Here is a 1,122,229-nt window from a genome sequence, read left to right as displayed (position 1 = left end):
GGCTTTCCCCCATTGCATCACCATCTCCAGATGACCTACAATGGCAAATAGTATAAACCATTAGCAGTACCGGGTAGCCCACATGCTAAACCTTTTGTTTCTACAGTGCAACCTCGGTTTACGAACACCTCGGTTTATGAATTTTCAGTTTAGGAACGCCGCGGACCCATCTGGAACGGATTACAGTAATTCACTTTCCATTACTTTCAATGGGAAAGTTCGCTTCAGTTTATGAACGCTTCAGTTTATGAAAAGACTTCCGGAACCAATTACACCCATGCTTCCGGTTAAGTACGCTTCAGTTTAAGTACTCCTCGGACCGTCTGGAACGGATTAATCCACTTTCCATTACTTTCAATGGGAAAGTTCGCTTCAGTTTATGAATGCTTCAGTTTAAGTACTCCGCGGACCATCTGGAACAGATTAATCCACTTTCCATTACTTTCAATGAGAAAGTTCGCTTCAGTTTATGAACGCTTCAGTTTATGAACAGACTTCCGGAACCAATTGTGTTCATAAACCGAGGTACCACTGTATGTCAAAAAGAATGCCTCACTTTTGTCCTCTTAAAATGTTCATGACACCATTACCTGCAAAATGTCACCTCAAGAGACAAAGCTTCAAGCAGGGACCCACGATGAGCATCTCAGGTAACTCCTGTTTCCCTGTGTTTTTATTGCTCCTTTTCCAATTAAATGTGAGGCTAGCTGGGTGTTTTAAATCCCAAAGTCAAGGCTATATTTCAAGCAGGATCACTGTTCTTTTATTTTGTTTATTCCTCTCAGAAGCACAAAAGTTTGAGCTGTAAAGAATTAACCAGACTTTGCAGGAAACTCATTGTAAAGGGTGAGATTTTACTGCACTTAGCACACTGCATTTTGTTGCCCTATGACAGTTCGGCATAGATCAGTGGTGGCAAAGAGGTAATTATGCCAGCCGAGAGGAGCGCAAAAACAGGATCTTTGTGTTCTCAGACAGAAACAAGCAGGCTTCCTGGACCCCCGTTTTGTGTGTGTGTGTTCACCCCCCCCTTTTCTTAGTAATTTGTCATGCAAGGTCTTTATCTTGTTGTTTACAGTTTTCAAGACACTGGATGGAACCAAAGAAGGAGCCAAAAAGGTAACCTCAGCTTCATAAAAGAGTGAATCAGCTGGAATGCTAATTGTGTCGGTAATGGTCTTCTTTCTTGCAACAGACTGCACAAGAGTCCTATTTTCTTTTACATAAATTAGCCAGGCATAAGCGAGAGAACAATATCCTTCTTCAACCTTTGTGTTTGCTTCCTGTCATGGTCCACACAGATGTCAACCTTCCCCTTTCGCTTCTGAGAGCCTCTTTAAAATAATCAGCCAAGTAAAATGTTAAAGCTTCTCCTAGATTGTACCACTTTGGGCTGGCCCTAATATGAGGTACAGAGAGGCAGTCGGTGCAGCCAGCAGCTGCTAGGAGATGGTGAGGTGTTGAAAGACAGGCCTGGATGTGCCACATGGTTGCCTGCCCTCCGGTATACCCCTCAGCTAGCCTGCTGCCCTCAGATGTGGTGGACACCACTCATTCAAAGCACCACTCCAAAGCATTCCCGGAGAACTGTAGTTTGTTAAGGGGGCTGGGAACTGCAGCTCTGTGAGGGCATTCTATGGTTCCTGGGATTATCTGGGGGAAGCCATGTGCTTCAAATATGCTTTAACAGTCTGGTGTGTACACAGCCTAAGTCTGATCAGGATGGGGCAGTATTTTGTCTTTTGCCTCAGGCACCAGCATTTTTTGGGACAGGCCATCCACACCCAGAATGAGTTTGGTCTTTGGTGTCCCAAGCCCAAGGGAGAGGTGGCACCTCAAACACAACATGGATAACTGGCTCCCATCTAGAGAAGTCCACAGCTACAGATCTCCTCAGGACTAAATGTGTCCTCAGGAGTAAGATCCTCCTCTCAAGGAGACCTTTGGAGTTGATAGGGGTCAGCTGGGGTGTGGTTCTAGCAGATCCATTGTTGAATAATTTCACTTCAGGTGCTGGGCTGGAAGAGGTGTGTGTCTATGTTCCAGCACTAGACTGTCAGCTATCTGATCTCCTGCCTATGTCAAATGAGACCTTAGACTGCTCTGAATGCCTCTTGCTTGACCCTTTGTTGTGGCCTCTGCTTCCTTGGACCTTGACCTTGAACTGGCCCTGGATACTGCTTTTTGTTGCTGCCCATGTTCAGGGCCAGGTCAAGCAGTTGCCACAACTCAGCAAGCTCAGGCCCATTGGGACAAATGGCAGTTCCAGGCCCATGAGGAGCTGGTCACCTGCCCCCCTCATCCTCCTCCTATGCACACTTTACTGCCACCAACTCCTCCCCCCCAGCCTCATCTTCCCTCCCTTTTGCACAACGGTGTTGGCAATGGTGGTGGGGGGCAGCGGAGGAGTCGTGGTCATTGTGAGAGTCAGGGGAGCAGAATGTTCTGGGCCAGCCCCACCCATGTTGGTGCGGCTGGCAAGTCTCCCCTTTACCCAGAAGCTCAGTGAGAAGAGGGCATGTGCTGCTGCTGCTGCCCATCAGATGAACAGGCAGGTTCACAGCGGAACTTGGAGACCAACTTCAAAACTCCAGATTTCAGATAATATTGTGTATTTCTGTACCTCTAGAACCTGCGTGTTGCCTTCAACCCATATGCCAGACTTCACCACCTCCTTTGTTGTATTTTTCTGTACCCTCCAGTGCTTTTTCAGAGCTTCTCAATTCCATTTCATCTTCAGATTTAATTAACACCATGTTTACACTTGCTTCAAAATTGTTAACTCACATCTTTATTAAACCCTTGTCTAAGAGTGAGAAGTGGTGATGGTGCAATGCATGCTTGTCCTTCCTTGAAGCACTGCTCTCATGTATTCTTTATCATTCAGGGCCTCTTAGTTAATGTGGAGTTCCTCCTTATTTCACAATTGAAGCTTTAGCTAATTGTTCATGAAACAGTCATATTTTAACATCATGATTTTCTGAAACACTGCATTTCAAGGATTGTTAAGGACAGTAAACTCTTAACATTAATTATTTCTAAAGAAAGTAATAATACTTTTATAAGTGCGGATGAAGCTTGGCTCTTGGATCCTAATCCTTTCCACCAACCACCATTGTCCTTCATTTATTGTAACACTGCCAAGTTGCCACTATACGTATTCAGCCATTCGCACCAACCTGTGATACGGCCATAACATTTTTCAGGCATTGTACTAGTTCAGTACAATGTACAAGCACAGCTAAGCACTTGTATAATCAATTATGCCAAGTTTATGATCAGGTGTAAGTTTAGGCTTGATAATGCCTTGAAAAGAAAAGAAAAAGTTGGTATTGGGAGGTTTGGAAATGGGCTCCAGAGAGCAAAACTATATCTCAAAACCTAGGAATGCATTTGGTTCAAACACCATACACAAAAGAAATGAATGGACTGACTATCAGACTGAGGGTGGGCAGTGTAAAAGCGTTTTTTATCCATAGCTTTTGAACATCTTCAGTAATGAGTTGAATGGAAGAATGTAAAACATGCCTAGCTGTTTCATTGAGGACACAAATGTGGGCAAGATTTACAGACACTATAGGAGAGAGGCTGGGGCTCATCTCAACAAACTGAGGACTTTGGCAGATAACAACCCCAGGAAATTCATGTTATGTTATGCACAGGAAAGAACAGTGCTAAGTCATAAGAGTGAGTGTTTCTCACAGGAAAGAACTGAAAGCACAAGCATAAGGGCTGGTTCATAAATGCATATTTATGATAACTCTTGATCACTGTGCTGATGGGCTGCTGAACATGTGAACTGCCTACGCACCATAAGTTTAAAGCACATGGTTTTCTCCAGGGAATCATGGGAGTTGTAGTTTGCCCATCACAGAGCTACAATTCCCAGCAGCCATGATAAACTACAGTTCCCAGGATCCTATGGGTGGGGAGCCATGTGCTTTAATGTACGGTGTGTACACAGACATTTGTGGTGTTAAATCTGTGGGATGGAACACTGGGGCAGACAAGTCACAACAGTTCCTAGAGTGTCCACTAACAGGAACTCACCTGGGGGAACCTGACTAAGTTCCTGTTCCCCCAGACATGCAAATGAGATGGTTTAGCTGGGACAAAAGCCCCTAGCCAGCAGCCATTCTCTCTCTTAGCCTTTTCTTCTCCAATGGGAACACATCTCCAGAGAATCTACAATTAGGATGGTTCTCCCTCTTGGCCTGCTGCCAAGAGTGAGACCAGATGGAGTCTTACCTTACTAAGTACTCTCCACATGTATATACTTGTAACTTTTCTACATAAGCCTGCCTTTCTGAGATTATGCTGTTAACTCAGGATGAAACTGTAAGTAAACTCTATCTTATTTTATAAACACTGTGTTGTGTATTTCTTTTAAGAGGGACAAAGGGGGCTTTGCCAGGAAGTATAATATTGAAGTATAAAGTATAATATTATTGTACAGGTTTTTGCAAACCTGAACACACACGCTTTGCTGCACACAAAAGGGGAATGTCACTCTGCTGATATTGGAAGCTTGCTAACACAAGCTTGGATAGGATCTATCTAATAATATATCCTAATCCACATCCCTAACATTCCCACAAAATCTATGGCAAACTATATATTGAACCATAGAAGCTATCACTTCACTGTGCAGCTGTCAGGCGATGAACCTGCATCTTAGACAAAGCCTATAATATGGGATAAGGTAGAAGCAGACTTTTGAAAAAGATATTACAATGGGTAACACATTGAACCTGTGTGAGAGAGACAGAGAGCAATCACATGTAATTATATACTCATTATACAGTTTAATCATTAGTTGGCACAGGACTTAATTGCATCTGAGTGGACTCAAGACTTTCCAATTGCTATTCTGTTCTTGGTGGAGAACCACAATGAAGTTTTGTGTAGCGTCCTCTCTGGTATGTCCTCTAGGCCTTCCATGACACAGTGTCAGAAGCCGAGTCAAAGAAGACAAAGAAGATGGCACAGTTCCTTCCATACCAGAAGCCTCAAGCTTTCATAATTCCCCATGGCCTGACTGGCAGTAAAACTGGCATGTTTTCGCCAGGTCATGAGCTACACAAGGATGAAGGAAGGGGACAAGTAAGGCCATTTATTTATGCTGTGGGGAAGGAAGGCAGCAATGTCTACAAATCACCTTTGCTGAAGAGGCCTATACGCTCAGGCCAAGTTCAATGCCCATTTCAATCCCTAGAGGATTGTGGTTTATGAGGTGGCCTGCTTTCTTCAAAGAGCTCAGAAGAAATGGTTGAGTCATTTGTTAGGGCCTTGTATGATCAGGCTGAATGCTGTGAGCTAATTTGGGGGATCGTGAAGCTGAGGCTCCAATACTTTGGACACTTCATGAGAAGAGAAGAATCCTTGGAAAAGACCCCGATGTTGGGAAAGATTGAGAGCACTAGGAGAAGGGGACGACAGAGGACGAGATGGTTGGACAGTGTTCTCGGAGCTACGAACATGAGTCTGACCAAACTGCGGGAGGCAGTGCAAGACAGGAGTGCCTGGCGTGCTATGATCCATGGGGTCACGAAGAGTCGGACATGACTAAACAACTAAACAACAACAACAACAATTTGGGGGAAAGAAAGGAAAGCCAAAGTGAGCTATGCAAGGTGATGAAATCTCAAGCATAGTGTGAGGTGCTTCAAAATATTTTTCCAAAACTGGGAGATGGAGCAGCAGAACAGCAAATGAAAAACAGCCACAATGCAATTAATTTAGATCCCATTGAGAGCAATGTGGATTGAGTGCAACTGCACACTGGGCCTGTGTGACCCATGTGCAAGTAAGTGCAAAATGTGGTTGGTGAGGCACATGGGGACAAACCACCCACACAAACACGTCACCTACAGGCTTATGAACTGGACTGTGAGTGTTCATGAAAGAGTCCCCACATCAGGTCCCCAAAGAAAATCCCATATGGATGCACCCTTTGACACCAGATATATCAGCAATAATAGCATAATATTATCTTGACATGATACAGGACATCTTGGCTTGTGAGTCTTGGAAGATCTGCTCCCTGCCTTGCAGGCCTTTTCTACCTGGCCTGGGAGGGTGGGACCCTGACTGACTCCAGCCACAAAAGCTAGGCTGCTGAACAAACTCTTGAGCTTGGGTATTTGGGGGTGGGGTTGTTTTTATATTATTTTGGGGGTATATTTTAGATCATATTCTATTGTCTTTTAGGAGGGACAAGGCACACATTTTTTAAAAACAAATTCAACCAGGTAATTTAAACTGCTTGATAATTTTATTTTATTTTTTATTTTAACTAAGCCTTTGATTTGCTGACCTGTGTGCCTATATTGTTGTTGGGCTTTTCTTAAAAACAAAAGCACCTTCTGCACACTACCTGGAGACCCTTGGGTATGTGGTTTTGTATACGGTTAGCATGAAGTTGCTTTAACTAAATAAATGAGGATTCATCAGCCATGGAAGCTGTTGCATAAGAGAAGCCTTTGTCCTGCCTGAAGTCCATCGCTGCTGCCTGCTCTGTTCCACGAAAGCCTTTGCCTAAGCAGCCACAAGATTCTGTGCTGCTCTTCCCACTCCCCCTTATACAGTTTGGTTTTTATTTGTAAATAATAGGGTGATGGAGGAAGATGAGAAGTGTGGGAGACACCCATTTCCCCCAAAACACAGGAAAAATGCCCTGCTTGTTGGCTCACAATCTCCATTTCTTCTCGCTGCAACACACAATAAAAGCTGTGTTGGCATCAGCTGGAGTTGCTGAGCCTTGAGATGATATCATAACACAAGTGGCCGAACAAAGTGGGACTACAAGTGGATCGTGAAGTCATCTATTCACTAATTAATTAATTTGTGCCAATTTTCCTGATATCAACACTGGCTCCATTGTAATTTGTTGTTTGCCTCCTTGTTCAATCATTATTTGTTGTGGAACAAAAAGGACCACCAGAGCTTTAGGAACCCATTAAAAGGATTCTTATCCTGAAATGAACTGGCAATTCAAGGAATGGCATCTTATGATCTGGACATTTGCTGGACACTTCCCTACAACAATTAAGACTAGTAAAAAAGAAAACCAGGGGAACCAACGAGACCTGGGGATTCAGTCTTAATCTTCATCGATGACATTTTTCTTGCAAGTAGATAATCTACATACATACATACATACATACATAAGCAAGCAAGCAAGCCCGTGAAACATGAAACATCACGGAAGAGTTTATTTTCCACAGGTACATTTGCCAAACAACCACTGCACACATCAGCTGCCATGATTCATGTAGTGAATGCACACCTTCTGTTACACTTAGATTATGCTCATGTAGGGGGAAAAGAATGGTCCTTAAACTACGGTATATTTCCTGCCTTCCAGATCCAGCTCAGTCAGACTTACTGACTGGCTTTAATTGATAAAAACAGATGCCATCAGGGGCTGGCATGGTTGGGGACGTGCCGCAAAATACCAGGTCCCTCCCCCCCCCCACTCCCCATTGCTGCCACCTTCTTTCTTTTCCTCCCCCTTTTCCTCTAGCTTGCGGAGGGAGTCAGTGATGGTGGTGAGGAAGGAGGGAAGAACAGGTCACCACCAGGGCCGATGCTAGGGTTTTTTTGCGCCCTAGGCGATATCACCTTCTGGCGCCCCCCCAGGGGGTGAGAGGGAAAGAGAGAGTGTGTGTGTAAGGGCGGGAGGGAGGAGGGGGTGAGAGGGAAATAGCGAGAGGGAGGGAGGGAGGGAAGAGAGAGAGAGAAGGAAGGGAGGGAGGGGTGGGTAAGAGAGAGAGGGGGGAGAAAAAGAGGGGGGAAGGAAGCCTGCTCTTGCGAGAGGCGGCGGCAGGATGAGTGCTGATGCTGTTGCCACCTCTCGCAGGGGCGGGCGGCTGCGTCTCCCTTCTCCCTGGCTCACTGTGGGGCGGGGGAAGGGAAAGTGGCCCAAAACTGCCTAGTTCTGGACCCGAACTGCCTAGTTCTCCTTAATGGACGCGCCAGCCCTGGTCACCACCTGCAGCTTGTCTGCCAGCTCCACAAACAGTTAATAGTGGTGAGAAGAAGGCATATATGTTTATGCAAATATGCACATGCTAATGTATACTTGTAGGCACTAATTTAGAAATTACTTTAACTGGAAAAGAAATATATATTCGCCCTGTGTGGAAGACTGTGGCTGGGTGACCTGCACATCTGTTCAGTCTCCTGCCCAGGTACCAACTGTTGACACACAACTTCTAGGCCAACTGAAGAGCTCTTTGAATAAAGGACTCTATCAGACACAGAGGGCTGTCAGACAAACAGAGGAATGTCCTCTGCAGGGCACACAGTCACCCTAAGCTGGTGGCTTGCTGAGGGAGGGAAGCTCCCTAAGGGTGTCTTGCTTGAGGGACCTCTGAGGAGCCGGTTATGGATTGGAGCTACTGTACAACCAAAGCTGATCATATTCACCTACAGCAAACATTAGTGGAAGATTTCTCCTGCTTGGGAGAAAAATGGGAGGAATTTCAAGAGAAGCAAAAATAAGACTATTGGAATTTCTTAGGGGAGTTCCACACCTCCCTAATTAAAATGGATTTAATCTAATTGACTTCAATATAAATCATCCAATGAAATAAATAAACCTAAGAACTCGAGCTTAACTGATTCCAGCTTCAGGCTGCTACACGTATTACAAGCTAAGTAATTATTATTACAGGATGACTGCACTTTGGTTTGTGGGAATTAATTATACTAAATTAAAGTGTGTAGCTTTGCCCTTTACTCCGTGGAAGCTGTTGGATATTTTGATGGTAACTCACAAATGCATAATCCTGCATGCAAGAAATCCAATATTTTGCATCTGAATTCTACACAATCCCCCCTCAGTTGTGTGAACTGACATGATTCCCCAGTTTAACAGAATGCTTTAATAAGAATACTAAACAAAAATGCACCTACCATGTTTCTCCGAAAATAAGACACCGTCTTATATTTATTTTTCCTTTAAAAAACACACACTATGGCTTATTTTCAGGGGATGTCTTATTTTTCCCCTCCTCCTCCTGCCGCAGCCGGCATTGCTGCTGTGCCTATCACTATGTCTTATTTTCGGGGTATGGCTTATATTCTTTAAATGCTTAAAAATTCTGCTATGACTTATTTTATGGCTACGTCTTAAAATAGGGGAAACAGGGTAGTGTAGAAATTAAAATAACTTTCTCAAACTTTCATTTTCAATCATTAGAATATTCAATTCTGGACACTGTATACATTTTTTTCATTCCCTTCTAGGTGATATGTTGTTATTGTATATACAGCCAAACAGCGGGATGTTTGAATGGTTCCTAATTGCAGCAGCTAATTGCAGTCCAAACAGGTTTTAGTACCACTTTAGCAAATGGTTACTTTATTCTCCATTCTACAATACTAACCCACTCAGTCAGTTCAGAGTTTATTTATTACTTAAAGCTAAAGGCCACGGGACGCAGTTTACAATCAAGCTAAGCCAGAACATGTTATATATTGATTACAGTTCAACCTGTACTCATGTACTGCATACATTGTTGGGTAGGGTAGGATGTGGCTGAGAACTGTGCCTGGCCCAAGGCCAAATTTATTCCCTAAAAGCCATTGGTCATCACAAAACTATAAACCACCAGATGGAGGAATGCATTTTAGCACAGGTGATTCCCAGCACACTGGGCGGCATTTGATGTGATAAATTTTTGTCTAATCTATTGGGCTGCTGGAGCAAATTATGAACCTAGCTATGTGACATATTTATTCCTATCAACCCATTAGTAACAGATTTTCAGTTGTTGAGCTGCTGTCAGAGTAGCCCAGAACTGACCACATATACGTTGATTTCCTATGGTCTTATCAGGGCCTGCTCACCCATGAGGGAAAGTGAAGAAGTGGCCTCAGGGAAGCAGGCTCCAGACATCTGGAGAGGCTGCAGATTCAGCCTTCAAAGAGTGCACTGCTCACCTCCTCCGCTGCACACCTGGCACCCATCTGCACACAGGGGAGGATTCCTGGTTCCTATAATGCATGTGAGGCCCATTATACAACACTGGCTGCTCTCAGTGTGCATTTATCTGACCCAAGAAGTGTTAGAGCAGGGGTCCCTCAACTAACCTTGCCGAGAGCCGGTGCCGCCAGCGCCGATCACACTGCGGGCCAGAGTGTGCGGGAGTGCACGCCCATACGCGTGCGCACACGCGATTTCTGGCACACTTCCGGTTCGCCGGAACACCGGAAATAGCTTGTGCGCATGCGCATGGGCCTCCTCCAGCCTGGAAGTGTGCCGAAAATGATGCTTGCACATGCGCACAAGCTATTTACGACACTCCGGCGACCTAGAAGTGGGCAGCCGTGCCGCGCTGCACTGGTGAGAGCGGGCGGCGGCAGCAGGTGGTGGGGGTTGCTCGGAGGGCACATAAATGATCCTCATGGGCCGCATCCAGCCCACGGGCCTTAGTTTGGGGAAGCCTGTGTTAGAGGTCTGGCCAGTGTTGAAATATTGGGCTGGATTCAATTAAGCGAGTCCCGCTAGTGCGATATGGCTTCCCGATGTGCCCCCTCAAAGTAGCGCTTGGGGAGGGGGAGAACCCCCGTTGCACAGCGGGAGGAGAGGGGAGGTCCGTACACCAGGCAACAAGAAATGCTGGTGCTGGTGGAGCTACTTGGAATTCCACCCACTTTTTTTAAAAAAAAAACAGCAATATCAAAGGGTGGTGTTCAACCAAGTTCTACTCAGTGTGGACCCACTGGAATGAATAATAGGTTCATTTACCGGTAGTTTTCTGTACTGTACTCTGAGCAAAATTTAGTTGAAGACCACTCAAAGTGTTCATATATAACGAAGCATGTCGTCTTAGGGTTTTTTTTTGAAGATGCATGCATGGGTCACAACAGGAAGTGCCACCCTAAATTAGGCATTTCCTTTTGAGTGAGAAAGAAGAAGGGGGAGGGCATGCCTCTTCTGTGATGGTAGCTCATTGGCAGACTACAGTTTCATATTTCTTTACATGAAAAAACAACCACCCAGCTTTCTAAGAATATTTGTCCTGTCCAGTTAACCAGAAATAAGTGTTTTGGGTGGAATCCTAGCATCATTGCCCTCCCCAACATTTGCCTGTTGCTGCTGCCAGCCTCCTCTGGAGTAAGGATATAGGAGCCAGCTGTATGTCATCTAGCCTGGTGAAAGGATCCGTCCCCTGCTATGAACTTTATTTAAGCCAGGCTCCTTGGAGTGCAGGGAGACCAGTACCAGAAAGTTTATTGTCAGTTAACTTTTGTTTTGCTTTTTATTTATGTACTTATAACTAGATTGGTGAGTCTTTTTGTTTTTTGTTTAGGTAATATTGAATTTATTCTCTGCTTGTTAGATTGTTAATTTTTGTTATTTTGAAATTACTGACATGCTCCGTATTTCGTATGCTGTACATTCAAACCTCGGTTCCCAAATGGAACGTTTTGGCTCCGGAACACCGAAAACCCAGAAATAAAAGCTTTGGTTTTCGAATGTTTTTGGGAAGCTGAATGTCAGGCGCGGCTTCCGCTTGAGTGCAGGAAGCTCTTGCAACCAGTCAGAAGCCACGCCTCAGCTGTTGGACATTTCAGAAGCCAAACAGGATTCCGGAATGGATTACATTCGACAACTGAGGTTTGACTGTATCTGCATTTTGATGTTCTGAATGTTTGCTGCAAGCTGCTTTGGACACAACTCATTGTGGAAAAGCAGCATATAAGTAAACCTAATCAATCAATTGATGTGATGTGGCAGCAAAAAATGCTAATGCATTTCTACATTAGCAGCAGGGCAGCTGGAGCACTGTGTCCAGTTCTGTGCTCTGCAGCTTAAACAATATATCAATAAACTGAAATATGTCCAGAGAAAGAATGACAAAGATGGCATGGAGCCTGGAGACCAAGTCTTATGAGGGAAGGTTGAAGGAACTGGATAGACTAGAGAGCAGATCATTAAGAGGCAATAACTTCAGATATATGAAGGGCTGTCACAGAGGTAATGAAGCAAATTTGTTCTCTGCGGAACCTGATCCAATGGGTTAAAATTACAAGAAAAAGGGATATATAGATTAAACAATAGGAGAACAAGGATTGTACTAGCAAAGACCTGGAAATCTGAAGAATTACCGACCGTGGATGACTGGCAGATGAAGTTGATAGAATATTTGGAACTGTCTGAACTGACTGGGAGAATCCGAGAACAGGGTAGTGAGACGGTGGAAGAAGATTGGAAGAAATTTAAAATTTATTTGGAAAAGAATTATAAGATTAAGAATAGATAATAAGGGAAATGGATGTACAAAGAGGCTGATGAAGCACTTAGATATTGTAAGAAGGGAATAAGTTTAAATGGAATATAGTTATTAAGATTTCTAGATCCAAATGATACTTTGAAATATTGGGAATGTGTGGTTAAAAAGGATCAAGAAAAATATTTATAGACAAGTACATTAGAAGAAGAAATGGGTTAAGAACTAGAGAGTGCTATTATAGATATAATTAGAAACGTGGAAGGGGGGAAGGAGGAAGTCGACAGAGTAAGAAATTTATATGTTTGATAATTGTCAAAGAAATATTTTTCTTTTTCTTTTTTCTTTTGTATTTTCTGTTTTTTTACTTTTTTCTTGTATTATGTATCTTTTGTGTTTTTTTGTAAAATCAATAAAAAATATCTTAAAAAAAAGATTAAACAATATGAGGGAGTTACCGATTATATGAATTGCTTAACAGGACAACAGACTGTTGGAAGCACCGGGGGGCACCGCACAGCCCCTGAATTGAGACAAAACTCTCCGGGCATCTTCCTTGAGTAAGTCAATCAAACAGCAGAGTAAAGCTGGAATCTGAGGCCATGAGGTGCGGCATCTAAGTAATTTATTAAGCAATATATACTGGACAAAGCAATCATTGTGTCCTCTCACATCTTATCCAAGAGAGAGAGGGAGAAAGTACAAAAGTACAATACAATGGAAGAGATTGGACTGGCTTCTGTTTCCCACACTTTCCAAGCATGGAATGTAAGCACAGACATGTGATGTAGCAATCACACATCCAGCAACGGGAGAGAATGAAAATTCTGACACAGACTGCCCCAGAACTTGGTGGACATCACCAAAAGACCTTAAGAAGAAGATGGATGGCCACCTATCAGCAAGGATAGTGGAGCCATGATTTCTCTACACTGGCAGAGAGACCTTCAAGGTCCCTTTCAATTCTGTGTTTCCAAGTTCAGTACTGTGAATCACAGGATAGCCCGTGATGTTGCATTTTTGTAGCAGGATTAGCAGCAATTTGAAGTGAAGCAATCTGAATTTCCCATGAGGCTATATAAGTGGTAGAGCATCAAAAAAGGAAGACCACCACTACCTCTCAGCCCTCCAAAAGGGCAAATGTCAAAACTACAAATGCAACCACAAACCCAAGTCTCACCTGTACCAGACTGTGTGTATGTATGGGTACCCTTGGGGTCCCTTCCAACTCTACAATTCTATGATTCTTCTTCTTCTTCTTCTTCTTCTTCTTCTTCTTCTTCTTCTTCTTCTTCTTCTAATTTTATTATTTATATGCCACCCATCTGACTGGGTTGCCCCAGCCACTCTGGGTGGCTCCCAACAAAATATTAAAAACACAATAAAGCATCAACCATTTAAAAACGTCCTTGAATAGGGCTGTCATCAGATGTCTTCTAAAAGTCAAATAGTTGTTTATCTGTTTGACATCCGATGGGAGGGTGTTCCACATGGTGGGCACCACTACCCAGAAGGCCCTCTGTCTGGTTCCCTGTAGCTGCGCATCTCACAGGGAACTTCAAGAAGGACCTCAGAGCTGGACCTCAGGGTCTGAGCAACAGAAGTCCACCTGGACCACCCCATCTGTCACTACTGCATGTGTCGGAAGATCCCTGCCTTGAACCTGTAAACATGATCTTTTCCAGAAAACCCACATCAGGTAGGAAATATGTAAAGCTTACTATCAGGTTGAAAAATGGAAGCTTTACAGTTTCATTTTTAACAAGCACTGCCACAGATAACAAGCACAAACCACCTTACAGCTTGTTTGCCATCACTGACATCTTTTCTTGACTGCAAGTTTTCTATTACAGCTTCACCAAACAATGTGACATACCTTCAGGCTAATAAAATAAAACCACTTACTAAGCCATGTGGGAAGTGGGAGGAAATGCTCTGCATGAAGAGTCACCAGCATTTATACCCTGCCATTGGGGAAATAGCATCCATCCCATAAATAAATTCCACTGCTTTACCCAAAGTGTGAAACATAATCAATACATCTTAACTTGGGACCATATATTATTAGTTTTACCTTTTGTTCAGGACTCCCACTTGAAATAAATAGAACTTCTGTGTGAAGACCAAATACGGCACTTGGAAATTTATTCTCTCACACCACTAAAGCAAAAAGAGTGAAAATATGATCTAGGAGGAATATAGGTTCATTTTGCTTATTGTTTGTTTATCGAAAGGTCTCTGAAATCCTCACTCACATGGGTATTTTCATTGACTTTGACTAGCAATGCAGGCCATGACCCATCTGAGCATCATGTGCATTCAGAGCAACTTTTGCTGGCTACTACAGCAGACAGAAGTCAGCAAATGCATATGGGGATTGTTCCTTTTTAATAGCACTACTTATATGGGTTCCTATGGATATACTCACATTTTCTTCTAGTTAACATGATCTACCTTCCCTACGCATGAAGTGTCAGGAACATCCCTTCCTAAAGCAACAGCGAAGACTCCGGAGAAGAAGGGGGGCAGGCTGAGGGGAGTAGAGGTTTGAGTCCTTCCCACACTGAGAGTGGTGCCAGCCCCTCCTGTTCGGGAATGCAGGCTATAAATCCTCAAGAAAGCACAGAGCAGACAGGGCCTGCTTCAGAGGAACAGCCGCTGTTAGATTCAGCTCAAGAGGAGGAGGAGGGGCAGCCTGCCCCTGAATCTCCTCGTAGTAGTAGGAAGAGTAGAGTAGAGGTGCAACGGAGGATATCCTGCTGGCGTAGACGCCGTCAACCAGTTCACCCAACTGCATCATCAGGGAAAGATTGAGCCGGGAGGGCTTGGACTGAAACTGCTGTGTAATTACTAAATAAATCTAAGAGTAATAAACCTACCAGCTTGACGTGTCTTGGAGTGAGAGAGACATCGTAAATCCTGATATGAAGCTACCTTGAGAATAGTCAGACCATTGGTCTCTCCAGCCCAGTCTTGTGTGTCCTGGCTGGTGTGGGATGGAACACTGGGGCAGACAAGTCACAACAGTTCCTAGAGTGTCCACTAAGAGGAACTCACCTGGAGGGACACCTGACTAAGTTCAGCTTCCTGTTCCTCCAGATATGCAGATGAGATGGATTAGATGGCAGACAAAAGACCCTAGCCAGCAGCCATTCTCTCTCTTAGCCATTTCTCCTTCCATGGGAACACATCTCCAGAGAATCTCCAGTTAGGATGGTTCTCCCTCTTGGCCTTTTCTACGTAAGCCTGCCTTTCTGAGATTATGCCGTTAACTCAGGATGTCATGTGAGTAAACTCTATCTTATTTTAATACTATTGTGTCATGTATTTCTTTTAAGAGGGAAAAGGGGGGTTTGCCAGGAAGTATAATATTGAAGTATAATATTGTTGCAGAGGTTCTAACAAACCTAACACTCATGTTTTGCTGCGCACAAAAGGGGAATGTCACTCTGCTGATATTGGAAGCTTGCTAACACAAGCTTGGATAGGATCTATCTAATAATATATCCTAATCCACATCCCTAACATTCCCACAGCTGGCAGCAGTTCTCTTGAGGTGGGACGGGCAGCCTCTGGCCCTCTAAACACTTAAATACATACTCCCATCATCCACAACACTCGCCATGCTGGCTGGGGCTGGTGTGTGTTGAACAACATCTGGAGGACCACCAGCTCTCTGACCCTGTCTTAAGTTCTTAGGTGGACCTTAAGATTCCCAGCTTTGCTATCTTAGAGATGCCAAGGACTGAACTTGAGACAGGTCAGGACACATAACATATTGTGCTGGACCTGGGCCTAGTTATCACACTATACAACCACCATTTTACAGCTATTTAAAGAAACTCCTTTCTCTACATTGCTAGATCGCAAAGTGATTAAAGCATCTCTAGCACACTCCAGATTAGTCCCATTGGCTCTGAAGGAGTATGCGAGAGAGGATTTGGACATGAAAGAAATATGCTTTTGCCTGCATTCCAGCCTCTTCACAATATTCTACCCATGTGTGGCACGGAATAGCTAATATTTTATAAGACAATTTCATTCAATATGCAGTCTATGAACCAGTTAAGCAAAAACAGAACCAATTAGCTTCCAGTTGGCCTAAACAACCAAAGAATTATCTATTACAAAAAAGAAACATACCAGGGTTGTTCTTCTAGAAAAAGAGGTGCCTCCTTTGTTCTCTTATATTGGCAATTATAAGAAGTACCAGAACTGAGTTCCAGTGATTTCTGACTGAAACAAAAGCCCCAAAACAGACTCTTCGTGGATTGGCTTGGTTATGATGTCAGCAAAAATCACTTCCTGGGGGAAAAGACAGTCATGGACATGAACACAAACACTTTCCACCAGATGGAAAGCCTTCAGTTTTCACATTTACACTTCAATCATGGTACATAAATATTTCTGCCTCTAGCCGGGGCCGGCCCAAGACATATTGGTACCTGAGATGAACCACAAAAAGGCACCCTCTCGGCGCTGGGTAAAAAGGGATAAGTGAAGATTTACATCAGGAACAAGCCGGGGGTGGGGTGGGGAATAAGATCTACATTGGGATCTGCTACCCCTATGGATCCTGCTGCCCAATGCGGTTGCCTCACCTTGCCTCATGGGTGAGCCAATCCTGCCTTTAGTAGCAACCCATTTTGCAGTGTTAGGAGATGGAGACAGGAAAGCCTTTGCTCTCCCTCTGAATTTATATCCCCTGCAAAGGCAGAATTGAAGTCCAATTCATTTAGAATTATCCGTTGATGAATCCTGGACTTGATGCTGTGTCATACAGCATGTGGTTGGACTTTGCACCTGCCTTCTTCTTGAGAAATTTCCACAGTCTTACAAAATGCTTTGTGTTCAGTGGCGTAGTGGTGTGTGGGTGTGTGACCCGGGGTGCAAAACCAGACGCCCCCACAACAGCCTCCCTGCTGAGCTCCTGCCACCTTCTGGAGCCTTGGGAAGGTAAGCTGCACCCAGGCTGGGCCTCCACTCTTTGGCGCTGGAGTGGTGCCTCCTTCTCCTTGGACACCTGTGTGCCCACTCCCTGGCCCTGGGATAGCCAAGAGATGGGGTTTGCTCAGCCTGTGAAGCAGTGAGGGTGGATGGGTAGGGCCTAGGGCACTAGGCGCCGGTGGGAGTGGTGGCCTAGGCCCAGGCAGGGGAGGAGGAGTCTGCTCCCATGGAGGGGGAGGGGGAGGCTGCAGTGGAGACTAAGCCAGGACTGCTGCAGTCACTGCGGGCAGAGCAGCGGCACCTCCACTTGGCACTCCTGGCACTGGCCTCACCAGTGGCGGGGAGCATGGCTTGTGTGCAATGGTGGGGTACACAAGCTTTCTCAGTGCGGGTGCTTGCCACCATGCCCACTGCGCCTCACCACTGCTACTTGTGTGCCGCCCAGCCTTGCCAAGAGGGAGGGAGGTAGAGGGCATTGCCAGCACCCACTGAGGAGGGAGGGAGGGAGGGAGGGAGGGAGGGAGGGAGGGAGGGAGGGAAGCACCCAAAGGGGGAAGGACCCCCCCAGCATGCCTCTACCCCAGTTGTCCAGTCCATCAGGGGGGTGCAATACCGGTACTTGCCCCGTGCACCAAAAACCCACGCTACACCACTGTTTCTGTTGCCTTTGAAATGCCACTGGTGTAGCTCCTAAGTAGGAACCTCTGAGTCTACCTTGTCAAAATGTCACAATATGTGAAATTCAGTGAGAACACTGGGACACATTTTAAATGAAATGTGTGAAATGACCCTCAGAGATGAGTAACTATGCATTTGTAACATCAGTGTCTTCTTTTCCACAGCTTTTCACAGAGCGACATGCCCAGAGCATTTCTGGTATTGCAGAATATGGGCCAGTTTATTTACTCCTTGCTTTCAAACGGGCAAATATTGAAAACATGAAGTAGCCATACAAAGAACTTCTGTATCATTTTGTTGGGATGGGGCTTAAGCTCTGTTTCAAAACTTCCTTCATGCTTTAAGCAATTGGCTGGATCATTTTTCCCCCTCGCATATATACGTGCAACATTTCCTCCTTTCTCTTGCATTGCAACATCTTGTAAACAGCCTGCTTATTTATGACTGCAAGCAAGAGGCAAAATCCAGTGAATCTCTTAGCAGTATTAAAAAGAAATAGCAGCAGTTACTGCCTTATACAATACACTTGATAAATTTGAATCATCTAAATTTTTATTGCCGCAATCTTTAAAATAAAGGGCTACAATTTCCTTTCTTTTTTAATAATGCACAAAAATTCTAATAAACAATTTAATCTGAACTACAGGATAGAATGAAAGGCCATTTAGATGTACTGACTCAATGGATTGGGGAAAACGGCTGTGTGCCTGAGTAGTTTTGGCTTGCCGATAAATCTTCCCTCCCCTCTTTTTAATAACAGGATCGTTGTAGAGCTTTTATGGAAAGTGAAATGCCCTCTGTCTTAAGCAAGACAGAAATATTTATGAACTTCAAAGAAATGTAACTAACGAGGCTATAACTTTCATTAAAAAAAATATATGAACAAGCAAGTATCCTAAGATACATGCACTGTGGGAATCTGTCTTTCTGCCTCTCCTGCCTTTGCTTTCTGCTGCAGATCAGTTGCTTAATCTTTTCCAAAGGAAAATAGATATATTCAAAGAGGAATGTTAACCAGAATCCAAAGACTTATGCAGCTAGTTCTGTGTGCCCAAGAGGAGTTTGGAACTGCTTTTCTCAAACAGCAATTCCCTACTCTCACATTAATGCCACATGGCAAAAAGCTTTTGAAATGTTGAAGTCTTTCAAATGCAGTTTGTTATGTGGTATGGGAATCTGATGTTCAAAGGGGGGGGAGCGAAGAATAAAGAATCCTACTGCATAAGAGAGTAGCTCTTTTATTACCAGCCACCAGCATATATTATTCTGGGGAAAACATAAATATCAAAACTGTGTTTTTATAACATTAACTGGACTAGTTGTCTTCCTCAAAGAAGGAGGACCAAGACAAGCACAATATTTGATTCTCTCCCACCCCTTCCTAGTATGCGTGGGGGGATGGACAACAACAACTTATCCTTCAAATTTAAGAATGTGATAGCTCCATCAAATCAAAACCACATCTTTATTATTATAGTCAGTGACCAGCATTGAGAAACCAAGATAAGAAGCACATAGAACGCATTATCCAGATGCATGTAATAAAGTAAATAAAAAAAAACACGAAATGAAATGAAATGAAGGAAAATAAAGTACATAAAAATAGCACAGAGTGAAATAAAAAAAGGGACATCAACATTTTTAAAAGCTGTAATCATAATGTGAACTCCAAAGAAGAATGTCTGAGGGCAGTTTCTGGAGGGTTTTGCTTGTTGCAGCACAATACTTTGCCACACTGAGAGCAATAGATGCATTTTGAAGGACGTAAAAATGCATCTGATAGTCCCATGAGGTTTAATAAGAAGGGTTCTGTGAAGATTTTGCACAGATATTAATAACAGAAGGAGTCAGCAACTCAAACTCTCCAGAGCTGCAGGGGCATTTAGAGACCCTCCAAGTGTCCCTATTTTCCACTGACAGTCCTGGATTTACAGAAGCCAGTGGTGGAGCTTCATGCTCCGGCACTGGGGGCAGGGCGGGGTTGGCGCCCGTTCTGGGGGCAGGGCGCGCCTCCTGGAGGGCCGTGGCACGCGTTTTGAGGGTGGGGTGGGTGCCCACGATGGCGCCCCTTGGAGCCCGCCGCTTGGGGCGACCCACCCCTACTGCCCTTATCTTCCAACGCCCCTGACAGAAGCCGTCCTGGTTTCTGATTTAATCCTGGAATGTCCCACTTTTCCTTAGGATGTCCCTATTTCTATCGGAGAAATGTTGGAGGGTATGCATTTAGGAGAGGCAGTGAGGTTCTGTGATGCTTGTGGACTGAGTGCAGCGAGGTTCTTAGCTGGCTTACCGGACTGGACTTTTCTACCAATTAGAGTGTGGTTGGAGACTGAACCTAGATCGTGTTGGCGTTCAACTTTTGCAATACATTTCTCGAGAACCACTCAAGCCTCTTCGTAGTGCAGAGGAATGAAAGGGGCCAAGAAAAATCTGTATAGCTGGAGCTTATGGGGTGGGGTTTGCTTCCATCCTGAGGCGACAGCTAGGCTAAGCCAGTTAGATGGAAGGTTAGCTTCAGGTGGAAGTTAAAAATGGCAAGCCAAGCCCTGGCTTCAGCCTCTTGTAGGCCTACCTCTGAAGGTTGGGTGGTGTTTGCCTCCATTAAATTACAACTAAGTCACAACTAAGTCCTGTTTAAACAATGGAACACTAATGGTGTTACTGACAGCAGTCAGTAACCAAAAACATTTCCAGTGGAAGTTCAAACTATAATTCAAAGCAGCGCATTTGTGTGATATGGTTTTGCATGTGTGCGTTTTTTAATCTCATTGGTTTCCCTGTTTTTCTTTTTTACTACTCTTTTTCAATCCATTAATTGAGAAAATAGTGTTACACACTACCCCAGTCTCCAAACCCGTGAAAGACTCCAGGTGTTTCTGCATTTACACAGGCTCGGTTTAGATCAGTGAATAATGTGCTGTATTTAAGATATATGGTTCTATTTACACACACACACACTGAATATAGTATAGGCTGGAGGGGCTCACAACATCAGCACTCAACAAATCTTGCTTCTCCATTGTTTCCTGAGCAGCGTCGAAGTTCAGCACAGAGCAGTACATGCCTCTATGTCTCCAGCTTCCAGCCGGCTCACTCACACTCTGCTCTGGCCACTGTTCTCCTACATCCCCTTTTATTTTCTACCGTCCCAGAAACAAGATCACAGGTTTGGAAGCAGAACCACAGTTTCATCCATACTGACCCCTCCCCCCAACCCCCTCCCTCATAGCACCAGTGTGGTAATGTTCCTCTAAAATTAGATTCAGTTCCCAGCACGCAAACTGAAGGGTATCTGTTTCAAAGAGCTAGTGTTCTTCCTTGGTAAATAAGAGACACATACCAGGTGCATGTGAACGAGGCCCAGGAATTTGTGCTAATTAAGCCATGATTCGTTAAAATTTTAATTAAAATGGAGCTTCCGTGTGTCATCCTAATAAGCTCACAGACCTCGACTCTGAGATAAGCTTCGGCATGGACCTGATTGTGAAGTGATCATTTATGCTACATTATTAATTGGCGCTAATTAGTATTAATTTAATGTTTCCACATTTCAAGATATAGACAGTCACATGGCTGAGGCAGGCGTTAACACAACACAGTGACCTCATGCCCAGCACTATTTATATTTATTACAGCACATTATTAAAAGCGTAATCTTGCTAATGGCTGAAAACACGCTCGCGTCTGACAGTTGGAGCTTCACCATGGGCTTCCGAAACTCCTCACCTGTTCGCTGCGATTCAGTAAAAAAAACAACCCGGAAAACTAAAGGATCTTTGTTTCTTGAGGGAACGGTTCCTCTGGGCTATTCTCCTTCCACCATGCACAAGTGTAGCTCTCAATTCTCACTGCTTTCCCCCCTTCTCTTCCACAAGAAGTGGGGTCAGTGTCAACAAGGTCCCATGCAAGGCTTCCACTTTGCTCACTCACACATGCAGGGCTAGCCTGCTATTGAGGCAGACTGAAGCAGCCACCCTCAGGCAGAGGAATCCCAAGGGGGAAGCACCTCTGCAGGTGACCCCCCTGCCGCTGCCGCCAGACAGAGGAGGAGGAGCTTCCAGCGAGATCTCGTGAGATCTCACTGGTACTGCTGCTTCTCCTCGCTTCTCCACCACCAGGGAAACGAGGAGAAATAGCTCCGGTTTCCGGGTTCTGGTGAGATCTTGCGGACCTCTTGTGAGAATTTGCTGGAATCTAGAATCAGCAGCTGCACAACCCCAGGAAGTGAGGCTTTGGCAGGTGTGTCCTGTTTCACTTCAGGCAGAAAAACAGGACAAGTTGTCCCTGCCAACATGCAATTACAAAACTAGCATGTGGGATGGGGGGGGAAGGCTATACTACCACCCCCAATCTAAAGTGGTATAGTCCAGAATTTTGTTGCTTCACTCTGGGTAATGTATACAACCCAGCTGAACCAGAGGCTTAGTTTTCCCTGAAGGGGTATACAGTCAGCAGTGCGATGCAGCAGCTAAAAAAGCCAATGCAATTCTGGGCTGCATCAATAGGAGTATAGCATCTAGATCTAGGGAAGTAATAGTACCACTGTATTCTGCTCTGGTCAGACCTCACCTGGAATACTGTGTCCAGTTCTGGGCACCACAGTTCAAGAAGGATACTGACAAACTGGAACGTGTCCAGAGGAGGGCAACCAAAATGGCCAAAGGCCTGGAAACAATGCCTTATGAGGAACGGCTTAGGGAGCTGGGTATGTTTAGCCTGGAGAAGAGAAGGTTAAGGGGTGATATGATAGCCATGTTCAAATGTATGAAAGGATGTCATATGGAGGAGGGAGAAAGATTGTTTTCTGCTGCTCCAGAGAAGCGGACACGGAGCAATGGATTCAAACTACAAGAAAGAAAATTCCACCTAAACATTAGGAAGAACTTCCTGACCGTAAGAGCTGTTCGGCAGTGGAATTTGCTACCAAGGAGTGTGGTGGAGTCTCCTTCTTTGGAGGTCTTTAAGCAGAGGCTTGACAGGCATATGTCAAGAATGCTTTGATGGTGTTTCCTGCTTGGCAGGGGGTTGGACTGGATCGACCTTGTGGTCTCTTCCAACTCTATGATTCTAACTGCATCTACCTCATTCTGCAAATGGAGCCTTGCAGGACTGAATGCTTAATGATGAAGAAGATTATTGTTATCATCATCTCTGCACATAGAAAAGGAGATGTGAGGGGGAAAAGCATGCTGGTTGGGCCTTCTCCCTGGTATACTAGTTTCCTTTTTTCTTTCTAATCGTTTTTATTAAACATTTTCTGGGGTCTCTATTTGCAGATCACAAAGTCGTTTCTGCAGATCAGTTATATTCGATGTGAGACTTTAATGTTGTATACAGTATAAGGTTGGGAAGGAAGAGAGGTGGGGGAGAGAGAGATCTCCTAGTTTTCTAACTGCAGGGATCCCACCCCCAGCCGAATCTCTGCATCCCTCTCTCCAGTTTGGCCCACCTGTAGTTGAGTAGCTCAGACAGCCCAGATATAAGCCAGAGATGGCGATAGGATGCAGACAAGTTGGGGCTGGTTCATTCACTACTTCAAGCGACGTTGGAGGTGCCATGTTGCATTTAAACTGCTGCAGGTAATATATAAACTGGCTGAGTCCAGGGAGGCATCAAAAGCTGCAGGCGGAAATGGTCAAGGCAGGAAGCTGTCAGGTAGCTCAGCTTTCATGGTGTGCCAGCAAATGCTGATTCTCTCTCAAATCCCTTTTGGAAAGAGTGTGACTGATTCAAACCGTATCCATAGGATAGGCTTGCTATGATTCTGCAGGGACAAATTCCCTTCAGAAAATTAATCTCGGAGTTTGTTTGTATTCACAGCTCTCAGGAAATTGCAACTCCAGTCCCTGATCTGTTTGCAGAAAAAAAGTGTGAGCCTGAATTTGCAGCAAGTTAAAATCATTGATAAGGGCCTCTTTATATAAAAGGGGCTCTTTCCACCACCGCCAGACTAGAGCAAGTATGCAATGAAAACTTACAGAAGGCCCCCTCAATTTCAAAAGTCTGTATGTGGGATGAGGGTGGGGTGGGGGGTTTAATGTCTGAGAAACACTCATCCAAAGTCCCTTTGACTATGCAGAACTCATTGGGCAGTTCTTTAGATCCTGGCCACTGATTTTAGATATATGATCTTTAATATTAGAAAGAAAATTTAATGGCCACATTGTGTCCAGAGGAGGGCAACCAAAATGGCCAAAGGCCTGGAAACAATGCCTTATGAGGAACGGCTTAGGGAGCAAACTGGTTTAGGTGAAGCATCCAAACCAAGCTTGCAGACAAGCATCAAAACATAGTTTGCAATTCTAGTTTGGAGGGTTCTTTCCAATCACCTTTTCCTAGTTCAGACACCCAATGAGGTGCATGCAAATGGGAAGGAGGGAATACTTGAGATGCTCTCTCATTCACAAACATTTAAACCATGGTTTGGAGAATGGGGAATTGATGATTGAGTGGCTGTTGGGCCTGGACACTGTGAGAATGGAGTATTGGACTAGAGGTGCCTTTTCTTACTTTCTTAATTGCTTCAGCAATAAGCAAAGTTTGTATGATTATTATATAATGTTTATTCGCATTTTATGTGATGTGATCACAAATAGCTGACTATTTTCCTTCCTTATTGAACGACAGAGAGGGGAGCTTAATTCAAGGTTTCAGGCATAAGATTCTTCCTGCACTCTTTAGCATGGCGGAGTAAGTGGTCCTAGTTAATAAAAAGTTAATTAGCTGTATCTGGCAGACACAATCACCAGCCAGCTAGAAATAAACAAGGTCGCTCTCAGAAGCAACTCCACAAAGGAGGCAGGAGGCAGAGTTCAACCAACTCCAGGGGAAGCAACGGCTGGCACCACCTGAACAGTGAATTTTGAAAACTTTTTCAGTTAGTTGAAAAGCAGATCTTGGGATAAGAAAAATCAATATGTCATCCTTTCAGTATATGTCATCATATGTTTCCTGTGAAAACAATGAAAGAGCAAGTGACCTAAAAGACAGAATAAACAGTGGTGCAGATGAGTAATCAGTGTTTACTATGAGCATCCTTAGGTTATCTCTGAATTTTGCTTAAAACAGAAGGCAAAGCACATATAGAAGACTCCTGCTGAGAGAGAGAGAGAGAGAGTTAAGTATTGACAGGAGCCCAAGACTTTTGATAAAATGAATTATATTCATCAGGTGAGTTTCCAACATCACTAATCTGGACATTAACAAGGTCAGATCCAATGAGGGGAATGTTTAGAACATTAGTGGGGGTTGTGGAATCTTGCCGTTCTTCGTGCATTTGAAATCTCTCTCGGCATATATTTGCAAACACGAGTGCCTTTCCAGATGCTGCTGCTATTTCAGGGGGGGCTGTGCAGCTGTCATGGGTGGTTCAGATGACAGCGCCCCAGACAGAAATGCTGGTGTTGGAGAACTGCAGCTTTTCCAGCTGTTGGATGCAGCTGTTAGGAAACTGCAATCCTTGCCCTGTCAAATTCGACTATCACAACTGTAATGCTGTGGACATTGGCCAGACTAGCATCCCCGAATGGAGATAAAGTGCCCAAGACTTCGCTTGCAAGGTGCCTTGGTGGAAGAACTTCTCCTGCCTCGCCACCCTGCATTCTGAACGCTGTGCTATTTCCTGCTTGCCATCCTCTCCCTTTCTGTCTTGTTTACACTGGAGACTATCAATTCCCTCAGTGCTCTTGCCTTTGCCTTGACTAGGGACAGCTGTCCCTCCAGCAAGCATGAGTTCTGACAACAGCCCTGGCTGCCCATTTATCGTTGTTGTTGTTGTTTAGTCATTTAGTCGTGTCCAACTCTTCGTGACCCCATGGACCATAGCATGCCAGGCACTCCTGTCTTGCACTGCCTCCCGCAGTTTGGTCAAACTCATGTTGGTAGCTTCGAGAACACTGTCCAACCATCTTGTCTTCTGTCGTCCCCTTCTCCTTGTGCCCTCTATCTTTCCCAACATCAGGGCCTTTTCCAAGGATTCTTCTCTTCTCATGAGGTGGCCAAAGTATTGGAGCCTCAGCTTCACGATCTGTCCTTCCAGTGAGCACTCAGGGCTGATTTCCTTCAGAATGGATAAGTTTGATCTTCTTGCAGTCCATGGGACTCTCAAGAGTCTCCTCCAGTACCATTTATCTTTAGATATAAATAAAAATTTATTATATTATTATTATTCAGATCACGACTGAAGGTGTTGATGCAAATCATGAAAGCCAGAAGTAACCCAGTCAGTTCAACAAGACTGCCCTGCTACTTGTGGCATAAAGGAGTCTTGGCCTGGCAAATGGACATCTCAGTCGATGTGAGATAGAGGGGAGCACATGACTCTCCCATTTAGTTCTGTGACTCACCATCATCTAGCTGGTGGGAACATAAAAGAACAAGTGATCTTAAGAGCCTTGCTGACCTGAACAGGCCCCTGCACCTGCTTATCTTACAGGTTTGGTTTGACCTTCCTGCTGCATAGAGTCTCAAGCAACTGGAGCCTTTTCCAAGTACACCTCCACTTTGCTAAACTTTATGACATGCATGCAAATGCTTTTCATACCCATAAGATCGCTCCACTGAAGAGCTCGCCTGTGCCACTGCTTTAGCCCTCGCTTTCAGATTTCCACTCCTCTGCAATGAATGAGGCAGGGTTTCCAAGCAGGAGAGAACTAGCTAGGTGCCCCCTCCCACACCTATAATATAGTGCCTTCATACTGCTGACTGACAGATTAAAGACTACATTAAAGTGCCTAATAAATACACTCCACCTCACAGTTGCTGTGTAAAACACTCAATACAGCTTCTAGACACTAATTTCCTGAAAATTGCTTTTAACTTTCATTCTGGAGCTCTTAGCATGGCTGTTGCTGAAGGCTTTCTGCTGAGGAGGGCGTTCTTTCTATCTACTTACTGTAACAAAATAAGAAGAGAATTTGTGTGAAATCATTGTTGAATGTTGTCGACCTTAAGAAACAACATCAGCAATTTTGCTCTATTTTTTTTAACAAAGGGCTCTGCTTGTAGCATTTCATTGCTGTAGATGAATTGGTTCCTATCTCACTGGGTAGCACAGCTGATATAGCTGGTGGAGAGGCTAAATTTCTAACACAATACACCAGTGGCCTCTAGCGGGGCATATGCTCAAAAACAACGACCAAAATTTAGAAGACTAGATAGGTAAGGAGACAAGAGCACTTATCCCTTCTTAGAGATAGTTTACATCTAAACCATGTGCGAAATCCTTGGAGGGGGGAAAGTCCAAAGATCAGCAAAAGCATGGAGGGCAATCCAAAGTCAGTGGTAATTGGAATCCAAACAGGCCCCAGCCAAAGAAAATTGGACAGAGAATATGTTAGACCTGTATGTGAAAGAAAAGGCTGTGTGTAACAGTTGCAGTCAAATGGATTTGAAAACATTTGTCAGCAGTTTAGTGAAAATGAAGGGGGGGGGTATTTAATACTAGTTCTACCCAGAGTAGACCTACTGAAGTTAATAAACATAGCTGCCTTCTGCCTTCAGGGGATCCACTCTGATTAGGACTTAGTTGAATACAACCCAAGGTCTTGATTTGAGAGTGGCAGCTGTACTCCACAACCAGCTGCAACCCCCTTTTTCCTAACCATCCATCATCTTCGCCCGCCCCCCGGTCCTATTTTCTGCCCCTCCTCTTGTTTTCAGTTGGTGGGTTTCTTTATTCAGAGCCTAGAGGTACTAAATGCGAATTTACAGGAAGGCTGTTGGTTTGTACTAAATCATGCATATTATTAATATTTAACATGTACAATTAAACAAATAATAATAATGAGCTGAATCTCAGCCACTATAGATAAACAGGCGTCACAATCTACTGAAGATAAAATATAAAATAATTTACAAGCTCCTTCCCTCAGTCATTTTCATAACCTTAAGTGGCAGGTCACCATCATACCCATTTCACAAACGGGAAGAGAGGTTATAACAAGCATCCCCAAACTTCGGCCCTCCAGATGTTTTGGACTACAATTCCCATCATCCCTGACCACTGGTCCTGTTAGCTAGGGATCATGGGAATTGTAGGCCAAAACATCTGGAGGGCCGCAGTTTGGGGATGCCTGGGTTATAAGATAGTGGCGAGACTACCCCCACTGGTCGGTCCCTGAGCCTTCTTCTCCCTTCCTTCCTCCACTGCAGCCTTTGCAAATGATTATACCACATTTATGCCTCACCCCCTCCTCAAAGGAGGTCAAAGTGACCATCATGGTTCTCCTACTCTCCCCTTTTATCTTCAGAATAACCCTGCCAGGTGGGTTAGACTGGCTGCCCCAGATCAAGAGCACTTACAGTGGTTTTTCTGTGATTATAAACAAGGATAGTTCCTTTTCACTTTACTAATATTCCTCTATAAGTCTCTCTATGTTAAGAGCATTTTAGAACCAGCATTATGCAAGTTTGTTGCATTTTACTATTGTGTGTACTTTGACACGCCCTAAGACAATTAATTGTTGCTAGCCCTTTAAGAAATGGAGCTCCACTCAGTATATAAGCCAAGAATTAGAAACACCCTCTAGCAGTCTGAACAATGGTGTCACAACATCACAACTAGGATAGCTCTTACAGCCCTTTACTTAATCTTTTCCTAAGAGCAATGATATTCATTAGTTGAATTGTCCCATAGGTTAGCTAACCTTTAGTTTAAACAACTATAGTCTGAAGCTACGAACATGAGTTTGACCAAACTGCGGGAGGCAGTGCAAGACAGGAGTGCCTGGTGTGCTATGGTCCATGGGGTCACAAAAGAGTCTGACACGAATAAACGACTAAACAACAACAACAACAGTCTTACCTTGGGGAAGTTTTTTTTTAAATAATAATATTTATTGAGTTTTCCAACAATACAAATCAATATCTTCAACAAAGAAAAAGCAAAAAAAAAAACCCACAACAATAAGAAAAAAAAAGAAAAAAAAGGAAAATACAAAAAAGAGAAAAAAAGCACACTGAAAAAAAATAAAAAATAAAAAACAGTTAAACATCTAATATGTAAACCACTGTAATAAACTTAGACTTCCCCGTTCCGTCCTTCCCGAGTCTTGTTTATATCCCATTTTGGCAATTTTCCTGATACTTTACACTTATCCACATATCTCAATTCAATCCTTATAATATCCAATTACATACAATCCCTTCAATTATATTCCCCACACTTTAATTCTATAGTAATTCCCTTCAGCCTCATACTTTCCCTAAAAATCTCCTCAAATCTCTATTTTTAACAATTTCTAACAAAAAAGAACATTTATTATTTTACAAAGGATCACCCTTCTTCATCCGGGTGCCCTTCTCTGGATGACCCGACCAGCATCTTTTAACAGTCCGATTTTCAACCGTATTATCCGTCTCTTATTTATAATGTCCTCTGGCAATCAACCTATTCCGTCTCTCACCCACTCCAACCCCCTCTCTTCTTCCCAGCAACCCTTCTGTCGCCCCCATTGTTCATGTCCTTCTCCCGGACCTACCCTCCCCTCTCTCACTGAGGAGGTTCGAGTCCGGGCCATCGCTTGCTTCTTTTTTCCTGGAGCCAACTCTCCTCCTCTCACTAGGAGAGACAGCTCCTGGATTTTTTTAGGCATTGGAGCTCCTTGCTAACAGTCTAGGTCCTGTGCAAACTCTTTCACAGCTTGCACTTCGATCTCAAACTCTTCCTCTTCTTGTTCTGTCAACTTTGTATCCGTATTCTTATCATCCTCTAATTCGTCCTCTTGTTCATCTTCCTTGTCAATGGAGAGAAGTCGTTGCTGCGTCTCAAGGCATGACTTTGTAATCCTTTTGTATTCTTTTACTCCTTCAAAGATTTCGTAGATTTTTCCCCAGACTCTTTGTATCCCATTCTCTCCCATCTTGTGATGTTGTTTTGTCTAGGGATTCTTTGTCCTCTCCAATTTCAATATGGCGATCAGGCAGAAGTGTCGGAGACGTATCTTAAACTTCGCCAGCCGGGGCTTTACCTTGGGGAAGTTTATCCCTGACTGCTATGTAATTTTCAATTCTTTTCAGAGATTGCAGCTCCTGTTTAGTTTTTGATTATAAGGAAACCTCAGCCCCTAAACATTTTCCTTCTGAGGAAACAGATAGAGATTTCCCAGTGAAACGAGTCACTTAGCCGGCTCCTCGTCAAGGTTTATTTTATTTAGAGGTTACTTTGAGAAATTCATGTCTTTTCTATATCAAAGTTTCTTTTGGGAAGTTTAAACATATTATGTTTCTTTGAGCAATCATTAGTTGAGTTTTAGTATTATTCACCTTTCATACACTTCCGGCAACAGTGGAAAGCCCGCACTCCTGGCCATTTGTCAGGATCTGTGCACATGGTCATCTTGCTGTATTGCATTGACCATGTAACCAGCCAGTTGTCTCCAGTTGCCTTTGGTGATGCTGTACTACACATTCCTTGACCGTCTGGGGTTACACAACGAAGGCGGCAGAAGCTGTAAGGAACGGGAAAATAATGTGTCAAAGCAGAAGCAGATTGGATAAACAATGGTTGAAGTCAGATATGAAAGAAGGTAAACATGCTCAGCTCTAGGAATTTGGGGAGGGAAAATATTTTGCTTTCCTCCCCCCCCCCCCCAGCACTTACAACTGATGCATATGCAGTACAGTGGGATTACTTCCAGTAGAATCTGAGCAAATGTTATGGCTCAGTTATGATATTCAAATAAGTTTTTGCTACACAAATATATCTTTGCCACTAATTGCTTCAATTTTACATTGATCCTCCACCATGCAGGACTAATCAAATGCTGCTGTAACTAAATGATCACCGTGGTAATTTTAAAAGGTCCCTTCCAACTTTACAATTCTAGAGTTCTAGGATTACAAACATGGCTTGCAAAAAACAAAAACAAAAATCAAAAGCTCTCTGTGATCTTAATACAATCCTACAGGCCCTGGCTCAATATTATCTGTTTTCCCTGTGTTCTAAAATTAATGAAAAACATATAGAGTGTGAACTAAAGGGTAAGCAATAAATATCATATAAATATGTGTTTCATATTTCTCAGATCTTCCGCTGACATAAATGAATAGCCTAATCTACAACCTTTCTTTTTACACATAAAGTGCACAAAGGAAATCAATTCAACACTCAGAAAAATGAAACCCTCTTGATCAGTCCCCCCTCCCAATAAGTAGTCAATACTTCACTGCATCTATCACAGCATCTATCAGCAGACCTCAGCCCATATTTCTAGATATGATTCCATTTATCACATACGAATTACCGGTTTTCTTTTTCTTAAAATAGCCCACACATTTTTCTCAAAGGACATATTCCTGCCACAATTCTGACTTTTGAGCCAGCGTGGTGTAGTGGTTAAGAGCGGTAGACTCGTAATCTGGGGAACCGGGTTCACTTCCCTGCTCCTCCACAGGCAGCTGCTGAGTGACCTTGGGCTAGTCACACTTCTTTGAAGTCTCTCAGCCTCACTCACCTCACAGTGTGTTTGTTGTGGGGGAGGAAGGAAAAGGAGAATGTTAGCCACTTTGAGACTCCTTAGGGTAGTGATAAAGCGGGATATCAAATCCAAACTCTTCTTCTTCTTCTTTGGAGTTTATCTTAAAAGTTAGAAAAAAAAATAAATGATCAATTATGCTTGCAGTGTCGTGCATTCAGGGTGCCGCTGCTGGTTCTCACACCCTCCTCCTAATGTTGGAACGTGCATTTGCCTGTTTTGTAGGACTGGGCTGAAATCTCTCAGAAAAGATTTTTTAAAATAAACTATCTGAGAATTTTGTCTTTAAAGTGCCCCCCTCCCAAATAGAGAATTTCAGGCACTTCCTGAAACAGTGCAGGTATTCAGTGAAATCACCCCAACTCCCTCTCCCTCTCTGTCTCACACCCACTTCACTGTTTGCAAATAGGATGGAGAATCTTGGAAGGCCATTTTTGCTCCACCCTATTTGAAATACTGAAGAATCTGTGTCATATCAGCAGATAGGACAGGCTGAGCAGTGAAAGGAAAGTGAGAGTGCACTGGGTGGTGGAAGAGGACATGATGTTGTGACTTAGCTGACAACATCTTCCAGCAGTGGCATTGTGTGGGTTGCCAGTGCCCGGGGCTGTGCAGAGGAATAGGAGGGAGGGAAACAGACAGAGTATGCATGTGTATTCAACTGCCTAACAGCATCTGTGTCACATAGGAGATTGCAGCCACAGAGATAAGAAAAGAATAGTCGTTCTGTTGTCTGGTGAGAGCACTTCCTGGTATGCATGGAGAAGCTGTTTTCAATGGATCCGGCCCCTGGGCCTTAATTTGCCTACCCATGCAGTACAGCATAATACAGATTATTTGCACATTCCAAAGGGAGCCATGATATAGTGCCATAGCAATGCAGAACGTGCATGTAATACAACCATGTGGGTTTGACCAATTGTATATGTTCCCCCCACCCACTCACTCAGCTCCCTTCCTGGAAGAATGGTGTTGTTCAAGCTGGAATGGCTATGGGTCCCAGGACACCCATGCAACTGCGAAATCACACAACCTCTCCAGTGGTGGTTGGCTGAAGGGAACGTCAGGCCATCACTTTGGCAGGGTTGTTAAATTTGTATTTCTTTGGTTTGGGCTTAATTTGCCCTGAAAAAAGTTTCGTTTTCCCCTGAATCTTGTTTAGTTCAACTACTACAACTTTTCAAGAAATTTTGTATCTGCTTCGGTAAAAGAGAAACCTGCCGTCTTTCTTAAATTCATCGAATATTGATGTACCATAGAACCCATGTTCATTTCTGAAACAATTTATTTTAAACACACCTTTCCTGTTTTTGGTATGTACATTTTAATTCCAATAACTGTGTTTTGCAGCTGCTACAATGATTCAGTGGGTGGGTTTCTTTCGACTCCTTGAAGTATGAAGGCAGGGTAATTGACTGTATTAATCTTGGCATTTGGTTTGCTGCTCCCTGAGCTTGTAACTGTTATAAATGGGAAACACAGTATTGTTTTGCATACAAAATATCCTGTAAATTGGCATATATTGAATTAAATAAACATATATATTAAATATTTTTGGCACAATCTGTTTGGATTTTTTCTAACACAATCCATCCAACCTTCTTCTACTCAAGCTCCATTGAGATCAATGGCTTAGTTCCTATGTCCCCCCCCCCTCTGAATGGACTCTGATCTGGCAGGGGCTTCTGCTGGCAGAACAGGGATTGTTTTATCCTCACCAACCATAGTTATCTCCAATACTGTTTGGAGGTTCCCCAACCTGCTGCAGCAACCCTGTTTAGGGAGGTTTTTCATTTTTGATGTTTTGCCATGTTTTTAATATTCTGTTGGGAGCCGCCCATAGTGGCTGGGGAAACCCAGCCAGATGAGCGGGGTATAAATATGTTGTTGTTGTTGTTGTTGTTGTTGTTGTTGTTGTTATTTGGGGTGGTGCAGAGCTGTAAGGGGGAGAGAGAGAATTAGCAGAAATGGTCTTCTCCCCTTTTGTCAGCAGATGCCTCAACCCGATTAGAGTCCCTTTGTTGATGGGCAATTCTGAAGCAGGTAACTTGCTGGGGTACAGTAAGGCTATCAGGATTTACTGGCTGGAACAATGCATCACATTATATTAAATTGAATTGAAAAAGCAGATAGGTCCTAAATGAAGGCAACATCCCATTAGTGTATTCCCTCAGTGAAGTGCTTGTAAACCACCATTGTAAAAGCTCAGAAAATAATTAGAATTGCAAAACTCTTCCTCCTCTTCCTCCTCTCATGGCCAGTTATCAGGAGCCGTATGTTTTGTGAGCCTCTTTCTAACGCCCCTGAAAAGTCTAAAGTTTTGGCAATGCTGCAGATCTATCAATTGGCCCGGGTGGCTGTTTGCATCGGATATGGCCTCTATTCTTCTTCCACAAATACAAGCAGCCCCAAAATTATTGGTTATCATTTCTGCAATCTCTTGACACTCATCTGCTTTAATTACATGGTGATCACAGGCGTGGGCTCAATGGGTAATTTGGGACAGGAGGCTGGCACAGAGTTCTGCAAGGAGACCGGGAACAGCTGCTGCTATGGATTCATGAGAGATCCGTGCCGATCAGTCACAGCCATTGTCATCAAAAGTTTGCACCTGCACATCACGCCCTTGGCAGTTCACGGTTATGAATACCGCAGAGACCCGGGGACAATTAAGGCACTTAAGCATTTTTGTATCGGCACTGGAAGCTTAGGATCTCCAAAACAACTGCTTAGCTGTGTCCCTCTTATGCTGTAGTCGCTGTTGTGCAGTTCGTTCAGATATTGCTTATTAAAAGTTGCCTACTGTATTGACAAACTCCTCTCTCTCTCTCTCTCTCTCTCTCTCTCTCTCTCTCTCTCTCTCTCTCTCTCTCTCTCATTTAACATCTGTCTCTAATAAATAGGTCAGTAAAGATGGTGGACTGGGAAGGCTGAGCTGTCCACCTCTGACGACCGGTGAAGTCAATGAGGGTTGTGGCTCGTAGCCCTTTACTTAATAGCTCACTCACACCAGACGTGCCCCTGAACACATGCCATCCACTGGGCACTGCTAAGGCGCACCAGTGTCAACATCGCAATGGCAGCCTCATTTGTTCTTATCGCTTATTGTGAGACATGATACTGCTTAAGGGTCAGTTGCTTCCACAAGTCATCTCTGACAAGCCCTCAGTCTGGATAATTGGATGTGGAGCAGAAGCAGAAGGAAGAAGGAGAAAAGGGAAGGTAAACGGCATTTCCGTGCACTGCTCTGGTTCGCCAGAAGCGGCTTAGTCATGCTGGCCACATGACCCGGAAGTTGTCTGTGGACAAACACCGGCTCCCTCGGCCAGCAAAGCGAGATGAGTGTGCAACCCCAGAGTCATCCGCAACTGGACCTAATGATCAGGGGTCCCTTTACCTTTTACCACAGTGGCTACCATTGGTTTTAACAAATGCTGTTGTTTTTCTTGTCTTTTTCAGCTTTATGGATCAAAAGGTTGACCATCCCACTGCTGATACTGAATGAGCCACTGTCTCAGAACTGGAACTAGTGGGGAAGGCAGACTCTCATCATTCCTTCCATTTGCTCTTCTTGGTTGCAGCACAAGGATGGAAAAATTCCCTCCACCAAGACTGTCTTAGATCCTTCGAAAAGTTGTTTATTTTAAAGTTATGTTTTCATTATGATTTCTTTGTATTGGATCAGATTGTTATTGAGTGTTTGATCTTTGCTGTCTATTTTGTTGTTTCTTCAGCTGGTAAACCGCCTTGCATATAGTAATATAGAAAGGAGGTATACAAATTAAAAGTGAAATGAAATGAAATCATTCTATGATCACAGTTTCTAACTGGCCTTGGAAAATTCAAGAACTGATTCTGCAGCCCTTCCTGCATTGTCTTCTTTCTTTGGCGATCACTCGTAGCTGAGTAAGATTGTCTTCCATAAACACGGTTTTAACAATGAGTTCATAAGTGACTGTGGAGGCCAATTCTGGATCCACACGTCCTTCCACAGTGGGGACATTGGTTCCTGGGCGGGAGTTGATCATGGTGTGGATTTGCCAAGCGTGCCTTCCTCTTAGCACGTTTCTCCCTTGCGTCCCGAGATCGAGTTTCTTCAAAGCCCATGACACCTTTGGTAAAGGCTGTTCTCCAACTGGAGCACTCGCAGGCCAGTGTTTCCCAGTTGTCCGTGTTTATACTACATTTTTAAAGATTTGCCTTGAGACAGTCTTTAAACCTCTTTTGTTGACCACCAGCATTATGCTTCCCATTTTTAAGTTCGGAATAGAGTAGTTGCTCTGGAAGACGATCACCAGGCATCCACACAACATGACCAGTCCAACGAAGTTGATGTTGAAGAATCATTGCATCAACACTGGGGATCTTTGCTTCTTCCAGTACACTGGTATTAGTTCGCCTGTCTTCCCAAGTGATGTGTAAAATTTTTCGGAGACACCGTTGATGGAATCTTTCGAGGAGTTGGAGATGGCGTTTATAAGTGGTCCATGTTTCACAAGCATATAGTAAGGTTGGTAGTACAATAGCTTTGTAAACAAGCATTTTGGTTTCCCTGTGAATGTCCTGGTCCCCAAACACTCTGCATTTCAATCGGGAGAAAGCCGCACTCGCAGAGCTCAGGCAATGCTGGATTTCGGCATCAATGTTGGCCCTTGTGGAAAGGTAACTGCCTAGGTAGGAGAAGTGATCAACATTTTCCAACGTTACACCACTGAGTTGGATTTGTGGCACTGCAGAGGGGTTATTTTGTACTTGTGTGCAGCACTTTGGTTTTTTGGATGTTGAGTGATAGGCCAAGCTTTTCATAAGCTTCTGCAAAGATGTTTAGGATGGTTTGGAGGTCATCCTCTGTTCCGATGGCATGAGGTAGTCATGACAAACCGGTAGATTCCTATCTGCTGCAGCCTTCATCCGCCTTCACAGCCGTTGTAACAATACTGTTTGTTATCATCCGCCTGTTCTGCCGTTGAGGACTTCTTGGATCATTCTTTGTCTAGCTCCTTCCCTTTGACCTTACCACCTTGGGTGACCCTGACGGGAGTACAAGATTCCCAATGGCTTCACTCACAAGGGTCATAGGAACATGCAAGCCCACTCACCACGACAAGGTGATGATCCAGCGAGTAGGTTCCTGCATTGTACCATATTGATTATGGATTTTGAGATTACGGGAGGGATTTCTCTTTTCTTTTTAAATTATGTTTTTGTACACTAAAACCTACCCTGAGATCTTTTGCTGAAGGGTGGGCAAGAAATACAATTAATGTTAATAATCTGGATTCAAATCTCCACTCAGCAATGAAACTCATTGAGTAACCTTAGACCAGCCACTATCTCTCAGGCTAACCTTTCTCACATAGCTACTGTGAAGATAAAAGGGGGTGAAGGACCTTGTACACCATCCTGATCTATCTCATTTGGGGGGGGGGAATAACACAGACTAATCATTGTTCATAAGGTATGTAATGCCAGACATGTTGCTGCTTCTGCAGGGCACTGGTAGCTGAAACTTAGCCTGTGCCGTGTTGCAATTACTCTGCATGTGGCTGTGAGAACTGGTTCCACGTGAAAAAAAGCTGGAGATGAATAAACTACATGGGTAGGGTTACAGGTAGGTAGCCGTGTTGGTCTGAGTCGAAGCAAAATAAAAAAAATTCCTTCAGTAGCACCTTAAAGACCAACTAAGTTTTTATTTTGGTATGAGCTTTCGTGTGCATGCACACTTCTTCAGATACCACTTCTTCAGATATCTGAAGAAGTGTGCATGCACACGAAAGCTCATACCAAAATAAAAACTTAGTTGGTCTTTAAGGTGCTACTGAAGGAATTTTTTTACATGGGTAGAGTCAGTGACTGTACAATATCTGAATAGAAGCATCCAAAAGTGGCACCAAGCATAGATTATGTCTCCTTGGCAAGGGAGGCACACTCATTGAACTCTGATGCAAAGTAGAAAGGAAGCTGGTGGCACAATGGTCCCCATCTCAAGGAACTTGGCACTGAAAACTAAAAAAATGGAAACAAGCATAGTGAGGGAGAAGAAAATCTCCCTGCTTCAGAGCAAAAAATTCTCCCTGCCAAGGTCAGAGCTGGCAAGTGTGATAGCTCATTTGCTTTGGGTGCTCTCCCATCTACCTCCATAGATGCTCATGATCACAGCACAGCTAGCTAGTTGCTTTCCAAGCATCTGTGGGGGTTTTTTTCCTTTACAAAGGATCATATCATGCAACTCATGTTCATTTAATTTCTCTCTTATTAAAACCAAGTTAGGCAAGTGGGCATTCATCACATTTTACAAGGAAGCTGGCATCTGAGCAGAATGCCCATGTGCCAAGTTTCAGATGTGGAAACACATTTCTCTGCATTCTAATGCCGTCAGTATCTTCATTTCAATGGGGAAAATCCAAGTGATCCTTACCCAGGCCATTAGGAAGTGGAATATATTACGTACTTAATGACACCGAAGAAAGGCGCAATAGCACGTGGCCTGTAATTATCACAGGCAGCTGCACTGGCAGCTTCCTTGATTTAAATGCTGGGTCAACTACTTGGGGGAAAACACTCCGTCAAAAGCTATGAGGGAGAGTGTCAGAACTTGCTGGGGCTCCTCCTGTGTTTGGCTGCCGCAGGTGGTGAATTATCAGGACTGCAATTTAGAGAATATATTCCTGTCAGTGAAATATTCTCAGGCTACTCCAGCTGCTCCCGGGATGGAATCTACACAAATGTTTTTTAAAAAACGTGAAAATGCTTTTTTAAAAATCGTCTTGACAAATGCATTGAATTTGCTATAGCCCACAGTCACCATCTAGTGTCACAATTGTGTATTGTACTTCGCAACACATTCAAAACATTTTATTTGCAGCTATATCGCTGAATCCTGGGTCCTCCTGTATATCGCTTCCTGTTATTGGAGAATAATATATATATGATAAGAATAATATTGGAGAAAACTGGATATTGAAACCTGCTTAACCTAAATCATATATCCCAGTTTTACGGCGGCCCTTTAAAGTGCGCTTCACGCAGAGTATACGCAGTCAGAAGTTGACCTGGCTAAGAAAACACCACCAAGAGCATAGGGAATTATCTCCCTTATATGAAACCCCTTACTAGCTGCACACTTGTAAAAGTATGCAGATGAAAATACAAACGGTTGGGTTTCTTTAACTGAAAAACAAACTGAATCTAAAGAGACTTTAAACTAAAGATAAATGCTTTCTCTCTTAGGAATGTTATCTACCCACTTTCCAAACCTCCCACAAAACTCCCATTAAACTACCCAAGAATTAACAGCAAACTAGCTTTATAACTAAGCAACTCTCATACTAAGATTCAACTGGTAACCTCTTAAACTGAGAACAACTGAGAGAGTGATCTACTTAGAGATGAATCAAACTGAAAGATCTAACTAAGAGATACAGAAGGCTTTCTAGCAGAGCCTTATATACAAGGAGCAGAGCCCACGCCTGTGAGCAATTAACAGAAACTCCGGCACCTGTTTCTCTTAAACAGACTGTATTTACATTAGACCGGCTCTAAAGTAACTTGACTATTCAAAAAATCCAACACCTGTTTGGGCAGGAGTTTTGCCTGAGGGCAACAATGGTCTCCCCACTCAGATGTGTTTCTAATCTCTGATAGCCTGGCTCAGCTCCTGGGTCCTGGGTTCACCTCTGGCAGCTTAGCCTTGGCATACACCCTAGGATGACCTTCTAGTCCTATTACCCAGTCTGTTGCAAAGGTGGATTCTAATGACAGACATACTGGCAGAGGCTACAGGTGATACTAATACATCTGGTCCATTTGTTTAGAGAACAGAGTATAAAGGAAGAAATGAAAAATTGAGCATTTCATCTTACTATATCAAAAAATGCCAGCAGCCTTTTAAATTATGAACTTACCCAGGTCGTACAGCAGCTTCCAGTGGCATCTCACCAGAAGCAGCTGTTCCTGCATAACCCTTATCAGCCCTGCCTGCAGAGGGATTGTGCTGCTGCCTCATGGCCCTCCCTGGTGCACTGGGGTTCCTGCTTGTGGGGAGGTTTCTAAGCAAGTGAGGCCACTTAAGAAAACCTCATCAGAGTTTTATGCACCAATCTGAAGAGCCACGCAGGACACTGGGAGCAAAGTTTGCTTGTGCCCCTCTCCCACATCCCACATTTAATAAGCCTTTGCATGGCCTGGTAAATGCCTGACCACTATCATCGTTAATGACAAGAACCTCATCGCGATGGTGATCACAGCACAGATAGTTAGTTGCTCTCCAAGCATCTGTGCTAGATTTCAAGGTTCTGAAATTCTATATCACTATCATACTGCTTTTGAATTGATGCTTTTGAATTATGGTGCTGGAGGAGACTCTTGAGAGTCCCATGGACTGCGAGAAGATCAAACCTATCCATTCTGAAGGAAATCAGCCCCGAGTGCTCACTGGAAGGACAGATCCTGAAGCTGAGGCTCCAATATTTTGGCCACCTCATGAGAAGAGAAGACTCCCTGGAAAAGACCCTGATGCTGGGAAAGATGGAGGGCACAAGGAGAAGGGAACGACAGAGGACGAGATGGTTGGACAGTGCTCTCGAAGCTACGAACATGAGTTTGACCAAACTGCGGGAGGCAGTGGAAGACAGGAGTGCCTGGCGTGCTATGGTTCATGGGGTCACGAAGAGTCGGACATGACTAAATGACTAAACAACAACAATCATACTGTTGGCCCCCACACTCCATGTGAAATCAGCTGTAAGTTCTGTTGGTGTGTAGTCACATCAGCAACAGAACAGGGTTTTTTATTTTAAAAGGGAAGGCAGATTAGACAGAGATGTACAACCTCCTCATCCACCTGTGGTCTGTGTGTATGTTTTGAAGGCTAGCAATTATGTCAGAATGCTCACATTTAGGTTTAGCCCTATATTAAACCCAGCTAACCATTCAAGTCCAGGGAACAAACCCACTTTAAATAAATGTCTAGGCTAGGCTGTTAATTTCCACCTGTGTGGGGAAATTTTCTGCATGGTCCTAGGAATTCAAATGTTTCTCTATCTGTCATATTTAAGACAAGTAGAGCAGTATTTATGACACAGTTAAAGTGCTATGATAAAAAAGACACATAAAAACATTCATAAAATAGTGTAGCCACGGGATACATTCATGTGTGAAGTTCCGATTATGTTCTGCACTAAATTGTTTGAGTTACTCCTAGTGCTTTTATTAAAACCAAATGCTTTATTTAATATTTAATCACTGACTAATTTGCTGCAGGAAAGGCAGAGTGTTTGGACTTAATAAACTAAGCTCACAAGGAACTGCTGGGCAAACTTTAGTATATTCCCAGTCAGTGAGATAAGAGTGCTCTTTATGAAGTGTACTTCTCTGTTGTTAATTTTATATGAGAGGCTCTGCTACATATGAATGTGGCCCAAAGGTCCACTGACCACAGAGCTGTTCCTCTGAACATTTCAGCTGTGGCATAACTTCAGTCCCAGTAGAATCATAAAATTGCGACATTGGAAGGTACCCTAGGGGTCATCTAGTCCAACCCGCTGCAATGCAGGAATCATGGCTAACAAATCTCTGACAGATGGCCATCCAACCTGTGTTTAACAACCTCCAAGGAACGAGAGTCTATTATCTTTGAGGGAGTCTGTTCCACTGTCAAACAGCTCTTCCTGTCAGAAAGTTCTACCTAATCCCCTTTCCTGTAATTTGAATCCTACCTGGTTTGGGTCCTACCCTCCTGAGCAGGAGAAAACAAGCTTTCTCCATCTTCTGTCTTACCTTCGGGTATTGATGGTAACTATCAGATGTTATGCCCTCTCAGTCTTCTCTTCTTCAGGCTAAGCATACCCCAAGCATAGTAAGGGATATACATCCTAATCTAGGCGGGTCAATTTTTCTAGGGTTGCCATCTCACAGCCCAATAAACATGGCTGGAATCGTTTGCATGTGATCAGAGTAGACCATGGCACATCTGCATGGCTTCCATCAAGTGCCAGTATCTTCACAAGCAGTGAGTGAAGGTGCAATTGAGTGAATTCCCATTTGACTATTTCCCAACATCAGGAAAGAAAGATTGTAGTCCTATAGTACTTATTGGAGAGTAAGCCCACTGAACTCAGGGGGGTGATGTTGTGATTAATTTATTACGACCCCCCTTTATGTTAATGTCCTAGGGTAGATTTCAACCATGTAAAACGCAGCATTCAAAATGGTTTGAAACAACTTAAAATCACAAAAATAAGATGGACTTGGAAAAAATACTATGAGTTTGCGGGTGCCAGACCTTTGAACCCCTGGATTCAGCAAGTGTTAAAATATAAGCCAGGCTAGCTTCCTGAATCACCTGGCTGGATGGGCCATTATGAGAACCAAAGAAAGGGAGCTTTGTGCTGCATCGCAAAAAGGATGGAGCTCCTCCTCTAGATGAAGCAGGAGTTTGAGGGCAGACCTTTGCTGTTATGTGAACTAGAAGCAAGCAGAGGACCAGAGAGCAATGTCTGATTTCTTTTGGAATCTAAGACTATGGCTATTAGAGAAACAAGACCCCTGTGGGGTGTTAATGCTGTGAACCCCTCCATCATAGGCTCAAGTTGTATATATGTGTAAATAAAGAGACCACAGTCTCTGTCATAGGTGCCACCTTTGGAAGAAGAATGTGGGGGCCCGCAGCATGAGGTGCGTGGCATTGTGTGCATGGCATCCCAAAGTGTGCATGATGTCAGGACGTCAGAGGAGCAGGCGAGGAGCTGAGTGTGGCAGCAGGGCAACAGCAGCACAGCTTCAATCGGCCTCATCCTGCCGCCACTGGCCTGTTGGTGTTTCCCACCACCTTTGGACTTGGGGGGAGCCTGGCCCCCTCTCAAAAAACATTGCAGCCCCCCCAAAGGGCTTGGCCCCCAGGAGATGGTGCCCCGGTCTCCACTGCGCCTCATTCCCCAAAGGAAAGGTGAACCCTGGGTAACCAGTCAGAGATTGGGGTGGAATGCAACACTCAGGTGACAAAAGGCCGGCATAAATTTACTCCCAAATACACCAGGCTTTGTAGAGCTCCTTGTTTCCAGAGACAGACCTGTTGTTGTTGTTGTTGTTGTTGTTGTTGTTGTTGTTGTTGTTGTTGTTTATTTTATTTATATACCGCCCTATACCTGGGGGCTCAGGGTCGTTCACAGAATAAAATCAAGATATAAAACCACAAAATACCTAATAAAAATAAAAACAACAACCCAATAGCCCCCCCCCAAAAAAACCACATTTTAAAAGGGCATAGGATGTACGTAAATCGGGTCAACCAAAGGCCTGGTTAATAAGGAACGTTTAAGCTATCAATTTTGTTCTTCTATCACCACTTCTGCAGCTATTTCACAAGGACAGCTCTCTTTGATCCAACTTCCCATCACCCTCAGTTAATATGAGAGCATTCTGACGAGATTTGAAATGAATGTGGCTTTGGTTCTAGAAGAAAACCAGGCTGGCTGAAGACTAGAGCTCAGGGGTCCCTCCCTGGACTGGGTTGCAGCTGTGCAAACTGGGAGTGCTGCTGGATCCACTGGCGGCTCAGCTTCTCTTGGTGGCTAGGAGCACCTTTACCCACGTTTGGAAAGGCTTACCTATCAATTTTAGGAAGGAACCCTTGCTGTACTGTTTCAAATGCCTGCAAAAACCTTTATTTTATTTTAGTAAGCTTACACAGACATTTTGCTGTTTTTATCTGTGTACTACTGATTGCTTATATTGTTTTATGTATGCTTCTTTAAAAAATGGGTTGGGTATTGCTAACTTAATTAATTTAGTTACAGGTAGGTAGCCGTGTTGGTTTGACGCAGTCAAAACAAAATAAAAAAATCCTTCCAGTAGCACCTTAGAGACCAACTAAGTTTGTCATAGGTATGAGCTTTCGTGTGCATGCACACCTCTTCAGATACCTTAATTAATTTAGTTTTGATTACACAACTTGTGTGTTTTGACATGATGTCTCAGACACTAGGTGTCACTGTTCCACCTACATTTATTGACATTTTACTGTTTGTGACCATTTACTCTATCCTATCCCCCGTCGAAATGTTGCAGGCATAGAGATACTTTACTGAAATGCAAAGAACAACCCCCCCTCTCCCTCTTCTCTCACCCCACTCCCAGCCAAAGATGCCTGTTTCCGAACTTAAGCAAGCTCAGAAACAGTGCCAGAAGAAATAAATGTCTGGAATTTAGAGTTGCCAGACATGCCATGTATTAAATTTGTACCACACCCTCTTGAAAGCTCGAAAGCTTGCAATCAGTCGCCATGCAAATAGTAAATGAATGAAAAGCACAGCATTGCTGTTGTTTAGTCGTTTAGTCGTGTCCGACTCTTCGTGACCCCATGGACCATAGCATGCCAGGCACTCCTGTCTTCCACTGCCTCCCGCAGTTTGGTCAGACTCATGTTGGTAGCTTTGAGAACACTGTCCAACCATCTCGTCTTCTGTCGTCCCCTTCTCCTTGTGCCCTCCATCTTTCCCAATATCAGGGTCTTTTCCAGGGAGTCTTCTCTTCTCATGAGGTGGCCAAAGTATTGGAGCCTCAGCTTCACGATCTGTCCTTCCAGTGAGCAGCCAGGGCTGATTTCCTTAAGAATGGATAGGTTTGATCTTCTTGCAGTCCATGGGACTCTCAAGAGTCTCCTCCAGCACCATAATTCAAAAGCATCAATTATTCGGCCATCAGCCTTCTTTATGGTCCAGCTCTCACTTCCATACATCACTACTGGGAAAACTATAGCTTTAACTATACGGACCTTTGTAGGCAAGGTGATGTCTCTGCTTTTTAAGATGCTGTCTAGGTTTGTCATTGCTTTTCTCCCAAGAAGCAGGCGTCTTTTAATTTCGTGACTGCTGTCACCATCTGCAGTGATCATGGAACCCAAAAAAGTAAAATATCTCACTGCCTCCATTTCTTCCACTTCTATTTGCCAGGAGGTGATGGGACCAGTGGCCATGATCTTGGTTTTTTTGATGTTGAGCTTCAGACCATATTTTGCGCCCTCCTCTTTCACCCTCATTAAAAGGTTCTTTAATTCCTCCTCACTTTCTGCCATCAAGGTTGTGTCATCAGCATATCTGAGGTTGTTGATATTTCTTCCGGCAATCTTAATTCTGTTTTGGGATTCACCCAGTCCAGACTTTCGCATCATACATTCTGTATATAAGTTAAATAAGCAGGGAGACAATATACAGCCTTGTCGTACTCCTTTCCCAATTTTGAACCAATCAGTTGTTCCATATCCAGTTCTAACTGTAGCTTCTTGTCCCACATAGAGATTTCTCAGGAGACAGATGAGGTGATCAGGCACTCCCATATCTTTAAGAACTTGCCATAGTTTGCTGTGGTCGACACAGTTGACAGCATAGAAATGCCTTAAAACACCTTGGTAAGCAAAGAACTCTGGTTTGAAAGAGAAATAACTGAAGAACAACCCTGTGCATGTTTACTCAGAAGCAAGCCTTTACTTCAGTCAGTCAGATCAGGTAAGGCAGGCATCCCCAAACTGCGGCCCTCCAGATGTTTTGGCCTACAACTCCCATGATCCCTAGCTAACAGGACCAATGGGAGGGGAAGATGGGAATTGTAGTCCAAAACATCTGGAGGGCTGAAGTTTGGGGATGCCTGAGGTAAGGCTTGCAGGCACAGGCAGCTGATACAAACAAAAACAAAATGGTTCAAGGAGTCTTTCTTCTGGGTGTGGCTGTTGCTGCATGAGCCTGCTTCCTAAAAACCCACAACCAGAGACCCTATAATAATAATATGTTGAACCGCAGGGGCCTGGAGTAGAGGGTGTGTCCCTAAAATATGACCAGACCAGTCTGTATGGGATTCTAAAAACCAAAAGCAGAATTATCAGGGAAGGGGGAACACTCCAAGCTGTTTCTCTGCACTAGCTAATTTCGTTAATCATTGAGACCTGGAGCCTTTTCCATTATATAAAGCTTTTTTAATTGCATAATGTTCATTCTTAATGAATATGAGATTGTGGTGAGATGTTCAAAGAGCAATATTACTGGTTTTCATTCCAATGAGGGAACACTGGAAGTGTCAGGCTGCCTTTGTTAATTCAAGGAGAGCTGAGTGGAAGCCTGACACACACTCCACACTCCACAACCCAGATCAAAGCTGTCAAGTTCTCCCTTTTTTTAAAAGGGAAATTCCCTTATGTTGAATAGTCTTCCTTGCGAGAAAAGGGAAAACTTGACAGCTATGACCCAGGCATCCCTTTAATGCTTAAAGAATAAGGACGTAGACTTGCTAATTCTTTGGTAGAGAGAAAGAAATATGTTTTAAAAACACAAACAAATTTTACAGATTTTGATGTAGAAATCTAATCCAGAAATTAAGCATCTAGGTTGTAGAACTGAAATTTGATGGTGAAAAAGGAATTCCAACTGTCTGGGGTTTTATGTTTTTTGTTTTGAAATTCACGCCTTCCATTTCCTATTGCAGTGTTCTGAGGTGATATTTGGAGCTTATATTTGGTGCTTTGGTTTTTGCTATTTATTTAGCATTTTTTGTTCTGAGGCTTTTTCGGTTAATTTGTTTTTGTGACTGTATGGATCCTAGTTCAACTACTTACTTACTGATTGATTGATTGATTGATTGATTGTGTGACTGTGGAAATGGATAAAAAGCCCCCCCATCCAAACAATGACTATCATCAGGGCAGGTAAGAAAAAAAATTATTTTATTTTTTATCATCTACAATACTATTTTATTTATTTTATAGTGCAGTACATTGTTTATTGCTTTCATTTTATGGATCAGTGGTCTCGTAAGATAGTAAAATTCATGTCAGATTGCTGTTTTAGGGGTTGTTTTTAAAAGTCTGGAACAGATTAATCCGTTTTGCATTATTTTCTATGGGAAAGCGTGCCTTGGTTTTGGAATGCTTTGGTTTTGGAACGGACTTCTGGAACAGATTAAGTTTGAGAACCAAAGTACCCCTGTATTTAGGGTGTTGGATAACTGACCTTTCCTCACACCATCCCCTATTTGTCCCCCTGATTTGCAGGGAAGTATGTGACAAACTCTGGGGAAGGGAGAATTTCATAAGGGAGTAGATCCAGCAAACAAACTAACAGTGCAATCCTAACCATATCGACTTAGAAATAAGTCCAGTTGACTTAAATGGGGCTTACCGCTAGGGAAGTGGGGTTTGGACTGTAGCCCAAGACTGCAAGCCTACATGCAGCTATTGGGAGTAGTCTTGTGGAACTAACAGAGATTTGATTCTGAGTAATCATACATAAGATCCGACTGCATACAAAACAGAAACCACAGGTGCTACTCCCTCCCCGCAACCAACAACACTTGTATATAAAAATAGGCGTAAAGGCCTCACTTCCTCAAACTCAACTATTCTTTTTAATAAGGTGTATTTTTGCACTGTGTTGGTTCATTTTCCATACCCTTTTATGTATTAATCTTATTTTTCATCTTCAGAATAACTTTATTCTCTATAGATACCTGAGACTTTTCATATATTCTCAGGCATCTCTAAGGGAAAGAAGTGTCGCCGCATCTCTAGGCAAAGCCCACGCTGTAGAGCATATTGATGTGCTAAAACATTAAGTCATTATTAAGCGTTCTAATAAAATGCTTTCCTAAAAAAAGAATATCCCTTGTTACAGACTCTGAGCCGAGAAAATGGATTTCAGTCCAGGTTCAATATTTCTAAATCAATCCGTGATCTATTTTCTCCCACTAATGTTTGTGTCAAGAGGAATTATTGCTTAATTATATGAAATGATCTGAAAAGAAACAATTACCTTATGTTGTTTAAGAAATATCAGTTAGAGTTGCCTCTGATTAGACAGCAACAGCTGAGGAAAACATTTTGGATAAGGGCCTGATCCACCAAAAAGAAGCGACTTCCCCACCCTTATCTAAGTCAGCCTTGGACCAGAATCCTAAGTGGGACATTCTCAGGAGAAAATGCTATTATTTTACCAGTGAGCAACACTAAACTTTTTCATTAAGAGCCGTAAGAGAATAGCATCAATTGCAAGCCTCATGAGGGGTTTGTGTGTATATGTTTGTGTGCTGAGCTGTTTAAAATGCATTAAAAATTTTAGCTGAAGAATGGTGGAAAGCTTCTTTTTAAAAGAGGTTAGAAAGCAGAGGGTCAAAGGATGAGATTTGGCTTGTTGCAAGTACCTTTTTTTTTTAAAAAAAAAAGCCAACAATATAACAAGGCCAACCCGGTGTTACATTCTATAACTCTCTGTTTGTGTCTTAGAAGTTTGTCCTGAGCAGGAGCCAGAGGTTGAAGGAGGAGATGGGAGGAGCAGAGAAAAAATAGCAGACTGAATTGGGCTGAGAATGTGACTGAGTGCAATTAACAACGGTCTCTGTATGAATCCCTGAAATCTCAAGGCTAAGGGGGCAGATATTGAACAGAGATTGGTGACAAGCTTTTCTAAAGAACCCACAGTAAGCCTGAAAGAACAGGACACAGGATTGCATCCCTGTCCCAAGCTTCAGACCTTTGCATCCCTACGTATAGCTGATCACTGCCAGGGTAGTAACAAAGTATTCATAAAACTCTGTGTACAAAGCAAAGAGAAACCCGGCTTCTCAAACTACCTAGAACAGTGATGGGCAACCTTTTGAGCTTGGTGTGTCAAAATTCGCCCCAAAACCGAGCATAACTCGGATGGTGTGTCACTTCGAGAAAAAAACCCCATAATTTCATGATATTTATAGTTTAAATAACAAAAATGTATAATTGTAATATATAAGTGTATTTAATAAACCAAAAACTAATTATTTAACCAAACCAAAAAACCCTTATTTATCACAAAGTGCCCAGAGTTGTTGAGCTTTTTGGAGGGAGCTGCTGACCAAAGTTTTGGAGGTTTTTTGGGGAGGGCGTGCAAAAGTTGCTTTGCTTTTTTTGGGGGAAAGAGAACAGAAATAAATGATGAATAATACCTTCGCTGGAACTAACACGCAGCACCGACAAAACCCCAGCACAGAACGGGTTAAAAAATGAACGCTGTTACACCCAATCATCGTCTGCCAAAGTGCCAGAAAAAACAGCACAGAAAGGGTTAAAAACCAATCTCTGGCTACCAGCAACAACAACAACAACAAAAGGATCCAGGTTTTAACAGCGGAGACAACAGCGCAAATGGGCCGATGGGGCGTGTGCCAGCAGTGAGGGCTCTGCGTGTCACGTCTGACACGCGTGTCATAGGTTCGCCATCACTGACCTAGAAGGAGCTGTACTCAAAGGCCCAGGAAGAACCGTGGGAAAGAAGCTCTAGTCCATTCGCAGTAGAAAGATCAATGTTAACACGGTTATATCACTCCTCCGAAGACTAGTGTTGCAAAGGTCATATAGATTTACAGCCGGAGCAGAAAATTGCAAAACTTTACCGAAAGGACAAAGGCTATGCTCATATTTGAAATTAAATCTAAAAATAAAGCTGCCCACCAGAGGAACATGTCAAGGGCCTTTGCACTTCAGATGTAGTTGGTAATGATACAACCAAATAATCTGCTACAACTAAGTAATCAGGGGGCATTCCTTTAAGCAAAGCTTGGCAAAGAATCCAAGGAAATCCAATTTTCTGGTCGGCTTCTCCCAAAAGTTACAGAATGGCCATCTAATGATCCATTTATTGCTAATGTTGGGAATGCATTACTATCCTTTCCAGGCACACTGCTGTAGACCTTGAGTCAGTGCAGCCTGGATAAGTCAGAGGGGGGAGCCGGCCGCCCTTCACTTCTGTTATGCCTCAAAATGTACCGAGAAAGTTATTGACGTCCGTTGCGCACCTGGTGGTTGGCTGTTTTCCTTTCCGGTGGAGCAGAGCATATGTTTGCTTGAAGATGAAAAGACGCAGGAGAATAAATGAAGGTAGCTGAAGAATCAACATGGCCACGCTTTCCTTTTAAAAATGGTTTGAAATGCATTTTAAAAACCCTGAAAGTAGGTTAGCATTTTCCAAGGCTCTACTTGGACATATTGGAATTTTATTTTTAATATCACGATGCCCTGGAACACACCTTAGATGCTGCCATGGGTATGTGAACACCTAGCAAAATGATTGGCAAGGATCTGAAGAGTAAAAATATTTTCAAAATGGGCTGGGTAGAAATCCAGCACCCATGTCATTCACGGACAGCTAATTAGGATAGGACACAGGTTATAAAAACAGAGCCTTAATTCCTTTGGCAGGGATCTGAGGTAAAGTCAAACAAATAACTTCCCATAAATAAATTTTATTCTCTGTTTGTTTATGTTTTAATCACCACATTATCCCAAAGTCTCTGCTCATAATATTAACAACAAAAGAAAAAGAAACAAAGAAGCTGCCAAAAAAAACCTTTCACCTGCAAGGAGGCGGTTCTCACACCACCTCAGCAAGGCTCACGTACCTGAAATGTGGTGGCACTTTGGAATAAAGAATTTCCAAAACTGCTTCACAGCAGTTGCTAACTCGATTTTAAATGTGCTTTCGGTGGTGGTAGGCGTTATTGGTTTGTGTTGTTTTTGTTTGTTTCCTCTTGTTTTTATTATGTATTTTGCATTTATACCTAGTGTTTTTATGTTGTGAACTGCCCTGAGATCTACGGATGAATGGCGGTATACAAATTTAATAAATAATAATGATATTTCTCTTCATTTCTGTTCATGGGCCCAGGGTCACATGCAAAGATTTAAGTGATTAGTACAGTGATGCGGGTGGCGCTGTGGTCTAAACCACTGAGCCTTGGGCTTGCCGATCAGAAGGTCGGCGGTTCGAATCCCCGCGATGGGATGAGCTCCCGTTGCTCGGTCCCAGCTCCTGCCCACCTAGCAGTTCGAAAGCACGTCAAAGTGCAAGTAGATAAATAGGGACCGCTCCGGCGGGAAGGTAAACAGAGATCCCTTCCTCCAGGTAATGCTTTCGGACACCTTCCTCCCCCCCGGGCTGCAACACTTCAACAGGAAGGTACAGCAACTGGGGCTTTCAGTAGAACTCCTCCGCTGAATGTCCTTACAATCTGCCAAAGCCACAGTCATAACTAGGTTGTGGGACATTGAGAGACAGGATCTTATAGCGGCAGCAGGCACAACATGTTCCCCCCTTCTTTTCCACCTCCCGTGGGCTCATGAAACAAAACCTAATTATCTTGACTTCCTACTGAACCCACAAGAAAGAAGGGCATTTTCGTTGGCCAGGTTCAACGCAAATCCATCGAACCTCCTGTGGGGAAGATTCTCAGGCAGGGCGAAGGATGAGAGGATCTGTCTGTGTCATGACCCTCAGGTGGAAAGCCTTCTACATATGGTTTTTCATTGTAATCTTTACGTCAATCTTCGTCAACAATTCCTGGACCGGCTCTGCATCCCCAGAAGGAGACCAGAGCGGGAAATCTTACAATACCTTTTGCTGGGGAAGGACCAGGTCCTCACCAAGATGGTGGCTCAATATCTTAATTTACTATTTTCTCGTCGTTATACTCTGCAGTCGTCTGAATTATTAGAAGCCCCAATGTCGTGAAAGCGGATAGCGGATTATTCCCTTCTCTCTCTTAACACAGCATTTGCCACAGTGACAGTTTTAATCTGTTATTATTTTGTCTGCGAGTTTGTTTGATGCCAATAAAGGTTTTACTTACTTACTTACTTACTTACTTACTTACTTACTTACTTACTCAAAGTGCAAGTAGATAAATAGGAACCGCTACAGCGGGAAGGTAAACGGCATTTCCGTGCGCTGCTCTGGTTTTGCCAGAAGCGGCTTAGTCATGCTGGCCACATGACCTGGAAGCTGTACGTTGGCTCCCTTGGCCAATAAAGCGAGATGAGCACTGCATCCCCAGAGTCGTCTGCGACTGGACCAGCGGTCAGCGGTACCTTTACCTTTACAGTGATAATGCACCCATGAACAATCTTGCACAGCAGGCTCCTGTAAGCTGGGACACTTGCTGTTTTCGGTGGCAGTGATGGTTATGGCACAATGTGGTTGTGGGGTTACCGGGGGGGGGGCAGGGGCTTCCTCTCTGCATGACTAGCTGACTCTGCCATTGGCCTCAGCTGACCGCAGGGATTGATGGGATTTGCTGCCAAATTAAATTTTTGAGTTGGCTAATCACAGTCATTGGGTTTGGGGCTCTGACAATGGTCCTGACAGAGCCAACCTTCGCTCTGGTCCACTACCACAGCATTTAAACCAGCTGCGCTGGGAGCAAACAGTGCAGGCGGAATCAGACATCCCACCCGGCCATCTGGGTTTTTGGCTGTGCCCAGAGCTAAGCAGGCATTGCACAAGGTGTGGAATTTATCAGTCACCATATTAGGGGGGGAAGAAGGAATTTGCATGCAGACAGATTGGGCCCGTCTAGGAATTTTGCCTTCCTCATAGCAACTGTCACAACTTTTGGCAGAAATTGTTGAGTCCTTAGTCTAAACTGGGAGGTAAGAGGGATAAAATTTCATGATACTCTGGTAAAGGAGAAGATTCTGTCTAAAAGTCCAAAGGGCCATAGAACACCCCAATTGTGACCTGGCAGGTTCACCCAGTTTGATTGGTGTCATACGAGGGGGGGGGGCGAACCTTAATCCCAGAATTGACCTGGATGGAGGAATCAGCCAGCAGTTGGGCTGGGTGATTCAGGATACATACCCAGTGCCTATGCCAAAGCCTACTGACATCTGTGATCCATAAAGCTGTGGCCATTTCATTCTATAGTCATGAGATTCTTGCTATTTACACACGGCCGGTGGCCCCCAGCTCACTGCGCCTGGTCTTGCAAAGGGTCTGGAAACCAAGCCTTATGAGGAACGGTTTTGAGGGTATGCTTAGCCTGGAAAAGAGGAGACTGAAAGGAGATTGACAGCCGCCTTCGAATATCTTGAAGGCTGTCACATGGAAGATGGAGCAAGCTTGTTTTTTCCTGCCCTGGAGGGTAGGACACAAACCAATGGCTTCAAGTTACAAGAAAGGAGATTCTGACTATACACCAGTAAGAACTTTCTGACAGTAAAAGCGGCTCGACAGCAGAATGGACTCCCTTGGGGAGTGGTGGACTCTCCTTCCTTGGAGGTTTTTAAGCAGAGGCTGGATGACCATCTGTCATGGACACTTAAGCTGAGATTCCTGCATCGCAGGGGGTTGGCCTAGATGACCCTTGGGGTCCCTTCCAACTCTACAGTTCTATAAGTGTTGAACAAGATGAAAACCTGTGAGATTCAGTACTAACTGTCTCTGAAGCACATGATAAAGAGGCAATGCAATTCAGTATATAGGGATGCTAATTTTTTTAGATGATATTGCTGACCATCTTAATTTGGATTCAGGTGAATCAGTCCTTGTTTCCTGGTGCTTGAGAGGTCCTTGTGTTGCTTTCGGAATGAATATAGCCATGTCTCCCCCCCCCATGGTTTGCTTCTCAGACATGGTGGTCATGTTTGTTTGGCCACTGCGTGGGATCTGGCTGCTTCCAGCAGAGATGCCAGTAGGGAAGTATGCTGTAAGAGGCCTCTCTCACCTTCCAGCGATGTTTCCTCCAACCTTCCCTAATATCAACACGCAAAATTGCAGCAATCTGAGGAGGTAGGAAGAGGCTGTGAGTGGCTTTATGAAAACAGGGAATGCCGTGTGCAGACTACCGTAAGTGGCCATCTCAGCCAGTGATGGCACTCCCCTCTCCCCCTTTGTTGTTGTTGTTGTTTAGTCGTTTAGTCGTGTCCGACTCTTCGTGACCCCATGGACCAGAGCACGCCAGGCACTCCTGTCTTCCACTGCCTCCCACAGTTTGGTCAGACTCATGTTCGTAGCTTCGAGAGCACTGTCCAACCATCTCGTCCTCTGTCGTCCCCTTCTCCTTGTGCCCTCCATCTTTCCCAACATCAGGGTCTTTTCCAGGGAGTCTTCTCTTCTCATGAGGTGGCCAAAGTATTGGAGCCTCAGCTTCAGGATCTTGCCCAAAGACATTCCCGCCCCCCACCTCCCTCCACAACTTGGACCAGCCCTGATGTTCAGTGTGCTGGTAAACACCAGGAAAAGGTTTCCCTGCAGTTTGATGACAGGCGCACCCATGAGAAAAGCCCGTTCTTTCCTGTTACCTGCTTGGGCTCTCCTGTGAAAGCTCTGTCAACCGTGTCAGAGTCTAATGTGGGCTGCTGTTAACTTCCCATGCAACTGAATGGATCATTTCACGGCTCATTAGGCTGATAATTTCATTCTGCATTGCTGCTCTTGTGTGGTGTTGTTCCCTTTCTGCTCAGTTATTCACACACCTTCTCCCCATTACTGCACAACTTGACTAATTAAAAAGGAGAACTCCTGTCAGCAGATGGCTGACAAAGAACCGACAACCGCCTTTCTTCAAGTGACATGAACACCTCCCGTAAGCCTCTCCAGACACTTTCCTGAGGAAGCCAGGAAGTATTGTCACACAAGGCAACAATCTCATTTAGCAAATTAGAGACATTACTTTCCACACTCAGCTTCTTACTGAGCTATTAAAGGAAAGATTAAAGAATATTTTCCCAATGGGAAAACATCATACCAAAGAATGTATTACATTCTCTGAAGCCCAGTAGACTTTACCATTCAGCTTCATCAAGTGTTAGGAAGCTTTAAAAAGGCACAGTCCAGTATTTCCCCATAATAAATAACGACATGCTTCTACTTTAGGTAAAGCCCAAATTCTGAGCCAAATCAGGCCACCCTGGAGGTAGTTGGGGCTATCTCCAAACCACAGTAGCTCTGGGCTGAAGTGGTCCCAAATGAAGCAAACGGCTGGATTCAATCTGCTCTTCCCTAGGTAGTGCGGCTGCATTTTTATAATGTTTTGCTAGTACTAGCTGAGACCTCTTCCTCTCCTTTTTTCCAGCCTGACATGGATCCATCTCATCATAATTCCAAGCAGAAGATGCCACCAAAGGATGGAGAATCACACATGATAAAGGGGGCAAAGACGGCACAAACATGCTCCCAACTCCTATAGCTGAACTGAGTTTGGCAAGAAATTCTTTACACATTTTCTCTGGGTTTGCTTCTTGGAAAAGTTTGTGATTCGGTGAAATTCCCTCCCCCTTTGCCCCCCCATCAATCATTTCTGAAACAATTTCTAGATCCAACCAAATATATTGGCAGCAATGGTCTTGGCTCCAGCTCCTTGCAGTCATCTTAGACCATAGCTTCCTTCATCAGCTAGTGTTTCATTCATTCATAGTTTCATTCAGTATTGATTGAGAGAATTAACTGAAAGAAGGTATTTTTCTGAGGTTTTTCTCTCTTAATCTGCAATTCATCCTCACCTTGGAGAATATTTGGCAAACTGCTTCCCCCACCCTGAAACCAGACCCGTTTTGCTTTCCACAAATTGGGTGGAAAATTTCAGTATACCATTTAAGAACAGAAAAGCCAGACTAATGCAGACAAAAGGCCCAGAGTCCTGTTCTCACAGTGGCCAGCCAGTTGCCTGCGGGAAGCCTGGCCTGAGGGCAACAGCACTCTCCCCACTTGCGACTCCCAGCACCTGGCATTCAGAGGGAAACTGGTAGTAAGATGCTACAACCCACTGAAACTGGCGTGGGAAATGGGCTGCTAGCAGCTTTTAAACCCACCATGATCGCTCCTACACACAGGTATATGAACTTTAAAAAAATCTCACAATCTCTAAACAAATCTTGTTCTTGTTTGGGTGACACAAAAATTCATGACAATAGCCTGCTGCTGGCTATTTCTTTTTTTCTTGCTGCATCATTCATTTTTTTGCCACAAGAGGGAGCAGATGTGCCACGTTCATCCCTGATTTCATCTAGATTTCTCTTTGAAGCACCTTAAAAGGCCTTTTAAAGCATCAAATGTTCTACATCTCAATAAATAAAATCACAGCAGAACTCTGTACGTCTAACTAAAAAATTAGACCCATTGGGCTCAATGGGGCTTACTCCCATGTAAGTAGATATAGGATTGCAGCCTCAAAAACCCACTTGTCTGCAGCATCCGCTGTATTAATAGATCAGACAGAAGATTGTTTGTCCATGAAAGACATTAATATTTTTAAACATGACAACTGCAGGAACTGTTAAATAGCTGTGCAAAACCACCTGGCCTTAAACCTCAGAGATCTGGATCTGTTGAAATTAAGTACAAATACACTGATTTCTCAATAAAGCCCAGATTCTGAATATGTTTTAAGCCCATAAATAGATACTGTATAGCCAGATGGGCCTCTCAGTGTTTGCAAACTCCCCATTCATTTAAAACAAATCTCACATGCCCAGCACACAAGCACACATCCAGGCACCCAACGGCAAACTCATGGGTGCATTATGATTCCTGCTGATAAACTCTATACAGCATAAGTAAAACACATGTATGGGAAGCCAGCATGCATATGCATTTCACCACAAACATATAAACATGGGAGCCTGTGTGTGATGTTTGGCACTGACACATTCAGTAGTAATATACTGCTCTATTCCTACAAACACAACACTGCAAATGGGGGGAAGGGGGAATTACGACCCCAGCTTGGGTTGGATGTGTCTGCAGCAAATTTCTGGCCGCACATCCCTTCTTGACCACCATATGTTTGGGGAGGGGGCGCAAAGGGTCTGATGTTGTGCAAACTGCGCAACTGCAGCTTCCTACTCTGTAAAAAGATCAAAGTGGAGGAGAAAACGTTTCACTAAAAGTTTGTTTCTTGCAAGCATGCAAAAATAGAATATGCATTTTGCAATTGCATGCATGCAATTGCATTGTGAAGGCTGAAGCTTTAAATAGCTATCAGGCAAGGCTGTTCAGCTATGCTTAGACCTTATTTGCATTCTTCTGCCACAGTTGCTGAGTTCTTTCTGCCTTTTGCAGTCAGGACAGATAAAGGTACTGGAGAGCTGTTTTTACAAAGTTTATTCAAGAAACAATTCTATAGAGAAAATGGAGTTACTGTACTAAGAATTAAATATAATATATGCCTGTTCCCATGGGGCTTAGCGCTGTGTGTGTGTGTGTGTGTGTGTGTGTGTGTGAGAGAGAGAGAGAGAGAGAGAGAGAGAGAGAGAGAGAGAGAGAGAGAGAGAGAGAGAGAGATTGTGCGTGTTAATGCTGTGTAATTGTATATGAGTCTAGTCCCACCCACCATTGGAATGCTGTTGCTGACAGCTTACAGCTTTCCACTGGGAAATGCAGCCTTCAGTCCAAAAAAGGTCCCCCACCCCTCCTGTAGATACTAGTTCTTTTAGCACAATTAACAGGAACAGAATACAGGCACATTGTTATTTTAAAAAAAACCATGTACCTGCAAAAGACCTCTGGGTACTTATATACGGAATGCATTAAGCCATGCTAAATTTTAAAAACTGTACCTATTTTTTCTCTCCCCCTCCCCTCTGTGTATGTGCATGGCTCAGAAGGAATATGTATGTTGTTGTTATATATGGAATGAGGGCACTGCTCAGGGCCATTGTCTCTGTGCCACGGAGGGAGAAAGAGAGAATGCCTCTGAACCAGAACCTTGACCATAAGCAAAACTTCCACTTTGTTTCAGATCTGTTAGCCACTTGTTCTTTCGGGGATGTGAAACCTGCCATGACTATAGCAATACAATCCAGTTAAGTACATTGTGTCTTTACCTCTCCCGTCCGTATTAATTCTGCCACATGCAATATCAGAATGTGGGCATGTCCAGCGGTGGAGGCTGGTCCATTGGGGCGAATGGCGCACTGCTCAACCAACCTGAGCCCTTTTCATCCAAAGCCTTGGAGCCATCGTCCTTCTAGATAATGACATTTCTCCTCAGGCTCCCCACCAGAAATCCAGTATCCTGGGATGTTCTGAATTCTAACCGCTCCAGCTGTGATTCAGTCTCCCAGATAAAAAAAACAACACTTTCATTCATCAGCTAGAAGAGGCTTCCTTTAAAAGCCACATGTCGCCACATGTAAACATTATCACTTTGGGCCTTCTCTTAGATTTTTATGTTACATTTAATCCACACATTCCCCTTCCACATTGAGCCTAATACCCACACCTTGAAATTTACTGATGAAAGGGGAAGGGTGCATTTCAACACTTATCAGCAGATTGTGTTTCTTTCTGTTCTACCTGAATAATACCCAGCAACCTAAATGCAACTCACTTCTTCCTCCTGTCGTGAACCAAAATATTAAGATACCTATCTGACTTCCCGTGCAAATGCCCACTTTGGCTTTCATCAAGTAAGTGGGATACGTCTTTAACGATTTAAATGTCACAAAGAATCAGAAACTGGGATAAACTTTCTGACCAATACCATAAGCCTGTGCAGAGGCAACCCAACTAGTCCTGCTCTCACAGGGAGGGTTTAGCATCTTCACTGGGGAGGCACCAGTGGGATGTCTAAGGCTTGTCCTGAACGCCATCCTGGACCACAGTCGCAAGCTGGGCAGCTGGTCTCACTTCATATCCAGCTTGTTGTGAAATCCCAGTGGCTTTTCTCCTCTTCTATCTGTAGCTCACACGCAGTTACTAAGAGTGATTCAATTAGCATGTGATCCTATTCATCTGCAACCTGAAAAAAAGGGTGCACCCCAAAGATGGGCCAAAATAACCAAGACATTTCCATCACTTTCAAGGACTGGAGTCTTTTTGGAGGGGCAAAATCTAAGAACTTGGTGGTCACCTTGGTGGTTACCTTGAAGGAGAATGTGGCTGAGGGTTTCTTTTTTATTCTCTTCTTGCATCGCAGGGGGTTGGACTAGATGACCATTGGGTCCATTCCAGCTCTACAATGCTGAGTCTATCCTCCTCCCCCTCCCCCTCCCCCTCCCCCTTTCTTTGGAGGTCTTTAAGCAGAGGCTTGAGGCCATATGTCAGGAATGCTTTGATGGTGTTTCCTGCTTGGCCGGGGGGGGGGGTGGACTGGATGGCCCTTGTGGTCTCTTCCAACTCTATGATTCCTCCTCCTCCTCCTCCTCCTCCTCCTCCTCCTCCTCCTCCTCCTCCCTCTCTCTCTCTCTCTCTCCCTCTCCCCCCCCCCACATAAATATACAGATGTAGGGACGACATTGGTTAGGATTGGATTGGCAAGCCATGCCAAAAGCAAGGGATTGTGGTCCTGGCAAGCCAGGCTGCTTTAGCGCAGGTTAGAGCAGCCTTGGCAAACCAGGCTGGAGGTTAGGGGTCTTACATAGGTCACCAAGACAGCACCAAAGGGGATAAAACAGGATGGAACCGGTAAGAACATGATAGAGCACGAGGTGGGAGAGCAGGCATGTGATTAGAGCACGTGCAGAGTGCATGTGGGAAACACCTCCTGCAATGATGGACACTTGGGGGAGGTTCAGGGCGTGGCTAGCTCAGGAACACTACCATATAAGGAATCATTTTACCATGATTGGTCTAAAGTTACTCTACCTGTTGAATATTAACCTGTTAAGCTGGTTTTCAATAAAAACAGAGCTCTCTGGCTTGCCCAGGGTTGTCTTCTGCTTTGATTCAACTTGTCTACACGTGTATTGTGTCTCTGTCACTACAACATACAGAAAAGGCAGCTTGGCTTGCCTTGGCTGCTTGAGTGGCATTTCCACTATAATTTTTGAATGAGTGTTACATGGAAAGGATGCTGCGTCATGATTCATTGTTGTTCTCACGAGGGATGATGCGCTTGAAGTGGCTGTGAAGCATTTTTTCCCTATAAAAAGAGAAAAAGAGACAACCAACTGCAAGTGCATCTTTAAAGGTAAACTCACCCTCACCAAAGAGTTCAAAGAATTTGCCCATCTATTCTAAAACACACACCTTTGTTGAGGAATGAATGGTTCTTTGAGGGAACCCCCCCAAACACACACCTTTGTTGAGGAATGAATGGTTCTTTGAGGGAGTCCTGCTGATGACATCACCTGCTGATGTCTCTAGAATCTAGATTATGGTGTTGGTTAAAGTTACAAGAGCAGGCCAGGTCATTTTTCTGTCAATTCACAACTCTCCTCATTTCTAAAACTTAAAAGTGGAGAGGCTAGGGTACAGCTGTAGAGCTAGCATATGGGTTGAAGGCAGGCAGCCATATGGTCGGCTCCAGGACTCATCGTCACATCATTTGGATTTGGGAGAGGAATCCTCATATTCCAGCTGCTATACTTGTTAATTACAAATATTTCTATTACATTATAAAAAGTCGCCCATTTTCAGAAAGTGTGATCAATAAACAATTAGATACTGGAAAGATCCCTTGAGCCTGTTTTAGGCAGAATATCGAGTTAAGTGGATATAACCTGATCCCCATTGGTCTAAAAAATGTGTTAATATGTGGAAATAATTAGGTCAAGATAGGATTCCTTTCTAAAAGATAAATTTGCGTCGAATACCAAGTAAATGGCCTGCGCAGAGCAATCAGATGGTGACATTCTATAGCCTGCCACAATCCGTCAGATGGGGAATCATCACAATGATCCATCTTAAAACTAAATGCATCATTAATCTCATGAATGCTTGAGTCAGTTTTGAGCCAAACAAAGCTCAGGAGAAATATTATCCAAAGCAGGGCCTGCCCAATACATTTTGCCACCTGAGGCAAACCACAAAATGGTGCTGCCCCCGCCCCCTGCCAGGGAAGAAGGTGCGAGTGAAGAGCTATATCAGGAACAAGGGTGGAAGAAAGATCTACATTTGGAACAAGGGTGAGAGGAGATCAGCAGCCCCTCCTATTCACCAAGAGCCCACTGTAGAGGCAGTTTTTTTTGGGGGGGGGGCTCCAAGGAAGTGGCAGATCTGGCCTCCATGGAGCATGCTGCCCCAGTCATTACTGCCACTGCAGCAGCAACAGCGGTTGATGCATTTCTTGGAAGCCAGAGCTGCTGCCCCTGTGGATTCTGCCACCCGAGGCAGTTGCCTCGCCTTGCCTCATGGGTGGGCAGGCCCTGATCCAAAGTATTTTCTCTTTGCTTAAGATTGAGGGCACTAGGAGAAGGGGACGACAGAGGTCGAGATGGTTGGACAGTGTTCTCGAAGCTACCAACATGAGTTTGACCAAACTGTGGGAGGCAGTGGAAGACAGGAGTGCCTGGCGTGCTCTGGTCCATGGGGTCACGAAGAGTCGGACACAACTAAACGACTAAACAACAACAACAACAATAACAACAACAACAAAGTTACTGTTAGCTTTTGTGACATACCTCATTAAAAAAGTTTTAGAGCAGTCACCATTTTAGGTAAAGGTAAAGGGACCCCTGACCATTAGGTCCAGTTGTGACAGACTCTGGGGTTGCGCGCTCATCTCGCATTATTGGCTGTGGGAGCCGGCGTATAGCTTCCAGGTCATGTGGCCAGCATGACAAAGCCACTTCTGGCAAACCAGAGCAGCACATGGAAACGCTGTTTACCTTCCCGCCGTAGTGGTTCCTATTTATCTACTTGCATTTTTGATGTGCTTTCGAACTGCTAGGTTGGCAGGAGCTGGGACCTTCTGATCAGCAAGCCCTAGACTCTGTGGTTTAACCCACAACACCACCTGGGTCCCTAGTTACCATTTTACTCTTCCTCAATTCAACTTATGCTGCTCTTTTAAATGAAAGTGAAGAACAGTGTAATTAAATGTGGGCATTTAGGATGACTTTACACACAAGGTCCTCACTTGATAACTGCAGCATCAAGTAATAGCTTTCATATGTACAAACAGCCATCTCAGATCCAGTGCCAAAGACAAAGATTACATTTTACCTGACATCATACAACACGTTTAAATGGAGATAGAAAACACTGGGCTCAATAAGTCAATAGTCAGTGGGAGCTAACTCTGATGAAAGTAATAGTGCTCTACATGTGCTATTGCTCCAGCCCCCTGAGCACCTTAGTTGCTCTTTTCTTCATTTTCTGCTACTCCAGGGCATTCAGAACTACATACAATGTTCCCAATGTGAGTGACCATCCATGGCATGATAGAATGGCATTATTTATTGCATTAGCATCCCTTTATGGGGTCTTTCTGTCATCAGGCACATCTGACATTGGATCAGATCAAGGACTGGGTTTCTGTTGTCCAGTCCATTCATCCATTAATCTTCAGAGCTCCAATCCAACATGAAACATTTCACTGTTCCCTTAGCTTTGTGTGTAGGTACTGCCATGACTACAAAGAATACTAGTGGACTTTTATTTGTGACCCAGTGAAATGTTTTCTGATATTCCCCACTCTAAGGCACTATTTAAATGCTTAGTATTAGTACTATCAATAGCCAAATGGGTTGCATTTTCCTTGCCAAGCAGAAACACTATTTACTGCATTACTGCAGTGCCATTAATATCTCTGAACACACGAGGCAAATCATCCTAGGCCATTTTGAAGGCAACCAAAAAGTGATTAAGCATTTCCCTCTAGTTACCAAGGTGATGACCCCTTCTGAATTGCATTTCAACGAGACATTCCCAGAATAACTTGTAGCGAGGCTGGCATGTCAACATCATTGCATGTAAACTATTCTGGATTTATGAGGAAAGCATTTCTGTACCTCTATTTCCAGCGCTTTCCCCCCCTGGGGGGACACAGGCGTACGCATACCCCTAAACAATTTGTGAATAAGATGGCGGCTTCATTTCTTTTCCCAGTGATTTTCTTGAGTCAAAATGAGAGCACCTCTAAACATTTTTATAGGAAAAAAGCACTGTGTATTTCTGTATCTGTACTGTGAGACACTGAGTGATGCTAGGATGCTTCTGGGCTGACAGGTAGCAGGGAGTTGCAAAGATGCTGCCCCAGTTTCAGGTGGGCAGGCGGAGGTACAGTTGGAATGCAGGAGCTGACCACCATCTGGGTGGAGATCCTTTACCAGAAAACCCTTTGCATCTTGGGAAGGGCTTAGAGAGAGAAATTGGGGGTGCTGTAGAAAAGATCATGTGTATTGATGCCATTATTCAGAATTGGAATAAATAAAGTAAACGATTTCTAGTGTCTATAAATTAATAACTCAACACATCAATGGACTACATTATCCAATACCATTACAACTGGAATTATATATATGTGTGCATGTTTAAACTGTATGATCTGGAATGCCTTCCCAGTTCGTATCAGGGCCCCACACTGGTTTCCTGTTATTTGTCCCTGAAGTGATATTTATTTAAAATACATATATGCACTCTGAAAGTGCATATACAAATTAGATCCATTCTGAAGGGAAAAAGAAATCTGGATTTCACTTTCCAAGTAAGCGCTTTCCCCAAACTTCACCAGATAATGGCCTGACCATGAAAAGGGGCTGCATTGCACTCCTCCTCCCTGATCTCTTGGGCATCCCACATATCACTCACAAGAAAGGAGTGCTGTGTCCAATGTGTTGGAGTGATGACCATTTGAGGCAGATTCCTCCGGGCTGGAAGGCCCACCACTTGCTCCCTGGACCCGTGCCCGTCTTGGCTGATTAGAGCGTGTCCAGATGAGGTACGGGCCCCCCTGGGTGAGATCATCAACTTGTCTCTGGGCACAGGGACTTTCCCAGAGGAGTTGAAGGAGGCAGTGGTGCGTCCACTCTTAAAGAAAACATCTCTAGATCCTTTAGATCTATCCAATTATCGCCCGGTTTCGAATCTTCCGTACCTGGGTAAGATAATTGAGAGAGTGGTTGCCGAACAGCTTGGTAGGTTTCTGGATGAAACATCAGCTCTAGATCCATTTCAGTCCGGCTTTCGCCCTGGTCATGGGACCGAGACAGCTCTGGTAGCCTTAACAGATGATCTCCGTAGACAGCTGGATCGAGGTGGGTCGGGACTGCTGATTCTTTTAGACCTGTCAGCAGCCTTCGATATGGTCGATCATGACCTTTTAGACCACCGCCTTGCCGACGTGGGGATTCAGGGCACAGTCCAACAATGGCTGCGTTCCTTCATCTCAGGTCGGGGACAGAGAGTGGCGCTAGGGAGGGAGTTGTCGCCGCGGCACCCCTTGGTGTGTGGAGTCCCGCAAGGCGCAATCCTTTCCCCAATGCTTTTTAATATCTTTATGCGCCCCCTTGCCCAGATTGTCCGGAGTTTTGGGCTGGGTTGTCATCAATATGCTGATGACACCCAGATCTATCTGTTGATGGACGGCTGCCCTGCCTCGGCCCCGGACACACTCACCAGGTGCTTGGAAGCTGTGGCTGGATGGCTACGTGGGAGCCGACTGAAGTTAAATCCTTCGAAGACAGAGGTCCTCTGGCTAGGTCGGGGCGACATGGGGTTGGGGGGCCAACTCCCATCTTTTGCAGGGGCTCAATTGGTACCAGCGCCTTCTGTCAAGAGTTTGGGTGTAACCTTTGACGCCTCCCTTTCCATGGAGGCGCAGGTTGCATCCACAGCAAAGGTGGCATTTTTCCATCTCCGCCGCATCAAGCAGTTGGTCCCTTACCTCTCTCGCCCCGATCTGGCCACAGTGATCCATGCGACGATCACCTCCAGGCTTGACTATTGTAACTCGCTCTACGCAGGGTTGCCCTTAAAGCTGACCCAGAAACTCCAGCGGGTGCAGAATGCCGCGGCGAGGCTCCTTACAGGGTCCCAGCCGTGGGATCACATTCATCCAGTGCTTTACCAGCTGCACTGGCTCCCGGTGGAGTACAGGATCAGGTTTAAGGTGCTGGTTTTGACCTTTAAAGCCCTATGCGACTTGGGACCCTCGTACCTACGGGACCGCCTCTCCTGGTATGCCCCGCGGAGGACCTTAAGGTCCACAAACAATAATATTCTGGAGATCCCGAGTCATAAGATGGCTAGATTGGCCTCTACTAGAGCCAGGGCCTTTTCAGTACTGGCCCCAACCTGGTGGAACGCTCTTTCCCAGGAGACCAGGGCCCTGCGGGATTTGTCATCTTTCCGCAGGGCCTGCAAGACAGAGCTGTTCCGCCTGGCCTTTGGGTTAGACTCAGCCTGACCCCTGTGTTTTTCTCCCTCATGGCTTGGATTTATGGCCTACTAAAATGAGGCTGCACGTTAAATTTTAATACTGTATTTTAATCTGTATTTTAACTAATTGTTTTTATGTTTTATTGTGGTTCTGTTGGTGTCAGCCACTTATGGCCTACTTGAAATGAGGCTGCATTTTAAATTTTAATACTGTATTTTAATCTGTATTTTAATTAATTGTTTTTATGTTTTATTGTGGTTCTGTTGGTGTCAGCCGCCCTGAGCCCGGTTTTTGACTGGGGAGGGCGGGGTATAAATAAAAATTTATTATTATTATTATTATTATTATTATTTTTCATCTTCTCTGAGAGACATATTATGGCATCTTTTAAACCCTTCAGCATGGAGCAACTCTAAATTTCCCATGAAATCCTGGCTCTCTCCAGTCATGTTCTATTAAAATTCTGCCTGAAAATAATAAAGTATTTCAATCTATTTTGAGCCAACATTTTGAGGGGAGAAGAAACTATGAGGACACATTATTTTGAGCCAACATTTTTTTGGGGGGGGAGGGGAGAATCTATGGGGACACGTGATAATTTAAAATTCTGCTGTTTCTTATTTAGTATTTACTATAGGCGTGCTATGGCCTGGCGTGCTATGGTCCATGGGGTCACGAAGAGTTGGACAAGACTAAACACACACACACACACACACACACACACACACACACACTAAGATCCAAGATTGCTGGATTTTATTGTGTGTCTACTCTAGATGTGTTAAATATAGTTTTTCTTTTTCTTTTCCCCTTTTCTTTTTTACAATTAAACACCCCAGAACAGAGGGAGGACCCTGGATGGATTTTATTTAACTTCTGTGATATTGGACACCATTGTGTTATCATTTTAAAACATTTTTAATCAGACATGCACAATGTCTGTTTTCTCCATCGCACCTTAACTGTAAATCTGAAGTGAAACCCAGATTCTCTGCCCTGAAACCTGTGGGTTTCAGGTTAGCTAATTTCACATAGGTCTCACCTTCCTAGTAACCTTGCTTGACTTTTTCGTGTTCCTAATTATTGGTGCAGTGAATCTGACACATTATAATCAAAGTAACTATCATAATGAGACCTTGGATCATTTTGAATTTCAGGTAGGAAATTCCCTGTTATACAATATGTTTCATGAAAAGGTTGCATGTTAACTAGGTTTTTTTAACTGCCAGGCTGAGTGTGAATTCATCCTTGCATGCTCACCAGTTGCAAATGGAGGTGTGTGCAGGTGTGAAATGGCCACCCCAGGACAGAGCTTTTATAACATCTGACTTCATCTCAGCAGGATGCTTTTGTTGCCACAGTTAGCTCCAAGTTTTTATGTGATGAGGCACTGAGTGGTGAATGTGCTTGTGTGAAGCAGTGCTAATGGGGTGAGTCAGGGTCTAGCAGGTTGACAACTGAGTTCAGAGAGAGAAAGCTGTGACCTGGTTTACTTAACCCAAATACCAAATATATCAACTGCCTGAAGAAGACTTCCCTGCAGCTAGTTCAGCATCTTGTTTTCCACAGCGATACCCCTGGGAAGCCACAACAAGATATGGGGGTAACAACCTACTCCTGCTGCTGTTCCCCTCCAACTGTGTCTGATTCTGGGTTGTAGCATACAACCATCATAACGCAAAGCTACTGAGGAGTAAACACCCCTCCCATGCCTTACAAATATTCCCAAATAACATCAATATTCATGTTCTAAAGAAATTAACATAACTATATCAGTAATAGAAAGTTTTAAAATCTGCAGTTTGGTTCTTCTCATGGCAGTTACACTTTATTAAAGTAAGGGATCTACGAGGTATCACTGAATGAGGGAAATTGCTAGCATTCCTCACTGGCGATTAGCTAGGGGAATTACCTTCTTGATACCAAGTTTGAACATGTTGCGGAGTGGGCTCTCATTCTTGTTGTTTGAGAGAAAAGAGCTACGATGACTTTGTCAACTTGGTAGAGAACTACTTGGAATGATGTCACATAGGTAAAGGAGACTTTAAAGTTGTATATGTCTGAGATATTTGTTTATTGGCATCATTTATACCCTGCCTTTCTGGATATGAATCTTTCCGAGGCCGATTACAAGTAATATTAAATTATATTTAAGAAAAACTCACACATAAGAAACAATACCAACATATAAAATTTCACCATGATCTTTCTTCAGGGCAGTTGGTGGCAGACTACCACAGAGTGGATGGATGTCTAAATACGACAGCTGGAGGAGGATCTGAGGTTGGTTTTCAGTTCATTCTCTCTCTCTCTCTCTCTCTCTCTCTCTCTCATGCACACACACACACACACAGGGAGAGAGAGAGACAGACAGACAGACAGACAGACTCAAATCATTGGGAAAGTTACAGGCACCCCCTTTTCTATCCACTTGATGCGGGTGAAAAACTCATAACTGCACAGGGTGGCTTGAGAGATGGAGCACCTAAATCAGGGATGAGAAACACGTGGTCCTCCCAGTGTTGATGGACTCAAAGCATCCCTGACTGGCTGTTGCTGATGGGAGTTGAATGTTCAACACCATATGGAGGGTCATGGATTCCCCATCCTTGAGTTTCCATGTCTTTATATGGAGGAGTGCCATGCATTTTCATGACAACTTCTAAGCATGACATAGTTTCTATGAGGTTCTTAGGAATGTGCATAGACTCGGGCTATCTCTTCCAAGGTGGTCAACCAGTGACTGGGCTGCTTGACTTTAGGCTGAAAGTGGGGAGTCTTGCATAGGGCCAATGCTCCCTCATGAATAAAGGTTCCTTCTTGTAGAAAACAAATATGGCGGGGGAAAGTTATGCTCTCTCTTTAACATACGGGTTTCTATAAGCAGAGATTCATTTGTTGATTGATTGAAAGAGGAGCATCCACCCAGAAAGTAAAACTCTGAAATGTGATTAGCATTATAGGAACATGTACTTTTTGATGGGATTGTTGCAGGTACTGAGAATTTGGTTTCAATACAGCTACACAAGATAGTGGCACACAGCCAGTGTCACTGAGATAGAATCAGAGTCATATTATCTTGTCACCTCTACAAATTGGAGAGCAACTGTCAGAAGCAGGGAACTTCTGAACTTGTGGGGGTTCCCCACGTTTTAGAAACCTGGAGGGCAACAGGCATGATGGGGTGGGTGGAGAGGGGTGGAAGAAAATTATACTGTATCCAGCTCAGAAGAACTGTGACAGTATCAAGCTCTCAAGATGTCCTCTAATAACCAAACTGAAAATGCAGTTGTTGTTTTTTAAACCATTCATGACATGAAAGGAATACCTATCTTGGGAATGGCTGGGGAGGGTTTCTGGATCAGAAAATGAAAGATTGCAACACTCCCATGCTCTTCCAGCTGCTCACTGAAGGGCTGCTCCTGCCAATGGGGCTGAAAGCTATTTAGGGGGCTTGGGTGGGGTTGTAACTATGGAATACAGTGTTCAAATATTTGCTGTTTCCCACTTTCAGTGCTCCTTCCTTTGACTGAAGATCAAAGCCTGCAAAAAATTCCAGAAAGCCAGCAGACTAGTTCAGCCGGCTCTGTTAAATATACCTCACGGAGTTATGAGTGCCAGAACTTTGAGGCAAGAAGACAGCAAACCCCAAGCTGCCATTCCAGAAAGGCCCATTGAATTGACTTCCAAATAACTATGCTAGGGACTGAAAAGTAAATAAGAAAGGTAGGTAGGTAGGTAGGTATAAATAAAGGCAAGGAGTGAGTTCCCAGGAATTGCAAGCCCCCTGGTGATGAATCAACCATAAATTAAATAAATGCAAGGACTGAAACACCATTTTCAGAACCAAGGTGTCCATGATTTAAAATCGCTTTTGAGTCTAGAGGTCTCCAAAACACCCCCCAATAAATCACACTTCACACAGAAATGTAAGTTTGAGGTTTTGGCATAATTTTGGCCACAACTTTATTTAAAATACAAAATGTGAGTGGTTGCTTAGGAAATGAAAGAGCTGATAAAAAATGTAAATCTATGAGTAGACACAGGAAAGATATCCAGAAGAGGAGGAAGCTAATGGGAACAAGGACACAAATGCTAGAAAACAAATAAAAGAGGCCTCCATGTGACTCCCTGCAACAGGGAATAGTAAACTATCAGATCCAGGTCCACGCAGATCTCTACACCCACCCACCCACCCACACCCCATTGGAGTGTGTGTGTGGGGGGAGCAATCTGCGTGGATCTGGATCTGATGCTATTCCATGTTGCAGGGAGTCACATGTATAATAGTATGTTTTGGAACTTGAGGTGGGCTTGGAGATGCACAGCTTTCCTCTATATCCACGACGCAGGATACGTTTCGAATGTCAAGATCTTGTAGATGGCTTTCCTGGATATCCACGATGCAGGATTTGTTTTGAATGTCAAGATCTTCTGACTGGCTTTCCGGTATATCCATGATGCAGGATTGGTTTCGAGTGTCAAGATCTTCTGCCTGGCTTTCCTGGATATCCACGATGCAGGATTGGTTCCGAGTGTCAAGATCTTCTGCCTGGCTTTCCGGTACCTCTACGATGCAGGATTGGTTCCGAGTGTCAAGATCTTCTGCCTGGCTTTCCTGTATCTCTACGATGCAGGATTTGTTTTGAATGTCAAGATCTTCTGACTGGCTTTCCGGTATATCCACGATGCAGGATTGGTTTCGAGTGTCAAGATCTTCTGCCTGGCTTTCCTGGATATCCACGATGCAGGATTCGTTTTGAGTGTTAAGATCTTCTGCCTGGCTTTCCTGTATCTCAACTGTGGAGGATTTCTCTTGAATGACCAGATCCAGCAGAGAACCACACTTTGAACAAGTGGTTAGACTCTCGCTTTTTACCGAATTTCTTGGGGTAATCACCACTGCAATGTCTATTCGATATGGATCTGTTGTGGTGGTCCTGGTACAAAATCTCTCCATCCCAACCAAAGCTGCACTCAGCAGCTGGAAACCCGCAGCGATATAGCCAAGATAAATAGAAGGTCCAATATGCTGCTCGCTGGGAATTGGAGGCAAATCAAAAGTTTCTGGGAAGTCAATTTTCCCATTCTGCAAGACAGAAGACATGTTCCATATCACAGAAATCAGGACAAGGATCCCTGCAGGTATGTTCAGGAACGCTCCAAGCCTAAAAAAGGTTAAGAGGAAATCCTCGTGTTTTCCAGGCTCGAACACATTGCACAAGGCAAATGATATTAATACTAGGGCGGCTGAACTCATAGTGGAAGCTAAGGTCATTAAGTCCTGAGCAATAAAAATTTCCCTTGGGAGGGTTGGATATCGCTCAGTGAGACCTTCACAATGCCAAAAAGAGTTGCCGTCGTCAGAAGGGTTTCTCCAAAAACAGACATTCCAGATTCCAATCCAGACGTTTCCAGAGCCGTTCTCTCCACGCCACACTCTCCAGTTGACACTTGCTGTGGTTGCAATGCACAGAATGCAGGCCAAAATACTCATCAAGAACCCACAGAACTGGAGGCAAGAAACTACGCTCAGCAATCTCCCCACCAGGGAGCCTTCTCTCACCCGTAGGGGGGGTTTGGAGAATAGAGGACCCAGGGAGACTTTGGCAGACATCCTGGAAACAAAAGAGAAGACAACATACAGTGAGGGAGGGAATAACAAGCATGTCTAGTCATTGAAGGACATCCTCCCTCCTGGCCAGAAAGAAGCAGCAAAAGAAAGAGTTCCCCTGCTCTCTCCCACCCCCTGGTTAGGTATAGACATCTGATCCAGAGAAGCCGACACACATACTTTCTTCCAGCACACTGCTCCTGATTGAATATACTGTTGCATTGTTCCTGTGAAAATGGCCCTAACCACAGCAACCTGTTGTGGGTGGGAATCTGCTCATGATTTCGCTGTTTTGCTATCTGCTACTGCAGCTATCCTTTCCCACAGAGCAGAAACACACCTGATGGCATAGTGAGGAATGTTTAATCCCTACACTTACGTGAAATACGTTCCTCTGCTAGAGTCTAGTGGGCCAGGAATAGAGCAGGTATTTGCTAGGTGCTCCTGAGCCTCAAAAAGACTCAGCTGCTGGCCACTGGGCTGACGTTCACCTGAGCAGCCGGCCACAGCAGCAACTGCTCTGCAGAATTCTTAGGTCAGTTACAGTCCAGTTAGAATCCTGACAGCAAGACAAATCATAACTCCAGGGTACTGGTCATTTGGAACAGCAGGAAAGTGGGAAATGGGAGGGAACTTAGTTCCCTTCTTTCCGAATGCAGAGTGTCTATTCCAGGACACTGTGCAGTTCAAACACGTTCTTCCTGAAGTCAGATTCAGAGCAGTTCCAGGAGTAAAAATGGTGATTGGTGTATCTCAGTACAGATTTGCTTGATGGTCCTGCATGCATTTCATAAAGGATCTCCATTTACAAGAGAGGCTAATAGCATTAGGCCCTGAACAATCAGAATTTCCTTGGCAAAATTATTGAAGACTCCTTACAAACCTATCATTCTTCTTGGCTGTCACAACTTGTTTGGACATTATAGTAAGGGACAAGATCTTAGCTCTTTTCCTTTGCACTGGGACCACATGAAATTTGTGCCATGGGACCCCATCACTCACACCAATACAGGCAACAGCATTTTCAGAACCAAGGTGTCTGTGATTTAAAATCGATTTTGCGTGTAGAGGTCTCCAAAACACCCCCCCAATAAATCACACTTCACACAGAAATTTAAGTTTGAGGGTTTTGGCATAATTTTGTCCACAACTTTATTTCAAATACAAAATGTGAGTGGTTGCTTAGGCATTGGTTACGACTATCTGACATCCGCCCGCCTGTGGAAGTCAGGGCGAGGAATAGAAATTGAGGAGAGAATGGAGACGGGGGTCAGAGACTCTCCTCTCCTCAACTGCTCCCAGGGGCTCTTCCGTGGCCCTAGCCCCTTGTAGGGGGTACGGACGAAAGCATGGCCAGCCCCTGAATTCCTTTAACGGAATTCCCCGCGCAGCAGCAGCATTGTAGGGTCAGGCACGGCCAACCATTTCCCCTACAGCAACCAAGACACCTTTAGGATAATTTCCAGAGCTGAGAGTGACCACTTCCCACTTGAGTTATCTCTGATATCATTCGTTTCTCCTGCTTTTCCTAAATTATTGGATGAAGCAGAATATCTGATACTTGGAAATAAGAGGTGAAAATGGAATTGATGAGCATTCAGGAATCGCATTAAGAGTTCTATTGGCGATTTAATGAGGGTGCAGAGGATTCAATTTGACTAAGGTGGCTCTGCAAGGCTAAAAGGAAGTGAATAAGAAAGGGGGGCTGTAGCTTTGACAGACACAGTGATGTTTATAAAAAGCAGTGGTGTTCCAGTCTGCCCCCCTCCTGCATCTGTATACTGTAAATCAGGGGTGGCCACCTCCCAAGAGACTCTGATCTACTCACAGAGTTTAAAACTGGGAGTGATCTACCCCCTTGTGGGGGGTTCAGGTCAAAGCTGTTGAGTTTTTTTAAGGTTTTGGGGGGGTTAGGTTAAACTTGTTGAGCTTCTTTTAGGAGGGAGGGAGGCCCATTTTTGTTTAGGGCTTCAGGTCATAGTTCAACTTTTTTTAGGGAGGAGGAAAATTTTGGGTGAGCTTTTTTGTGCCTGTAAGCAGCAGCAGCAGCAGCAGCAGCAGCAGCATACAGTCGCTCAGTGGAAGAGCTTTTTTTAGGGGTGCCAGTGACCTACCAGTGATCTACCACAGACATCCAGTGATCTACTGGTAGATCACAATCTACCTGTTGGACGTGCCTGCTGTAAATCAAGCAGAGAGAAAGCTGCTTACAAGGCTCCTGTACAGGTGTACCGGTATCTTGCTGCAGAGTTCCAGCATCACAGCGTCACCCAGAGGCACCCACAAATATGAGTTATCCCTCTCTCTATTTCTTCCTTCCTTCCCTCCCTCTTCCATCCTTAGTAAAATATGGGGGGGGCAGATCAGCCCCACATAGAAAGGCCATCAACATGGGGGGATGACTATTTCAAATACGGTATTTACCAGTAATTTGGGGGGGGGGCACCTAGGCCTCTAGGAGTTGGCTGCTATGCCTAGGAGTAGGACAATTCAAGAAAGCAGAATGATGAATATGCTATGGAAATATATCAATAAAATCATAGAATTGTAGTCGGAAGGCACCACAAGGGTCATCTAGTCCAACCCCCTGCAATGCAGGAATTTTTTCCTAAGGTGGGGCTTGAACCCACGACATGGTTGAAATATTATGCTGATATGCAGCAACGCCTCAGAGCCGTCATGGCTGCGGCCGTGCCTCGCCCTCGCCCTCACCCGCCCTGCCACCCCCTCTCGCCTGCCCGACCCTCCCGCCCTCTTGCTGCAGAGTTCCAGCATCACAGCATCACCCAGAGACACCCACAAATATGAGTTATCCCTCTCTCTATTTCTTCCTTCCTTCCCTCCCTCTTCCATCCTTAATAAAATATGGGGGGGCAGATAAGCCCCACATAGAAAGCCCATCAACATGGGGGGATGACTCTTTCAAATACGGTATTTACCAGTAATTGGGGGGGGGAGGCACCTAGGCCTCTAGGAGTTGGCTGCTATGCCTAGGAGTAGGACAATTCAAGAAAGCAGAATGATGAATATGCTATGGAAATATATCAATAGAATCATAGAATTGTAGTCGGAAGGGACCACAAGGGTCATCTAGTCCAACCCCCTGCAATGCAGGAATTTTTTCCTAAGGTGGGGCTTGAACCCACGACATGGTTGAAATATTATGCTGATATGCAGCAACGCCTCAGAGCCGTCGTGGCTGCGGCCGTGCCTCGCCCTTGCCCTCGCCCGCCCTGCCACCCCCTCTCGCCTGCCCGACCCTCCCGTCCTCTCCAGCCAAGCAGGGTAGCCGCCAACGCTGCCAGCCCCAGAAGCACAAGGTGGCCGCTGCCGCCGCCGCCACGATGTCCTCGGGCCCGCTGGCCCTGTAGCCCCGCCCACATTCCCACTTTGTGGCCCCTCCCCTCCCATGCCTTGGCCCCGCCCCTGAACGACCATGGCTCCCCCCCCAGTTTTGATCCTGGCTACGCCCCTGGGGGCTTGTGTTGTTCTGGTCCTGGGCCATTTAAGGCTTTATAGGTCAAAACAAGCACTTTGAATTGGGCCCTGAATCTAATTGGCAGCTGGTGCAGTTGGGCCAGGATAGCCATCAATTCGCCAGCAAGTCCCTAGCTCTCACCTATGATGAAAACATGACAGCATATTCGCTGTTCATTAGCTTCACAGCCTCCACAAAAGCCAGGAACATGGTGAACACCAGGGTAACAAAACAGTTCTGTGTCTCCACAGTGAGACTGCACTGAAGAGTTTAAATATGTCTAATTGCTACAGCAAAGTCAAGCTGAACGGAATAATAATTCACTTAAAAATAAGACTCATTCTATGTTCTGCTATAATTATTATTGTTTCCTGAAAAATCTAATACAAGGGCTTTTAATAAGAACAAATTGGAGCATTACTGGTGGAAAATTACACTTTGCTACCTACTGCTAAAATCATTTAGAAACTGTAATGTATGAAGTGCATAATCTCTTCATATCAATATTTTATGTTGAGCTTTAGGGATTCAATTTTGCATTAAATGCTTCAGTTGCAGAGGAAGAATAAGCTTATGAGGCAAGAATGTGACGCTGTATGATAGCACTGCCCAGCCTGTCTCCTGGCATCTGCCCATATGTCCTCATTTGCTGTTATCTCTGTGTGCCCGAGAATGAGAGCAGACCCACATATCACAACTGGTGCTGGAAACACAGGGGCAACAACAGGGTTTCAAAGTACAAATACATAATGCATTGCAGGTTGCATGGGAAGGGGGAAAAGCTGGTTCTCACTCACCATATGTGAACCCGAAACACAGCTACCCTTTGAAAACCACACTTCTCTGAATTTTATCATGCAGTTCTACAACAAAAATGAAGAGGTGTAAAAAAAGTATGCAAACTAATCTAGAAATGTGACAAACTGAACATAAGATTGGGGGGGGGGCAACCCAAATTGACAGCTTCATCCATCCTTAGGCCACGTGTATGCATCTACACAAATCTTTACATGCATTTGATTGGGCCAGGGTTCGTGTACACATGCATATAAAGTTTTGCTCGTGCATGTACATGAACCCTGGGCCCATCAAATTTCCCAGGTACTGTATATGTACATTGGTGGTTGAAGATGCATATATGCACTCATGTGCCTGATGTTGCTATATTACAGGTTTGTTGCGGGAAGCATTGGCAGAATATCATGCAGCAATCATAATGTATGGCATTCTCTATCTTGGAGCTGTGCATGACAGTACCCACATCATCTTACCTGCCATTACCTGCTCAGTAGGTCTAGAATCCCGATGCAAAAAAAAAACCTAAATAAGATACTTTCACACCTCGCTATCTTTCCAGGTTCCTAGTTATGTTTACACAATAATAGTGGACAACTTACTTGCGAGAGACCAGTGTGGTCCCTAGATAGCTTTGTACAGTACTCTGGCACAGTAAGTTTACTTTTTCTCCCTAATGAAGTAGAATGATCTTCTTGAAATCTTGCCAGCTTTGGGTTGACTGGTCCAGAGACTCATAATTGTCCCGTCTCTTTAAGGCCAAGATGTGACCTCCGAGATACTGATGGACAACAACTCCCCCTTTGGCTATAAGTCATGTTGAAGGGGGCTGATGGGCGCTGGAATCCAACAACATGGATCGGGACACATTCTTGCCTAAATAAGAATTAGAATAAGCAGGTAGGACTTGTGTTGTTTCCCCCCCAGAAATGTAAATGGCTTATTCAGTAGAGGGCAGACTGCCTTCAGTAACGTGTGATGGGGTTGTGGGGCTGGGAAGAGGTTCTTGGCATTGATCCTTGGTATGCTAATAAGGAGGATACAAGTGTGACCCTCTTTTATCTGTGAAATGTTGGGAGGTGCACTGTCAGGGAAAGCTGCACCTCACAAAATATCTCCCCTTATGTGCCTCCAAAACATCAGGAGCTGTGAAAGGTCCTGAAGCTGCTTCTGCTACTTATCCCTGTTCTCCAAATTAAAAACCTGAGGTTTTCCCCCCCTCACTCCTTGGCATCTGACAGGGTTCTGTCTTGGGCCCAGTCTTATTCAACATCTTTATCAATGACTTGGATGATGGGCTTGAGGACATCCTGAGCAAGTTTGCAGACGACACCAAATTGGGAGGGGTGGCTAATACCCAAGAGGACAGGATCACACTTCCAAATGACCTTAACAGATTAGACAACTGGGCCAAAGCAAACAAGATGAATTTTAACAAGGAGAAATGTAAGGTACTACACTTGGGCAAAAAAAAAAAAATGAAAGGCACAAATACAGGATGGGTGACACCTGGCTTGAGAGCAGTACATGTGAAAAGGATCTAGGAGTCTTGGTAGACCACAAACTTGACATGAGTCAGCAGTGTGACGCAGCAGCTAAAAAAGCCAATGCAATTCTGGGCTGCATCAATAGGAGTATAGCATCTAGATCAAGGGAAGTAATAGTACCACTGTATTCTGCTCTGGTCAGACCTCACCTGGAATACTGTGTCCAGTTCTGGGCACCACAGTTCAAGAAGGATACTGACAAGCTGGAACGTGTCCAGAAGAGGGCAACTAAAATGGTCAAAGGCCTGGAAACAATGCCTTATGAGGAACGGCTTAGAGAGCTGGGTATGTTTAGCCTGGAGAAGAGAAGGTTAAGGGGTGATATGATAGCCATGTTCAAATATATAAAAGGATGTCATATAGAGGAGGGTGAAAGGTTGTTTTCTGCTGCTCCAGAGAAGCAGACCCGGAGCAATGGATTCAAGCTGCAAGAAAGAAGATTCCACCTAAACATTAGGAAGAACTTCCTGACAGAAAGAGCTGTTCGACAGTGGAATTTGCTGCCAAGGAGTGTGGTGGAGTCTCCTTCTTTGGAGGTCTTTAAGCAGAGGCTTGACAGCCATCTTTCAGGAATGCTTTGATGGTGTTTCCTGCTTGGCAGGGGGTTGGACTGGATGGCCCTTGTGGTCTCTTCCAACTCTATGGTGGATGACGCTGTCCTGTTGTCAGTACTGGAGTAAGAGTTAACTTTCAATCCAGCCACTTTCTGCATGTCAAGCAGCATGTGGACCATTTTATCCTTTGCCTCATACAGCAAAATGTCTTGGGCTTGCCTTGCTGGGATCTTTATTCTGACCCTTAAAATTATATTATTGGTTTAGGAAATCATTAGATTGGGAGAATATAATATAATATTGTAAGTGATACCATTCCTCTGTACCTCTTTCTTTCACACACTGCCCTCATGTTATGAAACCTATTAATATAATGTGGGCTAGAAACATGTTTGGTCCCCCCCCCAAAAAAACGCACTGGTGTTAGACTTTCAAGAAGGAATTGAAATTCTGGAGAAAATCACTTTCCCGCTTCTACAACAACACATAGTCTAAGGCTACAGCCTTTGTGCACAATTACACATAAGTAAGTCACAGGGGGGACCCAGGTGGCGCTGTGGGTTAAACTACAGAGTCTAGGGCTTGCTGATCAGAAGGTCGGCGGTTCGAATCCCTGCAACGGGGTGAGCTCCAGTTGTTCGGTCCCAGCTCCTGCCAACCTAGCAGTTCGAAAGCATGTCAAAGTGCAAGTAGATAAATAGGGACCGCTCCAGCGGGAAGGTAAACGGCGTTTCCATGCACTGCTCTGGTTCGGCAGAAGCAGCTTTGTCATGCTGCCCACATGACCCGGAAGCTGTCTGTGGACAAACGCTGGCTCCCTTGGCCTATAGAGCGAGATGAGCACCGCAACCCCAGAGTCGGACATGACTGGACCTGATGGTCAGGGGCCCCTTTACCTTTAGTTGTTTTTTTTTGAATAATTTTTATTAATTTTTAGAAAGAAAAAAAACACATACAAAGTATACAACATAAACCCTGTCCCTTCATTTTCCCTCCACCCACCAGCCCACCTCTGCCACCAGTGAGCCCCATGGGTATTGGGGAACAAAGGGGTCCATTTTAAGCTGGGTTTGACCTCCCCCCTCCTTCCTCCCCCCTCATCCCCCCCCTGCCACTGAGAGGACAAAGGCGGAGGATCTCTGGGGATTGGCTTATCCCCCAGCTATTTCTTCACCGTACTGGAAAAAAGAAAAACAAAGAAAAAAAGAGAGAGAGAAAAAAAAGCAAAAATATGAGAAGGGGAAAAAAAGGGAAGGAAAAAAAAAAGGAAAAAAGAAAAATATTAATGGCTTCCACGACTCTCCTCCTCCTGGATTTCCCAACCTCTTTACATAGTTATGGCGGGTTTTCTAATCCAATTCAGAATCTTATTCTTATAATATTAACACAATCCTCCTCCTTCTTCATGCTGTCCCCCTCTGAGCCCCCCCCCCTGCCACTGGGGTAGCCCGAGGGGTCCAGCAGTCGAAAGGTTCCATTTTTGTGTCTGGGTTTCCCTCCACCCTTCCCTCTCCCCTCAAGGCACCCCCTGCCACTGGGTACCAAGAGTAAGAAGGGGGAGACAGGCAGTTTTCCACCCAAACACCTGATCACCAAAATTATTCAAAAACAGACTCTAAGCATATTTCCTCAGCCATTCTTTTTACTCCCTCCAAAAAGCTCTTAACCTTAAACTATAAAAATCTCTCCTCCCCCCCCAATGTCCCTCCTCCCAATTGGATCAGCATATCCTTTTAACAGGCCAAGATTCCGACACCGTTATTCATAGACCAAAAACAGTACCTTAAACTAAAATTTTTACCCCACACCAATTCTTTCCCACATCCACTTCCAGACCTCTGCTCCTCCCTCTTTCTGCCTTTCCCTCCCTTCACTAACACCATTCAACATTTCAGTCTCTCCAGGATTTTCACTTCCATCAATCTTCTCTTCACTTTGCTTCTCTTTGTCGGCCTCATCTCTTTGTTCTGATCTTTGTTTTTCATCATCCAACACATATTTTTTATAGTCTGAATCAGTCTCCAAATTGTCCTCAAATTGTTGCTCCTCACACACAATCTCATAATCAAAATTGTCCTCTAAATCTTGCTCTTGCACCTCATTCTCCTTTTCTGTTGGATTGAAACATTGCCTTTCCTTGTAGATATCTTCCCATGTTTGTAGATAACCCAGCACAGCTTCCTGGAAAGCTCGAGAGAATTTTGTTTTCATAGCTCACTTGACCACAGGCAGACCAGAGATAAGGGCAGAAGGGTACTGGAAAATTCCTCTCTACAACGTTTTCGGCTCCATCTTGGCTGTTCTTATCCTTTGTCTTTAACCTCATCAGATTTCAAATTTACAGTCCGCTTAAATCCTTTTAAAACCTTTTGAATCAATTTTTCCAATTCACAGGAATAAAATCGTCTTTCTTAGCCCTTTAACAATTTGACAGCTTTCCTCCCCCTTGTTGCTGCTGAACCTCAAGGGGCAACGACACCGGGGGGGCTGGGGAGGTGTGGAAAAGTCTTTCTTTCTCTCGGGTCCGCAATCTTGAAAGAAGTTTTCCCTTTTCGGCTTGGGAATATTTAATGCGCCTCCCGATTGTCCATTTGGAAGAGATCGGCTTCCGTTACTTTAGAATCTCTTCCTATCTTCAAATTTAAAATTTTTAAGATCCGAATAAAGATTTAACTTACTTTGAAGAAGTCTTTTATTGCCTTCTTTTATTGCCTTTTATTGCCTTTTATTGCCTTGGAAGAATCCGCCGCTTGCAGGCTGAGGACTCGGAGCTTCACTTCAAGGAGGTAAGATGAAACCCAAAAATGGCTCCCGCGACTCCACTCCGCTGGCTCTCGATTGCTCTACTGAGCTCTCGGGCAGCAGAGGATTCGCGTTCGAACAAACAGCTGGGCACTATGTCACCGAGACTCTCTACTTGGTGTTTTTTCGGGGAGTCCGCTCGCTCTGCGGACTTCCCCCCCCCTCCACGAAGCCAGGGACTTCAGAGCACGAAGTCCCTGCGTCCAACTTCACCAGCGCGACGAATCGGAAGCCAGGGGCCCCTTTACCTTTAGGTCACAGGGAGACACGGGTAACGCTGTGGGTTAAACCACAGAGCCTAGGGCTTGCCAATCAGAAGGTGGGCGGTTCAAATCCCCGTGTCGGAGCTCCCGTTGTTTGGCCCCTGCTCCTGCCAACCTAGCAGTTCAAAAGCACGTCAAACGCGGGGCGTTTCTGTGCGCTGCTCTGCTTCGCCAGAAACATGACCTGGAAGATGAGTGCTGCAACCCCAGAGTCGTCTGCTACTGGACCAAGTGGTCAGGTGTCCCTTTACCTTTACTTTTACGTCACAGGGAACAAACTGGGACTTACTTATGATTAAACATGGACAGCTAGGACTGTAGGTTTGGGGCATTAAAAAACACCATTGGTTCTAGAGATGAAATGCAAAAAAGGAAAGGTAGCTGTTTATCTCTCTTCTTCTTCTTCATTTGTACGGAGTCCACATCTTTATTAAATTTAGGATAAAATAACATTAATAGCACTATGTCAATGGCATTATTCTCTTGCCCAGAAGCTCTGTTCTCTCATTATCCTGTCATTTTTGTTTAGCTGGTTGTGTGGGGTGGAGGTGTGGGCTCAAAATGAATGCATGGTATGAGGAAATATGTTGGGAGGTGGGGGTCTGGGGGGGGCGTGGGGTGTATCTCATGTGGATTTGGACTGAGCAGACGGCAGGATGAAGGAGGAAGAAGGAAAGATGGGCAAGAAGATAACTTTGTCAAGAGGGAGTGAAGTGCAAAGGAAGGAAGGAGCTCTTAGTTGAGAGGCAAAGAGGCCTGTGAAAGACAGCAAGGATTTCTAATCCTGCTTTTAAATATATCATATATGCAGAATTTCACCACGGGTGCAGTGCCATCTGCTGACTCTTCAGTTAAATGACACCTTGAGCAATTCGTTGGAATTTCACTTCAAAGTTCATGGTTTCTGCCAAGGCAAAAAAAACTTTGAGGAATATGGAAGGAAGCAAAAAGTGTATTGTCTACTGAAGAGAAGAAGAAATAGAAGCTTGTGTCCAATGTTGTGTAAGCAGAAGGCATCTCAGGCAGAAACAGGAGGAGGAGCGTATCTCTTGCAAAGTCTTTCCAGGAGGTTTGTGGGAGGATCTACTGGATAATGTGGGCATCACAGTTGGAGGCATAGTTGCCTGAAGTTAGGCAAACCTTCCACCAAATGAGTTCAAGGGTCCTCCACCTGATTTCAAGCAACGCTTCCCTTTCACTGGTGCCTCATACAACACAGCTCACACTCTGCAGGACAGGAGTCTCTCCTAACGGGAAGACAATCTTGAAATATTAAATAGCTACATAAATGCAACAAAACAATCGGCATAATCCAGCTAAAATTAAGCACTGAAGCGTCATTCCTTTCGAACGAAGAATTAAACACGTGGCTCAGTTGGCAGAGCATGAGATTCTTAATCTCAGGGTTGTGGGTTTGAGTCCCACTCTGGGCAAAATATTCCTGCATTGCAGGGGGTTGGAATGGAATTAGATGGTGGTCTCTTCCAACTCTACAATTCTATGTGCTTAGCTCTCCAATTGAAGAATTTTTTTAAAAAAATCAGTGGGTGTCACCCATTTGTAATAAAGTCAGTTTCCCCATTTCTTCTTGTTCTAAAAGAAAAAAAGTAATAGCAATTCAGAATTGGAAAAAGAGTTCCAGAGTGCTAATAAAGGATTGGAGTTGCCACGGGTGGAAATAGCTACTGTCCTGAGAATTAAGGGTCAACACAGATTTCTGTTTCCGATTGTCACAGGTCTCCTGGGCATGAACATACCTGTTGTGGTTCCTCCCCACCTTTTCTTATCTCAGCTATTTGCACATTCGAGGAAGCAATCATCTTTCTTTTTGAAAACATTTTTTTAAAAAAAAAATCCTGATAGAATGGACATTTTTGTAGGTTTTCTGTTGTTATCAACAGGGTGCTTCTCAACATACTGAACATACATTGACAATGGTGTTGGCTGTAAATGTGGTGGAGAGCAAAGGTGTTCCTCTGCTATGTTCAGAGGCTCAATGTTGTTCTTTATGCTGAAAAAATGCTCATCAGATTATAATAAGGAAGAATAATCAAATCATTGTCCCATAGAGAAAGTCACAGGTGAGTTGATCTATTGGTCTTTTCCCATCCCCATCCTCTGGGTGGAACAACATGATGCTTTTAACTGTATCTAGTGAAAATCTACCAAAAAAACCTTAGTTAAATTATAAAATTGCCTCACTCCTGGTTGGTAAAAGGCAGCCTATCCTACGGGATCAAATCGATGAACCTCTAAAAGAATCACTTCCTATAGAACTGATCTGTAAAAATGTTACGACAGACATTGCACATATTTCTGTAAACCAAGAAAATCCTTAATAATAAAAAATAAAATCACCCCACGGTGCCCCTTTGCATTCCCTTGTCCTTTGAACTTGGCATACCATAGTATCAGGGAGCAGATTTAGGTTTACATTGAAGGCTGTGATGGGAAGAGGGTATCTCTAAGCTGGGTAGGAAGCAAGCCTTTCAGGGCATCCCTATGGGTTCAGGGTATAGTCAACTGTAAAATGGTCCTTTCCTACCTCTCTTGTTCTTCAGTAGATAGTTCAGGAACTATAGGGAGAAGCAGTCACAAGGAATCATCAAGAAGAAAGTTCATTTTGGGAAACCCAGCCAGATGGGCGGGGTACAAATAATAAATTATAATCCCAATAATATAAGATCATGCATACTTACTCCCATTCTAGACTCCCTTATGCAGAAAACTCCAAGAGCACTAAAAAGAGAGTCCCTGTTAATCCCTTCATGATCTAATGGCCAAATGCATTACGCCCAAAAGTTTGTGTGTCATCTACCTTTGGTTGGATAGATTAAAGGTAGCTGGCTGTGTGTGTGATACTGACAACTTTCACAGGTGCCATAAGCTGCTGAAACCATGTATCATTAGACCATTTCACTGTTTTGATCCCAGTTTTGATTAATCTGATCATACAGATTCCACAAAAAGATCTTTATAGACCACTAGAGTTTATTTAAGGGCAATATGTCTGCTTAGATGCTGGAGAACAGGATTGCATCCAGGCCCCACTGCTGCCCTACAACAGATGGATGAGAAGCTGATAGTGTTGAGCGTATGTTTGGTGCATCTACAGAGATCATGGCCAAACATGTCTCGGATCAATGCGTGTCAGTGAATAAGTCTACTGAAGTTCTAAGAGGAAAATACATGTCAATGGTGCCATTTGCAACAGCAAATTTGGAAGCAGAAACGATTGCCAAAATGCTGTTTGCAAAACTAGAGGCAAACCCTTGAAGCCAAATTCTGATCTTGTTTTGTAAAAGGGTTTCTTCTTAAAAAAAATCCTGTATTGTTTTAGTGAGAACCCCATTAACTCACAGCCCACATATAAGCATTTCAGAGGTTTGAATTAATTGCAGAATTAACTTTAATGTTGGAAGATAGACAGCTTAAGGACACAAATCAAAGATCTGTCAAAACTGTCAGGTAATTAAGGGAAAACAATTCACACCCTGGTAATTGCTATTAGATTCACTTTTCATATGAATTCAGGGGATATGACTCATCTTTCATTTCTTTCAAGAAGACCTGCTTTTCACTGCTATTTAATGTACCTGTGTTGTATGTCTGAGGTATTGGCCATGATCCAGCAAGTCTGCCCTGCACAGACAAGCAGAACGTCTTGGCTGCAAAGCTAAGCAGCTCTGTCCTTCTGCTGTAGCAGCAACAGGACGTCCATCCGCCCATCGGCTTCCAAACGAATCACAACTACAGACAGAGACATTTATTTGTACTTATTTATTATCATGTTAACCTTTTTGTGTTTTAAAAAAAACACTTGATTGTAAGAAGAATTGAAGCAGTTCAAAAAGATGTAAAATAAAGCCCTACAAATATTGATAAAAAATTTAAAAGTAATTATTTAGAAATATTCCAAATATGATTTAAAATGGATATTAGTTCAAAAGGGATAAAACACATGGAACGTCTACATATCCAAATAGGCTTGCTTAAGCCAATAATGTTTTAAGCAGATGCAGAAAGTGTACAGCAAAGGTGTACCCTAAAGGGTTTTATTACAAGTGCGCGGCAAGCATTATGTGGCTCCTGTTCTGCAGATTGACGTGGCCAGGGCCGGTGCTAGGGTTTTTTTGCGCCCTAGGCGAGATCACCTTCTGCCCCCCCCCCCCCGAGGTGGTGGACTCTCCTCCCGGGAAGGCTTTGAAACAAAGGTTGGAGGACCATTTGCCAATGGATACGTTAGTTGAGATTCCTGCATTGCAGGGGGTGGACTAGATGATCCCTGGGTGCCTTCCAATTCCACCCCATTCCATGATTCTATGATGCCTCTCTTAGAGGGTGGGGTAAAGCCTGACCAGCCTCCCTCTTCGGCCTCCCCTCCTTACACCCCTATTGGCCGATCACTCCATGCCTATCAAGCAATTCCCCACATGGCATTGGCCCACTTTGTACAGACTAGGGATGGGAGGGAGGGGAAGAAACAGAGAAGGGGGCAAGGCTCCCCCTTCTCCCTCACAGTCTCTCTCTCTCTCTCTCTCTCTCTCTCTCTCTCTCTCTCTCTCTCTCTCTCTCTCTCTCTCTCTCTCTCTCTCTCTCTCTCTCTCTCTCTCTCTCTCACACACACACACACACACACGGAAGCCACAGCACACAGGCGTGAAGTGGGAGGGCGGCGCCGGGAGATGGCATGGCGTGGGGGTTTGGGGGGGCAGGCTGGTCAGCGCCCCCTCCATTTTGGCACCCTAGGCAACTGCCTAGCTCACCTAAATGGATGCACCGGCCCTGGACGTGGCCGAGTAAGGAGTAATAATATGGGGTCAGGCGATCCCACAAGGAAACTGGTCCCAAGTTTTTAAGGGCTTTATATACTAGTAGAAACACCTTGAACTTGGCCTGGTAGCAAATAGGCAAGCACTGCAGATCTCTGAGAAGACATGTTATGTGCTGACGAGGCTGACAATTCAGCATCAACTGCAACTTTTGAATCAGGTGCAAGTGAAGCCTCTCCTAGAGTGCATTGCACTAATCCAATCTTGAAGTCACCCATGTCTGAACTACTGTGGTCCAGCTTTCCCAGACCAGTGGCAACTGGCCGTAGGTGCTGCTACCCACTGGGGCTCCCTGGGGCTCCAGTGACAGAGCTGGGTTCAGAAGCAGCCCCAGACTGGCCTTCAGGAGAACGCAACCCCATTCAGGGCAGACATTTGACCAATTTCTCAGTCATGGAAACCAGTCGCCTACAGCTGAATATTGAGCAAAAATTAAAAAGTTATATAGCTTACGAGAATATTATTTCCCTAGTTAATTTATTGAGATCTCCTCTGTTATATAGCTAGACATGTTAATTTAGTTTTCATTTCACATTTTTCCCTTGGTGCTGCTGATTAAGAAAAATAAAAAGATTTCTTATGGAAAAACACGTACTTATCATTGTTTAAAAAGAAATTATTCAGAAATGCCCAGGCAACAGCATTACACGGAGGGAACATGGGGCACATGGATAGCGGTAAAATAGTGTGAGTATTAACGTTGGTAGAAAAGGAGAGGAGTGGGTGACGTTTTGTCCTAGCAAATACGGCAGTGTCTGACAGTTGCATAAAGGTAAAGGGACCCTTGACCATTAGGACCAGTCGTGACCGACTCTGGGGTTGCAGCACTCATCTCACTTTATTGGCCGAGGGAGCCGGCATACAGCTTCCAGGTCATGTGGCCAGCATGTTGTTTAGTCGTTTAGTCGTGTCCGACTCTTCGTGACCCCATGGACCATAGCACGCCAGGCACTCCTGTCCTGCACTGCCTCCCGCAGTTTGGTCAAACTCATGTCCGTAGCTTCAAGAACACTGTCCAACCATCTTGTCCTCTGACGTCCCCTTCTCCTAGTGCCCTCAATCTTTCCCAACATCAGGGTCTTTTCCAAGGATTCTTCTCTTCTCATGAGGTGGCCAAAGTATTGGAGCCTCAGCTTCACGATCTGTCCTTCCAGGGAGCACTCAGGGCTGATTTCCTTAAGAATGGATAGGTTTGATCTTCTTGCAGTCCATGGGACTCTCAAGAGTCTCCTCCAGCACCATAATTCAAAAGCATCAATTCTTCGGCGATCAGCCTTCTTTATGGTCCAGCTCTCACTTCCATACATCACTACTGGGAAAACCATAGCTTTAACTATACGGACCTTTGTCGGCAAGGTGATGTCTCTGCTTTTAAAGATGCTGTCTAGGTTTGTCATTGCTTTTCTCCCAAGAAGCAGGCGTCTTTTAATTTCGTGACTGCTGTCACCATCTGCAGTGATCAAGGAGCCCAAGAAGGTAAAATCTCTCACTGCCTCCATTTCTTCCCCTTCTATTTGCCAGGAGGTGATGGGACCAGTGGCCATGATCTTGGTTTTTTTGATGTTGAGCTTCAGACCATATTTTGCGCTCTCCTCTTTCACCCTCATTAAAAGGTTCTTTAATTCCTCCTCGCTTTCTGCCATCAAGGTTGTGTCATCTGCATATCTGAGGTTGTTGATATTTCTTCCGGCAATCTTAATTCCGGCTTGGGATTCATCTAGTCCAGCCTTTCGCATGATGAATTCTGCATATAAGTTAAATAAGCAGGGAGACAATATACAACCTTGTCGTACTCCTTTCCCAATTTTGAACCACTCAGTTGTTCCATATCCAGTTCTAACTGTAGCTTCTTGTCCCACATAGAGATTTCTCAGGAGACAGATGAGGTGATCAGGCACTCCCATTTCTTTAAGAACTTGCCATAGTTTGCTGTGGTCGACACAGTCAAAGGCTTTTGCATAGTCAATGAAGCAGAAGTAGACGTTTTTCTGGAACTCTCTAGCTTTCTCCATAATCCAGCGCATGTTTGCTATTTGGTCTCTGGTTCCTCTGCCCTTTCGAAATCCAGCTTGCACTTCTGGGAGTTCTCGGTCCACATACTGCCTAAGCCTGCCTTGTAGAATTTTAAGCATAACCTTGCTAGCGTGTGAAATGAGCGCAATTGTGCGGTAGTTGGAGCATTCTTTGGCACTGCCCTTCTTTGGAATTGGGATGTAGACTGATCTTCTCCAATCCTCTGGCCATTGCTGAGTTTTCCAAACTTGCTGGCATATTGGGTGTAGCACCTTAACAGCATCATCTTTTACAATTTTAAATAGTTCAGCTGGAATATCATCACTTCCACTGGCCTTGTTATTAGCAGTGCTTTCTAAGGCCCATTTGACTTCACTCTCCAAGATGTCTGGCTCAAGGTCAGCAACCACACTACCTGGGGTGTACGAAACCTCCATGTCTTTCTGGTATAATTCCTCTGTGTATTCTTGCCACCTCTTCTTGATGTCTTCTGCTTCTGTTAGGTCCTTACCACTTTTGTCCTTGATTATGGTAATCTTTGTACGAAATGTTCCTTTCATATCTCCAATTTTCTTGAACAGATCTCTGGTTTTCCCCATTCTATTGTTTTCCTCTATTTCTTTGCATTGCTCATTTAAGAAGACCCTCTTGTCTCTCCTTGCTGTTTTTTGGAAATCTGCATTCAGTTTCCTGTATCTTTCCCTATCTCCCTTGCATTTTGCTTGCCTCCTCTCCTCCGCTATTTGTAAGGCCTCGTTGGACAGCCATTTTGCTTTCTTGCATTTCCTTTTCCTTGGGATGGTTTTCGTTGCTGCCTCCTGTATAATGTTACGAGCCTCCATCCATAGTTCTTCAGGCACTCTGTCCACCAAATCTAAATCCTTAAACCTGTTCCTCACTTCCACTGTGTATTCATAAGGGATTTGATTCAGATTGTATCTTACTGGCCCAGTGGTTTTTCCTACTTTCTTCAGTTTAAGCTGGAATTTTGCTATAAGAAGCTGATGATCTGAATTACAGTCAGCTCCAGGTCTTGTTTTTGCTGATTGTATAGAGCTTCTCCATCTTTGGCTGCAGAGAATATAATCAATCTGATTTCGATGCTGCCCATTTGGTGATATCCATGTGTAGAGTCGTCTCTTGTGTTGTTGGAAGAGAGTGTTTGTGATGACCAGCTTGTTCTCTTGACAGAACTCTATTAGCCTTTGCCCTGCTTCATTTTGAACTCCAAGGCCAAACTTGCCAGTTGTTCCTTTTATCTCTTGATTCCCTACTTTAGCATTCCAATCCCCTGTAATGAGAAGAACATCCTTCTTTGGTGTCATTTCTAGAAGGTGTTGTAGGTCTTCATAGAATTGGTCAATTTCACTTTCTTCAGCTCCGGTAGTTGGTGCATAGACTTGGATTACTGTGATGTTAAAAGGTCTGCCTTGGATTCGTATCGAGATCATTCTGTCATTTTTGAAATTGCATCCCATTACAGCTTTTGCCACTCTTTTGTTGACTATGAGGGCCACTCCATTTCTACTATAGGATTCTTGCCCACAGTAGTAGATATGATAGTCACCCGAACTGAATTCGCCCATTCCCTTCCATTTTAGTTCACTGATTCCCAGGATGTCGATATTTATTCTTGTCATCTCATTTTTGACCACATCCAGCTTACCTCCATTCATGGTTCTTACATTCCAGGTTCCTATGCAATATTTTTCTTTACAGCATCGGACTTTCCTTTCGCTTCCAGGCATATCCGCAACTGAGCGTCCTTTCGGCTTTGGCCCAGCCGCTTCATCAGCTCTGAATCTACTTGTACTTGTCCTCCGCTCTTCCTCAGTAGCATGTTGGACGCCTTCCGACCTGAGGGGCTCATCTTCCAGCGTCATAACTTTTATATGCCTGTTGTCTTTGTCCATGGAGTTTTCTTGGCAGGGATACTGGAGTGGCTTGCCAGTTCCTTCTCCAGGTGGATCACGTTTAGTCAAAACTCTCCACTATGACCTGTCCATCTTGGGTGGCCCTGCATGGCATAGCTCATAGCTTCTCTGAGTTATTCAAGCCCCTTCGCCACGACAAGGCATTGATCCATGAAGGGGGTGGCCAGCATGACTAAGCTGCTTCTGGCGAACCAGAGCAGTGCACGGAAATGCCATTTACCTTCCTGTCGGAGTGGTACCTATTTAACTACTTGCACTTTGACGTGCTTTCGAACTGCTAGGTTGGCAGGAGCAGGGACCGAGCGACGGGAGCTCACCCCATTGTGGGGATTTGAATCGCCGACCTTCTGATCGGCAAGCCCTAGGCTCAGTGGTTTAACCCACAGTGCCACCCGCGTCCCTCTGACAGTTGCATAGTTTCTGATAAATGGAGAAATTGACCAAGCCTTGGGACTCTAGGCTTTTTCTCCCCCTTATGTGAACTCCGGAATACCTGATTCATTCCATATACATTATGCACATTTTTAAAAACATCATATTGGGTTTTAATTATATTCTATGATATTTTATTGTTGTTCTTGTATAGAAACCATTTTGTATTCTTTATGATAAAAAGTCACAAGTCTCTAGTAAAAAAAAATTGCATAGTATGTTTTAATTGTATTGTATGATTATTTATTGATGTTCCTATAGGGAAACCTGTTTTGGGTTTATGATCAAATACAGCACATTAAACTAATACAGAAATAAAATTTGCACAACATATTCTGCACCTTTCCCATAGAGCTCTGCAAATTATCTCAATACATTGTGGGCTTCTTTCAGACATTTTGAATCTTCTGGAGCCATAATTGGGCATGATAGTTATAGCCCCAGACCCTTATGCCAACTGGGTTTCAGGGATGTATACAGTACCTTTAAATGCGCTCTAGATGGGGAAAAACTGCAGTAAGTTTTGTGGGAAATGTCTGGCTAATTATTACCTTCCAAAACAAACAAACAAACAAATGGAGATGCTACATAGCCTCCAGGGGGGTACCACAAAGTTTTTATTTATTTATTAGTACCTTTTTGTGAAAGTTGCATGCTAAGGAAAAGAGGAAGTCCAGCGACCAAAAATTAAAAACTGGTTTCCTTCCTGCCTCTCCAAGAGTTTGCTGCCAAAACAATTCCTTGCCTGTTATTCACACCCCAGTCTTCCGCTGCCCCACTTCACCCTTCTTTTTGGCAGCCTCTGTGTCCTGCCACTCTTGCTTGCAGCTGACCTTTCGTGCTCACCCAGCCCTCTTCTCCCTGCCAGATGTGAGAGGCTCTTTCGGAGTCTGCGTGTCGCCTCCCATGTGACCCACTGGGCTTGAGCATACCCTTTCAAAAACTATTTGTCAAGTTCACACTCTCTTGCCTCACACAGATCAACACTGAATCAACATTCACGGACCTTCCTTTGCATCATCTGTGCTCTTGATTATCATGGGTAAAAGCAAAATACATTTTGCCCTTAGGTAAGCCATGTAGCCATAAACCTGTAATCGCTGTTCGTAAATTCTGCTCCCGCTCCATATGCAGTATTTCTGGGCTGCTGCTTTTAAGAAAAACTATTCTGGATCAGAAGATTCCTTCAACACCTAGACTCATTCCCCTTTGTGGGTACACCAGTCTTTGTCTGATCCATGTCACCGTTGCTTTTCTTCACTGACAGGTGTGTTCCATCCCCTTTCTCCAGCAACCTGTGAGTTAAAAACATCACACACAATTCACATGAAAATCTGTGCTAAAGGGTACATCTAAATAAGTATACTAAACAGTATACTAAACAGTAGTATACTAAACAGTATAACTATAAATACAGGAGACATGGGGACCCAGGTGGCGCTGTGGGTTAAACCACAGAGTCTAGAGCTTGCTGATCAGAAGGTCGGCGGTTCGAATCCCTGCAATGGGGTGAGCTCCTGTTGCTCGGTCCCAGCTCCTGCCCACCTAGTAGTTCGAAAGCACGTCAAGTGCAAGTAGATAAATAGGGACCACTCCGGTGGGAAGGTAAACGGCGTTTCCGTGCACTGCTCTGGTTTGCCAGAAGCGGCTTTGTCATGCTGGCCACATGACCTGGAAGCTATACGCCGGCTCCCTTGGCCAATTAATGCGAGATGAGCGCGCAGCCCCAGAGTCGGTCATGACTGGACCTAATGGTGAGGGGTCCCTTTACCTTTACCTTACTTCTGGATTAGCAGAGCTCGTTACCAAAAGCATTTGTAAGGAGGATGGTACGTAACCCAACGTTCCACTGTATATAGTTCCATTTTATTTTCCTTAGTTATATAAGTTATATACACTGTAGTGTTAATTCTACAATAAATACTTTATGAAGAACTGAAATAGGTGAGGTGTTTATTCTCACATGGGAGTTCACCAACAGATGAGCAGCTGGACTGAAAAAAGAGATTCTGGAAGACTTTCTCTGCTAACTGAAAAAAGGAACCTCAAATGATTGACAAACTGCACTAACATTTTGCCACTCAGTGCAGTCAAAAGACTGAGGAAGCAGCAGGTCAGGGCTCATCCACACTTCCACTTGTCCCATGCCTAGAAAGCATAGGTCTGAATGGTTTTCCTTAAAGGTAAAGGTACCCCTGACCTGAAACACCAAACTTTTCTTTGCATCACTAAATATCAGACTTTGCAATCTTTAAAGGCATCTAGTGATCTGTAGATCACGGACCCAGGTGGCGCTGTGGGTTAAACCACAGAGTCTAGGGCTTGCTGATCAGAAGGTCGGCGGTTCAAATCCCTGCAATGGGGTGAGCTCCCGTTGCTCGGTCCCAGCTCCTGCCCACCTAGCAGTTCGAAAGCACATCAAAGTGCAAGTAGATAAATAGGGACCGCTCCGGCGGGAAGGTAAACGGCGTTTCCGTGCGCTGCTCTGGTTCGCCAGAAGCAGCTTTGTTATGCTGGCCACATGACCCGGAAGCTGTCTGCGGACAAACGCTGGCTCCCTCGGCCTATAGAGCGAGATGAGTACCACAACCCCAGAGTCGGACACGACTGGACCTGATGGTCAGGGGGCCGTTTACCTTTACCTTACAGGAGACATATACATTTTGGATAGCATGGTGTGAATACAGAACAAAAATCCAGCATGGCAGGAGCAGTGAATGCACATTAATATGCCCACAATACCAAGGGAAATTGTGTACCGAGAAAGGAGCCAGTGCTGAAGCCTACATGCCCACCCTGGTACCCAAGGTAAGTTTCATTCCTTTGAATGATGCCTTTCAATGTTCAGTTGGGCTGCTCAGGAAGCCTGGTTCCTGTCCCAGTGCACTCTCTGGGGCATGTTGTTGGAGGCCAATTGGAGTCTGGCAGCCTGATTAATCTCCAGAATTGGCCTTGGGGAACGTTGAACACCTGTTTTGTATGAGCTCTACTGATTTCTGATCAGTTTTCTCAGCTGAATTCAAAGTGCTGGTACTTACCAATTAGGGGTGCCACCTTTGGTCGGGCAAAATACGGGACAGTCTGGGGAGGATTGGGGGCTAAAAATTACTTTACCTGCCCCCCACTCTCCACCGGATGGCAGACCAGGTCTGTGTAAACCCCCTCTCTTTGGTCTCAGAAACCAAGTCTCTGTCTCCAGCCCACCCACTTCTGCCCGCACAAAAACTCTTTCTCCCCACTCTCCACCAGGCCCGTGCAAAACCCCTCTCTCGCTCTCCCCCCTGCTACCCCCCCCCGAGACTACACCATAGCCAACCCATGCATTGCAAACTCCCTCGCTTGCTCTCTGCGACTCACCCTCTGACTTTGCAAAAACTCTGTCTCAATTCCTCCCCTTAGCCCCACCCTCTGCCCACAAAGTTTTGAGGATGAGGATGAGCTTGAATACATGGAAATATTTGAAGTTCAAACAGGACAGGGGACACTCTTCTCCAAAAAAGGACAATCATCTTTTCTGGGGACAGGTGGCAATGGGTGGTCTGGGCCATGGGGGGGGGGGCAGGCTCAATGTTGGGGGACAGAACTGAGCTATCTGCTATGTGATTGGTCAGTTAGGTAAAGGTAAAGGGACCACTGACCATTAGGTCCAGTCGTGACCGACTCTGGGGTTGTGCGCTCATCTCGCATTATTGGCCGAGGGAGCCGGCGTATAGCTTCCAGGTCATGTGGCCAGCATGACAAAGCCGCTTCTGGCAAACCAGAGCAGCACATGGAAACGCCGTTTACCTTCCCGCTGTAGCGGTTCCTATTTATCTACTTGCATTTTGACGTGCTTTCGAACTGCTAGGTTGGCAGGAGCTGGGACCAAGCAACGGGAGCTCACCCCGTCACAGGGATTCGAACCACCGACCTTCTGATCAGCAAGCCCTAGGCTCAGTGGTTTAACCACAGCGCCACCTGGGTCCCTTGATTGGTCAGTTAGTTAATTATTATTTTTTTACTTGATGTGGGGGAGCTGCACAAGGGTTAGCGAACTTTTTCAGCAGGGGGTCGGTCCACTGTCCCTCAGACCTTGTGAGGGGCCAGACTATATTTTTTTGGGGGGGGGGATGAACAAATTCCTATACCCCACAAACAAACCAGAGATGCATTTTAAATAAAAGCACACATTCTACTCGTGTAAAAACACCAGGCAGGCCTCACAAATAACCCAGAGATGCATTTTAAATAAAAGGACACATTCTACTCATGTAAAAACATGATGATTCCTGGACCATCCGTGGGCCAGATTTAGAAGGTGATTGGGCCTTAGTTTGGGGACCCCTGATCTAAATAAACTTAATTGTTTTGTTCACTGTTCACCTGACTGGATTCCAATCAATTGTGTACCAGTACACAGACTTACTGGTTGGTGGCAGCAAGGGAAGAAATAGGCGAGGGAGGTATTGGGTCAATAGACCGTTAAACGTCCGGGGGCCCTTTACCAGTGTATCTCGCCACAGGACCCAGAGTAATTGAAGCAGTGTGGTCTGCCTTCTTTTTAGGATCTGGCAACAAGAACCTTTTGGTGGCCTTGCAATTTGTGCAGTTAGGCAATGAGTGGGCATCTTTTCTTTTTTGCTGAGGGAATTATTCCTTTGCGGGGTGGCAATCTGTCAAGGTCCTGCATGCTGGCAGTGGGCAGAGCCAGAACCGATCATGGGCAGAAGAACCAGAGGCAAAATTGTTCTGTAAGAAAGGCCCCCGTGCTTCCAGTTCCACTGCATCAACCTCAAATCAGAATTCTCAATCCTATGGGCAGGAACTGTGATGGGCCACAGGTTTCCCTGCTGGTTGGTAGATTTATTGCCATGAATGTTCGACTAGCTAGACCTTGGGCCAGTGGTGGTTGGTGCCCATTGGACAGGCAATGGGCCAATGACAGGCAAAACCAATGAATTCTAGTTTCGTCTTCCTCCTACTCTCTGCTGAGTTCTTCACTGAGGCTAAGGAGGAAGTTGACAACCAGGGCCACCCTCTGGACTTGTTGTAAGAAACAAGGCAGGCAGGCAGGAGGGGCAGATGGAGGGCAATATCCCAGTTGGCCTCCACTGCCACAGTCTGGCCCCTGAAAGCAACCGTGGTCAACACACCAGAAAATTGCGGTGGCAAAGCCTGACCGCCATTATGGTGATGATACAGCCTCCCTCCCTTTGATCTGCTTTCAACCAGGAAGTCAGGAGACATGTCAACTGGATACAGGAAACCTCGTGTACAGAATGAATAATCTCTCCAAGGGCTTGGAATAGAACAAACCTTTCCCTCGCTCCCGCCCCAAGAAAGACCTAAGCCGGTTCTAGTAAATATTTACCCAAGGAAGATCGCATCTGATAACAGAGCTAGAAGCTTTTTTTCAGGGTGACCACAAAGGTAGGATTAAGGTTGTCTGGGTGGGATTGGCTAAACATGCGACTGTTACCATGGAAAGCTGGAATGCTGCTCTGCTGGTGTGTTGGGCTGCCACACTGGAATCTTTTAATTGCAACAAAGACCCATATCTTTGTAAACATAATGAAACTTTTTTTAAAGAGAGAGAGAGAGAGAGAGAGAGAGAGAGAGAGAGAGAGAGAGAAAGAAAGGTAGGGGAGAGAGAGGCAGAAAGAACTGGGTCCTCTCCCGCCCACTTTAATTGCAATCATAAAGTTACAAGTCCTATTAGAAAGGCACCCTTTCAAGCTTTGTGGGAATGCAACAGCAGGTGCTACTCAAGATCAGACTGCAAAAAATATAAATAAATAAATCCTTCAGGGTTAAATGGCTTTCTCAGCAATCGCGTCTAAAATAAAAGTGTCTGCCTGTCTGTATGTATTTGAACCATTTGTAAAAAGGTAAAGGTAAAGGGACCCCTGACCATTAGGTCCAGTCGTGACCGACTCTGGGGTTGCGTGCTCATCTCGCATTATTGGCCGAGGGAGCCGGCGTACAGCTTCCAGGTCATGACAAAGCCACTTCTGGCGAACCAGAGCAGCGCATGGAAACGCCGTTTGCTTGCATTTTGGCGTGCTTTCGAACTGCTAGGTTAGCAGGACCATTTGTAGCCTGCTTAAAAATGAAGGACTCCAACCCTCTCACAGCACAGCCAAAAACATACCGTTGTTGATCACAACCAAATATTTCCCTTAGGCTCTATTTTGCTAGCAGCTTGTGAAACAGTTGTTGTTGTTGATGATGATGATGATGATTAAAATTTGTATACTGCCCTTCTTCTGATGGATCCCAGGGCAGTTCACAACATAAAAATACTAAATGAGAATACAGAATAAAACGAAAACAAACCAATAACCACCCTCCCACAAACACAAAACTCAAGAGAAAAAGATACCGATCTGAGCAATATAATTAGGATTTTGATATGTGTGTGTGTGTATGAGGACAGAACTTGAGGAAATTAGAGAGTTGTGGAGTATGAAAGTGCTACATAATAATGCTCAACAAATTAGTCCCTATTCAAAAGCTACAGGTTGCTAATGGCAAGTAGGTCAACCTGGTGTGAGCCCAGAGGTCACACCTGCTGCTTTGAAAGCTCTGAAATAGAGAAGAAGCTGTCCCTATGTTGAACTTCTTCTCCTGCCTACTGTGAGACTAAGCTAATACCAGGCTTGCTACAGCAGTTGAGGGGTAATCATAGAATCATATAAACTTAGAGTTGGAAGGGACGCCAGGGTCATCTAGTCCAACCCCCTGCAATGCAGGAATCTTAGCTAAAGCATCCATGACAGATGGCCAGCCAACCTCTGCTTAAAAACCTCCAAGGAAGGAGAGTCTGCCACCTCTTGTGGGAGTCTGTTCCACTGTCAAACAGCTCTTCCTGTCAGAAAGTTTTCTGAATGCTTAGTCAGAATCTCCTTTCTTGTAGCTTGAAGTCATTGGTTTGAGTCCTACGTTCCAGAGCAGGAAAAAACAAGCTTGCTCCATCTTCCATGTGACAGCCCTCGAGATATTCGAAGGCGGCTGTCAATCTCCTTTCAGTCTCCTCTTTTCCAGGCTAAGCATACCTTCAAAACCATTTTTCTGAATGTTTAGTCGGAATCTCCTTTCTTGTAGCTTGAAGTCATTGGTTTGAGGCCTACCTTCCAGAGCAAGAAATAACAAGCATGTTCTCTCTTCCATGTGACAGCCCTTAAGATATAGGAGATGGCTATCATATCTCCTCTCAGCTCCTCTTTCCCAGGCTAAATGTACCCAGCTCCTTCAACCTCTCCTCATAAGGCTTGGTTTCCAGATGCTTGATCATCTTGGTTGCCCTCCTCTGCATACGTTCCAGCTTGTCAACATCCTTCTTAAATTGTGGAGCCCAGAAATGGACTCAGTATTCCAGTTGGGGTCTGATCAAGGCAGAATAGTGTGGCACTATTACTTCCCTTGATCTGGACACTATACTTCTGTTGATGTATAAGGGTGGAGAAAAGGTCCAGTGGAGGTTTGGAGCAGGATATGGAGTGGCTGTGGTCTGCCATTACTTGCAAGCTTTCAAAGGGACAGAAGTGATCTCCAGTTTGATGTCTGGTAACTCCAGTGGTCAATGTTCAGACTCAGTTTATACAGGAACAGGTCTAGTTTACAATCAAAGTTGACATCTCCAACCTCTTCAAGTCCGGCAGAATGCTCTCCACTCCTGACAGTGGGGAAATGGCTTTTTGGGGAGTGGCTACATAATCAACCAGGAAAATAACTGTCATTAGATCAATTTCCTTATCTTTGATGGCATTTGGCTGCTGTGCATTGGAGGACAATGAGTGACATATTTATATGCAGAAATGAACGCTCCACAGTTTCTCAGCTCCACCTTGGCTGGAGATGACAGCTTTGACTCAGAGCGGTGTCAATGCCTACATGTAACAATGTGGCTTTCATGTTCCCAGTTTCTTGAATGTGACAATCAGTCAGAGGTGCCATGCTCCAGTTCCTTTGCAGTCTACCTGTAATTACAGTATAAACACAATGAGCAGAACAGCAGGGTGACTTTCATGGATTCAGGTATCATCTTGTTTCAGCTTGTGCTTTGTTATTTCATCTCTGGAAGAAACAGATAATTTAAACACACACACACACACACACACACACACACACACACACACACCAGCTGGTTCTAGACCAGTTATAACAACTTCATGTGTTTCAGGGATCAGGCACAGAGCCACAGTTTTGAACTGCAGGTACACAGATTTAGGATAAACGTTAGGAAGGATTCCTTAATTGTAAGAGGTCAGGATAGCTGCAGAATCTCCTTCATGGACGGTTTCCAAAATGAGTTAGATTGATGGGCAAATATCCATATGAAGGATATGCAGATTAAGGTGAGAGGTTTGGACTAGATCAACTTTCAAACTGATGACTAGATCAATAAAGGTGAACAGCATTTACAGGAAAAAAATCTTTTTCTTGTTTCAGTCACTTTTTATATTAAAAGTTTAACCTGTTTCATTACTGTTGCTGCTGTTATTCAAAAGAGTTCTTTTTTTGCCTTTCTTTGGTGGTCACCTGCAGCAATGATGCTACAGGTGATTCTCAGAACCTTTCCAGGTCTACACAGTGTCGATCCATCCATGCAAGTGGGCCAGCCAAGGCAACATAAGGTCCAGAGAGTCTTAGAGACCACAACACACAATTAGCAGGTTCTGATCAGAATTCAAACTGTAGGTTTGAACTGAATGTTTGAAAGCTCCCTTGTGTTGGTCATGATGATGGTGATGATAGGCTTCATAGTGTTCAGAAGCACTTCACAGGTATAATGTCCTGGGAAAGAGTGAAAGAGCACACCTTGTGAGTTCATGGCAGAGACATGATCATAAAAGTACACCCTAATTCTTTTGTCCCACATTAATTTTGAATTTTAAAATTCAGTGCATTTGTGTCCATACCACTCCAGGTAGACAATTTCACCATAGGCCCAAAAGACAACCCCTTGCACCAACCTAAGACTCACTCAAGAGAGCAATGGCAACTCACACAACAATCACTGCAGAAAAATGTGGTTGCTTCTATTTGACCCTCCAGGAGAATAATGCATAATGGTGTTTACATGTGAGGTGCATAATGGTGTTTACATGTGAGGATGTGGCAATCCCTTGTATTGGTCCAGCTTCACGTGGTGTGGGTGGGGAAGAATTCCAGTTTCAAAATGCATCTTAGTTGTGAAACGTGGATCAAAAATGGGATAAAGTACAGATAAAACGGAAAGATAAATTAACTCTGCAAACAACTGTCATTTTTGTTGTGGTCGAAACAGATATTGCCGGAGCAGCTCTGCCTCTCTTCCTTCTTCCAGCTGCTTATCCAGTTTAGACTGTGTGCCACCAGAGTGGAGTTTTCCAGCTGGGTTTTGCAGGACAAAGACAGGGAGGAACTGGAAAACAACGTGACACCAAGATACCCGTACCAGTAGAGGACAAAGTTATTTCCCTGTATTTAGTGCTTGGTTTCTACTTCTTTAAGGTGTTTTGGCATTCATGAGGTAGCAGATTAGCATCTATACACATCAGAATGCTTCTTCTAAGCCCACAGTACATATTAGCCTGCCCTTTTCTACTCTGAGCATGCATGCACATGACCGCATGACCGCACACCCAATCTCTTTCTAAGCACAGGACCTGGAAAGGAGAACACTCTTTTGAAATGTCCTAGACATATGCAGGCAGTACAGGTAAATAACAGACCATGAAAAAGAACCCAAACTATTTAATGTTGTAGTAATTTTGATGGGCAGAAATGCTGTATCAATTTAGTGAATCTTTGGAGGGCAGATGTAGATGAAGTGGGAAAATGATTTATTGCATCATTGTAGAAGAAATTCGAACTTAATTGGAATGACTTCGTTTTAACACATGAAATTTGTATTTTTCACACATCTGGCTTTGGGACTATGATAGGGAAGAGTTGTAGCTCAGTGAGAGAAACATCACCTTGCATTAAGAAGACCCCAGGTTCAAACCCCAGAATCTCCAAGTAGGGCTAGGAATGGCCCTGTCTGAAATCTTGGAGAGCTACTGTCTGTCACTGTAGTCAGTACTGAGCAGATGAGCTAATGTTTCTAAGTCCAGTGAAGCATGTATTTCAGAGCAGAAGTCTGTAAATGGTTAAAGAAGCACTCAAAACTATCAAAAAGTTAAGGTTTCCATGTTACTGCAACTTAAAAATCCCTCAGCTATGTTGCATGGCCAAAAATGGCCTATCTTCTGAGTTAGGCCAATAAAAGAGGAGCAAAGCAATAAGGTACAGTCAGATCATTTCGCAAAACTGCAACCCCGCCCAACGTGGGGCAGAGGAATTTATAACATTTCAGACAAAGGATTTTGATTTAACCAATCACATAAATCATTTCATCATTGTATATTTAATATTCATCATTACCTCATTTCATATTTAATATGCATCTGTATCATCATCATCATCATCATTTTATTTGTATGCCGCCTTTCCACAGTTAAAACAATGCTCAAGGCGGCTTACAATATGAAAAGATTTACATAATTACAAACATAGCAAAGTAGTCAGAAAAATAAATAGAACTCATTAAAAATTACATAACCAAACTGAACAATTTCCACATAAAAATAAAGATACAAATAGTTAATACCAGTAGTATCAGTTAATATCAGTAACAGCAAAAACTTCCAATGAAACTTCTCCCATAATACCCCACTCCTTGCTGGGCAGCAGCCGCAGTCCTTATGAGGCCCATCCGTGTTAAACTGGCAATTAAAGTGCTTTGTTTTTAACACAGTTAGTAAGTGATCAGTATTTCGTTTTGATCAGGTTAATGTGATTTGTCAAATCCATCTGGCTTTGTGGTTGTGGTATCCAGTGAAGCACATTTTTCAGAGAAAAGTTTGGAAGTGGTTAAAGAAACAGTCAAAGAAGGAGTCTAAATGTTGAGGTTTCCTGAAACACACACAATAATAAACTATGTGGTATTCCATGTTAATCTGGCAGTTAGCACCTTCTCTAATCCATATAGACAGCAAATGATCAATGTTACAAAACTACTGGACCCTTAGTTTGTAAACCAACCTTTCCTGTTGGTGTTAAGGACTTTTCCAGAAGAGATTAGCATCTGGGAGCAGATAAATCATTTCACAGACCTAACTGCATTGTGACAACATAAAGATATTCCATAACCTCTTTTGCAAAATCCCTGTGACATTCTGTTTTGTAGTTGTTTAGTCATTTAGTCATGTCCGACTCTTCGTGACCCCATGGGCCAGAGCACGCCAGGCACTCCTGTCTTCCACTGCCTCCCGCAGTTTGGTCAGACTCATGTTGGTAGCTTCGAAAACACTGTCCAACCATCTCGTCCTCTGTCGTCCCCTCTCCTAGTGCCCTCAATCTTCCTCAGCTTCAGGATCTGTCCTTCCAGTGAGCACTCAGGGCTGATTTCCTTCAGAATGGATAGGTTTGGTCTTCCTGCAGTCCATGAGACTCTCAAGAGTCTCCTCCAGCACCAGAATTCAGAAGCATCAATTCTTCAGTGATCAGCCTTCTTTATGGTCCAGCTCTCACTTCCAATCTGATTCAATCTGATTTTGATGCTGCCCATCTGGTGATGTCCATGTGTAGAGTCATCTCTTGTGTTGTTGGAAAAGAGTGTTTGTGATGGCCAGCTTGTTCTCTTGACAGAACTCTATTAGCCTTTGCCCTGCTTCGTTTTGAACTCTAAGGCCAAACCTGCCAGTTGTTCCTTTTATCTGACTCCCTACTTTAGCATTCCAATCCCCTATAATGAGAAGAACATCATTCTTTGGTGTCATTTCTAGAAGGTGTGACATTCTGTTTGTCCATTTGCTAAAAAAAAACATGATAAACTGGCAATCTTAACAGACAAAACCCCCAAGTGAGGCAGGGTGTCGTGGGTTAGGAGCTTGTGGCCAAGTCTCACTGCTAACTTTTCAGGCTTGCTAAATGGACCTTCTTATGGGTGGGCCTTTGTTGATCCAACACTTGGGTAGATCAGTCCCTTAACTGGAACATAGAGATAAGATTTGCCTGGTAAAGCTTGTGTAGCTGTTTCTATCTACATAAAATGCTCACAGAAAAGGGTTGCATTTTTTAAAAAATCACTGAGATAAAAATATCACAGTTTCCTCTTCCCTCGAGATTTTTAACTAGAGCTGCTGTCCTATGTGTTCTTACCTGGGAGGAAGAATATAGTAGGGGTTACTCCCCAATTATACAGGATTCCACAGCGTAAATTATACAAGATTAACAATCCTAAACTGAGGCAAAAGTTGCAGTATTTTGATGAACATTTTTGGCAAATTGGGGTGTGGCTCACATTAGAGTTAGGGCCTGCCCACATCAAGCTGATATCCTATGTAGGACATTTGTGATGCAGTTGTTTGACTACCAGCCCATGAAGCACATATTTTGTCTGGATTTGGGGCACTGGCCTCAGTGGCATCTTCACATAGGGAATCTGATTACCTGTGCAGTACTGTAATGTTGTCACATTTACTATGTAATCTCTGGTTGCCGGGCATCACTTAGGGAAGGTGGATGAATGGAGAGAAATGGCATCAATGCAGCAGCAGAGAAGGGAAATGATGGCTGTGAACAGCCATGCGATACAGTAGGCTTAATAAAGTGTTTTGGGGATATTTTACAGATTAACTAACAATCCGTCCTTACTGCACCCCTGAAAACACTATGTGCATCCCAAAACCCAAAGTGGGAGATCATACACCAGAGTCCCACCCAAGTGTAAAAGCATCACAGAGTCTGGATGGATTTCAGGGGTCATCTAGCCTAATGCTGGACAGCTGGCATGCTAATTCTTCTTACAAAGGTCGTGGGATTCATATACACAAAAGTGCTTCTCAGTAATGTAAAAAGGTAAAGGGACCCCTGACCATTAGGTCCAGTCATGGCCGACTCTGGGGTTGCGGCGCTCATCTCGCTCTATAGGCCGAGGGAGCCGGTGTACAGCTTCCAGGTCATGTGGCCGGCATGACTAAGCCGCTTCTGGCGAACCAGAGCAGCGCACGGAAATGCCATTTACCTTCCTGCCGGAGTGGTACCTTGCACTTTGACGTGCTTTTGAACTGCTAGGTTGGCAGGAACTGGGACCAAGCAATGGGAGCTCACCCCGTTGCGGGGATTCGAACCGCCGACCTTCTGTTCAGCAAGCCCTAGGCTCAGTGGTTTAATCCACAGCACCACCCGCGTCCCTATTTCTCAGTAATGTATGAACTGGCTATAAATATACCCTTTCTTTGCCTCAGTTGAAAACTGCTCCAATGCATTCCACTGACTTGCACATGCCAGTGGAGGGTAAAAAATATTCAAGGGTGGAAAACAAAAAAAAGCTTGTTTCAAGGCAGTAACTCCATAAGCAGGAGAGGCGTAGCAGTCATCGTTGGAGAATGGGACAGATGACTGCCTTAATAAAATAGAAGGGAGGGAGGAAAAGAGACAGTCATAGAAGTGGATAAGGAAGAGAATAGGAGACGTTAATTCACTCTGAGACTACCAGAGACACACCCATGAAGTATCAGGTTGGTGTTGTTCTGAGAGGATTAGCTGGACCTCGCCCTTTTGGGAATTCTCAGCTCTGTTTTTGTTATCGTCACCCAACTAAGGTGCGGCAATGGAAGGGTCACATGAAAGGTGAAAGAGATGTTAACTGCTTTTGCTTGCCCCTAGCAAGGAGAAATGCGGAACAGTCAAACCAGGTGAGGTGAAAACAAGACTGGGAGGCTCAACAGCAGAAATGACAAAATCCATACCAGGCCTTTCCTTGACATTCCTCCTCTTTCCACACCATCTGATTTCTTAGTTACAAGATATACATCTTTCTGATAGTTCTTTGACTTACATGCTCTCTTAAATCCCACCCCCAAACCTCTAGTTACCATATTTTGCTCCCACTCCAGTGTTAAGCCCTTGAGTCCATGAGAAGCCACAGCTCAATAGTAATAGAATCATAGGATTGTAGAGTTGGAAGGGATTCCGAGGGTCATCTACTCCAGCCCCCTGAGATGCAGGAATCCTGCCCTGGGTGGGCTCGAACCACCAACCTTCTGGTTAACATCCGGGTGCACCACTGGAGGAGCACACAGAAGCTTCCATATTCAGTCCTTGCCGCCAGTGCTAAGAGAGCTGGGAAGCAGCCCTGCCCCAATCCTCGGAGAGTTGAAGCAGGTAGTACTGGAATAGGTAGACTGACAGTCCAGCTAAACACAAGGCAACTTAATACTCTTGGAGATAAATAACCCATCAGCTCAACTCAGCTTCTGACAGGGTGGCTGAAGTGAGCTGAAAGGGCTCCTGGCACCTCTCGCTTTCACCACAAGGGAGGGGATGTAGCTGAATGGCAGAGCATCTGTCTCACATGCAGAAGGTCCCAGGTTCAATCCCTGGCATCTCCAGGTAGAGCTGGGAGAGGCCCCTGTCTGAAAACTTGGAGAGTTGCTGCCAGTCAGTGTAGACAATACAGAGGCAGATGGACCAGTGATCTGACTCAGGGCTCATCCACACTTCCACTTGTCCTGTGCTTAGAAAGCAGGTGTCCCAGCGGTTTCTTGTTTGCCCTGCTGCTTTGTCCCAGGAAAGCCTTTAGCTCTTTAGTGCCAAATCAGCACAGACACCAATCCATGGAAAACCCAATTGATGTTTGCTCCAATTCAGCGACAAAGATCAGGTTTCCCTGGGGAAAGCGGCAGGATAAATGGAAGTCCAGATGAGCCCTCAGTATAACATACCCTCCAACATTTCTCCGTTGGAAATAGGGACATCCGATTCAATTATTATTATTATTATTATTATTATTATTATTATTATTATTATTATTATTACCCCACCAATCTGAGTGGGTTGCCCCAGTCATTCTGGGCGGCTTCCAACATATATAAGAACATAATAAACCTTCCCTATACAGGGCTGCCTTCAGATTGTATAGTTACTTTTCTCCTTGGCTCAAGAGTCGCATAACTCCATACCCTCCCAGATTTCTCTGATGAAAATAGGGACACCCTAAGGAAAAGCGGGACATTCCAGGATCAAATCAGATACCAGGACGGTATTCTGTAAATCCAGGACTGTCCCTGAAAAATAGGGAAACTTGGAGGGTCTGATATAAACCAGCTTCCTATGTTCCTATGATTATGTGAACAACAGCCAACATGTTGGTACTGGTGAGCAGGAACCAAAGGCCACATCACTGCAAAAACATCAGGAAGAAATAGAAGAGGGTCATCTTTTCAGTAGGAGATTATGTGTGATGGACAAACCAGGCATCCTGGTTATATTCCTTTAGGCTGAGACACCGGGAAATCAGAACTTGGTGTTCCTGCCCTTGTTTCCCGCTGACTGAGCCAGCAGAGACTGCGAACACAGATTAAGAAGCATTCTCAGCCCCTGGAGGAGAAGGGAGTGGCTCAAATCAATCAACTCCGGATCTCTTTACTCAGTTTAAAGAGCATTGCTGACAGGCAGAAAAAGCACTCCAGGCCCATTCTCCCCAGCCAGGAGAGAAAAACACACACACACACACACAACGAAAACTGGAACATGGAGCCCAAAGAAAGGAGAGGAGTGACAATAAGGAAGCAGAGAGGTGGTTTTGTTCCACCCTCTGTCATTATTTCAAGTTTTAGATTGTCTTTTACCTTCTATAAAAATGTATTTACTGATCTGCAGACTGAGCATATGCTCCTCTGGAGTCTGGAGTGGGTCGTGAGAACCAGGCTGGTGTAAGGAATCCCTTGAAGGGCACAAATGCAGCAGCGGACCTTGGGGGTCTCAAATTTCAGCAGCGCCCTGTGTGGCGCCAAAATTTGGTGCCCCTGCCTCTTGCCTTCCATTCGATATCATAGTTGTGGCACCCCCTGTGGCACCCCTGAGGCTCTGCACCCAGGGCAACAGAACGAAGTGATTCCTGTCTTCTCAGCAGTGGTGCTTTATGGCAAAACGCAACACTGGTGAGCTTGAGATGTTTTGCTGCAGTTTTGCAACACTAGAATTCAGTAAAGTATATAAGACCTAGAGCTGTAGAGTTGGACGGGACCTTGAGGATCATCTAGTCCAACCGCTTGTGATACAGCTGTCTCATACAGGGATTGAACCTGCAACCTTGGCATTATCAGCACCACGCTGTAACCAATTGAGCTATCCAGCTGAGTCATGTTCAGAGCAGACCATATATTTCAAGGAGTTAGACCCACTGATTGAGTATAGTTTAGATGGATATTACCCATGCATTGACTTCATGCAGTAATTTTAGCTATGTCATCGTCTCAAGGACTCTAGAATGAGCTAGGTCAGGCATCCCCAAACTTCGGCCCTCCAGATGTTTTGGAGTACAATTCCCATCATCCCTGACCACTGGTCCTGTTAGCCTAGGGATCATGGGAGTTGTAGGCCAAAACATCTGGAGGGCCGCAGTTTGGGGATGCCTGAGCTAGGTCCAAGGACAAGCAGAGATCTGTTATCTGTCTGTTGTTTGCTAGTTCCCTCAGAGTTTGTTCTAGATTTTTTCAGACAGTTCTCAGCTAAACATTTGAGTGTTACAGATCCTCTCTCCGCCCCAGGGGGAGGGGCTAAACAACTAGCAGACCTGGAGCCAAATCTGGCCTTGATTCCCTGTTTGGTTAGCCAAATGTGAAAGAGGAATGTTGAGCAAGAAGCATTTGTGGGGAATTGACACAAGCTCCTCCACACACTCATCAAAGTGTCCAAGGCTTATTCTCATGGAGATAGATATGTTTAGGCGGCATGCCTGAGTGTTCCTTCAATCAATATCTGCTGGGCATTTATATAGCAGTAAGTCCTCTTCCTTCAGGCACTGATATGATTCTCAACACTGCATCTGTGCCTATAAGGTTTGTGCTGTCACCAATTGTTTTCCAGGCTACTTTCTTGTAAATCCAATTCTTCAACTCCCCTAATCATAGGCTTGCTCTTTTCATAAAACTTCTTGGTAAATGTGCAAGAAAGATGAAATGTGTTTTGGGAAGCACATAAAGAATGCCCAGTGTTAGAAAAATCTGGAATCAAATGGAAATGGTTCTCAGTCTGCTACTGCAAATTAAATTAGCTTGAGATACAAAGGGTAAAGTATCTTCATAATCCCTATTCCAACCATTTTAAATGTACTTTCCTAATTGCAAGCTCTGAAGAGGCTTTGGCACAGCAAGCACATATCAGTCCTACCTTTCATATAATTCACCGCAAGAGGTCAAAGGGACAAACAGAAGCAAGAAGGTAAGGACAACCATCCTTACTGAGCTGCTGGGCAATTTGATATGCTTTAAAACGGGGATACTGAGAACTCCAAAACACATGTTTCAATGGCTCCTGTACAGTGATTCACTGTGACTGTACCTAATGCTAATACTTTTGTAGCATTTGGCATTTCAGTGTGTACTATTATATGGTGTACATTAATACCTTATCACCTTTGAGCAGTATTAGTAGCATGCACACCAAAGGAAAGCAGGATTCCAGCAAAGGTCTACCCTATCTCAATCCAGTTTCAGCCATTTTCCAGCATTCCCTTGCCTTGTAATTGAGGTAGTCGACAGCTCAAAAGTCAGATTTCGAGAAAAGCCTGTAAAAGACAGCCTTCAACAGCCTGGTGGCTTCCAAGTACTTTGGACTAAAAGATTTGCTCCCCACCCCCGGGCTCAGGGAAGTGTCTGGAGAGCAGCTTTATGTTGTGTGGGGTAACTAGAGAATCCAAATATATCATGTTTGGTCCTGGTGTGTGCAGAGGGCTGGCCTCTCACCTTGATCTGGGCTATGGCTTTTCAGAGGCGACTTCTCCTTGCTGTTTCCAAGTGCCCTCCAAGTGCTGATCCAAAAAAATGTCCTCTGGTTCACTCACTTTGCTTCAAGCCTCGCAAATGCTGAAGGGCAGTGGGAGGTTGGTTTAAAGCACCATCAGACCACAGCATGAAAGGAAAGGTTGATTCCTCTTTGTGACTCTTCACAAGTTAGAAGACTTAGAAGAAGGAAGCGGGTGGATCTCTTGCGCCCGGCATAAAGCTAGAGGCTGTTGCCTCTTCCTCTGAGATGCCTACCATGTGAAGAGAAGTTGCTGGAGGAAAAGCATCTTTCAAAATGTGCTGGGATGGGGCAGGTGGTCACCAGGAACTAATTCAGAGTTGCTAATAGAGGTCCGTCTCTCTTAAGGACACTTCCAGGTAGTCACTATTTTTAGGTCACATTCAAATTCAAGTTGCTCCAAATAAAGCTGATTTGGAGTTCTTACCCAATAAATCCGCTTCCCCAAACACTGGACCTTTTGTGATAAAAAAAAAAAGTGACGGGGAAATGAAATAGAGATTGCAGGAGAACACCTGCTTTGAGGCCATCACAATTAGCCTCCCCACAAACATTAAATGTAAAACAGTGTTTTGTTTTGTTTTTAATTTTAAAAACTTTATTTCAAAAAAGATTTTTTAAAAAGTACATCGAATCTTCATATACATAAACAAAATATATAGTACAAAACAAAACAAAACCCAAATCATACATACCAAAGCAATCTCTCAAAGTATGTTCCAATTCCGTTAATAAACAATGCTTCCAACCCTTTCCATTATATCTGGTTCTTTTTGTTGTTGTTTCTCACAGGTTTATTTACATCAACTCAAATTTTTGTGTTTAATCTGCCTGCAAACAGATCAGAATGAATGCTAAATAAACAGTTGTCTGAAAGCATCTTTAGTGAGTACATTGATTCTGAATTTCAGAGTTGAAACAACCACCAAGTATTTAGCATTAACTTACAGTAAGTTAAAAATCGACATAATTTCTCTGAAAATTTCACGTGTTTCTCTCTTTCCATGGAAGACTTGAACTCTGTAACCTTGCGCTATTAAGTAAAAAGTGCCACACCTGTCTGGACTGTATTTCGTTCACAGATTTACGGTGCTGAATGCCGAAACAATAAATTGGCACTTGTTTCATTCTTTCCTCTGGGGTTAAAAAAAGTGAACGGGCAGGTTTTCCTCATCTTTTTAAAAAGTGGCCTAGGCTTGGAAGACAGGAACAAACTACAAATGGTACAGATTCTAACTTAGATACAAAAGGTGTGTGGTGCAAGCGGCCTTGCTCAATCCTGAAAAGTTACGCTCACATTTTGGGTATCTGGCAATTGCGGCCACCCACGTACGTTTTATAGAACAGTGTTCTCAAACAGTACAGTATTTATTTGTTCAACTTATATATCACTCTTCATAAAAAAAATAACCTCCTAGAGTGGCTTAAAAATATCACTCAGCAGATACAATTAAAACTCAATTGCATTTTCAATATGGAGAATAACTTTCAAACAATTACTCCAGCAGCAGCTCCAATACAATATTATTTCACTTAAGCTCCCCAAAGGCCTAAGTGAAGAGAGGCTTCTTTAGCTGACATCCTGGAATGCCTAGTATCTCTCTGTATTATATTTACACTTGTCAGTCGCCACGCTGGAGGCCAACTGCATATGCTTGAGCAAGTGGGCAGGAGGGATGGGGCGACCAGACCTTCCTAGTCTCCCCTGTCATAGCTTTTGAAGGGATGCTGGGAATTATCACTGTGAGGGGTAAACTACAGTGCCCATCATAATTTGATGGAAATAATGTGCTTTGAATTTGATATAAAGGTACAGGGTGTATCCAGCCAAATCCTCCAAAATCATTTCATAGCAGAAGTTAACATGAATGAGGATCTGAGCTTTAAAAAATTACCTTCTCCCCTCCCTCAAGGTTTGTACAATCTAGCATTAAGTAATTGATTTTCAGTTTATTTTACACAGCTGTTTAGTTGAGAAATAGTGTTTTGACTCATGCTTGGGGAAATATGAATCGGAGGTTTCCTAGGAACACGGGAATCTGCCTTATGCTGCATCAGATCAGTGGCCTGTCCAGCTCAGTACTGTCTGCCCAAGGGGTGGAGAACTGGATCTGACAACTGGACCAGATTGCGCTCCCCCACCCCTGGCAGGCCACTTTGACAGGTGGATGGGACGCACCCACCTGCTGATCACCTGGTGTCCGTCACGAAGACGGTAGGTGACTCATTTTCCAAAGAAGCTGCTCTACAAAGGAAAATGCAAACCCAAACAAGGCTTGAAGTTTCCGCCCATCAGCTGATAGGCGGTGACGTCAAGCCTTGCTTTCCGCAGGGATTGGCTGTGCTGCTGAGTTCCCCGTGGCACATGCTTTGCATACCCACAAGGATACTCAGACCCACAAGCCCATGGAGAACTCAGGAGCACAGCTGATTCAGTGGGCTTGAAGTCAGTTTCTATCAGCTGATAGGCGCTGATGTCAAGGCCCATTTTGGGCAGGGATTGGCTTTGCTACCGAGTGCCCCATGGGAAACTCCATAGTGAAGCCAATTCCAGCCGGCTTGTTCTCAGTACTGGCCAGCTGATTGGCAATGACAGTGAGCTTCTCTTGCCTATGAACAACGACATCCAGTGCAGGGTAGGTGGGCATGGTTTGGGGGGGCAAAATTAGGAGCCATGCCAGGCCTTCTTAGGCCAAGGGACGAGAAGCCCTTGTTCCTCCCTCCAAATACATTGACTGGCTGTGGCTCTCCAGGATTTCAACAGGGGACGGAACCAGCCCTACCAGGAGATGCTGTAGGTTTGATCTTGAACCTTCTGCATTCAAAAGCAAAAGCTCTACCACTGAGCTATTTTTACTCATTTTATTCATGAAATTTTTACACTGCTCTTTATCCAAAGATTTCAGGGCAGTTCACAGCATAAACATACAAAATAAAAACATAAAATACATAATAAAAACCAAAACAAAACAAACCTATACTCCCCATTCATCGTACACAAAGTTGAGGAACCACTGGAAGAAACCCTTAAGGGTGAGAATAACTGACACATCCCGTGCCCATTCATAGCATCCTAAATGTATAGATCATTATCCAAATATAGCTGCACATGATCCATGTTCAGTCAGCCTGTGCCAGCTGTTGGAGATATACCGTACCATTTGCACTGCAAAGTGCCTGGAAATGTGGAGCCCCATCCACGCAATGTAGTGTGAAAAATATTGGTTCCCTCTTATCACATGCATTTGTGCACCCATGTGCGCACCTGTGCACCCATGTGTGCACCTGTGCATGTAATTCTTAATCCCGGAAGTGAACCGCTGGGCAAAAGCTGCCACTTTGAGTCACCCAGTCAAGATGACAGGAGGACAATACCACATTCTTTTTCACTCAGGCTTTTGTGCAATTGCACTTGCCAGGAAAGCAAGAAAAAAAACAGGATGAGGTGTTTGGGTTCTCTCCCATTGTGGCAAATTATTAATATGGGATGTGCTATCTTCCTTGAATAGTTAGAACAGGGTAGGGTGGGCGAAAGAGCACCACTTACCGGTAATTCCTCTATCTGGAGTAATCTTTCTTTTAGTATCTCCCATTATCTATTGAGTGTGCGGGATGTACAGTTAGTGAGAGCACTCTGTATAGGTATAGCATGAAAATTGCCCCCCTTTCACAAGTGGCCCTCTGAACTGTGGCCCACTGAACTTTATTGTAATTATTTGTCTCCATTGTTATATGAGACATTATATGAAAAAACTTTAAAAGATCATTAGAAAAAAGTAAGGTTACATTGGCTGAACTGTTCCCTATACTAGTGAAGAAAACATAATATTTATCCAACGACTGCCATAAAATGACTATGGGGGAACAGGCATGATTTGACACAACTGATGGTTTTGACATAGAATGGGTTGAACAGAAGGACCATTGAGATGCCACATGCCAGAACCTGGATCGCTTTGACTAAGCTGTTTGTGTTAACATGCCCTGTACTTGGCTTACTACTGTTTTGCTGCAGGCAATGCTATTAGTCTCTCTCTTTTGATGAGCACGGTCCTTGTGCCAGGAATTAAACAAGCATTTGTACATACAAAATATGAATCACAAACAAATTGAGAGCAATAAACAGATGAGAGATAGATCACACTTTACATAACCAGACTACGTTCTTGTGTACCGGGGCCATGGCCTCTCGCTACAAGGCGTATTCCGTGAGACATTGCAGGTGTCTTTCTCAGGGCTGCAAGGAGCAGCAATAACAGCAATTATCAGGAATTCCTGAAACAGACCAGTCCTATGTCTAGAGGGCAAGGAAAACCCTGCTTGACTGGCTACCACCTGAACCCCAATGTCAAGTTCTCGACCTTGTAGATCGTGGGAGATGAAGGTGACAGAATATCAAAAGCCCAGGATTTTCTTTTCAATTTTTCAACTATTATTATTATTATTATTATTATTATTATTATTATTATTATTATTTTAAAAAAGCACACCAAAAACTATGGTACAAAAAGCTGTGCAATAGAGAACTTTGATTACACTTGTTCCACCAAGGCTGTTAAGACAATTCAGGGCCAAACTACATGCAATGCAGGAGATCGGTAATTTGTATCTCCTTGGTTGCTTGGCATTGTTATATCAGTTGTTTCTTTGAAAATTGAGGAAGTGGTTCTCTGGGGGACTTTTAACCCTTCCCTCGTTTGCCTTTACAGTACTGTACTTAAAAAGGCCTCTTAAAGCTGCTATTAGCTGTGGAGGAGCAGGAAAAGGAACAGAACCTGTACCTAGCGATAAAAAGCAGGACACCAGTCAAAATATAATTAAAACAAATCCACTGCAACACTGAATAGCTTTTACAACAACAGTAAAAGAAACCAAACACATTCCAACAAAAAACAAAAACACCTCAGGATCCTACCCATTTATAATTGAGGGAGGGAGAAAGGTTGTTTTCTGCTGCTCCAGAGCAGTGTTTCTCAACCTTTTTTGGAACACTTGTTCCGTGAAAAAAATCACGAGGCACACCACCATTAAAAAAGTTAAAAAATTTATCTCTGTGCCGCCCTATATTATAATTATGACTGTAAGAAACACTTGCCAAATATTGCTTTCCGGCGGGTTAGTGTTGTGTATTGGCGGCCGCCAGGCTCGTTTGCACTGAGCTTTGGGAAAGAGGAGGAGAAATATTGCTTTCCGGCTGGTCAGTGTTGTTTATTGGCGGCCGCCAGGCACGTGACAATGCAAATCGCCCTTCTCGTCGCCGCACGTCGCGGCACACCAGCCAGTGTCTCGCAGCACAGTAGTGTGCCGCGGAACAGCGGTTGAGAAACGCTGCTCCAGAGAAGCGGACACGGAGCAATGGATTCAAACTACAAGAAAGAAGATTCCGCCTAAACCTAAGGAAGAACTTCCTGACAGTAAGAGCTGTTCGGCAGTGGAATTTGCTGCCAAGAAGTGTGCTTGGCAGGCATATGTCAAGAATGCTTTGATGGTGTTTCCTGCTCGGCAGGGGGTTGGACTGGATGGCCCTTGTGGTCTCTTCCAACTCTATGATTCTATGATTCTATAATTAAATTCCACACTTTAATGACAGAATCGACAGCCCCCCTACTAACTAACCTTTGCCCACCTTCAGTGGAGCTGACGGCAACCAAAGGTTGCTTCATTCTGCCAAGCCAAGGTCATTGGTCCACCTGGCTCACTATGGTCTCTAAACTGACTGGCAGCGCCTCTCCAGGGTTTCCGCCAACAGCCTTTCCCAACATACCTAGAGAAACCCAAAATAAACTGGAGACCTTTGGTATGCAAAACATCTGCACTACCACTGCACTGCAGCCCTCCGCCAAAGGAAAGGTGGCTTAAAAACCTTATCCTGGTCCCTGAGCGCCACTTCCATAGTTTTAAAAGCAGCCATGCAGGGTTAGCTGTTTGTTTTAATGACAAATGGCAGGAGATCCTCATTTGAGTTCTCCTGCATCGTATCTGGTTTGGCCCTCAGACATCACATCAAACAGATGATTGCTGGTACCAACCATAGTTTAGAAGAACCCCAAACCTAGCTTGAGTTTTCAAATCTACAGGCACATCATGGTTTAGAGGTGATTGACTGTTTTTGTTTGGTCTCCAGTTCCCTGGAGCAACGATGAGGCAAGTCATTTCAGATGCCACATGAAACAAGCAACAGATGCCACATGAAACAAGCACACACCAGGGTTAGGAAGTCCACTTTAAAGCATGCGGTCAAGCTTCCTCAACCATGGCTTGATGTGAAACCTGGATGGAGAAAACATGTGTTTGTTTTTTAAAATAAAGGGGTAAACAATTACGACACCGGGATTGAAAACGACATCAAGATTGATTCTAATCCTACATGTTTGAAGTCATGTTTTAATGTAAGTTGTCAGAATGTTTTCATCTATTGTTGCAAGCCACCCCAATCTCTGAGCAGTGCAGGATTACAGGGGTTCCAGGCACTTCCCCATGGTTTGTGTTTCCTTCAGATACTGTGGTGTCTGTAGAATATATGGTTTATTTGCACATATGTACAACCTTAGCCTATGATGGAGGGCTTCGCAGCATTAACATCCCCAAAGGGTTTTGTTTTCCACATAGCCTTAGCCCTGGATTCCAGCAGAAATCAGGCATGGTTCTGTCTCCCAGCTGCCCAGCCTGCAGCCTTGATTCTAGCTGACACACACACACACACACACACACACACACACACACACAAACACACACCCCTCAGCTTTGGCCTTTGTCTTTCTAACTACCAGCGAGTTGAGAAGGGATGCCCACCCACCTGCCATACGGTACAGAGCCACTTCGTTTGTTACCTTAACTACCCATATTTAGGCCATTAACTCACTGGGAAGCTAGCCTGGCTATTCCATGAATTTGAATCCGTGCTTAGATTGTAACGCTGGATCCAGGAATTAGAAGGGTCTTGGCATACAGTCTCCCCTGCCTCCCCAAAACTCATAACGAGAGAACGAGAGAGAGGGAGATGGAGAGGGAGAGGGAGAGGGAGAGAGAGAGAGGAGAGAGAGAGAGAGAGAGAGAGAGAGAGAGAGAGAGAGAGAGAGAGAGAGAGAGAGAGAGAGAGAGAGAGAGAGAGAGAGCTAGCTCTGGGAAGGCAAAGGGGAAAGAATCTGTGCGTTAAACATGTATTACAAAACTCCTGGGATCTTTTTTTCTCAGTTCATACTTTTCATACTCTGCCCTGACCTTTTGTATATATGAGTGCACTTGTCTTCAGGGTATTTGTCCTCACAGGACCTCTGTGCAAAGTATAGCACAATCATACCCAACCTGGTGCCCTCCATAAGCCATTGGACCACAGACCCCAGCAGTCTCAGGCAGCATGTCCAGTTCTCAGGGGGGAAGTTGTCATCCAAAACCAGGTTGGCGGGGAGGGTCTTTCCCATGAATCTGTGGACTGAGCAAGTATTTGAACCTCAACCTCTGTCTTTCTCAGGGCCAGCTCTAGGTAGAGTCCCAGTGGTGCCCGGCGCTGCCCGGCGTAGCTGCGCGGAAGCCATGCTGCGCCCTGCGAGGGCGGGGGCGCCGGAGCAATCCCCGCCCCTCAGCGCCAGGGTGGCCAACCTGCTCGAGACTGCCCTGGTCTTTTTTCTGCCAAGGCCTCTATGTTAATAATAGCTTTGGAACAGGAAGAAGTTCTAGAGGTAAATCATGTCCACACCACTGGCAGTCTTAGGCCTGAACTGAACTGAGAGACCAAACTACTTTTTAAAAAGAGGTTTGTATGTCACACATTGAATGGAAGACATTTTGCATGCCTATCAACCTATCCTCTCCCAACGCACTTCTAGAAACAAAAAACTGTTTTTCAGCTGCTTCCTTTCTGCCTTGTGACCTGAAAATTAAATATAGCACATTACCACTCCAGCAAGCCCACCTCAAAATTGTGGGTTGGTGGGATAAAAGCAGAGCCCCCCTTAACAACACACACACACACACACACACACACACACACACACACACACACACACACACACTGCAAAAGCAACTAAAATGATTATGAGGCTGGAGCAACTCCATGTAGAAATATTAAAATGACTGGGAATTTTTCATCTTTTTAAAAAAGGCAAGTCGAGGGGCCGGACAGATTGGCAGACCTGAATAAATGGTGTGAAGAAAGTGGATGGGGAGATTCAATACAGACAAGAGAGAGAACTTCTTCACGTGGCACATTACTAGACAATTTATTTGGTTATCATAAGGTGGGCTGATGGTGATCAACTTGAAAGGCTTCAAGAGGGGATTAGACAATTTTATGGAGGGTAAGGCATCAATGGCTGGCAGTCGTGAAGGCTATGTCCTTCCTCTAGGAGCAAAGGCTTCTGAATACCATTTGCTAGAAAATACCAGTTTATTGGTTTCTATTATTTAATACCATGAATGTCCAAGGCCATTTTTAAATGGGAGGTATTGGCTTAAACTACAGATATAAATTAGGCAGAAATGCTCTCAGTACTTTCCTATTCCACTTTTCTTCATATCTGGAGCACATGAAGACATTTCTAAATCTTCCTAACTGTGGTTTTGAATATTCTTGTCTTGGTCCTATAGATAAGAACTTTCTCAGGCTTTCAGCTTACAGAGTTTTTTTAAAGCAGTATTTCTTTTCTTGTACTGATAGTCAGTGTCAACTGAAACAAGGAACTTTCCTAATCTTATCCAAACACTGAATTATATGTACAGTTACTCCATGTTTTTGAATCCTATTTCCCCAGTATTGCAACCATCTTTGTGTTAATAACCATTTCATCTTACCTTTATTATCACTTTATCTTTTCCTCACATGCAAGAGAGATTCATGTAGTTTGAAGACATGACATGACTGTGACAGTATCGCTGTGGCTTTAAGGAATCATAATTCCAAGTATGGACGGGATCAGAAGGTCATCTGTTTCACTCTCCATCCTGTTAAAACTGTTCCAAACACAAGAATTCCTAACAGATTATCTTGTGTAATAGCTTTACAGCATGTCTTCACCTTTCAAATTATGATGCATCCCAAGCAAAAAGTAGGATTTTGTTGGTTAATTTGGTTAAATGGGAAAAATGCAGATCTGGTATAATAAAATGAGGATTCCTTGTTTGCACCAGGCGTCCTATTGGTAAGACTGAGTTTTCTGAGTGCATGTTCTGGAAGTTGGGCAATAGGGGCAGTACAGGATTCCTTTTGGTGTACCGACCTCCCCGCTGCACCAAGGATTCCCTGCCCGAGCTGCTTCAGGTCGTGTCGGATGTGCTCCTGGAGACACCTAGCTTGGTTGTCTTAGGGGATTTTAACATCCATGCCGACACGACCTTACAAGGAGCCGCTCGGGACTTTGTGGAAAGCATGGCCACCATGGGGCTGTCCCTGAATAAGTCTGGCCCAACTCATAGCCACGGACATGCCTTGGACTTGGTGTTTACCTCTATGGATGTTGGTGATCTGACATTAAGTAAAAGCGAAACAAAAGAAGTGCCATGGTCAGATCACTTTCTGGTGCAACTGGACTTCTCCGCAACCCTTCCCCTCTGCAGGGAGGTGGGACCGATTCGGATGGTCCGCCCCCGCTACTTAATGGATCCAATTGGCTTCCAGAGAGTGGTAGGGGATGTTTTATCCCATGTCGATGGCCTTTCAGCTGATTCCCTGGTGGCCCGCTGGAATGCGGAGTTAACCAGCGCTATTGACTGTCTGGCTCCGAAGCGCCCTCTCAGATTGCATGGAGCCCGGACAGCCCCGTGGTTCTCCCCGGCGCTGAGGGCGATGAAACAGTCGTTGAGACGGCTAGAGCGCCGGTGGCGGAAAACTCATTTTGAATCAGACCGGACACGGGCTAGAGCTCAACTTCGAGCCTACCAAGTGGCAATGGCAACGGCGAAGAGGACCTTCTTCACCTTCTCCATCGCATCTGCAGAAAACAGCAGTAGGAGACTCTTCCAGGTGGTTCGCAATTTAGCGGAACCACCTGCTCCATCCGGGCCCAGTACGGGCCACATGATCTCCTGCAATGATTTTGCAAAGTTTTTTGCAGATAAAGTCGCTCAGATTCGGGAAGAGGTAGACTCCACCGTGGGAGCAGGGCCGCGGCGGGGGAGTGCTAGAGTCCTGTCTAGTCAAGTTTTGTGGGATCAATTTCAATCTGTTACCTCCGAGGATGTGGACAGGCTGCTTGGACGAGTGAAACCAACCACCTGTCTCCTTGATCCTTGCCCATCCTGGCTTATAAAAGCTAGCCGGGAAGGGCTGGGCGATGGGCTTCGCGGGTTGGTAAATGCTTCTCTCCATGAGGGAGCCTTCCCAGACCCGCTGAAAGAGGCGGTTATTAAACCGCTTCTTAAAAAACCATCTTTAGATCCGGCCAATATGGCCAACTATCGCCCAGTCTCAAATCTTCCATTCTTGGGCAAGGTGATTGAGCGAGTGGTTGCTGAACAACTTCAGGCACGCCTGGAAGAAGCGGACCATTTGGATCCCTTCCAGTCAGGATTCAGGCCTCATCATGGGACTGAAACTGCCTTGGTCGCACTGGTCGATGATCTCCGGCGGGCTAGGGACAAAGGTAAGAGCTGTTTCCTTGTTCTGCTGGATCTCTCAGCGGCTTTTGACACCATCGACCATAACATCCTTCTGGACCATCTAGAGGGCTTGGGAGCTGGGGGCACTGTCATGCAGTGGTTCCGCTCCTTCCTCCTGGGCCGTTTTCAGAAAGTGGTGGTGGGGGATGAGTGTTCAGACCCCTGGGCTCTCACTTGTGGGGTGCCTCAGGGTTCTGTCCTCTCCCCCATGCTTTTTAACATCTATATGCAGCCGCTGGGAGAGATCATCAGGGGGTTTGGGCTGGGTGTCCATCAGTATGCTGATGATACCCAGCTCTACCTCTCTTTTAAATCAGAACCAGTGAAGGCGGTGAAGGTCTTGTGTGAGTGCTTGGAGGCGGTTGGAGGATGGATGGTGGCTAACAGATTGAGATTGAATCCTGACAAGACAGAAGTACTGTTTGTGGGGGACAGGAGGCGGGCGGGTGTGGAGGACTCCCTGGTCCTGAATGGGGTAACTGTGCCCCTGAAAGACCAGGTGCGCAGCCTGGGAGTCATTTTAGACTCACAGCTGTCCATGGAGGCACAGGTCAACTCTGTGTCCAAGGCAGCTGTTTATCAGCTCCATCTGGTACGCAGGCTGAGTCCCTACCTGCCCACTGACTGTCTCTCCAGAGTGGTGCATGCTCTAGTTATCTCTCGCTTGGACTACTGCAATGTGCTCTACGTGGGGCTACCTTTGAAGGTGACCCGGAAACTACAACTAATCCAGAATGCGGCAGCTAGACTGGTGACTGGGAGCGGCCGCCAAGACCACATAACACCGGTCCTGAAAGACCTACATTGGCTCCCAGTACGTTTCCGAGCACAATTCAAAGTGTTGGTGCTGACCTTTAAAGCCCTAAACGGCCTCGGTCCGGTATACCTGAAGGAGCGTCTCCACCCCCATCGTTCTGCCCGGACACTGAGGTCCAGCTCCGAGGGCCTTCTGGCGGTTCCCTCACTACGAGAAGCTAAGTTACAGGGAACCAGGCAGAGGGCCTTCTCGGTAGTGGCACCCACCCTGTGGAATGCCCTCCCACTAGAGGTCAAAGAGAACAACAACTACCAGACCTTTAGAAGGCATCTCAAGGCAGCCCTGTTTAGGGAAGCTTTTAATGTTTGATGGATTTCTGTATTTTAATGTTTGATGGATTTCTGTATTTTAGAATTTCTGTTTTGTTGGAAGCCGCCCAGAGTGGCTGGGGGAACCCGGCCAGATGGGCGGGGTATAAATAATAAATTATTATTATAAAATTATTATTATTATTCCTTGGATGCCTAGAGTACTTGGGGCAAGTACTATTTGGTGAGAGAGACTCAGCTGAGATTTAAAATCACAAAATATGCAGCAAAGGTGTGGAAACAAAGGCTGTTAGATCTTTAAAATATCCCCTTCTAGTTTGCATCCAAAGTCCCCCACTTCCCTTAGCATAGAAAGAGACCACACTTTTGGTAAGTTAAAAATGGTTTACTTACAAATTTTTCAGATTCATGTGCTTCCCCATACAGCAGCAAGAAAAGACAGGCAGTATAACTTAGATCCCAAAATGGTAAGAGTTTCTACATTATTTGTATAGAAACGCAAACATGGCTTGCTTAAGTGGGGTTCACATGATGGAAGTGAGAGAACAAAGAGTTTGGCAACACGTCCTCCCAAGGTGAAGGGGTGTGGCCTAGCTATGCCTGGCAGAACAGCTTACTCTATAGTCTTAACCCCTTCATGCATTAATCAGAGTTAGGCATGTTGGTTGCATATCTCACAGATTTAGCATGCCTTTTGCGCCTACAGGCAAAGAATAGATGTGCTGCCTGATCCTATGAATGTTAATTCGGAGATAAGTCCTCCACGGTCAATGAAGTTTACACATTAACAGCCTATATCATTAACAACCATTAACAATCTATATCCCTGTTGCTGCTGTTCGTCATAGGAAGAAAGAAATGTCTGGAGATGTTTGTCTTTCCCCAATAAGAAAACCTTCCCTAAAGAGAAAATCTGAGTTTGCCCACCAAATGCAACATGTGCCTGAAAATGTATTCCTTTTTCAGTTTATGAAATAATTTCTACTGTTCATGTTCTAGATATATCAAACAGAATCAAGCTTGTGATATGTGTACACATACATGGAACAGTGACATACATAAGTGATTTATACCGTGTTTCCCCAAAGGATATATCTGGTTCTTTAATAATATTTTGATGACTCATTATTATAGAATATTCGGGGCATCAGCTGGGAGCAATGAGTAATTAAGAATAAAAATACAGTAAAGAATATAAAATAAAAAGAAGCAGATGGAAGAAGATGAGCATGGCATTTGATTTAAGTTCAGCATGCAATTTATTTATTTATTGCATTACATCCCACCATTTTCACTAAGGAGCTCAAGGTAGCGTACATGATTCTCTGCCTCCTCACTGAATCCCCACCACAACTCTGTTAAGGTGGGTTAGACTGACAGGCAATGACTGTTCCAAGGTCACCCAGAACCCTGGTCTGCGACTCTAATCGCTATGCGCACTGACTCCCTATTTAGATAGTCTGAATTGTCTAGGCAGCAATCCAGCCATGGCAAATGAAAGCGTTAAGAGTCCATATTCGGAGGAATACCCCCAAGCTGTCGTGGGAAAAACACCTTTGAAAATGAGTAGGTGGAACAGTGATAACACCATATGATTAATTCCATAATGAGAGGTAACATCAAATGTCATGTGCTGCCTCAGGTCAATGATTACTTAAGGCAACTGGAATATGCACTCACCTTTCCTGTTTCCCAGTGATTAAGCAGTGGCTATCTTTGCTGGCTGAAAATGCTGTACAGAAAGCACAGCTTTGCTCAGGATGATCACCTCCTTATTTTTGGTCAGACTTTAAGCAAGGGAGTAAAATCGCAGCAAATCATCGAAGGAAAGATTGGGTGAACATCGTTCCTTCACAATTTCTCTCCTGGTCAATTGGGGAAGGTGAGAAAAGAGCCATATTTTCTCACCTTAATATTTGGGGAAGCTTGGGCTGCCTCTCTGCACCAATAGTTTCACCCAACAATTTCATGTGAATGCATACCAACCCAGGTAATTTGTCCCTGTGCTGGGTCTGTGCCAGAAAGTAAGTAGAGAATAACAGATAATACCAAGCGAGAGACAGAGTTCTGGAGGTTTGAGACAAATAGGGTTTGCCTTAAGTCACATTCTCCCTTCTTGTTTCCTTTTTTTTTAAAAAAAGACACCTTGAGTAATTTCATGCAATCAATATTCTCACCATGAATTGTCGGTGATTTATATCACTCTGTGGTGTGTGCCCCCAATGTGGTGAAGTATTGTTATTTATTTCATTTTTATGCCCCCTGTTAGCCATAAAGCTCAGAGGACATGTCCCTCAACCAGGGACACCAGCCTTCAGAAAGGTGTAGCTTATTTCTTTCTCATTGTTTCCAATAGGAAATCAGATATATCTATATATCTATATATAACAACCCCCTGGAAAACAACAGCGTGAAAGAGCTCAGTGGTGCTACCTGGCCAGAGAGAGAGAGAGTGGCAGCGGCAGCAGCAGGGAGTGGATAAGCAGAGGAGGTGCCTTCACTTCCCCCGCCAAGCCTGTAGGATTTAATCACAGATTAAATGGTTTTTTTTTTATGGTACCACTGATTATAATGTTTTTTTTAATAAAGAAATAGAAATAGAAATGAAATCCTGGTGTACTGAAGGTTTATGTCTATGATCTGTACACAATCTCCACCCCAATCTCCACCCCAAGCGCCAGTATTCATTTTTTCTCCTTGATTGATGTCTTCTAGGCTATTGTGAGTACAGGTGCACCTTTCCTAGTTTCAAAGATTTCCAGAAATAATGACAGTCACATTTCCTGCCCTGTACTCATGACTCCTTGAAGTTCTACAGAAAAACAGAAGTATCAAAGATCAGGAAAAAGGTTTAGGTTAAGACCGTTAGGATGAAAGATAAGTTGTTAGGCAGCTGGAAGCCAAAACGTTTTATCTAAAAGAACAGGCCTAGCCACGTTTCCATCTTGATAAGTGTTAGATTGGGCATTTTTTTACTTCTTCTTTTTTACCACGAGAGAAAGAACCACCAGAGGAAAGTTTGTGTCAGGGTCTTTCTCCTCCATGATTATCAGGTAGAGTTGATAAAGTCAGGAAACAGTCATATACAGTAAGTATCTGGCTAGTGGAGCATATAATACCAGGTTCTAAAACACACATGAAATCCCCAAAGCACGTATCTCTGAATTAAAGCACTCAGTTCTGTGTTTACAAAAGTTCTCATTAACAAAGTGAAAGCAAATTAGCAACGTTCACTAGATAAAACATTTTGGATAGCTGCAGGAATCAGCTTCCAGCTATGTTTCTGATGAAGAACAAGATCTTGAAATGCAAGGGCTTCATGATTCTTTACCCTGCTCCTTCAAAATGGCTGCAGTGGTAGACTACCTTTGGTTTTTTTGGTTTTGTGGGGGTTAGTAAAAGGTAAAGGGGCCCCTGACCATCAGGTCCAGTCGTGTCCGACTCTGGGGTTGTGGCGCTCATCTCACGTTATTGGCCGAGGGAGCCGGCATACAGCTTCCAGGTCATGTGGCCAGCATGACAAAGCCACTTTTGGCGAACCAGAGCAGCGCACGGAAACGCCGTTTACCATCCTGCCGGAGCGGTCCCTATTTATCTACTTGCACTTTGATGTGCTTTCGAACTGCTAGGTGGGCAGGAGCTGGGACCGAGCAACAGGAGCTCACCCCATTGCAGGGATTTGAACCGCCGACCTTCTGATCAGCAAGCTCTAAACTCTGTGGTTTAACCCACAGTGCCACCTGGGTCCCTTTTGTGGGGGTTACCCACCCGCCAATTTTCATTGTTTTCTAAGTAACATGATCAGCATATAGGATTTAGAAACTTTTACTCCAGTGGCTTATATGACTTCTCTGAAATGAGTTTTAAACCCCCACAGAAACCCTTGGGAGTTGCCTTTCCTTGGAACTCTCCAAGGAAAAGGTTTCCGTAATCTCCCATGGTTCGTTTGTATTCCAGTTGCGTCATCCTTACATCAGATTTGGTTAAACAGAGATCTACTAATACTAGCAGATTGGAAAGAGGTAGAAAGCAGCGAACACACATCTCAAGAAGAGCTCCCACTCTTCTTTTCCTCATCTTTTAAAAAGCCAACACTGAGCTGTCATGCTCATTCTTAACAAACCCAGTGCATTAATACATCACTTATAAATGCACCACTGGGACATGGGGCAGGTGGGGAGGGAAATAAACATTTTCTTCTCTTGAGATTTGATTTTCATATTTTAGGGGATGAGGGGGGGGGAAGTGTCCAATATATCCCCTCCTTATGCTTTTCATGCATTTCGCCGTAGCTATTCACAGCTTTGTTGCTCACATCTGTTGCTGCTTCTGGGGGAAGGTGAATGCATTGTCCCCATGTGCCAGAGAAACTGTTCCAGCTCCCCCACGCACTATGCTGTTCCAGCTCCCCCACGCACTATGTTGTATTTCTCTTAACCTACTGTCCCCACCTCCTCTCTCCGCTAAAAAGAATCTGGTCCTGCTCTGCTGGATGATTTTCAGCTGTTGAGGCCCGAGGACATGGACAAGATCAAGTGTGTGAGCCACTTTGCATGTACTCAGTCCCAACCCCTCTTTGCTCATGACCCTAAACAGGGAGGGATTGACTAGCTGGGTCCAAGAGTTGGAAAGTGCCTCAATGGAGATGATGCTCTCAAGTGCTCCAACAGAGGCAGTGGTCCAACTGCTGTTTTTTAAGACATCTTCTCTAGATTCAGAAGAATGTAATAATTATTGCCGCCCCGCCCCCCCGCTTCCCCTGTCTTGGGCATGCATTGCAGCATGTGGTCCCTGCACAACTCCAGGATGAGACCATGTTTCCAGAGCCATTTCAATAAGGTTCATGTCTGGATTTGGCATTGGCTGCTTCAAGAGCCTTAAAGGATTACCTATACAGTACCAGGGGAAAAGATGAAAGAGTGCCACCCTCCTGATTTCCTTGGCCCTCTCAGGAGCTTTTGATGCCATTAACCATGTTACAGTTATTTAGTTAAATCCTTTGCAATGAATCCTTCCAGTTCAAAGAAATGCCTTTTGGACTGGGAACCTGGAGTGAGAATTGGAGGCACTGTGTGGTAATGGTTCTGATCCTGCCTGGATGGCATATTCCAGGTGATGGTTCCGGGAGCTCAACTCCTGTGCATTTATGCTGTAGGGCTCTGCAAGTTCTATTCTGTTGCCCCTGTTATTTAACATCTACACAAAACCACAAAGTGATGTCATCCAAAGAGTTAGGCATGTGAAGTTATCAACATGCAGATGACACTGTAATAATAGATCATTAGCAGCTTCAAGATATGAGGCTGAAGTTAGACACTAGTCTCCTTACACCTAGTTCTTTACACCTAGTTCTCAGCTGCTTATTTGAAAGTCTGAAACAAGGTAAGCAGGCTCAGTACAGAATTGAAGTTTATATGCCCATGTTCTCTCAAGGCATTCTTTGGGCTACCCAGTGTCATATATTTCCATAACCAGAGGACCATCCCCTTTGACCTCCACAAGAATTCTCGCCACTCTCTCTTCCCGTAGAGCTTCAAGGAAGGTCATAGGTACTATGAGAGATTTTTGAGCTCGCAAGTGCAGCCTTAATGGAGCTTGTCCAGCTTAGGGCAGCACACTACTAAAGTTACCTTGTCTGACCCTCTAAACCAGAGCTTTCCAAACTGTGTGTCGCAAGATGTTAGTGCAGTGTGTAGGTGTGTCACGGAATAGGTGTCCGTATCTCTTATAAGGGGTTAATTTAACCTCCACTTTGCTAGGAAAACTGAATTACCATGTCGCGAAATGATGCATGTCTAAAGAGTGTGTCACCAACATGAAAAGTTTGGAAAGCTCTGCTCTAAACCATGAAGTTGGCCTTGCACACAGTCCGTCATCAGTGTCTTTCATATATTTTAACTGGCTGTCATGTAATATATAAGCACCAATTGTACTAAGACACTCGTTCCAACTTCCGAAATGTCCATGACAAGAGAGACTAAAGTATTTTATGTGAGAAGTTTATTTTTATTGGTAAAATATTAAATAGTATACAGAATTAAAAACTGCACATACACATTTGAGAAATAAGTCTTGGACAAATTTTATGCTTGTTCCTGAGATTCCCTACATTTAATTCCAGTAGCTGTGCACAGTACAAACGTCCATAATATAATCATTTTCACAAAGTATTACAAAGTTTCTGCAGCTTTGTCTTGTTTATATACATAGTCAGACACTCACTCTCATGCACTTTCTGCACTCATAGCTGTATACAGTGCACCCATACATGTACCGAACCATTTGTACGCATGTAAGCAAAGGGGGGAGGAATATGCCCAGTTTCAAGAACTATGCCATATAGCAGTTGTAGATGCCTTTTTTTAAAGGAACCCTTGCTTCCTTTACTCTAGAGTAGTACCATTTATTTTTTAGCTTTGCCACCTTCTCTCGTAGAATGCTTCCAGAACTAGTGCTAGATCATTAGGTTCCCAGGCTGTGTGTGAAGACATAATGGGTCTACGTCTCTCATACCTAGTAAGGGATGGATCAGTCAATTGAGAATTTCCCCAGTTTTAAGAGAACATTGAAACCTCTTTCGTGGCCAAGCTAAAAATCGGGACACACCTCTCCCAGCAAGATGAAGTGGAAGGGTAGGTAGTGACCGCAAATCATTCACCCAAGCATTTCCCAATACCTGAATTTGTTCAATAAGGCCAGTTCCAAATGACCCACTGTTCAGCACTATTGCAAAGATATCTGATATAAAGCCCTTTCAATTTTTGTACAACTCCAAACTCTTTTATTCACCTTGAGCTCTAATGTTTGAGCCACGAATCACTTGCTCATAACTGAAACTCTGCATGAAGACACACAAGCTAGGGAAGAAAGCATTAGGTCGCGTTCAATGTTGACACATGTCAAATTCAACCATAGGCAGACTAGGAATCCACGGAATCCCAATATCTTCCAACTCCCCAAACTGACTTGTTTATATTCTGCCTCCCCCTATCAAACATCTCTAGATATTCTGCTAAGGAATTACAAATACATTACAAAAATAATTAAAATGGATGTAAATGTTCAAGATTTTTCGAGGGGGTAGGGAATCACATAAGATAATAAAATTTATATCGAAGCCACTGCAAGTTTTGGAACTACTTGACAAAGGATTGAGTGGTGACAAGAGCAAAGTTACAGGTTAATTCAGGAGAAGAACATTAGAAACCATGGTGGATGAAGTGCACATAATGCAAAATGCAGCACACCTCCTTCCTGAAACCTTTCTGCCACTGTGATAGATAAAAACCGTTCAAATATGCAAATATGCAAACTGGGTGGACTCTTTCCCCTCTTGAAGTGACGACAGGAATCGCTGCCAGTTCTTAAGTTCACATGCACCCACTAAGATTCCCAGGAATCTGAATTCTGCACTAAGTTCTAGAATATGCATATTTCAAATGTCAGCAGGAATTGGGTTTGCACTCTTGCATTTAATCATGCAGAATAGCAGCACCAGAATTCTCCAGAATAGGAATCCACTTATCCACGCACCAGCTAGCCAAGAGCTCTCTGGCAAAAAGCACACACAGAACCCAGGTCCTCTCATCACCCAGGAGAGCACAGATCCCTTTGCCGAAGCAGAGCAGCAGTAGCAGAAGTCTCTTCCAAGAGGTAGGATTGGTTCCTGCTGTTTCTTATCTTCTTTATTAAGCTAAGAGATTAACTACTCAGTTGCAAGACCCACTATCTTCAAGACCTTCAGAGAACTTCAGACATTGGCCTGACTAAGTAGGAAACCCAACAACCGATGGATGTCCCTCCAATAAACCGTCAAACTCAAATGGAAATCTTTATGGAGTAACAGAAATAAAAGTTGAGCAGAGATTTTCAGCTTGCTCTAAAAAACACATACTTTAAAATCAGGTGAGAGGCTCCCTCTTCTGAATGCTCTTCACATCTTTAAATAAAAAATGTTTCTTAAACTTTCTTTTATTTTGGCAAGTGCTTAAAATACAAGATTAATTTTGCTAATCTTGCACATGCTCTCTCTCTCTCTCTCTCTCTCTCTCTCTCTCTCACACACACACACACACACACACACACCTCACATAACTCCCCCCCCCCAAAAAAAACCCCAGCAACCACTATGTGGTTTTCATGCTCAGTAACAGTTTCCCAAAGAAATTCAAGGATTTTCATTCTGTACCTAAATACATATTTACAGCCCAGCGGATCCCACCTATTGAGAAATAGGCATTAAAATACACTAGATATATAAATAAAGCATGATATATAAAATAAGTCCTATCACAACAGATAAGGCAAGGAGAAGTCAAAATCAGCTGTCCTGGTCCGAGCATGTCTGCCTGCACTCCTCTCCAGAATCAAATTTCCCACCAACAAAGCCTACACTAAGAGCTCTGAGTCTAACCCAGAATTTTCCAATCCAAAAGACGTTTTCAGTGGGCACCTGCAAACTCTGGACGAGGCCCATTCAGGGAGGGAGGACATTAGCAATGTTAAGTGCCTTACCCAAGGAAAAGAGTGCAGTCCTACCTAGGAGGAAACAAAACTGCATGCATGGCCTTAACAAGCAACCTGCCGAGGCTGCATTGCTCAAAGGCACACTTATGAAGAAAAGCGCAAAGAAGAATTGGGGCCCCCTCAGCTGCATCCGCACCACTGAATTAATGGTAGTTCTCACTAGCCTTTGCTCAGCATCGACTGTTGCACTGCAAAGCAAGAAGAATTGGGAAGGTGCAGTTTTGGAATACTTCTACCCTATTTTAACCATTGTACCACATCGAGTTCTGAACAAAAGTCTCTGCTAAAACAGACTTGCTTCAACTGTGATCCAGGGAATCCTTCAAGGAATGGCAGAAAAAAACCCTTGAAGGACAGCATACCAATCACACAGATCTGCTTTGTGCATCTGTAGGTCAGAGTTGGGAATTTTCTTAGTCTTAGGCTGGAGTCCTATGCACGTTTACTTTGGAGCAAGTCGAATTGAACTTAGCAGGACTTACTTCTGAATAGACACGCATTGGATTGCACTGTTCAAGAGAGAGGCAATGGTAAGGTCCAAGAGGACTAGCCAATACTCCATAAGAACTAAGTGTGCTCCACAAACCTGCACAATGCGCCTGGATTTCAACAGCAGATCTACCTGGGGCTCCTCAGTAGAAAAACTGAAGTGGAAACAGGTCTCTGAAGGTTGTTTTAAAACCACTTTAGTTAAAAAAAAAAGACTTCAAATTTACTTCTCTGTTCGCAAGTTTGTTTCAGACTTTGATGTAATAATTCAAATATTTAATGCAACATAAGACTTTTAAGGGGGGAAGTATTGCACATGAATGGGACAATCAGCCAGACAGGTTCCCCCACACCCCATCTTAAACTAAATTGTATGAATAATGGGTCCAAGGCTGCACGCAGCAGGCTAGAATCTAAAAAACAAGTTCGAGAATGAAGCATCAAGAGCAGATTTGGCAGGTAGAAACCATACCCAGCAATAGGACAGACACAAAACCTTTCTTTTAAAGCATCCGGAAAGTGACACACTTTAAATCTTTCTAATCAGCTGTGCATTAAAAGTTTCCAGTCGGTCATAAAAAGATACACATTTTAAGAGAAAGAATGCACAACCAAAAATTTAAAGGAAGGCAAATATACAGTATTATGATTCCACAGCGTTGCCATCACTAAGTAACCTATGTTTGATAGTTACAAAGATTATTTACCTTTATATATCTCTCTCTATATATCTGTATATATATATCTATATCTATATATATCTCAGATCAACTGCTTTTTTCTTTTTTAATACAAAACTACACTTGAGTACAAAAATATGTAAACAGACTGTACAACCAACAACAAATGAAAAATGAAAAACAACACAACTCAAAGCTACAGGAAACAAACTACATGAGACCAAAACAAAACAGAGAGAAAATTCCTACATGTGACATGAAACATGAATATAGTCAAGATTTGAGTGTGCTTGGTAATAGGTCAAATCTGTAATCACAGCTTCAAAATTTGAATTACTACAAAAATAACCAAAATCCTTCTCTTTTGTTACAGTCTCTCACAGACATGAACATTAAGTTCTACTATCTACTGTACAGCAGAAATAAATCTGAAAAACAAAGGCTTGATTCCACCCTTGGCTCTCATGGGAGCTAGGTCCCTAAATATTTCCCACTGAAATCAACTGGGCTTCAATGAGCTTTGTGTTGGCTGGATCACGCCCCAATTTTTTAAAATGAAATCCAGATATTGTTTAGCACAAATATTTGCAATTGGTTTCCAAAAACCCAACCTTTCAACTTTGGTTTTGTGGGTTAGTTCTCAAGCCTTGGGAGCCAATAATCTCCTATGCAAGCTCATGAGCAGGCCAACTCCAGCTGCAGCTTCACTTAATGTACTGGTGGCTGTTCTGGAGGCACTGGGCTAGGAAGGAAGCCCCCTGGAGGGACTGGGACCATAGAATTTAATTTTGAGAAATAAAATGTTTGGCACCAAAACTGGCTTTCTAACCCTATTGCCTATTTCTAAACCCATTTTTCTATTTTTAGGAATTACAATTTGAATTTATAAATCATTCTTGAATCATAGGATTGTAGAGTTGGAAGGGATTCTGAGGGTCATCTAGTCCCCCCCAATGCTGGAATGACAGCTAAAGCATCCATGACAAATGGCCATTCAACCTCTGCTTTAAAACTTTCAAGGACGGAGAGTCCACCACCTCCCAAAGGAGACCATTCCACTATCGAACAGCTCTTAATGAAAGAAAGTTATGTCTGCTGTTTAGTCATAATCTCCTTTCTTGTAACTTGAAGCTATTGGTTTTGGGTTGGTGTTTAACTTAATTTCTTATATAAGTATTTATGGTGGTGTTCAGCTACCATGCTTATGCTTGCACAGAAATCCCTAGATCAGATTTTCGGGGGCAAGCAGGGGTAGGAGAGGGAGAAAGCATTTGCACAAGGTGAAATCCTTGCACTGGAACAAGAGACTTAGAGCTACATTGGAGTCTATCCATATTGTGTCCCAGGTAGCAAACAGTAAATCTCTAACCTTCAGGGTTCCCCTCCCCTCTATGTAACTCTAAAAGCCCCACCACCACTCCAAGGCAAACTTTCTTGCAATCTAGTTCCTCTGAAGCTAGCACAGACACCACATTCCATCTCTATTGCTAGAGGCTTCCCCACATGGCATGCAACTTTCAATCAAAAAAACACCCTCACTTTGTAACACTCTACCAGAAATAATAATGATGATGATGTTATTATTATTATTTGTACCCCACCTGTCTGACTGGGTTGCCCCAGCCACTCTGGGTAGCTTCCAACAAATAAAAAAAGCTTATGAGAAGGAGTTTCAAACAGTGCTCCATGGAACCCTACTGAGCATCTGATTGCAGGGTTTCCTGAATGGAAGGCCATTGAAAGACAAGTTTGACCACCATTGCTCCTCTTCCTCTACAGCAGGCACACCCAACTCCCAAGAGACTGTGATCTACTCACAGTATAAGACAGCTGCCAGTGATCTACCCATTGTCAGAGTTGTTTTTTTTAGGAAACCAAAGTTGTTGAGCTTTTTATAGGGAGCAAGTGTTGTTGAGCTTTTTTGGGGGGGGGGGGTTGTAAAGATTGACCAGTAGGGTTCACAATTGACCTGTTGGACATGCCCGCAGCTGTTGTACGTGTGTTCTAGACCACAATTTCAGTCCAAGAAGGCCAACTGTGAGGGTCAACAGGCTTGGTCAATGCATAACATAAATTGCGTGCACCACTGGAACATGCCCCAGAATCCATGGGTAGGCATACAAGGTTTTAAGAAGGTTCTTGGAAAATTCAACACACTAAGGGTTTGCTGCCAATCAAAAGCCAAAACTCTGGGGAAATTGCTAATTTGTACTGTCAAGACCCAATACAAAACAAGTGAATGAAAAATGAGTGAAGTAACAAAACATATTTTTGTATCTCTAAGCAGCCATTTAACTGTCCACTCTTACATAGCCTTCTCAGAAGTAAGTCCCATTGAGTTCAATGGGTCTTAATGTCAGTTAAATGTGTATACTTCATAGCCTGTCATTCTAAGCAGCCTAAGGTTAGGTTTCTGTCAGTTTGAAGTTTTCGTTTAGGTGAAATGTAATTAATTTTTCAAGGGTTTTACTGAGTTTAAAGGCCAAATTAAAATTGAACCATCCAATCAGAATCAATAGAAGCATTTCCATTTTGTTTTACTTTCACAATAGAAGCATGCCCTGTTTGGAAAACAGAAAGATCTCCCAGTTTCAAAGCATTGTTATTAATAAAAACAAAAATCTCCTAAGCGATTTCCCCTTCCTCCATTATGTTAATGCCAAGTAATCAATTGAACTTAAATTGTGGGCAATTTTGACTCTTGAAAACTGCCAGAGATCTTCGAATTTCAAGCTTGACATAGAACCTATAGCAACCTAAATTTTAAAATAATTATGCTGATTTCATACTGATGGAGATTCAAATTCAATTTCTTCTTTTTACAAGCTCATTTCACCCTTATTTTGACCATACTGAAGATTTCACTTTATATGCTGCCAAGCTGCAAGCCACAATTAGTGCCTCTGAGCTCAGCCGACCCGTCAACCAAAGTATTCCAATATGTTTTTAAGGACTGCAGCCTTATTAAAACATTGCAGAATACAGGTTTACCACATTGAATTCTTTAATCATTGTTCTCGCACCAATACTTCACACTGTTCTAATCAATACACTTTATTATTTTAAGAATATTGAATATAATTTAATCTAAACCCTCACTGTTTAAAACATGCCAATAAATACTTGTTGGGAGATGCATTGTGTGAATGAGTGTGTGATAAATGCAAAATGATTGAGAAAATCTTGAAAAGGTAACAGAGGCAGTAATATATATTACTCCTTAAAGACTTGCAGAAAATGCCTGCTCAATTTCAGAATTGAACATTATCAGATATGAATCATCTAGGCATTGTATGAGTTTCAGCAAATGTTCAGTTTACATGATACTTAAAAAGTATCCCCATATAATTTGTAGATTTGGTCATTAATTCCAGGAGAATTAAGATATCTGAATAGATCCCCTTCCCCCCCTAAAACCCCTGGACTTGTGGTTACCTCCCACTGTTCAAACTGCCAATATAATGACTTCTTTATGTGCAGAAGGTGTCAGGATGCCTGCATTTTACAAGGCTGGGATATATAAGGTCAATGGACTCACAGTTCTGTGGCTAAATCAGCACTGACACAGAGCCAAATAGAACAAATATAAAACAAAGGTTTTCTGATATTGCTAAGCCAGGAAGACAAATATCCAGTACAGAAAGCGATGCCCCTTTACTTTCACCTCTAACATTAATAAGCAGGAATGACACTTCCCCAACTGCCTCATATAGCCCAATTTGATAGAGGAGTTCCTGGCAACATATGCCCCAATCCAGGATCTCACACCCTGTCCTTCTGAAAGCCTTCAAGGATGCTGATGGACACATTTCTATGGGAAGCCCAAAACATGCTAGAGCTGCCTACCCCCCAAAGACCTAATTCTTGCTCTCCGAGTTCTTCCAATAACTGTGGAAGTGTACATGATACCATGCAATGGAATGGTGGGCTGATTCGGTGCGGACACAACATTACTTTCAATAGTCATCTTTGTGAACAGCTTTTTGACAGCTCCCTTCAGGCATGGAAGCTTTTCAGCTTGGGGGAGCGGGGGAAATAGTCATTCAGGATGTGACCTGCACGGCTGAGAGCAAGAAGGAAGAGAGTTAGTGGCAGATAGTCTTTCCTGAGCTTTGCCTGTACCATGATTGCAAATTACAAGGACAAAGTGAGATTATAAAACCATTCGGTTGAAAAAGACAGGAACTGGAATCCAAAGAGTATGTTTCAAGTGTGCACCCATTGTTGTTGTTTTTCTGAGCAACTTTTTTTTAGGGAAGAGTGGAAACAGAAGGAACTGGTTGCTTTTTCATTATGAAAAGCCTTTTGCCCGATTGCCAAGCTGCTTGTTGGGTTAAGAATAGTTCAAAGAGCAATTTGGGTGTGAGTGTGTGGGTCTATTGTAAAAGTAGATCAGTAAAAAAATGAAAATTTGTTTACACTATCACAATATGAAAATAGTAACCTCTTAATTAATTTAAACTCTCATTTAAAACATGCTTAGGGGAGGAATCATGAGTCAAAGTGAGCTGTCAGTCAATAAAAGAGCCCCTGGATAATTCAGGGCTTTGACATAGTAATTTTTCATCCTGGAATAAAAGATTAGGTAAAAATTAAGAGGCCAACTATACAAATGTGATCAGAACTCACCATTTTGCTCTAAGATTTCCTGCCAGGAAATCCTTACATCACATCAATATTTCTTCCTGCATTATAGACGAGTTTATTAATGAAACTTTTAGTAGCTTCTGCATAACAACTGCAGAATACTCTACCCTTGAAACATAGATTGAACCAGCCAAACATGTTTCCTGGAGGAAATCTTAAATCACGCAGTTCCTTTCTGCTATTGCTGCAGACCTGGAAAGGTAAGCAAAGCAACACAACCAAGTGCTCCTACCAGAGAGGCATAGAAGAGCCTACCAGATGAGCACGTAGGTGACAAGAGTCACCCTTTTGATTTTAGTCAGATGGCTCATAAACATGTCTAAAAACACATTTCTAAGATTCATAACTACTTCCACTTGTAACCACCATAAGGGGCATTTTGAGTTTGAAGCTATGCTGCTGTGGACCCACATAAAGCAAACTAAGAAGACAGTTGCCCATCCTTCTCACCTTGTAATACGAGAGGATTCACTCTTCAGATACTTTTTAAAACTGAATGAGTTGACTACCTTGTGTTTATTCTAATAGGCTGAAGAAAAATATATAAAAACAAAGAACCATAAATAGTCTGCTCAAGATTTAAGAAACAACCTTAAAACCTTATCTAATTCAATTGCATGCACCACTTTTAACTACTCTCTTCGTTTACCAACAAGACGTGCAAACATCTCAACCCAAAGGTTGGGAAAACAACTAAGGATGTAAAAAAAAAAGTGAGGTAGCCGCTGTTGTTTTTTTAAAAGCAAAACAGTATCTCTAAGCAAAAAAACCCACAAACCTATTAAAAATAAAAGTCCAGAATCTAGCTCACCTAAGTACAGTCAAGGGAGGGCTCATTTACACAACCTCACGATTTGTAATCTCTTAATTTACTTTAATCTCTCATTTGCTAATGATCAGGGAATTAACTAGACACTGAAGTCAGTTGCCAGTCAAGAAATCATCCTCCAGATAAATTGGGGTTCTTGACTTAGTTATATTTTAGCTTGAAATGAATGGTCATTTTAACAATATGAGGGCAGTATCTCTCATTTGTAAATGTGAGCAGAATTTACAACTGGCTGCGAACTCCCAAGTACACACCAACAAGATGGGAAACGTTTGTGTGTGAGAGAGAAAGACACTAGAGAGGGAGAGAGAAGAGGGAATTTAGACTGCTTCACACACGATTGTTTTCCTGTATGTTGTAGGAATTCCATTTATCCTTACATATACTGTCATTCATGAAACAAGTATCTATTTTATTATGGCTAGATCGATGGAAACCACATACCATGGGTTTCATATGTTTACTTGTGGCAAAATAGACATTTGTTAATTTTTTACAAAACATGGAAATGCCCCACCCCACCCCAAAATTTGTGTGGAAGAAATGCCATGTGTGAAGTAGTTCTAATATTCTCTGGAAATCTTTGCGTACGTAAACTAGAAATGTTAACTGAAACATGAATCAACCACAACTGCAGTAAGATCAGGTTGGAGGGGTGGGGCTGCTTCCCAGACTTTCTGTCCAGTAGCGTGAGGGTGTGCCGCCCCGGGCAGCGCGATCCCAGGGGTGCCGTCGCGGCTGTCTCCCGCCCGCGCTGTGCGCCCTGCCCCTGCAGGCGGTACGCCCCACCCCCAAACACACGCCCCGCCCCTGCACGCGGCGCGCCCTGCCCCCAAATGTGTGCAATGCCCCTGAGCGCAGCGTGCCCCGCCCCCAAAGCGCGTGCCCTGCCCTGCCCCTAAAACGTGTGCCACATCCCTGGGAGCAGCGCGCTTGCCCTCCTCTCCGCCACTGTTTCTGTCACTGCAGTTGCTAGGACATACCAGGAGTGGGAGGGGGGATGAAATGGTGGAGCCAATCTGGTTCTCCTGCTGGTGTGTTTGCACCACACTGATCTTGCCACCACCTCACCCCTCCAGTACACGACAGCAACAGCAGTGGCAGGAGGTCAGATAAGCAGCGCCGCCAACTGCTACACAGTATTTGGAATGACATAAAGCAGGCATCCCCAAACTGCGGCCCTCCAGATGTTTTGGCCTACAACTCCCATGATCCCTAGCTAACAGGACAAGTGATCAGGGAAGATGGGAATTGTAGTCCAAAACACCTGGAGGGCCGAAATTTGGGGATGCCTGACATAAAGCATCCCCAATCTCTGGTGTTCTGCTAACTATAAGTCTAATTTTAGAGGCCGGTTGAGGCAATTAACACTGCAGAGAATAAAATGAAAAATAGAAGCATTCCATCGTTAAAATGCATTTCTGATTAGTATGCCCAAGACTGTTAAGCAGCAGAATCTGTTACATAAAACTGGACATTTGCACCCCTAAAACTGCATTCCTAAGCACACTTACTAGGAAGGAAACTCCAGCTTAACTCAGCGGGGCTTACTTCTGAGTAAACATGCATAGAACTCCACTAGATTTGAAAATATCTTTCATTGTACACAGGGCCCAACTAATTAAGTGCCTGGATGAAGCTGGGAAATTAATATTTATGACACAAGAACATATCAGTGATTCTCTTGCCCTTTGTTTTAAAAGTGCATGTCAGGATGAGTAAAATAATATTGTAGGACTTCCAAGTGTCCTGCAGGATGTCTTGTCATAAATATAAAATCAAGCTTCTATTTTATTGTTTCAGTATTAAACCTAAGCATTTCATTTATATTCAAGAAAAGCAATACAGAACCCCAAGGAAAGTAGTTCACTCTAGGGAGTAATGTCTGAGTGAATAATGATATTTTGCTTGTGCTCCTAAATCTAAAGAATGTGGGTTAGCTTGATACTAAACCTCCCCACACCCACGATGGACAATTTTGCAAAATAATATTCCACTCCCAATTCTCAACCCCCAAAATGTATCTACATATTTGAAAGGGCTTTCCTCTGAAATGTGTTTACCTGAAATTGTTTACCAAAAGCTGACAATTTGCTAAGATGTTAGAGCACCTAGTAGAGGTTCAGCAGTACCCAAGGTATTACAAAACGTACAGAGGGGGGAAAACTGACAGAAATGGACTGCCTTTCGATTTCCACTGAAACAGTTAACACCAGTTTTCAGAGCAAAAGCAACAATAACAACAGAACTACTCTGGTCCCTTGCCTTCCTTATTTCCTTCCTTTCTTCCTTACCATCTTACCACTGGTACCAAGTGAGACTGGGTCCAGTAAGGTTAACAACAAAAATAAAGTTTTTTTAAAAAAAAGAAGCAACAAAAATAACAACAACAACAAAAGGTGTGTCAATGTCTGAGGAAAAGTGGAATTGTAAGTGCAGTATTTCTTCATGTGCAGTGTCTGTGGGTCCCCGCCCCCCCACCTCAGAGTCCCCTTTGGAAGAGAAGGCCTAGTGGAACGTGTGCTCCCCTCGAACAATGTGTGAGGAGAACTCATAGCGGTCCTGGCTCCGGTAGCCACAAATGTTGCATTCTAAGGGGTCCCGATAGCCATGACACCCCATGTGGATGGTGTACATGACATGGTCTAGGAAAAGAACTCGGCAGTGCTCACACTTAAAGGCCCTTATCTGCTCTCCTTCTCCATTGAAGACTTTGTAGATATCCTTTAAAGAGCCCTTAGATGCTTTCGTGGCATCCAAAGCCTTGGAGTCCTCCTTCATGTAAGCTGGGCTTTGCTTCCTTTTGGGATTTAAGGCAGGGTTTCCCTGGTAGGACTGGTGGTCTTCGTGGCTGCTCTCCGAGTCAGAGGAATCCAGGCAACTATTGCTGGGAGAAGCCTCTCTTTCCTGGGGCTGACTCTTTGGTCTGATGAGGGAGATGGGGCCATCCATGTTGTTTTCGTTGCTGTCAGTAGTTTCTCTGCTCACTGGTCTTTCTATCCTGTTTGGGTTGTAGACCTGAGCATAAGCTGAACTTATGACGGGTGCGACATCAGCAATTGTGCTTGGCGTGTGCTGAATCAGTGGGTGAAGTGCCTCTGCCCCAAGGTAAGAAATTGCATTGTTGATCGCTTGGTCCATCATGTGAGTCTGCATCAGTTCAGTATCTCTCTCATAGGGCAAGTTCGTGTCAAAATGTATATCAGGGTAACCATATCTTATGAGCTTCTCACCTGCAGGAGAAGAACAACAATAGAGAAACAACAAGGAAACAATCAATTATTAAACATGAAAATACAAAGATGTTTTGTGCATCCATTTTGTAAAATGTGGCCTACATAAGAGCATTTTTGGTCACTTACAGCACAATCCTGTGCTCAGAAGGAAGTCCTACTGTGTTCAATGGGGCTTATTGTCGGGTTAAGTATGCCCACGATTGGCAGCTGAGGCAGGACTCTGAACTGAATTAAACACTAAATTAGCAAGAGTGGAATCAAAGTGAAAAAGGAATAAGGGAAAATCATCTTATGGATTTTCAGTTTGACTTAACATTCTAGCCTGAAGGTTTTCAATCTTTTTGAGTCCACGGCTCCTTTGACCAACTACATTCTTTCTGCGGCACTGCAATACAGTAGTCTGATGGGACTGTGTGTTTAGGCCCATTCCCAAGGTCACTCTTGGCCTCTCTCATGATGAGAGTGAACTTCTGTAGCAGGGAGGCTTTTGCATGCATAAAGGCTTCGCACATGACTAAGAACCCTGATATTTTAGGGGTTCTCAACTTCATAGGAAGTATAAATGGACACAAAAGGATTCCTGCTGCATAAGTCCACTCTCATCAGAGGAGGAGCTGGGAGATTTGCATGGCCTTGGGAATGGTGCTGAATCCATGACCTTGCTAACCCCATGTTGCTTCTTCTAGTCTGAATATGGTTTCTGTGGTTTAGAGCATGTAACTTCAGTCCATAACCAATACAAAGGTTCCACAAAGTGGTTAATGCAAGTCAGTTAATGCACTTCAGTATACTTTGCTCAAAATGTGGATAGGATCAATGTGAGCTAATTCTCACTTCACATTTATACATCCATGCCTCTTGCCAAACCTGAAGGAAACATACACACGTAAAATATACCATGTGTATCTTTACAATACTCCTAAATAGTGAATGGGAATGCTGGTCCTCTAGCAATGGCGGTTTTGCCCCCCCCCCCCCATTTAGCTGGGATGGGGACACATGGATGGCAATGCTACTACCCCAACTACATCCAGCAGGAAACATCTGACCAGCCTGGGGCAAGGATTGAAGGTCTGGAAGGGCTAGCACTAGAAAGGCACTTCACACTAGAAAGCCAGTGTGAAGCTGCAAAGGTTTTCTTTTTAATGTTCAAGCAAGAATACACACCAAGAATGGCTACCTCTTGATTATAATAAAGGAAGACCAAGCGACAAACCCTTGCCCTCACTTTCAAAATATGAAACTAATATGGATTATAGAAGAAAACGATCACTTGTCTTTATCCCAAAAATGTCCCTGAACCTATTCGTCTGCAATTTGGCAGGCTTAACATACTCTGGAGGGGTTCCTGTGCCTGAAACTTTTATTGACTTTGGCCAAAAGAGGGAACAGTTATTATAGTCATTTTCCAATTCACCATTACAGTGAAGGGGGAAACAAAGAGTTTCTCTTTCTGCACATCAGCTTGGAACCTGAAACAGACTGAAGCGGAGAGAGCAAAATGCAACTCAGAAATATATTGGATTAAAAAAAAAAGACCTCACAAATACAGATGCAAGCTGAATCCTGGGTGCCGTACACACCCCTACCAAATAATGTTTTGTGTCTTCATTCCACTAGAGATTGCGGAAGGATTGTAACAATACTCTCAAGTGCCACAGGGGACACGGCAATTTTTTACATATGGATGCTCTTCACACTTGACAAGGGACACAAGAATGTTTCAAGTTTGGAATCCGTACTGAAGTACAAGATGTATGGTGAAAATCAGCCTTCAGTCTCTGAAGCAGCTTAAACTCAAGATAAGCAGGGCCCTGGCAAGTTATAGGATCCAGCACTATCTCCCCTACATTTCAGAATAAACTATCATATGAAAACAGCATGCCCATTATGCACACAAAGGTGTTAAGAAAATTTATTGAAATAATTTTGTTTTCTCAGAAACATAAGAGATAATGAGCAAGAAATGTGTGCGTAACACATCATCTTGTCGCCCTCCCCCTTTAAATTATGATTCTTGATTCATGATAATGACCTGGGATTATCAACTTTTCAAACAAGCCCTGACACCTCTGATTGTAACATGGGTAAGATTCTGTGTGCCAAAGTAGCCTGGGTACCAACATGATTTAGAAGCAGTCATTAATAAATTGATCAAATAATCAATTAACTCCTGTGTTGCAAACTCCGCAACTGTGACCAAAGAGACAACACGTAGACCAGGCATAGGCAACCTTGGCTCTCCAGATGTTTTGGAACCACAACTCCCATGATCCCTAGCTAACAGGCCCAGTGGTCAGGGATCATGGGAGTTGTAGTTCCAAAACATCTGGAGAGCCAAGGTTGCCTATGTCTGACGTAGACCAATGAATGATAAAGGCATAAATTCATAAATTCAACCACTGCTACAGACAAAACAAATGCTTACCTCAGAAGTGAACTTCTGAGGAGCAGTGGTCATAAGCCTATGTAACCACTGCGACAGTACAGTAGCAGTTTTGTTTAATTTAATTTAATGAAATTTATTCTATCTTATTTTATCATGTACAGGTGAAACTCGGAAAATTAGAATATCGTCGAAAAGTGCATTTATTTCAGTAATGCAACTTATTATTTTTTATTTTTCTTTTAATTTTTACAAATGCTTTCTTTTGGAAATTCCACAGTAATAAAACAAAGAGTTACAATAATACAAAAATAAACATCGCTATTACATTTCATTAATTACATTCCATTTATAATTGACCCGCCTAACAACAAATAATTACAATTACAACAAATAAAGGCTTGACATATCTTGCTTTGCATGTCATGCATCTATCTCATATATTGGTTTCACCTTTTAATTTGCATTACTGAAATAAATGCACTTTTCGACGATATTCTAATTTTCCGAGTTACACCTGTATGTTTTGTAAATGATTTTGGTCTCATATTCATGCAGGTTCTCGTCCCTGACATTATTATTTTTTGTAGTTAACGCTGCAAGGAAGATTAATTCGAAACAGTGTTATTATCCAGATCACTGTCCTTACGATCACCTTGGCACCAGTTCACGTGTATCGACGTGCACCGACAGGCATTTCAAAGACTGCATTGCCAGATGAACATTATTTCAGTTACTATTAAGAGACTAGAGTACTCACTTTGTTTATAGAGATTATGATGTCAGGAACCTTATTCTAAATAATACATTGTGGTTTAGCATCATGCTTTGTTGTTATGATTTATGAATTTATGTATTTATGCCTTTATCATTCATTGGTCTACGTGTTGCCTCTTTTGTCACATTAATAAATTGATGACTGCTAATCGCACGCCTCATAAAAACCACAAAATTATTCAAGAAAATAAGTTTTAAAACAAAACTATGTTACATGCATAAAAGGTAAACTATTTTTTAATTCAAAAATCCAAGCAAGCTCATCAATCTCAAGAGCATTATTTGTTGCATGTTTTCAAAACCTGATATGTTACGTAGTTGAGGAATTTTCACTATGATTAAAATGATATACTTTTCTATCCTTTACTGCCACAATAACTGGTCCATTAGCTAAAGTAACTAGCTACTGAGATCCAATTAACCACATCATATTATGCCATCTGGAAAACACGGTCCTTCTTCCCATCCCCTTGCTTCCAAGGTGAAGTTGCCCATAAATTCACAGTGGTGCCCTTCAACAAATGTAATGTTCACAAGTGTTTTTGGTCAGAAACATGCTGACTAAAATGCTATCACAGAAGGGTTAAAAAAAGAGAGCTATCACTGTAGAGTTGTAATTCTCTAACTGAATGACCTCCCCTGTACAATGGGAAAAGGTAAAAAATTGTATTAGTATGTTGCTAAAACTGACTATTTTTAATACAGCATCAGGAGAAATTTACATGCACAGTGTTCATTGTCTTGTGAAGGTTTTAGGGTTAAACTTGCATTATGAAAGTGGGGGAACAGACATTAGTTTCACTCCGATTTCTGTGAAATTAATACTGATTACCAAGTCTTATTTAGTCTGTTTCAACTTTTTCCTACATTGGAAGCATGACACTTTCCTTCCTTTCTTCTGAAATTTCAACCATAACACTGAGATTGCTCAGCTCAGAATACCACCTGCAGGTTTCATCAGAGAGTGAAAGGTCAATCTACTGACTAGAAGGACCCTTGCTTCTAGCTGTCTCTGTCCCAGAGTGTGACACCCTTCTCTGAAATTCCAGATCTATTGTATCATTTGCTAGCTGGTGCTCGTTGGACTAGGGTTGGGGGTGGCTGGCTAACCAATCTGAAATCAAATTTCACCTAAGCTGTATGCATCTAGTAGATAAAAGCAAGAAAGGGAACTGTCTCTCAGCTTCATTGCCCCACTTGTTAAAAAAGAAATAATGCATCTTTTTTAATGGGTTCTGAACATTAATGTGTTATTAAGGACATGTTGTGCGGATGCCTGATGATCATCTTCCAAAGCAACTACTCTATTCCAAACTTAAAAATGGAAAGCGTAATGCTGGTGGTCAACAAAAGAGGTTTAAAGACTGTCTCAAGGCAAATCTTTAAAAATGTAGTATAAACACGGAAAACTGGGAAACACAGGCCTGTGAGCGCTCCAGTTGGAGAACAGCCTTTACCAAAGGTGTCATGGGCTTTGAAGATACTCAAACTCAGGAGACAAGGGAGAAACGTGCTAAGAGGAAGGCACACTTGGCAAATCCACACCGTGATCAACTCCCGCCCAGAAACCAATGTCCCCACTGTAGAAGGACGTGTGGATCCAGAACTTGTGAACTCATTGTTAAAACCGTGTTTATGGAAGACAATCTTACTTGGCTATGAGTGATCGAAGAAGAAGAAGAAGAAGAAGAAGAAGAAGAAGAAGAAGAAGAAGAAGAAGAAGAAGAGAATACAAATGATTTCTGAAAGACACCTGGCCCTTCTCATAATTACCATGATGCCATTTTGGAATTTGTAATCATTTTTTTTAAAAAAGAATTGGACAGGTTGTTTTACACATGGTAGATTACCTATTATGAATAAAATTGTCTACTCCACTGAATGTGAAATAAACTTTGACTTGGATCATTTCCCCTCCATGTACACCAAGTGTTACTGACTGACGTACAACTGTTGGCGCCTCAATTCGTCATCCACAAAACAGCCATAATTATGATTTAAATTTCACAAGGATAAGGTAAAAATTGCTACTCATACTGAACCTCACACGGAGTTCTTATGCTACCTAGATGGCATGGGAACTTCAGCAGTGCTGATCTGTTGTTTGCCATCAAAACAACATGCAAAGTACAGGGTCACTTTAATCCGTTGGAAAATGGGCTAGTGCTGATGTGAGGAGCAGGAGGAGGAGGAATCCCAGTTTGGATTCTGTCCTCGTGGTTCTGGGTTTCTCACATTATGGAACAAATGGTACTGGGAGGAATGGCGTTGCTATGGCTCACATGCCAGGACAGCATAAGCACCCAAAGCACATGGTAGGCAAAATCGCTACATAAATGCAAGACTAGAGTTTGAACCACCACGTGACTCAGTCAACAGAACAAATTTTTAAAGACAAGTAAGAGAGAGGGATACAAGTGAAGTTCACCTCACAGCCTTTTCTAGCTGAAAATTCTCCTCCCACTGCTCACAAGGCCATCTATGACCAATTGTTCTGTGGGAAGGACTCCCGTCTGCTCTGAACCCACACAGCTAGGGAACTGGGGCTGTGAACATCCTGTGGGGAAAATTCTTTTATTCAGAGCGTGCAATTAGGCTTCATCCAAAAATGGTTAAGTGTGTGGTTTCCCCAACATTTACGTGAAGTGCAACTAATATATTTCCCCCAGGAGCTTAAGAGACTCAGGGCACAGGCACAACAACAAAATTCATAAAAATCAGATATGCTAACTTGTACATGCTCTCTGAACAAAGTAAGATGGTGGGTGACTAGGCCTGTAAGCAAAGTAGCTTCTTAAAAAATAAAATAAAACAAAATGGGGAGGGGGACACCAGTGGGCTTACCCCCTAACAATGCCCCTAGTGTTTCCCCACTATCTATCCACACTCAGTCCATCCAGCTGGGTTTCTTACCTATTCCCTAACATCTTATGTTCTTTCATGTGACCATACACAAAGGCCAGCCATGTCAGCCATCCCGAGGAGTAGCTGGTGTGGTGTTGTCTCCCACAGGGTGGAACAGTGGGGAGCTCAGCTGCCCTGCCTCCAAACCATTGTGGTAAGCAGCAATGACATGGCTGTCAGGAGGCCAGTGGCAGCTCTGGCCCACTGCACAGGCCACTCCTGGCCATCTATTACGCTATGTCCAGGAGATGCTCAAAGATTCTCCTGCACCCACCTTTCTAGGTCTTTTTAATTACAGAAACGAAATGTGTGTGTGCGCACAATTGATTGAGCAGCCTATCCGATATCGCTGATAGCTCTGGAAATATATGAGAAAATGTCATTCTACACTAAGAAGAGGCCAGTTGTAAAGAAACAGCACTCTTTTAACAGTGTGTATCAGAACAGTGTTGTACCACATAACACTATTAGGGAAACACTACTAGAAATGGAATATGGGTTTTTTAAAATTTTGCCTTTAAGAAAGTGCTTTCACAGAGGAAGCAAATGTCCTCTGTGGAGCTCTTAAGCAATCTGGTATATCCCCCCCCCATTTTTAAACGTGTGTGTGTGTGTGTGTAGCGAATGCAGGTCATATTGCATGGCTCTTGCACCATGGCCTATGCACTTATCTAGTCCTCAGCTCCCCCCCTCCCCAGTATGTCTCATTCTGATTGTGCCATCCCTACATTAGAACATTTAATAGCTTAGGATATAACAATGAGCTACCCCCCCCTTTTTTGCTACAAACAACAACATGCTCATCTGACGCTTACCCACAAACTTCTGTGGGGTGGAGCTTTTACGCTTTCCCATGTTGATTGTCAGCTTCTCTATAACAGCAGGTCTTTCAAAAGGCACCAGAGTAACATTGTTGTCCATCCCAGGATCTTGCTCCTTACCATCTTCCATAGTAGATACTACATAAAACCAAAAAGCCAAATCAGATAGAGCTACCTACACTTCCAGGAGAAATTAAGTAAATCAAAGTGGTCAACATTTTTTGAGGTTTGCAAACTATAATTAGTCAATGAGTGCCCATTGAAGCACTAGAAAGTTTGGGAAGTCGTTTAATGATGCTCTTGGCCTTTGGTTCTAATAACCTTCTGGGCAAGGGCTCTTTGCAACTGAAGGCGGCTGTGGAGCATGAAGAAGAAGCAACTCCACTATTGGGGAAAGGAAATTTGGGATTGGTGAGCTAGGTTAAAAGCTGTGGATATGTGAATTGCCTCTACAAGCCACTACATTAGGAGTAGTCGACATGGTGTACACTCCAAGCGTTCCTGAACTCCAGCTGCCATCAGCCGTGACAGCATGTGGTGGTCAAAGATTATGAGTGTTGAAGCCCAGCAACATCAGACTGACACCATGCTAATGTACTACATAAATAACACGCCACATGTTTTCCAGAATCCCCCCAACTTGATTCTGCTTATGAATCAAAGAAATGATGCTTAAGGTTAAGCAGTGCACATACTGATCACACACAATGAGAAACTGCCATTTTAAAATACTTTTGTATTTATTATCTGAAACGAAGCCAATAAAAATATTTCTGCTTGTTTGCTACTGCTTGTTTATAACATGGTTCCACTTCCACCCCCATGCAGCACAGCTCCAAAATCCTATGGTTCCTCTACCCAGTACTGAGTGGAGCCGACATCCCTAGACTGCCTGAGTATTGAAGGGCCTGGAAAGGTGGAAAGTATGAAGCCTAGATGGACTAATCTAAACAAAGGCATAGTGGGAGAGGGACTAGATACAGTAGGTGGGAGCAGGCCAAGGAGGAAAGAGTGAGTGAGTGAAGGTATGTAAACTTTTCTTCAGACAGAAAAGGAGGAAGAAGAAAAACATCCCAGCCTTACAGCCCTGCTCTCTCAACATATCCAGGGTGAGTGAATGGATGCAGGAGTGAAAGGGTCACAATCACATTGGCTGGATCCATCTCTCCCAATCTATGGGCATTCTGTAAATTGCATGCATGGAGTAGATATACGTTGAACTGTACTGACTCCCTCTTCATGATGGAAACCTAGACAAGCAAGTCCCCAGTTGCCAGGAGAGATCCCTTGTGTGCAGCTGTATATACGAAGCCACCACACAGATATTCGTCGATCCTCCTGCACATGCTCTCTCTCAGGCTGGATATGCTGACCATAAGGCCATCAGAAATACATACTCATATTTCCTGAAAAAATGATTATGTCAAGAACTTTTAGAAGTATATTTCTTTGCAAAGCAAAACAGCCTATCCTGCATTACAGAGATGAAAATAGGGGAATTTGTGAATTTCTATCAGCCTTTCTGACACCAAGGGTCACTCCCTTGAAGAAGACTCCTCTTTGCCTGCTGCAAACCTGACATAGCAAACCCCGTCTTCTGAAACAAGGGGCTGTTAGCAAACTGGCTACCAAGACAACATGGCAGCAGCCCTTCAAGAATCCCACAAAATGGTGGTGGTGGGGGCACACCATGGAACTACTGAGATAAGTACACCATTTACATTTAGGTTAACTAAAGGGGCACCCTTTTTAGACAGTTAAGATGTTAGGTGTAATGTACAAGAGCGAAGAACAATATCACTGTGGCCAACCTCACCTCTGAGTCATGTGCAGACACTAGAATGCTGACAGTCAGAACAAAACCTGTACGTCTCACGATTTGTCCTGGCATAGGGTCTGTTTTGACAGTTTCCTGAATTGTGTGTAGGTTGGAAGTGGGGCTTACCACCACCATAATTCTGCTCTCCTGGCTTAGAGAATTCAGACTGAACACCAGAAAAGGACATAGGGCTGCACTAAATGTGGATTATTGCAACACTTTTGTACTGACTATTCTGTAAGATCCAGACAAGATAGTTCAAAGTATGAAACTAGCAAAAATGACTAGAGGAACAAAGCTAAAGACTACAATTGAAAATGCAGAATTCATTAATTTGTCTTTCCCCGTGTATTTGGCTAATAATTCTTCCAAATGAAGTCACCACCAACAGAACAACAAAACAGCCCCTTTACAATGACAATACAGTGGTACCTTGGTTTATGAACACTATTGGTTCCGGAAGTCTGTTCATAAACTGAAGCATTCATAAACTGAAGCGAACTTTCCCATTGAAAGTAATGGAAAGTGAATCAATCCATTCCAGATGGGTCTGCGGTGTTCATAAACCGAAAATTCGTAAACCGAGGTGTTCATAAACTGAGGTTCCACTGTACTACCTTAGAGAAAAAGTTTTATCCGGAAGTTTTATCCATTTACTGGCTCCCTAAAATCATCTGAATTATTTTCAATTTCATATTGCCCTGTTACTTCAACAGAATACAATATATCCCTGCACAATACATAACCTATGAAGCTGAGCATGTCACCAGACACATTTTGTGGCTTGCCAGATGTTTGCAAGCTTCTGCAGCTCTAGGCCTGCAACCAGCACAGGTGGTTTATGAAGCCCCCGAAGAGCTGCCAAACAGGGCTGGGTGCATTCAGCTTAGTGGGACACACATTTTGAAAATCCAGTGGAAGGAGTTTAGCCATGCAACTTGCAGCTCCCCCAAATCAGTCCTCTTTAGATGCCCTGCCTCTGATCAGAAACTCATAGTAAGGCAAATACTTTATAAATAAATAGTTATGATATTTATCTATACAGCTGAAGGGTGGAGCAATGATACTGATTTTTTTTTTCTCCCTTAGGCAGAAAAGCAGCTCAACTGTTCAAGCCATTTCAGTCCTCCTAAATTCCAGAGGCTATGTAAGTAAAATAGGAACACTTAGTTTAGGCTAGAATGACTTGGGAACTTTTTTTTTGTAAGTGTTTACGAAGTTGGTATAAAGCTATGCTGCTATATACGCCCCCCCCCCCAATTGCTTTTGTTCTGTTTGCACTTCTCACAACAACGTGGCACAGAAGAAAAACAGTTTTCAAGGAAAACCCTCTGATAAATCACTCTAATTTATATATCATCCAGGAGCCTTCTTATTTAGTGAAAATTGCATCTGAGAGAAGCCCCCAACCCTTTCTCTGTGTTTCTTCGTTTTCTGTTCACCTCTTGATAAGCTAGGGAGAGCTAGTCTTCTTGAGGTGAAAGCAGGCCTTTAGCCTACCAGAAACCTCCCACTCCTTCGGAAGACTCTATACTTCCTCCTTTGTTGCTCTTCTCAGGACTGGAGCTCTCTCCTCCAAGAACATCTATGTGACATGTTGCCTCTCCCTCTCATCCTTCAAATGTCTCATCAAAATCCATATTTCCTATTGAGACTGCTAAAACTAAGTATGCATATTATTTCCTCAGCTTATCCAACCATTAAGAATGTCCGTTTTGCCTCCCTCCCCAACACCCTATTCCTGTTTTCAGTACCACCAGAGGAACACTTGGAGAACAGCCTTTACCAAAGGTGTTATGGGCTCTGAAGATGCTCGAACACAGGACGCAAGGGAGAAACTGCTAAGAGGAAGACATGCTTGGCAAATCCACACCATGATTAACTCCTGCCTGGAAACCAATGTCCCCACTGTGGAAGGACGTGTGGATCCAGAATTGGCCTCCACAGTCACTTACGGACCCAGTGTTAAAACCGTGTTTATGGAAGACAATCTTACTCGGACACAAGTGATCGCCAAGAAGAAGAAGAAGACGACTACCTGGGGAAAGGTAACACTTTGCCACATCTGGGGTTTTCAAAAATGAAATACTAGGCTGCGTGTACAGGTGCAGTTTTCATTGGGATCAGAGCTGGGGAGGGAAGAATTAACTTCCCCTCCCTGCATGCTGCAGTTTTGCTAGAACCCATCCTTTCCACCCGACCACCCATGGTATTTAATTTTTAATGCCCCATATGTAGTTGCTAATCAGGTTATCCAAGTAACATCTTGTTTGGACTATTTTCTCTTCTGAGGACCTTTGTAAATTTTTGCATGTGGAACCAGAGAAAGGAGCAGCAAGAGGGAGGGAGAGCTCTGCCATGAAGGCACAGTTGTAGCACAACAAGCTCTCTGCATCGGTGACACTTCTTCCTGAACTGGGTTCTGACCTTGGCTTGGGACTGGCTGTGGAGAAGGATTTGCAGGGAATACTACTTTTGATTAGTTCCTATTATTCATTGCATACTAATGGCTTTTCATGAACCCCCCAACTCCCACAATTAAAAGGGGAAACTGACAAAAGAGCAGGAATTAAGAAGAGAGCTATAAACATGACATAATTTGAGCCAGGCATAGCTATGAAACCCAGAAATTATTAATACCACTGAACACCTGTAACTGGTCCAACCCATGTCTGATATTAGAGGGGGGAGAGATTTGATCTTCCACATTAAACTTTAGAAGTACCTTTTGCTTATGAATACAGGTAGATCACATCTTATGCTGATTTCACTGACGTGATCACAGATTTATGCTGAAAATTTAAAGTAAAATAAAAATAAAAGGGGCAGGAGAACAGGAATACCCCTCCCCCTGGAAGGGCTGTCCAAGATCTCATGAAGGCCCTTGCATGACCTTCCCAGAACTCGATGAGCAAGGTGGGGGGTTTAAAAATCTCTCTGCCTTGAGGGGGACAGGCCCATTCAATGCCCAATTTGGACAGGATGGCCATGTGGAACTATTCCAGCTTTACATGATTTTGCTTTTACATGCAATAGTCAGGAAGAAAATCTCCATGTAAAATGAGATCTGCTTGTATGTTCTTTGTACAGTACATACCTGTTGACTAACATGCCTGTTACACTGGAGGGATATCCTGGTAATGTTATACCAGGACACATCTGATTGGATTGATTAGGTGTTTTATAAATGACCCACACTGCGCATGTTCTTGAAAAATGCTGGTTTAGGATAAACCCACAAAAGAGTGTGTTTTTGCTCTTCCTCCTCCTGGTAAAAGATTCCTGGGGGTGGGAGGGAAATCTCTGGCTCATGGAAACTGTCCAACTGACAATCCATTCTGTTTATCTATTTGTGGCTTGGCTGCCAAGGAACGCCAAATGTTAGTACCTCATTTATTTTGTAAACTTCCATTTTTAATTATTGCACAGTATGATCTTGCTGAGACACACAATGATCGCTCATTTGCCACAGGAATCCAACTGCCAGTAGAGAAATAAATGGCAGGTTGGAAAGCTCAAATAACAACAATAAAAACCAGAACTCATATTTACTTTCAATATGACTGAGATATGCAGGTGATTAATAGTTAAAGTCTGCATCCTTGTTTCCCTCTGATGGTATGGGGTTTATGTCAAAACCAACTCAAAGTTTCTAGGCAATTGTTACGAATTCGTGCAGCCTGTGTCTATGCATTCTTAAAAATAAGTCCCACTATGTTCAACAGGTCTTATTCCCAATGAAGTAAGAGTGCAGAGGTTTTCAGCATTATGTTTTTAATTTAAGTCAACACTTTTTACAATGCTAATTTTTAAAATGGACATGAGATCGAGCAATGTGTGATGCACATATGTTTGAGGATGCTAGTACATAGCACAACAAGATAATAAAATACAGCCAAAGAAAAACACAATGATAGTGCCTGAGTCTGTAGTGCTCTGAGCAGTCCTGTTCATAAAGTGGGACACAGAGGTTCATTGCTAATCTATTTCTTCCCCTGCCCAGTCATAGAATATTGAAACAAGACTTTAAATTCAGGATTGAAGTTAGGCATGCCAGCCAATAATTTCTGGGGCCAGAGTGCATTGACTGATGTACCAACACAATGGCCCAAAGCACAAGTACGTCTCTTGAGCACATTCCCCCAGGCAAATGCATTAAAAGGGTGTGTGGGTGTGACATTAGGGCTTCTTCAAATAAGAACTAATCCCTTTGAATGCTAGAAAAACCTAAAATTAACCAAATTCCTTCCAGTAGCACCTTAGAGACCAACTAAGTTTGTCATTGGTATGAGCTTTCGTGTGCATGCACACTTCTTCAGATAACTACCTGTAACTAAAATTAACCCTTTAAAATAATCAATAAACTGCCCTGAGGCTGGAGAGGTGGAGAGGTTTCATGGGCGCTATCTAATAGCAGCGCACAAAGCTGGACCAGAAACATACATAGATATACTTCCAGATTTTCCTACTTTGGGGGCTTTCCAGGGGAATCATAGACTGAATCATTACAAGCCTCCATAAATACTGTAAAGCAGTTTGACGAGAAACCATAGCAGGAGAGGAAACATGACGTGTACTGCAGGAAATTACCGTTATTATATGACCTCTGAGTCTCTGAAAAGCTATCATCCAGGTACAACCAGCTCTCACACATCAAAGACTAGAGCGAAGGTCTTTCAGGGCTGATGTGTGATTTCCAGGAGTGCTAAGAGTCTCAGCAACTCTTTTTAGAAAAAAAATTAAAACAAACGAAGATCAAAATCAGACATTCCACAAACATTCAGAGGGTGATGGCGGGTTGTGAATTCTGGCTCCAGAAATCTCTACGGGCAGCACAACAAGCTGATTGATCAAAACTGAAATAGCACTAAAGCCTAGTTGATTTCATTCAGCTGTGATTGCCACAGTCCCTGACTGACTTATGGTTCCTGTTCTCTCCATAGTTCTAGAGAAAAAGTTGTTGTGAAGGGGTGACTTTTTCCCATTCTTGTGTTGCCTGATTCGAAGTTGCCCACTGCACAGCACAGCTTAAATCCCATTCATTGAAGTGGAATTGATGGACTAGCTACTGTTACCCCAAAGCATTGGCTACTGTGGCTCAATTCACACTTAACATTAAACCATGGTTTGGCAATTGGGAGCATTTGTAATGGGCACCTGCGCTTCCCACTCTCTTCCCTCTTGCATGTCTTCTTCACGGGTTTGTTGGGGTCTTTCTTTTGGCTGACTAGTTTGCCATGATGCCCATATTGGAAGAATATTAGAACCTTGCCTCCAAGCCGCAACTTGAAACCCTAATTTGAAAATGTGTTTTCAACCATGGTTTCGAAGAAAGGTGCTAATCACAGTTTGCGGTTTTGGACATCACAGCAAACCATACTTAGCAGAAGACAGTCAGCAGGTCGAGGAGGAAAGGAACTTGCACAGAAGCAGGGAAGAGAGAGCATGTGATCCCTTGTGGGCATTCCCTATTGCAAAGCCACAGTTTTGTATTATGTCTGAATGGGGTTAGTGAATACAGTAGACTTTTTCTGTTTGTGGCTGACTGATTTGAGTCTTCTGAAATGCCCCGCAGAGCCAGAGGGCTCAAAGGAGTTCAGATACACAGGAATTCCAAAAGAGAAGATGCCTAAACCATCAGAGTGATCAGGTCTAACGGATTATTAGCAAAGAGTACAAACTTACAGCAAAGGTCCAACACCTCCCTCCTCACCCCTGCTCATAGGGACGGACTTCCATCAGCAGCCTAGGCCAGTTCATCACTATCCAGATGACTCGTGTGCAGTATTTCACAGGTGCTTTTACAGTAGCTGCCAATATTGTCAGCCTCCTATTATGCTTTATGTTCTGCATTGGCACTGCGGGCAGTGCCCACAGTATTAAAAGCTTTGGTGGGGCAACATTTACTAAGATGACACTGATGTGATGGGTGGAAATTTGTTCTCAGTAATCCAAAAAGCAAGGTTGTGTAGTTTAACATCTGAAGACACCTGAATGAGATGCTACATGCCTCAAAATGTCCCATTCTTGGAAGGAATAAAATTTACTGCATGTAATGCTTTCAAGGAAAATGTAATGAAAATGATGTATAGATGGTATATTACACCAGTGAAACTAGCTAAAATGTATAAAACAAGTATTAAATGTTGGAAACAAAGAAAAAGAAGGAACGTTTTATCACATATGGTGGGAATGTAAGAAAGTAAAAAGCTTCTGGGAAATGATATATAATGAGATGAAAAAGATGTTGAAATACACATTTATTAAATAAACCAGAAGGCTTTTTACTTGGTATTATAGGCAAAGATATTAGTAGACAAGATAAAAAACCGTTTTGATATGTGACGACGGCAGCAAGAGTACTATTGGTGCAGAAATGGAAACAAGAAGAGTTACCAACGAAGGGAGAATAGCAGATGAAAATAATGGACTATGCAGAATTGGGTAAGATGACAGGGAGGATTCGAAGCCGGCAGGACCAGAGGTTCTTGGAAGAATGGAATAAATTTGAGAACTATTTGGAGAATAACTGCAAACAACAGATTACGCTAGTAGGTTTGCAAGAAGTTTTGTGAGGAGGACTATACGAAAAATTACAAAGAAAATTCAGGAAAAGGATAATTTGTTACAGATTATTTAAAGTAATAGTGAAGTTGTAGGAATACAAGATAAAGTTAAGAGGACTGGAAATCTCTAGTCGTGGTTGATGGAAGTCCAAAATATTGTATAAGATATGAAAAAATGTGAAGTGATGTTTGAAAAATATATGTAAAATCTAAGTATATTACACACATAAACAAAATGTTCCATTCTTTTTATCAATTTGCAGTTGCCCTGATCTGGCCTCATGTGCACTGTAATGTACAGAGTTTCTGTCTGTATTGGCTGCCCAGAGATTTCACTTAAATTACAAGGAGCAGCTCCATGTGCTTCCTCAGAGATTATGTGTGCCTATGGCTAGTAGCTTGACCAGGATAAATTCATTTATATCCTCCCCTTTGACCTTGTTGGGGTATCCCCCCCCCCCTTGCAGCTAGCTAGTTTTCCTTTTCATAGCTACTTACTGCACTAAATTAACAATAAACATAATTCATAACAAGCCTTTGTGACACTAAGTACATGTTCCCAATTCTTTCACTCTTGTGGATTGCTAGGAATAGCACAAAAAGGGGGGGAAGGGAGATCAGCGCTGTCAAAAGGACTCAGGATTGAGGCTTCCACTCACCGTGGTGACTCATGACTTGCCCAGCAGCCTCTATACTGACATTCTGAAGGTAGTTGTGACAGCGTTCCTTGTGCTCCTCCAAAGAGCTGCGTTGCTTGTAACTCCGTCCACAGTAGTTACACTTGTGAGGTTTACCCACTGTGGAAAGAAGAGAGACTTCATGTTAAATCAGTGTTGCCAAGGCACCTACCTTGCAGTTACAAAAATAGAATAGGAAAACGCCTACAAAAGTTATTCCACCCTCTAACCTTTGCTTATTTCCCTTTTCTCTACCTCACTTCATCACCACCCTACCAGTCATTCACCCACACCATGAATATATAGCAACGAAATGTTACAGAAATGTGTAGTACCCACAAAGGCCAACACAGAATGGTTGAAATACATTTACCTGTAGCCACGAAATAGTTTTTCCGTTGCATCAAAATATCAATGAGGGAAAGATTACAAAACAAGTCACAGGGGCTTGGGGAGACTCTTATGACTATACTCTTTTTTTTTAAAGCTATGGCTATGGGATAATATCAGAACATCTTTATGTTCCTAATGGTTTTGGAAAACAAAGTGGAGACAGGACGAGATGCAAGATCTGTTGATGAAGTGCAACATCACAAGTTGTTGCATTGCATCTGTACAACTATCAATAATTACACTGGTATGGCAGCTTTGGCGCTGTGGGTTAAACCACAGAGCCTAGGGCTTGGCGATCAGAAGGTCGGTGGTTCGAATCCCCGTGACGGGGTGAGCTCCCGTTGCTCGGTCCCTGCTCCTGCCAACCTAGCAGTTCGAAAGCACGTCAAAGTGCAAGTAGATAAATAGGTACTGCTCCGGCGGGAAGGTAAACGGCGTTTCTGTGCCCTGCTCTGGTTCCCCAGAAGTGGCTTTGTCATGGTGGCCACATGACCTGGAAGCTGTACGCTGGCTCCCTCGGCCAATAGAGCGAGATGAGCGCCGCAACCCCAGAGTCGGTTACGACTGGACCTAATGGTCAAGGGTCCCTTTACCTATTTATGTCCTTACAAAAGAGAATCTTTATGCCAGTGGTGGAGAGCCTCTAGGCTATGAGACTAATTAGGCCTGCCAGGCCTCTGAATTTGGTCCAGGAGACCATTTTGGGCAAGCCACACTCACCTGCCAGTAACCTGAAGTCATATGAAATCAGATATGGAGATCTGTTATCTCCCATTTAAGCACTAACGCATAGGTGAATGGCTGTTGGCTGGATGTGACCCTGTCTCAGAGTTCTCCCCTGGTCACACCTCCCATTTAACCCTGCTCCATATCCTGAGTGTTTCCGCCTGGCTGGAATGTGTCCCTCAACTCTGATAATGCCTCTTGCCTGCCTGGATTGAGGACATAGAGGGGTACACACCATTGACACCTGCCTCTCAGAAGGTCAGCTTCTGCACCCTTGCTATTTGTGTTACAAGCTTTTGTAGTTCTTGCTAATGTTTCTTGGTAAGGAAGAACCCATTCTTTCTCATTCATTCTTAATTTTGGAGGGAGCAAGGCATTGGATGTATGCAGCAGAAATAATATTTCCATTTATGCTAGATAATCTCCCTGAAACAGGAAAGCACAAAACGGAATTCACCGGGAACAAATTGGCTTATACCGGTAAAACTGAACTAAGGAAAACAATGCTTTGTACTGCTTAAACTCTGAAAGATAAAGAATCTTAGAAAGTACATCCAAGTCCAAGGTCATCACTCAAGAGAGAAATGGCAAGAGAGAAAGCCTAGATGGAACTACCTTCCTCCATCTTTTGACATTATATTTCAAAGGCAAAGTACAAATAAGCTTCCTCTCTCCCTTTTTTCCAAGTCCCATGGGAGGGGGAGATGCATCCCTCCCCCTTCGCATGAAACTCCAGGTTGGGAGGGGGAGGGTGCACAAATCGCTCCCACTCCTAGGGAATGTGCAACAAGGGCCTAAAATGCCTTTTAGTCTGGAATGTATTACAGTACTTCTGACAAAGCAATATTTACCAATATATAGAGAAAGGAGTGTTTTTGTAATATGACATACGGTACATTCTAATCAGTGTAACTTTTAAATTTGATTTATGGATATCGAGGGGGAACCCAGAAGTTCATGCAAATACCTTCAGTTAACAATTGAATTTGTTTCTACTGGTCTGGAAAAAGCTCACTGCCAGATGTAAATTTTATTCAGAACTAACAGAAAGGCCCTCTAGATTACTAGACCATTGGAACTGGACAAATGTTTAACATCTCAATTGTGTACATATACCATCCCCTTTCTCAAACTGAGGGCAATTGCTTGAGCATAACTACTACTGTACCTCTAATAATAATAATAATAATAATAATAATAATAATAATAATAATAATAATTTTATTATTTATAAAATTGGGTTGCCCCAGCCACTCTGGGTGACTTTCAGCAAAATATAAACACATAATAGAGCATCAGACATTAAAAACTTCATTGCTGTCATTTATGCTGCAATAGCTTGTCCTGTATGGCTTCAGAAACACGTTACTAACTGAAACATTATTGTTCCCTTAAAAACTTACGCAAGTTTACTAAAATGTTTAATGTTGCACTGGATGCAGTTGTACTTCAACTGCCTGCAAATCAAAACATAATCTGCAACGTTTTGTTCTGCCACCAGCTGATGATTTATCTTTGTCAGCAAGCTTTTAATTCTGTGGCTGTTTTACAATGACATCAATTTATATCTACTCAAAAGTAAGCCCCACTGAGTTCAATGGTTCTTTCTCCCAGGTAAGTGTTTATAGTGCTGTTATTTATTACACATTTAACTCTGCCCTTTTGGTTCCTTTTTCTGCTTTTAGTTTGATTGTGTGGTTATCTTTTACCTTTGATTTTTAAACATATTTGGATTGCTTTTAATGTTTTATGGACTGAGGTCTTGAGAAGGGATCAAAATAGGGAAGCTTGTGCATGCAGGCATGTGTGTGTGTGTGTGTGTGTGTGTGTGTGTGTCTGTGTGTGTACGCACGAACACATTTTTTTAAAAAAAGTGCATCTTCAAATTTTCTCCCAAAGGCAGAATAGGAATAAAGATACAGATTTACTAGGGACAGGCACCAGAAATTAGGTACCCTCCCCAGTAAATAGAGTGTCTGGGTGTCCGATTTTGATGTCTGTCTTCATCAGACTTTTATAGAAGTGTCCTTTGCCATTTGAATTACTTTTACTGTTGCATCACAAAACAAGAGACACTTAACAGCACCTATAAGAACAGAGGGAAGAGAAGATCAGAACTCAGACTGCCAACTGTTTGCTTTTATGCTTGAAAAGGCTATAAATCCTAAAAGATATCCTGCCACTGTGAAGGAACTGTTAGAAGAATGTATAGTGAATTTCAGCTTTCAGCTGTGCTTTTGAAAAGTACCTTCCCTCCTTCCCCACCTTTGGAGCCAACTCCTGGGGGCAAAGGTTCTTTCACCCCCCATAAAATTTTCGAGGGCCCCCCTCCAATGTTGATGAACATTGCCATTCAAATGGTGTGTGTGCACCATGTTAATTATGCAGAGCTGCAGCTGGGGGTGAGGTCTAGCAAGGGCTGACAGCTATGAACAACTGATAACTATATAGGTAAAATACTGATATGAAATTAGTATCAAAACTTACAAATCAATATTCCAATATTGTGAGCCTTAAATATTATACTTAAAATGTTTTAATTAAAACAGCCTTTTGTTTAGATGTATCTAAGTTAACAAACCCTAATTGATGCTGGATGGACGTGTAAGAAAATGGTTGCATATGAAATTAATAGATTCAAGCAGATGTTTGTTATGCCTCTTTTCAACTCAAAAGCAGCTCCAATACCACATCCTGAACTGCTCAGAGTGAACTTTAGTTTAGGTGTGAAACTCTGGCCATCTGTAAGGTTTGCAGGTGCTATGTTATCACCACCATCTATCTAGGTGACAAGTGCAAATTTGCAAACATATATGTTAGCAGAAAAGCTTAGCAAGCAAGATGGCTATATCTGCTTGTCAAAAAGAAAAAGAGAAACTGATTTTATTCACCATACTTCCCTCTCCACACTAGTTGCCATGCTCAAGGGAAAGAGGAAAACCACCACTATGTTATCATAGATTTCCATCCAGAATCCAGGACAGCATAGGGATCCTGTAATCCCCATTTTATTGTATTGTATCTTTGAAGTGGAAGTTTCCAGCTTTTATTGTTGTTGGGGAGGTAAATCTGAAAAACTCACACTTAACATACTCAAAGTTTAGCAGGCAGTTTGATACCAACAAGGCAAACTTAGGGAGGCACCGTATATATATATATATAATTAACATTTAGGGTAGGATGCACTCAACAGGGAACTAAAGCCAGTTGTAGCTCCATGGCAAGTATTTGTGTGTGATAAACATAATAGCAAACACATCCTTGTCATATTCACAATTTATGTTATCATGTATAAGCTTGAAGCACCTTAAACACATGCTTAATTAAATGCAATATATGTTGGGTTCTAGAACTTCTGATCTTTTTTTCCTTTTGAAGTTAAAAATAGTTTACTTATAAACTCTTCAAAGGTCAGATTCATTTGCTTTTCCATACATCAGTCAGACAAATTCCACAGGCTGTAAAACCCACCTTAGTTATGAAGTGGTGAAAGTTCCAAATAGGAACTCAAGAGTGGCTGATGAGAGCCATGCGGTTGAGCTGGAGCAACCAACTGAAACCTCTTCACACGCTTAGCTTCTCAGGCAGACTGGGGTTATGATAATAAGCTTGATTACCCAAAGTAAGGGAAAGTGACATAGCTAAGCCTGGCAGAACAGCTTTCTCTGTGGTATTAACCCTCTCATCTGCTAATTAGACTTAAGCATGTTGGGTATATGAGGGTGCTTATCCCACTGTCTGTGTGATGGACCTGTTGCCAGGTGGCAGCTTTTGAACAGTAACAAGAAGGGAGGGCAATACATCACTCTAGAACCCATATTTTCTCTGTGATCAGAACACAGGAACCTGTCCATCCATTTTTGCTCATCCTTTGCCAGTAACAGTTCCAGAACTTCCTGATCCTCATAATAAAGGTAAAGGTAAAGGGACCCCTGACCATTAGGTCCAGTCATGACCGACTCTGGGGTTGCGCGCTCATCTCACATTATTGGCCGAGGGAGCCAGCGTATAGCTTCCAGGTCATGGCAAACCAGAGCAGCACATGGAAACGCCGTTTACCTTCCCGCTGTAGCGGTTCCTATTTATCTACTTGCATTTTGACGTGCTTTCGAACTGCTAGGTGGGCAGGAGCTGGGACCAAGCAATGGGAGCTCACCCCATCACAGGGATTCGAACCGCCGACCTTCTGATCAGCAAGTCCTAGGCTCAGTGGTTTAACCCACAGCGCCACCTAGGTCCCTTATAATAAAACCTGATAAAAGAACAAACCAATTACCGGTAACTAAGAAGTTGAAAACAATGATTCAGAATAGGTGGGAATGGCTGCTTACCCAGTAATGGGGCGGGTTGATAATTATCTGTGACATTCACTAAGCAGGATATCCCAAACTTGGGTCTCCATCGGTTTTTGGACTACAACTCCCACCATCCCTAGCAGCTAGCAGGATCAGTGGTCAGGGATGATGGGAATTGTACTCCAAACACAACTGGAGACCCAAGTTTGGGAAACCCTGCTCTAGAACTTCGCTTCATGCACCCATTCACAGCATACTTTGGTTCTTACTTACACCTAGTATAGTGAACCTAGCTAGGCCTACCAAAACACCCCAGAATGGGATATCTCATTTTTCATAGATATCAAGAAAGAAGCTAGCAAAAATATAGACAAATAACTTCTTTCTTTATATGGACCCTCCCTTTATATATAGCTTTAAGCTCTATTTGTAAATTAAAACTATTTTTTAGTAGAGATGACTTCCAATTGACATAAGAAATCTGGAGTGGATCAAGTAAACTCAGACGAATACTTAGGTCTGCATCAGACATCCCACTGCCAAGGTCAAAAACATTTCTCATACATCTGAAATCAAAGAGTTATGCAAACATGGCACAAACAAAACACTTCTAATCGCAGGATCTTTAAAATGTCTTGCAGGGAGTGGGGGAAAACATATACAGTATTGGTATAGTGAAGAACCTTTGGTTGTTTGACAACCAGTTTACGACATAAAATGCAGCAATTCCTGTTCAACATAGTTCTGTTCCCAATCCTTCTGGAGAATTTCCTGCCATTCCTTAAAAGATCATAGGTTTGTCTTTGTTGTTTCCAAAATTATATGCAGTTGTGAAACCCAAAGGCAGAAGGAATTCAGACAGTAAAACCATACAAAGCAAATGGAGGGGGGGGAAACATGCAGGTGTGATGAAAACCAGACCAAAGGCCACAAAATATCATGAACGAAAGGATCAGACAGAGGAATTTAAAGACAACAGGAATAGAAGAATGAAGCATTCACGGCTGTTATAGTTACAGTTGCACTATATCCCTAGTTTAACTCAACACATATCTTTCAAACCAATGGTCAGTGGTCTCTGCATGGAAAAAAACCCTACATTCTCTGAATGTAAGTTGTAAGTTGGCTATAAATAATGTAATAAATAATGTAATGAATGCAATGAAAATAATGTAATGAATGTAAGTTGGCTGTAAATAATCAGCTGGATCTAACCAACGTTAGTGAATATTTTAATGTATTTTTGTATTTGTTGGAAGCCGCCCAGAGTGGCGGGGGAAACCCAGCCATATGGGTGGGGTATGTATGTATAAATAAATAAAATAGTGTATGTATAAATAAATAAATAAAAAAGTCGAATCCCATAGGAATGCTTGAGAGAAAAAATTCGTAAGTAGAAGCAACCCTATCTAAAAATTCGTAAGTAGAAAAAATCCTATCTAAACCGCATCCAAGATGGCGGACGGAGCTCCATTCGTAAGTAGAGTTATTCGTAAGTAGAGGTACCACTGTAATTGAATCTAAATTCCCATATCTTCACACATGTACAAATCTCACTCCTCTTTTTGACCATTTTGTTTTTAGGTGCTTCTGCACAACTAAATAGGCTTGGAAAATGATTAATAAATTGAATAAATAATAATGAGGAAAAATAAGTGGACTCTGAGCAGAGCTGGTAACTGGCTGGCCATCCTTGGGCAATGGCCAAGATTCCAGCACCCTAGTATGGCTCACCAAAAGCACCTGGAGCCCCTTCTTCACTGCCTCACCGCTCACCTCACGGCAGGTGAATGAAGGAATAACGGGTGAGGAGGAGAAGTAGACACCACGCCTCACCTGTCTTCTCCTTCAGACCCCCGTCTTCTTTACCACTGTCTGGAACTCAAAAGTGCTGCATAATGGGGGGCAACAGAGAAGGGGGGTCAAAAATGTGGACCTGGCACTGAATTTGAGGTTCTCAAAGCCCGTTGTATGCGCAATTTCATATCATCTCCCAGGATGGAATTGCAGAAGATGAAGAAGCCTGCCTATACACACACACGCACAGGTGCTCTTGATTACATCAGCTCTTTAACTTATGTCAGTGTAAGGTTTTTCTCTTAACATCAAAGAACATGTGGGCAATTTGCCAAGGGCTTGAGGGCCACAACCTGAAGATAAATCTTCATTTATCTGCAGCAGCCTGCCAAAATGTTTGCTTGAACTTGTATTTTCCTTGAGAGTATAAAACCGTCTTCTTGGTTCTAGACATATCCAACAAGAATGTACTAAATGTGGAAAGTAAGGATGTTACTGTACAAGTCTGAGAAAGTTGTTATAATGAAAGAACTCAAGAGCAAAGGACCATTAGGTTTTATAGCTGTGTAAAAGCAATGTGAGCAGGAGGTCAAGAGTGTTGCTTCATCCTTGAACATAACATGCAGAAAGAGTCTCTGCTGGATCGGGCCAGAGGTCTACCTAATCCCTTTCCAATAATGGCCAGCCAGATGCTTCCACATGAGGAGCATAAAGGCAACATCCTTCTTTTGTTGTCTGGCCTCCAAAAGTGGCATTCTGATGGGTCTCCAGACTTAGAGGGTTTACATCTTATGGCAGGCTTTCTCAACCTCGGCCCTCCAGATGTTTTTGGCCTACAACTCCCATGATCCCCAGCTAGCAGGACCAGTGGTCAGGGACGATGGGAATTGTAGTCTCAAAACATCTGGAGAACTGAGGTTGAGGAAGCCTGTCTTATAGCAAAGTCTCTACCATTCCACCCAATATCAGTTCAAGTTTTCCTGTGCTCCCACGCACATAGCCAAACCATAAATAATCAACTGATTTGGGCTAACCCTGAGGTTTCCAGGGGCAAGAAAAATCTTAAGGAAAAAATTCTGGAGAGAGAGGACATCTTTCCAAGATGGCTCAATAATAACTCAAAGACACGGAATGGTGACCGACTGATGCAATGTGTTCAGGCATTCATCTCAAGATGTGAAGGGATGAGTGTGCATGCAAAGCCGGCCGCCAACACCCACAGGAAGGGTGGCTGCTCGTCAGATCTTTGTGTGATTAGTGCAAAGGTCTGCAGTGGGCTTTAAAGCATATTCAACAGAACACATTTAGGAACTCCCTTTATGATCAGAAACCGATAAGTCATGTTTCCATGTACAAGGAGGTTTCTTAAACTTAACCAGGCATTTGCACTAATCATTCAAAGATCTGAAGAGCAGGTAGTTCACACAGGGACTGGTGGTTCGGGGCCTGTGGGTTAAACCACAGAGTCTAGAGCTTGCTGATCAGAAGGTCGGCGGTTCGAATCCCTGCAATAGGGTGAGCTCCCGTTGCTCGGTCCCAGCTCCTGCCAACCTAGCAGTTTGAAAGCACGTCAAAAATGCAAGTAGATAAATAGGGACCGCTCCGGCGGGAAGGTAAATGGTGTTTCCATGCTGGCCACATGACCCGGAAGCTGTCTGCGGACAAACGCCAGGCTCCCTCGGCCTATAGAGCGAGATGAGCGCCGCAACCCCAGAGTCAGACACGACTGGACCTGATGGTCAGGGGCCCCTTTACCTTTACCAGTCAGCCAAGTTCCAACACACACACACACACACACAGAGAGAGAGAGAGAGAGAGAGAGAAGCAAAAGCAGCTAATAAATATTATTAATAATTCAATCATTTTAATGGACACAAATGAGCCCCCCCCCCAAAAAAAACAATGGGACAGAAAAACAAAAGCCACTGGAGGGGAGGGAAAATGCAATGAAGTGGCTAGAACCCTGAACGCAGGCACTCCACACACTGTGACATTTTGTTGCAGACCCATTTATGTAGGTAGGACAGGAAACAAGAGTTTTAAGAGCTTCCTCAAGGGCCTTTTTCCGTGTGTCCCCCACCCATCTGAAATGAGGCACATCGTAGCTGGAGAAAGAACCTTCTCTGTTGTGGCACCCCCATTATGGAATGCTCTCCCCAAGGAGACTCACCTCATGCCTTTCTGGCACCAGGTGAACAAGCTGAATTAATTATGTCTGACATTATCTCTATTTTTAATCGATAAATGTCCCTGGGATCCTTATGACTGAAGAGGAGGGTAACAAACATTTTAAATAAATAAAATAAGGAAAGAAGTAAGTAAAACACCAACTATGAAGGAGTGTGCAAGTGGGAGCCTGCTTATAAAGATCCATAGGACCTTTATTTTATATTTAATGAAATGCACATGGGGGGGGGGTGTTTTGCACATGCACACAAGCTCTACTTGACATCTTATTTTGATAATCTATTCCTAGAATCTACAAGAACCAGGTCCAATGTTTGGCAAGAAGGAACAGGTTTGTGGACAAGCAGGTTTTTCTGACTCACCTGCACGGATCAATTGGAAAAAATAAAAAAGGGTAGAGGGTGGAGATTAGAGACAAGGGAGAAATTGCAGGATAAAGCGTGAGTAATAGAGCTGGCACTGAGCCTTGCTACACTGCCACTGACTTCTGAGCACACCAGTCCCACAGGCGTAGCTTTCTGGCAGGATGAAGGGAATAGGAGGAAGTATGTACAAGAAATGCTAAGAGGTGTATGGTGCTTACTTGGTTAGCTCTCTTTTGGGAACAATGAAGTGGGCTAGAGGTTTCATCAAGTCACATGCCAATCTTTATGACTGGGGAAGCCAGTCTTTCTCATAGTGCCCACAATGCTACAGAGAATTTAAATGTTAGATTGTTCAAGTGAAATCTTTCACTCTGAGACTTTAAAATTTAGTATTAGAGCTGAGCTGAAATGTCTCAGAATACTTTTCCCCCTGAAAAATGTCCAGAGTTTTTCAAAAAAGAGACAAAAAGTTAAGAAAAAATAAATTAACTGTGCAACGGTCACTGATCCCCACCCTCTATTAACTGCTAGATAAATTCTCCTCCCACCCCGGAGAAATGAAGTGAAATGGTCTCTCCAATTGTTCTGCCTACAAAGAGGGTGGATAATTTCAAGAAGTCATTTGTGCACAGCCCTATTTAGGAATAATTCCTTCCCTCCTCCTAGTATCTATAAATGATATTTTTATCAGTGTGTGTGTGTGTGTGTTTGATGTTTGATGTTGAACTCATTTGCACTGTTTGCCATTGTTGTACCTGTTGGAAGAGTATGCCAGTTTTATGCTGTGCTGAAAATCCATTTTCAGTGTTTTGAATCTCCTACATATTCAGTTTATTTGCATGGAGCAAATCCCATACCTTGCAGCTAAAACTAGTATTTCAGGTATCTTAATAGCTGAGGAGCACCCTGTTTTAGAAGGGCAAGCAGATGAACAACCAGGAGACACATTCAAATGTACAAAACAGCAGTCGGGTTATCCGATTTCTGGTGCACATTCGCTCCAAAAGTATTTCATGCTATTTATTTAGTGACAGCTTTAGAAATCAATTCTATCAACTATGACTCACTGAGCGACTGTTATGTAATTAGCATGAACATAAAAAGATACCTTTTGTTCCAACATATAAGGAAGTGTAAGAAAGCTTATACTGAGCCATATGGATATTCATCTTCAGTCTTTATTCCTGCCAGTAAATTTCACAACAGGGATCAACGCAGCCAAAGTTCCTGTAATCCTGTACCCCTCAGTTCCATACATTTTTCTGAGAAACTATACCAACCAGAACACTGCCATATTAGATGTGGCCATAAAAGTGAAACATGTGTAGTGGTGGCACTACTGAGAAGGTACATGAACCAATGCGGACCCTGCAGCCGTCATCGGAGGCCCTTTTTCTGCACAAGAGTCTTGAATGGTGGCGACATGAGGAAAGGCCTTTTCTGCAGTGGCTCCCCTTTTGTGGAATGCTCTCCCCAGGTCCCCAGGGACATTTGCTTGGAATCTGTTTTTATCTTTGGATGCCAGGCAAAAACATTCCTCTTCTCCCAGGCCTTTGGGTAATTTAGCAATCTATGACATTTTAATCTCTCTCTCTCTCTCTCTCTCTCTCTCTCTCTCTCTCTCTCTCTCTCTCTCTGTGTGTGTGTGTGTGTGTGTGTGATTGTTTTTGTTTGTTCTTAAGTTATGCATTCTTTGTGATTTTCTATGGTAAACAGCCCTGTGATCTTTGGATGAAGGTGAGTATAGAAATTTAATAAATAAAGAATCAATAAATTTGCTTGGAGACTGTTTTGGGGTGAATGGGGACAGTTTGAGGCGGCAGAGGATTAGTTGTTAGGCTAATACCCCAAAGGGTTTTGGCATTGACACCTTGATCCCTGTGAGATTAGCCCTGTGAGAAAAATCAATTTCCTTGATTTTTAAAACAGGGATGGGGGTTTATGGCCCCCTTGAAGGTGTTGTACTACAATTCCCATCATCCCCCATCATACAGATAGTTTTAAAATACATATACTGTAACAGATTTTTGTATTTTGCCAGACATTTGGTTGATGGGTCTTTATTCCTCTAGTTCAGTGTTCCTCAACCTTGGGCCTCCAGGTGTTTTGGAACTACAACTCCCATCATCCCCGGCCACTGGTCCTGCTAGCTAAGGATGATGGGAGTTGTAGTCCCAAAACAGCTGGAGGCCCAAGGTTGAGGAACACTGCTCTAGTTAACAAATCTGCTGATTGTTCTGCAGTTTATGGAATTTAGTAAGTGATTTTATAGAGCATTTGCCAGTATTTGATATCTATCTCTATCTATGCAAACGCATGCCTCTACACACATGTATTCATGCTGATTTTAGCCGCATGTAATCCACCTTAGGCTACATCTTGTAGGAAATGTGGATATAACTAATAAATAACTAATGAATTTCTACCAAGACAGTTGGAGAGTGAAGACTTTTAGCAGCAGACCACAATACTTTTTATTTCTTTTTATGAAACTAAATTAACAGCTGTTCCATTCTAGGCTTGATCCACTCTGCAGGGGCTCCTGTGCAGTAGCACTCAGCGTGGTGGGGCCGCATCGCTTACCTAACCTCCTTTTGGCCGATTCACTGCTACGTACTGGGATGGAAAGGGGAAGGGGAAGGAAGTGGCAAGTTTGGCATGGTGTGAATGTACCAGAGGAGCCAATCCAGTGCTCCTGCTGGTGGGGTTTCAACAGTGCTGATCTTGCCCCACCCTGCCCTGCTCTGCAGTAGCAGCTTAGCAAGAAGGTGATCAAGTAAATAATGCAGCCCCACCACACTGTCCACTACTTCCCATACCTACAAATTTCATCTGCTTCTGCCAAAAGCGGAAAAATTACACCTGTTTTTGGATTCTCCATAAGAGGGAATGGGGAGCACAGAGCTTCATTTTACATACAATGAATTGGAAGACAAGCCACATATCTAATCAATCAGTGTGGCTCAGAAACAGATCAGAATTTTTAAAAAGACAGATACAAATACAAGGTGCATCTTTGGGGTCTGTGCACACTTCTGCCTGTAGCTACATCAGGCTACATTCCTGACTACAGTTATTGACTTTTTTGTGCTTTACTTTCCATTCAGTTCTCATTGAGCGCTGCTGCTGCGATTTGCACCACAATTAGCATATGATGAAGTAGTGTTTTGAGCAGCTGTAAAAAAACAGCAACAGCCAGTTGCTGTTAATCTTGGAAGGGGTCCAATTATTTTAATAGCTGCTTTATATTTGTGTGTGCATGTGCTTGTAATTCAGTTTTATAACTTGCTGTTGTTAGCTACCTGGAAGAAAAAAGAGGGATGCAAATATTTTGATTTAAAAAAAACTTTTGTCAAAATTAAGGCAATGCTTCAGAAGTGGACTTGAGGCCCTTAAAATGTCAACCACTAGTAATTCCCAAGATATAATAAAGGGGAGGGGGAAGAGAGAGAGACCTCCTGTGACCTTTGGTGCTGATGGGAGTATGACCATCTTGATCACTGTGGAGTGAGCGTTGGGGACTAAGGCCATATGATAACCACATAAATATTGTCAAGTGACAGCCTATGTTTATGAGTCTCCAGGAAGGTTTCTTTCTCTGTCCTTTTCAGTTTTTCCTCCATCTGTACTTTATTTTAATTCCTCTCTGCTTTGATGTATGTCACCCTCAAACAACTGCCTTTGCCTAGGCCTCCTATGCTCATTTAGCACTGTAAGGACCACAGCCCTACATTTAATTATGAAAATATAAATCTTTTATTTTATTACACAGAGAGCAGGGAGACTTATGTGCTTGCGCCTGCAGCCAGAGCAGCATAATTAAGCAAAACCTATGTATGCAAATGACACATCCTGTGTAACCCATTGCATAGTCCATCTCCATTAGCCACCACAGGGCAAGAAAAGGCCACACTTATCAAACAGAGAAATGGGGAAACGGCCAGAGAGCAGCAATCAAGTTAAAAGCTCTTCCCTAAGACAGGAAGCCTGCAGGATAAAACTTCATTGCCTTGTGTGTGCAATAAAATGTAGGTGTGTGGGGAATGTCAAGCAAAGTTCACAACAGGTCCAGGTTCAAGACCTGGTTTTCATTTGGCTCCCGTTAAGGAGCTCAGCTTCTCAGTATCAGTAGCACAGCATAAAGCCATGTTGTCCCATATAAAGATATCTGTAGCGTGCTTCAACATCAGTTAGGTGATATGGGCTTCAAGAAAGATTCTAATGGGTTGATCATTTCTCCTAAAAACACTACTGACATGCATGTTTCATTGAAATCAATGGGGTTCACTTCCAAGATATCTTAGAATCAGTGGGAATGAATATTAAGAGAAAGAAGCATAAATTTAAATATTTTCTTGGGTTGTGGACTGGGATGGAAATTCTCAGCGGTCTGACTTCCATCTTGCATGGTTCAACTTTTTTAAAAAAATAAGTAAAATCCCTATGGTCCACAAATATGTTTTAATTTAGAAAATAAGGATGCATACTCAGAATCTGTTGACAATAAAAAGTAACTAATCTGTATTCCCTAATACTAGAATATATGTTCTAGCTGAAGAACATAAAAAGTGATTTGCTGGATCAGAGCAAACGTTACTTAATCCTGTATTTGTAGCAAGAATAATAGAAGCCACCAGCCACTGTGAGATCCACAAAAAAATTGGTCAGTGGTTCATTGATAGACCGTTTCCCCAGCTCATCCCCAAACACTGGATTTGTGTACAAGTCTGTTTGATATTCAGGATAGCCTTCACGTGGGGTAAAGACCACCCGGGAGTATCTTAAAGGTAAAGATTGTCAGGTTTACATTTCTTGGTACAGAAAGTATTGGCTTAAAGTGTAGAGATTTTTCCTATTCTATTTAATTCAAGAGGGTTCTGGAAGCTTCTACGTGTGATACAAGCTGGTTTAAACTGGAAGTTTCTAGAAGCTTCTATTCTGCCTGGAAATAAGCAGAAGGTTCCTGATTTTGGGGTTATTCCTTCAGGGAAGCTGAAAAGCTGGTTCAAACTGGTTGTGTTATCTCTTTTACTCAAGGTCATGCTGACTATAATGTTAGATGTGGAATCTACCCAAGATAAACAATTTCTAGAAGGGGTCCTGTGCTGGTCTCTTGAAGCAAACACAGCAGTCTTGTGGCACCTTAAAGGTACCCCTGACCGTTAGGTCCAGTCGCGGACGACTGTGGGGTTGCAAGCTCACCTCGCTCTATAAACCGAGGGAGCCGTCGTTTGTCCGCAGACAGCTTCCCAGCATGACTAAGCCGCTTCTGGCGAACCAGAGCAGCGCATAGAAACACCGTTTACCTTCTCGCCGGAGTGTTACCTATTTATCTACTTGTACTTTGACGTGCTTTTGAACTGCTAGGTTGGCAGGAGCTGGGACCGAACAACAGGAGCTCACCCTGTCACGGGGATTCGAACTGCCAACCTTCTGATCGGCAAGCGCTAGGCTCTGTGGTTTAGACCACAGCGCCACCCGCGTCCCTTTTGGCACCTTAAAGACTAACTTATTTATTATAGCATAAGCTTCCATGGACTACAGTCCACTTCATCAAATGAATGGAGTGTTATTCTGAGTAGCAGGCACATTTAAACATGATTGTGGTGAGTGAATTGTAAAGAGCAAAATCAGAAGAGAAAGGAATTAGGTGATTATCACTGGGTGTGTACCTTTTTGCAGGCAGAAACGGGACCATGGTAATTTGACGTTCAACTTCTGATACAAGAAAATACATTCTCTGTGCCAGTTTAGGATGAAAGTTCAAAATCAAAAGGCAACAGAGACCAACTGTTTTGTTATAATGATGTTATCCCCTGTGTACTGGAATATACACCTGCACCTGAGTAGTCTGTTGCTTAGATGATTTACATCTTCTTGCATAGCTTCATAACTTTTTCCTATGATGTAAATACCATGATTTCCTGATGTTAAAACTTAAAACATTATTTCTATTTTAAAACAAATGTTTATCAGTGACAAGTGATCTAGAAGACAGAGGGTCTAACCTAAACTTGGTAGAGGCATTCCTTCAATGTATTGTCTATCTTAGCTGTACGAAACAGATCTTTAGCGTTAAACAGCTGGGGTTTGGTTTTATGACTTTCCACATCTAGTGGGGAATTTTTCTGAAGACTTTCCATTTCTTAAAACATAAAGAACACTCACGATATTCTATTTCTAGTTCTTCAACAGTAATTTGAAATACCTAGTCAAGTTTCCAACCCCTAACAGTTGTGTCTTACATCTAGCATACACATCCATAACCTCAAAGTTGTAGGACAGAACAGAAAAAACTAGCTTGGGAAAGTTTTGGACCTCTGCGTTTTTCTGATACTTGGGGATTACTGAATCACAGATAATGGTGGGCGTAATACCCGAAGTGCTGAAGTCACACACAAAAAAATCTGGTTGACATTATACAGGCCTGGAACCATGGGGTCAGCGGTAGGGAACAGAAAGTATGTCAAGAGTATCCATAGATCATTTGGTGCATCCATTATTGTACCTGTCCAATTTATGTGCAAAGGGCACAGAAGTACAGTTTTTGCAGCATTCAAAACTGTGGAAATTTCAGCCACACTCATACAAGCATATACAGTGGTACCTCTACTTACGAATGACTCGACTTACAAATGTTTCTACTTACGAATGGAGCTCCGTCCGCCATCTTGGATGCTGTTTAGATCAGATTTTTTCTACTTACGGATTTTTAGATAGGGTTGCTTCGACTTACAATTTTTTTCTCCCAATGCATTCCTATGGGATTTGACTTACATTTTTTTTTTACTTACGGATGTGCGTTCGGAACGCATTAAATTTGTAAGTAGAGGTACCACTGTATTGGCTTAATAAGCTGAGGTCTGGATAAGTCATTTGCCTGCACACAGAGTCCCTTCTTGCTCCCTTTGAGCTCTCACCAAGAAGCAGTGCTTGTTTTTTGTTGTTATTTTTGTAACAAACACATAAATGTCTGCCTCCAGATCAGTAAGCAAATTAGTAGGACAAAAGAGCCACAAGTAAAAGGAGAAAGCCACGCTTTGGCCAGATTCAATCCCTGGCATTGCTGGCCTAAAAGGATTGCAGGCAGTGGATGTGGGCAAGATCCACCCCAATACATGGGGAACTGCCATTTTAGTAACTCAGCAATCCAGGCCACTGTGAAAGAGAATCCTGTCTGAAATCCTGAACAGACACTGTCAGTCAGTATAGATCAGGCATCCCCAAACTGCGGCTCTCCATATGTTTTGGCCTACAACTCCCATGATCCCTAGCTAACAGGACCAGTGGTCAGGGATGATGGGAATTGTAGTCCAAAACATCTGGAGGGCCGAAGTTTGGGGATTCCTGGTATAGATAATAACTATATGTGATGCATGTTCGGTGCTTTTAAAAGCACTGCAATTAAAGAGCAGAGATTGTAGACTCACCCGAGTGCGTCCTGAGGTGTCCTGTGAGGGCATCCCTTCTCCGGCAAGCATAGCTACAGAAGGGACATTTGAACGGTTTCTCCCCAGAGTGTAATTTGATGTGCCTCAGTAGATTCCCCTTCTGTGTGAAGGAAGCTCCACATTGGTTACAGTGAAAGGGACGTTCACCTACAGTGGAGAAGACAATGGAGAAAAGGTCTTAGAAACCATGGCCCACAAATATACACGTCCAATCTCCCAATATTCAAACAAGGGTGCTCTCATAAATTTAATATCTGAGATAATTAAATCCAGGAAAGCTTTGAATCCACCCCTCCCCAAATGCTACATAATAGTAGAGAAAACCCTTCAGCAACAGCAGCAGCAGGGTAATATGGTAATATGGCACCTTGGGTGAGGACAAAATCACATACCCATTTCTCATTTTCACAATAATTCATTTTGGTACTGTTGCTTTTTAATGGATCTTCTCCAACTATAGTGTCAGGAGCAGGTCAGCAATAAAACACCCAGTGTCAGTGAAGCTAACTCTTCATTCAAAGAAACCAAAACAATTCAGGCCTAGTGACCACAGCACCTCTTCCCAGTAGGTCTTTCCCCAATGAGGCAGTTGCAAGGACTGAAGGGCCCCCCTCTCTAAGGCTCCCCCCCTCGATCCCTCCTCAGCAACCTAATGCTCCTTTGTCTTGTCTCTCTTTGCTCCACCATGTTTTGGGAGACCAGGGAGGTCAACAAAACAGGAATACACCGATGTGGGACACTTCCGTGGCCACCATTTATGTTTTATCACCATAACTGGGGCTACCAAATGATTATGCAGTCCCACGCACCCATACTAATTTAGACCACATGTGATCAGCAGAATCAGCAGCCAGTGGTTATTTATAAAAATTTGTATCCTGCCCTTCCTCCCGGCACTACATCTGTCTAATATTTAACAGGTGGGAATTTCAAAGGGTTGGTACCACAACACTAAAGGCCAGATTCCTAGACTGTGCAGAGCAGACACCCTGATAACATGGATTGCGCATGAGACTGAGGGCCGCCAGCTGAAGGACAATAGCGCCTCCTGTGTGAACATATTATTAAGATCTCATCTGTTTTATTTTAATTGTGTTATGCTGAATCCTGAGACAGCACATTTTATTGTTATATATAGCATTTTTCCTTTTTCTTTCCTTTTTACCAGGTTATGTAATATGAATCCTTTGTTGCAATGCCCTGTAGGCCACGCAAATAAATAAAGTTTTACTTTGGATTGTGCAGGAAGCCCCCACCTGCAGAGCACATGGATCATTTGGGTGTACTGTTCAAGGGGAGAGAACGTCTTTCAAGCATCCTGACTGCAAACTGTATAGAGCTTTATGTATGTATATAGACAAATGCAGGTATACCACAATGGGCAGAGCTATGAGTGCTCATTTAAAGCCTATCAGTTCCCCTGATGGTAGTGTCCCTCTCACAGCTACAAACTACAGTTCCATGATTCTTTGTGCTAAGTCGTGTGCTTTAAATGTACGGTGTGGATCTTCCCACTGTCTGAAGCACACATGAGGGATTTCCTGTATTGACTTCATAAATATGGCAGTTAAGTTGTTCCATATAACAGCCGTGGTTGCATTATATAGCAGCTCATGGACATTTTTCTCTATAAAGACTACATTTTTTTCTTATACACAGATAACATGTGCAGCCCGCACATTGCCAAAGAAGTCTCTCTCACACACAACAATGCCACAAGGTGTTTGACAAGCCAATAGATCAGGCACCCCCAAATTGTGGCCCTACAGATGTTTTAGCCTACAACTCCCATGATCCCTAGCTAACAGGACCAGTGGTCAGGGATGATGGGAATTGTAGTCCAAAACATCTGGAGGGCCGAAGTTTAGGAATGCTTGCAATAGATGCTGAACTCAGGAACAGAAGGTGGCAACATTGCTGCTTATTGTTGGGTTGTTGTTGTTGTTGTTGTTTAGTCGTTTAGTCGTGTCCGACTCTTCGTGACCCCATGGACCATAGCACGCCAGGCACTCCTGTCTTGCACTGCCTCCCGCAGTTTGGTCAAACTCATGTTCGTAGCTTCGAGAACACTGTCCAACCACCTTGTCCTCTGACGTCCCCTTCTCCTAGTGCCCTCAATCTTTCCCAACATCAGGGTCTTTTCCAAGGATTCTTCTCTTCTCATGAGGTGGCCAAAGTATTGGAGCCTCAGCTTCACGATCTGTCCTTCCAGGGAGCACTCAGGGCTGATTTCCTTAAGAATGGATAGGTTTGATCTTCTTGCAGTCCATGGGACTCTCAAGAGTCTCCTCCAGCACCATAATTCAAAAGCATCAATTCTTCGGCGATCAGCCTTCTTTATGGTCCAGCTCTCACTTCCATACATCACTACTGGGAAAACCATAGCTTTAACTATACGGACCTTTGTCGGCAAGGTGATGTCTCTGCTTTTTAAGATGCTGTCTAGGTTTGTCATTGCTTTTCTCCCAAGAAGCAGGCGTCTTTTAATTTCGTGACTGCTGTCACCATCTGCAGTGATCAAGGAGCCCAAGAAGGTAAAATCTCTCACTGCCTCCATTTCTTCCCCTTCTATTTGCCAGGAGGTGATGGGACCAGTGGCCATGATCTTGGTTTTTTTGATGTTGAGCTTCAGACCATATTTTGCGCTCTCCTCTTTCACCCTCATTAAAAGGTTCTTTAATTCCTCCTCGCTTTCTGCCATCAAGGTTGTGTCATCTGCATATCTGAGTTTGTTGATATTTCTTCCGGCAATCTTAATTCCGGCTTGGGATTCATCTAGTCCAGCCTTTCGCATGATGAATTCTGCATATAAGTTAAATAAGCAGGGAGACAATATACAACCTTGTCGTACTCCTTTCCCAATTTTGAACCACTCAGTTGTTCCATATCCAGTTCTAACTGTAGCTTCTTGTCCCACATAGAGATTTCTCAGGAGACAGATGAGGTGATCAGGCACTCCCATTTCTTTAAGAACTTGCCATAGTTTGCTGTGGTCGACACAGTCAAAGGCTTTTGCATAGTCAATGAAGCAGAAGTAGACGTTTTTCTGGAACTCTCTTGCTTTCTCCATAATCCAGCGCATGTTTGCTATTTGGTCTCTGGTTCCTCTGCCCTTTCGAAATCCAGCTTGCACTTCTGGGAGTTCTCGGTCCACATACTGCCTAAGCCTGCCTTGTAGAATTTTAAGCATAACCTTGCTAGCGTGTGAAATGAGCGCAATTGTGCGGTAGTTGGAGCATTCTTTGGCACTGCCCTTCTTTGGAATTGGGATGTAGACTGATCTTCTCCAATCCTCTGGCCATTGCTGAGTTTTCCAAACTTGCTGGCATATTGGGTGTAGCACCTTAACAGCATCATCTTTTAAAATTTTAAATAGTTCAGCTGGAATATCATCACTTCCACTGGCCTTGTTATTAGCAGTGCTTTCTAAGGCCCATTTGACTTCACTCTCCAAGATGTCTGGCTCAAGGTCAGCAACCACACTACCTGGGGTGTACGAGACCTCCATATCTTTCTGGTATAATTCCTCTGTGTATTCTTGCCACCTCTTCTTGATGTCTTCTGCTTCTGTTAGGTCCTTACCACTTTTGTCCTTGATTATGGTAATCTTTGTACGAAATGTTCCTTTCATATCTCCAATTTTCTTGAACAGATCTCTGGTTTTCCCCATTCTATTGTTTTCCTCTATTTCTTTGCATTGCTCATTTAAGAAGACCCTCTTGTCTTTCCTTGCTGTTTTTTGGAAATCTGCATTCAGTTTCCTGTATCTTTCCCTATCTCCCTTGCATTTTGCTTGCCTCCTCTCCTCCGCTATTTGTAAGGCCTCGTTGGACAGCCATTTTGCTTTCTTGCATTTCCTTTTCCTTGGGATGGTTTTCGTTGCTGCCTCCTGTATAATGTTACGAGCCTCCATCCATAGTTCTTCAGGCACTCTGTCCACCAAATCTAAATCCTTAAACCTGTTCCTCACTTCCACTGTGTATTCATAAGGAATTTGATTTAGATTGTATCTTACTGGCCCAGTGGTTTTTCCTACTTTCTTCAGTTTAAGCTGGAATTTTGCTATAAGAAGCTGATGATCTGAGTTACAGTCAGCTCCAGGTCTTGTTTTTGCTGATTGTATAGAGCTTCTCCATCTTTGGCTGCAGAGAATATAATCAATCTGATTTCGATGCTGCCCATTTGGTGATATCCATGTGTAGAGTCGTCTCTTGTGTTGTTGGAAGAGAGTGTTTGTGATGACCAGCTTGTTCTCTTGACAGAACTCTATTAGCCTTTGCCCTGCTTCATTTTGAACTCCAAGGCCAAACTTGCCAGTTGTTCCTTTTATCTCTTGATTCCCTACTTTAGCATTCCAATCCCCTGTAATGAGAAGAACATCCTTCTTTGGTGTCATTTCTAGAAGGTGTTGTAGGTCTTCATAGAATTGGTCAATTTCACTTTCTTCAGCTCCGGTAGTTGGTGCATAAACTTGGATTACTGTGATGTTAAAAGGTCTGCCTTGGATTCGTATCGAGATCATTCTGTCATTTTTGAGATTGCATCCCATTACAGCTTTTGCCACTCTTTTGTTGACTATGAGGGCCACTCCATTTCTACTACAGGATTCTTGCCCACAGTAGTAGATACGATAGTCACCCGAACTGAATTTGCCCATTCCCTTCCATTTTAGTTCACTGATGCCCAGGATGTCGATATTTATTCTTGTCATCTCATTTTTGACCACATCCAGCTTACCTCCATTCATGGTTCTTACATTCCAGGTTCCTATGCAATATTTTTCTTTACAGCATCGGACTTTCCTTTCGCTTCCAGGCATATCCGCAACTGAGCGTCCTTTCGGCTTTGGCCCAGCCGCTTCATCAGCTCTGAATCTACTTGTACTTGTCCTCAGCTCTTCCTCAGTAGCATGTTGGACGCCTTCCGACCTGAGGGGCTCATCTTCCAGCGTCATAACTTTTATATGCCTGTTGTCTTTGTCCATGGAGTTTTCTTGGCAGGGATACTGGAGTGGCTTGCCAGTTCCTTCTCCAGGTGGATCACGTTTAGTCAAAACTCTCCACTATGACCTGTCCATCTTGGGTGGCCCTGCATGGCATAGCTCATAGCTTCTCTGAGTTATTCAAGCCCCTTCGCCACGACAAGGCATTGATCCATGAAGGGGATTGTTGGGTTATTTAAATATAAACAACCCAACAACAAGCAGCTCAGTAGCAGGGCTAACAATGAAGCACCTTCAAGTTTCTGAGCAGTAAAGCCCTGATTATAAACAAATGGCAGAATTCACCCACCTATACACACATGGGACTTACTTCTGAGTAGACATGTCTAGGACTGAGATTAGTTCTTAAAAGTTAAAGCTAAATTGTAAATGTAAATGTAGATGTTAAAAAAAATAATTCAACAAATTCCAGAGTCAGTATTCATTATTCTACTTCAGTTGGAACTTTCAGGGTAGCCAGCTCTCCCTCTCATCTGACAGAATGCTTTAATTACTCATGTCAGAGTTATTCCCGTCATTTCCCCCTTCTCACATATGTCATCTGCAGAACAGCCATTTAAAACTACCTTAATAGGGAGATTAATGAGCTTAACTGAGCAAGTGGATTAATGCTTTAATATTCTCAATCAGGTTCCCAACAGATATACCCTGATAGTGTACATTTGCCTTTATACCTGCCTAGAAGATCTGAACTGGGAAGTATCATGTTGTGCTAAGCAGACCAGGGAAATCGGAAGTGAAATTCATCTTGACCCCGAGGCCCATATCAATGTGAGGGTGGGTGGGTGGGTGGTCGCTATCATTAGTCGGTGGTGAAGTAAAGACTGCATAGGCTCAGATACATTTCCTTTTATAGCTGCCTCATATATTCCAAGCCTTGGTACTGGAATACATCCTTTGTCTAAGAGCCCTGGTTCACGTCAGGCCTTTCAGATTTCCTGTGCTGATTTATTTCATGCCGATCAGGCAATTTGTACAGCACTAGAGATGTGAAGGCCAGGGGGGAAACCGGGGAAATTTTTTGGGGGGGAACCCGGTTTTTCTCAGTTTTTTTGCTGAAGCCTTTTTTGTTTTTGTCAGGGTTCTTCAAACTACTCCTGAGTAACGACCTTCCACATACTTGTCTTTCAAAAGTCTTTATTGGTGCACATTATTTACAGTGTAGTGAGCTGTCGGTTTCATGTCTTCTCATTCTGTATCAGAATCCGGCACTGCCCCTTTTCGCGACTTGGACCAACATAAAAGCCTCGGGACAGTGAATCTCCTCCCCTTTCTCCGCCTCCTCAATACCGGTGTCGGGGGGGGGGAGGGTCTACAGTCTGCCTTCTCCCTGTCCACCCTTCCCGCCAATCTCTCTTCCTGCCTGTGGAGCAGGGGCTCTCCAATGCTGCCAGAGCCCTGGCACTCCTTCTCCGTCTCCTGACTCACCCCTTCAGACCCCACGCTTTCATGGCTGCTTGGAGACGGGCTGCTTCTGATGGGGGGGTTCTCTATAATCCCTCCCCCTTACAGTTTTTTTCCGAAAAATTGGAGAAATTGAAAAAATAAAAAAAGATTATAAAATGTTTTATTTTAACATGATGAATACATTATTTTAAGATAAGGGGTTCAAATATTTTATAAATCATTTCTAAAAAATATGTATGGTATCAGATTATTCTAATTTCTGTGAGGACAAGCAAGTCCTAGGTTACAAACTGAATTCTCCAATGCAAGAACAAGATACATTTCTTCCTTTAGGGGGTCCTGTTGTCACCAGAAAAGAAAAAGGTTTCAGTTTTGTTTTTGCATGCGTGTGGCATGCATTGGTTCTGTTCCTCTTCACTAGGCCTCAAAGCACTGGAAGAAAATACAGAGCAACAAAAAGGGCCTTAAAGTATATACTGTACTTAATTTTAAAAGGTATGGGTTTTTTTAAATTGTTTTTGGGAGTTTTCTTTGCTCCACATAAACTAGTAAACAGTTCAGGGGATTGTTGCTCCATTTGTTACAAATACAAATAAATATTATTTTAAAAGTAAATTCTGTTTGTATTAATTGTTTGGATACACTATATTTTTAATATGCTAGTTGTGATAATTTTATGTCCATTAAAATTGTCCATAGTTATATTTTATGTTTCTAAAGTAACAGAATGACTTTCAATCTGGAAAAGAAAAAAGAAGTGCTAATGCAGCATATATATTTTTAATTTTTCCGAAAATTTCCATTTCCCCCCGAAAAAAACCGGGAAAAACCCAAGCTTCAAAATTTCCAGAAATTTTACATCTCTATGCAGCACCCATCCTGAGTACTACCTTCCGTATAAATAAAGGCCTTCTGAATCTAGTGAAACTATTTGCCCTTGCTAAAATACTGATCCACCTGAAGTAGTGATGCACATAGCTTTGCATAAACTTTCATAGAATCAGTGTTAGAAACTCTGAGATAAAAGCTAGGTGCCAAATGACACCTTAAACCTAGGTTTCAGTCACCACAATGTAATGTCATTGTGGGAGGTTGGACTACATCAGAGTTTCCCAACCAGTGTGCCTCCAGATGTTTTGGGACTACAACTCCCATCATTCCTGACCACTGGTCTTGCTAGCTAGGGATGATGGGAGTTGTAGTCCCCAAACATCTGGAGGCACACTGGTTGGGAAACACTGGACTAGATGACCCTTGGTGTATTTTCCAGTGCTACAATTCTATGATCCTATGATCTCAACTACATTGTTTGACTGCAGCTTGCTCTCACAACAATTCATTTGCCCCAGTATGCAAGAAGGAGAGACACACACAGGGAAAATGGAAATGGCACTAACTGTGTTCTACGGCAGAAGTTTTTAAACTGTGGTCACCAAACTGGCACCCCAAAATCTCTTCAATAAGCCCCAAAACAAAAGCCTGATTCTCACCAATGAGCAAAATCTGTGTCCGGGCTGTGGTACCAGGTATTTCAAGCTACAGGTGTGGCTCACACACAGTTGAATGCTCTTTAACACACACACCCAACACCAACACCCACAATGTAGAAAACTAGCATGTGAGGGAGAAGGGTCCAGACCAGACTTCTTCAAACCCTAGTTTTCTGTGTGCAGAGACATGTTTTACAGGGAAGAGCATTCAGTCACATGAGTCCTCATCTGCAGCCTGATATGACACAGTCCATATGCACAGACCACCTCTGTGAGAACTAGGCCAAAGATTTCCTGAAGTATTCAGTGACAATATCACCTGATTACCTGGTTATTGCACTCATGAAGAACTCTATAAAGTGGGCTGTGCAATGCAAGTATTCAAGTAATCAAGAAGCTCAGTTGAAAAGTGGCAAATCTGATTTGGTACTCCTGTGAAACAAACTGTAAAACAGCAGTTTTACATGTTGTCTACAGTTTCACATCCTTCTGTAAGTAAAACTTATTTGATGAATGATGGTCCACAGAAAGCTTGCATTTCATGATCAATGATTGTAAAAGCTAAGTCAAAGCATTTTGGAAAATGATAAATGGATTAAAAGCCCTTTGCTGGGAGAAGTACGTTGGAGAAAAAGCAAGAAAAGGGGGAAGGAGGAAGGAGGAAAGGTCTTGCCAATTTTAGATAGGTTTTTGATATCACCATATGTTATATAAGTTTTTGATTTTTCTTATAAGCCTTCTTGCGAATTACCATCCTGTGCATCAGTTTCTTAATAGAACTCTCTCTGTGTGTGGTGCTGATTTGTCTCACATATGGAGCACAAATCCACTGAACAGAGAATCTTAGGCCTCAGTCCAAATGGCCCCTGATTTTTACAATCCCATTTGGGGAAATGGGGAGGAATCCCAGACCTTAGATGGGGGGAATGTTTCCAAAGCTCACAATCAGGAAATCAGCTAAGAATTTGTGAAACATTCATGAGTTACGGTCAAAACCTAGAACTAATATTTATAGCATCCTAAAGATTAAAATCAGGATTAAAATTGGGATATAAAAGCGTTTCCATGTGCTGCTCTGGTTTGCCAGAAGCGGCTTTGTCATGCTGGCCACATGACCTGGAAGCTATACATCGGCTCCCTCGGCCAATAATGTGAGATGAGCGCGCAACCCCAGAGTCGGTCACGACTGGACCCAATGGTCAGGGGTCCCTTTACCTTTAAAGATTAAAATGTGTTGTGTTATAACCTTCCCTTGGCCACAACTTCATTATGCACAATTCAGGTGTTGCTCCTAGACCTAGACAATAAGGCCAAATTAAGACCAATTTACAGATTCAAATGAATCAAAAAAGTAATCTTTTCAGAAATTACCATTATGGGTTGTGCTGGAGGCTCAGGGCCACTGTGAGTTTGCATGTTCGGATCTCAAAACAACAAACAAACAAACAAACAAACAAACAAACAACCCCACACCACCTACAGAAAACAACAAGCAGAATCTTTCTTCCTAACATTTCAGTTCACTATTCAGAAAGAGGGATTTACTCCTATGGGGCAGAGTTCAAACATGCAATCTCCTCCTGGCCCCAACCTGTGGGCTGAACTAGTACAGTCCAGAAGAAACATTATCACTTGATTTGACTTATGGTATAAGGTGATCGAGATATAAGATGTTTTCGTGCCTAAAGCCCTATAAAATGAAGAGCAAGCTGGAAGGTTCAAAAAGCTAACTAGGAGTGTCCTCGAGTCTTTTCAGGAGCATCCTTTCTCATAACTATTCCTCATCTTCTTGAGTAGCTTTCATGAGAATGTAGTTTCAGGATCCAGTAGTACAGCATCATAGTCATAAGGCTTGTCCCTGGCTCAGGGGATATTTCAGAATCCTGCTCAACCTTAAGCTTTATTTTTTAAAAAATAATATATATATATATCTCAAGGATTAAATAACTTCCTGTATGTTAGGCTTTCTGCTTTTATGACCTGCCTGTTCTGTAATTACTCTCTGCCCCTAGTGGCTCCCACCTCACAAAACCCCAGGCTAAGAGCCAGGAACAGCCATCCCTGATGTATTTCCCCCCCTACAACAGGAGTAGGGAAGTTCTGGTCCTCAAGATATTGTTGCACTTCAGCTCCCACCAGTCTCAGCTAGCGTGGCCAGTGGCCAGAGATGGTGTGAATGGTAGTCCTCTGGTATCTGGAGGGCCACTGGTTTAGTTCCTGCTTTAGTTCCCTCATCTACACAACCACCAAAGGTGCAGGAGACCTGTCCTCTTTGCATTTGCCCCTTCCCCCTGTTCCCAAGGGCTCTAGATGGAGGAGTGGAATCTTAGGCTGAAGGAGCTGAATGGGGGTGAAGGGGTATAGGCTGCATAGCTTGAGAGTTTCTGCTATTCATTACACACACATGGCCCTCACTCCTCCAGACCGAGGAGCCCAAACACATTCAGGGTTTTTTCCGCCACCAGGAACAATAATCTGCATCAATCCATCTGGCCCCTCAGCAGTTTCCATTCCCCCAGATCCTTCAGGCACCACTCCTTCCCCTCCCATGCTCCATCCTCTGCCCCCCTGGATCTGAGCATCAGAAGACTGGGAGCTTCAAGCATCTACACAGCTCTGGGTCTGCTGGGCAATGCTTTTAGTAGGCTTCCTTTTTTAAAAAGAATGAAATACTACGCTTGGATGCGCACCAACACGTATCTATTTAGACAAACTATTTTGTAGGGTTTGGCAGCCAAGCTTTGTGGTATGGAACAGTTTCACAAAAGGCCAAGAAGTAATTCATGGTGCACATTAATATCATTCCCAAAAAGGCTAGCCAGCTAATTATACTTCCCAGTTACAATTACTGCTTACTTATCTGCTTACTCTGCGCCTGTTACATGGAATCATAGAGTTGGAAGAGACCACAAGGGCCATCCAGTCCAACCCCCTGCCAAGCAGGAAACACCATCAAAGCATTCCTGACATATGCCCGTCAAGCCTCTGCTTAAAGACCTCCAAAGAAGGAGACTCCACCACACTCCTTGGCAGCAAATTCCACTGTCGAACAGCTCTTACTGTCAGGAAGTTCTTCCTAATGTTTAGGTGGAATCTTCTTTCTTGTAGCTTGAATCCATTGCTCTGTGTCTGCTTCTCTGGAGCAGCAGAGAAGAACTGCATCACAAGAACTGTCTCCAGCAGATGAGGTATGGTATTTTTATTTATTTTCAAAATAAAGCTAAGCTGTTCATCCCCTCCCCATCTTTAATTTATTCTTCTCATGCTGTTTGATGCACCACAGACTTACAGGGTTGTTTTTTGGTGCTTATTTGCAAGGAGATTTTAATGCACCAAAATAACCTATCTAGTGTTTTAGAAGATTCAAAGCATTTGAATTAATTTCAGGCCAAGTCAAAAGAGGTGGTAAAATGGGCTGTGCCACTTCAAACTGTGGGATGGGGTGAATACCATTTCTGAACGTTCCACTAGGTAGAATTACTCCCTACAAGTAAGAAAGCTAGCACATTAGGAAGAAATGGAGTAGACTGGGTAGAAACAATTGTACTGGTTTTTAAAAGTGCAGTAGTTTTTTCTTATGGGGTCGTGTTTTTTTTAAGGGATCACAATTGCTTTTTGAAGTCGTACAAGTCTATTCTACCTCCTGGCAACTCCACCACCACATTCTATGTCATGTGTAGACTCTGCCTCAGTGATCCTTACAACTGTTCTATTAGAGGTAACAACATGATTATCCCATGTTGGAGATTCAGCTTTACCTTTTATAGGTACCATTTCTGAACATGTACTGGAAAACCTCCTCCCCCCCCCCCCCGACTCCCCCACAAAAAAAGGAAACCTCCATATAATAAATTAGCTAAGCAACATCTGGGGTCAGCCAAAGTAGAGAAGAAAGCTACACACAGAAAGAGAAATCATTTCTATATGCTTGAGAACATCTGAATAGCCAATGCATCACTGCCTTTTTTCAGAGAGGGAACAAGCACTATTCCTCAATGTAGGAACTCTAATGGCTCTAACAAAAAGACAGTGTCTTATGTAATCTCTATTTCTCTTTCTTTTTTTGGTCACAATGCTATGGGGCGGTGGGTGGAGGTGGAGAGTCAACAACACTGCAATGCCTAAAGTGTAAAATGTCCAAATTGGCTCTATATTTACTGCCACTGTAATAAATCAAATAATAATAATAATACCTGTGATTTACCTCCATGTTCAGTTCAGGATCAGGTACTTTACACTCCTACTGTATGTGCGCGCGCACACACACACACACACACACACACACACGCACACACACACACACAAGCCCCTTAAACATAGGAAATTGCCTTACACTGAGTCGGACCATTGGTAATTCTAGCCCAGAGTTACCTATTCTGAAAGGCAACAGCTCTCCAAGCTCTCAGGCAGAGAGTTTTCCACTAGCTCTGCTTCCTGAGATGCCAAGATGCCAGGAACTGAGATGCCACAAACTGAATCTTTCTACATGCAAAGTAGGAGCCCTAATACTGAGAGGTGGAGTTTTTAACAGGATTTTCCCAACTTGTTTTTTCTCATGTCCCTCCTATTATCACCCCCAAGCTTTTTCGTTTTTGCAATTGTTCTTCTTCCTTGCCTCCTGCTCCCCTTTACTAATTATTTTTGAATCCTGTATGTAGTCATGCCTCAGGCTATATGATGTAGATTTATGAACAGGGTTGTTTTTTTCCAGATGCTGAGTCCTGCCAGCTCATATCACAAGTTAGGTGCCAAGGCGTGCACGGCAGTGCATATGCCACCCCACCAACACTCAAGAGCCTGGGAGCGGTTTTGTCTTCTAGCTACTCAGTTAGGGAGAGCCAGGCAGGAGCCCACTTTCCAAGACCCTCCTGCTTCTGTTTGGGTGCAGGACTTATCTGAACCACTTCTGCCCTACCTTAGAAATCAGTTTTACCAAGTTAGATAAATGCTATTGTGGAATTCATACTGGGAAGATGTCGACCTTGGGGGACAGATTGAACACTCACCCTAACCAACCTATTTTTATACTGCAGAGCTCTAAAGGAAGGTTGCAGTTCTAAGCGCATCTACCAACATGTAAATTCCACCAACACCAATAGAAAACGCTTCCATGGAAGTATGTTTTGGATTAAACCCAGTTAAAGAACTCTCGTTCAGCAGACACACCTAAACACAACTGAAACCCAGGAACCTAGACAATAGCAGCATGCATTTAGAAGGGGGCTCTCTTAGGGGTTCAACAGCCCTTGGTGATTCAGGAGTGGCATTTGCTGTGGCAGCCCCATAGCTGTGGAATTCTTTCCCCCAAAGAAGCACACCTGGCACCTTCATCATACAGCTTTCATCATATGCTGAAGACACACCTCTTTAACCTGGCCTTTGACACCAGTGAGGGGTATTTCATGACCAACCTTATTCCTTAGGGCTCCACACTTAACATTCTCATTATGCATTGCATTTTCTCCTCACTTACTGCAGCAAATGTCTCAAGGTGACTTACAATTACAAAAGCATACATAATACAAAATTTTAAATGCATCATAATACTATTGACTTAAAATATTCATCCTTCAATAAAACCCTACCCTACTGAAAGATGAACAGCAATCCTGGCTAGGATACCCTAAATAAGAGCCAAGTGCCTGGGTGAACAGGAATGTCTTTGCTGGCCCTAGAAGCTGATATTGATGGTGCCCGGCATGTTTATGTGATCTAGGAAGCAGGCATGGTCCTGCTACTTCCCTGGATGTTTGGGGAGGGGGTGAGCTTACAAAAGGGTTTAGTCCAGGCATCCCCAAACTTCGGCCCTCCAGATGTTTTGGGCTACAATTCCCATCATCCCTGACCACTGGTCCTGTTAGCTAGGGATACTGGGAGTTGTAGGCCAAAACATCTGGAGGGCCGCAGTTTGGGGATGCCTGGTTTAGTCAAACAAAATGGGAAAAACAGTAGGGGCAAGCAGGTGCTCTCTGGCCAATGCACGATTTTCATTTTTACTAGGCTTTTTACAAATATGAATGATTGAGTCCAACATAATTTCAAGCCATCCACTGGGTTCTCCAGGGTATTCAGAGACCTCCAAACATGGAAGCTAATAGTTGGTATCATGGCTGATAGCTACCGAAAGACCTAGCCTCCATGAAGGCCTGTCACTTTGCCATGTCAGAGATGTCCTGAATTCAGCAAAGACTCTTACTTACATTTTGGTGTGAGCTAAATGACTTGAGAAACAGGAGGTGAGGGCTTTGTAAAGCTACTGCAAAAAGGGAGGTCAACTTTATGATGTCCCTTCATAGTGAAGGACACTTGGCAGGGGAAATAGTGATATATATTTTTTCTCAAATGCATTCATTACCATGAAGTAGGTAAGTCTAGAAATCTGTGCTATTAACATTCTCCCTAATTAGTCAACAGACTGACATATTTTGAAAGGATTTTTGAATATATTCCCTTGATTATCATTGGTGAATCAAGAAATGCAAGAGAACAGATGTCAGGTAATGTCAACATCAGATGCCAAAGGCAGCCCTCACGTTTTCTTTCAGCTGCTTACCAGTGTGACTCCTTTTATGTACCATAAGCACATTGGGACCAATGCAAACCATGCCACAGACGTCACATTTCAGTTTACCATTCGGAAGCCGGATTCCTCCCTCGCCTGACAGCTCCTGCATTTTTCTGTTCTCCACCATCTCGTGGTTCTCAGTAAGGGGCTCTTCCAAGCTGCTCCCTTCATTATGACCCCTGATCCCATCTTCCCGCCTCAGGGGCTTCCTGTCAGAATCCTCATCATCACTTTGCATTTCTAGCTTTATGGAATTTGCTGCGAATAAATAAACAGCACATTAAGAAAATCAACTTTTGTTTCATTAGCGACTGTAATAAAGAGCAACAATACCGCTGTGTTAGTTTTAAATACTAATTCCCAAAAAGGTTCGCAGGACGTCTTTCATTTCCTGAAACCTTTGTTTAACTTGAAAGGTTTGCTGATCAGCTATAATGGCCCAACCAATCAGGAAACAGAAATATACAAATCAGGAAATGTGGAACATATTGTGTGCCTGGCCATGTAAGCAAGTCAAGAACTGACACGGCAGGCCCCCAAGAAGCAGTTGTTGCTATATAATACTAATACTCATTGTTAGCTATTATTATTCTGAGACAAAGGGCAGAATGGAAATGTAATAAATACACAAATAAATAAAAAAAGAATTTCAGTACCATCTGTGTACATATTGCTTTACAAAGAACAATGCTGATAACTCTCTATCCCATAGCAGTCAAAGTTATGGTCGTCAAGGCTCTGAGCAATTCAGAATTACAAGATCCCTCTGCTCTAGTGTTTGAATTGGCCAGCTAGACACAGGATCTTGACAGGACCAGCAAGCGCTCTCCCACCCAGATGCGTTCTACCACACCATTGGTATCTCCTGCCCCGGTGCTGTGCTGCTTAGGACAGTAATTGTGCGCATGCTCCCCTTTACCACCTAGGAAGCTGCCTTATATGGGGCCAGATCATTGGTCCAGCTAACCGCAAAGTATCTGGCTAGCAGTGGCCAATGGGTCTGCAAGGTTTCAGACAGAAAAGCCTTTCTGAACCTCGGCTAGCAGAGGTCCTTTTAAGTGAAGGGAGCTGAAGCTGGAAACTGCTGCACCCAAAGCGCATGACGGCCCCTCGCATAGGAAATATGTAGCATCACTCGAAGCTGAACTCTCTTCCAGTACTGGACTCAAACTATTAGAGAAGCTTCCCCAGCCCAACCCCAGCTGCCCCAATAAATAAAAACAAGATGCACGTGTAGGACTGTTGGACCCTTAAAGCCTTCTGCACTGGAAGCGTTTTTGCCCAAAAGTTCATTATTTATTTAACTAACTAAGAGAAGATTACCTAACTAAGCAAAGAATTGTGTACCTAGTGAGAAGGCAAGCAAAGGCATATTTTTCTTGGGAACATACATTTGTATTTTGCTCCCAACGTTGTTCCCAAACTTTTTGTTATTTAAGAAATGAGGTTGGCGTAGGGGGCATCTGATTCCTTAAATAACAAAAAGGTTTGATTTTCAGAAGAGGGAACCCTGCTGACAACAGAGCTGACATGAAAAGTGTATTTAACAGCAGCATCTTGACTTCACCTGCGCTCCCTTCTGAACCCTGGCTAGGATCCAGTTGGATCTGCTTGTAAAAACCAGCAAAACAAAAGAGTGCCCGTTGGCTTTGAAGTACAGCCTTTCACACACGCAGATTGTTTGAACGCAGTTCATTGTGAGACTCCCACACGCTTGAGGAATAAAAAACTGCCAGGTCTCATGCTCCACTGCAAATCACCTTGGTCACTAAGCAAAGTTGTGCACACAGTTTTAAAAATGTCCATCCCTCCCGTTTCTCAGTCCTTACCATTGTCAGGAACCTGCCATTAGAGCTTGTTGCTCTGCGAAGATTTCCTCTCCATCTGGGACTAAGAGAAGAATTGCAGGTCTCCAAGGAGGGAAATGCTGCTAGAGCAGGGATCTCCTCAGCTCTTGACATGCAGCCCTGCTACTTGGGGAATTCCCTCTGCCTTAGCATTACTTCATACACACATACACACATAGGCACACAGAGAGAGAGAGAGAGAGAGAGAGAGAGAGAGAGAGAGAGAGAGAGAGAGAGAGAGAGAGAGAGGAGAGAGAGAGAGAGAGGAGAGAGAGTCTTATTTATTTGAGGTACTGCTATTAAGCACTTTGGGGATCATCTGATGGTGACAGGGGATATTTTAGCATCTTCTGAATCACTGGGAAGTCACTGTACTCAACTGTGGCTGGATCACGGCCAGAGTTATATTCTTTGCATTCAGGATAAAATTCTATCAATGCTTACCTGGAAGTAAGCCCCACTGAACTCAATGGGATTTACTTCCTAAACATGTGGATTTTTTTGCACTCGTTATTATCTGGTTGACCCTGTTTGGTGGAAGAAGAAGAAGAAGAAGAAGAAGAAGAAGAAGAAGAAGAAGAAGAAGAAGAAGAAGAAGAAGAAGAAGAAGAAGAAGAAGAAGAAGAAGAGGTGTGAGACCGTGACTAACCCAAGGCCACACAATGGCCTGGTTCACACCTACTGGGTCTGGGTGAACATGCAGGTTCAAGGAGAGGAGCTGCCAGTGGTCCTTTCTGCTGCTGCTTTGCTTGAGCAAAGCCACAGTTTGTCTTAGAGCAGGCATCCCCAAACTTCGGCCCTCCAGATGTTTTGGACTACAATTCCCATCTGCCCCGCCCACTGGTCCTGCTAGCTAGGGAACATGGGAGTTGTAGGCCAAAACATCTGGAGAGCTGCAGTTTGGGGATGCCTGTCTTAGAGTGTTGTCCAAACCCAGGCTGCATACACACCCTGCATTTAGAGCATATGACTTCCCCCAAAGCATCCTGGGAACTGTAGTTAAGGGTGCTGAGAACGGTAGCTTTGTGAGGAGTAAACCACAATTCCCAGGATTGTTTGGGGAAACAGAGTGCTTTAAATGTATAGTGTGCATGCAGTCCCAGCCCCACACTTGCTTTTAAGCCCTCTTAAGATTAATAATGAGCTGTAACGAAGAACAAACCTTGGCTACAGCTCAAGCCATAGTTCAGAATTTGGCTTGGCGTGGCTTAGCTTGGGGCAGCAGCAAAAATGAGCAGGGGATGAGTAAAGTGGCTGAAAGTTTCTTGCCAGGGGCCCATACCTTTCTTAGCTGTAAGTTCTGGAAGGGCCCTGACTGACTCCAACTACAAAAGCTGAGGCTGGGACTCTTGGGCTGGGCTGGGAATAGCAGGTTGCTGTTATTGATACTCTTTTGAATGTTTATATCTTATGATTCATGTGGAAATGTTTCCATTTTGTTGTGCACTTTTTACTATGTTTTATTTATTGTTTGTGACTTTTTTGTTATTATGTGAATCTTGTCATGAGCAAGCCTTTAACTATAGAAAGGCTGCATACAAATAAAATTATGGTGCTACATTTGTGCTGCCTCACTCAGCTAAATTTTGGGTTAGAGTGTTGTGTGAACTAGGCTCATGAGTCTCCATCAGAAAAATTTGAACCCCCATTTTCCAAATATTTATTTGTTTAAAATATTTTTAAACTATCATGAATCAATTAAATACCAGGGCAGTGTACAAATACATCCAGGTTTGTATATTTCAGAAGATTAACGGTTTTTTTCCTAGGCCTAATTTCATTTTTATTTTTAATTTAAGGCCTGGATCAGACAGCAGAGCATGAGACTCTTAATCTCAGGGTCATGGGTTCAAGCCCCACTTGGGGCAAAGGATTCCTGCATTGCAGGGGGTTGGACTAGATGACCGCTGTGATACCTTCCAACCCTACAATTCTATACGTAATAAACATGTCCACCTTCAGACACATTTCATTCACATTATAAATATATATCTAATAATGATATTTGGCACTGCAAGGCATGTTATCCAATTATTCTGCTGTGCTCAATTCTCAAAATGAGAACATTTGTACTGTAGAATGGTTTAATTTTTCATCTTAAAGGTAAAGGTGAAGGGACCCCTGACCATTAGGTCCAGTCGTGACTGACTCTGGGGTTGCGCGCTCATCTTACATTATTGGCCGAGGGAGCAGGCATACAGCTTCCAGATAATGTGGCCAGCATGACAAAGCTGCTTCTGGTGAACCAGAGCAGCACATGGAAACGCCGTTTACCTTCCCGCTATAGCGGTTCCTATTTATCTACTTGCATTTTGATGTGCTTTCGAACTGCTAGGTTGGCAGGAGCTGGGACCAAGCAACGGGAGCTCACCCCGTCACAGGGATTCAAACCGCCGACCTTCTGATCAGCAAGCCCTAGGCTCAGTGGTTTAGCCCACAGCGCCACCTGGGTCATCTTACCACCCTCCAAAGTTGTTCCAGCTTTAATGACAGCTTTCTATTTGCATACAGTGGTACCTCGGGTTACGAACTTAATTTGTTCCGGAGGTCCGTTCTTAACCTGAAACTGTTATTAACATGAGGCGCACTTTCGCTAATGGGGGCCTCCCGCTGCCGCCGCGCTGCTAGCGCGCGACTTCCGCTTGCCTCCCGGGGCAAAGTTTGCACCCAGGAGCATCTACTTCTGGGTTAGCGGAGCTCGTTACCTGAAGCATTTGCAAGGAGGATGGTACATAACCCAATGTTCCACTGTATAGTGGTACCTCGGGTTACAAACGCTTCAGGTTACAAACTTCACGAACCCGGAAGTAGTTACCTCGGGTTGAGAACTTTGCCCCAGGATAAGAACGGAAATCACGCCCCAGTGGCACGGCGGCGGCAGGAGGCCCCATTAGCGAAAGCGCACCTCAGGTTAAGAACTAAATATTATTAAAAACAACTAAAGTGCCATATCGTTTCTACTGGCAATGATGGAAAGATATATCAATGCATTTGGGTTTTAGAGCATATTATTGAAAAGGAGGAAAATTGAGCACCATTCTCAGGTGACAAAAAATAAAAAATAAAAATCCATATACTATATAGCCAATGTGGAACTGGGTTGTCGTCAACAACAACAACAACAACAATGCTTTACACTCAGTGATGTACAATTTTCTAAATGACCATCCTAGTAAAACAATAAAAGCACAGCTAAAAACACAACAGATGAACCACTCTAGCCCAATCATCATAAACAGGCAAAAGTTATTTTTTGCCAGAAGAAGCTGCATGATTCGGAGCCGGGTTTACCTCCCAGGAGAGGGAACTTCACAGAGTGGGTGCAGTAAATAGCACTTTCTGATGTAAATAGCAGCTTCAGAGCGGTGGGGTGTTTTGTTTTTTTAGGGAAACCGTGTAAAGCCCCAGGTAGCTATTTCTAAAAAATAAAACAACCAGGTGAAACATTCATGATGCTATAAACAGGGTGTCAAGGTCACATTTTTTTAAATTTTCATTTAGCCCATAACAGAATTCAGGCACTTATTCAGGGAAGTGCTCCTGAGTCTAATGTAAATGAAAAACGGAATTTACTAATAACATAAAAGTTCAGTCTAAATTCAGGACAACTTGCTCTCATGGCTGTGCATGGACGTTAAAAGCCACTACAAACATGACTGAACCTCTTAACCATAGAGCAGGCATAGGCAAACTCGGCCCTCCAGATGTTTTGGGACTACAACTCCCATCATCCCTAGCTAACAGGACCAGTGGTCAGGGATGATGGGACTTGTAGTCCCAAAACATCTGGAGGGCCGAGTTTGCCTATGCCTGCCATAGAGATAGAGGTGGTCTTGCAGGACATCCAGTCTGATCCCTTGCTACAGGTAGAAAATCCAGGCTAGAGCATCCCTAACAGATAACAGTTGCCCAGCCTCTGCTTGTGGTACTTTGCAGAAACCCACAGTACAAATCTCATGAGGGAGGAGCTCTCAAACTCTCTACCCCTAGGACATCTGAACATTACTGAGGCCCACCAGTCACAAAATGGTGGCAGGTGGCAGCAGAGTGTGACGTAACTGGTCCTTCTATGCATTTCTCTTCCCTATAACAGCTTTTCCCTCTTATCACCTTCCTTTCTATTCCATGCCTAGCTATCTATTTGTTTTATTAACCTTTTATCTTACTTTCTAATTTCCTCCAACACCACCCTTGCTTCCACTTCCTCCCAAACTTATCTGTCTCCTGGCCACCTCTACTCAGCATGCAAGGGATTTCTGGTGCTGGCTTTGTTCCAACCAAAATGCTATGGCACGGCTAGCGGGTGGTGTGGGCAAGTGGAGGCTGCACTGGGCAGGCTATGGCACTAAGGCCCACCTGACAGTGGCCCCTGGTTTGCAGCCATAGCATTTGGGTTGAGAAGCACTGCCATCAAGTAAAACAGCAAGTATCCAATACTATCAATTGTGCTTGGTCCAACAGTTAGGAGTAGAACTGCCAATAGACTGAGCATACTACCCAGAGCCACTCTTGCCAGTCTATAAGTATCTAATTATTAGCTGTATAAAAAAACAAAAACACTAAAAAGTGGTCTAAAATTACTAATAGGGAAATGATAGGGTTAAATTTTAAATCTTTCCAATATTTGGTTGGTGATAAAGACCCCACTCTCAGACTCTTCTTGTGGTTTCCTCCATTTTCCTATTCAGGTATGTGCTTGCTGGCTCTTTAACAAATAACCTGTGATCTGGGCCTGCAAAAGTGAGTAAATTCTGCCTTCTTTTGAATAAAATTAACGATAGCAGTGAGAAAATCTGACAGTGTCATCCTATGAAAAAAAATAAGGAATTTAACCCAGAGACTGGGGAATGGCAGCAATGGGGAGATGGGGCCATCATTTTCTGGCTAATGAAATCATTGATGGAGACAAGCAAAGAGCTATACTTCTCAGAGTATGTGGCAGGAAAACATATTCCCCTTTGAGAAGTTTATTGCAGCCACAATAGCCAGGGGATAAAAGTTTGGCAGAGGTGCAAAAGTTCTTGTCTGAAAACTGTTGTCCAAAGCCAAGTACAATTGTGGAATGCTTCGAATTCCATAGCAGAAGGAGAATAGGCCTGATTTCAATAAACTCACTGAACAGTGTTCTTTTGGGGGATGTTCTGGAGGACATATTAAGAGGCAGATTTGTTTGTGGAGCTGGTAGTATTAAAACCCAGAAGCAATTACTGACAGATAGGGATCTGATTTGAGACAAAGCAGTAAAGGTGGTAACTACCAAGGAGATAGCCATGGGGGGAAATGACAGGATTTACATCTAGACAATATAGAAATCCAAATGGAACCCATAGATAAATGCAAAGGCCACAACAGACATTTAGATACCCAAGAGGTATTTCATTGTTGCAGTACTCCCATCGTCCCTGACCATTGGCCATTCTAGTTGGGCTAATGGGAACTGTAGTAACATTAGAGCAGCGTTTCTCAACCGCTGTTCCACGGCACACTAGTGTGCCGCGAGACGCTGGCTGGTGTGCCGCGACGTGCGGCGACGAGAAGGGCGATTTGCATTGTCACGTGCCTGGCGGCCGCCAATATAGAGCAATGGCCTGCCGGAAAGGAAGCCGGCCGGGTCACGACGCGGGGTGAGCGCAGCTCTCAACAGCCACCACCACGGGAGGGTGGTTTTAGACAAACTTAAAGAAGCTGGCTGGATGAGCTCAACCTAAAACTTGCTGAGCAAAGGATTGTGCTGGCAGAGAAATCAGCGGCTTGTGAAGCCTTATTACAGGAGATTGCAACCAACACAGCAATTGGCAAGTGTTTCTTACAGTCATAATTATATAGTCAATATAGGGCGGCACAGAGTTAAATTTTTTAACTTTTTTAATGGTGGTGTGCCTCGTGATTTTTTTCATGGAACAAGTGTGCCTTGGCCCAAAAAAGGTTGAGAAACACTGCATTAGAGATCCACACAGGTTGCCCTTCCCAAAGCACAGCAGAATGACTGAGCACTCTGAACCTAGTTAATTGGAACCATCCGAAAACACTTGCAGTCAGGAAGTGAGAGGTCCTCAAAATAAACAAGGAGTGGCGTTATCTAGTGAGAGAATGAAATTAAGTCATATGAATAGTCTAAAGTTGGACTCTTTTCTTCTAACCCAATTTAGTGAGGACTTAAAATGTAATCCTGTGTTTTCTCATTGCTACATTCTTCCCTATTAATTCACAACCTAAACTGTATTTCCAGCAAGCAGCAGCTCATCTTTTTCCCTTCTCAGTTCCACGTTTGTTCTTCAGTGAACGGACTATGATATGGAGCTTACAAAAAGTGCGTAAACTCTGCCTCTTTCGAAGCAAGGAATTGAACAGTTAGACTTCTCCTGCCAAGCCCCAAATGATGCTCATCCCTGCCCCCGGAGCCAATAAACTATGGTAGCCTCTATTCCAAATCCCAGGCTGAATGCAGATTGGAACAGGTCTAGAATTTAAATTTCATCCACAAACCCTCTAAAGCTACTTCAGCACAACCAATGCAATCACACTTCCTAAACATGGGATATTTGAAATCAGGCTGAAGTTATTGAAATCAAACAGATTAGATGAAGTCTTTTAAAAAAAAATCAAGCATACATAGCCAACTCTTCAAGACCACTGACCTTTCTTCCTGTTGTGAAATGTTACATACAATCAGTAGGAAAAGTGTGGTTGCTTCCTGAAGACATGGACAGATTTCAATGCATCTATACTTCCACTAAACAAATATTGAAGAAATATTGAGCAATCAATTAAGAGTTCTTCCCTTGTAATACCATTACAAGTTGGCCAGGATGGATGTAGTAGTGGGAAACAGGGACAACACTCCAAATCAGGCACCCCCAACCTTCGGCCCTCCAGATGTTTTGGACTACAATTCCCATCATCCCTTACCACTGGTCCTGTTAGCTAGGGATCATGGGAGTTGTAGGCCAAAACATCTGGAGGGCCGCAGGTTGGGGGTGCCTGCTCCAAATCAATATAGTGGCAGCTCATTTTCTTTTTAATTCAGAATAAAATTGCACCACAACCTCTGGATTAGTCAATTAAAAGGTAAAACGTTTGTTCAATGAAACTTTTTTTAAATATGTTGACAACCTTAACATAAACACAGTGGTACCTCATGTTACGTACTTAATACGGAGGTCCGTTCATAATCAGAAACAGCCCATAACAGGAGGTGCGCTTTCGGTAATGGCACCACCCACTGCTGCCAGGCCGCCGGAGCATGACTTCCGCTTGCATCTCGGGGCAAAGTAACCTGCTCGTAACCTGAAGTATTCATAAGGGGGACGGTACATAACATGAGGTACCACTGTATAAAGTTAACACAATAATAAGCAAAACTAGCTAGAAAGTGCCTGGGTTTTTCTTCACAACAGTTGTTGCAGCTGCGGTCACAGAAAGTGCTCTGCTGTTGAAACAAAATAAAAAAAATCCTTCCAGTAGCACCTTAGAGACCAACTAAGTTTGTCATAGGTATGAGCTTTCGTGTGCATGCACACTTCTTCAGATACACTGAAACAGAAGTCCCCAGACCCTTATATATAGTGAGAGGGTGGGGAAGTGTGGAAAAGACCCTGGAAAAGACCCTGATGTTGGGAAAGATTGAGGGCACTAGGAGAAGGGGACGGCAGAGGACGAGATGGTTGGACAGTGTTCTCGAAGCTACGAACATGAGTTTGACCAAACTGCGGGAGGCAGTGGAAGACAGGAGTCCCTGGCGTGCTCTGGTCCATGGGGTCACGAAGAGTCGGACACGACTAAACGACTAAACAACAAGGGGAGGGGTGAGATGGCTTTTTCCTGTAAGCCAAATTGCAGTCGTTAACTGCAACGAGTTTCCACACCTATCAGTCAAACACCCATTCCCACCACCCTCCTGAGAATACCCCTCCCCACCCTCACACTATATATAAGGGTCTGGGGACTTCTGTTTCAGTGTATCTGAAGAAGTGTGCGTGCACACGAAAGCACATACCAACAACAAACTTAGTTGGTCTCTAAGGTGCTACTGGAAGAAAAAAAATATTTATTTTGTTTCGTCTACACGGGACCAACACGGCTACCTACCTGTAACTAGTGCTCTGCTGTTGTTCTTTGTTGTGTTCCGCCAACATATCCATCATGGTGATGATATATCTGGCTTCCTGCATACAGTAGCACTGAATCTGGTGCCCTCCAGAAGTTCTTGGACTCCAACATGGCCAGTGGTCATAGTCAAGCACCATCTGAACAACACCATGTTGGATAGTCCTGCTATAGGTCGTCCGCCCATGTAGGACTACACTTAAGCTTCCCAAACCGTGTAGGAAACTTGTCAATTTTTGACACCGATCTATTGGAGGTAGATAAATGTCCCCACCCCAAGATTTCACTGTACAGTAGAATTTCATTGTGTGCGGCCAGCACAAACTAATCCTGCCAAAGTGTGGTGAATTTGTACCTGTGGTAACACAGCCGGGGTAAATCAAAAAGGGTACTCATAAGCCTCAGTTTTCAATTCTGAGTCAGGTCATTAAGATCATGCAGTTGAGAGGGGGGACACAAACCCCTAATTCAGTACACACATATTTGTTTCCAGAGAAGGAGATCCACATGCATAAACACCCTTCCACACCCAGTCACATGTATCACCTGACTAAACAGATGTGGGCAGATCTGATGCCCACCCAACCCTTCTCCAGAGAGCACATCCAAATTACAGCTATGCATACTGCCCTGTTTTCACCTGGATTGATAGATGCATATTTAAATGCACATCTCCATTCTGGTGCAGCTAGTTGTCTTGCCAAACATGTAAATAGAGTTGGATTGGGGCAATCAATTATGTGACCCAGCCGATTTTCCATGCCCTTTTTGCCTTTCTGTCTCTGTCTTTTGGGAACTTAAGTGTGACATTTACCATTTCTTTGTCAGCCTGTCCCCAGACTGCGGTTTAGCAGTAGGCCAAAAGTCAACCTACTTGCTCTTTATATTGGCACAATAACCCCCAGACAAGGATCAAGCAATTTTGAACTTTGATTACTTTAACAGTAAAGGTAAAGAGACCCCTGACCATTAGGTCCAGTCGTGACCGACTCTGGGGTTGCGGCGCTCATCTCTCGTTATCGGCCGAGGGAGCCGGCGTATAGCTTCCAGGTCATGTGGCAAGTATGACAAAGCCGCTTCTGGCGAACCAGAGCAGCACACGGAAACGCCGTTTACCTTCCCGCTGTAGTGGTGCCTATTTATCTACTTGCACTTTGACATGCTTTCGAACTGCTAGGTGGGCAGGAGCTGGGACCGAGCAACGGGAGCTCACCCCGTCGCGGGGATTCGAACCGCCGACCTTCTGATCGGCAAGCTCTAGGCTCTGTGGTTTAACCCACAGCGCCACCTGCGTCCCACTGTAACAGTAAGAGGCACAAAAAGTGTTCCAAGAGGGAGAGTGTGAAGGGAAGCAAGTACAGGGATCAGCAGCAGAATACGGAAACGTAGAGCAGCAACATTTGTTGCAGTTGTTGCAGTAAGAGTTGCACAACATTAAGTGGGTTGTTACACATTTCACACTCATCTGGCATCATCTTACAAAATCTGCAGCTGAAAACCTTAGAGTTTTCTGTTTTCTCCTGCTCTTGAGCCAAGACCACTTCAGATGGCTGGACTAGGCCTTACATGCACCAGCTATCACACATTGAAAATATGGAAATAAATTGTCATTTTATTTCATTTATTTATGCCTGTAACTTTCAGTCTTCCTTCCTATGGCAGTTTTCTGTCTGTAGTAACAGATGGCAATGCAAAAAATATAAAATAGTTCAGAATGCAAACTTTTCTTCAGTTCCATGTGTGTCATGGTCCTTAGCATAAATAAATGGCATTGTGGTATCTCATTAAATCTATACATCTGTGTAGCAACTTGCAATCTCTCGATATTTTCTGACATAATGTTCAAACCAACAGCTTTTGCTCACAGGCTTCTTTTCTCACAATGGCATCTTTAAGCCACAAGAAAGGCAAACAAAAGCAAAGCCATACCGTAAATATTTCTGAATTGCTCATACAGAGTATTTGTCATTCATCTTCTCGGCTTTTCTTTAAAGATAATGTGCCTGGCTGCAATTATGTCTTCACTAATTCGAATGTTTAGCTGAAGAAATCTTTACTTAAAAACAACAACACCAAACCAACCAACACACGCACAAGCACACTTATGTACATAACACCCAGAACAAAATTCTAAAGCTGTTCTGACTTATTGGCAGCGCTTAAAATAATTCAAGAGTTTCCACATTTCAGACAAATCAACCGCTTTTGGAATATTTTTGTGTGGAAATGTAGCATACAAATAAAGTGATGGTGAGGACTTTCCAACATTATCTCCACAATTAAAAAAAAGAAAAAAGAAAGCAACTCAAGAGTACGATCCAACCCAAACTTTTAAATTCAGTGGAAGAGATAAATTCAGTCAGGGTTGTGGCATGGGCACATAAAGGACTTGGACACAGGCCTACAACACAAATTACAAACTTGCAGCAAGAGAATAAAAGAGCCCTCGTCTCCCTCGAGCACATGGAATGAGTTGTACAGTATATTTCTTCGGATCGTGGCCACGGCAAGCCATGTTGTTCATGACTCTTGCACAACATGAAAATCAACCCAAAGTGACTCAGCGATATGACCTGCTAACCCCCCAAGATATATTGTTATCACCAGAAAGTACAGGATAAATGCTCCAGGGCCAATAATTAGTACAAGAAATTCCAAATATGGGATCATATGAGAGATAAGACTCGTCTTACTTCCTGCTGAATGAAAGTCTATTCTACACCATTTGCTTTACTGAACTGGAACCTTTCCATAAATGTGTGTCATATGGGGTATAATCTGCTCTCATTGAGAACAGGGCCATTAGAGTAGGAAAACCCCAAATGGAAATAAGACAGCCTTGAGAAGGCAAAGTTCCACAAAGAGCAGTCTATAAAAGATGTGATGCTTTTGCATTCCATCTCCCTTTTTGCTTAATTTTCAGATTAGCAAACTGCCTTCCTTCTATCACTTTCTTCAATCTTCAGGGACGTTGGTTGGTTTGCATTTCGTACTTCATGCCCAAGACTCAACGCCGACAACAATTTAGAAACTAAGTAGTATAAATACACCACCAAAACGCCAGAATAAAAAAGCTCCATGAAACGAGAGCGTGCAAGAGAAGCATGGTTCGTTAGCAGAGCAAGAAATGAGCAAGAGATGAGGCAGTCTAGATAACCATTGCAGGTTGCAGCCAGTCCTGGGCAAAATGTCCATGACTCACAGAAACTTGATCATCCCCAAAGAGTTAATATAGGCCTTACAGACTACTCATATTAAAGCTCTGGTGATCAACTATCCTATAAGAGCCTGGGGTGGCATGCAACTGTTTTACTCAGAGTAGACCCACAGAAATTAATGAACCTGAGTACATTAGAGCCATTCATTTTAGTAGGTCTACTCTGAGCAAAACTTAGTTGAATGCCACTTCTCAACTGTGGGGTGCTGTTACCTTTACAATGCACGAGATTTAAAATAAGGTCTTGAATGCTATGTGAACACAAGCATAATTGGTCAACATATTTTTCGTCTGTTTTTTATATTCTATTTTACAGGCCACGCCTTACTCAAAAGTAAGCCCTACCCGAGTTCAAAAGGGCTTACTGTCAGGTAAGTGTGCACATAGCATTGCATCCTAAATTGATTCATATATATTTATACCGGGGGGGGGGAATAAAAAAAATAGTGGAGCCTTGAAGAGATGTCTCAGGCAAGAGAATTTGTGGGAGAGTAAGTAATATATGGCATTACTTACTGTTTTACCAGAAATATGTATAAATTATTCTGCCAGACCAGGGAATGATACTATAAAAGCATTGCAGAAGCTGCATGTACTGTGAGAGAGACAAGAGCAAAGTCCTTTTTCTTGGCATTAATTGATTGAGCTAAAATCAGAAGAGGACAGTATTCCACCCAGGGGTGGGCTGGGGCTGGGCATGAAGACTTGTCTGGGATGCAAGCATTACATTTCATTTCTTTGCATGAGACTGGAAAGAAATTGAAAGTGCTTGGGTATCATAGCATTTTATCAAGATTATTCTTGTATGCAGCATTTTCTAGGTACACATTTCAAAATTAAAATTTCTGAAAAAAATATTTCAGATATGGTGTGAAAACATGGAACAATTATTCTGTCTTATGAATTCAGTTTATGCAATCTATAGGTCAATGGTTCAATATATGAAAGGATGTCATATAGAGGAGGGTGAAAGGTTGTTTTCTGCTGCTCCAGAGAAGCGGACACGGAGCAATGGATTAAAACTACAAGAAAGAAGCTTCCACCTAAACATTAGGAAGAACTTCCTGACAGTAAGAGCTGTTTGACAGTGGAATTTGCTGCCAAGTCTCCTTTTTTGGAGGACTTTAAGCAGAGGCTTGACAGCCATATGTCAAGAATGCTTTGATGGTGTTTCCTGCTTGGCAGGGGGTTGGACTGGATGGCCCTTGTGGTCTCTTCCAACTCTATGATTCTATGTTTGTAAGTACACCTCTCAGGAAATTCACATGAGGAAATTGACTGATTTTTGAATGTTAAAGTGTGTTGAGAAAGGCAGTTCTCAAGGTAAAATAAGTCTTGATTGAACGTTCCCTGCTACACTTGTAACATTTGGGCAGAGTGGCGGGGGAGAATAATGAAGACGATTACCCTAAGGGATAAGGTTCCTTTCTTCCATTCTCTTTCTGAGTGACTAATTCCCTGAGCAGAGGACTGTTGAAAGATATGATATCCCGAACAAATCGTTCATATTAACATTTCTACATTCCCAACATTTGCATTTTTGCAAAATAAATAAAGAGCTGCCATGAGGGCAGAAGACATTGCTAATTAAAGTGTTAGCAAAACTGTGCAGAAGGATGTGGCGAAAGGGCGTAAGGGCGTAACATGTTACTTGCACTTGAATGCTGGCGCTTTTAGCCAACAGTTGTCACCTTAACACACACACACACACACACACACACACATATTATGCAATTCCGTTACCATTAGCAATGAAAACTTGTTTCATTATAAACAAAACCAAGAGATTCTATGCCAAAAAAATACTGGATTGTTGGCAAATGGGTATATTTGCATGCAAAGTATCACAAGCATTGAATGAACCATGATATCATCCAGTAGGGTCCCTGGCACCTAATTGGCAACCCACAAAAACTCCTTCAGGGATGAGTTTGCAGTTCAACTCTCCTTTGACTTTGCTGCTCTTCTCTGGTACCACTATTCTTTCTTTCTTTCTTTCTTTCTTTGATTTCACACATTCAGCACTTTCATGGAAGGAAATGGGTAGTCACATTATCTCACCATAATCAAATGAACCAAGATCAAGAAATTCCCCTAACTTAATGTCTTCAAGAGGAAACTACTATTCCATTAGTCTGTAATATGAAGTTGAGTTAGAGACCACTGGTTCAGTTTTTCTGGAAGCAATTATTTAATCTGAGGCTTTCCCGCAGCCCTGCTAGGAAGCCCTACCAAAAATCTGTCTTTGAACTGGAGATGCCAGGGACCAAACCAGGGTCCTTCTGTAGGTGCTGTGCCACTGAGCTACTAACCCCTTCAAATATGGTGCATCTGTTTCAGCCTACTTAAAATAACATAGAAATGGAATAATGCCCAAATTCTATTACATTCTTTTCTAATCTCTTTGCCCTTGGCAGATCAGAATTTGGTCTAGCAGATGAAAGGGTTATTTTTCAGGAATGTAGTCATTTAGGAGCTGATACCAGGAAAAATGTCACTAGGAAACAGAATACTCAATTGCCTGAGGTGGTGTGCAAATAATTTCTTTGAATTTCTTTGACATTTTCCTGGTTGAAACCAGTTTGCCTGGGGATGGGCTGGTTGAACTGCTGCTCACTCCTGCTTTCCCAGCTTTCCAGATGCTGGTATGATTTTCTTTTAACTCCCTGCTGCAACTGGGATTAACCAGCAAAATCCAGGCAACACACAGAATCTCCCCCCCCCCCCGCCTTGTTCCCTATAATCAGCATGGCAATAGGAACAAAGGACCTCTTGTTTTCAAATGATACCAGAATTCCATGACTCCTAGTATGTTTCTAAAAAAAACCAAACCCCATGGTAGCAGTCCAAAAGAGCAGCAGATACTCTTTTCAAGATTCTATCCTAACTGATTTCTGCGCTAAAAAAGTGCAAATTCCTTGATTAGAAAATCTAGATCTTATAAAATGAAATTATCCGAGACAGATAAAATTTTATGAATCTTCTGATAAAAATGTGTGCTTTAAAAAAAGTTTCTTTTAAAAGTTCCTTTCTTAAACGTTCCTTTAAAACAAAACAAAAAAAACCCTCAAACACGAACAAAATAGAGACTTTTGGAATAAGACTAAATCACTTGAGAAGTTCATTCAATAGTCTATTTAATATTTGGTTTTAAGCAAATCAGTAAAATACTCCAGTGGTAGGTTTTTTGTCTTTGTTGTTTCTGTTTCCCCCCTGAAAAGGGCTAAGAAATAAAGAAGCAAAACCAAACCCTGGAGGCTTGGTGGGGTGTGCATGTGTTGGAATTGCACAGGAACTTCCAAAGTTTGAATTCTATACAGCAGGCACGTCCAACAGGTAGATCGTGATCTACTGGTAGATCACTGGACCTCTGTGGTAGATCACTGCCTCCCCCCAAAGAAGTTAAACAAGTTTTGCTCCCCTCAAAAAAGCTCAACATTTTTTCCCTGTACCCCTAAAAACCGGGCCTTCCTCATCCTAAAAAGCTCAACAACTTCAACCTGAACCCCTAAAAAATGGGCCTTCCTTAAAAAAACTCAACAACTTTGACCTGAACCCCCCCCAAAAGGGGGTAGATCACTGCCAGTCTTTAACTCTGTAAGATCACAGTCCCTTGGGAGTTGGCCACCCCGGCTATACAGTATTGTGTTATAGGCACACTAGTGGCCATACTCCTTCCTAGTCCCAGCCTTCTATTTCTTCTTAAACTGGGACTCAAGTAGTCTAAACCAATAAATGTAAAGCTTTCTTGATTTATTTTATTCTATGCTGAGGCCATCAGAGGGAGAGGAAGTAGCCGTCAGGCCAACTCCACTGTGTATGGATACAGCTCCAGCGAAGAGCACCCTACTCCTCTCTAGCTACCACCTGCCATCGCCGAGGAAGACGAGGCAGCAGCTCTTCCGCCACTGCACTTCGATCCAGCTCCACGAGCTCCCAATTCCTTTGCTCCACCAAGATGATGTAGAGTCTGATGTGTGGCTGGTTGGGGGGGCTGCAAATTTCACAAGTTGTGCAGGCCTGTTCAATACAACATGGAAAACACTCAACCCCCTTCTGCTATGGTTAATGGCCTCAGACATTATTTAAGTTTTAATTATGACTGTAGTTCTTGAGAGGCATTTGCCAACATTGAGGTGTCCCCCCCCCCCGCAACAAGACATGCATTCCTATTCTAAATTACTGGCATTGAAATGACACCAAGAGTTCAGGATTATGATCAGTGTGATAGGCAACAATAAGAAAATACACATAATGATCACGATCGCCAAAACCATATGCACCAGATGGGATCAAGCCCATGAGATTTTACTAGTTGCAGCATCTCTCAGATCAAAGCCCTTCTTATACTCAGGAGAATATAGCCTACTTGCAAAAGCAGAAGGAAAAACCTGTGTGTGTGTGTGTGTGTGTGTGTGTGTGAGACAGAGAGAGAGAGAGAGAGAGAGAGAGAGAGAGAGAGAGAGAGAGAGAGAGAGAGAGAGAGAGGTGTATTACTGGCTCCTTTGGATCAGAAACAGTGATCTCAACTGCTCAATATTGCAATTTAATAAAATAATAGATAATAGGAAGGAATGAGTCCTATGATCAGAAACAGTGGATGGTTTTATCACTATGTATCAGAAAACAACATTTTCCACTTAGGGAAAAATTGACCACAGAGCTTTGTTTTACATTGTTGTCAAGACTGAATCACAAAAGCACGATAATGTTTCCAGATCCTGCATGTTTAAAGATGCACCAAGGCAGAAAACCACAATCACGAGTCACTGCTAATTATCTTGTTGTGTTTCTTATGAACACTTTACAGCTATTATTATTGTTGTTACTATTATTATTATTATTTTGTTGTTGTTGTTTAGTCGTTTAGTCGTGTCCGACTCTTCGTGACCCCATGGACCATAGCACGCCAGGCACTCCTGTCTTCCACTGCCTCCCGCAGTTTGGTCAAACTCATGTTCGTAGCTTCGAGAACACTGTCCAACCATCTTGTCCTCTGTCGTCCCCTTCTCCTTGTGCCCTCAATCTTTCCCAACATCAGGGTCTTTTCCAGTGATTCTTCTCTTCTCATGAGGTGCCCAAAGTATTGGAGCCTCAGCTTCACGATCTGTCCTTCCAGGGAGCACTCAGGGCTGATTTCCTTCAGAATGGATAGGTTTGATCTTCTTGCAGTCCATGGGACTCTCAAGAGTCTCCTCCAGCACCATAATTCATAAGCATCAATTCTTCGGCGATCAGCCTTCTTTATGGTCCAGCTCTCACTTCCATACATCACTACTGGGAAAACCATAGCTTTAACTAGACGGACCTTTGTAGGCAAGGTGATGTCTCTGCTTTTTAAGATGCTGTCTAGGTTTGTCATTGCTTTTCTCCCAAGAAGCAGGCGTCTTTTAATTTCGTGACTGCTGTCACCATCTGCTGTGATCAAGGAGCCCAAGAAAGTAAAATCTCTCACTGCCTCCATTTCTTCCCCTTCTATTTGCCAGGAGGTGATGGGACCAGTGGCCATGATCTTGGTTTTTTTGATGTTGAGCTTCAGACCATATTTTGCGCTCTCCTCTTTCACCCTCATTAAAAGGTTCTTTAATTCCTCCTCGCTTTCTGCCATCAAGGTTGTGTCATCTGCATATCTGAGGTTGTTGATATTTCTTCCGGCAATCTTAATTCCAGCTTGGGATTCATCTAGTCCAGCCTTTCGCATGATGAATTCTGCATATAAGTTAAATAAGCAGGGAGACAATATACAACCTTGTCGTACTCCTTTCCCAATTTTGAACCAGTCAGTTGTTCCATATCCAGTTCTAACTGTAGCTTCTTGTCCCACATAGAGATTTCTCAGGAGACAGATGAGGTGATCAGGCACTCCCATTTCTTTAAGAACTTGCCAAAGTTTGCTGTGGTCGACACAGTCAAAGGCGTTTGCATAGTCAATGAAGCAGAAGTAGACGTTTTTCTGGAACTCTCTAGCTTTCTCCATAATCCAGCGCATGTTTGCTATTTGGTCTCTGGTTCCTCTGCCCTTTCGAAATCCAGCTTGCACTTCTGGGAGTTCTCGGTCCACATACTGCTTAAGCCTGCCTTGTAGAATTTTAAGCATTCTACAATGCTTAATTTTAAGCATTCTACAAGCATTCTTTTAAATATTATTATTTACATTAATATAAATTAAAATAATTAATACTGTCTACAATGGGAGGGGAGGTTTGATGATATGATAAGATAAGATATCTTTATTGTCATTGGCCCCTTGCGGGAACAATGATATTACTCGGTTGCTACATCCACTCAGATAAAGCATTCCGCATAATCCAAAATTACTACAAAACCTAATTAAAAACAGTAAATACGATACAAAACAACAAGTAAAATAAGATGACTTTAAAGTCCAGATTTTCCATTTAAGGCCAAAATCACTGTAGAGAAGAAACTGTTCCTGAGACGGCTCGTTCTTGCCTGCATTGTTCTATATCTCCGTCCCGATGGCAGGAGCTCAAAGAAATTGTGACCAGGGTGCATTGGATTCCATTTGTAGAAATGGCAAGATCTTCACTGGTCTTTTAAAAGAAGCACAGAATTATAGAACTGTGGATTTGGAATGGACCCCAAGGGTCTTTTACTCTTTGCAATGACTCTGGTGAGCTTCTTTCATAAATATGAAATAGGGGTCACCATCAAAAAGACATTCATTTCTAGTAGATGATGATAGCCTTGCAGGATAGTTTCTGAACTAGAAGAGTCTTTATGGGAGAATGAATCCCCACAAATGGTACTCATGGAGCTACCACCAATAATGTTCCCATCATTTTAGAAAAAGCCATTAAAAAGTGATAGCTCAGCATGAAATCCCACTGATTGGTTGGTTGGTTGTTGTTGTTTTTAAAGAACAATATTACTGTATTGTACCCTTGCATGGTTCATCCAGTTGTGCTGAGAACCGCATCTGTTAGTTTCAGCAATACTGAAGCATAATATTTTCATACACCAAATAACTCCCAGTTATTACCGGTAGGCCAAGCAACTGGGGGAAATAGTGGTGCTTGTGGGCTTTCTGGGTGGGTATCTGGTTGATCACTAAGAACACGATGGTGGACTAGATGGGCCTTTGGTCTCATCCAGCAGGGTTCTTCTTATATTCTTATAGCCCTGTCAGCCCAATCTAATGCAAACAGACCTGCAGTCTTGACTCACCAAGCTGCACGCAGCCCACAACCACCAGTACTTATCTACTGTGGCCTGCCATAGAGTTGCCAGCCTTTCCCAAGGAGGCAACAAAAACAAGTCTAGGACAAAGTGTCGTGCTTGGCTTGGCTATCTGTGTTCAGCTTGGATGCCACATTTTTTCTACATCTGAACATAGCTGCCAAGTTTTCCCTTTTCTCGGGAGGAAGCCTATTCAGCATAATGGAATTTCCCTTAAAAAAAGGGATAACTTGGCAGCCATGCATCTGAATTGGAGTTAAGGTGACAGTGATAATCATTCCAGTATTCAGAATACTTCCTCCCTCGACGGTTCGAATCCCTGTGATGGGGTGAGCTCCCATTGCTCGGTCCCAGCTCCTGCCAACCTAGCAGTTCGAAAGCACATCAAAGTGCAAGTGGATAAATAGCAGGAAGGTAAACGGCGTTTCCATGTGCTGCTCTGGTTTGCCAGAAGCGGCTTAGTCATGCCAGCCACATGACCCGGAAGCTGTATGCCGGCTCCCTCGGCCAATAATGCGAGATGAGCGCCGCAAACCCAGAGTCGGTCATGACTGGACCTGATGGTCAGGGGTCCCTTTGCCTTTACGTTCTGTTTAACAGGCATTCAACCTGATTTGTTAGAGCTTAGTTGACATTGGCTATTTAATGAACATTTGTCCTGATTTCTAGATTGGAGATTAGACAACTGCTTCAAGCAAATGTGTAATCTCACACTTTCCAGTGCATTTCCCCATTACTTTTCTTATTGCAAAAAATAAAACCAATCTTTTTTGGGGGAAAGGATTGTTTGACAAGAGCTGGCACCTGAAAACAGTGACAATCTGGAAATGACCTGAGATTGGTTAAACATAACTGTGTTTTTGGGTGGTGGGAATCAAGTGCTCAATAAATCTTCTTTTTTATATAATTTATAATTATAATTTTATCACTGTTTTCAGGTGGGATTCAGTCATATCCTGACAAATTCGGACACTGAAACTGATTTGGAGCTCTTGTCAAACAGTCCTTTATTTATAATTTATTGCATACTCAATAAATCTTCTTTTGCTGCCTGGCTGGCACTGCAAAAGTAGGGAAAGTTTGCCAAGCCCCTGGCAGGCACAGTAAGGTGTTTAGTTTGGGTGCTCATTCGGTTTGGTGGTCACAAATCATGAAACTCAGCCATAGTACTCTCACTAGGACCACTTGGGAGTGGGGGGGGCGGCGGCACAGAAGGGCTTTAAGTGCTGCTGGTCCACAGATCTCAAACTACAAATGCAGTTTTGAAAATTGAAAAGTCAGCCCTAAGAATGCCAGATGCTTCTCTGCTGTGGTGAAAACAAGGCCTTTTGTTTTCTCTCATTCCATTGGGAAGACTGTCTAGAGGGAAACAACAGAGAAGAGAGAGAGAGAGATGCACACACATTTTTAAAGCCTTTCTAGGAAAGCCCTAGTACAGTTTCATCTCTTTCCAAACAAACGCAGCAGCAATGATGTCTGTTTATAACATTGTAATTATAAAGGGGGGTGAACCATGAGATGCGCTGTGGGGAGGCTTTGTGGGTAACGAAGCCCCAGCCTATTAAGGTTAGATATACCGTATTTTTCCATGTATAACACGTCACCATGTATAAGACACCCCCTGTTTTGGGGGTCTCCAAATTGAGAAAATGGGGGAAGATTGTATCCGTGTATAAGATGACCCACAATTCTGAACACAATTTTTAAATATAATAACCTAGTCTTATACACAGAAAAGTACAGTACTCAATATCAACAACCTCTACAAAACTGGTAAAAACAATTACTTATATTAAGACTTATATTAAAATTGCAAGGTTCGGTGGTATTCTGCTTCAGAATGAATGCTAAGAAGGTGGTAATGTTGGGGGTGGGATATGTCAACAGGGCGCAATGGATTGCCTTGTTGGTAGAATGGGAAAAACATTTCAGTACAGTGGAACCTCGGTTTAAGAACACCTCGGTTTACGAATTTTCAGGTTACGAATGCCACGGACCCATCTGGAACGGATTAATTCACTTTCCATTACTTTCAATGGGAAAGTTTGCTTCAGTTTATGAACGCTTCAGTTTATGAACAGACTTCCAGAACCAATTGTGTTCATAAACCGAGGTACCACTGTAGTTAATAGTGTTATCCCATCCTACGCTATTCAGACGTCAATCTCAATGCATTCAGTGGGGCTTACTCCCAGGTAAATGCACAGGATTGTAGCCCTAATTAGGTTGAACTGTGTCTGCTGCAAAAAAACAAAATCTCAGAAGCAAGCTGGAACTAAGCAGCAGTATCTTCTTTGAAAATATAAACACTACTTGCTCAAAACAATCACTGGCACCAAGTGGAACTCCTGGGGCCCTGCATAAGAAATAAAGAAATGCAGGCCGCCCCGTTTACACATGTTCACATTACCACTTGTCTATTTATTTATATTTTATAAAATTACTGATATGGCGTCTTTTGGAGCATAGGTTGGAAGTACTTGTTCACTTAACAATACCCATTGAAAAACGTCTATGCATAGCTCTCTGCTTTCCGCGTAAATGTGCAAAACATGTTCCTTTCCAAGTGCATTGGTAGTTAATTAGCGTGAACTTCTATCAATGAATTACTATAGGTCACAGGCAGCAGTGATTGGCTTTGAGAAACGGGCAGTGCAGGGCTAAGAACTGCCCCCAGGCTATGCAATCTAGAACTTCTCCTAGTCCTAAGGGGAGGAGTTGTTACTAACCAGTATGGCGTCATTGCTCTTGCCATGCTCAGAAGTACTCTCTAGTTCAGTATTTATGCACATTTAACGGGGCAGCAGCTAAGTTCCAAATTCCACATCTCAGGTATTCTCACATGTAACAAGGATGGGATTTAGAGGGAAATTTGGCCTCTCTGCTAACGCTGTGCAGCATAACATCAAAATTAGTTTACAGTTAAAAAGGGGGAAATTCATTGTTCCATGCATGCCACAAATGGAAACAGGTGCATTGAGCATAGATTGATCTGACAGTTTGCATAACACAAGGACTGTCTGCTTTCATCCAGCAACTCCAATCAATTCCCACTGTCAGCAAGATATAACATTTTAATCTGTCTCACTAATGTTCTTTAAGTGCAGCTCCTTGGCTGAAGGTAACTGTCAGTCACTTTTATTTCACAGCGGATGATAAATTCATGTATCACCCAGATCTCCCTACGGACCTTCCTGGCTTTCTTATGGCAGTGATTAGTGATCAATCAAGTTCCACTAAGATTTATATCCAACACGTTGCTTGAAACAGTTTACAATGCTGCACTTGGTTTTTCCACCATTCCAAGTCTTTATTGTCATTTTGTGTGTGGGGGGGGGGATTTGGCCACGGCCCAGTAAAACATGTTAGTTTCCAAGTGTAGTAACATTGTTAGAGAAAATAATATAAGAGTTTGTTCACACAATGTGTTGTACTGAGAAACCAAATCCTTTAAATGAATTGACACAAGTAATTTTCATCACTTGATGGCCGTAACAGTAAGTGATGACAGAGTTTTCACATGATCTCACTAACAGATGGCATTTTTTAAAAAAACAAAACACGTCACTTTTCAACAAGAATAATTTTCAACAAAGCCAGTTAGAACAATAGCATTATAGAGTTTGATGGGATCCCAAAGAGCACCTAGTCCAACCCCCTGCAATGCAGGAAATCTCTTCACGCGGTATCCCATCCAATTTGAAACCATCCTGGACCCTACTTAGCTTTGCAAATGTGCCAGCAGTTTTATTGCCAGACCACTTTACATGCAGTTTGCAAATTTAATGCTAATGGCCCATGGGAATGTGGGAAAACCCTACTGCCAATAATTCTCCCTGTACAAGAATTATCAAGAACTATCAGGCTGGATCACAGCTTGGGCTGATATAATAATATTGCCAAGAGGGAAGTCACTCTCATGGCCCTACAGAAATTTTCCTGTCTACACTGCCCTATAATTCAAGGAGCTTGGAGCAAAATATAAATTTTAACTGAATGGTTGGGAAAAGTAGCTCAGTATCAGTTTCTAGACTGTTTAAAATAATGTATATTAATAACACGTTATCCTAGCATGATAAGAAACTGAAGGAACACAGAACTGGTATAGGCTTTACATCATTTACAATACAGGCCCCCCTGTATAGAGAGCAAAAGATATTCAGATTTTATATGTTCACATTTCAAATGCTCCAGTATATGGTGCTGGAGGAGACTCTTGAGAGTCCCATGAACTGCAAGAAGATCAAATCTATCCATTCTTGAGAGTCCCATGGACTGCAAGAAGATCAAATCTATCCATTCTTAAGGAAATCAGGCCTGAGTGCTCACTGGAAGGACAGATCGTGAAGCTGAGGCTCCAATACTTTGGCCACCTCATGAGAAGAGAAGAATCCTTGGAAAAGACCCTGATGTTGGGAAAGATGGAGGGCACAAGGAGAAGGGGACGACAGAGGATGAGATGGTTGGACAGTGTTCTCGAAGCTACGAACATGAGTTTGACCAAACTGCGGGAGGCAGTGCAAGACAGGAGTGCCTGGCGTGCTATGGTCCATGGGGTCACGAAGAGTCGGACACGACTAAACGAGCAAACAACAACAACAATCCAGTACATAAATGACCTTTGTGTTGAAATTGCCTCCAGAAAGCTGTCACTCTTTGGCTCGCTCCCACAGCACATAATGACACTGTGGGGACAATTTCTATGTCCGTACTCCCCTTCCATCAATCTATGGGGCAGGGAGCACATGAAGTGTTAAGAAGATTGTCTCGCGCTCAGTCCTGGTGGATGAAACATTACAGTACAAAACGCCATGGGTTGGATCCAGACTCTTCCCCACCCACCCCAGCCAGCAAGAGCATCCCATCCGTGGAGCTCCGTCGCCTTCCGTTCACAGGAGGCAAAAACTGGCACCCAGCCAGCACCTTTGACCATTTTCAAAGCAGAAATAAGGGGCTGGGTGCCAGAAGTGGGCGAATGAAGCCTGTGGGTGAATAGAGACTGATCTGACAAATCCACGGAGAAGCTTATGATAAAATTATTGATATAACATTTCTGAGCTGAAAACCCACAGCATTTTTATCCATTTAGACAACTATTCAACTTTGTGATTTACAAGCACATTGTCTTTTTTGTGTGAAAAGCAGCAGCAAAGATATATGGTAGTTAAGCCTGAGCATCCAAAGCAAGCTGTTGAGCAGAGGCAAAGCTGCACAAGTCCAGCCCAGCCCTGATTCCCTTCTACACTATCCCAGATCTCTTAAGTCTCACAGGCCTGAGGCCAAAAGTGTCCTCTTACTCTCATTGTGAAAGGGGGGGAAGTGTTTTTCCCACCCCCCTCGCTGGTTTACATCCATCTCTGAGCACCATCTTCCTGTTTTTCCACATTTTCTAGCAGCCTGAAATCATCCCAAGGGCATATCCGCAAGGATCTCGTAAGAATGGTGCCTTCTCGGTTTACAGTTCATCCTTATAATGATGTACTTATCTCATTAAAAGCTCAGTTAAATGATACACATAGCACTTCATTCAAAATGGTGCCTTTAAACATCACTTTCCCCCACTTGAATAAATTGCACCATGAAATAGGTCAAAAATGATGCTGAGCGTGGGATAATGGCCTTCAAGGGTTCCTAGTTATAGACAGTTCTTTTTACAGGTATACTGAAAGAAGACGATTCAATTGTGAAAACAATGGAATAAATGTGGCATATCTAAATAGGATTCCTACAAGTCAAAGGGACACCTATAGTGAAGGGGAACGTGGGACTTGCAACAAAATATTTTGCAGTGCGAAAGGCCTGCCGCTCAGGATTTCAGGCCTCACCATTCCATGCTCTCAACCACCCATTCCAGTTCTCCATCCTTGTGATTCTTTTTACTAATTATTGTATTGCGTGTCGAGGTCCCCAAGACACCCTCAAATAAATTCACACTTCACACAGAATTTTTGTTTAAGGTTTTTGGCATAATTTTGGCCACAACTTTATTAAAATACAAAATGTGAGTGGTTGCTTAGGCACTGATTACCACTATCTGTCCCCGCCCAGGGACAGAACTGACCTCCGCACGCCTGCAAAAGTCAGTAAGGGAAAACACTTTGGGGAGAGAATGGAGCTGGGCGTCAGACCCTCGCCTCTCCCCTAATGCTCCCAGGGGCTCTTGCGTGGCCCTAGCCCCTTGCTGGGGGTACGGACAAAAGCATGGTGAGCCCCTGGATTCCTTTAATGGAATACCCTTGCAGCAGCAGCAGCATTGGAGGGGCAGGCACAGCCAATCCATACCCCTCCACCAACCAATTTTTAAACTAATGCCTAACTGCAACCTTACAAGTTGTGACGATTTGCTACGCAGTAGGCAAAAACCAAATGGCACCAGCCAATCAACCAAATGGACAAAATTCCTACCAGGCCCCTGCCCCCAAAGCAGGCAGCCCCATGACAGGCATAGCAAGGTCAAACGCAAACAGCCCTAAAATAGGGAGGGTGGGCGGGTGATCCGATGCGCGCAGCAAAAAGAGGAACTCAGGGAATATATAATTTCTAAACTGTCAATCAACCATTGGCAGCATCAACATCTCCCCAACAACCAGAAGAACCCAATCACACCTGTAGCCATCCAAACTAGCCCGCCCAGCAACAGAGGGGTGTCTTGCTAGCCCCCACCGCAACACGTGCTCTCCATGAAGGAGAAGACCCTTTATCTGACTTCCACAAACTTCAGGGTTCCCCCAAGCCTACTTTCCTCTGGTGTTTGGTTTCCTCTGATGTCCCCATTTCAAGGCACCCACAGCCCTGGATGTCAGAAATAGAGGGAAATGTGTCTTTTACTTGTCTAAATTCTATTAGTGGAAGATTGTGCACACTTCTGAGCTGCCCAGGAGCCTCCACTAGACAGAGAGTAAAATAAGCTGTTTAATAACCTACACATGGTTATTAATTGCTCGCATTCATAACCAACTGCTTATTAATGCAAGTAATAAGGACAGGCTGGGGAGGCTTTTAGCACTTGAAACACGCATGAAAGAAGAAACTCAACAATGGAACATTGCAGACTGTGGTGAAAGCCCAGGAATACCTTTTAAATGTATTATATAGACTTTAGCTACATTTCCTTTCTCCTTGATTAAGTATTCCATATCACTTGAAAGTTTATAGATTCCTACCCACATCACAAAGTAGGGTACTAACTATTTTATATCTCTGGTCCTCTGAGGAAAACATAGCAAAGGCATTTACCTCAAAAAGTCAAGTCACTCGGGGCTAGTTGAAATATTATTTTCCCTCCATGAGCCTTTAACTTATGAATAAGAAGGAGGACTAAGTTGAAATAATTCCAGTTATTTACAATAACAGAAAAACAGGTGCTAGAAGTCCATCAGCTGAATGGGCTATTACATACATTCTCTATTCTTGTGTTTTTAAATTGTACAATTTCACAACATTGATCAACTTAGATATGCACACACACACCCAATTCACTAAACAAACAAACAAACAAACAAATTCCACTATTTACCTCTCTGGTAACAGAGAACGTGATATTTTGAAAAAGGCATGTGAAACTTTTCTTGCCATTCCCTTTTATGAACTAGAGACAACAGAACTAGCTGAAGAGGAGCAGGAGATAAGCCGGTTCTTGCGCCCGAGTCCCTCCTCAGTGCAAGTAAGATTCAGAACATGCAGAGTGTCTTCTGAAAATGAATGTTTACATCAATTCTGCTTCTGACCTATAAAAAAATATATATCCTGTTCTCATAGCCAAATGTGTGCAGTGCAAGCTCACTAATAAACAGAACTTAATCCAAAACTTAATCCATACTAAAACCTACTAGTGACAAACTTAATTGGTCTCTAAGATGCTACTGGAAGAAAGAAAGAAATTATTTTGTTTCAACTACTAGACCCTTGCCAGTGCCTTCAGTTCTTTACACAAATATATCAATTTTTTTTTGAAAACTACATTATTTAAAACTCAGAACTCAGTTAAATTTTTTTGAACACTGATTGTCACCATCTCCTTAAATAATCTAAATGTTCATGTTTTCTGGCATGACACCTCATAATATTTTTAAAGCAGAAAAGTAGAAAATAAAAATCACTACAAAACTAATTAGCTCTTCTATCCCTAATTTAGATTATTCCTTTTATAACAACTTTAAGAACATAAGGAGAGTCCTGTTGGATCAGACAAATGGCTTATCACTGTGTTCTGATATTTGACAACCAGAAGCCTATGAGAAGTCACTAGTTTCTTAGTGTGGTCATTCCTGCTGTCAGTGTTGTTCTTTAGTATTAATATATATATATATATTTCCCTCTCACAGACACTGGGTCATAGGTCCGTTGTTGAATACTGACAGCCCTCTAATCTAAAACAGCTACCCAGGACCAACAGGCCAAATAATGGACACACACGCACACAGACCTACAGCAAAACAGATATACCCACTCAGGTCCTACTCGAACAACACTATTATAGGACTTAAAACCCTCGATCATAACATCCATTTGCTCATATACCAATATGATATATACCAGCCTTCCCAAAACTGGTCAGGGAAGTTGATAGATCTCTCACTGTCCAGCAATGTCATCCTGCTTTTAGGAGGCCTAAAAGGTGGGACAGAAAGAAATAATGTTGTAGTGACAGCCCCCATGCAAGATCTGGTTATTCTACTCTTGCTCATGTAAAAAGTTGATCCAGAATGCTTTAGAGAATGTTCTCAGGTGGTTCAGTGTCCCAGAGTTGGCCCTGGATCCACAAAAATGAGCACTGGAGATTATTTGGTTGAAAGGGAGGCCAGTGTGCCAAGGTTACAAAATGGAGACAGGCGTCTCTAACAAGAGACAGCCATAGCTTCGCTTTGTCTTATGTCTAATACTCCCGAATTTCCAAAATGACAGACTATACAAAATCATAGAATTGTAGAGTTGGAAGGGACCCTGAGGGTCATCTAGTTCAACCCCCTGCAATGCAGGAATTTCAACTAGATCATACATGACAGTTGGCTGCTTTGCTATGCACAAGGAGGACTACTGTTAGCAACTATAATTGGTTAAAAACTAGCATATGTTAACTTTAGCTATTCTTCGAAAATAAGGTTGCATTTTCTTCATTATCCCATACTATTTTGCTTTCAGGTCCCCACTCCCCTGTACCAATGCCTCAGGCATGGGAACAGCTCACAAACAAACACGGCAGTTTTATTTATTTATTTTCCAACACATGCAATTCATGCTGACTTAAATCACCTCAAGGAGCAGCAAAAAGGGAAGATTATTTCTGGGCTTCCTATTATTCTTTCCCCCATACTAAAAACTCACAGTTCTTTTACTTTGAAAGAAAGCTTATTATGGAAAAGAGGAGCAATGTAAGCTTCTGTATTGTGGCCACTTCAATTTTGCCAAGTTATTTTATTCAGCAGGCCTATTGTGAGGACAAATGGAAGATTCCTTGGATAGAGAGCACAAACCTTTTGGCTTTCACTAGCTTTATTTCTGGCCTTAAGGCTTACAACATCTCAAACTCACTAATATTATTAATGCAATACAGGGTGCATGTGGGGGTAAATACATAATGGAATAACCCTCATGAACCCCCGCAGCTCTCTCTCTCTCCTCTTATTCTAGTAATGTAAGGCAGGAGAGTTTCTGCTAAATATCATCTCCTGGAGCAGCCTTTTTCGTTTTGAGCAATTTCACAGGTCTCCTGATTTGTGTACTTGTGAGGTGGGGATGACAACCCACAATTAATTTCACAATCCGCACACTATGGTACACTTGTATTTTCCTATGAAGCAGTGATCTCCACGGAGGAAAAAGTAATGTCTGAACCAGCCCACAGTGTTCCTCACTGTTTCCTGCTCTGACTAAGTATTATGAGATTTTCCCTTGACTTTTGGCTAAGTGCCACAGGATGGTTTCACCAAGGCATAGAAAAACATTTTTAAAAACGGGGGGGGACCCCTCTCGGTAGGTGCCTCCTCCTTCACTTCTGACATCAGATGCATAGACAGGCATACAAATATACATATACTGTATATTTCTTGCAAACACCGTTCTAACTTTCTTGGATAGGAAACAATGGAACTCCAACCCATGCGACAGGCAGGGTGCTGCCGGCAGTTTCTTGCCGATTCCCAGGCAAACAGTGAGAAAGAGAAACAGCAAGCTTTTTCAGTTCTGTTTATTGATACAATTTACAGAGATGAATCCAAGATGCACCGTAATGCTTAACGTTGCCCCGAGTGAAGCTCCACCCCCCTTCTCCACTACTTCCCTATTCATTAGACTCCTCCTGCTGCTCTGATGGTGGCTGTTATGTGACAGTTGCCTCTGAGCTCTCTGTTCTGCTATTCTCAGTGAACAGCAGGGTTTGCGGGGAGGGTATGGGTTCTGGGGCTCACTGGAAGGACAGATCGTGAAGCTGTGGCTCCAATACTTTGGCCACCTCATGAGAAGAGAAGACTCCCTGGAAAAGACCCTGATGTTGGGAAAGATGGAGGGCACAAGGAGAAGGGGACTCCCTGGAAAAGACCCTGATGTTGGGAAAGATGGAGGGCACTAGGAGAAGGGGACGACAGAGGACGAGATGGTTGGACAGTGTTCTCGAAGCTACGAACATGAGTTTGACCAAACTGCAGGAGGCAGTGGAAGACAGGAGTGCCTGGCGTGCTCTGGCCCATGGGGTCACGAAGAGTCGGACACGACTAAACGACTAAACAACAACAATGGGTTCTGGGATGCTCTCCAGCAACAGCATCTCAGGCTCTGCCTACTGAATGCCATTCAAACCCCCACCCATTATTTCCCCCCTCCCTCTGCCTGTGCCAAACCACTCCTGGAGGTCTATGCTATCTGCCCCTTCCTCCTCCCTGGGAAAGGCCTGGGGCGGTGGTCCCCACCATTCGTCCTCATCTACCCAGTCCCTGACACCATGTCTTGATTACTGAACAAATGACCTTGTTTGAGACCAGTCTGGGACTTTGGAACTGGCAGTTTTAGACAAGACCCTTTCTAGCAGTGATGGGTGGTGGCCACCGGGACTGGTAAGGAGGGAAGGTAGGGAGACCAACAGGCAGTGGAGCCAGAGCTGATTATAAGAAAGTGGGCAGGTGGGGGCTGACTAATGACAGGCTGAGGTTGATGGGGCAGTGTCCACTACTTTCTTGCCTAAGCTGCTCAACAGCAGTATTGGAATAAGTAGATAAGGATTTGTTGTGAGGACTTAACAGTTTGGCATGTTGAAAGAACTCTATGAATGATGGGTGGGAAGATGAAGGAATCTGTTGGTGAATCAACTTATAGTGGTTCACCTAGAGCTTAACCACATAAGGTATCAAGTCAAAGGCCCATCTAGTCCAGCTCATAGTGGGAAGCATGCAATCAGGACCCGGGTGCAAGAGCCCTTTCCCCTCCAGCAGCTCCCAGCAGCTGTTGTTGTTCAGAAGCCTGCTGCCTCTGACAGTGGAGGTAGGACATAGCTACTAACTAAAGTATGAAGTTTACCCAGGATCAATTAACACAGATTAGTTAAGACACAGATTAGTTAAGAGATTCTGAGGATGCTCTCTCGGTTTCTACCAGACACAGGGTGGACCACAGAAGTTCTTTTAAATAAAATAAAAGTGGAGCAAGGGAGATTGAAGTTAGCCAGTATCTCTCCCTTAAATTGCTGAACTAGATAGACCTTTAGTCTGCTATGTGTGGGGAAGCAGTTCTTAGTAATCAACAAGGACGTTAGCTGGAAGACCAATTTGGGGCACAGGAAAAGGCTGATGTGCCCAGTTCCTTCCCTTGTCCTCATCTTCTCTTGCTGCTTTGTGCCTGGCTGAATCTGAAAGCTCGACTTTCTCATTAGAAACAGAGGGAACTGCAAGAAACCTGGATGATGGAGATGCATATATATGTGCAGTGACAAAAGAGAACATCATTAAGAGCAGGGTGACAATGGCGCTCTGAAAGTCTCCATCCTATTTGTGCATAGTGAAGTTTGGAGGCATTTTGCCTAATATTCTCCATAGGGGAAATGAAATTCTCCAACAGTTCTTGGGGACCTAGCTCACCATTAGCAGTGGCAGCAGCAAATGTGCTGGAAGGCTGGCTACCTCCTCATTGCACTAGGGCACAGGAAGATGAAACATCCTGTTCTTTTGCCAAAGGGTTCTGTGCAAGATTGATACAACTGGGGATATTTTTGCTATGACCTTTCCTTTCCAAGAATCCTCATAGAGGCTAACTTCAGTGATAACTGCTTTAATTATGTAGAATCTAGACCCAGTTCCCTTGTTGCTCTGCCAGGCTACAAATGCCATGGTTCAACCATTCTTCTCTGCCATATTTTCACCTGCTGCACTGTACTTTTCAAATGTCCTATGCTCCTAGGACCTAAATGAGAATCTATTCATGATGTTACATTACTGGCATAGGAAAGTCTACATTTTTATTGCACTGAATTTATACATTCCTGGCATCTAAAACGATTCTGTATCCTCTAGCCTTTCCTAGCAACCTCTAACGTATACTTTCTTTAAAATGTGCTCTCTCTCTCTCTCTCTCCCTCTCCCTCTCCCTCTCTCCCTCTCCCTCTCCCTCTCCCTCTCCCTACCCTTCTCTCAAAAAAGTACCCCCCTACCCATTTCGGGTTGCTTGGCAACAATGTCATAAAACAATGAAGCTATAACTACTAAGCCTGGATATATGTGAAATAAAAATCTATTTATTCAAGGCTGAAAAATACTTTTTGACTTTCTAGCTGGCACCAGCACATGTTAGGACACTCGAGCTTCTCACTTGCTTTGCATTTATTTTACTGTATATTTATTTTGAAAACCTGTGCCTGACAAGTTTAGGCTACCAGAATGTGTCTAAATAAAGCAATATACTATCAAAAAGTTACACAGTGTATTGTAGCAGAAATCTTTTTTTTAGCTTCCTTACCATTGGATCATATTTTTCTTGGTTTGCATTACAGCTTATAAAACCCACCAATCTTTCAGGCTTACGTTGATTCCAATAGCCAGTGCAAATTAAAGCACTGGGAAAACAAACAAGCCAGCGATATAATAGAATCATGTGCAAAGTTAAACATCAGCCTTGAAACTTTTTGACACTTAACGATACATTTTCAAAAACAATCCTGCATGGGAGTTACATTCACAAATCCCATTACTTGTAACAGGATTAGTGAATGGAGCTTTGAAAACATCCCAAGAGTTTTAGAATTAATGCACACATTTACCAGTCTTCTAAACCCCACTGCTCAGTCATTTGAGCCAAAACACAGAGACTTAACTTGTAACACAGAACACACACACACACAGGCTAACATCCCACTAGGTAGTTTTCTTTCTTCTTTTTTTAACTGTTTGCCTCATTTGACAATGATGCTGCAGAGGTTGCCTGGATGACAAGTGAATTGCCACAGAAGCTTCAAATTCATTCTCTCTCTCTCTCTCTCTCTATATATATATATATATATTATTAAGGCTTTTCATATACAATACAATAAACAAAACAAACTGATCTAAACAAAAAGAGAAAGAAGAATGCAGATTCCTCTCTCTCAGGTAACCCTTGTCTCACACAGAGAGTTGAACCCTCCCAGCTCTCACCTGGGAGATCTTCCCTCCCCTTCCTCTCACACAGGGTCCTTCACCAGCCAGCCATCCCTTTAATCTACCTACAATCCCCTCACTGACCCAGAGCAGAGCTCCACTACATTTCATCATCCACTGCATCCAACTCCACTATTCCACTCTCCTGCTCTGGCAGTCCTCCATCTATATCATTTTCCAAGGGCTCTGCGTCCACTTCAGTCTCAGTTTTGTCTAGTTCATTTTTGTTTGACATTTTATGCATCTCAGCCCTGAGTTCTTTTAACTGCTCACCCAGAAACTTCAAACGCGATGCTCAAAGTAAGAGGAGGAAATAAGTAAATGTGTAAGTAAACAACCATAATTGATAAACCCACACTTGGGAGGATATGTCTATTCATTTAGCCTGCCAGGAGCTGCTGGTAAGCATGTAGAATAATGTTATGAGCATTATGAGCATAGAAAGAAGAGGGGAAATGCAGGGAAAGAAATAATTCTACAAATGTCAAAATTTGTAATGTCAAATTTTGTCATTACAAAAATCTACCACCTCAACCTCTTGGTGCTTTTTGGGGAGACTGGGGAAGGTGAGATCAAATGCTGAAAGATGGTTTGCAAGGTCAAGTCTCAGGCTCACCCTGGCCAATCTCTCGCTCCCTCCTGCTGACAGGTAACTACTGGTCCAAGGCCACCCAGTGAGCTGCATCCCAGAGAGGGCACTTGAATCCAGGTCTCCGCAGTCTAATACTCTTACCACTACACCACACTAAATTATGGGTTGCACTTGCCTAGAGTACTGCAATTGATCCTGGTTTGTAGGAAAGCACAGACCATACATTGGACATTGGGACAAACTGCAAAGTCTGGTTTGCTGAGAATTTGATGCTGTTAATGGCAGCATATAAGGGTCAGGAGTGGGGTAAGGAGAGTGAAAGCAAGACACATTAAGACTGACATTAAGGGTGAACGTTTTCAAATATTCTTATAGCCATCAGGGCTACAAAAAAAAATCAGTTAAAAAATAGAACCTACCTCCTGCATAACCATCCATTTACACACAAAAAATAAATAGAAAAGTAAAGAAAATGTTAGTTAGGTTGCCACAGAAGAGGCTTTTAAATCAAGTTTTGTGGGACAGGTTGTGTGTTGTCTAAGTTATTTTATTGTATTTATTTCATAAAAAAATATACACTGCTTTATTGTAAAAAAACAACAACAACCCACCAGGCACCTCAAAAGATGAGAGAGTAAAACCAATAAAAAAATCACAACCCTGCTTTAAAACATACAAAGTTAAAATACTAAAATTACCTCAACTGTCTTAAGCATCTGGGTAGGTCTACCTGAACAGGAATGCTTTTAGCAGGTGCTGAAAAGAGTACAGTGAAGGCACCTGCCTGATCTCAATAGGCAGGGAGTTCCAAAGTGCGAGCGCTGCCACACTAAATGATCAAATTCTTACAAAGAAGAGCAGGTATTATGTGGCACCTGCAGGAGTGCCAATTCTGCAGATCAAGGTGGTCAGATAGGGCACATGTGGGATGAAGTGATCTCATAGGTAAACTGGTTCTGAGTTGTTAAGGGCTTTATATGCTAATAGTAACACTTCAAACTTGGCCCGGTAGAAAATCAGCAACCAGTGCAGATCTCTGAGGACAGGTGTTACATGCTGACAAGGCCTGCACTAACTGCACAAGGGGAGCTCTGGATCATGTCACCCTGCTTCATAATCAGACTGGCACTAACAAAACATCCATGACTGTTTAAGGACCATTGCTAATCACTTCATGCTTATTTTGTAGGTTTGCAAGTAATTGTTGAAGGGCATTTTGAGATGTGGGAGGGAAATGAAGAATTAAACACAGAGGCCCAAATGCTGATACAACAGTCTTTAAAACTAGTGGCCTAGAAGAAGAAGCCCCTTAAGATCTTTAGCTTTCAGCTGACATGACCCCCTATTATGTGGTGGTTTAATTAGTTGTTTCCATTCTTAGAGCCGCTTCTTGGTTTGGTTAAAGGAACACACTAATCAGCAGCTGAAAACTAAACTGATTATTTCAGAAATCTTAGCCGCTGCATAAACCAGAGCAAAGCAGGCATACGAATGTGCGCATGTGATGAGCAATCAGAATATTTAAAGAGGGGGGGGGAATAAGTCCATCATATGGCTGGTTTTATTTCTCCCCCCCCCCCCATTTTTTAATCCAGATCATAGGGACATAGGAAGCTGCCTTTAGGCAGAAGTCTCTCCCAGCCCTACTGAGAAAGGCCAAAAGGATTGAACTTGGGACCTTCTGCATGGAAAGCAGACACTTTACCACTGAGCAAAAGGCCTGGACCAACTTCCAAAGCCCCATGTAGCCTGGCCAATGATCTGAAGTCATGTGAGTTGCAGTCCAGGGCACCAGGTTGAGGTTCTGGCCACTGGGCACCTGTGCTGTTTACTATTTCTATGTTACACATGGGGTGCTGTTCCAAGGGGTTTCCTTGTTAATCAGAGACCATGTGAGTTCTGTCCATCCATTTCATGTGGAAATTAACATGTTGGGGGAGAAGATCGGGATTGTTCTTGCTGGCCCTGTGCTCAAACCTGCCTGTGTTCAAAAGGGGGCTCCCTGCATAAAGACCCATACCCTCAATTGTGACAGCTGTGAATCACAGTCCAAATGTGCCAATGGAAACTTGAACACAGTGGCATCATTCTGACCCCTCTTCCCACCCCCCAGAGTCCTACCTACCCCAAATGAATGCATGCACAGAACTTTAGTTTGAGATCAAGCATCTCTCGATTCATTTTAGAGTGCCGAGTTAGCTGCCCAATACAAACATTCCATTGCACAGTGGCAAGAGATAAAGAAACAGCTACCTATTGTTTCAATTGGAAATTATCTAGAAAACTGAATAATCTTCTGATATACGCAGCCACAGAAACTACAAAAAATGGCTCTGGGAGACAGGTATAAAAACCTTCACAAGTGGCAGTACAGGAATCCTGGAAAAATTACAGATGGCTTAGAAATTGGCCTATTTTACCAGTGTCTGCTGTTTCACCTAATTCCTTACTTTGCTCTTATCCATAGGGCAACATGCCATGCTCCCTGCTGAGTCAGCACTGCAATGTGCAAATGGAATTACAGAAAGCAATCCTGAGAATCACAGAGATCTTTTTCTATGGGGCATATTATTATTATTATTATTATTATTATTATTATTATTATTATTATTATTCCCACCTTTTTCCCAGGCTCAAAGCAGCTTACAGACAATATTTTAAAAGCTCCAAACAGTGCAACTGAGATATAAATCACTTTGAACACCTGAAATGTGTTACATAAATGTCAAATATTATTATTCCTTCTATTATGGGTCTGAGCTCTAACCTGATGGTGGAAGCATCTTACAGAGAGTTCCCTGTGTAATTGCTAAAATGAAAGCAAACTTGACACTGGCAATTAAGAATGCCTGGTGCGCTCTGGGGGTTTTATTATTGTTTTTTTAATATTGACTGAATGTGATGCGCTTTAATAAAAGCTCATCTGAAAATATTTTTCAAACTTCTCTAAAAAAAACAACACCATTTTGCCTCTAGTTCATCGCACTGCATTGATCAATAGTTCTCTGATGAATTACAGTATCACCAGTAATTATTCTTGGGTACTGTGAACCCTAGTGGGATTTGCTGTGCTAGAGCAAGGTGGCAGATCAGGGGGTAGGAAGCGGGTGGGTGCAATTCCGGAGAAGCCCAAGCGGAGGGAGAACTTGCAATTCCAGACTCTCAGAACTGGGGAATCCATGGCCCCTCCAAAGTTGGGTGAGTCCAACTCCCCTTAGCCCCAGCCACAATGGTCAATGATCTGGGATGGTGAGAGGCACTTAGATTTTTTTATTATTCATTCTTTGCAGGAATGAACTACAAGTTCTTCTTCCCTCTTCTAGCACAATCGCTGCAGAAATACAAGGCTGAAAACTAGAAACTAAATAGGTTTCAGAATTATTTAAGTTCAGCTGACCATTCTTGTATTCATCACTTCTCTGACAAAATCTAAGACACTGACTTAGAAGAAAGGGGGGGGGGCAAACCCTTGGTGTTCATACACAAGCAGGAAAACAAACTGCATTTCAGGGTAGGGTGATTATTGATTTCTTAATGGATTACTACTGGACAAAATTTACACTCCCGCCAAAAGCATCAATCTTGGGATAATAATTACAAACCTCTCTCAGCGCACTGGGCATCCTGAGGGAAGGGGGGGAGAATCTTATTACTATCTGCCGGGAAATGGCCGCATTTCTATTTCTCCTGTCCCAACCACATTACAGCAACACATTTAAAATATATGCTATTATTATAGGTCAAAAGCTGAAACACGTATCTTTGCAAGAAGGTTGCATAAGGAAGGTATCCGGTTGAAAATTTTAGAAAGGTGATTATGTGAACTCATAATTACCCATTAAATAGGGCAAGCATGTCTTTGCCATCTAGTGACACCCACCACAAGAGCTGCTTCTAGGGGTTTTTTTTTTGCTTAAAAAAGAACAAAAGTTACAGCCAGGCACTAACTCTAGTTTCCAGGAACCTAACTCACCTCATCTGTTCTCATATAAGACAGCAAGCACAGAAAAATGTAACACATGTATGATAACAGTTAACACATTTTAATTACGGTCTATACAATCAAGGCATTTAAAGGGCATTTAACCATTCAAATTAGGGGTGTCAACCAATTATGTCAGGTGAGAAAAAAGGCACTTTTCTTCTTTTCTCTTAATACAGAACTGAGTAGTGCTTAGCCGATGAAATTAACCAGGAGGAGATTCAAGACAGAAAAAGAAATTACTATGTCACATTATGCAGAATTAACTTTTGGAATTTGCTGTCACACACAATGGTGATGGCCATTTGCTTAGATTGTTCTGTACTGAGAATATACAAATTCATGGTGAATACATGGCAACTACCAGTAAATGAAACTTCCAGATTCAGAGGTAGTCTATCTCTGAATTCCAATTTCTGGTGGGCAAAACGCTTTTGAGTTCTAGCCTTGCTCTCCTTTCCTCGTGGGCTTTCAAGAAATATATGGCAGGCAAGTGTGGGAAACAACATTTAGAAAATTAATATTCCATTTTTTAATGGAAGATTCCATTTTTTTAAAATTCCATTATTCAAATGATCCCCAAGGTACCTTTACAATAGACTGTAACCGTAACCACACACACACACACACACACACACACACACACACACACACACACACACACATATACAGATAACAAAAGCCCCTAGCTTTGGATAGGACCAAAGTGTGTTTCCCTTTAGGTCCAGAGAAGATGATGTTGAGATTAGATGTCTTCACCTGAATCAATATGACTATACATTTAAACTCTATTCACTACCTAGTTTTTAACTGAATAAATTGTTACACTTTTGTTCTGCAAAACCTGCAAGATGGGGACTGTTTATCTTCATCATCAGGACATTTACAATTAATGGTCCTTATTACAGTACTAAGGCCCAAGGATTACAGTTTCAAATTAACAGCAACAAAAACCCTGAAGGTTCAATTGTATAGTTCAAGATTCACATGTAAAAAATGTATCTTTCCTGACTAGCGCAAAACCAAATTCAGAACAGGAGCAGTTTTGCAAAATGCTACAATCAATGGGAGCTCATTTTGTTAAATTTTCAAGGATGGTTAAGAAGGGCTTACAAATGGTTATATTTTCTGAGATTATCTGATCCCAATACAGGAACCTGTAACCTCATTCTTGTGAGCTTCATTCCCTTTAATGACATCAGTACATAACTATATGTGATTGGCCATTATAACTATATGTGATTGGCCATTATGACATTGAGACATTGGCGCTTCACCTTTAGCAATGGTAAATTTGCTCTGCCACCCCAATCTCCCTCACCTGAAGGACACTCCCTTCGATTCCCTATGGCAGACATAGGCAACCTTGGCTCTTCAGATGTTTTGGAACTACAACTCCCATGATCCCTAGCTAACAGGGCCAGTGGTCAGGGATCATGGAAGTTGTAGTTCCAAAACATCTGGAGAGCCAAGGTTGCCTATGCCTGCCCTATGGGGAGTGGAGACTGAGGTCACTGGGATATAGTTGAACAATCATGAGGGAGCAGACCTTGGCAATTTAAGACTGCTCTGATCCCTACTCATCCTCCTTCTGCTGGAAAGGGGCTGAACACCCCTTTTGGGTGGGGCTTGTAAAGAGATGAAATATTTATGATGTATTTTATCAGCAGTTCGATGTCATGATTTAAGTTGTAACCTGCCCTGGAATCAGAAAACAATGAAGAGCAGGTTCAAAATATCTTCGGTAACTAAACTATGCACTGTAACAATTTGTATTTTTTATTTCTTTGCTCTCTCACGAACTTGACTTGTACAAGTGGTCTTTATGCTCCAAAGTAGAATTATGTGGAGACTGCAAGTTTGCCTCTGAAATCATGGGAGTTTGGTTGCAGAATATCTTCTTCACCTTCCACACAGACTGTTTTGTCTGTGTGACAAAAGGTATTTTTTCTAATAGCACCCAAACACACATTCTTGACAATCCCTAACTCTAAATGTAACTTCACGGCCAAAACATACTTCTGTAAATCCCATGGGAATAATGCAAAATTTCACAAGTCTTGCACCACAGCAGAAGGCTAGACGTGGGGTACTTTTAAAAGGAATAAATTTTACACAATAAAAGGGGAAATAGAAAGAGCCAGAAATTCTGGCAAGTTAAATTCTATACAAGGCAGATGGAGAAGGAACTGGAAGAGAAGAGTGAATAATAATAAAAAATCTAATTACAGGTAGGTAGCCGTGTTGGTCTGAGTCAAAGCAAAATAAAAAAATTCCTTCAGTAGCACCTTAAAGACCAACTAAGTTTATATACCTCAGAAACAAGAAGTCCACAGGAAAAACATAATTAGATGCTGAAGAAGTTTAAAGCACAATGGAGGAAGGATAATAATTATCCTGACTGTTTTACTTCTTTTATCACTGCAGAATATGTACAAGCAATCACTCAACAAAATGTTAAAGATTATCACTCGATGGATCCAAACAAGGAGGTTAGTAGTGACTTCCAAGAGAGAATATAGACCAGGTGGTGCTTAATTTCCAGAAAAAAAGCAATGCTAAGGCTCAAGTCACTCTGGAAACTTTTCCCGCTAATTCCCAGTTTGCAAGTCTTCGCTGTTGTTACTCAACCATGAGAGAAATTGCCTACACTCTGACAGTCATTATCTCAGCTCACTGTACTCAGTGGGACTTAATTCTGAGTGGACATGTTCTAGATTGTGCTGTTAGTTGACTGCACTGCTCATTTTTCTCAGATTCTCGGCATTATTCAGTAACTTTTCATTTGACTTGGCTTTCTATATCTCGTGACTCCTTACAAAATGGCAGGAAATAAAGTCTCAAGAGCCCCTGGGACCCTACAAAAAGCAGAAAGGCATTATTTGAACCATCAACCAATAGGCACCTCGCTATAACAGCTCATTTACAACTGGAAATATATCACATTATCCCAGCTCTACCTACTCTGTAACACCGAGCAAGCGTTACAAAATAGTTATTGTAAGAGATCCCCTTAAGCAGTAAAATTAATTTGACCTATTTTATTACTGAATTATTACTCCCACACAAATTCTGTTCAGTAGGTATTTATCAGTGTTGACATTAGTATTCCAGTTAGGCAATCTCCACAGCAGGCAGTCTTCCTTATCAAAGGTGTACTGAGGAAAATCTGATGTAAACACCTTGACGCCAGACTAACCACAATTGGGATGAACATACATGCCCTGCAACCCAGATACCACATACACCATAAATTATACAACCGATACACAAAATATAAAAATGTATATTTTAAAATTGCTCCGTGCAAGACTGCTTATAAATTTATGTCAGCATTAAAACTTTTTCAGAAACTGACAGAGTCTTGATGCAGTAATAGCAGAAGAAATGTGGGAAATGAGATGAATATTAGAAGAAAACACTATGATTACAGAGGGCCTCATGAAGAAGTTCTGCTTTGTTCTACATCCATACAAAGTTTTATTTTGTGACCATCAAGCCATTCTGCAGCAACTACTTGCATATTCCTAAATATACTGTATCTTCACAGTTACAAAGCATAGTTAAATCCAGATGAAAACAGGCACAGGACACAGAGAAAACATAAACATCATGTGATGCTTGAAAAAAATATATTTACTAGTAAGTTTGTGCCCTCCACTGGAAAGATCATATTGCTTGGGTTTTTCAGGTTAAAAATTTCAACAGAAGCAAGTGACCCCATGGGCCACTTTGACATGTGTGGGGGGGTGGCATACCCTGCTGCCAATCTCCTGATGTCATGATGATATCAGGTGACACAACTTCAAATGAAAGTTTAGGGCATGGGTAGGCAAACTATGGCCCGGGGGCCGGATCCAGCCCAATCGCCTTCTAAATCTGGCCTGCGGATGGTCCAGGAATCATCATGTTTTTACATGAGTAGAATGTGTCCTTTTATTTAAAATGCATCTCTGGGTTATTTGTGGAGCATATCTGCCCTATGTACAGTTTGGCTCGTGCTAGTATACTAAACTCCATAATCCAGCCTATGGCTGACAAACCAGTTGACCTACAGCTTGCCTGGGTTCTTCAAGATGTGGATCCTTATATTACTCTACAGGTTGCTAAATTCCTAACAGCCGTCCTCTCGTACAAGAGACGGAATGGAATGTTAGCTGATTATTAATAGTTATAAGAATTTTCTATAATGACATCAGATATTGATTTTAGCGTAGTGCCTAAATTTTTAATCATAATCTTAAACTTTTCTTTTTGAATTGTTAATATTTGTCCTTGTGAGCTGTGAATTGTGTTATATTATTTGTGGCTTGTACGAGTCCGCTGTTTTATTTGATTTATTTTGTTGTGTTGTGTTTTATGATGGGCATAAAGCCGAATAAACATATTTTGTACTTTTTGTGGGGCATAGGAATTCGTTCATTCTTTTTTTCAAAATATAGTCCAGCCCCCCACAAGGTCTGAGGGACAGTGGACTGGCCCCCTGCTGAAAACGTTTGCTGACCCCTGGGTTTAGGGCTTCAGCTAGTGTCCAGGAGATCAAGGGCCACCATACGACTGCACTCCTTGCCTCCCAGAAAGACCATCATGGTGCAGAGAGACCTCCCTCTCCAGGCTCTTTCCATCGGCCAGTAATGGAGCAGCTATTCCAATCTTGCTTTTCTCTTTCTTCCCCACTGATTCTTCCTTTACACCCTGTCTCTTAGATTCTGCACCTGCATCTTTTAACAACTATAGAGAAATTTCCGTAAACATATTTCTATACATGTTCTGAACACATGTTTTCAATTGTTCTTAAATGTTTTAAAAATATTTGCTAATTTTATTTTAGTTGTGTTGTTTTACTGTTTGGGGTTTTTTTTGCTGCGCTGGGTTCATTTGGACAGAAAGGCAGTACAGATGTTTAATTAATAACAATAACAATAAATAACCTACACTGAAATATCAGGTTTAAGAATGCTAGGAACTTTATAAAATTTTAATAATAACAATTAGACTATAAAAGACTATACACGTCTGACCACATTAAGGATTAGTTTATTCTCACTCTGTATTAGTTTCACGCGTTTTCATTCATACATCTGTTCCATAGTATTCCACATCAGCCTGTGGTTTTTTTAATGCACAAAAATTTGTCATTTATTTTATTTTTACAAAGTACATATTTTGTATGCATTGTTACCTAAAATACGCATTCTAGTGCTTTTTGAGCAGAGAAATGAATCACAAAATTCAGAGAAGTGCAAAAACTAAAGGATAACTGTGTGTGATGGTCCATGTTTCAGCCTGAAAAGTATGTTGTTGTTTAGTCGTTTAGTCGTGTCCGACTCTTCGTGACCCCATGGACCATAGCACGCCAGGCACTCCTGTCTTGCACTGCCTCCCGCAGTTTGGTCAAACTCATGTTCGTAGCTTCGAGAACACTGTCCAACCATCTTGTCCTCAGACGTCCCCTTCTCCTAGTGCCCTCAATCTTTCCCAACATCAGGGTCTTTTCCAAGGATTCTTCTCTTCTCATGAGGTGGCCAAAGTATTGGAGCCTCAGCTTCACGATCTGTCCTTCCAGTGAGCAGCCAGGGCTGATTTCCTTAAGAATGGATAGGTTTGATCTTCTTGCAGTCCATGGGACTCTCAAGAGTCTCCTCCAGCACCACAATTCAAAAGCATCAATTCTTCGGTGATCAGCATTCTTTATGGTCCAGCTCTCACTTCCATACATCACTACTGGGAAAACCATAGCTTTAACTATACGGACCTTTGTCGGCAAGGTGATGTCTCTGCTTTTTAAGATGCTGTCTAGGTTTGTCATTGCTTTTCTCCCAAGAAGCAGGCGTCTTTTAATTTCGTGACTGCTATAAACCAGGTCAATTCAACAACAATACCTCCAAGGTTAAGACAGATCCAACCTTCCAGTGTCAATCTGCTGGCACCAGAGCTCAAATTCCATCCCCTGAACCCTAGAGAGACTCCTCTGCTACCAGACTCCAACAACTGGATCACCGATTCATTGGGAGATCTGGAACAATGTAAGGAGCCTTCCCAAAGGCAGCCCCAACAGGTCGAAACCCTTTTTACTAGCCAGATGCAGCACTCAGGAAGTGAAGTTTCTATTTGTATTATCTTAGCCCATGCTTTAAAGCTCTGGCAGTTTCCCCAAGGTATTATTGAGACAACTTGTATTTTTCTACGTCAGCTGCAGGACCACTAACTTGGTCCTGAGCCAGTACCATAGTCCTTATCCAAGATCCTAACCTGACCTGCAGAGAAATATACATGAAATTATGTCTCTAAGCTTATGCTTTAAAGCCAGGATGTTGCAGGGAAAACCAGAAGCTTTGTAAAATCAAACCTGTGTCTCTAGCTTAAGGAAAACAGCAGGATCTGGAGAGGGGAGGGGCACCTGGGCGTGGGAAGAATTTTGCAACAGCAAAACACGTGTCTGCTCCAAGCTTAAGGAAGATGCCAAAATGGAGAGAGGTCAGTGAAAGGGCTCCATTGTAACTGACAGCTATGATTAAAAAATTTAGAGACTGATTCATTTTGGAAACGATGACTTTTTATAGGTGCCCAGCACAAAAGCTCCTGTACATATTTGTCTATAATTTGGCAAGAGTTATCTACTTTGCAGGGACACAGGTGGCGCTGTGGTCTAAACCACAGAGCCTAGGGCTTGCCAATCAGAAGGTCAGCGGTTCGAATCCCAGCAACAGGGTGAGCTCCTGTTGTTCGGTCCCAGCTCCTGCCAACCTAGCAGTTTGAAAGCATGTCAAAGTGCAAGTAGATAAATTGATACCGCTCTGGCGGGAAGGTAAACGGCATTTCTGTGCGCTGCTCTGGTTCGCCAGAAGCGGCTTAGTCATGCTGGCCACATGACCTGGAAGCTGTACCTGGCTCCCTCAGCCAGTAAAGCGAGATGAGCGCCGCAAACCCAGAGTCGTCTGCAACTGGACTTAACAGTCAGGGGTCCCTTTACCTTTACCTATCTACTTTGCAGGGGCTAGTATGTATGCAATTTTATCCACTCCAAGAAAAGGTGTGGGAGGGGGAGTTATAGTCATTTTTTGACTTTCTAATACAGAAAGAGGGGAAAGTGAACAGATTCCAGCAAATATAATAGCTGCCCTTGTTGGAAAACCATTGTGGATGCCTATTTTAAATTTGTCAGGATTCATGCTATCAGAATGTCTGCAAATGTTATCCAGTTCTGCCCCAAAACAAGAAATTTAGATACCTTTTTTAAAATAAAAAAAATCAGAATTTAAAAAGATCCAGTACAAAAGCCCAGACCATATTTGCCTGTAATTTGGCAGGTTTTATCCACTCTGGGGCCACCATGCTTGCAAATTCACCAATTTCTGTTGAAAGGAAAACAATTATAGACGTTTTTTGATTTCCCAGTAGTGAAGGCGAGGAGAGGAAACGGAGCAGATTTGGGCAGATGAGTCAAACAGAGCAACCTATGAAGCACCTTGCACTGAGGCGAGTTGTTTTACAAAGCGCTGAATCTGGATCTCAACGGAATCTTGTGGTTGGTGAACACCCCTCCTAATTACATCTTTCACAACTGCACTATAATTTTTATTTTTGCAACTACGTCTTATCATCTCTCCACCCCCACCCCAATAAATGGAAATTGTTGCAGAGGTCTGAGTAACTTTTCTTAGGTAGCTCCTTCTGTTAGTAGACAGACATTCTCAACGTAGCACTTCTACTGGAGGAACCAGACCATAAGGCTTTTCCCACTGGGAACATTCAATTTTTTCCATGTCAAACATTGCATCTGTATTGCAGCAGTACATGCACTGTGAAAGCTAGCTGCATGAAAGGCATGGGCACCCAATTGGAGCACATTAGGGCTTGCCGATCAGAAGTTTGAATCCCCGAGACGGGGTGAGTTCCCGTTGCTCGGTCCCAGCTCCTGCCCACCTAGCAGTTCGAAAGCACGCCAAAGTGCAAGTAGATAAACAGGTACCGCTCTGACGGGAAGGTCAACAGCGTTTCTGTGCGCTGCTCTGGTTTCGCCAGAAGCAGCTCAGTCATGCTGGCCGCATGACCTGGAAAAACTGTCTGCAGACAAACACTGGCTCCCTCGGCCAGTAAAGCGAGATGAGTGCCGCAACTCCAGAGTCATCTGCGACTGGACCTAAAGGTCCCTTTACCTTTAACTACCTATCACTTTGATACTTGTTCACCCCATTTTGCTGGCACTTTATCCTTTTTATTTTATTTTTTAATAATCTGAAGCTGAGAGCATCTCACGATATCATTCAAGCACAGTAGTACATACCCATGTTGTTGTTTTAAAGTGGCAAACCCCAATTGCATAGCCTTTTACTATTTTAATTGTTTGATGGACAACTGCTCTGGATTTATAGTAGAAGTAGATTTATAGCCCAATTCTATTTAGTCGCTATCTACTCAGAAGTCCAATATTTTACATATTTTAAATGAGACTTAGGCTGCAATCTCAAGCATAGCATACTTACTAGGATGCAAGCCCTTACTAAATGCAGTTAACTACAGTTGTGCAGTGCAATCATATGCATGTCTACTCAGAAGTAACCCTGCGGATTTCAATGAGACCTCACTTCCTGGCAGTGCTGTCTCCAGAGGATGGCAAGGTTGGGCATTCAAGACAGATAGAGGCATCACTATTTCTGCCTTGCACAGAGTATCCAATAAGAACAGATGCAGTCCATGGGAATTCTGTTTTCATGTTGTTCCAGGTTAGGAGATCTCACTTAAGAGTACTGTGCCTGAACTCCCCTGCCCCCCATTGAAATCCTAGGGCCAACCCTACTCCCATGTGCTTAGGATTACAGCCTAAATTTAGGAGCAAGTTACAGGTAGTCGAAACAAAATAAAAAAAAATTCCTTCCAGTAGCACCTTAGAGACCAACTATGTTTGTCATTGGTATGAGCTTTCGTGTGCAAGGACCCAGGTGGCGCTGTGGTTCGAATCCCTGTGATGGGGTGAGCTCCCGTTGCTTTGTCCCAGCTCATGCCAACCTAGCAGTTCGATAGCACGTCAAAATGCAAGTAGACAAATAGGAACCGCTACAGCGGGAAGGTAAACGGCGTTTCCATGTGCTGCTCTGGTTTGCCAGAAGCGGCTTTGTTATGCTGGCCACATGACCTGGAAGCTATACGCTGGCTCCCTCGGCCAATAATGCGAGATGAGTGCGCAACCCCAGAGTCGGTCACGACTGGACCTAATGGTCAGGGGTCCCTTTACCTTTACCTTTATGTTTGTCATTGGTATGAGCTTTCGTGTGCAAGCTCATACTAATGAGAAACTTAGTTGGTCTCTAAGGTGCTGCTGGAAGGAATTTTTTTTAAATTAAATTTAGGAGTTTTAAGTTCATGTTTAAAGAACAGAAGTGCAGTTATCCACAGCGCAGGTCATGTTTGCAGCATGGTTTAAGCCTTTCCTCCTTTTTTTACATGAAGACAGGATCTAGCAGGGCAGGTGGTGAGACTAAGAAAGATAAAGTGCTAAGAAGAAAAACTGTGTTAATGTCTCACACCAAGTGTAACTGACCTGTAGAAAACTCTATGAACTGAAAACAGAGATACCATATGCAGTTTTGTCATCCATGAAAATAGTTCAATAAAAACTTTTTTTAAAAAAGAAAGAAAAGAAAAGAAAACTGTTTTAATATTGTTATTAGATTTCCCACTATAATCAGCACTGCATGCTCAATGGGAGAACCTACAGGCATGCCCTAGTGAGAAAGAGGCAAGCATTTATTCATATTCATGTGTGTGTATGCACATACTATATAATTTCACATCTATTACTAGTAAGCTGTACTTAACAAGCATTACACCCAGTAATGAAATTTGACAAACTTATGGTGTGAGGGAAGAAATAGTCTCAAACAAGTTTTACAACAATGCTGTACAATTACAGTATGCAAATTAAGTGGAATCATGTCATATGCCAATTGGATGAGTCATGTCTGGTGAAATGCTCCTCCAAGGAAGGCAGTTGCAGATAACTGTATGTTAACTCAATGAGACGCCTCGCCCTTTAGAGACCAATGGGGGTGGGTAGGAAATGAATTTAGTAAAGCCATTTTGTCAAAATCAACAGCATGCAGGTATCTTGCAAGCACCAAAGTCATACAGGCTGGAAAAAAAGAGGAGGAAATGTTAGAGGTCTCTCTCATGCACACACATGTCACAGAACATCTGAGTGCCAAAAATAAACAAGGTGCTGAAATGGCACCAACCACAAGGGTTGTAGTGAATATGTGCCGCATCGCCACTGGTATGGACAGAACGTAGCAGTATTTGTACATTTTTAAAGGGCAAGACTCCAAATATTGGAGAAAATTCACTTATCACTTAGAGAACTGACTATGTCGCACTAGGAGCCCCCCCATTGGGAAGCAGTCCAAGCTTGAGGTGGTTGGTGTCTATTTATTCACACACTGAGAGAATGAAGAAGCTGAATTTCAAAATAACATTGTGCCTGCAGGTGAGGAGGGCCAAATAATGCCCCCACCCTTGCTATATTTCTTTGCTTCAGGCGCGCGCGCACACACACACACCATAGCATGGCTCAGTTCTGGTCTCAGGGCAGATGTGTGAGAAACAAACATGGCCGCCTAAGGTGCCAAAAGGAAGCTGTTTAAAAAGCTGAATGAACAGCAAGCTATTCCTCTAAGTGATTGAAGAGGGTGTGGGAGAAACTGACAGGATGACTGTTACGCACACATGCGGGAGGAGAGGGTGTGACAGGTTGTGCTTTATTACAAAGCAATCTTCCCCAAAAAGCCATTAATGTGAATATAATAGTTCTGCCGCAGATTAACCAATGATCCAACTCCACCCTCATTGTAACCTTCAGCAGGAGAGCAGAGTGGTCTAACAACTATGGAACTGGCACATATAAAAGTCTTCTGAGGGCTCTGTACACTTTGCATATTTGCAGGATCACCACTCAAGAATGGAACCTGTTCCCTTCCCCAGAGCTCAGAGGTAGAGCCCTGAAGGTGGTTTTGCATGCAAAAAGCCCACACGCCAGTTGCAGGATCTCAGCTGCCACAGCTGGGATGGAAGGACTGAGACTTTGGAGAACTGCTACCAGTTGCTACTGTGCTATTTGGACCATGGCCTGGCTCAGTTTAAAGAAATGTTAAATTTCAGCATTTTTCTTTTAAAAAAAAAAGTGGAGGGAGCCCCAAACCTTTATTCTTTGTTTCTGCAGGAGAATTGCTGGAAAGCATGCAAGCTATCATGAAAGTTGATAGCTATCTGCCAAATTACAGCAATCACATAGAAGCTTCTCCAAAAGTTCCATGTGCCAGCTGACTCCAAAAGGCAAGCAGTTCCAGCACAGGGACTCACACTGCAAAATAAGGTCATTTTCGCCACACTCCTGCAAAACACACACAAACAAGCAGCATAAAGAAAACCAACAGTGGAGAGCCACTGCATGTGTTCTGCCATATGGAGAAAGCCATCCGACACAGCAATGTGGCATCTGTGGCTCTCAGAAGTTAGAAAGTAGATAGATGGTGGTCCAGAACGGCACTTTAATTCACAGTTCTTCATCCCCCCCCCCCCGCCCCACCAAGTATTTCCACTTCTCTGCTTTCAAAATCCTGCACTGGAAACTTCAAACTGCTGTTAAATCACAATGAATTTTCCCCTGGAACAGCATTTTTCTGAGTTTCAACCATTCGGAGTGGAGGCACCGCTACAGTTCTGCCAGAGGTGTTGCCTGATGGGAGGTAAGACCTGAATGGTTCTCAGTTATTGCAAGTGCCTTTCCCCTTTGGATTTTGAAGTCAGGGCCCTGTGTACTCTGCGGGTGTGGGTGAGCGAAACTATGGTTTAGCATGAATGAGCAAGCACACTGGGACCAGGAGCAAAAAACACAGCCGCTTCATTCTGCCGGAGCTCCAGCTACCAGGAGCAAAGCTATGATTTGGCTCAGGCTTACATGTGAATGAAGGGACCCAGGTGGTGCTGTGGTTAAACCACTGAGCCTAGGGCTTACTGATCAGAAGGTCGGCGGTTCGAATCCCTGTGACGGGGTGAGCTCCCGTTGCTCGGTACCAGCTCCTGCCCACCTAGCAGTTTGAAAGCACATCAAAGTGCAAGTAGATAAATAGGGACCGCTCCGGCGGGAAGGTAAACGGCATTTCCATGTGCTGCTCTGGTTTGCCAGAAGCAGCTTTGTCATGCTGGCCACATGACCTGGAAGTTGTACACCGGCTCCCTCGGCCAATAATGCGAGATGAGCGCGCAACCCCAGAGTCGGTCACGACTGGACCTAATGGTCAGGGGTCCCTTTACCTTTAACATGTGAATGAAGGGTGACAGTTGGCAGTTGCACCGTGCTATCATTTCTGTTTCCCTGTTAAAGAATGTCACTGGAAAGACGCTACAGCCTGATGTTGTGTCACTGATAGAAGCACAAGGAAAATGGCAAGTCTGCTGCGCTGCAGGTTGCAGTTTTGCTGCTTCAAGGGGTGACAGAGCTTCTAGATTTGAAGAACAAAATTTAAAAACCACTGCCACCACATAGACTTAAGCTACATCTTCCCCCACCCACCCTCCAACGGTTTTGGGGTTTTTTCACTCTTCTGTCCTCCAACCCCCACTCCTTTGCTTTCCTCACCATTTTTTTTTCTTTTCAGAAATCAGAACTGAACACTTTAGCTCAGTTCCAGAAAAGCATTTTGATATATATATTGATTTTGTCCAAATTGATCAGAACAACCTTGCAAAATACTTATTCCATTATAGATACTTTATAGTTCATACAAAATCTAATAGTACCCTGGCATTTTAAACTTTCAATCAACATTATCCAATATGTTTTGCAATAAAATAGAGGATTCATAGTACACATGCAAACATAGCTTATACTAATTAAAGTTTGCAAACAGACATTTACAACCAATTTAAGTTGTCAAGATTAAACAAAGTGACAAAATAGGAAAGATGGGAAATAGATTGGGGAAAAATGGATCATGGCTGTTAAGACACACCAAATAAAAATAGCTTTGTTATATTATTGTGCAATGAACTAACGGCCAGGTAAGGATTTAGCTATTTAATTATTTTTCCAAAATTGGAATGGATGAAGTCTGTTTAAAGCCAACATGTTTCAAAAAGGCAGGACCCCAGATGAAAACAGATGAAATGGCATAGTTGAGGCCACTGAAGTGGTGAGCTTGTGTCTGGTCTGTACCACTTTAGATGGCAGGTTGGAAGCTCACATGACTCCACTCTCTTCCATTCCGAAACATTCCCTGCACATGGGGAAATAGTATGTTAAGGGGCACTAAGTTTTCTATGCACTGGGGATTTTGATGTGGAGGACCATTCAATCATGTGAATCTCCACCTGCAGTTTGAAGTGGTACAGCCCAGATCCAGGCTCAGCACCTCAAGGAGAACTAGGCCAATGCACCAAGAAGGGAACTGGGGCATCCGATAACTGTTACAGCAAAGCAAAGAGCATCAACTGACCCAAAAATCACCAAGACAAGTCACAAGCTACAAAACTTTAGTCACAAACTAATCTGACCTGGGAAAACATTATTTCCCATAATAAAATACAGCCATCATTTACAACATGAGGGAGGGTGAACAATCTTCTCTAAGCTTAAGAAACATTGCTCCAAACCTCCTACTGCAGTGATGGCAAACCTATGACACGTGTGTCAGACGTGACACGCAGAGCCCTCACTGCTGGCACACGCCCCATCGGCCCATTCGCGCAGTTATTGTTTTTCCCCCGTTTGTTCTCCCACTCCTCAGGCTACAGCTTATCTCCGCTGTGTTAAAACCCAGATCCTTTTTTGTTGTTGTTGTTGCTGGTAGCCAGAGATTGGTTTTTTAACCCTTTCTGTGCTGTTTTTCTGGCACTTTGGCAGACGATTGGGTGTAACAGCGTTCATTTTTAACCCATTCTGTGCTGCTTCTTTTGGCGCTTTGGCAGACTATGTCGGTGCTGCGTGTTAGTTCCAGCGAAGGTATTATTCATCATTTATTTCTGTTCTCTCCCCCCCCCCAAAAAAGCGCAGCAGCTTTGGGGCATACCCCCCAAAAAAGCAAAGCAACTTTTGCACACACACCCCAAAAAACCTCCAAAACTTTGGTCAGCAGCTCCCCCAAAAAAGCTCAACAACTCTGGGCACTTTGTGATAAATAAGGGGTTTTTGGTTTGGTTTGGTTAAATAATTCGTTTTTGGTTTATTAAATACAGTTCTATATTACAATTATACATTTTTGTTATTTAAACTATAAATATCATGAAATTATGGGTTTTTTTCTCAAAGTGACACACCACCCGAGTTATGCTCAGTTTTTAAGCGAATTTTGACACACCAAGCTCAAAAGGTTGCCCATCACTGTCCTATTGTCCACTCTCAACAGCAGTGTTAGAAACTCAGATATATGAGCTAGGCACCAAATAGCTCCTTAAAGCAAGGTTGCAGTTGCCAAAACGGAATGAAACCACTGTAATACAGTGCCTCTGACATTCACCCCACAGAGTCCGTCCAAAAGGAGACCAGGGTACTGAAAGCTACAGAGCGACTGAGCAGAAGTAACAGGGTCACACTCCCCCCGTCTCTCACACAATAAAGGTCACCCATCGAGGTGCCCATGGCTAATTCAGTTCCAAAACCTGATTGGAACACAGATTGTAGTGGATCAGTCTCATTCAGGAATACCTGGCATTGTGTCACAACCATCCTCTCCACCACCCTGCCAGTTTAGTTGCTACCAAGGGTGCAGTTCCAGAAATGTACATCTATCTGTGGATTTACGTGTAAAGTACCACATTGGGTACCACAGAGATAACATCACAGTTACCTGGTTGGTGAGAGTGAACTAAAATAGAGTCAGTCAAAAATAAACTTTCTGTGTTTAAAAATAATTATCAGTAAAAAAAAATATGTTTTAAATCTTTTGACAACATCTGTGATTTCTTTCTGGAGGAAATAGGACAAGTGACTTGTCTTTCTAAAACCTTGTCACCTGGGAACAATGCTACCGGTATTTTCCAAAACCAGAACAGCAAGAAGCAGGTGGTCAAATACAACATTGCACCTGCATTTTTAAACGTTTTAATGGGGTTTTGTGGATTTACTGGTCATCTAGTGTCAACCCATGCCAAGTTCACAGCAGGATCAGACTTGCTGTGCAAATAGATTTCTCTCTTTGGAAGCTGAAAAAGCATGAGCTGGTTGCATACACTAAGCACACAGAATATAAACAAAAGCATCCAAAATCGCCCCAAATAAAAAATAGCTTATTGGTGCAACTGGGGGTGGGGAGTGGGGGTGGGAACAGGACATAAGCTGTTAGACCAGCACTGATATGGTGAATCTGACTTCTAGAGTTCACCACTGGCAATCTTAATGGATGCATGAATGGCAGAAAGTGAGGGACTACTACCATTCAGAGTTTTAATAACGCCTTCTCCCTTCACTTGGAGTGTGTTACAGCCTTTACACATCTACTTCCTGAAGTTACTTTAAAAGGCACTCTCCTTATGGCTACTTTCTGGGCACAAATTCTTAAGGAAATTGGAATCAGCATTCACTGGTCCTAGACCCCAAATTGTTTCTTCTCACAATTTCCTCAGGAATTAGCACCAGCCTCCCCTCTGCAAAATTACCTTTGGGATAATTTTCCCTTTAGTTGCAACGAGACTGACAGTAACACAGGGAGGGAAGCATGTTCTTGTTACCATGAACCGCTGGGAAGCTTTCTTCCTAGTTGCTTCTGAAAAATTGACCCATCATCTTAGGGTTCCAAAGGGGACTGCTAGACTAATGGAATTTGCTGCCACTTGAAGGCTATGAACAAGCAACATATGAAGCCAATTATCCCTGTGAAGTATGACTTCATTTGGCAACCTATGACAAATGACTTTGTTTGTCTGATCGGCCCAAACCATGCCCTGCTACACCCCACCCTGATTAACAAGACAACGTTCCTCCTTTTCGTTCATTGCCTTATGTCTCCCTCACTGCTTTGTTCTCACCATTCGTGGATGGTTGTTTTCCCCCCCTTAAGTACATTCAGAGTTATTGTATTGCAACTTACTAATGCCATTGTCCTTTCTACATCTTAATAATGAAAGTTTTAAAAGGCAGCCTAGAATTCTCTTAAATAGATAAATCACATGGGTGAGCAACGGTCTCACCAGCCCGTCACCTTGGGTACGGGGCAAAGGACAGTAGCTTTTCTCCTTTTGGGAAAGCAGTATGGGTCTAGGGCAGGCATTGGCAAACTCGGCCCTCCAGATGTTTTAAGACTACAATTCCCACCATCCCTGACCACTGGTCCTGTTAGCCAGGGATGATGGGAGTTGTAGTCCCAAAACATCTGGAGGGCTGAGTTTGCCTATGCCTGGTCTAGGGCAAGGAGAGCTCAATTACACAGGCAGGCTAAGCAGCTGCCTCTGACACCTGCCATGCAAACAGGAGTGCCAAATCATCCTTTAATATATTTGAACATGGGTGATATGATAGCCATGTTCAAATATATAAAAGGATGCCATATAGACGAGGTAGAAAAGTTGTTTTCTGCTGCTCCAGAGAAGCGGACACAGAGCAATGGATTCAAACTACAAGAAAGAAGATTCCACCTAAACATTAGGAAGAACTTCCTGACAATAAGAGCTGTTCGACAGTGGAATTTGCTGCCAAGGAGTGTGGTGGAGTCTCCTTCTTTGGAGGTCTTTAAACAGAGGCTTGATGGCCATATGTCAGGAATGCTTTGATGGTGTTTCTTGCTTGGCAGGGGGTTGGACTGGATGGCCCTTGTGGTCTCTTCCAACTCTATGATTCTATGATTCATGTTTGAGCATGGCTGGTTCCCCCCAGAAGCAGAGAATGTGCCCCAAAACCCTTTTGCAACATCACAGTGGCTCACACTGCCAAGAGGGCTTGAAGCTGGATAAAAGTGCCTATCCACTACTTAAATTTGTTTCTCAGCACTCACTTATAAAATTTTCAAGATGGTATTCAAATTGATCCTCCACCAATGAATACACAGTATTTTTCTTCTTCTCTCTCGGAGACACATATTGCACAGTATATATAATCATGTCAGTTAGCAGACACAATCTCGTGTTGCAAATATCACTGCTCTCTTTATAAAAGAGGAGCTCTTGGCTTCATCTATAATCTATGTATGCTATATGTAATTATAGATGTGGTAATGAAAAGATGGAACTGACATCTATGCAACATGTGCCAAAAATATTTGACCTGCAACCTTTTGGAAGCAAACCTGAAATCATTAGTAGTTTAGCCAAGTCTTACTCACCTGGAATTGCCACAGGCTAATAAATATGAAGGGAAAAAACCCTCTCTCCCAAGCATGTAATTTTACTAGAGTTGGGTGAGAGTGGCTTGTTTCGAAAGCAGTTGTTTCTCTCTCCTGTCTGGTACACACACTGTTTACGGTACACAAAAAAGCCAAGAAAATTGCCTGTTATGGGCTTCTTCCTTGTTTCAACTGGATACAAATACAGTTCAGGAAAACCACAGTGGAAAAGCTTCTACAGTATCATTCTTTGGAGGAATTAGTCCCAGAGGAGTAACAGAATCAATACTGTTGATTTCGGGGTGGGGGTGGGCGTTTTCTATTAAAGTTAAAAAATTAAGCTATCAGTCCCACACACATTTGTGCAGGACCTCAAGTAGGGCTCCCAGACTCTGAACTTTCATTTCATTTCCCCCCCCCAAAGGAAGTCTCCAGCCCTCCTGGAAAGAAAGTCAAGAAGCAAAATGTGCAGGTACCTTCCTAAGTGATTTCTGTGAAATGAGCAAGCCAGGCTGCTCCCTGGGTGATTGATGAGTGATTTGTTTGGATACCAGCCAATAGGAATCTCTGGATTCCTAAAGAGTTGCTGTATTCCCCTCTCCTTGATGCACTTATTCTCTAGGCAGAAATTCAAAAGGTTAGAAAATAGAAATGGAAATATAATCATGGGCAAAGCTTCATCATGGCCCCTGTGCTAACACCCCTACCATGGCAGCCATTTTGTGACTGGTGCCCCCAGCACTCTCTCAAAATTCAACTCCGCCCCCACCGTTCAATCCAAAATGTTTGGCAACTCTTGTATTAATGCAACATACCGTACTAAGCATGATACAGCCTTTCAGCACAGGACTAAGTTGCCAACACAGCTCATAAATGCAACAGGCACAAAGAAGTTTCTGTTGCCTTCAAGTGTATGAACTGCTACATAGTAAACAGCCAAAATCCATAAGCCCATCCATACCAGGTGAGCCTAATGATCCAAATACAGTATGAATGTCTGAGAAAGTTTTAAACCCACCACTACAGCACTCCATTGCCTAGATCCAGATTCCAGAAACTAGGGCTGGGGGCAAATATACAGATATATAATCCAAAACCAGTTTGAAGTCCATATCATGATCTCAGTTTCATAATTTTTGGCCTGATGATGATGATGATGATGATGATGATGATGGTGTGTGTGTGTGTGTGTGTGTGTGTGTGTGTGTGTTATGCAAAAATCATGACACAAGAAAAACCGTGAAGCCAGCCAGTGCCTCCACATAGCTCCATCCTTATTTCAGACATCATGATAAATCGATATATTGTGAAGTTTAGCTGGAGATATATCACAATGTTGAAACCCACATATCGTCCAGTCCTGCCAGTATGTAGTACAACAAGCATCAGAATGCTCTCAGCAAGCATCCTGCCTTCTAGTGTCTTGATATTTTTACATGCCATTATATTTTGTTTTAAACATATTTTGGGAGAAAGTAGGATAGAATTTCAAACAATTCATTTCTAAATATGAAGTTGAGAAAACAAAAACAGCAGCAGCAAAGAAGCCGGCTGAAGGACTCTCTGGAGATTTCTGTGGAGACCTTGCTTCAGATGGAACAGATTTTTAGGGATCTGACAGGCAAACGCAAGCCCTGCCATCTAGCTAGTTTTAACATAGATTCACAGAAGTGTAGAGTTGGAAGGGGCCCTGAGGATCATCTAGCCCAACCCCCTGCAATGCAGGAATATGCAGCTGTCCCATATGGGGATTGAACTGCAACCTTGGTGTTATCAGCACCACACTCTAACCAGCTGAGCTATCCAGGGCATCTTCTCCAAAGAAAATGCAGACGAACTATTGAAATAACAGTGGGCAAAAGAAAGTACCCACAGTAAACCCTGTAGAGAACCCCAGTCGCAACTTGGTTGCAATTACATTTCTACTGAACAGGAACAGAGCACATATCCTGCAGGTGTGAGGTCCCAGTTCAATTCCCGACACCCTCCAGGTAACAGGGGTAGGAAAGCCCCCTGGCCAACAGGATGCTGAGAGTTGTTGCCAGAAGACAATACTGATCTAGATGGATCAACAATATCACAATAAGGAAGCTCTTCTGTTCATAGGTCCTACCAGAAATAAGTAACAAAGTCCATAGGTTCAACCCAATTTTTTTTGCAAAATATACAGGAACTGTTCTGTCACTGCTGCTTAAAAACTTGACTCAAAATGTATTTCAATGTACCAAGCACCTCATCTAAAGATTTTTCATCAAATAAATGACAGGAGATTTAATTCAAACCACATAGGAAGCCCTGCCCACACATTTTGGGGCTATCCACTCCCACAGAGAAGGACTGGTGTACCTGTGCATATAGGCACACACCAATACACACTCTCTCTCACACACACAAATATGCTTCTTTCATCAGAACACCAGTCCATGGACACAAATTGCTGTTGATAAACCTGAAGAAGTTACAAATGCTCAGAGCTTTAGAAACTGGTGGCCCTTTCTATCTCCTGATCACAGGAGGCAACATCTCAGGTATGCTCCACTTCAATGGCCCCTCCTGAACTCCATCCCCTTGGCCTTTCCCCCGCCTCATAAACTGAGACCCTTGCATAGCTGCCAAGTTTTCCCTTTTCTCATGAGGAAGCCTATTCAGCATAAGGGAATTTCCCTTAAAAAAAGGGATAACTTGGCAGCTATGGACCCTTGTGCCAATGGTAGTGAAAATGCAGAAGTGGGAATTCAAAAGATCTGTGCTGCTGCTGCTGTGCATACAGCACCCTCTGCATGTTCCACACTGTCAACGGGGTCTCTGGTGCAGGTGGATCAGTGGAAGATTTTCGTGAAGGTCTAAGAATAAACTGCTTTGAGGTTCAAACCCCAAGTCCTCTGTATTCAGGCAAAAGCCCTGCCGCTTGGCAACAGAACTGGGTCTGTATTCACAGGGCAAGTCAGAGGCACAAAGATAGATTCCCATCCACCATCCTGGAAGAAGCCATCTATTTTAAATCTAGACAAAATTATGCATTGTACTTGCTGGCTTGGGTTAACAAGCTAGCACAGGGTAACAGTTGAATTTAGATGATAACATTCTAAGAAAGAGCAACTGCTTGGTTTCAATGCGTTCATTTTCACCCAACAATTAAAAGTGTTCTCTTCTGCATGCCTACTCAGAAGCTAGTCTCACCGAGTTCAATGAAGCTTACTCCCAAGTAAGTGTTCACTGAACTGCAGCCTAATTTGGGCAAGCATTCCTGTCGACATAATAAAACAGGAGTTTTCTTTCTCATCATTGATGAAAGAAAGAAAGAGAAAATGAAGGAAGTGAGCAGTAAAGTTTCATAGCTCAATAAAATGCATATCTGAACCCCAATTCCACAGGTTTGGAATTGTCTAAACGTCTGAATTATGAGAGGCTACCATATAAAGTTTAGTTCAGAGTACTAGCAATTGTATTCTTTTGCAACATATATATATAATAATTGGATATTTCATAGTAACTCTCAATTTAAAAGGCTCATAAAACCTGTGTTTTACTCATAACCTCCCAGAGGGGAGGGGAAAAGCTTGAGTATAACCACCTTCCTCTCAGCCAGGGGTGATATGAAGATCATACTTTATTATTACAACAAGTTCATTCTTAAAGCTCCACCTTTCTAGCAGAGCATTATTTGCAAAATAAATTAAAATCCACTTTGCAGGAATCCCCAAGCAAATGCACAATAAGAGTGGACAGATGGAAAACACAGTTGTAAATTCAAGTTTCTCAGTTTTAGAGGTCCATTAAGACATTCCAATCAACATCAAAAGCAACCCACAATCCTTAAAAAAAATAAAATCTTCTCATGCTATTACATCCAGTGGATATTTAATACTCTAAAGGTATAGAGTGTTCACAAAATTAAAGCGGTCTTGAAACACATTATTTCCCTCAAAGAATTATGGGCACTGTAGTTTACCCCTCAAAGAATTACAATTCCCCACAGCTCTTAATAAACTACAGCGCCCAGAATTCTTTGAGGGCAGAGGGAAACGTGCTTCCAATGTGCTTTAAAGGCATAGTGTGTATGAAGCCTGAGTCTAAGTTAGAAAGTTTAAAGTGGTTCAACAATTAGAAAGCTATTACAAATAATACCAATTCAGAGGCAGTGAGAGGAAGACAGGACAGCCACAGAGAATAGGGGTGGGGGTTTGTCAAGCCTTCAGTCATTCAGCTCACTGAATATAGCTTTAGAATATTCTTGGCTCTTTGTCTTCATTTTGCCTTTGCTTTGGAATCATGCCTAAAAAACTGTTTCGATCACAAAAGAAACCACAACAATTTCTAGCAAAGCCTAGGCTTTTCCTACCTGGTTCAGATAAGTACTAGCACCCCCCCAAGCCATCCTGGGATAACTCAGATTGGCAATCAAGATCAGATTTAGACAAGACATTAGCATGAACTACAACAAATCTGTCCTTCCCTCTCTTCTTGCATTTGCAAACTTCGTAGATAGAACAAGATTGATAAACCTGCTAGGCAAAAGCCATAGGAAAGGTGACTTACTGCTTGTCATGTGACTTGGTGAGGTATGCTGCCCATTGGGGGTGCTTGAGGTGAGGTCAATTGCCATATTGGAGTGTTCCCTTTCGGGCGAAAGTTCATTGTCACCTATTCCATAGAAGAAAACCTTCTATCAGTTTCACAGAGGAAAATTGACATTTGTGTTCAAGTAAGAACATGTGCTTGCGAAAGGGAGGGGAGACTATACCATATTTGAAAGCTCAGTTCCCAGCATGATTAGATTCTTCCACAGCTTAGGAAGGGTCATTTGTCTGCGGCAAAATATTATTAGACTTCCTATTTGCTGCTCTGGGACACCCCTTTTCATGTCATATTCAGTTACTTGACTTTGCACGGTATGTATAATTTTAAAAGCAGGATATGTTGTCCCACAGGGGAGCATTAAAAACACAGGGAGTACAAACATGAAAAAGTTACAGTCCACCCTGCTTTCCTTCAATGCACAGATCCAAAACATATATGCAGTTACACTGAAGTGCCCAATACTGTATTTAGTATTAAGAGTCACCCAACCCATGCTTTCTTAAAATAATGACTTCAATAAGAAGACATAGAAAATTTGGCCCCTAAGCAGCAAAAGGCATGAGAGAAAATAAAAGCAATACTTACATGGCATGTATCCATCAGTAGCCTCTGCTTCCATAGTCAAAGTGCAGTGCTGCAAGGCAAAAAGGACACTGTCAAAGTTGTCCTCGCTCTGTCAGTTATTAAACATCTCGGCTCCTAAGCAATTTGCCCATTTTCTGCTGCTGCTGCTATCAATTTAATCAGTGTTTGAGCAGCACAGGTGTCTCTGTCTAGGATCTTCCTGCAGGCATCCAAGTGTTGAGGCAGGTAGAAAACTTTAAATGCCAGAAACAAACCTGTGCAGAAGGAAGTGGGAGGGAAACAGACACACACCTGAATCACAGTTTCCCTGTTTCTAAAGAAGTCCTGTTTGTGCCGGGTGTCTTTCAACAAAGAGGCCAATGCTTTACTTGCTAGTAAGTCTGTACTTGCTACTAAGTCTGACTGAACTCAGGGGGCTTAACTTGCAAGTGAGAACTTTGGGATACTGAGCTTAACGTCTTGTGGGATGCCGGCACCGCACGGTTTCCTGCCACCGCAGTTGTTCCGTGGTGTCCTCGGCTTCAGAACAAGTGGGTGAGTCCATACTTTTTAAAAGCAGAATTGCAGCAACTGTTTTACACAGGACCCAGTTCATTCTGACTTATCTATTCTAGTCAACCCCGAAGCCCCTTCCAAAATACTTTCAGACCACATGCTCCAGACTGTAGTAATCTCAAAAAGTTTCTTGAACCACTAGCAGAGAGCAAGCTATTACTTTCCAGAAACCTAAGTCACTGTATTAGATGACGCCCACTAGCTCAAGACTTGATTAAAAATGAAATGAAATGAAAAGGTTGGTCGTCAGCACCATATCATTTTAAGAGGAAACTTTAAAAATGAAGGGTGGGTGTGGAAGTAATGGCAAAAGAAGAGTTTCAATTTTTCCTCTCAGTCCCCGGCTCCCTTTTGCCTTTAGTTTCAAAACTCTCGCTACACCAAGCAGTTAAATTATTCACAATGAGCCATTTCTGTATTGATCGCCAAGTATATTTAGACCCAGCTCCTGGAATTTCTCCATTACTTACTGGAAAACAGGCAGCTTCATTTCTTGTCTCCTAAACCACTTCCCTTCACCTCATCCCCCTTTTTTTAAATAAATAAATAAGATATACACTTTTCTCTGTCTTCTTCCCCCACTCTGCAAACTGCAGATCAAATTCCTAAGACACTCAGTATACATAACACTTACATTTCAACAGGCGAAGCTGCCATCCAACTGATGTTTGCATACATGGCTTTAATAATATAATAATAATAAATATAATACATGAGCTCTAAATGCTTGGGCAGAAGAGCCATACCCTCCCGCCTCTTCAAAATTACCTTATCTTCCCTTTTCTGCAGGTAACACACTCGGTAACAAGGATTTCGGGGGGGGGGAGGTTTGTCTGAAAACAACAAGCTTTTGGTGGGGCAGTGAGATACTATCCCAGGCAAAGAGATGGGAAGAAAGGAAAGGAAATATACAGGGTGGGGTGGGGGAGGAGAGAGAGAAAAAGTTCTATGATTAAAATAAAAGTTTGTTCACCATTTCTGGTTTCTGGTGGCAGCTTCTAACCCCTCCTCCCTGCCAAGAGCGAAGAGACAGAGGGGATTATAGTGCACCGGAGGTATAGGCAAGATGGGGAAGCGTTTTGAAATAAGCCAGCCCCCTCTCCTCCTTCTCCTCCTCCTCCTCTTCTTCTTCCTCCCTCTCGCCTCCCCGCCTCCAGAGTTCAAGGGAAGAGGAAGAAAACTTACAGGTAGGTCACATTCAGAGCAAATGGATCTGTGGGGAAACAAAGCACAAGGAAGGAGAAAGGAGCGTCTCTCTCTCTCCCTCTCTGTCCTACCCACCCACCTTTTTTCCTCCCCCTTCCCCAGGATGGTCTTGTTGGAATGGCACGTACTTTCAGGAAAGATGAAGAACAAAAAGGAGAGGGAGAGGGAGAGAGAGAGAGGTCAGCCAAAGCGACAAGCAATGCGATTAACTAGACGAGAGAAAACTTGATCCACCGGTTCCTTAAGAATCGAGGGGGGGGGGGTCTTGGAGGAAAAGAAAGGGGTTGCCTGGAAGGGGTGGATCAGGGAGTTTTAAAAGGGAAAGGGAAGCAAGCAGCAAGAAACCAAGGCCAGCTTCACAAGAAGTGTTTTTTTGGCCCTGGGCGAAATAAAGAGATCTTAATTTCATCTCTCTCTCTCTCTGTGCTCCTTCCCGAGTCCATAGCAGAACCTGTCAAAGTAATTTAAGCCCTGCGTTTTCAAATGCAATGTGTGCCATGCCAGAAAAACCTTGCGTTCGCATTCAGAGAGATCTTTAATCGTGGGTTTCCTTGCATACATCTTGCATGGGAGACTGTTGGAAACTGCAACTATGACAAGCCCCTGTCAGTTTCAAAGAATGAGGGCGGGGGGGGGGGGAGGACTGACTAATCAATTGAACACCCAAGAAAGCAGATTCCTTGCTTTAAAAAAAAACACCTGACTTATGCTTTCATATATATTGCCTTGAATCGCTCGATCTACACTGAAGAAGAATGTTTTGAAAAATCATCATCATACAGTCCTCTTCGCCTTCGTGCACAATTATAAATATTTGCGGGGGGGGGGGGGGATCGGGAAAAAACAGCAACAAGTCATTTGACTCCCGGGGCTCAGAAGATGCTCCATAATTACGCGTTGCTCTGACAGACAGACCTTCCTCTCCTTTCCGGCCCGCTCCCCCTCGCCTTTGCAAGACACAGACACACACAGACACACACAAGATGCACAGAAGACAGAGGTCGCATTTTGCACACAGATTTTGCAGAGCTGCTCTTGCCCCCCCCTCCATCCAAAATAAGCACCCCCAGCAAAGATTTACCTCAGCAGCAGAGCATGTTGCAAATCAGTTCCATCACCCTTGTTTGTTTGTTTTGTTAATGAGCTTCTTTAAGCCCCCCTTTCCCCCTCCCTCCCTCCCTTTCTTTTCTTTTCTTTTTTCCTCTCCTCCTGTGCGTAACGCTCGTATGTTTGCGCGCCGCAGTTGGCTATGGAAACTAAGGCAGTGGATCTGTAGCTAAGGGTAATCCTGCATGGTTTTTTTTTTTTACTTCCTCCATCTTCAGAGAGCAGGGTTAGCCTGGGACAGCTGGTCAAACCCCGAGAAACCGATCCAGGGAACTCAGGCGCGCACAGGCGCACACATCCTCCTGGCGCACATCTCTCTCGCCCAGGCGCCCGGAGCCGGCGAGGGAGGAGACGGAGAGAGAGCGAGAGAGAGCGAGGTCTGGCGAGGCGCGTCGCCGGCTGCTCCGCTGGAGCCGCTCAGCAGACTCGGCAATCGATTGCAGGACAAGTGCTCAGCTGCTCCCGCCGCGCGCGCGCCGCCTGCGCCTCCCTTGCTCGGCCAAGGCTGCTTCTCCAGCACCCAGAGGTGCCATGCAGATTACTGATCCTCCTTAGCGAGACGCGCCGGGAAGAGATCGGCCTCCATCTCACTCTCTCGCTCTCTTCTTTTTTCCCACCCCTCCCTCCAGGAGGAAAGCAAGAGCAGCACAGGGAAGGGGATAAAAGTTTGTGGGTGTTTTGCTTCCTTCTTCCTTAGCAGGGCTTTTGGACACCGGTGCCTCTTATTTTTAGCGAGGTTTTTTTCCCCTCCTCCAGCTGATTCTAGGCAGTAAACAAAGAAAGAAACGGAAGCAAATTGCGTGCGGATTTGTTGGTTTGTGTGTGTTGCATGAAAAACCCAGCCAAGTCCTTGGCCTGTTTGAAGCTTGAAACCATCTGATGATGCGGGGGAGGGGGGGTCATCGACAGGGCGGGGGGGGGTATTTTTTAAATGCATTTATATCCCACCTTTTCCTCCAAGGAGTTCAAGGTGGTATATACTGTACATAGTTCTTCACCTCCCCATTGAATCCCCACAACAATCCTGTGAGGTAGGTTGAAATGAAAGGCATAGCTGCCAAGTTTTCCCTTTTCTCGCGAGGAAGCCTATTCAGCATAAGGGAATTTCCCTTAAAAAAAAGGGGAGAACTTGGCAGCTATGGAAAGGTTGTGACTGGCCCAAGGTAACCTAGTGAGTTTCATGGCATAGCAAGGATTCAAACTCTGGTCTCCCGGCTTCCTAATCCAGCACTCCAACCACTACACTACACTGCTCAATCTCAGAAGCACCCTCCTTTTAGTACTGATGCTGTTCAAGTGGTAACTGGCAATAAAAATGGGGGAAAGACTCTAGGGTGCATTTGTAGTTGCTGTGCATCAGGCATCAGAGCAGGTCTCCTCAGAAATCAGCCCCTTTGTGTTAAATTGGGCTTACTCCTGGGGAAATGTGCATGGGATTTCAGCAGCTGCCTTGGCTGGGAAACAGGAGTTCTCATTAGGCCTAAAACATTTAATTGAGTATATTGGTTAGGTTAATCAATTTTAATTTGTTAAATTAATTTGGCCTCCAGTTCTTTATTGAAAAATACTATTAATCCAAGTATTTATATATAAAAAAATACAGAAGGCAAGCACCAGTTTTAAAAAGCTTTCTTCCATTTATCTTTCTTAGGAGATAATGCCTCTTATTTATTATTATTCATTACAATTATTTATATCCTGTTTTCAAGTCCTTCCAAGGCAGCTGACAAGAAACATTAAAGTGAATTTTTAAAAACACACAACAGTATACTAGAGAGTGTTGGACTATGACCTGGGAGACCAGGATTCAAATGCCCACTCTGTCATTGTGTGCTCTTGGGTCAGTCAGTGCCTCTCAGCCTAACTTGGCAGAGTAAGGAGAAGAGCCATGTTTGCCATCCTGAGCTCCTTGGGAAAAAAAGGTGGGATATAAATATAGTAAATAGATCAACATATTGAAAGTCATCAAAATCCTTCCCACAGTGCAGTTGGTGATAGGAGCAACATTTTCTAAGTTTGTATGTCCTATGACACTGATCTGCAAGCGCTCCAGTTGGAGAACAGGCTTTAGCAAAGGTGTCATGGACTTTGAAGACACTCAGTCTCAGGACACAAGGGAGAAACGTGCTAAGAGGAAGACACACTTGGCAAATCCACACCGTGATCAACTCCTGCCCAGGAACCAATGTCCCCACTGTGGAAGGACGTGTGGATCCAGAATTGGCCTCCACAGTCACTTATGGACTCATTGTTAAAACCGTGTTTATGGAAGACAATCTTAGTCAGCTACGACTGATCGCCAAAGAAGAAGAAGAAGAAATCATTTTAAAACAAATTATGCTACTTCAGAACTATTGATTTCCCCAGCTCAGGATCTGGATCAGGTAAGAACTGCAATTGGGTGATGGGCCATCACAAAACTTGCCTTGGACACAGGTCTAGAAAAAGAAAAGTCTAGAGGCCTTTCTCGCAGGACTGATGCCAAAGCTACAATCCTAAATGTTCTTATTTGGAAGGATCTCCTTCTGACGTCAAGGGGACTTACTTTAAATTAGGTATAATTAGGCTCAGGATACAAATGAGATAAGTAAATTAATGTAGCTACTTAGAATATTTGAAATGAGATAGAATATGAATATAAATACCATAAAAGACACATATACACCGTGCTTTTTAAACTGAAATACTCTCAGAAATTGTTCTGGAAATTCTCATTTGTGAATGTCGATGTCAAATATTATCCAGGTATTTTCTGAGTGCTCATATTTATTAAACTTTTGACATGCATTTCAATATTTGATATCTGAGTGTTGATACTTGGCAGTATTTGATTGCTGACATACAACAACATTAAATATTTGACATTAATGGTGGATCATACATCATCATGGCTTTCAGGCTTTCTATCATCACAGGGCACTTTCCCCACCGACATGTCTGTCAAGGAACACCTATGCATTTTTTTAAATGCTCCTCTATGTTCTTTTGTTTTTGTTTTTCTAAAAAAACCTGCAAGTAGGAAACCAGTGAGGAAGGAACTAATTGTGCTAGAACCTTTCAACTCTCACCAGAAACTGGCACCATCTACCTTACTACTTCAGGGCTTTATAACATATTCTGCCACATATGTAGATCTGGCCTTAACTGGGTCAAGAGGTTGCCTGAAGCTCATAGGAAGCTGCCTTCTACTGAGTCAAACCATCTTGCTCATTATTGTCTACACCAGGCATCCCCAAACTTCGGCCCTCCAGATGTTTTGGACTACAATTCCCACCTTCCCCAACCACTGGTCCTGTTAGCTAGGGATAATGGGAGTTGTAGGCCATAACATCTGGAGGGCCGCAGTTTGGGGATGCCTGGTCTACACCGACTCCAGGATTTCATGCAGGGTCTTTCTAATTCTCCCTGGAGATGCTCGGGATTGAACCTGGGACCTTTGGCTTACAAGGCAGATGCTCAGCCTCTGAGCCAGGGCCACATGCAGTCCCCACATTCTCTAGAGCAGCGTTTCTCAACCGCTGTTCCGCGGCACAGTACTGTGCCGCGGGACGCTGGTTGGTGTGCCGGGAGACGCTGGCGACGAAAAGGGCGATTTGCTGCCCTGTCACGTGACTGGCGGCTGCCATTAGGGGCGCTGACCCGCTGGAAAGGAAGCCGGCTGGGTCACGACGGGGGCGGGGCGAGCGCAGCTCTCAACAGCCACCACCGCGGCTGTTTGTCTCGCTCTCGCTCCTCTTGCTGGCGGCGCCCGGGAGTTTTTTGGTCGGCGCAGGAGTGAACGGCCTCTTCGGCAAGGAGTCCTGCAGAAGGTGAGGTGCTCTTCTTGCTAGCCCAGGGGTCGGCAACCCGCGGCTCCGGAGCCGCATGTGGGAGCCTCAAAAGGGAGCCTCACCAAGAAGCCCCAGCCCACACAGACAGGGACCGATTGGAGGTCGGTCCGTCGTTTGTTCCCTTCCACTGCAGAAACTCCGCCGCCGGGGCTGCGCGCATGGGGAGAAGGCGGCGAGTGGCTCCGCCAAGGACATAATGCAGAACAGACCCGCAAAGGAACCCCTCAACAGTCTTTTGCCATTAAACTCCAACTTTTACACCATGCACTTTTTGCACCCGTGTGTGTAATGATTACGTCTCCCCTCCAAACTAAACTAAATATAGGGCGGCACAGAGTTGGTGTGCCGCGGGATTTTTTTCCATAGAACAAGTGTGCCGTGGCCCAAAAAAGGTTGAGAAACACTGCTCTAGAGAATCTAGGTAATGAAACACAAGAGGAGGCAGCTTGAATAAAGTCGGAAAGAACTTCAGAATAAATATGACCAAATGCATGCTAACGTAAGAACTTGCTCTGTGGCAGTAATGGTGGTAGAAAGAACATATTTTAGGGTCACAACTGCACAGAGCTCTCCTGAACACGACAATGAATGGTGAGGTCTGCTTAAAATCTTGGCTGATAGCATCTTAACAGAAAGGCATGAATGGATGGATCCAAGGGACTGTAAGACCTAGATTGAAAAATGGTTGAAATTTCCAACCTCCTTGAAGTTTTCAGGCTGTTCCTAAAGCCTGATGACTGTAGCAACTAAACTAGTTACTGTACAAATATCGCCTGTTAGAGTAAGAATGCTTGAGTAGCTGGCAACTCAATTCCAGAAATGTTTGAAGGGTGCGTTTCATCTAGATCAGTGTTGGGACTGCCACTCATATCAGCACAGGATTTAGGGTGGTGTGGGTGGTTCCCCCACACAAGGTGCACAGCTGAATATCCATAAAAAAGCAACTGTAGCAAAAGGAATGAGGACCCAGGTGGCCCTGTGGCTTAAACAACTGAGCCTGGGACTCTCCGATTGGAGGGTCGGCGGTTCGAATCCCCGCGACGGGGTGAGCTCCCGTTGCTCGGTCCCAGCTCCTGCCAACCTAGCAGTTCGAAAGCACGTCAAAATGCAAGTAGATAAATAGGAACCGCTACAGCAGGAAGGTAAACGGCGTTTCCATGTGCTGCTCTGGTTTGCCAGCTTTGTCATGCTGGCCACATGACCTGGAAGCTGCACGCTGGCTCCCTCGGCCAATAATGCAAGATGAGCGCACAACCCCAGAGTCGGTCACAACTGGACCTAATGGTCAGGGGTCCCTTTATCTTTTTACCAAAAGGAATTATTATAAAAATAAGAAATACTGTTGGCCATGTGGGCTGAAGCTGATAGAAGTTGAAGTTCAATAGCATTTGGATTACATTGCAGGCTCCCCCCCCCCCCGCTCTAAACTTTCTTCAATCCACCTTCTGCAGCAGTTTGGGTGCTGAAACAGATACTGTGGGGTGGATGCATTCTCACAGTGGCTGCACTTTATTCTCCGTAATAGACAATGTATAACTATATAGGTCTTAATAATCTGTACATTAATCTCTGCCACCCCCACATTATATATTCCATATAAAGTATTCAATTTTTATGTTTATATGCAGCAGTATCAATAAAAATACCTATAAAGACAATAATGAGCCTCCTTAATATTTGCTGAACCTGCCTTATTAATTTTTAAGTTGATGCTATACAATGCAATAATTGTTTTCTATTACTATAAATCATTATTTTTCATTGAAACTGTTGGCAGCTTGGAAATGTGTGTATTTCATTTAGATAGACAGATATACCGAGTATTGAAAGGTTATTTTTATCTTTCCAATTACCACATTTTTGTCTTAAGGGAGAAGAAAGTTCCCTATAATTGTATGGGAATTTCCCACAGCATACAAGAGAATGAGGAAGTCCTGGTACGTACGGAGTTCTGTGCACATGATCAGTCAATATGAGCAGACTGTTTGAAAAGTTAATCATCAAAAATCCACTTATTGTAGGGTATTCTGCTTAACGGCAAAAAAGTGCTGCATTTTAATAAAACGTGTTGTTAATTTTTATACTTCACAATGACCAGGAGCCAAGTTTTCCTGGGGAAATAATAAAGGTTGTGTTGGTGTTATGTTGTGTTTGATTTTTGCAATAATGGATATTCTTATTTTTAATCAGCCATGAGGGACAAGTGTCTCAGGAGCACGCACGGTCAGCCGCATGAATCCAAGTGCCTTGTCCATGTCCATGCCAACCAAAATTCATCCAAAAACCAGTGCTAGACTCTATACCTCTTGAGATTAAGCTGTAAGAGCGGGATCAAGGTACCTGTGGATGCAAGTGATTTTATCCTCAAAATGTCACAGAAGGACACCGTTGGTTCAACCTCCTCCTTCAGGCCAGACTTTAAAAGGCCCCATATACCCGAAAAAGCTCCACCGGATGACACAGCGAGGATACCACGGAAACAGCAACTGTCCTTGAGAAGGCTCGATAATGAGCACTCCCTGGTTTTCCTCCACTTGTGTTCAAGCCATTTCTCAGCTCCTTTCATTGCCCTCAGTCAGCTCTGGTTTAAAAAAATTAAAAAATATTAAATAGCTATTAAAAATACTGAACCACAACCTTTTAAATCTGCCTTTTAATTTTCATAGTGAAGCATTGGATTCATTTAGTGTGACACTAGATGGAGGAGTGGGTCATATCTTTTGTTATGAGCTTGCATATTAAATGTGATCTTAATACTTCATAGATTATAAGGCTGGAGAAGTTCTGTCATCACCAGGCCTTAAAGAACTTCTAGAGAAAACCACCTCTAGTACAATGGAAGACCACTGTTGGAAGTATTTAAGCCTGAACTGCCTATATGATAATCTGAGTTTAATCTGTTTGGGTTTGTCAAAGTTTGTTCTATATAATAGGAAGAAAGTTTGCAACACTTGGAAATCAGTCAATGAACCTTCTTGTCACTTGGCATAACTATTGGAGCTGTTGAAGCGGATCCCACTGCTACCACCAAAATGTGGCCAACCCCCTCCATAGACCCTATATACTCTATAACCACCATGGATTAGTTTATGGTTTTTGCATGATGTAAAAGTTTGGAGCTTGGAGACTATTGCAAAAGGTGAACAAATAAGGATTTATTTTGCAGGACTAAGTTGGTATAAGGGACGCAGGTGGCGCTGTGGTGTAAACCACAGAACCTAGGGCTTGCCGATCATAAGGTCAGCGGTTTGAATCCTCACGATGGGGTGAGCTCCCGTTGTTCGGTCCCAGCTCCTGCCCACCTAGCAGTTCAAAAGCACGTCAACGTGCAAGTAGATAAATAGGTACTGCTACAGCGGGAAGGTAAACGTCGTTTCCGTGCGGCTGCTCTGGTTCACAGAAGCGGCTTAGTCATGCTGGCCACATGACCCAGAAGCTATCTGCGAACAAACGCCGGCACCCTTGGTCAGTAAAGTGAGATGAGTGCGCAACCCCAGAGTCATCCGCAACTGGACCTAATGGTCAGGGGTCCCTTTACCTTTACCTTTTACTACGGTATCACCTAAGTTGGTATAACAAAATGATTTGTCAGGAGATAAAGTTCTTTTAGGAAACAGTTAACTAATAATTACTAAAACTAAGGGATGTTGCAGGCTTCTAAGAAGGTAGTAAACATGCAGCTTCTTTTTAAACTTCAGTTGCTTATTTAGTTATTACTCTTCGGTTAGATCAGAAGTTCCCAAACCTATTGCCCCTTTTTTAAAAAATTACTCATAGCCCCCCTGGGCTAGGTGGACTGGACCCCAGGATTAAAAACCCATGGGGAGGACTGGAGTAAAGCCTGCCGGCTCAGTCTGATCTGCCAAATAGGCAGGCAAGCTGCAATCCACTTCCTGGGTGAAGCCAAAAAGGGTTCCCCCAAGCCCAGGAAAACCCCTCGCCTCCAGCACGACTGCTGGATCCAGGGGAGGCATTGTCACCGTCCCACAACAGCGCCCGACCTGGCAGTAAGCATCAGATGAAACATGCACAGATGTGTTGTTGTTTTTCCAAAAATTTTGTCTCTCTTTATGCTTCCACTGCCCTATTTTTATTCAACATTCCCCCAATTGCACCTGAGGCTACCACCATCCCCCATTATTGCCCACTTTGGGATACACTGAGTTAAATGTCACACAGTTCTAGACTAGATGGTAACTCCCCATCTCTCCCTCAAACAATCCCTCAAACTAATGGCTCCTTTTATTTTAGCTCCCAAAGTGCTGGCTACACACACACACACACACACACACACACACACACACACACACAACTAGCTGTCTTGGTAGCCAATCAGAGAGAGGCTCTACCACCCAGGTGGAATTCTGAGGCACTGGAACCACCTTGGGATCTTCGGATAAAGGGTGATGTACAGTACAGTGGTACCTCGGTTTATGAACACAATTGGTTCCGGAAGTCTGTTCATAAACTGAAGCGTTCATAAACTGAAGCGAACTTTCCCACTGAAAGTAATGGAAGGTGGATTAATCTGTTCCAGACGGTCCGCAGAGTACTCAACCTGAAGCATACTTAACCCGAAGCATGGGTGTAATTGGTTCCGGAAGTCTGTTCATAAACTGAAGCGTTCATAAACTGAAGCGAACTTTCCCATTGAAAGTAATGGAAAGTGAATTAATCCGTTCCAGATGGGTCTGCGGCGTTCGTAAACCGAAAATTCATAAACCGAGGTGTTCGTAAACCAAGGTTCCACTGTACTACTACCACTTCCTAGAAACTTGCTTCATTATGAGAACAATTGGGCCTAGAGATTCAGGAACACAGAGTGCAAATTATTTCCATTTCCCCTCTTTTCCTGATGAACTTGGCTGGTTCAAAAACCTTGTTGTTAAGCAAATGTAAGGCATCACAATTGTTAGCTGTATCTAAAGAAGACTAGACTTTACATGACATTATTCAGATTGTTAGTGTGGTTCTGTTTCTTAAAATAAATAACAGCATCTAGGATGGAGAGCTGAATTTGGAAAGCAGCAACAGTAGGGGAGGAGGTTGAATGATCAGAATCAGGCTGCAAGTTGCAATTTCATAATAAAATGATTTCCCACAAAACCACAGGAAAGAAAGTAAATCAGTTTTTGTTTTCCCCAAATCAACATTAAAGGTACCTAGGACAAAAAAAGAACTGCTGGACCCATTTGTCTGAAATTTGGCAGTTCTACCTCTTTCATGTACTGTATACTATTTTAATAGGTTTTTTTTTTAAAAAAAAGATTAAGTGAATACTTTAGCCAACCCCAAACTGTGAAAACCACTACAAGTCTCCTTCTGAAATGTGGCAAGAAAAGAGCTATCATGGCTTAAAATCTCATTCTTTTCTTCAAAAAGAAAGGAAGAAAGAGAAGAGAAGAGAAGAGAAGAGAAGAGAAGAGAAGAGAAGAGAAAAAGTAATGGTTGTCTTGGGGGGGGGGGAATCGAGATGAAAGGTGGCCAGCACAAAGAACTCTGGGATCTATTTGTCTGTAATTTGGCAGGCTCTATTAACTCACGCAAGGGACGCAGGTGGCGCTATGGGTTAAACCACAGAGCCTAGGGCTTGCTGATCAGAAGATCGGTGGTTCGAATCCCCGCGACGGGGTGAGCTCCCATCGCTCGGTCCCTGCTCCTGCCAACCTAGCAGTTCGAAAGCACATCAAAGTGCAAGTAGATGAATAGGAAGGTAAATGGCATTTCCGTGCGCTGCTCTGGTTTGCCAGAAGCGGCTTTGTCATGCTGGCCACATGACCTGGAAGCTGTACGCTGGCTCCCTCGGCCAATAATGCGAGATGAGTGCCGCAACCCCAGAATCGGTCACAACTGGACCTAATGGTCAGGGGTCCTTTTACCTTTACCTTATTCACTCACAAGGGGCTACGTCTGCAAACATCAGCCAATTCTGTCTAAAAATTAATTTTAAAAAACCATAAGCATTTCTATATGTTTTTCCTATATTGAATGGGTGAAGGAAGCATGAAGTGTAGTAGCAGCAAATCCTTAGGACCTTTGTTCACAATGCATGCAGTTGTGTTTAAAGAAGCCACGCTGGAGGTTGGTTCCCCTGCACAAGGTGCCGAGCTGAAGGGAGGCATAATAATAATAATAATAATAATAATAATAATAATAATAATAATAATAATAATAAGCATATTTATATGGGTAGCTACTGCGAAGATCCATTAAATTCCAACTGTACCAAAATGAATTATTATGAAAATAAGAAATATTATTGGGGAGGTGGGAGCTAAAAGTTGTCCTCACTCAGTATAGTCCTCACAGCAGACTATTACCAAAGTCTGCCCCTGAAAGAACTCTTGACAACAACTCTTTGTAAAGAAAATCACTTTTCTGTAGGGAACAGAATGAAATGTGGATGATTAACACCTTTCCCTGTTTTGGCCCTCCAAACAGCACCCAGTTCAAATAAGTCAGAAGGCGGCAAGTGCTGCTGGTAATTAACTGGCATAAGAATATTCACAATGTGGTCATCTTTATTCTGATTGTTAGTCTTTTTCAGATTTACCATTTCAAGGTGAAAGAAATTTACGGTACATGATTTGTGTTTTCTCTACTTTCTCATATCCATAACTGATACTTGGTTTACAACAATGCTTTTGCCCATGGAATTGCGCATATTTGCCACTAAGGAAGTAAACTAATGCTAAGATTAAAAAGTAATCTGGATTTTTTTTACTTCTTAGCGGGACAGTGTTATTCTATGATAAATTTGTTTAAATAAATTTCAGATATTGCAGCTATATATCAGAATTATCATTAGAATTTCATTGTGTAGCTTAAAAATCTCAGTTTGCAAAAGGTTTTCAACTAGAGACATATTCTTTACAGCTGTTTGCACTTTCTGAATGTAAGTGGCTATCATATCTGATCCAGACACACCGTCTTCTCCTGTTGCATGGTAACAATATTACTGAAATCACATTAGGCAACATGGTATGCGCTGCCGATGGCTATCCACCATGTATTGATTTTGGTATTTTAAAGCTTAGCTATGATTCTCAACACACACACACACACACACACACACACACAAACTGTTATCATAGAGTGTTTCTGCTATAAATTGTTTTTATGTTAAAAAATAAGATTCACTCTGTAACAATGTCTTGGGATTTCCAAGACCTCTCTTACACAATCATGAAATTATTATTAGAACACAAAGGTTCCAAGCATGATATCCAATCACCCATTGTTTTATTTTTATTTTTTTGTTTTCTTTCCAAAACAGCTTTCTGATCTTAGTTGTTCCATTGATATATTTTGTTCATATCCTTGTAACCCAGATTTCTTCATGGTGTTTTTAGAGATACGAGGCAGTCACATTTTTTTTGGCCCCTTCCTCCCTCAGCCTGTTTATGCCCTCTGCTGATTTCTGATGTTGCATATAAATTATACCGGTTGTCACAACTGACAACCTTTACAGCACCCTTGACTTCACCAGCATGACGGTTCAAGGGGGAATATTTTTGATAAACTATGACCACCACCACCCCTGCGAAGCTTTAGAACCTGAAGAAATTTTATTTAATAAAAAGTTAAGAAATAAAATACATAAATAAATAAATAAATAAAATGTTAAATTAAGAAATTGGAAATCAAGCACATATTTTTAAATGTTGCTGTACAATTGTAGAACCTAATCAATATACATGGGCAACACTGAATTGCTTGGATAACTCCCCAGCCCACTCCCTCCATCATATTTGGCTCTATGGGGAATGTGTCTCTAGCAATATTTATCCTGTTGTAAGTTTTCTCAATCTTTTCATACACCAGAAATGTCCAATATATTTCTTAACCTGACCTGAAAAGAAATATTTCCAATTGCCAGAATTCACCAACCAAAATCATGTTGGCAGAAAGGGGCCATAGGTAGATAGGAAACAGCCCTATAAGAAGACAGACTATTTGCTTTGTGTTGTGTTTCTCCACGTTGAATACCATGATCTCTCCCAAGATTCAGACAGGAGTCCCTCCCAGCTTTACCTGAGGATGCCAGGGGGGAAACCTTTTGCAAACCTGCCTACTAGTTTTATGCATCAGCCTGTGTAGAGATGGAGGGGGAGTAGGGGAGGATGGGGCCATTAAAGTCTGGTCCGTGACAGCTTTCACAGGGGATGGGACAAATCTGTCTGGTCCCATTCCCAGGTGGATTTTTAAGGGAATTATGAAGGAAAAAACCCACCCTGCCTAAAAATATCTATTCAAAAAGATATATGTAAAAGCAACTTAAGGGGTTGTCTGAGGGTAGGACACTGTTTCCAGCGGCAGCCACCAACTCAAATTTCCCTTTAAACCAATTGCATATTCAGTGTTTACAAGGGGGCGGGCAGACATCTTTCCACCCCAAACAATCCCCCCTGGGAATAACAGAATGTCACCAAGAATCATTTAGTTTGCTTACTATCACCTTGTAAAATCAGTAATGTTACATGCCACCCCAATCCCTGCCAAGCGGTTCCATGAGATTCCAGGAGTTCCCGGCGCTCACCTAAGGTCATGTTTCCATTGTGAATTCAGGGCACAGAGGAGGCTGTGGCTTTTTATGTTACACCTTGCCATGCTCCCTGGTCTCTCCATTGTAGCTTCTCCTGTCAGCAGCCAAGGTAGTCAGGAATCCCCTGCTCCAAGCAATTCCTCCGCCCATCATTTGCTATCCCATGCCTTGTGTGTGCGTGTTTCGTCATGTTAATGCTTCTATTCCTTTCCTGGCTTGGAAAGGAAGCTTAGCCTGCATTTTTCCACTGGCCCTTCAATACTCCAAATAATACCTAGATCCCAACATTTATTAATTTCTTGGGGGGGGGTTGTCTTTCCGCCCCCCCCCAACCTATAACAGGATTTTCCTATGTTAAATGTTGGGAAGTTATGCTAGTGTGCACATCAACAACACAAGTATGGTTAAGACACACCAATATTCGGGGGGGGGGATTTTAAAGTAATCATGAAGACTGCTTAAAATGATCTGGAACAGGGAAGATTTGGTTCTCTGGGATGTGATGCTGCATAGATCTCTTTAAAAATTCTATGATTTTCTATAGTGAAAGTGATTGGGCAAATTCCAGTTGACATTAAACACTTTTATGTTCCATTTATTTCACTGGGAGTGATTTAAAATGTACTCAAATTTCCTATTGATGGGAAATGTGCTGAACTTTGAGTGAATTGTGTGAGGTGCGTTACTTTGCCTTGATAACTGAAGTTAGAGAACCCTTGTTTTCCTTTGTGTCCAGACATAGATCAAGTTCAACAAAAACTCTTGGCCATTTACTTATTTAATTTTTTTTAAAAAAGATTTATATATTTCTTTTCACATAGAATCGTAGAATTGCAGAGTTGGAAGGGATTCCAAGGGTCATCTAGTCCAGCCCCCTGCAATGCGGGAATCTTTTTGTCCAATGGCATAGCAGAGTGGTGTACAACAAAGTTAAACAATATTAAAGCAATATCGTAAATCCAATTAAAGCAGTTTGAAATATACAAAAAAGAAATCACACAGTGCAGAAGTGATCTCTTTACTCCTATTTCAGTGTATCTGAAGAAGTGTGCATGCACACGAAAGCTCATACCAAAATAAAAACTTAGTTGGTCTTTAAGGTGCTACTGAAGGAATTTTTTTTATTTTACTTCGACCCAGACCAACACGGCTACCTACCTGTAACCAGAAGTGATCTGTTTATTAATTATCCATAATCCACAAATGCTTGGGTGAACAGAAATATTATAAGATTTTCAGCAGAAATACGATACTGAAAGTGTCCGCTGGCTCCTCAAGTGGAGACTGTTCCACAGTCCAGGGGCAGCTTCTGAGAAGGCTCTTTTTCCTGGGTGATTCCTGATGGCCCAGCAGGTTCATATGGGATGGTTATCCTGACCAATGCCCATTTCATGAGATTTAGATTCTGTATATAAAAAAAGCAAATAAATAGAGGATGTTGGTTCCAAAAAAAAGAAAAGAAAAAAGAAAAGAAAAGAAAGGTGGGTTTGGGTGACAGCAACACAGAAATATTGTAGTCCTACTCCCTGCATCAGAATCAAGGCACTTGAGGATGTGTTATTCCAAAGCTCTATTTTGCAACAAAACAAAACAAAAAAACATTTACAAGCTCGGCCTTCTTATCACTGTGTAAATGTTGAAGATTGCTTAAAATATTCATTCTGCTTGCTGAGTACAGGAAAAAATATCTAACTACTATGGCAGCTTGTTCTGTGACAATTTGTCAGGACGGCTAACAGCTCTCCACCTCCATTCAGCTAATGGAACAATGATGTTCAGACTGTTTAGTCAAGTTTCCTCACATTCTTTTTGCAGTTAACTTCAAAGGGCCAGGATGTTTCTTTCTGTGACATTAAATGCAGTTAGAGGAAGGCTTCCCCCCCTGAAGCACTATTGCAACAAATATTATGGACAAACTTTGTAGATATTAGATTTTATTCTCCCTCTGACACTATAGATAATGAAGTTTTATCAACTCCCTTTTATTACAGCTATCTAAAAATGTATCATGTAATAGAATCGTAAACATTTAATGAAACTCAGTGCTGCACTGAATTTTAAAAAATGAAATTTTTAGGATAGGCAAGTAGATTACCAGGGTGTGTTTTTATATCTCTAAAAAGTGCTGTTGAAGTAACTCTTTCAATACTAAACCAAGCCCACTCCACACACAAACCTATTAGAGGTGATGTGCTGTGATTTATTTCCAAGTGTCTCTTTTTTGTTAATTGCTGCTTTAAACCGCGTAAAGGGCCAGGTCTAGAGGAGTGAAAATGCAGAAGCTGAGCTCTGCCATCTTTCCAGAATAGAAGTGTTTCCAAATCCATTTCCAGTGCCTTTTCCTGTACCTAATATTCAGGCAGAGTCAGATCTTACTCTTACAAGGCAGCTGTCGGAGGAGGGGGTCCTCTGCCTAACAGCTTTGGCTGAACAAGATCACATATCTTCTTCTGGTCAACGTTGTCAAATCATTGCAGCCTGTTATTTACTCTGTTGCTCTATGTTTTTCAGTCCTGATTTATTGATATTTGGTGTTATGAGTTTAGTAGCGGGGCAGGCTGCATGCCTGAGCCCCTTTCTAATTCCTGGATCCAGCACGGATTCAATTCCTGGAATAGCTAGGCTAGCTTCCTGGTGAGGTAACGGCTCTCCAAGTATGGACCATTAAGGTAACAAAGGAAGTGGCTCTGTGCCAGACAGGAAAAGGGTGGGTCCCCCTCCCTCAACTCACCGGTAGGTAGAAAGGCAAAAGCCAGAGTTGTGTAAATAAATCATATTTCCTAAAGACACTACAGTCTCCGCTGTCCCTCAGTCCAAGGAAACCGGGGAACCCGGCCAGATGGGCGGGGTATAAATAATAATATATTATTATTATTATTATTATTATTATTATTATTATTGCTATTATTAAACTGGGTAAGTGCCTGGAACCCCTGGAATATTGCACTGCTTCGAGACTAGGGTGGTGTGCAACAATATAATAAGGACTTGTCTGTCCAATGTGGACAAACAAAGCATTATGGGGGCTTTTCAGGGTGTCTATGCCTTTAATTTCTGGCTACTGCTGTTTCCTCTTCCTCTTCTTATCATTAATGTCACAGTGGCCGGAGTGGACTACTTCAGAGTAACGACGCTACGCAGCTCTGCATTTTATTCTTTTATTGGTGCTGCGTATTTACAGTGCTCAAGTCATTGCTATTTACACGGAGCGATGTTGTCAGTCGGTTTCAGAACCTCCTAATGGCTTTTGGCGCGTCTTTCTCCAACACAAAAGCTTTGGCAGACCCATCCTCTTGCCCCTCCTCTTCCTGCGTAATTCTGGAGTTGGGGGGATGGGTCTTCCCCCCTTACTTGCCCCTTCCTGTCCCACCTGGGACCCTGGCTCCTCTACCTTGCCTGAGCCTCGGACACGACTTCCTGCTTCCCCACTGGAATCGGAACTCTCCCTGCTTTCCCCTTTGCTCGGGGACGGGCTTGAACTCAGGAGGGGAGGGACTTCGCGATATCCCCTGTCCCTCACATCCACCCCCCTCCCAAGCTCTCCTTCACCCCTCCCCAGGCCCCCCCCCATGTGTCGGTGACGACTGGAAGCCTAAAAACTCGGTGCTCTCCGAGCCCGTTGGTGTGAACACCTCCCCCCAGTCCTGCGAGCCCCCCCCTTCCGCCTGGGAGGACGGGAATCCCAAAAAGTCCGTGGCGTCAGAGCTGGTGGGGGTAAAAATGTTTTGCCAATCTGCTCCTTCCTCTGACTGGGTGGATCTTGGCGACACCCATACCTCATCCTCTGGTTCCTCAAACTCCGCTTCCCAGCGCCATGGTGAGCTGTTCTCCCGTGCCTCCTCCTCCTCCCCCTCCCTTTCCATGTGCCAGGGCTTGGGTCTGTGGGGAAAGAGGGCGTGAAATTCTTCCACCAAGAATTCCTCCTGTATCTGAGTGGCGGGAACCCATTCATTCTGGGACGGTGGAGCATCCTCCCATGCCATGAGGTACTCCAGGCCCCCCACCCCCCACCTTGAATCCAGGATGGCCGTGGCCTCATTGAGTTGCTCCCTGCTTTCCCTCTCCCCCCCTCCCTCGGGGGTTTGTTCGCTGTCTCTGAGCCTGCTGCTTTCCCTGTACGGCGACAGCAGCGATCTATGAAACACTGGATGCACCCTCATGTCCTCTGGCAGTGCCAGCCTGTATGCCACCGGGTTGACCTGTTGCGTGACCGTGAAGGGGCCCAGCCATTTGGGTGCCAGCTTTTTGCACCTCCCTCTGGTGGGAAGGCCCTCCGAGGACAACCACACCTTGTCCCCCACCCTGATGACCTCCCCTTGTCGCCTGTGGCGATCTGCCCCCTTTTTGTACGCTTCCTTGGCCCTCTCCAAGTGTTCTCTGAGCTGCTGGTGCACCGTCTCCAGTTCCTCTGCCCAATCCTCAGCCTGTGGGCCCTCCTCCTCCTCCTCCCTCTCCCTCTCTGGGAAAGATCTGAGGTTGCGCCCGTAATTGGCCTTAAAGGGCGACACCCCTGTGGAGACGTGCACTGCATTGTTGTAGGCAAATTCTGCTAGTGGCAAGCGATCCACCCAGTCCGTTTGCCGCTGGCTGACGTAGCATCTCAGGTACTGCTGCAGAATGGCGTTGACCCTCTCCGCTTGTCCGTTGGTCTGCGGGTGTCTAGCCGTCGACAAGCTGACCTCCACCTGCAGGAGGTTCATGAGCCGCCGCCAGAACCTGGAAACAAATTGGCGGCCACGATCCGAAATAACCCTTAAAGGTAATCCATGCAGTCTGAAAATGTGATCAACAAACAGTTTGGCTGTCTCTTCTGCCGAGACTGCCCTGGCACACGGTATAAAGTGACACATTTTGGACATGAGGTCCACCACCACCAACACTGCAGTCTTACCCCTGGACGAAGGCAGATCTGTGATGAAGTCCATGGACACCACTTCCCACGGCCTGTGTGGTGTGGCTAAGGGCTCCAGCAACCCTGGTGGCGCTGCTCTGACCACCTTCGCCCGCTGGCAGGTGGTACAGCCCCTTACATAGTCTCGAACATCTTCCCTCACCCCTGGCCACCAGAAGTGTCTCATGACTAGGTGAGTGGTCTTGTCCCTTCCAAAATGCCCCGCTGTAGGGTTGTCGTGCATCTGCTTGAGGACCGTACGTCGAAGCTGGGTGGTGGGTAGGTACAGCGCACCCTTGTAGAAAAGCAGCCCTCTGCGTTCTGCAAAGTCTTTTGCCTGCTCCCTCCCCCCTCTCAGTTCTCTGAAGATGCGGTTGGCAAATTCATCCGCTGCCGTCAGTGCTGTGAGTTCTGCCTCGCTCACCACTGCTGCTCCGCAGGACCATGCCGACGGGGGGAAAATGTGCCTTGGGGCTGGTGGCGCCTCCTCCTCCATGTACTCTGGCTTGCGGGAGAGGGCATCCGCCCTGACATTCTGCTCTCCTGGGATGTAGTGTATGGAGAAGTTGAAGTTCGAGAAGAACTCCGCCCACCGTATCTGCCGCTGGTTGAGCACCCTGGCAGTTCTCCAGAACTCCAGGTTCTTGTGGTCTGTGCACACCTGGATGGGGTGCTTGGCGCCCACCAGGAAGTGTCTCCAGTGCTGGAACGCCGCGTGGATCGCAAGAAGTTCCCGATCAAAAACTGTGTAGTTTCGCTCGGGCTGGGTCAACTTCCTGGAGAAGAAGGCACAGGGTCTCCACTCTCTGTTGGCGTCCAGTTGCAACAAAATGGCGCCCACAGCCTTATCAGAAGCATCTGTTTCAATGCGTAGGGGCGCGTCCTGAACCACGTGGAACAGGTTCTGGTCTGAGGCGAACACCCTCTTGAGGCTTTCGAACGCTGCTTGCGCCTCTGGTGTCCACCTGAACTTCTGCTTGCCTCTCAGGCAGTCAGTGATGGGAGCCGTAACTCGAGAGAAGTTCTTGATGAACTTCCTGTAGAAGTTGGCAAAGCCTAGTAGGCGTTGGGCATCTTTGCGCGTCCTGGGGCTGTGCCAGTCCAGGATGGTCTGCACCTTGTCCTTGTCCATTGCCAGCCCCTTGTCTGACAGCTTGTAGCCCAGGAAGTCCACCTCCTTGGTGTGAAACTTGCACTTCTCCAGCTTCACATACAGGTGGTTCTCCTTCAGGCGCTGTAACACCTCCCTGACGTCCTTCACGTGCTGCACTGGGTCGTTGGAGTAAATAAGGATGTCATCCAGAAAGACCAAGCATTTCCTGAAGAGTAGGGACCCCAGGACGTGGTGCATGAAGGCCTGGAAGCATGCTGAGCCCCCTTGCAACCCGAAGGGCATCACCAGATATTCAAAAGAGCCCAGAGGCGTGAACATCGTGGTTTTCCACTCATCGCCTTCCCGGATCCTGATCAAGTTGTACGCCCCCCTCAGGTCTAGCTTGGTGAAAATCTTGCCTCTGCGTGCCGCTGTCAGGAGATCATCCACTCTGGGCATGGGGAAAGCCACTGGCTCTGTCACCGAATTCAGCCGTCTAAAATCCACCACAAGACGGCGCTGTTGCGTGTCTTTCTTGTCCACCCAGAAGACCGGGCTGCCCCCTGCTGCCTTGCTTTCTCTGATGAACCCCCGCTTGAGGTTCTTGTCGATAAAAGCGCGCAGATCCTCCAGTTCCTGGTCTGACATGGCGTACAGCTTGGCTGGGGGTATAGTTGCCCCAGGCACCAGGTTGATCTGGCAGTCAAAAGGCCTGTGTGGGGGCAGGTGGTCGGACTCCGCTTCACTGAAGACCTCCTGCAGGTCCCAGTATGGTTTGGGTATCGCCTCACCCCCTTTGACGTGCATGGTGGCCACCGTGGCTATCGGAGGCCCCTCCCCTGGTTGGTGCTGCATGCAATGTTCCAGGCAAAAGTCCGATCCAAAAGTGATGCATCGCTGATGCCAACTTATGGAGGGGTCGTGGCGCGCCAGCCAGCTCATGCCCAAAACGATTGGGGGGTCTGAGATGGTGGTGACGTTGAATGCCAGTGTCTCTGAGTGCCTTCCAACCGTCATTCTCATGGGGGGGGTTTGATGAGTGATGGCCCCTCCCAGCAGCTCTCTGCCGTCAATGGTTGCCACGTGCAGAGGAAAATCCAGCTGCAGAAGCTGGATCTGGTGCTCTTCTGCAAAGTTTCTCGAGAAGAAGTTGGCTGAGGCACCACTGTCAATTAGGGCGAGGACCGTCAATGGATAGCCATTTGGGAGCGTGAGCGTCACTTCTAGAACCACTCCTGCTCTGGGAGGGGTGGGCTGGCTCTGCTCCTCTCTGTGCGGGTGGGTGGGCTGGGGCTGTTGTCTGCTGACTGTGCCTGGCTGCCGCCCCTTGTCTCCTGCAGCCAGGCTTTCCCGTTTCCCTGCTGTGGTGCTGCGTCAGTGGGGGAGGGCACAACCGTTCCCGCCTTTCCTTGCCACTCCCTGCGATGTGGGCAGTCTCTGACGAGATGCTGGGGGGAGTTGCAGAGAAAGCAATTCCCACCCCTTCCCTCCTTGCGTCTTGGCGCCGCTGGGGTTTGAAAAGCCCGCGCGCGCGCGCTATCAATCTGCATGGGTTCCTGGTCCTGACTGGCCCCAGGCGTGGCTTGAAAGGGTTGTTGAGGGAGTGGCTTCTCCTGCGACCGTGGGAACCAAGCCCGCTTTGCGCGCGTTGCTTGCTTGTCGCTCCATCTGGATTCCTGCCTCACCCCCACCGCCAGAGCCGCTTTGCTCAGTTGATCCATATTACTGGGCTTTGGACCTCTCGAGAGCTCATCCTTCACCTCCTCATGCAACCCCAAGTAAAACGCCGCTTGCAGTGGGGCAGACTCCAGATCCCACCCCAATCTGTGCACCAGCATGGTGAATTTCGCCCAATACGCGCGAACTGTCATATTTCCTTGGCGTAAATTATGAAGTTCCTCCTTAGTCTGGTCCATATGACTATCGGACGAATACATCGTTTTCAAACCTTCTAGAAATAGTTTGACATTCTTCATGCAAGGATTCCTTGTTGCAATTAACGGTCTTAGCCACTCCCTGGCCGCCCCTGTAAGGTGCTCCACAATAAACGCTACTCTGTGCTCATCATCAGGGAACTCATCGTGGTGCAGCTCAAGAGCATACACAATCTCAGTCTCAAAGCCCTGAAACTCCTTCGGGTCTCCATTGAACTTGCTTACTAGGGTCCCGGCTCTCCTTCCTGGCAGCACTTGGACTTGGGGTGCCCCTCCCGCCTTGTTTTTCTCTGCATCCAGCTTGTTTTGGAGGTCTACCGCCACCGCCCTTAAATGCTGCTCTTTTTCCTGGAGCTCTCTCACCTGTTCCGCAAGTTGTAGCCGGTCGTCCTGGACCTTCTTAGTCTCCTCTTTAGCTGCCTTCAATTCTCCCTGCGCCTGCAGCGACAGCTGTTGCAGTTCTAGCTGGGCTTGCTCAGCGATCTGCCGCCACTTCTCCGCCTCTGACACGCTCATCCCGGCAACTCCAAAGTAGCCCAAAAATGATTAGGAGGTTGCTGTCACAGTGGCCGGAGTGGACTACTTCAGAGTAACGACGCTACGCAGCTCTGCATTTTATTCTTTTATTGGTGCTGCGTATTTACAGTGCTCAAGTCATTGCTATTTACACGGAGCGATGTTGTCAGTCGGTTTCAGAACCTCCTAATGGCTTTTGGCGCGTCTTTCTCCAACACAAAAGCTTTGGCAGACCCATCCTCTTGCCCCTCCTCTTCCTGCGTAATTCTGGAGTTGGGGGGATGGGTCTTCCCCCCTTACTTGCCCCTTCCTGTCCCACCTGGGACCCTGGCTCCTCTACCTTGCCTGAGCCTCGGACACGACTTCCTGCTTCCCCACTGGAATCGGAACTCTCCCTGCTTTCCCCTTTGCTCGGGGACGGGCTTGAACTCAGGAGGGGAGGGACTTCGCGATATCCCCTGTCCCTCACAATTAACATGATGGGAGGAGGATTAATAAGGAATACCTTCTTCGTTGCCCCTTGAATAGTCTCTCCTAATTGCCCCAATGACAGTTTCTGTTCTTAGATTGAAGTAAGGTGTACTCAGGGCCGTCTTGAGCAGATCGCGCGCCCTGGTGCTGAGGGGCGGAGATCGCTCCGCCACCCGCCCCACCCTCGCAGGGCGCAATTGGTTTCCGCGCGGCTTTGCCGCGCAGCGCCCTCCTTGCCAGGCCGGCGCCCAGCTTACCAGCCCCCCGCCGTGGTGCACTGCGCCACCAGGGGGCTACGTAGAGCCGGCCCTGCGTGTACTGGGTCTTTAATTAAACCAGTGGAACAGTCTTCCTCTGGAGATGGTGGACTCTCCTTCCTTGGAGGTTTTTAAACAGAGGTTGGATGGCCTTCTGCCATGGATGCTTTTGCTGAGATTCCTGCATTGCAGGAGGTTGGACTAGATGACCTTTGATGTCCCTTTCAACTATACAATTCTATGATTCTATGAATTGCTGTGATAGCCCTTGAGATATTAATAATAATAATAATAATAATAATAATAATAATAATAATAATTTTATTCATACCCCGCCCTTCCCAGTCAAGACCGGGCTCAGGGCGGCTAACAACAAATAATATCAACACAAATATAAAAGAAACAATTCAGTTAAAATGCAGATTAATACAATGTTAAAATTCAATTTTAAAATTAAATTAAAAATCTACAAATAAGATAAAACCATTATGAGATAAAACCTTAGGGGAGGGTAACCGTGGGGTCAGACTGCGTCAGTCCAAAGGCCAAACGAAACAGCTCTGTCTTGCAGGCCCTACAAAAAGATGACAAATCCCGCAGGGCCCTAGTCTACTGGGACAGAGCTTTCCACCAGGTCGGGGCCAGTACTGAGAAGGCCCTGGTCCTGGTCAAGGCCAGCCTAACCACTTTGTGACTCAGGATCTCCAGTATGTTATTATTTGTGAACCTTAATGTCCTCTGTGGGTCATACCGGGAGAGGCGGTCCCGTAGGTACGAGGGTCCTAAGCCGCATAAGGCTTTAAAGGTCAAAACCAACACCTTAAACCTGATCCTGTACTCCACCGGGAGCCAGTGCAGTTGGTAAAGCACTGGATGAATGTGATCCCGCGGCTGGGACCCCGTAAGGAGTCTCACCACGGCATTCTGCACCCGCTGGAGTTTCTGGGTCAGTTTCAAGGGCAGCCCCGCGTAGAGCGAGTTACAATAATCAAGCCTAGAGGTGACCACCGCATGGATCACTGTGGCCAGATCAGGTTGAGAAAGGTAGGGGACCAACTGCTTAATTTGAAGATGGCTATCATATCTCCTCTCAGTCTCCTCTTTTCAAAGCTAAACATACCTAGCTCCTTCAACCACTCCTCAGAGGGTTTGGTTTCCAGACCCTTGATCATCTTGGTTGCCCTCCTCTGCACACACGTTCCAGCTTGTCAGCATCCTTCTTAAAATGGTTCAGATGCAGAAGGTGTCAGGTTCAATCCCTGGCATCTCCAGATCAGGCGGGCAGCGTTCCCTGTCTGATACCCTGGAAAGCTACTGACAGTATCAGCAATACACATACTGTAGTATAGTGCAGCTTCCTACGCTGCAATGTTCACCAACTCAGTGATAACTAAACCCTTCTATTAACTCTGTCTAGGTACCTCTTGAAGTGTTACAAGAACACAAGACAGAGGCCATGATGAGACACAAACAAAGGAACAGATTACTTTTAGGCAAGAAAGGCATAATTCATCCTACATCCTTTTAAATATGTTTGTGCGACGGGTTTTTGTTTGTTTGTGTTACTCTTCTTGTTTTTATTTTGTCTTTTTATCTGGTATCATAGAATGGTGGAGCTGGAAGGGACCCCAAGGATCATCTAGTCCAACCTGCTGCAATGCAGGAGTATGTAGCTGTCCCATATGGGGCTCAAACATGCAATGTTGGCATGTTCAGCATCACACTCTAACCAACTGAGCTATCCAGGCAACTCTGGTATTATCTGTATCTTTATGCTGTGAACGAACCTGAGATCTTGGGATGAAGGTATACAAATTTAATAAAAGAAAATGTTAATCATTCATTCATTCATTTTAAAAATCTGCATACCGCCCTTCATCCAAAGATCACAGGGCAGTTCACAACTACTGTACAAGTCATTGAAATATGATCTGACTGTACATATCCCAGTTCTAGGACAGCTTAATTAATAATTCTCTAATTCATAAATATGTTTTGCAGTGCAATCCTAATCAGAAGGGAGTGTCTTTGAGTTTCATGGGCCTTTCCCCCAGTTAAGTGCACCCAGAATTAAATGTTTGCAAATACTTTTAGAACTGCAACCAAAAATGCTTCCAGTCCATGAATGGTGCAATGGATGGCTTTAGTTTGTTGTCGTTTAGTCGTGTCCGACTCTGCGTGACCCCATGGACCATAGCACGCCAGGCACTCCTGTCTTCCACTGCCTCCCGCAGTTTGGTCAAACTCATGTTCGTAGCTTCGAGGACACTGTCCAACCATGCCATTAGAATTCTGGTTCAAATTTCACTTTGTGTCTCTCTCATACACTAACCCATTCTCACAAGGACTTGCCATGACTGATAGATAAAACGTTCTAAGACCATCACTTAATTTATTATTACACCACTTAATGTCAAAATAGGTTTCTAAGCGGAGTTTTCTAACTCTGCCCAACTGCGTCTTCAGACAATAGTGTGTAAGTATTTCTGTTGCCAATCTGTATTTGAGCCATTGTCCTAATTGCCAGTATGAACCAGATTACATAGGGATCCTCTCCCACCTAGTAAGCAAAAATGTGGTTCCAGTGAATTAAACTTTGGCTTTATACAAGCTGCACATTTATTTAATGATTACACTTTGCTGTAATATTATCAGAAATTTTAAAGAGTGCATGATTTTAACAGACGTCTCTGCCATCTGTGCTTCTCCAATTAGAAATGAAAACAAATAAGTATTTTACAGTAACATCCGTGAAATGTAACACATGTGATGTATCTTTTCTCCCTTTAAGAAACAAATCAGTCAAAAAGTCTTTTTTTCCCCGTCTTCTTTTTTGAAAAGATGAATGTGAAAAAAAGTTGTTTCTATGGCCCAAAAGCATCTGCTGCAAAGATCATTTATACAAATAAAGGGAACATGTATTCACTCAGTTATGATGATATTTTACATATTCTGTTTTCTTTTTTCCTATTGTCATTTTTGAAATGCCCAAATAAAGAATCAGCAAATTCAGTTGTTAACCATTCACCCCAGAAATGGTCAACTTTTGAGCATGAGGTCTCCTCTATAGTTGTGGAAAAGGAAGGGCAGGATCCAAAGATCCATGCAAGTAAGTTCTGTACTCCTCCTCCAAGGGGTCTTTGGGCTGCTGTTTCTTCAAGAGTAGCCCCCTATGCCACATGGTAACTGTCACATTTTAAATGGAAGGATTTTTTGATATGGCAATGGGGACTGCTGGTCAATTGAGTAAAAGTATGAAGCACAGCCAAGCCCTTAGTGTGCACATAGTAGCTCTGCAGATCTTGGCCAGGGAAATTCGGTGGGTACAACTTACCAATGCTTTTTTTCTGGGGGTACGCAGGGGTACGCATACCCCTAAACATTTTGTGAATCTTTGTAGTTTTGTCTATTTACTGAATTTACTGAGGCTCCAATACTTTGGCCACCTCATGAGAAGAGAAGGGGACAACAGAGGATGAGACAGTGTTCTCGGAGCTATGAACATGAGTTTGACCAAACTGTGGGAGGCAGTGGAAGACAGGAGTGCCTGGCGTGCTCTGGTCCATGGGGTCACGAAGAGTCGGACATGACTAAATGACTAAACAACAACAACAACAACAACAACCCCTCCCTCCTCAGCCATCAACTTTGGGGGATTAAGATTGTATCCTTAGTTGACTTAAGACTCATTAAAATGAATTGAGCTTAAGTTAAGTTATGAGCAACTAAGGCTGCAATCCTATGTGCATTGCCTGGGTTTAAGACTCACTGAACACAGTGGCGCTTACTTCTGAACAAACATGTACAGGAGTGCCCAATTGTTCTCTTGGTTTTGGTAAGACTCAAGCATGGCTAGTTTCTCTGGACTGAGGCAAGTTATTGTTTATCCACCAAAGAACTACAGCCACCCAATTAGGGATGTGAAGAATCTGAGCCACACACTTTAACAGCAGTATAATATATATAAATGTATGGAGAGAAACATGAGCTTTTTTTCAATATGAATACGTGATGAAAGAATAGCTTGTGGGTTTGCAGACCTATTCCCCCCCCCCCCTGAACATGCTTCTCAGTAAAACCTATAATTTAGATGGTAGCACAGCAAGATAACACTATGAAGGCCTTGCTAGCCGGAATACTATATATATATATATTACTTAAATCACTTCTATTTAGTTGTCTATACTTTCCCCCATATTAATAATGCCCTCCCTTGTGGAGTAATTGGACTTGCGTTATGGAAGCATTCACACACAATTAAAATTCATTACTCAACAGCAGTGATTGTCCCTGAGCTTTGCTAATGAAGAAATAATTCAGTTTGATAGTCATCTTCATTTCTGCCTTACCTTCGGAGGCTAAATTGGTAAAGTACGTGCCTCTCTTTAGTTAATTACACTGTGTGCATATATGAGTTCTACTTCGATTAATTGCTTTTATATGTAGACATGGTGGAAGGATGCGAGCTTCACTGCGAGCTTACGGTGACATTAAACTGCATACCTGTGCTTTGCATCTTGGAGCCTTCATAAGAACACAACAAAAACTCTGCTGGATCAGACCAAAGCCCCTTCTGGTCCAGCACTCTCTTCTCACAGTGATCAATCAGATGCTTAGGACGAGTCCATTAGAATGACATTTGAACTATGGCACTGTCCCAAGGAAAGACATACTGTACTGTCTCTGATAGGGGAGGAAGAACACAGTCATCAGGGTTGGTAACCGTGAAGAACAGGGATAATTGGCATGGCATCAATGCGGCACAGAATCACCGTGTTCCAAAGTTTATTCAGAATAATAATAATTATTATTATACTCTGCCCATCTGGCTGGGCTTCCCCAGCCACTCTGGGAGGTTTCCAACAAAATATTAAAAATACATTAAAACATCAGTCATTAAAAACTTCCCTAAACAGGGCTTCCTTCAGATGTCTTCTAAAAGTCAGATAGTTGTTTATTTCCTTGACATCTGATGGGAGGGAGTTCCACAGGGAGGGCGCCACTACCGAGAAGGCCCTCTGCCTGGTTCCTTGTAACTTGGCTTCTCGCAGCGAGGGAACCGCCAGAAGGCCCTCGGCGCTGGACCTCAGTGTCTTGGCTGAACGATGAGGGTGGAGACGCTCCTTCAGGTATACTGGGCTGAGGCCGTTTAGGGCTTTAAAGGTCATCACCAACACTTTGAATTGTGCTCGGAAACATGCTGGGAGCCAATGTAGGTCTTTCAAGACTGGTGTTATATGGTCTCAGTGGCCACTCCCAGTCACCAGTCTAGCTGCCGCATTCTGGATTAATTGCAGTTTCCGGGTCACCTTCAAAGGTAGCCCCATGTAGATCACATTGCAGTAGTCCAAGCGGGAGATAACCAGAGCATGCACCACTCTGGCCAATGTGCAGGCAGGGAGGGTCTCATCCTGTGTACCAGATGGAGCTGGTAGACAGCTGCCCTGGATACAGAATTGACCTGCAGCACAGTTATCCCATTCAGGACCAGGGAGTCATCCACACCCGCCCCCCGTCCCCCCAAAACAGTACTTCTGTCTAGTCAGGATTCATCCTCAATCTGTTAGCCACCACCCGTCCATCCATTCAGCATTCCTCTGTGGAGGCCTATCCAAAACAGTACCACTAGAAATAAAAAGAACTACTGTATTTAGGCTTTTTATGGCAGGCTTCTTTGAGGTCCACACTGATAATTTAGTAAAGATGACCCTGGCACTAAGCCCTTAGAGATGTACCGTACATGAATAAGGCCTTCATGGATTGTGGAAATCTTCCCTTCATTCAGCGAATACTGCTAGGCCAGCCGGAAGCCCAGAAAGAACAACTCTGTTCCAGCTGTCAGTGGTGCTGGGACGGTGGAGCTGGAGGGCGGCAAACTCTGGCCTCTGCCTGTGGCCTTCAGGGGGTACAGGGCAAGAGAGTGGAGAGACCAAACTGGCCTATTCCAAGCAAGCTGCAAAGAGTTGCTGGCCATCCCCACTTCCCCCTCCCCACATTGCTAGGAATAACTTTGTAACAAAGAACTAACTAGCACCTGCATTCAATTCCCCACTTCTTCCCTCCTGATCACTTTTCCTTTCGTATCATGCAAGTCTGAGCACAGGCCCACTGTCAGGAGTAAGGGCAGGAGTCAGGCTCTGGGGCCTGTAGTGCTCTGCAGGACTGGGTACTGCCTCAGCTTGTGCTGGAGAAGCTAGGAGTGGCCACTCAGGTGAGGCCACTTGATAACTCACTGCACCTGGTGGCAAGAGCTGGGAGGGATAAAAGCTCAGCATTTACCTTCAGCTCTTGGCCACAGCAACGTGATCCCTGCCTAGTTGCATCTGGCCTCCTGTTCCTCGATCCTTCGCCTTGCTCCTTTGACCTTTTCCTTGCTGACGCCTTGTTCCTCGACCCTTGGACCTTCGCCTTGCCGACGCCTTGCTCCTTGACCCTGCAACTGCCTGCTGTTGGACCCTCAGCCCTGGACCTGTTCCTGCTTCTACACCACCATCTTGCCTCTGGTCCTGACGTCCTCAGCCAGGGCATCAACCGCCCACCGACCGGACCGTGACACCCAGATTATAAGCCTGAGTGCAGGGACTGTCCAGTTACTGATTGTTGTAAGCTGTTCTGGAAACCTGACTTTCCATGGGAGCTATCAGATAGAGTTCAGTGCTGCACCGCCAGATGCCCCACATTCAACTGCTCCTCCAGATGTAAGTTCACACCCAGCACACAAATTATCCCATAAGCTATAAGCAACTTTTGCCTTTTTCACTATAGGGCCATTTATCAAAACTGATACTATGGCCCCCAAATTCCAGCCTCTTGTTTCACTCAACCTGTTCCACTTGTCAGGATACTTTCGCTCTCACGCATTCCATTCCATGCCCAGCCCAGTTTTTTTAAATAATAATAATAAAAAACTACACCGCCTTTCAACTTTGAGGTTTATGGACATCTTTATCTTTATCATTAGCACATGAAATAATGTTTCTGTGCTTCAAATCAAGCTGTACACAAAACAAATCCACACTGGAAATCATGTTGTTATGGGAACTGTTGGCAACTGTTTACTGTCCTGCTGGCACTCCTCATCTCGATACTTGTTAAAACTTTAGCAGGTTCCTGTTTTGGATACATTTTTGTCTTCAGTGTTTTTTTTTCAAGTTGCTAGTCTAGCGCATCATGACCTTTTAGTGCCTTTGGAGTCCCTGTCTGGGGAAAAGTGGGATGATGATGGTGATTTGGGGTCATGCATGGACAACTGTTTTTCTGCTTGCTGTGATGCGTTTCTGACACCCTTTTCTGCTTCTTGTCCCCTTCAAAGGGCACTTAGGCAAAGGATGGAGATGCCACAAAGGTGTGAGAGGCAGACCTGTGTTTCAAAGCTGTGAATCCCCCCTGCTGCTTTTTTACACACTTTATTTTAACAGAGTTTGCTCTTGTAACTTAACAAACGGAAGAAATGTTTTTACCCCATTAGAATCTCCTTGCCAATGGGTGGAATGCTTATTTATGATATGATAAGGTAACTGTAAGGGGAAGAGAATACAGGGATCCTCCTCCCATCATCAAGAGCAGCTCCTCCAATAGCAGCAATGCCAGCGGGGAGGGGTCCAGTGAGGAAGGAGGAAGAGGGATGCAGGGCTCCGGCAACACAGAGGAGCCCCTGCTACACATGAGGGAGGAAGAGGGGGGGAAGGGGGGAAAAGGAAAACATGGAGTGTAGACCCTCCCCCCCCCCGGTTCCGGAATTACGCAGGAGAAGGAGGGGAAGAAGGTTTGCCGTCCCGAGACTCTTATGCTGGAAGAAGTCGAGGGGCGGTCCATTGCCGCATTCTGCATCAGACTAAGCAGACATGTTCTACACACCAGTTCCACTGTAAATAGACTGAACTAAATAAAACTGTATAAAGACAAGAATGTGGAACGTCGTTACTCTAGAGTAGTCGTAACAACATCCTCTGACAGTAACAATACACAAAGAATTTTTAAACCATTGCATAAGTAGAAGAATATATGGAGTATGGAGCAGATACCAAGATTTATTGGAAAGGACAACACCTTTATGGTTATCACCTATAGAAGCCAGCACCCCAAAGAAAATAAATATGATGGAGAAGTGGGGTAAACATAAAGATATAGAGATGGTCTGGAAGATGGTCAACTGGGGCAAAATGCTGGGATGTTGGTGGAAGCCAGGCAGTTGGAGCATACTTTCCAACATGAAGTGGTCCAAAACGGGGACACCATCTTCCAGGGCGGCACTCTTGTACAAGTCATATCACCTGTGTGAGACTGCGGCCCCTCAAAAAGTGATTTTTCTGGGCACAGTACCCCAAAATGTGCATTTTTGGTGCAGTGCCCAAAAATGTGTGTTTTCGGGCACCATGACCAAAGAAAGCACAGCCTGAAATTTTGGCCACTGAACTCCCACAAGGTGTCCCATTTTTTCCAGGGCAGTTGATGTTGGAGCATGCAATACCTATATTGTACTAGTTTCATTGGTTGCTAGTGCATTTTTGAGCCTAAGTTAAAGTGCTTCAGAGTACTGCACAGTTTGTTTTATTTTGTTGTTGTGTGGTTTGGTTTGTACTTGCTATTGCAAAACAGTAAGTAATATACATATTTTTAAAACTGGGGGAGGAAAGAAAGATAAACACCAGGAGGACAAAGGCATACACCAACCAATGGCCTGGCTGTATAGTGCATTTCCATTGCAATCCCATACATACTGGGCTGGGAGTGAATAAGTCCCATTGAACTGAATGACACATATCAAATTGTGCTCTGTTAGGAAGGTTAGTATTATTATTATTTTATTTAATCATTGTGGGCTATTGGAAATACATGGCACTTGCTCCCCCAGTGACTTCATGGTGGTGTTTTAAATTAGTGTTAGTTCACTGCAGTGCAAAAGGCCTTCCATAATTTCCTAGTTACAGGAATTACCTGAAAATTGTGGGCCACCAGTAGTTCATAAAGGCATTTAAGAATTTCTACCAAGTAAAACTCCTTATTCAGGGAGTTCAGGGACTTTCCCAGAGGAGTTGAAGGAAGCAGTGGTGCATCCGCTCTTAAAGAAAGCATCGTCAGATCCGCTAGATCTATCCAATTATCGCCCTGTTTCAAATCTTCCATACTTGGGTAAGATAATTGAAAGAGCGGTTGCCGAACAGCTCGGTAGGTTTCTGGATGAAACATCGGCTTTAGATCCATTCCAGTCCGGCTTTCGTCCCGGCCACGGGACCGAGACAGCACTGGTCGCCCTAACAGATGACCTCCGTAAACAGCTGGATCAAGGCGGGTCGGGGCTGCTGATTCTTCTAGATCTGTCAGCCGCCTTCGACATGGTCGATTATGAGCTTTTAGACCACCGCCTTGCCGACGTGGGGATTCAGGGTACAGTCCAACAATGGCTGTGTTCCTTTATCTCAGGTTGGGGACAGAGGGTGGCGCTAGGGAGGGGGTTGTCACCACGGCATTCCTTGGTGTGTGGAGTCCCGCAAGGTGCAATCCTTTCCCCAATGCTTTTTAATATCTTCATGCGCCCCCTTGCCCAGATTGTCCGGAGTTTTGGGCTGGGTTGTCATCAATATGCTGATGACACCCAGATTTATCTGTTGATGGATGGCCGTCCTGCCTCGGCCCCGGACACATTGACCAAGTGCCTGGAAGCTGTTGCTGGATGGCTACGTGGGAGTCGGCTGAAGCTAAATCCTTCGAAGACAGAGGTCCTCTGGCTGGGTCGGGATGACATGGGGCGGGGGGGCCAACTTCCATCTTTCGCTGGGGCCCAATTAGTGTCAGCCCCTTCTGTTAAGAGCTTGGGGGTAACCTTGGATGCCTCCCTTTCCATGGAGGCACAGGTTGCAACCACAGCCAAGGTGGCATTTTTCCATCTCCGCCGCATTAAGCAGTTGGTCCCCTATCTCTCTCAACCTGATCTAGCCACAGTGATCCATGCGATGGTCACCTCTAGGCTTGATTATTGTAACTTGCTCTACGCGGGGCTGCCCTTGAAACTGACCCAGAAACTCCAGCGGGTGCAGAATGCCGCGGCGAGGCTCCTTACGGGGTCCCGGCTGCGGGATCATATTCATCCAGTGCTTTACCAACTGCACTGGCTCCCGGTGGAGTACAGGATCAGGTTCAAGGTGCTGGTTTTGACCTTTAAAGCCTTATGCGGCTTAGGACCCTCGTACCTACGGGACCGCCTCTCCCGGTATGACCCACAGAGGACATTAAGGTTCACAAATAATAACATACTGGAGATCCTGAGTCACAAAGTGGTTAGGCTGGCCTTGACCAGGACCAGGGCCTTCTCAGTACTGGCCCCGACCTGGTGGAAAGCTCTGCCTCAGGAGACTAGGGCCCTGCGGGATTTGTCATCTTTTTGTAGGGCCTGCAAGACAGAGCTGTTTCGTTTGGCCTTCGGACTGACGCAGTCTGACCCCACGGTTACCCTCCCCTAAGGTTTTATTTATAATGGTTTTATCTTATTCGTAGATTTTTAATTTTAAAATTGAATTTTAACATTGTATTATTCTGTTGTTTTAACTGAATTGTTTCTTTTATATTTGTGTTGATATTATTTGTTGTTAGCCGCCCTGAGCCCGGTCTTGACTGGGAAGGGCGGGGTATAAATAAAAATTATTATTATTATTATTATTGCATTGTGTGTGTGTTTTTTATGCTGTTGTTAAATACTGGGACTTCCTAAATACAAGAATATGCCTAGTGACATTGAACAAGGATTATTATCATTATTTTTAATTAATTGTTGGCACCTGCCAACATTTTCAAGGACTGAGATAAAATAATATAGAATCTATACCTTCCTTCTTTCTGATGTCTCCTTGTTCTGTAGTAGTTCAAGCAATCTAAAATACGAGTAGAAAAAAAATTATAGCACAATGTCATCAGATATGACAGAAAGTTCCAGGTCATGTTAAATATTGAAGATAAAGCTACTATCGTCTGTTAGTTATTGGCTTTGAGAGCCAAGTATTTTTATTATGCACTAGGTGAGGAATACTTTATAAATCACAATAACTTTTGACATGCAATAACATCCAGCCTTATTAATATAAACTGCAAGGATTTTTTTTAAAAAATGTTGGCAGTAAAACCAGCCTTTTCAGAAATCCTTGGCATTCATTCATACCCTGCGGGTTTGCACATCACCTTTAAGTGCTAAAGATGTTCATTACATCATACACTGAAGACATTTTTTTGCAATGAAGGTTCACGTTGCAATGAAATTTCCATTTCTTCTGCGTGTGTCACAACCTAAGAGAGGCTAGCAAGTCCACAGTGACAAAGCCCAACTGAATATGTCAACTGACACTCGGGAAAGACACAGCCACTGAATTCGCAAGAGAGCCTTGGTACCTCATGTGACCACTCTCTTAAGAAAAGACTTATGCAATGATTAAACCAGGTGTGTACAGTTTTGACATGTGGCTGGAGGAGGCTGCACCAAGAGTCTAGGAGCCATGACTGACTGCTGCTTTGGACCCAAGCCTGCAGAAGCTATGAGAGGGGCAATTAGAGACACTCTTGGAGTATCATGTTCCGTACCCCCTCCACTGAAGACTCCAGGTGTAAATACATGTGCCTTGGTTTTCCCAATGACAACAAAACCCTGGGTGGCCCCTGGAACCCCCTGGGGTCTTGCTACTGCATGGCAGAGGTTTGGAGTGATGTGCAACATTGTTCTGCTTTCTTGTGGATCACATCAGAGAAGTTCTAACATTACTTTCTTGACATGGAATTCTCTATCTATCTATCATCTGATAGATGTGGTGTGGTGTAGTGGTTAAGAGCGGTAGACTCGTAATCTGGGGAACCGGGTTCATGTCTCCGCTCCTCCACATGCAGCTGCTGGGTGACACACTTCTTTGAAGTCTCTCAGCCCCACTCAGCTCACACAGAGTGTTTGTTGTGGGGGAGGAAGGGAAAGGAGAATGTTAGCCGCTTTGAGACTCCTTCGGGTAGTGATAAAGCGGGATATCAAATCCAAACTCCTCCTCTTCTTCTTCTATCTATCTATCTGCCTGTCTTCTTTTTCTAGCTCAGAGAATGCACAGTCCTGCCCACAGTCCACTGAAAATAAATGAATCTGGAAAACATCTCAAGGAATGATGACGGGAGTATTCAGCAGCATATCTCAGAAGGGGTGCAAGGGGAAACTCTGAAAGGGAGGCTAGTAAAATGAGAAATCTGGGAGGCTGTACTTTAGAATATTAGAATTTTATGGCAATTTTTAAAAGCTTGAAAGGGATTTTCTGTCTTCCCCCCTCCTTAGGTATATCGTATTTATGCTGCTAATGATTTATTGTTCAAATATATTCAGGTGTTATGCTTCCCTTTAGGTTTAAATGAGAAGTGTAATGAATACCCCCCCAAAAAAAAATCGCATGCCAAATTGTTTCTATTTCACAAACACTCAAAATCTCAACTGTGAAAGTTCCATTTGCATGTGATAATTTCTATAACACTAAATCTGAGCAATTTATTTCCACTATGGCTTCAGTTGAAATTCAGGCTGATGTTTGATGGACATAAAAAGCTTTGCTAGATTGATCATACTAAAGGTTCATTTAGTCCAGTGTCCTGTTTCCAACCGTTGCCAGCCTGATGTTTCTAGGAAGCCTATGGACAGGGTGTGAAATCAACAACCACTGTCTGTCGTCCCCCAGCTGGCATTCCAAGCTATATTGCTTCTGAAGATGGAGGTTCCATTTATTTATCATGGCTAACAGCTGTTGATATATTAGGCTCCATTTATGCCTCGGTTGCCCAATTCAAGTGGTCCTCTTCTAGACAATGAGATGTAGGCAAAAAGTGTATTTTGCCAATCCATGCTATGGACCATAAATTAACCATCAGATTGCACCCCCTCTCCCCTCTCCTTCTTTCTCTCTCACTGGCACAATGGTTCAGTGTGTCTGGCTGTTCACCAGAAGGTTGAAGGTTTGAGCCCACCCAGGGACAGCTGTGGGCAGGATTCCTGCATTGCAGGGGGTTGAACTAAATGACCCTTGGGGTCCCTCCCAACTCCACCATTCTAAGATTATATGGTTTTCTAACTCAGCTTCCCACTCCATTTTCTGTTTAGATGTTATCAGATTCAATAGCAGCAGCCCTTGCCCTCCAAACCAGAATGAGAAAGCCACTTCATTCAGACCTTGTGTTCTAGTCATAGTTTGGAGGGCAAGCACTTAGCAGAAGGTAGAGATGAGTGAATCTGTCAGTTTTGGCTTACTAAGTTTCTTGTTTCTGATTTTAATTCAGTTTGGCATCAGTTTATTTTCCGCCAATATATGCATTTTTAATGCAAACCTTACCCTAGCACACAAATTTTGGTACACCTTACAGTACTTGGCTTGGAAGCGGCATTGCAAAATTCAGAAAAATGTAGATTCTAATGCCCTATAGCTATGTTTCAGCTCATGTATTTTTTTGGGAAAACTCCAAAACTGCTAGATTTGCCTTTAAATGCAAACAGAATTGAATTTCTCCCTACAAAACCTCCTAAATATTACAAGCAGTAGAAGGGTCCTCTTGGGTGGCCTGAGAGAGGGCATTTTCTGTGGCAGCCCCCAAGTTATAGGATTCCTTCCCTACAAAGGATCGCCTGGCTTCTTCACTATACAGCTTTCCCCAAATGCTGAAGCCACACCTCTCTGTGGTGCAATGAGTCAGTGCACCTGGCTGCTAAAAAGAGGATTGGTTGTTCAAGCTCACCCAGCGAAGGCAGTGGGCAGGATTCCTGCATTGCAGAGGTTGGACTAGATGAGCCTCGGGATCCCTTCCAACTCTACGATTTTATGATTCTATACCCAGGTAGTGTGGTTGCTGACCTTGAGCCAGACATCCTGGAGAGTGAAGTCAAATGGGCCTTAGAAAGCACTGCTAATAACAAGGCCAGTGGAAGTGATGGTATTCCAGCTGAACTATTTAAAATCTTAAAAGATGATGTTGTTAAGGTGCTACACTCAATATGCCAGCAAGTTTGGAAAACTCAGCAGTGGCCAGAGGATTGGAGAAGATCAGTCTACATCCCAATCCCAAAGAAGGGCAATGCCAAAGAATGCTCCAACTACCACACAATTGCGCTCATTTCACACGCTAGCAAGGTTATGCTTAAAATTCTACAAGGCAAGCTTAGGCAGTATGTGGACCGAGAACTCCCAGAAGTGCAAGCTGGATTTCTAAGGGGCAGAGGAACCAGGGACCAAATAGCAAACATGCGCTGGATTATGGAGAAAGCTAGAGAGTTCCAGAAAAACATCTGCTTCTTTGACTATGATTGCATCGACCACAGCAAATTATGGCAAGTTGTTAAAGAAATGGGAGTGCCTGATCACCTCATCTGTCTCCTGAGAAATCTCTATGTGGGACAAGAAGCTACAGTTAGAACTGGATATGGAATAACTGATTGGTTCAAAATTGGGAAAGGACAAAGGCTGTGTATATTGTCTCCCTGCTTATTTAACTTATATGCAGAATTCATCATGCGAAAGGCTGGACTGGACGAATCCCAAGCCGGAATTAAGATTGCCGGAAGAAATATCAACAACCTCAGATATGCAGATGACACAACCTTGATGGCAGAAAGTGAGGAGGAATTAAAGAACTTTTTAATGAGGGTGACAGAGGAGAGTGCAAAATATGGTCTGAAGCTCAACAAAAAAACCTAAGATCATAGGCACTGGTCCCATCACCTCCTGGAAAACAGAAGGGGAAGAAATGGAGGCAGTGAGAAATTTTACTTTCTTGGGTTCCATGATCACTGCAGATGGTGACAGCAGTCATGAAATTAAAAGATGCCTGCTTCTTGGGAGAAAAGCACCGACAAACCTAGAGAGCATCTTAAAAAGCAGAGACATCACCTTGCCGACAAAGGTCCTTATAGTTAAAGCTATGGTTTTTCCAGTAGTGATGTATGTAAGTGAGAGCTGGACCATAAAGAAGGCTGATTGCCGAAGAATTGATGCTTTTGAATTATGATGCTGGAGGAGACCCTTGAGAGTCCCATGGACTGCAAGAAGATCAAACCTATCCATTCTAAAGGAATTCAGCCCTGAGTGCTCACTGGAAGGACAAATCCTGAAGCTGAGGCTCCAGTATTTTGGCCACCTCATGAGAAGAGAAGACTCCCTGGAAAAGACCCTGATGTTGGGAAAGATTGAGGGCACAAGGAGAAGGGGACGACAGAGGATGAGATGGTTGGACAGTGTTCTCGAAGCCACCAACATGAGTCTGACCAAACTACAGGAGGCAGCAGAAGACAGGAGTGCCTGGCGTGCTCTGGTCCATGCGGTCACGAAGAGTTGGTCACAACTAAACAACAACAACACCCTGGCTTTTGATACCTGAGATGTGTGTTTTCAGGGCCTGTGGCTAGAATCTATTTTTAATCTGTTTTTGTTTGGTTTTTTACTCTCAATTTTAAATCATGGGACCTGCTCATGATGGGTGGATAAAACAACAGCAAAGTAAGCAGCAAGAAAATTTGAATATTGATACTCATTTTAAGAACTTTGGGAGAGGTGCGGGTTTTTGTTTTTTTAAAAAACTGATCTTTTGCTTTGTAGTGGAAAGGGATGTCTGAAGACAAATTATTATTTAGATGGTATTTCCCATCCTCATCTGTTTAGCCAGAGATAACAGGAATTGAACCTGTAACTTTGTACATGCATAACATTGTATGGCTGGTTGATTTGTTTTTGCCACCTAGTGGCTAAAGAGTTTAATGAACTAAGGGCTTTCCACACTTACTGTACCTTTTAGCGTGGTATAGTTGCTGTTTGCTCTGATTTTGAAAGAGTGAATTTGGAGCTGACCATCCACACTTGGGGTCACATGCTGCTGTTATTAGAAAATGAATGTGGTTTTCCCCTTCCACACTAATGGTGGCTTGTGCCTGAATTGAGAAAAGTTCCATGGCTGTCATATCGGCCCTTATATATCTCCATACTCCTCCAGGCAGTAAAAGAAAGAGCTATGAGCATGTGCATGAGGATAGCTCTTTCATGTTGTTGCTTTTGTGCTTTTGCTTATGGTACATAATGCCTCGTATTCTGAAATTCTAACCTCGTAGGATTAGAAGAGGTGGCATTGTCGTGGTCTGCCTTCTTTGCTTCAGAACACCCCAAACTAAAAGCTTGCACTGGTCAGATGTCTCCTGAATCATGCCCCCCCCCCAGCCCCACTGCCTTCAAAGAGAAATCAGGAGAATGCTCTAACACATGAACAAATACTGAAGATTAAAAGAAAATGTCAGAATTTTTGCCGTAGAGGAAAAAGAGGGAATATTCTGGAATAACAGCAGGTTAATAACAACTGTGGAAGCATGCCAATAATCCAAAACCACCAGTGATTATACCACTATAGAGGCCAGTGTGGAAAGCCCCTGGGACTCAGCATGATCCTCGAGAGTGACTATTGCCTCCCTAAGAAAAAAATGTCAGAATGTCACTAAATATTGACTACATGGGCATTGTTAGGGAGTGGTCTAGGCAGGGCACCAGAGACCCAGTACTCTGTGCTAGACAGCAGATTTCCTGACTCTTCCCTTAAAAAACAAACAAACTTCTCCCGGTATGACCCACAGAGGACATTACGGTCCACAAATAATAACATATTGGAGATCCCGAGTCACAAGGTGGCTAGGCTGGCCTCGACCAGGACCAGGGCCTTCTCAGTACTGGCCCCGACCTGGTGGAACGCTCTGTCCCAGGAGACTAGGGCCCTGCGGGATTTGTCATCTTTTCGTAGGGCCTGCAAGACAGAGCTGTTTCATTTGGCCTTCGGACTGACGCAGTCTGACCCCACGGTTACCCTCCCCTAAGGTTTTATTTATAATGGTTTTATCTTATTCGTAGATTTTTAATTTTAAAATTGAATTTTAACATTGTATTATTCTGTTGTTTTAACTGAAATGTTTCTTTTATATTTGTGTTGATATTATTTGTTGTTAGCCGCCCTGAGCCCGGTCTTGACTGGGAAGGGCGGGGTATAAATAAAAATTATTATTATTATTATTATTATTATTACTTTGCTTACAGGACAGCTGAACCAGAGACCACACAGCCTGTGTTGCCACTTGAGGCAAAACAAAAGGTGCCCTGTCACTGCTATCATCTGCCCTGCAACACCTGCCACACTCAGACAAGTGGCACCAGCCCCGGCTAGTCTCAAATGAGATTGTGCCAATTTTCACCCAGATTTTGTTGAAATCACGCAAGATATCACATTATTGGTGAAATCTTGCTGGAAATAGGCACGATCTCACCCAAAAAGAGAGCAAATGCCAGGACCACTTCTCTGGAGATGGCAGAGGCAGCAGATGGCATTAGGCACTACCTAACGGCTGTGCCGGTCCTGAGCTGAGTGCATATGCCCAGTACACAGCTGGTGAGACCCCTAGCCACCCACCATTTTCATTTGCCCAGAGGCACTCTGTATATGTCTGCCAATGTCTGATGTGGGTCTTGTCTCAAGTACTAAACAATAACCCAGCTTGGCCAGAATGAATGGTTAGATTAGAAGTTGCCCTATTGCTGGTGTGATCATCCCTATTTAAAAGTATGTTCTCCGTTCCTGAGTTTTAGGACTTTACCTCCAATACATTAAGCCTTCAGTTATAAGGGCCTAAGCATGGGTGTCTGGAAAAAAGGACAGTGAGCCCAGATCTGGGTTTTCATCAGAACATATATTGGGGTATGTGGCCAATGTGCTGGAAGACAGCATACCACTGGGAAAGATTTGAATCTTTGTGGATTTGCACCTAGTTGAACAGTTCCTTACCTTAAACAGTAGGGGTCACCATTGTCATTCCAATGGGAGAAAGAAAAGTTAAAAGCCGCTTGTATATATGATATCCTGTGAATCTGTTTTGATGTAGAAAGTCACCATAATATTGAATAACATGGACATTTTTTAAACAGTCCAAAGTTCACAGTGTACTGTTAACAACAGTTTAGCCAGTATTCCTCACTGTCAATGGATTTGTAGCCAAGATGAACTGCATTTAAAAAATCATCACATTGACAAGGTATATAAATATTGCTTACTGTTTCAGTATTAAAGGCTAGTATTCAACGAACTTTTACTCAGCGTAGACACATTTAAATTAATGGACATAACTTAATCATGTTCATTAAATTGAGCAGGTCGAACACTGAATAATAAGGGACGCGGGTGGTGCTGTGGGTTAAACCACAGAGCCTAGGGCTTGCCAATCAGAAGGTCGGCGCTTCGAATCCCCGCGACGGGGTGAGCTCCCGTCGCTTGATCCCTGCTCCTGCCAACCTAGCAGTTCGAAAGCACATCAAGTGCAAGTAGATAAATGGGTACCGCTCCAAGCGGGAGGGTAAACGGCATTTCCGTGCGCTGCTCTGGTTCACCAGAAGCGGCTTTGGCATGCTGGCCACATGACCTGGAAACTGTACGCCGGCTCCCTCGGCCAATAACGCGAGATGAGCACCGCAACCCCAATCAGTCACACCTGGACCTAATGGTCAGGGGTCCCTTTACCTTTACTAACACTGAGTAAAACCTAGCAAAATACCTCCCAAAGTCCCCCACCCAGCCTTTTACAGTCTTCTCAAACCCAGTGCTTTTTTCTTAAAAAAAAAAAGTTTAGGGGTACTCTCATTTTCCTACTCATATTGAAATATTGCCCCTCATTGAGGCCAAACTTACATTCACAAAATGTTTAGGGGTATGTGCCCCCCCCCGAAAAAAGCACTGCTCAAACCATTTGTGGAAATAATTTATTTTAGTGCAAGGAACATGGGGCAGATGCAAAAAGGGTAATATAGACAAACTGTCATCCACTAAACAAGGCTTTATGTGAATGTGGTCCTGAAAATTGACTTCATGAGCCAAGCACTAAATAAATAGGAAAGCCTGGAATGCTTGACTAATTTATAGCTGAGCTGTGAAAGCTGATTAATAACTGACCCACAGCCTTTTATCAGAATGCTTAAGATATTCACTTTGTCCACAGCACATCCAGCACATCAGGGCCGGCCCAAGACATTGTGGCACCTGAACCACAAAATGGCATTGCCCTCCAGCCAGGAAAGAAGGCATGAGTGAAGAAGTACATCTGGAACAAGGTGGGGCATGAAATCAATCTTACCTGATGGTTGAAATGGGAATCAAAGGCTGCCCCAGAGTTGGTGAGGGTATACTCATTAATCAAGCTATTAACATAACCTAAGACAACAAGAGCTTCCGATCAGTGCAAATAAGGAAAGGTGATGACTACAGTACATAACTACAATAAAAGTGATCTTTTTCCAGAAAAAGAGATGCCGTAACTCACCATGAATGCCTCCCTTGTTCTCTTATAATGACAATGGTGCCCACCTGAGAGGTGCCAGAACTGAGTTCCAGAAATTTCTGGCTGAAAAAAAGCCCTGTCAATAACCTGCTTCTTGCGGCACTTTGCAGTAATTTTAAGTAGGGATGAATGAATCTGACAGTTTTGGGTTCTGTGTTTCTCATTTTCCCTCTCTTAAATTCAGTTCCCCCCTTGTCATGGGTCTCATGGTGCCACCAGGCTCACGTATGGAGTGGCAGGCAGAGACGAGCAGGGGGGGGCAGGAGGATGAAATGGTGGGGGGCTGAGACCATGGAAGAGTGTCTGGAGGAGGCAGGTTCTTCTCTTTCTCAGGATATGGCTGCTCCGGAAGGGGAGCAGGACTTCCACCTCCCTCCCTCCCCAGGGAAGCTTCAATGGGGTGTCCACCAACTGCAGGAAGAAGAACTGGATTAAGAAGGGGAGGGTCAACGCCATCCCTCCCTAACACAGTGCACATCTGGAACTTGACATTTTCACAAGGCACAGGAGTCTTGCCAATGAGCTCACATGGTGGGTGGGCGGGCTAGCCTATTGGGACAACTCCATTGCTTCTGTGCAGTTCTGACCTCCTTGCCTAGATCTTGGATGCCTTAAACTTGGATTGTTGCTTCTAGCTGAGATAGTTCCAACTTTTTGTCACCTAAACTGAGCATTGAGGCTGCTGTGACTCACTACCTGTTGCAGAACCTGCACTTCTAATCAATAAAGATATTTTCCTTCCTCTCAAGGAAGCGGTTATGTCACCATAGTCTGAGTGGGAGCAGGGACACATGTCCTCAATTGTGGGGTGGTTGTTGTTGTTGTTTTAAAAAAGAAGTCCTTGTGAAAATTCATCAACATTTTAGTGTGCATATGTACACACAATTTTGCAAGCAATCTTCCTGTAACATTATGCATTTTGTTTATTTTCACTAAATATTCACACTTTTGTGCACACTTTTTGGTAGGAGAACTGTATCTCAAAATCTGGAGGAGTGTGAATTTTGAAAGGTAGCTCTTTTTCAGTTCACATAATTTTAATGGTCCACTTATGAGGACTTTGCTCTCAGTCCCAGGGATCACGTGTCGTAAATATCACGGTGTGTCCCCTGCCCTATTGTGACTGTATCTTACTTTCAGTTCAATGAAAAACAGAACCTGTTTCACTCATTAATCTTTCCACATACATGCATAAAGCATAGCTGTCTTTCCTTGTCATGAATATGTATGCAATGATATCACACACTGGCATCACACCTGTGTGTGTACAGCAAAATAAATAAGCTATATGCTACAGAAAGGAGTGATTTGTATGCCAGATTTTCACAAGATTCAGTTTTCACTATGAAAGATGCTGTTTCAGGAGTGCCAAATTGTTCATTTAAAAAGCCCTCCACTTCCTGCCTTTCACATCTTTTTTCAAGATTGCTCACTGCCATTATTCTTTGTCTGCTGTTGTGTTGTATTCTGCTAACCATAAGTGTGTTTATGATGTTTGTCCTGGGCAAGCCCTAGTAGTTGAGGAGGGAGAGGAAAGAGACCGGGGGGGGGGGGAGATATATATATGCCAAGTATGTGACTGTTATGAATCATTTGAATCTATTTCTCATGGATAAAGGCATAAATATAAAATGCTGCTTGGCCACAATTGCTTTTACTGAAAAGACTTCTTCACTTCATTATTTCAACTAATTAGGGCTCACTCAGTGATATGATCATGTAGCCAAATGTGATGCACGACAAGATGCCTTGATAGCATTGCCTCCACCATATAATCCCTGACTACCTTGAGAAATGTTGTGAAGAAGCCCTTTAAAGTTACAGACATGGAGCAAGTACATTCCTTGCATCATTTCCATCTTCAACACTGGCTAGAAAGAAACACATCCTGTTGCCTGCAGTTGGGGCACTGTCTTGCTGCGCTGGTTTCCTTGGCAGCAGAATTGCATCCCCTCTTCTGCCAACACTTGCTGCCTTACAGATTGGCATGTATCTTTTCACAAAGCGTTGCCTAAGTGGCTGGAAAGGGGATTGTTTCACAGGTGGAAAAATTTACTAAATGCACAAACACCAATTTCATTTCATCATTAATGGACCTGTATTCCCTGCACAGATTATTTCTGATAATAAAGGCAGACAGCTACATGGATTGCAGAAACCTTTACTCATGACATTTGCAGGGAAATATAAATGACCCCTTGTCCCTTGAACAAATGGACATCAATGTGTGAATTGATTGTTTATTGCCCTTAATAGTTCTGTTATTCGCTAGTTTACCCCGCCCCTTTGCTGGTGTAGATGACAAAAGTTGAAACTGCCTGAAGATTATTGGTCCCTTGCTGATGCTATGCTGTGAAACTGGAGGGTTAAAGAACTGCCTAAGGATGATTCAATGTTACATCTAATGTTTTAGCTACACTTCTTATTAAACAGTCCCCAAGCCAGAAATAAACAATTGCTCTTCCTTCAACTAGTTTAGATTGTTGCTTTCTGCTCTCTCAGATCTATGTGTATTGGAAAGAAGTGTGTAATAAGGCTTGCATTTTGTTGACAATGTCCAATAAAATGTTGCCGTTTCATGGTAACTTTGTAAATTTTCACCAAGAAGCAAGAGGAAAGAAGCAGTGGGGTGGGGATGGGGGTGCCTGGATTGCAAGACATCTAGAAATTTACCTGACTCCTTTCTAACTAGTTATGCTTTAAAAAGGAATTTGACACTCAATCCCAGATATATCACATCAGCATCAGAGTGGCACTGCACCAGGTGTTAGAATCAGGCTAGGAATCAGTTTAAATCTTAGTATTCCAGCTGGAATAATTTGTGCATTGGATTGAATATATAAGGCATATTAAAAGAAGGTAGCTGAACAAATACAAGAGGCACCTGGTACCAATCTATTGCTATTACTTCAGTATAGAAATTGAATATAGATAAAGAATCTGTAGCTGCTAGGAGTCCAGTTGAAATCTAAGAAGCAATTTGCTTGTAACATCCAATTGATTATAATTCATGTGGGTGGGTGGAACCATGCGGGGGCTGGCATTGCTAACGAAAGCTGCAGCATGGCATATTGATAACTGTGGGCTTAAATGTCAAGTGCAGCTTTGAGATTTTTTTTTTAACCATACTGCTATTTTAAATAGTGGGATGAGAAATGGAAGATATTAAATTTGAACTTAGCGTTGCCTTCTAAACTTGGTCATAGTTCCTCTGAAACACAGCAATGTCAGGACTTTTGGGCTGGGCTATTGTTTAGGGCATGTTGCTAAGTTTTGTTGTTGTTGCTGCCATTGATATTCATTTCTTTTGTACCTTTATTTTTAGATCTTATATAGACCCGATCGGGACCGGATTTAGGTTTGATGTGGCCCTCAGCTACTGAAGGTAATGGGGCCCTTTATATGTCCAGCTGTCCTTTGTCAACAACAAATGGTCACTGTTTTTTGGGTTGAATATATGCTATATGGCAATTTAGGGACCTAATAGGTATCTAAAGCCATTTGCACATAACAAAATATATTTTGGAAATGTACATGCAGTTTTTCCCCTTTAATTTTTTTTGGGGCCCCCCCAAGAGAGTGGGGCCCTAAGCTAAAGCTTGTTTAGCTTATATGTAAATCCGGCACTGGATCACCCGATTCATGCGGAAGTCCTGCGAATTGGATCATGCTCTTTGATGCGCTTCATTAATTGCTTATTGACTACTTTTGCTACGTTTGTAATCGTGTCAAACCTTTCCGTTTCATTTGCCCCATTGAGCACGGCTTTAGAAAGCCGAGGGGAATTGCGACCCATTGTCGTATTCTGACTTTTGCACGTTTTCAAGACAGGGTTTTATTACCTTTGTTTCGTTAAGTGCTTTGAGGGTGGGTTTATTATTATTATTATTATTATTATTATTATTCTGTTTTTTACAGTCGAGCGGTGTATAAATCTTCTGAGCTAGCTAGATAAAGGATATAGAGAAGTATGGCTTTCTTGGAATACACGCAGCAGCGTAAGGACACGTGTGTGACGCGTGAATTCCCACGTTAGCTGGCCAACACACGGGCGCGGTGTGTACTGTACAGTACGTTCCGCGTGGTTTTTTTTTTAAGCAGCCGAGGATCGAGCCGCGCTTTGGAAGGGACACCCCTCTGCAGATTTATTTCCCAGCGTCGCTCTATGGGCGCGGCCGGAGGAGGCGGGGCTCCGGGGTCGCCTTGGCAACCGAGCGACGCGCGCGCGGCCTTGTAGCCAGGACGGGCTGAGGCGGCGGCCATGGAGGAGGCCGCGACGGTGACGACCACGGAGGGCACCTTCTGCCTGCAGCGTATCCTTGGGCCGCCTCCCACCCACCCCCCCGGTCCCTGGCGGCGCCCCAGAGGGAAAAGGGGCCGCCGCGGCTCCTCCTCGTGGGCGGGGAAGAGGGAGGCCGCCAGCCGGGAGAGCGAGCGAGGGAGGATTCCGCTTAGGCGAGCTGCGCTTGCTGCGTGTAATTCTTTAAAAATGTCCTGCCTCCTGCCGGTCTTTCGTTATCTTTCGCGTTCCATCTATCTAGCATCTATCTACCCCAGGCACCCCCAAACTCGGCCCTCCAGATGTTTTGGGACTACAACTCCCATCACCCCTAGCTAACAGGACCATTGGTCAGGGATGATGGGAATTGTAGTCCAAAACATCTGGAGGGCCGAAGTTTGGGGGTGCCTGATCTACCCCCTACAAGTTGTCACCTGTCCACCCTGTAATGTAGGTACCGGATCTGTACCTCTTTATCTACTTGCACTTTGACATTCTTTCGAACTGCTAGGTTGCCAGGAGCTGGGGCAGAGCAATGGGAGCTCACCCTGTTGTGGGGATTCAAACCGCCGACCTTCTGATTGGCAAGCCCTAGGCTCTGTGGTTTAGACCACAGCGCCACCCGCATCCCTATCTATCTATCGATCGATCTATCTATCTAGAAATAGGGACATAGGAATTGATATGGATGTAGGCGTCTATGTTCAGTGGCAAAAGTTCTTAATGCTTTTATTTAAGTAGGTGTGAGCAAACAAATATAGATTAACTCAAACCAAGTCCTTGTAGTTGGAAAGTTTGTGCTTTAAGTCCCTTTGGTACTTTTATTCTGTTTGGGAACCTCCCCGCCCCCGCCCTCCTATTTCATATTTCTATTTCCCCATAAATGTAATGATCCCCGTCATTGATCTGCGTAGTTGTAACAGCAACAAGTCATGTAAGAAAATATATTTCTCTGAAATCCTGCTCTCTGAAGGCCCTGGGAGCAAACCCGTTTTGTTTTGTTTTTTGTTTTGTTTTGTTTTGTTTGTTCGTAAATTGCCTTGGGTTGCCTTTGGCAAGATAAAGCAACTAACAAATTTAATAAATAATAATGTGATGTTGTAATTTTTTAAAGCACCTTTTATCTTATTGCACCCTCCTTCAGTCTTCTTAGGATTGCTTTTCCGCAGAGGAGCTGAGTTGCGGCAAAGGTCTTGAAATTTTGCAGCTGGGCCTTTTGCATGATAGAAAGGTTTTTGTGGGTTTAGTGGGTGGGGGCTGATCCCAGAAAAATAGGCACTTGGTTGCAAATCAGTCCTCAGAAGTAACTACTAAGTAGGTGTGCATAGCTTTGTAAGGTAAAGGTAAAGGACCCCCTGGACACTTAAGTCCAATCAAATTTGACTATGGGGTGCAGTGCTCATCTCTGCTTTCAGGCCGAGGGAGCTAGTGTTTGTCCACAGACAGCTTTTCTGTGTCATGTGGCCAGCATGTCTAAACCGCTTCTGGCACAACGGGACACAATGGCAGAAGCCAGAGCGCATGGAAACGCTGCTTACTTTCCCGCCACAGCAGCACCTATTTATCTACTCTAGTTGGTATGCTTTCAAACTGCTAGGTTGACAGGAGCTGAGACAAAGCAATGGGAGCTCATCCCATTGCTCAGATTCAAATTGCTGACCTTATGAATGGCAAGCCCAAGGTTTGTACTCTGGACTGGAATGTTGCAGGCTTTGCCTTGTGAGCAGAACTCATTTCCATGTGACGAATGACAGTAAGTTTATCTTTCCCATTATTTTGATACTAAAGCAAAAACATCACCACAATCTTTGCCAGCTTCCCCAGGGAGCTTCACCCATAGTTTCAGGGTTTGTAGCTGCCCCATTACAGTTCTTGTTGTTGTTGTTTAGTCGTTTAGTCATGTCCGACTCTTCGTGACCCCATGGACCATAGCACGCCAGGCACTCCTTTCTTGCACCGCCTCCCGCAGTTTGGTCAGACTCATGTTGGTAGCTTCGAGAACACTGTCCAACCATCTCGTCCTCTGTCATCCCCTTCTCCTTGTGCCCTCAATGCCCCTTCATGGATCACTGCCTTGTCATGGCGAAGGGGATTAAATAACTTGGAGAAGTTATGTTTTGACCAAACGTGATCCACCTGGAGAAGGAATTGGCAAGCCACTCCAGTATCCCTGCCAAGAAAACTCCATGGACAAAGACAACAGGCATATTACAGTTCTTAAGGGAAGTTAAATGTAAAGATAAAGGGATAGGAAGCAGGCAGTGACAGCATACCCTTTTATTCTTTTCTGACTAATGCACATATCGGCTATTTTAGAAGAATGTGTCTCTGTAGAGCTAAAACATAATACCATCTAATTTCAATAAATATGCCTTGAATTGTGAAATATATTAAACTGCTATTTGAACAACAGGCACCTTATCAGGATAAATTAAAGGCATGCACAATACTCAGGCTGCAACCTCATGGCTTTGGAGTAGTTCATACAGAATTCCCAATGCAAATCTGCATGGTATTGTGAAAAGCTTTTGCTTACCTAGTCAGAGCTTATCACAACTATCTAGGCAGGTCTAACAAGAAACTAGGTTTCTCATACTTCCTTCTTCCAGGTTAGTTATTCAGGATCTTCAGGGAAAGGAGTTACATTTGAAGTCTAGGATGCAAAAGCACGGTGGGCTTTTATTTTTATAGGACCCAGCTTACCCAATAATAAAGTTTAAATCATCATCACCTTTTCCATCTTGTTCCTCCAGTACAATCTCTCTCTCTCTCTCTCTCTCTCTCTCTCTCTCTCTCTCTCTCTCTCTCTCTCTCTCTCCTCTCTCTCCTCTCTCTCTCAGAAAGAGCTTGTGATTCAAGTAGACACCAAGGCAGGTACATAAATATATGTAAAAACACATTGAAAAGAGATCAATAATGTGACACTGGATATCCGTTAGAAGGAGAGGTTTGAAATTTTGAAGTGCAACCTTGCTCTGCCACTGCTTCATTGAGTCCCAGGCTTGCGCCTCCATCCTGTGGCTCTTGGGATCTGAGACTTAAGAGATCTGGCAACTCTAAGGACACATTCCAGCCAGGCAAAAACACTCAATAAGAGTGCAAAGCAGGGCTAGTGAGGGGTCTAGCTCAGGAGGGTGTGTGACTTGAGGAGAGTCTGGAGGGCCAGATATTCCTGGAGGGTCACATTTTGCCCCAGACCCTGAGGTTCCCACTCCGTGCTATATAGCATCCCTACAAAGTGTCTTTTTCTCGCCTTAAATGTGTAGTCTCCACAGTGAGTCTACAATGCCCTTATAAAAATGAACAGAATGCTTTCTGGTTTGAAGTGCCCTAAATCATCAAGCTTATTCTTCAGCTGCTCTTATTTGAAATATTGGGTGAATTTGGTGTTGATACGCATTTGTCAGCATTGCAGCATCTTCTAATAACATTTAATGGACATTTCAAAAGAGGAAGTGAAGTGAATGGTACTATAACTTATTTTAGATAACAGTATTTGTACCATATTGCATATCCTTCCTGGTCCCAGTAAAAGTTGTGCCTCTCCTTTAGCTTTTGTGGACTACAGTCCACTTCATCAGTTGCATAATGTTATCCGGAGCTGTATGCATATCTATCCAAGCATGTGCAGTGGGGCAGGTGGTGGTATAATCAGTGAGGTCAGAAGGAAATTAAATGCAGTAAAGTACAGAGAGTAACAGTTAATAGTGGCTGTCTACAAAACAACAACAACAACCAGTTATTGTTTATACAGATGTCCAGGCATTGGTAAGCCAATTAGCACATGAACGAAATCTTTTGTCTCAATTAATTTCACAAACGAGAGGATGGAACCAGTTGATGAATTGCATTGCAGGGGGTTGGACTAGATGACCCTTGGGTCCCTTACAACTCTATGATTCTATGAATTGTGGTTCCTTTGCAAATCTCCCCTTGAAGTTCCTTTGTTTAAGGAACAAAGGAACATTTTTCCATATTGCCACCTGTGATGTCAGATTTATGCCTGTTTATTATTTTGTGTAGGGACAGGCCTGTTCTGTGTTGTGTGCAGAAGGGCATTGTTGGCAGATGATGGCATATATCACATTGGAAGATGAGCACGTGAATGAACTATTGATATTTTGGAATACATTATTTGGTTGCCATCATGGATGTAACCAGGGGTGGGGGTTCAGCTGCTCCCCCATAAAGTAAATAAAAATACTTAACTAAATGTAGAAATAATCAGAATATTTGAAATTGAAATGCTCACTGAGGTCACTTGGATGATGTTGTGATGCATTCTACCAACACAACTGGCAACCTGACTGAGTGATAGGTGTGGCTTCTGAAAACTGACCAATCATGTTGCAGGTAGCTCGGTTCTGGAAGTTTCTCATAGTTTCCAGGATTTTCTCCTGAGCGTGCGCACCTGCAGGGCCTGTCGACTGGAAGTTTCCCACAGGCTATTTGTAACGCATTACCTGGACTCTTTAGTGTCTTTGTTGGAGCATCATTTCTCACTTGCTTTTTCACTTTTGGCCCTACACCCCCGTATCATGTTGGAGATGACCCTTCAAGATACTGTAAAAGCTAAGCAGTTTTTATCAGTTGCAAGACTTTGACTGAAGCTGAACTATGGAACACCATGTGGAAGGAGAAGAAACTCAGCAAAGAGCAGTCCTAGTAAAAGAGGAAGAAATCTTTTACCCTACCACAAAAGGGCTCTGATCTCTCTTGCTCAGCCATGCACCACTTGTACTGTAGAGTGATCATTCAGTACCTTACAGAGAGCAAAGACCTGGCTAAGGTTGAAACAACAACAACAACAAAATTCCATCCAGTAGCACTTTAGAGACCAACTAGCGCACAACCCCAGAGTCGGTCACGATTAACTCTTTGCCGCACTATATTATAATTATGACTGTAAGAAACACTTGCCAAATATTGCTTTCCGGCGGGTCAAGCTCATTGCGGCCACGGGCAGGGCGGGAGAAAGCGAGGCAAAGATGGGGGTGTGGGATAAAAGGAAGGAGGGGAGAGGGGAGCACTTAGTGTTGGGAGAATGGCAGCTGGGCTGGAAGAGCGGCGCCGGCGCCTGCGTGCGCTCCCTCCTCATACGCTCTAGCTCTCCGCTGCCGGGTTGGCGCCTCGCAGTTCGCGAGCCGCTACCTGCGCACGCGCCCCCGCGCGCCTGCCTCACCTTGCCGCGACTTGGCCAACTTTTCTGCCCACCAGTTCTCACCTGCGCTCCTCCTTCCCCCCACCCCCTCTCCCCCCTCCCACTCTCGGCGGCGGATCCCTTTACCTTGGGAGAGGAGGGAGCCTGGGCGCTGTACGGTGGCGCTGCTCTCTCTCGGGGGGTTTTCAGCAGCCGTAAAGCGGCGTGAGAGAGAAGCGGGTGGCTTTCCCTCAGTCTCCCTCCCAAAATTTATTTGCAAAAAAAAAAAAAAAAAAGGGAGGCTCTGGCCGGCTTCCTGCAGCTAGAGCGAAAGGGGACCACGATGCTGCAAAATCGCCCTTCTCACGTCACGGCACACCAGCCAGCGTCTCGCGGCACAGTAGTGTGCTGGGGAACAGCGGTTGAGAAACGCTGTGGTAGACAGAGCCAGACACAGGATGATGACAGGTGGATGTACCCCCCCCGCCCCCCCCGCCACATTTCTGGTTATGCCCATGGTTGCCAGGGTAGATATAGGGACCCTACATTTTTGGCCAGAGATATTAGCCCCCCTTTGCATCTTGTGGGTTGCAGTAAACCTGAGAGAGGAGCTTGTAAGTGGGAGTCTGCTGATAGAAAGGAATAGCGTGATACAAAGTGCTGCTTACCCGCCTTCTGCCAAGCATTGTGAACACTTTTTAAAGGCCTTCTTTCACCACCCATTAAAAAGGGGCACAAGTATGCTTTTAAAACACCAAATGAGGACGACTTGTTTGGTGCTGGGGCAACAGATAGCAGACTTCTGTGGCAATTGTCCCCTGTGCAGATCATTAAGAAGCTTTCACACCAGAAACACCAAGGTGGAAAATAGTGCCTTTGTGAAGTCTTTTCACCTTCACCCTCTTGACACAGTGCTTCACATCACTGCATCATTGAATCAGCATTTCCTGTAGAAGTATTAAAAAAAAATACATTCCTAATCCTAGTGAACAGTGTTTATATTTCATAACAGAAGCATTTTTGGGGCATGCTCAAAAATGGCAAACACCCCCCCCCCCCAGCAATGAAGTTAGAAATGATAATTGAATGGACAGGTGCTTTATGAATAAATACAGATATTTATTGGAAGATGTGATAACTCTTGGGAGTTTGTAACACAGTCAAGCTGAGATTAGAATCTGTTCCAGCATCCCTGGAGAAAATAGCAACCTGAATTCCTGAAGCAAAGCAAAGCAAATATTCACTAAATGGTGTTCATAAATGTTTGAGAGCTAAATTTTGTTGCCAGATGTATAGTGCCTTTCACTGTTGTGTGAGTAGGCAGTCAAGCAGCAAACTGACAGCTCTGAATAGAATTTGCTTCTCCCAAGAATTGCAGAGTATGTGTTGCTCAGTAAATACTGTTTACTGTTTTATACTTAACTTAACATTTAGAGATTTCAGTAGCAGAAAGCTCTGAAGATGACTACCAATATGAAGAGGTAAGAGACATTAAGACAAAAGTTGCAACCTATTTTATTTTTAAGTACAAATTGTAATATTGATAAGTGAAAGGGAAATACAATTTATTTTATTGTTAGCCACAAAAAAATAGTCTTACATACATGGTGAATGCTTCTGTCTGTGAGGGAGCCTTCCCAGACCCACTGAAAGAGGCAGTTATTAAACCGCTTCTTAAAAAACCATCTTTAGATGTGGCCAATATGGCCAACTATTGCCCAGTCTTAAATCTTCCATTCTTGGGCAAGGTGATTGAGTGAGTGGTTGCTGAACAACTCCAGGCATGCCTGGAAGAAGCAGACCATTTGGATCCCTTCCAGTCGGGATTCAGGCCTCATCATGGGAGTGAAACTGCCTTGCTTGCACTGGTTGATGATCTCCGACGGACTAGGGACAAAGGTGAGAGCTGTTTCCTAGTTCTGCTGGATCTCTCAGTGGCTTTTGACACCATCAACCATAACATCCTTCTGGACCATCTAGAGGGGTTGGGAGCTGGGGGCACTGTCATACAGTGGTTCCCCTCCTTCCTCCTGGGCCATCTTCAGAAAGTGGTGGGGGTGGAATGAGTGTTCAGACCCCTGGGTTCTCACTTGTGGGGTGCCTCAGGGTTCTGTCCTCTCTCCCATGCTTTTTAACATCTACATGCAGCTGCTGGGAGAGATCATCAGGGGGTTTGGGCTGGGTGTTCATCAGTATGCGGATGATACCCAGCTCTACCTCTCTTTCGAATCAGAACCAGTGAAGATCCTGTTTGAGTGCCAGGATTATGAAACTGATATCACAATATGAACTTCAAACCTACTTACAAGAGGGGTATTGACATGGGATTCTACGGATCCGTATTTCCACACACACCTTTTGTGCCCCCAAAGATTAGAAGGTCTCTGCACTGTGTATCTTCATTATCCTCCATCCTGCCCTCCCTCTTGCCCAGATGTAATTTACGGTACTTAAACCCTAAACTCAGTAGATATGACTAGGACAAAATGTGATTAAAGGATACTCTGATCTTATGATCCTATAAAGGTTTTGTTTTTTGTTCACTGCATACTGATGCGGAGAGAGGAGAAAACAGTGCCTGTTGTAATTTTTTGCAAGTGCTGTGCCTGGTTTTATTTTATTTTTTGCAATTATTTCTTCTCCTTAACTTTATATTTTGGTTTCTAAAAAGATATATAACAAACAATCCCCATTCCATGCATATACAATGTAAATAATACAGTCAAACATTAAGTAAGTTTGTAAATAGTCTGCAAATAGAATTGGCCTGATTTAGGATTGAAAATTTCTGAATGCTTTTAATCTTATTCTTGCACAGTTGGTGCCTGAAAAAAAAAGTTCTGTCAATGAAACGTTGGTGACTTTAAGCATAAATTTGTTAATTAGTACTATCTTGATTTAAAATCAGTTAAATGCATCCAGTTAATTCATTCTGGGATAGTATTGGCCACTTGGTGCCTGAATGTTCAACTTATATTTTCATAGTTGCAAGCCTACATTTATGTATGCAAGTGAGTTTGTAATGTACCATTGTTTCTATTTATCCCAAGTAATTTATAGGCATTCTCACATTGAAAAGAGTGCATGCACTTTTATACTTAGTTGTCTATGAAAATGAAAGATGATAAGAAATATCCTGCTTATAGTTTTTCTATTTATTCCTGCTGGATAGTAAAAACATCCATGTAAAATTGCTCAGGGACAGGACTCTGATATCAACCAAATCCTACTGATGCCACAGATAAATATGCTTAGCGACTTCTGAACTTCGGGTAAAACTATGGTCTAGACTATCCCATGATTTGGCACACATTTCTGGAACTGTAATTTCATGTAGATTCAAAGCAACATATGTGGAGAAGTTGTATTCTCATTTTTGTGGAATTACCAAGTTTGCCTGTACAAAATAGGCAACAGTCTTTAATTGACAGAAAGAAACATAGTACCCCATTAAACTGGCAACCAAGTGTACTGATCTAGAATATTGTGTATATATTGCTTTTGCATATGGAGTTCTCAGCTCATTTAAATAGATGGACCTTATAATTTCCCCATCCCATAAATACTTATGTAAATTGGGTCCCCTGATGAAAAAGAAAAAGAAGGTATATTCGTTAGGGGGATTAAGATATAAGGAGATATACTGAATCTGATCTCTGGCCTATACAGTGGTACCAGAGGAATACGTAATCTTCGGGTTGCAAACGTGGCAACCCCAGAAGTGTATACTTCTGGGTGTTGCTGTGTGTGCCTGTGCATAAGTGCTCAATCGCGCTGCATGTGTGCGCCGAAGGGCGCCTCCGGTTGTGGACTTTTCAGGATACGGCTGGGCCTCTGGAACTGATCCCGTCTGTAACCGAAGGTACCACTGTACTGTCTAGCAATAGCTCTACGGGGTCTCAGATTTTCCTAGTTCTATCACCTAAGACCCTTATTTAGGTAGAGGTATGAAAAATGCCCAAGTCATTCTCAGAGTAGATTCATTGAAATTATGATCTTTAGTTAGTCATGCACATTTCATTTCAGTGAGACTATTATGAATATGATTTAGTTGGATACAACCCTGAAGCAGGGATCTAACATATACAAAAAGCCATTCCATTGTTGAATCATGGCAAATAGACTATATGATCCTTGGGATTGAAACAGTTTCCCTCTACTCAGTGGATGTGCTCATTGTATATGTATTTATAATTCTGTCTTAGGTACCAGCTGACGATGAATTTAGCCTGCAAGATGGTGATGAAGATCTGGCAAAGGCTTTATACACTATACAGGAACAGGCTGTTGATGCCCAAATTATGGTAAATATGTTGTTTTTCAAAATATGTGGCTACATTGATTCATATGACTTTACAGTTATTAATGTAATATGCATATGAGTGTGGTGGTTAACAGAATGTTACAGCAAATGCATTATTATTCAAGACTAATATGAGAGAGAGCAGAGAACTTCTAGATTGAAAAGGGTGACATTATATTACATCTAAGTGGCAAAACTGAATCAAACTACCGGTAAGTAGTTTAATCACACCCCCATTTTCAAATTTTACAATAGTGTCCATAATGAAAACTGAGATGAACTTGGCATTTTCTGTATTTCATATTCAGATATGGTGTCTTATCTCCTCGTTGCAATGAAAATAATGGGCATCTGTAGGACTAAATCCACTGCAGCTGTCATGCAATTTACATGTTATTGGACAGTTTCAAAACACTTTCTTAAGACAGGCTAAAGCCATTTAACACCCCCAGTAGAAATATAGACTTCATTCCTTTGCATTTCATACCTCTATGCTTTACTGCAACGGTTTCTGAAACGGCCCTAAGTTTCAACAGAGATGCTATTAAAGGAAGGGAGGCTGTTTGAAAATCAAAACCCCAAACTTTCTTTGAGCACATGCAACCTGAAAGTGTTTCTTTGGATCTAGGACATAAATTATATAGAATCTGTGAGTTCTGTGTATGTGTAATTATATATATTTAAAAGGAACAGATAAAAATGAGCCAACAGGGATAATTCTCAAGTCTCATCTCAATGAAGGTATTAAGTGATCCTTAAGCTCCCTTTTCCTTTCAACTGATTCTATTTTTACTTTTGCAGCATAGACCCCAATTCCTTTCAGAGAGCACACATACTTCTTTTGAAACTTCATGGAATTCAAAAGTAGTAACTTGAAGAGTGGTGCAGAAGAACAGGAAGAAAAATGCTAAAAGCCATGCTGCGTGCGCACAATCTGTGTGTGTACTACTCTGTTGTAGTCATAAACCCTGAAATTTCTGAGCTATTGGAGTAATTGTTTACTGCACAGTTAATTATTACAATTAATTATGAGGAGTTTATTGCAGTTCATTATGGGGAGTAACTATGTGTAGTTGCGTGCTGTATTTAGATTTGGTAACTCTGTAAACCTTCCTTTTCCCCAAGGGCAACTTTGTATTTCCCTTTATTTTGTTTTAGCCACTGTGTTTTCAAGCCTTGAAACTTTCTGGAGTTTATTGGAATCCAGGTTTCCTCATATGTAAAAACAGATCAAATCAACATTTTAAAAGTGAAACTGGCCCCCCTTACAACTCCATGGAAGGAGAAGGGAGGAGTGCATGAGTGCAATGCTTTGCTTGGGCTCACTGCAACTTGTGCATGTAAAGCTAACCATATATTAACATTACATGCAAACATAGCCAGTGGGTAAAGATCAAGACTGCAGGACCAGGAATGACTGAAAATGAAAGCAAAGGCTAGATAAATTAATATGACATAGCACAGTGTAAATTTTTGGTGATCCAAATGTTATTACTTTGCTTAAAATATCTTTGGGAAGGTTTTACCCAGAAAGGTAGTATATTATTATTTACAATAAACAAATAAGTAAATAATGTTGTTGTTTAGTTGTTTAGTCGTGTCCAACTCTTTGTGACCCCATGGACCAGAGCACACCAGGCACTCCTGTCTTCCACTGCCGCTCGCAGTTTGGTCAAACTCATGTTGGTAGCTTCAAGAACACTGTCCAGCCATCTCGTCCTCTGTCGTCCCCTTCTCCTTGTGCCCTCAATCTTTCCCAACATCAGGGTCTTTTCCAGGGAGTCTTCTCTTCTCATGAGGTGGCCAAAGTATTGGAGCCTTAGCTTCAGGACCTGTCCTTTCAGTGAGCACTCAAGGCTGATTTCCTTCAGAATGGATAGGTTTGATCTTCTTGCAGTCCATGGGACTCTCAAGAGTCTCCTCCAGCACCATAATAATACTTAAGTAAATAATACTTAATGGCAACTGAACCAGTGTCTTGGCTAACTCTATTATTTTCAGGTTCAGTTTGGAATTGTTTCTTCATAGCTTTACAACTCAAAGATGTGTTTGTCTTATGGAAACAGGGTCAGTCAAGTGTAGCTAGCTAACATGTTGATCATGTTGACGAAGTGTTTGGATGTGTGTTTTGATGTGGCTATAACAATAGAGCCCCTAGTTGTTGAATGAAACTAGTTTTATGTTGTTGGAATCATATTCGGGTTAGTTATTACTTTAAAGATATAGTCCTGTGCCTAAATGCTTGGAACTCAGTGGTGTTAGACTTGTGAAGTCAGTTGGCCCATAATCTGTTATACTGGGCCCACCATCTGTTGTTGATTCTACATCACATGTCAGTTAGCGTGATCAGCAGAGTATGCAAAGCTCCAGTGGACTCATCCAGCAGAAGGTCAGAATCTTCCTGCTTCCTGGTTGTCAGTCCTTTCCAGAATTGCTCTGTTAAGAAAACGACTTACCCACACAGTTCAGTTCAAAGTATGAACTATTTATTGTCTCATGACACAAAGCAAGCATAAACACACTGTCTACGTAAACTTTAAGAGATGCTGGTACATCATGAACTAATCTATTATAATATAGTTCTCTGGTCTGAAACATAAAGATTCAAGTATACAGACAGATCCACTAGCACTTTACCGTTTTAGCTCACCTTGCTGTACTATCCCCAAATAGCAGCGTCACCACTCATACCTCACACTTAAGTAATGCAGGTGAATGCAGCCTTTGCTTTATACCCACCATTGCACTTACACACATTCCTTAGAGAACAGAAGAGTTTATGAGTAATACTTTAGCCTTTTTGGCCTTAAAGGTAAAGGTAAAGGTCCAGTCGTGACCGACTCTGGGGTTGCGCGCTCATCTCGCATTATTGGCCAAGGGAGCCGGCGTATAGCTTCCAGGTCATGTGGCCAGCATGACTAAGCCACACGGAAACGCCGTTTACCTTCCCGCTGTAGCTGTTCCTATTTATCTATTTTGCATTTTGACGTGCTTTCGAACTGCTAGGTTGGCAGGAGCTGGGACCGAGCAACGGGAGCTCACCCCGTCACAGGGATTCGAACCGCTGACCTTCTGATCAGCAAGCCCTAGGCTCAGTGGTTTAACCCACAGCGCCACCTGGGTCCTTAGGCTGCTTCTAAAGCCCAGTACAACTGCATCCCTATCTAAACAGAATCCAGATGTGGAGGTTGGGCAACTCAAGACATACCAAGAAGTTAGTGCAATTTCACTCATTATTCTAAATTACACCAACAAGTGGGATTTCCTTCTCTGTAAAGAAGCTGCATAGCAACTGAGCAGAGGTATATCATCCCACTATGCTTGTTGAGCACATTATGTAGGAGGCATGAACCAAAACCAAGAGAAATTCCTGACAGTTCCCATAAAGTTTCTCTAATATGCCAGACCATGATAATTAAATTGCTATAGCTGTCTTGTGCTGTAATTTATGTGATAAAGAATCCAACTGGCCTGTGACTGAAATGTGCTTTCTTGAAAGCAATAATGAGGCAAACAGGTAGGCTATATTTCTAACAGTAGCTTTTGAATTTTATTTCTAGGCTCAGCGATCAGGTCAGATTGCTAAACATTCCTTGTCTGAAACGCCAGAAGTTGTAGATGACTTTCTTTGCAATTTCCTGATTAGAATGGGGATGAACAGGACACTAGACTGCTTTCAAACTGAATGGTATGCCTTTTTTTATATAAAAAAAGTATTCCAACTACAAACCTGCAGAAATAAATATGTATGACATATTTTGCATCCTGATAGGCAAATAAAGAGGTAGACATGGTAAATGAGGTTGAATTGGGCCACTTTTATTTAAATCTTAAATTATAATCAGCAGAGGGGAATGACTATGGGGCAGGAACTAACACTGTATGACTATAGACATTGGGCAACCCACCCTTGCCTAAGGAATTAGGGCATGGCTTCCTAACCTGCCCAGATTCATGGCCACACCCTGAAGGTGGGAAGGGAGGCCTTACCTTGTCACCACCCTCCAGGACTGCAGAACCCTAGGTGGATGAGGGGGTTTGGTCTCAAAGAAGGCCCCGCCCTATCTCACCCTCTGAACCGAACCAAACTATTCCTTTCCCCGCACCTAAACTGCCCAAAGTGACGAAATTCAGAAGATTAAACAACACCGCTGGCCATCTAGCACTCTGTCAGTGCGAAGTAGGCAAAAAACAGTGTGAAGTAGGCAAAAAACAAACTTGCGCTCACCTTAGGAATGCAAAAGTTGGTGCCAAGGATTTTCCTGCTCAGCCTTTCTTGTCCAACAGCCCGCAAATGAGCTCAGCCTTCTAGGAACCATCTAGGCTTTGGGGCTGAAAGTTTTTATGGCAAATTATAAATTTTGGAAACCTTAAGTATTAATTTTTGTCTTTATTTTTTCATCATAGGACCTTTCCCCAATGTGAGTGCACGTTTTAAGCCTGCACACACTTCATTTACTGCTAAGTAAAACGCAAACATTTTTAAAGTGCAAAGACCATAACATTTTTAAAATGTCAAGCCAATTTTCAGTGTTTCTGCCCTATTTGTTCTGCATCCTGAACCAAGTGGTTAAGACCCAGAACTGTATACTCTGTTCTCAAATACGTGTTTGGATAATCTAAATTCTAAAATCAATGTAATTATGTTAATTAAGCAGATATATGCTTCTTTGCTTATTTTTCATAAGTTACTCAGTTTTGGCTTGCCATTGGGTGGATGGGACATAAAGATAGAGCTTGACACCTAACCACTGAAAATGTTACTCAGCTGTACCTGCTCCTAGATTTTATTTAAAGTCATATTTCCCCACACTTTGAAACCTATTTTTGTGGCCTATATCTTTGAGAATGACAGGTATATGTTAATCTGTTACTTACAATGCATGAGTTATTTGACAATGTCAATAAATGTTAATTGAAAACTCTGGCTATAGTTCCACACGAGGTATTTTGACAATGAACTGACTACCAGGTACTTAGGAACTGCAGTGCATGGTGGCGCAGCCAGCCCTATGCTCATGGGTGTAGCCAGAATTTATTTTAGGGGGACAGGCTTTATGTTTGGGGGCTGAAGGGAGTTATCTGTGACACAATTGATCAGTTAGTTAAGTATTTTTATTTATTTACTTGATTAAGAGGGGCAGATGCCTCCCTGTATCCCCTGGCTATTCCCATGCCTATGCACTTTTGAAAGCCCCTAAGCATAGGGCTGGCAAAACACATTTTTCTCCTCTGTTCCCAGTGCAGAAAAATGTTTTAATTCAAACCTTTTCCTCTACAGAGGGGGAAATACTCTGTTTTTCAAAAGTTCTATTGTTTCTCTGCATTTCTATGAGACTGTTATTTTTTAATAATGTTTAGAATGTTGAACTAGAAACTGGGAGTAAAAGGTAAAGGGGCCCCTGACCATACCTCACACTTAAGTAATGCAGGTGAATGCAGCCTTTGCTTTATACCCACTGTCACAGTGGCCGGAGTGGACTACTTCAGAGTAACGACGCTACGCAGCTCTGCATTTTATTCTTTTATTGGTGCTGCGTATTTACAGTGCTCAAGTCATTGCTATTTACACGGAGCGATGTTGTCAGTCGGTTTCAGAACCTCCTAATGGCTTTTGGCGCGTCTTTCTCCAACACAAAAGCTTTGGCAGACCCATCCTCTTGCCCCTCCTCTTCCTGCGTAATTCTGGAGTTGGGGGGATGGGTCTTCCCCCCTTACTTGCCCCTTCCTGTCCCACCTGGGACCCTGGCTCCTCTACCTTGCCTGAGCCTCGGACACGACTTCCTGCTTCCCCACTGGAATCGGAACTCTCCCTGCTTTCCCCTTTGCTCGGGGACGGGCTTGAACTCAGGAGGGGAGGGACTTCGCGATATCCCCTGTCCCTCACATCCACCCCCCTCCCAAGCTCTCCTTCACCCCTCCCCAGGCCCCCCCCATGTGTCGGTGACGACTGGAAGCCTAAAAACTCGGTGCTCTCCGAGCCCGTTGGTGTGAACACCTCCCCCCAGTCCTGCGAGCCCCCCCCTTCCGCCTGGGAGGACGGGAATCCCAAAAAGTCCGTGGCGTCAGAGCTGGTGGGGGTAAAAATGTTTTGCCAATCTGCTCCTTCCTCTGACTGGGTGGATCTTGGCGACACCCATACCTCATCCTCTGGTTCCTCAAACTCCGCTTCCCAGCGCCATGGTGAGCTGTTCTCCCGTGCCTCCTCCTCCTCCCCCTCCCTTTCCATGTGCCAGGGCTTGGGTCTGTGGGGAAAGAGGGCGTGAAATTCTTCCACCAAGAATTCCTCCTGTATCCGAGTGGCGGGAACCCATTCATTCTGGGACGGTGGAGCATCCTCCCATGCCATGAGGTACTCCAGGCCCCCCACCCCCCACCTTGAATCCAGGATGGCCGTGGCCTCATTGAGTTGCTCCCTGCTTTCCCTCTCCCCCCCTCCCTCGGGGGTTTGTTCGCTGTCTCTGAGCCTGCTGCTTTCCCTGTACGGCGACAGCAGCGATCTATGAAACACTGGATGCACCCTCATGTCCTCTGGCAGTGCCAGCCTGTATGCCACCGGGTTGACCTGTTGCGTGACCGTGAAGGGGCCCAGCCATTTGGGTGCCAGCTTTTTGCACCTCCCTCTGGTGGGAAGGCCCTCCGAGGACAACCACACCTTGTCCCCCACCCTGATGACCTCCCCTTGTCGCCTGTGGCGATCTGCCCCCTTTTTGTACGCTTCCTTGGCCCTCTCCAAGTGTTCTCTGAGCTGCTGGTGCACCGTCTCCAGTTCCTCTGCCCAATCCTCAGCCTGTGGGCCCTCCTCCTCCTCCTCCCTCTCCCTCTCTGGGAAAGATCTGAGGTCGCGCCCGTAATTGGCCTTAAAGGGCGACACCCCTGTGGAGACGTGCACTGCATTGTTGTAGGCAAATTCTGCTAGTGGCAAGCGATCCACCCAGTCCGTTTGCCGCTGGCTGACGTAGCATCTCAGGTACTGCTGCAGAATGGCGTTGACCCTCTCCGCTTGTCCGTTGGTCTGCGGGTGTCTAGCCGTCGACAAGCTGACCTCCACCTGCAGGAGGTTCATGAGCCGCCGCCAGAACCTGGAAACAAATTGGCGGCCACGATCCGAAATAACCCTTAAAGGTAATCCATGCAGTCTGAAAATGTGATCAACAAACAGTTTGGCTGTCTCTTCTGCCGAGACTGCCCTGGCACACGGTATAAAGTGACACATTTTGGACATGAGGTCCACCACCACCAACACTGCAGTCTTACCCCTGGACGAAGGCAGATCTGTGATGAAGTCCATGGACACCACTTCCCACGGCCTGTGTGGTGTGGCTAAGGGCTCCAGCAACCCTGGTGGCGCTGCTCTGACCACCTTCGCCCGCTGGCAGGTGGTACAGCCCCTTACATAGTCTCGAACATCTTCCCTCACCCCTGGCCACCAGAAGTGTCTCATGACTAGGTGAGTGGTCTTGTCCCTTCCAAAATGCCCCGCTGTAGGGTTGTCGTGCATCTGCTTGAGGACCGTACGTCGAAGCTGGGTGGTGGGTAGGTACAGCGCACCCTTGTAGAAAAGCAGCCCTCTGCGTTCTGCAAAGTCTTTTGCCTGCTCCCTCCCCCCTCTCAGTTCTCTGAAGATGCGGTTGGCAAATTCATCCGCTGCCGTCAGTGCTGTGAGTTCTGCCTCGCTCACCACTGCTGCTCCGCAGGACCATGCCGACGGGGGGAAAATGTGCCTTGGGGCTGGTGGCGCCTCCTCCTCCATGTACTCTGGCTTGCGGGAGAGGGCATCCGCCCTGACATTCTGCTCTCCTGGGATGTAGTGTATGGAGAAGTTGAAGTTCGAGAAGAACTCCGCCCACCGTATCTGCCGCTGGTTGAGCACCCTGGCAGTTCTCCAGAACTCCAGGTTCTTGTGGTCTGTGCACACCTGGATGGGGTGCTTGGCGCCCACCAGGAAGTGTCTCCAGTGCTGGAACGCCGCGTGGATCGCAAGAAGTTCCCGATCAAAAACTGTGTAGTTTCGCTCGGGCTGGGTCAACTTCCTGGAGAAGAAGGCACAGGGTCTCCACTCTCTGTTGGCGTCCAGTTGCAACAAAATGGCGCCCACAGCCTTATCAGAAGCATCTGTTTCAATGCGTAGGGGCGCGTCCTGAACCACGTGGAACAGGTTCTGGTCTGAGGCGAACACCCTCTTGAGGCTTTCGAACGCTGCTTGCGCCTCTGGTGTCCACCTGAACTTCTGCTTGCCTCTCAGGCAGTCAGTGATGGGAGCCGTAACTCGAGAGAAGTTCTTGATGAACTTCCTGTAGAAGTTGGCAAAGCCTAGTAGGCGTTGGGCATCTTTGCGCGTCCTGGGGCTGTGCCAGTCCAGGATGGTCTGCACCTTGTCCTTGTCCATTGCCAGCCCCTTGTCTGACAGCTCGTAGCCCAGGAAGTCCACCTCCTTGGTGTGAAACTTGCACTTCTCCAGCTTCACATACAGGTGGTTCTCCTTCAGGCGCTGTAACACCTCCCTGACGTCCTTCACGTGCTGCACTGGGTCGTTGGAGTAAATAAGGATGTCATCCAGAAAGACCAAGCATTTCCTGAAGAGTAGGGACCCCAGGACGTGGTGCATGAAGGCCTGGAAGCATGCTGAGCCCCCTTGCAACCCGAAGGGCATCACCAGATATTCAAAAGAGCCCAGAGGCGTGAACATCGTGGTTTTCCACTCATCGCCTTCCCGGATCCTGATCAAGTTGTACGCCCCCCTCAGGTCTAGCTTGGTGAAAATCTTGCCTCTGCGTGCCGCTGTCAGGAGATCATCCACTCTGGGCATGGGGAAAGCCACTGGCTCTGTCACCGAATTCAGCCGTCTAAAATCCACCACAAGACGGCGCTGTTGCGTGTCTTTCTTGTCCACCCAGAAGACCGGGCTGCCCCCTGCTGCCTTGCTTTCTCTGATGAACCCCCGCTTGAGGTTCTTGTCGATAAAAGCGCGCAGATCCTCCAGTTCCTGGTCTGACATGGCGTACAGCTTGGCTGGGGGTATAGTTGCCCCAGGCACCAGGTTGATCTGGCAGTCAAAAGGCCTGTGTGGGGGCAGGTGGTCGGACTCCGCTTCACTGAAGACCTCCTGCAGGTCCCAGTATGGTTTGGGTATCGCCTCACCCCCTTTGACGTGCATGGTGGCCACCGTGGCTATCGGAGGCCCCTCCCCTGGTTGGTGCTGCATGCAATGTTCCAGGCAAAAGTCCGATCCAAAAGTGATGCATCTCTGATGCCAACTTATGGAGGGGTCGTGGCGCGCCAGCCAGCTCATGCCCAAAACGATTGGGGGGTCTGAGATGGTGGTGACGTTGAATGCCAGTGTCTCTGAGTGCCTTCCAACCGTCATTCTCATGGGGGGGGTTTGATGAGTGATGGCCCCTCCCAGCAGCTCTCTGCCGTCAATGGTTGCCACGTGCAGAGGAAAATCCAGCTGCAGAAGCTGGATCTGGTGCTCTTCTGCAAAGTTTCTCGAGAAGAAGTTGGCTGAGGCACCACTGTCAATTAGGGCGAGGACCGTCAATGGATAGCCATTTGGGAGCGTGAGCGTCACTTCTAGAACCACTCCTGCTCTGGGAGGGGTGGGCTGGCTCTGCTCCTCTCTGTGCGGGTGGGTGGGCTGGGGCTGTTGTCTGCTGACTGTGCCTGGCTGCCGCCCCTTGTCTCCTGCAGCCAGGCTTTCCCGTTTCCCTGCTGTGGTGCTGCGTCAGTGGGGGAGGGCACAACCGTTCCCGCCTTTCCTTGCCACTCCCTGCGATGTGGGCAGTCTCTGACGAGATGCTGGGGGGAGTTGCAGAGAAAGCAATTCCCACCCCTTCCCTCCTTGCGTCTTGGCGCCGCTGGGGTTTGAAAAGCCCCCGCGCGCGCGCTATCAATCTGCATGGGTTCCTGGTCCTGACTGGCCCCAGGCGTGGCTTGAAAGGGTTGTTGAGGGAGTGGCTTCTCCTGCGACCGTGGGAACCAAGCCCGCTTTGCGCGCGTTGCTTGCTTGTCGCTCCATCTGGATTCCTGCCTCACCCCCACCGCCAGAGCCGCTTTGCTCAGTTGATCCATATTACTGGGCTTTGGACCTCTCGAGAGCTCATCCTTCACCTCCTCATGCAACCCCAAGTAAAACGCCGCTTGCATTGGGGCAGACTCCAGATCCCACCCCAATCTGTGCACCAGCATGGTGAATTTCGCCCAATACGCGCGAACTGTCATATTTCCTTGGCGTAAATTATGAAGTTCCTCCTTAGTCTGGTCCATATGACTATCGGACGAATACATCGTTTTCAAACCTTCTAGAAATAGTTTGACATTCTTCATGCAAGGATTCCTTGTTGCAATTAACGGTCTTAGCCACTCCCTGGCCGCCCCTGTAAGGTGCTCCACAATAAACGCTACTCTGTGCTCATCATCAGGGAACTCATCGTGGTGCAGCTCAAGAGCATACACAATCTCAGTCTCAAAGCCCTGAAACTCCTTCGGGTCTCCATTGAACTTGCTTACTAGGGTCCCGGCTCTCCTTCCTGGCAGCACTTGGACTTGGGGTGCCCCTCCCGCCTTGTTTTTCTCTGCATCCAGCTTGTTTTGGAGGTCTACCGCCACCGCCCTTAAATGCTGCTCTTTTTCCTGGAGCTCTCTCACCTGTTCCGCAAGTTGTAGCCGGTCGTCCTGGACCTTCTTAGTCTCCTCTTTAGCTGCCTTCAATTCTCCCTGCGCCTGCAGCGACAGCTGTTGCAGTTCTAGCTGGGCTTGCTCAGCGATCTGCCGCCACTTCTCCGCCTCTGACACGCTCATCCCGGCAACTCCAAAGTAGCCCAAAAATGATTAGGAGGTTGCTGTCACAGTGGCCGGAGTGGACTACTTCAGAGTAACGACGCTACGCAGCTCTGCATTTTATTCTTTTATTGGTGCTGCGTATTTACAGTGCTCAAGTCATTGCTATTTACACGGAGCGATGTTGTCAGTCGGTTTCAGAACCTCCTAATGGCTTTTGGCGCGTCTTTCTCCAACACAAAAGCTTTGGCAGACCCATCCTCTTGCCCCTCCTCTTCCTGCGTAATTCTGGAGTTGGGGGGATGGGTCTTCCCCCCTTACTTGCCCCTTCCTGTCCCACCTGGGACCCTGGCTCCTCTACCTTGCCTGAGCCTCGGACACGACTTCCTGCTTCCCCACTGGAATCGGAACTCTCCCTGCTTTCCCCTTTGCTCGGGGACGGGCTTGAACTCAGGAGGGGAGGGACTTCGCGATATCCCCTGTCCCTCACACCCACCATTGCACTTACACACATTCCTTAGAGAGTAATACTTTAGCCTTTTTGGCCTTAAAGGTAAAGGGGCCCCTGACCATCAGGTCCAGTTGTGTCCGACTCTGGGGTTGCAGTGCTCATCTCGCTCTATAGGCCGAGGGAGCCAGTGTTTGTCCGCAGACAGCTTCCGAGTCATGTGGCCAGCATGACAAAGCTGCTTCTGACGAACCAGAGCAGCGCACGGAAATGCTGTTTACCTTCCTGCTTGGAGCGGTCCCTATTTATCTACTTGCACTTTGATGTGCTTTCAAACTGCTAGGTGGGCAGGAGCTGGGACCAAGCAACGGGAGCAGGGATTCGAACCGCCGACCTTCTGATCAGCAAGCCCTCGACTCTGTGGTTTAACCCACAGCGCCACCTGGGTCCCCCAGAAACTGGGAGACCAGGGTTCAAATCCTCATTCAGCCAGGAAACTAATTGGCTCACTTTGGACTAGTAGTCATAGTCATTCAGCCCAAGGTCTCCCAGTTTCTAGTACACCACATTGAGTACTTCAAAGGAAAGGTGGGATATAAATGTAGTAAGTAAATTAATATACTACTTTGATTACAGTCTGAGGGTACACACATAGACAAGTGATTTCTTCATTAGCGCTTATGGTATTAAAGCATCATGTTTAATGGTTTGTGAACTGATGCCCTAAACATGTATTTTATGAATGTTTTAAAATTGCATTTACATTGTTAATTAACATCATTAATAACTGAAAGTAAATTACATTTATCACATTTTTCTTTGTACAAGTATCTTTCTCTTGCTAATATACAGCGGATCCATGCTGTGATCAAACTCTAATGGGATTCAAAATGAGAAAATAATTAATGCTGAAAAAGTTGATTCATTTGCACCTATAAGAGCTCAGCCCATTTATTAAATGACCTCTTAGATATGAAAGCCTGTTTAAGAATTAATCTTTAATTAAATTAGGCAAGGTAATTAATGTGTTTATCTCACAGCTTGAGAATTCTGAGTATTTTGAGTATCTAATTTTATATAAAAGTTTCATCTTTTAACTTTCAGTTTGTTTTAATAGAAGAATAAAACCAAAGTATGAACCAATTAGAATATTTTCTTTATAAAATGAGTGGTATATTGCATAAATCCAGTTTTTTGTCATTTGTACAAATCTATATTTCACAGTTTAAGACTATACATGAAATTTTACCTATGTGTTGTAATGTTGAGCTTTACATTTCTGTGGATGGGGGTGGACCAAAGCAAAGCCTGCTCTACTCAGGTCTTCTCCCAAGCCCTGCCTACCCATGGCTGCCAGGAAAGCCCACTAGCCAACTGTCGGCCATCCTGCCCAGCGTTGCTTATCCAGGATATGGGCCTACTCCAACGGGCCATAACCGTGCCCACCCTCCGTGAGTGGGTGGGCAGCCATTTCTGTGGATTGTCAAAATTCCTGTCACATCAGATATGAAGAATGATGCCTTAGGGTTGATAAACTCTGCAAGAATAGCCCTGCTAAATCAGACCAAGCGCCTACCTAGTCTAGCAACCTCCTTCTCACAATGATGAATCATGTGCCCATCAGACACCACAAGCAGGAAATGAGGACAATAGCCCCCTTCTGCTGTTCTTACCTGACTCTTACTCAGTATAAGTATCATATTTTTCTGGATATAATAATTTTCCCCAGATTTTCCTGTACTTTGCCCCGTGTATAAGACGACCCCTATTTTTTGAACCAAAAATTAAGACAACAAAACCCTAAAATAGATTGGCATTGTTGAGCTTTTTTTGGGCAAGCGCCCTCTAAGTTTCCATCATGAGGTTCAGTGGCTGGGGCACCACAAACTCCCCCTTGGTGGCAGAGGCTGCTGCTGCAGGGGAGCCAAGGGGCAGGAAGAGCCCAGGGAAGGCGGCACCCATGCTGCCACCAGATTACGCTATGTGCTATGTGTAGAAATGTTGTATTTGTGAGAAGGGCTGGAATAGAAGGGTTAGAAGTGGGAAAGTGTTTGAAGAGGGAGGAGTGCATTCGAGAGTCATAGAATCATGGAGTTGGAAGAGACCACAAGGGCCATCCAGTCCAACCCCCTGCCAAGCAGGAAACACCATCAAAGCATTCCTGAATAGAAGTCTATAGGTACACGCTGAGGAATGTGCTAAATAAAGGAATCTTCCTTTTTTTATTCTTACATTTATATTCTGCTTTCCCCCCAAGATACATGGTGTTCCTCTTCCCTGTTTTATTCTCCACACTTCCTTAATTTTTTCCCCAGCTGCCACTTTGTGCTCCTCTCTCCCATCCCATAATAGTCCTGGTTCTTCTGTTCCTTTACCTGATCCTCAGTCCTTGCATTCAGTCTTCAGGAAAGGTTGGACTCATCAAATCATCACAAGTGTTCTGCAGCTTCATCTTGAAACCCAGTGCAAAGGGCAGCCTACAACTACACCCCGTCCCTTGCACATTACTGTATCTTTGGTGGAATATTTGTATGGGCCTTCTGGGAAAGTCAGAGGTTTTACGAGACTCAAGCCCTCTTCAGTTATTCTACTAATGTGTAAAACCAGCCCAAGAATGGTGGCTAAGCATGAGTTGGAGAGAAACTTCTAAACTTTGCCACACAGTTTTGAACCCGTCTAAATTGCACAAGAGCCTCAAATGTTCATCCTCCAACTCATGATGGGTGGTAGGGATGGAGACAGGACCTAGTTAAGCATGCTCTTCCTCGCTTTCCCTGCTTGCATATTGATTTTTAAGTGAGTGGAAAGCCTGGAAAGGGCTTCTGTTTGCCATGCAGTATTATTGCTTCTCCAGAAATTGTGCACCAAGTGAGAATACTCAAGTCACCAGCTTCTCTGCACATACTCTGCTGGAGATGTGTTGCTTTGAGTGTCAGCTTTTTCATAATCATCATAACTATTTCACATATTGCTTTCCAGATCCCATAGCGCTTCACGTGTATTTCTAGTTGTTGTCTTGGTGACAACCTTGTATGGTAAAATCAGTATTATCCCCCATGTTGCAGATGGGGAGGACTGAGGCTGAGCGTGGCTTACAGAAGACCACCTCATGAGATCTTGGTAGAAGTTAGTTTCAAACTGGAAACTTCCTGATTCATAGCTCTTAGTCACTTTGTACACCAGCACAGCTTCCTTTCACTTAGATGAAATCCTATGGCCAGAGCTACACTACCTTCCCTAAAGAAACTTAACAGGCCTTAAAATCCTGCTTCAACCAGGAAGTGAGCACGCTTATTTTCAAATGGTTGCAGCTTTTAGACTTGCTGCTGTGTTTGTTTTAACATATTGCTCTAATATTTTCTTCCCATTTAATGCAGCTTTTATGCCTTTCTTATACATTGATTTGGATACAATCAGTAGAGATGTGCCTGCCTTCATGATGAGGTTCCAAGAAGGTCAAAAGCAGTGTAAATTGTCTGCTACCTACTTTAAGGCAAAATTAGAGTGGTTCTGGCTTCATTTAAAAGATGAATGAATTCTGGCTCAGTCCCTGTGCTCTTTTAATACAATGCCTGACTCTGTTATTACTTCCAGAATTGCAGTCTACTTGTAACTGCTTACACAAGCCTAGAACAAGAGCAAATGAAATTTTGCACACCCCCCCCCCAATAATATGCTTATAAGTTTTTCAGTACATTTTAACTACATATTTGTTCTGTTCTGACTTTTTGAAGGGTGCTGGGGGTGCTGCGGTTTCAGAATCTAATTAATTTTTACCTCCTGACATTGAAGCTTTTGATACTTTGATCTGGAGGTCAGGCACAGCATGTATAAGAGCAAGTTACTGTTTCATTCTGAAAGCTGAATAACAGAATCACAGAGTTGGAAGCAATCCCAAGGGTCTAGTCCAGTCCCCCACAATGCAGGAATGCCAACCAAAGCATCTATGACTGATGGCCACTGCTGAAAAACCTCCAATGGAGAGTCTACATACAACCTCCTGAGGGAGTCCATTCCACTGTTGAACAGCTCTTACTGTCAGAATGTTCTTCCTGAGGTTTAGTTGGAATCTCCTTTCTTATAACTTGAAGCCAGTCAGTAGTTACCTGGGTCTTCTCCCCCCCCCTTTGTGTAGATGGGGACAACTTTTTCCCACCTCCAGTCCGCAGGGACCTCCCCTGTTCTCCAACAATTTTCGAAGATTTTGTACATTTGGGTGCAGCTCATCAGGCCCTGAATATTCAAATTCATTTAAAGCATCTAGGTGTTCCCTTACCAACCCTTCTCCTATTGTGGGCTACAGCTCCTTCCTTGTATCATTTATTATGGTTGGGTACTGTTTTCCTTTTGGGTGAAGACAGAGGCAAAATAGGTGTTGATCAGTTATGCCTTCTCTCTATCACCCAATATCATTTCTGTCTTCTCCATGCAGAGGACCTATCACTTGCCTGTTCTTCCTCTTGCTTCAACATAATCAAAGAAACCTTTTATATTATTTTTAACCACTCTTTCAAGCCAGAGCTCATTCTAAAATTTAGCCCACCTGGTATTCAACCTGCAACTGATGGCTACTCATTGTATACTTCTCCATCTTGGACTCCCTTCTCATTGAGTATTTCTGACCATGGGATCTTACCCAGTTGCTCCTTAAGCTTTTTGATATTGGCTTTGTTAAACTCCAGAGTGGAAGTCTGACTACACTCTGCTTTCCCTTGCTTTTGTATCATGAAACCGAGGAGGATGTGATCACCTCCTTCCAAGTTTCTGAATACTTCCACTTCATCAATCAGTTCCTCCCTGTTAGTGAGGACCAGGTCCAAGATAGGTGATCCCCTTGCTTCTTCCACCTTCTTGAATCTTGGAGCACAGTTTAAAAAGTTTTATAGCTTGACCGTTTAATTACATTTTCAAACTAACTTAACATACTAGGTAAATGAGAATTGATAATCGACTTTTGAAGTCTAGCTAGTTAATTGGAACCTCTTTCTGACCTCTAAAACCAGCCTTTAGAGATTGTCTGTGAATTGTATCATAAGTGTAAAAAATGACATTTTAAGAGCTCTCTGTTCCTAGGATTCAAAGACTTGAAGTGTGAACTGTTTCAGGATCCAGTTTAGTAGTCTTTACATAGCAGTGGTATAAGGGGAAAATGTGTCTCCTGCCTGTATTTTGTATGGTTGGGCTGGGTTCAGTCTTGCATGGTGTGCCTTTTTAAAAAAACAACATTAAAAAGTGGTCTGATCATGACAACATGGTTACAGAACCCCTCCCTCATTCCAAACCAACAACCTCCCACTTGGTTGAAAATATTGGCTCAAGAGTGTGTGCTGCAAAATATGTTGGGCAATGATTTTTGTGACAACCCCATCATTCTCAGAATGGCCACCTGCCCCACCCCCAGACACTCCTAACATAGCTATTTAAAACCCACAGGACAGCATGTTTGAGGGCCTATCAGCCAATTCAGGAAGAGAGACTATTGGGCAGTGGGATGGTTGGAACACCAGCAGAATTTGTGATCTGTTTCTCTGGTCCAACACCAGGTACAAACTCAAACCTAGTACCCTAGTGAACTGATCTCCTGGTGAGGGAAAATAACATCTTTGCTTCCCTTACCAACCCACCTATTTTTGATTCTGAACTATATAACATAGACAGAGAAAGCTGGTTCAGATCACAGAATCGTAGAATTATAGAGTTGGAAGGGACCCTGAGGGTCCTCTAGTCCACGTACCTGCAATGCAGGAATATGTAGCTGTCCCATATGGGGATCAAACCTGCAACCTTACTCTAACCAACTAAGCTATCCGGACACACAAAGATCAATTCCACCCAGCTCATTTCCTCAGGTCTTGGTGACACATGCCAGGTCAGCTTACTCATCCTAGCTTAAATCATGGATGATAGTTTTCAGGGATGACCTGGAATTAAACAGCAGCTCTACTTTGCTACAGGGCAGGTTAACAAGGCAGCTCCAAACCTGTTGGTTGTTAGAAGGGATAGTTCTTCATCTTGAGTAGAAACCCTATTCTGGACCAGCTGCAGTTTCTGTATCATTTTTAAAGGCAACTTCATGTACAATACATTGCAATAAAACTAAAAGGGAGATTACTAGACTATGGTGAACTGTGACCAAGCTATTTCCATTTAGGTACGGTCAGCAGAAGCTGATAAAAAAGCAGCAACTTTGAGCCACTGAGACATTGAGACTCTAAAGACAGTGTTGGTTCAACGAACACCCCCAAACTGTGACATGTTTTAATTTTAATGCATTTCTTGCTAAGTGTTCCCTTTCCCCTTGAATTCTCTAAAGCAATGACAACAATATTGCAATAGCTTTCTAGAAAGAGGAAGTATATTGTATTTTAACCTATGGGTCTCCTGCTGTCCTTAACATTCCCATCAAGTAGTAAACTCTATTTTGATCAGTCCACAACTGGGCACTCCACTCATGGATCTTCCTAATCCTTGGGGCCAGCAAGAGAGGGAGTAAAAGAAACACTCTTCATTTTAATTTCAGGTATGAGCTAATGCAGAGAGGTGTACTTGAACCTAAAGACATTGGATATGTTCCAGATGCATACACCTGCAATCAACATTTGGAAAGGGAAAACAAGTATCTCAAGAAGGAAATGGAGAGCTATAAAATAGCAGCCAAGTATGTTATTGTTATTGTTAATGGGTCTTCTGCTGTTCACCTGGGGAAAGATCCTGCCAAATTAGCCACAATTTCTATTAATTTCAAAAAGGAAAGTTAAGCATGTGTTCAACAAGAGTTGAATGTATTTATTTACAGAACTTACAGCTTTAATTGCAAAGAGCATTGAAGTAAAAGTGATTTAAGAGTGCTTATGTCTGACTAGACTGTGCCCAACATGAACATGTTATAATAAGCTGCCAAGTAAACAGATTTATGGAATTCTAAGAACCTTGTTATGGGCTAGCTGACAGTAGAGAGCTGGGAAAGGCACCACAGTGTACCAAGACATTACACAAAACTGCAGACCCATCACAATTCATGGCTCTAAACTTGAAGGGATCAAGTGGGTTCATGGGGAGAAAGGTTAGTATTCAGGGTGGGGCAACCCAGTCAGATGGGCACAGTGTGTGTGTGTATTTGTGGCTGGTAATCAGAAACACAATCCATAAAGCAAAGCTTTTGTTTAGCCTTCTGAAGGTGTCCAGGCTTTCCAATTCAAATGGTTCTCTGCTAATTGTATAATTAAGTAAAATAAAAAATGGATGGAAAATGGCTTGGTACCATGCCTTTTAAAAAGTTTTATTTGCTTCACTTCCTTGCTCTATACAAAGACATATAGTATATCAACTTTTAAAAAAAATCCAGAACAGGAAACATGGAAAGATAAGCAGTAGTTTAATTGCACTGGGATTGTTATATATGAATAGTTCTAAATAATAACATTGTAGTCCTGAAGTTAATATATGTGTAAACCACTGTGTTTAGAAAAGATGGCAATGCAGACTGACCAGAGATATATGCCATGTTACTTAAGCAGTTTATGTTTATATGTAACTATAATGTTGAATTTTCTGAGCATAAAAGATATGTTGGGGAGTACAAATAAAAAGCATAACTATTTATGCTTTTAATGAATAGATGTATTTTTGCTAAATTTTGCATTTCACAATTTTTGAAAGGCCATATTGGATCTATGAGTTGGCTATACAGGAACAGGAACCTTTATAGTATTATTGATTTGCTTTTGAGATGCATGCAATACAGAAAAAAATAGCAAAACACTAAATATTTACATGTTTTATGTGAGAGAGGGAGCTCTACCGTGTTGGCCAGAGGCAGCAGTAAGCATTTGTCCTTAAAATGTTTGCTGCATCTGTCTTGTATGTACCTGTAACTTCCTAACAGAAAATGAAATGCATAGGCATTTAAAGGGGGAAAGTCCTAGGCAGTAGTAGTTTTGTGAGCTTGATATTCAAGGTGCTAATATTTCTTTGGAAACACACTTCCTTGTAGACATTACTATCAGATGTGTTGACCAGTTGTCCCTGTTTGTGGTACCCAGGACCAGAAACACACTCAGCAAGGTTAACAAGTATACTGTCAATCAAAATATGATCTAGCAGCTTCAAGTCTAGAATACTTGAAGTACATAGCTTCAGTATGAGGGACAGTAACAGGAAATGACTGCACTACAGTATATCAGATAAGCGTGTTCATTGTCAGCATGTATTCCAGAAACTGAACCCAGTGCAAAGGGAAATAGGAAAGAGAAGGCACAAATGAGGAAGCTGATTTCACCATGATTTCAGAGCATGCTTAAGCATGCTTAAGCAAGTTTACTCAGCAGTATTCCCTGCTGAATTGAATGCATGCTGTTAAAGGCAGTAAGTTAGCAGTGTTGTGTGTGGGGAGGGTGTAATAAGACAACCATCTAAATGAGCTGAAGTGCAAAATGTCAGAAAGTGAATGTCCAAAAGTAGTGTACACTTGTAGACTCAGAGAATTGTAGAGAGGGAAGGGACCCCAAGGGTTGTCTAGTACAACGCCCTGCAATTGCAGGAATCTCAAACGCTATCCATCCAATTTGATACCATACTAGACCCTGTTTAGCATTGCAAATGTGCTAGCAGTTTTATTCCTTTTCATGACAGCTTCAGATCCGAGAAAGTTCCAGATTGGTCATGCAATTTTTTAAAAAATACTCAAACCTAAATAATATTATTCTAAATAGTTACTGCTCAGATTAATTAAGATACAATTTAGTTACTAACTGCCAATAAAAAACTACCAATAAAAACATATCTAGGTGTTAGTGGGATAACTAATAAAAGCAGATCTAGGTGGTAACTGCCATTTTGGACCTACCACTTATTCTTGCCTGAAGTTGAACAGTTCTTGACTTGAGAGGCTTGACCTGGGGGCTGTAAGGCACAAAATAAAGTGGGATTTAAATTTTCTTCACCATTCTGGTGCTTGTCCCAGCATTATGGCACCCTCCTATCCTCTCTGTCGGAATCTCATTACTACCGTAGTCAATTGCCGCCCCCCTGGCATTTTTGTCTTATATTCCTTCATCCAGAAAGCAGTCATTTTCTTCTTCTTTTTTCGTGCAGCAAAGCTAAGGAAGCACTGCTAAAACTGCAGAAAGAGCGTGACTTCCATCGAATGCATCATAAACGAGTGGTGCAGGAAAAAAACAGGCTCATTAATGACATCAAAAGGTAAATGATTACAAACAGGGTTCTAAACCCACTTGGTTTTCAAGAGAAGAGCCAGCATTACCTAAGAATGATATTTATGGGCATCCCCCTATTTACATGTGTTCAGTTCATGCGCAACCACCGATATGCACAGCCCTGAAAACCCGGAAGTAGGGGAAGAAACCCGAAGAGCCTCAGCAAAGCCCTGCTGTGCCTCCTCCGGCTCATACATGAATGGGGATTTGCCTGTATAACAAAGAACTAAGAGGCTGAATCGATACAAGGGGAGTGAGTTTTTATTAAATGTCCCTCTGTTTCTGGGGACTTTGGTTTCAGTGGACTTTGGTTTCAGTGGCTCCAGGTGGTCAGTTTCAGGCTTGCTATTGAGGCTTGAGCCAGTGTCTCCATTGCTGGTGCTAGCTTCCTCAACCTACCAAAAAAAGAGGCAACACGTCGACCAATTCCAACCGGCGAAATATATCTGTTTTTATCTTTATAAACTATAACGACATGCGAGACAGTGATCCAAGGTAATCATACTGTTTCGGTTTGGTCTTCTTCAGTTTTTTAACTACAAAAAATAAATCAAATAAATATATATCATTAATTATGTCATACATTATATTAAGGCCAATGGCCAGCATGAACACGAGTCTATACAGTCCACAATATCTTAACATTGAAAAAATACAGAAAAATACAAAAACAAAACATACCTTAGTGTTTGTATACAATCTGCGGAACAGGGGCCATACACATATGTAACCCCTGCTGCCTGAAGCAGGAAATGGAAAGCTTAATATATATTAAGATATTAATATATATTAATGGTATATATTTATTTGATTTATTTTTTTTGTAGTTAAAAAATGGAAGAAGACCAAACCGAAACAGTATGATTACCTTGGATCACTGTTTCACATGATGTCATTATAGTTTATAAAGATAAAAACAGATATATTTCGCCCATTGGAATTGGTCGACGTGTTGCCTCTTTTTTTGGTATTTTGACTCAAGTCTGCAGCGCAGGGGTTGTTTCATTAGCTTCCTCAACCTGGCATCTGTGCCAGAATCCTTGCTGCTACTTGATGTCTGGGACATGACAATGGCACCCACAACAGCTATCATCCCGCTTGTGAGCTTAAGGATGCACCCGTTATAATGAGTTGTCAGCCTTTTTGTACTAGTGGAGACATGGCATAATGCAACATTAGAGAACAGTCAAAGATGTTTTTCCTCACTGCCAGTCCCAAATGATAGTAGCCTAGGCTACCATCCTGTACCAGTTAACTGAGAGTTGCTGTTGGCATCCATCTGTCTTGAGAGACATCTGTCTTGAGAGACAATAGAGTGTACCTCTTGGAGTAAAGTCAAACTGCTGCATCAGCAGTACCAAAGTGACCTCCCTGGGGCGCAAGCCTGGGCAACGTGTATGGAGGTCCTGGGCTGTCCAGATGCCACTCCAGCTCTGTCACTGGAGGCTCAGGTAGCCTCAGTGGCAAGAAGTATCTTTTACCAACTGCATTTGCCATTCTTGGACTGGGAGAGCCTGGCCACATACGGTACTCAATGCACTGGTAACTTCAAGATTTGATTACTGCAGTGTGCTCTATGTGGGGCTTCCCTCGTGATTGATCCGGAGGCTGCTGTTAATGCAGAATGCTGCAGCATAATTGCGGACAGGACACACAGGCGTGAGACCTGTGCTCAGATGTCTGCACTGGTTATAGATCTGCTACTGGGCTGAGTTCAAGGTGTTATAATTAGTACAGTGGTACCTCTACTTACGAATGACTCGACTTACGAATGTTTCTACTTACGGATGGAGCTCCGTCCGCCATCTTGGATGCTGTTTAGATAGGATTTTTTCTACTTACGAATTTTTAGATAGGGTTGCTTCGACTTACGAATTTTTTCTCCCAATGCATTCCTATGGGATTCGACTTACAATTTTTTTATACTTACGCATGTGCGTTCGGAACACATTAAATTCGTAAGTAGAGGTACCACTGTATATAGAGCCCTTAACAACTTGGGACTAGTTTACCTATGAGATTGCCTTACCCTATATGTGCCTACTCAACCGCTTTGATTAGCAGAATTGACACTTTTAAAAGTGCCACATGATACCAGTTCCACACCTGTAAAAACTTGATCGTTTAGTGTGGCAGCACGGACACTTTGGAATTCCCTGCCTATTGATATCAGGCAGGTGCCTTCACTGTACTTTTTTCAGCACCTGCTGAAGACATTCATATTTAGACCCCCCAAAAAAATCTCTTAGGTACTGAGTGGAACAACAGGGGCTATGTTCATTTGAACAAACAGCCTAAGGGTCAGGCCTCCCTTTAAAAAAAGCTCGTCATTGACAAGCTCTAGAAGGTTTCAAACACTTTGCAGGCAAATCTGTTGATTGCACAGATTACATGCAGAGGATTAGCTAGATCTAAGCAACCTCCCTATATCAGAAATTGCCTCTCTATGTAGAAGTCAGAAAAAGAATATTGTGACTTTCTGAACTTGTTAAATGATGTGTGCTAAACAGTTTCTTGTGAATTACATAGCAAATAGACTCACCATCCATAGTGAAAACTTGACTTTCTACTTAATTTGGTGGAACATTCTAAATTTAGCTTCTGTTGTAATTAATACTCAAGAAATACATTTTAGTTGATCTTTCTTAATTGTAATTTGCTTGGTTGTCAGTTCATATGTTCATTTTGTTTGTACCAGGGATAGACATAATGTTCATTTGCAAGAAAGAAGCAAAGTTTAATATGGACCAGCATATTTAATTCATTTAATGTACTTTGATGATTTGGAAAATGGAAACTCCCACCTTCCATCAACATTTGGACTAGTTTGTTTGTTTTTCATAAGATTTTATTAAAGCCTTTTCATAATACAATAAGATAAAAGAAACTACCGTAATCTAAATAAAAACAGAAAGGAAAGAGAAAAGAAAGTGCAGAGTCCTCTCTCAAAGGTAGCTCTTAACCCTTGTCACCCACAGAAAGTGGTGGACCCTCCCAGCTCTCACCTGGGAGCTTTCCTTTTTTCTCCCAGTCTCTCACCCCGGGAGATCTTCACTTCTTCTTTTTTTTTTAAAAAAGATAATTTTTATTGGATTTTACATATAGGAAAAAAAGACAATAAAAAAATACAAAAATTAAAAACAATGTCATCAAATCTTATTCTCCAATATTCTTCACATATAAAATAACAAAAAGATTTAAAAAACAAAAAGAAAAAAGAAACCTAAATTAAAATCACATTCTTTCTTCCAAATTATAACTTCTTTTTAACTGTTAACTCTTCACACTTCACCTTGCTATTTTTACCTAATATTCTCTACCCTTTACCCAAAAATATTCAAACTTAACCATCAAACTGTTTTACCCCTTTTTATTCCCACCCACAAAACTAAATCTACCCCCCTTTCCCTGGAATTGGTGTCTCCAGAAATTTCAGCCAGCTCCTTAATACATTCCGAGTTCAGACCATTTTTTAATCAATCCATAAAAATTGATACAGTTCTCCCCAACCCCACTCCTGCTCTGTCCCAATCTAAATTTTGCTGAACCCTTTCCCCCCTGTGCTGTATTTCCCACCCTTTGTTTCCAATCTCATTCTCTTTCTGCCCCCCCTCCTACTTCCTTCTCCCCCTCTCTCACTGGGGTAACAACCTTTTTGTTTTTCCCCCTTTTGGGGGGGCTTTTGAATCCCAACCCTTCCCTGTTTCACCTCCGGGAGATCTTCACTTCTTTGCCTCTCACTCAGGGTCCTTCCACCAACCATCCTTGAACCCCAGTAATGGCCCACAGCAGAGGATAACAAAGAAGAAAAAACAAAAGAATAGAGAAAAGGGAAAGAAAAAGAAATAAATAAAAATAAAAATGACTTCTAGTTTTCTGTCTGTCAGTTACGTAAAATAAATTATTCAAAACATTCACTCTAGGATGACATCCAACTATTCTACTTTGTGTTAAGCAATATTTTTCCAATCTTCAGACCTGAAAATTTGGGTTAGTTTGAAAGAACTTGAATTGTATAATTCTTACGGGTAACCAAGAAACGTCTTTCTTCTGTCATTGAGAATTAAATGCTACAGAATATTTATTATCTTGTGACCTTTGTATAATTTTTTTCATTATATTTTTGTAGACTCAAGACACATTATGCATCATATGAGCCACTGTTAAAGCAGTTGAGTGAAAAATATGAGCTTCTACTGCGAGAGAAGATGCTTACAAGCTTAGAAAGAGACAGAGTGGTTGGGCAGGTAAAAACCTGTAGTATGTTTAACCTAGAGATTCAGAAACCACTGATCTCTTTATGGTCTTTGAGAACTAATGTAGAGTTATGGTTAGAGTGTTGGACTAGGATGTGGGAGACGAGTCATCTCCACTCAACCATGAAACTCACTGGGTGACCTTGGGCCAGTCACTTTCTCTCAGCTTAACCCACCTGACAGGGTTGTCTTGAGGATGAAATAAGGAAGGGAAATGAAGAAAGATCATAATCACAATCATACATACTGGTTTAAGTTTCTATTTCTATCCTCAAAACATAAGGTGGACCACATATAGGTAAAAAAAAGGTAAAGGACCCTTGGACGGTTAAGTCCAGTCAAAGGCGACTTTGGGGTGCAGCACTCATCTCGCTTCAGGCTAAGGGAGCCGGGGTTTGTCCACAGACAGCTTTCTGGGTCATGCGGCCAGCATGACTAAGCCACTTCTGGCACAATGGAACACCATGATGGAAGCCACAGCGCACAGAAATGCTGTTTACCTTCCTGTCACAGCAGTACTTTCATTGGTAAGCTTTCGAATTGCTAGGTTGGCAGAAGCTGGGACAGAGCAATGGGAGCTCACCCCGTTGCAGGGATTCAAACCACCAACCTTCCAGTCAGCAAGCCCAAGAGGCTCACTGGGTTAGACCATAGCGCCACCTGCATCCCTGCCACATATAAAACCCAAGCATATGCAATGCACAAAGAACGTGGGGCATTAGCGATTTTGAGTTTTTCTTGGCTGTCAAGTGCACAGAGCTCTTCTTAGTTTAAAAAAAGTGGGCTATATCACTGAATATAAAATGGAGAGATTACCTGAGTTGTGAGAGGGATGATTCTGTATTCTGAAGAAAGCTGGGGCTTGCTGCTTGCAAGTGCTGTCTGCTGGATTTGGTGATTGGCAAGCAGCCGCTTCTTAAAGTGAAGGGAGCCTCCCTGCCCAGCAAAATTCACTTCAGAGGTGAAATTGGTATCGTGTCATTTCTTTGCCGGGTTAATAAACCAATCTTTTTACACACACACACACACCCCGCCAGGCCCCAGCAGCATACAAATTTACAAGGATTCCCCCCCCTTATATATCCATTCCTATGAATAAAATGAATTAAAATATGTCCTGCTGGCTGCTGCTGTTGAATCAACAGTTGCTGGCTAGAATTGCATGTCTCTGAGTTCTTTCTGCCTTCTAACCGAATTGGATCCATGCGCTGGACTGTGTTAGGCTGTATGCCAATGAAAGAGCTCTAAGAGTGCTGCTGTGCTTGGCCTGTTTCCTTTCCAAAGCCTCTCAGCAAGCTGATATCTGGCTTTTCAGTTAAGACCCTGAAACATGTTTAAGTGAAGTTATTTTTTATTTTCAGTTTTGGATAATGCAAAGTTATGTGTAGGGCAAGTCACTTCAACCTACTTATACAGTGGGTAAAAGGATAATATAACCCACTGCATAATGGTTTCGCTCTTTCACACTGGTGAATCCTGATATTATTGTCAGCCATGCAGAATCTCCCAAGTGTCACTGCTATGCCGCCTCCATTCATTTCAGTGAGGTTTATGCCTCAAACGAGCCTTGAGAAAATGAATAATGTGTTCTGCTGCTAAATTCATAACAATGTTCTGCATCTAATGTCAAGGTTCTCCCAATTTTGACATAATTAAATAGATGGATAACATTATTTCAAGAAAAGGAGCAGAATTCATCATTCCCTTTATTAGCCTCAGTAAAACGATTGGGGCACTTGGTAGATTTTGCAAGAGTTAAAGCCTCAGGTGTCTTCAGTATAAATATGCAAAACAACTGTCGTTATATATTTCATAGAAGTGTGCGTTGCCTCACTTCTAGGCACAGTGTGAACAAAGTATGTTTGATGCATATTATCCCAATGTGGGACAGATCTGATACATTCATTTCCCTCCTTGTCAGGCACAGCTCCTGTGCAGTTGTGGACAGAGCATGGCAAAAGCAGAGGGCCAAAAAGGCAAAGGCAACCTGTCACAGTGGCCGGAGTGGACTACTTCAGAGTAACGACGCTACGCAGCTCTGCATTTTATTCTTTTATTGGTGCTGCGTATTTACAGTGCTCAAGTCATTGCTATTTACACGGAGCGATGTTGTCAGTCGGTTTCAGAACCTCCTAATGGCTTTTGGCGCGTCTTTCTCCAACACAAAAGCTTTGGCAGACCCATCCTCTTGCCCCTCCTCTTCCTGCGTAATTCTGGAGTTGGGGGGATGGGTCTTCCCCCCTTACTTGCCCCTTCCTGTCCCACCTGGGACCCTGGCTCCTCTACCTTGCCTGAGCCTCGGACACGACTTCCTGCTTCCCCACTGGAATCGGAACTCTCCCTGCTTTCCCCTTTGCTCGGGGACGGGCTTGAACTCAGGAGGGGAGGGACTTCGCGATATCCCCTGTCCCTCACATCCACCCCCCTCCCAAGCTCTCCTTCACCCCTCCCCAGGCCCCCCCCCATGTGTCGGTGACGACTGGAAGCCTAAAAACTCGGTGCTCTCCGAGCCCGTTGGTGTGAACACCTCCCCCCAGTCCTGCGAGCCCCCCCCTTCCGCCTGGGAGGACGGGAATCCCAAAAAGTCCGTGGCGTCAGAGCTGGTGGGGGTAAAAATGTTTTGCCAATCTGCTCCTTCCTCTGACTGGGTGGATCTTGGCGACACCCATACCTCATCCTCTGGTTCCTCAAACTCCGCTTCCCAGCGCCATGGTGAGCTGTTCTCCCGTGCCTCCTCCTCCTCCCCCTCCCTTTCCATGTGCCAGGGCTTGGGTCTGTGGGGAAAGAGGGCGTGAAATTCTTCCACCAAGAATTCCTCCTGTATCTGAGTGGCGGGAACCCATTCATTCTGGGACGGTGGAGCATCCTCCCATGCCATGAGGTACTCCAGGCCCCCCACCCCCCACCTTGAATCCAGGATGGCCGTGGCCTCATTGAGTTGCTCCCTGCTTTCCCTCTCCCCCCCTCCCTCGGGGGTTTGTTCGCTGTCTCTGAGCCTGCTGCTTTCCCTGTACGGCGACAGCAGCGATCTATGAAACACTGGATGCACCCTCATGTCCTCTGGCAGTGCCAGCCTGTATGCCACCGGGTTGACCTGTTGCGTGACCGTGAAGGGGCCCAGCCATTTGGGTGCCAGCTTTTTGCACCTCCCTCTGGTGGGAAGGCCCTCCGAGGACAACCACACCTTGTCCCCCACCCTGATGACCTCCCCTTGTCGCCTGTGGCGATCTGCCCCCTTTTTGTACGCTTCCTTGGCCCTCTCCAAGTGTTCTCTGAGCTGCTGGTGCACCGTCTCCAGTTCCTCTGCCCAATCCTCAGCCTGTGGGCCCTCCTCCTCCTCCTCCCTCTCCCTCTCTGGGAAAGATCTGAGGTCGCGCCCGTAATTGGCCTTAAAGGGCGACACCCCTGTGGAGACGTGCACTGCATTGTTGTAGGCAAATTCTGCTAGTGGCAAGCGATCCACCCAGTCCGTTTGCCGCTGGCTGACGTAGCATCTCAGGTACTGCTGCAGAATGGCGTTGACCCTCTCCGCTTGTCCGTTGGTCTGCGGGTGTCTAGCCGTCGACAAGCTGACCTCCACCTGCAGGAGGTTCATGAGCCGCCGCCAGAACCTGGAAACAAATTGGCGGCCACGATCCGAAATAACCCTTAAAGGTAATCCATGCAGTCTGAAAATGTGATCAACAAACAGTTTGGCTGTCTCTTCTGCCGAGACTGCCCTGGCACACGGTATAAAGTGACACATTTTGGACATGAGGTCCACCACCACCAACACTGCAGTCTTACCCCTGGACGAAGGCAGATCTGTGATGAAGTCCATGGACACCACTTCCCACGGCCTGTGTGGTGTGGCTAAGGGCTCCAGCAACCCTGGTGGCGCTGCTCTGACCACCTTCGCCCGCTGGCAGGTGGTACAGCCCCTTACATAGTCTCGAACATCTTCCCTCACCCCTGGCCACCAGAAGTGTCTCATGACTAGGTGAGTGGTCTTGTCCCTTCCAAAATGCCCCGCTGTAGGGTTGTCGTGCATCTGCTTGAGGACCGTACGTCGAAGCTGGGTGGTGGGTAGGTACAGCGCACCCTTGTAGAAAAGCAGCCCTCTGCGTTCTGCAAAGTCTTTTGCCTGCTCCCTCCCCCCTCTCAGTTCTCTGAAGATGCGGTTGGCAAATTCATCCGCTGCCGTCAGTGCTGTGAGTTCTGCCTCGCTCACCACTGCTGCTCCGCAGGACCATGCCGACGGGGGGAAAATGTGCCTTGGGGCTGGTGGCGCCTCCTCCTCCATGTACTCTGGCTTGCGGGAGAGGGCATCCGCCCTGACATTCTGCTCTCCTGGGATGTAGTGTATGGAGAAGTTGAAGTTCGAGAAGAACTCCGCCCACCGTATCTGCCGCTGGTTGAGCACCCTGGCAGTTCTCCAGAACTCCAGGTTCTTGTGGTCTGTGCACACCTGGATGGGGTGCTTGGCGCCCACCAGGAAGTGTCTCCAGTGCTGGAACGCCGCGTGGATCGCAAGAAGTTCCCGATCAAAAACTGTGTAGTTTCGCTCGGGCTGGGTCAACTTCCTGGAGAAGAAGGCACAGGGTCTCCACTCTCTGTTGGCGTCCAGTTGCAACAAAATGGCGCCCACAGCCTTATCAGAAGCATCTGTTTCAATGCGTAGGGGCGCGTCCTGAACCACGTGGAACAGGTTCTGGTCTGAGGCGAACACCCTCTTGAGGCTTTCGAACGCTGCTTGCGCCTCTGGTGTCCACCTGAACTTCTGCTTGCCTCTCAGGCAGTCAGTGATGGGAGCCGTAACTCGAGAGAAGTTCTTGATGAACTTCCTGTAGAAGTTGGCAAAGCCTAGTAGGCGTTGGGCATCTTTGCGCGTCCTGGGGCTGTGCCAGTCCAGGATGGTCTGCACCTTGTCCTTGTCCATTGCCAGCCCCTTGTCTGACAGCTTGTAGCCCAGGAAGTCCACCTCCTTGGTGTGAAACTTGCACTTCTCCAGCTTCACATACAGGTGGTTCTCCTTCAGGCGCTGTAACACCTCCCTGACGTCCTTCACGTGCTGCACTGGGTCGTTGGAGTAAATAAGGATGTCATCCAGAAAGACCAAGCATTTCCTGAAGAGTAGGGACCCCAGGACGTGGTGCATGAAGGCCTGGAAGCATGCTGAGCCCCCTTGCAACCCGAAGGGCATCACCAGATATTCAAAAGAGCCCAGAGGCGTGAACATCGTGGTTTTCCACTCATCGCCTTCCCGGATCCTGATCAAGTTGTACGCCCCCCTCAGGTCTAGCTTGGTGAAAATCTTGCCGCTGCGTGCCGCTGTCAGGAGATCATCCACTCTGGGCATGGGGAAAGCCACTGGCTCTGTCACCGAATTCAGCCGTCTAAAATCCACCACAAGACGGCGCTGTTGCGTGTCTTTCTTGTCCACCCAGAAGACCGGGCTGCCCCCTGCTGCCTTGCTTTCTCTGATGAACCCCCGCTTGAGGTTCTTGTCGATAAAAGCGCGCAGATCCTCCAGTTCCTGGTCTGACATGGCGTACAGCTTGGCTGGGGGTATAGTTGCCCCAGGCACCAGGTTGATCTGGCAGTCAAAAGGCCTGTGTGGGGGCAGGTGGTCGGACTCCGCTTCACTGAAGACCTCCTGCAGGTCCCAGTATGGTTTGGGTATCGCCTCACCCCCTTTGACGTGCATGGTGGCCACCGTGGCTATCGGAGGCCCCTCCCCTGGTTGGTGCTGCATGCAATGTTCCAGGCAAAAGTCCGATCCAAAAGTGATGCATCTCTGATGCCAACTTATGGAGGGGTCGTGGCGCGCCAGCCAGCTCATGCCCAAAACGATTGGGGGGTCTGAGATGGTGGTGACGTTGAATGCCAGTGTCTCTGAGTGCCTTCCAACCGTCATTCTCATGGGGGGGGTTTGATGAGTGATGGCCCCTCCCAGCAGCTCTCTGCCGTCAATGGTTGCCACGTGCAGAGGAAAATCCAGCTGCAGAAGCTGGATCTGGTGCTCTTCTGCAAAGTTTCTCGAGAAGAAGTTGGCTGAGGCACCACTGTCAATTAGGGCGAGGACCGTCAATGGATAGCCATTTGGGAGCGTGAGCGTCACTTCTAGAACCACTCCTGCTCTGGGAGGGGTGGGCTGGCTCTGCTCCTCTCTGTGCGGGTGGGTGGGCTGGGGCTGTTGTCTGCTGACTGTGCCTGGCTGCCGCCCCTTGTCTCCTGCAGCCAGGCTTTCCCGTTTCCCTGCTGTGGTGCTGCGTCAGTGGGGGAGGGCACAACCGTTCCCGCCTTTCCTTGCCACTCCCTGCGATGTGGGCAGTCTCTGACGAGATGCTGGGGGGAGTTGCAGAGAAAGCAATTCCCACCCCTTCCCTCCTTGCGTCTTGGCGCCGCTGGGGTTTGAAAAGCCCGCGCGCGCGCGCTATCAATCTGCATGGGTTCCTGGTCCTGACTGGCCCCAGGCGTGGCTTGAAAGGGTTGTTGAGGGAGTGGCTTCTCCTGCGACCGTGGGAACCAAGCCCGCTTTGCGCGCGTTGCTTGCTTGTCGCTCCATCTGGATTCCTGCCTCACCCCCACCGCCAGAGCCGCTTTGCTCAGTTGATCCATATTACTGGGCTTTGGACCTCTCGAGAGCTCATCCTTCACCTCCTCATGCAACCCCAAGTAAAACGCCGCTTGCATTGGGGCAGACTCCAGATCCCACCCCAATCTGTGCACCAGCATGGTGAATTTCGCCCAATACGCGCGAACTGTCATATTTCCTTGGCGTAAATTATGAAGTTCCTCCTTAGTCTGGTCCATATGACTATCGGACGAATACATCGTTTTCAAACCTTCTAGAAATAGTTTGACATTCTTCATGCAAGGATTCCTTGTTGCAATTAACGGTCTTAGCCACTCCCTGGCCGCCCCTGTAAGGTGCTCCACAATAAACGCTACTCTGTGCTCATCATCAGGGAACTCATCGTGGTGCAGCTCAAGAGCATACACAATCTCAGTCTCAAAGCCCTGAAACTCCTTCGGGTCTCCATTGAACTTGCTTACTAGGGTCCCGGCTCTCCTTCCTGGCAGCACTTGGACTTGGGGTGCCCCTCCCGCCTTGTTTTTCTCTGCATCCAGCTTGTTTTGGAGGTCTACCGCCACCGCCCTTAAATGCTGCTCTTTTTCCTGGAGCTCTCTCACCTGTTCCGCAAGTTGTAGCCGGTCGTCCTGGACCTTCTTAGTCTCCTCTTTAGCTGCCTTCAATTCTCCCTGCGCCTGCAGCGACAGCTGTTGCAGTTCTAGCTGGGCTTGCTCAGCGATCTGCCGCCACTTCTCCGCCTCTGACACGCTCATCCCGGCAACTCCAAAGTAGCCCAAAAATGATTAGGAGGTTGCTGTCACAGTGGCCGGAGTGGACTACTTCAGAGTAACGACGCTACGCAGCTCTGCATTTTATTCTTTTATTGGTGCTGCGTATTTACAGTGCTCAAGTCATTGCTATTTACACGGAGCGATGTTGTCAGTCGGTTTCAGAACCTCCTAATGGCTTTTGGCGCGTCTTTCTCCAACACAAAAGCTTTGGCAGACCCATCCTCTTGCCCCTCCTCTTCCTGCGTAATTCTGGAGTTGGGGGGATGGGTCTTCCCCCCTTACTTGCCCCTTCCTGTCCCACCTGGGACCCTGGCTCCTCTACCTTGCCTGAGCCTCGGACACGACTTCCTGCTTCCCCACTGGAATCGGAACTCTCCCTGCTTTCCCCTTTGCTCGGGGACGGGCTTGAACTCAGGAGGGGAGGGACTTCGCGATATCCCCTGTCCCTCACACAACCTATATGCAATAAGCGCAGATCTCTTGAGTGCTCAGACTGTTGAACAAGACAGCCCTGGAATCATTCACAGGATCACTCTGCCTTATTGATACAAATAAAGCATATTTGACCCCACCCCTCCCCCAAAAAGAATCCTGAGAACTGTAATTAGCCCCACACAGAGCTACAATTTCCAGCATCCAAAACAGACTACAGTTCCTAGGATTCTTGGTAGGGGTATGTGGTTTAAATGTGCTTTAAATGCATGGGTTGTTTTTGGGTAGCCTGGCCACAATTTTGCATCAACCAAAATGCTCCAGACTTCATAGAATAATAAAATCATGGAGTTGGAAGAGACCCCCAAGGGTTGTCTGGTCCAACCCTTTGAAATGCAGGTATCTTAACGAAAGAATCCAAGACAGATGGCCACCCAACCTCTGCTTAAAAACTTCCAAGGAATGAGATTCCACAACCTCCCGAGGGAGTGTGTTTCACTATCAATCAGCTTTTACTGTCAGAAAGTTCTTCCTGATGTCTAGTTGGAATCTCCTTTCTTGTAACTTGAAGCCATTTATTCAAGCCCTAATCTCCAGAGCAGGAGAAAACAAGTTTGCTGCATCTTCCATGTGACAACCCTTAAGATATTTGAACTTAATCATGTTCCAGGGCACCATGAAGGGCAGATGGTGCAGAGTATTTTGAAAAACACTGCAAAGTGACATTTTTGTGAGAAAAAGAGAAGTCTTAATATTTTTGAAGAAATAAATGGCTTTTTTGATCAATTTTGGCTCAGCTGTAGTTGATATGGCTGGCTTCCTTGCATTTCCCATCTTTGGCCAGAGTGTGGTGGTAATTTGCAGACTGAATTCCTGCTGGATAATTCAGGCCACCTGTAAGCTTGAGTGCCGATTCCCCTTTGCCAGAGAGTTACTTATGAACTATGTGAAGTGATCTTGAGAAGGTGGAAAGATTGTTTAGTTCACTTTAATTACCCTGACTGAGTGCATGGAAAACATTGTTTAAAAGTATGTTGAAGGATAACTAATATATTGATTTCTATAGGCACTCAGATTCTACTACATTGAGATTTTTTGGACTGATTATTTTGCATGCATTCACACATATGTCTGATTTTCTTAGTGGGAGAAATGAAAGTTCTTAATGTCTTTCCCCCTTCATTGTTCAGATTATAGGTTTACAAGCCACTTTACGAAGCTTAGAGTCTGGAAGCTACATTCAAATTCCTGTCACTAAAGGTAAACGTTTTCCTATATAGTGAAATCCCAAACTTGAACAGAAAAAAATGCTTTTCAAAGATTGTGCAAATGGTTAGGCATTCAAAATTTTCCTGCATGTTAAGCCCTAAAATGATTTAATGATGTTAAGCTTTGAGATACAGTGATTCACATGGACGAGGCAAAGGGGTGTGAGCTCTGAAGGGCTATGGTGGGAAACCGTTAAATCTGTAAAATGATTGAAATGCTTTCCCAGTTGAGATGTCACTGAGTGAATTTTTAATACTGCATCAGTTCTCTTTCCTGATTGCCTGGGAGCAGAGGTTGCCCTGGGGATGAGATAGTCCATCATATCATTAAATAAATACTGCAGACTCTGTCTAGTCCACCATAGAAACAGTTTCCCGCAGGAATCAACAGAGTTTTGTATCCGCTTTCCTTCCTGCAGGGTGTGTTACAGGCCAGACATTGATATGGGAACCATTTACAGGCATCTCATTCCCTAATGGCTTGGTGTGTTGAGTGGATGTGCTGAGGAATGGGAAGGGGGAGTGCAGTAGGGATCTGTTAGCTCCATGAGGATTTCTCTGTATACAGGCTGAATTGACTCTGAGCTTTTCTGTTTTAAAAAACATTTTGTTACTAAGTTTTGAAGTACAGGATGCTAATGTTAAGCAAATTTGAATCTGTACAAACTGAAATATGGAAGCTGAGGGATTTGCATTTTATATTAGTAGGGAGTGACATTTATATGTTATTTGTATTAGCAAATTCACTAAAAGGTTAAGGGTGTTCATGTTTGGGTGGAGACTTGAAAATCAAAACAGCAAAAATGCTGTTTGCAATATTGCTTTACTACTATTGTTCAACTGGAAAACAGGTTGGCAATAAGTCATAGCATATGTCAAGTTTTATAGATCTTGATCATGGACATTTCTTTTCCTTTGAGTAGCTTTATGAAATATATTTGCAGGTTTGGCAATGGAACATAGATATTTTTATTTTATGAGCCCTCCAGCCTATCTACTGTATTACTATCATTTTACTCACCTTCCAGAAGTCTAATAGAAATGACTTACTATAAAAATAAATAGCAACTGCAGTGAAATATGATTAGGCTGCAGCCTTAAGCATATTCACAAGGAAGTCTCATTGAACTTAGTGTGACTTCCTTCCAGGGTAAACTGTTTAGCATCAGCCCATAATATTTTATGATAGTTGCATGGCTAAACCCTTTTGCGAAAATTTTTACATAATGGGGTGTGTGTGTGTGTGTAGCAAAACATTCTAGTTGATTCAATCAATAGGTATGCAGTTTATTTTAGAGGCTGAGGTGTACCATTTCAGATTGTAGGCTTGAACTCCATACACACCACAGCCCCTCCACACAGAAAATCTATCGCTCCACTAAGGAGAAGCATGGTAGCCAAGTGTTCTCCTTGACATGTTAGAGTGCTGTTTAGAGTGCCCCTCCCCATAAATGTTACTGGATTTCATAATTTGATAGCAGGTCCATTGTAGGTAGAAGGTATGACCTCAGTGAAGATGTTCACTCAGAGTGCAGCAGCTGTAAAAGAGGTGTGCTAAGGATCATTAGGAAAGGGACTGAAAATAAAACTACTAATACTATTATGCTGTTATAAAAATCTAAATTGCAGTTGTATTTGGAATATTGCATACACTTCTGGTTGCTGCACCTTAAAAAGCACATTGAAGTTAAGCTAGAAAAGATCAGAGAATAACAACCAAAAGGATCAAGGGGCTGAAAAACTCCTATGAGGAAAGGTTGCATCATGGAGGTCCTTTAGGAAAAAGTGGCTAGAGAGTTTTCCTCCTCTTCACTTAATACTTAATACAGGGCTCCACAGTGAAACCAAATGTTGGAAGACCAGGACAGACAAAAGGGAAGCACTCTTTATACTGTGAATAAACACTGGAATTTGCCACCAAACTAATGGAGGATAATCACCACAAGTCATGATGGCTATGCATAACTCTGATGTTGAAAGTAACATCATGGGCTTACCCAGCATGGGGCAGGGGGGGCAGCTGCCCCCCCTAGAAGCAGGGCAGCTGGAGAGGACAGGCAGGGACACTGCCTGCTGTGCTCCGCCTCAGCCTGCTTGGCTGAAGTGAAATGGCAGCAGCGGCAGCAAAGCTGCCTTCGTTGGGGGAAACCTGGACCTGGGCTAACTTCAGCATACATGCAAATGGAGTGCCGTGGAGCATTGTGGGGCAGCACTTTCTGTGCTGTGCTCGCTGGGACTTGAAAGAGTGTGGGCTGAAGTTAGCCCAGGTCCAGGTCCAGGTTTCCTTCAACGGCGACAGTTTTGCTGCTGCTGCCTTGTTTTAGTCACCGCTGCCATTAAAGGGCGAGGCAGGAGTGCAAGCGCTGGTGGCTCCGTGTGCTGCCTTGGAAATGGCCCCCTTTTCTCTGGGGGGCGTGGATGTTGACCATGCCTCCTGGAGGGATCCTGGCCACGTCATTGCCAGCCAGCCAATTAGGTGGCTGGGGGGGCGTGGCTGGGTGTGTGGGTGGTGTGCCCCCCCTAGTTTTGATCCTGGGTACGCCCATGAGTAACATGCCTCTGAGTACCAATTGTTGGGGAACAGAAGTGGAGAGAGTGTTGTTGTGCTCATGTCCTACTTGCAGGTCTCCCACAGGCATCTGGTTGACCACTGGGAGTAGGAGATGCTGGGCAAGATGGAACTTTGGTCTGGTCCATCAAGAATCTCCTTATATGTTGGTACAGTCTGAAGTGATTGAACAAGATGTAGCCATTTTTTATTGAAGGCTCTGATCCTAGTGAAAGTTTTAGCCATGTTGGTCACTGATAATGTGTAGCTTTCATTGAAAATAAGACTTTAGTTGTATACAAAAAAATAGTTGAGGATAATTAGTGTTAATATTGGGGCTGTATGTTTCACACTTTTGCTCAGTTTGGGACCTAAATGGAACAAAGTTAACAGAACAGAAGCCGCTCAACAGCTGCAGTGGAGGTGGCCCCAGGCTCGCGCTCCCCATGCGAAACTCCGGAGGCGTGAGCGGAGCGTGAGCCTGGGGCTACCTCGCCGTGCCTCTCAGCTGTTTTTTTGTTTTTTGTTTTATTTTTATTTTTCTACTATTTTATTTTTTCTATTTTTTATTTTTCTATTTTCTATTTTCTATTTTTATTTATTATTTTATTTTATATTTTTATTTATTTATTATTTTATTTTCTATTTTTATTTATTTATTATTTTATTTTCTATTTTTATTGTTTTCTTTTTTTAATAGCCAGAAGGTGATCTCACCTAGGGCGCAAAAAACCCTAGCATCGGCCCTGTATACATACCTTCCATCCCACCAGAAAGGCACTCAAAACAGGAGGTCTGTAAATGCTTCTGAGATATTATACTGTGTAACCGTAATGATTTTGTAGAACTTGGGCATGTGTTTGATCAGAAGATGCTATTTAAACCTCTGGGCTTTCCTAGTTCTGTAGCAGTTTGCAAGTATGTATATTTCACAAACTAACACAATTCCACGAGCAATGTAACTGCCAGACAACCACAGCTACTGAGTGAGAGAAGCAGCTTCCAAACAAATAAAAAATTTCTGTGATGTGTAATGCTTAGGGAAATACTCTGAGACATGATACTTGTAACAGTTGTTAAAAAGCTTTTAAAGTATTTACTGTATGAGGCTAGCATCTTGTGTAAGAAACAGTTCTTTTCACATGCGTCCCTTCAAATAAAGTAGTTAAGTTGGTCATTAGTCTTCAGTTACTTTTATTTCAAGGGTTTTTGCTCAAAGAGAAGTTATTCTGGGGCAGGCCCCATGAATGGGAACTGTGAAGAGAACATAGCTGTTTATTTCAGTGGGGCTTACTTCCTAGTCCATGGTGCCCTTTGAATGCAGGCATCATGGTAAAAATGAGAGAATAGTTTTACATACAGAAAGGATTTTTCAGTTTATTTGTTTTAGATGCACATTTTCCTTTAGTGTTGGATTTTGTGTACTTTTCAAGAATGACAATTCAAATGACTTCAGTTTACCCATATGGCCATCACAGTCAATTTTACAGAACATTGAAGCACGCAATGCAAAAAGGTATATGTTATCTGGAAAACATACATAGACTGGTTGGCCTAAATCTTTAAACAGACTTGATTTAACAAACAGTTTTCCACACTGGTGTTTGCAGTTTTTAAATATATATATTCATTGATACTTATCAAAAGCTATCCAAAAGTTCATACACAGTACAAAGTATCTTTTTATAATACACCAGAATAAAAAATATTTTTGAAATCTAATATAAAAAGGAACAGGAGCAAAAAGAAAGAAGAAAAGTAAATTTCCTGATTAACAGAAACATTAGAAATCGTAGCCAGCAAAGAATCAAATAGGTTATCCTACGGATATATATTAAAAGTCAGAAAAATAAATAATATTTAAAATAATCAAGAAATTAATGGTACAGCTGGATTTACAGCAACTTTCATCAGCCTCATGTGCAGGGCTTTTTTCAGCCGGAACTCACTGGAACTCAGTTCTGGCACCTCTCAAGTGGGCACCATTGTCATCAATATGGAACAAGGGAGGTGTTCATGGTGAATTTCAGCACCTCTTTTTCTAGAAAAATAAGTACTGCTCATTATTCCAGCAGTTGTAACCTTCAAACTTAACAGTTCTGTTGAATTTCACACAAGGAAATTGACAGGAATTATGATGCTGACCTTAAGCGTTAAGATGGTATTAAAATGGCAAAAGCAGTTCAGTGGCAGACACTGACCACCAGAGAAGGCATCTTGGGGACTCTTGATGGAAAGCTCAATTAATATGTTGACCCAGCTGTTTAAAAAGATGAATGCCATGTTAGGGAGCATTAGGAAAGGGAAATTTGTGGTGCAGCTGCACTTGGAATAGTGTGTACAGTTCTGGTACCTACATCTCAAAAAGGATATTGTAAAGCTGGGAAAACAGCAAAGTGATAAAGTGACTGGTACAACTCACCTGTGAGGGAACAGTACATTGTTTGAGGCTTTTTATATTAGAAAAAAAAGCATAAAACCTGCATTTGAATGCTGTTTCAAATGGGTTTGTAATATTATGTTACATTGTATTATCTATCTACGGTAGTACCACTTCAAGTAATAAATAAATAAAAAGTATGCATGGTATGAAGATTTTGTAGTGTTTTATATGGTAGCATTTTTCTTAGTAGCGCATTTGTACTGTTGTGAACTGCCCATGGAATCAGTGATGTAGGGCAACACAGAAGGATCTGGTCCATATTAGTTCCCTTTTGATATTGTAAATGTGAATGTTGCATCATCTTTCATGTGAAAGGCAATGGCCCCAATGCAGATAGTCCATTTTGTGCTCTTTTTTAGTCAGAGCTTTTTCTGTCATTCTCAAATTGCTATCCAGCTTTTCAACTGGAGAGAATATAATGAGACACTTGTGACTTGTGGTTGTGGAGTTGTACGTACAGATATGCTTTCATAATTTGCATTTTTAGAGCTTTGCTAAATAAAAAAACAAAAAAGATTCTAATGTTGTGACTGCAGTCCTCTTCTCCCAAATACTGTTGATTTTCAAACAATATGGATTCTTCTGCTCTGTGGTTCTTCAGGCTCTGCATAATGGTGCCCACATTGACACTAGTAGTGCCATCTTCTGGGTGTGTACAGATCAGTTGCCAGGAATGTTCGAAAGAGTTTATTTAGTATGGATGAGGGCCAATGAGCTATCTGTTCCATTTGAGATTCCAGTTTAGATTGCCAATCCTTGTTGTATTGGATTGAAATCACAAACAAGTTGGGCAAATTAATCAGGGATTAATTTGTTTTATAGTAGAACAAATTTATGCATGCTTAATTTCTACCAAAAATGATTTCTTTAAAAAAAATAATAAACTAAACTGCTTTTATTTTATAGCCGGCCGTAAGAGTGAAAGAGAAGATGGATTACAGGGACCTTCCCAGAAAGCTCTCAAAGAAGCCAAGGAACAAAAAGTAAATACCGGTACTGGTGTTAATCCTTATGACTCAGCCAAAGATCCAACAAAACAGATGGGCAAGAGATATCCAAAGGTATGCAAATTCTCATTTTGCCTATTTTTGTAGAATTTGGCCTCATGTTCAGTGTTTTAATATTGTTACAAAAAGTATTGGGTTCTTGTAACAGCAAACACCACCATGATTAACCACATCACTGTTTGCTGCAAGATTCTGTAGCTTCCTACAGCCTATCCCTCTTTGTATTCCAGAAGCCAGTTGGTGACTCCTGTGTAGCATCAGTGCTGTTGGTATAAACTGGTTCTGGATCCTGAGGCTTACAGCTGAGAAATACTGGCTCTTCTAATTTTTTTCTATGTGGACAGAGGATGGTTCAGAAGTGTTAAAGGGGGGCAGCTATACAGTGGAACCTCAAACGCTTCAGAAATTGAACGTTTTGGCTTTCTGATGCCAACAACCCGGAAGTGAATGCTTCCATTTTCGAACGTGCCTCCGAAGTTGACCGGCTTCTGAGGCGCGTTTCTCATTTTTTTTCAATGGATTTTGCCAACTGGAAATTGTGCCCTGGTTGTTGCACGTTTCGGAAGTCAAACGGTCTTCCAGAATGGATTACGTTCAGCAACCAAGGTTCCACTGTATGAGAAAGTTGCTAGGGGGCACCTTGAGGATAATGGAGTAAAGGTACAGACAACTCCTCAATTGTGTGGGGGTTGCATTCTGGGTCATCGTGCACATCGGCAGAGCGGGCAGAGCCCACTCCACCCCATTTCGCCCCCTCCCCATTCAGCCCCCTTCTAGGGCCAAAAGCAGTGTGTGTTGGCAGTTGTGCGCAAATTGAGCGTGCACAAAATGGCTGCTGCCTGTATTATATTTGGGTAAGGAGAACTTGAAAAATGTATTTCTGTTCATGAAATAGTCACAATCCAGTCCAACGTAAAGCACATTCTATTGATTTCAAGTCCTGTTCACCCTGTAAGTAACACTGTCTCATCCACATTCTAACCAGCCGAGCTATCCAGGCCAAGGCACACCTTTTATGTTTCTCCTGCCAGGAAGATGTTCAAGTTCCCATTCCATGTTTTTCTGAAGCTTTATCTGTTTCCTTTCTGTTACAACAAAAGTTGTGTGTATGGAATAAGCGGTATTCTGTTAGTACAACCCCAACCCAGGAATTTCCTTTTCTGTGCTTAATATTGTCCTTTTTGGCTTTTCCCTCCGGCTTACGTTCATGGTTATATTAGTTGTGTTAGGAAGATGTGTTCCTCCTTTTGCTTGTTGCGTCAGGTGGATACTTTCTCAACCCCCTTCATATTTTGAAAGGCCTGTATGTGGGGGTTGCCATAGCTGCCAAGTCTCCCGTATTCCCTGGGAAACCCCCGTTTTCCCAGCCGTTTCCCGCTGGCAGCCCAGATTTTTAAAAACCCCGTAAATCCCCCGGCCCCAGGAGGCTCCTTCTGTGCATGTTTGGAGTCTCTGGACATGCGGAGAAGCGATTTCTGGTGCTGCAACCATTTTGGAAATGGGCAGAGCATGCGTAGAAGCAACTTCCGGTGTTGGTCTGCCCAGTTCCAAAATGGCCGCAGCGCGACTTCCGGTTCCGCGCAGCTGCCGATCCTGGATTTTTCAATCTGGAAGTTAGGACCTATGTGAACTGCATAGCCCTGTCATGCCTGCGAGGCACACCCCTTCCTGCCACATATGAAGAGTTGTACTATCTTGGCTGGTTTGGGGGTGGGTCTTAATGGAACATTTAGCCATGCTAGGGTCTTCTTCACTGTCTGAGGTTTTTGGGGAACAGAAGTCAGACTTGAGGGAAATAGATCTGCTTCAGATCAGTTTTACCTTAGCGTTTTGTATTCTAAGTGGCATAGGCCTCAAAATCAGAAGAGCTCTCACATTAAGCATCTGTCTTGGTTGCCAGATGAGCCATGCCCGTCTGAGCTCAGAATTCTTTAATCCTAAATGTATGTCTTTTGATGTCCATTTATTCAATTTGCACTGTAATGTCATCTCAGGATATTTCTGACTGCAAGATCTATGATGTAATTTTTACTAAAGATGCCAGGCTGAACTCTGAATATATGAAGAATGATGTCCTCGGTTTGGTATTTTAAAATTAAATTGAACCATAAGAGGGTTGTTTATCTGCGGGAATTAACTTTCCTGTGAGATGCATGTTTACTTAGCTCAGATATACCCAGACATACCCCTGCCCATAGGTGCCATCTAGGGTGTGTCGGGGGGGGCAAGGGCCCCCTCCCCCAAAATCTGCAGTGGCTGTGCATGCACACCGCATAACATGCTCACATTAATTCCACAGCACGTCGCACAGCATGTTGACATTACACACTTTACACAGCGCTGGCCCCCTCAATCTCGTTTGTCCCTGCCTAGGACCAGCTCCAGCACTTTCAACTGTCCGAACATCTCCTGCTGCTTGAAACAATCCCACCCTTTCTCTCTTGGCATCTTTGGAACACCTCCTAGTTCAGCCTTTCCCAACCTAGTGCCCTCCAGATGTTTGGAGTATGACCATTTGCCATACTTCCTGGGGCTGGTGGGAGTTGAAGTCTAAAACATCTGTTGAATATCAGGTTGGGGAAACTGCCCTATTACCAGGACCCTGTGACTAACCAAAGTATGTGTAACTGAAATAACAGCATTACTTCTGCATTACTACTAAACTACTTCTGCCTCCATTTTCATTTTCTTCCTCTACTGTTTCCAGTGTCTGTTTTTTCAAGTTCCTTGGGGAAAGAACTTCTCATACCATTTTGGGGGGTGAAGCATAGCTGATGGGTCATTACCTAGAACCAAGGCCCACTGAAATTGTGGCTTGCTGCTAGACAGTTAATAGTTAGCTGGTAAATTAGTCACAATTTTTGGACCTCTATGTGATATTGTAGTTAACGATGATAATTGTTAATACTTATTTCCATTTTAATGCCTCTTTTTATAAGTTATTCATGAATGGTTTTCCACCACTGAAGTGTGATTCAAATACCAAGTAGGAACGCCAAAGCCTTAAGCCTAACTGAAAGGGCTCAGGTGCTCATTTATGGCAGTATTTATTTTAGAAGTTAATAATTCTATCCTGAATTATGGATTTTCCTCCTAAATCTTTTTCACAATATTTAAACAAAGCTCTGCATATGTAAATATATCCAAAAGAAATAAAATCAGCATTAGCATTTACCGTAGTTTTTCCTGATGCTGAATCACACTAATATGCCACAAGTAAATTGGACTTATGTAATATTACTTTTTCTGATACCTAGTGTTATTTACATTGTATTTTTTAAACATCGTTTGACTTCTGGGAGTATAAAATTGAATCTTAATTGTTTTCATATTGTGCTGAAACTATATGAGCAAGAAGATGCCAAGTCTACATGCCAACTGGTTTATGAATTAATAATTAGCAGGATTAGTATGCTTCATAGTCAACCCTTGGAATGCATATTTGGTGTCTTAAAAATAATTTGTCACTTTCCTCAGTTGGTTTTCCTTCTGACAAGATTGTAGATACTTATTTCTTGTCTATTGATTCACAACAGGTTCTAGTTCTCCAGTGCGCTGTGTTCTGACCACAGTTTAACAACATACTGCACTTGTGCCTCTACAGCAGGCATCCCCAAACTTCGGCCCTCCAGATGTTTTGGACTACAATTCCCATCATCCCTGACCACTGGTTCTCTTAGCTAGGGATCATGGGAGTTGTAGGCCAAAACATCTGGAGGGCCGCAGTTTGGGGATGCCTGCTCTACAGGTTTAAGAGGTGACCTCACAGATTTTAGGGGGATTAGCAATGGGTGTGGTTCCTTTGTTAACTAGCAGCTTTCATTACTAAATCCTTATCCTTTTACTACAAAAGCCAGTGTGTAAGTGTTGGGTATTTGAATTTGGTCCATAACAATGCAAGTGCTTAGTTTTATTTTAGCAGAACATGCTGCTTTTGCTGGCCCATAGTGATCCTATACATATCTACTCAGAAGTAAACTCATTTGAGTTCAGTAGGACTTATTGTCATGTATATTTGTATAGGATTGCTGCCTTGAAATTATATCTGCTTCCACCACTTCATTCAATTTTGAAATGTTACTAATTATTGTATACATTGCGAAATGCTCCTTCGTGTTTATTTGAAATAGAATTTGAAAAAGAATACTATACTCAACATCAAGTACTAAGAGAATTTGAAATGTATTCCTGAAATAATTAGTGAGTGTTTTAAAGGATTGTAGATAAATGACTAGTAAATGTTTCTATATTTTATTCACAATAATTCTATGTCTGGTACTTCAGCAGCCATCCTTTCATTTTTAATTTTCTCACAAAAAAGGTTGAGAGTTATCATCTCCAAAAACCTCACTTTGGAATGCTGGATTCAAATTACTGAGTCCCAACTGTTGTTCCTGCAATCTTATTCCTAGATGCTCCTTTGTTTCTGAATTACAGCATGGAAATATGCTGAGCAAGGTGAGATAGTTCATGCTGCAGCTTTTGTCTTCCCCCTACATTGGGATTTAGTGTTAATCTGATTCCTGAGAAAGGGTCCTGGGTTCAGCAAAAGCCTGTACCCAAGTCCCTAAAAGGCTATTGCAGATCAATACCTCCTTAAAACTTCAGTTGGCACTTGTAGCAGCTGTTAGCTTGATTCCCTGCTTCTACTTTCTCCAAAGTAGAGAAAGTACTTTTCAAGCAGTAGAGCCAGTGTAACACAAAACAAATCTTCACTTTCTAGCAGGACGCCCCTCAATATTGCACAGCCTGTGACAGGCCCTGTCAGGCATAAATGCAGCCACAGTGGACCATGCTGGGTGTCCTCCCGCTGCATGACATCACACACATGTGCCAGGCTCCCCAAAGTTGGGGAGAACCCGGTGCGTGAGCTGCCTGGGCATGCCCTGATGCTGTCCAGAGTGGACTGGCTCGATGTAAGTGTTTGCTTTTCAGACTAAGGGCTTATTCATACTTCTCTGCCCCCTTCATTGCTGCCCCAGGGAAGATCACTCTATAGTGCTCAGAGGAGTTCAGAGATGTTTTTCTTAAAAAAAAAATAAGTACCCTTGTTTCTCAACACACACACACACACACACACACACACACACAGGCCAGCACAAAGTAAGAGTACCTACATACAGAAGTTGTTGTTGTTGTTTGTTGTTTAGTCATTTAGTTGTGTCCGACTCTTCGTGACCCCATGGACCAGAGCACGCCAGGCACTCCTATCTTCCACTGCCTCCCGCAGCTTGGTCAAACTCATGTTGGTAGCTTCGAGAACACTGTCCAACCATCTCGTCCTCTGTCATCCCCTTCTCCTTATGCCCTCAATCTTTCCCAACATCAGGGTCTTTTCCAGGGAGTCTTCTCTTCTCATGAGGTGGCCAAAGTATTGGAGCCTCAGCTTCACGATCTGTCCTTCCAGTGAGCACTCAGGGCTGATTTCCTTAAGAATGGATAGGTTTGATCTTCTTGCAGTCCATGGGACTCTCAAGTGTCTCCTCCAGCACCATAATTCAAAAGCATCAATTCTTCAGCGATCAGCCTTCTTTATGGTCCAGCTCTCACTTCCATACATCACTACTGGGAAAACCATAGCTTTACCTATACGGACCTTTGTCGGCATGGTGATGTCTCTGCTTTTTAAGATGTTGTCTAGGTTTGTCATTGCTTTTCTCCCAAGAAGCAGGGGTCTTTTAATTTCGTGACTGCTGTCACCATCTGCAGTGATCATGGAGCCCAAGAAAGTAAAATCTCTGACTGCCTCCATTTCTTCCCCTTCTATTTGCCAGGAGGTGATGGGACCAGTGGCCATGATCTTGGTTTTTTGTATGTTGAGCTTCAGACCATATTTTGCGCTCTCCTCTTTTACCCTCATTAAAAGGTTCTTTAATTCCTCCCTACTTTCTGCCATCAAGGTTGTGTCATCTGCATATCTGAGGTTGTTGATATTTCTTCCGGCAATCTTAATTCCAGTTTGAGATTCATCCAGTCCAGCCTTTCGCATGATGAATTGTGCATATAAGTTAAAGCAGGGAGACGATATACAGCCTTGTCGTACTCCTTCCCCAATTTTGAACCAACCAGTTGTTCCATATCCAGTTCTAAGTGTAACTTCTTGTCCCACATAGAGATTTCTCAGGAGACAGATGAGGTGATCAGGCACTCCCATTTCTTTAAGAACTTGCCATAGTTTGCTGTGGTCGACACAGTCAAAGGCTTTTGCATAGTCAATGAAGCAGAAGTAGATGTTTTTCTGGAACTCTCTAGCTTTCTCCATAATCCAGCGCATGTTTGCTATAGTGCTTTGCTATTGAAGGTTTCTTCCTTCCTTTCTAAATTCTGTTTTAAGGCATTGTCTTGAACCTACTATAAGCCACAATGGGTCACAACAGCACTTTGTAAGGAGACTATCCTGTCACATTTATTATTTCTTGTGGATGAAAACTTCAGCTTTTGTTAGTAGGCTTTCCCCCTCAAAGTCCGCAAAGGAAAACATCTTTGTAGACCCATAAAGCATTTCTGCAGCACCTGTAAACAAATTGTAGCCATGAAGTAATAGAGGACAAATTGAGACTGTCTCCTGTGATTTGAAACTGTTGCAAGCAATTTCCCCAGGTTTCCCTAGGTTAACAAGTAAAGAGAACAATAAACAAATAGTGTGTGTGTGTGTGTGTGTGTGAAATCCACATGTTCTGATACTTTAAAAAAACATTCACGTCGTATGAGTGCTTACTTGTTTGCATAAGAATTTTTTATGCATACCTGTCGTCCTTCAAACAGGACTAAAACTCCACATTTTCTCTATAGAGGTCTTCAGTTCTTAACATTGAATGTCTTCATTTATTATTTTAGCAGTTTAGCAGTTACACAAACAGCAACAGCAGATCTGGATGCTTCTGCTATTTAAAGGTGTCTCCTTGCATGCATTTAGCCCAAGGGGATGGCTCAGCTTGTCTTTTGCGGGCACACACACTAAACCCTGTCTGTGGTGCCTTAGAAGGCCAGAGTATGGGTTCAAATTGGCCACAACTTTATTGAGCCTCAAAAGTGGGGAACTTGACATAGGCCTTGGCAGGTAACCCCCTCATCCCGTCTGGCTGGGGATATGCAGGCTGAGGAGGTGCAGTGGGAGGGGACTGTAAAGCACAAACTTACACAGCATGCCCTTCCACTAACCTTTTGACCTGCCCTTTTCTTTTGACCTGCCCTTTTTATGCAGACCTTAGACAAAAACTTAAGGACTCACTCCTATGCCAACTTAGCCCTGTAGCCAGAGAAAGAAAGGTTTTGTTTTTACTGAATAATGTTACTGAAACAACAGCCTCCTTAGTGGCCAAATTTCTTTTTTTGGCCCTTAAGCGTCGTAAGGTTAAAATTGACAGTGCCGACATGGGTCTAAATGTATAGCCTAATTTATTGTTGGTTTAAGTTTTAAGTTTTTAGATGTCTAGATGTTAAATGTCTAGATGTTTTAAATTTTGTATGGATATCTTTATTTCTGACTGATTGTCGAATAAAATTGAATTGAATTGAATTGAATCATTCAAATAGTGTGTGTGTGTGCTGCGTCATGTGATCAATTATGTGGGGCAGGGCTTACCTGGGCCCCCAAATATTTTATTCAAGTTGGTACTCCTGGTGCTCACTCTAATGTGTGATTTATTTTAGAAACTAACCTTGATTAAATTTAGACCTCTTAAGTGAAACTGAGAATGTATTAATATTATCTTCCCCTAGTCATTGCATGGGGTTCAACTGCCATGGTTATTTCAATACTAATCACTTAGTTGCATTTCCCCACATATTTTAATGGCTCTTTATTTGAATTGAAGCCTTTCCTTCCACATTCATGCTGAGAATAGCTGTATTATTTTGTGCGGGACATTTAGGAGCTACTGAGTCAATGGCCATGGTCAGTTTTTAGCTATGCCATTGAATGAGCAGCTATTGACATCGCTGGGCAAGTGCCCCAACTAGACAAATTTGGAACCATAGTTCCAGTTGAATCCATAATTCTCCAGAGAATGCTGAAGTCTTCCAGTACAATAGGTTTGAAGGTTCTCAGCACCAAATTTCAGCTGTTGGTTTAGTCAGAGCTTATCCAGGCTTCCTTTTGTGCCGTGTTTCTAGGCATAGGTCAGCACTTTAAAGCTCTGTATCCAAGTGGGTTGTTATTTTGCCCTGGAGCTTTCCCTGCAAAAACTTGCTCTTTACTGCTGAATTAGCGCAAACAGCAATCTGCGAAAACCCCAAATTGTCGTTTATTCTGATTTAGCGTTAAAGAGTGGGTTTTCCTGTGGAAAGTGGCGGGGCAAAAAAAGGGGGGGCAAAGCGGTCAGAAATGGAGTTTTAGAACACAAGCCTATGCCTAGAAAGCCCGGGGCAAAAGGTACGTGTGGACGAGCCCTCAGAGAAAATGTTATTTCCAACAGATTCCTTTTGGGGAATTGGAAACAACTTTCTTTCCATGTCGTTATCCCCTCTCTTCCTTTTTCCCTGCCCCACTGCACACACTCTAAATCTTAACTGAGAGCTAATCAAGGAAGAATAGGGTATCATTCAGACACTGCTTTCAGGTAGCAGAAAGAACCTCATTTCTGTCAAGACTGCAAGTTTAGAAGAGATTATTGTGAGTGCACCAAAATAACAAATCTTTTGTGTAAGTTTGTGGCACTTTTTAGAGTACAATTCATTTTTAACTCACATGCCATCTGCTGTAGCCCCCATAAATAATTTATCCCCCTGTCTAGAGATTTTAGAGTGAGTTACAGCTCTTGAATAACAATTTGCACTTAGGATAGCCACAAAAGCATATGGTATTACATTTTGTTGTATAGAGGCCAGGTGGTAATAAACTGATTTTATTCTTCTTCAGCTTTTTCTGCACCAGGAAATGGATTCACAGTAAAACAAAATGAGTGCACCAACTCTTTGTGATATTATAGTTGCAAACTTTTTGGGAAGGTATTAAAAAACTCTGAAAGAAGTGCAAGCACAGGCACATTTCAACAGGGTTTCTGGATTTGTCTTGTGTGTGTGTTTGTGTGATGGTTGGAGGTCAAGGTGGTTCAGTATTAAACTGAAATTTAAATTCAAAAGGATCTCACCTGAAAAGAAACAATTCATGAATACAGTAGAATTATTGGGAAACTAGAAACAGTGTTCTGGGCTTAGCCTGTTCACTCCCAAATTCATCCATGCATCTTCCCCCGGCCCTAGTCACATCTGCACCATACATTTAAAGCACATGGTTTCTCCGAAAGAATCCTGGGAACTGTAGTTTGTTAGAGGTACTGGGAATTGTAGCTCTATGAGGGTGTACTACAATTCAGAGGGTTATTTAGAGGAAGCCATGAGCTTAAATGTATGGTGTGGATATATGATCTCTCCACTTAAATTAGCTCTTTACTCCATGCAGCTTTGGTACCTTCCCACTGTAGCAAATTTCTGCTACAGCAAGCTGGATAATTGTATTTCTGTGAGAAATGAGTTTAAGAATTGCCCAGCATTTTTTGTTTGGCACCCCAGACAGAGGCTCAGGGAAATATTGTCCTTTTGCCTCTAGTGGCACACCTCAGCTAACAGCTTTGCAGGTTTCTGAAGGATATTAAAATGTAGTTGTCCCAAGAATGCTTTTGAGACTCTCTGGTATGGGGCCAGGCATGCAGCTCAGTGTTCAACTGGGAAAGGAAGTTTAAAATGAAACCAGTCATTACTGCAGATGTGTTTGGATATAAACAAGAACTCGGGATGACAAACAGGACGGGGATCATTATTGACGCAGGGTCCCATGGAATGTGGTTTCCTTTCTTTCTAAAAATATTTCTGGGAGCCAATCAGTCTCAGCTCTCAATCCTGCAATAATCAACTGCTGTTAATTGGCTCACTGAATTGTTACTAGGGTAATTCCTTCACCTACCCCTAATACTGGTTGGGATTCAGACTGCTGGCTATGTGAGGACATTATTGTTTGTCTGTTCCTACTTCAAAACATCTTCATGAGAAATGGAAGGTCCACATTCTTATATATTAGCTGTATTTTGTTGATATTTGTGTCTTATCAGGCCACTCTTATACAAAAACCAGTAGCCCAGGAGATATCTCTGATACAATTACCAGCAAATCATTAATTGTTTATAAATGTGTTTACTAGTTTATTTTGGTACTAATAAATGAACACTTCTTATAATTTTATTGAGACCATTAGGACGAACATAGAAACTTACACTTAGTGTTAATATGTTTCATCTGTCTCAAGAACCCTTTTAAAGACTCATTAATATTTCTGTTACAAGAAAAAAAATAGGAAGGTTTTGAAAAGGCTTCAAGAAGTGGTGCAGTTAAAATTTCATTTTAGTGCATAGTGAGCCCATTGGAAAAATGTGTGTGCGTGATGAACACACACTAAACAATCTAGTGTTTGCTTACATTTTCTCATGAAATATATTTAGTTTTTAAAATAAATGTAAGTTGGAAGCTAAACTCCACCGATGTCAACAGTAGCATCTCCACTCATGCATAAGGACTGCTACCAATTCTTTACACACACACACACTCAGTATAGTTCCCAGGCCCGTCTTAACCACATCCAGCACCATGGCGCAAAGGTCCCTCCGACGCCCCCTCCCTTCCCAAAATTTAGCCTGGGGCGGAGGGCGCCGTTGGGGATGGAGGGAAACGAAGACAGAAACCGCCACCGCCACAGGGGCTGGAAGATGGCAGTTGGGATGGGGAGCAGGGCCATCTTAAGCATGCTCGGCGCCCTGGCGCGCCAGATCCCACGTAGGGGGGCTGCCGCGGGCGCAGCTGCACTGCGCCACCCAGCGTGCCATAGGGCCAGCCCTGGGCCAGGGGGCACTGCCTGCCACCTGTTGTGACGCCCCTGCCGCTGAACAGTGGAGGCGCGCCTGGGGCAGCCTCAGCCGCGCCTCTCAGTGGGAGCGGGCCTAGAGCCGGCCCTGATAGTTCCTGATATACTCCAAAAAGTCTCTTGGGAGAGTTAAGGTACTCTTAAGTGGTATATGATGTGGCATGAGGAATGACAGTTTCAGAATAGTATTTTATTTATTTAACATAAGTTACATGCTGCTTAATCACAGTGTAAAATAAACATAAAAAATACCAATTAAATCAGATGTTAAAAACAAGTGGACTATCAAATATAAGTAAAATCCATGATGGGTGGGTCTACACACACACACACACACACACACACACACACATGTTGAAGTACATGCCATAATTACATGTCTGAGTAAGTTTGGTCAACTAGAACATGTTTAGGCAGTCTAAGTAATACAGCAAAGGTGCCGCCCTAACATTGACAGGGAAACAAGTCACGGAGTGATTGATTTTGCATTACAACAAAATTACTCACAAAGGAGGAGGATAGGGACTTAGGTGCCAGCTGTGTGACCTCCTAGGCACCTCACCAGGTCTAGGTTCCAGCAGCCTTCACTGCTGCCCTCTTACTGAAATATTAGCCTTGCCTCCTAATGGCATCTCAGGTAGTACTTCTGTTCGTAATGCTGAAGAAGGATGGCAACATCTGCTCAATTTTACATCTTGGAGGTGGTAATTACCAAGAACTAAACTGTTCAGGATAGTTTATTTGACCAACATCCTCCTCTTCATATATACACTTCAGTTGTGTCATATATGCGTTGTTTGGCATATTTGTGAAGCTAAATGATGCTTATTCCCATGTTTCTGTTCAACCTCAGTACAGAACGTTTCTGAGCTTTGCAGTTGGTGCTGGCTGCTTCTGATACTGGATACTGCCATTTAGATTCACCCCAGCACATCACATGTTTACCAGATGTATGCTAGTGGTGGCCATGTAATGGCCATAACTAGGCATTTTTGTCTTTTCATTTACAGATGACTGGCTCTTTGCCTGTTTCATATGTCACCTTTCTGTGCTTATGTCGTGTTTCCACTCAGTAACATAAGTTCATTAGAGCAATCCTGGCCTTTTTTCCTGCCATGCATGCCTTTCCTGCAATTGTGTAGATGCCATTGTTCCTCTTACCTTGCCATTTGGGCAGAACTGCAATAGCACACCAGAGTCAGCATTTACTTGACTGCATGCCAGCCTTAGTTATCTGCCAGACACCGTTCTGGATACATCTGCTTCAGCTGATGATACCCCATATATTCAGTGAGTCCAGGTATGTCACACAAGATTTCCAGCAGCATACCTGTCACTCATTTGTGGACTCATCAACCTTGGTTCACTAAACCTTTACAGTTGGCCAATTCCGCATGCTGTTTTCTGCTGTGAGAATCAGACATCAGTGCTGCATGGCCCAGATTGCTTGCTCTCTTAAGAGGCTTTCTCTTGTTCCTCAGGGATATGATCAGCATGCTTTGTATGGGACTGATCAAGGGATGACTTCTGTCCCTCTGTTTGTTTTCATGCAGTCTGCACCCATAGCATACTGGCTTTACTAATACAGTGGTACCTTGGTTCGCATACGTCTTGGTCTGCATACATTTTGGATTACAAAAACGTCAAACCGTGCATATCCCGGTTTGTAAACTTTTTTGGGATTACAACCCATTTTTTTTGGTTCACGAACAATTTTTTTTGGGGGGGGGGCATTGATGAAAGCGTGCCTTGGGTTACAACCTGTTTTGGTTTACAAACGGACCTCCGGAACGAATTATGGTTGTAAACCAAGGTACCACTGTATAGAAAAAAAATGTTAGCTGGTAGATTGATTTTTTGGCTGCCCTTTTATAAATAGTCTCACCTATGAAATATAGTTGAGGGGAAAAGATTTAAAACTTCTTCCCCTTCTGGACAACTTTATGTAAAAGAAAACCCAAACCTCTCAATCTTTTGGAAGCCTTCTATAGTAGCATGGAAGGCTTTGACTGTTTTTTCCTTCTTAAAAAATGTTCCTCCCAATTTGGGTGGGAGGAGGAAAAGATTTAAAGACAATCATGGGTGGAATTCAAAGTAGTGATAATAAGCAAATTATTCTGTCACCTATCTCCTTTTCTCTCCCTGTGTGCTGTTCTGGAGGTATACCCTGACCCTCCAAAGCAGATTTGGGGAGGGAGTAGGAACACACAGGCAAAAGGGGGTGGGTGGAGAATCCTGTTGAGCTAGTTTCACTGGCTTCCACTAGCACAACATCTTTGTTGGATCTGACCTCAAGATTCCACCAAAGGCAGCATCTTCATATAGATGGAACCATACCAGTCATAATAAAATCTGGCATTGTAAAAAATCTACTCCATTACCACTACAAGCATTCAACATGTAGCAGGCCATTATAGATAATTATTATATATCTATATAATAATGGGGATGTGGGTGGCGCTGTGGGTTAAACCACAGAACCTAGGGCTTGCCAATCAGAAGGTCGGCGGTTCGAATCCCTGCGACGGGGTGAGCTCCTGTTGTTAGGTCCCTGCTCCTATTCGTGCAGTTCGAAAGCATGTCAAAGTGCAAGTAGATAAATAGGTACCGCTATAGCGGGAAGGTAAACGGCGTTTCCGTGCGCTGCTCTGGTTCGCCAGAAGGGGCTTAGTCATGCTGGCCACATGACCTGGAAGCTGTACGCTGGCTCCCTTGGCCAATAAAGCGAGATGAGCGCCACAACCCCAGAGTTGTCCGCGACTGGACCTAATGGTCTGGGGTCCCTTTACCTTTACCTATATAATAATGAGGCATCTGAAAGCAATTTCACAATACAAGAAAACACTGGTAGTTTTGAACTTAGTTTTATTCAGAGCAGACCCACTGAAATTAATAAACACGACTAAGGAAGGTCTTTTGGGTCTATTATTAAAATATAGTTGAATATCACCTATATAAAACAATTACATATATAAAAATAATTTCTAATCTACTACTGATCGCAACCCGGGTAAATAAATGTCCACTTAGAAGTTTTGTTGAAATAGGAAAGTCTTCAACAAGTGTCAAAAAGACAGTAAAAGGGCCTGAAATACAATGAAATTGAGTTCAAAGGGGTAAAGTCCTGATTGTTACAACATGTGGAATGGCTCTCTGGATAAGATAGTATCTGCAGGACCTCCTCTCCTGTAGAGTGCAGTGATTGATTGGGATGCAGCAATCTTTCAGGTATTCTGGTCCCAAGCTGCATAGGACTTCTGTACATCTGTACCATCTCCTTGAACATAGCTTGTTAGCTACTTGGCAGTCAGTGCAATTCTTACAACAGCAACATTCTGTGATGGGGATGTTCTGTCTCAATAAGCAGTCAATCTCCTACATTCTGCAGTAGCTGCAGCTTCCAAGTACTGGTGGAGGAAGAGGGGGGTGGGGGAGCGCATTGCCCCCAGCACCACGATCCCAGTGGGGTGTCATCGTGGCTGCCCCTCCGTGGTGGGAGCCACGGCCCCGCAGATAGCACACCATGCCCCCAGGACGTGCGCTACGCTCCATCGCGCGGTGCGCCACACCCTGGGACGCATTCCATGCTCCCACCTGCTCTCCACCCCCGGTGCCGGAGCATTAATCTCCGCCACTGCTTCCAAGTGAAGCTCAAGAGCAGCCTCACATAGAGCACACTGCAGTAATGGAGGTTATCAGCACATGGGCAACAGAAATTGCCAGCTGCTTTGGCATTTACTTTTACTTACTGAGTCAAGAGACACCTAGTATTAAGCAGGCTGAAAGCAAAAAGTAAGGTTACTGTAACTTCTGTCATAGAGCTTCAGTGTGCTGATGACAACGTAGTGTGTGCACGCTTAGAGGATCACCTCCAAACCATCCTAAATATCTTTGTAGAAGCTTATGAAAAGCTTGGCCTATCACTCAACATCCCAAAAACCAAAGTGCTGCACCAACAAGTACAAAATAACCCCTCTCCAGCGCCACAAATCCAACTCAGTGGTATAACGTTGGAAAACGTTTATCACTTCTCCTACCTAGGCAGTTACCTTTCCACAAGGGCCAACATTGATGCCAAAATCCAGCATCGCCAGAGCTCTGCGAGTGCGGCTTTCTCCCAATTGAAGTGCAGAGTGTTTGAGGACCGGGACATTCACAGGGAAACCAAAATGGTTGTTTACAAAACTATTGTACTACCAACCTTACTATATGCTTGTGAAACATGGACCACATAAACGCCATCTCCAACTCCTCGAAATATTCCATCTACGGTATCTCTGAAAATTTTTACACATCACTTGGGAAGACAGGCAAACTAATATCAGTGTACTGGAAGAAGCAAAGATCACCAGTGTTGAAGCAATGATTCTTCAACATCAACTTCGTTGGACAGGACATGTTGTGCGGATGCCTGATGATCGCCTTCCAAAGCAACTACTCCATTCTGAACTTAAAAATGGAAAGCGTAATGCTGGTGGTCAACTAAAGAGGTTTAAAGACTGTCTCAAGGCAAATCTAAAAAAAAATGTAGTATAAACACTGACAACTGGGAAACACTGGCCTGCGAGCGCTCCAGTTGGAGAACAGCCTTTACCAAAGGTGTCATGGGCTTTGAAGAAACTCGATCTCAGGATGCAAGGGAGAAACATGCTAAGAGGAAGGCACGCTTGGCAAATCCACACCATGATCAACTCCCGCCCAGGAACCAATGTCCCCACTGTGGAAGGACGTGTGGATCCAGAATTGGCCTCCACAGTCACTTACGGACCCATTGTTAAAACTGTGTTTATGGAAGACAATCTTACTCGGCTACAAGTGATCGCCAAAGAGAAAGAGAGAAGAGTATAGAAGACAATCTTACTCGGCTACGAGTGATCGCCAAAGAGGAAAGAGAAGAGTATTAAGCTACTAATTCAGAGCTCTTCAGGAATGGGCTTCCCAACTAATGGTGTTCCTGACACCATAGTGAATATGAAGGCACTTTTTCAAGCTTCATCTGCGCATACGGGCAGATGTAGGTAAGGGGGTGCAATCCTTTCATCTTTCAGAGTAATCTCGTTGATTCAAATGTGACTTATGCATAGGTAACTAGGCATGTAATGACATACCAATAAACAATAAGGATTCTAATAATGTAAAGTGTACTGTATTGTAAATTAGCCTTATGCATATTTTATTATGCACTTATTTATGGTCAGAAATATAAGATTTCTTACAAAACATTGTCACATCTGATCTTATTCCTTGATTTCCTGTGCCTGTTGTGTCATAAAAATATTCAAACTGCTATAATAATAGAAAATCACCATTTGGAAAGGTCATCAGAATTTATTTGACATACTTTTTAAGAGTATGATGTCTTGTGAGATGTTACCTGGCATTGTTCATGTAGCTTCAGATTGGGAGATTATGTCAAGCAGAAAAGAAACAGCTGTAGCTGTAGCACATTTTGCTTCTCCTTTCATCTCTGCAGAATAAAGCAGCAGCTGAAGAAAGTTTCACTTGCTTTAACAGACCTTTAAAACTGGGACTGTGTCAGGAGCAGTCTCAGTTTTCATTTTACTGTTGGCATTATTACTCAAGCTTTGTATGAACAGTTGGATGAGCACAGTTGTCATTGTCTGTGAAGTTACTGCAGTTTTACAATGGCTTTTTTAATTAATCTAACTTTTACTATCTACTGCATATTATCTTTATGTTTATTAAAAAAGAAAGAAAAGAAAATCTGTCAGGGTTATAAAGTGGAATAAGGTAGATTTATGTAGCCACAGCCTTTTGTGGATGATTTTTATGAGTTTTATTAGCAAGCTAAGCAAGGTGTAGTATATAATAAAGTTTTTACTGTGCTCTTTTTTTGCAGTGGTTTTCAACTTTCCCCTGATATTTCAGATGTTTATAAAATAATTGCACTCATGGTTAAATCACATTGCACTACAAAGTGTCTGCAAGAAGTATTGTAGAACGTTTTAAATGAGATTTTTTTTGTATTCAAAAGTATTTCCATGGGGCTTCCTTTCACAGCTACATTTTTTTTTACAATGCCAACCCATAATATTGAAGTATCATATACATGCTTTATATTGACCCAAGTTGAAAATGAAGAATAAGGCTTTAGAGCAGGCATAGGCAACCTTGGCTCTCCAGATGTTTGGGAACTACAACTCCCATGATCCCTAGCTAACAGGACCAGTGGTCATGGATCATGGGAGTTGTAGTTCCAAAACATCTGGAGAGCCAAGGTTGCCTATGCCTGCTTTAGAGAATAGCAGTTCTAAGAATCAAACACACTTTCTGCATGCGGAAGATGTTTTCAGCTCTATGGCTGCATTCATACTGAGCATGAACCACAGTAAGTCCCCGATTTGTATGCTCACCCCCTTCGCATTTTTCCTCTGATGTGGTCACAATGAGATTGGAAGCTTCCACTTCCATTTTAGATTAGCTACTGTTTAGCATGCCATTCAAATCCTAAACCAGAGGTCTTCAACTATTTTGGCTTATGCTCATACTTTTGGATGAGCACAAAAATTTGCAACCCGGAAAATGCACACCCACAAACACAAACACCACGACACATTTGTGTATGAGGTTTATCATCACCACAGTGAGTATTATAGAAGAATAAAAATGTATGCTTTAGTTGAGATTCCTGCATTGCAAGGGATTATCCCAAGGGTCCCTCCAACTCTATACAATTCTGTGATTCTATGAACGGGAAGAAAATGGAGAGCAAAGCTGGTTTTCACTGGGTCAGAGCTGGGCTTACCTTCCACTTTCTTTTTTCTCTCCTCCTGCCAAGGGAGAGAATTTAGCAGTGGGATGAACACTAAGTGTCCCAATCTGGAAGATTAGGTAATAAACAAATTTGGAATCTTGAGAGAGTGCCTTGGAAGCTGTCATGAAATGGCTGCCATGGTAACAGTGGGGAGGGTGGGGTGCCCATTCACAAAAATGGCTGAAATTCTCTCTCTCTCTCTCTCTCTCTCTCTCTCTCTGTGTGTGTGTGTGTGTCAAAAACAAACTGCCCAGAGAAAGAAACATGCTACTTGATATCACACAAGTGGGAATGAACATTATTTTAAATTACTTCATATATTCTCTTTCTACACAAGCATGGATGATGCAGTATAAAAAGTGAGAGTGGAGACCTCATTTCTTGTTCACAAGGTCAGAGCCTTCACCTGGACCTCAGCCTGCTGGGTATAACAGCATGATTGATAATTTAATGATTCATTAACCTGTGTCTTTAGCTTTCAATGTGAAAGAGGCAATTGTAAATTTATCATTGGCCTTAAATGGGAAAGGTTTCAATCCCAAATCAGCATTTGCATTTTTCAAAGGTGCATTTTCTGGCCTATTGGTATGAATCCATTGTTATCTTCTCATTTTTAAAGACATTTTATATATTGAATCTGCTAACACAGGTGGGTTACAATTTTAATATAAGTGATATGAAAGAAAGAGAGGGGGGAAAGAAGGAAGGAAGGAAGGAAGGAAGGAAGGAAGGAAGGAAGGAAGGAAGGAAGGAAGGAAAGAAAGAAAGAAAGAAAGAAAGAAAGAAAGAAAGAAAGAATCAAATTCTGGCATTGAATGAATCAGTTAATTTTGGAGCCTTTAACAGCGTTAAACAACTCATCAAAGAAAAAATTTATTTGGACTCTAAATGGAAGAACCTTCATTCACTTTCCCAGATGGCATACTCATCCTGGTATCTAATTTATGAAACATCTTTTGGGCTGGAGCAGTACTTTATTAATCTCACGCTGGCACCACTTAGAAAAGCATTTACAGCTTTGCGTCTTCAGTGTATTCCCTCTGCATATCTAATGGAAAGATTCAATAACACCCTGTGTACGAAAGACTCTGTATCTGTGAGTCGGGAGACACGGAGGACATTCAACACTATTTGTTATGATGCCCTTTATATACATCCCCTAGATGTACTAAAAGGTTTAGTAAATGTTTAGTACAATCCCCAAATGTTTTCAAATCGTTCTGTTGATGGGTACTTTGAATTCAGCCTATCTTCCCCTTCCCCTCCTTCCTGGACAATAATATAATTGTAGATGTAATATAGAAACAACAAATTTTGTTCATTTTTGATTTTTTAGTGAGCAACAGAAAATTCTGTGGCTTTCTCACATATCATACATTGGAACGGCAGACACTATAAAGCTGGAGACTTGAGTCCAGTCATGGTAATAGGAGAACTTTTTTGATATTCAGGAACCCCTAAGGCCAGAGGCAGAGAGTGAAAGCTAGCATTGCATGTTTATCTTTTTACCAGATCCCTTTTCTTATTTTCTTAAATTTGAAGCTTAAAGCTGAGAGTGTGTCATGTTTTTGTTCATAAAAACAAGTTGCAGACCTTATCAAATGCCCCAAATCAACAAGTGTCTAAAGTTGAGGTCCCCTTTGAGTTTGAGGCCCAGGTTGAATCGGCTTCCCCCTGATTGGGCCATGATTGGCCATGGTCCCATGATTAAGTAATCTGGAAGAGGAGGCAAAAGAAAGACCCTGCCTATCCAGTACAGTGGGGGAAGTCATCCTATTGAGTAAATGTCCTGCAGTCCATCCTTCAAACAGAAATGCATGTCCATTTTTTTAAAAAGCTACAGCCAATTTGTGAACTAACCATTGTAGTTATGTACCTCAAAAATTGTACCATATGTCCAAATAGTTCTGTTGTATAAGCAAAAAGCAGGATAGAATGAGGAAATGGAACGAGAATGTTATAATCCTCTTTCGTCCCCCCCCCCCCAGTTTTGTGAAATATTATTTTGCACTTTCTGATCCTTTGAAGATGTATTGTAGAATATGAATTGAGGCTTTAAGTTATATCTTCCTCATATTTTGCAGTTGTAGAATGTGATTGCTTTAGGTGTATTCCTTGTGTTTAATCATAAAATTGAACTAGAAGGGTTTCAGAATGAAATGGCTACAAATGAGCATCTTTGTTATGCATGGCGATTCAGATACTGATATTTTTTATTTTTATTTTTTGGTATTCTTAATCTGGCGAAGTGTTCATGCACACGAAAGCTCATACCAAAATAAAAACTTAGTTGGTCTTTAAGGTGCTACTGAAGGAATTTTTTTATTTTGCTTTGACTCAGACCAACACGGCTACCTACCTGTATCTTAATCTCCAGTAGTTTGAGTAGTAGTAGTTTGAGAAATTTGAGTAGTTTGAGAAGAATTTGTATGTTCTTTATCTTTTTTAAATGAAACCACTATTTAACAGTGTAGAGTGACAATTTTGCAAACATTATTGAGTTTCAAAACCCTCTAAACTTCTCTTTTTATTGCTTAAGGTATACTATATAAGGTCAAATTCTCTCCTGACATTGTTAAATGACAATCAATTTTTAATAAAGCCTATTTAGCCTGGTTAATTAGAGTTAATAGTAAGTAAATTTTCTAGCCTGGTGAATATTTCGAAAATATTTGACCACACTGTTCAATGAAATCGATGCTACATGAATCTCATTGTGTAAGAAAGAAGTATCGGTTCCAGCTTATTGTGTTTGCCATCTCTGGTTAAATTGTAAATACAAATATGGTTCAGAACGCACTGAGGGTTAATTATATGCTTGCTTCTTTGTGTATTTGTTCTAGGATTCCGAGTTTCCTGAAGATATTCAAGTGAATCCTTACCTCGCTCGTGCAAAAGAATGTTTGCGCCCACTAAAGTCTGGAATGTATAGGTTGAGCAACACATTGAAAGTACATGATCTGGCAGTGAGCTGGTAGGAACCACCTTCTAAAATTGCTTTTTTATGTATTTGATTTTCTAAAAGATGTTAAACAGCATAGGGGATAAAATTGAACCCTGAAGAATTGAAGTCTCCCCAGGACCAAGGAACACTCCTTAAGCATCATCCTATGGCAGGCATCCCCAAACTTCGGCCCTCCAGGTGTTTTGGACTACAATTCCCATCTTCCCCGACCACTGGTCCTGTTAGCTAGGGATCATGGGAGTTGTAGGCCAAAACATCTGGAGGGCCGCAGTTTGGGGATGCCTGTCCTATGGAAATGTTCATCCAAGTAGGACTGGAACTACCACAAAGCTTGGGTGATGGATACCAGAAGTTGATGGTACCATGGTTGATGGTACTGAAAGCCAGTGAGAGGTCAAGGAGAAATAACAGGGACATATTTCCCCTGTTTTCCTCTGACATAAGTCATCAAACAGGATACCCAAAGCAGTTTCTATGCCAAACCCAGGCCTAACCCCCAATTGAAATTACACAAGCACTATAGCTTTTGTACCGGTTGTTGTGCACCTCTTGCACATCAGCGTTTATTGTTTGTCTTGTGATCTTAAGCAAAATTATTAAATGCTAGAGCCAGTCACCCAGGCTCTGCAGTTTGTGAAATTACAGGAAGATGTAAGGGAATTTAGTGAGAAGACCTGGAGTACTGTGTCCAGTTCTGGGCACCACAGTTCAAGAACGATTCAGACAATCTGGAACGTGTCCAGAAGAGGGCAACCAAAATGGTCAAAGGCCTGGAAAGAGAAGAGAAGGTTAAGGGGTGATGTGATAGCCATGTTCAAATATATAAAAGGATGTCATATAGAGGAGGGAGAAAGGTTGTTTTCTGCTGCTCCAGAGAAGCGGACACGGAGCAATGGATTCAAACTACAAGAAAGCAGATTCCACCTAAACATTAGGAAGCACTTCCTGACAGTAAGAGCTGTTCGGCAGTGGAATTTGCTACCAAGGAGTGTGGTGGAGTCTCCTCCTTTGGAGGTCTTTAAGCAGAGGCTTGACAGGCATATGTCAAGAATGCTTTGATGGTGTTTCCTGCTTGGCAGGGGGTTGGACTGGATGGCCCTTGTGGTCTCTTCCAACTCTTTATTCTATGACCTTCATTTCAATAAAAGAGATGTGCACAGAACTGGCAGATGACATGGATGTAGATATTCAATCAGCTAGAGAAACCACACAGCTAGTACAGTAATACCAATCATCATCACCATCGCATATACTGTACAAATAAAGTTGTTGAACTTCTTTTTTTTTTGCAAAAACGCCCCCCAAAAGTGATTGAATTGCCTAAGATCCAGGACAAAGCACTGCCTTTCAGAAATCCGCCCCCCCCCCCCATGTCAATTCCATCTTTGAAATCTAGGTAATGATGGCAGCCCTAACAAATAGTTATCTCAGTTCTCCTGGGTGCAGGGTAAGGGTTACTAAAATAACATAACCTTGGCTTTCTTGACTTCCCTGTCTCAGCTCTCAACACTTCTATGCACAAAAACATGCCATTTTGTGGGGAAAGTCAGATTCAGTATCTTTGAGACCTTGGCGTGTTTAAGTTTCTCAGCCTTCAGGTAGAATCAGGGTCTGGGAACTTTGATTTATCCACTCTTTTTGACCTTATTAAAACCTTAACTATTAGAATTTTGCTTCAAAAGTAAGCAAAAGTTTAATTCAAGAAATGCAGTTTGCTATAAAGAACCTGTCAGATGTTTGGTTATACTGAGTTAGAATTTTTACAGTTAGGTTTAACAAAGCACTAAAATGCAGATACTTGTTTTTCCTTTAAAACACTGTTTCTACAGATCAGAAAGTCCTACAAATTTTCAAGATGCTGTGCCTCTAAGCAGCATGATAGCGGATATATAATTGCATTTTGAATTCACAGGATCATTCTGTGCAATTCTATGAATATATCAATGTGTTTTCACGTAGGAAGACAGCTGAAGTGTGTATATCTGCCTGGAATGACTTAATAATGTGGGATTGCATTGTTACCACTTGCAGTAAAGACGTAACAATAAAATATATGACACCTTTTGTTATTCCAAGTGACTCCCTGGACAGCAGGATAGTACATTCTTTTTAAAGACCACAAAAATAATTTATTTCTTCTCTGATCTTTTTTTATCTGTCAGAAAATCAGTGTTTGTGAGTCCTTGCCTTCTATATTTTATTTTACATTTCTGCTCACATTTCATATTAAATGTTGGCGGTGAATTCTTGGAGTAGCACATGCTTCCGCTCATATAAGCTTTTCCCAGGAACTCTGGAAGCATGTTCATTTATTGATGCTATGTCACATAATATTGGAGCAGTTACTCAAAGTTGTATGGTGATACAATTTTATTGAAATGTTTCTTTTCTGTGAAATAGTGCTAATAAGTAAGTAAGTAAGTAAATAAATAAATATTTAATACAAGAATTAAAACCCTTGACGAGTCATTAGACTGAAGGTCCATTTATGTATTGTTTTCATTTATGAAATGATTTTATATAGCTGACCATAATAAAGTCCACCTAGTGTAGCAAACTATTTCTCCACAGTGGTTAACAGGATGTCAGGACATGAAGAAAACTTCATAAGCCTTCCACATTTTTGACCCCTAGCAACAGGTATTTAGTGGTATTTTGCCTCTGAATATGGAGGCTTCAGTTGTTTTCCATGGTTAATAACTGTTCATAACCCTCTCCTCTGATTTGTCCAGCACCCTCTTAAAGCCATCTGAGCTAGCGACCATTACTAGATCTTATAACAGTGGATTCCATGAAGTAATTCTGCCTTGTTGAGAAAGTATCTTGTTTTGTCTGTCCTAAATCTACTGGAAACAATTGAACTGGATGATCTTGAGTACCATTAATATAGGAGAGAGCAAAATCTCTTTCCATATCATGCATTTCCCACTAAAACTCTATAATATAGTGGTTCCCCCCCCTAAATTTAAAAGTACAATACAGTTTGAAAATAACTAAGTGTTCAAAATATGAATTTTCTCAGTTTGGAATAGTAGTGCAAATCGGCCATCCTTTTCCTGAAACTCTTAAAATTGAAATTATTTTTTGCATTTGTTAGTCACTTTATAAAAAAACAAATGTCTCACAGATGTATTAACGTATTTAAGCACAGGGTTTTAGGTGGTCTTTGCTTGCTGCCCTCTGGAATTCTCTCTTCGATTGTGGGCTGTGAGTGGTGGGGTGGTGGTGAAGAGATATAAAAGCCTATTGGACTACTCATAGCTTGAGGCTTTGGTCCAGGATTGTTTAATTCAAGTTAATTCTTTTCACATCTCTAATATTATTTTCATTTTCAGGTTCCACATTCACGTTGCTTTTCTTTCCAATTTAACTAATTGTTTTTTTCTTACCTCTTGACCTTGCTATAGCTACTAATGGTTGCCGTATTTGGAGCCAGGAAGGAATTTGCCTGTAGACAAATTGGCCGGTCAGGAGGTTTTGCCTTTCCCATAGCAAAATTTCACAACTTTGGGTGGTTAAGGCATTGGGTGGAATCCTAGCCTTTGAACACCGAGTGAAGTGTTGCATCACCCAATGTGGAATCAGCAGTGTTTTCAGGGTTCCCTGTTAAAGGGGTCTCAATGGGTGTCCCTATCCAGAAACCTGTGTGGTGCAGATAGACCACAGGGTTTCTAGTGGTGGCCTTAGGATGGCCACCTCAGTAGATCAATGTCTTGGGGAGGTCATAATCCTTGGCATGACCCTGAAGCAGTTCTATCCCTCCAGTAGGAGGTTGGAATGGATATACATTCAATGCCTGAGCCAATGTCCCACCTACACCTGTAAACTTGTGTTATGCAGAAATACCAGAATGTGGAAGAAATATAGATTTTAGACGTCCCACAGGTTGACCAAACATTTGTGTGATTACAAGACCGTATTCTCCAGTTTAGGAATGTCAGCTTTAAAAAATGACAGAAGAACAAACACAACCTAAACAGGAAGCAAGCGAATTCCTTTGGGTTTGCCTGAAACTAATTTTCTTGAGCACATTTCACCTGCTGGATATTTCCCAATAGAATGCTTTTCTAGTTTGTCATCTTGAGAATGTCATTTTTAAACCTTTGAATAATCTCCCTAGAGATTATGGCTTGAATTGTCTGAGCATCCTAGGAAAGTAAGTGAGAAAATTTTTTTTATTCAACTTGTGGATAATTTATCAACCTTTTTTGAATTAGAAATCTGTCATAAAAAATCAAAAGGCCACATATTCCTTGTTTAGGTGTCAGAGCTTGCCACTTTTAAAATACATGTTGTTTAGTCGTTGAGTTGTGTCCGACTCTTCATGACCCCATGGACCAGAGCACGCCAGGCACTCCTGTCTTGCACTGCCTCCCGCAGTTTGGTCAAACTCATGTTCGTAGCTTCGAGAACACTGTCCAACCATCTCGTCCTCTGTCGTCCCCTTCTCCTTGTGCCCTCAATCTTTCCCAACATCAGGGTCTTTTCCAGGGAGTCTTCTCTTCTCATGAGGTGGCCAAAGTATTGGAACCTCAGCTTCAGGATCTGTCCTTCCAGTGAGCACTCAGGGCTGATTTCCTTCAGAATGGAGAGGTTTGATCTTCTTGCAGTCCATGGGACTCTCAAGAGTCTCCTCCAGCACCATAATTCAAAAGCATCAATTCTTCGGCGGTCAGCCTTCTTTATGGTCCAGCTCTCACTGGACCATACATAAAAACACATAGATACTTTAAAAAGCATATTTTAACAATAAATTAAAGCTAGAAAAGAACTCTCCTTCTTAAAACTTGTTATCTTAGAATCTTAAGCCGTAGAAGAATTTGGGGGTTGTAATGTTTGCCTTGTATGACTAAGTCAGGAAAGTCTTGGTTAAGTTACACCACATTGTTTCTTCTTTTTCTTATTTTCTTCTAGTAACAGGGTCGAGGCTCAGTTGAGGGTTTTTTGTACATGCTAATCAATATGATATTTCCTAGTACGGTAAATAGGAATAGCATAAAGGCATAAACTGAATAATAAACAGGCAGCTTCATGTTAACAGAGGAATCCAGGATGGACCTGGGTTATTCGGCGATGCTTTTGATAAAGAATGTTTCATAGAAATACATCAGGGACAGAAATTTTTTTGCCATAAGAAGGCAAATTTTTTTGTATTGACAGAGCTCCTTTAAAGGCTGAGAGCAGAGTGAATTAGAGGTGTTTGTGAACTGCAAAATCAAACCACAGACCTTCCTTGCAGTAGTTTCCTCTCACATAGTCTGTTCTGCTGCTGGTTTTAACTCTTAAGAGGAATGAATGCTTAATGCGGTATGATTTGTGTTTCCCCTCCCCCATCTGTTTTCTTTTCAGTTTGCAAATTGCCAGAGGCTAAGTGAGTCTCAGTAGACGTTTTAGAATATGTAAATGACTGCAAGCAACAGCTACTTTCCCCACGGTACTCCATTTGCTTTTAGACCTGCAATTCTATACATATTTATGTGGGAGAAAGGGCCATTGAATTTACCAGCCCTTACTCGTGAATCGATATGCATAGGATTGCACTACACATTTAAAGGTAAAGGTAAAGGGACCCCTGACCGTTAGGTCCAGTTGCAGACGACTCTGGGGTTGTAGCACTCATCTCACTTTACTGGCTGAGGGAGCCGGCGTACAGCTTCCAGGTCATGTGGCCAGCATGACAAAGCCGCTTCTGGTGAACCAGAGCAGCACACAGAAATGCCGTTTACCTTCCTGCCGGAGCAGTACCTATTTATCTACTTGCACTTTGACTTGCTTTCAAACTGCTAGGTTGACAGGAGCAGGGACTGAGCAACGGGAGCTCACCCCGTCGCGGGGATTCGAACCGCTGACCTTCTGATCAGCAAGCCCTAGGCTCTGTGGTTTGGATCGCAGCACCATGTGTACCCTTTTCAAAAATAGATTTAGTAAATGTAACATATTGCAAACACAGTTCTCAAACACCCTCATTTATCATATTTTAAATAGTTTATTGCTCACTGGAAGGACAGATCGTGAAGCTGAGGCTCCAATACTTTGGCCACCTCATGAGAAGAATCCTTGGAAAAGACCCTGATGTTGGGAAAGATTGAGGGCACTAGGAGAAGGGGACGACAGAGGATGAGATGGTTGGACAGTGTTCTCGAAGCTACGAACATGAGTCTGACCAAACTGCGGGAGGCAGTGCAAGACAGGAGTGCCTGGTGTGCTATGGTCCATGGGGTCACGAAGAGTCGGACACGACTAAACGACTAAACAACAACAACAAATAGTTTATTAATCCTTATGGACTACCAGAAGGAATGTGGAACTTGTTACCTTTAGATTCTGTTAGACTCCCAATTCCCATCTGCCTCAGTAGTATTGAACCAAGAAAGGTCATACTCTCCTTATTAGCAAACCCCTGAAATTTGAGTCAAACATTCACTCCAATGCTGATGGATCTACTCAAAAAGTTTGCTCAAACTCAGCCAAAACCTACTACTACTACTGCTACTACTATGCTTCCCATCTGACTGGGTTGCCCTAGCCCCTCTGGGCGGCTCCCAACAGAATATTAAAAACACTACAATACATCAAACATTAAAAACTTCCCTAAACAGGGCTGCCTTCATATGTCTTCTAAAAGTCAGATAGTTGTTTATTTCCTTGACATCTGATGGGAGGGCATTCCACAAAGCTGGGTTCTTCACACAGGCACCATCGTATGCCTGAGCAGCATGTCCCATGTGCCTCTCTTGCCAATAACACCCCCCCTCCAAACAAGAGTGCCCCAGTTTCACCAGCTGCAGCTCACCAGAAAAGAATAATTGCTGCCTTTTAGTAAGCTGACATGGGGGGAAGTGCGTGTGTATAGGGGCGTAGGAAGATAGGGGTGGTGGGGGCGGTGCTCCCTGAGCGACGCGATCCCAGGGGCGCCATCGCTGCTGCCCGCCCCGCCCCCAAATGTGTGCCCCGCCCTAAAACGCACACCATGTCACTGCGCATGGTGCGCCCCGCCCCAAAACGTGCGCCCCACCCCCAAAGCACGCCCCGCCCCCAAAGCACGCGCCACGTCACCGGGGGCAGCGCACCTGCCCTCCGCCACCGGTGGCGGAGCATCAAGCTCTGCCGCTGTGTGTGTATCCATCTGATCAGTCAAAAGAGGGGCTAGAAATGCTAAGAAAAAGTTAAACTTCAACTCTGCAATGAGTTCACTTAGACTTTTCCTCTTACTTGGGAGTAAATCTCATTGCATCTTGAAGATGTATAGGATCATAGTTGCAGCCACAGGAAGATGACCCCCAGGAGGGAAACATTGGGCGGATGAAAACTTCACCAATAAGAACTGGGGTGGGTGAAGGGGTGGAAAAACTGAGGACAGACAATGGATGGAGTGTACCATCCATCATTGTTGTGTACCAGGATTTGCAAAATTAAACTTGAAATGCAGCAAGAAAAAACAGCCTTGCTGTGTTTTAAGCCTGTAACCTGTAATGTGTACAAATCTCAGTGGCTGTCCTGAGCTATTCTTTCCTGCACAGCACTCCTGAAAATCTGGTGGCACTTTTTCATTTAAAAGAGTCAATCCAGTTCCATTTTTTTTATATTTTAAAAATACATATTTACCAAAACAAAGAAGTAAATTGCTTATAATGTAACTTCAGACAAAAGAAGTCTCTTTTTGCATTTTGGAATTATTAAATGATACTAACAAAATGTTACCAGAGTGGTTGCAACATGCTGTTTAGCTTCAGATCAAATAATCTTTGTAAATGAAACGTTTAACCACAGCTAGATAGAGAATGCTTTCCATTTCTAATCTACCACGTGTGCGCATGTGTCAGCACTTGATTTTAGAAGTCTTGCTCTGGTCAAAGTCTTTACAAGGTTGTGAGCATCTTCGTGGTTTGCATATTCTTAATCATGCAAGTTAATGGACTGCAGCACAGAAACCACCGTTTTCTATCTCTCTCCAGGCTATTTGCAGCCAGGGCAGCTTCACAGTGAAATGAAAGCAAAACCTGCACACACGATTCTATGTGCACCATGTCCATAAAATAGACTAATATACACCCTACTTTAAAATTGCTCATAATACCAACTGAATTCTAATCATTTTTGGCTGACAATTTTTTTAAAAAAAAACAACTAAAGATAATTCACTCTATATTGGTAGATTATTTTTATGATTTTATATGAGTTGATGGCTGAATTTAGTACAAAATAAAGATATGCTTGGAAGTCCTGGTTGACTGGCCGAAGTAGAATTCAGAGAGGCTAGTGGTTATGCTGGTTGGTGAGTGGGAATGCATCAGGCAACCCCACTGCACCCAGTAAAAGAGGTGTGAAGTCAAGGATGGTTGCGTGGCAAGGTCCCGACCCGCCCCCCCAGGTTGAATAAAGACACTTGAGAACAGCGTTTTAGGTTAATGGCCACAACTTTATTGGTTACAGATTGTGAGCGGTATTGGCTTAGCATTGGACCTAACCGACTATATCTGACTCCCCCCGTCTGCACAGAGTCTGGGAAGGGTTAACCACCAGTAGGGGGAACTTATGCACATCAACTAGGAGCTCCCCTGGGGCCACCAATAGGGGTCGTGCCTTAGGCCTTAGCCTCCCCAGGCTTCAGACAGGGCCACGCCCCCGGAATCCTTTAACGGAATAACCTTCAATGTGCGGAGGAGGTGATGGCGCTACCTCCCCTCCTCTCTTTCCCAGCAACATTCCAATGCCTATGTAGCCTTATCAGCTACTAAGGGTCCTTTAAGTTGCACCCAGGCAGGACAAAGATAGTCAAAACGACACCGGGGTTGAGTTCCAGAGAAAGAGTTTAATTCTTAAATTTAAGAGACTCAAGGTGGTCCTCCACAACAAGAGTAAAGAAACACAAATTGCAAAGCTCTCTTATACCCTTCTTTTGGGCTCTTTCCCCCTCCCTGTAAATGTGCACACGCAAGGGGGTCACGCACACAAGGGGGTCACTAGTACACGTCCTGTGCGTAAACACATGCTGGCTCAACAAAGCCTTTAGCCTTCAGTTTATGCATCAAGCTAGCACTTCCAGCAGCTTTGAGTAAGACTACGCATCAGGCATAGCAGCTAATAAGCCCTTCTGTGTTCCAGACAGGCCCAGCTCATTCGGCCTTGATCTGGGCATCCTGTTCCTTTTGCTTTGCACTTTGACACACTTTGGTGCAGAGACACAGAGGCACTGAAAAGCATATTAAGAAATAAGGCATCCGTGGAATAGGAAACTATATGATCAGATTTGGCTCAATAATACAATTAGCAAATCCTTCCCTTCACCTAACCACCAAATCTTACAAAGTTGTGACGATTTGCTACGAGCTACGGGAAAACCAGGTAGCCGGTGCCAATTTGTCAAGTAGAAAAAGTCCTATCAGGCCCCTCAACAGTGACCAACTGAAGTCCATAGCAAGGTCAAGAGATGAAAAAGGGCGGGAGGGTGGGAAAACCGGAGCAGCTGGAAGCACGAAAAGGGGTGAGATTCCGGCTGCGTCCTGCTTAAATCAAGCAGGCCACACCCCCAGAGCAATCGGCTTAGTTGCCTGGGCAGTGACGCAGCCAGGAATCCCCCCCCAATCACGCAGGGCTGACCACACCCCTGCGCATGTGAAGGGGCCGTGAATGCCTGCAACTCTACCTCCTCCTAAGGCGGAAGTGGCTTTTTTTGATCTCTCATTTTCCATGAAGCAGACATCATGACCCAGATGGTTACCTAATTGACCAGCTGTGTCTTTACCTCAAAGGATATGAGAAGTTTCCTCAGGCTCTGTGATGCCTTGGCTTAGTTACTGTAATCCACTCTATTACCAATATGATAATAGCTGTCTATGCAAGTTGTTTTTATGTCCAATTCAAGGTACCGGTTTTAACTTGTAAAGCCCTATGCAGCTAGATTATCTTAGAGACTGTATGTTTCAATAATAGCATTTCCTCTAGTTCAGGCATGTCAAACCTGCGGCCCTCCAGATGTTTTGGACTACAATTCCCATCTTCCCCAACCACTGGTCCTGCTAGCTAGGGATCATGGGAGTTGTAGGCCAAAACATCTGGAGGGCCGCAGGTTTGACATGCCTGCTCTAGTTGAAATTTGGAATGAGGTGGGTGGGAGCATTGCTTAGAGTCTTAAGCAGAGGCGGAGAAAGGTGGGGATGGTGGGGGTGGTCTGCCTCAGGTGTCATCCCTGAGGGGGGTGACATCGCTGTGAGCGGCGCTCCCCCTGGGATGCTCCCCGCCACCGAAACAACCCCCTGGGAGGTTCTCCACTGTCGCCCCCCGGATGCTCCTCACCACTGGCGCACCCCCACGGGCGGCTAGCCACACTCCTGTGGGCGGCTCCGGGTTCCAGAGCAGCTATCTCCGCCTCTGATCTTAAGCAGGGACATTTCAGCAGGCAAAGTGAAATTAAGATATATCTAGAGAAGAGGTTTCATAGACTCATACCCTGGAATATGTTGCCTATAGAGACTTACTCCACCTAACCCTAGAGATATTTAGAACTCAGGCATTTAGTTGACCGAGTATAGCCACCTGCACATAATCAGAGGGGTAGTGGGGCTGCAGTTTTGGCCCTTTCTGTGAGGTTGCCAGGATTCTTCTGGCCATATCTTTGATATTCCTATGTTGGGTGTAAACATCTCAATTGAATGTAAAGCTCATGCATATAGTTAACCAGGAGTTGAAACACTACACAGGATTTCAGCTCCCGAAGAAGCTATGGTGCCTAGGTTTTCTTCCTTCATGTGTCCATGCTTATTATGTAGCCATCAAGGGCAGAGGCGAGGAAGCTTTTCACCACCACTGATACTTGATCTCATGAGCCTCCTTTCACACATAAACCATGTAAAGTGGCCTTGCTATCTTTTGGATACCTCTATCATTCTTGTTTTATGTCTCTACTTATTATCCCATGGTGACAATTGGTTTTTTGTTTAGTATAGCCTGATGTTTTGTATGTCTCATGTTATGGGTGTCTGATTGGAACTTGTTTGTGTGTGTATACCTGCCACACACATCTTGTCCCAAACAGATGCACCCCTGGAGAGGAGTGAGATATTTTCTGAGAGATGAACTGAGCACTCTCTTGGGACAGAGCCTGTGTATTGTTTCAGTAACCCAAGAATGTAGATCCACCCCAGACTTAAGCAAAGCTTTCTTTTATTGCAAGAAAAGAGACGACTGGAGAGAAACAAAATTATTGGATGCATGGCAGCATTAATTTTTATCCTAGCACATTCATACTTCTAAACAAAAGAGATAAAATCTATCCACTGTTATAAGAAATAACAGGTGGCATGAATCTCCTATAGAAGTGCAAATGTTTAGTGGCTTCATCTACTTAAGACTTAAAATAGTTATGTCAAGTGTGTGAAAGTGTTTGCATTTCAACATTGTACCCTACTGCTTTGGGAGTTGTGCTCTCCATTACTTGTGTAATGTAATAGGGACACTTTCCCCATATGCCCTGTTTCTTTTAATTCCTTGCATACTTTGGTGTCATGCCTTCTTTTCTTTCCCTATGTATCCAGTTCTCTGGCCGTTTCTCCAAACCTTACTGTCCAGCAACCACAACTTTAACTCTGTCACCACTTAGTGAAACTCCAGGAGTAGAAGAGTAAGTCATATACTACTAGAAAATGGTATCTGCTGAACAAATTTGCATTCCACTCTAAATATTGCTCTCTGTCACTTTGAGCTGCAGCTACAGAACCATTTGTCTGGCTTTGTTTCATTGACTTTTAGGTACTTTAGGTCAATGAAATGACAGTCCTTGGGGGACAATGGAGACTCAAAAATGTTGCAGAAGACTACAGCTGAAATAAATTAGTTCTTCCATTGTTGTTGTTGTTTAGTCGTTTAGTCGTGTCCGACTCTTCATGACCCCATGGACCATAGCACGCCAGGCACTCCTGTCTTCCACTGCCTCCCGCAGTTTGGTCTACTTCCAATGTACCGTATTTATAATCATTTGGCGGAAGTGTATACCACACAAGTGAATTATGTTATCTAAATGGGCAAATTTACCATGCATCAACTTAAAGGGTTGTCCATTTACCTCTTACAAATATTCAAGACCCATTAAATATGTCAGGTAGTGAATAATAAGGGGACCCAATTTAAATTGTTTCATTGTAACTTATAATGAGTTATGTAACTGGATGCCTTTCAGTTCATTTAGATTAGTTAATGTTTCTGAACAATTTTCTACTGAATTGATTTTTTAGAAGTGTATTTTACGTCTCAATTTGTTCTGTTTTACCTTTCCCCACAGAATTACTTTTCATTAAGAAAACTTATAATAGCTATCATCTCTCTTATTTATTTTTGAGACATCTGTTATTCATGTTACAAGGAAAAGTTCTTGCATTTAAAGAAAAAGCAAATAACATAATGTAAAGACTTCAACAAGCATTACTGATAAATAGTAAATGCAAACTACTATTGTTTCCCCATGTATTAGAGGCGGAGCATTTTCAACACTGGGGGTCCAACCTTCTTTTTCCTCCCTTCTTTTGTAAACAAGAGATACTGACATAAGCATAATAAAAGTTAATTTGGGGGCTAAACTAAATTTGGGACTGCTGGGCGGATCTTTGTACCCCGGCGGCGCATATGCTAAAGACAGCCCTGCTTCTAGGTCTCAGCTTTCATTTCATTTTTTGTGCATACAGAATAGCTAATGTGTTATGAATTCAACTAAACACCAGAGGTCAGCAGAAGGACTGGATTTTGTGAATGACTCAGACAGTACATTCTCTTAGCAAGTCATAATTCAAAACTATAAATCCCAAAGATCCATAAGACATTTTTGTGGTGATAGGCTCTACTCCCCACCCCACCCCCAATGTTGGCATGCAACCAATTCATACTGTAGAATTTGTCTAAGATTCCTACAGGAGTTCTTTAACGTTGCACAGATAGTTTTATTTTAAAGGTTAGTTTATCTACAAAATAGTGCAGGCTGGCTTTGATTTTGTAAATTACTTGATTCATTTTATTAATGTGACCCATTGGGACCTCGCTTCCCTGTTCTTAATTCTGAAGAGCCATTCCAAGATAAACAATCAAAACCGCTTGAGAACTTGCAATAATGTTGAAACTAACTTTCTTTCAATTTACACAAAGGCTTACAAGATAAAACATGATTAATTAGTGACTGAAAAGCAAAACTCCACCAGGTGCACCAGAAGGATAGCACCTCACTATATGTATTAATTGGCTTCCTTATCTGTCTAGCTTTTTCAGAAGAAAGAAATAGGTAACATTGCATTATTGAGCAAAATATGGAAGTTGTCCAACATAAGATGTGTGACCTGCCAACCTGCATTTTCCTCACTTGTCTCTTGGTAATGTCTAGTAAAAGAAACTCTAGTGTAAAAGTACCAATTGCTTCTGTATTGCTGCTGCTCCCCGGGGGCAGGAAACTCTTATCAAGATGATGTCATAACCTGACTCTCTTTTCTGGAGGTTAACAGGAAGAGGCATGATGGAAACTTGGGTATGTATCAGCTACACATCCCCTGTAGTTTGTATTTAGAACTTCAATAAGTGTTAATGACTGTTCTCAGTGAGCTTGTAGCTCATTGGTTCCATGTTTGCTTAGAATAGCAATTCGGGGATATTGTAATGTACTGGAATAAGAGATGCAGTGGTCATTATATGTAGCAGTTCTTATTTCAGATGGTGATTCGTTCCGTTATTAAGCACATTCAGTAGCACTGACACTTCACTGCATAATATTTCTATATTTTATGCATATGTTATTCTTCATAGCCCAAGCACTTAGGAAAGTCAAAGGGTTTTCCCTCACCTTCATCTTTGGCAGTCTATATAACGCAATTTTGTTTATTTTAAAATATATCATGGGATTTAACAAAACCAAAGCCTCCACAGTGGCTGTAAAACCAGATGAGTGAGAAATCCTTGCTTGTCCTTTTAAGCTGTTCAACATCATCATTGTAAATATTTGAATATACATCCTGAGAGGTTACTGTAATATTTTAATTTGTACTTTGAATTAGTCAGTAGATCATCACTTTAATGGCCTGAGCAGGAGCAGGGCAGGTTTGTTCCAACTTAAAATAGTCCTTCTCAGTCTGCTACCTTATCCGCCACCATGGTGAAAGGTGGTGGTGATGAGCTGAAAAGGGAACTAGAGGGGAACAGGATCGTCCATTCCTCTCCACATACCTTCTACCACTTAGCCTTTCAGCCTGCCCAGCCTGCTTTCAATCTCATTTCAGGATTCTGATGCACATATATTGTAAAAGTGAAGAGTTGCTTTTAAAAAATAGCAATACTTGGCATAACTTATTTTATGAGTGATGAAACATGAAAGATTCAAAGGCAGACAGTATTTTTACTCCCCAAACAGAGCAGTGGTAATTAGGTGTTTTGGTGTCTCCTAATCCCAATGAAAAAGGATGGTGAACTGGATCATAGTTCGATATTGGTAGGTGTTTGATTTCAGTGTATCAGAAAACCATTTAACACCTCAGTGCAATCTTTCCTATTGAATCAATATTTTATGTGGAGGATCATACAAATGACTTTTAGCCAAGAAAGTATATTATCTCAATAGATTATCCATGAATGCATTGTGCCAAAAGAAGTCCAAGCTGTCACTTGCTTAAGAGGTTGAAGTTATGTTTCCTGATTACATTATGACTTGTTCTGAATCAGCAGCACCATTCTGCTGATTTAAGCACAGTCAGCTTTAGTTATTTTAGGACTCATAGAATCATAGAGTTGGAAAGGGGCCATGAGGGCCATCTAGTTCAACCCCCTGCAGTGCAGGATTTTTTTTGTCCAACCTGGGGCTCGAACCCGTGACCCTGAGATTGAGAGTCTCATGCTGTACTGAGCTGGGTCAGTTTTCAACCATGGTGGCTGACTGCCTTCTTAATTTGCCCAAAATGCAATACCATGGCCTATAGAATTTTTAGCTCCATAGACCAGGGCGTTGTACTTTGGGTAAATTAAGATGGTGAGCAGCTTCTGCAGCTGTGAACTGAGCTTTGCTGCCATACAGAAGTGGCACTGCCACATGCCCCCCCCCAACAGAGTACAAAGGGCCTGCAGGGGAGGGTGGTGAGTAGCAGTGCAGACTGAAGAGGGCACTTCTGAGACCCTGGGGCCCTCGGTCAGTGACTGACCCGCTGACTGCAGACCACTCAAATGTCCCAATTTGAGCAAGACTAGTGCTTTTTTTCCTAGAAAAATCTTCTTCTTTGGTGATCACTTGTAGCCAAGTAAGATTGTCTTCCATAAACACGGTTTTAACAATGGGTCCGTAAGTGACTGTGGAGGCCAATTCTGGATCCACACATCCTTCCACAGTGGGGACATTGGTTCCGGGGCGGGAGTTGATCATGGTGTGGATTTGCCAAGCGTGCCTTCCTCTTAGCATGTTTCCTGAGATTGAGTTTCTTCAAAGCCCATGACACCTTTGGTAAAGGCTGTTCTCCAACTGGAGCGCTCGCAGGCCAGTGTTTCCTAGTTGTCAGTGTTTATACTATGGTACATTTTTAAAGATTTGCCTTGAGACAGTCTTTAAACCTCTTTTGTTGACCACCAGCATTACGCTTTCCATTTTTAAGTTCGGAATAGAGTACAGTGGTACCTCGGTTTAAGTACACAATTGGTTCCGGAAGTCTGTACTTAACCTGAAGCGTACTTGACCTGAAGCGAACTTTCCCATTGAAAGTAATGCAAGGGTATTAATCCGTTCCAGACGGTCCACGGAGTACTTAAACTGAAGCGAACTTAACCTGAAGCGAACTTTCCCATTGAAAGTAATGGAAAGTGGATTAATCCGTTCCAGACAGGTCCATGGAGTACTCAACCTGAAGCATTCTTAACCCGAAGTATGAGTGTAATTGGTTCTGGAAGTCTTTAAACCTCTTTTGTTGACCACCAGGATTACGCTTTCCATTTTTAAGTTTGGAATAGAGTACAGTGGTACCTCGGTTTAAGTACACAATTGGTTCCGGAAGTCTGTACTTAACCTGAAGCGTACTTAACCTGAAGCGACCTTTCCAATTGAAAGTAATGGAAAGTGGATTAATCCGTTCCAGACGGGTCTGTGGAGTACTTAAACTGAAAGTACTCAAACCGAAGCATACTTAAACCGAGGTATGACTGTAGCTGCTTTGGAAGACGATAATCAGGCATCCTCACAACATGACCAGTCCAACAAAGTTGATGTTGAAGAATCATTGCTTCAACACTGAAAGAGGTGCCGTTATTACGTACCCTTGAGTACCCCCTGAAAAAAAACATTGAGCGGGACACCCCAGATATACAGAAGCCGCCCCAGCGTCTGTTAGAAATCCAGGATGTCCCTCTTCTGCAGCCACCTCTGGTATGGCGCAGCATTCAGGTGTGCAAGACACATTGGCACTACAGAGAGAACTAAGCTGCTGCCTGTCTGTGGATAGGCTGCAATATATAGTAATGTTCTGCTGGGTATGGCACAATAATATGTAAGAAAAGGTTTTACATTGAAAGTTTTCCTGGTTAATACATTTACAGGAACCTACAGAAGAAAAACATATTGAGTTCCTGTTTGGAGGGTGGGGGAGGTGATTTCAAAAGCTCTTGTTTGATGAGGCTTTTTGTGCACACTTGCTGACGCAAATGACAGTGGTTCTGTGAAAAATTAGGGCACGTTAATGCCCTCTAACATTGTATCCCTGACCATTATCAGTCTTTTTATACTAACTCCATGACATTTCTTGCCTATAACAGTTGTTCTCAGCCCTCAGGAAACACAAAATAAAAATAATTACAGCTTCCCATTAGCACAGTGTATTTAGTACACGGCAGACTGAATGAAAGGAGAGAGAGCCATTAATGGAGTTTCAAGCGCAAACCCCAAAGCAATCATGACTCTGTGATATTAAATTTAAAAGGGGCATTGAGATGTTGGGCTTCCTGTTGTAAACGCTCGTCTCCCACAACATTCTTTTTTGTTGTAACAGTACTGCCTGTGTGACATTTGTTTAGCAGCTCTGAAAGCACTTCCCAGTGTTTCAAATGTGTGATTATTTGTTATTAGTGTTGATAATGTGATAGTGATAGATTAGAATATCCTGGCAAAGAAAGTCTAGAACTGAAAACTCTTGGCATTCTGTGGAATAGGTTGAATACTTTGGGACACAAACCATTAAGCCAATATAGCATGGGCAGATTCTAAAAATACATCAGGAATATAGTGTTTCTGACTGCATTACTATTTGTCACATTGTACCAAAGTAATAGATAACATGCTTTTACTGAAAAAAATGAAACTGCATTTGTTGCTTATGCCTGATAGTATTGAATAGATGATAGCTGCTCTAATGAGAGCCGTGTATATAGTGTCTCAAAGAATGCCCAATGAACCAGGAAGCTACTGGTTAAAATCTTGCATCTGCCATGCAATCACTATAAGTGGCCTGATGCAAGACATTCTCAGCTCCAGCACCTTCTCCCATTCATCTACAATATGAGGATAATGCTGAGCTACTTCATGTGATTGCTGTGAATATTATAGTGCTAATGTAGGTAGGGCCGTCTTAAGGCTATCCAGCGCTGTGGTTCAAAGATCTCTCTGCCCCCTCCCCCCATTTCCCAGAGTTGCTGACCTTTGTACAGTGCAGCCAGCAGCTTTGCGGGGCTGGAGGAGGCGGGCAGCAGCTGGAGGGCAGCTCCTCCGGCGGGGGAGAGGCGGAGGCTCCGGGCGCAGCGCTGCTTCAGCGCGGTGGGTGAGGGCAAATATTACTGCAAATATTACTGTTTGACCCGAAACTTAGATGGGGGTTACATTCCAGGGGTCTGCATGTGGGTAGCTACCACAAGATCTTGCTGGAGCCACCCACAGCCTTCCAGAGGCCTCGTGCAAACTTCCCAGAGCCCAGTAAGCAAGGTGGTAGGCTTAAAAAACCCTTTCCATGGCAGGAAGGCCCAACATGGAAAGAGCTTCTTAAGCCCTTCACCTTGCTTAACAGGCTCTGGGAAGGCTGCACGAGATCTCAGACAGCCCCTTGCATCTGTTTCCCCTTGTTCTCCATTTATTTGTTTTCCCACTACCTGCTCAAAGCTGGAAACAAGTTGCGGGTCTACTGTACTCATATTCACTTGAGTGTTTTCCATCCCTGACCTCTAACGAACATGCACACTGCGGCAGTTTCCCCCTCCCATTTCCACTTCTGGCAGAATTCTCCAACATCCCTAGTTGGGACACTTGACTGTACAGTGGTACCTCGGTTTATGAACACAATTGGTTCCGGAAGTCTGTTCGTAAACTGAAGCGAACTTTCCCATTGAAAGTAATGGAAAGTGGATTAATCTGTTCCAGACGATCTGCGGAGTACTTAAACTGAAGCATTCATAAACTGAAGCAAACTTTCCCATTGAAAGTAATGGAAAGTGGATTAATCCGTTCCAGACGGGTCCGCGGAGTACTCAACCTGAAGCGTACTTAACCCAAAGCATGGGTGTAATTGGTTCCGGAAGTCTGTTCATAAACTGAAGTGTTCATAAACTGAAGCGAACTTTCCCATTGAAAGTAATGGAAAGTGAATTAATCTGTTCCAGATGGGTCTGCGGCATTCATAAACCGAAAATTCATAAACTGAGGTGTTCATAAACCGAGGTTCTACTGTATGTATGTCTAAACCTATTTCTGCATTAGGAAAGTAAGTCTTTCAGGAACAATGGATGAAACTTGGTCTGTTGCTAGAAGGGCTCAAACTTGGTCTTTGCTTGGATAGCATTTGCATAATTTTTTTCTGAGGGGATTGTTAATTTGAATATCTAATCTAGGTTCCAATACCAATCCCTTCATTAGAATTACTGGTGATATGGAATGGGTCAAATGAATTGGAGAAAGAATTGATTCTATATTGTTGCAGTTTGGATTACTGAATACGTGCTACATGATGTTACTTTTGAAAAGTGCTGAGAAACTTCAACTGGCCCAGAAAGATGTAGCCAAACTGGTTATATGACTCCCTTGTTACAACAGCTCCACTGGCTACCAGTTTGTTTCTGGGAACAATTCAAAGGGCTGGTTCTGAACTAAGAAGTCCTATACGGCTTAGGCCCAGGCTATCTGAAGGACTCTGTCCTCCCTTACGGCCCTGCATAGGCTCAGAGACTTCCAGAGGATGCCCTTTTCTCAGTCTCACAACCTTCACAGGCATGTTTCATGGGGATGTGGGCGTGGGACTTCTCAGTGGCTGCTCCCAGACTTTGGAACTCCTGTCCTAGTGAGGTTAGACTGAGACTCGCTCCTTATTGTCCTTCTGACAGCAGGTGAAAACGGTTTTATTCTGGCAGGTTTTGGGGAACTGACTGCTTTTAAGGAAATGACTTTTAATAGTGCTGTGCTGTTTTTATTATCTGTTTTCTTCTATCTGTATTTTAATTGAATTTAAATAAAAAGAATTCCTTCCAGTAGCACCTTAGAGACCAACTAAGTGTGTCATTGGTATGAGCTTTCATGTGCATGCACACTTCTTCAGATATCTTCTTCTTCAGGTATCTGAAGAAGTATGCATGTACATGGAAGCTCATACCAATGACAAACTTAGTTGGTCTCTAAGGTGCTACTGGAAGGAATTATTTTTATTTTGTTTCGACTAAGTCAGACCTACCTACCTGTTAATTGAATTTGTTTACATTGTTTTAATTCCATTGCAGTTCAATCACTTTTTAATTATTATCTTTTTATGTTTTTAGTTGTCTGTGTTTTATCTTTATTAGTTTTTATTTTTGTAAACTGCCTTGAATCCTGGTTCGGGGGGAAAGGCAGAGTATAAATAAATAACAAAAAAAATAAATAAAGTATATTTTATTGATAATACAGTGATGAAGTTAAATCAAATGGCTTTTGTTGTTGTTAACATAACTTGTGAAAATGGCCTAAATTTTTATTTTAAATATTCTAAATTCTGAATATATAACAATGTATATTAGACTATAAAGATGCAGCTAACAATTCAAAAACCCCAGTGAATAAATTCCCTGAATAAAGTGGTTATAATTAAAAGAATGAGAAGACAGACTTATGGATGAAGCTTCCTTCAAAAATAGGCTCATTAATCAGTAATATTTCTATGAAGGTCATTGCTATTAAAAAGGAAGCTACACACATAGCAAAGTGCTTCCAGATCATTGAACTAAGGACAAGGTCAGCTGAGTAATAAAAGTTTGTTCTTAAAGGTGCTATTTGTACTAGGAAGTGTTTAAAATGCAATCTTCTTTCAGGCTGATCCTGATTATATAAATACATTAGAAACTACTGTTTCAAAGTTAATGTTCTATAAAGTTAGTATATTTGTATCATATTTAATTATGCGGTGTTCAAACATTAGGCTTTTTGAAAATAATATTCCATGTATTCCAATTTCCCTGATTTATACAGTATAGCAATAACTTTCTGAATTACCCAGAGGCACAGAAACTCACTTGGGAGGATGACAGTAGAGAAGGCTTTCACCTCTAAGCGGTGACTTTATAAGGCTTTGCTAGAGAGTAGGTGTCAGCCTCTTATATTAACCAGCCACTATTCTCCACTCTCTTTATGTACTTATCTGATAGCTGTTCACTACTTTCACCTCCTACGCTGGCTAAAAGTACCAGTATGGTGTAGTGATTACATTATTATGTAATACAGGACTTGGGAGAAAGAGGGTGGCATTCAGCTATGCTGTGCTCAGTGTATACTCATTGAAATTAATGAGCATGACTAAGTTTGGTCTACTAATATTAGTTGGTCTACTCTGAGTAAAGCTTTATTGAAGAGCATTGGGAAGTGAGAGAGAAAAGTATACTGCTCAGAGTTCTTAGACAGGATGGAATAAAATGGAATCAGTCAATCTGGCACCAACTCTTGTTGTATGTCTATATATTAATTGGGTTGCACTCAAAGGCTTTGCACTCAGTTTTTAAAAATATGAATTGAGATCCAGTAAAGCAAAGGAAAAATTGGACACCTGATGCCAGACTGAACTCACAAGCTGCAATCCACTTAAAATAAATAATAATCAAAGATCTCCCAGTAGATTCATCCCTGGAGGCCTACAATAATCTCATTGATCACCTGCAGGATGTTGTCTCTATCAATGTAAGTTCGGGCAGTAAGTCCCATATTAGTAAAGATTTGACCAAGAGTTCCACATGAAGAAGAAAGCCTTACAGGATTCTTACTTGGCCTATAAAAATTCTGGTCTAAACTATTTCCCACCAACCTATTTCGAAATAAAAAACGAGTATAAAACCTTATTGGCTGAGAAAAAAAGGCAGTTTGAACACAACTCTTGGTCCCTGTTACTGAACACTTCACTAAATAATGAAGTCAAACCTTTTTGGCAACTGGTTTCTGGTATGCTAAGAAGTAACCCCCCAGCCCCTAGCTGCTCTATCACAGCCCATGTATGGGTGAACCATTAAATTTTTTTTTTACTGATAATTCAAATTTCCCTCCCCCCATTTGCGACGATTATTTTCTGGAATTGAGAAAGCTCCCACTTTGGAACCCGGTTACAGAAGAAGAAGTCTGTGTGCTAATTAGGAATCTGAAAAGCAGTAAGACCACAGGAAATTCCAGCTGATTTGATCACATCAAACCAGTATTGGTGGGCCCCTCTTTTAGCAGTGCTTTTTACAACAGTCAATAACTCAGGCAAAGTGCCAACTAGTTGGAGACACCCAATTTTTAAGAAAGGACAATCTAATGTGCCTTCAAATTATAGGCCAATTAGTCTGCTTTCTATAATGGGAAAGCTTTACGCTCATTTCCTCTCTATAAAACTGACAACTTTTAAAAATGCTAATAATATAATATCTGAAGCCCAGGCTGCCTTTCGTGAGAACCTTTCAACATCAGATCACTGCCTCATGCTGTCCAACAGCAGAGAAATACACCAGACCTCTGCAGGGAAAATTATCTGTGGCCTTTATAGACATGAAATCCACTTTTGACTCTATTCCCAGATAGACCAAATTACATCTCTTACTGCAGGATAAATGACTCTTCTTCCTTATTAAATATCTGTAGAGTGATAGCAAATTGTGGATTGCAGGGCCAACTTTTGGATTGTATTGAGATGGCATGGGGAGTGAGACAGGGCTGTATTTTGGCCCCCACATTTTTTAGCCTTTCCCCAAATGATTTAGAGGAAAGTCTAATGGACCCAGATGGTCATATCCCCAAAATAGGAATCAGAAAGATCCCTCTTTTGTTATATGCAGACGATGTGGCCATCCTCTCTGGTTCCAGTCCTGGCTTGAAATACTAACTAAGGAATTTGTCAGATTACTATTCTGTAAATGGGTTATTCATCATCTATGAGAAGTCAAAAATTTTAGTCTTCAAGATAAGATACTCCCCGATATCCGTTCCAGAGCCCCAGGTGCTAGCTGAGAAGGACGCAGGAAAAAGCACCGCGTCTGCGCATGTGCAGGGAGCCGTTTGCGCTTCTGCACATGCACAAGCAGTAAACCTGGAAATAACCCATTCTGGTACTTCTGGGTTTGCTGTGGATGTTTGCTGGAATGGAAGCTAGACGTAGCGGACGTTCACAAAGCTATTACTGTATGTCAAATGATACTACCCTGACCGTGGCTAAGTTCCTATTGGAAGTAATAAGAAATAGAAACCTACATGCTCTAGACATAGTGACTGCCTAGGAATCCTTTCCGTCTATTTCTGTTTGATTTTTATTTTGAAAATGTTTTTTGTGGTTCTTTGGATCGAAATAAAGAATGAAATGAAACGATATAAAATTGAAGCATCCTCACACAAAAGATGTAGCAGAAGAACCCGAAGATTTAAGTAGTACAAAATTTGGGGGAGGGGTACCAAAAACAGCTCAACTGAGCATCCAGTAGGTAGGAAGCAGTGAATTCTGCTGGTGGGATGGGAAGCAAAGGACAAAGGGAGGAGGGAATAGAGTATCCTGGAATAGGGCACAACTAGCTGGCTGGAATCTTGCACAGAAGGACTCCACCCTGGAACATTCTGTGTTACAGATCTCACTTGCCCATCTTAGGACTCGTGTTAGATTTTTTCCCCCTAGATAGATTTCCAGCTGCTGAAAATACTGAAGCATCAGAAACATAAATGCATCCACATTATAAACATAAAGGTTAGAAATGAAAAAAGTATTGCAAATAAAAAATGAATATGTTACAGTGCTGCCAATGTATATGCTCCTTTAGAAAATGCCACCAATAAGCAAGTTCTTTTTAAAATTTTATTTAGTTTTCCAGATTTCTAAATTACCAAACAACCAACATAGAAAGAGATTTCCGAAGAATCTCCTGAGCTTTCCTCCTCCCCAGTTCTTGCCCTAGTGAAAAATAATTTCAAACAGAGTTGCTTAGATTTTTGCAATATTTATTCTGATGTGCTTGCATATGGGCACATGAATTACCAGGTAAGCAACTCTGTTTTCAATTATTAGTTGTAAAGGTAATCTAAATCTCACAGTGAAGTGAATTACATTTATTTTGGCTTTGTTAGGTTGATGGCATTTTCTGAAATGAAGTGCAAAGAGAAGCAAGCATGTCTGATTTGGGGTCAGGGCTTAAGTGAAATGAAATTGTACAAAAACGTGTTCAGTGATGTGTTAAGTAGGCTCAGGCACTAAATTACATTTCATAGCTTTAAAAATTATCATTGTGAACAAATTGCCTTTTTCATACAAATTTTTGACAAAAGGATAATGACCCTAACTCAGTGCAGAACATCCGGTTTATCCTCTGTTGACTGAAAATCAATTAGGATCTTTGATCATTATTCAGATGCTGCACAAGTGTAAAATGAAATCTTTGTGATGTTAGAGAACAGGAAAACTTTTTCTGCGAATAGCAAGTACATTATTAAATTTAGGTAGCTTTGCTGGCTGAATTTTGAAAAATATTTTCTTGAATACTAGGTAAAGGTAAAGGTATCCCTGACAGTTAATTCCATTCGCAAACGACTCTGGGGTTGCGGTGCTTATCTCGCTTTACTGGCCAAGGGAGCCGACATTTGTCCACAGACAGTTTTTCCGGGTCATGTGGCCAGCATGACTAAGCCGCTTCTGGCGAAACCAGAGCAGCGCATGGAAATGCCATTTACCTTCCTGCCAGAGTGGTACCTATTTATCTACTTGCACTTTGACGTGCTTTCAAACTGCTAGGTTGGCAGGAGCAGGGACCAGCAACGGGAGCTCACCCCGTCACAAGGATTCAAACTGCTGACCTTCCAATCGGCAAGTCCAAGCGACACAGTGGTTTAAACCACAGCACCACCTGTGTCCCTCTTGAATAGTAGAGTCATGGCTAAAAAATGACACATTAGTTTCTCTACAAAACTATTCAAATCTGAGAACTGAGATCTTCTAGTATCTTGGTTCTCTTTTTGCTAGTAGGGTATGTGCACAGAGCTCAGTTCTGCTCAGGAAGAGCCTTTCTGTCTCTCAAGTAAGTGAAGCAGGAAGCAAACTAAATTTGTATTTAGTTGTATATATTGCCCAATCCTGCTATAGTTAAGCATTTAAGTTTCATTGTTTTTAGTGTGAGAAACCTAACTCTTCAACTGAAAGCAATTGGACAAAGTGAGCAAATTTCAGCTTGATCAGGTCCACGATATGAAACAATACAGATACTATTTTACTAAAATGTATATTATTATTTTACTAAAATGTGTATTATACTAGCCCAGGTTGTACACACAGTTTCAAATCAAGCTGTCTGAAAGTCAGGTAGGAGGTGCATAGGGTACCTATTGAGGGGGATTACCATATATCAGTGCCACTGTCAAGAAAACCCTGCTTTCTGTCATAGTGGCCCTCACATCCTGAATTGTGGAATTCCAAGGTAGGATTCTTGAGAATGAACTCAATCAATGGGTGAGCTCATAAGGAAAATAAATGAATATAAAATAGTTTTGAATATCTGTTTAATCACTGAGGGATTTATGTTGATGTCATGTAAATACAGTTCCGTGTGTGTGTGTGTGTGTGTGTGTGTGTGTGAGAGAGAGAGAGAGAGAGAGAGAGAGAGAGACATTTGTGGCATGACCCTTAGTTTGTCACACGTCCTGAGCTTCAGCTTTCAGGACAAAATCTGTGTTTTAAATGCAGGGGTCAATGTTCCACACGGGTCAATGTGGTTGGGAATTGGTCTCTACTAGAAGAGTTTTCCAGGTGGGCATTTTACTACACATGTTTCATTCTGGCATCACTCTTGACACAGAAAAGTTTCACTTTCGGTACAGCTTCTTGAGGTTGCCATGCCATTTTCAATACAGCTCTGGTGATTGTGAATAAAGTAGTTGTCCAAGTAAGTTAGGTACTTTGGTGTGCAAGAAAATTTGCCAGTCTAGCAATATATCTATTGCTATTGGATTTTTAGATGGGGTATATTTAGATAATCTTTTATGCTCCATGATTTTTTCTTTCAATCATGAGAACGGTCAGAGAGGAATAGAGCCTATTCAACTGAGAAATTTGTTTTAAAACATGAACTGTGTATACTGTGTATAAAGTAAAATGTTTTAAAGTAAGTGCCATACTGAATACATAAAAATGTCACACAGGTGACTAAAAAAGACTTCAGTTACTTAACTTTCTTTTTATCCTTTAACGCATATATGTATTCCATTGTGATAAATATGATGAATTCTTTATAGAAAAATAATGCTTATTTTAACAGGAAATTTAATATAAACCATCAAAATGTAGACTTAATGTTTATTAGCTGTGCTACTTGGAAAGTGTTTTTTTAAAAAGATGTACTGTCCTTAGTACATTAAACAATACTGGATATCTACAATGAAAGTCATAAGTCTGATAAAGCTCCACATCCATTTTTCTTCGATTCAGTTTTAAAGGCTATACATGCAAAATGACTGCCCACAAAACTGACATTAAAGGAAATGTTATTACATAAGTAAAAGTTGGAAGTAAAATACAGAGTAGACATAAAATGAGACCATTTTGGACATAAAAGCTCTACAATGAGATCCAAAGAGCCACCATTTGTTGTTGTTTAGTCGTTTAGTTGTGTCCGACTCTTCGTGACCTCATGGACCAGAGCATGCCAGGCACTCCTGTCTTCCACTGCCTCCCGAAGTTTGGTCAAATTCATTTTGGTAGCTTTGAGAACACTGTCCAACCATCTTGTCCTCTGTCATCCCCTTCTCCTTGTGCCCTCCATCTTTCCCAACATCAGGGTCTTTTCCAGGGAGTCTTCTCTTCTCATGAGGGGGCCAAAGTATTGGAGCCTCAGCTTCAGGATCTGTCCTTCCAGTGAGCACTCAGGGCTGATTTCCTTCAGAATGGATAGGTTTGATCTTCTTGCAGTCCATGGGACTTTCAACAGTCTCCCCAGTACCATATTTCAAAAGCATCAATTCTTCGACGATCAGCCTTCTTTATGGTCCAGCTCTCACTTCCATACATTACTACTGGGAAAACCATAGCTTTAACTATACGGACCTTTGTTGGCAAGGTGATGTCTCTGCTTTTTAAGATGCTGTCTAGATTTGTCATTGCTTTTCTCCCAAGAAGCAGGGGTCTTTTAATTTTGTGACTGCTGTCACCATCTGCAGTGATCATGGAACCCAAGAAAGTAAAATCTCTCACTGCCTCCATTTCTTCCCTTTCTATTTGTCAGGAGGTGATGGAACCAGGTCCATGATCTTAGTTTTTTTGATGTTGAGCTTCAGGCCATATTTTGCGCTCTCCTCTTTCACCCTCATTAAAAGGTTCTTTTATTCCTCCTCGCTTTCTGCCATCAAGGATGTGTCATCAGCATATCTGAGGTTGTTGATATTTCTTCTGGCAATCTTAATTCCGGCTTGGGATTCATCCAGTCCAGCCTTTCACATGATATATTCTCTATATAAGTTAAATAAGCAGGGAGACAATATACAGCCTTGTCGTACTCCTTTCCCAATTTTGAACCAATCAGTTGTTCCATGTCCAGTTCTAACTGTAGCTTCTTGTCCCACATAGAGATTTCTCAGGAGACAGATGAGGTGATCAGGCACTCCCATTTCTTTAAGAGCTTGCCATGGTTTGCTGTGGTCGACACAGTCAAATGCTTTTGCGTAGTCAACGAAGCAGATGTAGATGTTTTTCTGGAACTCTCTAGCTTTCTCCATAATCCAGCACATGTTTGCAATTTGGTCTCTGGTTCCTTTGCCCCTTCGAAATCCAGCTTGCACTTCTGGGAGTTCTCAATCCACATACTGCTAAAGCCTGCCTTGTATTTGGAAAAATTCAATCAGTTTCAAAAGAGACTTACTTTGTGTGGACTGGGAATGCATTGCTATTAAAAAGATAACAACTTACAATTCCAAATGTTAATTAATTAGACAGTGAATGTGCACAGTAAACAAAAGCAAAAGCAAAGTGGAACAACAAAACAAGGTTGTATCTAAATTCATTCCCTACCTTTTATATCTGAGGATACCAAAGGTGGCTAACATAAATAAAAAATCAACTGAATATATAAAATCACAAATCAAACAAGCTTAAAACAGACAAGATAGCAAACAAAAATGCAGTCAGATCAAGCAGGTAGAAGTTCTTTCAAAGATGTTGAAAGCTCATTGAAGACAATGCCAGACAGATGTCTTGGGGCAGCAAATTCTGCAGTGTGCATGGAACCACAGAAACGAAGGCTTTATGTTACCATCAAATGTGTCTGAAATGGGTATGTCATCTAGGTCAGCCTCCCATCATTACTGACCATTCCCCATGCTGGTTGAAGCTAATGGGAGTCCAACAATATCAGGAAGACCACAGGTTCTCCATCATTTATCTACCGTAGATCTTTATCCCATTTAAATCCCATTAAATTCAGAAGCACAACTATATGGAGCTAAAAAAGGAAGGTGGAAGACAGATCAGAGTTAAAACAGGAAACAATGCATGTTCCCCCCTCTCTTGAATTTCAGGTGAAATACAATTAGTAATTGGTTGCTTGTACCAAACTATTTTAAAACTGTCATTTCCTGTAGCAAAATATAATGAGAGAAGATCCTTGCATGCAGAAGACCTCAGGTTCAGTTCCTGACACATTCAGGTAAATGATCCTCTCTATGCCTGAACCCTTTGAGGACTCATCACATATATAAGTCAACTTTAAATGGTCATAATTATCAGCTTGTTTATAATTAAAGTGAACTCAATCTATACACTTCAGGTATTCTTTCACAATGCTAGCATAGCTGCCAAGTTATCCCTTTTTTTAAGGGAAATTCCCTTATGCTGAATAGGCTTCCTCGCGAGAAAAGGGAAAACTTGGCAGCTATGAATGCTAGGAGACCCATTGCTTTCACATGGACAATAACATACAAAATAAAATACAAAAGAAATATAAAGAAAGAAATATACCAAAAGTGTTCATTCACAAAATTTACTCAGCAACATCAAATAGCCATCCACCCTACCCACATAAGAATGAACACCAAAAATAAACCACCAAAGCAGGGCCTTTAGTGCTGTCTATTAAAAACTTATTTGCCTTATGAGAAAGGTGTGGACACCAGTTGAACCATGCTGGGGAAAACATACAGTTGGTAGAGGGGCACAGAAAAAGCCTGTTATCTTGTCATTCTTTGAACATCTGTTGTGGGAGGCCCACAGAGAAGTGATGTGCCCAGGGGGAAATTGGATGGTTGAATTGGAAATCCCAAGGCCCTGACCAGAACTATGAGGTTTGCCAAGGTACTCTGTTGCAGCATGCTCGTCATATCCATGGTGTTGTGAACCCGCTTCAGTGACAGGAAAATGTGATATTGAACGGTGTCTCTGGTCCATGGGGTCACGAAGAGTCGGATATGACTTAACGACTAAACAACAACAACAACAACAAGGATGACCCCAAGATGTTGCAGGAGTTGGATTGGAACGAACTGACCCTTTCCCCGACTCACCAGGAACCCATGATCCCCCAGGACATTGAGAGATTTCTGAACATAACTGAGAACCTAATTTAGAATCTCAGCTCTGACCAAAATACCTCCTATATATGGTATGGTATGGATCATAGGCAAACAGAGGAACCATCTGTGGTGAGGCAGAATAGGAACATTATTTATTTATTTATTTAGAGCATTTGTACCCAATTCATCTTTCTTTTTCCCTTCAGTCAAACTTTCCGTTCTTTTCCCGAAGCCTTTTTACACATAAGAGCTGTGTTGTTAATTGGAGTTCACTGGATGTCTGTAAAGAAAAGTTTTAACATCACATACATGCTCTCATTAATAATATCATTGTCTTTTGTCAAGTTTAGTAGTTATTGGGTTTATCCAGCCGGAAAAAGTTAGACAAAGATAGATAGACAGGCAAGTCTGTTTACTGTCAATTAACTTAAGAAGAAAGGCAGCCTTTCATTTTTGATAGATCAAATCTGACATTCTTGTTACTTTTTAAGAGTAATTTAAGAAAGTTTATAGATAAGATGTCACCAGAGTGACTCATATTAAAAAGCAGCTGTAGAAGACAATACCTTTCTAAGAGGGAATAGATGTTGGTGCTTATTTCTCATTAGGGGAATAAATATTGCAGCCCATGATGGTTACAAACTGATAGAAAAATAAAAATTGCTGCTAATCTTGGGAAGAAGGTTTAAATGGAAACTCTCCCCCACTAAATACTTGCCTCATTCTTCTTGTTGAACTAATAGTTTTGTATAAAATATGAATGCTAAAAGCTTGAAATATGATACTAATTAGTATTGTAAAAGTATAGCAGCTTCTGTACTTTAAGCAATCTTGACATTTGCCAACATTAGTTTAGCATTCCTTATTTTTCTCAAGGAGAATACTTTCTGAGCTATTACTGGAAAATGAATGGAGGATTAAATACTAAATAACCAGACAGAAACAATAATTATTCACTATATATAATGAGGAACTTTCATTCTATTGAAAATCCTGGCTCGACTTTTTTTTTTCTTTTTTGGAATTGTGTTTCAAGTTATTCTAACTGAAATTGTTCCATGATATGATTTTGGAATAAAAAAATTCCTTCAGTAGCACCTTAAAGACCAACTAAGTTTATATTTTGGTATGAGCTTTCGTGTGCATGCACACTTCTTCAGATACGAATGATTTTGGAATGTTCACTGTAACTACTGTACTGTACAAACTCAATCTGTTTGCTTTTGGGCTTCATCAATGAATGAGGGACTGGAATTAGACAATTATCAGGTGTCAATCTCCATAAGATGTGTTTTACCATTAATTACTGGATCACATAGAATTCAAATTATTCCTATTACCGGTACCTGTTTCCATAATTATTGTAATGAATTAGCTTAAACTATATCCTTCATTGTAAACAGACAGGTTGGTTATGATCAAAAGAATACCATGCCCATCTGGATTCTCCAGATTTCCTTTTTTCAGTTGGCATCTCATCATTCTAGAGGTCCCTTAACTTTATAGAGTGATTTTTCAAAGTGCACATGGGACCGAGAAACAAAGGAGTGGCTAAAGTTCTAGTGTGCACACAGAAGCCTGTAATTTTTTTGAATCCTACCGCTTGTAATCACATTAGTAGCAATAAATGGCCTCGTCCTAGTATGCCTGAAGTAGTGTGTCCACCCCCATCGTTCAGCCTGGACACTTCTGAGGGTCTTCTGGCAGTTCCCTCACTGCAAGAAGTGAAGTTACAGGGAACCAGGCATAGGGCCTTCTTGGCAGTAGCACCTCCCTGTGGAACGCCCTCCTATCAGATGTAAGTGAGATAAAGAACTACATAACTTTTGGAAGACTTCTGAAGGCAGCCCTGCATCGGGAACTTTATAATGTTTTATTTTTATATATTTTGCTAAAAGCCGCCCAGAGTGGCTGGGAAACCCAGCCAGATGGTCAGGGTATAAATAATGAAATTATTATGAACTAGCTGCCCGGCCATGCATTGTTGTGGCTTAGTCTGTGAAATGGGTCCTTAGAGTCCCCCTTCAGATTCCCCTCACCTTCAGAGTCCCCCTTCATTTAGTTGAAATGTTTAGGGAGCTGGGCTTAGGGAGCTGGGTATGTTTAGCCTGGAGAAGAGAAGGTTAAGAGGTGATATGATAGCCATGTTCAAATATATAAAAGGATGTCATATAGAGGAGGGAGAAAGGTTGTTTTCTGCTGCTCCAGAGAAGTGGACACGGAGCAATGGATTCAAACTACAAGAAAGAAGATTCCACCTAAACATTAGGAAGAACTTCCTGACAGTAAGAGCTGTTTGGCAGTGGAATTTGCTACCAATGAGTGTGGTGGAGTCTCCTTCTTTGGAAGTCTTTAAGCAGATGCTTGACAGGCATATGCCAAGAATGCTTTGATGGTGTTTCCTGCTTGGCAGGGGGTTGGACTGGATGGCCCTTGTGGTCTCTTCCAACTCTATGATTCTGTGATTCTATGATAAGAACCTTCGGACATTTGCATGTGATGTGTCAAAATTTCACCTCAATCGGTCAAGCGGGTTCAGAGAAAGTGGAGACAAACCCACATGCCCTTTTTACATATATATATATATATATATATATATATATATATATATATATATATATATATATGGTATTATTATTAAGCTTTCTAGCAAATGCTTAATGTTGCACTACAGCTTTTGCTGTAGGAATATACATAGAACTAGGGTACCTTGTAACTATGGACAAAATCTGCTAGCACAAGACTCTTGCTCCTATTCTTTAGCATCTGGTCAGAGAACCAGGTTTAGTGTACTTCTTTAGGAAGCTGTTATCAATTCTTCCAGTATTTGTGCTGTTTTCTTTCATTGTGTTTCTACTGTGTCATATTGATAAGATGACCCAATGTAAGTTAAAGTAATTCTTCTCAACACTTAATATTAACTGTACTCATCAAGACTTTACTGTATAAGTATCATCTATGTAGCTGCTGTGGTTTTATGTTTTTATAACCGTTATCTAGAGCAGGGAAAGTTGAGTTATGAAAACAGTCACTGCTCCAAAGCAAGCTTGACACCTGTCACTACATGTTCTGAATTAGAGGGCATTAGTAGTTCAAATTCTTGCAAATGATCTTCATCAAACATAATTTTGCAAAAGGGCAAAAGTGGCAGACCCCCAATGATACTTTATTGTTAGACATATAATAGTTTTCATACGCTTAGTTGCAACAAAATTAATCTTTATTAATGATATGTCAGGTTTAAATGCTCTGGATAAGAATTCAAAGACTGCCAGATGTCTGATTCACTGGAGTATAAAATTTTGACTGCTCTTTATTGATATTTGCTAGAAGAAATGCCAAACAAATGAATTACATTATCCTAGCGGTGATGTATAGCAGAGTCTTTGTTTAAAAGTTTAGAAGTCCTGACCAAATTGGCACATATTTTCCCTTTTTATTCCTTTCTAATACATGACCATGTGATTGCTGTGGAAAGTAAGCTTTCCTGCTGTAAAGGAACATAATACAGTTGGTGTTGTAAATTAAGCTAGCTCCTTGTCAGGGATTGAACTCAAGAGGGCGAGATGGAGGAGGAATGGTGGAGGTCGCCCCCCCCCCCTTCTGACGCTGCAGGAGAAGAGGGATGCAGCCTTGATTTACAGCAGGGAGTTGAGGGGTTTGAGGATGGTCACAGCTCAGAGATAGATGAACAGAAGAGTTTGGCAGTATTGGAAGGCAGGGCAGCCAGCTGACATATTATCAGTGGAGAGTATTTCTGACCCCCCTTCTCCCAGAACTCAATGTTCATTAAGAGCGCAGTAACAACAGAATCAGAGACATTTGACCACCAGCGCTCACCGTAAGGGCAGATGCTGTTGCTATGAAGGAGGGAGGAGGAGCCAGTTGGAACAATGCCATTGTCAGGCTTGCTGCATCTCTCGCTATTATGAATGAATAAATTCATTATAAAGGACTATATCTTGTTTTCTTTCCTGAAGCCTTGACACTCCTGAGGAACTTTTTTGTCCAGCCCTTAGGCTGAGTTTCACTTTTTAAAAATCTCCCTTACATTTGTAGAAAGATATTTTGACATGCTATGCCTAAAGCATTAGAAACAAGGAAGCAACCATAAATTAGTCCAAATTACTAATCAAACGTAGGCTTCCTTAGTGGAGTAGGTACATTATGCTGCTTCCTGTTGTAGTCCTGTGCTGCCAGCCATGGGAGAACTCAGTGGAGGGAGAAGCCAGCCAAGTCTCAGGGGGTTGCCTGGAGGCAGAGTCCCTATGCAAGGTCCAGTCCAGTCCTAAGGTCAGGAGTATCTCAGTTCACATAGCCAGACAATCCGGGGGTCTAGAAAGCCGAAGATCCAAGGTCACAAGAAGCAAGCAGCAGAAATGTCTGTTCGGGATTGACTAATGTTGTTTCCAGCAACTGACCGAGGCTGGAAACCGTGCTTAAGAAAGCTGGAGGCAGCTGGTTCTCATCCAGAGCAAGAAGGCTGATCACCAGCAGGTGGAGTCACTCTGCCTTTTGCTGCTTCAGGCTGCTGCTCAGCAGATGAAGTCGACTCCTGTCCCATGACACCTCCAGAGGCAAGGGTTGTGTAAAAATAAGATGTATGATATAAACAAGCCAGATCACAGCAAGGTGAGCAGCTTTGGAGTGGCATTGTGGTATCTTGATGTTCAAAAATAACCAATACCACAGCTACTGAGGAATGTTCATGAGAGTTGACCAGTGGAGAGGATCCAACTTGAGGATAGTGACATCAAACTGTCCCTACCTGAGCTAATGAAGGAGCTGGCGTGTTACCTCAGGACTCCATGTTTGAGATCGTGCTAAATACCAATTCCGCCATGAGTGGATGCATAGCAGACCATTCGCCACCAACTCCATCTACTGTTGTAACCAGTGTAGTAGACTTGAGCACAAGGATTCCAGGCAAACATCGTTGTCAGTCTCTAGTTGAGGCTCTGTCTGTTGCATAGGTGCTTCTCACCCAAGTGTACAGTCAACAGGTCTGGAGGGCCGATGTATACCACTCTTCTCATGCAGGCTGGCTTCAATTCATCCCATTTCATGCCATCCCTATGAACCAAAACTGGTCCTCGTCCAATGTTCAGTGCTGTGGCCTCATATCCACACAGTCTTTTGGCCTGAATAAATAAGTTAAGCTTGAGAAACAGGGTCAGTGGCATCCTAGGGCTTTGATTTGCAGATTCTGGAACCTACAATTGGCTGTGGAAGTTTCAGGTTCTATCATGAAGGAGTAAGTACTATAGTTGCCTAAAGAAAGGCCCAACTTATCTAGGCATAGCTTCAGAACACCCACAAATTGGTCTCTGTTAGAAGGAAGGAATCCTGGTGTATAAATAATTGCCCTCCTCACCAATGATTGGCTGTACTTTCAAATATGGGTAGCAAGTTTGGCTAGTAATTTTATTGTGGGCTATGCTGTACTACAGTAAATAAAGGCAGTGACTAATGAGAATGGGAGCTGGGTAGTGGATGCCAAGAGAAGCTGATCTGGTCACAGAATAACAAGGAGGGCCACTGGCAGAATGTCCAGAACCACTTAGGCCAGACTCGGAGCCAGTGAGGGCTATAGAAGCACCTATGGCTATTAGAGAAGGTTCTAACCCTTGTCCAGGGATTACCAGTAGTCTTAAGATAGCTAACAGGAAATACTTTTGCCTGTGTCTCAGCAGATTCATCTGCCATGATTCCAGTATCCAAAACTCTTGTTTTTAAGATGCAGGGCATAATGATTTAATGAGAGCGGCCTGGCAGTGCCACAGGGTTGCTATGTCAATTTTAAAAAAAACCTGATGTGTGGTTTGGCCTGAGAGCATGGCGTAGTGATAAAGTAGTGGAGCTGAGTGGTAAAAGCAGAACTAAATACAGTATGTGAAAACCTAGAAACAGTAGGGCAAATGGGGAGAGAGGAAGACCTACCTTTTCCTATATTCGGAGGACCTCCAATTATTCCACTGAAAAGTTTAGAAACTTACAATGAAACTAAAACCTTTTGTTTGACATTTTCTCTTTCGGCATAATGCATGGACTACTTTTTAAAGCAGTACTTTAAAATAATTTCAGTGCTGGCTGTACTGTTGCAAAATGCCTAGATCCAAGATTCAAAGGTGGTAAAGTTAGTAATTTCTGCTGCGTTTGTCTGAATTATTAAGCAACACTGCTGGGATTTGATACTAGAGATGTTATTTCAAAAGCTTCGGCATACAGGGAATCTTATTTGCTCCTATAAAATGGTAACTGTGGCTTTGTACAGCTCAGTCTCTGATTCCTCTTGTTTCTCACTTAAAGGTAAAGGTAAAGGGACCCCTGACCATTAGGTCCAGTCGTGACCGACTCTGGGGCTGCGGCACTCATCTCGCGTTATTGGCCAAGGGAGCCGGCGTACAGCTTCCGGGTCATGTGGCCAGCATGACTAAGCCGCTTCTGGCAAACCAGAGCAGCACACGGAAACGCCGTTTACCTTCCCGCTGTAGCGGTACCTATTTATCTACTTGCACTTTGACGTGCTTTCAAACTGCTAGGTTGGCAGTTTCTCACTAAGGGGATAAATTCATTTTAGTTTGCATTTAAAGACAAACCTATCAAATTCACACACACACACACACACACACACTGGGGGGGGGAGATAAGTGAACCAAAAAAAACAGCCATCATTCAGAAGTTGTCTTTAAAATTTGCAATGTATTTCCCCAGCCACGTATTGCATACAGGAATGCACATAACTAGGATAAAATGTGCACCAGAATGCATATATTGCTGAAAATAGCATACAAAAATGCTGTACATTAGAGGAAATTCTGGAAATGTTACATCTCTAGACTGAGCCTAGCAGTAAAGAGCTGGTAACACACAATTAATTTAACTTGTGCGGCTGCTGCATATGCCTATGAATCGCCTGCTTTTAGGCTGCATTTGGTGCCCTGAGAATGGATCCTAAAACCCGAGTCTCAGCACCAGAGCTTGAGACCTGGCAACTCTACTGGAAGAGCCTCAGTACTGGTGGGAATGGTAAGGATGCTGTGGGTGGTTCAGGAATGGAAATAGTGGGTCTTGAGGCGGCATGTTAAGGACACGAAAGGAGAAGCTTGTGCAAGATGTACAAAGAGTGACAGGAGGAGACAATGGAGAGAGCACCAGGAAAGAAGCCGTGTGCATCATAGGGCATGAAAGACCACAGGAATCTAGGTTAAATATATGAAGGGGTACTGCAGCGCTTTATAATTTTGTGTGCATGTACAGCTCCAAACATATGTAAGCTGGGAATGGAATTGTTTTCAATCCGCTGTAGAGGTAGATTTACTCCGCTCTCATTAATTTGCAAGTCAGTTTTAAATCCCGAATACTGGTCTCCTCTGTGAGTTTCCTGAAGGACATCTTGAAAGAACGGTTTGTTTTCTGGTTGAATTGTGCAGCTGGCTCTGCTTCTCTTGGTCTTTGAGGTATGCTCTTCTATTCCCAGGCACTGTTGAATCAACACTGTTAGGTGCTTCGCCCTGCTTGTGATTGACAAGAGCTGTGGATTTTCTCAGAGTTAGCTCACCGCTAGCGTGCAGTCAAATTAACAGTAACAGTGTCAGAGACGGCAGAAGCCCCTGGGCCTTTCCAATTTCAACTTAGAGTACAAAACAATAGGCCGCAAGGGATGGAGGGAGGCATGAAAGGGGAAAATAGTATGGTTTCAGAAAAGAATTGAGCTTTTTTCCTTTGCTATTGAGCTCATCCCAAAATTGCCTACCAGCAAGTAAAAGCAATCTTGGTTTCTGGGAATTTAGCAGTTGGAAACTGAATTCTGACTCAATCCAACATGCTATGCTTTGAAATAGTGTCTCAATTGTAGCAGGCCTTGCTCGCCAATAAACTTTTACAGTTCTCTTTTTTCATTTTGCATTTAATAACACTAGATACAGTGCACTTTGCCACTTAATGTATTGGTTCTGTTTATCAGGTTTCACAGAACAGTGATTTTGATATTAGAAAACTGGATTACAGCAGATGTTTCAAGCATAAATGCATTAACTATAGTATGCCACCAGTCTTTCTCTCATTTGAGCACATGACATGCTGCCCATCTGTTTGTAACACATATTTTCTTAGGTTTGGCTATGGATAATCTACTCCAGTTCCAGGAAGAAAGTACTATGGTCAGCAGTTACAGGGCAAGTATTTGAAAGAGTGGGGCATGAACATTTGACTTCCTAGTTGGTACAGTCTCTCCTTAAGCATTCTCTCCTTAAATTGGGATTCACATTGGGCCCCTCTGCTGCTTCATGCCAATCCCTCTGCCGCTTTCCAGTGGAAGAAACACCTAACATTGGGGAAGAAGGAGGAGAAGGTGGCAGGCACTTCTAATCCCCTCCCCAAGGGTTTTCCTGTTTAGGGAAGGGAAGGGGGAGCAGTAGGTGTGGCACAGACTTACCTTGCACTTGTCTATCCCATTAAGATACCAAAGTTCTGTATTCCTCCATCATGTCAAAGTAGAGAGGTCACATCTCCCCCTCTGATACACTAGCTGAGGAAAGGCTGCTGTCTAGTTGGGAGGTTGGACAACATTGACAGAAGTTAATACTTCGACAGCTCCATCTTCCAATTTCCCAAAGTTGTCAAGCTCACTTCCTTGGAGTATATGCAATATTCTGGTCCTAGCAACATGTCGCTCAAAGCCACTTGGGCACAAAAGACTATAACTATTAATCCGGTACTTGTACTGTATGCCCATGTCCCTCATTGTCTCCGTGTCCTGCAATCAACTCCAGAAACCCCATGTCAGGAGAGAACATTTTAGTAAGTTTTGCTATGTATAGGATCAGCTATACAAATATTCATGTTTTATTTTCCTGTTGATTGTGCCTACTGTTGTAGCTACTTGCTGTTTTCCCCTCACCCCCATTTTTCTATACGCATTTACCTCCAATTCAATTTTAGTTTCACAAATGCCTTTACTGCCAAGAAAAGACAAAGCAATTCAAGAGGGCAGAATTCATTAGTTCATATATGCTTCCAATATTTGAATGAAAGGCTTATGTCAGAGGGGTGAGGGGGGAAAACAAAAAAACTGTCTCTTCTACATTTTTAGAACTTTAGCAGTGTTGCTGAGTGTAGTCGTGACTCCTGGTATCCTGTTGACGTCCCAGCACATTGCAGAAAATTTCTGGGACAGGCATGCTAATTAAATTCTTCTTTTCATTGACTGAGGCTTTCTAGAAATTCAGAGGGACATGAAAGGCAGGCTACTGGTTTGAATAAGCGTACGAGTGTGCTTTGACATTTCCCCCTGAGAATGGCTGTTTTGCCAATCTCTACTATACTTATCTGTATTGAGAATGCAAATGAAATCCAGTCACATTCAGATTAGACATGTGCCTTGAGAGGATGTCACTCTTCTTGGAAATATGAATACTCAAATGACTGGAACCTTCACAAAGTATTACCTCTTCTTTGCAGACTTATTCAAAAACACTTCCAGCTTCTCCTAGCTGTCCTAAAACTCTGTTATGGAGAAACTACCAAGACCACCTGAGAGACTTCTACTAAGTGAAGTTGAAAACCATTGAATTGACTAACTACAGTGGAACCTCGGTTTATGAACACCTCGGTTTATGAATTTTCGGTTTATGAATGCCGCGGACCCATCTGGAACGGATTAATTCACTTTCCATTAGTTTTAATGGGAAAGTTCGCTTCAGTTTATGAACGCTTCAGTTTATGAACAGACTTCCGGAACCAATTACACCCGTATTTCAGTTTATGAATGCTTCAGTTTAAGTACTCTGCGGACCCGCCTGGAACGGATTAATCCACTTTCCATTACTTTCAATGGGAAAGTTCACTTCAGTTTATGAACGGTTACTCCGCGGACCGTCTGGAACGGATTAATCCACTTTCCATTACTTTCAATGGGAAAGTTCGCTTCAGTTTATGAACGCTTCAGTTTATGAACAGACTTCCGGAACCAATTGTGTTCATAAACCGAGGTACCACTGTAGTTGAAATAGTTTCAGGATTATGTGTATCTCATTCAAATTACTAGAGTGGCTGCTGATTGCCTTTTGGTTAAGGGCTGATTTGGATGTCATCATCAGTTCTGTAAATAATAACTCTGTAAATAATAACTGTTGCCATATCGTATTATGGTTCTGATAGACGCTACATAAATAGATCATTTAGGAATGGGATAAACCTGTCCCTTTATTCCCATGGAATTTTCTGATTTTCTACTCCATGGTCTTGCATATTAAAAAATAAATAAAAATCCCTGGGGATATCCTTGGCTTAGGAACTATAAAGTGAATATACATCTAAACACAGATACTGTTCATTGCTTTCAGTGGGATACACATCCACAAATAAAATCTATCCATGGGATACACGTTGTGGTGGGCATCCTCATGTTTAAAGTTCCAGCTATCTTACAGCTTAGAAATCCAGCACCCAAACATTTCTCCCCTTAACATAAAAAGTAAATTTAGGATAATTTTAAATTGCAAAAAGTCAAAGTTTTGAAATTCCAGTTATCCCAAACTGTCCTGTTGTATCAATTGCTTTGTATACTTTTTAAAAAATTGAATATTTTGATAAGAAATTTTTAAGGAAAATAATGTTGCCTAATTTAGAACTGAAACATTTTTTGTGTGTCCCCCTAAAATTCTAAATCGCACAGTATTCTTTAGAGGATGATGAATTAAACTTTTTCAAGCAGGTAAAAGGTTGTATGGTACACTTCCTAGAAGCAACAAGCATTTTAACAGGGAATCATCTATGCCATATACGAGAATAAAAAACTGATGTTGAACTGGTGGAGCTGAATCTTCTAATGAGGGGTTTAACATTATTCAGTGCCCTGCTTAGCTTGGCACCTATGTTTAAGTGGGAAAGATTTTTAAGATTACAGATGTAATTGCTGCCATATACAATGTTGAACTTGATGGAACTTGGTAGTAGGTTCAACTCTCCACGCTGTGACAATATTTCTGTATGTGTAATATTCTGTAGTATTTGCGACAGTTTACAGCAGCTTGACAGGGACACAGATCCCTTCCCCTCCCACTGCTTCTTATTCCCTGTTGCTGTGAGCTTACCAACAACTCTTTGTCCTTGTGTTTTTTGCTGCTACTATCACACTCTCCTGCCCCCGCCTGCTGTCATTTGTCAGGCAGCGAGGAGAATATGTGTTGCTCGCTTTGCCTTCACAGCATGCCTTTCTGCTCTCTACAACAGCAACCTTGCAAACTAATCTGAAGAAGTGTGCATGCACATGAAAGCTCATACCAATAACAAACTTAGTTGGTCTCTAAGGTGCTACTGGAAGGATTTTTTTAATTTTGTTTAATCAAGAAGAGTACTTTAGATGAGACCACCCCACCACTTGATTGTAAGAGACCATTGGACAGGGAGTTGACAATGCACCTATAGAATCCACACTCTGCCTTGGAATCACCATCAGGTGCAATTAAATAAACGAATACCTGGAAATTGAAACCCTTCATGTGCTGAGTTTCAAGTTTTGACCCGTTTTTCGATCCCATTGACCTGCCTCAGTTCTGCCTTGGCCGGGGTCTGACTAGAGAGCCAGCAAACATGGTCCCTCCAGCTGTTTTGGACTATAACTTTTTTTCACCCCAGGCAGCATGAAAGATGGTCAGGGATGATTGCACTCTAGAACATCTGGAGGGTATCATGTTGGCTACCTTTGCTCTCAAACCAGGCAAAGGAAGATACTACCATAATTGAATTTATAATATAGCAGGTTTGCAGAAATGTATTTCTTTTACCTAGTGATGTGTATTGAGTTAGTTTTTTTTTAAAAAAAATGTTCAACACCTTGCTGCTTTTTTAATGTGACAAATAATTTAGACATACTTGAATGCTCATTTTACTATCCAAATTGCAGCAAACTATTGGCACCGAAATGTATCTGTGTCAGGGTTGCATTAGCATGCCAAAATGTCTGTGCCTTGTACTTGAACAAACTACATTATGATAATTTCTCCATGTAAAGAAGGGATAGCTATTTTGAAGCTTAATTCATGCAATTTATCATAATCTTTGTAAAGGTAAAATAACAATATAACCTTTTAAAAGACCCATCAATCTTGTGCTCTGGCCACACTCAAAGGAATCGTACTTTAGCAAATATTTTGAATGCATTTGCTATGAATTTGGCAAATGGGGCTGAGGTTAAAACAAAGATAAATGCTGGAAGATTAATTTAAAAAGCAATTAAAATACTGTGGTTGAATTATATAGTGGCTTTTTATATTAGTTCTTTATTTCATGAAAAAGCATCTATAATTATTTAAGACAGTTAATTTGGTGCATAAATACTTCTCAGTTTCTTCATACACAATACAAATATGGAACAAGCAATTCTGTTGCCACATTTTCAAGGCCTGGACATTCTATCTCTTCTAATTAGTTGCTGTTTGCAACTTGAAATTTCCAGGTATTTCACCACTCTCAAATGTATCTTTAATATATTTGGTGCTGTAAATAGTATTAAATAGCATCTGGGGGAAATGTTTTCATTAATTTAGTTTCTTCTTGCTCACCAGACAGTTTTTAATACACATGAAATTAAATGCCTACAGCATATTTATGTTATGTTAATGTGTCTGGAAAGTTATATTTTGGGGGTTGGGGTTGGGAATGTGATTCCTTTCACTGGTGGCACCAGCCTTGTAGAATGCCCTGTTTGCTGAAGTACAAAATGCCACCAGTGTTGGCATTGATGCCAGCTCCTGAAGATACACATGTTTAAGTAAGTATTCCCCTGAACTGAACTTTTAATGTTATTGTTTTAATTGCTATGTTTTTAATTTTTTGTTTTATTGTATATTTTAATATGCAATATTACTAGCAGTACATGTGAAAATGATCTCGGTGTCTTGCGCGTGGACCACAAGCTTAACATGAGTCAACAGTGTGGTGCAGCAGCAAAAAAAAGCTAATGCTATTGTAGCATTAACAGAAGAAGAAGATCAAGGGAAGTAATAGCACCACTCTATTCTGCCTTAGTCAGACCACACCTGGAACTTTCTGACAGTAAGAGCTATTCAGCAGTGGAACAGACACCCAAGGTGGACTCTCCTTCTTTGGAAGTTTTTAAACAGAGGTTGGCTGGCCATCTGTCATGGATGCTTTAGCTGAGATTCATAGAATCATAGAGTTGGAAGAGACCACAAGGGCCATCCAGTCAACCCCCCTGCCAGGCAGGAAACACCATCAAAGCATTCCTGACAGATGGCTGTCAAGCCTCCACATTCCTGCATTGCAAGGTGTTGGAACAGATGACACTTCCAACTCCAAAACACTATGATTCTAATTAAGTTGTAGCTTCATGACAGACCACTCTGCCCAGTTGCTTTCAAATACTGTTGGAATCACACCAGAGTTTCTGTTTAGGTGATTAAGGCACTGTTTTGGATAAAGAGTAGGGTAAATTGCATTAAATAAATACATATGATTTGATAAAAAACTTCATAGAGACAGCCTGAAGGCAGAAATTACATTAAAAGTTTATGTAGTTTATGAAAGTTTATGAATGCAATATGGTTTATGCATTCTAGTATTACTGAAACTGACACTGTGGTAGTGTCAAGGAAGGCTTGAAGAAAACAAAGTTAGGAAGCTAGGCAAGAACTTTATTATTACTCTCGAGTAAAAACAGAACAGCAACTGGAAACTTCTGATTCTACCTTGATACTGGATACTATGTCCAGTGCCACCTAGTGATTAAATATATAATGGCACTATTCACACAAGTATATTCCTAAGATTCAGGGTGCTTGAGCATGAACTATGCCAAACCTACCTATTTTGCAGTCCCTTTTCAGCTTCATTCTGAAAGGGGATTTACTAAAGGGGTTAAAAGACACTGTATTTTGTGTTTCTGCTCATAATGCAGAATAGAATTCAAAAGGATTGGATAGGCTTTGGTTCAAGGTAAAGGTAAAGGGACCCCTGAACATTAGGTCCAGTCGTGACCGACTCTGGGGCTCATGTTATTGGCCAAGGGAGCCGGCGTACAGCTTCCAGGTCATGTGGCCAGGATGACAAAGCCGCTTTTGGCGAACCAGAGCAGCACACGGAAACGCCATTTGCCTTTCCACTGTAGTGGTACCTATTTATCTACTTGCCCTTTTTACTGTACTTTCGAACTGCTAGGTTGGCAGGAGCTGGGACCAAGCAATGGGAGCTCGCCCCGTCACAGGGATTCGAACCGCCGACCTTCTGATCAGCAAGCCCTAGGCTCTGTGGTTTAGCCCACAGCGCCACCTGCATCCCGTTCTACAGCTTTGGTTCTACAGCTGTATAAATATCATAACTATATATACATTGAAAAAGCGCTATTAGGTATGATCTGATTGTAAATCTCATGTAAACAAAGATGGCATTTCAGCAGTATAAAATATGTTAACAGAAAAGAAGTTATTTTTTAAAAAATGTATCCTCCAGTTATTTGATTACTATGATATTCAAAACTTTGCTTAATAGAAAATAATTGCAGCTTTGCCAAATACAGGGAACTATATAACGTCACAAGAGGGAAAGATTAGAGGGGCATTCATATAAGCATTTCTTTCCTGGTGATGTTCACTTCTTTATTTCCTAAATTTATACTTGTTTGCTACAATACATCATACATGGCTTTATTTTTGTTTCCAGGACATTACTTCCTATCTGGATGCACTCCTCAACTCTTTCTTTATTTCTGTAACAGTTCTTAGAATAGAATCATAGAATCGTAGATTTTATACATCTATGTAGAATTGTAGAGGGTCATCTAGTCCAACCCCCTGCAATGCAAGAATCTCAGTTAAGGATCCATGACAGATGGCCATACAACCTCTGCTTAAAAACCTCCAAGGAAGGAGAGTCCACAAAATCCTGAGGGAGTCCATTCTACTGTCAAACAGCTCTTACTGTCAGAAAGTTTTTCCTTTCTTGATTCAAGGTATGAGTCCTACATTCCAGAGCAGGAGAAAACAAGCTTGCTCCATCTTCCATGTAACAGCTCTTGAGATCTTTGGAGATGTCTATCATATCTCCTCTCAGTCTCCTCTTTTCTAGGTTTAACATACACAGCTCCTTCAAGTACTCCTCATAAGACTTAGTTTCCAGACCCTTGGTCATCTTGGTCGCCCTCCTGTGGACATGTTCCAGCTAGTCAACATCTTTCTTAAATTGTGGTGCCTAGAACTGGACACAGTGTGTATTATGACTTCCTTTGATGCAGCCTAGAATAGCATTTTTTATTTTTATTTTTTGCTGCTGTATCACACTGTTGACATGTTCAGCTTGTGGTCTACTAAGACCCCTAGATCTTTTTCACATGTACAACTGGCAAGCTAGGTGTCCCACATCTTATATTTGTGCAGCTGGTTGTGAGTGATGACTTATCAGTCATGACTCCTGGGAGTGCATAACAGCTTCCCCCCACTTGCAAAGATTTACCCAATTCATAAACATATTTGTTTGCTCACACCAAAAAATAAAGCCACATTTAGGAGCTATGTTTGAACATAGGAGTTTGAACTTCAGAGGACTTAAATCAATGGAGGATACAGTATGCTGTACTGAAGTAAATATACTAAAGCAGCTCTTTCCAAGAATAAAGCCATAGCTCACTTCAAATAGGCAATGAGCAATTATTTGTATGATGAAACTATTATCTTTGAACTACCTTCTCATGTTGTCCTCCCCCAAAAAAACTCTGTTTCCAGAAGAGAACAGGTTAATAATAATAATAATAATAATAATAATAATAATAATAATAATAATTTATTTTTACTCCTGCCACCTAGCTGGGTTGGTGTCTCTGTGCAAGAGTGAATCTGCTGCTTTTGTATTTCCCATGGAAACCATGCTTATGGGACACATGTGTGAGAAACAGAAAACCCAAATGCTCATGTAAGAGCATGCACATTCATTAAGACTGAAACTTTAGTAATGTGATTCTCAAACATGACAATGTTATTCTCTCACTTTAGCTTAAAAATTAAATTTGCACATCGTATTAGACCGTTAGAATCTTCTATGCCATGGGTAGACAAACTAAGGCCCGGGGGCTGAATCCAGCCCAATCGTCTTCTAAATCTGGCCCGTGGACGGTCTGGCAATCAGCGTGTTTTTACATGAGTAGAATGTGTACTTTTATTTAAAATGCATATCTGGGTTATTTAAATGAAATTCGTTCATATTTTTTTCCCCAAAATATAGTCCGACCCCCACAAGGTGTGAGGGAGGGTGGACTGGCCCCCTGCTGAAAACATTTGCTGACCCCTGTTCTATGCAGAAGTTTTCTTTTTTGTTGAAAACTTTCGGTTATATTTTTTCACCCCCAAACCAACCCATTTCTTTTAAACAAAAACCTAAAATGAATAGATGTAATAGCTAAATGTTCTTTAAAAGAAAGTTGAAAACCTTGGTCTTTTTATTCTAGTTTGATAGTTAACTTGCTGTACTGCCTATGTGCTCAAAATAATAATGAGATGATTATCACCTAGAATAAGTCTTTCTTAATTTAAAAATAATTTAGTGAAGCAACATCATTGTGGTAATTATAGTCATCACTAGGAAGAATTAGTCTATAATCAGGGAATCAAGCTTTAGAAGTAGGGAGTTGAAATGTTTTTGGGTTTTAAAAGTTTTATGTTAATAAATGTGGAGGTACAAGTACCCTTAGGACAGGACTAGTTTCAGAGAACTTTTTGAGGACAAGATTACATGATATGTGGGGTTGCTGTGACTGTATTGCCTGATATTTCCATGTTTATGTTAAAGCAACTTCCGGTTTTGATTGGAACAGTGGTTGCTGCTAGCCCAAATTAGAGGAAAACCTGCTGTGGCACAAATAACAACTGGGGGAGACTCAAGAAAACATTCTTTTTATTTTTTAAATAGATTTCTTACCAGCCCTTCACCACAAAGTCACATGGCAGATTACAACAAAATACACTATTATAAAACAAGTAAGACAGCTACAACCATGAAACAAGTGTAAAAATAATTAAAAACAATTCCATATATAAAAATAATAGAATTTCACATATAGAAACAGGTGAAAATAGTTCTAATACAGATGACTGTATTCTGTAATACTTTATCATGTATTACAGAAAAATTTCAGAAACAGACTGGAAAGAGAAGCTGCTGAATTGCAACTCATTACCAAGCTTAAAACCATGGAAAGACCAGTCTAGCTGCCGCATTCTGGATTAGTTGTAATTTCTGGGTCACCTTCAAAGGTAGCCCCACGTAGAGCGCGTTGCAGTAGTCCAAGTGGGAGATAACTAGAGCATGCACCACTCTGGCAAGACAGTCTGCAGGCAGGTAGGGTCTCAGCCTGCGTACCAGATGGAGCTGATAGACAGCTGCCCTGGACACAGAATTGACCTGCGCCTCCATGGACAGCTGTGAGTCCAGAATGACTCCCAGGCTGTGCACCTGGTCCTTCAGGGACACAGGTACCCTATTCAGGACCAGGGAGTCCTCCACACCTGCCCGCCTCCTGTCCCCCACAAACAGTACTTCTGTCTTGTCAGGATTCAACCCCAATCTGTTAGCCGCCATCCATCCTCCAACCGCCTCCAGGCACTCACACAGGAGAATATAGAACATAGAAACAACCTATATCAAATCTGTTTCATTGCCATTGCTGGTAAATTACTGTATTCAAGAGCAAAAACAAAATTCTGGCTTTTTGAGTAGGGCTATTGAAACAAAGGGAATGGGGGGGGACAGGACACCAGGCATGGGGTTTTATATGGAGTAAAAGAACTATGGATTTAGTTCTAGTGCTGAAAACAGATTCCTGGGCTTCAGAGGTACCTTGTTCCTTGTTTTACCTATGACAAGTAAAGGAGAGAGGGAGAGATAGATTTATGAAAGCTATTGTTCTTCGGAATATTCTCTGCAAGGAAAGGAAAGTGAAAAACAAAGAGTGGATTTTGTGTGTGGAGTAGCACATAATATATGCAACCTCCTTGTAAACCTTACTTATTTTGAATGATATGAGAAGGCAACATCTTGTAGTTGCCCATTCAAGAAGATGGGGAGGGAACAGGCTGCCATTTCATAGCAAAATGCATTATGTTGTAGAAATGCAATCTCTTTCTCACCCTTTTTAGTTCTTTGCCTCCATTTTCCATCTCTTGGGTTGTCTCTTTCCCACACAAGGATTCATGGACCAGCTTCCCTGTTCTCCTGTGTGGAAGGTTGGGAGGACTGAAGGTGTCTCTGATGTCTACAATCTGTCCCAGACTCCGTTGCCTCTCATCTTCTCCCACTGTGCCACAAATGCTTCTGCATTCTCCTGCCACTGCTTACCCATCTCCCACCTTTTCAAGCAGGTCTGCTCCTTCTTCTTTTGCTCTGCTGTTCATTTCTCCTCAAAATGAGCAATCCTAATAACTAGTTATTCTGAACTTTTAGCTGATTCCTAGTCTGCATACGTGCAATTTTTACACTGATACTAGAACATTCTCTTTTCCTATAGTTTTAGCTCTGGAGACATCCACTAAACATGCTAAATTCTATTATAACTAATTGAAGGGATCACCCATGCATGGAGTAATTATCATTGTAAGCACCCAAGGAAAATTAGTGTATAACATCTTAATTAAGAATGGGCAATATGATTTCAGTTACAGATTGAAATTATAAGATCTCTCCACCCCCCTGCGCCCAATACTAAGCTTTCCATTTTCTTTCATGTAGTTAATGTTGGTTTTGCTGTGTTGATAGCAGATAGAATAATTAATGGATATTGTGCAGAAAGGGGTAGAAAGGCATAAATCAAAAAAATTAGGAGAGTAATCAATTTTAATGTATGCTAGTGAACATTCAGATCTGGCGCTTGGGTCCACTACTTTGCCACTGTGACAGTCTTTTAGCTCTAAGGTAGTGGTGAAGCTGGTACTCTCAACAGGACAGGATATCATAATGTATCAATGCTGCTTAAATGACACCTCTTGTAAGGGCATGGCCCTTAACCGCTGTAATTTCCCAGCATTTCAGAGCTTGGGTGAACATGGAAAATGCATAAAAACATGTTTAAGCCAAAATGTTTTTTCTTTTGTTAATTGGATTGAATATATAAAACAGCTAGAATGTTCGTTGTGGCTAGAATATTTCTGTCAACAACAAGGCTGTTGCTATTTCTGCTCCAGGGTTTGCATTGGAGGGGGAAAGTCTCAGCCAATTGCTTGGCACCCTCACAGAAAATGTTATTGCCATTATTGATATTGCACATGTCAGAAGCAATTAATGAAATTTTGTTTCATTTTGTTTTGGAAAGTCTGTAACAGTATATTATGGCACCTCACTGCTACTGATGCTTTGTCTAGAATTCTTTCAATGCTGGTGGCATGAGACTAATGGGAGGCAGCAGGCATAGTAGAAACAGCTGTGACAGCTGCCAACCTCACTAGGAAGGAAGGAAGGAAGGAGGAGGAGCTGGATTGGAGGGGGTAATTGTAGCTGTTGACTAAGAAGAAGGGCATTCTTAGACCGAGCTGAACTATTTGACCTATTTGATGCCGCTATTAGATGTTTTCAGTTAATGAAGTTGATTAATCACATAAGGGGAGGAATCTTCCTCCCTTAAATGGGGAGGGAGGAGAGAGAATCATGGAAATGTCAAAAACCCAGACTTATATTGAGTCTGGCCATCAATCCACCCTGTTCAGTCTAGTCTATACTAGCTGACGCCCGTTCTCCATGATTTGAGGCAGGAGTATTTCCCAGCCCTGCCTCTTTCCGCACCACCTTTACTCTTGCAATGACATGTGTAGAGTCTCGGAATCAAATGCTGTCATCTTCACGCAACCTCCCCCCCCCCAATGTTTCTGACAAGCTATTTGCTATGTTTTCCCAGCCCTGAGCCTAGCTTGTTATCTGCTCATTTCATTTTCAGTATGTATTTATTTGTATTTCTGCACTGGCTTTCCATTCATGCTTTGTATAACTCTATTCACCTTGAAAAGTGAATAGTCAGCAATTTATTTATTTTTTTAAGTTTGTATTGTGGGGGAAGCCCCAAATTAACACAGCAGACCAGGGAGACCCACTGTATGGAAAAGGAAGGAATGAAAAAGTCAAATAATAATTATTTAAAATGCAGATTCTCTTGGGTTTGCATGGTTTTTTAAATAGGATCTGCCCAGATCACCATTAAATCACAGATCAGTTTTTTCTCCATGGACTGAACAGTAAAAATAGTGGTTCCAGTGTGGAACCACCATTGCACAAAATAATGGGTGCAAGGCACAGATCTTATGGTTTTTCTCAACAGCACCATCAAATCACAGATCAAAATCATGAAGATAAATAAGGATCTGTGCTTCACACCCATGTTTTATGTTCCATCACAGTACTGGTAATCACTGGATCTGTAATTGTTTACAGTTTAATCCCTAGGGGAAGCAGTGGTTTGATTGTGATCTGTAAATGCAAGAGGATTCGTTTTACTGGATCAATCCTTCACTTAGACATTACATTGGTCCCCCTTCTCCTCTCTCTGTCAGAGTCAGACATGGACACATAGAGGCTTCCTGCTGATCAACCATGAGAAACATGGAAATGTGAAAATAAGGTGTATTTAATTAAGCAAAAATCCATGCAGATTTGTCTGGGGAACATTTAAAAAGAGTTGTATACATTAAGCCATGACATTATTCAGTGGTATGTCACGTTATTCAGTCACCTGTCAAATATTAATGTGGCATCTAATTAATAAATGGCTCATGAGAACAGCCATTGTGACCTCTATTCTTTTAATTTAGTATTGTCATCCACTGTCCACTGTTAATAGTGGTTCTGCTTTTGCTATTAGCAATACTATCTGAGGCTTGATGGAAAAGAAGTACCGTACTCAACTATTCCCACCCACTGGTGAGAAACAACAGCAACATATTGCCTTCATACTGTCAAGACAATTATGGACAGCGATCAAATCGAGACCATCTCTCGTTATTGTATTTTAAAATAAAAACAACCCAATGTGTGTTGTGTGAGAGCCTAGTTTACTGCTCTTTTCTTCAGCAAGGTAAGCCAGGGTGATTGCTGAAACATCACAGATATTTCTGTGTGGCCAACTGGTTGAAGGTGAACTGAGATCATTTGAGGCTCTGCCTCCAATCCACCTTTCCTGTGTTCTGCCCCCCTTCACTGAGCAACTGTAGACTCTTAAAAAGTCAGTGCTCTGGCTTGAAGACAGGCATTGTCTCATGGCCTCCTGCCTGGTGCTGTCTCTACACCATTGGACTGGTAAGGTAGGGCAGTTTGTCAAGTCCAAGAGAAGAGCCCTATGATGATTCTGGCTCTGGTATTATGGGTCTTGGTGCTGTGGGCTTACTGCCTGCCAGCCTCATATTACCAAACAAATGCATATAGAGCATGGAGCTGATAAGCTTTCAGAATTCTGTACCTTTTGACTGGCCTACTCCTCTAAAGAGAAACATTTGGAGAATTCACCTTTTACTCTAAGACATCAGACACGTTAACTACAGTTAAGATTCCCTGAGCAAATAGGGGTGAGGAAGAGTGCAAGCAACATGCTCAAATAACAATTGTTTCTCCAGAGTAATGTAATTTATTCTGTTTGGACGAAGTACAGATAGTAGCAATTCTAAATTAAATTGACATGTCCATGTTTTTCTTCTTCTAGGTTTTAGTTATTGTTCAGAGAGATAATTTAATTCATTATTATGAGTACACTCAGATTTTCTAATACACAAGGAGTACCTGGAATAATTTTTTTTATTATGTCTGATGAAATTACATTACCTTTCCTAAAATAACAAGTACAAAGTTTTCAAAGAATACTGAGTAAGAGGATTTACAAAGACAACATTCTTATAAACAATTCCACCATTTGGTGTGTAGCAGGAAAAGGGTTTGGGTTTTTTTTTTTACTCATATTTATATTAGTAAGAATCCTGAAAGTTTATGGACATTAGAGTAGGCATAGATTCGGCCTTTTGGTGTGGAGACACCTTGAAATGAAAAACCATCTTTTAGATTTCTACCTTTTATGCTGCTGTTGTAATTCTGTTAAGGGGGTGGGGGTGGAGATGGCCACTCTATAAATGACATGGGCCTAATACTTCCGTCAATAGAATATTCACGCAAGAAATTAATGCACACAATTTCAAAGAAAGAAAAATAACCAGGTGTTGTCCAACTTTAGATGTCCTTTTTGGAAGCTAATTACCATGACCCATTTCAGCACTTAAACAGTTTGGGTTGCACCTGATGAGAATGGCTTTTGACACCATTCTGCTGGACCCACTTTGTCAATTGGGAGTTGGATGCACAGTGTTTCGATGGTTCCTCTCCTACCTGAAGGGTTGCCTTCAGAGAGCAGCAGTAGAAAGCACTTGCTCCTGCTTTTAAATGTGTATATGAATCTGTTGGGAGTGGCCATTAGAAGATTTGAGGCAAAATACTATCAATATGCAGATGATACTCAGCTCTATTTCTTCTTACCATCTGGAGTCTGCCAAAGCTGGACAGGTGCTGTATCTGTGTCTGGAGACAATAATGAATAAGGCTCGAGCTCAGCTGGGGAAAGTCTTCTGGTGATGCCATTGTCAGGAGAACTACAACACGCCAGAGGGTCTTCTCAGCAATAGTATCCTGATTACTAGGGGTTGCCAAGACCGGCTCCTGAGGTGAAGGCCCACAGGGATGCAAAAATCACCTATCAGATTATGGTGTGAATAATGTATATATGTGTGGCAACATGACAGTGTTGTTGCAGCAAGATCAAATGCAGGAAAATCTTCCTGTCCTTCTTGCACCGTGGCACAAAGATGTGCTTCTTTTTTTTACCCTTCCTCCTTGCTTCGCCCTCACTCCAGAAGCTTCAAGTACTAAATGTAATAATTTGTAATGTGGCTATTATGGTAAAGTGATGGGGGGGATAAGCTCCTTACCAAGGGTTCAAGGTATTGTATTTTAAACTATTGCTTTCTGTAATTTAGATTTGTGTGTGTGGGGGGGGTTAAATGGTTTTAAGTGCTTTCAGTGCTTTCATTAGGTATCAAAAACCTACATAAACTGCCGAGTTTTAAGCTGGTGACTAAATGGCAACTGTAGCCATCTGTCAAATTTGGGGGCATGGAGTTCCAAAGCCAGTGTTTTACCACAGAGAAGACCCACCTCTGCATCACTGTGTTCCTAGTGGCATGATGCTGAGGAGGGCTTTCCTGATTAACCTTCGCTCCCAGGCACACTAGGAGAGGTGCTCCTTCAGGTATATTGGTCCCAAGTCATCTGTGGCTTTGTAAGTCATTTGGAGAACCTTGGGCATGGGCCAGAATTGTATTGGCAGTGAGACTACCACATTTCAAGCAGACTCTGGAGCACTTGTATAATACTTTCCTCTCATCATTTTGTATGAATGACGCCCTCTGAAAAAAACTCATAAAAAACATTATGGACATGTAGTTTTAAGGGGGTTCTTTCATTACTTTTAAAAGTATTTATATTATGTGGTCAAAACAAAATAATAATAATAATAATAATAATAATAATAATAATAATAATAATAATAATAAATTCCTTCCAGTAGCACCTTAGAGACCAACTAAGTTTGTCATAGGTATGAGCTTTCGTGTGCATGCACACTTCTTCAGATACCTTCAGGTATTTTTCCATCTGGAATTGTTTGCAAATGCTATAATCTGGAAATGCCATTCCACGAATACATAACATAGTTTACTTGACTGGGAACAGCTAGGCCACAAAAGTGAAAGCTTTTACAGTATTCTGTGGATATTGGTCTTTAATGCTTGTTTCCCCCTTCATGTAAGTAATATCACTAACTGCAGTTCTGAATTAATTACTAATAACAGAGAAATAACACTTGCCAAACTTCAACCCTACTTGGCTGTCCTACTGTTCTCCAAGAAAGCATTAGATAAAGAATTCATATGACTAGTTCTGGTTACAGGTAGGTAGCCGTGTTGGTCTGGATCGAAGTAAAATAAAAAAAATTCCTTCAGTAGCACCTTAAAGACCAACTAAGTTTTTATTTTGGTATGAGCTTTCGTGTGCATGCACACTTCTTCAGATACAGTGAAACTTCCATTTCACTGTATCTGAAGAAGTGTGCATGCACACGAAAGCTCATACCAAAATAAAAACTTAGTTGGTCTTTAAGGTGCTACTGAAGGAATTTTTTTTATTTCATATGACTAGTGACTGCAAACAAAAAATCTGCTCGCTCGCTGTCCTTGTTAGGTGCTCACTAGTAAAATTATGTTTATTCTAGGCTCATTCTCAAGGGCAAACATCTTAATGCAGATTATACACATTCTACTTTTTCACACTTTGTGGATAGTTACAGCCGGTTATTTTGCAATGTGAAGAACATAGCAGACTATTTATCATGATATTACTCTTCAGTAAAAAAACCTTTGAATTAGTTTTTTAAAAATATAAGCATGTTATGCAGATTATCAATCATTGTATAGCAGCTGTAGCAATGATTTTGCCAAAATACCCTGCCACTTACAATAGAGTTAATGAAGCTTAATGGTCTACACACAAGCTGTAGATATGATTTATGTATAAAGTTATAGGTGCTTTGAAGTTGATAATAGACTGCAAAGTGAACATAAGATTGGTAGCATATGCAAACATGTATAAATGTTTTCATTGTGCAGGGCTTTTGGGAAATGGCCATAGGCGGTATTGCACTTTTCTAGCCACTGTGAGCCAAATTGACTATTTGTGCTCTGCCCTTTTTCTAGACAAAGAATCTGGAACTGCACTGAAAAAATGGGAAAACATTGAAAAAATTGGATCTCTCCCTCCCCCCCCCCCCGGGCCAAACACATACATACCGGTACATACGTACATATGTACGTACATACAGCCACCAGAATATTGTTGGAATTTACAGCAAACCTATCCAAAGTTGCATAAATATACTTAGGGTGGAATTCAGCTTTGCACTATGATGAACATTCCATCTGCTCAAATATTTCAGCTTGCCAGATGGAACACACATGCTGTTCTTGGGGTTCTCCTGATTCCACAGCCAATTAATTGCAGGGGGAGGAGAGGTAAAACTCTGTTGTTCAAACTTATGTCCTCATACAGGGCTTCTACTGATGGGCTTGTTTGGTGACTCCACCCACAATTTGAACAATTGGGCAATACCCCATTGCTGGTAATTATTAGACTGAATGAAGTCCATGATGGAGGCAATCCTGTTGGCTTTTATGTAGCTGGGTTGCACCCAATAATTATTCCATTTGTTGTGACTTCTGAAACCAACTTGACACTTATTGGCGGGATAAGGTCAGTAGAATCAGGTGTGCCAGTAACACAGCCCACAGAAGCACTAGATCTGGACTCTGACCTCTCCAATCTGGAGTCCAGCAACTAGGAACATTCTGAGTGAGAGGCCCCTAAAACAGCAGCCCCACTCACTACTGTCCCTGAGCTGGACCCTGAGGTAGCATCCTCACAATGATCAGAGTCAGTGCATGGTCAGTCTGTGCACGATCACAGGTGCTATATTTTATGAGAGTTAGCATAAAGGCAAGATAGTGCCAGGACCTCAGAGCAGTTCCTTAAGGTTCTTCATTCTCCAGCAAAGGGGTGGGCCAAGGAACTACATCAAAACTCTGTCAACATGAAAGAACTTGTCTGTTCTCTGGGACCTGCCCAATGTTCTAAATGACCAGTCAGTGGTGCTTGACCTCTTAATTTGCTCTGCTGACTCTTGGTCTTTACATACTCTGGACTGCAACCTGGGTCATTTTCTCCAGGGCGGGACAATGCTTTTTTGAGGTGCAAAAATTAAGGTGTTCTTTTTTTGTTATTGTTCCACTTCCCCCTCATCCCCCCCCCCAAAGAGAAGTATGGACTTATAGGTGTTGCAAACCACAGCCCCCGAACTAGAGGAGAGCTTGTGGGGGTTCGTAAAACTCAGGAATTCCAAGGAAGGATTCTAAAGACACCAGAATAGCCAGTTCTAAAGCTTTATTGCAGAAAGGTGTAGACTTACAGTATCCAGAGCTAGGGCTGCCATGCTTCTGGTTTTCCCCAGACATGTCCTCTTTTACAGAGGTGAAATTACCGTCCAGGGGATTTTTTAGAAATCACAAAAATGTCCAGGTTTTTAAAGCAGCATTTCTAATAATATATCGTCCGACTTTTTTGGGATGGGAAAGCAGGACATCTGTGCAGTCTTTCTTCCACCCACCCCTGCCCAATCTGTATGCTCATTTAACCAGCATCCCTCACGATCTGGGTGTTAAATAAAAAAATTCCTTCAGTAGCACCTTAAAGACCAACTAAGTTTTTATTTTGGTATGAGCTTTCGTGTGCATGCACACTTCTTCAGATACACTTGAAACAGAAGAGTCAGACCCTTATGTATATACAGAGGGTAGTGGGGGTGGGTGGGTGGGAATGGGTGATGGGCTGATAGGAGTGGTAAACCTGTTGATGGCTGTTAACGACTGCTGATGACTGCAATTGGTCCTGCGGGGGGGGGGAAGCAAGGGCTGAGGCGCTAAAGAAAGCTTGATCATGCATAATGAGATAAGAATCCTATGTCTTTGTTCATCCCAGGTGGCTCCTGCCCCCCCAATGCTGCTGCCCACTTTCCTGAACTGTGATGTGCGAGTGCACCCCCAGTGCCATTTTGCGAGGCAAGTGCCCTGCAGCGGGCTCCCCCTTAGCATTTCCATATACTCTGCCACTGCATCTAGTGCAGATAGACATACACCTTCCCTGAATAGTGGACTCTCATACCACATAATAAACAGCTTTTGAAACTGAGGGAATTTTTCTAAAACCGCTTGCTACCAGTTGTGTCTGTATGCTCAAAGCAGGAAAGCAGGGGGGGGTGCTTTTCCATTTCATTTTGGTGGTCCTATGCCCACTGCACATTCTTTCGATGAACATGATTGAGTCTGGCCTAATCTGAAATCCCTCTTGTTTTATTTCTTACTTTGAGTCCTATTGGTCATGCAGAAAAATATTTGGGGATTAAGGCCAGAGTACATTTTTTAGGGAAATAAAGGCATAAAATTAGAGGCATAAAAATGTTAAATCTGGACCACAAGGATGATCTAGAATCTGACTGGGTGGAGTGCTACTAGTGGGTGTCCTGTGGCTCCCTGTTCTAGTTTCAGAATGTTTAATGCTTTCAGTTTTCTCTAAAACTATGAAAGTGAGAAATTTTCATTTCTGTCCCTTTTAGTAAAAGTTCTTATAATAAAAGATGAGTATTCTCCAGCAACTCTGAAGGATTTGATCCATGATCTTCACATACCAAGTTCTCTATAAATATCTTTGTTAGTCTTTGACTTTCATTCCCCCTCAGATCACACTGGTATAAATATATAGGGCTGCCAAGGATCATTATTTTCACTTACAAGATGCCCCATCATTATGTGGAAATGGAGTTGATTGAAGATAATATGGGAAATATCAGGCCCTTGTCAAAATCAGAGCTTAAAAGAGAAATGTATAGAAAATGACAGCACATCCCTTATGGGGAAAATCACAATATTTGGGGTTCTGCTTAGAAGAGACTTTGATAAAGAGGATGCAGGATGTATAAATTACTGTGTGGGGTTTTAAAATGGGACATAAGAATCCGCTTGAGAATCAGCAATATGTTGGAAGCTCACTTAACAAATTTAAAGCAAATGTAATAAAATATTCTGTTCGTGCAAGTGCATACTTGATCTGACTGACTTATACATTATAAGTCATAGCAACCACTCTGAATTTAACAACAAATGATTTAAAGTGTTCTTCAGTCTTGTGTCCCCAGATGTTGTTGGGCTAAACCCCCCATCCTTTGTGATCATTCCAAAGCTTGTTCAGGAAACCAAGCATAACAAGGTAATAAAAATGGTGAATAAAACCCACAGTACAGTATATTGAACTCCTCTCAACTGAACATATCCATTAGGTATCAAAAACTGAACATATCCATTAGGTATCAAAAACATACATAAACTGCTGAGTTTTAAGCTGGTGATTAAATGGCAACTGTAGCCATCTGTCAAATTTGGGGGCATGGATTTCCAAAGTCAGGGTTTTACCACAGAGAAGACCCACCTCTGCATCACTGTGTTCCTAGTGTCATGATGCTGAGGAGGGCTTTCCTGATTAACCTTCACTCCCAGGCACACTAGGAGAGGTGCTCCTTCAGGTATATAGGTCCCAAGTATCTGTGGCTTTGTAAGTCATTTGGAAAACCTTGGGCATGGGCCAGAATTGTACTGGCAGTGAGACTACCACATTTCAAGCAGACTCTGGAGCACTTGTGTATAAGTGTATAATGTATAAGTCAGTCAGATCAACAAGCACTTGTGTAATACTTTCCCCGTGGTACATTCCTCTCATCATTCTGTATGCATGACACCCTCTTAAAAAACTCATAAAAAACATTATGGACATGTAGTTTTGATTTTGTTAAACTGGGAATCTGTCTAAATGGAGTGGTTTTTCAGTTTTCAGTTTTTTCCATTCACGATTTCAAGAAACATTTCTTAACTTGCTAGCTCCATTGAATGAGGCTGAATATTCTTGATACAGTTATCCTAAAATGTGAGAAACTGTTCCCCATGGCCATTTTAAGATCTGACCAGAGTGTTCTCATCATCTTGAACTTTACACATTTAAATGCTTAAGGTTTCATTTATCACCTAATCTTCAAATTCTTCTTTCAGCCTGACTAGTACCTATTATGCAGGCTGGGCTGGCCTATGTTTATTGGTCCCCAAACACATGTTAATTAATTTACCCAATTCCCCCCCTCCCCTGCCGATGAGATTTTCATAAGATCTCATTCTCTACCCAGCTCTTCAAATATTCACATCTCCTCCATCAAGCATGTCTTAGTATTTCATGTTCTCGCTGCCCACAAAAAAGGAAAGATAGAAGCAGCCATACGTTAGCTGTCTAGCATAAAAACTAAGAAACTGAACGATGAATCTAGAAGTCCCCAATCTCTCTTCTGTCGTGAATTTGCTAAACCTAGACAGCATCTTAAAAAGCAGAGACATCACCTTGCCTACAAAGGTCCGTATAGTTAAAGCTATGGTTTTCCCAGTAGTGATGTATGGAAGTGAGAGCTGGACCATAAAGAAGGCTGATCGCCAAAGAATTGATGCTTTTGAATTGTGGTGCTGGAGGAGACTCTTGAGAGTCCCATGGACTGCAAGAAGATCAAACCTATCCATTCTTAAGGAAATCAGCCCTGAGTGCTCCCTGGAAGAACAGATTGTGAAGCTGAGGCTCCAATACTTTGGCCACCTCATGAAAAGAGAAGAATCCTTGGAAAAGACCTTGATGTTGGGAAAGATTGAGGGCACTAGGAGAAGGGGATGACAGAGGACGAGATGGTTGGACAGTGTTCTCGAAGCTACGAACATGAGTTTGACCAAACTGCGGGAGGCAGTGCAGGACGGGAGTGCCTGGCGTGCTATGGTCCATGGGGTCACGAAGATTCGGACACGACTAAACGACTAAACAACAAACGCAGTTTACTTTCTCACAGCCTTAGTACCTCATCTCAATATGGAGATGAGATAATGCTGTTCTACCAAACAGTGTGGTTGCAAGGATTACAACAAGAAATACAAAGGACTTCAAATGGTAAAAAATGCTGTACAACACTGAGTGTTGTGTCTTAAAGAGATTTTAACATTCAGTATTTGTCTTTTTTTTAAAAAAAAAATAGCACTCCTAATGTTATAATGCAAGCTTTTACAATTTTGCCCGTGGTAATTTTATTAATACAATCAATAATTTAAGTGAATAATGTACTTTTGAGTGTGATGAATAAATATGGTGAAATAATGGCTTAAAAGATATTACAATGTTGCTGGATATCCTTCAGATCACCTTCCCTCAGCCAGTGTTTTTATTCATCGAGATGGATTGATGACCACTTGTTGACAGAAATATGCCATTGAGTCTGGATCCCTACATATTCTCTTCCACAAATTAATTTAGCATTATGAGAGTGATCTGCAGCAGGTATTGGGCTTGTCTACTCCCCCCCTCTTTGCACACTTTTGCTTCAGGTTGAGATTAACTGCAGCGTGTTGTGTTATCCAAATCTTGGCAATCTAAGGCTAATCTAAACCATGGTTAGTGGAAACAAGACATCTTTAAGCCATAGTTCATGAATCTGGCTTAATTTCAGTTACCGATAGCTAATATTTACTACAGTTTAGAGTTCAGATGATATTCTAAACTGCTCTTAATCTACACCAGAAGTGGAAGCTTCTGATCTTCTCACACCTACAACAAAGGAGAAGGAAGCATATGAGCCCAAAATTGCAGATGTTTCCTCCAGCCTCATGCAGAGCCCATAACAATAATAAAGAATGCACATTTGAAAGTATATTGTTCTATGATGCTGTTACTGCATCATGTACTTCTACATTATTAAGAATTTAGAATAATGCCTCTATCGACCAAGGGGCTTCTCTAATTTGTTCTAACATTTCATATATTGAGTTACATTTGAAAATCCTGTATATGATATTACTGCAATTCATTGTGCTGTACAACAATACTGTATCACCAGAATAGTATTTCTTCTCTGTCACGTACAGAATGAATTGCTTCACTTATGCGGGCTACCACTGGTGAAAGCGTGTAATTTAGGGGTTTAAATAGGATTGATTTACTTAATCTTATTTGTGTATATTCTATTGATTATGTGGCTGAAAAGTATATTATTATTAATGTCCCTTTGTTCTTACCCATTGCCACCATGTCCCCACCCCAATAGTATTTTATTTTCTGTTTCAATCACCTTTTCCTTATAGAGTCATAGTGTAACACCCTAATCTATAGCTAATATATTTCTGTATGAAATATATCATATTCTAATAAATTTAAATACATAATTAAATGTCATCCATATACCTTTGATGTCTGAAGCCCAGTTTTCATGTTATTTGTGCTATGTGCCACCACATTTGGGAGGATGAAATTGATACTTTGAGTCAGGACACTAGTCCCTATTCCTCAATATACTTGAGTTCTTTGCCGCTACTGCCTCACACTCAAAGGGAGTGTTATAGCTGAATAGGGCATTGCTTCTAACCTACCCACTGAACAGCAGGGTTAGGCCACATGTTAAGAGAATCTGAATGGCATATCTTAACCAGTTAACAGAATGGAAGTAGTCCTTAAGTTAGTTCCTGGCTTGCAAATGGTGGGTAAGAGATAGGAACATTTAGGGCCCATGATCACAGAGTTGGGCTTATTGCAATTATGTGCTCAATTTGGTTTGATCAATAAACAAAGACAAATGTATGCATATTCCAACTGTTCCTGTTTACCATGGGCAGTCTGCTTTCTAGCCCCTGCCTTTGGAGAATCACTGTCCAAAATGCTTGGGACTAGTTTGAAAACAATATTAGAAGCTCAACAGGAGTGTATACTGCAGATCGAGGAAGTTGCCTTGAGGGCCAAATGGATGCCAGAGTGTTTAATGAGCAGAGTTAAATAACTTATTAGAGGCAAGAAGGCTTCCTTCAAAAAATGAAAGTCCTGTTCAAATCAAGAGAACAAAAACAACACAAATGTTGGCAAAAAAATGCAAGCAGAGAATAATGGATGCTAAAAAAGAATTTGAGGAGTACATTGCTAAAAATAGTTAATACCAAAAATAAGTTATTTAAATATATTAGTAGGAGATCATCTATTTTGTGGTTTTACATTTTGATTTTTTTCTGTGAACCGTCCTGAGACCTCTGGGTATAGGATGGTATAATAATAATAATAATAATAATAATAATAATAATAATAATAATAATGCAGTTGGACCCTTGCATGATAAGGGAGTCAAAGGTATGCTAAAGAAGGATAAGGAGATTACAGAGGAATATGGATTCTTTCAATCAGTCTTCACAACAGAAGATATAGGGCAGATCCCATCTAACTTGGAATGTATCACACCTAAGTGGATGATGCTTTATGGTGTGTACCCAAAATTACAGAGTACTGAAGTCCATAGTGTCAGGAAGGTAGGTGTGTTGCTTGGTTTGTCAGATTGTAACTCACTAACATACAGTTTTGTTTATTTACTTAAAAGAGTGATTTTTTTGTGAAGTTACTAAAGTTAAAACAAAGTAAAAAATTCCGTCCAGTAGCACAGGCACCCCCAAACTTCAGCCCTCCAGATGTTTTGGACTACAATTCCCATCTTCCCTGACCACTGGTCCTGTTAGCTAGGGATCATGAGAGTTGTAGGCCAAAACATCTGGAGGGGATGCCTGCAGTAGCACCTTAGTTTGTCATTGGTATGAGCTTTCGTGTGCATGCACACTTCTTCAGATGCACTGAAACAGAAGTCACCCGATTCCCACATATAGTGAGAGGGTGGTTTACTCATCTTAAACATTTGCAAGCAAATGTAGCATAGCATCACTATGATGTTGGTGTAACTTTCATGGTAATGGATTTGTGTAGCAGTAAGGTTGTTTCAGATGATGTGCCCATCTCAAGTCAGTATTTGCTGGAATAGCCAAGCTTAGGATCAAGCTGCTTAATGTTTTCAATTATGGAGTATCACAGTTGCTATATTTTCTCCTCTGCTCTTCTCTGTGACACCGCTCTACTAAGGAAGAACACGCCATCTCCGTTTCTCTTGCATACTGTGGCAGACTTCTGTAGGTAGAGCACAAAGTGCTTGTTCAATGAATGGATTTTTAGTACTATCTTGTATTTTTTTGTTCCTGTAGCTCTCTCAAGAAATTTCTCATTACATTGTGACTAATGATTGTTCCTCAGACAGTCATGCCTTTTCTTTCTTGCTTTAGTCTGCAGAATAAAAAATAGAGGCCAGAGGCCCACAAAGGCAGCATGTAAAAGAAAAGACATTACTGAATGATAAAAGAGTTTCCTTGCTGGGAGCATCAAAAGCACTGATATTTTAAATGTGCGCCATAAAGAGGTATGCAGTTAGCATCCATGTTAGGCTTCCCTACATGAAATAAAATACCCATTTGCTTCCCAAGGGAAGATAAAAATGTCTTCTTTTTATTTTAATCTAATTGCTCTGTTTATGGTTTTCCTTGGTTGGGCTTATTAAATCCATGGCCCAAGTCTATTCTAAAGATGTAAACACACAGAAAAAAATAAAACCCAGAAGTAACAGAAATTTATATGCTTGAAGGTACAAATTCCATTAATAGGACATATTTATTTTACACAATTCTTACTTTTGCTTGAGGGATGAAATTCTTTATGTAACTTTGTTTCTTTTCTAAGTAGTATAAATATATTTTTTGGTATTAACTTTATGTAGGGTCTGACAATATAATATTGAGAGGTTCGCAGTGAGTTTGCAAACCTCTCTTCTAGTGTCAATGTGAAAATATCCCAAGATGATAATTTATAGGATTGCAATTCTATGCATATTTACTAAGTAGTCATTCTGAACTCACTGGGACTTAGGAGTAAACATTTTTGGAGCAAAGATACATCTCAAATTTCCCAGAGTGAAAGGGCCTACATTAATGATTAAAACAATAGCTTCTGCTTGGAATTATATGTTTACAGCTTGTTGTAAAAAACAACTACCCTTTGTTGGTATTACCATGTTCTGGGGAATTATTCTGGGAATTTTGTTTGATTATAGCAGTTATTAAAATGGGTTTCAGCACAAATATTGGAACAGAAACTGTGCACTGCAGCATCTGCACCTCAAATTACAATGACTGTCACAGTCGGGGTCACCAGCTGAAAGTTGGAAGGGACCCCAAGTGTCATCTAGTCCAACCCCCTGCTATCCAGGAATCTCAGCACACCGTCCCACATCTGATTGAAAACCATACTGGAGTCTGCTTAGTATTGCAAATGTGCTAAGGAGTTTTATTGCTGCTGCAGTAGAAGCAGTCTGCTGTCCCTTCTCGGTCTTCCCATCAGACCAGAGAAGCCCCCTGTTCATCATAGGGAAGGAAACAGATAGCCCATCCAGCCACTTTATTCTATTTCTTTTATCTTCCGTCTGTCTTCTTCTGGTTCCTTCTTTCTGTGGCTCTTGCAATGGCTCATAAGCCATCCAGAGGAGACTGGAGACCATTCTGGCTTTGCATGAGCATACAGCTGGTCTAGCAACTTCTTCTCCGAAATAGGTTGTATCCAATGGTGTCGCTTACCGTGTTTCCCCCTTTTTAAGACACCGTCTTATTACTTTTTTTTCTCAAAAAACCACAGGGTGGCTTATTTTTGGTGGGATGTCTTACTGGTACCGGTATTTTTATTACGAGTCTGAGGGAAGGGAGGTGTGTGCGTCCCTGGTGCAGCCCTCTCTCCCCGGCCCTGGGATGTTCGCGAAGGGCTGCTCTCTCTCTCCTCCAAGGTGGGGACTCACTTAATAGCAATCTGCTACACTGGAGCTTCTTAAATCTAAACCAGTATAATGGAATCTATCTGTGTGATACAGTCCTAGCAGTAGCCTATACCTAAAGCAAGTAAGGATCTCTACCAGCCAGCTGCCCAAGACTGCAAGACTGTCTGAAGTTCCAACAACATAGCACTTTGCAGTGCTATCACTGATAGCAAAGAAGCTACCTGCTGAGAACAAAGAAGCCAGCTAAGCAGCAATTAAGATTGCTGACTTGGTAAATGGTAGCAATTGAGAAGCAATTGAGCCAGCGAGGTGAGGAAGCACGTGTTGTTAGGACCGGCAGTTTAACTTTTGTGTAAAGCAGCGTTTAGCAGCTCCTTTTAGCAGCTCGCAAACAGCGAAGGAAAAAGTCCTTAATAAATAAATAAAAGTCCCCAAGGCAAGGACTGCGATCCAGACTACTTACAAATCCTTAAAGGGGCAGCTCCACAGACAACCAAGCAGCATAAGGTAGAAAGAAAACTGCAGCAGGATTTTTAAAAGGCTGCTTTATGCCCGGTAAAAGCAATGAGACAACAATCAGACACGGGAGATTCCCGTTAAGAGGAAATCAACGTGCATTGAATGGAAGGGAATTTAGGGAAAGGTGGGGGGAAGCGAGAGGTGGGCTGTGTGTGTGTGTGTGTGTGTGTGTGTGTGAGAGAGAGAGAGAGAGAGAGAGAGAGAGAGAGAGAGAGAGAGAGAGAGAGAGAGAGAGAGAGACACGCAGGGGGGGGGGAGAGAGACAGACGCGCGCACGGAGGTCTCTCCCTAAAAGGGAAAACAGCCTTTGCATTCTTCAATCGCCCCTCTTTTCTTCCTCGTGCCTTCATCTCCTCCCCACCCCACTTTTCTCCCCTTCACCAAGTAGAGCTTACACAGCTTGGCTAAAAAAATTATTTTTGGATCTTTTTATTTAAAAAAATGCTCTCAGAAACGGGGAAGAGAAATCACAAGGCTTCGGCAGCCAGCAGCTACGGCTGTTCGGTGCATTTTTACAAGCTTTTAAAGGAAATACGTGTCTGTGGAGCGACAGCAAAATGGGGAGAGATTTTTAAGGGGGGAGTTGGCTGGCAGGAGGGGGGTTATTGCTAGTGGGTGAAGGGTCTATCAGTATGTCTTATTTTCGGGGTATGGCTTGTATCGCGCAATTGCTTAGAAATCCTGCTATGGCTTATATAATGACTACGTCTTAAAAAAGGGGAAACACGGTAGTTGACAATAAGGGCTTTCCCACTTATCAGAGCAGCACAAACTCTGTGAAAGAATGTGTGACATTATAGTAGTGGGGGGTAGTTTAAGTTAGTATGTTAATGGTGTAGATGCTTTTTATAGTGAATGATATGGCATTGGGATTAATTAGGAAAATGACAGTATGCTGTAATTACAATGTTCAGGGTGTGGCTACTTTTTTGAACCCTCAGTACGAGGCACATAGAAGGATAGACATCCTTGTAGTAATACAAGACGTAAGTAAGATTTTAAATGAACACACCTCGTACCACCCTGTTATGGGCTCCTTGGGAAGGAAGGGTAGGATATAAATTCAAGGATTAATAACACTACCACCAAAATTGAAAAGGAAAAAGTGATAGCAGGCAGGTGTATAAGCATGAGGTGACTATGATGACTGTCCTTGGTGGCAAGAAACATAGAATGTTAGCTTGAGAAGATAATGATGCAGTTAAGTGCAGACATTGGTACTCAAGGTTGTTCTTTTGGCACCAGTGTGTGTTACATCTGCCCTGAGCAGATCATTGACATGAACTCTGCAGAACCTCTAATTATATCACTACCTGAGTTCGAATCCTTAAACTAAAATTCTGTGCATCAAAATCAAATCAAAATTTCACACCTTTGGTCACAGACAGCATCTGTCCGTGGTTCTGCAGTAATGGGAACGGATGTTGGATTTCATCTTCTGTCTCATTATTTGAAGAACAAATTCTGCTTTTCTTTGTTCAAGGAAGAGTGGCAAGTAGTTTTGATTGCAAGTGGCGATGTGAGGGTCACACAGGAAGTGTGCAGAAATAGCATACTTAACTGATGTGTTTTGCTGAGTCAGAAAAAGTGATTGCCAGAAGATGAAGAAGTCGAATAGAAACACTGGAAATGATCAAGAAGAGGGGAAAGTAGGACACTGAATGTTGAATGCTGTACAAGTTTTTAATAGTCATTGCATCTGTATTTGTTTAAAAACAATTAAAAATTGTGGTTTTTTTTAAAAAGTAAGACACTGAGAGAGAACTATGCGCTCAAGGACTTCAGAAAGAAAATGAAAGAGATAGAATGATAGTACAATAAGGATAAAATATTAGACTGGTTTTTGTTTTTTGTTTTTAAAAGAAGGGCAGACCTAACTATGAAGTAACAAGGGCGGACTTAAAGGAAGACATAGAACTAGAAGACAGGGAATAAATGTGAATATGAAACAAGGAAAGTAGAATTGGTGGAACAATGTATTTCAAAAATGAAGACAGGACCAAACAAAGAGTACCAATAGTAGCATGGAGTAATAAAAAAAACCAGAACAAAAATGGATCTCTAAAAGTGATCAGGAAAAAATGGCAAAAGGAGGAGCATTTTGATATGATGATAATTGAATAAGTAGCATTTGATAAAAGCAATGCATAGTCATGATAAAGAGCATTTGCCAGAGGAGTATTTTATTTAGCTATAGTATATTGACAGTTGCACAAATGTCAAACTACAGTAGCTAAGGATCTGGCCATTGGTGATTTTTCTGAGATTTCCCTGTGCCTGCCAACTCAAGTGTGGGAGCATTTTGAGACTTCTAGCGGGTCTTTTCTTCTTTGTCATTCCCAGGGCAGGGTGAGGATCAGTACGACACGTGTCTTCCCATTCTGAGATGCACAGAATTTTGGCTACATCCAAAATAGTGGCTTTTTATTTTAAGGTATACATCTTAAGCATACTTGTACAACCCAGCACAGTTAGTAAAATGAAAAGTTACTGAGTACAGATGGCCCAAAACAAAGCTGAAATTGAATTGACTCTCTGTCTAGTACACCACCTGCATGGATCACTCATAACTGTTTTGTTGTATTTTTTCACTTTTGCCCAGTCTAATCAACGAAGAAACAAAAAGGATATAGACCACTCTGTTTTCATACCTCAGCTCAGACCACTGCTCTTTATTACATTTTTACAGAATCTTTCCTGCTTTTACTTATGCATTATAAGTGATAATGCAACTGCCCAATCGAGCACAGTCAAGTTTACTATGCCGTGCCGTGCCGTGCCGTGCCGTGCCGTGCCATGCTATATACTCTGCCTTACAGTTTTAGAAATGCTGCTTTAACTGTTCTGCAAATGTCTGATTGCTCTAACCATGATTTAAGGAAGCAACTTGATGAGACTGGACTGACAAAAGATATTTCACTTTGGTGTAGCAAAGCAGAATGGCAGTTTCATTTTAACAGTAGCAATAATTCTCTGTAATTTCTGAAACAGTAACAACCTTCTAGCTTCCCTCAACCCTCTGCCCACTATATGTCTGCTACTTCTTATTTGCTTTTAAACTTCAAAAATCCTATGAAGAAAATTAATTCTGAACCCCGTAAGCTCTTTCTGCCTGACTTTATATACATCTCATGCTAAGTGATCTCTGCTCCCTTGTATACACAAGAAACCTTGTACTCTAGATGTGCCAGTTTTGTTTAATTACTTTCACAATCTGCTGACTATAGGACATGCGCTTGATATATTACACTTGAGGTTTTTTGTCTTTGAGAAAGTTGTTCCATTAGATTTGATTAGTTTTTCTAGAGAGGGCGGTGAGTGGTTGGCAAAATATTACATTACAATTAAATTGAAAAGACAATGCTGATTTGAATCATAGTCCAGTAACAACAGCTATATGTGGTACACATATAGTAAATTTCACATTAATTATTTCAGAGTAGAGCCAGCAATGTTACTGCTCTGAATGCATTACATTAAAAGAAACAAAAGGTCGTAGAATATTCAGGTTTTGCACTTGGGCTATATGGACAGATTTTGTGGCTGTGGGCTAAGGATGGGGCAACTCTATCAATTTCACTTTCTCATTTTTCCAAGCATGTATTCAGTTCTCCACATTTCCGTTTCAGTTTGAAAATTATTTATTCTTTAAATAATCCTCATAAATATTAACAGCAGTTTAATACCATTTTCTCCTAATATATAGCACATTTTTTGTAGTATCATTTTGGGACACATTTCTTGGCTGGAAAACTCCATTGAAAATTCTGTTTTGGTAAAGTTTAGAATATTTTTACTTCTCGTTGTTGGAATAACTAGTTCAGACAACATGCTGTTACAGTACGAGCATTAAGTTTAATGTGAACTGGAATTTTTGGCATCTCCTTTATTCTATTTTGCTTTGTTATTTTTTGGCATTGATAGATTGGTTTTACATTTTTTCTCTTTAGCATATAAATTTTATCTTTCTATATGTTTATATTATTTATTGTAATAAATACAGTGGTACCTCTACTTATGAATAACTCTACTTATGAATGTTTCTACTTACGAATGGAGCTCCATCCGCCATCTTGGATGCGGTTTAGATAGGATTTTTTCTACTTACGAATTTTTAGATAGGGTTGCTTCGACTTACAAATTTTTTCTCCCAATGCATTCCTATGGGATTCGACTTACATTTTTTTTCGACTTACAAATGTGCATTCGGAACGCATTAAATTCGTAAGTAGAGGTACCACTGTAATTTTAAAACACTTCCCAGGAAGTTCTGGTGTGCCTCCCTGGGCAGAATTGAGCCTAGATGTCAAGCAGTATCACTACTGAGCCATACTCTCCCTGTCTTTCTCATGGCACGAGTCGCCAAAGAAGGTGATTGGGGCTGCCTCAGTGCCACAAAAGCCCATTGCACTACTACTAACAAAAACTGCTATGAAAAATGGTATTGAGAGCAGATTTTTCCAAATGTCAAGTGCCAAGAAAGTCCGTGGCTCTTCTTTGTGTGCTTCCTTCATGAGAAGTCTGGAGGGTGACAACATGAGACAGCACGAGAATGGGCCTTTTCTTTGGCAATTCACTGCTTGTGGACTGCTTTCCCCAGAGAGGCTCACTAGGCACCTTCATTATATATATATTTTCTCCCCACCCATTGGCTAATTAAACCATCTGTAGCCTTTTAAACTGTGGTATTGGTTTTGTTTGTTACTGAGGTACTAAGGTATGTTTTCTGTGTTTTAGTAACCATCCTGTGATCCTCGCATGAAGTGTACGGTAGTATGGAAATTTAATAAATAATAATTAATAATTAAACAAACAAACAAACAAACAAACAAACAAACTAAAAGTACCTGAATTTAATCTAAATAGAATGGTAAAGGACTGTAACAATAGAAAGGTAGGAAATCCTGCCCTGGGACACAGTGAGGCAAGATACACCACTGTATATCCATTCCTTCAATATTTTACTCCTCCTGAAATATATTCTGAAAAGAATAGTTTGAAAGCAGATTTTAAAAAACAACAACAACTGTTCATGCGAATGCTAAATTATTGATACTTTGACCTCATATTCCTTGGAATATTTTGTGTATTGGGCAAAACTGACAGCCTTTCACATAAAATCTATATATTCAAATACAAAAGATTTGTTCTACATGGTGCTAGAAAAGGAGCAGTGTTCTTTATAGGGCAGCTTGTACAGTCTGCCTTATATTTCTGCCAAGGAATTAACACAAAAAAGCTGGTGTGTATTAAAAATGCAGACACTTTTACCATTCAGGATGTAAAAGGTGCTAGAAAACAGCATTTACTCTTGTATTCAAAGCACACCATAAGATCCCTAAATGGAATGAGGAATCTCTGAAGAATCCATGTTGTTGATTTCATGTTCAGCACATCAAAATGAGGAAAGGGCCTATCTATTACACACAGCAAATCAAATGCAAATTATGGTTTTGGGTTGCATAAAGTCTGGCTCCAAAATGTTCCAGGTGCCCCAGCTGTTTTTGATGCCGATACATTGGCATCAGTAATGTAGAAATAGCTTCCATTCCCAGCACAAATATTTCAGGGCTCTCAATGTAACAAATTGAATAAGGAAATTGGTTTCTCACTTGATCCTAGCTCCTGCAATTTCTGTCCTAAATTACTTTTGTGAAGCTGGATGAGAAACAAAAGCGTAAAGATATTTCCACTTTACCAAAACACCAATATCACAAAATAAATAGAGTATACCTGCTAACAATGGAAACAGGCATTTTAGTTATTGAATTAGTGGCAGCTATTTCCATGCATTCACATGATGTTTTATTCAGATTCTGCTGGAAAAAAGAAGGAACACCACCACTATCATTGAATTGAATGAAAACAACTCATAGTTTTATTTAAAGAACTGGAATAGCTAAGCTGGCCCTGAGCAGGATTCCCATGCCAATTGCTGCTCTTTTACTGCCCATGCTTGGAGTCAGGTCCCCAGCAATAGGCCATTCATCTTTTAGGCATTGGAGCCCTGCCTGCTATTTGTGCTATGTATCTCCACCCAGTGACTTCTAAGTACATTGCAAATTCACTCATTTTCTGAGTTGCCGGAAAAGGATGCTGTTGTAACGTAGGGTTCGTGATTTCAGCTCTCTTGACATAATATGCTGGAGACAGTTCTCTAGTAACACTTCTTTATTAAAGTAAACAAGACTGAGCTCTGAGGAGAGGAAGGCTACATTTATAGGGATGGGGGACTAGCTAGAAAGGGAAACATTTTGAAGGGAACAATATCCGGCAATCACAGCGCTGCCTTTTGGAGGAAACCAATAAGACAGAGGATCCAAATACAGCAGCTTAAATGAACCAATAGTAGCTGTACCTTCTGGAACCAAAAGGCAGTTACTTTACCCTAATGCAAATACAGACAATAGTAATACAGATATAAAATCCTTTGACTCAATACACAACAGATGCTTTGTCCTTGAATATTCCTTATCAAAGCTTCATCAGTTGGGGGGGGGTTAAAGTGTGATTTGAGGGATTTACGAATAGAAGAAGAAGGAAAGTTAAAATTGAAAGAATATGAAGAGTTAAAGCAGTATGTTCAGACTTGGCTGCATCATAAACAACTAAATGAGATTTTTAAGGAAGATAACAAAAAAGGATTTAGTTACACAATCTCCAGATTTCAAAAAGAAATTATAGAGGAGAACTCTAAATTATTTTTAAAAAGCGTATAATATATTATTAGAATGGGAAACTAAAGATGAAGAAGGATACTGACAAGCTGGAACGTGTCCAGAGGAGGGCAATCAAAATGGTCAAAGGCCTGGAAACAATGCCTTATGAGGAACGGCTTAGGGAGCTGGGTATGTTTAGCCTGGAGAAGAGAAGGTTAAGGGGTGATATGATAGCCATGTTCAAATATATAAAAGGATGTCATATAGAAGAGGGTGAAAGGTTGTTTTCTGCTGCTCCAGAGAAGTGGACACGGAGCAATGGGTTCAAACTACAAGAAAGAAGATTCCACCTAAACATTAGGAAGAACTTCCTGACAGTAAGAGCTGTTCGGCAGTGGAATTTGCTGCCAAGGAGTGTGGTGGAGTCTCCTTCTTTGGAGGTCTTTAAGCGGAGGCTTGACAGCCATCTGTCAATAATGCTTTGATGGTGTTTCCTGCTTGGCAGGGGGTTGGACTGGATGGCCCTTGTGGTCTCTTCCACCTCTATGATTGTATGATTCTAAGTCAAATCTGTAATGATCAGATGGGCACAAGATTTGGGGCATACTTGAAGATTGTGAAAAATTATGGAAAGTGAATTTGAAATTCATGGATTGAACATGGCTTAAAGAGAATTACATGAAAATGATGTAAAGTTGGTATATTACACCAGTAAAAATGGCAAAAATGTATAGAATAGAAGAATTGTGGAGATGTAAAGAAAAGGAAGGCACTTTTTACCATATGTAGTGGGAATGTAGAATTATCAAAAAATAAATAAAAAATTGGGAAATGATATATCATGAATTGAAAAAAAATGTTTAAAATGACATTTGTAAAAAAAACAACAGAAGCCTTCTTGATAGGTATCTTAGGCCAAGAATTGCCGTAAGAAAAAAGTAAACTATTTATGTATGCTACAACAGCGGCAAGAATTTTAATAGCTCAAAGTTGGAGGACTGGAGAAGTTGGAGGAAAGAAAGAACAATGGCAAGAAAAACTGGTGAACTATGCAGAGTTTGCAAATTTAACAGACAAACTACCTGAAAAAGACAATAATGGCTTTGAAAAAGAATGGGAACTTTTTACAATTTATCTGCAGAAACAACAAAAAGAAATTGACTCACTGGAAGAATTTGAATAAACTTTCACAACTTTAATGAATTAAAATACGAAGGATGACAATGTAACCATATTCAATAGTACATATACATGCAGAATACAACAAACAATGTAATAAACCAGAAGGGGAAGATGAGGAAAGCCAAGGGGGAGGACGGGGATCATAAAAGTATGTTTGGATTGGATAATGGTACGGTATATGACATTTGTTATTACAGAAAAACTTAATAAAAAATAAAACAAAAAGGTGAATTGAGGGGGTATATTCTATTCAAAATGATTGATGATTTTCCTTGAGTCAGCATCTGGATCATGGTTATAAAATATGGTGCACTTGTATGGAAATATTTTCTTATTCTATCATGAGGAACATAGTTTGATTATCAAATGAGACTTTCAAACACAGCACATGTGTTTTGCTGATGCACTTTATTGCATGGATGCCAACCGTTTCTGGATTCTACCATCATTTTTGCCTAGAAGAAGTTCCACTTTGCCAGAACCTCAGCTGCAAAATCGAAAGATAGACTTGAAGCTTGGTGATGCATGGCAGCCTGGAGGAAACGGTTAAAGCTGACAAGCGGGAATGTTGCCCAAAGTATTGTAAACATTGACCTTTCCTCTTAGATTAAATGCTTCATTTATATTGTGTGGACTGAAATGAAAGCTGAGTGGGGTAGGTCTTCTTTTAAGTTTGTGAAGTCTACTGTAAGCAAAAATAAAATAACTTAAATAAGCAAAAATAAATTAAATAACTAACAATGTTGATGTTTGATGTTTTACTGTGGTTTTGTAACTTGTTGGAAGCCACTCAGAATGGCTGGGCAACCCAATCAAATGGGTGGGATATAAATAATAATAATTATTGGTATTGGTATTATTCATTTCAGCGAGTCTACTCTGAATATGTCGTAGTTAACTATCTAATTTAAAACAACATTATGAACTATTGATCATGTTAGTCTAATTAAATCATTAAAGGTAAAGGGTAAAGGGACCTGACCATTAGGTCCAGTCGTGACTGACTCTGGGGTTGTGGCGTTCATCTCGCGTTATTGGCCGAGGGAGCCGGCGTACAGCAAGCCCTAGGCTCAGTGGTTTAACCCACAGCGCCACCCGTGTTGCATAACATAAGTTGCATAACTTATGTTAAATAGCAGACCATGAAATGGATAACAGTGGTTTGAGCCTTACAGAGTAACCTTAAAAAAGATATTTAAGGTTTTTATCTTTCTCCTAAGTAGATGGTAGCAGGGAACATTTGGGGGGATTCAAGGGCGTTGTAATGATGGACATGGGCTGTCCACCTGTTGCGATGGAATATTCTGAAAATCTCAATGTCAATTGAAGTGGGGTTTCCTCCCCTTTTAACCAGATCTACTAAAAATACAAACAATTCTCACATATTATATGCATTATTGTAAACGTGATATTATACACATATTATATGTGCATCCATTTGAGCTTACCTAAAGCACTCAGTACAAGGAACAGACATGGGCAAGGCTTGCTAAGGTCAGAACTGGCGCCCTCATTATATACCTTTTGGTGCCAGGCAAAAACGTTCCTCTTTAACCAGGCCTTTGGCTGATTGACATCCAATGCCCTTTTAAAATGTGTTGTTGAAGGAGGGATTATTGTGTTGTCTTTATTTTTGTTTTATGTATTTTCTGTTTTTATATTGTGAACCACCCTGAGACCTATGGGTATAGGGCGGTATACAAATTTAAATAACAACAACTGCCAAATTCCATTTAAAACCAATTCTTCCTCCATCTTTAGCCCCCTGTGTCTTGTACCTTTCCATGTGTGTTGGTGTTATCTTACCAGGGATCTGAGGATTAAGCTATTATATTCAGTATAATCAAGCTGAGAACTATCTGGGAGCTCTTCATTGGGAAAAACTTCTTTTTCTCTGCCACTGATTCTATTTAAAAATTTCTGCGGTTTCTGCATCACATTTCAGAGAAGCAGTAGTGGTGGTGTTAGTAGTAGTAGTAAAACTAATAATAATATTTTTATTGATACCCCAGCCACTCTGCGTGGCTTCATCAAACAATTACAATAACAATCTGATCCAATACAAAAAAGTCACAGTAACTTTAAAAAACTTACATCAAATAAAGCAATATTCAACATTCCATTAGAAACTAATAGTAAACAGTAGACTTAAATTACAGGTAGGTAGCCGTGTTGGTCTGACGTAGTTGAAACAAAATAAAAAAATTCCTTCCAGCAGCACCTTAAAGACCAACTAAGTTTTTATTTTGGTATGAGCTTTCGTGTGCGTGCACAAATTAAATATCAGCAAATAATAATTAAATAGTTTATATTTATTGTCACAGTGGCCGGAGTGGACTACTTCAGAGTAACGACGCTACGCAGCTCTGCATTTTATTCTTTTATTGGTGCTGCGTATTTACAGTGCTCAAGTCATTGCTATTTACACGGAGCGATGTTGTCAGTCGGTTTCAGAACCTCCTAATGGCTTTTGGCGCGTCTTTCTCCAACACAAAAGCTTTGGCAGACCCATCCTCTTGCCCCTCCTCTTCCTGCGTAATTCTGGAGTTGGGGGGATGGGTCTTCCCCCCTTACTTGCCCCTTCCTGTCCCACCTGGGACCCTGGCTCCTCTACCTTGCCTGAGCCTCGGACACGACTTCCTGCTTCCCCACTGGAATCGGAACTCTCCCTGCTTTCCCCTTTGCTCGGGGACGGGCTTGAACTCAGGAGGGGAGGGACTTCGCGATATCCCCTGTCCCTCACATCCACCCCCCTCCCAAGCTCTCCTTCACCCCTCCCCAGGCCCCCCCCATGTGTCGGTGACGACTGGAAGCCTAAAAACTCGGTGCTCTCCGAGCCCGTTGGTGTGAACACCTCCCCCCAGTCCTGCGAGCCCCCCCCTTCCGCCTGGGAGGACGGGAATCCCAAAAAGTCCGTGGCGTCAGAGCTGGTGGGGGTAAAAATGTTTTGCCAATCTGCTCCTTCCTCTGACTGGGTGGATCTTGGCGACACCCATACCTCATCCTCTGGTTCCTCAAACTCCGCTTCCCAGCGCCATGGTGAGCTGTTCTCCCGTGCCTCCTCCTCCTCCCCCTCCCTTTCCATGTGCCAGGGCTTGGGTCTGTGGGGAAAGAGGGCGTGAAATTCTTCCACCAAGAATTCCTCCTGTATCTGAGTGGCGGGAACCCATTCATTCTGGGACGGTGGAGCATCCTCCCATGCCATGAGGTACTCCAGGCCCCCCACCCCCCACCTTGAATCCAGGATGGCCGTGGCCTCATTGAGTTGCTCCCTGCTTTCCCTCTCCCCCCCTCCCTCGGGGGTTTGTTCGCTGTCTCTGAGCCTGCTGCTTTCCCTGTACGGCGACAGCAGCGATCTATGAAACACTGGATGCACCCTCATGTCCTCTGGCAGTGCCAGCCTGTATGCCACCGGGTTGACCTGTTGCGTGACCGTGAAGGGGCCCAGCCATTTGGGTGCCAGCTTTTTGCACCTCCCTCTGGTGGGAAGGCCCTCCGAGGACAACCACACCTTGTCCCCCACCCTGATGACCTCCCCTTGTCGCCTGTGGCGATCTGCCCCCTTTTTGTACGCTTCCTTGGCCCTCTCCAAGTGTTCTCTGAGCTGCTGGTGCACCGTCTCCAGTTCCTCTGCCCAATCCTCAGCCTGTGGGCCCTCCTCCTCCTCCTCCCTCTCCCTCTCTGGGAAAGATCTGAGGTCGCGCCCGTAATTGGCCTTAAAGGGCGACACCCCTGTGGAGACGTGCACTGCATTGTTGTAGGCAAATTCTGCTAGTGGCAAGCGATCCACCCAGTCCGTTTGCCGCTGGCTGACGTAGCATCTCAGGTACTGCTGCAGAATGGCGTTGACCCTCTCCGCTTGTCCGTTGGTCTGCGGGTGTCTAGCCGTCGACAAGCTGACCTCCACCTGCAGGAGGTTCATGAGCCGCCGCCAGAACCTGGAAACAAATTGGCGGCCACGATCCGAAATAACCCTTAAAGGTAATCCATGCAGTCTGAAAATGTGATCAACAAACAGTTTGGCTGTCTCTTCTGCCGAGACTGCCCTGGCACACGGTATAAAGTGACACATTTTGGACATGAGGTCCACCACCACCAACACTGCAGTCTTACCCCTGGACGAAGGCAGATCTGTGATGAAGTCCATGGACACCACTTCCCACGGCCTGTGTGGTGTGGCTAAGGGCTCCAGCAACCCTGGTGGCGCTGCTCTGACCACCTTCGCCCGCTGGCAGGTGGTACAGCCCCTTACATAGTCTCGAACATCTTCCCTCACCCCTGGCCACCAGAAGTGTCTCATGACTAGGTGAGTGGTCTTGTCCCTTCCAAAATGCCCCGCTGTAGGGTTGTCGTGCATCTGCTTGAGGACCGTACGTCGAAGCTGGGTGGTGGGTAGGTACAGCGCACCCTTGTAGAAAAGCAGCCCTCTGCGTTCTGCAAAGTCTTTTGCCTGCTCCCTCCCCCCTCTCAGTTCTCTGAAGATGCGGTTGGCAAATTCATCCGCTGCCGTCAGTGCTGTGAGTTCTGCCTCGCTCACCACTGCTGCTCCGCAGGACCATGCCGACGGGGGGAAAATGTGCCTTGGGGCTGGTGGCGCCTCCTCCTCCATGTACTCTGGCTTGCGGGAGAGGGCATCCGCCCTGACATTCTGCTCTCCTGGGATGTAGTGTATGGAGAAGTTGAAGTTCGAGAAGAACTCCGCCCACCGTATCTGCCGCTGGTTGAGCACCCTGGCAGTTCTCCAGAACTCCAGGTTCTTGTGGTCTGTGCACACCTGGATGGGGTGCTTGGCGCCCACCAGGAAGTGTCTCCAGTGCTGGAACGCCGCGTGGATCGCAAGAAGTTCCCGATCAAAAACTGTGTAGTTTCGCTCGGGCTGGGTCAACTTCCTGGAGAAGAAGGCACAGGGTCTCCACTCTCTGTTGGCGTCCAGTTGCAACAAAATGGCGCCCACAGCCTTATCAGAAGCATCTGTTTCAATGCGTAGGGGCGCGTCCTGAACCACGTGGAACAGGTTCTGGTCTGAGGCGAACACCCTCTTGAGGCTTTCGAACGCTGCTTGCGCCTCTGGTGTCCACCTGAACTTCTGCTTGCCTCTCAGGCAGTCAGTGATGGGAGCCGTAACTCGAGAGAAGTTCTTGATGAACTTCCTGTAGAAGTTGGCAAAGCCTAGTAGGCGTTGGGCATCTTTGCGCGTCCTGGGGCTGTGCCAGTCCAGGATGGTCTGCACCTTGTCCTTGTCCATTGCCAGCCCCTTGTCTGACAGCTTGTAGCCCAGGAAGTCCACCTCCTTGGTGTGAAACTTGCACTTCTCCAGCTTCACATACAGGTGGTTCTCCTTCAGGCGCTGTAACACCTCCCTGACGTCCTTCACGTGCTGCACTGGGTCGTTGGAGTAAATAAGGATGTCATCCAGAAAGACCAAGCATTTCCTGAAGAGTAGGGACCCCAGGACGTGGTGCATGAAGGCCTGGAAGCATGCTGAGCCCCCTTGCAACCCGAAGGGCATCACCAGATATTCAAAAGAGCCCAGAGGCGTGAACATCGTGGTTTTCCACTCATCGCCTTCCCGGATCCTGATCAAGTTGTACGCCCCCCTCAGGTCTAGCTTGGTGAAAATCTTGCCTCTGCGTGCCGCTGTCAGGAGATCATCCACTCTGGGCATGGGGAAAGCCACTGGCTCTGTCACCGAATTCAGCCGTCTAAAATCCACCACAAGACGGCGCTGTTGCGTGTCTTTCTTGTCCACCCAGAAGACCGGGCTGCCCCCTGCTGCCTTGCTTTCTCTGATGAACCCCCGCTTGAGGTTCTTGTCGATAAAAGCGCGCAGATCCTCCAGTTCCTGGTCTGACATGGCGTACAGCTTGGCTGGGGGTATAGTTGCCCCAGGCACCAGGTTGATCTGGCAGTCAAAAGGCCTGTGTGGGGGCAGGTGGTCGGACTCCGCTTCACTGAAGACCTCCTGCAGGTCCCAGTATGGTTTGGGTATCGCCTCACCCCCTTTGACGTGCATGGTGGCCACCGTGGCTATCGGAGGCCCCTCCCCTGGTTGGTGCTGCATGCAATGTTCCAGGCAAAAGTCCGATCCAAAAGTGATGCATCTCTGATGCCAACTTATGGAGGGGTCGTGGCGCGCCAGCCAGCTCATGCCCAAAACGATTGGGGGGTCTGAGATGGTGGTGACGTTGAATGCCAGTGTCTCTGAGTGCCTTCCAACCGTCATTCTCATGGGGGGGGTTTGATGAGTGATGGCCCCTCCCAGCAGCTCTCTGCCGTCAATGGTTGCCACGTGCAGAGGAAAATCCAGCTGCAGAAGCTGGATCTGGTGCTCTTCTGCAAAGTTTCTCGAGAAGAAGTTGGCTGAGGCACCACTGTCAATTAGGGCGAGGACCGTCAATGGATAGCCATTTGGGAGCGTGAGCGTCACTTCTAGAACCACTCCTGCTCTGGGAGGGGTGGGCTGGCTCTGCTCCTCTCTGTGCGGGTGGGTGGGCTGGGGCTGTTGTCTGCTGACTGTGCCTGGCTGCCGCCCCTTGTCTCCTGCAGCCAGGCTTTCCCGTTTCCCTGCTGTGGTGCTGCGTCAGTGGGGGAGGGCACAACCGTTCCCGCCTTTCCTTGCCACTCCCTGCGATGTGGGCAGTCTCTGACGAGATGCTGGGGGGAGTTGCAGAGAAAGCAATTCCCACCCCTTCCCTCCTTGCGTCTTGGCGCCGCTGGGGTTTGAAAAGCCCGCGCGCGCGCGCTATCAATCTGCATGGGTTCCTGGTCCTGACTGGCCCCAGGCGTGGCTTGAAAGGGTTGTTGAGGGAGTGGCTTCTCCTGCGACCGTGGGAACCAAGCCCGCTTTGCGCGCGTTGCTTGCTTGTCGCTCCATCTGGATTCCTGCCTCACCCCCACCGCCAGAGCCGCTTTGCTCAGTTGATCCATATTACTGGGCTTTGGACCTCTCGAGAGCTCATCCTTCACCTCCTCATGCAACCCCAAGTAAAACGCCGCTTGCATTGGGGCAGACTCCAGATCCCACCCCAATCTGTGCACCAGCATGGTGAATTTCGCCCAATACGCGCGAACTGTCATATTTCCTTGGCGTAAATTATGAAGTTCCTCCTTAGTCTGGTCCATATGACTATCGGACGAATACATCGTTTTCAAACCTTCTAGAAATAGTTTGACATTCTTCATGCAAGGATTCCTTGTTGCAATTAACGGTCTTAGCCACTCCCTGGCCGCCCCTGTAAGGTGCTCCACAATAAACGCTACTCTGTGCTCATCATCAGGGAACTCATCGTGGTGCAGCTCAAGAGCATACACAATCTCAGTCTCAAAGCCCTGAAACTCCTTCGGGTCTCCATTGAACTTGCTTACTAGGGTCCCGGCTCTCCTTCCTGGCAGCACTTGGACTTGGGGTGCCCCTCCCGCCTTGTTTTTCTCTGCATCCAGCTTGTTTTGGAGGTCTACCGCCACCGCCCTTAAATGCTGCTCTTTTTCCTGGAGCTCTCTCACCTGTTCCGCAAGTTGTAGCCGGTCGTCCTGGACCTTCTTAGTCTCCTCTTTAGCTGCCTTCAATTCTCCCTGCGCCTGCAGCGACAGCTGTTGCAGTTCTAGCTGGGCTTGCTCAGCGATCTGCCGCCACTTCTCCGCCTCTGACACGCTCATCCCGGCAACTCCAAAGTAGCCCAAAAATGATTAGGAGGTTGCTGTCACAGTGGCCGGAGTGGACTACTTCAGAGTAACGACGCTACGCAGCTCTGCATTTTATTCTTTTATTGGTGCTGCGTATTTACAGTGCTCAAGTCATTGCTATTTACACGGAGCGATGTTGTCAGTCGGTTTCAGAACCTCCTAATGGCTTTTGGCGCGTCTTTCTCCAACACAAAAGCTTTGGCAGACCCATCCTCTTGCCCCTCCTCTTCCTGCGTAATTCTGGAGTTGGGGGGATGGGTCTTCCCCCCTTACTTGCCCCTTCCTGTCCCACCTGGGACCCTGGCTCCTCTACCTTGCCTGAGCCTCGGACACGACTTCCTGCTTCCCCACTGGAATCGGAACTCTCCCTGCTTTCCCCTTTGCTCGGGGACGGGCTTGAACTCAGGAGGGGAGGGACTTCGCGATATCCCCTGTCCCTCACATTTATCAATTACAATAAAGAAATACTAAACTATAATCAATAAAAAATAACAAGTCACAATGCATAAAATACCACAAAACATACAAAAACATGTAAAAGGATTAACTTGAGAAACAAAGACACACAACTTATAAAATTATTTTAAAAAATATATCCCTGAACTCCTCTTCTCTCTTCCCAGCTGCTTCTGCCGTTCTCAAAGTCATGGTCTGAGCTGAAGGGTGGAATAAGGCAGGTGGGAAAAGCCATTGCCTGATGGCCACTGTCCATAGCTGCCAAGTTATCCCTTTTTAAAGGGATTTTCCCTTATGCTGAATAGGCTTCCTCGCGAGAAAGGGGAAAACTTGGCAGCTACCGTGTTTCCCTCTTTTTAATACGTAGTCATAAAGTAAGCCAGGGCAGCAATTTTAAGCATTTGTGAAATATAAGACACACCCCGAAAATAAGACGTAGTGTACCTCCATGCCTACAGCAGCGCCGGGCAGAGCGCTGAGCCAGCGGCCGGGCCTCTGTCACTTTGCAAACACTCTGTGGGATGGGAAGAACGATCGGGTCTGTCAAGCCAAAAAAAGTTCCCCTCCCTTGCTTGATTGCCAGTAGCATTAATTCATGCAGCTCAGGGCATTTACCGGTACTCTAAAGCCTCCCGGTGGCTGCTGCAGCACCGAGCACTCGGAGCGCGCAGCAGCGCCGGGCGGAGCGCCGAGCCAGTAGCCGGGCCTCTGCTTGGCCCGGCCGAGGAGGCCTACCACCCCACAGCCCAGAGTGTGCGGCATCGCCAGCAACAAGACGCGGCTGGCCAGGCGGTGCGCGCTCCCTCCCCCCCACGGAGCGCACGAGCCGCCAATAGCTGCGTCGCCTTCAGCGTCCTCCGCCCGCACCTCCAAGGTGCATGAGATTGTTCGCACTCCCGCTGCCGCCCAATGGGCAGAGAGAGAAGATGCGGCGCCAGAAGAGCTGGAGGAGTTGTAGTTTTTAGCCCAGCAGCTCGGAGCACCCAGCAGCACCGGGCGGAGCGCCGGAGTCAGCGGCCTCGCCTCCACCCAGCCGCCACCCGGAACCGGCTGCTGGAGCGCACGGAGCGCCCAGCAGCACCAGAGCTGAGCGCCGGAGCCAGTGGCCTCGCCTCCACCTGGCCGCCGCCTGGAAATGGCTGCTGGAGCGCGCGGAGCGCCCAGCAGCACCAGAGCTGAGCGCCGGAGCCAGTGGCCTCGCCTCCACCCGCCCGCCGCCCGGAAATGGCTGCTGGAGCGCGCGGAGTGCCCAGCGGCGCCAGAGCTGAGCGCCAGAGCCAGTGGCCTCGCCTCCGCCCACCCGCCGCCCGGAAATGGCTGCTGGAGCGTGCGGAGCGCCCAGCAGCCCCGGAGCTGAGCGCCGGAGCCAGTGGCCTCACCTCTGCACAGCCGCCGCCGTCCCACTGCCTGGAAACGGCTGCTGGAGCGCGCGGAGTGCCCAGCAGCTCAAAGCGCCCAGCAGCGCTCAGACAGCCCAGCAGCATCGCGTGTAGCACCGCACGCAGTGCCCAGCAGTGCCCTGGGCCAGCAGCCTAGCCTGGCCGAGAAGACTATAACGTCCCGTAAAAACCATAATACTGTAAAAAAAAATAAGCCATGCCACCAAAAATAAGCCACCCTGTGGTTTTTTGAGAAAAAATGTAATAAGACGGTGTCTTAAAATGTGGGAAACACGGTATGCCACTGTCCCTATCGATACATTCCAGTATCTAGGTTTTGCATTGCTTTCTGTACTGCGGCTAATTTTGAAGTGGAGAAGTAAGATGGGAGAAAAATGTGTCTTTGCACATCATAAGGACATGAAGCAATTAATCTAGTCCTGCTAACTTCTCTCCCACCTGTTATCTATAAAATCCACCTATTCTACATAAAGTAAGCCTTTTAGACCAATTATATGTATATACTCCTGAATTCTCTCCAGCATCTTCTCTTGCTTGACAAATACATTCTAGGAAGCAACATAAGTGTGGGCTGGCCAACAACAAGATTAAAGAAAGTAAAGGACCTGCAGTAGTTTGGCAATCAGAAAATGCAGACACAAAGGAACGGTCTGAAAAAGACTGAGAGCTGGATGGTAATTTAGAAGAGCAAAGCCTTGGAAAAAACCTGTGATGTGAAAGAGATGAGAAGGCCCATTTAATGCTTAATCAAAAAGGTTGTTGACCTAGAAAAGAAACCATGGTTGTGGCTCCAATTTGAGATTTTAAAAGGATACTACTGGAGGTCAATGCATAAAAGGTTTTCCTCAGACAGACTTTCCTCCATTTGCTCCCCCCCCCCTTCATCTTATTGTTTGTTGAACTCATGCCCTCAGCATAAGAAATAGCGAGGGAGCTAATAATCCATTTCCTTTTTCATTGAAATTTCATACACAGGGTGAATGAATAAATAAATATACTTGCATGCCTTTTCCATTTAAAAATGGCTACAAAGCCAAGAATTTTAGAACATAGATATGAGAGAAGGTTCCCCCCCTTAAAAAAGGTTCTTCACATTTTTTTTTCTTTTCACAAAAATCAAGAACACAACTCCTCTTCCATGCAAAATAGTGGAAACAACACACACACACACACAGAGTATGGTATAATGAACAGAGTGCTAATATTAGCTCAGATTGCCACTAAGCCCTGAAGCAAACTGGATTCAAATCTCTTCTCAGTCACAAAGCCATTGGCAGCCACTTTGAGGGATTTTGAGGTGGGGGCGGGGGCAGCCGCTGCAGGAATATTGGCTGGGTGGTGGGCAGAAGGAGCACAGAGATTGTGCAGGCGGCATGGTGTGTTTGTGTGTGTACTGCTTTGCCCTCCTGAAATGTTGGAGGCTATGATATTGTTGTGCACCACCCTGATACCTTTTGAGATGGTGGTAGATAATGCTGTTTTAAATGAATGAATGAATATACATAAAATAAGGGACGCGGGTGGTGCTGTGGTCTATACCACAGAGCCTAGGGCTTGCCAATCAGAAGGTCGGAGGTTCAAATCCCCGCAACGGGGTGAGCTCCCATTGCTCAGTCCCAGCTCATGCCCACCTAGAAGTTCAAAAGCACGTCAAGTGGAAGTAGATAAATAGGTACTGCTCCGGCGGGAAGGTAAACGGTGTTTCCGTGCACTGCTCTGGTTCGCCAGAACCGGCTTAGTCATGCTGGCCACATGACCCAGAAGCTGTCTGCGGACAAATGCCGGCTCCCTCTGCCTATAGAGCAAGATGAGCAGTTGTCCACGACTGGACCTAACAGTCAGGGGTCCCTTTACCTTTACCTTTATACATCAATAGACAGGACAGGCAGGAGGCAGAAAGTGGGTGGTGCTTCCATGCCACTGATGGAACATCAAAGGAAGTGGCCTGTGGTTCATTCATCAGCTTTGTAGGAACTCTGGTGTGATTAGAGTCACCAAGGGGGCCTTTTTCTCCCTCTCACTGGGCTCTGAATTTGGCTGGGCCCTGACTTAAGTTTGGATTTAGGTTGCTATATTTGAATAATCTGAATACTTTGGGGTAGGTGATAGGTATTATTGACAAAACGAGGAATTAAATATTTAACTATGTCCTGTTATTGGGAGGGCAATTCAGGGTGCGCTCGCGCACAGACACCCACACACCCCATTCTGCCAACCCCATCACTTGCCCCTTCTCTGCCATCAACCCTTTTAATAATGGTTCTGTGCTTAATCTCTAAAGAGAGAGATGCTGGGGCTTTAATCTGTTTTGAAGATACAGCATCATTATGTAAGCCCTCAATGGGACACATTCCATTATTGATTGTGTTGTTCAACCTATTGCACGCTGGGCCATACCACCAGCCTGCTGGACTCTGCTCCTATCTACCCTTTCATCATCATTATGCTAGTGTTGCCATATTTCAAAAAGTGAAAATCTGGAAAAGCGCCAAAAACAACACTGCTGACATGAGTTGCCATACATCCAGATTTTCCCAGACATTTTTGCGATTTCCAGCCAGACACTGTTTCCGACGGCCGGATCCCGGCTATGTCCAGGAAATTCCAGATGTATGGCAGCCCTATGTTGTGCAATTTACCTCTGTGAAATGTTGGAGACTCTGAGTCTATTAACATTTATTTAAATGATCAGGGAATGTACCAGTAGTAAGAGGTCCTTTGCTTCAAGAAGGCTTCTTTCTGCTAAAATAATTAAAGATAACGAAAGTGTAAGCTTCAAAAACAAATAAGATGTAGCTAATGCTGTCTTTCCATTCATGGAAGGGTCTTTGATCCAGTGGCAGAGGGAGGGAAGCAATAGCCATAAATTCCTCCTTCCCTCTGCTAGCCTCTCCACCTCCAAAAAACCTGCTGCAGAGGGTTCAAGGACTCTCTTGAACATGATGAGAAGTGGCATGGAGGACTTTGAACATGACCCTGAAACAGATTCAGCAAAACAGTTGTTCACAAATATTGTATGGTGTTCTTCCACTCTTCATTATCTCTTCCAGCCATTTTAAAGAACTCTGTTTCTGAATATATGCAGGAATTTGAACATCTTGATATTTCTTCCAGTTTGGATGAACTTGCTCACATATTTATTTAAATCTTTTATAACTCATCCACACAGTTTTCATCAATTCTTCATGCAGGGATTTCTACACATGCATTCATAATATGTATTCAGAATATGCAAAACTGAAATAAGCATCATTCCAAAGATTTTCCTTCTGATTATCTGTTTTACCCTGCAGACTTCTACAAGGGAAGTCTGTTTGACAAGTTGTTTGCTTGCAAAGTTTATCTGAAATAACAAGATGTCAATGATTAGTTTTATTGCTAAAGGGAAGGAAACCAATACCTCAAATTTAAAAAAATGGAGCAATGCTTACGTACAGCTCTTTTATTCTTCCCATAATATGAAAGAATGAACACATTTTAACCTGTTTATGCAAGCAAAACATGGACCTTTTAAAGGGGAGAAAGTATGTTATTCCATCTGTATATATACATATCAGGCCATTGGCAGCCAATCTTGTTCTTCCTGAAGAATAATCATGTTCTCTAAACAGAAAAAGCAGAATGCGAATGTTGCACTTGTGATATGGATGTTAAGTGAGCGGGGTGGGGAGGGGAGAGATGGATTATTATTACCACTTATTTCCTAACATCCATAGCCAAAAGGTTTAAGGGAAACTGAATCGGGGGTGAATGTGTTTTTTTCTTGGACTGCAACCAGATCAACACTCATTTAATTTCTCTTTTGTCCTTATTGTTTTTGGGGAAAGGGGGATATTATCATTATTAGCACATTTCCTACAAAGGAAAGATATAGAAATAGATTAACTATATTAGCCTGGTACTTTCACATATCAGACTCCTAAAACTCATTCACTGTTCCTCTTTCCTACTCTCCTTTTCTTGGAAATACATGATGGGGGCGGGAATCCTCTTAGCAATTGCTACTTGCATTTGTATTCAATAAATTAATAAGGAGCTCTACATGCAGAAGTAAAAGCTCTAAATATACATTTTATTAACAAAAACTAAGTTAATTTAAATAGAGTGCCTCAGTAATGTTTCTCTGTAAGGAACCATGCTTTTCTCATTGTATTTATTACTAAGTGGTATAAAGGCAAAGAAAAATCTAACAAAGTTACATGAGTTACAATATAATTGTCAGCAGTTTTATTTGTATAGCTTATTGAAAATGAAAATGCCTGCAGTATTCTCAACAATTTTGTTGGGTTTTTAAACTTACATTGACTAATACAAGTTGCAGCACCCAAAATGCAAGCAAAGGCTCTTGTTTGTAAATAAGAAATAGATCTTTCTTTAGGCAACTAATGGTACAGGCTGATCAGAAGTCACAGGGTTTTAGAGTTCAGGAATTCAAGAGCAGGGCAAGAAGTTTGGAACTGGATGGAAGTGATAAAATCCCAACAAGTTCCCAAGGCTTCCCCGCCAAGCTTTTAAAAATGAGACATGTTTGACTCATGAGACTCACTCACCTTGTTGTGAGGGGTCCTTTACCTTTTTAGGATTTAATAAGCTGTAAGGCACAGGGACACAGGTGGTGCTGTGGGTTTAACCACAGAGCTTAGGGCTTGCCGATCAGAAGGTCGGCGGTTCGAATCCCCGCGATGGGGTGAGCTCCTGTTGCTCGGTCCCAGCTCCTGCCAACCTAGCAGTTTGAAAGCATGTCAAAGTGCATGTAGATAAATAGGTAAGGTAAAGGTAAGGTAAACGGTGTTTCCATGTGCTGCTCTGGTTCGCCAGAAGCAGCTTTGTCATGCTGGCCACATGGCCTGGAAGCTGTACGCTGGCTCCCTCGGCCAATAATGCGAGATGAGCGCCACAACCCCAGAGTCGGTCACGACTGGACCTAGTGGTCAGGGGTCCCCTTTACCTTTACCTTTAAGGCATTGAAGCAGGGATTGTGGGGTGCAGGTAGGATTTTCCTGGAGTGGCAACTGACTCAATCCAGTGGCGGAGCTTCATGTATGTTATATATATTTTAATGCCCACAGTATTCCTTTCCTGAGGTACAATGCAATAACGTTTTTTACAGAAAGCTTTGAGGATTCTTGGTAATGTTTATTTTCTTGACAGTATATAATACCAAGGTTACAACTACTGACAAAAGGAGGTTTTAACAAAGAGAATGTCCTGTTAAAAAAAGAGGTGGCTGGGTGTGTTTGTTTAGAATCTATAGCTAGTTGAGCACAGTAACAGCTGGAAATGACAGTATTTGTGTATTCTGAGAAAGAGATTTTGTGGTGCTCTACTTCTTCAGTCAGAAATGAGCTATAAAAAGTCTGTAATTTAAAACTGGCAACATCAGATGCTTGAGTGCAAAAATGGATTTTGTTGTTGTTTTCTCCTGGGATCAATCTAAAGGAGTAGAAACCCCAAGATGTCTTATTGTTAATTTTCTTTTCTTTGTATTCTGCAGGAGTACTAAAATGAGTTGGGAAGTTAGTGGGGTTCACTCTTTCTGCTCAGCTAGTGGGGGACGGGAATAGAATATGTCACTGGAAGCTATTAAACAATAGATGTGAAGCAGCATATTTGAGGAATTCACAGAACTGTATGTATGTAAATCTTAATGCTTCTGCTAGTATGTTTTATCCCACCTGGCCTCCCCCATCCTATGATATTTTACCACAGCACTTAGGTGTATAATGAAAGTTTTTTTTTAATGGTTACCTTAAAAGAAAGAGAGGATCACAGTCTATTTGTCATAGAAAAATATCATCAGCATGGTAATCGTAGAATAACGCAATGCACAATTTAAAGACTAATATTAGCCAAAGAATTTTTACTCCACATGGTAGGAAGACTAATGGGGCACATCATCCAAGTCATTGATAAAGATGTTGAATAAGACTGGGCCCAAGACAGAACCCTGTGGCACCCCACTCGTCACTTCTCTCCAGGATGAAGAGGAGCCATTGATGAGCACCCTTTGGGTTCGGTCAGTCATCCAGTTACAAATCCACTGAATGGTAGCATTGTCTAGCCCACATTTTATCAGCTTCTTTACAATAATATCATGGGGCACCTTGTCAAAGGCCTTGCTGAAATCAAGATAGGCTATATCCACAGCATTCCCTTCATCTACCAGGCTTATAATTCTGTCAAAGAATGAGATCAGATTAGTCTGACATGACCTATTTTTCAGAAACCCATGCTGACTTTTAGTGATCACAGCGTTTCTTTCTAGGTGCTCACAGACCGTTTGCTTAATGATCTGCTCTAGAATCTTTCCTGGTATGGAAAGACAATGGTATGACAATGTTCTGTTTCAGCAGAAATGAAAGGTTTTTGGAAGCGTCTGTACTGCAATTTGTTTATTGCCATTTTAATGTGATTTTAAAATTTTGTTGGATGCTGCTTTGAACATTGTGAATGAGTGGGATTAAAATATTTTAAATAAGTGCGATAAAAATATAACATAGAACAATGGAGACAAGGCTATTGAGAAATATGTTCATCACATAAGTACCATCTGTATGGGTTGGGTGAATAGGCATTGTCAGAAATAATAGCACACATGCAGGAGAAATGCACATGCAGTGTGAGAGTCCTGTTGAATCTGTGCAATATGGGCAATGTCAAATCATTAGGCGATTTATGAGGTAGTTGAAACCCCTTGTTACCTAATGGCTAGAAATACAAAATTTATTATCAGTGTAAATGTCAGAAAATTGCAATTCTTTGACCTTAAAAGAAATGTTTTCAATGATATCATACACAACAGTTTTCAGATCTGTAAAATGTCAAACCTCCAACTGAATTAAAGCAAAAAACAACAATGTTATTTCATCACCAAAATTAGATTTAAATAAAGGCAGAAATGTTTCAAGCTGAAATGAAACCCATCCATTCATAAAGTTATTTTTAATTATAGGATGTGCCAGTCCTGTTCTGCTTGCTAAGATTTGAAATCCTTCTTTCATATTACTCTTTCCTTATAATTGATTAAACCTTACTGGACAAGGCAGAGAGCCAGTGCACTGCCCAACTAGTTCTGTGTGCTGAAGGGGACATTAGTTCTTGAACAGAAGTTCAGTCACTCAACTCACTTCAGACTCTGACCCAATTTCTCCAATCCAGTAAGCCATAGCTTATAGTCACCATGAACACTCTGAACAGGGGCCCTTTCCTCCTGCTAAGCATATGGGAGAAACAAACCGTGATCCCAGGCTTATGTCTGAACTGGAGATTGTGACTGTTTTGCTCCAAACCAAGCTCTGTAACCAATGTTTGTTTGAGCTGAATGGATAATAGCCCCATCTTCTTCTTTCACCTGGCATAGTGGGAAGGCCAGGTAGCATAGGAGGAGAGATTGCACCTTTCTTACCCTGACCAAGGATCTTTTATATCATTGCTATCAAAATACTTCCTTTTTATACATTTTATTTTTGCATTTTATATTTTGCAATAAACAAATGAATTAAATACATAAACATATAATCCCTTTTGACACCCACACACCCACATTGTGGATCTTAATGTAATGGTTTCCCCCTCTGCATCTCTTTCATAACTATTTTTATGAATCCTTTGTCAATCCATAGTTTGAACTTTTACCACAAGTTTTCTCAGGAACAACCCAGACATTGTAATTAAAGAGGCGGACAAGGGTGGAGCTGTCGTCATCATGAACAAAACTGATTACATCCAAGAGGCCCACAGACAACTTTCCAATATCGCCTTTTACATGAAATTGGACTCAGACACCACACAAGCATACAAAAAAGAACTGAACAAGATTGTCAAGGAGCTACCCCTACACATTCAAGAACAGATCCTCACCAACACACCAGTGGAACCTCGACCAGGAACTTTCTATCTTCTACCTAAAATACACAAACCAGGAAATCCAGGACGCCCCATCATCTCAGGTATTGGCACCATTACAGTGGGTGTTTCCGGCTATATGGACTCTGTTCTGAAACCATATGCTATCAGTGCTCCCAGCTACGTACGCGACACCACAGATTTTCTGAGGCAAATACAATCTTTGAACAATCCTCCTAACAATACTATTCTAGCCACTATTGATGTGGAATCTCTCTACACCAACATCCCACACAATGATGGTTTACAAGCCATAAGGAACACCATTTCAGATAAAACCACAGCGGACTTTGCTACCAAATTCTGCCACTTTGTCCTTACCCACAACCACTTCAAATTTGGTGATGACCTGTTCCTCCAGATCAGCGGCACAGCCATGGGCACCCGCATGGCCCCACAGTATGCCAACATCTTCATTGCAGATTTAGAGCAACGTTTCCTAGACTCCTACCCACTCAAACCTCCCTTTTACCTACGATACATTGACGATATTTTTATTATCTGGACACATGGACAACAGACCCTGGAAACCTTCCACCAGACATTCAATGACTTTCACCCCACCATCAACCTAACAATGAACCAATCTATGCAAGAAATACATTTTTTGGACACTACTATAAAAATACAGGATGGACGTATAGACACCACCTTATACAGAAAACCAACTGACCGACAAACATATCTACATGCTTCTAGCTACCATCCCAAACATACCAAACAATCCATCGTATACAGCCAGGCCCTACGTTACAACCGCATCTGTTCCAACTCTACAGACAGAGAATCTCACCTAAGAGATCTACAGCAAACCTCTTTAGAACTAAAATATCCACCTGATGAAGTTAAACAACAGATCAACAGAGCCAGACTGATACCTAGAGAGAACCTGCTGCAAGACAGACCCAAAAAAGAAAATAACAGGACACCACTAGTCATCACATACAGCTCCCAAGTTAAAACAGTACAACGCATCATCAGAGATCTACAGCCACTCCTGGACAATGACAGCTCCCTTTCTCAAGCTCTGGGAGGAAGACCTTTCATCGCCTACAGACAGCCACCCAATCTTAAACAACTCCTCACCCACAATAATACAACCACCAGACTTAACATGGACACTGGTACCAGAGCCTGCAATAAACCCAGATGCCAACTTTGCTGCCACATACACCCGGACAACATCATTACTGGCCCCAACAACATCCAACATACTATCTCAGGACTATTTAATTGCTCATCTTCTAACATTGTGTATGCCATCAAATGCCAACAGTGCCCTTCAGCTCTCTATATTGGACAAACAGGCCAAACCCTACGCCAAAGGATAAATGGACATAAATCTGACATCAGGAACCACAAGACAGAGAAACCAGTAGGAGAACACTTCAATCTCCCAGGACATTCTATACAAGATCTCAAAGCAGCTGTTTTATTACAGAAAAATTTCAGGAACAGACTGGAAAGAGAAGTTTCTGAATTGGAACTCGTTACCGAGCTTAAAACCATGGAGCCACCTGGGATGAACAAAGACATTGGATTCTTATCTCATTATGCACGATCAAGCTTTCTTTAGCCTCAGCCCTTGCTTTTCCCCCTCAGGACCAATTGCAGTCATCAGCAGTCGTTAACAGCCACCTACAGGTTTACCACTCCCATCAGCCCATCACCCATTCCCACCCACCCCCACCCTCTGTATATACATAAGGGACTGACTTCTGTTTCTAGTGTATCTGAAGAAGTGTGCATGCACACGAAAGCTCATACCAAAATAAAAACTTAGTTGGTCTTTAAGGTGCTACTGAAGGAATTTTTTTATTTTGCTTCGACTCAGACCAACACGGCTACCTACCTGTAACACAAGTTTTCTGTCAAGTATCCAAATTACGGTATATTAAAGTTTGGACAGTACCTTCTGCGCATAGAGTATGAAGTAGGATAGGGGCAGGAAGGAAAGGGGAGATGTCACACAAGCCTCTCTCTCTCTCTCTCTCTCTCTCTCTCTCTCTCTCTCTCTCTCTCTCTCTCTCTCTCTCCCCCCTCTCTCTCTCTTTGCATGCACAGAAGCAAGAGATAGGCCATTAAATGCATATATGCAGGATCAGGGCCCCTACATATTGAAAACAGGAAGTGACATATCTTTTTCCAATTCTAATGGTGACATTGAAAAGGGTAATGCCTTAAATTTTCATATTAATTTAGGAATTTGAATTGGCAGGTCAATGCTGTATTTTTTAATCAGTTTGGAAATACCTTCTTGTATAAACCTTTGTAATTTAGCAGAACTTGCCAAGTGGCAAGTTTTGTGTCACATTCTTTCTAAATGTGTGCAGAACGCAGCAGTGCTTCTAACCATCTGTGAAAAAGCTGACATGCAAGAGAAACCTGGGAATTGCTAACAATAATGATGAATGTTAATCTCAAACAAGCTAGAGGTAGAAGCTGCATTGTTTCAAGTTGGTCAAGCTAAAATTGCATTTGGGAACAGCTGTTTTCCTTTTATTGAAAAAGAACAGTTTAATATTTCTGTGCTCTCAGAATACATATACATTGAAAAGTGCCAAAGGTCACACCATAAAAATTATTTGCGACTTAAATAATCATTGTAATTTACCTCACAATATGTCTGTTTTGTTTCACATTTGAACACTTCAGTTCTATTTAAAATATGCTGTATATAGTCCAGCAGAACCTGATGAATGTTATTAATAACCACTGAGGTAACATTGTTGAAAGCTGACAAAATATAAGTTGTCATGCCTTTTAAACTGGAAGCTAATAGATACCCCCACCCCTTATCTTCAACAGCAAATTGTACAATGATCATTGGTCACAATATGCTGCACAACCACCACAAAGTACCAAAGTCTAATTATATATTTCAGTGCAAAATCATGAAATAGGAAAAAAAAAATACAGCCTCCCTTGGGACAATGAGACTAAACTTTTGAATGCTCTAGATCGGTGCTTCTGGTTTGGCTTAGTGTGATACTCAAGACAGGTCAATGCACGTCAAATCATAATTCAATTTTATAATAATATAAAACCAGATTTCATTACATTTCGAATATTACTAAAATAAGTATAAAATAACAATACCCAGCAATAAAAATCCAACACAAACTAGCCACTAAAAGCAGCAGTAAAAAGGTGGACTTTAAGACCACTTTTAGTATTGGTCGTAGACATCAGGGAAAACCGGTGCTGGAGGTTCTTTTCTTTTCCTTTTAAAAATGTTTTTATTGAAGAAAAAACATTTTTAAACAATACAAATTGCCAATAACACAGCCAATTACAATTCCCCCCCTTTTCCCTCCCCCCACCCTCTCCCACCCTCTAAGGACTTCCCTCTCTGATTTGTTTCTCCATATTGTTTTCTGCCCTTTTGTGGCTTACCAGAGGTAAAACAGAAACAAAAAAAGAGGTACTTTTCTTGTCTTCCTGAGGGGGAAAAAGGCTAGTCATGGGGGGGAAATGTGAAATTTGTGTGATTCAGGAAATGTTTTCCTTTATTTTCTCTTATTCCTTTAATAACTTGGAGGCAGTGATAAGTTTATCAAGTAGTTTCCCCACCAGATGTGAAGCTTTTTTTCCAGGTTACAATCATTTAAAGACACAGAAGCCTTTGGTGGGATGAGATCTAGGCAACTGATGCCACAGGCTCTTTATCGTGACTTCATCACTGATTATGTATATTGAGCATCTCTAGCTTCTGTTCCATTCAAACACTCAGATGTGCAGTGTAGTACTGTGAGATGTTCGGTGTCAAAGTACATGTGGAGCGGGGAATCACAGTTGTAGAAGCAGGTTTTCACTGAGGCTTAAGCATCTCAATGTTGTTGTTTAGTCGTGTCTGACTCTTCGTGACCCCATTGACCAGAGCACGCCAGGCACTCCTGTCTTCCACTGCCTCCCGCAAACTCATGTTGGTAGCTTTGAGAACACTGTCCAACCATCTCATCTTCTGTCGTCCCCTTCTCCTTGTGCCCTCAATCTTTCCCAACATCAGGGTCTTTTCCAGGGAGTCTTCTCTTCTCTCCACATGGAGCAGGAACTGGCAAGCCACTCCATTATCCCTGCCAAGAAAACTCCATGGACAAAGACAAAAAGCATCTCAATAGGATCACCCAATTCATGCCTGCTCACATCTGTCTTTATGCAATCTCTCTCATTGGCCCAAAGTGTTCTGCTGAAATGATGGGAATCAGTGCAATTCCATGTAGCCTTGTGTTGGGTATTTCTCATTCACAGATAACTTGGACATACATGTTACCCATGAAGACAGTTTCATTGAATCTGGTGGCGCCACTTGGGTGTTACTTGAGCCCAAGTAACAGTGATTTTCAATTTGGAGGTGGAAGCGGTTTCAGTTATTGGTATATTTGTGCTTTAGAGCTGATTACATATCTTGAATCGTAGCATAAACTGAAGCTAGTCCTAGCTTTGTAAACAAAAACACACCCACATCAGCCACTGTAATAAGGTATGTCCAATTCTATTCATGTTCTAAAGCAGTGGGGCTAACCTGTGTCCCTCCAGCTCTTGGTGGACTCCAACTCCTGCCATATATCTGACTGTTGGCCAGGCTGCCTAGGATTCATGGGAGTTGGAGTCCAAGAACAAGTGGAGTGCTGCAGGTTAGCAACCCCTGTTTTAAAGAGAGTTAAATAATTCCAAATAATGCAATAGACATATAAATGCATCAGATGAACAGACTATGACAGCCTCTGCATTGCCGCTTTATGTTAGGACTACAGTAAGTCCTTCTGCAATTCGGGGTGGGGGAGAATGCTGATACTGTATCACATGTGCCAGGGCCTCTTAAAGTACTTTCACTTGAGTCTACAGGGGCTTCTGTACTGGAAATAATTAGATCCCGTGGACAAAAAGAAAGCAAAACTTTTTACATTGCTGAGTTGCTGAAAGAAAAGCAAGGGCACCTAATTAATGTTACACATATGGCACCCTTTGAGGAATGAATGTGATTCCCTTTTTAAAGTGGCAGCCCGACCATACTTGTGTCACCAACCCAGCTGCTAATTAAATGGTATTCACTTCTGGTTGTACGACTCTTGAGCAGCTTTCGCATTTTGTAGGAGCCCTGTAATTAAGGCAGAGGGGGGAACCCTATGAATTGTGCATTGTGTGTTACATTCTAGTGGCAAGAGCTTATTTTCTCTGATATACTATACATGTTATTTTTACCAACCAGTTGCTACAGATTATTACAAAGGTACTTTGAGAAAATAGCTGTGGCTTTTTCTTTTTCTTTTTCTTAAAGGTGTTTAAAAGGAAGTCTAGAGAAAGACAGGGAGAAGATAATGTTCCATATACACACAGGCTTGTTGAAGACAGTGGGATGTGCCCAAGCTGAAAAAAGGACTTGTGCCATTTTTACTTGGATTCAGAGAAATGAATTACCTATTTTTTAATCTTCTTCAAATAGGAAAATATCAATTTAAGAAGGGGAAAAGGGGTAAAGGAAAGTGTTACAAATTACAAACTGGACCTTAGAGAAGAGTCCTTTGCTGCAGCCCATCACCCAAGCTTGCAATAAGCTGAGGACTGGATTGGGTTTGTTTCTCAAGCGTTCTCCCCTCCTTGTCTAGGTGCAAGCTCAGATGATAAGATTTGGGGCAGATATTTCCCCCACAGTCTCCCAGGGTAAAGGGCAAGTACCTTTCTCAGAAGTGAAAGACATTTCTATAATGTATGATGATGACATCAAGTAAGATTTGATTGTATTTTGAAGTTGTGAATGATTATGCTGGGTTCAGCGTTCAAAACATTGACATTAGGAGTGAGTTGTTTCCTAATTAATTTGGAACCTTGGCTCTAAAAAAATAATCTGTGATGTTTCTAGAGTGTATGTATGGTAGGTATAATGTAGCTGATGGAACCTCATTCCTGAAGCAAATGCCTTAACAAATTGCTGGGCTACTATGGTTCTTTTGATTTCATTTCTTAACCCCTAATTCCCCCTTTTGCTCCCTACAGTTTGGCTTTACATCCGAGGAAAGACATTGTTGTTACTGGAAGTGATGACCGCCTGTGGAAAATGTGGGCCTTTCCCAATGGGAACATCATCATGAAAGGCGAAGGTCATACTGACTGGCTTTCTGGGTGCTGCTTCCATCCAAGGTCAGTAAAAACAGCATTGTGGACCAGTACTAATCCCTTCTGGGAAAGTGCTTGTTTGCTATGCCTTTTCTAGCCAGCCAGCTTTGATGACTTTCTCTTCTGAGTGGATCCTTCTGCTGAATTTCCAAACATGTAGATAAGTGTTCCTTTGGCTTTCACTGTGTTGACTTAAGATTGATTGCTTTCAGTATTTTGTACATTTCAGACTTTTGTCCACATGCTTGTGCATCTCACAAAGTGTAATAAGCTTTTCAGATCTCCCCATGCCAGTCTCTCTGTGCTTATCACAATGCTGAATTAGATGCATACTTACACCTATAAACACTGCAATTGGCTTTTTAAATGTTTGTTTTATTTGTCCAAATGATATCTATTTTTTCTCCCGTTTTACCTAGAGAACAAGTGCCTCAACCTTTTCCTAAAACTTTTCCCACCATGACTTAAAAAAGAAGAAGCAGTGATTTAAGACACTGAGATTGCCAACAACTCATTGCATTTAATTACCATTAGAATTCAGACAGGTAATGCAGTTTTACTCGGGGAAAGACAGTCTTCATTCATACACACACACACGGCAATTTGACTGCTTATTTGCACAATTAACTGGGCATGTGAGTGTTTTATTAGCATAAGACTCTATTGCATGTTCAGACCCAGAGACCTCCCCCCTAAATAAATTCACACATGACTCAAATATTGGTTTGGTTTTTGGCAGAATTTAGGCTACAACTTTTATTATTACAGAAAGTTAATGGTTACATAGGCTCTGGTTCAACTAGCCCCCTGCACCCTTGCAGGTAGCGTTGACCCAGGGCACCAGCATAGGTCAGCCAAGGGTGAACACCTGGATAGGCAGAAAGCCGGGAACAGGCTATGTCCGCCACCCAGATGTCCCCCTGGACTCAGGCACAGGCACAACCCCCTCACAGGGGTTGACCAAACCATTTGAGTCCATGGATTCCTTTAACGGAATATCCTTCACATAGGGTTGGAGAGTGTGTTCTCCCATCCCTATCACATGAACCAGTGCCTATCCGCCACACGAGCACCCACGCTCGCCGCCAACCACTCACAACTGCAACAAATCTCTTAACCCTGCTGACACGGAAGTCAGCCATAAATCAGTCCCAATCATAAACAGATGAACCCCAACAAACCTGTAAAGGGACGCTCACCGTCCCTGCCCAAGGCCAGAACCTTCTTGACCACCACACTCTGGGTGCTCATCTAGGCCCTCTCAGTGGCAGCTGGGCATTGGCTACCTTGCCACACATGTCACTGCCATCAGTGACCCAATTTTGAGTCCAGGAAGAGCTGCCTTCAACTCAAGAGGTCCTGTGGATACAGAGTACACATTCCACGGGGCCTCTTTTAAAAGACTCACCCTGGATTACATGTATGAAATAACCAGCAAAATCTTTGTCCCATTTAATGTTGAAGTATAAATGTTTGTGGAGTCGCTAGTATGTTTGGTTGTTTTGCTTCTGGGAGGGTGGTGCATAGATGCATGTCTGTCAAAATATTCTAGTTGATTATGTAATGTAGTTCCTACTGGACCCGTCTTATGAACATCAAAGTAATTTATGGAATAAAGGGGTGGGGGCAATTGGAAGAGAACGCTACCCCTTATAGTGCTGCTGGGCATACTAATAAGATTTTGATCCAGTATTGTTACCATGGCATCCAGTGACTCGGCCTCCAAGGATTTCTCATTAGTCTTTGACCAACACACTTTTCAAAAGGCTTCCCCTCTTTTTCACTCAGTTATTAAAATTAAAACAAGCCAGTCTGAATTTATTTTCACTGCATGGTATTGAAAGAATAGGGGGGGGAAAGCTGCTGTTATATTTGTACGCCGTTGAAGTCATTCAATATATGAATATGGAATTCACACATTTCTTCCAAGTTAGGGTTTTACTAAGAATGCTGTGTTTAATAGGATTTAAATTCTAACTTTATGTTTGGTTTGTAAGTGTATCCTTGTAAGTGACTGAGTAGCAACCAAGTGGGCTCTTCTAACAAGGACGGAAGGGACATAATGGTTAGGTTGATATAGTCAGGATGGCTTTTTTTAGAGATCCATAGCAAATTAAGGGAAATTGACCCTAACAAGCTGTCAGGAGCATTATTTTTAATTTTGAAACCATATTTTATGATACAGATTGTCTTTTCTTCCTTGTACGTTGTTCCTTCACACTGCTCTGTGAGGTAGGTTGAGCTGAGAGACTGAGTAGAATTTGAACTTTAGTTTTCTACAGCACTACACTGGTGTAAATAAATTACTAAGTCTGTTCTGGAGGAAATCTGGATTAATAATGGCCACTCTACAGTCATCTCTACACTCTTCTGTCCCATTTCTGCATCTGTGTTCCAAAGAAGCTTCTTCTATATTCTGGGCAGGTAGAAACCTCCTTTTCCACAAAGTAAAACAGTGCCCTCAAGTGGAATTCCTCCCACAGTACACCCCCTCACTTCCTGTGAAATCTACACCACACCCACAAACCAAATAATGACATAATCAACCAAGCAACTGGAGCTTCCGGTCCAGCGCCAGCGTCGATCGGCGGGGTTTTGTCTCGCTCCGAGACAGCCCGTCTTCGCTAGAGGGGGGGAGGGCAGCGGGAGCAACGCTGCGCCCCATAGAACCTCGGGTCGAGCGTCCCGGGGGTGAATTGCTCAGCGGAGCCCCAATCCGGACTCCCCAAACTCTCCGGTAGCTCTAGTAAGAGCACCGGGGCGAGAAGGGTTGAAGTCGCGGGGGCCATTTTGAGCACCATCGTTGCTCTAGCGAAGGGAAGCTCCGAGCTGGAGACAGGGAGCGCTGGATTCTTCCAAAGAAGAAATTAAAGAATTGGACTGTAAGTAATTTGGCTACATATTTTTAAATTTCAATTCGGAACTGGGAGAGAGAGAAAAAAAAAACCCGGAAGCCATCTCCTCCCGCCGGTGGTTTGAAAAAACAGTAAAGTAAATTCCCGAGCCGGGAGTAAAAAAGACTTTTTAATAAGGATAACCTCAAAGACGAAAGAGTACCCCCCCCCTGGAAGCAGGGTGAAAGGGGGAGCGGATTATTAAAGAGTAAAAATCCCCTGCAAAGACGTAAGAAAGATTAGAAAAACCCTATCACTCCCCGGAGACCGGCAGCCCATTTGCCCCATCGAGAGGATTAAGATTACAAAGAACAAGAAAGTTGGATTTTATGTTATAGACATTTTTACATTTGGAATTTTATATGGAAAAAACAGCCAGTTGGCTTTAAAAGTGGTTGAGAAAAACAACAGTAACTATTTCCCACCATGCAAGATAAGCAGTGACCTTGACAGGATTGAATGATGTCAACAAAAAGATATTCCCCTGAGTTCCAAAAGACTGTTCTGGAACTCTTGCGGTGCTTAAAGAGTGACATTATTGGAGAGTATATACAATCACAAGACTCAACGCAGCACACACAGGTGGTGGACTGTGGAAAGGACTTTGTAGAGGACTCTGCAGATGAGGAATATATGGACTTTGAACGGAATGATAACAACAAAGACAATGCTGGAGAAAATAGCGACAAAAACTATGAGATTATAAAACAAAATGATGCCGACCACGACAGAGAAGAAGATTCTTTACTGCAAAACAACAGGAGGATTGCCCTCCTTCGAAGGGGACGACAGGAGTTGGCAGAACTTCAGATTTACCACAAGAGAAGGGAAAAAGGCAACCAAAGAAGAATTGAAACTCAGGGGGGTTACAATGAGGCTTGGAAGATAAAATATGGGGGGAAAGGGGTGGGATGAAGAGAGAATGTAATTGAGATTGTTAAGATGGTTTAACAGGATTGAAACAGGATTGTGAACTGGATTTCGCTGGAGGGAGGGGGTGTTGGGCAACGGGGAGGGCAGGGCAGCAGGAGAATAATTATATTATAAATTAGAATTGGGATATGAAATAAAGATTTAAAAATCAAGAAAAGTCTATTGAGGGAAAAATTAGGCTAGGGTAGAAAAATAGTTGGTGAAAATATTAGAGAGTAAGATATTTTATGAAAGTGATAAAAGTGAAATTTAGAAATTGTATGATGAATTGAAAGGAATTATCATATTTAAATTAAGGTTAGAATAATTGGTAAAGATGAATGGAGATATGGAGAAATGAAACTGTTAAGATGATTCAAAATAATGAAAATCGGAGAAGGGGGAGATTGGGAAAGCCCCTAAAAATAATGTTATGGACATTGAAAAATTATGCATTCCTTCTTCTTTTTTTTCTTTTTTATGTTTTTCTTGGTTTTTTTCTTTTCTTTTGTGGGTTTCGGGGTGGGGGGTAGAGATTTTATTTTCTAATTTTTTCTGTTTTTTTTCTTTTGTTTTTATAATATGATAAGAGTATGGAATGTTGGCTGGGCGGACACCCGGCTCTGTCTTCCCCTGTTACCCTGGGGCCCACCGGTGGCAGGGGTGGGCGCTGGGGAGGGGAGGAGGGGTAGGGGAGAAACCCAGCCACTAAAATGAACCACCTTCGACTATCTGCTCAGCATGGGTCTTTCTTGTGGCAGGAGGGGACTCATGGGGGGGGGTGGAAGAAGGTGTGGGGTTATGATTGTTTATTTTTTCTGTATTGTTTTTTCTTTATGCTTACTATAAAATCAATAAAATTATATTAAAAATAATAATAATCAACCAAGCAACTGAAACCACCAAGGCAGCCATTATCAGACCCCTAGGCCCCTGCCAGGCTGCTAGGCCCCCACTAGGCCTGGGGGGGGGAGAGGGTGAGCGCCCGGGTCGCAGCACGGCCTTTGTTTTATGTAGCCCCCTGCCAGGCCCCCACTAGGCCTGGGGGGGAGGGTGAGTGCCCGGATCGCAGGCCGCAGCACGGCCTTTGTTTTATGCCAGGCCCCCACTAGGCCCGGGGGGGGAGAGGACAAGCGCATGGATCGCAGGCTGGAGCACGGCCTTTGTTTTATGTAGGCCCCTGCCAGGCCCCCACTAGGCCCGGGGGGGGCAATAACCCACAGCAATGCACTTGAGGGCATGGCAAGGGGTTTTTAATTGAAAATTTATCACCACTACCACCCCAAATCCCCCCAAATAGCCATAAGACAAATATAAATACCATCCTTCAAAACGTCATGAGATACTCCGGTCATGGGGCGGGGACAGAATAGATCATGGATCGGGACACGTGGGGGCAGTCACAGGGATTAGGCACAACAACATGCCACACCCACAAACCCCGCCTCTGCCACAAGATCCTGTAAAACAAGGGGACTCTGAGGCTCAGGGGGATCTGAAGGGGGCCTATTACCCTCCATTTGAAAGACTAACATACAGCAATGCGTGCAGGGCCAGCTAGTAACAAATAAAAATACTCTCAGATTGTAGGCTTTCCCCAGCAGATGGGGCAGGTTTCTCTTATTACAGTTTCCTTGTCCCAAAGAGGTCTTAAAAAGAGAGGGTGTGATTCTTTTAACTTACGTATAAGGTGATTATGTGGTGTTTCGCCATGATGGTTTCACCCAAACTCCCATCCAAGCTGTGAGGCATAGACAGCAGAAAAACAGTTTTACCAAACGTTTGAGGTTAATTCCCAGATCACCCCTTATCTCCAGAGTGATTTAATAGCCAGACTATCTGTCTGACTATTATCAATCACCACATAATTATCTTCTGTCAGTGGCAGAGACAGCTGAATCACCATTCCTCTCTCCCGGAAGTCCTCTAAGAAGTAAGTCTAGCTGAATTCTATAGGACTAAAATATACATCAGTTTATTGTTCATAGCCTTGGAAACAGAAGAAAAAATTCTGACATCTAAAAGTCTATATATATCTTAAAATATATTACTATGAGGTGGAATGGTGGGCCTATTTTATTTCAGTGCAAGCTTTAGATCTTTAAACCACACTAACTTGGAAGTAAGATCCTCAGAACTGTCTGATTCACGTCTAAGCAAATGTGCATAAGACTGGGCTTAGTGAAGACAAACATATTGGCTTTAATGGTTAAAGTGTCACACTGTCACCTAATAGGCGTCTTTGCCTTCAAATACAACTGCTGACCTTAAATTGCTAAAATTACTATGCACTGAAAAGTACTTACCAAATCTTAACTATATCCTGCAATTTCCCCTTCTGTATCTACCCATTGCTTCTAAATAAAAGTGTGCTGATTTTAGTGGTTTTTGAGACACATGATCACTTAACAATATACAACACCTTCATCTTTAGTGTCAGCTTCTTGCTTGAAAATTGTGAAAATTGCCATGCACTGCAGGTTACAAGCTTACAATATTGCTGTGTGATCCTCCCCTCTATTTAGAACAATATCATAGTGGAATCTTAAGGTCACCATCTCAAGCCAGACATAAGGTGCTTAGCTTACTTTGCCACTGCAGGATGTACATGGTTATAAATAGATTTATAAATAATTTACAGATTTAAGTAGGTTTCACGGGAAAAATATGTTATAAAAGAAGCAAATAACGTTGCTGTATCAATAGTCTCAATAACAGCCTTTAAATCTACAAAGGAAGCAAACAAGTGACCTTACACACTGTTACATACTTGCAGGGCCGGCCCTACGTGCAGGCTGGGTGGCGCAGGGCACCACGCCGCCGGCCCACCAGTCCGCTGCGCAGCTGCGCGCTGCACCCACCCACCCACCGCGCTGGGAAACAGGGCGGGAGGGCGCTGGAGAGATCACGCTGTGCCTGCCCGCCCACCCGCCTGCCGCACTGGGAAACGGGGCGGGAGGGCGCCGGAGAGATCGCGCTGTGCCTGCCCGCCCACCCGCCTGCCGCACTGGGAAACGGGGCGGGAGGGCGCCGGAGAGATTGCGCTGTGCCTGCCCGCCCACCCGCCTGCCGCACTGGGAAACGGGGCGGGAGGGCGCCGGAGAGATCCGGCGCACCACGGCACCAGGGGCGCTTAAGACGGTCCTGCATACTTGTGAAAATGTGAGTGATAAAACAGTGCCCATGGTGAAATAGCCAGTTATCAAATAATCAGTCTGTTATTGACAAAGACAGCAAAAGCTGCCCAGATTTCTAATTTAAGTAGTAGAATTTAGCCCCAATACAAATTAAGCTGTGTTAGGTCTATAGAATTTAGCCAGAATACCTATTAAGCTAATTTGTCTATGCTTTGAAGAACAGTTTATATTCCCCTTCTTGAATATATGGACTACACTGCTTAATTTTCAGTCATTACAAATAACAACCATTGAATTCGTTGAATAAAAAATGCTTCCTAATAACTGAGACTTAAAAATCTTTTTTTTAATAAAAAAAAATCTAACTGGGAATGCTTTATTTTCATTCACAATCAGCTCATCCATTTCATTCCTCATGTCCAGGGTCATGAAAACTAGCTGAATCATTATGAATGTCTCTGGATCAAGATACTGAAAAGTTTTGTTAGAAATACGGTAGCAGCAAAGTGCTGTTCTCAGAAGACAGAATTAGAAATGTTAGCTATCAAGTAATTAGAATCACTAGCTAATTAGAGTGGCTGCCTTGGAGGTCTTAGTCTTCCCAGGGTTGTAAAACAGCACTAAGGGTCTGATGGTATTGGTACGTGATCCTGCCAATCAAGGAGGCACAGAGGGCTGCCTGCTTTCTTCCTCCTTCTGGGACTCTGGCCACCTCTGGTCCTGAAATACTTGCCTGGGTGGAAGGGCCAAGCCAGAAGCAGTGAAATGTCATTAAGATAGCTAGAGTAGCCACTTCAGAGTTCTCTGGAGGTGTAAAACCAGGCATAGCATTTACAAATCAAGGGGAAGGTTTTCTGATATCGCTCATCCCTTTTAAAATCAAATGTCATAATTTATCAGGGGCATATCGGGTTATTATGCCGCTTTAAAAAGTGAGCACAACAAATGCCCTTTAAATGCATATGATTTTTGTTTTGCAAAGTAGTCTTGAATCAGTGCAGGGTTGTGAACTTTGCTATGATTACAAGCTCTTTGCACTTCCCCCACCCTAACCCCAAACCCAGAACTAAAATATGAAAGCATATTTCTGTTTGTCACCACAATGGCTTCACAAAAGGAGAGAAATAAACTGAGAACTAGCCCTATTCAGACAAACCACTGAACGTTTAGAGGCAGGAAGTGGGTGGAGAAGTTAGTGCCTTCTCTCTCTGCTTTCAAACTTGGTGTGTTCCTCTGCTCTTTTATATACACCTGTATATATTATATAGGCCTGTATACTATTTGATTTTTTACATAGGCCTGTGTAAGTGAACTGGGCCAGTCAATTTTGGCCTGACATTGAAATATGTACATTGTTCTTAGAACATCATTAGACTTAAAACAAAAAACAGAAACCAGTGAATGTGCTTGGTGTGAGAAATGGGAGGAGAAAGGTTTAGCAACCACTTGCAAAGTAAATGTCTTAAGAAAAAAGTAGACCTTAGTTTAAATCTCCAAGACTCTCATGTTCTCAATCCTTATTTTTATACCACATTGTTACAATTACAAGGGAACCATGTAGGAATTTTAAGTCATAGCCATTATTCTGGCAGTGGTTTGAAAATAGTCACCTGCCACATTATGGCTGAACCTTCAAAAGAGCTAACCGCCGTTCTAATTTGGACTCTGGGATCTGCTGAATACTAAGCCAGTGTTAAAAATGACCTCAGTCTCCCCTACAAGATCTGTGGTCCCTACAAGATTTGTAAAGAACAGCTGATCTGAACAAGTTCCCTGCACTTAAGTAGACCAGATGTCTATACTGTGATCCCTTGTGCAGATCTGAGAATGGAATTTTGCCTTGAGCTTTATAAAGGGAAAGAAAACTTCAAACAGAGTTAATAATTTGCAGAGTATAGTAGCTGAAAAAACTGGGAGGTGGAGGGATACCTTTTCCTTCTTGTTGAATTTCAGGTAACAAATGGTCAGACTTCAAAGGGAGACCTCAGTATTGTGTTCTCAATATTTCTGTGTAGCATTTTCCAAGAAGAGAAGCTTTGAAGCTTTTATTCTGATTCAAACAATTTAAGGCTGGAAATTGACCCTTCCTATGTGGCTATCTCAAGATTATGTTCCATTCCAATTCTCTGTTTAGTGATGTCAGGGATGGGAATCACCAATCTGTGAGCCAAATTAGCTAGGTGCCAGCTACTAGCTGAAGATAATGAAGATACTTGTGGATGTGGGTGATGTAATTGGTAGGCAGTGCTGGGGTGTGTGTGTCCCTTGTTCTCCTGGCTTACCAGCACTGCAGGTCACTACCAGAAGAAGGGTGAGGTACAGGGAGCTTGGTGCTTTGCAACACATGGCAGCAGAGCCAAGCCTGTGCTCCATCCACCACATGCTACATAATTCCTCTTTCCCTGTGCCTTGCCCCTCTCCTCCTTCTCTCAGTAACTGGCAGCAACTGGGAGAGCAATAGAGTCCCACCCACATGGCCTTCCTATTGCTCATGTTAGTAAGGATGGGGGGGAGAAATTCAATTTTGTTTGCATTTTGCTGAGAAACTACTTAATTTGCACTTCTCAAATTAATACACAAACCAAAATAGCCATCTTTTGAAATTGACATTTGTCAGAATGCTGCACTACAGTTCTGCAACTAATCCGTGTTTACAAAAATGAAGAATAATAGGGGAGAGATGTGTGTTTGAAAATGTTACCCATGAAGAACATACAAAAATCCACTATATATGGACAAATTGCTTGCAAAAATGTGTACTTTAGTCAAAGCTGCATTCAAAAATGTGCTTATTAAGAGAAATTCACACTAAAATGTTGACAGATTTAAAAGCAGTTCTGCAAATTGTTGAAAAGTGTGGAGGATTAAATTTAAGATTGGAAAAATGAATAAAAGCAGACAACCATAACTGACAAAATCTTTCTTTCCTAGTCATTGGTAAATGTAAAAGAGATCAATTGACCAGGGGCAAGTCTCCACTGGAGCTCAGAAGATTCACATTACAGCCAAAACATACATTTAAAACACACCACGTTCTCCCCCAAACCTTGGGAACTATAGTTGTTAAAGCTTCTGGGAATTGAAGCTTGGGGGGGGGACTATGGATCTCGGTATTCTTTAGGGCAGTGATGGCGAACCTATGACATGCGTGTCAGACGTGACACGCAGAGTGCTTACTGCTGGCACGTGCCCCATCAACCCATTTGCACTGTTGTTTTTGTTTTTCTCCCCCATTTGTTCTCCCGCTCCTCCTCCTGCTACAGCTTGTCTTAAAACCCAGATCCATTTTTGTTGTTGTTGTTGCCGGTAGCCAGAGATTGGTTTTTTAACCCTTTCTGTGTTGTTTTTTCTGGCACTTTGGCAGGCGATGATTGGGTGTAACAGCGTTCGTTTTTTAACCCATTCTGTGCTGGGTTTTTTGTCACTTTGGCAGACTATGTCGGTGCTGCCTGTTACTTTCAGCGAAGGTATTATTTGTCATTTATTTCTGTTCTCTTTCCCCCCCCAAAAGCACAGCAGCTTTGGGGCATCCCCCCAAAAAAGCAAAGCAACTTTTGCACCCTCCAAAACTTTGGTCAGCAGCTCCCCCAAAAAGCTCAACAACTCTGGGCACTTTGTGATAAATAAGGGGTTTTTGGTTTGGTTTGGTTAAATAATTAGTTTTTGGTTTATTAAATATAGTTATATATTACAATTATACATTTTTGTTATTTAAACTATAAATATCGTGAAATTATGATTTTTTTCTCGAAGTGACACACCACCCGAGTTATGCTCGTTTTTTGGTGAATTTTGACACACCAAGCTCAAAAGGTTGCCCATCACTGCTTTAGGGGAAGCCATGTGCTTTAAATGTATGGTATGGCTGTAATCCCAGAGACCTGATTTGCTCCCTGAGCTGGGTCCAAAGTTATGACTTTGGGAGGCTCCGTAGAAATCCGTAGAAATTTATTGCAAGATTTGTTGGAATGTTAATGCTGTGTTCCCTTCCATTTTAGGCTTAGGGCTGTATACATGTGTAAATAAAACCATATTCTACAAAGATACCACCATCTCAGTTACCAAGGAAACAAAGCCCAAAATATATGCAAACACCCCTGAAATCTCTCAGCACTTGGAAGTTGGAGTGCATATAACAATATGGAAAGATCTCTGCCTGAGACTCTGAGATACACCGCTGGGCAATTCTGAGCTAAATGAACCAGTGAGTGACTCAGTATAAGACTCAGTATAAAATGTAGTTTAGGAGAGTTGTTTTAGATGACAGAAAGGTCTAAGATCTCAATGTCATATTTGTTCTAAAGGGCCATGTCACAGTGGCCGGAGTGGGCTACTTCAGAGTAACGACGCTACGCAGCTCTGCATTTTATTCTTTTATTGGTGCTGCGTATTTACAGTGCTGAAGTCATTGCTATTTACACGGAGTGATGTGGTCAGTCGGTTCCAGAACCTCCGAATGGCTTTTGGCGCGTCTTTCTCCAACACAAAAGCTTTGGCAGACCCATCCTCTTTCCCCTCCTCTTTCTGCGTAATTCCGGAGTTGGGGGGATGGGTCTCCCCCCCTTATTCGCCCCTTCCTGTCCCACCTGGGACCCTGGCTCCTCTACCTTGCCTGAGCCTCGGACACGACTTCCTGCTTCCCCATTGGAATCGGAACTCTCTCTGCTTTCCCCTGTGCTCGGGGATGGGCTTGAACTCAGGAGGGGAGGGACTTCGCGATATCCCCTGTCCCTCACATCCACCCCCCTCCCAAGCTCTCCTTCACCCCTCCCCAGGTCCCCCCCAGGTGTCGGTGACGACTGGAAGCCTAAGAACTCAGTGCTTTCCGAGCCCATTGGTGTGAACACCTCCCCCCAGTCCTGCGAGCCCCCCCCTTCCGCCTGGGAGGACGGGAATCCCAAAAAGTCCGTGGCGTCAGAGCTGGTAGGGGTAAAAATGTTCTGCCAATCTGCTCCTTCCTCTGACTGGGTGGATCTCGGTGACACCCATACCTCATCCTCTGTTTCCTCAAACTCCGCTTCCCAGCGCCATGGTGAACTGCTCTCCCGTGCTTCCTCCCCCTCCCCCTCCCTTTCCATGTGCCAGGGCTTGGGTCTATGGGGAAAGAGGGCGTGAAATTCTTCTACCAGGAATTCCTCTTGTATCTGAGTGGCTGGGACCCATTCATTCTGGGACGGTGGAGCATCCTCCCATGCCATGAGGTACTCCAGGCCCCCCACCCCCCTCCTTGAGTCCAGGATGGCCGTGGCCTCATTGAGTTGCTCCCTGCCTTCTCTCTCCCCCCCTCCCTCAGGGGTTTGTTCGCTGCCTCGGAGCCTGCTGCTTTCCCTGTACGGCGACAGCAGCGATCTATGAAACACTGGGTGCACCCTCATGTCCTCTGGCAGTGCCAGCCTGTATGCCACCGGGTTGACCTGTTGCGTGACCGTGAAGGGGCCCAACCTTCTGGGCGCCAGCTTTTTGCACCTCCCTCTGATGGGAAGGCCCTCCGAGGACAACCAAACTTTGTCCCCCACCCTAATGACCTCCCCCGGTCGCCTGTGGCGATCTGCCCCCTTCTTGTACGCTTCCTTGGCTCTCTCCAAGTGTTCTCTGAGCTGCTGGTGCACCGTCTCCAGTTCCTCTGCCCAATCCTCAGCCTGTGGGCCCTCCTCCTCCTCCCCCTCCCTCTCTGGGAAAGATCTGAGGTCGCGCCCGTAATTGGCCTTAAAGGGCGACACCCCTGTGGAGACGTGCACCGCATTGTTGTAGGCAAATTCTGCCAGTGGCAGGCGATCCACCCAGTCCGTTTGCCGCTGGCTGACGTAGCATCTCAGGTACTGCTGCAGAATGGCGTTGACCCTCTCCGCTTGTCCATTGGTCTGCGGGTGTCTAGCCGTCGACAAGCTGACCTCCACCTGCAGGAGGTTCATGAGCCGCCGCCAGAACCTGGAAACAAATTGGCGGCCACGATCCGAAATAACCCTTAAAGGTAATCCATGCAGTCTGAATACGTGATCCACAAACAGTTTGGCTGTCTCTTCTGCAGAGACCGCCCTGGCACACGGTATAAAGTGGCACATTTTGGACATGAGGTCCACCACCACCAACACTGCGGTCTTGCCCCTGGAAGAAGGCAGATCTGTGATGAAGTCCATGGACACCACTTCCCACGGCCTGTGTGGCGTGGCTAAGGGCTCCAGCAATCCCGGTGGTGCTGCTCTGACCACCTTTGCCCGCTGGCAGGTGTCACAGCCCCGTACATAGTCTCGAACATCTTCCCGCACCCCTGGCCACCAGAAGTGTCTCATGACTAGGTGAGCGGTTTTGTCCCTCCCAAAATGACCCGCCTTTGGGTTGTCGTGCAGCTGCTTGAGGACCGTACGTCTAAGCTGGGTGGTGGGCAGGTACAGTGCACCCTTGTAGAAAAGCAGCCCCCTGCGTTCTGCAAAGTCTTTTGCCTGCTCCCCCCCCTCTCAGTTCTCTGAAGATGCGGTTGGCAAAATCATCCGCTGCCGTCAGTGCTGTGAGTTCTGCCTCGCTCACCACTGCTGCTCCGCAGGACCATGCTGACGGGGGGGAAATGTGCCTGGGTGCCGGTGGCGCCTCCTCCTCCATGTACTCTGGCTTGCGGGAGAGGGCATCCGCCCTGACATTCTGCTCTCCCGGGATGTAGTGTATGGAGAAGTTGAAGTTCGAGAAGAACTCTGCCCACCGTATCTGCCGCTGGTTGAGCACCCTGGCAGTTCTCCAGAACTCCAGGTTCTTGTGGTCTGTGCACACCTGGATGGGGTGCTTGGCGCCCACCAGGAAGTGTCTCCAGTGCTGGAACGCAGCGTGGATCGCAAGAAGTTCCCGATCAAACACCGTGTAGTTTCGCTCTGGCTGGGTCAACTTCCTGGAGAAGAAGGCACAGGGTCTCCACTCTCTGTTGGCGTCCAGTTGCAACAAAATGGCGCCCACAGCTTTATCAGAAGCATCTGTCTCCACGCGTAGGGGCGCGTCCTGAACCACGTGGAACAGGTTCTGGTCTGAGGCGAACACCCTCTTGAGGCTTTTGAACGCTGCTTGCGCCTCTGGTGTCCACCTGAACTTCTGCTTGCCTCTCAGGCAGTCAGTGATGGGAGCCGTAACGCGAGAGAAGTTCTTGATGAACTTCCTGTAGAAGTTGGCGAAGCCTAGTAGGCGTTGGGCATCTTTGCGCGTCCTGGGGCTGTGCCAGTCCAGGATGGCCTGCACCTTGTCCTTGTCCATCGCCAGCCCCTTGTCTGACAGCTTGTAGCCCAGGAAGTCCACCTCCTTGGTGTGAAACTTGCACTTCTCCAGCTTCACATACAGGTGGTTCTCCTTCAGGCGCTGCAACACCTCCCTGACATCTTTCACATGCTGCACTGGGTCATCGGAATAGATAAGGATGTCATCCAGGAAGACCAAGCATTTCCTGAAGAGGAGGGACCCCAGGACGTGGTGCATGAAGGCCTGGAAGCATGCTGAGCCCCCTTGCAACCCGAAGGGCATCACCAGATATTCAAAAGAGCCCAGAGGCGTGAACATCGTGGTTTTCCATTCATCGCCTTCCCAGATCCTGATCAAGTTGTACGCCCCCCTCAGGTCTAGCTTGGTGAAAATCTTGCCCCTGCGTGCCGCTGTCAGGAGATCATCCACTCTGGGCATGGGGAAAGCCACTGGCTCTGTCACTGAATTCAGCCGTCTAAAATCCACCACAAGACGGCGCTGTTGCGTGTCTTTCTTGTCCACCCAGAAGACCGGGCTGCCCCCTGCTGCCTTGCTTTCTCTGATGAACCCCCGCTTGAGGTTCTTGTCGATGAAAGCGCGCAGATCCTCCAGTTCCTGGTCTGACATAGCGTACAGCTTGGCTGGGGGTATAGTTGCCCCTGGCACCAGGTTGATCTGGCAGTCAAAAGGCCTGTGTGGGGGTAGGTGGTCAGACTCCGCTTCGCTGAAGACCTCCTGCAGGTCCCAGTACGGCTTGGGTATCGCCTCACCCCCTTTGACGTGCATGGTGGCCACCGTGGCTATGGGAGGCCCCTCCCCTGGTTGGTGCTGCATGCAATGTTCCAGGCAAAAGTCCGATCCAAAAGTGATGCATCTCTGGTGCCAACTGATGGAGGGGTCGTGGCGCGCCAGCCAGCTCATGCCCAAGACGATGGGGGGGTCTGAGATGGTGGTGACGTTGAATGCCAGTGTCTCTGAGTGCCTGCCCACCGTCATTTTCATGGGGGGGGGGTTGATGAGTGAGGGCCCCTCCCAGCAGCTCTCTGCCGTCAATGGTCGCCACGTGCAGAGGAAAATCCAGCTGCAGAAGCTGGATCTGGTGCTCTTCTGCAAAGTTTCTCGAGAAGAAGTTCGCTGACGCCCCACTGTCAATTAGGGCGAGGACCGTCAGGGGATAGCCATTTGGGAGCGTGAGCGTCACTTCTAGAACCACTCCTGCTCTGGGAGGGGTGGGCTGGCTCTGCTCCTCTCTGTGCGGGTGGGTGGGCTGGGGCTGTTGTCTGCTGACTGTGCCTGGCTGCTGCCCCTTGTCTCCTGCAGCCAGGCTTTCCCGTTTCCCTGCTGTGGTGCTACGTCAGTGGGGGAGGGCACAACCGTTCCCGCCTTTCCTTGCCACTCCCTGCGATGTGGGCAGTCTCTGACGAGATGCTGGGGGGAGTTGCAGAGAAAGCAATTCCCACCCCTTCCCTCCTTGCGTCTTGGCGCCGCTGGGGTTTGAAAAGCCCGCGCGCGCGCGCGCTATCAATCTGCATGGGTTCCTGGTCCTGGCTGGCCCCAGGCGTGGCTTGAAAGGGTTGTTGGGGGAGTGGCTTCTCCTGCGACCGTGGGAACCAAGCCCGCTTTGCGCGCGTTGCTTGCTTGTCGCTCCACCGGGATTCCTGTCTCACCCCCACCGCCAGAGCCGCTTTGCTCAGCTGATCCATATTACTGGGCTTTGGACCTCTCGAGAGCTCATCCTTCACCTCCTCATGCAACCCCAAGTAGAACGCCGCTTGCATTGGGGGTGACTCCAGTTCCCACCCCAATCTGTGCACCAGCATGGTGAATTTCGCCCAATACGCGCGAACTGTCATATTTCCTTGGCGTAAATTATGAAGTTCCTCCTTAGTCTGGTCCATATGACTATCGGACGAATACATCGTTTTCAAACCTTCTAGAAATAGTTTGACATTCTTCATGCAAGGATTCTTTGTTGCGATTAACGGTCTTAGCCACTCCCTGGCTGCCCCGGTAAGGTGCTCCACAATAAACGCTACCCTGTGCTCATCATCAGGGAACTCATCGTGGTGCAGCTCAAGAGCATACACAATCTCAGTCTCAAAGCCCTGATATTCCCTCGGGTCTCCGTTGAACTTGCTTACTAGGGTCCCGGCTCTCCTTCCTGGCAGCACTTGGACTTGGGGTGCCCCTCCCGCCTTGGTTTTCTCTGCATCCAGCTTGTTTTGGAGGTCTACCGCCACCGCCCTTAATTCCTGCTCTCTTTCCTGTAGCGCTCTCACCTGTTCCGCAAGTTGTAGCCGGTCGTCCTGGACCTTCTTAGTCTCTTCTTTAGCTGCCTTCAATTCCCCCTGCGCCTGCAGCGACAGCTGCTGCAGTTCTTGCTGGGCTTGCTCCGCGATCTGCCGCCATCTCTCCGCCTCTGACACGCTCATCCCGGCAACTCCAAAGTAGCCCAAAAAAGGATTCGGAGGTTGCTGTCACAGTGGCCGGAGTGGGCTACTTCAGAGTAACGACGCTACGCAGCTCTGCATTTTATTCTTTTATTGGTGCTGCGTATTTACAGTGCTGAAGTCATTGCTATTTACACGGAGTGATGTGGTCAGTCGGTTCCAGAACCTCCGAATGGCTTTTGGCGCGTCTTTCTCCAACACAAAAGCTTTGGCAGACCCATCCTCTTTCCCCTCCTCTTTCTGCGTAATTCCGGAGTTGGGGGGATGGGTCTCCCCCCCTTATTCGCCCCTTCCTGTCCCACCTGGGACCCTGGCTCCTCTACCTTGCCTGAGCCTCGGACACGACTTCCTGCTTCCCCATTGGAATCGGAACTCTCTCTGCTTTCCCCTGTGCTCGGGGATGGGCTTGAACTCAGGAGGGGAGGGACTTCGCGATATCCCCTGTCCCTCACAGGCCATATGTGCCAGACAAACATTCTAGGCCCTGCTCTGTCAAGGTTTTGGCTTCAACATTAGTATACTAATCTGATAATAGCTGTACACTCCTGAATTTTTTTCAGAATCCATGGTCTGTTTCCTGTTCCTACTTATGTATAGGAATATGTGTGGTGTTGAAAATTAAAATACAGCATTTCCTTCCTTCCTTCCTTCCTTCCTTCCATCACAAGCTGTAGAGCTGTAAAATCCATCTACTCAAACAGTAAGCTTGGTTATATTTTTAACAGCTATCCCAAAAGCACACTAAATCTATCTCCTTGACAATGATAATGCCCTCATAAATCAATGTCAGGTGAGGAAAAAATCTTTTGAGAACTCAAAAAGTTAAGTTGATGCCAAAAATATATAAGCATTTTTTTTGTTTATATGAAGTGTAAGGCAGCACAATTCTTAGTAGCCCCTCCAGTTGCCCTTGGCATGAAGATACAATTTAATCCCCAAGATTAAAATGGTAGAGGTCCCCAAAACAGCCCAATGAGCACTGATCTTGCTTAGTGTCCACCAGATGCTTAATGCGGAAGGAATTAAACATGGTAGCACTATGACAGTCATCCCATCAGCACAAACATTACACCTTGCCAGATGGAACTATCCACCCTCTTCATAGCTGCCAAGTTTTCCCTTTTCTCACGAAGAAGCCTATTCAGCATAAGGGAATTTCCCTTAAAAAAAAGGGATAACTTGGCAGCTATGACCCTCTTTCCACCGCATACAATTCTGGGTAAATATATGGACCTCCTAAGCAAATTTCAGGGGGGTTGTATGGGGGAGGGGAAGCACAGCTACACTAGTGGAAGTCCTTATGCCAGCTTCCACTACTAGAAGTCCTTAGAAGAATCCTACCCTCTCTGTTGACAGAGGAAAAGCTGAAAACCAAGTAGGATGGGATGGAATCCCTGAAAAAGGAGGAGAGTATAGGGGCCACCCAGTTATAAATACACCTGCCCATTCACTTGCTGTCTTGCTAGCTGTCACTTGCCCATTTGGAAAGCTTCCTGCATTACAAGAACAAGAGCTGCTGTCACGTCGGTGGCAGAGTATAGGTTTTGCATGCAAAATGTCCCAGAATTCAGTTTCTTGCATATGCAGTAGTACCTCGGTTTATGAACACAATTGGTTCCGGAAGTCTGTTCATAAACTGAAGTGTTCATAAACTGAAGCGAACTTTCCCATTGAAAGTAATGGAAAGTGAATTAATCCGTTCCAGATGGGTCCGCGGCGTTCGTAAACCGAAAATTCGTAAACCGAGGTGTTCATAAACCGAGGTTCCACTGTACTTGCATCAAAGGGCAGCTGACTCAATCCTGGGAGAACTGACAGTCAGCATAAACCAGGGTCGGATCTACTGGCCAGACACGGTCCTCAGCTGGATTTCATCTGTCACTCTGTGTCCCCTCCTATTCAAAAGCTTTTCAGTTGAAAGCAGCTGTAGGGAAGGGAGAGATTCTGTGGAGCAAAAGTAAAACTCAGGAATAGAGTTACTAACAATGAAATATATACCTCTGTTTCTATAGGAAATAGCTTTGATATTTGGCATTAGTATTACGGGGGCAATGTGGTTCTCAGGCAAAAATTGCTCCCTTCTCCTGAAGAAGACAATACTGAGCTAGATGGATCAGTGATTCAGGCTCATGAAAGAGAGCTTCCTGTATTTAAAGAGATCAGCCCCTCCTTAATAAATGCATAATTTCTAATGTTTTATGAGATTATTCTAATTGCTTGGAAGAATACTGTGATATCCTAATACTTTATCTTTTCCTTGACTTCAAAAGAGAGATTTTAAGCTTAGTGTATCATTTACATTTGAAAGCATTTTTTTTGCAGCTTAGGAGGTTTAGTGGTCAAAATTGCCCTGTCAGACTCATGACTCAAGAACCTCCTAAAAAGACAACCTAAGTACCATTTTAAAGCCCTGGTTAAGTAGAGCACTTTTATCCATTCTGAAGCTGTGAAAAAAGCATTAGCTTATGTGATTTGACCTTGCTGTTCTTAATGGCAGTTATTCCACAGGGTCTTTGGTAAATTTGTTAGATATGGAGACAACAGTGGGTTCCAAAGTCCTGTTGTACAGCAGATTAGATTACCATGTTCTGTCTAATAACACACTTGACCGTGGAGGCTGCACTAAGTACTGCACTGTGTGCTTAATTCCTAAGTATTAAAGATGTATCTTCATGGAACAACTACGTTCCTATAAACAAGTAACATTTTGGATGTTCAGTGCCTTTTTTATTCTTAAAAAATGTTTAGGGGTATTCTCATTTGAGTTTGACCAAACTGCAGGAGGCAGTGGGAGACAGGAGTGCCTGGCGTGCTCTGGTCCATGGGGTCACGAAGAGTCGGAAACGACTAAACAACAACAACAACAACAACAACAACAACAACAAATTCTCATTTCCCTACTCATATTGAAATACTGCCCCTCAATGAGGCCAAACTTAGGTTCACAAAATGTTTAGGGGTATGCGTCCCCCTGCGTCCCCCCAGAAAAAAAGCACTGGGTGTAACCATCAAGTAGCTAAGTTCAGATCAGTCTGAGTTCACTGCCTCATTTACAAAATAAATGGTTGTGGCCTTCCCCAGCCTGGTGCCCTCCAGATTTATTAAACTGGGATAGCTCAGTTGGTAGAACATGAGACTCTTAATCTCAGGGTTGTGCATTCAAGCTTCATGTTTGGCAAAAGATTCCTGCATTGCAGGGGGTTGGACTAGAATTATCCTCACACTCCTTTCCACCTCTACAATTCTATGATTCTAATTTCTTAGCTGCCCTCCAGCATGAGGGCAGGTTGCAACAAATTAAAAATACATTAAAATCAGTTAAAAGAAACTGCAGTCCAGAGAATGGACTACAACGCCCATTGGCTGATGATGAAGGTTGTTGGAGGTAACAATCTGAACCATTTCTATCTGGAGAGCACCCAGGTTGGGAAAGGCAAGTTGAATATTGCAATCACGATTGAGGCATATTGTGAGAAAGTCATTAAGAAAGACATTGATTTAAGTCTTGTTTCTTGGTTCCGCACAAAGTGACAAATTCTGCTATGAAAGACTAATGTTTGCAACCATATTGACCTCACAGATTAGGAAATGAAGACTCTCCGGGGAAAAAAGTCTTTTTGGCTAACCAGTTCAACCATCATAAGGATAACAACCTTATTTAATTTTGAAGATTTTTCTGTATGCCCCAAATATATCTATCCTCCCTTGTTTGGTGCTTCAGAGAAACGAGGCAAAAGTTACTGACTGGGTGGGGCTATTCAAAAGACCCATTTGGCCTAACACAACCGCAATAAAAATGGTTTTAAATATGTCTGTTTTAACTCTCATGGCACACTTAGCAACGGGGAAGTTTTACAAAGTCTTTCTCAAGGATGCCAATTTTGAAGATTTTTCTGTATGCCCCAAATATATCTATCCTCCCTTGTTTGGTGCTTCAGAGAAACGAGGCAAAAGTTACTGACTGGGTGGGGCTATTCAAAAGACCCATTTGGCCTAACACAACCGCAATAAAAATGGTTTTAAATATGTCTGTTTTAACTCTCATGGCACACTTAGCAACGGGGAAGTTTTACAAAGTCTTTCTCAAGGATGCCAACTTGAATAAAATATTGGGTGGGCAGGTAATCCCCGCCCCACATAATCAATCAAAAGACGCAGCACAGGACACCATTTGAATGGCAACGCCCATCAACTTTGGGGGGCAGCCCTGCCTCCTCAAATACTTTATTGCAGTTGGCTCCTCTGTTCTTTTTGGACTATAACTGAATGTATAAAAGCAGCCTGCAATTTCCAAACATCAAACAAAAAGCATGGCAAAATCGTGAAAAACCTGTAAAGCTTTTTGAAACAATAAAAATCCAATTATATTTTAGGACCAAATGAATAATAATAAAAAGCCCGTTTTGCTCTTACAGCTTGATCAGAGGTACCCAACATGTGCCCTCCAGATGTTGTGGAGTACAATTCCCATCAGCGTCAGTCAGCAGGGCCTATGGTCAAGGACGATGGGAGCTGAGGTCCACAATGTCTGGAGAGTACATGTTGACTGTTCCTGAGCTGTATTGATTTGCTCTCCTTTTTGTGTTCTTTACATGTTTTTTTAAAAAAAATGAACCCAAAGTCCTTTTCTCAGCCAAAGTAACAAATCCCTCCTGAGTATAAGTTGAAGTGGGATTGTTTTCTTTCAAAGTAGGCTAGGTATTCATTGAAAAGAAGCGGGGTGGTTTAGGACCTAAAGTCTAGGTCCACCTAAAATGTAGTAGTGTGATATCTCACTTCATTCCACCACACTTGAAAAATGATCCATTGTGAAATTTGAGAAATCGCAAGAGAAGTTAATTTTTTTTTACTCAGACTAATCTAGTATCTTTGGCCAAATGGTTCAATGTCACATGCTATATAAATTTTCTGCAGGACCTGCCCAGCAAAGAGAAATCAATAAGTAGGTAATGGATTTGATTAAAATGTTTATTCTTCCCTCCTCCTGCTCAAACTAAAATGCTAAATGTCCCTTCCCATCCATATTTATCTGTGAGTTGGCTTCTGCTTTTAATGAGTTTATTGAAATATTGTTTTTGGTAGTACCTAGGCAGTTTCAAAAATCCTGGCTGGTGTTTGTGGGAAGTTAGTTATTGTTTTGCTATTACGTTTGTCAGATCGACTCTGAGAGAGCCTTTGTATTTTTCAAAAGCTGCAAAGAAAGGAGAATTTTATCAAATGTGTTATTCCTTATGTTAACATTTTTTCCTATGGTACTCTGCAGAAGTAATGTCAGGATCTGGACTGGCAACCCTGTTTGCTGTGCTTTCAACAGAAATAGTCATACTTCCCTACTAATGTGAATGGTTGCTAGTGTTCTTTTTTCCTTCCCTGCTGTGTATTACCAGAGTGCTTTTGTGCTTAAAGCTAGGGCATGCTGATTTTGGAACACAGCTATGGTGCACCCCCAGGCAAGTTAGCCAGCAGCAGTGTAAATAGAGATCTAGTAGCATAATTTAGTAAATATCAAGTAAACCTTTATTTCCGAAGACTTGGTAAGCTCTCAGGGAGAAAGCATTAATTGGTTTTTATCTTAATGAAAAATTGCCTTTGTATTCTTGATTTGGAAATAATATTGAATGGCTGAACTAGTTTTCCTATTGCTAACTACATTTCACATACCTCACTTACTTTTGAGTTGATTTTTCTGTGTTGAAAATAGGATCATGCATTTCGTGGGTGCACATACCATGAAATCCTGAAGGTTGTGAGAGTAAGCCAACCATTCTTGCACAAAGTACTCCAGCGATGGTCATTTTTCATTACAATCCCCCTTTTTTCTCAGTATCTGCCATTATGGCAGCTCTTCCCACTTCCGGCTTAGCTCCTGAAGTGTAGCAGCAGATATAGCTTTGCAGTAGGCATGCACATTATTCATGGATATTTTTACCCTTCACTCAAAAAGTGATCTGACATCCCCCAAAACAGATGTGCAGTGTACACAAAGCCAAGTGTTTCCATATTGACATTTTGCATGTCCTGCTTGCGTTAAGACATGTGATTTCATCTATAATGGCACTTGAGAGTTGGCTTGATGGTGCCTGATTTATTTATTGTCTGTTAAATTTATATCCCACTTTTCCATATGCAGGGTGCTTACTAATCTGTCAGGGTGCTTATACTGTGGTCACAGAGGTATCAAATTAGACAAAACAATATATTTGAATTTGTTCTAAGATTTATGCAGGACCGGCTCAATACATTTTGGCACCCCAGGCAAAGCACAAAATGGTGTCCCCTCCCACCAGGGAAGAAGAGGTGGGTGAAAATCTACATTGGAAGGGAATAAAGATCTATTTATTGATGCTTTTGAATTATGGTGCTGGAGGAGACTCTTGAGAGTCCCATGGACTGCAAGAAGATCAAACCTATCCATTCTGAAGGAAACCAGCCCTGAGTGCTCACTGGAAGGACAGATCATGAAGCTGAGGCTCCAATACTTTGGCCACCTCATGAGAAGAGAAGAATCCTTGGAAAAGACCCTGATGTTGGGAAAGATGGAGGGCACAAGGAGAAGGGGACGACAGAGGAAGAGATGGTTGGACAGTGTTCTCGAAGCTACCAACATGAGTTTGACCAAACTGCGGGAGGCAGTGCAAGACTGGAGTGCCTGGCGTGCTATGGTCCATGGGGTCACGAAGAGTCGGACACGACTAAACGACTAAACAACAACAACAACAAAGATCTATATTGGGTACAAGGGTAGATGGAGACCAGCAGTCCCTCCTATTTGCCAAGAGGCCACTGTAGAGGTGGCACTGGCCTCAAGGGAATGTCCTGCAGCTGTTACTGCCGCTGCCACAGTGGGCAATGCATTCCTTGGAGGCTAGATCTCCTGCCCCTGTGGATCCTGCCACCCGAGGCAGTCACCTCACTTTGCTTCATGGGTAGGCTGGCCCTGGATTTAGGAACATCCAGAAAGTGTCAGTTTGAGATGATTTAACATAGATTGGAACTCATTGACACCTTTTCACCCCCTCTGCACGATCATTTGCAGAGAAACTTGAGGGTGGATAATCTTTAGCGTTTCTATTCTTGTTTGTATTGGAGTAGGGATTCTAGTCTGTGATCATTTTTTGTTCCTTTGCTACATTAAACAACTCCTATGGTAGTAGTATATCATGAGAATCTTCTTTGTCGTATGTGTGCTATAATCTCACTCACGCAAATATATACATATAAATGTATAAAAGAACACACACAGGCACACCTCTGAAAATGCCAGTGACATGTGATTCTTTGGACTGAAATCAGATACCAAACTGCGATGAAAGCTTTGCAAGCAGTCTGTGTTTGTGTCTCATGCATATTAGGTCCCCCTGACACAGTGTACAGCTCAAGGGCGTAGTGGCAGAGGGCAGGCAGGAGGTGCTGGTCGTATTAGATGGAGGAATGGTGTGACCATATGGGATGAGATACAGGTAGGTAGCCGTGTTGGTCTGAGTCGAAGCAAAATAAAATAATTCCTTCAGTAGCACCTTAAAGACCAACTAAGTTTTTATTTTGGTATAAGCTTTCGTGTGCATGCACACTTCTTCAGATACAGTGAAACAGAAGAGTCAGACCCTTATGTATATTCAGAGGGTGGTGGGGGTGGGTGGGAATGGGTGATGGGTGGATAGGAGTGGTAAACCTGTTGATGGCTGTTAACGACTGCTGATGACTGCAATAGGTCCTGTGGGGGGAAAGCAAGGGCTGAGGCACTAAAGAAAGCTTGATCATGCATAATGAGATAAGAATCCTATGTCTTTGTTCATCCCAGGTGGCTCCATGGTTTTAAGCTTGGTAATGAGTTCCAATTCAGCAACTTCCCTTTCCAGTCTGTTTCTGAAATTTTTCTGTAATAGAACAGCTGCTTTGAAATCTTGTACAGAATGTCCTGGGAGATTGAAGTGTTCTCCTACTGGTTTCTCTGTCTAGTGGTTCCTGATGTCAGATTTATGTCCATTTATCCTTTGGCGTAGGGTTTGGCCTGTTTGTCCAATATAGAGAGCTGAAGGGCACTGTTGGCATTTGATGGCATACACAATGTTAGAAGATGAGCAATTAAATAGTCCTGAGATGGTATGTTGGTTGTTGTTGGGGCCAGTAATGGTGTTTTCCGGGTGTATGTGGCAGCAAAGTTGGCATCTGGGTTTATTGCAGGCTCTGGTACCAGTGTCCATGTTCATTCTGGTGGTTGTATTATTGTGGGTGAGGAGTTGTTTAAGATTGGGTGGCTGTCTGTAGGCAATGAAAGGTCTTCCTCCCAGAGCTTGAGAAAGGGAGCTGTCATTGTCCAGGAGAGGCTGTAGATCTCTGATGATGCGTTGTACTGTTTTAACTTGGGAGCTGTATGTGATAACTAGTGGTGTTCTGTTATTTTCTTTTTTGGGTCTGTCTTGCAGCAGGTTCTCTCTAGGTATCAGCCTGGCTCTGTTGATCTGTTGTTTAACTTCATCAGTTGGATATTTTAGTTCTAAAAAGGTTTGCTGTAGATCTCTTAGGTGAGATTCTCTGTCTGTGGAGTTGGAACAGATGCGGTTGTAACGTAGGGCTGTATACGATGGATTGTTTGGTATGTTTGGGATGGAATGGATGAGTTTGGAATGAGTTTGGGTAGTGAAAGATCTGGAGGCAGCTGAAGAAGTCTCTCTAGTTCTGGAAACTTGAACTTCAGCAGATAAAAGCTGTTTCAGTCAGTTTCTCAGGAGAGGGAGGGAGGGAGCTTTCTTTGAGGAACACATCTTTACAAAACAACAGAGAACTTACTTCCTGACTTTGGCATCAACCTGCAGACATTTCTTCCCTCCTAGCAATGTCTTGCCATGGCAGCTGAGGTCAGCACTTATACTCTCACTTCATAGACTTTTAATGCTAGCCTTTGTAAAGTGGTTCAGTAATCTCTGGGGAAAAACTCCCTCCACCTCCAGAGACAGAGATTATCAACCTTTATTGCAGAGCTCTTTGCTTCCCTCATGTATGTTTGATTTAGGAAAATATCAGAAGGGATATTTCAGGCACTTGTCAGCATTTGAAAAAGCAATGTGACATGTTTTGCATTTGTCCAAACACCTTCATGTTACGTCCTGCATTTTAAATATAAGTGAATAAAACCAGTCAAACTGAAGTATTCTATGATGGGCAGGGTCTTTTATCTCATGGGGCTTCTTATGCCGAAGTTTCCTATGCAAGTAGCATGCAGGTTGAACATGGAGTGCTGACACTGTGCCAGTGCTGTGATAGTGTGGGAACAGGTTATCATTTTCTGGCAATGAGCTAGTAACTGTTGTCCCCTAAATAATTTGTCATTTTAGAAAGCAGCACAGTTGCTATGATATGATTGCCTTAAATAACTGAGGTCCTTTCACCTTTCCACCACACTTCCGGGGAGTAACAGCCCTGTTTCTGTCTCTCTACTTCAGCTGCAGGCTGATAAGCAAAAGATTGCAATCCTGGCCCCATTTACCTGGGTATTCAATAGGACTTGCTTCTCAGTAGACTTGGGGTGGTATTTCAACATGTTCATTGACTAAGTTAGGATAATTAATTTCAACGAGTTTATTCTGAGTAAAATTGCAGGTGGTTAGGATTGTAATTAATTGATCACAGTCAATTTCAGGAGTCCATGGTTAGGACTGTGCTGTTAATGAGAAGTCCACTGCCCATTTATCTGGGACTTATCTGGGACTTCATTCCAAATATATATGCCTAAGACTGCATTGCACTGCATGTGTGGCCTTGAGACACTGCACTCTATGAATGACATTTTCTCTCCAGTTATATTATTAATTGATGTAATTTATTACATAATCCTAATAAAACCTCCCTTTCATAGGAACAGAGAACTTTCTGCAAAGTTGTATTTATTTTTTTAAAATAACATTACCGTAAGTTACTTTGGATAATGTTTCATGTCTTATAAAGGCAAACCCACTTTATATATCCAAGTTTTTCAGTGCATTGAAAATAAATGAAGGCATTTCAAAGTCTGTTTTAACTGGTCTTTGTCTGTGGCTTTATTAACAATACACTGACATCTTGTTGTCATTTATGATGGATCAAAAGGCACCTTTATGTTGTGAACCATGCTGTGATCTTTGGATGGATGAAGGACGGTATACATATTTAATAAATAAAATAAATACAATTATTATTTAAGTTTAAATTAATCTTCCCTGCACCTTTTCTAAAATGGGCAGCCATCATATGAGACTGGACGAGGCTTGCAGAAGGAATGGGGGGCACTTCTAATTAATTTGTCAGCTATTGTTAAATCAATAATACTTTTATCAAATACTGCACATAAATACTTCTATTAAGCACGCAATATAGTTATACTAATAGATGAGGATTAATAGATAGAGTACATCTAACTAGAGATGGGACTTCCTTCCTTCTTTCTTTCCTTCCTTCCTTCCTTCCTTCCTTCCTTCCTTCCTTCCTTCCTTCCTTCCTTCCTTCCTTCCTTTCATAAGGAGTTATTATTTGGACTGTGCCTTGGCAGACTTTTTAATATTGTAATGGAAATTCCTTTAAATTAAACATTGCTAACATTTAATTTGTACAAATTTGAATATGTGGCTGACTCCAATTATTAAACACAACAACAGAGGAATGTAACTTCTGCCACCACAGCCTCCCCAACCCAATTCCAAAATGTGGACCCTGTCATGCTCTAGCAGCGAGGAATCTCCACTCACATTGGGTTCTTGAGGAGCAGCATTTGCAGCATGGCACAGCCGTGGCTGGTCCTGGGAGGCCACCATCTTCCTGCGTGTCTGGGGAAGGGGATGACCACTTGGTGCCAACCCACCTCTGGGTGCTGTGCAGGAGTCCCTTCTGAAGTCCATTTGTGCCTGAAAAACAGGTTTCAAAGGGGCTCCCTCTTAGTTGTCCACCAGCTGATGGGCACAGAGGAGAGCCTTAGAAGAAGGTGGCTTCAACACTGATCAGTTTATGAGTTCTGAGTAGGAACTCCTATGAAGTCTGTTTGTGCCTGCAAATGAGGAGTCCCTCCCAAGCTCCCTATCTACAGTATGGAGATAATATTTGTGACCTCTTCCAGAATTGTTTTAAGACTTATAGCAGCACAATGTAGCTTGTGGGTGGGTGTTAGGGGAGGGGGCAGTACATCTGGTGGGTGACATGTTGTGCTCCTTCTAATGTAGTTTGTCCACCTTTGGACCCACCCTGCTCTTAGCTCTCACTTGTGGCTTCTAGAAGCTGTCAGCATGTGACAGTGGCCACACCCTTTGACTGCCGGGCTAAACTAGGTGAGAGTAGCCAATGGTCTCAAGCCCTCGATGACTTAGGAACTTCCTCTGCTCTGGTGGATTGAGTGAACGAAACTTGTAATGTGTCCAACATTCAAGAAGGTGGTTTTTTCATGCGCTGTAGAGGAAACTGAGTGGCAGATAGAGCTTGTCAACCTGGGAAGGAGGAAAACTCTGTGCCTCAAACCTCTGCTGCCTTGTGCGATATCTTCACAAGGAGAAAAGGCTAAGATGTAAACCCTACACAAATCTGGAGTCCCTAAGATGGTTGGATGACGTTTTGCACACCTTTTTCCAGCAACTCCTGCAGCCAAGCTGGTGCCAAATGTATTGCTCTGCTTTCATTTGGACCACATCAGCAAGGCTGAGAGGGAGGTCTCCTCATCTGGGAAGCCCAGGATCTCCATACGCACTGCCCAAGCTCAAGCTTGTGCCCCAGGGAGGTCACTTAGGTGCTGCAATTTGACTACACCCCTGGAGGCACACTCCATGATCTCTCAAGACAGATGGATTCTGTAAGGGGGAGAGAGTATAGAGAACCTCCCCCTCTCATCAGGAGCAGTCCGTCCCCAAGCAGCCATGAAAAGTGCAGGGTCTGAAGGGGCTAGTCAGGAAACGGAGAGGCAGTGCCAGGTCTCCGGCAGCATGGGAGAGCCCCTACTCCTCAGGCGGGAAGAGAGAGAGGCAGGAAGGGCGGAAAGGGAAAAAAACGGATCGCAGACCCTTTCCCCCGGCACCGGAATTAAGGAGGAGGAGAAAGGGGAGGAGATTCACTGTCCCGAGGCTTTTATGTTGGTCAAAGTCGCGTAAGAGGGTAGTGCCGGATTCTGAAACGGAATGAGAAGACATGAAACAGACAGCTCACTACACTGTAAATAACATGCACCAATAAAGACTTTTAAAAGACAAGTATGTGGAAGGTCGTTACTCAGGAGTAGTCGTAACAACCTCTGACAGATTCCAACAACAAATGTATCTTGTTGCTTTGAATACCATAAAGCACTGTTATTTTCTTACTTTGATATAAACTTTAGGCTCATAGTCAAGAAATATGGTTTACCCTGTCAGTCCTATTGGAGATTTGAAGGCAAGTGAACAAAGTTTTATAATTCCACAAAATGCTACTGTATCCCCCCCCCCTCACTCCTGTGCTCCAAACCTATGCTAGAGGATATCCCAACCTTTCAGAGCAGATTTAGGGGGCCCATGGACATGGAAAGTCCCATTGCATGAGCATATCCCAATTTGAACATGCAAAAACTTGGGCAAATTCCACTCAGTGAAATTAATGAACACCACTAAGTTAGGTCCATTAATTTCAGTGGGTCACCTCTGAGTAAATACCACCCAAAGACTTCATCATATTGGCCTGAGAGTGTTACCTGAAATGTTGCCCATGTGTGATCCAGGTTTCTTATTTTCAACAGCGGAACAAAATTGGTCACTTCCAGCGGAGATGCAACTGTTCGGATATGGGACTTTGCAAAGGGTGGCTGCATTCTGACCTTAGAAGGTCACAGCTATGCAGCCTGGGACTGCTCCTGGCATTCATGTGGAGATTTTGTGGCTTCTGCCTCTATGGATAAAACTAGCAAAATATGGGACCTGAACAGGTATGTGATAATTTATAATCATTTGTATGTTGAAACAGATTCTAGATGTTGGAATGGTGGGGTGGGCGGGAAGGTTGGCTCAGGAGAATGACAAACGATATTTTAAAAATTTCAGATGCTTTCAAAAACGGCAAAATAATATTGCACTATACAAAACATAATCTACTCAATAGAAATAAAACGAATAATCGTAAATTTTATTATGTCACATTCTATGAAGTGTGTGTGTGTGTGCATACCTGTTTTAATCAGTGTGGAGGCCTATTGGATTCAGTGTCACGATTGTTGCAGATCAATGATTTGTGTCATGATTACACCCAGTTTTTCTGCTGTAAGTTATTTTTACATCCATGGGTTTTTTAGGATTTCCCTTTATATCAGTTCTGGTAGAGTGGAGCTTTCCAAACTGTGTGTCGCCAACACGTTAGTGTATCTGCAGCAGTGTGTAGGTATGTCTCACAAACACTCCCTGTGATCCTCCTGGGGCTGGAAAGGGGTTAGTTTAACCTCCAATTTGCTAATAGAACTGAATTACTGTGTTGCGAAATGATGCATGTCTAAAAAGTGTGTCACCAACATGAAAAGTTTGGAAAGCTCTGTGGTAGAGTATGGAATATGGGATTTATAGCAAGTGGCAGGAAACCCATGGCTCTCTTGGTGTTGCTGGGTCTGAATTTCTCATCATCCCCAACTCCTGGACCATAATGGCTGGGACTGATGGAAGTTGTAGTCAAACCATAAGAGCTGTTGGACAATGGAACGGACTCCCTTGCGAGGTTGGAGGCCATCTGTCATGGATGCTTTAGTTGAGATTCCTGCATTGCAGGGGGCTAGACTAGATGACCCTCAGGGTCACTTCCATCTCTTCAATTCTGTGATAATATCTTGAGTTCCACAGGTTCCCCATCTCTGGTTCTACAATTTGCAGTTCTTTTTTGTCCATTTCTGAACTATGTAATAACTTGCACCATCTGGTGATGACAGCATAATAGTACCAGTCATGTAATTGTACCAACAAGATATTTTGGGTTTCGTTATTCTTTGCTTGTGCAATGACCTGCTGGATTAGGTCTCAAAAGTACTCTTTTGCTTCTTGGTGATTGTTATGGAAATGACTGGCACATGACACCATGTGTGTTCTTATGGCCAGGAAGAAAGCATCTTCATTTTTTCCAAATTCTACGTTTAATGGATACTAATGGACAAAAACAATTAAGTCATTATCTTGGCCTAGAGCAGGTGTGTCCAAAGTCTATTTTGGGGGGGTCTAATCTGGCCCACCAGTCGGATTAATCTGGCCCCTGTGGCAATTTATTACCTGGGGTAAAATCCTAAAAAAAAACCTCAACCCTAAAAAAAGCTCAAAAACTTCAATCCTAAAAAAACCTCAACTTTGGTCGGCCCTCACGGCCCTTCACCTTTCAAATTTGGCCCTCTTTGAAAAAAGTTTGGACACCACTGACCTAGAGCCTAAGGCACACGATTTATAAATACTTTGGTTTTATATCTACTTGTGCTTTCTTGAAAGAGCCCTCAGGGTCAAAGAGTCTTCAATGGAAATTCAGAGTGACTGAATAATAAAAGTATTTCATTCCTTTCCCAGTAATAAACTTGCATTTTATCATTAAAATAAATTGTGAACTGTTTGCTGTATTGCATATGCTCTTCATATTTACAAAGAATTTCCTAGCTCATATTCCTTATGATGCATGTAATCATCCCCACAATTCTTCACAACATAAATTTGATTATGGAATGGGAATACGATCAAGCAATCATTATCATTTATTTGTAGAGTCATGTATTTGTGTAAATAGGCATAGTTCAGAATATTATTTAATGTTTCAGTTTGGTATGTGTTCAGGATTCTGCCATACAGATTGTACTATATATTTTTATCTGGACAGTGATACGTGATCTGCATTTTTGTGGCCTAGGCTTGTCTGGGGAATGCTAATCAGCTAAACAGTTTCTTAGAGATGGCCCAATACTTTCAAAGTTTACTTTGCATTAAAGGTAAAGGGACCCTGACCATTAGGTCCAGTCGTGACCGACTCTGGGGTTGCGGCGCTCATCTCACGTTATTGGCCGAGGGAGCCGGCGTGCAGCTTCCAGGTCATGTGGCCAGCATGACAAAGCAGCTTTTGGAGAACCAGAGTAGCACACGGAAATGCTGTTTGCCTTCCCGCTGTTGTTGTTGTTTAGTCGTTTAGTCGTGTCCGACTCTTCGTGACCCCATGGACCATAGCACGCCAGGCACTCCTGTCTTCCACTGCCTCCCGCAGTTTGGTCAAACTCATGTTCGTAGCCTCAAGAACACTGTCCAACCATCTCATCCTCTGTCGTTCCCTTCTCCTAGTGCCCTCCACCTTTCCCAACATCAAGGTCTTTTCCAAGGATTCTTCTCTTCTCATGAGGTGGCCAAAGTATTGGAGCCTCAGCTTCACGATCTGTCCTACAGTGAACACTCAGGGCTGATTTCCTTCAGAATGGATAGGTTTGATCTTCTTGCAGTCCATGGGACTCTCAAGAGTCTCCTCCTCTCAAGAGTCTCCTCCTTTTTCACCACATCCAGCTTACCATTATCCATGGTTCTTACATTCCAGGTTCCTATGCAATATTTTTCTTTACAGCATCGGACTTTCCTTTCGCTTCCAGGCATATCCGCAACTGAGCGACCTTTCGGCTTTGGCCCAGCCGCCTTCCCGCTGTAGCAGTACCTATTTATCTACTTGCACTTTGATGTGCTTTCGAGCTGCTAGGTTGGCAGGAGCAGGGACCGAGCAACAGGAGCTCACCCCATCGCGGGGATTCGAACTGCCGACCTTCTGATCGGCAAGCCCTAGGCTCTGTGGTTTAACCCACAGTGCCACCCGCATCCCTTTACTTTGCATTAGGATCCAGCTAATAGAAACAGCAGTAAAATTGTTACTGGACTTGTACACCTTAGTCAGCAGGTGAGGCTTGTTGCATTTTTTAATATACCCGCCTGTACACAGAGTACATTTGGATGTAAAGTCAAATCATGGTTTATCATTAAAAGCACAAGAACCATGTACCTTTGTCTTGCTCTCTCTTTTCTCTCCTCCTTCTGGTGTTGGCACTTTTTATATTTTTTATCAATTAATCCATTTACAGGCAATACTCCCAGGGTGACATGCAAATAATAACAGTAATAATAATAATATTTTTAAAACCCCATATAAAATATTCACTTGACACTCAATAGACATCAAAGTGGGTCCAAGTGAGCTTCTCTGGAGTGGACGTTCCCAATACAAGACACCCCCACCACAAAAAAATGGGCTCTTTCTTTTCTTAGGTGCAGCTCCTGCCAAAGGAAGAACAAAGAGGTCTGGCAGATTCATGCTTCAAGACGCTGGTTCTCAATACTTTTAGGGCTTTATAGACAACAACCAGCACCTTGTATTGTGCCTGGAAATGGTCTGGTAGCCAGTGCAGTGCCCAGTTAGGCGCTATCAGCTGTATTTTGTATTCTGATGTTTCTGGGAAATTTTCAGCATAGGTCCTGTCCCAATGCATTCATTCATTCATTCATTCACCATTTATATACTGCCATTCCATCAAAAAATATCAACACAGTTTACAGTAATACAGAAAATCATACAATAGAAACTATATCACAAATCAGGTAACTATTGTGGAAAGATGTATTCTTAATTTATATGCCTGGCAGAATAGGGAAAAAAATAAGCAATTGTTTAAAGATTGAAATAAAAAGTGCCTACTGAATCTGTATGGCACTCAGCAAACCAAGTGATGTCCATAGCATGAATCACTGTAGCAGGCCTGGCTCTAGGTGTAATCCCGGTGGTGCGGGGTGCCAGGGTGCTGGGCCAGCAGGGGGCGCTGCGTGGGCGGGGGCGCCGGAGCGATCTCCGCGCCTCAGCGCCAGGGCGCCCAACCAGCTTGAGACCGGCCTGCACTGTAGGAGGGATTGCAGTGGGTGCCCCTGGCAGAGCTTGAGAAAATTGTATGCCGTGGATGTTGCTTGGGCTTCCAGCTAGATCAGTCTACTAGTATCCTTGAGCTGTGAAGCTGAACTAGGGTGAGCACAACCCCATTCATAAAAGGTTGAGCACCTTGTTGATCTGGCTTTATCCTCAGTTTATTGGCCTTCATCTATTACTGCTTCCAGACACTGATTCAGTAGCTTTACCACCTCACCCGAATCTCATGAAAATGAGAAATAGAGCTGGGTATCATCTGTGTCCTGATGGCATCTCATTCCAGATGTCTAGATGACCTCTTTCATGTATACTTGGTTTAAGGGTTCAGTGGTTCAGCCTGTTTCCCGGCGTGAGAACAACCCAAAGACATAGGGCATAGTCCATCCACAGTAAGCACTTGACAGTTCTGTTGATTTCAGTGGTAGAATTAAACCTTGCATTAACTTTGGCTAGATCCAGCTTTCAGAGGTTTCACACAAAATCATCATTTATGTGGCATTGTTCTAAAAGGGTTGGACTTGAATGGATTCTCTGCAATCTATGAAATGGAATTCTATCAGTGTTTAAGCTAGATTTTCAACTAAATAAATAATGCTTATAATGGTATTTCTTCACTGCAGGGACATGTTTCATTATGTTTGTTTGTACAGTAGCTCGTTGCTGCAGTACGGGCAATAAAATTAGTTTGCAAATGCAATCAGAAGCCCAGATGGCGGAGAATATAACTTTTTCTGACATAAATTCATTGGGGAAAGTGTCCTAGGTATTGAACCAAGTGTTGCTGAGTTGAGCAGAACTCAACAGGGAATGCGCTTTCTGGTTTCTGCAGTATCTTCACCATCGCTCTTGACAGTCCCAATCTGACAGCGTTGGCACTTTCAATTTTCACTTTCTTGTTTTTGTTACTTCATGTCACATGGTACTCAGGGTTCCAGTTCAGCTTTCTTTCAGGAAGAAAGCACATTAAATTTCACTGGGGAAGGAGCTGCTTTTCCATTCAGTCTGAGCTGCCAAGCCCATCATTTCTTTAGTAGCTCATCAGCAGATGGTTGATTTAAAGATATGTTTTACTTTTGAAAGGGCCGGGTCTGATTATCAGAAAAGCTCCAAATGCAACCTTATACAGAACATGAGTGGATGCTGAAGGACTGCAGCAATGTAGGACGCACTCTGAGATTTCAGACAAAGGCAATGCAATCAGATGGAGTTGACCGTTAGCTTAGCCGTAATGGCATTAGCAGAGATCCCACACAGAATTGAGTTGCATGATACAGACACAGGAGAGATAAAATTGCAACATTGCCAATGAATTCCAACCAGGTTTAAAGCTAATTGCACTCACATGTGATGTCATTTGAAATATTGAAAGAGAAAGCAATATATACAAAGGGAAGGCAGGAGGCTCTAGGGAAACAATGTGATTTCTGCTGAATAGATTTATAAAGTAACTCAGTGTAAAACGTTTTCTTCTGACGAAATGAATGCTCTAGAAAAGTTTGTCAGATTACTATCAGGCAACCTTCCAAAGGTAACACAGACTAAGTAGGCTAACAAACCTACATATGGCTTGCATATTAATTATGCAATTTTCAATTAGGGAAAAACTCCTCAAATCAGTCTATTTTGAAAATATTTGAGCATGCACAACATATAATAGGAATGAGATATTACACTCCTTGGGATGTATCTGAAGAACTGTGAATGGATGGGAAATAGTTGTTCACTTTTGCACAGGTGCCTAAACAATAGTGACGAAACCAGCCCACTCTCCTAATTTACAGCTTAGAGTTGTAAAATGACATTATGAAGTTGACTGTTTTACTTTCAGTCCCTTTCCTCATGGACTTTCTCTTCCCTAAGGCATGTTACTGTTGTATTTCTATTTTATTTTATTTTTACAGCTGCATTTAGAGATAGTTTGTAGTATTTATTTGTTTGGTGGCCAAGGCTGTGTTGTGCAATGGAGGAATGACTGCTCCCCACATCAAATTTGCATGGTCGCGCGCAGCACCCATGATCCCATGGAGCTCCTGGCAGTACAGCCTGGTGGCCGCCTACCTCTGCCAGTTACCCAATCTCAGCTGGGGAGGTGTTGCCAGGACAGAGTTGGCCAGGCAAGGGGAGGGATCAACTTGCCCACACAATAGTGGGTGGAACTTACCTGGGAGTTCTCAGTCGGCTTCAGAGCTTCTTCCACCCTGCCCTCCCTCAGTTGAGCTTTCTTTTGCAGGTTAACCTCTTCTTCACAGGTATGCGGGCGCTGCTACGTTATGGTCGCTGTTGAAGGGCCAGAAAGGAATTTTCTTGCATTGGCAGGTTTCGCCTTCCCCGTAGCAAAACACCACAACTTTGGTGGTTTCAGGCCTTGGGTGAAATCCTTTAGTCTATCTTCCCTAAATGGGGGGGGTGAAGCGGTGACCCATGGCCCCCCTGCGGTGGTGATCCCAGGGTTCCCTGTTAAAGGGGTTTTTTTGAGGGCCATATGCCAATTGGTCATATGCCAATTGGTTGTCAGTGCTCTCCCCTGCGACAGCGCCAAAATGGGGAGCGGGCTCTCTGCTTGAACAGACGTTCTCCAGAGCCAGCCCAATACCCACACATTCTGGATAACCCTGATGTTCCCCAGATCCCCGACCGGGGACTGGGAGGGATAAACGCCCAATGCCTAGGCCAAGGTCTCCCTACATCTGAAGTTTTAATAAAGTTGTGGCCAAAATTTTAATCCCATAACATGTTGTATTGAGTCATTATTCCACTCTGGTGTCACCCAGGGTTGGGGGGGGGGAGGTCTCCGCCTGTCCACGCAATTTGTTTTATGGTTTCATCACCTAGTTGTTTGTGTTCCATTGTTTTTAACAGCTAGATTATATATTGGATTTTTAATATTTGAAAATGGTCTGAGACTATTCATTTATTTGTTCATTTATATAAATAAATTGCCATTTTCGGAGCTGTTGCACACTGGACCATTTTCATTGAGCTGCCCATCACATCTCCAATGTCTCTTCCCTGAACAGTCACTATGAGTTTGGATCCCATATATATGAAGTTACGATCCTCCCACCCAAAATGTGCATCACATTATATTTGCTTACATCGAGCTGCACCTGCATTTAGATGTATGAATTTCTTCTACCCCTATCCTTAGACTGCAACCATCTATTTCATATTTGTATGTAGTGTTCCCATCATAGAAAGAATATAGGGGGAGCAATTTGTGCATAGCTGCCCACTGAATGAATGGGAAAACTAGAATGATTTTTCCATGGTTATTCACAGACTTGTTCCACTCAATCTAGCAACTGGAACATACAGGCTCTCAGACTGGGAAGCATGCCATATACCCACTTAAAGGAGAAGAGATCCTCCTTATTTCACCCTCTAAAATGGACAGTGATGTCATATTCAGCAATAACCAGAACCTTGCGAAATGGACATCTCTCACGAATAACCACAGAAAAAAAGCTTTGTGAAAAGGATGGGTGGGAACAGTAATCACCATTTTATTATTCATAAGTGTAACAAAGATTGAAAAGATATAGCTATGCATATTAATAGATCTGCAAACAGTTTGAGGATTGGGATGCCTGACCATAAATCCAGGGCTGTCATAGTCATTATGGCAAGATTAATTGCAATTATAAATCTCTTCAGAGATGAAGGGACGTATCTGTGAAATGCAAATCAATCTTAGCTTTCTCCTGACAAAGACCATCTTGTTCAGTAGCACACAGTGAATAAAAAGCAAAGCGACATTTTAAAATGTTCAGTCTGAAGTTGTTTTGCATCCAAGTCACACTATTTAGAGTTTAGGAATTCAACAGATCGTATTGAGCAGTAAAAATATTGTTTTAATTATATTTGTTGATTTATCTCTCAATAGCCATTCTACCCCTCACCTAAATTTAATAAAACCATCAGCTTTAAACTGTTACTAGTTCTAAACCTAATAATTAATTAAACCAGATCCAGATCCATGCCTTGTTTCTATCACAATGAAGAATGTAATAAACTGGACGTCTGCTTCTATGGCTTGTGAACGGTGTTGGAGTTAATACTTTTTGTGAATTATTGAAGTAAAGGTAAAGGGACCCCTGACCATTAGGTCCAGTCATGGATGACTCTGGGGTTGCTACGCTCATCTCGCTTTACTGGCCGAGGGAGCCGGCGTACAGCTTCCGGGTCATGTGGCCAGCATGACAAAGCCGCTTCTGCCGAAGCAGAGCAGCGCATGGAAACACTGTTTACTTTCCCGCTGGAGTGGTACCTATTTATCTACTTGCAATTTGATGTGCTTTCGAACTGCTAGGTTGGCAGGAGCAGGGATCAAGCAACGGGAGCTCACCCCGTCGCAGGGATTCAAACTGCCAACCTTCTGATCGGCAAGCCCTAGGCTCTGTGGTTTAACCCACAGTGTGCCTATATGGAAATTGTTTATTTAAAAATGACTATGAAGCTGTATAATGTTGAAAATTACCTCCCTCTTAATTCTACAGCTACTCTCATGCCTGTATAATGAAATCTAAATTTTAAAAAGCAGTGTAGCTGGATACAGGTCAGTGCTGTGAAGGCATGTAATCAATAACAATGACCTCATATTAATTAGTGCAATGTCTGAGTAAAGTTTGGTATATGATTTAGCAAACTGTGGGGAAAAACTAGCAGGTTGGAAAAATGGTTTGCCTCATCTCTTTATTCAAAAAGCAACCTATGAAGCATGTTCAAAGTGTTAAAATTGACATTTTTTTACTCTCAGAAACTGTCCTGGTTTGCGTGACACCGTAAGTGGAGCTGTGCCTTCCCCAGACCACACAAATAGGCTTGGTCCTGGAGAAGAGCTCACACTTACTTTGCTTCTTCCTGGTCCCTTTAGCTTAGCATAGTGGGTGTCATCCAAGCCCAGGACTGTGGTTATGCTCTCTCCTCCTTAATCACAATCTGTAGCCAAGAGCAAACCTTGGCCACAGCTCCTGTTAAGGAGAAGAGAGCTTAACCACAAGCCCAGGTTGGGACAACACACTAAACGAAACCTTGGCCTGACTGCCATGTGTTTGTCGAAAGAACCAGGGTGGAGTAGTTTTCTCCAGAAAACTACCGGTATGCATTTACATGAAGCCATGGCTGGATATATCCTTACATGCAAATATGGTTACTATGTGCAGACAGTTAAGCACACTTTATTTCCTTCAGTTTGACTATATCTGAACACTTCAGCACAGCGAGCTTCCATTGAAATGGGAACAAGAAATAGAAAAGGAGCACCTCTGGGAGTGCCCTCTTAGCTTTTTTCATTATCATCGTATTTGTCTTCTGTTCCTACTTATGGTCTCTGTGCATCCAGAACCTTCATTTAGAGATCTCTCTCTCTCTCTCTCCTTTGCAAAGTCATATTTTACTCATACTTTGTCCTACAAATTTACAGAAACCCGTACCTTGTTGGGTTTGGAACTGTTTCGCTGCTCTGCTAGACAACACAAGGCCTCTCAGCGCATACGAGGTTCAGTAATGTCGCAAACAGGCCAACTTGACTTGGAATCCCTGCTTCTAGAATTTCTTGCACTTTTTTTTTGGTCTCATTTTGACTACTGAAACTTATTCCGTACTTGATTTTTCTTGTCTATCTTAAGAGTTTTTCACCTTTTGTTCCAAATCCAATTGCTAAAATTATGTAGCTTTCCTACTGCTTTGATCGTATCATTCCTCTCTTCTGATATCTCTGCTTGTTTTCTCTAATCTTTCATATTTGGAACCACTTTTAGATAGTCTTTGCCAACTCCGTATCAGATGATTGCATTGCAAGCAACAAGGACTAGGAACAATTTGAGGGTTAAGCTAATAAAAACGATCCTTTGAATAAAAATATCCTGGCATGGGGTCAGATTCTAAAGCTGCAATTCATAGATGACTGCAGCAGTACTTGGTACAGCTTAGAAAAGAAAGTTGCAGAGACCTAGATGATGGTAGTAATTTTATGCACCAAGGAAACAAAGCATATACAGGACTAGTGGAGGCAAGTTACATTGGGGTTTGAAGAGGAACAAGGAAGAAAAGCTAGAGACACTTGCAGGGGATAATTTATGTGTGCTTAACCACATTTCCCGTTAGCTGAATTTAATTCTTGTGTTACAGTCAAGCATTGGAAATGATTAAAACTGAGGCTGGGGGGAGGTTAAGGAAAGCCCTCCTGTTAGTTTTCCCTATGGCCTTGTCAAAGCATTCATATTATAAGGGGAACCCATGAGTTCCCTTGGTGAGAGCTGGATCATAAAGAAGGCTGATCGCCGAAGAATTGATGCTTTTGAATTATGGTGCTGGAGGAGACTCTTGAGAGTCCCATGGACTGCAAGAAGATCAAACCTATCCATTCTGAAGGAAATCAGCCCAGAGTGCTCACTGGAAGGACAGATTGTGAAGCTGAGGCTCCAATACTTTGGCCACCTCATGAGAAGAGAAGACTCCCTGGAAAAGACCCTGATGTTGGGAAAGATTGAGGGCACAAGGAGAAGGGGACGATAGAGGACGAGATGGTTGGACAGTGTTCTTGAAGCTACCAACATGAGTCTGACCAAACTGTGGGAGGCAGTGGAAGACAGGAGTGCCTGGCGTGCTCTGGTCCATGGGGCCACGAAGAGTCGGACCTGACTAAACGACTAAACAACAACAAATGGGTTCCCTTTGTAACATGCAGTTCTGCTCTAAATAGTGGGCCACTTTCTGACTTACTTCCATGCATGGATTTAAACCCAGCTCCACTTTCAGCAGGAATCTTTGCAACCCCAATATGAATTCAAGCAATGGCTGTAAGGATACTTACTTTGCTGCTGTGGCTTAAATCACAGATAGGGCTTCAGAGCAAGAAGGAAAGGTCCCTTTGAGGTTTAAATCATCAGATGCCGGGTGGGCAGAATCTCATGGCACCAGCATTTTAAATAGTTTTAATTGCTTAAGATACCTCTGAGTTACCTGCAGACAATCTAAATGGAAGTTTGAAGGTACAGCTTGTGTGACCCAGGCCTGGAGAATCCCTCCACAGTGGAGATGGGGCAGATATAGTAGTAATTAATTTTTTTATCACCAGCCAGTTTGTGCAAATCTTTTGTGGAGGGGAAAAGCTGGAGATATCTACCTAATAAATAATAAAGCAAATAATTGCAAATATTTTGCTGCTCTGGTTTTTTAAAATCTAACTATCAGATATATTTTTAAGCCTTGAATAGTATACACTTTTAAATGCCTATTGTCTTTGTCCATGGAGTTTTCTTGGCAGGGATACTGGAGTGGCTTGCCAGTTCCTGTTCCAGGTGGATCACGTTTAGTCTAAACTCTCCACTATGACCTGTCCATCTTGGGTGGCCCTGCATGGCATAGCTCATAGCTTCTCTGAGTTATTCAAGCCCCTTCACCACGACAAGGCCATGAAGACCATGAAGACCCTGATGTTGGGAAAGATTGGGGGCACAAGGAGAAGGGGACGACAGAGGACGAGATGGTTGGACAGTGTTCTCAAAGCTACCAACATGAGTCTGATGAAACTGTGGGAGGCAGTGGAAGACAGGAGTGCCTGGCGTGCTCTGGTCCATGGGGTCACGAATAAATGACTAAACAACAATAACAACAATATATGCTTAACCACTGAACTATGAATAGCTAAATTATTATAGCTAGCATGCTCTTTTCAATTAGGTTCAGGTTTTTAAAAGCAGGTTCTGGCTATATCCTTTCTAGTTGTGTAGCCCTTTATTTTCCCATTCCTTTTCTTTTAGAGAACATTTGTCGTTCACTGCATTCAAAACTGACATTGTTGTGGAGAGAGACAGAGACACACTGAGAGAGAGATTTGCAGAGCACCAGTTGTTGTAATATATTCAGTGTAGACAACAGTTCATTAAGATTAAGTATTTCAATCATCACAGCAATACTTTGTCAGTACCACTCAAGTCACGTTTTACGTACACACCCTTTGTTATGTCTTCAAGTGGTACTGTTTCATTCAAAAGAAGACAATGTTGCATCAAATGCAATTTCAAATGGCTCCTCTGTTTACAGCAGCTGAATGACACAAGCCTGCCCATTTCTAATTCAGAAGCTGTACATGGCTAGTGGCAGCAACCAGACTCCTGAAACCATTGTAAAATGTAATGTATTCCAGCTTGAAATTAGATGAGCTGGTCATTTGCTATCAAAAGATGAATGCCTCTCTATTTATCAATTCTTCTTATTTCAATCCTAGTTCTTTTAGCCCCAGGCGCTCCTCAAAGATTGGTCTTTTTTTCTCCCTGCTGAGAATTCAGAAAGGAGAAACTTTGCATAAAATTGTATGCTGTCAAATGTTTTTCTCCAGAATATCTGAAAGTCTTGTATTTTCTACTTCTTATGTGCCCTACAAAAGCATCCCATGTTAATATTGATTAGGTGAAATATGAGCAAGAGTCCCACAGCTGCCCTCAGAGAGTTTACTATTAAGACAAAAAAATTCTTCCAAGAGGTTGCAAAGTTAGGAGATAATATATTGATTTTTACACTTTTTGACAATGTGATGAGAATCATTTTGTATGAGAATATATTCTAGCCTCATGCATACAATTTCCATTCAAACTGCTTCCCACTCTGTCTCAAGCCACCACTGCCCTGCATTTTGAAGTGAACAAGCAACCACATTTCTGTGCTTTTGTAGCCTGGCTGGCATTATTCCTATTCACAGTACTTCTGTATAAAAATTTCCTTAGCAAGAATTTTCCATAGAAAATCATATATAAAAATCAAAGGCAGACTAATGGAATGCTGATTTATATCTACCGTATACTACCCAATGGGAAATTATGTTGATTTGTCTTGGCATCACATTCTGGCCTTGAGCGCTACATGAATTCAGTTACCCAAATCCAGTGTTGTTTTTTTCTTAAAAAACAAATATATGTTTAGGGGTACTCTCATTCCTACTCATATTGAAATTTGTTGTTGTTTAGTCATTTAGTCGTGTCCTACTCTTCGTGACCCCATGGACCAGAGCACGCCAGGCACTCCTGTCTTGCACTGCCTCCTGCAGTTTGGTCAGACTCATGTTCGTAGCTTCGAAAACACTGTCCAACCATCTCGTCGTCTGTCGTCCCCTTAGGCTTAATATCATGCAGACTTTGTAACTCTTAAAAACAACTCTGTGATGGGACCCTAGTCAGGTAAAGTAGAAGCCACTTGAGCAATCATGCTGATCCAAGAATGAAAATAAATCAATGCAAAATTTATTTAACAAGATAAACCAGTCAAAGAGGTAATTGATTACAGTTGGATTTTCATGAAATAGTTGGCACAGAGCCAACTATTTCAAACAGCTATGTATGACAAGTGCTCCATGAGGTGAACCATTTTGTGTGTTTGTGTTTAGTTTATGAATCATTCCCCACTCTCAAAGCAGATGGTTTGTCTCTGTGCCATCACAATCCATTATTAAAAATGTTTGACAGCAAATTACACAAATCATAGCCAAGAACCAATACATTTGAATGAATTGCTGAATACACCAGCTGCCACATGTCAGCATTCAGCTTCAACAGAAAACCAAGAATATTAATACAGCACCTATAAAATGACCATTGGTGGGTAATGGAGTCCTTTTTGTGTTGATCCAGATCACTGGCACTTTATCATTTATCATCTTCCCTATCAGAGGAAGTCTATTTACTCTACTGGGAAGAACAGTGCCCCATACTTGGGGACAATGTTACATGGAGGTGAAATCTGTGGAGCAATTGGACCTGTGGCTTCCTCAATCTCTTGCTACCTCAGCCCTTAAAAAATCTAGTCCTCCCCTGTTCTGCTATACACTCTGAATATTGTCATAGCCACTATAGCTGTGGTGTTCATTGAGGCAGGGCTCCTGAATGGCAACTAAAAGATTCATTCATTTACTACTTTAATAACATATTTATGTCTGGAAACAGACTTCATACCTTTGGACACAAACAGGGAAACAAAAATAGTCTCTCCTAAAAATTGTGAGTGAATAGCAACATACTAGGATTCATTCCTACATTTTCAGCTCAGCTCAACCTCATATTTACCTCCTTATTCTTTAAATTTTTAATCTATAAATTCAGTTGCTCAATGCAAGCATATCTTTTGGAATCAGAACATGGATTGCATTCATTTCTTTTAGGCAAATCATCTCCATCAGAGCTGACATGCAGATGAGAAGAATGAAATATGCCTTCTATATTTTAGATCTACTGTCCTTTGAAAGCCACTTCTTCTCCAGAAAAGATGGGCAGTCATACCCCATGAAGTCATCTGCTGCAATAGCTATTGGAAAAACAAAATTAATGAAAATGGTTTCACCTGTAGGTTAGATAGTTGGTGAATGTTTTATTTTGCACTTCAACAGTTGCTTATTAGAAGAACCAGAATGAGTTTGTATTTGCTTTGGTACTGTGTCAAAGAGCACAGCAAATCCATTATTCATAATATCTCTTCCAGTTCATAGGCACATTGATACAATGAAGGTTGTTTTTCTGAAGAATGCCACCCACTCAAAATCTGGCTTATTGGGATAAATAACTAAACTCTACTCCGAAGAAAAGCAATTTAAAAACACCCTAAAATTCATTTTACTCACTTAAGTGCTTAAGTGTTGATATTTATTGCATTTTAACCATTTGCATTGTTTTCACAAGTAGCTGCCGATTGACTAGAGCTAAGCAATTTCAGTCAAGTTTAGTGGAGGAGGGGGGAGACAGAAACTTGTGAGCACCGCAGTATAATATATAACGAATATTTAGCGATTGTAAGATGTAATGGTGCTCTGGTAGGCAGATTAAACAATCATTAATATACTACATAACTATATCTTCATGCTAATTTACAACAGAATATTGAAGGACCTGTGCTTTGGCTATGTAATATGAGTGTAGAATGGAATGGGCTATCTTAACCTAGAACCTGCCTGCAGCTGCTGCTTGGGAGACCTCCATCTCCTCCCCCCACCTGCTGGACCTGTGGCCTCTACTGGATCTCCAGACCAGGAGCTTCCTGCAACTGTGCAACCCTGGGTGGGCGGGCAGGCAGCATTGGAAACACCTAGGCATGCATGGTTTGCTGGGGCAGCTCTCTGGAGCCTGCTTGCCCTGGGGGCAGGGCCACCACCAAAGGAGTTCGTGTCTTTGGGGGCTGGACTTCAGGGGTGGAACAAGGGCATGGGCCAGCCCCATTGTGCTAAAGTTCTAGTTTCAATGGGGAATGGCGTTTTAACTTGGGTGGGTGTGGTTTATTTGTGGTGGGGTTATTTTAAATTATTCTTAGGAGTTATATGTCAATTTGCATTTTGAATTTGTATTTGTATTTTTTTTGTTTTATAAGGCTGATTATCAATCTTTATTGCTGTTCAAAGACCCACAAAACAATTTCAAAACTAGATACAGTTAAAACGACCAGACAGACAGATAGAAGAAACCAAGGCTGTCATTTTGTTTTATTTGGGGCATTGTTCCTTATAACCTCCAAAAGAAACTTTGTTATTGCCAGTGTAATATCATTTGACCTGTCTTCCAAAAGATATTTTCCCGGCAAATTTGCCAGTAGGGGTTTGATCAGTTGATCCCTTGCTTGCTCATATTGCCCACAATGCAGTAGAATATGCTTCATACAACTGACATCTTGGGAACATAAACAAAGCCTATTCTGATAAGGGATGCCTCTCAGTCTGCCATTTAGAACTTCTGAGGGAAATACATTTAGTCTGGCTGTGGTAAATAAACGCTGATAGGTAGCTACAGACAAATTCCTAAGGTATGAGGATATCTGAAAGTCGTGCCCATATTGGATTCCAGCTGCGACCGGGCTAAAAATTACATAAGATCGGGATTGCAGGTGACTATGTGAGATGTCCCAGAGCGTTTGCCTCAGGGATTTAAGGGCAGTGTCGTAACCCAGATGATATAAGAGGGATGATGGCACTTCAATTGAGATGGCTTTTCTGGCCATAGTTTTCAGCCATGGGTTGACAAACTTCTCGTTTGTACTAGAAAAGTGCGCAGAGTGCCCTTTCTCTCTCCTGGGTGGTATCCCCCCAACTTTGACGCACCGCGGTCCCTTCAGCTGAAGGGATCTCCGTCTGAGATGGCCATGCGACCAACCAGAAGTCCTGGAGAAGGGATTACTGTATTAGTACATTTTATGAGTTTTATGATTTTAAATTTACCGGTATGTATTTGTCTTAGATGTTTTTTGTTTGTTTGTTTTAGTTAGTTGTATTGTGTTTTTTCTTATGTTATATTATGTGTGTTATCATAAAATGATATAAAATTGGGGGGTTTTTTTGGAATAATCCCTTCCCCAGGCCGAATACTGAGATCTTGAGCCAGTATCTCAAGGTAGCCCACCATGCTTTGATGGAGAGTGGGCATTCACCTGTTTCCAGAAATAGAATAGAATTTGAGACATAGTTTGGGACCTGTAATAGGGACTCATTAACCTACTCTACAGCCTTTTAAATGTGTTTGTGGGGGGGTTGTTGTTTTGTTGATTTTAACAATTTACTTGTGTTTTTACCTTGTATTTTTATCCTCTGAACCACGATGAGATCTTGTGATGAAGGGTGGTATATAAATCTAATAAATAACAACAACTTTTCGAGAAAATATTTGTGCTGAATGGAACTGGCTATCTTAACCTTCTGATGAAGAACCTTATCACAAAGGGTGTATGAATAAATCTGAAGCAAATCATAACTTTATTTTAGTTATTACTGTATACAATTTGAATTTCACACATTGCCATAGGTTAGAAGGCTTTTCTTTATCGATTGGAATAAAAGATAATTGCTAATAAAGTAGAAGGAAATGTTTTATATCTAGCTTTTGTGTGGAGTACAATTGGATTAAAATAATGAGAGCTAAAGCACCAGCTAAGGAAAGTGCTGATGGGAAAAGTGAATCAGCCGCCATGCATATATTAATCTCCTTGTTTTGAAAACTTTGTGACAGAAAGGTTTTTACTCTGTCAAATAAATGTATCAATAATCTAAGCTTCTATTAAAATGAAAAAAAAACAAGTTGCTATACTTCCTTCTTCCATAGATCTGTATCCAAAGTCCATTATTTTAAACAAAGATGGAACGTTGGTGTCCCTTGCACTGCTGCTCTGGCTACCAGATCATGTGTCCAAATATACTCGTCAGTGCATTTCCCCCCCCCCTTAAAAAATGTTTAGGGGTACTCTCATTTTCCTTCTCATATTGAAATGCTGCCCCTCAATGAGGTCAAACTTAGATTCACAAAATGTTTAGAGGTATGCATATCCCTGAGTACCCCCAGAAAAAATGCACTGATACTAGTTAAGGAACAGAGAACTGTTGTAGTGTTTGTGGGCCTAGAGTACCAATAAATATTTTGATTCACTAGCAAAAAGACAGTGCTCTCAGCTGATGGTTCCCCAACAATCAAACATACACAGTTGAGGACTCCTCTTTAATAAATGGTTGCCACTACCAACTTTACTTTACTACACAGAATTGTGAGCATAGAGAAGCAACACTTAGCAAGTGCACTGTTTAAAGGTAAAAGTAAAGGGACCCCTGACCATTAGGACTGACTCTGGGGTTGCGGCGCTCATCTCGCGTTATCGGCCGAGGGAGCCGGCGTTTGTCTGCAGACAGCTTCCAGGTCATGTGGCCAGCATGACTAAGCAGCTTCTGGTGAACCAGAGCAGCACACGGAAACGCCGTTTACCTTCCCGCCGGAGCGGTCCTTATTTATCTACTTTTCACTTTGACATGCTTTCGGACTGCTTGGTTGGCAGGAGCAGGGACCGAGCAACGGGAGCTCACCCCATTGCAGGGATTCGAACCACCGACCTTCTGATCGGCAAGCCCTAGGCTCTGTGGTTTAACCCGCAGTGCCACCCGCGTCCCAAGTGCACTGTTTACTGATCCTGTAATACCCATTTAACTCTCAGTACAGGTAGCCAGATAGTTGTAAGCATGGGCAGTCAACTGTGGGGACACCATGTGCAAGCAGGACTTTAGGGAGCAAGTCCAGGTTTCTAATGCAAGTTTCTGGGTCATGTGGCCAGCATGACTAAACCGCTTCTGGTGCAACAGGCACACCGTGACAGAAACCAGAGTGCACAGAAATGCTGTTTACCTTCCCGTCGCAGTGGTGCCTCTTTATCTACTTGCACTGTCATGTTTCCAAATTGCTAAGCTACCTACTGCTACTATGCCAGGAAATCTTGCTTGCTTGCTTGCTTGCTTGCTTGCTTGCTTATTTATTTATTTATTTATTTATTTATTTATTTATTTATTTATTTATTTATTTATTTATTTATTTATTTATTTATACCCTGCCCATCTGGCTGGGTTTCCCCAGCCACTCTGGGCAGCTTCCAACAGAAGGATTAAAATACAATAATTTATTAAACATTTAAAGCTTCCCTAAACAGGGCTGCCTTCAGATGTCCTCTAAAAGTCTGGTAGTTCTTTTTCTCTTTGACATCTGATGGGAAAGTGTTCCACAGGGCGGGTGCCACTACTGAGAAGGCCCTCTGCCTGGTTCCCTGTAACTTGGCTTCTCGCAATAAGGGAACCGCCAGAAGGCCCTTGGTGCTGGACCTCAGTGTCCGGGCAGAACTATGGCGGTGGAGACGCTCCTTCAGGTATACTGGACCGAGGCCGTTTAGGGCTTTAATATTCTGTCTTGAGTATTAGACATTTTATTTTATAAACACTTCAAATATAATTATTTTTATATTAGGGGTGGCTAACCTGTAGCCCTCCAGAAGTTATTAGAGTCGAACTCCCATCATTCCCAATCAGCATGGCCAATGATTAGGGGTGATGGGTGCAAGGCAAACTTTGGTTTTTCACATTTCAGTGGCACCCACTGAACATTTCAGTGTTAAAAGGAAAGTTAAACAGTGGGCCACTTCAGTGGATAGTTTCCGTTTCCTTCTCTGTGCACAAAGACCAATATCTGACACATAAAAACCTTTTTATTTTTTATTTATTTTTGTAGTGGTACCCTATTATGTGGAATGCTCTCCCAGTGTAAGTGTGCTTGACATTGGTGCTAAGCATTGGTGCCTTTTGGCTGCTAAGAAAAGGCTTACCTTTCTGCCCTGGGCACTTGAAGTGTTGGTTTGTGTAGTATTAACTGTGGTATGTAGCACTCTATCTGATTTTAGTCTCTCTCACTGCTAAGAGAGAAAGATTGGGAAAGATGGAGGGCACAAGGAGAAGGGGACGACAGAGGACGAGATGGTTGGACAGTGTTCTCGAAGCTACGAACACGAGATGGTTGGACAGTGTTCTCGAAGCTACTAACATGAGTTTGACCAAACTGCGGAGGCAGTGGAAGACAAGAGTGCCTGGTGTGCTCTGGTCCATGGGGTCACGAAGAGTCAGACATGACTAAACAACAACTGTTAAGTCAGTTTTTAGTATTTATGATTGTATTTTGTTTGTCTTTTGCCCTGCTCTGGGATCCACCAAGATGAAGAGTGACTTATAAATGCTCTTAAATAAATAAATGTCATGTATGACAATCTCCCTCTGGAGGTTGTGGACTCTCCTTCCTTAGAGGTTTTTAGCAGAAGTTTGATGGTCAGCTGCCATGGATGCTTTAGCTGAGTTTCCTGCATTGCAGGGCGTTGAACTAGATGACATTTGGGTCCCTTCCAACTCTAAGATTATATGATTCTGTGACATGAATATTTTTGCACCTAGTTTCAACACTGCATTCTGGTTCATCTGGAATTAATCTGTGTTGATTGTGACCATTAAGAGAAACATTGTGGGATTTTTGCTGAGATGTGGTCTCAGAATTGGGTGGGTGTCAAATAATTTCAGAATGTGCTATTGACTCTGCTGTTCAGTGTGGGGTGTTTATCCCTGCCATGCCTCAAAAATAGTGCTAGGAGGAGGGCCAGCTAGGCTGCCTGCCACTAATTTTGAAACACGGTTAGACACTTCCTGCTGAAGTCAGCAGGCCAGAAATCGTAACAACACATTCATCAATTGAAAATATTGAACCATGTTTGGATGGCAAATTGAGATAAAAGGTAAATTATTGGATTAACTTGATAAAACTGGGCAGCCATCCATTCAAGATATGCTGCAGGACTTTCCTGTTTAATCAAGATCTTGCCTGATAGATGTGAATAAATGGTGCGGGGTTTTATTTTGGTGCAAACGGCAAGTTGAGTTATTCATGTGTTGCTTTTTATCTTTGTTCTGGCATTCAGAAACAGATATACACATATACACATCAGAAAATAAAGCAGTTTAGAAGTAGAGAGCTAAAATAGAGAGAGAGGGAGAGAGATGTTTTGCAGCTTTTTTTCTTTAAAAAAGAGCAGCAAACCCAGAAAATGAAACGTTTTTCTACATTATTTGTGTTGTACTCAACTAACTTTTACTGAGTAGACACACTGAAATCAATGGACTTAAGTTAATCATGGTAATTTCAATGGGTCTACTCTAAGTAAACGTTAGTTGAATGCTACTCTTTATTATTATTATTATTTTCAACCCACTTCAAAAATCTACAGTAAAAATATTTTTGTCTATAATAACTGAACATTCTTCTGCAGTACCACTTGGCTACTATCCTGAGTTTTTGGTCATTCTTGGATATAATTGTTGCAGGATAACACTGTTGCAGCATAAGCATTGTTGAATTCAGGGGAAAACAAGTTTAAATATATCCATGCAGATGAGCCATTCAGTTTAAGAGACTGAATTATAAATCAGGAAGTTCCTGGTCTGAAATTCACCTCTACCAGTAGCCTAAGGCAAGCCTCTATTCTCTCAGCTTCACTTCTGGAATTAATACTATTGCAAGGATTGCAACAAGCTAATGTTTGGACACTCAAAACATTACATAAATGCTAATTAATAGTATTGAACAAGCAATGAAATCCAGTAATGAAATCTGTAGCTGTGAAGGGATAACACCGAGGGATAATTTGCTATATACAAAATAAAAAAATTCCTTCAGTAGCACCTTAAAGACCAACTAAGTTTTTATTTTGGTATGAGCTTTCGTGTGCATGCACACTTCATCAGATACATATATCAGATACATATATTCATCAGATATATACGGTAACTCCCAGAAGAGTTAGAGGGGAAAGTGCATCTCATTGCTGATCTCAGCTGCTGTGGTAACTCATGATAACCTTACTGTCACTGACAATGAGGCATAGTTAATTCTTGTCTTCTAAACTGCTGAGCAGAAAACTAGACAAAAGAGAACAGCACAGTTTTTAAGGATGATTTAGTTGTTTGTACTTCGTTAAATTTCAGATCTGGTCTACCCATTTGCATTTTTAGTTTGACACAGTAGTAGCCAATTGTAGGTCCAGGTAATGTTTCTGGGAAAGAGAGGAATCACATGCTGCTCCCACAACTTGTGTTTGTTCTTTTTTCACTCTCTTCAGGTGTGGGATGGGACTTGAACCTCTTTTGCATTTGGTTTTACAGAACTGAGAACACTATAAAACAAAAAGGGACGAGATTCAGCCCATGAGTCCACTATTGCAACAATATTTCCGCACTCTTCTCCCCACATGCCCTCTGCAGCTCCCCAAATTGGCTCTGGTGGGATCAGGAAAAGCTGCTGAACACTGTGGGGGAAGAGCAGATCATTCCACCTGGCAAACAGAAATGCCATAGCACATGAGTAGGCAAACCAAGGCCCGGGGCCTGGATGCGGCCCAACTGCCTTCTCAATCCGGCCCGCGGATGGTCCGGGAATCAGCATGTTTTTAAATAATAATAATAGCTTTTAAAGGTAAAGGGACCCCTGACCATTAGGTCCAGTCGTGACCGACTCTGGTGTTGCGCGCTCATCTTGCATTATTGGCCGAGGGAGCCGGCGTATAGCTTCCAGGTCATGTGGCCAGCATGACAAAGCCGCTTCTGGCAAACCAGAGCTGCACATGGAAACGCCGTTTACCTTCCCGCTGTAGCGGTTCCTATTTATCTACTTGCATTTTGACGTGCTTTCAAACTGCTAGGTTGGCAGGAGCTGGGACCAAGCAACGGGAGCTCACCCCGTCACAGGGATTCAAACCGCCGACCTTCTGATCAGCAAGCCCTAGGCTCAGTGGTTTAACCACAGCGCCACCTGGGTCCCTTTTAAAAGATGCATAATAAACAATATCAGCATCATCAGGATCCTATCCATAAGGCAGTTGAAGGTACGTAGAACTGGCATATAGGCCAGCTGGGTCAGGCTCTGAGGTGGCCTTTCCTGCTTCTCTGTTTGGATGTGTTGGCTCCCACCTGGGTTCAAAATATTGCGCAGAGCGTACATACAGGGAGCAAACATTCCTGCTTCGGACCTTTCCGCTCCAACTCATGAAAATGTATATATTTCAAGCTTTTATTCTTTTTGAACATACTTAGAAGTTTGTGTGACAGACCTAAAAATGAAGCCCTTTTATATTTCACAGAGATGATATGAGCACTCTCCCACAAAGTCTGTGCTTTGATACTTGCTATGTCAATGGGCTTCAACCAACTTGATTTGAAATGGAATATGCATCCAGTCCAAAGAAAATCTACCTGTGTTTCAAGCTACACATTGAGAGTTTTGGTTGGCTTACCTAGGACCCTTGATGTTGTGTTCCTCTTGCATTTGTTCATCATGTCATCAGTCAGAGCCTGAAGAGATTTGAAAGATGTGGAAACAGACATTTGGCTCATTGGAGAATAGCTAATTTAAATGACACTTTTGAACATTCAAGTAGACAAAGATACGCAGAAGTGGGGATCTGGCAAAATATCAGTAATGAAGTTATTTATTTATCAGTCCCATATGTCTTCCATTTTATCTTCACATTAATCCTGTCACATAGGTTTGTCTGAGGGTGACTGACTGAGTTCACCCAGCAAGCTTTGTGGCTCAGTATGGTTTCGAATCCGAGCCTCTCAGTTCAACACCCTGTCCAATATACCCTGTGGCTCTGCAGGCATTTTATAGATACATATGATAAAAGTTTGAAAACATGATAAGGAAATGCAATATTGCCCTTGAATTTATGGCCACAGCAGGAGGAACATTAACTAAAGGCCTCTGCAGAGCTTTGATTGGAGTGAGATGTATACATGCTTGGGGAAACCATGATCATGCTCTCTAGTTGAAGCCTCCCTCTCCAGCATTTTTCCGGGTGTACAGACTCCAGATTTGGAGCATATTTACTTTGGAGCTTATGTTGGGATTTATTCATCTTATAGAAGGTCAGACATGTTGATAGGATAGGACCAGCAGATGTGATCACAATCTCTGCCTCCATCCTTACATCTAACATCTGATCAATATATGCCAGAGGCTTAATATGTGAATTTCTTACTAATGCAGAATGCTGGCGGTGATGACAATAGCACCATCGTAATCATATATCAGACTCCAGTGGACAATGATTCAAGTCACGGTAGCTCAGCGTCCGCCAAACAACCTTTCGACATCCATTATTCTAAAAACAATTCCTAAGGATCCTGGGTAGATTCAACAAAAGGGTTGCATCCCAACTTTCAGCAGAATTCTATACATGTCTGCTTAGAAGTGAGCTAAATGTAGGTAGGAATACGGTGCAAGTTATATTCCTCTTCAATGTGACTTGTTGTGACTAACATTTCACATTGATTTTAGTTGGGCTTAAAGGCAACTAGCTGTCTGGATCCAACCCAGCATGTTCTGAGATTTAAGAAGTACTTTAAGTATTTGAGCAGAACTCTTTTAAATAATTCTGTATATCTGCCTGTATTTTGTGTATAGAACTCAAACCAGTCCTTTGCTGTTGTTTTCTGTTTGGTTTTGTAGGAGTATCTTCATCACAAGCAAATAATGATGATATACTTTCATAGCACAACACATGTTCAAACAGAATAAAACATTATCTCCCTAATCCTTCATTACAATAATCAGTAAAAGTCTCATTTAATAGTTCTAACAATAAAAACATGAATGAGATCACAGACTCTCATAATTAAATCTCATCACCCCCCGCCTTGTTAAATCCTAATTATAATATAAATAATCCCAAAATTTGTATTTCAAGGTCACAGATGATAGCAAATAGATTTTTACCCAATCACGAGTTAGTATTTTACGTAGTACATACAAAAATGTGTCTTACTAAGGCACATTAAAATACTGTTTCTAGTTATCTGCTTGCAGAAGTTTTCTGTTCTAAAGCACACAAGACCTGCTGCCATAAACCTTTGTAGGAACATTCCCTGCAATTAACACAAGAGAAGTCATTGTATTCATTGTTTCATTGGGGCAGGCTCATTAAAGGACCAACAAGGCTCCCATTAACACGGGTTCTTGTGTCATTGCCATCAGGCTGTAGGGTCCTCTGCTGGCCCTTTCTCTGAACTCCTCTGCATATTCTAGGGCAGCAGTCTCCCCAGCCATCAATTTGGCTTTGAGGATGATATGCTGATAGTTAAACAGATGCCTATCCTCTGTCAGGATAGGCTGAGGATATAACTCCCACATAAATGGAAAAGACACTAATCCAATTATGGAAGTTGCATTCAATGGTTATCTTCTTTTCCTTCTTTTGCAACTTGTCCGGCTTTGATTTTATACTATAAGATGAGACAGCAGGGAAAACTTGTCCATAAACTCACCATTGAGGATGCACTCACGTATCCCCCCCCCCCCGGTAAGCGAATTCCAGGGGTGGTGGTGGTGGTCTGTGTGCTTAAAAGTAGACTCACTTATATGCTCCTTGGAGTCTAAACCCTCCTCGCCACAAGGAGCTGTGGCTCCATTATCACGCCTGTGCTTCCTATTTCTCTGTTTCCAGATCCGCTTTGGGAGCCCAGGCAATCTAGCTGCCGTGACCCAGTACCCCCTAATCTTGCCCTCATGGTCACTATCGGAACCTCAGACTTACTCCTCAGACTTACTTGAGGAATCCCTCCTGGACTTACGCCCCCTTCTCCTGGTTCTGCAGTATCCTTTTCTCCTGTGCTGTGATCTATGCGGTTCAGGGCTCATAAAACTGTCAGATAGGCTTGAGCAGTGGTGGCAAACCTATGGCACACGTGCCAGAGGGGGCACTCAGAGCCCTTTCTGTGGGGGCGCGTGCCCAGCACAGAGCCAGCAGAAGGTGAGGGCAGCTCGTTGAGTCCTCAGCTTAACTTGTGTCCGAGTAGAAGCACCTCGGGTCGTGTGTGTGTGTGCATGCAAAAAGGAGCCACAGGGTGCGCATTTTCCCTTGGGGAGCCTCCACTGTGGGTGGGGAGGATGCAGCACTATGCACATGCTCAAAAGCACGCTGCTGCGTTGTTGGGCCACTGAGAGGTCTGAGCAGCTGCCTTCCTCCTCCTGCTGCTGCGAGGTTCAGGCTTTACACACCCTCCGGCTGGGGCCAATGGGAGTGGAGTCAGAAGTGGAGTGGAGGCTTCACGCTCCCCAGCTGAGCTGCCCAATCCCTCTCCTACTTGCATGCAAGCAGGAGCAGGGCGGGGATCTCTCAGCTAGGAAGCACTCCTGTTTCGGGCAGCTCAGTTGAGGAGCCCCTGGCTGCCTTCAGGTGGTGCAGGGGCTCTCAGATGCAGCTTCCGGGCTGCCTCCACCTTCCCCAACCCCAGCAACTATTCAGCCTGGCTGCCTTCATGGGGTTGCAGGGGATCTGATGCGAGGTGGGGGCTCCTTTAAACTTCTCTCTTGAGGGGAGTGCAGCCATGAACCCCTCAATGGAAAGTGTGACGGAGCCTGCACCTCCCCAGCTGAGCAGCCACCAATCCACCTCCTGTTTCCATGCAAACAGCAACGCTGCCTAGCAGAGCACCCCGATCCCACTCCTACTTGGCTGCAAGCAGGATCAGGTGGGGGTGGCGGCGACATCCCTTGCCTGCTCACTTGCCGCCCCAGGCCAGCCTTTCCCCATTCAGTGCCTCCAGAGCTGGAGCAGGGGGTGGTTGCTGTTGTGGCTGCAGCGACAGAGGGACCCAGCGCTGAAGGGAGCAGGTGCCTGCTCGCTTGCTGCCCAGCCCGCCTTCCCTCACTCTGAAAACAGAAGTGTGGCACTTAAAACGGAAGTAATACTCAAAACAGAGCATGTTCCGCTTCTGGAAAAAGTTTGAAAACTAGGTTTGAAGTGTTCGGGTTCCAAGTAGTTCGAGAACTAAGCTGTCCAAAAACTGAGGTACCACTGTATTGCTCCACTCTCTCTCCACATGGATGTGTCAACCTCCCCTTCTAAACTAAAACCTCAGTATTAAGGTGAACTTGCCATGTTGGCACTTTTCGATAAATAAGTGGGTTTTGGGTTGTAGTTTGGGCACTCGGTCTCTAAAAGGTTCGCCATCACTGGCCTATGTCGTCCTCCCATTTTTATTCTTATTTTTTACGTCGAGGTCCCGTTGTTTGTGGGATTTTGGAGCAGTATTTTGTATATTGTGGATACCATCCCTTTGCTGTGTCCATTTGTTAGGAGGAGGTTGTCAAAGGTTGTCAAGGGCCTAGTTGCTGCTGATTTTACTACTGGATTGTTAAGAGAGCATGTAATTGGTGGTCTGCTAGCCAAGGTATTTGAGTTTCCCCTAGCTTATCTTGTATTTCTTGTGTTGATATGGGTTTGTTGTTTTTGTAGGTCTGCTAGGCGGTATAAGCCTTTGGCTTGCCAGGTTTTTATCTGGAGGTTTTGTGCTGTGTGGTGGAATAGTGGGTGGTGTGCCAGGGGAATTAGTGGGGATGGGGGGTGAGCGGGCATTTTGCCTCTTTTAAAGTGGTGTGAAGTGCAAAAATTTATATGTGGAAACAAACAAAAAAAATGATTCCAAACTGGAAAAAGTGTCTCTGGGAGAAGAATTTTGTCCATTCTTGATAGAATGGTTCTTCTGTCCAGTAAGGAAGACAGAAGGGGAAGAGGGTCAGGGAGACAGACGTATGCTTCAAATTGTGCCTTTTTCTTTGTGGAAAATCATAAGACTTTTGCATTCTTTTCAGCAGTTGCTTTGAGTGTGCCTTGCACACTTTCATTTAAATTATGTCTCAGCTGGAAGAAGATGAGTTTGTTTTATGTAGCAGTCAGAGGTTCAGAACAATATCAGTCACTGAGCTACCAGAATGGTAAATTAAATCTGGAGAGAGTGAAGGGAGCTTGCTCATCACTACACACTGATATAGAAACGGCAAAGAGAGGGAGAGCTGAAATAGGCCCAAGTGTTTATGTTCTTGATGGAAATGTACAAATCATTTCCTTCCTTCCTTTAGTTGTTGTGGTCCATCACTTTAGTCCATTTTCACCTTGCTAAGGGATTCTGAATGGGCCTCCCTGCTCTGACACCTAATTAATCTCTCACAAGCCTGTTCTTGCAGCCTGTCTGTCTGCAGTCCCCCTCATTGTATCTGAGTTACTCATAATATATATTCCTTTCTTGGGTTGTCTTTTCCCCTGAAGATGCAGCTTTCAATTTCTCTGTTGGGAACTGTCTGATATAAATCAATGTGTTCTTGTTCTACCCCACAGGAATTTATCAGCAGTCTCTAGCACATTCTTTCTCTCTTTGCATTTCTGCCAGAAGTATGATATGGTAATTGCTAGGAGTACACAATTTGTTCAGTGCTCATTGATTATTTCAAACTATTTTACCTACATCTTTGCCTATTCAGATAATGTAAACACTATTGCCACAAATACAGGCTTTATCGAAGACTCGTGTTATAATTTGGAGCATAGAATGTGACAACTGAAAGGAATCACAAGGGTCATCTTGTGCTAATGTGACTCAACCACTTTTCATATCGTGTGAACATGCAGCCTGCCATTTCCCCAGATTGTTTATTTGCGTCTAATTGGAATGAGCTCTCACAGCCTGGACTGTACTTGCATGGTGCCTGAATTCCAGGACTCTCTTCTAACGCTAGAAATGTAATGATGTGCTGAATCTCTAATAACCTATTCAATTCACTGTGTAATTGATTATTGACTCACAAAAATGGTCACTGCCATTAGGATTTAAACAGCTGGGTGTGATGAATATAAACAGGGCCGTCTCTAGGCCCGGGTCCGGTGGCGCGGGGCACCAGGGCGCCAGGCCCCTAGGGGTGCTGCTGCGCCCGCTGAGAGGCGCGGCGGAGGCCACCCCAGGCGCGCCAGATGCAGCCCTAGGCGCACCTCTCAGCTGTTCAGGCCGCTCGGGCCTGGGGCGCAGGGGCGTCGCAACAGGGGGTGGCCAGGCTGGATGGCGCAGGGCGCCGGTCCTCCAGACGGGATCTGTGCTGTGTGCTGTGCCTGCCGCGCTGGGAAACGTGGCGGGGGGGGGGGGGGGCGCTGGAGGGATCCGTCGCGCCAGGGTGCCAGGCATGCTTAAGACGGCCCTGAATATAAACAGCATTCCAGACTTGCAAAACAGAAGTTAACTCCCGCTTGAGAATTAGCCACAAAGGACAGAATATAGCCCAGAAAACCACTTGCTGGGGAACAAGAAAGGGGGGGGTTGCTACCTCTTTGCTCTGCATGACTGCTTCTAGGAAATACAGGGCTGGCTACCATTGGAAACAGGATGCTGGGTCAGATCTAACAGGGCTATGTGTAAATTCTTAAGAAATTTCTAGGCAATTTGAAACACTGATAGTCTTCAGTAGTAAAGCACATTGGTGGTGGACTACACAGTCACACATGCACAGACACATACGTATCATTGCCCACTCTCTCACACAGACAAAGAAAGACAGGTGTGCACATGCAACACAGAGACACACATGCATTCATGCACACACAGTCATGGAGAGATAAGACACGTGGGAAGGGCCACTGCCATGCATCCATTTGCCTTTTTTTCCTTTTAAAAAAACCTCTTTTATTTGCTTTTCTGTTTTATCATATCATCAATGGATACTGTATTATAGTCATATTCAGGATAATAAGAGGAAAAATAACATAAATGTAAGACATACATGAATAAATATTAGTAGTAACATAACTTATTCCTCCAGTTTTCCATTTAAATGCACGCACACACACACACACACACACACACACACACACACACAGCCTGCCCATATAACTATCTCATCATTAAAATCATCTCCCATCTGCCAAACAGATTATTTTCATATGTGTATCTTCTATTAAAATAGTTACAGGTAGGTAGCCGTGTTGGTCTGGCGGTCGAAACAAAATAAAAAAATCCTTCCAGTAGCACCTTGGAGACCAACTAAGTTTGTCATTGGTATGAGCTTTCGTGTGCATGCACACTTCATGAAAGCTCATACCAATGACAAACTTAGTTGGTCTCTAAGGTGCTACTGGAAGGAATTTTTTTATTTTGTTTCTATTAAAATGTGGAAGATCACTGTTCCTATGTGGCTAATAAGTAGCACAAACACAGTGATCTTTGTGGGATTAAATCTTAACCTCCTTTGTGCTCCCTATCTACATAGGGTAAGGTGGCCTTGGTGGGGTTAGGGTTAGGGTTAGATAGCAGCTCCATCATTTTATGAAATATCAACATTTCATGCCTTTCTATGATATTCATTTATTGTAATTGCAATGCAAGAATGTGCATCAAGCACATAAAACCAAAGTCAAAGAACTGGAAATAGTTTGCTCAAGTGAATCTAATTCGCACAAATAGTGAGCTTGTTAGTGGCCTTGTTATGTGGAAAGGCAGGCTATAAATACTGGCAGTAAGTAAGTAAGTAAGTAAATAGATAAATAAAGAATGTTTTTATTGTCAACATGAATAGTGTGGATGGCAAGTTATTATTTGTCGGTCAGTTGTAGTTATGCTTACTTTTGCTGTTAGAAAACATTGCCAAGTTATTCCACTATAGATCCTTAGGATATGTCATTGTGTTCTTTTACAGTGAGCGGTGCAGATACACCTTCCGTGGCCATAAGGATTCAGTAAACAGCATTGAATTTCTTCCTTTCTCCAACATCATTCTCACCAGCTCTGCAGACAAGACATTGTCTCTTTGGGATGCCAGAACAGTAAGTTAAGTTATTGCTTTGAGAACTGGGTGAACTCATAAAAGCTGGACAAACACACTGCTTGCTTGATGGGAAATATTTGAATCTGTTGTAATAATGCCTCAATCAAGTGGATGAGATCAAGTTATAGGGAGGAAGTAGGAGGGAAATGAGGAATGTCCCAATTTAATAAAGGTGATTTCCCCCTCTGGACTCCAATAACTTATGCATTTAGAGACCACTGAACTTTACCTAAACATCACTTACGGTATATAATATATAATATATAATATTTCTGAACATTGAACTTTTTGTAAGTTTCCTTCCATTGCCAGGTGCTATGGGAGGTTGTTCTGTGGACTCCTGCCTATCTGTCTTGGGCTCAGTCATCTCCTGATCTCCTACAGCAGACTCAGCCCAGATTCTGGTCTGGCTCCAACCCTGTGTCTTAAAGGCTGCTGGACTTTGAGGTCCTGGCACCACCTCCCCCTCCATCCAATGGGCTTGGCTTGTGCAGATAGCCACAATGGAATTGATGGCATGGGCAGGAACAGCTTCCCACAAACAGTCCTTGGGCAGGTAGCACTTCCAGTCAGTGAGGCATTCTAAGAGTCTCTGATGCATTCATGAGTCTAGAATTTGAGCCACCACCTCCTATTCTTCCTGTTGTCTGTGAGTGGTGTGGCTGGAGGCTGATGCCTTTCTGGACCTGGATTTAGCATAGCTGAAACCAGGAGGGACAGATGAAACACTGGGCACACGTTCATGTTGAAGGTAGCTGAAGCCTCTAAGCAACAGGGTTTTCAGAAAGGGGCCAAGCTGTTATCAGGGTGGGGGCAGTGGCGGAGGAAGGGGGTGTGGAGGGTGTGGCTCCCCCCGGGTGTCATCACTGGGGTGTGTGTGACAAAATGAGGTGTGTGTTTTTTGTTTTTGTTTTAAATGGGCTCACAAAACTTTTTAGGAATGATGTGGTGGTTTCGGCGCCTGCAGGTTCCACGCTGCCTGAAACGGCAGTGTTGGGCTTGCGCCTGCCTTCTGCCTCTCCCTCAGCTGCCCTACAGCTGAGGGGGAGGTGGCGGAGAGACTCCAAGCATCGGAGAGGCTCACCCCACCCCCATGGGCAGCTCGTCCTGCCTCCACGGGCAAATTGCCCTGCCCCCGGCTGCAGGATGCGCCCCCGCACCAGGCACCTGAGCGGCTAGCTACGCCGCTGGGTGGGTGGGGGACCTACTTACAATCTAGTTTACTAGAGAGAGAGGCATTCAGTGTCAGTTGGAGAGTTGATGAGCATACTCAAGAGGGTTCTCAGCCTGCCATTTGCGGTCAGCATAGGCCTTGTATTTGGCATGGTTCAATAAATAACTTTCCTAAAACAATAACATTTTATTTAAATTATACTAAAAGAAAATGCCAAATAGAAAAAAAAATAAGAACAAGATTTAGAAAGCAACAAGAAGTTTTCAACTTAAACGTGGGTGTCATTTCTCTCTCTAAGTTGTGGATCATTTCACCCTTGAGTGGAATTGTCTTCCTGGGGAGCTTGTGGACTGCTTTTCCTTGGGGGGTTTTAAGCAGAGGCTGGATGGCCATCTGTCATGGATGCTTTAGCTGAGATTCCTGCATTGCTGGGGGTTGGACTTGATGAACCATGGGATCACTTCCAGCTCTATGATTCTATGATATCATTGCTAGTCTTAACTGGACAAGTGTATTTTTCTTTCTCACTTCTCTATGTCTCCAGTCTTTTTAAAAATGTTGTTCACTCTTTTAAATCCTTCCGGTGTACACAGGCTAACTATAGATTTGTAGTGCTGTTCATGTTTTTGCAAATTTATTTAAAAATACAGAATAAATTAAGGAATTTTTCAGAGAATGTGAAAAACATAGAACACCTACTCCTCTCGTACATTATGCTTTCAGCCTTATATTCTTCCTCCACCTTTTTCTTTTTCTTTTTCTTTTTGACTAGCTGAACAAGAATTTTATCTTTGTTGTCTTCCACAGAGCAGTCTAATGTTGTCATCTGGGCAGTGAGGATTTGATACAGATGATAGGTAGCTGATGTAAAAACAATTAAGTGTAGAAACCTTGAAAATGAGAAAAAAGGCCAGCAGGATATGGACCACAGCTTCAGAAAGACTGAGCTGAATCTTCTGTGAATATATAGTTGGTGTTCACTGAATGAATAGAAGTACATGAATATTGAGATTGCCATGGTAAGTGAAGCAGGAGGTTTCAAAAACTGATGCAAACTAAGGTCACACATGGTGGCATCTCTATTTCTGCTCCTCCATTCCTTCATATAGCTAATGTCACTCACCAGTGCTGTAGTCACAAAGGCACAGTACATCTTTTAACTTCAGGCAGCCGTCATATTATTCCTAGAGAAACTTGGGTGTCTGTTGAGTGGCTTAATAGTCGTGTGCCTGCTGAAAATCAGTGGAACTTCAGTCACAACAAACATGTCCCACTGATTTCAGTGGGGCCTAAATTCTTCTAGTTTAATGTGCTTCCAAGTCATTATTCCTTATAAACTTGCTCAACTATGTCAGTTCCATTGTATCAGAAACAGAAAATACGTTTATGTGGGAGAAAAGTCTGTTCTTCGGAAATATAAGTAACAGATGGCTAAACGCTGGTCAGCTGAAGCAGCTGTCTTTTCCATTCTTCTGACATTCTTTTCTTGTTACTCCACGCCCCACTATGTCCCTGTGCTGTGGAATTCCCCAGTAGATTGGCAAGGAGCCAAGGGGGAGGGCAGGGGGGCAGCTGCCCCCCAATCAATACAAATCAATACATATCTGCCCCCCAACAGAAATCCTGGTAACACCCATAGGCAGGCAGTGAAGACTTCTACGCTTCCTTTGCTGCTGCTAAGGAGAAGTGGCAATGTGTTCAGCACATGGTCCAACTAAAATCATTCTTCATGTTGGCTCTTCGGCATGCATGTGTGTTTGTGGGGGGTGGGAGGGGGCGGAGAGTTGTGTGTCTCATTTGTAGGAAATCCCCTAGTGGGGGGAAAGGCGATGCTTTTCTTTACACCTTCCAGACACTGCAGTAAACTCTGTAGAAGAGGTGAATGCCTCTTTTATAAAGTGTTCAGTTTCCTCCCTCCCAACGCATCCTCATTAGGAACACTTCTAAGATGAAGCGTGAACTTCACAAAGAGTTACTGGCAGACACCCTGAAGAAAATAGAGACTGTGAACTCCAGGCATCCCCCAAAGTATTTTCTACTGGAATGATTAACTCCTATATCTTGCAATACTGTGCATGTATTTATGCATCCAAATGTATTGAATGGAATTCAACATAGCAGTTAGTGACCCCCTGTGTGACCCCTGCAAATCCACTAAACCTATTCTGGACTTTCCCTGAGCCCTACATTGCAAATTTAGGGGGCACTGGGATGGGGGGAAGTCCTGTTGCACAAGTAGACCTTGTACCACACACACACAACTTACTGAATCCCACCCATTATTTTTCTCACTGCTATCCAGATGTTCAACCAGCTGAGTCTTCAGACAGTTGCTGTTAGTATCTTTGAATCCACTTTTACATAGTATAATTATTATTATTAATTAGAATTAGAATCTATATACCACCTTTCATTTCGAGAAGCAATATCAATGCAGTTTGGAAACAAAAACCAACAGCAAAATAACAAGAATGAAAACATTACAAAAGTACAGCTACGTGCAATTAAAATACATGTTAAAACAACTACATTAAAACATCCATAATCAAAGTTATTTAATAAACCTTTCTGAAAAATATCCAAATGTTGCACTACTGAGGGTTTTGATGAAGTCTTAATATATATTTACCTTTTCTCCTATACCAGATATTCTGAGGCACTCTCACACAGTCATAGGCCCGAGTTGAGAATATGGGACCTGTTTTCTTTCATTTGGAGGCCCCCACCCTAATCCCTAGGGGCAGTCAGTCACATACACTTGAATAGGTATGTTTGCTCATTCCCCAGCTGTATCACCAGCTGAAATACCCTTAACATGGACTGCAGGTGCTGGAATAAGTGAAACTAGCCAACCCTGACGAAGGTATAAAACTCCCATTATGATGATTCTTTTGTTTAGAGCCAGACTGTAGCTCATAACCCAAACTTTTATAGAAAACAGCAAGAAACAACTCAGGCAGAGCACTGGCAGGGATTGTGCTATATAGAATCATCATTCTCTCTATTAGCGAACTCAGGTGACTGAATGCCTATCAATTTGGAAGCAAAATGGGGCCACCCAAAAGTAAGGTAGTGGTTTCTGCATACTCAAGGGATTCTCTCGGTATGCAGAAGTACATACCATAACTCTGTAACATAACGCTGTAAAATAAATAAAATAAAAAATAGCCACCTCCCCACCGCCATGTCTTTGCACCATGTAACAGGAAAAGGACACACTTTCCCTTTTTCTGCTCTCCAGATCTACCACCATTCCCCACTATATAGCTATATAAGCAGACCCTATAAGTGTCCCTATTTTCCAGGGATAGTCCCAGAAGCTGTCCTCATTTCTGATTTGATCCCGGAATGTCCCACTTTTCCATAGGATGTCCCTGTTTTCATCAGGGAAATGTTGAGAGGTACGGAATTATGTGACCTCGTAGCCAAGGAGATAAATAACTATACTACCTTTAAAACCCATCTGAAGGCAGCCCTGTATAGGGAAGTTTGGTGTTTTTTTTTTAATGTTTAATGTTTCATTATGTTTTTATATTTGTTGGAAGCCACCTAAACTGGCTGGGGCAACCCAGTCAGATGGGTGGGGTATAAATAATAAAAGTTATTATTACTATTACTATTATTGTTATTATTAAATAGGACATCTCTATTTTAATCAGAGGAATGTTGGTGGGTATGTATAAGTCTCAGAACTAACAGATCTTAGCCAACTGTAACAGCAGGGACAGACCTTGGGGGATGAAAAATGGGAAAATATGTTCTTTCCCTGTTATTGGCTCTTAAAACTTCCCACCATGCCAGAACACAAATACAAGGCTTCTCTTCTAGGCTGGTGGAAGCCTTAGAAGGGATAACTCCTATTCTCATCTATCTCAGTCCAGTTAAGCCCAGATCTTACCCAAACACACATAAATCCCCAAAGGCCTGACAGAGTCCTGTTTTCCATTCTTCTTCACCAATATGAACACTGGAACCCTCATTCTCTCCTTTCAAACCATGTATGTCCATGCAGTCCCATTGGCAGAGAGTACAGGACTCCTGTATACATGGCAGATCCACTTGCGCTTCTCTGGATTGAGCGCTTATTGCTTCACGTGCTGTTGCATAACTAACTACATTATGTTCTAGCTTCATAGTGTGGATTCCTGTGCGAAAGCAGAGGGTAAAATAAGAATAATAGTATTTCAGCAAGTAGCAGTGCATTTATCTCGTTCAATCTCAAGGCACAATCTAAGGTTTTGACTGTTCCCCACTCCCTTTCTTCTTTCTAGTGATGGATTTGGGTTGGGAATTACTTTTAAATGTTGTATTCATAGCATCTTCTTACCTTTATTGTAATGGTTCCATTAAAAACTACCAGGATAGCAGCCAACCCCATAGTCAACAATTTCATTAGAGCTTCAGGGTCAGGAAGTGGTAGTTTGCAGACAGCATTTACAGAATTCTGTGGTGTATTGAAGCCTGTTTACTCCGTATTTAACTCCAGAGACATTGACAGGAGTATGATATCTGATGAGGATGGCCTTTAGATCATATGCCTCCCGTGTTGCCTTTTTGGGTGTTCCCTAGGGACCATGTTAGTTTTTCAACTTGTGACCTGTTGCTTTAGCCTTTGAAGCATTTTCTGAATGCCATTCATGCCTGTGCTGAACAGAATTAAGTCTTCTGGTGTGGGTGGGTGTGGGTGTCTGTGTGTGTATGCATTGAGAGTGATGTGTACTCTTTCCGCTAACCAGAAGGTTCCCATTTACGTCAATCAATGAAAAAGGTGTAAATTTAATCCATTTCCATGGTCAACTTGCTTCCTTCACCCCACTGCACAAGGACAACAACAGGTCAGTTCTAACCAGAAGGTTCCCATTTACGTCAATCAATGAAAAAGGTGTAAATTTAATCCATTTCCATGGTCAACTTGCTTCCTTCCCCCCACTGCACAAGGACAACAACAGGTCAGTTCGGGGGCTTGCCAGTTTATGTCAATCTCAGCCTTCATCCCAATCACATGGGAAAACTGCATATAGTTTGAGCAGCTCTGGACACGTTTCTCTCAACTTTGGAGCTGAGGAGGGCTCAGGAATCCCTGTACAGTTGTACCTTGGAAGTCGAAGTGGAATCGGTTCTGGAAGTCCATTCGACTTCCAAATCACGGCTTCTGATTGGCTGCAGGAAGCTCCTGCAGCCAATTGGAAGCCACAGAAGCCCTGCCGGACGTTTGGCTTCCAAAATAACATTCAAAAACCGGAACAGTCACTTCCGGGTTTTGATCGTTCGGTGGCCAAGACGTCTGAGTTCCAGGGTATTCGACAACCAAGGTACGACAGTACTGAATAACCCTTGATTCAGCAGGGGTCAAGCCAAAGGCTTGGCAGAACTAGTGGGTTTTAAGGAAGGATTTGAAGAGAAAGTGAGATGCATTATGCCAAATAGATGTTTGTGAGAGTTCTAGGCATAAAGGGACAGCAAGGGAGAAACAAAAGCCAGTAAGGGGGCAGAAGTCCTTTGGGCAGCTGAGGGTAGTGACACTGAAGGGTTAAAGGCCACAGAAAGGTATCTACTGAGATATGAGTTCAGAGAGGTAAGGAGTGTTAAAGGTAAGGATCAAAGAGCACTGGGACACTGCACCAGTTTCACTAAAGCAGGCATCCCCAAACTGCGGCCCTCCAGATATTTTGGTCTACAACTCCCATGATCCCTAGCTAACAGGACCAGTGGTCGGGGAAGATGGGAATTGTAGTCCAAAACATCTGGAGGGCTGAAGTTTGGGGATGCCTGCACTAGAGGGAATCCTCCATTTGCACTGGATCCAGGCAGTGGTGGAGCTTCATGCTCCAGCACCAGGGGTAGAGTGGGGCTGGTGCCTATTCTGGGGGTGGGGCGCACCTCCCGGAGGGGTGGGGCATGCATTCCGGGGTGGGGTGTGCCTCCCAGAGGGGCGGGGTGCACATTCCAGGGTTGTGCTGCGCCTCCCGGAGGGGCACAGCGTGCGTTCCGGGGGTGGGGCGCACCTCCCAGAGGGCTGTGGCACACGTTCCAGGGGAGGCGCGCACGTTTTGGGGGCGGGCGTCCGCGATGGCGCCCCTTGGAGCCCGCCGCTCAGGGCGGCCCGCCCCTACCGCCCCTATCTTCCTACACCCCTGGATCCAGGTATTGCAAGGAAGCTTTGGGTTCCTTCCAGATTATCTGGCTGTGATATGCAGTGCGTTCAAAGTTGAGAACATGCCTTTTTACAAACCTACAAATATTTAGCATGCTTTGCACATCTCCAAAACAAATACACTACACACCACTCCTCTGAATCCCTTGAATGTATATGATAATAACTGGAATATTCTTTTCAGCTTGAAAGAACTGCTTGTTTTTCTGATCAAGCTGTTTCTATCAACACATAATGTTTTCCTTTCTATTATGTCAATGGTCTGTGAACATAAAAGTGTGTAAAGTGGCATATACTGAAGGGATGAGTAATCTAGATGAAATTACTTTTTTACTTAAGCAATAGTGTGGAGAAGTGATAATATTGCATATGAAACAATGGCTCGCAGGTTCAGTAAACACCAATGTTCTGCTTCAGCAGTTACCTGAATCTGAATGAAAATGTTTTGCTTCTCAGCATTATTATCTGAAAAGAAAATGGTATGCAATATATCCTTTATGGGTCTCTGAGAGCGTCCCAGTGCCACATGGTAATTTCTCAAGTTTCCTGTTCTGCTTGAGGGATGTAGTCGTGACTCAGATTTGCTGTGGTGTAGCTGAATGTTTGATCTATAAACACCAGGAATGTGGTGTGAGAACAGATTGAGTTGGAACCTTCTGCATGTGGAAGGTGACATGCTCCAGAGGGTGCTTAATACAGGAAGTTGGGCTGCCATGGTTGCATAGGAAATGCAAAAGATATTCCTCAGTTTGCAGAAGGGGGAACTCGAGAACTGCTATAAATGAATCTTGCCTACTATGGCACTGGATGAACATTTCCTCCAATGCTCATGGCAAGTATTGGCAGCTACTTTTATTTTGTTCACCATTTTTTGGATCCAACTCACTGTTGTTTAGGATAGCCTGAACATTCACTTTAATTCAAATCTGAACATGTTGGTTGACAAGTATTTGGGTCGACAGTAAAATTTCATTTAGAAGACTGGCAATTCAGCTAGCCATTTTGTTTAAGAATTTGAAATGTCACTTTTTGGGAAATCCTATCTATTTAACCAGGCATTGTCAAATACACTTGTGACACCTGACATGGTGCATGTTGCTTTGTCAGAAGGAGAGCATGACAAGTCATCAGCCTCACTGCCAACTTTGAAGCTGCACAGGTGAGCAGGGATCATCCCAGCAGATAGGTGTGTGGCAATCCCTGTCCCTTTCCCAGCTCCATGAGCTGCGAGGAAGGCTGGGAGATGGGTCACACAGGAAAAAGAAGTCCCCCAAACAACTTGCAGGGCTTCCGTGCTCCAACTTGCTTGGGTGCCTGCTGCCAGAAGCTGCTTGGTTTATCTTCAAGCAGTGGCAATGGGGCAAGCCTAGCAATCAGGGGGCTTGCAGGGAGAGGGAAGGTTGGAAGGGCTGACAATGAAAGAAAATGGCTTAATCAGCAAGGCAGCAAAGATAATAGACTGTTGCTGCTGTACCCTCCAGAGGCAGATGGTTAGTGGTGGGCAAGCTGTGTTTTCATGGACCCTGCAAGATGCTTCTGAAGAGCCCTAGAAGATTTGCACATCACATGTGAAGGTGAAGCCAAAGGTCCAAATAGTCAAACAACCTTCTTCCCAAAGTGGGCAGCGAGAAGCTAACAATGCTATAGTCCTTTCTGTCCAGCAACTAATGTTCAAAGGCTCTGAATCTGACAAACAGAACACAGCTGGGAAAATGCTGCTTAGAGACATTTACAGTTGCCTAGAGACATAGACAGCAGATGCATCGCTCACGCACTAGATGTTTCTTTTGAGTTTCTTTTAGGCTTGCCAGTCTACCAGGTGGGGGACCTTGCTTGCTTGCATGCTTGCTTGCTTCTTTGGTTTTTCCTTAAGGCTAGATGACATATTTTGTATGTGTGTGTGCATATGTGGAAGACAGCAGAATTTGGAGCTGATTGGCAGAGTTTTTGTTTATTTTTGAGTAAAGTCAGCAGAATCTCTTTTTCTGCTGAGAGTTCATGCTGGAGCTGTGTGCTGCACATCCAACAAGGAGACAAATGGTTCACCTGAGCCCTAGTGCATCATTTCCAGTGCTGCTTTGTGAGAGACTTGCTGCATAGCCACCAGGTCTGGGGTGTATTGAGCTGCGAGAGGCAGGGTGGGTGATATGGCTCTGTAGCAGCAGCAGCAGTTATTATGAGGACTGATCTTGTTCACGTTTACTTGCACAGCTCCCTTAAAGGTAAAGGTACCTCTGACCGTGAAGTCCAGTCATGGACGACTCTGGGGTTGCGTGCTCATCTCGCTTTTACTGGCCGAGGAAGCCGGCGTTTGTCCACAGACAGCTTCCGGGTCATGTGGAGAACCAGAGCCGCACATGGAAATGCTGTTTACCTTCCCGCTGGAGCGGTACCTATTTATCTACTTGCACTTTGATGTGCTTTCGAACTGCTAGGTTGGCAGGAGCAGGGACCGAGCAATGGGGGCTCACCCTGTCGCGGGGATTCGAACCCCCGACCTTCTGATCGGCAAGCGCTAGGCTCTGTGGTTTAGACCACAGTGCCTTACCCTGCACTAAAACCCAAACATACACACACCCTATCAGATTTGTAGCCACAGATGGAAAAAATCTTTGCAGCTAGCTCTACTAGTGGCGGAGTCACATTTTGCTCTGTGACCTGTTCACGGCTCCTGCTTTTTTATTTTAAAGGCTTCTAGACCACCCTTCATGCAACATATTTTGGGGTGGTTATGTACAGCCATAAAAGTACAATATAATGCAAAACAATGCTACCTTTTGGCCCTGTCCAGGGGTCAAAAGATTTATGGCAAATGGTTGGCAACCTAATGCAAATTCAGGTATTTTTCTGCCAGATGTTGAGATGCAGATTCCACTATGATTGTTGCAATGCCTCATCACTCTATTCCTTAAAAAAAAACCATCACATGCTGAAAACAGTGCCAAGCTAAGGGGTTTAATGGCTTAAGTCCCTAAGTCTCTGGCAAGAGTTTGCAGTAGCCTATTTGAAATTAATTGTTGCAGAATATGGCATGCACTGGCACAGCATGCAGAAGGAACAATGAATGAGATGCCAAGAAGGTGCCATTGGTTGATCCACTGAGAACTGGCTGTTCTTTCACATTTGAACTGTGACTTTCAATCTCATGAAATAAGTGCTGGTAAACACCATTTGGAAAGTTTGTTTTGGCTTTTAATTTCCCCCAATGAATATATATATATCACTTCCATTGATATTATACATTGTTCTGAATCCAGCATTCCTGACTGCAAGGAAAATTCATAAGAGTATTTTGCTAATGAGGGTGCTTTACATGTCAGTCTCTTACTCAGTGGATTGAGGGCTCCCCACCTGAAACATAGTGGTAAGGAACATTGTCGCTAAGAGAACAAAAACTATCGCTGGGATAAAAGAGGAACAGGATTTCACATTGGGATAAATCTACTGTGTGCAAGTTGATTACATTATTACATTAGTGCAAGTAGATAAATAGGTACCGTTGTGGTAGGAAGGTTAATGGTGTTTCCGTGCGCTCTGGCTTCCATCACTGTACTTTTTTCTTGTAGGGAGGGACCAGTGCATACAGTGGCAGTTGCCACGCCAAGGTGCAGGGCTCTAGCAGCCCATGAATGCCTCATGCAGACACCATGAAGGCCTGGTACAGACACCAACCTTCCATTCTTTATAGTAGAGGCCTGGGCAGGAAGTTCAGTTGTTTCCAGTGGGAACTACTAATAGCTGTTTTAAGATTGTAGCCAAAGGTTTTCTGCAGTGCTTTAGATTCTCTCTCTGTGTGTGTGTGTGTGTGTAACACACCTGTGCTCAAAGATCTGTGCAGTGTGCCAATCTGCTACTGGGTTCAAGCTGCTGCTATTAGTACAGTTGTACCTTGCTTCTCGAACACAATGTGTTCCGGGGGTCTCTTCAACTCCTGGAACTGTTTGAAAACTAAGGTGCGGCTTCCTATAGGCTGCAGGAGCATCCTGCAGCCAATTGGAAGCTGTGCCAGACGTTCAGCTTCTGAAAATCATTTGAAAACCGGAACACTCACTTCTGGTTTTTGATCATTCAGGAGCTGAAATGTACGAGTTCCAAGGCGTTTGGCAACCAAGGTACAACTGTATACTAAGTCCTTAATAAATTGGGACCAGTTTACCTATGAGATGGCCTTACTTCACATGTGCAGTGAAGTGCTTCAGTCGGCGAAATTGGCACTACTACAGGCACCTTCGTTGTATTCCTTTCTCTGCCTGCTAAAACACTCTTGTTGAGGCAAGCCTACCCAGATGCTTAGAAACGCTTATGTGAATTTTAATCTGTTTTAATTTAACGTGTATGTTTTAAAGTACTGTAATATTTTCTTGATTTTCTTGTTTTATCTTTGTGTAAACGGCTTTAGGGGTGTTTTTTTTTACAGTCAAGTGGTGTATAAATTTTATGAAATAATATATAAACAAGCTACTTGGGGGCTGCAATATGATTTCTCCCATTCTTTAGTTTTTAGCAATTTATCTCCCCCAACCCTGCCTTCCTCTCTTCATTCAATTATCTACAACCTGCACATGTTATTAGTACAACATGCTCCACAAAGTATGGTAAAAATGAGCATTATGTGAAACAATTCTTAAACTCTGTCATTGAGAATGTGCATCTTTATATATTTTACTTCATCTCTGCATTGTAATTGACTTAAAATTGTCTGTCAGTTTATTTTGTCCAAAACTGTTAAAAACACAGTAGACTTTAGATAACAAGACAGAACTGAAAATAGTGCAATAAAATGTAATCCAAATTACTGCTTTTTCTTATTAGAGATTACCTTAGCAGGGCAGTCTCGAGCAGGTCGCACGCCCTGGCGCTGAGGGGTGGAGATTGTTCCGGCGCGCCCCGCCCTCACAGGGTGCAGCATGGCTTCTGCGCGGCTTTGCCGCGCAGCGCCCTGCCTACCGGCCCCGCGCCACTGGGAATCTACCTAGAGCCGGCCCTGTACCTTATATACAGTGAAACCTCGGTTTATGAATTTTCGGTTTACGAACGCCACAGACCCATCTGGAACAGATTAATTCACTTTCCATTACTTTCAATGGGAAAGTTCGCTTCAGTTTATGAACGCTTCAGTTTATGAACAGACTTCCGGAACCAATTACACCTATGCTTCGGGTTAAGTATGCTTCAGGTTGAGTACTCTGCGGACCCATCTGGAACGGATTAATCCACTTTCCATTACTTTCAATGGGAAAGTTCGCTTCAGTTTATGAACGCTTCAGTTTATGAACAGACTTCCGGAACCAATTGTGTTCATAAATCGAGGTACCACTGTACAGATGTTCAACTCAAAAGTGAAGATTAGCCAAGCAATCTCCCTTTCCCCATGACAAAATTTATTCTGTTGATGAACAAAAATCATTTTCATGTTGCTAATATGCATTGTCAATTTTCATCTGGTAAAATAAAACAAGTTCACAGAGTCAGTGAACAGGGGAAACAGTATTTCCTTGAATGTTAAGGCAAGAACTACCCAGTACATGTGTCTGAGTGGGATTGGCTCATTAAAAACCACCAGATGAAAAGCAACAATGCAGGAACAGCCATCTAGCCACACATACAAGAGCATGGTGCTAGCAATTGCAACTAAGATTTCTCTCAAATTGATTGTTATCTTGTCCCAGTGTTGCCAGCTGCATGCCATTAAAGGCATCCCTGGACCATTTTGTGAGGCAGAGATGGAGGAAAGCAGTAGCAATGTTCACACAGCTTTCAAGTAGATTGTCAGACTAATGTCACTTTGGAGAAAGAGAGAGTATTATGCACAAGTGTGCTTCTCTTGGAGAGGTGTCCATTGGCACAGTGGGCCGCAGGTCAGAGAGTAGCTAGTGTGATGTTAGTTTCTATCCTTCTGAAGTTGTCTTTGGAAGGATAATAAAAGGATAATATATGTGTCAATGAAGTAAGGACTTCATTGACATGTGTATTATCTTATGTTTTCATCCTTAGTTATGGTTTATTATTATTTGGGGCTGTTATATCAGAAATAGGGGGACCCAGGTGGCGCTGTGGGCAAATCCACAGAGTCTAGGGCTTGCTGATCAGAAGGTCGGCGGTTCGAATCCCTGCAGCGGGGTGAGCTCCTGTTGCTCGGTCCCAGCTCCTGCCAACCTAGCAGTTCGAAAGCACATCAAAGTGCAAGTAGATAAATAGGGACCGCTCCGGCGGGAAGGTAAACGGCGTTTCCGTGCGCTGCTCTGGTTCGCCAGAAGCAGCTTTGTCATGCTGGCCACATGACCCGGAAGCTGTCTGCGGACAAACGCCGGCTCCCTCGGCCTATAGAGCGAGATGAGCGCCACAACCCCAGAGTCGGACACGACTGGACCTGATGGTCAGGGGCCCCTTTACCTTTACCTTTATATCAGAAATAGCATGTTACGAAGAGCCGAACATGACTAAACGACTAAACAACAACAACAATCCCTGAAAATGGTGGCATGGGTGGCGCTGTGGGTTAAACCACAGAGCCTAGGGCTTGCCGATCAGAAGGTCGGCGGTTCGAATCCCTGCAACGGGGTGAACTCCCATTGCTTGGTCCCTGCTCCTGCCAACCCAGCAGTTTGAAAGCCTGAAGTGCAAGTAGATAAATAGGTACCGCTCTGGCAGGAAGGTAAATGGCGTTTCCGTGCGCTGCTCTGGTTCGCCAGAAGCGGCTTAGTCATGCTGGCCACATGACCTGGAAGCTGTACGCCGGCTCCCTCGGCCAGTAAAGCAAGATGAGCGCCGCAACCCAGGAGTCGCCTGCAACTGGACCTAATTGTCAGGGGTCCCTTTACCCTTTAACTTTACCCCTGAAAAATATTCACAGCTGTTTTTAAGATTCATAATCAACTGGAGTTGAAAAATTCCTGGGCATCTGCTTGGGCCCAGATAATGGTCTGAAGTAGAGATAGATGCGTACAGAATTCTCCACATCCAAATTTCTCCACGGATTTTGGAATCCCAAATTAACTAGTCTTGATTGTGGAATGATTCCAATGAGTTAGCGGTCCACCATTCTTTGGGTTTTGATCTGTTGGCTTTGTACCGACTTAATAATGTGCAGTCTGCTGCTCTTTTCAGTTTCTTCTCTTTATTTGTAACTTTACCTCAGATTGCTGATGTTCAGAGGCACATCATGCCTTGATGAAGCAAAGTGCCAAAAAGGGAATCTTGATGCATACAATTGTGCCATGATTCCTTTTTGTGCAGTATTTCATCATTGGGTTATCAGACATACTCACTGAAATTGGCACACCCATCCCAAAAATCTGCCAAGATACTTCACAAACAAAATAAGAGAACAGGGAATGTAGAAAATGCAATTCACTAAAGCAGTAGGAAACAAAAATAAATAAAATAATAGCAACACTTGAAACTGCAACTTTCAAGATGCAAACCTTAATTAAAAAGCAGATCAAGATATTCAGAACACATTTAAAAACAACCAGAGAGGAAGCCAAGCACAACTCCTCGAATCCCATAAAGATGGGGTATGTATAGACAACGAGAGAAAGGCAGAAAGCTACAGTAAAAGCGGTGGGTCTTAGGACCCCAGGATTCCTATGAATCGTATATCTCACTTCACTCATTGGCTGAAAGGCAGGAGTAGCCAAGAAATTGCCTAGGCTTGGTCTAGTAATCTGCCTGGATCCAAGACCACCTGGGGACAACCCTCTGGACTTTTTGGAAAACTAGCTAGCTAAATAAAATGCTCTTAGCACTCCAACAATAAAATGCTGTTAGCACTCCAACTGTTTCTTTGTACAGCATCTCAGAGGCGTTTAAACCCTGGGGAATGTAGGAGCAGGACTGCAGGAGTATGCAAGGCCTTTGGAGAGTAGACGGACGCCATGTTTACCACCAGAGACTAAATATATATTATTAGTGTACCCTTGTAAAGAAGCTAACTATGGTATGACTGATCCAAATTTAATTTAGAACATTCATTTAAAAATGTGTGCTGCTTCCTTAGATTATCTGAAAGGCATGAACTCAGAAAATAGCATCAAGCTCTCCTTCCTAATGGCATTGTTGAGTGATGTAATTACTGTTCTTTTTAAAGTAGATAAACTGCTGATGACTTTAGCAATAAAAATTGGTTTTTTAAGACTTTGTGGGACTTATTCAAATAATTGACTGCAATTTTTTATTCATACTAATTTTCAAAAACAAATAAAATAATTACATGTATCTGTATATATAATTTCCTCATAATGCAAGAGGATAAGTAAGTTGATTTGCCTAAATATAAGCTTGTGTGTGTCTATCTGAATGTTAATTGTGTGATTACCCTGAATTCCTATGATGATTGACCACATAGGAGCCATCTTCCTGAGGCTGAGGTCCCTTCAGCATCCTCAATAAAATATTTGATGGGCATTGGCATTCAAATGGTGGGCGTGCACTGCATCTTGTGCGGAGTGGGGCTTACCGGCCCCCCAATATTGACCCCATGCTGCTATTAAGCTGCTTCCTAAGTTTTAGGGTGGGGTGGGAGGCAATATTCATCAGAATTATGGGAGTGATAGGGAAGGTTTAAAACAGGCTTCCTCAACCTCGGCCCTCCAGGGGTTTTTGGCCTACAACTGCCATGATCCCTAGCTAGCAGGACCAGTGGTCAGGGATGATGGGAATTGTAGTTAATCCAGAATGCAGCAGCTAGACTGGTGACCAGGGCAGTCTGGAACAGGTCGGGCGCCCTGGCGCTTAGCCACGGAGATCGCTCCAGCGCCCCCGCCCTCGCAGCGTCCTGCCTGGCTTCCACGCGGCTTCATTGCGCAGCACCCCACCTCCCAGCCCGGCGCCCTGGCGCCCCGCAACACCAGGACCTTACCTAAAGCCGGCCCTGCTGGTGACTGGGAGTGGCTGCCGAGCCCACATAACACCGGTCCTAAGAGACCTACATTGGCTCCCAGTACATTTCTGAGCACAGTTCAAAGTGTTGGTGCTGACCTTTAAAGCCCTAAACGGCCTCGGTCCTGTATACCTGAAGGAGCGTCTCCACCCCCATCGTTTAGCCCGGACACTGAGATCCAGCGCTGAGGGCCTTCTGGCGGTTCCCTCGTTGCGAGAAGCCAAGTTGCAGGGAACCAGGCAGAGGGCCTTCTTGGTGGTGGCGCCCGCCCTGTGGAATGCCCTCCCATCAGAGGTCAAGGACATAAACAACTACCTGACATTTAGAAAACACCTAAAGGCCACCCTATTTAGGGAAGTTTTTAATCTGTGATATTTTAATGTATTTTGGTATTTGTTGGAAGCTGCCCAGAGTGGTGGGGGAAACCCAGCCAGATGGGCGGGGTATAAATAAATAAATAAATAAATAAATAAATAATAGTCTCAAAACGTCTGGAGGGTCAAGGTTGAGGAAGCCTGGTTTAAAACTTTGATCCACTCCGCATTGCTCATTTGCTGGGGAACAGCTGAGTGGTGAAAAGGAGCTTGGACTGCCATAATCTTTAGTGGCGCTCCACCCCTTCTTCCATCAGATCAGCAGGGCAGGTACCATATTGAAGGCCTTTGTTAGATTAGGAAGCGGAGCAGAATCAGTTCAGGAAGGGCAAATTGCGCATATTGCCTATAAAATGTAAACAAAATGCACTCAAGATCCCAGTTAAAAGGGATTCAGGAAATCCGCCTCATCCAAGAGCACCTGGATCTGGTTGCTGGCTACATCCTATATAATAAAGTGCAAGTGTCTCTGTGTCCAGTATTCCCTGTGTCCCTGGGTTTGTGCTACTGCACATGTGCCCCACGGACACAGGGATTGGACGCTGAGACTTCACACACACACACACACACACACACACACATGCACGCTCTCCCCACCCCTCTGCCTACCGTTTCCCTCGCAGTCCTCAGAAGAATCACGACCTTCTCCTGGGTGCCCGCTGGCCAGCTGGGCTCAACGGAGCGCCCCAACGAAGCAGCGGCCGTGGGAGGAGCCAGCCATCCCCCCACGCACCGCCGCCGTCGAAAAAGGCCGAATGTACTAGCGCCCGTTTAGTAAACGAGCTGAATGACACTAGTACTCAATAAATTTGCAGAGAAAGGGGACATTTGCAGCTGGTTTATAATTACAGTATTCAGGTCTTCCTGCTCCAAAGAGAAATTATTAAGGAATGGTTTTTCTACCTCTTCCCTCAGGTGACCTGTTTTCTTTAAAAAAACAAACAAAAAACTGTTCGTCAGTATATTGCTTATGGGATGTTTTATTCAAATATGAATTTCTTTAAATATTATCAGGGAAATAGCATGAACCCATACAGCTTGTGGCCACTACACTAGTGGCAACATGACTTGTGATCTACAGCACTCACAATCCTGTGCTTAAACAGCACAGTGCTTAAACTCCTGCCCGCTGGTGGATTTTGTGACACTTATGTATCTTTTCTGCTAGGAAAGCAGGATTGCTGTGCCAACAGAAGGGGGTTTAGAAGTTATTTTTACCCCACACAACAGATGCAACTTAGAGATAGATTTGAAGCTTATTACTATTGTTAATAATTGAGTTCTATTTTTTTTAATAACAAAAATACATGCCCAAATCATGTATACACCTAACCAGCCTGATTCCAGGTTTCTTTCCATATTTTTTAAGTGCTTCATTCCATTTCCCAGTGTGAGGCGCTGGTAATTCCTTACCAATAGGCATAGAAAGGGGATGCTGTATAGTGCAATTGGGGGGGGGAATCTCAGAACCAAGAAAAGCACTATATTTCTGTAGACAAAACTTTGTTATCTAATTGCAGGTTTTATAACGGGATTGATTTATGATCTCTGGTGTACCTTCTCTATTCACGCCACCCACTCAGACTATCCAGCTGGGGACTATCTGGAAAAATCCCTGGGGAAGTTTGCGATGGGAATTGGTAATCAATTTTCTACCTGCCAGGCAAGATACATTTGCTCTGCCCACATTTACTCTTCAGTCTCCTTCCTGCAGAAAGTCTCCATAAGTACCAAAGGGAGGGAATACAAATATAATGGGGTTTACAAATCAATCTCTTCTATTGTTGTTAGAGCTGGGAGCTGAATGTCAATGACAGGCCAAGGGAGTATTTGTCGAAGACTATAACTCTTTCCTAAGAAGATTTTTTTTCAAGAATCATTGCTGTTGGGATGACATGTAGTCATCGAAGAATCTTTCTGTGGGGCTACAAGCTGTAAACTGGGAGAAGGGGTGTGCACAGGTCAATCAGGAGAGCGAGATCAATATTCTTCCCCTTAGGAGCACATTTAACGTATAAATTGTGGAAGCTGTACACATGCCCCAGTTCATGTTATGCTACTTTAATTCTCAAGTTAGACTGTAGGATAGAAGTGTGAGGTTCATTGGGGCAGATACAGAATACAAAGGATACTTCACCATTAAAAAAATCAACTTTAGGTTAATGCAATACTGACTTGATTAGGAACATATTTTGTAACGAGTACATTGCAGCCATCTGATAGGCATGGAATTAAATGTTAACACTTGACACAGGGTTGCCATCATCATCATATCAAATTCTGTCCCCTCTTTCCAACAATATTTAATCAAACTTGTGATAAAATCATATGCTCTTTTCTTCCCTAGCCTGAATAGAAAAAGAGAAGCATACTATATAATGACATCATAATATCTATGGGAAGAGGGAGGAGACTTCATGTGGGTTTGTCATTTTTGGTTTCATTCCCATGAGAATTACATGTCCAGGTCCCAAAAGTCCATTTATATTCCTGCATTGTAGGGGGTTGGACTAGATGAGCCTTAGCACCCCTTCCAACTCTACAATTCTATGATAACGGTAAAATGCAGATTGTGGATTTACCTGTCCCTTATATTGCAGAGGCATAACTTTTATAGGCATTTTTGCATGTTTAGTCACCACTTTAAAGAAGAAATGTTTTGTTAGTTTTAATTATTATTTTTTGAGGGGGAAAATGCACGTGAGAAAATCCATAGTTCAGTGGAGGGCAGGGGGCTTGGCATTTGCATACCAAACGGAATCTTAGAAGTGGTATTGCCATCGCAATGGAGGCGCTTCTAAGATGCCATCTGCAGAGCTTTGATAAGCACTTTTATTAAAAATAATTTAAAGAGTTTTAAAAGCAGGGACAGGTATTCAGTTTATCAAAATACTTGTATTTTAGTAATCAATTAACTGGATAAGGCTGCAGTCTTATACCTACTTACCGTATTGGCCCAAATATAAGCCACACCCGCAAACAAACCACACCTTTAAAATTCGGCTTCTTGGGAGCCGCGGATGGGACAAGTGCTGTCGCCCCATGCTGCTTTCTGGGGGAGAGCCACGCTCCCCCTCTCTCCCCCCATAGCCCAGGGGAGGCTTGGGAGCGGCGGGCGGTGCACGGTTGCCCAGGCTGCTTTCTTTTCACAATCGGAAAATTTGGGGGAAAAAGTGTGGCTTATATTTGGGCCAATATGGTAACCTAGGTGTATGTCTCATAAAATTCAGTGGCACTCATAAATGTTGTACCGCAAGTGTGTAGTGAATATACCTAGTACAAAATATGGTCCCAGTTAAATCCTGTCACATGAGACTCAAAAGAGGCTTTGTGGGGTGAGCGGGTGTCTCCTCCTCCTCCTCCTCCCTGAATTGATTAGTGGCCTGAATGTAAAACATATATGTTTATATAAGTATACAAAGCATACAAAAATATCCATATATCAGTAGCCATTACTCATTCATATTAAGATGTCACAAAATATTTGTTCTCATTTCTGAAAAATAAAAATTATGTTTCCAAAAGTAATTGACACCAACATTGAGGCTTTATAGGCATTGTTAATGGAAAATCTGAGGGCTCCCTTGGACAAAACAAGACTCCAGCCAAGAATACCAGAGCAAAACGGCAGCCAGTAGGCTTGGTCTTTATTAAAGAATAATACTACCGCGGCAGGACCCCACCTGCATCAGTGTGAAGCAAGGTGAAGGTCCAGAACAAGCGAGAACCTCTACTTTTATCGGTTTTCCCCACCCCCAAGAAACACCCACAAAATACATCATTGCTACATCGTAACTATGTCACTAGTACATCATAAAATGGGAGGGTCTTAGCACCTTGCCACATATCTTGGTCCTCCTCCCACCCCTCCCAGGTGTGAATTCCTGAACACAAAGAGAAATTAACAGTTTTCTGAGAGTTGATCACTGTCCTTTGTTCAAGTTCGGGCTGAATCCATTCCTGGAGGAGTCTTCTATTGTGAATGAGATAGCTAGCAGTCTGGCATTATTGATGGGAAAATGTCTGGTTGGCAGAGCCTCCTGCCTACATGTTGTAAGGCCTAGAGGATTATGGCTCCCAAGTCCCCCCTTCGATAGTCTTTAATCCATAGAGCAGAATATAAGTGGAATGGTGCGAGTCCGACTTACGGCTGATTTTATATGAATTTAAACAGAAATGCACAGAGGCGGCAAAGGAAAAAAGCACTTTCTCTTTAGGTTTTATAATGCGATTAGATTGGTCACGGTCTATTACATTTCAGAAGCAATTTATTAATCATGTGGAAATGTGTGTGTGTGTGTTTCAGTGGGGTGGGGAAAATTCCTACAACAGCATTAATATTAATATTAATACTAATATTTCTGCTTCACATTATTTATACATGGGATCCAAAGTCTCTCACATTTGGATTTAAAACCTGCCAGAGCTTGAGTCACCTAGGCCCCTACAGATGAACAAATTTATTTTGGCATAATTTTTCATGGCCATCCCCTTTATCATGATTCTTATGAAGTAGACTCCAGTCTACAAAAGCTTATGCCATAATAAACATGTTAGTCTTTAAGATGCTGTAAGGCCATTTGTTGTTTTGGCTATGTGTGTCTAACACAGGCTTTCTCTCTGGAATTAGCTAGAATGTGGATTTAGAAAATGCATTCAGAATTGCAGATATTTTTTGCATTTCCTTGAGAGAGGTTCAAGTGCAATTTAAACATTTAATAGGGAAATTCTTACTGTATATTCTGGAGGAAGGGTTACCTATGTGAAGATGCTCTTGGCGCTTTGTTACTGACAGGGGATAATGTGTATAATGGATGCTTCAACAGAAAAAAGATGTCTGAGTCAGATCTAGCAACTCTGATATACAGTGGAACCTCGGTTTATGAACACCTCGGTTTATGAATTTTCGGTTTATGAACGCCACTGACCTATCTGGAACGGATTAATTCATTTTCCATTACTTTCAATGGGAAAGTTCGCTTCAGTTTATGAACGCTTCAGTTCATGAACAGACTTCCGGAACCAATTACACCCATGCTTCAGTTTATGAACGCTTCAGTTTAAGTACTCTGCGGACCCATCTGGAACGGATTAATCCACTTTCCATTACTTTCAATGGGAAAGTTCGCTTCAGTTTATGAACGCTTCAGTTTAAGTACCCCTGGAACAGATTAATCCACTTTCCATTACTTTCAATGGGAAAGTTCGCTTCAGTTTATGAACGCTTCAGTTTATGAACAGACTTCCAGAACCAATTGTGTTCATAAACCGAGGTACCACTGTAATAAGGTCGTACCTTTGGCAAAGCTCATTCCTTGTAAATATAGCTGAAGCCCTTCTCATCCTACCCCTGCCTGCAAATATTACTAATCTTATATAAAAAAATGTTTTACTTTCCCTCTAACATTTCTGCAGTTGGTTGCTGGAGCGGGACCATCCCAGCTGCCCTCAGTTTTTATTTACATGAAATTAAGTCAGAGCTCTATAGTTCTCTACCACCAATAGAAAGTAAAGCTGAAGAAAATGGGTGGAATGCGCCAACACAGTTATGTAGGTGAAAATCCTGTTTGGGAGAAGGAAATATGAATTTGCAGGAAGTTTTTTCCCCAGAATGTAACTTATGCTGAACTAGCCATAGTTATAGCACACATTTAATAGAGGAGAATAGTATCTATAATGAAATGTGCTATAAGGGTTAGTAGCACATATTGCCTGGTGTTATTTAGTGCTGGGGTAAAGCGGTCTCAGAACATTTGCCAGGGATGCCAAAGGGATAAATAGAATTCAAAAGAGAAATTACAAAAAAGATCCCTTGATAACTAAACAGTGATCATAAATTGGAATGTATATGCAAATGAAGTAAATAATTAAAAACTCCAAGAGGAGCGTTGACTAGGTAGTTGATGTCTGGCAATTACAAAAGCTGCATTTTTAATATGCATACATCTCAGGAGCCAGTAAAAATTAGCTGCTGCCAGGCTAATGGACTTGCCTTTCATCCAAGGCAGAATTTTAATGAGAGTATTATTTATAGAGTGGCGGAAGAGAGCACTCAAGCACAATCTTGTGAGATGTTTGGCTTTGGTATTCCCCTTGCCTATTTCTTTAACCTGTGGCTCTTAGAGGCAAGACTTGTATATTATGTCTGTGAAGGTGCAAGGATCATCCACTGGCCACTTTCACATATAATGCTAAACAAGTGGCGTGAGACCTGTGAGACCTGGTCTTGTGTGCTCCCTGCTCTTCCCACACAACTGGAAGGAGGACTTTGATCAAACTGTTCATCAAACTGTAATATTTCCTTAAATAGTCCAAAATGGGTTTCCGTTCTTCCACAAAGATTCCATCCAGGGGCGTCGCAATGGGGGGCGATACGCCCCGGGTTCCACTCTGAGGGGGTGCAACTTGGCGCCCCCACCCCCGCGACTCCCAAGCCGAGCCTCCAGGCTCACGGTAAAAAGTCCGCGCCAAACACGCAGTCACCGGGGGCGAGGCGCCACGACACCTTGGGCGGCTCAGTGTGGTGGGCTTTCTACCTGGAGTTTGTAGCTGGAGGCACAGGGGGCGGCGATACCCTGCCACGTAATGACACATGCGTCGTTATGTAGCGAAGCCCCCCCCCCCAGTGAGAGCCAGTGTGGTGTAGTGGTTAAGAGCATAGACTCGTAATCTGGGGAACTGGGTTCCCGTCTCCGCTCCTCCACATGCAGCTGCTGGGTGACCTTGGGCTAGTCACACTTCTTTGAAGTCTCTCAGCCCCACCCACCTCACAGGGTGTCTGTTGTGGGGGAGGAAGGGAAAGGAGAATGTTAGCCGCTTTGAGACTCCTTCGGGTAGTGATAAAGCGGGATATCAAATCCAAACTCTTCTTCTTCTTCTTCTTCCCCCCGGGTGCATGCAATTTGCCCCGGGTGTTGCGGCGCTTCGCTACGCCCCTCTCATTTTGGCTGTTAAATTTGCCATTCACAGAGTTGGAAGGGAACCACCAGGGTCATCTAGTCCAACATTAGGAATCTTTTGCCCAACATGGGGCTTGAAACCACAACCCTGAGATTAAGAGTCTTGTGCTTTACTGACTGAGGTTTGTTTATTTTCCCCGTTTTCTTTTCCCAAGCAGAGATAATGTGTAAGCGTGGTGTCAGATCCCTAAAAAAAGGTCAACAACTCTGGGAGGGATCTTTGCACCACGGCACTGGATATGCTTAAGACATATGCCTGAGTCCAGGGGGACATTTGGGTGGCGGACATAGTCCGTCTCCGACTTTCCGCTTATCTAGCTGTTCACTCTTGGCTGGCCTATGGTGGAGCCCAGGGTCAGCGCTAGTCAAACCAGAGCCTATGCAACCACTCACTTTCTGTAATCAATAAAGTTGTGGCCTAAATTCTGCCAAAAACCAAAACCAAAATTTGAGTCAAGTGTGAATTTATTTAGGTCTGAACACGCAAATGGCTTGCCGAGTGGGTGGCTGACCTGGAAGTCCTTTCTTATCTCATTTCAGTAAGTCTAGGCCTATTCTGCTTTAAAAAAAAAAAAGTGGAAGCTTCCACTTTGTTTCAGATATGGTTCCTCTGTTACTAAAACTCACAGCTAATCTTATATTTGCAAGGATGGAATGTTTGGGAGAAACGATCACATGATATCAGTTTCTTATTGTCAGTTTTCTATATTACAGACCAGTCTTTACAATCACCAAGGGCAGATTATTCATCAAAAGAAGCCCCCAGAGGTTTTGCTTGCATTGAAAAGTGTTTTAAATAATACCCTATATAAAAATGTACGAAGGGGCCCCTAGATCTAGATTTATGCTTCACTGAACACTTTTTTGACCTTCATGGCTAAATTGTAGACACAAAAGCAGTTTTGAAAGCTTTAGTACATGCATAGCTGAAATGTTTCCTCCGCAGTAGCAGTAATGTGATTCTATTAAACATATCCACAGCTGAAGCTATTTAGAGCTGTTTAGGACCCCCGCAGGCGCTAACATTAAAAAATGAGAGTGATTAGGATTCATTTGCATATTAAAATGATTTTAATTAAACACAGATTTTGCAAATGTTTTAAAAGCTATGATCTATCTCTTGCAGGCTGGCTTGGTTATTTATATGATCTAATAAGGGCTTTAGCTATTGTTAATGAGCCCTCTGTTCCTTAACCTGTATCAATGAGACTATTTTTCTAACAATGACTGAGCATAGTCCCCCCCCCGTCAATCCGTAAATTGTCAGCCACCCAAAATGATGTGTATTTTTCCCCCACAGAAATAATATATGAAATTATAAAGTTATTAGCAAATGGAAATAAGAATGTCAAGAAACAGGTGTATATGAAGGCAAGCAGTTTGGGCTTAGCTGTGATGGAAATGGTCAGCCTGTTGTCTGAGCTGTGACACTTTAGAGTGTGGGGGTTCACATTACTGAATGCTCCTCAACAGAAAAACAACTTTCAAAACAAAACAAAACAAAACCCAGCAAACATGTTCCTATTCTAGTGTCTCCCTGATATGCTAGTTTTTTATATATACTGTACAGTACAAGGATATTTTAACATAAGAACATTCTACCATACAATTCTGCACCTCCAGTTTAAAGTGGCACAGTCTATACATGTTTATGTCTTTTCTAAAAACACAAAAATATTGTTATTATTATTGCAAATCTGGTGAAACCAAGAAAAAGAGAGAACCGAAACATTATATGGTCAATACTTACTAGCATTGGGGTCATTCCATGTCAGTTCAACGCGGTCATGTCACCCACCATCTCGGATTTTGATGAAACTTCGTGTACACCCTTTCCTTATGGTTGAAAGAAACCCCCTTAAATTTTCCCCCTCTACCTCAAACGGTTTTAATTTTATAGCACCTCAAAATTTCATGAAATCTGCATTTCTGTCCCTCTTGAGATCCTCAGCCTTGTGTACATTTTATTTATTTTCTCCATAACCAATGATCAGATCTCTCTGAAATTGACAGAAAGATAGAATGTGATCTAAAATATGTTTTATAACTTTATTTTTTATTTATTAATGGGAATTATGAGAGAGATTGGGGATTGCATAAAGAAATTGGCTACTTTCATGTTATTTACTGAAATATAAAGGGTATTTAGTTGAAACCTGTGCTTGAGTCACCTGAGAAATGTGTGCTTGAATGACTGTATGTGGAAGCCTTGTGCTATCCCTGAGATGCTAATTTTAACAATTGCATTAATAATTAGTTCAGCTTGAAACAGTGGGTAGGCATACAAAATTTCACAGACACACAGCGGAGTTCTAGCAAATATTTCATTGCCATTCATAATTAAAGTTTTATTTTAAAAAATAAATCTTAATTTGGTTTTTGTTTATTATTAATGTTGCTACATTTGCTAGATCGCAGTTGTATGGATTTGATCTAACAGTCTGATATGCACTTTCCAAACCACTGATATTTTGCGTGTGCAAGTAAAACATTAATGTGCCCTGCCAGTGTGTCCACCATTTAACTGCAGGTTAAACCATGGACTTAACTTTAGGCCTATGAATAAAATCCTGGCTATGTAGTACACTCTTCATCACATCAAAAAATATCCACATGTAAGTCTGACTACATATTAAGAACTATGAAGCCCCTCAGCTCACTGCCCCCGAGAGGCTGGTAGAGAATGGTGGAGAGAGCTGGAGAATTACTGGCCACTACATACAGTCATCTCCTATGTGCTTTCCAGTGATCCTCTATATATGTTTACTCAGAAGTAAATGAGGTTCAGTAGGACTTTGCAAAGGGCTTTGGGGGTGTGCAATAAGTGTGTACAGTATAATGTTGCAACTTCCATAGCATGTTTTTTTTTTAAGAATTTGGGGTGAGGAGGACTAGGAATAATTTGCTGCTATGGAAAAATAAGATCTACATGGATGAACAGCAGGTGGAGGACTGTTAGCCTTCACCATGTTAGAACTTATATAACTCTATATAACTCTTAATCATTTAAGAGAAAGAACTGTGTTTATGTGAAACCTCTGCTTGAGACCCTGGGAAGAATTGTCAAATGGAGTAGACCAAGCATGTCCAACAGGTAGATCGTGATCTACCGGTAGATCACTAGACATCTGCAGTAGATCACTGGTAGATCATTGGCTCCCCTCAAAGAAGCTGAACAACTGTGGCTCCCCTAAGAAAAGCTCGAAATTTTACCTCCTCCTTGAAAAAAACTCAACAAATTTGGCCAGAAACCCCCCCCATGGGCCTTCCTCCTCCCAATGGGCCTTCCTCCTCCCTAAAAAAAGCTCAACAACTTTTGACCTGATCACTGCCAGTTTTTAACTCTGTGAGTAGATCGCAGTCTCTTGGGAGTTGGCCACCCCTGGAGTAGACAATATGCTGGGCTGGATGGACTGAGAATCTGGCGGAGTTGGGGAAAATTGCATGTTTGTTTGTTTTTCCATTTTAAAGTGCTGTCTGGGGAATAGGGCTACTTAACGTACTAAGCTTTTCTGACTGCTGAGTTTCTTATCCTAGTTTTTGTTATTGTTAAACTTTCTGTCTTGGTTAGAATTTGAAGAGTCCTGCAGTACTAAGTAGATGAAGCAGTCCTCCTGTCTGGTCAAGTACCATCTTTTTAAAGAGTTTTAGAAGCTGCAGTACTTGAAATGCAAGTGTTGATAGAAGACGACAACATATTTCACTTTAATCTGGAGAACAAAGCTGAACTGAGAAGCTTTTTCAACTTCCTAATTCATGAAACATTTATCTCGCTATCAGGTTATATTATAATACCACAGATGTGGCTTGTCAGCATTTCTCTTATAAATTGTTGTTTTTGAGGCTTTAAATGAGAGCCTTAAAGGCTCACTTAAATTACTTTCACGTACTTTCAGTATGTTGGCCTACGAACATGGTTTATCCCCCACCCCCACCCCAATTCCTAATTAAGGAAAGAACAGTTGGGATCTTTTTCGTTTGGTGGCACACGCAGAGCAATAACTCTGTTCATGCTGTGTTCAATGAGAGTTCAAAGGCCAAAGCATTATAGAGCGGAGAACCCATTGAGAACTGGAATAGTTTATGAAGACTGGAGGAGAGCTAATGCATTCCCTGTAGTTTAAAAAGGCAAGCAGAAAGACCAAGGGTTAGTCTGGCTGGTCTGAGAAATACAATACTAAACACCAAAAAAAAAGAAAGAAAATGGGCTGGGATAATAATAATAATAATAATAATAATAATAATAATAATAATAATATACCACCTTTCATCATAAGATCTCAGGGTGGTTCATAGAATAAAATACTATGGATACTAGCTGGAAATTTTTAAAATTGTTTACATTTATTAAGACTAAACCTTGCAAGACTAGTGCAATTCCCTTCAATTAAAGAAACAATCACTTTCAGTAGGGTTGCTGCAACTAAAGCTTCAGAGCAAATTTGGCTTCCCTTTTGTGACCTTCATATAGAAGACATCACATGCAATGTAGGCCTAGTTCTTAGGGGCAGTCAGTCTCTGCCTGGGCTGTACCATTTCAGATTGCAGATGGAGACTCACGTTACTGAATGTTCCTCCATATCTTCAAAATCCATCTCCAAATAGGAAATGACAGTGCCAGAGAAAAGGAAAGGTTAGAAACCTGTTCCCTGCTGCTACCCCAATGGTGTAAGAGGAGATAGGAAATTCTTTGTGGAGCTGCTCTGGGGATTTTCTGTGGATAGATACGGTATTCAAAATTGCCCTTAAATATTTACAAAGAAGCAGTCTTTTGTATTTATCCAAACAGAGTAGTTTAAAGGTGCATGTTAATTTACAGTGATACTTTGATTACAATGAAAAAGAATAATGAAAACCCTATTGCTTCAGCTGTGAAAATGCAATGTGGACCATGACTTAGGCTGACCAAATGTTAACAAATAATATAGTTACCCACAGAAGACCTGTCCTCGGATAAATATTCAGCAACATGCTACATACCTTCTAATATTTTCTCACCTAATTTAATACTTCTACCAGTATCTACTCTCAGGTGCATATATAATCACTTTTGTTTCCTAGCTATTAGTTCCAAAATAATGGTTATTTAATTTAATTTTTACTGGGATCTTCTGGTTTTAATTTGATTAGATCTGTGAAAGGTTCTACTTTCAGAGACTAAGACTTGTATACAATTCGTATAGATGAGTGTATATAATGATGATGATTTGCAATTAATTATTATTTTTGTTTTATGACTAGAGATTAGTGATACTCTGGCTAATAAGCCATACTGTTTTTTGAAAAGAGAGGGAGGGAGAAAGAAAGAAAGGAAATGAAAATGACTTATCTGGTTTTCTGAGCTAGTCCAACTTCAGCAGTCACCCACCATCTCTCCCTCACCTACATAGCCCCCATTCCTAAACTTCCCATTTCCTTGTTCCTTTTCAACTGAACTGTGAAGAAATCATTAGCTCAGAAAGCTTTTTTCTTTAAAATGTCATTTTTTTTACCATCCAGATGGCTTAGCTCTCCATTACAAAAGGAACTCCTCCTCACCTACAAAGCATCTGACATGTATCTGGTCAGGAAAACCTCCTTAATTGTTCTGTCTAGCAGGGAAGGAACATTCAATTCCTTTCTCCCTGCTCCGGTTTTTCTTGAGAGAGTGTCAGATGCTCAAGCACCTTCTCAGGTGTAACTGGTGGCCGTGACAGACAGACATACTCCTCATCTTTCTCCTCTCTCTTCACACAAAGTTTAAACGAGGAAACATTTCTTATAGTGTTGCAGAAATTTATGTATTGGGGGGGTTGCCCCTCCAGCAGTTATCATGCACATTCTGCCCACTACTAAAATCAGCACAATCACTTTTGTGATTTGTCCCCACAAAACACTTCACCACAGTTTCTTCCTATCTATTCCAAGGGCCTCCGCTGCACAGTACCAAATGTAACAATTCACTGATAAATGTATCTATGTGCTGGCTCACTGGGAAAACTTCAGAAATTCATATAGACATGTGAGCTCAGCTACTCATCCGGATACCTGAGTGCCAGACAGGTAGCCATTCCAGAAATAGCAAACCCAGATGAAGACAAAAGGGTGTGGTTAACTTGGCTGGGAAACAGGGAAATGTAAATATCTCTTTGGTTTCACTTGATGGGTTTGTGGTGGAGGGCAAGGGGAGGAATGGGGCATGGTCCAGGATGCTCAGATTACTGTCACCAGACCTCCCCTTTCATGATGTAATGATGTATTAGTGATGTAGTTGGGGGGGGGGGTGTAACATGGGACGCGGGTGGCTCTGTGGGCTTGCCGATCAGAAGGTCGGCGGTTCGAATCCCTGTGACGGGGTGAGCTCCCATTGCTCGGTCCCAGCTCCGCCAACCTAGCAGTTCAAAAGCACGTCAAAGTGCAAGTAGATAAATAGGTACCACTCTGGCGGGAAGGTAAACGGCTTTTCCATACACTGCTCTGGTTTGCGAGAAGTGGCTTAGTCATGCTGGCCTCCATCTAGTTGCAGGTTGTATATATGTATAAATAAAACCATGTATCATAGAGACACTACAGTCTGTGCCTTTGAAGAAAACACAAATCCTGGAGCCCCTGGGATCTCACTCCAATTGGTGATGGTGTGGTGTTTAACTCTAGAAATTATGCAGCCACAACTGCCTTTCACTTTTTCCTCTAAACTAAATAGTCCCAAATGCTGTAACCTTTCTTCATCCCCTTGATCCTTTTAGTTGCCCTTTTCTGTTGTTGTTCCCCAACTGGCATACAGTGGGATTCTGCTTCTGGGCATGAAGATTCCAGCTAGCAATCATGCCTAATAGCAACGAATACCTTGCCTTCCACGAATCTGTCTAGTCCCCCTTCAAAGCCATCCAAGTTAATTTGTGAAGCCAGGCATCCATGGCACTATAAGGACCTATTTCCAGAATTTTGATTTAGGTTTATATCTAATAGTTTCTAAGATATTTGGATAAAAAAGCAACAAGCCAAAAATATTGTTCCAAAGCACACTAGTTATATATATTTGGTTCCAAAAGGTTCATTATCAATGATTAAATGTCAATGCACTTAGAAGTATGATGGAAATAGTATGACCTAACTACATCTCCAGATTTAATTCAGGCTTGGAGCTGAAAAGAAATGGACGGCACCCTTAAGAGAATTGAATTGTAAGGTTTGCATAGATTAGTAGCCCTATCAATAGCTAGGGGTTATTATAAATTTCTTTCTTTTCATATGTAAATCTACATCTAATGCAAAATGGTGCTTTTGCAAATTAGCTTTGAGAATATTCCTTGGCAAGGTCTAATGTTGCCCCAAGTTAAATTTATAAACTTGATTAGTCAGGAACACTAAAAAAAAAATGATAGAATCTATATAATGGAAAGGAGGTTCTTTTAACCCTACTATTTCATCATTTATTTATTTTTTGATGAGGATAGTTGTTAAATCAACTGTCTAATTGAATAGCAGGTGTAATTACAATAGTAAGAGGTAGAACTCGACTTCTTTAAAGTCAATTCAAATGATGCACATTCAGGAAATGCTCTTGGGGTTTTGTATTGGAAAGAGCAGATAACCCTGTTGAAACCCTTGTCTTACTGTGGGACAGTGAGATGCATCAGGCTTTTGAAACATTCATCGCTGAGCTTTCTGTCTAGCAGTGTGGAGCCTGTTTTGCTCTTTGGCATACCTGTGAACTTAGGGAGATGAAACAAGCACAGGTGGTGAAAGTGAAACCCACACTGCAAAGCCAACCAAACATGAATGAGAGCACACAATCTTACCTCCTGTGTGGGGCTGGGGAAGTAGTCTGTCTTCACTGCCTTCTCAATTGGCCACCCAGAGTTGGCCGGACACCCACAATGTTGGGTGGAACCTGGTGTGCCTGTCTTCTGCCATCTTTGGCTGGTGAAACAGTTAAAGCCATTTCTGGGCCAGGATGACCTGACCACTTTCATCCATCTGCTAAGACTACTACAATGCGCTCTATCTGGGGATACCTCTGAGTATGGCTCTGTGCACCACTGCAGCTGGTGCAAAATGCAGTGGCAGAATATTGCTATTGCAATAGAATATTGCTATTGCAATATTGCAATAGAATATTGCTATTGCATTATGCCACTGCTGAAAGACTGGCTGCCAATTAGCTTATGGGCTAAGTTCATGGTGCTGGTTCTAGTGTAAAAAATACAGCTTGGGATCAGGATACCTAAAAGACAATCTCACCCTTTAAATTTGCAGTCAATCACTATGTTCTTTAGGAGAGGGCCTACTGCAGGAACCATCTCATTAAGAAGTCCATTCATGTACCCTTTGGAACTCCCTCCCATTACATATCAGGAAGGTGCCATCCTTACTGTCTTTTCCATGCCTGTTGAAGACATTCCTCTTCCAAGAAGCCCTATAAGTGGAGACTTTTAGCCCACATTTTATCCCCATTGGACTGAAATTCCATTTATATAAGTTTTTATTGTTAAATTGGTTCAGGATGTTTTATGGGTGAGTCACACGATAAATAAATAAATAACCAATAAACAAATAAATAGCATTACACATGGTTTACAAGGCTGAGGTTTTTCACAAGATCAACTAAGAAAACCAGAATTCCAATAGCCATTGCCATCTTGACTTCTACCAAACTAAATTAAGGACTGTACATTATAGTGGAGTGGGAGATTTTATATACAGGTACTATAAAATATCTAGATAAGTATGACTTTTGCCGTTAGAGTTGCTAAGATCATATCATTTTTGCAGTTCCCTTTCCATTCTTTGTGTCTATTTCCTAAGGAGCAAAACCAAACAGCAGTATATGTTGGAGAAATGATGGGAGTTAAGAGTTAACAGCAGGAAGATAAATGAGCTGTATACTCATCTCTACCAGTACCTTGGCTATCCCCTTCACTTCAATTAACAAGATTAGCTTTACTCCATAAATTACATGATTATTCCTATCAAGTAGCTAATGCTAGATTTATAGCAATGTACTCCTCATAAAATAATGGTTATTTTCCCCTTAAAGATATATATACTTAACTTTAGCTTCTCTTAATTACATGTATATTATTCATCATTGTTCCAACCCAATTCTTTCCTGTTTTTTTAAAGTAAATATATGACTTTGGTTGTACACAGTATGCAAGTTACTTGAACAGTTGCCATTGACTATCTTTAATGAGGAACAATGTGCAGCATGCTTAGGATCCAAACTAATCTGCAAAATAGCAATTTAGAAAAAATCTGCTGTTGTTCAGAAAAAATGTATACCCATATTTGCAGATAGGTGTTCAAAACATGCAGTGTCACTTTATTATTATTATTATTATTATTATTATTATTATTATTATTATTATTAAATTGTTATTCCATTTTCCTTTCAATTATTACAAATATCGCATAACCATAACATTCCATAACAAGTGGTAGAAAAATTGTGCTGAATGCTCACTGTAGGCTGTTTGAAGATGTATGAGGTGGTAGTGAAAAAGACGACAAAAATTCTCTTCTCTAGTAATTTTGGTGTGGGACAGTTTGGTTATAAGGAGTAGCTTCACCAAAGAGAAACACTTCCTCATCAGAACTGCCTGGTGAACGTCAGTCAGGGTTTTGCAACAACACCAAGCCCTTCAAGACAGGGCCAGGTTTAGGTTTGATGCAGCCCTAAGCTATTGAAGATAATGGGGCCCTTTATATGTCCAGCTGTCCTTTGTCAAAAACAAACTGTCACTGTTTTTTTGTGTTGAATATAAGCTAGATGGTAATTTATGGACCTAATAGGTATCTAAAGCCATTTGCACATATTCCCATGCAACCAGTCCATGCAGAATGTAAGCACCCCATATATAGAAATGAGCAAACCAATGATATTTTAGGGAGCAGGTGAGCAGGCGGGTCTCATTACTTACGTATATCATAGGAGCCTACACAAAACAAAACAAAACACTTTTGTTGCATGTAGGTTTTATTTTATTTGTTTTTATCTTATATTCTGGAAATGTACATCCATTTTTTTCCTTTAAATTTTTAGGGGGTCCCCAAGAGAGTGGGGCCCCAAGCTATAGTTTGTTTAGCTTATACATAAATCCGGCACTTCAAGACGATATCCTCTGCAGTATAAGGTGACTTTTCTGAGGAGATGATGTAGGAACCCAGCTACTACCATCTTTTGCTACCTGATCCCCCCCCCCTCCGGCCAAAAGGAATATGATCAAATTGCTTAAGGTCTGGCAACTAGAAAGGGGAAGAGTTGGTTGGTACGGTACACAAGGTTGGTACACAAGGATAACATATTACCAGTTTGCACACACACCCATTCATCTAGCTGAAACAGCACAAAATAAAACTCAACAAGTTTATAAAGAAGTTATACAGCACATGTGATTGTCTGATTTGTTATTCTGATTTTTGTGTGTTTTCTTTTTAAAGGGGCTGTGTGCTCAGACCTTCTGTGGTCACATGCATTCCTGCAACCATGCCACATTCAACATGAAGGTAAGTTCTAAACCCTAAAGTAAATAGTAACCTCGGGTAGAATATATCTATGAATGACACTACAGCTGAATATGTCATGTGCCCAGCCTCCAAGATTCTATAGGAATAGAGGAATGGAATGTCATATGTTCTCCACATTGCATGACCCGATGCAAAAGAAGGCAGCACTCCTCAATATGTAATAATTGTGTAAAGGTAAAGGTAAAGGGACCCCTGACTCATCTCGCATTATTGGCCGAGGGAGCCAGCATATAGCTTCCATGTGAGGGACAGGGGATATCGCGAAGTCCCTCCCCTCCTAAGTTCAAGCCAATCCCCGAGCACAGGGGGAAGCAGAGAGAGTTCCGATTCCAGTGGGGAAGCAGGAAGTCGTGTCCGAGGCTCAGGCAAGGTAGAGGAGCCAGGGTCCCAGGTGGGACAGGAAGGGGCGAATAAGGGCGGGAGACCCATCCCCCCAACTCCGGAATTACGCAGAAAGAGGAGGGGAAAGAGGATGGGTCTGCCAAAGCTTTTGTGTTGGAGAAAGACGCGCCAAAAGCCATTAGGAGGTTCTGAAACCGACTGACAACATCACTCCGTGTAAATAGCAATGACTTGAGCACTGTAAATACGCAGCACCAATAAAAGAATAAAATGCAGAGCTGCGTAGCGTCGTTACTCTGAAGTAGTCCACTCCGGCCACTGTGACAGCAACCTCCTAATCCTTTTTGGGCTACTTTGGAGTTGCCGGGATGAGCGTGTCAGAGGCGGAGAAATGGCGGCAGATCGCGGAGCAAGCCCAGCAAGAACTGCAGCAGCTGTCGCTGCAGGCGCAGGGGGAATTGAAGGCAGCTAAAGAGGAGACTAAGAAGGTCCAGGACGACCGGCTACAACTTGCGGAACAGGTGAGAGCGCTTCAGGAAAAAGAGCAGCAATTAAGGGCGGTGGCGGTAGACCTCCAAAACAAGCTGGATGCAGAGAAAAACAAGGCGGGAGGGGCACCCCAAGTCCAAGTGCTGCCAGGAAGGAGAGCCGGGACCCTAGTAAGCAAGTTCAATGGAGACCCGAGGGAATTTCAGGGCTTTGAGACTGAGATTGTGTATGCTCTTGAGCTGCACCACGATGAGTTCCCTGATGATGAGCACAGGGTAGCGTTTATTGTGGAGCACCTTACCGGGGCAGCCAGGGAGTGGCTAAGACCGTTAATTGCAACAAGGAATCCTTGCATGAAGAATGTCAAACTATTTCTAGAAGGTTTGAAAACGATGTATTCGTCCGATAGTCATATGGATCAGACTAAGGAGGAACTTCATAATTTACGCCAAGGAAATATGACAGTTCGCGCGTATTGGGCGAAATTCACCATGCTGGTGCACAGATTGGGGTGGGAACTTGAGTCCCCCCCAATGCAAGCGGCGTTCTACTTGGGGTTGCATGAGGAGGTGAAGGATGAGCTCTCGAGAGGTCCAAAGCCCAGTAATATGGATCAGCTGAGCAAAGCGGCTCTGGCGGTGGGGGTGAGACAGGAATCCCGGTGGAGCGACAAGCAAGCAACGCGCGCAAAGCGGGCTTGGTTCCCACGGTTGCAGGAGAAGCCACTCCCCCAACAACCCTTTCAAGCCACGCCTGGGGCCAGTCAGGACCAGGAACCCATGCAGATTGATAGCGCGCGCGCGGGGGCTTTTCAAACCCCAGCGGCGCCAAGACGCAAGGAGGGAAGGGGTGGGAATTGCTTTCTCTGCAACTCCCCCCAGCATCTCGTCAGAGACTGCCCACATCGCAGGGAGTGGCAAGGAAAGGCGGGAACGGTTGTGCCCTCCCCCACTGACGCAGCACCACAGCAGGGAAACGGGAAAGCCTGGCTGCAGGAGACAAGGGGCGGCAGCCAGGCACAGTCAGCAGACAACAGCCCCAGCCCACCCACCCGCACAGAGAGGAGCAGAGCCAGCCCACCCCTCCCAGAGCAGGAGTGGTTCTAGAAGTGACGCTCACGCTTCCAAATGGCTATCCCCTGACAGTCCTCGCCCTAATTGACAGTGGGGCGTCAGCGAACTTCTTCTCGAGAAACTTTGCAGAAGAGCACCAGATCCAGCTTCTGCAGCTGGATTTTCCTCTGCACGTGGCAACCATTGACGGCAGAGAGCTGCTGGGAGGGGCCATCACGCATCAAACCCCCCCCATGAGAATGACGGTTGGAAGGCACTCAGAGACACTGGCATTCAACGTCACCACCATCTCAGACCCCCCCATCGTTTTGGGCATGAGCTGGCTGGCGCGCCATGACCCCTCCATAAGTTGGCACCAGAGATGCATCACTTTTGGATCGGACTTTTGCCTGGAACATTGCATGCAGCACCAACCAGGGGAGGGGCCTCCGATAGCCACGGTGGCCACCATGCACGTCAAAGGGGGTGAAGCGATACCCAAGCCGTACTGGGACCTGCAGGAGGTCTTCAGCGAAGCGGAGTCCGACCACCTACCCCCACACAGGCCTTTTGACTGCCAGATCAACCTGGTGCCAGGGGCAACGATACCCCCAGCCAAGCTGTACGCCATGTCAGATCAGGAACTGGAGGATCTGCGTGCTTTCATCGACAAGAACCTCAAGCGGGGGTTCATCAGAGAAAGCAAGGCAGCAGGGGGCAGCCCGGTCTTCTGGGTGGACAAGAAAGACACGCAACAGCGCCGTCTTGTGGTGGATTTTAGACGGCTGAATTCAGTGACAGAGCCAGTGGCTTTCCCCATGCCCAGAGTGGATGATCTCCTGACAGCGGCACGCAGGGGCAAGATTTTCACCAAGCTAGACCTGAGGGGGGCGTACAACTTGATCAGGATCCGGGAAGGCGATGAATGGAAGACCACGATGTTCACGCCTCTGGGCTCTTTTGAATATCTGGTGATGCCCTTCGGGTTGCAAGGGGGCTCAGCATGCTTCCAGGCCTTCATGCACCACGTCCTGGGGTCCCTCCTCTTCAGGAAATGCTTGGTCTTCCTGGATGACATCCTTATTTACTCCAACGACCCAGTGCAGCACGTGAAAGATGTCAGGGAGGTGTTGCAGCGCCTGAAGGAGAACCACCTGTATGTGAAGCTGGAGAAGTGCAAGTTTCACACCAAGGAGGTGGACTTCCTGGGCTACAAGCTGTCAGACAAGGGGCTGGCGATGGACAAGGACAAGGTGCAGGCCATCCTGGACTGGCACAGCCCCAGGACTCGCAAAGATGCCCAACGCCTACTAGGCTTCGCCAACTTCTACAGGAAGTTCATCAAGAACTTCTCTCGCATTACGGCTCCCATCACTGACTGCCTGAGAGGCAAGCAGAAGTTCAGGTGGACACCAGAGGCGCAAGCAGCGTTCGAAAGCCTCAAGAGGGTGTTCGCCTCAGACCAGAACCTGTTCCACGTGGTTCAGGACGCGCCCCTACGCGTGGAGACAGATGCTTCTGATAAAGCTGTGGGCGCCATTTTGTTGCAACTGGACGCCAACCGAGAGTGGAGACCCTGTGCCTTCTTCTCCAGGAAATTGACTCAGCCAGAGCGAAACTACACAGTGTTTGATCGGGAACTTCTGGCGATCCACGCTGCGTTCCAGCACTGGAGACACTTCCTGGTGGGCGCCAAGCACCCCATCCAGGTGTGCACAGACCACAAGAACCTGGAGTTCTGGAGAACTGCCAGGGTGCTCAACCAGCGGCAGATACGGTGGGCAGAGTTCTTCTCGAACTTCAACTTCTCCATACACTACATCCCGGGAGAGCAGAATGTCAGGGCGGATGCCCTCTCCCGCAAGCCAGAATACATGGAGGAGGAGGCGCCACCGGCACCCAGGCACATTTTCCCCCCGTCAGCATGGTCCTGCGGAGCAGCAGTGGTGAGCGAGGCAGAACTCACAGCACTGACGGCAGCGGATGAATTTGCCAACCGCATCTGCAGAGAACTGAGAAGGGGGGGGGAGCAGGCAAAAGACTTTGCAGAACGCAGGGGGCTGCTTTTCTACAAGGGTGCACTGTACCTGCCCACCACCCAGCTTAGACGTACGGTCCTCAAGCAGATGCACGACAACCCAACGGCGGGTCATTTTGGGAGGGACAAAACCACTCACCTAGTCATGAGACACTTCTGGTGGCCAGGGGTGCGGGAAGATGTTCGAGACTATGTACGGGGCTGTGACACCTGCCAGCGGGCAAAGGTGGTCAGAGCAGCGCCACCGGGATTGCTGGAGCCCTTAGCCACGCCACACAGGCCGTGGGAAGTGGTGTCCATGGACTTCATCACAGATCTGCCTTCTTCCAGGGGCAAGACCGCAGTGTTGGTGGTGGTGGACCTCATGTCCAAAATGTGCCACTTTATACCGTGTGCCAGGGCGGTCTCGGCAGAAGAGACAGCCAAACTGTTTGTGGATCACGTATTCAGACTGCATGGATTACCCTTAAGGGTTATTTCGGATCGTGGCCGCCAATTTGTTTCCAGGTTCTGGCGGCGGCTCATGAACCTCCTGCAGGTGGAGGTCAGCTTGTCGACGGCTAGACACCCGCAGACCAATGGACAGGCGGAGAGGGTCAACGCCATTCTGCAGCAGTACCTGAGATGCTACGTCAGCCAGAGGCAAACGGACTGGGTGGATCGCCTGCCACTGGCAGAATTTGCCTACAACAATGCGGTGCACGTCTCCACAGGGGTGTCGCCCTTTAAGGCCAATTACGGGCGTGACCTCAGATCTTTCCCTGAGAGGGAGGGGGAGGAGGAGGAGGAGGGCCCACAGGCTGAGGATTGGGCAGAGGAACTGGAGACGGTGCACCAGCAGCTCAGAGAACACTTGGAGAGAGCCAAGGAAGCGTACAAGAGGGGGGCAGATCGCCACAGGCGACCGGGGGAGGTCATTAGGGTGGGGGACAAAGTTTGGTTGTCCTCGGAGGGCCTTCCCATCAGAGGGCGATGCAAAAAGCTGGCGCCCAGAAGGTTGGGCCCCTTCACGGTCACGCAACAGGTCAACCCGGTGGCATACAGGCTGGCACTGCCAGAGGACATGAGGGTGCACCCAGTGTTTCATAGATCGCTGCTGTCACCGTACAGGGAAAGCAGCAGGCTCCGAGACAGCGAACAAACCCCTGAGGGAGGGGGGGAGAGGGAAGGCAGGGAGCAACTCAATGAGGCCACAGCCATCCTGGATTCAAGGTGGGGGGTGGGGGGCCTGGAGTACCTCATGGCATGGGAGGATGCTCCACCGTCCCAGAATGAATGGGTCCCAGCCACTCAGATACAGGAGGAATTCCTGGTAGAAGAATTTCACGCCCTTTTTCCCCATAGACCCAAGCCCTGGCACATGGAAAGGGAGGGGGAGGGGGAGGAAGCACGGGAGAGCAGTTCACCATGGCGCTGGGAAGCGGAGTTTGAGGAACCAGAGGATGAGGTATGGGTGTCACCGAGATCCACCCAGTCAGAGGAAGGAGCAGATTGGCAGAACATTTTTACCCCCACCAGCTCTGACGCCACAGACTTTTTGGGATTCCCGTCCTCCCAGGCGGAAGGGGGGGGCTTGCAGGACTGGGGGGAGGTGTTCACACCAACGGGCTCGGAAAGCACTGAGTTCTTAGGCTTCCAGTCGTCACCGACACCTGGGGGGGACCTGGGGAGGGGTGAAGGAGAGCTTGGGAGGGGGGTGGATGTGAGGGACAGGGGATATCGCGAAGTCCCTCCCCTCCTAAGTTCAAGCCAATCCCCGAGCACAGGGGGAAGCAGAGAGAGTTCCGATTCCAGTGGGGAAGCAGGAAGTCGTGTCCGAGGCTCAGGCAAGGTAGAGGAGCCAGGGTCCCAGGTGGGACAGGAAGGGGCGAATAAGGGCGGGAGACCCATCCCCCCAACTCCGGAATTACGCAGAAAGAGGAGGGGAAAGAGGATGGGTCTGCCAAAGCTTTTGTGTTGGAGAAAGACGCGCCAAAAGCCATTAGGAGGTTCTGAAACCGACTGACAACATCACTCCGTGTAAATAGCAATGACTTGAGCACTGTAAATACGCAGCACCAATAAAAGAATAAAATGCAGAGCTGCGTAGCGTCGTTACTCTGAAGTAGTCCACTCCGGCCACTGTGACATTCCAGGTCATGTGGCCAGCATGACAAAGCCGCTTCTGGCGAACCAGAGCAGCACATGGAAACGCCGTTTACCTTCCCGCTGTAGCGGTTCCTATTCATCTACTTGCATTTTGACGTGCTTTTGAACTGCTAGGTTGGCAGGAGCTGGGACCGAGCAACGGGAGCTCACCCCATCACAGGGATTCGAACCGCTGACCTTCTGATCAGCAAGCCCTAGGCTCAGTGGTTTAACCCACAGCGCCACCTGGGTCCCCATAATTGTGTAGGAGACGGAATTTCAGCAGAATTGACTTCCATTACAAGAGCTACACCTGCTGAAATTTTCTTGTCTACACAAGTATTTTAGGCATATGAGCCCTGCCTTGTTTTGCATCTGGCCACCTGATCTCCAGGTCATCCGGTTTTCAGGTCAGTATTCATGGTTTTAGGGAGTGGTTCGGTGGGTATTCCCCTCCCTGGAAAGAGTGTTGAGCCTACCTTTTTCATAGCTATTCACAGGTATTTGTATCCCTACTGTTTTCCTACTCTGTTCCTCGGACCATTTGTTCCATTCTTCCCAAAGTCATCTGAAGCAGAGGTCACACTCCAGAAGGGATTATTTCACTACACTGTGTAGCAACTCATATTTATCTATATGTCAGTGTCACTAGGGATAAAATAAAAAAATTCCTTCAGTAGCACCTTAAAGACCAACTAAGTTTTTATTTTGGTATGAGCTTTCGTGTGCATGCACACTTCGTCAGATACACTGAAACAGAATCCACCAGACCCTTATGTATATTCAGAGGGTGGGGGTGATGGGAATGGGTGATGGGCTGATAGCAGTGGTAAACCTGTTGATGACTGTTAACGACTGTTAACGACTGCAATTGGTCTTGGGGGGGGGGAAGCAAGGGCTGAGGTGCTAAGGAAAGCTTATAATGAGATAAGAATCCTATGTCTTTGTTCATTCCAGGTGGCTCCATGGTTTTAAGGTTGCTAATGAGTTCTAGGGATAAAGAAAGCCCCTTAGAATTAGACCTGACCACTATCATAAATGGATAGTTTTGCAGACCTTCTGCTTCTGCATTAATATCCCCCCTGCAGAGAGAGAGAGAGAGAGAGAGAGAGAGAGAGAGAGAGAGAGAGAGAGAGAGAGAGAGAGAAGTGCCACTTCTGATGAACCTTTTCGTGAGATAGCATTCCCCTTTGGCTCAGCACTAAAACAGCTATTTTAATATCACATTCTTTAAAACCAGTGTTTAACTGACAGGTGCCCTGGGGGCACCTACCCCCTTACTGTGTTCTCTGTTAATGTTTCTTTGGGTCAAATTTCTTAAAGTATTTCACCCCCAAACCCAGAGCAAAGCAGAAGGGGAGGGTGAAATATTTAACAGGGAGGAAGGGGCAATTACAATTCCACTGCAGCAGTCAAGCTTCTTACCTCTTTCCCCCTGACTATATATATATATATATATATATATATATATATATATATATATATATATATATGTATTAACTTCCTGGTACTTAGGTGGCAACAGAATTGTTGAGTTCAGAAGCAAATAATACTGGCAACTCCCCAGTGGCGTAGCTGGGGGAAGCTAATAAACAGGTGTTGTCTTCTCAGCAAGGTCACTCATTTCTTTGTGGAGTCAACAGAACCTAGAAGGCTTGATGTGCCTCTTCCCACAGACCCATGCACAATTATTATTGCTTATTGTTTATTATATGATTTGCATCCCACCCTTCCTGCTGAAGGAGCCCATTAAGACATTCTCAAGTGAGATACCAACTTTCCCCCTGCAGAGTATCCTTCATGACCTAACATGATTAAATGAAGCAAGCTTTTGTATGCTGATGATTTTGCAGATTAGCATATTATTTTGATAAAGAATATTGCATCTGGCATTAAACGCTGCGTTGGAATCATGGCTTGACATCCTCAGTAACTTAATTAGAAAAGATGGAAACTGCCAGTAGAGGGTTGATTAAACAGAGTGAGGGGTGCAATTTTAGAAGCTGTAATTACAGTTATATAAATTAATCGCAGATACATGGAAGGCAGGCAGCTGAACTGTAGGTGCACACACATCAAATTATTCAAGCTGGGTTTTTTTCATTCTAAAAGCTGCAATGCTGTATATACTTACACTGAAGTCCATTCCCTTGAAATATGTTTGACTTCTGAATAAATATGCTTCGGATTTAGATGCAAGACTGCTTTTCAAATGCATGCGCTTACTCAGTATTCACAGGAGGAGGCAGAATGGCCAAATAAATGGTCATGTGTTCATCTTTGATATATTTATTTTTTTTAGTTTGTGGTTTCAGCATAACAGCACATGCAATTGCCTCATTGCATGCCTTTTATTTTACAACTGATCTTATGTTTTTGAGAGTGACACAGGATAATCCTCTCCACTGAAGCCCATTTGCCACAGGCTTCAGAGGAGTTAGCTAGAGTTGCCATATTTTAAAAAGTGAAAATCCGGATATGGGTTGCCATGCATCCGGGTTTTCCTAGACTTTTTTTTTCCAATTTCTGGAAATTCCCCCCAGATGCAATTTCCAGAGGACAAATCCCATACTGAATATTTATGGGAAAACCTGGAAGTATGGCAGCCCTAGAGTTAGCATTTGTCTAGTGGTGGTAATGTCCAAATAATAGTGTATGGAAGGCCCAGTAAGGCGGATATAGAATTTTTTTGGCCCTTCAGATATTGCTTGAACTACAGTTCCCATCAGCCCTGATCATTGGGCATATGTGCTAGACCTGGTGAGCAGGGGCGTAGGAAGGGGGGCGAGGGGCATCTGCCCCAGGTTCCATCATGGAGGGGGTGGCAAATTATCAAGGAACAATTACTGCCCTACTAGGTTCATAAAAAACTTTAAAAAAGAAAAAGCCTGCTCCAAAGTTCTTATCTTACTGTACTAGGGATTATGTAGCTATATATGAAATTTCATGCATATCAGTTAATATCTTGACCCTCCTCCATGAAAATAGCTTTTTTTCTTGGCTGTTTTCCTATGTCGTGAAGGCTGAAATTTCAATTCAGTGGAGCAGGGTCACCATCCCAAGTAGGATAAAATGGGCGGACTTTGGTATTCTTTTGTCCTCCCCTCTCCCAATGTCTTTCTATCTGAGCTGGCTCCCTGTTACGTTACATGTGCGCGCCTGACAAATCTGCCCCATTGTCATAATTTATCTTTTTACCCACCTCCAGTCTCCATTGTTGTGTGTCCTGGCTGAGGGAAAAAACAGAAGACGGATGGCCATTGGTAAGGGATGGTCTAGTTGAGATTCCTGCATTGCCCCAGGGGTTTGGCTAGATGACCCTCAGGGGTCCCTTCCAACTCTACAATTCTCTGGCGCAGGCTTGTGCAGAGCTCTAGGTACAAGTTGGATGCAAGGGGTGCATAGGATTGCAGCCCATCTTATGCACCGTCGGCTCGGGAATAAGTCCCACTGATCATGAGGAGACTAGATTGCTGCTGTGCAGTCCTGTTTTTTAAATAAATGTTTTCCTTTTCAGATAATACAGAGCATGGTGAAATCACAATAAATAAAACCTCCCCTTCAGTAGTTTCTTCCTTTCTTTCTTTTTAAAATAATTTTTATTGGTTTTATAACACATATAACAGAAAGAAATTTTGTTGTTGTTGTTCAGTCGTTTAGTCGTGTCCGACTCTTCGTGACCCCATGGACCATAGCACGCCAGGCACTCCTGTCTTGCACTGCCTCCCGTAGTTTGGTCAAACTCATGTTCGTAGCTTCGAGAACACTGTCCAACCATCTTGTCCTCTGTCGTCCCCTTCTCCTAGTGCCCTCAATCTTTCCCAACATCAGGGTCTTTCCCAAGGATTCTTCTCTTCTCATGAGGTGGCCAAAGTATTGGAGCCTCAGCTTCACGATCTGTCCTTCCAGGGAGCACTCAGGGCTGATTTCCTTAAGAATGGATAGGTTTGATCTTCTAGCAGTCCATGGGACTCTCAAGAGTCTCCTCCAGCACCATAATTCAAAAGCATCAATTCTTCGGCGATCAGCCTTCTTTATGGTCCAGCTCTCACTTCCATACATCACTACTGGGAAAACCATAGCTTTAACTATACGGACCTTTGTCGGCAAGGTGATGTCTCTGCTTTTTAATACAGAGCATGGTGAAATCACAATAAATAAAACCTCCCCTTCAGTAGTTTCTTTCTTTCTTTCTTTTTAAAATAATTTTTATTGGTTTTATAACACATATAACAGAAAGAAATACAAAACAAAAATAGAAAATTCACAAGAAAAAAGAAAAGAAAAATACAACAAGAAAAAATGAAAAAATATATAAGAAAGAAAAAAATTCATTTAACATTTACTAATGTAATTCTTAAACCTGTGACTTCCCCCCCCCCATCCACGTTTCTATTAGTAACTATTACAGCGCTCTCATCTTCATCACTCTTTACTTTTTCTAAAACCAAACTCCTTATAACTATTAACAACCAAATTCTTGCTATAAATCTATGCATATAAACTTTAAATCTTATATTCTAAAATCATAAACCTAACTCCTTTCTTCTTTAAACTCTTGCTTCTATAGCTTCTTTGTACTTCCACTACCCTTATTGTCCATTTTTTATCTTATAGTTCTGTGAGGGACAAGGGATACAGGGAAGTCCCTCCCATCTTAAGTTCCAGCCCATCCCCAAGCGCTGGAGAGAGTAAGGAGAGCTCTGCCTCCAGCGGAGAGTCAGGAAGTGGTGTCCGAGGCTCAGGCAAGGTTGTGGAGCCCATGCCGCAGGTGGGACAGGAAGTTGGACGCACGGGGGGGAGGCCAATCCCCCCAACTCCCGAATTGCGACGCAAACGTAGGGGGAAGAGGTTGGGTCTGCCAAAGCTTTGGTGCTGGAAGAAAACGCGCCAATCGCCATTCGGAGGTTCTGACACCTCACCTTAAGGATGCATTTTTACTGCTCTGAACACTGTAAATAATCAGCACTTAATAAAAGCCTTAAAAGACCATGCTGGAGTCGTTACTCTAGAGTAGCCATATCAGGCCCTCTGACAGCAACCTCCGAATCTTTTTTTGGCTACTTCGGAGTGCAGCGATGAGCGCTCAAGAGGCTGAGCATTGGAGGCTGGAGGCCGAAGCAGCGAAGCAGGAGCTACGGAACCTCACAGCGCAGGCACAGCAGCAATTGCATGCCGCTCAGGAGGAAGCGCGAGGGGCGCAGGAGGAGCTGAACAAGCTGGTGGACCAGGTGAGGACAAAAGAGGAGACTGAGAAACAGCTAAGGGTGATGGTATTGGACCTGCAGAAAAAGTTGGAAGAGGAGAAAGCCGCTAGAGGTGGGGGGGGCACCCCAGCCGCAGCTAGTCCAAGTGAGAAGGGGACAGAGCCTAGTCACCAAGTTTAGCGGCGACCCTAGGGAGTACCTAGGATTCGAGACAGAAATAAATTATGCGCTGGAATTGCATGCAGCAGAATTCCCAGATGACGCGCACAGAGTCTCCTTTATCATAGAGCATTTGACGGGGGCCGCCCGGGAATGGGTAAGACCGCTCATCGCGCAAAAAAATCCTTGCATGAAGAACGCAAAATTATTTCTAGAAGCTTTAAAAATAATGTACGCTAGTGACAGTGAAATGGAGGCCACTAAACAGGAGCTTCATAACTTAACACAAGGGAAATCGACAGTTAGGGACTACTGGGCGAGATTCACCATGCTGGTGCACAAACTGGGGTGGGATCTGCAAAGTGAGCCAGTGAAATCAGCCTTCTACCTGGGTTTGCACGCAGACGTTAAGGATGAGCTGGCAAGAGGTCCTAGACCGCGGACTATGGATGAGTTAAGCAAAGCGGCGCTAGCGGTGGGGGTGAGACAGGAATCCAGATGGTATGACAAACAAGCGACGCGCGCAGCAAAACCTTGGTTCCCACGCTCCCAGGACAGACCACATCACCAAACCCCACCCCAGGGCCCGCCCCCAGACCCGCCCAGACCAAGCCCAGAGCCGGAACCGATGGAGATCGGTGGAGCACGCGCGCGGGCTTTTCAAACCCCGGCGGCGCCAAGACGCAAGGAGGGAAGAGGCGGGAATTGCTTTCTCTGCAACTCCCCCCGGCATCGCGTCAGAGACTGCCCTCATCGCAGAGAGTGGCAAGGAAAGGCGGGAACGGTTGTACCTTCCCCCACTGAAGCAGCACCACAGCAGGGAAACGAGACAGCCTGGCTGCAGGAGACAAGGGGCAGCAGCCAGGCACAGTCAGCAGACAACAGCCCCAGCCCGCCCACCCGCACAGAGAGGAGCAGAGCCAGCCCACCCCTCCCAGAGCAGGAGTGGTTCTAGAAGTCACGCTAACGCTCCCAAATGGCTATCCCCTGACAGTCCTCGCCTTAATTGACAGTGGTGCCTCAGCCAACTTCTTCTCGAGAAACTTTGCAGAAGAGCACCAGATCCAGCTTCTGCAGCTGGATTTTCCCCTGCACGTAGCCACCATTGACGGCAGAGAGTTGCTGGGAGGGGCCATCACTCATCAACCCCCCCCCCATGAGAATGATGGTGGGAAGGCACTCAGAGACACTGGCTTTCAACGTCACAACCATCTCAGACCCCCCCCCCATCGTTTTGGGAATGAGCTGGCTGGCGCGCCACGACCCCTCCATAAGTTGGCACCAGAGATGCATCACGTTTGGGTCGGACTTTTGTCTGGAACATTGCATGCAGCACCAACCAGGGGAGGGGCCTCCAATAGCCACGGTGGCCACCATGCATGTCAAAGGGGGTGAGGCGATACCCAAGCAGTACTGGGACCTGCAGGAGGTCTTCAGCGAAGCGGAGTCCGACCACCTACCCCCACACAGGTCTTTCGACTGCCAGATCAACCTGGTGCCAGGGGCAACGATACCCCCAGCCAAGCTGTACGCCATGTCAGATCAGGAACTCGAGGATTTGCGTGCGTTCATAGACAAGAACCTCAAACGGGGGTTCATCAGAGAAAGCAAGGCAGCAGGGGGCAGCCCGGTCTTCTGGGTGGACAAGAAAGACACGCAACAGCGCCGTCTTGTGGTGGATTTCAGACGGCTCAATTCAGTGACAGAGCCAGTGGCTTTCCCCATGCCCAGAGTGGACGATCTCCTGACAGCGGCACGCAGGGGCAAGATTTTCACCAAGCTAGACCTGAGGGGGGCGTACAACTTGATCAGGATTCGGGAAGGCGATGAGTGGAAAACCACGATGTTCACGCCTCTGGGCTCTTTTGAATATCTGGTGATGCCCTTCGGGTTGCAAGGGGGCTCAGCATGCTTCCAGGCCTTCATGCACCACGTCCTGGGGTCCCTTCTCTTCAAGAACTGCTTAGTCTTCCTGGATGACATCCTTATCTATTCCGCTGACCCAGTGCAACATGTGAAGGATGTCAGGGAGGTATTGCAACGCCTGAAGGAGAACCACCTGTATGTGAAGCTGGAGAAGTGCAAGTTTCACACCAGGGAAGTGGACTTCCTGGGCTACAAACTGTCAGACAAGGGACTGGCGATGGACAAGGACAAGGTGCAGGCCATCCTGGACTGGCACAGCCCCAGGACGCGCAAAGATGCCCAACGCCTCCTAGGATTCGCCAATTTCTACAGGAAATTCATCAAGAACTTCTCGCGGGTTACGGCTCCCATCACGGACTGCCTGAGAGGCAAGCAGAAGTTCAGGTGGACGCCAGAGGCGCAAGCAGCGTTCGAAAGCCTCAAGAGGGTGTTCGCGTCTGACCAGAACCTGTTCCATGTGTTGCAGGATGCGCCCCTACGCGTGGAGACAGACGCTTCAGACCGGGCGTTGGGAGCGATCCTGTTGCAACTGGACGCCAACAGAGAGTGGAGACCTTGTGCCTTCTTCTCCAGGAAGCTGACACAGCCTGAACGCAACTACACGGTGTTTGATAGGGAACTTCTTGCGATCCACGCTGCTTTGCAGCACTGGCGACACTTCCTGGTGGGCGCCAAGCACCCCATCCAGGTGTGCACAGACCACAAGAACCTGGAGTTCTGGAGAACGGCCAGGGTGCTCAACCAGCGACAGATACGGTGGGCAGAGTTCTTCTCGAACTTCAACTTCTCCATCCACTACATCCCGGGGGAGCAGAATGTCAGGGCGGATGCCCTCTCCCGCAAACCAGAGTACATGGAGCATGAGTTGCCACCAGCGCCCAGGCACATTTCCCCCCCATCAGCATGGTCCTGCGGAGCAGCAGTGGTGAGCGAGGCAGAACTCACAGCACTGACGGCAGCAGATGAGTTTGCCTCCCGCATCTTCAGAGAGCTGCGAGGGGGGAGGGAGCAGGCTAAAGACTTTGAGGAAAGGAGGGGTTTGCTTTTTTACAGGGGAGCCCTGTACCTTCCCACCAAACAGCTGAGAGGTAAGGTCCTCAAGCAGATGCACGACAACCCAACGGCGGGTCATTTCGGAAGGGACAAAACCACTCACCTAGTCATGAGACACTTCTGGTGGCCAGGGGTGCGGGAGGATGTTCGGGATTATGTAAGGGGATGTGACACCTGCCAGCGAGCAAAGGTGGTCAGAGCGCCACCAGCAGGTTTGCTGGAGCCATTAGCCACACCGCACAGGCCGTGGGAAGTAGTGTCCATGGACTTCATCACAGACCTGCCGTCGTCCAGGGGCAAGACCGCAGTGTTGGTGGTGGTGGACCTCATGTCCAAAATGTGCCACTTTATACCGTGTGCCAGGGCGGTCTCGGCAGAAGAGACGGCCAAACTGTTTGTGGATCACGTATTCAGACTGCATGGATTGCCTTTAAGAGTTATTTCGGATCGTGGCCGCCAATTTGTTTCCAGGTTCTGGCGGCGGCTAATGAACCTCCTGCAGGTGGAGGTCAGTTTGTCTACGGCTCGGCACCCGCAGACCAATGGACAGGCGGAGCGGGTCAACGCCATTCTGCAGCAGTACCTGAGATGTTACGTCAGCCAGAGGCAAACGGACTGGGTGGATCGCCTGCCACTGGCAGAATTTGCCTACAACAATGCGGTGCACGTCTCCACAGGGGTGTCGCCCTTTAAGGCCAACTACGGGCGCGACCTCAGATCTTTCCCGGAGAGGGAGGGGGAGGAGGAGGAAGAGGGCCCACAGGCAGAGGATTGGGCAGAGGACCTGGAGACGGTGCACCAGCAGCTCAGAGAACACTTGGAGAGGGCCAAGGAAGCGTACAAGAAGGGGGCAGATCGCCACAGGCGACCGGGAGAGGTCATCAGGGTGGGGGACAAGGTTTGGTTATCCTCGGAAGGTGTTCCCACCAGGGGGCGATGCAAGAAGTTAGCACCCAGGAGGCTGGGCCCCTTCACGGTCACGCAACAGGTCAACCCGGTAGCCTTCAGGCTAGCACTGCCTGAGGACATGAGAGTGCACCCAGTGTTTCATAGATCGCTGCTGTCGCCGTACAGGGAAAGTACCAGGTTCAGGGACAGCGATCAGCCTCCAGAGGGAGGGGGGGAGACGGGAGACGCCCGACAGCTCAATGAGGCAACTGAGATTTTAGACTCAAGGAGAGGGGTGAGAGGGCTGGAGTACCTGATAGCATGGGAGGACACTCCGCCGTCCCACAATGAGTGGTTACCGGCCACAGAAGTACCTGAGGAATTTTTAGTGGAAGAGTTCCACGCCCTGTTCCCCCACAGGCCCAAGCCCTGGCACATGGAAAGGGAGGGAGAGGGGGAAGGGCGGGAGGAAGGGATCGCAGGCAGCAGCTCTCCATGGAGATGGGAAGCGGAATTTGAGGATACGGAAGAAGAGGTGTGGGTTTCACCGAGGTCGACTACGTCAGAGGCAGGAGAGGACTGGCAGAACATTTTTACTCCCACCAGCTCTGACGCCACTGACTTCTTGGGATTCCCGTCTTCTCAGGGGGAAGGAGAAAGATCGCAGGATTGGGGGGAAATTTTTACACCCACAGGCTCGGATGCCACAGACTTCTTGGGGTTTCACTCGTCCCCAGCAAGCAGAGAGCCCCTAGGGAGGGGGGGAGAGGAGCCTGGGAGGGGGGTGGATGTGAGGGACAAGGGATACAGGGAAGTCCCTCCCATCTTAAGTTCCAGCCCATCCCCAAGCGCTGGAGAGAGTAAGGAGAGCTCTGCCTCCAGCGGAGAGTCAGGAAGTGGTGTCCGAGGCTCAGGCAAGGTTGTGGAGCCCATGCCGCAGGTGGGACAGGAAGTTGGACGCACGGGGGGGAGGCCAATCCCCCCAACTCCCGAATTGCGATGCAAACGTAGGGGGAAGAGGTTGGGTCTGCCAAAGCTTTGGTGCTGGAAGAAAACGCGCCAATCGCCATTCGGAGGTTCTGACACCTCACCTTAAGGATGCATTTTTACTGATCTGAACACTGTAAATAATCAGCACTTAATAAAAGCCTTAAAAGACCATGCTGGAGTCGTTACTCTAGAGTAGCCATATCAGGCCCTCTGACAAGTTCTTTTCCAAATATAGCTTGAATTTCTTCCATTCTTCCTCCACCGTCTTCTTTCCCCTGTCGCGGATTCTCCCAGTCAGTTCAGACAGTTCTCCCCTTCAGTAGTTTCAAGCACTACTGCAGGTTCCACTTAATATCTGTACTGCATTGTTTACTGTGACAGCACCTGCACTTTGGAACTCCCCACCTGCTAAAAGCATTCTTCTTTAGGCAAGCGTACCTAGATGCTTAGGAAGTTGAAGTAATTTTAATCTTAGTATTTTAGCTTTTGTATGTTTTAAAGTTGGATTGTTAATTTTTCTTGATTTTCTTCTGCTGTGGTGTTTCTTTTGTTTGTTGTTTTGGCAAACCACTTTGCAGGTTTTTAAAAAACAAATTTAATTAAATAAATAAACAATAAATATAAATAAAATAACACAAGCCAGAATACAATCCATCCTGTAGATTTAAGTATCTGCCCATAGTCGCCTACTTCTTATCAGTGGTCCAGAATCCACATTCCTTTGTAAGAAAATATGAAATGACGTAAAACCATTTTTGCAGGCAAAAAGCCCCCACCAATGTGTTTGTGTGTGTGTGGGGGGGGGGGGTGACAAGAAATTTTCCGCACCGGATACCACCTGACCTTCCTATGCCTCTGCTGTTGAGAGTTGTAGTTCAGCAACACCTGGAAAGGCAAAGGTTCTCTGCACCTGCAATAGAGGGTGTTAAGATTTGGGCTACAAAAAAAAGCAGGAATTGTGATTTCCAGATCTGAATAAAAGAGCAGGAGTTAGTTATAGGCTTTGCATCAGGCACAACTGATGAGGAGCACTTTGGACTCCATTAAAGTCTGACAGAATAGAAAAGAAAAGAAATACTACTCTGTACCCTTTTAAACTTAATGGACATAAAGAAGCAAGCAGAGATCAGCTAGGCAAGCATCACTTGAGTCCCATTCCTATGGCTACTCTTGCTGTCTTACAATATACACTCTATATAGTATCCTTTCATTCTAATATAAAATAATCTAGTCTGAAATAGTTATTTGTAAAAGAATTAAAAACCTGCTTTCATTTCCACATATTTATATGTGGGAATAGCTCCCTATGGGTTCTATCCATCCTTTGACCTTCTTTTCCTGCATATTATTTATACCCTTATATGGAGTTCAGATGTATAAATGTGATTTATAAGGCAAAACAAAATGTAGTTTGAAAGAAGTTGTGTGACTTCCCTTAATCCCTAATCCCTAACAAAAAGAATTGCATAGATTCTGCCATACAACCAGGCCTACACTGAGGGGCTATTGACATCCCATTCCCATACCTTTCTTCCTAGCTTAGCACTCCAGTGTTAAAACATCCTACCAAAACACTCTGACTGTGCCCTTCTAGGGTCCGATAAGATTGGAATGCTGTGTTTACACAGTGAGATACATACATACATACATACATACATACATACATACATACATACATACTGCCCTTCATCATAAGAAGTCAGGGCAGATCACAGAATAAAATACTGGATAAAAACAAATAAATAAGTAAAATAAAACAATAACCCTCCCTTCCCACAGACACATTTAAAAGCATACCTGCCAAGTCCCGGATTGCAGAATCAGCAGCCACGTGACACCAGAAGTTGTATAGAGTAGACGCAACTTCCGGTGTCACTTTGCCCATCTGTGGCAAAAATGGCCGTCGCCAACACCGGAAGCTGCGTCTACGCACTTCCGGACATGCGTAGACGCAACTTTCGAAGCCTTTTTTGTTTTTTGCCATAATCATTTAAGTAGCAAACATGATATATATAAAGAAAGGGTAAAGGCTCCTCTCCCCACTCACATACCATATTTTACATCGAAAAAAGTCTTCTTTCCAGTTCAAAACATTACGGCTTTGTAGCAGGTTCAGTTTAGCAGTTTATGACCTTGTCCCATCTGTTCCAGCACACGTCTGCATATTAGTCCTAATTTCACTCTAATAAACAGAAGTACCTCTGCTTCTTAATGGCTGTGTAGGGGGGTTACCGATAGGCAAAGTGCTTTTGCACTCAGTGCCTCCCTGCCTCCCGAATTCCATGCCAGAGCAAGAGCCAGGTATCGAGACAATCTGTGAGTGACGCTCACTCCCCCCGGGCCCTGGGGGGAGCTTGCAAGGACAATTACCCTCAAATCATCCTTGTTTATCTTCACTAACGGTCTCTGCCATCATGGGAGCGGTATCCATTAAGGCAGACCGGAACCAGAAGCCAAGTCTGGGACAGTTTCTATGGGGATACATTCTGTCAAAAGGTTAAATGCAATCAGTATTGGAGCAGTTAAAACAAAAGCTATATCAAGAATCTGATATCTAATCAGATATCAAAGCTTTTACATCATGAAGAATTATGAATCTTTAAGCTTCCAGATTCTTAAGTACTACACAATTTAGATCTACGAAATCCAAGTTGTGTGATTAGATTGCAAATGGCAGTTTACATAAAATTTCTTCTATTTAAAAGAACATAGAAAACTAGTATATCAGGGAGAATTCTAGACTTGAACATATCACTTTGACATCCAGAGTTCTGTGGGTATTGCATACAAATAGAATGGTTCCATTCTGGTTATGATGTAGTCACTTAGACTTGAAACATTTCTTAGAGCTTATCTATTGTTCTCAAGCAAGAAGTAGCTAAACTTCAAGACTGAATATCTTCTTGCAAAAGTTAAACATTTAACTAAGTTACCAACACAGCCTTTACTAATAATGAACGGATAGTATGGAATTTGAGAAGTTTGATACATGTTTGAAAAGCACGCTGTGTGGACGTATCATTAAAAAAAAAATTATACATGAATAAGTAAGTGTCTGTAACATTAACTTCCTAGGTTGCCAAATACACAGGCTAGCCATAGGGCTTCTGCTTATTAGGTCTGCTTATTTACCAAAACCATATTTCAAGTTACAAGATGCATTTTAATTGTGAGAAGGTACATGGAATTATTGGATTTATGAATTTATACTTTCAATAAATGCAGAATAAAGGGGGAGACTGAGTAAAAAAGTGTGGGAGTTCAAGGGGGTGCTTCAGACTTGCCAAGCAGCAAGGACCATTTCTGGATGTGATGACGAAGGAAGTTGGAAGGGAATAATAGGCAAACGTTTTTAAGGAGATGGGCTCGGGTATGAATGAATGAATGAATGAATGGCAATTTATTGGGAGATAAATATGTCAAATGATGAAACGGGTCAATCTTTTTGAAACCAGAACCTATTAGGAGTAAAATAATAATTACAAAACCATGTCAGTTAACAACCCACAATCCACATAATCTGTTAAAATTGGATATCCAAATTGGATGCATTCTTTGCTCTCTCTATCCAAAGTTAAAATTAGCTCCAGTCAAAATTCTGGAATGGTAGGACTGTAACATTGAGAACTTTAACTCAACATTTATGAAGGTGAAAATTAATTTGGAGAGTTTCAGAATCTGTATAGCCGTTTTTAATTATGGAAATATGGTAAGAAGATAACTTTGCTTTTGTAGTTAAATTATATTATTCCTATGTTTTATTCATATGACTTTAGGAGACCTGAGCTTGGGCAGTTTAAAGTATTCAAGATGGCTATTGCTTTGTGAAATCTAAGTCCTTTAGTTGTTTGGAGGAAATGAAAAAAAACCTGGAGCAGTAAAACATAAGGAAAAATACAGCCTTGCTTATTTCCCTAGAGAGATCAGCGGAGGGCAGGCACACACTCCTCAAAAACTTCTGAATGAATAGCTCTGGAGCTGACCAGAATAGCAGATTGCAAAGGTCCTTGTTAACATGGTGCTCAAACTTTTAGTATGTAGGGATATCCAGATAAAAATGCAATACTGTGCCTTCAGCAAATTTCCAAAGAAATTCTCAAAGACAACAAGGCATCTCTCCAGATACTGTGGACTAGAAAAGAAAATAGGATGAAACTTTTTATTCATCTACTAAAACCCCGGGAACCCAGGTGGCGCTGTGGGTTAGACCACAGAGTCTAGAGCTTGTTGATCAGAAGGTCGGCGGTTCAAATCCCTGCAACGGGGTGAGCTCCTGTTGCTCGGTCCCAGCTCCTGCCCACCTAGCAGTTTGAAAGCACATCAAAGTGCAAGTAGATAAATAGGGACCGCTCCGGAGGGAAGGTAAACGACGTTTCCGTGCGCTGCTCTGGTTCGCCAGAAGCGGCTTTGTCATGCTGGCCACATGACCCGGAAGCTGTCTGCGGACAAACGCTGGCTCCTTCGGCCTATAGAGCGAGATGAGCGCCGCAACCCCAGAGTTGGACACGACTGGACCTGATGGTCAGGGGCCCCTTTACCTTTACCTTTACTAAAAACCCTTTTCCCCCTCCCAGTTGACTTTACGTGTCATGAAAGGCAAAGGCCTTCATTGATAGGCTCTGCTTCACAACCCGCCCAAACAAGGACTGATCCTTTCCACTATACATTCCACAAAAGCTCCTTAAATGCCTGTCACTAAAGTTCAAATGGCCAGCCTTCCAAATCCAGATGTCACCTAATCTCATTAATTTGCCTCTCCTGAATCCACATCTACATCCAGCTTCTGTCCCCTCTTAGCCAGTCACATATTATCCCAGTAATTTGGAGAAAGTGACTAGTAGAATATCGACTGGCTAGATTAGGCATAGGCAAACTCGGTCCTCCAGATGTTTTGAGACTACAATTCCCATCATCCCTGACCACTGGTGCTGATGGGAGTTGTGGTCCCAAAACATCTAGAGGGCTGAGTTTGCCTATGCCTGGGCTAGATTAAGAAAGAAAAATTCTAAATGTGACTTGAGCTAGCAATAATTAGACCTGTCTTTGTACGTGCTCTTTTTTATTTCTAGAAGAAGAGAGGGGAGTACTCATTTAATGAAGGGAGCACCCCATGTAATACCCCAGCACCCAATGGTTGTTGAATTTCTTTGGAGAGCTATATTTGTTAGGTGATCTACAGCATACATGCACACTATGGGTACTTTGTTTGCAGTTCTCTGCCCTTTACGTTTATCACATCCAAGATAATCAAGGCCATTTTAATTGTATGCAATATTTAATAAGGTATAGCTAAAATAATATTTATTTATTCATTTATTTATTATTGAACAAGATTTCTATAACAATCTCTAAGCTGCTTATAAAATATTCATAAGAAAATGCCAATAAAAACAAATGTTAAAAATAAGTAGACATAAATTTTATCAAAATGCAGCTAAAACCAGCAGTTTCAAAACAAATTGTTCAGTAAAAGCACATGTCTGGATAGGCTTGTCTAAACAAAATGCTGTTTACTAGATGCTGAAAACAATGTAACAAAGGAATCTGCCTAATATTAATGGACTGAGAGCTGCAGATAGTAGGTTCCCACTGAAGGGTCAATTGCAAGTATGGCGTGAAAGCTTGTAAAAAGTGCCAGGTCCGCAGACTGAAGCAGTGGAGTAGGTACATATGGGGTCAGGCAGTCCTTCAAGTAAACTGACCCCAATTGAATGCAGTAGCTTTGTTATTGTTGTTTTAAAAAGAATGCTTGCAAATCTCTCATACAGCAACAGATACGCACAACAAAGAAATAAGAGTTTTAAAGCATAAAACAAAGAGGTTCCAGAAAACAAAAATACATACCTGTAAATCCACGGCTGTCCCTGGAAAATGGGGATACTTGGAGGGTTTGCAAATAAGATCAACATAATGATATGCAAGGTGCAGTGTGTTTGCCTTTGAGTATAGGAGATATATGCAACCATTTTCTTTTTAACAGAATAATCAATAATAATGCATAATATTATTTTTGCTATTTCCTGTTGTTTACATTCATATTTAAACTGGTCTTAAGCTCAAGAGCAGAGTCTTAAAGCACTTAAACCTATTGCAGATTTAGCATGCCTGAGTCCATTGATTCCAGTGGTTTAGGCATGCTGAAGTCTGGGCATCAGATTAAGCTCCAAATTGTTGATGTGCAAGGGGCTTTAAATATGCTGAATTTTCTTTACATTTTTAATACTTTGCCTATTAATATTCAAACATTTTGTATTTGCAATTATCTTAACACCACACGGTCTGTGGAAACCCATTCTCCTTTCTTTGTTTTCCCCCACCGCCCAAACCAAAAATGGGGGAGGGGGAAGCCCCAGCTGAAATGCAAACACTTTAGGTCAGTTTTCCATTGATTTACCAAAGGACAAATAATGTCAGACAGTTCTTATACCAAAACAAAATTTCAATTTTGTTTACCTCTTCAGTAGTCCAGCTTGATGTCAGTTACCATTTAGCTAGGCCAATAGTATTGATATTAGATGTCAGTTCTTATTCATTACTGAGCCAAATGATTCAAGAATCAGATCTTTTAAATGTTTCTACGGATGGCAAAAATAAAGAAGGGGCAGCCTGCTTGCAGTTGACAGACAGAAGCAGAGAATAGAATAGAATTTAAAACTGAAAAGGCACCAGAGGTTCTTTATTATGTATTCAGAGTATTCAGCGCTTTGCATAAACTCAAAGTCAGTCATTTGCAAAGGTTACTTAATAATTTTAAATATGTACAATTGTAGATGCAGAAAGGCTAATAGGGTCTTCCTTAGATGATTGATGCTATTACTTGCAGAGTGTAATTACAAAGTAAGGTTATAATGAAATACAGATATTAGCCTTGTTATTTAACACAAGACTAAGACTAGTACTAAGACTAGCTTTGAAAATGAAAATTTTTAAAAAATATTCACGTATGAAAGTGTAACAGAACAAAATTATGAATATGGGTGTATTAAAAATAGCCCTTCCTAGGGACTGCTTAATTAAATTTTATTCAGGATCAAGACATTGACTGTATCAGTGGTTTTCAACCAGTGTGCCATGGCACCCTGGGGTACCTTGAATGATGGTGAGGGGTGCCGTGGGCAACACTGGCCTCTGCCCTCTCTTTCCTTCCTCCTCTGATGCCCTCTTGCATCTCTGCCTCTCAAAGGCTTACTTGGTGGTTTGTTTATATCCTGCCTTTTCCTCTAAGGGGCTCAAGGTTGCATCCATGGTACTCCCCCTCTTTATTTTATCCTCACAGCAACCCTCTAGAGTAAGTAAGGCTGTTGTACGGTGTATGCACTGGATCCTCTTTGAGGAAGCCAGAGAAGAGGTTCCAGGAACAACACATGTTATGCAGAGAAGGGTGTACAGGTTTCTTGGAAGCTTTGGATACTCTTGGGGTGGTTGTGTGTTCTAGGAACCCTAGTTCCACCCTGGCTCATCCTAGTACTTTGTTGTTGTTGTTGGACCAGAGCACGCCAGGTACTCCTGTCTTCCACTGCCTCCTGCAGTTTGGTCAAACTCATGTTGGTGGCTTCGAGAACACTGTCCAGCCATCTCTCGTCCTCTGTCGTCCCCTTCTCCTTGTGCCCTCAACCTTTCCCAACATCAGGGTCTTTTCCAGGGAGTCTTCTCTTCTCATGAGGTGGCCAAAGTATTGGAGCCTCAGCTTCACGATCTGTCCTTCCAGTGAGCACTCAGGGCTGATTTCCTTCAGAATGGATAGGTTTGATCTTCTTGCAGTCCATGGGACTCTCAAGAGTCTCCTCCAGCACCATAATTCAAAAGCATCAATTCTTCGGTGATCAGCCTTCTTTATGGTCCAGCTCTCACTTCCATACATCACTACTGGGAAAACCATAGCTTTAACTATACGGACCTTTGTCGGCAAGGTGATGTCTCTACTTTTTAAGATGTGCTCTAGGTTTGTCATTGCTTTTCTCCCAAGAAACAGGCGTCTTTTAATTTCGTGACTGCTGTCACCATCTGCAGTGATCATGGAGCCCAAGAAAGTAAAATATCTCACTGCCTTCATTTCTTCTCCTTCTATTTGCCAGGAGGTGATGGGACCAGTGGCCATGATCTTAGTTTTTTTTATGTTGAGCTTCAGACCGTATTTTGCGCTCTCCTCTTTCACCCTCCTTAAAAGGTTCTTTAATTCCTCCTCACTTTCTGCCATCAAGGTTGTGTCATCAGCATATCTGAGGTTGTTGATATTTCTTCCGGCAATCTTAATTCCGGCTTGGGATTCATCCAGTCCAGCCTTTCACATGTTGAATTCTTCATATAAGTAATATAAGCAGGGAGACAATATACACTACAGCCTTGCCGTACTCCTTTCCCAATTTTGAAACCAATCAGTTATTCCATATCCAGTTCTAACTGTAGCTTCTTGTTCCAGATAGAGATTAAATTCGTAAGTCGAGGCACCACTGTATCTGGGGTGTACGGTACCTCCATATGTTTCTAGTATAATTCCTCTGTGTATTCTTGCCACCTCTTATTGATGTCTTCTGCTTCTGTTAGGTTCTTTCCACTTTTGTCCTTTATTATGGTAATCATTGTACGAAATGTTCCTTTCATTTCTCCAATTTTCTCCAAATTTCTGGTTTTTCCCATTCTGTTATCCTCTATTTCTTTGCATTGCTCGTTTAAGAAGGCCCTATTGACTCTCCTTGCTATTTTTTTTAAAATCTGCATTCAATTTCCTGTATCTTTCACTATCTCCCTCACATTTTGCTTGCCTTCTCTCCCCCACTATTTGTAAGGCCTCGTTGGACAGCCATTTTGCTTTTTTGGATTTCCTTTTCATTGGGATTGCTGCTTCCTGTATAATGTTACGAGCTTCCATCCATAGTTCTTCAGGCACTCTGTCCACCAAATCTAAATCCTTAAACCTTTTCATCACTTCCACTGTGTATTCACAAGAGATTTGATTTAGATTGTGTCTTACTGGCCCAGTGGATTTTCCTACTTTCTTCAGTTTAAGCTGGAATTTTGTTATAGGAAGCTGGTGATCTGAGCCACAGTCAGCTCCAGGTCTTGTTTTTGCTGACTGCATAGAGCTTCTCCATCTTTGGCTGCAGAGAATATAATCAATCTGATTTTGTTGCTGCCCATCTGGTGCTGTCCATGTGTAGAGTCGTCTCTTGTGTTGTTGGAAAAGAGTGTTTGTGATGACCAGCTTGTTCTCTTGACAGAACTCTATTAGCCTTTGCCCTTCTTCATTTTGAACTCCAAGGCCAAACTTGCCAGTTGTTCCTTCTGTCTCTTGATTCCCCACTTTAGCATTCCAATCCCCTATAATGAGAAGAACATACTTCTTTGGTGTCATTTCTAGAAGGTGTTGTAAGTCTTCATAGAATTGGTCAATTTCACTTTCTTCAGCACCGGTAGTTGGTGCATAAACTTGGATTACTGTGATGTTAAAAGGTCTGCCTTGGATTCGTATCAAGATCATTCTATCATTTTTGAGATTACATCCCAGTACAGCTTTCGCCACTCTTTTGTTGACTATGAGGGCCACTCCATTTCCTCTACGGGATTCTTGCCCACAGTAGTAGATATGATGGTCATCCGAACTGAATTCACCCATTCCCGTCCATTTTAGTTCACTGATACCCAGGATGTCAATATTTATTCTTGTCATCTTATTTTTGACCACATCCAGCTCACCATTGTACATGGATCTTACATTCCAGGTTCCTATGCAATATTTTTCTTTACAGCATTGGACTTTCCTTTCGCTTCCAGGCATATCCGCAACTGAGCGACCTTTCGGTTTTGGCCCAGCTGCTTCATCAGCTCTGAATCTACTTGTACTTGTCCTCCACTCTTCCTCAGTAGCATGTTGGACGCCTTCTGACCTGAGCGGCTCATCTTCCAGCATCATAACTTTTATATGCCTGTTGTCTTTGTTCATGGAGTTTTCTTGGCAAAATAACTCTCAGCTATGACCTGTCCGTCTTGGGTAGCCCTGCATGGCATAGCTCATAGCTTCTCTGAGTTATTCAAGCCCCTTTGCCACGACAAGTCTATATAAACTTCCTTCTGACACAGACTCTGGATTATTTGAAATCTAATTCAAAATAAATCTGCTGGTAGAAGACAGCCACCCGCAAGAGAAATTTGGGTTGAACTTCAAATAATTTCAGGATTTAGTAGCAAATCTGGAATCTTTGTGAAGTTTTCAGCTAGTCAATTTATAGAATGAGCAAAGTAGCAGATATTTGAAGAAAACAGATATTACATATTGGGTTTCAAAGGATTACTAGAAGCAGCCCACCCATTACCTTATATTGCTATTACTCATAAGAAGGGTTTAACTAGCCCTTCAGCCCATTGGAAGAAAGCATGTATGGGCTGTATGAGTTAGTCCTGCCTTTTGCTAACATGCCCAGTAACTGCACCCCTGGCTGCCTGAATATTCAAAGTTTCCATGTGCAAGTAGATGTACTTGTGCAGATCTCCATGCAAAGTGGGACTCTGACTGGGCAAAGGTTTCCTACCCTTGTGTGGAAAAGGTCTACACACAGAGCCCCTGTACATGCCAGCCAAATGCAGAGATGGCAGAAGGGCATTCAGTCCCATCACATGTGTTGTTTCAGCACGTGTGGAATCATCTGAAACTTCCTATGGAAGAGAAGGATTAGCACCATGGAGTGGGAAATAAGCCCCAAAGGCATGTGTGAATTCACACCTACTGGTGTTGGTCAGGAGCACACTTGAAGGTGCTTTTACACTTGGGATGCTTATGGGGTACCACCTGAGATGCCATCACCCATGGGTCCTTTATTAATTCTACTATCAGGGCTTTGGTGTAAAGATGGCATCCAATTCACAAACACCTTAAGAAAGCTTTGGCAATTATCATTCTTCTCCTCATCTGACTGCACAACTCTTTGCAATTGAGAGGTACTGCTTTGATAGATAAAAAGAAAAATAAATTGATTAGGCTAAGCTCCTTGGGAAAAAAAGCTGCAGCAAAGCAAACTGCTGTATAAAGCGCAGTGTCAACTCTGTATAGCAATAACTCTGCAGGGTGTGCAGTGATCTTGAGCTCTGTATGTAAATTTATGCAAAGAACTTTTGCAAGCCTAGCATGCGCTCTTCTTTTCAAACACCACACGAAGCGTCTTAGTCCTTGATTTGGTAAAAGGCAGAAATATTTCCTCTGTTTTACACAGCAAGGAGGGATCATGTGGAGTGATTTTAAACAAACAAGAGGAGAATAATCTACCATTGTTTGACAATTTCAAGTGCTAGAAACATTGCAAGGGAAGGGTAAGATCCTCATTTTCATTCATGTTTTCAATAAGAATATTTCAACAATATAGTGGGATTCTCTGACCTGCAAAGTTGATAAGATAATTTTCTGGATGAGATCAAACTCCGACCAGGATAAGATTTTGGAGGTTGTGGTGCATGTTTCGTATTTGAGGTGAGCATATCAAAGTCATGAGACTCTGTTTATGAACCCAGGAATACAAGTTTTGATAAAATCACTAATAATTATGGGCAGTATTTTATTAACAAGAATTTCCGCTTGCACAACAGGACTTCCCTGCCCTCTCCTCCCCAAACTGTCCCGGAGGCTTGGGAAAACCTCTAGAACAGACTTAAATAGGGAGCACACAGGGTGGAGAGGGTAAGAACACTGCATTTCACAAACAGAAATCCATGCACTTCAGCACTTCAACTTAGCTCATTTGTTGTTTGTTCTGCAAGATTATTCAGTCACTGCCTGAGTCCAGAGGTCTTGTGGTGATACACCTGCTGTTGTTGCCTGCCTCCTTCCCGCTTCCCATTTGCTCAGGGCAAATGGTAACCCTACTCTCCTTATGTCAATTCTTCACTTGATTTAAAACCAGGAACCCTGTGCTGAACATGTGAGAAAGCCGAAGATGATATCCAACTACATGCTGAAGCCCCAACCCTGCAGCCTCTTTGTACTGGCAGTGCCCCTTCATGGAAATAATGACAGAATGGGGCTTCTACATTTGCCCAGGTGCTGGAGTGATGAGCTGCTGGTCCTTTATGGTCAGCTTCCTCAGTTCTTCATGCCACAGCCAAGAGATACCCAAAGCCCTCGTTCATCTTGTCTGGAGCTAATAAGATTCACCTAGTAGCATGAGTGAGCAGTAATTGCTCTGCACCTAAATTTATGAGGGGAGGGAGGCTCAGCAAGGGCGCCGCCATGCATTTTATAAACAGCCACACTATTATGTCCTCATTACAGAACTGCATATCAATCAGGGTGGTTATTTCCTTGCACACATGGAAGGGAAAACTTGTGACTGCTGTCAAGGCTGTACTTTTGAAAGGAAGCAGCAGCTTTTGTTTCATACAAGAGCATAAATGTGCGGTGATCAGTTTTTGCACTAGCAAAGGCTGTGGTTAAGCCACACTGAAGTGTCAGTCATGTCCTCTAAGTTCCTACTCTTTGTGAGGACAGGACAGGTTATGAGACACCTTTTGGAAGTAAACGTGCCCAAAAGAGAGCAATGCTTGCTAAATTTCTCCCCATCCAAGTTTCTCCTTGAATTTTGGGCTTCTGAATAACTTGCTATTGCTCAGCAGTGCTGTTTTAAAGTCCACCTTTCTTCTTTTTTTGATTTCCAGACTTCATTGTGCCTGCTGCAGGTGGGCATCTTTTCAGTTTTCATTTGATGACCTTCCCCCCCTACTAGCACATGTAAAAGGTAAAGGGACCCCTGACCATTAGGTCCAGTTGTGACCGACTCTGGGGTTGCGCGCTCATCTCGCATTATTGGCCGAGGGAGCCGGCGTATAGTTTCCAGGACATGTGGCCAGCATGACAAAGCCGCTTCTGGCAAACCAGAGCAGCACATGGAAACGCCGTTTACCTTCCTGCTGTAGCGGTTCCTATTTATCTACTTGCATTTTGACATGCTTTCGAACTGCTAGGTTGGCAGGAACTAGCACATGTATGTTTAAGCAAAAAATGATTCCTGCTATGGTTGTGTGACTGCCCTGACATAGCTCTGAACAGGGTTTCAATCAGTGTGTGCATGTGCTTGTGTACATCAGTGTAACATGCAATGAGGGGGGAAAAATTAACTGCAAACTGTGGCAAACTACACACCCACTTATTAAGAATTAATGTTAGAAATTCTCCAGATTAAAATTTGCTCACAAGAACGGAAAGCAGGTAACCAGGCACAAACTTTTAATTTGATTTCTAGTTACCCACCCAAAGCATTTGTTAAATAGAAGTGTCTGCAGAGGATAGATATGGTTCAACTATGGGCCATAACTTTATTAACTTTACAAGTCTGAATTGCAACAGAACTTATTTTGTGGCTGACTCCAGCCTACAGTGTGGAGCATCTTCGCTACTAAGATAAGGGCTAGAAATGAAATATCTGAAAATCACATTGGACAGGCAAACCCATTAGCTCGCACATGGAAATAGGGGCACTTGGAGGGTCTGTTGTTTCAGCTGCAAAGTGCCTGGAGAAGATTAGCACGAGGCCTTGTTTAGGTGTTGCTGCTGGGGTCAACATTTTGCTCTCGAAAAGATTTATTACTTATGCTGCGCCTTGGATTATGTTCTTGTATTATTATTTTTTGCTAGACCTTGGTATGAATTTCTACTGAATTGTTTATAGTATATATTTGTTAATACGACATACTTTGGCCTGTTTCAATTTTATTTATATGCCTTACAATTGTTAATGAATGGTGTTTTCCAATGTTGTGAGGCACTTTGAGCATGGCTTACTATGGAAAAACAGCATACACATAAACTGATGTCTATGTGCTGTACAGATTAGGTTTGGTACACAGGCAGAAGGAAGCAATATTTCTTTTCTTTATTTTTCTTTCTGATGTGACAGTGGTAGGTTACATTCACCCTTCCTTATGCAATACTATTTAGCTCAGTTTTCTAACAGTTCTTTAGTTCCACCGGCGCACCAGGCTGTAATCTTAAATATACTAACTAGGGAGTACATTCCCTTGGACATAAGAAACATATACAGGGTTGTGCTGCATATGGATCAGCTACTGAACTATTTGTTAGTGGTTATATGCCTAAATTATCTTGGTGCATTTGATGAAATAAGTAGCTACTTCCATGAGTTCATGCCAGATGAATCAGTTCCTGTCTATGATTGGACAGACCTTTTTATATTACCAGGGACAGACCTGACCAAAGGTCGAGCTTGCCATTATTTTAATTATTCCTTAAAAGAAAATGATAATGAAAGGATAATTTTACTAAGAAGAGATTTGCAACATTTGCCTCACCAACTCAGTGATTCATCTGTTGTTTGCTCTTTGACCATATAAAATAGCAGAATTGATATTTCTATTATGCAGAGCGTGTAACCCAGAAGAAGGATAATTCTGGAGAACATTACTCTTAGGTTACTGGGGTCTCAGCAGGAGCTTTTTGCCTTGTATTTAATTTCGTTCCTCCACAACATACAAGAAAATCACACAGCTCAATGCTTCAGTGCTCCATTATGCTGTTGTGTAAAACTAATTTTACTATGTGGCATACAGCATCAATAGAAGACAGCAGAGAGAAGGGCAGTGAGCCTTACTAAATAATAGTACTTATGGAGATGAAAATGTAGAAGGCTTCAACGAGGATGCTAGATTCTGATTTCAACATTTTAGGGAAGGAAGAAAACCACACTGTTGCCAGAAGCAGAAGGTCATTTGTTATCAGTGCTGTACCTGAAGGTGCCAATCCAGTAAATTAGCAACTTTCTTGTTTAGAACAAAATGTAGCATTAAAAGTTCTTCCTTGTTAACACTATTTATTTTGTAGCCTTTTCTTCTAGCTCACTGAAATGTTTTCACCTTGTTTCATGTCCAAGTTCATTGGTTTTAAGGAAGCTTTTAGAATAGGTTTATTGACTGGGATCAAAAGACCCGCCCAACTAGTTTCACGCATCCAATAAATCACTGCCTTGCAAAATCCACAAGAGTTAGTGACGTTGAGGCCATGGGGTGCAGGAATAAGTTCTGTACCAGAGAAAGATGGCAAGGAAGATGAGGGGACAAGGCAATCAGCAAATCATGGAAGCAGCAGTAGGACTAAGGGAACACAGGAACACATTGCTGCAAACCAAAATAATTTCCCAGCCAAGGCTAAAACCTGCTTGGGAGCAAGGGTCTACTTGGGAGTATGAAGATGGGATAGAACAGAGCAGTGTTTCTCAACCAGTGTGCCTCCAGATGTTTTGGGACTACAACTCCCATCATTCCTGACCACTGGTATTGCTAGCTAGGGATGATGGGAGTTGTAGTCCCAAAACATCTGGAGGCACACTGGTTGAGAAACACTGGAACAGAGAATGGGTGCAGTTTGAAGGACCTCCTATAAGATTCAGGAGGGCAAGGCTATGAAGATAGGATATTCTCAGCTTCTCAGAGAGTCAGAGGAAGCCCAGAGATAATGTTGAGAGGACCCCCCCCCCCTCACTTTGGTCTGCTTTGGCCAAAGTGAGCTAGGTGGTCATGAAAGAGAATCTTAAGAATCACACCAAAATGTTTGTGCAAAAGGCACATTGTCCACCACAATCCTGCATATCTTAATAGCAAAGTAACATAATATGGATGTATTCTTGTTGGTTTATGTCAAATGCCGCCAAATAGATCTCCAGTTAACATTTTTTGTGCATCTAACTCCCCACCCCCATTTCAACTCCAAATACAGATTTCTGGTTTTTCTCTGAAATATAAAGGTAAAAGTAAAGGGACCCCTGACTGTTAGGTCCAGTCGTGGACGACTCTGGGGTTGCGGCGCTCAGCTCGCTCTATAGGCCGAGGGAGCCGGCGCTTGTCTGCAGACAGCTTCTGGGTCATGTGGCCAGCATGACTGAGCCGCTTCTGGCAAAACCATAGCAGCACACGGAAAAGCCATTTACCTTCCCACCAGAGCGGTACCTATTTATCTACCTGCATTTCGTCCTTTCGAACTGCTAGGTTGGCAGGAGCTGGGACCGAGCAATGGGAGCTCACTCCATCGCAGGGATTCGAACCGCTGACCTTCTGATCGGCAAGCCCTAGGCTCTGTGGTTTAACCCACAGCACCACCTGCGTCCCTGAAATACACACACACACACACACACACACACACACACACACACACACACATACCGTATATATTGTTACATATGGGATATGCCTTTCCTAAAGCAGATCTTTAAGGTAAAGGAGAGGTTCATGAAAGAATGTTAGTTACTAATATGGCTTCCTTTGTCTTACAATTAACGTATTACAGCGGCTTCCAGAGTTAACATTTTCCTCATCTTTCCCAGGGTGATACCATTGTTTCCTGTGACTCTTATGGAGTGTTGAAGCTGTGGGACATTCGGAAAGGCATACCAATGGTGTCAATTGATGCAGGCCCACATCCTGGCAACCAAGTGGCCTTTGACCCATCTGGTAAGATCTTCCTAGACTGTTTTTTCTTTTCCTGATTTATTTTTCTTTCAAAATAATTTGATGCTGAAAAAGAATTAACTTCGTTCCACTAGTTTCTGTTTGTTTCACATATTACCCGTGTACCTCAGCCGAGTTCATACATTTCAGTTTTTTCAGAGATCACACCATCATTTAAATGCATGAAACTTTAATCTCAAATTAGCCTTCATTGAACACCCACCTTTCATGTCAGCAATTGCCGAATAATGGCTCGGGTTGTTCATGCATCAAAATGAGGTGGTGCAGTGCACTATACCACTTAGGCTACAGGTTGGAGATACTACTTATGAAAACCACCATAAAATGTTTTTTTAAATTGTGTTTATTTAAGAAAAAGAATAAAAGCTTCCTGCAAATAGAAAACATCAGGAAGAAAGGTTTTAGACCAGCCTTCTCCCTATAGTGCTGGCTTTCAGTGTAGACAAACATTTTAAATCAAGTCCTGTACCTATAGTCTAAAGTGGTGCAGTCCATTTCACAAACACACACACACACACACACACACACACACACACACACACACACACACTATGGGATGCATAGAACAGGCCTGAGAGGTGAGCCAAAAAAGTAATATGCATGAAAGATATTTGCTAAATTAGTGGTGCAAACAGTTGCTTAAACCTATACAGAGAACAGAAAGCTTTTATTTACAGGTTTTTTAAAATACGTTTCCTCTTTTCTGCCATTAAAATACTTAAACAAGTATTCATAAGCCACGACTGATAAGTACTATTACTCTTACAGCTGACTTTGTACCATAATAGATGGCCTGCAACTCACAAGGAAATGAAATATATGTAGAGCACAACCACTTTTGCATCCTCAGCTATTTATAACAATATGTCACCTGCATTGTGAATGACTTTCCTTTTATTTTAAAAAGTAGCCAAGGTACAAATAGAATTAATGTATTTTATGTGGGGCATTAATCTTCATTCCAAAAGCTAAGTCATTTCTCAGCATAAAATACAGGCACACACTCCGTACAAGAATGTATATATGCTTTACTTTCTGTTTTCTTCAAATACATAGTGGATTTAGAGTAATAAAACAGGGACAGTTGCTGCTTTTTGTGATTTCTAAGACTCCCCACCCCCCCCAAGTAAATATATGCTTAAACTCTGTGTGCAGAAATTCATCACATAGGAATGTATGTGCATTAACCTGTCTTTTGGAATATCAGTCGTTTTTATCAAACCCTCTTTGTGTGTCTCTCCGAATGCCTCTGATCTTGTCCAAGCAGAAATCTGCAAGTTCAGCTAGAAATATTTTAGGGCAAAATTCATGTGTAAGAAAGGCTGCTGCATATAAAAATGCTTGGCGTACTAGCATCTTTGACAATAATTCTCATTCCTAGCCTGTATTCATCCTACCATTCTCGAAAACAGGTGATAGATGGTGTTAGAGTTGACAGCACCAGCTATCTTGATATGACTTTAAAAAAAATGTTCTCGGAACCCTTTTGCACTTGTGAACCACATTTGTCAAAGTAGAGATAAGTGTGCTTTCCAAAACTCTCCTTGGATTAGTCTAGAAATTTCTCAGGTTTGGGGGTAATACTTCCAAGCCAGACCGAAGAGATGGGAACAAAAATCTCTTTATGTGGGACAGTAAAAGATACTGTACATGCAAAATATGAGGAGTGAGGAAGTCACCCCTCTTCAGTCAAGAGGGCTCCTCTCCCTATTTATATATTTCCTAATGTATTTCATAAAATTTATACACCACTTGTATATTTTTAAAGCCCTCAAAGTGGAAAGATAAAATATAAAACATACAAAGAATTAAAATACTAAAACAGAATAAAAGTCACCTCAGCTTTCTCAGCATCTGGGCAGGCATGACTAGACAATGTTCTGAGCAGGTGCCAAAAAGAGTACAGCGAAGGTGCCTGCTTGATATCAATAGGCAGGGAGTTCCAAAGTGTAGGTGCTGCCACACTAAATGATTGAATTTCTACAAATGCGTAGCGCCAGTTCTGCCAATCAAAGCTGTTGAGTGGGCACGTGTGAGGTAAGGCAGTCTGAATTTTACTAATGTACCTCTTTCTTCCAATCCTATTTCAGTGTGATGACATTCTGTTACACCACTGAACTGGGTCAAAACAAAGAAGCATGGGGTCAAAAATCAAGGAGGGAATAGAAGCCAATCTCCTGTGTTTTTTCACAAGGTTTTCTTTGCCCAGCCCTCTATATTCCAGGCCAGCTCATTGTAGGGACATTATATTAAATGGGATCAAATTAAGAAGCTGGTACAAATTTCCACAGCCAAGGACCCTGTGCACTGGCATCTCTGGCAACTTCCTGGATATTTGGCTGCCAAAGTCCTCATTATTCCTGGCTGATGATACTTTGCTGTCCTAGCTGTGCAGAGTATTTTGTCTTGGCCACATCCTTCTTCCTCAGCTTGGATTTTTAATTTCAGCAAATATTTCTGGGATGTGTTTGAGGTACATTTTTTAAAAAATCCAAGAGCCAGTCTTTGAACCTTGCTAAGAATGAAAACTAAAACCTCACCCTTGCTAGTATATATCTCCTATCCACATCTACCAACTGCTCACTTCTGAAAGACTATTTTGAGCCAAGTGGGGAACTTTCCAGTAGAAAAAAATTGTCAGATCTAGATAATTTAAATTGGCAGAAAAATCCTATAATTTGGATAAAACACAGAACTGTCACTACAGTGAAAAGCCAAAGAAGGAATGGCAAGCTTGAGTCAATGACCAAGAATGAAGTTCAGTTTAAAACAATGCAGTCATAACTCCCAAGCAATAGGGAGAAATATTGCAGCAGGTTTGTTAATATTCTTTGAACATAGTCTCCGTTTTCAAATTAGGTTCTGGGAAAACATATCTGCCTGCTACACACTTCTTCCCACTTGTCCTTGTCTATGTTATGTATCACTGCTACACATCTACATGCATTAGAACAGGCATAGGCAAACTCGGCCCTCCAGATGTTTTGGGACTACAACTCCCATTGGTCCTGTTAGCTAGGGATGATGGAAGTTGTAGTCCCAGAACATCTGGAGGGCCGAGTTTGCCTATGCCTGCATTAGGATCTTTTGAGAGTCACAGTGCATCTTAGAAACAACAAGGCTCTCTAAGGGGGAGCCATGAGGCAGTAAGTGAGAGCTTGGAGTAATTGAATAGGTCATTTATTACAAAACACAGACAACATGTAGACTGGACCAGCAGTGACTGGGTTAAATTGATAAAGAAGGCAAGGACAACAAGGGTGCCAAACTGAAAATCACACTTTATTTGAAGCAGCACAGGTCAGCCACCTAGAGAGAGAGAACATCCAGCTAGTACAGAATTCAGTGGCCAGGTTGCTCACGGCAGGACGGTTTGAGCATATTACATTGATCCTGGTCAGACAGCACTGGCTGTCCATTAGTTTGTAGTGCTGGTTTTGACGTATAAAGTCTTAAACAGCTCAGGATGACAATACCCCAAGGACTGCCTCTCCCCATATAAACCGACCTGGACTCTGAGATTCATCTTCTGAGGCCCTTCTTTGTATGCCTTCTCCAAAAGAGGTCCAGAGGGTGGTAACATGAGAACAGGCCTTTTTGTAGTGGCTCCCTGTTTATGGAATACTCTCCCCAGGGAGGCTCAACTGGTGCCTTCAATATACCCCTTTAAGCACCAGGCAAATGTTCCTCTTTAACCAGGGCTTGGGCTGGTTGACATCTGATGCCCTTTTAAAACGTTTTGTGGAAGGGGGCATTGTTAGGTTGTATTTGTTTGTGTCTTCATTATGTATTTTGTGATTTTTTTTAATTGTGATTTTATGTTGTAACTGCCCTGAGATCTATGGGTACGGGGCAGCATGCCAATTTAATTAATAACAACAACAACATCCCGCCATACACACACTTGAATTGAAGAGTGAAATGAAGCTAGAGTGCAAAATATCTGTTCCAAGGTGAAAGGGCCTTTCCTTAGGGGTCTACAGTCCTTCTGGATGTTGCCCTATGTTCCAGAGCACAGGGAGTAAATGAGTGGTTCCTTACAGATTCCATGATGATTAGTTCACTCTTGTTTTTAGGTATTCAATTTTTATCCGCAAACATCCAGGGAAGAAACTGTGTCAGGAGACTGACAGCATGCCAAGCCCTTGTAGGCAGTGTCAGAGGGTGTCTCAATTATGCCTGGGGCAGATGCTAGCAGGTGCGCTGGGTGTGTGTGTGGATGCACCAGCCCAGCCTTTAGAGCCGGCACATCACCAGCCCTGATCTGCTTTGCAGGGCTAGAATGATCCCAGTCTCGCAGAGCAGCTTGGGGAAGGCAATGTGAGAAGGACACAACAGCCAGGCGCTGCCCTTCAATCCCAGTCTCACCCACCCTTTGCAAGGCTCTTGCTGCAAGGGCAGCACATGGAGGACACTGCAGGGCAGGCACCCGCCCTTCAAAGCAGTCGGTCTGGGCTGATTGGAAGGGCACATCCCTGTCATGTCCTCCTGATGCCCCGCCAGCCCCACGCTGCTTTGCATGGCTGCTATGTGGGATCGGACTCACAAAGCAGTGTGGGGCTGGCAGGGCTGGCATGAGGAGCAAAATGAGCCCTCCCCCCAAAAAGTGCCTGGAGCAACGGCCCTTCTCTTCCTTCCCACGGTATACCTTTGCTTGTAGGTTCTTTGAGCGCCATATGAAGTTAACCAATTGTTGCAGCATGCAGCATTTGTGATTTATACACCAGCCTTTCAAAGGATATATGAAGGCAGTGAACAATTAAATTTTAAAAATTGTACAACAGTTAGGGCAAAACTGTTAGTGTGTTCTAAAGTGGGGCTGCTGTCCTGTGAATGTGGAAACTCACCAAATATTGCAGCTATCTGATGGCCTGTATATCATGGGCTAGGATTGCCAATCCTGCTTAGAGTCCATTCCATCACTTAACCTATCTCATTGTACATGTGCTGCAAAACGCTGTAGATTCTCGAGTGTGCTTAGATTTAGCACAATGTATATAAATATATTTATTGGGGAAGGGGGTATTTCTGCATTTGAAATACGTATTTTCTGCCTCCCTTCACCTTTCAAATGTGAAGCCACTCCTGGAGATTGTGGACCCCCCCCGGGAAGAAAAGGGCTGGGCAAAAAGTAGGCCTGGTTCTGTTGATAGAATTCTGGGTGGTTTGCACTAGGTTCAGAACTATTGATTCCCAGGTGTTTTCCCTCCCTAAACTACACCACTGAGATGAACAAAAATGGCATAACTAGGAATGGATTTTTGTGTGGAAAAGCTGTGAGCTCTGTCCAGGTCTGGTTCCCAGAACAAGTTCCTAGGGTCAGAAACTTTCTTCCCTAAAGAGAAAAGAGTTTTGCACCAGGCTCCACTTGGAGGCTCCACTTAGAAACCTGGGGTAGATCCCATGAGTCAGAAATCTGCCCACCCCTAAAGTCTGCCGTGATGTGGTATAGGTGGCTGAACTGAGATGGGGGTGGGGACAAATGGAAATCACTGATTCCTCCACGAGTTCAAGTGGGAAGTAGTATCTTCTGCTTGTGCAAGTAGATCTTTGGATTCAAAGCAGTGAATAACTTTAGGCAATTGCTTTGAGCTTTTCGGTACTTTGAAGAGATGAGTCCCATTGATATTCTCTTTATCTTTGTGAGAAAAGGAACACTTCCCTCCCCTGAGTGCAGCAAGATGGACAGTTATTTAATGGAGCCAGCTTTTGTGACACAATTCAGTGGAATTAAATGTTTTCATCTCACAAGACTGCATGAGTCCATCATAAAATGAAGGTTTAGAAGCGGCTGGGTCCCTCTTAGGGCACATTATGTTGGTTGCAGGCCCTTAGTTGACTGTGGCAATACAGTATTTGATTGCTGCTAAACAGTATCCTTTGAGGAGATGAAACAGCTGCAGCTGCTCTGGATTTATGCCAAAATCAACTCAATGGGAAAATAGTTTGCCCTGAATATGTAAGTGTAGGAAATATCCTCACAGTTTCTGACTTCTCCACATGAAACTAAAGAAATCTGAAAGGTTTGATCATTTCTTGTGGGGTGGGGGGGTCTGGTCATAACTAATTTTGAGTCTACAAATCACATACTGTACTAAGTTATCTTATTTTGCAAATAAGCTTTAAAATCACACTTAATCTAAAAAGAGGCATTTTAAAACGGAAGGTATGGGAAATTACAAAAACACATTCTCATTTCCATTTCTCCTCTAGTGAATATTTTAGCTCCATACATTCTCAAATTTATATTCATCCTAGCTCACAGAGGGCTATGATTAGTAAATTCCCACTTTGGATGTATTTCCAATTATTTGATGAAAATTCCTTCCTTTCATGCTGAAAGCTACATGGTTTCATCTCCAAGTCTGGCTTAGATTCAAGAGCTTCATCTTGTGATTAGTTTACTCCTGCAGACAATCAGACACTATAGATCCTTGAAGGTCATCTTATCCTTTCTTCCATGAAAGCTTAAAAAAAATAAAAAATCAACAGTTTAGACAGCTTCTGTGCACTGAGTAGATTTTATTCCATTATATTAAAAGAAAGAAATCAATTGCCTTCTGCAGTATAATGCAATAAAAGGAGGGATTTGCAATATATTGTATTGTGAAATTATTCTGATAATATTCATCCGATCATAATAATACTAATAATAACACTTCAGCATACTACATCTGTTGAAGAAACCTCATAAGGTTAAAAAGGAAATAATGCGAAATGCGAAATGCTTAGGATGATGAAAGGATCAAACAATATATCCCCTGGTGTGAGATACAAGGCAACAGCTTTAACTTGGCAGCTATCAGTTCAGATTTCCATCCGCACTCCCTTTGGACACATGAGGCTACTGTACTAGACTTACTTTAGGTGCAGAACTTTGAGTGCAGAATTGTCCACCATTGGTGTCTAGGGCTCAGGGGAGTTGTAGTCCAACAACGCTTGGCAAAAAGATCACGGATATGTCAAGTTGATTTAGATTAATAGGGAAACCCTAACGTCAGATGAGCCCTCCTCAATGAGACCAGGATCCATGCTATAGTAATGCTTCCTGTTTCCAAAGCCAAACCTGCGCAGTCAGGAAGCCAACATGTGGAACATGAAGGGCAACAGCAGCCTGCAGTTGTTTGCTTACCAGCACCTTGTATTCAGAGGTTTTCGGCCGCTGAACAGAGAGCATCTGTTTACCTATAATGCCTAATAGCCATACATAGATGTCCACAACACACCTAGCCCCCTCAATGAGAACCCACAATTGGAAGTTTAGTTCTTTATTGGCAAAACACTCGGTTGCATCAGTTCCTAAGGTGTAAGAATCATATGCACCACTCCCAATAAATAGCTAGCGAGGCAGCTCCTTCTTCAGATCTGTGCTCCGACTCAGTTGGAGCAACAGTGCGCCACATCTCCTGACATGGTGCATGCCTCTTCAGCTGCTGCTGCTGCTTTAAGCCCCTCCTTGTCCTTGGACACAGTGGGGGAGGGGACGGAGGAGATTCTAAGGGCCTAACTCTCTGGAACCATTTCTTCCACCTCTGTGCCTTCCTGCTACGGTACTTTCCCCCCACCTCCTCTCCTTCCGTCTCTGACCGCCCAGACTCTTTTGCCTGCCTCACAGGTGGCACAGAACCCCACAAATCACTGGCCCCCTACCCCTGGGTCATCCTCCCACCTCCTTTGCCTACCCTTCAGACGCTATCCTGTATTACTGTACTTGGTTTAATCCCCATTTAAAGTCATCTAAGGCAGTGCTCATCACTACATTTTGTGGCAGCCAATTATTTTGGTTAACTACGCCTTTCTTTTCTGCCCTGAATCTGTTGCCTTGTATCTCATGTCAGGAGGGGTTTGGGGGGGGGCATGTAGCAATGCCTTAAGAGAACAAAAAACAATCCACTTATTGAGGGCATCACCCTGAACCTCATCTCAATATTCCAGCTTTTGCACATCATCTCCATACCAAGTTAGTTTATTAATTTATACTGAATGGATAAAAAAATACCATAAAATATATAGAAAAGACTGTTTCTAATCATTGAGGATTGAATTGGTTGTCTGGGCTTACATTCCACAGGGGAAGAAGATTCTCCCTTGAGTTCATCAGATTTTATTTTTTAGCAAGTTAAGAGGAATTGTTGAAGGGCAGCATGGTTGTGTTGATATACTATGTTATTTCTAATGCAATATTTTCCCTCCCTGTGGAAAATTTTCTTTTAATAATGTTAATTTGTTATTGTAATTTTATTCCTTCAGAAATCCCTTTTGCACTAAGACTTTGAAGTTAACTTTTCTCTTTTGTCTAAATTTTTTTGAAAGCTCTCTTGGCATGGAAACAATGAGATGAATTTGAATGTAATTGTGTGAGGTGTATCACAATTAGAAAAAGAGGTGAATTATCATGAATTACTACTGTTGTGAACTATATAACTGTGAAGAGACATAATCCTTTGATTCCGTGAGTGACAGACGTTTCTGCTTCTATGAACTTTAAAACAATGTATGGGCTCCTTTGGAATGAAGAGTGGGATATTAATTTAATAAGTAATAAAAAAAAATAAAAAAATATATTTAAACCTCCATTCCAATTTTTAAAGGCCTTTTCATGGAAGATTCCCTAATAAATTAATGCCTGAGCAAATAAATTATAGTTGAGATCTCATTTATGCTTATACAAAATATGAAGAACACTTAAGATTGATTCACATGTGTGCATGGTAATGTCTCTTCTGATAGGGTGATAAGTATGTGGATTAGTTGACTCATGCCAGGTAGGAGGAGTTGGGGAAATGTCAGTTGTCTGCCATGAGGGAGATGCATGCTCAACCCATTGTTATGGCAACAGGGATGCAAGTCCACCTCACCACAAGTAGTGACTTGATGGGAAGTGTGTGGAATAGTCGAGCCATGCTGGTGGCTAGGCAGGAGGAGGTGGGGAAATTAGAGTTGTCTGCCATGGGTACCTCTGTCACACTAAACTGGAATTTCTTAAGGAACTTTGAGAGAGGAACTACAGTGGTACCTCGACTTACGAATAACTCTACTTACGAATGTTTCTACTTACGAACGGAGCTCCGCCCGCCATCTTGGATGCGGTTTAGATAGGATTTTTCCAACTTACAAATTTTTAGATAGGGTTGCTTCGACTTACAATTTTTTTCTCCCAATGCATTCCTATGGGATTCGACTTACAATTTTTTTCGACGTACGAATGTGTGTTCGGAACACATTAAATTCGTAAGTCGAGGTACCACTGTAATGGCATGTACAACATTGTGGCATGGTTTAAGGGCAGAAAGCAGTGGAGTTGAGAACAACTTTCCTGGGGCTGCTTGACAAATCTGATCTTTTCAGATTCCAGTGATGGATCCTTAACTCCCAGATTAATCCGCAGATTGGATTTCTCGCTTCTCTGAATTGTTGGAATGCAGTTATTGGCATATAATATATGTATGTTGTTGGCATCTGTCTGTTTCAAGAGACAGTGGAGTGCACTTCTGTGGAGTGAAGTCACATTGTTGTGTTGACAGCACCGAAGTGACCTCCAAGCCTGGGCAGTGTGTATGGAGGTACTGGGCTGCCCAGTTGAGTGTGTATTGAGATTCTGAGTTGCTCAGACAACAAGACCCCACTCTCGCCCTTGCTGGTGTGGCCCAAGGAATGCAGAGCAATATGCTTGGCACCAGCTTGGCTGCAGGAGTTGCCAGAAGGAGGCATACAAGGCGCCATCCAACCATTTTTAGGGACTCCACTCCAGATTTGTGTACGGTTTGCTCCTTAGCTTTTTCTTCTTCCTCAGATGTCCTGCAAGGCAGCAGAGGTTTAGTTTCAGAGTTTGTCACTTTTTCCATCAGTGTTCCCTCCCTTGCTTGCTCTACTCAGACCTCTGACATTGTTTAAAATATCTATTTTCCTCTCATTGTCATCCTCTGCTTGCTGTACTCAAACTTCTGCCATTGTTTAAAACCACCATTTTCCTCTGTCTCTCTCCTTTCTTGCTATACGGTACTTAAATTTCTCCCTCTTCCTTTCTTCAGAGCCCTCAAATATTCCATAGTACTTTCACAAAATATTATTTCATTCCTGGCATTATATGTTGAGAGAGGAAAAGGTTTTGTGGCATGTAGCGTTTCTGTCCAGTGCTAAGGGTTTGCAAGTGTGGTTCCAGAGCCATTCCTAGAAGTATCAATTGAATTGTTTGGCTTGGTGGCATAAGCTTCTTGTTATCTCAAGTGAACGTCTACAGCTTGTGTTAAGATTCTTAGAGCACTGAGAAGTTCCCACTGTCACCTCAGTTTTCAGAATCTGTTCTTACTATAAACATAAGAATTAATTATATTAGTGCTAAATTTATTAGTGCATAATACACCAAAGCCAACTGAGATAAACAAAACAAAACTATTTGTAATACAGCCCTCATGAAAAACTAAGGCTTCAGTACCCTGGTCCCCAGAAGAGTGTCCCAAGGGCTACAGGATGGTTCAGAAGTCCCTCCCAAAGGGCAGAAACAGAGTTCCACCCTCAGAGACAGAGATATGACCCCCAAAGCCCCTCCCCACTGCCATGGAAACCTTCACAGCCCCTTCCTTACTGAGTTAGAGTTCTTCCCATTACTCCAACACATACCCCAAAATGGAGGGAGGAGACATACTCCAGCTCTGGATTTAAAGTACACAGGCCCTGTGGTTCAGAAACTTGCTTTATTGAAAGGGAGATAATAGAATCATAGAATCATAAAGTTGGAAGGGACTCAAAGGGTTATCTAGTCCAACCCCCTGCAATGGAGGAATCCCAACAAAAGCATCAATGACAGGTGGCCATCCAACCTCTGCTTAAAAATCTCCAGCGAAGGAGAGTCCACCACCTTTCGAAGGAGTCTATTCCACTGTTGAACAGCTCTTACAAGTCAGAACGTTCTTCCTGATGTTTAGTTGGAATCTCCTTTGTACAGACGTGATTCACAAGTCTTTTTGACTGCTACTCCCAATTAGTTCACACTGAAACAGGACAGGGATGGTTAGCCAGTGGTCCTACAGATGTTGCTGGAGTCCAGCTCATGTAGTCTTAACCAGCATGGTCAATGGTCATGTTGGTCCTTTGGTCTGGAGGGAGCAAGGAGTCAAACAGGCTGGTGAACAGAACCAGGGCATCGAATCTGGATGGAGAAGGAGATCCCATGGGAGAAATATGGGATCAGGTGCAGTCACCTGAGGATTGCAGAGCAGGGTTCATGAGGGAACTAAAATTTAGAAGCTAGTGAGCTGTCAGAAAACTGGGGAGGAAACTGTGTGTTGTATTGGTTTTAAAGCCATTGTTTTCTTTTTGTAAGAATGAAATCAAATTGTATTAAAATAGTTATTACTTTCACAAAAACTCTTGGCTTTCCATCTCACCCTCATCTCTCACCCACTTTTTCTGATCCTCTTCAGAACCTCCACACTCATAAGGCTCTATATGATTATTTATTTCATTTGGATGATTTATTTACCACCATTTGTAGAAGCCACAGGGCAATTTGCAAAGCAAATAGATAAAATGCATAAAATAATGCAATCCTTTAAAAACTCATAGCAGCAAATCACTATATTGGCCATAATTATTCGGAGAAGCTGTTTCATAATTTCACAACTCTAATAATTGTATTTCTACCATAAGTCTTTGAATGATCAGTGGTCCTTCAGCCTGAATTTACGGTAGTTCCCTTTCACCCACCACCTATCCCACCTATTAGAATAACATTTTCTGATGCAATCAAACCGATCTCTTTTAAAGAGTCAGTAGATAAAGCCTTTTGGAAACGTCTTTTCAAAAATCAGTGTGAAGAATGAAATTCTTTAGAATCAATAATGAGGGCCACAAGTGCAGACGGTGGACGTTTGTTTTCATTTGCTGCTTTGCATCTAGCCCAGGGAATGATACCCATTAGTCTTCGTCACATTTCTTTCAGAAAACAAACACACAAAAGCCTCTGTCAAGAGTTCATTTTTTTAAGGTGAAGCGCCATTCTTTCTTTTGTAGTAATATTCATTCAATATACTGAAAAACATGGAAAGTGTTCTGCTAATTTGTGAATATTATATTTGTCTGGGAAAACTCACCATACTACTACTATTGAGGTTATGTTTAAATCCAAGTCACGCATTGAAATGTTTTTTGGGTGAGCATGGAAAGAACTACAAGTAAGATTTTGTATCCACATTTACCAGTACTGTACAACTATGTTGCCTTTAGGGTTATCAGATCTCCAGGTCTGACCTGGGATATCCAGGTTTGCCTGGTCCCCTCCAGCAAGTAGGTAAAGGGCTCAAATTTCAAGGTAGGTGAAAGCATCTTTATAAAAACTTTTTTAAATTAAAAAGACTGCTCTGTGTGCAGCTTGCAAGCTTCAACCTAGCAGGAGCCAGCTGCAAATTATTGCATAGATTCTCCAGGCGATTTGCCTCGCCTTAAGGGCTGTGGTGTGGAACGTGGGTGGCGCTGTGGGTTAAACCTCAGAGCCTAGGACTTGCCAATCAGAAGGTTGGCGGTTCGAATCCCCGTGACGGGGTGAGCTCCCATTGCTCGGTCCCTGCTCCTGCCAACCTAGCAGTTTGAAAGCACAAAGTGCAAGTAGATAAATAGGTAATGGCGGGAAGGTAAACTGCATTTCCATGCGCTGCTCTGGTTTTGCTAGAAGCGTCTCAGTCATGCTGGCCACATGACCCGGAAGCTGTCTGCGGACAAACGCCGGCTCTCTCGGCCTATAGAGCGAGGTGAGCACTGCAACCCCAGAGTCATCTGTGGCTGGACCTAACGGTCAGGGGTCCCTTTACCTTTACCCTTTATGCAAGCTGTGGTGCAAAGCATATGAAATTCTGAGAGACAGGTGGAGACTGGAGAGTCGGAACTGGAGGAGGCATTTATTTTCAGCTGTGGTTCAGGGTGCCTGCTGAGTTGCTAGAGCATGAAACTCTTAATCTCATGGGTTTGAGCCTCATGCTGGGCAAAAGATTCCTGCATTGCGGAGGTTCGACTAGATTACCCTTGTGGTCCCTTCCATTCTATGATGTCAGGGGGGAACCAGATGAGGTGGGGTTTGCCTTGGAGGTAGAAGGAAAGAAGACCCTGAATTGGTTCCCAATTGCATGCCACCATTTCCCCCCTTTTGCCTCTAGGACAGCTCCCCCTATTCCCCCCACAAAAATTAATTCAGTTGGGAACCCTAGGAATGGGGATAAGAAATCACTTTGGATATGGAAAAGAATGGAGTGATTGAAGTGGGGGAAGCATATGTAAGAAAAATGGGGTTGTACAACCTAAAATCTGGACTGAAGATGGAACCTCCTGATTTCAGGTTTGGGACCTGGCAACCCTAGTTGCCTCCATAGATTATTTTTGTGCTAAGTCTAAATTCATTCAGTACAGGCAATTTCATATGTTTAGTAGCTATTCCGTATGGCTTATTTGGCATGGTTTGGAGGTGCCTTCTAGCACTTCAAAGGGTTGCATCCTGTGCATGCTGATGGCCTGTTACCAGACACATGGTGAACACTGTCCAGGCTCATACATCTCATGGCTGGGAATCCTCAGGGACCACAATGGCCATATGCCAAAGTAATTATGAGAATAGCCCATTTAGGTGACGAGTGATTCGTAATACCAGTGTCACCATGGTAAGGAAGGCATAAAGTATTGGGGCTTGCAGCTTGTGGATAAGCCAGGTACTAATGAAATATATTGTTGGGCCTCAATTCCAACTCTGTATATAATAAACAGGAGTAATTCTGTCATATCTCCATGCTGAATGAGATAACAAATATAAATTACCTGGCTCAGAACTACATAAATGGTTAATAATAATGAAAGTTACTAGCACCTCATTAATAATATCAGGAATGCTTTCTTCTGCATTTAATTAGAATTTTTATCTCATCTTAAACTGATGAAATATATGCTTTCATGTTGCCTCTGAATGGGTTAGGATTTTTATATTCTCTCGGTCGTAGTAATAAGACAACTGTAAATCACCGTCCTCCCTTGATATTACATTTTCACATTTATGTCTCTGCATGCTTAGTATTACAGGTTGGTTCCTTTTTAGGTTTTAGTATTTACAGAGTGCTCACATATCAGTCCTATAACTGCTTATATGCTAGGGCTGGACATATGCTGCCCCTGCTCAGTGGTATGCCTGTCACATCCAATAATGTCTCAGCCCAGGACATGATAGGGGTAGGTGGGGGAGGAAGAAAAATTGAAAATGCCAGCAAATGAGGCCCACTCCCATGTCCTTGAAACTGCCACCACTGCCCACCAACCTGAGGATCTGGTGGAGATCACTGACGTCTGGTGGTCATCAACGTGCATGGATTTAAAAAAATTGTTTTTATGCCCTCCCATGTTGCTAATAGACTGGAGTTACATCATCTCTTTTAAAAGTACTGCAGAAGTATGAACAAAAAATAAATAAATAAAATCCTTCCAGTAGCACCTTAGAGACCAGCTAAGTTTGTCATAGGTATGAGCTTTCGTGTGCGTGCACACCTCTTCAGATACCTGAAGAACATATGAAGTATGTTTTAAATGTTTTGTTTACCTATTGTTGTACGCCACCCAAATCTCTGGGCAATGTGAGATTCCAGGGGTTCCAGGCGCTTACCCAACGTGTCTTTATGATATATGGTTTAGTTACACATATATACAACCTGAGCCTACAGTGGAGGAGCTCACAGCATCAGCATCCCCAAATGAGATCAACCATTGCGCTCTCTCTATTTTACATCTGTTTTACATCTTGCTTACATCACAGTTAACACTGCTCTGCAACTCAGGCTTTGTCCTTCTATCTGAGAGGTAGAGGAGGGGTCCCATCCATTTAGCATCTGACACAGAGCCCCCTTTCCTTGGTTCTCCTAACAGCCTATCATCCAGGTGATTACCTCATCAGGAAGCTAGCCTGGCTTGATTAACTTTTAGCATTTGCTAGGACTATCGGTGTCAGGCATCCACAAACTCATAACAATATTTTAATTTCATTTTTCTATGTTTCGTGAGAACAAACAAACATGAGAAAAATAAAATGACTATCTGCTAAGAATTTAGATTATAATTGCAAACCAAAGATTAACTAGGGTTTTTTTTCCCCTAGAGAGGATACCTAAAATTGAGTAAAATCTTTTGTAAGCTTAAATGTAATCAGTGCAGTACTTTTAATCAGTGTATTGTCTGCATAATGTTGTTTACATAATTTTAATTATATCTCCAATTTATTTTGAGCACAGAATTTAGAAGATTTGCACTGAACTTCTGCTTCTATTACACAGAAAATTACCAACAAAGCTTGAACTCTGCTAGTTACAGATTTCTGGATGTAAATGGCTATAATTTATTTTATGTTTCCCAGGTATCAGTCTTGCATTTTGTGACTAAGTTTACATATTATTTGGAATGCAAAATATGTGTCCTTTGTATATATGCCCCCTTGGAAGTGAACCGTCTTGAATTTAGGCTTCCTTCTCAGAAGACATGCATAGGATTGTGTAGTAAATTTTCCTTCAGTTTCCTACTGATGTCAGTAGCACTCCTAACCTATATGCAACTCATCATTTTCCTAAGTTTGAATCTGGGAGAGGTCCAGAATTCTCAATGCTGTCTTGGAACCCTTCTGATGGGCAAAATGTTGAATACCCGTGTGAAGATTAATCTTGTCCTTTAAAATAAGATCACTTTCTTTCTTTCTTCATGCAAATGTTCCCTTACAAAACTGAGTACTTCCTTCAGATAATTACTGCACCCAGCTCAGCCTCACACAGTACTTCATAAAATGATTCTCCTGATTCATACAGGCTTTTGGGTGTTGAATGACAGGCCCTTGGCTTTTCTGCTTGTTAGATTAACATCAGAAAGCGGAATTTGCATCTGGCCGATTGGCCTTTAGTCATCGAATCAGCAAATGGAGCTAATGTTGAATAATAATGGGAGAGCTTGCTTCCATTTACTCCAGGACACACAGTATTTCATGTAGTATGCAGCTCACAGGAGCAAAATCACAAATGCCATTTAGAACTGAATGCATCTTATTCATCATGTCAGGGGAGGTTATCATTATATGTTCCAGAGCATTTATGATTTTCAGACTCAAAATGATGCAGTTGCCTATTGCACTGAGGATTTTACTGACACTGTTTTGAATACCAGACACGTAAATGCTTTTCTTTTAAAGCCCAATCTTCAGTTCAGATATTTCTAGTGTTCCATAAAATGGATTATGAGGGTGAAAATGACTGAATATGCATTATGGTTATGGTGAGAAACATGTAGAACGCAATATCTCTTCTTTTTTTGGTCATGCTGTCTTCGTTTGTTTTTCTACCTGGGAGTAAGTTTCATTGAATTCAGTTAACCTTACTTAGAGCAGATCTGCAGAGAATTGCAATGAAAACCATATTTTTTCCTGTTTTTTTTTAAGTAGACCCAAATGTGTGTGTTCAGATAATTAGATCACTTCTGCAAGGATCCAGTGAGATTGCTTATGTGACTTAAGAGCAGAACTATACAGTCACAAGGCAGACATGGCATTCAAAAGCAGAGGTGGGCTTGGGCAGTGCAATCAGGGTGTTGCAACTATAACATAGTGCATTGAGCAGAACTGTTGGGTGGGCCTTGCACAGAGTGCCACTGAAATTTTAAGGACCCAAGACTGCCACTGTCAAAAGGTCACCTGCAGAGGAGCATCGGTAGCTGCCAGAGAGGTGATTAACAATTTCCCCCAGAATAAGAATTCTCTCCAGCAAGCACCCATCCCTCACCCTAGCATTGCTATTACCCAGTGGTGTAGTGCTAAATGCCAAAGTGCAGCATTCTGAAAACTACTCATAGCTGCCAAGTTTTCCCTTTTCTCGCGAGGAAGCCTATTCAGCATAATGGAAAATCCCTGGAAAAAAGGGATAACTTGGCAGCTATGAACTACTGCGTGCTGCAAAGAGGTCCACGAAGATCAATGAAAATGAAAATAGCCTTCCCTGGTGCCATTGACAAGCTATTGTCAAACCTCTTTGCAGCACGCAGTAGTTTAACGTCCACGAAGATCACCCCTTGCATGCACAACAGTTACCGGTAGGGTTGAGAAAACCTACCATGCTCCCCACCAAGCTTAATTGTTGGGTGGGCATGAGTGAGAATCTGTGTCTCTCTCTGTGTGTGGTGTTCTTTTATGTGTGTGAGAGAAACATGGATGAAGGTATCTGCGACATGATTGGTTGGTTAGTTAAGTATTTTTATTTATTTACTTGATTTAGGGAGAGCAGCTATATTCCCTGCCGCATACTTGGCTACGTTCATGGAGAGAGAGGGTAGAGTTGACATACCGATGCCTGTTTGGACCCTGCTTATCATTAGCTTATGGTTCTTAGAGGGTTGGGAATACAGCCCTCAGTCCAGAAAATATTCCCCTCATTGCTGTGGTGTTTATTTGTTAGGAGTAGTACCGTAGGAGCACTTTCTTGCAGACAAAAATTTAAAAAAGCTTAGCTTGCAGATAGATGTCTTGCCTCGTGATGCTTCAATTCCTCGGTGTTTACAAGGCTTAAGTTTTCCATTTTAACAAGACAGCTGGAATAGAGAGCAGTGCAATGGGCAGAAGGGCATACAAGAGCACACACAACACAATAGATCTGGAGATGCCATTCTTAAGATAAAAATGTTTGGATTCTGACATCTCAGACTCAAGACCACCAGAACAACTGCCTGCCCTGATTATTGAGAGTTGGTTACATGCCTGTTACATGTCATGGGATTTCAGAGCATTATATTAATGTCACTACTTTTCTTTATTCTAGCTGCTTATTCCCAGAGCCAATTAAAATGCAAACGGGGGAATTGAAAAGTCTGAGCATTGATAGCAGGCAGCAAGGCAAGTAAGGAATAGGGCAAGTGCTGAAACGCGGCCTGCTTAATGTGCACACGTTGACAAATAAATGGATTGCTAAAAATCTTTATAAGCTTTACCTCTCATCAGCTGTTAAATCCATTGATGCTGTGCACTTTTGATTTAATAAGTACTCCACTTTTCAGTAATGATTATTTGCTACATTTCACATTAAAATAGGTTGCTATTATCCCATGGGCGTAGCTAAGGGAGCAGGGGGCAGCTGCCCCCCTAAATTAAAATCAATAAGAATCTGAGGTTCTGCCCCCCCCCCTAACAAAAGCCTGCTGCCCAACAAAAGCCTAACCCCACCCCCCCAAAAATTCCTGGTTACACCCATGTATCATCGCTTACCTTTATCAGAAGCAGAGACAGACAATCCTCCTACTAGCAATTGTCATAAAAGGTATATAGTTAGCATGTGCTTAAGCGGGTGCCAGAAAATCAAAATGTATTTAATTTAGAAGGACTAGTGATTTATCACATCTTTGACTGTTCAGTTACCATGAAGTTTCTGGTTTCTTCTTCTTCTTCTTCTTCTTCTTCTTCTTCTTCTTCTTCTTCTTCTTCTTCTTCTTCTTCTTCTTCTTCTTCTTCTCTGACGATCACTCATAGCTGAATAAGATTGCCTTCCATAAACACAGTTTTAACAGTGGGTTCGTTAGTGACTGTCAATCAACATGTCCTTCCACAGTTGGGACATAGGTTTCTGGGCAGGAGTTGATCACGGTGAAGGTTCGCCAAGCGTGCCTTCCTCTTAGCACATTTCTCCCTTTCATCCTGAGTTCAAGTGTCTTCAAAGCCCATGACACCTTTGGTAAAGGCTGTCCTCCAACTGGAGCGCCCGCAGGCCAGCGTTTCCCAGTTGTCGGTGGCACAGTTTATTATCTGGCACGGTTTGCCAAATAATGCTAGAAGGCACATACTGAATGACACCTTGTGCTGGGCAGATTAAGCAGAGTTCTGCCTCCTCTCCAGGTGGAGGAGCCCTCCTGCCTTTCGTACCTGCCCTTCCTAAGGTCAGAGTAGGCTGGGCCTGACCTAAGCTCTTGAGTTCTGCCTTTTTTTTGCTTTCTATTCATGTGTGTTTGACTTTTGCCTTTCTTTTCACCTTGCATTCTCCTTTTATTCTGCATGTGTTTAGTCTTCTGTGTTTCTCTCTAGGTTTTTTGTTTCTCATTGTTCTCACTTGGTAGGTTGGCTTTCCCCCTCTGTTCCCCCCTCCCCTCCACTATTAAAGTTGTGTTGAATACATGGATCCACTTACATATATGCTGGACTCTCCCATTGATACTTCTGAACCTGGAAGTGCTCTTCAGGCATCCAGGAGTTGGGGTTAACTGTGGAGATGTGCATGCTAGCTCCACCCCCACCCCACCCCACATTGCCCTCTGTCAGTTGGAGGGCAGCTATCTGAAGGGGGGAGCCTGCTTCTCACTTACGGATGCTCACCACATCAATGTAGAAACCTACTTTTCCAGGAATCTGCATTACACGAGGAGTGTATAGATGTAGAAGTAGGCTCCCCACTCACACATTTGTCCTCCAACTCAGAGGGCAATGGTGATAGGGCTCAGAGCTCCCGTGCTCATCCCCGTGGGCTTTACCTCAATTCTTGAATTGCACTTGTTGCTTTGCCCTGGTTCCTCTAATGCTTGAAAAAGACTTAGATTGTGCTCATTTCCCCTGTTTCAGGTTCTCTTGCAAGCCAGCAGTATTTGTGCTTAAGTGAAACTTTCTATATTATTCTACAACCAGTTCCTGAGTCTGTTCCATTACATTCAATTCTTCAAGCTGGATCTGCTTTGGCCATCTCCTTGTACAGATTTAAATGCAAATGAGGCATCTTGTTACACATCTCTTCAGGTGAAAGCTCCTCTGCTAAAAATGAATTATTAATTCATGGAGACCTTCATGGCCCAAGTGGGAGGCATGCATGAGTCAGTGAACTCATTGGAAACCCTTTTGCTCATTGGTACAAGGGACTGAGTGAAACCAATCTCAAATGCACAGATATGAAAATATATTTTCTGTCTTCGCCCACCCCTGTCCCAAATAAAAACAGTCATGCTGTTTGTCAGATGGGAGAAAAGACTGCAGAAGATTTTATAAGGGTGTATAATAACAGAAATGTTTGAGTGCCTCAGTATTAACCATATTATGGCAGGTACTATTCTCCTAGAGTGCATGGGGGGAGTAGGGGAGACGTAGTACCTCTGGTAGGGGACACATCATGCTCTTTCTGAGGTTGTTGCTCCACTTTTGGTCCCCATCCTGTACTCAGCTCTCACCTGTGGCTTCTAGAAGCTGTCAGCATGTGACAGTGGCTTCCACTGGCCTGCTAGACCAGGTGAGGATAGCTGATGGGTCTCAAACCCTAGGTGAGTTAGGGACTTTCCTTGCATGTGAAGACAGGCTCCAGCGGACTGAGCAGATGAGAATGCCTGTTCTTGAGGGGGCTACACTCCTTCTTAAGGAGCAGGTACGTAGCTTGGGGATGCTCCTGGATCCACTACTGTCGCTTGAGGCCCAGGTGGCCTTGGTGGCGTGGAGGGCCTTCCGTCAGATTCAGCTGGTGGCCTTGCCGTGCTCCTATCTGGATAGGGCTAACCTCTAAGTTGGATTACTAAAATGCATTGTACGTGGGGCTGCCTCTGAAAACAGAAACTTCAGCTGGTGCAATTCAGTGGTCAGACTGCACTGGCTGCCAATTCATTTCCAGGCCCAATTCAAAGTGGTGGAGTTGACCTATAAAGCCTTACATGGCTCAGGACCTCAATACCTTAAGGACTGCCTCTCCCCATACGAACCGACCTGGACCCTGTGCTTGTCATCCAAGACCCTTCTCTGTGTCTCCATCCCTGAGAGGTTCAGAGGGTGGCAACACGAGAATGGGCCTTTTCTGTGATGGCTCCCCATCTGTGGAATGCTCTCCCTAGGACGTCTCACCTGGCACCATCGCTACATCTCTGTAGACACCAGGCAAAAACATTCTTCTTCACCAAGGCCTTTGCTTATTAAATCATATATGGCCTGTTAAATTGGAGGGGGTTGTTGTTGTTTTATTATGCTATCTATTACTATACTTTATTATTATGTTCATATTATTATGCTCTGTAATATGTGTTTTCCGTGATCCCACTGCCCTGGGATCATTTGATATTAGGTGGTATATAAATGATGATGATGATATCTGCCTTCTACACATTCATCATAACGAGATGTACAATAAAAACAGCAAAACAAAAAAACAAAAAAACCAGCAGATATATTAAAATTAAACTAAAACAATATAAAACAGACACTCATGGCATTCCCCCAGCTGGGAAAGTCCACTGGTTTTCCCTCCACATAAAAAACTTAGGGAAATCGTTTTATCCTTCACTTATTCCAGTTCTCTATGTTTTGTTATTCCAGTTCTCTATGTTATTCCAGTTCTCTATGTTTTGTTTTTGGTGGTGGTGGGGTTTTGGTATGAAGAAGCATTAGATCACGTGAACCAGTTTACAGTCTGGAGTAGTATAGCCACCCTAGGCATCTACTTGCCACCTCCAGACATAGTTTCCAAGCATGGTTTCAGTTTGCTTCCTTGCAATGGTAGTTATGTCTGGGTATGTGCCGAAACATTTCCAATATTTCAAAAGGATTATCTAAAACACCCTTCATTTTAACTTTCCATGTTCTGTGAGTCCACACCGAAGCTTGGGGCAGTGTTTATTTACAATGCTCTCTTTATTATACCAAATAAATTATTAACAGGAAAATAATTGAATATTGAATATACCCTGCCAAGGAAGCCATATTTCACCAAGTTTGTCACATAAGATGCCGCAAGTGTGCATTCTAATTAGCAAAGTGGGCCTAGTAGATTAAATGTATCAAGCTGTTAAGCTTCATGATCTATGCTTACTCCAGTAGGTGCCAAAAACCAAAAGACATTGTGGAAACGTTTGTTTGTTTGTTTGTTTGTTTGCTTGTTTGTTTGTTTATAAACTTCACATGAAATAGAGTTCAAGGCTTAAAAGACCTTTCAGGTGTCTGGTGGGGAATCAGGGTAACTTGACATATCAGGGCATGCACACACACGTATGTATAATAATAATAATAATAATAATAATAATAATAATAATAATGGTGTGATATGCTGTAAGCCACCCAGAGTGGCTGGGGAAACCCTGCCAGATGGGCAGGGTATTATTATTATTATTATTATTATTATTATTATTATTATTAATGTGTTGCACATCATGCTCCTTCTGGGGTAGTTTGTCCACCTTCGGTTACTCGCCTAGAGAGTGGAAACATCTAGCTAGTGCATAATTCAGTGGCCAGGTTGCTCACTGGGGCAAGACACTTTACACTGATCCTGGTTCAACTGCACTGGCTACCAGTTAGTTTCAGGGCCCCGTTCAAAGTGCTGGTTTTGACTTATAATGCCTTAAATGGCTCAGGACCACACTACCTCAAGGTTTGTCTCCCTTCATATGAACCTGCTTGGACCCCGAGATCATCTTCTGAGGCCCTGCTTCATGTGCCGCCTCCTTGAAAGGTTCAGAGAGTGGCAACACGAGAACGGGCCTTTTTTGCAGTGGCTCCCCATCTGTGGAATGCTCTCCCTAGGGAGGATCAACTGGCACCTTCTTCTTATTATACGCCTCGGGGGGGGGGCAGGTGAAAATATTTCTCTTTAACTTGGCATTTGGCTGATTGACATCTGGTGCCTTTTTAAAATGTGGAAGAGGGGATTATTAGATTGTCTTTGTTTTTATTATGTATTTTGTGGTTTTTTTATTGTGATTTTATGTTGTGAACCACCCTGAGATCTACGGTTATAGGGTAGTATAAAAATGTAATAATTAATTACAATAACAACATTGACATGAAGCCTCTGAAAATGGTCATTAGCAGTCTTGTAGTAACACCCCTCCCCAATCAATACAGTTATTGTATCGTTCTGGTATTTTTTTTACTTGTGTGCCACAAACGTGCTGTTTATTTTTCTCAAATAAAACGTTTCACTTTCTACCAATTGCTCTGAAACTGCATAGAAAGAGGAGGACAACCATTTAACAGCCAGGAAAAATGGGCAAGAAATTAACAAGAAGGAGGAACCCCTGATGGAAAGGAAGTTTTCAGATTATTTTTATACTTGGCGTTATACAAATTCAGCTGAAATTCAGAGAAACAAATTTTACACACATCAATACAATATCAGAGAGGACGGAAGAATCAGTTATTTGGCCAGTACCTGAGTCCTGTTAATTATGACATTATTTCACATACAATGTTTATTACGATCATTATTATTTCATATACAATGAATTTTTAAATGTTGGAAAAAAAATTACAGATTTTTTGTTGATTATTTTTCAGATTTCCAAAGAAGTTACCTAGTTAAATGTTGTTGGGATGCAATGATAAGTTGGCACTTTTTGCTATCCAGATTTCAAGTTTACTTACACACATTTCGAAGGTCCATAGGAATCAATGCTATATAACAAGAAGATTATAGGATATTGTACAAGTATTGAGATATAATCTCTTGTAAAGTTTAGTAGTAGAATAGTGTCTTGAAAAGGGAGGTATTAGGTGAAATTATTTTGATTACTGCTATTTGGTGAGATTAGTTCCTTACCTGCCAATACATTGTGTCACTTAAAAAAAAAGTTAAGGTCATCAAGTTACTTTACTATGAGTGATTTCTTCCTATTGATGAATTTTCAATGTTGATGAGGTGAACTGACAGGAAGCATGGTGCAGAAGAGGACAGAAGCAAAAAGGCATTCAAGAGAGTTCCCCCCAAAAGGAAATAAAATGCTTAGCCTCATCAGTAGCTCAGCAACAAAGAAAGCTTGTCTGTTTCTTTTGCATTGGTCTTACTCTTGAAAGTATTTGCATGCCAAGTGGTGTTTGAATATAATTTAAACTAGCAACAGCTCAGGGTCATAATCCTGAGAATTATTGAAGGCACTAAAGTCATTCCAGAACTCTGTCAATACAAGCTTATTTTTGACTTGTTTGCTGCTATGATGTTTTTTCCAGAAGAAAATATTTAGTGGCGGAAACTGCTGCACTGTAGTCTTTTCAAAATTGGAATGTCTAAGTACAATCTGGATCATGATGCCCTTGACTTGTGTGATTTTCTTGACCAATTTTGTTCGTTTCAGTCCAAAGAGATTATGATCTCTCATGAAAAGATAGCCTGTTCTCTGTGGGAGGTTTCAATTACAAGCTATGACCACAGCCCACACTGGAAATGATTGGACATCCTGGTTGGAATTTTCATTGATTTCCTCTGATATAAAAACATAAGAAAAAGCAAAGTAATTTCCCTGCAGCATATGATGATGCAAATAGGGAGGCAGCTATGTTATGATATTGAATCTGAAAAGGATGTGGAAATCAATTTTTTTAAAAAAACTGCATTCATTATTTAGCCTTCATTGTAAAGATGACATTTGTTTCAGAACCTTGCAAAACACTGGATCTGCAGTGCATCATGATTTGACCCCCCCCCCCCCCCGGTTACTGTTTTTAAAGTAGTTTTATGTGGCATGTTTCCATGCTGCTCTTTTTCAGTTGTCTAATTTACTGCTTCTTTGGAAACAGTCACTTCAGACATTTTCATTGAAGCAACTTATAAATATAAACTGGCAACTGGGGAGGAAGCATTGTGGGATGTCAGCATCCAGCTGTTTCAGTTTCATCTTGATCTCTCTCAGTCTCTCCTTCCCAAGTGGTGGGATTTGCTGCCAAGGAGTGTGGTGGAGTCTCCTTCTTTGGAGGTCTTTAAGCAGAGGCTTGGCGGGCATATGTCAAGAATGCTTTGATGGTGTTTCCTGCTTGGCAGGGGGTTGGACTGGGTGGCCCTTGTGGTCTCTTCCAACTCTATGATTCTATGGTTCTCTATCCTTGGTGGCTTGCCTGGTGCTTGTTCTGTTGTCTCCTCAGGTGAAGACCCTTTGCATTATCCTAGGCTTTTATTGTGTTTGCTCTGAGGATACAAAATGGCCTACCCAGTGAAGGGACAAATTTGCTCTTCCCTTTCTGCCTCCCACAAAGGATGTAACTTGCTTTACTACACAAATAGTTACACTAGACTCAGAAAGGATATATTTGGCAGTAACTCAGGGTGCAGGATGCCAAAAATAAAAACTCCCACCCCAAACAAAACTGCCTAATCAGCACATCAGGTGCTAGTCCAGGGCACCTAAAGACCAAGACTGGTGTCAAATACATCTGGAGGGCCAAAGTTTGGGAATGCCTGATTTAGAGCTTTGGACCCTGCTCTTCTGCCAAAATTGGTCCCAAAGTTACTTACATACACTCAGGCTTACATACCACAGGCTCACAAAAAAAAGTGGCACACAAGATCAAGAAGACTGGGAGGGAAGAGGAAAATATTGAGCCCAAGCACCAATTCTTAAACAGCTATTCTTTCAGTGACCAGCTAGCACACTTCAGGGTAGGAGGTGTTTTCAGTAAAGCTGAAGGAGTGAGCCCTGCTTCCTATGTCTGATGCAGTGCGTGATCCTAAGCAATAGTGGAGGGAGAGAGGAGGCATAAGAGAGCTGGCCTGTCACAGCAGAGCTGATGGAGCGAGCTCTGCTTCCCATCTCTCCCACTAGGGAAATGACTCTTATGGCTTTGTGCCCATAGTTATCCATAAGGAAATCACTGGGAAAAGAAAGGGTAGAGCACTTCATCCTTGTTTTGTTTTGTTTCCTTTGGAGGAAAGAGGCAGGGGAAGCATACGATCAAGTGGGTAAACATAAAGAGTGCCTCTGACAGGGTTTTGCCTGTTCAGTTTTCAGCAGCAGGTAGCTCTAAATCCTAGAAGCAAAAACTTGGGAAGGAGAGACTGGGAGAGATCAAGAAGAAATTGAAACATCTGGATGCTGACATCTAGCCCTTGTTCCCTTAATGTGGAGGAAATTTTGATGCCTGCGTCACACAACACTGTATCCCAATATTTTCTGTATGTGCAGTAGGAGTGAGATCATGCCTTCCTGCTCCACCTCCTCGGTGCACCCGTCACACCAGGCAACCATGTGTTGGCCTAAAGCAGGCATCCCCAAACTGCGGCCCTCCAGATGTTTTGGCCTACAACTCCCATGATCCCTAGCTAACAGGACCAGTGGTTGAGGAAGTTGGGAATTGTAGTCCAAAACATCTGGAGGGCCAAAGTTTGGGGATGCCTGGCCTAAAGTTTGAATAAGATCCCATATACATAGGGCAGAATTGCAGCACAATTGATGTTCTAGATGAGTCCAGAAATTGATGACTCAATACTGGCCTTACAATTCATGAGAGTGTATTAGAGGAATAGGGAGGAAAGCATTCACTCATTCCTTCATTATACACAGACTTCTGCCTTCTAGACGAAATGTGTACTAATAGTGTTGAATCAAAGCTAAATGGGTGCTACTTTCTTTTAGAGAGTTATGGGGAACTGGGCCCCACAACTGTAACACGAGTTTGGTTTGATTCCGTGACTGACATGACCTCCAGTAGAAAATATAAGCTTTTATACTAATATATGAATTGATGTACTGTATTTCATTAATGACACAACCAAATTAAGCTGAAATTTTGATACATTCCCCCCCTTTTAGCTAGATTAATGTTATAGCCTTTCTTAATTAGAATTCTGTGACTTACATAAATGACTTACATAAATTTCAGTGAAGCCTCACATTGTACACATTTTGATGATCTCTGATTTTTTTTTCAACTGACCAATCCATGTCCTAATCTACTTGATTTACTCAAACTGTATTCCTAGCACTAGCAGGCTATTTTGCCTTTTACAACATTATGCAAAAATTGTTGTCTAATGACAGTCATCACTTTGGGGCCAGTTTCTCTGTTACAACAGAGATCTATAGATTGTTGTTGTTGTTTAGTCGTTTAGTCGTGTCCGACTCTTTGTGACCCCATGGACCAGAGCACGCCAGGCACTCCTGTGCCTCCCGCAGTTTGGTCAAACTCATGTTCGTAGCTTCAAGAACACTGTCCAACCATCTCGTCCTCTGTCGTCCCCTTCTCATAGTGCCCTCAATCTTTCCCAACATCAGGGTCTTTTCCAGGGAGTCTTCTCTTCTCATGAGGTGGCCAAAGTATTGGAGCCTCAGCTTTACGATCTGTCCTTCCAGTGAGCACTCAGGGCTGATTTCCTTCAGAATGGAGAGGTTTGATCTTCTTGCAGTCCATGGGATTCTCAAGAGTCTCCTCCAGCACCATAATACAAAAGCATCAATTCTTCGGCGATCAGCCTTCTTCATGGTCCAGGTCTCACTTCCATACATCACGACTGGGAAAACCATAGCTTTAACTATACGGACCTTTGTCGGCAAGGTAATGTCTCTGCTTTTTAAGATGCTGTCTAGGTTTGTCATTGCTTTTCTCCCAAGAAGCAGGCGTCTTTTAATTTCGTGACTGCTGTCACCATCTGCAGTGATCAAGGAGCCCAGGAAAGTAAAATCTCTCACTGCCTCCATTTCTTCCCCTTCTATTTGTCAGGAGGTGATGGGACTAGTGGCCATGATCTTGGTTTTTGACAAAAAGACAACAGGCATCTATAGATTAGTTCCAAGCAAATCTGTTGAAAACGTGTGGTAATTATGGTTTGCTTTGCTCATTGTTCGCTGGAAACCATACCTAAATTGCAAGTTTATACAAGCTCATGCATTTCAGATCCATTCTTTGCATTTTCAGGGTCTGATGCGGTTGTACATTTGTTTAACGAAGGGTTGGCCTCAGACTTATTTGAGATTAGATGACTTTGGCCCTGCTTTCTTAAATTGAGGAGGGTTTGGCTCAGTGAAGAATGCCCTGTTTCAATCACTAGCATCTCCAGGGAGGGCTCAGAATGTCTGCTAATCCTAACTCTAACCCTGGAGCCACTGCCAGTCAGTGTAGGTAAAATGTAACGGTAAAGGACCCCTGGACGGTTAAGTCCAGTCAAAGGTGACTATGGGGTGTGGCACTCACCTCGCTTTTCAGGCCAAGGGATCCGGCGTTCGTCTACAGACAGCTTTCTGAGTCATGTGGTGCATGGAGGACTGTGATGAGTGCCAGAGCACACAGAAACGCTGTTTACCTTCCCACCGCAGCAGTACCTATTTATTGACTTGCACTGGTGTGCTTTTGAACTGCTAGGTTGGCAGAAGCTGGGACAGAACAACGGGAGCTCACCCCGTTATGTGGATTTGAAGTGCTGACCTTTCAATTGGCAAGCCCAAGAGGCTTAGTGGTTTAGACCACAGCACCACCTGCATCAATGTAGACCAGCTTTTCTCAACTTTAGGTTCCTAACTGATGTTGGACTACAGCTCCCATCATTCCTAGCAAGCATGGTCAGTGGTTGGGGCTGATGGATGTTGTAGTTCAAGAACATCTGGCGACCCAAGGTTGAGAAAGGCTGGTGCAGACATGACTGAGCTACATGGATCAGTGGTCTAACTCGGTATGCAGCCGTTTCCTGTGTTCTTAAATTTGTTCTGGCAAATGTCTCTGAGGATGTATCAGAGCAGAAAATGGTGAACAGAAAGAGTTAGGTGCATTACTGTTTTACATTATTCTCTAGAACAAGAATGAATTTCACAATGGTGTGAAGGTATATATGTATATCATTTCTGTGGGTTCTGCGCCTATTTATGCTATAAGGAATCCCTTCTTGTTCATTGTGTCTCTGCACATTAAGGGTTTTGTTAATGGCCAGGTCAGTACACCACAGACCTTCCTTGAGTATTTGTGATAACTAGGAAATGCTCTGTTGTGCCTAAGTATTGTTAATAATTTTTTCCTGCTGCTTACATGGAGAAACAGTGCTGTTGTGGGACCATAATATATCCCTAAAAGTCCATGGACTAAGATGCCATTTTGAATGTTTTCTATCCCATATTTATCCCATCATGCTAACTCCATCTGGACTTTCTGCCATATCCAGGTTCCTTTTGGAATCCAACTAAAAAGTGAAACATATTAATTTGGGATTCCTGTATTTCAGAGGGTTTGGGCTAGAGGACTCTCAGGCTCCTTTCCAACTCTTAAATTCTACGCGTTCCAGCTGTTCCATTTTGTTACTTATTTATATGCATGTTTGAGATATTTTGGGTTCCTCATTTTTCCTCTCCTAATAATAATTTCATTTCTTAAGGTTAAGTAATTCGTTGGGAGTCCATAATATCCTCCACACTTTCTATAGCTAACATTTCCTTTTCATCCGTTTCAAATGGCGAGGTTAAATTTCTGATCCATGTGGTAAATGTCACATGTATAAAATTCTTTCTGTTTAGACTATTTCTGATTTAGAAATAAACCGGAGGATTTGGGTATTCTGCTTTATATAATTGTACTCTGCCACTGCAAATAGCACATGTAATTCCTTTAAAGGTCCCATTTATAAGCTTTCTATGGCACATTACTTAGCAAATTGCAGTATCCAGCAGCAGGCACAGGACTGAAGCTGACCTATGACTCTTCTGATCAGTAGGAACTAATCAGTACATTCTGCAGCTGAGCCATTCCTTATACCCTCTCTGGCCAGACCCTACCTTTCCTCCACTGTTTTCACACTAGGCAGCTGTTTTAAAGTGGGAATGTCAGATGTCGTGGATATTTATTCTTCAATTTACCGAATGGCTAATTTGAAGAAATGGCTGTTTGAAAGAGGAGGCACGACTGCCTCATTAACTTGGGCTTGTCTAGTGATAAAGTCTACTAATAGTAAGACAAGAATAATCGGAAGTGTACTGCTGGCTGCTGGAGTTAGTTTCTTTCACTTTGGGGGCCAGAATGTGAAGTTTAGACAACTAAAACTTAACATTTGTCTATGAAAACCACCCACAAATAGAAGTCAAAGCAAGAGAGGAAATTAATAAATAATCTTGATCTATAGGAGATATTTTTAGTTTCTCTGTGGATGTAGTAGCAGTGATGTATGACCTTTGCAGAAGCAATATTTAAAACAAACTTTTCTTTTGGAGGAAAAAGCATGCTTTCAAAATGATGAGAAATGGAACATAGACAATTTCTTCAATGTCATCATGAAATGAGGCAGTAAGAACATTTTTAGTAGCCTAGTTTTTAGATGAAATGAGCTTGACAGAAATTTGTTTTCTGTGTGCCCACCATTAGACCTTTCAGTGTACTTAACAGCATGGATCTGAAATCCATAGGAAAATCAGAAGTTTGGATTTAATTAACTCCCAAACACAACTATGCAGATTTAATTGCCTCTGGGGTTTAAACCTTACTTGTTAGAGTGTAACTAATGAATAGAATTGTCAGGATCTTAGGCAGTGTGAGAGTTTTTCAAATGCTTAATTGTAGATATGCAAGAAATATGTCGGAAAATGACCATGCATCTAATTTCTAGTTTACTCTGTTTATTAAAAAATCTTGAAAAGGAATTAAAATCCACAGTTTACCTGATAGCATGGGAAGAAATGATTTGATCATAAAAAAATTATTGCAGCCTTGGCTTGGAAGAGTAGCTTGTGGTGATGGTTGCTTTTTGCCCAAACTATTTTCAGATTTAAGAAAGTCCTTTTGTCAGAATGCTAATTAAACTGCTCAGTATCAAAAGAGCCTCCCACCCTCTAGTTCTGTGTCCCCAATGTGGCTTTGGAGTCCTGTTTCTCTAATAGCATGAGCCAGGGTGCATTGCAAAGTACTTTCAAAACCGAGGAGCCCTTCAGAAGAAGAAGTGGATATATTATGGAGATCTGCTGTTCAAAGACAAGCCTGTCCAAATCTTTGGGTGCACTAAAGTATATTGTTAGATCCTGGCCATAGATTCTCTTTCATGATAAATATGTCTCCTTCAGGTATGATTCTCACACTTGCTGTGCCGTCAGGAATGTGTTTAGGAAAAAAGGCATATAAACTGCTTTATCAATACAACAGCAGTGATAATATTTCATGGTAGATATGTAGGTACAAATGGTGTAAGCGGCAGCTGCAAATATATTTAACTGTTAGTAAATCTAATTGGTTTCAAGGCCAATTATTTGTATGCAAGTGTCTTCAGGATAACAGCCAAAGTCTATAAACCATCTTAATGGACAAACCTAATTTCAAGAGAGAGGATAGACAAATGTGGCAATCTATTTTTGCCCTCAGACCACCCGATACAATATTACATAAGCAAATACTACATAATCAGGCCCATTGTCTGGCATACACAAATTATAATGGGCAAAAGCCTGACCAGTTTGTGTCAAAGACGGAGTGAAGTCAAACCCGAATTGAAATCTGGACCAAAGCCTATCACAAACACTCTGGAATTGAACCTGAGGCACGATCTGGAAGTCTCAAGCCATAACAAAACAACAAAAAACAAGCTTCATATTCAGAATATTTATTTATTTATTTTATTACTTCTGTTTCACCACCCCAAATGTATTATGAGCAGTATCGAGGGTGGGGTTGTACATTTTAGGCTTGTCTAGGGTCATTGTACTCTACCATCTTCACAGGCTGGGAACCAGTAGGCAGGACAGAGGCCTGTTGCTTTAAGGCCACAGTCCATTCTACCTTCCGTTGAGCATATTTGCTCTATTATTGAACAGAAAGCTGATCATTCTCTTATATTATATTGTGTAATTAGTCTCTGCCGCTGTTAACATAATTTTTTTAGCCACAATTTCTAAATTTTAACTTAAAAGCCACAATATGCTTATGCAAGTTCTTGACAAACTACATCTGTGTGATGGTTAGGCTTTAAATTACTTAGTGTGGTAGAACTTATGTAACTCAATAAGGTGGTATAAAGCTTTTCTCAAATCATTAAGAGCTACTTTCTATGGATTATTTTGGCCATTTCAGGAGGGGAGGGTTGCATCTAACTCTTCTGTAACTTCCCTTGTCCATGTCATTGGCAAGACCCAGGCATCATGCCCCACACAGTGTAAAAGTGGATGGTTGAAAATGTGGATTTAAAATTTAAAATCCAATCTACACTCAGTGGATTGCCTTGGTTCTTCTGTGTATTTTAGACTGCAGTCCTATTCAGACTTTGCAAATAAGGCCTAGCAAACATACTGGGATTTACTTCTGAGTAAACATGCATGAGAGAAGGAACTACAACAATGTCTGGGAACAGGAGTCCACTTTCCAGACCAGCTGCAAGAAAGTTTGTAACTTCATGGTTAACAAAGTTTATCCATTTGCACCAAAAACACTCCGTCCTGAAAACAGAGTGCTAAGCAGTACAGTGGTGGGAACTGCGTTGCATCATCTAAATATAAAAAGCAGATGTTGTGAAAAAATACGACATTGAATTCATCCTTAGTCTGAAGTTTAGGGTAGATGGTTTCATGGACTATTACCCCCCCCCCTTTCAGATCTGACTTGAAGCTTTTAGTTGCAAACATTCTGAGAACTCCTAACTCCTGCACAAAAGTGAATGGGCAAAGCTGGAGATCAGTACTCTGCAGATTAGACACTAGGGATCTTAATATTCTGCTTTCCTTCTTGGAGCTTAATTGTTGACTCACCTTTACTAGAGCACAGTTGCTCTGGCTCCAGCTCTGCCAGATATATGTTTACATACCATCCCTCTTAATCTGCATAATTTCCCTAACATCATCAGAGAGCAACAACTAATTGCTGGTTATTTATTTGTTTACCTGTTTATTGCAGCTTGCAAAGTGTGTGTGTTATGTGTAGCAGTGAAATTTCTGTTCCAAGCACTTCACAAAACCATGCATCCTAAAATGAGCAGGAGATTTACAGACTACTTTTGCATACATGATGAAGTCTGTTTTATTAGAAATAGAAATACTTTATTGTCACTGTACCACTTGTTTACAGTGAGATTAAACGAGGCGGCCCTTCCCCCCACAATCTCTTAGTCCTTGTCCCTCTGTGTGCTGTCGTACTGCCACATTCAGCAGCCTCACGGCCCATGGGTAAAAACTATTCAACCTGTTGGTGCGGCTTATCATGTTTCTATACTCACTCTTCTGAGGCAGCGGTCTCTCGCGATGACATCTAGTGGACTCAGGGGACAGCCCATGATGTCGTGTGCTGTCTTCACCACCCTCCGTAGGGACCCTCTGTCCATGGCTGTCAAACCAGCATAAAAGGTAAAGGTGAAGGGGCCCCTGACCATCAGGTCCAGTTGTGTCTGACTCTGGGGTTGCGGCGCTCATCTTGCTCTATAGGCCGAGGGAGCCAGCGTTTGTCCACAGACAGCTTCCGAGCCATGACAAGGTGCTTCTGGCGAACCAGAGCAGCACACGGAAACGCCGTTTACCTTCCCGCTGGAGCGGTCCCTATTTATCTACCTGCATTTTGATGTGCTTTCGAACTGCTAGGTGGGCAGGAGCTGGGACCGAGCAACGGGAGCTCACCCCATTGCAGGGATTCGAACCACCGACCTTCTGATCAGCAAGCCCTAGACTTACCACACCGTAATGCAGTATGAGAGAACACTTTCTATCATGGACCGATAGAAGGAAATCATCAGTTGCTGTCCAACCTTGTTCTTCCACAAGACCCTTTATTGCATTATACTACAAAATAACCTTGGCTGATGCTTTTCAAAGTCCTAAGCAACTAACAGCTACTGAATGTGTATCAACTGCATTCCAGCACTATAACTACAAACAAAGGGGTGATCGAAGATCTTTCAAGCTTAGCATAAGCATATGGACAGTTCCCTACTGCTAGTATAATAAAGCAACCTTTATTTTGGAATCTTTAGGCAGAGTTCCCCTAGGATAGTGTCCTTCGATGATCTTCAGCATCTACAATGAAGGCGGAAAGAAAAAAGGAATAAGTAATTAGCTACTATGATACTTTGAAGGGGAAGAGATCACATAAATGTTTAAACTCACGGAGTATATGCAAAAAGTACAACAATGGATGACCAAGATTATGTGTAACAATACATATATTTAATTCATACCCAAATGCATTTTTTATAAAATGTAAGTCGATGAACTCTTGGGCTTGATTAAAGCTACAGTAGAAACATTTGGAATCACTTATTTTCTAGTTAGAGCTTAAATACATGTGACAAGTACTGAAATTTGCAAATCCGCAGAGGGTGGATATGGGGAGGAGGGAGAATTCTATGAAATCTTACAGTGAAATCAGACAAGGTCAGAAATGACAAGTGCTGAGCTGAATGTTCTTCAGGTTTTAATTTTACCGCAAATGCAGTGAAAACTTCCCAGAAGAGCCTTAAATCCCAGTGGTGCTGATGGGTGTGAGGAGACCTGGGCAAGGTGCTTGCCCCCCTCCCAACTCTCACTGCCACCAACAGAGACATGGAAAATATCATGGGGGTTTTGCATTCCTTTTTTCTTCTTTTCATAAGAGCGGCTCCTTGAAAAGTGCAGTTTCCAAACTGTAAGCAGGCAAACTCTCCTATTTTTGCTTTCCAAGGATTCCTTCCCCCCTTTATAAGTAGCTTTTGAAATGCTGAATTTGTTGTAATCTCTTTAAAGTTTTCTAACTTCTCTGCAAGGCCCAAGGTCCTGCTGTGGAGTGCTTGGATCACAGTGGAACAGAGATACAGTTTTGAGCTGGAAGGGGAGAAATCCCATTTGAAATGTATAGGACACAGAGCTTTGTGGCTGCTTTAGCCAACCTTTTATGCTGGAGCAAAGAACAAAGAAGTGCTATTTGGGGTGGAGAGTTGTGGAAAAGAGACTAAATTATAAATGTAAATTAGACTCTGTAGAAATGTGTGTGGATGGGAGAAAGTATGTCATAAATATGAATAATGATAATACAACAAAGGGCATAAATACCTGTCACAATGCTGCAGGAAAAAACGAAAGTCTGTCTCCTTGTCCTTTGTCTTTCTGGGATGTTCAGAGATGTTCTCTCCCAGAACCACTCTTCTGCAGAGAACTCTCGGCATGCTTTGAAACCCAGCACTTGCCTCAAATAGGTAAAATGTAACTGATTTTGTAGTTTCATTTTAAGTTTCTCTCTGTGAGTTTCCTTCCCCTTCCTTCCCTTTCCTTTGCCCACACAAAACAGACAGTAGGAGTCAGCACATAGTTTTCCTTCAATGGCCTTGGAGTTGTCTCAATAGCTTCATGCTAGGTTAAGGAAGGAAGCTAGCTCAGCCTCCTGTTGCTGTCCTACCCTACAATCCAGAGATGAGCTTCACCTTTTGAGTTCTGTTTAATTCAGAAATGTTCATACTGCTTATCAATAGAAACTGGGCAAAAGAAAGATGTTCAGGGAACTTACTTTCTTTCATGAATGTAAGACATAGCTGCCAAGTTTTCCCTTTTCTCGCGAGGAAGCCTATTCAGCATAAGGGAATTTCCCTTAAAAAAGGGAGAACTTGGCAGCTATGATGTAAGATCCAAAATGAAACTGGTGTGGCCTTAATTTACCAGCTAATTGAGAAAACCTTTAGTGTACTTATCAACCAGCTAAAGCTGGCAGCTCTCATTAAACCGTACCAATACTGTAAAACAAATGACATTGGATCACTAATGATGACTGGACAAACTCATGTAGCTGCATTTCTTTTGGTGAAAAGTGAACATTGGGTGCACAAGTACATTTATACCGATTCCTTTGTATAGCAGGGTGAGAAATCTTCATGTGTGTGATTTTGAAAACCTCTTTTCTTGAAAATGTTAGGAGCAATTCAGTTGCCTATGCCAGTCCTTTTACCTTCCTTATACCAAAATGCTAAAGGCCATGAATATTTCATGCAAAATTTGAAAGAATGTTCGGAGAAGTATTTATAATGATTGAAGGAGCTCTAATGAGATCTGAGACCTCCATATTCAGGAGATGAAGGCACCTACTGCCTGTAGATGTGTGAGCTTAAAGTTGTTTTCCCTTGCTGCACAGATGGCTCTATTTAACTATCAGCTTCCTCAAAAACTGTCAGTATTCCTGAAGAGAAATGAAAGGCATCGAACCAATGTTATCACAGACATAACTTGGGTTTCTTTCCTCTTGATCGATTGTTGTAACACCTGGAATGATTTCATAACTGTTACTACTAATGGAGAGAACAAGTTCACCTTAGGCTGAGAGGTTAGCCAAAGAATGAAATTATCACAGCAGTTACATGCCATTGAAATATTGATAGAAGATGTTGGCTGAACCTGGTGCCAAATTGCAGCATAATATAATTGTCCAGGTTGTGGCAATTTACAGCACTCACAAAGGCAAAACTGTGAAGCACCACAGAGCTCAAACTATGAACTGTCTATACCATTAGACTAACCCTATACCATTGTTTGCTGCAAAGCTTTCAGATCTCTGTTTCCACAATCTAGGCAGCTAGGAAGCTACCACTTTCCCCTCCCCCCCAACACTATTGGTCAGTTGAATATATAAGAAGAGCTTGACTGGATGAGGCCAGTGGCACATCTAGTCCAGCATCTTCTTCTGACAGTGGCCAACCAGGTGCCTTTAGGAAGCCCATGAGCAGGATATGAGCATGACAGCACCTCCCTGCTTTATATGTGCACAGGATAGTCACAGGAACAACACATGTGATGGTTGCTATTGTCAAATCTTCTTTGGTCATGAGCGCAGACTGGAGCACAGGGGCAGAGGTGAAGGGGGAGGAGACATCTTTCTTCCAAAGCATTGATTCATGAAACAGGTCAATAAGCTTTTGCCCCACACCAATCTTTCAAATATAATGACAAAGCACTTAAGTATGTTTTTGTAGAGAAAAATAGTTTTATAAACCCTATGATTCTATTATTTGCGATTACGTTTTATATAAGCAGCAATTTTAACTCGGCATAACGATAAATGAATAAAAATTCAATGTGTGAAGCTTTTAGTGGAGTGGTGTGTATGCATAAATGACCAGTAGGAAAAAAAATGAATTTTGGTAGCTCAGTAAATAAAATGAATCAAAGGCTGAGCTAGAGCACGGGAAACAAGAAAGCAGCAAAATAGTGATTATTATAAATGTTTCCATTTCTTTTAAAGTAAAAGCTTTAGAACAGTACACCAAGCTAGTGTTTGTGTCACATTTAAGATGAGCAGCAATCATACCCAGTACCACTTTTCACCACAAAAAGACAAATAATCTAATGCAATCGTTGTAGAACCAAGCCGAGCAATTTATCGTTCATAAATTCTGGCCAGAATTACACTTGCCTTGTTGACTACTCCTTCTGGTGCCTATGTCTACATCCTCTCCTTTTCTCTCCCATGTCACCTTGAGTATTGCAAAATACATGAAATAATGTCATTGCATTACCATCTCTTGCAATTGACAGGCAATGAAATGGAACCAGGACAAGGAAACACATAACAGGCTGGCATCATGTCATGCATTTTACCTTACTAAACTCTAAATGGAGACTGAGGGAGGCACACAATAATACACTAGGCTACTGCTCTGGGGTCTGGCTACACATCGACTGTGACTTCCAACCTGAGTGGCCATGATGTCCTTTTGTCATTTATCATGACCAGTTTACAACTACTGGGTATAGTTATACTACCTTATATGGCAGAAATGAGCTGTCAGGTACAGCTGCCAGGTACTTAATATCTACTTATATCTACTTATACTTATAAGGAAGCACCTCTAATTCAAAGAACCATGGCAGGAGTGAAAGTGACATATTGCCATCTTGAGAATATTGATTTACAGTAGCTTTTTCTGAATAGTCAAATGATGTGACAATTTGTTGTTGTAGAAGAAAATGATATCACATGTTCCTGGCTTGGCTGGTGCAGAGTATACATTTATAACAGTTACAGTATATGGATTAGAAGTGGCATGCGACACCTGACCATTCTTCAAGAGGTTCCAAGTTATTTTTTCCTGAGACAGGGCACAACAGAAACCTCTCTAGGCTGTCATTTGTGTTTTAAAACTTTTAACACTTCAAAATTTGTAAAACATCACATATAAATAAGACACCATTGTTATCACATAAGCTCTCTTTATCTGCAATGAAGGAGACCTGCAGTTGCTGATCCTAGTAGTGGAAGAGAAAATATTTCTAAATTCAGTTCAGGGATACACAAAAACCACAGCCCTTGTGGGAATTGGTTTTTTGGTTGGTTCACCAGAAGCTTTCCAATAGACCAGGGGAGGAAAACCTCTGGCTCATCCACCCATTTCAGCCAAGCAGTGCTCCCATGTCCTACACCTTATGTCAGATGAGGGGCAGATAAAGACCTTGTTCATCCTAAACGTTTTTGCAGGCACTGGTGATCAACTGATTGGTGGCGCCTGCAAAGCCCTGTGCAAAGGTTGTTGCAGAACCCAGTAATAGTTACCTTTGGGTTTTGCAAAGCCCTCTACAAGGGCTCCACGAGACCCAACAATCAGCTTATTGTCAAGAGCAGGTTGAAAGGGACTTTGAGGGCTATGCATTTGCCTGCGTGGTTTGAAACTGTGCAGGCAAAAAAAGGTTTTAAAAAATAGAAAAAACTCATCTGATTCTCCCACGCTGAAGTAGTTTACAGTTCTAAAACAAAAAAGGGGGTTTCCCTTAATTTGTAAAATCTTGCCATTTTTAAAAAAGCAACTAAATAAAATCAATTTTCAATCCAGAAAATTAAATGAAATACTAAAGTTGCAGCCCCATGCATGCTTACTTGAGAGTAAGTCTCATTAAAATAAATGGGTCATTTCTCCTTCCTACAGTCCCTCCTCCCTTTTCTGGCACTTTTTATGGATTTTCTTTCACAACCGCCTATTTGCTTTCTCCTTGTGTCAACTTGCTTGAAATCAAATGTATAAAAAACAAATCTGAATTATTATTTTTTTAGTTTCCTCAAAAACTTGTTTTGCTGCTGTCTTAAACCCACTTAATTTGATGTATGCCCCAGTTAAATGAAAGGGTAGGCAGGCAGGGAGCAGGTGAGTTAGTGGCCTGAGTGAGCAGGTTATCAGCTAATCAGCCTGCATGCAAGCATTACAGTGCAACCCTAACCAAGTCTACTCAGAAGCAAGCCCTACTGAATTCAATGGGGCTTGCACTCAGGTAAATTAGATTAGGAGTGCGATCTTACTCCTAAATAAAAGAAAAGCTCCAATAATCAAATGAGACATATTATCAAGTAAACACAGCAATCCTAAAGCCGTATCCGTTATTAAACCCAGGGAAACATTCTCTTAAGGATCAGGCTGTGAAATTTCCACAATTCTTCTATGGTATATTTACCGGGGGGGGGGGGGATGAGAAAATAAAAGCCCTGCCATAGCTGAACCCAAGTACAGTACTGTAATTAAATGAGCTTCTTCCGAGAATGTCACCTCTATAGCTAAAGCAACATAAACCCTACCCATTCCCTTAAAGGGGACTGAATGCTAGGTTGACTTCACAACACCATCATGGCAGTAGTTTATGAATGTTTACCCTTTACATAGAACTGGGAAATCTCCTGCCTTTTCCTGCTTTGTCCCTTCTATTCCAAGTATTCCAAGTCTGCACTAGAATGATAGTCCTTTCTAGCGTATAAATCTGGCGTTGAGAGATTTGCCCTCTAAAATTGTGGGTGCCTGGATTCAGTCCTCCCTGAGTGAGCAAACGCTGCCACAGCACTTGTAGACCCTCTTTTCTGTGGAGAGGAGAGGTGCCTAATGGCTTCTAGGAACCAAGCTGCGCTGGTTCAGCTTAACAATTGAAATTAGGTGGATAGTGTTATGTACTGAGCTGAATCATAGAACAATAGGATCCAGAATCAGCAGTCTGATTGGTCTGCAGGAGCCACCCAATCCAACTCCAGGTGGAAGTGAATCCGCAACCTGATTGGCCTGCAGGAGCAGCCAATCAGGCTGCTGGCATAAGTCAATCCACAAACTGATTGGCCCACAGGTGTAGCCCTGAAGTAGCCAATCACGTAAAGCCCATTGTATAAATAATATATATAAGCAGATTGTTTTGGGGAAAAGGCCATTCTTCTTCTCCTTGATGACTACGAGCTGAATAAAGAGCATGAAATTCACTATTGACTCTGAGTATATTTCAGATAGCCTCTTCCAAAGCCAGGCAGCTCGTTCCCATCAGGGAGTGGGGAAGTTTCTGTGGCAAGGCTGGACGAAAGTGGGCCGGTAACACTCATATAAGACAAGCGGAATCCAAGGCTGTAGCCTCCAGGCTTGGCTGAGGGGTTTACATTGTGACAACTTTGCAGAGGCTCACCTGTGTGGGTCAACTTATGCACATGTTTTTTGAAAGCACCTTCCATTTCAATTGAGTTTTACATGTTGCATGGGCCGTGCTGCTTGAGAAGTAAAAATCCAGATCTCACTTGGCTACACTGAACCAGTTCTTTGCATCTTGGTGATAGTCTTGCCTCAGCAACACAGAGCTGAATCAAGAGGGCAATACCACTGGCAGGTGTTTGGAATTCAAAAGGTGAACTATTTCCCCAAGCAAACCCTAATGTGACTTTTAATGCCAGTGTGTGGATAATTTTCCTTTTTCAAAGGCTGCACAATAGGCTAGGTTAATATGTTCCTTGGAAAAGTAAATGGAGAATACTCCCTGCTCCTGGGCTCACCTGCTCTTAATCACAAACTAATATTTATGGATATAGCATCTTCCCTTTCCAGGCATCCATGACAGAGACATAAATTTGAAATTTGCTGCTTCTCAGCTGATTGTTTTTCATTAGCAGCACTCTCTCATGCTTCCATTCTTGGTAGCAGCAAGCATATACATGTATGTGGCGTTTCCTTGGCAGCAAATGTGTTTAAATCACACACCCAAGGCTAGAATTTATAATGTAGTTTGCCAAAACTGTCTTATGTTCTCCCAGTACTTACAAAAGCATTGCATATTTTATTTTATTTATTTTGATGTTCACAAGAATCTGGACTGAAACCTGAGGTGTGTTATTAAACTATGCACCCAAATTATTTGGTTAGCTTTGAGTGCGTCTCTCAGATTTTCTGAGGGTCTTTGATTAATACCTGCATTTTAAAAATTGACTACTTACAGAAGTAAATTATAGATAGATTAGAAAAAGGCTATTCTCGCTCCCTCTCATCTTTTCTTTAAACCAAGACCTGTAGCCTTCCTTTCTTTTGCAGAGCTGAATAATAAATCGTGCTCCTTATTTCCAATTTATACTAGAGAAATTAAAAATGGAGCTGGGGGTAGACTAGGGGTGCTGCCTGTAATTATAACCTGCATATTCTGAGACAAAATGGTTAAGCAAGGTAGAAACAATTTTCATAACCACCAGCCAAAAACACTCGAGTAAAGAAGTGAAAGACCCCAGCCTTTTGCATTAGTCTTTGCAAAATAAGGTATGAGTCATATCTAGATCAGTGAAGGAGAAATGAGCATGATTAATGAAGCGATTCAAACCTTTAATGCATGCCATAAAATGGTTATTCCTAGCTGAATACAATATGATTAGCAAAATATTGTGAGTTCTCCCTTTCCCCCTGCTCTATAAGCCATTTAAATTGGATTTGAGCCCCTTTAAACTGCAATCTTATACCCAGTTACCCAGGAGTAAGTCCCATTTTTCTCAGCTAAACCAAATTACTTTAATGTAAATATGACTTTGTTTTTCACTGCCCAAAGATTCTGCCTTGTTGGCATCCACTGATAAGTCTCTCCCCCCCCCATCAACTCAGAACTGTTTTTAGGAGGGCTTCCGGTGAAGGTGCGCTAGGGAGCGGATCGGGAAAGAAGAGGCTCCGATTACCGGGAGCAAAAAACTGCAGAGAAATCGGTACTTGGGGGGAGTTCAGCGCCTAGGAAACCCCCCCCCCCCGCATGTAAAGGCAAGGGCACAGAGCCCTTGCCGAGATAACAAAAGCGGCGTAGAGTGGCAGAACTCGGCAGCGGCACCCCGAGAGGTGGAAGCTGCAGAGAGGAGCCAGATGCGACAGCGGCAGCAGTGGTAAGAGCTGCGAGCGCTACAAGTTTCTGCAGAAGCGGCGCCCCAAAGATCCGCCTAGAAAGCACCAGATCTCTTCGGCTGAAGAAAGAAAGGAAAAATACCGACCCGTGAGTGCACAGTAGAACGTTTAAAAAGATCTTTAAAATACCGCGGGCGGGGGGAAGAGTCGGAGGAACTTTTTATACAGCGCTTTAAATCTGCGACTGACAGCCCAGTGCTAAACTAAAGAGAGGTTGTGAAATCTGAACCACAGACTAAGTAATTGAGGGCAGGAGACGAAAGAAGGGAATAGTTGAAGTAAGAACTTTGTTTCAACTTTGTTTCAAAATGGAGATTTGGAAGGGTGCCAGGACATGCTGAGAGGTTCTTTTCCGGTCGAGAAGGCAAGGAGGGGGGAGGACGGAGTGGAGCGGAGGCAGAGACGACGTGACTGTAGACACATCTAAGAAGAGCTTATCAGCAGACACCCAGGGGGGAAAGTTACAAGTTAGCACTCTGGCTGGCTGTTTGACACAGCAAAGGAACTGACTTTTAAGAGACACTTACCTTTTAATTGCTGAAGTGGAGCAAAGCAATGATGATGTGTGACTAAAGGGGGGAAGGGAACTCCCAAGAAAGAGAAAATAGGACACTGTCAGAACTTAGAAAAATAAAATATAGTAGAGTATGCCTTTGAAGAAATATAAAGATCAACAAGGAACTGCTACAACAATGGCTGGGACCACACAAAGAAGACAATCACTGGCAAACCCAAGAGACAATGAGGCCTTGGCAGATATAAAAGAGCTGATAACGGAAATGAACAAATCATTGAATGAAAAATTGGACTCTGTGGAATACAATCTGCAAACCAAAATTGAAGGAAATTCTAAAATGATTGCAGACCTGTCTGGCCAGATAAAGGAGCTACATAGTAAGAATAAAGAACTGGACAAAGCGGTAAAGGACTTGAACGTCAAAATGAGCAAACAAGAAGAAGCCATTAAGAAAGTTACAATGGAAAACAAGGAAATAAAATCAGCGAGAGAGAAAGAAGAGGAAGAAACACAAAAGATGAAGAAAAGGCAAGAGGAATTAGCGGACCAGATTGCGCTCCTTGAGATGAAGCAGAAAGAACTGGTTTTGAGAATGCGGGGTGTCCCGGAAACCGCAAATGAACAAGTAGAAGATAAAATAATCAAAGGGCTGGCCGACTGGCTACAAGTAAGAGAAGAGGACCTATCATTGGACATTGAAAAAATTTATAGAAATCGAATTGACAGAGCAAAAAATATCAAAGGGCCAGGTGATTGTATGCTAATGTTAAACTCTATGTTTTTGAAGGATAAGATTTTACAAAAAAAGAATCAGGAAAATTTGATTATTGAAGGGAAGGTAATAGCCATATTTAAAGAAATACCGAGAAGGTTCAGACTTAAAAGACAGGTTTATAAAAACCTGACAGAGGCCCTAAGCAAGCAGGGAATTTGGTATACTTGGGAGTACCCCGAAGGGCTCTCCTTTGTCTTTAAAGGAAGAAAAAAAACATTTAGATCAGTGGAGGACGCGGAGAAATTTTGCAATAGAAATAGGAAGGAACTCTTTAAAGAAAGTGAGGAAAGTAGAGACGAGCTTGAATGACAAATTGATAGAATATTAAGGATTGTTTGGATTTGATACCTGACCTGTTGTTTTTCTTTAGAATTTAAGTGGAAATATAATAAGGCTGTAAGTAATGTAATGAAGTGAATTGATTGTCTCCCACCCACCCCTTTTTTCTTCTTTTTTTTTGTCTTCTTCTCCTTTTTCCTTTTCTTTACCTTCCCTGTTTCACCTTTCTTTCTCCCCATTTCTCGCCCCCCTCCCTCCCCCTTTTTTTGTTTGTTTTTTGTTTTTGTTTTGTTTTTGCTTTTTGGTGTTGTTCTTTGTTGTTGCTTTATTTTTGTTGTTGGATCAAGTCCTCAAGTCCTCATTTTCCCCCCTCAAGTCCTCATTTTTGTACATACTATCCCCAGCACTGTTTGCAGCCCTTGTTTCCTTGGTCTGCTTCTCCTTGTACCATTGCTTCCCACTTTTACTTCTTGGAGTGATCTGGCCAATCTCCATTTCCCCCTTTGACCTCACTTGTTGAGAACTTGGTAGGTACTGCTCCTTTCCCGTGACCTAAAAGTCGAGAGTCCCTTTCTGGGAAACAGGAATCTTTGTGCTCCTGTACAAGGTTGAGCATTTAGTTAGAAGAGTGCCAAGCTTGCTTTGCATCCAGGGAATGATCTGGAGATTTCCTCCTTTCCTCCCCTGTGGCTCCTGGCACCCCCAGTTTGCCTTCTTGGGGGGGGCAGGAGAAGCCCCAGGAAAGCAAGCAGGATAAGGATAATTGTTCCATCTGGCAAGCTGAAATGCTTGTGCTGACAGAACCTTCACCATAGCATGATGTTGAATTCAGCTTTTAATCTTTTAACTGTTTTTGTATTTGCTTGATTTCTTTGAGCTGCAGCTTGACAATTTTGGCTCAACAGTAGGGCCGAGTTCACTGTTAATAAGCCCACGGTGACCCAAACCCATGCTGCTAAAGCAGGCCATTTCTCAACACACACTGAGCCAGTGTGACAAAAACTGTGAGCACTAAATGAGCACAGGCAAGCAGTGAGCTCCATCCATATTGAAGGGGCGTAGTTAAGAATTATGGGGGAATGGATCAACTACAAAGATGGAGCTTTTAAAAATGCACCCATGTTTTGTTTCTTTAAAAACATATATAATATACATCATTGTGGTAGAAATACTAGTAGTATGTTACGGGGTGGGGATTGTTCTTTGAACAGAGGTCAATTACAGTAATTATTCAAATACAGCATAAAATAAACTAATCTCGGAAGCAATCCATCCCTATTTCCATTTTCAGACCAGAATCATCAATCCAGTTGTTTGTTCGTTTTCATGACTGTGCACACTTTTGTCAACCATTCTAAGATTTGCAGTAAGTTGTTAGATTTCTAGCATGTGGCAATAATAATCTTTACAGAAACGAGGAGATTTACCATAAGAGCCCCATGCCAGCATCCTTCTGGCAGTTGAGCAAAATAATCGAGGGCATCTGACCTCAGCTTATTTTCTGCTATTAATATAATGGCATGCATAACCTTTCCCCAAAACCTATTAACCCAGGAATATTCTCATACAATCAGAGTCCAGCATCTGACACTTTCCATTCTTAAACTGAACTCTTTTATAATCTTTTAACTTAGTGGTATAAGATACATTGTACCTTCCTCAAATTCAATGACATAATAAATTATTTTATATTTATTTGGTGTGTTTGTGTTTCAGATACATTTGAACATATTAAACTTTCAGTCCACAGTTGTCGTTGTTCTAGCCAAACCTGAACTTTTCCCTTAGAGTAGAATCCAAAATAATTCTATTTATATTTTGCCAACATTCTTTTGTCACTGCATTCACTTTCTGTTTATTATTTGAAAAACATAACCAAATATAAAAACCCATAAAATAGGCAAATTGAGACATTGAAATGGCAAATATTAATAGACAATGCTGTTAAACATTTTTCCCAAATTTGATAAAATTAAATAATCACATATTCACAATACAGCAACCTATCCCGTTAGCTTACCAAATAGCAAAAACATCTAACATCGTATTTACTGGTAGATTAAATTCTGCATCTTGAATAACTGAAATGTAAAACTAGATACATCCTTCCTATCAGCGGCGGCCACCGGGGACGGAGAGCAGGCGCGCTGCCCCCAGGGATGTGGCGTGGGTTTGGGGGGCAGGAAGCGCTGCGCGCAGGGGCGTGGGGCGTGTTTCGGGGGCAGGGAGGGCAGCCGCGATGGCGCTCCTGGGATCGCGCTGCTCGGGGTGCCCTGTCCCCACTGCCCCTATCTTCCTATGCCCTGCTTCCTATATCTATTAACAGTTTTCAAAATATATGTAGGTATATATTCTTACAGTTTGATTCATCTTTCTCAGAAAGCTATGGCAGTTATCATTCCAAGCACCAAATTTAAAGCCCCGAAGCTTGTAACCTTTTTCCTCACAGGGAAGGTGCTCCAGCCCCCTGAACATTTTGGTTGTCCTTTTCAACCATTTTTCCTGCTCTACAATAACCTTTTTGAGATGCGGTAATAGATAAGCTTTAATTTACCTATTTGTCAGATTCTATCATTTTCTTAAGTGAACACTTAAAGGAATATAATATATCAATTACAGGAAATAGAAGTTCCGGCCCGATTTGTAAAATTGACATTTTGAATGGAAAGAAGTGTGTTCACCAGCCATGATCCTTCATCTGACTGATGGGGTGGGGGGGGAGCAATCACATGCAGAGACATCCCTTCCCTTTTAGACCATCTGAACCAGAAAGTTTGGCCTTTTTGGACTTCTCCACCCCAAGGGACACCCCTCCAATTCATTCCTCATCACCTTCACACTGTATGAGCCAGTGGCAGAGTATATGGCAATGATCCTTTAAAATAACAGGCACCTCTTCAGACAGTGGGAATGACAGGACTAACAGGAGGCTCAAACATATAGTCTTCCAAGTGCTCAGAAGGCTTCAGGTATGCTGCAGAGGCAACAGGTTTTTCTGTGAGAGTCCTAGCAAGTACTGTATTCTGTCATCTCCACAGGTTCCCTTTTGCCCTGCTGCCCTGGTTGGTTGGGGTGATCTGGTAATGCCTACCAGATTTGATGGGACTAACAGATTTTCTTTTTTATAATATTTTTTTATTAAATCCTGTTTTACAATTTCAAATAAACATTTTACAAACTTTTAAAAATCCAATGACTTCCCTTCTTCTCTTTCTATGGTTCATTTTACATATCATACATCCCTGCATATTTTACTATAACCATTCCAATCACTTTCCCACTTTTACATCCATCAAAAATTATTTACTCTGTTGAATTTATCTCAATGCTGCCGGTGTTTTCAGCTGTACACAGTTATTGTCCATATACTCAATAAATGTTTTCCAATCTTCTTTAAATGTATGATCTTCTTGCTCTCTTATTATATATGTTAAGTTATGCATATTCTGTCAACTTAAGTTGCCAATCCTCTTTAGTTGGGACCTCGCTCACTTTCCATTTTTGGGCTAACCAAAATGGGCTGCAATAGATGCATACATAAATAACATTTTCTGGCACCTGGGAATTTCAATCTGGGTTATCCCCAGCAAAACAGATTCTGGGTTTTTTTGGAAGGTAATTTTGAACATTTTTCTTCAATTCATTATAAACCATTTAGCAATACTCTTTTACCTTTTTACATGTCCACCACATGTGGAAGAACATTCCCTCCACTTATTTACACTTCCAACACTTATCTGATTCTGTCTTTATAATCTTAGCCAACCTACTCAGAGTTAAGTACCATCTATTAATCATTTTCAAATAATTCTCTTTCAATGAATAGTATGCTGTAAATTTCAGGTCGCTTTTCCAGAGTTTCTCCCAGAGGTTAAGATCTATATTGTGTCCTGTATCTATTGCCCAGTGTGCCATTGAAGCATTAACAAGTTCATCTTTTGTTTCCCATTCTAATAGCAGATTTTAGTCAAAAAATTATCATTGTTGTTTTGCAAGAGTTCTTTTTCAAATTGCGAGCTTTGGTCCAAAGATCCATTCTTTCTGGGACTAACAGACTTTCCTTGCTATGATCCTGCTCTTTGGGATGAAGTGAAGCCTATCAGCCAGCCTCCCCTTGGATCCTAAACCAGGAGAGAACACAACAAGATTATTTTACTCTGTCACAATTTCAAGTTACCCCAGTTATCTAAATATGTACCAGTAGGTGGTCAATTTTAATCCAAAACAATTGACTAAAATATGCACCAATTCTAATCTCCAGTTACGTGACAGAACCATTATTCCACTTCAAATGCCCCTGATTTAAACATGTTCAGGTGGCATCAAGTTATCAAAGGCAATTCTTTCACAATAGGACACAATGCAGAGATAAAGTTAGAGGGATTCTGTACTGATACAGAAATATGATCAGCATATACAGAAAGCTTCCCAACAACTATTCCATCTTCCTCTTCAAATTGACAATTGTTCCCAATAGTATATTTTAAAACTGGAGCAGAAGAAGGCAAGCAATGGATGAGAAATTCACAATAGAAAGCTTTCTAGTAAATGCAGTTTGTACCCAGAGGATATTAACAGCCCAGTGAGTGAAATGCGTGATTTAACCATGGCCAAGTAACACAAAGCCCTATAACTCCAAGCAAGTTAGTTATATTAGACTTATCCAAGGGGGAATTATTCCAGTGAGATAGATCCCTGTAAGACTTTAAGAGCAAGTTCTGTTGCTATGGTGTATGTATGCTGCTGCTGCTGGCATCCGTCTTGGGAAACAATTGAGTGATGTGTCTTTGGGGATGAAGACAAACTGCTGGAAGGTTACAGGCTGAGGCTGTGGGGACTGATGTGGGAGACACATGTTCTGTTGCAGCTGGGGCAGATGAACATGTCTAGTTTTGCTGCTGCAGATGCACCATGACATTTCATCTCTCTGTGCTCCTTCCAGCAGTTGTTTCTTCTCTGGTCACTGCTGTGGATACACGAGTTGACTGCCTGTCTTCACTGCGGTTGTGTGCAAGGGATTTCCACATGGCAGAGTTAATGTTTCCAGCCTTTGTTTGTCTGCCAACAGGCCTGGTGTCGGAACCCAGCTCCCCGCAGAGCACCTTCTTTGGGAACCTGCCATCTTCCATTCTGTGGACATGACCAACCCAGTGTAGGCGTCACTGGGACAGGACTGCAAACATGCTGGGAATGTGGGCTTGGTGTTTATAAAGAGGCTGTGTTGTTTCGTTGGTAGAGTGGCAAACAGGACTGTAGGTCTAAAATACTTTGGTTAAATCCAAGCTTAGTTTTGAATTCACTGGGAAATGGGAAATTCATTGTCTTGCAGCCTCAGTCCTTCCTTCAATAAAATCAAAGGATAACATTTAAGGCCGACCTCATGTTACACGGGTTTTTCTTGAACATTTTCAGCAATGTTGAAAATTGCCTCTCTTTTCTCCTTTATTTTTGGCACAATTAATTTGCATAGCCCTCTCTTTCTCTTATTCTTGGTTAACACTAGTAATATAGGCAGATGTAATGTAGTAATTACATGTGGCGCTGTGGTTAAACCACTGAGCCTAGGGCTTGCTGATCAGAAGGTTGGCGGTTCGAATCCCTGTGACGGGGTGAGCTCCCGTTGCTTGGTCCCAGCTCCTGCCAACCTAGCAGTTCGAAAGCACCTCAAAATGCAAGTAGATAAATAGGAACCGCTACAGCGGGAAGGTAAACGGCGTTTCCATGTGCTGCTCTGGTTTGCCAGAAGCGGCTTTGTCATGCTGGCCACATGACCTGGAAGCTATACGCTGGCTCCCTCGGCCAATAATGCAAGATGAGCGCGCAACCCCAGAGTCGGTCACGACTGGACCTAATGGTCAGGGGTCCCTTTACCTTTACTAGTAATGTAGCCAGATCTCACTGGCTATGCTGCATAGTGACATCATCTCATTACATGATTTCTGATTGAATGGGATCTCTTGTGTGACCAATTCAGGAAGGACAAAACAACAACCAGAGGAAAAACCATGGCACTTCAGTAGTTGTAGCCAGGGGTCACAATAGCAATGAAAACTCACAAAGTGCTTGGGGGGGCATTTTTACCCCACTGAAATCAGTCTGTTCAGACCAGAACTAAACATTGAAGAATATTAGGCACAGACATGGCAATAGCAAAAGGTGTACTTCTGAGAGTGTCCCAGATCTCTTGCATGATGTAAGATAACTTAGGTTCGGATGCTTACATCATGCAGGGAAGAGCTGGAAGATGACTGTACAGGAAGCGGGTACAGAAATCCCATGTGGTATGGGAGGGGGAAGGGCTTTTTGAGGTGAAGGGTCATAGCTCAGTGGTTAGAGCATCTGCTTTGCTTGCATCCTCAGCATATGATAGGGCTGGGAGAGACCATTGCCTGAAATTCTGGAGGGCCACTGTCTAGGGCAGTGTTCTAAGTTCCTTTGGAGTCTATGGCCCATTTAGTCTAGCATCCTGTTCTGGAGGTAGCCAGACAACTCTGGTACCCTCTGCACTTGTGATCCCCAGAAACTAGTATTTTGAAGCAGTATGTGTGGTCACGTTTAGACTGAACTGTGCCCTAATAGCAGAAAAATCTGAATCCAGTACTACAGTATTTGTCATATTTGGGGCTTGGGGTTGTGTTGTTGTTGTTGTTGTTGTTTTAAAAAAAAAGTAAAAAAAAGTGGGATCTTGAGCTGATTCTAAGGAGTTGGTTTAATGGGAAGTTATGATGCTGTGTGCATAATCTGTAGGAAAATCAATTTGCCTGAAGTACTGAGATATTACACAGCTTGCATTCAGACTAATAGGATTATATTAATTAGATTGTTAAAACCAAAATAAAGGCAAAGATTAAGGGACCCCTGACCATTAGGTCTAGTCGTGACCGACTCTGGGGTTGCGGCGCTCATCTCACGTTATTGGCCAAGGGAGCCAGCATACAGCTTCCAGGTCATGTGGCCAGCATGACTGAGCCGCTTCTGGTGAACCCTATTTATCTACTTGCACTTTGACGTGCTTTCAAACTGCTAGGTTGGCAGGAGCTGGGACCGAGCAACGGGAGCTCACCCCATCGCAGGAATTTGAACCGCTGACCTTCTGATCGGCAAGCCCTAGGCTCTGTGGTTTAACCTACAGCACCTTTAAATACTTTTAAAATACTTTAAATATTTTAAATATTTTAAAAGTATTCAGTTCCTTTTCATTCCCTTCCACTCATAAAAATTACTACCGGTAGTGGCAGGGATTTGCCTAATTAAGTATACCTACCTTAAGTTGATATTACATGTTTGTCAGACCACTGTCTCAGTCTTATGGATACATCCATTCTTTATTACCTCATGTTTTGGTGCAGAAATAGTATATCCTACACACTAGCTGTTCTATAAAAATAAAGGTAAAGGACCCCTGGACGGTTAAGTCCACTCAAAGGTGGCTATGGGGTGAGGTGCTCATCTCTCTAATATATGGGACATGGGTGACGCTGTGGTCTAAACCACTGAGCCTCTTGAGCTTGCCAATCAGAACGTTGGTAGTTCGAACCTGCAAGATGGGGTGAGCTCCCTTTGTTCTGTCCCATCTTCTGCCAACCTAGCAGTTTGAAAGCACATTAGTACAAGTAGATAAACAGGTACTGCAGTGGGAAGGTAAATGGTGTTTCCATGCCCTTTAGCATCCGTCACGGTGTTCCGTTGCGCTGGAAGCAGTTTAGTCATGTTGGCCACATGACCCGGAAAGCTGTCTCTGGACAAACACTGGCTCCCTCGACCTGAAGTGAGATGAGTGCCGCACCGCACCCCATAGTTGCCTTTGACTGGACTTAACTGTCCAGGGATCCTTTAGCTCTATAAAAATGGGGAAATCCTTTAATTTTGTTTTCTTACATTGTGAAGCTAAGTAGCAGGTGTTAGCACTGAAATGAACTGCATCTTGTGCTTAGTGGTGTGAGATGATAAATAGATTGTGATATTCATTTCCAATTAAAATTCTTACACAAAGATCAACGAAGCAGAGTCTTCTAAATTGAATCACAATGAACTAATAAACAAAAATTATCCCAGCCTCTTGATGGCAAATTATTATTTCCTTAGCATATTAGATAACATCCTGGTATTCAATAACAGCACTTAGGAACAAAAGATTCTTGGTTTTGTTCTTAAACTTTGTTCCAGCTCAGTCTTCCAGGCTTCCCCACCAACGTGCTGCTGACTACAACTCCCACAATCCTTTTCCATTGGCTATGCTAGCTGGATTTGCTATTCAAAACTGCTGGATTTGCTATTCAAAACATCTGGAGGGCAATGGGCTTGGGAAGTCTGCAGGATATAAAAGGTCAGGAGCACACCAGACAGGAGCAAAAACAGTTTCACGAGAAGGTCATTAATTCTATTCTCCTTCCTCTGAGCCATAAACTTTTAAAAATTAAAACACAGAACAGTTTTGGTGATGGAAGGAAGCCTTCCATCATATAAATTTAAAATAGCAGCAAAGTAACCTTTACACTCAATTAGTACACAAGCTTTCGCATTGGGGTTTATAGATAATTATAGGGAAGGCTTACTTCTGTATCCTTAGACTTGCTTCTGCAGTTCGTTGATAAAAATTAAAATGTTAATTTAGTCATCTAAAATGTCACCAGCATATTTTCAATATATGGCAATGTCATGAATCTTTGTTGTTGGAAATCCAGCCATTGTTATGTATTTACTAATCCAGCAGGATTATTGGGACCTCTCCTCCCCTCCCCCCCACTGAAAGTCTAGTGCAGGCATAGGCAACCTTGGCTCTCCAGATTTTTGGGAACTACAACTCCCATGATCCCTAGCTAACAGAGCCAGTGGTCAGGGATCATGGGAGTTGTAGTTCCAAAACATCTGGAGAGCCAAGGTTGCCTATTCCTAGTCTAGTGTTCTGTCTTGCTCTGCCCCTTTTTCTTTATCATCCTCCTCCTCCTACTCATTAGCATCACTGATTGATTAATTGCCTTCTAAACAAGTGTCTCGCAAAACACAAAGCAGTAAATACATTTAAAGCTGTATTCCCTGATTGTATCCAACTCTAATTGTTGGTAAGTGCCTAATTTGGTAAGCGTTGTTACATTTTGGTAAGAAAACCTGTGCAAAGCTACCCACACAGACTGAGGTTGAATTCCTGGAAACCAGAGCACAGAATACTATTAACACTGATAGCACACAATGTAGATTTTTTAAAAAAGAAAGCTATAGCATGGGTAGGCAAACTAAGGCCTGGGCGCCAGGGAGGAGGCAGAGGCTGGGTGCGGCACGGTGCCTCCCAGCATCCGCTCGCCACCCTCATCTGCCTCACTGAAGCAGCGCTGCGCCCGGAGCCTCCGCCTCTTCCCCACTGGAGGAGCCGCCCTCCAGCCGCTGCCCGCCTCCTCCAGCCCCACAAAGCTGCCAGCAGTGCCGTAAAAAGGTCAGCAACTCTGGGAAACGGGGGTGGGGGTGGCGGACCTCGGAGGAATCTTTGCTTTGCACTACGGCACCAGATATACTTAAGATGGCCCCGCCCTCAGGATCCCTTCCAACTCTACAATTCTATGATTCTGTAATCTTAAGGTTTACCTCCCCTGTCACTGCAAGTGAACCATAGGTTCTTTCCTTGGAATGACATTTAATTCTTGGACTCTGTACCTAGCAGTGGCTAGCCCTTCATTTAGGCATTAAGGCACGGCTTTCATCTGGATGACCATGATTTATGAACTGTTTCTTGGTCTAAGATCATTTGCAACAAAAGCACCAGCACCTTTTTTTCATTCTTTAAAAAGAAAACGAGAAAGTCTGCATGGAGGGAGTCCAGATCTTACTGTATGGTTATTTCAAGAGGCAGCAAAACAAGCTGCTTGCAGCCAACCTACCCAAGATGGATCTCAGCTCTTCCTTCTGCTTCTCCTTCCAGCAACCCTTGCCCCCAAACTCCCTTTTCCTGTCCCCTCAAACACACACCCCATGACTCACCAACCTAAAGGATTCCTCCCCCAATTGCCCATCAACACCTTTTGTTATGTAACAGGTTTGCTCTTTGCTAAGCCAGCCAGGCTGGTTTGCATAAGTCAGCCCAGGAATTCCCTGTCTGGCACAGCTCTGCTGCTTGTACTTTAATCCATATCCCAATTAATCAAAATCATGGGGTTTAGATGGGTTTCCCGTATTTTTGCAAAATTGGTGTGTACAACTTGTGCTCATTTAAGCCACTTTGAAATGTTTGTGCTTGTGTTTTTTGTTTTTGTTTTTGTTTTCTTAGCTAGGCACCAACAATGCTCATTTGCATTATCACTTTACAACCTCTTGAAGTTTGAAGGCCATGGGCAGTGTTTTTGTTTTCCTTATTGACGTTTCTTTTATAAGCTTACTGCAGCTGGATTTTCTCTCCTCCTGTAACATTTCACACTTTACGGTTCAATTATGACTAGGTCAGGATGACCTTCTTTCAGCCAATAAACAAGGTTTGTTTTGTGGATTTCTTTTGCAACCTGCTCACATTGTCATCTCTTATTTATATCTTTAAAACCCACACAGAATGAAAGAAAGCTAGGTCAGGCACAGCGATAAGCATTTGAAATCACACAATTAATATGTTTATTCAAAAACCAGGTACGTTAGGTACTCCACTACATATGAATTATAACTGAAGGAAGAGCTTGCTCTTTTTCTTTCCTGGTATGTATAATGTATAAACTACATTTATATTTTGAGGGAGCATATTTTTGCAAGTGTATGCATGTAGAATGTATGGCTCTAGATATGCTTACTTATGTGCATGCATTAAACACACTTACACGGTTTCCACATCTCAATTTTTGTTACTTTGGTGTCTTGTCTCTGCTATGCTCCATCAAAAACTGTAACTGACATTAAATATCTTATTCCATGTCAGATATATATCCATATCTAAGATATGCACAATATAGCATCCGCGAATCTCTGATTTGTCATCTAAGCTTTGTATCAAAATGAAAACTGTAATCCCAAGAAGCTTTGAACATGCACAGGGAAGAGCCACACCTATATGGCAAACAATTTATAGAAAAGTCCGTCTGCATGCAAAGTTCTCTAAAATGACTGCACATTCAATTTCTTTAGATTTCCAAATTAATGTTTATGAGACTGTTAAAGCAAATTGAAACAGTCTGAAGATTTCAAGGAATATAGTTGACTATCTTCGACAGTTTGATTGATTATAAAACGATTTTAGGAAACTGTGATTTGATTAACAAAGAGTTACATGATTGATAAGTAAGTTGTGGGAATTGACTTCCAAACTTTTGAAAAAGAGGTCATGGCTGATACTGTCTTGAACCATGAGCCGGGAACACAAGTTCTCGGTGCAGCTCCCCAAGCCACACACACACACACACACACACTTTTACCCAGTGCAACTGATCAGCTGGACAAAAGGGCAGGTCACTGTTCCCACATGGCTAAGCAGCACAAAGACAGTGGCATTAGCTGTAGCAGGATCACCGAGGAGTGCAGGTTAAGCATAGCTGAAGGGGGAGTTAAAATGTGCCTGTGTCTGTGAAAAAGCAAGGGGAAGTGTGAGCGCCTGAGAGATTGTGTTGTACGTCTGTGTGTGAGGAGGGAAGCAAGACATGGAGGGGACACCAGTCCTGGCCCTGCCCTTGGTAACAAACTCCTGACTTAGAAGTAATCATTTAAAGTCCTTTAAAATACATACACCAGTCAATTTAATTAAAGTTTCCAATGAGTAAAATATTTCAATTGATAATTTTGTTAGTGAACCCACCCGAGTAAAAAAAGCTCAATGGAAACTCTTCATGAAGCCATGAATGGTATACATGGCAGTGCGGCTTTCTGTTGAACACAAAGTAAAGGTGTTGACTTTTAAAAGCCGGGCCGGTGGGGGAGATGACAAAACAATTCTGAGCCTGTGCCTTCTATCTCCATTCTGAGTCTCTCTATCAAGATGTCTGGAGGTCAAAAGAGTGGGAGGAAGATCACTCCTAATTACGTGCTCATCTTGATACACAATGTCATACACACAGCGCCTTTTCAAAAGCAAGCAGCAAAGCTAGAAAGCCTTTATCCATAAATCAGGGGCCGTACTTTAGCCTAGTTATCCACTAGGGATGTCAAGGGTGCTCTGAGGTATTAGAACAAAAAGGATTTACCATACTGCCACATAAAATATTAAAGGGAAGTTTTGTTTTGTTCTTAAACTCTGGACAATACATTGATAATCTTATTTTAAAGACAGACATAGGATGGAGCTAGATATTAACACGTCTCTTTTGTAATATTATCTCTTTGCCTGCTTCCTTTCAAAAGGAACTGTTGCCCCATTTCAAAGATTTTCAGAAACAAATACATTTCTGGACCAAACACAAACACACACAAAACAAACAGGGGCAAAGGAATGTCTACATTGAGCAGGGAGGATGATGGGAGGTCATCTACCTGTGCCTAATGTGGAGTATGGCGTTTCCTTCCCACTGACTTCCCTTATACACATTCAGTTATTCATTATATATCAATATACAGTCATACCTCACTGAATAAATGTCCTTTTGTTATTGCCTGTTTTTATTTTTAAAGCACACTCTGTGCATTTGTGCACCTCTGACTTCCAGTGCAATGGATTCAAACTACAAGAAAAAAGCTTCCACCTAAACATTAGGAAGAACTTCCTGACAGTAAGAGCTGTTTGACAGTGGAATTTGCTGCCAAGAAGTGTGGTGGAGTCTCCTTCTTTGGAGGTCTTTAAGCGGAGGCTTGACAGGCATATGTCAAGAATGCTTTGATGGTGTTTCCTGCTTGGCAGGGGGTTGGACTGGATGGTCTTTGTGGTCTCTTCCAACTCTATGATTCTATGATTCCAGTGGGGTTCCACCAACTGTGAAGGGAGCTGACATCAGACCTCGGATTTCTGTGCACCTCTGCATAAGATATGTAGCTATTTCTTGAAATGGATTGTACCTGGATTTTTATCCACAGCTTAACAAAAGTTTGAACTGTTTTTAAAATGAAGCAATTCTCTTAGCACTAGATTAGTAAAGGTAAAGGTACCCCTGACCATTAGGTCTAGTTGCGGACTCTCTGGGGTTGTGGCGCTCATCTTGTTCTATAGGCTGAGGGAGCCGGCGTTTGTCCGCAGACAGCTTCCTGGTCATGTGGGCAGCATGACTAAGCCGCTTCTGGCGAACCAGAGCAGCACACGGAAATGGCATTTACCTTCCCACCGGAGTGGTACCTATTTATCTACTTGCACTTTGACGTGCAAAGGAGCTGGGACCCCATCGCGGGGATTCGAACCACCGACCTTCTGATTGGCAAGCCCTAGGCTCTGTGGTTTAGACCACAGCACCACCCCACATCCCTTAGCACTAGATTAGCATTCAGGAAAACCAGCTTCTTAGCTCCTGAGGACAAAACTTCAAACTATCTGCAGTCTGTTCCATTATTGTGTTTCCTTTGCCTAATAAGCAAAATAGAGGCTTTCAGCATCATGAATTAAATAGAGAATTCCTTATTTTCCCACAGAGAGCCTTGGAACTTATATTGTACATATGCACCAAGTATTTCTAAATTGCTGCACATACTTTTAAAAAGACAACAGAAATTGGATTTTAGAGCTTACATTTTATATATGTAGAGTTGTACACACATAAATTGTATTTTAATAGTTACTGTAAGAGGTTGTACTTCAAAATCTTATCTTGAGCCACGGCCAGTGATTTCAAAGGAAAGAGGGATATTTATCAATAACAGTCCCCTCAGGGATTTTGTGTCTTGTCTCAGGCAAGTAACAAAGACATGATGTCCTGAAACAGAAAGGCTGATGGCTAGGTATTTTGAGCGTCACTGACATAACTGCTGGTGATATTCATATTACTTCGCTTCCCTCTTTTCTTTTTAGAAGGTCCCTCCGGTCTTCCCTATTTTCACATCATTTCACTCCTTTTGACTTTCTTATGCTACACGTCTGCCAATTGGTTGCATCTTGGAATCTGAGGTTATAGCGATTTAATAGCTACCCAAAAGTGGTTTCCTTACTTGAAACTTTCTCCAAATGCTTTTGATGGATTGACAGGCCTCTCAGGGGCCAAAACTGAAAGACAGACTCATTTATGCCTGTGTCTGTAGATCCTGTTAGCGAGGATCTTGGCAGCAAGAGCAGTTTGTAAGTATAAATCAGTTGGTGCTCACAGTTCATTCACCAGCTCCAGTTTCTGATTAGTAAACACCCTCCTTGGGAAGGGGAGGCTGCAAGGGGAAAGGTTTGTATTTCCCAAGACCCCACAACCCCCTTCCCTCCTGCAATGTAAGGGCCATTGAAATAATTTCTGAAAAGCTCTTTTCGGAAAGGCTGTTAAAGATTCAAAGGCGTCATCTAAGAGATGAGGAGCCACATCTTGCTCGCTAGCAGAAAAACTGTGAAAAATCTAGGCCAGTTCCCGAATACCAACTGGTGTGCTTCATCAAGAAAGAGCTACTGGTGTGAGGTTTGATTAAAATCCAATCTGGAGGTAATGAGAACAAGCAGCCATTTACGTTTGTTCGTGTAAATTCCCCATTTGTGTATCAAGCAGGGAGTGGGAGAGGGGTCTAACTTTTGCAGCAAAAAATAATCATGGGAGAGGAATCTAATTCTCTCCTTCACTACCTTACTCTCTTCAGGCATTTTCCTCCCAGCCCAGGTCAGATCTGATATTGTAATGAGGCTGGGAAGAAAAGCAGTTTGGATGACAGGCTGTATGTAGGGCAGGTAAGGTCAGAACTCCCCCGATCTGCACATCCCTTTGATGTAAAAATTAGACTGCTTTTAGGACAATGAAGTGACCAAGAGACAGTGCTGCTCCTCTAGCTTGACCCCAAATGACCTCTTGAAAGAATCTTGTGGGTACTTTTGTGCCATCCAGAGTTGTTTTATTTATTTTTCTTTAACAGGATTTATATACTGCTTAATCATCAAACCCTCTAAGCAGTTTACATAAAATATTCATTAAAATTACTGATAAAATCAGAAACTAAAAACAAGTTAACCTAAAACACTTCAAATATATATACGATGTATATACTATAAAATAAAATGACATATTAAAATACATAATTTAAATTCACATGACTGGGAAGGTGTGCTTAAACTAAAAAGCTTTTAGAAGGCACCTGCCTAATATCAATGCTAATAGGAACACCTTAAATTTTGCCTGGTAACAAATGAGCAGCCAGTGCGATCTCTGAGCAGTCATGTACCTGCCTCAGCTTGCTGCATTTCCTACAGTTTCACACAGAGCACATTGCAGTAATCAGTTATTGACCACTGTGGTCAAGCTGTCCCAGGCCAGGAATGAGCACAGCTGTCAGCCAAAGATGGCAAAAGGGCCATGTAGACCTCCTGTGACCAAGGTGGACCTGCAGGCCTCCCCAGACTGAATAGCTGCGATTTCAGGGAGACTGCAACTCTAACCATTTCCTTCTTGGACATGGAAACCACTCACTCACATCATCTCCAGCATGTTGGGATCCAAGCTCAGTTTATTTTCCTGCATCCAGGCACCAATCAAGGGTACATATGGCCTTTCATGATTCAGAACATTCCAAAATCTAATCACATCTGTAAGTCTTGGGATCAGCTATTCCAGGAACACAGGAAGATGTCTTATGTCAACAGCGACTATCCCTGGCTCTCCAGGATTTGGAGCAGGAGTTTTTCCAGCGCTGGGGATTGTAAATGGAACCCTTTTCATGCAAAGCAGATGCTCTACCATTGAGCTATAGACCTTCTCATACAGTTATTCCCCTCTAGCTGAAGTGGTGGGGTAGCAAAATCCATCTGTTTGGTGCTCTGTATTATGCTCAGTATGATCTGAGCATTATAGTGATCTAACATCAGATAAACCAGCTACCAGATTAACAGAATTTGCCAGGCAAGCCACTACCTTTCAGCCTTATCCACCTCATCTGTGTTATGAAGATAATGCTGATGTAACATACAGAATGGTGACTGTGAGGATTACAAAGATAATGTATGTGAGTTCCTTTGAACACACAAAAGTGTCATAAAATCTATTCCTTCAGTAGCACCTTAAAGACCAACTAAGTTTTTATTTTGGTATGAGCTTTCGTGTGCATGCACACTTCTTCAGATGTGCATGCACACGAAAGCTCATACCAAAATAAAAACTTAGTTGGTCTTTAAGGTGCTACTGAAGGAATTTTTTTTATTTTACTTCGATCCAGACCAACACGGCTACCTACCTGTAAATAAAATCTATTAATACTGATAATCTATCTATATATATCTAATCTCTCTCTCTCCCTCTCTCTCTCTCTCTCTCTCTATATATATATATATAATAAAATGTACAGTATTTGCAAATTGTGCATGTGTATCAACATATAAATCATAGAATCATAGAGTTGGAAGAGACCACAAGGATCATCCAGTCCAACCCCCTGCCGAGCAGGAAACACCATCAAAGCATTCATGACAGATGGCTGTCTAGCCTCTGCTTAAAGAAGGAGACTCCACCACACTCCTTGGTAGCAAATTCCACTGCCGAACAGCTCTTACTGTCAGGAAGTTCTTCCTAATGTTTAGGTGGAATCTTCTTTCTTGTAGTTTGAATCCATTGCTCTGTGTCCGCTTCTCTGGAGCAGCAGAAAACAACCTTTCTCCCTCCTCCATATGACATCCTTTTATATATTTGAAAATGGCTATCATATCACCCCTTAACCTTCTCTTCTCCAGGCTAAACATACCCAGCTTCCTAAGCCGTTCCTCATAAGGCATCGTTTCCAGGCCTTTGACCATTTTGGTTGCCCTCTTCTGGACACGTTCCAGCTTGTCAGTATCCTTCTTGAATTGTGGTGCCCAGAACTGGACACAGTACTCCAGGTGGGGTCTGACCAGAGCAGAATACAGTGGTACTTTTACTTCCCTTGATCTAGATGCTATACTCCTATTGATGCAGCCCAGAATTGCATTGGCTTTTTTAGCTGCTGCATCACACTGCTGACTCATGTCAAGGTATTATTATAATATATTTGGGTGTGTAGGATTTAGGGGAGTGACAGTACCTCTCATGGAGACACGTCGTGCTCATTCTGGGATAGTTTGTCCACCTTTGGTCCCCACCCTTCACTCAGCTCTCACCTGTGGCTCATGGAAGTGGCCACTATCACTGCCTGCGATAGTGGCCACATGCCAGGAAACAGCTTTGACTGGCTAAACCAGATGAGGGGTAACTGATGGGTCTCACACTCTCAGTGAGTTAGAGGCTTCTCTTGCATGTGAAGAAAGGCTCTGGCTCATCAACCTGGGAAGGTAGCCCATCTGGCAGAAGAAAGATTCTGATCCTAAGTCTCTGGTGCCCTTGGGACATATTTGGAAGAAGAAAGGGCTAAGGAGTAAATCCTACCCAAATCCAGAGTGGAGTCCCTGAGATGGTTGGATGGCACCTTGTACACCTCCTTCTGCCCACACTCCTGCAGCCACATCAGCAAGGCCAAGAGGAGCCCAAACTAGCACACCAGATAAGTCGCTTTGGTGCTGCTAAGACAGGGGTCTGACTTCATGCCCAGAGGCACACTCTATTTCTCTCGAGACAGACAGATGCCAACAACAATTATATAGTTGCACTCAAAGATTTAAAAAGCAGTTGAGGATTAGGAGTGCCTCTTTATCTTTACATGTAGAAAGTACGGCTAAGACTTTTAGCAGGAAGACAGAATGAGCATCTATGGTCTGCTCTTAGTTACATGCAGAAGTGGATTTTAGTGGGCTTATGCATGCATAAATGCATTTAGGATTGTATTAATTTTCTTAGTGTATTGTTTTGGATTTAATTTCAGTCTCCCCTTCTCCGACTTTGTTTTTTTTCTCAGTAGCTACTTAGACTTTCAAAACAGAACCATGAAAATTCAGCAGACATCTGGCATAACTTGTTTACAGTAACTTTTACAGCTGGCCATTAATTTTCATGCTAACTACAACATTATTTACCTCCAAAGGGGGAAAAAAAATCAAGTTCAGCCTCTCTCATCTAAATGCAACCTCTTTAATTTTATCCACCAATACATCTGCATAAAGTATTCCCTTCATTTCCAGAGATTCCATATAATTGCCAAAGACCTTTCTTTTAACTCACTTCTTGACATTCCATTTGTTCTTAGGTTCTTTTTTTTTAGCATTTTGCTCATATCTCTGTTGAACATTGGTGCTGGAATGAAATTCCATACACATGTTCAGAATAGATTTCTCCATTCTAAATTCAAATCCCAAATAGACCCCTTTGTCTATTTTCAAGTAAATATGAAAAATAGATTGTAGTGTAATATCCAAAGCAATACCTATTGAACACTGTGCAGTACCAGTTTGGTGATTGTGAGAGCAATCCTGTAACAAGGTCCACTGAGATGAGCAGGGTTAGGATCCTGTGGGTTTTTGGCTGTCCCAGGAGGTTACCAACACTGCTGGGCCATGCCAGTATAACATTCCATGCTTGGCTCAGCTGGTGGTATACCTGTGTATCTCCCCCATCCTGCCGGCTGAGCCAAGCTTGTCAGATCTTAAACTGGCATAAGCCCCCCCCCCCCAAAAAAAAGTGGTGGTTCTGTGGGTGTGACATGGGCAGGCCAGCTTGGGCTGGATCCTAAGCCCATTCAGCTCAGTCATGTGACCTGACAATGCAGCACACGTAAAGCTTGGCAAAAAAGGGTAGTGTAACTCAAACATTAATTTAAAGGCTTGTTTCTCTCCTGCTAGGCTTAGGCTGGCTCAGCCAGCAGTAGCCCTACTGCTGAATGGATGTGGGGTAACTTCTTGTCAGCTTAATTTGAAGGGAGGGGTTTGCCAATTGTGTTATTGAGCTAGATCTGATCCTATAGTTTGTATTGCCCCCCCCCCAATATTCCTCCTAAAATGCTTCTTAAATGCTTTCCTCTTTGCCTCTATGCCTCTCTGTGTTAAAGTGCAATGTAACAGTGAGACTTGCTATCAAGGCTAAGAGCTGACCTTGTCTGGAACACAGAATGAGAGGCAGAGAGGTTTATCAGTGGATGTACTGCCAGCCTAACGCTGGAAGCTGCTATCCTTGACACATAGTCTTACTCAAGGCTGAGTGAGGATGCTACCGGGGCAGCATGAGTCAGCATGTGTTTATGCACAGGACCGGACATAGGAAGATCCATATATGTACTTGTGACCCCCTTGCATGCGCACATTTACAGAGGAGGGGGAAAGGATCCCAAGAAGTGTATAAGAAGCTTTGCAATTTGTGTTTCTTTACTCTTGTCGTGAGCTGATCACCTAGAGCAGGGGTGTCAAACTCAAATTCATCGGGGGCCGCATCAGCAGTTTGGTCACCCTCAAAGGGCCGGTTGTATCTGTAGGACTATGTGTCCACTCTTTATTATCATAAATTATTGTCACTGCATTCAATTATTACTGTTTTTTGTAATAATGTAAGTAATAACTAGCTCTGAAAGCAGAAACATAGTCAGAATAATGGCAAGTAGATATTCAAATGTACAATTATTGTACAATTTATTGAAAAATGATTTTTGGTAACTGCACTGGGTGGTGGAGGCTCGCTAGGGTTTCATGCAGGACCTTTGCAGAGCTACTAGTACCTGGAGATGCTGGGGTCCTTCTGCATGCAGGACAGATGTTCTGCCAGTGAGCCACCACCCTTCACCAAAGGGACTGGCTGAGGTTGACTCACTGGAGCTGCTCTCCTGGTTCCAGGGTTTAAGGGCCAGAAGTATAAAGCAGCATCCTATGTTTCTGAGGAGAGGGAGAGGGAGGGGAGGGGGGAGGGAGGAAGGAAGGAAGGAAGAAAAGAGGGAGTGGGAGGGAGAGAGGAAGGAAGGAAGGAAAGAGGGGAGAGAAAGAAGAGTAGGAAATAAGGAAGGGAATAAAGAAGGAAAGAAAAAGAAAGAGGGAGAGAAGACGGAAAGGGAGAAAGAAGGAAGGAAGTAGAGGGAAAGAAAGAATAAGAATGAGGGAGAGGAAGAAAGATGGGAAGGACAAAAGGAAGAAAGGAAGGAAGGAAGGAAGGAAGGAAGGAAGGAAGGAAGGAAGAAAGAAAGAAAAGAGGGAGCAGGGGGGAGAGAGGAAGGAAAGAGGTGAGAGAAAGAAGAGTAGGAAAGAAGGAATAAAGAAGGAAAGAAAAAGAAAGAGGGAGAGAAGACAGAGATAAAGAAGGAAGGAAGGAGAGGGAAAGAAAGAATAAGAATGAGGGAGAGGAAGAAAGAAAGGGAAGGGGGGGTCGCCGCCTTGATTCAGCGCCAGAAAAGAGCGTGAAGGGACCCAGGGGCAAAAAGCATTTCCTGTGCAGCGTGAGGCAGCGGGTGTCCGTTTTAGGAGAAGTGCGTAAAGCCTCAGAGTTGCACATTCGTGAGGCTGAGCCGCAGCAGGAGGAGGAGGAGGTGAGGCAAGAGGAGGAGGAGGCGGCTTTCCGGGTCGGTGCCCGGCAGTGCCATGCGGAGAGTCCCAAGCCTCTGGGACGCAGCAGTGCTCTGTAGCACTTTGAATCCTCCTCCTCCTCCACGCGGCGCTGCTGGGTGCTTTGTCTGGGCTTCAGCAGCAGCAGCAGCAGCCGTTTCCAGGCGCCGAGCCGTGGCAGGAGGAGGAGGATTCAAAGTGTTACAGAGCACTGCTGCGTCGCAGAGGCTCGGGACTCTCCGTGCGGCGCTGCTCCGGCCGCCTTTCTAGCCCCCCCCCCGGCCCCAGCTGTTTGTCGGCGCTTTGTCGGTGCGGCGCTTCAGCAGCAAGGTCCCGCTGCTGGGGCGCGCTGGCTGGGGCACTCGGCGGGCCACATGACGAGGTCTGGCGGGCCGGATTTGGCCCCCGGGCCTTGTGTTTGACACCCGTGACCTAGAGTCTCTTATTAATAAGAATTAAATTCTTTCTCTGAATTTAGCCCCCCGGTGTCATTATTGACTGTCTCTGTCCTGCCTGGGCGCAACTTAAAGGACCCTTAGTAGCTGATAAGGCTACAAACTTACTCAACTTCCTTTACTCCAGCTTCTTGTGTATTGGACTGCTCCCTGCATATATTGTGTGAGTCACCATGGGCCTGCTATATGAATGCCTTGAGGAATCTAGAAGGTCGACCAACGTGCTATCCTGTATGTTTGAGAAACAGGCATTCCCTCCCCCTTATGTGGGGGTTATGTTCTGGGGGCCCACGTGCATAAGCTTCTAAATGCTAAATTTTTTCTTGCTCTCCAGCTCTCCACACAACTCTCTCTTCAACTAGAGCTGAAGTTCTGGGGCTGGCTGGAGGATGTGCTACTGCTGCTGCTATATATATCAGCTGCTAAGTGGAGAGGCTGAGCAGCCTAAACACTATGCTTCTGGTCTCTTTGGGGCTTCCTCCACCCTCACTGGAATCCCCTTCGGGCTCTGGGGATGGTCTCCTCACGAGAGCTCTCCAGCTCTCTGCTGCCATTTCCTGTTTTGAATCTATTTATTTATTTATTTCCCAGTGCCATGCATATATGTGGTCACATGCAAGTCGATCTCACGTAATTGGGGGGGATGCCTGTAATGTGTGATTGTTGGTTTTAATGGTTGAACATCCATTTGGCCAAATCAGCTCAAATGAGAAGTCTTGCCTTGGGGATTGTCAGGAGTGAAGTCAGGAGGCCTACAGAGTCAGCTCATGATGCCTATAGAACAGGGGTCCCCAAACTAAGGCCCGGGGGCCGGATGCGGCCCACGCGAGCCAATTGTGTGGCCCCCGACGACCCCCGCTGCTGCCCGCTCTTACCCCGTGCCGCGGTGCGGTTGCCCACCAAGTTGCACACAAGCTATTTTATGTGCCGTGCCGACCCGGAAGTGCACCGGAAATTACATCTGCACATGCACAGAAGTCATTTCCGGCGGCGCCCTGCACCAGAAAAAGCAAGTGCGTGCACATATGGGAGCGCATTCCCCCACCCTCCGGCCCGCCGCGCGATTGCCGCCGGAGGAACCGTCCCAGAGCCAGGTACGTTTGGGGACCCCTGCTATAGAACATCTTCTCTCTTCTCTAGATGCAATATGGAAGACTGAAGAGCACAAAACATCCTAAATGTCAAAGTCTGCCTTGTTAAGTGAAGCAGCCCTTAATTGGCAACAAAAACAGCCAAAGCACTGATAAAACACAAACATCTTCTGGTGTCTCCCCCAAAGCTTGCATTATGTATGGCATCTGCCATCTTGATTGATCTGTTGTTAGCATCCGATTGGGGCCATACAGCTGCCTAAGTGTTTTTGTTTTTAAGAAAACCTTTGCCAGAGGTACAAATGACAGAATTAAGAGAAGCCCTGGGGAATGTGCCTTGGAATGTCTAGTAACAAAAATGAAATAAAAATAATCATGCCTCAGTAGCAAGTGCTATTGGGGGAGGGGTTAGAGTTTTAAAAACATAATTTTCCTTCCCCACCCCCAAATAAAAACAGTCAAGTTTATTAAAGAGATTAGCATTATATAATTTTCATGCTTTCATTTTAGAAAATTGTCCAAGTGACTGGCATGTGTTATCCTGTACTTTACTCTCTTTTTTTAATGTATTCATTTTCCCTGCTGGGGAAGAAAGTCATTCAAAAAGAGGGAGAGAGTGGAGGCTGACATCCTTATTATGCTGTCATTAGAAAGACTACTACTTTTCAAGGTCTGTGTCTCTAAAGTGACAGACTAATACATTCTCTTCTTAAATTCTAAATCTCCTTGAGTGCACCCACACAATTTATCTTTAAAAATAAAATTCTGTTGGTGCATCGATGCTGAAAGCTTGTAGAAGATAGTGAGTGGAATTTATTTTCCCCCATATCAATTGAAAATATAGATCACAATTTTTGGCAAATATACAGTTATCTGCATACTATGAATATAATACCCATCCTAAACATTTGTTCAAAGACCATTTTCATATGACTAGAACCTTGTACCCAAAGAAAGCAATATATGAAATTAAATTCTTCCCTTCCTCACTGCAAGACAATGGATGATTGCAGTAGAAGCTACTGTACAACTGGCAAAATTCCCCCTTAGGGTCTAGATTCTTGGCCTTGCAGCCTGTATCTACATAGCTTCCTAGCCCCCTGTTCCCAGGCCCATACCACCCTTGCCAGGATGCCAGCACTTCACAACCCATCTTGCATCAACGCCCTGTGTATAGTTCTGCTCCAGTTCTTGGCTCTTACTTTCTGAGGAGCTTCTTCTTGCCTTAATTCCTTGGCTCTGACCTTTACTTCAGGCCTAATCCTCTAGCTGTGCTTCTCTTAGATTCCTCTTTCTCAGACCAGTGTCTGCTCTGCATCCTTAAAAAAATGGAAGGCACAAAAAAAAATGAAAGGCACAAATACAGGATGGGAGACACCTGGCTTGAGAGCAGTACATGTGAAAAGGACCTAGGAGTCTTGGTAGACCACAAACTTGACATGAGTCAACAGTGTGATGCAGCAGCTAAAAAAGCCAATGCAATTCTGGGCTGCATCAATAGGAGTATAACATCTAGATCAAGGGAAGTAATAGTACCACTGTATTCCACTCTGGTCAGACCTCACCTGGAGTACTGTGTCCAGTTCTGGGCACCACAGTTCAAGAAGGATACTGACAAGTTGGAACGTGTCCAGAGGAGGGCAACCAAAATGGTCAAAGGCCTGGAAACGATGCCTTATGAGGAACGGCTTAGGGAGCTGGGTATGTTTAGCCTGGAGAAGAGAAGGTTACGGGGTGATATGATAGCCATGTTCAAATATATAAAAGGATGTCATATAGAGGAGGGAGAAAGGTTGTTTTCTGCTGCTCCAGAGAAGCGGACACGGAGCAATGGATTCAAACTACAAGAAAGAAGATTCCACCTAAACATTAGGAAGAACTTCCTGACAGTAAGAGCTGTTCGGCAGTGGAATTTGCTACCAAGGAGTGTGGTGGAGTCTCCTTCTTTGGAGGTCTTTAAGCAGAGGCTTGACAGCCATATGTCAAGAATGCTTTGATGGTGTTTCCTGGTTGGCAGAGGGCTGGACTGGATGGCCCTTGTGGTCTCTTCCAACTCTACGATTCTATGATTCCTTATTTATATCAGTCTCATTGCTTCTGGGATCCTCTTCCTGCGGTTTCCCTACATACTGGAAACCCTTTCCAGTTGTGAGTCTGCCGCCGTGTAAGACTTTAATTTCCCATCTCTGACAGAAGCTGTACTAATTCCCCAAGCAACCGAACATTCAATGCAACTACACCAGTGCTTTCTTTCTGGGGATACTCAATGGTATACAGCACTGGCACCAGTTTTCTTCAAATGCTAAAAATGTGGCACTTACCGTACCAAATTCATAGTGAGTACTGGCACCATTTTTTTCTTTAAAAACAAAACAAAACACCAAGGCACTGAGCTACACCATCTCCACTGATTGGTACTGGATTGGCTTCAATCTACCAGAACAATACTGTATAGATTCCTAGGCATAGCTGCCAAGTCTCCTGTTTTTCGCGGGAAACCCCCATATTTAAACCCGTTTCCCGCTGTTATCCCGAATAGAGAAAAATCCCGTAAATCCCCCGGATTTCCTACCTGCCAGGGAGGCTCCTTCTGCGCATGTCTGGAAATGCACAGAACCAATTTCGGGTGCCGCTCTTCCCATGTCTGGACACCAGAAATCGGGCAGCGCCGGCACCGGAAATTGCTTCTACGCATGTCCACACATGCGTAGAAGCGACTTCTGGTGCCGCACCGCTGCTGATCCCAGATTTTTCTTACGGGGAGTTGGAGGGTATGTTCCTAGTGCCAACAGTTTAATATTTCCAGTGAAGAGCACAGCTCCTCTTCATCTGTGCTCTATGTCATCTAATGCATGGTCAAAGCAAACATTGCTCATTGTTTTCTTTTGTTTTATCTCCATGTTGATTTATGCACATGACAATAAAGTCTCCCAGACAGTCTGCTGCTGACACAAAAGTCACTATTCTTCACCAAAAGACCTCAAACGGAAGTTCCAGCATGATATTCCTGTGCTATAATTTATCAGTGAATTTGATTCTATTCATATCGATTCTATTCATATTTCATCATTGCAATGGGTTTCTTTTCCACTATAGATGTTTAAATAGCATAGCATAGCTAGAAGAATAGTATTATATATAACTGCTGCTATGAATGATCCACTCTTTTCTTCATTTAGGCTTTGCTGCAAATGTATCAGACTTCCTGTAAAGCTTATATTTTAGAGCATTTTGGCTCACTACTGCTTACCATTTTATGTATCTAAGTGTGGGTAGCAATACTCTATAAGTAAATATTACATTGGCCAACTGATTACTTTTCATGAAATGGGGTGTAATCCACAATAGTTTATACTGCTAAAAAATCTTAGTCTTTAATATGTCACAAGGCATACTGCTATTTATCCACATTCATTAGACAATATCCCAAATAGGAGGAATGGCTATAGAGAAGGAATAATAGTGACTCACTTAAACAGATAGGTAGCCGTGTTGGTCTGAGTCGAAGCAAAATAAAAAAAAATCCTTCAGTAGCACCTTAAAGACCAACTAAGTTTTTATTTTGGTATGAGCTTTCGTGTGCATGCACACTTCTTCAGATACACTTGAAACAGAAGTGTCAGACCCTTATATATATACAGAGGGTGGTGGGTGTGGGTGGGAATGGGTGATGGGCTGATGGGAGTGGTAAACCTGTAGATGGCTGTTAACGACTGCTGATGACTGCAATTAGTCCGGGGGGGGGGGGGGGAAGCAAGGGCTGAGGTGCCAAAGAAAGCTTGATCATGCATAATGAGATAAGAATCCAATGTCTTTGTTCATCCCAGGTGGCTCCATGGTTTTAAGCTTGGTAATGAGTTCCAATTCAGAAACTTCTCTTTCCAGTCTGTTCCTGAAATTTCTCTGTAATAAAACAGCTGCTTTGAGATCTTGTATAGAATGTCCTGGGAGATTGAAGTGTTCTCCTACTGGTTTCTCTGTCTTATGGTTCCTGATGTCAGATTTATGTCCATTTATCCTTTGGCGTAGGGTTTGGCCTGTTTGTCCAATATAGAGAGCTGAAGGGCACTGTTGGCATTTGATGGCATACATTGTGTTTGGTCATAGAATCATAGAACTGTAGAGTTGGAAGGGGCACCAAGGGTCATCTAGTCTAATTGCTGCAATGCAGGAATCTCAGCTAAAGCATCCATGACAGATGGCCATGCAACCTATGCTTAAAAACCTCAAAGGAAGGAGGTTCAGAATCTCCCAAGGGAGTCTGTTCCACTGTTGCATAGCTGCCAAGTACCCCGTTTCCCCCAGAAAACCCCCATATTTTCTTACCGTTTGCCACAGGTGCCCCAAATGGCAAAATACCCCGTATTCCCCCGGATTATGGAACTCCTGCCGGCGGCCATGTTCTTCTGGTGCCGCGCCGGCACCGGAAGTCGCTTCTACGCACTTCCAGACATGCGTAGAAGCGACTTCCGATCGGAAGACGCTTCTACACTTGTCCGGAAGTGCGTAGGAGTGACTTCCGGTGCCGCTGCGCTGCTGATCCCGGATTTTTCAATCCGGAACTTGGCACCTATGCACTGTTGAAGGACTCTTACCATCAGAAAGTTCTTCCTGGTGTTGAGTCAGAATCTCCTTTCTTGTAATTTGAAGCCTACGCTCCAGAGCAGGAGAAAACAAGCTTGGTCCATCTTCCATGTGACAGCCCTTTAGATACTTGAAGTTTACTTGGTTTTAGATATCTAAAGATGACTTGGCAAACCAAGCTGTTAGACTATGCCGAAATGGCAAAGCTGACCAGACAGCTCAAAAACCAAGAAGACAAAAACTTTAAGAAAGAATGGGGAAAAATTATAATTTATTTAGGAGACCACTGTACGCAGATGAAAACATTAGCAGGCTTTTAACCTCACTTGTAATGTAACAAATACCATGGACAATATGGATAGATACAAAACATAGACTATGAAATAATATGGAGTTGAAAATGTTGACAGTAGGACCCATTGAGGGGATGGGAGGGAAGTATTGAGATTTAGAGAAATCTCATTTTATGGATATGTCTTGGTATTGTGATTAACTTATACTTGTAAAAACAAATAAAAATGATTTCAAAATAATAATAATAGATATTTGAAGATGGCTATCGTATCTCCTCTCCTCTTTTCTAGGCTAAACATGCCCAGTTCCCCCAACTGTTCCTCGTAAGGCTTGGTTTCCAGGTTGCCCTCCTCTGCACACTTTCCAGCTTGTCAAGTTCAACAAATTATTACCCAATTTCTTCTATTATATTGTGCTTCCCTTATATTTGCTCTGTTCTTTAACGATTCATCTGTACCTCCACCAAGTAGAGGTGGATTTAGCTTCCTCCTCCTCTCTCCCCCCTCCCCACTGCATACCCACTTACATCCCAAAGCAGTGGGAGCTTTTAAATGAAAATATTTTTTTCATGCTTTCCATTTTTCTGATCACAAGACATTTCTTAAAACCTTTCAGGGTAACTTAACTTTTCCAAGTAAGTGACAGGCCTTAGTTCTTTTCTAAAAATAAATGAGAGCTGCTCTGAATTCAACTATTAATAGTAACTCATTTGAAAATAAGCTAACTGTAGTTCATCTGAAAACCAAGTTTCTGCAATCATTGTTCTATATTTAAAGCCACAATCCGTTTAATCATGGTGCCACACAGTGCTGAAATGGAAAGAATTGAGGTAGACTTCTCTATTTACATAACAGACCAAACTTGAAAAAGGAAAATGGAGCCTGTAGTCATAACAACAATATATCCAACTAGTGTCATTCAGCCCGTTAGGTAAACGGGTGCTAGAAAAGTGCGGGCACTCTGCACACGCTCAGAGGCGTTGCTGCCCGACAACCGACAATGAGTTTCGGAGCGAGCCCCGCTCCTGCCGCTGGGAAAAGGGGGTAGGGAGGCGAGACAAAGGGAAGGGGGCTGAGGGGAAGCCGTGAGCCCCGCTCGTCATGGAGGCATTTCCCCAGCCGGCCTCCGAAGGGGGCGGAATGAGGCCTGAGGAAGGTTTCCGAGCTGCGAGGGGCGGCCGGAGCTGCCAGGAGGTGGGAGGAGGGGGTCCCGCCATTGTCCCGCCCAGAGGGGGTCGCGCTCCTGCTGCTGCTAGAACATATGTGGTGGAACAATGCAACTTGAGAAGCATTGAAAAGAAGCCCACTCAGGTCAGTGCAATAGTGTCTGCAATGCTGCAGCATAAATAGCATCTTTACTTTCTCAAAGCAGCTCTGCTTGCCTCCCCCACCACCACCTACTTGCACATTGGGAAATATTTTCTGTGTCTAAAATACATGTAAATTCATTTACTCTGCAATCTCCTGATCTGTATTGGTTTCTGAAGCAAGGGACTGTTGGTAAACTGACACTCATAACGGATCTGGTTGAAACTCAAGCCTGTTCTGAAACTTTTATTGTCCCCATTTACTGTGAGTGGAGGGATGGAAGAGAAGCAGTGTACTGATATGTTGTGTCCATTTACTAAAATCAAGGTATTGCCCCAAGTTTGAAATCTGCAGAACACATTTTTAAAAAGACATTCCCAGTATCTCCCTGAAGGACACGACAGGGACATGTTGTTCCAGAAAGCAGAGAGATAGTTTGACCATATATAAATACTGTTAATGGCATTTTACATTTTGTGAATTCTGTCCTCCCATAAGTCTCCCAGGCACAGTGGTAGGCTTGTGGCAGATCTGGCTTACCCAGTGGAAGATCAACAAATTTGTCCCTTCCCTCAGTCCCCGCCCTCTCTCTCTCATTCTCCAGGGGAGGCTGGGCTGCGGGAGGGGCAGGAGCCAGGAGCGTGTAGAAAGCAGAAAAGCCTTTCCATGAGCTGCCTGGTGCAGCCAAGCTGCTGCAGCCGCTCCTCCTCCTCCTCCTCCTGCTGCTCACAGTCCGCGATCGCTCTGTCTCTCTCTCTCCCTCTCTCATTCTCCAGGGGAGGCTGGGCTGCGGGAGGGGCAGGAGCGAGTAGAAAGCGCAAAAGCCTTTCCATGTCCACCCTCAAGAAGATTAAAGGACTGGTGGACACCTAGAGTGCTCCTCAGTACTTTTTTAAAAATGTTTGTCCTGCAGAATTTCAGAGGCGACTCTGCCTCAATGTTAGTTATTGAAAAAGTGGTATACTGTTTTTAAATGTTTGTTTAACCATTGCGTGTCCCCAACCTGTAAGGATCCTGGATTTTTTTTGGGGGGGGGGTGCTTCACTTCCTGGAGCGTTCCTCTTTCCCCCTCTCCTATTGTGGGGAAAAAAAGAAAAGTAAACACCCTCGGGGAGGGAGGGAGAGGGAGAGGAAAGGAAAATGAAGGCATCCCGTTCTATATCTTTGTTTTACAGCAATAAATGGTCGGACATGAAAACACGCACACACAAAAATCCAAGCAGGCACAGCAGCGGATGATGTTAGAGTCGAGATCTGCCTCCTGCCTGGACTTTAATTCGTGGATTTCCCTTAGAGGCCACCTGTTTCATGCAGGATCGGGCTTCAGCGGAGGCTGGGGCTGCCTAAGCCCAGGGGAGCCGGGGTTTCAAAGGCATTTCCTCCTCCGAGCGGCGCTACGGTTTCCTTGCTTCTCAACTCCCCCCAATAACACATCTTCCTTTGGCCCCGCCACTCCGCTCCATGTCCCAACGGCTGTCCGGCAGTTGGCGGCATAGCTGCCAAGTTTTCCCTTTTCTCGCGAGGAAGCCTATTCAGCATAAGGGAAAATCCCTTTAAAAAAGGGATAACTTGGCAGCTATGGTTGGCGGCCGCAGGGAAATGGGAGGCAGAGGTGGGGGGGGGAGAGAGAGAGAGTGTGTGCGTCCTGTCTCTCCGTCCAATCCCTGTGTGCCTGGGGGACATGCGCAGTGACCCAGGGACACACGGGACAGCTTGGACGCAGGGACAACTTGGACTTTATTATATAGGATGAGCAAAGAGAATATATGGGGGGGGCAGGGGGATTGCATTACTCCAGAGTAGTGGATAGGGTGGGGTAAAACAAGCAGAGACAGCTTTGGCACTTGTAAGAGTTACAGTAACACAAGCGATGTCACAGACACGCAAACAGTAGCTATTTGACTTCACCTAGGTGCTTTGGGACGTTAAATACCTGGATAAAGTATGTTCAAGGAAGAATTGCAGGATCCCACCCCCGCCTCCCCCCACATTGCTATAAGAGAGGTGGCTTGAAAGAAGTATTCTACAATAGCATTGCCTGCCCTGTTTTTGTGGTGTCCACAGCAGTTTGTCTAGTTCAGGGGTTCCCAACAAAATTTTCTCGAGGAACCCTCATCGAGCCGCTATTGTGACAAGGACCCCCATTAATTCCCAATCCTAAATCTAATTCCTAATTCCTAATCTAATTTTTCCAGTAAGCTTAACACTGATCTTGGAAGGGTTAGGTTCAAGGGACGCCGACGATTTAGGTTCAATGGACACTGACAAGATCGGTTCGAGAGTCACTGACTTACTTGCTTGAACATCAAATGCATTGTCTTCCTCTTCATCTGTAGGCCTTTGTCGTTTTAACGAACCACTTTTTAACCAACGGTCCATTTTTAACTACGCGAACTGTAGCTTCCGTGAAAAACAATGCTTTGTTTACAAACACTACTGTTTTGCAAAGAGGCAGCGCGCGCCAGGGAGGAGGGAGGGGAATGGAGAAGACAGGGTACCTGCGCAGTAGCGCACAAATGAAGCCGACACGCGCAAAGCATCTTGGGGAGGTGAGCGTTAGTAGAATGCGTGTGCTGCCTCTTTGCAAAACAGTAGTGTTTGTAAAGCGCCACCTAACGGCATACAGCAGAACTACTGCCTCTATCTAATTCTAGTTTTGCGCTAGACTCTGCTCATGCAGGAAGCGGCCAAAACAAAAAATCTGTTATCATACGAAATATATTTAATATATTTTTTATTCTAATAGCATCTTGCGGACCCCTCTGGCATAGCTCGCGGACCACTGAGGGCCCGCGGACCACCTGTTGGGAACCACTGGTCTAGTTTGCAAATGTTCTCATGTGAAATATTAGTGCTTTACTTGTAGTGTTTGACAATTCCCGTTTTATATATATATATATATATATATATTTTATTGATCATTTTATAAAACACAAATTTTCAAGAGAAAAAAAAACACGAAAATACAAAAATACATCAATACAAACACAACAAAACAGAAACATATCATCTTCAATCAATTTTTATACTCATTGTCTTTTGGCTTCCCCAATTCCCCACTATCTGATTTTCCTTTTTAAATACATCTGTAGCAGTTTCTATTTCATCTTTTTTACTTTCATCATATAATCCCTTTAATTCTTCTTATATTCATCTTTCTACCATATACCAAATTTTCCTACATTTTAAACTCCCATTTTCTCCCTATTGCCTTAACTTCTTTATTTCCCTGGATATTCAAACTCCTAATTTTCAAAAACTTTCCCTACATATATTTTAAACCTCCTCCATTCTTCTTCAACTTTATCACTTGTTTGATCCCGGAGTCTTCCTGTCAGCTCTGCCAGTTCCATAAAGTCCAGCATTTTCATTTGCCATTCCTGTAACGAGGGCAATTCCTCTTTTTTCCAATATTTTGCAATTAAAATCCTCGCAGCTGTGGTGGCATACATAAACAAAGTAACATCGTTTTTGGGAATTTCTTCCCCCACTATTCCAAGTAAAAAGGCTTCCGGTTTCTTCAAAAAAGTATTTTTATAAATCTTTTTCATTTCATTATAAATCATTTCCCAGACGCCTTTTACCTTAGGGCATGTCCACCACATATGGTAGAATGAGCCAACATCCTCCTTACATTTCCAACATTTGTTGTCACTTTTGTGGTACATTTTCGCTAACTTAACCGGCGTCAAATACCATCTGTACATCATTTTCATTAAATTCTCCTTCAACACAGTACATGCCGTGAACTTCATACCCTTCTTCCACAATTTTTCCCAATCCGACATCATTACATTATGACCCAAATCCTTGGCCCATTCAATCATAACCGATTTTGTTTGCTCATCTTTCAAATGCCATTCTAACAACAATTTATACATTCTGGACAAATTCTTGCTGTCTGTCTCTAATAACTCTATTTCTAATTTCGATTTTTCTGATTGGAATCCTCTTTTTTTATCTAACTTGAATGCTTCATTTATCTGCACATACTGAAACCAGTCACTTAACCTATCTTTCAATTGTTCATATGGCCGTAACTTAAATTGGTTTTCCACCTCCATCAAAATGTCTTTGTATTTCAGCCTATTCTCATCCATATTTGTCCTTTTAGGTTTCTTTGCCTCGAGCGGCGAAATCCACCTAGGAGTTTTTCTTTCCAACAAATCTTTATATCTAATCCATACATTGAACAATGATTTCCTAATTATATGGTTTTTAAAACCTTTATGCAACTTTACTTTATCATACCATAAATACGCATGCCACCCAAATGCATTATCATGACCTTCCAAATCTAACAAATCATCATTGTCTAACAAAAACCATTCCTTCAGCCAACAAAAAGCTGCAGCTTCAAAATAGATCTTTAAGTCTGGCAAAGAGAATCCTCCTCTTTCTTTTACATCTGTCAAAAGCTTATATTTAATCCTGGGTTTCTTCCCTTGCCAGACGAATTTAGACAATGTCTTTTGCCACTCTTGAAAACATTTCATCTTATCCACTATCGGAAGGGCCTGAAATAAAAACAACATTCTTGGCAATACATTCATTTTAACAGTTGCTATTCTGCCCATTAAGGACAGTTTCAACCTTGACCATATTTCCAAATCTCTTTTAATTTCATTCCATAACTTCTCATAATTATCCTTATAAAGATTCAGATTTTTTGCAGTCATATTTACTCCCAGGTACTTCACCTTTTTCACACATTTCAGTCCTGTGCAATCCTCTACTCTTTGTCTCTCTTGCACCGTCAAATTCTTTTCTAATACTTTAGTTTTCCCTTTATTTAACTTAAAACCTGCCACTTTACCAAACTCTTGAATTATCTGCAATACTCTTACAGCACTGTGTTCAGGGTTCTGCAAAGTTAATACTAGGTCATCTGCAAAGGCTTTTAACTTATATTGTTTTGTACCTACTGTGATTCCTTTAACACCTTCATCGCTCCTTATCATATTCAATAAGACCTCCAAGACAGAAATAAATAGCAGGGGGGAGAGTGGGCACCCTTGTCTTGTTCCTTTCTCAATTCTTATCTCTTCTGAAACCACATTATTTACAATGATTTTCGCTCTTTGCTCAGAATAGATACCATTAATCCCATTAACAAAGTTCTGACCAACCTCCATTTTTGCAAAGTTTCGTTTCATAAAAGTCCAAGAAATATTATCAAAAGCTTTTTCGGCATCCACAAAAATTAACATTGCTTTGGTGTTTATTTTCGTTTCCAGTCTCTCCAAAATGTCTATTATAATTCTTACATTGTCCTTCATATGCCTTCCAGGCAGAAATCCTGTCTGGTCCTTATGTATCAAATCCTTCAACACCCTTTTCAGTCTCGATGCCAAAATGCTAGCATATATCTTATAATCCACATTTAATAACGAGATTGGTCTATAATTCTTAACCTGGGTCTTATCCACATCTGGTTTTGGTATCAGAGAGATAAAAGCGTCTTTCCAAGACTCTGGTGCCTTGCCCCCCCCCTAAAATCTCATTTGCTACCTCCATAAATGGTTATATCAACCAGTTTTTTAATGTTTTATAGTACTTGGAGGTCAGTCCATCAGGTCCTGGGGCCTTGTCATTTTTCAACTCTTGGATTGCTATTTCAACCTCTTGTCTTGTAATCAACCCGTTCAGTAGATTCTTTTGTTGTACTGGAATTTTCTGTAGACAATTCCCGGTTTTTGCAGTCATGGGTGAATGACAAAAACAGCAGTTGGATTAGAGCTGCCTCTGACTTCATGGGTCATAAATTGTGCAGGCCTACAGTGATAAGCTGAAGGGGTTGGGGTTGTTTTTGCAGTTCTGGAGGAACCCAGCTAAGCAGAGTTGCAAAGTGTGGCTTTCTTCAGTTAATTGATGAGTGTAAAAGTCCAAGCTGAACTGGCCATCTTTGGTATAGGGCATGGGTTGGCAAACTAAGGCCCACAGGCCGGATCAGGCCCTGCGGATGGTCCAGGAATTGCCGTTTGGATCGCCAGCGTGCACATTCTTTCCCTCTCCTTCACACAGTGGCGGAGCCTCCTCCCTCCCTCCTTCTGGCTTCTCCCCGCCCTGCCTAGAGGAGGAAGGGGACTGGGCTTTGTTGGTGCCAGCAGCCGCAGCACTCAAACGGCCACCATTTTAAGCAGCCCCTCTCCAGAGCCCTTTCGCACGCTGCTCACTGTCCCTCCGCTGCTGCCGCCAGCTCCTGCCGCTCGCAAGACACAGGTAAGCAGCCACCAGGGCTCGTGGTGGTCTTGCATCATTTTTAAAATCAAAATATAGTCCGGCCCCCCACAAGGTCTGAGGGATAGTGGACTGGCCCCCTGCTGAGAAAGTTTGCTAACCCCTGGTATAGGGTAACTAACAGAAATTCCCTACTTTGAACAGTTCACTTCAACAAAGTTTTTAATTGAAATTGCCAGGCCAGGCCAGTACCTGGGGCTGCTGGGACATAATGAACAAAGCTGGAATCCTACCATCCAGGTATTTGAGCGGAGTGTAGGGGTTGAGTCAGTCCCCACTGGCCCACCTCCCCTTCTTTGCCAAACAGTGGGGTTCCAGCTTCTTCTACCACGCTACTGAAGGAATATGAGTGGATTTTGCACAACCCTGAACAGATGCAGCCACACACACTTTTCGTCAAAATAACCCCTTGTTATCACGTCACTTCTAACTTTTTTCATGTTCATATATCTGTATTCTGAAGTTAAATTAAAGGACTGTAAATTATTAACTAGATTAACTGGTTTTTCCTTGCTAATTTTTGGATTTGCAGGCATTTCAGTAAAGTCCGAATCCTGACAAATTTCTGATGTGCTATTTTGGTCTAATTACTTTTCAACAGAGGCGATTAGATTGGGGCTCTTCAGTGGGGACTGCATGTTACATCAGCACCAGAAGCCTTACACGTTTTATCAAAACTGCCAGATCTTAAAGTGCTACTACCTTTTGGGTTATAGTTTTATCTCTGGTGGCAATGAGGGGGTTTGATCTGTAATCCAGCAACTGTTTATCCTGTGGCAGACAGCAACCTGCAGAGAACAAATCCATTAGTCAATAGAAGAGAAAACACATTGATTCTTACTCACTAGCAAATATCAAGTCAAAATAAATGGTTGTCTGCTGTCATCGTTTTGCAATGCTATTTTGGTTCTTGAGAGGTTTGGGGGCAGATGTGGAAAAGTAGGGTCCTGTCATAAAAGGAATTAAATGGCATGGATTCAGAAGCAAAGCAACTTAGCTCTTGTATATATTGCCCTTCAGCAGCGCAGGAAAGAGTAGAATCCTAGGGCATATTCAGCTGCCTGAAGATTCTATATGGCTGGTGGACATTGGCTATGGATGCCTGATGTTAGCAGTTGTAGGGGTGGGACAAACATACATACATGCATGTGTCTGACTGATACCTACAATCCATCCAACCCTTACAGTGTTTGCAGGTTGACATAGGCATAATCAGCAATGAGAATTTCTTCTTTGAAGAATAAGTTGTCGTATCTTAAATTGCTTTTGAAAGCAAACCCTCAAATTTAAAAGTGATTTTCATTAGGTGTGCAAAACCTCTTAATACGTATAGAGTTTTTGGCTGTGATCTTGCATTATAACATCTAGCCAGGATTTTTTCCCCTTTATAAACTGATGAGTAGGTGAAGGGCTGGGATGGCCATACTCCAATTTTCCTCGGAGAATTCCACTAAGATTATGATTCCACCTTGTACCATCTGGCGAGTCTATTCTGCACACCAGGCAACAAAATTATGTATATAACATTACAAGAAAAATTTAAAGGATACCTACTTCTTTCCATTATTAGAATCTTAAATCCAGTTCAGTTTCTGCATAGCAGCTAAACAATTCAGAATGTGACATACCTTAAATAATGTTGCCAAGGAAAGATCCTAAACTCTTAAGGGGTATTAATTTATACACCATGCTTCCTCTTTTACTTTCACTTTGCTAGTCCAGCATAAACTGTACATGAAGCAAGCAAGAAACTGAGGCTCAAACTATGTTACGCGGAGTTCTGTGTTTCTTTCCACCATATATTCTTTAAAAACCAAAGCAACTTAGGCAGGCTGCAAGTCTCAGAGCAGAAGGAAGATGCACAAAGAAAGGTTAGTACCACCCTCTTCTCTGCCAGCCCAAAATCATCACCCCGAAGCTGATTTTTCATCTTTGTGGCAAAGTTACTGGGTTTCCAGTTTACTCTCATAGATGAAAAAGCAACTGGAGAAGGACGGCTTGGGTTTTGAAAATGATCAGAGGAATAGTTTGGCATCCTCCTCACCTGCTGTTCCACATCTCATATATATCCTGCCCAAGGCTGCCTTGATTTTTAAAAATGCAGAGGGGGAAGCATACAACTCTGTGTAATACATTGTCTGAGCCTGAGAGCCTGCAAACATAAAATACGAGATATTGAGAATACCTAGCATTAGACAGGATGGTGTAGAGAAGATCAGGAGAGGCCAAAGTTGATAGAAACCTTTTACTGAAGTATTATATATCTGGATTACACTGTCCTTGCAGACAACTGTGCCTTCTTTTAATGCTTTTAAATAAAATCCTATGGCTTAACAGAGATCTGAAAAGCAATTTGTTTCTCCATAACTCTGGATATTTCCCAGCCTGCCTTAGTAAGTTTAGATTTGGCAACAAAAATAAAAAGCAAGCAACCTATAGATCTATCAAAACAAAAAGATGAGCGTCACCTCTGATATTCACTACAGTAGAAAAGTGCATTGAAAAATCCTTCAGATTTACTCGTATTTTCTGTGCTCAACCTACCGGAATTCCCTAAAAATGCATTGCTAGTGGAGAAGTATATGTCAGCAACTATACCTGGAGTTTCTTCAATTATTTGAGATTGAGAGTTCACCCATTTCCTTCCATGGTTATAATTTCTTTTCTTTTTTTTGGCATATCATAAATAATGGTTCAGATCTTCTGTATTGTTCACTATCTTGTTAGGGTGGATTCTGCTATCTCCTCCTTAGAGGACCACTGATTTCATTTTTCACACCCACAGCCCACATATGCATTTTTGTACCCCTTTTACTTGGAAAAAATGCAGCATTAAATGCATTTTATCATACTTATTTTGTTCACATTCTAACCTCAAGCACACATTTTTACATGAATTGCTGTGTATTTTTGAGCTAAGAACTGTATCGCAAAATTCAGAAAAGTGTGAAAACTGAGGAATAACAGCATTTCTCATTTATGTATCCTGGGCCGTGTTCAGAAAGTGGTGGTGGGGGATGAGTGTTCAGACCCCTGGGCTCTCACTTGTGGGGTGCCTCAGGGTTCTGTCCTCTCCCCCATGCTTTTTAACATCTATATGCAGCCGCTGGGAGAGATCATCAGGGGGTTTGGGCTGGGTGTCCATCAGTATGCTGATGATACCCAGCTCTACCTCTCTTTTAAATCAGAACCAGTGAAGGCGGTGAAGGTCCTGTGTGAGTGCTTGGAGGCGGTTGGAGGATGGATGGCGGCTAACAGATTGAGATTGAATCCTGACAAGACAGAAGTACTGTTTGTGGGGGACAGGAGGCGGGCGAGTGTGGAGGACTCCCTGGTCCTGAATGGGGTAACTGTGCCCCTGAAAGACCAGGTGCGCAGCCTGGGAGTCATCTTAGACTCACAGCTGTCCATGGAGGCACAGGTCAACTCTGTGTCCAGGGCAGCTGTTTATCAGCTCCATCTGGTACGCAGGCTGAGTCCCTACCTGCCCACTGACTGTCTCTCCAGAGTGGTGCATGCTCTAGTTATCTCTCGCTTGGACTACTGCAATGCGCTCTACGTGGGGCTACCTTTGAAGGTGACCCGGAAACTACAACTAATCCAGAATGCGGCAGCTAGACTGGTGACTGGGAGCGGCCGCCGAGACCACATAACACCGGTCCTGAAAGACCTACATTGGCTCCCAGTACGTTTCCGAGCACAATTCAAAGTGTTGGTGTTGACCTTTAAAGCCCTAAACGGCCTCGGTCCGGTATACCTGAAGGAGCGTCTCCACCTCCATCGTTCTGCCCGGACACTGAGGTCCAGCTCCGAGGGCCTTCTGGCGGTTCCCTCACTACGAGAAGCCAAGTTACAGGGAACCAGGCAGGGGGCCTTCTCGGTAGTGGCACCCACCCTGTGGAATGCCCTCCCACTAGAGGTCAAAGAGAACAACAATTACCAGACCTTTAGAAGGCATCTCAAGGCAGCCCTGTTTAGGGAAGCTTTTAATGTTTAATGGATTTCTGTATTTTAATGTTTGATGGATTTCTGTATTTTAGAATTTCTGTTTTGTTGGAAGCCGCCCAGAGTGGCTGGGGGAACCCGGCCAGATGGGCGGGGTATAAATAATAAATTATTATTATTATTATTATTATTATTATTATTATTATTATTATTATTATGTATTAATCTGGGAAGAGTGAATCGGCTTAACGTCTTTGAAAAATATGGACCCAGATGAAATCCTTGACCATCCGCATTTTTAGACATGCTGCAACCTTAAGAAAAAAAAAGTAAAAAAGATTAAAAAGTTTTTTATGAGAACAGTCAAGAGCATCACTGCTATTTTTAAAATGAACTGTGTTAAATATTTTACCTAATAGATAAGAAAATGCAAGTACCTTACCCATAGCTGTGTTGCTAAAACTAGGAAAGACTGAAACTTGCATGATGTCTTGCTATGTGGCATAACAAACAGGGGCAAGAAAGTTTGGAAGCCCTCAGGCCCTGTGTCCAGGATATTGTAACATAAGATAAGGCAACTTCTACAGTCTGTAAAAACTGTGAAAAATGGGAAATTTGCATACTTTCTTTTATTTTCCATCATTTCATTCTGCATGATAACAACTTTGCATAATTTAATCCTGTTTTGCTATGCAGGTCACTGAATCCATGAAACAATTTACTGGAGCTCTTAAATAGCTTTGGAGTCTGAATCAGGCATTGCCTCATCTTTATAGCCATAGGAACTAGAAACTTGCACTTTTAAATGAAAGCGGAGATTCTCAGGAAGATTAACATCATGCCCTGCATGACATTTTGTATTTCCCCCCTCTGTGTTCCTGTATTCAGCTATGCCCCTAAATGTGCTTATGCCACTGTGCTTAGAATTTGGAACCCATGTCTGTCTGATACAATTTGTTCAGGTGACCTGTTTGGAGCATTGCTCTGTGCTGTTGCTCATTCACACATGCAGTTCAGACTTACACCTTCCTCTCAGTAGCTAACATTACATCGGAACTGCAGTTGGTTGTTGTTGTGGTGGTGGTGGTTGCTATTTATAGACCATCCCAGGACAGTGTAGAACAATAGAAACACATTTTATGGAGCCCAAACTTTAACAGGTGATAGATTATTTAATGGCCAAAGGCCTGGCAAAGGAGAATATTTTTGCTTGGTACTTTAAAAGATGTAGCAATGGTACCAGACGAGCCTCTATGGGAAAGCATTCCACAGATGAAGAGCCACTACAGAAAAGCCCCGTTCTCATGTTGCCACCCTCCAAACCTCTTAGGGATGGGGGACATAGAGAAGAGTCTCAGATGACAAGCGTAGGGTCCATGTCGGTTCCTATGGGGATAGGCAATACTTAAGGTATTGAGGTCCTGAGCCATGTAAGGCTTTATTTGGGCCCGAAAACTAATTGGCAGCCAGTGCTGTCAGGCCAAGATTGGTGTTATATGCTCAAACTGTCTTTTTCTGGTGAACAATCTGAGGTTTCTTGGGAAACAGCCCTACTAGAAAAATTAACCAATAAGTTGAAATTGACACGAGGACAAATAGAAGAAGACGGCTTCACCCCAGTATGGTTCCCCTTCATCACATACACAGCCCAACAAGACAACGACAGAAATCCACCAACAGCATACAAATCAATATGGCTAACCTGACCCAGAACACCCACCCACCCCACTCACATAAAATAGACCACCACAGCCAACCACAAAAGAAAACTATATCCTAGGCCAACCCCAACAACTCTCACCATCAAAGGAAAACAAATGCACAACAAAGAACCTGCACAACCGACGCTGACAACCCCCCCCCCCCACACACACTAAGTAAAACAGAAACATTGCTACACCCCCCACCCCCTTCCCTTATCTACCGCTCTCCCCCTTTTCCTCCCCAATGTCTCAACAATTGAAACTGATCTGTAAAAATGTCATGAGAGACATTGCACACGTCTTTGTAAACTGCGAAAACCTTTAATAACAACAACAACAACAACAACAATAATAATAATAATAATAATAATAATAATAATAAACAATCTGAGGTTTCTGAGCCATCTTCAGAGGCAGCCCCATGCAGTAGCGTCTTAAGCTCATTGGGCACCCTGGTGCAGGGATCCCTCTTAAAAAAAAACACCGGGGACAGGCCCACCATTGCCTCTATGCTGTGTTTCATTGGTAGAGCTGCTGCCATGTGGCGTCACTTCTACCAATGAAACGCAGCGCCGGGGTGAGGGATGACCCCAGCACTGCAGAGCGGAACAAGGTCCTAGTGCCCCTGCTCCGCTCATTTACCTCTCTCCCCCGAGCGGTGCGGCTGGCGGGCATCCAGGAGGAGGGAAAGGGAGTCCGCTGTGCAGCTCCCCCACTTGCTGGGGCTCCCCTCAGCGCCCTGGCGCCCCGCGCCACTAGGGCCAATGGGCGAGCCGCCCCTGGCCCCATGTATAACACATTGCAATAATTCATCCTAGAGGTTACCAGACCATTGCTCACAGATGTTAGGCTGTCCTGATCCAGATAAGGGTGCAGCTGGGCCACCAGCCGAAGCTGGCAGAAGGTACACTACTGAGGCCACCTGAGCCTCAAGTGACAGTAATGAACGCAGAAGCACCCCAAGCTACATAACTGCTCCTTAAGAAGAAGTGTAACCTCCTCAAGAACAAGCCATCTCCCATTCATCTGGTCTAACAGTTCCTCTGTCTTATTTGCACTGAGCTTCAGTTTATTGGCTCCCACCCAGTCCATTCTGGAGGCAGGACACAAGTCTAGCACATCCATTGCCATGCTGGTAGATGTAAAGGAGAAGTAGAGCTGTGTGGCATCAGCACTGCTGACAACATAATGAGGTTCAGGATCAGGATGATTATATTTCAGCCCCATCTTCACTCTGAAGTGGTACAGCCCAAATACAGGTTTGTAAGCTCAGGGAGCTAGATGAGATGGCAGGAGATCGTTGATAATATCTCAGTGTTGTCGTGTTTTTAAAGTTAAAAGCAGCTTGATGGGTGCCTACATTGCGTCAAGGATGTGGTGATGGAGGAGACTGAGCTGCCTTTCCCCCATGCCATTTATGCAGCCTAAATTGCCACCCTCCAGTAAAGCAGTAGTTGTCCTGTGGAAGGAACCACACAGGTCCCTGTATGTTTCCTCTCAGGCAAAGTGCAGTGATTTGGGAGGGAGCAATTTAGATGGGGAAACTGGCACAGGAAAGTTAACTCATCGCTCTTGGGGAAATGGCTCTATACCAGAGATCTGATCTCAGGTGCCCCACTGACTCATCCACTTTGATCCCAAGAATTAGGTCTCTATATCCAATACCAATATCAAACATAGCAAAAAGTGCAAATTTGCCTTTTTATGTATTTTCAGTTACAGCACCATCATTAGCGATTTTAGGAACATATACCAGAGTGGACCAGATACTTGACCGATCTAGCGCAATACCTACACTAACTGGTTGTGGCTCTTTGGATTTCAGACAAGGGTCTCTGACAGCTCTCATAGATAAAATAAAAAAATTCCTTCAGTAGCACCTTAAAGACCAACTAAGTTTATATTTTGGTATGAGCTTTCGTGTGCATGCACACTTCTTCAGATACACTAGAAACAGAAGTGTCAGACCCTATATATATATCTGTAACTAGCTCTCATAGATGTCTGGGACTGAATTTAGGATATTCTGCCCCTTCACTGTAGCTGCCTTAATCTCTAGTCCTTGTTTTGATATAGCAATGAAAAGGTACATCCTATTACTTACTGTAGAACTTGGAACACAAAGGGATAAGATATGGAAGTAATATTATGTGATTCCCTAGGGAAAAAGAATAATAATCCCTAAAACATAAAGTGAAAGAAAACCAGGAAAGAAAATCTGGAGAAACAATGTCTTCCTTGTAAAACACAATGCGGTTTTTTTTTTTTTTTTGATGAATATAACTTTTGGAGTGATTGAACTAGTTAACTTGTGTGGTAGATTGATGCCAGCAGCATTTTAGTGCATAAAAGCTCTTAAGGGTGTAAAATTCAGAATTGCGGGGCTAATGGGGGAGGTATGCCTGTTGGGTAGTCACAGCAACAGTGGCAAACATGCGAGCCCCTGGCTCCCTCCTAGGTGTTCTGACAGGCTGGTATTAAAGAGCAGGAAACGTCAGGTGATGTAGGGAAGCAACTGGCCTCTCTGACAGGTTCTACAGGGCTGTGTTTGCGCTGTCAAAGCAGTGAATATGACAACCCTGAGAAGCGACAGTAATAGGAATGTTTCGCTAAGAGAACAAGCCTAATAGAGATGCTGTTGCTGACAATTCCATGCTTATGTTAAAAGCCCCCTCTTCTCTTTCAACCTTTCCTGAGGCTGGAGAGAGAGAGAGAGAGAGAGAGAGAGAGAGAGAGAGAGAGAGAGAGAGAGAGAGAGATTACTCATCCCATTTTCTAAATCTCTGATTTTCGCTGCTGCTATGGCAAACCACGCTTTACTTGTTTTCAGGGCAGAAAATGTAGCTGCCAGTCTGACGCTACTAGCCTGCATTTCAGGAAGCATCTGAAGCCAATTATTATTTACTGGGATTATTTATAGCATCGTTGCACCTGATGACCCTCTTTGAGGTCAAGACATGATTGTGTTCAGTACTTTATGAATATAAAAAGGCCGCCATTCCTACATGGCATAACTGACAATTTAAATAGATAAGGCAGACTTAAAACGGGAGGGAGGGGAGTGTTGTTGTTAAAGCCATCCTACAGTTGAGGATTGAGCCAATGCAGAAACAAAAACAAAACAGAAAATTCAGGCATATTCTCTTTTAAAAAATAATAATGCCTGAGCTCAATTGCACATCATAGATATGAGGCATTTGGGGACATGCACAAGCATTTTATTTAAAAGAACGAAGGAGGGGCTCATGGTGAGTTCCAGCTCCCATTTTTATCAAAAAAATAGCACTAGTTATATTTGATGTAAGACACTAATGTTACAGACAGTATAATGTTGGGGGAGAAGAGAGCTGGGGAGAGAAAGAAGGTGGGGTAGTAAAGTTTTGTTTTTTTTTACATACTGTAGAGTTGCCATGTGTCTTCTTTTTCCAGGACATGCTCTCTTTTTCAGGGATAAAATTTCTGTCCAGGTGGATTTTTTAAATTTGCCAAATGTCTTTGGCTCTACTTTCTGGATGAGACATAGACATAACTGGTAGCTGAAGAATTGCTTTCCTCTTCTCTTCTACTGCCCCCCCCCAGCAATATATCACCGCTTCTATAGCCTACATATTAGGGCTATTTCAAATGAGAGTCGTCATAGCGTCTTCTTTTTTGCTCTTCAAAACATGGCAACCCTAATATTAGTGTATGTGCAAGGTTTTTGCGTCATGTGTCATGTGGATAGGTTCTCTTTCTATTCATTTATTAGTTTTCAATGGCAGTAAGAGGGGGGGCAGTGAGTTTTCTTTGTGTGTGAGAGGGGTGAAGGCTTGTTGGGTCAAGTTAGACATGTCAGTTTGTATGCTGTCAGTGGGTTCTTGTTGTTGCCTTTTGGGGCAGTGTATGTGCGAAAGGGGAGCCACCCTGGGGTGAAGGCATCCTCCTTTATTTGTCCCTCTGTCAGTTTCAGCCTGTTGGTTAGCTATGATGTTCCTGGTTGCTGAGAATAGGTGGCTTATGAGTGTGAGTGTGTGTTATTGTCTTGGAAAATATTCAATAGGGCCAGCGCTAGGGTGGCTTCTAATACCTGTTTCCAGTGATCATCAGCTGAGGCCCTCTGCTGAGGGCCTCCATGAGAAGCTTGTAGGGTGCCAACACAAGAATGGATCTTTTCTGCAATGGCTTCCTGCTTCTGAAGCGTTCCTCTATAACCAGGCCTTTGGCTTTTAACTATCTGTGGACTTTTAGGAGTGGGTGGGATATTTTTCATTTCCCCCCCCACACACACACCTCTTGCTTTTAGTGTTATCTGGCTCCCAGTCATAGCTGCCAAGTTATCCCTTTTTTTCAGGGATTTTCCATTATGCTGAATAGGCTTCCTCGCGAGAAAAGGGAAAACTTGGCAGCTATGCTCCCAGTACGTTTCCGAGCACAATTCAAAGTGTTGGTGCTGACCTTTAAAGCCCTAAACAGCCTCGGTCCTGTATACTTGAAGGAGCGTCTCCACCCCCATCATTCAGCCCAGATGCTGAGATCCAGCACTGAGGGCCTTCTGGAGGTTCCCTCACTGCGAGAAGCAAAGCTACAGGGAACCAGGCAGAGGGCCTTCTCGGTAGTGGAGCCCACCCTGTGCAACACCTAAAGGCAGCCCTGTTTAGGGAAGTTTTTAATCTGTGATATTTTAATGTATTTTGCTATTTGTTGGAAGCCGCCCAAATAATAAATAATAATAATAATCATCATCATCATCTCTGGGGGATTGTTCATTTGTTTGTTTGGCCATAAGGTTTGGGTTGCCTTGGGAAAGATAAAGAGACTAACACATTTAAAACAATAACAGCAGCAACAACTTTTTCTGATTTATATGAAGCAGCAATATAAGCTACAATTATTTATGTGTAACATCATGAAAGTTTTGCATGTTAGAATATTAGCAGTATTAGGAAATATTTAAAAGATAGATTAAAAAGTTAATAATTAATAATAGAACAGAATAATTTGTTATCATAATGATGTATTGTGATAAATGGCCATGATTGAATAAAAATGAAAAAAAGCACCCCTAATTTAATTGTAACTTATTGTTTTACACAAACTGCCTAATGGATTGGATCTTCTTGGGACAAAAGGTGGGGCGATGTATAAAGTGTGATGCATTATGATTCATCTGTTTTCAAGACAGCTTGTGCAACACTTGAAAATGCACAGTGATGTTCTGCCTGCCGTCCTGTTTCATGGTCTCAAGCCATGTAAGGCTAGGCCAACAGCAGCACTATGGCTTCAGCTTGGAAGCTGATAGGCAGCCAGTGTTGCTGCCACAACACTCTGGGTGCTACACCTGTCTCCTCGGGGCTGCCTTTTTATGGGTTCTTTCTATGGTCCTGCTGTAACATTTAAAGGGCCAGCAGTCTCACTGATGGAGCTAATCAAATGGATTTTGAAATAAGCACCTGGCTCTGACCATGTGCTTGCTAGCTTTTAAAAGATGCAGCGGCAACATGGGCAGTGGCGTTGCAACAGGGGGGGCAAGGGGCGGTTTACCCTGGGTTCAGCATCTGGGAGGGTGACAAGACGGCCCCCCACGGGGTGCTTTCCCTGCCACCCTGGCATGGTCGCGGCGGCGCAAGCAGCCATCACGCCACCGCAGCCGCATGTGGAGGATCCTCTGTTTGCGGCTGCAGCCACGAGCAGAGGATCACAGCGCCGGCAGCAAACCGCTATGTACAGTGCATGTGCGGTGTTGCTACGTACGGCGCATGTGCTGTACGTAGCAATGCTGCACATGCGCTGTACATAGCGGTTGCCACCGGCGCCACGAGTGCTGTACGGACAGTGGTGGGATCCCTTTATAGCCGCTATAGCCGTGAATGGAGGATCCTCTGTTCACAGGCAAACTGCTATGTACAGCGCATGTGCAGTGTCTCTACATACAGCACATGCGTCATAAGTAGTGACGCCGCACATACACCCTACATGGTGACACCCTGCCCCGGGTGTCACGTCGCCTTCGTTTGCCCCTGAACATGGGATGAACAATGGGAAGTGGTTCCCACAAGCCTTCTCTGTCAAGGACGCCACCATTCCAGCCTCCCCATCCCAGCAAGGAGACAGCTAACAGCAGCATTCTGCAGGGAAAACTCATTGACGCTTCTGAGCCATTTTCAAGGGCAGCCCCCTGCCGCCACCACTTTCTGAGAGTTTCTCAGTGATCTGTCTTTCAACTCAGAATCTCATAAAGGTAATTTTATGGTGATTAATTCATTTAGGAAGCGCAGTCAGCAGATTATGCTGCACTTTGTTCTCATTCTCAGTCACCTTCCATTCAGGCAGCATTTTAACATTTGACATTTTTCTGTCATCGCTTTGCCCCCAGTGGCTGGGACTCTTCCTGCAAACACCATTGCAAGCAGCACATTTGCAGCTGTAACTCAAGTAACAGCTGTTGACCAAGCCTTTATGTGGACATACCTGCATAGCATTTTCCATTGATAAAAATTTAAGCATGTCAACTCCAACTTTTCTTGGAGTCAGCCGATACAGCTCCTCCACTTGGGTGGGGAAGATGCTTCACAGATGGATGCTCTTAACAACTGCTTTCCAATTAAGCAACAGCTAAGTGGCTGGTAATTCTGACCTTTAGTTTTAGCACTAGCAGCCACAGAAGGAGCTCCCTGCTTGTGACAGCAATTTACACATTTGTGAAATGGCTGTATTGCTCTCCTATGAACTATCTCCTGCCTCAGCCATTCTCAACACATTTGATCCCAAACAAAATAAAAAATTTCTTCCAGTAGCACCTTAGAGACCAACTAAGTTTGTCATTGGTATGAGCTTTCATGTGCATGCACACTTCTTCAAATACTTTAGTTACTTTAGTTATAGGATTCCTGCAGTACAGGGGGCTGGACAAGATGACCCTTGGGGTACCTTCCCACTCTGGAGTTCTATGATTCTATGATTCTTTGAACTGAAAAAATGCAGATGGACTGGGAAAAAATAAGATTAATGAGTGTTAAGACTGGGGTGTAAATCGTGTAAAATCCAAGGACTGATTAAATTTTCTTGAATTTTTTTTCTAATAATTGAAATTTATTTCTCTTCATAGATTTTGTAGTTGCTTTGAGAATATTAGTTGTTTGCTGTATGTACTGTAGTATTTCCTGTTTTCCCAAGAGCTGCAGATGTGTAAATACCTGCTCAAGAACGTTTTGACTATTAAAACAAAAAACCCAAACAAAGCCACTCTAAATCTGTAGAAGGAGAAAATGTGTTTTCACTGGCAAGAATATAAAAGATTTATTCACATTCTAGATTTTAGGAATTATAGCACTGTCGCAAAAAGTGCATTCCTTGGCAAAACATGGTGCACATTACATAGACAAGAAATAATTACTGTATTTGTTGAGAGCTTTTCATAGAACAAAAATATATAAAACATATTTTGCAGGGTGAAAATCAGTTGCTTGGTAAATAACACTGCATGGTGTGACAGTAATGAGGAATTTTATCTACATCTACTAAAATCACAGTTTGCAACAGCTGTTTTATGTTTTATCTACTCTTTCCGAGGCAAGTATGCTAATATTTGATATTACAGTGTTTAAAATCAAAGTTTTGTCCTTGATCTTCAGCATAGCTGCCAAGTTATCCCTTTTTTACAGGGATTTTCCCTTATGCTGAATAGGCTTCCTCACGAGAAAAGTGAAAACTTGGCAGCTATGATCTTCAGCTTATGTAAATCAGCAAACTAGATCAATATCAGCTGATGAGATGGTTGTGGCTCAAACGCAGCACACCTGAGTGGAACAGCTGTCCCCTTTGAGGTTCTTCAGCCCATTGCTGAAATCTTCACTCATCAGTTTACTTTTTGTAAATCTCTTTGAGAGGTTTTTTAACCTTAGTGTTTGGGCTGAATGATGTGCCTGGAGATGCTCCTTCAGGTATGCAGGTCCAAATCCATTTAGGGCTTTAAAGGTCAACACCAACATTTTGAATTCTGTTAGGAAACGTACTGGGAGCCAGTGCAGATCCTTTAGGACCAGTGTTATATGGTCCCGGCTGCCACTCCCAGTCACCAATCCACATTCTGGATTAGTTGTAGTTTCTGAGTCACCTTCAAAGGTAGCCCCATGTAGAGCGCATTGCAGTAGTCCAAGTGGGAGATAACCAGTGCATGTACCACTCTGGAGAGATGATAATAATAATAATAATAATAATAATAATAATAATAATAATAGTAGTAGTAGTAGTAGTAGTAGACAGGACGCCTCATAATATGTCTTAAGGTCTGGCAGGGAAAACCCACCCCTCTCTTTTTTCCTTTACTTTTACCTTTAAGCATATCTAGGATGGTACATCACCCTGACTCTAGTTTAAGACAAGACATTGCACTGGCGGGCCTTGGGGTCTCAAATTTCAGTGGTGCCCTGTGCAATGCCAAAATTTGACACCCCCTGCCTCTCGCCTTCCATTCTACATCATAGCTGTGGTGCTTCCAAGGCTCTGTGCCCAGGGTGACCAAACTGCACATGCTCCCCTAAATCCGTCTCTGAGACATTGGTGAGCCTTGCTTGAGAATGGTTTCCCAAACAGCTGTGAATTCACCTGAGGGTATTTTGATTTAGTCCTCAACTACCAGTTTGCCAACCAATGTACCATGTTTAGGAAGATGATTTGATTCCACAGCACTCCAGCAACTGGAGTGCTGCTATACTAGCTTCATGGCAAGGTCACAAGGTAGCTTGGTGTGGTGCAATTGCATTGCTTGAGCTGATCTATTGCTCCAAGCAATTGTGTTAGCACCATAGCACCTTTGTCACCCCCTCGCCTGCCCAGTAAGTAGTAGCAATCTACCTGCTAGAAAGTTAGTGTAGCAGCTCCATCCCACCAGGCAAACTGTTTCTGCCCACAGCCCATTAAGCTAGTATCCTAATATAAAAAGCAAGCAAACAAACAATCTGGCAGGATTTGAACCACAGGTCCCTTGTATTGTATGGAGATGCCATGGCTAATCCCTGACACAAATTAAACCCTTGGTAATAGGGATGTGACACATGTGTGTGTGTCATAGCTGCCAAGTTATCCCTTTTTTAAAGGGATTTTCCCTTATGCTGAATAGGCTTCCTCGCGAGAAAAGAGAAAACTTGGCAGCTATGGTGTGTGTGTGTGTGTGTGTGTGTGTGTGTGTGTGTGTGTGTGTGTGAGAGAGAGAGAGAGAGAGAGAGAGAGAGAGAGAGAGAGAGAGCGCATTTGTGAGAGTAAGGAGAGCATGTTTTGTGGAATTGTGGTCAAACTGATTTTGTCAAATTCTAACTAGATGGTGACTAGATGGGGCATCTCTCTTGGGCAGAGATTCACTGCACTTCACTGATTTCACCTAGGGAAATAATGTTAAAAGCATCACCAGGGTGCAGTTTCTTTGTAAAATTTATATTATTTACAAATCTACAAGCAGCACACCTAGGAAGTAAACAGGCTTCTTCAGTGGGCAGCAAAGCACTTAGCCCTACTTCAGATTCTGAGTGAAAGCAACTGCAGCCCGAGGATGCTTCATCCAACACACAGCTCATAGTGGACACATTTCGCATGGGGATTCCATTCCTGGTTCCCATGTGATAAGCATTTATAAGCGTACCCCGCCCTGTTACAGCCCATAATGCCCCACCCACATTATGTCCCCGAAAGAACCCACATTTCAGCGATTGTGCGCCAATTGGATGTGCATAAAATGGTCACCACTTTTACAGTCATACCTTGGAAATCGAACGGAATCCGTTCCAGAAGTCAGTTCGACTTCCAAAACATTAGAAAACCAAAGCGCAGCTTCCTATAGGCTGCAGGAAGCTCCTGCAGCCAATCAGAAGCCACGGAAGCCCAGTCAGACATTCGGCTTCCAAAAATAGTTTGCAAACTGGAACAGTCACCTCCAGGTTTGCGACATTCGGAAGTCAAAACGTTCGGGAACTAAGCTATTTGACTTCCAAGGTACGACTGTATATGGTAGTAGCAGTCATTTATGAACAAACCTCCCAAACATTTTTCTTATAGTGTATTGGTTAACAATTAAGTTACTGTCCCTTTCCTCTAGTTGGGCTGAAAACTTCTGAATAATGGTACAGGTTGAACAATTAATAACAAATCCTTAAAATTCAACCACTTCCTTGATATTTTTTACTTTGCTACGTCTTTCTGGAGAAACAACAGATTCCTCTCCACATGCATAGCAGAAATCAATGCAGATTATCAATATCCCCCTCTGCAGGTAATAAAATGCCAAGCAGCGTTTCTGTCTATCTATAGTGATCCTCTAGAATTGCTTTAAATTGCTTCTGATGCGTATAAAAATCATTTCCTTAATGATCGAAGCTTTTCTTTCTTCCCATGACGTGTTATTTCATATCCACTACACGTAATAGATGCTGGCTTCCTTCTCTGTCCAGGCAACTAAAATTCATGTAGGAGAGCAGGAATTAGAAGAAATGACTGTTTTGGGCCCTTTGAAGACTGTTTTGCTTATCATTTGAGCCAAATCCGAAAAACCATTCTTTTTATTTCTTTCTAAATGACATTTTAATTTTATTACCGGTGCTTTCTTCCTTTTTGTGGGGAAACGCTCCCACTCTGGTTTCTTATTCTCATATTTTGTTCCATTCCTGATGGAGGAATGGGGTGGGGGTAAGTGCTGCAGAACCAGGAAATCTGCAGTTTTATGTACAGTGTTTAGGTTAAAGAGGCTTTACTTCTGTTATAATTCCATTATGTAAATAACAGAATTAAATATAGGAAACAGCACTAATCACATCCATGTTTATCCACATTAATGCATCAGTCTAATATACTATGTTAAATTGTCAATTTCTTGTGCACTCATTAGAACATTTTCTCTCTCTTTTTAGCAATTACACTATAAAAGCACTGTGGCATCAATTGAAACATGCTGCTATATAATATATATATATAAAGGTAAAGGTAAAGGGACCCCTGACCATTAGGTCCAGTCGTGACCGACTCTGGGGTTGCGCGCTCATCTCGCATTATTGGCCGAGGGAGCCGGCGTATAGCTTCCAGGTCAAGTGGCCAGCATGACAAAGCCGCTTCTGGCAAACCAGAGCAGCACATGGAAACGCCGTTTACCTTCCCGCTGTAGCGGTTCCTATTTATCTACTTGCATTTTGATGTGCCTTCGAACTGCTAGGTTGGCAGGAGCTGGGACCAAGCAACGGGAGCTCACCCCGTCACAGGGATTCAAACCGCCGACCTTCTGATCAGCAAGCCCTAGGCTCAGTGGGTTTTTTTTTTAAAAAAAATAGTTTTTATTATTTAAAATCAACAAAGCAGCAAATACACACTTACATATAAAAAGGAATAATAAGGTGGGGAGAATAATAGGGGAGGGGCAAGAGAATCAACGATACAATAAAGAAGATCAAAAAAAAGAAGAAAAAAAGAAAAAGAAAAAAAAGAGAAAGAAAAAAGAGGGCAAAAGAAACCCTTATTCTTCCAATATTTCGTCAAAACTTATCCTCACAGGTTTACAGAACAAATAAGAATACAAAACAAATACACTCATCACATCTACATACAGATACTTCCTGTCCCTTTTGTTGCACACTTTTCTATATCTTATGTTTCACAGGCTTATATTAATGATATCTCTTTTTCCTCCTTATTATTCTAATCCTTTCTGTTTCTCTCAAGCATCATTCAATGTCCATGAGTAGAGAGCTATTTGGGTAATATGTTTTAAGATAATTCTTATACACTCTCCACTCTTTCGCTGTCTTTTGTACGGGTATATCTCTCATTGAATCTGTCAACCATGCCATCCTGATATAGTTTAACATTTGTGTTTGCCAGTCTATTACTGTGGGCAGCGTCTCGCTCTTCCAACTTTTAGCTACCAAGATTCTAGCAGTGGTCACAGCGTATAGGCATAAAGAACTTATTTCCTTATTTATTTCTGATGGTAGGATATTTAAAAGAAACATTTCAGGCATTTTTTTAAATGTTATTTTAAACATTTTCTTTAGTTCTTCGTATATCTTGTTCCAGTATTCTTTTATATTTTTGCAGGACCACCACATGTGGTAGTACGTGCCATCTTCTTTCTTGCACCTCCAGCACCTCGGATTTATACCCCCATACATTTTAGCCAGCTTACATGGTGTTAAATGCCAACGGTATATCATTTTCATACAATTTTCTCTTAGATTGAAACATGCTGTAAATTTTAGATCTTTCTCCCACAATCTCTCCCACTGATCCATGTTGATGTTATAACCCAGGTCTTGGGCCCATTTAATCATTGGGGTTTTAGTTTGCTCCTCGATCGTCTCCCATTCTAAAAGATAGTCGTACAATAGGGAAATTTTCTTCTTCCTTGTTTTTGTTATTATCTTTTCAAATCTTGACATTTCTGTTGCTAACCCTGTCTCTCTATCTACGATTAGTTTCTGATTCAGTTCAAAATATTGTAGCCAGCTCGTTAATTGATTTTTAATTTCTTCATACTTTCTCAGTACTGGTTTCCCTTCTGTTGTCTCTAGTACTGTTCTGTATGTGGGCCAGTTGTTACTCATATTTCTCCTTTTAACCGCAATGGCCTCTGTGGGAGAGGTCCAGAGTGGTATTTTGGGCTCCAATATCCCTTTGTACCTAATCCACAGCCTAAAGAGGGATTTCCTTATCACATGATTAAGGAACCCTTTGTGTACTTTTATTTTCCCGTAGATCAGGTATGCGTGCCAACCGAATCGCCTATCGTGGCCTTCTAGATCTAATATGTCTGCTCTTTCTAGTTTTATCCATTCTCCTAGCCACACTAATCCCACCGCTGTGTGGTATATTTCGAGGTCGGGTAGCGCAAATCCACCTCTTGATTTTTTATCAATTAATGATAAGTGCTTTATTCTGGGCTTTTTGCCGCACCAGACGAATCTTGCAATTTCCCTCCTCCATTCCTTAAAGCACTTAGATCCTCCTAAAATTGGGATCGTCTGAAATAGGAACATTAATTTGGGCAGGACATTCATTTTGACAGCTGATACGCGCCCCCAAAGGGATAGATGTAACTTGTTCCAGGCCTCCATATTTATTTTAATTTCTTTCCACACTTTTTGATAATTATCCTCAAACAAATTTAGGTTATTATTTGAAATCCAAATTCCCAAATATTTCCACTTATTTTTTATTTCCAATCCAGTTTCCTTCTCTAATTCTTCCTTTTCTTTTTGTCTTAAATTTTTAGCTATTATTTTTGTTTTTTTGGCAATTTATTCTCATTCCCATTATTTTCCCAAAATCTCTTATAATTTTTATGGTCTCCGGAATGCTTTCCTGGGGGTCCTGGGTTGTTAATATTACGTCATCAGCAAACGCTCTTACTTTGTAGTCCCTTTCTCCTACCTTTATTCCTTTTATTTTCTCATTGATCCTGATCTCTTGTAAGAGGGGTTCTAGTGCAAGGATAAACAACAATGGGGACAAAGGGCATCCTTGTCTTGTTCCTTTACAGATGTTGATTTGATCCGTGACATTTCCGTTTATTAAAAGCCTTGCTGTTTGCTGACTGTATATGGCCTCTATCCCTGCTCTAAATTTTTCTCCCACTTTCATTATTTTTAATTGCTGTTTTATATATTCCCATGAGACGTTGTCAAACGCCTTCTCAGCGTCTAACAGTAGCAGACCTGCCTTTCTTTCATTGTTCACTTCCAGGAATTCTATTACATCAATTATATTCCGTGTATTATCTGCTATTTGTCTTCCTGGAAGGAAGCCTGCTTGGTCTGAGTGTATAACTTTTTGTATTGCCCCCTTTAATCTATTTGCTAACACGTTAGCGAATATCTTATAATCGCAGTTAAGAAGCGATATGGGTCTATAGTTTGACAACGTCTCTGGGTCACCTCCTTGTTTTGGGATAAGGGTTATATAGGCCTCTTTCCATGAGTCCGGTGCTTTCCCTTCTTCTAAGATTTTGTTCATTATGTCTCTTAGCGGTGCAATCAATATTCCTGCCAATTTTTTATAGTACTCGGAAGGGAGTCCATCCGGACCCGGCGACTTTCCTGTTTTGATTTTCTGAATTGCCTCCTTTATCTCTGTTTCAGAGATTGGTGCGCTGAGCTGGAGCAATTTTTCTTCTTCTAATTCTTGGATTTTATGATCTTTTAAATACTTTTCTATTTGTTCTCTCCCTTCCACTCCTTTTTTGTACAGATTTTCATAGTACTTTATAAATTTGGATGTTATTGCCTTGGGGTCATCTATGGTTCTTTCTCCTATCTTTATCCTATTTATTTGTTTTTCTGCTTCTCTCTTTTTTAATTGCCACGCTAGATATTTCCCGGGCTTATTTGCCAATTCAAAACTCTTTTGTCTAAACAGTCTCAAATTTTTCTCTACTTCCAATCCTATCTTGCTCTCATATTCAGCTTGTAACAATTTAATTTCGTTTCTCAGATTATCCTTTTTTGGTTTTTTTTACTAACTCCTTTTCCTTTTTCCTGATTTCCTCTAGCAATTTTTCCTTGTCTTTCTCCTTTTTCTTTCTTTCTATTGCTTTTTGCTTGATGAAATACCCCCTTATCACTGCCTTACTCGCGTCCCAGATCACATTTATGTTGTTATTCCCCTTTCTATTTAATTCAAAATAGCTTTCCAATTCCAATTTCGCTCCTTCCAATATTTTATCATTTTTTAATAATGAGTCATCCAATTTCCATATTTTCAATCCCGTACTCCAATTTGGCCTCATTTTTAATTGTACAGGGTTGTGATCTGAGATCGTTTTAGGGAGGATCTTTACTTCTTCTATTCTCATCGTTAGCTCTTTTGTAGCCCAAATGGCATCTATTCTGCTTGCTGTTTTTTGCGCATCTGAGAAAAACGTAAAATCTTTCTCTCCCATATGTTTGAACCTCCAAGTGTCAAATAGCTCCAGATCCTCAGTCATCTTGACAAACACAACTGGCAATTTCCCTTGGTTTTTAGCCCCTCCCGACCTGTCTATTTGCGGGTTAATTACTCTGTTAAAGTCTCCCATAATAATCATTTTGTTCCCTACATGTTCCATTAATTTTGCTTCCAATTTTTTATAAAAAATTGATTTTTTCTCATTTGGTGCATAAAGCCCTACCACTATTAGTTCTTCACCTTGTGCTGTTACCTTGATTATTATTGTTCTCCCCTTAGGATCGGCATAGATCAGTTTCGGCTCCAGTCCCGGTCTTACATATATCACCCCCCCCTTTTTTTGACTTGGTCAGCCGCAATAAATTCACATCCTAATTTGGCGTTAATTAGTACTCGCTTATGTTCTCTATTTATGTGTGTTTCCTGTAAACATACAATATCATTCTTTTGTTTCTGGAGTATATGTTCTACCTTGTTTCTCTTCCTTTTATCATTCAACCCATTTACATTCCACGTTAAAATTGTTAAAGTCATCTTTATTTGGTTCTAAATATTAAACATTAAAACATGCAGGGGGAATTCCCCCTATTCAGATACAGCTTATTGCCTTTAGTCACTATCGCTGTTCTCACTTTCCTCTTGTACTTGTTGTTGTAGTGTTGCATTATGGTTTGGGCTAGGCTCACTACCCTTCATCTGTCTATCTCCCTCAAGTTCACTTCTGTATGGTCTCAGAAACTTTTCAGCGTCATCCACTGTTTCTATTCTTCTCTTTCTCCCTTTAAACGTGAAGGTGATTCCTTCTGGAATCTCCCACTTAAAGCGGATTCCATTCGCACTCAGGACTTTTGTGAGGAAGTGGTACTTTTCTCTCTTTTTTAGCAAGGTGGGGTGGAATCTCCCTTAGTATTATAATTTCCTCCTCTCCAATCTTAAGAGGGTTTTTCCTTCTATTTCGCCAAATGGTATTTCTTAGTTTGGTTGATGTTAATGAGATCAAGAAGGCCTTTGCCTTCTTGGAGTTCACTCTAAATATACTTTTAATCCCTTCTTCTATATTACTTTCGGTTATTCCTAACCACTTAGCTAGTTCCATTATGATTCTTTTCTGTAGATCCTCATCTTGGTTCTCAGGTATGCCTCTCAATCTTAAAACATTCTCTCTTGCCTGCATCTGCAAGATAGATAAGGCATCCCATGTTGCTTCCTGTTTTATTTTAAACTTCTCACTATCCTTTTTGATTTTTTCATTCTCTTTTTTGTAGTCTCTATAATCTTTTGCTGACTTTTTGGAGGTCTCTTCCAGCTGCTGTACCTTTTGTTTTAGGTCCTCTACCTCTTTTTTCATCTCTTTGTTCTCCTCCAAAACTTCTTTCATTTGGGATTCTAATGTTGTGATTGCTTTTGTGTTATCCTCTGTTTTTGTTCCCATCTTATCAAATTTTTCCTCTAAGCTTTTGACTTTGTCGTTCAACTCACTTTTCATTTCAGTAAATTCTTTTCTCATTTCTCCTATGTCGCCCTTTAAGCTTAATATGAGTTCTCTCAGATCCATTTCTGGCTCTTGCCCTTGCCCTGAGGCTCTTCTTATCTGGCTGTTATAGAGGGCTGGCGTCTGCTTCTCATTACTTGTCATTATACTTCACTCAACTTAGCACAGTTTGGTTGTATATTCCTGCCCCTCTTATGCTTTTCAGTTTTACCAACTGCCCAGATATCCTCCTTTGGGTATACGTCCCCCCCCTGCTCAAAGAGCACAAGCCCCACTATTACTCTTGATATTACACTCCAACAAAGCCTTGAGACCAATTACCAATTACCAATTTTTCTTAGGATAGTGGGATGTAGCTCCCTATGTGCCTATACCTAGAGAGGAGAAAAAACCAAATACAATAGAGTCAATAATGGAACACTATAAATAACTTCAAAAAAGAAGAAAGGGTTGGAGGGTTGGTTCCCCCTTCCTAATGTAAGTCCTCTTTATCTTTATCTTTAACTACGTTGGATTGTTTAAGTTCTGTGGTTCTCTTTCTTATCGTTGTCTTACATCACCTTTTCTGTCTTGTCTGTCCGTATATAGTTCTATTTTTTATGTGTATATATGGTTTTTTTATGTCCTTTATTCCTTTCACCACCTGGTGTCGCTATTTCCTTTTTCTGGTGCTGTGGTTCTCTTTCTTCTTGGCTGTCCTTCTCTGGCTCCTCCCCTCTTGCCTCGTCGTTCCTCCCTTCCTCCTATTCTCTGTTGGCCCAGCCCTTTGTTTGTGCACGCTACTCCATTTTCCTGGCTTTATTCAATTACACGTTGAGGAGGTATTTACCAATTTTATTTACAGTCTTGTTACCGTCCTTACCCCCTCTTTTTGTCTTCTTTTAGTTAGGCAATCGTGGTAGATCAATGTCTCTCCTTTTTAGCTTTGTCCCTTAGTAAACAATTTAGCGTTATCTTTCCCCTTTTCGCTCTTCTTTTTTACTGTCTGATGCTTGTATTGTAATCCTGTGGCATTGTTTTTGTACAACAAGAGAGGCTTCCCTTGTCTACTCCTTTTAGTCCTCCCGTTTGTAACTCTTTTTGTCCCTTTTTCCCTTTTTTGGGGGGGGGCTGGCTTAGCGCCGCGTGTTGAGCGCTAGCGCCACGTCTCTTTGCACCAGCTTTCTGTTGTTTCTTTCTTTACCCCCTATGTCTCTTTTATCCTTCTCCTTTGGACTGTCCCCCTTTTTTTGGGATTAAAATTAAGGATGTTCCCCCGCTTCTCCCCCTTCGGACTTAGAGGCTTTGCTTGCCTTGGGTCATTCTCCGCCTTGCGCTTGGGTCCTCCGTTGTCTCACCTCGGCAGAGATGTAGGCTCCGGTGGTCCCCTCTCTCAGCGCCGCTGGCAGTGTTACCCTGGTTCACCCCAGGGCTTATGGGGGTCGCTAAGCCTCCGCGTTGCCCCCAGTAGACCTCTTTAGGCAGCCGCTCTTGCGGAACTCCCGCTGAGCGCGTCCGAGTCGGGTGCGAGGAAACAGGGTGTGAGTCGGGTGCGAGGAAACCCACAGTGCCACCTGGGTCCCATATGTAAGGAGAAATCCCAAGGTTGGAATTTGACCTGATAGTCACATGTGGGTCCAATTGTGTCTTAGGCCTGAAGAGTCCCAAGAAATCTTAAACAAATCCTGACTTGTGTGCTGATGGCCCACCCTTTTCCATTTTACCCGGGGGGGGGGGGACACTGTTTACAGCTATATCAGAACAAAGGTCCAGCAGTGTAGGCAGCCCCACCAGTGCCTGGGGTGTCAACACTGTGCCATGGGGGTTGGGCACGCCGTGGATTGGGTTGCAGGCCAGAGCGATTGTTTCCCGGGCACCCGGCACATGGGACTGGCAGTGCGCCCACACTGCTTTTTTGGACAGCGCTGGGCCCAAAAGGGACATGATGCCCAGGAGGGATGTGGCAGCTGAGGTGCCCTGCAGGCCCAGTGCTACCCAGGGTGATCTGCCCCTCCCACATCCCCATAGCGCCGCCACTGCAAACGTCAATCAGGTTTTCTGCAGATTGACATTTGTTCCGATTCAGCAGTAAACAGCAGGCTTTGTCCAGGGCTGAGACAAAAAAAACCCTCTCTTGAACCCATGACTTTAAATCAGGGAACAAACGTAAGTGTGGATGGGCCCCATGAGCCTGCTGAAGTGTCCATGCAGTTCTGCGTCCTGTTTCCAAAAACGGCCAGCCAAAGGCTTCTGAGAAGCACCCAAGCAGGGCATAAAGGTCGCCCCCACTTTGAACACGCATGCACCAGCCTTGCTGCATGAAGGTTTTATGCAGTTGTCCCTGGCATGCTTACTGACACCTACATGCTTATGCAAGTTGAACTGGGGAGGGGGTGGTTTCAACTAGGAGAAGGCATAGGCTCTCCATGTCATGAAATGTGCCTTGAAGGCCCTTTGAAACCAGGGGTTTGAAGGAACTGCACCTCACATGCAACTTTAGCTGTGATTCGGTCATGTGGTACTGATGTAAGTACCAAATGCACCAAGGATTTGCTAAGAACAACTGAACTACTAAATGTTAGCTGCCTAGAAGATGTCAACTGAGAACTAATATAGCAAAAACTAATTTGTATCCTATCTGTGAGGATCTCATGGTATGAGATGCAGGAGGAAGGTGGCAGGATCATGAGACAAAGACAGCCTTGTTTCTTCTACCATAGGTAATTTGGCTGTAACAACCCAGCAAATTAATCTTGTCTAGTTTTGCATTCTCAAGGAATCTACCATGCAGTAACAAATTAAATTAAACAGCTTCAATGTACCAGCATGATTTTTGTTTTAGCAAACAGTTCTTGTGAGGAGAATATTGCATATTGTATATAACAAAAGTGGTTCTATTATTTTTACTTATTTGGCATCAGTTGAGCATGGAAAATGAGCATGGAAAACATGCTCATCCTTCATTCCACGTTGATGCTTACGGAAGAACAAGATGCATGTTTGTATAAGCAAATGGGATTTATACCTCCAGTGTGCATGAAACTGAAAGAAAGGGGAAATATGGGAGAAAATAATTCCCCAATGGGAACGTATTTATTTATTTATTGAATTTATATACCTCCCTATACCCGGAGGTCTTAGGGTGATTCACAGAACAAAATCAAAATATATATAATCATATGATAATGTGTTGGGTATTTCTGGGTCCAATGGCTTATTTAAATTGGGCTGCATTACCCCTAAACAAAATACAGTTCCTCATCTCAGCTTAGTCTTACAAGTAACATCTAAATTAAGAATATTTACTTTTGTTTAAGTGGAAGATTCAGGACATGAGAAGTTTACCAATGAAGTGAAGTTAGCGTACAGGAATTATCATTTTTGCAAAGTTCATATGTTCCTTTCACTTACACAGTATGATAGAAAGCAGACATTTAGTCTTTCAAAGGAAAGATGAAATGAAGAGAGAATGAAAATGAAGACTGATAGGACTACATACTTTCTAAAACATACAGCTCTTGGGCACTCTCTCTATTGCCTGACAATTTCTGGGGAGCCCTGGGCTTCTGACCCAGCCACGGTTCTTGTCTCTGACCTGCTAAGAGCAGCCCAGTAACCTTTTGGAAATCAACAGCCCTGAGGGTGGGGTGGTTAAAGCCTGATTCAGCCATAGCCACTATCTCTGCTGCTAGGGCACCAGGAAGATAACCATCTTTTGGACCAGGAGCACTGGGGAGATTTGATCTGCAACCTTCTCCCAAGAATCTCAATTTAGCAACATAGGGTAGCATTCGCCCTCTTCCTTGTGTGTGTGTGTGTGTGTGAGAGAGAGAGAGAGAGAGAGCAGCAAAAAGGTTGTTCATTCTCACTCCTGCTCTGAAGATCTGCTTCATACATGCAACTAGATTGCTTTATTTCCATACACTTTATAGCTGAATGTGCAAACTGGCTATATTGAAAAGCTTTTAGTTACAGGCACCTGAGAAAGATGTGAAAATTCTGTCTTGGCTATTTAATCTGCGATGACTTTTTTATACATGCAAGTTCCTCTTTCACATCCTGCTGAAGCCTGCTCATAGGATCTCAAACATGTACAAACATACGCTGTGTTGCCTTCAGTACAAGATAAAGTAATTGAAACTTACAGTAGTTTAGTGACGCAGAAGGCTTCACAACATAGGACAGGTTCTTAGGGTGCAAATTATAAAGACTCCTGTTGAGAACTAGGGTGATTGTAGTTTATGCTTATAGTGCAGTGGTTTTTAAACCAGTGTGCCGTGGCACCCTGGGGTGTGGGCAACACTGGTCTCTGTCCCTCTTTCCTTCTCTCCCTCCTTTGATGCCCTCTTGTGTCTCTGCCTCCCAAAGGCTTGCATAGCTGCCCTGGCTACAAGCTCCCCAGGCAAATGGTCCTCTGGGGCTGGCCAGGGGGTGCTGGCTACCAGGAGCTGAAGCAGCCTCGGAGCAAGCTAGCAAGCAGGCAAGGGAGCCCAGCCAGCTAATCCACCAGTCTTTGCTGTTGGGAATGGACAGACAAGTGCCAGGCCCCTGTGGAGCAGTGTGAGGAGGCACATCTCTTTGGGGCAGCAGTGGCAGCTGTCCAGAGGACTCCAGAGGAGGCTGAGGGCACACTCCGAAAGGGAGGGTGTTCGAAAAAGGGTGAGGGGCTGACCGCTTTGCAGGCAAGGGGTGACATAACTGGGCTCCTGAGCCCCACAGGGGTGCAGCAGAAAGAATGTAGTTGGTCAAGGGAGCCGTGGACTCAGAAAGGTTGAAAAACTGGTATAGTGAACCAGCCCTATAAAATATACATGGAAGTTATAGATCCCTTACCCTTCTCTATGTATTTTACTTACACACACACACACACACACACACACACACGAGCATATTTTAGACTAGACTCTTACATTATAATTTCTCAGGACATTTTGGAGCTGTTAATTTGAAAACGTTTTTAATCAGCAGTGAAATCCCAATTTGTTCTCACTCCCCTCAACAAGAAAATCTCCTTTTGGAGGAAAGGATGGAGCGAATTTACATTATAATGAGCAAATTCTTCAGAGCAAGTAGATCAGTGTTGACATGAAGGGTAATGGAAAAGAGACATTCCCATTTTGAGTCCTTTCATTTCCATTCTCTGTCTTACATATTCGCGTTCCTGCTGCTGAGGAAATACGTTCCTTGCTTTATTCAGTCAACAATTGCAAAGCATTGTAAGTTGGCTAGAAGTGAATGCGTCTGAGGAGAGCTGTTCCCTATCAGGGCAGACAGACACACACAGGAAGGCAACAAAATCTTTCACTGAATGTACTTGCTTGCTACTGGTACTTAGTTCCTAATTTCTTATAATACAGTACCATTTCACCATCAGCCTCTGCTTCTGTGATTTGCTTTAACTGAGGAATATTGTGTCATGTAGAACGTGGCAACCTGCATGATTAGAGGGCTAGAGCACCTTTCCAGAAAATGTTTCGGATTTTTTAGCACAGAAGCATCATGATTAATTGGCAACCTGATTGAGGTTTATAAAATCATGAACGGTATACAGCAGCCTTGTCCAAGCTGGTGCCCAGCAGTGCTTTGGGATACAACTCCCATAAACTGCAGTCTGAATGGTCAAAGGACAGGGATTATGGGAGTTTTGGCCCAAATAATTGGAGGAGGGGTGTCATCCAGTTGCAGAAGGCTGGTATGGAGATAGTAACTAGAAAGAAGGGTTGAAGGGAATAAATTGATGAGCAGTAGATTATAGAAAAAAAGCAAGAAAGTCCTTCTTCACATGTTGTATAATTATAATTAGTGCTTGGAGGCGGTTGGAGGATGGATGGCGGCTAACAGATTGAGATTGAATCCTGACAAGACAGAAGTACTGTTTGTGGGGACAGGAGGCGGGCGGGTGTGGAGGACTCCCTGGTCCTGAATGGGGTAACTGTGCCCCTGAAAGACCAGGTGCGCAGCCTGGGAGTCATTTTAGACTCACAGCTGTCCATGGAGGCACAGGTCAACTCCGTGTCCAGGGCAGCTGTTTATCAGCTCCATCTGGTACGCAGGCTGAGTCCCTACCTGCCCACTGACTGTCTCTCCAGAGTGGTGCATGCTCTAGTTATCTCTCGCTTGGACTACTGCAATGCGCTCTACGTGGGGCTACCTTTGAAGGTGACCCGGAAACTACAACTAATCCAGAATGCGGCAGCTAGACTGGTGACTGGGAGCGGCCGCCGAGATCACATAACACCGGTCCTAAAAGACCTACATTGGCTCCCAGTACGTTTCCGAGCACAATTCAAAGTGTTGGTGTTGACCTTTAAAGCCCTAAACGGCCTCGGTCCGGTATACCTGAAGGAGCGTCTCCACCCCCATCGTTCTGCCCGGACACTGAGGTCCAGCTCCGAGGGCCTTCTGGCGGTTCCCTCATTACGAGAAGCCAAGTTACAGGGAACCAGGCAGAGGGCCTTCTCGGTAGTGGCACCCACCCTGTGGAATGCCCTCCCACTAGAGGTCAAAGAGAACAATTACCAGACCTTTAGAAGGCATCTCAAGGCAGCCCTGTTTAGGGAAGCTTTTAATGTTTGATGGATTTCTGTATTTTAGAATTTCTGTTTTTTTGGAAGCCGCCCAGAGTGGCTGGGGGAACCCGGCCAGATGGGCGGGGTATAAATAAAAAATTATTATTATTATTATTATTATTATTATTATTATTATTATTATTAACACAGAGATGTGACAATGACTGCTGTCTTGGAAAAGATTAGACAGATTCGTGGATGTTCATTTTTTCATTGTTAGCCACATAGCTAAAAAGCGAAAGCTCCATGTTCAGGGGAAGCGTACCTGAGGACAAATAAAAATAGGAAATCTGCTGATTTCATACCTCCTTGTGAGGATTGTGGAAGCATCTTGGTGATGGCAGTTGGAAATGGGATGCTGGACAAGCTTTCTCGCTTATTTCAATTAAAGGAACCAATCCATGTGTGCCTTCATTGTCTACCTACAAATCTGCAGATTGTCTACAAAACAAGTTATACATTATGAGGTCCCATCTATTTTAGAGGGCTTCACGCCTTCCAGTGAAACTGGTTGAACTGACAGGTGTTTAACTTTGGATGGATTCTTCCCATTGTCCTTTAAAAACACTGAGATCCCAAGTGCAGAGTAATCCACATTCAATCTAAACCAATAACTTCATGCAGTAGGAAATGTAGAGCTTAGTCTGTTGCAGTATAAGAACATACTCCTAATCCTCTAGAAGGCAATTCAAGTATTTAATTAAACATATAGTGTTTTAAAAAATATCCATTTTTGTTTATTGTTGTTTCTCAGGTAAAATGCAGCTTCCAACAGCCTACTAAGAAAAATAAAATAAAATAAAAGGAATATACCTTTGGTTTGAAAAGCTGAAAGGGTATTAACTCTCTACCAGACATAGTATTTTTAAGACACTGGGGGTGGGGATTTTTTTTTTTGCCTCTCGGTGATTGCCCATGGAGCCTGGCTGCAAGTGAAATCCATATGTAATACTTCTGTCAGCAAAGCCTTACTAGAAAAGAGCTTATAATAGATATTCACATCTGCTGCTTTGGACACCCTAATCCATCGTAGAGATCTTTGCTGTGTCAGGCTTTGTTTTAGATGAAGTAGCCCAGTAGTTATAAATGTGTGCAAATTAGGGCATATTTATCATGCTTAGGCTGGCTTCTCTTGTACTTGTATCAGTGTCTCTCCTCTAAGTGTGGAGTGTGCAGAAATGTGCTGAAATAACTTGTAAAGTTAAGCCTGCTCTTTCCCCTCTAGCAAATTCAAAATCTAAAGCAAATTTTCCTCAGCCCCTCCATGCTTTGCTTGTTTACTCCATTCTCATCCTCATTCTGTTTACTCGTTTAATTCCTTTCTCCATTCTCAGAGTTGTGTAACTAGAATTTAGTACAGCCCATCCTATAGCAGAATTAATTATTCTGTTTTCTGCTTCATTTTTGCAAATTCTGTAAACCATTACAGTACTAATAGATTTCCAAGCAGAGGAAAACAGGATACATCTCAAGAAAGAGAACAGACATTGGATTGGATCAAGATTAAGTTAGATGAGTTTAGGTCATGATCTAAGTCCCATGCATTTCAATGGGACTTAAGTGCATTTAAGGATGCAGTCTAAACCCTTGCCAGTGCCTGGCATGGTTTAACACAGTAGTTGTGCTATTGCCTTACCCATAGCCCTGCTGCTCATGTTGGCCAGGATGGAAATGAGGCAGGGCTGTATCTGGTGCCCTGTGCCAGTTTGGACCCGGTGTCATCACATGACTGCACAGAGGGCCATCTCAGCCCCTCTCCCACCTCTGAGTGCACCATTTTGGGATCTTGCCTGTCTGCGCATTCAGTGGTTGGAAGGGGAGCTCCATGCCAGCAGGTGGATGCTGGCATCACCCCAAAGACTGGCAGGGTTGGGTGAAGGAGAACTTCTGCACAGCCCAGCACCCAGCCACCAACCTGGCGCAAAGGGCATTGGGGCTGCACCCTAAGCTAGATTAGATCTAGTTCATTGCCAATTGGCACTTCTGTCTAAAATTCACATAAAAGTCTTGGATCAATGTAATAATTCATAACCTCAAATTCTTCTACTGAAGTTAGACATGGCAAAGTCTCATTGAAAGCAATAGAGGTTAGAGTAGAACCTATTGAAAGTGGTGGGTAGTCTTTGCCAATTTCCCTAATAGTACCCAACTTCACAGAGCTGTTGCAAAGAAGCAAGAAATAAGAAAAGGTTAAAAAGGTAAGTTGGTCATTAGAAGCATCTGCTGGACACTCGTTTAGTATTAAGAAGTCATGCAGGAAGGCCCATTCTGAAATGTGAAAGTGCATCCCGAGGCATGGGGGGATAGAGTAGGTTTTAAAAGAAGTATAAGATAAAATGTATTGGCACAGTGAGTCCCATTAAAACTATGAAGTGAGATACTTGCAATGTTAAATCCCACTTCTTCAATCAGATCAACATTTATTATATGTGCATGTGCACCTATCCTCAGAATGGCAAGTTACTATTGGCTCCTGGGACTATTATTAAGGAGAAGGGATAACAGCAGCAGCAGCAGCAGCAATAACAACAGCAGCAATAATTTTATTATGGGAGGGCATTCCAAAGAGAAGGCACCACCACCGAGAAGGCCCTCTGCCTGATTCCCTGTAACTTCACTTCACACAGTGACGGAACCACCAGAAGGCCCTCAGAACTGGAACTCAGTGTCCAGGCTGAACGATGGGGGTGGAGTTGTTCCTTCAGGTCAGCCTTTGACCTGGAAAAAATTAATTCTTCATATTTGGGTAATTTTTAAAACCATATACCAGAACACACAAAGACTTATAATCACCCTGAGTGTATTTTGAACTTTCTGCTTTACCCCAAAAGTGTTTGTAATCATTACGGTACTTGAATTGCTGTGATGTCTTTCTTGACCACATCTGCTTTGAAATGAATTTATTGATTATTACATTTAATTTATGAGGAATTTCTCAGGTAAGTTAATAGAGTAATTCAAATATATAACATACCAGATGCTAGCTTAACTTTAGCTGTTAAGTTATCAATAGCATATTGGGGTAGAATAATAGAATCGTTGAATTGTCATCTAATCCAACCCCCTGCAATGCAGGAATCTCAAAAAAGCATCCATGGAAGATGGTCCTCCAACCTCTGCTTACAAACCTCCAAGGAAGGAGAGTCCACCACCTCCCAAGGCATTCCGTTCCACTGTCAAACAGCTCTTACTGTCAGAAAGGTTTTCCTGATGTTTAGTCAGCTTCTCCTTCTCCTCCTCCTCCTTCTTTTTAAAAAACCGGTTTTCTGCTTGTGATTCTTGTATAGCACTAGCAATTTGGATTCTAATATCCTTGGGCAGTGTCACGGTGTCCTAACAGATCCCCTACCTATTAGTGGGAGCCTGTATCTCACGGTTAGAGGGCAGTGATATGACATAGAGAAGTGAGAACATTTGCTATCCCTCTTCTAAGTTCCCCATGAAGCCTAGCCAGGTGAATAAGGAACATAGGATGAAGGCATATTGGAAGAGTTACAATTTATTAAACTTCTATACTGCCCTTCACCTGAAGATCCTGGGGAGGTTTACAATATAAAAAACAAAAATACATACCATAGTAACAAACAATAATACCCCCCCCACACACAAACAGTTTAAAATATCATAGATTGTTCAATTACCCAAAGGCCTGGGAGAAGAAGAATGTTTTTACTTGGTGCCTAGGCAAGCAGCATCTCGCAAGCAGGGAGCCACTGTAGGAAAGGCCTGTCCTCGTGTTGCCATCCTCTGGTCTTCTCACAGAGGGGGCAAACAAAGAAGGGCCTCAGATCAGGGGTCAGCAAACTTTTTCAGCAGGGGGCCGGTCCACTGTCCCTCAGACCATGTGGTGGGCCAGACTTTTTTTGGGGGGGGGGTGAACGAATTCCTATGCCCCACAAATAACCCAGAGATGCATTTTAAATAAAAGGACACATTCTACTCATGTAAAAATATGCTGGTTCCCGGACCTTCCGCGGGCCGGATTTAGAAGGTGATTGGGCCGCATCCGGCCCCCGGGCCTTAGTTTGGGGACCCCTGGCCTCAGATGATGATTTCAGGGTCCGGGACATTTCATATGGGAAGAAGTGGTCCTTGAGGTATTGCAGTCCAGAGCTGTTTTAGGCTTTGTAGCCTAAAACCAGCACTTTAAACTGGGCCTAGAAACTAATTGTCAGCCATTGCCAGGCCAGGATTGGCATTACTGTATATGCTCAAACTGTCTTGCCCCAGTGAGCATCCTGGCCACTGAATTCTGCACCAGCTGAGGTTTCCAAACCGCCTTCAGAGGCAGCCTAAATCACAATAGGAAGGGACTATAGTCAATATTCAGATCACCCTCTTCCTGCCCAGTTGAGAAAACAAGGTCCAAGGTGTAGTCGGTCACATGTGTTGGGTTGATGACATGTTGGGACAGCCCCACAGTTGTCATGGCAGCCATGAAGTCCTGTGCCGTGCCTCTTCAGGGTCTCTTTCCATGGATTCCATCATGTGTTCAGGGTCAAAGGGATTTGAGTTATCCTTCCCAACTCTTGACCTTGAGGCTGTCATGGGTTCCTGCCACGGAAACCTCTTGTTGGCTGAAGGAACGCTACCACTAAAACATGTACTTCCCTTTAGCCACCCAAATTTTCATGCTGGAATACTGAGTTGCTGGCAATAGAGGGCAGTGTGTATGTACAGCCTTTGACTCAAGCAGGTTTTTAGGTTTGTAATGAAGTTGGATGGAGTTGAAAGTTCCAGCCCTTGCCAGTTTTTGGAAAATGTAGGTCTCTGCTGCTTCTAGCTATCCTCCCCAGCCCTCCTTGACACCCTTTTCTGCCCTCTGCATTCACATTCTCTCTTTCTCTATGGGTTACAAATAAATGATTCTTGCTCAGCATCTGATACAATTTATGTTTTCAATAGCTAGTTGCATTTTAGAGCCATTGAAATGCCTATTCTCTCTGGTCCATATTTTTACCTAGATTACAGAGTAAGCATTCAAGAGGGCTCCCCCACTTTCTTCAAATCAAGTTGGAAGCTCTAAGTTTTCAACTCCATTACAAGGAGGGGTATTGCAGGAAATGGACCTCTTTGTGTACATACGGGACATCCTCTGCTTACAAGGGTTTGCTGGATAAGTAGCTGTCTTCAGCTTGGGGGGCAGTATTTGCCTTCAATGCATAGCAAATGTTCATGGTCTCATGGCTAAACATTTATGGCCCCTTACAATCTAAATTTTATTTATACATATACTTATGGTAAAAATATTGTGCAAAAATCTTAAGGTTTATTTTTTAAAAATCTAAGTCTTGGTTATGTGCAGAAAATGGATAAATTGAATGTGAGAGTCTACAGCCTCAGGCACAGAGCTGCCAAAGTTGCTTCTGTACTCTTGTCTTCTGGACCTCTGATCTCCTTGCTCTATGTTATAGGTCGTATTGTAGCTCTTGCAAGCAACGATGGAACTGTCAAGACCTTAGAACTCAAATCGGGTCTTCTATCCAGCTTGTTGGGCCATGAAGATGAAGTTCAGAGCATCGTTTTTGATCACAAGGCAGAGCACCTGGTCTCGGGTGGCTCTGATGGTACTGTTCGCATTTGGAACTGAGACATTTGTCCATTATTTTATTAAATCTCACAGTAATTCTCCTGCACCTTCCTAGCAGTGCCGGTGGCTTAAAATGTATTTCCATTATCTGAAATAAAGCAAAGTTTTCATATCTTATTTTAGTTTTATATATATATATATGTATATGTACACACACTATCTTTTTGCAATCATGCCTGTTTATTTGGCAATAAAGAATGCATCAAAGGAAGCTATCATTTGGCGTTTTCCTCAAGAAATAGCTTTACAATGACGCCTAATGACAGAGGAGATGAATTGCAGGAGAAATTATCTCCCCCACCACACCAAGGTACTACAGCACAAGGCAGAAGAGAAAATATACTTTTCTGGCAGTGGTGTTATATTTAACTTGTTCAAACCTCTAAATTCATCTACACTTTGAAGTTCAATACATATCTACCACACACACACACACAATGTATTTTTTAAAGTAGTAATTCTGACTGACGGCAAAACAAGAATGTGTAAGTTTCAGACCAATGCCTTGACAGTTACCCTTGCCTCATCAGTCAGTAACTGCAGAGAGCCTTAATCTACCGACTGCCACTTCCTGGAACGTAGCCCTGCAGTCTCGCCCGATTCTACTGTTTTGAAATCGGCAGCGTTTCTGTTTTGTTTCTTTGGAAGGTAGTTGTCAAATGCAAAAGTATATTTATGGGTAATTTAGAAAATACCTTCCGTCTAGGGAAAGCTTCCCAGAGTGAACGTGGACCCATTGAATAGAAGCTATAGGATTTGTTTTTTTCGCCCAGAGGAGCGGCACGTTCCGCCGCCTGCATGATGCAAAATGCGAATCGCCGGTCGCTGTCTTTGGTGCTGAAGGATCCCAGAATCGGCTTGACGGAACGTGCTCCGAAGGGGCTGCTGTTCGGTGCTGAATCTTGCCAAAAGTTGCTGCCGTGCTGGAAACCCACACGTCCCCTATCATTTGTTTTGGGGAGAGCCTCCGGAAAGCCACACTGACACGATGGTGCTGCTGACTGCATTTCGGTCTGGATTGGCTCTAAGCTCCAGCATGCTGTTGCTGTTGCTGTTTCTGGAATTGGAAGCGTAGCCCATTCTCCACCCTTGCGTGCTTTTTTGCAGATATACAGAGCGGAGTGATCTGGTGGGGGTCTTTTTTGGTGGGGGGTGGAACTGAAGATTGCAACCAAGGATATAAGGAGATAAAAGAACAATCTAGCAACAATGATCATATTTTTGGAGTGTAGCTTTCTATCAAGAAGCCTCACCTCTGGACCCCCTTATGGTTGTTTATTTGAATTCTGAACACAGGGTTAAAGCTTCAGTCTCTTGGTGTATCTGCTGGGTTTCCTGTGTGAAATGGGAGGCACTGGGGAAAGGGATTTTCCATGATTCTTTCTTGGAAGTGTAATTCAGAGGACTTGCTGAAATTTTAATCTATGGTGGCCTGTAAACCTTTCCAGCTTTCACTTGGAATAGGTAAGTATACATTTTACAATGAGATAAAATGTAGACTTCTCAAGAATTTAAAATTCCCTGGAATCAGAAATAATAAAAGAGAATAAATTTGTACTGTGATAGCTTTCCAGAGCTTATTTACATGTTGAATTTTTAAACAACAGAATAGATTTTCATTATATTCCATCTCTCCTCTCTCTATAAAAAACATAGGCTAATGAAGTTCTAACAAAATACCCAGAATGGTCAAATGCTGTAGCAAAGTATTGTTAACAATGTTGATCCTTTGTGAAATTTGTTTTCTTTTTATTCATAATGCTTGATTTTATTCAATGGGTTGTTTTCTGTTGCCCCCACTATAAATCACTTTTTTGCAATTTGCTTGTTTTCTAAAGTTTCCACAGCTTTAAGCATGGGCTCACTTGAGCCTACCTGTAGCATGTGAGTGACTCTCTGACTGCATCTGAAAGGCAGGCTAAACAGTTCTGCAACACAAATAAAACAGAGTGAAATGCTCTTGCCACTGCTGTAGGATGTACCCTTGTGGTAAAAGCATATCTTGAACTTCAAGCAATGAAACATTCTGAGCAGACATGTGAAACACCCAATCCCCTTCTTTGCTTTCTCTCAGCACTGAATAAACTGCTTTGTCAACAGGATCATCTAGTTTGCTCTGCAAGATGCAAGGCTTGCTTTTTCCCTGAGTCATTCTTGCTTGGCAGCATTTTATTTTTAAAAGAACATGGCATATAGAGATGCATATACAAATGTGCATATAAATGATACACATTCATTGTGTACATGTTGATATAAAAATTACATTTCCTATCATTAGTAGCATGTGTGTGTGTCAGTTTGATATAGACCACTGTTAAGTTGGTCCCAGACAGCAAGAGATTCAAAAGAGGCAAGAAGATTGTTTTGATTTTGACTCTGTGCCACACATCCAATTAATTGAAATAACTCTTGCCTTAGAAGATTTTGATTATAAATTTAGAATTTATAGAATTTCTGTTTCCTCTCCAATTTCATCGAAACCCTCCTTCCCACCTTTTTCTTCTCTTGCTCCTGGGCAAGAAGAGTGTTACAGGAGTAAGTCTGTCAGAGTGATAACTGAGCACAGCCAATAGTAAAGCAGCAAAATAGAAGCAGAGTGTGAGGGAAAGGCAGGACTCCCCTTCATTTTGAAACCAGGCAATCTGTGTATGTGCCTTCCTTTCTGAATTGTGTGGGGTATCTGTGTGTATATGGTGGCTTATGAGATACTAAGTTGACATGGCCTATTGAAATAATTTAGTGTGCCTAGTAGGTTTCTCCTTGTACATGCTGATTGTGACTCAGTGTTTATATATTTTGAGATGATATTAGATGCCCTAAGGCTTTACGATAAGGCAAGGGGAAATGTAAAATAAGAAAAACAATCGGTTAGCAAATCCAAGTATGAACACAGCCACTTAGGATCCACAAGTACTCATACATATGAGTGCTACAGTCATGTTGAGCCCCTGTAAGGCACACTGGAGGCTACTGGTTAAGAAAAAGAAGCCATTATGAATCAGTTCATATAGAAAAGACTATAATACACCTTTTGATTTCTGCCAGATAAGTACCACAGCCAAACATTTTTCATTATACTCAGTAGTACAATTGGTACACCATTTTCTTCTCATTCAAAGTCTAAATGTAATTACATTTCAGAATCTTTCTCTCTTTTACCTCTTGCTTCCCATGAAAACACCTGGCATATTTACATCTTAGTTTTAATTAACCAATTGAGGTAGATTGAAAGCAGTGCTGAGTTGTGATCCCAGTAGTAAGATAGAAATGATTATGGACTCTAGACTGAATTCCATTAAAGTCTCATTCACCTGTAATTCATCCTCTTAGCAATTTCTTTTAAAAAAAAATCTGCACCAGTGAGTAAACAAATGTGCATGTCACCTAGATGTAAACAATAAATTGCTTGTATTTATGCAAACAGCATGGGAAATATTCAACATGTGACTAATGTGTTTGTCACATAGGAGTCTGACTAACGTCAAGAAGTATCAATTCTTATCTTGCTTGGCTAATAGGCATATTGTCCAATCCAGTTTGGATTAGCATTCCCTTTTAGTTTTCTAGTTATAATGATGGATGCGTTATCTGGAGACAAGTTGAAGGCATATAGCTCATCATCCATTGAGATTTAGCAATACTCTGCTTTATACCATTTCATTATGTTGTGTGAACATTGTTTAATTTAACAAGGAGAATTGAGGTACACATTGTGCATGCTATCCAGATGAAGTTAGATAAACAACCAATTCCTGGCATTAGACAGAGCCAATATAGCTTGAGGATTATCCAAATTATGTACACGTATTTCCAGTTGATTATGCCAGTATTACATACATGACCTAATGATTTGACCCCATGGTTCTTGAAAAGACAGGATTTCTAATTAGTTAATGTTTGTCAGCTGCTATATAGCTATATATGTTTCAAATTGTACCTATTTAAAATATTTGTTTTCAGCCCACCACTCTGGCCTCTCCATGGAAGCATCTGTGTATATCTGATATTAGGACCATATACAGAAGTTGAGGAGGGGGATGGCTCTTCATATTCATGAAGCCTGCATATTTCTGTTGCTAATTCCTAGTTTGGTCACTCCAGCTGCCTTCAACCATGAAGACTACCCTGCTGACGACGGGGATCAAATCTCAAATAATGATAATAATCTGATATTTGATGACTATCGAGGGAAAGGTTGTGTGGATGACAGTGGTTTTGTATACAAACTGGGAGAGCGGTTTTTCCCAGGGCATTCCAACTGTCCATGTGTCTGTACTGAAGATGGACCTGTTTGTGACCAACCAGAATGCCCCAAAATCCACCCAAAGTGTACTAAAGTAGAACACAATGGATGCTGTCCGGAATGCAAAGAAGTGAGGAACTTTTGTGAATACCATGGGAAAAGCTACAAAGTCTTGGAGGAGTTTAAGGTAAGACCAATACATATTAATTCATTGATTCCTTATTTCATTGTGTATGTGCATCTAGATCTAGAAATACATACAGTACTTTAAAAATCATGCATTAATTTGATGTCTAATTGATATTGGGAAAAGGTGTGGAATGCTAGTCAATAAATATCCAATTTCTGTGTTATCATTGTCAGGTGGGTGGGAATAGGAGGTGCATTAGAGATAATTTGAACTAGCATGTTACCTTGTCTTGGTTCCAGAATATGAGACTCTTTAGAGATATGTACAAGTCCAACTACCTCCTTTGGAAAAATGTGTTTTAGCTTTCATGCATCAATTAACCAGCAATTAAGCGCTTTGACTGACCTGTATCTAGTATTAATGAAGAACACCAGAAAAGAAACAATCAATTTTGCAGGTAAACCTAGAATGATTGTGCCAGTGGAGAAGTTCCAGTGGATGTGGAACTGACCGCAAATGACTTCCCCACACCTCCCTTCTCCTGGCAGCCCCCTCTCCTGAGGGTTGGAGGATTCTTCTTAACGAGGTGGGCTATGTTGCTGTGGGGAAAGGATGGATGGGCAAAAAATCAGGCAGGCACCTTTTCTGAGTAAAGTTCCTCCTCATGGAAGGTGTTTCCACCCCACCCAACTTTCAGTGTCTCCCCCTTCCACCTCAGCCCCTCACAACACAACACACCTCATTCAAGAGGGTCCCCAAGTGCTCAATGGAGCTTTTTGAGGGGCTGAAAAGTCACTCTAAGCCATGCTCATTTCCACTTGTGTTTCTCTGGATCAAGGCCACAATATTTCCATTTTTCATCAAGGATGGGTAACCATATGAGAAGATCCACAATAAGATGGTGGACTGAAGAACTCCAAGCATATGGAAACAAGCAAAACTGATAAGAGGTGATTTATATTCTATAACTATGCAGGAAAGGCTGACCCCATTGTCATTCCACATGTTTACAGAGCAATCCAAAGGTGCAGGTAAAGGACAACCAAAAGTTGAGGAACCATATTTTCCAATGCACTAATGGCATTTTGTTCTCCCCCCTAATTTTTTGTTAAGGTTGCCCCCCCCCATAGGAAACACTGGTAAGGAGTACTCCAGCTGCAAGACTGGCATAGTTTGCTCCCACCCCACTTCGTGAGCTTGTTGAGAGAACAGGAAGACAACACCCTCTCCAGAATGTCTTCTTTTCACTCTCTTTGATATTAGAGCTCTGACATTGAAGCAGGATTGATAGTTGACCTTCCCACAGCTTCCAACATGAGATCTCTGAGAGTAGAGAAAAGGAGATCTAATGGATCCAGTGGCCTCTAAAATGCCTTCTCAGGGACCATAGGATTGTATTCTAAATGGCTTGAAGTCTATATTTCTAGTGCAAGAATTAGTTTTGACTGCTGTGAAGGCCGAGGTTACTTTCTATGACTGAAATCCCCCTGCCTTTTCTGACAGTCTGAAGATCTAGTTCTCTTCAACTATTGAGCAGGGTCCAATTATTGTGAAGTAAATAGTTTCATACATGTAACCTTAGGCATGAAACAACCTCAGTAAGTCTGGAAATGAGTACCTACAAAGTGGGAAAAGGAATTGCCCTGTTCAGAGTAGATCAATGGTCCATCTAGCTCAAGGGATTTTTCCTCAACCCCATCCACAGTTTTTCTAGACCTCAGATAGAGGTTCTTCAGCCTGTTGAACTGGCATTATCAGTGCAAAGATGATAAAACCCATATAAAGCCCAGAAAAATAAATAAATCAAAGGGCCTCACCTTTCTTGCTGTCTTACTATCTTTCTAAAGATGGAGTTGTATATCCAATACAGGTGTCCACTAATGGAACAGGAAGGGAGGCATTTACTTCCAATTCCACCTTCCACAGTGTCCCCTGAAAATCTGCTCTGGATGGTTGGGGCCCACCAGAACAGTGTGTGTGTTGAGGTGGGGTGAGGGACTGCAGGGAGGAGGACAAGCTTGTAAAAATTGCCACCCCTCCTATTCTGTTAACAGATGCCCCTGCTGGAGCAAAAGAGCAATGTGTAACACTCAGATTTATTGACTGCATTTCATTAACCCCCCCCCCCTAAAACTTGTTATTACAGATGTGAGATCTCTTCATAGTGAGATCTGTTCACACCACATATAGTTGCCTCCCACACAGCGTATACATTCACATGGACCATTAAAAGAAAACCTTGAACATGATGGCTGCAAGTAAGACTTAAGGCCAACTAACAACAATTGGTTAGAAGAATGAAATTTCAGTTGGAGTATTCTCCCATTAGAATAAGTAGGATTTAAAGGCACTCAGCTTTGCTAGACTGAACCTTATGTTTCTCCATGTGAATTGCATACTATGGAATGGGTCAGGACTGCCCACATATCTGGAGGGATGCTATATGTGTATTCACTTTTGGGATATGGCTAGATTCCCCAGTAGCCCCACTCTCTTATAATAGATTATGTGAGCCATTGTGTTAGCTTGGCTTAGGTGCTAAGGCACTCCAGGAAACAGAATGGCCGGGTGGAGCTTATCCCAGTTTATCCATAGAATACTTCTATGGCATCAGTTAAATTGTTAGCAACATTGCTGGAAAAGCTTGAATGTCGAAATTCACCTGTGTTATTAGCAGCATAATAGTCCCGTGAAAGCACAGCTGCATGAAGATTGCCCCACATGGCAACTTGTTCATGTCAAAGGATTCTCTACATTGCTCCAGAAATTGTCACCATCCCATCAAAACGCCTCTGTTGTGCAGTTTGGGATAGCAGTGTGCTGATTGCCACATCTCTGTAGGAAGTAACCACACATGTGGCACAGCTTACCTGTGATTGCGTTTTTGAAAGACTTATCAGGTGTCAGGAACTGGCAGGACACAGATGAGTGTGCACTGGGGGGAAGGAGGGCTGGAGTCTTACTCAGGAGAGGAGACCAGTGATTTGTGGGGAACTGTACCAGCCATGAGGCAAGAGTCAGAGTGGCCAAGAGATTGAACTGCAACTCATGAACTCCCTGCTTTAGATCCTGTGTCAGTCAGCCAGCAACTGAAAAGGTGCCCTTTGACAAGCCTCTTCCCTTTTAGCCCTCTGCAAGATGAGGATTATAACAACAGTGACCTACCACAGTGCAGGTGAAGGTGCCACAGTAATAAGTGCAACATCATTAAACAGAAACCCTCCTGGAAATGTATAAAAACTGGTCAGAAATAAATGGAGGCTTTTATGACTCACCCCATATTCCTAAATTCTTTGTATCTTACTGCAATGTTAAGACAGTGTGAGCTAAACTCATTCCTTGTTCTAGTTTGTGGTCTTTAGTGGAGACTGGTGTTCTTCATCTGGGTGAGGTGAATAGTGCTGACAATTGGTGGAATTACTTAGCCACTAAAATATGTTTCACATATAAAACATAGTTTGAAGCAGTGGAAAGGGAGACGTGATTAACAGCACTCTGTTAAATTTCAAATAATTCTTTCTAGCATGACCTAGTATTTGTCCTTACGTTTTGTAGTCCTCAACTCTACAATTCAATGTTTCTATGATCCTCCCAACTCAGAACAAGATTCTGCAGTGTTGAATGCCAGTTCTTTTGCTCCTGTCTGTGGACCACAGAACTGGACAAAACTGAAGGATTATTTTGGTCCGGATCAAGTTCAGTTCAAGATAGAGATGGCTTGCCCATTTCTACTAATGTATAAAGAGCTCATTTACTTTATATATTATTCCAGCTAGGAAGAGTTGCCGGGTATACAGGTGCCACAGAAGTTAATCTATATTAAAGAAAAATATCAAAGTGGTTTTGGAGAATCCTGCTTGTGTAAAGAACATCCAAAGAGTTTTTTGGGATGGTGGCCATATTTATACATCTAATGACATATTTCACATTGACACCAAATTGCAGCTAAAGTGAAGTTTTGAGGCCAATTTTGAGGTTCCTCATAGAATCATAGAATTGTAGAGCCTTCTAGTCCAAACCCCCACAATGCAGGGATCTCAACTAAAGTATATTGAAAGGCTAAATGAAATGGAGTGTTGTTGTTTTTCACATATCCCTGCTTCCTTCAGCTAGTTCTCATGTCTCAGTGGCCTTAATTGTTAATGTGATGTACGCTCAAACCCAGGTTCTTGTGACCCCAACCTATGAGTTCAGTGCAGCTTTTCTGTTTTTGGAATGCTTCCCCATGGAGACTCACCTGATGCTTACATTACATAAATGAAGGCGCCGGGTGAAAACTTTTCTCTTTAGCCGGGTTTGGCTGATCAACATTCTATGGCAGGGGTGGCCAACTCTCAAGAGACTGTGATCTACTCACAGAGTTAAAAACTGGCAGTGATCTACCCCCTTTTTTTGGCTTCAGGTCAAGGTTGTTGAACTTTTTCTATGAAGGAAAGCCCTGTTTTGGGGGGTTCAGGTCGAAGTTCAGCTTTTTAGGGAGGAGGAAAACCCTATTTTGGGGGGGTTCAGGTCAAAGTTGTTGACCTTCTTTTAGGGAAGAGGAAAGCCACATTTTGGGGGGTGCAGGGCAAAAGTGTTGAGCTTTTTTTAGGGGAGCTAAAGTTGTTGAGCTGCTTTGGGGGGAGCCAGTGATCTACCAGTGATCTACCACAGACGTCCAGTGATCTACCGGTAGATCACGATCTACCTGTTGGACGTGCCTGTTCTATGGGATTTAAAATGTGTTTGTAGGAGGGGAGGTTACTGGTTTGTTTTTCTTTTATTATTATGGTATGTATTTTGTGTTCTCATTTTGTATTTTTATGTTGTCAGCCACCCTGTGATCTTCAGTTGAACGGAAATATACAAATTTAATAAAAAGTAATAATGATGATGATAATTATGATGATGATGTTGATAGAATCCATTCTGGAAGTCCATTCGACTTCCAAAATGTTCAGAAACCAAAGCACGGCCTCTGATTGGCTGCAGGAAGCTCCTGCAGCCAATCAGAAGCCGTGAAAGCTGCACCAGATGTTCAGCTTCCGAAAATCATTTGAAAATCGGAACAATCACTTCCAAGGTGTTCGGCAACCAAGCTGCGACTGTAATAATAATGCTGTGAACTGAATTCAAATTAAGCAGAGACAGAACAACAACAAAAAACACCACCCCTCTTTTGTTACCTGATCCAGAGCTACTGCCTTCTATGCTCTCATTTTAAATTCCATTCAGTCTCAAGTGTATGAAGTTTGCATTGGAAAATGAATGAATTGCTTCATCCAGTTTCATGGGGGAGTTTGTGGCAGCATTTTCTTTTGCTTTATCCAGTTCAGTGGAGGATTTCAGCTAATTTATTATATTAGATTTGTTATGTATGATTCATCTTCATGATGGTGAAAAGCTTTCCCTGAACTCAGCTTTTGTTTTGAAACAAGAGGCCCGTTGCAGTTATGCATTTCTTCCCTGCTCCATGGAGTTTTGTTTTCTTCCCTGGAAAACCGGCATGAAGCTCTAAGTTTCCAAGGGAGAAAACTGAGCCAAAGAAATATCTACATTGGTGGGTGATGAAGATGGGGAAAGGACCATGGTGTTAAAAAGCTTGCGAGTTATAGACTAAATGAGAAAGGGAAAGCCCTGTTCTAAATATTAGACAGAAGGGAAGCGGTTTCTGTCAACATGTGAGATTGAACCAGCTAGTCGGGGAACCCACTCCATGAGCTAGAGGGAGCCCCAGCTGACAAAGTGACTTGGCCCTGGCTGCTTATCAAGGTGAGTTAAACAGATGTGTGAGTTCGGCAACAGGGTGAGGAGGCCAAGGCACAGAAACAATGAAACAAACAAGAGCAACCAGGCAGGTAGAAAGCCAGCAGGGGCACAAGAGCTTTCTAGTGTTTTGCACTCGTTGCAGCACTGGGAATTTCTAGTTTAGAGGAAAGGCAAGGAAGAGGCAACATGATAAAAGTTTAAAAAATAGGACAGATAAAATGAAGTACTTCTTCACGCAGTGTGTAGCCAAATTATAAAACTCACTCTCCAATGAAGCAGCAATGGCCACAAGCTTGGATTGCTTTAAATGAGGCTTGGACAAATTCATGGAAAAGAGGGCTATCAAGGGCTACTAGCTACGATGACTATGCTCTGCTTCCACAGTTGGAGGCAGCAATGCTTCCTGCGGTTGCTGGAACCCACAGGAGGGGTTTCTGCTTTCCCACAAGCATCTGGTTGGCCACTGTGAGGACAGGATGCTGCACTAGATGGGCCATTGGCCTGATCCAGCAGACTGTCCTTATGTCCTTATGTCCTTGTGCCTCAGAGTGGCAAACTACCGTATATGGTTGGTGTGAACCATCATCCTGTTGGGTTTTTTGAATAGTCAAGTTACTTTAGAGCCGGTCTAATGTAAATACTGTCTGTTTAAGAGAAACAGGTGCCGGTGATTTCTGTTAATTGCTCACAGGCGTGGGCTCTGCTCCTTGTATATAAGGCTCTGCCAGAAAGCCTTCTTTCAGTTTGATTCATCTCTTAGTAGATCACTCTCTCAGTTGAATGTATCTCTTAGGAGAACTGTATCTCTCAGTGAGATCAGTACCTTAGTTGGAGAATACTTAGTTGATTCTCAGTTATTCTCAGTTTAAGAGATTCCCAGTTGAATCTTAGTAAGAGAGACTCTCAGTTTAAGAGATTCCTTAATTGAATCTTAGTATGAGAGTTGCTTAGTTATAAAGCTAGTTTGCTGTTAATTCTTGGGTAGTTAATGGGAGTTATGTGGGAGTTTGTGGGAGGTTTGGAATGGATTGAAGGTTAGAATGTAGGTAGATAAAGTTGCTAAGAGAGAAAGCATTTATCTTTAGTTTAAAGTCTCTTTTGAGTCAGTTTGTTTTTCAGTTAAAGAAACCCAACCGTTTGTATTTTCATCTGTATACTTTTACAAGTGTGCAGCTAGTAAGGGATTTCATATAAGGGAGATAATTCCCTACGCTCTTGGTAGTGTTTTCCTAGCCAGGTCGACTTCTGACTGCATATACTCTGCGTGAAGCGTACTTTAAAAGGCGCTGGAAACCATAGCTGCCAAGTTATCCCTTTTTTAAGGGAAATTCCCTTATGCTGAATAGGATTCCTCGTGAGAAAAGGGGAAACTTGGCAGCTATGCTGGAAACTGGGATATATGATTTAGGTTAAGCGGGTTTCAATACCCAGTTTTCTCCTATATTATTCTTATTTTATATTTTTTTTTCCAAAACATCCATGGGAAAACCTAGTCTTAGCACACTACTGCAAGACGACCTAAATGTGATGTTGCAATGATATGATTAAAGAGAACCTAGTGAACAACAGTCACTTGAGAAACCAGTTCTATCACCCAGATACAGCTCACACTGAGTGCAATTTAAGGAGTTAGCCATGCTCTGATTGTGCAATTTAAAATGCTCCAGGTTGTGTAGGATCTTAGTATGAAGAAACCCAGTTTTATCCAAATTTACCTCATTTTTTTCAATACTTTTCTCTGCTGCTTTTTGTTTATGCAAACCAGCCTCACTCAGACTCTTTCCATGTTCAGACTTATTGGAGCCAGGCATTCCTATTGTAACCTCTATCTAACTTCATACACATACTTGTATTTCCACTACCCCATCACTGGAAGCATCATGCACTCACCTTACCAATAGTCCATAAGCAGCACATTAATATTAAGCATATTAATCATTCTTGCTGTGAAGACAGCCAAAGAAGAACCCAACAAAATAAATGTCTCCTGTCCAATGCTATAAGAGGTATAATCTGCTTATATGATTTCAAGATGGCAAGGAAGCATAATAGATTGGCTTTCAATTCTGTAGAAACCTGCATCAAAATCCCATTGGATCTTAGTGATGGCAAGCCAAGCGTCACCACAGTTTTAAAATAGGGGGTCCATGTATGCAGAGCCATTGTTGGCAGGGGAGTATAAAAAAAGTCTCAGGCCAGTTTTGACTATTGCGTACGGTCTTATAATCCAATTTATAGCTGTCTTAATAACCTTGTCAAGCACTGGTGATCAATTAATTATAGGAACATTTGTTTGGGGAATACTAGACATCTGCTCCTTTGTTAATTCTCCTTAAACAGGTTTCAATCAATGCAATTATATTAAAGAAGGTTTGCATTATATATGTATTGCTTTCCACTTGTGCATTATTGCATTTCAGCAGCGCCTAAATTATCTAAGGCCAGGGATCTCTTCCTTCCCTCCCTCCCCCCTTCTGATACAGATTGAAAGCACATACTACATGGTGCTTTACTTGCAAATATCATATCCATTCTGCCTTCAAGACTGAAATGTTGTTTTTTAAGGTCTGCAGTAAACCAGAATCTATCATTTCAGGTGGGAAGGAAGCATAAGGGACAGGGGCAAAAGCACATCCCTTCCACAATGCACAACTATCATATGAAATCCAGTCTACACAGTGCTCCCAAAATGATTTCAAAGTTACATGTTGAAAAATATCAGTCTGCACACTGGTTTGCTTCTTCTATAAAATAGTCAGACAGTGCTCAACACAATACAAGACTCCTTTTAGAGCACGAGAGAAGAATATTAATATAAATTAATATAACCATTTATTTCAGGGAAAGGCTGTAGTCCAGTGGTTGAGCAGATGCTTTGCATGCAAAGGATCCCAAATTCAGTTCCTAGCATCTCCCAGTTTGGCTAGGAAAGACTTAAAGCCCTGGAGAATTGCTACCAGTCAGTGTAAGTGATGCTGAGCTAGTGATCTGACTCAGTACAATATGGTTACAAAACTAAGAATCCCCATCTAGAAATGAAAACTCAGCATATCTCCACATCAAATGGTCTTCACAACACAGAACAGCAATTAAATTTACATCCTTCTGTATCCTAATTTGTCAACAGCAAACAGGGTAGTCTTCTAAGTAACAAGGTATCTGAATCAGATATCGGAAAACATATCTTTTGGATGTATATGAGCTATATCAGTCCCCTATTTTCCTCACACTGATATCTACATAATTGTCCAATTTAAGTTGCTAGAGGTGCCTTATTTTCTAACAATTTTTTTTAAGAAACCCTTGCAACTAGAAATCTTTAAGCATATTGGCAATTCTCTGATCTCTCTCCAAACACATCCTCCCTTCCCCAGTTTGCTTACTGAGTGGCAGAAATGCTCTAATCAGTTCTGTGCTGAGCTCTGAGAAGCATTCAGCTCAAAGTAAGTTAATAAAGGCTTAAGCAAACATTAGGAAAACCTCTTGGCTCTAGGTAGACTGACCAGTGGTGCACATCACAAGGAATGTTAAGGTGTTCACGATTTACAAAAATGATGACTAATAAAGTCACCCAAAGGTGGGGGCATGGTGAACCCCCCTGCAACCAGGATCAATGATGCCTTTTCATTATGTGTTCTATAATTTCATGTACTGCTTGGAAATCTTTGCACACAAAAGCATTTTCAATAACGTGCTGTATCCTTTAATAGGAGAAACGATGAACAATGCCAGATAGAACTCAGCTGCTGAAAGCAGACAAGAGAAACAGAACATCAGTCAAATGGAAAAGTATGATTTATTATCTCCCTCCTGGCAAAATTACAGTGACGTTGCCTATGCAACAGTGTCTGAAATTACTGACTTACTATATTTCTGTCATGGCTGATAAAAGCAATACATATTCAAGTAGAAGGGCATGTCAGACAATAACTAGAATAATACATATATAAAAAGTAAGCCATTTATTTAGATAGTGTTGTTATACTAGTGAGGTACTGTATCTGTCTAGGCATTGGTTCTATACCACACAGAAATCCAGCATTATAATCATGCTTAGCAGTGGTCTTGTGACGGAAAACCAGCCTAGGGGACATATAAGCAACAGAGTAAGCATCCTTCAAATAGTGTCACATTTCAATGTATTAACTGCACCTCTCGTGCCTTCACTTTTCCTAGCCAGCACTGCTGAGGTCTTCTTGTGGGCCACAGTACTCATTATGGATGTATAAAATCTATCCCTATATATAGCTTTAGCGTTCCTGGCCCATGGTCTTCGAAAGCCCCATAGTGTCTCATTTAGGAGCTGACGGCATAAATATGTTCAAAGGTTGTCCTTTGGTCTCAGTGGAATGCACATTCAGATGGACATTTGGATGCATATCTGGTTTTTTAAACCCCACCTCATTTGTGCATCCAGCCCTAACACACACACACACACACACACACACACACACCAGTGGACAGTAACTCAGAATATGACAAAAAAGAAGGTTAATAATAATTTATACAGCAGCTGAACTACAATAATTGCTTCAGATGCTGGACTTGCTGGACTATCATAGCATCTCTGGTTCTGGCATAAATTAGTTCTAATATATGGTAGCTAAATTGGATTACAAATGGGCAGGCTCAGTAAAAAAAGAACTGCCACATGACCCACATTGAATGTTTCTCTAGTTATGCTGCTCTGTTCATCTGCACTTCTGCACATAATCCAAGTGTGAATACATTCATTGTCCAAAACTGTGCACACGAAACCCTGTTGAAGAAGCAATCATTCCTCTGACTAGCCGTTCAGCAGGGCAAAAGGAACTAAATACAGCCATATTATCACAAGTATGATTACTGCTTTTAAAAGAGGGTTTCTGAGCCACCTGGACTGGAGAGAGGAACCATCCATGGCAGAATCTACATGCAAATTGCCTCCAAACTTGTTCTCCCCCCCCCCTTTTTGCAGTATTGCTTCCATTGAAATTAAGTAGACAGCTGGATTTGCAACACTGTTAAACCAATTCCATCACATTGCCATCCATGATGTTCGCTGTCTGGCTTAAATCCAAATATAGAATGCAAGAATGCTTAAATTCAAGGATGCAGCCTTTCTTGTTTTGGAATGACAGGCAATGTGTCCATGTTGGACAGTCTTCACCAGCTGCTATGTCATAATCATAACATGGTGTTACTTTGTATCTGGAGATACTGATTCCATGTTTGCCTGTGGTGTTCTGCTCTTAAGGTACCCATGCTGCTCTTAGCCTGTGAACAAAATCCCTACAGTGTGGTGTAGTGGTTAAGAGCGGTAGACTCGTAATCTAGGGAACTTGCGTCTCCGCTCCTTCACATGCAGCTGCTGGGTGACCTTGGGCTAGTCACACTTCTCTGAAGTCTCTCAGCCCCACCCACCTCACAGAGTGTTTGTTGTGGGGGAGGAAGGGAAAGGAGAATGTTAGCCGCTTTGAGACTCCTTAGGGTAGTGATAAAGCGGGATATCAAATCCAAACTCTACATATTTTTAATGTAAGCAGTTTTAATGTAGGCACTGATAAAAAGTGACAGGAAAGTGCTGATATCTAGGCTGGGGGGAAGTGTCTGTGAATTAATTTCATGCAAAGTATATAATTATCCTACTAATTGTTTAAAGGACTATGACATATTAAGCCATCCAATGACAGATTTTATATAATTAGCTAAAAATAACCCTATTAGGCTCTAAAGCTATAGGAAAGGAAAGGGCATGACTCAAAACTCAAAAGCACAGGAATAAGCCACTTACAACTTAGTGTTCCTACAAGGAATACCAGGAGTTGAAGGTGAATAGCTGCCCTGAACTGACAGACCAGATGTAAAGAAAAGGAAGGAAAATCTCAACATTTTGAGCCCCGCATTTCCATTTTTCCCCTTTCCGTTCATGTAGTTTCTAAAACACAATTATCACATGTTTTATCTGCGGCAAAAGGATCATGTATCAATTCTGTCATTTGTATTGACGTGAACTTTTTATCTCTGTCCCCAGTATATTTTATCTTATTGCTATTGGTAGTGGCTGATGCAAATAAAGTTTCTGTCTATCCATCTCCAAGTACTATATCCAATGACATCATGTGATTGGTAAATATAGACAAACCTATCAAGAGCTGACCAAACACATTCCTGTCAAGCCCCTTCCTGAACTTCTCCTTGATCTCATATGCATCTCCTGGAGCCCAGAAGGACTACAGAGCTTCCAAGGCCTTCTTGGCTGTCATGTCAGAGCCCTCCCAGTTGTACAGTAAAAGTGGAAGCAACGTAGCAGAGAAAAAACATGCTCCAAGACTAAACATTGTATTTCCTCCCTGCCAATACATTAATTAACTTGACAATACAGCAACTTGACAATACATTAATTAAGTGAATGCACACATTTAAAACATAGGTAAAGGTAAAAGTACCCCGCCCTGACCATAAGGTCCAGTCGCGGACGACTATGGGATTGCGCACTCATCTCGCTCTATAGGCCAAGGGAGCCGGCGTTTGTCCGCTGTCTCAGACAGCTTCCAGGTCATGCGGCCAGCATGACAAAGTCGCTTCTGGCGAACCAGAGCAGCGCACGGAAACGCTGTTTACCTTCCCACCGGAGCAGTACCTATTTATCTACTTGACATGCTTTTAAATTGCTAGGTGGGCAGGAGCTGGGACTGAGCAACGGGAGCTCACCCCATTGCAGGGATTTGAACCGCCGACCTTCTGATCAGCAAGCCCTAGACTCTGTGGTTTAGACCACAGCGCCACCCATGCCCTCTTTTAAACATACACATTATTAAAACATTTAAAACATACACATATTTAAAAATGTAAAATTATAGCCACAGAGTGGGGGGGGGGATGGCGGGAAATAGACCACAGGGGCTGGGAGAGACGTTTTTCACCCTTCTACCCCCCCCCCCCACTATGGTTCTGACCAGGCAAACACACACACAAACTGCTGTTTGCTTCCATCAAAATGCAAATAGCAGCGTCAGGGCAGCATTTTTTCACCAGAGTCATGGCAGAGAGTTACTGTCCCCCTCTCCCCCTCCCTCCCCCTCCCCCTCTTCAGTTCCACCTTGGCATGGTAGCTGCTATTTACGTTTTTAAGAGCAATATTGTATCATTTTCAATCTTGTGGAGGTAGGCTTCTGTGGGACCCACCCACCCACCACATATATAAAATACCATGTGTATCTAGTGGGCATGTAGGTGAGTGTGTGTAGGTGTGTATACATGTAAGCTCACTTTTCCCTCAAAGAGGAAAAGGAGGTCTTTTTACCTATGAAGCTCCCACCTCTTGCTTTGCTATATATGAAAAGTGTGAGGAGGAGGAATTGTTTGTTTGTTTGTTAATGCAACTAAAGTGTTGTGGCCACTTACTCTGCATCACCTCTTACTCTGTATAATGTTTATAAGGACACATAGCTCACAGTTTCCTCTCCCCCTGCTCTTTAATGCTATGACTTAATAATAGTGATCAGTGATTTCTCATCCTATATTCCAGCAATTAATTTCTGGTACGATTTCTCTCAGGTCAGTATTATTTATAGGGTGCCATCAGCACTAAGCACAGTAGGTGCCGTAAAATTACTCTGTATTTCCAGTGGTGTCAAAGCCTGGCCTCCAACCCTTTCTTTCTGACTGTTAATCCTGCCCTCCAGTCCTTGCCATTTCCTATTTCTGCCATTTAATATATGCTCCAAAATTGCATTTGCCACTTGTGTTGGTTCTTCCTGGGTAGGGACTTTAAAGCTACCAACACTCACTTCTCACATGCCAGTATTTTTACATATTGCCCAAGGTTTTGAAAAGCTCATTGTATTTCTCTTGCATTCTCTGTGGTGTTATTAACCTCTGCTGTCATTATGCCTTCCTGTTGCTGTCACCCCAAAAGTCTGTGCCATAATTCTTGTCCATAAGAGCCTAAACTAATTTAAAATGTCAGATTTTGGGCATTTGTTTTTGTTTTGTATGCATTTAATTTCCAATATTTTAACTGGCCAGTGGGGTGCATGTTAGTGGCCTCTTGTGGTGATCTCACTGTGTGGCCTATGGCTGGCTGTGTCTAAGGCACTATATAAGCTATGGGGGGGAGTGTTTTGTACAAGAATAAGCAAAAAAAAGGAAAAGGAAATACTATGTTTTTTGTCTGTTTTTCTTTATTGTTTTCAAAGAGCTACTTGCTCTTCCAGTTCACATGGTGCACAAGAACTACACCATTTCCTAGCTAATAAAATATTGGCAACTGTTAAAAGTCTGCAGCATAATCCAAGCTGTGGTTTACTACAGACTGAGATTGAAGACAAATATTTTGAAGTGAATTTCAGGGTATGAAGGAATGTGTGCCAGTCTCAAAAAATCTAATTTCCAGCTGCCGGCCCCACAAAAACGTGAAATTTAGATTTCAGGTATTTCAATCTTGGCAAAAACAAAAATGCAAAGATTGTGAGGAAGGATTAAAGAAGAGTAAGAATTGAAACAAAAAGCAAAACCTTCACAAAATGCAGTAGATGTTATTTAACTGAATAATACTTCAAAGGGACATATATATGTTTTGCTTGACATCCAATGCTGGTTGTGGGGCACTCGTAATTCAAAAATCCTAAATTAGTAGTAATTTATTTATGTATTTTTATACTGCTCTTCAACCAAAAAATATTACAGATTATGATTAATTATAACAAATCTGCAGCTGCCTACAGACTTGGAGGACATAACACAAAAAGGGGAAAGGACTGAAGAGGGAAGAGGGGGAAGGAAACTCGCACACACAATTAGATAAAGTTAACTAGTGATTTTTACAATGAGCAACTGGGGTGGAAGCAGTTTAGGGGCAGAAGCCAAAAACTGCTGGTCTCTCAGCAGAGCTGATCAAGGGGCTCCACTTCCTTTCCCTCATCATCTGCTGCAGCCTGATGCAATGGCGATTGGCAGCTGATGGGCAAGGGAGGAAAATGCAATGGAGCTGGCTTCCCAGCAGAGCCAATCCTCCTTTTAAAATGAGAGTTACTTTTTAACCTGAAGATTTTACTTCCCATAAATCCTAACTTGTATTCGCCGCCAAAGTAATTAGATTAGAAGAGCAAAAGTGGGAATTGCATCGCTTTGGGACTTCAGAACAAAATCATAGACTCTTAGAGTTGGAAGGGACCCCAAGGGTCATCTAGTCCAGGAATCTCAGCTAAAGCATCCATGACAGATGGCCATCCAGCCTCTGCTTAAAAACCTCCAAGGAAGAAGAGACCACAACCTTCTGAGGAAGTCCATTCCACTGTCATAAAGCTCTCACTGTTTAATTGGAATCTGCTTTCTTGTATGGTAACTTGAAGCCATTGGTTTGACTCTTACCCTCCAGAGCAGGAGAATGCAAGCTAATTCCCTCTTCCACGTGACAGTCCTTGAGATATTTGAAGATGGCTGTCATATCTCTCCTCAATCTCTTCCTTTCCAGGCTAAACATATCCAGCTTTCTTAACTGTTCCTCATAACTTGATAATCTTGGTCACCCTCCTCTGCACATGTTTCAGCTTGTCAATATCCTTCATAAATTGTGGCATCTAGAACTAGACACATGACACAGGACACATCTAGAACAGACTCCAGGTGTTTTCTGACCAAGGCAGAACAGAGTGGTACTATTACTACCCTTGATCTGGACACTATACTTCTGTTGATGCAGCCTAGAATAGAGTTAGCTTTTTTGCTGCTGCATCACATTGTTGACTCATGTTAAGCTTGTGGTCCACCAACACCCCTAGATCCTTTTCACATGTACTGCTAGTAAGCCAGGTGTCCCCCATACTATATTTGTGCATCTGGTTCTTCCTGCCTAAGTGCAGAACCTTACATTTGTCCCTATTGGAATTCGTTTTCTTAGTTTGGACGCAGTTCTCAAATATGTTAATGTCATATTGAAACATTATTCTTTATTAGCTACCTCTCGTAGTCTGGTGTCATATGCAATATATTATGCATTACCAGTTCATTGTTTGCATTTGTTCTGGTTCTGATTAGCTGCATAGTGACATATCATCACATTTCAGTGTGTGATTTGAGTAGCTGGAGTTTTTTAAGAGGAGGAATAAAAGAAATTGAAGGCAGCTCAAACTTAGAGAACTTTTGATTCCGCACTAACTTTGATACCCACTGCTTTTCTTTTACAATGCAATCCATCCAGTGTAGGATGCCTGGTTCAGAATTATAGCATCATTCTTCAGCCCTCTGACTACTGCCATTTTGGACTGCACTGCACTGGAACCCTTGGCATGAGATGCCTTTTGTAGCAGAACCCAGCAGGTGTTTAAGGACCAATTTAAACCCCAGTTTCTATTAGCTTTCATAGTTTGGAGATCAGGTCCCAAAAATATAAAGGTTGAAAAATTCAAGTGGACATGCTATCATTGCTTTAGCCACAATTACAAAAGAAAAATGGCAGCCTAGCTCTCAGTCCCCTTATAGTTTTCTGTGGAGCTCATATTCACTTTACAGAGGCAAAGGATGAAACAGCAGGTGAAATATCCTATGCTAAAACCAACCAACCAACATACAAACAAACAAACCTATCTATAATCCATACAATCACTGATCCATCCAAACTGAAGCTGCCTCTCTTGCAATATCAAGTAGAATTGGTCATTATAATACAATACAACATTTGGGGTGAGGTGGGGGCATTATTAAGAGCCCAAATCATTTTTTAAATCTTACATAAGTAAGATCAGTTACCTAATGTCTATTTCATTTCATATGTAGGGTTGTGTGCATCTTATGGGGACTTTGCTTCTGTTCACACCTAGTTTCCCGTGACTCCCTGCCTATCCACTTATCACCTCCCCAAGGTTGTTCCTGGGACTCTCATGAGCTATGCACAGAGGGCTGGAGTAGGTAGGGAAGAATCTGCAAAAACTGGGTACCTCAACTTGTGTGAACAGAAGCAGTTTCTGCTAAGGCAAAGAAAGCACTGGATACAGCTCCCTGTGTGCTTCTCTAGTTTTTGCACCCCACTGGAAAGTAGTAAGAGGCAACAGCAATATAAGTTGTAAAAATGAAAAAGAGTTCTGAGCTGTTCTGACCCACAAGGGAACTATCAAAATCCTATAAAACCTTTTCCTCCCTTCAAAAGCACAGAGATCTACCCAGGGAGGGAGACAATGCAAATTTTGTGCATTTTTTTTGATTGCTTAAATGGGTCATCAGGTCAAGAATTTTTTCCATGAAATTCAGAACCTTTATATAAGGTTTGCTTATATAATGTTCTTCTGAACCAGATACTTCAGGCTGTGCAGAATTTGAAATGCTCGCCAAGAAGTTGTGTTGTGCCTTGAGAAAATGTGATGAATAAATGAATATGGCTTGGGGGCCTTTTGAACACATTGGTTTACAAAACCTCGAAGCCTTATTTTGATGGGGTGGAGAGCAGAGGGTGGAGATGTCCTAAGGAAAAGAAAAGCAGAAGGAGCAGACACCTGGGAAGAAGGAAAGGAGCTAATGAAGAAGGAACTATGGGGAGAAAGGTGGGGACAGAGAGAGAATCAGCCTCTGATTAAGCCTGCTGCTGGTGAGGGAGGAATATGCAGCAGTCAGAGAGGTGAAACCCTCCAAATAGCTAAAGGAAGCAGGGCAGATCAGAGAAAAGGGAGGAAGGCACATGGCTCTATTGTTAGCTTGTTAAATTTCTTCTGAATATCCATTACTGGGAAGCAGAAGAGAGGAGAGTCCTATTCTACTGATGTTCTGCTTCTGGGCTTCCCATGGGCATTGGGCTGGCTGCTGGATCAGATAGGCCAGGGGTCGGCAAGGTTTGCCTCACCTGGGCTGGTTCACACCAGCAGAGATCCCTCCGTGGGCCGGATTGCATGCACGCTTTAGCACGCGCACCCACAATTTCCAGCATCTGCAGAGACGCGATTTCCGGTGCTGCGGAAGCGAGTCCCCGCACCGCACTGCGCCAGTTTAGCGTAGTGGGCAGGGACTCACCAAGTGGGTGGCTCAGTTCAGGGGCGGCTCATGGATTGGTTAAACGACCCCCGTGGGCCCCTTGTGGCCCATGGGTCTTAGATTGCCTACCCTTGAGATAGACCTTTGGTCTGATTCAGCAGGGCTCTTACTGTGTTCCATCCCTGGCATCTGGATATGAGACAAGAAACAATCCCTGCCAGAGTCCTAGGAGAGTTCCTGCCACTCTGTGCTAGATGGACCAGTGGTGTGACGTGGGGCTTGGCCACACTTTCGCTTGTCCCATGCCTAGAAAGCACAGGTCTGAGCAGTTTTTCCCTTGGCCCACTTCTTTCTCAGGGGAAACTTGCTCTTTAGCAATAAATTGGAACAAATGGCAATCCTTGTGAAACTCGAATTGTCACTTGCTGCAAATGAGTACTAAAGAGTGGATTTCCCCGGGGGGGGGGAGCAGCGGAACAAGAGGACGTGGGGATATTTCCATAGCGAAACAAGGGGATATTTCCTATTGTAGCCGCAAAGTTTTAGGCCACAGCCATGCATTGCACTGAAGAGGTCTTCTGAATTCTTAGCCGTATTTCCCAGGCACCTGGCACCATTTCAAGCTCCACTTGCAGGTTTATAAAGAAGTCCCAAATGCTATCTTCCATCCACCCAATCAAAAAATGCTTTCAAATTATTTGAAAGAAGAAATGTTTCTGGGCCAAACTAGGAGACACTTCCTCTTCCTCCTGAGGCTGGTTCTTGCCAGCAAGGCGTAGACGCATCGTGTTCCTACTACTACTAATAATATATTTCTACCCTGCCCATCTGGCTGGGTTTCCCCAGCCACTCTGGGCAGCTTTCAACAGATCCTTAAAAACAGAATAAAACTTCAAGTATTAAAAACTTCCCTAAACAGGGCTGCCTTCAGATGTCTTCTAAAATCAGATAGTTGTTTATTTCCTGGACATCTTATGGGAGGGCATTCCACAGGGCAGGTGCCACTACCAAGAAGGCCCTCGTCCCCTGTAACCTCGCTTCTCACAGGGAGGGAACAGCCAGGAGGCCCTCAGAGCTTGACCTCAGTGTGGGCAGAACAATGGGGGTGGAGATGCTCCTTCAGGTATACTGAGCAAAAATGAAAAGGACATCTGCTTAGCGTGGGAACTCTCTCCCTAAATTCATTTAAGTAAGAGAAGGCTATCTGTGGAAACACCAGTAAATGATATTTTGGAGACTATATTTAAACTGGCTCCATAAATCCAATCTTAAATGAACGGGCTGCCAACCATGAAGTATAATGTTACCTGACACACAATGGCTGCTGTTCTGAGCACCATTTGCAATTTTTGTTCTTTATCTGTCTTCAGTTTTATTCAAGGAAGAGGTATGGATAGACCTAAGCTCCTTAGTAAAGGCAATTCAAGTGTAGTGTAGTCAATTCAATAAGTGTAGCTAATAATTTTAGCCAATTCAAACAGCTAGTAACTTCTTTGAATTGTGAAAATATGTTTCTCGCTAGCAATTCAGCTAGCATTTATCAATTTATAAACAAACGACCTTTTCTCCCCCTCTTATCATCAGTTCAACTTGCATGCCTGCTGTGAAGGTGAAACTAACTCATCTATTTTTGGATAGTTTTTAACACCTACTAAATCTCATATTCTGGAGCACTAGATTCCTTTCAATCCCCAGCTATTCTACCCAAGATCAGAGACAATCTAAAGCTGACATCAAAGTCTTCTTTTTTGCTCTTTAAATAAGTGCCACCTTGTGTTAGATGGCTTTTTTTCCTGAACCATCTATTCTAGTTTATCTCCTTCTGCCTTGGCTCTAATTTTAAAGCCCCCCTTGCCCTTGATTTGTCTCATTCATTTTTTCATTTTCAGACTCCGCTGGCTCACCACGCATTTCCCACTATATACATTCACCAGCTGGAATTACCATTACAATAAACACCCCCTTAAGAATTGCTATTGTCCTGAGCATCATTAATATTTACAGCTACTCTACAGGTATAAATGTACACTTTGATATGCTTCATTTTTCCTCTTTCTGAATTTCTTGCTGGTGTATCTGCATAAAATACAATTCCATCAAAGCTCGCAGCAGGAGGAAGAGCATGAAAGGGTGTATTGTGTGATCAGCCCCCAAGTACACCACATACCAGATACTAGGTAGAGTGGCATTTAGCTCCTGCATATTCCTGGGTTTTCAATCTCTTTCAACCATCTGACTGTCTATTCCCCATTAATTAGTATCACTGATAGACAGAGCTCTAGATCAGCTGCAGTTATTTTTAACGTTGCCGCACCTGGAACCTCCAATATCTCAGGTGCACCAGGTGGCTACACTTTTGGTAGTGGGAGTCCTGATTGGCTATGGTGTGCCATGGTGTATCCTAAACTGCCCCTCCCCCAGGCTAGGGGTCCTGCTGCTGCCGCTTCCCCTCTGCTCTTCCTGTCCATGGCTGGGTCTGGAAGGTGGGAGGCAAATGCCTGGTGGCGGTGGCTGAGCTGCTCTGGGGCAGCTGCAAGGCAGGGCTGAGTGGGCAGTTCCTCCACCATGGGCTCGTTGCCTTGCTCCCCTCCCCCTCCCCTTGGAGGCTTGTACCTCCCAGCTTCCTGCTTCCCCCAGCCTGAGTCATTGGGCAAGCAGCCCTGGAATGTGCTGTACTGTCACCGGGGGCTGGACCATGGTAATAATAAAAATAATTAATAATTTGTTATTCATACCCCACCCATCTGGCTGGGTTTCCCCAGCCACTCTGGGCGGTTTACAACAGAAACATTAAAATACACTAATTTCTTAAACATTAAAAGCCTCCCTAAACAGGGCTGCCTTCAGATGTCTTCTAAAAATCTGGTAGCTGTTTTCCTTTTTGAATGGTGGCCTCACTCTGAGCTTTGATATGGGTGCTGTGATATGGGAGAGGGGTGTGCGATGCTGGGGTCCCTGGCACTTTGAGCTCAGTTTTGTTTCCTTCTATACAGTCCGTCCCACTTCCCATGCATTTTCTGGAGTGTGTGTGTGGGGGGGAAACATCAACTGGTTTCCTCCCATTTGGAGAAGGGTGGGCTTTCCCCCTCCCCTCCCCGGCCAAGGGAGTCTAGAAGGCAGCACAACCGGGAGGGTGGCTCTCCTCACTTGGCAGAGGAGGAGGAGAAGAGAGTTGCTCCTCACCCTGTCCCTCTCTGGGGAGCAGAAGACCCTGCAGGGCCCAGGACAGGTGGCAGCTTCTGGCGAGGGCAGCCTGGGCACAGCAGGGATAGAGCCCATGCGAGAGTGGCGGTGGTCCATGCTACAGGACTACGGCAACTGTCAAGCAGGTGAGGAGGATGAAGCGGCCATTGCACATCCCGTGCACCGGGGGTGCCAACTTGCCCTCCACATTGGGGGAGTGCATCCTGTGGTGTCACATGACGTGTCTGTCCAGCCCAGTGGGGATACCACGTGGAGCATGGAGCCCAGGACTGCACTCCTCCTCCCCCTCCCCCTCCCCGCCAGATGCCGCGCAGGGAGAAGGAGGCGGACTGCGGCGCTGCACTGTGTCCTCTCCACAGCATGTGCCTGGGATGCACAGAGGGTGATCTTCACTTTTGCTCATCCCCGCCCCCTCCCAGCTCCCAGGTGGGCTGCCCTGAGGGCAGTGGCGGGGGATGTTGCCCCCTTCACTGGGCCCCCTGATTCAAAATATTGATGGGGCTGGAGCCCCTAGCGCCCCCTATACCCAGTGCCGGTGCCATGCACTCTTCTTCATCATCACAGGCTTTTTAGTTACTCAAATAATTTTGACTTCTGAAATATTATTATTATTATTATTATTATTATTATTATTATTTTATTTTCATACCCTGCCTTTTTATTCTGACAAGGATTCAACTTCTGCATTGTTAACAATATCTATTTGTGTATTGAATTTCCTTTTATAAAGGAATATATCAAATCCATTAATTGTATATTTTCATATATATTCTAATAAAAATACTGATTTTAATAATATTAATTCACAATATGGACATTTTCATTCAGTCTGCAGCCTGTGGGTTCTGTGTCAAAGTACCCTTGTGCCCATTTGTTCTGAGAGGTTGGACTGCCCTGCTGGAGGGGAATGTTCAGTTATTGTGAGAGAAGTATAGCAAGTCCTATGCTATGAGGGGAATGAAAGCTTGTTATTTAAAAGTAAAATTGGAAGTGCCATTCTACTGAGAAGCAAAATTTTCCTACTGTTTATTTCTTGGAAATAAGTTATGAATTCTTTTCACACTGTGAACTGTTGCTGTTGGCTGTAATTAGAGAGGGCTACCAGTGAATGTTGTCCTAATGCTCAAGCTGGTTTAATTACAGTGTAAGTCACATTAAAACAGGCATTAGCAGCTATATCATGCATGGCTTTTCAGTTCCGAAGTTAGCTAATAGTGACCCCAGAACATTCACCATAAAAGTGTGAAACAATTAGGAATACAGAGCATAGTTCACCCCAAGTGAAGCATGCAAAATGCTCATTCATTTCTATAGGAGAGTGCTAAATGTGAGCTTCCGTCTACTGGTATTAATAGAAGTAAAATGTGCTTTGAAATTCAGCCTGGTTCACACGGGAGACTTGCATGTGGTCAGAAGCTTTTGATGCTGTGGCAGCTACAGGGTTAACAAATCATGCAGAAAGCCCTCTCCCACCTCTACCTATGGCAGTGTGTGTGCGCACGCATGTGTCTTCTTGCAGCGCCAAAGAAGAGCAAAAAAGTCAGTGCACTTGTGCTTCCAGAACAATCTTTTCTAAGAGATCCTGGGCTTCAGGTAACTGTAGTACCTGCCAGAAACTAGAGGTACCAGAGCCAACAGGAAGTGTCTGCCTTTGCAAAGGCTTGTTTTTAGCTGCCGCACCCCATCCCAGCTGGCCCAGCAATAGGAACCAAATCTGCCCCTGGATTGTATCCACATTCCCTGTCCCTTGTCTGCAGTTTTCATTATTTTATGCAAGTTGTTTTTACAATATTGTACAGGGCTTTTTCATAAATATGTGGTTAATAGCACATGACTCAGCACATTATGGCACCCTTTGGAGTCCTTTTTTCAATACAGTGGTACCTCGGTTTATGAACACAATTGGTTCCGGAAGTCTGTTCATAAACTGAAGCGTTCATAAACTGAAGCAAACTTTTCCATTGAAAGTAATGGAAAGTGGATTAATCCGTTCCAGACGGGTCCGTGAAGTACTTAAACTGAAGCGTTCATAAACTGAAACATGGGTGTAATTGGTTCCGGAAGTCTGTTCATAAACTGAAGCGTTCATAAACTGAAGCGAACTTTCCCATTAAAAGTAATGGAAAGTGAATTAATCCGTTCCAGATGGGTCCACGGCGTTCATAAACCGAAAATTCATAAACTGAGGTGTTCATAAACCGAGGTTCCACTGTATCTCAAAAGTTTCTAATAGTTGATGGAGCCTTTTCTTTCAACACCATCTCCCTTCACAGTGGCAGGTGGCAAGAATGTAGCTTAAAAGAATAAAAGCTCAGGGCAATATGATAAAAGAGAAAGCAATTGAAATAAAAGGCATAACCGCCAGTAAGGTGGAGCGAATAGTTGTTCTGGGTGAAGTAATTCCGCTTCAGTTGGTTCTCATCTTGAAAACTTCAGTTCTGGGCAACATGGTTTAAGAAGGACATCAACAGAATGGAATATGTCAAGTGGAAGGTGGCAAAGATGGTGAGGGGCCTGGAGATCAAGTCCTATGAAGAAAAGTTGAATGAGTTGAGTATCTTTAATTTAAATAAGGGAAAGGGATATGGCCGCCATCTTTAATATTTGCAGGGCTGCCACATTGGTGTGTTCCCGGTTGCTCCAGAAGATAGAAAGATCCTTCTTTGGAGGTCTGTAAGCAGAGGCCTGGCAGCCATCTGTCAGGAATGCTTTGATGATGTTTCCTGCTTGGCAGGGGGTTGGACTGGATGGCCCTCGTGGTCTCTTCCAACTCTATGATTCTATAGTTCTGGGTCTGGTTTTAACTTACAAGAAACAGGGTCTCAACTAAACCTTAGGAATAACTTCCTGGAGGTGTGAGGTATCCAGCAGTGGAAAAGATCAGTCTTAGATGATCTTACTTATTAGACTCTCCTTCTCTAGAGGTTTAACAGCAAAGACTGGATGGCCACCTATCAGGGATTCAATAGGATCTCCTGCACCATCAGTGCACTGGTATTGGGGGGGGGGGCTTGAGTCTATGATTCTCCACTGGCAGTATAGAAACACTAGGCATTTGTACTATGCCTGGATACATAATTAAAATGTGCAAGATCCATAAAATCAAGTAAATGTTTTGTATTTATTTATCACCATAAAGTACATTCTCTAAATGAGAACGCAATACAAGAAATCAAAACAAATCAACATTAAAACCAAAATGGCCCATAAAAGAATAGACAATTGCCATCCTCCAGCAAATTAATTGATTAGCATATAAAATGGTTAAAATCACCTAGGAGAGCTAAAACGAATGATAAAGGTAAAGGGACCCCTGACCATTAGGTCCAGTCATGAGCAACTCTGGGGTTGTGGCACTCATCTCGTGTTATTGGCTGAGGGAGCCAGCGTACAGCTTCCAGGTCATGTAGCCAGCATGACAAAGCCACTTCTGGTGAACCAGAGCAGCACATGGAAACACCTATTTATCGACTTGCACTTTGACGTGCTTCCGAACTGCTAGGTTGGCAGGAGCTGGGACCGAGCAACGGGAGCTCACCCCGTCGCGGGGATTCGAACCACTGACCTTCAGATCGGCAAGCTCAGTGGTTTAACCCACAGTGCCACCCACGTCCCTCAAAACCAATGATACAGGAGACCTTAATATTAAAACATTTTTTAAAAACATTCTCACATGTTTTTAACATCAATTTATATAATTTAATATTAAGGTCTCCTGTAAAACCAATCATACAGGAGACCTTAATATTAAATTATATAAATTGATGTTAAAAACCTGGGAGAATGTTTTAAAAAAGAAAGGGAGTTTGAAGTGGGTGTCAGTTAAGGCAGAGATCAAGAGACAGAAAGGGTGAGTCTATATTGGATGCATTGCTGTTTGAAGAAGTACAAGAAGTCACACCATCTCGCTACAACTCTTCTCTCCAGCAAGTTTCAGGTTAACACATTCATTGGTTTATTGCCGCATACTGTGAGAAGTCTCTGGGGGAGATCAATCCATAGTCACCTCTGCAAATGGAATCTGCTATGTCAGCTCCTCTCTGCCGGCAGCCAGCTGAAGTGTGTCAAGGAGAATCTTGTGCGTTAAGACAACTTTGGCTGGCTTGGGAAGAGATGCAGAAAGAATCAACAACCTGATAAAAACAAAAACCCATCCTCGAAATGGCTCAGATCGTATGCTCCCAATCAGTGTGGCATGTGAAGGAAGGCAGAAGGAAGAGGAAGGAGACAAAATAACTGCTCCCACCAATATTGCCACCTTTACGCTACAGACTCACGCATTAGCTTTACATGAGTAATGGGTAAGTAATTTTATTAAATAAATATACTGTATTTCAAAATCACATGGACAAGAAAGCAATAATCCTGCAGTGGCAATCAATCAGGAGGATGGACATGATCTTTTTAAAAATAAGAATATAATAATCAACTGCTTCACTCTTCTTTCTTGTTCTTGTTTTTAGGAACAGCTTATTAAGATTTTCCTTAGCAAAGAAAAACAAGCAAATAAACAAAAAAATTGGAGCATATACACCCATGCATTTTGCTTTCAGCAAAGAGAAGAGCAAAACAAATAGAAAACAGGAAATCTTCCACAAATAGGCAATCCAAAACACATGAACCACATGCTTCACTTTTGAGTTATTGCACTTTCTCATAAAGACCACGAGAGGGAAACTAAAAACCCTGGAAGTTCAGGTCAAACCTGAGACCAAGCAGAATTTCAGCCGGAAACCCTCTTTCAGAATTGACCCAGCAGGATTCTGCATGGTAAAAGCATGGGGGTCTTGCTAAAGATGTTCTCTGTGGATCCACCGTCGACAACTTCTAGAATGAACAAGCGACTGGGCACAACCAGGTGCAAGAGAGGAGGCCCTCATGCCATGTGTAGAACCAGGGATGGTTCAAGAGATACAACGTTTCCTAGGGTTGCCATATTCTGAAGAGCAAAAAGACACCTCACCTTCCACAGCATGTGCACACTGCAGATGTGCAAACCATACCCTCCAACATTTATCTGATGAAAATAGGGACCTCCTATCCAATAATGATAATGATAATACCCCTCCCATCTGACTGGGTTTCCCCAGCTACTCTGGGCGGCTTCCAACATATAGAAAAACATAATACAGTCAAACCTCGGTTGTCAAACATAATCCATTAGACTGTTTGACTTCTGAAACGTTCAGCAACCGAGGCACGGCTTCTGATTGGTTGCAAGAGCTTCTTGCACTCAAGTGGAAGCCGCATCGGACTTTCGGGTTCTGAAGAACGAAAGCTGGAGCATTTACTTCCGGGTTTTCTGAAACGTACAATAACAGACCAATTAAGAGATCCAGAAGGAATCTCTTCTGGAAATTTTTTGTTATTTCTTGATGACTAGAGAAAGGTTGTCGGTGACTCTTTATCCGTGGGCTGGAAAGGGAAGGGTAAAGGTGTGGAGACTATCACAGCCATGCAGAACCTCAGGCCTGGGAGAGGAATGTGCCCCTCAAGGCTCTCTACCTGGTGCTGGGAAGAATCCCAAGACCCCCTTTTGTCACAGGACTCCCCCCCCCCTTTGTTCCATGCCTTCCTTGGGTGCTTTTGCTTGACTGGCTGGAATGTTCTTAAACTGTGGCACAGTGATGTACCTCGGTTTAAATACTCAATTGGTTCTGGGGAGCCATTCGCTCCCCAAAAAGTACTTAAACGGAGCGCCACTTCCGCGCATGCGCAAAGCGCTGATAGCACATTTCTGTGCATGTGCGAACCGCGCAGATTGCTTCATCGTATGTGCGCGCCATGGAACCTGAAAGCCGCCTGCTTGCCTGGAGAGGCAGGGGGTGGGTGGGTAGAAACCTCTGGCTTTTGTGTGGTGTTAATGCAGCCTACTGTAGAAAGGTAAGAGTCACATCTGGGGGCCACTCCCAGGGCTCTATATTATAAAATACCCCCCCCCCCAAATTCCTACACCATACCCACCACTGGCATGTGGCCCTCAGGCTAAAGATGTTGCCTTTTCCTGTGTCACTGAGAGAGCAGCAAGTGATTTGGGAATTTATAAAGTGTTTTTCTCTCTTTGTGTGTCCTCCCAATTCCCTTCCCTGATTATCCAACTAAGGAACTGCAGGAAGAAGGGCGGCATCAGGGCCGGCCCAAGACATTTTGCTGCCTGAAGCAAAGCATCCAGTGATACCCTCACCACAAGTTTACCACAGAGTAGCCAAGGCTGGTCAAACTACATTGCCACCTGAGGCACCACAGGTGTCTGCCCCCTTTCCTGGCAGTAAATATACAACAACAACAAGTTAAATTACTAGCAATTAGCTACCCTTTTGTGACCCCCCCCCACATCACCTGCAGCCTAATTCTGGCTCATGGGTGAGCTTCCCCCGACTGCATTCACCTCTTGTTCATCTCTCTTGCTTGCTTCCTGAGCATGCTCAGTTCACTTCCCTGAAACAAGCATAAATATGATGCAGGACATTTCTGTAGCACTTCTGAGTGTTAAAAGTACATTATAGTTCCTTCGTATTGATATGTTTGGTGGTGTGTATTGGTCCAACTGAACTTCACTCAGTGCAAACATGCAGACTGATTCCAAGGGGTCTTGTTGTTCTTTAGCTTAGACACCTTCAAGCCCTGATACCATTCATTCCTGAAACATGGCAGAGTTGGCTGGTGTGTGTCATGAAAAACAGAGTTAAGTCTCTTTTTACCTTTATCAGAGCATTTTCAAGAAAGACAAAATGACACAATTCCCTTCAGATTGCAACCCTTTATTCATTAACAAGGAATAAGCAATAAGGACTCGTTCATTCATTCATTCATTCATTCCTTTCATACCTACCAGATGGTCAGACCCACTAAAAGAATTGATCAGGTTCTTTTATGAGTCTCTGGATGGCATCCTCCTGCAGGTAGGACAGCACGCGACCCTGGACCTGGGCTTCCCAGCCATTATATAGTCTCAGGTCCCTGTATGCAGGGGGTTGGACTAGCTGTTGTCATGCTTATTCCTCAAACAGATATGAATAGTTATAGTTGGAAACAGCTTGGTTTCCGGCATGTTGTCATACTGTATTTATGAATAGCATGTTTCTTTCAACATATCTTCTAAGAACAGTCATGTCTCAATCGTCTTTCAAGAACAGGTTGTCCTCTACTTCACCCAGACATGCTGCCATACAGCTTATCGTTTTCTACACAGTCCAGTAGCTGGTTTACTAGTTCATCCATCCTGTTCAGCTGGTGCAATATTCAATAGTTTGATTATGGTTCTTTGTATTGCAGTCCATTTTTGTCCATCCTGTTTTCGCTTTCAACTCATTAGTCCTAGGTGTTGAAATTCAATCAGTTCTTTATCTTTAATTCTTCAGTTCCTCATCTTTAATTCTTCAAAGCCACCAGCCATCTGGTTCTCATTCATTCCTTCAGACATACCCGTATCTCCATTCATAACTCCATTCAAACCCATTAGCAACCTCTTTCAGCTGTGGGCCGGTCCACTGTCCCTCAGACCATGTGGTGGGCCAGACTTTTTTTGGGGGGGGTGAACGAATTCCTATGCCCAAAAAATAACCCAAAGATGCATTTTAAATAAAAGGACACATTCTACTCATGTAAAAACACACTGATTCCCGGACTGTCCACGGGCTGGATTGAGAAGGCGATTGGGCCGCATCCAGCCCCTGGGTCTTAGGTTGCCTACCCCTGCATTAGACATACTAAATATATCATCAATTATAAAATAAGATCACATTTGGTTCTCAGACTATTCCTGTGACTTAAAAACATCTTGTTGTTGTTTAGTCGTTTAGTCGTGTCCGACTCTTCGTGACCCCATGGACCATAGCACGCCAGGTGCTCCTGTCTTCCACTGCCTCCCGCAGTTTGGTCAGACTCATGTTCGTAGCTTCGAGAACACTGTCCAACCATCTTGTCCTCTGTCGTCCCCTTCTCCTAGTGCCCTCCATCTTTCCCAACATCAGGGTCTTTTCCAAGGATTCTTCTCTTCTCATGAGGTGGCCAAAGTATTGGAGCCTCAGCTTCATGATCTGTCCTTCCAGGGAGCTCAGGGCTGATTTCGTTAAGAATGCATAGGTTTGATCTTCTTGCAGTCCATGGGACTCTCAAGAGTCTCCTCCAGCACCATAATTCAAAAGCATCAATTCTTCGGCGATCAGCCTTCTTTATGGTCCAGCTCTCACTTCCATACATCACTACTGGGAAAACCATAGCTTTAACTATACGGACCTTTGTCGGCAAGGTGATGTCTCTGCTTTTTAAGAAAAACATCTTAGTGAATCACATATAAGAGATTCAACATATACCTGAACATTAGTATTGTGTATAAGTGTCATTTATCACCTATAAGTGCTACATATGAATGGCATCCTTCATAAATGGCATCCTTCATATTCCTATCAGAATATAACACAATGTGTCAGAACATCTGTTTTGTAACCGAAGGAACAGCATCAGCGCTACATCAATGCTGTTGTTTGATACCTTGGGGAACTCAAAACCAACCATATTGAAATAACACCCCTAATACTAACAAAACACCTTTATTCATACACAATTTATGAAAAACACCTTTTCACCCTCAGTGTGCACATACCCATGTGTGACATTTGCCTGGGAATGTTAAGGAAACAGCCATGGCAGCTGGAGCTGAACTGTAGCTGAGGAGGAGAAGCCCAAAGGGGATTAAAACAGATGGAGTTGACATGAAAATCAAGGGGGGGAGGGAGAGAGCCGGAGGTATGTCCCTCCCCACCAGTTCCTGGGCCATTTCTCAGCTCTTTAACCTGTGACTTTCTCCAATCATAGAAATCATAGAATCATAGAGTTGGAAGAGACCACAAGGGTCATCCAGTCCAACCCCCTGCCGAGCAGGAAACACCATCAAAGCATTCTTGACATATGCCTGTCAAGCCTCTGCTTAAAGACCTCCAAAGGAGGAGACTCCACCACACTCCTTGGCAGCAAATCCCACTGCCAAACAGCTCTTACTGTCAGGAAGTTCTTCCTAATGTTTAGGTGGAATCTTCTTTCTTGTAGCTTGAATCCATTGCTCCGTGTCCGCTTCTCTGGAGCAGCAGAAAACAACCTTTCTCCCTCCTCTATATGACGTCCTTTTATATATTTGAACATGAAGGACTTATTGTTTGTCAAGCTACAATCCTGTACATACTTCCTTGGGAGCAAGCTCCACTGAACTTTATCTTCAAGTTAAAGCATTTCTTTAGCCTATCTCTAAAGCCTGTCTTCAGGAGAGATTTGTGAGCCTAATCCAGTGGTTACTAACAAAGTGATCTGCTGCCGATGTCCTGTCATAGCAAACAACACAGATTTGAGCCGAAGGTTTAGGAAAGAGGAAGAACTGCAATATGCTGCAGCTGTCAAATGGCAGATGAAGCATAATTAGGAAACAAATGCAACTGTACAATTAGTGCAATTAGGGCATAATATGGAAAATATCATGAGACCATTAAATGTGTCATGAGTCCCTTTGACATACTGCATGCACTAGTCGTCCGACCTAAAAAGTGGTATAATTCAACTGGACATTTTTTCCTGGAAGGAAAAATACAAATGAATAGGAATAGGGAATGCTCTCATCATAGGCAGAGCCTAAAATATGACATCTCTTTGGCTCAGAGAAGAAAAAGCTAAAGGCAAACATGATGGAGGTTTATGAAGATCAAAGTTCCCAGTTCACTTTCTGCTCTCCCAAAAGCACAGGGTGGGAATATTTATTATATTTGTATACCACAAGAAGTACAGAAAACTTTGTAGGATCTGCACCCAACAGATTTAAATTATTATTGGGGGGGGGTCATGTGCACCATGGTAAAGATTTGGTATTTACTGACACAGCCTAGACAAATTCCTGAAAGGTATGAGCTATTCTCTGAGAGCCTGTTTTTGAAACCTGTTGTATTTGGTCTAAATCTGAGATTCGCAGAAGCTTGAACAGAACCATGGGGTTCTATTATACATTTCTGTTAATGTATCTCAAACCACTTGCTATATTAAGAATGGATAAAAGCACACTCTGATACCTTTTAAACCACAATTAAATGTATATAGATTGAAATACATTTTGTATTAGGGTGTGCAGTCATTCATACGTATATGTTCATTTCTAGTTTATTGTAGCATTAATTGATTATCTGAATGTGCAAATGAGCAGTCAAGACTAGTTTATGCAGAGTCAAGCAGCAAAGCATTTTGGGGGTGTAGCACTTCAGATTGCACAGTTGACTGCACGATTGGATAATTCTTAATTTAAACACACCCACAACACACACACACACACTTCACATAGAAAATAAACGTATCGGAGGAAGGATTCATTCTAGTCTCATCCCTGCATGCTGTTCTTAATTGGCTCCTCGTGGCACAGAGGATTTATTGATTACATTTATAGCTCAACTCTTTTTCAAGGAACTCAAGCAGGGGCTGCATGGTTCCCCCTGCCATGTTATCCTCCCAGCAACCCAAGATAGGTAAGGCAGAGAGACAGCGAGGAACCCAGGCTCAGCCAGTGAGCTTTGTGGTTGGAGAAGGATTTGAACTTCAGTCTTCCCAGTCTGACGAAAGAACATAAGAATAGCTTGCTGGATCAGGCCAATGGCCCAACTAGTCCAGCATCCTGTTCTCACAGTGGCCGACCAGATGCTTGAGGGAAACCAGAAAGCAGAGTGTGAGCACAAGAGCCCTCTCCCCTCCCCTGGTTTCCAGCAACTGGAATTCAGAAGCATGGAGGTAGAGGAGAGCCATCCTAGCTAGTACCCATTGATAGTCTCTTCTCCTTAAATTTGCCTAATCCTCTTTTAAAGTCGTCCAGGTTGGTGGCCATTGCTTCCTCCTGTGGAACTGAGCTCCATCACTTGACTATTCAGTGCTCTACGCTTTCTTTTATTTCCCCTAAATCTTCCAACATTTAGCTTTATTGCATATCCACGGACTCCAGAGTTATGAGACAGGGAGAAAACCTTTCTCTGTCCACTTTCTCCATGCCATGCATGACTTCATAAACTTCTATCATGTTGCCTCTTCCTCGCCTTTTCTATTAACTGGAAATTCCCAAACTCTGCAGCCTTTCTTCATAGGGTAGCTCAGGGGTCCCAAAACTAAGGCCCGGGGGCCGGATGCAGCCCAATCGCCTTCTAAATCCAGCCCATGGATGGTGCAGGAATCAGCATGTTTTAACATGAGTAGAATGTGTCCTTTATTTAAAATGCATCTCTGGGTTATTTGTGGGGCATAGGAATTCGTTCATATTTTTTTTCAAAATATAGTCCGGCCCCCCACAAGGTCTGAGGGACAGTGGACCAGCCCCCTGCTGAAAAAGTCTGAGGACCCCTGGGGTAGCTACTCCACCCATTGATCATTCTGGTGGCCCTTTTCTGAAACTTTTCCAACTCTACAATATTATTTTTGAGACTCTTAACTCAGGGGGAGTCACAGGATTCCTTAGTGGACAGCCATGGATTTACTGAGTGGTCTTGGGCAATTCACCTATTTTCCCACTTGTAAAGAGGACATAATTCTGACCTCCCTTTCAAGGTTGTTGCGGGAATGAGAAAGTTCTGGACAGCAAAAGCCTCTTTGCATTGTAGTGAATATTGCATGAATGGCGCACCCTTCATTGTGATTGCAAAGAGGCAGGTCATTCTGGGACAGTGGATCTGAAGTGGAAATGTAATTAAAACGGCTTTGTAAAAAAAAAAAATTAAAAATTAAAAAATTAAAAAAATAAAAATGTTACATTTATATGCCTCCCTTTATCTGAAGATCACAAGGTGGTTTACAGCATAAAAAAATACATCGCATGGTATGGATTAATTGGAGTTATTGGGCCTAGAGTGTGGCCCTGTGGTTTTAGAGCCAGGAGTTATTTTGCCCACAAAATATTATTCCTTTTTAGATTCATGAAGGCGGGTCTGTATGGTAGGAAACACGGCTTGCATTTTGCAATGCTATGCATGTTATCAGCTGCACTGCAAAGGCTCGTCTCCCGTGCAGGACTGCTAACATAACATAGACCTCAAATATCTGAAAGACCACCTCCTTTCATACAGACCTTCTCTGTGCGAATCCACAGGGGTTAAAAAAAACACCGCTTACCTTCCCACGGCTGCCGTGAAGAAGCTGCTGGAACTGCCAATCATTTCACTTACCATTTCTGCCTGCATTGTGGCTGTAGGGTAGCAGGGGGGCTGCAGGGGGGCTGGAGCCACTGTTGCTCCCAGAAAGCTCAACAACTTTGGGGAATATCGGGTGTTGGTGAGGCGTGCTTTGCTGCTGCCTGTGTGCGCGCGCGCACACACACCCCACAGCTCAGGGTACTGGTGCTTTGATGTTTAAAATAATGTTTTCTTAATCTGGGGTTCAAAAAAATTGGGGTCATATTTTACATGGGGGCATCTTATACACATAAAAATATGCTTTCTTATAGCTAGAGGAAGGAGCCTCGTTAGTTAGAAAGTAATACCAGGTTGAGTTCCAGTCAGGAGTTCGAAATGATGAAAATGAAACAGATGAAAGCCAAACAGGGCAAGTGAAAATACAGGTGGAGGAAAGAGAGAAATTAGCTAGAATTCAGGTAGAAGAAAATGAAAATGAAAGGGAGCATTAAAAAGAAATGTTTTGCTTTAAAATGCAAGAGATACAGCTTAGGGCAGAGTTGCTTGCACCACAGAGAAGTGGGCAAGTTCTCTCAGTGGAACAGGGGGAAATTCCCAAATACCAGAGGCGTAATGATATAGAACCCTTTCTGATTACGGTAGTTTTGAAAGGACTTATGTTCCGAAAATGGAGAAGACTAAAAACACACCTTCAACCAAAAATGTTAAGTTGGTTAAAGAGTCAAAACCTGCGCACAGACCTTGATCAGAGCCAGCCTGAGAGACCAGCCAAGGTCTTGCAGGTCTGGAGAGTCCAAGAGTACATGGACAGGGGCTATATGGAGGCTTTGACAGTGAGTGAGGAGGGGTGCGATGAGATTAAGGGACACTGGTTCTGAGGTAACTTTCATCCAAACTCACACCTCAGCTGAGCAGAGAGAAAATGATGGCGAGGATCGCCGTAGAAGATGGCTGAAAATACCATCTCTCCAGTTCCCATGGGGTAATTTACGAGGCTGTAAATGGGAGTATGCAGCCTCCCGAAGTCTTCCGGGGGGGGGGGGTATGGGAAGATGCAGTCTCATCCGCAGATGCCCACCACCACCTTCGACTTCAGAAGGAAAGAGGGGCTGGGGGCACTGGATGGAAAGCCCCTGTGGGAGCCTGGATCTCCCGGGACGTGAAAACAGGCTCCATGACAAGAGAAAGATTGGATATAAGTCATGGACATGCTTCAGACAAGGGTAGAATAAATGTTATTTCACATAGCACACGTGGGTAGGGGAGTCAGGGTTGGGACAGGGCAAAATTTTACAGAACACACGCATTGAGGGAATGATTGTGTGCAGAATGAACGGGTCACAGGGATAACGGGGGGGGGGGGGGTTGGACGGAGGAGAGGAAGGAAATCACAGGGATAAGCCAGGGGGAAAGAGGGGGCATAATAGGTCATGGATCAGGACAGATTTGGGGGATTCACAGGGATGAGGGAGGGGGATGAGGGGGGAATCACAGAGATAAGCTGGGGGTGAGGGGAGGAGTGGGGGAATCACAGGGATGCGTCCTGGATTGGCACAGAGAAGGGGAAATCACACAAATAACCCACATCAACGCGTGGGAGGGCCAGCTAGTATGCATATAAAATGGCTTGTTGGTTTTTTACTAATGTAACTGAGTCCAAGATGACTCTTTAAAGGAACTGTGGATTAAGGCCGAGAACTCCCCAAGGGAAGCTACAGTACAGTAAAGGCTGTTATATATGTGACATGTCACACAATTTAGGTTCCTGACTGCAGCAGCCCCTGCAGCTGCTTCAAGTCTGTGGAAGAGACACTCCCACAGCCTAGCATTTTGTGTTGTGTGTGGCATCTGCTTCATGGTGTTACACCTATTTTTCTTGGGGGGGGGGAGAGAGCATCACATCTCAGTCTTTTCCATCCAACTGGCAGCTATTAGCCACTGTGACTACTTGTGAGTGAGGTCCAGGTGTGCCCCATTAAGTACATTTGGACAATTGTTATCTCTTATATAAGGTGCTGAACGTCTTTAACTTCTGCTTAGGACCTATGAAAGCCTTTGAGAGTGACATATTTCTGTTTCTCAAGGCCTGGGAGTAGAGTGATAAGGGCATGTATTGATTCTTGTGCAAAGGCTTCATAATTTTAAGCAATGGTATTGGTAATGGATGATGGAAAAATTTTCCAGAGTGAGAAAATAGTATGAGTTTGGAACAGGGTGGGGGGAGATTTATTTGCTTGCACGGCACAAAAAACAAGCTCAAGATTTGATGGTGTGGGAAATAAATGGAGGGGAAAGGTCCAGAACTGTTTCCAAAAATGCTCCTTCTCCAAAGATTTGAACATTTCTTGATGCCATACAGTGGTGTGATTTTCTCTCATCCGGACAGTTGCTTTCCGTGTCATACAATATCCTATTTCTCTCTGGTGTCATTTTCAGGTAACACTAACACCACAGAAGCAAAAAAGATACATCTGTCATGTCTCATTTACTCAGAGCAAAGTCATTCGGGGGCATTTTCCACATCTATTTGAGGCTCTTCCATCCCCAGAATATGCAGCTAGCTTGTAGCACCACTGGAAACTTGCAAGACATTTCTTGACATCTCTGAAAAGAGTGTAATATTCTGGTGAAAAAGAAATCCCACAGGATGTGCTGATGAAGGAAGGTCTCTGTTATACCACAGAAACTAGCTGAAAGCATCCCTGGGTCTTAGTCACTAAAGTGTGCGTATGTGTGTGTTTGTATGTGATAATTTTCTATGGCAAAAATCAAAGGGAACATAGAGACAGAATGATGATTAGACAGGGTGATCCACCTCCCACAGATTCCTCCTTTTGCTTAAGGACTACTGATTTTTATCTAATTTGCCAGAGTCGCAAGGAAGCAGAATGGTGATAAGGATTAGAGACTGTAGGCGCTGAGACAAAGGAGACGAAGCTTTAATTAGCTCATTTCGGGGCAGACATGAATTTCTTAGGAACAGATTGTTTGATTCCAGACAGATGGAGCATCTCCGAGGTGAACTGCAAAGAGCTTTATGTCTGCAAGACTTTAGCATTGTTTTGCAATTCATGTAGCAGAGAAAGCAACACCATTCAAAAACTGTAACGCCATAATATACGGTATATATTCACCCCTTCTTCATTTAATTTAAACTGCATTCATGGCACCAGTGTTAATGTTTTGTTTTCATAATATTTGTATTAGATTTTCAACACAGATAACAAAAAAAACCACAAAGAAAAATATACATAAAAGCAATATCAAATCCATAAAATGGGATTCTCTGAATCCTGTGACTTCCCTCTCCCCTCTCCCCTGGTTCCTTAAATGTGCTTTCAACTGCACATCATTTCTACTCCATATTATTTTTCTACCTCAAATTTCCTACACTATTTCTAAAATAACAAGTGTTCTTAAAATCCTGCCAATGTATTAACCTGTTTACAAAACTTTTGTAAATAAGTGTTAATGTTTTAAAGTGATTTTAAACATTGTTTTAGGTAGACATTGACTCCTGGTGCATCTACATCCTTGGTCTAGATGCAAGAGTGCAGTCAGTTGCAAGAACAATGTCCTTTCCAGATTGACCTGTCCCAGTAAAAACCGTGCAATATTAGATAGATCAGAGCACCCTCGGAACAGCCTGGTGAGGTAGGTGAGACTGAGAGTTTAGTGTTCCATGTCATTCAAGGGATTTCATAGCTGAGTATGGATTTGGAGCATCCCCTCCCATACATATTACGCTATTCTAGAAAAATGCAAGTTTTAAGAAACAGTAGAGCTATTACTTCTGTAAAATGCATCAGGCAGAGTGGGATCCTTAGATAACTATCCTGAGGTAGTGATTGTGGAAACAAGCTCTTGGTACATTGCCATCTATGGTCAATAGACCATGAAACAGGATGAGCATGTAGAAAGATGTGCAAAGGGCTTCCATCCATTGAGGGTGCCCCATCGGAGCCCTATGTTTCCGTCTCCCAGGAGGCGAGTGAGGTCCACTGAAGAAACAGGGCTGGCTGGAGGGAATGGGTGCTTCTCCCGCGTTTCCAAGTGAGCTTCTCAAGCGTGCCAGTACTGCATGGTGGTGGCGAGGGCTGGGCTGGAGGGGCAGGCACACTTGTGTGTGTGCGCCTTGGCAGGCGCACCACCCCAGGAGCCATTACTACACCCTGTGCCCCTGTGGGTTACAGTTCAGGTGCCTTATCTTTCTGGAAAGCAACAGAGGCAGCCAGGAGAATTTAGATGAGATGAGTTGTCTCTGCACATCATCAATGGAAGGGTTTGGAGGCTGGAGAAGAGTCCAGTCAGAGGGTCTTTCAGACTGAGTCACACATTTTCATCCTGCGGGCATTACATGTCTAGGAAACAAATAAGGTGTTTTTATTACAGATCTTATTTCTAGATATTTCTATAAATAACCAAGAGGTTGACATGTAGAGCTGAGGCAATTTTTTGTGAGTTTTAGTTATCATACGAGAATTTGCATGTTCAATGAGAGAGAACTTTTTGTTTAACAGCTAAGCCTGCTGACTTAATCAGGGAGTGCATGGTTCTCTGAAGTCTTAAAAACCAGCCTACTAGTCAAGGGTATAGCCAAGGAGGGGGGCAGGGGGACAGCTGTTCCCACAAATCAATACAAATAAATAAAAATCTGCAACAAAAATCCTGGCTATGCCCATGCTTCTAGTGTCAGAACTTGGGTGAAAAATAGACTCTTAAGTGCATAGTCAGAACTCCACTGAAAACAGGGGCACTTCTCTACAACAATGAAAATGAGACAGGGAATTTTGTTTTAGCAAGGCCAGCTCCAGGTTTGAGGTGGCCCCAGGCAAAGTGCTACCTGCTTTGTTACCTGACAACTTGTGCCCCCCACCAAGGTCAGGGCCCATGCTCATGGGCTCGCTGGCAGTGAGTAGCAGCAGTGCACTGCACTCTGCAGCAGTTCAAGACCATTGGACTGGCCACTTGGAATTTCCAGCAATGATCCAATATAGCATGGCTATGTCCAGGACCCTGCAGGGAATTTAAAATGGCAAAGTAGAATTGGGCCACATTCACCAGACGGCAACAGCACTTGTGGTCTTTCTGCAATTTTAGCTCAGGTCTAAAATGCAGTACGAAAATTATGGGAAATATAACTGGAGGTTCTGCTCCAGTCTTTCCTCAATACAGTATTGGCCAGATCCACACCATAGATTTAAAGCACACATTTAAAGCACATGACTTCCCCCAAAGAAGCTTTGAAACTGTGGTTTATTAAGGGTGCTAGGAACTCTAGCTGGGGGGGGGGGCTAAAATATCCAGGATTATTGTACATTGCATTGGGTGTATGGTGTGGCTTTGCCCAGTGTTAATTTGTCCTCCCAGCCTCAGGACATATGCGTGTTCCTTTAGGATGGGGAAGTTGGCTTCTGGGTCAAACAACAATGGTGAAATCCTAACCCTTTATCTGGTCAATATTGCAGTGGCAGGAGAAGAAAGGGGCATTTTTTTCCACACACCCTTCCCTCCTATGGAACTTTTGTTGACTCCTTGGAAGCATGAACTGTCAGAACTTTGTCGATAAAGTAAAGCTCATTGTTGTTACATGATGTGCATGTGCCATATTGTCAAATGAATAAGCTAAGTGGGTTTTATGTCTTGAGATATAAATAATACTAACTGATGGCGCTACTAGAAGGGGAAAAATGGGCTAATTTGAGCTTTGTTCCTAGCCCTCTCCATGTGAATGGTGTCGCTGTGAGCCCAGCAATGAAGTTCACTGTGTTGTAGCAGACTGTGCCGTTCCTGAATGTGTCAACCCAGTCTATGAACCAGAACAGTGTTGTCCAGTCTGCAAAAATGGTAAGCTTTCAATACATAAAAAAGAATGTGTGTGTGTGTGTTCTTTTTAAAAAAATAAACTTCTGTACACCACTTAGAAGCTTAACTTCATTAGGAAAAGCTGGGACTTGTAAGTGTACGGTAGCTCCACACAAACTTTGTGAATTAGTTTGTGCTAAGCTTGTGCCAAGAACAGTGCTGGATTTACGTATAAGCTAAACAAGCTATAGATAAAAAACAAATAAAACCTACATACAGCAACAGTATTTTGTGTTGTGTAGGCTCCTACAGTGTAAGTAATGGGCCCCGCCTGCTAGCCTTCTCCCTAAAATATTACTGGTTTGCTCATTTCTATATATAGGGTGCCTACATTCAGCATGGACTAGGTGCATGGCAACATGTGCAAATGGCTTTAGATACCTATTAGATCCATAAATTACCATACATATAGCATATATTCAACACAAGAAACAGCGGCGATTTTTTGTTGACAAAGGACAGCTGGGCATATAATGGGCCCCTTTACCTTCAGTTGCTTAGGGCCTCATCAAACCTCAATCTGGCCCTGGCTAAGAGCAATCTGATTCCTGGTTGCTGTGATAATAGATCCTGATGCCAGTGTTAACACCTTCTCCACTCTACAGCCATACAGAGGTCAAGCAGCCAGGTGGCATTGTGCTTTTACTTCTGCCCCAGTGCAGAGGATGCATGGAAGAGTGGCAGGAGTAGGAGATAATGGGCAAGGCAAGTAACGGCTAGACTCCTGGAACGTGGTGTATGGATTGGAGGAAACAACTGGCAGCCATAACAGAGACAGGTAGCAAGACAAGATGCAGGTGATGAAGCCCCAAACTGTAGCTGAGATAGCTTGAACATTTTCTTACATGCCTTAGCAAACATGAGGACCAGAAGCTTACTTTTACTGCTCTGTATGATTAGAACCATCTTCAGTATAGTCTGAAAAGAGTGCTGGGTGACAATACAGTCATACCTCGGGTTACAGACGCTTCAGGTTGCGCACCGCATGAACCCGGAAGTACCCGAATGGGTTACATCCAGGTTTCGGCCCTTGTGCATATGCAGAAGTGCTAAATTGGTTAAAGATGAATTGGTTAAGGATGAATTGGTTGAGATATATCAAAAATTAGTAAATAAAATCCTGGAAGAAGGGATAATACCTAAAACGTGGCAGGAAGCATGACAGCGATGAACAGAGAACCTAAAGGGGGAAAATGGTTAACATATAAAGATCTATTAGTGAAAGAAAATGACCAATATGTGTTAAAACCATATCAACAGATTGAACAGTACTGTATGAGTTGGTTACATTACTATCAAATTCAAAGCGTATTTAATAAACATAATGGGATTTTCCAAAAATGGATCCAAATTACAAGAATTATTGATTGAGAATTCTATTAAACCATTTTCAAAAATATACAAATTCTTACTAGAATGGGATATGAAAGACGAAGAAGTAAAAAAAGTGATGATAAGATGGGCACAAGATTTTGGTAGAACAATTTATAGGAGTCAATGGGATAATTTGTGGAGGGTGGATATGAAATTTACGGCCTGTATGGGAATTAGGGAAAATATGATGAAATTGATATACAGATGGCATTTGACGCCAGAAAAATTAGCAATTTTTTAAAGGAATAATTCGGATAAATGCTAGAAGTGCAAAGAACAAATAGGTACAGTGGTACCTCTACTTACGAATAACTCTACTTACGAATGTTTCTACTTACGAACGGAGCTCCGTCCGCCATCTTGGATGCGGTTTAGATAGGATTTTTTCTACTTATGAATTTTTAGATAGGGTTGCTTCGACTTATGAATTTTTTCTCACAATGCATTCCTATGGTATTCGACTTACAAATTTTTTCGACTTACAAATGTGTGTTCGGAACGCATTAAATTCGTAAGTAGAGGTACCACGGTAATTATTTCCACTGTTGGTGGAATTGCAGTAAGGTTTTTAAATTCTGGTCAGAACTCTATGAAAAATTGAAGAAAATGCTGAAGATGACGTTTGAGAAAAAGCCAGAGATCTTTTTATTAAGCATAATACCTGATAATATCCCGAGTGATAGGAAAAATATTCTCTTGTACGCCGGCGCAGCAGCCAGAATGTTGTTGGCTCAAAATTAGAAGGGGGATAAAATACCATCAATCCAGTTGGTAGAATTCATGAATCTAGCAAGATTGACGGCGGTAATTAGGAGTGTCCCAAAACAAAAATTGAAAGAGGAATGGAGATATGTGGAGGATTATTTGTGTAAAGAGGGTATAAATACAAAATTGGTGATTTGGCTAGGGTAAGACTCACAAGAAGTTAAGCATAAAGATAATTTAAGAATGACATGATACCTTTTATTTTTATCTATATTCAATGAGGAAGAAGCATGGTAAACGTAATTTATTGAGAGAGGGAAACAATATTAAAATGATAGGAAGTTGATTTTTATTATATTTCTTTTCTAGTTTCTCCCTCTATTCTCTTTTTTTTTTTCCTTTCTTCCTTTTTTCACTTCAGTTGGATGGAGGTTATTATGATTTGTGTTGATATGATTTGTTATGATTTGTTATAATTTGCTTTCTGTACATGTTTGCATTCTGTATGTGTTTGTCTGTTATGATTTTTTGATGTTTTAATAAGTAATAAAGCTTATTTTAAATTTTTAAAAATGTGCTTTGTGCATGCACAGAAGCGCTGAATCACGACCCATGCGTGTGCAGATGTGGTGCTGCGGGTTGCGACCGCTGCAAGTTGCGAACGTGCCTCCCACATGGATTATGTTTGCAACCCGAGCGTCCACTCTACTGGCTCAGTTCATAACTGGGGTCTTCAAGAGAGCTTGGTTCATTCACAGCCCAGTTATGACCCCCAACTGGCCCTTCTCACACCTCTGTTATCTAGAGCATAACAGGGTTCCAATCCCTCCCTCCCCTCTCTTCCCTGAAGTCTATCAGATATGTTGGGGAAACTGCCATAACAGTACAAAGTGCAGGTATTGGCGGAAGGGTGGGGGAAAGAAAGCAAATATTAGGCATTCTGAAGACTGATATTCAAGCCAAGGAAAGGAGCTTCTGTGTTGCCTCTGAGGCTTAAAGTCATCCAGTAAGCTGGGGCTTCTATTCTATGAATTGTATGACACTTTTTGCCTTTCCCTGCATCATGGAAGAGTCGAGGGAAGGGGTTGGCTTTGCTGCTGCTGCTGCTGTTTGTCGCTCTGGGGGGGGGGCTGTTACATGCAGTCTTAAAGAGGAGCTGCTATTTGTGCTTTGAAACCTGGAAGGCAGAGGGCTGCCCTCCCATCCTCAGGCACGACAGAAGACTTTCTCCTGCTCCGTTCTTTTGGCTATGGCTCACCACAAAATCCCACTCCACCTGTGCTAAGTAAATATCCTATAATTGATCTGAAAAACATCACATTAAAAACCCTGCTTCTGAACCCGACTTATTCCTTTATTTCAATATGAATTACTTAGAAGTAAATGAGCATTATTGGGATCTATTGAGGATGATAGAACGCTGTATTTGAAGGCCCCTGATGAACCAAGGGTCTTCCTACGTTATGGACTTGCAGAAGTGCCACCATTCTCTCTCTGGTCGTAGAATTGTAGAGTTGGAAGGAACTAACAGATTCACCTAGTCCAACCCCCTACAATGCTGGTATCTTTTGCCCAATGTGGATCCTCTCTGCAGCCTCCATTTTGCCACAGAATATTCATCAGAATAAGGTTCACATATCTGGAGGGAGCAGCTGTGGGAAACAGCTTCGACACTGTTCATATTGGGACACCTTAACACATATGTAGACTAAACAGGGCTTTTGCTCAGTGTTTTGGGGAAGACAGGAGGGGCTCCAGGCTGCTTGCTGTCTTGTGGTGGCTGTCTGTGGCCTGAGGAAAGGTGGGCTCTCATGCCAGGAGGGTGGAGCAGGAGGGAATACTGTTTTTCCAGACAGTTCTTTGTTGCCCCCCTCCCCCTGCAATCCCTATGGGGGGGATAAGTATGCCAGCTTTTAATAACTATAATGATATCTATAATAATGAATATTATTATATTTATTTATATCCCAGCTATTTCTCAGCCTGAGACTTGAAGCAGCTTCCACAGATAAAAAAATTGTTGTTGTTGTTGTTTAGTCGTGTCCGACTCTTCGTGACCCCATGGACCAGAGCACGCCAGGCACTCCTGTCTTCCACTGCCTCCCGCAGTTTGGTCAGACTCATGTCCAACCATCTCATTCTCTGTCGTCCCCTTCTCCTTGTGCCCTCCATCTTTCCCAACATCAGGGTCTTTTCCAAGAAGTCTTCTCTTCTCATGACGTCAGATAAAAATAGAACAAACGAAAAACATTAAAAAGTCAATAATTAAAATCTAATTAAACATGAATAGAATCAAAATATTATAAAATGATCCTTTAGAAACAGACAACAATAAAAATATCACAGCACCAGCCTTTTCCTCAAAAACAATTAGTTCCCAAAGGCCTGTTGGAATAGAAAGTTTTCCCTTCCTGCTGGTAGAAGGACAGCAAGGAGGGAGCCAGTCTAGCTTCTATAAGGTAGTGTTCTAAAGTCTGGGAGCAGCCACTGAGAAGGCCCTGTTCCACGTCCCCACCAAGCACACCTGTGAGGGTGGAGGGACAGAGAGAAGGGCCTTTCTCACAAGATCTCAGTGTCCAGGCAGGTTCTTATGAGGGAATATGGTGTTTCAGACAGCCTGGACCCCAAACATATGTTCAGGTGCTTTTGTGCACTTCCTTCACTTGCGTTCAGTGCTTGGATGTAAAATAGATGGAATTTCAAAGGACTAGTCAACAGCTGACTTACAAATTCATCTCAAAAATAGTACACTTTCAAGCAAATCTTCAAAGACTGTTAGGGCTGAGTTCTAATTATTTCTGAAGAGCAGTGTTGTCTGACCTATGGCCATGGTGGTTGGGACTGATGAAGAATTGAGTTCTGCGGCATCTGGGATGCCACAGATTAGCTGTTAATTTGGTGACCCAGTCAACATACCATTCCAAATCCTAGTCCATGTGTCAGCGCCTCTTGCTAAGGAGAGAGCTTTTGGCATCTCATACCTGCTGCCTGGAGCTCACAACTCTGGAGCCCTGCTTATTTATCTCCAATATGTGTTGCTGGCTATTCAAAGGGGAAGAAAACATACTCTGGATATGCTCAGAGACACTCTCTTTGTTATTACCTGCAGAGCTGAGGGTTGGCACAGATAATATATTCATGACAGGTCTGAGTTAATAATGTGGTTGTGATCGAGTCCTGACGATGTCATTTTCATTCTCTATTATAGAATCAAAAAATATCCCAGGAGCAATGTTTGATGCAAATTCCCATTAGAAAGATTGTTCCTTACGAATCTGTTAACAACCGTCCTTTTGTGGCAAGGAAAGAGCCCTTCGGCATTTTGCTGTGCTTTCTGCACTAAGCAGTTTAGCATGCCTGCTTGCAAAACTGTTGTGGCCGTTAAGTGGCCAATAATTTCCTCTCGATACACTGAGATTGATTTTTATGCCTTTCTTAATTATAAATGGCCAAGAGCAGAAAGCTGTGCAGCAGTAAGGTTAATGCAGAAAGCTGTTGAGTCTAGCATTCCTGACCTGAAGATTCACGTTTTAAAAAAAGGAAAAGGAAAAAGCCAACATCTTCCCTTCTCCAGTCTTGCCATCTTTCAGGAGTTGGTACCTAATTTACACTCTATTTTTCTCATGTGACAACTGCAACAATCACGTGATGGTGGAACTAAGCCAAAGAGATATCTAGGGCTGGCTTTTACTAATAACACCATCTAAACCAGGATACATGGGAAAGAATTGGTATTTGGCTCTGCAAAGGAAAACAAATATCAAGCCATTCTTACTTTTTCTTTCTTTTTTTGTAGCTGGCTCTTGCTTGTAGGGACTGGGGAGGAATTAGTTCAGTTCTCCATTTTAATGCAAACCCACCTAACTCACACTTCCTATGATCACACATTTACACTTAACACAGTTCCAAAGATAGACACAGGCACACTCTCAACACACACACACACACAAACTTTAACATAACCACACATATACCCATAACACACAATCACAGATACAACCACAATTCTCATCTACAATTCTGCATTGGGAACAAGCTGCCACCCCCTTTTCCCTCTCGTCCTCCCCATTTGGGAAGCCCCACTAGTAGATTGGGGCATGAGATAAAAATCTCTGGACCATGAACAGCTGCCAGGAAAGCCACTGGATTTGGAGGCAGGGCTGCAGCTTCCCAGCAACTCCCACACAGCTGGAGTGTTCAAGCTATGAAAGAGGCTCCTCCTCCTCCTCTTCTTCTTCCTCCAGTTGCTTCCTGCAGATAGCAGCTGAAATTTGTAGTGCATTCTGAAACCACAAGCCTAGTTCTGATTGCTCCAAAGAACCCAACAGTGCTGCTGTCAGGACTGCTTGTGCTTTAAGAGGGAAGACTTGCCAGAGCACCCCAGAAAAGAAAACACAAACTAGCAGTGTTGGAGCACTGCCCTTTCCTGATACTGAAAATCAGGTGTCTTAGGCAGCTGCCTCATTTTGTCTAATAGTAGGGCCATCCCTGACTGTCCTAGATGGGCTCTCGTGCTAGTTTGGGAGCCTTTTATGGGACATAAGCGTATCAGTTGAGAGGTGTGTCACTCCCACATTCAAGTGGTTCTGTGAATTAGCCCCAGGATTTCCCCAAATGAAACTGAATGGCCATTTTGTGCTTTGCAGAATGTCAGTGGCACTTCTGCTTGCCACGCTGGCTGCGCAGAGCCACTTAATCGAGTTGTACATCTAGTAGGCAGACTCTGCGGAAAGGCTAAAATCTGAGAGCAGGGAGATATGCGCCTCCTTTCAAGTCTCGTCGTCTAATTTGTCACTGCAAATGTTAAGGACGATGGCTCCAGGTGATGTGCAACATTTCTGTCTTAAGAGGAAAGGTCACTTAATTTCAAGTTTCCCGGCACTGATAGAATGCAAAATCATTGCCCCAAGTTGTTATTCCTACTCATTGTGACTTTTTGAAACAAAAGTCTGTCGAGTGTTGTTAACTCCCTCCTTTACATGGCCTAAAATTTGCCTCCTGCTGTTAAAATCAAGCTCACAACTGTCACAATCTGTGATGGCCCTGACTCCCATCTTACCAAGAAAGATCTCTCCCTGCCCACTGCACTGTGATGCAAGAGGAACGACCACCTGAAGAGTCATCCCTTCCCCCACTGCACTGCTGCGAGGAAGCCTGTAAGCGCTGGAGATCCAAAGATCAAGCAGGAGGGTGACAAATCCAGTGCAACAAGACCTCATTCAATGCTTATGGCCTGTAGAGTCATAGCACTGCCAGAATATGAATCCAAACAGCAGCAGCAGCACTGTTTTGCCAGTGTTTTCCTTCCAACATAAATCAACAGTGCTCTTGATTATATAAAGGGATGTGGGAATGCCCCTGTTCTATGGGAACACAGAAAAAGGGCAGAATATGCCACTGAGCATGTGTTCCAACTTCCTTGAGAAGTTTTATTTTTTTAAGTTCAAACAGCTGCAGATATGCGCAGCCACGTGGGCATTGCCTGCGGAAGTTTCCAAAGCCACTGGGAATTCCAGCCGCCTTGTATAGCTCCTTTCTCTTCCCTGTAACTAGCAAGCACAGAATAAATCATGCCAAATTAAGAGTTCATGCAATTTGGATTACCTTGGCACATTTTCATTTAATATAGCCCCTGCTTATTCATCACCAGCAAGAAAGAGGTACATCACGAGGGTTATTTAGTAGTCAGGGAGAATCAGTGGTTCAATTCAGCATTGATATTATAGAGCTGGGCTACAATATATATATAAAAAAAGAACCCATTGCTTGGCTCTGCCTGTCTGGCTTCAGCAGATTTATGTGAACAGGACTGCTCACTGCACCTTCAGCTCTTCATTTAATTAAATTTTGTTTGTAACTACCGTGTTTCCCCTATTTTAATACGTAGTCATAAAATAAGATGTAGCAGTATTTTTAAGGATTTGTGAAATAGAAGACATACCCCCCAAAATAAGACATACCTCCGCTTTGCGCGGAGCGAGACCACCGAGCACCCCGGCCAGCCAGCAGGATCCAGCACACTGGCCGCGGCAGGAGGAGGAGGCGGCCTTCAGGGTCAGTGCCCAGCAGCGCCGCATGGAGCGCTGGATCAGGGAGCCAGTCTGCAGAGTCAGCGCCCAGAGTCAGCGCAGCATGGCGCTGCTGGATTGAGGAGGCGGTGCTGGGTGCCAACCCTGCAGGCCGCTTCCTCGATCCGGTGCTCTGCGCGGCACTGATTGGCGCCGACCCGGCAGGCTGTCGGATGGTGGCCTGCTGGGTCGGCACCCAGCAGTGCCGCGCAGAGCACCGCCTCCTCAATCCAGCGTGGAGCTGCTGGGCGCTGACTCTGCAGACCGGCTCCTCGATCCGGCACTCCGTGTGGCGCTGATCGGCACCAACCTGGCAGGCCGCCTCCTCAAACCAGTGCTCCATGGGTGCTGCTGGGCACTGACCCAGCAGGCCGCCTCCGGGATCCAGCAGCAGCAACATGGGAGGAGGAGGCTTGCTGCGCGCCCCGAGCCCTGAGCCAGCGGGACCCAGCAGCAGCAACGCTGGCTGCGGTAAGGATGTACCGTACTTGCAGTAATAATATATAAAAAAGACACCCCCCGAAAATAAGCCATAGGCTTATTTTCTTGAGTAAAATAAATATAAGACGGTGTCTTAAAATATGGGAAACACGGTATGATGTGGTGCCATTAAAATGTCTCTTCCATTCCTAGATTTGGTAGCACCTCATCCCTGGTTTATTGTCCTATAATGTTAAGTGGGAACAGGGCAGGGGGCAGTAAGATTCTGAAAGACACTTTGCCAGCTTGGTCCAATACTTATCTTTTCTTGCAATGAGGAAATATTTCAAAAGCTTGCCTTAAGGTGTGGGGTCAGGGTGGAGGAGGTGAGCACAAGCTGTGTTGAAGTTGCTAAAAATATCCTCTTAACAGATGTAACCAAATGAAAGGTTAGTCAATTTGCAGCCGTGTGATCAGCCAGAAGTTACCAGCACATGGAATTTGAAGCAGTTGTCAGGTTGTAGGAATGTACCACTTAGCTTGTGCCCAGGGATTATATACTCACAGTGTCCATTCCCCAGGGACAGCCCCTATCTTCTCCTAAGTCTCCCTCATAAATCTCTGGGCCCCTTTTTCCTGTTGTTTTCATCTTTATTAGAGATTGGTGTGTGTGTGTCATTTCAGAAAGTTTGAACACATGAAATAGTGCACTCACTCCCATTGCACTCACCACCCCCATAATCTATAGTAAATGTTGCTGGATGTTTCAGCTGAACTATTCCATAAATCAAACCAAATCCATTTTGAGATTCAGCAATCCATTAAATATTCTATTATTTATAAGGAGTCTGATATTGGTCACTTTATTAACATGGTGTGCTACAGATGCTAGAGTAGTTTATTTACTATTACAGAGTAAATAAATACAGAAAAACCTTCAGCTTATTTATTCTCTTCTAAATACAGAAAAACCTTCAGCTAATTTATTCTGTTCTAAATTGTACTGTTCTACGCGAGAGCCAATACTGGATTCTCATAATGACTCACATTCAAATTTCAATGTGAAATAGTGTGTGTGTAGAGACAGACAGACAGACAGACAGACAGACAGACAGACAGAGGTAGATATTCTGGGGGGTTGGGAGAATGGCTAGGCCTTTAAATGCAGTGAACTCTTAACTACATTTCTCCAGGCAAGAACCTGCCAATCCTTGCCTGAGAAGAAAGCTTGCACACAGGTGAATCTGCACACAACAGAGTTGGCTGCTGCTCTTTGCATACCCTCCAACATTTCTCCGATGAAAATAGGGACGTCCCATTCCATAATGATAATTTTACTATTTATACCCCACACACCATACTGTGTTGTCTCAGCTACTCTGGGCAGCTTCTAACATATTTAAAAACATAATAAAACATTAAACATTTTTTAAAAACTTCCCTACACAAGATTGCCTTCAGATGGCTCAGGGGTTGGAACACATCAAATAGTGCACTCACTTCCATTGCACTCACTTCCATATCCTCCAACGTTTCTCTGCTGAAAATAGGGACACCCTAAGGAAAAGTGGGACATTACAGGATCAAATCAGAAAACAGGACGGTTTCTCTAAATCAGGGACGTCCTTGGAAAATAGGGACTTGTAGAGCAGAAGTCAGGGAGCCCAAAAGCAGGTGGCACCAGAGTCAATGACAGGCAGAGCCAACTGAGGGTAGGTCTGTTCCCATCCACCTCTGTGCTGAGTTGTACAACCGCAACACTGAGATGAGGGAAGAGGAAGCTGACAGGCAGTGCCACCCCCTGGACTGAATTGCTGTAAGAAGGCAAGCAAGTGGGGGTAAGTTGGGGGTGGTGGGTTAGTGCCCCATTCACCCTGAAGGGTTAGTCTCCATTGACACACAGCCTGGAGGCACAGGTAAGACTATGAAGTCTCTATTACTCCTTGCCTCGGCAGTGATCTCTCGCAGTGTTGTCTTGCAAAGCAACGTAATCCCTATTATTTATCACCCTTTGCATGGGAAAAACTCTGTCCTGTTGAACTGCATCATGGAGCTGTAGTTTTATATCAGTGGAATACATGTATTTTAGAAGTCTTTCTCTGGAATAATTGAGAGATGGATCTTTATGATGCCTTTAATCCTGCTGAGTGCAGCCTGGCACAGTGAGATTGTTCAAAGTTTTCTCTTCCATTTTTCTTTGCCCAGCATAGGCTGCATTGCAAGGGGAAGGGGCTCCTTGGCAGCCAAAACACCACAGAGTTCACTGGAATTTATGTAACTCTGACTACAAGTCATATATCACAGACCCTCCAATTGTCTCTATTTTTCAGGGACAGCCCCGGATTTACAGAAGATATGATCCTGGAATGCCCTACTTTTCCTTAGGATGCCCCTATTTCCATCAGAGAAATGTGGGAGGGGATCGAGTATGTGATCCCCAAGCCAAAGACATAAGGAACTATACAATATTTAGAGGAAGTTTTTTTTAGTGTGTAATGTTTTATTGTGTTTATATATGTGTTGGAAGTCGTCCAGAGTGACTGGGACAACCCAGTAAGATATGCAGGGTATAAATAAATTAATAATAATAGAATAAGACATCCCTATTTTCATCAGAGAAATGTTAGAGGGTATGATATCAGAGCTCCTACACATGTATATGTACATGTAAACAGAGATAGCTGCAGATTATATATGTTTTGTTTTTCTCTCTCCATGCTACTTAAATCAGCAGAGGGGAAATGTTTCAAAAGGAGCATTTTGCCATTAGATTCAAATGACAGAAAAGCTCGACCTCAGCAGAAATTCTGATCTTGTGGATTGGTTCTTTCTGCAGATCCCTGACTTAGTCATAGCAAGAACAGAAACGTGGGGGTTTTTTTGGGGGGGGGGAATACACTACTGTGAATAACGAGCACTGCTAAATTGGCTGAAACTATGCATTCAGTTAGATTACTTAAATTCCAGTGAGATTAATGTGCAGGGTTCCAGGAGTTGGGCAGAACCTATCAAAAGTGACATCTAGTTCTCAATCAAGTGACAAATATGCGCAGATTATTTTATTTAAAAAAACAACAACTCACCACCACCACAACAACAATCCTCCAGTGTGAATCATAACTTGAGCTGGTAAATTAACTATTTCTGTTCTAAGTCATGTGTCCAGTTATGTGTCAAATCAAACCCAGTCACACCCCAAATGACATCATTAGGAATGCAATCTCTCCCCCCCCCCCGCCCTCACCAGTAACCACCCAAACACTTCCCCTACCCCCAAACCCCTGCCACCCAGTAGTGTAACTGGCTGCTGTTGCTGCTTTGGCAGTGAGTGAGTTTCTTGTTTTCCTTCCTCTCATTTTTCATTTTTATAAATTTTAATGAGGACAACCCAGAGAACATAAATAATATACTCATATATTACAGATAAATAAGTACATATCTATAATCCTCAAAATATATTTACTCTATCATGACCACTTATGACAACTTACCATCATTATTGTAATAGACCTCTATCCCAGGCATAAAACATCTGGAGGGCCGCAGGTTTGACATGCCTGCTCTATCCTATCTTAGAATATTTCCAGGCCTTCTTCCTCTAGTTCCCAAAGCACAGCTATGATGTGTCAGTTTTTTAAGTGTCAGTTTTCCAAGAATTACCAATGTCCATAAGACATCCTGGGGGCATCAGTAGCTCTAGAATAGCTACGTTTTCTAGTCACTACATTAGTTACTGGTGTAGCAGGACTTCGGGAGCCACATAAGAAATGGGTGTGGAGTGGAACCCCCCCCCACACACACACCTTTCTTTTCATTCCTTTACTCCCACCAGAGTTTTTGAAGCAAGGTAGGTGGGTATCAACCGGGAGAAGGTTAGGAGCCCGACTGGTGAGTGGGTGGGTTGAAATAAGGGTTCTTGAAGACTGGTGGGAAGGCAAGTGGAAGGTGTTCAAGCATTCTCTGGCTGACCCCATGATCCCCTTCATGGATCAATGCCTTGTCATGGCGAAGGGGCTTGAATAACTCAGAGAAGCTATGAGCTATGCCATGCAGGGCCACCCAAGATGGACAGGTTATAGTGGAGAGTTTTGACTAAACGTGATCCACCTGGAGAAGGAACTGGCAAGCCACTCCAGTATCCCTGCCAAGAAAACTCCATGGACAAGGACAAAGATGTGTGTGGGGTATAAATAGTAAAACTATCATTATGGAATGGGACGTCCCTATTTTCATCAGAGAAATGTTGGCGGGTATGCCATAGTCAACAACAACTGGCCTTTGTTCTTGCTATTTCCCCCCCTGCAGTGGGGACAGGGAAGGAGGTAACATAAAACTGCCTCCTTCTCTTCCCCCTCCTGCACCCTGACCACCTATGCAGCTATCAACATCACTTATCACCCTTTAGGCAGGTTGAGTGGGTGTGTACCTGATTCTGCTATAACCCCAGTAACTTCAATGGGAGCCAGTGTGTTAGTGAGGAATGAGGGTGGGCTACCATTTGTGTAGTTTCAGTCTTAAAGGTAAAGGAACCCCTGACCATTAGGTCCAGTCGTGACCGACTCTGGGGTTGCGATGCTCATCTCGCATAATTGGCCGAGGGAGCCGGCGTACAGCTTCTAGGTCATGTGGCCAGCATGACTAAGCCGCTTCTGGCGAACCAGAGCAGCACACTGAAACGCCGTTTACCTTCCCGCTGAAGCGGTACCTATTTATCTACTTGCACTTTGACGTGCTTTCGAACTGCTAGGTTGGCAGGAGCTGGGACCGAGCAACGGGAGCTCACCCTGTCGCGGGGATTTGAACCGCCGACCTTCTGATTGGCAAGCCCAAGAGTTTCAGTCTTAGGTCTTAGCAAATTTCAGCTTGTTGCCATCATGCTACAAAATAGATAAAACCAAAACACTCTGACAGTGAAAAACCTCCTGGCCACTGCATTAATCACTTGATGCAAAGACTAGTGGAGAGAATCATGATGAAATATCAGACAGAAGAAAGATATTCCATAGGCAATCTCTCATTGACTCTATAATTAAAGTTGTAAATTATGATACGGACTTTGAAAATACTGTTCCTGTATCTGCCTTCCAAGGCTCACTTGAGATTCTTGCAGATATCCACCAGAGCATTGCTTGTGCAAGGAGCAAAAGGTCAGGTGTAGTTGTTATGTACCGTACATTCATTTTAATAGGCAACACATATGTATATGACCTCTGCTTCGAGGGCATTGGCAGAAATAACAGTAAAGAATCATTCATTCCCATGCACGGCACTTCTATAGTTTACTAAAACTTCTTTCTTAATTTACTTAAGAAATATAAACTTCCTGCTCATTACTGAATAAATTTAAAATCAACATTTAAGACACAAATGAGCTGCCCATATTTGATACCCTGGCATAGAAACCCTAAGGATGTGAACAGAGTGACCTAAGTGCTATTAAAACCTCCTCAGAGAGGTGGTGTGGGCTGATGTGGACGGGCAGATCACTCAAGTGACTACCAGTACGGTAGGTCTTATGACCTTCAGTAGGGGTGTTGAAGCCATTGCGTGTTACAGAACTGGGCAGAGATAGGACATGTTGGAAGGGGGGGGGGAGAGAAGTGATATCTTGCTCACCTAACACTGAGTAGCCGTATTCTCCCATCTTTCTAATACTATGACTGTCTGGGGCTCAGGCTACTTTGCATGCTGTTTCACCTATGAATATTATCTACGGCATCCCAAGGCAAGCTCTTGGGTGTTCCTCCTTCAGCTTGATAGAGTGTGCCCCAAAATTAAATCAAGAAAGTTGCCTGGTGCTTAAGCACTGCCTTGGGGGAACTTCAAGATTAAAAGATTTCACTTCACAATGATACCATAGAAGTGTCAAGTTCCAACTGGCCTCCAGTCCATTCATCCAGCTAGTGCAGGCACCCCCAAACTTCAGCCCTCCAGATGTTTTGGACTACAATTCCTATCATCCCTGACCACTGGTCCTGTTAGCTAGGGACCATGGGAGTTGTAGGCCAAAACATCTGAAGGGCCGCAGTTTGGGGATGCCTCAGCTAGTGGGTTGGCCATATATCTACTTCCTAGGTCAGGCCAGCTGTCACTCTGTGGCATTAAAGTTGGAAATTGACATTCACATTGCAAGTGCTGTATGTTCTGCTCTAAATAATTCACCTTGCTTGGCCCTCCTGCTCCATCCTCCTCTGGTTGCACACTTGTCCTGCTTCAGATGAATACTACTCCTGGTATTTGCTTGCTCATTCGAATATCATGAATAGGATTTTCCCTCACCCCATCTAACCTGTGCCTATGTCTGTCTGCTGGCCAGGCTGTAAAAACTCATCCCAAGTTGAATTTGCCCAAACTGAAAGAAGATGGGAGATTCTGACTTGCCCCTTAACTGTGAGCACATCTCCTTCTCATTATTTTACAGGGATATACTTGCAAAGGATCACAGATCCATGGGCCAATCTTTCTGTATCTCAGACATATCAATAGTATGTGTATTCATGGTTGGTCTTCTTCACCACCACCTCCCTCAAAGGATACTTTTCCTCCTTGATTCTTTGTAAGAAGCTATATGACCTCCAGAAAGGCCTTTTTGGAAAGTTCCAAGTGTGATGATGACAAGCACATAGAGCCCACTCATCCACTGCCACTCCTAATTTCTCATTAGAGTGTCTATTTGTAGTATAATGTGGGTTGGCTGCCTAATTGCTCTCTGTGTCTTTAATATTTTGCCTCAGGCTTTGTGAATGTTAGCATAATTGAGAGTGAGCAAGTAGTAGCATTGGGAGGAAGGACTCAGTACTCTCGGGTTATATGGCAAATAGCTTTGTGCATGGGCAGGTATGTCCACCTGGGCAGTCATTTCATGACAAAACAGCCATTGCCATCCTAATTGTAAACTCATGTGGAGATTCCTCATGTTTTGTGGTAAGCCAATCCATAGACTCCCCAGAGACTTACGTCCATATTAAGAGTTTTGGATTAATGGAGCATCTCCCACCTCAGTTTTGCAATAATCCAGCTGCTGCTGCTCCCTCTTTCTGGAGTGTGTGACCCAGCATTTGAAGGCACTCTCCATGCCCTAAGCTTCAGCAGACTTTATCAAAGTTTCCTCTCTAAACAGACTGAGTGGTAGCGAGACAGAATGTTTGGATACAGTCAGCTAAGCAGTACCTTTAGCACAGTCTTCATGTAGCCCATTTGATAGGCCTGCATCAGTCCTGCCAAGCAGTAAGGAGAATTTCCTCGCCACCAATTTGTATAAATGTGTGGCAAATTGGTTGTCTCTACAGATTTGGTGTCATTTGCGAAGATCAAACCTGTTTCATCTGATCAAAGATTTCATCTGATTGGGAAATGCAGTTTACAGCAATCTTTGGAAGGGTGGAAATTTCAAAACTTGACTTGCTTCCACTTTCGAGTTTTTACTTGGTTATTCAGAGGCTACACTTCACCCTTCAGTGTACTGACTGACATGGTCCTCTTTCTAATATTGATAAGTTTAAGATGATAGCCAAAGTTATATTTGTTTAAAACTACCAAGTCTAACCTACTGGCAGAGAGTAGTGAAGCTAATGCCTATGGGGATGGAATATGAAAATATTTAGTGTCTCTCAAAGTGCAGTGTCCAGTCACCAGATTCAGGTAGGTAGCCGTGTTGGTCTGACGCAGTCAAAAATAAATTTAAAAAATTGTCCAGTAGCACTTAAAGACCAACTAAGTTTGTTTTGGGTATAAGCTTTCATGTACGTGCAAGATGGGTACATCTTTGGTCTATACAGGTGTGGGACTAACACCCTCAGGTATATACAGGTAGGCTATAGGAAATTGTGCACTTTGTTAATTTATGTTCCAGGATGACTTACGGTGATATCCTGATCTAGCAAAGGAGATCTTAAGAATGGCCATCTATGGGATGAGGCTCATCCGTGTGCTGTTGAACTTAATGTGTGGTAGATGAACATCATTATCAGGGCCAAATAGTCACATGCAAGGCAGATCACCAGAGTAGGATTAGGATTTGAGTCTCTAGTGGAATTAGAGAGGAGATATTATACTTACTAGGGAGTAAGCCCCATTGAATACAATTGCACTTGTAAGTCTCCCCGATCCCAATGTAATTCATTGTCTGCTGGACTAAATTCAACTCTTCATAGCTTTTTCACTTCCCTACCAAAATTATTTCTGGGATGGTTCACAAGGTTCAAAAATATTTTGAAAATCTTTGAAGAATGAAAAGATGTTTCGCAGATGTTTTAGCTGCCATTTGATTATATACAACTGTTGCAGGATAAAGAAGACCCTGAAAATTTGGGAGGACAAGAGATGAGAGGAGACTTCATTCACTTCTCTGAAGAGTTGTTTGGATCCCTGGGGAAATCCCGCTAGAAACAAACAAACAAAAAAGTCAGCAATTACTTTTTTAAAAAGGAAAAAAATGTGATGTGGATCAAATATTAAGCAACCAAATTTGGGGATTTCAATTCTCACCCACCCCTGAAATGTATTACTCATTACTAGTGGTGAAACATGACTCTTGCAGTGCTTTATTTACAAAAACCTGTTTCATCTTATCAGAGATTTCATCCGATGTAGTTAACAGCATCCTTCTTTCATGATTGTAATCAAAGAAATGTAACCAACTGTTCATTTCTGATCTTATACTTTTCGTGGTGCTATGATGAAATCTATAGCGGTCTTCTCTCAGTACTACTCCAGCAATTAGTACTCATTTTGAGTCCCTACCTAATAATATACTGAATAAAGCTACCATCACCACTTTATTCCCACCCCATCCCATAACATTATTCAGGTAATCCAAAGAGATGGAAGGATCACATTGAAATGCCAGCTGCTAGGATTAAATGTGGGGAGTGGTGACCAGACGCAAAGAGCACAGGGCTCCCGTACCTTTCATTATCTCCTCTGCATGGCTATTAAAGGTGCCCGGGCCCTTTCCCCTTTTCCCGTTTGGCTGCCATAGTTAGATACTGATGACTTAAGGAAAGTGATGCAGAATAATATGTGAAAAATATCAGATGATTCTTTCACTCAAGTTGTTGTTGTTGTTGTTACAGTTAATACTACCCCTTGTATATTGTGAGCCTTTACAAGCACAATAAATTCATTATTATCTCTACAATTGCCAGAAAATAGTGTCAGAAAATAGTGCATTCACTTTTCACACATACAGTTGTGGATGTTTATGTTTAGGTGATTGTCAAGATTCACTTGAGTTTGCAGGCGTACAAAAAGTCTGTTTGGGCTTATCAACTTTCAGGTGTTGACATACACCAAAGTTTGAGCTGTCACTGTTACATATATGTGGAATCAAAGTTGAAGAGGATGGTCTTGTAGGGCATCTTAGTCAAACTCGACTCAGGAAACAGATGGTGAAGTACATGTGTCTACCTATCACATTTTTGCTCTCACTGAGATGATAAAGCTGTCTGAACTATATCGCTTCAAGCTGCCTGAAGGACTAAACTTGCAGAAGGGTATTAGCTCACCTGGGAGTGAGTGCCATTGAACCCAATGGGACTTTCTTTTGTGGATTGTGGTGTCAGATTGGAGTAATGGTAACTAGACATGGTAGCTAAAAGGAATCTTCAGGACTGGAGGCAATATGCCTCTGGATGCTCCTCAGTACCAAAAATAGTAACCCCTCCACAACAACATGTCAGGCATTGAACGTTCCGGCCTAGTATCTTCCTGTGCACTTTACTGGGCAAGGACTTTTTGTGTATGGAGAAATGTATGCTCATGTTGAGCCCCCACCTGAGTTTGAAGTTGTACAGACCAAAACAGGCTTCCTCAACCCCAGGAATCATCCATATGTTTTGAATAACAACGCCGATCAACACTGACCATCCCAGGACTTAGAAGGTACCAGGCTGGAGGTTGGCCCAGGCACAGACTTACCATCTCATTAAGAACTAGGCTGCAGAGGATGTGAGGGCGATCTGGCTGCGACATCTGTCACTCCATTGATCGCCAGGGTTGATTTGGCTGATCTGGCTGGCTAGGCGGGTGTCCCCTTCCTCCCTCACCACTCCATGTGTGTCCCTCCCGAAGCTGCGCACTCGGTGGAAGAGGACGACCATCCCAGATAGAAGGAGTGTACCGTTCTTCGGTCAAGGGCATACGATAGCTGCACTCCCCTGCTAGAACCTCCAAACAAGAACTAGGCTGCAGATGTGGTCAAAATGTGTGTTTCTACCTGAAAGTGGACAAGGTAGGAAAGAAATATACAAGCAGGGATTCCCCCTCCCCCGACTTATAGAGGCTTACTGAGCAGTTTTCTGGAAGACCCTGCTTTAAGTATAATAACTGGATGGCACTGGGAGAGAGTAGTGGAGGGTGTCATTTGGGCTGACCAGATTCAAAAGGGGACAGGTCTCTGACACCTTAGAAGAGATTTAAACTGATGTAGAATGCATGGCTATAGGTACTCTTTTGAAACTGACTATCTTAGAGTTACGGCAGCATGAATCTGGGTTCTCTTAGCCTTGTGAGGTATATCCATGCCAAACAATACAAGATTGATGATACTTTTAGGAAGATCCAGTGCCACTGGAAACAGACCAATGGCTCACCTAGTCCGGCATCCATTTCCCCACAGTGGCTTCTTTATATATTGGATGTATATATAAAGGCCTTTGTAAATGGTCTAGAGGAGAAAGGAGCCGTTCTTTCTAAATGCTTAGATTCAGTTGTATATCTTAAGCCTTGAGGTGGGCTGGATGCTGGTCCATCAAGCATTTTGTTTAGGCGAAGCTGCAGAGTCCTTCGTCTGCTTTTGATTTAGGACATATTTAATTCTCTCTCGTTGGGTTCTCCATAAGGAAAAGAAAGAGAATGTGTAAAAGGAATCCTGGTATGTAAAGTGCTGAATGTTTGATCTGGCCTTTTTATATTAAATCGAGACTTTGCTGAGTGAAGGGTGTAATAAAGCTATGAATTAAATATTACAGCTAAGTGAGTTTGGCAAACTGAAGATTAAGAAGGCACTTAAAAGTTTTCTCTGTATGTTTCCCACCCACTTCCAGCTTCTGTGTCTCAGCAATACTCATTAATTCTAAACCAGGGATATTCTTTTTCGTCTCCCTCTATCTCTCTCTCTCTCTCCCCTACACCCACACACCATTTAAAATGAGATCATTACTGCAATCTCATCCTGGACATTACCATATGTTTGAGTAGTGCTGAAGCGTCAAAGTCTCTCATCCATGACAGCCATAGACTAAGTATTTTCATATTATGAACCCTTGAATTAGATATGACGAGAAATTTCTTCCACCTTCCACTTCAAAGCAAATTAAGCTATCTTGATGCATTTCGGTGAAGGGTCTGCACTGTTTTAGCAGCAATCCTACAAGGAACCTCATTGAATTCAATAAGACTTATGTTTGAGCGGACATGTATAGGATTTCACTTGTAATTATGCAGACATTTTGCACCTTTCTTTCCCTTTAAAGCAGGGTTGTGAAGCCAGTGGGCCTTCAGATTTTGCTCAGCTCTAGCTCCCATTAGCCCCAGTCAACATGGCCAATGGCCAGGGATGAAAGAATATGTAGCCCAGTAACATTTGGAGGCTCCCAGGCTCCCAGCCCTGTTAAGCCCACTGGGTTATCCAATTTGGTGCCCTCTAGATGTTGATGGACTACAACACCCACCATTCCATGGGGCTAATGGAGGTCCAGCAACATTGGGAGGAGCACCAAGGTAAGCTGCCCCTTAGCCAATGGTAGAATCCATTGGCTTGCATCTAGGAAAGATGTATTCCAATCCTACTTATGCAACAATTATGTTGAGAGTAATAAAAAAAATAGGAAATCACATTTTATACATGGCAGACTGAGGCTGTTGAAGTGATTTCTTGTAGACTGTGTTTAATCCCCAGAACTTTCATAAAACTCACTGTGTAGGGCTTTGGTAACTCACTTCACGAAGTGAGACGCTGAGCAGCACGCATGATTGAAATGCTTCTGATACATTTGGTGGCATCAAGGTAAGACTTAGTAAGTCTTCTGTGGACTTCTCTAACAGGTGAGATGCTCCCTGGAGCTACTCTGAATGATCTTGGGGAATCAAAGTACTTGGAGCAAGCCTGATACAAAGGAGGAGGGGGCGGCACTTTCAGGTGATGGACTGTGCCCAGCAAAATAGACACATCAAACTTTGGCATTTTGCACAGGATGACTAGGGCCTAATGGTCACATAAACCATTTTTTTTCCTCACTGTATCTGATAAGAACATGCTATCTTGATTATGAGTACAACCATTTTAAAAAAAGGGACCCCTGACCATTAGGTCCAGTCGTGACCGACTCTGGGGTTGCGCGCTCATCTCGCATTATTGGCCGAGGGAGCTGGCGTATAGCTTCCAGGTCATGTGGCCAGCATGACAAAGCCGCTTCTGGCAAACCAGAGCAACACATGGAAATGCCGTTTACCTTCCCTCCCCTATTTATCTACTTGCATTTTGACGTGCTTTTGAACTGCTAGGTTGGCAGGAGCTGGGACCAAGCAACAGGAGCTCACCCTGTCACAGGGATTCGAACCGCCGACCTTCTGATCAGCAAGCCCTAGGCTCAGTGGTTTAACCACAGCGCCACCTGGGTCCCTAGTACAACCATTAGAGATATGTTTATATGTGCAGTGAGAACATGGACACAGTATAATTCAACCCAGCAGCAGAAAAGTTGCCTCGAGTCAGGAATTGTTGGCTGTGGACAAGGTTAACAAAATTTCAAACCGAGCGGGTCTCACTGAGGTCAAGAATGTTGGCAATTTCCCTTGGCCTCATCTCCTCGCTTTAGCACAGTTCCTTTGGTTGACAGAGGAGCAATCGGGCCTGACAGAAATCAACATCAGAGCACCGAAGAACTAATTTGCCAGAGGCACCGACAATTTTCAATGACGCTTCCAGTTGGAAGAATAAAAGAATGTCAGACACACTCTGGAGATGATTATATTGTTTTATATTTCACCTGGACTCATGTTGAAGAAATGCAGCTGGTTTTGTAGTTCTGCTGCTTCTCTCTGTGTTATGTACATGTCACTGTTTCTCTGGTTTCCAACTCCCAAAAGGAATCCTGTGCTTGCTCTGTCATGTATCTCCTGCATTCCCACATCCCTCCAACCACAAGCTGTACGTATCTATTCTTCCCACGTTATATTTTCAGACACAGGAGTGATTTGTAGAAGCACTCCCATGTTGCTAATGTGTGACATGGTAAATTTCTAGGGCTAATCACAGCCATTAGGGAGCAAAGCCTGGGAGGTTTTCTGGATGGTTTTGTTTAGAGAACAATCACCCTTAGGTGTTTTTCATGTCTGGCTGCAGTTAGGAATATAAGAAGCCACCTCAGACCCATTGGTACATCTCACTCAGTAGTGTCCACCCTGATTGGCTGAGTGGCTCTCCAGGGCTTCAGATAAGTGGACATTTCCATCCCTACCTGGAGATGCTGCATGTTGAACCAGGCACCTTCAGCTTGTGAACTGGCTGCTTTGCTGCTGAGCCTTTTGATTCTGACATTGTCCCAAGCACTAAAATGCCTGTATGCTTACCATTTTTCCACACAGTGATCTACACATAAGGATGCCATCCTAAAGGGGGAGGAGGAATCCAAAGGTGGTTCTACTGCCTTATCCAAAGTCCTTCTGGGCGTGAGCCTATACAGCAGAAGTGAGGGTGGGGGAGTGTTCTACATTCTTCTGTCCATTTTAAAAAAACTTATTGAAATGTTTCCCCTCTCCTTGCTCCCAGAGGAACAGGTCAGAATTTTTCCTAGTTTGGGATTCCAGGCATTTCCCAGCATGCCTTTAGGGTGCCCACTTTCTTGGGCCTTCAGAGCGCCGATATGTTATTTATTTATTTATTTATTTATTCATTCATTCATTCAGAAGAATATTTATATAGCACTCTTTCATAAAGTACATCAAAGTGGCTTAGAACCAAAGTACAGTGGTACCTCAGGTTACAGATGCTTCAGGTTACAGACTCTGCTAACCCAGAAATAGTACCTCGGGTTAAGAATTTTACCTCAGGATGAGAACAGAAATCGCGCTAAAGTGGTACCTCAGGTTAAGAGCAGTTTCAGGTTAAGAACGGACCTCCAGAACGAATTAAGTTCTTAACCTGAGGTACCACTGTACATAAAACCATCCAGTAAAGAACCATATTTTAAAAAAATCAAAATATGTTGGCCCAGGGTGTTGGAGAAGCTGGCACTATTCCAGAGGGATGCTCCAACATCAGATCCTTTCCAATATCTGTCTTTGACATCAGAAAGTTGGAGCTGCTTCAGCTGGTGGACTTTGGGGATAACCTCCCACGGACAATAGGAATGTAGCCTAATTCTAGCGGCTTTTCCTGTGATACTGCTCTTTTGTCAAAATCTATTGCAGCTCCCACTAACCCAGTCAATCTATGTGCAAGTATTATATTGAAAATCCCATAATTCAGATATTGTCAATGTGAGAAGTCTTTAGACTGTCATCAGCCCCAGCCACCATTGCCAATGATCAAGAAAGACGGGAGTTGTAGCAAGTCCAGCAACATTTGGGAATTCACACTGGCTACTCCTGCCATAGTCCATTGCAGTGAAAATGAATGTGGAGGGTACTGGATTTTGTCATATAATTCCAGCCATTTTTGTCTGGAAGAATAAAAATACTTACACTGACAGAATCCCCCCCAAAGCTTCTAGTTACATAGTGTTCTGTAGGACAGCAATAATGTGCTAAATTGCCATTCGTGTGTGTGTGTGCACATCTGGGGAGAAAGGGGGGGTTTCCTTTCCATCCTCTCTTCCCACAGTGTCATCCTAATGCCCTACCCCCTGATAGTGATCCACAAACCACATTAAGAGAGAGAGAGAGAGAGAGAGAGAGAGAGAGAGAGAACATCCTTTGTTTATTCCACTGGCGAAAGGTTTCCAGAATAAACAAAACTGTCCAGGTACACATGCACACCTTCCAGAGAGTAGAGAGAATGTTTCCTAATTAGAGTTGATGTACTTGGTTTAAAGAAGGTTTCTGCGTTTTATGTGCTCTCGTAAAGGTAAAGGGGCCCCTGACCATCAGGTCCAGTCGTGTCCGACTCTGGGGTTGCGGCGCTCATCTCGCTCTATAAGCCGAGGGAGCCAGCGTTTGTCCGCAGACAGCTTCAGGGTCATGTGGCCAGCATGACAAAGCTGCTTCTGGCGAACCAGAGCAGCGCATGGAAACGCCGTTTACCTTCCCGCCGGAGCAGTCCCTATTTATCTACTTGCACTTTGATGTGCTTTCAAACTGCTAGGTGGGCAGGAGCTGGGACCGAGCAATGGGAGTTCACCCCATTGCAGGGATTCGAACCGCCGACCTTCTGATCAGCAAGCCCTAGACTCTGTGGTTTAACCCACAGCGCCACCTGGGTCCCAATGTGCTCTTGTAATGCATGTAAATCTCCGCTCAAGTTTTCAGTTGGCATCATTTCAGCCTTAGTTACACTCTCCTCCTCGCAGTAAGGAGCGTGCCTTTTGATATGTGTACAGCAGCATTGCTTTTTGTCATTCTCCTTTTCAGATCAATACACATCTCTGTGGAATGCCGTACTTTCTCATTTATGATCTAACCAAAACCCTATACCTCCTTCCTTTTCTACATTTAGAAGCACCAGAAGAGTGAGAGAGCTCAGAACTCAGAGTAAGCCATCCTGCCGATTGATTTTGCTCAGGGAGCGATGCCGCAGTCAGCCGTGTTTCAGTCTGGGAGGAACACAATGTATCTTTGAAATCCATGAGTTTGCCTATCTGTATCTCTAAAAGGAGCCTCGCAGGTGCCGGACTGAGCATTCTCTCTGCGCACGTTTCCCTGGGTACAGTAGCCGCATGAGTAACTCTTGCCCACACGAGGAGCCCTCTGAAGTCAATTAGGCGTCTCACATGAGCGGCGATTGCTTGTTTGAATAAGCTCTTTGGGATGCAGTTAAATGCCCAGGAAAGGAAGCAACGGAATGGAAGCTGCCACTGTAGCGCAGAGTTAGATGCCTGGCTCAGAACTGCATAGTAATTGCAGATGTCCTCCCAGGTTACAGACCAGGGCAGCAAACGCCAGATATTAATGGAAGAATTTAGTTTTCTTTTATTTGAGGCACTGCACTTAATTTCCATAAGACTCCTGTGCTGTGATAAAGCTGCAGGCAAAAGGCCTGAGAGATAATTTTCGGTTACCTTTCAAGCAATGTCAATGCAAACAAGAAATGCATTACAGGAAATACAGAACAGTAATTATTAGAGAACTGAGGGGGAAAATGTGATTAAAAACAGAGGCCTGCCTTTGGAACTAGGCTGGTGTTTTAGTATTTCATTTTTTTAATAGTTTTTTTATTGGGGCTGCCTCTTTTGTGGATGTTACTCCACTAGAAGATTTTGATCAGGTATTTGAGCCACTTTCCTTTGAGAATGGGAACCTGTGTTTCAAAGGGCTACTACGGTACTTTCATTTCTAAAATGCCCTGTTGACATTCAGCAGGAAAACATAGTCTTCTGAAGATAGACAGTGTCTTGCAAGGAAGCCTATTCAGCATAAGGGAATTTCCCTTAAAAAAAAAAGGGGGAGAACTTGACAGCTATGACCCTGAGTCAGGCACAGCAACGTGTCATGGATCGTCACAGGGTGGGGGCAGCCACAGGGATAACCCACAGCAAAGCGTGGGAGGGTCAACTAGTATTCCCATAAACACTAACATGCAAATAGTTCCTTCGTCTCAATGCATAGAGGATACGCTAAGAACCAATCCATTTGGCTGCAGTAGCTGAACATGAATAGCGGGGAGTTGGACTAAATGGCGCTTGGGATCCCTTCCAACTCTACAATTCTATGTGGATCTAGCCATTTCTGCCATGCCATCCCTTGGCATTTATTTCAAGGTGGCTTGTAGGAGTGTGGACGGGCTATTGCACTTGGAGAAGCCACCATGCAGTGGTATTTTAAATGCTAATAGTTCTTAGCATTTGTGCAACTATAAAGGACTTTGCACACATTGCATTTCTGTGATGCTTACAACAACCCAGTAAAGTTTGGAGATTAAGGCAAGAGACTGATGCCACAGAAGAATGGCTTGCCTAAGGCCATCTTGGCGAGATGGAGCAAGATTCAAACAGTTTTGGAGTTACTGTGCTACATCAGCTGTGCCACTGGTTCTGTGTGTGCATTCGGTGCATATCCTCCGACATTTCATAATCCTAATAGGGACCTGCTTATAGTGACCTTTCCCCATACCTTCATGGATCACTGTTTGAGTCCTGCTTCCACCCCCTCTGCCTGCTTTGCACATGGCTGGTGGCTCTTCCCTGCCTGCTGTATGCAGAATACAAATACTTTGCTATCACCTGCCCTAAGCCATTTTAGAAACCAAAAAAAAAATGAGTTTGTTCTGCTGGTTAAAGATATACTAGAGAAACGTAATTGACTTACTATCAGATATCAACAGTTCAAAATGAGTTTTTCGAGAATTTGAAATTGCAAGCCATTCACGTCATGGTGTCTTTGTGTTCACATACTGCAAGATTCCTTCCTCCTGCCCCCAACTCAGTGATTTTGCTTTCAATATTAATCACAATTAATTGGAAACAAGCCCCATTCAACTCAATGGGACCTAGTCTGAGAAGAGAAGGCACGTGTGGAGTTTTGGACTCCAGCTTCCATCTGCCCCAGCCAGCATGGTCAAGAATGATGGGTATTGTAGCCCAACCTGGAGGGGGCTAGGTTAGCAAGGCTAATCTGCAGTGTGGAGCTGAAGCCTGAAGAATGGCAAACCTAGTAACCCAGGGCCAGGCAAGGGCTGTGTTCATTCACCCACTTTGTAGCTCTGCATCCAGTACACTCCTGCTGCTGGTTTGAGAAGTGATATGCACACAATGTTGGCCACAGTCCATATATATGGACCATATATATATATATTCATTTATTGGGAAAATACTGTATTTTAGGAAATACTGCATAGGAAATATTCCCCCCTCTCAAAAAACAAACCCTAAATTGAGAAAAAAATTAATTTTTAAGCCAATAATGTGTGCATAGCTTAAGTGTGGCATTAAATGTGTCACCTTGCACTTTATCTGCAGAGTTTTTTTAAAAAAAAATGAAATTAGCAGCTTAAAAATGAAATTAACAGCTGGGGAGATAGAGAGCCATTTCTGCCTTGCTGTGGTCCTGATGCAAACCATTCTTTGAGCCTTCTATTTTGCATTGGGAGAAAATCTCCCAATGGCTTCCATTAATTATCAGAATCCAATCATTTTTAAACAACAACATGTGCATGTTGAGTGCAAAAACACATTTAGTATCACATCTTATTCTGGCCCCTCACTAAACAAAATATTGAACAGGGATCTTCAAAAAGAAAATAGGGGCCACATTATACCAGGGAGAGGTATCCATAATCAGGGTCTGCCACTGATAAACGGGGACAGAATTGGAGTGTTGTTAACCATTAGTCTTGCTGCCTGACAACACATTGTGCTGACTTGGTTACAAATGCTGCTTTGGGTCATGCATAACTGACATTCTGATAACCTGGTATTCATTAAGAAGTTGAATCAGTCTCCCCACCAGCAATAGTCAGCTGCCATCCAGTGAGACCTGACTTTGCCAGTAGCAAAGGGAGCTTTTTCTCACCCAGTCTTTCTAATTGAGGCAGACTGCAGTGGCAGTCAGAGAACACAATGCCAATGAGCAAGAGGCATGGGCATACGTAGTAACTAATCATACAGAGAGCAGGATGGAACACAACTGCAGCAAAGAAAGAGAGAAAGAAAGGAAAGCACGATTTCATTGTAATTCTCTCTGCTGTCTGTCACAGTACTCTGGAATTCAAAGCAACCTTTCACTGCCGAGTGAGATGCTAACTTCCTGCATTCATAAGGAGGATTAAAAACCCCTAAACTCCAATGATAGCATGAGTCTCAACTTTACATATCAATTCTGGGATTTCTGAATGGCAAACTATATCTCAACAAAGACAAGCAGTGTGTGTATTTTTTTTTTTAGCAGAGATGCGCAAGGCAGGGAGGTTTTCCATTATGCAGTCTGATCCAAAACATATTTATTTGAACTGCAGTCCAATTATGTCCAATGGGACTTACTCCCTGTGAGTGCAACAGTAGCCCACTGACTTCAATGGGGCTAGTCGGTTCTCCAGGTTTCAGGCAGGGTCTTTCCCTGCCCTGGAAACACCAGGCATGGGGCCTGGGGATTTAAACACGCAAACCACGTGCCCCACCACTGCACCACAGCCCTTCCCTAATCGGGACACCTGTGGACCTACACATAAATAACAACAAACCCTCACTCCTGGTATATGACTGTAGGTTGAGAAGAAAAGTTGTGTGCCTAAAACAATAACATTCTGGCAAGGAACAGGTGCAATCAATAGAACGTGTTTTCACAACATGGAGACCATGTTGCATGAATCCAAAGATGCAAGCAATTCTCCTAGTTAAATCTCAATTTGTAACAAGCTCAATATGTTATAATGAGAGAAAGGGGGGAAATGTATACCAGTCCCACACCTTTACAGGATTACAGTTGTACCAATGGGAAATAAACTCCTATAATACAAACACATTTGCAAATAGACTGGCAGTAGCTTTAAGAACTTAGTAAGAGTTATGATGTCGTGTGAAAGTCCCTAATCTGCATTGTCCAAGAAGACCCCAGGACTCCAACTGGGGAGGGCAGTAATTTAGCAGGCGACTCCATCCATTCTGACATAGGTAAAGGTAAATGGACCCCTGACCATTAGGTCCAGTCATGACTGACTCTGGGGTTGCGTGCTCATCTCGCATTATTGGCCGAGGGAGCCGGTGTATAGCTTCCAGGTCATGTGGCCAGCATGACAAAGCCGCTTCTGGCAAACCAGAGCAGCACATGGAAACGCCGTTTACCTTCCCGCTGTAACGGTTCCTATTTATCTACTTGCACTTTGACATGCTTTCGAATTGCTAGGTGGGCAGGAGCTGGGAACAAGCAACGGGAGCTCACTCTGTCACAGGGATTCGAACCGCCAACCTTCTGATCAGCAAGCCCTAGGCTTAGTGGTTTAACCACAGCGCCACCTGGGTCCTGCTGGGTCCATTCTGACATAGCAGATGTCAAATCTGCAGTTCAGTGGAGACACTTGGTTTAATAAACTCATACTTGGTTTCAGACTGGAATTCCATATATGAGTACAATGGTAGTTCACAACTCGACAAGCTTGATTCTGTTCTATGAATGCAAACTGTAAAATTGCACGTGCTACCTGCTGCAATTGTAATACATGCACCAGCTTTTCTTCCTTTTATGTACTTAACTGTGGATCAATACATTCCATGGGTGCTTGCCTTGCTCTGTGTTCCTGCATTACTCAAGGTCCTCCTTTTTGGTCTCCCTGCACAAATAAATCAACCAACGGCAGGGGGAATAGATGGGTTCAATAAAGTGCTTTGTAAACTGCAGAAGATGACACAATCTGACCCCCTGTGAGCAATATTTAGTGCTTGCTGTAAATGCTGCCTAAATCTGATCATAGCAAGAGCTGGGTAGAGTAAGGGTAAAGAGGAGAAATGAAGAAGCTGAACAAATCCAGTAACTTGTCACACTGGCAAATATTCATGTTTCAAGGTCGGGGCTGATTTCATTTGGAAAAGGTTCCTCTCTCGCCTCTTTTGGCTACCACTGTAGCCTTAGCCATATGGACAATAGCCATCTGGAAATCTGTTCCTAACTTTAGTTAGCATTACATCAATTTGTCCCAAGGCTGTGTTTACTCATTGGCACCGTTGTTCATTTCAGTCACTGAATGCACCGCTTTCTTTATGTTCTGCTTAATAGCCAAAATAATTAGCACTACTGTAGCTCAGTCTCCACGGGGATGAGTGGGCATACAGAGGATAGGTTCCCCCACACTGCATTTCTTGGTGCATTCTGCTATAGTTTTTGTTTCATAAATAGCTACAGAGTTGTCAAGTTCTGCTTTTGTTACATACATAGCAGGACTGGGTGCATTATTTTTTTTCCCAAGATAAGGAAATGCTCAGAGGTCTAATCAGGTCCTTCCAGAGTACTTAATTAGCCATAATAAAAGGCATCTACACAAAGCATGGGCTGTTCAAAGCCTACTCTTGTGTTACACTGCTAATGAATTAAGTAATTAATTGGCACTGAAAAATACAATAGAAAAACATCAATCTTTTCAAGTGAAGCATTAAAAAACTGTTTTGGAAATAGATTTCATCAGGATTTAAATTATGGAACATTTCTGTTTTATGCCAACATCAGCAGAGAGAAAGAAAAGGATTTCTAAAGAAAATGAGCAATAAGTTTCTTAAGTCTGCATATAAGATTTCTTTTTCTTTTTTAAGAACCAAATCATGTTGGAGCATACCTAGACAAGGTATGGGGCAATATGACCCCAGAATAGAGATGGTCAGAACTTATCTAATCCATGCTTCTCAAAGCAATACAGTACCTGAAACACAGCTGCCTCAAAGTTTGCACATCTCCATATATAATTAATTAATTAATTAACAAATAAACAAAACCTCAACCTCCCCCTAGTCCAAAAATAATTCACATTAAACCAAGCATTTCCCCCTTTTAACCTCCCCACCCCACCCAGAAGTCTGGTGTCAAGCCCAACTGCTACAAATCAGTGGTGGGCGAGTCCAGTGTCCTTCAGGGATGGTCCAGCGTCCCTCCTCTCCCTTCGGTGGGGAGCAGTGGCAAAACAAAGCAGGAAGATGGTAACAAACGTTTTGCCTGCTTTGTAGTCGACCCAGCTACTGCTCCTCTCCTGCTGCTGGCTGAGGTGCAGAAATGGCAGATCCAATTCAGATTGCTTTAAAATGTGGGCTAAATTTTTCCTTCATAATACCCTCAAGTGTATGTGGGAATCACTATATCTTCCATTTACCTCTGACTCTTATGAAACATAAAATGTGGGCTGGATGAGGTGACTATGGTATTTGGTGATTTGTAGCTGGTTGACTGACAGAACCCAAAGACTACTCATTAATGGTTCCTCGTCATCCTGGGGGAAAGTGACAATTGGGGTGCCTCAGGGATCTGTCCTGGGCCCGTTGTTGTTCAACATTTTTGTAAATGACTTGAATGAAGGAGGGGATGCTCATCAAATTTGCAAATGACACCAAACTGGGAGGGGTAGCTTTTGCTACAGAAGACATCATGAAGATTCCAAATAACCTTAACAGATTGGAGAACTGGCGCAAGCTAACTAAATGAATTTCAGAAGGGAGAAATGTCAGGTTCTGCACTTACGCAGAAAGAACCAAATGCACAAATTTAAGATGTGGGACACTTGACTTGCCTGTAGTAAATTTAAAAAAGGATCTAGGGCTCTTAGTAGACCACAAGCTTAACATGAGTCAACAGGGTGATGTAGCAGCAAAAAAAGCTAGTGCTATTGTAGGCTGCATCAACAAAAGTATGGTGTTCAGATCAAGGTGAAATATCCTGGTTACACAGATGGTTGCAGGGAATAATCTTATAAGTGCTGATCACAACTGTTCCATGAGTACCCTGCAGATCCCAGTGAATTCCATGCTAAAACTGCCATTGATTTTAGCTAGGGATAAGAAGGAGGACAACCCAACATCTATTACATGTAAAGGGTCAAATAGTCCTACAAGATATTCATTGGTCTAATTTAGTTTTGGCTAGTGCACATCTCTTTTGTCTGCACTGCTGCCACCAATGGTCAGCAAGGGCAGGAAACTTTGTCCTCATTCTTCCAAAAAAAACATCATTTGAACACATGCACATATTTCACCATCTGCTCACATCGGGCCATGACTACAGTGTTGCCCTGCTAAACCATGGATAGGGAGTTCTGCTCTGCTTCTGGATCAAAGGATTTGACAAGTTTCAGTTGCTTCCTTATGTTGGACCATCCATGAATGAGGAACTGCTTCACACGAATGGACAGAGAGCTAAGGGATCCATGGCACCTTAAAGGCTAACCAATTGTTTGTGCCATAAGCCTTTATTGGCTAGAGCCCACTTTGTCAGATGCTGATGGAAGAGAATCTCTTTGTTTTGATGCCCAGTCATTCTTGGATACTATAACTGCAAACGCTTCCGTTCAGCAGGCCAGATTGATGAGGGGCCATAGATCACATGACTCATTTGCCCAGCATGCAGTGCCAGAGAATATATTATACTGGCTGGAGGAAAGCCTACTTTATATCTCCCTTTCCATGGGATCTCAGAGTCTTCTTTGTAAAAAGCCTTCAAAGGAGGAAAATGCAGACTGAAAATGTATTTTGGGTGCAAAAAAAGTCATAATTAAGAATGTTTATTTCTCATTTATTTTAATAGGAAACAAGCACTTGTTTAAATACTTTCCACTGAAACACCAGAGGGATATTTCAACTTTTAACTGTTGGTGGATCATTCACATTTTCCTCCCTGGTATGAAAGAACTGTGTAATATTATGAATCGTATTGATTTCTTTTTTCTCCACTGTATATAAATTCAATAAATAAATGTTCATGGAAGTTAGGACTATCCTTGGTTGTGAGCCACAATAGGTCAACAGAACCTCCATGATCATGTGCACTGTATCCCTGATTGTCAATGGCTGGGTGACAAAGGGGGAGGGGTTGCTGCCTTCATTCCCTGCTGGTTGAGTTCCCTGGAAACATCTGACTGGCCACCATGGAGGAAACAGGATGCTGCACTAAATTGACCTTTGGCCTTTTCTTACATTGCTATGAAAAAATCTTGCTCATTGTTATAACACATTTACATATTGTATAATATTTGTGTTATAACAATGCTGTGCCTATGAATGATATCACTTTTATATTGACATAAAATATGTCTGCATATTATTCTGCAACATCTAATCCATATATGTTAAGTAGCCTGCTGTGTCCTGGGTAGCCTCTGTGTCGGTTTAAGTAGCCTGCTGTGTCCTGGGCCGTGTTCAGAAAGTGAGGGGGGGATGAGAGTTCAGGCTCTCACTTGTGGGGTGCCTCAGGGTTCTGTCCTCTCCCCCATGCTTTTTAACATCTACATACAGCTGCTGGGAGAGATCATCAGGGGGTTTGGGCTGGGTGTTCATCAGTATGCAGATGATACCTAGCTCTACCTCTCTTTCAAATCAGAATCAGTGAAGGTGGTGAAGGTCCTGTGTGAGTGCCTGGAGGCGGTTGGAGGATGGATGGTGGCTAACAGATTGAGGTTGAAAACTGACAACACAGAAGTACTGTTTGTGGGGGACAGGAGGCAGGCAGGTGTGGAGGACTCCCTGGTCCTGAATGGGGTAACTGTGCCCCTGAAGGACCAGGTGTGCAGCCTGGGAGTCATTTTGGACTCACAGCTGTCCATGGAGGCGCAGGTCAATTCTGTGTCCAGGGCAGCTGTCTATCAGCTCCATCTGGTACGCAGGCTGAGACCCTACCTGCCTGCAGACTGTCTCGCCAGAGTGGCACATGTTATCTCCCACTTGGAGCAATGTGCTCTATGTGGGGCTACCTTTGAAGGTGACCTGGAAACTACAACTAATCCAGAATGCGGCGGCTAGACTGGTGACTGGGAGCAACCACCGAGACCATATAACACCGGTCTTGAAAAAAAATCTACATTAGCTCCCAGTACTTTTCCGAGCCTAATTCAAAGTGTTGGTGCTGACCTTTAAAGCCCTAAATGGCCTCGGTCCAGAATACCTGAAGGAGTGTCTCCACCCACATCATTCTGCCCGGACACTGAGGTCCAGTACCGAGGGCCTTCTGGCAGTTCCCTCATTGCGAGAAGTGGGGTTACAGGAAACCAGACAGAGGGCCTTCTCGGTAGTGGCGCCCGCCCTGTGGAACGCCCTCCCATCAGATGTCAAAGAGAAAAACAGCTACCAGATTTTTAGAAGACATCTGAAGGCAGCCCTGTTTAGGGAGGTTTTTAATGTTTAATAGATTGTTTTATTTTATTTTATTTTTCTGTTGGAAGCCGCCCAGAGTGGCTGGGGAAACCCAGCCAGATGGACGGGGTATAAATAATAAATTTATTATTATTATTATTATTATTATTATTATTATCAAATGGTATGCCAAAGCTCATTTCTGATTTTGATGTGCAATATCTTGTTTCTCTTGATCGTGGTCTGGTAAGTCTTGGCATCTTGTGTGGGGCAGAGACCCACACTTGCTGCATCAGGAAAGAGCCTCGTTGTGCCTCATCACTTGAAGCCTGATGGAGGGGGGTTGCCCCCCCTACTTTGGTTCACCTTGGTTCACCTAGAGACCCTGAGAACGAAATGAAATCAGATCCTAAGACTTGGCAGTCCTGGATTGAGGTGCCAAAATGGCCAAGGCCAGTAGGGTCACGTCTTTTCCTATCCCAATATGAAAAAATTCCTTCAGTAGCACCTTAAAGACCAACTAAGTTTTTATTTGTTCTTTAAGGTGCTACTGAAGGATTTTTTTTATTTTGCTTCGACTCAGACCAACACAGCTACCTACCTGTAACTATCCCAATATGGTTGTGCAAAATACAAGCAATGATAAACATCAGGCCCTTTGCAATTTAATGGAAACCCAGGAACTATTAGCCATGGATGCAACAGCAGCTTTCATCTAGTCATTTAATTAAAAGGGAACTACATGCTCACAAAAAGTGGCATATGCTCATTTCATTTTATTAGCAGCCTGACTCTCTGCATAGCACTCCAATAAAGCCATAGATGAATGCCATGAATCTAATTAATTAAATGGCAAGGGCTCACAAAGGAAAAAGCCGTGTGAGTGGACCAAAGGGTTAAAGAAACTCTCCAACAGCCTGATTGGGTATTGGATATCGTTAACACCTTTGTTAACTCTGTTTGAAGGAGGTTTGGACAATGAAACCACACACTTGCCTCCGGTTGGAAAGTCTTTCCATTAACTTTAATGCATCTTTGGAGCTTAGGCTATGAGGCACAATCCATCACTATGCTGTCTAAATGGATTTTGAAATAAGGAGGTTTTTACTTGAGGTAACCAAGGCACAGATATGCCTGCACCTCAGGATACAAGAGACCACTGTGGTTTCTGGGACATATAAGTTTAGCCATTAATGTCTCCATTTACATTTACTTCTGACTCCATTTCAGAGAACTACAGCAGACAATGGTTAAATAAATAAATGAGAACACAAAATATACTGTGGCTAGATTCAGACTGCCAGTTTTCCAAGCAATCATTTTTGCAAACACGGATAGTTCCCAGGAGGGCATGTTGACCCAATCTCAGTCTCATGCCTCAGTCTCACTGAATTCAGTAGGGCTTACACCTAAGTAATCCTATAGAGGATCACAGTCTTTCTCAACTTGCTCTGTAAGGTCCTCTGAGTTCCAAAAGCAGGGGAGAGAGTCCTAAGAACTTAAGATGAACCCTGCTGGATCAGGTCCAAGGTGGTCTAGTCCTACAAATTGTTCTCAAAGTGGCCACCCAGATGCTACTAGGAAGCCCAAGCAGAACCTGGAGCCCAAAAGCCATAGTTGTTTCCTGGTGACTTATATTCAAAGGTCTGCTGCTTTTGAGAATGGAGATACAGTGGTACCTCTACTTACGAATTTAATGAGTTTCGAACACACATTTGTAAGTAAAAAAAAATGTAAGTCGAATCCCATAGGAATGCATTGGGAGAAAAAATTCGTAAGTCGAAGCAACCCTATCTAAAAATTTGTAAGTAGAAAAAATCCTATCTAAACCACATCCAAGATGGCAGACAGAGCTCCATTCGTAAGTAGAAACATTCGTAAGTAGAGTTATTTGTAAGTAGAGGTACCACTGTACTGGTACATAGCCATCATAACTACCATGATAGCTATTGAGAGCCTTATCTTCCTTGAATTTGTCTTATCCCCTTTTGAAGTAATCTAGTCCATCACCATCCCCCGCATGGTGTGGCAACCAAGTCGATAGTGTTTAACGATGCACAAGCTTTCATAAGTAATTTATGTGTGCGCCTGACAAAGTCGGCTCTGAACCACAAACGCTTTTTGCCACAATAAATTTGCTAGTCTTTGAGATGCCACAGGACTCTGTTGTTTTGCTGCAGCACGGCTACCCATCTGGAATTTGTCACCGTGGAAGGCACCTAAATATTAACATGACTTGTAATGTTAGGCATTTTAAATAAGAACATTGTAATAAGAGTGAATAATGAGATGAGCTATATAATTATCCGAGCAGAATTATTACAATAATTTATTTTAGGAAGCACCAGTTACTGAAAGTAATGGCCTGGAAGTGAAATGTGACCAGAGTATATATTTTTGTTTAGTGCGTTTCCTAGTGATTTCAAAATAAAAAAATTCCTTCAGTAGCACCTTAAAGACCAACTAAGTTTATATTTTGGTATGAGCTTTCGTGTGCATGCACACTTCTTCAGATATCTGAAGAAGTGTGCATGCACACGAAAGCTCATACCAAAATATAAACTTAGTTGGTCTTTAAGGTGCTACTGAAGGAATTTTTTTATTTTGCTTCGACTCAGACCAACACGGCTACCCACCTGTTCCTAGTGATTTGTACATCAAGTCGTTTCTAATGGGTCTCCAATTATTCTTGCAAATTTAAATATTCAGAACTTAAAAAAAAAATTAAGGCCCTCATTTTGACCAGGTGACTACAGTTGCATTCTTGGAGGCCTCTCCTCTTCCCCTCTGGACATTGCAGTTCACTGACGCCAAGCATAGCTGCCAAGTTCTCCCTTTTTTAAAGGAAAATTCCATTATGCTGAATAGGCTTCCTCGTGAGAAAAGGGAAAACTTGGCAGCTATGACGCCAAGCAGGTGGGGGCACAAGCGCGCTAGTTGTGGGTGTGTAGCTTGAAGGTCTGAATGAAAGGATTCCCCTGAGATCTTCCTCTCCGAGGGTGGCAAGATCCACCACTGGAGAAGGAGAATTGGCCTAAGCTGGAGCTATGGAATGGACTTCAGTCCATGCTTCTTCAGTGCCAGAGAGGACAAAGAGGAAGTGTGCCAAGATTGGGTGTGAATCCATTGGATCCAGAGCTTTCCCATTCTCACAGCATACCTGTAAGGACGCTTGTTGGCTTCTCACGAGTAAGAGGCTTCAAACTCCATAGCTGGTTCTTACAGAGTTTTATTATATACATATGTACATGACAGAGCTAAAAAGTCCATGACTGTCTAGTCCGAATCAGAATCCGGAAGTGGCGCCCATCTAGATAGGCGCCAACAAAGGAACCTGGGAGCCCTCAGTTTCCACTTTTGCTCCTGACGTTTGTCCCCCCCCCCCCTGCGCTCCTGGGGTGAAGGGGCGGGGACCTTTCCTCCCCCCCCCCTGAACTGCTAAACTGTTGAGCAGGTTCTCTGGTTGTTGACACTTCTCCCTCTACAACGCTCAGGTCCGACACTTCCGACCTTCCCCACCGCTCCTGTGATCTGTCAGCATCTCCTGAGCTCTCCTCCACTATGAGAGCCTCAGCACCACCTTCCGGATGATGCTCTGAAGCAGCAGTGTCTCGGAGCCCTTCCACCGACCCGCTGGGTTCCCTGGTGGTCCCCTGACCATACCTCTGAACCTATGCCAGCTTTGTAGAAAGACAGTCACAAAAGCAGTGGGATAGGGAAGAGCCATCCTGGTATAAGCCAGCCTGTTGGCGTCCATCTGTCACAGGAGACTACACCTTTGGGGGTAAAGTTAAACCGCTGGAGAGTTAAAGTGCCTGCCATGCTATGACTGTAGAGACCTACACAGGAGAGACATGTTTGTTGCAGCTGGGGCAGAGGAAGGCATCCAGTTGTGCTGCTGCATTTTCTTCTCTCTGTGCTCCTCTCAGTGGCAATTCCTCTTCTGGTCACTGCTATGCGTGCTTGACCTGACTGCCTGTCTCCAGGCACTGTGGTTGTCTGCAAGGGATTTCCACATGGCAGGATTGATGTTGCCAGCCTTCATGTCTTGTTTGCAGACATCTTTGTAACAGAGAATTGGTCTGCCATCAGGTCTGGTGCCTGAAGCCAGCTCCCCATAGGTCATCCTTGAGGATCCTGCCATCTTCCACTCTGTGGACATGACCAAACCCATGAAAAGGTAGTTCACCCACCTTGACTTCACCCTCTGCCCCTTACCTGCAACTCTAGGGCACCCAAGACTTTCATGCCTCAGTTTCTCACACAGCCCAGGATAGACCTCAGTGTGTTTGGTTGTTATAATAGGACAATATCAAAAGACTCCATTGGGTGTTCCACCACATCTGTTCATACGGTTCATACTGGGCTGGTTACAGTCATGTGCTGTTTGATGTCAACTGGTGGGCTGAGTGGGGGAGGGAAAGAAGTCACTAGGATGGGAACTCCGTCTTCCTGAAATTGGCATCATTACAGCTTCTGCCCTCTTTATGAGTGAGATAAAATAAATGCATAAAATATCATGCACAGCTGTAGGTGGAAAAAGAGCAGAGGGGAAATGTTGGTTTTATGCTGACTTGACTCACAGCCAGCACCTCTGTGTATATATCACCCACTTAAAATATGAGACATGCCATTATATCCCCCCCATGTATTAATGCAGACTGACTGAATAAATAAAATAAAACAAAATAAACTATATTAATGTCATTTCACCTTGCAAACTTAGAACTTGAGATAAAATGTGAAAATTCTCAGCATCTTGTTTCTCTGGTATGTTCCTGCTACAAAATGTAAGGGCAGGGGCTGATTGTGGGGGGTTTTCCACCAGGTTGGTGGAAAGATTTGTCGCACTCCCCAGCTCCTTGCATGTAGCACCAGATTGCACGCGCGCACACACACACACACACACACATCTTTCAGGTGGTCAGCACTGCCAGCTGTGAAAATGCTACTCAGCTGTAAAGGAAGAGGATTTGAAGCATAGCTGCCAAGTTTTCCCTTTTCTCGCGAGGAAGCCTATTCAACATAAGGGAAAATCCCTTTAAAAAAGGGATAACTTGGCAGCTATGATTTGAAGGTCCTGATATGCAGACCTCCTCCCTTTGCCCATCACAAGACACAGGTCAGTCTACCACCAACAACCCTCTATTTGGCTGGCATGCTTGGAAATTCCTCCAGCCTTCTGGCCCTAGATGCTGATTGAAGGAGTTTTAACCAAGCACACTGCAACCAATAATGTGACCACAGGCAGAAAGCTGCAACCTAATGCAAAGTCCCTTTGTGTCTTTGGGAGTTTCATTGTGAGTGGGAAACCTGGTGGAAGATCCTTGCCTAGCTTGGAGAAACTTGTGGAAAAGAAAACAACTGTTGTTAGAACTGTCAGCCCTAAAACTAATATTTTACAGCCAGTGATCAAACACACCCACATTTCCAGAGCTCCGTTTTCAATTCTAACCAGACATATTCGTGGAACTCTTCGCCAGGTGCTTGTTTTCATCAATGGATGCACTGCCCTTTAGCTCACTGTTTCCCCCAGTTTGTTTTCATGCTTAAGTGAAAGAGGTTGACTAATCAGAGGCTGAAGCAAATTCAAAGCATGGGGAGAGATGGCCTGCAAAATGGCTCTTTGCTTTCTTCTGTGAACGTGTGGATGCAGAAATAATAGCATGGTCATTGTGTAGTTAAGTAGATATAGGGAGGACAACCAATTATTCAGTGCAAGTGTCAGACAATGTTTTGGGGGCGGGGGGATGCAATTTTCCGAATAAGGTTTTGCAGCTACCGTAGGAGATTTTCCTGCATCCTTGAGCATAGCAAGAATTTATTTTACGTGGGGGGGGCAGGCTTTATGTTAGGGAGAGCAGAACCGAGTTATCTGCAATGCAATTCATCAGTTAAGTATTTTTATTTATTTATTGGATTTGGGGGGGCAGCTATCCCCACCCCACCCCCTGGCTACGCCCATGCCTGCATACCAGAAAAGTGAGCCTAGTAGTCAGCAGTAATAAAAACAATAAAGAGCCCTTAGCTCTGTACTTTAAAGCACATTCAAAACCCTTCTCCCCCTTCAAAGAATTCTGGGCACTGTAGTTTGTTAAGCGTTGCTGGGATTTGCAGTTCTCTGAGTGATAAACTACACTGCCCAAAATTCTTTGAGGGAAAGAAGGTGTTTTGAATGTGCTTTAAAGGTATAGTGTGTAAGAAAAGCACTGGGGCTTGGACTTTCACGGGCTTCTCTCTGCATTGCCTGCATTGTCTTTTATGAAGAGGGAAAGCCACACTCATGAAACTTGTAGCATCAGTAGAACTCTGTGGAGATGCACCCTTGCTACTTTCTACACACCATTTAAACAAAAACCTGCCACCAGCCTTCTTGATACTATTGCAGGCCACCCCAATCTCCAAGTGGTGTGAAATTCTAGGGTTCCAGACACTTCCCCAGGGTTTGGTGTCCTTTGAATGAGGGACAGCAGAGAATGTGGTGTCTTTGTGATATATGAGGGAGCAGGTGGCGCTGTGGTCTAAACACTAAGCCTCTTGGGCTTGCTGATCAGAAAGTAGGTGATTCTAATCCACATGACGGGGTGAGCTCCTGTTGCTCTGTCCCAGCACCTGCCAACCTAGGAGTTCAAAAGCAGGCCAGTAGATAAATAGGCACTGCTGCGGCAGGAAGTAAACATGGAAGGACTCCGCTTATGGATTTAAGAGGAAAGGCTGGTGTCTGTGCCTCGATCATCTTCAGGAAGTGAAGTAGGCAGGTGATGGAGGATATAGGAATCCTTAAGGGAGACAAGCCCTTGGTGGAGGTAACTTTGGCTCTGCATCACAGATATCTACCCTTGCCTTGTCAGAAGTAAAATACAGCTATTCCACAGTGATAGAATTCTAACTCATGAAGAAGGCGCAAGTGATATGTCATCCTGCCTTCCAATGACACAAGATTATGTCTGTAAGTACTAAAATTAATAGAAGCAGCAATTGTTTGCATGGCCAAAATGTTCAGATACAATGAAATAGAACCAGCCCTGAACCAGAGCCATAATTTTCAATAGGTTCTTCATGCTCACAGAATGCAGTGTGAAGCCTACCTTAAACCTTTAATATGCTCAGTTCTGTTTAATTATGCTAAAAAACAGTGCCTTCACTTTTAATTCTCAAAGATCACTGATTAATCCTTGGCATGTGATATAGCTCATCTTCTTTCTGCTTGTGAATCTGCTGAACAAGTCAGTCTTCTGTAATTTTGACACAGCAATAAGTCTCTCTGGGATTCGTGGGAGTTACTCCCACACAAGTATACAAAGAGATGCATGAAATCGCCTACATCAATTTAGAACAAAATGCCAGTGACTCAAGAGAAAGACCTCAGAGCCCACCTGAAACCACAGCCCTGTCCAATGCTCCAATTTCACAGTTTTAAGGCTCCAGCTGAAGACACAGCAGCATATGTGAAAATCATGATAATTACAAGAGTTGCAAAGGCAAACGGAACTGCAGCACATCCCATCCTAAGTATAGAGCATCACAGTCACCCTTACAATCACAGTGAAACAAAATGTTAGGTTTCCCTGCCCCTGTCCTGACATTTTGGAGATCCCCATATCTTTTTCCACGCAGAGAGAAAAGCAGCTTACGCGGGGACAATTTTGAGCAGACAAATGACCAGCAGAGACAAGACTCAGCAGCCTTTCTATTCAACCTCAAACCCACCCACAGTGTTTGTACATCCAAAACACACACAGGGGCAGGTGTGTGTGTGTGGAAATAATACATATCAGGGACAATTTGGCCTCGATCTAGCGGGAATTTTCACTTTCCCAGGGCATATTGATTTAGGGGAATGCCTTCTACCTGCTGGTGCAATTTTGCTGGAAACTTACTTGGACCAGGTTGAACTCTTGTCATGAATCAGATGGAGAGGAAAACTTTTTTATTGTTTGAAGCTTTTCAGCCTAAAATGTATCAGAAATGTATTCAGTTGTCTTTCACCTGACTGGATAATGGACCTGGAGCTTGCTTTTATGCACCCAGTCAGCATTGTCTGCCAGAGGAAGCTGACCAAGTGCTTTTTAAATCCAGCTATGGGTATTTTGTGCACCAACATTTCTGTTTCAGTATCTACTGGTGCCTCCAGTTATGCCTCCTCTTCACACTGTGCAAGAATGCCAACAATAAACAGGAGCAATTCATTCTGTTCCATCTGGATGCCTTCCCACTTTGGATTCGTTTGGGGACTATTGCTCTTGATCAAGAATGATAACACACAAGTGTTTAATATTCCACTCTTGATGCAAAGCAGCTGAGGCACAATCAGTCTGTGTCACAGGGAGCCGTATCGCCATTTAGGAAATGCAAACTTATTATGACTCAACTTATTAGTCCCAAATGGAGTTGACTTCTGAGGCTGCCTGAGAAAATCAGGTCTTGGTACTGCCTTCGGTTTACAAAGCTTCATCAAAACACATGTACAGGACTAATGGCTCCTGAGGAATATAATATGATAGGACAATCTTTTTTCAAATATTCTCCCTTCATGCAGTCCTTTCTTTAGATCAAGCTCCCTGTCAAGGGAAAATTGATGACCGCCAAGCAACCTCTACACATTGCAAAGAATTCTGGGGATTGCTCTAAGGTGCACATTTGGTGCCATGTGGACTGAAAGTGATTCCATACAGCATACCCAACATTCCCCTGCAGCCACACATTTATCCATAATGGGTGGCAGTATGCAAAGTTGTATTTCAGGGAAGCTGCTCTACTCATAATTCAGGCTTCTGAGAAAAAAAAACTGATCAGAAACTATGAGTAAAGGTGGAGGGGGGAAAGGAGGGGGCTTTAAGAAGAAAGGATTTCAGCACTTATAGCTTGCCATGCAAACTACCCTTGCTGAAATTCCCTCTCCTATGCAACCATTAAAGGTGGGGGAGCCCTGTCTTCTATTGCAGGAACACGGTTTGCAGTAGGAGATCTCAAGTGAGCTGCATGGTTGAGTAGCGATTTGAGCTCCGGTCCCCTAGGTCAGCGTTTCTCAACCGCTGTTCCGCGGCACACTAGTGTGCCGCGAGACGCTGGCTGGTGTGCCGTGACGTGCGGCGACGAGAAGGGCGATTTGCATTGTCACGTGCCTGGCGGCCGCCAATACACAACACTGACCCGCCGGAAAGCAATATTTCTCCTCCTCTTTCCCAAAGCTCAGTGCAAACGAGCCTGGCGGCCGCCAATACACAGCACTAACCCGCCGGAAAGCAATATTTGGCAAGTGTTTCTTACAGTCATAATTATAATATAGGGCGGCACAGAGTTAAATTTTTTAACTTTTTTAATGGTGGTGTGCCTCATGATTTTTTTCACGGAACAAGTGTGCCGTGGCCCAAAAAAGGTTGAGAAACACTGCCCTAGGTCTTAGTCCAACACTTTCATCACTATGCCACACACGTTGTGTATGCTTATATTTTTGCACTGGAAGTCATACTCCTTGCGGAACACCTAGTAAATACAGTATACATACTCCATTGCATAGCTGGTACTTTTGCTTTTATGGTTCTGGTGCAGTTTCAAAGATAGGCATTGTCTAGTCTGAACTAGAATGGGGTCAGGTTCTTTTAATTTTGTTTTGTATGTTACATTTTTATTATTCATTCATTCATTTTTTAAGGCATGTATATGCCACTGAATCATTGGCATCTAAGCAGTATACATAAAAATAAACAATACAGAGAATAAAACAATGAAAAGTCTTAATATAAACAAGAACTACCTTAAAATGCCTGTTGGAACAAGAAAGTCTTTGGTATGTACCTGACGTTTAGCAACTTTGTTCTCAATAACTGATCTCCCCAGTACACAATGCATGTGTGCATGGCAACATTTATAAGACTGGCATGTAAACTGCACAGCGGTTGATGCTCCTGTACATTTTGCAGACAAAATATGTAATTTGCATATGTGTGTGCCATTCATAAATCATGAAATATATTTTGTGCTCTGAAATAGTTCCCAAGTACAGCACATAATGTTCAAAGGGGCACTAAGTAATTCACTGGCAAGTGCTGCCTGGATTTTGATTAGATAAAGAAGATGCTGCAGATAATTATCTTATATAGGGTCTGTTATTCTCTAATCTCACCACGTAATCTAGTTCCAGAAATTCTGTTTTAAAAGTTTTGTTACAAGATGGGAGATAATTTAAGATAAGCTTGTGGAGAGAGTTATTTAGTTTCACAGTCGTTTTCCTCATTTCGATTCTCCCTAGGCTAGACGTGTCATAGGAATCTCCATTTGGATACAAATACTCAGCTGGGAGATGGAGACTGGAGCCCAGATCCAAAGTACTATGACAGTCACATGTAGAGGAGATTTTTACATACTCCCCTGTCCTCACCCCACCACCAAATGATCAATTTAAATCCCAGTGGAGAAATTTGCAATTTCTGGTGCCCATAACCCAGTGAATGACCACCATTTGGTTTGCCAGTCTCACAAGACTTCTTCCGTCACCACCCCACATGCCATACTCACCCACATGCTCCCTAGCCTGAATGGTGGGCAATGAGAAAGGTGAGACCAGCTATAGGGCAAGTCAGTGGAAGTAAGGGAGCTAAAGCACACACAGGGAATCATGAGTCGATATGAGGTTTGGAGGGCCAAACTTTGGGATGATCCTTCATGCAGCCCTCCTGGAAATCTAGCTCCCGAACAGAAGATACTGCAAATCCAGCCCACTCGCCATCTGAATTTATGCAAAGAATTATTTATTCTATGCCTTTCTGCCCTCAAATAGGCAGCATATGCTAATAATACATTAATATTGCAGCAACAACAACAACCACAACAAGAGCACTGAAGCAAAATTATTAAAACATTCTAGCAGCAGAGGTGATTGAAACATTCCAATAGCAGAATGGCACAAAGGGCCCCTCTAGAAGTCCTTTTTATTGTGACTTCATGATGATATGTGCTTAGGATACTATTGGGGCAGTTATACGTGATCCCTTGGCACACCAGAGGTCCCAGGTCCAGTTCAGGTCAGATTCTGGCATCTCCAGGTAGGGCTGGGGGAAATGCCTTGGGAGAGCTTCTGCCAATCAGTGTAGACACTACTGAGCTCATGGTTTGGCTTTGTATATAAGGCACCTTCCTTCCTTCCTTCCTTCCTTCCTTCCATCCATCCTTCCTTCCTTCCTTCCTTCCTTCCTTCCTTCCTTCCTTCCTAAAACAAAACAAACTCCAAGTAGTTACTCTAGAGGGCAAGCTAAGAGGATTTATAACGATTTAATCCATGTTGTCAGAGATATGGAAATACTCTCTTGCTCGTGGGATGCTTGCCAGAACAGTTCAGCCTTGCTTGACTTCCCCTTTTTCTTATCCGTGCTACTTGGTAGACAACGCGCTGTCGCTTTCTATGTTCCCATATGGCTTGTCGGGAGACAGCCATTGGCAAAAGGGAGATAGAATTGCAATCAAACGCATCTACATTTCAGAGCAGAACAGACACCTTTACTGTTTGCTCCATCCCCCGGAATGCATTGAAAATATTTACATACAACAGACAGAGCTTGCAAGTGGCAGTGTTTTGAGGATTAGCATTTGTGGTGGCAGATGGGATGGCAAGAAACTTGCCTATGGCTGTATGGATTTACACCTACAATATCCCTCTCCTTCCGGCTGTAAGGATTTTTAATTGGAAGCATTCAAAATGATGCCGTTTGATAGATGTTAAGCCCCTGTGTACATTAGTATACATATGTAGGTTCCACAGAATACAAACCAATCTTGTTTTTAGATTTTGAAATTCTGAATGACTTGGTATTATTTATGAGTTAGAAATCTGTATTTTTTCCATTTAAAAATAAAAATCTGGACCTCTGGATTTCTGTTCAGAGACTACTGTGTTTGCTTTGCTTGTTGCAGTTTTCAAGGCACACTGTAATTTGTTGCAGTGTGTGTGTGTGTGTGTGTTTTCTTATAGGTTACCAGTTTGCACCAGTGCAAAAGCAGACTGATTAAATCACAGCACAGAAAAGAATCTTGATCACATAATCCCTAGGTTCCCAACTGGTGGTCCGCGGACCCCCAGGGGTCCGCGAGCTATGCCGGAGGGGTCCGCAACGGGGCCTTCCGGCGAGGCAAGATGGCGGCAGGCACGCTGGCGTGGAGCTCCTAAACTCAACCAACGTGCCAGCGCCACCAAATCAGCCCCCAAACGGTAAAAAGCAACCCAAACCGCAGCCGCTGCTGCGTTGTTAGCCTAACCCCCCCCCCAGCGACCGCGCCAGATCGGCGCCGAGGACGCCCGGCCGTGGCCTTGGGGCTTGGGGCAGGCTACATCGCGGAGTGCCGACGCTCCGGTGGAGAAAGAGAGCCCCCGAGCCTCCGAGCGCGCTGAAGCCCACATCGGAGGGCCCCCGAACGCGCTGCCGCTGCCACCCTCTCCCTCACTGGGACATAGGGAGGAGGGAGAAGAGGCTTTGCTCTGTTGGAAGAGTCCTGTTAGCGTTCTGTCACTGTTAGAGTTCTGTCACGGTCCTGTAGCTTGAATCAACGGAATGCAGTGGTGTTTAAATGGATGCAAAGGTGTTTTATAAAGTTTTTTTCTGACTCGGCCCTGCGCCGTAGCTTTTGGAGATCGCCAGACCCAAAGCGCGCACCGCTTCCCCGCCTCCTTTCTCAAAGCGCCCATTGTCTGCGGCTCACGTCGCACCTTGCAACTCAGGAGCCTCTCAAAAGGAGAAGAGAAGCCGACGACACATCTCTCTCTCTCCACACACACACAAAGACGCAGGAACAATCAGGACCTCCCCCTCCTCCTCCAGCCGCTTCCCTCGTGCCTCCAGCTCCCCCAGTTCCAGCAAATGTTGCCCAGCGAGGAAAGTGACAGCAAACAGGCTGTGTGGGTCAATGGGATGGAGCTTTGATCTGGGTGGGATCAGGTCAGGCCCAAGACATGTTGGAGCCTGATGTAAAATATCCAATTCGAAAAGGAACGCCCATCATACTGTACTAACTAATACGGGCCACAATTCTTTTTTATATATAAAGAGGTCTTGGCAGCCTTTGTTACAGAAATATCACTGTGTGCAATATTTCAGTATTAAAAACATTTTTTAAAAAACCAAATGGAAATGGATATTACTCCCCCCCCCAAAAAAAGCAAGCATTCATTTTGCCCATTGTGAAACATGATACATACCTTTACAGCAGATTCAAAACACGATCCCCCACCCCCCAAAAAATTATGGGAGCTCTAGTTTACCCATAGCAGAGCTACAATTTCCCAGCATCCTTAACAAATTACAATTCCCAGGATTCCTTGGGGCGATGTGCCAACAGACCACCTTAATATTGCTGACGGTCTTGGGGGAACACTTAGTAAATTTTATTGCAGTTGTAGAAATTGTGATATGCTGTATAATTCCTTAATTGTATTTTTCTTTGCTTCTTTTACTTCCATAGTATTCAAAGTGTAATACAATAAAATGCAATATTATAATTAATTGTTGTTGTTGGCATCCATTTGTATCAAGAGGCAATGGAGTGTGCCTCTGCACCAAAGTGACCTCCCTGGGGGTCACTTTGTGTATATGGAGGTCCTGGGCTGCCCAAATTATAAGACACCCCCTTTTCAGCCTCGCTGATGTGGTCCAAAGGAAAGCCGAGCAATACATTTGGCACCAGTTGGGCGGCAGGAGTTGCCAGAAGGAAGTGTGCAAGACACTATCCCACCGTCTCAGGGACTCCAGTCTGGATTTGTGTAGACTTGCAAAAGATACTTAAAGAAGTAGTTCAAATCATCAACTACATTAAAACTCGACCTCTACAATCCAGATTATTTTCTTTGTTGTGTAAACAGATCAGCAGTGAGCATGAGCAACTTCTTATTCATACGGAAGTAAGATGGCTTTCTCGAGGTAGGATCTTGTCAAGATTTTTTGAACTTAGAGACGAGGTTCGTCTCTTCCTTCTTGACACAAAGTACGCAGATTTTCTCACTAACTTCTCTTGGCTTTGCTCAGTTGCGTACTTAGCTGATGTGTTTGAACACTTGAATGTGTTAAACTTGAGTTTACAAGGAAAAAATGTAGACATGTTCAAAGTTGAGGATAAGATTAGTGCTATGGTCAAAAAGTGTCAGATCTGGGCATCAAGGATAGAAAACAAGTCACTAACTAACTTTTCTACTTTAAAACAATTCTTGGAGTCATCAGAGGAGAGTTTGCCTGACCAGATCAAGATCAATGTAGCCGAGCATCTACGCAGCCTAGCCACCACTTTTAGAGAGTATTTCCCTGAACCTGACCCTGAGGACAGATGGATTCGAAATCCCTTCAGCTGTGAAGATATACACAAAAAAAGAAGAGCGAGGTCAACTTGTGGATCTGTCCAGCTGTGGTACGATGAAAAACATTTTCATCAGTGATAAAATTACAGACTTCTGGGCATCAGCACGCAAGGAGTACAAGAAACTTGGAGATAAGGCAATGAAAAAGATCCTTCTATTTGCAACCACATATCGGTGTGAGCAAGCATTTTCTTCCATGTGTTTCATGAAAAACAAATATAGGAATCGGCTCGACATGCAGTCGGATTTCAGAGTGAAAGTTTCAAGTTTGGAGCCTAATATTTCAGAAATAATGGACTCAAAGGAGAGATTTAACTCAACTCATTAAGAACTGAAAATTTAAACTAACTGGAGTACTCTGTTGTAACTAAAAAGACTCTTAATTTGGCTCTCACTTTTTAATTTTAGGATTAGGAATTAATGGGGGTCCTTGTCACAATAGCGGCTCGATGAGGGGTCCTCGAGAAAATTTTGTTGGGAACCCCTGACATAATCACACCGAGCCCACCTTCTGAGGGCACCTGAGGGCACCTTCTATTAATGGGAGGGCTTTTAATCCCTGCAAATAATTTTCTCCTCCTATTAGCAGAGGCCTTGTTACATCAAAGACCCTTCTGCAAATGGAAAGACTCCTTCCATTCATGGAAGGGCACTGCTGGATACAACCACACCGATCACCACTTAGCAACACAGTAGGTGTGGAGCAGCAAACTAGCCTGGATGAAGACATTCCAGTCCAGAGAACAGAAAGCTACCCATCAACAAATGCAGGGGTAGTCAATGTAGTGCCTTCCAGATGTTGTTAAGCATAACAACTCCCATCAGCCCTGGCCATACTAGTTGGGATGGATGGGAGTTATAGTCCAACAACATCTGGAGAGCACCGTGTTGGCTACCCTAATCTAATGTATTACATGTTTACAATGCCCTTCCTCCAAGAAGCCCAGGGCAGTGCACATGGTCTCCCCTGCCCTCTTTAGGCTCATAATAACCCTGTGATAAAGTTAAGGTTAAGGGTTCGTCAGGAATATTGTGTCCAGTTGCCACAATTTAAGATGGATGTTGACAACGTGGAACATGTACAGAGGAGGGCAACCAAGATAATTAAGGATCCGGAAACTATGTTGAGGGAGTTGGGTATGTTTAGCCCGGAAAAGAGGAGACTAAGAGGAGATATGATAGACATCTTCATATCAACAGAAGTATAGTAGTAGTAGTAATAATAATAATAATAATAATAATAATAATAATACCCACCCATCTGCTCTGGGCCGCTTCCAACACATATAAAAATAATGATGAAATATCAAACATTAATAGTAACAATCTGATCCAATATGAAAAAGTCACAATAACTTTAAAATAAACAACTTATTTCAAATAAATAAAGCAATATTCAATAATCCATTAGAATCCAATAGTAAATAGTGTCCAGATCAAGGGAAGTAATAGTACCACTCTATTTTTGCCTTGGTCAGACCACACCTGGATATAACACATTTAAAACACTGGTTTTTGACTAATGTAGCCGAGTCCAGTGTCTGGGGCAAGCAAGATCTCCAGATGTTTGCAAATGTGCAACTCTGCACCTGGTCCATTTGGCAACTGCCAACATAAGCATACACCTCAATTTGGCTATTAATTATCTGTGACAGGACACATCAGCTTCTGCAACCAGCCTCCCCCATACTGATAAACTGACCATTGTTTGCACCCCTTAAGAATTTGATTCTCCATCTCCATTTGTACACAGAACTCCATTATCACCTCACTACAGTACTGTACTTTGAACTCAGCATTCAAGCCAAGTACTGTAAAGTTTGGACTTGAGATCCTTGTCCTGGTTGGCTCATTGCCTTCTAAGACCATCCTATCGTCCTGTGGCTGGAAACTTATATCATCACACCTCTGGCTACTGAGCATAGCTAACTTAGCCTGAAAGTCCCTCGCCCTCCTCTAGCCCCAGTACCAATTCCTTTTATCTTTCTCTCAGGTAATCCCTCCCTCCCCTTAGGTCTTTCAGTCTGTCCCCATAGGACCAGTTGTTTAATCTGACAGGGATTCCTCTTGGACACTCATGCACAGGGAGTTAACAGAGCTGCAATGGCAGCCGTTTCAGAATAAAAACTGGATATATGAAGCAATTACCCAACCAAAGAGGAGGTTCCCCTAACACCCCACTTGCATTTCCCTTCTCCTCCTCTCCAAAAACTGATGGAGAGGGCAGCAAATGAGGGAGGGGTCATGAGAGAGTTGAACAGGGCATTCCATCAAGGGGAAGGTAGAAAACTGGAATACTCTACACATGGAATTGAGGAGATCCCTTGAACCTACTTGAATCATTGGAGACATCATAAATGAGGGTGGTGGGGCACTTACCTAGTCTGGCTGGTAAAATTTGGTGATTTAGAAAATAGTCGAGTGAGCATATTTGGGAGGGGTTAGTGGATGTAACATAATGTAAGTTTTACAGACACTCCTTATATGGGAGATAGCCACTTCTATGTCTGCCCCCCCCCATTTGAGTCCTCTGTACTATAGGTTTGCAAGAATATTGTGTGAAGTAGCTGAAAATAATTTGCTAGTGGTATTTTTTTCTCCTCCAGTAGTCTAAAAACAATTTTTCTTTCATGATTATCACAGGGAGACAGACACAAGATCCACTGCTTTTTAAGTGTTACATTAGTGAGAACTGGTTGGATCAAAATGGCATTATCTTTTAAAAATAAAAATAAAGAAGCTTTCAGCATCTCAAGCCAAGAAAAACTTGGCATTTCTCCCCACCCCACCCCCACCCTCCTACCTACCACAATTTTCAAAGCTCATAAATGGGAACAATGCTAACAGAGAGATCTGTCTTCTCTGCGCTCGCTCGCTTTCTTTCTCTCTCTCTCTCTCTCTCTCTCTCCACACACACACACACACACACACACACACACACACTTTTATCTTTGCAAATCCTTTTCAAATTTGTTGCCAGCTTCCGTGTTTCTTCCAGTGGTGTACTGGGATACAGAAACCTGAGCATAGGTTTTTAATTAACACAATTTATTTTGCCATGAAATACCTTTTTTTTTTTCTGAGGTGGAGTAGTTACAGCAGCTACTAAGATTAACTGATCAAAACCTTTGGGTAATGGACACAATGGAATCTGTGCCCATCTCCATTCCCCGTCTGTTTGTTGAGAGCTGCAACTTTGCACTCAGGAAATAAATCTTCTATGCACCTAAGGGGATCAGAATCTAAACCATTATAAAAAGACAGGTAAGTAAGTGGGTCAGAGAATTTGAAATGGATATGAACAGAGCAAGTGAAATAGCTAGTCTGTGAGATTAGATAACACCTGCCTAGATGACAACAGAACTCCCAGAATGAATGGTTTGGCAGTTGAAACGGGGGTGGCGAGAGCACTCGGGAAATAGCTGTGCCGGATCTCTCCTGCCAAAAGCATGTGTCACAAAGAGAAGCGGGGAAAGAGAATGGAAATCCAGATGAGAATATGCAGCTGACAGCCTGCTATGTTTCAGACTCTGTAATCTGATGTGCTTGGAACAGGCTGATCAGTATCAAAGTGATCGGGATGTATTTTATTTGCTGGTATTTATATATATCCTTTGATGTGTAGAACAGGTTTCATCTTAGACCTACTTGCAGAGACAGGGGTGCCAACTTGAATTGGGGGGGAGGTAAGCCCCACCCCACATAATTGATCACATGATGATCACACACACTATTTGAATAATAATGCCCATCAATATTTCATTGGGGCAGCCAATGACCCCTCAGCCTCTATGAGTTGGATCATATGTGTGGAGAACTGTTTTGTTAAGAGTTTGTGGGTGCCTTGACTCCCCTAAATTCCTGGATGCCAGTCCACCAGCTACAAATCCACCTAACAGTTATCTCGTTCAACCCACATTTTACCAGCTTCCTTGCAAGAATATTGTGGGGCACTTTGCCAAAAGCCTTACTGAAATCAAGATATGTCCACAGCATTCCCCTGATTCACCAAGCTTGTAAAGGTAAAGGTAAAGGGACCCCTGACCATTAGGTCTAGTCGTGACCGACTCTGGGGTTGCAGCGCTCATCTTGCATTATTGGCCGAGGGAGCCGGTGTACAGCTTCCGGGTCATGTGGCCAGCATGACAAAGCCACTTCTGGCAAACCAGAGCAGCGCATGGAAACTCCGTTTACCTTCCCGCTGTAGCGGTACCTATTTATCTACTTGCACTTTGATGTGCTCTTGAATTGCTACTGGTAGGTGGGCAGGAGCTGGGACCGAACAATGGGAGCTCACCCCGTCACGGAGATTCGAACCGCCAACCTTCTGATTGGCAAGCCCTAGGCTCTGTGGTTTAACCCACAGCACCACCCGCGTCACCAAGCTTGTAACTCCATCAAAAAAAGTAGTAAGATTGTCTGGCATGACTTGTTTTTTGGAGAAATCCATGCTGGGTTTTAGTAATCACAGCATCCTTTTCTAAGTGCTCACAGACTGACTGTTGTCTTATCTGTTCTTGGACCTTCCCTGGTATCAGTGTCAAACTCACCAGTCAGTAGTTAACTGGGTCTTCCTTTTCCCCCTTTGTGAAGATGGGGACAACATTTGCCTACCTCCAGTCTATAGAGACATCACCTGTTTCATTTCTTTGCTGAAGTTCCACAGAATTGCTCCTCTGCGTGCACCCACTCAGGGAGCATTTTGGTTCTCAGTACCATCACAGGAAGGGATAATAATAATAATAATAATAATAATAATAATAATAATAATAATAATGTATTATTTATACCCCACCCATCTGGCTGGGTTTCCCCAGCCACTATGGGCGGCTTCCAACAGAATATTAAAATACATTAATCTATTAAATACCCGCCCACCTCTCCCTATTTTTAGGACTTGCGCACTTGACCTTGCTATGCTGTCGTGTGTCTTCTGTCGTTGGGACAGGGGCATGGCAGGAATTTCTCCGACTCGGCTGATTGGCTGGTGCCATTTGGGTTTCGCCTGCCACATAGCAAATCGTCACAACTTGTAAGGTTGCGGATAGGCTCTGGTTCAGGTGATAGGGATGGTGGAACGCTCTCGCCATGCCTATGTGAAGGGCATTCCGTTAAAAGAATCCAGGGACTCAATGGTTTGGTCAACCCTGAGAGGGGGTGTGCCCATGCCTGAGTCCAGGGGGACATCTGGGTGGTGGACATAGCATGTCCCCGGCTTTCTGCCATTCCAGATGTTCACCCTAGGCTGACCTATGATGGAGCTCTGGGTCAGCGCTACCTGCCACGGTGCAGGGAGCTAGTCGAACCAGAGCCTATGCAACCACTCACTTGCTGTAATCAATAAAGTTATGGCCTAATTCTGCCAAAAACCAAACCAAAATCTGAATTTATTTATAGGGTGAGGTTTAAAGGTCTAAACACGCAAATGTGTGTGACAGAAAGAAGTATGGAAGTTGATGTTCTCCCAGAGAAGCAGTCGGGAGAAGTCTGCTGGAAGGAGAAAGTGGAAACTTCTCAAAAGGAACTGCATGGCCAAGCTGGGTCATGGGCAGAAGGCTGAGTGCAAGTATTGGAAAGAGAGAAAGACTCAGTTTGTTTGAATGTTTCAGGAAGAAGCTGCAATCTAAGGAAAACTAAGCCCATGTTTGGATGTGAAAGTAAACACTTTGCGTACATTCTTCTTTAGCTATATGATCTGCAAGGAAAAGCTTTTGGAATATTTTAACAAGGGTTTGGACTTTGTTTTAATTTCAAGAAAAGAGTCAGTATTGTGCATGATTCGGCTTCCTAGCTGCAATTTAGTACTCTGCCAACAGAGGGGCTGTGCTGTTCAGCTCTTAGGTACATTCTTAGGATATTGTTTACTTTGCTGGGTATTCCAGTAAGCATGCCATGCCTTTCTGGCTGGTGCATTGTATTATTAATGACTGAGTTAATTATACATGACTCCTCAACATATTATTAGCGATATGATGGACACATCCAAAACACTGCATAATAAACCATGGGATTATCCGCTAGCTACGGAAGCAGGCTCAAAAATATTTGCATGATCAAATAACCTGGCTCTTTGCAAAACAATAAGATGGATCACCTTCACACCCTGCTTCTGAGCTTCCAGATGCTACTGCTGCTGCTGGAAACAGAATGCTGGAATAGATAGCCCTTTGGTCGGATCTACCTACCGTAGGCTGCTTACATTTCTACATTACAGTTTTATATATAGATGCACATCTCTTCCCAGGGCAGAACTTCAGAGATTTTGCATGCTTATGAATGTGCATACATGTTTTTTAGCCATACCGTACTGCTGGAATTAGCGGTGGGGAAGGGGGAGATTTGCATATTTCAGGCCCATGTCAATTTCACATGTTCTCATTTATAAGTCTGTTCTGTTCCATGTCCACATTAAACAACAATATTATTATTTTTAAATCTGCATTAAAGTGTTTAGTGTCTTGAGAAAGTATTCAGACAGGAGTTACCTGGGAGGCTGGGACTGAGAAGGAGAAGCTGTGAGGATAAAGTCTCATTTGGTCTCATGTCAGAAGTACCTCAGGAGTGTCATTGATAAAAGGTTGGGAAACGGACAGAAAGTACCACCTTGTTTAAGAACCAAAATATTAAGCTGTAACACCTATGCAACAACGAAGTTAAGGAACTAAGAATTTACCATCTAGTCTATAAACCTGTAACATCAAACTGAGAAGTAATAACTGAATTAAGCAACTGACATTTTAAAGAAGCTGTGTGTTTACTACTTTGTTTAGAAGCCTGTAACATCCACTAGATTTAGTATAATTATTAATAAGCAGGGCTTTGGGGAGGGTGGGTGCTCCCCTCACAAAAAAGGGGAGTTCTGGCACCTCTTTTTCTAGGAAAAAAAGCCCTATTAACTGTTTCCTGAAAGAACATTATCTCCTGACACATCCTTTGTTTTATCAGCTTTGTTCTTATTTGTTCAACTTCTGCCTGAGTCTCCAAGGATCTAAGTTTACCCTCACACAAAAACCAAAGGAGAACCCATGGTGGTTACAGTCATACCTCGGGTTGCATCCGCTGCGGGTTGCGTTTTTCCGGGTTGCGAATGTGGCGGACCCAGAAGTGTTTACTTCTGGGCTCTGCCGCGCACACATGTGCAGAAGCGCTCTATCGCGTTTTCACGCATGTGTGAAAGCACCACTCGGGTTGCGGACTTTTCGGGGTGGTAACGGCACCCCGGAGCGGATCGGGTCCACAACCCGAGATACCACTGTATATATAGAGCCTACATAGGTGGGATCCACCACAGTTAGTAGCTAGAGAGGGGGATCCTCAACATTTTGGTAACCCTGGTGGGATCCGCTACACCATCATATCAAAGTAATTGTTATGTTTGAGGAACAAAGAAACAAAACAGCTGAATACAAACAACTCAGCTGTGGGAAATCCCTTTGCTTCCAGGAATGGGGTCAAAGCTACATCAAAGCCCAGGCTGTGATGCTTTTACTAATGCTCAAAAGAGAAGTATTCCATAAGAACCCCAGGGACTAATTCTTAACTCTGCAATGTACTGTTCAATGCTGAGGGCATCACCCTGATTTTCCGTTGTGTTTACTCTTTGATTTCCTTTATACCAGAATTCATTCCAACACCCAAGGTCGGGTTCTGTACTGGTGGAGCCCTCGGGCAAACATATTGATTTATATTGGCTTTCCTGAGATTTAGAAGAGTGGGATGTTTAACCTGTCAATGCGTTTAGGATTTGTCATAGCATTTTGGCATGCAACTGCTTAAATGTGAGCAATGCCAGCACAGTGCCATATGCTCAGTGCTCTAAAGACAATTAAGCCACATGCTTTTGCTTCCAGCTTGCTTTCACACACAGTCCTTCCAAGATGCCATAGCAATCTGACAATTTACTCTGCATCTCAATAAACCCTAACAGGGATCGGGACTGACTCATATTTTACTTTGAAAGAAGCGTTAGTGTCAACAAAATAGACTTGTTCTAGCACAATTGCCCTCAATTATGGTGCTTGCTCTGGGTTCATGAAAGGGAAGCAGAATACTTTAATCGTGGTATTTTAAAATGTTATTTTAGCAATGTGAGTGCCATGTGGCTTTGATTAGGTTGGCTTGCATACACAATATTTTGATGGTCACAGAGACTGTTATTTGAAGTTCCAGACTTCAAAGCAGACATTAGCTGGACTATACCAGGTCTGCCCAGGGGTAGATTTCAACACACACACACCCCAAATTGAATCCGTTGCTTTTGGTCAAAAGTGTAAATCCACTTTAGCTCCCTTTACTCCCCCCCCAAATGATATTTATTCATTTTATAAAGAAAAAGCAAAAATGCAAAATACCTAAAAAGAAAAAAGAAAATCATATCAATAACAACAATCTTTCTTTTTTCTTAACATTGTGGACTTCTTCGACTCCCCCCTCACTGGGTGCATTTTTTAACTCCATCTTAAGCAGTTTTCATATTCTATCTTAAATCATTTTCCAACATATGAACATTTCTATCTTCCTCAATTTAATTATTATTTTCTTAAACCTCAATTGTCCTTAACCTATAATCATCAATTTATGCCTAACCATTAATTATTTTCCCATTTATCTACCTTCTATTTCACCCCCTAGCCTAAAATTTAATTCCCAAAAATATCCATAAATTCAAACATTGCCTCTTTTATCCTAAAAACATTTAAACACTTACATCTATTTCAGCCCCCCCTCCCCTGGACACGGAATCTCCCAGACGGTTCAGACGGTTCCATGAATCACTCCAGTTCGGACCGTCTTAAGCAGTCAGAAAATAACAACTAATATTACTCCTCACCCCACTCCCACTCTATCACAGCCTATCAACCACACACACACACACACACACCGCTGCCTCCCCAATTCTTTAACTACAGCTCGATGCCAACCATCTAAATCAGGGGTGTCAAACTCAAATTCATCGGGGGCCGCATCAGCAGTTTGGTCACCCTCAAAGGGCCGGTTGTGTCTGTAGGACTATGTGTCCACTCTTTATTATCATAAATTATTGTCACTGCATTCAATTATTACTGTTTTTTGTAATAATGTAAGCTCATTCCCGCCCCCACGCGGATCACATTCCTGCGTCGTGGCGCGTGTGTGGGAGGGGATGTAAACGAGGGAAATTTGAACAAAAGGTGGGGATCGACGGCTTCCGGGGGGGGGGGCTCAACTAAACCTTCGGCAGGAAGGAGAAAGCCACTGCTGGGATTAAAAACCTGCAGATGGAAAGAGGGCTTCCCTCTCCCGCCCTGCGCACACCCAAACCCCGCTAGGCAGGATGCCACACGCTGCAACCCACCCCATGCTTTGGAGAGGGGCAGGAACATGCGGTGCAGCACCAACTCCCTGCTTTGCTTTTGCATCCTCCCTCCTCAGCGCCAGAGTCCCTTCCCCTCGCGCTGAGGGAGGGCAGCGGATTTCCCGAGGAGGAAGGCGGCGGCAGCCCCAGCGGACGTGCATCTTCGCCTCAGAGCTGCTCTTCCCCCCACCCGCGCTGTTGTCGTCTTCGCCGCCGCCTCTCCCTACCGGGACTGCAGGCAGAGGAGGCTTGAAAACCTCCCCCCCAAAAAAAAATTCCCCTCCCACCTACTCAAACCGCGAGACGACTCCATCTGGAGCCCTACATCACGAGGTGCTGAGAGGTGGCGGCGACAGAGCGGGAAGAGCAGGAACCCATGCCGTCGTCGCCGCCTCCCTCCCGGCCGCCCCCCAGGGAGCAGCTCCACCGGAACTGAGAAGCCAAAGGGCGGCTCGGGGGTGGGGGGCAGAGCAAAAGCCAGGCACCCTCCCGAGTGTCTATGAGGAGAAAACGGGGGAAGAGGGAAGAGAAACCCGGCTCCATTAAGAGAGCGACTGTTGCGCTTCGCCTACTTCCCCCTCAGGCTCACTCCGCGTCCCTTTCGCCCGCTCGCTCGCCCACCTCCCGGATGCAGCCGAGTAGAGGAAGGGAAGCGGCGGGCGGCGGCTCCCCAGTGCCGCCTCACTCGTTCTCGGAGACAACAGCAAAGCCTGCAAAAAAAAAATCCAGCGCTGCTCCGTCCCGGCACCAACTTTGCCGGCAGCGCCTGTAGGGCTTTCCTACCTCCTCGGCGGGCTTCCTCCTCCTCCTCCTGCATCTCACTTCCCCGTCTGGCCGCTGTGCCACCGCCTCCCTCAGCCTCATTCGAAATTGAAATTCCCTGGCCAAGGCAATCAGCGCGGCTCCACCGCCCCGGCCTCCGCCTGCAGCCCCGCCCCCGGTTTTGACCCTTGGCCAATCGCAGGCTCCAGAACTACTGTCAGCGGTTATTGTCGGCGGCGGCTACGCGGGCCACATGACGAGGTCTGGCGGGCCGGATTAGGCCCCCGGGCCTTGTGTTTGACACCCGTGATCTAAATTATCCCTTTTCAATCCTCCTTGCTGTTTCCCAAGTTCCCTAACAGTTGCACGATCCCATCCATCTAGATTTCCACTTTTCAATCCTTTCACAATTTTTATTCCCCTTAAATTCTGACCCCAATGTGGGTCCTGCCCTCCCTCTCTCACTGGGAGAACACTATTCCACATTAGTTCTTCTTTAGGGACCTTTTGAGTCAGGCATGGGTCTTGTCCCGTCCCCCCAACTTTAGCTCCCTTTACAGCTAAGTGAGTTGTATTTTAGTGCAGCACACACTATGGAATCATTTTTTGCTTAAACTTTTCACAGAAATCCAGAGTCAAGATAGATGATACATTTCACACATCTTTTTTTTTAATGAAAAGCTGCCAATTTATCCCATACGGCATACAGCATGAATAAGACCATAAAACTAAAACACGTGTGGCAGTTACAACTATTGGTCTTCATCATACATTGTATGCTGGGGTTTTTTATGTAGCCTGGCTTGCCAAATTGTTATAAGAAAAAACTGCTCCTTTTCCCTTATGCGAGCCCATATAGAGTCCTTTTTTTAGGTTCTCTATCAGTAGGAGAAAATAACAGAGGCAAACCAGAGAATACTGAGAAGCAAAGCAGCTAGTAAGCCTGATATTTATTAAAGCTGTTGCAACAGGGTGCTCCCCCCACATGCAGAGGCAGGAAGAGAACCCTGAACCATGCGGACAAGCCTTTATATAGACCAGGGGTCCCCAAACTAAGGCCCGGGGGCCAGATGCGGCCCAATCACCTTCTAAATCCGGCCCGTGGACGGTCCGGGAATCAGCATGTTTTTACATGAGTAGAATGTGTCCTTTTATTTAAAATGCATCTCTGGGTTATTTGTGGGGCCTGCCTGGTGTTTTTACATGAGTATAATGTGTGCTTTTATTTAAAATGCATCTCTGGGTTATCTGTGGGGCATAGGAATTCGTTCATATATTTTTTTCAAAATATGGTCCTGCCCCCCACAAGGTCTGAGGGACAGTGGACTGGCCCCCTGCTGAAAAAGTTTGCTGACCCCTAATATAGACTTTTGAACAGCCCACCCTGGAGCCCCAGAAGGTTTCTCTGCTCTCAGTGCCTTCCAACCAGGAGTGGGGCTTGGCTGTGCCCAGGACCCCAGTACATCATACTGTACATACATCACAGAAGGGGCAGACTACAACAGAAATCTGAGTGCCTTGTTTTTATCCTGTCTGCCAGGTTACCAGATTGGATTGCATGGGCATCCTGGCCACTCTTTTGTCATGATAACTACTCAGTCATTGAATCCAGGTCACAGGCTTGCCCTATTCATATCTTAAATGTGCCCTTAAGGCAGGATTTGTGAGCAAAGAGACAATGGAGAGGTTTATCTCATTTCCTCCCTCCTTACAGAGAAACATTTGAGGTCAGTTTGGGAGAGGCAAAATGGTTTTAGGTGTGTGTGTGCGCGCGCGTGTGACCTTAAAATTCTTATAACAGACATCATTTTACTGAATAACATGCTGAATTTTTTTTTGTATTTTAAACTTGTTTTCAGTTTTCTTTCTTTTTTAAATACATACTTATATGCTCTCTGTATGACAGTAAAGTATCTTATATTGCATTCTTTTTCCTGACCTTCATATTACTTTCCAGTGTTCTTCATTCCCTGACCCCCCCCCCCTTTTCCCCTGTTTTGGACAGTTCAAATTCCATGTATATTTTCAGGTTGAACCTAAAACCTGCTTTGGTAATTTTCTATTGCTAGCCATGAGCTCTGATTATTTCGACTTCAATACAAGGAAGATGCTCTCCTGCCTTGGTTTGAATGGCACTGTTTTCTTTCTCTCCCTCTCTCTCTCCCTCTCCCCCCCCCTCCGCAGTCCATGCTAATCCTCCACTAGATTGTATAGAAATCCAGGCAGGGCTTGCTCCCTGGTGTATTAAGAAAACAAGAGCTGCAGTGGGTCTCTGTGGAAGCCTGTTTGTTTGCCTAAGTGGAATAATACATAGGCTTTTAATTCAATAAAATATCTTCAGCGGATGCAAACTACCCCATTGTGTTACCAACATATACAGCTTTTTCTTTAATAATGCCATTATTTGAATGCACACTGATTATTGACAGAGCTAGAAATAGCATTGTGATGGTTTATTTGAGACTTTGTTGAGTAAAAAAAAACAGGAGCAAAAAAAAGGTAACAGGAAGGCTATCTTTGACAGTACAAAATTAAATAGATTACGGTTGTCTTTCTGTTTCAGTCTTACCTCTGCCTGCAAAATCAGGCCAGCTTTTCTTTATTTATGTTTAGTTGCGTGTGCTTCCCCAAATAAATTCAAAGACTCAAATTTTAGGTTTGGTTTTTGGCAGAATTTAGGCAACAACTTTATTGATCAATCAAGTGAGTGGTTGCATAGGCTCTGGTTCGACTAGCTCCCTGCACCCTTGCAGGCAACGCTGACCCAGGGCACACCATAGGTCAGCCGGCATAGTGGAAGGCGGGGTCAAGCCAGTCCACCAGCCAGATGCCCCCCTGGACTCTGGCTCTGGACACAACATCTCTCAGGGTTGACCAACCAAGAGCCCCAGGATTCCTTTAACGGAATACCCATTGCATAGGGATGGCCTGACCACTCTGCCACCCCTATCACCTGAACCAGAGCCTATCTGCAACCTTACAAGTTGTGACGATTTGCTACGCAGCAGGCGAAACCCAAATGGCCCCAGCTAATCAGCCAAGTGGGGAAAATTCCTGCCGTGCCCCTGTCCCAACGACAGACAACACATGACGGTATAGCAAGGTCAAGTGTGCAAGCCCTAAATATAGGGAGAGGTGGGCGGGTGTTCCGGTGCACTGGCCCCATAGAGGAAGCTCAGGGACACGTGCATGGGCGTAAATAAAGGTCCCTCGATACAAATTTGCTGGCATCCCATTGGTCTGATTGCACCCAGCATCTAGGGACCCCCAATAGGGTGTTGTGGTCACTCAAACGTTCCCACCCACAACACAGGGTCTGGTTGCCAGGTCACACTGCAACACGTGCCCTCTGGTTAGAGAGGACCCGATTTCCAAATCCCCACCCCACTCCCGTGTCCCCAGTGTCAGGAACTTAATGGGGAAGGTGGAAGATGTGAAAAAGGCCTTAAGATGGCCTTTGAGCACACAGGAGCTCATGAGCTATATTAAAGCTGGGGGAGGGGCTTTAATAAATAATAATAATAATAATAATAATAATAATAATAATAACCCTCTTTGAATTAGCTCCCACATGAGAGGGTGCTTCAAAGAGTGCTTTTGCACAGGGCTTTAATCAAATGAGGGGGGATGAAATCCTGATGCCTTGGCTGTGTGACCTTGTTTCTGGCTGGGAACAATATCCAGCAGTCAATGGGGAATCTCTTGTTTAAATTTTGTCATAAAGTGATTTGTATAAGGTGGAGTCATTCAAGTGCCCATAGCTGTGCCTTGTAGTTGCAGATAGTGTGCCTCCATTGAATGTAAAGTTATTACCAGTCAGGACTAGGGTAGATAAAGTAATGATAACTGCTGGAATATTTTTAGAACTTCTGCTGCAATTTTCAGTAACATGGCATAACTTATGAGCATACACTGTCCAAAAAGCCAGAATGTGCAATCCAAAAAATATGCATCGTGTTCAGGGAAATGTGCACGGCAGTGAAGCAAAGTCTGTATTGGAATATCCATATAATTAACAATAATTGCTCCAATTAACTGGGGTTATTCTGTGAACCCTAATAAATTTACTGACATGAATAACAGACACCACTTGCCTGTTCTTCCTCTTAGATCAACTGTTGCAGTTACATCCTCTTTGGCTCTAGAAATGATTAGTTTATGAAGGTTGCTTCCTGAAAGGATTCATGGGGGACATAGTTCTTGCTATGATGGCCCCAAATAATATGATACTTGTTATCATGGCATAACTTATATCAGATAAAGGTCTCCCAGAAATGGTTCATTTAAGCTTTAATAGATATATATTAGTAGTAGACCAAATCATTCCCAAATTACACATAGACTGCATCGGATCCGTGTGGTTCTGACAGTTGCAGAAACCTCTTGTGAGAGCAGAAGCTGTCTTATTCATTTCAGTGCTGGAGACAGATCCAAGCACACAATGGGTAAGTCAAAGTGACATGCACAACAGGAGCCGCTCGATCAGAGTGAAAATGTTAGAAGTTTAATACGTTGTACAAGGTAGTTTGTAACCTATTGGTAGATCTCTGAGTGATTTACAGTAGATGAGCAAAGGTTTCTGACTCCTAAATGTTTAATAATGGCAACAACAAAATGACTCTCCTTCACCTAATAAACAATGTATGTCAATACATATCATAATACCCATGCAATACAAATAATTAAGATGGCTGTGTAAGTACAATTCATGATAATGAGGAATGAATAGAAATAAATAATCCCTAATAGTACATAATGCATAATGAATACATACTAAGCAGCAGTGTCAAAGTATACACAATATCGCCCCAGCAATTAACTCTACAACCTCTGCAAAATGCAAAGTTTCACAACATACAGTACTGCTCACCAGGGCCGGCTCTAAGGCAAGCCGGGTGGCGCAGGGCCGCCAGGGGGCGCTGTGTGGCTGCGCCCGCCTGCCCGCCTGCCCGCCGCGGTGAGAAACAGGGCGGGGGGCAGGGAGCCGGAGCGATCATCGCACCACGGCGCCCGGGCGCCCAATATGCTTAAGACAGCCCTGCCGCCCACTTATCTTGGGTACAACTACAAAACACATCCAACAACAGCAGTCACTCCTCCAAGGAATAGCACAATTCCACATTAAATCCCAACAAGCTACATTTTCCATTTCTGCTTCTGGATTGGCCGCTTCATAGGTAGTTGGAAAGGGTTGCCAATCATTGCACAGCTGCAGTTCTTTGGGAACAAAGAAGTGAGGGCAATGGCTGCTATTGCTGGCTTGATCTTTCAGTGTTGGGTATATAGAGATGGGCATTGCTCATGGTTTTCATTTTATATATTCAGTGTTTGAATTCTTGCTGCCACTATTGACCCTGGCAGACCCTCTTCTGGCTTGCAGGTTTGGATACAGAGCAGTGTTAGCAGCTAAATAGATGGTCAAAGCTGGCTTGGCAACCTGACAGACCTAGTGCTGATTGGATAAATTTTGGGAAGCTGGAAGCCTTTAAGGAGGTTTGATCTTTGAGGATCTTTAAATGAAACTTTAACTCCATTGAGAGTGGTCCTCTGCTTCAAATCACCTAGAACCCTCCCATTTCCTCCTCAATCCATTTTATATATCCCATTGATTTTAAAAAATGTATTTATTATTGTTGTGACGTGGGGTTTGTGATTTCAGCTCTCTTGACATAATATGCTGGAGACAGTTCTCAGGGCTGGCTCTAGGTATAGTCCCGGTGGCGCGGGGCGTCAGGGTGCCGGGCCGGCAGGGGGGGCGCTGCGCAGCAAAGCCGTGCGGAAGCCATGCTGCGCGCTGCGAGGGTGGGGGCGCCAGAGCGATCTCCGCGCCTCAGTGCCAGGGCGCCTGACCTGCTCGAGACTGTCCTGACAGTTCTCTAGTAACGCTTCTTTATTCAAGCAAACAAGACTGAGCTCAGAGGAGAGGAAAGCTACGTTTATAGGGACGGGGACTAGCTAGAAAGAGATACATTTTGGAGAGAACAATATCAGGCAATCACAGCGCTGCCTTTTGGAGGAAACCAATAAGATAGAGGATCCAAATACCGCAGCTTAAATGAACCAATAGTAGCTGTACCTTCTGGAACCAAAAGGCAGTTACTTTACTCTAATGCAAATACAGACAATAGTAATACAGATATAAAATCCTTTGACTCAATACACAACAATTATTACCTTCATCTACCTTTAATTTAGGTCATGGCTTCATGGATGAGAGGGGAGGGGAAACAAGTTGTATATCCCCAGTTCTAGTGTGACATTCCTTAACTATTACAGCAAATTGACTAGGGGTGGCTAGTTATGCATTACCAAAAAATAAGAAATACCTCACCACAAAAAAGACAAAAGAGGAGTGCAATCTGCGTATGATCATTTATACACATAGGCGCACATTTAGAAGCAGCCAGGTAGCAGATGTGCCTTTTCAGTCTAGTGACCAAGTGCTGCTAAGTGTTGGTGGCAATCTCTCTTTTTTTAAAAAAAACAACCACACACATTTATTTTCAAAGTTTTTATAATCACAATAATTCATCATTTCAATACTTCTCCAAATATAAAACAATATGGACGTCTCCCGCCCCCCGATTCCACCCCCCCTAAAATTTCATCCATCTAATTGTATCTCCAATCTCATTATTTTCTCTACTTTATCTTAATTCCAATTATATAATTGCATAAATGTTCTATCAAACCTGCTAATGTTTTAATATACGGTATTTACAGTGGTCTTTCAAATAGTCTATAAATTTCTCCCATTCCAACTTGAACTTTTTCTCATCTTGATCTCTGATTTGCGAGGTCATCTTTCCCATTTCAGCATAGTCCATCATCTTAATTATCCATTCTTCTTTAGTTGGTATCTTCTCTTGTTTCCAATTCTGGGCAAGCAATATTCTTTTGGCTGTTGTTGCATACACAAATAACCTTTTTAACTCCATTGGAATTCCCTTCCCTGTTATTCCAAGTAAAAAGGCTTCTGGTTTTTTTTCCTAAATACCTTTTTCAATTCATTGTATATCATTTCCCAGAAGTTTTTTTTACTTTTCTACAGGACCACCACATGAGGTGGAGGGTACCGGTACCTTCCTTTTCCTAACATTTCCAACAGATATTTGATACACTTCTATACATTTTTGCTAATTTTGTTGGACACAAAGACCATCGGTACATCATTTTCCTGTAGTGTGTTGATGGCAATCTCAAAGCCCCTAATCTCCCCTTTTTTAAGAATACCTCATCTTTAAGCCAGACTTGGACCAGACAGCCCTCCAAAGAAGGCCTGCCATAGCTGCCAAGTTTTCCTTTTTCTCGCGAGGAAGCCTATTCAGCATAAGGGAAAATCCCTTAAAAAAGGGATAACTTGGCAGCTATGAGGTCTGCCCTCTGTGAAACAGGACATGTGGCCACTGTAGGGTGGACAGTGCCATAGTGACGTAGTGCGGGGGGCACAGAGGTGGTTGCCCCCCCCCCGGTGCAAAATATTGACACCCGGAGCTGCCTCAATGCAGCTGCATGCTTCTGTCACTGGGCTCCATTGAAAATAGCTTCTCTGTGTGAACCAGGAAATGACCTCACCAGACAATGGAACGACTCTTATTTTCTTATCTATGCAGCTGTGATCTCCTGGATGTTGTGGGTGCTCTTAGGCCATTGAATGTGCATGTGTACACCATCCATTTCCCTCCCTCCCATCCACATACCCCCATGTGGCCCTGGGTGCTGGCAACCCATTCTACACCACTGCAGTGGCAGGCAGGAGAAAACACAACTACAGAAACAAGGGGTTGGAGGAGAGAGTTGATGGTAGAATAAAAGAAAACATTGGGACATTGTCCATTTTTCTGGCAGGGATGGACGCCCCAGACTTAGCCCTTTGGTCCCTTTTTGCATTCTGCTTAATCACTGGGCTCCAGTCCTTAAAATATATGCCCCAGGCAGTACACCAATTGATTGCTATGTACCTCCCTCCCTGATTCTGCTGTGTCAAATGTCCATCTTCATCCAGATCACGACAGAAGCTTGGCAGGCCTGGAATAATGTCTTATCTGGCCCCCACAACATTCGCCAAAGCCCTCGTTTGGTAGTGCAATGTTCCTCTCCCCAAGGCTTTGCTACGGAGAGGCAGGCAACAGGTGCAAAGGCATACTTGTGCCAGTATACTCCAGGCAGAGGTTTCCCTCAGCTTCTTGTCGCATAATGGAGGGGGTGGGGACGAGAGAAAAGATCCCAGCTTCCTCCCTTTATTCCTTTTGGCATAGTTAAATGGAGGCCAATGCAGCAAATCACAGTTTTAAGTGCCAGGAGAACTCTTCAACTGTGTGTGGGAGTCTGAGCAATATTGAATTTTCCAATAAAATAATTAACAGCCTGCCTGAGGGCAACCACAGAAAATACAGTCTCCTCCTCTTCTGTCCCCTCTTTTCGTTCTTCATGTGATCTCCAGAGGAATCTTTTTGTTCTTAGATTTAATGAAAAGGATTTTTCTCAGTATCCCAGGGACGAGTGAGCTGGCTGAGAAGCTGTTGCCCGAGACCCCCACACACGACAGCTGGAACCCTTACTACAGCCTCCTTTTGTTGCAATCTGGCAAGCAATCAGGATGCCTCTCATTAAAGTGGCACAGGTAATTGGCTTGGCTGCTCACAGAGCAACTACAAACAGTTATTGCCTTTCCTAGATGATTTGACCCAAGGCATTTAAAAGCGGGAGATGTGTCCGCCTAATCAGAATGGCATCGCAACGCTGCAACAAGGGCCCATTTCTCACTGAGGTGGAAAATCTGTGCCTGAGCTGTACCATTTCAGACTGCAGATGGGAACCTCATAGGACTGAAGGCTCCACCTTACAAAAGACAAATCATACAGAAAACTAGTATGTCACAGGGAAGGTTTCTACCGTAGCTGAGTTTTCTCCTTGGCAGACTAGTTTTCTAAGGGCAGAGCATTGTGTACAGTCTGTGGTGGTTTATCACCTCACCAACAATTAGCCCAGTATTCTGGGCTAAGCACAGAATTACAGTGGTACCTCGGGTTAAGAACTTAATTCATTCTGGAGGTCCGTTCTTAACCTGAAACTGTTCTTAACCTGAGGTACCACTTTAGCTAATGGGGCCTCCTGTTGCCGTTGCCGTTGCACTGCCACCATGCAATTTCTTTTTTTTTTTTTAACCATAATTTTTATTGTTTCTTCATAAATAAACATAATCAAATATTCTTACATAATCACAACTTAAATTGAAAAGTATATCCCTGATTATACCTTTTTAGGGATATCTCCTTTAATTACATCATATTTTACATTTGTTCTGCCGAACACGACTTCCCCTTTCTCCCATCCTTGGTTTTATTAATCAAATTTTTACAACTTGCGCTCATATAAAGCAAAATCCTGTTAGTGTTCTTACATCTTATCTTCTCCTATGTAGTCTCCATTATTTACAGATGCAGGTATCATGAAGTCACAAAAGATACAATTGGTGTTTCACAGTGTGTTTTAAGATATTCCGTAAATTTTCCCCATTCTTTCTCGATTTTCTGATCTTTTTGGTCCCTTACTCTTCCAGTCAGCTTAGCTAGCTCTATATATTCTACCATTTTCTCTTTCCAATCCACTATTGATGGTACCATAGTGGATTTCCATTTCTGGGCTAGGAGCACCCTGGCTGCTGTGGTGGCGTACATAAATATTCTTACATCTTCTTTTCTTATTTCCTTCCCAATTAAGCCTAACAAACATAGTTCAGGTTTCTTTGGGAAAGTGTATTTTAACATTTTTTTTAACTCATTATAAATCGCCTCCCAAAAGGGTTTAACTATTTTGCATTGCCACCACATATGATATATTTCTCCAACCTCCTGCCTGCACTTCCAGCATTTCCTGTCCTGTTTCTTATAGATTCTCGCTAGCTTGACTGGGGTCAGATACCAACGGTACATAAGTTTCATAATGTTTTCTTTTAATATCGTACACGCGGTGAACTTGATATTAGAATTCCATAGTTTTAACCAGAGATCAATTTCTATGTTGTGGCCGATGTCCCTTGCCCATTTGATCATGACATCTTTTGTCTCTTCATCCTTGGTGTTCCATTCGAGAATAAATTCGTACATGTGTGACAACATCTTTTTGTTTCCTTCCACAATTTCTACTTGAAATTTAGATTTCTCCCTTTCAAAACCGTTCCTCCTATTATCTTCCTTGAATAAGTCTACAACCTGATAATACTGTAACCAACTGGTCATTTTAGATTTTAATTGATCATATGGTCTAATTTTCCAGCCTTCATCTGATCTTATTATTATGTCGCCATATGTTAACCAGTTAGTTTCCATATTTTTTTTCTTAACTGTCAAGGCTTCAGTTGGTGATAACCACAAAGGGGTCTTTCTTTCTAGTAAGTTTTTATACCTTTCCCACACTTCGTAAATAGGCTTTATGAATACGTGTGATAAAAATCCTTTGTGCACTTTTACCTTATTATACCACAGGTACGAGTGCCACCCGAACCTGTTCTTAAAACCTTCCAGGTCTAATAAGTCAACATCTTTTAAAGCCATCCATTCCCTAGCCCAGACTAGACAGGCAGCCTCATAATATGTTTTTAAGTCTGGCAGGGCAAAGCCTCCCCGTTCTTTTTTGTCTATTAACAATTTGTGCTTTATCCTTGGGGGCTTTCCCTGCCATACAAATCTTGAAATCTTTCTCCTCCATTGATCGAGGCAGCCTGTCCCTTTAACTACCGGAAGTGTTTGGAAAAGGAAAAGCATCCTCGGGAGTAAATTCATCTTTATTGTGGCTATTCGGCCACATAATGACAAATTTAGGTTTTTCCATTTTTCTAAATCCTTTTCTATATCCTTCCAAGTTGTTTCGTAGTTGTCATTAAATAAGTTAATATTTTTGGGTGATATCCATATTCCTAAATATTTTATTTTTTTGACTGCCATTATACCATATTCGTTCTGTAGTTCCACTATCTCCTGTTTACTCAAATTTTTGACCAACATTTTAGTTTTTCCGGTGTTGAGCCTAAAGCCGGCAAGCGTACCGAATTCCTTTATTTCTTTTAGAGCTTCTTTAATGCTGTCCTGCGGGTCCTCTAGCATTAGAACCAAGTCGTCCGCAAATGCCTTTTGTTTAAATTCTTTCCTCCCCAATTTTATACCCTTTATTGCTTTATTTTCCCTTATTCTTTTCATTAGTATTTCTAACACCGAGATAAATAATAAAGGTGACAAGGGGCACCCTTGTCTCGTGCCTTTTTCAATATTTAGCTCCTCGGTTAGTACACTGTTTACTATAAGTTTGGCCTTTTGCTCATTATAGATGGCTTTGATGCCATTCAGAAAGGTTTCTCCTACGCCCAACATTTCCAAAGATTTTTGCATAAATTTCCATGATATATTGTCGAATGCCTTCTCGGCATCGACAAATATTAAGGCAGACTTCACATCTATCCTCATATCTAAATACTCAATGACGTCTATAACCGTTCTTACATTATTCCTCATATGACGTCCTGGCAGGAATCCAGTTTGATCCTTATGTATAATCTTGTTCAGGACCTGTTTCCATCTATTTGCCAAAATGTCCGCATAGATTTTGTAATCGGTGTTGAGCAACGATATTGGGCGATAGTTCTTTATATTTAACAAATCGGCATCTCCTTTTGGTATTAATGTGATAAAGGCATTTTTCCATGAATCAGGTATTACACCATTTGTTAAGATATTATTTACGACTCTCAACAATATTGGTGACAACTGTTCTTTCAATTCCTTATAAAATTTAGCTGATAGCCCGTCAGGTCCAGGCGCCTTTCCTAATTTCAATCTTGCCATTGCTCCATGTAGCTCCTCTAATGTTATTGATTCATTCAGATGGCTTTTTTGATCTTCTGTTATTCTGTCCAGCTTACAAGATAGTAGATATCTATCCATCTCACTTTCCATTTCCTTACCTTTCTGATATAATTCTTTATAGAACCTGCCACCATGCAATTTCTGTTCTTTTCCTGAAGCAAAGTTCTTAACCCGACAGGGCCGTCTTTAGCATGTCGGGCGCCCTAGCGCCGTGGTGCAGAAATCGCTCCGGCGCGCGCCCCCCGCCCCATTTCTCACCATGGCTGGTGGGTGGACGCAGCACACAGCTCCACCGTGCTGCGCCCCCCTGGCGGCCCTGCGCCACCCAGCCTTTCCTTAGAGCCGGCCCTGTAACCCGAGGTACTATTTCTGGGTTAGCGGAGTCTGTAACCTGAAGCGTCTGTAACCTGAAGCATCTGTAACCCGAGGTACCACTGTATAGGTCATTTTTAACATAGGTACCACTGTATAGGTCATTTTTAACCTAGTCTGCTGGTGAAAAGCGGGAGGAGAATTGTTTTCAGCCTGAGAGCTGCATTGCCTCATTGCAACTCCGCTGGAGGTTGCATGCTACCGTATTAGTGGCTGCAGAGGAAAAGTAACCACGGTCACGCCACACTCTCACATATGCACCAAGCACTCAACAGGGCACACGCACACACTCACAGAGGAGGATTCCTCCCCCTCCCCGTTCAGCATTCACTCAGGCATCATCACTGGAGTGAGAGCTGGACTGGTACTCTGCTCTTGGTGACCCCAGTGAGGGTCAAGGAGAGCTACTTTTGACTCAGTTCCATTTACTTTAGTCCTAGGAATACATTATTCAAACCCTTGAAACCAAGTCTTTCTTAGCAACCACACACTGAACACACTCGTCTCTCTTCAGAAAGGCCACCACACACCCTCTCTCTCTCATGCAATTGGGATATTTGCTCGTGTGGGTCTACCAATTGCGTAGCCCCAACATATGAGGAACTTGTATGTTGACCTTTCAGTACAGACAGCCACACACAGTGTGTGGTTGATAAAAAGAGAAGTTCTGACATCAGAGGCAGGGCTAAAAGTGCAGCCCTGTTCTGCTTTGTACTCTGCCCTACACATAAGTAATGCTTCCCTGGACTCCACTAAAGATTCAGCCAGTCCCTCTCTCGGTATATTACCAGATGCTTAACCTCAGCTTTTTCTTGATGTACCTCCATAACAGCCCAAAGAGCTTGAGCCTTGTTTTGGCATACAGCAATGAGATTGTGTATATGGTTGCAGGGTGATTGTTGGTTTGTTTGCATTAAACTGCCCCGAAAATGCCTCCTTTGCCTTAATTTCTTGAAATGAGGACATTTCATGGGCAAAATGAGAAATGTGGTAATACTCCTGGCCAAAAGAAAAATTCTGCATTACAGAGCCCACACATAGGGCAATAACAATACAGTACTCACATATGGTGTGAAAATCTGGGCCAGTGACTGATGCCTTGAAAAGCAACCACACACAAAAATATTGTTATAGATTCTGGTGGACCCCCAATCACTATAAATTAATATTATAGGATTTTGATTAATTGGGGTATGGACGACAGTACAAGCTGCAGAGCTGTGCCAGACAACGAATCCCAGGGCTGGCTTATGCAAACCAGCCTGGCTAGCCTAGTGAAGAGCAAATCCATTGACATGACAAAAGGTGTTGATGGCCCATCCGAGAGGAATTATTTGCCCTGGGGAGACAGCTGTTGCCAAGGTGATGGGGTGTGTGTTTGAGGTGACAAGAAAATATATTTTTTTAAGCAATGTGTGCTGGGAAGAAGAGGGGAGAAGAAAGTCTGGGACCCATCTTGGGAGGCTGGCTGAAGGTTGGCTTGGAGAGAGATGTCTACAATTTAGATGGGAGCAGATGGGAACTATTTGCCTGTAATAGTTTCCATTTACAGGCATTCTGAGCAGAAAATAGAGGGGGCTGCCCTTCTGTGAGGGACATGCCCCTCTTGAAATGACCATGTTGTAAGATCTTGACTCCCTCAATGGAGACTGAAGGTGTAAATAGGTGAATAAACCATATTTCTTAAAGCTACAACAGTCTCTGCTGTGTCTCAATTCTCCAAAGGAATACAGACCCTGGGTGAGTGCCTGGAACCCAATGGGCTCGCGCCACCACTTGGCAGAGAGAGGGGGAGGCACGCAACATTTGTAACAATAGGCAGAAGACAGAGTGCTGAGCAATGTGGTTGCTGCCACTTGGGCAGGAACTGATGGATACGTGCAAAGCAGCCCGGAAAGATGGTCTGACAGTTACCCGGGGATGTCTTACTCACACAGTTTTATTGTGGGTGGGCTGTAAAAGCCAATACAAATGGGAACAAAATTTATTGTGGTGCTTATAAGCAAAGCAGAAGGCATCGTTTTAATGTGAGAAATATCTAGCAGCCATCCATTATCTTGGCTGACAGCAATCTAAATTGCTTGGAGGTAGTTAAAACTGGCAACTTCAGACTTGGGGCCTGCTGTAGGGGTTTCTTTTTCTTTCCTTTTTTTAAAAAAACCTGGGCTCTTGTAGAAGTGTACTAATAAAGCCCATGGTGATCATAAAGTTAATGAGATGAAAGAAATGGGTTTCCAGTGCTATAAAATGTAAATGCCTCTGGCGTGGAAGGCAACCACAGCCGGCCCACCCCATTCACAAAAGTACATTGGAGAGGCACACAGAGGCCAGTGAGTATGACCAAGCTAAACACACCTTTGGATCTGCTTCCCCATTAAACAGACTGGCACCTCTAATTTAGGCTCATCTACAATTTAGACAGAGCAGATGGGAACTATTTGCCTGTAATAGTTTCCATTTACAGGTGAGCATTCTGAGCAGAAAATAGAGGGGGCTAAGTGTGGAATCCATCATCATTTCCTTTGCCTTTGGTCCAGAAAAGCAAGAAGAGAAATGTAAACAACTCTCCTGAGTGTAAATACATTTCCAAAATGTAAATGAGAAAGGAATTGGACTTCTGGCAACTGCTTCAGGTACAGGGCCTATCTTCTCAGAAAGTAGTCTCAAATTGGAAGGTTTTTTCCCCAAAACATATGGCTATGGGGTGAACCTATGAATCTCTATGTAATCACACTGCAGAAGACAGAATACGGCTTCTAACACAGAGTTTGTACTCCCAAAATATCAGCTTTTCTTTGTCTTTGTGCCATATTAGATATGCCAAAACAACAACACAATCGTCCAATATGGATAGTCCTGGAGCGGCTAAAACGTCACTTGCAGTGTCTCTAAGTACCTGGACCTTCAAGTTGGTCTTCCACCTGCCTCCCAATGAGTCACACTCTTGGTCCCTCCTGTTCACTATGATTGGTGGGCACCAGCTAGGGCCACAGCTGCCACTTTCCAGCTGCTTACCCATCTCCAATGAGAGATTAATGTCACCCACGATCTGGTTGGCACTTAGAATAGGCCAGGGAAAGGGAGTTAGTAGGGTGTAGATTTAAATGGCTTGAGAACAGCGGTCAAATGATCCACCAGGTTTCAGTCTGTGCCCCTAGTCATAAAACTTGTACCTTTGATTCACCTTGTATTTGTTGTGGTATTAACGGAGGCACAGTGCAATTACTGTATGTATATGTGAGTCTGAGATTAACATCACATGCATGATTATAAACATCTGGGCCATTGTTTTAGTAAGACATTTATGAGCATGAGAGAAAAATTCCTGCTCTCTTAAAAGTGCTTTGGTTTTTGATATTTTCTCATAAATAAATGGAGTCAGGGGAGGGGAAAGATAATAAGCAGATTAGAGAAATCTCTTTTATAAAATAAAAATCCATAAAAAATCTTGTTTGGAGTATGAATAAATCATTTCTGCCATACATAATTCATTGTTCTCAAATAACAAGCGCAGGACCCAAGGAAGGAAGGAGGCACTTTCAGGGACTATATTTCCCCCCTTTGCTTGCAGCTCTAAAGAGATTTCGGGAGAGCTGTGTCCTTTCCCATCAACAGAGAGTCTGACCCCACCTCTCTCACTGTAGGGGGCAAACACTTCTATAGGACTGTCAACACTGTAAATTGCCGGAATGTGCCATGTTTATTAGTAGATGTTCTCCTCCTAAAACCATTTTGAGAAAAGAAACATTATTCACATAATCTACAGAGAGAATTTGGAGGAAAACCACACAAAAGGGAAGCTAGACTTCTCCTATACAGTACTGTAAATCATAGTTCTGCAACTGAAAGCTGAGATTCTGCAACCAGAATGAATGGCAAAAGTAGGATGTAGGCTACTTCCTGCTCTCTTTTCCTCTCTCTTGCCAACTTGAGTGAAAATGAAAATCTGCAGAATACATAGACTTAGATGCCAGCTCAGCAGTCTTTTTTCTGATTTTCTACTGTTTGTCAACACAGTGTTTATATTTGTACTTGGAACCTATCCACTGTTCACTGCTTCCATGGGTGTTGGATCTAGTAAAGTAGCTAGGGTATTAGGTTTCGAAGGAGATGTTTGCGCTGTAATTATGACCAGTGCTTTTTTTCTAGAAAAATAGAAAAACCGCAAAGTTGTTACAGTATGTGCCACACTTTTTAACTACAACAAAAAGAGGTGCCAGTACTGCGTGTCCTTGAGTATTCCCTGAAAAAATAAAAACCCCGATTATGACCTTCATCTTAATAGATGACCACATCGCCCAACCCAAAGATTGGTTCACATTTAAGCTTTGCCCCTAAACAACACTCTGCTGTGAGAACAGTAGAGCTCAAGGCTGCCAAGCATTTAATGATCAGTTATTCTGCCTAGGACTGTTCATTAGTCAAAGTGAGGCAGCTGCTTCAGCTGGCACAGAGGTGTATGTCATGTGCCCTGTGTGTTAATTGCTGCTCTGAGGTGTGGTGGAGGACTGTTGTCCTAGCACTGGCATTTTAGTAAGGTTGTGCTGCCACTCTGAATGTAAATGGGTGGAGGCATTTTGCCCTATTGCTACCCTGACAACAAGGCACAGACAAAGGGGCAGGGGGTCCAATTCAGCGGTAACCACAGCGGGCTCAATACAGCCCAAGGAAGCCACTTGTAAATTTCACTGGTTTCAACGGAAGAGAATCAAGCATGGGCTTAACTATTTCGCTCCGTCAACACCGGGGCTTAAAAGTGAACCACTTTTGGCTGAATTGTACCCAGCATAATAAACACACCCATATTCCCCAATCTGCTCCACTGTTTAATGTATTTATGTGTGTACATTTCCAGGTCCCAACTGCTTTGCGGGAACCACCATCATTCCGGCTGGCATCGAAGTGAAAGTGGATGAGTGCAACATCTGTCACTGCCACAACGGGGACTGGTGGAAGCCTGCTCAGTGTTCCAAGCGTGAATGCCAAGGCAAGCTGACTGCATAGGGCAAAATCCCAAGCAACAAGGAGTGTGTGTCCAATGTAACAGCTACACTGCACATGTTAAATCTGCCAGCTGCAATAGGGTCACCAGCAAAACCTTTAAGGGTTTAACAAAAGTGAATATTTTACTAATGGGCAGGTTTTCTCCCTATATAGATATTTAACCTACCACGGCAAGCAGCACAGATCGATGGCTGGCAAATCACTCCTCCTACAGAGGTTCTTCCTCCAACCTGCCAACTGAGTTAGAGCTCACTTTAGCTACTCACATCTGTGACATCAATATCATTCATGGTTTTGTGAGCTTCAAAATCTTCTTTCTTTTCCTCGGAGCCAGGGTAGTTGGAACATGCAAGTTAAATGAGGATGGTTCAGAAATGAAATGCACTTTTTAAAACCAGTGGAAGAGAGGATGCAGGAAGAAGGAGGACCTTCAAGAATATAATGGATGCACAGATATACAGCAACCAGGCACCCTAGGAGCCTTCTGTATATGTTATGCTTTCTCCACCACGTGGGGACAATTGAATCGGAGGAAATGTACGGTATACACCACAGTGACAAAGGATACAGGCTAAAGTGTCAGGCAACCAGTATATAGGTAGATAACCTCCATGTCCTTGAAATAGTTTATGTGACTCAAGAAAGCCAACACTTACTGACATCTCTCCATATACAGTACCTTAATCTCTCCCTTTATGTTGCATTCCTGTTTCTTCCCATTCCACTTATTTTGTTGTAGGCTCTGTGAGGGAGGAAAGGGGAGAAGGAGCCTTAGATTTCTACCTTGCCAACTTGCTTCTAGCCTCTATTTAACTATTCATCAGAGAAGGGAAGAGGAAGCCCACTTGAGGCATGTAGCCAGACGCTACAGGTAGACTCCAGAAATAATGGCACCTTCTTTGCCCTCCCGCAGATACCAGGTAACATGATATTGAATGTTGCAGTCAACAGGTTTTATGGGATAATAACTGAAATGATGTTGTAATAAATAACAAGATGAAAGATGAAAAAATATTTTTTTAATAAGCTTTCAAGGTATGAACTTTCATGTGTTCGTCAGATACTCTGAAGCAGAGTTCGCTTCAACCTTATAACTGTTGATGACTGTTATGGCAATTGGTTCCACAGGGAAGGGCATGACAGATCAACACGGCTATCCACCTGAATCTGTAAATTATGGAAGGCAGCACATTGAGCTGCATGAAATGGAAGTCCATCAACCTTATTAAAAAAAACTCGCACAGGTACAGACTGATATTTTATTTCTAACTAAATGCAAAAATTTGGACATTATACCTAAAGGTCTCAGAGCTTATATTTAGTTGATCTTAAAGGTGCCACTGGAATTGTTAAAAAAGTTTTTTTTTCATCTTTCATCTTTATTATGACTATGGCAGATCAACACGGCTATCCACCTGAATCTGAAATGATGTTGGAACAGGAAGACATCAATGATAGGGTTTCCATCCACGACTAACCGTTACATTCTCCATCAGTACTTTAAGGGGGAAACTATGGAAAATTATGATCTCACTGAATACACGTCATCCTAAATTCCTGAAGCATGGGACTTCAACAGGCTCACATAAGGGATTGGTTTGACCATCTGTGATGTCTGAAACCAAAGTAAACAGCCCCATGTAATACAATGTTGATTTCCTCCAGAGCTAAAATTTGATTTTCTCTGCAGTTTTCCTGAGTTATATCTGTGTTTACCTTGTTTCACTATCATCTAGGTTTTGCCTCCAAAGACTGGTCACTGAAGGTAATGGCAGTATTTTGAACTAATTCAGTAGGACCAGGTTTTGGCACACTGCTCTTCCTCAAGAGCAGATTTGAATAGGAAGCAGCTCTGCTTGCTGGCATTTTCTTGTACGGCAGTAAAATATTTGATGGAGTAAACATGTTAGTGTCCAAAGCCTGCAATTGCCAAAGCCACTCTGGAAAGCCTAGTGGCAACAACTAGCTTGCAGCATCATGGAACAGGTTGGGACCAGGTCCACAATTAACATATCCCACAGTTTTTCTTAAGAGCTTGGTGAGGTATGCCTCATGCTCCACAGAGAGACATTTGTGTTCCTGGGAATGCCCTTGGTCTTCTTCTTGTCTCAGAGTAGGGTCATGCTAAGTGGGAAGGGCAATTTTGCAACAGAAGGCAAGTATTTAGCGCCCAAGTTCGTGGAGGACTAGTAGCATGCCTGCAGCAAATGTTTGTAGAGATGGAGGGGATATTAGTTGTGTTTTCCTCAAAATCAATTGATTGTGGGTAGGATTGCTACCCACAGGATTGCTATCCAGGATTGCTAGGTCCAGCTTAAAATACAACCTTTACACCTTGCTTCAACAAACCACATTTCTCCAGCAGGCCATAGCTGCCATTGCCTTGCCTCCAACCCCATTAAGCCATGGTGAGGGATGGTGGATAAAGCCAATTCTGTTTGAATTTAGAGAGGAACTTGCTTAATTGGCACTTTCTGAAACTATTCAAAGGATGGTTACCCTTTGAAATCTACACATCTCCAAATTTTGCAGTGCAGTCCTACAGCTAAGTAATGCACATGAAAGCACATACATTAGTGAAAATAGCATCCATAAATGAATCACACGATGAGAAATTTGCATCAAAATGCTGGTGAATTTTCATGAAGACTTTCAAAAGATTCAGAAATTAATGTGGAAGTGTGGAGAATGGAAAAAGGAGAGAATCCAACCATTCCTCACCATGACTGCCAGACCATTCATGATTTCTCTCCCTCATCTGTCTCTCACACATATGCACACACCATGCAATAAGCACCTTGATTTCAGTTCTTAGCCACCTGGTCTTTTCTTTCAATTGGGGCTACACCATTCCAATGTTAGTGTTGTTTTTCAGTTTTGATTGAGTCCAGTCCCACAGGCATTTCTCCCTTCCCCACAAGTCACAACCTTCTGTTCCTAACCAGGTCCATGCCCCGGGCCTCAGAGTGCTCAGCTGGCCAGGGTGCCTCGCTTGGACTTGTGCTGTCATGCCAAGACAAGACTCCCACCCCAGATAAAGCTCTGTATGGGCCTGTTTCTGACTCTACATTGGTTGGGTGACAGAAATTAGTTTGTGAGTGTTAGATTTGGCATGCAGGTCAGGAGTATGTAGGCAGCTGCTCACACATAAGCAAGCTGCATCACCCTGCGCTTCCTTAGCTACCCCCATGTGGGTTACAGCAGCAAGAATGCTATTTCTTCTTCAGAGCTCTCCCTCCTCCTTTCTAAGGGCATCCTCTCCTGAGTAATTCTTTCATTGATTTCAGCTGTTCTTTTTAACCAAGGTGATGGTTTATCAAGTCATAGAAGAAGGAGGGTTTTTTTGAACCTATGTGCTGTTAACTACAGCCACGTAATCATGGGTGCAGTAAAAAGATCACCAAACCAAACCTTTAACCATAAAGTGGAGCCCTCCCTCTTCTAGCACATCAGCCCCTGCAGTGCAGGAGGTCAGGGAACGGGAGGCGCGTCATGGTTAGATTAGTGCAGGTGCTTTGCATGCATGAGCTGATACTTCATTCAAAAGTATCTTGAGATGTAGAGTTGAGAAAGTCTTCTGCCTTATTATTATTATTATTATTAATATACCACCCTATACCCAGAGGTGTCAGGGCAGTCACAGAATACATAGCTGACAAGTCTCCCGCTGAAAAATGCGGGATCAGCAGCGGCGCGGCACCAGAAGTTGCTTCTACGCATGTCCGAACATGCATAGAAGCGACTTCCGGTGCTGTGCTACCCATGTATGGGCACCGGAAATCGGGCGGCGCCTGCACCGGAAGTCGCTTCTACACATATCCGGACATGCATAGAAGCGACTTCCAGTGCTGCGCTACCCATGTCTGGGCACTAGAAATTGGGCGGTGCCAGGACCCAAAATGAAGCCTCTCTGGCAGGTAGGAAATCCGGGGGATTTACAGGATTTTACCCAATCCGGACTGCCAGCGGGAAATGGTTTAAAATACGGGGGTTTCCTGCGAAAAACGGGAGACATGGCAGCTATGCAGAATAAAAGCAAAATATAAAACCACAAAATAAAGGGTAGACCAAGGATAGCCAACATGGGGCCTTCTAAACGTTGGACTACAAATCCCATCAGCCATAACTGAGCGGCATCTGAAGGGAACCATGTTGACCTCTCCTGGAGTAGACAATTATGGGCTAGAAGGGTCAATAGTCCCATTTGGCATGAGGCAGTTTCATGTACTCATATTACACCTAGTAGACGGTGAAGTTGCCAAGTCTGAACAACAGAACAAGGTTCTGGCAGGTAACCAGTATTTGGATCTCAAAAGCTAGCTCTTGCCAGGGTCCACCCTTGACCCAGCTGATTTGGTGACGCTTTCCTCCAATAGCCCACCAAATTCTGCCCTGCCTATTCTGCTCATAGGACAAATACCTTTGAAATCATAAATGTATTTGGTAGCCCTAAATATGTGTCTCACTGAGCAATGCTGGTGATTCAAGCAAGCTATGATATAGAAGGCAAAACATGGAGAGAGAGAGAGAGAGAGAGAGAGAGAGAGAGAGAGAGAAGAAGAAGAAGAAGAAGAAGAAGAAGAAGAAGAAGAAGAAGAAGAAGAAGAAGAAGAAGAAGAAGAAGAAGAAGAAGAAGAAGAAGAAGAAGAAGAAGAAGAAGAATCCCATAAAACAAAGGCAGGGTTGCTAGCAAAACTGACTGCAACCAAATGAACCAGGACAGAAGTTCTGCCAAAACCAGCACAAAAGTCAGCATAAGATAGTTGACAGCATGGGATAGGACCGCCGCAGTGCCCACCCAATATATTTTGCTGCCTAAAGCAGTTTTAAAGTCAACACTTTGAAGAATCATGTTGGACAACAATTCCTGACTTCATATATTTCCTCCGCTCTCTAGTGGTGTGCCTGAGACAGGTCGCTTCATCCTGCCAGGGCAGGCCCACTCACGAGACAGGGGGAAGCAGCTGCCTTGGGTGGCAGAAGCCACAGAGGCAGCACCCCAGCAGATGCCCTGCTCCCCACTGCCGCCATTGCTAGCAGAGAAGTGGTGCCAGTTTCTGGCAAGAGCTGACGAAATATCACTGAAATTTCGCAAGTACTCATGGGGCACGTGAGATCTTGCTGGAACCCGTGTTGTCATTGCTGCTTCACAACCTGGGTAAGGGAGGCAGCGGGACAGCAGTGGAGTATAAACTGAAATACAGCTGCCCTTTGAAATTTGGATGTCTCTGAAATCTGCAATACAGTTTCTGCAGCCAAAGAATGTATTTTATTTTCTATTTTATTGAAAATAACCTGCAAAAATGCATTCTGTTAGGGGGAAATTACTTGCAAGATGCATTAAATGGCAAAGCTAGTTACAAATATGCACACGTTGGGAGACATGCATGTACATGTTTTTGGACAAGTGCCTACACCAGGCTTCCTCAACCTCGGCCCTCCAGATGTTGTTGGCCTACAACTCCCATGATCCCTAGCTAGCAGGACCAGTGGTCAGGGATGATGGGATCGGTAGTCTCAAAGCACCTGGAGGGCCGAGGTTGAGGAAGCCTGGCCTACACTTTTCCATGTGGATTAAAACAAAAACAAAAAAACAAATATGCACAGAAACAAGGCAAGCCAAAATGAGAAAAAGAGAGAAACCCAAACTGGTGAATTCATATATTTCAGTAGGACTTACCTGGTGCTTCGTTCCATTACATTTAGAGGGACTGGACCATGTGGGCAGGTTTTGTCCTGCATAACCTTTTCCCATGGCAGAGAGCAAGGGGTTCTGGGGTGGGAAGGGGACTTCCCCGAGAGCACTGCTAGGCAGGCAAAGATGAAGACTTAAAGGTACAATGAGGACAGCTTCCCTGGATGCTTGACAAGTTTATTTCCTCAGCTAAAGCCAGAGTTGGCCCTCATCATCCTGCATCATATCAGGCAGCCCTTCTCTAATACACCAATTTGCAGCAAAGTTTGCACTTTGCTGTTGTGGCCATTAATTCACAAATGCGCATTTGTAAATCATTCATGAGCTGCTTCCCTCCTCCCTCACCCCTCTTTGTGATTTATTCATGTCCACAAAGAGCAGAAAGAAACATTTCCACACTTGCCATTCACTGAGAAATGCCTTCTGTGGTTTGTTCATTCTCCCAACCCCAACCCCCCTTCTACACACAAGCGAGCTAAGGACCAGTACAGGCCCTGAGCATTCTCATTCCCTGGAATAAAAAATAAATGACATACCTAGGCATTTGAAACACTATGAAAACCTTAAGTGGAGCCATGAAGTATAGCAGCCCATCTATTATTAAGGAACTACCATGTCCTATTGGGCTTGCGGGGAGAGTGCGTGCGGGGGGGGGGGGGGGAGAGAGAGAGAGAGAGAGAACTGAAAGAAAAAATGCAATTGGCTGGGATCCATCAAAGCATAGGCACACTAAGAGCTGTCCAAATAATTTACTGAGGCACAGAAGCTTGAACGCACCACAAAGCAAGTTTCTAAAAGCAGCTACTCTTGGAGCTGGAGAGTGCCAGCTGCTACGCAGGGCCAGTGTGAGTAGCAGCAAGCAAAGAGCCTTTTCCTGGGATTTGACCACTTCAGGGGTCACTGCGAAACACTACCCGTTTTTTTCTCCAAGGAAAAGAGCACCCTCCTCATAATTGAAAATGGACCTGAATGTTCTTGTATACCACCATTTCCCCTGTTTTGTGCCTCTCCGAGGGCTGCTCTACACATTTAAGAAAAAGCACAAGGCACACCGCTTTATAGGGCCAGTATAGATGCTTCCCTGTGCCAGCAGAAAGCTAGCATGCCGGGGAGATTGGCTCTGTCCCAGCCATCACACGTTCGACATGCAAGCAGGTTTTCGTATGTGGGAGGAAAGCCTACAAACGTGCCGCTGCCATGGTTCAGCCCCAGAAAGATTGCACTAGGTTCTTTTTCTGAATGGGTGGGTGGGTTCCTACAACCACATGAGCCATCTTAGTGTCTGCACCTTGTACAATTCCCTGATGAGACAGTGTTTTTATATCCTGCACACCCTCTCTGAAGCATAATGAAGATAAGAGAGGCAGAGAGGGAGATCATGGCCATCAAAATACATGGGTGGCTGGCTGGATAGCTGCAGTAGCAGCCAGGGCTCTTGAGCTGTGCGTTTAAGGACACACAGGTCATGTCCCAAACGGTTTCTGGCTTCTGCACATGGGGAGGGCTGCCAGATGGAGTAAAGCTGTGGGGAAGCACTTCATTTGTCATACCTCAAATGACAACCTAGCTACACTTACACCCTCCTGTTTGAATGACCATGCATTATTCCCACAAATTCATACAGGTGCAAACATCTAGAAATCATGTAGACTGTCTCCCTGGCGCAGTGGGAACTTCAACCCACCAGAAATGGTGTTGCAATTTGCAGGGGCCGGCCATGCTTATTAACCATCCCAACGAGTTAGGTTATTCATTTCATTTACATCCTGCCTTTCCGTAGGGGAAATCAAGGTGGTCTCAGGCATTCTTCCATCTAGGCACCAACCAGACCCAGACCTGCTTAGCTCTAGCAATGATGCTATATCATGTGCCTTCAAACCATGCTCGCAAGTCTGCCCACCCAGGAGTCATTCCCTGTCTGAAAATCATACGATTGGCAGATTCTGACCTCGATCCCAAAACATACTTTTTTCCATAAGTCAAATAATTGCAAAGGTTACAAAGCATGTGTGTCAGTGTGCAAATGAATACCATGATATGGGAGTGATGGTGGGTGCTCTGGAGGAAGGCAGGGCAAAGCCTCTAGGTCAGCCCTCACCAGTCTCGTGGCCTCCAGTTATTTTGGACTACAACTGCCATCAGCTCTGCTGTGCTGGGTGGGGCAGATGAGAATTGTAGTCCAAAACGTCTGGAAGGCATCAGGTGGGTGAAGAGTGCACACAAGCCACACCATTAGGGCCAGATCATCAACTAGGGGCCCCCAGCCTCAGCTATGCCAAATCCCACTTGCAGAGACCAACTTGTGTATTCAAACAGCTGCTGAAATGCAGGGGGTTGTTTAGGACTTTTGTCAAGAGGGTGCCCGTCAGCAAGGAGCCAGATTTTTTTTTTACACCTTTAAACAATAGTGTGCCTGAAAACTAGTGAAAACAAAAACAAACACTCTACTGTAAAAAAAAAATGGGATTCTAGAATATTGAAAAAAATATATTATTAAAAAATTATTTTGTTAAATATAAAGTGTGTTATCCAGCAAACAATGTCTCTGGTGTCTTTCATGATCTCCACACCTACCGGCTGATGCTTCCAATTTCTCATGGTTTTCCGTGCTAATTTGTTTTAAAACAATCACAGCCTAATTGGCCATGAAGAACTGGACTGGATGAAACAAGCTGAAACTTAAAAACAAATAAAATAAACTTAATCCATATATTATGGAGGTACTGTTGGTTCCTGGGAGGGATTAATCTGGAAATTGGGGTTCTGCTTGTTTTGGACATTATCTCCCCCCCCCCAAGAGTTGAGTCTGGGGCACACTTTGATTCAGTGGTTCAGGTGGCAAAGGGGATTCCGGGTGTCTTTTACCACCTTTGGTTGCTGTGCCAAAATTGGTCAAAGTAGTTGCCTATTCCTTTCCAGGCTCAATTCTTACCTCTAAAGTTCGGGGTCCAGACATCTAAAACACTGCCCCCTGCTATATGTGACCCATATGCTGCATACTTGCACTGACAGAAGTTCTACTGTCAACTAGAAGAAGTAGGAGAGAATGCAATTAAACACATATTTAGTTTTACAGCACAGCTCAAAATAAAAATGCAACAGGAAAATAAAGAATCAAAATATCTCAGCATGAATATCCCTGACCGGTTTTGATCAAATCCACAAAACCTTATTTCCAATCCTTTTTCCACCTTTAAGTTTGTTCCTATGGCCAGGACAGTAAACAAATCTGGGCAGGGCAAGAATTCTATACCTTAATAGGGGACAATTTCAGCCAGTGCACCTTTTTTATCATCCCTGCTTGCATGACAAAAGTCGTATCTTTCTCCTACACAACAATTAAAGATACAAAAGCCTCATCTAGGGTGGGCAGATGCAAATGATGAGAGAACTCTTGCACCTTTAATAGGAGAGAGAATTTCAGCAGCTTTAGCTTGTATGACAACACCTTAGGGGTTACATAGTTGGATTATGATCATTTTGAAAATCAGTAACAAATTTATACTGTGAAGGAGAAGCCCAAGTATTATTTTTCTCTCTCTCTAATGCTAGCTTTTCCCATCCTGGACCATATTTCTAACCTTAATGCAGCCTAATCAGAGTAATAATTTGCCTCCACGTTGCAGACTGCATTTGATACCTCTAGGGAGAGATGGGAACTGCCATTAATCATTTAAACTAACTAATGGTTTGCTGAGTAATTACTGCTATCACTACTGTTTGTACAGTACTTTAAATATGTACAACCATAAATATGATAAAAAAACATTATTATTAGTCTTGGTTGATTTGGGGACATGGTAAAATAAATACATTAGACAAAAAGCTATCAGTCTGACACACCTATATTGTGTAGCAACACAGATGCTACAAATGCATAAAATATTGCATAAATTGCAAAGTTACCATTATTGCAACTTTCCTTTCATTGCATGTTTTGGTTGGGTAGCCTTCAAGCGATGGGGTAATGCAACAAGTGTTGTGTCCTTGCAACAGTTGTGTAGAAGAGAGAATTTCAGGAGGTGCCATACAAGCTAAAAATCCTTATTCCAGACAACTGTTAACTGTGGAGGAGCCCTGCTCTCTTTTCCATCTGCCCACCCTAACGCAGGACCCTCTACTGCATCTCTGTGGTCCACCACAGCTCACATCGTGGTCATGCTGGCTAGGCCTGGTGGGAGCTGAATTACAAGCCTGGTAGATGAAGGAAACGCTGTGGATGTAGCATATCTTGATTTCAGCAAGGCCTTTGACAAGGTGCCCCATGATATTCTTGTAAAGAAGCTGGTAAAATGTGGGCTAGACAATGCTACCATTCAGTGGATTTGTAACTGGCTGACTGACCGAACCCAAAGGGTGCTCATCAATGGCTCCTCCTCATCCTGGAAAGTGGTGACTAGTGGGGTGCCACAGGGTTCTGTCTTGGGCCCAGTCTTATTCAACATCTTTATCAATGACTTTGGATGATGGGCTTGAGGGCACCCTGATCAAGTTTGCAGATGACACCAAATTGGGAGGGGTGGCTAATACCCCAGAGGACAGGATCACACTTTAAAATGACCTTAACAGATTAGACAACTGGGCCAAAGCAAACAAGACGAATTTAACAGGGAGAAATGTAAAGTACTACACTTGGGCAAAAAAATGAAAGGCACAAATACAGGATGGGTGACACCTGGCTTGAGAGCAGTACATATGAAAAGGATCTAGGAGTCTTGGTAGACCACAAACTTGACATGAGTCAACAGTGTGATGCAGCATCTAAAAAAGCCAATGTAATTCTGGGCGGCATCAATAGGAGTATAGCATCTAGATCAAGGGAAGTAAGAGTACCACTGTATTCTGCTCTGGTCAGACCTCACCTGGAGTACTGTGTCCAGTTCTGGGCACCACAGTTCAAGAAGGATACTGACAAGCTGGAACGTGTCCAGAGGAGGGCAACCAAAATGGCCAAAGGCCTGGAAACGATGCCTTATGAGGAACAGCTTAGGGAGCTGGGTTTAGCCTGGAGAAGAGAAGGTTAAGGGGTGATATGATAGCCATGTTCAAATATATGAAAGGATGCCATATAGAGGAGGGTGAAAGGTTGTTTTCTGCTGCTCCAGAGAAGCGGACACGGAGCAATGGATTCAAACTACAAGAAAGAAGATTCCACCTCAACATTAGGAAGAACTTCCTGACAGTAAGAGCTGTTTGACAGTGGAATTTGCTGCCAAGGAGTGTGGTAGAGTCTCCTTCTTTGGAGGTCTTTAAGCGGAGGCTTGACAGCCATCTGTCAGGAATGCTTTGATGGTATTTCCTGCTTGGCAGGGGGTTGGACTGGATGGCCCTTGTGGTCTCTTCCAACTCTATGATTCTATGATCTTCTTGTACACAGTCATCTTCACTTAAACCCCCAAAGCCACTTCCACACATCTACCGGTAGGTATAACTACTCTCCTTGGACTTAGTTCTCAACACTCACTGTAATTTATCTCCTGATTAGAAAAATTGTGGCTTTCTTCCCACCTTTATGCCTTTTCACTTTCCCAATTTCAATGTGACTTCTTTCCCTCCCTGATTTTTCTCATATAAAACAATTGACCTCCCTGTTGTGAACTGCAGGGATCACACTCCAGGGTTGGTTTCCCAGACAACAAAAAGTTCATCCCCAATCACAGACATTAACCGTAGAGGCTGCTCAGTTTCAAATGTACAGTAAAAGGTTTCTTTAGCCTACTGGATATTAGGGAAACTGAAGAAAGCTTTCAAAGGCACTACCACAATCACAAAAGCTTCTAATCTAGTCAGAAATCCTGGAGAAATACTTTACTCTGAAAACTGAAGACCCGCTAAAGTGCCTCTGAGGAATAACGCAAAACAGAAGATACTACCGGTAAAGGATGACTGTGGGGTTGCGGCGCTCATCTTGCTTTATTGGCTGAGGGAGCTGGTGTACAGCTTGCGGGTCATGTGGCCAGCATGACTAAGCCGCTTCTGGTGAACCAGAGCAGTGCATGGAAATGCCGTTTACCTTCCCGCCAGAGTGGTACCTATTTATCTACTTGCATGTGACGTGCTTTCAAACTGCTAAGTTGGCAGGAGCTGGGACTGAGCAACGGGAGCTCACGCCGTCGTGGGGATTCAAACAGCCGACCTTCTGATCGGCAAGCCCTAGGCTCTGTGGTTTAGACCACAGCGCCACCCGCCTCCCTATAACAGAAGATAGTATCTCTTTGTAAATCAGAGATGCCCCTATTCAGATTGTACGCTACCTGGTATCAATACCAACTAAGGGTGGACTATACATTGTTTAAATAATAATAATAATAATAATAGGTTTTGTTTATTTGAAAAATTTAATAAAAATTAACAACAACAACACTGGAAATCCAAATACATTTTCAACAACCTAACTCCAGAACAGGAAAGTCATGTACCATGTCAACATCCCCCCACAAAACAATTCTTGAAAAAATGGCCTTAGAATGTGACTCGATAAGATACTAATAAGTCTTTATGTTATTATGAAGGGATGTGGGTGGCGCTGTGGTCTAAACCACTAAGCCTCTTAGCTTACTGATCAGAAGGTCAGCGGTTTGAATCTGTGTGACGGGGTGAGCTCCCGTTGCTCTGTCCCAGCTTCTGCCAACCCAGAAGTTTGAAAGCACACCAGTGCAAGTAAATAAATACCACTGTGGCGTGAAGGTAAACGGCATTTCCATGCGCTCCAGCTTCCATCACAGTGTTCTGTTGTGCCAGAAGCGGTTTAGTCATACTGGGCACATGACCTGGAAAACTTTTTGTGGACAAAAGGTGGCTCCCTCAGCCTGAAGCAAGATGAGTGCTGCACCTCATAGTCACCTTTGACTGGACTTAACCATCCAGGGGTTAAGTCCAATTTAAGGGAATTTCTCACAGAACAATTATCAGAACAATTCTTTCACAGAACAATTCTCAGAACAATTTAAGCAATAATCTCAATTTGCTTTCATTTTTATTATTCCTTCTACAATGGGGCCATTTGCTTTCTTGCTTCAATTGCATCATTTCTTGCTTTTGTCAACTGAATGCAATAGGATTCGCTTGAGATTGTGACCCATAACAGACTTAGCAGCCCTAGTCAAGATGGAGCTCCAAGAATATTATGTGCAGTAGACACACACACACACACACACACACACACACACACACACACACACAAGCACTACTACTTTGCTACATAGAAGATACCTGTCAGTTTTGGTCAAGGCTGTGCTCAACTGTCAAGAGGTTCAGTTGCGCAGGATTCAGTTAATGAGTCCCAACAGTGGAAGCCCTGTGCTTGCACAATGGAGCTTCTTCCCCTGCTCACCTCCTTTACGTGCCTCCTGAAATTGGGTCAGGGGAACCGCCGGAACAGCAAGTGCAATTCCATCTGGCAAGGCAAAAAATGATGCAGCAAACACCACAGCATGCTGTTGAATTCCTCCCTAGGGCTTTTTCTGTCTGGGTTGAAGGAACAGTTGAGCAAACAGAAGCAAACATTTATAATGAAAGCCCCAAACTTAAGTAGTATCCATACAACCTCTAGTCATCCTCCAAAAAGTTATGAAATGCTATGACAATAGTCAGTCCACACCAGGGGTAGAGAACTTGTAGCCCTAATGACTTGGATGATGGGCTTGAGGGCATCCTGATCAAGTTTGCAGATGACACCAAATTGGGAGGGGTGGCTAATACCCCAGAGGACAGGATCACACTTCAAAATGACCTTAACAGATTAGACAACTGGGCTAAAGCAAACAAGATGAATTTTAACAAGGAGAAATGTAAAGTACTACACTTGGGCAAAAAAAAAAAATGAAAGGCACAAATACAGGATGGGGGACATCTGGCTTGGGAGCAGTACATGTGAAAAGGATGTAGGAGTCTTGGTAGACCACAAACTTGACATGAGTCAACAGTGTGATGCAGCAGCTCAAAAAGCCAATGCAATTCTGGGCTGCATCAATAGGAGTATAGCATCTAGATCAAGGGAAGTAAGAGTACCACTGTATTCTGCTCTGGTCAGACCTCACCTGGAGTACTGTGTCCAGTTCTGGGCACCACAGTTGAAGAAGGATACTGACAAGCTGGAACGTGTCCAGAAGAGGGCAACCAAAATGGTCAAAGGCCTGGAAACGATGCCTTATGAGGAACGGCTTAGGGAGCTGGGTATGTTTAGCCTGGAGAAGAGAAGGTTAAGGGGTGATATGATAGCCATGTTCAAATATATGAAAGGATGTCATATAGAGGAGGGAGAAAGGTTGTTTTCTGCTGCTCCAGAGAAGCGGACACGGAGCAATGGATTCAAACTACAAGAAAGAAGATTCCACCTCAACATTAGGAAGAACTTCCTGACAGTAAGAGCTGTTTGACAGTGGAATTTGCTGCCAAGGAGTGTGGTGGAGTCTCCTTCTTTGGAGGTCTTTAAGTGGAGGCTTGACAGGCATATGTCAGGAATGCTTTGATGGTGTTTCCTGCTCGGCAGGGGGTTGGACTGGATGGCCCTTGTGGTCTCTTCCAACTCTATGTTTCTATGATTCTATGATTCTAATGTTGCCATCATCCCATCATTGGCTATGCTGGCTGGAAAAGAGGAACAACCACAAGGTCACAGGGTGGCTCGGTGAAAAAGACAGCATTTAATCCAAGTGAATTAGAGGGGGTTCAGCAGCTGTAACTTATCATGCAAACTAGAAGTACTCGGATTTTCCTTTGTGCACAGGTATCAAAGGGGCAGCAGCCCTGTCCCCTTTTGCATCTGTCTTTTTGCATCTCATAGGGACACTGCAGGCTGGTGTAGCTTGTTGTCTAAAAGGCTGACTCTTCGGTTGTGAAGCCTCCATTTCAATTCAAGGAAGCCTTTGGCAAGCCAGTCTTTGCCTCTTTGCCCACAACATGGGGATAACGATACAGATTGTATTTGCAGGGTTATTCATGCACTCTGAATGCTCAAAAGCACTATATAAATGCTAAAGAGTCAAGCAATGCCTGCATATTTTACAAGACTTTGTTGGGTTTTTTGTTTTTTGTTTTTTAAGACTCCCGTTTGATAAATGGGTTTTGCTGCTGTCTTGCTGTATTGTTATAGGAAAATGGAGGTTCTTGGAAGATTGCTGTGGATGAAAATGGAAGAACAATTTTGTGTAAGGTTGAGAAATGTCAAGCTCCACTAGAGCGTGTTTGAGTTATTCAAGCAGGTACCCTCAAACTTTACAAGAGCTGGTGAGCCTCTTTCAAGAACAAAACTGTTTCAAGCCTCCCAATGCATAGCAGATGTTCACTCACTGCTGGCAACCACAGAGTGCTGCTGGCTCCAAATCAAAATGGGGGAGGCAGGATCAGTGCCCATTGGATTGGTGTGTACATGCTGATCCTTGGATTCTGTATGTAATGTCTCAAAGTTTTTAAAAAAATGCTTGCAAAGCATTTTCAGGATTTTGCAGATTCTATTCACCTTCAGCCTCCCACTGCAGGGAGGGAGATTTCCATCAGGCAGCAGGGAGGTTTTAGTCATTCAGAATCTGTAGCTGATTTCAGAATTGGCACTTATGTGTTTTATCTAAAACCAATCCACTTGGCCTGAGAACCAAGATTAAAGGATGATGGTGCTTTCTTGAATTGTCCTAGACATAGCAGCCAACTCCTAGAGGCCTAGGTGCCTTTGCCTCCCCCATTAAATATTTGAGGAAGCTTCTTTTGCAAAGGGGGAAAGTTTAATTTTTTGAGGATCAGCTCAAAGTTGTGCAGCTTTTTTTTGCAAATGGGAAAAGCTCCATTTTTTAGGATCAGCTCAAAGTTGCTGAGTTTCCTTGCAAAGGGAAAGAATCCTGTTTTATGGGGTTCAACTCACAGTTCTGCAGCTTCTCTGGGAAAGGAAAGGGACCCATTTCTACAGTTTCCAGACAGATAAGCCAATCAGCCAGTCACATGTCGCTGGGGAAACAAACAGCCTCCCTCTGCAGACAACATTTGAGGCCTGGGCAGAGGCCTGGGCAAGGGGCCTGGGCGGGGCGGGAGCTAGCTCTCTTATCTCCCTCCCGATCTCTTGCAATCAGCTGCTGAACGGGTTCCTTTCAACACTCTCTTTCCCTCTTGTTAGCCTTTAGCTATTTCTTTCTTTCTTTCTTTTTAAAAGCACAATCTGCCTTTTGCCCCTGGGCAATTTAGCTCCAGGGACCATGCATTCGCTCCATAAGACACACAGACATTTCCTCTTACTTTTTAGGAGGAAAAAAGTGCATCTTATGGAACAAAAAGTATGATACTCATTACAATCCTCATCATATCATGGGTAGGATTTTGGAACCAGTGGAGTTAAAGGAGCCTAAGGGAAAGCCCCTAACTTGGGCAACATCCCTTTCTGTCCAAATACCCACCATGTTTGTTACATTTCAAAAGTCTCTACACACTGAGAACCCCAGAGCAGTGGGAAGACAAGCAGCTTGATGGGGTCAAATTAGAGCAGAGAAGTTGCAAGCAGGAACCGGCTCCCCACTGCCTGTCCCTTCCAACTCACCCTTTCCTAAAATGGCTTTTCCCCAAAGAAGGAAAGGGTTGCTTGGGTTTGGCCATACACATTTGCCTGTAATATATGCAAGCTAGTCCCAACGAGATGTAGGGGACCGTTTATCCTAAGCCACTTAGGTGTTTATCAGTCTTCTTTCCAATAAATTTATGAATGAAAGGTATGCCCATTTTCCTCTTCATAACTTCTCAGACCACTTACAATTAACTTGTAATTTACATTGCTTTGTGGATGTGAGTTGTCTTAATTCTGGTACTTCCAAAGCTATCCACTCAGATCTCAATCTCCCCCCCCCTTTAGTAATGTTCTCATCCCTTTTAATTAATTACAGAATGGGGCCAGCCAGACCCATTAACTGCTTTTCTCATTTAGACCTTTCAGAGATGCGGTTGCAGATGCAATTTAATTTTTTGACCCATGATCAATAGCAATTAATAGCACCTCTTTAATCTAGTTGAAAGGTTTGTCTTTGGCTTCCAAGAGCTGTCATCTCAAGAGACAAGGGACTGATGCATTATTATTATTATTATTATTATTATTATTATTATTATTATTATTATTCAGTTGTAGATTTAACAGTTATGGGAGAGACCAAAAGGCAAACGGCCTTCTCCTGCCCCTGCTGCTTTCCCCACACCTGAAATCAATTGTTCTCTCCCTGTCCATGGGAAGCCAAGACCCTTCCCCCACCCAATAATAATAATAATATTCAGGACCAAAATATATTATAAACTAAAGCCAGTTTTAAACTGCTTTAACACTCCCCCAATGAGGCTCCAGAAACATACAAGTACACTGTTTGGGTGTGGGTGTGTTTCAGGTCATACATGATTATTTCTAAGGAGCACTTATATTTCTGGCCATCTCATGGGTTCTTATTATTAAGTATTATTATTTTTAGTTAGTTTTCTTACCCGCCCTTCACCATATGTGCCCAGGACAGGTTACAGAACTACTTCTTCTTCTTCTTCTTCCTCTTCTTCTTCTTCTTCCCAGCATTCACCCTAAGGACACAACAATTAAAACACAATATTAAAAACACTATTAAAAAACCATTTAAATTATGCAAGTAAGGTGAGTTCTAAAAATATACATCTCAGGTGTCAAAGGCCACAGTAAAGCAGTGTGTCTTCAGCCCATGGCAGAAACTATATAATGAAGGTGGCAGGCATAGCTCTGTGAGGACGGACTTCAGCAGCTTGTGGGCAGCTTCCCCCCCTGCCATTTATGCACATCACAGTATCCACTACTGGGAGGGCACAATTTCCAACAGAATACAGTGGTACCTCGGTTTATGAACACAATTGGTTCCGGAAGTCTGTTCATAAACTGAAGCAAACTTTCCCATTGAAAGTAATGGAAAGTGGATTAATCCGTTCCAGACGGGTCCGCGGAGGACTCAACCTGAAGCATGGGTGTAATTGGTTCCGGAAGTCTGTTCATAAACTGAAGCGTTCATAAACTGAAGCGAATTTTCCCATTGAAAGTAATGGAAAGTGAATCAATCCGTTCCAGATGGGTCCGCGGCATTCGTAAACTGAAAATTCGTAAACTGAGGTGCCACTGTACTGTATCCAGAGCATGTTTGGGGTTGCTTTTTCTGCAAAATAAAGGTGGCAAAGTTAAGCATGTTTGTTTAGACACATAACAGGGGTATCGTGGGTGTGCGCCCGGCACACAATTTTTGAGGGGATGTGAACAAGGCGTGGCCCAGCCTGGTGCTCCTCTCTCTTGCCAAAGGCCACCTCGTGGGCAGACAGGTGGCTCAGCGTGGCCCCGTATTGCTCTGGTGGGGGTGGGGGTCACTTCAGTGGCATGGACTGGGCTGCCCACCCCAGGCACCAGCAAACTACATGCAGATTAGCCTGTGGGTCAATTCTTGTGGGCAGTTAAATGGACTTCCTTCATAGACAAGGCTAAGCTCTTTGCTTTAAAAGAGCGGCTTTGCTACCTGAATTTGTAATATGCAGGGAAGACACAGGGGTCCCCTCCATAAGCTGAATACACATGTGGGGGGATGTGGGGCCATGTGAACTAGCACCCCACCCCCAACACCAATGGCTGCAATTACCATTTTCCTCTGGTGAATTATCTGCACACAACAATTGGGCTGATAAAGTAAAATACAACAACCCTGCAGTGCAGTTCACCCTGATGCCCCTATTCCGGGTGGGAGACAGTTGTACTGAGAAAGCGTCGCTTGCATCAACAACAGCAGTCTACTGCTAATACTGCAGGCCAGAGGTAGGGCAATTTAAATTGTTCTCCCTGGCCAAATCAAGCACTTAATTGCATGGAGACTGCTGCCACTCTGTTTATCTGAGTCATGTTTAGCCTGCTTTTCATTAAAATCAATCCCAGAGTGGGTTACAAAAATAGCCCCTTATAATAAAATTGTGATTGTTGTTGTTTAATAAATTTCCCACTTGAAGAAAGACCCAAATTAGAACTGGGACTCCTGTCCTTGATGATGACTTTTGTGTGCTTTCCCAACCCTCTCACTCATTCAGCAAATACAGTACACACACGCCCGGGCTACCCCTGTTCTCAGGTCCTGCTCCTCATATCTTTCATTTCCCTTGTTGACCCTTGCAGCTGGAGCTCTGGCCTTGATGGCAGGCTCTCGCAGGTTCAGCCCACTGGGGCCCGGAGGCTTCCCAGCTCTCTCCGGTCTTCCCCTGGAAGCTGGCCACTTTGCTCCCTATGCAGGTTGCTGACTCACAAAGTGCTCTGGCTCCATGGCTGTAGCATGACACACATTCTCTTTCATCTGGCCAGCCTGAGAATCAAGTCATTCTAGCTGTCAGGGGGAAAATGAAAGCTGCTGCTGCTGCTGCTGCTGCCGCTGCAAATGCAGTTTGACAATGAACCGGGAAGCAGCAAATTCTCGGCATGAATGCACTTTTCATCCAGGCTGCGTAGCGTTTTGGTGATGCCTTTGTGCAAGGGAGAGAAATAACAAAGATTTCCCATTCCCTTTTGATCCTCTTCTCTCCACGCACCTCACTCCCAAAGCGCAGCCTCGCTTTAAAGCCATACACACAGCAGAGATTTTTAGGGCCCGACCAAACCTCCACCCTGCCAGGATTTCCTTTGGAGAAACCAAGACTGTGGTCAGATCAGCCGTTCCGGCACATTCAGAAAAGATCTGAAATGGGTTCAACCAGAGGCTTGGTATCCCTTAGACTGACCAATTTGTTATCCACCAACTACATAGAATTGTAGAGTTAGAAGGGACCCTGAGGGTCATCTAGTCCAGCCCCCTGCAATGAAGGAATCCTGTCCACAGCTGTCAATGGGGGGGGGGGCTCAAACCACCAACCTTCTGGTTAACAACCAGATGCCACTGGTAGATTAACAATTATTTATTCAGAGTGCTTTGAACATTCACAACATTTATATAAACACTTGTTATTACCATTATTAGTATTATTGTCAGATTGTTCTTAGTATTATTGTCAGATGAGAGCCCTATAGGAGAAAATAAATAAAAGAAATCAAAGAGGCTGGACATTCTCCCCTTCCCTTATGCCTTTTAAAGTAATGCCATAAGTAGCTAAAATAATACATTTGATTAGAGGCATATGTAATTATGGCTGCCAAAAGACCAGCCTTCTCATGTGCTTTTGAATGCCAGCATGAGCCGCAGAAATGAACCAGGGAAGCTTTGAGTGGCACAGATCTGCAATCCTCCCTGCTCTACACGGGGCTCTCCATCCAGCAGTACAGGCAGCACTAGCAAGTCTTCGTTCTCCTAGCACAGTCGGGGGACCCTGTGGCCTTCAACTTGTGTACTACAACTCCCATCTTCACTGACAACCAGCCATGATGACACACTCCCCACACCTGTCCTAATACAGAACTTGATTAGGTTGCTGGTGAACTCCAACCCTGCGGTTTAGTACCATTTAGTGCTGCCAACAAGGCTGCATACGCACCCTGTATTTAATGCACATTCAAGGCTCAGGTGGACTTGGTTGTGCCGAGAGCTATAGCCTAACTACTGCTGTCTATGCTCTGGTAACCTTAAGGTTAGATCATTGCAATGCGTTATACGTAGGGATGCCTCTGAAGACAGTTTGGAAACTTCAGCTGGTGGAGAATTGAGCAGCCAGGTGGCTTTCTGGGGCAAGATGGTTTGAGCATGGATTCTGGCCTGACTGTACTAGCTGTCAATTAGTTTCTGGTTCTGACCTAAAAAGCCTTAAATGGCTCAGGACTGCAATACCTCAAGGACCGCCTCCCCCATATGAACCAACCCAGACCCTGCAATCCTCATCTGAAGCCCTTCTTCATATGCCCCCTCCATGAGAGGCCCAGAGGGTGGCAACATGAGAACAGGCCTTTTCTGTGGTGGCTCCCCAGATGTGGAATGCTCTCCCTAGGGAGGCTCACTTGGCGTCTTCATTGCATATCTTTAGGTGCCAGGACAAAACATTCCTCTTCTACAAATGAGAATAAATGAAGCTGCAAGCCTTTATTTATCAGGAAACCTAACAACAAAATGGCTTACAGGCAGGTGAATGGAGATCCACTTCCGCTTTAGGCCAGGACTCTCTGCCAATCTTTCAAAGAACTACCGTAAGAACATTAGATCAATCTGTGGAGGGTGGGAGCTCTCCAAGAGGAGGAGGGCATTCAAATGTTCCAGATCAGCCTGCTGTGGTGAGGGTATTCCTTTAGGTTGAATGTGCAGGTACTTCTGTTAACAATTTGGGGGTGGAGAAATGGGGAGCCCATGGTGTAGATTTGGGTGGCTGTCGCTGTGGGTTAAACCGCAGAGTCTAGGGCTTGCCGATCAGAAGGTCGGCGGTTCGAATCCCCATGACGGGATGAGCTCCCGTTGCTCGGTCCCAGCTCCTGCCCACCTAGCAGTTCGAAAGCACATCAAAGTGCAAGTAGATAAATAGGGACAGCTCCGGCGGGAAGGTAAACGGCGTTTCCATGCGCTGCTCTGGTTCGCCAGAAGTGGCTTTGTCGTGCTGGACACATGACCCAGAAGCTGTCTGCGGACAAACGCCGGCTCCCTCGGCCTATAGAGCAAGATGAGCGCCGCAACCCCAGAGTCGGACACGACTGGACCTGATGGTCAGGGGCCCCTTTACCTTTCCCTCTATTGTTTGGGATATGTCTCAGCATGCTTCTTTGGTCAGGGGCTTTCTAGAGAAAGGGAAGGGGATTTGTCTTTCCTCATGTGTTGCAACAGCAAATTTCCACTGTCTGACGCATAACTTCAGATACACGCGTATAGCAGGCCTACTGCCATACCCCCCCAAAAAACTCAGTTGGTGTATCTGTGTCTTAAGGCTGCACTCCTTTGCACACCTACATGGTAGCAAACCCCATTTAAACCAGTGGGGTTTATTTCCAAGTAAACCTGCATAGGATTGGGGAAATGACCACACATCCGTGTACATCATTTGATATCGCTGAGCCACTTCACCCTCCGTGACTCACAGCTGAACATGTGAACTGGCTCTCCCATTGGTTCCCTTTAGTATTTGGCCATTTATAGTGGCTTCACAAGTCCTTCCTGGACCCAGCAGTCACTGAGTAAAACAGCACGCAATTGTGAATCCCCTCTCACCCAGCACCTACTTTTAAATAATTTCCTTCCACATAACCCAATATCCTTAATGTTTAACATCCTTACTTGACCTAAATGTATTTTGTTAAATGTTAAAGAATGTTAAAGAATTTGGACACATATGACAAGCACAGGGTATTATTAGAAACCTGGGCATCATGTAATTTATCTGAAGGTTTTGACATGATTGGAAATAAATATTATTGCTTCCATTTTACAGATGGAAAAATTTATATTTCATATAGTAACTTGATGGATTCTAATACATCTAACCTCTCTAAGAACCTTTCTGAATTTTGTTCATTGTCACCAAATACACACACACACACACACACACACACACACACACACACATTAAATGAAAGTGGGTGGAATCCTTTGAAATCGTTAGAAAGGCATTTCCACAGAGAAGGTGACAAGTTCATTGCGAACAAAAAAGCAAGCTTTTTCTGAAATTAGGCCAGCCATTATGCTTTTTTTTCTTTTTTCTTTTTTTGCATGTTTCTGGGCAGAATATATCTCAGGCCCATTTGAGATGAGATGATAATCTCACTAGCCCTCTACTAGCCAACATAACCTTCTGCAGAGGAGCACCAAGTTCACTAACTGGCTGATTCAGATTGAATCCCATTCAAAAATAGTGCAATGGTGTGTGTTTCAGCCAGCCACCTGGCTGCTGCAACTATTCACTGGGGGCCACCACACTGTCCTGTCTGTGTGTTTGGAAGGGAATGGGATCTATGCTCTCCCCCCCCCCAGACACACCACTCCTCCTTCTTTAGCTGTGTTGCTCAACAGTTGAGGCTGTGTTGCTCAACAGTCTGGGATGCTGATACAAAAGACCTGTAAGTGTGTTGTCAATATATTTATACAGTGCAGGGGTTCCTCCAGAAGAGATGACCACTTGTTTGTTTTGCGTCCATGTCTTCCTTGCCCAAAACTTACCACAGTGGTTAGACTCTACTAAGGTAATGGTCAGAGTGCTTTAATCCATCCTCACTGGAAAATCTGAAGTTCTGGGCTGGACCAGAATCCCTCCCACAAAATACTGACAGTCTGGAAACAGCCTGAGGGCAAACATGTTTAACTGGGGGAAGGATCTTTGCCTCTTCATCCTTCCTAACCTGCAGTAATGCCGTGGCAAATCACAAAGTCCAGGCTCCCTTCATGGTACTCGCGGCCACACTGCTTCTAATATTATAGTGGCGCTGTGGGTAAACCACTGAGCCTAGGGCTTGCTGATCAGAAGGTCGGCGGTTTGAATCCCTGTGACGGGGTGAGCTCCCATTGCTTGGTCCCAGCTCCTGCCAACCTAGCAGTTCGAAAGCACGTCAAAATGCAAGTAGATAAATAGGAACCGCTACAGCGGGAAGGTAAACGGTGTTTCCATGTGCTGCTCTGGTTTGCCAGAAGCGGCTTTGTCATGCTGGCCACATGACCTGGAAGCTATACGCCGGCTCCCTTGGCCAATAATGCGAGATGAGCGCGCAACCCCACAATAGCGTTATTGTGTTTATTTGTTATTGATATATTAAAGGTAAAGGTAAAGGGACCCCTGACCATTAGGTCCAGTCGTGACCGACTCTGGGGTTCTGCGCTCATCTCGCATTATTGGCCGAGGGAGCCGGCGTATAGCTTCCAGGTCATGTGGCCAGCATGACAAAGCTGCTTCTGGCGAACCAGAGCAGCACACGGAAACACCGTTTACCTTCCCGCTAGAGCGGTCCCTATTTATCTACTTGCACTTTGATGTGCTTTCAAACTGCTAGGTGGGCAGGAGCTGGGACCGAGCAACAGGAGATCACCCCGTTGCAGGGAATCGAACTGCCAACCTTCTGATCAGCAAGCTCTAGACTCTGTGGTTTAACCCACAGCGCCACCTGGGTCCCTTGATTTACCATTTAAATGATAGCAAAAAGACCTAGGTTTGTAGGACAGGTGGCGGGGGGGACGACCCACGAATTACATTTAAAGTTCTGCAAGATGCAAAGGAAAGCTTGCGTTTTAAACATGCACAGACACACGCTTCACACTTGCACAAATGGTGTCACCATAATGTTACCTCTGTGTATTCAAATCTGCATGTTTTTTCAAGCCATTCAGTTCAACCCGATGCATACAGAACACACCAGAATCAACAGGATCCTGAACATTTCACTTTTAATTTTACTCAGAAGAAAAATCTAATATGCTACTTGATAGTATCAGTACTTATGCCAGCAAGAGCAACAGGACCCGTAGGAAGCATAAGGCCAAGGTTAAAGCACTTTTAAGGCAATTTTAAGGCTAGACTCTACGGTACCCAAAGAGCCAATTTTCCATTGTATTATGTGTCTTCTGCTATTTTATTGGCATGAGCTGAATCTGAAAGCAATAGGGTTGCACTGGGACCAATTTCAATTGCAGATGTATCAGTCCTGGCTTTCAATTTTCCCTCACTTTCACAAGACTCAAGGTTACTGTCGTGGATTATTAAAAGTCCCATAGATTCCTGCTAATTTTACATCTAGACAAGTAACAGGCAGGCATTTATTTATTTTCCCCTTTGTAGACATTTAAATCTGTAAAATGTTTTCGAAATGAAGCCTGTTTTGCTATCTGAAAACACACACACTCCACCCCTCAGCCACCACAGCCCCTTTAATCTATCCCCCCGAACAGCTGCTTGCACAACAAAGTATTTAAGGCTCATTCTACTTAATGAGAAAATAGTATTGACAAAGGGATTTATAGTGCGGGTTTTAAAGTGCTAGCACTAACCTTTAAACAGCTTAGGTACAGGTTACCTGAAAGAACATTGCCTCCTCCATATGCCTACTTCAGCCATAGGGAACCTCTGGTCAGCTGGCTAAATTTGGCCTGCAATTTTATTCCCCCAGTCACAGCCACCTGCCCCACACTTGACTGCCTTTTGGGTAGATATAGAATGGCTTCCAGAGAGAGGCGCCCGTCAGACATCTTCTCTATTTTATTTTCTAACATTTATATCCCCTCATGGAGCACAAGGTGGCATCCATGTGAACTCTAAGAGTTCTGCCATCTGGACGCTGACCAGCTCCAGAGGTGCTTCGTTCAATGCCTTCAGACAATACCCTGAGACCCCTGTGGTCTTTATGACATCAGGGGAAGACCTTTTTATTCACCAAGAACTTTTAATTCTGTTTTAAATTCAGGCTGTAAACTACCGGTATTTTATGTTGTCTCTGTTATAAGGATTGGCAAGGTGCAGGGCTGTGTTTATTTATCCGTCATTGATTTTAAACTGAATTTTTAATACTGTTTTGTTTGCAGGCCACCCAGAGAATATTTATTGATGGACAGCTTTACCCATCAGACAGACAGACAGACAGACAGACAGACAGACAGACAGACAGACAGAACAGATAGGCTTTGCTGAGAGTGCCATAAAAGGCAAAGGCAAAGCTTCTTTGACACATGGCACTGGCTGAGAAATGCTGGAGGCCATAATTTCTTTTTGCTCTTTGTTGTTGTTTAGTTGTGTCCAACTCTTCGTGACCCCATAGACCATAGCACGCCAGGCACTCCTGTCTTCCACTGCCTCCCGCAGTTTGGTCAAACTCATGTTTGTAGCTTCAAGAACACTGTCCAATCATCTCGTCCTCTGACGTCCCCTTCTCCTCGTGCCCTCAATCTTTCCCAACATCAGGGTCTTTTCCAGGGAGTCTTCTCTTCTCATGACAAAAAGTCTTCTCTTTTTGCTCTTAGTAAATCTATAAAACTTTGGGAAGCCCTCAGGGAGACAGATTGTGTCCAACTGCCAGAGGACTGAGCAGGCTAATAAAAATCCTTTTCACACAATCCTCGATCATACAGGGGATTTCGCGCAGATCACTTTTGACTCTGCAGGCCAGAGCATAGCCTTGTGGGCCAAACCTGACAGGTGGGTGGAGCTGTCCAGCTGTCATCCCCCTGATTTCACAATGGCTGAAGTCAGAAGTGGACAATTGTGTGCGTTAGCAAGTGGCCCCTGAGACATAGGAAGCTGCCTTACACCAAAACAGGCCCTGGGTCCATCTAGCTCAGCATTTTTGGCACTTACTGGTGGCCCCTCTTCATGGTTTCAGACAAGGGACATTCCCAGCTTCTCCTGAAGATGCAAGGATTGAACCATGGCATGTAATGGTTGTTTCTGGGAGTGCCATGCAGTATACCTCATTCAAAACTGGAAGATGCCATGATTTTGACTTAAGCTGATCGTACAATGCTGAGTAGCCAATCTTTCCATGTGGCTTTTTGCAGAATGATGGCATTCTTAATCCAGACTTGTTACAATTCAAGATTGGTGACCAATATAGAGATTTGCTTGTCAGTTGCATGCCTTTTCCCTAGACATCAATTGCTAAGACGAAGCTTCTAACAAGGGTACATTATTCCATTTCATTAGTTGTTACATTTCCTTGTCATATGCTGGGATTGATGGGAATTGGTGTATGCAGCAAATTCATTCTTTGACTTTTCTTTTGTCACTTCATCACAGATTCATTTAAGGAGATTTCACCATGGAGTTGATTCCCTACGGTACAATGTGTCACGTTTCACGAGATGGGATGAAAACAAGCCTAGAAATATAATGCATTAGCAGAGATTTTCCATCTCTGTAAGGCACAAGGAACATCAAAAAGAGGAAATTACTTTCATTCTCAAGCCAATGCATATTGCGGGATCAATGGTCAGCAATTTGGGGGCCCTGCTATAGAGAAACCCAGAGTTATCACAGCCCTTCCGTTATCATTAAAAGCTATTAACAGCTCCTTTCGGAACACGCCAGCTCCTGGGAGTTGTGTTCTGGAAAGGGAAAGAAATTGAACATTTTAGAAAACAAGAAGGTATTAAAATGTTCTTTCATATGGCTGCAGGGCCAAGGGAACTAACATAATGGCATGAAAGTAAATGAGGTTCCTGCTTCAGAAAAGATGAGATTTTAAGGTTAGATTTTGCTCTTGCTGGAGTCAATAAGAAAATTCAGCAGGGGTTGAAACTGGGCATGCAAGTTCGGGATAAGCAGTGACAAGAATATCCAAACTAAGCAAATGCTTTGGTAGCTCCTACTCAAATTCATTTTCTAAACTTTGCCATCCTCTCGTCCTTGGAGAAGAGCAACAGCTTAGTGGTAGACTGTGGGCTTGGCAAGCAGGCAGCTCCAGCTCCTCGGGTGGTAAGAGCTGTTTGTCATTGGAACAAACATCACGGGATGATGGTGGAGTCTCCTTCCTTGGAGGTTTTGAAGCCGAGGTTGTATGGCCAGGTGTCATGGATGTTTTAATTGAGATCCCTCCACAGGGTTCCACAGGGTTGGACTAGATGACCATTGGGGTCCATTCCAACTATACAATTCTATTATTCTATCATTCTAAGGCAAGGAGGGGTGTAATAAGCATAGACAGTATGCTCAAAGTTGGAGTTTATTGGTCACCTTTTGGAATACACAATTTAATAACATTTAATAAAAATATTTCATTGATGTGATGATATTTTTTTAATAGAAGGATGATTATAGGAATGGCATTGTGAAGCTAAAAGATTATTAGGAAGAGTTGTGGCCTGACCAATGAAGGGAAGGTCTTAACAACCACTTTACGGCAAGGAAGGCAGGCAGAGAGAGAAGAACAGTTGCAAGTAAGGACCCTTCTGTTTCCTTCTTTATGGCCTCTGGGCAGCCCTGTGAATCATAATTGAGTGGTAGAATACATGTTTTGCATCTAGAAAATCACAGGTTCATTCCCTGGCAGCTACATGCATAGGCTCATGCGTAGCAGGGCTGGAATGCCAGAGATACTCTGTTGAATTCATACTCAAAATAAAGCATGATGATAACTTGTTTTTTTAAATCTCTTTCTGAGATTGTGCACACAAATCTCATACATATAGCTATAGATATATAATCACTTAATAAACATATGAAAAATGGCATGTCACAGCCCTACATTATCTCTCTGCAATGATCCTTGGTGACAAAGTGTAAGTGGCCGGATCCCTTTTGGGGGCAAATGACATTTTGCTTTAGTAAACTAGTGATATATCTCACGTGGCAAAAATAAAGCACTCATGCATAAAATTAATACAGTAAGCTCAGAGGACATAAAACTTTCACTCGGTGATAGATTTTGCTGGGGAAATTACCAGTTTGTATTTTGAGTTCTCCTAATGTCTCCTCAGGTCACTTACATTTTCCATGCTCAAACAGGGATTTTAAAAGCCCACAAGTTATTAAGATCACTCTACCAAGGTCTTTGCTGGTTCTTTTTGATCCATATCAGGGCCCTCCATGTATTGTTTTACCAATAGGGAATTTAGGTGCAAGTCCTAAGTAGATCTTACTGTGTGACAAGTGGATTTGATATATAACCTGCATGTCACAAGTGCTGCAAAACTGAGATTAGCCACCTGGTGACATGGATGATGTGCACCCACTTTGTGAAACACATCTACTTTCAGTCAGTCACAGTGATCTAAATATCCTTCCCCTGAGAAGTGCTTTCTGTTTAGGTGTTTTGCCACATCTAAATACTCCTAGCAAGTGCTGAGGAGAGAGCCATGCCACCTTTTAAATATGACCATATTTTAATATCCTATTCACATATCCAAGTTCATGGTGGTAATAGTTTAGTGGACTTGTTTTCCTTGGTTGTTCTCTCTAGAAACATCACCCACTCAGCTCTCATCTGCTGTGTTTTGCATGCACAAGATCTAGGGCCGGCTCACACATGAGGCAAGGTGAGTCAACTGCCTCGGGTGGCAGAATCCAAAGGGGCAGCAGATCCAGCCTCCAAGAAACACATCACCCACTGCTGCCACTGCAGTAGTAGCAATGGCTGCAGTGCATACCTGCTAAGTTGCTGTCAGAGAAATAAGGGACCGGGCCGGAAATAGCAGACCAGAAGTAGCGCTGGAGCCATTTTGGAACTGGGCAGAGCAGCATCAAAAGTCGCTTCTGAGCATGCTCCGCCCAGTTCCAAAATGGCCGCCATGCTAGAATAAACCAGGGAAAAACAAAAAACCCGTTTTTTTTCAGCTAGGAACAACTGGAAAAACGGGGATTTCCCGGGGAAAACGGGAGACTTGGCAGCTATGCTGCAGTGCGCTTCTTTGAGACTGGATCTGCTGCCTCCTCAGTAACATCTGCTGCCTCCACAGTGACTTCTCAGAGAACGGGAGGCGCTGCTGGTCTCCCATCCCTAGGGAAGAAATGGCAGGGGCTGTCCTCTGGCATGCACCCACCCAGCATTATTTTGAGCAGACCCCTTTTCCACCACCACCACCAAATGATGGCCTTTGATTCCCAATTCAACAATCAGGGAAGATTGATATGATTCTCTCCCTTGTTCCTGATGTAGATCTTTCCTCACCCATCATTTTGTGGTCTGCCTCAGATGCCAAATTGCCCTGGGCCAGCCTTGGTAAGGTCCCAGGTTTCAATTCCAACATCTCCAGCTGTGAAAGGAATTCAGATATTAGACTTGAAGAGCCACTGCCTGCCAGAGTTGACAGTTCTGAGCTAGACGGATTGGTGGTCTGACTCCGTATAAGGCAGGTTCAGGTAAGATTTTGTAGACCAGTGTTTCTCAACCACTGTTCCGCGGCACACTAGTGTGCCGCGAGATGTTGCCTGGTGTGCCGTGGGAGAATTACTTTATATATAGTCAATATAGGCACAGAGTTAATTTTTTTAACATTTTCTAATGGTGGTGTGCCTCGTGATTTTTTTCATGAAACAAGTGTGCCTTTGCCCAAAAAAGGTTGAGAAACACTGTTGTAGACTAAGGCTCATATGTTGAAAGCAGATGTGAGGAAGTTGCCAGCCCCAGCCTCTGCCACCAAACCACAACTACCTGGCATGCCCCTCTCCAGCCACACATATTGACTGCCTCAGGCTGAATACGTCACTGGTAAGACAACTTGAAGGAGGAGTGGGGTAGACAACCCAATACTTCAGCCTTTCTGTGAAACACACCCCACAAACAGATCTATGGCCCAGTGTCCAACAAAAGTTGTACACAGCATGGTCCACATGGTTCCAAAATACTGAAAGTGAATTTAAAGAAGAAATTAATGAAAAATTTCCATCAATTGAACCGAACCTGAATCCTGACTAGATGGAGGCACTACTAGTAAGTGGTCCTTAAGTCCTGGAACTGGATAGATAGCCTGCTTTTGACAGAGTCACGCCATCCCCTGACAAAGCCCATTTGTCCTCTAGGAATATGCCTAGGTGATGCAACGCTGTCGCTCAAGTTCCAGGTGGTCTTAGTGGCAAGGAGGGTCTGTTCTCAGCTCCAGCTATGGTCACTCCTGCATCAGGATGGTTCTGCCATGAGGCAAAGTGAGGTGATCGCCTTGGGTGGCAGGATCCACAGGGGCAGCAGATCCAGCCGCCAAAGAAATGCATTGTCTGCTGCTGCTGCTGCCGCCACTGCCACATATTGGATAATAATATATATAATAAGAATAATATAGGAGATAACTGGGTATTGCTTAATCTAAATCATATATCCCAGTTTCCAGCGGCCCTTTAAAGTACGCTTCACGCAGAGTATACGCAGTCAGAAGTCGACCTGGCTAAGAAAACACCACCAAGAGCGTAGGGTATTATCTCCCTTATATGAAACCCCTTACTAGCTGCACACTTGTAAAAGTATGCAGATGAAAATACAAACGGTTGGGTTTCTTTAACTGAAAAAAACAAACTGACTCTAAAGAGACTTTAAACGAAAGATAAATGCTTTCTCTCTTAGCAACTTTATCTACCCACATTCTAACCTTCAATCCATTCCAAACCTCCCACAAACTCCCACATAAATCCCATTAAACTACCCAGGGTAAATGCTTTCTCCCACATTCCAAACCTCCCACAAACTCCCACAAAACTCCCATTAAACTACCCAAGAATTAACAGCAAACTAGCTTTATAACTAAGCAACTCTCATACTAAGATTCCACTAAGGAATCTCTTAAACTGAGAACAACTGAGAGAGTGATCTACTACGAGATAAATCAAACTGAAAGATCTAAGAGATACAGGAAGCTTTCTGGCAGAGCCTTATATACAAGAAGCAGAGCCCACGCCTGTGAGCAATTAAAAGAAACACCGGCACCTGTTTCTCTTAAACAGACAGTATTTACATTAGACCGGCTCTAAAGTAGCTTGACTATTCAAAACATTCAACACCACAGTGGCAACAACAGCTGTGGTGCTCTCCTTGGAGGCGAGAGCTGGTGCCTCCTCAGCAGCAGACTCCTCTACAGTGGCCTCACACTCTATATCTATCTATCTATCTATCTATCTATCTATCTATCTATCTATCTATCTATCATCTATCTATCTATCTATCTACCATCTCTATCATCTCCTTATCCCCCCCCCTGTTCCTGTCCCCTTATTCCCTAGTTGGGGGGCACCATTTTCTAGTTTCCCTCAGGTGCAAAAATGTCTTGGCCCAGCCCTGCCTGCGGCACAGTTTTATGGGATAAGGCCTTCTCCGCTGTGGCACCCTGACTGTGGAATTCCCTCCATCTGGAGACATTTTGGCTTTACCAGCAAGTTAAAACATACCTGTTCTTTCAGGCCTTTGGAGGAAATGTCTTGTTGCTACTTAATGTTCCATGTCTGTGATTTTTTTGTTTTAATGCTGGACGTGATGAAGAGTGGTTAAGGAACCTGGCAAGGAAAAGAAATAAAATAAATTCAAAAGTTGTACCCTCCACGGTCTGGAGAAACGGGTTTTGATTGCAACTGCTAGTGACTGGAATGAGGTGCAGAAAGACATGCTTTTGGGAATTTCAAAGACAACATGGGCAGGGTCAAGCTAAGCAAGAACCTACATTTTGCCTGTCTGTTCACTTCATAATTCATAGACACCAAGTGCAGTTTGTCCCTTTTCTCAGTAAAGATTTAATAGCTGACATGAAGCCTCCTATTACGAAGGTTTCATTATTTTGTGAAATACTGCATAGTACATCTAGACTGCAAAGAGGTACAACCATGAATAATTAAAATGATGCTGCGATGCTGGTCAAATCAAAATGAACAAATTATGTTTGGCAAGAAAGTATTCTCGATTGCTAATTATTTATATTAAAACAGAATTGAGGAGCTCTCTCAGAGGTTTCGGCTATCTTATTAAGGAACTCTGCCCAGCACCCTGCGGCAAGGAGCTCTTTCTTGCTGTCTCTGAAGGAGAGAGAAAGGGCTTGACCCAGAATCTGAGCCATATTGAATCTCCAAGGTTAACACAAGAGCTCTGGTTCTCTTTCTTTTTTTGTACGTAGGCCCTATAGGATGGTTCATGAAAAGGAACTTATAGGCTGACATTGATATCAATAGTTTAGATCAGGCATCCCCAAACTTTGGCCCTCCAGATGTTTTGGACTACAATTCCCATCATCCCTGACCACTGGTCCTGTTAGCTAGGGATCCTGGGAATTGTAGGCCAAAACATCTGGAGGGTCGCAGCTTGGGGGTGCCTGGTTTAGATCATATTGTAAAAAGAACTGTCAGCCTCTGCTTAAAAGACCCTCCTGTAAGGTCCTTTTCTGGGTACCACCACCTCCCAAGGTGAGACAGCTAGTAACTGGGGAAAGGGCTTTTCTCAGGGGTGACCCCCTGGCTTTAGGAAGCTTTCCCTGGGGATTTTTGATTTTCTGCTTGAATCCAAGACTGTGGCTATGAGAGAAGCAAGGCCTTCTTGGGGTGTTAATGCTATGAGGTTGTATACGTATATGTGTAAATAAACTATACAGTATGTCCTAAAGACACCACAGTCTCTGTTGTGCCTCATTTCCAAAAGGGAACACAATTCTGGGCAAATGCCTGGATGTCCTGGACAGTGGTGGAGCTTCTGTAGCACCCTGCTTGTGGTTGACACTTAGCTGGAATGAAATATTCCATGCAGCAATAGAGAAATTAAAATAATAATTTATTTGTCAGACAAATAAATGATAGGCACAGTGGTATAGTTACCAAAAAGCTCTGCATGCTCTAGCCCTGCTGGTCAGCACTTATATTTCCTCAGCCCAGTCCCCTTGCTCCTCCTTTGGCTGGCTCTGTCCAATCAGCTTGGTTGAAATTCCTATTGGCTGTGTGCTAGAGCCAATAATAAAAGATACACCCATTTCCTATTACCTTTTATGGGAGACAAAGAGCTATATTTCCTTCTATCATAAATGGCAGACAAGTAGTCATATATCTTACATTTGCCTAAACAAGGAACCTTAATTACCAGATCACCTTTGCCCTTGCATTCCAAAACAAATGGCTAAAACAAAATGGTTAAAAATGGTAATAAATTCTATCTAAACAAAAGCCTGGATGTGCATTCCCACACACCCAGGAGCCATAAGAATCTAACATAAGAATCTAACATTTCTTACTTTCTAAATCCTTTGCATAACTCCATTAAGCCAACAAATCTCATAAAAGGCACATTGGTTTATAATTGTATACAATATAACAGGAACTTTCAGAAAAGGTTTGTGTACAAAAGACCTCAAGCAGAGGCTTGAAAAGGCTCTTTAGAAATGAGCCCCCCTTTCCTTCCCAGCTGCTTTTGTCATCAGCTCTTCCCAATTGCTCTAACAAACATAGGGGAAAAGAGAGGACCCAAACAATTACCGCCCAGTCAGCCTGACATCAATACCAGGAAAGATTCTAGAGCAGATCATTAAGCAAACAGTCTGTGAGCACCTAGAAAGAAACTCTGTGATCACTAAAAGTCAGCATGGGTTCCTGAAAAATAAGTCATGTCAGACTAATCTGATCTCATTTTTTGACAGAATTACAAGCCTGGTAGATGAAGGGAACGCTGTGGATGTAGCCTATCTTGATTTCAGCAAGGCCTTTGACAAGGTGCCCCATGATATTCTTGTAAAGAAGCTGGTAAAATGTGGGCTAGACAATGCTACCATTCAGTGGATTTGTAACTGGCTTACTGACCGAACCCCAAGGGTGCTCATCAATGGCTCCTCCTCATCCTGGAGAGTAGTGACTAGTGGGGTGCCACAGGGTTCTGTCTTGGGCCCAGTCTTGTTCAACATCTTTATCAATGACTTGGATGATGGGCTTGAGGGCATCCTGAGCAAGTTTGCAGATGACACCAAATTGGGAGGGGTGGCTAACACCCCAGAGGACAGGATCACACTTCAGAATGACCTTAACAGATTAGACAACTGGGCCAAAGCAAACAAGATGAATTTTAACAAGGAGAAATGTAAAGTACTACACTTGGGCAAAAAAAATGAAAGGCACAAATACAGGATGGGAGACACCTGGCTTGAGAGCAGTACATGTGAAAAGGATCTAGGGGTCTTGGTAGACCACAAACTTGACATGAGTCAACAGTGTGATGCAGCAGCTAAAAAAGCCAATGCAATTCTGGGCTGCATCAATAGGAGTATAGCATCTAGATCAAGGGAAGTAATAGTACCACTGTATTCTGCTCTGGTCAGACCTCACCTGGAGTATTGTGTCCAGTTCTGGGCACCACAGTTGAAGAAGGATACTGATAAGCTGGAACGTGTCCAGAAGAGGGCAACCAAAATGGTCAAAGGCCTGGAAACGATGCCTTATGAGGAACGGCTTAGGGAGCTGGGTATGTTTAGCCTGGAGAAGAGAAGGTTAAGGGGTGATATGATAACCATGTTCAAATATATAAAAGGATGTCATATAGAGGAGGGAGAAAGGTTGTTTTCTGCTGCTCCAGAGAAGCGGACACGGAGCAACGGATTCAAACTACAAGAAAGAAAATTCCACCTAAACATTAGGAAGAACTTCCTGACAGTAAGAGCTGTTCGGCAGTGGAATTTGCTGCCAAGGAGTGTGGTGGAGTCTCCTTCTTTGGAGGTCTTTAAGCAGAGGCTTGACAGCCATCTGTCAGGAATGCTTTGATGGTGTTTCCTGCTTGGCAGGGGGTTGGACTGGATGGCCCTTGTGGTCTCTTCCAACTCTATGATTCTATGATTCTATGATTCTATGATTCTCAGTAAACCTTAAACTTTAGAAAAATAATGGCTAGGACTCTCTCATGGTATCACGTTCTGTTAAACAATAAATCTTACTTATTTACCAACTCTTAATTAGTGTATATGCAGCTGGGTTGTACTTTTTAAATATGCAGGGTCATCTCCCAGCCAGTAATTTTAACCTTTTACAGCCTGAGAGGCTGTAAAGGCCTTTTGCTTGTCATAAATCAGGGGCCCTAGCAAGGAGAGCGGGAAAATAAACAAACAACAGTTAGAATGCTTAGCCAGCTGGTACAGCATTCAAACATTTGCAAATATATCTTTTAAATTCATACAGGCCTCAATCAGGTGCCTCACTTCATGCTCTGGCACCGGGGGGCGGGGCGGAGAGCAGGCGGGGGTGGGGCTCCCAGTGCAGGTGGGGAGCAGCTGCAATGGCACCCCACTGGGATCACGTTGCCGGGGCGGTGCGTTCCCCCCGCATTCCTCTTCCTCCGCCAGTGGTCCTGGAATCTTGCACCGCTCAGAGATTGGCAAGAACACCTTATGGGTATTGCCTTGCTGGAAACAATATTTAGGGTTGAGGAAAGCCATAGGAAGTAGGCGAAATCAGTAAAGCAGGCAGGAGGAACATGTGACCTCTAGGTGTTGCTGGAATGCCATTGTCCATGCTGACTGGGGCCTGTGGGAGTTGGAGTTCAGCAACATCTGGATGGCCACATGTTCCTCAGTGCCTGCAGTAAAGTCAGTAGGCTACTGGACAAGAACCCAAGCCTCTCCCACCCTCTTAGTGACGCCCATTCACTGGGGTACACTAATGGCAAGACCATGGCAGTTTCACAGAGTGGTGCCCTGTGACATGTCCCTTTCTTAGCCTTTCGTCCTATGCAGCGTGCCCAGCATGGGCAAATAGGCAGGGCTTTGGGTATCCAGTAGAGTAGAAACATAGGCGTGTGGGAAGCTCCCTTAAACCAAGGCAGACCATCTGTCTCTCTAGCAGAAACACTTCGAGGTTTCAAGCAGGGGTCCTTCCCAGTTCGCAGCTGAACACCAGCTCCCCATGTTCATGGGGCTGCTTGCTGGGGCCTAAAAATAATTTGCCAGGGACCCCACCCACCCACCTCTTTCCAGTTCTCCAAATTCAGTATTCTGAAGTGTGCCTTCAGATAATCAGTTCTTTAACTGGGTGAGCAGCTGCACCTGCCCATCCATGAGGAGGAGGAGGAGAAGTGATACAACAGAACACTCCATGTTCCTCGGAGGCAAATGCATCACTTGGGTAATGTATGTGTCACACGGCATCGAAGGCTGCATCTGAAAAGGATGGGAGGTTGACACATGTGATTACATCCTCAATGTCTAATGAGACACACAGTGTGTGTTCTTCCACTTCTTCACTTTCATAACCATATTTGTCCTGAATATTGGATTAATGTAATGTCACTTTTTGTGCTCATCTACATTTTGGTTGCATAAACGATGCGCTGTAGTTTGAGCACCTTGCATTGTGACTCTGCCTTTCAAAAGAGGGTTGTGTTGTGCCCAGCAGCACTTTGAGCCATTTTCCCAGTCAGCACCCACAAGAAGCAAAGGATACAAAATAGAGGTTAGAAAGGAAACACAAACCTAGCAGCTTTGCATTGTAAACAAACACAAGGCAAATTCCACTGTTCTAGTACGCGGGTGGAGCTGTGGGTTAAACCAGAGAGCCTAGGGCTTGCCAATCAGAAGGTCGGCAGTTCAAATCCCCATGATGGGGTGAGCTCCCGCTGCACAGTCCCAGCTCCTGCCAACCTAGCAGTTCAAAAGCACATCAAAGTGCAAGTAGATAAATAGGTACCACTCCGGTAGGAAGGTAAACGGCATTTCTGTGCGCTGCTCTGGTTCACCAGAAGCGGCTTAGTCATGCTGGCCACATGATGCAGAAGCTGTCTGCGGACAAACATCGGCTCCCTCGGCCTATAGAGGAGATGAGTGCCGCAACCCCAGAGTCGTCTGCGACTGGACCTAACGGTCAGGGGTACCTTTACCTTTAGTATCCTAGAATTGTGCAACCATTTTGAAAGACTTCTTTTTTAAGGTGAGTGTTGGACATGCAAGGACTGCCACCACATTGCCCTTCCTCCCCCTTGGATGGGGGACCAGTGACCCCACAACTATGGTAATTTAACATGGGAGTAGGGCACAGCAGCAAGCTGAAACAACAGACACCACTAAGCTTCTGCCTCTTCTAATGCCCTTTAGCTCAAAATGTTTTGTATCATGACATGAGCAGCTGGGCAGGTGTGATAGTATTCCACCAGGTGTTCCCAGTAAGCAGTCAAATGTATTAAAGTAGACATTGTTGTTGCTGTTGTTGTTGTTTATTAAAATTCGATACCACCCCTCATCCAAGGATCACAAGGCAGTTTACAATACAGGTGAAGGCTCAGAGAGAAATAATAATGATACAGGTCTACACACAGAGACACACACCATCTTCCTCTCTTGGCCTATACTATGCAAGGTCCCAGCTGACATACCAGACTGCATGGATATCCATGATGTTTCGAAAAAGATGAAGACATTCTACAAATCTTTACCAATCAGGAGGGAGCAAAACGTGTGAGTGTTGCATAGTGAGGAAGCCTTATGGGTAGTTATCGCTTTACCAAGGCAGGAAGCAGAGGGAGAATCTGGCGCCATTTGCCATTTGTCAAGGCGTGACAGATTTCACCATCCTTGCCTCATCAATATAGGTTCGGCAAACATTTTGGGACTGTATGACTGCCCAGTTTTAGGAAAATATACTTTGAACTAAGTGCCTGAGTTTGCTGGGTCTGCTGCCGTTTTCCTCCTCCCTCCCAATCCCCTTTCCTTTTGTGCAGTATCTTTTTAGATTGTAAGACTGAAGACTGTACTGTTTTTAATTGATCTGGAAGCCACTCTGGAAGCCTTTCCAGCTGAAGAACAGGCTAAACATGCTTTAAATAAAGAGACAGACAGACAGACAGGGCTATAACTAGTGTTACTGTAACCAAGCACTAGTTACAGGTAGGTAGCCGTGTTAGTCTGACGCAGTCTAAACAAAATAAAAAAAATCCTTCCAGCAGCACCTTAGGGACCAACTAAGTTTGTCATAGGTATGAGCTTTCGTGTGCATGCACACTTCTTCAGATACACTGAAACAGAAGAAGTGTGCATGCACACAAAAGCTCATACCTATGACAAACTTAGTTGGTCTCTAAGGTGCTACTGGAAGGATTTTTTAAATTTTGTTGTAACCAAGCAGATACTGTACCAGGAATCCAGAGACCATAACCCCGATTCCTGCCCAGCACAAGCCCCATTGGTATCGCAGCTTTTTCAAGACCCCACATCAGAGGATGCTGCAGTTCGTATTAATCGGGTCTCCCTTGCTGTGAAATTTAGAGACTAATACTTCAATATCTTTTTTTAACCCCCCCCCCCCCAAAAAAGCTTTCCATTGATATTCAGGCAAGATGGAGGTAATAGCACATCAGATTTCAAGCGCCTCATGTGCCTTTTCAGGCCTAATGAATTTGCAGAAATTGGTTGTCTCCTAGTAGCACATCTAACAGAACTAATGGATATACATTAACCTTTTGGTACTAGATTTCCCGATACTAGCTACAAATGTAAAAGGCATTAGTAGGAAATGTCCAGAAACGATGCACTGTGGTACAATCTTGAGAATTAGTCTGCAAAAGTGCCCCAAGCCAAGGTGAACTGAGGTGTAATGAGGGTGGAGGGGTTAAGGAAATATGTGCAAGTTATACTTGAAATTAGGTTAGTGTGTTAAGAATAGTAGAAGAAGCCTTTAGTCTTTGCTAAGTCAACTTAGAAAAAAACCCGAAAGGGCAACTGAAGTGACCCAGAGAATAGAATAGTGTTCTTACTAGGAAAGGCTAAAAGCACCTAGGGCTTTTTAGATTAGAGCAGGGGCAGGTAAGGAGGGGGACACAACAGGGGTGTGTGAAATTATGCATGGTGTGAAGAAAGGTGATAGACATATTTCCTCTGCCTTCCTCTTGTTGGTGGCAAAGAAAAATAGGTATATAAAAGGAGAATTCCCTGAATGCCAAGATCCAGGTTTGGGATCTCTTTGGTGAGAGAACCCAGCAGAGATTTAAAATCACAAGCATGCAGCAAAGTAAAGCATGGGAAAATAGGCTGTTAGGCCTTTAAAATACGTCCTAAGTTCCTTCCAAAGTTTCCCTAGCATAGAAAAAGACCACATATTTGTTTAAAAATGGTGTCCTTATAAACTCTACAAAGGTCAGGTTCATGTGCTTTTCCATATAGCAGTCAGAAAACACAGGCAGTAAAACTTGGCTTGCTTACAATTGTGAAAGTTCCTAAATCCTCAAGGGAGGCCTGTTAGAGCCATGTGGTCTGAGCTTGGAGCAACCTGCTCAGACCTACCAAGCTAGACTGAAGGAGACCAACTAAGCCTGGCAGGACAGCTTACTCTATGATCTTAACCCCTTCATGCATTAATTAGACTTAAGCATTTTGGTTATATGAGGCTGGTTATCGCACACCCATCTTCTAATACTACAACTTGTAGACATCCAATGAAGCTGAATAATGGGGGTCTCAGGACAGGCTTGTCCAGCTCTCTATTCCTGAAATCAAAAGTTCCTGCTTTTCTCTATCACCCCAAAACTTATACGCAGTAGAACATCTCCAGCATTTAAGCCTGTGGGAGTTTATACAAATCCTGGAGTTTGGCAAACACCCGCTCCATACCCCAACGCCCAAATTATATGAAGTGTTATTCGGCATAGAAGAGAAGAAGGCAGATGGACAAAGCAGGCTCAAATCTACTTATTCTGACCTAGGAACTTACAGACTTCTTGGTCTGCTCACAAGTACAGTAACAGCATAAACGGTCAGTTGCAGGGTTTTCTGATGATTGATGATGAGACCACCACTTCAGGCAATGGGAAAGCCAAAGCAGCCCCGCTCCCCCTATCAGGTGCCTTGCCTGCCCCACAGCTTCCACCACCAGCAGAGAAGCAGCAAGCTGATTTGGGTCAAGAGCTTGCCCAAATAACATGAGATCATAAAATCATAGAGTTGGAAGAGACCACAAGGGCCATCCAGTCCAACCCCCTGCCAAGCAGGAAACCCCATCAAAGCATTCTTGACATATGTCTGTCAAGCCTCTGCTTAAAGACCTCCAAAGAAGGAGACTCCACCAGACTCCTTGGCAGCAAATCCCACTGCCGAACAGCTCTTACTGTCAGGAAGTTCTTCCTAATGTTTAGGTGGAATCTTCTTTCTTGTAGTTTGAATCCATTGCTCTGTGTCCGCTTTTCTGGAGCAGCAGAAAACAACCTTTCTCCCTCCTCTATATGACATCCTTTTATATATTTGAACATGGCTATCATATCACCCCTTAACCTTCTCTTCTCCAGGCTAAACATACCCAGCTCCCTAAGCCATTCCTCAATCGGCTTGTGGAGCATGCAAGATCTCACTCAAAATCGGTGTTAATACCAGCTACACTTCTCCACCAGTGGAAGGGGCAGAGGCAGCGGGGCAAGTGGGGCAGGCAGCAGTGGACGGGCAGCATTTCCCATTTCACCTCAAGTTTTTACCCCTGCGCATACCACAGCCCCACCACCTCTGCCACTGCCACTGTGTGGCACCTGGCTCCTTTTGAACCATCAGAGCCCATGTCACATTTCACAGGTACCCAGTGTGACACCTTTCAGGGAATTGGGGGGGGGGAGCTAGACACTCCCTGGTGCAGAAGTCAAAATCATCACCAGGGTTTCCCCAAATTTCCTGTCAGACAGCTCCTTTCCTGAGGTTTGTGGCTCCGGGAGCTGGCTGTGTATGAGCTGGTCTTGCTGGAGGAAAACATAGGGGCAAGAGACTAGGTTTTTTACTCCACAAAGACTAAGCCCCAAATCCTTCCATCCAAATACATCCAAAATTTGGAATGTTGGTGGGGGGAAACCCCCACAGACAAGACTTGCTGCTGCTGTTCACATTTTGACTTGTCCATTTTGTTGAGACAAAACCCAGGGCATTTTTGCAACTGACAGCACCCTAGAAGGAATAATGACCCCCCACTCCATCACCAACCAGTTTGCTTCAGCTGCACTGCAACAGAGTTATTCTGAATCCACAACACATTTGAGCCACCAGGAAGGAGGGTGTGTGTTGCGCATCCTTCTCTTGCATACCACTCAGGTCACTCCTTGGCATAACAAAGTAGCAAATGTGGTGCCCTTAATTTACCTCAACATTGAAAAATAACTGAGGCAAAAGTCTCCCTCCCACTTTCATTTTTTAGTTTGCTTTCAGTTTGATTAATTGCTTGCTTATACAAGCCAACCCATCACTAAAGCAAGTTAAATAATTGTTATTCCAGAACAACTGATAATGTAACATATCCTCCGTAGGACGGCATCATTTCTCTTGTCCTTGGTTTCCTGGTGCTGCATCAAAGCTTTTCCACATGGCTATTCGTCCCTGTCTCCACATCTGTATGCAAAATGTTACCTTTCTGGCTCCTTTCTAATTGACATGCAAGTGAGCGTGTAACATTCTCTTTTGAAGTCCTGTTGGCATGCTGCTCTGTTGCTGGATTAAAGACATGAGGTAGATCCAGATTTACTGGTGCGTAGAGTAGACCCACTGAAATTAATGTGATGTAAGTTAGTAATGAAGAACCTGAATAGCAGTTCGAAAGCACGACAAAGTGCAAGTAGATAAATAGGTACCACTACAGCGGGAAGGTAAACGGTGGCGCTGTGGTTAAACCACTGAGCCTAGGGCTTGCTGATCAGAAGGTCGGCGGTTCGAATCCCCGTGATGGGGTGAGCTCCCGTTGCTCGGTCCCAGCTCCTGCCAACCTAGCAGTTCAAAAGCACGTCAAAATGGAAGTAGATAAATAGGAACCGCTACAGCGGGAAGGTAAACGGTGTTTCCATGTGCTGCTCTGGTTTGCCAGAAGCGGCTTTGTCATGCTGGCCACATGAGCTGGAAGCTATACGCCGGCTCCCTCGGCCAATAATGCGAGATGAGCGCGCAACCCCAGAGTCAGTCACGACTGGACCTAATGGTCAGGGGTCCCTTTACCTTTTTACTTTGAATATAATTAAGAGTAGGTCTGTAGTGGGATGCGGGTGGTGCTGTGGGTTAAACCACTGTGCCACTTGGGCTTGCCAATCGAGAGGTCGGCGGTTCGAATCCCTGCGACAGGGTGAGCTCCCGTCGCTTGGTCCCAGCTCCTGCCAACCTAGCAGTTTGAAAGCACACAGTGCAAGTAGATAAATAGGTGGGAAGATAAACAGTGTTTCTGTGCGCTGCTCTGGTTTCGCCAGAAGCGGCTTAGCATTGCTGGCTATATGACTCAGAAAGACTGTCTGCGGACAAACATCAGCTCTCTCGGCCTGTAAAGCGAGATGAGTGCCACAACCGCAGAGTCGTTCACAACTGGACTTAACTGTCAGGGGTCCTTTACCTTTAAGAGTAGGTTTAATTCATGGCAATTCCCACTGCACTAAAAGATGGTCTGCACACACATAAATGCACCCAAGTTGTCACTCAGGTGGATCAAGCTGTGTCTGGGCTGTTTGGCTTCAGACTCACATGAATGAATACTCCTCTGTACAGAAGAATATCCTCACACAGAGGGAAAGGACCTTCTGTGGAGGAGCATTTGGTCCCATCTGCAGTCTGAAGTGGTGCCTTCTCACCTGGACACAGGTTTGATCACCTCAGTGACAACCAGAGCCTTTAGGGGATCTTTTGGTGTGGGATGGACATAAATAACACTCCTGCTCACTTTATGTGCAGGCTGGCAGAAATGCTGATTGCTGCTGGAGAAAGATGGAAAGAAACAGGAAGCCTATAGGTAGAGTCTTGCTCCAGCCCATAATGATAAAATGGGTTCAATTTGGATCAATAATGAGAGTCCAATGAATATTGCTGTGTGTGTGTGTGTGTGTGTGTGTGTGTGTGTGTAAGGCTTTTTTTTAAATAACATTTCTTCTCAGGTAATTGTCAAGCTTCTTGGACTGGCATAGGCAAACTTGGCCCTCCAGATGTTTTGGGACTACAAGACCTATCATCCCTGACCACTGGTCCTGTTAGCTAGGGATGATGGGAGTTGTAATCCCAAAACATCTGGAGGGCCGAGTTTGCCTATGCCTGTTCTTGGATATTAATCTTTATTTTAAAAATGAGCTGAGAATGGCAAGCAAAAATGCTAGTGCTCATCCAAAGGGCCTAGCCACGTCTGGCTCGTTGGGTGAAGAATAGGACAGAAATTTTGTCCAGGGCTGTGTGCTGTTTTGTCAATTACCAGAATGCAAGCTACGGAAATGTAAGTTTTGAAAGGAGTCATTTTTTGTAATTATTTATAAAGTTCATAATAAAGTTTTAGAAAAAGAATTCCAAGTGCTTTTAAGGGAGACTAAAATGGATAAAATTCAAGTAAAAGTATCACAGTTCAACAATGCACAGATAAAATGATTGCTTTGATTCATGCACTGCTAACAAGCGCCTTGAAATTGCTGTTTGCTTTCAATTCAGCTGGCAGGTGTCCCCATTCCATAGACCAATTTGAAAATGCTTGTAAACTACTCAACTTAGATTTTTGAAAGGATGTGCTTCTCTAGTACATGGTATCCACCTGGTTTAATGACTGTGGTTATATTTAAATGGTATTGTTTGACAAGGAAATCATCTACTGTACAGATTAACAAAGCTTGCCATTGGGACGCCACCATCTTTTAAGTTTGCATCAGTAGGAAAAGAACTCTTGGGGGGCTATTTCTCATGAACTCTGTTGCATCATTATTACTGCAGATCACCAAAGCATGCTATTTTTAATTGTGTTAATAAGTATAGGGGTGTTCTGATGAGCGCTCGTAGTTCACTTAGGCATTATTAATTGCACACAGAGGTCTAATTATAACTGGCTTTAGTTACTCTGCTCTTGGTACATGTCATTGAAAGTGATCAAATATTGTAAAATGGAAGAAAAAAAGAGAGATCTATTTCCCTCCAGGCAAAAAAGAAAAACGAAAGAAAGAAAAATTGTGATTCAGCCTCATGACTAACGATAGTTTTAGGAGAAATAATGTTGGCAAGAAAGGGATGAATGTAACTTAATTGGCCACCAGCTATTCTCTTGGAACTTTACTAGAACCATGAAGCTGAGTGAAGTGTAGAATGGATTGTACCACATTAGACTGCAGGTGATGGTATCACATTGTTTTTTAAATGGAAACATAAAATCCCCTAGCTAGCACATCAGGGAGGCAGGTTCTACTTTCACTCTCTCCTTGCTCTGCTACATTTCTGCTTGCAGGAATTTAAACAAACAAGTGAGAGCTTCTCATTTCTTGCTGGATCAAGGGAATACTAACATGGCCGTTGGCCATGCTAGCTGGGATAGATGGGAGTTATAGTCCAACAACATCTGGAGAGCACCATGTCAGGTACCCTGATCTAATGTATTACATGTTTACAATGCCCTTTATCACTACCCGAAGGAGTCTCAAAGTGGCTAACATTCTCCTTTCCCTTCCTCCCCCACAACAAACACTCTGTGAGGTGAGTGGGGCTGAGGGACGTCAGAGAAGTGTGAGTAGCCCAAGGTCACCCAGCAGCTGCATGTGGTGCTCTTAACCACTACACCACACTGGTGGAACATGTGCAGAGGAGGGCAACCAAGATAATTAAGGATCTGGAAACAATGTTGAGGGAGTTGGGTATGTTTAGCCTGGAAAAGAGGAGACTGAGAGGAGATATGAGAGCCATCTTCAAATATCTCAAGGGCTGCCACATGGAAGATGGAGAAAGCTCGTTTTCTCCTGCTCTGGAGGGTAGCACCCAAACTGATGGCTTGAAGTTACAAGAAAGGAGATTCCAACTAAACACCAGGAAGAATTTTCTGAAGGTAAGGGTTGCTCGACAGCGGAAGTCTCCCTAAACAACAGCAGTGGCCCTGGCATGGGAGTGAGAAGGGTGCAACACCGACAGAGCAAAAGCAGTGGCTTAAAACAAAGGGAAAGGTCCTTCACATGATGTATTTGACTCCTGGTACCATGCATTGTCTTCAGGAGGATGTTCCAAATTCAATGTATTGATTTACAACAGGGATTTCATTAGTAAGCAAACACCCATATGTGTACAACAGCCACCCACTGAGCGGAACTTTCTCTAGCTGAATAAACTGAGAGGCTTGCTCTCAAGTTTCTGTTCATATTAAAGTTACTATAACATATATCATTATAGGATGTGTGTGCCAAGGCTGCAGAATAGGAGAGGTGGTGGCATGGAAATGAGGGTGATCTGTGTGCAAGTGGGAGTTGAGAAAAGGAAGGAGGGGAGAAGGAAAAGGAGGGTTGTGAAAGAGGGAGGCGACAGCATGGAAACGGGAGTGAAGTTGAAACCTGGAGAATGGGCAGGGATGGTGCCTTCAGAACTGGGTAGAAATTGAACACGGTGCATAGTAATTGCAGAATGGGAAGGTGCAGGTTATCATAGGGGCTGGCTTGTGTTTCAAGGGGTGGTTGTACAAAAGGAGGGGGAGCCGGAGACATAGGTGTGGATGTGAAGGTGAAGAAAGGGGTGCAAAGTAGGGCTGCAGAATAAAAGAGACATGGCCAGAAATGGGGTTGAGAAGGTGTAAATGGAGTTCAGTAGTTGCATGGGGTGGGAAGGGGAAGCTCTGGGGATTAATGTGGGGAAAGTGGAGTGGCGCCTAGCCCCTGATGGGTGTGTGTGTGTGTGTGTGTGTTCACACATCCAAATATCACATGTGTAGATTTGCAGATTAACCTTCCAATTTCACAACAGTTAGTGTAACACAGAGGAAACTGCAAACAGCTTCTGGGGAAGGAAATGAAGGGCACCCTTTATCCCGTTGCCTCCCTTGCTTTCTTTGGGATTTGTGTTTGCGGCGAGGGTTGCGATGAAAAGAAAACTGCATGAACTTAACCCTCACCCAACTCAGCGGCTGCTTTGAGACCCAAGCCCTAGATCCTTTCCCTTTCCTTCCCTCAGTAACTTCAGTGGTGAAGACAGGGTGCCAAAGAAGCTATGGGGAAAGAATTGGTCTTTCATGGATGAATGCAAGCAAGGTATAGGTGTGTGTGTGTGTGTGTGTTTGCACACTGTACTGTCCTCAGTTTACTTTGGTTTATCAGGGGTGGCCTGCTCTTCCAGTTCTGTCAGTGTATGTTCAGTTTGAATATCTGTACTTCTACCTGTTTAATTGCAGAGAAACATGAGTGGATGAATATTCATAGTGATAGCAGTGCATTGAGACTGGCACATCCCGAAAGGCAGCTCTCTTGTCTCTGCAACCAAGGAGTACCCCGCTGTCAACAGCACTAATGAGACGCCATGCTGACAACACTGCTGCCCTTCACCTGACTGATGAGGAAATAAATAGCTGAAATAATCGGCTCTTCTTGGCCCTTGCAGACAATTTATCTGATGGGTTTCAACAACAGTAGATGCATGCAAAACATGATTCTGGCCTTTTCATGTTGTTAATGAGTACAGTCTTCCCAGTCTCATCTCTGCTACAGTCCTTACAACCACTTTACGGACTGTGGAAATAAGTAGCTGGCTCAATTGTTCTCAACAGTGTTTACTGTTGCCACCACGCTTCCCCTTCAAACGCTTCCACAAAACCTACCTTCTGTGAAGCTTAAGCTGAATTGCAGGAGGCGAGAACTGAACGGTTAAGAGCATGCAACCGGGTTTGTGCATACTCTCCTACTGCTCACTGATTCATGGCCCAAATCCATGAGGATTAGGATATGGTACAACCACTGGGCCCTCACAGGAGGGGAAGCCGCACTGGCGTAAGCCCCACCCTTCCAGCAGAAGCTCTTCCACCTGGTAACAGGCCACCTGGCAGGTAGAAGTCACACCTACCAACAACCCACCCAGCATAAACAACCAAAGAAAGGGGCTTGATGGGGCCAGGCTGGGGGAGATGCTGAGCCGCCATAGCCATGCGCCCTTGCGACTGGGTGGATACTGTGGCAGCCAAAGGGGCAGTGCATGGGGACACGTCTGTAGGAAACAATGGGATGCCCCTGATAAATGAAAAGCTTTTGAAGCAGAAACTGCTTTCACATGTCTACAAATTCTATTTGAAAGCTGAAAGTTTCGATATGTATGCCGCAGGAGCTGCCAAGGGTCCGTATCAAAAGGCCAGATTCTGAAATTCAGAGTGTGCGCATAATCACATTGGTTCCTTAAGCATGCATAGTTTGTAATTCTAAGTTCTCTTAATGAGATAACTCACCTCTCGAGAGGGTTACAACAGAAAATGGATTCTAGATAATAAGAGAAAGCCACAACATCTCTTGTTCTCTTAAGTATAGTTGGTGTTAGTTCAAAAGAACGCCACCTCCCATGCTAAAATCTGCAACACACATACAAACATGGCCGCAGCCACAAAGCATGCACATTTTTGGAACTGGAAAGAAGTTAACACAAAATGCTGCACTGAATAATAGGTGGCACCTTGTTACCTGTCGCCGTTTCAACATCACCATGCTGCATGGTATGGCCCCTCCTCTCTCTTCCCAGCAGGCACTGACACTTCTCAGATACATCAGACTTGACCTCCTGCTGGGAGTTAGATTGAGATAGAGAAACTACTTGTTCCTCCTCACAAATGAGGAGCCTGTTTCTTCTTTTCCAATAGGCACTGTCTATACACTGCTATTTTTAAGGGTGACTTAGCACTAGTAAAACCACTGGTCAAACTAAGCTTATTCTGTACAATGACAAAACTTGTTGCATGCCCAGGCACAGCACCCCATTCCCTGGGAGCCAGACCCACAAGGGGAAGACACAACAATTTACATGGGATTAAAATTGCCGCAACTTTATTAAATTCAGATGTAGAAAATCTTGGCATAGGCATTGGGTGTGTATCCCTCAGTCCCCAGCCAGGGATCTGAGTCATGACAGGGTCAGTTAGGCCGGGAAAGATGGGACCAGGGCAAAACATGAGTTTACAGAGCTGGTCCCTTTCTGAATCGCTCAGGGGAGCTCTATGGCCCACCCGCCATGCACTTGTGGACAGAGATACCCTCAAGACCCCTTTAATGGGGTACCCTGTTACCGCCGCCACGAAAAGCAGGTGAGTCACCATTTCACCCCCTTCATCCGATGTAAGACTAAAGGATTCCGCCTAAGGCCCACACCAAAGTTGTGGCAATTGCTATGGGGAAGGCTAAACCTGCAGAGCATGGAAAATTCCTTCCTGGCTCTGAAAAAACAGCAACCATCATACAACCACAGCAACACCCGCATTCTTGGAAAGGAAAAGGTTAGCCTGTAAAAAAAGGGAGATTAGAGGGAGGGCTGGGTAGGTGACGCTCCTGGACCAACTGCGCTGTTGTTGGCCACCTTGGCCCTCTTTTAAGCTCTGGGAGCAGACCGGAGAGAAGTCTTCCTCAATGTGGTCCCTCCTGTTGCCCGGCCCCCCAGGCTGCCACAGATAGGCTAGAGTTTGAATCTGGGTTTGGCAGGAACCCAGAAGCCACTGCGATGGCTGGGGAAGCATAGCAACGGTCCAATAAGAAAGGGCTGCAACTGTCGCCCATCAGTGAATTGGGTAAGCGGCCAGCTTCAAAATTTGGCTGCTTCTGTTTTTATTGTGGAGGGAAATTGGCAGTCCACTATGGGTGTGATCAGCCTGTCAGATATTATATAGACATATAATTAAAAGCTATTGCAAAGATTTATTGCCTAACCAAGGATTTGCTTATTATTGAATGCAGTAGTTCATCTTAAGGCAGGGATGTCCAAAGTCCATTTTGGGGGCCTAATCCAGCCCGCCGATCGGTTTAATCTGGCCCCTGTGGCAACTTATTTCCTGGGGTGAAATCCTAAAAAAACCTCAACAACTCCAACCCTAAAAAGCTCAACAATTTGGCATAAAATCCTAAAAAAAAGCTCAACAACTTCAATCCCAAAAAAGGTCGGCCCCCACAGCCCTTCACTTCATCAAATCTGGCCCTCTTTGAAAAAAGTCTGGACACCACTGTCTTAAGGGATCAAATGAGCTGTGAAACATGGCAGCAAAATGACTATTGCCTTTATTTTTTGCCATTACACTATTTTATTATATCAAGATTTTACTTCACAGATGTAGGCCTAATTCTCATTGAGAGGATTAACCTATCTGACTTCTAACTGCAGGTAGGAACTCACATGACTGAATACTTCCCTGCACATAAAGAACTAGTATGTCAGGGAGAACAGTTTCACCATAGCCTTCTGCAACATGCTAGTCTCCTATGTAATTAAAATAATAATTTATTATTTATACCCCGCCCATCTGGCTGAGTTTCCCCAGCCACTCTGGGCGGCTTCCAACAGAATACAATAATCTATTAAACATTAAAAGCTTCCCTAAACAAGGCTGCCTTTGGGTGTCTTCTAAAAGTCTGGTACTGTAGTTGTTTTTCTCTTTGACATCTGATGGGAGGACACTCCACAGGGCGGGCGCCACTACCGAGAAGGCCCTCTTGATTCCCCGTAATTTGGCTTCTCGCAACGAGGGAACCGCCAGAAGGCCCTCGGGGATGGACTGCAGTGTCAAGGCAGAGCAATGGGGGTGGAGATGCTCCTTCAGGTATACTGGACCGAGGCTGTTTAGGGCTTTAAATGTCAGCATCAATACTTTGAATTGTGCTCGGAAACGTACTGGTTGTGCAGGATTTATTTTTTTAAATGCTGAGGAAAACATGCTACTATTGCCAAGGTTGTAGGTTTGATCCCCATATATGGGATGGCTGCATATTCCTGCATTGCAAGGGGTTATACTAGATGCTCCTCAGGATCCCTTTCAACTCTACCATTCTATGATTCTATGTGAGCTCCCACCTACATTCTGACTTAGTAAAGCCTTGATACAGTTTTCACCAGGGGACCTGTATGAATGAATGTTGCCTAAGGATTATGCTCTTGATTCAGAAACTTCCATTGCAGCTCAGGGTAAATGAAAGGCTCTCTGCAATGAGGCATCAAAGGGAGACAAGGTATAGAAGACCCTGCACTCATTCTTTCCCCTCAAGATAAGCCCCAAAATGCACAGAGGTTGTCAAGCATTACTTGTGGTGTGACAGCTCTGAGCTGTAGCAACTCTCCAAATGCGCAGGGTCTTGGAGTGGAGATGGATTCACTTCCATCCTTCCAGTCATCTGCGGCGATTTGCCTGTCTCTCCCAACCTGCCACTTACACAGCATTCATACATACAAAAAGACTCACAGACCAATGCTTCAAGTCATGATTTATCACCGATGACATACTGAACATAATTGTAGCATAAGAAAGAACACAGAAATCATGATTACAAACATAAGAATAACCCATTTAAACATCTGGCAAAACCAATGCTAGTGTCTGTTTCACTATAAGCAAAATAGAGGGGAAAGCTTTAACAACTGTTTTAGTAGGTAGTTTATATCATTGCTCTCAGCACTTTATCTAATAAAGAGATTGGAGCAGCCAAAGTGATACTGGAGGCAAACACAGGATTTCAGTGTAAAATGACCATCATTTCAGAATATGCCCTATAATAGTAAGCACACAGGAGATATTTTGTGCAGACATGTGCTAAAGGTTTAAAAATGTTAGCTTTAAGTTGACTTGTGTGCTCAGAAATTTGCTCTACTACTACTATTATTAAAACCAGGAATGATAAACTGCATACAAATTGTATTTCAATTCAGGAATGGAAACGCTGAGGCCCTACTTTTCCAGGAATGGAAAAGCTGAGACTACAACTCCTTCAGCTGGACTACAACTCCCATCATAGTCCTGACCACTGGCCACGAGGGCTGGTGTGGGCTGGAACCCAGCAACAACTTGAGGGCCATACCTTCTCACCTCTGCACAAACTCTGGTCTTAATTTAAATATTACTGCTATTAGAATCCTAACTTGAACTAACATTTCAATGATTTTCCTTAAAAAAAAAGTCTGCCATTAAAGGGGTCTAAATTGTATAGAGTCTAACTAAATCTAGAATGTGTGTCCTCCACCCCCAAAATCATGATATAAATGAAGTGAATCTGTTGCTTAATAGTTGTTTCTAGGTTGAGGTACATAATTTCAATCTGCCTGAAAAGCAGGACTGCGCTAAAGATTCTAGCATCACGATGCTGGAATTTTTTTATTTCTTAACAGGTAATAGCTGAAATGACACGACACAGTCTATAAGCCATTTAGACGGCGCCTCCCAAACCTTTCCTTGCCGAATTTTCTCTGGCTTGTAGTTAGAAGAGCCATCATAGATTATATACTGTGTGCAGGAACTCTGGTCAGAAGCAATCTCAGCATGATAGGCTACAGTATTGATTGTCTGTGTCACATCACTATCCGATTTGGGTTTCCTCAGCAGTATCTGTCCTCCACCTGCTTTCACCAATTCCTTCAGATCATCTTTGCTGTGCTCCTTAAACATTCCCAAAAAATAGAAGTAGCAGCCATCAAACAACTTTGGCAACTAAAATAAAGAAAGGGAAAAAATATGAAGAGTTGGTCACACACAAACAGTCAGATTTAAAAAAACCCCAAAGCTGTAATACAGTTTCCCTTACAATACATCTCTCTCTCTGTTGAAGTCCAAAGTGAAGTCCCCCATCATACTCTGTATGAACAACAGTCTTAAAAACAGCAACTGGCTCTTGCCCACCTATCACGCTGCCAAGCCACTGGCTGATGTGGCCGACATGGTTGCAAAGTAACTGCTCAGCAGGAAAGCAATTGCTCAGCAACAGAATACTGACAAACAGTGCAACTTTTGTTTGGAAAATGAGGTCAGTTTGACCGGGGAAAAATACCTTACATCTGCCCAGCAGACAAAGACTATGTACTATTGAAAGGAAGTTAGAGAGGAGACAAGAGGCAGGAGTCTAAGGGTGGCCAAGGACTGAGAATTGCTTTTGGGGGGGGGTATATTAAATAGGGGAGTTAATTGACAGGAAACCCCAAGGAGGGTAGCAGAAAAGGGCAATAGGAGATATCATGGTCTCAGCATCCCTAGGAACATGAAGAGTTGTGCTATGGTACGGGAAAGGTGGGAGACAGATAGAATGGACAAAAGTTACAATATGGAGTAGGGTTGTCCAACCACACGATCGACAGGTAGATCCCTGGATGACTGTGGTGGATTGTGGGCAATCTTGGGGTGCCAATTGATCGTGTGATAAAAAAACAACTTAAAGTCTCCGCCCCCCTCACTGTGTCTTGGTTGTTGGACGTGCCTGATATAGAGTATCAGAACAGAAATGGTTGTTGTTGGGAATTCATGCAGAGTGTGAAGAGCTGAATTTCATATACTGATGAAAAACAACCACCCAGACCTTTGCCTCTAGTCATAGATAATTAACTAAAAAGGGTTACAAAGTAATCTCAAGAGATTTCACAACCAAGAAAATAACCAAAATGGAAAGCTAAATAGGAAATTGTTTAAGCTATATTTTCCCAATTCAGATGCAATTTCTTCTCAGTAAGAACTGAAAGCTGTACAAGAACAAAAACACAAAACCAAAACCCCTGGGGTACCAAGGGTTGGTGAAGGGTGAAAGCTTCAGCTCTTGGTGGTTCAGGCCAGCATCTTGCATAAATGTTTCCCAGACTTACCTTGAAAGCACTGAAAAGATTTAGCAGCACATATGACAACACAAATCCATTAACAGGTCAAAATCGCTTTGGGAAGTTAGCAGCTGTCCACCACTTCTCAAAACCAAGTGCTGGAATAAAGTATACACCTTTACTTTCCTTAGTCTGCACAGGTGGAAAATAGTAAAGGGCTACAACAACAACGTCATATGGGCTCCAAAAGCAAACTTGAAGGTTAACAAAGTGGCTCTCACCAGCTGCTCTTTGTTCAGTCGGCCTTGGCGTGCACCACCATCTATTTCATACTTCTCTTCTTGCTCCCGAGCACTTGTCTTCAGGCAGGCATCTACCCCTGCAATTTGGAAGAAAAGATGGACAGAGGAGGAAATGTAGTGATTTATTTTATGCTGATAAAAGAAACACTGTAGGAAGCGATAGCAACACTAGGGCAAGTCATCCTGAAAACAAAAGGCAAAAATCAAACCGACAGAATGACCAGACATTATAGAACAGAATGGAACACGGTTGGCTTGAAAGAAGGACCCGTATGTCAAGCAATTGTTGCAGTCGATGCTGAAAAGTTTCAATAAAAAATAAATTAAAAGAAGGAAGAAAGGAGGAGAGGATAAACAGTGGGAGTAGATGAACTTGTTCGTTACACTGCATGTTGTCTTATACAAAGTCAAAACAGAAGAGTGGCTGGCACAGCTCTTCAGGATTTCAGACAGGAGTTTTAAATAGCCTAACACTACTCAGAGATTGAACCTGGGACATTCTGCATACAAAGCATATGCTCCATCACTGAGCCACAACAACACTTTCCTCAGGGCTGAGTGGTAAGTCAAAAGCTTCTCAACAAAAGGGTTTTTATTTTGAGTAGGATTTGAAGGAAGAGATTAGGCTGCAGCATCATGTAGGTGGCTCTGGGAGACACACAGCAAAGAAAGAGCAGAGTTGTTTGAGGGAGAAGGGGACCTGAGAAGCTTAAGAAGAGAATGCCATAAGCAGACAGATATTGGGATATTTCACAGGGGAATGAAGGGCTATCAGGTGTGGGCAGTGCCACCGAGGGCCTTAACTGGGGGGGTGAAGGGGTTTGTGCTTGATCCAGGAGCAGAAAGAGTAGGGATTTATGGAGGGGACATGACACGATCTAAACAAAAAAAGTGGGTGAATAGTTTTGGAAAAATCTTTACAGGCATTGAAATAACTGCAAGTCAAAGTGTGTGTACCTGAGTTTGAGTGCCCACCCTTGATGGCTAGGTTTGCTTTTAGATTTCTATTTCTGGATAAACTCTCCTAACCTGCCAGTTGGTCTTGATCATGATTTTTAGCACACTGATTCTTTTTGCACTTCAGATAATTAGTCCTAAGAGGAATTGTGTGTGAACAGACGATGGGTTTGGATTGCTGCATTTAAAATCAACTCTAAATAATTCAGTTTTGCATAATGGGGAAGGGCGAGAGTCGCCTTAGCTGACAGGGCTTGCAGACAATGAATGCACTGATGTTTTATAAACTACCGGTACTGTCTCCATATCATACAAACATTGTTCAAGGAGAGAGGAAATCAAAGGAAATCAAAAGGACTGGAAAGAATCATGGTAGCAATGTAAGGATTAACTGGCTTGGCTATAAAATTCTACTTGCACAAGGGGAGTATTACCAATTCCCCCCACTCTGGCTCCAGCTGAGAAACGTCTGAGCTCAGAAGCTTTGGGACAAATGTGGGTGCATACCACTGGATTGGCAGCGGTCGGGATAGGAAAGCAGTAGTGTCTGTACGGAACACCATGCAATTATCTGCATTCAAGCTATATTCTTTATAGCACCTGATGCAAGTGAGAAACTTCCAGCTTAGAAAAATTTCAAATTATGATGGTAACAGCATGAACAATGTGAAACAGTACAGTAAGTCATACAAAAGGTTCAACTTTCTCCTTCTTCCCCACTTCTATGTAAGCCTGGTGGAGTATAGTAACTACTATACTGCTAAAGGCACAAAAATTCATTTGTGGCAGTGTTGTCTGCCTCTGTTGCCTTGGGGCATGTCTTCTATATTCCTTCCCATTATTTCATTGTTGTGGCTATTTCTGGGACTATGATGAGGGTAGGATACAGCATACATTATTCTACTGCATCCAGGTTGAGATTAAGCTTCACATATTGCTGAATTTTTGCCAAGAAGGAAGGTGATCAGAAGCACAAATTATGACAAATTATGGCAGCCTTCTTTGGTGCCTATAATGCAAGTAAGATGTTTTGTTCTTTAACAAAAAATTCTTTTAAAATGGCTGCATTTTAGCTATGAGTTTTTGGAGACAGTTGCAGCATTCAGTTATCCAAGCATTGATTTATTAAGTTAAATCAGGCATCCCCAAACTGCGGCCCTCCAGATGTTTTGGCCTACAACTCCCATGATCCCTAGCTAACAGGACCAGTGGTCAGGGAAGATGGGAATTGTAGTCCAAAACATCTGGAGAGCCGAAGTTTGGGGATGCCTGAGTTAAATCAACTGTATGCATTGGTTCAATTCCAACAGCTAATCACATGCTAAGAGCATTTAGTGTTGATAATTGAATCAGAAAACATATTCTACCACTGTTCACTGATTCATTATCCAAATCCATGAGGATTAGGATATGATAATACAAACATTGTCCCTCACTGGAGGGGAAGCCGCACTCCATCCTTCCAGCAGAAGCTCATCCACTCAAAAAAGGACTGACTATGGTAGTGGAAGCCAAGGTAACTTTGTCACAAAATTGAGACTGAGGGAGCAGAAAAAGTAGACTTAGAATGCACTGAAGTCCATGACCCTGTTGATTCCAGAGAGCCGTGCTCAGTTTTTAACACAAACACTTGGGCCATCTCGTTCAGTTCTATCTGAGGTCTAGTTCAGTTTTGCTACCCAATATCTTTTTTTACTGGCAGTTCCAGGATCCCCAAATTATCAAATATATTTTGATAGCTCTAATCCAATACATTCATTTGTTTATTTATTTAGACAATTCATATACAATTTAATTACAATTGTCTATAAATGGCGTACAAGAAACTCAACACAATGCTAATAGAAATCAGTTAAAATTGTAAAATCAGAACTCACGTTAAAATGCCTGGAATAAAAATGGAGTCTTCTGTAAGATACCCTGTTTCTCATATTTTAAGGCATCCCCATAAAATAAGCCATAGCAGGATTTTTAAGCATTCAAAGAATATAAGCCATACCCCGAAAATAAGACATAGTGATAGGAGCAGCAGCAATGCCGGCCGCGGCAGGAGGAGGAGGAAAAAAATAAGACATCCCTTGAAAATAAGCCATAGTGTGTTTTTTTGAGGAAAAAATAAATATAAGACGTGTCTTATAATATGAGAAACACGGTACTGCAAGTTCGACAGGAAGGGGGGCTACCTGACCTTGATTGGAAGGAAGTTCCCTAAAATTGGGCCCACAATACTGAATGCATGGCTCATAGTGGATACAAGCTGTGCTTCTGAGCCAGTGGGAACTCTAAACAGCAGCTTCCCTGAAGACCTCAAAAACCAAGCAGGGGAATCAGGAATCAGGTGGACCCTTAGGTATCACGTTCTCAAGGGCCTTCTGAACTAATGCAAGAACCCTGAACCTGGCCCTGTAGCATATGACCAGCCAGTGCAAGGTTTTAAACACTGGAGCTATCTGCTGGCGATTGTCTGTTCCTATCAACTGTCTAGCCATAGCATTTTGCACCAGCTGAAGCCTTTGGACGAGGCTAAAGGGTAGCCCACGTAGAGCACATTGCAATAATCAAGTCCTGAGGCTGCCAAAACATAAACCACTGTGCCAGACTAGGACTGCCTAAGAACAACTGTAGTTGGTATACCAGCCTTGCCTGGCAAAAGGCACTCCTAGTCAAGAGGCTACCTGAGTCTCCAGTGATAAAGATGGATCCAGGAGCACCCACACACTCCAAGCCTCTCCTTTCAGAGGAAGAGCCACCTCAGCCAGAAGAGACAACTGGCCAAACTTCCAGACATGGGAACTACCAACCACAGTGTCGCCATCTTCCCAGGGTTCAAGCTCAGTTTATTGGCCCTCATCAAATCCATGGCTGCGCCCAACAACAGTCCTGATCATCCACAGGCTCTCCTGACTCAGATATTATTCTATTCAATATCATGTGCCTGGTCACCCATAATAAACATTGGGCTCATGTATTCTCCCACCCCCACCCCCCTGTACAGTGGTACCTTTAGCTACAAACTTAATTCGTTCCGGAGGTCTGTTCTTAACCTGAAACTGTTCTTAACAGTGTTCTCAACAGTGAACACTTGCAGATACTGATGTCCATGACATGCTGGCATGATGTGGTGACTTAAGAGTGTTGTGCTGTTTAAAAGTATTTCAGGAAACATTAGGTTCTAGATGAAACCAAGGTATTCAGCTGGAATCCTATTGCTTTCAAATAAACTTAGGCAAGTGTGCCTCTAAGCAGCACCCATTATGTCCTTTCCCAAGCACTTATTTGCTGGCACAGCAACTCTTAAGATTGGATCATAAAACGTTGCGTGAGCACTCTGATGAGATTTATTCCTCAGTTATGTCCAAGTGGACTTTGGCAATTGCCAAACAGAAGGTATGATAAATAAGCAAGAGTAAGAGGGGAACCATTTTTCCTAGACAAATGTTTCATCAGCAGGAGTCCAATTATTTGTTATAACAATCTTTAATGTGTAATGACTCTGAAGAAGACTAATAACAAAGACTGGTGGGAACAGATGGAGCCATGGTGTTAATTACAGGCACTTAGCTGCATCAGACCCCATGAGTTATTCCTAACATTTCCCACCAGGGAGGAGAATCACTGACTTTTTAAAGTAGCATGTTGCTTACTAAGCTGAGAATATTAAGAGGCAGGACTGTACTAATAAGTAAATCCATACCTCATTAAATGAGTATAAAACTCTATGTTGGATGTATTTTTTGAAAGTGGTAAAGTAAAGGTAAAAAGGGACCCCTGACCATTAGGTCCAGTAGTGACCGACTCTGGGGTTGCAGCGCTCATCTCGCATTATTGGCCAAGGGAGCGGGCATACAGCTTCCAGGTCATGTGGCCAGCATGACAAAGCCGTTTCTGGTGAACTAGAGCAGCGCCACGGAAACACTGCTTACCTTCCCGCTGTTTATCTACTTGCACTTCGAGGTGCTTTCGCACTGCTAGGTTGGCAGGAGCTGGGACCGAGCAACAGGAGCTCACCCCGTCGCAGGGATTCAAACCACCAACCTTCTGATCGGCAAGCCCTAGGCTCTGTGGTTTAACCCACAACGCCACCTTGTACCACACTCCTGAAGTTCCCCACTTCATTGATGTCAAGATCGATATCCACTGATATCCACTGCAGAAATTTGCCAACTGGGTTGTTCACCAGGGCAAGATGCTTTGAGCATATTACACCGATCCTGGCCCAATTGGCTGTCAAATAGTTTCTGGGCCCAATTCAAAGTTCTGGTTTTTACCTATAAAGCCTTAAAAGGCTCAGGACCACAATACCTCAAGGACCACCTCTCTCCATATAAATTGACCCAAGCTCAGGCCCTTCTTTATGTGCCCCCTCCATGAGTCCAGAGGGCGACGACATGAGAATGGGCCTTTTGTGCAGTGGCTCCCTGTTTGTGGAATTATTATTACTATTATTATTATTATTTCTTCATTTCTATACCGCTTTATATTTTTTAAAGAAAAATCTCTTCTTTAAGAATTATGCTCTCCCCAAAGAGGATAGCCTGGAGCCTTCATTACGTATCTTTAGGCGCTGGACAAAAACATTTCTCAATAAACAGACCTTGGCCTGATTAAATAATCTATGGCTTTTTAAATGTGTTTGTGGAACTGGAATTATCAGTTTGTTTTCTTACGTATTTTGTGTTCTCACTTTGTATTTTTGTGTTGCAAACAGCCCTGTGATTTTCACATGAAGGGCTATATACAAAATTAACAAACTAACTAACTAACATTTTTATTATTAACAACAACAACACACTATGGACAAAAGACTGATGCTGATGCACTAGAAAAAATGTGTACAGCTCCATTTAATCAATGGATTGAATATATGACTACACTTGCAACTTATGAACAGATTGTTTATAAACATAGACTTTTCACGGACAAGAATAATGTCCTCTGAAATGCATTTATACATAATACAGTAGGTTAAAAATAAACGTATATGTGTTCAGATAATAATGATACCTATTTATTAGGTAAGTATATATGGAATTGGACTTGTTAACTCTTATAATGATGTAGTATACCTTTTCTTTTTCTTTTTTTCCCTATGTTGTTCAATTAAACTGTTCTTTAAAAAATCCTGAACTTCACTCAAGTCATTTAAACTGTGTGCCAAATCTTTTTGGGCAGCAACTCAAAGGAGTAACCCTGCATCTTAAAAACTGCACTTCAATGTGTCATAGCACATCATTAATGAAAATACTTTGGCCACCTCATGAGAAGAGAAGACTCCCTGGAAAAGACCCTGATGTTGGGAAAGATGGAGGGCACAAGGAGAAGGGGACGACAGAGGACGAGATAGTTGGACAGTGTTCTCGAAGCTACGAACATGAGTTTGACCAAACTGCGGGAGGCAGTGCAAGACAGGAATGCCTGGCGTGCTATGGTCCATCGGGTCACGAAGAGTCGGACACGACTAAACGACTAAACAAAAATGAAAATGACAGAGAAATTAATATGGAAAGGGGTGGTGCCTATTTGGCATTTGAAAACAGCATAGTTAGATCTTTAGCATCAGCTAAAAAAGAAGATAATAGGAAGAAAAGCAGTTCTACATATAACTATAACCTGCTCAGCCACATCATGTGCTGTAATGCTCTGATGGTTTGACTTTATTCCTGAAGGCACACTCTTCCATTGTCTCCTGAGACAGGCAGGTGCCAACAAGCTCAGGTAGAAGCAAAGCTCTCAGCTACTGGGATGTTCCTCTCATCAGCAGATTCATTATTTTCGTTCTTTTTCCCTTAAGCTGTCAAATGTCTTCACTAATAAACCAAAAAGTTAACAGCTGCATTCCCTACTTACAAGCAAAAAGCTCTGATTAACTCAGTGGCATCCCATTAACAATAATAGGAGGCACTACACATTTTCAACAGATGGAGTAACATTTAGCACTGAATTCTTGTCATTCACCTAACAAAGAACCCCAGGCTTTTAAAGCATTATTGATGTATTCATATTGTCTTTACCCCTTATGTCAAAACATGTACATTTTTTGTCACAAGACCATCTGGTTACTTACACTGAAATGTCAAGATCCAGCATCCAGTCAAAACAGCCAGCATGCACTTCATAGTACTGCGTGTAGAATTCTCAGGGATAACAACATGTGTCACTAAAACAGAAGACAGATTATATGAACCCCCAGTAATATTAACTACTTATGTGCCACGTATCATGTAAAAAAATGTAAGACGCAAGTCAGATCCCTGTTTACAAGTCACCACTGCTATTTCAGGTCCATAGGGAAATGCCATTCAGAGGCAAAAACACCCTCACACACGAGTGGAGAAATAATGCACAGGGAGAGGAGCAGTAGTTTTCTAGGCTGGCTGTTTTCTGCACCCCATAGGGAGTTGATTTCTCTGACCTTAGGGGGAAGGCCTTCACGGGGTACCGCTCCGGCGGGAAGGTAAATGGCATTTCCATGCACTGCTCTGGTTCGCCAGAAGTGGCTTTGTCATGCTGGCCACATGACCTGGAAGCTGTACACCAGCTCCCTCGGCCAATAATGCAAGATGAGCGCCGCAACCCCAGAGTCGTTCACGACTGGACTTAATGGTCAGGGGTCCCTTTACCTTACCTATATATCCCCTATTTTTTCAGTTCACAAAATCCAGGTCTAAATAAAAAGCTCTACATAGGCCATGATGCAAGCTTGCCAGTTATGAGTAGAATGCGCTTCCAGAGGTGCAGAAGGGGAGGAAATATTCCTTTCACCAGCAGCCCAAAGTGTGGGGAGGGGGAGAGCTGAAAAGTCCACTACACTTTAGATCCTGTCTATATTTGCCTAATGTCTCTCAGCATATCCTCCTTAATGTACAGAGGGCACTTTCAGAGAGACCCGTATGAAACACAAGGAAAGGGAGGAAATGCCCTCAGAAATTAGAACATTTGTGGCTGTTTAGGACTCCTTGCTTGTTTAACTAAAATTATAAAATTTATATACTGCCCTTCAGCCAAGGATCACAGGGAAATTTAAAGTATAAAAACAAAGATATATATAATATAATAGCAAACGAAACACTACCCCCAGTTTGTTAATTAATTGTTAATATTTTAGTTAACATTTTGAAAGTGAGGTTCTTAAGTCCTTGCACAAACTAAATTTAAATAAAAAGGGCAGAGACAGTCATAAAACTTACCTGTGCTATTAAATGCCGTACATATTCTAGCTTTCAGAACCTTTGCCAATTTACTCAACAACTGCTGCTGAACTGGATTAAGACCACTTCCAAGGAGAACAACAGGTCCTTCTCTGGGCTGATTTAGGCTTAATTGCTTTGCAAGGACAAAAAGGGGAAAGTGTCAAGTCCTACATAAAGCCAGCATCTTTTCCTTTTGAAGGAGCAACTAATCTCTACTTGACATTTCTATTAAATAAGAAATAACTATTTTGACATGAACACAATTCATGGGAGCCCTGCAGGACGCAAATAGACAGAAAAACAAATATTGATGAAATCTAACAAAGCAGCACTAAAGAGACAACAAGGGTCTTATGGCAGTTTCCAGTCATTTAAGTTTTACATAGTTGGCCTTCTGAACCTAGATACAATTTTAATAGGAGGATATGTGAAAATGTCTTGGTGAAATTCAATGGTGTCTGTGAATGAGCAGAACAGATTTCTGCTTGTGTTCCTCCTACTGCTTCTCCACAGACACCAAAACCTACTGTGGAGGATTGGGGGACCCAGAGTAGATTTTGGGAAGAGCAGTGGACTGCAGGGAGGAGGAAAGGAAGGAGACACCCCATTGCATGACCTGAAGTCTGTCACATGATGATGGATTTCATTGCCCGTGAAAATCAGCATAAAATTATGAGACAAAATACACCCATACCAGAAGGCAGAAGTGTAAGCCAGGGGCAGCCAACTGCTAGTCCCCAATGCAATTTTACCTGGTCCCCGGTAATTGAATCAAGATGCATTATTATTAATTACATTTATATACTGCCCTTCAACCAAAGATTGAAGGGCAGTTTACAGTATAAAAATTCAAAATACATCACAAAACAACAATAACAACAACAGCTACTACTAATAACAACCCCCACAGAAACATTTTACAGGCCAGATTGCTCAGCCAGACAAAGGCCTGAATGAAGAGGAATGTTTTTGCTTGGTGCCACATGACCCGGAAGCTGTACGCCGGCTCCCTCGGCCAGTAAAGCAAGATGAGCAACCTGAGTCTTCTGCGACTGGACCTAATGGTCCCTTTACCTTTTAAAGAGTTTGCATAGGGACGCGGGTGGCGCTGTGGTCTAAACCACAGAGCCTAGGGCTTGCCGATCAGAAGGTCGGCGGTTCGAATCCCCGCGACAGGGTGAGCTCCTGTTGTTCAGTCCCAGCTCCTGCCCACCTAGCAGTTCGAAAGCATGTCAAAGTGCGGGAAGGTAAACAGCGTTTCCGTGCACTGCTCTGGTTCGCCAAAAGCAGCTTAGTCATGCTGGCCATATGACCCGGAAGCTGTGCACCAGCTCCCTCAGCCAGTAAAGCGAGATGAACGTCGCAACCCCAGAGTCGACCATGACTGGACCTAATGGTCAGGGGTCCCTTTACCTTTTTAAGAGTTTGCATGTCATTTCAATGGTAAGAAAAAGAAAATAGTTTTGCAAGATGAAAGAAAGGGAGCTATTGAGTGCTGCCTTTGTCTTCATTTCACATGTACTGTATATGTAAATGCAAGTAACTGTGTACAGTGTTATGCCTGAGCTCTTATAATATACTGTAGCTGGGATACCATTGCTGATACGTGTTATCACCTTTTTTATGGCTCCCGCCGAAGGCTCAATTTAGGTGGGACGCAGACAGTGGCCATCCCTCGTGTAAAGACCTGAGCAGAATAAATTTTGCCTCTCTCCCCTGAGAATGTCTAGCACAAGCTAGGCTCTCCACAAATACAGCTGTCGCTTCTTGCAGTCAGTTCTGTGACCTACGGCAATTCCGTCCATGGAGATTCCGGTTCATATGAGGACACATTCATGAGCCTTTAATGATATGTATAGTAACATAAGGAACTTGATCGTTTTAAGCAAATGGGGAAATTGTGCAGGACTTTTTTTTAAAAAAAATAAAGCTGGCTAACCCCTCTATCAGTACATAAAAGAATCTAACTCGTGCAGATTCTTACAGCACCTAACCTCACACATTACATTTGCTTTCTCATATCCTGAAGATCTAAGAAGACCTTGGTCCAAGATGTCCAAGACTGTACAGGTCTAGGCTCACAGCAGTCATTTTGAAGGTAAGTGATTTTGAAACTGTCTGCATGTAGCTAGATATCACACCAACACTGCAAGTAGCTATGAAATTGCTACTCCACTTTACTGGACTGTTTCATTAAAAAAAGTATTGTCTGTTATGGCATTAAATGACATATAAATTATTATCAATACTTTCCCAGAGAGGAATATGTATTATGACGCTATCTTCTTTCCAAGTTCAAAAAGTACCTGTGGGGAACAGAAGGTACAAACTTTGCCAGGTTTCCAAAACATACAGGGAGCTTTCAGATGATGGAGGGTCCCCCACTTCAGACAGCTGCCCTCCATGAGTTGATAGTGGTGAAAAAAATGGTGGAATGGAGGCGGAGCTAGCACACTCATCCCACAGTCCCCACATTTTCCAAACCCCAAAAGGCAACTGCTGTTGGCAGCATAAGGAGACTACAGCAGCACTCTCTTAGGGCCAGAGGGGTGAGGCATCCACTGGGCAATGTCCACTGCCTCATCGGGATCTAGGGCTCCATGACAGGAGCGCATTCAGCAGGCTTTTGAACTGACATTTGCTTAGCCACATGTGGTGAATCAGAGGAGCAGTCTTCTGGTGAACAAATATTGAAACTTCTGTGGAACAGAGTTAAGTAGTTACCTTCTTTCAGGGTGACAGTTTGCCAAAAAAAGATTTTAAAAACATATGTATACAGTACATGGGTAAGTGGACTAAGAAAGCTTTTGGGGGGAATTCATTGCCAAAGAAAGTCCACTGGATCATTTCTGTGATGGCTTTGACCTAGTTAACAAAGAAAACATTTTTGCCAGTTGGGTGGAATTTTATGACTCTTGTGTTTATAGTGCTGCTATTGGTTATGCTATTCCCCATAGTATTTAGCTACTTACCTATTCCTAATATGTTTGGATGCTTTCATATTATTACTACCCTTGTATTGGTTAATTTTTTACTCTGTTTATTGATTGGCTATTATTTTAAATGAGGTTTTATGCTTCTGCTTCACAGATTACCACCTAACTTCTGTTGTTTTAGTGTTTGTGTGGCCTTTATTGTTAAAAGTTGCCTTGAGTGCTTCAATTTCTGCATTTTGCACAAACAATAAAGCTAAGCTTAAAACGTAATTCCAAAGTTCAGTTTAAAGGTTTTTAAAAAAAATAAAAAAAGTTTTAATACTTACTTCTGGACACTGAGTAGTAGTAGAAGAGTCATTCTTTGCTGGGAGCATCAGAAGTGATTTCATATTTTCTGTTTCAGCATAATCCACAGGTTTGTGACCAAATATATTACTAAATAAAACAAGGACAGATGGATTTCAAGTAAATAAGGGTTGTGACTGAACTCTTAACTATCTGGAAACAGTTGCACTATATATTTTCTGCCTTCTTAATATGCAGTGTACAGCAAAATTGAATGAAAACCCAATTAAAGCACTAAATTTAGGACAGATGGATTTAGCATAACAAGCGGCTGTATTCACCATAAAAAGCAGGAGGTGGTACACAAGCTTGAAACTTTGTAATTAAGTCAGTCCTTGCCAAGGATCTACTGTTTGCACACTCATCATACACTGATTGGAACTTTTGATATGGTGGGAATTCAAGATTTAAAAATATAGAAAATGTATTCACTTGATCAGAAAAAGGAAAACCATTTTCTAGAACACTTGCCCAAGAGTTTTAAGTGGCTTTCATTCCCAAGTAGTCCTGGGCTGCATCTCATTTTCTTTTCTGACCGAGCTTACACGGAGGCATGAGGCTCTAAAGGAAGACCACCACTCAAAGATCCACACTGCCATCTGCTCCAGTTCAGCCACCAACTTGTTTGCTCTTCTAGCATACGTAGCAGCCCATGAACTCTGCTGCTGCTTAACAATTTTACTTAGGACTTGGCTCACATCTCATTTCACAGTGCTGCCAGCCTCCAGTGACATCAGTAAGACGGGAGCAGGTTATATTATAAATGCGTCTGATGAAAACAGCAATGCTTAAAATCCTTTTCACTCTTGGGAGTTTCAAACCACTAAGGACTGCCGTGTTGCCTCTATTTCAGTATAAATCACCAGCACAGTCATTTGGCCTCACTTTAATTTAGGGGCTATATTTAACATCAACTGCTATAGACTTCAGATGACATACCCAGAAGAGAAAGCAAATATTAGTTTACATATAAAAACACTGGCTTAACGCCACAACAGATGGCATGATGCTGCTATCTGTGAAGTGCTTTGACATATTGCTATAGCATCCTCGCAGTAGGAAGGAGGTGGGGAGAGAGGGAGAGGGAGAGGGAGAGAGAGAGAGAGAGAAAGAGAGAAGCATAAGCTCTCTTTCACTTATGTGAAGGGAGAGACCACAGCTCAGAAGAGTTTGATCCCTAGCATCTCGTTAATGGTCTCTTGTAGAACAGCTGGCCTGAAGCTTCAGAAAGCAACTCCCACTGAGGACAATAGGATACAAGGCCAAAAGGATCAAATCTGTGATTCTATATACTTTTACCTGCAGGGGTGCTGCAGCATCCACAGATGCTCCCAGCCTAGGATCAGTGTTTCTCAAACTTGGGTCCCCAGCTGCTGTTGGATTATAGTCCCAATTATCCCTGACCACTGATCCTGCTAGCTAGGGATGATGGGAGTTGTGGTCCAACAACAGTTTGAGAAACACTTGTCTAAGTAGACATTTTGATCCAGATACTTACCAAGTAAACAACACCCATTTTGCATTTTATTTTATCCACCTTGGAACCCAAGGCAGCATACAGAGCAGCCAGCCATCCAGGTACTGACCAGACCCACATCTGCTTAGCTTCAGCAAGGCAGCGGCCTCATGTGCCTTCAGATCATACTCTGAATCACTATGGAACCCGCAAGCAGAATTATGCCCATGCTCCCAGTTTACAGGCAGGCTCTGGTGCTCAAGCAGTTGAAGGTATATTTGTCAGATTTATTTAAATCATGCAAAACATTTTGTAAAAAATAATAATAATAAAAGAATTAAGGGAATCAGTGTGGTGCAGTGGTTAAGGTGCTGAGGAGATCCAGGTTCAAATCCCCAGTCACTCATTGGGTGACTTTGGGCCAGTCACACACACAGCTTAACATACCCCACATAGTTGTCATGGCAGGGGAGCAAGGAGCAGGCAAACACACAACATCACAGCCATGCTTTGATATTTATATAAGTATAATATGCAGTGTTGATCATACACAGAGCAGACCTGTTTAAATCAATGGATTGAAGTCTGCTCTGACTTGGACATCATTCTAAAACATTTATTATCAACAACTGTGTCCTATAAGACTACAGAATTCAGGCAGACTCAGTAATCTATGTAACAAAATTACATTGCCTAGATGGTAGGATATTGTTCGCTTTTTTCAAACGTAGAAAGGGAATGTGTATTAGGTAAAGAATGAGGTGTTCAATTCAACCCTCAGTTTAACAATTAAGTATAATTTCATGTAATTACATGAGGAATTAGGCAAAAAGTGAACTTACTACTTGAAATATCTTGAACTGAATATATTTCCTAATAAAAACCTAGCATTGGCCACGGCTAGAGGTAGCCCCTTAAGCTAGGAGAATCTCTGGTGTTCAATTTTTGTATTGCAGTTCAGAGCTGCCTTTTTAAAATAACATTATGACTGAGAAGTCAACAAAACTGCCATGGAAGGCATGTACTGCCTGTGACTGAAGGTAAAATATGAATATTATTAACTAGTAGCAACTTTAAGAACTATAAATAAAACATTTGTTTGACAAGTTCATTGATTTTGTTACGTCGAAAGAACCCAACGAGCCACCCCTTGCTTTGAAGCACACCAATTTATAGGTAGGGGTCCATGAATGATCATTCAGATGACAAAATGATCTCACAACACTAAGGTTAGGGGCAGAATGAACAGAGTTGAACCGGGCCACCATCTTATTTTCCAGTTTTCATGGGATTTCACTGGCTGGATTTAAATGGACTCACTCCACATGAGAATAACTTTGCAGAAAACAGTGTACTTTCCCATTCCACACAGTAGTAACTCAGTAGCAGCTATGCCACAAGCAGATAAAAGTCCATGGCCATAAGGGGATAGAAACTGTGGCCAAATGATACATGGAACCACAAGGTACAGTCAAGGGAAAAAGACAAGTAAAGATTGTCAAAAAGTTTCTAAGCAAAGGAAAGAGGTTCCTTTGTTGTCAAAAGCACTACCTGGTCCTAAACAAATGCTCCCAACAGCTCGACTGTGTTCAAAGTCAAACTTGCATTGGACGGAACCCATTATTCTATGCAGAAAAAAGGGAACAAGACAGCTTTTACCAATGTTAAACTTATTGTGCATGGGGGAAAACTGGCAAGAGAGTCCATCTGAGTGAAAGCCTTTATGAGCAACTGAAATTGCAAATGCAGAGAGCTAATTTTTCACGTCACTTGGCTGGCTGTGAAGCAAGACAGACAGGAAATTCAAGGGAGCAAACACATAAAAAAATCCAGTTATAAAATATGAATTAGCTATGTGCAGGAGATTAACTTTTAAAAAATTAACTAGGCCAACAGGGCAATTAATAGGTCCACTGGTCCATATAATATTTTCTATTTGTAGCTTCACATCTGTGCTAAATGGAGAAAAGGTTAAAAAACTACAAAAGCAGTTACTAAAACTTGACAATTTCCAGAGAAACATACATTATCTGCCTTCTGGCATTTTCTTACAAAATAAGATTTTGGGGGTGGGGGTGGGGAATTCATCTTTGCTCTCTTCATTTAAGTTCCTGAACAGACATTTTGGTTTTCATCATGGAAAACAAGGTGCATGTGCTTAAAGCCTATATAAGCATGCAATTTATTATACTGGTTGGGATCCAAAGAGCTACTTTAGGCATATCAAAGAGTTTAGACATGCCTAGCACACTTTTTTTTATGACTTTACTTTGAACAAATCGCAGTCTGCTTCCCTCGGTTTCAGGCTAATGGCACTGAGTGCTGCTGTTACAAGGGGTGCAAGCTGAAAGTGGTCTTGTACTCAGAGAACACGTTTTTTTACCTCTCAGCCTACGTATTTTCTATGTCGCTACTGAAATGTTGCAATTCCTATCATTTGTGTTAAGACCTAAAATTGTATTTCAAATACCTATCTATGTGCATGCATAAACACCCACACCCACACACAGCACTCTATCAGTAAATCCCAAACCAATAAATACATGCTAACTTCTAAAGGTCTTAGAGCCAGTTTCAGAAGTAGTGCAGGTGACTTCAACTATTTGGGAGACTAGCCACCAAGCATGCTAGTTTAACATTTTTATACATATAATTATACCATTTTAATATATGTATTTTAGTATTTTACATTGTTTTAACTCTACAATTAATAGCATTCTTAACGTATTATATTGTGTTTTATGTGCTCTGTTTTCTTCCTATCTTCCCTACTAGTTATTGGCCAAAATAAATATATATATGCTCTTTATCACTTACATATGGCATTTAGAAGGTGTGAGGGACAGAAGTTACAGGCAAGTCCCTCCCATCTTAAGTAGCAGCTCGTCTCCCAGCGCGAGTGCTAGTGGAGAGGGAGAGGTCTCCAGCGGAGACTCAGGAAGTGGTGTCCGAGGCTCAGGCAAGGTAGCGGAGCCCATGCCCAGTGTGGGAAGGGAAGTGGGAAGCAAGGGAAGAAGGCCAATCCCTCCGACCCCGGAATTGCGGAGGAAACGACGGGGGCGGAGATTCAGTATCCCGAGACTACTTTGCTGGAAGAAAACGCGCGAATCTCCATTCGGAGGTTCTGACCCCTAACTGACAACATGTACATAGTACTGTTCTGCACTGTAAATAATCAGCACTAAATAAAAGAATGAAAAGACAACGCCTGGAGGAGTCGTTACTCTAGAGTAGCCGCTACCGCGCCTGTGACAGAAGGCATTGCCAAACAGTTATTTCCTGACCACTAATAAGAAATGAGGCCTTTGGGGGAGGGGTATCAAATGCAGGCTGGTCTTTGACACCAAGAGGTGACCATGAAGAGAAGTCACTTCAAAACCTGCATTTGAAACATTTCTCGGCCACAGTGTTCACCACAATTGGAAATGAAGAAGCATACAGAAGTACTAACAATTTATATAAACACACTAGAAAAGCCTTTTTAAAAGGCACCTGAAGGCCCGATATTCTTAAAATAGCTAGATTGCTATTTGAAGAGCCTGGCTCTCATGGGGCAGGCACCTGCAAATGTATGGAGCCTGATGACAGCACAGGTGGGTTGAAGTAGCATAATGTACCTCAGCAGGGACAGGTAAGAAGCAACATTAAGGTGCTAGACATTTGGGGCTTTCTAAGTTAAAAGGAAGACAAAGGAAACAGAGCCACCCCATCAGATTTTCCATCTCCCTTTGAAGAGAGGGAGTTTGCTTTCCCTCCTCGTCTCTCCCCATACCTTTTCTCTCTGTGTTCTGTCTTTCAGATTGCAGGTCTGAGGAGGGCAGGGATTGTCTTATTTCTGACCTCTGCAAGTCACTCCAGGAGCCTTTTTTTCTCCAGGTAAAGAGCGGGATAAAAATGCTCTAAGCAAAACTAATAATATGACATGAAGGTCACTGGGAAGCTCCCAGCAAATCAACTTCCTGTCAGGTTTTTCTTCCCTGAAGGGGTAAGCCTGTGACTTGGATATACACTTTCAGACTACAGCCAAATGTCCACATGATGAGATGTCCCTCCATACAAATTCCCACCACATAGAAAATGAGGGGAGGAATTCAACTTGCGAGATGAAACAACCCCCTCTCACCTCCCCCTGTGCACTGTTCTGGGGTTCTCTTGGCACACACCCCTGAACAAATTTCAGATGGCATGGGAGGAGGAGAGCTCTGATGTGTTAGTGGAAGTCCCTGCACTCTCTGCTACTAGGATTTGTTAGTTGAATCTCACCCACAATGTCTGGGCCACATAAGGGTCTGGTGACTTCTGTTCCAGTGTATCTGAAGAAGTGTGCATGCACACGAAAGCTTATACCCAGAACAAACTTGGTTGGTCTCTAAGGTGCTACTGGACATTTTATTTATTTATTTCGACTGTGTCAGGCCAACACGGCTACCTACCTGAATCCGGGGTGGGGATGACGGCATTGTTCTAGCCTAGTTTTCCCCCTTGTTTACTATGTATAGGATGTTTTTTTTAATTAGAGGGGAAAACATTCTACCTGTAGGATGAAGCAGTGCACTTCAGACATGTTTACCACTTCAGAATGAAGGTGATAGGTTCCCCAAGATTCCTGAACACCAGGATCTAATGGTATGCCTCCATTCATTCATTTGAAAATACAGAGATAAATCAATTTCTCCTGTACTCACACTACATTTCGAGAAGCTCCATGCAGAAGCAGTAGTTCAACAATACTTGTATGTCCATTCTTGACAGCATCGTGAAGCGGCAAATCATTTTGATACCCAGCCGCATTCAGGAGTGCCCCATGTTGTAGCAACAGCTCCACGACCTCCTTATGTCCATGATTACAAGCTTCATGCTAAGTGTTGAATTGGATAAGAGCAAAACACATAAGAAAGCATTAAGAACCTGCATTAATAAAAAGTGAGTCTTGATCTTCATGACAATGCATGAGAATTGCTCAAAGGAATTTTTATAAAATTCACTACATTTACTCTCAAAGACGCTTACAACAATTAAAGGCCATTGATTTTAGGAATATTTGTTACATAAATGATGGGAAAGGTATGTGAACAAGCTCAGTCTGGCAGTAAAAATGAAGTCATTTTAATACATCCATCATAAATGGATTTTTACAGCTAGCAATGATGAACACAGACTACTTCTAAACTCAATTTCCCTTGAGTTTGAAAATGCAATACAAAAGTATATCAGCTGTCACAGACATTGGCCTCGTTTGGATGTTAATGATAAACCATGGCTTCTTCTTATGAGAAATGAGCTGCAGTGACCTTTAGACTCGCCTGTTCTCTACTTCCTGCTTCCTCTGGCATGGCTAGGAGGAGGGGAGGAGGAGGTTTGGAAGCTTTCCCTTCCACAGTTAAGTGTTACATCTGCATCAAGACAAACTGTAGCTAGTCTTAACTATGATTAGGTTAAATTAGCCAACCTCAAACCCATGAGACCAGATTGTTTTAACTAGTTGCAGTTTTAACTAGTTGCAGATTAATGACAACTTAACGTTAAACTGTGGTTAACTGACATTGGAAGTTAAAAGCTTATGAACTCCTCTCTAAGTGGGGAGCACAGAAAACCAATGGCTCATGTACAGAATAAAGCACTGGCTTGGACTGGATGGCCCTTGTGGTCTCTTCCAACTCTATGATTCTATAATCATGTCCAAACTGGCCTATTCCCTGTCCTTGATGATTGAGTGTATTTATGGCAACCAGCCCTATCTGCAAGAATTCTGACAATCTCCTTTTAAAATCGTTTCCCACACAAGAAAAATCTGAAAACATAACAAGAGCATGTATTGTTAACAAACACCACCAGTGCATCCTTTGTAGATACTGTACTCAACACCGTGTTTCCTAGGGCCAAGTACTTTTTACTTAAGCTCTCCCTTTGATGCCAACATAATGCCTTTCACCTGTTGCTGGCTTACAATTCCCATCACAACTACAGCCCACTAGCCCTGTTGGTCCATCTCATGAAGTGGACCATAGTCTGGGAAAGCTTATGGAACAACAAATTGCAGAGCAGGGAATCTCTGTATGCTAGTTTTGAAGGGGAACTGATGTGTATCCAACACAAACAAGGCCTCAAATGAATGAGTGTCTTCATCTTGTGTGGGTCCCCTATCCATCCAAAGCGTCTGGCTACACCAGATTGGTATACCCATGGGACACTGGCTGTGAACTGTGGGAACCATGCTACGTATTCTAAAACCAATGTGCCTGCTGTGCCTCATATCCCAAACTGCTGGTTTACTGTAGTACTGAATTAAAATCCAGCAAAGCTTCAGCACGATCTTTTCCTGGGAAATCATAGAATCATAGAGTTGGAAGAGACCACAAGGGCCATCCAGTCCAACCCCCTGCCAAGCAGGAAACACCACCAAAGTATTCCTGACAGATGGCTGTCAAGCCTCTGCTTAAAGACCTCCAAAGAAGGAGACTCCACCACACTCCTTGGCAGCAAATTCCACTGTCGAACAGCTCTTACTGTCAGGAAGTTCTTCCTAATGTTGAGGTGGAATCTTCTTTCTTGTAGTTTGAATCCATTGCTCCGTGTCTGCTTCTCTGGAGCAGCAGAAAACAACCTTTCACCCTCCTCTATATGACATCCTTTTATATATTTGAACATGGCTATCATATCACCCCTTAACCTTCTCTTCTCCAGGCTAAACATACCCAGCTCCCTAAGCCGTTCCTCATAAGGCATCGTTTCCAGACCTTTGACCAATTTGGTTGCCCTCTTCTGGACACGTTCCAGCTTGTCAGTATCGTTCTTGAATTGTGGTGCCCAGAACTGGACACAGTACTCCAGCCAATCATATCAGCCAAAGCACTGTCATTTGAAAGGTGATGACAAAGCCACTTTTTCCATTTGAAGTGCAACAGAGAGCGAGAGAAGAAAAGTGGCACAGAATGAAAAAGAATGGATATGTTTAGAAAACTTGATATTTACCAGTGGAGTCCATCCAGCATAGTCTTTAACATTGGGATCTGCTCCACTTTCCAGTAAGTGCTTAACAGCAGAAAGATCACCCTAAAGGAGAAGAGGGAGGGAACCATTTAATTTCTCAAGGAAATGCAATACAAAAAAGCACCAGTCAGGAAGGAAATAAAAATTCTAGCCCCCCCCCCCCCAAAATCAGTTAATATGAAAAGTTGATAATTACTTATAACTGTCTCCTTGTGGCCGCATTTGTAAACTGTTACAATATCTTCTTTTTTATGCCTCTTAGTATTAACAGTTCCCCTCTATACTCAGAGAAAGGTGTCTTAATTTGCACAAACCATTTGCTGGAGAAAGGATGCAAGCTTTTAGGTTACAAAGTACACTGCAACAAAGACTAGAAAGAGTCAGATCTCCACTGTTTAGAGAGCAAAGGGCTCACTGTAGAACACGGGTGGCAAACCTTTCTCTGCAAAGACTGAATTACATTGAGGGTGATCTGCCAGGTGCTGCATGCAAGTAGGCATCTTGTTCTGCAACCGGCCCCCTCTGTCTGTCACCCCTTTAGCTCCTAGTGGGCAGATTCCTCTTGCTACAAGTTTGAACTGTTTACTTGCAGAGGGGGCTTTTGAAATCAGTCCAAGAGCCACATATGAATGGACTGCTGGTGGTTCCCTCTGCTGTAAAACAGGGTTAGCAAAAACTGCAGCACAAGCATAATGTGTGGGAAAGCCGATCGTGAATGGCCCCACACATCTGGCCTATATCTCCAGTGTGCACGCCTGCCTAGACTCCTGACAGCAAAGCCCCCAAAGGCACTGGGGTGAAGGACTGCTTATGCATCACGGAGCTCACTGGAGTGGCACCATTCCACACTTCCAAGCTTATGGTTCACTTGTCCAAAAAGATCGGCACCCTGCAATTCTCACCCTTGCCCCACATTCCATTCCATTCCACTTGGGAATGGAAACTCATATGAAGTGAAGCTTATTTGAATGAGAAGGATCTTATTTTTTGTAATTAAAATGAACAAAATCATTAACTGGGAAGAACAGTCTACATTTTTATTGTTTGGGTTCCAAGTTAGGCATGTATTGCTCGTTTTGGCAACCTGATGCCCCCCCCTAATGTTTTGGACTATCCACCTCAACTGATGGGTTGAATCAACATTCATCCACACTGTACAAATCACCCTAATGTCACTTCTGACAGTTCCAATAATTCAGAACTCTAACTGGGCAGGTTAGCATAGATGTACTCTTCACCAAGTTAGAATCAATTGTCATTTCACTGTTTGTCATAAAATTAAGTGTCTTTCATCAAAGTATCCCCCCCCCGCAAGCAATAAAACCCTAACCAATCCAGAATACCTACAGAAGTGTTTGCACACATTATGCAATGAACCAGATTGCACGATTAAAAATATAGGCAGAGGAAACAAGATAGTTTCTGCTTAATATTTCAGTGACTATCCATAGTGAAATGGCAGCACTGCTTATCTTACTGGCAGTTGCTTTAACCAAATAATTTCATTTCCATCCTACGATAATAGAACAAAATATTCTCATGATAAACTGAAGCATGGAGTGGGGAACCCAAAAGCAGGATAACCATTGCATTTTTCAAGTAATGACTATGCTTGTTACCTATAAACACTTTTGTATTCTGCTGCAGAAGGCACCTAGCCTCTCTTCTCAATGACTTCTACATATAACCTACGACAGCAAGAATTTTCACACCTGGCCACTCTACTATTGATCATTGTCTAGTGCTTGACTATTTGATCTACAAATATGTGAAACACTGGAAAAAGTCACTGTATGCGGCCTTCGTGTATCTAAAGCAGGCATCCCCAAACTGCGGCCCTCCAGATGTTTTGGCCTACAACTCCCATGGTCCCTAGCTAACAGGACCAGTGATCAGGGATGATGGGAATTGTAGTCCAAAACATCTGGAGGGCCGAAGTTTGGGGATGCCTGATCTAAAGGCAGCATTTGATTCCGTGTCTAGGGGAAGGCTTTGGGCTAAACTGGCTGATATGGGCATCAACATAAGGCTATTACTTCTGTTAATTAAATTACATGAAAATAACACCCTTCAGGATAGCAGACTTTCCAATGGAATTCCAGTTCAAATTCAGTCGGACAAGGATGTTTACTGGCTCTATTTTTATTTAACATCTATGTTAATTCCTTAATCATGTTTGCATGTAATTGATACTCACCCACCTGTGTTTTCTAGTGGCAGAAAAGTTCCTATTTTAATGTATGCGGATGACGCTGTACTTCTTTCTCAAACCAAAGTTGGCTTGAAACGAGCGTTAGAGAAATTCAGTGATCAATGTAACACTGAACTGCTAACAATTAACTTTGCTAAAACTAAAATTGTCCGCTTTGGCTGCTCCTTTAGGAAACATAATTGGAATATGAAGAGACATGTCACAGATCAAACTAAGAACTTCCAATACTTAGGAATCACCTTCTCTTACAACACCAAATTCTCAACACATTTGACCACATCAGCCACCTCAGCAGAAAGAAGTACTAACGCCATTCTTAGACTATTTAGAAGGAAAGGTGCTGGTTTCCTTCCTATGGCCCTAAAAGTCTTTCAGGCAAAATCTCTGGTCCAACTTCTATACGGCTCACAAATTGGACTCTCTGCCAATCTTAAGATTCTCGAAACAGTCCAATCAAAATTTCTTAGATCTCTATTTGGCACCCCTAAGAGCACATCTAATGTAATATTAAGGCAAGAGGCAGGACTGCCCAGAGTTGAATTAAAAGTCTGGGAACAAGCAATATCCCTCTGGTTGAAAATTCATTAAAACCCAAAGGGAATGTTACCTCATTTTTTGGCCACAGCCCCTTAATCCAAATTACTAACAAGATCAAACAAATTGGCCTAAACCCAGAAGACCTTTTTAATGGAACTTTGAATAAGGCAAAAACAATTATTACTCAGAGGCTTTTAGATATTAAACTGCAAAAAGAAGATGCCTTACTCCCTGAGAACTACAGTACAGGTGTCTAAAATCTTGGCCTAATTTGGCAGCTTCCCCGTATCTAACCAATATTACTTATGAATCTTATAGATGGGCCTTCTCCAGAGCTCCATTTGATGTGATGCCTTCAGCTGTGTTACACAGCAAATTCTTGCGTGTACCAATCAATGAACGCTTTTGCCCATGCATGTCCAATAAGGTGGAATCTGCTATTCACATTCTTTTAGTTTGTGAACTCTATAGTGAAGAACGATCGCGACTCATTTTACCCCTGTTATCAAAATTCACACCCTTGCAATATTGTCTGGAACCCCCCCCCCCCGAAACATTACGAAAATTCCTTTTGGAAGATTCTTTGAGCTCAGTATCCTACACTGTGGCCAAATTTTGCACCTTAGCTATTAAAAAACGTAAATCTCTTTTATTGAATAACATATTATAACAATTTGTCCTGCCCTCCAATGATGTTGCTGCTCTTTCGTTGGGAGTTGTGTTGTTTTGTATTGCTGGCTCTTGCTATAATAAAATTGACTGACTGACTGATAGCAAGAATTAAGAAGCACCTGTGCCAATCAATCATATTAGTGAAAACAAAGATGCCATCTATGTTTAATTTTCAAAAATGGTGGTGGTAATTCTAAAAGGTTTAAAATGTCCCTCAGGCATGAACTCCCTAGTTGATGCCTCTCAGACGCAGCTCCCCTCACTTGTCTGCAATAAGGAGCCATTAACATTCTTCTTCCTCCCTTTTTCCTTTTGTATCACGTTTGCTAAACTGCAAGCCTGTTTTATCTTTTAATGTCTGTACAGCACCTAGAAAAGCTTGGGCATTTTATGAGCAAATAAAAATAAGAGCAGCAGCAACTTACCATACATGATTATTATACATATTACTCCAGCAAATTTGTTGGGAATTGTCTTTTCATCTTTTGGGTTGATTTTATTTTGTGTTTTGGCCTTGTTGACTTTTGTTATGCTCGTTTGTTGATTTTAAACTGTTTATGTTGTGTAGATTTATTTTATTTTATTTAAAAAACATTCAAACTGTTTACCACTCTTTCCCTTTTGGTGAAAGGTTTGCGTCCAATCCCTGTGTCCGTGGGGCAAATGCGCAGTAGCGCAAACCCAGGGACACAGGGAATACTGGACGCAGAGACACTTGCACTTTATTATATAGGATACAAGGGAGGTGCTGGGGAAATGCTAACTGTGGGGTCAAAGGTCAAGAAATACAAGGATGCGGTCTGCAACATCTATGCAAAGCTAATTTACAGTTTGAGGCAACTGAGAGACACAAGATCTCTCTCCCGCTACTGTTGTTGGCATCTGTCTGTCTTGAGACAGTGGAGTGCGCCTCCGGGGGTGAAGTCAAACCACTGCATTAGCAGCACCAAACTGACCTCCCTGGGGTGGAAGCCTGGTCAGTGCGTATGGAGGTCCTGGGCTGCCCAGACAACAGGACTTAGGACCAGAGTTTTCCTTCTCCTAAGCTGTTCCTGAGGTGTGGCCACTGTTCCATGTTGACAGCTTCTAGGAGCCAAAGCTGAAAGCTGAATGCAAGGTAGGGACCAAAGGTGAACTACTCCAGAAGGAGCACGGCATACCTCACTCCAGAGGTACTAGCCCTCCCCTATCACCCTATACACCCCTCTCTCCCACTAGGGGTGTTAAAATTAACATACTACTGTCTTGCAAGAATTGTTATTGCCAAATATTATCATGACTGGTTATTGTTCTCATCATGCATACATTTGAACTTTACACAAAAATATCAGACTTGGCCTTTTCAGATTGATCTGGCACATACAATGAGCTGCTTGATAGAAATGAAAACAATTCAGGTGATCATCTGACAGTCTACTGCTAACATGTTAGTCCAGCCCATTCCTAACATAAAGCCACCCCTACGTGTTCATCTGGCTCTCCCCTGGTTCTTCTTGCATATGCACTATAAAAACAAATGAACAAAATAACTAGGAGAGAATTCCTCATGGCTTTCGGATACACCACAAGTAAGAATAGGTCAGAAATGAATTGCTCTGATGCCCTCCAGATGTTTTAAATGACAACCCCAGTCATCTGTGCTAGCTGGGGTTGATGGGAGATTTTATCCAAAATATGTGGAGGGCACCTGGCTGCCAAACAGTTGGTCCAGTCAGAACAGGACAGTAAGTGGAGAGTTGTAATGGTTGGCCAGTTGACAGCTGGTAAGTTTGGCTAGTCTCTAACCTGCAATTAAACTAAAGTTCAGAATTCAGAGGCATAAAATGGCAAACTTACAAGTTCAAACACACCCTGAATTCATTTTGAGACAAAGCACAAACTAAAAAAACTCATGGGCCTGGGTCATGAATTTGCTGGAACACATACCCCACCACTAGAGGCACCTCTTTCCCACAAATCTTCCCGATGGCTGCAGCAGAGAAGCAGTCCCTCTGCATCTTTTACATCTGTCTTGAATGTTGCAAAGGCATACGCATTGCACAAAATATAGTTCCACAGTGTTCCTAAATTCCTAGCATTGAAAATAAGCATTCTAAAGAAGCACAATGTGATGCTCCCATTGCAGTATTCAAGATGCCATGGAGGAATGAAAGCCTGCCACCACAGCAAGATAAGCTTTGGGTGGGGGAAGAAAGCTGCAATGGGTAAGGGGCTGTGGCTTTGACAGGGGTACATGCAGAATGAGGTCGTTGAAATATCTGGCCCCCTTCAAACTCCTGATTACAGCAGAGGCTATATTTAGAAGTGGATCGGGGCAGTTGTTTTATGATCTTTGGGTAGACAGCGCACCTTGTATTAAGATTCAGAATTGGTTTAACTACCGTACATATCTAGAACACATTTTAAAATGGTGCATGTGTCTATAGCAAGAGGAGATCTCATCCTTAGTTTCAATGTTCATCCTCAGTAGCAGCTGCAGGGATCACACTTGACATCTTAGTTGATTAAAAACATCCCAGAAAGCTGTTAACCTACCCTCAAATGAAAGTAAATATTGGTGAGTGAAGTGCATAAAATTATGGGACGCAAACATCAGTAACTGGGAGTGAGAGTGCTATGTTACATTTATGGGCCTTCTGCTACTTTTATAGATACATTAAGCTGCCTGTTAGAAGATGCTTTGATTCAAAAAGGCTGAAATTGTAACTGAGAATCTTGTTTTGTCACATCGCAGCCTAAAAATGACAACAGCCACTTAAATTGTATTCAACCCTTAAATACATCACTATTGCAACAAGATATTCAAGTTCTTTCTCTTTGCACATTATGAAGAAACAGAAAAAACAAGCACAAGTGACTAAAATATTCAGTTTCCATTGCTTCTCATAACTTTTGTGAATTGACTCAGAAGATAGTTAAGGGTGTTATTTTCTCAGTATTTATAGAATAAATTTGACATGTATATCACAATGAACTTTTTTAAAAAGGTGCAAGAGTTCATAGCAAAGTGGGTACACCATAAATATTTTATTGGAGCATGAGTTTGTTTGTTTCTCTACACCACAATGTGGTTTGTTTCATGACCAGAGGGGACTGCATGCACACGAGTACCTAAAAATGCTGCCGTGCCTATCTGTAAAAATGCCTCTTTCTAAACATGTAAATGAACAGATGCAGCAAAAATGCTGTTTGTAATAAATAACACGAGCCTGCATGTCATAGGGACTGCACCTACAGTGTCTGCAGCAGCCTCGGAGTGACCAAGCACAATATAAGGACTCAAAACAGAGACTGACACTCCGAACAAACTTTCCCATCATCATTGCCCCTCTTAGAGCTATACCTTAGATGGGAGGGGCTCAGAACGTGTTCCTTCAGCTCAGGGGATAACCTTGAATACCCTAAAACAAACTATCAATACACACACACACACACTCACACACAAAAGATCATTTGATGTATAAACTTTACAAGCTTTCATATCGAAAAGCGAGGAGTCCAATGAAAAGGGGGCATGGCATCATCTACTGACTATTTTGGAAAGTTTACTCAAATGTCTCTCTCATTCATATATATGTGTGTGTGTGTGTGTGTGTGTGTGTGATTAAATTAATATACATACACATTGCATTGCAAAGTAGGAAAATGCTTGCAAAAATTCAAACTGCATGAAAGAGAATTCATGAAGAAAAGTTATAGATTTTCTTTAACTTAAAGCCATACGGCAAAGAAATACATCAAAAACTAACACCCCGCTTGTCAGAAAAAACTATTAAGATAATTATGGGAATAACATTTGGATAATTAAAATTGACTAAGCTTGTGACAGAGAGCTTACCCAACTATCTTATTTTCACCCCACACAGTATGAGAGGTTGCTATTTGTATTTAACTAATTTTATTCTACCTTTAATGAGTATGGTGGGTAATAATAATAAAAAACATGGATTCTGGTTTACTAGGCAAATGGCTACATTTGTTTCAATTTATTAATGCATTTCAGCTTCAAACTCATCTAACTCTAGGATCCTTTTTCAGAGCCAATGTGCTTTTAAGATGTTTATTATGAGTGTCAAAGTAGTAAAATGGGAAAGACCTTCCCGCAATTCCATTTTAGATTGATCTGGAACAACACAACATACTTAATTTTAAATGCCTAATGCTGTTAATACTCTCTTTTAAGAGTCCAAAATGTACAACTCATTTAACTTTCATTAAGTTTGGTGTATTAAGCCCTACAACCTAATGAAAATAATATGGATTTATCCTGATAATTAATGAAGTCCCAGAAGAAATAAGTGTAATTCTCATCCACCCTACCACAATACTGCTTCCATTACACTGATAAATTGAGAAACACGACTGGTTAAGTAATTCAGAAAACTTTCATAGGAAAACTACTAGGAAAGAAAAATACTTTTGCTAGTTGATCAAAGGGGCACTTAAGATTTCCTTCCATGAATATTAATCCTCAACAACCAACTCCTTTACTTCGATAGAAGGACCAGGCATATGGTTAAGTATCACACAATTTTATTCTATGTGCAGTGTGTGTGTGTGTGTGTGTGTGTGTGTGTGTAAAACGGGATTGGAGAGCTGAAAATAATGCCAAGATATTTCACATCTGGTTTCAGATAGTACATGGGTAGACAGGTCTAAAAAGCCAGGAACACAAATTTTCACAGCCCTAGCAGCTGTGAATACATGGGAAATGGTGTGTGCCCGTCCAAACTGTGTCACAACAACAACAACAACAACAATTTTATTTATACCCCACCCATCTGACTGGGTTGCCCCAGCCACTCTGGGCAACTTCCAACACATACAGTTTCTCATTAATGCATCTGATAGGAGGACATTCCACAGGGAAGGCACCACTGCCCAGAAGGCCCTGTGCCTGGTTCCCTGTAACCTCATTTCTTGCAGGAGATAAATAACTATACAACTTTTAGTAAACATCTGAAAGCAGCCCTGTATCAGGAAGTTTTTAATGTTTGACATTTTATTATGTATTTTTACTGTTATGTGTTGGAAGCCACCCAGAGTGGCTGGGACATTCCATGTATTGTTTACACAGTAATAATAATAATAATAATAATAATAATAATAATAATAATAATAATTTATTATTTATTCCCCAGCCACTCTGGGCGGCTTCCAACAGAAAAATGAAATAAAATAATCTATTAAACATTAAAAGCCTCCCTAAACAGGGCTGCCTTCAGATGTCTTCTAAAAATCTGGTAGCTGTTTTTCTCTTTGACATCTGATGGGAGGGCGTTCCACAGGGCAGGCGCCACCACTGAGAAGGCCCTCTGCCTGGTTCCCTGCAACTTGGCTTCTCACAACGAGGGAACCGCCAGAAGGCCCTCGGTACTGGACCTCAGTGTCCGGGCAGAACGATGGGGGTGGAGACGCTCCTTCAGGTATACTGGACTGAGGCCATTTAGGGCTTTAAAGGTCAGCACCAACACTTTGAACTGTGCTCGGAAACGTCAAGACCAGTACAAGACAGTACATTTGTTACTGTGGCTGATATTTCTTGCACTCGATTATATGTAACACTCAGGCCCAGAGGAGACAGTTTAGCTATGATTTTTTTCTTTAGTGATGGTGTGAATCATGATACCTATGTACAGTGGGAGGGGCAATATTTAGGCATGTGCTAGAGATACAAATCCTAAGTCAAGTGGGAAGGCATGCCTCCTCTGCAAGATTTCACTGTGTGGCACTAATCAGGTTGCTTCAATATTGGCAAACTATACAGTAGCACCTCGGGCAACGTAAACTTTGGGTTGCCAAAGCAGCACCCCTGGAAGTGTTTTGCCCCGCACGCATGCACAGAGGCGCTCTACTGCGCCACGCACATGTGCAGAAGCGGTCCCTCTGGTTGCGGAAACCTCGGGATCCGACCAGAGCTCCGGAACGGATCCCATCCTCAACCAGAGGTACCACTGTAACTAGTTCTTGCTCTACAAAAATTAAGTTATAAACCTACTTCAAATGTCCCAAGCCTGCCATTCATTTCCAAACCTTCAAACTTTGATTTAGGAATCATCTGAAGTCATGTTTCTGAAGACCCCAACTGGAAGTCTCAACATCAACAGACACACAATTGAACAAAGCAGTCCATTGAACTGTTCAGAAGTTACTTTAAACCTGTGTGTGATGAGGTAGGATAGCATATGCTGCCCTTCCTTCCACACATTCAAGCTAACATCTGTACAGTCCTGGACAAAAAGACCTTTGTTTGACACCTTTAGGCGCCAGGCAAAAATGTTTCCCTTTAACCAGGCCTTTGGCTGATTGACATTCAATGCCCTTTTAAAATATGGGGGGGGGGTTAAATGGGTTGCTTTTGTTTATATTAAGTATTTTGCATTTTTATATTGTGATTTTATGTTGTAACCACCCTGAGACCTGCGGGTATAGGGCAGAAGACAAATTTTAATCATCATCATCATCACCATCTACTTTTATAAACGAAGAACTTAGAAATATGAAGAGATGCATTCAAGGGCAGAGAAGCTCAACCCAGTTTTGTTAGATTTAATAAAACTAATTTGCCACCTAGTTTCATGTGAATTCTCACCCCCACCCCAAAAAACCTGAATACTGGAATAATAACCTAACTGCTTTATCTCACTCCTTACCAGAACTACTTGCTTCCTTAATATATATACAAACTTATTGTGAATCTGAAAAGGAAAGGGACTCTCATTAGGAGAAAACTGCTAAGCTAAGTGAGTTTTCAGAACAACCTAGCTCAACATCTCCTTCACAAATATCCCTGTGGAAAGAGCCCTGGGATACTGGGCACACAGCATTTTAATGAAGAAAATGCTGATTTCAAGGAAGTGAAGGAATAGCAATTCCCTCCAAGCAGAAGCACTCTCATCGATACAATTTCATCCCCCAATGACTAATTAAATATAAGTGATTTCAGATAGGGAATTTGTATGCAATAACATGCAGCTTCCAATTCCATTTAAAGTGAAAAGTTTGCTTTCATAAACACATGGTAAAAAATGCTATACTGACTCCATGAGGGAAAAGGAAGACAAATAGTTTTTATGATAAAACCCACATGTATATTTATTGTGAAGCAATCACACCAAATTCATTTAGACAGATGGGGCTTCGGTTAGAGGAAAGTAGCATGTGCATTCATCACAGCAATCTATTCCCGCTTCTAGAGCTACAGCTATTCATTTCTCCCATATGTCATTCACATGAAGCTACACTGACAAACCATCCAAAATCTACAAATACCAAATATGGAATTCTGTGAAGGAAAACACATATGCACATCCATTTTTTAAGAAAATGCTAACTGGGTTTAAATACCCAGTCAACGTTCCTGGGTATGATCACAGATGGGCACAAAGGTTTCCCCACCCTACAAGTCTGAGCAGTTGACAGTTTTAGCATCATTCCTGAACAGCTTATCCCACCTGAGTAAGGCCTATGCGCATCTGAACCACCTGACCTTTCAGAGTTGAGCAGGAAGGTCTGAAGGAAGTGCTCATAAGCCTCCCTGCCATCAGAAACCCTGCACTGCTCACACAAGTAGATTTAAGAACCCTTCTTCAGGCCTTCCCACACAACATGGAACAATTAAAGGTGGAACAGGCAGGGTCAGCCCTTGTGGGGACATTGTGGCAGGGACAGTGTTTGCAGCCCCACAACCTGCACAAGTTGAGATACCCTGTTTAGAAAAACAAGGACTGGGATTGGGGGTTATTAAACACCATGCAAGCCATTCCTTGGTTTTCCTCTGGTTCACTCTTCTCTAAAATTCATTCCTTTGGGATTTCAGTTATTTCTAGATTTAATTATTAAACTGGAGCATGCCTGGTTTGCTGAAACTTTCAGTCCCTTAATCTTTTGTGTCTTCCACTGGTGTGCATTCCCACCCCCTCCAACCACAAACCATGCAGTATACCATAAGCTTCACATGAATACACAGCGTACAAATGACAACAGAAATTTTGCTAATCCTCCAGAATGGTGCAACTCAGAAGCCTGCAGTCCAAACAGAAATATAGCTAATAAAGTTGGCTAAATAAATTTTGCAAATTCCTATATAAAATGGAAACAAAGTATTTACAGTGCTCTTACAGTGTGTAAATCAAAAAGCTTATGTTACCTCAACGGAAGCGATGTGGAGCAAAGTTTCCCCTTTATGATTTCTCTTGGCTGGCAGGCTATTGGGAGCTTTCCTGGAGAAAGACTCAGTTAGCTGTGCCTCTTTTTGATAAGCAGTATTGGTCAGATGTGCTGCTTCGGCAGTTTTTTGGTTACATGCATCTTCAGAGCTTCTCATTGTTGGTGAAGAGCTAGCAGATGGTGTAGATGGATAACACCTTATACAGTCAATGGTGGGCGAAGAATCCCCAAGGGAATCTTTGGGTGATGGCCTTGGGGACACCTTCAGCAGTCCTAAACGTCCAGGGGTGCTATGCTCTTTCCTGCTGGGGTGTTTATGTAAAGGAGTAGGCAATCTGCTGCTTTGCCTTCTACATTTTAGTGGAGTCAATTTCCCTCTGGAGAGGAGGCACTCTTCAGAACTCAAGTTTTCCTGCATACCACCACATGAACAAGACAAGTTATCCCTGCTGCTCTTCTCTACAAGTTTCACAGATGCAATGGCATCCATACTGACTTCACTCTCACCCTGTGCAAGCTCTGCTCCCATTAGAGACTTGTGCTCCGATGTGCTTTTGGGGTCTGGACTGGGGATATCCAATGACTGACTGCAAAACACCACCTTTGCTTCGCTTGTGCTCTCTTCATCATGTCCACTGGTCTTTTTCTGTCTTCCTTTGAGCGATCTCCGCTGGCTGTTGATGTCTGTTAAAGTCTTTTTCCTCAGCTGTTTCAGATTGGGGTTCTTTTGCTTTTTAAAAGGCTCTTGAGTGGGGGAAAGACTAAAATCATGGGTGGAAGCTGGGGCATGAGGCTGGTCATCCTGGCCCTTCATGGCCTGTTCTGTCTTCTCTGGTCTCTTTTGCATAGTCAATTTCTTGCTCTTCCTACAAGGATTGAAGTCCTCTTTTAGTTTCTGCTTCTTACTTCCTGTCTCACAAACCACATCTCCAGGGTCAGACAGGTTCTCTCCTGAACCTAAGGAAGTTGGAATAAGTTAAAAAACAGAAAAGAAAGTTAAACTGTTATAACACTGTGTGTGGCCTGTTTAAACTCAAAGTTATCTGGAACACTAAGGTCTAGTTTTCAATGAGGTGACAAACTAGTGATTGGACTGTCCCACTTCAGACTGCAGATGAAAAGCTTTAATAATTCTGAAATTCTCTTCCATACTTTCTATCTATAGTTTACTGGTTTTCCATTTGCAATAAATTTCATCATTTTTTAAAACCATGATTTGTTATTCTGGTAGGCTAGCGAGTTGCAACAGTGATTTCAGACAATTCAGACACCAAACCAATCACAATTACCCTAAGATTCCTTTGTGGACCTTGTGCAAAAAGTTGGCACAATTCACCCATGCAAACATGGCCAATTCAAATGCAACACTAAAACCATACATAGTTCAGTCACACACTCCCATCCCACCCTAATTGCATACTCTGCTTAATTGCTTGCTCCCTGGTTCACAACAAACCACAGTTTTGCATTACATTTGAACCATCAAACTCTGGTGAGTGATCGCCCTCCAAACCAAGAGAAGGAGCCTTAGCTCAGTGGCACTGTATGCTGTGCATACAGAAGGTTTCAGGTCCAATTTTTGGCAATACCAGGGAGAGGAAGGAAAGACCTATGGAGAGATGCTCTCAATCAGTACGGACAAGTCTGAGCTATATGGACCAATAGTCTAACTCTGTATAAAGCAGTTTCAAATATTCAACACACAAGCCAACAGTTTGTGCCTGAAGTGAAAAGCAATGTTTTCACATTATGCCTCTGAACTGACCCACTGTCACTCTTATTCCAAGAGTATCCATAAGCTGACTCAAGATGGACACAAAATGCAGAAAATTTGCATCCATGCGAAGCTTGCAACTAAATGCGCCACTATAAGGAACTTGTCCCATCCCCCTACATCATAATTTTAAGAAATCATGCACTACATATAAATGAATCCTGATATAGAGTATTTTTAAAGGATCAAGACATATCCTTTCTTCTAAGGCAAATTTTAGCTGCTTAACATTCTGGGAACAGGGACGTGCAAATCAAAATGTGCAATACTTAAAAATGATAGCCCTTTGAGACTAAATACAGTTAACATTACTTCTACCTCACTGCATTAAAATTCCAGTTGTATTTTTCTTTTTTTAGAACATAATGGGTTTTTAACCCTCTCATGAAACCAGAGGCATAGACTGCATAACTACTCCTGCAAAGGGAGTGATAAAAACCCATGTTACCAAAATACAAATGAAAATTTGCAGAGAAAATTAACAGAGCACATGGCATTACAACTACAACTTTCCTGAGCTCTTACGGGAATTTCTTTAATATGATGGACTGAATGCAAATCTCATTCTTCTCCAATTACTGCATTGGCTGAGAGGATGTTGCACCCATCAGTCACTGCCTACTCCAAGAAGAAGAAAAATAACCTCAGGTGATGATGGCCAATTAATAAAGAAATCTAAGTACCTCAGTGGTATACCAAGGCTTGTCCATTAAAGCACAAATCCTACACAGCTAGCCTGAAGCCACAGGACAGAATAAAAAGAAGCACATTCTTTTTCTTCACCAGGAAGCTTTCCATCCAAATAAAATCTTAGATCTAATTTTAGTTGAACAATAGCATCTACACGCTTTGATTGCCAACAGATTGGGGAAGAATACACTCTGCAGATGATATTTACTCCTATCTTCTTCTCTGTTTACACTTCAACAAGATTAATTGCAAAATATTTACCTTGATATATTCACATTCATGAAGCAGGAGAGAAATAAAATAGCTCAGGGAAGGAAGGAAAAACTGCTACTGGAGACGTACCAGCTCAGCTCTGTATGTGATTATAAGCAAGGCTTTCAACAATTCCACAAATCAAGGAAGCAAGCAGAGAACTTGGATACCAGTCAAAGAATGTGGGAAGCATCAAGATTTTAACTGCATATTTGTTTATTTTACAATAGGTTTATACATTTTGTTACAGATGCACTGGCTCAGTTCTGACACTATGCCAAGCTTTAGCTAAAGAAGCACAAGGATGAAGTCTTATAATACTCTCCTGAGACCAAGCCCCAGTGAATACAATGGGTATTCATTGGATAGCACTGTGACTATGGTTTGGTGCAATAGCCAAATTGGCAATCCCTAGGCTGCAGCCAGTTGCAAAACTGAATTTACAAGCTGCACTATACAATACTTAAAGCCACTATCCTGCCCCCAGAGGCTGCTGAACAATAGCAAGAGGAAGTTTATGAGGCTGAGAATTTCTTTTGCATATATAATATTGTAATAAAGTACTCTGAACATTTTAATAAAACAGAAAGTTAGTTATAAAAGTGCCTGGGGGGGGGAAGCAAAGCAAAAACACAAAAGCACAAAAGCAATTCTAAGCCATGGTGTGCCCACAGTGAACTTGAAAGTGCAAGCTACAAGGTCTAAACTATGGTTAGCATAAGCCATAGTCTGCTGCAATGAATGAATTCAGATATTTCAAATGGACAGAAGAGCAGAACACTAAAAAGGAATAAAATAAAAGTAATTACACAAGGTTCAAGGAATGGAACACTCTCTCCAAAAATCTCTTACGTATACACTCTTATTAAAGCCACCTACAGACACACATACATGTCTACCGTCCACTTAATTTTTATTATTGTTAGCAGTCACTTTTGACTGGATAACCTCCCAACCCCAAGAAAAAAATGATTCCCCCCCTCCCCTATGGATTCAAAATTTCTGATAATTTGGGTTACTGGTGTACTTTTTCAGCCTTCTAAAATGCTCACTGGTGGAAAGGAATGCAGTATGCCATTCTTTAAAAGAATACTTCAATTAGATGATCTAATCAAGCAAAACAATCCTAATGTTCTTCAAAGGTTCTACTACGGTAAGGTTAAGATCTACTGCAACAAACAAAAGTGTGTGTGGGGGAGAATGAATCTTTTCCTGTCTTCTTACCTCGCTGAAGACTACCCTCTGAAGCCCATTCCGCCTCTTCCACCCCCACCTCCACCCCGCCTCCAATCAGCCTAGCTGGGAGAAAATGTCCGATGGGAAAACAAGAAACCAGGAAAGAGGGCTCTGAATGCCTATGCACCCCTTCACTATTTTAAGATTTAATCTCCACTCTGTGCTTTAGACGTGAGGAACAGAGATAGAGTTTGAAATCATTATGTTTAGTTTGAGCCTCACCCCCACATAGAATGGGGGTGCCTATCAACTTGAAAGCAAGCAATTGGGCCCTTCAATATGCAGTCCAACTGTGTGTGCATTTAATGGATTCTAAACACATGACTGGGGACCCAGGTGGCGCTGTGGTTAAACCACTGAGCCTAGGGCTTGCTGATCAGAAAGTCGGCGGTTCGAATCCCTGTGACGGGGTGAGCTCCCGTTGCTTGGTCCCAGCTCCTGCCAACCTAGCAGTTCGAAAGCATGTCAAAATGCAAGTAGATAAATAGGAACCGCTACAGCGGGAAAGTAAACGGCGTTTCCATGTGCTGCTCTGGTTCGCCAGAAGCGGCTTTGTCATGCTGGCCACATGACCTGGAAGCTATACGCCGGCTCCCTCGGCCAATAATGTGAGATGAGCGCGCAACCCCAGAGTCGGTCACGACTGGACCTAATGGTCAGGGGTCCCTTTACCTTTACCTTTAAACACATGACTAAATCCACTGCATTTAGTCAAGACTCAAGTCAAGAGACTTGAAGAACTGGGCACAAACATACCAATCTTAATATAGTACAGGATTGTTTTACAAAGAAAACACAACTACATGATATTGCTATGCTGCAGTCATACCTTGGATCCCAAACGTCTTGCGAGTCGAATGTTTTGGCAACCGAACGCTGCAAACTCGGAAGTGAGTGTTCTGGTTTGCAAACATTCTTTGTAACCTGAATGTCCAACGCGGCTTACGCGGCTTCTAATTGGCTGCAGGAGCATCGGAAGACGTGCCTTGGTTTCCAAATGTTTTGGATGTCGAACTGACTTCTGGAACAGATTCCACTCAACTTCCGAGGTACCACTGTATTTAATATTCAGTTGCATACAATGGTACAAGAATAATTTCTACCCAAACTGAAGCAGGATTATTTTCTACAAGATGAACCAAGGTTCCTTGTGCTCTCAGTTGATACAATCCTTAAGGATACTTCAGAGGAGATAAAATTTGAGATCAAAAAAGATTTATAGCTATACTGTTGCTTATCCACAGGTTTCCTGTAATGCATCCTGTCACAGTGGCCGGAGTGGACTACTTCAGAGTAACGACGCTACGCAGCTCTGCATTTTTATTCTTTTATTGGTGCTGCGTATTTACAGTGCTGAAGTCATGCTATTTACACGGAGTGATGTGGTCAGTCGGTTTCAGAACCTCCAAGTGACTTTTGGCGCGTCTTTCCCCAGCACAAAAGTCTTGGAAGCCCCATCCTCTTTCCCCTCCTCTTCCGGCGTAATTCTGGAGTTGGGGGGATGGGTCTCCCCCCCTTACTTCCCCCTTCCTGTCCCACCTGGGACCCTGGCTCCGCTACCTTGCCTGAGCCTCGGACCCGACTTCCTGCTTCCCCACTGGAATCGGAGCTCCCTCTGCTTCCCCCTGTGGTCGGTGATGGGCTTGAACTCAGGAGGGGAGGGACTTCGCGATATCCCCTGTCCCTCACATCCACCCCCCTTCCAAGCTCCCCTTCTCCCCTCCCCAGGTCCCCCCCAGGTGTCGGTGACGACTGGAAGCCTAAGAACTCAGTGCTTTCCGAGCCCGTTGGTGTGAACACCTCCCCCCAGTCCTGCGAGGCTCCCCCTTCCGCCTGGGAGGACTGGAATCCCAAAAATTCCGTGGCGTCCGAGCTGGTGGGGGTAAAAATGTGCTGCCAATCTGCTTCTGCCTCTGACTGTGTGGATCTCGGTGACACCCATATCTCGTCTCCCGAGTCCTCAAACTCTGCTTCCCAGCGCCATGGTGAGCTGCTCTCCCGTGCCTCCTCCTCCTCCCCCTCCCTTTCCATGTGCCAGGGCTTGGGTCTGTGGGGATAGAGGGCGTGAAATTCTTCCACCAAGAATTCCTCCTGTATCTGAGTGGCTGGGACCCATTCATTCTGGGACGGTGGAGCATCCTCCCATGCCATGAGGTACTCCAGGCCCCCCACCCCTCTCCGTGAATCAAGGATGGCCGTGGCCTCATTGAGTTGCTCCCTGCCTCCCCTCTCCCCCCCTCCCTCGGGGGTTTGTTCGCTGTCTCGGAGCCTGCTGCTTTCCCTGTACGGCGACAGCAGCGATCTATGAAACACTGGATGCACCCTCATATCCTCTGGCAGTGCCAGCCTGTATGCCACCGGGTTGACCTGTTGCGTGACCGTGAAGGGGCCCAGCCGTCTGGGTGCCAGCTTTTTGCACCTCCCTCTGGTGGGAAGGCCCTCCGAGGACAACCAAACCTTGTCCCCCACCCTGATGACCTCCCCTAGTCGCCTGTGGCGATCCGCCCCCTTTTTGTACGCTTCCTTGGCCCTCTCCAAGTGTTCTCTGAGCTGCTGGTGCACCGTCTCCAGTTCCTCTGCCCAATCCTCAGCCTGTGGGCCCTCCTCCTCCTCCTCCCCCTCCCTCTCTGGGAAAGATCTGAGGTCGCGCCCGTAATTGGCCTTAAAGGGCGACACCCCTGTGGAGACGTGCACTGCATTGTTGTAGGCAAATTCTGCCAGTGGCAGGCGATCCACCCAGTCCGTTTGCCGCTGGCTGACGTAGCATCTCAGGTACTGCTGCAGAATGGCGTTGACCCTTTCCGCCTGTCCATTGGTCTGCGGGTGTCTAGCCGTCGACAAGCTGACCTCCACCTGCAGGAGGTTCATGAGCCGCCGCCAGAACCTGGAAACAAATTGGCGGCCACGATCCGAAATAACCCTTAAAGGTAATCCATGCAGTCTGAATACGTGATCAACAAACAGTTTGGCTGTCTCTTCTGCAGAGACCGCCCTGGCACACGGTATAAAGTGGCACATTTTGGACATGAGGTCCACCACCACCAACACTGCGGTCTTGCCCCTGGAAGAAGGCAGATCTGTGATGAAGTCCATGGACACCACTTCCCACGGCCTGTGTGGTGTGGCTAAGGGCTCCAGCAATCCTGCTGGCACTGCTCTGACCACCTTTGCCCGCTGGCAGGTGTCACAGCCCCGTACATAGTCTCGAACATCTTCCCTCACCCCTGGCCACCAGAAGTGTCTCATGACTAGGTGAGCGGTTTTGTCCCTTCCAAAATGACCCGCCGTTGGGTTGTCGTGCATCTGCTTGAGGACCGTACGTCTAAGCTGGGTGGTGGGCAGGTACAGTGCACCCTTGTAGAAAAGCAGCCCCCTGCGTTCTGCAAAGTCCTTTGCCTGCTCCCTCCCCCCTCTCAGTTCTCTGAAGATGCGGTTGGCAAATTCATCCGCTGCCGTCAGTGCTGTGAGTTCTGCCTCGCTCACCACTGCTGCTCCGCAGGACCATGCTGACGGGGGGAAAATGTGCCTTGGTGCTGGTGGCGCCTCCTCCTCCATGTACTCTGGCTTGCGGGAGAGGGCATCCGCCCTGACATTCTGCTCCCCCGGGATGTAGTGTATGGAGAAGTTGAAGTTCGAGAAGAACTCTGCCCACCGTATCTGCCGCTGGTTGAGCACCCTGGCCGTTCTCCAGAACTCCAGGTTCTTGTGGTCTGTGCACACCTGGATGGGGTGCTTGGCGCCCACCAGGAAGTGTCTCCAATGTTTGAACGCAGCGTGGATCGCAAGAAGTTCTTTGTCAAACACCGTGTAGTTGCGCTCGGGCTGTGTCAACTTCCTGGAGAAGAAGGCACAGGGTCTCCACTCCCTGTTGGCGTCCAGTTGCAACAAAATGGCGCCCACAGCTTTCTCAGAAGCATCTGTCTCAATGCGTAGGGGCGCGTCCTGGACCACGTGGAACAGGTTCTGGTCCGAGGCGAACACCCTCTTGAGGCTTTCGAACGCTGCTTGCGCCTCTGGTGTCCACCTGAACTTCTGCTTGCCTCTCAGGCAGTCAGTGATGGGAGCCGTAACGCGAGAGAAGTTCTTGATGAACTTCCTGTAGAAGTTGGCGAAGCCTAGTAGGCGTTGGGCATCTTTGCGCGTCCTGGGGCTGTGCCAGTCCAGGATGGCCTGCACCTTGTCCTTGTCCATCGCCAGCCCCTTGTCTGACAGCTTGTAGCCCAGGAAGTCCACCTCCTTGGTGTGAAACTTGCACTTCTCCAGCTTCACATACAGGTGGTTCTCCTTCAGGCGCTGCAACACTTCCCTGACATCTTTCACATGCTGCACTGGGTCATTGGAATAGATAAGGATGTCATCCAGAAAGACCAGGCAGTTCTTGAAGAGGAGGGACCCCAGGACGTGGTGCATGAAGGCCTGGAAGCAGGCTGAGCCCCCTTGCAACCCGAAGGGCATCACCAGATATTCAAAAGAGCCCAGAGGCGTGAACATCGTGGTCTTCCATTCATCGCCTTCCCGGATCCTGATCAAGTTGTACGCCCCCCTCAGGTCTAGCTTGGTGAAAATCTTGCCCCTGCGTGCCGCTGTCAGGAGATCATCCACTCTGGGCATGGGGAAAGCCACTGGCTCTGTCACCGAATTCAGCCGTCTAAAATCCACCACCAGGCGGCGCTGTTGCGTGTCTTTCTTGTCCACCCAGAAGACCGGGCTGCCCCCTGCTGCCTTGCTTTCTCTGATGAACCCCCGCTTGAGGTTCTTGTCGATGAAAGCGCGCAGATCCTCCAGTTCCTGGTCTGACATGGCGTACAGCTTGGCTGGGGGTATAGTTGCCCCTGGCACCAGGTTGATCTGGCAGTCAAAAGGCCTGTGTGGGGGTAGGTGGTCGGACTCCGCTTCGCTGAAGACCTCCTGCAGGTCCCAGTACGGCTTGGGTATCGCCTCACCCCCTTTGACGTGCATGGTGGCCACCGTGGCTATCGGAGGCCCCTCCCCTGGTTGGTGCTGCATGCAATGTTCCAGGCAAAAGTCCGATCCAAAAGTGATGCATCTCTGGTGCCAACTGATGGAGGGGTCGTGGCGCGCCAGCCAGCTCATGCCCAAGACGATGGGGGGGTCTGAGATGGTGGTGACGTTGAATGCCAGTGTCTCTGAGTGCCTTCCCACCGTCATTCTCATGGGGGGGGGTTTGATGAGTGATGGCCCCCCCCAGCAGCTCTCTGCCGTCAATGGTTGCCACGTGAAGGGGAAAATCCAGCTGCAGAAGCTGGATCTGGTGCTCTTCTGCAAAGTTTCTCGAGAAGAAGTTCGCTGAGGCACCACTGTCAATTAAGGCAAGGACTGTCAGGGGATAGCCATTTGGGAGCGTTAGCGTGACTTCTAGAACCACTCCTGCTCTGGGAGGGGTGGGCTGGCTCTGCTCCTCTCTGTGCGGGTGGGTGGGCTGGGGCTGTTGTCTGCTGACTGTGCCTGGCTGCTGCCCCTTGTCTCCTGCAGCCAGGCTTTCCCGTTTCCCTGCTGTGGTGCTGCGTCAGTGGGGGAGGGCACCACCGTTCCCGCCCTTCCTTGCCACTCCCTGCGATGTGGGCAGTCTCTGACGAGATGCTGGGGGGAGTTGCAGAGAAAGCAATTCCCGCCCTTTCCCTCCTTGCGTCTTGGCGCCGCTGGGGTTTGAAAAGCCCGCGCGCGCGCGCTATCAATCTGCATGGGTTCCTGGTCCTGGCTGGCCCCAGGCGTGGCTTGAAAGGGTTGTTGGGGGAGTGGTTTCTCCTGCGACCGTGGGAACCAAGCCCGCTTTGCGCGCGTTGCTTGTTTGTCGCTCCACCGGGATTCCTGTCTCACCCCCACCGCCAGAGCCGCTTTGCTCAGCTGATCCATATCACTGGGCTTTGGACCTCTCGAGAGCTCATCCTTCACGTCCTCATGCAACCCCAAGTAGAACGCCGCTTGCATTGGGGGTGACCCTAATTCCCACCCCAATCTGTGCACCAGCATGGTGAATTTCGCCCAGTACGCGCGAACTGTCATATTTCCTTGGCGTAAATTATGAAGTTCCTCCTTAGTCTGGTCCATATGACTATCGGACGAATACATCGTTCTCAAACCTTCTAGAAATAGTTTGACATCCTTCATGCAAGGATTCTTTGTTGCGATCAACGGTCTTAGCCATTCCCTGGCTGCCCCGGTAAGGTGCTCCACAATAAACGCTACTCTGTGCTCATCATCAGGGAACTCAGCGTGGTGTAGCTCAAGAGCATACACCATCTCAGTCTCAAAGCCCTGATATTCCTTCGGGTCTCCATTGAACTTGCTCACTAGGGTCCCGGCTCTCCTTCCTGGCAGCACTTGGACTTGGGGTGCCCCTCCCGCCTTGTTTTTCTCTGCATCCAGCTTGTTTTGGAGGTCTACCGCCACCGCCCTTAATTCCTGCTCTCTTTCCTGTAGTGCTCTCACCTGTTCCGCCAGTTGTAGCCGGTCGTCCTGGACCTTCTTAGTCTCTTCTTTAGCTGCCTTCAATTCCCCCTGCGCCTGCAGCGACAGCTGCTGCAGTTCTTGCTGGGCTTGCTCCGCGATCTGCCGCCATCTCTCCGCCTCTGACACGCTCATCCCGGCAACTCCAAAGTAGCCCAAAAAAGACTTGGAGGTTGCTGTCACAGTGGCCGGAGTGGACTACTTCAGAGTAACGACGCTACGCAGCTCTGCATTTTTATTCTTTTATTGGTGCTGCGTATTTACAGTGCTGAAGTCATGCTATTTACACGGAGTGATGTGGTCAGTCGGTTTCAGAACCTCCAAGTGACTTTTGGCGCGTCTTTCCCCAGCACAAAAGTCTTGGAAGCCCCATCCTCTTTCCCCTCCTCTTCCGGCGTAATTCTGGAGTTGGGGGGATGGGTCTCCCCCCCTTATTTCCCCCTTCCTGTCCCACCTGGGACCCTGGCTCCGCTACCTTGCCTGAGCCTCGGACCCGACTTCCTGCTTCCCCACTGGAATCGGAGCTCCCTCTGCTTCCCCCTGTGGTCGGTGATGGGCTTGAACTCAGGAGGGGAGGGACTTCGCGATATCCCCTGTCCCTCACATCCTCTGCTACCACTGTTAGAATATTGGGGTGTAAATCACCAATATTCTTACTACTGCCACTGGCTTCGGTAAAGAAGACAGCAAACAATCGTAGGTGCTAATCTACGTTTATTCAGAGAGTGTGTGTTCAGCCATCACTCTCCAGTTCAGAAGAAAGTGAAAGTAGAAACAGAACAAAGAACATCACATGACAGGAGATCAGGTTACAGCTTGAGCTCCTGTGTGGGAAAGTTACAGCAATCACATAAAGTAAACATTCATCCACATGCAGCATCTGTGCCATGCAGAGGATTTATGCTAACACTAACAAGCTATAGAGGAAAAAGCAGCAATTAGAAAATCTAGTTTAACTATCATTAATCTGTATCAAAAGAATATAATGATGCACATTGCGTGCTGCTGAAATTATTCTCTATTATGAGTTTTCAGAACAGAAGTTGAGAAATCTCTTTGACAAACTAGTCCCTTATTAAAAACCAAAGAGAAGTGCTTTGATACCATCTGCACAACATTAGCACCTTCATGACAGAATGATTAGTTCGTATGTTAAGCATTCAGCTCTAGGGGAATAAAAAGTATGAGGATTCTCCAGCTTATTCAAACACTTGTTTTGAGCCATTATGAAAACTCTTATCATACACATGCAACACCATGCAATCCGTTACAGAAATGGGGGGTCAAAATCATCACCTCTGCATAACAGCAGAGGTCACACACACCTCCGCAATGTCCAATTTGTTGCCCTGTACACCTGTGCTTAAAAGGACATGGCTAGCACCTGCATGCTTTAAAAAGAAAATAGCTTTCCTTTTAGCTCTTCAGTGAAAGTAAAACTATGTTATGAAGAATATGGTAGAATTATCTATAGGCAGTGGTCAGGAAAGATTACAGCAGACAACTGCAGTGCTTTAAAATACACTGAACCAAGAAAAAAAAGTCTGCTAAAGTAGCTGGGAAGTTCATTTTTGGAAAAAAAGCATTACTGTAAATCAGAGTTCTTTATCTCCAGTATGCCACATACTATGTCCCTCAATTGAACAAGTTTTTCCTAATTACCCACCTTAATTACAGTAATTATACACTTTAGAGTAAATGCAGGTAATAAGGTTCACTTGGAAAGGATGCTGTCAACGACAGTGGAACGAAAAGCCTCGCTCCTCTCGGGGATGACAAAGCCGATAATGACAATAATTTAGGAGGGCTGTTTACCTTCTCCCATGCATTTAGGGAGGGGGGGGAGACTTGAGCACATAGAAAAGAGGAGGAGAACAGAGTCAAATGAAAATTGCTACTGATAATCACAGCTCACAAGGAACGTATAGGGAAATGCGTTTCAACAATGGCCTTAAAAGCTTGGTGTGCAGCTACCTCCTAAAGTCCCATACCTCACTTCTGCCCCCAATTTGTTCACAAGATCAAGAGTTAAAAATGGAAAGCAAGAAAGACATAGCCCCTGGATAGTTAGGGGCTCTTTTCCCTTTTGAAATTATAATCTTGGGCTTGACACCCTCCCACTTACAAACAAAAAAGTTATGTGGCACCTTAAATACTAACATCAACATTCTGGCATGATCTTTTGTGGATGGAAGTCTACTTCACCAGACAGATGGAATGATCTCCTCAGAAAAGGTATAATGATATTTTCAGATTACACAAGTATGGAGGAAAAAAGTAGACAGATCAGATGAAAATGAAATGTGACATTATGTTAAGGTGAAACAAACACAGTAACCATTCACAATTGTAACTGATAAACTGAACATCCTAATTAAATTAAACCCTGCTGTATGATAGGAAGCCATTATCATGATAAAAGCCACAAGTGATAGAATCAAACTTATTGCTAAGCAGGGTGGATTTGATTTAAATCAAATTGATTTAAATCACTAGTCAGTATGACTTGATTTAAAATTTTTTTTTTACAGAAAGACTCATTATTGTTGGTATAATCTTAATATTTAGAACCAGATGAAGGTTTTACTTTTGGAATAATAATTGTTCAGAGTAGTTTCTACAGTTACATCAAAAATTACTGATTTGGTTATACTAGTAGCACTACACAGATAACTATGAAATCATTGTAAGATTTAATAAGTTAACTGTTTATAGGGGCTATATCTCTCAGCAGCTCTGGCTTTGGAGAGGCTGGTCTTCCTTTTTTTCGGGGGGGGGGGAGGGGAGAGAGAGAGAGATACATACAGATGGTAGGCCTAGGCTGGAACAGGCTTGCAGAAAGAACAGGCCAAGGAGAAACAGGCTGGTGGAAAGCTGCAAAAGGGGAATCAAGGCCTGCAGCAGAGAAGTTCAGGGATTCCTGCTGCAGCACTGAAGTTCCAGCTAGAGACTTTATTGTTTGGACAATGTCAGGCGTGCCCGGGGAAGACGGGCCTGGAACCAGTGAACTCTTATTAGTATACTGGCAAGCACTTCAAGGTCTTGCCCAAGGACTTCAGGATCCCAGTTACCGTGTTTCTCATATTTTAAGGCATCCCTAAAAAATAAGGCATGGCAGTATTTTCATGACCTGGCGAAATATAAGGCATACCCCGAAAATAAGACGTACCAGTACCGGGTTGTGGTGGGAGCAGGTCTGTGCAAAATATGGTACCGTAAGAAAAGGAAGATGCCTCCTCGGAACCGGATGCCGCTGCCACGTGGAGCTCCGTCCGAGTGGGAGCCAGCAAGAGCTGCAGCACGCACAGCAAGAGCTGCAGCAGGAGCCTCAGCGCGAAGCCCGGCTACGGTAGAGCCTCAGCGAAGGCTCAGCAGGAGCCGCGGCGGGCAAAGAAGAAAGGATCGGGACCCTGCTAAGCAGCCCGGGAGCTGGCTGGAGGCGCAGCTCAAAGCGCGCGATCGGTAAGCCCCAGCAGCCAGCAGGAGCCTTAGCGGGCAGCGCGCGAAGCCCGGGAGCTGGCTGGAAGCGCAGCTCAAAGCGCGCGATCTGATAAGCCCCGGCAGCCAGCAGGAGCCTTAGCGGGCAGCGCGCGAAGCCCGGGAGCTGGCTGGAAGCGCAGCTCAAAGCGCGCGATCTGATAAGCCCCGGCAGCCAGCAGGAGCTTAGCAGGCAGCGCGCGAAGCCCGGGAGCTGGCTGGAAGCGCAGCTCAAAGCGCGCGACTCTTAACTGTAAACACAGGTCTTCTTCATCCATAAAAATGCTGTTCCTGGTAGCAACGCTGATAAAGTTTCTGGTGCAGACAAGACAGTGATGTGCAGCCTGCAGTGTTAGTTCAAGATAAGGAGGTTAGAGTGCCCAGGAAAGGAATCTCCCAAATGCAAATCCCCTGGGAGGAAGGCAGCACTTAACAGTGCAGATTATCCAGCCTTTGAGCTGTCCTCAAAGGAACGTGACTAACAGGCCAAAAATGGCATCAATAAATTATAGCACGACAGGAAAAGTTTTAATAGCCAAATGCTATTAAATAGCCAAATGCTATCTGCTTCCCACTCCCACTGCCATCACCCAGTGAAACTGTAAAGTAAAAATTGTTTCTGAAAAGGGTGTTTTAGGCAGCAGTCCTATAATTAATTACCTTGGAGTAGATCCTATTAAACTCAGTGGGGGATTCCAGGCAGAGAAATCAGCTTTCTTTTCCTGTTTTATCATATAAACTTTAGTGTAGGTCACAACAGGCAATATGTGAAATGCATGAATGCATTTCTCATCCATTTTGGGGGGGGGGAGGTAAATGAATAGTATTAGAGCGGGCATTGGGGGGGGGAGCGGCTGCCTTGTTGGTCCCTGCAGCTTCATTTCACAGGGAAAACCTCCTTTTAACGAAAGGCTTCACGGCCATCCCGTACCTGACAAGTTGGTCGTCCCTTCTTTCCCACGGCTGCTCTCCCCCGGGGTAGCTTTGAAATTGGCCCCGTGGCGTTTCAGTGCGGGAGTTTCTGTACAGCCGTCTCCCATAACCGCTAGTCCCCACAATGTCATATTCTCAGCATACACTACCAACAGTTGCTTAACAGAATTTTTCAAGAATGCACAGCTTCCCATTTAAGCACCAATAGAAAGGTCAGATTTTTTTCAAAAGTGCTGAGCATGCAGCAGCTTCTTTTATGCCAGCTATCTACCGGTAGTTGCACTGCCTGATAAATGCCCCCTTCTCCCTTCTCGCTTCTCGTATCAGGCATTTAGTGCTGCACTTAGTACCTGAAGGCACCCCCACAAAGCTCCAACTTCCATCATTCCTCCAGCTCTAATCCTTGTCTTTTTCTGGACCCACAACTTGCCTTTTGCCCTGCTTACCTGTTCTAGTTCTCTGCCAAGCTATTGACTTATTTCTGTTGCTTGTTTTGCCTGCTCACCTGATTATGCAGGTCCGTGAGTTTAGGAAGAGGCTATAGCAAATTGGGAGAAAATAGGCTTTTCCATTCCTAAGGTCCTATGTTAAAGGGACCCCTGACCATTAGGTCCAGTCGTGACCGACTCTGGGGTTGCACGCTCATCTCGCATTATTGGCCGAGGGAGCCGGCGTATAGCTTCCAGGTCATGTGGCCAGCATGACAAAGCAGCTTCTGGCAAACCATTTAATTGCATGCAATTGCTCCCCCTCAGTGTGCTTTTGCTTGGTGCAAAAGTACAATATTTATGCATGGTTTGTGCACGCTTTAATTGCATGCAATTGCTCCACCACCACCACCCCCAGTGTGCTTTTGCTTGGTGCAAAAGTACAATATTTATGCATGGTTGGTGCAAGCTGTAATTGCATGCACGAAAGTACCGTAAAAGTCTGCCATTTTACTCATCACTGTTTGTCTCTCTCCCCCAGCAACAATCCCCCAGACAAGATGAGTGGAAAAAGAAGGAGTTATTCTGTGGATTACAAGAAGAGAATTGTAGAGGACTCCAAGGGCAAGAATCTTGCGGCTTTCTGCCTGGAGAAGAAAATAGATATGCGACTGGTCCAAAAATGGCGGGCAGATTATGATAAACTCAGTCTACAGGTGCTCATGGGCAGGGTGGATAAAAATCAATGATTTTTTTAAAAAAATCAAAAAAATCGGATTTTTTTGATTTAAATCGGATTTTTTTGATTTAAATCGATTTTTTTGATTTAAATTGGATTTTTTTTAAATAAAATGCTTTTTGAGGAAAATATATTACCATCCAAAGGTTATTCCATCATGAAATAAAGAATAGTTTTTTTATTATGTAGAATAAGGTTGTATATGTTTATTTTTTGGAGTAAATAAATTCCATTAATCCATTCACAATGCCATGCTCTTCCAGAGGTTTTTGTAAGATTATTGGGCAGTTTCTCTGCCTACAAGATATTATCACAGATGCTTGGTTTACTTTTGCAGTTCTCAAAACTGAATTTGTCTCAACAGAGATCACATGCCTCTTCTTCACAGCAAAAATGTTATAACTTGAACAGTTGAGAAAAAGACCTTAATCCTATTGTTCTACAAACCTATGAATACAGAAACAACCCCTTCAGTGCTAAGTTTCAAGAAGTTCAGTGAATAGAATAGAAACAATATTTTTCTGATTGTTTGGAGTGGACAGTATTTAAGTTTTTCATGTGTAGGCTGGGCTGACAGTCTAAGTTTCTTAATATATATATATATTTATTGTTTTTGTTTAGCCAAATTAGTTAACAAACATGGATGTTTGTTTAAGCAAATAACATATGCTGTAATGTTATTGTTTCAGTTGAATACATCTATTTAAATTGTTATTATTAAGGTAATAATTATTTTTCTCCTTCCTAAGTACAACAGTAAAGTTGTCCAAATATGAATAACCCATTAAACTGGGGATAAAAAACTAATATGAAAAGTTGTTATTCTAAAAATCTTCATCTACTTGCATATTAAAGTTATACCAGCAAGAATTAGTCTTTATGTAGAAAACTATGATTTAAATCAAGCCTTACTGACTAGTGATTTAAATCATGATTTAAATCGTGATTTAAATCAGATTGATTTAAATCAAATCCACCCTGCTCATGGGAAATTCTAAGAAGCGCAAGTGTGGTTCTGGACGGCAACCTTTACTTCCTGAGCTGGAAGACATGATCAGTGAGTGGATCGCTGACAGGAGAGCAAAGGCTTTGGTTGTGCGCAGGGCTGATATTAGAGCATTTGCCCTTGAAATGGCACCACAATTTGAAATCTCCCCAGAATTCAAAGCATCACATCGCTGGCTGGATGGCTTCCTTCAGCGATACGACATGTCTCTCAGAAAATCAACAACATTGTTTAAGTTGGAGGATGCTGAAGTTGTTAAGCGAGCACTTGCATTCAAGTCCTTTGTTGATGGAATTGACTTTTCTAAATACCAACCTTGCAACGTGATTGCTATGGATGAAACTGCAGTGTTTATGGGTCAAGGAGCCCAAACGACAATTGAACAGAGGGGTGCCTCCTCAATCTACGTTCCCTCCACTGGTCACGAGAGTACACGCGTTACCTGTGTTTTGGCAATTCGTCTGGATGGACAGAAAGTCACACCTGTTATCATCAGTAAGGGCAAGAAAAATAAGATTGAACGTGTTTCTGGCATTTATGTTCTTGAATCTGAAAAAGCCTGGTGCACACAAGCAGTTATAAGGAGGTGGCTTGAATTAATGCTGCCACTTGTTACGCGAGGTGGCCAAAGAGGTCTGCTAGTCTGGGATTCAGCCAGCACTCATCGTGCTAAAGACATGAAGAAGTTCCTTGCACAGAGAAGAATAGATCAAATAATGATTCCTGCAGGAATGACTGCTTATCTGCAGACTCTTGATATTGCAATAAACAAGCCATTCAAAGACAATTTGCGTGTAGAAATTAACGACTACATTGAAAATAGAATGACAAGAAATCAGCGTGGAAACTTTGTGAAACCTGGCCTGCAAGAGGTTGTGAATTGGGTGAGGAAATCATGGGATAAAATCAGTGACAGTGTTGTTGCCAAGGCACTCCGAGCAGGTTACCTGGATAAGAGCTGCTCATTTACTGAGAGCTGTATTGCTCGACATGAAAGATTGGGGCCAATGGTTCTAAAGGAACTGGAGTCGCAAGACATTCAGGATGGAATTCCGGATATGGAGAGTTATGATGATATTCCAGAAGAAGACGACTTTATTATACTTGAATAAATGTACCGGTAGTTTGCTGTAGAGTTTGGGTTTGGAGAGTTATGAGGATGTTCCAGAAGAAGACAACTTAATTATAACTGAATAAATGTAGTTTGCAGTAGAGTTTGGGTTTGGAGAGTTACCGTATGACGATTGTCCAGAAGAAGACAACTTAATTATAACTGAATAAATGTAGTTTGCTGTAGAGTTTGGGTTTGGAGAACTATGAAGATGTTCCAGAAGAAGACAACTTAATTATAACTGAATAAATGTAGTTTGCTTTACCAAACTTAATTAAAAAATAAGACATCCCTTGAAAATAAGCCATGGTGTGTTTTTTTGAGAAAAAAATTAATATAAGACATGTCTTATAATATGAGAAACACGGTACTATTTCCTCCACCACCTCTTTGGATTTGCTTCTACATTCAGGTGCCTATTCTATACAGTTAAGTGTTAGTGCAGTTGCTGGAACCCAGTGGGTTTGACAAGAGGTTGCCAGTCCTGAAGTGCCTTCAGCACTTGCCTCAAATCTGAGTTGCACAGACATGCAATTGACTTGCACAATTATTACACAAAGATACCAAGACTTGTGGAGTATTCTGTTCACAAGGTTGCACTTTCATTTTTACAGCTTCACACTTAGCTACTTGTGCAGATCTATTCCACTCCAAAAAAATCTGTTCATTGAACCTCTTGGAACTTAGCATTTAAGAGGTAAGGGGTTGATTTTGTGTATATAAATTTGCAAAGGAACAATGGGATTAAGGTTTTTTCCTCAACTCTGTATACTTATAACATTTTTCCTGTGAAGAAAAGGCATGCTATCTCTGCAGACACAAATTTGCACTTTTGAGAACTGCAAAAACAAGCATCTGTGATAATATCATCTCGTTAAAAAAAACTGCCCCAAATAATCTTACAGAAACCTCTGGAAGAGCATGACATTGTGAATGGATTAATGGAATTCACTTACCAAAAAAATTAAGCATAGCATATATAGCCTCATGCTACATAATTAAAAACAAATCCTTATTTCCTGATAAATAGCCTTTGGACTATAATGTAACTTAAACAGAAAACTACCGGTATCTTTAGAAAGATTTTTTCCTCCAAAAGCATTTTATTTTTAAAAATCCAATTTAAATTCAAAAAATCTGATTTAAATTTTAAAAATCCAATTTTATATATCATTGATTTTTATCCACCATGCTGCTAAGTTGCAATTCACCATTTCATGCTGAAATTCTTTGTGAATTTTTTTCTTCCGCAAGTCTTAATAGCTGCAGCAGTTAAGTGATAAAGGAACAGCACTTGGAACCATTCTTCAAGTGTTGTTTGCTGCTCTGATCAAAATCTGACACCCCCACATGCCCCTGCCTTAAAGCAATAAAGACATGGGAAATTCAATCATGGATCTCCCATATCACATCTGTTTTGACCCCTAAAAGGCAAAGCATTATTTCCTAAAGTCTAGTTTGGTTCAATTCTGCGAGACAAGGGATCCACAATTGATATGCAGACACTGTTGCAAGTTTCCCATGAGTCACTGCATTGGCAAGACAGAGATTTCAATATGTCAGCAAAAAAATTCCCTGAGTAAAGATTATGACAAAACAAACCCCTTCTTTGCTAAAACAGCAGCACTGTGGTTCAATACTAGCTCATCAGGAAAGGCATTTAAGTCTTCCCTAGTCTGAATTTAATTACATGTAAATTAAAAAGAATCTTCCTTTTTCAATTACTTAATTAACATATTTTGATTGTCACTTGAAGATGGGTTCGTTAACACTTGCCTTCTAAGATTTAATTTTCAAATTGCCTACCAGTCATCTTAAGAAGGTAATATCCAAATACATGAGATACTACACAAAACAGTTGCATTGGAGTTTTGCTTTAGTTGAATTTAAATTTGTAACATGTGAACCTTTATATTAGCAGACTGCTAGCATTTTTTTCAATCTAGAAGAATGAACTAGCAGACATGTTATATTTTTACTCAAGAAGAAAATACTAATAAAGGGGTCAACCATGCAATCTGATAACAAAAGGGGGATCTGATTCAGTGTTATATCCTGAATTACACTTTCAACATAAGCAAATCTGCAAGTCATAGTTGCTCTTTAAAGAAAAAACGCAGGGACGCAAGTGGTGCTGTGGGTTAAACCGCAGAGCCTAGGGCTTGCTGATCAGGTTGGCGATTCGAGTCCCTGCGGCGGGGTGAGCTCCCGTTGCTCGGTCCCAGCTCCTGCCAACCTAGCAGTTTGAAAGCACGTCAAAGTGCAAGTAGATAAATAGGGAAGGTAAGCGGCGTTTCCATGTGCTGCTCTGGTTTGCCAGAAGCAGCTTTGTCATGCTGGCCACATGACCTGGAAGCTGTACGCCGGCTCCCTCGGCCAATAATGCGAGATGAGCGCGCAACCCCAGAGTCGGTCACGACTGGACTTAATGGTCAGGGGTCCCTTTACCTTTACCTAAAGAAAAAATAGTGGAGATCGGTTGGCCCCGATCTGCACTCACCATGAACTGGTTCTGACAATTTATATGAGTCTTCATAAAACCATGTGTCAGAGGGCCTGGTATGGCTACTCTAGAGTAACGACTCCAGCATGGTCTTTTAAGGTTTTTATTAAGTGCTGATTATTTACAGTGTTCAGAGCAGTAAAAATGCATCCTTAAGGTGAGGTGTCTGAACTCCCGAATGGCGATTGGCGCGTTTTCTTCCAGCACCACAGCTTTGGCAGACCCAACCTCTTCCCCCTACGTTTGCGTCGCAATTCGGGAGTTGGGGGAATTGGCCTCCCCCCTGTGCGTCCAACTTCCTGTCCCACCTGCGGCCTGGGCTCCACAACCTTGCCTGAGCCTCGGACACCACTTCCTGACTCTCCGCTGGAGGCAGAGCTCTCCTTACTCTCTCCCGCGCTTGGGGATGGGCTGGAACTTAAGATGGGAGGGACTTCCCTGTATCCCTCGTCCCTCACATCCATCCCCCTCCCAGGCTCCTCCCCCCCCTTCCTAGTGGCTCTCCGCTTGCTGGGGACGAGTGAAACCCCAAGAAGTCTGTGGCATCCGAGCCTGTGGGTGTAAAAATTTCCCCCCAATCCTGCGATCTTTCTCCTTTCCCCTGAGAAGACGGGAATCCCAAGAAGTCAGTGGCGTCAGAGCTGGTGGGAGTAAAAATGTTCTGCCAGTCCTCTCCTGCCTCTGACGTCGTTGACCTCGGTGAAACCCACACCTCTTCTTCCGTGTCCTCAAATTCCGCTTCCCATCTCCATGGAGAGCTGCTGCCTGCTATCCCTTCCTCCTGCCCCTCCTCCTCTCCCTCCCTTTCCATGTGCCAGGGCTTGGGCCTGTGGGGGAACAGAGCGTGGAACTCTTCCACTAAAAATTCCTCCGGTACTTCTGTGGCCGGTATCCACTCATTGTGGGACGGCGGAGTGTCCTCCCATGCTATCAGGTACTCCAGTCCTCTCACCCCTCTCCTTGAGTCTAAAATCTCAGTTGCCTCATTGAGCTGTCGGGCGTCTCCCGTCTCCCCCCCTCCCTCTGGAGGCTGATCGCTGTCCCTGAACCTGGTACTTTCCCTGTACGGCGACAGCAGCGATCTATGAAACACTGGGTGCACTCTCATGTCCTCCGGCAGTGCTAGCCTGAAGGCTACCGGGTTGACCTGTTGCGTGACCGTGAAGGGGCCCAGCCTCCTGGGTGCTAACTTCTTGCATCGCCCCCTGGTGGGAAGACCTTCCGAGGATAACCAAACCTTGTCCCCCACCCTGATGACCTCTCCCGGTCGCCTGTGGCGATCTGCCCCCTTCTTGTACGCTTCCTTGGCCCTCTCCAAGTGTTCTCTGAGCTGCTGGTGCACCGTCTCCAGGTCCTCTGCCCAATCCTCTGCCTGTGGGCCCTCTTCCTCCTCCTCCCCCTCCCTCTCCGGGAAAGATCTGAGGTCGCGCCCGTAGTTGGCCTTAAAGGGCGACACCCCTGTGGAGACGTGCACCGCATTGTTGTAGGCAAATTCTGCCAGTGGCAGGCGATCCACCCAGTCCGTTTGCCTCTGGCTGACGTAACATCTCAGGTACTGCTGCAGAATGGCGTTGACCCGCTCCGCCTGTCCATTGGTTTGCGGGTGCCTAGCCGTCGACAAGCTGACCTCCACTGCAGGAGGTTCATGAGCCGCCGCCAGAACCTGGAAACAAATTGGCGGCCACGATCCGAAATAACCCTTAAAGGCAATCCATGCAGTCTGAATACGTGGTCAACAAACAGTTTGGCCGTCTCTTCTGCCGAGACCGCCCTGGCACACGGTATAAAATGGCACATTTTGGACATGAGGTCCACCACCACCAACACTGCGGTCTTGCCCCTGGACGACGGCAGGTCTGTGATGAAGTCCATGGACACTACTTCCCACGGCCTGTGCGGTGTGGCTAAGGGCTCCAGCAAACCTGCTGGTGGCGCTCTGACCACCTTTGCTCGCTGGCAGGTGTCACATCCCCTTACATAATCCCGAACATCCTCCCGCACCCCTGGCCTCCAGAAGTGTCTCATGACTAGGTGAGTGGTTTTGTCCCTTCCAAAATGACCCGCCGTTGGGTTGTCGTGCATCTGCTTGAGGGCCTTACCTCTCAGCTGTTTGGTTGGCAGGTACAGGGCTCCCTTGTAAAAAAGCAAACCCCTCCTTTCCTCAAAGTCTTTGGCCTGCTCCCCCCCCCTCTCAGTTCTCTGAAGATGCGGGTGGCAAATTCATCAGCTGCTGTCAGTGCTGTGAGTTCTGCCTCGCTCACCACTGCTGCTCCGCAGGACCCTGCTGATGGGGGGAAAATATGCCTGGGTGCCGGTGGCAACTCCTCCTCCATGTACTCTGGCTTGCGGGAGAGGGCATCCGCCCTGACATTCTGCTCTCCCGGGATGTAGTGGATGGAGAAGTTGAAGTTCGAGAAGAACTCTGCCCACCGTATCTGCCGCTGGTTGAGCACCCTGGCAGTTCTCCAGAACTCCAGGTTCTTGTGGTCTGTGCACACCTGGATGGGGTGCTTGGCGCCCACCAGGAAGTGTCGCCAGTGCTGGAACGCAGCGTGGATCGCGAGAAGTTCCCTGTCAAACACTGTGTAGTTGCGTTCCGGCTGGGTCAGCTTCCTGGAGAAGAAGGCACAGGGTCTCCACTCTCTGTTGGCGTCCAGTTGCAACAGAATCGCTCCCAAAGCCTTGTCCGAAGCATCTGTCTCCAGGCGTAGGGGCGCATCCTGCACCACGTGGAACAGGTGCTGGTCTGAAGCGAATACCCTCTTGAGGCTTTCGAACGCTGCTTGCGCCTCTGGTGTCCACCGGAACTTCTGCTTGCCTCTCAGGCAGTCGGTGATAGGAGCCGTGACGCGAGAGAAGTTCTTGATGAACTTCCTGTAGAAGTTCGCGAAGCCTAGTAGGCGTTGGGCATCTTTGCGCGTCCTGGGGCTGTGCCAGTCCAGGATGGCCTGCACCTTGTCCTTGTCCATCGCCAGCCCCTTGTCTGACAGCTTGTAGCCTAGGAAGTCCACTTCTTTGGTGTGAAACTTGCACTTCTCCAGCTTCACATACAGGTGGTTGTCCTTCAGGCGCTGCAACACCTCCCTGACATCCTTCACATGCTGCACTGGGTCATTGGAGTAGATAAGGATGTCATCCAGAAAGACCAAGCAGTTCTTGAAGAGGAGGGACCCCAGGACGTGGTGCATGAAGGCCTGGAAGCATGCTGAGCCCCCTTGCAACCCGAAGGGCATCACCAGATATTCAAAAGAGCCCAGAGGCGTGAACATCGTGGTTTTCCATTCATCACCCTCCCGGATCCTAATCAAGTTGTACGCCCCTCTTAGGTCGAGCTTGGTGAAGATCTTGCCCCTGCGTGCCGCTGTCAGGAGATCATCCACTCTGGGCATGGGGAAAGCCACTGGCTCTGTCACCGAATTCAGCCGTCTAAAATCCACCACCAGACGGCGCTGTTGCGTGTCTTTCTTGTCCACCCAGAAGACCGGGCTGCCCCCTGCTGCCTTGCTTTCTCTGATGAACCCCCGCTTGAGGTTCTTGTCGATGAAAGCGCGCAGATCCTCCAGTTCCTGATCTGACATGGCGTACAGCTTGGCTGGGGGTATAGTTGCCCCTGGCACCAGGTTGATCTGGCAGTCAAAAGGCCTGTGTGGGGGTAGGTGGTCGGACTCCGCTTCGCTGAAGACCTCCTGCAGGTCCCAGTACGGCTTGGGTATCGCCTCACCCCCTTTGACGTGCATGGTGGCCACCGTGGCTATCGGAGGCCCCTCCCCTGGTTGGTGCTGCATGCAATGTTCCAGGCAAAAGTCCGATCCAAAAGTGATGCATCTCTGGTGCCAACTTATGGAGGGGTCGTGGCGCGTCAGCCAGCTCATGCCCAAGACGATGGGGGGGTCTGAGATGGTTGTGACGTTGAAAGCCAGTGTCTCTGAGTGCCTTCCCACCGTCATTCTCATGGGGGGGGTTTGATGCGTGATGGCCCCTCCCAGCAGCTCTCTGCCGTCAATGGTGGCCACGTGCAGGGGAAAATCCAGCTGCAGAAGTTGGATCTGGTGCTCTTCCGTAAAGTTTCTCGAGAAGAAGTTGGCTGAGGCACCACTGTCAATTAAGGCGAGGACTGTCAGGGGATAGCCATTTGGGAGCATGAGCGTGACTTCTAGAACCACTCCTGCTCTGGGAGGGGTGGGCTGGCTGTGCTGCTCTCTGTGCGGGTGGGCGGGCGGGGGCTGTTGTCTGCTGACTGTGCCTGGCCGCTCCCCCTTGTCTCCTGCAGCCAGGCTGTCTCGTTTCCCTGCTGTGGTGCTGCGTCAGCTGGGGAAGGTACAACCGTTCCCGCCTTTCCTTGCCACTCTCTGCGATGAGGGCAGTCTCTGACGCGATGCCGGGGGGAGTTGCAGAGAAAGCAATTCCCGCCTCTTCCCTCCTTGCGTCTTGGCGCCGCCGGGGTTTGAAAAGCCCGCGCGCGCGCTCCTCCGATCTCCATCGGTTCCGGCTCTGGGCTTGGCCTGGGCGGGTGTGGGGGCGGGCCCTGGGGTGGGGTTTGGTGATGTGGTCTGTCCTGGGAGCGTGGGAACCAAGGTTTTGCTGCGCGCGTCGCTTGTTTGTCATTCCATCTGGATTCCTGTCTCACCCCCACCGCTAGCGCCGCTTTGCTTAACTCATCCATAGTTCGCGGTTTGGGACCTCTTGCCAGCTCATCCTTCACGTCTGCGTGCAAACCCATGTAGAAGGCTGATTTCACTGGCTCACTTTGCAGATCCCACCCCAGTTTGTGCACCAGCATGGTGAATCTCGCCCAGTAGTCCCTAACTGTCGATTTTCCTTGTGTTAAGTTATGAAGCTCCTCTTTAGTGGCCTCCATTTCACTGTCACTAGCGTACATTATTTTTAAAGCTTCTAGAAATAATTTTGCGTTCTTCATGCAAGGATTTTTTTGCGCGATGAGCGGTCTTACCCATTCTCGGGCGGCCCCCGTCAAATGCTCTATGATAAAGGAGACTCTGTGCGCGTCATCTGGGAATTCTGCTGCATGCAATTCCAGCGCATAATTTATTTCTGTCTCGAATCCTAGGTACTCCCTAGGGTCGCCGCTAAACTTGGTGACTAGGCTCTGTCCCCTTCTCACTTGGACTAGCTGCGGCTGGGGCACCCCCCCACCTCTAGCGGCTTTCTCCTCTTCCAACTTTTTCTGTAGGTCCAAAACCATCACCCTTAGCTGTTTCTCAGTCTCCTCTTTTGTCCTCACCTGGTCCACCAGCTTGTTCAGCTCCTCCTGCGCCCCTCGCGCTTCCTCCTGAGCGGCATGCAATTGCTGCTGTGCGTGCGCTGTGAGGTTCTGCAGCTCCTGCTTCGCTGCTTCGGCCTCCAGCCTCCAATGCTCAGCCTCTTGAGCGCTCATCGCTGCACTCCAAAGTAGCCAAAAAAAGATTCGGGAGTTGCTGTCAGAGGGCCTGGTATGGCTACTCTAGAGTAACGACTCCAGCATGGTCTTTTAAGGTTTTTATTAAGTGCTGATTATTTACAGTGTTCAGAGCAGTAAAAATGCATCCTTAAGGTGAGGTGTCTGAACTCCCGAATGGCGATTGGCGCGTTTTCTTCCAGCACCACAGCTTTGGCAGACCCAACCTCTTCCCCCTACGTTTGCGTCGCAATTCGGGAGTTGGGGGAATTGGCCTCCCCCCTGTGCGTCCAACTTCCTGTCCCACCTGCGGCCTGGGCTCCACAACCTTGCCTGAGCCTCGGACACCACTTCCTGACTCTCCGCTGGAGGCAGAGCTCTCCTTACTCTCTCCCGCGCTTGGGGATGGGCTGGAACTTAAGATGGGAGGGACTTCCCTGTATCCCTCGTCCCTCACACCATGGTATAAGACTTTGCATCACTGGTGTCAGTGCAAAGATTCTGGTTTCTATTAAGCCACTGTTGCATTATGTTCAAACCAAGGAACTCTAGCTGAATGCCAGTTAAGAGCAGAAAGCCTTAATATTATAATGTTTTCCTATTGATTTTAAAATGCTATCTTTTCTGATGCCAGATTTGCACTTTCTTCCTTTGCATAGAAACCAAACTATTTTCCAGCATAGAAAGCAGAAGGGCATATATCACACTGGAAAATGAGCAAGTAAACAATGACCCAAACCTTTTGGCTGATATCCTGTCGCCATGTCCATCTGACATCATTACAGGAGTTAAGAACTTCGGTCACTTGCATCTGCTCAACTGGACTCTGCACACAGAAACTCTCATTTCTGATGAAACTGATTAACACAGCTACTATTCTAGCCATTTTAAAATCTGTAATGGCTAGCCTGTGGCTGTCAATACACCAGTGGACTACAGCTTCCACGTCCCCCAATGACTGGCCTTCCTTGTTAGGGCTGAAGGGCTACACAATTAGCCACTTCCATAATATCCAAACCAACACTTGGTGCACTCTACAAGTGCGGAGATCAATAGCAGGGTGGTGCAGCAGCACTCACCTGGCATCTGGTGGCCTGCATTGCCGTTGCACATGGTGACAGAGAAAGACAAGGTGGCAAGGCCGCCACAATGCGAACATGCTTAGGGCAGGGAAGTGCTACATTGGCCGGCAGAGAGCACAGCAATGATGTTTTTGCCAGCATTTGAATTAATCTCCCCACGTCAATGTAGGCACACTCCTTTCTACCTCAATTACCAAAATTGGGAAAGGAGTACGACAAGGTTGTATATTGTCTCCCTGCTCATTTAACTTTAACTTATTTAACTTATGCAGAATTCATCATGCGAAAGGCTGGACTAGGTTGTATATTGTCTCCCTGCTTATTTAACTTTAACTTATTCAACTTATGCAGAATTCATCATGCGAAAGGCTGGACTAGATGAATCCCAAGCCGGAATTAAGATTGCCGGAAGAAATATCAACAACCTCAGGTATGCAGATGACACAACCTTGTTGGCAGAAAGTGAGGAGGAATTAAAGAACCTTTTAATGAGGGTGAAAGAGGAGAGCGCAAAAGATGGTCTGAAGCTCAACATCAAAAAAACCAAGATCATGGCCACTGGTCCCATCACCTCCTGGCAAATAGAAGGGGAAGAAATGGAGGCAGTGAGAGATTTTACTTTCTTGGGCTCCTTGATCACTGCAGATGGTGACAGCAGTCATGAAATTAAAAGACGCCTGCTTCTTGGGAGAAAAGCAATGACAAACCTAGACAGCATCTTAAAAAGCAGAGACATCACCTTGCCTACAAAGGTCTGTATAGTTAAAGCTATGGTTTTCCCAGTAGTGATGTATGGAAGTGAGAGCTGGACCATAAAGAAGGCTGATCGCCGAAGAATTGATGCTTTTGAATTATGGTGCTGGAGGAGACTCTTGAGAGTCCCATGGACTGCAAGAAGATCAAACCTATCCATTCTTAAGGAAATCAGCCCTGAGTGCTCACTGGAAGGACAGATCCTGAAGCTGAGGCTCCAATACTTTGGCCACCTCATGAGAAGAGAAGAATCCTTGGAAAAGACCCTGATGTTGGGAAAGATTGAGGGCACTAGGAGAAGGGGATGACAGAGGACGAGATGGTTGGACAGTGTTCTTGAAGCTACCAACATGAGTTTGACCAAACTGCGGGAGGCAGTACAAGACAGGAGTGCCTGGCATGCTATGGTCCATGGGGTCACAAAGAGTCGGACACGACTAAACGACTAAACAACAACAACGTGAGAGCGACTTAGTTAAGGCCACACAGTGAGTTTGGTGGGCAATTGAAGGGGGAATTTACGAAATACAAATGCCAATTATTCAATGTGAATACAACAGTAATGAATGCCTGCGATCTTACCAGCTGCATAAGAATGTTTTGATGGGAGCTGTAGTTCAAAGCATCTGGAAAGCACTAACCTGGGGAACAATCCTCTAGCATTAAAGAGCACTGAAGGAACTGCATCCAATACAATGTTTGAACAGATTCTGGTTTTGACTGCAATCTAAAAGCCAATACTCACACTATGTTTGCTGGTCTCCAAATAAATAATATTCATCCATGAATGTAATTGTATAACCAGAAAATATGGCATGCAAATATGCAATACGTATACTCAATTTACCTACAAACCATGTTCCCTGGCCCACTGGGCTACAAACATCTACTCTACAATAAAAAGTAGAACGCACGCTGCACATCTTACCTAACCACAGGTCTTTCAGGATCATGAAAACAGGGCACTGTGTTCTAGGAATGGGCCCATGCTTAGAATACACAATGAGAAACTGACCCTCAGAACCTTAAGCAAGGATGAGAATACAGAAGCCCCATATTAAGCATTTTCCCCCCCCCCAGGAGATAGTCCCCCATACATCTGCAAAATGTGACATTTTCATCTAAATTCAACAGAGTTTCTAGTGAACTGCAGATATGAATGCTGCATTAGCCTTTACCCTTTATTTTAACAAAGATCTCAGTGGATTTCAGGAGGATGAGGTTCATATTCTGCTATAAAATGTCCAGATCTTACATTAAATAGCATTTCAGCAATGTGTCTCCCCCACATGCTTTAAACAGCCATCCTTCCACTTACCTGATAAGTCCCAGCCCCACAGACTCTGCAGTTTGCTGTGCAGTTTGACAATGTTGTCCAGCTGCCTGTTTACTTTCACATCTTGTACCATGGCTGGCACATGACACACTGGGCAGGCTGTTCCACTGCTGTCACCCACACAATTTCTGCAAATCAAATATAAGCAAAAACATTTTCACACATAGAACTGGCAACAGCGTTCAACAAAGGTAGCTTAAGAGAAGTCTTATGTAAGTACTGAAGTACTAATATGGCAAAGCAAGGCAATAATTGCCACCCTGAGCTCCTTTGGTAGGGAGGGCAGCATATAAATTTAATAAATAAATGAATCATTTACATTTTCTCTGTAATGCTGGACAAGATAGCAGACATTTGGCATAAGTTATAAACCAGCGAAAACCACATCTTACCAGCTAGTAAGAGCCCAATAGCTAAAAGAGCCTAATAAAATCTGACTAAATAACAGGTTGCAATAAATTATGAAAGTCGTGATTTGAACATATTTCATGCACCTTTTAACAGATTAATCTGGCTATAGATTATCCAGCCTGTGGCAATGGCCCTATGAAAATATAAGGCTTAATCATAGTTAAAATGTTAAAGTGTGGCTACCCAAACATGGTTAAGGGTCAAATACAAATCCTGGTTTGAAGTGAACTTTAAGCATTACAACTGTACCAAGCATCCATCCAAGAAGAATGGTGTCCAAGAATATAATACCTTTGCCAAAGGACAGGCATGATCCAGCCAGCGTTAACCTTTACATTCTAAATTCGTTAACACTTAATTCTCCTGCTGAAATCATTCAGCACCTGCTTAATTATCTTCCATGAGACTTGAAGCACTTAATTTTGGCTTGATCATAGCCTAACAGTTTTGTGAGTACCTATCAGATTTGATCAAATATTTGCCTTAGCAATAAATCTTGCTCTATACCAGGATGGTATTTGCCCTCCAGATGTTATTGGACACCAACTCGTGTCAGACCCAGTTAGTACAGCCAGTGGTCAGGGATGGTGACAGAAACATCTGGAGGGCACAAATTCCTCATCCTTGAGCTATAACATTTTTTGAGAATTAATTACCTTTCCTTTCTGTCTGAAGTTCTGGATAACTCATACAAGTTGTGAGCTAGAAGGAGCAACTAATAGGCACACAAATGGATTCCTGGACTCAGAGAAATAACCATTTGTGGGGCGCAGGGCAGAAGTGAAATCACAAAAACTGATGACGCAGGATATGGTCTGAAAGCACATGGGTCAAACACCTTGCAAAACAAGCCTGGGTCTGGTTGGTGCCTGGATGAGTGGCCACTTGGTTTGCCACCTTGGGTTCCATGGCAGAAGAAAGGTGGGGTATAAATGTAAGAAAATAAAACAAACAATATCAGTATGTTAAATTCTACTCAGTGCATTTGGTCAGATCTCAGGGACATCTTGGTGTATTCTGTACTACCAACAACAGCACATAAAGAACATTGTGTTCAGTCCTGTAGCCGAAGTCCAATAACAACACAGATAGACTAATAAAGGACTAGAGGAAACTACAACGATAGTAAAGAGTAAATCATATACAAGAGGAAACTGAAGACATGGAAATGTTGAACTTAAAGGACACTGCAGATGGGCAGAAAAGAATACAAAGTGTTGAAACATCCATGAAAACATGGAAGAACAACTGTCCTGAAACCTGGGGACAGAGCAAGATGGAATGGGTTAAAATTGCACCAAATAAAATTTCTAATGACCACAGTGCAAAAAGAACAAACTGCACCAGCAATTATCACCTTCTGCTTCCCAAGAGATCCACTTTTGATTTGGATTATAAGCAGGATTTTTCTCTCTCTTTTTACAGGGCAAGGCCTGCCTCTTGAGTAAGTCTGGACAACACAAATGACCTCTGTTAGAGACTGCTGGTACAACGACAGTGATTTTTAAAAGACCGATGTTCAAGGGCATATTCAAATGTCAGAATGCACTAAATTACAGGTGGCATGTTATGCCTGCGAACTGTAGGCAGCTTTCAGAAGTTACCTTTGACCAAACTGCAGTGCTGCAGGGACCAGCCTTGTTCAAGCCTCAGAAAAGGTTACCCAGTGCTTAGAGACCCCTTATGACCCAGCGGCTGCAGCTGTGTTACTTCCACACACTTCTCCTCTTATACATCAGTCACCTCTTACTTTCCGCCCCTCTCCAGGCACATTAACAGTTTATGCCGCAGCAAAACTATTTTGGTCTGACCTGCAGCTGACTTGACTTGGAAAACTACCGTAACTGCAGCTTACTTAACTACTCTAAGCAGTGTTCAGGACATAACTGCTGTGAAAGACTCGACTATCATTTGTATTCAATAAGAGGAAACAGCATAACAAGAGCTTTTGTTGCTGCTGCTGTTATATTTTCTTCTTTTCGGCCTTTTCTCCAAAGCAACATTCTTCCAACCGTGAGAGAAGCACACTAGAATCATTTCTTTAAGACACCTGGGGAACAAAAAACAGTCTCTTCTAAAGCAAGGCTGGATGATGGATCTTAGTCTGCTGATTCAGAAGAGATTTTTGAGGTCAGGAGTTCCTTCCCCCACTCTCCCCAGATGCTGGTCTCTCCCTTAGGAAGACAGCCAAACTATGGGTTAAGAAATTTATCTTGGGGATGATCAGACAACAGTTTTGCTTTCAGCTAAATGCCAATACTTGGGATTTGGAAAGTCTCCATGGCACATACAGTGGGAAATATATCCATACGTCTCAGTTGCAAATCACCTCCCTTGCTTCAGCCATCTAGATTCTTTGAAAAAAAATCTGGTAACCTTAATTTAAAAGCCAAATGTAAAGTGGCTCACAATAATAAATAATAATAATAAAAATGAACACACAGCAATATAATAAAAAATAGAAGTCCTAACCTGCTCCACCACAGAAGCTAACTTACCATCAAAGAGCCCGGGTAAATATAAATGTCTAAGCCTAGCACCTAAAAACTGACACTGATGGCACCAGCAATGTTTCTCTGGCTATAGCATTCCATAGATGGGGTACCACCACTGAAAATGTCTATTCCCGTGCAGCCACACTCCCCACCTCACTCACACCCTGAAGACCACAGCATCTGGGCTGGTTCCTGTGGTTTGAGACAATCTTTAAGGGGCCTTAAGCCATGTAGGGCAGAACCATTTTTTAAATGAACCAGAATTTCAAGGCCACATGTGCCTCCAACCACAGCAATAGATCCAGAAGTGCCCCCAAGCTGTGCACCTGCTCCATTAGCCCAGCTTCTGTGAAACCCCACTGCTTCACCCAAGCACCACTCTTTGGAAATGGCCATTAAAATAGGGCTGAAACCATCTCAAAGCAGTGAACCTAGACCAGTGATGGGCAACCTTTTGAGCTTGGTGTGTCGAAATTCGCCAAAAAACCGAGCATAACTCGGGTGGTGTGTCACTTTTTTAAAACAAAAAAAGTTTTAAAAAGGGGAAAAATATTTAAGTTATTTTAAATGCAGTGGCATTGGCGGTGGCAGTATTGGCAGTGGTTGAAGCGGCGAGGTTGGGACCGACCTTCTCCTCCCTTTCCGTGGCGCCAGTGCGCCTCGAGGTAGGTTGCCTCAGGCCTTGGGATCCCTTAGCTTCGGCGGCTCCCCGGGCTCCCCTGATGTTCGCGCAAGGGCGGTGGCAATCCTGGCGGCTCCGAAGCCGGTCAGGGAGCGCAGGTACGCTGGCCGTTTTCAAGAGCTCCGTGACAACGTGCCGATCCCCATTTTGCCTCGCCAGAAGTCCACAAGGCCCCCTTCTCGGCATGCGGCTGCGTGTCACCGAAAATGGCTACGCGTGTCAGTGCTGACACGCGTGTCATAGGTTCGCCATCACTGACCTAGACCCACTTTGGGCAGCCTCTATAGGAGGTTGTGGGTATTGAAAGCTGGTGAAAGATCAAGGAGAATCAACAGAGGTCACTGTACGTGGTGACCTAGGCAGTTCATGTGCCAAAACCATGCCTAAACCCTGACTGAAACTAATCAAGAAAATTATCAATCAAAATTACCAATCAAGCCTTATCCAAGAGAAGTTGGAGTGGTTTTTCATTATTGGATCAGCCTGTATTACTTTTAAAGTATGCATGTTTTTATGCAACCCAGAACAGCTCTTAAAACCAACATGTCAATTATTTTGGTCTGATAGTGGCCCAACTTCACAGGCAACCACAAATCTATATAATTCACTAGTCAACAGCAAACTACTGCACTAATGTAAAACCATCATCCAACATTTATTACTGAGCCTAGCAGACTCCAAATATTAACTCCTAAGTAGAGTAAATTGATGTTTCCTGTACAATTGTCCCACTTTTTAAAACAGCGTGGTTTATAAAAGCTTAAAATAAGCAATAAACACCATGTGACCAAAAAAAATACCAAAGACAGAAGAGCAAATCATTTTAAAACAGAAGCAAGAACACAGAAAACTGGTTGAAAGAAGAGGCTGGGTGGCCATCTGTCATGGATGCTTTACGTGAGATTCCTGCATTGCAGGACCCTCAGGGTCCCTTCAAATTCTATGATTCTATGACTAAAAGCATGCTGGAGAAGAAAGGATCTTCAACATTCATCAATAAGCCAGAAGAGAAGTTATTGCACCTCAGCATAATATAGAATTACTTACAGGCATAAGACATGTTCACAGCCTCCTATGTTCACAGGTTTCTTCAAAATGTCCCGACTGTCAAGGAAAGTATATATAAATATTAACTTCCTATTGTAATTATCAGAATCACAAAATTCCTAATAAACTTCTGGTATAAAGCCTATAGCATTTTATTTGTTTTGTGGTGTTGCTTTACATCTGCCTTTCCATTCCCCCTTCTGATTTTACCATGGTAACAGGACAAATCTTAAAGGAAGGCTTAGAATTAGAGCTCATGCTTTGAACGCAGAAAGGGCCCAGGTTCAAGTCTTGGCATCTCCAAGTAAAAGAATTTCAGGAAGCAGGGCTGGGGAAAGCCTTTGACTTAGTAACCTGCCCAGAGTGGCGAGGAAAATTGTTGTTGTTGTTGTTGTTGTTGTTGTTGTACCCAGAGGGAAGCTGCCACTTGTGGAAGACAGAAGTAGGCTAGATAGCCTAGAGCTGTCATACGTCCCAGATATTACCAGGATTTCAAAGGCAGAAATGACATCTGGGGAAAATTTCTGAAATGTGGTGCTTTGTCTGGATCTTAGGCAAGTCAACTGAACAACAGCTCAACTTTCAGAGTGTCCTGGTTTCCACTTTATGAAATATGGCAACCCTAAGATAGATATGTCTGACTCAGTATACAGCAATTATGTTATTATTTTATCTGTAAGGGGGGGAAGGCAAAGTATAAATACATCTCTAATGATGATGATATATGTTCTACTTGATTTATTACACATAAGCTAGCTTTACCATCATCACCACCACCACAAACGTATGACAATGGCTGCGCTCCTTTAACTCAGGTCGGGGACAGAGGGTGGCACTAGGGAAGTTGTCGCCGCGGTACTTGGTGTGTGGAGTCTTTATCTATATCTTTAATATCTTTATGCACCCCCTTGCCCAGATTGTCCAGAGTTTGGGGCTGGGTTGTCATCAATATGCTGATGACACCCAGATTTATCTGCTGCTGGACGGCCGCCCTGCCTCGGCCCGACATACTGACCAGGTGCTTGGAAGCTGTGGCTGGATGGCTACGTGGGAGACGGCTGAAGTTAAATCCTTCGAAGACAAAGGTCCTCTGGCTGGGTTGGGACGACATGGGGTTGGGGGGCCAACTCCCATCTCTTGCGGGGGCTCAATTAGTGCCAGTGCCTTCTGTCAATAGTTTGGGTGTAACTTTTGATGCCTCCCTTTCCATGGAGGTGCAGGTTGCAGCCACAGCTAAGGTGGCATTTTTCCATCTCCGCCATATTAAGCAGTTGGTCCCTTACCTTTCTCGCCCTGATCTGGCCACAGTGATCCATGCGACGGTCACCTCCAGGCTTGATTATTGTAACTTGCTTTATGCAGGGCTGCCCTTGAAGATGACCCAGAAACTCCAGCAGGTGCAGAATGCCGCGGTGAGGCTCCTTACGGGGTCCCGGCCGCGGGATCACATTCATCCAGTGCTTTACCAGCTGCACTACTCCCGGTGGAGTACAGGATCAGGTTTAAGGTGCTGGTTTTTACTTTTAAAGCCCTATGCAGCTTAGGACCCTCGTACCTATGGGACCACCTCTCCTGGTATGCCCCGCGGAGGACTTTAAGGTCCACAAATAACATTTTGGCGATCCCGAGCCATAAGGTGGTTAGATTGGCCTCAACTAGGGCCAGGGCCTTTTCAGTACTGGTCCCGACTTGGTAGAACGCTCTCTCACAGGAGATCAGGGCCCTGTGGGATTTGACATCTTTCTGCACGGCCTGCAAGACAGAGCTGTTCCGCCTGGCCTTTGGCCTGGACCCAGTCTGACCCCTATGTTCTCCTCCCTTATGGTTTTGATTTGGGCCATTTTAAAATGAGGCTGCATTTTAAAATTTAAAATTAAAATTGTATTCTAACCTGTATTTTAATTGTTTTTCTTTCTTTTATGTCTTATTGTAATTTTATTGGTGTCAGCTGCCCTGAACCTAGTTTTGACTGGGGAGGGCGGGGTATAAATTAAAAATTTATTATTATTATTATTAGAAGGGGCCTTTTCTGCTATGGCTCCCTGTTTGTGGAATGCTCTCCTCAGAGAGGGCCTTTAGAAGTGGGTGGGGTGTTTTAATGTGTTTTTTCTTCTCTTTCTTGATTTCAATGTATCATTGGAGGAGGGGGTGTTTTTGATTTTAAGTTGCTTTGGGCAAGAAAAAAGCAACTGACAAATTTAATACATAAGAATAATAGAAATAACAACATAGCACCTTGATGAGGAAGATGTTTGACAGGTTCCTGCCCCCAAGAGACTTACAATTCAAAACAGAGGAGACCTGGGGTGAGCCAGTGAAGGAGGGCAAGAATAAATGGGGGAAGACAGAGGGGATCTTTCAAGAGTGGTTTGAATTAAGGTGATCATACTGGGCATGAAGAACCATCATTCTCCCCCACCCTTGCAGCATGTGCACACGGACACTTATAGAGACATAAAGGTAAAGGTAAAGGGACCCCTGACCATTAGGTCCAGTCATGACCGACTCTGGGGTTGCGCGCTCAACTCGCATTATTGGCTGCGGCGTATAACTTCCAGGTCATGTGGCCAGCATGGCAAAGCCACATCTGGCGAACCAGAGCAGCACATGGAAACGCCGTTTACCTTCCCGCTGTAGCGGTTCCTATTTATCTACTTGCCCTTTGACGTGCTTTCGAACTGCTAGGTTGGCAGGAGCTGGGACCGAACAATGGGAGCTCACCCCGTCACAGGGATTCGAACCGCTGACCTTCTGATCGGTAAGCCCTAGGCTCAGTGGTTTAACCCACAGCGCCACCTGGGTCCCATTATAGAGACATACATACACATGAATAGAAACATATGTATTTTTACAAACACACACACATATAATGCTGTGGAGGTGGTTGTTTTTGTTTGTTATTATGCTTTATATTTTTGTGTTTTCATATTGCAAACCCTCCTGTGATATAAATTTAATAACAACATACACACACCGTATATATTTACACACATATACATGCACACACACACACCCTATCCCGGGGGGAACTGATTTACCACTGCGAGCAGCTGAGGGCCTCCGCCAGCCGCCCCAGGGCCGCGCCGGTCTCCTTCCACCAGACGCCTCGCGGCTCGGCCTCGGCCTCCATCCGTCCCGCGGGCTGGTTCCCGGAGCGCTCCCTCAGCGCCGCGGCCCTCATCGCTCGCCCTCGCCTCTCCTCGGCCACCACACGCCACGAGCCCCGCCGCCGCCGCCGCAGCTCCCACTTCGAATTCTGCCGCCGCCGCCCGCCTCGCTCCGCCCCTCACGTGACGCAGCGCGCCTGGCGCCAACGGCTGAGGGAGGCGCGCGCGCGCGCGCGCAAAAGCCGCCCATCCGCCTTAAGCCGCCGCTGTTCCTCTCCCGAGAAAAAGAGCCGGGAAGTTCTTTTGCGGCCCGGAAGCCCCTTTGCTCCGCCTTGGAGGCGGGGAAGCGAAGCCGGGGGGGGGGGGGGCGTTGCCGCCGCCGGCGGGGCTCCCTTCCCGGGCATCTCGGGGGACCGTCCGCCGTGTAACTCTAGGGGTGGGATGGCAGCCCGGCAGTGGCTCCAGCAGGCAGCAGCTCCCGTAGGCTTTAGGCAGAGCTCACCCCAATCGTGACATGGTGAACTGAAAATGTCACTGCACACATTCATGGTAATGACCGGTCCTGTTTTTTTAAAGGGTACTCAAGGATGCGCAGTACCAGCACCTCTCTTTCTTGTTAAGAAGTGTGGCGCTTACCCTTAGTGGTGAGTTACCGACACCTATTATTTATCGAGGGGGGGGGGGGGACACTGGTAATGATGAAGCCAATGATAGATAGGTTTGGGAAAAGGCAGATCTAGACGTAGGCTTTTGTATAACAGGTGTCTGCTGGTGCGTAAGTGGATGTCCTGCCTGCCTTGGTTTGATTCAGAGGTTCCCTAGAGCAGAGGCCATGAGAATCCAACATTAAACTAACCTGGAAGACTGCAGAAATAATTCAAAATCCTATAATGGGAAACCAGTTTTTACTAAACAGAAAAGACAAAGGAAAACAACATCTAGAGTTCAATTAGTATAAAATCAAGGTTTGAAATCAAGCAGCCATATGTGAAAAAGTGTAAAAACAGAACATGCCCCATTATATAATCAAGTGGTATATAATTTTTATTTTATTTTCCTTAAAGAATTATTCCAATCATCAATAATTCATCCTCACTTTGCCATTTATGCATCCAGATTGTCTCCCACTTCTCTGACCCATATCCATCCTGTCATGCACATATACGCAAACTTAAATTTGAGCCCCAGAACGGAGAAAATGCACAAGCTGAGCCTGTGAATGCAAAACTAGCCAATTTGCATCAATAGTATTGATTTGCATGGCTTCTTTTGAGGCCAGGGTTATAAGCTTAATGTACGTAAAATATTGTCGTCGTATTTGGAATGCTGTAAAGAGAAGTTTACCTTAAACAAGAGGCTCCACTCTAAGTGAAAGCGGAAGGCTGGTGTTTTTTCTATTTCAATGAGCTAAACTACCTGATGACTCGTGCATGCACACGAAATAAAAACTTAGTTGGTCTTTAAGGTGCTGCTGGAAGGAATTTTTTTATTTTGTTTCGACTACGTCAGACCAACACAGCTACCTACCTGTAACCTGATGACTCATCACTGCAGATCTCTCATAGCAAGAGAGGAAACCTGAGAAGTCAGAGATGGTCAGTAGCAGCAGTAGCAGAGAAGCTCTGCTGCAATGATGAACAAGTTTAGGATCTCTCTCTCTGGGATCAGAGGGAAGAAAGTTTACTGAAGTGCACATTACATGACTGAATCACATCACATGTTTGCAGTGTTACTTTGTTCATGCAATGTTTATATGTAACTACAGTAGTTGTAAGATTGTTCTGCAGTAAAGCTTTGAAACTAATTCTTTGGGTGTGAAGCTCATTTGTTTCTACACAAGGTCCAAATTAGGAATTCCTCTGAAAAGCTATTGACACAGGGCTGAAGTTATGGGGTGGTGGAGAGGGCAATGAAACGTGTGTTCAGAATGTGGTCAGTCCCTAAGCCTGATGTTTGAAAAACCAGTGGAATGCAGTAGTACCATATTAACATGTTCCTAAAGAGGCTTCAAGCACATCTGTATCTTCTATTCTTCCCCCTTCATTTATCACATTCTTCCTGACACAGATATTTCACTGGCCATTGTTTTCATTCAGTAACGTTTCAGGGTACAACCCATTCTACTGCTTTTTATTGCTTGCTGTTTTTAAAAAGGTACCTCTGCAGAAATCTGCACACACACACCTTCTGTAATTACTGGACACATAAAGCAGTTATAGCAGGAATTTATCACTTTCAGGTAGAAATACTCTGAGCCAAATAAAAGATAGAATAGGGATGCCAAAAGCAATTTATAACAGGCTCACTGACATTTCATGTTGTGAAGCCTTAACCAGTGAATAAGCACCAAGTCATAAATCTCTACACAAACGTGATTAGAGCAAGCAAGTTATTCTTGGATGGAGCCTTATCATAAATATATTCTCTGATGCAAAGCAGCAAAATTTGGTTGACAAAAGTCATTAAAAACAGCTGTCAGTAATATGTACAACCATTCTCTCTTTTAAATCCATTGCCATGCCACCAGCTGTTTGGGACTAAGGCAAATTGTTCATTTTGGCAAAAGAGCACTGGCAACATTGCACCTCCTTCATATTTTATAAAGAGCTTAGTGGTATTCTCAAGAGTTATTTTTAGTGTGTGTGTATCCAGAGTGGCAATGGGGAATCATTGCTCCATTTGGGGCTAATCGTTAACAGCAAAACCTCCTTCCATTGAATTGACTCATAGTATTCTGCACATTTCACACAGGGCTGTTCCCAACATCATGTGACTTCCATTCTCTGGGCCTATGTGGGTTTTCTTCCTTTGTGCGTGCTATGAGGCCCAGCCCTGGTGTCAGAAAAAGGGAGGCAGCCACCTCCAGCAACAAATGCCGGGTGGCTGACAGTGACGGCCCAGTGTTGGAGGCCCAGTATCTGCCACACGGCCTGCCCCTTAAACTAGCCAGATGTGCTCTGGTGCTGTGGAGGACCCTGGCCCATTGCCAGCGTTGAAAAAAGATTTAACTGAAAGTACAAATGGCTTCCCTGATAAACCGAGTGACAGTGGATGGTTTGTGTGCCAACGTGTAACCTGGATGTCTCCATCGATATATAAGACCAAGAACATACAAACCTTCAGATTATAGAAATGCTACAGTAAATCACCATCAAAAGAACAACTATGGCAATAAAAAAGCTGGGTTTTCACACAACAGTATTGAAGGAAACTCTGATTCTTCAGTTTTAGTCATGCCAATGCTCTACCCTCAAAAGGCCAAACAGAGGCTTACTTATGTCTAGGTGATCTTCAGATTCTGCCTAGGTTAAGCTTCCTTGCCTTTAGCACTCGAATCCAGTTTCTTGACTATTCTCCTGCTATTTATCTGAAAAGTGCATAGCCTACAGTAAGTAACATGAAAGGTTATCCTGAACTACCCAGATCCACCTTGTTATTTGCAGTCCAAAAGAGCCAGTGCTGTACACCCTCCCCAATATATAAAATATTTACAAGCACCATTGTAGAATTTATGTCCAAAGTAAACACGCACAAGGTTGTGCTGCTAGTTTCTTAACCGTTTTGCTGTACCAGCCAATTGGTCAGTCATCTGATATGTCTTCATCACTGGCGTTACCTTAAGCCTCTGATTTAGAAGATAAACAGGAGGAGGTGAAAGTGCAAGTAGAAAGTATAAAAAATGCCCCTCCTTCCTACATCCTTTTTTTCAAAAAGTCTCTCCTGTGATAAATGATAACAGGTTGGTGGATGCTATTTCATAGTTCCGCTGAGAAATATAGTGATTGTGACTTCTCAATGATTAGCAATGGTGTGTGGCTGAAGCACCCCAAACTTTCTTGGGCTTGTCTGAACAGGAGTTTTTATTGCAGGAACCAATCCTAAGAAAGCAATCTTGAGATGACAACGCTGTATCAGGCAGTCTCAGCTTAGATGGGAAACATGGGAATAAGGAAATGCAGCATTTTATAATAGATGCTAATGGTTTATTTTAAAAATAAAGCATTAAATATTTGTAATCAATCTCGGGCATGTAAACAAACAAAAAGAAACACCCACAAATATTTTTCTATTATTATTGCAGTTTCCCCCATGTTAGGTAAAGGTAAAGGGGCCCCTGACCATCAGGTCCAGTCGTGTCTGACTCTGGGGTTGTGGCGCTCATCTCGCTCTATAGGCCGAGGGAGCCGGCGTTCATCCGCAGACAGCTTCCGGGTCATGTGGCCAGCATGACAAAGCTGCTTCTGGCGAACCAGAACAGCACACGAAAACACCGTTTACCTTCCCGCCGGAGCGGTCCCTATTTATCTACTTGCACTTTGATGTGCTTTTGAATTGCTAGGTGGGCAGAAGCTGGGACCAAGCAACGGGAGCTCACCCCGTTGCAGGGATTCGAACTGCCGACCTTCTGATCAGCAAGCCCTAGGCTCTGTGGTTTAACCCATCTATACTATTTTGTTATGCACAGCTGCCTTTATCATCTGTATCACACAAGTAGCACCTGTAAGAAGTGTGGGGTCCTTGCATTTTGTGGCATTAGTAGTTTTGCTACCAATGAAACTGTAGATCCTCATAAAGACAGTATTTCATCATTGTAAATGTAAGCAGCATGGCTACCTCTTACCCAGAGTTTCCTCCAGTCTCTTAGGAGACCAATAGGTTGTATATATGATTTTTCTGTAGGATTATTTTAAAATTAAAATTGGAGTGGAAGCCAGTATTGCCCCCATTGCTTATTCCCACAAGTCCTGGAGCTTTCTCAATAGCAGATTTGTGGAAAGCCCTCTCTGGGAAAGTCTATCTCCCTCCCTCATTGTTAACATTCAGGAGAAATTTAAGAACATTCCTATTCACCCAAACATTGGGTGTCAGAAATATACAGCCGCTGGCAACCTTTTAATTATTAGCTGTGAGGATATTTAATTGTTTTTAAATGTTTCCAGGTTTTTAAACTGCCTTTGCATTGTTTCACTGTTTTGTGGTTTGCCACCCCTGGGCTGCTTTGGGAGGAAGAGTGGGATAGAAATTTTACAAATAAATAGTTACATATTTCCCTCAATATCACTTACATTAAAGCTTGCTAAGTTGGTGTTTGCCATTACTGTCCTCCAACAGAGCCAGAACTACAAAAGATACGACCCGACGTATAAGACAACCCCCAACTTTTGAGAATATTTTCCTGGGTTAAAACATAGTCTTATACGCAGGAATATACTGTACAGATGTAGCAGGTCTGAATAATTTTTATGGTAAATGCCTCAGCTGAATACACTGCCATTGCATTTGAGCTGTGAAACCATATCATCTCCATATCTCTAAAGGTTGTCATCTTGCCCAATTAGCAGCTTTAGCTTGCAATTCTGCATATGTTTACCTGGGAATAAGAATCAGTGGACTACTGCAGTCCAGGGTTTTTTTTGACTACAACTCTCAACATCCCTAACCATTGGTCATGCTGGCTGAGGCAGATGGAACTGTAGTCCAAAACATCTGGAGGGCCCCAAGTGGGTTGAGGAAGACTGCCCCAGAGCATTCTGAAATACTGGCTTGGATCAGGGAATGGATGAGCCATAAACAGGCCATTCCACCTGAGAATATGGAAATGTGCTGCCCTGCCTGCTGTCTGCTTCCTGACAGTAAGAGCTGTTCGGCAGTGGAATTTGCTACCAAGGAGTGTGGTGGAGTCTCCTTCTTTGGAGGTCTTTACGCAGAGGCTTGACAGCCATATGTCAGGAATGCTTTGATGGTGTTTCCTGCTTGGCAGGGGGTTGGACTGGATGGCCCTTGTGGTCTCTTCCAACTCTATGATTCTAAGATTCTATGCTGCCTGCTCCACTTGCCACTCCCGCTGAAGCCTTGCTTTTGCTTACTGGGGCTGCATGAGTGGCATTGCATGGATGCTTCAGACCTGACCCAGGAGTGGCGCGGCTGCCGCTACTACCCACGTCCCAGCCCCAAAGGCTAGCCCAGGCATGGCTTCTCTCGATGAGGGAACTATAGGTTGCGCCCCCTCAAAACAATGCTGCCCCAGCCCCCCAGCCCCATGTTACACTACATGGCTACAGCTTCTGGGTTCCAACAAGATCTTGTGGGAGCCTAGCAAGATCGTGCAGAGACTTTCAGATGACCTTCCCAGGCCCCAGTAAGCAGGGCTCTCCTGAGAGCTCCCCAGACCCTAGGAGCTGCTGGGTCAGTGCACCTGGCTGTTAAGCAGAAGGTTGGTGGTTGAAGCCCACCTAGGAACAGCTGTGGGCAGGATTCTGGCATTGCAGGGGGTAGGACTAGATGACCCTTGGGGTCCCTTCTAATTCTACAGTGCTATGATCCTATGGTTCCACCTTTTCAATATGTGATTGAGGCAGGCTGGTGTGGCACCCAATGTGTCTGTTGTTGCTACTGTGCCTCGTTTAGCCCTGAGGTTAAGGCATTCCTGTATGTCTACAACTATCTTGATTCCAGCCAGAATAGCATTGGAAATTAGGTTGCCAATTTGGTTGAAGTTTTCTTTTCAAACCAAGAGAAACCACCAGCGGAGGGGCTTAAGACAGTGAATTGTATTAAGCATAAGGTCAGTAAAGAGACATGACTCCAACTTGACCTGGAGTAAATGCTTAAGGTATTTATTATTGACTTGGTCCAAGTACCTACATTCATATTAGTTGCATAATTACCTTAACTATGAAAATGTGTTACTTTTATGACACCTTATATGTACTGGACACTGGGCACTAGCTAAAATCAATAAAGAAAATTAATAACATGTAGTTGTAAAACAATGAAAAGCTTTGCCTGCAGGCTTACAATCTAAACACATTCCCATTTTAAGTACTTCCCAGTGCAATCCTATACATGTCTTCTCAAAGTAACCCCTGTTCAATTCCATGGGAATTAGTTTAGGTAAGTACATATAGCACTGCAGCCTAAGATTTTGTAGTACAGTACTTGTTTTCACATATCAATATTTTTACATTTTCTATTGTATCAATAAAATAGGAAAGACGGGGGAGGGGGGAATTATGAGTAGTAATTGAAGAGGTATTAAATATTAAAGATCAAGGGGATGGAGGTTGTTAAGTATGTGATCTCTTCTTTTATTGTATTGATGCATAGTCTTATCTATGTATTTGTGTTACTTTTTGTGTTTTTCTTTATTTGTGTTGAATTAAAAAAATTAAAAAATAAAATAGGAAAGACACAAAGTATGTGTTATAGAGTAGCATAAAATCAAAATTCTGAATTCTGGAAGTTGTCTTATCAGCAGCCTAGCTTTCGTGGCTGGAGTCAGTCGGGGCCCCACCCTCCCAGGCCAGGTGGGAAAGGCCTGCAAGGCAAGGAGCAGGTTTTTCAGGACTCCCAGCCAAGGTGGTCTCTGACCTCTTCAGGAGCCTCAGCTTTTGTAGCTCGGATCGATCAGCATTAACTACCCCATTTTAGCAATGTACCAGATGATTGTTTTTTTCCTTTTTGCAGACATAAACCGTACAATCATACAACCTTTGCTAAGTTGCTTCTGTAGCTTCTAGTAATTCATTTCAAACATCTTTTCTGCTATAGTCTTATCCTATTCATGTTTTTCCTGTACAGTCTGACTGTGCCACAGAGGAATACTTTGGTTCTGTCTGGTTTACTAGAGAGGCTGGCCCAAATCAACAGGGGGCAATTTTCAGCCATTTCACCTGCTTTGAAATCTGATGTCTCTACTTCATTTTTAGCTGCATTCTGATGGATGATTTGAAATTCTGTTTGGGGAAGGAGAGACTAAGAGAGGCTGCCATTTTGTTCCCCCCCCCCCCCCCGGAAAACCTGTTCTAGGGTGATTTTTAAAGTTTCAGAAATTAAAAATGGCTCCTACCATTAAAAAAATCTGCCACATTTGCTACTCACTGGGGGCCACAATGATAGTGGATAGTGGGTGTAAATCTACAGAAACACACAGGAGTTGAACAATCCTCCAAAGTATGGCAGTGATTGAAACAGCAATGTTGAAAATATAAAGTTACAGAGGGATGTTTTATACAACCTTAAAATCTGACTGGCTAGGGAATATTTTTTATGGTTTGATTTCTTTTTTTAAAAAAAATAAACATGTCTTGCAAGAAAAAACCCTTAAAGATACATTATCCAGAAGGAGACCCAAAAGATCAAAAGGTGTCCCATGCAGTACAGTATGTGTGTCTGTTGGGGGGTGGGGTGGGGAAAATTAGAGATCTATAGTGCAGATCGTGAAGCTGAGGCTCTAATACTTTGGCCACCTCATGAGAAGAGAAGACTCCCTGGAAAAGACCCTGATGTTGGGAAAGATTGAGGGCACAAGGAGAAGGGGACGACAGAGGACGAGATGGTTGGACAGTGTTCTCGAAGCCACCAACATAAGTCTGACCAAACTGTGGGAGGCAGTGGGAGGCAGGAGTGCCTGGCGTGCTCTGGTCACAAAGAGTGGGACACGACTAAACTACTAAACAAGAACAATAGTGCAGTTCTGTGGGTGTCTAATCAGAAACAAGCCCCAGTGAGTTTAATAAGATTTATTAAGCAAATGTGCAAAGTTAGGGGTGAAACAATTTCATGATGCCATTTCACCTTGAACTGCTGGGTCAGTTTCACAAAATTGTGGTGAAATCACACTTTCTCCCTATCCCAAGTTTGATCCTGATCCTGATCCTGATTCCCCGCCCCACCCCCATCCCTCAGCTTTCATAGCATTCCATAGCCCAGTGGTTTTCAACTAGTGTGCCCTGGCACCCTAGGGTGCTCTGTCTCTCTTTCCTTCCCTCCTTCCTCTGATGCCCTCTTGCGTCTCTGCCTCCCAAAGTCTTTCATGGCTGTTTATTGCAGCAGCCCTGGCTATAAACTCAACAGGCGAATGGTGGCCCTGGAAGGCACCTCTCTTTAAGGCGGGGATGGGGCAGCTCAGAGACCATTCTGTAATGACAAACAAGGCCCCCCCCCCAGGCCCACCAACATGGAGCTGAGATTTGATTTTCACGTATTAGATGGTCTGACGAGCTGGATGAGGAAATATTTGGGGGGTTGTTCTCAGAGAAATACCTCATTATGAGAGATAACCTCTTAAATTATGCATGTCCTAAAACAAAAATAGACTTGTTTCAGGATTTGATTTTACTCCTTCAAGTCTGCTTGATTAAAAAAAAAAAAGGCAACTCGGCAGCCATTACATCCTCACAAATCTAAACCCTGGTTCAATCAGGAATGCTTACTATGAGAAGCTTACTTTGCTGGGAAAATATGGGAACTATAGGTCTGCCAATCTACCTTCACTCCCTGCGGAGTGGTTTGAAGCCAAATGAAACTATAAAGCTTTAATTAAAAATAAAAAGATAAAAATAAAAAGCTTCAGGCCCAAAGGGGAGAGTGGCAATACTTAATAGAGGCTTCCCGAAGGAGAGATTCAGCTCAGAGACCAGGGAGAGGAGAGAGGAGAGGAGGCTGAGGGAACACTCCTCAAGAGAGAAATTCGAAAAAGGATGAGGGGCTGCCAGCTCTGCAGGCAAGGGGTGACATAACTGGGCTCCTGAGCCCCACAGAGTTGCCACAGAAAGAATGTAGTTGGTCAAGGGAGCCGTGGACTCAAAAAGGTTGAAACCCTCTGCCATAGCCCTTTGCTACCACTGGTGTGTTAACCTTGACAACTGACTGCACTGAAATAACACTATATTTTGTCATTTATACTGCCTAGGCTTTTTTTTTTACCTTCAGAAAGCTACTTTTTTTTTCTTGGTTGCCTACAATATTAATACTAAAATACCTGAAAATGCTAATATTGCAAAAAGAAGAAAACACATTTTTCCCGTCACCCAGAAATGCCCTTGGATACCCTGGCTTGCCAGATGGCAGAGATGCTTTAGTCGCTGATTTCTATTCAGCAGGACAGAAATACTTCCTGCTTATTTATTGCAGGAATGCAGGAGCTAGCAGTTTTCTGTGGCAGCATAATGTAGAACTGAAACATAAATCATGCAGTATACCTGTGGAACATCTATCAGATCCTGTGCTAAGATGCAAACTAGATGTGTTGGGGGCAGCCGCATTTGTTCTTTGTGGGACTGCCCTGTTCACATGTAATATAGGGTTGCAGTTTATTATGCCAGCAAGTGGGGGACAAGTAACACTTTCCCATTATCTCAGGTGCTTTTCTCCAAGTTCCATTCACTTCTAGCATCGGAGCTAGGTTGGCCCTATATCATCCATGTGAGCATATCCACTGCTATGGTAATAGAATCGTAGAGTTGGAAGGGACTCCAAGGATAATCTAGTCCAACTTCCTGCAATGCAGAAATCTCACTGAAAACATTCATGATAGATGGCCATCCAACCTCTGCTTAAAAACCTCCAAGGAAGGAGAGTCCACAAACTCCCAAGGGAGACTGTCCCACTGTTGAACAGCTCTTACTGTTTTTCCGTATGTTTAGTTGGAATCTCCTTTCTTGTAACATGAAACCATTGGTTCGAGTCCTACCCTCCAGAGCAGGAGAAAACAAGCATGCTTCCTCTTCCACATGATAGCCCTTGAGATATTTGAAGATGGCTATCATATCTCCTCTCAGTCTCCTCTTTTCCAGGCTAAACATACCCAGCTCCTTCAACCATTCCTCATAAGGCTCTTCTGCACATGTTGCAGCTTGTCAACATCCTTCTTAAATTGGACACAGAATTGGGCACAATATTCCAGGTGTGGTCTGACCAAAGCAGAACAGTGTGGGACTATGACTTCCCTTGATCTGGACACTAAACTTCTGTTGATGCAGCCTAGAATAGCATTTGTGTTTTTTTTGCTGCTGCATCACACAGTTGACTCTAGACCAGGCATCCCCAAACTTCGGCCCTCCAGATGTTTTGGACTACAATTCCCATAATCCCTGACCACTGGTCCTCTTACCTAGGGATCATGGGAATTGTAGGCAAAAACATCTGGAGGGCTGCAGTTTGGGGGTGCCTGCTCTAGACCCCTAGATCCTTTCACATGTACTGCTACGGTAGTAAGCCAGGTGATATTTGGGTCCCTTTGAAATATAAAGAGTTGTCTCCGCTGAAACTTTGTATTTCATTCATCAAGGCTTTTTCTACAAGAGCAGTTTCAGAGTCTCAGCAATTAACTTAGCAAGACATGAAGCTGAACACAAGAACCGGATTAATATTCCTGCTAAATGGCAAGGAAGAGTTATCATAGCAGTGGCCAGGAGATACTGAGAGTCTACATTGTATACAGTATTACAGAGGGGCTGACCTAGGTTTATCACTGAGTGAACATCCCAATAGGCCGCCCATTCACAAGTGATATGGAACACCCAGCAGAGGCTACAAGAAAACCCCCACAGATGATCCATGAATCTCTATAGTGAAGCAGACGTTTACATCTGCAACATACCGGATGCCATTATATGCTGGATGGGCTCATAAAACAGACGATAACATTGTTGCCCCATCTGACAGATAAAATATATTCTGGGCCTACTCAGTAAAGTACATGCGTGAAGAGTCCCTGTCATGTAGAAAGGTTTGTCAGAAAAGTAGGTACTGTGCAAGACAAACTACAGCATAGGGCAGCTAGTGAGAGGTAACCAACATTTTCATTCAAGCATGATATAAAAGCATCCAGTGATTAATTATTTCTAATTTTATAAGTTTAAGATGTTGCAGATGCTTAAAATATAAGGAACTAGCTGGCCCGGCCACGCGTTGCTGTGGGTTTTTGTGTTAAATGGAGCTTTTTCTGTTAAATGGACCTTCAGAGTCTCCCTTTAGAATCCCCTCACCTGCGCTCTCCCAACCCTGACTCCCCAACTGTAAGTTTCAAAAATAAGACCCCCCCATGGGTGTTCCTGAAAATGTCCCCACCCCCCACTGCTTTGTCTGACTCAGGGTCCTACCTCCCCCCCCATGGCTATGTGTCCCCCCTCCCTTTGTTGTGCCTCATCCCTGTGATTCCCCCACCCTGTGAAAGGCCCATATTCTGTTTGTTTATTACTTCAGACAGCTGGACAGCCAGAAGTGGAAATGATGGAGACAAGCAAGGAGTGAAAAATAAGCAGGTCCCTAAATTTGGTTTATGCAGTATTTAGAGCACAGGCGAAGCAAGTCTGGCCTTTACAATACCTGCGTCTTTTAAAATCAATTTGTTATGTGACAGAAAAAGAGTAAAATAGTTTTGCTACTGGTGAGATATAGAGAGATAACCATGTTCCTACAAACACATGAATCAAGAGATCGCTCTTGTAGGAGCCTATGTTAAATCTAAATAAAGAAGAAATGTGAGGCACATATTTCCTGGATGCCTTAAAATATCCAGCCGTCTGCTATAAAGAGGACTGGCTGTTGTAATGTATGTGAACTTTGTATATGCTCGAATATGTTGCCCATTTTTGCTATTTTTGAGCTTCTAGCAAAATGTTGTGTGAACTAAGCACTTATATTCAACTTGATAATGTTGAATATATGTTGAATAATGTTTTAATGTGAACCAACAATGGGGTCGAAGTGATGTCTGGATCTGCAATTGTTTGTTTCAGGAGGTTAGATAGTTCCAGTTTTTTTTTTTAAAGATATGATAGGACTAGGGATCTGTCAATTTTGGCTCTCTGTTTCTCATTTTTCCAATCTCAAATTCAGTTCTGAGATTTATGTTTTTTATATCCTCATGGAAATTCATCAGCATTTTAGTGCATATTTCTCCTAATAAGCCCATTTTTAAATGCAGTTTTGATTAATGTACATGTTTTTGCAAGCCTTTCCCCCAATACAATGGATTTTTAAATGTTATCTTCACTAATATGTTTTTAAATGCGCAAGCGGACAATCCTGCTAATCTGTCTAGCAGTGGTTCTCAAGATCCCAGGTCCAATCCCTCACATCTCTGGGTAGGGCTGGGAAGTCTCCTGCAAGAAATCTGGAAGCATTGCTGCCAATCAGTGTTGACAATACTGAGCTAGATGGACCAGTGGTGTAAGGCAGCTTCTGGTGTGTGGTACTATGTTTTACTCAGAGTAGATTCATTAATGAACGTGGCTAAGTTAGGGCCATTAATTTCAATAGGTTTACTCTGAGTAACACTCAGTTGACTACCACTCTGTGTTCCTAAAACCAGATTGAAATGGCTCTAGATCAGGCATCCCCAAACTTCGGCCCTCCAGATGTTTTGGACTACAATTCCCATCATCCCTGACCACTGGTCCTGTTAGCTAGGGATCATGGGAGTTGTAGGCCAAAACATCTGTAGGGCCGCAGTTTGGGGATGCCTGCTCTAGATCATCTCCCTCATCCAGGAACATCTGGAGGTGAGATGCCAGCAAGTGCTGAAAGACCTGGCTCCAAGAACGGAAAGTTAGATACTAGCCAGGGAAATCATCCAGCACAACTGGGTTCAGGGAGGGTGTATTTGAAAGCAGATCTCACCACCATTTATTTTAGGCCAGGTGGAAACACACCTTATTGTAGAGAAGCAGTCACCACTGCTCTCACACACTCAGCTCGTGGTAGGTCTTGATGCATTTGAAAGTGTATTGACCATCCATCATTCTGCATCTGGGAGCTCCCTAAGTCATGCACTTTTAATATAAACACTCAACCAGTTGAAATTTTATTCATTGCTGAAAGTTCCCAACTGCTCTGTAAAGTTACAGTTATTACCGTATTCATCATATCTCAGCACAGGGTACAGTAAGAAAGATGGTGATAAACAGAGGCAAGTGCTTTCTGTTTGACAAGTCAATTGCTTTCCCCTTCCTGAGCATGTGGAACAGGGAAAGGTTTCTCCTGTTAAATCAGATACTGAGCAACGTTTTTAAAACAACATCGTTTCACATTATGAATCAACCAACAACACTGATACCTCTGGAGAGTGCAATATTTCAGAGGACAAATAAAATGACTTATGTTCCCAGCACTTATCACCATTGACCTCAGAAGCAAAACTTCTGCTAATTCAATAGAAAGCAGAGCAGTCCAAACTTTTTGAAACCATATTGTTGCACACCACCCCAATCTCTGAGTGGTGGCAAGGGGTTCCAGCGCTTACCCAGGGTTCAGATTCCTCAGAAAGGGGGACAGTAGAGACTGTGGTGTCCTTAGGATATATGGTTTATTTACACATATATAACATATATACTACAGTGGAGGGGCTTGCAGCATTAGCACCCCTGGAGGTATTGCTTCTCCCATAGCCACAGCCTTGGATTCAATGAAGAAATCAGGCATGCATCTCTCACACAGGCTTCAGCCTGCTACCTGCTTCTAACTTCTAGCTCTTTCACACACACCTCAACCCTTTAAGAAGCACTTTTGTCCTTCTAACTAACTGCCAGGTGAGAGAGGGGGGAACCACCCATTTGCCATCTGGCACAGAGCCACTTCGTTGGTTACCTTAATGACTCATACAGGGGGCCGTTGCCTCTCTCACACACTGCAAACTCACTACATTGCCATCTTGCATTCTGCACCAATCTACATAGTTCTTGTTTTGGACTTAATCAAACCTCCAAGGAACAATTATTACAACCCTCTCACACTGTGGCTTTGAATCAACTCCCAATTATAGATTGCACATGCCAAGAAGGTCATGCAAACACCCATGCCATCTGCAAAATTCAATGCAGAAAAGCCTATGCAGAAGTTGTGGGGAGAGAAAGCCGATTTGCATTGATTGTTGCCTGTGGTGTCAGCAGGCACATTCCCTGCTTGTGTGTGTGTGTGTGTGTGGCTGGATCAGCACTAATTGACCCAAAACTACAGGGGTGCCTGTAAGGAAAAGGGTTGTTGGGCTGGGGCAAAACACATAACTTTCTACTTCTTTTTACCGTAATTATTATAGCGGCTTGATTTTGCAGGAAGTCAGCAGATAAACCTTTTGCAGCATGGAGATTACCAGTTGGTGTTTTTCTTCCCCATGCCATAAAAGCATTACCAGCTGATTTCTGCCAATCAAGCTGTCATTAAAAGCACAACTGTAGGGACCAGCAAATAAGCTGGCAACATATGCAAGAACCAAAGGTCCACCTTGCTCACTTCAGCTAAAAGCCCAATGGGCAAATCACTTCCAATAGGCAAATGATTCTCGCTTAACCTAAGTCCGCAATCTGCAATATGCACATAAGAATAAGGCCTAGACTGCAAAACCGTTGTTAAGATTACTGAAAACATATTTGTGAAACACTTTCATCTTTTCAGAGAAGGATGTTTCCCAGCTCTGCCTGGAGAACCTGGGACCTTTTGCATGCAAAACTTATGTGCTCTTCCAATGAGCGACTGTATGCTGCTGCTGCTGCTGCTGCTGCTTACAGGCGCAGGTGTTCTGCATATAAAGGTAAAGGGATCCCTGACCATTAAGTCCAGTCGCAGACGACTCTGGGGTTGCAGCGCTCATCTCGCTTTACTGGCCGAGGGAGCTGGCATACAGCTTCCAGGTCATGTGGCCAGCATGACTAAGCCGCTTTCCGGCGAACCAGAGCAGCGCACAGAAATGCCGTTTACCTTCCTGCCAAAGTGGTACCTATTTATCTACTTGCACTTTGATGTGTTTCCGAACTGCAAGGTTGGCAGGAGCAGGGACTGAGCAATGGGAGCTCACCCCGTCAAGGGGATTTGAACCACTGACCTTATGATCGGCAAGCCCTAGGCTCTGTGGTTTAACTCACAGCGCCACTCGCGTCCCGTTCTTATATAGCTAAGGGGCAACGTCACTGGACCTTCTCCCACTTTCTCCCCTTCCCCCTCCTCCTTCATCACCTGATATAGCAAGCTAGACAGGAATTCTGCTCATGGTAAGAGAAGGTGGAGGCAAGATGTCCAGACAAGAGGGCAATAAGGAAGAAAAGCTGTGGCTGTTTTGCCTTCCACTTACTCTGTGCTTTTTAAAAATTCAGTACGACCTCTAGAGCAGTGTTTCCCAACCTTTGGTCTCCAGCTGTTTTCAGACTACAATTCCCATCGTCCCTGACCACTGGTCTTGCTAGCTAGGGATGATGGGAGTTGAAGTCCAACAACAGCTGGAGACCCAAGGTTGGGAAACACTGCTCTAGAGGTTGCTGGTTGCCAGCTTTGCTGAATGGATGGGATGCTCATGTTTTGCAGGAGCAGACTAGGTGATATTGGTCTCTTCAAACTCCGTGATTTCAAGTCCTGGAACTGCTGTTTACTAAGCTGAGTTTAGTCCATAATTGGTTCAGCTCTATTAGAACAGCAAACTTTAAGAGTCTGAGCGGTGGGGGGGTTGATCCCTAAAGGATGCCTTTTTAAAAAGAAAAAAGAACAGAAATCTGGTACATTCTTAGTCTAAGCAGCAGACTCAGCACCACATTATGCAGCATTAAATTATTAGTCTACTCTCAACCGCAGGAACATCTGCTGGAGTTAGACATGGCATTTTTAATTAAAGTCAGCAGCACAAGGAGCTTGTGGTTCATCAGTTCTGCTTTCACTCTATGAATTGCTAAATCCAAAGGGCACTTCTGCAAAAAAAAAGCAAGTCAGGACGTGATCTCTGGAAATTGAAGTAGAAAAATGGCAACAACTAAAAAGTGGCTAAATTGAGAGTTTATTTTACACCTGCAACTCAGATGATCAATTTCTTATTGAAACTGTTCAACACAGAAGGGAAAGAGTTCCAAACTAATTTGGAACTTCTGAGAGCTTTGCAGGGTCCAATCTTTCCCTTAGTGGCAGCTGTTTGTGTGTTTGTTTCTCAGGACAAAGTAGACAAAGTATGTGGAGCAAATGAATATGAAAAAAAAATCACCCCACGAAACCATCTCCCTCCCTCTTGAACTGAGAGAGAATGAATGTGCCGTTGTCATCGCTGTTGTGTGACCAGATGTAACAACAGCAGGATCCAATCTTGATCCTAATAGTTCCTTATAAAGGAAGGGTGGGCCAATTTAAAATTGAGTTCATGAAAACTTCCTTTGTGGATGAATGTCTTCCCATGGGGGAGTTGCTTCTGATCTAGGAGTTTCAGTGTGATAAATATATATATTTTTAAAAAGCTTTTGGGGGGTGTGTGTGTGTGTGTGTGTGTGTGTGTGTGTGTGTGTGTGTAGGCAAGGGTCCCCTTATTCCCAGGGCAAGCCTTACCATTAGCCATGTGAGACAATCACCTAAAGTGGAAGATATCCCATCATTCCTTCTAAGCCCCCGGGCCATTCTCCTACGTTGAACACCAGAGCTATGTGTGCCATAGACCTGTTGTACAACCCCCACCTGCAGCCATCAGGTGTCTTGGAGGGTACTATCCTGTTGCCACTGAAGAAGCAAGAGTGGGCAGACAGTCCAGTCAGCCTCCGTAGAAGGAATGGGAGAGGGAGCACGACTTCATTTGCCTCCGGCAGCAAAATGTCTTGGTCCAGGTTTGCGTCTTCCATCTAGGCTGAGCTTTAAAACAGACCCACTCCATTGTTTCAGAGGGAATCAGTTGGGATCAGACCGACCATGCCGTGGGGTGAAGTGACCTGCTCCTGGTGGTGGCATCATGGGGTGGAAGATGGATGAAGGCAGGATCTGGTGTCTGAATGTTAACAGCAAGAAAGAAGCACCATTTGGGGCTCAGCTTCAGGAATTAAAATGGGATTCAGGACAGATCCAGCATGCTGAGCCAATTTGGCTGCCCCTCCCCACTGCCCACTGAGCCTCTTTGGGGAGAACCTATGCCGGTGTTAAGTTACACAGCCCCACTGATCTGGGGTGAGGGTTACACTTACATGCTTCCAGTGTGGTGTAGTGGTTAAGAGCGGTAGACTCGTAATCTGGGGAACCGGGTTTGCAGCTGCTGAGTGACCTTGGGCTAGTGACACTTCTCTGAAGTGTCACCTTACAGAGTGTTTGTTGTGGGGGAGGAAGGGAAAGGAGAATGTTAGCCACTTTGAGACTCCTTAGGGTAGTGATAAAGCAGGATATCAAATCTAAACAACAACTCCTCTTCTTCTTCTTCTTCTTCTTCTTCTTCTTCTTCTTCTTCTTCTTCTTCTTCTTCTTCTTCTTCTTCTTCTTCTTCTTCTTCTCCTCCTCCTCCTCCTCCTCCTCCTCCTCCTCCTCCTCCTCCTCCTCCTCCTCCTCCTCCTTCCTCTTCCAAGTCAAGTTTGTGTGTCTTTTGTTGTTAAATCATAAACCACAATGTCTTTCTAGCAGGCCTCCAGTCAATCCCATACACGAATAATGAACTCCTTCTCCAAGTCTCAGTCTTTATGGGCCCAAAATGTCACAAGGGAGGGTTGCCAGCAGGCTTAACTGAGGTAGAAAATGGGTACAGCCTCTCCCCTAAGGAATAGAACCCACTGGGCAGGAAATGCTGACTGACCTTACAAGTATGGGTGCCAATTTGAATGAAATTTTGGGTAGACCCTGGTAAGCCCCACTCTGCATAATCAATCATATGACACGGTGCACACACAACATTTGAATGGCAATGCCCACCAACGGGGGACAGGGGGGACTGAACCCCTCAAATATTTTATTGGGGGACCGAAGGGACCTTGGCCCCTAGGAGTTGGCTCCTATATTTACAAGAAAAAGTGGGGTGGAGGTGGGAAACGGAACGGAGTATGCTCAGAGAGGGCATGGCAACATTTGCTACAAGTCCCACATGTTACCTCCTTGTGTGTGATCCTGGAACACTGCAGTGGTCAGAGTTCAGACAAAAGTACTTACTGTATTTGCGGCTGCAGCAATTCTTACATTGAGATTGGAAGGAGAAAACAACTGAGAAGCATGTACAAAGAAGGAAATTTTTCTTCTCTAGAATTACATGGTAAATCCAAATTAATACAGAGGCAGTGCCTTGTGATTTATGTTGGTATAATAAATAACAGCAACCACATCCTGTATTGTTTTGGGTAGGATTAATGAGACTTATTTGCAGGTTTTTCTTATTGTAAATAAACACACTTTCAAAGCAGGCTAATTTTGTTCGTGTGGCTTGTGCTGCTAAACCACGTACCATGAATTCTTTCTCGTAACTTCACCCCAGTGTAATACTTAAAGGCATGTCCAGAGCATAATGATTTTAAAAATGCTTCATGCTGTTTTAGCACTAGTGCTGACCCAGCATCAGGAAAATACCATATTGTGTTCCCTTGTCATGGGGCTGGGGGTTAACCTTGTCGGTAAAAGCAAAAGAGCCATCGGTTTTGCTGCTTTCTTTTTAATAAAATGGGGAGCATGCATGGAAATGTCAGAGAAGGTAAGCACACAGCTTTTAAAGAAAGCAAATTAAAGCTGCAAAATGCAGGGCACTGTTGCAGCAACGGAACAGCCTTATTAATGTGAATATTCACCACTCTTTTTATTAAAAAAGAAAAGTTTAAATGACTACCTAGTACAGCGGGAAAGTATTAAACCTTTACAGAATAACAAATTGAAGAAATACCGTAAGTGGAAAAAAACTGTTGGGTACAAGCAAGCTTGAAGGCCTCCAGTCAGTAGAGGGCAGTGTTGAGACTAAGAGACAGTCCATCCCCCCTTTCTCTTACTCTTGCTCTCCTTATTTTCTGGCACGAGGGGGCTATGAAGGTACCATCGTATCTTCTACGTAGAGTAGCATCCACAGCCATCCTTGTGCATTTGAAGAACCTGTAAACAAATATACCATATATTTCCCCCCCCCCAATGGAACTCCTGTGCTAATGTTTAATGAGAATAGGGTTTAACTGGGGTGGGTGTTCTTTTATTTTGGGGGGGGGTGTTGTTTAAAATTGTTCTTAAATGTTATATGTTAATTTGACATCTATATTTTTATTTTTATTTTGTAGTTTAGTAATTTGTTTGAGGGTTGTGGCAGTCATTTATTGTAATTGTTAATAGTGAATTTCTGTCTAATTATTTGTTGATATTTAATTTTTATTTATGGTATTGTGGGGAAACCCAGCCAGATGGGCAGGGTATAAATAATAAAATTATTATTAAAATGGTTGTTTGTTGTTTGTTTGTTTGTTTGTTTGTTGTTGTTGTTACTGTTCTAATAGCTTAGTGAATATTGCTTTATTGTTTATCTTATAGTTACATTTCTATGATTCTTTGTATTGGATCAGATTGTGTGTTGTGACCTTGTTGTATATTTTATTTTTTTCTCTGCTTGTAAACTGCCTTGTATATAGTAATATAAAAAGGTGGTATATAAATTAAAAGAGAAATGAAATCCCCCCCACTTTTAAGCAATGCTTGTGATGTGTGAATGAGAGAGAAAAGGTGGTGGGACTGATTTACGGTAACTCGTCTAAGCAGCTCCAACTTCCAAGCTTGCAAACTCTGGTTACATATAGCGACGATTTTTTAAATCCGCTACCAGAATCTACAAATATTAGAGAAACCCATCGATTACGGCATGCTCCTGCCCGTGAATACCTGCATATGTGCCACAAATTTTTTAAATCCGCTACCAGAATCTACAAATATTAGAGAAACCCATCGATTACGGCATGCTCCTGCCCGTGAATACCTGCATATGTGCCACTGCCAAGTGGATGATATATATGTTAATTTTGGAACGTGCCTTTTTGGGTGGGAGGGGGCAAATGGATTACTTTCGCTTAGGGCATACAGCTTTATTTGCACTGCAGCTTTATATATTGCATTTTGTATTGCCTTTCTTCCACCTTTGAAGCTCATCGTGTGCCTGTTTACTTGATGTAAAACCCACTGAGTGCAGTTAGCCTTACTCTGAAGTAAGAATGCATAGGATGGATACCTGAAGGCATTTGACAAGGCAGCCTTCCTAATAAATAAGGGAAATGTAACAGTAAGGGAAATAACAACATAAAAGGCACCATTTCATTAAATCCCATGCTGTTGATATTGTGGGGGTGGGGGGAACCTGTAGACATGGAAACTATGGTTTCTTATAATGATTTGTGACCTTTGAATTATTATTTCAATTTTTTTATCCAACCTTTCCTCCCAAAGGAACACAGGCAGCCATACAGCATCCCGGTTAAACACGTGAAACGCAAACAATTAAAATACATGTCAATATTGTCAAAAATAAACATTTCACGCCTGCCAAATCAAGCACTTTTATCTACCGAGTGCTTGAGTGAGCAGAAATGTTTGCAACTTCTTTTGGAATGGTGGGGGCAAACACCATCACTGGGGAGGGGATTCCAGAGTTGGGGCGGGGCGGCCATGAGAAAGCCCCGCCATGGCAGGATTATTTCTTTTTCTCAGTGTCGTGTCACATATAAGACTGGCGTACCTCGGATTCTACCCATTTGGCAAACCTTTGGTAAAATGCAGCACTTGACACTGAAATGTGCTACAGATGCATTTTCATTTTGCTAATTTACTCACACACTTGGCCATCGGGGTGGAAGTAATAAGCCAACGAGGATCGCACCGCTAAACCATCCGGAGAAAAGCTGGTCTGGTGCAAGAAAAACAAACTTGCCCGACTTTTAGAGTTCCCTTATCACAAAGACATTATTCATAACTATAAAACAAAGACAACTGTGATGCAGCTGGTTAGGAGATAAATAGACTGCCAGGAAAGGTAGACAAGTAAATCTATCACCTGTACTGCTCAGGCAGAGCCTGGATATTAATGCTGGGATGTTACGCTTTAAAGCCTCAAAAACAGCAAGGGACACTTGAAAGGAAAACTTCTCAAGAAATTGGCTCTTTAAAAGTTTGTGAGTTTCTCCAGAAGTTGAAAACAGTAATACGTATTACCATTTCAGTACTTAACTGTAAGCAATTATGCAATGCAATTCTGGGCTGCATCAATAGGAGTATAGCATCTAGATCTAGGGAAGTAATAGTACCTCTGTATTCTGCTCTGGTCAGACCTCACCTGGAGTACTGTTTCCAGTTCTGGGCACCACAGTTCAAGGAGGATACTGACAAGCTGGAACGTGTCCAGAAGAGGGCAACCAAAATGGTCAAAGGCCTGGAAACGATGCCTTATGAGGAACGACTTAGGGAGCTGGGTATGTTTAGCCTGGAGAAGAGAAGGTTAAGGGGTGATATGATAGCCATGTTCAAATATATGAAAGGATGTCATATGGAGGAGGGAGAAAGGTTGTTTCCTGCTGCTCCAGAGAAGCGGACACGGAGCAATGGATTCAAACTACAAGAAAGAAGATTCCACCTAAACATTAGGAAGAACTTCCTGACAGTAAGAGCTGTTCGGCAGCGGAATTTGCTACCAAGGAGTGTGGTGGAGTCTCCTTCTTTGGAGGTCTTTAAGCAGAGGCTTGACAGGCATATGTCAAGAATGCTTTGATGGTGTTTCCTGCTTGGCAGGGGGTTGGACTGGATGGCCCTTGTGGTCTCTTCCAACTCTATGATTCTATGATTCTATGCTTACAATGAATAAATGTAATTACTGCTATGGCTGTTTTGGACAAATGGAGACTGAACAGTGCATGCAGATGTCCCCGGCTTAAACCACGTCTTCACCTACATAAGCCGCTACTTTCTCGAACTCAGTTCCCCCTCCCAATTTACAATGGGACGGGGGAGGGGTAATAGTACTGACCTACCTTACAGGGTTGTTTTATGGATTGCAATATAAAGTATATGAAGCCCTTCGTGTGCACAAAGGCAGTACAGAAATGGAAAGTATTATGAACATAATGTATGGCAATCTCTGCACAGCACGAAGGGCTTATAAAAATAATAATAAAAGAGCCCAAATAAACAAGCTCAAGATTCCACACATCCATTTCCTTCCACAGAAGGAGCTCATTGGTGCCCACAGCTGTAAGAAAATAGTTTGTCAGGCAAAGACTTCTGCATGACTAAACTGGATTACAAGGATCCTGTATCCACATCTGAGGTCACTCAGAAGCAATTTCGAAAAGCAGCAGTTTGAGGCCTACAGTACTGCCTGTTGTAGCAAAATGCACCAATGTTTCCTCTGATGAAAGCACTAGAAGGACTCTTGGTTTTAAATATTTTGTAATTTGGTTGGAAGGGGGGGGGAACTATAGGTAAAATAAAACACACAGATGGCTTGCTAAAGCCATGCGGTCTAAGCATGAAGCACCCAGCTTAGATATCCTTACTGGTAGGGTTCACATGGTGGAAATGAGAGAACACAAAGAGCTTTGTAACCCTTCCTTCTAAGGTGAGGGTGTGGGACCTAGCCACACCAGACAGGACAGCTTGCTCTATGACAGGCATCCCCAAACTTCGGCCCTCCAGATGTTTTGGACTACAATTTCCATCTTCCCTGACCACTGGTGCTGTTAGCTAGGGATCATGGGAGTTGTAGGCCAAAACATCTGGAGGGCTGCAGTTTGGGGATGCCTGCTCTATGATCTTCATGCTTTATGCATAAATTATATTGGCTGTATGGGGCTGGATTTATCCAATAGGGAGTTCTGAGTTAAGCTATTTTGAACTCAACCTGTGATGCACACTGTCAAATGCATGAAGTGAAAAAGCCTCTTTGCTATGAAGATGTTATTGTCTGTGCATGGATTGCTACATCAGACGAAAAATGGTGTGGCGGTTTGGTTCAGAATGGGACTAGCATATTAATAGGTGCCTTGTGCTACACAGCGATTCGGTGTTTTCATTTCGGATGACAAAAGTCACATATTTGTATATGCCGTCATATGCAAATAAGGCTTGGAACAGGTAAAAAGAATGCATTTTCTGTCATGTACTATCATTTTATACCATCCTAAGCACTCCCTAGGGATGCGGTGGCACTGTGGTCTAAACCACAGAGCCTAGGGCTTGCCGATCAGAAGGTTGGCAGTTCGAATCCCCTTGACGGGGTGAGCTCCCATTGCTCGGTCCCAGCTCCTGCCCACCTAGCAGTTCGAAAACACGTCAAAGTGCAAGTAGATAAATAGATACCGCTACAGCGGGAAGGTAAACGGCATTTCCGTGTGCTGCTCTGGTTCACCAAAGCGGCTTTGTCATGCTGGCCACATGACCTGGAAGCTGTATGCCAGCTCCCTCGGCCAGTAAAGCGAGATGAGCGCCGCAACCCCAGAGTCAGTCATGACTGGACCTAATGGTCAGGGGTCCCTTTACCTTTACCTTTTTATCCCTACATAAATAATCATAACTCTGTATATTCTATGGTCTGTAGCACAGAATGTATTTCACACATGTCTGCTTACAGCGGCTGCAGACGTGAGTGGGGTTGTGATCCTGCATAGCATCATGCTGGCACGTTGTGGGCACAGTGCTTCATTTGCCCTGTGCACACCTGCAGGTTCAACTGATCTAGGATCACGCAGGGATAGGAGAATCACCTTAGAGATAAATGATAAGTTATTAACAGCTTTCCCGGCACTTTAAAGAAGAACTCTAATTTGATATGAAGTCCACAGTTTTCCCCCCAAAAGTGCTTTCAAGAAATCTGAAATGACAGTGCACTTATCTGCACAGTTTGAAGGTGGTTAAACTATCATTTAATTTTGACAGCAAAGGATGGCTTAAGCTCTAAGGTACATCGAAGACAATCCTGTTTAAATTAACTCCAGATCAGATTTCAATAGACCTGTCTGGATTTAGTGCCTAAATAATCTTCTGCTTTGAAAGCAAGAGCCCAATCCATTGGGGGCAGTGAGGGGCGGAGGATAAACCAAGATGGAGAAAAACCCCCAACAACAACCAGCCACAATGAGGGTCTAAACTGGCTGTTGCATTTTAACAGTAACTAACACATAACCAGCAGAAAGTTATTTGGGAATAAAGGGAATACCCAGTGATTTGGTGGAGCAAGAACCTGGGTTGGCAGGGAGACACATCTCCAGAACTTTCTTTGCATCAGTGATGACACACCATATGCAGGAGGAGCAGGATCTTGCCATGTTGGCAGGTTGGAATACAGGACATTTAGTATTCAATGAATTGTTGGCAGCACAGATATTTAGGACCTAAGCTGTTTAGGGATCTATATGTCAACATAAGCACCTTGAATATGTCAACATAAGCACCTATGTACATGGATACACACATACATGAGTGAACAATGTGACCACCGTTTTTGGACTCTACTTAGGCGCATGGCTACAGCACTGCCATGGCCAGCTCTTGCACTTAAAAAATGGCCACAACACCACTGTCGACCACTATCGACCACTGGGAAATTTCCTTTCCCTCCTCCGTTCTGTTTTTCATTTGTTATAGAGCTTCACCCTTTCCCTGTATATTTTTAATATGAAGCAGATTTTATAATGCAAAATCACCCCCCAAACCAATAAGAGGCCACAGCATGGCCAGTATGATTGCACCATAGATTACTCCTCCTTTTTACTTACTGAACTATTTAAGGTGTTTTTTAAGCCCAATCCCTCCTTCTAGAATATATGTTTTTAGTCAAATACAACAAATTAGATTCACATGCTAAGAACCAGTGCGATAAAATCTCTTCCCTCTTCGGGGGGAGGAGATGTTGTGGGCCCACGAGTCCTTCTCGTGCGGGGGGAATGGCTAGCATTCCCCCCAGCCCATTGGTTCCTTTGCTGCCGCGACGCTCCCTTGGCTCACCCAATCAGGATGCTCCCCGGCGGATTAGCTGTGTATTTAAGGGAGCGCGCGGCAGGAAGACGTCCTCTTGGTTCCGGACCCGATCTGCTTTTCCCACCCACCCACCCTCTTTTTAGGCAGGTCTGCTCTTGACGTTGCTGCGCACGTTTATGGGTCACCATCTGGGACCTGGTAGGATTTTTCCCACTTGGCAAATTGGCTCTGGCCTTGTGGTTTTTGCCTGCCGCGTATGCAAATCGTCACAACTCGGGGTTTTGGCGGTAGGCATTGGATTATCTCAAGAAGGTACAGGTGCGGGGGGGAGGTTGCTGCCATCACCTCCCCAAAATGCGAAGGGTACTCCCCTAAGGAGTCCGGGGCGTTGCCATGTCCGAAGCCGTGGTAGGTGAGGGCCTGAGGGCTCGCCCCTAATGGTGGCCCCAGGATGAGTTCCTAGTTGATGTGCATCGCAGGACTCATCCAACGGTGGTTAACCCTTCACAGACTGCCAGCAGAGCGGGCTGGAGTCAGATATAGTCGGTTAGATCCAATGCCTATGCCAATACCCCTCTACAGTCGTAATCAATAAAGTTGTGGCCTTTCCATGCCCATTAACCTTATATCCTGTGTCTGGTGTCTTTATTTCTCGCGGGGAGGACTCGGGGCATCGCCACACAACACCATAGAGTCTTTCTCCTATTGCATCTTGAGCTCTTCAGGGTTTTTTTTAAAACAATCTCTCCTCCCTGTCCTCCTTTTTCCTAGTAGATGCCCTTCTATAGTATGTTTTTAGCCAAATGCAATTTAAATTATACATACATACTACCAGTTTTATACCCGTTTCATAAGAATAATTCAGATTCAGATAGTTATTCTGTCTACAAAAGCAACTTCCTGTTTTGCCTCCAGCACCTCTGGAAGTTCACATATATAAAGTCCAGCATAAAAGGTAAAGGTAAAGTCGTGACCGACTGGAGTTGCGGTGCTCATCTCACTTTATTGGCCAAGGGAGCTGGCGTTCAGCTTCCAGGTCATGTGGCCAGCATGACAAAGCTGCTTCTGGCAAACCAGAGCAGCACACAGAAACGTCGTTTACCTTCCCGCCAGAGCGGTACCTATTTATCTTCTTGCACTTTGACGTGCTTTCGAACTGCTAGGTTCGCAGGAGCTGGGACCAAGCAACGGGAGCTCACCCCATCGCAGGGATTCGAACTGGTGACCTTCTGATCGGCAAGCCCTAGGCTCTCTGGTTTAACCCACAGCGCCACCCGCGTCCCAAAGTCCAGCATACATTGAGCCAAATCGTGTGTGTGTGTGTGTGTGTGTGTGTGTGTGTGTGTGTGTGTGTGTGAATATCTTCCAGGAGCTGAGGGTGGTGGCTGGAGGGAAGGAAAGGAGTATTTTGAAGGGAAATGTCTCAGAAACAATTTATTAATTCAAGTATAAAAACTGATTTGGACACAGTACTTACCTGATCAAGGCACTTTGAAAAGAAAGGATTGCAAGCTCATTCATCAACAAATCCTTGAAGTCTCATTTACCTACGCTTGTGTCTGGAGTGTAACATCACAAATAACAGGTGCTCCATACAAAAAAGGCATAAGAAACTAAACGTCAGAGAGAAATCTAGGCTAGAACCTCCGGCCCAACATCAAGTTTTCTAGGCATAGTGATTTATTTTGGGCATGGAGGGACAATCCCCAATCGATTGAGCCCAATCGTTCTGACCAGAAGTAACCTGTGATGCTACACTTGTCATGTAATAAAAGATGCCACCTGAAGTACCAAATTAGCCCAAGGAGGCAAATCAACTTCAATCAATTCAAGTCACCATTGTGAGTCAATTATTAAATGCCTACTTGACATCTTTAGCCTTGGACCTTTCTAGCCATTGCACAAGGTACACATCTTCCTCACTTGCATTTGTGATTTACAAGAGTGTCCTTCAATCAACCATCCTCTTCTAATTAACATTGAGAGGCCACATGATTCATCTAGTTGACACTCATTTCTCTCCTGTTCCCTGAAAAATGCACTAGCACTGTGAAGTTCTCAAGTTAGATAATGTGGAAGGGAGCAGAGGTCAAAAGCTTATTGATGGAAAAGAAACGAGGGCTTCAGGACCACAGTGATCAGTGGTGGTGGGAAAAGAGAGAATGATGAATTTCAGTCAGTAAAGAATGAGTTCCTCTGCTGCGTTGAAGTGAAAGACATGTATGCACAAGACTTCTGCCAGAGGAGAATCACACAGAAATGACAGCTGAGCCACAATTGTTTCAGTGTATCCTAGGGATACACTGGGAGAAAAGCAATGACAAACCTAGACAGCATCTTAAAAAGCAGAGACATCACCTTGCCGACAAAGGTCTGTATAGTTAAAGCTATGGTTTTCCCAGTAGTGATGTATGAAAGTGAGAGCTGGACCATAAAGAAGGCTGATCGCTGAAGAATTGATGCTTTTGAATTATGGTGCTGGAGGAGACTCTTGAGAGTCCCATGGACTGCAAGAAGATCAAACCTTTCCATTCTTAAGGAAATCAGCCCTGAGTGCTCCCTGGAAGGACAGGTCATGAAGCTGAGGCTCCAATACTTTGGCCACCTCATGAGAAGAGAAGACTCCCTGGAAAAGACCCTGATGTTGGGAAAGATTGAGGGCACTAGAAGAAGGGGACGACAGAGGACGTGATGGTTGGACAGTGTTCTCGAAGCTACGAACATGAGTTTGACCAAACTGTGGGAGGCTGTGCCTGGCGTGCTATGGTCCATGGGGTCACGAAGAGTCGGACATGACCAAACGACTAAACAACAACAACAACAATGACTGGGGTCATGGCTAACAAATAGGTTGTTGCACTCACACCAATGATATCAGCACAATTTGTACAGTATTTACCTCTGTTTTTTAAGAGAAGGGGCAGGGAGTCAGAAAAGAGAAGAAAGAACGAGGACATATGTGACAGAGTTGTACATTCCCCTTGGATGAGGCATGAGACCAACATGTGGTGCTGTGCCTCTGAGATGATAGATTAGATAGATAGATTTTATTGATTGACTATATACCCTGCCCCATACCCGCAGATCTCAGGTCAGTTCACAACATATCACCATAAAAAACACAAAATACAAAAAAAGAAAATAAGAAAACCCAATAACCCCTCCATCCACAACACATTTTAAAAGGGCAAAGGCCTGTTTCCTAAAGGTGTATGTATCTTGAAAGTGCCAGCCAAACTGTCCTGGGGAGATATTTGAAGCAGCCTTGGGATGGTGGTCTGAGGCAAAGCAAACTGGCTCCAAGGGTTCAGAACCACCTCAGTGCCTCAGGAGAGCTGGTAGTGGGTTAAAAAAAAAACCCTAGTTGTTTCTTTTTGAACTCTCCCAGAAGCTCTCCAAGAATGGGAAATGCCAGCCAGAGAGAAGTCAGAAAAGGGTGAGTGTGTACTTCTCTCCCAGACCCCTGTAGGAAGGGCTGGTTTGAAGCCTGCTGATTTTTTAATACATAAATCCCTAACCTCTGCAACTATCGCTCTGAATTTTAGGGGAAACCTTTGTGCTATGGAGTGTCCTGTGCTCTGAGGAAGGGTGGGTTGCCATATGTTGAAGAGCAGTAAAAGGACTCATTTACTGACTTCTGCTTTTAACTATGGATTGCTATGACAACTCTACCCAAGAAAAAGAGGACATGTCCTGGAAAAAGAGGACATATGGCAACCCTAATTCACTGCCCACAGGGGAAACGACATTTGAAAAGACCCAAAACTTTAAAGACACCTATCACGAAAAGTCCTGCATCTGTTTGCCTGAAATTTGGCAGGCTTCATCCCCTCCAAACGTCCTATTATTCCTGAAAATTTTATGAAAATCACATAACATGTTTTCTTATAAAAAAAGATCTAGGCATTTGTTATTGTCCTCCAATAGTCAATGTGGAACAGATGCAAGGCTTTGGAAAACAAGGCAAAGCAACTTTTGTGTCAGACCAGAGATGAAGCACGGGTCACAGAGATGAGTGAGATAACCTATATCTGAGAGAACAAGGTGGGTTCTATATGCTAATAAATTAAAAGTGAGTTCCATGTTTTAGGTTGGGGATAACAGTGTTTGTTCTATGACACAAGGGCAAATGTATTTATATGAACAAAATGCAGGGCTTTTCAGCCGGAACTCAGTTCTGGCCCCTCTCAGGTGGGTGCCATTGTCATTACAAGAGAACAAGGGAGGCATTCATGGGGAGTCCCAGCTCCTCTTTTTCTAGAAAAATAGCACTAACAAAATGTAACCCCAGAGTTGCTGTTGGGCAAAGCTACTTAAGAGTGACTGACTAGATTTTTCATATTCAACATTCATTCCCACTGATAGTCTAGATAAAAGTTCTGGGAATATTGATTTTGGTCCTAGTGCCTTTGGAAGACAGAAGACCTGAAACCACCTTGAAAAACTGTTTCGCTGAAGGAAACTGCTGGAAAGAGCCTCAGTTGGTTTAAAATACAGAGGCCAAAAGGTTGCGCTTTACAATAAAGGCAAAGAGTAATGGTTCCTGGGTATTCTGCCTCTTGCTGATTTCCAGCCCATCCATTGTATACTTAAACGCGGTATGTTTTCTTTAAAGCTAAAACCGGCAATCATGTGAGAGCATTTAAAGAAATTATTTTCTAGTTACAGAAATCTAAAGTGGGGGAAAGGGGGCAGCTTTCTCTCCATCCCACTACACCCCATGCAAAGCCAGCCCTGGACACTGAGGATTAGGAATCGTCTGTCACCGGCAGAGCAAAGCCACTGCATCATAAAACAATGCACTGCCTGGAATGAATGATGGGATTTAAATCATTGGCATTCATGCTCTGAACCCTTTGCAGCTACAGCAAACCCACCATCAAAGGAAGACTTGATTCTATGCTGTGTGACATGCAACCCAAAACCAGAAATGTACAATATAGGGACAACAGTAATAATGGGAAAAGCAGAAAGTATTTTGGAATGTATCAAACACTTATCTTTTCCTCAAGAAATAGCTGTTTCTGATCCTGATCAAATTAACTTCCGTACTAAAGTACTTTGCACATGCAATGTTCCACTACAGTTTAATGAGTCTGATTTCCCCACAATTTGTTTTTTTGTGGGCATTTCGGGGTGTTAGAAATATCCTGGGTGCAAAATTTCTTTCACTGTCTTAGTAAATAAAAACAATTTCCTCTTATTTCCTTCTTATTTCTGATGTTCAGGGTAAGAGCTGATGCTTACTGTATGTACTGTATGAGAGCCAGTGTTGTGTAGTGGTTAAGAGTGGTAGATTTGTAATCTGAGAACCGGGTTCACGTCTCCGCTCCTCCACATGCAGCTGTTGGGTGACTTTGGGCTAGTCACACTTCTCTGAAGTCTCTCAGCCCCACCCACCTCATAGGGTGTTTGTTGTGGGGGAGGAAGGGAAAGGAGAATGTTAGCCGCTTGATAAAGCGGGATATCAAATTCAAACTTCTTCTACCCAAAATGACACCATTGTGTTCACCTTTATGCTCATTAAAATAATATGGGAATAACAACAAAAAGCAAATGATGAGGGATGGCCATCCTTCCACCTGTGCAATGCCTAGAAAGTACGAGTCCAAGCAGTTTTCCCCTTGCTCTGCTCCTTTCCAAGGAAAAACATGCTCTTTAGTGATAAAGGTAAAGGGACCCCTGACCATTAGATCCAGTCGTGACCGACTCTGGGGTTGCGGCACTCATCTCGCGTTATTGGCCAAGGCAGCCGGCAAACAGCTTCCAGGTCATGTGGCCAGCATAACTGAGCCGCTTCTGGCGAACCAGAGCAGCGCACGGAAATGCCGTTTACCTTCCCGCTGTAGCGGTACCTATTTATCTACTTGCGCTTTGACATGCTTTTGATCTGCTAGGTTGGCAGGAGCTGGGACCGAGCAACGGGAGCTCACCCCGTCACAGGGACTCAAGCGGAGTTACTCTAGAGTAGCCACAATGACCCTCTGACAGTACCGCTCCGGCGGGAAGGTAAACAGCGTTTCCGTTCACTGCTCGGGTTCTCCAGAAGCAGCTTAGTCATGCTGGCCACATGATCTGGAAAAACTGTCTGCGGACAAACGCCGGCTCCCTCGGCCAGTAAAACGAGATGAGCGCCACAACCCCAGAGTTGTCTGCGACTGGACTTAGCTGTCAGGGGTCCTTTACCTTTTTTTTAAACCAAGGATCATAGAAATTAAAAGGTAACTACTTTGGATTTAAAATAATTTTATTTAATACTGATGTAATCCCTGTACACAGCAAAGCATTAGCTTATGACCCTGAATGCAGAAGAGTTGTTTTCATCTAGCGGATATGGTACTTGGAGGAGGAAAGTTCCCAAGGCACAAGGCAACATGTACAGGAAAGTGTCTATACATTCCTTGCATAGATAAATAATGAGCACAGAAGCCAATGCAGAGGAAACAAGTTAAAGACCTATCTGATATAAGGATAGGTGTTTCCATCCAGGGTTCTAGTGTTCAGGATTCAAAAACAAATACCTAAAATATCTTGAGAGAATACAACCTTAGTAAAGAGCAGTTACGTTAGAATCTTGGCTGCTTAAGTCAGAGCTATCTGAGGTTATGTCTGAACTTGCATCCGAAACATCAGGGCCACCTTGATCTTTAGCAAAGTTGATGAAAACCTAAAATGAAACAAAATATATGAAATTAAATGTCTCCTGCTTTATGGATTGCTTACAAATGCCTTCTCAAGGCTGAATATTCATGAGCATGTAAAGAGACTTGGCAAAACATAATATTCCACAGGCGAACTATTGTTTTTCCTATTTCCTACAAATCCTTCTGAAATTTCCTGCCTTATATATTCCTCTTTTTGTTTTAATAGCAAAATGGATTAGATGTTAAACAGAAACCTTCATGTACTGCTTGGCTAAAGAATTCACGTTGTATCTCAGGTACACTGTCACAGTGGCCGGAGTGGACTACTTCAGAGTAACGACGCTACGCAGCTCTGCATTTTATTCTTTTATTGGTGCTGCGTATTTACAGTGCTCAAGTCATTGCTATTTACACGGAGCGATGTTGTCAGTCGGTTTCAGAACCTCCTAATGGCTTTTGGCGCGTCTTTCTCCAACACAAAAGCTTTGGCAGACCCATCCTCTTGCCCCTCCTCTTCCTGCGTAATTCTGGAGTTGGGGGGATGGGTCTTCCCCCCTTACTTGCCCCTTCCTGTCCCACCTGGGACCCTGGCTCCTCTACCTTGCCTGAGCCTCGGACACGACTTCCTGCTTCCCCACTGGAATCGGAACTCTCCCTGCTTTCCCCTTTGCTCGGGGACGGGCTTGAACTCAGGAGGGGAGGGACTTCGCGATATCCCCTGTCCCTCACATCCACCCCCCTCCCAAGCTCTCCTTCACCCCTCCCCAGGCCCCCCCCATGTGTCGGTGACGACTGGAAGCCTAAAAACTCGGTGCTCTCCGAGCCCGTTGGTGTGAACACCTCCCCCCAGTCCTGCGAGCCCCCCCCTTCCGCCTGGGAGGACGGGAATCCCAAAAAGTCCGTGGCGTCAGAGCTGGTGGGGGTAAAAATGTTTTGCCAATCTGCTCCTTCCTCTGACTGGGTGGATCTTGGCGACACCCATACCTCATCCTCTGGTTCCTCAAACTCCGCTTCCCAGCGCCATGGTGAGCTGTTCTCCCGTGCCTCCTCCTCCTCCCCCTCCCTTTCCATGTGCCAGGGCTTGGGTCTGTGGGGAAAGAGGGCGTGAAATTCTTCCACCAAGAATTCCTCCTGTATCTGAGTGGCGGGAACCCATTCATTCTGGGACGGTGGAGCATCCTCCCATGCCATGAGGTACTCCAGGCCCCCCACCCCCCACCTTGAATCCAGGATGGCCGTGGCCTCATTGAGTTGCTCCCTGCTTTCCCTCTCCCCCCCTCCCTCGGGGGTTTGTTCGCTGTCTCTGAGCCTGCTGCTTTCCCTGTACGGCGACAGCAGCGATCTATGAAACACTGGATGCACCCTCATGTCCTCTGGCAGTGCCAGCCTGTATGCCACCGGGTTGACCTGTTGCGTGACCGTGAAGGGGCCCAGCCATTTGGGTGCCAGCTTTTTGCACCTCCCTCTGGTGGGAAGGCCCTCCGAGGACAACCACACCTTGTCCCCCACCCTGATGACCTCCCCTTGTCGCCTGTGGCGATCTGCCCCCTTTTTGTACGCTTCCTTGGCCCTCTCCAAGTGTTCTCTGAGCTGCTGGTGCACCGTCTCCAGTTCCTCTGCCCAATCCTCAGCCTGTGGGCCCTCCTCCTCCTCCTCCCTCTCCCTCTCTGGGAAAGATCTGAGGTCGCGCCCGTAATTGGCCTTAAAGGGCGACACCCCTGTGGAGACGTGCACTGCATTGTTGTAGGCAAATTCTGCTAGTGGCAAGCGATCCACCCAGTCCGTTTGCCGCTGGCTGACGTAGCATCTCAGGTACTGCTGCAGAATGGCGTTGACCCTCTCCGCTTGTCCGTTGGTCTGCGGGTGTCTAGCCGTCGACAAGCTGACCTCCACCTGCAGGAGGTTCATGAGCCGCCGCCAGAACCTAGAAACAAATTGGCGGCCACGATCCGAAATAACCCTTAAAGGTAATCCATGCAGTCTGAAAATGTGATCAACAAACAGTTTGGCTGTCTCTTCTGCCGAGACTGCCCTGGCACACGGTATAAAGTGACACATTTTGGACATGAGGTCCACCACCACCAACACTGCAGTCTTACCCCTGGACGAAGGCAGATCTGTGATGAAGTCCATGGACACCACTTCGCACGGCCTGTGTGGTGTGGCTAAGGGCTCCAGCAACCCTGGTGGCGCTGCTCTGACCACCTTCGCCCGCTGGCAGGTGGTACAGCCCCTTACATAGTCTCGAACATCTTCCCTCACCCCTGGCCACCAGAAGTGTCTCATGACTAGGTGAGTGGTCTTGTCCCTTCCAAAATGCCCCGCTGTAGGGTTGTCGTGCATCTGCTTGAGGACCGTACGTCGAAGCTGGGTGGTGGGTAGGTACAGCGCACCCTTGTAGAAAAGCAGCCCTCTGCGTTCTGCAAAGTCTTTTGCCTGCTCCCTCCCCCCTCTCAGTTCTCTGAAGATGCGGTTGGCAAATTCATCCGCTGCCGTCAGTGCTGTGAGTTCTGCCTCGCTCACCACTGCTGCTCCGCAGGACCATGCCGACGGGGGGAAAATGTGCCTTGGGGCTGGTGGCGCCTCCTCCTCCATGTACTCTGGCTTGCGGGAGAGGGCATCCGCCCTGACATTCTGCTCTCCTGGGATGTAGTGTATGGAGAAGTTGAAGTTCGAGAAGAACTCCGCCCACCGTATCTGCCTCTGGTTGAGCACCCTGGCAGTTCTCCAGAACTCCAGGTTCTTGTGGTCTGTGCACACCTGGATGGGGTGCTTGGCGCCCACCAGGAAGTGTCTCCAGTGCTGGAACGCCGCGTGGATCGCAAGAAGTTCCCGATCAAAAACTGTGTAGTTTCGCTCGGGCTGGGTCAACTTCCTGGAGAAGAAGGCACAGGGTCTCCACTCTCTGTTGGCGTCCAGTTGCAACAAAATGGCGCCCACAGCCTTATCAGAAGCATCTGTTTCAATGCGTAGGGGCGCGTCCTGAACCACGTGGAACAGGTTCTGGTCTGAGGCGAACACCCTCTTGAGGCTTTCGAACGCTGCTTGCGCCTCTGGTGTCCACCTGAACTTCTGCTTGCCTCTCAGGCAGTCAGTGATGGGAGCCGTAACTCGAGAGAAGTTCTTGATGAACTTCCTGTAGAAGTTGGCAAAGCCTAGTAGGCGTTGGGCATCTTTGCGCGTCCTGGGGCTGTGCCAGTCCAGGATGGTCTGCACCTTGTCCTTGTCCATTGCCAGCCCCTTGTCTGACAGCTTGTAGCCCAGGAAGTCCACCTCCTTGGTGTGAAACTTGCACTTCTCCAGCTTCACATACAGGTGGTTCTCCTTCAGGCGCTGTAACACCTCCCTGACGTCCTTCACGTGCTGCACTGGGTCGTTGGAGTAAATAAGGATGTCATCCAGAAAGACCAAGCATTTCCTGAAGAGTAGGGACCCCAGGACGTGGTGCATGAAGGCCTGGAAGCATGCTGAGCCCCCTTGCAACCCGAAGGGCATCACCAGATATTCAAAAGAGCCCAGAGGCGTGAACATCGTGGTTTTCCACTCATCGCCTTCCCGGATCCTGATCAAGTTGTACGCCCCCCTCAGGTCTAGCTTGGTGAAAATCTTGCCTCTGCGTGCCGCTGTCAGGAGATCATCCACTCTGGGCATGGGGAAAGCCACTGGCTCTGTCACCGAATTCAGCCGTCTAAAATCCACCACAAGACGGCGCTGTTGCGTGTCTTTCTTGTCCACCCAGAAGACCGGGCTGCCCCCTGCTGCCTTGCTTTCTCTGATGAACCCCCGGCTGAGGTTCTTGTCGATAAAAGCGCGCAGATCCTCCAGTTCCTGGTCTGACATGGCGTACAGCTTGGCTGGGGGTATAGTTGCCCCAGGCACCAGGTTGATCTGGCAGTCAAAAGGCCTGTGTGGGGGCAGGTGGTCGGACTCCGCTTCACTGAAGACCTCCTGCAGGTCCCAGTATGGTTTGGGTATCGCCTCACCCCCTTTGACGTGCATGGTGGCCACCGTGGCTATCGGAGGCCCCTCCCCTGGTTGGTGCTGCATGCAATGTTCCAGGCAAAAGTCCGATCCAAAAGTGATGCATCTCTGATGCCAACTTATGGAGGGGTCGTGGCGCGCCAGCCAGCTCATGCCCAAAACGATCGGGGGGTCTGAGATGGTGGTGACGTTGAATGCCAGTGTCTCTGAGTGCCTTCCAACCGTCATTCTCATGGGGGGGGTTTGATGAGTGATGGCCCCTCCCAGCAGCTCTCTGCCGTCAATGGTTGCCACGTGCAGAGGAAAATCCAGCTGCAGAAGCTGGATCTGGTGCTCTTCTGCAAAGTTTCTCGAGAAGAAGTTGGCTGAGGCACCACTGTCAATTAGGGCGAGGACCGTCAATGGATAGCCATTTGGGAGCGTGAGCGTCACTTCTAGAACCACTCCTGCTCTGGGAGGGGTGGGCTGGCTCTGCTCCTCTCTGTGCGGGTGGGTGGGCTGGGGCTGTTGTCTGCTGACTGTGCCTGGCTGCCGCCCCTTGTCTCCTGCAGCCAGGCTTTCCCGTTTCCCTGCTGTGGTGCTGCGTCAGTGGGGGAGGGCACAACCGTTCCCGCCTTTCCTTGCCACTCCCTGCGATGTGGGCAGTCTCTGACGAGATGCTGGGGGGAGTTGCAGAGAAAGCAATTCCCACCCCTTCCCTCCTTGCGTCTTGGCGCCGCTGGGGTTTGAAAAGCCCGCGCGCGCGCGCTATCAATCTGCATGGGTTCCTGGTCCTGACTGGCCCCAGGCGTGGCTTGAAAGGGTTGTTGAGGGAGTGGCTTCTCCTGCGACCGTGGGAACCAAGCCCGCTTTGCGCGCGTTGCTTGCTTGTCGCTCCATCTGGATTCCTGCCTCACCCCCACCGCCAGAGCCGCTTTGCTCAGTTGATCCATATTACTGGGCTTTGGACCTCTCGAGAGCTCATCCTTCACCTCCTCATGCAACCCCAAGTAAAACGCCGCTTGCATTGGGGCAGACTCCAGATCCCACCCCAATCTGTGCACCAGCATGGTGAATTTCGCCCAATACGCGCGAACTGTCATATTTCCTTGGCGTAAATTATGAAGTTCCTCCTTAGTCTGGTCCATATGACTATCGGACGAATACATCGTTTTCAAACCTTCTAGAAATAGTTTGACATTCTTCATGCAAGGATTCCTTGTTGCAATTAACGGTCTTAGCCACTCCCTGGCCGCCCCTGTAAGGTGCTCCACAATAAACGCTACTCTGTGCTCATCATCAGGGAACTCATCGTGGTGCAGCTCAAGAGCATACACAATCTCAGTCTCAAAGCCCTGAAACTCCTTCGGGTCTCCATTGAACTTGCTTACTAGGGTCCCGGCTCTCCTTCCTGGCAGCACTTGGACTTGGGGTGCCCCTCCCGCCTTGTTTTTCTCTGCATCCAGCTTGTTTTGGAGGTCTACCGCCACCGCCCTTAAATGCTGCTCTTTTTCCTGGAGCTCTCTCACCTGTTCCGCAAGTTGTAGCCGGTCGTCCTGGACCTTCTTAGTCTCCTCTTTAGCTGCCTTCAATTCTCCCTGCGCCTGCAGCGACAGCTGTTGCAGTTCTAGCTGGGCTTGCTCAGCGATCTGCCGCCACTTCTCCGCCTCTGACACGCTCATCCCGGCAACTCCAAAGTAGCCCAAAAATGATTAGGAGGTTGCTGTCACAGTGGCCGGAGTGGATTACTTCAGAGTAACGACGCTACGCAGCTCTGCATTTTATTCTTTTATTGGTGCTGCGTATTTACAGTGCTCAAGTCATTGCTATTTACACGGAGCGATGTTGTCAGTCGGTTTCAGAACCTCCTAATGGCTTTTGGCGCGTCTTTCTCCAACACAAAAGCTTTGGCAGACCCATCCTCTTGCCCCTCCTCTTCCTGCGTAATTCTGGAGTTGGGGGGATGGGTCTTCCCCCCTTACTTGCCCCTTCCTGTCCCACCTGGGACCCTGGCTCCTCTACCTTGCCTGAGCCTCGGACACGACTTCCTGCTTCCCCACTGGAATCGGAACTCTCCCTGCTTTCCCCTTTGCTCGGGGACGGGCTTGAACTCAGGAGGGGAGGGACTTCGCGATATCCCCTGTCCCTCACATACACCTATATTTTAAAAAATCTAGCTGGTATCTGCCACATTGTTCCTATGCTTTGGGCTGTGAGCTTAGAATGATATACAGTGGTACCTCGGGTTAAGAACTTAATTAGTTTCGGAGGTCCGTTCTTAACCTGAAACTGTTCTTAACCTGAAGCACCACTTTAGCTAATGGGGCCTCCCGCTGCCACTGCACAATTTCTGTTCTCATCCTGAAGCAAAGTTCTGAAACCGAGAAGCATCTGTAACCCGAAGAACCACTGTAGTTGGTAAAAGGTGCAGTATACTATTATTTATAAAGACAATCAAATTCCCAGCTGCTTTGGATGCCTAGAAAGGCAAGGTAGACATATTTAAAATAAAAATAAACACATACATAGATACATGTATAGTATGATTGGACAAGTATCATTCCATACCTCTTCTAGAGTTGTTTGACTCACTGAGAAGTGCCTGATTTTGAAGACTTCTTTGTTTGCTTCCAGCATTTGAAATATGTTTGCTACACCTCCTGCAGACACTGGGACATGATATTCCACCATATTCAGTTGATGGTCCTGTACCAATAAGAAGATTTACTGCTAATGAATGCCAGATTCAGAGGGGGGTGGGCACTGTTTATCTTACTGATTGATAGCTGTCCTTATGAGCTCTGGCCCCTTGGTGTGCTTGTGTTTATTCCTCCATACGGCCTCCTTTTTCCAATACTTCTGTTGCTGATTCTGGATCTCCACACAACAATTATGGAAGGAGCACCAGAATCAGTTAGGTCCAATGTTACTAGCTGCTATTGATCAGGAAGATGTTTCAAATGTTGGTTCTATCATTTTGTCACTGACATGATAATTACTGGATTGATTCAGTCATGAGCTTGCAGAGGAACTATGTAAAATCTTACACCTCGGTTCCCCTGCCTTTATAATAAGAAGGTAATATTTGGCTGGTGCTATTAAATCATGGAAGTACTTTAATGATAGCATTGCTGAAATAACTCAAGACACTTAAAAAATTCTGCTAGTGCTCAAATGCATTCAAAACTATTTGCCCTCATTCTTGCCAATATCTGGGTTGTACCACTTTGGGCTGCAGGTGCATGCTCAAAATATTTATCACTTCTTACAACATAATGCCCTGCACATTCTTTCATATTTACCTTCAGATGTGTATTTGGAAAGGTCAATTGCAAAAATTCTGTCAGCTTTTCTATACTATCGGAATTATTATTCAAATGCATCTTCACGGTGAAACCTTTTCCAAATCTGGAGGGATAAAAGGAAATAAATATTTTATGGAATGTAAAAGAGGTTTAAAAACTAGAATCAAACAGTCCTTCTGGGACACCAAACAAAAACTATTATTGAATTCTTAAAATAACTGCAAGGACATTAGGTATAAATCTGGCCACTGTCAATGTGCAGAAACTCACATGTCAGGGATAGTCAACATGTAGGGTCTGGAAGAAGTAAGGCGCAAGCCAACTATCTGTGCAAGAGGAATTAATATTTGCTTCAGCAGAGCTCCTTTCCTCCACCCAGCTGATGTACATGAGTGCATGCACCTCACAAAATCAAGGTCATCATCAGGCGGAATAGGCTAGTGGTCAAGTATTTTACACCCAGGACTGGGTGGGGATGCAGAAGGTGGACACAGGTTTTAATCATTGCCTAAATGCTGCAGTGTGAGTGCACTGAATGACGAGAAGCAGTGGGACTTTAATGAGCCTTATGCTCATCCGTCAGCACATGGGTGTTGCACCTAAACTAGAACAAAACATGCCCCAAGTATCCACACCAGGGATGGGTAATGTCTGACCCTCCAAATGAGAGTTGCATTGCATATACAGTGGTACCTCTACTTACGAATTTAATGTGTTCCAAACGCACATTTGTAAGTAGAAAAAATTTGTAAGTCGAATCCCATAGGAATGCATTGGGAGAAAAAAATTCGTAAGTAGAAAAAATCCTATCTAAAAATTTGTAAGTAGAAAAAATCCTATCTAAACCTCATCCAAGATGGCGGACGGAGCTCCATTCGTAAGTAGAAACATTCGTAAGTAGAGTTATTCGTAAGTAGAGGTACCACTGTAATTTAGAGTATCTTTTCGGGCCGATCAGAATATGATTTACAAAACAGAGATTGAAGTCCTGTTTCACCTCATTCCCTTGTGTGACCAGGGCAGTTTCAGTCCCATGATGGGGCCTGAATCCTAAGTGGAAGGGATCCAAATGATCTGCATCCTCCAGATCTGCCCGGAGTTGTTCCACGACCACCCGCTAAATCACCTTGCCCAGGTGATTTGAGACTGGGCGATAATTGACCATCATGGCTGGGTCCAAAGATACCACTTCTTTAAGGGAGTCCAGGAAGACTCCCTCACCACCCCACGGAGCCCACTGGCCAGGCCAGCCTGGCTGCTTTTATGAGGTAGGATGGGCAAGAATCAAGGAGACAGGCGATCGGTTTCACTTGTCCAACCAGCCTGTCCAAATCCTCAGATAACAGGTGCAGTCTAACAGTGTTGTCCTGTATATGTCTACTCAGAAGAAACCTCCATTGAGTTCAATGAAACTTACTTCTAGGGAAGAGTGCACAGGACTGCAGCCTGCAATTCCCTATCCCGAGAAAAGCACTTGTTTGCTCTCTTTCTATCATTCTCCCTTTTTCCCCTTGACTTTGTCACAAAAACAAGTCTTCATTCCACCATTTCCTGCTCAGTTGGGTCTCACAGTAAACCTATGGGAACTGTTGCAAGAGAGACATTTTACCAACCTGCTCTTTATATGCTGCAGTGAACCCAGGCACCGGAAACATCCATTTACCATGATAGCCAGTCTTGTGCAGAGAGCCTCACATTCTTCCATGCTGAAAAACGGAGAAAGTAGAGCAATGAACTCCCCAAGAAGCACGAGGAGAATCTATGATGGTGAGAAGGTGTGTGGAGTGGATCTCCAGTGTATTTGGAAAATGCACACAGTCTGCGCGTCAGTCAATATTAAGCAAATCAAATGAAAAGATTCCAAGAGCTCTGGCCAGGTAGTAGATTAATTTTTGGAAAGTTTTAAGTTGAGAATAATAAGGCAAATTCCAGTAGCAATCCAGTTTTTAGAAATCCAGGACAAGGCCCTGTTTCATCATCAGCTGGAATGACAGAGAGTCTTACATTAAAAATGTGTCTTAAATGTTTTCATTTGATTTTCTCAACTCTCCAAGGACTCCAAATTATTTAGTAAGTCAATATTAAGCAGCATGGGATTCAGCTGTTTGACCTCCCAGGGCTTATACATAAAGGGCTTTCCCTGGACTGTCACACTCTCTGGGCAGGGCCAAGCATAGACTTGTACAGTTGGAGGGGACCAAGAGGGTCATCAACTCCAACATTCCCTCCAGAATTTCCTCTCAGAGGAAAGCAAACGCCCTCTTTGGGTGTACTGCCTGGACAAGCAAGGGCAAAAGTGTGCAGTGGGATGGAAGTGCACATGTTGCTCCCACTGCCCACATTACTGGGCATGCCCCCTCCCCAACTCTTTGTTTAGTGCAAAGGCCTGAAGGGGGCTCGCTATCCCATTTGCCTGAATGTCTCCCATAATCAGCAACTGACCCCTTTCCCATCCCCACCATGGATCGTCCTATTGTATAGCAAATCAGAACTAAGTCTGGCCTTTTTATTCTGAAAAAATAAATAAAGTTATTAATAGAAGTTTTCCATTTTCCAAGCACCTGCCCTAAAACACAAATAACAGCTTGGGGAGGATTGCCATTTTTTAATCGCTGCAACATTAAGCTTCTCCAGCTTTTTGTTTCATCAGGGGCAGTTGGCTAGATCAAGCAACGCTTTCCCTCAGCTCTGTAATTCTGTCTGCTCTTGAATGAGAAAGGAAGGGAACGCTCCCATCTTATCACTTTGATAATGTTCCAGGTCTGTAGCAAAATGCGCAATTATTGCTTAAATAATGGTAACAGTTTCCACCACCAAGCGCATAAGAGTTATGGAATATGCTATGCCCCCTCCACCTTGTGTTGCCAGAATAGTGGGGGAAGAACAGCACCCTGAGGACTGAGAAAGCAGAGCCACAACCTTCTCCAAGATGGCAGCCAGGGCCCCTGGGGTAAAGATCTACATCAGCAACAAGGGGCTGGGGCGGGGAAAATGAAGATCTCCATTGGGATCTGCTGCCCCTGTGGAGCTTGCCGCCCGAGGCAGTCACCTCACCAGCCGTGCTCTGGAATGCAATGCGCTGCTTCTGGAAGCCCATTCAGCCACTTCACTGCTGACATTTAATGGCTAGCTGAAACATGGTTCCTGCGGAAAGTGTTTAGTGATGGCTCAGGTTGATACAATTTGGATTCTTTTCCCACTACAGCTATTATAAAAGCTCGTGTGGGTTTGATAACTGGATTTAAATTGCTCTCCATTTTTAGAATGGCTTTCATTTTATTTTATTGGTTAATGCACAGGGCAGTGCTTTGGTAGCAAAGAATCCAGTAGAGAGATTTCAGAAACAAACAACTAAATGAAATTAGTGGTTTAGCTTAACTTTGCGACCCTTCATTTAGCTGCTGTTTAGAAGGTGCCTTGGGCAGCTATTGAAGGAGCGCCATCAAAGGATGAGGGGCTTTTAGGAGGTATCTTTCAGGGGAATCAGAGTCTCAGAAATTCTGCTCCACTGGAAACAGCAAGAGAAGCTGTAGTGGGAACATACAGTTAAATATGTGATTTAGTATGAGTGAAACCCAATGTAGTCTGAGTGGGCAATGCAACATGACTTCTCCTTCTCTCTCCCCCTCTGTGCACCTCCAAAATCTGCACCAGTGGGTTGTGGAAATTTGCAGTGCATATTTTTCGAGGGGTGCCGGGGGCTGGAGAGAGAAGAGAAACCAGAAGTCTTGCCGCATAAGTGGATTTCTATAGCGCAAGTGGGCAGGCACCATGTTAGTCCGGGGATATTGGTCTGTTTTTGTGTTGCATTCTGTGTTTCATTGTAAACCACTTTAAAACATTGTTTTATATTTCCTAGGCTAGTTATATGGGCCAGTCCAGCATTTCAATTCCATTTTCCTTTTAGCTTTTAGCTCAGTGGAGCACACAGCAGTCTCTATTTGTGCTCACTCTACCTTGATTGAACAAATATAGGTTTATTCCTTCAGTGGCACCTTAAAGACCAACTAAGTTTTAATTTTGGTATGAGCTTTCGTGTGCATGCACACTTATAAAGTGTGCATGCACACGAAAGCTCATACCAAAATAAAAACTTAGTTGGTCTTTAAGGTGCTACTGAAGGAATTTTTTTATTTTGTTTCGACTCAGACCAACACGGCTACCTACCTGTAACTAAATATAGGTTTGAATACATATTTTCTTGTCTAATGAGGAACTGGGCTCATCTCAATGTGGAAAGTGAGTCTGAACATTTTCATTAGAAGCCTGGGACTACCTGTGAGAAGTAAGGATCACTGAACATTGGTTCTGTACTTCCTCCGTGATGATTTTCCACAGATGTCTCTTAGCGTTAGGATCCATGCCAGAGCTTGGCTCATCCTAAAATAAAAGAAGTTGACAGCAAATGTAAAAAGTAAAGAAGAGGAACTTGTGATTTGTTGCCACAGTTTCCTCTTTTTTTCAGGGGGAACCCCACTAATATTTGGCCTTCACATTAATCACTCCTCCCTTTTAGTTATAGTTGCTTCATAGCTGCCAAGTCTCCCATATTCCCCCGGAAATCCCCTTTTTTCCAGCTGTTCCTAGCTGAAAAAACTGATTTTTTTGTTTTTCCCCGGTTTATTCTGGCGCAGCGGCCATTTTGGAACTGGGCGGAGCATGCTCAGAAGTGACTTTTGATGCTGCTCTGCCCAGTTCCAAAATGGCTGCAGTGCGACTTCTGGAGCGGCGGCCATTTTGGAACTGGGCAAAGCAGCATCAAAAGTCACTTCTGAGCATGCTCCGCCCAGTTCCAAAATGGCGGCAGTGCTACTTCCGGTCTGCTACTTCCGGCCGGTCCCTTATTTCTCCGACAGCAACTTGGCAGGTATGAGTTGCTTCCAGAAAAGATGATGATGATGATGATGATTAGCAATGCTGTAATAGTAAAGCTGCAACAGAAACATGACTGGAAGGAAAACAAGTGAGCCTGGGCTGAGGAGAATCAGCCCCTTATGCTGGCCCTCGCCCCACCCCCAGCTGGCTGCCCATAGGACTGCTGAGATGGGGGCAGGGCGATGGCCTCCTTGGAACAAAGGTGGGTGGCTCACCTGTACCAGGAGCCTGCGCAATGTTGCAAACCCTGCCCACCCAAGGGAGGGGGTGAGCAGATATTATTTTATTAGTAGCAATGCTGTACTAATAGTAAAGCTGCAACAGAAGCATGACTAAACAGATGCACAGAATGCTTCCTAGAATGCAAAAAAGTGATCATGAATGGCAAAAGTCAAATGCTACTGTGTACAATGGAAGTGGTTAATATTAGAGATAGATGCACATTGTTAGATAACAGCACTGGGCAGATATTATGTTGGGGGCAGATAATGTGTATGACTTCTATTCAAGAGTAGTACTTGGGCTGTGCACATTCTTACTACTCCATTTATAGATTAAAGCAGGTGAAATGTACTCGGAGTCGAGAGTGAATTTCATGCTCTTTATTCAGCTCATAGTCATCAAGGAGAAGAGGAGAAGAAGAATGGCTCTTTTCCCAAAACCATCTGCTTATATACATTATTTACACAATGGGCCTTGCGTGATTGGCTACTTCAGGGCTACACCTGTGGGCCAATTATATTGTGGATTGACTTCTGCCTGCAGCCTGATTGGCTGCTCCTACAGGCCAATCAGGTAGCAGATTCACTTCTGCCCGCCGCCTGATTGGCTGCTCCAGCAGGCCAATCAGGTTGCGGATTCACTTCCACCTGGAGTTGGATTGGGTAGCTCCCGCTGTTTCTGAATCCTATTGTTCTAGGATTCAGCTCAGTACATAACACCCCTCCCCTCTAAGTTCCAGTCCTGCCCGGGAAGTTGCATTCGTAGTCCCCAAGGTCTGCTGGCCGCCTCCGTGTGCGTTGTGGCCTGGGGTGTTCCTTGGTCAGGGGTTCTGGTTCTGGCTCGTGTTCCGAGGCTGCTGGCTGTGCCGGGGCTGTCTGGTCTGGCGCCACTGAACCACTAGGTTGTGGCTCTGGTTCCGGTGTCCTTCCAGCCTCGGGGCGCCCCTCTGTGCCTACTGCTTCTGCTTCTGCTTCCCCTGCCCACCCCTCTCGCTCTACAGGCCTCACTGCCCTGCTGTCCCCTTGGGACCCCTCTGTCCCGCTCTCCTCCCGGGTTCCTCCTGGGAATCGTCGCCGTAGCTGGTCGCAGTGGCGGCGCCAACATTGCCCCCCTTCCGTTAGTACCTCGTACGACACGGGACCGGTCACCTTGGTGACTGTGGCGGGTACCCATGCTGGGCCTGCCCCAAAATTCTTTGCGTACACTGCGTCCTGGGCCACAAATGTCCGGGGGTTCCTGCCTTTCCCCACCACTACCTCATCCTGAGCTCTGTCGGGGTGAAGTCGGTCCAGTCTAGTTGCAAGGCGCCGGCCCATTAGTAGTTCAGCTGGGCTCCGGCCCGTCGTTGTGCTTGGGGTGCTGTGCTGTGCTAGAAGAAATGCAGCAAGGCGGTATTCCCAGTCCCCTTGTGTCATGCGGCGGAGGCTGTCCTTGGTGGTCCGCACCATGCGCTCCGCTTGGCCATTGGTGGCAGGGTGGAATGGTGCTGAGCGGATGTGGCGGATGGCGTTCTGCGCTGTGAAGGTCTGGAACTCCTCTGACGTGAATGCGGTTCCATTGTCCGAGACGAGGGTGTCAGGGAGCCCGTGGGTTGCAAAAAGCTCACGTAGTACCCGGATGGCTGCCGCCGTAGAAGTGGACGGTACCAGTGCGACCTCCAGCCATTTGGTGTAGGAATCCACCACTATGAAGAATGTTTTTCCCTGGAAGGGTCCAGCGAAGTCCACGTGCAAGCGTGACCATGGATGTCGGGCGGACTCCCAGGGCTGGACTGGGGCCCTTGGGGGATCTGGGCGGGATTCTTGGCAGGTCTGGCAGTGTTGGACCCAGGCCTCTATCTCTCTGTCAATCCCCGGCCACCACACATAACTCCTGGCAAGGGCCTTCATCCTCACTACCCCTGGGTGTGTCTCGTGTAGGGCTGTGAGGACCCTTTTGCGGAGGGGCTGGGGAACAACAACCCTGCTTCCCCATAACAGGCACCCCTTGTGGGCCGACAGTTCATGTTTGCGGTTTGTGTAGCCAGCGAATTCTGGCCCGGGGCTGCTGCTGGGCCATCCTCGCCACACCCAGTCCAGGACCCGGGAGATGACCCTATCTTTTGTGGAATGGTGCGCAACTTCTTGTGCCTGAATGGGTCGGTCGGGAAGCAGCTCCAGGGTCATAACCTCTTGCGCAGGCGCTGGGTCGGGGCCTGTTTCTGGTAGTGGTAGCCTGCTGAGGGCGTCTGCGTGGCCCATCGCCTTCCCAGGGCGGTGGATTAGTGCATACTGGTAGCCGGCAAGGAAAATTGACCACCTGAGGACACGTGGAGACAACACTTGGGGGGTCTGCTTCTCGGGGGCAAACAGGCCAAGCAACGGCTTGTGGTCAGTCACTATGGTAAAGGGCCGCCCGTACAAGAAATCATGGAATTTTTTTACGCCCTTCACGATTGCCAGACCCTCCTTGTCAATCTGTGAGTAGTTTCGTTCGGCTGCAGCAAGCGTCTGGGAGAAGTATGCCACCGGCACCTCTCTTCCATCCGGGAGTTGGTGTCCCAGGACAGCGCCGATGCCATAGGGAGAGGCGTCGCATGCCAGCACCACTGGCAGCCTCTCGTCGAAGTGTGCCAAGACCGAGTTCGAGACGAGCAAGTCCTTGACTGCCTGGAATGCGGCCCTTTGTCGCTGGCCCCACACCCAAGGGGCCCTTTTATCTAGGAGTCTGTGTAGGGGCTCCGCTACCGCTGCCTTATGCGGAAGAAAGGCATGGTAAAAGTTCAATAGTCCCAAGAATGACTGAAGTTCGGGCTTGCTCTTGGGCGCTGGGGCCTCACAAATGGCCCGTACCTTGTCACCGGTTGGATGGACCCCTTCTGCGTCCACCTTAAATCCCAGAAAGTCCACCTGCGGCACTCCCAGTAAACACTTTTCCCGCTTCACCTTGAGGCCCGCCGTCTGGAAACGGTGCAGGACGGAGCGGAGGCGGTCCTCAAATTCCTCTGGTGTGGGCCCGGCGATCAGTACATCATCGAAGAAGGGGGTGACGCCAGGAATCCCTTTAAGGAGAGAGTCCATTAGATTCTGGAATATGCCTGGTGCCACGCTAACGCCAAATTGCAGCCGCTTTACTCTGAATGCCCCTCTGTGCGTCACAATCGTCTGAGCCTCTGCTGTGGCTTCGTCCACAGGCAACTGTTGATACGCTTGGGCCAAGTCCAGTTTGCCAAAGATTTTTGACCCAGCCAGGGTGGCGAGGACATGGCTGACCACTGGCACTGGGTATGCATGGGCCGTGAGAGCCTTGTTTATGGTGCATTTGTAGTCTGCACAGATGCGGACCGAACCGTTAGGCTTGACGGGTGTGACAATTGGAGTTTCCCAGGGGGCGTTGGGCACCGGCTCCAGCACTCCTTGCTCCACGAGTCGGTCCAATTCCTCGTCTATGCGGGGTTTCAGGGCGAACGGGACCCGGCGGGCCTTGTGCCTGATGGGTCGTACAGCGGGGTCTAGCTGTAGGGCAATGGGGGGTCCTGTATATCGTCCCAATGCCCCATCGAAAACCCCTGGAAACTCTTTGCATATGGCGTCCACGTCCACTTGTAAGCTAGTGCGGTTCACCCCGGTAACGGCTAGCCCCAGAGGTCCAAACCATGCCAGTCCCAGTAAGCTAACGTAGGGGCCCTTAACTACCAGCAAGTCCAATTGTTGCTTTCGACCTCGATATTGCACCCTGAAGGTCCCCACCCCCATTGTAGGGACCTTACGTTTCTGGAAGTCCCGGAGGGTGAATGGGGCCGGCCTTAGTTTGGGACCCCCATTAGGGCACAGTTCCCTTAATGCTCGGGCCGAGATTATGGATAGAGTTGAACCCGTGTCCAGCTCCATGCGGCATGGGGCTCCCTCTATCTGTACCTCTATATAAATTTTCTCTGTGCTGGGATGGGGCAACTGGAATACCTGGTAGTCCGTGATCTCCGTCGAGTTGCCTTGGTGCATGGTGCCGTGTGACCTGGGGCTCCTGGGTCGGTCATCTGATGCTTGTCGACGGGTGAGTCGAGCCCGACACACCCGGGCGATGTGTCCCAATTTTCTGCACTGCCTGCACTCTGCGTTGCGGAAACGACAGGTCCTCCTCTCGTGGTTCTCCCCGCAGCTTGCACAGTTCCCTCCTTCTCGTCGAGGCTGCTGTGGTGTGTGTGCTGCTTGAGTGCGCCGCTGTACTCGGTGTACTTCCTCCCTGTCAGATTCGGATTCGTCGGTGAGGTCTTCGTGGTAGACCCTCGGTTGGGATGGCGGGGCCAGTCGTGCCTCTTGCGTTGACCTCTCGGCGGCTTCGGTTGCCAGGGCTTCCTCCAGAGCAATCTGGAACGTGAGGTCTTTTTTGGCGTAGAGGCGTCGTTGCAACATCTCGTCCCTCAGGCCACCGACGAGGCGGTCACGAAGCATGTTCTCCAACTCTGAGAAGTTGCATAGCCGGGCGGCTTGGCGGAGGGAGGTCACAAACCCAGTTATGGTTTCCCCCGGGGCTTGCCGCTTTGCGTAGAAGGCATTTCGGCAAGCTACCACCGAGGGCTGTGGTGAGAAGTGCTCCTTCAGCCGTTCCATTATTGTTTTGTACGAGACGGTAGCGACATCTCTAGGTGCAAGGAGAGCCCGGGCGATTTCAAACGTCTCCTCTCCACAGACGCTGAAGAATGTCGCCCTCTTCATGGCATCGTTGGTGACTTCTTTCGCTTGCAGGAGGAAGTTGAAACGGGCAGCGTACCCTTCCCAGTCTCCTGATGCTGGTTTGAATGGCGAGAAGCTGCTGTCGGTTGCCATTCTGGGTTCCTTGGGTCCTGGAGCTGAAGCCTGGATGCACGGTGCGATGCAGCGGTGCAGCAGGTGGCGGTGCTGCGGTGCAGTGCGTGGTGGCGGTCAGCTCAGCAGGATCCCATCCTCGTCGCCAGTGAAATGTACTCGGAGTCGAGAGTGAATTTCATGCTCTTTATTCAGCTCATAGTCATCAAGGAGAAGAGGAGAAGAAGAATGGCTCTTTTCCCAAAACCATCTGCTTATATACATTATTTACACAATGGGCCTTGCGTGATTGGCTACTTCAGGGCTACACCTGTGGGCCAATTATATTGTGGATTGACTTCTGCCTGCAGCCTGATTGGCTGCTCCTACAGGCCAATCAGGTAGCAGATTCACTTCTGCCCGCCGCCTGATTGGCTGCTCCAGCAGGCCAATCAGGTTGCGGATTCACTTCCACCTGGAGTTGGATTGGGTAGCTCCCGCTGTTTCTGAATCCTATTGTTCTAGGATTCAGCTCAGTACATAACAGCAGGCATCCCCAAACTGCGGCCCTCCAGATGTTTTGGCCTACAACTCCCATGATCCCTAGCTAACAGGACCAGTGGTCGGGGAAGATGGGAATTGTAGTCCAAAACATCTGGAGGGCCGAAGTTTGGGGATGCCTGGATTAAAGCAAGGTTTCTGCTTTGAGCGTTACACAGACAATAGACCACAGATGAGCTCCCATATGCTTATTATCCTTCAGCAGGCATCATCAGCAAAAATTGTCAGGCACTTCCGTGATTATTTGAATTGTGATTGTTTGGTGATAACATGATATTAAAATAGCCAGAAACCAGGCTGAGTTTGCAGTTGTTGTGCTGAGGAAATATCCTTCCCAACTATTAGAAGTTCATTCATTAACACAATATCCTCCTTCTTTATTCATCTCACTCACACACACAAACATTTATACACTCTTCTAGTGCAAATGCATCACTTGGGGTGTCACTTGGAAGATAAAGGTGGTGCATAAGTGTAATACATAAATGAGTGAGTGATTGAGTGAATGAAATGGAGGAGCAGCTTGTGTGGCCAATGGACAAGCTGCAAAGGCAGGAGATCCCACAGCAAGGGGTGCAGCTTCAAAGGAGTCTTGAGGACAAGCTGGATGCTACATTCCAGGATGCACAGAAGTTAATTGGGCAAGAAGCAGAGACAGTGGCGAGCACCCCTGATGAGAAAAGGGAGACTCCATGCAAAGAGGCAATGGCTCTGCCTGATCAGATGCTACAAGGGGTTGAACTTGACTGTCAACAGCCATCAGCTGAGTTTGCTATTAGAGGAAGTGATGGGCTGCCCTGTCCTCAGTGCACAATTCAGGATTTAACATAAGAACCTTCTTGTTGTTGTTTAGTCGTTTAGTCGTGTCCGACTCTTCGTGACCCCATGGACCATAACATTAAGAACCTTAATCCCCCTTAATGGGCGAGATAGTGTTTTTCAGAGTTAGAAGATTGGAGCAGGTTTGCAAATTAAATGAGAAAGAAAGGGAGGGAGGGAGATGGTTGAAGATGAAGCATTCTTGGGCGCAGCTATTTTCCGTACGAGATCTGAGCCGGAATTAATGGTTGTGCTGTCTGCTTTACAGGAGCGTATTTGTCCCCATTAGGTTTGGCCCATATATTCGTAAATAAAGTAAATGCTGCAAAGATTATACAACTCTCCTATGTTCTCTCACCCCAAATAAACAATATCCTTTAGCCTACGCTTTAAACTTCTCAGCACTTGAAGTGAGATGTGTTATATGTTAATTTGAGGAGAGAAGAGTATTTATTTATTTAAAACTTTTATATTCCACTCCAATTTGGAGCCCCAAAAATGATTTTTATAAAAAGTGAATCTAGAGTGTTTCTGATTTCCTTGAGAAGGGATCATTTATTGTGAAACATCAACAAGCCTTCCTTAATGTTCAGTTTCTATCCAGAGCATTAATCTTATGGCTAAATGTTTTGTGCACACCCTCACTCTAACAATCAATGTGGTGCCCCTTCTTGTTGCTGTTGCTGTCTCCAGACTACGGCCTGCAGGCCGGATACGGCCCAAAGGCCTCTTTTATCTGGCCCGCGATGACCCCCGCCGCTCGCTGCTGCCGCCTGCTCTTACCGGCGTGGTGCAGCTGCCCACTTCCAGGTCGGAAAAAGCACCGGAAATAGCTTGCGCACATGCGCAAGCGTAATTTCCGGCGCACTTCCAGGTTGGAGGAGGCCCGTGTGCATGTGCACAAGCTATTTCCGGCACTTTTCCAACCCGCCCTGCCACGCGATCGGTGCTGCGGGCACCGGCCCGAAGCCGGGTAAGTTTGGGGACCCCTGGTTTAGAGAAAATGGTGAATCAAAGTCTCTCTTCTCTCTCTCTCTCTCTCTCTCTCTCTCTCTCTCTCTCTCTCTCTCTCTCTCTCTCTCTCTCTCTCTCACACACACACACACACACACACACAGTGTTGATTTCTTACCAGGAGTAAAATTGAGGGTTTTCCGAGAAGGGCCAGAGCAGTTGATAACTTTCTGTTGGTGCCATAGCTACACATAGAAGTGATTCTGTGTTGGTAAGACATCAGGTTAAGTCGATAAAGAAGCCGAAGTACAATCTGTGGAAACATATTTTGTTTTTAAGATTGGGCACTGATACGTTGTCATTGTTCCAACTCATTGGGCCACTCGCAGAATGACAGCAAGACAACAAAACCATTAGCACCTGCCATTCAGGTAAATGAGTTACTTTGCCAGCCTCAAGACTGCCCAACATTTACCAGTATTTTGTCTCTCGGCTGCCTTTTTTAAAAAATGGCTCAGCCTGAATGCTAGCTAATCAGCAATTTGAAACTTGCCTACATTTAAATAAAACATTGCTAAATTTATAATGAACGAAAATAACAACCCTCTTATTTTTGTTCATCCTGTTTGGTCAAATTAAGCAATAAGTATTGAACTCTAAAAACTGCTGTCATATTTATAGTCTCTTTGTGCTAAACAAAAGCAGTGCATGCCTGGCTGCTCTGCCAGCTTGGAGTTAGCAAAGAAGGAAGGTGAATAAAACAGGGTCAGATTCACAGGACCTTCATGTTAAACTCTGCCGTTTTGTAAGGCTGTGTTTTGTATGTGTTTCTCTGTCGTGTCTTGAACTTGGCTCCTACCTTCCACCTCCTAGGCCACATTTGCCATTGATTTGACAGACGTACCACCCAGTGAGGAGAAGGCTGATTTGGTTGTCTCGCCTTCTCCCCTCCCTGCCATGATTCAAGTAGGCTCTCTGCTCTTTTGTTTTTAAAGCCCTGTATCTACATTTATGCAATCACAATACATATCCAGCTCTTCCTTCCTCCTGTCTTTCCTCTTTCTTTGTCAGAGGCTTTTTTCAGTTTCGAAAAATTACTTCTAGGAGGAAGTGGGTTAATAACCCCACCAATTCCCAGCCAGTCAGCAGCACCCTGTGCAGAAGCTTCTACCACAAATCAGAATAATAGGCCTCCCAGGGTTTCAATCCAGGGGAGAAGACTGGACATTTGGCAGCTGCTATCCTGTATGGCTCCCCAAGATGACGTGATCAAGAACTCAAATTTAGCTGAAACCAGGGTTGAGCGCAAAGCCTTCATCTTTAAATTCAAGTGGAACATCAGTTATTAAAGGTCTAACTGGCAATATGCTTATTTGTCTCCCTAGAAATGTCATAGAGCTTGCATGTGTCCAGATTATAGCAGACAATGAAGAGGAAAACCTGCTATATAAGGCATTACAGTGGTGCCTCGCTAGACGAAATTAATTCGTTCCACGGGTCTTTTCTTATAGCGAAAAATTCGTCTAGCGAATCCCATAGGAATGCACTGAATTTTTTTCGACCTTTTTTTTGCCCATAGGAATGCATTAATTGAATTTCAATGCATTCCTATGGGAAACCGCGATTCGCTAGACGAATTTTTCGTAAAACGCATTCGTCTAGTGAGGCAAGCTCCGCTTGAAAAATCCTTTCGTTAAGCGGAAATTTCATTAAGCAGGGCAGTCGTTAAGCGAGGCACCACTGTATATTTTATACATTATTATCTGATGAGTAAAATTATGCAGGTTTGTTAAAGACCATGGTTATCTCAGCCATGATATGCAAGGGAAGTGAAAAGAGTTATCCTTTATCTTATTGTGGACGAATCTGAATTATGTGACAACACTCAGGAGGAGCCCGGTCGCTAATCTCTGTATATTAGCCATTGAAGAAGACACTGAAAAGGTCAAAATGACCAGGCAACTTTCAAGTCACAATCTTCACACTTGGACAGCGAAATCCTATATGTGCTAGCTCAGAAGTAAGCCTTGTTGAGTTCAGCAGAGCAAAGTCCCCCAAGTTTTTAAACTCTAGGCTAAGTCCCCATGAAGGGGGGGCTTCATTGTGCTTTGTAAGGCAGTAACTTGTGATCTGCTAGCGATCTGTTTAGAAAACTAGTTTGTTTGAAAATCCAGCTATTGAATGAAAATTTAAGACAATTGATATTATTTATTTAGTGTTAATCAAAATACTTTAGTAATTTGGTCAGATATATATTCATAAAAAGGTAAAGGACCCCCGATAGTTAAGTCCAGTCGTGAATGACTCTGGGGTTGTGGTGCTCATCTCGCTTTACTGGTCGAGGGAGCCAACGTTTGTTCACAGACAGTTTTTCTGGGTCATGTGGCCAGCATGACTAAGCCGCTTCTGGTGAAACCAGAGCAGCACACGGAAATGCCGTTTACCTTTCCGCCGGAGCAGTGCCTATCTACTTGCACTTTGACGTGCTTTTGAACTGCTAGGTTGGCAGGAGCTGGGACTGAGCAATGGGAGCTCACTCTGTCACGGGGATTCGAACCACTGACCTTCCGATCGGCAAGCCCTAGACTCTGTGGTTTAGACCACAGCACCACCCGCGTCCCTACATATTCATATATCTGACGAAAACACGGTGTCTCTTCAGGAGTAACCCTATAAAGCTGAAGTATGAGCAGAACAGGATTGTAGAGGGCAGTCTTTACATCATCACACAACTTCTTCTATGTGCTCTCATGCTTGGCTGCTGCTTTTGAAGCTGGGGGCCTTCTGTACTCACTGAGGTTCCCCTCCTGTTTCCAGGGTTTTAAAATGCAGAGAGACTCTCTCCAACTACAGCAGGCTCCCGCTTCTGAAGTAGAAGCCGGACATCAGAGCACCCAGATGATGATGTGATGATGGAGGGAGGGTCAATGGTTTCCCCTACTAATGTTTCTCTCCTTGGAAGTATCACCCAAAGAAGACTACGGAGAGCAGAGTTTCACAGCAGACTCATTGCCTTTATGTACACCTACTTTATACCTTCATGTACACCTACTTTCATACCTTTATGTACACCTACTTACCCCTTTAATATGTTTCTCTGGGATGCCATGTAGTCGGGCATAGTAATACATGTGTTCTTCCACTGTCAGCAAATCATCCAGGGCGTCCTCTTGAGGACAGTATCCAAACAGGGACCAGTGGGCATCATCAACATCATTCAAGGATCTGAATGGATACAATTAAGTTATGGGAAAGGTTTCAGTCAATAAAGGTTAGGGTTAACAGAAAACAAACACCTAAACCCCATGTAGTAGTAGTAGTAGCAGCAGCAGCCGCAGCAAGCATAAATAAATAAATAAATAAATTGTACCCCAGCCACTCTGGCTTGCTTCCACCATTAATTAGAAGACAACAAAACATCAGACATTAAAAGCTTCCCAGTTGCCTTCAGGTGTCTACGGAAGGCCATATAATTGCCATATAGTTGGTTATCAGTTTGACATTTGATGGGAGGGCGTTCCATATGGCGTGCGCAGCTACCAAGAAGGCCTTCTCCCTGTAACTTCATTTCTCACAGTGAGGGAACCTCCAGAAGGCCCTTGGAACTGGAACTCAATATCTGGGCTGAACGATAGGGGTGGAGATGCTCCTTCAGGGATACAGTGCTAAGGCCATGTCTTTGTAGACACAAAGTGTGAAAGTGCATGCAAGCAGGGAAGCAAGATCTCACCAACTGGTCTTGTTTCCTCACCCTACCCTTCACAGAAATGCCACACTGCTTCTCTTCTATGGATATGCCAAACTTCACTGGGTGCCTGGCCCTTTGTAATCACCAGGAGACATAGTTGAGTAAGCATGTAAGTATTCACGGAGTAAGAGGAACTGACTGTTGACTGGGGCAGAAATGACTTGATGCAACCTTCAGACTGATCATACATTTGTTTCATCAGAAACAAGTTCAACTCAGTTCTGTGGGAATGCCTCTCAACTAAGTTTGCATTAAGAATGCCACATTGCTTCCATCTCCCATTAATAAAATGGAGAACACAGTAAAATTGGGCATATGTCACACACCTAAGTAAGTGCAAAATCCTTATATTTATATTGCTTGCACTTCCTTTATGGCCAGCCTTCATGGTTAAATGTGTAACCCAAGCAAATGTCACATTAGACTTGTTTCCTCAGATAACTTGCTTGTCTTTCATTGCCAAAAAGGAATTAGTCCTCCATACCCAGTTTCATCTCGCACCAGTAGCCTTCCAAAAGATGGTTCAATGTCTCCCGTCAGCATTTTGAAGATGGTGGTTTTCCCAGCCCCATTCACACCAAGCAAGCCAAAACACTGGGTTGTTAAGGGGAAAGACCAGAATTTAGTTATAGTGCATTAATAAAGACCAACATATTCATAATTTCTTTCAGAAAACCCAACAGCTGGAGCCAAAACAGATTTGAAAATGCAAAATCTGAAATCTTATTTGCATAGTTGTTAATTCATATGAGAAAACCGAAACAACAACAAAAGAAACCTAGGAAGTGATTTATGGGCTTCAGCAAAGGGACCTGGGTGTGTTTGGATGCGTTCATTTTCAGACAAAATTAATCAAAATCTCAGTTCCAAGGTGGAGAAGTCAAATGCCTCAGCTGAATACTCTTGCAAACATGTTCACTTTTTACATGCAGGATGTTTTTGATGTGAGGAATGAACCCTTTCATCTTGCTTGTAAAAGGGTACAGTATCGTGAGGGCCATATCACCAGTTTTTCCTGAATATTGGAGTTGGTTTTTCCTTGAAGTTCCAATGTAATATTATGGCCACTTAGGGGAGAAATCCCACACTCACTCACTTGCATCCCTGCTTACTGCAGCCTGGATGAGCTGTTGAATATAGACAATAACACTGTGTAGCAGCAGAGAGCTCTGAGTAAATGCCTCCCCAAATGCTCAGTGTTGGGTGCCAGCCAGCCAACCAGCCAGCCAGCCTGTGAATGTATTCCAAGGCAGTAGCAGTGTTTTTAATTGCACTGGCTTACCTCTCCTGCTGGGATTCCAATACTGACATTTTTTACTGCCACAATTCTTCGGTGGGGAAGATGGTAGATTTTGGTGAGATTCTGGAGCTGCAGCATGTCGCAATCTGCTATGCCTAATGCGACTCTCTCTCTTTCTGCTTGTACATCCTTGTCTTCCTCCTCATCAATGGCTTCCAGGCGGAATTGTGGCTTGCCATGTACTTTGTTATACATGAATCTAGCATGGGGGAAGACAACTCCTGTTAGCATTATCTTACTATTTTTCAGAAAGGTGAACTCAAAGTGGCTGACAACACAAACATTAAAAGCAAGTGTAATAACAAGAACCATCAATATAAAAAACACTAAAACCCTGCCCCACTAAAAGACAAATGGAAAATTAAGGAATGAATTTATGTAGTAAGGCAATAGTGCGACAAGACAATTTTCTAATTCCTGTATCCAATGCACAGAAAGCAGATTGCAATGTGTGTGGGGGGGGGGAGAGATTGGGACAAACTGCACTTGGCTGTTATCGTAATCATAATCTAATCAGAAATCCATGTTTGTTGCTGAAGCATTTTACAAATCCCTGGTGTAAATGTAAAACAATAAATCACAAGCCTATATGCCACATCTTGCTCTTTGTCAATCCATCATCCTGTTTCTGATTTTGGAGCACCCTTTTCCCGCAGGTCACTTACTCTAATGTATTATACCAGACTTTCTGAATTGTCCCATCATCGACCAAGAGGCGGATTGAAAACAATATAGTCCCCTGGATAAACAACCCAAGCAGCTTGGAACTTATCCTGTCCAACTCAAAGGTTCTGTCAGGGTAATCCACGCCATATGCTTTTAGGAAACCCATCAAGGCTTGATATTGTGACAGTTCGATCAATCCATATCCAAAACAGAATTGTGGAAATATCAGATAAATGTGCCTCAGTGTTTCAGCAAGGTCATGCAAGCTCTGAAAGGAAGAAAAAGTACCTTAACATGCATTTACTTTCTAGTTTCAAAAAGTTTCATATATCATAAAAAATAGGAATAATGTATTGAGTTTTATAGCAAAATGTCCATCCTGGTGGGGGTGGTGCAGAGGTATTGTACGCATCCTGCTGCTAAGTATGTGTGCACCACACAGAAATTTATTGTGGCCCCTTCTTCATCAACAGGCTATTCTTGGTGGTGGTCCAGTCAGCCAGTTTCACCAGAATGGGGAAGGTTTTCCCCTACCTCTCACCTATATGAGAAAAAGGGACTTACTGGCTTAACCTGCTCCCATCTCAAGAAAAGGTAATTTCCTCCTTTCCTGCCATACTTTCCAATATGCTTGCCTTTCCCCATCATATATGCTTTATTTTCACATCTTGTTTACACATATGTAGTCCAGGCCAATGTGATTCAGGTTAACTTCTAGAGATCTGGGTTGTAGCATATTCAGCACAGTGGAACGCTTCGCCCAGCACTCACCTCTGGTACTACATTGCTAGTACGACTGTTGCCACAGCCCATAAATGACCTTCTATTTCAGCTGGTCTTTAACTCATAGATACACCGAAGACATTAGTTTCAGGTCAGCTAGCAGACAACAAAAACTGGTGCTGCAGATGGTTTCAGGCTATAATCTGGCCCAAACTATGCACAGCTGTTCCAAGAAGGGTGTGTGTGAAAATACCATCTGACAAGCACTGAAAAGTTGGTCTCTGTGTCTGATCCCTGTACTTCTTCTCATGGAGTGATAAATGCTGTTGACACTTGTGCTGGGCATCAGATATGCAATAAATTACCATAGGGAGACTTAGCCAGGCACCCGCAAGGGACATATCAATGTCAATCAACAACCCTTGTCTGCTTTTGGGCACAAATATATTGTAAATCCTTTGTGTGTGCTTTCCTGATCAAACGCCTTCAAGGAAAATGCTGGATGCATATTCAGGAAAGACATATGTCCATAATGAAAGCTGACAAGCTGGTCCATTATAAAACAATGCTTATCTTTTAGAGGAGAGAGCTGGCTTCCACACTTTCTTACTACGGTGGAAGTACTTTGCTTTTATGTTTAGATTTAGGAATTTAGTCTACCCATCGTTACATTTTTAAATTAGACAGCATTTTTCCTAATTTGCTAAATATCTATAGCTAGGGTTCAAAAACTGTTAGGTAAACTCCCAGGAATGACATTATCTAAACCAGGGGTGGCCAACTCCCAAGAGACTGCGATCTACTCACTGAGTTAAAAACAAGCAGTGATCTACCCATTTTGGGGGGGTTCAGGTTGTTGAGCTTTTTTTAGGGAGGAAAGCCCATTTTTAGGGGTTCAGGTCAAACTTGTTGAGCTTTTTTAGGGGAGTCAAAGTTGTTGAGTTTCCAGTGATCTTCCACAGACGTCCAGTGATCTACCAGTAGATCACAATCTACCTGTTGGACGTGCCTGATCTAAACAATATATGACAAGGGCAGTCACAGTTTTTATTCACATATCATCCCTCTTCACAATGTGTGTTTTTGTGGTTGCTTTCTTTTTTTTATAAAAGAGAAAAAGAGATACAGTGCAGTAGCTTGGGCAAAAAAAATGTAACTAGAAAGAAGGGCTGCGTCTTTACGAATAAAAGCATCAGGCACTAGCCAGCATTGTGTCAGTGGATGCAATGTGGCTGATTCCACTGGATGCCACCCCTTTATACAAACAGCCAAAGAAACACTGTCCCAGAAAACCATCTGAAGCATACTGATGTCAATTTGTCCACGTGTACAATTTCAAACACTGTGACTATCATTGCTGCAGCTGTTGGTATTGAAGGCAATTCCCAGATGGGGCCAAGACATTTTTTGCAGCAACCAAAAGATTCATATAAAAAAGCCCACCCAGTGAAGGGCAGGTGAGAAATACAGGAAACAACCACAGCCGCCTACCCCACATCTTACCCTGCCCACTTCCAGCGAGGGAAGGAAAATATGGCTGCAGAAAAAAAGTTCCTGAAGCTATATATCATGAGAAACCAAGGCAGAGGAAGAGAAGCCCTGCTCCTCTTTGACACACACACACCCCTGCTTTATGCAGAGGTGGTCCCACTGCATCAAGTTTGGCCCACAAGGTTAGTTTTTGGAGGGAAGGTATGAATTCATTCTGTTTCCTCAAAATATTTTCCTTTGTTCTAAAGGTCCCAGGCACCATCCATTGTGCTGCACGAATGAGACTTGAGAATGGTGATGCAGTTGGGCACTTGAGACCTCCAGAGTGGAGAAACATACGTGAAGGAAGCCCCACCACCGAGATATATATCCATAGTACAGAATTATTGCCCTGAGATATTTTTATGGTTGGTATTCATTGTAATCTGAAAGGGAATGTTATCCTTACATAAACAGAAGGCAATATCAAGAGGTTGGCTGATTGTACAGTGGTACCTCGACTTACGAAGACTATCCGTTCCACGGCTGTCTTCGTAAGTCGAAGTCTTCGGTTGTCGAAGTGCCCATTCTGTGCATGCGCGAAGCACGATTTCGCACTTCTGCGCAGGCGCAGAATGTGCACACAGGGCGCACACAGTGAAAAGACTTCTGGGGTTGTCAACTTCAGAAGTCGAAACCTTTGGAAGTCGAGTCGTTTGGATGTCGAGGTATGACTGTATTTAGAAGTTTTAGGTACAGGCTGATTTACTCAATTTAAGCAATGATATTACATCTCTATTTAACCAGCCTCCAAGATATGTGGTACTATCAAGTCAAAACTTCCTTGAAGTAAGAGCATTGTCCCCCCCCCCCGCCCCCCATGAAATAGAATGAATTTTGCACTGCATTACAAATTCAATACATGGGAGTTAAAGATGTGTTTGCAAGGCTCATACCTGATCAGTGGCCTTTTCTTGGGAAAGTAGAAACATAATCGAATGAGTCATGATTGTATTGATGCCAAAGAACAAGTTGATGCAGACATAAACTATAAAGGCCATTCCTGTTTCCTTGAACATTCCAGCCAGCAAGTACATCCATGGGAATGTTGCATATCTGCAGAGCATCAACAACAAGAATAAAAAAAAAGAAGGCAAGAGAACAACAAAAGCAGCACTACTAGTCCAGTCATAATCAGCCTGTGAGCTGATTATTGTCTCTGGTAAAGAAAACACGAAGGCTGTATTCATCTTTTTTTGGCAAAGCCAAAAAGAACAGCAAAACTGGTGTTGGTGATCAGCTTCCTTGAAATAGCCATCAAGAGCAAAAAGATGAGGAAAGGATCCTGTTGTTTCTAGGATGACCTTGGTTAGAGTGATTACTAAATTAATCAAGCTGCTAACTGAGTTTAGCCTGACCAGTCATAGTTTGTACTTTATTCAGTTATACCTGACTTTATATCCAAATGGGCCAGCAAGGCAGCACAGAATCATAATATCCCAAAATCAAAAAGGGGGTTCTTAAATATGTTTTTTTTAAAAGCACCAAGTGGAAAGTTTTAATGGTGCACTGTTGTAAATCTCCATTCTTGCTCTGATTGTTTCCAGCGGGTATAGCTCAGCTGATGGCAAGCCTTCCATTCGCAGAACAGGTGGGGTGGCAGGAGCTAGAGGCCTCTGCTCATGATTGGAGCCAGAATGGGGCGTTAAATTCAGGTTAGGTTAAACTGAACCAAATCCTTACCCAAAAAGGAGAAGAAGTAGGAATACAGCCAACAGGTTACTGTCATTGAAGAAAGCTGGGATCCGAAAAGCTGAAATTACTCCCACCGAGAGTGTAACAGGTATCAGAAAGTAAACCTGCAAAATACACATGGAACTGAATTAGCTTCTATTGCATGAAAAATATGAAGCATCCTTAGGACAGATATACATATAATCACATCTTTTCTTCCTCTGGAATACTTACCCCTCCCCTTTGTTTGAGCAGAGTCACTGACATGGATTGAAATCACCACTCCACAAAGGGCTAAGATTTTGTTTCTGGTTAGGCTTTTTTATTTCAACAAAGGATATATATATATATATATATATATATATATATATATATATATGCAGCATGAGTAGTTTTTTGCTAGAGACATACGGTAGTCTTTAAGAGACTTGAAAATAGTTTGAGAGAGGCATTGTTACCTATGGTTTCTGCAAACTCTGCAAACTCTGTTAACCAGAACAAAAGTGGGCTAAGCAAAATACATCATGAACAGCAACTCTCTCTTTCAAATTGTTTTCATCTCTCTGCAAGACCTACACATCCTGTGCTTCTTTCCACTAGGACCAGGGAGGAGGGTTCAAATCCTCACTGAGCAGGAAGCTCACTGGATTGACCTCAAGGTGTTGTTGTTATTTTTTAATACTGCTGATAGCTTCTTGTTAGGGGAAAGTGTAATCACTTGAGTCCAACCCAAATTCTAATTAGCAGCAGCTTCAAGACTTTCCAGTCTCTCCCCTTAATTTGAAATGAGAACTGTTTGCCAGTAGGAATTCACCAAGAAGTATCAGGTTGCAGAGTATCCCTGCATTAGTTTCAGTCTGGTGAATATTGATTCCAGTTAGATCACTGTGACGTTTTCGACTGGATGATTTATAAATATGCCATTTCACAGCAAGCATATGGAGCATGATAGAGGCAGGCCTATTGCATGAAGGTTAGAGCCAGAAGAGTATGTTTGGCAAGTTCTTCAGATCTAACCAACTTTGAGTGACTTGTATGATTCTTGCAGGTGCACAGGCCAGTTGGAGGTGACTTTGGACAACCCACTGGAGAAAACAACCCAGATCTAATGAATCATTTGGCAAGAGGTGGCTAAGTGTTGAAAAGAGAGAACAAGAGTGTAGCCCACATAAATGCTCTCATACCCCCCTTTTCTCCTCTCCCATTGCATTAGTGCAGGTACTTTTGTCCCTGCAGGCTGAGAGACTACGGATTTCTGGGTGGTCATGAAGCTCTTGAACACAAGCACACACTATTAGAAGTAGCTTCTGTTTAAATCACATTTATAATTCTTCCCCCAAGAATCCTGAGAATTGTGGTTTACCCCTCAAGGAGCTACAATTCTCAGCACCTTTGACAAATTAAAGTTCCTAAGTTTTTTGGGGGAAGGGGTGAGTCATGTACTTTGAATGTTGTGTGTGTGTGTGAAGCCTCAGCCTGACTGAGGAACCAGTGTAATGAATTTTGAGCATGCCACTGAGATGTATATATAGAGAGGTTGTCAAAAAATAACTGTGACTAGATAATGATTTGACACATCCTAATTAATGGGAAGGGGAATTGAATAATTCATCAAGCTAGCCTACTTGTTTTGTTATCTTGGACCACTTTCTATCATTTTACTGAACCAAGCTGTATTATGCTCTGGGGTAACTACCCCTCCAGTTAATTGTAATAATTCAACCTCTTACTTTTGTAACATTTATAACATTCTACAGCAAGCATCCCCAAACATCGGCCCTCCAGATGTTTTGGACTACAATTCCCATCTTCCCCGACCACTGGTCCTGTTAGCTAGAGATCATGGGAGTTGTAGGCCAAAACATCTGGAGGGCCGCAGTTTGGGGATGCCTGTTCTACAGCATAATACAACAAATGTCTACTCAGAAGTCAATCCAATTGATTCTATTCCGGTTATATTTTCATTCTGCTGCAATCCAAAAAAAAAAATTTTCCTGAGAAGCCAATGCAATGCAGTTTTGTGAATCCATGAAATGTTTCTAATTTTTAATACAAATTTTTATATTTTGAGGTTGAACAACTCTGAAAAAAGTAACCAAGCCCAGAAAAGAGGGAAAGCTTCCAACATATTTGTTTCAAAATAATTTAATAATATTAATAAAAAAATGTTTCTTGGAAAAATATGGTTCAGAGTATTTTTGAGCAAATTTTCTGTCTAGCTGTGACAGAGTTTAGAAGGTCACAGGCAACAGTCTTACATGAGCAGCCATAACCAAATACATACCACTGGGTGACTTTTAGACCTGCCTTCTTGCCTTTGCCTCTTTGCAGTTTAACCTAAAGCAATTTTTATGCCTACAAGTTAAAAATAAAATGAAGTCTTGACCTTAATAGCGCACTGATCTTTTTATAAATGTGCTGAGCTTTATGCATATCCTACAGCCAAGGAAATGAAAGGAGGGGGAGAGGCCATGTTCTTAGCATATACATACTGTAATAACTCTAGTTCTAAATATTTTTTAAATGTCCTCACACAAAGTTTGTTTGCTCCTATGTGGGTGAGAATCACCACAATCATTGCAGCTATACAACTGTTCCACATACACAGAAGGAGAAAAAGGACAAGCACACTGAGCCCACCTCTCATTCCTGTTCTTGCACAAGTTGAAGGGATAACTTTTGTAGCAGAGCGTCTGCTCTACTTATGGAGGCTGCCTGTGTGATTCAGAAACCTGGAAAGTCCGCGTTCTAACCACATGGGGAACCTGTACAAGTAGAGCAGATGGCTGGCTGCAAAACTTAAGGGTGATGGGATACAACCAGCATGCTCATCTTTGGTATTCTCTCCTTGCTCCAGCCCCAGGTGTTGATTTAACTTTGACACAGAATGCCTGAAAGGAGCTTAATATTGACTTAATAGCTCCTTTCAGGTGTTCTGTGTCAGAGTTCAAGGCAAATCTCAATGCTGCACTTTGCGATCTCCACGCTGCTCTTCATTGTACGCCATTCTGCAAACTGGTTTGTAACAGGTAAGATACTTACAAGGTCATAAATGAAGTTAGTCACCCAGTAGCTTGTCACGCCCATGCCTGAGATATGCTGCAGCTGTTTTGCCTTGGTTTGATGTTCCTTGACCACATAAAGCACAAAGCTGGCTGTCGTGATGGAGTAGCCAATCAGGACGGACATGGAGACGATGATATCCAGTAAACTACTAAGCCTGAGTGGGGGGGAGGTAAACAAAAGTATGTTCCAAATAAGTATGCAGACAGATCCAGCTCTAGATTTGATCAGTGCCCTGCTCTGGGCAAAGTGTATTTTCACGAACCCCTCTTCTTCCCGTCATCCTTGCTGGTGCCAGAGCTTTAACCAGCCACCCCTTTAATTCCCCACATTGCCTCTAACCTATCACCCCTCTGGGGCACTGTGGGTAATTAAAAGGGTGGCTGGGTCCAGTTGCCTGGTGCCGCTCAGCAGTCCACCCTGCTCCTACCCTTAAGGGGGCCCTAGAGCTCTAGGAGCTGCCCAAGGAACCAGGTGCTGACGCTGGCCTTGCATGTGCATCTCTTTTGTTTCAGAGCTTCACGAGGTTTCCATGGGTGATTTTATCCAGGGATCGTTTTCTATCAGGTATTAGGATTGGGTACCCAGGACCCACTGATGTGACACACAGAAGCCTTATGAATTGCCGCCTTACCTTCCAAGTCCCGGACTGCAGAATCCGGGACCGGCAGCCTTGTGACACCGGAAGCTGCGTCGACATAACTTCCGGTGTCGCTTTGCCCTTCTATGGGCACCAAAAATGGCCGCCGCCGGCTTCGAAAGTCGCTTGTACGCATGTCAGGAAGTGCGTCGACGCAACTTCCGGTGTCGCTCCGCCCATCTAGGGGCACCAAAAATGGCCGCCGCTGACACCGGAAGTCGCGTCTATGCACTTCCGGACATGCGTAGATGCGACTTTTGAAGCCGGCGGCGGCCATTTTTGGTGCCCATAGAAGGGCAAATCGGAAAGAAAAAAAATGGCCACCGGCAGGAGAAAATAACAGAGGGAAATGGGAGACGAAGTGCTACGGGGGACCACCGGGAAAAGGTAAGTAAAAACGGGGGTTTTCCGAGGAAAACGGGGTACTTGGCAGCTATGATTGCCGCCAATAGTAAGTGTAGCAGAAAAGACATGGGAGGTTTCAGTTCTAGTCAGCTCAAGATTCAATTCTGGACCTGCCAATGCCATTGGACTCATTCATTCATTTAATTAATTTATATACTGCCATTCATCTGAGAATCACAAGGCAGTTTACAGTATAAAAACACAAAAATACGTAAAATCAAAGCACTTCCTCCACATTTCTATGGCCTAGCTCTCACAGGTGTGCTAAGCCTCTACAGCAGGCATCCCCAAACTGCGGCCCTCCAGATGTTTTGGCCTACAACTCCCATGATCCCTAGCTAACAGGGCCAGTGCTCGGGGAAGATGGGAATTGTAGTCCAAAACATCTGGAGGGCCGAAGTTTGGGGATGCCTGCTCTACAGTATTCTGTTCTATACCACTTCAGAATCCAGGTGAGGGAAATCACCTCCTGCATTTTTTTAAAAAAAAACCTCTCTATAGAAAACTTAGTTATCAAAGAGAGGTCTACTGCAGGGGTCCCCAGACTTACCGGCGTTTGGGCCGGTTCCCACTGCGCCGATTGCGCGGCGGGCCAGAGGACGGGGGAGCGCGCGCCTGTGCGGGCCGGGGAGTGCGCACCTGTGCGCATGCCAGGGTGGAAAAAGCGCCGAAAATCCATTGTGCGCATGCGTATGGGCCTCCCCCGACCCGGAAGTGCACCAGAAATGACCTCTTCTGGGTTGGGAGAGGCCCATACGCATGCGCACAAAGGATTTTCGGTGCTTTTTTCCTAACCCGGAAGAGCGCTGCCGTGCTGCGCGCCATAAGAGCGGGTGGCGGGGGGGCGGCGGGGGGGCGGCGGGGGCCGGATTGGCAGGCCAATTGGGCCGCATCCGGCCCCCGGGCCGTAGTTTGGGCACCCTGGTCTACTGGCCTAGTTTGCTGCCTAACACCCTAGTTTCCTATGCACAGGGGTTTATTATTTATTTTGCATCAGCGAACAACCAGTCATGTCAACTTCCACCTGCAGTCTGAGCAGTGAATCTCAGAAAGAAATTTACCATCTCAGTAAGATCTAAGTCTGGGATTTCCTGAACATATCTGGAATCCAGCTGTGTCCAACAGTGTCCAGGCAGAAATTGGGAAGATGTCCAGGAAAATCCGGATGTATGGCAGCCAATGTCGGCAGTGCTGTTTTTGCTGATTTCCCCTTAAAGTAGCTTCTTATGCTATAGTGTAATGCACTGACACATGAACTAGGAACTTTATTTCTTTATGTTTTCATGCTGTGAACCAGCCTGAAGTCTACAGATGAAGGACAGTATACAAATCTAATAAATGATGATGATGATGATGATGATGATGATGATGATGATGATGCAAGGCTGCTATTGAGCCCTAGACTCTCGGGCCTAGAGAATTCTGCCCGCTGTTGTAAATAAACTCCAGTGGGGTTCAAAGGCAAACTATGAGAGAAGGCCAGTTCTATGATTTTTCTGCCCACTTTTTCAAATGAAAAAGCAGGCCACAAAAAATAAAACGAGGAAATGGGGTTGGGGGAAGGAAGTGGAAAGGAACCTTTTCCTTTCCTGCAATTAGTTTGCTCAAAATTGCCAGCCCCCCCCACGCCACTGTGATTTTTTAGAAGAGAAGCAGCAGGGAGGGGAAAGGGTTAAGCAGCCCCTCCCATGGCTTTTCCTCCACCCTTCACAGCAGCCCTACCCCCTCGGCTGCATGTGCATGCATGCACACACTTTTTGTGGTCAATTAGGTTGCTAAATGTCAAAGTAAATGTCCCATATAGATTCAGAACAAGGTGCAAAACTTTTGTTAGTAGAATTTCTCAGCAAAAATGTTCCGGAACCAAGACAGTGGAAAATATTGGACTCAGGAGTAGTAGCTTGACTACTAGACTCAAGTCTGTCTTATGGGGAAATTGCTCCCAAGCAATTGCCACCGCCTGTCTTCACAAATTTTAAACTATCCCATTGTGCTTTTATGTCAGCTCTGCTTAGTTCTGGTCAGACTGACCTAGGATGTCCTGCAAGTTCTTAAATCTCGGGGATTTGCTTATGCTTAGCCACTGCATTTTCGTTTGCGGGGGCACACTTGGTTCACTACTCTTGACTTACAGTTTAAATTCCATAGAAATAAATAATAAAATCAACTTCTTACATGGCTTGTTCTTGACTCTCTCCACCAGGATAAGGATGAGCAACGACTGAGATGCCTACACAAAAAAACAATAATTAGGTTTTTCTTCGACTGACCATTGAACACAAGTACTAGCTGAGGAGCAGGAAGGTCAACAGCAGTCTATTTATGTTCTGAATGCCATGGTATTTCATCTTGGGCAAGCCATTAGGTATAACCATTAGGTATTTTTAATAGTATTTGTTACCATCATTTATCCAAGGAATGATCTGGCAAGCCTATATCACCAGTGAAGTTAAGGGTCAAAGCAGGTGTTATGATGACAGACCTAACTTGAGTTCTACTAAACCTCTATAAAGCAGGAGATGCAATTGAAAATAAAGCTCAAGTGGGCAGGAGGAGGGAACTGAAGTCTCCTTCCAGCCACGCTTTTCACCCTGACACTACTGCCCAGTACAGCTCTTTCTTTCATGGCAGGGATAGCTTCTGGTTTTGGAGCCCTGCTTTGATCAGGGGTGGGTGGGAATGCAGCTAGGATGCAGCAGCTACAGAGCAAAAGGAGCTGACTGAGTGCAGGATTCAGCTCCCCTTCCCTACTCCTCCTCCCCATCCTGTACTTTCAACCGAATTTACAAGAATTTGGATGCACTGCACAACCAATTTTAGCAATGGGTTTCCAATGTCATGTGCTGTTTTATTCTGGGGAGCTCTAGCTTTTATTAGTGATTAGAAGGAAGTCCCCTGGAAGTCGCATATTAATCACTCTTTCTAAATGAAAAGCAGAATACAAGGATAATAAAGGTAAAGGTAAAGGGACCCCTGACCATTAGGTCCAGTCGTGACCGACTCTGGGGTTGCGGCGCTCATCTCGCATTATTGGCCGAGGGAGCCGGCGTACAGCTTCCAGGTCATGTGACCAGCATGACAAAGCCGCTTCTGGCGAACCAGAGCAGCACACGGAAACACCGTTTACTTTCCCGCTTGGAGTGGTACCTATTTATCTACTTGCACTTTGAGGTGCTTTCGAACTGCTAGGTTGGCAGGAGCTGGGACCAAGAAACGGGAGCTCACCCCTCGCAGGGATTCGAACTGCCGACCTTCTGATCAGCAAGCCCTAGGCTCTGTGGTTTAACCCACAGCGCCACCTGCGTCCCTACCATAGCTGCCAAGTTTTCCCATTTCTCGCGAGGAAGCCTATTCAGCATAAGGGAATTTCCCTTAAAAAAGGGAGAACTTGGCAGCTATGGTCCCTACAAGGATAATAACCAAGGTTTATTTGAGGCATCTGAAGACTGGTTCTTGGAGAGAAAGCCACAAGAACAACCTTAGCTGTGTCTCTTTTTTTTAAAGCACTCCATTCTTAGATCTATAGGGATCAAAGTGGTGGTAGGAATAGAAGTTAGGACGGTGAGGGCACTTGGAGCTAGAACTCAATGGACTGGAATAGTGGAGCATTTGGAGACAATGAATGGGTGCAAGATGGGGATAGGTGCAGGAGCCAGAGAATATAACAGGAGCCAGCCAGGTGTGGTCTAGGATGGACTAGGGAAAACATGTAATTATGGCATGTGTTCAGAATAGGTGGCATGGGTGATCCAGCTGTTTTTGCACCAGGTGAAGGTGCCATCATTATGCATGATGGTGGAGTCTCCTTCTTTGGAGGTCTTTAAGCAGAGGCTTGACAGGCATACCGTGTTTCTCCTAAAATAAGACACGTCTTATATTTATTTTTCTTTTAAAAAAATACATCGCGGCTTATTTTCGGGGGATGTCTTATTGTTACGTATGGTACGGGGCTTTCTTGCACCGCCCGCTGAGCCTGCTGCTGGGTCCCAGGGCTTCATGCGGCACGGCTGTGGCTGCTGCCGGCTCCTGCCGGGTCCTGAAGCATCGCGCGCCACCCGCTGCTGGGTCTTGGGGCTTCACGCAGCGCAGTGCGGCGCGGCTGAGGCTGCTGCCGGCTGCTGCCGGCTGCTGCCGGCTCCTGTGGCTTCGCGCGCCGCCCGCTGCCTGGTCCTGGGGCTTCGTGCAGCGCGGCGTGGCTGGGGCTGCTGCCGGCTCCTGCCGGGTGCTGCGGCTTCGTGCGCCGCCTGCTGAGCCCGCTGCCGGGTCCCTGGGCTTCACGCGGCGCGGCTGGGACTGCTGCCAGCTCCTGCCGAGTCCTGCGGCTTCGCACGCCGCGCCATACCGCATGAAGCCCAGGGACCCGGCAGCGGGTGGCGCGTGAAGCCGCAGGACCCGGCAGCGGGCGGCGCGCGAAGCCGCAGGACCCGGCAGGAGCCAGCAGCCTCAGCCGTGCCGCGCGAAGCCCCAGGACCCGCTGCTGGGTCCCTGGGCTTCACGCAGTGCAGCACGGCGCGGCTGGGGCTGCTGCCGGCTCCTGCCGGGTCCTGCGGCTTCGCGCGCCGCCCGCTGCTGGGTCCTGGGGCCCGTTCAGCCGGAGCTCCGCGCGTCGCTGTGCTGGGGCTCGGCGCAGCGCGCGCTGCTGCGTTTGCCGGCTCGCTCTGGGTCGTCCCGCTGGCTCCCCCAACACGTCTTATTTTGGGGGGATGTCTTACATTTTTTGGCCTTCAAAAGATCATGCCATGGCTTATTTTAGAGGGACGTCTTATTTTAGGAGAAACACGGTATGTCAAGAATGCTTTGATGGTGTTTCCTGCTTGGCAGGGGGTTGGACTGGATGGCCCTTGTGGTCTCTTCCAACTCTGTGATTCTATGATTCTACTCCACTCAGAAAAAGAAGATCCTTTACTACTTGTAAGAATTAAACTGACCAGATGAAAGATACCAGAGTGGAAGAAAACCATCAGCTGCATTTTGCAAAAATCCATAAAATCAAAAATATCCAGAGTGATCAAGCATGATAAAGGGAGAGACTGCCACCTTCAACTCTTAGATTTTGCATGGGTTTGAAATTCCAACTAAACATCAGGAAGAACTTTCTGTCAGGAAGAGTGTGGCATTTCACCTCTAGGGGTCTAGCAAGAGTTAAATTACAAGGGAGGTAAATGGCCAATGGGAGCTCTCCAGGCAGAAGCAAGGGTATATAAGGAGATAAGAGGGAGGAGAGCTGATGGGAGTTGATGAGAGAGGGGGAGAGGATTTTGAGATAGAGAGAGGGTTAGAGAAGCTAGTGAGGTGAGCTGTGGTGCAGAATCTGAAAGAGTAATAAGAAGGGAACTTCAGTCAGGGAGGAAAAGGGGAGAACTAATACTAAAGGTTAAGTTTAAAGAAAAGTACTTGAGAAACCAATAAGAATTTATATGCTTGTAAGATCATCACCTAAAATAAACTTATTTGTTTGGTTCACTTTTCATCTGACTGGAATCCATTATTGGTGTGCCACTACACAGACTTACTGGTTGGTGGCAGCAAGGGAAGAAAATAGGCGAGGGAGGTACTGGGTCAAAAGACCATTAAACGTCCGGGGCCCTTTACCGGTGTATCTCGCCACAAAGAGCTATTTGACATTGGAACAGACTCCCACAAGAGGTAGTGGACTCTCATTCCTTGGAGGTTTTTAAGCAGAGCTTGGGTGGCCATCTGTCATGGATGCTTTAGCTGAGATTCCTACATTGCTGGGGTTGGATAGAGACTTTCAGGGTCTCTTCCCACTCTACAATTTTATGATTCTATGGGCTAATTGTATTATTTTATGTAATTACATTTTTTTAAAAAAACAACAACCTTTAAATGGGAAGTATGGTGCAGTAGTTAAGAGTTTCACACAAGGAATGGGGAGACTTAAATGAAATCCCTATTTAGGTATGAAGTTCCTTGGGTGACCTTCAAACAGTCAAGTACATCTAAGAATAGCTGTGAGGAAAGAATTGGACTGGGGAAGAGAACGTTGTACATAGCCCTAAACTTCTTGAAAGGAAGGTGAGATATAAATGTAATAATAGCATTTTCAAATTCTAAGTATTTTTTAAAACATAAAATGTAAATTTCTTTCCTTAACATTTATACATTTATACAAGAGCTGAAATGAGGCATGCAGGTGGGGGGCAAGGGGGGGTTGATCTCTTAACATATTTTGAAATCACTGCAGTGCCAAGTGCTTATGTGCCATCCATTCTTATTGGGGTCCTGGCTGACATTTGTTCTTTTAGAGGGGGAAACCTGTTTTGTTTTCTGCAGTTGGGGTAGGCTTTTTAAAATAGGTTGCCAATATGGAATAGCAGGATATTTCTTGCAGTTCATTGCAAAAACAAAAAAAACCCACCAACCCCAAAATTTCCCCTTAAGTGCAGTGTTTCATGCCCCAATCAAGGAATGAAAGCAATTTCTAGTTCAGAACAAGATGCACAAATAACTAGAAAGCAATCCCCCCACCTGCAATCAAAAATAAAGAAGATACAGTTTGACTAAGCTGTTAATGCTCCTTCACTATAAAGCCATTTTCCTTTTACTGCAGCTTAGGCTAGAAGTCAAAATTTCCATTTCAATACATATTTTTTTAGGCTTGGAAGGCAAAGAAGCACAATATACATAAGTTGAAAGCCATAATGATTTGCTTAGTGTCAGTGTAAAAAGCTCTTTTTATGTGGTTTTTTTAAATACATGAAGCTTAAGTCAGAGCTCAAAAGCAGGATTGCCACCTATTTCAAATTGCTGAAATGACAGTGAACTTTCATCTGGCTATTTCAATGGTTCTTAAGCTGTCATTTATTTGTCAAAGCAACAAACGACTTTGGCTGCTTGAAAGGTGCCATGGAGAAAATACCATCAATTCTGTCTCCATCTAGGTTTCAATAAGCCTGACCTATCTAAAGTTACAAGTTCACAGCATACTTACCAGTTCCAAGTGCTTGAATGAGTTTAAATGAAAAGACTGAAAACAATTCCTGCTTGATCTAGGGATGTGAGTCTTAAGACAATGTTTACTAATTAGTTTTGTCTCCAGCAGCACATATTAAGATCATAAAGGAAAGAAGTGTAACTGATGCCCTGAAAAGCCTAAAAATTGGACAAGCCATTTTGCTGTTTTACGCCAATCATTCTTAATGGGCATGAATAAAAGTGTTATGCTTTACAATGTCACAATTCATTAGGCAATAGGCAGAAAAGAAAGCCTCTCAACCTGCCAAGGCCTGTTGAGCACCTACCATATTCAGAAGAGTTTTCTTTTGGCAAGTTAGCACGGAGAATGAAGTTATTCAAGCTGTTAAGGTAGGCGGGGAGGCTGTGATAACCTTCAGGATTATACCAGACCTATATTTAAATTTGAGAGACAAAAGCAACAGGGAAGAATAATTTTTTATTTTTATTTTTGCTTTTAATAAGATAAGGTTCTTCACCCACCATGCATATGGCCTGTGTGTTTTCTACTCCCTGCCCAATGCCACCAAACAAGGTGCACTTGTGAATGGTAGTTTCCAGTAACACATATATCAGTGCCAGGATGCCACCAAACAAGCTTCTCAGGTCTCTCTCTCTGTGTGTGTGGGTGTGTGTGCGCGTGCGCGTGCGTGCGTGCAGTGGCGGAGGAAGAGGAGTGCGGGGGAGCGCACGCCCCCGGCAGCGCGATCCCGGTGGGGTGCCATCGTGGCTCCCCCCCTGCTCACGCTGGGTGGGGTGCCATGCCCCTGCAGGCGGCGCACCACACCCACAGGATGCGCGCCACGGCCCTTTGGGTAGCGCACCATGCTCCCAGGACGCACACCAGCCCCGCCCCTGCCTGCTGTCTGCCACCCCCGGTGCTGGAGCATGAAGCTCCGTCACTGTGTCTGTCTGTCTGTCTGTCTGTCTCTGTCTCTCTCTTTGTGTGTGTCTTTTGTTGTTGAGGGATTTATGGTATTTCCCTCACAGGCTGTGCCCCTGAACACAATTCATGAACTGTAATCTCTTCCATGTACTGCCTTTCTGCACTTTCCTGTATTATCTTCGCAGTTGCTACTCAGAAGTGCCTCAAACATTGACCTTGAGTGATGTTCTGAACTGTGGGGTTTTTTTTTTTTTACCGTGTTAGTACAGAAAGCAGCCTAGATATTTTCCTATTCCATCCAGTAACTGAACAACAACAGGGCACCCCACTCAGCTAGGAGGCCCACTAGGTGGTCTTGAGCAAGGCACTCAGTCTAAACTTTCTCTTAGGCTTTCTGTAAAAATAAAATTAATATTGGTGCTCTGAGTTCCTTGGAGGAGAAAATGAGCTATAAATGTACCTGGGCCTGTAATTTCACAACGCTTTCTTGGGAATGAATGCCACTGACGTCAGTGCGACTCAGTTCCGACTGAGTAACATTCATGGGATTAGACTGAAAAGGACCCCCAATTTAGCAGAGTCCTGATACTTATTCCAGTCACATTCCCTCTTTCAATATATGGTGCTAACAAGGGGCAGAAATAGCTATAAGCCCACTGGACTGTGATCTCAGACTTTTCAGCTTCCTGCCTCAGGAAACCCAGGTCTCAAGTCCTGAAGATGTCAAATGATCTAGAATCAGTCAGGAAGAGCCATAATCCAGGACTGCTATAAGATGGGGGTCTGGAGAGGCGCTTTCAAAGATTCACTCAAGAGCACAAAAAGACAATAAATATGAAACGTCTTTTTTATGGAACTATTTTCAGAACATGGTGGCTACACTTCTGCCTTAAAATAAATTTCAAGTATCTTGACAGGCTTCACCCCTCCTATGCTTCTTTTGCTACAGGCTGCAGCTATGTATCCCTTTACGCAATGATTTTTATTTGTTATAATAAAAATGTTATTGATACAAGGAAAAAATGACCAATACAAGAGCCTGTTCCAAGTGTAGAACAGGCAAAGGGGAGCCTAGTCTGCTTCATACAATGTAAAGTGCAGTTTTTGTCACACGGTTTTCATTCTTTCCCTCCCTGCACCACAAACCATCTTGTTAATCTAGTAAAGAAGCGCGAGAGTGGCTGGAGAAAAAAGACAGCTGAATGAAAACAGACAAAAAGAAATTAGCTTAGTTGCAATTTGATGTGCCAGGTAAAATCACCAGTTTCAAAACAGATTTCTTGATTACATGCAATTCTGGGGAGTTTCTGAAATACTTTAGTATTTAAACTGATACCTGTTTCCTCACCACACCAGAAAGAAAGCAGTCCCTATTTCGTTGGTTTATTACAAGCCCCTAGTTATTTTTATTTAAGTGCTGGTTACCTATCACAGGGCCAACCCAAGACATTTTGCTAACTAGAAGTGAAGGGAATATGGCACCTCCCTTCACATTTTGTAAACAGAAGTCAATTGGACTGGCAGCTACTTCAATGTTGGGAATGGGTCAGAATCCCATGCTACACCTGAGAGTAGCTGAGGGCTACCTTACTCCTTGAGGGCACTAGGAGAAGGGGACGACAGAGGATGAGATGGTTGGACAGTGTTCTCGAAGCTACGAACATGAGTTTGACCAAACTGCGGGAGGCAGTGGAAGACAGGAGTGCCTGGCGTGCTCTGGTCCATGGGGTCACGAAGAGTCGGACACGACTAAACGACTAAACAACAACAACCTTACTCCTCAAGGCATGGCACACTCTCTTTTCCAGCAACATGGCCCACTCAACCTGGTATCCACTTGCTCAAGCAAATGTGTCAATGCAACAATAGGGTTGCCATAGGTCCTCTTTTTCCAGGAAATGTCCTCTTTTTCCAGGGTAGAGTCATCCTAGTGATCCATAGCTAAAGGTAGAGGTTGGCAAATGCGTCCTCTTTTTTGCTCTTCAAAATATGGCAACCCTAGCATGTAACCCATGAGCAGGTGTGCATGTACAGGCACAGGTCCAATAATTTCAAAGAATTTACCCTGACCATCACTTAGTTGAATATAATCCAATGTTCCAACCAAGAAACTGCTTTTCTAGATTTTCATTCCATATTTTCACAACTGCAGTTTACCTTAGTTATTGTCCTGTTAGCAGGCACTGGAGTTATATCAAACTTCAGGTCATTAGTCAAAGGCAGTCCAAAACTCCAACCACCATACCTAGAGGGGGGAAATAAATATGCCTCAGAAAATACACAGTACAGTCATAAGTTACATGATTGCCTCATTCCTTAAAGGTGGGTGAAACTCTGAGGCTCAGCAGCCCAATCATACCATGTACAGCAATGGTTGCACAAGTACTTACATTAAGGCAATGCCAAGCCAGCACATTAAAATCTTAATGAAGAATAACAATTTCAAATGGTTTTTAGTGATTTTCTTTTATTTTTAGATTTGCAGGATTTTAACCATCTCCTACAGTGAAAGCAGAGCCACAATATTTACAATTCTACATTTACAAAACCCAGTATCTGCAAATGTTATAATAAATTAATGAATAAAATAAAAATTATTTATGCATTTTCCTGCTTTTTTTTTTTAAAAAAAGGGTAGTTGTACAATTTTCTCCTTTTCAAAATAGAAATGTTTAGATTCCTAAAATATTCTAGAGCAAGCCTGATCCCCTTCAACCATGTCTGGCATCATGTCATTCATACATTCTGGCTTGCCAGAACTTTAAGAAATGTGACCTGGTTTTTCTCGGGGATGTAGAGTCAGGAGAACAGGGCACTATAGAGATAAACTCCACACAGCAGTTTCCCTAATGTTGGTGACTTCAGCTGTCATCGTCATAATCTCTTGACATTGGTTATGTTGGCTGAGGTTGATGGAAGTTGTAGTCAAAAACACATTGCCCACACCTCCCCTATCTACTGGGAGCACAATGCAGATGCCTCAACCCTTTTAATCAAAATTAAATACACAGCACACTTGTAAATTAACTCCAATGACCTGACAACTGGAGACAGCATAATAAAAAGGGTTTACTAAAAGAATCAAATGGTGAAAAAATAAAGAGGGTTTAATAGAATAAGCAATGTACCTCTTCTGCACAAAGTCTTTGGCAGTCACTAGAAGGTATGTCTCTACATCATGGCCAGTAAGGTTGTAAATTGTCCGGGAGAAGAAAGTTCTCTTGTGAGGTGGAGAAAAGTTAACTTTCGGACATTTCTAGGAACCAAAAAGAAATTTTTAACTCTTTTAGCTAAAAATCATATAGTCTTGGCAAATAAATATTATGTACAACTCACTTTATTGTTCCCATATAACTTGTCATACATAGTACACATCATAAAATTTAGCTTCAAATATGTTTCTTGTTTTAAAGTTACCCCATTCAGGACCAGGGAGTCCTCCACACCTGCCCCTCCCCCCAAAACAGTACTTCTGTCTTGTCAGGATTCAACTTCAATCTGTTAGCCACCATCCATCCTCCAACTATTTCCAGGCACTCACACAGGACATTCACTGCCTTCGCTGGTTCCGATTTTAAAGAGAGGTAGAATTGGGTATCATCCGTATACTTGCATACAAATCACCTGATGATCTCTCCCAGAGGCTTCATATAGATGTTGAAAAGCAAGGGGGAGAGGATGGAGCCCTGAGGCACCCCACAAGTGAGAGCCCAGGAGTCTGAACACTCATCCCCCAACACTACTATATGCACACCATGGCATTGCTGCTACAGCCCCTGTTAACCCCAGGCTTAAGGACAACACAGAAGGATATTCTTGGTTTATATGGCACCCTCTCAATCATAGGAAGTACGGTCTATTTGGAGCACATAATTCATTCCTCCTTTACTCTCTTCCCTTCACTCAGTGACACACATGCACAGTGCAGACCAGACTGGAAGTGTCATTAATTGTGTAAGTGCAATGAATGCCCAGATTTTTGTTATGTATGTGGCAGCCAAGGGAATACATGAGAAGCCCCCCCCCAACAATGAGGTGGGGTGATCATGAAATCTTTATTACGGCCAAAGGCCCACAATATAATCTTATGCAACACAATGTACAAAAACACTGGGCAAGACAGGATAAAATAAAGCAAGAGTAAATAAAGTTAAAAAAAAACGTAAAAAAAATTCAATACATATAAACAGATATAATTTGCAAGAATTCCTTGGCTAAAATAGATGGAACAGTACATTTGTTTCGACAAATTTCCACTATAAATCGGGGAATAGAACAGATTTTCAGTAATCATGAATTTAACCATTTTTCCTTTTGTATGAGAGAACTATAACCAAATATCTTGCTACTAGCAGTGTCTGTTCTGCTAGAGTTGCTGTCTTGTAGCAGATATGTTAACTGAGACTCCAAGTTCTCAGTCAAACTTTCTGTTATTAAGGGAAGTAGAAATCTGGTCCGGGGTGAGGTGGGGTGAGTGAGGGGCAGGGAAGTTTGCATTATCCATTCCCTGTCATGGTTCCATTAGGGTGGAGCAGTGTGTGTCACATGACCTCCTGTACACCTCCTAAGCTAACCAGCTGCACTCCGAGGGGTGGAGGACACTGTTCAAGTCACCACCGCCGTACTAAAGTTCACCTGCAGGCCCACTTAGCTTCTGAATATGGCATGACATGTACGGCGCGGTGGGGGGGGTGTGCGTCTTGTATTTTGCCTCAGGCAGCAGAATGTCTTGGGAGAGGTCTGCATGCTGTCAACAAAAATGCATTTTTGCCAACGGGAGCTTCCTTTGAAATGCAAGTAGCAGCTTCTGAGACAGGATTCTTTTCTCCTTTTTTTTGTCAGGACTATGGCAATTCCATGCCCCACCCTTATCAGCCTTCCCGAAAATGTGCACAATGATTGCACACACAAAATTCTGCACACAATAGGATTTAAGCATACCCAGGGATAGCCAAAACATTGGAGAGAGAGGACAGGTGAGATGAATTCCCACCTAAGATCACTATATACTGCCAAGTGCAGTGTTAGGCCTAGGAGAAGCCCTTGGAAGTCAAATTATATCTTTCCTCTTTTGGTTGAAGACCAGCCTTGAAAGCACTAGAGTCCAACACTCAGCTTTAATATCTTCCACTGGCAAATGCAATTCCCTTATTTACAAAAGGGCTTCCAATGAGATTAAGATCACAGTCCATTCTGTTATGGAGCAATTCCCACTGAGACCAGTGGGATCGGGCTGTGATGCTGTGCCTACATTTAGGCAGCCTAACTGTGCATAGAATTACAACCAAAGGCTCTAAACCCACACAGCATTATTTTTAAATAAGTTCAACTGAATTTAATGGATACAGGTAGGTAGCATGTGCATAGGATTGGACTATGAAGCAATTTCAATCCATGAACTCTGTTTTAGCTTGTTTGTGGGTGAACCAGCTCTGTGTTTGTCCAGCATTCAACACACCAAGCCTCCTTGGAGTCTGCAGCCTTCCCCAACTTGGTGCCCTCCAGATGTTTTGGGCTACAACTCTGCTGCCTGGGACTGATGGGAGCTAAAGTTCAAAATATTTGGAAGCTCCCAGGTTGACGAAAGTTGAAAGAATATAATAAAAAAGAAGCATATCTGTTCATACCATAATTGGTTCCCGACTAAAAAAGACTGAAAGCACAGCCTTATTTTCAATTCCAGGTAGTGACAGACAGTGGACAGTAACTCCTGTCACCAATTTATCCAACGTATGTAGCCAATGTTCAAATATGCAACCCTTGGAGCCAGCCGTTTGCTGCTGAACAAGTCCCACAAGTCCCTGATGTTTATTTCATATTTATCTCCTCTCATTGAGTTTTAATTTAACGTTACCTGTCTGTTGTCTGTGCAGTTGCAGGCAGAATACTGAGCACTCTGGTTCCCACTGAACACCCACTCGCCAGGCTCGCCTTCCTTGAAACATGCTCTGAAAATAAGCAGATTTAACACTGACATTTCCTGTTGGCAGGTGTGCAGATGACACATGGTAAGAAGGTGGCAGATTCCTATTTAATGCAGGGCACTTGGCCAGAGATCGCCTTTATTTATTGATTCTCCTGAGAGCCCCCAACAAATCCCACTCGCTTCAAGGGGAGCGAAGTTCACGCAGCCTGTCTAGTTCTTAATGGTTCTGCCTATTGCTCTGTCAATCTCTTTTCAGCCATTGAATTGTGATATTGATTGCAAAGGTCTAATGAGACTTGCTTTAAATTCCTTAGCAAGAAACTTTAGAAATTAACATTAAAATAACAACATTTTCTTGAATGCAGAAGGGAGCACAAGCCCTGAGGCATTGCATGGGTAAAGCATTAATTGGATAATCCTGCGATACTTGCTTAATAATGTGCAGTCTGCACTCTGCACAAATACTTCCCTAAGCAACAGAATCGTGCTTCCTTCCTATTACCCTAAAAGGCAAAATCTTTAGCCCAGCTCCTGTATGGCTCTCAAATCGGACCTTCTGCCAATCTTAAGACCCTTGAAACAGTACAATCAAAATTTTTAAGATCAGTATTCGGTACCCCAAAGAGCACACCTAATGCAGTGTTAAGGCAAGAGGCAGGACTTCCCAGAGTGGAATTAAAAGTCTGGGAACAAGCAATATCCCTCTGGTTGAAAATCCATTACAATCCAAAGGGAATGTTACCTCATTTCCTGGCCGAAGTTCCCTATCCACCCTGGCTTATGCAAATAACTAACAAGATCAAACAAATTGGCGTAAATCCTGAAGATCTTTTTAATGGAACTCTGAACAAGGCAAAAATAATTATTACTCAGAGAGTTTACGATGTTGAATTACAACAAGAAGATGCCTTACTCCCGGAGAATTATAGATGTCTAAAATCGTGGCCTAATTTTACAGCTGCCCCTTACTTATCTAACATCACTAACGAAGCTTATAGATGGGCCTTCTCTAGAGCCCGCTTTGAGGCAATGCCCTCAGCAGTGCTGTACGGCAAATTTATGTGGGTACCAATTCATGAGCGCCTTTGCCCTTGCATGTTTAACAAGGTAGAATCTGTGACTCACATTCTTTTATTTTGTGAATTTTATAGTGAAGAACGAGCTTGACTTATTTTACCCTTTTTATCAAAATTTACACCCTTACAATATTATTTGGAATTTCCCTCCGAAATCTTATGAAAGTTCCTTCTGGAAGATTCCACAAGCCCAGTGTCATATGACGTGGCCAAATTCTGCACTTTAGCTATTAAGAAAGTCAATCCCTTCTATTGAATGACACATTGCAAATTCCTTTTGTGTAATTGTTCTATTTCTGGTGATGTTATTGCTGATTTTCTTTTGTTTGGAATTATGATATTCTGTATTGCTGGCTTTTGCTGTAATAAAAATTGAACTTGAGAATCGTGCTAAGTCGGTTCAGGGATAACCAGAAGCTACTGTCAAGGCCCAAGATGAAAGCCCATCATGCTTTCCCACACACAGCTCAGTCAGCCCAGATGAGACATGTGCATCAATAGGTGTGATACAGAATCTCCTACCCACCTTGGCTCACACCATCAATGTACGAATATTGCTTGGGCAGCTAAGGCTACAACCCCATACACTTTTACGTGTTAGTGAGCCCCCTTGGACAGGAAATCCGTGGCTGTAATCTATGCCTATTTTCTTCAGACTGAGTCACATTAAATGCAAAAAGTCTTGGGTTGCATAAAATTTATTGAATTATGTGGGCTTACTTCTGGGTGAATATGAATAGCATTGTGAGGAAGGTTTAAATTTTAGTTGAAGTCATTTGTCTTGCATCCAGGCACTGAACGCAGAATGGATACCAACAGAACCTTTCAAGTAAGTATGCTTTAAAATATCAGCCTTAGTAAATGCAAAACATTTTTAAAACTACATTCTTTAACAATCTGACGGTTGCTGGAGACCTGTTTCTAAGAACATCATAGCTTGGCAGATGGTGAAAGGGTTCCCTTAATGCCTGATGACTCTTAATTTCTGGCCACTTCCCTTCCCTGATTAGGAATTTAAAAGAAGAAAACAGCTACTTACAAAATACTTTTGTTCACGCATGTGCTATCTGCTCCAGGAAAAGAAAGCATTGAAGCAACCAGAGCATCAGTCGTTTCATTATAATTTCTAGGGTTTTTAAAAAGTACAAAAATTGTTAACTGAACTTTCATTAGAGTCAGAATAGCTGTATAGCATATAAGCTGAATAACATAAGCATAGTCAAAGTCAAACACTATTTTATATCCCACTGCATAAATCATGGAATAGATATGAAGTTTTGGCACAAAACAGGATCATTCGTTTGCTAGGTTCAAAGTTACACATATAAAACTAACGGTTTGTCATATAAAATTTTAGGCTGTGACCCTATAACCAGTTTGTGAGCAATTCTTCAATTATCTACCCTAAAGAAATTTTACTGTATCACTCAAAAGTCCCATTTCAAATGAGAACCAAGAACTTTTATCTCAGAAGCAAATTTCCCAGTTCTCATGTGTCTTTTTCAGGAGGGGACATTTTCTGACATGAGAGAGCACTCCAAAAAGTTTCTCTATAGTACACTGGAGTCATTCTTCTGAAGTGTTTCCCTGTAAATAGTCCCTGAAGGTGAATCCACAAACTGCTGCTTAGAATTCAATTCATCTTGAACTGAAGAAGCAGTTCAGCACAAGGAATGTGTTGATATAGAAATTCATTTTGAGGTGGGGGGGGGCAGGAAGGTGTATGCACAGTGATAGCAGTTTTCCTATCTGCCGGCCTTGTGCCAAAACTTTTGAAATCCAGAAGAATATAAAGTAGCAATTGAAAGTTTACTAAAGAGCTGCTGATATGAAAAGGTTTAGAAATAATTGTGATGCTCCGCATTTGTGCACTACTGAATTAAACTTTTAATGTTTCAAGGCTTCAAATCTGTGGAATTTGTCAGTCAAGAGATTTCTGGGTAATCTCTTCGATAGGTAAAAAACATTCAGAGATAATTTCTTAGTAGACCTAATCATATTGCTGAAGTGTGTGTGTGTGTGTGTGTGTGTGTGTGTGTGTGTGTGTGTGTGTGTGTGTACAGGTTGTCAGACTGGCAACCTAGAGCCTCTTTTGCCTTTAAAGCTGCCTCTGACAATTCATGAGCTGAGAGGCAACACCTGGCTGTGGCAACCATAGGGAGCTCATGTTCCTTACCAACAGGTGTAAGAGGAAGTGGACTACTGGGCCTGCAGAGTTCTGCTGTGTTGTTGGAGGACCCTGACACACACACAAAACCTGTGCTACTGCACTTTGCTGACCCAGCCTCTTAGGCCATCACTTGGTAAGCTGAGGCTCCCAGAGGCTTTCCCAACTCTAGAAAACACTGGATTACAGAATTTAATAAAACGTCTTCCTTTTGTCAACCCCCTCTTCCAACTGTCATGAGCCAGGAGTCAGTTTTGCCTGAAGAGGCAGAAGGCAGAATGGCTCCATCGGCAGCTGATCAGCCTTCAAGGACGCAGAGGAGAAGGCGCTGATGAGAACCGGCTGGCTTCAGCCTTCTTAAGCCGAGCTTCCAGCAGCAGTCAGGTGCTGGTAACAACGCTTTTAGTTCCATGCTGCTGCCTTCTCATCTTGACCTTTGACCCCCATGATCATCATATTCCCTGACCCCTGGACCATCTGAACGTGTGGATTGCTGTTCGCCCGACCCTAGGACTGGACCTGACTTCAGATGCTGACTCTCCAGGCAAGTACACCTCAGAGACTTCTGGTTGGCTGGCCTCCCACTCCACTGAGCTCTGCACGTTGTTGCTCAGCAACAAGAAACCACCAACTATATTCCTAGCATACCTCATTATGATACTATTTTTTGCCCCCAGACTAAGTCACTTAACCATATGGCAGATCTTGGCCATTATACCTGGTCCATAATGCTAGCTTTAATAACATAAAAAGGGATATTCACCCAAAGAAGTCTGTCTGCTTGGAGGAACCATACAAGGATGGGGAGAGGTGGAGCGCTGGATATTCAGCCACCTTACTTCTCAAGGTGCCGAGGCCCATGGCAGCAGTCACAAAGAGCACAGGAAGGACGACCTGAGCAATAAAGCCTTTCACATTGCGGCGTGTGTGATGGAACCTCTTAATGAGCAAAGCTGTGGCCTTCCTCAGCAAGAGACGAAAGCTGTTCGGCTTCATCGGCTTAACCAGTGCTTGGTCTATTGAGCAGAAAAGGGATGAACGAGATATATAAGTACTGAGCGATGCTCCCTCCTCACACTTGCATTCACCCAGTTTACCCGACCAAAACACGTGGGCTGGTTTAAAATGATGCTACTTCTCTTTTACTGATTGACATCAAAAATCCTTGATTTGGGGTAGCTTCTGCACCAGGGCTGCTTCCCTAGGAGAAATCTGTGCTGGAGCCACAAGCTTGATGGTCAGCCAAGAGTCCAATCTCATTGTCTAAAGCAATGCTTGAAGTCCTTCAGCTGTGCTTAAAGCAGGAGAAATGGAATAGTACCAAAAAATTACCATTTAAACAAAGTAAAAAAATAAATAAACGAGAAGTGGCTTACTAACGCTGCTGCTCCAATGCTCTAAACTGTAGAAACCCTCTGCTCAACCCCCTCCACGTGTATGAAGTTGCCCCTAGACCAGGGGCGCCATCTTCTTAAAGGGATTGAGGGGGCAACGTCATGACATCGCACATCTGAAGCTAGGGGGCAGAGCCGGCAGAGCCAAATGCCCCCTGAATATTGAGGGGGCTCAGCTCCTTCAAAAAATACTTGGGAGGGAGGGGCCAAAACTGCCCTGGCCCTTAGAAGATGGTGCACTCACCCTAGACCCACAGCCAAGACTGGAGGAAACCTACAAATTGTGGAAAGGTGCCAACTGACCCATCAGTATCACAAGAATGACATGAGAGGCAATAGAGACCGTTTTGTCATTTAGTTCAGTATTGCCTACTCTGACAGACAGTGGCTCTTCGGGATCTCTGGTATGCACATCATTTGCTGCTGGAAATTTTGTCTTTTTAACTGGAGGTGCCAAGGAGGGAGGTGCTCTGCCACTGATCTATGGTCTCTCAACTCATGAGATATGGCCGTCACAAAGTTATATGGGAAGGAAGCACGAAGAGCGCATTAGCTGGGAGGCGAAATTTAAAGGCTAGAAACGGCTCAGGCAAGGAAGATTCCCCTGGAGTTTGGCTCAACGCCTAACTCCAGAAAGGAGAAGGAAAGGTCAGTGCTGCTTAATTCATTTTCCTTGGCCTGAGGAAGAGCCTCAAGCCAAAAGCTCTGCGCTCCCTCCCAAATCATCCTGTGGTTGTTCAAAACACGATACCTATTAGTCTGTATTGTGCAATTGTAGCACTCACTGGACCCACTAATATTCCCAAATGCAATGAGAAGGGGGGAGGGTCATTGCAAAGTAACGATTGAAGGATTATGAAAACACAGAAGCAAAATTTCAGATTTCAATCTACATCTGCTGGCATTTTTACACTTTCTAGGTAAAATGTTCAACCTTTACAAACTACATCCATCGGCAATAAGCCATACTTTAAATTTGCACAAAGCAAGCTGCAGCTACAAGATAATAGTAATGGCAGCTACTCACAAACATTTCTGCCTATTTGTTCTACACAGGACTCCAAAAAAAGACAAGAACATTGTCTCTTAGTATGTAAAGATATAAAATTTGCCATAGTAGAAAGGGTGTGTCAGAAGGAAAAGGAATATATATTGTAATGTTTTTTATTAATGCAACATTTCTGTATGTAACTGTGTACTTTTGAACTATTTTCTTTTAAGTTGCCTGTTGTTGCTTCAGTTTTTTGTACACCACTTAGGGACATTTGAAATCTATTAAGCAGAATAGAAATTAAAACAGTCAAATCAAATTCTCAAACCTTAATTGAGGTGAAATGCTGCTATCCATGTTAGATTATCTACATTCGCACATAGAAAGTGCAGATCAGCTCTCAACCAGCCTGATTGAGAAACAGCCATGAAGCTGCATATATGTCACCACATCATGATTTTCATACCTTAAAACACTCATTTCATGTAGTCATAGGGCCAGTTCAGAACATGGAGCTCCTCCATAGACACAGTTGGGTGAAAAAAAGTGATGTCTGATCTGGCACAACCATGTGGATAGCAGTAATTCTTGTGAACAAATTGAGCCTTATTTTCTTTTACCCAACACATTTACCCATTTTTAATGCAACAAGATTAACCACTGGAAAGCAGCGCCAGTTATCAGTGTGGCCATGATGAGTCACAAGTTACTTTCTCCTCACAGCTGTATTTGTATTATTTGCTTGAAACTCTTGAGAAACTTTAGGGTACCGAACTAGCCAACAGAAAATAGGGTTTACCTAGTCAGTTATGATACTTAAATACTTAAGGTATTTAAGCCCTGGTTCTTTTCACGGAGGTAATTGTCCGAACATGGAGGCTCACATGATTTGCCCATTTTTATTTGTTTGCTAGGGGCCTTCTCTCTGAAATCTAATGTTTTCATGGAGGAATATTCAGTCAAGTGAGTGTCCACCTACATTGAAGAAGTACACTCCAGGCAGGAGTTTACCTCCTCAGTTGGAAGTAGGCCTATAATTCAAGCTGCTTTTTCAGGCACATGTGCCAGCAAAAGATTCTTTAAGCAACTTGCAGCTTCAGAGCTCTGATTTTATTTGGATGGTGGCCTCTGGTCCTAGCAAAGCTGGTTGCCAGTTGGGACTTGAATTGCTAGGTTTACAAATGAAGCAAAAGTTACACTTTAGCTCTCACCCCTTCACCAAATGGTTGACTGTGAAGGTGCCTATTGGGTCCTTTAAGACTGAATCCATATAAAGCTTATTTACTTGGAAAACCCCACCAAAATAAATGAGATGGAGTCCTCTATAAATGTGGCTACGATTGAGCTGTAAAGTTCCTTCACTATGGCAGATCTGTGACCCACCCAGTCAGTTTGATACACTTCCAGCTTGTCTAAACAGAGTAGTGGTCAAGGATCTAGGAGGCTGATGGGCTGCATTAATTTGCGGGTGATGGTTCATGAGTTTTGCAGGCCTGCATTACATCGTAGTTAGTGCAACTGCTCTTTCGTGCATGCTAGAAGCCTGAAACTTTTTAAGGGAAAACTGTACACTGGGGCAAAATTTCAGAGTCTTTATTTACCCTCTCCCCTTTGAAAGTTTTTTTGTCACAGCATAGGAAGCTGCCTTAGACTATGCCAGAGCATTGAACCATGTATCTCAGCACTGTCTACATTGACGGCCAGTGGCTGCCCAGGGATGCAGACAGGGTCTTTCCAAGTCCCTACTGCAAATGCTGGGCTTTGAACCTGGAACCGTCTACATGCAAAGCAGGTGCTCCGCCATTGTGATAGAGCCTAAGCATGGAAAAGTGGAGAAATGAGATAAATGATTTGACAGGTGCATCCACTATTCTTGGTTGGCAGGGGGAGCAAGTGTTCTAAGGTGTATTCCTGAGAATCCTCATACCGGTATTTGTAACGCACACACACCCCACCCCCAGTGGGGCCTGCCCTAGGAAACAGGAATCCTTCCTTAGCTAATGCTAGTTGACAATGTAGCCAATTATTTAGCTGCCAGGGACCTAATCATGGATAAATACCATCTTTCTCAGTGAAGTTATCGGCGTTCATGGAGAGATCGTCTGTCTCCAGATTGCAACTGGCTGCCTCTTGGGACAATTCCACATCAGCTTGTTCATCTTTTGCCTGGTCTTTGGTCAAATTGAGAAATACCTGCATAACGGCAAAACAAAAATACTTTTATTTCAGTTCCGTGAAGTCCTCTTACAGATGTAGAAGGGCGAAGAAGCCACAGCCCAGGCAAAATATTAAAAGCAGGTACAGGTGGGGGGGGGAGCACACAGGTGAACATTCTGTTACATGAGAACAGTGCCCATTCTTCTGACAACTGATAATTCTGCGAATTCAAAAATATTTCTGTGAATTCACTACGTATATATCTTTAAACAAACCTCTAGCATAAATCACCACTGAAACGAAACAAATGGGGAAACTGTGCAATTTAACTGAAAGACTGGAGTTATTCCTCCCTGGAGGAAAGAGCCTTGGACGTAAGTAAATAACCCACTGCCAGGGGTCGGAAAACCCTGCTGACCAATGGAGATACTGCTTGTACATGCTGGCATCTTTGCCACTGGCCAGCCATTGAGTCAATTTGCACCATCTTTTGCTCCATCTCTGGAAAGAAGAGCTCGGAGATGGCTATAAACAGCCCTATGCACCCGATTGTAATTCTCCCTTTATGTAGATTGATGTAAGGTAAAGGTAACGGGACCCCTGACCATTAGGTCCAGTCGTGACCGACTCTAGGGTTGCATGCTCATCTCGCATTATTGGCCGAGGGAGCCGGCGTATAGCTTCCAGGTCATGTGGCCAGCATGACAAAACCGCTTCTGGCAAACCAGAGCAGCACATGGAAACGCCGTTTACCTTCCCGCTGTAGCGGTTCCTATTTATCTACTTGCATTTTTACGTGCTTTCGAACTGATAGCTTGTCAGGAGCTAGGACCAAGAAACGGGAGCTCACCCCGTCACAGGGATTTGAACCGCCGACCTTCTGATCAGCAAGCCCTAGGCTCAGTGGTTTAACCACAGCGCCACCTGGGTCCCAGATTGATGTATGAATTGATAAATAAATTGAATGCATGTTCATATAGTTAAGGGGAAATCAGGGCAAAATGTTCAATACCTTGGCTTCGCCTTTGTAGCTCCCAGTAGATTTATTTCTTTAATAAATGTGTGTTCAACCTTTTGGTAAAATTATTATCAGGTGGTTCGCAAGATTTAAACTGCCCCCGCCCAATGAAATTGCAACAAAACAACAATCAATAAAACATCAGCATAAAATGGCAATAAAACAACCAGATACTTAAAACTCATCAGATGTTTATAAGTATTTAGATGCTCACTTCTTCCACGGTGCTGTCTGAAATTCCATAGCAGCCAATATGGAGGTCACTCAAACCACTGTCCAGACCTCTCAGGAGAGACTGGTAGGATGAGGAAACTTTACTGTTAAATGGGGGGAGTGCATAGACAAGCTCGCCACCAATGTCTTCCTTGAGATAGGCTTCTGGAAGATGAGACTGGATCATGGCTGTCACTGCAGACGTATCACATTCTTCCGTGAAGTTTAGAGTTGGACTCTAGGGGAAGAAGGGAGGAGAGAACACAGCACACTAAAGCAATTGCATGTGAGGATTTGATTCTCCAGACATATTTCTTTATTACTATCAAAGATACTACAACCCAGGGGCATTTAGTGAAGCTGAAAGCTGGCACATTGCGGCCATACAGACAAAAGAAAGTTCTTCTTTACACAGTAGATAGTTATAGAATTCATTCCCGTAAGATATAGTGACAGCCACCAACTTGGATGGCTTTAAGTGGGGATTAGACAAATAAATGGAGGAGAAGGCTATTAATGGCTGCTAGCCACAACGGAGGCAGAATGCCTCTGAATACCAGTTAATGGGAATCACTCAAAGGGGGAGTGGTATTGGGTGCAAGGCCTGCTTCCAGGCTTCTCATAAGCATCTGTGAGTACAGGATGCTGGGTGACAAGGCCTCTTTGGCCTAATCCAGCAGTTGCTTGGTAGTTTTCTTTATATATATATATATATATATATATATATATATATATATATATAGTTTTGCTTTGGTGAGTCAAAATTTGACACAGTAGCGCATACCTACTTTATTTCTTTTTCCAGTCCAACACATTGCTAACTATAAGAAGTCTGCAAATATGTTAATATAGAATTGCTCCACTACATCCCACCTCACTCCCTGGATCAATCTCAGAAGGAAATTACAGGTTAGGCAAAGTTTTAAAATGATTTTCTCCACATTTTTAAAATCCAGGGTAGTCCTGTGTGGGCTGCATTAGAGAATGAAACGGTGAGTGGGAGGAGGTTACTTAATGCTTTCAGTTCCATCTTTTTAAGCTCAATTTTTTTCTCTTTTTTTCTCTCTCTCTTGTGGGGGGGAGAGGATACACTGTGAAAAAGCAACTCAGGAATGGTGATTCTCACATGGATTTCTATCCATTTGCACTTCCTCCAGTTCAACTATATATATTTTTTAAAGCAATGTAGAAGGATGCACAAAACCCCATCCAAATACAGGCATGGTTGAATCTGCCTGTTTCCAGGTGATGCCACTGTTTCCTCTTTCCACTTTTGCATGTTTTTACTCAGTTTTGTTCTCCTTCCAAATCAGAAACCTTTACAAAATGCATATTTAAACACATATTTTAAAGTCAATTCTTTCTCTTAAAACATATTTAAATGCACCACTTGGTAACCCTAAATTTCTGTGAACTGTGCTGCAACATTTGGAGGAGTGCAAAACCTGGTGGATAGTTTAGTTCTGATCCACACATTTACTTGGCGAATTATGGATCAGGCAAGTTCATATCAGGACTTGCAAAAAAATGCAATTCCTCAAGCATCCCTGATTTTGAGTTTAAGTCAGCCGTCTGGTACTGGCCAAAGGGAAATGGGGTGGTTTGTCACTATATTTCCTGGCCTGCTCGAAACATGCATGGAAATGTACTTTTCTCCAGCAACTCAGGAAGAAACATTTTATTATTCTAAACAGCCAAATGAAACTATAAAAGCTAAATTTTCAAAGGAAGTGTAACTGGACAAGCAGTTGGCCATTTCTATACAAATAGCTAATTAAAACATTAGTTATTTTAGAGAAGTTATGCGATCTGGTCTCTCGATTTTACCATTTCCTGTAGATTCATAACAGTCACTGGATAGCTTTAAAAAAATCATTTTCATTAGATGCCCTTTCTTCACTTTCCTCCTTAACTCAGTGCAACATCAGGTTCAAAAACGATTAGATATTTTCACACCCCGTAACAACATTCGAGTGTTTTGCATAACAATTCCAAACCTTTCTTTTAGTCAGGGTCAGGTGGTATCCACTGCCAAAAGTTTCCTTCAGGTAGAATGGGGACCCACAACACTTGAGCCCACCATGTTCCAAGAATGCAATCCTGTCACTCAATACCTCTGCCTCATCCAAGTGATGGGTAGACAGAATGATTGTTCTGCCTGAAAAGAGCACACAGAAAAGGCAGCATATATCAATCAATATGTTGCAGAGGTGTTGCAAACAGCAGGGAATGTGACAGGGAGATGGGAAACAGGGATTCAGTGTGATGGTGTCTGCTCTCTAGGAGATGAATTGCTCAGACTGAAAAGCAGGCCCTTGTCTGAGGCTTTATAGGGCTGTGTGGGGCTCAGACGATTGTAAATGGCATCCTCTGGGCAATCCATTTTGGCCTGCAACTCACTGATTATGAATCCTAAATTAGCGCTTTTGTCACTTGAGAGTAACTCTAACTCTGAGGTTCCATCTCAAACTCTTGTCTCTCTCCTCTTAGTTGCTGCCTGGATGGAGACTGGAGAGAGCTGTCAGGTGGAAAACAGGAGAAAATCTTAATCTGTATTCCTGGCGTGCATGTGTATGGGAAATAGCACTTTCTGAGTGCTTGACCCAACACAGCAGAGTCATTAATCGACAGGCAAAGAAAGACAAATTTTTAGGCACACTGAGAGCCAGTGTGGTGTAGTGGTAGACTCCTAATCTGGGGAACCGGGTTCGCGTCTCCGCTCCTCCACATGCAGCTGCTGGGTGACCTTGGGCTAGTCACACTTCTCTGAAGTCTCTCAGCCCCACCCACCTCACAGAGTGTTTGTTGTGGGGGAGGAAGGGAAAGGAGAATGGTAGCCGCTTTGAGACTCCTTTGGGTAGTGATAAAGCGGGATATAAAATCCAAACTCTTCTTCTTCTTCTTTGTTGATAGATCACATCAGTAAGTCAGCAGTTATTGCAAACCCCCTATAACACATGTATCTCTGTGCAGGGGACTAATTAATCAGATATTATGTATGTACCTTACTGTTGTTGTTTTTTGTAACTAACAATCCAATAATATGTACTCTCTGTGTTTTTCTTTTTCTGTAATGTTTATAATGCTACTGCTGAAAACCAATAAAAAGAATACTTTTTTTCATAAGATTACCTAACACTCCAGACATGAGTTTCAACAATGATCCAAGCTCACCCTCATCCCCCCCCCATTTTATTGCATGTATGACAGTATTAACTTCTACTTTTGCTTCAAACAGCCAGGTTGTCAACTTTTCTGCCCACATTACCTTTTCTGTTTTTTGAAATAATCTCCCAAATGCCTCTCCTTGAACATGGATCAACCCCAGTAGTTGGTTCATCCAAAATCACCACTTTCGACCCTCCAAGGAGAGCAATGGATATTGATAGCTTTCTTTTCATTCCTCCTGATAAAGAGCCGGTCAGCTTGTGACGATGGTTGTATAATCCAGTTTCCTTCAAAGTCCTTCAAAATAGCACCCAGGAAAAGGTAAGAGTAAAATATGTTTTGTTGTGTGTAACTAAAACAAAGGAACCTATATATATATATCAAAGCGCCAACGGTACAAATGAAAAACTGCTGTCTTAGAATTGGCATAATCCAAAACTGTGATTTAACATGCTCCTTGGACTTGATTTCATTTATCGTTCTTTTTAAGATGTTTCAGAATTTCTAGTCAATGTGTCAAGGTTAAGGGCTCAGAGCTGAATCACAATGTATTCTGGCCTGCTTCCAAGCATCTCAGTGACGCAAAGAAGCTACAAACTCATTTTGATTGGATGGCAAAGGTTGATTAATATCTCCAAAGTGGCATGAAATAGCCTTAGAAAAACTGGTCAGTAAAACCAAACAGAAAGGACAATAATAATGAGGAAAAGCTACTATGCAAAAGCTACTGTTCTTGGCAACAGGGATTAGCTTGTCTTGGATTAATGTCATGAAACCCTGATTTCACCACCAATATTTCAGTATTATTGTGACTCAGCCAAAGGAAAGAAGCACATTATGCCACTTTGGATACAGATGTCAGCTAGATCTTGACAGAGAAAATCTGTGTGGAGATAAATGTTGTGATAACAAAGCAGCAAAACCTAGAAAGAACATTATTGGATTTTTCTTGTTGTCTGCAGCTAGGGATGTGGGGGAGAAAGTTTGTATCTCATTTTAATGTGAACCCACCAAATTCACACTTGTTCTCCATATAACCACTTTGATGTACCTTTCTACTTCCTCGTATAACTCCTGCTTACTCCAGTGGGGCACCTTGATGTAGCCATATAAAAGCAGGTGTTCCTTTGTGGTTAGGTAACTAAACAAGACATTGTGTTGCATGCAGATTCCCATGTTTTTCCTGATTGTATCTTGGTCTGTTCTGATATCTTTACCATAAACAAATATAGTGCCAGATGAAGCAGGGAACAAGCCAGTCAGAATAGATCTAGAAATAGGGGAGATACGGAACAGTTGAGACAAATATCCAGCATTTCATCACACAAGTTATAAGAGCTAGTACAGTGTAGTCACTACACTCTGGGGTGGCCATGAGGCTGAGCTATGAATGAGGAAATCCCTTTAAATCTTCCCTCTGCCATGAACTCACTAGGTAACCTTAGGAAAACCTGCCTCTTTCAGTTTCAGCCCTGAAGCTGTAATATGGAGCTAATTATAACATCACGTCTTACGGGATTGTTATAAGGATTTCAACAAGACAATGTATGTAAAGCATACACACTAAAGCAGAACTACGGTATGTTTGCAAACACTGCTAGACGATGAAATTTCACTGCAAAGGAATTCACATCCTCACTCTGCCACAATCCTTTTAAGACCGGTTTACGTGTACACTGAGTCAGGAGAATGAATGCCTCTCTCCCTTTGATCAGCACAATGCAAGCTACGATTGATGATTGTCCAAACCAAGATCCATAGTTTTTCATTGACTTGGGTTTCCCTTTGATAACTAAAACATTTTGCAGTTTGCATCCCTTTCAAACTGATTATTTTATTCTTAATTTTAATGGTTGGATATGTATGGTTTGAACTGGGTACGATAAATGGAATTCATTAAATTGTCCTGAGGATTCGGCTTCAGAAGTAGGGGGGATGATTTTAATATAAAAGGAAAAAATAAAAATAAGATAGATCATTTATGATTTAAAATATATTGCATTCCTGATAAAAAACAATAAGTTAAGAGAAGAAGTATGATATATAATTATGATGAATTAGAATTGAATTAAGGTGAGGATTTGGAATGAATAAAAATTGTATAAATAAATATATAATCATATGTATAAGGTAGTAAAATTAGGAATATGTAAATGGATATATGATGTGTGAAAATAATTGTGAAAACTGCTGTAAGGATAATTAATAGGGAACCCAGAGGGGGAGGGAACGGGGGGGGGAGTCTAAAGATTAATGATAATGGTTAGAATCAAGAGATTTCTCTTTTTTCTTTTTCTTTTTTATGCTATTTTTTTCCTTGTTATTAATGGAAAATGAATAAAAATTACTTTTTAAAAAAACAAACTGATTATTTTTTAAAAATCAGAATTTAAATGTTTCAAAATGGTCAATATGGAAAGCTATTGTGACAAAACTTCATTTCAGCTCTGTCATAAGGCTCCACTTTGCTGACAGAAGGCAATCGCAATCGACTGATCTGTAATCTATACTTCAGATCCTGAAATATATTTTAGTTGTTTGATCAGAGATATGTTCACGCAAAACTGGAGCTCCACACTGAGATATCATGCACAGAACAGGATGTTCATAGAGACTAGCAAAGGTGTAAAGCTGCTGGATTTACCCCAAAGGACTTCTGCTCCCTGCAAATTCAGACGGTCTTAGTTTGATGGGAAATGACAGCCACTGAGTTAATGTGGAGGATGCCTAATGCAAGCTGTTGCTGCATGATCATTCTCCCACTATGAGCATAAAAAGAAACACCAATTCCAGCTGCTAACAGCACCCAGTTCTACAATAATTCAACAAAATGGGAACCTTTAGCATCCACAAGTGTTACTGCTGATACTTTTGTTGGCCTAGGAACAGAAAAGCCAGCAGAAAAAATCAGTAAAAATAAGAAATATGCTTTCATTTGTGAAGGAAGGGAGACAGAAAGCTGCTGAGATAAATAAAGAGCATTGAAAGTATGTGGCATAAACTTCAAAAAAGCAGATCTCAAAGACAACAACTGATCTGGTCTTGAAACATAAAAAGATGTTACTGATTCTGGCTTTTATCCTCACTAGCTACAAAGTGGCATTTCTTGCAGTTCGAAGCAATCCCTCTTCAAAGAGAACCTACATTGTGGTAGTTTTCCCAGCTCCATTGTGTCCCAGCAAAGAAGTTATGTTTCCTTCATAAAAGTTCAGGTTGAGATTCTGGACAGCCGCTTTGGATCCATAGACCTTTGTGATTCCATACAGAGAAACTCCCACTTTTAGGTCAGTAGGCTCAGGTTCAAGGTTGGAAGGCAGAGCACCTTGAACAACTATAAAACAACAAGAATGGAGAAACCTTTTACTCAGATGGTGGGAATTTGCATATGGAATATATGGACAGCTATAAGTAAAAGAAAACACCAAAAAATGTGTTAGTGTGTGTTAAGTGGCATGAAAATGTAGCAACACAGGTAGGTATGCAGGCAGGATGGCCTCTGGAGCTGGGAGTTCAAAATTGTGTTTTGTTTTAGGGAGAGGAAAGGGGCGTATGTTGTGGATATCTGCTACTGCCCATATTTGACATGTCAAAAGAAGAAATGGAAAACACAGCTGTTTGGGTGGATACTAAGACTTCTTTCTATGAAAATTAGATGTACATGACTGTACAGCGACAACATTTTGTAACCAACTATGATACATCAACGTGGGTTTTAAATAAACAGCAGATTTAACAGCAAATTTAAGAGCAGTGAGTTGTGGTTGTCTCCTCCTCCCCCCCAAGAAATATATGGTTCAAGATGGGTCGTCTTTAAATAGGTGGAAGATTAATATGGAAATTATACTGTGTGTATATATCTAACGACGAACAATTCCTGGTTCACCTACCTGTCAGTCATCACACACACACCCTGCAAAATCAGCTTGAGGAGGTAATTTTTGCCTTGGGATTTTACAATGCAGAGTATCCAAATAACCTATCCATATTTAAGTTTGCAAAACATGGAAACATACGTATTTCCATATATAGGCAGGGTCAGGTGAGGAATATAAACTGTTGCCTTTTGTCATGACCCTTGAATCTAGAGGTGCTCTGGAGAGGGAGTCGGAGGTTGTGGGGAAGCGCAGCCAGATTCAGGGCACAGAGCTGACTGAGGAAAATAGGAAGACCCTTGGGCCTGAGACGGTTGGACAGGAGCCCTCAGAGGAAAGCCCCTCCAGGGCTTGTAGGGCCAGAGCCTGGACACTCACGGGTACCTGAGCCTGAAAAGCCAGATGCTTCCCACACATCACTAGTCTGGGAGAGCACCAGGAAGGAGACTATGAAACGGCGAACTAGCGTCCATCTTCTAAGGTTTTCTACAAGGAGGTGGAGCCTGGAGGAGGTAGTCTGGAGAGAGAGCCTTGAAAGGTTGCAGTTTGCTCCCAGCCTTTGTTGAGCAAGTTGCTCACTTGCAGCTGTTCATGGTCCAGCCTCACCACATTAAACTTTACCCTTCGTCTCAAGATAACTGCTCAACTTTGAGTTCTGGAAAATATCTATGTTACATTTCAGTACAAGACTAATGGTTTGATTAAAGCGGGAGCAGGCAAAGTGGCACCCTCCAGATATTGTTGGACTACAGCTCCCATCATCTTTGACCATGCTAGCAGGGCTGATGGGAGTTGTAGTCCGAAAACATCTCAAGGGCACCTTGTTGGGTTCCCTGGCTTAATGTAAGCGAAACTATGAAATAAATATTCACCACATCTAAAAACTTGGAGTACGTACATATCTTTTCAGGGAATGCTGGCTCTTTTCTCAAGAAGAAATTGGTGAAAAGAAAGTTTTTCCTCTTCTCACTCCACAAGGGGATATAGCCGTAGCGCTCTGCCCAGTAAGATGGAAGGAGTGGAAAATACCACGGGGCTGCAATACCATACTTGCCTGTTTAAAAAATGAGAGAGAGAGAGAGAGAGAGAGAGAGAGAGAGAGAGAGAGAGAGAGAGAGAGAGAGGCGCTAAGAAGTTGGGAAAAGTTACTCTATAGCATGTGACGGTTTGAATTAGGTTTACACGGTCTATACTACTGCAAGTCCAAAGAAAGTGGTAGTGTGAGTTCAATGTGATTTCATCATTTCCCCACTTGTGTGCTTGTGTGCTATGCAACCTCTGATTTCTTCCCTAATTTCCCAGGATTATATTAGTATCCTAAGGGTACCCAGACCACATGGATAGAGGGCCACAGGGCCAATGGCGTACTGAGCCCAGACATTACCCGGTGTGGCACCTGTGCGGCACCCTGTATGGACTGCGCATGTGAGGCATCCTGCGCATGCACACTCTGTACAAGGTGCTGCACATGCACAGTCCGTATGGGAGGCATCCCGTACGGACGCCACGCGAGAGCGGTAGCCCATACGGATGCCACACCCTCGAAGCAGCGGGGCTTGGCTTGGGAGTTGTGGGGGCACATGCCAAGTGTCACCCCCCTCCAGGGCGGCCCCCCAACGCATCCCCCTTACTACGCCCCTGCACAGGGCTCTAGAAGGACTGTGGCTGTTTGCTGCTGCCCAGCGAGGGACTTGCCTGCTGCTGAGGCCTGGCTCCTTCCATCTGGGCAGAGAGGGCTCTGTTTTTGTTTTTTAAATTGCTTTTATTTTTTATCTATGTCACTTTAAATTGTAACTGATATTAATGCTGTATTCTCCGTTTTTGATTTTACGATTTATGTAGAAGTTGTTTTCCATTTGGTTGTATACTTTTTGATGCGTTTTATTTATTGCTTATGACTTTTGTTATGTTGGAAATTATGTAAATCTTGTCATGTTGTAAGCCGCCTTGAGCATTGTTTTAACTATGGAAAGGCGGCATACAAATAAAATGATGATGATGATGATGCCACTATGTTGTCGAAATAATTACATTAAAACACACACATGCATTCCTGAATTCATCTGCTCTAGAAATAGATTGGGAGAGCTCACCATAATTTACATATGGGAAATTATGAGTGATACCCATTCTGGTTATGACATTTGTAAGTACTTTGTGTGGCCATTCGTCATGCAAATACATCCTTCTGCACAGTCCCTAGAAGCAAAGAATGGTAGCATGTGCAATAATATAGGGCACATGACATTTGTTAAGCACTTGAATGTGCAAGGGAGAGGATGCCGTCAATAGAAATTATTATCATTGTCATCATCAACAACATCATCATCAACAACAACAACAATACCCCACACATCTGGCTGGGTTTCCCCAACCAAAGAATGACTTTGGTGGCTTCTTTGTGGTAACAACACAGTGGGGCTGCTGTCCATAATCTGTCCCACCTAACACAAGCTTGATAGACAAATAATGCCCTTATGAGCACCCTAGTAATTGTGTGTGTATGTGTGTGTGTGTGTGTGTGTGTGAAAATTCTTGCATGCACTACTTACCGGGAAAAACATTCCTAATGTACCAGCCCAGAATGAAATAAATAAAAGAATCTATCAGAATTAACCAGCACATCCAGCCAAAATTAGTCTCGTCTCCAGACATAGGTGATTTATACATATTATCCCACTGCAGGCCTAAAAAAAGAGAAAAGATCAGATAAAGACCATTTCTACATTAGCCCATGAAACAGATTGCATCAGGGCTACCCAGAGAAGTGACCACCTAAGAAGAATCCTTACCAATGCCCTGTTCTTCATAGCGGGCAATGTACTGGCTTGCATAGCTGAACGCAGTTGGAGACAACAGGCTCTGGAAAAAGCAGGGGGAGAAACAAACACACAAAAACCCGACTGAAATATTTGCATACAAATATCCAGGTAAACATAGGAAGATGGTGCAGATTTCAGAGAAATGTAAAATATAAGTATAGATGTAAAATTATACCCCCATGATTCAGCTGAAAATGAAAGTATTTTTAAAAAACAAAAGAAGGGAGAGAGTGGGGAGATTAGAAAGAAAGCATTCTTGAGAGAAAGAGTACAAAGAAGTCTTGGGAATCATTCTTATTATCACCATAGACTCTTCTTCCTACAAGGAGATTAAGGCAATATCCATGCAGTTTACCCTATGAACTGGCTTACACACAGACACACACACAGACACACACACACACAGAGAGAGAGAGAGAGAGAGAGAGAGAGAGAGAGAGAGAGAGAGAGAGAGAGAGAGAGAGAGAGAATGTTCTAGGGACCACTGACTGAGCTTCATGACATGAGTGTGCTTTTTTGAATTCAGCATTGCACATCCAAACCAAATATTCTAGACACTTTGCCAATTCTCATCTATTTTACCCTGTATTGGATAAGAGTAAATATAGAAGTGTTAACTAGGGCTGACCCAAGACATTTTGGCCCCTGAGGCAGACCCCAAAATGGCGCCCACCCCTTCCCACCAGGGCAGTAGAGATGAAGGAAGATCTACATCAGGAATAAGAAGGAAGGAAGATCAGCAGTAGAATCTGCTGGCCCTGTGAACCCTGCTATCTGGAGCAATTGAGCCTAATATTACACCAGTGCCAAGGGCCTTCTGGTGGTTCCCTCGCTGCGAGAAGCCAAGTTACAGGGAACCAGGCAGAAGGCCTTCTCAGTAGTGGCACCCACCCTGTGGAATGCCCTCCCACCAGATGTCAAAGAGAAAAACAACTACCAGACTTTTAGAAGACATCTGAAGGCAGCCCTGTTTAGGGAAGCTTTTAATGTTTAATAGACTATTGTATTTTAATATTCTGTTGGAAGCCGCCCAGAGTGGCTGGGGAAACTCAGCCAGACGGGCGGGGTATAAATAAGATATTATTATTATTATTATTATTATTATTATTATTATTATTATTATTACTACTACTACGGTTGAGAGACAAGCCCAATGTGCATTTAAGTTGACAACCCCCCCCCCACAAAAAAATCTTGGTAAATGACGCTTTCCCAAGCCTTCAGACGTCTTGAACTACAATTCCCACCAGCCCCACCTAGCACTGCCCTGCTGGAGTGGATGGGAGTTGTAGTCCAAAACTTCTGTGGGATCCAGGTTGACTAAGGCTGCCCCAGCACCTTCACACATCTTAACACAGCTGAGAGGTTTACCAGCAGGCTCTTCACGGAAAAGCTCACGTGATTCTCAACGACAAGCAGGACGATGAAGGGGAAAAAGGTCAAGATGTAGATGAGACAGCCCACCAAGGCCGCAATGTTGGTGTTGTTGAAGAAGACGCTGATGAGGTAGCACATGGCAATGATGGAGAAGCTGTAGTCCAGGAGGTACAGGAACAGGATCACAACGTTTATTTTGGAAAGGACATTCCCAACTTTGAGCATAACAATGAGAAACGTGGTAGTAATTAGGAGAAAGGTGGCACACTCGATGAACCAGGCGATGAAGTGACTGCTGGAATTGACACCCATCATCTTCATATACTATGGAGGGAGAAATAATAAAATGATAGCCACTTAATTGAATTCAAACGTGTGTACTAGTTATTACTATTATTTATTACAAAAACAAATTTAGAGACCAGTTTCAAAGAGGTGCACAGGGTAAAAACAGAATAAAACACAGAAACACAAACTCAAAGAAAAACAAAATCAATTTAGCCAACTCTAAACCACAGAGCTTAGGGCTTGCCAATCAGAAGGTCGGCTGTTCGAATCCCCACGACGGGGTGAGCTCGCGTTGCTCGGTCCCTGCTCCTGCCAACCTAGCAGTTCGAAAGCACGTCAAAGTGCAAGTAGATAAATAGGAACCGCTACAGCAGGAAGGTAAACGGCGTTTCCATGTGCTGCTCTGGTTTGCCAGAAGCGGCTTTGTCATGCTGGCCACATGACCTGGAAGCTATACGCCAGCTCCCTCGGCCAATAATGCGAGATGAGCGCGCAACCCCAGAGTCGGGCACGACTGGACCTAATGGTCAGGGGTCCCTTTACCTTTAAAGCAGTGTTTCTCAACCTTTTTTGGGCCACGGCACACTTGTTCTATGAAAAAAAATCCTGCGGCACACCAACTCTGTGCCGCCCTATATTTAGTTTAGTTTGGAGGGGAGACGTAAAGCATGCCACTGAAGAACTGCTGCGCAGTAGCCAGGCGGACCCACCAGGCGCAGAGCCTGCGGAGCGAGCGGGGACACGTTAGACGGCACGCACAGACCCCAGGCGGGCAAACACGGGCGCGCAGCTGCCGCCGCCTCCCTCCCATCTGCCCCAGGCAGCCGCCGCCACTCTGGCCTGGCGAAGGGAAGCCCTGCGCAGCCTTCCCCGCCTGCCTCCTCCTCCCCAGGCGGCGGCACTCTCTCTGGCCTCCGGCTGGATGCCGACTCTAAATTTTGCCGCGACATGCGGCGAAGGGAAGGGCGATTTACATTGTCACGTGCCTGGCGACTGCCAATAGGCAGCACTGACCTGCCGGAAAGGAAGCCGGCTGGGTCACGACGCGGGCGCTCGCCTCGCGTCGTGACCCGGCCAGCTTCCTTTCCGGCGGGTCAGCAACGTGACAATGCAAATCGCCCTTCTCTTCGCCGCACACCAGCCAGCGTCTCGCGGCACAGTAGTGTGCCGCGGAACACCGGTTGAGAAACGTTGCTTTAAAGCAATAAAACCATCTATACAAACACCAAAGTATTAAGCGCTGTTGTATTCTAAAAAAGGTAAAGGACCCCTGACAGCTAAGTCCAGTCGTGAATGACTCTGGGGTTGCAGTGCTCATCCCTCTTTACTGGCCGAGGGAGCTGACGTTTGTCCGAAGACAGTTTTTCCGGGTCATGTGGCCAGCATGACTAAGCCACTTCTGGCGAAACTAGAGCAGTGTACAGAAATGCCATTCCCGTGGGAGCGGTACCTGTTTATCTACTTGCACTGCGTGCTTTCAAACTGCTAGGTTGGCAGGAGCAGGGACCGAGCAACAGGAGCTCACCCAGGTAAAAAAGGTAAAGGACCCCTGGACGGTTAAGTTCAGTCAAAGCAACTATGGGGTTGTAGTGCTGATCTTGCATTCAGGATGAGAGAGCCGGCATTTGTCCACAGACAGTTTTCCGGGTCATGTGACCAGCATGACTAAACCACTACTGGCGCACAGAGGACCGTGATGAGTGCCATAGCGCATGGAAACACAGTTTACCTTCCCGGCGGAGCAGTACCTATTTATCTTCTTGCAACAGTGTGCTTTCAAACTGCTAGGTTGGCAGGAGCTGGGACAGAGCAACGGGAGCTCACCCTGTCACGGGGATTCGAACCGCCGACCTTCCAATCAGCAAGGTTCAATGGTTTAGACCACAGCGCCACCCGCATATTCTAATTATGTATTGTAGGCATAGTAAGATGGCCGTTGTCTCTTCTTCTAAAATAGAGGGAATGACTGGTGGTCTGCAGCATTAATTTCAGTTTTACAGTCTCTGAGAGAGACATGTCGGTCCTTACCAGGAATGCCCACTAAGCTGAATGTGCGCACCTTAATGAATTGTGAGAAATCAGATGCTTGAGGTCACTATTACCTCTCCAGTTCATATTTCTGCAAACTCTGACTAATGGTGTTGTAGAGGTTGCCTTACAAGGCCAGTGGGCTATGTGTGCATTGATAGGTTACAAGTGGCAATGGCCCAAGCTACCAAGTGTGCTCCCAGTAGGGATTATTGACTGGTGCCAGTTCAGCAATAGCTCTGCCAACTTCTTCCAACAAGTACTGTTTCCTGCACCAAAACCTTTAATGTACAGTGGTGCCTCACTAGACGAATTTAATTCGTTCCACGGGTCTTTTCTTATAACGAAAAATTCATCTAGCGAATCCCATAGGAATGCATTGAATTTTTTTGAATTTTTTTTTTCCCCATAGGAACGCATTAATTGAATTTCAATGCATTCCTATGGGAAACCGCAATTCGCTGGATGAATTTTTCGTAAAACGAATTCGTCTAGCGAGGCAACCTCCGCTCGAAAAAACCTTTCGTTAAGCGGAAATTTCGTTAAGCAGGGCATTCGTTAAATGAGGCACCACTGTATTATGATCAAAAAGTTGGAATCGCTAACTTGCTAAGTTATGAAAAAAATGAAATAAGTAAACTAAAACCATGGTGGAGTTCAAACTGAGTGGCACTTACCTCCCAAATAGGTAAGTTTCTCAAAAAGACCAGCTATTCTAAGACTTTAAATGGCCAATCTGCTGAGCAAATCATGCACCCCACCCTAAAATTCACTCCATTTAACATTTCCAGGCTGTTTCTTTGGAGGGAACATTTATAACTCAAGGATTAGGAGGTAGACTTCCTTGTACGACATCCTTGAATGCTATTGCATGTGTGAAATATTTTGCTCCATTTGCCCCAAATATTTTGCCTGGCTATTTTTTTAATTCAGCATAAACAAGAATGTGTGGATCATTTCTTATGTTGCATCGTTGAGCCGCTTTAACACAGCTTCTTCCCTGGCAAAAATGTAATACGAGAGGTGTGAGAAAATCACACTATAACTCCTCCTCATGCCTGCATTACCACATTTTGCAAGAGAGAGTTACTCTGGCATGGCCAAGACTCTCTGAAGCTAACCTCCGACAGAGCTACTCTGCCCTTTTCCTACAAATACTCTGAGGATTAGATACACAGATATAACTCTACAAAAGGTGAGACGCTCCACACTTGCTGCTGTTCTAATATTATACAAATGACATCAGAGCTGTTTCACAGTGGAACGGACTCCCTCTGAAGGTGGTGCCCTCTCCCTCATGGGAAGTTTTAACGCAGAAGTTTAGCTGAGATTCCTGCATTGCAGAGGGCTGGACTAGATGACCCTTGGGGTCCCTTCCAACTTTACAGTTCTATGATTCTGTGAAATAGTAGTATCTCTGTGGGAATCTGTTTGCTCAAAAACAATAATTTTCTTTGTTTAACCCATGGAATCGATTGAATCGCTAATGAAAGTGCTGAAAGTCCCACTGAGTGTTAGGACCACACAGGAACATTTTTTAGCAGAAATAGCCTCATATTTTAAATAAGTGTGCACTAAATTGAGAGTAGTTGGGCTAAGGCAATACCGGTAATTGATTCTGTGGAAGTGGATGCTGTACTTCATTGACTACCAAGACAAAGAATTACAAAGCCCTTTTGCTCCTCTGGTGGGAGTTCAGTTTGAAAACTAAATCAAGTTAAGAAGGGGAAAGATTTTCACATTGATCGCTATGTTGTCTCAAAGGAAATCTAATCTTGCACATGACTCACAGCCCACTTGAGATAATAAAACAAAAAAACACCATGGTATGTAAGAGGTCAGGGAAGTAGAATCATGTCAGAAGAACTGATTATGAAAGAAATAATTTCTTAACAACTCGCTGATGTATCTAAAAAAATACGAACAGCTTCCAATCACTGATCATACTAATGACCTTTCTTCTATAATCTATGGCTTTCTTTTAGCACCCCATAATCCAAAGAACCCCTTTCAGGCCCGGCTCTAGGGGTAGTCTCGGTGGTGCGGGGTGCCAGGGCGTCAGGTTGGCAGGTGGGCGCTGCGCCCGCCCACCAGGGTGGGGGCACCAGAGCAATCTCTGCACCAGGGCGCCAGGGCGCCCGACCTGCTTGAGACGGCCCTGACCCCTTTGCTGTGTGCAAAAGTTTTAGGAGCACCGGAAGCTGCCTTACAAAAGGTCGGACCATTCACACATCGAGTTAAGCATGGTCCCAGCTCCTGCCAACCTAGCAGTTCGAAAGCACGTCAAGTGCAAGTAGATAAATAGGTACTGCTCCGGCAGGCAGGTCAAAGGCGTTTCCATGTGCTGCTCTGGTTCACTAGAAGCGGCTTAGTCATGTTGGTCACATGACTGGTCACATGCGGACAAACGCCAGCTCCCTCAGCCTATAGAGTGCCACAATCCCAGAGTCATCCGCAACTGGACCTAACGGTCAGGGGTACCTTTACCTTTACCCTAGAATTGCATTGTGGTGAAAGAAGGGTAAGAAATATTTCAAAGACCAAATAATGTTAAATATGCATAATTAGGAGTAGGAACAAAGCATCTGCTTCTGCTTTCTCGGTTTCTCATTTTCCCGATCTTAACTTGAGTTCTCCACATTTTGCATCAATTTATAAATGAAATTGTAAAAATCTTCATGAAAATTTATCAGCATTTGAATGCAAATTTCTCCTATTAAACTCATTTTATATGCAGTTTTGTCCAATGTACACAATTTTGCAAGCAATGTCCCCCAGTGCAAAGAGTTTTCACTAATATATTCATTTTTATGTATACTTTTCCTGAATATACAGTATGCATATTTTCAAACATTAGTTGGAGAACTGCACCGCAAAATGGAGATGTGTTTCAATTCACATACTGTTTCAGAAAGTGCAAATTCAATAGCTTCAGTTTTCACTGCAAAGTGAATTGAATTTCTCCTGCATCCCTACATAGGAGTGATAAACAACATATCTTCACGATCAACTGCTAGGTCCCTCTACATCAGGCATCCCCAAACTGCGGCCCTCCAGATGTTTTGGCCTACAACTCCCATGATCCCTAGCTAACAGGACCAGTGGTCGGGGAAGATGGGAATTGTAGTCCAAAACATCTGGAGGGCCAAAGTTTGGGGGTGCCTGCTGTACATTCTTGGAGAACTAACTCTGTTAGCTTTTAAAGGTGCAGTCTTGTTGGTGGTCTATCTCTCATTCTGAGAAATGAACTCTGAGACCTGCATTCTCAGGTCTTACCCAGGAGCAATCTCCACTGAATTTGCTTGTATGAATTGTTTTGGAGAGGAGCTCAGGGCATATAGCTTTCATAAATGGTTTCTCTGTCAGCTTCTGTGAATAAGTTAACAGGGAACCCTATAGACTGGATTCCTTCCACCCAAGGTACTCAGACTCTGTCAGGTACAGCCGCAGGGTATGGTGAATACTCAACACTTCAGACTACCTCGTAAAGCCTCAGGTCTTTTTCTTCAACTAGTTTCTTCACAAAGGCTGCAATGTAAAGTATCCAAGCAGCCATCAACATGAAAGGAAGGGAGTAAGTCACACTGGTTAGGAACCTGTAAAAAGAAAAGCAATTATTTAGCTGCAAAGGCAAAGTATGTTGGATTAGGAAGGGATAACTAACATGGCTTTCAACATAAAAACCTTTGTTTTTTCTCTAAAACTTGGACCATAGTTAAAAAACATTTGGCTCATTCTCGGAACTGGTAACTACATTCAATGAAAGAATTTTTGCTATTACAAAAACCTTTAGCTACTGGTTTGTGGCTCTTAGAGTCCCTACATTGGGCCATGTTTTGTGCCTGACCCTTCCTTGACTGATACTTAACATTCCTCTGTATAAACCTATGTAGGGACAAAGGTATAAGGGCTCTCACACATTTGCAAAATTCTATGAAGTTAGAGATGGGAAGCAGTTTCAATTTTCAGCATCAAAACAAAGCATATTATTTTTTGCCATGTTTTGCAGAAATATCACTTGACGTTGTGATCTTCTCAGGAGATGAATATGAAATCGGCAATAACATATATGCCAGACAAGTCCTGTCCTAGTCAAGTTCACTCAGACGTATATCCTAATGTATTCAATATGGCTTATTCCCTGGCAATTTCCTGTGTATACAGGACTGCAAACTTAGATTTACTTCTGATGCCTGCTTCTTGGGAGAAAAGCAATGACAAACCTAGACAGCATCTTAAAAAGCAGAGATATCACCTTGCCGACAAAGGTCCTTATAGTTAAAGCTATGGTTTTCCTAGTAGTGATGTATGGAAGTGAGAGATGGATCATAAAGAAGGCTGATCGCCGAAGAATTGATGCTTTTGAATTATGATGCTGGAGGAGACTCTTGAGAGTCCCATGGACTGCAAGAAGATCAAACCTATCCATTCTGAAGGAAATCAGCCCTGAGTACTCACTGGAAGGACAGATCGTGAAGCTGAGGCTCCAATACTTGGACCACCTCATGAGAAGACTCCCTGGAAAAGACCCTGATGTTGGGAAAGATGGAGGGCACTAGAAGAAGGGGACGACAGAGGACGAGATGGTTGGACAGTGTTCTCAAAGCTACCAACATGAGTCTGACCAAACTGCAGGAGGCAGTGAAAGACAGGAGTGCCTGGCGTGCTCTGGTCCATGGGGTCACGAAGAGTCGGACACGACTAAACAACTAAACAACAACAGACATGCATAGGTATGATTTGTAAACTGAATCATATTTACGTGGAACTAAGTCCACTGAAAATGATTATTTTTGCAATTATTTATTGATAGAGCATACATAGTATGAATTTGGTATGGATCCACTTGTATTCTGAATTTACTTACACAAAACACTTAGATCAAAGACAATTTACCATTAGCAATGCCTAAAACAGTGATAGTGAGAAATCGAATTTAAGAAGGGGAGATTCATATCTGAGAAGAAAAATTACTTAATTCTTAAAATTAAGATACAGGCAGCCAAATGTTGCAGGATTCCACTACAATGGGTGTGTGCATGGGTGTGGGTAGGTAGGTGGGTAGAGGCTGGCATAAGAGAAAAGGAACATTTTTTCAGGGTTTTGCATCTTGTTAAGGCAGCCTATGAAGGCATAAATGAAGCTTGGGTACATTCAGATGTAACATTCTCCATGAGTTGGATCAAAGCACAGATTGACATTATATCCAAACTATCAAACTGTGATTTGAATGAGCCATCCAAATCAGGATTGCTGCTTTGGTTTGCAGGTCGTTCTTGATCGATTTGCCAGTTGTCACATTATAGTGATTTTATCTAACCAGGGAGTGTTTTAGCAAGGAAGCCTGATACAACTGGTGAGGTTGTGAGTGGCCGTATTTCTGTCCCATTAAAATGTTTATTTATTCATTCATAAAAATATTTATGTAACACTATATCAGAAAATAGTGTTATATAAATATTTCTATAAATATATCATACAAAATAGGGATGCGGGTGGCGCTGTGGTCTAAACCACAGAGCCTAGGGCTTGCCGATCAGAAGGTCGGCGGTTCAAATCCCTGCGACAGAGTGAGCTCCCGTTGCTCGGTCTCTGCTCCTGCCAACCTAGCAGTTCAAAAGCACGTCAAAGTGCAATAAGTTAAACAGGTACCGCTCTGGCGGGAAGGTAAATAGCATTTCCATGTGCTGCTCTGGTTCACCAGAAGCAGCTTTGTCATGCTGGCCACATGACCCGGAAGCTGTCTGCGGACAAACGCCGGCTCCCTCGGCCAGTAAAGCAAGATGAGTGCCGCAACCCCAGAGTTGTTCACGACTGGACCTAACGGTTAGGAGTCCCTTTATCCTTTACCTTTACTTATATCACAAAAAATCACAGTGTTTTACAACAGCCATATCTATATACATTTTTTTAAAAACTCTCATAAAAATGTAAACTCAGATATCAACTGCTATTGAGGAAAGATGCATTTCTAATTGCCTGCATCAGCTTGGTGGCATAGACCAGTTTTCAGCAGGCTTTTGAAGGTTAAAACAGAAGGCACCCCCCAAATCTCTGTTGCATAACATTCCACTGGGCTGATGACACTAAAGGCTCAATTTCTTCTTGCTGTCAGATGAGCCTCAGCTACTTGGAGAATGACCAATGAGGCACCTGCAGGTGATCTCAGTGACTGAGCTAGGATATAACAGTTCAGGCACTCCCTCGGGTACACTGGACCTAAGTTGTAAATTGGTGCAAGGTCCTTGAACGTGGCCCAGTAGTAGGTGGGCAGCCATGTTGGTGGCTTCATGCCCTCATCCAGGAGCCCCATTCTGCACCAGATGGAGCTTCCAGACTAGGCCCAAGGGCAGCCCCATACAGAGCATACTACTGTGAACGCTCTACCATTCATTAAACACTCTGCTTATCATGGTTTAGTTAGCAGACTTACATGTCTTTGTTGTAGCAGGGGTAGGGGGTAGCCTGAACTTGTACTGCGATTTCTTCTGCTGTTTTCCCGGTCTGCAGTTCAATGATTGCTCTGTCAATGCTGTCCTGGATGTAGACAAATGCTCGGCTGTAGATCTGACTTTGTGAGGCTGAGTTATGTGGACCCACCGTCCAGATTTTCTCTCGTATTCTTCTGGTTGTTTGGGAAATCTTGCTGCTCATTCGGATGGTGTAGTTGACTAGTGGTGGGAGGGAAAGACTGCCAGGAATTTCTGTCTCCTCCCTCTTTCTGTCTGAGAATGGCTTGAAAATGATACCTTTTAAAAGAGAGAGAGAGAGAATTGCATTTCACTGCAGCAGGGCTAAAGTGTCAGGCGTAGCTCTAGCGGCTTTAGCTCAAACGTAACAGAGTTTCTATATACAAAGCAAAGCAAAACAAATCCTTACTCTCTCTCTCACACACACACACACAACCATCTGATACAGCACATCTCCTTCTAACTCTCACCTACACCACCACCACACAGAACAAATGTGCTAGCATTCCTTAATAACAGAGTTCAGTGCTGACCTTCAACCAATGAGAGAGTAGTTGCTATGTCTCTGGCAGAACTTGGCTTTCTGCCCAGTCTTAATTGGCTCACAGTTATTAGTTTGAGAAGCAAGAGTCTGATTGTTTCCCAGAGAACCAATTAAGAGAAACCTAAACAGTTCTTGTCAGTAGGTTCCTTACTGGGGTGTGGGCCATCAGCAAGTTGACCCTTGACACTAGCCTTGAACTCTGGGATGCAAACTCAGAGGCCTATAGACAGGAATCAGCAGTTGTGTCTGTTGTTGGTCCTCCTCACCAAGCTTGGTCCTCCCCACCAAAATGTACTCCTCAAATTAAATGTGTACTTGCCTCTGAAGCAAACACACATTTACTTTTCTCTCCCCAGCCCTGCAACCATGCTTCAGATAAACTGGTCACCTTTTATTTTATTTTTCAGATATCTTGCAAGTTCCTTAATTAAACATTTGTTCAGTAACCACTAAAGAAGAAAACCCAGTAATTTGGAATCAAACTCATGCTTGCTTCATTTTAATAGAGAAACATCCACAACGTTTCCCAGGGTCCCCTTGCGTATTTAGACCCAGAGACCTTCCCCCTGAATAAAGATACATTTGACTCAAATTTTGGTTTGGTTTTTGGCAGAATTTAGGCCACAACTTTATTGATTACAGAAAGTGAGTGGTTGCATAGGCTCTAGTTCGACTAGCTCCCTGCACCTTTGCAGGCAACGCTGACCCAGAGCACCAGCATAGGTCAGCCAAGGGTGAACACCTGGGTAGGCAAAATGCCGGATACAGACTATGTTCATCATCCAAATGCTCCCCTGGACTCAGGCATGGGCACAACCCCCTCTCAGGGGTTGACCAAACCAGTTGAGTCCCTTGATACCTTTAACGGAATACCCTTCACATAGGGATGGTGAGAGCGTTCTCCCATCCCTATCACCCCTATCCACAACCTTACAAGTTGTGACGATTTGCTACGTGGCAGGCGAAACCCAAATGGCAACAGCCAATCAGCCAAGTGGGAAAAAGTCCTTCCGTGGCTCTGTCCCAACGGCAGACAGACAACGGCATAGCATGGTCAAGCACAAAAGCCCTAAAAATAGGGAGAGGTGGGCAGGTGTTCCGAATGCCCGAGCCAAAAGAGGAAGCTCTGGGTCACATGCATGGGTATATATAGGTCCCTCGATTCGTTTGGACTGCGCCCCATTGGCCAGATTGAACCCAACATCGAGGGACCTACCAATCGGGTGTTGTGGCTGTCCAATCTTACCAACCCACAACACAGGCGGTCAGTCTCCAGGTCTCACCGCAACACGTACCCTCTTTGAGGGAGGACCCAATTTATCACATGCATCACCATACAGACATTCTGGAAATAAGTAAACTAATCTGTCAGCCATTAAAACCAAACCAATCCTGTTAAATATGTTTCTCAGTTCCTTATCACCTTGTTTCTATATGTGGTACAAGACAAAAGAAAGAACTCCAACTGAAGAGAGAGAAAATGTTTTGTCATATAGAAAATTGATAATGGAATCTGGAGATTGCATTTAATGAAAGAATTGATGCAACAGATTTGTGTAGTCATAAGTAATTCTTGTAGCTCAATAGTTTCATTTCATTTCTTATGGTAATAATGATCCCTCAGTACTCAACACATTATTCAACACAACATAAATTGTTCTAGCATGATCATATCAGTTATGATACTGATATTCTATCTCTTTTTATCTGGTAAATGCCACTAATGTATCAGATGCTATATTGATTCTGTAGGTCTTAATTGACAATGCCAACTTCTTTTGTTTTGTGTGTTCAGCTGTTCAACTTCAACTGTTTTGCTTTGTTTAACATTACAAAATTATCAAAGAATAAATAGCTAAGAAATAAAAAGCAGTTACTGCAAACTAAAAAAAAATTGCTCTAGTCTAGGGAAAGGTGGGTGAATTGGCCGAACAGGCTTCCCCTGGGTTTGATGTTCACAATAAGTCTGTGCATCTGCCAATAGAAGGATGAGTACAATTGCCCGGCCTTCTCACTGTTCCAGCTGTGTACACCCTTTATTTTGCTTCTGATCTCAAGCATGCTTTAATAAAATGAACAGGCATTAATATAATGTCTACTGCTATGATTCTCAATTTGCAAAGCAGAGTATCTTAAGGATGTTCAGTTAGTTGCTAAAGCACAGGTATACAATAAAAACACAGGTATAAACTTTAAATTATTAACAGATACCAAGGGGGCCTTTGACCTGCCGGATCTGAAATTATATTATCATGCAGCCTGTTTCAGATAGATTAAAGATTGGGTCATGTTAAAACACAGAGATCTTGGACATGGAGGGATGGAACAATCGTTTTGGTTGGCACGCCTATTTAGTTTATGACAAAGTGTCCATAAATAAGGATTTCCTGAATCATATAATTAGAAAACCCTTATATAAAGTATGGGTAAATTACCGCTGGCTACTGGAACCAAAGAGTCCCTGGTGGGTGTCTCCACTAGAGGTATTAGTGGTTAAATTTTTTTTGGAAAGAATTGGCCAACATATCAAGAACTATTAATAAAAGAACATGGTGTCTTAAAATTAAAACCATATGATGAGATTAAAGAATTGGCTACAATATCATCAAATAGCCCACTTGTTTAATGAAGACAAAAAAATAGGTTTTGAACAGAAAACTTCCAAACTGCAAAGCGAATTACTGCAGCCAAATAAAAAGATAATATCAAAAATGTATAATTTACTCCTTGAGTGGGAATTGAAAGATGAAGTAATAAAAGAAACAACGATAAAGTGGTCACAAGATTTGGGCAAGACAATACACTTAGACGGGTGGTAAAAACTGTGGAGTGTGGATATAAATTTTACAGCCTGTTATGTGATAAGAGAAAATACCGTTATAATGAAAATGTGTTATCATTGGTACCTTACCCCAGTGAAATTGGCTAAGATTTATAAAAAAATTATTCAACCTTTGTTGGAGATGTAAAGTAGAGGTGGGAACAATGTATCATATGTGGTGGGGGTGCAAGGTGATTAAACAATTCTGGACTAAGATACATGAAGAGCTGAAAAGAATATTTAAGAGCACAATTCTTAAGAAGCCAGAAGCATATCTGATGGGCTTAGTAACTAATGATATTCCCAAAGACAAAAAGAGCATATTCCTCTCCGGGACAGCAGCGGCAAGACTACTAGTGGGAAAAAATTGGAAGACAGGAAAAATACCAGAAATATCACAATGGAGAATTTGTGAATTTATGGCAATGACAAAATTAACGGCTTCAATTAGAGGCAGCTCCAAGCAAAAAGTTAAGAGAGAGTGGGAGTGTGTAGAGACATATATGGAAAAATATGGAAATGGAAATAAATTTTAATATAAACATAAAAGGAAATACTCGCAAGGATACAAGGTAATATTACAAAGGATAGAATCATTAAGTACAAACAATTTGTTAGCACAACAAGAAACAATAATATGAATACCAATAAGATCGCACATGGGTGAGGGGAAGTTGGGAGGGAGGGAAGGAGGGAAGTAGAAGGTGGTATCTGAAGAATTATTAGCAACCTTTAAGAACGTGATATAAAAGCAAAACGATATATGTAATTGGAAACATGATGATTGATTGTGGCTGTAAGCTTTTTATTTTCAAATAAAAATGAAAATAAAAACACAGGTACATCATCAGATTTGGGGATAGCTGAATTGAGAATTGATACCAGCACTGCTGCCAATGTGCCCATTGGGGGGGGGGGGGAAAGGTGGGAAGAGAAATAAACTAAAAATTGAAGTACGCTATATATCCAATTCACACCTGGCCACCACAATCCCTGCTGCTTCTCGCAACAGACCTTGCTTACAGAGAACCTCAGTACATTATGCACAGCTTATTTGTTGTAAAAGTTATGGCTGAATGATGTTGGAACACAGGCTACCGGGGATCAGCTTTGATTTGCCAAGTAATGCATTTCAAACCACCGATGTAACAGACCAGAATGATTCACCTCAGCCCAAAGATCCACATTTTAACACTTCATCTTGGATTTTGGTTGAAAACGATTTCATTTCGGTAAAGAAATCCAAATTCAGATTACATTACTCACTTGCAAGAAGTTCATTCTTCAAAAAGAAATCTTTTGCCACCATTTCCAGCTCCTCTACAGTCTTGAATGGACGGATACGATCAAACAACACACAGGAGGAGACATTGACTGATAGTCCTGCTAAGATGCTAAGCTCATTTATGATGTCAGCGTTATTCTGTAGTTCCCAACGTATATCATCTGGGGGTGGGATAGGGGAAATGAAGCAAGGGAAGCATAATCAGTGGTGGACTTTGGGCTCTCAAATTTCAGCAGTGCCCTGTGCAACACAAAAATCACCCCCACCCTCCACCCCCGGCCTCTCGTGCTCTATTCTACAGCATTGTTTTGGCAACCCTGCAGGATGGCACCCCGGGGGAAGCACTCCAGTTGCACCAACCTAAAACCACCTCGGCCATAATCTACTGATTATGTGATACTCTCCTGTGGAAGACACAAGAAAACCTAAAAATTAGCAGAAGTTACTTTTAGTAGTTCCTGTTCACAGATTCATAAAGCTGAAAAAGATCTAATGACTGCCTAGTTCTCTCTGAAAGGGGTAAACTTGTATCTACCCTAGACCACTTTAGACTATAGATGAGGGCTGAATGACCAAATACTCTTCCATACAAAAAACAAATCCCTTCACAAATAAAACCACACATTAGGGTTCTTCCCATTTTGGGTGTCTCCAGACAGTTAATATTGTGTGGAAGGGATTTAAGCACATACCAGAACTTTAGATTTGCACAATTAAAGTGGGTTACAGGGCTCTGTTACCCCTGAGCAACAAACCCACTTTACACAAAAACCTGATGTTTTGCAGTTTGGGAAGCAACAGGGAAGTGTGGGGTGTTCTATCCGCCCCACAAAATGCTGTCCCTTTCAGTGGGTACTGTGTCAACTAGTATGCGGCCCAAAAAATAGGTGTCTCCACAGGGTACTGCAGGTAATACACACTTATGTTTTCCTCTGGAAATCAGTGGCAACCACCCAATTATGCGAGACAAGTAATCAGAAACATCTCTAGTACTCTAGTACTGTTAGCAGTACTAGTAATCTAGTACTAGTAATCAGGAACATCTCTAGTACTGTTAGCATGCATGGCTGTGTGCAACAACTTACCCAGCTCATCAATTTGGTTTAGAAGGTCATTAGTATCTAGTTTCACCATGAGTTTGATGAACACTTGCACAAAGGGATTCTGCAGTGCATTCTACAAAATAATGGAATGAGACCTTGGTTAAACAATGTATATTCTACCACTTTTCAAAATTAGAACCACAGTTGTCAAAAAGAGGAAATGAGTCCCCTGCGAAGAAGGTACGCTCAGTTCCCAGAGAAGACACAAGCTTCTCCTCTTTTGGTGGCTGGCTTCTTATGTCGTGTAGGCCAGGCCCAGGAACTGAACCTCAAGCTTTTCATTTGTAGAAGAAAAAGGGCTGGACTAGGACCAAGCCATGGAACACACCAGGATTAACGCAATTTTGTTAATTATATACCAAGGCTGAGAACGTAGTAGGTTTTAGCAAAGATGACTGTCAAACCCAAAACTCCCTATATCTGCATTTATGGCATGCCCTTCCCTTCGCTCATATTAATCTGCCCATTCCAAAACTATGCATCCAGTTTCTGTATGTCATGCAACTGTTGCTAACTCAGTTTAAATGAAGGGAGGAATACTTCTGAACTTATGTACATCACATTGTCTGAATGATGGCCTGTTTTTGTTAATCAAAGTTCTCCAAATGATCTTATCAGTCTTCCTAGTTTCATTCAAAACAATATAGAGGAGGGGGAGGTAGTCCATATGGGAGAAAAGAGTCACAGTGGAAGAAATATGTAACACTACAGCTCAATCCTCTTTTTTTAATCTTCTTTTTAAAAAACTGTAAATCTAAACTAGGTCTGAGTACTAAGCAAATTTGGCCTCAGAATAATCGCAAAAATTATCCCTCTGCAAGAGAGCAGTTTTATTAATAGCTAGGGGTGTCGGAGAGTTTTGCTCTAGGCAGATGCATGGAAAGCTCTTGTTCCCAATATTCAGGAATGGAATTCCTTGAAGCGAATGCAACCCACATTCACATTGGCATCTATTTTATTTTATCTTTTACAGTACGCAGGTTTGACATAATTTTTTTACATGTCACTTCACCTGATGTTCCCCAATGCTGTTATCATGAAGCTCAATAAATGTTTAGAACCCTGTGGGGAGATGGCTAATGGTTTTCAAATGATCTAATTATTTCTGTCCTCCCCTGCATAATGTAAAGGATGTGTGCAGCTGCTGCTATGTTATTCTGTTTGTTGCTTCAGAAAAGAGGGAGGAGGCTTTTGATTTTTTCACAACAAGGAATTTAACAAGGGTTTACTATGCCCTCCCCCCTCGACTGAGGCTGAATGGACTTTATTTAAAATTATTCCTGAACTGCTGTTGGAGGAATGCAGTGGGGGGGGGGAGAGAGAGAATGAACTGCTGCTGAACAGATCTGGCAAAGAGACTGAATTTGAGAAAAGATCTTGTTTTTAAATGTGTGCCGAGGAAGAACTCCAGAGCAGAATTTTAATGGCAGAGTTTGGATATGCATTCTGTGAGTTATTTATGGCTGCAGCTCATACGCTAGTTAGTAAACAGCGGGGAAAATGAAATATGACCTTGTACCATCCAGATAAACACTGCAACGAATGGAATAATGGAAGATAGTAATTAACTCTCCCAGCACACCAGGTCTGGAACAACAATGTATATGAAGGACTACACACATGAAATGGATTACTTATTTATAAGATGTAAGAGAGGGGCTGGTTGTAAGATGAAAAAAAAAGCAGGCCGATGAAAGAATGGTTTAACAGCAAGTGAAGGATGTCAACTGGACTCTAAATAAGAAATGATGTGGCAATGTGAGGAAATGATGATGATGATGATGATGATGATGAAGGAAGAGTTTGGATTTGATATCCTGCTTTATCACTACCCTAAGGAGTCTCAAAGCAGCTAATGATCATATGTTTGGAACAGGAGACCTGATTTTAAGAAATTGTATTAAATTAATTTGGTTTGATTTGTAATAATTTGGAAAATTAATAAAAGTAATTTGGAAAAAAGTAAATTTAAATTAAAGTTCCTTTCCTTGATATTTTCTTGACTTGTAACTCAGCTGTCTACCTCTGGTAACTGAGTGAGGGAAGCAATATAGGATGGCAAGTTTATATTGAGTTGTGAAATCATGTCAGTGAGAGAGGCTACAATCCTAACCTCACTTACCAGAAGGTAAAGAGACCCCTGACCATTAGGTTCAGTCGCGGACGACTCTGGGGTTGTGGCGCTCATCTCGCTTTCTTGGCTGAGGGAGCCGGTGTACAGCTTCCGGGTCATGTGGCCAGCATGACTAAGCCACTTCTGGTGAACCAGAACAGCACACGGAAACGCCGTTTAACTTCCCGCCAGAGCGGTACCTATTTATCTACTTGCACTTTGAAGTGCTTTTGAACTGCTAGGTTGGCAGGAGCAGGGACCGAACAACGGGAGCTCACCCGGTTGCGGGGATTCGAACTGCCGACCTTCTGATCGGCAAGCCCTAGGCTCTGTGGTTTAACCCACAGCGCCACCCGCGCCCCTTACCAGAAGGTAAGCTCCACTAAATTCAGTATGACTAACTTCTCATGGTTAGGTTTGCATTCATAGATAGTTTTGTAATGGTCCATTAGCCAGTTCACTAACATTGTCTTTAAGGTGGCACAAGGATATTTGTTGTTTATCAAACTTTGAAAGGAAACATACAGGAGAAACAATGGATTTGTAAATATAGCATAGCACAGCAGCATAGATCATGACAGAATGAAAACAAAACCATAGCACATAGTGGAACAGATAGTACTGTATCAGGCATAAGCGGAAGGGCAGCAGAACAAAACCAGCTCACTTTATAGCCAATGAGCATTACTACCGGTAATTCTGTTTATCCAGATTTTATACTGAATTTGACTGCTTACATGAGTTAACTTCGTATCTGAATCTGCATGCACACGAAAGCTCATACCAAAATAAAAACTTAGTTGGTCTTTAAGGTGCTACTGAAGGATTTTTTTAAATTTTGCTTCGACTCAGACCAACACGGCTACCTACCTGTAACATGAGTTAATATGTTCCTGTGTTATAGCTAGTTCTGTCAGATACATTGTCTTGAATTTCACATGCTACCATGAGTTAATAAAGACGTCATTTGATAGAAGACAGCTGCAACTTCATAGTAAAAAGAAAACCACTGTTGCCATACGACTCAGCGCCAGAGGGGAGTTTTAGCTCTGATTTATGAAGAAGGACTGAATTTTATAGCTTGAATTCAAATATTTCAACTCATTATGCTACAGAGCCATTTTGATCCTCCTGACTCAAACAGGTTTTCTTAGATAATAGAGCAGGTACCAGCCTGTTAGCACACAGGTATCTCTACAATTTAGGGAAAGGCTCAAAGATATTAATTTAATCATGAAAAAAGTATTCGAAACTTTTCAGACCCCATACTCTTCCATAAAACAAAGTTGCTCCAAGGGGGCATACAAGACCTCAAAACAATCACACCTTGTAACAATGATATAACTTGTAAAAAATTAAGCAGCTTATAGAAGGTACAGATTGGTAAATTTGCACTTAAAAATTAGACAGGGAACTAGCTCTGTCAGCCATTTGACCAGTTAACTTTCCCTTGTGAACGGCCCAAAAACTATGCCTACCTTCCTCATTAGAAAACCCAATGTGATGGGGCCAGATGGTCATAAGTACCGCAGCATGACTGTAGAATAAGCTCCACCAACTCCCGCCCCCAGGCAGAGAGAAAGCAAGCTTTCTCCTCCCTACCCCCCAAATTGCAAGAAGGTACATGTGAAAGGAGACAGTTAATAAGAAGTATGCAACTATAGCTAAGTCAAAATATCTTTGGCATTTTGTTGAGAAATTAGCAGTGGTTGGCCCATAAAGCCTGGGTTTGGGGGAGAGAACTTTAGATAGCCAGATGACAGGAGATGAGACTCCATTGTGAAATCATTAATGATGCCCCTGGTTTCTTGCTTCTGCTTAAAACCTTACACACACACACACACACACACACACACACACACACACATTCATTCACTTGCTGCAAGGCACTTTTCCCATTCATGATAATGTGAAAATGGCTGCAAGGCTGACTCATCATGCATCATGGACAGAAGACTGGCACATGAAAGTTTTTCAGGCCTGGGCATTTAGGCAATGCTCCCTCTTTCTATGAGAGAAGGAAACACTTCTCATCTTCCACACACATTTTAAAGTAAGCAACAGAGGGGACCATATTTTATGAATCAGGGAGCTCCGAGGTAAGGTCAACTTTGCTGGAATCCTAAGCAACAAGATGTTAAGCATAATTATTAATCCAGACGTACAAATCAGCTAGCACAAAAACCATAACAAGACAAAATCAACACTCGGTCAGTTAATGAGATAGGGAGTAAACATATCATACCTTTGCTATTGGAATATTTTCCTTTAACATATTCAAGGAGCTCATCAGCAATGGTAAATTGTCCAGCCACTCCTGGGATTTTTGTGTTAATTCAGCCATCAGCTTCAATGTTGCATTAGACTAAGAGAATTTAGGTGAGAGAACACAAAAATATATGGGCAAAGAAAAATGCATATCTAGTCAATCAAGTGAATTACAGTGCTTTGATGCCTTGGTTTGCTCCCTGATTATGAGAGCGTTCTCATACTGGTTAATAGTAATTTCATGCTATTTTTACAAAAATTCTTCCCAACTAAGTCACATATTCTGAAGGCAAATTAACATTAGGAATTCCATATGTTCCTAAGTCACTGGAGAAGCAACCTCCTAATTGGTATCTACTGCAAGTACCAAGTGTTTTCTAATCACCAAGAACTATTGATTTTATTGAGCGTGGCGTTACCTTCTCCATGATTGCTCTTGTTTCAGGGGTGTCTGGTGTATACAGAATCCTCCCAAACAGCATGGGCTTTAAGAAAGACCAAATTAAAGCCCCTGTAGGTGTTTTTACCAAGTCCAAAAAGATTGATGTGCAGAATGATGCTAGAAAAAGACAGAGTCGGTGTGAGAATTAGCACATAGAACACAGATGCACAGAGTCTGGATGCAGATATTGATGCTTGCCAGTTGATAGCAGATGCTTGAAGAATCCCTTGAAAACCCTGTCTTCACATCCTGATGTGATGCCTTTTGACAAAGCTAATCCTCCCCAAAGATCTCCCATTGCTGAACTCAGCTAACAAGGTTCTTATTGTTCTAGCAAAAACCTCTTCTGTTTAAGGTTAAATGGAGCTTTTGGAGCTCAGAGGAGCGAGTGTCAGTACAGATGGAAAAACAACTCCTCAAAATAAAAGCAGTGACCTTTCTGAAGACTAAAGCCAAACTCATTGGGGACTTTAGATTTGGCAATGTATTAAAGCCACTTCAACTGCTGTGTGCGTTGCTTCACTTTTCAGACCGAAACTTTTCTTGCACCAAGAAAATGAAAACCTTGCATTTCTTTGTAAAGTGTCTGCTGAAAGCTCAGCAATTCCAGAAGCAAAGTCAGTTTTTCCATTTTTGAAATAGGTCACCATAACTACATATAAACATGTATTGCAGAATTTGATCTCATTGAGACCAGAGCTCCCTTATGAACATATGGTGCTGCCATACTGAGTCCATTCTGACTTGTATTGTCATTGGACCAATGGTCTGACTAGCACCAGGTCTCAAGATTAGGTCTTTCCTGCCACCTGCAATCCTATATATTTGGATTGAATCTGGTCCTTGTGCATGCAAAACACACCCTTGGCCACTCTGCCCTCCCCTGTTGTGGTCATCTTCCTACTCAATTGATATAAAAGCACAGAATCCTGCTCATATAAGTGCTTTTCTAACTCTAGAAATATGTCTTTTAATTACCCTTACTAATAAGCCATGGATTTGGAATGAAAGCTGATCTTTAAGGTCCCAGATTTCTATTGTTTTGCTGAGACAGGTGGGAGGACAAAATAAAGCTATTTTTGGACCAGTTCCTATGCAACTTCAATAGTGCTCACAGAGGACATGATCTTATTGGATTATGAGTGTGTGTGTGTTTAGATTTCATTGTGCTTATGTTCTCCTGAAAGCAATGAGCTGAAATCTCAATTCTCACTTAAGACTTGTTACAACTTGCTCCCGCCCAATAATTTTGTTGGGTTGTCCCCAGTAGGTTTTACAAGAGGCTTCAGGTACCAATAGTATTAACGACTCACTGGCATTCTGTGGGATGCCGTATGTATTCATGATATGTTGCATTCGCTCATCTTGTACAGAAGAATGGTGCACATTCTGCTCTTCAAAATCTGGAAGCAGAGACTCAAAGAACAAAGGAGTGACATCCTCATTGCAGAGAGCTTTCGAAATGATTTTAAATGTCCCTCTGTTCATTGTTAAGTTGCTCGCCTGAGACAATGCCTGTGGAAGCAAACAGAAGGCATATTGATGGACAGAATAAATTTTGGCAAATGAGATAATGGCAACATTCAAATTTATATATGGCATAACATTTATGTGGCAACATATAACATTGGCAGCCCAAATCTCACTAGGATGGTTAGTGTTGTGCCTGGGTGTTATGCAGAGCCGGCCCAAGACTTTTTAGCACCTGAGATAAACCACAAAGTGGTACCCATGTCCCCCTACCCCACCAGGGAACAAGGAGTGAGTGGACAGGAGAAATGGTCCACCACATTTCTTGGGATTGGATCTCTTTTTTTGCAGTATTTTTTGCAGTAAACAGGCAGCTGCTGTGATGGCAGCTGTCCACCATTCTGTATCTACCATTTTGCCCTGGACACGACATTATTCTGGGACATTGTGAGAGTGAAATGGCAGCCACAATTTTTTAAAAAATACGTAGCCTTCCTTTGGAGATTGGCAGAAAAAAGAAAAATCTCAGAATTTTATAGGAAAAGAAATTTCTACTTTCTATACCACCTTTCATTATGAAAAATCTCAAGGTGACTCACAATAAAACATCATTAGAATGCATTGAAATATAGTGCAAACCAGTGGAAACCATGTTCACAGCCAGTGAAAACCTGGCAGAATAGCTACGTTTTGACCAGCCCCTGAAAGCAAAGCACAGTTGGCACCTGCTCTATCTCACAGGGGAGATGGGGTCACAACAGAAAAGCCCCCCCCTTCCTAGTCACAAGATGGATATTAGGGCTGCCTTCAGATGTCTTCTAAAAGTCGGGTAGTTATCTATTTACTTGACATCTGGTGGGAGGGTGTTCCACAGGATGGGAGCCATCACCAGAAAGCCCTCTGCCTGGTTCCTTGTAACCTCGCTTCTCACAGGGAGGGAACCACCAGAAGGCCCTTGGAGCTGGACCTCAGTGTCCGGGCTGAATGATGGGGGTGGAGATGCTCCTTCAGGTATATAGGACCGAGGCTGTTTAGGGCTTTAAAGGTCAGCACCAACACTTTGAATTGTGCTCAGAAGCGTACTGGGAACCAATGTAGGTCTTTCAAGACCGGTGTTATATAGTCTTGGCAGCCACTCCCAGTCACCAGTCTAGCTGCCGCATTCTGCTGGCAGAATGGTTATGTATTTAAATACATAAATGGTTATGTATTTTTATTTAATTCATGTTAAAGCCACTTCCAACAAAATATTATTGCCAGGTGGGGTAAATCTATTTTAAATAACTACCAAACAAATCAATATAATGAATAAAATAACAACAACAGTAAAATCTTGCACAATATTTGGTGCTAAATACAGCTCAGAAAGACCTGATATACAACTGTCCACCTTCATTATGGCTCCTACTGTCATTCCTGGAATTCTTTCCCCAAAAATGACCATAAAACAACAAAAATAGTTTTGTGGCATCTTAAAGACCAGTAAATTTATTATGGCATAAGCTTTTGTGGACTACAGTAACTGCATCAGATGCATAAAATGTATTCAGGGTAAAGCACAGTTATGCATCTAAAGAAGAATGCTGTAGGGGAAATCAAACCTTACGCTGTCATAAATCCGTTTGTCTTTAAGGTGCCACAAGGCTATTGTTTTGGCTGCAGTAAACTAACATGGTTTCCCTTTCTAGAAAACATATGATACACATAATATATGTTTTGTTGCTCTTTAGTTATGTTTACTAACATTCCTGGAAACTCTACCAGTAACTAGTTTTCACAACAGTATTTCCTATTTAGAAGGAATTTTTGTCTTTTGCCTATTGAAAAAGAAAACCCACCTTGGACAGTGGTACATTTCTTGACTGACGTAGTTTTTTAAGTGAATGGATTGCATCTAAGAGTGGACGGACATCTGATACAACCTGTTCTTTGATGTGATCCAAATCCTTGAGAAGAGCTAGCACTTTATCCAAAGAAGTTTGAAGTTCCATTGGGAAAAGCACCTAGAATAGCAAAGAGAAAGGAATATCATAGCCAAAACTAAGCATGCGAGGTGCAAAATCAAAACAGAGAACTTTTACATCCTAATGATCCCAATGGGAGCATTGAGCACATGCTTTTAAACCTTTCCAGGTGAAACAAATAGGACTTAATACTGCTCAACTTTGGATGAATTGTGACTGTATACATTAGTAAAAAAATATATGATTTGAATGCATTATAAACATGTAACACCTGATGGCTCCAGAGAACAAATAAATTTTCCATGTGATTTTTACATAGCGTTTTTTTCTTTTGTTATAACTATTTAATTTCTGACTTATCTATAGCGTTTTTTTTCCCTGTGTGAAGATCCACCCCAAATATATTAGCATTTCCTAGGTCTGTAAAATTATCAACACTGTCTCAGTGTTGAACTTTTAGAATTCAGTATAGGGGAAAGTACTCAAAACAGGCATGATTTGCTAAGATCCTGCCCCAAACATCTTTCACTCTTTGTGGATAAAGCATATTGATCGAACTACATATACCTGCAAGTAAAACACAGTTCCTGGTTCCCGATGTGCCTTTCAGGCTTCAGCCCATGTGAAAGAAGTTCTACAATGTTGAGAAAACCCACACCAGCCCTACAGTGCAGACCTGATGTCCTTTCACTATGCATGGACCACCAAATTGATTATCAACACTGGCAAGGAGAAGATGAGGAAGAAGACACCAAAGTCCAGATAAGGCATGCAATTTGTTCTCCTGCATTTGAAAATCACTTTATTTCTTTTCGTTAGTCACCACTGCTTTTGAATTATGGTGCTGGAGGAGACTCTTGAGAGTCCCATGGACTTCAGGAAGATCAAACCTATCCAATCTTAAGGAAATCAGCCCTGAGTGCTCACTGGAAGGACAGATCCTGAAGCTGAGGCTCCAATACTGTACTTTGGCCACCTCATGAGAAGAAGAAGAGAAGAAGAGTTTGGATTTGATTTATCACTATCCAAAGTAGTCTCAAAGCGGCTAACAATCTCCTTTCCCTTCCTCTCCCACAACAGACACCCTGTGAGGTGGGTGGGGCTGAGAGACTTCAAAGAAGTGTGACTAGCCCAAGGTCACCCAGCAGCTGCATGTGGAGGAGCGGAGACCCGAACCCGGTTCCCCAGATTACGAGTCTACCGCTCTTAACCACTACACCACACTGGCTGAGTGGTGAGAAGACTGAGAAGAGAAGACTCCCTGGAAAAGACCCTGATGTTGGGAAAGATTGCAGGCACAAGGAGAAGGGGACATCAGAGGACGAGATGGTTGGACAGTGTTCTCGAAGCTACCAACATGAGTCTGACCAAACTGTGGGAGGCAGTGGAAGACAGGAGTGCCTGGCGTGCTATGGTCCATGGGGTCATGAAGAGTCGGACACGACTAAATGACTAAACAACAACAACAAGTCATGGGATGGGGGAAGGGGGCAATAAGGCAAGCCTGCTCTTCAGACCTTTGTGGGATTACAGTCAAGGTATCTAGAAGGCTGGTTAAGTATGTTAAACTGAACATGCATAGAAAATTTCCAGCAATGAGAAACCCTGATAAGACAATCAAACAGATTCCACTGAATCCTCTTTAATACCCTCTTCAGAGCTTAACAGAAAGATCTGAAGAGCAGCCTGTACATATGAGGACATGGGAAGTGGGGTGTGTGTGCCTTCCCCTGGTTCCACTCACTGCATGTTCAGGCAAATGACTGAACACGGCTGTTTTATCGTTTAGATTTTGCCTAGAATGGCTTTTAGGCAACTTAAGACAAAAGACAGGGAGTGGCCTTTTTATTATCCCAGTTGAAAACAAGTTTTTTAAAAATCAGAATTTTTAAAGGTTTAAGCGAGGCAGTGCAATTTTGAAGATGTATTGTAAGGGAAAAGGTGCTGCATGCTGAGAGCTTTGGACAGCGAAATACATTTTTCAAAGCCATATTTGCTGTAGGCTGCTGTGGATTTTAACCTACCCCAACTGCGACTTATTGTTCCTATTAATAATTTCAAGGCCATTTAAGTCTTGCAAGACGACCATTTGCACTTTTCTGCAGAATATAATAGCATACACACAATAGGAGGAGAGTCAAAATAACAGGAGCCTCTTGCCAGAAACCTGATCTTCTCCCCCATCATCCTACATGCTGTCTCTTTGCTACTCTAAAATAAACCACTGGTATAGCTTGAAAAAGAAACTGTGGGGGCTTGCATTGGCATAGCCAGGAGAATGCAGGAGGGCCAGTTGCCCCCATCAAGTAAATAAATAAAAATACCTAACTAACTGACCAATTGTGTTACAGATAACTCGGTCCCCTCCCCCAACATAAAGCTTGCCCTCCCCTAAAATAAATCCTACCTATGCCCATGGTGCCCATGGTGCTTGGAGATATTCTCAAAGAAATACGGCTTCACTTTCTTCGATATTGCAGAGGAAGGCTGTATATAAGCAGTGCCTCTAGAGCAGACATCCCCAAACTTCGGCCCTCCAGATGTTTTGGACTACAATTCCCATCCTCCCCGACCACTGGTCCTGTTAGCTAAGGATCATGGGAGTTGTAGGCCAAAACATCTGGAGGGCCGCAGTTTGGGGATGCCTGCTCTAGAGACACCAGGTGTCAGGGTTTAACATGAAGTTTCAGAGTTTAGGTCTTTTTCTCACAGTCTTAATAATAATAATAATAATAATAATAATAATAATAATAATAATATTGATACCCCTCCAATCTGGTTTCCCCAACCACTCTGGGCAGCCACTAGCACATATAAAAACATAATAAAACGTTGAACATTAAAAACTTCCCAATACAGTGGTGCCTCGCTAGATGAATTTAATTCGTTCCACGGGTCTTTTCTTATAATGAAAAAATTCATCTAGCGAATCCCATAGGAATGCATTGAATTTTTCTTGAATTTTTTTTTGCCCATAGGAACACATTAATTGAATTTCAATGCATTCCTATGGGAAACCGCAATTCGCTAGACGAAAACGAATTCATCTAGCGAGGCAACCTCCGCTAGAAAAAACCTTTTGTTAAGCGAAAATTTCGTTAAGCAGGGCATTCGTTAAGCGAGGCACCACTGTACAGGGCTGCCTTCAGGTGTCTTCTAAAAGTTGCATAGTTCTTTATATCCTTGACATCTGATGGGAGGGCATCCCACAGGGAAGACAGCACTGCCAAAAAAGCCCCCTGCCTCGTTCCCTGTAACTTCACTTCTCACAGTGAGGGAAGGTAGGAAAGCCACATAATGAGAGGACAGGACCATTTTTCTCTGCTTAGCTGAATGAGATTTTTTAAAATTATTTGATCCACCCCCCCCCAGGCCCCTGCATGGCTCCCTCCCTGCTGCATCCCTCACATCCAGGGTCTGCCTCCAGATCCAACAGGTGCCTCCAGGCTTTGCCCTTTGGGCTACAACCCCTCCATTCCCAGATCCCACCTCACAGCAACTGCACTTTAGGGGACCTGGCAACTCTTTGGCCATGGAAGGGCATCCCCATAAACAAGAGCAGACCACAGCAACCCTAACTAGCATGGGCAATGGTCAGGAGTGATGGGAGTTAAGAGTCCAAACGTTATGGAGGGCACCACAGTGGGAAAGGCAGGATGTCAGGATTGCTCTCAAGGTTTTAGCTGGTTTGTCAAGAACTCCTGAAGGAGGAGCAAACTCTGAGGTGGGGTCAGAATCAAGAGGACAAGCTCAGCTTTAGAGCTTCTGCTAAACCCCACCCTATCAGGGCCGTCTTTACCAGGGGGTGCAAGGGGTGTGGGGCACCCGGGTGTTGAATTCTGGGGAGGGGGGGCGCCCGGCACCCACTGCTGAAGCCTCCTAAGCTCTTAACTACCTACCTGTTATGAAATAATAAATAATTTTGATCAAGCTAGAAAAACAAAATACATATATACCTATGTATTACCAAAATGTATTCCTACTGTTTCACTAAAGGACTTTCGACTTTGTGCGCTCATTTACCAGTGGCGGCGCTTGTCATTCACAACGGCGGCACTTGTCAGACTCAACGGCACCATGCACGCGAAATTAACTAAATTGGGGGCGCTGGGCAGCCCGGCAGCGCATATGCTAAAGACGGCCCTGCACCCTATGTACATCTTATGGTTACAAGCACAGCAAGGCTCTGAGACATCAGGTGCCATCCTCCTCTGTCCCCACCAGGCAAAACTAAGATCTCTCTCCTCACCTGCCAGGAGCAACCCATTAGATCCCAGGATGCGAGCCTTGGGCAACCTGGTAACCTCTCATCACATTATTGCAGTGATGGAGAAAAACCGGCTTTTGGCTTCTGGTTCGTAGCTCTTTTAACACATAAAAAATGTCCCTTTTGGAGTGCAGTCAATATAAACGTGGAATGAAATTGATATGGTATTTTTGATAGGCCTGAGATTTCACAGGTCTGACTAGGGAAGCAGGAAGCAAAGGAAAAGAGTGGTTTATTGGGCCAAGGAAGAGGGGAAGAGGGAATATTATACAATTGCTAAACATAGTTTAGCAATTATGTTTTCAAGTAGGTAATAACTCTTGAGTGCTTTGATGCAATTTGGAGTTGGACTCGGGTTAATCATTGCTTTATTAAATTCTATAAAATCATCTGTTAAAAATTCTTCAATGGGCTGCATTTTTAAATATATTGTTATTTAAAAATATACCAGTTTGTGGGGGGGCTGGGGGGGAGGAAGTATGGAGACCCTTCTAATACCTGGATTCAATTTCTGAAATAGCCAGACCAGCTTGGGTGATGGGTCATTAAGAGAACAAAAGGAAAGAGGATTCTATGCTAGATAGCAAATGGGTGGGACTCCTCCACCCATTCTTTGAGGGTGGAGTTTTGAGGGCAGAATTTTTGAGGGCACAGTTTTGAGGGCAGAGTTTTGAGGGACCTACCTAGAGGACAAAGCTGCAACTGAAAAGGCAGGGAGAAAGCCATGGCTGATTTCTGCTTGAATCCAAGGCTGCGGCTCTGGGAGGAACAAGACCCTTTTGGGGGTGCTAAGGCTGTGAAGCCCTCCATCATAGGCTCAGGTTGTATATATCTGTAAAGAAACTATATATCCTAAAGACACCACAATCTCCACTGTGCCTCCTTTTCAAAAGGGAACCCGAACCCTGGCTAAGCACCTAGAACCTCGCACCGCTCAGAGATTGGGGTGGACTGTGGCAATATACACCCATGGGAGCACAGCAACAGATTAGTATTCGTAATAGCAATATGAAAGCTTTGAGCAATGCATAATTAGAAGATAGGTTCCTTTAGGGCAGGGTTTCCCAACCTTGGGCCTCCAGCTGTTTTCGGACTACAATTCCCATCATTCCTGACCACTGGTCTTGCTAGCTAGGGATGATGGGAGTTGTAGTCCAAAAACAGCTGGAGGCCCAAGGTTGGGAAACGCTGCTTTAGGGTATTGTTGGTGTTTTCAGATTATGTCTGAGGTTATCGTGCATAGGTGGGACCCCGTAAAGAACTGCATGTGGAAGGAAGATGGGGCAATGGCTTGGTTGTATTTGTCTTCCTTTTTACCCTTTGCACTGCTAGATATTTTCCCTGGTAGGTGAACTGGGCTAAGAAAAAGCTCGCCCTGATCACAGCTACAACCATGATTATTTTTATAATGGTGGGAGAGCCCAGGCTCATGTCATTCCTGAAACAATCATTAATAAGAAGGAATTAAGCTTGGAGTCAGCTGTGAGCAGCACACCATGACCCAGGAAAACTGTCTGCGGAAGCGGACAAACACCGACTCCCTAGGCCTGTAAAATGAGATGAGCACCGCAACCCCAAAGACATTAACGACTGGACTTAATTGTCAGGGGTCCCTTTACCTTTACCTTATGCCAACAAAAGCTATGTCCACTGAAAGCCTACATCATTTTATGAGTATCCATTGCTCACAGACATGACACCATTGCTGCACATGGGCACACAAACCAGGCTACTTGATTTCCTGAACTTCCTTCCTATTACTGTATGTACAAAGCAACAAAAGAAGCAGAAGACTTGTACAGTACTGATACAAACAAGCTTGGAAAATTTAGGGAGATATTTTTAAGATCCGAACGCAACACAAACCTTGTACATGAAACTGTAGACATCCAGGTAATGCAGTAGCGTGACCCCTAAAACGTAAGACTTGTGGACCCTTTCTGTGAGTGGCAGGTTGCAGAATTGCTTTGCTACGACTCCCAGCTCAGCACCAGCTGCATTAGTATCACAGGACTCCAGCTGGAGTATCCAGAAAATCAGCTGTATTGGCACAGAGGAAAAGCAAGTTTGTAAATAGTGAGCTCTCTCTAATGAGGATGAATTAAGCATCTCTCTTTTTTCGGCCATCACCAGCGCCATCTAGCACAGTAGAGGATGGAGCAACATACAATTCTTCACACAACAAATTGGGAGTTTCCTTAACCTCTTGCATGCAAGAACACAAGTTAAAAGATTCAGGTTCTTTGGACCATTCATATTAATGACTTGTTTTGCATCTTAAGCCCAATAAAGTGTTGCTGAAGGACTCCTGCATTGATTCCTGCATTGCATGGGGTTGGACTAGATGACCCTTGGGATCCTTTCCAACTCTACAATTGTATGATTCTATGACTCTGCTATGATTCTGCTCCAAAGAAGCGGACACGGAGCAATGGATTCGAACTTCAAGAAAGAAGATTCCACCTAAACATTAGGAAGAACTTCCTGACAGTAAGAGCTGTTTGGCAGTGGAATTTGCTGCCAAGGAGTGTGGTGGAGTCTCCTTCTTTGGAGGTCTTTAAGCAGAGGCTTGACAGGCATATGTCAAGAATGCTTTGATGGTGTTTCCTGCTTGGCAGGGGGTTGGACTGGATGGCCCTTGTGGTCTCTTACAACTCTATGATTCTATGATTCTATGACTCTAGCCTATGTGACTGAATCCATCACAACTCTCTGTCCAGCAATGCTCAGGGCTGGAGACAAATATTCGTTTTTGACTTGAAAGTGTTTTGGGAGAGGTTTTGTTTCCTGCGGTGTACTTACATATTTATTTTGCCCCAATGTCAAACAGGTTTGCACATTTTTAACAACTCAAAAAGCTGCCCAACCTGATTAACAGAGGCAAAAGAGAGCAGATGTATATACACCACGAGCGGTTTTTGTTGCCCAAACTCCTAAAGGATAGGCTGGGCCTGTATGTAACTTAGGTTACATGGAGAAACAGGAGGGGGCCACCTTCCTTTGTACTGGCGGTTGTGAATAATGCACATGTTCTGTCATGCAGTCGGGTTGTGCTCTTAACAAGCCTTTCCCTCAGCAGCCACCTGTAAATTAGTAGCAGCTAGCATCTGAAGAACTTTTTATCTACTATGTCTCAGCATCATATTTTCTCCTGCTGGAGAGGCTGTCACACTATTAAGTCCGCCCAGAATCTGAACAAGACGCACTGTAAGCTAAAATGTTGACAAAGAATTATGAAGGATCGTACATTATGAATGGACAGATCAGTAAGAAACACGAGCTACTGGCTGATGTGGATCATGTAACCACATCCCATAATAAGTGTACACACGAGCTGCACGTAAGTGTTGCCACTTATCCCCTGCATGTGGGAAGCCAGCTAAGCAGACAGCGTCATTCATAATAAACTTGCCTGTGTTCTGTTTTCTGGAAGAGGCATTTCCATCAAAGCATTGATACTTTCTGTCGACATTCCTACCATATCTCTGAGATCATTTTTGAGGAGGTCAACGTTTCTGAAAAGGTCTATTAGCATGTCTTTGAAACATCAGAAAACAAAACAAAATGAAATATTTCAGTCTTCAGGAAACATTGCTTATGCAGAGCACCGAAAGGAGGCTTCCGGGAGATGTGGGGAAAATGACTCAAGGGTGTCACCATGTGGTACATTTAAATGCAAAGGTATCATTCCCATTTTCTGCTATTTTGCATTCCTGTGCCCAGAGAGATCTGAGGCCATATCATTTCAAGGCCATTCAGTATTCATCTCATCTTTTCTCTGTTATGTATTTAAACATTTTCCATACACATTGAAATAATAAACCTAAAATAACGCTGTCTTAATAAAGCATAGCCCCTGATAAAAATCAAGACAGTAATCTCACCTGCTCCATTTTGTCCAAATCTTCTGTTTCAAAAGCCTAACAATAAACCCCAATTGCCCATAAATGTGTTTCTAATTTCACTTCCTTCTCTGAATCATATCAAATGAGTTTATTTTACCAACAACAATGTATTCCATTTGCTTCTTTACCAATCCTCACTAGATGAAACACCACTTTTCTATTTAAACACCATTTCATTCCTAGCTGATAGCAATAGGTTAATCACTAATGCTATATTTTCATTCCTTACTTCATTTCGTCCCTGGATGGTGTGGCTTATATTATTAGAACGAGCAAGCAAATGAGCCCCTAAAGGTATGGCTGATGTTATTGGTTCATAATAGTATTGCTTGTGTGGAGAGCCACTCAGGCAACACTATTACAGAAATGAATAGCATTAGCTGTATCATCAGGGGCTCATTCACCTGTCCATCCTCCAACATGATAATATATCCATCACTTGCCATTAATGCCCTTCTGTTGTCTACAAAGGACAAATAGAGAATAAATGGACACAAATTTGATATAAAATCTGCACCTTTCAGAAACTAGTGGGGGACCATTTAATTCTCCAGGGTGCTCTGTTGCTGATCTGAATGTCACAATCATCCCAGAAGCCAGACTCCAGGAGGAAATTTATGATTCTGTTTGTTCAGGACTGAACAGAGACCAAACTTCTTATCCCACTAAAGACAATTAATCAGCACGGCAAAGATAGGAAGGTCATATTATCACTAATTACAGCTTTTGTAACAAGTCACTGTGCCTTTGTTGAATATAACTGAATTTTATACAAATATGTATAAATTCAAAGCCTTGTCCACAATTTCACAATGAAAATGGTTTGATCCAAACTGACAATCAAATTTAATAAGCAGTTCAATCTAAGAAACAAACAAATGAATGTAAAACTTACCTTGCTTCCTGGAGTGTATTGTATTCTGAGTGATATTCGTTATAGAATTCAAAGATGCCATATACTGTGGGATATCTCGGATATATTTAAGTTGTGGCACATTTTCTAGTAACCTTTAAAAAAAAAACTTTGTTACTTCAAACTAATACACGGCTACAAATAATACACTGCAATATACATTGCTAATATTCTGCTACAAATTACCTTGAAGAAGGTCTTACCTGTTTATTTGCTGCTGGAGTTTCTTGGGATCCCCTATGACTATGTCTCGAAATTCTCTAGACACATTGCTATGGTTCATAAAACTGGTCACAATCCGATCACTTAGTTCTATACCACAAAGAAGCTTCTTGTGGAACTCACTTTGATCACACAACTCTGCAAAGCTCACACCAGGGAGTTGGCAGGTTCGCTGCAATGACCTGATGCTCTCGTGGTCACAAAGGAGTGATGTCAAGTTTTGGAGGTGAGTTAGCTTCAAATACAATCAAGAGAGAGAAATTATTCAGAAATGAGTGGTTACAAAACAAAAAACCAATGAGGAAAATCTGGCCAACTTGGTGAAGAAACATTGTTTCACTGGTGAGGTTATGATGGCAGTGCAAGTTATATGCATTTGTGAGTGGATGTGACAAAGGCCCAACGGGTGCTTTTCCTTAGTTTTGGAATGGGAATCTGGAGCAGAGAGGCCAAGGGATTGGGGATGAACCCTTTACCACATGCCACTTTTGTTGCTCTAAACCGCCACTGCCAAAACCACTTCCCACCTTCCAAAGTTCGGCTTTAAGAATAGGGGACCTCAGACCTGGGGAGGTAGTCAAATGTACCCCTCCAGGCCTCTCTCTTGAGTTCCCAGAACTGTCCTCCTGCCACGCCCCTTCACCAACTACACCTCCACTCAACAGACAATGTGGCTCATAAGCCCTGCTTTGCACCCTCCTTGAGTGGTATTCGTTTTTGTTGTGTTGCCTTGCCAGAATATGTCCTTGAACCCAGATAATGGCTTCTGATTGCCTGGAAGGAGGATAAAGAGGGCTGTGTGAGGGTGTAGAACAGGGGTCAGCAACCTTTTTCAGCCGTGGGCCGGTCCACCGTCCCTCAGGCCATGTGGTGGGCCGGACTATATTTTTTGGGGGGAAATGAACGAATTCCTATGCCCCACAAATAACCCAGAGGTGCATTTTAAATAAAAGCACACATTCCACTCATGTAAAAACACCAGGCAGGCCCCACAAATATGTAACCCAGAGATGCATTTTAAATAAAAGGACACATTCTACTCATGTAAAAACATACTGATTCCTCGACCGTCCGTGGGCCAGATTGAGAAGGCAATTGGGCCACATCCAGCCCACGGGCCTTAGGTTGCCTACCCCGGTGTAGAAACCACAAAGGTAAAATTTACATTTGCTGCTCCATCCACTTTTGTCTCTGACAGGTGATCCTCAAAAGGGGCTGGAAAAGTTTCTCCGTTTGCATTTTACAGGTATGTTTGCAGTGACAAATGTGTGTGGGAGAGAGAGAGATTTTGAAAAGAGAAGCAGCAGGTGAGGAAACCGTGAGATGCATTCCAGCTCCATTTCTGTGCCAGGTTTTCCCTCCCAAAGCTGCTTTTCTCTAGGGAATGTAGTCTTCTGGTTTTGATTACACTTGCATGTTGAGCAGACCTAGGCCTTAATAACAGCTCTGACAAGCACACACAATCATACTGTACCATCCAACATCCTAAGCCTACTTACTCTTAGCATCAGGATCTCTGGAACTGTTAAATCTTTCTTGCCAGTATCACGGGGAGTGAGAATAGCCCTTTTCAGCTGTGCTATGCTTGGAGGGAGGTCAACATTTCCTGTACAGAAAAACCAAACAATTACTTGTTTGTCTATTTATTTCAAGCATTCTTAGTACTTTTTTTTTTGGCCCAAAAGGCTACCAAGATGACCATGAAGATGCAACTATCATTATCTTCACCATCACCATGTAGAAATGCAGGTAGGGGAGGATGATATTGAGCAGCCACCCCTAAAATCAAGACTGTGGCTTTTGCAGCTCCTCTTGGTAAAAACAAAAATGGAAATACTATCACTCCCCTCCCTCCCTCTCTGCACACATACCCTGTTTCTCATATTTTAAGACATACCCATAAAATAAGCCATAGCAGGATTTTTAAGCATTCAAGGAATATAAGCCATACCCCGAAAATAAGACATAGTGATAGGCGCAGCAACAATGCCGGCCGCGGCAGGAGGAGGAGGAGGAAAAAAATAAGACATCCCTTGAAAATAAGCCATAGTGTTTTTTTTTTGAGGAAAAAATAAATATAAGATGTGTCTTATAATATGAGAAACACGGTACATAAATGCATACATGAATGAACATACATTGACTTCATCTTATGGATCACAGCTAGTCCAAGGCTGCGCATACACACCATACATTTAAAGCACATTCCTTCCCCCCCCCAAAGAATCCTGGGAACTGTAGCTTATTAAAGGTACTGGGAATTCTAGTTCTGTGGGGGTAACCTACTGTTTCCAGAATCCTTACAGAGGATAATCAGCTTTGAATGTATGGTGTGTACACAGGCAGCCATGGCACATTCATACATAAAAGTGTTCAGGCAAAGGGAAGCTTCAAAAGCGAATAAATTGTATGCCACTATCAACATATACATTACCTGAAAATTCACTTTCCAGCCTTTCAGAGACATTCAGTACACAAGTCAAGTATGATCTGAAGACATTATTGGGGGACATGTGTAAGAAGACGTTTTCAAATTCTGAAAACAGAAACCTAGAACAAAAACAAAAAAACAAGAAAGGAATGTTCCGGCTTCTTAAGTTTTCCATAACGAACATTACATAATGGTGTGAAACAGCTCAGCTGAATTTTACATGAGGGTAGTAATTTTTTTTAAACAACACTGCCCATAGTAGCTTTCCTAGTTTCCAAATGAGATAGCAGAGTTCAACTTTCTTGAGTAAAACAAATTTAGAGATACACCATCTGGGATAGTAGCTGCAATTAAACAGATTTCTCTGTATGACACTTCATTTATTATGTTACTTGCAGCCTGTCTAAACTTCATAGATTTAAGAGACATCACCAGCTTCAGTAAGATCCTCCCTGGCCCTTCCAAGTGTAAGTCTTAGGCTAGGAGGCTGGAAGCAGGAGACAGGCTAACTAAAAACCCATTGAGCCAATCCAAATGCAATCCAAAGCAAGTTTGCTCATGTATGAGCCTCATTGAATTCAATGGGACTTTCCCTCTAGAAAGTGTGTTTAGGATTGCAGCTTTAAGTACACAATTAGGGCATCAGGCAACAATTCTGAACTTGCTTACTGAGAAGGAAGTCCCACAGTAAAAAATAATCGCACCCCACATCAAATGGGGGTGCCTTTTGTGTGGTTGCGCACAGCCCCCCTGATCCCATGCTTGTGCTGGGGAGGTTGCCGATTTTCTCCTTCTGGTGCAATTGCCCCCATGCCCCCAGAAAGACTGCTCTGAAGGAACCCATAAGCTTCCAGTCTTGTTTTTTCTTTTCCTTTTTTTGCAATTCAGTAAAAAGGGAGAGTCATGCTTTAAGTTCATTGTGTGGTCTTTGGATTCAAGACGTTGTTTTTATCCCATGCTTAAATACGAAAGCATGTATCATGTCCGGGCCAGGATCTATTGCCGCTGGAGGCAAAGCCTGTCACCTCTGTCACGACCACCTCCATGGCTGCCGCCCATGGCAGATGAGGCAGCGGGGGGCCCACACAGGAGGAGTCCGTGATGGTGCAATGGTGGCAAGTGGTGTGCAACTTGGGCTCAGATTTGCCACCTTACCTTGCCTCATCGGTGGGCCAGCCTTGCTATTTATCTATCTTCACTTAAAATGACATTAGAGAAATCCAAGACCCACCTAGTCAGGGCCGGTGCGTCCATTTAGGCAGACTAGGCAGTCACCTAGGGCGCGTAAATGGAAGGGGCGCTGGCCAGCCTGCCCCGCAAAACCCCCGTGCCACTGCCGCCCTTCCCACGGTGCTCGCTCGCGCTCCTCCCGCCTATGGAGGGGACGCTGTGAGCTCCTCAGCGGCTGCAGCAAGTGAGTGGCGTCAGCGCCCATAGCTGAAGCCTTCAGCTATGGGTGCTGCTGTTGCCACCGCCGCTCTCTCGCTGCAGCCGCTGAGGAGCTCACAGCGCCCCCTCCATAGGCGGGAGGACGCTGAGCTCTCCTTTTGGCTTGCGCTCCTCCCGCCTATGGAGGGGACGCAGGGGCGTCAGCGGCATTGTGCGTGGGGCATGATGCATGCGTCATGACACATGTGTCGGGGGGCGCCAGAAGGTGATTTTGCCTAGGGCGCAAAAAGCCCTAGCACCGGCCCTGCACCTAGTGCAACATTCTGTTCTCAAAGTGGCCAGTTGGATGCCTATGGGAAGCTTGCAAGCAGGAGCTGAGTGCCACAGCGCTCTCCCTATTTGGCAATTCCCTGATATTTAGAGGCACCCCACCCCTATTTGAGAACAAAGTTGAATAATCTCTGAACTGTTGAATTCAACAACAGATTGCTACAATTATGAAACTGACCACTTACCGTCCAATCAAATTGCTCGGAGGCAGTGTTTGCACCAATTCATTCTGAAGCAGTATTCTGTTTAGAAGCTTTTCAGTGGTCATGACAGAAGGGTGTGCAACATGGTCAGGTTGATATTCCAGATTGGTTCTGTCTTGAAGAAATTGTGGATTCACACCTGCTCTTAGCTCCTTCAGTAAATTCAAAAACGTAACATTTTTAAAAACACTGGCATCAGGTACTTCATTGTCAACCAGAACTCTTTCCACTAGTTTCAAGCCACGCTTCACATACTCAGCCTCCGTAATGTTCCACTTGAAAAACATGTTCCAGATATGAGAAAAAGTCTTCCATCCAGATTGACTGTGGACATCTTCCCTGGCAATCTGTAGCACTTCATTTATGGCAGCATTTGAAGGAAGGCTATCCTGCAATAGCTTCACTGACAATTTATTCCAATCAGCTAAGCTGTCTGTGAGATTTTGTGTATAAAATTCTGCTTCATTGGCAAAGAAAAACAGGACGAGATTCAAAGGGTCATAGTTGACTGTATTATTTGTATCACTAAGAACAAGGATTGGGCAAGTTGATTCATTTGGGGGCAGCTCGTTAGAGATGATTGCTAGAGTTTTATGAATGTCCCTTATCCAAGGATGCTTAAAATTGAAGAGAATGTCCATTTTTGAAAGCATGCTTGAAGAAAACTGTAAGGATTTGATGATGCATAACAATGCACTTGACAAATATTCACTATTGTTTTTGTAAAGTCTTGCTAATTCCGGAGTCTGCTTTAAGTTGCTTATTGAGTCCTGGAACAATTCAGTAAATGTTTGATTGGGCATTGTTCTATTTTCAAAGTCCCTGGAAGTAAAAGGTAGTTTGCAATGACTTTGTTTCAAGGACTCGGGGATAGTGGCATTATTAAACAACATCTGAAGTATTGCGTGAATTGCATCTTGGACACTGCAGTTATGTGGCCTTCCAGCTCTATGGTTCCCAATATCTAAGAAAAGACTCAGAGATAAATGCAAGGCATCTATTATCTTTGCTTCTGCTAAAGTACTAAGCTCTAACAAAAACTCATTAAATTCTTTTTGAAAGATAAAGTGGGAGAAACGATACACTGCAGCAATTTTTCCTTTAGCAGTTTCTTCTTCCAATCTGCTGTCAGAAAGCATTATTGTCCCTTGCCTCAGTATGTCATATACCCTTTGGAGGCCTTTATTGCCATCATAGACCAACTGAGGATTTGCGTCTAATTGGCTGGTGTTAAATTGGTGTTCAAAAGCTTTCTGTAAAAACAGATTCCTGAGGACCACATTGATTACTTCTGAGATGTTGCTGCTTGGTGAGTCTTCCTCAGCATACTTCTGTGTAAGGTGGGATAAGTGTCTAGACAGTTCCTCCAGTTCTACACTGAAAAGAGTATCAGAACCATTATCCTGTGAGTATAAATTTGTGGTATTTTGGATTTTCTGCATTATTCCCGAAAGGTACGCCATTAAGGGGGCGTTATGTCTCATGCTCACATTTGCTGTAAAATGATACTTATTCAAAAGTGCTAAGAAGTACTCCCAAATGTTTTTTGTGCTTTTAGATCTAAGCAGAACATCTGAAAACTGCAATGGAGCTTCCGGTGCTGCATTAAAGTCCTGCTGCACATCCTCAGGAAACAGTGGATTTGCCATAGACATCACCTTTTGGATATCTTCCCATATTGTTGCTAATTTAAAACTGGTCTCATTTAAAAACAGCTGATTCCAAATCATTCTACTTAAGTTTAATGCCTTCTTGGTTTCTTTCCAGTGAGGGTTCATATAGAAAAGGCTTTGAGCAAGAACATCAACAGGTGGGGACGAATTATTAAAAAGTCTTTCTAAATGAGCTTTGAAATCTATGTTAGAGGTTTCACTTAGGAATAATTTTAATGAACCAAGCACGTCTTCTAAATAGGAAGCTTTCATCTGCCAACTTAAGGTCTCGAGGGGCAGATGAGTTTCTGTTTTATTAGGCGCTAGTCCTGTGCCAACAAGAAGTAGAGCTTTTCTGGTCATGTCCAACAGTCGAAAATACTGGTTTGCATTTGTCACATTCTGATTGGAGCTCAACATTTTTGCAACTTCACTCAATACCTTTGATAAGTTCTTCCATTTTGATTGACTTGCATCATTTTTGCTCACTTTTAACATCTTTGATACAGTGTCATTCTTATAGGGCTCATTTTGTAACAAAATGAAAAATGCAAGGGCTTGTGGTACGCTGCCAGATAAATTTTGTGCACGAGGTTCTGTTTCATTCAGAATAAAAGGGCTTAAAATGTGCAAAGCAGAAGGTCCATTTATAATGTCCATAAGCCATGGTGCTCGGCAGGTCAGATTACTCTGGTGGAATTCATTAGAGATGGCTGTTAGACTTCTATGCATCTTTTGTATCCAGAGATTCTTGTAGCTTTGGAAATAGTTCAATTTGTAGAGAAACTCTGATGAAACTTGCAATGAGTTGATGAAGCACTGAAATTCATCTGAAAAGTATTTCCATTGGTCTTTGTGGAGAGTTTGGAAAGTTGGCATCATTTTTAAATTTCTTATCGCAAGCTGAAACAACTCAGTAAATGTATGCTGGTGGGCTGTTTTGTTTTCCAAGTCTGTGGAGGCAAAGAGGAAATGGCAGCTGCTTCCTCTTAAGGCATCCAGTAGCGTGGCATTATTTAACAACACTTTAAGAACAATGTGATGAACATCCTTGACAGTACAGTTCTGTAGTCTTCCACTACCCTGATTATCTTCCCTTAGAAAAGGGGTCAATGTTAAATACAAAAGATCCTGTACTCTTCCTTCTCCTAAAGAATCATGCTGTGCTGAAGTCCTATACAACTTCTGCAAAAGTAACTTGCGTGAAAAACTGAAGAGGGTATCCAATTTTTTTATACTAGATGATTCTGTCAGCCTAGGATCAGAAAGTATATCTTTCCCTTCCTTGAATATTTGGAACAATCTCTGGACAGTTTCATTGCTGGCATCCTTCAGTGGATTGACAGGAATTAATTCATGGGTGTACCTTTCCTCCAAGTCTTCTAGCACATCTAGAGTTTTCAGAGCAGCATCTAAAAACATTGAGACATTTGTCTCCTCACTGTATTCTTTCATTAAATGGTTCACAAATTTGGTCAGCTGCCCAAGCTCCTTTTTCAAAGGAAGGCCAGAGCCATTGTGGTGAACATGAAGATTGTTGTGCAATATGTCTAGAACCTGCCCATAGGCAACGATATCTGTATCGCTCAATTTTGCAGACCTGAGTTTTTCTGTAATACGCCAATAATGATTGAATTCATTCCAATGAGATTCGCCAACGAAATTTTGAATGTCCTGCATCTTGTCAATAATGAAGGATAGCACTAAGTAATTATGACTTTTGTGAACATTTCCAATAGTGTTTAAGATTTTCTGGAGTGTCAAGAACTTCTCAGGAAAGTTGTTAATAGTAGCAGGTTTAAACAGAAAATCTGAAATCAATGATGGCACATCTCGGACTGATGCTAAGTACCTTCTAAGGTTTTCAGGCATATAAAATAATTTGTGAGAATTTATCGTTTTAATGGTTTGCCATATCTTTGTGGCCATAATCTTAGTCTTATTTAAAAATGTTTGCTTCCAAATGTTTCTAAACTTGGGAACATTCTGACTTTCTTTCAAGTGAGCCATTACATCAAACAAGTGCAGCCTATTAAAGTCGTTTTGAAGCAGGAGAGAAGTGAAGTTGTTGATTTGGTTGATTTCTCTCCTATTAAGTGCACCTCTTAATTTACTGTCTCTGTCAGCCTCCATTTGCCACTGAAGGATATCAGTCAAGTTCACTCTTCTGTTATTCTCATATTGCTTGAATAGGTTGTTCAGTTCAGCAGTGCTAAATTTCTCTGGTAAAACTTCAAAAAGATGTAGAGACTTCTTAATGGTTTCCAAATCCTTTGAGAGATTACGCATTTTGAAGTCTTCACCAGCAAAATCTGGGGGTAATATTTTTCTGAAATGAAAACAAAAATACAAATTCAAATGAAATCAAACATTTATTTATTACAGTAAGTTTATATACCTCCCTTCATCCAAAGATCACAGGGCAGTTTACAACATCAAACACACAAAACCCCCACAAAATACATAACATAATAACAAAAAGACAATAATGCCCCCTCATGCTAGAACATGGCAGAATAAACCTGTTAGTCTTTATGCCATGATAAATGTGTAATTCTTTAAAATTCAATAAACAATGTGTTGTTTCTGCTTGAAGATACTCTCATCAGTTTCTGAATGATGCCACATTTCTAGGCATGCATATAATAACAAATCCCCATTCATAAAAAACAGAAGCAAAAGGTTCTGATTCCTACCCCTCTGCTGCATTGAAGGAAGAGAGGTAGGGCCCAATATTTGTGCTTAAACCATAGTTTTGTGCTACATTCGAGAATAACCAATGTGTCATGGATTCTGTCACCGTGGCTGAAATCCTATACACAGTTAGCTGGGAGTAAGCCCGCAAAACACTGTGGGCAGAATTCAACATCAAGCTCTTTCAATTGTTCTGTCTACACAAGGGCGTCTTATCCATAGAGGCTAGTGGTGCGGGGCGCAAGGGTGCCAAATTCTGGAGGGTGCCTGGGAAGAGGAAGAGGCTGGACGCGGCGCCTCCCAGCATCAGCTCGCCTTCCTTGCCCACCTCCGCCATGCCGCCCTTGCCAAAGCAGCGCCACGCCCGGAGCCTCCGTGGCCACCATGGCATGAAGTGGCCAGCTGAGCCGGGAGGCGCTGCATCCAGTTGCTGCCTCTTCCCTGTCAGAGGAGCCGCCCTCCAGCCACTGCCCACCCCCTGCAGCCCCACGGGGAGCACCGTCCTCACTAAAAAAAGGTTGACAACTCTGGGAAATAGGGGGGGCACAGAGGGAGCTTTGCACCACGGTGCCGGATATGCTTAAGATGGCCCTGTGTCTACACAAGCATTTCAGTGTGGTGTAGTGGTTAAGAGCGGTAGACTCGTAATCTGGGAAGCCGGGTTCGCGTCTCTGCTCCTCCACATGCAGCTGCTGGGTGACCTTGGGCTAGTCACACTTCTCTGAAGTCTCTCAGCCCCACCCACCTCACAGGGTGTCTGTTGTGGGGGAGGAGGGGGAAGGAGATTGTTAGCCGCTTTGAGACTCCTTCGGGTAGTGATAAAGCGGGATATCAAATCCAAACTCTTCTTCTTCTTCAGTGTGCTAGGTGGAACAAGCCCCTCTCCTCCCTTTGTGTACTATTCTGGGAATACACACACACACACACACACACACACACACACACACACACACACACACACACGAAAGCCAATTTTGAGGGACAGGGGCATGCCGAAAGAGGAGAGGAAGGAAAGCCCTATTGCACAAACTGAAATCCTTGTTCAAGGCTTCCATTTATGGAGCTGGTTAGTTAAATCCCGGCCAAGGTGACTTACTTCTGAGGAATCATGCATAAGATCACACTCTTAATACTACAAATTCTCAGGGATACATTCCCCCCCCCTAAAATTCACAGTGTGTTATGGGTTTAATAGACCAGCTTTGCCCCAACAATACAGGAGATGCTGGTTAAATGTTCATATGATCTAGTGAAAGCAATACAGGTTTCGCAAAGCATCCTTCCCACTGCCGCCCAGAATAAAACTTCACATTAGCAAAAACCTAACTTTCACCCCATAAATAATTTATTACTCTAATCTCACCTCACAATGTCTTTCATTTGAGTCATTAAACTTGGGTTGTTTTTCCAGTAAAGAGAGAGCTGACAAATGTCATTCATTGCTGAGCTGTTATTATCTACAAAATAAAAACAAACAAGATAAATCCACAATTTGAGTTGCTGCCTTTCAGCTTTAATTGGGATGATAGACAAGCATTGCATTTGAAGGAACTTCACATTTTAGCTGTTCAATTGTACTCTTATTTTATATGGTGTCATATCTCCTTTCTCCTTTACTTTGGTTGTCTCCAGATGGCCAGTATTTTGCAAGAGAGATTAAACTGCATACTGGGAATTTAGGTTTACACAATTAAAATGGAGTAAAATGTTCTGGCACAATAAATCCACTTTCAAAAACCAAAGTTAGGAAAATAACATGGAGAGTGGTATAAACAATTGATTAACAGGAGATGTTTAACAATGGGACAAGCAAATGAAGAAGATTCCCCACAAGTGCTCAATAAAACTGGAAATGTAACCTCCAAGTGTGAGCAAATAGGGATGAATGCTCAAAGAACAAGCTGTCTGGAGGACTCCTTTAACAGTGACACTAGCCAAAACGCTGTCTGTACCACTGTTGACTTCTGCTTAGCTGACATTTGTGTTTTCTGCAGCATAAGTCTAGGGTTCCATTCCATGTTACGTGGTGATCGCAAACACAATATTAATTCCAAACATAGGCTTCTTAATTTATTCCAAAAATAAGAGGTTAGAGGTCAGTGGTGGAGTATGCACTCTGGTGCATACTCCCAGGTTTTCCCATTAAATGATGTCAGGTAGCAAGACTGTGTTGTTTTAGTTCCAAACTCTAATGGCTGCCAGTATGCTTCCAGGTTCAGTTCAAGATGCCAGGGTTTACCTACAAAGCTCCATCATATCCTGGGTCCCACATATCTCAGAACCCTTTCGCTTCTATTGACTCGTGTCTGCTTCATCTTCCTCTCAAGATCTGCTTCAAACTTCATACTTTGTGTGAAGTAAAAATTGTGTGGCACCTTACAGAACTAGGCTCAGGGGACTGAGTTCAATGCGATTTAATGAACTCTGGGTTAAATCATTGATGTGCCAAAGATGGCATGTGTCAGGAGGAGCTGAGAAGAGACCCTGTTCCTGGCTAACAAACTATGCTCTGTTAAGCCAGAAACGTTACATACAAACCACCCCAGTATTTCTAATGACTATTAATCTTTCCACATATCAGAACAAACACATCAACAAGGCCTTGAATAACGTATGAAAAAGTTGCTTCTATTTTCTGTTGGCAGTAAGCATTTCATTGTTTTGTGCATCTTACTGTCTGTTAAAAACTGAAGCAAAAAAAAAAATGTATGATGTAACAAGTATGGATGTGCAAGAGCTTAAACCTGTCCATCAATATTACTTAGATGCCTGATAACGAGATAACCAAGCAGCCTCACCTTGCTTTGAGCAGTTCAAGGCCTGCAGCAGACCACTAATCATGTTCTGTATGGCTTGCAGTCCATTGTCACTTGCAACTAGTGGAGAATCCTTTTCCACAGCCATAATAATTCTTTGTAAACAGGGGAAATAAAGCAATAGAAACACAGAATGAGCATATTATAGAGCATCAAACAGCAATAGCTAGGTAGTGTAAGGGAAGAAATTGCACAATGTCTAGGGCATTTTAGGAAAACAAAATGGCAAGAATCAGGAGGGAAGCAGCCTATTCCCTAAGTAGTAACAAATGGAGATAAAGCGGAGGATGAAAATGAATACAATGAAGTCTATGAATTCCGAATATTCAGGGTTTCCCTCCCTAAGACACTTCTACGTGGCAATCATCACTGCCCCATTGGTTTGTTTGTTTTGCTTTAATTTTTTGCATTTTCAGTTATAAACATTCATTTGTTTCACTGTGTTAATCTATTAGCTCCTTTGATATAACAATTGATAATACAATGTTGTATTAGATGTTGTTGTATCATCCCTGCCCCATTTGAACGCTATTTGTTTTTATTTCTTTGCAAAACTTTCTGTATCACCAAGAACAATAAAAATCACATTAATCGAACAAGCACTACAGATGAAGTCCATGTACACAGCCTAGACCTTCAAATCCACTACTGAGCCACTGAAATCTCATGCTTTCCTTTCATAACGCCTCCCTTTATAACCGTCAGTGGAAGCTACCACTTCATCACTGTCAGCGAAATACCAGGCAGAGCTATTATGTTTTTGGTGTATAGCTTGCCTTTTCTTTTACCTGCTTGTGTTCTGAAGGGCAGCAATCATATCCTTCATAGCACTGACACCTTGAGTGATATCTGGGGCCATCAGGAGGATGCGCCATAGAGAAGTTTCATTTTGTACTTGGGAGATGAGCGATAAGAACGAAACTGTTTCCTTGACAAAAGCCACCTGGTACTGAGAATCTTGCTGCAACTTAAAACAAAAGTGAAACTTTTAAAAGGAAAAGATAGGTAGATAGATCAGTTCACAAGACCCCAGTTCTCACCAGTTCTCATCAGTTCTCATATAAATCATAGCTTGCTCACAATGGAGGGAGAGAAGCAACTTCAAACTGGCAGCTCTGTGGGGAAAGTATGTGTGTGATACCATACTTAGTGCAGCTGTCCTGCCTACTAGTCACTTCTTTGACTTCAGCACTTGTCATTCTAGATATCTTTTTAAAACTAGGCAGGAGAGAAGAAGCCTGCAAGATTAAGAATGAGCTGGCTGAGTCTGGATGAAAAATGTCCTACAGAGCATTTGATGTTCTAATGAAACAGTAGATTAAGGATAGCATCCCACCCACAAAAGTGCACCTGGTTGCCCCATTGATTTCAGCAACTGTGGGCAAGACGGTGGCCTAAGATAAGTAAAACAGGTCACAGCATGGCCTAAATGGATTTAGAAATTTCTCCTTTGCTATATCATGCCTACAAAAACACGTGAAGTGTGCATTAACCAAAGAAAGGTGCTTCGGGTTTATCACCAAACTATTCTTTAAACTTCCCCTTTTCCTGATTGCTGTTCCTTCTGCCCAGAACTTACTCCCAGATCACCTACATAGTGCTGGCCCACTTCCATACTTACTTCAAGTCACTCTTTAAAAAAACCTTTCCTGAGTAGCTTTTGGCTTAACCCCTTAGTCCTCATACCGTAAAGACAAGTGATGAACTGAATACACATTCTTCCTCTTTGTCTATATCTTTTCTCCTTCCTTTTGCATATAAATTTTGAATTATAAATTCCTCAGCTCAGGGACACACCTTTCTGGGGTTTTTTATTACTATTCTGTAAAAGTATTGTACTTTTGAAAAACATATTTCAAACCATACTACTACTAGTAGTAAAAACATTAATTTGGCCTGGTTGAAAATTTAAATGTCTCCATTCTAAGCCTCAAGAAAGCCCAGCTATATACGGGGTGTGGAGGTTTGCTTCAGTTGCTGGTGCTGCTGTGAGTTGAGAACTACAGACCTGCAGGAACCTGTTCCATGACTAGGAGATCTTGTGACCTTGCCCTACCAGTTGCAAAACCTCCCAGATAGGAAGAGGAAACGGTGATACAGGCTTGGGCTCCCAGATAGTATTGAAGTATGCCAAAGGCCTGTACTGTACTAGCCCTAGAGCATCAGGTGGAATAAGGTGCTCCTTTATACGGTGATGCCCTTATAAAACAGGATTAGCAACAAGGAAAGCAGAAAGCAACTTATGGAAAATCAAATTTCAAAAACCTAATCTGGTGATTCCAAAAAGAGGTTCCTTTGAACTCAATTCAAGGGAGGGAACATATAGCTGACCACTGCATGCACTTGCAGCAGGAATTCACTATTGTCTGCAGCTTCTTAATGACTTGTATATTAAATATACAAGCAGTGAAACAGATGGCTATAGAAGTGTTACATGTGTTAGTGTATGTGCATATATGGTGCACAGGTATTTTTTCCTATATGGAAGTGATGTCTGCATTAATACTATTAACTGAAAGGGATGCTTTTATCACCTGTGATTGAGTGCACATGGAATTTTGCCTTCAATCAGGGCCTTCATTCCTTTTAAAGTTTGCTACTATGTCCACACAAAGACATGGTCTAAGGCAAAGAGGTGTTGTAGCTTTAAGAAGTAACATGGTGAAGTGACAGAGGCCATGCTTTGAATGCATGATGTGCCAGGTTTGATCCTTGGATATATCCAGCCTCATATAACCAAAATGCGTAACTCTAATTAATGCATGAAGGGGTTAAGACCATAGAGTAAGCTGACCTGCCAGGCTTAGCTAAGTTATATCCCCTCATCATGGTAGGAAGGGACACCAAACTCTTTGCTCTTTTTCCTTTCCATCATGTGAACTGTGGTACCTCGGTTTTCAAGTGTCTCGGAAGCCGAACATTTCGGAACCCCAACGCCGAAAACCCAGAAGTAATTGCTTCCATTTTGAAACGTGTCTCGGAAGTCGAAGAATTTCCTGACAGTAAGAGTGGTTTGGCAGTGGAATTTGCTGCCAAGGAGTGCGGTGGAGTCTCCTTCTTTGGAGGTCTTTAAGCGGAGGCTTGAGGGCCATATGTCAGGAATGCTTTGATGGTGTTTCCTGCTTGGCAGGGGTTGGACTGGATGGCCCTTGTGGTCTCTTCCAACTCTATGATTCTATGATTCTATGAATGGCTTCTGCTTCATTTTTTTTCTTTTTTCTCCATTGACTTTGCTAACTGCCCTTTGCGCCTCAGTTGTCGAATGTTTTGGAAGTTGAACGGTCTTCCGGAACAGATTACGTTTGACAACCGAGCCACCACTGTAAACGTTTTTTAACTTACCAAACATGTGGTCTCTTGCTATGCTAAGGGAAGTGGAGAACTTTGGAAGCAATTTAGAAGGGGATATTTCAAAGGTCAAACAGCCTATATTTCAATGCTTTACTTTGCTGCATGCCTTGTGATTTTAAATCTCTGCTGGGCTCTCTCACTTGCCCACTACTTGCCCCAAATCTAGGCACCCAGTGAATTCTCATTTTATTTCACCATATTCTATTTTTCCTTTTACCAAACCAATATACGTTTCCACTTCAGAAGTTCTTGGCAACTAGAGCTGATGAAGACCCTTCCCCTGAGACATTGGAGAACTGCTACCAATTGGGGTAGACAACACCTGATTAGACAGTATAAGACCATTTTATGGGTGAATAATGCTTGCTCATTTCTCAATGATTCTGGGTCTTTCCCTCAAATCCCTGTTGAATTGTCCCTTTAGAACTCTTTGTAACCAGGGCCAAACTAGAAAGGGCAGCAGTAAACATATTTGTCGAAATTCAGATCTGCTCTGATCATGCATAAAAGTGGGTGTGGGGACCCAAGCTTAAGAGATGCGGAGGTATGCGGGTAGATGGAGCTGAGCTCTCCCTGTACCTACTTCTCATCTTCTCACAGGTCAGTTATGAAACCTATGGACTCGTGTCTTTGTTGGACTCCCTTCAGCCCCATCTATCATGGCCAATGGTCAAGGATGGAGGGAAATGTAATCTAATCAGCTGAGAATTAAAATATCCATGATATAAACTATGTATAAGCTACAGGAAGTCACACAAAGGAGAAGGTTTAGAACTTCCTGCCCATGCAATCGTTTTGCTCTTAAAAACAGTCTCCACAACTCCCCTCTTTTTTGCCCTTGACCCAGGAGAGATCAGCCTGCCTATTTTCCAACAATCAAAGCTAAAGTCTGATATTCCATCCCTGCTTCTTCCTGACATTCATTTCCAGCTATTGCAGCTCATGAAGCACAAAGAAATTGAAATGTCTCTTTCGCAAAACTGCCAACTGTTATGCTGAGAGCACAATGTGAAAAGCCACTCTGATAAGGGAAGAGCAGGAACTTTTCCTCTAAGCAATTTGATTGGGGTTATTATTTAGCAGACAAAAAAATGAGTTGGATACTCACTTTAGGAATCTGACTTCTGAATTCCTGAAAAAAGGACTCTACAAGGGACAAGTTGGTGAAGCAAAATGTTTGATAGATGTTTGTTCCAAAGATTTCCCAAAGGAGATTCTGTGATGATGCATCAGTTGCCATGACTTCACAAATACCAGCTTTAAGATTTCCTGCAGAAGACTTGTGCATCTGCATCTATAAAATAAATTCCCGTACAAGAAGAACTGAAAATGAGTTTGTTGTTTCGATGTTTCATCAAATAGTGAACAGCTACAATTGTTGGCGCAAAGGTTAGAAAATCACAATTATTACACCCACAAGGCTAGCAAAAGGGCTCAGGGCACCAGAACTTGTAAGAAATCTAAATTGGGATGGTGAACACCACTACCCCACCCCCCATACTTCCCAGTAAAGGCATATGGAGCACTGCCTGTCCCACTGCCACGCCTACAAGGGACTATAGATTGTCTGCACATGCACACACTCAGGGATGCACATTTCTCTCTTAGATGTCATGTTCTATTTGGAAACTAGGAAGTATGTAAAGTATGAAGCTGCTACTAGCCTGAAACCCAGGCTCTTCTCAGAATGGACACTGAGATCCAGCACCGAAGGCCTTCTGGTGGTTCCCACACTGCGAGAAGTGAGGCTACAGGGAACCCACCCTGGAAGGGGAACCCACCCTGTGGAATACCCTCCCATCAGATGTCAAGGAGATGAGTAACCCTTAGGAGACATCTGAAGGCAGCCCTGTATAGGAAAGCTTTTGAAGGTTTGATGTTTTTCAGTGTTTTTATATATGCTGGAAGCCACCCAGAGTGGCTGGGGCAACTCAGTCAGGTGGGCGGGGTACAAATATATTATTATTATTATTATTATTATTATTATTATTATTATTATTATTATTTTAAATAAATTTTTATTAAGGGTTTTCTTGGTTTACAAGGATATGTGCAATGTCTCTCTTAGCATTTTTACATATCAGTTTCATTTGTTGAGACATTGGTGAGGGGAGGGGAAGGAAAGTAGATGGGGGAGGGTGGAGTGGGGTGACAATGTTTCTATTTTGCTTAATAGGTGTGGGGGGGGTTCTGTCAGCGTCGCTCGTGCAGGTTCTCTACTGTTCACTTGTTTTCTTTTGATGGTGAGAGATGTTGGGGTTGGTCTAGGATATGGTTGTTCCTTTGTGGTTGGCTGTGGTAGTCTTTGTTTTGTGTGTGAGTGGGGTGGGGTGGGTGAGTGTTTTGGGTCAGGTTAACCATATTGATTTGTATGCTGTTGGTGGAGTTTTGTCATTGTCTTGTTGGGCTGTGTATGTGATAAACAAATATATTATTATTATTATTATTATTATTATTATTATTATTATTATTATTATTATTATTATTAGATGGACTGTGGCTTGTTTTTCCCTGGTGTGGCGGCAGCTGCGGCAGCAACAATGGAGAAACGGAGCGTATTTTAACTATGGATTCATATGAAAGGTGAAACAAGCCATTGTCAAATCACATTCAATTGTACATCTATTTATACCAGATCTCTGTGGAACAATCTAAAATAAGATCTGTTGCTATTTGAACACACTGAGATAGCAGTTTTGGAAACCTGAAACATGCTTGCATTTTCTTATTCAAATAAACCCACACACTAATACTACGTAACAAAGTGATATTCCAAAGGTGATCTCATTTAAGTGAATATAGAAATTACCTCTCCCAGACTAAGAATCTTGTTGAGCAAGTTAATTCTGGCATGGCTGGCTGATGAGGAAATATTTTCAGCAATGCTTCTCAGATGGACTGTTGAATCAATTAGCCCTGCAATGATTTTTTAAAACACAAATTTCAAATGCTGAATTTGCCAAAGAATGTGAGTTCATGACTCCTCCTATGTAAGGTAAACGGTGCCTCTGTTTGGCATGGATAAATGTAGCTGTCATAATCCGTTCCGCCAAGCAGCAATAACTGGTAAGGCAGTTTGTGGTGCGAAACCAGTAGTAACCAGTTTGTTTTGGGAGAATCATGTTCTTGCCTTTGAATAGGGGAGCTGATCTACACCATGCCATCATACAATTGCACCACTATCTACACCATGCAATCATAAAATTGCTAGCTAGCCAAACAGTCATCCCCTGCTGATTTCAGAAGCCTGAATCCAGGTAATTATCCAGCCAACAACCACACACTTGCACTTCCTTCCCAATGCTTCAAAGTAAAGGTAGGATTTCCCCTCCCATCGCAGACACCCCGACTTGCAGTTTCCCCCAAGGAACACCTTCACGTCACGAGCCATGCACAAAGATTCTAAAACAACTCCCATTCACTTAAGGGGGTTTCTTCTTCAGCAGAACTTCCTTTCTCCCTTAATGCTATTTTAAGCAAGCCTGTTATCTATCCAATTACAAACTGGACTACGGGAGCCACAAATTTTTATGGCTCAGAAAATTGATTTTCTGCCTTTGTCTTAGTCCTGAGAAATTTCACTTTCGATTTGGCTCCCTAACCAGCCAATGAGGATACATGAAGAGAAGGAAGGGTACTTTAGTTTTAAGAAATAGTGTCTTGTTGTTGTTTAGTCATTTAGTCATATCCGACTCTTCATGACCCCATGGACCATAGCACGCCAGGCACTCCTGTCTTGCACTGCCTCCCGCAGTTTGGTGAAACTCATGTTCGTAGCTTCAAGAACACTGTCCAACCATCTCGTCCTCTGTCGTCCCCTTCTCCTTGTGCCCTCAATCTTTCCCAACACCAGGGTCTTTTCCAGGGAGTCTTCTCTTCTCATGATGTGGCCTTAGTATTGGAGCCTCAGCTTCAAGATCTGTCCTTCCAGTGAGCACTCAGGGCTCATTAGCTGTCTGCATCATATCTAGACACGTAATTTAGGCCTAGCATAGATATTATTATTATTCCCAGATTAATTTTTTTCCTGCCAGAGCCTCTGAATCCTTCAGTTTTGCTCAAACGTCTGTGCCATCCCCAACACCTACATCTTCTTTCTCCCACAGGAACACCATAATCCACTTCGCCCCAAGAAAGTGCCATGGAGGAACGCAGCTGCTGTTACTCAGCAATTTTTCCTTCCGGGACCATATAACACTGGTCCTGAAAGACCTGCATTGGCTTCCAGTACATTTATGAGCACAATTCAAAGTGTTGGTGCTGACCTTTAAAGGTGACCTTTAATGGCCACCCCCATTGTTCAGCCCAAACACTGAGGTCCAGCTCCGAGGGCCTTCTGGCAGTTCCCTCACTGCAAGAAGAGAGCTTACAGGGAACCAGGCAGAGGGCCTTCGCGGTGGTGGCACCCACCCTGTGAAACACCCTCCCATGGAATGAGCAAGCAGGGCCAAAGTTGTTTGAGCTATTTCTAAGCAAATTCCCTGAAATCTGCACTTCCGACATGGGTTGCCATACGTCTGAACATTGTTTCCAACGGCCGAATCCTGACAATGCCTGGGAAATTCCAGACGTATGTCAACCCTAATATAAAGGCACATAGTTGTAACTATTCTCAATAGTTTTATCTAATAAAGCACAATCATATCAATGACCTCCTCAGAATCAAGTCCTACTGAGCTTTTTGGAGCTCGCGGGACATGAGACTGCACACATATCTGGGAACAAGTCCCACTGAACCTCTGCATATACCTGCATATAGGCTTCTGCTGTTACTAAGATATCCTCAGCTGCTTAAAATAATTGCTTACTCACTCAAGTACCCATAGAAAACAAAGCAATTGTTTTAATAAAACTCGCCTGGGGCCTTCTTCAAACACTTCCCCATGGTTATAACTTTTATCTGCAGCTAAGAGAGGAAGTTTGCTAAACTCTTAATAGAATCAAATAACCTACCCAATGAACCATTCTCGCTTTTGGGAACATCAGCACTCTGGGATGATGGATGGCTGTCCTTCTCTGGGTTAGCTGACCTTCTCCATTTTCTGATAAGGAAAAAGGAGTGAGAAGAATTCTGCATCATCACTTATAGTTACCCTCTTCACTGAAGCTCCTTGCATTAAGCCACTCAGGCCAAGTTCTTCCCACCAAAATGTGAATTTCTTTATAAAGCACTCCCTTTATTTCAAGCAATGGGTTGATGTTTTGTTTAGGTCTAGGACCATTCTGGAACCAATCTTGATGTTATTTCCATTACGGACAAGCTATTTGCTTTCCCCCCTGGTGGTCTTTCTCATAGGGTAAGGCAAAAAGGGGATAAGGCCAGATCCAAGACTGCAGTTCCATCGCAATTCTGCAACAGTATAGCAGAAGCACCCAGTACAGTGGTGCCTCGCTAGACGAAATTAATTCATTCCACTGGTCTTTTCTTATAGCGAAAAATTCATCTAGCGAATCCCATAGGAATGCACTGAATTTTTTTGAATTTTTTTTTGCCCATAGGAGCGCATTAATTGAATTTCAATGCATTCCTATGGGAAACCGCGATTCGCTAGACGAATTTTTCATAAAACGCATTCGTCTAGCGAGGCAACCTCCGCTCGAAAAATCCTTTCGTTAAGCAGAAATTTCGTTAAGCAGGGAATTCGTTAAGCGAGGCACCACTGTATGTTGCTGGTGCAACAGTTCAAGCCAGCGCAAATGGCAGCGCTTAACTGAGACAAATGCTGGTAGAAGTGAGCATGATGAAAGGAAGACTGGGAACAACACAAGTCTAACCACAACCTTAATGACAATATACAGAGCCCCTGCAACCACAAGGAACCAGCAGAAGCCCAAAAATGTGCTAACCAAGACCCACCACGAGCATGCAGCCTCCAGAAGGCTGCTATGAGAGAATCCAGCTCTCTCTAACTCTAAAATATTTGCAACTTCTGGGCTAAAATCTTGAGTTTGGAGGTCAGTTTGGGAGGTTTTTCATTCACAATTAACTCTCCTATCATATTTCCTCACCTTTCTCTTTCAAGACATTATGAGGATTTCTCATGAATCCTATCTAAGTTAATCAAGGACAACCACGTGATGGTCCACCCCTCCCTTTGCTGTACACAGACAAGGAGTTTTCCCACCTGCCTTGACCCCACCCTCCATAAGAAGAGAACTTGGCCCCCTTCTTATGCAACAAGAGGACTTACTCCCTTACCTGTTTATGGGTGATACACCGTTCAATTTGGGTAGCAGGTCTTCGGGTGTATATGGTGTGCTTTTGCACCTGGCATCTGAACTACAAAGCACAGTTTGAAGAAATGGGAAGAAACCGGCACTGGGAAGGTTCCGGGGGGCGAGATAACCTGGAAAGTAGGCAAGAAATAGGCATAAATCGGTATGGCTTGGTGGTATGCATGAGAATCAGTGAAAAATTACACTCCATTCTTTATTATTAAAAGTTTCTGATAATGAAGAGAAATAAAACAGAACCACACATAGATTGGAAATGAAGGTTTTGACAGAAAATCTAAGTACAAAGAAGAATGTTATTTATTTCCAGCGGCCAACTGGAAGGGCATAAGTAAACAAAGCCTTGTGCAGATGGCCAACCAGATCAAGAGGGTCACACTCAGATCATTCTAGAAACCTTTATAATATATCTTTGCTCAGAGTCACACTTCCCAACCCTGTTCTCCATGCATTCAAGGCTCCATTTGGAGAGAGTCCTGCAGCTTGGGACCCCCTGTGCATGATCTAGAGCCTGTTTTATACAGAGTACAGAAGAAGTACCCAGCTCCAGGATGAACAAAATAAATCAAGGAAGACTGGAAGAGGCAAGAGTGGATATAGCCACTCTGATCATGCTATAAACCTTTATAACATATCTTTGCTCATAGTCCTGCCAGACCTGCCCCTTGCCTTGCTAACCTCTTTGCACCTGGCCTAGAAGAGCGAGGCCCTGACAAAAACTGATGCTGCTGAAAAGGCCAGAGGTCACCTTCGCTGTGAGTCCGGCAGGACCTGCTTCTCGGGATACCTAGAGATACTTGGTGTGAGGTATTGTTTTGGGTTTTTTTGTTGAGGTCAAGATTTAATTTTGGAGATGCTTAATTTTGTTGTTTTTGGTATTTTAAAGATTCATTATTCTTAGCCCTTATTATGACTTATGTGGGAATCGCTTAATTGTATTGCATACCTATTGAAATGTAATTTATTGGCTATTAAAACTTTTGTTATGTTTTTGTAATGATGTAAATCTTTTCATGTTGTAAGCCGCCCAGAGCTTGGTTTAGCTGTGGAAAGGCAGCATACAAATAAACAATGATGATTATGATTAAGTGCAATGGACTGGTGAGCATTTGGCATTCTGTTTCCCAGGTTGCTTTATCCTTGCCTGGTTTTCTGGATGCAATGCACCAAGGTTTCCCCTCACTTATGAACTCTAATATAACCTAGTGTAAAAGCTGACTAAATGGTGCACAGAAAAAGTATTCACCCAAAGTCATTAAAATCTGTGACTTTATCGTTGATATTTTTAAATGAGTTAGTCCCAATCACATGTGTGGTGGTATGATTTAAAGTGCATATCCGGTATGTGCTGAACCAACCTCCTCTTATTCACCTCTCTCCTGCAGTCTGTCCTCAGCCAGATCACTTTTGGTACTGGAATCTGACTGGGAGCATTGGCAGATTTAGGGCAGTGCAGGTGGTTCCCCCACAAAGGACACCAAGACGAGGAGGCACACAATAATATATTTATATAGGGTACCTACTGAGAAGATCCATTAAAAGCAACTGTACCAAAATGAATTATTTTAAAATTAGACTTATTTCTGAGAGTTGCCAAATTTTGTCTTCACTCAGGATGCCATAGTACCAAAGTCTGTCGCTGCTGGGGGGAAAGCAGTAAGGAAGGGATGAGTTCACACACAGCTTACTGCCATTCCCTTTTTGAATTTTAGATCATACCCTCAATTGAGGAAAGCTCATGTGTAAATATTCAGGTCTGCTGAGAGTGTTATAATGGGTCCCACTACAGACCAGAATGAAAGTTCAGGCAGCTCAGTTTCAAAGTTCTAAGAACAACTTGATTGTTTCTGTCAGACAGACTCAATATGGTACAACTGAGAATAAGGCTTCTCTATTTGCACCAAAAATCATGTGCATGTTCAGAGTATAAATACAACTTCATACTATAAGGATCTGCCCCTTGCCCCACCCCTTTGCAGTATTTCTTCAGCCAATCAGAACATGGTGTCTCACTTATTAATTTAAAGCTGCAAAGCCCTTTGCCTACTCCACAAGGTGGTGCTGTAGAACTATTTTTGCATCTGTTACCTACTCAAACACACCTGGAACATCACTTTCCATCTTGCTTTGGTCAAAGGGAATTTCCAACCAGTTAAAAACAACAGGTGTTTGGCTTGTGCACAACAAGAAATTTGCATACTATTTTTGAACTAAGCTGAAGAGATGTAGGTCAAATGGAGGTTTGCACTAAAATGGAGTTTTAGATGTTTTATAGCCTTTGATCAAAAGGTCAGGGGTGGTCAGATGCCACAAGAGCACATTTAGTTTAGCCTAATTGGCATGGTGTGGAGAAAAGCTTTTCTCCCTTGTCATACTGGAACTCATGAACACCCAACAAAGCTGAATATTGGAAGGTTCAGGACCAGAATAAACTCCACCTTTGTTGCATGTAGTTGAATCTGCTTCCACAAGAGGAAGCGATGGCCACCAGTTGCATGGCTTTAAAAGCATCTGGCGCAGCTACAACATATCTCTCCCATATCAGTCTCTACAGCCACAACAGGCGCTGTAATTCTCCAATAGTTTGACTTCACCCCTGAAGGCACACTCCTCCATTATTTCCAAAGATAGACAGGTGCCAACAAGATAAATTCATGGAGCAAAAGGCTATCAATGTCCACCAGCCACAATGACCATGTTCTGCCTCCACTATAGGCCAGGCTATAGGCCTCTGAATGCCAGTTGCCGGGAATCCCAAATGGAGAGGTTCTGCTTGCGTGTTTCTCATAGCCATCTGTCTGGCCACTGTGAGAACAGGATGTTGGCCTCTTCTAGCAGGATTCTTCTTACGACCCTTGAGACTGCAGTCAGAAACGACTTGTTTACTCCTCCACAGTCCTTTATATTAATAAAGGAGGGGACTGTGGTGTGTTAACTCTGCTTTAGAGTTGAAAATTACAAAGGAAGTCTACCTATTAATTAATGAGTGACAGAGCCCAGCCCTAATCCCAAGCACAAAAGGCTTTTGTAGGTTAAAATTAGCACACTGAATTGTGCTTGGAGATGCACAAGCTTTAGGCCTCTGCTGTTCTGTAACTGCACAGCTATTCAGTGGCATAGCATGGGTTGCCAGCGTCTGGGACCTCGTGGGGTGGGAGGGAGGAGAAAGGATGGAAATGACATGTGCATGCAACTGCCTAATGGCATCCACGTCACACAGGAGATCTTAGTGGCAGAGATAAGAAAAGAGAAGTTGATATGTTGTCTATGGAGGTCACTTCCTGGTTCTCATGGAGAAGCTGTTTTCAACGGACCCCAGTGACAGAAGCACATGCCTGCATTAAGGCAGCACCGAGGGTTGAAATTTTGCACCCCTAACCATTTTGCACCCAGGTCAACGACCCCTATGCCCCCCTTTGCTACACCACTGCAGCTATTCAAGCACACACAGAATCCCTCAAACCACCTGTTGACCCACCCCCTACTTTACAAATGTGGAGCTGAGATATCCCACATTTAAGGGCGAAACTCATCTTGGTCACTAGCAATGGAAAACATGGCAACAGACAATATGTTGTAGGTTCCGTCTAAGACTGAAAGCGCCATTGTTTGGGGCTAGCCTTCCTTTAGCTGGTGTCCTCCAAGCAATTTATATTAGCTCTGCTCAGCATGGCCATTGGCCAGTGGTCAGGAATAATGGGAACTAGAATCCAAACACCTGAGAGCATCAGGCTGGACAACTCTGCTTTAGGAGGATAACACACTTTGGTAACACTAGCTATGGTTTTCTTCAGAGTTATTGATCACAAATGTTTGTTTTTAAAGGGTATTTTTTTATCATTATTAGAATTGATTTTGATTTTTAAAGGATTCTTCATCTTCCCAACATTAAGCAAGCAAGAGGCCAACAGGCTTTCTTGTTTACTGTTTATACTGATTATCACTAGGGAGTATGTTCCTGATTAGATCTTTCTTTCCAAGCACCAGAAATGCTTCTCCCTCCTTGCCACCATAGCGCTTGAACTGCGTTTCTGCCCACACCACCCAGATCAATTCAGGTTCCAAGTCACACTCAAATTTCTTCACCGATATCTGTGATGCTGTGGAAGAAGCTGAGACCTACATTCCCCCCCCCCCACTGCACCTCACACCCAGCGCTTCCTTCTGTGCAAAGTTTTTCATGTATCCCAGAAAGTCAGGCGCTCTTGCTTAGAGGTTGAGAGAAACAATGCCTCAAAATTGCTGCTTCACTCCTCCATTCTGGTACTTCTAATAATAAAAGTACCATTCTGGTACTTTTCTAATAATTTGTATTTTCTATCATCTAGTAAAGTATTAAAACTGGCTGTCAACTGAGGTTGAAAATAAAATTAGTGGAACTGAGCCTTCAAACACATCCTGTTCTTGGTCCTGAAAATCTTAATCTTTAAGCATGTTTCCTAAACCCTTTATCTTCACAATGAGGCTTAGGGTCTAGTGCTCACTGAGACAGTAAATCTGCCTCTAGGCTGTACTATTTTAGAATACAGGTGGACACAGGTGCACACAGAAAACTAAAATGTCAAGGAGAAGGGTTATGGTAGCATAGGCTTCTTCTTAACATTGTAGTCTTCTTCTTTTTTAATTTTTAATTTATGCATTTTCACAAACTTAATATACACATCTTACATTTTCATTCTCTAATTTCTTATCAAAAGACTTCCACCTCCATCTCTCCATGGTTATTTATTTATTCTCCCACCCCACCCCCCGCTTATCCTTTTTATGCCACCCAATTAATTCTATATATTTGCTGTAGTGTTTTTCTCTGCTGTTCATATTTCTAACCCGGACACGGTTAGCTGACCGGACACAGGTTAGAGCTCAATGTCGAGCCTACCAAGTGGCGGTAGCGGCGGTGAAGACTTTCTTCACCGCCTCTATTGCATCTGCAGAAAACAGCAACAGGGGGCTCTTTCAGGTGGTTCACAATTTAGTGGAACCACCTGCTCCATCGGGGCCCAGCACAGGCCACATGATCTCCTGCAATGATTTTGCAAAGTTTTTTGCAGATAAAGTCACTCAAATTCGGGAAGAGGTAGACTCCACCATGGGAGCAGGGCCGGGGCGAGGGAGTGCTAGAGTCCTGTCTAGTCAAGTTGTGTGGGATCAATTCCAATCTGTTACCTCCGAAGATGTGGACAGGCTGCTTGGACGAGTGAAACCAACCACCTGTCTCCTTGATCCTTGCCCATCCTGGCTTTTAAAAGCTAGCCGGGAAGGGTTGGGCGATGGGCTTCGTGGGATGGTGAATGCTTCTCTCTATGAGGGAGCATTCCCAGACCCTCTGAAAGAGGCAGTTATTAAACCGCTTCTTAAAAAAACATCTTTAGATGCAGCCAATATGGCCAACTATTGCCCAGTCTCAAATCTTCCATTCTTTGGCAAGGTGATTGAGCAAGTGGTTGCTGAACAACTCCAGGCACGCCTGGAAGAAGCGGACCATTTGGATCCCTTCCAGTCAGGATTCAGGCCTCATTATGGGACTGAAACTGCCTTGATTGCACTGGTCTATGATCTCCAGTGGGCTAGGTACAAAGGTGAGAGCTGTTTCCTAGTTCTGCCGGATCTCTCAGCGGCTTTTGACACCATCGACCATAACATCCTTCTAGACCGTCTAGAGGGGTTGGGAGCTGGGGGCACTGTCATACAGTGGTTCCGCTCCTTCCTCCTGGGCTGTGTTCAGAAAGTGGGGGGGAGTGTTCAGACCGCTGGGCTCTCACTTGTGGGGTGCCTCATGGTTCTGTCCTCTCCCCCATGCTTTTTAACATCTACATGCAGCTGCTGGGAGACATCATCAGGGGATTTGGGCTGGGTCTTCATCAGTATGTGGATGATACCCAGCTCTACCTCTCAGAACCAGTGAAGGTGGTGAAGGTCCTATGTGAGTGTCTGGAGGTGGTTGGAGGATGGATGGTTGCTAACAGATTGAGGTTGAATCCTGACAAGACAGAAGTACTGTTTGTGGGGGACAGGAGGCAGGCAGGTGTGGAGGACTCCCTGGTCCTGAATGGGGTAACTGTGTCCCTGAAGGACCAGGTGCGCAGCCTGAGAGTCATTTTGGACTCACAGCTGTCCATGGAGGAGCAGGTCAATTCTGTGTCCAGGGCAGCTGTTTATCAGCTCCATCTGGTACGCAGGCTGAGACCCTACCTGCCCGCAAACTGTCTCACCAGAGTGGTGCATGCTCTAGTTATCTCTCGCTTGGACTGCTCTAGTTATCTCTCGCTTGGACTGCAATGTGCTCTATGTGGGGCTACCTTTGAAGGTGACCTGGAAACTACAACTAATCCAGAATGCGGCAGCTAGACTGGTGACTGGGAGCGGCCGTTGAGACCACATAACTTGAAAAGATCTTGAAAAATCTACATTGGCTCCCAGTACGTTTCCGAGCACATTTCAAAGTGTTGGTGCTGAGCTTTAAAGCCCTAAACAGCCTCGGTCCAGTATACCTGAAGGAGCGTCTCCACCCCCATCATTCTGCCCGGACACTGAGGTCCAGCGCCTAGGGCCTTCTTGCGGTTCCATCACTGCGAGAAGCAAAGCTACAGGGAACCAGGCAGAGGGCCTTCTCAGTAGTGGCACCTGCCCTGTGGAACGCCCTCCCACCAGATGTCAAAGATAAGAACAACTACCAGACTTTTAGAGGACATCTGAAGGCAGCCCCATTTAGGGAAGCTTTTAATGTTTAATAGATTATTGTATTTTAATATTCTGTTGGAAGCCGCCCAGAGTGGCTGGGGAAACCCAGCCAGATGGGCGGGGTATAAAAAAATTATTATTATAATTATTATTATTATTATTTGGAAATTTACTCTTTACTGTATCTCTTTAAATACATGGTAGTTTTCTATGTGTAGACCTGTAAGCTGGTATAGCCTAGGCACAGATTTACTTCTTCATAAAGAGCAAGGTCTTTGTATTGCATTACATAGCATTCAGACTGCTGTTGTGGCAGAGTTTACCAAATAGTGATATGCAGTTTAAAATGCCATTGTTGATCATATTCTTTATTTATTGCAAGAAGAGGCATCAGCTTAAGGAAATACATTGTGCATTTTAATGGTTGTCCACTGGAATGTTACTGCTTTTGCCCACAGAAGTCGGGAGCAAAATACAATGTGCAAAGCAGCTCTAGAAGACAAGGTTCAATATGGTGGAAATGTGTTGACAGGGCACTGTATAGTTAGGAGAATGAAATGCAAGTCCTAAGCACAGCTGCAAATCAAGTTAGTAGGAAGATGCTTTGATTCACGACACTATTTTATGTGTGAATGTTGCAAGGGAAGCATATTACTCTGTCACTTGTAGAATGTATATAAAATACACATTGACTCCAAAATCTCCATTTAGATGGTGTGGGAGGGGCAGTACACCAAGCTGAGGGTTAGTTGCCTGAAGCAAAAAATCAGCAGGTGCGACCTGGCTATCTTCTGCAAGCATAGACAACATGAATGACTCTGGCCCTCTAGGTAAGAGGTGTGGGATCTCCAAAATATGTAGATGCCTTCTTGGTTCATAGTACAACCTATTTGAGTTTGTTTTGGGGAGGACAAGGAGGCTGGTCATGTCTAGAAACATTAGGAATACTGCAGTTGCAGTTTCCAAGGTAATCCTCTACTTTACTGATTGGAGATCTGCTGAGCTGGGTTGTTGGTTACGAATGTCTAGCAAACAGTGGAAATTGAGAGAGGAGTGTTATTGGTTGCTGCTGAGATAAAATGACTAAGTCGTGCTCAGGTGAGGAGCAAATGGAAGTAAGGGTACGGGCATGAGAAGCCACCAACTGAAACACCAGCACACACATGGCAAACCACCACCACCCTTCCAAAAATGTTCTAATGAGCTTCCACATTAGTGGTTACCGTAGATATACAATGACTATTTCTCCTGATTGGATCCCCACAGTAAGGCGTAATCTGAATTAAACATACAAAAAGTGTAGTGCAGAATGGCATTTTGGTGACAACACCATTTGGTCACTGCAAGAAAAGCTTGTGTGCATGAGCAGCACTGATTCCACAACATCCCAAGTATGCATTGCTTCCCCCCCCCTCCTCCAGGGAGCAAAGCAGCTGGGAAGGGTTTTTAGCAGACAAATGTCCAATGGAAAAGGATTAAGTAGCTCCTCTCCCTGCCCCATCAAATTTAGACACTCGCCATGGTGCAGTTATACTACCCCCAGTTTATTATTTTAAGATTACCCAGCCCTCCATCTCTGGTAAGCAAAGACATGAAGTCCACAGTCCAATTCTTTCTAATAAGATGGGAAAATTTCACTCTACATAACCATCTTCCTCTGCTCCAGAAGATGTCAAACCTGTCATGGCTGTGATTAGCTGGAAATTGCCAGACTATCGTGGGTTCTGAGCCCTTAAAGATGAACTGTAGCCATGCAGTTTATTTGTCCCTGTTAAACTCCCCAACTGCAGCTAATTCTGGAAGTGTCCTCAGTGACCATTGAGACTAAGTTCTACAATGGTAGTTTGGATTAAGTGTAGGGTTAGTTAGAAAAATATTCTGGTACAGTGTTTTATTTCAATATTGAATTTCACAATTGCTAATTCTTTTCCTTTTTTTAATATCATGCAGAGACCAGAAACTATTAGCTAACAGGAGAAGGATCTTGTTCAACTAGTTTCATGCTGCTACAGGCACTGTTCCTTGTTCCTACAATTCTAGGTGAGCCTGCAAAATAAATAGCTTGCTCTATGTGAGCGTAATTGAAAGAGAGAAAGAAAGATGATGCTGAAGAAACCAGCAAACAGGTTATACCAACCTGACTTTGAATATAGTAAATTCATATTATCTCTTAAGCATTTTTGATTTCACACACATGCCGGGGTCATCTCAAAAGAGAGGGTGTGGCACCTCTACACTTCCCAAATTATGCTTAGAATCGGTGCATGAAGCTTCCATTGACAAAACCACCACACAAAATTGGGCACCTACCGGTAACTTTGCTAATAATAGGCAGATTGGGGAGAGGTTGATTTTCTCACAAACAGGGGCAGTGGACAGAAAACACCCTTCTGGGACAATGGTATCTAAGAAACTATTAAAAGCATTTTCTTCCCAGAGTATGTTTAGCCCAGAAAAGAGGAGATTGAGAGGAGAAATGATAGTTATCTTCAAATAGCTAAAGCTTCTAGAAGTAAAGGACCTAAGAGCCTTTTCTATAACAATACAAATCCCATATCAATCTTTAAAGGGAGATCAAGTTACTCACAGTTTGGCTGGGCTTCTGGAGGAAATCTGGTTCGTATGATGGCCATAAGGATGAATAAAAACACAGGCCATGCAATTAATGTGAGTGACCAAACCTATGAGAGAGAAGCAGGGGCAGTTTGAATCCTTGTTAAATGGTTAAAAGTGTATGTCAGTAGCATAAAAGGAAAATCTGTTCAACAAAGCAACTCACACACATACCAATACTGTATATAAAGCATCAGCTTTCCAATTCTCCTTCTACCAGAATACAATGCAACAACATTTCACAAATAATCACTATAAACCTTATTTGTTTGTGGTCATACTTGTCCTAGCCTTCAGTGCTAGGGAATCTGCCTTGCAGAGAGAAATCCCGCGTTCAGTCCTTGGCATCTCCAGATAGAAAGAAAAAGTTCTCTCTGAAGCGTTGAGTGACCACTGCCAGTCAGTGGCTGTAGATCATTCTTGGCTAGATGGACCAATAGTCTCAGGGCCAGCCCAAGCCATTTTGGCACCTGAGGCGAACCACAAAATGGCGCCTCCCCCTGCTGCCACCACAAGGGAAGAAGGGGTGAGTGTAGATCTACATCAGGAACAAGGGGGGGGAATCGAAACAACCTTTACCGATGGTTGAAGTGGGAGTCAAAGACTGTTGCAGGGCTGAAAGGGGCCTGCTGTGAAACACATTGGGGAGGTGCAGACCCCAGGAGACCCCAGACAGCAGCCCCATAGGGCTGAGCCTCCTATTCGCCAAGAGGCCACTGTAGAGGTGGCAAGCAGGGTGGGGAGGCACTGCCAAGGAGCCAGAGGAGGAGCTAGCTGCTGCGGCCCCCGGAGCGGTGCACAGGGGTGGGGCTAGCTGCCTGCAGTGGCACCACCTGCGGCGAGTGGCGAGCATCCCAGGGGGATGCCACCCAAGCAGCGAGCGGCGAGAGTCCCAGGGGGGCGGGGCCATAGCTGCCAAGTTATCCCTTTTTTAAAGGGATTTTCCCTTATGCTGAATAGGCTTCCTCGCGAGAAAAGGGAAAACTTGGCAGCTATGGGCGGGGCAGCTATGTCACACACACCCAGGGATGACATCTGGGGCAGACCGCCCCCCTCTTTCTCCACCACTGGCTGGCGCTATTGCTCTTGTGGATCCTGCTGCCTAAGGCCTCTTGGGTGGGCTGGCCCTGAATGGTCTGACTCAGTGAAACATATCTTCCTAACAGGGCCGTCTTAAGCACCTTTGGCGCTGTGGTGCGACGGATCCCTCCGCCGCCCCCCGCCGCCCCATTTTCCAGCGCGACGGGTGGGCGGGCTCAACGCGCAGCGCAGTCGCCAAGGGCGCTGCTGCGTGACGGGTGGGCGGGCTTGCTGCGCAGCGGAGCGGCCGGCGAGCGGGCAGGCAGGCTCCGTGGCGCCCTCCGTGGCGCCCTGCGCCACCCAGCCTGCCCATAGAGCCGGCCCTGCTTCCTAAAGTCCTAGTTCCTCTTCAACCTGGCCTTGGGCTGATTAATATTCTACAGCCCTTTAAATGTGTTTTAGGGGCTTTATTGTTTTGTTGGTTTTCTTTTAACTATTTACTTGTGTTTTTACCTTGTATTTTATTCTGTGAACTTCCCTGAGAGCTTGTGATGAAGGGCAGTATATAAATCAAATGGTAAAATAAATAAGTGAACTAAGTTCATTCTAGGCTCAAATAAGCCAGGCTTCCATAGAAGGTTCCCCAGGCAGTCTCAATCCTTGAAAGCACAGGTAAATTTTAAACTAATTCTATAATAGTTTTTGAGATATTATCCTAATTGAACAGTTAAAGGCTCAGTGAAAATCCCATATTCTCTTATACAGTGGTGCCTCGACTTACGAATTTAATCCGTTCCGAAGTCACCTTCGTAGGTCGAAAAATTCGTAAATCGAAAAGCGACATTGGAAACGCAGTTTCCCATGGGAATGCATTGGAAACAGAAAAATTCGTAAGTCGAAGCAACCCCATCTAAAAATTCGTAAGTCGAAAAAACCCTATCGAAAACCACCGCGGTTTCCGTTCGGATGTCGAGAAATTCGTAAGCGTACGGCCATTTGCCCCATTCGCAAGTCGAAAAATTCGGTTGTTGAGTCATTCGTAAGTCAAGGTACCACTGTATTGCTACACAGCCTGCAAGTAATTCTTATTTAATTTACACCAGCATACGGCAAATCAACTCCTGGGCCTCTTTTTTGGGAGGGGGGGTCACAGGGAACTACAAGCAATGCAAACTGATTTCATATAGGCAGAAAAATGTCTCTGAAAATGATACAGAACTGTTAAGCAACATTCATAGAAAAAGAAGTGGAAGCTCCTGGAAAGAGTCGCTTGAGCGGGCCACTGAAGCAGCTTCAATTCACTTGCAATGGATCAAAAACACCCCTTTCTTCCATACTTATTATGGCAACAACAATAATATTTAAACTGTGCATCTTCACAGTAAATGAACTTTGTGCACATTTTCTCAGTTATTTTTACAATATCCATGTAAAGTAGAACAGCATTATTACACCCCCATATTGCAAACGTAGATGGCTGCTAGTTGGTACTACTCATGCTTCACTTATGTACTGAAGCAATAAACCACGAGTCTCCAGCTCAAAGCTTAAGCTCATATCACAGTTAATTACAGCTTGTATATTAGTTCCCAAATGTGTCTTTTTGGGTGGCATAGCTGTCTCTTTCCTTTGGTTGGGTGCACTTTATTCCAATCCTTTGCTTCTCAGGTGGTTTTCTAAAATTTTACAAGATTTTAGCATCTATAAAACTAGGTGTAACTGGAAACTGGGAGCTTGAAAATATCCTTGTTTCTAAAGCAGTTAAAACTTGAGCCATAGGCCAGGCATGGGCAAACTCCGGCCCTCCAGATGTTTGGGACTACAATTCCCATCACCCCTGACCACTGGTCCTGTTAGCTAGGGATGATGGGAACTGTAGTCCAAACATCTGGAGAGACGGAGTTTGCCAACGCCTGCCATAGGCCATATATCGAGGAAAGGCCAAGGGAATTATGGGAAATAATTGTCTGAAGAAGTGTGCATGCACACGAAAGCTCATACCAAAATAAAAACTTAGTTGGTCTTTAAGGTGCTACTGAAGGAATTTTTTTATTTTACTTCGATCCAGACCAACACGGCTACCTACCTGTAACCTGTCCTAGTGGTAGTTTTAGCTTTCTTCATACAATGGGCTAACTGACTTGTGCAAACTGGAAACTCATGGTTCTCTGGCACCCTGTACAAACTAGAAGTTACATTTTGTTTCTTTGGATACCAGATGACTTTCCAATTAAGAGATAAATGAACTTCACCGATAAGGGAAGAAAGTAGTGAAAGATCTCTTGCAATCTGGCCTTAATTTACAAAAACAACGAATCAGCCAAGAGATTTATTTTGTTTCAAAGAATCCACCAGACTTTGACATGACATGACATGTTATAGATTTGGGAGGGGAACAAAAAAAAAACCCCTAGAAATTAATAAATGATAGGATTTTGATTAGTTGGCGTGTGAAGGGGGAAATATAAGCTGCAGATGAATTCCTGGGCTAGTCTATGCAAAATGACTTGGCCAAGCTAGGGCCATTAAGAAACAATACAGGGCCATTGGGAGCCATTGCTTTGGAAGGCTAGTAGGGTAACTGGGTGTGAGGTGAAAAGAGAATTTTTAGCAGGGTATCATGGGAAGAAGAAGGAAGAATAAAGACTGGGGTTCATCTTGGGCAGGCTGGCTGAAGGCTGGCTGGGAGAGATGCCAGACTCCATGGCTGCCCTGTTGTGGGGGACAAGCTCCTCATGCTGTAAGATCTGGACTCACTTCATGCAGAATGAAGGTGTAAATAGATGAATAAACCATATTTCTTAAAGCTACGATGGTCTCCACTGTGCCTCAATTCTCCAAAGGAATACAGACCTTGGGTGAGTGCCTGGAACCCCATAGAGTTTTGCCACCACTTGGCAGAGAGGGAAGGAGGCACCCAACTTAATACATAGCAACCCAGTCTAACTCAGGAATTCCACCCCAGTCTTACTGGTACTGAGTTAAACAAAGCAGGGTGGCAGGGAGCTTTATGGGAACCCTTTTGTCCCCACTGAAAATGTGACGGCCTTTCGGGTGCTTTTTTCATGCCCGTTCTGAAAGACCGCCAAAGGGAGGGAAGAGGGAATTGGACTCCCTTCCTTGACCATCCCAGTTGCGCTTTGTTGGCCAGTTGCAGCAAAATGTGCCACTAGGGGCTTGTCCACATTTCTGCTTGTCCGTTGGCTAGAAAGCATGTTGTTTCGCTTGAGGAGGAACCTCCCCAGAGTTCGGATGTTGCTTTATGCTCAAACAACTCTACATTTTACTCTTTTATTGGTTTATATTGTCATACATGCTCAATGAAGGGGAAATCGACAAATTAAAAAACATGGAAAATGTTTTAAGGCACAGGTATTCTAAGGAAAATAATAAATCACAGAATCATAGAATCACAGAGTTGGAAGAGACCACAAGGGCCATCCAGTCCAACCCCCTGCCAAGCAGGAAACACCATCAAAGCATTCTTGCCAGTTGGCTGTCAAGCCTCCGCTTAAAGACCTCCAAAGAAAGAGACTCCACCACACTCCTTGGCAGCAAATCCCACTGCCAAACAGCTCTTACTGTCAGGAAGTTCTTCCTAATGTTTAGGTGGAATCTTCTTTCTTGTAGTTTGAATCCATTGCTCCGTGTCCGCTTCTCTGGAGCAGCAGAAAACAACCTTTCACCCTCTTCTATATGACATCCTTTTATATATTTCTACATGGCTATCATATCACCCCTTAACCTTCTCTTTTCCAGGCTAAACATACCCAGCTCCCTAAGCCATTCCTCATAAGGCATCATTTCCAGGCCTTTGACCATTTTGGTTGCCCTCCTCTGGACACATTCCAGCTTGTCAGTATCCTTCTTGAACTGTGGTGCCCAGAACTGGACACAATACTCCAGGTGAGGTCTGACCAGAGTGGAATACAGTGGTACTATTACTTCCCTTGATCTAGATGCTATACTCCTATTGATGCAACCCAGAATTGCATTGGCTTTTTTAGCTGCTGCATCACACTGTTGACTCATGTCAAGTTTGTGGTCTACCAAGACTCCTAGATCCTTTTCACATGTACTGCTCTCAAGCCAGGTGTCACCCATCCTGTATTTGTGCCTTTCTTTCTTTTTTCTTTCTTTTTTGCCCAAGTGTAGTACCTTACATTTCTCCTTGTTAAAATTCATCTTGTTTGCTTTGGCCCAGTTGTCTAATCTGTTAAGATCATTTTGAAGTGTGATCCTGTCCTCTGGGGTATTAGCCACCCCTTCCAATTTGGTGTCATCTGCAAACTTGTTCAGGATGCCCTCAAGCCCATCATCCAAGTCATTAAGATGTTGAATAAGACTGGGCCCAAGACAGAACCCTGTGGCACCCCACTAGTCACTTCTCTCCAGGATTAAGATGAGCCATTGATGAGCACCCTTTGGGTTCGGTCAGTCAGCCAGTTACAAATCCACTGAATGGTAGCATTGTCTAGCCTGCATTTTACCAGCTTCTTTACAAGAGTATCATGGGGCACCTTGTCAAAGGCCTTGCTGAAATCAAGATAGGCTATATCCACAGCATTCCCTTCATCTACCAGGCTTGTAATTCTGTCAAAAATGAGATCAAATTAGTCTGACATGACTTATTTTTCAGAAGCCCATGCTGACTTGTAGTGATCACAGCATTCCTTTCTAGGTGCTCGCAGACCGTTTGCTAAATAATCTGCTCTAGAATCTTTCCTGGTATTGATGTCAGGCTGACTGGGCGGTAATTGTTTGGGTCCTCTCTTTCCCCCTTTTTGAAAATAGGGACAACATTTGCCCTCCTCCAGTCTGCTGGGACTTCACCTGTTCTCCAGGAATTCTCAAAGATTACTGCCAGTGGTTCGGAAATCACCTCTGCCAGTTATTTTAATACTCTTGGATGTAGTTCATTTGGCCCTGGAGACTTGAATACATCTAAACTAGCCAAGTATTCTTGTACTTGTATTCCTTACTTGTTCTGGGCTGTGTTCCTTACTTATTCTGGGCTGTGCTTCCCCTGCTGAATCATCTGCTCCATATTCTTCAGGTCGGGCATTGTTTTCTTTTTTGGAGAAGACTGAGGCAAAGAAGGCATTGAGGAGTTCTGCCCTTTCTCTGTCCCCTGTTCGTATTTCACCATCTTCTCCTCTAAGTGACCCCACTGCTTCCTTGTCTTCATTATGGTCATAGGACCCATTTTGATTGAAACACACAGCACAAATGAATAACCAACCAATCACACAACAGGGAAACTTTACAATTTATCCAGTATGATTAATACAATCTAACATTTGAGCTCTTATATGCATTTTTTTTATTAAAAAAAGTCACTTGCTCAGTAATGCTCAGTAATATGGGACTTTGTCTCAGTGCCCCGGAAAACTATTCAGAAAGTGGTGAATTATATAAAAGTTGCAATATGGATGTGGTTTGACAGTGGGAATAATAATAATAATAATAATAATAATAATAATAATAATAATAATAATAATTTATTATTTATACCCTGCCCATCTGGCCGGGTCTCCCCAGCCACTCTGGGCAGTCTCCAACAGAAGAATAAAACACAATAATCTATTAAACATTAAAAATTAAACATTAAAAGCCTACCTGAACAGGCAGCATAGTGATGAAACTAACCATGCAGGGAATTTTTCTGCTCTCAGTGTTAGCTTAAATCATAGAAACAGCTCTAGATTCACTTAATTGGGTAGGTGATGCAATCAGGATGGCTTGCAGGAAACTGCAGCCTTATAAAATCAATAACAACACTGCTACAGAGCCACTTCCTCCAGCCCCCACCCCACTGGATAGCAGAGCAGACATGGCACACAAAGGCCAACAATCGCTCTGGGGTGCGAAACAGCTGGCAGCCATGCCTGACGATTAGATTGGGCAGCAGTACTGCAGCTGCTGGTTCATAGAATGGAATCCTTTTTCACCCAACTTACTGAGATCATGAAGACAGTAAGATGAAGCATAGTGTTAAAATAAAAGTTGCCCTATAAAAGTACATGTGCTGACGTTTAAGGACTCTAGTACTACATGTGACGCAGCAGCCCTGTTCAGATGTTCACCTGAAGGCACAAGGGCTTAAAACATCAAAGGAATTTGCACACAATTTCCATCCAATGTCCCCAGGCATGAACTCTTCTACAACTCCCACCTTCCCCAGCCAGTAACTTACTAATTGGCAGCGAGGAGAGTTACGAGTTCAGCAACATCTAGAGAGCCACAGGTTCCCCATCCCTATACCAACCAAATGGTTTTCTGCTACAGATTAGAATGAGTATCAAATCTGAAAACAGGTAGTAAGAATTAGTGGGCATAGCAATGTGTGATTTTTATAAATCTTAAAAAGGATACTTATTTATGTAGTAACTGAAGATCTGGTTATTTTTACTTTAATTGCACCCCTAGCAGACTCGTACCTGACACTGCTCAGGAATTCTAAGAAACACAAAGTTAGGTGCTGCTGTGAAATCAATGGTTGAAATCAGTACAGTTCTGAAAGGTTCGGCCTGCCATCTTTTTTCAAAATGGCACTCCATGGTATCCAAACATACACAAATGCCTGCTTCTCGCACTGTGTTCTACCTGTATTTCAATCTCTGCGTCACAGGGTGTTTTAACATGAGGTTTAAAGCAGCTTCCCCCATCAAATGGTTTTGTAACGGAAGCATAAAGCCTACACTAGCTAGAATGGTCATTACCATTACAAATGCTTCTCTTCTCCACCAGCAGTTATTGCATATTTATATAAATAGTGGGGAGGCTCAAAGGCTAGCCAAGGCTCACGTCTGAAAATGCTCAAAAATTGGCTCAGATGGGCAGGGCTGTCTTCAGCATACCTGGCACCCTGGTGCAACGGAGCCCTCCGGCGCCCCCCCGCCCCCGCCCCGTTTCCCAGCATGGCGGGTGGGCGGGTGCAGCGTGCAGCGCAGCTGCCGCCTGAAGAGCCAGCGCCCTGCTCCACCCAGCCTGGCCATAGGGCCGGCCCTGGGCCAGGGGGCGCTGCCCGCCCCCTGTTGCGACGCCCCTGCGCGCGGCGGAGGCGGCTCCAGACCCGCGCGCCTCCGGAGAGCGGCCTGAAGCTGCTGAAAGCTGAGAGGCACGCCTGGGGCCACCTCCACCGCGCCTCTCCGCGGGCACAGTGGGTGCAGCGACGCCCCTGGTGGCCTGGCGCCCTGGTGCCCCGCGCTACCGGACCCGGGCCTAGAGGCGGCCGTGCAGATGGGCATTGAGACGTTTTTATATAGACATTGAAAGAAGCCTCGGGTTCAAAAACCAAAATATTCCTAATTGCCCAGGCAGGCCATGAGACCAGCAAAATAACAAAACTAGGATGAAATCAGGCCAAATATTTATTGACAGAAGCAGGCAGGGTAACGGTTGGCATGGCATTGGGTTCTAGGATTAGTTCATCATTCCATTGAAGGAACGGGTCCACCAAGTTTGGACCATCCCAAACCCATTCCATGGGAGTTGGCCAGTGTTGAACCTTGCCATGGTGGAAGCCAAGCAACAAGGTTTCACTGGGCAAACAGGGTGCAGATATCCCAACCCAAACTTGGGGTTGCCATGGCCAATCCTCCCCTCAGACCCCTTATGGGGCCCCCCAATACTATGTTGACCCTGTGCAACAAGGCTCTAGCCCAGGGGAAGCAGCCTTACAGTATATAAGCTTTCACCTCCCCTTTGCAAGGTCTCATAGGACATCATTCAGAGAGGATACTGGGCAAAACCTATGGGCCACAACACCGCCAGGCAAAGGCACCCTGTATTTATTGGGCACAGAACAAGGCCTGTATGTGTGCAAACTTATACGCCCCTTACCCAAAAGAAGTTCAAAGTGGCTTAAAGCAATATAATTAAATCAAATCCACAAAATAATGTACTGTATATTAAACAACCATTAATTAAAAAAAATCAGCAAAAGCAGCAATTCATATAACCAAAAGCCAACAAAGCAACAAATGAAGGCAAAAAAAACACACAAAGGAAACATAATCGCAACAGTAAAAATTCTTCAGCTGACAGCCTTCTCCACTGGTTACTGATTTGCTGTCAGGCCCTTAACAACTTGGGACCAATTTACCTACGACATTGCCTTACCCCACATGTGCCCAGTCGACCTCCTCAGTCAGTGAAATTGGCATGTTTACAGGTGCCACATAGTACCCATTCTGCATCTGTAAGTATTCAATTGTTTCGTGTGGCAGCATCAACACTTTGGAACTCCCTGCCTATTGATATCAGGCAGGCACTGTATTCTTTTGGTGCCTGCTGAAGACATTCTTATTTGGACAAACCTACCCAGATGCTTAGAAAGTTTGTTTCGGGCTATTCTAGTGTGGTTTTAACTTCCTGTATGTTCCTGTATATAACCCACAGGTAGGGTTAAACCACAGAGCCTAGGGCTTGCAGATCAGAAGGTCAGCAGTTCGAACCCCCGCGATGGGGTGAGCTCCCATTGCACGGTTCCAGCTCCTGCCAACCTAGCAGTTCGAAAGCACGTCAAAGTACAAGTAGGTACTGCTCCGGCAGGAAGGTAAACAGCATTTCCGTGCACTGCTCTGGTTCACCAGAAGCAGCTTAGTCATGCTCGCCACATAACCCAGAAGCTGCCTGCAGACAAACGCCGGCTGCCTCGGCCCATAATGTGAGATGAGTGTCACAACCCCAGAGTCATCCGCGACTGGACCTAATGGTCAGGGGTCCCTTTATCTTTTTATGTTTTAAATTACAGCTGTAACTTTTTAACTGGTAATTTTATTGTGTTGTCTTTTTTATAAACCAATTTGAGGTTTCTTTCTACAGTCATGTGGTATATAAATTTTTATGAAATAAATATATTATTAAACAAGACATAAACTATCATGTCTTCATGAATCTCAACCAGGAGGGCATTCCAAATGGTGTATTGTTAACCAAGGCGACAATAGTAAATTTTATTCCTTGGACAGCCTAGGAATCTGGAGCAGGGCTCAGATGATGGACTCAGCATTCAGAAAGGAACATGTGGAAGAAGGTGATCCATAGAGAACAGGAGTGGAGAGCCCTTTTGGTCCACCAGGCCAGAACACTGTTCAACACCTATTAATCCTGATGTCATTGTGATGTCAGATGTCTGAGAGATGGGTTGTCCTGCCCGCCCACCCAAAGGTGGTGGTGTAATGCAAACTCTATTTTAAAGGCTTGCCTTCCCTCTGCCGGGCTGAAGCCGTCTCAGCCACCAGCAGCCCCACCCTTGAACGGAGTTTGGTGTAATTCATGTTGGCTTATCTTCCCGGAGGCATCTAGCTGTCTGAAGCTGGGGTGGGGTGGGGAATAGGAAAAAGAAAAGCTCTCAGAATTCCTGCCTTGGCACATCCCTCCACCTGCCTGCTCATTGTATCTGTCCCATTGAGTCAGAATCCCCAAAGGGAAGAGGTGAAGCAGTCAAACCACCGCAGATGAAAGACTCTTCGATATAACCGACTGTCATATATTTAAGTGGCAACATTAGGACCAACAAATATCACAAGCAACAATCCAGTGGGGGGGGGGGGGAGGTTATAGAAGAGATGGGGTTTTTTTAAGCCTTCAGATGGCAGAGTACTGAGGGGAAAGTTTTGTAAAAGGACTTTGATACACATTAACATTTGACAGGGGAGAAAGATTTTAAATAAAAAGGGCAGTGTTCATTGGATGAAAATCAGGGAATATGGAGCTGAAAGTCTCCTAGCATTCTCCCAAAATAAAAAAAGCAGACAGATACCCGCTGAAATGGTTTTAAATTTTAACATATCTCACTACATTAAACTACCACTCAGGAAGTAGATTTTAATGCTTAGTTGTCATCACATTGTATGACACAAATGCTCACAAACTGCCAAGCTTCTTGAGGGAAATTACCGAGAAAGTTTTGCATAATCCTGGCATCCCAATTTGTACAGCTATGAAGTAATTTTCCTAAAATAAGTCCAGGGCAGCACCTGCTCAGAAAGTAGATGCATAGGTACAGTACTAAATAAGTATAGGACTACACAGGTATTACTATACCTATAAAACAGGTGCAATGGAAACTAAAAAATCATGAACCAATGAAAGGCAGACCACCTTGATTCCTCGGGATGGTTTTTTTCTTCCTTTTGTAACTTTTCCTCCAGCTGAGGCTGTAGGTAAGCGTTGCTCCTTTATTGGCCTCAACAAGCTTTTGGCTCCATAAGGAGCATGGCAAGCCTAGTCGATCTCTGCACACATACAGCAGAAAGAGATGGGATATGGTGGTATAATTCCCAGGTGACAGAATGGTCTGTATCACTTCTGACTACAAGTAATCTTTGATTACCTGGGACCCAGGTGGCGCTGTGGGTTAAACCACAGAGCCTAGGGCTTGCTTATCAGAAGGTTGGCGGTTCGAATCCCTGCAACGGGGTGAGTTCCCATTGCTCGGTCCCAGCTCCTGCCCACCTAGCAGTTCGAAAGCACATCAAAGTGCAAGTAGATAAATAGGGACCGCTCCGGCGGGAAGGTAAACGCCGTTTCCGTGCGCTGCTCTGGTTCGCCAGAAGCAGCTTTGTCATGCTGGCCACATGACCCGGAAGCTGTCTGCGGACAAACGCCGGCTCCCTCGGCCTATAGAGCGAGATGAGCGCCACAACCCCAGAGTCGGACACGACTGGACCTGATGGTCAGGGGTCCCTTTACCTTTACCTAATCTTTGACCATTCCCCTACATTTTTTTAAAGGGCAAGCAGCCCAGTGAAGCGAGATTCCTGCCCAGACCTTTGACTGCTCTGCTAGTTTTCTCTTTGCAAAGGGTCTTTTTAACAAACGTGAGCATTCATAACCGTGCCCCACCACCTGCAGCCTACAGTCAAGCAGCCCTTTCCAACACTTCAACTTGTTGCCTCTTCATTCTGCTACAGATGTAGACCAGACCAGGATCACAGCTGGAACCAGAGTGGTGTGATCCACTCTGAAGTACCACCATTAAGGAACAAAACATCCACAGCAATTTGAGCATGCCAAATAAAGGCAACTGAGGCTTTGCTTCTGTTCTGAGGCAACACACCTTTGAACATGATCTAAAATATAACACACCACCACATACCTACTCAGGGCCCTTCCACCAGCAAATATCTTCCACCTTAATTTTATTTATTTATTTTGTCAGTGTCACAAGCCATTTCTCAGTCTGAACCTGCAAAGAATCTAAGGTTTTCTCTCATTTTATTATTATTTCTGAAATACTTACTGGTTGCCGTTTGATGCCCAGCCAGTTCTTCCACAGCAGCACCCGCAGGTGCTGGAATAGTGAAGCCATCCGTGGAATTCCCCCCAAAAGCAAACTGGTTCTGTCTTCTCTCTCCCCTCCTTGAGGTGTCCAAAGCTTATGCTGCTGTGGCCCACCACTCCGAATATGAGCTTTCCCTGCACAGCATAGCTCTCAGGCAGTTCGCTCACCAACCTGTCTCTGCTCTGTACACACACTTGCCTTTCCTTCTGCAATAGCTCCTAGCAAATGCAACAGGTTATTCCTCCAATGGGGAAGGGATGGGAGCAGCACCAGCCAGTACAATCTTGAGATAATTACAATATTGTCTCCCTCTCTTTGAGCTGCCTCCAGTACCTGTGTGATAAAAAAAATGGGTGGCATTCCAAGGTGCTGGAATATAATCAGCACACCTTTTCCCCAATTAGTAACTCCCTGCCACCTACACATATTGCCTGCAGAAGAGAAGTCATAAAAGAAAATGAGCCAGGAACCAGCTTGTTCAGCCAGTGTGGCCAGTCTCATTCTTTTGCCTGCTTTCCTGTGCATATAAAGTTGGCAGGGAGTGATATATATAAAGGAGAAAGAGGGACTCTAACTTTTGCCTTAAAACAAAAACAACCGTTGTGGCCCTTCCTAGGGATGCATGTGAAGAGATGCCAGGATAGTTTCAGCTCCTTGTTAATCATTAAGACAGAGGGTTTTCCCACCTTTACCTTTCCTCCGCACCTTCCAGGGATGGTCTGCGCTTTAAAGCTACATGTCCAAGTGTGCACGCTCTTTTTTTCTGGAGCTTTTCCTGTGAAAACATGCTCTTTGCTGCTAAATCAGAGCAATCCGTGGGAAACCCGAGTTGCCGTTTTTGCAGGGAAAGCTCTCGGGTGAAAGAAAGAGCGCTCAGACACTGAGCTTTACAGCACGGATCTGAGCCTGGAAAGCACAGAGCATGGATGTAGCCAAAGGTGGGCAGCGGGGCGTCAATCAAAAGCAATACAAATCAATACAAAGCTGAGGTTCTGCCCCCCCCCAACAAAAATCCTGGCTACTTGCATGGCACAGTAAATGTACCGTATTTTTCTGTGTATAAGACTAGGTTTTTTTTCCTTTAAAATAATGTCAAAAATTAGGGGGCACCTTATACAATGATACCCCCCCCCATTTTCTTAAATCTGAGTCCCCCAAAATACATGGGGGTATAGATGGGAAAATACAGTAATTTATTGTTTCTATAAGATGAATAGAATTGATTGGTTTTGTTAAATTAATGTAGGTTGGCTATAAGAGTTTGACATTAGGTCAATAACACTACTTCAACATTAATTAATTTCCTCTCCACAGTTGAATTATGCTAATGATTAAACAGAGGTAGGTAGCTGATTGGTTGTAGGAAAAAGAAGAAATAAGCATGGATCTGAAAGCATTCTCAGGGCCAAGTCTTAATATCAAAACATTGTCATTCCGGTTCAAGATCTGCATGAACTTCAAAGAGGATTTCATCAATAAAGGGAAGATGACAGCTCTGTGTTTGAATCCCTTTGTAAAGTTGGAAGCTTTATTTCAGTGTTTCCCAAACTTGGGTCTCCAGCTGTTTTTGAACTACAATTCCCATCATCCCTGACCACTGGCCTTGCCAACTTGGGAGCTGTAGTTGAAAAACTGCTAGAGACCGAAGTTGGAGAAACACTGCTCTATTTGAACATCCAAGTGCAATTTGCTGCTCCCCTTTCCCTAAATTTAAAAGGCGCAAGTTAGTCGTGTTGGCTTTGAAAGTGGTTTTGAATCTGGCACCATGGCATCAACTCCTTATAAACTTATGAGATGCAAATAGCATGCAGAGGCTATTTATGTCCAAAGTATGCTTTAGCCCCCAAATGTTATCAGATGGTTTGTTGTCCACCACATCAATCTCCAAGCAGTGTGAGTTTCCTTCAAAATGAGACACAGCAGATTGTGGTGTCTTAATGATATATGGTTTATTTCACATTGTCAGGAGTATGGGCAGGCGTCAGGCTCTGGGGCCTGTAGTGCTTTGCAGGACTGGGGCCTGCCTCAGCTTGTGCTGGAGAAGCAAGGAGTGGCCACTCAGGTGAGGCCACTTGATAACTCACTGCACCTGGTGGCAGGAGCTGGGAGGGATAAAAGCTCAGCATTTCCCTTCAGCTCTTTGCCACAGCAATGCTATCCCTGCCTGGTTGCATCTGGCCTCTTGATCCTTGCTCCTTGGACCCTTGCCTTGCTGACGTCTTGATCCTCGACCCTTGGACCTTCGCCTTGTCGACACCTTGCTCCTTGACTCCCAGACCTTTGCCTCTGCCTTGCTCCTTGACCCTGCGGCTGCCTGCTGCTGGACCCTCAGCCCTGCACCTGTTCCTGCTTCTACACCACCATCTTGCCTCTGGTCCTGACATCCTCAGCCAGGGCTTCAACCGCCCGCCGACTGGACCGTGACACACATATATACAACATGAGCCTACGATGGAGGGGTTCACAGCATTAACACCTCGAGGGCCTTGCTTCCCTCATAACCATAGCTTTGGATTTCAGCAGAAATCAAGCATGGCTCTCACTCACTGTCTTCTGCCTACTTCTAGCCCAGCTCACACAACTCAACTATACCTATGGTACTTCTCCCTACCAGCCATGCCCACCCATTTGCCCTCTAGCACAATGCTACTTCCTTTTGTAATACTAATGACCCCGTTAGGCTCCATAACTCACCAAGAATCTGGCTTGGCTACTTCAACCACTGAATCCCCCAAATTCTAATATAATGGGCTAGGTGAAAAGGTAAAAGGTAAAGGACCCCTGGACGGTTAAGTCCAGTCAAAGGTGACTATGGGGTTGCAGCACTCATCTCGCTTTCAGGCCAAAACAGACAGCATGTGGTCATGTGGCCAGCAGGACTAAACCACTTCTGGCACAACAGGACACTGTGACAGAAACCAGGGTGCACAGAGACACTGTTTACCTTCCCGCCGCAGCGGTACCTGTTTATCTACTTGCACTGGAGTGCTTTCATACTGCTATGTTGGCAGGAGCTGGGAGAGAGCAACGGAAGCTCACTCCATCGCCGGGATTTGAACTGCCAACCTTCTGATCAGCAAGCCCAAGAGGTGCAGTGGTTTAGACCACAGTGCCACCCGCGTCCCCAACTGCTTAAGATGCCAAATAAACTTCAAGCAAAACAGAGAAGACAAGAGAGAGAAAGAGAAAAGGAATCCATTTACAGGGACTGGAAATCATGAAATGGCTTAGAAAGAGCAGGTGAAGAAGAAAGGAAATAATATCAAATGAGGTCAACAGAAAAAGTCTAGGCAACATTCAATAACTTAAGAGAATAACGCAATAAAATAATGATTAACAGAATGAGGAGAAACAGAAAGAAAAAGAGCAAGAGTCCAGCAGAAGAAAAGTGTTAGGATTTTGATCCATATGGAAATGAAAACCACCAAGTAATAAGTCAGTTGAAGAAGATGCCAAGAAAGTTGAATGACAAACCTCAAAATCAGAAAAGCAAACAAAGGGGCAGGATGTTAATAAGTAACAGTCAAATCAGGGAACAACAATTGTCCAGCATAGAACTAAAGAAGAAGAAGATGAGGCACAAGAAGGAGACATTGGGCTCGTCCACACTTCCCCCTGTCCTGTACCTAGAAAGCAGAAAGTGGTTTTCAGCTTGGTCTCGCCCCGCTCCTTTCTTGGGCTGCTCTTTAGGGCTAAATCAGATCAAGTGCCAATCTGGCGGTAAAGAATGGTTTCTCCTGGGGGTGGGGAAAGCAGTGGAAGAAGAGAAAGTGTGGGTGACAGAAGAAGAAGAAGAAGAAGAAGAAGAAGAAGAAGAAGAAGAAGAAGAAGAAGAAGAAGAAGAAGATATATATGTTCAAATATATGAAGGGATGTCATATAGAGGAGGGAGAAAGATTGTTTTCTGCTGCTCCAGAGAAGCGGACACGGAGCAATGGATTCAAACTTCAAGAAAGAAGATTCCACCTAAACATTAGGAAGAACTTCCTGGCAGTAAGAGCTGTTCGGCAGTGGAATTTGCTACCAAGGAGTGTGGTGGAGTCTCCTTCTTTGGAGGTCTTTAAGCAGAGGCTTGACAGGCATATGTCAATAATGCTTTGATGGTGTTTCCTGCTTGGCAGGGGGTTGGACTGGATGGCCCTTGTGGTCTCTTCCAACTCTATGATTCTAAGAAGAAAAAGAAGAAGAAGAAGAAAATGGCATTGCGATAGCAGAATAAAACTTGCTCGGCTCCTCCACTCTGCCAGGCAAAAGAAGAGAGTGTGAGCAGAGCAAGATGCAGGCAGGTTCTGCAGAATGCCAGCTCTTTCAACCCAAGGTTGCTTACTGAATGAACTATATGAAATTACACAATGCTTTTCAGAAACAGGCTGAGTGCCATACAACTGTGTGATGCACATGCAAATTCTTTATATAAACGGCTAATAGACAAGACTCACTGCTTTTCCATTCAACTTTAGCCACCTTCGCAAGTCGCCCAATTCCAGACTGAACAGCCAATCTTGGTGTCCATTGTGAAAACACCCTAAGAAGCTATTTACTCTACAAGAGTATAAACGATGAAAGAAAATGCAGAAGGGTATCTTTTGAAATTAGATGAAAAGTAGCAGACATGGAAAGTGCTTGGCTGCCATTTGGTCTCACTTGGAGGAGAAATGAAACCAGTCTCAGCATGCAAAGTATTTAGCCAGCAGCAAAAGGAGCAGTTGCCTTCAACTTACTTTCGAAAAAAAATTGTACTGACTCTGCAAACTGCTGCTAATTCAAATGATATTAGAAAATAGATGAAAGTGAAGTAAAGGCAGGTGAGTAGCGAAATGTTACCCAAGGGCAAGCACTGAAATAAGAAAGCCTTTTTGGCCAGCAATCTCACCACTTTTCATATTGGTGTATGCCACCCCAATCTCTGAGCAGTGTGAAATACCAAGGGTTCCAGGCACCCACCCAGGATCCAGGTTTCCTTTGGGAATGAGGCACAGCAGAGACTGTAGTGTCTTTATGATATAGGGCTTATTTACACATCTATACAACTTTCTCTCTCACTTGGGAATGCCATGTGTATGTATAGATACTGTATTTTTCACTCCATAAGACGCACTTTTTTCCTCCTAAAAAGTAAGAGGAAATGTATGCGCGTCTTATGGAGTGAATGTGTGGTCCCTGGAGCCGAATTGCCCAGGGGCAAAAGGCAGGTCATGCTTTTTTTTTTTGAATGAGCTAAAGACTAACAAGAGGGGGAGAGAGTGTTGAAAGGACCCGCTCAGCAGCTGATTGCAGGAGATGGGGAGGGAGATAAGGGAGCTAGCTCCCTTCCTGGCCCCACCCAGGCCCATTGCCCAGGCCTCAATTGTTGTCTGCAGAGGGAGGCTGCTTGTTTCCCCAGCGACATGTGACTGGCTGATTAGATTATCTGTCTGGGAACTGTAGAAATGGGTCCCTTTCCTTTCCTAGAGAAGCTGCAGAACTGGGAGTTGAACCCCATAAAAACAGGATTTTTTTCCCTTTTCAAGGTAAGCTCAACAACTTTGAGCTGATCCTAAAAAAACAGGGCTTTTCCCATTTGCAAAAAAGCTTCACAACTTTGAGCTGATCCTCAAAAAATGGAGCTTTCCCCCTTTGCAAAAGAAGCTTCCTCAAATATTTAATTGGGGGGGGGGGCAAAGGCACCTAGGCCTCTAGGAGTTGGCTGCTATGCCTAGGACAATTCAAGAAAGCAAAAATATTTTTTTTCTTGTTTTCCTACTCTAAAAACTAGGTGCGGCGTATGGTCAGGTGCGTCCTATGGAGCGAAAAATACGATGGATGCCCATGAAAGCATCAAACAGAATGCAGTTAATCACTAAAACCATGTTTTTATTGAAGTGACTAACAAAGCAGAAATTTTAAATTCTTAGAGCAAATGTCTCCTATTTGTAAAAGTTGTCCTTAAGCCAGAGTTGGGTATGTTTAGCCTGGGTAAAAGGAGACTGTGAGGGGATATCTCAATGGCTGTCACATGGAAGATGGACCAAGCCTGCTTTCTTATGCTCCAAAGGGCAGGACACTTGAATCACAGAGCAGATTTCAGCTAAATATCAGGGAGAACAGTAAAAGCAGTTCAACAGTGGAAAGGACTCCCTTGGGAGGTGGTGGGCCCTCCTTCATTGGAGAAGATGGATGGCCATCTGTCATGTATGATCTAGTTGAGATGCCTGAATTGCAGGGGGCTGGACTAGATGACCCTCAGGGGCCCTTCCAACTCTACAATTCTATGATTTTATGAGCCAATGATGGAGGGGTTGACAACATTAACACCCCTCAAAGGGTCTTGTTTCTCCCATAGCCATAGCTTTGGATCCAAACAGAGATCCAGCATGGCTCTCTCCCCTGCTTGCTGCTTTGATTCTTGTTCACTTCACTGCCAACGCTGCTCTCAGCACTGGCTTTATCTGTTGAGGGAGGGCGCCCCACACATTTGCCACCCCACACTGAACCCCTTAATCCCCCATCACCTCACCAGGAAACTAGATTGGCCACCTTCTGGAACTAGAAGGCTTGACTCGCTTTTAACATTTGCTGGATCCAGAGATTAGAGAAGTCTGGGGCGCGCACACACACACACACCTTTCAAACTCACAACAGCATATTACGATCTTGGGCAACATCCGATGTTATGCCTTTTGATACAACAGAACTTTCCCTTCTTCTCCTCCCTGCTGTGTCCACCTCTGCATCAAACTAAGGGTGGGGGACTGTAGGGGGAGAAAAGGAAATGAACATGTCACTGGGGTGGGGTGCAATGCTGGTTTGTCATCCATTATAGACAACCCCCAGAAAAAGAAGGTAGGTAAATATTGGACTAATTCAGGAAAAATCAGTCCTCCTGAATTATATGACCATAGCTTGGCTGTTACCAACACAAAGAACCTGCCTGTATCTATTTAGAAGTTTTAAAGTAGTTTATCCTTGAAGAACAGACCACAATACTACAAGATTATAGACTGAGTATACAGTGGTACCTCGCAAGACGAATGCCCTGCAAGACGAATTCGTCTTGCGATCTGATGGTGACTCGCAAGACAAATTCGTTTTGTGAAAAATTAATCTTGTGAATCGCGGTTTCCCATAGGAATGCATTGAAATTTAATAAATGTGTTCCTATGGGCAAAAAAAGAAATTTCAATGCATGCCTATGGGAAATCGCAATTCGCAAGATGAATTTTTCACAAAACGAATTGACTCACGGAACGAATTAAATTCGTCTTGCGAGGCACCACTGTATATGCTTTTCAAAGCAGTAATCAGAATCTAGATAAATTTTAGCACCAGGAACAAATTATTATCTCACAAGAACAAGAACAACAACTATCAAATACAGTGATCAAAAGAATTAGTCCAGCATACAGCATGGCACGTGGTTCAGAGAAGGATTAAATTTACGGTAGTTTTTTTATCGCATATACTAGTTCTCGATTTGTTATGTGGCTCTGCCATTCTGGCCTCATTTTCATGTGCACAAGCTAGCTTGAGCAATAAACATTGACTTTTCTTTTGTGGCTGTAGAGAAGTTCTGGGGAAAATCTAGATGCTTGGAATGTTGCTTATGAGCTGTCTTAAGCACCTTTCATTGAGCAATGCTGGTACACACCTTAGCTAACCACAAAAACAGTGATGCTCTTCCCTATCATTATCTCAAGCTAATGATGATCCAGGCATGTGTCATTGTCAGGGACCCTTATCAGAGACAATGTAAATAGGGTGGTTTGTCAGCAGGCCCATGTCTAGTGCCTTCTTTTTAATCAAAGGTTAGAAGAAAATGGGTTACTCAGAATTCTTAAAAAGTGTGGTTATGATGCCCATGAGTTGGTTTACCTATGGGGGAACTTTAAAATGAAAGCAATCTGATAGTATTGTTTTAAATTTAACTTGGTTGGACTGGTCATGTTGTGCAGATGCCTGATGATTGTCTTCTAAAGCAACTACTCTATTCCGAACTTAAAAATGGAAAGCGTAATGCTGGTGGGTCAACAAAAGCGGTTTAAAGACTGTCTCAAGGCAAATCTAAAAAAATGTACGGTAGTATAAACACTGACAACTGGGAAAGATTGGCCTGCGAGCGCTCCAGTTGGAGAACAGCCTTTACCAAAGGTGCCATCGGCTTTGAAGACACTCGAACTCAGGACGCAAGGGAGAAACGTGCTAAAAGGAAGACACGCTTGGTGAATCCACACCGTGATGAACTCCCACTGTGGAAGGACGTGTGGATCCAGAATTGGCCTCCACAGTCACTTACAGACTCATTGTTAAAACCGTGTTTATGGAAGACAATCTTATTCAGCTACGAGTGATCACCAAAGAAGAAAGAAGAAGAAGTTTAGTGGAGTAAGGACCCTCTCAATTCCTGGGTACCTAATCCTCCTCATAATTCCTAGAATTAGTACTGTATATTCCTGCGTATGACTACTTTTTAACCCAGGAAAATCTTCTCAAAAGTCGGGGGAAGTCTTATACGCCGGGTTGTATTTCTTATACGGCGAGTATATTCCAAACTCTATATTTTCACTGGAAAAGTTGGGGGTCGTCTTATACGGTAAATGTTAGAGTTTAACCAATACTGTACTTGGAGTATTAAGAGGTGCCAGATGTTGGATTTAACAGCGTCAGGCTACACTAGTTTTTCCTGATCGGGAGATCACCTGGCAGAAGAGCCAATATGTAGAACAAAAGAAAGATAATGGGCGATTAACAAAGCGGTTACTCTCTGCCAGACAAAGAGGGATGGATCCCAGCTTCAGCTGTCTGTTAGTGGGCAGAGACAAAAAAGGCTTTAGGATTTCAGTTTAGATTATGTAGGCTGTGTGGGAGGCTCTATTCTTGCACCTATGGGAGAAGCAAGCTCAATTCCCAGACCCCAACCTCTAGCCAATTCTGGATAACACAGACCCAGATAAACAACAGGGGGGATAAAAAATGTATGTGGAATCTTCAGCCAAATATCCCTGAGAGATTTGTATGCAGAGCAAATTTTGCACATGCAGTACAGCAGAATCTCAAGGAGGTTAAGAGGATTGTATGACTTCAGACTAAATGTGGAGCTCACCTTTTCATTGTTGCAGGAAGCACATCAATTTAATTTTTTATTATTGCAACATAAATATTTCCATATAAAAGAAAAGATAATTAAAATGATTGATCGTATCAAGAGTAAGCAAAGAAGCTATAATGCTTCATCCATGAGCAGAAATTTTCAAGTTTATACATGTACAGCTATACTACCTGTACATGCTCATGATCTCAAATGATGAACACAAGAAGAGCACAATTTCACAAATTTCTCTAATAATTTTCAAGATAAAGAATGGATATCTATTTCTATTTAACATTAATGCTTCTTCATAAATATCAGTACATTGTAAACTTGTAACTCTGCTTTGGTTCTAAACCATATCTCCAAATCCTGTTTAGAGAAGCTTTTGATGTTTGACGGACTGTTGTATTTTAATATTTTGTGGGAAGCTGCCCAGAGTGGCTGGGGAAAGCCAGCCAGATGGACGGGGTATAAATATATAATTATTATTATTCTTAATCCAAATCTTTATTATGGCCATAGGCTAGCATAAGATAAAAGCACCTCCATACATAAATAAAACGTGCTTGATAGGCAATAGGGCAGCTGCAGAAGTAGAGGGTGCACATTCTCATACTCTTAGTTACAGTAGACAAGCATAAAAAAATACCGTAAATAAGAGTGGGGCCAGTATGCACCCTTGTTTGATACCTTTCTCAGTTCCAATAGCATTGGAGAAATGGCCCTTTACATCACACTTTTAGCGAGGCCCCTTCATGTAACATGCGTATTAAGCACCTTTCAAGTGGGGAGGCCTCTAGTTTTTCCCATAGTTTAACTCTGGACATGGGGTCAAAGGCTGCTTTAAAGTCAATAAAGACAGCATAAGGGAGAGGAGTGCTACGAGAGGAGTATTTCTCGATTTGATGCTGGAGTACTAAACACTGGTCAATGGTGGGGCGGCCTTCCCCAAATCCGGCTTTTTCCTCTGAAAGTATGTTTTCCTGTTCCAGCCAATCCTGAAATATCCATTGCAGGTGCCTTGCATACAATTTACTGATTATGCTGAGGAGGCTGACTGGCTTATAATTACAGTGGTACCTCGCTAGACGAACACCTCGCGGCATGAAAAAATCGCAAGACGACAACATTTTGCAATTTTTTTGGCAGACTCGGAAAATGAAGTTTTCAAGAGCCCGTCTGCCTCGCGCTTCTGCCGCCCGCCATCGCCTGGCTTCCGCAGCAGCCAGATCCCCCCTCACGCACCTTAAGCCTGCCTGCCTGCGAGCGAACGGGCTGGCTGTCTGGTTGGGCACGAGGGTCCGGCTGCTGAGGAAGGAGGGAGGAAGCCTCTCCCTGGCCCTCCTCCTGCTTCCCCCTCCCCAGAGCCTCAAAAACATCCGGAGCGGCCATGGCGGGTGAGTCGGCACCTTTTTTTGCACTCCCCCCCCCATAGGAACGCATTTATTAAATTTTAATGCATTCCTATGGGAAACCGCACTTCACAAGACGAAATTATCGCAACACGGAACGACTCGTGGAACGAATTAATTTCGTCTTGCGAGGTACCACTGTAGCAGGATCTTCTTTCTTCCCTTTTTTATATATATTGGGATAATGATTGAAAGTCCCAAATCTTTGTCCATGGATATCAATGCAGGCAATATCCCAAATTTACAGAAGCTACCCCGGCTTGTGAAAGCAATCCAGGATGCCCTGATTTTCCTGCACCAGGACACACCTCAAACTCCCAGAAACCTCTGGAGGCCACTCCCAGAGGCTGAAGACAGCAAGGGGAGGGGGGCAAGCAGGCGGACAAGGAAGGGGTCAGAGGCAGGGAGGGGGCAAGTGACAGGGGATGGGAGGTGGCCCAGATTTTTCTCAGAAAATGTTGGGATGGTATAGGATAGGGCCCCCAAAATCCAAGTTATTTTTTTGATTGCCTCAGCAGGAATTAAGTCTTCTCCCAGGGCTTATCCCTGGTTTGGTTGAGCTATAAGATTGTGGTCACAGGATCCCACTTTGGAAGACTTGCTATGTTTTGGATATTTTGCCCCCCCTCCCCCCCCAAAATATGCTTTGTGTGAGAAACCTATAAAGAGCCCCCTTTGAATGAGACATTTCGGATCTGTTAAAATCCTTGGTTCACGGTAGTTCCCTTTTGCTCATAAAAGACACATAGTCCATTTGCTGCTTGGTTGATGGAAATACCAAAGATAAGGCATTTGGGGAGTGAACTTCTGAAGAAGTAAATCTATGGGTGTCTGGCCGTGGGGAGTCGGGCTGTCCCAGCTTACCAAGGACAACTAGCCCTGTAGGCTTGTTATCTATGTAAACAAAAATCTCAGACTACAATTCTCCCTTTTAGTATGTAGGCTTGTATCTATGAAGACTTCAGAACTTTAGTAAGAAGTGAGGGGCCCTCGAAGGGATGCTATGTCAGGATGCAAACTGGAATTCGCAGAGAGTTTTATCCAATGAATATTTTGCCAACTACCCTCTGCAGATGTCTGGAGCTTTTTGGCTGGGTTTTATATGAATCCTTTGTCTGTAAACCCTGTTGGATAACACCCCCCACATTCAGCCTTTGGGGAGCAATCCCGCTGAAGCAACAATTTACTGCAGTAAATAAATTTTGGACTCTTTCTTCAACCCGACTCACTAGTATTTAATGGTACAAGTGAGAAAGCAGATTTGCCCTGCTTCACCAGCATCAGTGTCCCCATAGAGTTCCTGAAAATATGCCTCCCAAATCCTTGGGGACATATGGCAGTTTGGGAGAGCACTATGGGGTTCCAAAACAGAGCAAAGTTATTTGATTTAGCAGCTTGGAAAACCCTTGTCCAGTTATTTTTTATAGATTCCTTTTCCCCCAAGCTAGCAGCGGTTTATAAACCATGTCTTTTATTATAATCTGGCACACACTATTTTTTAATGACCTTATGTGTTGTTGTTTTTTTAAAAAAAAATATGCTGCAGGAAAATGCACATGAGGGAGAACAACTGTTCAAGGTCAGCCCATTCCCTGTTGTTCTAGTTTTCTAACCGCAAGGACATTTAAAAGCGGGGTGGGTGGGGCTTCCAAGCAGTCAGGAGTGATATGCAGATGTGTGCCACACACCATAGTCACCTTTGACTGGAATTAACCATCCCGGGGTCCTTTACCTTCTTCTTTTCTTTCTTTTTAGACCATTCTACAATGTCATAACTCCATTTCATTCCCATCTCCGTTGGTTGGATTTGTAGGCCAGGCCAGAGAATGAGAAACAAAAGGTCTGTCCGTACAAGTGTCTCTTGTTTTTTGTCACCTTTTTGTTTGTCCCTTCTTGTCTCACTGTTAGTCTTCATTTGCTACCTGTAACTTATAAAGGTCACTTTTCCTTTTGCTAAATAGAAAGGGA

General features: G+C 43.5%; 6 protein-coding genes, 1 long non-coding RNA gene and 1 other non-coding gene across 19 annotated transcripts; 4 read left to right on the top strand and 4 right to left on the bottom strand.

Annotated features, from left to right (window-relative positions):
* Positions 1–68,426: 68,426 nt before the first annotated feature.
* Positions 68,427–69,963, bottom strand: LOC148687460 (uncharacterized). Its single transcript, XM_088675089.1, has one exon. The coding sequence runs from the start codon at positions 69,786–69,788 to the stop codon at positions 68,427–68,429; it is 1,362 nt and encodes a 453-aa protein (XP_088531215.1). The 5' UTR covers positions 69,789–69,963.
* Positions 69,964–102,765: 32,802 nt separating this feature from the next.
* Positions 102,766–102,837, top strand: TRNAV-CAC (transfer RNA valine (anticodon CAC)). Its single transcript has one exon. It is a non-coding gene; the product is annotated as a tRNA-Val (tRNA).
* A 21,079-nt stretch (positions 102,838–123,916) lies between these two features.
* Positions 123,917–251,352, bottom strand: IKZF2 (IKAROS family zinc finger 2). Of its 10 annotated transcripts, none has more exons than XM_035138858.3 (8): positions 247,841–251,352; positions 244,999–245,047; positions 244,372–244,476; positions 183,955–184,224; positions 169,482–169,649; positions 152,271–152,408; positions 143,221–143,364; positions 123,917–136,335 (listed from the first exon to the last, which is right to left on the bottom strand). In XM_035138858.3, the coding sequence occupies exons 2-8, from the start codon at positions 245,030–245,032 to the stop codon at positions 135,611–135,613; spliced, it is 1,584 nt and encodes a 527-aa protein (XP_034994749.1). In that variant the 5' UTR covers positions 245,033–245,047; positions 247,841–251,352; the 3' UTR covers positions 123,917–135,610. The 10 variants fall into 10 exon arrangements, with proteins under 10 accessions (XP_034994749.1, XP_088523530.1, XP_034994732.1 ...); XM_088667404.1 differs by lacking the exon at positions 247,841–251,352 and adding an exon at positions 246,739–247,801; XM_035138841.3 differs by lacking the exon at positions 247,841–251,352 and adding an exon at positions 246,527–246,623.
* LOC148687458 (uncharacterized) lies at positions 246,605–253,839 on the top strand. The gene is made up of 2 exons (XR_015949496.1): positions 246,605–246,740; positions 253,567–253,839. It is a non-coding gene; the product is annotated as an uncharacterized LOC148687458 (long non-coding RNA).
* Positions 253,840–292,967: 39,128 nt separating this feature from the next.
* On the top strand, positions 292,968–696,271 carry SPAG16 (sperm associated antigen 16). 3 transcript variants are annotated; one of them, XM_035138897.3, is made up of 16 exons: positions 292,968–293,064; positions 299,605–299,651; positions 302,376–302,474; positions 306,034–306,161; positions 320,221–320,358; positions 322,794–322,901; positions 327,045–327,162; positions 336,141–336,210; positions 342,116–342,270; positions 362,690–362,820; positions 457,924–458,067; positions 487,373–487,558; positions 517,353–517,479; positions 551,446–551,511; positions 584,117–584,243; positions 695,979–696,271. In XM_035138897.3, the coding sequence occupies exons 1-16, from the start codon at positions 293,013–293,015 to the stop codon at positions 696,152–696,154; spliced, it is 1,872 nt and encodes a 623-aa protein (XP_034994788.1). In that variant the 5' UTR covers positions 292,968–293,012; the 3' UTR covers positions 696,155–696,271. The 3 variants fall into 3 exon arrangements, with proteins under 3 accessions (XP_034994788.1, XP_088523320.1, XP_088523348.1); XM_088667194.1 differs by lacking the exon at positions 695,979–696,271 and adding an exon at positions 632,657–632,961; XM_088667222.1 differs by lacking the exon at positions 306,034–306,161.
* A 210-nt stretch (positions 696,272–696,481) lies between these two features.
* VWC2L (von Willebrand factor C domain containing 2 like) lies at positions 696,482–787,321 on the top strand. The gene is made up of 4 exons (XM_088675084.1): positions 696,482–697,618; positions 700,115–700,584; positions 739,283–739,439; positions 786,918–787,321. The coding sequence occupies exons 2-4, from the start codon at positions 700,192–700,194 to the stop codon at positions 787,319–787,321; spliced, it is 954 nt and encodes a 317-aa protein (XP_088531210.1). The 5' UTR covers positions 696,482–697,618; positions 700,115–700,191.
* A 77,330-nt stretch (positions 787,322–864,651) lies between these two features.
* On the bottom strand, positions 864,652–935,939 carry BARD1 (BRCA1 associated RING domain 1). Its single transcript, XM_035138954.3, has 11 exons — positions 935,594–935,939; positions 932,556–932,612; positions 927,903–928,048; positions 898,718–899,694; positions 887,130–887,210; positions 884,843–885,015; positions 878,683–878,791; positions 875,418–875,553; positions 874,295–874,387; positions 867,253–867,350; positions 864,652–865,880 (listed from the first exon to the last, which is right to left on the bottom strand). Exons 1-11 carry the CDS (start codon positions 935,734–935,736, stop codon positions 865,548–865,550), a joined length of 2,346 nt encoding a protein of 781 aa, XP_034994845.2. The 5' UTR covers positions 935,737–935,939; the 3' UTR covers positions 864,652–865,547.
* A 31,368-nt stretch (positions 935,940–967,307) lies between these two features.
* On the bottom strand, positions 967,308–1,110,069 carry ABCA12 (ATP binding cassette subfamily A member 12). The gene is made up of 54 exons (XM_035138968.3): positions 1,109,741–1,110,069; positions 1,097,444–1,097,537; positions 1,088,141–1,088,288; positions 1,086,895–1,086,983; positions 1,084,751–1,084,857; positions 1,083,050–1,083,235; positions 1,079,379–1,079,557; positions 1,078,573–1,078,685; positions 1,077,138–1,077,231; positions 1,071,411–1,075,409; positions 1,069,510–1,069,625; positions 1,068,575–1,068,681; positions 1,067,057–1,067,310; positions 1,066,836–1,066,948; positions 1,065,448–1,065,572; positions 1,063,902–1,064,075; positions 1,057,643–1,057,807; positions 1,055,648–1,055,849; positions 1,054,312–1,054,451; positions 1,053,870–1,053,989; positions 1,049,494–1,049,584; positions 1,048,390–1,048,569; positions 1,043,722–1,044,037; positions 1,040,770–1,040,884; positions 1,034,967–1,035,296; positions 1,033,566–1,033,635; positions 1,033,326–1,033,460; positions 1,031,672–1,031,827; positions 1,030,046–1,030,232; positions 1,027,953–1,028,171; positions 1,027,002–1,027,198; positions 1,025,731–1,025,891; positions 1,023,735–1,023,971; positions 1,022,406–1,022,538; positions 1,018,724–1,018,976; positions 1,016,833–1,016,919; positions 1,014,646–1,014,739; positions 1,011,920–1,012,047; positions 1,010,949–1,011,036; positions 1,008,193–1,008,298; positions 1,003,106–1,003,160; positions 999,865–1,000,042; positions 996,832–996,947; positions 996,045–996,204; positions 992,895–993,163; positions 992,212–992,428; positions 991,414–991,523; positions 990,262–990,406; positions 987,360–987,494; positions 979,264–979,367; positions 976,601–976,693; positions 974,985–975,090; positions 974,251–974,388; positions 967,308–967,745 (listed from the first exon to the last, which is right to left on the bottom strand). Exons 1-54 carry the CDS (start codon positions 1,109,807–1,109,809, stop codon positions 967,626–967,628), a joined length of 11,823 nt encoding a protein of 3,940 aa, XP_034994859.1. The 5' UTR covers positions 1,109,810–1,110,069; the 3' UTR covers positions 967,308–967,625.
* Positions 1,110,070–1,122,229: the final 12,160 nt, after the last annotated feature.

Source organism: Zootoca vivipara, chromosome 1 (assembly GCF_965207765.1).
Source record: "Zootoca vivipara chromosome 1, rZooViv2.hap1.1, whole genome shotgun sequence".
In the NCBI taxonomy this organism is placed as follows: Eukaryota; Metazoa; Chordata; class Lepidosauria; order Squamata; family Lacertidae; genus Zootoca; species Zootoca vivipara.
Note: the sequence above shows the minus strand (reverse complement) of the source record. Positions and strands in the feature narration are given on the sequence as shown.

Coding starts and splice junctions, on each gene's coding strand:
- BARD1 (XM_035138954.3), bottom strand. CDS start 935,736: ATGAGGGCCGCGGCGCTGAGGGAGCGCTCCGGGAACCAGCCCGCGGGA. Junction 887,211..898,717: donor TCCACATCGCTTCCGTTGAG/GTAACATAAGCT, acceptor CTTCTCCTTTAG/GGTGATCTTTCTGCTGTTAA. Junction 878,792..884,842: donor GGAGCTTCTCGAAATGTAGT/GTGAGTACAGGA, acceptor TGTTTTATTTAG/TAATATATTTGGTCACAAAC.
- ABCA12 (XM_035138968.3), bottom strand. CDS start 1,109,809: ATGGCTTCACTATTCCAGCACCTGCGGGTGCTGCTGTGGAAGAACTGG. Junction 1,031,828..1,033,325: donor CATTAGGAATGTTTTTCCCG/GTAAGTAGTGCA, acceptor TTTTTTAAACAG/GCAAGTATGGTATTGCAGCC. Junction 993,164..996,044: donor AAGAAAAGGCCACTGATCAG/GTATGAGCCTTG, acceptor TCTTCCTTTCAG/AGCTTGCATGACCTTGCTGA.
- LOC148687460 (XM_088675089.1), bottom strand. CDS start 69,788: ATGTCTGCCAAAGTCTCCCTGGGTCCTCTATTCTCCAAACCCCCCCTA.
- IKZF2 (XM_035138841.3), bottom strand. Junction 169,650..183,954: donor ACATAAAAGGAGTCACACTG/GTAAGCAGCTGA, acceptor TCTCCACTGTAG/GTGAACGTCCCTTTCACTGT. Junction 143,365..152,270: donor GCAAGTCATGAGTCACCACG/GTGAGTGGAAGC, acceptor GGTTTTATGTAG/TATCTACTATGGAAGATGGT.
- SPAG16 (XM_035138897.3), top strand. CDS start 293,013: ATGGAGGAGGCCGCGACGGTGACGACCACGGAGGGCACCTTCTGCCTG. Junction 327,163..336,140: donor GAGACAGAGTGGTTGGGCAG/GTAAAAACCTGT, acceptor TTCATTGTTCAG/ATTATAGGTTTACAAGCCAC. Junction 336,211..342,115: donor TCAAATTCCTGTCACTAAAG/GTAAACGTTTTC, acceptor TTTATTTTATAG/CCGGCCGTAAGAGTGAAAGA.
- VWC2L (XM_088675084.1), top strand. CDS start 700,192: ATGGCTCTTCATATTCATGAAGCCTGCATATTTCTGTTGCTAATTCCT. Junction 700,585..739,282: donor AAGTCTTGGAGGAGTTTAAG/GTAAGACCAATA, acceptor CTTTGTTCCTAG/CCCTCTCCATGTGAATGGTG. Junction 739,440..786,917: donor TTCAATACATAAAAAAGAAT/GTGTGTGTGTGT, acceptor GGCTTTGCTCAG/TTGCGTACTTAGCTGATGTG.